At 36.9% G+C, this 1153433-nt stretch overlaps 7 protein-coding genes, 1 long non-coding RNA gene and 2 pseudogenes across 10 annotated transcripts in view; 3 read left to right on the forward strand and 7 right to left on the reverse strand.

Moving 5' to 3' along the window:
- Positions 1-188036: 188036 nt before the first annotated feature.
- On the reverse strand, positions 188037-202170 carry CETN3 (centrin 3). Of its 2 annotated transcripts, none has more exons than XM_063087794.1 (5): positions 202151-202170; positions 200269-200404; positions 198238-198352; positions 193184-193375; positions 188037-188258 (listed from the first exon to the last, which is right to left on the reverse strand). In XM_063087794.1, the coding sequence occupies exons 1-5, from the start codon at positions 202165-202167 to the stop codon at positions 188215-188217; spliced, it is 504 nt and encodes a 167-aa protein (XP_062943864.1). In that variant the 5' UTR covers positions 202168-202170; the 3' UTR covers positions 188037-188214. The 2 variants fall into 2 exon arrangements, with proteins under 2 accessions (XP_062943864.1, XP_062943865.1); XM_063087795.1 differs by lacking the exon at positions 188037-188258 and adding an exon at positions 190598-190635.
- A 71312-nt stretch (positions 202171-273482) lies between these two features.
- On the reverse strand, positions 273483-288018 carry MBLAC2 (metallo-beta-lactamase domain containing 2). Its single transcript, XM_063087911.1, has 2 exons — positions 287228-288018; positions 273483-274022 (listed from the first exon to the last, which is right to left on the reverse strand). Exons 1-2 carry the CDS (start codon positions 287679-287681, stop codon positions 273637-273639), a joined length of 840 nt encoding a protein of 279 aa, XP_062943981.1. The 5' UTR covers positions 287682-288018; the 3' UTR covers positions 273483-273636.
- Positions 288019-288375: 357 nt separating this feature from the next.
- On the forward strand, positions 288376-330553 carry POLR3G (RNA polymerase III subunit G). The gene is made up of 8 exons (XM_063086206.1): positions 288376-288394; positions 296559-296708; positions 299072-299201; positions 305530-305586; positions 314251-314301; positions 319975-320057; positions 323887-324033; positions 330467-330553. The coding sequence occupies exons 2-8, from the start codon at positions 296592-296594 to the stop codon at positions 330551-330553; spliced, it is 672 nt and encodes a 223-aa protein (XP_062942276.1). The 5' UTR covers positions 288376-288394; positions 296559-296591.
- Positions 330554-338071: 7518 nt separating this feature from the next.
- Positions 338072-347540, reverse strand: LYSMD3 (LysM domain containing 3). The gene is made up of 3 exons (XM_063086205.1): positions 347372-347540; positions 344024-344289; positions 338072-340207 (listed from the first exon to the last, which is right to left on the reverse strand). The coding sequence occupies exons 2-3, from the start codon at positions 344276-344278 to the stop codon at positions 339542-339544; spliced, it is 921 nt and encodes a 306-aa protein (XP_062942275.1). The 5' UTR covers positions 344279-344289; positions 347372-347540; the 3' UTR covers positions 338072-339541.
- A 52933-nt stretch (positions 347541-400473) lies between these two features.
- LOC134370892 (proteasome maturation protein) lies at positions 400474-401071 on the reverse strand. The gene has a single exon (XM_063087816.1). It carries the CDS (start codon positions 401002-401004, stop codon positions 400579-400581), a length of 426 nt encoding a protein of 141 aa, XP_062943886.1. The 5' UTR covers positions 401005-401071; the 3' UTR covers positions 400474-400578.
- A 17149-nt stretch (positions 401072-418220) lies between these two features.
- On the forward strand, positions 418221-966285 carry ADGRV1 (adhesion G protein-coupled receptor V1). Its single transcript, XM_063086652.1, has 89 exons — positions 418221-418403; positions 420328-420477; positions 421780-421875; positions 424054-424158; positions 425997-426110; positions 427740-428305; positions 428652-428922; positions 429307-429636; positions 435418-435594; positions 437746-437969; positions 442627-442753; positions 442850-443035; positions 443766-443946; positions 444676-444839; positions 445958-446081; positions 447069-447335; positions 451472-451598; positions 452245-452462; positions 453086-453829; positions 464714-465087; positions 474442-474618; positions 477067-477247; positions 478225-478427; positions 480831-480960; positions 483895-483975; positions 485997-486136; positions 487758-488367; positions 491813-492028; positions 493575-493790; positions 494521-494765; positions 495976-496157; positions 496957-497768; positions 499954-500163; positions 506715-506845; positions 507734-507833; positions 508469-508648; positions 509274-509437; positions 511732-511825; positions 513879-513957; positions 514067-514205; positions 514845-514986; positions 528469-528731; positions 530620-530795; positions 531568-531692; positions 534867-535024; positions 535125-535271; positions 535594-535701; positions 538488-538752; positions 539685-539807; positions 549133-549355; positions 549640-549844; positions 554552-554698; positions 556905-557160; positions 558550-558752; positions 560380-560556; positions 560935-561117; positions 563216-563395; positions 566767-566931; positions 571454-571571; positions 573740-573860; positions 574794-574932; positions 575139-575324; positions 575595-575827; positions 578359-578507; positions 580534-580735; positions 581243-581462; positions 583462-583701; positions 585104-585253; positions 586287-586760; positions 592668-592811; positions 595071-595245; positions 597038-597173; positions 599041-600146; positions 605704-605821; positions 607099-607270; positions 611961-612203; positions 620497-620904; positions 631087-631271; positions 636165-636414; positions 636943-637082; positions 638609-638769; positions 647292-647392; positions 764247-764363; positions 782052-782230; positions 881749-881906; positions 911547-911668; positions 952031-952222; positions 954910-955087; positions 966015-966285. The coding sequence occupies exons 1-89, from the start codon at positions 418221-418223 to the stop codon at positions 966131-966133; spliced, it is 18900 nt and encodes a 6299-aa protein (XP_062942722.1). The 3' UTR covers positions 966134-966285.
- LOC134369455 (SH2 domain-containing protein 5-like) lies at positions 758912-760018 on the forward strand (annotated as a pseudogene).
- A 126281-nt stretch (positions 966286-1092566) lies between the features above and the next one.
- Positions 1092567-1108874, reverse strand: LOC134370334 (uncharacterized). 2 transcript variants are annotated; one of them, XR_010022666.1, is made up of 4 exons: positions 1108623-1108874; positions 1107941-1108056; positions 1105801-1105960; positions 1092567-1093528 (listed from the first exon to the last, which is right to left on the reverse strand). It is a non-coding gene; the product is annotated as an uncharacterized LOC134370334 (long non-coding RNA). The 2 variants fall into 2 exon arrangements; XR_010022667.1 differs by lacking the exon at positions 1092567-1093528 and adding an exon at positions 1103157-1104153.
- A 26865-nt stretch (positions 1108875-1135739) lies between these two features.
- Positions 1135740-1136949, reverse strand: LOC134370532 (large ribosomal subunit protein uL3-like; annotated as a pseudogene).
- A 4943-nt stretch (positions 1136950-1141892) lies between these two features.
- Positions 1141893-1153433, reverse strand: part of ARRDC3 (arrestin domain containing 3) — a 13875-nt gene continuing 2334 nt past the window's right edge. The window contains exons 2-8 of the mRNA XM_063087047.1: positions 1151185-1151266; positions 1149002-1149149; positions 1147947-1148049; positions 1147353-1147609; positions 1146858-1147020; positions 1146429-1146583; positions 1141893-1144260 (exon numbers count right to left, since the gene is read on the reverse strand). Coding sequence (XP_062943117.1) covers positions 1144204-1144260; positions 1146429-1146583; positions 1146858-1147020; positions 1147353-1147609; positions 1147947-1148049; positions 1149002-1149149; positions 1151185-1151266 — 965 coding nt within the window. The 3' untranslated portion in view covers positions 1141893-1144203. The remainder of the gene's footprint in view (positions 1144261-1146428; positions 1146584-1146857; positions 1147021-1147352; positions 1147610-1147946; positions 1148050-1149001; positions 1149150-1151184; positions 1151267-1153433) is intronic.

Below are 1153433 nucleotides of genomic sequence, written 5' to 3' on the forward strand. Positions count from 1 at the left end.
GCCTTGAAGAGGTGATTAGATTGTAGGTCCATGCCATAGTGAATGGGTTAATAACCTTGGTCAGGGGTGTGGTTCTGAGGGTTTTAAAAGGAGAGCACATGAGAGTCTCTTTCTCTCTCTGCTCTGCCATTTTCTGCCGCCATCAATAAAGATCCTCACCAGATGTGTTCCCTGGACTTTGGACTTCCCAGCCTCAGAAACAGTAAGCAATACATTTCTTTTTTGTCCTTTTCTTTTCATTTATTTTTTCATTTTTTAAAAATATTATTTATTATAAGCATATTATTATTATAAATCATGAGTTTTCTATAAATTTCATTTTCTTACTTTCCAGGTATTTTATTAGAAGCGACAGAAATGGCCTAATACAAATACATTCTTTGCAATATTTTAAATTCCTCTCTGTCTACTGGCTCCTTCCCTTGTACCTTTCATCACTCAAATGTCTGTTCTAATTTATAAAATCCCTTCATTGGATTCTTCTGTGCCTCTGACAATTATTTGTTTTATATATTCCTTTCTCTACCCCAATTTTTCAATATGTGGTCAAGGTCAATTGTCTGAATGCCTACATTCTTGTTCTCTCCTTAAATCCTCAAAACCTGTGTCTGCTTCTTCCTAATCTACTAATATTTCACTTCAAAGATAATTACTCTATTTTCCCAATCCTTATGTTTCTAGACCATTTATTTATATATTCAACGAACATTTATTGAGCCTCTCCCATGTATCATGAAATAAAGAGATCAGGATACAAAGCACAGCGCCTGAAGCTTCTCACACTTTTATAGCATTGGACTGACTGACTTAAAGAATCTCCTTGAATGTCCCTAGATTTCCATGGAAACATACCATCTGCTTCTCATCCTTCTGCTCTGATTATTCCATTCTCCTTCTGGACTGTTCTTCTTCCAATACCCCTTGATAGGAGTTTCCTCCCATTGTCAGTACCAGGTCCTCTGTTCTGTCTCTGTACTCTTCTTTTGAAATAGCACCAGTTCTCCCAGCTTCAATGATCATCTTTTGTGAATGATTTTCATCTGTCTCTAGGCATAAATTTCCATCCAAGCTTCAGTTTCATATTCCCAATTATACCTCAGTGTCTCACTACTCATGAAGTCCCAATATGTCCTAAATTAAACTAAATTCATTTTCTTACATATACAGACAGTCCCCAACTTACGATGGTTTGACTTTAACAATTTTTTTTTAAATTTAAGATTGTGTGAAAGCAACATGCAGGCAGTAGAACCCGTATTTTGAGTACCCACACAACCATTCTGTTTTTCACTTTCAGTACAGTATTCAATAAATTACATGAGATATTTACCATTATTGTAAAGCAGGAATTGTGTTAGATGATTTTGCCCAACTGTAGGCTATGTAAGTGTTCCGAGCACATTTGAGATAGGCTAGGCAAAGCAATAATGTTAAGCAGGCAAGGTGTATTAAGTGCATTTTCAACTTATGATATTTTCAACTTACAATGGGTTTATCAAAATGTCACCCCATCGTAGGTCAAGCAGCATCTGTAATCCCATTCCCACACCCAACCTAATGTATTCTCCTGATACATTCCCCTACCTACATGTATATAAACTTTACATAAACTTTCTTATCTCTCTTTGACAGTAGTAGGAATAGAAGTTCCAATCCAAGCAATATATTTCCTTGCCTCCTTTAATTCAGTCCAACTCACTCATGGTAGCAGGAAAGCAAGCAGTTACCTTCTCTCAGAGCATGTTTTCTTCCATGCAGTGCCAAGTAGTTGGGAGAACTGATGAAGGGATGTAAGTACACAGTTACATAATGTACTACCAATGTTAACCTGACAAGAATTAGAGGGAGAGTCATATGCTCAGTCTCCAAAGAATTCTCAAATATTCAGGCTTAAATGAATATATTTTTGAAAGAAAAACTACAACAAAAATTCCTCCATTCTTTGTTTCCTCACTTTCTATACTTGTGTTGTTGGACAGACTTTCCTCAGGGTGGCCCTACAGCACTGTCCACCCCAGAACCAAATCAGACAAGTACGCCTGGTTCCTTCCATTCCCATGTTATAAAATGGGAAGTTATAAGTTTCCTTCTCTTTTTTTGACTATGGTTGATATAAACCTGCCTGTTTCTTGTTGTCTTATTTTTGGTTCTACTTTTTGATAGAGACCTATTTTTGCTGGGTTACTTTTTACACATGTTTACATGTTTCCAAAAAAAAAAAAAAAACTGTATGACTTAATTATGTCTTATACCTCATCTTTCACACACTTTTTCTTGTTTACTTTATCATTCAGGATTCTTAGATACAAAAAAACACAAAAGGATTCTTAAACAAGGCATGTAGAGTCTCCAAGATCATCTATGGGTCAGGCTTGGTGGCTACTTAGTCAAGAACAATGCCCAAACCACACTGAGAAACTGTCCAGGAAAGATCTCACCTATACTGCCTGGAGCACTCAGCACAGGCCATCAGAAACTCTTGTGCTGCTAAACTCTTGTAACTGACATCCTAGAAGGCCGAATGTCTCTGCCAACACCTTCACCAGAAACGAGTTACTCATTGTGCCTTCTTTTTCCCATTGCACACTTCTGAACTGAATCTCACCGAGGACCATCTGGTAAACCTCAGTAATACGACTGTGTCATATTTGTTGGAGAGGGACTAATAAGGTAAGAAATTTCCTCAAACCAGAAAGGGTGTTCAAGGATTCTGTGCAAACAAAAAGGTCTGACAAATACCCACTACATTCACTCACTGTCTTCCCTTCCCAACTTCTCTATCTTTGCCAATATTGCTGTCATCAGGGCTTCTACTATCAGTCCTGTGTATCTTTTTTTCTACCTCTTTTCCTGGATCCCATCGATCAACAATTACCTTCAAGTCATCCACTACTTGTCCAGCATAATTATTGGTGCTGGAGGGATTCAAAAGAAGTATAAGCTATGATTCAACTGAAAATCTTGGAATTCACATATAGAAAAATATTAAAGAATTAAAAGTGGTTTCAAGAGAAAATTGATTTTTATTGCAATAGGAGTTTTGAGGAGAGATCTATCAGACTGGACTATCAGGCTTAGAAAGGAAAGTTTCATAGAAAGTTTCAATTGGGCTTTAAGTTTGGGCTAAAGATGGGGATTGTACACAAGAATTTACTTATGCTCTTCCCACTAAAATGAAAGTAAAAAAATAAAAAGGTATGAACAAATGGAGAAAAGGAAATTATCAAAGTACAAAATAAAATTTCCAAAATTTATAAGATTGGCCTCTAGCTTACAACACCCCATTTTTAAAAACCCAGAAATATTAATAAGTAATAAAAATAGCCATACCAAGAGAAGTTCTAGTGATTTTTCAGAATGTTATGAAAAAAGAAATTCTAAATATTTCCTACATGAAGAAATATCCAGTTCTCTTATATAGAAATTTAAATTTAGAATACCTTCTCAACAACAGCACTGAATATCAGGAGATGAAAAATTGAGCAATACCTCAAATTTCTGAGGGAAAATAATTTTCAACATCGATTTCTGCAGAATTTAGCCAAACTACAAGTAAAATGTCTAAATCTAATAGCATTATTAGACACAGAAGAACTCTTACAATTTTCTCACACACACCATTATTTGGGAATGTATTCCAGAAGAAAAAGGAATAAACCAAAAAAGATAAGCCAAAAAAGTAAATCAAAAGGAAACAGTTGACTCAAATCAGGAAGGTAGAAAGGGAAGTCCTAATATTACCACCTTATAGCAAGCTTGGTATAACCACGCCACACAGGAATAAAAAGGTAAAGATTGAGTAATGAGGACACCAGAAAAAAACATTTTAAAAACTTGGGTGGGGGGCGGCCGGGGGAAGCCCAATATGATAAAAAGTTTGAAAAATAACTGGAGAGTTATTAGAAGAAACCAACAGTAAGAATAAAAAAGAGACATTCGAAACTTCAGGAAACAGATCTACAGAGGACAATAAAATGAGAATGGTATCTCACTTAGATTAAAAAGAACAACATTCAGATGGTCATAACAATGCAAATTGATTTGATGGAAAATAACTCTACAGAGAGAGGAAACGGGGAGTCTAAGAGGCCTATATCCTTATGGTCAGTGCAAGTAGTAAATCGTTTCTAAAACTGATCAATCACAAAATAAAAGCACAGTTAATTGGCTTTTAAGGGTTGCAGATTCTTTCCTACATAGAGTAGAACTGAGTAGAACAGGGGAGAGTTACGTTTTCTTTCTCAGCCTTTCTGTGCTATTTGTTCTTGTTTTTGTTTTTGACTGTGTAAGTATTAATTTCATATTTTAGGTTCATTTGGATAGAAAGCTTAGGAAAGTGAATTAAATTTGGCAAAGCTGAGGAGGTGAGAGTGCACATCTAAATAATTAAAGAGAACCAAAGACTCAAAAGCACCCATTAGACTTAGGCATAGTTACAAGCCAAGCCTGATCAGAGAGGGAGGGTCACAGTACAGGACCTTGAAAGGAAGGGCAAAGCCAAGTCCCTGAGGCCAGCAGTTTGTTGGGAGATTCCCTAGATGTGTGAATAACCCCTCAAGGAAAGCAGCATTTTTTTTTTTTTTTTAATTTTTATTTTATTTTTTTTTAATTTTATTTTGTCGATATACATTGTAGCTGATTAATGCTCCCCATCACCAAAACCTCCCTCCCTTCTCCCTCCCCCCCTCCCCCCCAACAATGTCCTTTCTGTTTGCTTGTTGTATCAACTTCAAATAATTGTGGTTGTTATATCTTCTTCCCTCCCCCCCCCCGGTTTGTGTGTGTGTGTGTGTATGTGTGTGTGTGAATTTATATATTAATGTTTAGCTCCCTCCAATAAGTGAGAACATGTGGTATTTCTCTTTCTGTGCCTGACTTGTTTCACTTAATATAATTCTCTCAAGGTCCATCCATGTTGTTGCAAATGGCAGTATTTCATTCGTTTTTATAGCTGAGTAGTATTCCATTGTGTAGATGTACCACATTTTCCGTATCCACTCATCTGATGATGGGCATTTGGGCTGGTTCCAACTCTTGGCTATTGTAAAGAGTGCTGCGATGAACATTGGGGAACAGGTATACCTTCGACTTGATGATTTCCATTCCTCTGGGTATATTCCCAACAGTGGGATGGCTGGGTCGTATGGTAGATCTATTTGCAATTGTTTAAGGAACCTCCATACCATTTTCCATAGAGGCTGCACCATTTTGCAGTCCCACCAACAATGTATGAGAGTTCCTTTTTCTCCGCAGCCTCTCCAGCATTTATCGTTCATAGTCTTTTGGATTTTAGCCATCCTAACTGGGGTTAGATGGTATCTCAATGTGGTTTTGATTTGCATTTCCCGGATGCTGAGTGATGTTGAGCATTTTTTCATATGTCTGTTGGCCATTTGGATATCTTCCTTAGAGAAATGCCTACTTAGCTCTTTTGCCCATTTTTTAATTGGGTTGCTTGTTTTCTTCTTGTACAGTTGTTTGAGTTCCTTATATATTCTGGATATTAATCCTATGTCAGATGTATATTTTGCAAATATTTTCTCCCACTCTGTTGGTTGTCTTTTAACTCTGTTAATTGTTTCTTTAGCTGTGCAGAAGCTTTTTAGTTTGATATAATCCCATTTGTTTATTTTTCCTTTGGTTGCCCGTGCTTTTGGGGTCGTATTCATGAAGTCTGTGCCCAGTCCTATTTCCTGAAGTGTTTCCCCTATGTTTTCTTTAAGAAGTTTTATTGTCTCAGGGTGTATATTTAAATCCTTAATCCATTTTGAGTTGATTTTAGTATACGGTGAGAGGTATGGATCTAGTTTCATTCTCCTGCATATCGATATCCAGTTATCCCAGCACCACTTGCTGAAGAGGCAGTCCCTTCCCCAGTGAATAGGCTTGGTGCCTTTGTCAAAGATCAGATGGCAGTAAGTGTGTGGGTTGATTTCTGGATTCTGTATTCTATTCCATTGGTCAGTGTGTCTGTTTTTATGCCAGTACCATACTGTTTTGGTTATTATAGCTTTGTAGTATAGCTTAAAGTCAGGTAGTGTTATGCCTCCAGCTTTATTTTTTTTGCTGAGCATTGCTTTGGCTATTCGTGGTCTTTTATTGTTCCATATAAATGTCTGAATAGTTTTTTCCATTTCTGAGAAAAATGTCTTTGGAATTTTGATGGGGATTGCATTGAATTTGTATATCACTTTGGGTAGTATGGACATTTTCACTATGTTGATTCTTCCAATCCAAGAGCATGGAATATCTTTCCATCTTCTTGTATCCTCTCTAATTTCTCTCAGCAGTGGTTTGTAGTTCTCATTATAGAGATTTTTCACCTCCTTGGTTAACTCAATTCCTAAGTATTTTATTTTTTTGGTGGCTATTGTAAATGGGCAGGCTTTCTTGATTTCTCCTTCTGCATGTTCACTATTGGAGAAAAGAAATGCTACTGATTTTTGTGTGTTGATTTTGTATCCTGCTACTGTGCTGAAATCATTTATCAATTCCAAGAGTTTTTTTGTAGAGGTTTTAGGCTGTTCGATATATAGGATCATGTCATCTGCAAACAGGGACAGTTTGACTTCATCTTTTCCAATCTGGATGCCCTTTATTTCCTTCTCTTCTCTGATTGCTCTGGCTAGTACTTCCAACACTATGTTGAATAGGAGTGGTGAGAGTGGGCATCCTTGTCTAGTGCCTGTTCTTAAAGGAAAAGCTTTCAGCTTTTCCCCATTCAGGATGATATTGGCAGTGGGTTTGTCATATATGGCTTTAATTATGTTGAGATACTTTCCCTCTATACCTAACTTATAGAGGGTCTTTGTCATGAATGAGTGCTGAACTTTATCAAATGCTTTTTCAGCATCTATAGAGATGATCATATGGTCCTTGTGTTTGAGTTTATTAATATGGTGTATCACATTTATTGATTTGCGTATGTTGAACCAACCTTGCATCCCTGGGATGAATCCCACTTGATCGTGATGAATAATTTTTCGTATGTGTTGCTGTATTCTGTTTGCTAGTTTTAGGAAGATCGGATCGGCAGGAGTATGCAAGACTCACCTTGCAGTGTTTCCCCTACTCTAATACATCTGCTCTAGTGTGTCCACCAAATTCATTTTTCTCTCAGAACCGTAAAGCATAACCATCACTGTATTCCTCACTTCTGATTTGATTCCATAATAAAGTCAAATTAGTATTCAGGGCTCTCCAGGATCGAGATTAACAGTCAAATTAGCTCCTTATTAACATCACCTGGGGATACTTTTTAAAAACATACGATTTCTGGGCAACATCTCAAACCAGACAGACTCTCTGGGCAATAGTTCTCAAAATGTGGTCCTCAGACTAGCAGCATCTGTGCCACCTGGGTGGGCCACCTATTAGTAAATTCTTGCCCCATCCCATAACACTGAAGCAGGCTGGGCCTTCCAGGTGATTCTGACACTTGCTAAAGACTGAGAACCACCACCTTACAGAACACCAGTTACAACTTAGGCTTCGGAGCCAGGCGACTAATTACAGGACCTTGAGCAAGTTACTCAGCCACTCTAAGCCTTGGATTTCTCATCTAAAAATAATAATGTCTACCTCACGGGTTTATGGAAAAAAACTGAATAATGAATTTGGTACATACAAGCTCCATAAATTGTTTTAAAATCTTATAGTTTGTTTTTAAAAAATAGTTTATACTTTCTGGTCCGGACAAGCCAAACTACTTCCATTTCATACACCTGTGTCTGCATTGTATCAGCTGTCAGTAAAATGTCAGTAAAACCTCATAAAACTAGTGGAGAACCACACATATTGACACACAAATAAAACTTAATAAATGCTGAAACTCATATTTTAAATAAAATGCTATTAGAGTGAAAAGAAAAATTTAAATGCTGTCTTTCTAAAAGGATCAGAGAAGAGCTTAACAGAAGAGGAATTGAAAGCGTGGTAGGATACCAGCAGCTAGAAAGAGGAGAGGTTGCACTGTCATGAGAACGCCCGGCAAGTTCCCAGAACCCCTTTCAGAAGCAATAGCTACGTGTTTCTCATCCATTTAGTCAGCGCTTTTAACACCCTGCAATGGCAGGCACTGCCTTCTCTTACTCTTTAGCCCACCATCTGGTCTCAAGCCACACTCAGCCTCTTTCGTGAGCAGCATGTGCAGTCTCTTTGAGGATGAGCATGGAGTTCATGACATGGGGTGTTGAGGGTCACACCTTGGCCTCAGGTGACATTTCAGCAGTCTGGCCCCAAGCCTTTCTTTCCCCTTGTGTTCTCTCTGCTTCCCCCTCTCTCCTTTCCACCATCCACCATCCTGCCCTCACCCACACAAGCTCAGAGCCTCTGAACGCCATTGCTTTCTATACCAAGAATGCCCTTCTCATGTCTTTCTCAAAAATCCCATTTTACTCTGGGTCAAAATTCAAATTACAGCTATCTCCATTTTGAAATTATCAGCTATCCCCAACCAGAAATAGAGCATCTCTAAGTAATCTCGGAGCATTTCTGATGTTCTTTTCTAGTCTCTAACATAGGTGCGCTTTGATACAGCCATCAGTATACCTCCTACTATATTTATGAAACTTGAAATGGCAAGACACCAGATTTTGTTCATCTTCCCTTGTCCCTCTACTGTACTTTGCACATGAATGTTCAGTTCTTATTAGCTGAATTGATTTGAATTGACTCAGAAATCTCTACTTAAACTCACATGCCTGTACCATCAAGTCTAACATCAGAATCTCACTGTCTTTTGTGGCTGCATAGTGCCCGTTCAATTTCACTTCCTACTTGACCCCAACCCAAATGCACAAATACAGCTTTATCAGTGATTCTCTGCACCAGCTGCACGTTAGAATTATCCTGGAGAGTGTTTAAGACATACTATTACCCAAGTTTGTCCACCAAAGAGTTTTATATAATTGGTCAAGGGTAAGGCCTACACATCTGTAATTTTTAAAAGCATTTTAGATGATTCTAATGTGCAACCATGGTTGTGAAATGTGAAACTAGTGTATTTGCCTCACTTTTTCCTGATAGTAATTTATTCGACTTTAATAATATTTTCATGCTCTTTTACCTAGCTGCCGGGTTGGATCACAGATTCCTCTACCCTGTCCTGTGCAGGTCATGAGTCAGGTAATTGAAAGAAAAATCGGGTAGCCACTGGCAAAGTTGACATGCTTTATTTCAGACATGAGCTCTGCCACAGAGGTTCAAAGCTGTTGTCTTATGTACTAAAAGTACACCATAATGTCAACGAGCCAAGGACTACATGGGCACACAGGCAGTTACACCACTCTCGTATAACTTGTTTACAACAGATGTGCTAAATCATACCCAGCTGGATATGAGACGAGGGGGCTGACTATTCTGACTGCATTTTCCTCACACTAGTTAATTTAGTAATGTTTGCATAGCTCTCTATCTGTACAGGATTCAGTTCAGTCTCACCTCTTTCAGGAAGTCTTCCCTCACTGTCTCTATCTACTCTAATCTTCTCTAGTCTTATATTTTATGAACTTCTTATTTCACAATTTCACATATCAATTCTTGACTTTCCATTACAAATGCTTGCAGGGCAGGAAGTCTGACTTAAAATTAATAAATATGCCACACTTTCAATAATCTCTTTGATTTTATCACATTTTAAGATAAACACTACATACAAAATAAAAATAAGAAAAACTAAATGCATATGATATGCTGATTATATTTTCATAATAGTGTAAAGAACCCAAATCCTGGAGTCAGGCATTTTGAATCCCAGCTCCAGCACTAGCTAGTTTTGTGACCTTGGGCAAGTTAGTTAACTTTTTTGAGTCTCAGATTTCTGATACATAAAAAGTAAGTAATAAGGTAGCAATAACTACCTCGTTAAATTGTTGTGAAGATTAAATGAAGTAAGGCATGTAAAAGGCTTAGCAAAACATATTCAGCAATCAATTCATAAATAAAATTATTTATCATTTGAGTGGGAATGTCACGCCTAACTTCTTTAAATCAACACTTACTTGAGAAAAAGCATCTACCTTTTAAATCTTTTCTTCAGAAATAAAGATAAACGAACTTTATGCTTTATTGCTGTATCTAACAATATTATTTCACCATACCAAAGCTTAACTGTGTTACTATTATGTTAGAATATTCATTACACAGAATGTTCCAAGTAACTTCAATGCTTATGTACATATTATTGAATTATATGCAGTTGCTGACAATTTACAGATTTTAATTTAGTTACCAAATAGTAGGAAATTCTGATTAAGAATTCACCAGAGGGAAGAAACTGAATTGAAGGGGAGTGAAGTCCGTATCATGGGCCATTTAGCGGAATTAAACCCAGCTTCCATAGTATGGGACAGGGAATGATTAGAATGCTACATCTCCGGTTGCTACAAACATTGAGTTCATTACTAACCAATCTACATCTCTACATTTCCACACTCACCACCCATGACTTCAGAACATTTCAATAATGAGACTCTACAGGGAGAAAAACTGTTTGGGTGTTTTTTCTTCACCTTATGTAATCTCACTCAGCTGTCTAACATATACTGAAGTTGCCCCCAAATGACACCACTGAGAAATATAGAGAAAAGGGAGGAAGGGAAGAAGGGAGGGGAAAAGATCACAGATTGCAAATCATATGACTATAAAAATCAATGAAAATTCATTATAAAATAACACAGGAAAATGTTTAGATTTCTTTACTTTGCTCTGAACCTACTCTGTAAGATGCTTTATTGTTGTTTTGCTATTTAGAAAGTGCTAAGAGATTTCTACAACAGAAATACTTCTCTGTTTTATTAAAGATTATTTTTAAATGTGCACGGAGCAATTTACAGAAAAATCCATGTTCTCCTTGGCTCATTGATTTAGTCCTACCTGTTAAAGGCTCAATAAACTGTTACTGCTTCATATTATTGAATAGTTGCAACTATGAAAACAAAAATATAACGGCTTCACATTCCCACTTATTTTTCCTGCTTCTCCTAGCCTTCTCTCTCATCTCCTTCTAGAGCTTTATCTTTTCTTCTTTCCTTCACCCAATGCCTTTCCTTTCACTGTGTACAAAAATATATGTTCACGTTCTCGAAACAGTGTTTTTAGATCAAAGCACAAGTTTTCATCCTGAAGTGTATAGGTTTCTGCTGTGTTTAGCAGTTAAAAAAGAAAAAAAGCCACTCTGACAGTTTCAAATTTTTCACTGTTCAGTCTCACATGCTTGGTACAACTGAGGAAACTTGAGATATAAAAGCAGTATGATGTACACAAACTGCATTTATTTTTTTCATCAAAGCACACATTGAAGTGGTTGGCTTATTGCCTAAGAATCAATTATCAGAATTTTTTTTTAATGTTAAGAACCTTGTCTTTGAACATAGAAATCACAAATATTTTACTCTTCTAAGATTTTGTGTTTTGCTTAGCAAAGTTTAGTCAAAAACAGAAGTAGTAACGTCTGTTATTTCTGCCTAATAATTAGTACAGGCGGCAGGGTTATGGAGGTTAACACAAGGAAATCGTTTGTTTCTGCCTACACATAGGATTATGAAAACACTTTTCAATGTAAACACACTTGAGAGACTGAGGTATGTTGTAGAGAGTGAAACTGTGGGTCCTGTGTGAATTCACTTGTTTGTCTGACAAACAAGAAAGCATTTCAAAGGTTATCTATGCCTGGAAGCTTATACCAGGCACAGAAACCTTCACTTTTTTTTTTTTTTATGTGGGTTTGGGACACTGGGGCAATAATAATATGTATTATGAATGAAATGCAGACATTAGGAAAAGAAGAGTGAGGGAGAGAAAAATGTTCTTTTTGTAGTTGTACAAATTGGCCATTGCTTCCTTCTCCAAAGGCCAAAATATCTTAACTACTGGGAAGTCACTGACATTATTTTCCAGTCTTGTGACTTGACACAGCAGAATGGAAGGTCCTCTTTATTCAAACACTTATTTTGCAGTCAGAATAATCCCACCAGGCCTTCCGTATTTGGTGGCAGTGTTTTGATCTTTGAAAAGACATACACAAATTAGAATTGTTTGGGGACCCACTCACCACAAACTGACCAGCTAATTTTTGTGAAATCAACATAAGTGCTAGCATAGCAACACCTACTGGTACATTTATGAAGTAAAGTTGAGACCAACATGGGCAGAATTCAGTTCCTCCATCTTAATGAGAAAAATTATCTGTTTTTACCTATGATGTCTACACATAAATATGACTGCTTCCAAATGAAAGCATGGGAAGAAAAACTGTAGTTGTGGAAGAAAAATAACTCTGTATGTTTACAGTGCCACTTAGGCAATTGTTACACTTCTCTGTAAACTGAAGTTGTCATTCAGCCTGCTCCTAAGAATTATGTCATACAGTTCATAGTTGACTTTTTTTCTTCTTCTTTATACATTCTTTAAGGGAGTTACACCATTACAGTAAGCCATTCACAAAAGTACTGAGTGGATTGAAATAAACTGAGAGGCATCATGTTTATTTTTTACCACAGATATGAAGTCTAGTCACCAAACAATGAATAATACAGCATGTAATGTCATAGTCTGCTAGCTCTACCAGCTCCTAAACAACATCTTAACTGAAAGAGACATGCAGGAACAGTAAGTACCACAAAAAATAGAGCCTCAGAGAGTATAATACACACCCAAAAGAAAATACATCCAGATCACTACAAATCCTGAAATTCAGTAGAATTTGACCTCACCAGTGTTCAGAAAAGCCATAGCTCCTGTGTAGTTAAACTCTTCCGCTCTGTAACAATTCCTTGAAGAAGAAAAAAAAAAAAAAAACAGCCCCATGAAAGTAAGCAAGAAACAATGTGCTACCAGTTAACCAAGTTGTAAGCCTGGACATTGATTGGCTGCCCCTCTGCTTTCCCAGGGAATTCTTCTTTCATGCACAGGCAGTCCCCTGGAGGAATTTAGGAGGTGAGTGATATGAACTCAGAGCTAGTCCATGGAAAGCCGAGGCCTGAGGGAAAGGAAAGAGGATCCAACCAAGGCAAGCCTGGCCAGTCTCCAGAACCCTGAAATAAAAATCTCTTCCCTCCTAGATGAGGTAGTAATTTTTACTTATAGTCTAAAAGGATTATATAAATTGAGCATCTGCTATTCTGAGTCTGTGCAGTTCTATATTTCAGTTAAATTGGGCTCCATAACAGTTTTACTTTTTTAGTTAACGATGTAGATACATCCACAATCCCTACAACAAATTTTAAAGTGTCCCATTTGGTTTAAAGCTACTGAGATTGAAGGACTCTTAGGGAACATTAGGGGATTTTTTGTTCATAAGACACAGAAATATGTGGGTTTCGTGCAGAACTGGAATAAATCTAGACCTTTATCATCTGCTGCCTGGATTCCTGAAGCTACCCTCGTAATTGTTCTCTCTGATGCTAGTCTTCCCCCCATTTCTGGACACTCCTGCAAGATTTATTTGTCTAAAATGTATCTTTTGGAGTCATGCTCCTTCTCAGAAACGTTACTGAAGAATTTTCAAACTCCTTAGCTAGATGTTCCATTTTCCAGAGAGAGGCCCCAACCTTCTTTTCAACCCTAAGCACACATCTTCCTGTCCTGTCAAGCAAATCAGTGGGGTTAATCAACCTCTGCCTGTCATGAGCACGCTCATTCATGCTGCCTGCGTGTCTTACGTGGTGCTGTCTACCTCCTCCTTCCCCCGTTTCACTCCAACCCCCTCATCTCACCCCTGCATCAGTGCTTTCTCCTGTCCTATCAAAATCTTCCAGCATCCTCTATAGGCCTCCGTAGTTATTCCAGCCCCACATGAAGAATTCCTCTGATTTTCTTACTAGGTTGTTTTTTGTTTAAAGTTATTACAGACATGTACTACCCTGTAAGTCAACTTTTCATGTATATGTGTCCCTTCTCCCTAATGTAGCAATAAAGTCTCTAGCACAGAGAAGGCATTTCATACTTTTATATATAGCCACCATAACTCCAAACACAATACACAAATCTGAGAGGTGAAAAAGGGAAGAAAGTAAAAAGCTTCAAAAATTACTGGACTTGCACGGTAAGAATAGTGGGAGATATCATCTAGAATAAAAAATAACTCACATGTTAAGCATTTTCACATGCATTTTCTCTTCCAGCAAAGTATTAGTTATCTTGAAATAGAGTCAGGAAACTCAGGAAACTAACAGTTTCCACAGGAGAAGAAAATGGAAAAGGCAGTGGAATTGGAATGTGGGATACTTGTAACACCTTTGTCATTACTCAGTGACTCTTACTTATTCAGAGAGGATCCATCTCCTGAGATATTTCCATGTATGTTTTCTGCTACTTAAGGTCAAATTGCTACTTTTTTTTTATTGTAGGTAAATATACATAAATAAAAATTACTGCCTATTTTGAGGAATTGCTTTGTAATTCAGACCTCCCTGGTTTTTCCACACTAGATACTCCTTTTGTGTTTTTTTAAAAAAAAAATATTTCTTTGGACTTTTGGACTTACCTATTAGAAACATATCTTGGGGAAACAACTGGGGAATCCTTTCATAAACTGCTCTAGAGGTTCATGAGATAATACATGTAAAAATATGCCTTGGGACACAAATCACTCTATAAATTTCACTTATTTTTATTATTGCTGCCTTTATGGGATATTCTTAAAAGGTAAATTTTCCCCATAACAAAATGCATTTGGCATTTCAGCAATTAAACCATCTTATACTAAACCCTCTTTTTAAAAATATTGAAGGTCCTTTGCTTTCCTATGGTTTGTTTTTTCTACTATGACATCTCAAAGTGCTGTTACAGCGAAGCAAAGTTTACCATAGACTGGGCCTGTGATGAGCTTGCTCTTGGATGTTCTTTCAATGTAGTATTTCCTTCCAGTCATCAGTCTGAAGCTAGAATCACTCGGGGTTCTCAAAGGGCAAAAGATAATGAGTAATCTTCAGAGTCCTGGGGATGGGCAACCAGGCTGTCCTCCCTACAAATGTTATTTGTAAGAGGACTTCTGAGGGGAGGTTGAAAGGAGGTAGGGGAGGTGGAGAAGAGGAGAAAACATGGCATTCATAGCATGCAGTTTCCACATAAACTACTACATGAACAGAAGCAACACATCTAAAAGCTAAACAAAGTCAGTAAAAAGTCTGTTAAGATAATTGGCATTGAGGAAGATAAATAAGCTCCTTCCTATTGATCTGAATCTTGTATGCCCTTCAGTTCTCACTTGACACTACACAATGCCATTTTTCTTCATGACCCCAATGTCTTCATCTGGAAACCTGACCAGTCATTTCTCACTGAGGGGGTTTGGGGGTTTTTAAGGCTTTTTTATTTTTAAGTTCTTGTTGAAATCGCCTTGACCTGACCACCAGGGAATTGGAGCACATACCACGCCTAAATCTCTTTACTCTTTATTTGTTCTACAGAATATTGATTTAGATTTTGGCCTATTCACATTGCTTTAAACTTTTAAACACTGGCTCTAATAGCTAGAGGAAACACTTTGCTGAAGCTAAAATGATCACCCAAGAGAACTTATTCGGGAAATACATAGACCAAAATTAGCCCTTGGCTCTGAATGTTCAGCTCCCATTGAAACCAGTGGAAGCTGAACTCTTAGGATTTGAAGACACATTTTTCCTTTACATCGAATATAAAGGCTTTTTGAGAGGGTTGTGCTTATGTGAGTTTCTGTTAAAGAAGCTGAATTAGCCCTTTGTCATATAAAATGAGAGGCAGCATTGCGCCTCCAATTTGTCTTCTAAGGGGTCTTTTGATATCTAACAAAAATTGCATAGACACCCTTTTTTTGTTTTTGTACACTGATTGTTTAATATCACAAATGACCAGGTACCATACCAAGAGTTTTCAGTCTTCTATAGTTTCTACAACATTTCAATATAACACTTTCCAATCCTTTACAACCAAAATAAGAATCAGAAGAGAGTAATGTTTAGAATCAACACAGGGGGAAAGGGCAAACAGTGCTAGAAAGCCAGCAGCATGACTCTCTGATGACAGGAACGATCCTAAGTTCCGACCTCACCAAGTTACTAGTGCTGTAAATCCTTCTCAGGCTTCAGAGCACTATTTTATTATATTGTGGATAGTGCCGTTGAGAAAGATCAGATTTCCAAAGGCCTCACCATGTAGCTGATGTTACCGCTGAAATACTTGGGGCGAATTAATTCTCACAAACTCACTCTAAGAGTCTGTGATTCCGTATGGTCTGAAAGATGCACCTGGTACGGATGTATTGACCACACGAAACCTCCACGTCAGCACTTGAGTCCTCCCACAGCATGACTCAGCAACCGAGGGCTCTACAGGCTCATCCCACACACACACAGCTCAAGCAGGTTAATTTACTCAGAAGCGTCATGCCCCATTTTTCCCCAACTGACAACAAATTAAAATGCGATATTTTGAGATAAGGAACTGCAAGACCCATACTTCACTTATTTTTATGTCTCCTGTGCCTAACCTTCCTACACAAAAGCAATTGACTAATGTTTACTTAATTAGAATGAATGAGGAATGAGAGATGTCAGATGACACAAGGTGTGCCTTATAGGCTCATGAAAAACAAATCTTGAACAACTTTGAGCATCAGTCTAGTTCTCTACTTATAAAGTAAGACCACACTTATAGAGTAGGCACAAAATGATAATGCAATCTGGAAAACACAGAAATACAAACCTGATCTAGACTACGAGAGTCAGAGAAGGTTTCCTGGAAGCCTAGAGTGTTGAATTGAATCTTAAAAATTGTAGAAGGGTGTGTATATGTATGTATAAGTACTCCAAGCAAAGACAACATTCAGGCTAGACGACAGAGCATGAATAGTGGCATGGAGACAGGAATCTGTGCAACATACGTGAGTCAGGCTGTGAAAAGGGTTAGACTGGAGAGGCTGGCAGAGACCAGACTATCAAGAAACTTGGTTGGCATATTAAGAAGCTTCAAGCTTCCCTGTAAGCAATGGATGACCATTGAAGAACTTTAGGCTGGAAATGGCAGAATCAAATGCATTTTAGATAAATCACTCTGGCTGGTTGTTGGATGATGGAGTTAAGGAACAAGCCTGCAGGTATGTAAGTGGGTGTTGGGGATATTACATTAATTAAGGTAAGAGAAAATAAAGGCAAAAACAAGGGAAGTGTTAGTAGAAAAAATATTAGAAAGAGAAATCAACAGGACTTGGTGATTGACTGTCTGATTATATGGGGGAGGGTATGGTGAAGACAGGAAAAAAATAAATATTTATGAGTCAAAGGTTTATGACTTGGATGACTAGCTGGCTAGTGATCCCACAAAATGAGAGAGACTACTAAAAAGAGAACAGATTCCGTGAGAAGAAATATCGGTAAAAGAAGAGTGTCGTGTCACCAAAACCAAGGGAATGGAGCATTTTAAGAAAAGAAAGTATTATATGTAATGGGTTCATTAAGCAAGCAGTCATCATGGAACGCAATCATACAAGCAACATGATTTTGTCTCTGAATGTCCCTTTAAGTTCAGTCAGTGGGCACAGCAATTCTACCCTTCTGGGTAAAAACTCAGGAGTCCTAATAATTCCTACTTATTTTCAGGTAATAGAAAGCATAGCAATCACTTGAAGTCACAAACACTTCGATCATAAACACATTTTTTCAGTTCCTATTTTGAAATAACCATATATTCACAGGACGTTGCAGAGAGGTCCCATGTACCCTTCACCTAGTTTCCCCCAGTGGTTACATCTTACATAGCTATAGTGCAATATCAAAACCAGGAAATTGACATTGGTACAATGTGTATATATAGTCCTGCATCATTTTATCACATGTGTAGATTCAAGATATCAAACACTTCCATCACCACAAAGGCTCACTTTAACGACCCTTTAATTAACACACTCAAACCTCCAGCCACCATCTCTGACCCCTGGCAATGACTAACCTACTTTCCATCTCCATAATTTTGTAATGTCAAGAATGTTTTCAGTGTGACTTTTGAGATTGTCTTTTTTCACTCAATGTATGTCCTTGAGATCCATTGAAGTAATTGCATGTATCAATGGTTTATCCTTTTTTACTGCTGAGCAATACTCCACAATATGGATGCACCACAGTTTGTTTAATCATTCATCTATTGAGGGCCATTTTTGGTTGTTTCCAATTTTAGACTATGACACATAAAGCTGCTATGAACAGTCATGTGCAGGTTTTTGTGCGGACATAGGTTTTCATCTTTCTGGGATTGCTAGGTCATATTGTAAATGTATGTTCAGTTTTTTTAATAAACTATAGAACTGTCTTTCAGAATGGCTTACCCATTCTACATTTCCACAGGCAATGCATGAGAGATCCAGTTTCTCTTTATCCTAGGCAGCATAAGGTGTTGACACCACCAGATGTTTTCTTGTCGCTGTTCTGATTGGTGTGTGATGATATCTCATCACGGTCTTATTTTGCACTTCTCTAATGGCTAGTTGATTATCTTTTCACGTACTTATTTGTAACCTATTTATCCTCTTTAGTGAAATATCTGTTCATGTCTTTTGCCCATTTTCTAAGTGTATTTTGTTTGTTTGTTTTTTCATTTTTTACTGTTGAGTTTTGGGAGTTCTTCACATATTCCAGATATGAACCCTTTATTAGCTCTACGGTTTACAGATATTGTCTCTTGGTCTGTACCTTGTCTTCTCATCTCCTTAACAAAGTTTTTCACAGAATAAAAGTATTTAGTTTTGATGAATTCAGTTTATTATTTTTTTATGGAACATGTTTGTGGTGTCATGTCCAGGAACTCTTCACCATGCCTAAGGTCCCAAACATTTTCTTCTATTTCATTATTTAAAAGTATTGGAGTTTCACATTTTATGTTTAAATCTATGATCCATTTTTACTTAATTTTTGTATAGAGTATGAAGTTTATGTCAAGGTTTATTTTTTTTCCCTTTGGATGCCAATTGGTCCAACATCATTTGTAGAAAAGGCTATTCTTCCTGCATTGAATTAATTTCTGTTGCATCTTTGTCAAATATCACTTGGCCTTACGATTCTTGTGGGGCTATTTCTGACCTAGCTGTTCTGTTCTATTCATCTAGAAGTCCATCCCTCCTCCTATACTATATAGTCTTGAATACTGTAGCTATATAATAATTCTTGATATTGGGTAAAATGATTTTTTCCACTTTATTCTTCTTTTTCAAAACTGTTTAAGCTATAATAGTACCTTCGCCTTTCCGTATAAATTTTAGAAGAAACTTGCCTATATAGGCAGAAAAAATCTTGCTGGGGTTTTGACAGGAATTGTATTAAACTTGTTTACCAATTTGGGGAGAATTGATATTTTTACTGTGTTGAATATTCCAGCCATGAACACAATATCAATCTAGTTATTTAGATTTTCTTTTATTACTTTCATCAATGTTTTGCGGCTTACAGCACAAAAGTCCTGAATGTGTTTTGTTAGATTTACAAAGTACTTCTCTTTTTTTAATGATTGCAAATGGCATTGTATTTTTTAATTTCAGTTGTCACATGTTAATTTGTGGCACAGGGAAATATGATTGATTTTTATATGTGATTTTGTATACTGCAACCTTACTGAACACATTTTAGTTCTTGTAGTTTTTTGTAGATTCCTTGAGATTTTCTATGCAACTTTTGCCAGTGGTGGTGGGGCAACAGTTTCTGCTGTGGTGCTTGGCTGGGCAGAATAGTTATTGTCTTAAAGTCTTCTGCCTCATTAGACTGACCCTTTCCTGGTACCTTGGTGAAAAAGAGAGGAATTTGTGGCATGTACAGCTTTCTTTGTCTGCACCCATTGGCATTTCTGGGTTATTGGTTTCTGCAGTATCTAGTCTTGGGTATATGAGGCAAAGACAAATCCCAGGAAACTCATCATCGTGTTGTTTCTCAGGTCCAAGTTCCTTGACTGGTCTGCCTTCTCTCAAACATTAAGAGTCTTCTTATGTTTGTTTTATATGTAATGTCCAGAGGTTTAGCTCTACTTAGCGAGAGGACAAGGGGAAAGTATGTCTACTCCATCCTTCTGGAAGCAGAAACCCTTCAAGTCACAAACACTTTTATGTCTCAATTAAATTACAGTATTTAATTTCTCTCTCTCTCTCTCTCTCTCTCTCCCCCCCCTCGCTCCTTCCCTCCCTCTCTCCCTCTCTCTCTCTCTCTCTACTTTCTACAGTTCCCCCAGGTGGATAACCACAGTTCCTAGCCCCTCTGTGATTGAAGGGATGGGAGGAAAGAAAGATAAAAAATCCATCATACTCTCTAGAACTGCTGGTGTGTATTTAAAGCTGGCCCTTTCTCTTATAGGTATTCACAAATTCTCCGGAATCTCTCCACCTAAGCCCCTCTGAGTGTCACTCCCTTGACACAAGTGGCACCCTCCACAGCCTTTTACTGCAAGAGCTTCCCTTTCACAAGATCCTTATTTAGATGCCCCTGGCCAACATTCCTACTGAGTTCCACATCTGTTCCACAGGATTTAAGTTCTTTTGGTCATGATGGAGGGGAAACCAGTACTATGTCAAGATCCCTAGACATGGTCTTATTTAGCTTCCAAAGGCTCCTTTTAATTTTTTCTGATGCACATAAGGCCTAGTCTACTGTGTTCCCTCAACTTCAAGGAAAAATTATAAAACACTTTCCTACCCCTCTTGCGGGGGTAAAAAGGGAAGGAAGGAATGATAGCTCAGCTTTTTCCAAAGATATCCTCTCCAATTTCCAACTCTCCATCTTTTTATATGTTCAAAACAAGCAAAGGGCTCACATGAATCATAAAGCCAGTTCTCTATCATTTCCATTGAAAATATGCGCAATTATATGGTACCTGTTCCTGTAATATGATACAGTCATGTCTTTGTACCTGAATCAAATTTTCCAATTTAATGGTGCGTTGCACAGTTACAGTGAGGGCAAATTTAGTGGGTGCTCCTCAAATGTTTCCTGAATGAACGTGATATTATTATTGCATTTATTTAGCACTCCTCTCAATAGATTAAAACAAAATGGAGGGCTCTTAGAAAGGAATGGAATTCCTTTTCAATCCCAACTAAGATACCCATACATAGCATACACATAGTAGGCATTCAAATTGTGAACTGTTGAATTGAATTACACAGAAATACTATTGTTCAACCAAAGCTCAAGTAGCTTTTATAATGAATTAGCTGGCATGCAGCAATCATGTGTTATTGAAATCGGTGATAATTTACTTATTATCTACAATGGGTTTTCAGAAAAATATTTCTCTTTCCATTAAGGATTTCATTTTCAGCATTTGCTTGTCAGTAAAATCCTCACACCACTAATGTAACTTATCATAGGCAGAATTGAATATTCATGCTTAGTTCACATCACTGTTATTCTGGCCTGTTGCTCCCCGCCCCCCCCCCCCATAGTTAACCCATCATTTGTACGAAAATTTTATTACAATTTTCCATTTATAGACTCTCAGTCTGTTGTGTGAACTGTAAATTTGATAGGAAATTGTATTGGATTGTTATGGAGGGTGGGGACACAAAAATTAAACACATAAGTAAAAATCTTATACTTGTTCCATCTATTGAGATACTTGCTATTCTTTCTACTTTTGCTATACATCCCTAGTAATGTACAGAATTCTTGTACTTAAGTATTCTTCTGAAGTTTTACTATTGTACTAATGAAGAACCTTAATAAAGACCAAAGCAAATTAGCCAGTATAAGTACTCTCTATGCATATGGACAGGATGTATTTTAATAAATACATAAACTGTATTATACTGTAGCATCTTTTGAAGAAGTAATGAAATCTTTGCAACATGAAATTTCATGACAGCTCTCTGCTATTAATAAATTTTACTGAGAGTAGGGAGAGACTGCTGAGGTTGGTTTGGAAATTATTGGATCTTCAGATAAGTGAAATGAATGAGTCGAGTTCTACTATATGAAAAATATTTTCCCTAATAATTTGTATGCTAAACAATTTATAATGATTCTGGCCAGGAGCACAAGAAGCCACCATTAATTCATACTGATATCCCAAAGTTGGCACATTTCTTTACCAAACAATTTATGAAAACAAGCCCAAATTATTGTTGATGATTAATATTAATCAGGTTCTATCTTACCCTGTGGCTTCCCCAAGTAACCCTCTGATAGTGAATCAACCATTAAATGACTAAGTAGGGCCTGAAACAATATGTGTGGCATCAGGGGAGTAATGCAAAGGGAGAATTGGATTAACTGAGTTTCATAAGCTTCCTGCAGAATGTGCTCTCTGCTTACCTTACAGGAGCTTACATTCTGAAGCCTGATGTTCATCACTGATACCAGGAGTTTTAGCATAAACACCTCTCAGATGAATATTAATTGCATATTAAAACAATGCAATTGCCTTATACCTTCATAGAAAAGCAAAACTGTGCAATCCATTGCCAAAATAGTATCTTACTGTTAACCAAGCTAACCTTCATAAAATCCCTTAGTGCATTTAGGCTCAAGTCATATACTGTAATACACACAGCATACACTTTAGATACTTCTATTCCATATTCAGTTCTGTCCAGCCACACTCCCTCCTAAACAGGTACAGCAGGCTTGCGCCTCTCTATCTCTCTCTCTCTCTCTTATTCCCTATCTTATTCTGTATCTTATTTCCCTAGACACTCTTTCTACCCACCTCTTTGACAAGTCCTATAGTCTCTTCTCTGAATCCCATTTGCTTTCCACCAACAGCCTACCCCTCATTCTACCTTTACCTCCCACTACTCAGCTTTAGTCTAGTTGCCCATATTTCACTGAGTTTTAGAAAGTTTTGTTAATTCGTCCCTTAGGGTTGTTTTTTTGTTTGTTTGTTTTGTTTTGTTTTGTTTTCCTTTTGAAAGAGATGAAGGAAAACTGCTTTCAATGACCATGTTTAGAATCAAGCAGCAACAAGACAATCAGACTATTAAAATGCCAAAGGTCATTAGTTCTCCTGTGAGTTATTACGCAAAAAGAGTCTCCATCTCTTTTTCCCCTTCTGGGGCATTATCAAAGGCCTCTACTGTTGTTCTAGTTCAGATTGAAATTGGCCTCAGAAGGCAGATGGGTATGTTCAAGGACCCAGAAATGGGGCAGGGCCCAGGAGGGATTCTGTTCTGCCATAATACATATTAAGGAAAATATAGTCCCTGACCTCAAAAATATATATTCAAAGGCTAGCCTTATTAATATTGATCCACCTAAAGAGAGATCAAACAACAAAGAGAATCCTAGAACCTAATGGCTGAAGAGGGCTTGAGAGATCATCTAGTCTATGGCTGGCCATCTAAAAATACTCTCCAAGTTTCTTGCAGACAAGAACATTAATTCCTTCGGTTTAGGTCAGACACTTGAGAGGGTGATTGTCGTTAAAGAGTTCTATTCACCATGCACAGAAGCAGGCAGGTGCCGTTTGAAGGGCTGCAACAGTATGGCTCTGGAATCTGGAACACTACCAAATAGTTATTAAAGCAGCTAACAGGGAGCAAGCAGCTAAATGACCAGCCTGGACCTGGTCAAGTTTAAAAGCAGAAATTTCTACCCATGATACAAAAATGACCACATGTAAACTTCAAGTTACATTTTCAAACCAAGGTATTCTCAGAAAATGTAACAATCTTAGCTGTAAAGTGATGGGTTAACAATCTACACTTTCAGAGGGGAAAAAAAGTAAGAGGCCAAAATAACAGTGATTTGAGCTAGGCATGAATATTCAATTCTGCCTATGATGAGAAGTTACATTAATGATGTGAGGATTTAACTGACAAGCAAATGCTGAAAATGAAATCCTTAATGGAAAGAGAAATATTTTTCAGAAACCCATTGTAGATAATAAGTAAATTATTACCAACTTCAATAAAATATGATGATGAACACATAAACCTTTAATGTCTAACATTAGGCATTACTGAACAATAGAGGTTTCACAAAGACAAGCACCCCTTCATGTTGCTCCTTTTATTTTTAAAGTATCCACCTCTCCTTGAGATTTCTTTCAGCTACAATAAAAGAAAAGCTGTTGGAGGGTTTTAACAGTATTCTTTACTTTTAAAGGAATAAGGAAAAGTAGAGGTTTTCCTTTCTTCCCCACTAATAAGTGAGATTTTTTTAAAGTAGCATGTAATTATGTTTTTTGGACATGTCAATAAACACACATTTATAATTTGCAGATTCAATTTTACTAATAAACAATATTTAGACCTCCACCAAATTAGATATAAAATAGAATTTATTTTATTTTATCATATTTTAAACACAGAAGTGTCCAATTGTGTGCATTCAGTAGGTGTTACTATGTTGTTCTCAGGGGCAAAGAAGAAGAAACAAACCTTTCAAGAGCTTCTTGTTAACAGTTCACAGAGCAAAATTTATTTGGAGTCCACAGTGGGATAGCCCTTCTGCAGGAAATGTTCAGCAGAGGACTATTTGTCAGCCGACTAGCAGTGTGAATTTGGAGAGAAAGTAATTCCTTTTTCATTCCTGCTTTAGAGTTGGTCTCTTACTGTGATAGAAAACCATTTAACCCATCCAGACGAAAATCCAAAGATCCTTACTGAAGCAGAATGGAAAAGGAGGTAATGCCACCAAGGTAAGGTGCTAATTTCTAATGTCTTTGGCAACTGCACTAAAATGAAAGAAACAAGTTGGCCCAAAGAGATGGAACCTTGACAACCCTCAGAGTCAGAATTCTCAAGAACTTTCTGGCTGCAACAGCCTTTGAAGCTCTACAGATGTCCAATCAGAATGGATTATCCCCCTCCACGTACTGATCTAACATGACTATCACCTCAGTAGAAGCCAAGGCACTTCACCACTAAACGCTTGGAGTTATTCTTCTGACTCTTCCTCCTAGAAATAATTATTTGGGAAAAAAGGGGGACAAAAATTATCTGAAAAATAGTTTCTTGTCTTCCCTTGATCCTATATTGAGTTAACATGATTCTAATACCTCTGTTACACTTCAAGACAGGAATGACATCAAAAAAGAATTTATTTCAATATTGAATATGATAATGTTATCTTAGCATAATAATGTTTCTAATCCTAAACTTAAAAAATAATGAGAAAAAAAAGCCTTCATATTCCCAGTGAGTACTTTTTATTATGTACAAGAGTTCCTCTGGACACACTTTGGGAGATATTGCCCAAAGTAATCAAAAATGATACAAATCTTCCTTTAAGAAAGATTAGACCTAATGTTTACCTGCTTGATTTCTCTCTACTCAGGATTTCCTCTGTCTTTCGACTGTATCTTGTGAGTCAAGTTAAATACAGAAAGAAAAAGAGCCCTTCTTCTATCAAAAATCAGCTGGAATTACTGAATGGAATTACAAAGGGGGTTAGTTTTGACAGAAGTGAAAACTGAGTTAAAATGATAAATATTCATGAAAAGGGGAATGTGGTCAACATCACAAAGGACGTGATAAGACCAGGACTAGTGTGTGTCCTTTGTGCTTACAACCCGTTATAGTAACCCAGCACTCGAGTCCAAGCCGGAGGCCCACTTCTTACCTCTGTCATTCTCCACGCCTGCCCGCATTCATCCGCTCCACTCTTCTATACTTTCAGAACTCCGGGCTTCTCAATCAACTCCCTTTTCACCACCTTTTCTTGGATCTCACTTCCCTGGACAGATGCCCTGGCTGTGGGCTGCTTCATCCCCTTGAGCTTCAGCTGCCACCCCCTTCACCTTATTCTTGGATGCCCGTCCTGTCCCTGATATTCAGATCTACTCTGCCCAGTGCTTTTGATCCATTAAAAGAATCCCGATCTCCAAACTACTAATCTACACATCACTCTTCACATTAGATTCACAGACTCACTGTCTCTTTAGTAAATGTTTTTATTTATCTTCTTTAAAAGGATAATCAAGATGGCAGGTTCCCATGGGGGTCAGGGGAAGAGGAGTTTAACATTGGGAAAAAAACCTTTCCCTATGTTTGGTCTTTTAATTAACCTAATACAGTACTAAGCTTTTATTTTAGTTTTTAATTAAAAACTATATAATTAGTCACCAATTTATCATAACCCAAGTTTTTATATTGACCAAGCTGATCACATATTTATCCAGAACAAAGAAACAAAAAACTTTCCTGTATGATAGAAATTATAGTTTTCCAGATAAGCCTAAAATGGAATGAGTAGAAAGGCCATGTGTATCAGAAACTTTAGGGATATGAATACATCTGGGTTTGGATGTTGGGGAAAGGTCGTTTTTAAGTAATGGCTCGTTATTTCACTTTGTGTGAACTGATATATTTGATTCTACAGAAAATCACACGACTTGAAACTGTAAATTAAGTGATTAAAAAATCACAAATAATCCCTAAATTGTTTATCCATAGCATATAGATCTGGCCAACTTATTATATTATCTTCCTATATCACTAGAGAGTTATGTAGATGAACATTGGGACCTGCAGCTTTCAAATAAAAAGTGTTTATCCTCTGTAAGTAAATACCTTGTTACTGTCAAAGAGGTCCCCTCATTTATTGTATTTTCTAATATACCCATAGGAAAAAAATAAAATAAAAGAATGAGTAGCTTTTGTCTAATTATGAAAGATAAAAGTCCCTAAATCAAGGGGACAAAAAAGGATGTTTTCTAGAGGAAGTACTCAAGGAGATTTTTCACTTCATGCCAGTAGAACCATGCTTATTCTGGTGATGAGTGTGGGAGAAGAGACGTGAGGAGCAACACACTTCATGCAGGAAGATAGGTAATTTTGAACAACCTTACAGAAGTCCAAATTAGCTACAACCACTCTCTCACTTTCTCTGTCTCTCTTTCTCCTTGCAATCAGTCTTTAGTCTTTTATTTTTCTATGTAGAGAACAAAGATTTGAGGTACCAAGAATTTTTTTTTATTTTAGTCTCACAACTTTTTATGTATATGATGCTTCCTGCCAAATACTTGAGCCATTAGAATTATAGATCTAGCTTGTAACACTGTGTGTTGTCCTTTAGTTGACCGTCTGCACCAGTGAAAGGCACTGTTGTCAAGACATGCCCCTTGCCCTTGTGGTTACCATTTTACTCCAAAAGATTTCCAAGGGTAAAGTGATTATATTGCTCCAGCTACTTTACTCACCCTATTGAGTCATATTTTGGCTAAAAGCCTAATAGAAGGCAGAGTCAATACTCAATTCAGATAAAATTATTCTTCAATATTCTTTAAAAGACACTCATAACAAGGACTTACTGAAAATTAACAGCAGTGTAATTAATAGTTATAGTACCAAATAACATAACACGTGTCATTTGATTTAAGTAATATGTTAAAAGAAAAAAATAATGTTATGAAATTCTTTAAACTGTCATTGATTTTAATATAAATTCAGATATATATTCTGGTGGCAAAAATTTGGCCTCCATATGTTGTACTGGTTATAACTAAGAATGTGGTTACTCATATAAAGTCAAATATTTAAAAGAAAAATAATATTTTTATGATGAAACATTAACCAAAGCTTCAAAATTATAATAATAATGTAACAAACAAAAACATTTTAAAGCAAAAAATAATAATAAAAATATACTATACTAATAGAATTTCTGAAAATACATTTCATTGTGCCTCATACAATGCTGCTTCTATAGAGAAAGCAAATTCTTATTCTCAAGTATTCTACTTTTCATAAATCACAACATACTTCAACACTTGAGGCAATTGTTTTAAATTTTATTTGTATTTTAAACACCAACTGAAGAAACAGATCTCTCTGTAAGCATTTGCATTGAGTAGTCTTTGGAATAACTGCTGCTGATTTGCTGCGTTAACCTGGACAATTCACTTTAAATCTATGGTCTCAGTTTCCTCATTTATAAAGTTAGGAGTTACAAGAAGCATTCACTTTAGTGGTTTTCACTTTAAGGTTCCTGAGAGATGCTTCAGAGACAGCAAGAAAGAAGTTCAATTTTATTTCCATGACATATTGAGGTCCCGCATAGGGACACCATAAAAAGGTAGGTTGGGGGGGCTTTAGCTAACTCCAAAAAAAAAATCATCTCAAATAAATGTACAATCTAAGTAGAAATAGTTTGCCTGCTATGTAAACACAGCCTCAAGACAAGTTCCTCAGCCACAACATAACCCCAGACAGTTGGTGCCCCAAAACGTCTTCAATGTAGAAATTCTCAAGCCACCACTGGATCTACCAACTATTTCATTTTTTTAAGGTTTTTTTTTCTGTTTTTTGCTCAAATATTTTTTGAAAATGACTAGTGTAATCAAATGAGCATTGGTTTTATAATTACATCAGTTAAGGCTCAAATCCCCAATATACATGCTATGAAATCCTGAGCAGGCTCTTTAATAACTTAGAACTTTGGTTTCCTCATTTAAAAATGGATAATAAAACCCACCTCACAAAGTTTCTGGGGAGATAAATAAAATACTGCATATATTACATATAACTCAGACAGTAAAAATTGGGTGGTTTCCGCTGCTGGGACATGAGATTTCTGAGAATTCCCCAGTCTTCGACTGGCACCTCCAAGAATTCAGATAATACCTGAGGTAATTACACATATTGGTGTCTTTTGCCTTTGTGGCACTGTCTTCCTCAAATGTTACCCCTGCCTTACTCCACAGGAAAATCAGTCCCTTTGTTTCAATTTCACAAGCATTCCTAAATAAAAATGTGACCACATAATGCAGTTTAAATATTTCTCTCCCTTTCTGACTTCCTCTCCACATCTATCTCTGCCTTTCCATGCCCCCTCCAGGATTGGCCTGGGAGCTCTAAATTTTTCTCCCTCTATTATGAAGAACAACTTCCCTAATGTAAAACCTTGGCAATAGCTTGTCTTGATGGTAGAGACTTTGCCTCGTAATCCACACACTGTTTGTGTATTATTTTCAACAGCTACAGAAAACATAATTCTAAAAAATTCTAGGCATTGAGATTATCTCCACAACATTTAATCCATCAATTCCTCATTATTTAGTAGTCATTATGTTTAGGTTTAGATAAACTTATTACTCAAAGTGTGGTGCACGGGCCAGAAACTGTTGACAGCACCTGGGAATTCATTAGAAAAGCAAAATCTCAGGGCCCATTCTAGACTAATGAGGTGGAGCCATGGGTAATTCCATCTCTCTTGCCACACAATCTTCAAGAGTTCACACAAATCAAGTCTATGCCAATCAGACCCATAAACTCCTAGTATCAGAAATCAGTTTAGAATGTAGAAAAACAAAAGCTTGTACAATCAGTGATGCTTAGGTTTTGTGTTTATCAGCAGAGGCCATCTCTTCCCCCATCATACCACCCCTCAAATGTGAATAAGGAAGCATGAAACTCTGGCTGTTCTGTGAAGCCATCTTGTAATGATGAAGGAATAAGCCTCAGTACAAATCTAATACAAAAAGTATCTAAATAAGTCCCACAAAAATGTAATCAGAACTGTGATTAACTGCCCTATAAAGTTCATACTACCTTTTTAACAATATAAGCAAACAAATTCAGTTTATTTTTTGAGGCCGGGTGGGAAAACTATGGCCTACAAGCCTGTGAGGAAAATAGAGTGGTTCAGTCAGGCCCTCTGCCTCAGGTCTAGTTGGGGGTGGTGCAGCACATTCTTTGTAAATAAGTTGTATGGGGGTGGAGTTAGTGCACATGCATGCCCATGTATTTTTAGCTTGTAGCTATTCTTGTGTGTTCTTCAGAGTGTGTAAAACAGCAGCTCTGAACTGCTATTCTGCAGAGCTCATGTCTAGAAATAAAAACTATTATTTCTTCACCTATGGTTCCAAGGACCTTTTTCGTGTTACCTATCTCATAGACCTGCATGTAAAGGGTTTGTGCATGGGCTCGAGGGGTCTGTGAGACCAAGCCCTAGCTCTACAAAGCCAAATCAGGCTTGTACTGCTCCAAGCTAAAGAATTATTTATCATGTTACAAGATACAGGAAGATGAGAAGATTCTAGGAAGATGGCAGAGTAGGAATCACCAGGAATCTGTCTCCCCACCCAGACAACAATTACACTGGCAGAATCAGTCTGATGTAACTATTTTGGAACTCAGGAGACTATTAAAAGCTTACAAATTACAGGAGAAGGCTAAGAAGGTAAATTGCAGTTAAATTTGATCAATTTCAACTCTTAGCACAGTACCTGCTAGCCACTCCCCACTGGCCCCATGGCAGGCAATAGTGTACCTATTCCTGAAGCAACCTGCACACAGTTTGCAGGAGCTGGGGTGAACAAAAAGTAGCTTTTCCTCCACATATAAGGATCTGTGCTCTTATCGCTGATTGCTGCTTCTATCATAGAGGTGCAGACAAAGAGGCAGGTGGCCATTATTGTTACAACTCCCCCAATTGCTTCAAGCTCCCATCCCCACCCCCCAGCTGAACTGACTTTCAGGAATTTAAAGGGCTAGAATCCTTCCCTACCTTTTTTTCATTTTTCTCTTTTTCCCCCTTTTGAAGTCAGACACAAAGGACTAGGACATTAAAAACAACTGCATATATGGGGAAAAGTAGATAGTGACAACACATGCACAGGGAAAGGTACAATTTCAGAAAAGACCTGAGAAGACCTTAAGTTTATACTTTGGACTGATTCTTGCCACAGAGACAGCCTCCAATAATTAAAAAAAAAAACCAACAAAATCAATAACAAAAAACAGCAACCCCTGAGGAAGGAGACAAATCTGTTTTACATAGTTAGCACATTATTAGATTCAAATGTCCAGTTTTCAATAAAATATCACAAGGTATACAAAGAAACAGAAAATTATGGCCCATTCGAAGTGAAAAAAAAAAAAAGAAAGAAACTGTCTCTGAAAAAGGACTAATGGCAGATCTACGAGAAAAAAAAAAAAAACCTTAAAACACTGTCTTAAAAATGCTCAAAGAACTAAAGGAACATGTGGAGAAAGTCAAAAAATGATAAATGAACCAAACGCAAATATCAACAAAGAGATAGAAAACATAAAAAGAAACCAAAAACAAACTTTGGAGCTGAAAAGTACAATAACTGAAATGAAAATTTCACTAGAGGGGTTAAAAGGCAGATTTGAACAGGCAGAAGAAAGAATCAATCAACATAAAGACAGGACAAAGGAAAATATCAAGTCTGAAAAACAGAAAGAAAAAAGGTTGAAGAAAAGTAAACAGAGCCTAAGGAACCTGTAGGACAACACCAAGTGCACTAACATACATATTGTGGCAGTCCCAAAAGAAAAGAAATAGAAAAGGGCAGAAAGCATATTTGAAGAAATAATGGCTAAAAACTTCCCAAATTTGGTGTAAAACATGGATATGAATATAAACATCTAAGTAGCTCAATGAACTACAAGTAAGATGAACTCAAAGAGACTCACATCAAGACACATTTTAATCAAACTTTTGAGAGACAAAGACAGAGAGAATCTTGAAGGCAGCAACAGAGAAGGAACCCATCTAATACAAGTGATTCTCAATAAAATTATGCAGATTTCTCAACAGAAACCTTGGAGGCCAGATGCAGTGAGCTGATATATTCAAAGTACTAAAAGAAAAAAACTGTCAATAAACAATTCTATATCTGACAAATCTGTCCAAAAGTGAGGGAAGAATTTATACATTCACAGCTAAACAAAAGCTGAGGGACCTTGGTACCACTAGACCTGCTCTGCAGGAAATGCTCAAGAGGGTCATGCAGAGTGGAATGAAAAAACACTGGGCCGAGCCCGTGGCGCACTCGGTAGAGTGCTGCGCTGGGAGTGCGGTGACGCTCCCGCCGCGGGTTCGGATCCTATATAGGAATGACCAGTGCACTCACTGGCTGAGTGCCGGTCACGAAAAAACGACAAAAAAAAAAAAAAAAAAAAACACTGCACATTAACTCAAAGCCATATGAAGAAATAAAGATCTTGATAAAGGTAAATAAATGGGCAGTTATAAAATCTATTACTATTGTAAGAATGGTTTGTAACTCCACTTTTTGCTCTCTACAGTATTTAAAAGATAAATACATTTTTAAATTATTAGTTTAAAAGCTAGTATTATTGTAACTTTAATTTGTAATTACACATTTTGTTTTCTACATAATTTAAGAGACTAATGCATTTAAAATAATTAATAGTTTATGTTTTGGGGTACACAATGTATAAATTTGTAATTTTGTGACATCAGCAACTTAAAAGGGTGGGGACAAGAATCGTAGAGGAGCAGAACTTTTTGTAATATTATTGAAGTTTAGCTGGTATAAATTCAAATTAGACTGTTATGACTTTAGGCTGTTATATGTACTCCCCAAGTTAACTACAAAGAAAATAGATATAGAATATACACAAGAGGAAATGAGAAAGGAATTTAAATGTTTCACTACAAAAAATAAACTAAGGACAAAAGAAGACAATAATGCAGGAAATGAGGGACAAAAATGCCATACAGCATGTAGAAAACAAACAGCAAAATTACAGAAGTATGTCCCTCTTATCAGTAATTACTTTAAATGTAAATGGATTGAACTCTCCAATCAAAAGACAGTAATTGTATGAACAGATAAAAATATGTGATCCAACCATATGCTCTTTACAAGAGACTCATTTTAGATCTAAAGACACAAATAGATTGAAAATAAAAGGACAAAAAATTATATTTCATAGGTTTAATACAGTAAGAAGATATAACAATTATAAACATTTATGCACCTCATAAAAGACTATCAAAATATATAAAGCAAAAACTGAGAAACTTGGAAGGAGAAATAGACAGATACACAATAATAGTTGGAGATATCAATACTGTCAATGAACAATTCACAGTATTGAATTGTTCATTGTGAGAAGATAAGTGCTGGATATTGGATGCCCCCTCAACCTCATTGAAGTTTAATCCCCGCTGTAACTGTTGAGGGTGGGAAATCCTGCTATCGTAATTGAAAGGTGGGACCTTGAAGAGGTGATTAGATTATAGGACCATGCCATAGTGAATGGATTAATTGTGGTGGTCATCAGCATGGTTCTGAGGGCTTTAAAAGTAGAGCACGCGAGTCTTTCTCTCTGCTCCACCATTTTCCGCCATGTGAGACTCCCACATTGCTGTAAAGCCACCACCAAACAAAACCCTGTTTTTGTGTGTTCCCTGGACTTTGGACTTGGACTTCCCAGATTCTTAAACTGTAAGCAATAAATTTTGTTTTCTTTATAAAATACCCAGTTCTGTGTATTTTGTTATAAGCAACAGAAAAAGACTAATACAATAAGTAAGGAAACAGATGACTTAAACAACACAGTAAGCCAAACAGACCATGCAGAACAGTCTACCCAACAATAGTACACACATTTTTTTCAAGTGCACATGGTTCATTTTCCAGGATAGACCATATGTGAGGCCACAAATTAAGTCTCAATAGATTTAAAAAGCTGATAGCATACAAAATACCTTCTCCAACCACAGCAGAATAAAGTTAGAAATGAATAACAGAAGTAAAGCTGGAAAATTCACGCATTTGTGAAAATTAAACAATGCACTCTTAAACAACTCTTAATGTTTTTAAACATAGTTAAACAACAATGGATCAAAGAAGAAACCACTGGGGATGTTAGAATATACTTAGAGATAAATGAAAACAAAAACACAACATACCAAAACTTTGGGGATGCATCAAAAGAAATGCTAAGGGGGAAATTTATAGCCATAAATGCTTATGATAAAAAATAAGAGAGTTCTCACATCAATAACCTAACTTTACAGCTTAATGAACTAGAAAAAGAACAAACTAAATCCAAAGCTAGCAGAAAAAAATAGTAAGATTTTAGCAGAGAAAAATGAAGTAGAGAATTTTTAAAAATAGAAAAAAATAAATGAAACCAAAAATTGATTCTTTGAAAAGATCAAGAAAATTGACAAAACTTTAGATAGACTAACAAAAATAGAGAGATGACTCAAATAACTAAAATCAGAAATAAAAGTGGAACTATTACTACCAACTCTACAGAAATAGAAAAAATGATCAGAGATTACAATAAACAATTGTATAAGAAATTGATACCTCACATGAAATGAACAAATTCCGAGAAACACAAAACCTACTAAGACTAAATCATGAAAAGATAAAAAATCCAAATATACCTATAGCTAGCAAGGAGATTAAATTGGTAATCAAAAATCTCTTGACAAAGAAAAGACTTGGATCTGATGGCTTCATTAGTGGATTCCACCAAACATTTAAAGAACTGATACTTCTCCAAGTAAACTTTCTCCACATCCTTGCCAACACTTAGATATCCACATACAAAAGAGTGAAGTTGGATCCTTAACTACCACCATATTAACTTTTGGTCAGTTAATCAAATTAGCTCAAAATGGATCAAAGACCTAAATGTAAGACGAAAAACTATAAAACTCTTAGAAGAAAACATAGGGCAAAATCTTCACAGCATTATATTTGGCAATGATTCCTTGGATATGACACCAAAAGCATAGGCCACAAAAGAAAAAACAGACAAATTAGATGCCATGAAAATTTAAAATTTTTTGCATCAAAAAACAGTATCAACAGAATAAAAAGGCAACCACCAAATGGGAGAAAATATTTGTAAACCATATATCTGATAAGGGATTGATATTCAGAATACATAGAGAACTCCTAAAAGTCAACAACAAATAAATAAACAACTCAATTCAAAAGTGGGCAATGAACTTGAATGGACATTCCTCCAGAGAAGATATACAAATGGCCAATAAGCACATGAACTGATGATCAACATCACCAATCATTAGTAAAATGCAAATGAAAACTACAACAAGATATCACTTTACACCTATTAAGATATCTATTATCAAAAGAAAGAGGGTGAGGGAGAGAAATAGAAAGAAAAGAAAAGAAATGTTAGCAAGTGGAGAAATCAGAACCGTTGTGCACTGTGGGTGGGAATGTAAAATGGTACAGTCACTATGAAAAACAGTGTAGCAGTTCCTCAAAAAATTAAACATAGAATTGGCACGTGACCCAGCAATTCCACTTCTGAGTATACACCAAAAAGAATTAAAAGCAGGGTTTCAAAGAGATATTTGTACATCTGTGCTCACAGCAGCATTATCCACAATAACTAAAACGTGGAAGCCACCCAAGCTTCCATTGATGGATGGATGGATAAGCAAACCGTGATGTACACATACTACACACTATCATTCATCCTTAAAAGGAAAGGAAATTCTGACATATCCGTGACTTTGATGAACCTTGAGGATATTATGCTAAGTGAAATAAGACAGTCACTAAAAGACAAATACTGTATTATTTCACCTATATAAGATTTGTAGAGTAGTAAAAATCATAGATACAGAAAGTAGAATGGTGGTGTCAGGGGTGATAGGGGAGAGGGGAATACTGTTTAATGGGTATAGAGTTTCAGCTTTACAAGATGAAGAGTTATGGATATGGACAGTGGTGTGGTTGCATAACATTTTTAATGTATTTAATACCACTGTACCATACACTTAAAAATGGTTAAGATGGTTAATTTTATGTTACATGTATTTTACCACAATAAAAAAAAGAACAAAAATGTATAGGAAGAGAAGAAGAGAAACAAGGAGAAAGAGTAGGAAGAGGAGGAAGAGGAAGGGGGAGGGGAAAAGGAGAAGCAATAGCAGCAATAGACATATGTGGTCCCCAAAGCCTAAAATATTTACTATCTAGCCCTTTACAGAATAAGTTTGCTGATACATAAGCCAGCCAAAGAATTCAAACAGATGTGGAAAGTAAGTTATTCTCCACCTCTTCATGCACATAAAGGACTTGGCACTTAGCAGGGTGTTGGGAAAATAGAATAATTTAATCAGGCCCTCTCACATTAGGTCCCATTGAGGGTGGTGCAGTGCATTCTTTGTAAATACGGTGTTGTGTGTGTGGAGTTGGTGTGCATGCATAGCCCACGGCTTGGCTGGTGTCTGCCTTGGGCATCGGCCCACACAGCCATGCTCTCCAACCTACAGGCTTCCAAGGACCTTTTTGCTGGTAACCTAGCTCATAGACCTGTGCGTGACGGGTCTCGTGACCCAGCCTGGCATTTGAAGGGTTTGTGACCCAATCTGGACAACAGACCTGAGGGGTCTGTGAGCTCCAGACCCATCCCTAGCTCGACAATTGGCCCAGTAGGCAGGATTATGGGCAGGTAAAAGAGCTCAACACAGGCGCTCAATTACTATTAGTTCTTATTACCACCATCACCACCACCACTAAATTCTTTTCTCTCTAAGATTATGTGAAAAATCACATTCCTTGCATCTATAATTCTTCGTGTCTATCAAGAGGTGATGTTGTATTGTATAATGGTTAAGAGTACTAGTTCTAAAACTAAACTGCCTGGGCCCCTATCCTGGTTTACCACTCACAAGCTGTAAGACTGTAGGCAAGTTATTTAACCTCTCTGTCTCATTTTCCTCATCTAAGTTGGGAATAATATTAACACTACCCACTCATTGGGTTGCCATGACATTTAAATGTAAAGTGCTTCATGTAGTGCCTAACGCATAGTAAAACAAATGAATAAAGGTTGTCTTTAACATGTCCTGCTTTACAATTTTCTAAAATGTTCAAATATCAGTCAAGATTCATGTTGGCAGAAACGTATAATTGTTCAACAAATGTTCACAACCGTGGGCAATAAAAAGCAGATTGTTTCCCAACTACAAACTTTCTCTAACCAATCATCGGTGTCCTCACTCAGGACTTTTAGCATAAAGAACAGTTGGGTAGTGATGGTTTGGAGTTGGTAAAAACATTCTTTGTTGCTCACCAGTTTTCAAATCATGGGCATTGGGAAAGGAATAAGAAAGAAGACTGAAAGGTACCTGAAGAAATTGCTATTCTGATTTCTCCTTTGTTAGTTTAAATGCTAATCTGCCACTTCTGAGAACAAGAAATATCCCCAAGAGCATTCCTTTTGACCTTTCTTAACTTCCTCTCCTTTCTTTCCTTCTGACTTTATTTTTAGATGGATATCAAACAGGAAATTCCACTCCACTAAGAAACAGTGAATTTTCTAACTAGAGATCAGAGGGTGGAGCCCACTGGGAAATCAGTAATGGAGACCAGACCAAGGGACTGGACCATGGAAGGATTGATAGATTTCTGGTTAAACAAGAGGCCATTTTTGTTTCTTTTTCCCCCTACATGGGATGAAACTATCTATTTATGCCTAAGGCACAACTTTTTAAAAACAGACCAGTTGATTTAAGGCAAAATTCAAATCAGAACACTGGCAATACTTGCAGAACAGATATAGCCACAGAACTGTTCTAATGCCCCAACACCGGATGGATGAGGGTGTATAGGGTACTGAGAGACATAACAATGATTTGCCACTTACTGCTAAGTGTTGCCAAATGTGCTTTAAGTACCTCATGTACTGGAAATACACTGCAAATTACCTTCCTTATGTTGTGAATAGGAACAGAAGCTTTTCCTTTCTTTCCTGTTTATATTATCGATTACTGCATATTCAAATCCACCTCTTCTGTCTTGTAAGAAATTGATGTGTAGGATGTATTTTATAACACTTTGTACTTTTTGGATTTGAAATGGTAAGATGTCACACAGTGTGACCTTTCCGATGACTCTCTTAGCGTAAATGTGGTTGCAACTGCTTAAGCCGGAGAACACCCAATCTTGTACTATTGCTAACAGTTTTGCAAATTATTTTAAGATTCTCAAAGATAGCATTATAAATTAAGATGATTCTGGATCAAAGAATCAACTGGAAAACTTAATTCTACAGATCAGTATTACTAACAGTATTGGTCTCCATAAGGTAGGAGATCTAGACATGGACTTCCAAATTGGAAGATCAACATCTTTGCTGAAACTTGCACATACGAGGTACAAAGCTGTTATACACATACATTACCTGTGGCAAGCCCGCAGAACAAATGTAGAAACCGGCCTGCTGATCATAAAAACAGTTTTTGCAAAAATAATTAACAAATGATTTAACACTATGAAACATTTTTTAAAGTTTTAACCCATTAAAAATCATCAAAAATTAAGGTGCATTTTTAGTTTATCCTCTTTACTACATTTAACTATTTTTTAGCCAAGTAATACCTGCTTATAGTAAAAACTGAAATAGCACAAAAGTTTAAAAATATCTATATATGATGCCCTTTACCCCAGACACTGTCATAGAGGAAACCATCACTAATAGTTTATTGCATCCTGCCCCAAATTTTCAATACAATATAATAACATACTTTTTTTTTTTTTTTTTTTAACACAAATAGGAGTATTTTCTGCACTTTGCTTTTTTCACTTAAGATTTTTGGTTAAATTCCCATCTGATCCTAGAGGCCATACAATCTTTTCAATGTAATGATCAGATTCTAAAATCTGCATATGATAACACAACCACAAATTGTTATTTATATTCCAGCCTTGTTTCTTAGTGCATCTTCTACCTGTATTAATATTTGTTAAGTTAAAGAATGGTTGGTCATACATATGAAAACACTTGGATAGAAAAGGTAAACAGACTTTTTTCTTGATGGACTTTCCAGATTCCTAATGTGCTAATTTTCATAATGACTCCTTAAAAGGTTTATGCAATATACCACATTTCAGAAAATAATTTAAGCAAGAAGTTTTTGGCAGAGGAGCATCTTTTGGGATTGGTATTCCAAAGAACACACTTTGGGAATTGCCGAGCTATAGCATGTAGTTTAATCTAACAAAATGGTCAGAGAGGCTGTATTATGCTCATTTTACAAACTAAGGAGGCTGAGGCATAAAAAGTTTAAATGACTTTCCTAAAGTCACCAGCTGATCGGTGGCAGCATTGGCCTCAGTACCCAAATCTATACCCATCTCCCTGTACCGCAGAGTTCATCATCCCTTTAGCATCACTAGGCACTAGTGATAGTAAAGAAATGTTCCTTGTCTATAACCGAAGAGGCTGAGCTTAAAAACATTTTGACACCGTAGTCTTGGATGTCAAAAGGGCAGAGGCATACTGCATGTAAAATGGGCAACAGGATTTCATAGAAGGAAGAAATGATTGTGGACAGAATCTAGGAAAGGCTGATCTGTGTGACCAAGAGCATGTGACTCATGCCCCTTTGCATTTAGTTTCTTCAGCTACAAGTCTAAAATAACACCTTTCTGGTAGCATTTCTATACAGATAAAATGAAAGGGCATTTGCACAAAGCCTGGCCTCTTGAGCAATGCTGGTTCTTATTGCTATCTCCAAAATTTGTTTCCAATTTTCTTTCACCCCATACTTTACATTATTTGGAAAAATTGACAATTTTGCCAAAAATTATATATTCTTTCCCCATGATTCACATAAACTGCTAGCTCCCTGGATTTCAAAAATGCTAATCTTTTTTAAAAATTTCTCTAAAAGTTCAAAATATTTTTTGAAGAATTTTAAATCAAAAAGTATAAATATTTTTTTAAATAACTGTCAAGCCTTGTAATTTTTGCTCATAGGTTAGAAAATGGAAATGATTAGCTAAAATCAGGCTAAACTTAGAGGCATGAGGTCAGGAAGTGGCATGTTGGAGTACATAAAGAACACACTGACTTCTGACTTCTCCCCACTCACTGAGTGGAGACAGAAGGGGGAAAGTGGATGTGAGGAGACAGGGCGGTGTTCATAGGGGAAGACCACAGAATAGAGGGTATTACTATCCCCTCCACACTTCCCCTTTCGGTATCAGACCTCACCTGTAGTTAGTTTGCTCTCTCTCATCATATCCACAGCCCCAGGCTACAGAATAACAAAATCCTGGGACAACTGTTTGAAGTTGTGCCCTAAATTGTTAGCAACCTGACTTACCTCTTGATATTTCCTGAATTTCTGACAATGTCCCCTCTTCCTTGTCATAGTTATCTGTGACTTCTTAGTTCTGGCAGAGATAATGCCATTTCTTGAACTAGTGAGGCTTCTGCCCCAGTAAAATGCAATGTCTCCTTCTAGTAAATTTCCATAGTAACATGCAATAAGGTCACATCTACTGCATACTGCGCTGCTCAGTGCTTGCTTTGTACAGGACTGATCTCCCACCCACTCTTGCCCCCCAACAGATTTAGGCACCTTAAATGAAGGAATCAAGTTGCAGGTCATACATTTTTTTGTTTTGTTTTGTTTTTTATTGTCTCTACTGGCTGTTTTTATTTTTTTTTTTTTTAAGCTCATACGTTTTTGACTTAGCAACTTAATTTTCTGACCCAGATATTTTAGCTAAATTTTTATGACAAGACATTCAAGAAAAGATTTTTAAATATGCATTTCTTATTTTGGTTATTGCCCCAAACACCTCTTAGGTACCAGTTCACGTTCTGTCAGCTCTTATTCCAACCACGGCTGCAGCAATCAGTTCTCTGCAGTCTTCACCCACTTTCACAGTGAGGCGACCCGACAGGCCCGCACTCTGAACTGCGGCTAATCCACGACAGAGGGAGACCACGCTCCCCACATTCTTCCCCCATCTCTTGGTTCCGAGACATATTTCATATGATTTCTCAGAAGGTCCGGCAGAATTGAAAAACCAGTTTCTGTTGGCGTGACCAACTTGATAACCCCTTTTTGTCTTGGCTCTTCCTTCATCCTGTCTCACTCCTTGTCCTGTCTTCTGCTCCCTAAGACTAAATTCCCAAATAAACAGCTCACATGCAGGCCTTGGCTTCAGGCTCTGCTTTTGAGGGCAATCTGGTGTATTGATCAGAGTTCAGTCGGGACACAGAAACCACACCAGTAATTTTAACAGAGAAAATGTAATATAAAGAGTTATTAACTTGCAATAAAAGATTAACTATGAAGGGGTAAGAGAAGTTTAAAGAATATGAAAAGAGCAGATAAAGAAGTAGCGACTTACTTCTAGGCCTAAAACAAAGTTCCAAAGAGGGGATGAACTTGAAAGCAGGTTCTCCTCAGGGCTGAGAGTCAGACTTAGTAGAGAGGCTGTGGCCATTGGATAGGTGAGGAGCTGGCTGGAAAGTGCCTGTTGGGGTACCCAAAAAACTCTAGTAGCTGCCCTCTAGAAAGCCAGTAAGACTCTGCAAAGCTGTGCACCGGGATTCTAGCCAGTCTCACTGGGAAACCACTTGCAAGGGTGCTGCTGAAACTCTCAGAGAAGCTGCCCTGAAATACTAGTGAAACTCTCTGGAAAATCACCGCTGTGGGCAAAACTGGCCAGGAAGCCACCATTTGGGGTGTGTAAAACTTGCTGGGACACTGCCCCACTGGGGTTCCGGCAAAACCAGCAGGATAGTGAGCATCACTGCGTGTTGGCTCCCACACACCACAGGAGCAAGAAGAAACCAACACCATGGAAAGACTAAGAGGAACTCCTTTCTCCTGCCATGTCCTTCTAGCTCCTCCTACCAACGAAGCTTGACTTTGTGCCAGCTGGCTCGGGAGAAATGTTTACTGGTTCCAGCAAAGCAAGGTAAAGAAGGGTTCACAGGGAACTGAGAGGCAATAAATTGATAACCAGCCCACGAGGCTAAGACAGCATTTCACCAGTACTGGGCAAAACATGTCAGCTCCCCCTGGCCATTTACCAGAGCAAATATGCTCAGGACAGAAAAGCTCAGCCTGGATGGGCATCAGTTGTCTTCCTCCAGTATCTGCTCAAGCCACGTTCCTCTCACTTGCTGCTCTTTCCTTTTATCCTCCCTGATTTCCCAGCTCACAACACCTACCTGAGCCTTCCCTGATTCCATGACTCACATTTTCCACGCATCAGCTCCTCACACCCATGGCTGTGTGTGAGAAGTGCTCTTGTGGCTCGGCCCTGGCCTACGAGGCCCACAGGAGCCATGTCAGCAATTGGCTTCTCCACCAGGGGAGACACTCAATACCTCCCTTCATCTTCCACTTTCATTCACAAATAGCTCTTGCACATGAGGCTCTGCCAGATCCTTTCAGTCCAAAGTGAGCAGGGGATCACATCCTGTCAGCTCCTCTTTCACTCAGTAAAGCCATCGTGATAATCGGTAAACTTTGGGATGATAATCTGCATGATCAAAATCCTGCCAAAGTCCTTTTATTATGAACATTAGTTTTGGAGTCAGACATATGAGGGCTCAAATTTTGGCTCTGCCATTTGCTAATTGTGTGGTCCCGAACAAATATTTAGACTTTTTCAACCTCATGCTCTTCTGTAAAATAAAGACAAGGTTTGTTTTATAAGGTTATTTTGAGAATAAAAAAAGAAACAAGCATTTGTTCATCCACTAAATATTTGTTGAGCACCTACTACGTGTCAGAAATTTTCCCAACTCTAAGAAAAAACGTAATGTAAATAAAAATCTGGCTCATGGTAGAAGCTTAATAGAAAAGATTTCTTCTCCTTTTCTTACCTTCTATGACTGTGAACATTGTCCATAGTAAGTGAGCAACAAATTTAGTTGTCCTTATTCCCCTTTTTTGTGTTTCTTTGCTTTATATAAATCACCAGAGAAAAATCTTTATAGATTGCATTCATACAGTGGCATTGTTAGGGCTTGCTCCAATGAGGATACTCAGATGGTTGTTGTTGTTGTTGTTGTTTTATAAAGGTGTTTCAAATATTCACAACTGACGTGATATGCCAAAAGATAAAAGTATCTCAAATGTGCTGTGTGTGATCAATAGAGTTGTTAGTGAGCATATATGCTCTCTATTGCACCCATTATGAATAATATTACACATGTCAAATACCTTTGACATTCTTATTATTTCAAAGATTTTGTAAGCATGAAACATTAACATTTTATGCATAGGGATGGAGAGGTTAAATCATATCCCCAAGGTCACTCAATGCATCAGTGACATTATTACTAACTAAACCCTAGGCTTCTCCTGCCTCCTCCTCTCCTTGAGAAAGCATTTGCCTATGGTGATGCCTACTTGCCTTTTACTCATTTTAAGAAAATACATTGAAAATAAACTATTACTTGCATTTTCCTCCAAATCAAATTAGTCAGAAAATAAAATTAAAGCACATTTATTTAGCAGAAAGCTACTCTTCCCATTAATGAGAATTTTATTAAATATAATAAAATATTTCAGGCAATTCCTTTCTTCCTGGTGTGTTTTTTTCCTCTCTTTTTCTCTCTCTTCCTTTCTCAGATTTATTGAAAAGCATTTTTATTAGTGCAATAATAGGCTCCGGGACATGCAATTATATTGAGATGCTGACACTTTCCTGTTAGTTGCAGCCTTTGGCCTGAGGCCAAACACTGAACCCAGGCATATGAGCTTCTCTGCAAGCAGCCCTGGCATGCCACTCGTGTGCATTTGCCCTTATAGCAACTTCCAATGTTCACTCACTATACAGAGAATTGACCAATTTTCCCCCCTATTACAATTGATCCAAATAGATACTCCTTTCTCTCTCTTAGGGAAAACCAAAATTTCCTTATGAACATTTTGGAGGATGCAGAGTTAAGGACAGATCTGATTAGAAGATTTTAACTTCAGTTTCATGTGGGAAAATACTGTAAAGCATTTCATTACTTTATGAGTCATTTACAAACATGAAATGCAAATGCTGGTGCCTTTGTTATGAGTTTTCTTTATAGCTTTCACTTCTGTACTTTTTTTTTTTTTTTTTTAACTGCAAATCCTCCTCTTTCCAAGCTCTGAGCCAAAGCATTTCAGGGTAAAAGTGTAGATATCAATGGTAAATAAAATACACATCCAAACCTCTGGAACTTTTTTAAATTTCTGAGGCAGAAATAAATCATCCTTAAAAAGAAAAAAGAAGCCACAGGAGGTTGCTTCTAAATCCCACTTTTTATTTAAATACACTGAGTTCCAATCTTTAAGGAGTTAAATCTCTTGTCTTTGCTAGATTCTGTGCCATGGACCTTCCCCACATATCCCAACCTCCTTCTTGTAAACATTGTGTGTGTTGTTAAAAAAAACCCCACATTACAACCTAAAAACTGTTTTTAAATTAGATAAACACACACACACACATAACTAGACCACACCCTCTAAAGATGTGTCTGGCCTGATTAAAAACAAAGCGCAAAGTTGGTTCCTGTATCCCCTCGCCTGCACAGCAACTTGCCGATGACCCCACACAGGTCCTATGGCTATTCCAGCAAAGCTTGGCAGTATTTTAGGCATCACTTCCTCAATGGGGAAATGGAGTCTAGAAATACTAATCCTTCTGACCTAAATTTGGTGTGAGGGGCTCCTGGAAGAGGCCCAAAAACTTGTGTCTTTTTGAACTACAGTCCCCCAGTACTAAGCCTATCTCCCCTTCCTTTCCTGATGGCTAGGACGTCCTTAGTTTCCAGGGCCCATTTTAGTCCTATTGGATCAGGACCCTGACGGCAGTATAGCTCTCATCAGTCTCCATTTTTAAGTGCTGGCTGGGATCCTGCTGTAATCTTCAGACCTTCCTGAAAGCAGAGCACCCCATTCAGTGATAAAGATTATTGTGAGCAATTTGAAATGAGGATGCCAACCTAGATCAAGCACAGTAGTCACAGTTCCTCTCACACTGACTGGACTCCTGAATGCCCTCCTTTGGGTTGGCCCTACAGGTGGGCACCAGGCAAATGAAGCCCCAGTCCTACCCAAGCCCCTCCCCTGCCGCCCTCTAGAGATCCCACAATGCCTCTGGGCTAGTCTCAGGTGTTCAAGTGGTACCAAAGTCAGAGATGATCAGTTTTCTATTCTTAGGAAGGTGTAAAGGAACAAAAGTCTCTAGGAATCTCTGGGGCTCAGAATAAACATGCAGTGGGGAGATAGTGAAGTTATAATCAGAATAGCCTTCTTATAACAAAGGGGGACTTATGATGAGGTGACTGGTGATACATTCCTGACTCCTAATTAACTCCATTTCCACATCCTTGAGACCTAGTATGGAAGATGAAAACTGTTTGAGAGACAGGAATAGGTAAGAGCCTATTAGACAACAGCTGAAGCTCCAAGCGCCCCTCTTTCACACACATAGAGTGTGGGACAAGAAGTCAAACTCCCACCCAGACAGAGCAAGACAGGACAATCCACACACGGTTTTTTATACTGCACGCATTTGTTATTCTGTTATTTTAACATTACCATAATACGATCAGGCATGTAAAATATAGAAAACACATTCATATATATGCACATACGAAGGGTCTTCAAAAAGTTCATGGAAAGATTCTATTATCTTTTGATTCTGTTTTTCTATGAACTTTTTGAAGTACTCTCACATATGTATGTACATGATATAAATGTATACTATATACATATATGATATATGTGGTGGTGCCTTACGTTTCCCACAGAAGCCACTGGCACCTCTCTTATCAGTGAAGACATTTTTATTCTCACATCCTCCACTTCTCAACAACACAAGTATCTCTATATTTTCTCAGACAGTGCTCTTAGAATTGACGTGAATTCTGTTCCCTTCCTGCCTACCTCAGTACCCAGATAACAGGTCTTAACTGCCTTGTGTGTTCTATCTCGCACCCTCTTCTTTTTATCACTGGCCTACGTATCACTGATTTGCCTTTTTCCTTCTTAAACCAGCGTCCTAGCCTCCTTACACACCAATATTTTACCACTTTCTCTAAACAGGCTAATCATGGGTAAGAGATAATCTTCATCTAATTCTGCTCTTAAAAGTCTCATTCAAGTACATCTAATTTTCTTTGTCAAAATGCTTCTCTGGTTTTATTTAGAGCCCTGAAATGACATGGACAAAGACAAAATGTAAGCAACTATACTACTTAATTATCTTCTAAATTATTATTTGAATAACTATGTGGATAATAATTAGCATTCATACCAATAACAGAATTAATTTTGAGGCTAGAGTCAGATAATGATTAGGGCCATACAAACTGTGAATTACTCTATTTGAAATGCTTATTTCATTGGAATTTAATTATATAAAATATCACAATGAACTTGAACATCTAGAATATACTGTTTCTATTGTACCTTAATTTTTATAATGCTCAAGAAATATACATCGGTCACATTTTGTGTACAGGATGAGTGAAAACCTTGCGTAATTCAACACTCACATGACTCACAAACTACAAAAGATGCGAGTATTACTGTTTATATCCAAAATGTCACCTCCATACAGAAATAAGGAAAATACAGTTTCCATTACTGTGTCTACTTGATTCACTAGGTTGGAGTTTTCGAATCATGGCAGAATTTTTTTTTCAATTTGAGAAGAGTCATTACTTCAAATTTTGAATGTAAACTGAGATTTTATTGATGTTTTTAACAGCTGTTGAGTTTTTCTATAGTCTCAAATGAGCGACTAGGGCTCAAAGGAGCTCAATACCCCCAAATTTTAAAGTGATTCACCAACCACTGGGGACAAATACCTCTCTCAAGGTTTACTAAGAGTTAGCTGACAGGACCCTACCCAATTAACTACTGCCATTCTACCACTGTCTCTGCTATATTTATTAGTCATGGCCAGAAAACAGAAGAAAGAATTATTGGGGTCATCAGCCATATGAGAAATTCACAGTCCATGGTGAGAAAAGATTCTCTTGCCTTCTCATGGGGAAGGGAAAGGGGTGCTGCTATGGTTTGAATGCGCCCTCCAAAGTTTATTTGTTGGAAACTAATCCCCAACGCAACAGTATTGAGAGGTGGGAACTTCAAGAGGTGATTAGGTCATGAGGGCTCTGCCCTTATGAATGGATTAATGGAGTTATCGTGGGAGTGGATTCATGATAAAGGAATTGGTTTGGCTCTCTCTCTCTCTCTCTCTCTCTCTCTCTCTCTCTCTCTCATGCTCTCTTGCCCTTCCGCCTTCTGCCATGGGATGACACAGCAAGAATGCTCTCACTAGATGGGTGCCTCTCTTCCTTGGACTTCCCAACCTCCAGAACTATAAGAAATAAATCGCTGTTCTTTTTAAATTACCCAGTCTCAGGTATTCTGTCATAGCAACACAAAACGGACTAAGACACCCTTTACCAGACAAAGAATCCAAGAGAATCATTGGTGAGACTCAGCAGAGCCTACATGAAGGAGAAGACTGGTTTATCACCCCCTAATCTGATAGTTTCTTGCTCCTCTGTCTCAGTGCTTATTTCAGGAGAGAAAAAGAGAACTAGGGAGATGGAGATTAGGGTGGGAACAATGCAAATTCACACCAGTTTTATGTGATTCAACTGAACATTACAGAGTAGCTGGGTGGAAATATCTAAACTGAATTCCACCCAGAAGGGAGGCCACCATTGAAACCTGAACCCACAAAAAAGGAAGAGGGAGTGAAGCAGCTCCAGCCTCCAAAGGTCTTTGAAGAAGTCACGTGTCACCTCTCTCCCCCTGGGTGATGGAGATGCAAAAAGGATTACTCAAAGCCCATTTCTTCTGAGCAGTGAGAAGCCCCAAAGGGGTTGATCTTCCAGGAATCCTTGAGAGAGGCATTCCTCCTTGAAAAAATAACACCAGACTGGGGTTTTCTCCCAGTATTTATTTTCCAGGGCAGGAGGTTACAAAAAAGGAACATAGGTGGAGTTATGGCTAAGTATAGTTTAACAATAGAAGCTGGTAACATTAGTGAAATAACAAAGTGACATTCCATAATGCAATTTGCAAAAGATTAAGTCGATCCACCAGCAAAAGCTTGTTCTTAGCGAATACTGTCTTTTTCTACAGCAATTTCCTCAGTATTTTTACTTAACAACAAAGCAACTTTAGGTTAACCTGCACCAAGGACATCCATCCTTGAGCTGGCAATTTTGCTGTGTTACAATTCTTTATCTACATCAGAGACTTTAGCCTGGGGAAAGTTTCCTGCCTTTTGCAAGCTTAACATTTGCATATGTAATTTCAAAAAGTTAGGTTATACCTGAAACTACAGGGCTTTGGAAGCTAGGCCCTGTGAAATACATTTGCTTTATAGTCATGCAGATGCCCTGGAGGAGCCAGCCTTCAGACACTTGCCACACTGGGGACATTAAAATGTAAGCCAGAAAAGCAGTGATATCTAACTGAAAACCAGTTAAGGGACACTTCCCCTTTCTCGTCATCCCTTCTTTCTTCCTCCAACAATGACAGAAGAGCTAGAGTCCACTTAAGAAAGAAGACAAGACATCTAAGACACAGTGTGAGAGTGAGAAGAATGAAAGAACAGACTTCACTCCCTTCCTTGTATTTGCAACCCTGCTCTGGAAGGAGGGATGGCAATACAATTCAATTCAGTCAATGAATTGAAGGTTGTAACTGAACTAGACTGAATCAGCCCAGAAAGTTATAGAATTTGCCAAGGATTGTCTAAGGGCTCCACAACCCAGACAAAAAGATTTTTAACAGCATGTTGGAATGCAGGATTTTAAAATGTTAATCCACTTGGTTGAAATCCCTCAATAAATCGGATACATTTTTTATAGATCCCAAGCATGAATTTGCATAATTTGGATTTGTATCAAATTACTTCTATATACTTTACTTTTGAAAAAGATGATGCTTTGGAACTCAAGAGTGTGGGTGTGGCAGCAGCTACCAAGATGTCTTAGGAAGGGATGTTTATGAATCTAGCCAAGGTGAACACAGAGTACTCAGTAGCCATGCCAGATGGTAACCTAGGCTCAGTCTATACCCATCAAAGTCTAGCTGTGCTGGTCTCCATCACATAAGTTCAAATTCTCAAAATGTGAACTAGTAAAACAAAAGGCTTATTTAATATTCTTGTCCTACTGTGCTTCCCAATAATCCAAAAACTGATAAAATCTCCCTTTGCTGCAACCAAGAGGCACTGGTCCAAAATTTTTCTTTTGTAAATTCTAGGACAATGTCCCACTGATAATTCAACCATGAGTTGGTTTTTAAATGAACAGAGCATCTTCAAATGCAATCAGTGCCTGGCACAAACACGATTACTTTGGTTGTATAAGCTTTCTACCTAGATTTATATCCAATTTGCTCAGCTTTGGGAAGGACGATATCTAAGCTTAATACTGATGAAAACAAGTATTATATTTTGATTGACTTTTCTGTGCTTGTGAAGATTAAGGAGCTCATATTATTTGAAACTGGAGTCCTTTGTTTTCTCTTGTTTTAATAGCAGATAGTTGTAGCGTGAACACAGCCCATCAAAGCCTTCCTTTGCCAGCAGCCTCACTAAAACAATGGCGGGTCAAGCAGCAAACAGTACCAAATTACACACAGTGATTTTGCCCATGGCTTCTTTCTTGAGCAGAGACCAGCAAAGCATTTGCAAGGGTAGCACAGGAGAAAATAAGACTGTGTCCAAAAATGAAAACTGACATTCTAATCTCTTTAAGCTATTTTCTTTTACAAGGATATTAATTCATGAAATCAAAATGCAAACACCCAAGTTTATGTCTATGACTATATCTATGCAGTTGGTGGAAAATTTGGCATACTACTGGTAATTGATAAAAAGCAAAAACTTATAAATACAATTGGATGTAATAAAAATATAAGCTATAAATCAATGACAGTTATGTTATATACCAGAAACATACGTTTTATGAAATGACTATGACTGTTTTTCTTACTTCCTTCAAATAATTTAAGATTTTTCTATAAATTTATAATTTAGATTTATATAAGAAACCAATTTGTTTTATTTGCTTTTAACTTCTTTTGACTTTGTTAACAGGGAATAGAAGTTTGATGTAAGCAATTTAACTTCATTTTTTCTCAAAATAATGAAACAAGCCATTTTTTGGCTACAGACTTCCAAGGATATTCTACTTATCCAATGCAACTGCTCTCATCGACTTTGTAACAGATGACAATGTGACTGTTTAACTATTCTAATGATTCATGATGTGAACCAAATTTAGCTACAGTTCGGCTTTTCACTGTACAGATGCTTTATTTTGAATTAATCAAAAATAAAAGTAAAATCTGTTGTCTTGACCTTAGCAGACACAAATAATTTACAAAGTTCAGAATGCTAATTTTAATATTACATGTATATTTAATTTTCACATACAATCAGGTTGTCCTAAAAATAAAATGGAAAACAATCTGCAAAAATCATTTCTTATATCTGTTTTGATAAAGCTTGGAAATAATAAAACCCATGAGAAAAGGCAGTTTTATAAGGTTTCTAGTTTGATATTTAAAGAAAAGTAAAGGCTCCACATTCTTTACTATTTAACTCAAAATTCCTTTCTACATATCAAAAGAAGGGAAAATAGAAAAGGAAGGAAGAGAGGAAGGAAGGAAGGAAGGAAGGAAGGAAGGAAGGAAGGAAGGAAGGAAGGAAGGAAGGAAGGAAGGAAGGAAGGAAGGAAGGAAGGAAGGAAGGAAATCTTACCTGCAAAGGCTGGCACAAATTAGTAAGCTATTTACTTACTGTGACATTTCTCAGAGTAAACAGATATTATAGAAAAAGAGGAAGGGCTATAGTTAAAAAATTGGAGTCATTATAAAGAAGTATACTATCTTTGTCAATAAACATTTATAAATTGCCTTCAATATGCCAAACACTGTTCAAGATGCTGGAGAAACAGCAATGAACCACATAAATAAAATTTCGCTCATAATACAGCCTGCATCCTTGTGAGAAAGGTGGATAATTACCAATATAAACCATATGTACTTTAGTAGCAGATAATAATAAGAGCTATGAGAAAAAATAAGCAATGTAGGGGAATAGAGAGATGTGGATGGAATTTTTGCGAATTTTTGTCAATCAGGGAAGGCTTCTCTGTAGCGGTGGCTTGTTTGCAGAGACCTGGGGGACAAGGAGAGAGCCAGGAGAGAGTATGGGGAAAGATCAGATCGGGAGGCAGAAAGAAGAGAATCATGGTAGGGATTTTCTCCTGATGCTCACATCTTCTGATTCATGTGCCAGCTTTTTCTAGATCTTCCTGATATACTAAATTTTTACCAGATTTGATAATAATTTCTTACTAAAGAATAACTATGTTTTTGGTGCTTTGAAATCTATATCACATCAATGTGTCCTCTTTTCAATAATATTTATTTAAGGGCTGGGAAGAATTTTGAAGACAAAGTAATTCATATCATCATTTTACAGATGTGGAAACTGAGTCCCAGAAAGGCTACACTATCTCCCTACTGTCACATAACTACTTAGAGTATTGGTAGAACCAGGAATAAGTGTTAGTCTGACACTGTTCACAATCTATCTCGCCTTATGGTTATTTGTATTCACCTCATTTCCTCTACTAGACATAAAGTTCCTCAGGAACAAAAACTACACACACACACACACACACACACACGCACACGCACACGCACACGCACATATATATTTATCCCCCCATCAGAGTCTAGCAGGGGTCATTACATAAACTGGTGGTCAGTAAATATTTCATGAATGAACAATTGCTCTTTTGTCAGCCATTTTCCAAAACCCTTCAGATTTCTTCAAGTCCTATTCAATCTCTTTGATAAAGTTGCTTGTCTATCCTAATGGAATTCTTCAATAAATTGGCAAGTGCGTATTTCACTTGCTTTTCTATAAGTGCTGATAGGATTAAGCATGGTTCTTGCCAATGGTTCATGATCCAAATTAGAGAGGAAAACAGAATATAAACACAGAGAAATCTAGTAACATGTTCATTTCACACCTGGATTGTCCTGCTGAATTTATATGTCATTTCATTAGTAAGCATTTAAGGAAGAAACGTTAGGTTTACTGTAGACCTGAACACATTGTTGGCATAAAAGAGATAATATTGATAACCACCAAAATTTAGGTAATGTGTTCTCGACAAAATACATTTGCCTTTGTTGTTTTGGCACTTACGGTGTTAATAAACATTTTTTTATCTACAATATTAAGCTTTATTTAGGGGTAGTCAAAAAGTTCATGGAAAATTTGTATTATCTTTTAATTCCATTTTTCCATTTTTCCCTCTTGTTATTACACTTGCAACCTGTATAAACCCAAATTAGGGCTGCACAGGCTATTCTCATTTATTCTACACAATTGGACAATAATAAGGTACAATGTTATACGGCATGGGAATGTATAACTGGGGTAGTTGACAGTACTTAAAGAGAGTAAATTCTTCCTAAATTTGTTCTTCTCTTGCATAAACAATATAAAAAAAGAATTAAATCCTTGCAGAAAGGCAGCAATAAAAAAAATGACCTGGTTTCTGGTGCCCAAATTCCCAGTACTTTGCAGAGCATAAGTTCAACATCTCAACATCTCGGCTTTTCCACCGTGCAATTCAGAGAATGTGGTGGGAACAGAATGCGGAGGCAACTCAGCTGGAAAATATCTCAGATGAAATATTTTTGTCCAGCACTTTTCTCATGTGAATTTGCCTCTAGTTTGGTATATACCAGTCACCAGAGCATGGCATTCATTTTACCTCACGTCTTGAGAATTTTTTTTTTTTAATCAACAGACTGCTACATAAGCTGGCAGAACAAAAGCAAAAACAAAGCTACCATGTTTAACAAAAACTGTATCTCTTATGAAGGCAATAGACAACAGTCAAGTTTTAATATCTTCAAGGTCCTTTCCTGCAATAAAATGGCAACAAGGGAAACTCCTTAAGACTCTCTGCAAAGTTTGCCTTCTTCTGAAAATCAGATTCATTATTACCCACAAGGATTCATTTCTGTTTTTTAAAGATACATGTCAAGTTTGATAGCTTTTTATTCAAAGTGAAAAATAACAACCTAAATATTAAAAGCATGTTTTCCCCCAGATGTGCTGATGTCTCAATAGGTTCTTTTTTATGTCATGGGAAACAAAGCACATACAACTGCTTATCAGATTTAACAGCTTGTAAAACTGATGTCTTGGACAAAGTGGCAGTTTATCCAGTAGGTGTCATCTGATCAAAAATATTTCATATACACAAAAAAAGTTAGAAAAGCCATATGAAAATGTGATGGCTAAAAAAGCACTTTAGAGAGTAATTAACTACTTAAATGATGAAACAAAACTATTAAAGTCACCTTGACTCCATTAAAAGTTTACATTCCAGAGCAGTGGTTCTCAATTGCTCTCAGATTTAATTCTTCTGGGATGGGGGCCAGCCATCAGGATTTTTTTTTTTTTAAGTTCCACAGGTGATTCTAATGTACAGCCAGAGTTGGGAATCAATGTATTAGAAAGAAAATCTAAAACAGGAAATGAGATATAACTCCAAACAATTTCTCAGAATACAGTAATAAACCAAAAAAGAAAAAATAAATAAAATAAAAGAACCCTATAAATCTTACTTTGGTCATCTGAATGGTCATTTAACTTTGTTAACATCGATCAGTAATCAACCATGTTTCTATGTAGGTGAACCTTCCAAAGCTCTGCTGCTCTCTTCCCCACACCCTCTATGCCCACCACAGTCTCATAAATCCCCTCCTGCAAAGTACAAAGGTATGTTCTTCTTTAACTCATTGCTTTTCTAGCTGAACTAAATCTAGCTCCAAAATTTTCAGAGATCGCACAGGACACAAAGGAGACAGTCATTACATGCTTATTTAAATTATTATGAAGATATTGATAGAATTCTAGAAGCCATTTCTAGGAGAATCGCCTACAAAAAGAGGAAGTCATCTCTGCTAAATATTTAAGTGTTTTTTGAAAATAATTGAGGTGACGAAATCCTTTGTTTGCTCAAGAACCCAGAGTTTCACATTTTAGTAACAGTCACCACGATTCCAGGCTGTGAGGGAAAGAATGAGCTAATCAAGATGTTAACCACGTCTAATACCAATGAACCTACAGTTTCTCTATGCAGTCACAAAAAGGAGAGAAAAAGAAATGCTGCCTGGTTCAGGATTAAATCCTTTAAACCTCATTTTACAGTTTGAAACAATTCTACCTCAGCTTAGAAAGCAGATCTGTCCACGGTTATCCCTGCTCCACAAAGAAATAAGAATATTACCTCTTCGTTACGGCTCCTAGAGAAAAACTGGTGTCAAAAATGTGCTTTCCAACAAAGATACCAAAATTAAACACAAAGGACACAGGAAGGTGGGTGTTAATTTTTAGTATTTGCCAATTTCCATGGAGTAAATACTCCCATCATGGCAGAGTCCAAGCTACCAAGGTGATATGAACCAGTTAGCAAAATTCCTGAAAATGTAACAGTTGGCTCTAGTGAGCTGATCCAAGGGGTCTTCAGCACAACACTGTCTGTCAGTATCCAGTTTATTTTACCCTGTCATGGTTGTATATGTGCTAAAAGCATAATCCCATAGAAGTCATCACTATCTACTCAAAAATGCTAAAATATGTTGAGATTATGTTTCATGGGGAGACATGACTGGGAGAAACTCCGCAATCAAGATTTATTTTATGCTGCCTGTTCCATTTTTCATCCTTCGTAGGAATTAAGAGGGATTGGCAATCTCATTCCTTCATTCTTAAGATAAATTTTAACTCAGTGGTTTTAATTTGGGCATGGTTTTGTAGTAGCATACTGTGCCAAATGCTGTCAGATTTCTACTCCTAGCTTTTCAGGTCCAGGAATTTTGCAGCCCTGGAGAACAATTACAATGCGTAAGTATTCATTTATGGACCACTGTTAATGAGCAAGGTACTCCCTCATCGAGCTGCAGCCGACTTGTTCTTATACTGGAAAGTGCTAGAATGACATTCCAGAATCTATCATTAGGAATTACATAAGGCAGAAGGATATTCTGTAAAATAAATTGCAATATAGATCAGTTATATGACTCTATGAAATTTAGTGTTAAATTAATAACCAAATGTTGGTTTATATTAATTTTATCTATTTTATATAATAAAATAAATTATATTTTTAACAAATTCTTTTTTGAGGTCAGGGAAAAACTCCCATTCTCTTGGATTTTATGTAAGGTCAGCCCATTCTCAGTGGGTACTAGAGAACCCTAAGAGAGAGAGGAGACAGGAGAAGAAGAGGTTTGAGAACTGGGAGGCAAGGAGAGAGGGAAGCTTCACCAGGTTTTTAGATATCCTCCTGGTCATTTGTCCCCTACCAAATACATCTGGTCATAGATAATAGGAGGGCATCACTCACCAAAGGACCACAAATAATGATTATATTGTGTAATGTTGAATATACTAATTATCCTTATTTGAGCAACACATATTGCACACAGGTATTGATATTCAATGCTATACCCCATAGACACATACAATTGTCTCAATAAAAAATAAAATATAATAAAAATGTTTTTAAAAAGAGATACTAAGGGAAGAGACCACCACTCAACTCTACCTGAAACAGAGATGAATGTATTGTAGGCTAAAACAGTGCCGCAAAATGTACTCTCTCAAAAAAAGCAAAGACCTGATCTTGTATTGGGTTTTGGGAAAGCATGGAGTTCTGGGATTGACTGATTTTGGGAAATGGGAGTGTATAGGTATTGGCTAACTGTCAGTGTGGCGTTTAGTGATTGGCTGACTTTCAAAAGCATAGGTACCATGAAAAGACTGCTGCTGATTGTTTGGAAAGCATTTACAACCAGTTTTGTGGTTGCTTGTCAACAACTTAGGACTGGGACCAAAGAATCATTCTTGTACTTCCTTTCATGAACTTGGAGAATAGGAACATTTTCATCTCAGAAAAAGATCAGGAGCAGTGATTATTACTATGAGGTGTAGGATTTCTCATAAATGATTCTATCCTATTACATGTTATGAGAAAATATATGTGTTGTCTTAAGAAATTAAGATTTTTTTACTTCAGTGACAAACACCAAATGTTATTTACTAATATACTAACAATGCATTATATTTTTATGATCAATCGTCACATCTCTAATGATTCAAATATAGGGGATTAAATTTTATTTTAATGGTGAGAGAGTGTGTCTAACCCGAGCAACCAAAGTTAAAATGTTAAAACATGGGCTATTGCATGTGATAGTTTAAGAGGTTTTATCCCATTTTTATCTACTTCCAAAAATTGAAATTTGGGAATCAGCTCGATCTGTTCAAAATTTAACTCTATTAATTGCTAGATGTGTGACTATATTTTCTTTATTAATAAAGATAGTAATAATGTTCAATGTTTGAGAAGCAATATATAGAAGAAATGTCTGCATTCATATTCAACACACTGCTGAAATTATAAACAGAATGGAATGTTAGAATATTAAATGATAATCTTCCATGTCAATGGTTGTTGCTAAATAATATGATGATGATGGTAATGATGATAGTTATAAAATCCCTAATTATGCCTTGCAATATATTTCTATTATTTTTATGTATTGTCTTCATCTTTATTTATTTTCTTCACAATTGATAGTACAGGTTGAAATAGAAGTTTGACCACTTTCAGGACACTTAATGATTTCTACCTTTGCATTAATTAATTGTACCCACTTTATGAGAGCCACACTTATTAAAACTGAAAACAGCATTTTCATTTTTCTACTTTCATCAAACAGAGGAAAATGTAATAAAATATTTAAATAGTGCACTAATTGCCAAAGATGGCAATAGAGTCAAAATAAAATCATTGACTAAAAGATAGCACTGCCAATGCAATATTCAAAATATCCAATTACCATCCAACTCAAGTATGGATGCTGTGATTTGTTATGGAAGAGACGCTGCACTGTGTAATCCAGTAGCCATTAGCCACATGAGGCTGTTTAAATTTAAATGTAAAATAATTAACATCAAATAAAATTTCAAACTCAGTTCCTCAGTCTCGCCACAATTCATATGACCAGTACCCATGTATAGTTAATGGCTACTATAATGGATAGTGCAGAGAACATTTCCACCATCACAGAAAGTTCTATTGGATAGTGCTGGTCTCAAGACTTCTCCACAAATAATGGTTGAAAATGCAAATATTTCCTGACTCCTGTCAATTCTTCATTAATTATATTTCACCCCTTTCTTTTCATTCTCACTACTATTACCTCTCTAGCTCAGGATCCTCATGATTTAGCTATTACAATAATCTGTAAATGGTTTTACTATTACTGGTCTCTTCCCCAGCTAATCCACTTATAAACCAAACTTCATTAATTTTCCTCAAGCAATGCCTTTTTTCCTCACCCAAAAATTCCAGGGTCTTCACCTTGACTATGAATCACATACCAAGCAAAATCCTTTAGTTCATGAGGATCTTCCATCAACTGGCTTCTTTTTTTCCCATGATCTGCCATTACTTAACTATAACCAAACCTGTGAAAGTCCTCTGCTCCATCACAAACATCAGTTCATTGTCCTCTAGTTATGCTTTGCCCATTTCTTCTTTTGCTCAAACTATTTTTATTATCTAAAAATACTTGTAGATTCTATCCTCCATACTTGAATGTTATGCCATAATTCTATAAAATCCAGTTTATCTGATTTTATCCCTATAGCTGTACTTAACCACCTCATACCACAACTGTGTCTAATCACCCATGCTAGTGGTATCTCCTTGATACTCTGATAGTCCCCATGGCTATTATATTTTATCATGTTCATCATAGCTGTTGATCCTTGTATTCAGGGAATTTATAACCTATTTTCTACAGAAAGTTATTTTTCATAAACAGTAGTCAAGGTCTGGTTTTTGTTGTTGTTTATTTTTGTATACCCCACACCATCTACCACACATCTTTTATGAAATATATTTTTTTTAAATAGATTGAGATTTTATCTAGAAAAAGGAGTGAAAATATGGAGAAAAACAGTATTTGTTAAGCATAACTCATTGGATCTCCACAAAATTTCAAGGTTAAATATTATTAGTTCCATTTTACCGATTAGGTTCAAAGAAATACAGTTAGTTGTTCTAGGTTATAACTAAGTAGTGGCAGATCAGAGATTTTAAAACAAAATAAATTGTAAAGCTCATAATATTTTAGCCCAAAGGCAAATCTCTCTCAAGAAAGGACCTATACTTCTTCCTCTGGAGCCAGTACATTGAAAAAGTACCATGGTATGTTATCGAAAGTTCTCTTTATGATTTCTATCTTCCTCTGTCCTTTAAGCCTGATAACAGTGGGAAGTTTTAGCCCTGCCATGGGATTAAACATCAGACAGGACCCATACTTTTCTAGTCTCTGGTCAGTAATGGAAATTTGTACCTTTAAAGAGTCATTTTATTTTTTCTCCTTTTGATAATAGCCAGTCTAACTGGGGTGAGATGATATCTCATTATTTTCATTTGCATTTCTCTGATGATTAATGATGTTGAGCATTTTTTCATGTACCCGTTGCCCATTTGTATGTCTTCTTTTGAGAAATGTCTATTCAGACCATTTGCCAATTTTCTAATCAGATTGTTTGTTTTTGTGCTGGTGAGTTGTTTCAGTTCCTTGCATATTCTGTATATTAATCCCTCGTCGGATGAATAGTTTGCAAATATTTTCTCCCATTCTGCAGGTTGCCTCTTCAGGCTGTTGATTATTCCCTTTGCTATACAGAATCGTTTTACTTTTATGTAGTCCCACTCATTTGTCTATTTTTGTTTTGTTGTCCGTGCTTTTGATTTCTTGTCCATAAAATCTTTGCCCAGACCAATGTCTTCAAGCATTTCTCCTATGTTTTATTCCAATAGTTTTATAATTGCAGGTCTTACATTTAAGTCTTTAATCCATTTGAGCTTATTTTTGTATATGTCGAACAGATGAATGGATAAAGAATATGTGGTATATATACACAATGGAATACTACCCAGCAATAAAAAAAAAAGAGAGAGAGACAGAGATCCTGTCATTTGTGGCAACATGAAGCCTAGAAGTCGTATTAAGTGAAAAAAGTCAGGCACAGAAAGATGAATACCACGTGTTCTCACTCACATGTGGGAGCTAAAAAAAAGTTGAGCTTATAAAAGTAGAGAGTAGAAAGGTGTTTACTAGAGGCTGGGAGGAGGAGGTAGGGAATAGAGAGAGGTTGGTCAACAGATACAAACTTATAGCTCCATAGGAAGAATAACTTCTAGCTTTCTATGGTAGTGCTAGGTGTCTATAATTAACAACAATTTATTGTATATTTTCAAATGGCTAGAAGAGAGGAACTCAAATGTTCTCAATATGAACAAATGATAAATGTTTGCAGTGATGGGTATGCTAATTACCATGATATGAAAATCACACATTGTATGTTTGCACTGAAATATTACTCTGTACCCTCAAAAATGTTCAATAAAACATAGTTTTTAAAGGGTCACTTTAACCTTTTATTCAGAAATTACATCATGTAATACAATAGATTATTAACAATATATTAATAAAAATTATTTTTTTTTACCTTTTCTTTTGTCACCTGTGTTTTTGAGGTCTTAGTCACTAAGTCTTTGCCCAATTCTACATCCTGAAATGCTTCCCCTATGTTTTTTTCTAGTAGTTTTATGGCTTGAAGTCTCATATTCAAGTTTTTAATCCATTTTGAGTCGATTTTGGTATATGGCAAGATGTATGGGTCTAGTTTCATTCTTCTACATATGTATATCCAGTTTTCCCAGTACCATTTATTGAAGAGTCTCTCCTTTCCCCAGTTAATGTTCTTGGTACCTTTGTCAAAGATCAGCTGGCTGTATGTGGTTAATTTCTGGGTTCTCTATTCTTTTCCACTGTCCATGTGTCTGTTTATATGTCAGTACCATGCTGTTTTTTGATTTCAGGTAGTGTAATGCCTCTGGCTTTTTTTTTTTTTTTTTTTTGGCTCAGGATTGATTTGGCTGTTTGGGTTCTTTTGTTGTTCCATATGTACATTGGAATTTTTTTTTTCTATTTCTGTGAAGAATGTCATTGGTATTTTGACAGGGATTGCATTGAATCTGTAGATCCCTATGGATAGTATGGACATTTTCACAGAGTTAATTCTTCCAATCTATGAACATGGAATGTCCTTTGCTCTTTTGGTATTCTCCTTAATTTCTTTCAGCAGTGTTTTGTAGTTCTTATTGTAGAGATCTTTCACCTCCTTGGTTAAATTTATTCCCAAGTATTTTATTCTTTTGGCAGCTATTGTAAATGGGCTTGCTTTCTTGATTTCTTTTTCTGCTAGTTAATTGTTGGTATGTAACAATACTACTGGGTTTTGTGTATTGATTTAGTATCCTGAAACTTTACTGAATTCATTTATCAGCTCTAGGAATTTTTTCATAGAACTTTAAGGGTTTTCTACATATAGGATCATGTTATCTGTGAACAGGGACAATTCTACTTCCTATTTTCCAATTTGGATGCCCTTTTTTTCTTTCTCTTGCCTAATTGCTCTGGCTAGTACTTCTAACACTATGTTGAATAGGAGTAGTGAGAGTGGGCATCCTTGTCTTGTTCCTGTTCTCAGAGGAAAATCTTTCAGCTTTTCTCCACCCAGTATGATGTTGGCAGTGGGTTTGTCATATACGGCTTTTATTGTGTTGAGATATTTTCCTTCTATACTTACTTTGTTGGGAATCTTTATCATGAAGGGATATTGAATTTTGTAAAGTGCTTTTTCTGTGTCTATTAAGATAATCATATGTTTTTTGTCCTTGATTTTGTTGATTTGGGGTGTCGCATTTATTGATTTGCATATACTTCACCAATATCAACAAAACAAGAGATTAGTTTTTTGAGAAGATAAACAAAATAGACAAACTATTAGCTAGACTTACTAAAAAAAGAAGAGAGAAGACTCAAATAACAAAAATCAGAAATGAAAAAGGAGACATCACAACCGATACCACAGAAACACAAAGATCACTAGAGACTATTATGAACAACTATACACCAACAAATTTGAAAATCTGGAAAAACCTGATAAATTTCTTGGCACATACAAACTTCCAAGACTGAACCAAGAAAAAACAGAAAACCCAAACAGACCAATAATGAGATTGAAGTGTAATCAGCAGTTTCCCAACAAAGAAAAGCCCAGTACCAGATGGCTTTAATGCTGAATTCCACCAAACCTTTAAATAAAAATTAATACCAATCCTTTTCAAACTATCCCAGAAAATTTAAACAGAAGCCATTCTTCTAAACTCACTCTATGAGGCCAGCACCAACTTAATACCAAAATCAGACAAAGACACAACAACAAAAAAAGAAAACTTCAGGCCAATATCCTTGATGAACTTAGATGCAAAAATCCTCAACAAAATATTAGCAAACAGAATACAACAGCACATCAACAAGATTATACACCATGATCAAGCGGGATTCATAACACTTTAAATTTTGTTTACTAGTAAGGCTCCCCTTACTGCTTTCCACCTAAGGCTGGCAGCAGATGGGCTACCTGCCTTAAGGCATAAGACTTGGTCTATTTCTTCTCTTTCTTTCCCTCATTTTATTTTTCTTTCTCCCTTACTTAATGGCTGCTTATTTCTTAGACATCCAGGACCAAATGTGTGGTGGGAGGGATGGGAGGTCAAAGAGATGGGAAAGTTCTTACTTGACCAAACTGTCATGAAAAGTTCCCATGTTCTTCAGGCCAAGCAGATGTTCAAAGGGATTCATTCATGGGTGTGTTTGTGGATTCTTTGATGACTTTCATGCTGAGTACCTCCAGCTGCAATTCTGTTGACCAAGATGGTACCTCACCTGTGGCTGGCTGGTCCTAATCCTTCTGCTGCTTCTCACCTTTGTGGTATACCCTTAGCCACTTACAGTGGAGTTCCCAGATAAGATATAACATCTCCTGTTGCAGGGTTTCCTGTTTAAATGACTTCAGGCTAATACTCCTACTGAATTTTCTGATGTCTATGATTCACACACCTCTTTGACCCCTAACAGAGGCACATATAGAAACTTTCCAGATGCTGTCCTTTTCCCTTAAAGGCTGCTTTAACTTACTCAGGTATGAATTATGCATCAGTCCACTCTGTTTCCCAAATGTAAGGAATACACATCAAGTTCTCTGAACTTCTGAAACTCTGAACTGCTCTCACAAAACTTGAGGTAAAGACATTTCTTCAATAACTTCCTTGTTAACCACAGTGGTAGGTTCCACAGCAGTCAGGGTAGTCTCCAAAAACTCTCTTCAAAAAACTCTGCTCTCTCTCCACTTTCTTGGTCCTCAATAAGAGTTTCACAGTCATCTTTGTGGTTCTCAGATGAGGGATCAATCTCATAATTCATTCTTGAATGCAGCCCCAATGTCTTCATGTCTCAAGCCAAAACTGAGAAAGAGTCCGTTTGAACAGCGGGTTATACATATTAAAGTGCAACTGCCTCAGATAGAATATCATCTCTGTTGTGGGTCATAGATTGGTATTGATCACGAAGTGGCAACTTATTTCTCTAAAATACCCATTTTCTATATATCAACTCATTCTGCAGCCTTTCCACTCCCAATTCTTTTCTTTCATGGTGACATGATCTCTTCACTTTTTTAATCACTGTAATAATATTTAAAATTATCCAAGTACTTAATTATATTTTGTTTTGTTTTAATTTTCAACTCAAGTATTACTCCTAGCTCTCTTACTCATTTCATCTTTCTTTCTCTTTTTACCTAGATAATGTTCTTCAGTAATATTCCTCACCATCACCCATTTTGAGTGAGAATGAGCAAAAAGTAGGCATTGCTTTCTCTGTCTCTGATCTCAGATAAATTGTTAGTATCATTGCAAGTAGTGATCTTCTCTCATCCAGTTGTCTTTCACAAATAGAGCAAAGCAGAATCTGCTTCTAAGTTAAACAAAAAGCAGAAATCAGAATGTCAAATTTTAATTGGCATATCACAGCCATAATCAATATTGCCTTTTGCAAGTTCCTCCCACAGCTAAAGCAAATTCTGGTTAGTGCTGGCCAAATCTTGACTAATTTGGCTTCAAGTTATTACCATACTTAATATCTCTGAATCAACACTGATGACTAAGATAAAGTGAACTACAAGAAATGATCAGTCTTTGATGCAAAAACTTTTTCACTTTGTGCCAACTATTACTGGTGCACCTGTTTTATGTTCAGAGTGGGAAGAGAATCAAAAAAGATGTGGCCAATTTTGAAAGAGTTGCAATGTTTTCAATGTCTTAAAATAACTCAAATACATAGCATTGCTTCTACTACTTATTCAAACTACAAGGCTGATTAAGCACATGTGTAATGCAGGCTTGCAAATAAAAAATTACATACTCACATCCCACCTCCCTCTCTCAGGTTCCAGTTTCTTGTGTAAAAATTGGTATTGCATCAAGTAGAGGCAGAGAGAAACCAGCAATTCAGGGAGTTTTCATGGGGTTTACACAAATAAAAACTAATGTGAGAGGGCTTTCAGAATTTCTAATATTTCATTTGCAAGGTGCTCTAGAAATAATCTAGTCCAGCCCCTGTTTTTCACATGGAGACCTCTACTCTTAGTCCAAGCAGATTGCACTGGATAAGCCAACATCATAGTTATAATAAATCCTCTGTGATCTGAATCTTTGGAAACTAAGAAGAAATGAACTTTATATTAACTAGGGTCAGATTATCCCAAAAGTTATGGTTCAAGAACCATTAGAGGACTTAGCAATTGGTAATAAGAAGATGTCTTAAAGGATTGTTATTGTGCATAAACCAATACCATTTGCCTGGGGAGCCCACACTGGGAAAGTGAAGGATAGAGAGTCACATTTTAGATTCATTCTTTCATCCAATTTTGAGTGCCACTGTTCCTCCTAGGGCTCAAGACAAAACAAAGGCTTAGCTACATAGGTGAAGACTGAGACTCACATCTGTACAGATCAGGTATAGACTGTGAGTGACAATATGAGAGTAGGGCCAAGGATCGACTATGATGGGATGGGCATGCTGCAGTAAAAATGATGATTCAAAACTGAGTATAAATCCTTAGCAGGAAAAATATTCAGGGTGTCAGAATAAATAGCTAAAGACTCAAACTAAGTTCAAGATCCCAAACGTGTACCCAAGAAATTTAGGATGAAGAGTGACTAGAAATCCAGATAGATAAACATGCATATCCAAAGAAGATTCTAAGCACCCACTAGGAGAACAGTAGATAATGCAATTAAGTGACAACTCACTGGAGGGTGAATTTACTTTATATCGTATGGGATATTTTTCTGTCAATCAAAATTTTGATTTCATTTAATCTCCAAGGATAATTTTTTTTTTAATTGATACAATGCCATTTTAAATAATACACTAACATTTTCTAAAACTCTTAGGTCACATTTTTTGGCAATTTATCAACAAATTCAATTTCAAAACACCTCAATGCAATTTAATGAAAAAACAACTTTTTTAACTATCTGGGACAAGGTAACCAGGATACAGTGATGAAAAAAACACAGGACCCGTCCTCATAGAGCTTGTAGTGTGTTAGGGAAGATACCCACTGAGCAATAAAAAATGTGAACATCAGGAAATGAATGCTATGGGAGTCTACTACAAGGGAAATTCAATCTGATTCTGTGGAATCAGGAAAAGTCTACTTTGCAAAGTAACACATATACAGATTTGAAAAGTGAGTAGAAGTTAGCCAAGTGAAAAGTTGAAAATATGGGGAAGTATTTTGGGCTGTTACCTTGACTGAGGAGGCTCCACTGACATTCACACTAATGAATTGCCCAACCCACCCACCAAATTGTGGGAAATAACATATCCTTGTTATTTTAAACCATTTCAGTTTGGGGCTATTTTGTTGTTTACCTTACACATGGCCTAGGTGAGGTACTAATAAGTTGAAAATATTATTCTGATCAATCTGAGATACTGCTGATATTCAAGCCTAATTTTTTAGTGCTTTCACAAACTAAAAACTATGAGTACCCAAGATTGAATCAGGCATTTAATTATTTTGTTGCAGCAGTGATGGAGGGTGCATTTAGTCGGTGGGGCCCAGAAATGCTAGACACCTTGCACCACAAGATATTATTCAGAATTCCTCTTGACTTGAGTTTATCATGCCAGACATTAAATTAGGAGAAAAACCTGAGCCTACAACTTAAGTCTCTTTTACATATAAACACAAATCATGCTCTATGTGGTTTCTATGTCCATGATATTCCAGGAATGCAAGTCTTGTGGAAAGTGGCAGAAAATTGTATTATTTTATTTAAAAGTTTGCCTGTACCTGTTCAGTCTGGAAAATCACATCACAGACAGCAACACCACTCATGGTACAACACACCTGTGTCAGTTTGCATTTGTACCATCAAATACACAGGAATTCTTTAAAGAGGGACATGCCTCTGACTATCTCATTATGTCCTCTAGCTTCACTTTGCCATAACATTAACATATGAAAATACATATCATTTTAATATTAATTTTTCGTTTAGTCTTCTATATAACAGTTGTAGCATTATTGATTTTGTATTATCTTTAGAATTTATTTCAGGAAAGTAGAGGTAAGATTACGAAGTACATATTGCAAAAAAAAAAGAGAATTTTGGCTCTAAGAAGAGTAAGTCACAGTTCTGAGAGAAAAAGAGTATCCACGGTAGTCCATCGAATTCTTAAAAGCATTTTAAAAGTTGGTACTTATAAAGAAGATATTATCTTTGCATCCAGTTGATTGCTTTCCCATTCTTAGACAATTCCATCTGGGTTGAGATGTGAGTAAACTGTGTGATGTTTGTAACCAGTTTAATGTGTACAGCTACTGACTGCTGTGCATGTGTATCACAGGTTGGGTAAATTCCACAATAGTCTGCCCCTTTTTCACCCCAACCCAAGGACATTGGGACCTTTTGGGTCACTAGTGAGGTCCGATCTTTTCCAACCAAGATTTCAATGAGTTCTTCTACAGAAAACTGTCTTCTCTGAACCACTCAAGAATGAATCATCAACAGAACTGTACTCTGCCCACACAAGTTCTCTGAATTAACTTTTTTTGCTTTTCCTCAAGTTAGTTCATTTTCTATCTTTATTCACTGCTTTATCTATTGATTATACCTATAAAATGCCAAGAGATATATTTCTTCTATCTTGAGTTTTCCAACACTCCTGCACTTTCCACACTGTCCTCAACACTGCCATCTAAGTCTTCCAACGTGCCCTCCTGGTCACCAGTTTTCAACTTAAGGAGCTTCTAAATGGGACACCCATCTCCTGATGTTTTGCCTCTTACTCTACAAACACCTATAAACATCAGACCATGTGGAGTTCTGTTAAGTTTTCTGTCAGACACTTCCACGAAAAAAAAAAAGGCTTTTGTATAACCTTGAGTTTTTGTCTCATTTAGGCAAATCACTTACCCTCCTTTTGCCTTAATATCCTGCTACAAAAATTGAGGTTAATAAAGAAAATTAACCTTATAGAGGTGTGAGAATTAAATGAACTAATATAGGTTAGGCACTTAAAACAGTGTTTTCACATAGTAAGCACTATATATTATTATTATTACACACGATTTTAGAAGTTATATTTTACTGTATTTTAGTTCCATGTTTAAATGTAATAATTTTAACTATACTTAGCAAAACACACTAATTTCCACTTAATTAGAAAATGTGCTGATTATACAAATAGAAATACACTATACAATTCTAGAGTGTCCCAGGAGAGACAAAGAACCTGGCCCATTTCCAAATAGAATCTATTTCAACACCTGCATCCTGGGCGAAGCAGTCAGCAGCAGTCACAAGTAGACACTGTGCTGGCCTTGGGTTCTCACTGGGGTATTGCTCCAGCTAAGGAAGGGTGAACCCTCCAGTTTGGCAGTGTCATCTGAAGTTGACTCCAGATTACAGGATGTGAAGAGCCATCCACTGTGCTTTCTAGAGGCTTCAGTCTCATGGGAAAATGGCTCACCATTTAGGCCATTATTCCATGCATATCATATTACTGTGACCTTTAAGACCCAGAGAAAGTAAGAAATCAGTTTAAGGTCCTACTAGCATGAAAATTAAGCAGGATAGTGTTTAATTCTCTCCTCTAGCTCTCAAACCTGTGCTTTAAATAGACTGGGGTTGAGGAAAGACAATAAACTGAAACCAGTCATGAACCTCATTTCATTAAACCCGTGGCAAGCTTGCTTATTAATTGTCTACTCAGCATCAATTTCTTAACGAGCTCATCCACTTGTGCAAATGTCCCAGACAGAATTCTAATTGTATGGTGAGGTCCCTTTATCAGGTATAACACTTCATTCTGAGATGCTCAGAAAAAGGACAGGTATGTCCCACATCTAGTTTCACCAGCTAAGATTGGGTATGAGAAGGAAACACGAACACTGCAAAAGTAGCAGGATTTATATCATCAGGAGAGAGATCATTTAAGGAGGTCCTTGATACCCTGTTCTCAGTATGGGCACTCGGAGAACCTTGGCCTTCAGATCTAGGTGTACCGGGTGGGGGGTGGGGGAGACAGAAGCAAGAGTTGTAGCAATAGTAAAATGGCTAAGAAAGAGAAATTGGGGCAAGACAATAGTCATGGCTTTGAATAGCTGTCAGATCTCAGAAAGATGCCTTTCTGAGCTTTCAGAAAAGAAAGTTAGCACTTACACAGTAGAGCACAGAAATACAAAGATTCAAAATAAAATCAATAAAAGATTCTGTTCTTATACTCTTCCCTTTTCTCTCTTGTCCCCTTCTCTCTCAGGGTCTTCTTGTACCCCTTACTCCAAAGTGTCTTTTCTCTCTCTTACTGTATCTATTTTCCCTCAGTGTCTCTTATTCCTTAACTGGCCAAGATAAATATTGTATTTTTGTATGATTCATAAAATTTATATGTATGTTTCTCACTAGAAAACATATTTAACTACTTAATTGGGGGACGGGGTGTGAATTTTTTTTCTTTTTCTTTCTTTTGGCTAATGACTATTGGTGCTCCATGGGAAAACAGTTAACCACCTCTTTGAGTAGCTACTTTGCTAAAGCAAAAAGTTGCATAGCATAGTCATCAATTTTTTTAATAGACATGCAATTTATTGAAGAAGTCGATTAAAGATGTGAATTAATGTACAGAAAATTAGTCACTTATATATATATTTATAATCATTTGGATGGTTTACTCAATCAGAGCCACAACGTTATAGAGGTAAAATAATGATTTTATTGACAAGTCAAGGATATTATTCCTGTTTCTCCCAACTGGTTATTTTTCAAACAAGAGTTTTCAAAAATATTTACAGTGTGTTTCTATTACTCCTATGCATCACATCACTTTTTAAAGGTCATTTATTAAGTGATATTATTTCACATTTGTAGGAGATATTAGGGTTTATAAGATATTTTTATATCATGGCATTAGAGGATCCCCACAATTCTGCAAGGCATGAGGAAAGTTATTTGGTAATTCTAATTTTATAGATAAGGAAATTCAGACTCAGACTATGTGAAATTCCAGTCATTTATAAAATTATGATTGTCAGAGCTAATAATCAAGGTAGGATCTTCCAACTCCAAGTTTAGCATGTTTCACCTACACCACAGGACTTCTTTAGTTAGAACAATCAACCAAGCAGATCACAATTTGGGCAAATGATTTGCAACTATGCAAGAGATGACTCCATGAGTAAAGAGAAAGTTCAGTACTTAGATCTTTTGCTTTATTGTTTGAAGTATGGAAGTCCAAAATAAGGACAATTGTCATCTACTTTGTTTTATTTTTTTTTAATATTTGGAATGTTATATTCAGTTTTTGAGAATATATTGACAGAATATAAGCAGTGCTCTGCCCGAAGAATACAGAAAATATTAACAGTGAAAAAAAGTCACATAATCCCTCCACTCGACACTGCAACATAAAGAGAAATATTCAGAGTAACCCACTGCAACCATAGGATGTCAGCTTTTTGCAGCATGACCCTGTGTTAACAGCCTAGGTGTGGTCAACTCCTCCAACTTTCTTGGGCCTCCCCTGCATTTAATTTTTTTGTTGTTGTTTTTGTTTTCTTAAATTAATCTCATCTCACAAATTGCTGAGTAGAAAATCCAGTGTCAACCCCATCCTGACATATCCTCAAGGACCTCTGCTGCATTATCATCTCCTGCTCACCCATTTGACCTGATTGTGAGAAGCAACCCCCTTTGCCATCAAACCTCTCCAAAGTATCAACAATAAAAGGCACCACCAAATGAAAGGCAGTGTGCAAAATAGCTTTTAACTACAGGTTAAGTGTAATGTGTCTGAAGATGGAAGAGAATACATGGAAGCATTATGTAAATCAAAAAAATCAAAATATACTCCAGACATCCCCACTCCCTAAAGTGCTTTTCCCATCCCATCATAGAGATTTTTTTCCCACACACCATTTTCTCTTCAGGCCCTGGCCTCTGGCCATGTCACTCCACCTTTCCCCTCCTGCCCTCTAGCTACTGGGTTCTCCCTTCAGCTCCCCACTACCCTCCCCTCTCTCAGGAAGCTGTTGAAAAAACATTCTCATGCAGAGCCCTCACCTTCCAGACAATATCCTGGGGCCTATCTTTTCACCCTCAAATTGCCCAATTATTTGCTTCGCTAAGAAAAAATTCTCCCCCAAAGAAGTATGATTAAAACTTTTAGAATAAACTTATATCTCTCCCATCACAGAAATCCTAATTTATCTTAGATATTCCAGAATTTCTAATAAAAATATTGTATTCTACTCTATAAATTACCTACTTTTGATAGAAAGTATTGCTTTAAATAAATTTCAATTGAGTAAAATCAATACTCTGAATATATTCACAGAGAATTAAGACAAAAAGATGGAAGTTACAGGAAAGAAGTGTTTTCAGCAAAAGAGGTTAAAATCACTCTCTAGAGCTATTTGAAGTCTTATGAGCTAGCTAAAGGTGTCCAAAACAGGAAATAGAAAGACACTAGAAAACAACTCATGGGCAGAGCTCAGAGAGAACAATCCATTGTGTGAAAAGTTAGCCTCAGCAAGGTCTGAGGTCCCTTCTGACATTCCATTTGCCAATCTCAGTGACTCATGGCCTGGCACTGTGCACACTTTCAGTCCCACCTGTGGTTACAGTATAGCTCTATCGTTTGGCTCAAAGTCTTTTCTACGTGCAAATATTTATACTTAATAATCAAATGATAGTATCAAGGCACATGACAAGTTCTAACAATAGAAACATTTAAGGAGCTGTTTATACTTCTAATCTTCTTTATTGGTTTGTATTGGTGTGTATAATCATGACTTAGTTATATTGATAATTGATATATTGATGATTGATAAGAAAACATTTTCTTCTAAATATAATGTTATCTAAGGAAGTGTGCTAATGATCATCTCACATATAGAGTTAAAAAAGAAAGACAGCCTTCAAACATTCAATATTAGCTGATTTACATACAAAAATAAACAACAAGCTATGAATAGAAATTGCATATTTGAGAATTCATGATATGGAACCTTTAATCTATTAGAAACGTCATATACCATATACCTCAAAAAATGTTTCTCAGAAACATTTATATATCATTTATAATTATATGGCATATTAGAATTTTACCAGATGATACCAACAATTTAAATTAAACAATTACCAGCTGTTGTTTCCTGACCCTGCAAACCAAGTGGTAGTTATGAAAGCTAGAGTATTCCACGTTCACAACCTTGACAACACAAGGTGAAAATGATTGGGTATCCAAACTGCTTTGAACTTCAAACAGTTTTTTTTAATAAGAAATTGAAGTTATCCTCAAGATTTTATAAGCCACCTTTCCTTGATATAGGCTTATTTATTCAATCAACATTTACTAAGTGTCTCCTAAGGATAAAAGATACTATTTCTACTAATAGCATTAAAAGCAACAAACAGCATTTATTACACATGTATTATTCACCAAGAACAGTTATTTATTGTACTTGCATTGTCTTCTTTAAGTAATAACCTATCATAATAGACACAGAAACCAAAGCTTGCCTTGGACACACATTTGATTAACAGGTCTGCTTAACTCCAAAGCCCACATTCTTAAACACTGTTCAGTACACCTTAGCTACACACAAAAAAGACACCCAATAGAGACTACACAGTAAAACCCTATGGTAGAGGCAAGCACAACATGCAAGAGAAAGCCCCCTAACATCCCCTGGGAGGGTGATAACTGGGTCAGGGACAGGGATTATTCGAGTGCTTATCGAGAGTTACAAGGAGTGATTTGGAGTTAGTCAGAAGATTGAACGTGAAGTGGGGAGCCAGGGAGAAGGAAAAGAATGTGAAAAGTCCGAGAGTCATGAAAGAGCAAGGTGTATATGAGAGTCAGCATTTCAGTGTAGCTGACGTGGGAATGGTGGGAGATGAAAATCAATGAACAGGTAGGTGGGAAGCATTAGTGGTTATCAAAAGACTTTGTCTGACTTTCCAATAAATTTGATTTTTGTTTGAAGGTCATAAAAGTCACTGGAGAATCCTAAGCAGGGGAATGAAGTGATCAGATATAAATTTCAGAAAGATCATTCTAATGACCTTCATTGGGCAATAGACACAGAGGAAAGAAGACGGATTTAAGAGCTAGGTCTTAGGGACCAGTGAGGATGAGGAGCAGGGGCAGGAGAGAGGAACTAGAACAATGTCCAAGTTTCTTACCTAGTCAACTGGGTTGACTTTGGTGGTGCCTTTACTGCAATTATGAAGACAGTTGATGGAGCGATTATGGAGTAAAATAGACACTCTATTCTGCTTCAGATTTGGGGGATCTAAATTAATGATTTGAATCACCTCAAATTTCAAGATCTAATCAAGATTTCTTTATTTTTTACTCAGAGGCCAGCAAACTCAGAAGTCAAAAGAGCAGAAGCAACAGCCTTTGGTGTCTAAACTTTCATCCCTTTTAGACATGGAGAACAGAGGGAAAGGCGAGGGAGGGGGACAAATAATCTGAGTTTACTCTCTCTACTGGCTTATTTTATAAAAGCAAAGGAAAAAGTCTCTTATGGGTGGTAAGAATGATCAGCACTTCTGAACACATGAATGGATACTCGGGACACTTGACCAAGGATTCCTAGGTGAAAGCAATCTATAATGATGTAGGAATGGTTTGCTTAAAGATTTCACTTAGTCAGGGGAGTGTAACTGGGATATGAAAATGATAGCCAGAAGCTTTGGGCTTTAAATCTTCTACTTTGACAGATGACTCTTTCTTAGTATTACAGATAATGTTCCTGTGATGTCTACGTCATCCCCAACTTATACACATTTTTGCTAATGCCCTGTCTACCATCATCTTCTATGGTTTGAAGAGGTAAAGTTCATGGTATGTGTACGATGTCTGACTAATGGAAGCAGGAGTACTGCTGGCACATGACTGGGACATTACTCCTTCAGGCACAAAAATCGTACAACAGCAACATTTTGGACAGTGAATTATTAAATGTCTGGCTTGGGGTAGACCAACTAGCAAAGGTACCCCCTTCCTAGGAACTGACATAATCACTTGCTAGGGTACACTTTTAAGTCTCCAGCCGGCCCCCCAAGTCAACATAACCATGCATGGGGGCTGCTATGGTTTGAATGTTTGTCCCCTCCAAAACTCATGTTGAAACTTAATTCCCACTATGGTAGTATTGAGAGGTGGGGCCTTTAAGAGGTGATCAGGTCAGGGCAGAGCCCTCATGAATGGATTAATGAGTTAATGTATAAATGGGTTGCCATGGGAGTGGTCCAGTTCTTTATAAAGAACAGGAAGAGAGACTTGGGCTAGGAGGCTCAGACTCCCTCATTATGTGAAACCCTGTGCCTCCTCAGGACTCTGCAGACAGTCCCCACCAGCAAGAAGGCTATCACCAGATATAACCCCTGACCTTGGACTTTCCAGCCTCTAGAACTATAAGAGATAAATTCCTTTTCTTCATAAATTATCCAATTTCAGGTATTCTGTTATAAGCAACAGAAAACAGACTAAGACAGGGGCCCTCAACACAACATCCTATTTTATAATCATTATAAGCAACAAAGCACATTCAATATTTTTTTTTTTTTTTTTTTTTTTTTTTGTCTTTTTTGTGACCGGCACTCAGCCAGTGAGTGCACCGGCCATTCCTATATAGGATCCGAACCCGCGGCGGGAGCATCGCCGCGCTCCCAGCGCTGCACTCTCCCGAGTGCGCCACGGGCTTGGCCCAAGCACATTCAATATTCTACAGCCCCAGGGCCATTCCATTGCACAACTCCAGGAGACACTAAGAACATGGAAAGGTTGCAATGGTCCCCCCGGAGTTTTGTCACATAGCGGCCCCACATAATATCTCTCCTACAAATATCCTATTTTATCCTATACAATTATATAATTTTTGTGGGTAGTTACTGGGGTGTGAATTCTCTGACAAATGAGGCTTTCGCCCAAACCCTTCCCTACTACACATTTTTTGATAGGCACCTAATCTATCAATTCTATCTCCAAATTATATCTTGGATCCATTTCCTTCTATCCATATCCACCTTTTACTCTGAGGCACCATCCTCTCAGCTAGACCAACGTTCTCATGTTTCTGCTATGCTCCTTCCTCCAATATAGTTTCCACCAATAACCAGAGTGACATTATTTAAACAAAACTCTGATTATTTCCGTCCCTTCTTAAAACCCGTTAGTGGTTTTCTAAAAAAATAAAATCCCATCCCATGGCTAGCAAAGTCTCTGCATGGTCTTCTCCTATGTTCCCCTCCAGTCTCATCTGACATCACCCACTCTCTCTCACTGCCCTGAAGGCACACATGCCTTCTCTCAGTTTCTTCAGACTGCCAAACTCTTTCACGTCTCAGGCCATTTGCACATTGTGCTGTTGTCTTTGTCTGGAGTTGTCTTTTTCCAACCTCTCCTCAGGCTACTCCTGCTCATTCTCTAGGTTCCAACATAACTGCTACTTCCTTAGGGAAGCTTTCTGATATATATCAGGTTCTATCACGAAAGGCTTTAATCTCTCATTATCTCCTGTGCTTTACTAAATACTAATCACAATTCATAATTAGATATTTATTTGTATTATTTACTGGCTCCATCTCCCCAGATTATAAGCACTTCCAAGACAGGGACTATCTGTTCTGTTGACCACTGGACCCCCTTGCACCTAGCATGATGTCTACTATATTTGATGCATAATAGGATAGGTAATAGGCTCAGGGAGAGCTAGACTGGGGACATAATTTTAGAAGTTTTTAGCATATAGTAGACAAATAAAATTGCTAGAAAACAATTACAGTAAAAAGAAAAGGTAGCCAATGACTGAATTCTAGAGAAATCCATACGTGTAGACAGCATAGAACCAAGCAAGTTAATTTCCAGCTACCCAGATGAAAAAGAAAAATCCATGTGAAGATAATGGTAGTATTAGTGGCAGCATCATTGAAGGTAGCAGCAATTCTGGCAACAGTAACACAGAGAAGTTCTTATCTTTTTCCTACTTACTATTTGCTGCACAATTTCAGTAACTTGATGTTAAACTTTATCACAGCTGAGTCCTGCCTTCTAAGCATATAAACTATAGAACATGAAATCCTCCTCTTTGAAAACCATAGGCAGTTTTGACAATCTATTTGAATTCATTAACCTCTTAGCTCCGGTACAAGTCCATATTCACAAGTATGACAATGATTAAGTTAATGAGTTAATCATTCCCTTCTAGTTACAGTCTTTCTTAATTAGTTGATTTAAATTGGGGAGTGGGAGGAGGAAGGGAAAGAATCTTCTGTGGAGTCTATTTTCATAGCACCAGATAAGATTTCAGAAGGCTTTTTTTTTTTTTTTTGAAAGATGTAGAAATGTAGACGTCTTTTCAATACCGTTTATGATTCTTTTTAAGCTACCAAGTCCTACAAAGCTGATTATCATATTTTAGCAAAATAAATCACTTGGCAAGCACTTTCTATGTGCCTTCCCTGATGTGACCACACCCCAAAATTGGGCCCTACAGGGAACAGGAAGAGGGGAAGGGCTGTGACATGGGCTTTGCAGGGTAGCAAATTTGAAGTTTGCTAGTCATCTAATCAAACATTAAGGGTAACGGATCACATTTTCAGGGTCAGTTGCGTTCCCTTATAGAGCCTTAGTTCACATGTAACACTTTGTTTCTTGTCTTTAAAAACATGTAAAAATTTGCTCAATGTCCCCACACAAAATAGACCAGGCTTCATGATGCCTACATTTTGCAAGCATTGTGTAAATAATAGTCGTAAAATTTTAATATTTTCCTTTCTCTGGAATTTTTTTCACATAGTCTGAAACAGACTATGTGAAAATGTAAGAATGTAAGAATGATATGAAAAAGATCAAGAACATGGTTCTGAAAGGTTAACACTACCTAGTACTTTCCATGTTAATAAGAGAATAATTTTTATATTGTTTATACTTTTATATGTATTTCTGGTTATATTATAGTGTCCATATTGTTTCTAATTATGTTTTCATAGTCAATTATAAGCATCTTGAAGTCAGGGACCTTGGGGAAGGGCTTGTACATAGAAATCATAACACTGCAAGGACTTACGTACTTGAATGCTGACATGAAATGTAATCAATCATTACTTAAAATGTTTGTGCCATAAGAAGGAAATTAAATGTTTCATATTGATTCAGGGGAATTAAATTTTCCTGTAATTTAGTAAGTAACTTGAAAATGTGTTGAGAATTTTCCTTGCTAACTTTGCACAAATGTTTCTTGTTTACCTGTAATTTTAAAAACTAAAAATATTGGAGTATCATAATTCCAGTCTAACTTTGTGTAATATACATATATACACACACACATATATGTGCATATATACACATTATATGTATATATGTGCACATACATATGTATATATAAGTACATATATACACATTCCCTCATATATATACACACACACATATGAGGAAATATATATTATGAAGGAATGTGTATATATCTCTCCAGAGAAGAAGAGGACTACAGCCAGCATGGCTTCTTGCCCTTAAGATCATACACTTAATCAGTGCCTGACTTGATACTTGATAAGTCAAATTTCTATTGATTTTCAGCCCTCGGAATGTGCAATTGGTGCGTGGAACTCAGAGTGGAGAGGGTGACTCCACTTGGAAACAGGTCACCACAGGGCTTTCCTCTCCATGGTGCATGCAAGGGAGTACAGTCCTTCAGAAAAGCAGTAGCAGCAAGAAGGGCAGCATAATACATCTAAATGATAAGACAAGGAAAAACAAATCTGCAACAAATAAGAGTATGTAATGCGTGAAAGTCTATATAGCACAGGCTAAAGAAATAATTTAATCATTCAATGTAAGTCCATGAGATCAATATACGCAATCAACCTCTAGACTAAATGGGTATTTTTTCACACTGGTTTATGCAGTTTGACCAATTGCCCTATCTAAATCAATCGGTGTAAGCGGATTAATCCATTTCCCCACCTAAATTCTTCCCACATGGATGTAGTTTAAGAATGTTACAAGAATGTTAAAAATCACATACACACAGTCATTCCATAGATGACTGATTAAAAATGGAATCTCTATCACAAGACAAGACTATGAAAATTTTGTGGGTGGTGGTGGAGGCTGTATGTGTAGTTTTAAGGCTGCTCTAAATATATGATGCTTTAGCTACATGTGTCGCTCTTTAAAGCTGTCCCCAGGCAGCCTTCTGGTAGAAGGTTTATGGGCAGGTTATCAGTGACACACGGAGCCATCTCTGGGCTAGGTAAAGGACTCTCAGGCCACAGCATTCTCACAAGTTCTAAGAAGTCATTCGCAGTGAGAGGGACCACATTCGAAGAGGATTGACAGTTTAGACTGAAAACAGCTTTCAAAGAGACTAATCTTATAAAGTATTGCAAATGAATAAGGGCAACAGGAGTAGGTGTTCACCTGCCAGTCTCTGCCATGCAAAATGAGAGCCTGTCTGTACTCACACATGCACTGACTTTAAAAAAAAAAATCACATAAAAAACAACATCTTTGCTACGGAGACGTTTTTAACAAGTATTACAGAAAGAGCACCAGCTACCAAAAAGAGTTGCCAGGGCCAGAAGGAGCCATCAATCGAAACAGTTTACATTTCAAAGTTTTTCCAAGAAGAGTGAAAACGTCTCCCCTCCTTGATTGAAAACGGAGGAGCTATAGTAAGGAATCTATTTGCTGCCTTCTCGGTCAAGCTTCTTTCTCTAGAGTGGCCCTTTACCCCTTAGAATGGTCCCAACAGGTAGACATACATGAAATGTCTACATCTCTGGGGACGTGTGCTCCCAGCATCTTACCAGGCTGTGGAGTCAGGACAAAAGTCCTCTTTCTCTCGTAAGTTCCATTGTTCAGAAAGGAGACTTTTTGCTTTGGGCACTATTTGAGGTGAACAGATCACTTTTACTTCTATACTCTGTACTTCCTGACATCACTTAACAAATAATTCTACATGTCAGCCTTGGAATGTTTTTCCTCCTACAGATTATCCAGGAATTGACCCTTACTTGTCTCAGCCTCATTTACAAGTTAAGAAATGAATGTGAATGCTAACGATGCTACAAGTAAACCAGAGTGTGTATTTGTTCATTTACTCCTTTTCAAAAAATGATTTTTTTATTAGAAAGAAAAAGTTTGCATGCTTTTCTTTGGCCCCAGGGAGAAAAAAAGAACATTTCTTAAAATGAGTAACAATTTTCAAAAGATGTATAACCTAGATGCATACTTTTGTTTTTAGCTTTTAATTTTCTGCTTAATTTTTTCCATTTCATGTATAAACACCACATCTGATTTCCTGAATTCCTTAAAATAAACTCTACATACCCTCACTCTTAGTTCTATGAGTGAACTTCAAAAAGTTCGTGGAAAGATTCATACTCGCATCCAATTCTATTTTTTCATGAACCTTTGGAAGTACCCTCACAGACGCAAGACGAATGGAAGCACTAGCCTAAGAAAACAGTTTTATTTCACAATTAAAGTTGCTATGACCATTTTCTGAGATTGCAATGTGAATAGAAAAGGCAAAAACTAAAGGGACCCCCTTCTGTTTTTGCACACACATACAAATGTTGTTCATTATAGCTGCAAAACTTAGTCACTTTCTTAGATTGACTTATTGATATAAATTATGCAATATCACTGAAAAATATTGTCAATTTCCATACCAACATCCTTTCTAAATGCCACGGGTTCTCAATGAACTCCTTCTGACCTCCTGGTCTGAGTCTGTCACTGTGTGATGTACATAATTCTCTCAACACTGATCCATTACTTCTGTTCAGTGCTGGGGGTCAGGCCAATAGTGTAAAGTCAAAGATAATTAGCAGCCCTATCAATAACCAGCTACAGGATTGCCGCCTAAGTGACAGGCCAGAAAAGCTAAGAAAGGAGGTAGCACTAGAAAGTAGAAGGCAAGTGCTGGTGTATTCTGTGGTTCGAGCAGCTGCTGTGGACTATCAGCATCACCAGGAGACCTCATTGCATTAGCATAAATTCAAATGACAAATGCACAGTGCTATTCAGAGACTCATTAATTTGCAATGGGTGCAGTGCTCATGACATATTAGTGCAAAATTCAAATGTCTTTGTAGCAATGTGAATTTAGTTGTGAGACCAAAGTCGCTAAAATGAAAATGTGTGGGTTTTTTTAGCAGTTTATTAAATTATGAACTGTGATGACTATATCGGTGCATCTTTTTAAGCAGATGAGGTCCAGCGTGCTCCAGCGGCAAATCGCATGGTTTGTGTTGATATTTTCCTGTCAGACGATTTCCAAGCAGCAGATAAGACACAGACTGTCTGCTTCGCTCTGCGGCATGTGGACTGAGAGCTCCCCCTTCTGGACAAATTACATCGCCACTCTGAAAACCCGACCGTTTATTGTCTTCTTTTTACATTTTAACAGGTTTTGATGCAAAGAATTTCAGTGTCAACCTAAAGCCAAAAGATAATAATTTGGAATAATTAATTGTACGTGAGAGTACATGACAACTTTCTTCAAAACTCAGAAGTTACTCACAATTGAAATTGGCCTAATATAATTTTGCTTGAAGCATCTCCAAGAACTCACTTACATGTATCTTTTTTTAAATAATTGCCTAATTTATATATGCCAAGAATATAAGCAACAAAATAATAAAAAATTTTTGTATTCATATTGCTTTCACAATGTCATAAACCAGCTTACAATTACTAGTATTCTACTGTATAAAGAAAAAAGCAAGCGTATACATAGAGCCTTTCAAACAAAGCAACCAAGTGTATATTATCTTCAACTCAGTCGAATGAGATTATGAAGAGGCCCAGACAAGGAAAATCGAATCATACCTGTTCCACATGTGTGTGGGGGACTATTTTTCTCTTTAACATAAGGATTCTTCACTTCTGTCCAATTATTTTGTTAGTCAAAGTAGATTTATCATTTATGTACCTTTTAAAAATTGGCATATATATATATATAAAGACTCAGATTAGTACAATAATTAAATGAAGAAAGTTAATTTCTCTGCAGTATTTAACATAACCAAAACATACAAAATGTCAACACTTGCACTTCTCAGTACCCAGGGTTCAGAGCCTCCTTGAACAGACCCGCATCCCAGTATATGGGACCTAAATACTCATGCTCACCTCTAATCCTTATAAAGACATACACATAGCCTTTTTCAGTGGAAGCTGTAGCTTGCCAAATCTGCAACATACCTCTGCATAAATTGAAAAGCATGTTACCATTTGAAAGTTGCTCATAGGAGAATAGAAAATCCAAAAGTAAAACATTTGCCCTTTGGCCATCTGAGATAACTAATCTCCATCAAACTACTAGAAGTGTGCTTTAGCAGATCCTTATGAAAAATTATGCTTATCACTTTTTAAACGTTAAATAAATTACATAATGTAAAAAAGGAAAGTTACATCACTCTGTTATTGCTTATAGACTTAATTCTGTACTTTCTGAGCCTTCAGTTGATGATGAATTTGGGAGGAAGGCCTTCCAATGAAAGCTTTGTACTTTAAATTACATTTTATAATACCATTGATGCTTTGTGTCATCTTCAACAATTAAAAGACCATCCTAATCTATTCTACTTAAATTGAATTGGCCTTGAGTTATTTAGTAGGCTCATTTTATTTTACAGTAACTGCTACAAGAAAGACATGGAGCTAACGAGGATTGAGAAGGATCACTGTACATTAAACGTGGAGATAGTATACAACTGAGCGATATCAGATTTATCATCGTGGCCAGATGTCTAGGCGTTGCTTTTCCCTAATGAATTCTCTTTCACCAAGTAATCAGAATCCCAGACTCACAGAATGTTAGAGCTGGAAGGGCCATTTTCGATCATCTATCATTTTATGGGTGGGACAACCAGAGGCTCAGAAAAGTTCAGCAAACTTACCAAGACCTAATGGCTAGAAAGTGCACAATTGAAACAAGAACACTGTTCTCCAGGCATCCCTTCTCAAACTTCGGCACAAAACAGAATGACCTGGAGGAGGGCTTGTGAAAACACAGATTGTTGGGCCCACTTGCAGAGTTCCTGATTCTGGTAAGTCTGGGGTAGGGCCCAAGAATTTGCATTTCTAATGAGTTCCAGATGATACTGATGCTCCTACTGATCCAGGGACCACACCTTGAGAACTGTTAGTCTCTAAACCAGTTTCTGAAAAAACAGCTATCTTATTTGTAATAACTTTTAACTTGATGAGGAAAGCAACTCAAGTTAATACTTCCCACGTTACTTTGTTGTAACAGAGGGTTGGAGTAATAACTACAGTCTGGAAAGTCTAGAAGGGTACAGGGAAAAAAAAAAAAAAAAAGGCACCCAGATTAAGACATTTATGGACACTAAACATAAAAATAATCTTTGGGAAAATGGCCTTATCCTCTTCTGCCTTCCCCACTAGCTATCAATATTTATACCAAACACAGAAGTTTACCTTCTTTTCAGTCTCTAAAATAAAAAAAGCATTCAAACTTAATGAATCAAAAAGCAACTCATCATTGCCTGTATATTACAATTATTAACAAATGCAGGTCCTAAGAACCAGAAAGAAAGAGCCCCTGTGTAAGTGAACTTGAACTCGCCGATGCTTGAAGCACCGGCTCAGAAGAACAGGAGCAGATTCAAGAGGAACTTCACCAGGGCATGTGCCGGTTCCCAAGCCCACAGCACAGAATTCAACAAACCTGTTCAGCAGTCTGGTTGCACAGTTGTAATATCATTTCCATTTTTTTTTTTTTTTTCCTTGGTTTGGATAAAGACTGTAATGAATGTAATCACAATACAAAAAAGAAATTATTTGTATTTGTTTAATATAGTATCAGTTTGGAAAATGAAAGTGACTGATGTTAAAAATGATTTTAACTATATATAAACCTTGATGTTTTTGTGTTCTTTCTCCCACTTTTATTAAATTACTTCTTTTTTTCATAAGATTTTAAATTGCGTTTTATCACTTTTCTGGAAAATTTGATTTCATAGAATGGGCTTGATCCCAATTCATACCATAAATAAAATGGCATTTTTCTGAACATTAAGAGTGTCCCTTCAAATAACAATTCTGTTTCTGGGGTTCTTTAGTAAGTTATTATATCAAAATTTGATTTACTGTGTTATTTAAATTTCCACAGAAAATAACCTTTTCATTTTAAAACAATTTCTAATATAAGTGATTTCCAAGCAGTCTTTACTGTGCTTTTTTGCCTTATTCTTATTTTTCTACCTTGTTCCCATTTTTCAGATAAGCCAATCAAGTCACAGAAAAACTAACATAAGTTTTGTCATGATTTCAGGTGCATCCAGGGTGTTCCTGGGCTTACTACATGCCTAAACCAACACTTTATGTTTACCACTATGTCCCCTAGATTTTCATTAATAGACTCCTAATCTCAAAATCTTTTTACTCTGTACGTGCTCTTGTATTTCCTTCAGGTTTGGATAAAACAGACCTTTCCACTACAATCCTTGAATGTCTTGACATTTCCAAATTGTAACAAAAGTTTTATTTTGCTCTGTCTAAATTAAACTGAATTATTTAGTGTTTCAATAATCATTATTAAAAAATCATGAATGGCAAACATGAAATTAGTTTTTTCAGAACAAAAGCCTATGACAATATGATTCTTCATTATTGGACAATAAAATACCTATTTTTTTAAAAGAACTGAATTTTGACCTTTAAAAAATTATTAAGTGTGATTAAATATTGTAACTCAGCAGTTATTTGGCAAAAAGTATGTTAATGTAAACGGCTAAAAGCTAGCCTCCTATGAATATTAAGGCAGATAAATAGTCTATTAATTCAGGTTATATGCTCTACAACTGCAGTTTTATTTATACCTTTTTTTTCAAATTATATGTGCATGTACTATTATTATCTCTAAGTAAAAATAAAACTAGACATTTTTCTGGTGTATTAAGCAAGTCTGTTTTACCTGTTTCTAAAATCTTCTCTCTGATATTTTTAAGACAGCTATCTTACACAGACCTCTAGAAATTCAAAGACAATAAAAAACGAGTATGTTTTGTCTCCAGGAAGAATCTCTATTAATGAATATCTGAACATTCTCTATACAATTTAATATTGTGTATCCACACTTAAAATTCTACAAAGAAATATATTTGTGTGTGTGTCAATTGGTAAATTTGTTTTTAATAAGAAATTAGTAAAATATTCATATTACAAATGAAGAGAGTACAAGTTCCTATCTGCCATTTATAGTAAGATCTTATATTTCAGAGCTTAATAATGAACCTCCCTGGGGAAGATTTAATAAAGCAGGTGCTCTGGTATCACAGACAGTTTTGCTTTTCTGTCTTTATTTTTTTCTTACCCTCAAGGGGGGAAAAAACCTCTCAGCAAGATATGTGACCCTGTATCAAGGATAAATCTGGAATAGTCTGGATTATATACTACCTAAGCTGATCCAGATCTCAAATCAAACCCACTGTTTGTTGCTGAGTTTATAAAGTACAACATGCTCTGTGAAATTATAGGTTGGAGCATTCTCTATCCATCTTTACCGCAAGAAGTACAAAACCAGTTAGAGTAACTGGCAATTGCACAGTGATTCAAATTTAAAGAAATGCAAGTTACATGGGGGGAGCAGGGTAAGAGTGGGGGTAGTTCTTAACTGTTCTTTTCTCCTACAGAACACTGAATGTCTAAAACATGTTCAATCCTGTTAATGCTTGTCAAATATTTCACAGTTCAGCTTTGTTCAGATTTTTTACTGACTATGAAAAATCAATTTGGTGGAATTCAGACACATAGAGATGGAAGAGCTGAAAGAGACCTTAAATAACCTTGTTCTACCAAGTCTGTAGATGAAAACTGAGACCCAAGGAAATTAAGGGACTTGCCCAAGGTTTTGCAAAGAGTCCAGCTTGGAGCTCAAGTCCAGCATCCTTCCCACTGCTCATTTCATGGTTTTTTTTTTTTTATTATTTAGCAATTAAACAACTTAGAGAAACTATACAATGTGGTTTCACAATTAAAATAAAGCAGTCATATTATATCCAGGGTTGTATAGAATTTCACTTGTGCAGAATTTTACTTGGTATTTAGTCATTACAGTCAAATAGTATCATTATCTTTCAATTACAGAAATCAATTTTAGTTCATTAGCAAAATAAAATGCTTGCAGAAGGTCCACACAAATTCTTCAAAGCTGCAATCTTCTAAATGTCAGAATTGAAATACATTTCATATAAAAACAAAATGTGACAAAAGTACTTGAGGTTAAACCACAGCTGTGCAAGATTCACTGCCCTGCATAATTGTAGATCTGCTAAAAAAGCATAATTCAAAGTCTGTAAAGGAAAATATGCATCATTGCCAACTAATAACTGCCATTTTCCCCTATTTCTTTGATTTTGCAGCTTTTCCAAGAGAGATTTGGGCCATAGGATATTGTGACACAAATAAAGTATTTTTGAGCTAAGATGACCTAGAGGTTGCATAGAGGGAAAACTAGACTAATGTTTAAGCCTTGCAATAGAATTAACTATGTATAGGTAAAAACAATGGCCCAAACAATATAGCTATTAGTGATAATAGTAATCTTATCAGGCTTTCTGATCTGAGAGACTTCATTGCTATTCAGACAAACCCCAGCCAGCTAAGTAGAGCTATAGGCAAAGGAGTAGCAACGTTATCTTGTCTTAAGTTAATGCTAATATCCTCTTAATAAAACTGTGTTGGTGTATTTTGGAAGAAGTTATTTACAAACATATTTAAAGTTGTTGCTAGTGTTAAATTTTTTAAATATGTAAACCAAAAATATGGCTCTGGTTTTCCAACATACTTTTAATTGTACTTCTTTCTGAAAAAGGAAGTGGTGGTCTGCATATACTATGATGTAGCCACATTAACATTATAACTAGTGATGCTCATGGTATAAACCAGGTTTGCAATAAAGAGAATTTTTTCCTGCTGATATGATCAGAAATTTAAAACCAGAAAAGATGAAGCGTTTTAAATTGTGCTTTTATACATAAACGTTTTTCAGTATTAATACACTCCTCATAAATTTGGTTATGCAACTTAAATAATAGGTAATCTCATTCTTCTTTGTGATTACTTGGTTCATGGGGCACAATACCTGGAATTCTCTATTACTAGAAATTCAAGAAGTTTATCTTTTTAAAAATTTTTTATTGATTTTTTAAATTTTTTATCAATTATATATATTTATGGGATACAGAGTTATATTTCAATATATGTATATAATGCGTGTTAATCTATTGAGGATAATTAGCCTATTCATCATTGCAAAACTTAATCATTTCTTTGTGAAGTGAATATTTGATCTCCTTTCTTCTAGTTATTTGGTTACATGCACTAACATATTATTAATTATAGATTTCTGGATCAACTGCACACCAACAGGGCTTATTTTTCCTATCTTGCTGTACTTTTGTGCCCATTGATTCACCATTTGCTACCCCTACTCCTCCCTTCCCTTTCCCCTCTAGTAAACATAGTTCTTCTCTCTCCTTTTAACAGCTCATCATCATTATAATTATTTAGAGGTTTTTATTTGTTTGCTTGTTTTGTTTTACTCTCTTTTAATCTCCCATATATGAGTGAAAATATGTGGTATTTCTCTTTCTGTGACTGGCTTATTTCACTCAATATAATTTCCTCCAAGTTCATCCATGTTGCTGAGAATGGCAGAATTTCATTCTTTTTTATGGCTTAGTAATATTCCATTGTGTATATACCACATTTTCTTTGTCCAATCATCTGTCAATGGACATTAGATTGGTTCCATATCTTGGCTATTGTGAACAGAGCTGCAATAAATGTGGGGGTTTAGGTATCCTTTCAACATGATGCTTTTCATTCCTTTGGTTATATACCCAGTAGTGAGATTGCTGGGTCACATGGTAGATCTATCTGTAGTTGAGAAACATCCATACTGTTTTCTCTAATTTACAGTTCCATGAGACGTTTATCTTATTAACCAGTTTGCTAATATAATAGAAAGATTAGGAAGATCTTTTTATGTCATACTGGATGAAGGGCAGTGTTAGGCAGAGGGCCTGGACAGTAAGTAAAGCAGGCAAGCAAGTAAATAGGAATTAGTGGTGCAATGAGAGTTGCCAGATAAACATGAGTGAAAGCCAGGGAAGAAGTCAAGAGGACAGAAGCAGATGAAGCCTAATAAACAAGAGTCCTAAGAAAAATTGAAGACTGGCCCAGAGAGTAAACTCCAGGGGCAGAAATTAAATACCTATGTCTAATGGGAGGGAAGAACAGACTGGTAATTGTGAGATTCTCAGTGAGTAAACACTGAAACAACTCTGGACCCAGCAACTGGGCCTTCAACAAGAACTGTGCATGATTTAAAAGACTGAGCACTGAGGATCACCCAGGGTTGTGCCTGCTTCTGTAGGACCGGAGGCATCCTCCTTTAAAAGACAACTTGAGTGAGCCCCAGGAAAGTTTGCTGCTGCACAGTCTAGCAGACAGAGGAAGGCCAGAGCTCAATAGCAGCAGAATATGTCAGTGAAAAGCAAACTGATGGCAGTTAAGGCACAAAGCTGACTCTGGGATGATCTGTGTGTGGGAGTACTGTTGGGGAAGGGCTTCCTCCGGGTTTGCATAATCTCTAAAATTCTTTACCAGTCCTGGAAAGTGGTTGGTCCTGCAAGTATGCAGTACTGTCCTCTGTGGCCAATCTGGCGTGTAGAGGTTTGAGCCAGTCCTAATTTAACCTAGCAGGGGAAAAGCTTTGTGACCATCCATGCATGCAGAGTCTGGGGATGGTTTTATCCCAACTACTTAAATACTGTATTGTGTTGCTGCCTTTTCTGTTTTAAAGATACCACTACTGAAGGTAACTGTCACATGTACAGATGAAGCTGAAAATCCCACTGCACAACTGTTAATCTATTTTGCATTTTTACCTGCAAAGCTCATCATCTGGATTATATTTACCACAAAAGGCTTCATACAAAAAACCTAGTATTGTTTATACTCTTGATCTTATACTTCATTCCATAAATCAGTCTACGTTATTACGGAAGCTGGTGGTCAAATTGTCGTGAATGTTGCTATTATTTCTTAGAAATTTTCAGCAATACCCTGCTGTTTCATGATATGTTTCCCAGTGTTGCCCAGCATTCTTCACGTATATTCATCTTCTACAAAGAAAACAGAACTAAGGAAAATGCTTAAGATATTTATGTTCTCTCAATCTAGCTTAGAGATAAAGGAAAAAATTTCAACCCTGGGGTTTAGAAAACACCCTAGTGACTATGAATAAAGCCGTCCATCAATAAAAACTTTGAGTGAAAAAATAACAGGCTAGCTTGAATAGCTTAGATATTTCGTTTAAAGGCAAGAGCCCAGAAAAGATAACTTCTTTTTAAATTATTCTAATTTTTAATCTCTCAAATGACACATTTATGCATGTGCATTAAAATGCAAACATTACAAAAAACTCTAAAGTCTCAATTGATTATCAGCTCAATCCAAACCCAAATCAGCTCCCAAGAGGTAAGCACTGTTACCAATTACTAGTGTATTCTTCAAAACTATTTCCTATGCACTTATAAAGATATGTATAGAATAAGGGCATAGTTGCTTCTGTATATATAATTAGTGCATCAGAATATAGTATTATTTGTTTGGTTTTAGGTGAAAAGAGAGAAAAGATCTTATAATCCTAGAATTGCACAGTTTAATTATTTTGGGAAAAATAAAACGCTTTCTTGGAACTACTGGCCTGGATGCTAGCACTGAATTTTGCTTCTGAAATAGTGTATTAGCAGGGCCTCTCCTGCCTAAGGAGGAAAAATCTACTGTAACATCCCTATCATGTCCTTTGCAGCCAACCAACAGACAACATATATTTAGCTTCAGGCTCATCTATAAAACAGCAATGTTATTCACACTCAGAATCCATTATAAAATTTATACCTGATTAATCTCAAAGTAAATTTGTGGATCACATATCATTTTTGTCCAGCAAACCCACTTTACTTGTCTTTTATTGTCATTGCTTGTTAAATTTGCAATACACACACAGAGACACACACAGACATATTCATGCACACACACACATTCATACACACAGCCATAGAATTAAACCCTACACTGTTCTTCCCTTAGGGGGAGAAAAGGAAAGAAAAACAGGAAAGTCAATATTCAATATTTGCTGTGGTTACTTAAGTATATTATATGAGTTTATATATATGTTTCCCCTTGGAGGTTACTTAAGACAGGATGGGTTTACATAAAGTTTAAATAAATGGTCAGTCACTCGAAGACTTCCAGATACTTAACTTTTTTTTTAACTCTGATAGTTGGAGGCTGTTTGGTTTGAAATGAAAAGGTTTAAACAAATGCTTGGAATGTATACTGGATGGCAGTATTTAGCAATCTTGTTTTCTCTACATAATGTAACACACTAATGGACTACATTTTTCTTTGCTTTCTGCCGTTAACTTTGAAAATAAGCAAGTTACTGTCCAAATCAGAGCCAAAAACACCACAGGGTTTCTGGCTGCAAAGGGACACTGCATGCACAAATGTGGGAAAGGAAAAAGTTGATAAACAGCCAGTTGGGAAGTGTGAAGAGATTATTTTTATTTCACGGTGTTTTCAGTGTGCAGTATCTCAGATGTTCAAAAATATATCACTGTGCCTGAAAGTTTGCAATCCCCGTAGTAGATATTATCCAATGTAGTAGAATATGAAATACTTATAATGGACACTCTCCCTCAGTCTCTCCCTCTCTTTCACTCTCTCTCCTCCAAATCTAGTAAGATTAAAATGCAGCTTCACAGAAGTCAAGCTTAGGTACATTGGGATTTTAATGAATGGATCCATGAGAAGCAGTTCCTTAAAAAGTAAAACAGATGCTGCCTTTCTGCTGCTGTTCTCTCTTCCTGGTTATTTTTATTTCTTTCCCAGTCAAAAGAGTCTGGTACTTTAGGATGATTTTCCTTTGCTAACCATCCTCTTTCCAACATCAAACACCGAAGTATTATGTTCAGACCTCAAGGTTTACAATGATAGTGTCTGAATAAAACAGGGGGGAAAAAACCTTGAACATTTTACAATCTGCTTTCCATTGTCAATCCTGTAGAATAAAAATACACACACACAAACACGCACACATAGACAACTCTGGATCTCTGAAATAACAGAAATTAATTATCTGACCAACATGCCAACCTGCAACATCTTTGCAAGATTTCTAGTGTGTGATCCACATTTTTTTCTATGTGAAACATTACCTGCATTAGTCCTGCTCATTAGTTCATTCCTGTCATTGTCATTGTCTCTGGATATTTTATTTATCATTATCTTGACTTTTTTATTAGTATTTATAGACTGTGCTAGTTTTATAACACAGGAAACATTTGAAATTAAATAAAGCAAGATTGTAATAGTCTTATTTAATTAATAAAGGTGTGCTGCTTGGGAGCATAAATGGGAAGTTCATTTGTTTTGCAAAATAAATGCCACAATAATGTAAAAAAAAATTAAATTCTCTTTATAAAAGACAGAATACAGACTATATTCCTCTGATGTCCTGGAATAAAGGAGAATAAAAATATAATCAATTGACCCTTGTATAATCATGATTATAAATTGTGTTTTTTAATGTTTCTAATATTTTGTATATATCCACCCCCCCCAAATAAAGGTAATTTTAACTTAAGCAAAGAAATGATCACATACGAGCTCAAAAGTATTCATATCAATAGAATGTTTTTTCTGTTAATAAGCAATGAATTTGTTGAGTGAATACTATGAAAGGCAGAGTTTTTGTGAAGCTAGGAAACAATTTAAAATCCCTGTTTAACAATAATGAGTGGCAATTGCATGGGTAACTCCCCTAGGTATTCCATGCCCATTCATTAGTTGAAAAACAAGAAAACCCAGGATAAGTCTTGTTTTCAGACCCTTCATCCAAAAGAAACCCAAGCAAATTACAATATTCCCAATTTAATTTTGGAAGCTAGTCAACCCTCTGTTTAAACTTCTGAAATAATATTGGTAAAATAGTCATAATCACAGACTCCTATCTGTTAGCTTTCCAAAGACATGTGGTTCTTCTATTCCTATCCAAAGAAGGGGCTTATTTCTAGTAAATAAACTATTTCACGGGAAAAAGTAAAAACAATTTCATAAGGATAAGAATAATGCTTCTAAGGAGAAGAAAAAGAAAAAAGTGTGCTTATTTCTAGTTTTAAGGTAGTCTCTATTTTTGTTAGAAATTTCTTATCAAAAACAAGGAAATAACCTGTTTTTAAGATATTGACAGAGCAGCTTCTGAAGGATAGTGGTGTTTGACAAGTATGAAATAAAAAAACATAGTGATGTCTCCTTTAGTAACTTTTTTTAAAAATTAATTTATTTATTTATTTATTTATTTATTTATTTTTAAATTTTTATTTTGTCGATATACATTGTGGCTGATTATTGCTCCCCATCACCAAAACCTCCCTCCCTTCTCCCTCCCCCCCCAACAATGTCCTTTCTGTTTGCTTGTCGTATCAACTTCAAATAATTGTGGTTGTTATATCTTCTTCCCCCCCCCCCCGGTTTGTGTGTGTGTGTGTGTGTGTGTGTGTGAATTTATATATTAATTTTTAGCTCCCACCAATAAGTGAGAACATGTGGTATTTCTCTTTCTGTGCCTGACTTGTTTCACTTAATATAATTCTCTTTAGTAACATTTGAAGGTTGGTGAACTCAAACTTCAGAAATGAGAGGGACTCAGCAACACCAAGAGAAGTGCAGGATTTAGAGAAAACTCTTAGCCAAAAATTCCTGCCAAATTTCTGATTTAGTTTTACTGAATAAATAAATGTATTGGTGGAGTAAGGGATTGGGAATTAAGGCTTTCTTCCTGAATCTGCCTAGTTTAGGAATAAGCAGTAAATGTACTCCCACTAAGTGTTAGAAAATGATACACATTTGGGGGCCTCAACTTTTTCAGGAAATGGTCCTATACATAGATAGCCACCCCCAACTGCTTCTCCTTCATGACCTCCTTATGGATACTCTTAGAGCTTTCCTGACTATAAAACTAATTCCACAGTTCATCAAGAAGTTTAATATAGAATTATCATACAACCCAGCATTTTCACTCCTAGGTATACACCCCTATAATTAATTGAAAACAGGTTTTCAAACAAAACTTGTACATGAATATGCATAACAGCACTATGCTAAAGCACCAAAGTGTAGAAACAACCCAAATGTCCATCAGCAGATGAATAGATAAACAAAATGTGGTAAAGTCATACAATGGAATATTACTCATCTGTGAAAAGTGATGAAGTCTTGATGCATGAATGAATCATGAAAACATTATGCTGAGGGAAAGAAGTCAGACACAGAAGGCCACAAATCATATGATCGTATTTATATGAAATACACAGAATAGGCAAATCCGTAGAGACAGACAGTTTATTGGTTGCCAGGGAGTGAGGCAAAGTGGGAATGGGGACTGATTGCTTAATGGGTATGAGGTTTTCTTTTGGGGGAATGAAAATATTCTGTAACTATATTGGGGTTGATGGTTGCACATTACGAATGCACTAAAAATCGTCAGCTCGTATAACTTAAAATGGTTAAAATGGTGAATTTTATAATACGTAAATTTTACCACAACTTTAAAATAAGCAAAAAAACTAATTCCAGCCCTTGTGGCCCAAGAAGGCTTCAGGGTTGATGTGCCTGGCTCAGGTAAACTAGGGACCCTGGCAGCTGAGACCAGCAGCAATACTAAGATCAATACTAAGAAGTGTTTTTAAGATGGATCAAGTTCCCACAGCAGTGCCTCAAGTTGACTCTTTCAAAATATGGCAGTTGTGGCCCTAAAGATAAAAATCCTGATAAGTTGACTTTTATTAGTCATTTTATCAGTAGGCATTTTCAAGAAATCTAGATTTTAATATATCCTTCTTTCCATGTTCAGGACTTTCCAATTTTTAGCTCTTGCTTGGGCCATTAAAGAGATTTTTACAGAAGAAATGATGAATTGGCTTCCTTTTGGGATAACCATACATCCAGCTTCCTGAAAGACTTCCAGTTTACACCTATTGATTTAGTGTAATTATTAATAGTGTCTCTATCACTCTCAAAAATGTCCTAGTCTGGATGACAAATTATAGGGTCTCCCTACTTCAAGGGGACCACTGTTAAGCTTCCCTATCTGATCTATCCAACAGGAATCTTATCTGTGCCAGCTTTGATCCAGTTCTCTGGCAAGCTACATGTGATTTTTCTTAATACGTGCATTTTGCTTGCCAAGGCATACATAGCGTGTTTGGACACATGGTCTTGTTTTATGATCTTTTGCTCTTATTTATTCCTCATATCCTATGGCAGAGCAAATCATTTGTGGCACACAAAATGGCATGTTGGATGATGAGATGGCATATCAGATGATACCACAGCAGACTTTTCTATAGGACGTGCTTTTAAAAATAGATCAATGCAAAAAAAGGCAATGTCTTAAACTTAATTTGGGTAGACCTGGTGTTCTTGAGTGGTAGTGTGGGAAGTAAATCTGAGTGAAATTTCACTCATGTCTATTTTCTGGGATCGAACACTAAAGATAATTTCATAGTTAGCTCCCTATACTTATGAACATTTCTCTAGGTAAAAAGTAAGCATCCCTTTTTTTTTAAATCTACACAGTCTCAGAACCTATCTTCATACAAGATGAGATCAGAGAAGTAAGTGAGCTAAGAAGACTGAAATGGGCTGAGAGATTTTCAACCTAGATTGCCATTGAACACATCAAATTTAATATATTCCTCTTAAATAGCCCTGTCTGCCTTTTAGCTCTTCATCTAGAAATTTCTTACTTGTAGAAATGTAGTGGGGTAACTGTGGCATACTTCAGTATCTGATCATCACAGTCATCCTAGGCAAAAATTAAGCAGGCAATACTTTATCTGGGCTCCTTTGAGAGCTCACAAAGGCCATCTTAAGAAAAGGGATATTTACTGTGAGATTACAGGACTAGGTAGTCTTTGTTACCGCCCTCCTGTGCTTATTCAAACATATGCTTCCTCAAAACTCTGGTTCCCTTATGGCGCGCCATGGTGCCAACTTTACACCACTGCATCCTTTCAATTTCAGCTCCTACTTCTTTCCATTAATTTAGTTCCAAAAAACTAAAAGGGGGACTCTAATTGGCCCAACTCATCCTATCGTGTCTGCAGAACAGCTGTCCTCCTTTCAGATCCATCACCCCTCTCCCATCCTCCAACCAAGATCAACTGTTTTGACCAGAGAAGAAAGGCTGGCCGTGTAGTACAGTTAAAATCCCCAACACCTCCTTGTCAGCAAAGGTTTTAAGCAAGGTTGTCTCCTTAAGACAAGGAGAATTGGTATGCCAAGCTGGGACAGTTCTTTTGCACACATATATTCCTCTCACTTATTTCAGGCAATCTCCATAAAAAACTAGCTCCATGAAACTGCCTGAACTCCATTCCAGCTGCAACTACTCTGAACCCCATTCTCATTAACTCTGATTCTTAACTAGATATTAAATATATGCAACATGAGTTATTAATTGATGACAACCAGATGCTACTCCCAGGAGACTGCAGTTAAATTAGTGATTTCTCAGTCTAGATTGAAAACCTCTCAGTCTTCTCAGCCCACTTACTTCTCTGATCTCATCTTGTGTAAAGATATGTTCTGAGACTGTGTGTAGGTTAAAAAATAAAAATTTTAAAAAGATGACTAATTTTTAGCTAAATGCTCATAAGTATAAGGAGCTAACTATTATCTATAGCACTCCACCCCAGAAAATGGATATGAGTGAAATTTCACCCAGATGAACTTCAGACACTGCCATGGCAACAGCTAATGGCCATATAGTGAGAACCTATCCATACCATTAAAGTATTTAGGAACAGGACCTTCAGCCAAGTACTTCCCCCGCCACCAATTACAATGTATTTCTATTTACTTGATGACTTCAGGATTTTCTTGGTTTTCCATTTAATTCAAATCAATAACCAATCAAAACATGTTTTGGTTTATGTTTATGTTTCTATTACACTTTGTGTCAAAGCACAAAGTTCATGCAATAAAGTCTGATTTTTGAAAGGATTTTTTAAAATAGTAAACACAAAATTGCATTTGAAAGTCCTTTCTGCATAAATAAAGGCCACCCGGCAGGGGATAAAACATAGTGTAGATCTGTGGTCTTTGCTGCACAGCTTGCAAAGCAGTTTCTACAAAATTTTTTTAACTGAATAATATTTACTATATGACTAACTAGCATAATACAGTATTGCAGAATAATCTATTCTTTAATAAAAGCTATCTCCTTGCCCTCAAAGAGCCTGTATTCAGTTGATGGATTCCTCAGTGTTCCCATCCTCATTCAGTTTCTGAAGTTTTCAAATGAATCACTCATTCAGAAACTTGGGGGAAATAAACAGTGAACAGCCCTAGAAAGCTTCTCTGGGCAGAAAAAAAATCTCATGAAGTTGAATATGTTTTAAAAAAAAAAAAAATTGACTTCAGGTCAAGATGGCAGAATAGACGGTCCCCAGCATCACTCTCTCCCACAAATCAACTAATTCACAACTATTAAAAAGCAACAATGGCCAAGGTGGAGCTGCTAGAGCTCAGGGGAAGAGCAGAAGAGTTCATGAAGGCAGGAGAAGCCACGATGACAGAAAGAAAGGACTGCTTCTGACCATTTCAAATCCCAGCCTCTTCCAGGCTGGAGTTGCTGAGTGCACAGAGGAGAAGCTGGCAGAAGCCACAGCTGTGCCCTCTGTATGAAATTGCTTGGAGGATGCAGAGGAAAAGAGGGCCTTGGTGGCCCCCAGGCCAGCAAGACCACTAATAAGGTTCCTGTGGACCCACATAGATGTGAGCAGCCACAACAACTGAAAAGAAGTAGACACTCAGAAGCCAGTGAGTCATCGCAAGGGGCTGGCTCACAGCCCATCCCATGGGTAGTGTTTGGGGTTTGGGGGGTGGGGGAGATGAGACACTGGGGGAAGATTGGGGCACATCATGGACATCTGATCTACCCCCCAATCAGTGCAGGACCACTCAATGGAGACTGGTCAGGAAAACAGATCTGCAGTGGGGCTCAGTTTGCTGAAAAGATTCAGGCCCAGACCAGTGTTTCCACACAACCCAGGTGTACCAGACCTCACAAGACCCGGAAGTCAACAATTAAAACCTGAGCTGCACAAAAAACCTTCCCCAGGGTATCAGCAGCAAAACAGCAATTTACCTCAACTACAGGGCTCAAGTGCTGGTCCCACAGGAAGTTCCTCCATTTTAGAAGTAAGCAAAGGACAACATTTTAGTTCCAGTGAAGAGTTTAAATAGTGGGAATAGCAAAAAATCCAACACAGAACTGAAAGAAAAAACAAAATACCCACAGATCAGAGACAAACTTTGATATTAACTAGTAAAGGTCTAATACCTCCAAAGAACACCTATAATACCTAGAAGGACTGGAAGCCCCCTGGGCTCCCAAGTAGGGAGCAGAGAGGGCTGGGGGCCTCAGCCACACCCCACACACACACCCACCACCAGTCCAGTGATGACCACCAAGTCATGGCAGGAAATGTCCCTGTCTCCAGTGCAGGAATGAGGGGTGCCACTGGCTTCAACCATGCCCCCCCACTTCTTCCTTCTCCCACCCTATTTCCTTTCCCTTTCTCCTCTCCCCCTCCCTGCCAACTGCTCTGCAACAACATCTTAGAATGTAAAAAAATAATATTAATAAATAAATAAAGTTTAAAAAAACTTTCTTATCTGTCTGGTCCCCTAAACAGGCCTGTGGAATTCTCCCACTTGTCTGTGTAGGGAGTGGGCCAGCAGCCAAGGTTCAGGAGAGTGACGTGTAATAGACACACGGAGGCATCGGAGAGAAGGCGGAGGATATGCTGTCATTACAGAATCGCATGTTTTGGCTATCTTTTTTTCTCTTCCTACGTTCCCAGTAAACATCATTTTGGAAGATGAAGGTCTGGGAAACAGGAGAGGAAATGGAAGATATCAGGATAAGGAAAGGCAGGCGAAGCAGATAAACAGCCTGACAGCCCAGAAGGTGGGGTTTTCCCTTTTCTGGGAAGCAAAAAATGTCCTCTTAAAGAAATTAAACAACTTCATATATATATATATATATATATTTGATTTATTAACACTTGAAAAAAAAAACAGTGATTCTGTGCAGAAGATACTGTTTTCAGGCATGGACTGTGTAAACAATCCTCAAGCTTATAATAAATTACATTCCTGAAATATTAGCTGTTGGTTGAAATGATATGACTGGATCTAGATTTTTTTCAGTAGAAGTAATGTCCTAAAGGGGCCAAAGTGTTGTTCTTGCCTACAGCCTGACATTAAACATTTTGTAGACAAGGCAGAAAAAAGCTACTCAATTCGCTCAAAAATGTCTGTTTTGGACATGTACACATTAAAATCTTCTAAAGTATATTGAAATTCAACAGCACCAAGTGTGAATCCCAGCTCTGTTATTTTTAGCTGTGTGACTTTAGGCAAGTTATCCTCTCAGACTCAGTTTCCTTGTCTATAAACATGAGATAATGACAGCTACACCATGGGGTACTGTAATAGCTAAATTAGATAATCTATGCAGAGCACTTAGCAATGCCTAGCAAAGCATATACAATCAATGAAGGTTACTTACTGTTCATATTATCACGGTAGCTATTTTCTTTTTTCACAGTTTTAAATTTTTTAGTCCGTGAATGTGGTAATCTCTCTGGTTATTTAGGTTTTCTTTATTCATTGTGGTAAAATATACATAGTATAAAATTTATCATATTTCAGTATACAATTCTGTGACATTATTCACAATGTCGTATAGTCATCACAGTCTCTATCTCCAGAACTTTTTTTTTTCTTTTTATTTGGCAGCTTACTGGTACAGGGATAGAACCCTGGACCTTGGTGTTATTAGCACTGCGTTCTAACCAGCTAAGCTAACCAGCCAGCCCTTCCAGAACTTTTTTTTTCATCCCAAACAGAAATTCTTTACCCTTTAAGTAGTAACTCTCGATTCCACCCTCTCCCTGGCCCCCAGTAACTTCTACTTTGTGTCTCTATGAATTTGCTTATTGTAGATACCTCATGTAAGCAGAATCGTACAATATTTGTCTTTTTGTATCTAGCTTATTTCAACTGGCATAATGTTTTCCAGGTTCATCCATGTTGTGGCATGTATCAGAATTTTATTCCTTTTTATAGCTAAATAGTGTTCCATTGTATGTATACACCACATTTTGCTTATTCATCTCTTGATGGAAACTTTGATTTTTTCCACCTTTTGGCTATTGCAAATAATGTTGCTATGAACATTGGTGCACTAGTATCTGTTTGAGTCTTTTTTTTCGGTTTTTTCAGGTATAAAGAATGAAATTGCTGGATCATATGGTACTCTTATGTTCAGCTTCTTGAGGAACCACCAAAATGTTTTCTACAGAGACTGCACCATTTTACATCCCTACCAACACATGCCGGTTCAGTTTTTTCCACATCCTTTTCAGGTCTTATTATTTTCTGTTTTTTGATAACAGCCATGCTAATGATGTAAAGTGATACCTCACTGTGGTTTTTATTTGCGTTTTCCTTATTGATTAGTGATACTGAGCATTTTTTCATCTTGTTGTTGGCCATTTTGCATGTTAATTTGGACAAACGCCTATTCTAGTTCTTTGACCGTTTTGTAATTAAATTGTTTTTAGTTTCCATTTTGGGTTGTTCATTACAGGTGTAGAGAGAGCTGATTTTTGCATGTTGCAGTTATATTCTAAAACTTTGTTGAATTCATTTATTATTAGCTCTAAAAGTTTTTTGCAGATTCTTATAGTGTTTTCTACATATAAGATGTCACCTGGGAACGCAGATCATTTTACTTCTTTCTTGCCAGTTTGCATGCCTTCTATTTCTTTACTTGCCTAATTGCTCCAGCTAGAACTTCTAGTATTATGTTGAATAGAAGCGTTGAAGACAGGCATCTTTGTTTTGTTCCTAATCTTAAGGGAAAAGACTTCAATCTGTCACTATTAAGAGTGATGTTAGCTTTGGGTTTTTCCACATATAACCTTTATCATGTTGTCTAAGATGGTCTTTATTTCTCCATCACTTTTGAAGTATAATTTCACTGGATACACGATTCTAGGTTAGTGGTTTCTTTCTTTTAACACTTTAATTTTTTTTTATAGAAACATATTGATAGTACATATTTATGGCGTACAGAGTAGTATTTCAATACATGCATGCAATGTGTGTTCCTCCCAGCTAAGTGACGGGGACCAAAATGGGGGTGGAAGGGATATTTGCTATATACCAGTGATTATTCTAGTTTCTGGATGAATAAGGGTGGCACATTGGGATTGTTGGGAGCCAGAGGCATGATTCAAGCCAGGCAGAGAAATGACTGAATCCAAACAATATCAGGAATAACACAGGGGGGACCTGCCCAAGCTAGCCATGTCCTCTGCACCAGCCCCACCATCTCAGTGAAAAAATTGGATCACTTTACTCAATCATCTAAAATTACATTTAATGCAATCCAGTATAAATGTATAAATTGTCATTTCTTCACAATTTTATTTTAATTTAATCTAATTGAATCTTGATTCTTCCCTTTCTCCTCTCCTGCTGAAAACTGCTCTTTCCTGAGACCTCCTCATCTCAATAAATAGTTCCTCTGCCACTTCCCTAAAATTCTAGGTGTTGATTCCTCTCTTTTTTCACTCCCTAAATTCAATCCATTGGCAAGTTCTAGCACCCCAACTTTAAAATACATTCTGAATCATTCCCCTTTTATCTCCATTATTTGCACCTTCGCCCTTTGGAGAATCAGTATCAGCATGCCCAGCGAACCTGGGCCCCATCCCAGATGTACTGAATCACTCACAGGGTGGCAGGGAGGAGAGGCAGGCATCAATCCATGGTTTAACAGGCCCTCCAGGTGATTCTGATAACACTTCAGTTTGAGAACCACTGCTCCCCTCAAACCACCGTCATCCCTCTCACTGGGAATATCATAATGGCCTTCACCTCCCTGATTCTACTCTCACTCCCCTACGATCCATTTTCTGCACAGCAGCAAAAGTAGTGTTTTTTTACTTAAAATTCTCCAATGATTTCCTGTGTCCATTCAACTAAAATCCGTTTTCCTTACTCTGGCTTACACATCCCTACTTGAGCTGGCTACTTCCTGCTTTTCCAACCACATCTCTCTCCTTCATCTTTTATGATCTGGCAACACTGGTCTTCTCTTTCCTTTCCTTGAACATACCATGCTGGTTGTACCACAGGGACTTTGTAAAAGCTCACTCCTCTGCTGGAATCAATCTCGTCATTCAGGTCTCAGCTTTAATGTTCCCTCCTCAAATGGTCTTCCCATTGTGTTATTTAATTATCAGCTTCTGGGCTTTGATAATTAGTCACTGTCAGATAGCCAACATTCATTCTCTACTCATAGCTTCTTTATTTGTTAATTTGAGTGTTTATTATCTTTTACTAGAGTAGCCTAAGAGTCAGGATCTTGTCCATCGTGTTCACCCTTATTCACCCAGAAACTAGAACAATCATGGGCATATAGAAAATGCTTAATAAAGATTTACTGAAATAATTAATTAATTGTAATAAAGCAGCAGAGGAAAGAATGCTTCCAACAATGTCAGGGATGAGTGAGTGTCAAGGGATGGGAGGAGGGGACGGGCCGGGGTCTGGTGCTTTATGTATATTATCTCAATTATTCTTCCTCAAACTCTGCAAGAGGAGGATTCTCAACCCTCTTTATAATGACGAAACTGAGACTCAAACAGGTGGTTTGCCCAAGCTTTGCTGGAAGGAGGCAGAGTCTGAACTCAAGGCTATCTGATGCAAGTGTGATCATTTTTTTCATTTTACCACCCTCCTAACTGCTTTCAAAAGAGAGGTGGTACCATCAAGAAAAGCAGCAGAACTTGACCATCGGGATCATTGCTCCTGGTTAACCTTTTTTTTTTTTTTACTCAGTCTCAAAGTCCATGCCCTCATTACACTGTGTAGCCATTCTTCACATAGTTACAGAAGTTAATAATCTTTTAGCAAAATATGGAAGAAAAAAAAAAGTGTCAAGGAAATTGGAACATCTTCTTTGAGGAGATTGTATTAAGTTGCTCTGTTACTCTGAAAGGGGGTAGAGTAAGACAATGAATCAAAACTAAGCTTGGAGTCATACTCACCAGGGTTCAAATCCCAGCTCCAGCTCTTACAAAGTACAAAAAGATTTCTGTCTCTTTTTTCATTTCTTTATTTATTTTATTTTATTAATATTATTTTTTTACATTCTATGATGTTCTTGCAGAGCAGTTGGAAGGGAGGGGAAGAGGAAAAGGGGAAGGAAATGTAGTGGAAGAAGGAGGAAAGAGGAGAGGTGGGATTGAGGCTTCTGGCACCCCCCACATTCCCACAGGGGAGACCGGGGAGCTTCCAGCAGTGGCTTGGTCATTGCTGGGCTGGGTGCAGATGACAGGGGGGTTGTGGCAAAAGTCCTCACCTCCCATCTCCCCAGCTCAGGAACTCGGGGCCCTTCTTGTTGGAGCTTGGTGGTCATCACTAGGCTGGCTGCAGGTGTAGGGGGGACATGGCCGAGGCCTGAGGTCCCCTCTTCCATGGCTCGGGACAGCCTGGGGCACTTTCTGTAGCAGCTCAGTGGTCATCACTGGGGTGGTTGTGCTTGTCGGGGAGATGTGGCCAAGGCCCAAGGCTCCCACCCTTGGGACTGGTTGAGGGTGTTGGGGGGCATGGCTGAGGCCCCTAGCCCTCCCCCATTTCTGGTTTGGTAGCCCAGGGGACTTTTGGTCCTTCTATGTGTTATAGGTGTTCTTTGGTGAAAAGAGACCTTTACGAGTTAATATCAAACTTTGTCTCTAGTTGTGGGTACTTTGTTTTTTCTTTCAGTTCTGTGTTGGATTATTTGCTGTTCCCACCTTATTAGTCAGGGTTCTCCAGAGAGTTAGAATCAATAAGATAAGTTATAATTATATGAGAGGGATTTATTAAGAGAATTAGCTTATGCGACTGTGAAGAAAAGTTCCACAATAGATTGTCTATAAACTGTATGCCGGTAGTGTAGTTCAGCCCAAGTCCAAAGGCCTCAAAACCAGGGAAGCTGATGGTGTCCTTGATGTAAGTCCTGGAACCCAAAAGCTGAAGACTCTCGAGCTCTGATGTCCATGGACAGGAGAGAAGAATGTATCCCAGCTCCAGCAGATAGAGAGATTCACCTCTTTCCTCTGTCTTTTGTTCTCTCCAGGCCCCCAGCAGATTGGATGGTTCCCACCCACATTGAGGGTGGGTCTTTCCCACTCAGTCCACTCAGACTCTCATACTAATCTCAGCTAGAAACACCCTCACGGACACATCTAAAAAGAAAGCTTTATCAGGTTTCTCAGCATTCCTTCATCTAACCAAGATGACCGCTAGAATTAACCTTCACTAGTCCACCCCTTATCAACTTGGTATCCATACATTTTGTGTTGCTATAACAGAATACCTGAAACTGGGTAATTTATAAAGAAAAGGTTTATTTGGCTTACAATTCTGGGACAGCTGCACCTGGCATGGGCCTCAGGCTGCTTCTACTCATGGTGGAAAGTGGCAGGCAGCTGGTGGGTACAAGCAGATCACATGGTGAGAGGAAGCAAGAGAGAGAGTGGGGAGGTGCCAGGGTCTTTTAAACAACCAGTTCTCGAGGGAACTAATAGAGTGAGATCTCACTCAGGCCCCCCGCCCCCAGGGAGAGCATTAATCCATTCATGAAGGATCCACCCCCATGACTCAAACAGTTCCCTTCACAGCCACATTAGGGATCAGATTTCCACATGAGTTTTGGTGGGGACAACACATCCAAACTCTACCATTCCACCCCTGGCCCCCCAAAACTCATGTCCCCCTCACATACAAAATACAATCATTCCATCCCAACAGTCCCAAAAGTCTTAGCTTTCTCCAGCACCAACTTAAAAGTCCAAAGTCTCATCTGAGACCAAAAGCAAAACTCCTTCCAGCTGTGAACCTGTAAAAATCAAAAACAAATTTACTTACTGCCAAAACACAATGGTGGAACAGACATTGGATACATATTCCCATTCTAAAAGGGAGGAATAGACCAGAGGAAAGGAAGAAGATCCAAACAATTCTAAAACCCAGCAGGGCAGACATTAAATCTTAAAGCTCCAAAATAATCTTCTTTGACTTCAAGTCCTGCATCCTGGGCACAATGGGGCATCTGGGCCCCCAAAGCCTCAGGCAGCCTCACTTCCACAGCTCTGCCAGGTGCAGCCCACTGGGCTGCTTTGGTGCCTGCAGCTTTTCCAGGCCTGTGTTGCATGTTACCAGTGGTGTTACAATTCTGGGGTCCTGGCAGCAACCCTGCTGCATTGGCTCTACTAGACATCTCCCTGGTGGGGGCTTTCTGTGGGGAATCTGACCCCACTTCTCTGCTCAGCATTGCTCTAGTAGAAGGACTCTGTGGTGGCTCCATACCTGTGGCAGATCTCTGCCTAGGCCCCCAGGCTTTTCCATACATCCTCTGGAATCTGGGTGGAGGCTGCCACACCTCCACTGCTCTCATGTCCTGCCAGCCTGCAGTCTTAATATGAATGGACACCACCAAGGTTTCCGGCTTGTGCTCTTCAGAGCTGCTGCACAAACCACACTTGGGGCCACTTGAGGCAGGGCTACGCCAGCCAGAGCAGCTGAGATGCAGGGAGCAGGTTCCTGAGGGCAGCTGCGCCCCAGGCCTGTCCTCAGGGACAACTCAGTCCTTTTAGTTCTCAGGGTGTGTGATGGGAAAGGCGCCCTTCTAGACTTCTGAAATGCTTTTAGGGCCTTTCTCCCATTGTCCTGGTTATTAGCATCTGGCTGCCTCATTTTCAAGCTACTGTCTTTAGCAACCAGTTTATCTGCTTCACCCTTGCATTTTTCTGTTGCTCTCCACTTCTCTACCACATGGCCAGGCTGCAAATTTTCCAAATCTTTATGCTCTATTTCCCTTTTAAATTCTGGCTTTATGTCATGACTTTTCTGCCATAACTCAGCATAGGCTGTTGCAAGTAGCCATGTAGTTTCCTTAATGCTCTGCTGCTTGGAAATTTCTTCTGCCAAACATTCTGATTCACAGCTCTTGAGTCCACCTTCCACAAAGTCCAAGGGCATGGACACAATGCAACCAAGTTCTTTGCAATGGTATAGCAAGGGTTATCTTTTGTTCAATTCCTGATAGCTTCCACATTTCTATCTGAGACCTCATCATCAGCATGGCCATTACTGTCCACATTTCTATCAACATTCTGGTCACAACCATTTAACCATGTAACTCTAAAATTTTCCAAACTTTCTTTCATCTTTTTTCTTCTTTTAAGCCCTCCAGACTCCTCCAACCTTTGCCTATTACCCAGTTCCAAAGCTGCTTCCACGTTTTCAGGTATTTGTATAGCAACACCCACTCCTTGGTACCAATTTTCTATATTAGTCCATTTTGTGTTGCCATAACAGAGTACCTGAGACTGGTAATTTATAAAGAACAGAGGCTTATTTGGTTTACGATTCTGGGAGAGCTCATCTGGCATGGGCCTCAGGCTGCTTCTACTCATGGCAGAAAGCAGCAAACAGCCTGTGGGTAAAAGCAACTCACATGGCAAGAGGAAGCAAGAGAGAGAGAGGGGAGGTGCCAGGGTCTTTTAAACAACCAGCTCTCATGGGAACTAAAAGAGCAAGATCTCACTCAGGCCCCTGTCCCCAGGGAGAGCATTAATCCATTCATGAGGGATCCACCCCATGACTCAAACAGCTCCCATCACTGCCACACTGGGGATCAGATTTCCACATGAGTTCTGGCAGGGACAACACATCCAAACTCTATCACCGCCACTCAAACTCTGCACTGGAACTAATTTGTTGTCCTTTGCTTGCTTCGAAAATGGGGGAACTTCCTCTGAGGACCAGTACTTGAGCTCTGTGGTTGAGCTAAATTGTTGCTTTGCTGCTGAATCCCTAGGGGAGGCTTTTTGTGCAGCTCAGTCTTTAATGGTTGACTTTATAGGTACTTCCGGTTCTAGTGAAATCCAGGCACCTGGGTTGTGTAGACACACTGGTCTGGGCCTGAGTCTTTTCATCAAACTGCACCTCATGCAATTCTATATTCCTGACCAGTCTCCTCTGAGTGGTCCTATGCTGATCTGGGGGCAGATCAGCTGTCCTTGCTGTGCCCCAGTGTTCCCCCAGTGGGCCTGTCTCCCCGACCACCCATGCTCCAAACAATTCCCATGGGCCAGGGAGTGCTCCTGTCCCTTGCGATGACTCACTGGCCTCTGAGTGGCTCCTTTTTTTTCAGTTGTTGTGGCTCCTTGGTCCTATGTGGGTCCACGAGAACCCTATTAGTGGTATTGCTGACCTGGGGGCCACCAAGGCCTTCTTCTTCCCTGACACCTCCAAGCAACTTCATCTGAAAGGCACAGCTGTGACTTTTGCCAGTTCCTGGTCCATGTGCTCAACAGCTTCAGCCTGGAATCAGCCGGGATTCAAAATGGTCAGAGGGATTTTTTCTTTCTCTCATCACGGCTTCTCCCACCTTCATGCACTCCGTAGGTCTCTCCTCCTCTTCCTCTGAGCTCTAGCGGCCCCAGTTTGGTTGTCATTGCTTTTTTATAGTTGTAAATTGGTTGATTTGTGGGAGAGAGTGATACTGGGGTGTGGAGTATGCATAAAGAAAATGTACTTCACAGGATCTGGTTTTCCAAAGACTTGCAGTTTCAAATATTGACCTTGCAAAGGACAGGAAATTTTCCCCAGGCTATAGTCTCTGTTGAAAGATAAAGAATTGTAACACAGTAAGATTGCTGGCTCGAAGACAGACAGGTTACTGATTGATATGTAAAGATACTGGGAAATTGCTGTAAGGAGAGAGAACATTTGCTAAAATCAAGATTTTGTTGCAAACTGCATTATGGAAGGTCACCTTGCTTCTCTTACTGAATGTTACCAGTTTCTATTGTTAAACTTGTTAAACTGTACTTAGAAAAAACCCCACCTATATTCTCTTCCTGTAACTTCCTGGTCTGGAGAATAAAGGCAGGAAGAGAACCCCAATTCGTGGTTAATTTCCCAAATGGAAGGAATGCCTCTATCTTGAGGATTCTGGGAGATTAACCCCTTTTAGGGGCTTCTCAGTGCTCAGAAGAGATGGGCTTTGAGTAATCTTCGGCACCCAGGGGAAAGGGGGTGACAAATCCATGGGTGGCAAAGCAACACTGGGGACCATCTATTCCACCATCTTGACTTGAAGTCCTCTATCTCTTTTTTCAACCTGTTCAACTTTTAAAGCAAATTTGGATCTTTTGTTTTAACCTGTTCAACATCTTCTTCTCACGGTTGCTGTTGAGACTAACTAAAATGATGTGATAGGGAACTTCACACACAGTAGATGCACCCTGTTAAGTTGTACCTTGAAACTTTACAGAAGATTTGGAATTCCCTGAAAAATATATTATATATTGCATATGACAATACGAATGTAAATAAAAACAAAATAAAGAAAAAATTTACCTATATTCTTGTCACCTCAAAAAAAAATTTCACCTTGTCATTTCCCTTTTATATACCTAGAATATTTTCACATAATGAAAATCCTAAAGTAGGTTCAATTTTGTAATTTCCTGACTTTTTGAAAACTCAGTTCAGAGATGTCTCATTTTCTGTCTCCCTTTTTAATTTTCCTCAAGCAGACAGAGATAAGTGATCAAGTTGCTGGTCTCCCCTGCCTTTGAAGCTGAAAGTCTTACTACCTTCTTGAACTGCAATCTTTACATTAGCAATTTCATCTTGCACTCTGATATTATGAATGTCATGCCTTTAAAATGCATAAACCAACTTTTATTTGCACTGAAAAGTCCTAGCCTTTGATCATTTCCTATCCTTTTGTCTCAAAAATAACTGCTCCAGGTTTTGACTTGTGTAGTGGTCAACTCAAAAGCACACATCTATGTGTTTGATCATGAATCTGCAAAATTAAAAGTCTTTGTTCTCATTGGAGCAAAAGCTGGTAACAAGGAGAGGAGAGACTACTGGAGGCAGATAGAAGTTGGACGGCACAGTAACTTGATGACTATTACCGTTTGGCAGACACCCTGAATGGCATAAATTGTTAGAGTGCTTGTGGTCACTCTACGACATTGGTTTAGGAAGAGAAGCATTGTAAACCAATAGATTCTGAAAAGTAAATAGGGGAAAGTGACAGTCTCCAAGTTCACAATCTGTCCAAGCAGTACTATCTAAGTTCCTAATTTATGCCATGCAATGTGCTAAGTGCTGGGAATATAATGATGATCAAAAGTAAGTAAATACATAAAACTGAAACCTAGACATGGTTCCTATCCCCATGAAATTTATAATCTGGTATAGGAAATAACAATGAATTAAATAAACACACAAATACACATAAATGTACTATTGAGATTATCATTGGAAGAAATGTACATAGTGTTATAAGATCATGAAATAATTGGACCTCACTTGGATTTGGGGATTGAGGAAGGCTTCTCTGAGAAGAGAGCATTTGGACTGACACCTAAAAGCAGATGTTAACTGGGTAATTGTGTCTGAATTGGGGGTTGGAGGAACTGAGTGTACAGAGCATTCCAGACAGAGAGAACAGTGTACACAAAGGCCCTGAGTCAGGAGGAATGAGCCCTGTTGACAAAACTGGCAGAAAACCAATATGACAATGACCAGAATTGCTAAGAAGATGAGCAGGAGCACTATGCAAGTCAAGGTCAGAGTGTGCCTGAGTCAGTGACAGAGAGCTAACTCACAAAGCCTATTGAGGGGATTAAAGAAAGTAAATGAGATAATCCTGGTAAAGCACATAGTGCAGTGCCTGGCACAAAAATAAAGCCATTTGTAAGTGTTGTTCTCTGTTATTGTTATCGTCATTTCCATTGCCATGTCTACTGCCCATATACAGGTTGAGTATCCTTTATCCAAAATGTTTAGGACCAGAAGTTTTTCAGATTTTGAATTTTGGGGGCTTTCTTAATATTTGCATCATACTTACCAGTTCAGCATCCCTATTCTGAAAATCCAAATCCAAAATACTCCAATGAGCATTTCCTTTGAGCATCATGTTGGCACACAAAAGTTTCAGGTTTTGGAGCATTTTAGATTTCAGATTTTCAGATTGGGGTACTCAACCTATATTAGCTATTTTCCTCTTTTCTGCTACTATATGGAGTTGGGTCAGGCCACACTACCATCCCTCACATGGATCACTGAATACCTCCTTTCAAATCCATTCTCTACACTGAATTCTTCCCTTCCTACATGAAAATATTCAATGACTTCATCTCTGGTTAGTTGTGTGTAATATTGGCTTTAGATATAATTCATTGTGTGCCAAGTTTGTAAGATTAAAAGCGAGATGTTATTTATACTGGTCAAAATTTATAGAAAATATTAGTCTAGTGTCATTACGACCTATGAGAGTGGTAGAGATGGTTTAAATATTTTAAGCTTAAAATCCAAGGTTGAATTTAAAATATAAGGTGGAATTAAAATATTATCCAGAGTAATTAATTATAATCTTAACTAACCGTCAACCTGTCAGGTAGGATCTCCAAAATATCAAAAGGTGTATTGAGTGGGGAAGGTGAGACCACACCTGCTGGGTGGAAGATCTTGGGAGGGTAGTTGGAGTCTCTGCCACTTCAAAGTAACATAGCCTTTATTAAAACCTCTCCAGAGCGAAGTTCCATGACAGTCTCAGCTCTCTGCTCCTGCCAACCATGTCTGGACTCCAGCCCAAGTGTCTCCCTTTCTCCTTGATCCAGGAACTCAAGTCCTTTTCAACAGGGTAAGAAGCGAGGGTGGGAGGAGACAGGGAAGCAATACAATTCTGATTAAAGAGTCCCAAGCCTCTTCTTTTTATTTTCAACTTACTCCTGGCTAGCCACTGGTAAATACCTACTGCAACCAAGGAATTTAGATAGAGGACTCTTCAAAACGAAGAGAAACACAAAAATAATGGAGTCTCCTTCCAGATAAAGCCCTTCTAATGACTCAAGATAAAATCCAAACTTCTAAGCACTGCATATAGGGTCTTTTATAATCTATATGCTCTCACATTCCTCCAACCTTACCTCTCCTTACAACTTCTGTTCATTCAACATGCCAAACTTAACCACAGCTTTTGAAATTTCTTGAATGGACTATGCTCCAACTCAACTTTGGGCCTTGGGGTACAGGCTGCTCTCTTTACCTAGAATTTCTTCTCTCCCTCCTGCCAACTCATTCTTCAGGACTCAGAATAGAAATTACCTGCCCCAAGAAGTCTGTACTAAAAGCCCTCTCCTGGGTTTTTTGTTCCTCCTAAATGTTCCCACGGCATCCTATTTCTATGCTTATTATGTTGTACCATTGCCTGTTTAATTTTTGCACCCTTTTCTACTAGTTTGTGACCTCCCTGAAAGAAAAAACAATGGTGTCTTTATTCATTTCTTTTTTCATTCATTCACCAAATTGAGGGGTTTTTTTACAGTAGTGAATAAAAACATGAATAAAGTCCCTGTCCTCAAAAAGCTTGTATATTTCATTTAGCTTGTCTTTCCAGCATGGAGCAGAGAACCTAGCACATGGTAAACACTCAATAAATGGGTGGAGGGGAGAGTTTGGGTGACTAGCAGTTGTTCTTATTGTTGTTACTGTTATGGAAACCTCTGAGAACAACCTCGCCCAGAGCATGAGAGTTTAGAATATTTTCTTTGTTATAATAGGTATTTATTTTCTGATTATTGAAAAGTATATTCAAATAGAAAAATTGAAAAGAAATATTTAAAAAGTGAATAGAAAATCAACTGAAAATACACATGAAACATTAATTAATATTTCGATGTGTTTCCTTATAGTACATTTCTGTGTATGTGTGTGTATGTGGATGGGAACACTTTTTTAATGGCTTTATTGAGATGTCATTCATATACAGTTCACACATTTAAAGTATACAATTTGTGTTTTTTAGTAAGTTCACAGGGTAGTTCAACAATCACCACAATCTTAATTTTAGAACATTTTAATCCTCCCAGAAAAATACTCCATATACCATTTAATTAGCAGGCACTCCCCATTATCCCTCAACGACCACCTCCCAGGCCCCAGGCAACCACTAATCCACTTTCTGTGTCTTTGGATTTGCATATTCTGTACATTTCATATAAACAGAATCATACGATATGTAGATTTTTTGACTTGCTTCTTTCACTTAGAATAATGATTTCAAGGTTTATCCATGTGTCAGTACTTCATTCATTTTTATCATCAAATAATATTTAATTGGATGGGTACACCATATTTTATTATGCATTTATCAATTGACACCCATTTGGGTTATTTCTACTATTTGGCTGTTAGAAGTAATGCTGCTATGGCCATTCACAGACAAGCTTTTGTGTGGCTATGTGTTTTCATTTCTCCTGATTGTATACCAAGGAGTAAAATTGCTGGATCATATGGTAACTATGTTTAACATTTTGAACAAATACCAATGAACTGTTTTCAAAGTGGCTATGCAATTTTATATTCCCACCAGCAATACATAAGGGTTCCAATTTCTCCTATACTTTTAAAATTAATATCTTACTACATCTAGGTTAATGACCTGCTTTACAAACTATATGCATTTGCAAAATTGCTGTTCTATTTTTAAAGAAATACTTTTGATGCCTGTATTAGTCTGCTCAGGCTGCCATAACAAAATATCACAAACTAGGTGGCTTAAACAACAGACATTTATTTTCTTACAGTTCTGGAGGCTGGAAAGATCAAGGTTCCAGGAAGGTTCAGCTTCTGGTGAGGACTCTCTTCCTGGCCACTTTGTCCTCAGATGACCTTTCTTCAGAGCACATACAAAGAGAGGAAAGAAAGAGCACTGGTCTCTCTTCCTCTTCTTGTAAAGACGCCAATCATATCAGATTAGGGCCCCACTTTTATGATCTCATTTAACATTTATCACCTGCTTACAGGACCTGTCTCCAAAGACAGTTACATTTACGGCTTCAACATATAAATTAGGGGAGCAGGGAGACAAAATTCAGTACCTAGCAATGGCTAAATAATAATCTACTGCAAAAAATTCTACATGAAAAAAATGCTCCAGGAGCAAGATATTAAAGTTAAGAAACTTTCCTTAAAATGTATTATTTGCAAATTTCCTTTAAAATTCATTTTGTTGTGTTAGCTACATACCCTTCACGTCCAAGTGTGGATAAAAGTGTCTTTCTGAAATTTCTCACCTGCATCTACTTGCAATCTGGAAGAACAGACTTCACACTCTTTCAAAAGATATTTAAATTTTCTGTGCAGCTCAACTGTTGTTGTCTCTAACTCCATTTCTATGCTAGAGAAAATGATGCCTTTTACACCACTGAGAGCCTGTATAATCTTGAAAGTTTTCATTTGAACTGATGAAGGAAAAGAGGCCATCCTACAGTTAGCTTTATTGGAAACTTCTACTAAGCAAAGAACTTCAGATTTCCAAAGAAAACTAATTGGAACCCTGAAGCAGATGGGAAAAGCAGAAAATTCGGAACACCTCAGTGACCTCATTACAAGCATAATGAAGGAGGCAATGATGGAGTTAATTAGAAGACAGGCAAGAAAAAAGATTAAATGAGAGTAAAACACACACACACAAAATGTAACTTAGAGAAAGGGAGGCATTCAGCAAGAAATAGAATATGCTGAACTCTGCAAAACTATTCAGAACTCAGGGAGACGGGAGCTAGAATCAAACAAAAGGAATATAAACCAGGTGGCCACTGAGGATGAAAAGTCTGTAGAAAACACAAAGAGCAGGCATCTGGGAAGGAATTACCAGATATCTGCATCAAGCAGAAAGTATAGACCTGGTTGCCAGAGGAATTTAGCTGGTTACACAAGAGGAGTCGTTCTTAGTTAGACGGTACTAATTGTGTGCCTCTGTGTGTGATGGATAAAATTCATAGATTTCTTAATAGTCACAAATAGACATTAGTCTGAATTTGTCCTTTGCCACTTAAGACCACCTTAAACTGGTAAGATCTTTACCACTTTCATGAGAGCTTTTACTCTGCTGCTATGTGTAGAGATCAAAAAACACCTCTAAGGATCACTCTTTTCACAAGCAATATTTGTCCTTCAGAGATAGGCTGCAGACAGTACATTTTAAAACTTGTTCATAAAATAGCATTTTAGACATGTAGTTTGTCCATTTATCTATGGCTCACATTAATTTTGAGAAGAACAAGAATACAATTTCATAGCTCCAAAATTCACATGTAAAAGTTTGTGACAAACAGAGTACCATGCTTTCTGATCCAATACTTGTGTAGACTGGTGGTTTAAATTATGAGAAATAAGTAGGGAAGGAATCCAGAAATTATTCAGCCGACACCAACGACCAGCTTTTAGCAAGTTTAGCCCCAAATTGTATTTCCGTATTATACAGACTGGCTAATTACAATGAGCATACAGATTAGAAATTTTCCACCTATTTCTTTATTTATATTTGAAATAATCCATTTCTACATGCTGTGGTTGAGTTGAACATGAAATCATAAAATATGATTCACTACAGTTCATCTTAATATCACAATGGAGATAAACTTGGGGCTCCAGGTTCTCACTCATGTGCCCCTGGAATGTGGCCAAGCAAGCATCAAATATGACTGACCAGTCATTTTTGCCATAGTTACACAGCTCTCTGTGTATCAAAAATGTGAGATTTCTTCTAGCTCATGACTGTCACATGAGTCATGTAGAAGATACATTTCTTGCACATACCAGACCTCTAACCCTCTCACCAAGCCATATTACATTTTAAAGGTAAATGAAAAGTTAATGCTGCAAATTGCCTTTACACTGTAAAGGAAGAAATGAAATTATGAAATATAAAGAGAGAAAGGTCACGTTATTCTGAACATGGTTTTTGGAGGATTGATTCCAAATAAGAAGAAAATAATATCTCATGAGAACTTATTTAAGAATTTATACTACTACAGCCTATATCATTCCTCCCCTCCCCCCCATGACAATTATTCCCTAGCAGTTAGTTTCTCCTGGTAAATCACAGCCTCATTTTTTTAGCCATGGTCTTTCTAGTTCACTAATCTCTTTAATCACCCCTACCTCAACCCCTCCAATTATCTGCAAAGCCAATTCCAAAGATTAACTCCTAATTGTTCTCTTCTGTCCTGAAACCGTTGAACATTTCTGAAAGAAGTCAGATAGCCATGTTGATGGGCTTCTACAAACGTCTACCACATGTCTTTTCCCCAATCACTTTTAACTTCTGAGATTTCAGTCAGTGAATAAATAGCAACAGCTGTCCACTTGTCAGCTCTGAAATCACTCCTGTTTCATCCCTTTAGAACCCCTCCCCTCCAGCCTTCTTCATGATGATTTACGTTTGTTGATAACCTTGGCTCCTTGTGTAGATTCCTTCTCTTGCCTGGCCACTTGAACTTGAACTGTGTTCAACTGTAGTTATTTGTACCTGGCTTTGCTTCTTTGATGACACTCATTCAATGCAAAATGCAACACTGTCTACTCTTTGAGGATAGGCCTTAGTCCCCTTTGGTTCCCACGCTCAAAGATACAATAGCAGCCACTGAAAGGTGTCCTGTCCCCTTCACCTACCCAGAAGTTACTACCTAACCAGGTGCTCCTTCTTCTTGGCTACTCCTCAGAAGGGATCAATTTTGAACATTATTCAACCTTAATCAGGTCTCAACACTGCTCAATAACTCTTCTACCAATTCCTGGTTGAGTTTTATCAAGTTTCCTTCTGTGTTCTTCTCAGTGTTTATCATTCTCTGGAAAACTGCCAAACACTCCCACTCCTTAGTTGCAGAAGATGTCCTAGTTCATCAATCAGTTCAGAGTCATTCAACAATATCAAGGCTTTTAACTTCTTGACATCTCAGGGGCAAGCACCACTTTCTCAAGAGCTGAGTTTAGAAATGCCCAGCCTCACAGTTATCCATAGCCTTAACACTTAAGACCACTCTGAGGATCCTCGCAAATACAGCAGAAACAGGTGGTCACCAAAGCTAAGGTATTCATCTGAAGATCTGCTGGTTAAATTGATTCTATTTGAAAACTAGGCAGAAAACTTAATGAAGGAAATAAAGGAAAAGTTACGAAAGATCAAAGGCACAAAGGAGGGGGAAGGATTACTGATACTAAATAGAGTTCATGAGAATCCTGGAAAACATTTTACTACTGATTAAAGGTGTGAAAGCCAGCATCAATCACTAGGGAAAGTGTCAGAGCAGACAAGCAACAGTGAGCAGAACACGTGACTAGGCAAGCAGTAGGGTGGGAGTGAAGGTATTGCTCCCCTTGTGTGGGTCTGAGATGTAGGAGATAGCAACGGGTGTGCTGACATGGGTAAAATGGATGGGACTAAGCCAAGAATGGAGTGTCCAGGCCTTTGCTCTCACAGCAGAGAGAAGAAAGGAAATAAGACCACATTATTAATATATTGAGCTTGTCTTTTAAAATAAAGCTAGAATTCCATTGTTGTAGATTGACACTTTTACACAATTAGTTCTGGAGCTATTTTAAATCAAAATTAAATGCATGGAGCAAGGACATTCCATATTACATAGAAAAGTTTCCTACACAACAGGTACACATGGCAGCCAGGGGAAGGGATATAGTACAGTAATAATACCATTATTATATCTATATGGTATCTTATCATAATGCTTTTTGGCAAAACATTTAATTGTATAAAATGAATAGTATATAATATGCAGTATTTTATCATTATTATATAATAATGAAGACTATATAATATGTAGTATAACATAATATAAGAACCAATACTAGAAAACAGCATTTGTCTCTAAGCCTTTGCCAAATCACCTGCATTCTTTTCTCCGCTTCTGGCTAGGTCCTAAGTTGCTCACATTCCTCCTTGACTGTAACTGAATGGTGTGTCAGAGAACTTTACGTGGAGGTACTTTCCTCTCTGCCCAGTGGAGGTCTTGCTTTGTGGTTGCTCTTTGCACAGCTCAGTAAAGAAACCAGCCTTATCACCACTGAGGGTACTGCTGCTTTTTGCTTTTCTAGCCCCATTATTATCAGAGCATCAGTGTCAGGGACACATTTTGCTCATTTATCTCATTGTCTCCCAAAGCTTTCTCAATAGAACCAAAGCTCCTACTGCAGTTTTCCTGAATGTGACCTGGTAAATATCAATACAAATTTTCAAATCTCAAAAATTATACAGAGGCCAAGTGAATAGTGAATAGGGACGTTCTCATTCATCTCCCTCAGAGAAATACATCAAAGAAAGATGGGCTGCATGTGAGCAACTTAAGTTCACAGGTAGACAATTACTGAGGGAAATTTTGTTAAGATTTGATGCCAAAAAAAGCCAAAGAATAGCTTCCTGGAAGTACTTTTAGGTCAAAACCCTGCGGAAGGAAGAAAAGTATGAAGATCAAAAAGGTCATGAAGGACAGAAAGGGGCAAAAGAGGATGAAAAGGAAGAAGAAAATGGTATTTTTATTTGAAAATACATACAATACCACCTATATGTGAACCACCTTTACAAACTAGGTATGCCTGGAAAATGACCAGTGCTCAGTTAGATGGTAGATAACCACTTATCTCCATGGCTCACTTCATTCCCACAGTTATCACTTTCCTCTGAGCCATGGATATCTAAGTTGTCAATTAATAGTTATTGTAAGTTTACCTCCATATCATAAGCTTATAGCCACATAGAAATATTTATAACACTCTACTTCCTTTTCAAGGCTATAGTGCTCAGTCAAACCATGTGTATCCGAGGAAAAGTATTTGAGAAATGTGTGAGGATTACAGAGTCAGTGATCCTTTAGAATGTGAAATAATACAATTATGACTTTTTAAATGACTCTACATTCCTTTCTGAGACTACAGAATATAATCTCAGTTCTGCAAAATGTTTCCAGTATATGTATATATGTATGTTTATATACATACAAATATATGACATATCTTTTGAATTTGACATATCTTTTTGAAATTGCTTGAAATTTTAAATTTCCTGATACTAAGCATGAATTTCGTTTTAATAATACAGTTCTTTTGTTTCAGTAAATTATTTTGTTTCTGTTTATGACACCTTAATGCCACATGATGAATCCATTTCAAACTGGAATAGAACTAGATAAGGCAATATGATACAATTAGAAAACACTTGTCTCATATGAATATAGCATCAGTATCTCTGAAAGAGTTAATATAACTTCCAAAAATACCAAGCCAGGGACCATGGAAAAGCAGTGAGAAAATTGGTTCAATATGATATTGATTTGTGGAATTCTTGAGTTCAGAGCAAGAGTTGCCCCACTTGGTCTATAGATCCAATCTAGGTATCCCTAGAACCAATATACATAGCTCAGGCAGAGCTCACTGGAGATCTAGCAATATAACCTTTGACCAAATGAACTGCAAGCTGGTTTAGATACAGGTCCACGATGGTTTAGACAATGGTACTAGTGCACCTGTGTACTGTTCGATCTTCCTATGCTGTCCATCATGCTGTGAAATGCCCAGATAGACTCCAGCAGGCTGGTAAACAATGAATGGCATTTAATAAGAGCAAGTGGAAGTTAACATTTTGAATTAACTTCTTTCCCTAATATAGCAGCAGAGAGTGATTTAAAGCAAATGTTTTAATTGGGCATTTCCTCTGGCCAGTCTCATTCTAGCATTAAAACAGTGCCTCCTACAACTTTGTCACTCCCACCTGCCACTACTAATGTCGTATTTGTGTAGGCATAACCTATGTGCATTTAGGTCCAAACTTAAAATATTCTGGAAGTAGTGTTCCTTTCCAATGTACTTTTCTATATACAAACAGGAAGAAGTTAAATTGAGGCAAAGAACACTTTATCTTAAGCGTTTTCCTCACACTTTTTAATCTTCATAAAACTGCTTTGTCAAATAACAGCAGTCAAATTCTTAAATAAAAACAACAAAGGACTGTAAGTCAATAAAGAACAAAATAAACAGCTCCTTTCCTTAAATTAATACATTTCCTATTATATTTTGTCAGTGTAGTTACAGCTTAAAGACATAAAAGGAGTGTACGAAGTAACATAAACAATAAATATTTAAATCTAAATATTTTATCTAAAAATGAAACATACTTCATCAGCTATTTGGGACTTTCTATTTCTTTTGGCTAATAAAGTAAAATTCAAATATTACATTTAAAGCTGAATCATAAATCCATCAAAAAGCTTATTTTCCCCGAATTCCAAATTACGGAAAATTTCCAAAACGTGGAAAATTGCCTAAAGGTAGAGAAAGTTGTTGCTTTTATCACACTGTGCATCTAAATTCCCAAGATGATTGATTTAACGAGGTTTGCACATTAGAAGCCTTTTCCATTGTTACAATAAGAGGAAATCACAAGAAAGATTAATGCCCTCTGCATGGTGCCACTGTATTAAAATGTCTTTGAAATGTCTTCACTACAGGAGCCCTTCCTACCCATGCCAGTACTTAGTAAAGTTGGTCTCAGTGTAAAGAATGTATTAGTTATGGCCAATGAAGCTGTTGTGCTAGAAATAAATACCTGTGATATGCCTACTTTCAAAGAGGCATATAAGCTAGTCGGTTTCCAAACAAAATTTGATTTTGTGGCTTGGTGCAAGGACAGCGCGTTTCTGAGATGCTTGCAAATGAGGCCACCCACAGGTCTGCCACCATATCCAGGATCTTGTCACAACACTGCAGTGTTAGCAAATGGGAGGCAAAGCCTAGCACCCCTCCTGTCACTCAGAAAGCCTCTCACGCTCAGAGCCTCAGCACCTTTTTCTCTAAAGTGACACAACGTTTCTTGCCCTTGCCTTCCCTCTTCTTCACAGACACAGGAGAAAAAACATTTCAAGGCTGGGACGGTGCATACACCTGAGCCTGTCCCTTCTCACATCACTCGGATTATATAAAAGAAATGACTTCAGAGAATAATTTTTGTTTAAGGTGATTAAGCTTCATGTACCCATATGCAACCAATAGCATTAACTGAGCACCAGTTTTACGCCCAGTATTGTGCTAAGCACTAGGATATACACACGAAACAATTCATGAAGCAAAAAATATTACTTATTTCATTACTGTGATGTAAAATAAGAAAGTCTGAAGCTCATATGACAACAAAAGAAGTTAAAATAAAAAGTATATGAAAAGCAACAGAACTGTAGTTGACAGATACTAAAATGTACATGGCATAGAAAGACAATTGTTGGCTCATGTCAAATATTAAGTCAACAGTCGTGGAAGCAGAAAGGTTTCTATCTATCACTTCATTACTATTCCCTGGTATTATGCATTTCTGCTTCTTTGCTTTTACTCATGCTCTCCTGGTCTGGAATATTTTGTCTCTTCTCTGTCCCTCCAGGTGATGCTGTCCTTAAGGACCCAACTGAATCCCACTTACCTATGGCAACTGCAAACTCCACCAATCTCCCACTTCTGTAAACTACTACAGTTTTTCTAATCACCAGCTCACAATGCAGCATATATTGACCCATATTGCCTGCTATTGTTTCTCCTTAATTAATTTTATCATCCTAGCTAGCTTGCAAGCTTTGCGAGAGTAGGAAACAAGTCTTCTATGACTCCCACTTTCTCACAGTACTTATTATAGGCATGAGCACATTATTATTTGCCCTTAATGAATACCTGACAATTTGGTTTGTTCTAGGATGGCCTGTTACCAAAAGGCTTCAGGAGGTTATAAACAAGTTGTAAAATGCAGAATGGAAAGATGTATTTATTCACCACTCTAAAGTAAAAAAGTGAAAACAGTCCTCGAAACATATAGAAAACATAGACAGAGGTACAAATAATAAAGTGGCAAATGTTTAGTTCGGTCATTAGTTTAAAGCAGTAAAGATTAGGATCATGAAAAAATCCATAAGCAAACACAATGGGAACAAACATTAACATATGATGATTAATTCATAAGCAAAAACAATAGGAACAAATATTAACGCATAAGCTCATCGTCTCTTTGCCTTACTCCAAAAATTCTAGCATTGCTTCCTGAATATCCCCTCTCTTGCCCTGGGAAAGCTAAGATTTACTGTCAGGAGACCATAAAGGTATGGGACAAGGCAAGAAAAGCAAAGACCCTTTACACATGAGGCATTAAGTTGCCATTCAGGGAGAGAATTTAAAGAGGAGGAAGAGAAAAGCTGTTGGGGGCAGATGCTAGTGAGAGACATAGGAGCGAAAGCAAAGACCTGGATTCCAACCAGCAGAAAGATTTGGGAAAGTTATTTAAACTCTTTGAATTACAGATTCCATATCTGTGAAATCAGAATAATAAAACGTACCACACGGGATTGCTGGGAGGATTAAGTCAGTTCTTAGCCCACTGTCGACACTCAGCAAATGGAGTAGACGTAACTGTGTTATTACAAATAATAGGCTTTGATATTTTGACTGATAACGCTTTAGAGGGGAAAAGGTGTTTCAATTCCTACTCGAAAATGTGTTTCCTCTTAGAAATTAGTACATCCATAGGCAAATTTTAAGAACTGGACACTCGCAGATAGACAATAAAGTTCTACCATGCATTTTGGTTGCCTTCATACTAGCAATTTCTCTGCTTTTTCTTTAATAAGTACACCCAAATTCCTTCAAATATAAGTCTGCCACGTTCTTCCCAAAAGACGGCTTCAACTCAACCACAAGAAGTTAAGCTTATTTGGTCCAAGCCAATCATGGTAATTCCATTTTCCTTGCTAATGATTATTTTAGGAATGGGCATGTGATACAAAACTCAACAATGAGAAGGGGAGACTTCTGCAGATGGATGAATGGGCAAATTTTTCATTTTTTAAAAAGGCCAGAAGAAAATTATAAGAAAAAGGAAGAATCAAGCATTAATTCTCTCTTTCCTGTACTTTGAGTGAGAAAGAGTTCTTCTTTACTCAGGAATTCGAACACATAAAAGCAAACCTTAAGAGAATAATGGCTGTGCGCAACAATCATCGACAGAAGCTAAAATAGTATGCAAAAATTGTTGTGGAACTTTATAACTGACGAATCTTACTGACAACTTCTGAATCCACGGATGAATTTTAGTATCACTAAAAGTGAAACCAAATATTACCTGTCCTGTGATGTGAAGTTTTAGGATGTACACAGTACCACTTACAAAATATACTTGTAAAACAAAACAAAAGTGAATCTGAATCTATTCAAGTTTCTATATTTAAATCTCTAGTTTGAAAACACAAGTAGAGAGGATTAAGCTAAATGCACCACAGGGAAGCAATCAGCCAAATACAGAATGTGAGCTAGCCTACAGGACAAACTAGTTTCTTCAGGAAAGTAAACGGAGAGGGATTGTTATAAATTAAAAGAGGTTTAGGAAAACATAAAAGTCAAATGCGCTGTATGGACCTTATTGGGATTCTTTTTTCTTTTTTTTTTTTATCATAGTTGGGGAAAATTGAATACAGATTAGTGCGTAAATAAGTTTAAGGTGTTATTATTACTTTTATGTGTGATAACAGTATTATGGTTAAGTAAAAATGTCCTTAGGTACTAAAAATGCATGCTGAAATATTTACAGATAAAATATATTATGCTTGCTTTACGATACTCATGCCAAAAAATAAGTGTAGGAAAGGAATAAATGAAACAGATTGGCAAAATGTTAGTAATTGTTGAAGCTGGGTTCCTCATATGCTTGAAATTTTCCAAAATTGAAAGATTTTAGACACATAAGACAAATCTGTCATAAGAAAGGAGGTACCTTCTTCCCATTTCCAACTTCTGAACATTCCTATGACTGTGAGAGGACAACACTTCTTATGGAAGAGCAGAGAAAGAGAAAGAAATTCAGTCCTTGGTGATCTCATTGAGCCAGTAGATCAACCCACCCAGAAACCATTTTCATTCTATAATTTTACTATATCAGGTAACAAATGTTTATTATTTCATCTAATTTTAGGATGGTTTTCCTGTTACTTGAAGCCATCATTATCCTAATTGATAAAATGTTATATAAAATTATTTTATTGCTGTTTTTAAAATTATTTATTTTTAATTAAACAAGTATTTACATGCTCATTGAAAAAAACAGTAGAGAATAATATAGGGCACAGGTTATTATTCCCCTTCAGGCCCATCTCTCTCTTCTTATCAGAAGCAACTACTATTAACATATTTTGATTCAAATGTTATTGGAATATCTGCACCTATCTTTGCCTGGATGGTACTGTTTGTGAGGACTCCTTTGTGAGTCTGTGTGCCTTATACATTATCCTTGTGTATCATCATGGGGGACCTAATCCTTTTGGGACAAGAAATTTGTCTTTTCATTCACCTCTCTCCCCAAATGGCTAATGTAGCACTAAAATTTCACCAGGCACTCAGTAAATACATCTTTGTAGGTGATATTGATGTTGATGAGAATAGTCGGGCTCACAAGAATCATTTCCAAACTGCACACAGATTGAACTCCAAGTCTGCAAACGCAATATTGTGCCTTCCCCACCCCCCGGAGAAAAATAACAATAGATCACAACCAAAGATACCAGCAGGTGTGCAAGATGCAAATGGCAAGCGTGGAAAGTGAAGTGACTGACATTCTGAAGACATTTTCCAGCAAGATAAATTGTCAAAGCTGAGAACATTTGAACAGCAGGGCACAGCAAAGAGGCATTACATCTTCACATTTCAAGTCATTTGGCTGTGCACAGTAGAGTTACTTATAAAACTTTAAAGAGAAATCTACATTAACTGTTGAGCCATCCACAGGACTGCATTTGGTAAGGAGAGAGGGCATATGTGCCCATCTGTTCCGGATCTAGCTACCTTCCCAACCTTCCCTCTCTTGTCATTTTTAGAATGTAAACATTTTGAATGTAGGGAGGAACTGGGTTCTGTGGTATGTTCTGAACAGTTTCCAGCACTTTGAGCACTTAGAACATTTTTAAGGAATAACAACATTTTGCATTGGACTGGAGGGAATAGAACTTCCCCTTCATTTACTAAAATGAGAATATCTTTTATTCACCAAAAGCTGTTCTTTGGCTGACCAATTTAGTAAAAGAATAAAGAACTCCTCCTCTCATGCTTAGAAGAGACCTGTTCTTAAACAATGAAATGGTAATTCAAGGAGACATGTAGCAGCAGAGAGCCAGTTTATAAAAGTACTTTTCTGAACAGGAAAGATAGTTTCAAAATATAGAAACTCAGTTGGACTCAGCCAGGGTTCTGCTTTGGGAGACCCACAGTCCATAATGCAGATGAAGAAGAGAAGTGTACAGGATTAGGCCAGGCATTTATCAAAGGGACAGAAAACCTTTTGATTCCATATGCTTAAGTTTAAAACAGGGAGAAGGTGTTATCAATCTTTGAGACTCTTTAAGAAGTTATAGTAGCCTGTTTTTTAAAAAGAAAGTCAAGGTGTTTAAAATCCTATTTAGAATTTATCCTACAGATATTGTCATTCAAGTGTGAAGCAGATGTAAAAATAAAGTGAGTCATTGTGCACTATGATGGTGAAAGATTATAAACAATACAGATATCCATCAACAGGGGACCAGTTGAGTCATAAGCACATCAATACAGTGGAATATTATGTAGCTGTAAAAAAAAGGAATGAAAAATTCTCTACATAATCATGGAAAGATATAGTCACTGAGTTTAAAAATCATACAGAATAGTGTGTATAATAAATGTCAGTTTTATAATAAAGAAAAGTATATATCTTTATTTATAGCAAGTATATGCATAAAGAATCTCTGGAAGGGCACATTTTAAAACTTCACAGTCGCTACGGTGTAGGGGTTGGGGGTGGCTCAGGGAGAGTGGGAACTGAGTATGTGTGAGGTAAGAATCTGAGGACTGATTTTCACGGTGTATTTTTTCATAGTTTCTCATTTTGAATCCTGTAATTGTTAAAAATTTCTTTCATTAAGTCCCTTTTAAACCTTTGTTAAAACTGAAGATCAATTAAACAGACTAAATTTCATCTCTAGGATGATTTATCAAAATGCCCTCTTCCAAGTATTGTGAAAGGAAAGCAATGCTGCCTGCCCTGATGGCCTCAAAAAAAAAAACAGAGCAGGTAAAAAGGAGGTAAGTGCACAATACACTATTTTTCCCTAGACACCTGATAACCTGAATATATAAATATTTGAAATGGTAAGTTGCTAATGTAAAATGAAAGATGTAACCTCAGGGGTAGAACTGAATTCACATGGGAATGACTAAAATTCAGAAGAAAAATACATACAGTCAGACTAATGCTAAAACCCCAACTGTGTCCACAGAGACTATAAACAAGAAATCTAGGTGAGTGACAAACATTATAGGATCTTCAACAATGAATGATAGTTTATGTGCTTCATTCCATTTACGTCAATAACAGTTATATTTAGGGAAGGTACAGATGGCCTCACCCAAAGTCCCTATTACAATAGAAAATAAAAGTGTGGCATAAGGGGCAAAGCTGCCCATCGTCCCTGGTTAAAATACATCGTTGAGACTACAATCCAGTCAAACAATAAACACCTACAGCCTCTGTTAAAAGTTTTAACCTAATACCTAAAACCTTTTGTTGTATCTTTATTTTCTGTTATTTCTTAACTGTTTGAAAATAAGCACCTATAGTAGTTGGGGACAGAAAAACTGTATTAGGTTCTCTGTCAAGACAATATGGGTCCTTGCCCCTCAATAATAACACAAAACAAAACAAAAAATTCAAGTTTTATTGTTGCCTTAATTTCACCTTTTAATTAAAAAAAAAATTAAGAAAATGGCCACTGCTTTTTAATGTTGATTAAATGAAAAATAAGCCAATATTATACTAAAAAATGCAATGAACATAAGTGGTAGATCGCTAGCATTATTTTATTTGCTATTTAACTTATGGATGTTAATTATAAATATAAATCAATATAATGTAGGCATAATATCTTCTTATAGATAACGCCACATTGTGATTCACGTAAAAATCTGTCATTTGAAAATGAAGTCACTTTTTAAAATCAAGGAAAATACACTTAGGAAGACTATTGCCTCTTCAACTAACACACAGAAGCATAAACAGGAGTTAATCATCTGAGTGTCATTTTAACTCAGTGTCTGTGATGTATCGGATGCTTGAAAACCTATGGAGAAAAACAAGCAGGAAATATGTCTTGACAAATTATTGTTATGAGATGATTTATTTTACACATGATTTTTAGTTTTGTCTTGATTGGTGATTTTTCCTGAAATCCAGACTAGAGTATATCACAGATGACATTATTTCATTTGTGTAACATCATTTAGCTTTATACCCAAGTGGCTATTAGGAGTTGCAACCTTAAAAAAATTATAAATGACCCTGTTTAACAATATACATATGCTATACAGTGACAGCCCCCCAAAAAATAGTAATCTAAATGCAAAAGTAAAAGTGCAGTCACTCATCTCAATATTTTGCCAATATGTCACTAAATATCTGAGAGTGGGCTCTTGAAGTCTTTTAGTAATAGAGTGAATTTATTCTACAGCAACACTTAACAGATGGTCATTCAACCTGGATAATCAGGTGAGCATTCTTAGTCAATGACAAAGAATTAACAGCCATTCCTTGTTGAGTAGTTTTAATTATTATTGGAAAGGGTTTCCTTGTTTCAACAATTAGCCCCCATGCCTTCTTCCAAAGCAAAAAAAAAAAAAAAAAAAAAAAGCTGTATCCCCAATATGGCAGCCTTTCAAATGTTCAAAGACTGCCGCCATGTTCCAAACCAAACATCCCCATGTCTTTCAAGGTTTCTCTTATACATACCTTCCTAGTTTCTCTTTGAACTCTCATATGTTAATATCCCTCTTAGAGTATGACATCTAGAACTGAATATAATACAAGTGTGGTCTAATTGTGGATATTGCCTTGCTTCAACTAAAGCAGCCTGAAATTATACACCTTAACAGCCACATCACATTTTCATAATCTCATATTGGATTTAGGATTAACCTAGACTAAGATCTTTTCAAAATTATACTTTTTGATTTTTTATATTACTTTAATAATCATAAGACTTTACATTAATATCTGAAAACCTTAATTAGTTGGTTTTAATTCATCTTTCCAACGAAGATTGACCCTCAATGGATATTGAGGTATACTTACTATATCTAAAAGTTTATATTAATTGTAATTTTTATAACCTTGGATTCTATTCCCAAGACAGTAAAAAAGAGTGTTTATTAGGGTGACTAGTGTTAAGAAACTTCCAGAGAAAGTCTTAAAAATTTACACTGTTGCATTAATCAGCCAATTTTCTTTACACTTAGTTGCATAATCACATGTGATTCCAGTTGTGTTATCACCAATTCCACATTTAAAAAGCCAGTCTATACCATGGAGTAATGCTGATCCACCAATTCAGCTATCCATAAAAGAAATGGAAATGACGTTAGTTAGGAAAGACTTTTTGCTAGTGAATACATGCTGTCATCCAGAGCTAACATTCCACATTTCTATGTACCACGGGCTAGTTCATTTCTTCACTCCCGCCAAAAAAAAAAAAAAACTTCTTCACACATATAACCTTGGAATCTGAAGGTTCAACCGTTATGAAGCGTGAAAGTTTTAAAAGCTTACGTGTTAATAAAATTACTAAGAGTGGTCAAAGCAAGAATTAGAAATCTAGTATGGTTACTCTCAGTCCCAGTGGAATCTGAATGTCATCTTAAAGAGACAAGTTTTATCTTTGGTGTAGCAAAACATAAGATATTCTGGAGAAGACAGGCTTCTTTTAAACATATATCTTAGTAATGTTATCCAAAGTTGCATGTGTATGTATTTTTAAATGGCTTCTCTTTATGTCAGTATTTGTTAACTTCATGACAAATAGAAGAAAGAATCTATCAGCAAAACACTCTTCCTGACTTATGATAGCACCTATGGTGAAAAAATAAATGAACAAATGAGTATCATTACGTAGTCATGTTTGAGAAGCAGTGGCTCCAAAGTGCTAAAATGCTCACTGAAATAATGTAAAAGTCTGAGTTCAACTTCTGCAGACTCTTTCCTTAAAGAAAATTTCCTTTTTTCACTCTGCATTTTCACTGTAGCATACCTGCTGACTGGCTTCCTTGTGCATGAGGACAAGTGATAAGTCTAATTATTTAGAACTACTAAAGAGATACTGATATTGGTTTTAAGGGCATAAAAGTAAACTGGAGTTGGAATCTCTGGGGATGAATCTTTTACATCTATTTTTAGAAAGCTCCATGCCTGTTTCTGAAGCACAGCCAGGTTTGAAAAGCATTTTACTAGAGCCTATTGTAGGAAACTCCCTTGTGGTATAATTTAAGAGTAAATAACCCAAACTGTGAAAATAATCTGATGTTGGGCCACTATGTTCTGATAGGAATGTTTGGGGCAAAGACACACCAGGAATGTTCTAACACTGGGGTTCTGTAGAAAGAAGCAGAAATGGGAAGATGCAGGGACAAGAGATGCTGACTGAGACAGCACATGAGACTGGGATGGTGGAAATTTCTCTGCTCACGTTGGGCCTTATAATTCAGAGCATCAAGACATACTAGAAGGTGATCCCAGCTATGGGATAAACTGACCTACATTTGTGGAAACAGACCAGGAGCTAGACTGTTCTGCACATGGAAATGGAGAGGGCCAAAGGAATACAGACAAGGCTCTGATAGCTTCCCCTACACTCAGGAAGTAGATTACATGTGGGAGGAGTGTGCAAAAAATTGTCCAGTTACCCTTCTATTTATCATTTTGTGTGTGTGTATTAGTTTGCTAAATTTGGCTCTGAACTGCATAGCAAAGATCATCATTCTGTTTAAGGTACTACAAATCTCCCCCTGTTCAAAACATCATTTGCCCTGGTACAAACAAACGAAGCAGAAAGAGTACATCTGGCATCTCTTGGCATTCAACGACTTCTCCATGAGCAGCTGGAGATGAAATCTACATGCTTGCACATGCTCCAGGCCATGATGGAGGCGAATATGTTGAAACAATTGCTGCTGCTATTTTCAGATTCCCCTGGACAATGGAGATGCCTTTGCAGACTGACCTGTGTAATGTAGCTTAATTTTTTTTTCCTTATAAGTGCCTTGGATTTCTTGCCAAGTTATCTAGAGGATGCTTTTTTATTCTTTGAAGTCCAATAATTTTATTGGTTTATTTCTTTATGTATTAATATTGATTCTGGATTAATTTTCTTAGGTGTATGATGTGCCCTGTCACATAACTTTAGAGAAGTCCCTTGAATTATAATTTTAAATATTTTTTATGTTACTTTGTTTTTCTTCTTCAAGAAAGAATTTTAATTATGTTTGTGGGTCTCCTTTGTCTTCTGTATCTTCAATATACCATGTTTCTCTCTAGTCTCTATTTTTGTTTTATTTTTCTCACTTTCTTCCCATATCCTAATTGAGTTTTCATAGTATCTAGTGTCTCTTGTGTTTTTTTGTAATTGCCTTCCTGAAATAATTTTTATCTTTTCCTTTCATTTCTTTTCTGAATTCTGTCAATTCCTATTATCATCTTCCTGTTGGCTGGCCATCTTTTCTCTGAGTTTCTTTATTTCAGTTTCATAATATTTTTATAGCTGTTTACTGCTTTATGTAAAATAGTTTTTCTTTATAACATAAGAACATTGTTTGCAAAGGTTCAATAATTTGCTAGAATGGCTCACAGAACTCAGGAAAGCACTTTACTTACATTTACCAGTTTATTGTAAAGGACAGGACTCAGGAACAGCCACATGGAAAGGGACAAGGTATGTATGTATGGGATGGGGAGTGCATGGAGATTGCATGTCTTCCCTGGACAATCCACCATCCCCGCACCTCAATGTGTTCACCAACCCAGAAGCTCTCCAAACCCTGTCCTGTAGGGAGTTTTGTGGAGATTTCATTATGTAACCCTCTACTCAGGCCTTGCTCTTTCTGGTGACCAGCCACCATCCTGAAGCAATTTAGGGGCCCCCAGCCACCAACCAGCACATTAGCATACAACAGACACTATTATCATTCCAGGAGCTTCCAAGGGTTTTAAGAGTTATGTGACAGGAACCAGGACAAAGACCACCTATATATATATACATATATATATGTATATGTATGTATATGTGTGTATATATGTGTCATATATATATGTATTTCCTATTGTATCACATTGTGATATTTTCTTTAATATCATCCAGTGCCCCTCTGTTCTCCTTGCACTTTCCACAATTGTTCTCACTGCTTCTCCAAGCACTAATGTTCTGCCCTACCTGTTTGCAGTCTTACCCATAGCAGTTCTCACTCAGGAAGGACCCCTTCCTTTGAGAAGGGGAAATAAATATGTGCTGATATTGTTTGTGTTCTGCTTCTGCTGGAAAACATCACTCCCAATTCTCTCTCACAGCACCTGCCATCCTGCAACACTATCTGGCATCCCATGCTATTCTTCTGTTTTCAAAAGTTCTTCCTCCAACTTTTATTTTATTTATTTTGTGGATTTTTCTTTGTCTTTCAGTTTTATTGAATGCTGTGGGGACTTGTGTTTTTGATTATTGCTTTTGTTTTTTCTACTGGAACCCAGAATTCTTGTAGTACTAATTTCAAGTTACTGTCTCTGCTGTTCTTTGTGTTATCCAGAAGCCTTCAATATAGTTTGATAAAACTAATAGCCAGATCTCTGGCAGATTGCAGAAAACTAAGGGAAGCAGTATGGCCCTGCATGGGATCAAATAGAAGGTATGCAGGAGCCCTGAACAGCCTGGGGGAGGTCAGCCATCTGAGATTAGAGAAAGCATTCTGATTGGAAGGAGGCTAGACTGAGAGAGTATATCTGCACTGTGGAAACAGAGAGCTGAAATAATACAGGGTGTGTTATTTAGGATAGGCACACTCATTTGTCTCATGTGTCTATGTCACAATGATAAGACATAGTTACTGTTCTTATCCCTATTTTCAGATAAGGAAACTGAGGCATAGAGAGTATAAGTCATTTATTAAAATTCCCACAGCTAGTGAACAGTAGAGCCGGAATTTAAACCCAAACAATCTGCTCCAAATTCCATTCTCTCTACTAGTGTGTTATCTGTATTTGTCAATCTTTTTGAAACAGATAAGTCATCTTCAGAAGAGCCGACTTTTAAGGTGTTCTGAATATAAGATTTATCCAAGTCTCTTGGATGCATGACCAAAGCTACCATAATTTGGGCAGCAATGTTAAGTGACTGCATGTGTGCCACAAGCCAACAGGTCAGGGAAATTTGCCTTGCACATGTATGTCAAGAACAAACACTACTCTGGTACTTTAGAAACCAAAGGATAAAATATTCTAATCTGTAACATAGTTACTGAAGTGAGAAAGTAAATGGTTTACTTCAAGATGGCAATGATTTGGTGTGATCCACATTTTAAATAGAAAGCCTTTTTAAATAAAAAGTTGCTTTCATTTTAAAATCTAGTTTATATTTTAAAAATAAAATGTCTATGAGCTAAGGGTCATAGCTGCTCTGTTTACTAATATGACAACTTTCATTTGTGTTCTGTATAAGGCGTAAAATCTTGCTTCCTTGAAAATGGCCCCATAACTAAAAAACGAGAATTTTTTAATAATCATTGGTATATAACAATCACCACTGACTAATTAATATCACGACCACTGAAGATATAGACATGGCATAGAGAAGTCATGCTCTTGATCCCAAACAACTGATCTGTCTTTCGGGGAGCGGGGGTTGGGGGGGGAAGTGTTCTTAAGAAAGCTGATTTTACTCAGAAATGCCTAAAAAAAAAATGGTTACTCTCATTCATATCATAATGTCCTAAAATTTTTTGAGGAAAGCTCACAATCTCAAAATTTAAAAATTCTGCTCAACAAAAAACACCATTTAGAAAATGAATAAGCAAGACAAAGACTGGAGGAAAAATATGTACTATATGAATCTGATAAAAGGATCATGATATATAAAAACTCTTGCAGGGCCGGCCCCGTGGCTCACTCGGGAGAGTGTGGCACTGGTAGCACCGAGGCCATGGGTTCAGATCCTATATAGGGATGGCCGGTGCGCTCACTGGCTGAGCGTGGTGCAGACCACACCATGCCAAGGGTTGCAATCCCCTTACCAGTCAAAAACAAACAAACAAAAAAACTCTTGCAAATAAAAAGACAATGAATAATAAAAAATGAGCAAAAGACAAGTAAACTTCATTCAGGAAACTTCACAAATGGCCAATAAATAGGTTAAAAAAAAAAAGTGTTCAACATTATTTATATTTAGGTAAATGTAAGGAAAAATCACAGTATCATTCTAAACACACTGAAGTGACCCAAATAGAAAATGTTGGTAAGGGTGTAGAGCAGCTAGAACTCTCACACTTTACTCATAGGGATGTAAATGGTACAACCACCCTGAGAAATGCATTGCCAGTTTCTTATGGAGGTAAATGTGCATGTACACTGTCATCCAGTAATTTCACTTTTAGGTATTTATCCAAAAGAAATTAAAATACATGTCCACAAAAAGACAGAGGAATATTAATAGCCAAAAACTGGGAAACCATCCAAATATCCATCAACAGGAAAAAGAATAAACAAATTATGATATATCATACATTGGAATACTACTCAACAATAGAATGACTTCTGAAACACATACCCCATGGATAAATCTCAAAAACATCATGTTGAGCCAATGAAACAGGATATATAAGAATATCTGTTGTATGACTCCTTTTATTTGAAGTCCAAAAACAGGCAAAAGTAATCTGTGGTGATATCAGAGTTGGGAGAGAGTGACTAGAAAGAGGTTTAAAGGAACTCTTGGGGATGAGGGAAATATTTTATATTTTGAATGTGATGGTGCTTATTACACATGTGAACACAATTGTCAGTATTCATCAAACTGAACTCTTAAAATATATGCACTTTATTGGATGAGAAATATACCTCATATAGAAAAAGAAAATAAATTAAAATTAACAATGATCATTTTCTACTTAGTTATTAAGAAATATTTTTGGAGTAAAGTTAGTATAATTAATATTTGATTTAAAAATTTGGACTTGTAATGATGAGTGAAATTTACTTCCTGCCATCAGGAATCTTTTTTTTTTTTTTTGACTGGTAAGGGGACCACAATCCTCGGCACAGTGTGGTCTGCACCACGCTCAGCCAGTTAGTGCACCGGCCATCCCTATATAGGATCCGAACCCATGGCCTCAACGCTCCCAGCGCCGCACTCTCCCAAGTGAGCCACGGGGCCAGCCCAGGAATCTTAAAGTTTATTATTTTTTCCTTCTATGACAAAAGGAAAGACAATATCATCTGGAGTGATCCTTATGCTCTTTGGCTGGTAAGAAATAGAGCCTCATTCAAATTACCTCAAGTAATAAGGATATATTGTGAGCATGTACATTGACAAAATCTCAAGAAAACCCAGAAACAGCCATGGGCTGGACCTCTGGAATTCAGAACAGGTCAAAAATGGAAGCATTCAGAGCAGATATGGGAGCTAGTTGGCCTAACCCCCTTCAACAGAAGGACTTTGTTGATCTCCTTCTGTTACCACTTGCCCCACTTCTACTCTAGCCACTACCAAGCCAGCTATCTCACACTCTGTGTTGCATGCCTTTTGCCTTCCACTTATGCATGATTTCTGCTTGCTCACAGCTTCTGCTAACTTGTTATTTCAGCTCACTCAGCCCTACTGTTGCTAATAAAATAACTCTCGCTTTCTCCATATATCTTCAGTCAGATGTCCCCAAATAGAATATCTGAGTTGGCCTAAATAATCAACATCATCTGTGTTTTGACAGAACTTTCATGCAAAGTCACCTCATAGGCTATTCACCAGACAGCCTATAGACTAGCTGCACTGACACAACTGTCCTTCCTTGAGTAAACCAGCTGTGATATGAGGATGGGGTGAGGTGATGCCAACATAGCAAGATATGGGTTAAAAAACTAAAGTCAGCTTGTCTCTCAATAGGGGGATGTCTATAAGCAGAGCAATCTCCTTTAGATGGTGCAATAATTGGTAAGAACAGTGATAAACCTGTCTTGTATGTTGTTACTCCTAAATAATTGAAAAATATACCTGAAGTTCAAAGAAGTTTTTTTGTGGGGGTAAGGGGGAGATGGCCATAAAACTGCCACTCCCTGGAGATGTTTCTTAATTTGCATTAAAGGTCCTAAACTCACAGAAGTGAAATGAAGCATAATCAGTGCTCTCTTGATGGGTTCTTACAAAAAGGATACAAGAAACCAGGCCTGGAGTAAGGCCTCAGTCACCCCATCTAAGTGAAGGGTCAGATAGAGTAACATAATAATAGCCAGCAGTCACCCTGGGCTTTCGACTCATTAGAAGCTGTTCTAAGCACTTTGCTTTATTAACTCTTTTAAGTTTCATACACACCGTGATGTATGGAATAAGTCACTTGTTCAATGACAATATCTCATAAATGGCAGGAGTGGGATTTGATAACAGGCAGCCTAGCTCTGGAGTCTCTTTTAATCACTACATTATTTGACTTATCTGTAGCTGTACACCAAGTTATCAAGATAGAATCTAGTTTGAAATTGTAGGACTGGTGTCTGTTTTAAAGGAGAGAACAAAACCTTCCCCCAGAGGGTGACTGGCTTCTATAAAGGTGGCTTAATTAAAACTGGTGAGATGCTAGGAAAATAGCTCCCTAATCACACACTTTGAGAACAAAATCTAGTGACTTTCTGGATCTGAAGGGAAAAATACAGACTCCATTTCTATTACTCTCTGGACATCACTAGTGAGAAGGAGACAACTTATAGGTGAGGTGGACAATAGGTCTGAACTAAAACCCGTGCTCAGAACCATCTGGCCACAGCTGTTCAACCACCTACAACACATGGAGCTGGGAGAACGCTTCATCTCTCCCCACCCAACCTCACCTTACATTGCTACACAGCACCTGCAATGGTTCATTTTATGTGTTGACTTGACTGGGCCACAGAGCACCCAGATTAAACATTATTGCTGAGTGTACCTTTGAGGGTTTCCAGATGAGATTAGCACATAGCAATTGATAGTAGACTCAGTAAGGTATCTTGCCCTCCCCAGTGTGGGCGAGCATCATGCAATCTGTTGAAAGCCTGAATAGAATGTAAGGCAGAAGGAGGAATTTGCCCATTTTACCTGCCTCACCGTTTGAGCTGAGACATCTCATCTCATCTTCTCCTGCCCTCAGACTTTTGCACTATGAGCTCCCCTGATTCTCAGGCCTTTGGACTCAGACTGAATTACATCACCAGCTTCCCTGGGTCTTCAGCTTGCAGACAGCAGATCATGAGATTATGGGTCTTCTCAGCCTCCATCATCATGTGAGCCAATTACTATATATAAATTGGCACACATACATACATATGTATGTATAAAATTGTATACATATTATATATATACATATATGTATATATAAATGTATATGTTTTACTTACATATATACACACACATATCTCCTATTAGTCTGTTTCTCTGGAGAACCCTAACTAATACAGAACCTAATGATGTTCAAAGTATCTCCACTCCTATTTTGAATTTACACCAATCTGGTAAAGTAGAAGGACCTTTATCATCTTCATTTCACAGATTCAGAGGTGCTGGTTCTGAGAGGTTAAATGATCATCCAAGATCACACAGAAATTTAAGTGATGAGAAGGATGAGGCTGCAGGTCTCCTGCCCCCAGATTTGGTGTTCTCGCCACCGCGACTCACCAACACAGACATGTGAGCAACAACTTGAATGCTTGCAAATAATAGAGCAATGACACAACTCTGCCAGGCTTAGGCAGAGTTAGGCCTAAAATCAATAAAAATCAGTCACCCAAGAAAGCCACCCTAAGGATATGGAAGCCCCTTTCTTCTAGTTTCTTGTCTGGTAGAGATATTGCAATTTCTTTGGTTTTCTGTATATTTGCCTTTTGAAGTCATCCATCTATTCATCTAATGACTAATAACCAAATATTAAGAGAAAAATATTATGTCTGTTAATCAAACATATGCCTAAGTATTCATGGGGGAAAATAAGAGACTTATATAGATTAAATCTAACTGAATTTTTATTCACAAATACATGGGATTAACATCAGTTGACCTAAACCCACACAAATGATCTACCAACATGATATCTAAAGTATCATACTACATTCTATTAAGTCTATTTTTATAAAAACTAATTTTAAAATTAATTAAATAATTATTTGATTTTAAAATATGAGCAAAAGCATTCTATAAATCTCTGAAGATATTCATCACTCATTACAAAATAATGCATTTATTCAGATACAAACTATATTTGGCCAAGACTTTGTAGATTCAATAACTCACTTTAGGAACAAACATCCCCAACATGGTTTCTTCACATATGATTAATACTTTCTAAAGTTCTCAGTCATTTATCATTTATTCATTAAAAAACAGTTACTGAATATCTGCTCTAAGCCATGTGGGGCACTGGGGATGTAACAGTGAATAAAACAAATTTGAAAAAAGTTTTTAAATCCCTGCCTTCATGGAGATAACATTAGGGGAGGAGGCAAAGGGACAGGTAATAAACAAGACAGTAGGCAAAGTATAAAGTATATTAGATGGTGGAAAATGCTAAGAGGAAAAGTAAAGGAAAGAAGCCAGATAGGAGGAGTTACAATTTAGCTAGCCTGCCCACGGCATCTTCTTTTGCCCAGGAAAGTTTGATGTCTTAGGAATCCTAGTCCCAGGCAAAACAGTATCTTTGGTCACTCTAAATCTAGATTGAGAAGGCATATTATGAAGATACTATTTGAGTAAAAAGAACATTTCCACTAGAGGAAACAGCAAGTACAAAGACACCAGGCAGGAACATGCCTGGCTTCCTTGAGCAAGAACAAGGATCAGTGTGGCTGGAGCTGGTGTGAGCAAGATGTGAGAGAAGCGAAAGATAAGGTGAGAGAAGTATGAATCAGCAAGGTGCTTCAGGGAGATAGTCAAAGTCCTCAACAGGAGGAAGGAGTATATACCATCAGTATTGCTACCCCTTGACAGGAAGAAACCTGTCCTGATTCTGGCTGTTCCCAGTTCTGACTTCTGGTATTTTTGGAGAAGCCAAGGAGCAAAAGTGGACAAGAATAGAAGTTGGGGAAGTGAGTTGGGGAGAAATGAGCCCAGTGCCCCGAGAAAAGGTTCCCTCCCACAAGTCCATCCACATCTCAGAAGTTTTGGTTTGAATCCTTAGAAGCGCCTGTGTGTTTATCTCATCTCTCCATTTCTTCTTCTCTGATTCTGCTCAGCCAGGCTCCTTCTGTTTGTTGACAACTCAGGGTTTTAAAGTTAGTATTACCACCAGGCATTCCTGCTAATGGAAGAAATCCAAATCTATTTGGCCACGAACACAATTACACCCACAGAAGTGTATTTTTGCTCCCAGCTTCAGTCTTCTTTTTGCCAGGTAGATAATTTATACAGAGCTAGAAAAAGATTGTTTGGGGCAAATGACACAATACACTTGCCACAGATAGACAAAGCCTCCTATTTGAGACCAAGACAATGAGCAGTTCACTCAACATTTCAACTCCCAATTCAGCATCCCTTTTAATTTAAATGGAATTGATATTTCTTTACTACCTACTAGCACAAGGAGGGTGTCATGAGGACACTTTCAAAATGCTTTCAACTATCCAGATGAAAGATATTTTATGAATATTATGCAATGCTGTCACTGAATCTTCATTCTCACTAGCCCTATTTATGTGTCTTTCTTTTTTATTTTCAACAAACATAATCATGCAGTATACCCATTGTCTGCATACTTGGCAAATTTGCTAACTAGGCATTTGTGTGTTCCTTCAGGTGTTTCATCCATATTTATTGATATTCATCAAATAAGCAGTACTGATGTAGCCTGTTTTCTTTTTCTATTTTCTGCTGCTCTAGTTGCAGATGAATTAAATTGTCTCTAAAATATTATCAACAGCTGTCAAAAAAGCATACCTTACTCAAAGATCTATTTTGTATTCAGAAAGCACAAAATCACATAACATAGTCACTCCAGTAGCAAATGATAGTTATCTATAGCTGTTTATTGAGAGCCAACTATGCGTCAATCATCAAATTCTTAAGATTGTATCTGGGGGCATTCCAGGAATGGGCAACCATGCAATATACATGATTTCAAAGATTCCCAGCAGTACCCCTGCCCCCTTAATTTATTTTCCTAAACAGATCCCCTCTGAATAATGCAAGAGGGCCCATTAATGATGCTCCAGGCCATGAGTAGAGGCTTCACAAGTAATTTGAGGCCCAAACACCCCCATGAGAGGGGTGAGTTTAAGTTGGAGAGGATGGTAAGAACATAAAATCATAAGCATAAGAAATGCATTTGAGGGAGATTGAATAGATTATCAATGGATATGTGAGACCCCTGCCTGATAGGAAAATGAAGAGCAAAAATGTGAATACTGTATTTCAAAGGGTATTTTTAAAAATAGTTTGTCATTCAATTTCTATAAATCCACATTTGCTGCCTTGCAAGAGCTCATAATCCAACAAACGTGTATTCTTTAGAAATTGATCATTTTATGTGTTTAACGTAGCAGGGGCAGTTTAGCTCAACACTCTCGTTTTTTTCTTTTTTTTATATATATTTTGTTTTGTTCTCTTTATTTAAAAAAAAAAAGAGGAGGAAGTAAAATATTTTGCTACAAAACAGACACAGGCAAGAAACAAAATGTTTGAGTGCCTGAATTTGGTTGTTCCACTTGAGATTCATTTAACCTCTGTATATCTTGATTTACTGATCTGTAAAATGGTTATAATATTACCAGCCTTCCCTCATTGCAGGATTACTCCATCATAAGAGACAATGTATATGAAAACACTTTGATATGTCCAAATATGTCACTATGCAAATATTAGGTGGAAATTATTATTTTATAGTATTTAAAGTACTAAGTAATTTTATTCTCCCTTCTGTCCACCAAAGATTGCCCTGAACAAACTTGCAAAAAGAAACCTTTTGCATTTGCTTATGCAGTTGCACTCTGCCACACAGGGGAAGATGTTTATCTTTGTCCAGCCTCTGGCAAGCATATCACTACACCCTGTGTAGCCAGAGGGAAGGAATAGTCCTGAATAATAATAATAATAATAATAAAAAGTCCTGAATAAAAAAATAAGGATCAATCATCCAATTGAAAATCACTTCTTCTGGTTCAGTCATCCATTTGTCATGATGAGAAGCCATAAAACTATACTTCCATAGGAAGTACAAAAATAAAATAAAGAGGGAGAAAAAAAGAAAAAAGAAAAACCTGAGCAATCATCGTATATTTTTCCCCTGAGGGAATATTCCTTAGTCTGTGTTTCAAGAAGGTATTTTTGTTAAGGATTACTTTTGTAGATTTCCCAATATGTAACCTTTTAATGATGTAACCTGCATCTCTATAAATTATATAGCATGTGTCAGAATCAAATGCTCTTAAAATATTATCAAAGATTGCTAAATATATTTTTGCACATTCCTTCCTAACTCTATGTTATATGGTAATTGATACACAGCCCACAAAACATCTAAAAATACTTTTAGAGCAAAATAAATGCCTGCAATTTCTTTCTACTCTATGGTAAATGTGGACCACAGAAACCAATGTAGAAATTCATAAGTATACTTCAGGAAGTGAAGGAAAAGAAAGATAAAACAGCGGTCTCCACAACTCAACATTTACTTCATTTCTCCCTAATTACCAATCCACACGTAGTTCAAAGAATTAGAATCCATTCAGATCATGCCCTCTTTTTCCCAATTATATGGAAGTATTTTTGCTCTGGTTCAGGAGATTGCTTTCCATTTGAATTTAACAAATATGAAGAAGTGCAAACAAGTTGACTGAACACACTATTTGCCTATCCCACATCCATTTTCCCTTCTTCCTCCCAACAGAAGAATGGTTTTTCGTAGATATCTATGCCTTCTCTCCACAACTCAGGGGAGGGTATCCTGACTCCTTGCCCTCTCCAAGTGTCCCTATCCACATTGTGGAACTCTCCCAACTGCTTGTGGTCCAGGGTAGGACACCAAGCGGACTGAAGAGAATGACTTGATTCCGTATTTGAGGTAGAGGATCTTACTCTTTCCTGTTGGATGTAAATATGATCTTATTCATATGTGGAATTTAAGAAAGTCAAACTCATAGAGTTGAAAGTAGAATGGTGGTGACCAGAGGCTGGGGGACGGAGGTGGATAGGGAAAGGGAAGGTGTTGTTCAAAGGGTACAAATTTCCAGTTAGACAGGAAAAATAAACTTTAGTGATCTATTTCATGGAATGATAATTATAATTAATAATAATACATTTTATATTTCAAGATTGCTTAAAGGTTAGATTTTTAAATGCTCTCGTCACAAAAAACTGATGTGTGTGAGGTGATGGATATGTTAATTAGCTTGATTTAATCATTTGGAGATAGGAGCTGCTCAGTTTCCCTGGGTTCAGTTTCAGGACACACCTCTGCATCTCAAGCCACTCCCTGAGGTCTGAGGCCCCTCCTGTAGGCTTTCCTCCAGGGGAAAGTTACTGTTGCTATTTAGACCTACTTTCCACACCAACACAGGAAAATGAGACCACAAGGGGCTGGCTTATGCAAATCATGTGGCTGGATATGCTCAGTAGACAAAGGTCATGTAACCCTGGCAGCTGGGCATGCTCAGGAAAGTGGGGTTTACCTTCTGAATGATCTCCCACTAGAGGCGCTAGAGAGCATAGAATATTCTTGAATACGTCTGGTGCATGTAATAGAATTTGACCAATGAACATGCTACAAAGGGAGACCAACTGAGCATGTGTGAGACTATGTTACATAACTGAGAACCACCCCCTTAATTGAATATTCATTAGGTAGCAAAACTATAAAAGCCAAATCCCAGCAGAAGGCAGGGTTGTTTCTACTCATTTTCTTGGGGCCAACCTGCACTTCAGTTCCTGAAGTGTGTATGCTTTACCTTTGTGTTGTTTACTTTTAGCAGATGGCTGCTCTCCCTCTTGAGCCAGCCTGCATTCTGTACTGAACTTAGTATGTATTTCTTGCTTTTGTGTTAAACTTGGTGTGGGCCCTGTTCAATCTCTGGAGCTAGGCCACCCTCTCTCTGTGAAATCTGTGTCTCTTATTCATTACATTAAACCTGTTCTCACTTTCCACTGTGACTCTGCCCTTGAATTCTTTCCTGTGGTGGAGTCAAGAACCTGGTAAGAGGGCAGAGTGGGTTGAGGCCAACTATCAGGATCCCCAGACCCTACCTCCAACATCAATTTCACAATGTAAACATACTCAAAATGTCACATTGTTTCCCATGAAAGTATACAAGTATTATTTGTTCATTAAAAATAAAGTAAAAATTTTTTTAAAAGAAAGAAAAAGAAGAGAAAAAAAAAATAGATTAGCCCTGATAGCCCTAATGGTAACCACAGGGGAAACAGGCATAGGTAGGATAAAGCTGATGCTTAGTACAACAGAGCATAGAAGCAGAAAGAACCTGGTTCCCTAAAGATGTCACACTAGCAATTGTATGACAACAAGTCTGCCTTACTCTTGGCAATTATGTGAAATAAATTTCATAATTTAACCACTTTGGATTTTTGTTGTTGTTGTTACTTGCAGCCAACAACATCTTAACTGTTAACAACCATGTTCCTTCCAAATTTTCTTTTATTTTGTGAAGTTCATTAATGAACAGACCTGGTAGGTAGGTATAAGCAAGTTATGTACATAGATTTGCATCCATTAATGTGTCCAAGTTGCTGTTACTAGAGCAATAGATAGCGAGAAAGCTTAATGCACCTCTATACAAATGTATCTGTTTTAGCACTTCTTTCACGAAGAACAGAAAACCTAGTCAGTGGAAGAGTGTGCATGCTGTTTCAACTTCCTGGAAGAATCTTCCCATTCTTCCTCTCTACCTGATGTGGCTGAGTCCTACTCACCCCTCAGGGTTCAATTTCACTGCCTCTTCTCCTGGGAAGCCCTTTTTGACCCAAGACTAAACTGGATGCACTTCCTATGTGTTCCCATAGCAGTCACAATTTACTCCAATTCCAGCTCTTTACTTACTATATGGTAATAATCTTTTTGTTTGTATCCCTGCTGGCGTGTAAGTTCCCTTGGGGCTCAGATGGTATCTAATTCACTGTTACATCCATGGGTCTAGCATACAGCCTGCTCATCATAGGTGCTCAATAGATATTTTCAAAATGAACACAAGCCCAGCATGCTTTGAATAGAATGAGACAGAGTTCCAGCATAAAATGGCCATTTCTTTTAAAAAATTAAATAGAAAATATTTTTGGAAAAAGCAAAATTTCCGAAAAGACTTTATTTGAGGTAAATTTTGAGCATTTCTAAGTGCATATTTCAGAAGTTTTAATAAAGACCATAATGCAAAAGAAAAAAAAGTGTTCCAAGAAAGATGCTGTAAAGTATTTTTTTTTTAATCTTAAACAATGGAAGAAAAAAAATCTAGGTGTACAAAAGATACAGTGCTCTTTGCCACACTGAGTTGTCACCAGTTCCTAATGAGAAACAACTGAAGATCAAGGTCTGAATGTATCCTATATCCTTTATAGTTTGTTGTTCTTGAATATAATACATTCTCAATAATTCTGTGGTGTTCATGAAGCCCCAGATTTTAAAAATCCTTCCAAATAATTTTGATATGATTAAATCCTACTTGACTGCTTTACATTCAGGATTCTGTTGCCCAGATATGACAATTTCTATTATGTACATAACTTTTAATAATTATTATCTTTTAAAATTTGAATCACTAGTCACATTATTCTGGATGCATACCATGCTAGCCGTCAATTACTATTTAAAATGGAATATGGGCCTACCAAAATTATCATGTTACACCATAATTTTTAGTATCAAATGATGATTACAAAAACTCAAGCATCACTAGAACTTGGAAATCTCCTCAAAGTACTTTTCTAATATAGGACTTTGTTAAAAATAGAACTTGTTTTATACCATTAGAAAATGTCAAAATTTTAATATAAATTGTGGCAGAAGGTTTTCATTTTGCCTAATTAGAGCGAAGAAATTTTCATTTTGCTTTTAAAGTAATATTTTTATTCATGAACACCAACACCCCAAAGAGGCCATAAAGGGTGTGAAGAGCAGATTTTATGGGTGATCAAGCAGAACAGCCACACTATATCTCCAAGACTATTTGCATTTGGTTTTTATTTGATGCCTATTTTCACTTATTTTTAGTTTTCTGGTGATAAGATTTTCCAATTTTATTTCAGTTGAAAGATAATGATTTCAATTGTATACATCAAGGAAAAGCTACAGAAGTTTTTAAAGGCCAGTAAATGTCCCCCTAAGAAGGATTCTCCAAGCATAGTTTATTAAAAGCAAGCAAACAAATCAGGTTAACTGAATTTCTTTTGCCAGTTACCATTCCTATCCCTAAAGTTTTATTAAAACCTATTGTGATTATGACTCTGCCCTGTATAGATTAAGGGTAGAGATTGAGGAAGTGGTGAAGACTTTCATCTTGGACCTTAGCATCTGGGGCCTTTGTTTGTGCCAATAGAGAGAAAGAGCAAGAGATATCTAAGGAGAGATGGCAGAGTTAGTGACCAAGGTTAGCTTAGTAAACTCCTAGGCCTCTTTGATCCTCTCATAACCACCATGAGGAGTCTTGGTTTACCTTTATTGAGCATGTACCCACTTAAATCTGAGCTCCTTTAGTTAGGACAGCCTGTTCAGTTATGACATGATTGTTTGGGTGATTGGTAGGTTTTTGTTGAAGGGGAGGAGAGTAATTCCACATTCCCTATGCTATTACATGTGCTACCAGCTTGTTGCTTTACTACTACTCACTCTTGAATGGTGAGTGTTCTTGTATGCTGCCTGAATGCTTCTGCCAAAATAGATTACATTTGTTTCTCAGTCTTTTGCTATAGCTCTCTGTCCCCCTCTCTTCTCCATAGGTAAGTCACTTTAGAAAAAAATTGCTAAAATATTAAATATGAAGTGATACACCCTATAATTATATGCAACCTGTTTTAGAAGTATAGATAGGAGAGAAATCCAAACTCAGCCAATAGATTGTACCTATGTAACAAAGTAGAAAGAAGATACTTAAGAGTAGCAAACTGACTAACTTGAGAAAGAGACTAGATAAGTTTCCAAGAATGACGACATTTGGGGTCAGACTGTCTATAAAACTGCATTTCATAGTGCACCACTACATGGACCGAAAAACTATTGTAAAGGGAAATGAATGGAAAGATTAAAAACCTGATCTTTGAAAAGAAGAAAGGTGAAAGTTGGTTACAATACAGAGATTATTGAGAATAGCGAAAAAGGAATCTGAGAAATCAGAAATTCTGACACATCCTTGTCACTTTAACAGATTATGTACAAAGTGGAATGGATAGTAAAGTGGGACCAAAAGAGAGGAATTTATCTTAGAAAAGAACACTGTCATCATCAAACATGGAAAGAACAGTAAAGGCAAAAACAGATTGAAAGTGCAAATTACAAGATTAAATGAATGGGACTTTGAATATTTACACACACATATATATTTGAAATGTTCTGTTTAACAAACTGAACACAGAATAATGGAGAAAAGGTTCACCTTGGGGCCCCTTTATTGAGTGGAAGTGAGTCTTAGGATCAAGCCTCCCTATGCTTGCTAAGACCTTAATGTCAAAACCTAATATTGATACTAAATAAATTACTAAATCTTTGCGAAAGCCTGTAACATGTAACTAGAAATAATTCTCTAAAGATGTGTGGATAAATGTGAATACTCATAATAGTGTGCTGTGAGTACTACTATAAGCACTTTTTCCTTTTTTTGATATTTCAGTATCCAACAGTGTGTAATTATATAATGTCAACTTGTTATGTTTGAAAATAATACCCCCACAGGGGTTGGCTTATATCACAAGATCTTTGAATATGAATGTGGTTATAAGAATTTTCCTTTTGAGTATACCTATGTTGAGGTAATTTGTTACCATAGGTTATGGTAATAATACTTCTAATTTTATAGCCCTTTCATCCAAGGATTTGGGGAGATGTTACTAAAAATAGGAGAACTAAAATTCAATAACTGGAAAACCTAAAGTTGTGGTTCTTTCTCTACTATTTTGGAGCATTTTAAAGATAAGGTGGGTTTTTTTACTGTTTCTCAAATTTTTCTTTGGTAAAACAGAGGAAGATCATACTAATATAAATGTAGAGACAATTACAAGAAACATACAAGTTGCATAACAAAATAGAGTATATATAACTGAAGAAAAATTTATATAGACAGCAAAGAAAAGACGACATTTAAAGGTTGCTTTGAACTCTAATGAAAACACATGCTATATTTAAAAAGATGATACGCCTGAGCTTCTTTTTGAATTGCGTTCTCAGAATACAACCGGACTCATGTTTGCAAAACAGAAGGCTATGTCTGAAGTGTTAGGCTAATTCACCACTTGGAACTGAATCTACAACTAGTTCATAAATATAACCCACTGAGCAAATCTGTGATGCACAGAGGCAGCCCGTCTTCAATACAAACGGTAGACCAAGGAGAAGGAAGCCTTTAAAACCAGCAGAAGAAGAATATGATCTAATCCATCAAGATGCAAAAACATCAGTACACATGTTGGTCAGTACATTGGTTTGTAATGAAAATTATGCCACTATAGCATTATAGAACTTATTTTAAAGAAGAAACTATTTATGATATCAAATAACTTCTGTGAATATTAGCTTCAAATTAATAATAAATTTTCTTCTCTTCTCATTTGCCATCTAAAACTTCTCATGTAACCCCATATGTTGATGGTTCTCTCTTTTGGTGTTGTTTTGTTTAATAATACATTCAAATGGTAGAAAATTTGGAGTAATTCAGGGAGGTTCAATTTTGAATTCATGTTTCCAATGTCATCGGTTTTTCATTCAGTAAATATTTAGAGAGGCCCTTTCGTGGCCCTGGTGCTGAAGTAAGGGCCAGGGAGAAAGCTGTGAGCCAGACAGATGCAATTTCAGCCTTCGTGAACCTGATAGTGCAGAGATGAAGGCAGTTCCCAAGAAAGCAAGTGCTGCAAGTGCCAAGGAAAAAGCACAGGAGTCATGAGCATGTTTAACAGGATGGCTGGGGAAAGTGCTAGGTAAAATAAACCCTGAAGGATGGGAAGGAGATAGGGTTCATCTAAGGAGAAGCACAAAGAGCGAGACTCTTCCTGAAAGAAAGACTAGGTTATTTAAGGGTCCTGAGGCAAGAAATAACATGGCAAATTAAAGTTAGGCCAGGAGGGCTTCTGCTACACAGGCAGCACCATGAAGGCAGTGGCTCTGTCTATTGCTTTGCTTCATTGACATGTCATCATAGTGCCTTGCACACAGTGGTCGCCCAATAAATAGTTGTTAGATGAATGTGGCTGAAGGGTGAACAATTAAGAGAAGAATAGCACAAAATGACTCTACAGAAAAGCACAGGACAAAACATGCAAGGCTTTACAGGCACATTAAGAATGTTGAGCTTTATCCTAAAGACAACAGAAAATCATTGAAGGTTCTATACAGGGCAGCAGCAGATCCAGAAAGATGATTTTCCTATTATCATATTTCATCAAACCTAAGCAGCCATTGATTGTAAAAAGCACCATCATTAATATATGACATTAAAAAAAAAAAAAAACGTTAATTCCTTGAACTTGTTAAGACAATTGAACAGATATGATGTTGATGGGTGCAAGTGGGGAGATGGAGGGGGAAGAGAGGAATCGGGAAAGGGACATGAAAATCAACTACATTGTATATTGATAAATTTAAAATAATTAATTAATTAATTTAAAAAATAAACATTGTTAATTAAACTGTAATACAAAATAGATTGTAAGATTCATCCTGATTTCACAGAAGTTAAAATGCAAAAAAAAAGTGTGTATTGGAGTTGACAAAACATAATATGTGTATAGAGTTGACAAAACATAGCTTGTGTAGAAAGAAAATGGATTTGAAGTGGGAAACCATGGGTACAGAGTGACTAGTTAGAAGGGTATTGTCATGGCGGCTTCGTGGCTCAGTCTGTTGTTGGAGTATAAGACTGGAGCAGAGTAGTGGCAGTTAGAATGGAGAAAATGGACAGAAATGAGGGCTATTTAGCAAACAGAACTACCAGGACTTGTAACTGGTGCATATTAGAGTGAGAGAGAGGCATTGGATGGATGTTCATGTTGTTCACTGCACTGGAAACAGTGTGGAAGCTCTGAACAGAAACAGGCTAGAGACGTAATTTGTGATTTATCAGGATACAGATGGTGAATGAGGTCTGAGGGCAAGAGAAATTTCTTTTTCCCCTAGGGCCACAGTTTTTTAACCAGGGGCAAAGACCCTAGCTGCATTGCTGAAGTTGAGTTGGAGATGGCATATATGAGGGACAGTGAAACAAATCAAAAGCTGCTTGAAGTGGTACAGGAGAGAAAAATGAGACCTGATAAAGATTTCAGCAGCAGGAAGAGAAAGAGGGGACAGACTCCGTAAACACTGCAGAAGTGAAAGCCCAGGACTTACTGATTAAATGAGCTGTGAAGGTTGTGAGAGCAAAATAATTCACAGGCTCCTGGTAGGTCATGGTGCCATTAATTATAATGGAGGTGAAAAAAAAGAAGCAGCAGAAAAAAATAGGTTTGCTGACAAGACAATGAGCTGTTTCAGTCTCTTTACTCTTTGACGATGGCCTGTGGAGCGTTCAGGTATACACCAGACAGGCAAAAACATGGACAGTTAAAAAAAAACAAAAGCAAACTCTATACCATACTATATTGGAAACTAGTTCATCCTGTAAACAGCAGGAGGACATTCCTGACCTTATTTGTTGTGTTCAGGGAGAAGAGGTAACACCATACTACCTGATAGCTTGGGCTCTACAGTTAGATGGACTTGAATTCCAGTCTTGGCTCTTCTGGATACTGGCTGAGAGATCTTGGGCTAGACACTTGATGTCTCTGAGCCTTGGGTTCATAATTGGTAAATTGAGGAAAATATTTAGTTTCTAAAGGTGTTTTACAAATTAAGATTTAAACAGTGCTTGGCATGTAGAATGGACTTGATAAATGGTAGCTATTTTTATTATCTGTTTTGGTGTGCCCATCAACTCTGGGACAGTTTCTTCCAGAATTCATAATTATATTCATTTGTTCCATTCTTTCATCAAATATTTATTGGACCCTGCTACGTGGGAGGTACTGATAACCATCTGCTTGTACCATAGCTCTGCATTTCTTATTCTAAGCATCTGAATTACTAGCTGCTATTCCTCGATTTTTCTATGCTGCCTGTAGAGTTTGATGTCTAACCTTCCAGTCTGGGCTAAAATATCAGCAAGTCCTCACGTGCTTGTCAGCAGAGAGACATAGGAGCTTTTTTCCTAATAGAACAAATGGAAGGAACTGAGGAAAACACACGTAAGGCAAGGTGGAGTGGATCCAAGTTTGAATCAAGAACTTATATTTCTGCAGAACTTTTGTATTGAAAAGAGAAAAGTAACTTCTACATGAAAGTCGGTTCCTCAAAATGATTAAGTCTCTTTTTCTGCTAAACTTTGGGAGAAATTGCATCATTAATTTGTTTCTTTTTTCCTAATATTTTAAATTTTAATCCTTAATTGAACCTTTCTTTCTTCAGGGATTTATTCCTCTTTGCTACTATTTTGTAATCATTAAAAGGCTTTGAAACAAAGTCATTTTGAAGCTATTCTTGCTTGCACTTTTATTTTCCTCCACTAGGCTTTAATACCAATTTTTAAATTCTTGCCCAGAGTTGCCTATTTCCAACTGCCCTTGTTATAGAAGAGGTCATCATGATTTATGATGGATCTACTTATGTATTCTTTTGTGGTTTCTAGATTTCCCTTTGTTAACTTGGTTTAGAAAATTCCTCAATCTACTTCTTTCTGCTAATCACTTAATCAGCTAGGGTTTCACTACTTTACTTTGAAATGATTTCTTTTGCTTAATTTAATTTTTATCTTCTTCTGGTCTGTGTATGACAATAGGACATCAGAGAGAATATCCCAAATATTGATCTCCCACTTTAAAAGACTCCTAAAAGGGAGCCACCTTTTGTCTCTTTGCTCAGGTCTGACCACCCAGGATGCCATGTGGACACGGAGATCTTTCATCAGTTAGTTTCTTCACTAAAGAACACACATTATAAAATTAAAACATAAAGATACATTTTCAGTATTGGGGAGAACAAAACTTACTAGGAATATTTTTATGTAATGTCAGCATGGCATTCCTTTGTTAACTGCAAGCACTTGAAATCTAGCTGGGAAAAACAGAATGCCATGAAAAGGTTCAGGGATCACCACAAAAAAACAAAGCACAAATTTATAAGAAAAGTAGATAGAGTAAACTAAACATACAACTCACTAAGAGGGGATACAGAGCAAGTGAGTATTTCTGATCTACTAGAGCAAAAGAGAGTTCCTAGGGAGTAAAAATTTGGAAAATAAGTGAAAACTCTGTTAGGCATTTTAAGAAAGAAAGTTATTTTGATTCTTTTAAAACAGTAACGTGGAGGTTTCAGAGTGCCAAGAGACTCAAAGAGCAATGACATAATTTGACTGGACCTAATTTATTCTCAATTTAATCAATGTTATACAACGTCCCATTGGTTTCAGTTCTCACTTATCTGGATATTTTTCCTGTAAATGTTTAGCAGCCATAAATCACCCTACCTCCTGAAAGCAAGGAGGGAAGTTCAGACAAAGAAAGGTTTTGCCTGAAAGTAGGTGACAACTTCAAAAGGGAAACATGTTCCTTTAAAACTCTCATGGAGCAAAAATTTTTGGAAGTGATGACATCCAATTTTAACCCCATTATCTCATGTGAAACTGTCTCATAAGCAGGGGGCCTTCTCCATTCTTTAACAGAAATATGAAAGTACAAGCTGGCACAATTTTTAGAAGGAGATTTCTTACAAAACTTTCCAAGCATCATATGTTCCATTTGTTGCAGAATGTATAAATTATCTTTTTAAAAAGCTCTTAATTGTTTCATAACGATCTTATTTGTTTTTCATAAAAAAGAATAAATCATTAAGTGTGTGGTGAGTACGTGGGAAAAATTTTCCAAGGGTCTCCAGAATTAGGGCCAAAGATACACTGAGAGGAAGCAAAAGGGAATTCTGGAAAAGCTCAGAAGGAGACAGAATGAGAAACTTTCTATAAATTTTCAGACTTTAGCAAAGAGTAACACAAGGATTAAACAAGTAACTTTATTCTCTATAAAAGGAAAGGGATGTAGTCTATTGAGAAACATAATCCTAACTCAGAGAAAGGTCTCAATTAGGGAAATAATTTCTCCAGAGTTTATAATTTCAAGTACAAAACAAAAAGCTATAATGAAAAATGTATTAATAACATTACCGCAGAATTTCAAAAATTTATAATTCATTATCATGTGATAAGCATGTAAGTATTTACTGATAAATAGAGAAGGTGAAGGCATGTTACAAAAACTCTTGAATTCTTGAATCACCTGGTTTAGAAAAATATTGGGTTTCTTTATACTTGTGAGTAAAACTTGGAAATTTCAAATTAAAAAAAAAAACCAAACATATTCCAAAATGAGGGCTTTGATGCTAGATAGACTTTTAATTCTAACTCTGTCATTTAATATGTGACTTCTGCATTTTCTCTATCTATATTAATACCTGCTGTGGGAATTTGTTGTGATGTATATAAAGCATTTAAAACTTCCTGTTAAGTATGGTGAATTGAACACACCTGTTCTCTGCTTCTTTCCCTAAAATTCTAAATTTAAAAAAAGAAGAAAAGAAAAAAAAATTAAGCATAAATCCATAAGGACAGCAAAAATGCAAAAGAAGAACATAGAGACAAGAGATGACAAGACAATTTTAAAATCTGAAAAACAAATGGATGAAAGGTAAATGTCTTGAAAGCTGACTTGTATGATCTAGTTGTGCCATAGAACCCAGAAAGTTTCAAGAACTAGCAGCACCAAGTATATCTGAAGGTTGGGGGTGGAGTGGGACTGAAAACAAAATTACAGACAAATCTACCTCCTCCATATGTGCTGAAGACTGAGGTTTACTTTCTGAAGAGGATGAACCAGGGAAGCTCTATATTCAGGAACAGAGCATATAGCTGAAGGCATGGACAAGGTACCTAATTGGAAACAGGAGCATTGAGTGGAAGTCTACTTTCTGAACAACATTTCTCCCCAACCCCATCCACTAGAGGGCTCACAAAACATTGGCAGCCATACGTAAGCCCCCCAGGACATAAGACTGGAAGATTCTTCTCTGAACAAACTGGCCCAAGGGAAAAGACATAGAAATGAAAATGAGAGAGAGAAAAAATGCAAAAATTAAGGGATCCACCCAGGAGGCTCAATATCAAAATATCAGGAATTTCATAAAGGGAAAAAAAAAAAAAATGGAGAAACACAAATTATTAAAGAACTAATGCAAGAAAAATTTTCAAATCCTGAAAGTCATGAGTTTCCAAGCTGAAAAGGTCTGTTGAGTTTCCTATGTAATGAATGATAAAAGACCTACACCAAAAGTACTATGATGAAAATTTACTATGCTGACTATAGAGATAGAGAAGATACTAGCTTCCAGAGAAAGAAAAAACATAAACATCACATATGAAGTAACAATTAGAGTCTGCTTCCATGTGTATATCTTTCCATTCATGCTTTCCCCCTAAAACAACTATAAAAGCGGGATAAAAACAACTGCTTCAAGGCATTGGAAATAAGCAAGGCAGCCAAGACTTGAAGAACCAAGATCGCAGAGAACAGGGAAATGCATTGGGGAGCCTTGAATGCAAGGCTTTCAAAATCACTGCTTTTTCCTCAGAGCATTTGCTGATTTGCATTGTGGGGCATTGAAACTGAACAAAAAGGGTGTCCTAGAGTTTGTGTCAGTCTCACTGGTTTGGGAGACCCAAATTCAAAGTCAGAAATACCTAGCCTCCAAAAATTTGAAAAGCCAATATCCTGAAGAAAAATTGTCCACAGAGAGTAGTAAATATGAGTGATGGTTAATTTTATGTGTCAACTTGAGTGGGCTAAGGGATGCCCAGATAGCTGGAGAAACATTATTTCGGGGTATGTCTGTGAGAGTGTTTCTTCAGGAGATTAGTATCTGAATCAGTAGACTGAGGAAAACAGATCCACCCTCACCAATGTGGACAGGCGTCATCCAATCCATTGAGGGACTGAATAGAATAAAAAGGAGGAACCAGGGTGAATTTTCTGTATCTCTTCTTGAACTGGAATACTCATCTTCTCCTGCCCTTGGACATCAGAGCTCCTGGGTCTTGGGCCTTCAGAGTCCAGGACTTACACCAGCAGCCTCCCTCCCCACCCTGCCCCTCCCAGTTCCCAGGCTTCCAACCTCAAAGTGGGAGTTACACCATGAGCTCTGCAAGTTTTTTGACTCAGACTGTATTACAACAGCAGCTTTGCTGGGTCTCCAGCTTGTGGATGGCAGATAATGGGACTTCTCAGCCTCCAGACATTAACCATTCCCATAATAAATCTCCTCATATATACATATACATATACATATACATATCCTATTGGTTCTGTTACTCAGGAGAGCCCTGACTAATACAACCTGACATCTCTTAGAACTTTTTCCTCTCAAGGCATTTACAGATTCTTAAGCTGTTTAGTTAGAAGCCAAGAAATCAAGCAGAAAATCTGCAGTTAGAAGGGGAAAATAAAATAGTCATCAATTGACTACAGCATCAAGAAGAGAAAAATTGGAGTTTAAAGCCCACAGAGGATAAGAGGTCTTGGTAAACACCTCCAGACTTTCAGTCTTGATCTCCAAAAGGAAAGAGTAAGATTAAACTGGAAATAGACTATCCTCGAATATCCAAGGGGATCCATCCCTCTTCAAACTGCTTGACAGAGAAAAGAAAATTTTCTCTGGGAAAAGACAAAATCATCCAGAACTTCTATAATCTTTAATTTACAATGTCCAGTATTAAGTCAAAAATTATCAGACATGCCAGGAAGACAAAAATGACTAAAAACGAAGAGGAAAAAAATAGAAAATAGAAGCATATCCACAGGTGGGTAGTACAGGTATTAGAGTTACCAACAGATTTTTTTCTTTTACTTTTTTATTTCTTGGACCAACACAGATTTTTTAATAGCTGTAATAATATGTCCAAGAAAAGAAAAAGCAAGATGAAGAATTTTATCAGAACTGAAATTTATATTAAAAAGTGTCAAATGGAAATTGTAGAACCGAAAAATAAAACAAACAAGATTAAGAAATCAAGAGATGGGTGTAACAACAGATTAGACAAACAAAAGGGAGAAAGGATTAATGGACTGTAAAATAGGACATTAGAGAAAAATAATCCAAACTGAAAGATAATGAGAATAAAAAAACAGAAAAAGCATGAGAGTCAAATAAGGCACAGTAAAAAAGGTGTAACAGAAGTATAAGTGGAAATCTGAAAGTGACAGTTGTGTGGCAGGCCTAAAGAACAATCAGTGCAGAACACGGCAAGAGAACAGAGGTGTAGAGCTAGGGCTGGGCGTGGAACTCACAGACGCCTCAAGCCCGTTGTCCAGACTGGGTCACAAACCCTTCACACACAGGTCTACAAGCTAGATAACGGGAAAAAAGGTCCTTGGAGCCTTGATTGAAGAAAGAGTAGTCTTTATTTCTGCACACACACATCTAGAAGCTATGGGATCCAAAGAAAAACTCAGAAACTCCACTGCTACTGGCAAAGTTGAAAGGAAAACTGAGTGGCTGTCTGCAAAGTAAACATGCTGCATTTTTAGATGTGAGCTCTCTGCCAGCCAGGAGTTCAGGGCTGCTGCTCCACACAACTCTCAAGAACACACAATAGCAACAAAACTAAAAAGATACATTGGCACACATGTGCACTAACTCCACCCACACACACAATTTGTTTACAAAGAATGTGCTGCACCACACCCAACCAGACCTGAGGAGAGGGGGGCCTGATTAAACTATTCTATTTTCCCAACAAGAGGACTTTAAAAGGGATTTCTCTAATATCCAATGCATATGACAGTTACCCAAAATGTTAGAATTTCTGTCCTGTTACAGAATTGAGATGAACTAGTGATATTTATAAGAAAAGTAAAAAACAAAAAAAAAGGGGGTGGGGATTTTTAATTTCATAGAAAACATGCTATATCAGAAAGGAAATGAAATATAGTATAATATGTGGTTCACTATCTATGCATAATAGTTATACAGTCATAGCAATGTAAACAAACATTAATTTAAATAAAAATGATAATATAAGTTAATTGGAAGGATGAAGAACACAAAATATTTCTGTGTTAAAGAGATGGGACTATAAGAAAGCTAAATTATAATCTTCCATAGCAAGAAACACAATAAATAATATTTAAAACTGGCAAATCAAGAAATAGCAATAAAATCTGTTATTTAGATAAATGGAAGCAAATATTAGAATAAACAGCTAAAAATAATTTAAAGTAGCAGCCTCTGGAGAGAACAAATTAGAAGAGAGAAATGAAACATGGACTAGCTATTTGTTAATGAGTTTTGAAGTGTTATTTGATTTTTAAAGCATGTGCAAGTATGATTTTAATAAGAAAAATTTAGCTTAAAATTAAAGAGTAAAGAAAGTCCCTAGCAAAGTGACTGGTACATGATAGGTATTCCTTACATATCTATTATATAAATTATATGACATCAGGCAATGTGGTGAAAGGTAGGGGATCTACATTTGTTTGGCCCAGAATTCTTTTGCAGGAATGAAGCATTGATTTGCATTTTTCCACAGTGTGTCTTCTCCCCCATTTTCTGGAGTCTCTCCTGGCAACTATTCAGCAGGACTGTCCCTCCACAGTGCATAGTGGATAGCTACCTACATAAGCTATCACTTGCCTAGCAGTAATATTCTCCAATGACATGCCATAGGCCTAGATGTTTTCAATTCTTCCAAGCTCATAGAGTCCAGCTACTAAACAAATGATGAGGTCAATTGGCTTTCTTTAGCTGATTACAAAATCCTAGAGAAACTCCAAGTCTTGGTTTGATTATGCTAAGTGGTCCAAGATTATGGTGGCAGGCAGGAAATTTTCTGTCAAAAAGCTAGAATAATTTATCCAAGAAAAAAAATATTCCTGTAACACTCACATTTCACCTCCCAGTAACAATCAGGTCTGCTTAGGTGATCATACACCTGAGAAGTGACATTTATAGTGTGGCTATTTATGGTTTCAAATAGCATGGCAAACCTGATAAGTACCTGTAGAAAAAATGCTAGTGCATAACAGAGGATCAGGGTTTGTTATTAGGATGGATGGATAGACGGATGGATGGATACAAGAATGCATATTGACTCAGAGGACAAAATTTAATCAGAGCATGTAGCAACTTAATCATATACATACAGGATCTGAAAAAGAGACAATACCCCATGTACTCTTTCCTCCATAATTTTGGGTCTAGTTAGGTCCAAATATAGTTACCTTATACAGCTACAAATCTTAGAGTTGGAAGGACTATTAGGAGATAATTCAGTTCTCTCTATTTTAACAAAAATAGAAAAAAAGAAACAGAAGCTTTAAGATGTCAAGGTAGAGGGGAATCTCTGGGAAGAAAATGGTGGCAGTCAGATAGTTTTGAGTCTCCCCAAATTCTGACAAAAACAGAAGACAATATGACAAATATGACAATAAAGCCAGAGTAACATCACACACAGACCGGCATCTAAAATAAAATAGGCGTATTAGTCCATTTCTGTTGCATATAACAGAATACCTGAAATGGAGTAATTCATAAAGGAATAAAATTTATTTCTTACAGCTTTGGGAGCCGGGAAGTCCAAAGTCCAGGAAACACATCTGGTGAGGACCTTCTTCTGAGTTGTGACTGTCTATAGCAATGCAGGGTGTCACATGGCAAGAATGGGCTGAGCAAGTAACCTGCTCACTTGCTCTCCTTATAAAGCCATCAGAACCATGCCCATGATAACACATTACTCCATGAATGGATTAATCCATTTACAAGGGCATGGTACTTAAAATCCAATCATCCCACCTTTCAAATATCATAATCAGATTTTCCACCTTCTTAGTATTGTTACAATAAGGGTCAAGCTTCAGTGAGTTTTGGGGAGACAATCAATGCACAGCAATAGGTGATAAGGTATCTCATTGAACCCCTAAATCAAGCAGATAGGGACAAAACATCAACAGATGCAGGGCCTGTGTGGAGTCAGGAACGAGGTGGTGGGCTCTGATAGACCTGAGGACAGCAAAACCCCCAAAGCACTGGAAAGTGTTGCAGGGTAAAACAAGACTTCTTCCCAATCAAAATTTCAAAATTGCTGTTTTGGAGGTATATGTTGATTTAAATGATATTACAAAAGATTGGAGAGAGATTCTTATGCCTTGTCTACAGATTAGGTCACAGAAAATTTGAATATCAGTAAGTCATCAGGTTACAACAGTCTGTTAGTTGTCAGTATTTTAAAATTTTGTAACAAAATAAATAGCAGCCTGAAAGACTGCATGTGTATACATAACTTTATATCAATTTATCAACGTTTTATATAATTTTTTCTTTAAATGATTAGTTTTGTATTCTTTTCTGGCACTAAAGCAAATGATTCTAGAAAAATCACTACATTTTCATTCTTTGTTTGGAACTATAAAATTGACCTTTCAGAATACTAATCTTTCAGCCAAGTGCTCAGGTATCCTTTCAGCATCAGGAACACCTTTTCTCATCTTGGGGATATCAAAACTGCTGTTTTCCCCTCAAAATGCATGAGAATACCCTCCAGTATACATTGATATGGAGCCCCGAGGATGTCTCTATTTATAATGTGAAGTAGCTCATGAACAATTCTGGTTCCAGGCAATAGCGCTCCAAGGCAGGACAGAGTGGTCTGTCCCAGGTGAGTTTCTTAGGTGGCCCCCTATGATGCAAATTAAGCTGCCCTCAAGGCACCCTAGAAATTTATTATAAAAATTTAAAATAAAATTAAAAAAACACAAAATAACAAAAAAGTTTGCCTTGCTAAATTAAAACTATTCCCCTCACTAAATGTAACTTTAAAATAAAGTAGAGCAACAGTCAGCAAATGAAACAATGGAAGAGGTCTCTAGAACTCTACAAAACACTTTCTTGTATGTAACTGAATGAAGTAAAAAAAATCCCAATTTTAAGGAGCTGAAGGGATTATGGTGCCCTATGTGCTTTACAGTCATTACATTGCTTCATGGTTGGACAATGAACATGAACAATTATTACAGTTTATTGTGTTTAGAATTTGTTTTAATAACCCTCTTATCTTTTACTTTGTTGTCTCTAGAAACATAACCTGGCAAGAATGCTGAGCAAATATTTAAATAAAAATCTTAAGCTACCTTTTGAATTCTAGTTATTTGAGACTTCCGCTCCAGCCATCATACACTAGGAGGGAGACTTCCACCTTAACCAATGAGAAAAATTGACAAGAATATTGGAAACAATCGTTTCCAGATGTCCAACAATGGGCAGCCCAGGAGTGTGATCCCTAGGAAAAGAGAAACGAACTACTTGAAGTTACCTTCCAGTCCTCAGGGAAGGGAAGGGAACCCAAACTGAGCCCTCACTAAGTAAAAGAGGTAGGAATTCAGGGCAGCCCAGAGAGCTAGAATTTGTGGGCAAAGTACCAGAAAGGAGGAAGCTACAAAGAATTTCCAGAGATCTGTGAAGGGTTCCACTCAAATCTTTGGGCAAGAGCCAACCTGTACATGCAAGAGAAGAAAGTAACTCTTGCCAAATAAGAAAGCAGCAGAAAGTAGTAGCCCAATCAATTCTTACAGCTCCTACAGGGTGGGAAACAGTCCACATTCTACTAGCCAGAGTGGAAAGACCTCGTAATGCATGATGCATTAGGAAGAATCTTCAGAAGGGCACTGCCTTGGTAGTGGGGCCAAATTAGCCCTCACCTAAACACTGCTCTGGATCTGTCTAACAAAGTTTAAAAACAAGCCTCGAAAGAGTCTAAGTCCTAAGAACTTAACTACATGCCAGGACAAGATCTAACAGTATTTTGAGAAATACAAAAAATGACAGCACCTAAAAACAAACAAAATATCTAGTATCCAATCAATAACTGCCAGGCACAAGAAGCTACATACATGACAGAAATGATGGAACTAGCAAACATGTAGGTGATGAGGAGGGAAATGAAAGATTTTTTTAAATTGAACTTTCCTGAGATGAAGAATTTAGCACCTGAAATTCAAATTATGCTAGATGGAACTAACAGCACCTTAGGCACTGCAGGGGAAAAAAAAAAAAAGATCATTGAATTTGAAGGCACAATAAAAAACTATCCAAAATGAAGAAGCATCAAGGAGAAAAAAAGACTGAAAAAAAGTATCAGTATCAGTGACCTCTGGGACATTATCAAGTTGTCTAATATGTGTATAATCAAAATCCAGAGGAAAGCTAAGAGAAGGTAGGAGAAAAAGAGAAAAATATTTAAAGAAATAGTGGCTTGAAATCTCCCAAATATGATAAATTTTAGTTATTTTTTAAATTCATATTATTTCTAAAAACATTCCACTCTCCAGTGATTGATGAGCCTAACCCTTGAGTTGGGCAGACAAAAAGCCAAAAATTCTAAGCTAGTACTGGGAAATTCAATGTGACATCTTAACTATTTTACCCAAAAAAAAGAAAGAAAAAGAAAGAAATAATACCCCTAAGAAGTGAATTAAGGCTGAAATGTCATGTGATGTTTTAACCTTAATTCTGAATTTCTTTGCTCTAATCAATCTAAATCAGGCCATAATGATATTTAAACGTTGCTACTTATAATTCACATAATAGGCAAACAAAAAGGAGGTTAAAATAATTCTATTATATCACAGTGATGAAACAGACTGAACATTTCAATTACTCTACTTATTATAGTACACATAGAACAATGCCCTGTAATCTGCTTCGATATATATAGGCTCTTAACCACACCACGGTGGGACTAATACAGTCACTTTGGTTGAGCTGCACTCGCTGATTCAGTGTTGGAATAAAGTACTTCACAGATTAGCTTAGTCTGCAGCACTTAAAGGTCAGGATTTATTGTAATGTAAATCACAAAGCAATTTTATCTTGACAGAGATTACATACTGTTACAATATTTCTCGCTGAATCTAGTGATGCGTTTGCTTTTTCTTTGCAACTGCTGTGCAAATTGGACCGTAGCCCAGAAAAGAAAAAGAGATGGCAGGCTGCTTTGGCTTTTTAGAAACAACTTAATTCTCTTCATTTTTCAAAGTTCCACAAGAAGAAAAAAAGAAACTCTGAAAATACACATAAAATCATACATAAATACTTGTAAACCCTCACAAACCCTGAGCCCTAGTGCACACAGATATCTGTAAATGACCGTCTTTCACATATCTTGATGTGTTTTAAGAAAGGGTGTAATTGCTGATGACTAACTTCCGATAGTTCATCCCAAGTATCTTGATACATTATCTAAATTATCTCCATTTTAAGCAAACAAAAACAATAAGAAGCGTTTGTGTTTCTGTTGACAGAAATCACAAACAAAAAGAGAACTGAATGTGAACAAAGAAAGGTGAGAATTAGAAAGTCCACTGCTGTCACTCTCTCTATAAGCAGATATGGAGAGGTAGGACAGCAAAGCTTCCCTATTTTTCTGCTCCTTTCACGACTGCACAAAAAAGGTAGAAGGGGAGCCAGAAATGAGGAAGAACTTTCTGATTACCAGAGAATTAAATGAACAACTCACAGAGTTTGAGGAGTCTTTCTTTATTCTTGAAATTCTCAAGACAAGTCCGGCTTACTCTCTGTCCTAAATTACGTTTCTCAAAGAATCAATATCTATAAAATATCCCTACAAAGAATCAACCAGCATAGGTATAAAATTTTGCAAATTTTTATCAATCCCTCATACATAGTTTCATTAATGATGTACAAAAATGACAGAGAGGCCCAGGTATAACTAGGAAATGTATCCAAGGCTAATCTTCAGGTGCAATTACTACGTTTCTACTCCCCTCACTTGGGCCTCAACTGGGTATGTATCTCCAACCCTGACAAAGAACTTTTCCTTGACTGAAAAGTGATAAATTATTATACTGTTTATTCAAATATTGAGTAGGATATTCTTTCATTCTGTCTATATCTTATCAAGCAGGGCTCCCCACATATTAGTCATTCCACATCAAACTTCATATATCTGAAATCTAATTAGAGTATGATTTCCTTAATTGTTTTCTTTGAATCTATTCAAAATTGTACCTAAATAAGTTAATATTAAAATAAGACTTTTTCACTTCCAAAATTATAAATTTGAGATGATAGTTTTTAAAAATTAATGTTTGCTGTATGCCACCTAGAATAGTCTCATACCTGTTGTCTATATCCCACATTTTGGGGAATACGAGCTATACAAAGAGCTGTGAAAAAAAGGAGATATGTACTGCAGGCTCAGGTGGTATGTGGGCAACAAATGATATTCAAAAATGCAATTACATTTATTCATAAAATGCAAACATCCCTATCCACAATATCATGTACAATGAGGCAAAGGTACTTCCCATCCAAAGTTTGTTAAGCAAACATCCTGCTTTGTGTGGGATGGCCCTAGTTTATGCCTGCTGTTGTCCTGGAGTAATTAGTAATTGCTCCTTCCTTCACTCTCGAAAGTATCCTTGTTTATATGACACCCAAAAGGGTAAAATAAATCACTCCCAAAAAACTGTACAGTCAAAATGTTTCTGATGTGCCTCATTCTTGTCTGCGGGACAGCTCTCCAGCACTGGGGAAAAAAAATTCATCTGGATACCACTTTAGAATTTACAACACACAATATCTTATTTATTCATCACAATAACCCTATGAGTAAAGTATTATCTATAAATTACAAATGGGGAGACACAGGTTCAGGGAGGTTTTATGACTCACTCAGGGTTCCTACAGCTATTACAGGAGACAAGCAGGCCTCACATCCAGGCCTCTGCTCCGTACTGAGTGATCTTTTCTAGGGAACTGGGAGAAGTGGGAGTCTTGCAGAGAAAACGGTGAAGTTTGGGAGAGACAAGTATTCTGAGAATGATCCCATTCCCATTCACTGTGCATTTGGAGAGATTAGGGCAAAAACCAGGCACATCTGCAAGGTCACCACATTCCCATTTCATAAGAATAACCCATTTTTGACTTAAACTGTATTAGAAACACTGGTTAGATTGCCAGGACTATAATCAACAGGCCTTGTGAGTTAAATGAACTTCTTTATTATGCCCTGAAAATCTAACCATGCTCTTAATTACAAGTTAAATTTTATAACTCTGTTTTCTTTTTTGATGCGGAAAAGGAAAGAATGGAATGGAGGAACAGGAGGCTCCCCTGTGTGGCCTTGGACATGTGAGGAGAAGGGGAGGTCTGACATAACAAAATAGTCAGCCTGCCTTTTGCCTTTGCTGCACTACCCCCCCCCCCCCCCCGCCCCGCGCCACTGCGAGTGCTATGCCAAACACGTCTATCCTCCCAGCTCTTGTGGGGGAGGGCCAAAAGCTTTACATTACACCACTGGTTTACACCCTGAGAAACGTCTCATGAGCTGCAAAATACACTTTGAAGCAACTTTCTAAAAGGCACATCTATATTTACCAATGTGTTCCACATGATTAAACTGTGAAATTTGTCTCCAGTTTGGCAATACCTTAGAGAGATGTTGTGAGGTTTAGAAAGAAAATGCCTGTGAAGTGCCTTAAGTTCCATGCAAGGAAAGAGAAAGAACTCTACATCCAAGGTGCTGTTACACTCCTTGATGCTATATTGGTGCAACAGCAAGTAAAATAGCGTAGGTTATGATGTCACAATGTTGTCATGCAACATCATCCACAGTGAGAGCAAGAAAAATCTGTTTTTAAAATGCCTCTTCTCCCCCTCCTCTTCAGCTTGTTAAAGCATATGGTATCCAAAACTAGTTCACAGTGAACTTCATTTCTGCCTCTGCTGTAAATGAAGTTTCTTCTCAGGCAGATGTCAGTGCTAAAAGTTTGGTGCTCATAAATACCAAATTTACATAAAATCTATATAGCTTTTTTCAAAACTCTTTCTTGGTTGATGCAGGCTGATTGGCTGGGATATAGTCCACTTACTTATTCTTGTAACCATAATACATTTCCAGATTCACTAATTAGAAAAACAATAATTTTGACTGAACCACAAATGACATTCCTTGAGGCCTCTCTGGCTGTAAATGCCATGTGTCAGACTGAAAGAAGGAGAATAAATTAGAAAGTTAACTGAGATATTCTTGGACTATAATTTAAGCCTGTGGTTTCAAACTACAGCTCACCATTTATGTAATATGCATCATTTGTACATGAAATAAGAAATGAATCTTATAGGTACTTTACTCCCTGAAAACACCATGAAAATAACCTGTTGATGAAGCAAATCTGAGTTTATTACTTGTGACAATAAGAGAGTCCACTACCTTGACAAGAACCTAATGGTGTCTCAGAAGACGAAGGGCAAAGATAGAATATTATAAGATTGTGGGGGGAGAGGGGTGTTGGCTTAAGATGGATCTTTTGCTGTAGAAAGAGGGGGCTTAACTATGATTGGGCAAATTGTGATATATTAGTTTAGTGTTGGTAGACATGGAGAGGGGAGGGTTTTGAAAAAAAGTTTCAAAGCAATTCTTGAAGAGTAAACAGTTGTTTGATGCTGACTTAATTTGAATAGTGTAATGTTTGTTTAAGTGGATATTCAGGAACTTTCTGAAATGAACAATAAAGTTATTAACAAGTTTACATTTCCTGGCAGGAATTTTCTGAAATAATAAAAATCAGGTTGATAAAGAGAGTGGCATAATAAGTCATATTAAGGAAGCAACTTAATAGTAAAATCACGCTGATATAAACTGAGTTGTGTGAGAATAGATGGCTTTAGATCTCAACACATATACTGCTAGTGTTCTTCAAATTCAACTAGAAAAGCCCAGCACACAAAACCAGCTCCTTTTCTCAGAAAAGGATTCATTTTAAGCCACTGAAGTAGGCAAAGCTTCCTCTAAGATGCGCCCTTCTTATCCTGTTGTCATTACTGACTACCTTCTTTACAATCACTGCCAATTACTAGTCTAGTAGGGGTCACTCATCTCTTTTACTTGATTTAACATACCTCTCTGAATACAACAAACTGTAATGCTTTAAGGACAAACCTCAAGTTCTTTAGAAACACCTCATTGTCACTCCCACAATAAAAATCCTGTTTATAACACCACTCTGCTTAAAACTTTTTAATAAGTCTCCATTTATCTCAAAATAGTCTAAACTTTTCACTCTTTTGTGATATTTCCCTCTGCTCCCTCTCTCATTTCACCACATGTTGAGTGCCTATGTGAATTCTATATATCAATCACATTTAACTCTTTGCAATTCCAGAATATACTTGGCTCTCTCTTTCCTCATTTGAGGATCTTGTCCATGCAGAGTTGTGTCTATTTGGAAAGCTCACCAACATTTTTTCCTTTCTCTTTCCACTGGTTAATACTTACTCATGTTAAAGATTTTCTCTGCTAAGAAGTCATTCCTCCAGGAAGCCCCTTGGACATATGGAGGAAATGCTCCCCATCCATGTTCCCTTAATATTTTATAATTGTTTCCATCACTTCACCCTCACTTCCAATAATAAGACATTCGTTACATTGTATTGTAACTGTCCATTTATTTGTTTACATCATTCTCCCTGTCAGTAAGCTCCTTGAGGTCAAGCATATTATCTGGGAAACAGAGGTCATTCGGGCATATTTTTTTGAATAGATAGTGAGTGAATGAATAGATAAAGCCTCTATATTGTGACCAAAAAATCATAAAATTTGATGGGTTCTCAAAGAAATCATCTGATGTATCCTAAAAAGTAAAGAATTCTCAAAGTATTAGTTCTAAATCAGCAATAAAATTTAAGAGAATCAAAATTTGCACCAACATTATTAATAAAAATTTTAAAGTATGAGAACACATTCTATTGGTAAGGCTGCTGAAAGGCAAGTGCTTTCAGATATTACTGGTACAACCCTTTTGGAGGAGAATTTGACAATATCTGAGAAAACTACATATGCACTTACCTTTTAGTCCAACAATTCCACTTACAGGAAGCTACCCTGAAGATTAACTTACAACAAAAGAAAAATACATAACATTATTCATTGCAGGATTATTTATAATTGCAAAATATTAGAAGCAATCTAAATATCCATAGATAGAATAGTAGATGGATAAACTATGGTACATCCACAAATGGAAAAGCATGCAGCTGTCAAAAAAGAATAAGAAAGATCTTTATGAACTGACATGGAGTGATTTCCAGGATGTATTGTTTAGTGAAAACAGCAAAATGCAAAAGAGTATTTATGGTTTCTCCCATTCATGTAGGAGAAAATGGGGAAATATAAGAAAATAAACGTGTCTGCTCATTTTATCAAAAAGAAATCTAGAAAGGATTAACCAAAAACCAAAGAAATTCACTACCTACAAGGTACTGAAACAGAACAGAAAGGATGGGAGAGTAGGAACAGGGTAGAAGGAATGAGGGGGATATCTCTAAGTATGCCTTCTTATATTATTCTGATTTTCAGAACAACGACATTGTTTCACATGCCCAAAATTGAATAAATAATTTAAATCAACTAAGACTTGGAAAAAACCCAAAATGGAATACAAATGGCAACAAATGAGCTTCACTACATAAGTAACTTTGGAAAACAACATTTTTACTATATATTTTAAGTCTAAAGACCAAAAATACCTATACACTAATTAATTAATTATTCTGAAGGTATGCATATTACAGGATCAAGCAAATAGATATATTGTAGATAATGACAGCCAGGTACCTATCTCACCATTGGAGAAAGGATTTACAAATAATGAAAGGGAGGAAGCTAGAATGGATCTTGTGGTGTTGGATTGGAACTGGAGATAATAGTATGAAGTCATGGTTTTAATTATATACACACACAAAGAGAAAGACAGAGACAGAAAAAGAGTGTGCATATTTATCTATTTCCTTGCTCTTTCCATTAAGAAGGCCTAAAAGCAATGAACACACCTAGTGCCCAGATCTTGGCTTCCATTGGTACCAATAAAAGAACCAGGACTCCTTGGAGAAATGACTAATTCCAGGGCTAGATTAAAGAAAGTTCAATACTAGCCTGGAATGTCTTGTGGAACTAAAAAATAAGAAAATGCTCAAAAAAGATTAGGAGCATGTCAGTAGGGTACAGGATCCTGTTTGAAGAAGCTCCCAATGACCAAATCTGCAACAACTGAGCAGCAAAATAAATAATGATGGTAAGGATTATAATCTATAGAGTAAAATAAATATCCATGATTGTATTCTGATATAATTTTATTCTGATATAATTCTGATATAGTTGAGTAAATAAATGAGGGAGATAGAACAACTCTTCCTTGCAACAGAATTCCAATAATAAATATAGAAGAAATGTTTAATAATTAATAAATACAAAAGGAATGATAGAAATAGAAAGGCTAACACCACAGTAATAGTTGTTTCAGGCAAGAATCAATCAATGGATGCTAAAATTGGTGAGTGAAAATTATGACAAGAAACAAGATACTTGCATAGTCTCAAAGCATCTCACCACAAGATACTTATTAGTTGCAGAGGGAAAAGCAATAACTTTACAGTGGAGAAACCTGCTAGACATCATCTTAACCAAATAATCAGTTAATATATGTCTAATGAGATATATTGGATTTCATATACCTCTTGATATAATGCCCTGAGAAGGACATCATGTCTATGATAACCTTACCAAAGACAAAGAAGCTGAATCTAACCATGACAGAATATCAGACAAACTGAAATCGAGGGACATTCTGCAAAGTAACTGGCCAGTACTCTTGAAAAGTGTCAAGGTCATGAAAGGCAAAGAAAGGCTAGAACTATCCCAAATTGGAGACATAAGAACTAAATACAGTGTAGGACCCAAAATTGGATGCTGGACCAGAAAAAGAACATTAGTGGAATAATTGGAGAGATTTTAATAAGGCCTGTAAATTAATTACTAGTATTGTATTAATGTTAATTTTCTGCTTTTGCTCATTATGCTATAATTATATGAAATTTCAGGAGTTTAGGAAGTAGGTGTGGTTAAAGTGATTTATGTGTACTCTTCAAAATTTTGTTAAAAGTTAAAATTTAAATACACACAAATCAAAGTTTTATACTCTAATAAAAAATCTATTTTAATGAGACTACTAAATATACCTCAAATATCCTAGAAACCTTAAGTCTTTCACAATTTTTTTCTCAATTGCTAACATAAAATTTCTAAATTCCAAGGAAGATAGTCTTCCAGTCTATGTTTTCTAATATAATATCAGCAATAATTATACCCTACATATTGTAGTACCTTAAAATTTGTAAGTAATTATTATATGGAAGATTGTTGAGTAGGCTTTCTCTTAGATAATGTTTACATTACCTAATACATTTTATAAAAAGCTGTTAACAGATTACTTCCTGTACATTAAGTGCTTAATAAATGACTGTTACTATTATTATTAATATTATTCTCCTCTTCTTTTGTTCTAGACAATGACTTTATAAGTTAAGTACTACAGCTATCATTTTATCCATTTTAGAAATTAGAAAAAGAGTCACATGGATAATAATAGGGGCTCCAGGATTAAACCCAGATCTTCTGATTTGGACTGATGTCTTATCTCCCATGACGACTGTAAAGGGAATGACCAAGCCTTATGCTTCACTTCTATGAATCTTCCTCTGAGTCTCCCACATAGCAACATGCTCAACCAAGACTGACTCTTGAATAGATACAACTATAAATATAGATTAACTTTTTAGAAAGAGAAAAATATGACACCAGGAATAGAGAAGAGGTTATGTGATATCAATGGTCACACACCTGTTATACATATGATCAGCATTAAATTAATTGAAGAGAAAAATATTAAGCTACAAAATATTATTACTAGGTTATAAAGGAGTAAACAATAAATCAAAAAGTTTTGTTTGCTGTAAGTAGCAGCTCATGACTTGGGGTGGGAATAGGAAAACTGAGTGAGAAAGTGTACCAAGGGTGAGTGAATCAGAATTTCTGGGAAATAATATTCAAGAAAATTTTCAAATGCACTCTCCCATAACCTGCTACAATCTGTAAGACACTGCACTCAACCTGGTAAGGATGTCTCCTTTGAAAAACCTCCTATCTATTTGGTAAGATTATTTTGTTTATTTTGTTTTTGTGTTCTGTTTTCTTTCATTTAATTAAAAATGAAATCTGCATTTATTTTAAGTCAAACAATAGCTTTTTTAAGTTAACAATCCCTTTTCCCCTCTCATTCCCCTGCAAATTCCACCCCCTTGTGTTAATAAATGTTAATAATCTAACTTTTGTTATTTATCTGGTCTTGTATAGGTAATGTTGATATATAGTTCCTACAAACACACATATACAAATCTCACGAAACCTAAGTGAAATAAAGAACATGGCAAAAATGTAAAATTAAAAACAAAACAAAACAAAAAAACAACACCACTGGTGGCAAAAGAAAGCATGGAGAAAAAAGATACCTGACATATTCAAAGTAGGTGCTTAAGATAAATTAGTTTAACTTTTGTTTGACTTTTGATTTTACTTTGCCCAGGTGACAGATTCAGCTTCCCCATCCATTTTTTGAAGGGTGTTTAGAATCAAAGCATAAGCAATTATTTTATATCATGTGCTCTAATAACATAAGTGGGAAAAGGAAACATTCCATCCACTTTATCATTTTAATCTTTCTTTGTTTTGCCTATTATGGCTATTACAAATAAAGATTTTAAAAATGCAATTCACATCACAGACAAAGGGCTGATTTCCACACGAACACCAAGGAATAACAAAAACAACCATCCAATAGGAAAAATTGCACAAAGCATGAAAAAGACTGCTCACAGAAAAAGAAATACTGCACAGTTAAAGATTAAATACAAGCGTACTTCAAAGTTAGTGGGAAAATGGAATTAAACAATAATACTAATCTTTCCATTAACTTTTCTTTTTTTTTCAACTCTCCTGTGTGGTGATCTGAACATTTGACCTTGGTGTTTTAACACCACATGAACTTTTTGAGGATCCCCTCATATAACATACTTCAATGTTACTCTAAGGAATCATTTTCAGCACTAAGAAGGAAGGTCCAGATATATGTCTCATAACCTTGCAATGGAGATTGGCAAATAACTATAGATAGCATTCTTTGCCTTCCATGGGTTTCCCTGAAAAAGGGAAGGAAAAGGGGATGTAATTCTGGTTGCCAGTATAAGCTTCAGATGGATGCCTTCATTTTATGTAAAAGTTGACCATTTTTCAGAGTTGTATTAGCATGTATTCATGCTAACAGTGGTCTAACAAAAACTCAGGTAGTAGCTGGGGTAGCACTTGTAAAGCTGCTTTGAGGGGCTGGCCACTTAGCTCAGTTGGTTAGAGCATGATGTTGTAACACCAAGGTCAAAGGTTCAGTTCCCTGCTGTGGCCAGTCACCAAAAAAAAAATAAACAATAAAAAACAAAGTTGCTTTGAATGTTATTTAAATCTTCTATCTTTATTTACCTTTCCATTTGTTTATGATTTCCCCCTGCCCCCTACTGGTGAATCCAAGATTCCTGTGCACAAAGACCATGTCCTATAATTTTCTTCTTGGCACTTCCTGAAGCATGGACCACAGCACTTGCTTAAAGAAGGAGATATGGTTTGAGTAGGAGATGCTCATTGCCTTGCAATTTTGATACATGTTTTCCTTGCAAAGGAAGATATATCAACATTACATACTATGAATAGAAAGGACAACCAATTAATCAAAAAACACTTTTAATCATCTTCAAACTGCCTGTTAGAAAAATGTAAACACAAATGGGAATTTGAAAATGATAAATATCTTTAGTCAGGTTAAATTAATCTAAACAAAATTTGCTAAAAGTTCTATAAGAAAAAATTAAAGGAAACAGGAATGTAAGCATCTATTTGTTTCATCCTTACCATAACCTTATAATATAGGCATTATTAGTCCTATTTAACAGATGAGGAAATTGAGGCTCAGAGAACTTACTATATTTGCTTGGTCAGCCAGGTAAGTAAGTGGCAGAAATGGAATTCACATTCATTTTGATTTGAGCGCTAATGATCTTTCTACTATACCACAAAAAGAAATATCCCTAATAAAGACTGAAAATAGTAAAATCAAAAAGTTGTATGAAGTTTTAAATACATTAGAACTAAAACCAGAGAATGAGAGGCAAAAAACTATCTTAGAAGGGCAAAACCAGCACAAATAGCACTGAACTAGAACTAAGGAGACCTGAGTCCTAGACTACATTGTTTACCCCACACCTCTACACTCTTAACATAATACCTGACTTATATATAGTCACTAAATATTCATCATCATCACTGTCTGACTAAAAGGTACAAATAGAATCCTTAAGAAAGAATCAATCAGCCAATCATATTACAATAAAGCTTTAGTTAATCAAAGTAATCAGGAGATTGTTCGTTTTAATATAATTCTTGGTTAACTAATCATGCTTGAGAAAATCCTTTCTGTACATTCAAGATTGCCTTTGGAAATCTTTCTAACTGTTCTTTACTAAGCAAAGCAAATGTTTTTGTATAGAAGAATCACTTGGAGAACTTGCTACAATGCAGATTCTTAGGCTCCACTTCAAGAGATTCCACTCTAATTTAGTGTGTATGTCTGGAGTAGAACTCTGGAGCAATTCTGAATCAGGAGAGCCTAAGACAAAACACTGAGAAGCATAAACTAAAGAACCCACTATATTGTTTTCCAGCTGCTATCTGCAGCACGCACATTCTAGGGTGGCAGTCTCTTTCTCTGAAAATATTCCACTCCATCCAGACATGGCTCATTGTAGCCATGTGTTGTTCAATGACCTGGTGCCACAGGCCACAATTAATTGGGCCGGGTATGGATGCTAGATCAAAGCTTGTCCAATCAGATTCTCTTTCCAGGAAGTTGTATTTAGGATTATACAACTCTAGTTTGTCTCTAATGGTGGTAAAAACTGAGGTCATTGATGCAAATGCTGGTAGATGAGACTGCAAGACTCTATGGAAGTTCTCTTCTACCTTTTCAGTGAAGTAGGAAGGAAAGTCATTAGCTGAGAAAATGAATGGAAAGTATTAGAAGTATGATATGAAAGGGAAAAGTATAAAATAATCATCCGTACATTCTCCCACCTCCTATACTGACGATATATATAGTATGATTACCTGGCAGCATTAGGGTTCCACTTGAGGTTATGGTCATGAATTTAAAATGAAACCAATCAGTAAGGTTGTGTATTTTTCACTAATCACATTCAGCTTCTTGAGTATAGGCATGAAACAAGTGGAAAATTAGATTTAACCAGAAATGTGGTTTTGGCTCAGCAAGGACAATGAATCAAGAAACAGGAAATGGTGTCAAGGGTATGTGCAAGGGAAAATCACAAGATTTAAGTTAAGTAAAGAAGGGAGCGTGGTATCAAGATGATGAGAAGTGAAATGGTGGTAGAATCAGTGGATTAGAAGTCCTAACTGGGTTAAAGGATTATTGGAGGCAGGGTCGTAGAGGGAGAAAGATGGAAACATAGCATGTGATGGTCAGAGAGCGAGATACATGAAACTGAAATTATGGAGAGGTTGCAGCTATTAGTCAAGTTCTAAGATATGACTGTGGGAATTAATAACTAAGGTAAGTTGGAAGGCAAGATCTCTGAAGAACACAAATTTAAAGAAAGGAAAGATCAGAATGTTGAAAAAATATCTACATGACTGAAATTACCAAGAATTAAGATCAGAAATAGTATTGGTGAAAGAAAGGTGGGGTGGGGTGAATCCTGTGCAATAAAGAATTTGGCTGGCCTCTGTCCCCAGTTCCTGGAAGGTAGTCCTGAAATTTTCATGAGTGATAAGAGTGTTTTGTTATTAATGATGGGCCCTGATAGTTTATGTTTACAAGGTGACTCATGGTGGGTCTCTAGACAGTTTGTGCCAATGAAATAACTCCGTATGGTGCTGGTTGCTCCAGAAAAACCAACCATGTGATTAGAGGGTTGGGGTTTTCAGCCATGTTATATCAGCCTGACTGGAAAAGGTAGAGAAGCTAGAGACTGAGTTTAACCAATGAGTCAATCAATCATGACTACATAATGAAACATCAATAAAAACTCCAGACACCAAAGCTGGGGTGAACTTCTATGGGTGGCAGTACTCTGTGTGTATTGTTACACATTGATGTGTCAGGAGAGTGATGTATCATGACACTGTGGAGAAAAGACACCAGAAGCTTCATGTTTGGGAGCCTCCTGGACCTCACTCTATGTATGCACTGCTTCTTTGGGCTGATTCTGATTTTATTCTTTTGCTACAATAAAACTATAATCATAAAATTTTTTTTTTAATTTTAAAAAAGAATTAAAGTTATATAAATTCTGGAACTTTGGGATGACTATAGGAAAAACAATCTGCAAAAGAAAAACAGTAAATCAGACACACCAAGGAAAGAGTATGATCATAGAAAGGTGTTTCGTCCATCTTTTTTTAAGAGCATGGTTTTCTTTATAATGAAGCCTTTACAGATTAATAAAGAAAAGTCCCTTTAGTTTGTTACAATTTGTCTGAAATACATTAGGATGGTCATAAAGTAATAGGTAAACTGTGAGCCACAGAATCACACTTAGAGACTTCTAGTTTAACATTTAAAAATTAAGTAAACAAACACTAGGAACACTAAGCTGTTCTCCATTCTCCAATGTCAAGGTTTCAAAGATCCTTTATCTACCCACATCTAAAGCAATGGCCCTATTTGTAGATGGCTTTTGTGGCTCAGCCACAAAAGAACTCCCAGGCTGCTCTCCTCTTCTCTATTGGCTGCTCTCTTTATAGGCAATGAGCCCTACTGACACAATTACCACTGTCCTGTGAACCACATACAACTGCTATGACGCACAGAGAAAGCTAACATTAAAACTTAGGGACAATCTCTGCCCTAGAAGGGGTACATATTGAAAGCATAAACTATTTGATGTCTGAGATTTTAAAAATTAGCAACTGCTCCTGTTTCATATGATAACCATTTGAGTAGGAAAAAAATTAAACAGCTCACTTGAAAGACCAACTATTCAGTGAATGATTTGTGAATTAAAATCTGTGCTATTATGATATCTAAAAATTATAATTTTTTCCTTGTTTTTTATATTGGTCCAACAAAACTAGACTATGATGTGATAATAAACAATCTCCAAAACATAGCAGCTTACCACAACCAATTTCATTCTCCCCATAGTACATACTAAAGATAGATTACAGGAGATTTCAATCCTAAATAACTAAGAAATCCAGGCTGTGGAAGCTCTGTCTTAACACACAGCGGCATGATCATCACAGCGAGGGAACTTGATAGACTATACACAGGCTCTTCACGCTAACTCTCGCCTCTGGTTGACACATTGCACTTCTGCTCAGATTCATTAGCCAAAACACGTGCCACAGTCCACCTAACTTCAGAGGGGATGGGGAAATTAATCCTTCCACATGCCTGGAAATAGAATGAAATACTTGTGAATACATTATGACATAGTTTGCATTTGTGAGGAGTATACCAATATTTATAAAACAAATATATTGCACAGGGCCTAGCTTCTTGTAATTTCAGGTTTAGCCTAACTTCTTAAAAGTACATATAAAATGTTGACTTTTGCAAAAGACAGGAAATTTTCCCCAGGCTATAGTCTCTGTTGTAAGATAAAGAATTGTAACACAGCAAGATTGCTGGCTCAAAGACAGACAGGTTACTGATTGATATGTAAAGATACTGGGAAATTGCTGTAAGGAGAGAGAATGTTTGCTAAAATCAAGCTTTTGTTGGTGGATCAACTTATCTTCTTGCAAATTCCATCATGGAATGTCACCTTGCTTGTCTTACTGAATGTTACCAGCTTCTATTGTTAAACTTGTTAAACTATACTTAGCAAAAACCCCACCTATGTCCTCTTCCTGAAACTTCCTGGTCTGGAGAATAAATGTGAGAAGAGAACCCCAATTCAGGGTTAATTTCCCAAATGGAAGGAATGCCTCTCTCTTGAGGGTTCAGAGAGATTAACCCCTTTTCAGGCCTTCTCACTGCTCAGAAGAGATGGGCTTTGAGTAATCTTTGGCAGCTCCATCACCCAGGGGAAAAGGGGTGACAAATCTGTGGGAGGCAAAGCAACACATTTGAGCGTCTGACAATTCAATATGCCCAGCAACTAAACCACTTCTGAGCTAGCTTTGTATAATATAGAAGAATCTGCTAAGAGATTCTGGTACAGAAATTGGCAACCTTTCAGAAATCAGGGGAAGATGATTTGTGTAAAAACGGGAAATAGTGAGCCTTTGCTTTTCACAAATATCTTCTGCCACCAAAGCCTATCAATTTTACATCTTCAGGACCTTAAAAACATTTTTAATTTAAAAAGCAATGTCTGCTCAGATATTTCAGAAAGGGCAGAAAAGCATCAAGACAAAAGTCCTTCAGATCTCACTTCCTAAAGATATACATTTCTTATTATACAGAATATCAAAATATATATAAAAACATCTAGGCACTTGATATATGGAATTCTCCTATCGCTGTGCACTTAAGGAGATTATCGTTTTTCTGCATTATACGTAATAATACAATGGAAACTCATGTATATCAATCTCTGTGTAAATTCCTAAGTATTTATTAGACTCAATTAATAAAAAATATAATAGCTAAGTCGAAAAGTATGGCCATTTAAAGTTCATAATTCATACTGCTTACTTGTAAAATCCATGATGTCAGGAACTTTATCTTATTTGCCTCTGGGTGAGTAAAGCCAGAAATGTGACTGGCACATAGTAGACACTCACTAAGAATGTGCTAACTTAATGAATAAATACATTGCCCAAGGGCTTTACAAAATAAATAGTACTTTCAAACACTATTATTCCCACAGAAAGTTAAGTTTATTACTTGTTGCCATCTTGGTCTGATTCATTATTTAGCTGATTTATTTCTTCCAGACACTCACTACAGGAATAGGTCTATTTCCCAGGAATAGGAAACAGCCGTTTCCTGGGAGGTAGTAGATGGGAGGAGACAAATTTACTTTTCTTTCCAATTTCCCAAAATCTTTTCCTGGGACTTTAGGATTCAACAACTTATTTGATAATTTTGCAGCAAGAAAAAGAAATACTCTCAATAGGGTAAATATATTTGTATCTCTTAAAGCCTGGACTGGGAATAGATGCTTATAGATGAATATAAGTAATGTAAGTAACTGTGTGTGTGTGTGTGTGCCTGTGTGTGTGCATGCGTGTACACTTGCAAATGGCCACAATAACATTAATTACATTTTGTCCCAGACTAAATATTCCTCAACTTAATTCACATCCCAAATGCATATATTGTTTCATATTTCTGCACAGTACCATAATCCCAGAACTGCCTTTGAAAAATCCGTTAGCTTTCCTGGCTCGCTTTTCTTTAATAATACAAACGAAGTATACATGTAGTAGTTTGATATAGAGCTTCTATATCTCAGTTGCTAAATTAAGGCCTTTCACATTCCTTTTAATAATACAGTCCCACGCTTCTGGAATTATAGGCAAAGTTAAAAATCATTCCTCCTTTGCCTTTCAACAAATTTGAGTTCTCTCCTCTAACTGTGTGCATGTAAATTCTATTAATGCTAATGGAGGTGGTGCACGTGCATACAGAGCAGAATATATCTCTAAATCACACTTTAATCTTTAGCTCCATAACTCTGGCGCTTGTTCAAATGATACATGTGCCTCAAATACACACTGTATGTCTGTTGTTTCCTGTCTGAGTATTAAAATTTATTCATGTATTTTTAGTAACTATTACAACATTTTGGCCAACAAATTTTCTTATTTTTGTTATACATGTGTCGAGTTTTAACTGGGTGCTGTATGCAACCATAAACATTCCTGATTTATTATAATGCAATTAGAATGTAAATTTGATTCCTGACCAGGTTATATTTGTTTCAAAAACTGGAAATTTTCTGTTGTTTTCCACCTGGTTAAACATATGTAGTAAAAAGAAAACATAATGCAAACAAAATAAATATAAGTAACCTGGTAGCTTGTTTCTGTACTGAATCACGGTTATCTTTACATAATAAAAAAACATTTTAATGCATATATTTTTAAAAACCCAGTTAAATGAGATCATACTTGGCTTATTTATAAAAAAGATGTTTTATCAACCATATTAACTTTCTAGAGAAAAAGTAGTTAGTTAAATAATTTTACATTATTGTTACATAATCCTAGTTGATGTTCTCTGAAAACATGTAAATCTAGCATTAGCTGTTTCTCAAGAGGGTTCCATGCACCTCTATCTTCACTTTCCTTCTTTCCTTTTCCATTTTTCCACAATGTTCCCCCAAAAGGTGAAAGGAAGATAATACCGAAATATGTAAAATATAGCAAAGCTAAAATTTATATACTTTGAGGTGATAATTTTTTTTGATAACTAACTCTTATTTTGGAGCCCCATACCAGTAGATGACAAAAACTTGTCAATTAAATGAAATCTACTTTATTTCCATTTAAAACTATAAATATTCAGTCAATGCAAAGTTCAAAGTCCCTGCCAGGATTGTTTTTCACTCTCCTTTTCCCTTTCCCTTCCTGAGAGTGGGGCTGGGTGAAGCTTTCATACTCTCAGGCAGTGGCCTAAGGAGCTTTCCTGGGTTGCAGCAGGTTTTGTCAATTCTTTTGGATGCAGCCAAGAGAGTCCTTGGCCTCTGCAACAGGCTCCAGGCATAAAGTCCACCTTCTGCAGGAACTTCAGAAGTTCCTGCACACCATACCTGACCCGTTCACTTAGCCCCATCCTTCAGCCATCTTTTCTCTTACATGGTGACATGTTGGATGTGGCTTTATTCCAATTTCAGGTCTTCTCCAAAAGACTTGCAACTTTCCCAGCTATGTCTTGAGAAGACAGGACTAAGGGTTTTTTCACTAGGAATCTGAGTGTTTTTTATCACCTTCCACCCCTGACTACAACGTTCCTCCCCAGGTTTAAACCCCCAGTGGGAAGCCTGGACATTCATCTCTGACTCCTCCCCACACCCCACCCCATGAAAGAATTTTCTACTTTCCCTTCCTATCTGATCAGAACTGTCTCTAAAATGTATATTTCTTCTTCCCTATTTAATGGCATTTGCCCTTCTCCTTCCTTATTCCTTACTAACGTAATCCTGACTTTTATCAAACATTGGTCAGAGGTGTGTTTAGGGGAGCCTAAGCCCTTCCCCAATTTCAGAGAGAGAAAATAATTTGGATTAAGTCAAACGTGGTAATTCCATTGATCTGTCTAGTTGGTTTAAGAGTGTCATGTGATGCAATTATGGCCATTGAGATAGGAGTAGAAGCATGAGGAGGGCTTCTGGCAAAGTGTTCCTTTTTTAAATAGGGACGTGAGGATGGATGTCCTCTTCTCTGTGCAGCTTTTGGATACTGTTTATGAGGACACAAGGCCTGCAATTGCTCCAGTTTTCTTGCAACTATAAGAATAGACAGCATGGTAAGGATGGCAGTCCAGAATTAAGAAAAAAACGTGGTTCTTAATAATGCCATTTCAGCATTAGAGCTCTAGACATCTTTCTTAGAAACACCCAGCTCAAAATTTCATTTTATGTGAGATGATAATATTTCCCTATGGTTAAACACTTCTAGTTGGCTTTCTGTTGCTTGCAGCCCAAAGCACACTAACTTACTCTATCTTCTCTAGGGTAAAAATGTTCAGAGGTCCACAAAGAGAGAAAACAGAGGCCAGATAAAGAAAAAGATACAAAAATATAATATAAAAATATTGTCCCCATAACAAATATATAACCTCTCTTTCAAGTGATGTGAGAGGTTTGTAGTATCATGTCACAATTCTTTATAAGACAATTGGCTACGAAAGAGTTACTGGTGAATTTAGATTTCTGCCCAATGAGTCCCATTAGCTGTCTGGATATTACTGAGGCTAGGCTAAATCTAGCCTGCATTAATAAAGAGTGCCTAATGTGCCATTAGCTCCTATAGGATGGCATCTTCTATAGAGCCCCCAAATGTCCACAGTGCTTGAGAGAGAGTCCCACCTGGCACTTAATCACCCAGATGAAAAGAGAAAGAGATAATTCTGATTTATCACACACTGCCTTCCTTTTTGTTTGTTTGTGTTTTTCTCAAAAAAGAACATATACATAGTTTAAGAAGAAAATGAGTTCTACAAATTTTTCATTTAAAAAATAGCAACAATCCCTCTTCCCTGCCATCATATCCTGCTTCCCAGAGGCAACCATTTCAGCTGTTTAAATTGAGTCTTTTAGTATTTATTTCAAAATGTTTCAACACTATGATAAGTATTAGTTTGCTGGGGCTACCATAATAAAACACCACAGACTGGGTGGCTAAAACAATAGAAATTACTTTTCACAGATTTCTGGAGGCTAGAAATCTGAGATCAAAACACCTGCAGGTTTGGTTTCTCCCGAGGCCTCTCTCATTGGCTTGCAGATAGCCACCTTTTTGCTGTCTTCACAGGGTCTTCTCTCTGTGCTTGTGCATCCCTGGTGTCTCTCTCTGTATGTCCCAATCTCCTTTTCTTACAAGGACATTAGTCAGATTGGATTAGGGCCCACCCTAATGGCCTTATTTTAACTTGATTACCTCTTTAGAAGCCCAGTATCAAATACAGTCACATTCTAAGGTACTGGGGGTTAGGGTTTCAACATATGAATTAGAGGGAGCACAATTCTGCTCATATTATAAATTCAAAATATTTGTATAGCAGTTACTATATAGCAATACAGTGGTGTTCTGAGCTCACGTACTCATTATCCTCATAATAATCCTGTGAGATGTGCATGAACATTATTCCCATTTTACAGCTGAGTACTGATGCACAGAGAAGTCAAGTACTTGTCCAAGGTCACACTACTGGGAAGTCGCAGAGCTGTGATTCAAATCTAGGCAGTCTGGATTCAAAGTCCATGATCTTAATATGAAAGCATGCTCCATCCTTGTATCATAAATTCTGGCTAGATCCAGTGTGTGCCTTTTATGACTATGTTAGTGTTTTTTAGTCAAGCAATATAGAACATTATTATTACTTTTTCTTTCTTGCATAAGTTTTCATTTCTCTGGAGTTAACTACAGTCTCATTTTTACTTTTGCTTAGTTTTCTGGGTAGTTATCACTAATTTAACCCCAAACTCTCTGAAAAATGCTAAATCTACTCAATTTTTATTCTCATCGAGTATTCTAGTAATTTCATCTTTTTGAAGTAATTTCTGCCAGAGCCTTACAACTTGCTCCAATTTGGATTACTCTCTAAGCCTAGAGCACAGCTACCATCTTGGTATCCCCCTTAACCTGCCTCATAGAGATGTTGCTTTGCTTTGTGTTAGAGCCCTTTTTTCATGAATACTACATCTTTAAGTTTCTTATTTACTACTTTATTTCAGGGGAGTATTTTCCAGGAGTTTCCAGGGAAGACAAACAGGGAGGTAAATTTTTTGAGAACTTTCAGGTCTAAAAATGTCTTCAATCTACCTCACACTTAATAATAGTTTGGCTGGGTTTAGGTATTAGCTTGGAAGTAATTTCTCTTCACCATTTAAATCTTTTTTTTTAATTGAAACATATTCACTTGTTCATATCTGTAGGTCTCTTCACCATTTTGAACCTATTGATCTATTGTCTTCAAGATTCCAGTATGTTAAGAAGTAATTCTGATTCCTAATATTTTATATGTGACCGACCTACTCTCTCCAAAAGCTTTTAGATTCTTCTTTTTGACCCCAGTATTCTGAAATTTTGCTATGAGGGTCCTATATTTATAATGAGGCCAAGCACTCAACCTAGAAACTCATACCCTTAAGTTCTGAGAAGTATGATTGAATTATTTTGCAGATAATTGCTTTCTCCTTGTCCTCTCTTATGACACCCATTTCCCTGTTCTTTCTGAAACATCTTTTATTCATATGCCAGATTTTTTTTTCCTTAGTTCAGAATTTAGTTTATTAACTAAAAACGAAACAGCTGAAAGTGCATCTCATCTATTTTGGTGAAATTCTTATTTTAAATGCATATATGAAAACCCATTGAAACCACATTTGGAAAAATTATATGCCAGATCTTTAGACTGACCTTTTAGATAACATTTTTTTCCTCTGTCTTCTTGCTCTGCTTTCTGAGATTTCCTCAACTTTGTCTTCCAGTTCATTTATTAAGGCTTGTTATTTCTGCCATCATACTTTTTTAATTTTCAAAAGCTCTTTTATGTACTTTCAGTGTTTCTTATGGTGTCTTGCTTTTGTAACATGGTTGTAATATCTTTTCTTATCTAAGGTTATTAATCTTTTTCTTCTCATTTTTTTTCTATCTATTTCTTTTGGATTCTGTCATAGGTAGGGTTTTCTGACTGAAATTAGGGATAAGTGGCTATTTGGGGAGTGCCCTTGGGAACAACACATTTAAGCAAGGGAGGGAAGCAGATTTGGGCGGACTGAGCAGCTGAATTGTGTTGCAGTTGAACAGTCAGTTACAGGGGGAGCTCTGGAGCTGGGAAGGACCTTTAGAGTTGTTCCCAATTAAAGCAAGGATTCCACATCTTTGTGCCCCCAGCCTCCATCTCAGGTGTCAACCAGGCCTTGAACGTGGGCTGCTCCTGGAAGAAGGATATAACTCTGGACAAGGTAGCACCTTTTACCCACTCAGCTATGAGCCCTCAGCAGTCGACATTACCAGCAGCTGGAAGAAATAATGCCTCAGTCTTTGAAGGGCAAATATTGGCAGTGGGACACAATATCCACTACAGTATTTTCTACATCATAAAGCTTTCCTCAATTACTCGGTGATCTTTGGTTTTTCGTATTTAAGAGTGAGGTACTAAAAAGTCGTTTGGAAGCTCTGAGTACAAGCCTGTCAACTGTGATCTCTGCTATAAGGATGTTCTGGGTGGTTGTTTCACTGGGTTCCCCAGTTGTCTTTTCTCTTAATTGCTCAGATTTCATAAAGAAGCATTTTGCCTACTGTGGATTGTCAACACTTGAGGCAAGTGGGGAAAGAGAGATTAGGGAGAGGGTCTGGATATTCACTATGCAAATGCTCAAGTAATCACTTTGTTTTCAGCAAGTTACTGCTGCCCCCTCCCCACCCCTCCCTTCCTGGTACATCTCCTTCCAGAGGTTTTCTTTTGTTTTGTTTTGTTTTATCCACTTCAGAGACTAAATATTCTGTCAGGTTGGGAAAGGGAAGTTGCCTGGCTGTGCAACTGGGGATTTATTTAACTGCTTCTGAAAGAGGCTTTCAGCCAACCTCCTATTTTTAGTGCCACCTTCAATCTCATTTCCAGGAGTACCTGGAAATGCCGATTCTTGAACCTTTTGGATATTCTGCAGTGTGAAAACTTCTCAGCTTTTCCCACTGTCAGCAAAAAATTTGGCTTTCTTGGTCTGCTGAGTCAGTACCATTCATTCATCTGCTTTCTAGCTTCCAAAATTTTGCTAATTCCTCCTCTTCCATTCTTTTTGTTCTTGTGGGTGTATGCCTTTTTATAATATCACTTTACGGTCATTTTAGAAAGCAAACTCATATATTCTCTCTCTTTTCCCCTCTCTCTGTCTCTCTCTTTTGTCTTTCATAAACACATTTTTTAAAAAACAGGTAGAATATTCTCATAGTTCTAAAAAAAAATAAGTGTCTCTCCTACCCCTGTCTTTCAGCCACCAGTTGCTTCTTTTGCCTCTAATCCCAAGAAGATAATCACTTTAGTCCTTTGTGTATCTTTCAAGAATTTCTTTATGTATATAAAAGAAAATATGAATATAAATCTCCACCTTTTTACACAAAAGATAGCTTACTGTAAGACAGTTCTGCAATTTGTAATTTTCATTTAACATTGCTTGAAGCTCTTTTCATATCAGATTATAGCACTTTCTAGTTGTCTTAACAGTCATATAGTATTCCATTTAATCAATCTTCTATCAGGAGACATTTAATTCATTTCCAGTTTTTGCTATACCAAACCCGTAATGAATAGTCTTAAACATAAATAATTTTGCATGCATACAAGTACATCCATAGCTAAACTCCAAGAAATATGTTGGACCAAGTTCTGTATGGATTTATAATGTTGATAGATATTGCCAATTGCCCTCTGTGGAGGTTGTACCAATTTTTAATCTCAATAATGGAAGAGTGAGTGGTTTATTTATTTCCCCTACCTCCAAGTGTTTAACATAGTGTATAATAAAAATAATTGAATAGGTGAAAGTGGTATCTCAGTCTGTTTTAATTTTGCATTTCTCTTGATATGAAAGAAGCTTTTCATATGTCTAAGATACATTTTCATTTCATTATGCTTGAGCTGCATTCTATTCTTCATAATGCAAAGTCAGTCTTTCAGGAGAAAAACAGTGTGTATGATTGTGTGTGTGTGTGTTTGTGTGCATGCATGTAAACAGAAGTTCAAAGGCATCATTACAACATTGTTGAGCCAAATGTATAATTACAGTATATAAAAAATACACCTCTTGCTACATCAAAAATACCATGTGTTGGTATTTATTGAAGACAATGAAAATTATCCATACACATTATCTAGAGCAAGGCATTTCTCATACAGAAGAACAGAAGGCCCATTATCACTTAAATTATAAGTTCACTGGTCTAGTATAGGTTGAGAAAATATGCTTGGAACAATGGTTAGTCCATACCTGGGATATGTTAAAGTCAACTGTGTATTTTGGAAAGAATATTGAGCTTAGAATCACAAGGCAGGTATCATTACATCAGCTAAGTAATGTAATCATCCTAGGCCTCAATTTCCTGATCTGAAAAATGGGGATAGTAATATCTGTCCCACAATGTTTGCAAACCCTGTTCACCACTGAGAACTATTAGTGTAAATTACTTCTAATCAATAAAATCAGGAAGAAGATTGTCATGAATACAGAATATTATAGAGCTCTCACAAAAATATTTGATCCACAAAAAAAATTAAGAAATATTAGGAGATATGAGTAAAAACAAATAGGATAGTACTTGATGTTAAGAAAACATGTATAATCAGAAAGCACAAAATAGAACATCCTCACAGCTAGAAATGGGGCAAAAAGACAGATTTATCCATTTGGTGATTACAGAACTTACCCATTTTGTAATTATAAATATTATAGTATAAAAATGTTTAATAAAATCTGTGAGCCTTTAAATCCCAGACAAAAGCCAGTGGAGTAGAGAATAAAATATTGAATTAGCAAAATTTAGAAACATGTGTTTTATGAAAAAGATTTTTTTCTGCTTTCTGTAGGTAATCCTGTAGATATTTTAAATACAAATTATTCTCAAATAAAGACTGAATTTAGATTTTTATCTCATAGCCATTGTACTAAAAAAGCTTGTTAACTCTAACAAATCCAGAAAATTTTATATCTTATTTCTCTACTTTTCTGTTAATTATTATACATAATGTAAAAATAAAATTATAATGTGAGAAATACCATTATGTGGAATATAAAAGCATTTTTTTGAACAGGTATATACAATTTAAAAAATAAAAATTATAACATCATGAAATTGTCATTTAAAATGCATGTTCTTCCTCAGATTCAATATTTTACTTGCAGCAATAGGTCCCCCTGGTGGAGATTTATATTTTGTCCTATTTTTCTATCTTTCCGAAGCACTATTCTAATTTAAGCAATTGGATTAAGTACCACTCTTCCTTGAAGAAATGTATAGGAAAAGGTTTAAGAGAAAACTGGCTGATTAACGAAGGTTAGAAGGTGTGTGGATTGACTATCATCTCCTCTACATTTAAATTTGTTCTTAATAACATTCATAATTGCAGGAATCAAGGCCCCTCTCCCTAAAAATAATATCCCCAAAATATAAGGTTTTCATTGATGGAGATTAACAAAATTGAATATGCAATATAATGAAGCTTTAAAAAAAGACATTCATAGATTATAAGAATCTAGCTAATGATTCCTCTTATTGGTCTATATTCATGTATACAGGCAAATTGTTCCTCAGAAAGGAAAGAACAATCATTGTTCATTGAAAACTCACAAACATATTACCAAATTAAGTACAAAGAGATACAGTTATCATTGTTATGTTAAATGAGATAATACCCTCACAAGTGATATATTATGGAAGAAATAAGTGTACCAATTTCTATCCATGAATGAAACAGAAGTTCTTGAAATGAAACCAGAACCACATGTTCCCACTAAATTCAGTCAGTGGATGCCCACCCAGAAGCATGGTCACCTTGGAACAGTATAAAACTCAGATTTCATCCCATGCCCTCTTGAAAACTAATGTTCAGTGTCAGTGTACTGCAAAAACTGAAATTTGATGATACTGTCTTTTTTTAGCTGTTTCCCACACTTTAGAGGTCCTGAAGATCCCCAAACATTCAAGATCAGTTTATAGAATTGCAAATCACTTGAATCCACAGGCCAATGACTCTACTTGGCAGTCCTTTCTCTGCCATCAGTGTCCCAGTGCCACTCACCATTTCTCTGTGACTCCTCCCAATTTCTCCCACATCAACCCTAAATTTCTGGCTTCCCTGAAGCTTAGGAATCCCTGCGTAGCTATGGATATGGTCAGTGTATTTCTCAATGCTTAATTCAGCAGAATCCTGAGTCACGTTTTGAGAGATACCAGGCCAAACATTACAACAATCTTAATTCCCCTAATTTCATGTTCCTAGACTTTTTTTTTAAGGAAGTAATATATGGGGTATGTCACTGAACCAATGATGAGTACAGTATGTGAATTAATTTGCACTTCAGGAAACTTCTACATCCATACTGTAAGCCATATTCAAAGTCAAGCTCTCTTTTACCTCTTGATGCTCACTCATCTTTTACCTCAGCCTGGATTCCTGGAACCAGTTTCTTGATTACATAGGAGCAGATTAACAAGTTTGTAGATTAACAACACTAAAGTATAGCAGCAGTCTAACATTTTCCCTCCCCAATAATGCCGGGAGGTCCCCTTTAGGTTCCCAACTCCACTTCAACCAGAGATGTTACTTGGTTAACTCAGCACTTCTTTAATCCCATGGGAGACAGGGGAGAAGAAGGGAGCAAAAGTGGTGGAAGGCAGCAATTAACTGACGGGGAGATGAGCCCTGTCCCAGGTCTCTGCTGTGTCTAATTATGGTTAATCCAAACACTCTTCTATCTGACCCCAAATAACTGAAGTTGATTCTGTATTTGTCTCTTTTTCTTTCTATCTGTTTTGTGATCTATTGTTTCTAATTTAATAATCCTACTGGTATTTGTGCTGGAGAAGTTTGCTACAAATCCTCTTTTGGAAAAAAAAAATGATATATAAAGTATAAATAAAATAGAAACTAAGAGCTCTAAACCTTTAGAAGTTGAGACCCTAATAGCTGCTAGGAATCCAGATTAGCTTTTTGAAAATAATTTTTCAAAAATATCTTGATCTTAATAACTTAGATAAAATATAAATCATGATTTTTAAGCTTATTTTGACTAAATGTTAATAACATATGATTTATCAAGACTTTCTAAGAATATATTTTCTCCAAACACTTGGCTTGCTCACCTGTTTACGAATACTCCAAAAAAACTAATCTGAGTTTAGAATTTACCCCCAAGAAAGAATTTGCCCAAGAGTTCCGTAGAGGCCCTGAAGTTCCCTGAACTTTCAGGATCAGATTGTAAAACTGTAGACACTTGGGCCCATAGGCCAATAATTCAAACTATAAAACAAGCCTAATTATAACAATTTATATTTTAATATAACTTTGCAATTCACAAAACATTTTCACAAATATAATTTCATTTAATTTTTTCCCAAAACCAAATGAGGTAGTTAGAACAGATTTAATTTCCTAGTTTTTTTTTATCTTTCCTAGTTTGTTCTTTTTTAATTTTTGCTACTGTAATAAAACCAATCAATTCTCTCTGAACAGTTTTCTTTCACAAAGAAAATTCTTAGAATCCAAATATTGCTGTTTCAAAATTTAAAAAAAAATAAAACAAATATTGCTGTTTCTCTCCCCCTCTTTAAGGGATTTACTTTGTTTTCATTGCCAATGTAGAAAAAAATCCCACCATCTCTTAGGACTTAGATTAGCAACCATTATCTCCCAGCAAGACTAGTACAGGAAAAAATCTCCTGGAAAGTTTAGTTTTAGCCAGCTATTCAGATTTAATTGAACACTTTCAATATTAATAAAAAATGGAAAAGGAAAATGTAGATTTTCCTTAAAGTATGGTTACATCTGCGTGTTTGGCAAGGACTTTAAATTCATGAACTTTCAAGACACAAAGTGCATATTTTAGAATGAAAGATTGCTTCCCAGTAGGTCAACCCCAAACCTTTAACCTGCTGTTACATTTAAGGAGGTCCTCAATGGAAGAAAATACGATTTGGAAATATTTTTATCACTTAGAACTTAATTGATGTATATTGAGTGATTTTTACACCAAAGAGCCATCCATCAGAAGTAGGCTTTCATCAATAAGTCACCAGAATTTATGTTCTACAACAGTACATGTTTCCTTGCTGTCACGCTTACGTGGACCTTTTGGAAGACCCTAGGGACGGGCAGTCTATGGTAATGTCATACAGTGAAAATGTTCGCTCTTTTCAGAGAACACAGTGGTGTGTTGAACAAATGTTACAAGCATATTAAAATCAGAAATGTCGATTCCAGGGATTCTATTAAGTATCCCTAATTTCTTTTACCATGAAATAAAGAAAACCTATTTTTAAATTTTTTAATTAAGTATAAAATGGAGGTAACCCTGCTGATCTTTGATTCTATAAATGTCAGTAACCTTTCTAAAATCATCATATAATAAAAAATATTTTACATATTCTCAGAATAGCATGATGTACAGATTTCCAAAGTTCTAATGAAAAAGATAAATTGGAGTCTTGTAGACAAATAGATAATATTAATAATTATTCCTAATATTTAATCTCATGGAATTAATTTTAACATACATCTATCTCAGATAAACCAGAGACTTAGTTTTACTAGTTTTAGATCTTACTTGGCAATTTTTCATAGCCTCTAGCATGAAGTTTTCAATGAATGCTTTAACTACAGGATGTACTGATCTCAGAATCAGGAAAAGTAAACAAATTATCTATTCCAACTGAAAACCTATTCCAATTGAATGGGTGAGCCTAGGTTAATTAACCAAGATCTCCAAGATTCAACTAAGCTGTCATTTGGATGACTGCCATATTTCATTCTGAGATTTCCTCCTTACAATCCAAATTCTGAACAATTCATAATTCTTCTATTAAAATGACCTTTACTGACCTTCCTCTCTGACCAATACACTTGCACTGAGACCTACGGAGCTTTGCTTTAGACTATCAGGTTCATGTCCGTAAATCTTGCTACCTCCTCCTGTCTGGCTTAATGCCTCAGAGACCCTCCCATATACCCTTTAACCAACTAAACTCCTAAACCCAAGGTTCCCTGCATTTCAAGCAGTCCCTAAAATAAAATCTTTTCCACAAAGATAAATTGAAAAAAATGTTTTCCTAAATTTTACCCTCAAAATGAAAACCTTTTGAGTGTTCACTACTCAATATGCACTTAGCATTTGCTTAAGGCTGTATCTTTAATTTACTTATTTTCCAAACTCATTTACTTTTTCAATGTGTTGCCTCCATGAATATAAAAATACAGTCTAAGATTATAAACTTCCAGAGGTCTGACACTAAACACTAACTCACATGGAATAACACATAATACAATGCCATGCTAGATTAAGCATAAATTAATAAATGTTTTTGCTACTGAGCTTCTGAATACCAAATTCTATCTCTTTTATATTTTGTGGTTTTAAAGGTCTGATCTGTTATACCTTGAGTCTATACAAGTTATGAGTCAGCTCTAGAATAAGAAATCTTGGCATCGAATTCCAATTGTTACTGCCTATTACCTTGAACACATTGCTTTAATCCTCCAAACTTTGGTTTTCTTGAGTGTAAAATAAAGACAATTCAACAGTATGTACCCTTATATATTTTAAGATTAAAATATATACCTTCTCTAAAGTAACAGTGGTTACTATTCCCAGACATCAAGTGATCATATGACCTGGTTTGCCTAGGACAGTTCTGATTTATATCTGTTGTCCCAATGTAAATAGCTTCCCTTGCCCCCAAGCCCCTTCACTCTTAAAAGTAACCTGGTTCAGACTTCTGGTAAAATGGCAGAGTAGACGGTCCCCAGCGTCACTCTCTCCCACAAATCAACCAATGTACTTACAACTATAAAAAAGCAATTACAGCCAAGCTGGGTCCACTAGAGCTCAGGAGAATAGGAGAGACCTATGGAGTGTATGAAGGCAGGAGAAGCCACAATGAAAGAAAAAAACAACTCTGACGGTTTCTAATCCTAGCTGCTTCCAGGCTAGAGCTGCTGAGCACACGGAGCAGGAGCTGGCAAAAGCTGCAGTTATGCCCTTCAGATGGAGTTGCTTAGAGGAGGCAGGGGAGAAGAGGTCCTTGGTGGACTCCAGGACAGCAAGACCACTAATAGGGTTCCCATGGACCCACACAGGAGCAAAGAGCCACAACAACTGAAAAAAAGGAGCCACTCAGAGGCTGGTGAGTTATCACAAGTGACAGGCGTGTGGCCTGTCTCATGGGAAGTGCTTGGAGTGTGGGCAGTGGGGGGAGATGGGCCCACCAGGAGAACACTGGTGCACAGCAAGGACAGCTGATCTGACCCCCAATCAGTGTAGGACCACTCAGTGGAGACTGGTCAGGAATATAGAATTGCATGGGGTGCAGTTTAATGAAAAGACTGGGGCCCAGACCAGAGTCTTTCTGCTCTTTCTACACAATCCAGGTGTACTGGATCTCATGAGAGCCAGAAGTTCCTATAAAGTCAACCACTAAAACCTGAGCTACACAAAAAGCCTTCCCTAGGGAACCAGCAGCAAAGCAAAAATTTAGCTCAACCACAGAGCTTAAATACTGGTCCCCACAGAAAGTTCCCCCATTTTAGAAGTAAGCAAAGGACAACAAATTCATTCCAGCGCAGAGTTCAAGTGGTGGGAACAGCAAATAATCCAACACAGAACTGAAAGAAAAAACAAAGTACCCACAACCAAAGTTTGATATTAACTAGTAAAGATCTCATTTCACCAAAGAACACCTATAATATGTAGAAGGACCAGAAGTCCCCTGGGCTACCAAGCCAGAAAGAGGGGAGGGCCAAGCACCTCAGCCAGGCCTTCTGACACCCGCAACCAGTCCAGAAGGTGGGGGCCTCAGGCCTCAGCCACACACACACCCCCCACACAGACCAAGAACCAGCCCAGCAATGACCACAAGCTGCTGCAGGAAGCACCCCAGGTTCCCAAGCTGAGGTCGTCAGGGAGCAAGGGTTTTTGCCACACCCCCATGACATCTGCATCCAGCCCAGCAATGACCAAGCCACTGCTGGAAGCCCCCTGGTCTCCCCTGTGGGAATGAGGGGGGTGCATCACGCCCCAATCCTGCCCCTCCTCTTTTCTCCTTCTTCCATCCCATTTCCTTCCCCTTTCCCCTCTCTCCCTCCTTCCCAACTGCTCCACAACATCCCAGAATGTAAAAAAATAATATCAGATGGTAAAAATACATGTTGACCTGTACTGGTTATTGGGCTATTTTTCTCCCCACAGCTCGAAACCTCTATGCTATACTCAACTGTGTAATACTATGGCTAGGACTGTGAAAACTACATTTCTCCTTTGCCAGCTGAATTTTTGTAAAGGTCCAGTAATAGGAGAACTAGAAGATAGAGACAGGAAGACAGGAGGAGGGAGAAAGAATCTTGCCATTTCCTGCTGCTTGCTGTTTCCATCGGCATCCCCAGAACAACAGCTCTTCATTCCAATATCAGCAGTGATAGCAACTGGAGCGGTTCCATTCTCCAGCTTTTTCTCACCATTTCCTAAACCAGCCTCATCATTCCCCACCAATACTAGCATCACCTGCCAATGCCCCCTTCTCAAATGTCATAGTGCCCGCTCTGCTGAACCTTTCCTCCCAGGTTCTAGTTTCTAGGAATCACAACCTCTATCTTGTTCCCTCAGGCCTAGGGCTGGTAGGTGTTTCCTGCAGCTAACTATTTCAGTGTTACCTTTCTGCTTTTTCAGTTCTCCAATACCAATTTTACTATTCCTTATACTACACTCTTTATTTAGTCACGTTCTTCCTCCTGTCCAGACCCAGACTAATACTGATAATATCCAGATGAATGAGATTGAGGGGGAGGGGAGAATTTTTGCTTTTACTTTATAGAATGTCTCTGTGTATTACTTATGTAATTCACATTTAATTGCATATCGTGACTTTTGAAATTTTTCCCTTCTTCATGTCTTCAGAATATTGTAAATAATCTTTTGAGAGCACACCACTTTTAAACCCTCAGGAGAATTTACTCCCAAAGACTAGCATCAGATGGCTTATGGAGTAGAGGCCATAGACACTGTCTACTCTCCATGGTGCTTACTAATGTAAGGTCATTAACACCACACATCAATTCAATTTGAAAGCCTTCCTTTGGAGTGCTGTATGAATTTCCTGCAATAAAGGATTAAATAAGCCTAGCACTATAGCTACCGGTGATATTATAATATAGTAATAAATAAATTTTTGGTCTCTGCCTCTGGTTCCTGGCACACAGTTCCTAACCCCCTAGAAATCTCCAGTGATCAGTCTTTTTTGAATGTTAATAAAGGATGATAGCTGGGGGCCTCCATTTAGCCTCAGGATGGCCCCAGGATGGCCTCAGGATGGGGGAGGTCCGGTTGCCAGGGGAACCACGCGATTACAAGGTTGAAACTTTCATCCCACCACCCCACCTCCTGAGAGGGCTGAAGGGCTGAATGTTGCTTCCAGTTGCTAAACACATGAAGGTGCCGGGAGAGTGGGGAGCCTAAAGAGAATATGGAAGTTCACACTCCTTTCCTCATACCTTGCCTTATATATCTCTTCATCTGGCTGTTCATCTGCATCCTGTGTAGTAGTACCCTTTATAATAAACCAGTAAACACATTTCTCTGAGTTGCAAGCCATCCTAGCAAATTAATCAAACCCGAGGGGCTTGTAGAAATTCCCAAGTTTCTCACATCATGAAATGACACGATGATAAATATTACTAATATCCACCTCCTTTTTACAGAAAATTCACTCCTTTCTTCATATTGACACCTCTACTAGCCAATCTTATCGGCCTTTCAACTCGAAAGTTACTGATTAACAATACTGGAAGAAACTTGAGAATAACTCATTTCCTTCCACAAACACGAAGAACAGAGATGAGCAGTCTTTCCAGTAAGAGAAGAAACAAAATTTCTGGTATCCTAAGGAGAAAGTATTTGTATCAAGAACAAAGATATGTCTGTAAGTGGTAAAAAGTAGTTTGGGTTATTGTTCCAATAAAGTGGTAGAAGACTAGCAAGCCTAGATTTTTGTCTATTTTATTCTTCACTTTCCTGGAAATCAATATATTTTATGATCAAGAAACAGAAGGCAATTCATCAGTAAAGGTAATAAAAATTTTTAAATTTCAAAGTCTATTTGTTACCCTGAATATTGTTACTACTGTGAACACTGATTTCATTTTAAAATTGTTTTACACGAGGTGAACAATTAAACTTGCTTTCTAGATACCTGTTTGAAATATCATCACTGTTAATATTCTTTCTAGTGGGCAGCTCTTAATACTCTAGGAGGCACACTATTTTAAGTGCCTCAAATTATACTGTCCTTGAAATTTAAAACAAGAAGTCTAAAGAAAATCACTTAAATAGACAACTCTCTTCCTGGGAGAGTACATACCACCAAGAACCAGATTATTTTGGTATTGATACCATTTTCCTATGGCCTAGCTCCCATAACTACTTGTTTCCCCCTAACATATACTTCTGTAAGGCAGAAGAGCCCACCAATACCGTGTAAGTTTGTCTCTACTGTTTCCTGGTGAATCACAGAATGTTCCTTTACATAGGTAAAACGTAGCCTTAAATTATTTCTGTGGCTTACAGTTTTCTATTTTCATCACTATGACATTTAATTGAGTGATAATTACCTTAACAGATCAAAATTCAAAAATTTAAATCTTTCACTTTGTCAAGAAATTAGATGATTTAAACTACATTCATTCAATTAGTTTAAGAGGGAAATATTCAGATTTAACTGTCACACTTACGTAAGATACCAAGAGTTATAGAACATAATACACGAGGATAAATGGGTCTATATGCACAACACTTATTCCCTCCAAACTGAAAGATGTGAATCTTAAAAAAGGAATTAGGCCTACATTGAGTCATCTTGTCAAACATGATGAAATCTTAGGTAATGGAAAAATATGCTACTTTATTGCTATTTGTATTTCAATTCTTGCATCAGAAACTAGTAAAAGTGTAAAGAGAAAAAAATTTAAGAAATACACTATTGAGATTTAACAGATATTGGGAAGCAAAATAAAATAGGAAATTTACCAAACTTTAAAATACTAATAAAATAAAAATTTTATTAATGCAAGTCTAAAAAACGTGCTCACCAAAATAAAATACTAATGTTAAATTAAAAACTTCAAAGAATGTATACCAGATGATTTGATTTTTTACAACTTTATATAAAAGCTATACTATAAATACAAAGCTAAACTATTTGAGTACCAACAATACTGTTCATACAAAGAAACTTAACAGTAGTAAAATACAAATACATAAGATGCATATTTTTGGTCCTTTTGGAAAGAAGAACTAGGTTGGTTTCTTTTTTAACATGGCTCCAGGCACAAAAATAGAATATAAGATGGATGGTAACTGCAACATTCTTAGTGTTTATCCTTGTAATTCTTTAAATGTCACCAGTCATAATAGCAATGAACTCCTCTTGATTTACTGTGGTAAGAAAGAAAATGTAACAGTCAAAAATACAAACACCTTATTTTTTCAGAGAATATAACTACCAATTTACACTAAGTATTTTTTAAATTTTACGTTATACAAAATTCTTAATAAATCAAGAATGGCTTTTTGCTTTTACTTCTTTGCTAGGAAGTTGAACATGTTTATTAAATAAAACTTTGTGAATACAAAAATACCTAAATATGAGACAAACATTATAAATTAGTACATATTCTATAACATTAACGAAGGAAAAGACATATTATAGGTTACTGAAAAAGTCAAAGTCTTCAAAAAGTTCATGGAAAGATTCATATTATCTTTTAATTCTATTTTTCAACAAACTTTTTGAAGTATGTCCATTTATTTGTACATACTTGCTAAACTAAACTAGTTCAAAAGCTGGACATTTTTAATTTCTTAAGTGGTTAAACAATACTCTTTATTATCTTGTTCATTTAGCAAATCTTTCCTTCATGTGTAAGCTTGAACATACCACAAATGTAAAACAGTAGAATTCAAAAAAATGAGAATATATTAAAATCAGAAAAACTTTCAAATTGTTGTTTTTGGAACTTCTATATATTTAAAAGCCTATTTAAAAAATAATAATTGAAACCACATCATCATACTTCAAAAGTATTACTAGAAATGGCAATTTGAAAAAAAATACAGATTTAATATTAATTACCAAGGTAACATAGCAACTATAAAATATAGATGTAAATACAGGAAATAATCACTGATAAAGACTAATTACCAGAATATAAATATAATGTAATATAATTAACCAAAATTAGAAATAAATTCAGTAAGAACCTCCAATTTATAAAGTATAATGTTTAGGACAGCAATCTAGAAATAAACAGGATATCAGATAGTCTTATTAAATATAATTTTTAAAAACCAATACACACACACACCAATTAACAGAAATGTTCAGAAAAGAATGCTTCCTCTTTGTAACACAATGATTTCATGCACCCCAATAGTTAATACATATCTTAACAAAACAAAACAAAAAACAAGGCATGAGTTATGAATGATAATTTTGATATTTGTAAAAGAATACTACATCGAGAAATAAGAAACATGGACTCTAGTCATAGCTCTGCATAGAACAGTTCTGTATTTCATTTTCTTCATCTGAAAACACTCAACTATGACCTGATGTTTGAGGTTGTTTCTAATTCTTAAATACCTCAGATGGTAATATATGAAAACACTCCATTGAATTAACCATTTTTAAATGCCTAGTGAGTGCCAATGCAATACTTATACTACGAGTACAATATATCAAATAGACACCAGGGTTCTTATACTGAAATTAAATTGAGGAAGACATTAGATGATATAAAATTGTTCATTTTCTTAAGTGTAACAATGATATCATAGTTATGAAAGATAATATCCTTGTTCTTAGTAGATGCATGCTAAAATATTAGGGGTCAAGTTCTTGATATATGGAACTTATTTTCAAACGGTTCAGAAAAAAACATACACACCACAGATAAAACAGAGTAAAATATTACTGAATCCAGGCAGAAGATACAATGATGCTCACTGTTCTAATGATTTTTCCCCATGTTTGGGAATATTTATAATGAAAAGTTAGAAAAAATTAACCAATTAAAAAATGTTGAGATAAAACATGTATATCAGGAATAAAAGAATATACTGTTTCCAGATACTACATAAAAAACCAGTTTTAATAATTATGTTAATCGGGTTTTATATGTGAAAAAGAGAATACTCTGTAACACAAATCATGATTATTAAAATGAAGACCAAATATTAGTGTTGGGAAAAAAATCCATTCTAATGGGAAAAATTATTACTGATGAGAAAAATTCAGGTAAAATTAAATCAAGACTTGGGCTCCAAACTAAAAATATAGGATTGGAAAGGAAGTGGAAAGAGAGCTGGGCTGGGAGAATAGCATCAGAAATATAGACAGAGAACAGTGTATCCCTAGCAAAAACAAGCTATGAGTTAAGAAGAATGAGATATCCAGAAGCTGGTAGAGAACAATGAATCCATGCATTCAGTATTAAACATCTATAAGACACTATGACAGATACAGTGAGAATAGAATACAAAATCTGTAATACTCTTAAACTACTTTCAAGGATCTTACAAACTGGAGAAGTGATTTTTAACTTTCGCAGTTAAACAAACACATTTGAATATCCTATGAAAGCTATGACTCCTCTCTCCCCCCAGTAAAAAAAAAAAAAAAAAAGAAAGTTCAAATATATAAAATTTTAAAACAATTTAAGCAGCATGTACCCTCATTTAAGAACCCCTGATTTAGGGATTCTAGACTGAGGCACCTAGACCAAAACAGGAATCAAGAGTATATTCTTAAGAAAAAGAACATGATGAAGACAGCCTTAGAATGATTTGACTATAAATCATTTTAATAGTGTAATACAGCCATGATTAAAATATTCAAAATCTGAAAATTATTTATGTTTTGTGACTTAATGATCTAAAACTTCTTCACAATCTGTAAAATTTCAATCCTGGAATTTAAAATTAAGATTATAGAAGTTCTAAAATCATAAAACACTTAATTTTTAAATTATTTGTATATAATTACTTTAAAGTATAATAGCATTTAAAAGTATTTTAAATTATTCCATGATTTCATACCTAAAAACATAATACTGAAGTCCAAAAAAGCAAAAAGTAGAAAGTGGCTAAGGAAATTAAACTAGCGACCTCTACTACCAGAGAACCTTTCAGCCAATTAAAAGAGAATCTGTAACACCTTTGCCCATTTGGTTTTATAACCTTCTCTATCAACAGTATCTTATATCAAGTTCCTATAATAAATCTAGCATAATGCCTAGCTTAAAAGAAGCTTTTGATAAAATGTTTATTGAATCAAGCAAATATGACACTTCACTGTCTTCTATATTGCCTTCTTTAACAAAGTTTTCATAAATCAACCATTTCATATGGTAAATCTTATTCAAGTCACTAACAATAAGAATTTTCAAGAATTAAGTAGATTAAGTACCTTAGAGATCATCTGGCTTCAAAGGAAAAATAAACAAATTTTAACATAAAAGTACCAGTTAAATTTGTTGCTGCTAATACACTGCTTCCTATAATAGCCCGTAATTTTTTAAATTCCATAAACACAGAAGCCTAGTTAATATTTTACTTTACCCAAAAGGCAATACAGTATTATATTTCAAAGCACATTCTCTGTCATTATGAAGATGTGAGTTTGATTTCTGGCTCTGCTATACATTTGCTTTGTAATAACCTTGGGCAGATTATTAATCTCTCAAAGCTTTAACTTCCTCTTCTATTCATGCATCTATCCTATGTATGTACAGGTATAATACTGTATCTACTTTACAAAAGCTATTATGAAAATTAAGTGACAAAATCCAATGTAACACACTAAGCACAGATCTAGCATATGTATAGGAACTGCTAAATAAATGTTAACAGTCACCATTATTTAAAAGATGGTCCACTTTGGCTTTTTAAAAGTTACTTTAATTTTTCCAGAAAGATGCACCATGTTTTATCTATCTTGGAAGTAAGAGAGGGAGGGGTGCAATTCTTTCTGTATCATTACTATAGCTTTATGTCTAACTTTTAGTATATCTTATTTATCCGTAACTCCACATTCACCATGTTTATTACTCTATATACACAATTTAAGAAAAAACATTTTCATTGCTTTTAGATACTGGACAGTGTGAAAATTCACAACGACAGAGAATTACTAAAGTCTACAAAAAAGGCAGCAAAGTATTATGATCTTTAGCAATTTAATATACAAAGAAAGCAGTTTGTATCTCTAAACAAATTTTGGTTTACAGCCAAAAGAATCCATACTAAGTGTGTGAAAGTATCAAAACAGTTTGTTCCTCTGAATGCTATGAGCCCTCAATGGAACTCTCAGAATTTACACAGAGACTATTAGGGGAGGCTTTCGAGAAAAAAAAAAAAATGGTGTTTAAAATGTATCTGGGAGAATAAATAACATTTTAGCAGACAGAAGCTGGCAATTAGAGCATTCTAAGATTAAGGAACGGCATGCCAAAATGCACAGCATAAAAACATGTTTTCAGGGTAGACAGTATTTTGTCAAAGTGTGTACATGTAAGAGATGACGGCTAAAATAGAAAAGTGGAAGAATACAGTGGAACATAAAACAGGTTACATAAGGTGAGACAGATCATAAAAAGCTTTGAACTTTACTTATAGGTAGTAAAGAATCACTCTAAGTGTTTGAACATGTAAATGACCTCACTAAATCTGTATTTTAGGAAAACAATGCTATCAGTAGACTGAAGAAGAAAGAGATTAGAAACTTATAGGCCTAGAGAGCAATTAGGAGGCTACAAGAGACTGCAAATTGCGGGCAGAAACCACATGTGCCTTTTTCACTGTGTAGCACCAGTCAGCACACAGGACACTGCACCCAGTAGGCAGCCCAAGGAAAGAAAAATTGAGGCTATTATAATATTCCTAAAAAGAAGTTAGGTCCTGAACTAGGACAGCAGTGGACCAAAAAAATGTATAGATTCAAAACATTTGAATGGTAAAATCAACAGAATTTAGTAACAGTTTAGAAGTGTATGCAGGTTGAGAGAGAAGGCATCAAAGACTGAAATATTACTGTGTGCCTGAAATTTTGGTGAGGTATCATTTTCAGAGAAAAGTAAAGTAGCTTCTTGAATTATAATCTGTATATCTGGTTTTAAAGACCTGTTGCATTCTAAATTGAATATATGAAATATCTATGCAAAAAGCCCATTACAAGATGAACAATTACACTGAATAAAAAGTGATAGTTTGCAAAGAGTCTTGAAAGTCATTTGGTTTTAGAAAAATATACTATATATGTAGCATCAGGAATACTTGGAAAATACATTTTACTTAAAACTTACTCTCTCCATCACCATCTTTATCAAATTCTTCTATCATAGCCCGAAGTTCTTCATCACTCATATTTTCACCCAATTCTCTGGCAACACGTCGTAAATTCCTCAAGCTTATTTTACCTGAATCATCATCATCAAATAGTTTAAATGCTTTCAGTATCTCTTCATGTGGATCTCTTTCCAATATCCAGTCTGTCACTACAGTTAAAAAAAAAAAAAAAAAAAAAACCTGCATAATCATGAAGGCATTCATTTTTTAAATCAACCAAGTATTAGATGAGAATTAAAGCTGTGAATCTTGTCAACATGTAGTCTGATTACAGAATGTCAAATTAGATCCTAAAAACTCAGATAAGCCTGAAATTTAATAAACCAAATCTGTATTTTAAAATGTAACCTTTTTATTATCAACAATTTGACATTCTAAGAGTAACCAAAACTATATCACACAGAAGCAAAATAAAAAGAACTACATTTATGCCATATTTACTTAAGGTCTGCTATTATCAAGAACTGTACTAGGCTCCACTAACATCAAGCACACAAATCTAGGAGTTTGTAATCTAGTTGTGGCGAGACATACCAATAAAACAGTTAGAGCCAAATAGATAAAAGCTGTTTGCTGGCTAAACTTACTACTAACAATGATTCTTCCTCAAATTTAATACAACTTAAAAATAAACAATAACAACAACAAAACCTGAGAAAGTAACAAAAAGCATTGCCATCACTGACACAATCTCGGACAGTATATGAAAATTCCACTGATATCTTCATGACTATAAAAACCTACTGGTTTTCGAAAATGTGGAAAATAGTTGAAAGGACTGAATCTGATTACAGTAATAAAGCCAAAAGAAAACTCTGGAAAGGAAGTCTCTTTGAAGTCATATCCATTTTGTTTGGCAAGATAGTAACTCAAAGACAACTAACTAAAAATGAATGTGAATAATTTCAGACTTCACAATAGTATATTCTAATATACTAAATATAATCATATATAACAAAATAGTGAACTTAAAAATTTTTTACATTACCAATCTTTAATCAATTGCCATATAACAAAAATTGAACTAAAAATATATGGTATAATATTTTTTAAGTTATTAGATAAAATTCTGAAAATATCTTAATAAACATTTCCGAAGTAATTATACATGCTATTCTATCACTACAGGAAAAGGTTATTTATGACTTTCACTATGCCATTAAAAATAACCCAGCCCTGTTGAGGCTTACAGAATCATCAAAACTCTGCTACTGCTTATAGATGGAAAGTACTGGAATGTTTAATGAATCCAAAATGAAAAATACAATCCAAGTCCCAACAAGTTATTGTTTTGCTGCTGTTTCATCTATATTTGGTTAATAAAAGCACCTATTCAAGTTAATGTTTTATCATCTGCACATATATTCAAGTTTTCTTTTATCCATTAATTTTATCCAAAAAGGCTTCCAAGTAACTAATTGAAGTATATTACTATAAGTATGCAAATGATCAAAGCTCATAAATATTCAGTCAAAAAGGAGTTGGCATATATACAGCCATAACACCAAAATAAAATACCGCACTTAACTCTATGGCTCATACTCAACTTATTTTGAATTTAGTCCCAACAAAAAAGCAGGACAAGGAAAAAAAGTGTTAAGAAATTTTTTTCACCAATTAAATAATTTACATGACAGGTGAACCAAAAAAGCAGCTTGCTGAAAGTATTAATGTACTTAAAGAAGCAACAGGGTGATCTGGGGAACAGATGGGACTCCAAGATGTATGAATTCTTATCCCACTGGTGCTTTAGTTGTGTTAGTTATTTCACATTTAGGTATCTATATAATCTTTTATCAATACACTCCCTTAGAATGTGGCTTTTTCTTAGAAATTATAAATGTCCATCATTCTGGACAGCTAAAATATTACCTAGTGTAAAAGTTTATGATGACTCGCCTCTATGCCTCAGGTTCTATTCCTATTCTACAAAGTAGAATTTAATTATAAGAAATAGATATTTTTTTCAATGAAAATAAGTCAATTGACATACAAACAGTTAAGGTAGGTTTCATCTATTTCACAAAACTCCAAATTTCTGTCCACGTAATTCTATTTTCAAATGATTTAACTATAGTATCAGAAACATATTTCATCAAAATAATTAGACCTTACACATACAAGCATAAAAATCACATAATACAGCAAATTTAAAAACCACATTAAAAGTAAATCAAAAATCATTAAAGGTAATACTAGTAACATGGCTTCAACTATATGTCTCACTGCCTTTTGGAAGTTTGCATCCAAACATACCACAATTACTTTAAACTCAGCATGCTGGACTCCAAACTCCTTTCAATATCACCATGGTAGCTGTCGCTACTTCCCTCCACCCCCCAAAAGATAAAAGCATCATTAACAGCTAGTTTCCCATATTTGAAAAATCTGAATCATTTTCAATCCATAAACCTAATCAGTGTTTAGATCTGATCGTACTGAAGATACTCTCTTTTTTACTCTTATATGTATCTCTTTTCTTTTATCCTCACCAACCTCAGTATAAAAAGTCTAGTATTTTCTGCCCGCAGTCTCTCTTCTCTCCGACTTATCTTCAATACTTTCATCAGTTATCTTCCTAAAACATATCATATTCCCTACCTTAAAAATTGTCAATGATCCTCTGCTAATTAACATCCAAAGTCTAAATGTTATGCAAGATTTTTTACAATCTGGCTCAATCCTACCTTTGCAGTCATTTCCCTATCCTCTAGGCAAGGGGTCCACCTGAAGTTTTTCAAACATACTATACTTCTAGTACCACTCTTTGTTGCTCCTGTTTCCTATGTCTGAAATGCCTTTTCTCTACTTCTCTAATCTTCTCTTTGAAATAAAATCCTATTCACACTTCTAAAGGCCTAAATTAAAATTCTCCTCTGCAAAGTCTTCTTTAATTCCTCTAGATCAGGGATTGACCAATCTTTCCTGTAAAAGGCCAGATAGTAAATACTTTAGGCTTTGTAGGGGACCATAAGGTCTCTGTCTGAACTACTCTCTCTGCCACGGTAGCAGGAAAGTAGCATACAAGAATGGGCGTGGTGGTGTTCAAATAGCAGCAAAATTTGGCCCAAGGGCTATAGTTTGCTGACTGCTGTACCAGACAAAATTATTATTTATCACATAGTACCACAGCTTGCTGTCACCCATACTTAAACTGTATGCTCCTTAAAAAAAGAACCTCATAGGAACTTTTAATTAATTCCCCTTCCTCACCCCTTGAGCACAGTACCTAATGCCAAAAAATTCAGTACGTTTGTTAACTAAGCAAAATGAAAACAATAATACAATGAATAATAACAATAAAACAATGAATACCAAATTCTATTCTATACAGGCAATTAAATAACACATGCCAAAAATAGATGGAGTACAAACATCTGACTTATCTTGGTTATAAAGACAATTCCTAAAACACCCATGTTACTCAATAGCCTCGTGTGCTTTGACTCTAAACTTACATTAAATATATTTTAATGCTTTTTTCTAGTACTGAGAAGAATCCATTCAAGTGCCAGACATCATCCAGAAATATCTGTGGGATACTGTCCTTAGGCAGTAATAAAATGGTACATAAAACTACGACTTGAATGTTCTGACTTTGGAGTCATTAGTCCCAAAGCATAAAAACATATACTGTATTAATCTGTGGTCAGTTATTAGTTAAAAATTATTAACAAATGGGAGGAATACATAGTTCGTGACTGTTTGATTCCCAAATACTAATAAATTTTTACTTGACAGCTGGTACTCTCAATAGGTAACCTTAAGACAGCTAAGGTATGTGATGAAGAAAAGGTTGATTTTTAAGAATCAGAACTGAAGTTTAGCCACAGCTATTTATTCTAGAAGGAACCCAGTATTTCTGCTCTATTAATAACACAGAAAAGACGAGGTATCAGGAAAAGGTAGAAGTGACATGGGACCCTGGTCTCAACTCCTAATAAAAATCACAATTTTAAAATTGTATTAATTTTAAATGAAATGTATTTTGTAAAATTATTAATAATGATGACATAGCCTGCAACTACAAAAAAAAAGACAATGAGAAAAATATACACAGAGTAGAATACTTTATGCCCCAGTGATGCATATATGATTACTTCCATCCACTGAAACAAGTGAAACAAAGACTATTTTTTACAAGTAACAATAATAGCAGATAATAATGTGGTATCATCAGTTCAGAAAAACAACTTAATAGAAATAAACCCAAATATTTACACATTCTATGTATAAAATTATAATAGCAAAGTCCCTGACTTCCAGAATCCTCTATTCTGAAAAAGCCTGATCTATATATATGCTATAAATAATTCATTAAAATCAACTATACAAAAATTTAACTATATTAAGCCATGACCCATTATCTTCAATTGCTACTCTAAAATGTTTTCTTCTGCTTCCAGTCTGCCAACTGCCTCCCTTACCACAACATTTTCTTCAATACCAACTCTAAACAGATGACTTTATTCACTGAAATCAAGGTCATCCAGAGTATGTAGCCCCTCATAAACTTTGTCAACCTGAGGACATATGCTTCATCTATGACAAAAAATACCAACTGCTACGAGTTTTCTCTTCTCCCACTTTGCCAACAAAAATCACATACTAGTAAGGTCTTGGGAAATATTTGCCAAACAGCAGGACACCACATTTTCTGTTATACTGAGAGAAAATACTTTTTGATCACCTTTTTAGTTTAACACGTAATATAAACACACATCACTTGAAAAAGTATCTTTCTATAAAAAGCTACACAACAGTTCCTTGGTTAGAATCTTTAGAACAAAAGACAAAACTATATATCTCACAGTAAAGCTGTAATTATATTTTTCCTTGAATATCAGAGGGAAAGTACCAAAAAAAAAAAAAAAAACCCCTGAATAAGAGCCACATTATACACCAATGTTCAATAATAAATTCCATAACCTAGAGAATTTATTAAAAATACTCATATTAACCAGATAATTTCCTAACAATTGCTGATTACGTAGACTATTAAAATACACACCAACTTCATTAAAATCTTCAAAGGTGATTTTCCCTGTGGCTTCTCTGTCATAATCTTTAAGAATCTTCAGTACATCAGCTTTTTTTACATCAAATCCCAAGGCTCTCATTGCCACCTTTTGGATTAAAAGGGAAGGACAAATTATAAAACACTCTGAAAAAGAAGTGATTTCCAAATCACATCTTAAGATGTAAGTTTTTATATCTTAAGAGATAACATTAATAAAATGTAACTCTTTTGCATGTTTTACATCTCTAAAATAACAAAGTGAGTGTTGCTGTTCTCTCCTGAAATTAATAATTTTTTTCATTTACATATTACTTTTTTTATATGACAAGCTAATCAATAAGTGTTTGCAGAATATACTACATTATGCACTGACAATGCACAGATCAGTTTAACAAGCTATTTGTTTTCAAAGGATAAACAACCAAAATGGTAAAAAGGCATCACATAAATATTAAAAAGTTAATCTATAGAAGATATAAAAACATTAAAATAAGAACTACCATCAGACCCTACATGATTAGTTATCAAGTAAGTAGTCCAGGACCCTGAATTTAGAGAAAAAAGAGATCTTGTTACTGGTAACAAGGAAAGAGACATATGTTAATGGTTAAAGAATTCTTATTTGGAAAAATTCGAGTATTCCTTGATGGATAGATAAAGTGGAGTGGTAGGGCATTTGAACGGATGACTGGTATTAAAACAGACACCAAAACAAAGAATAGGTTTGAGGAAAAATGAGCATAGTAATTTACCTTACCTGAATAGAAGAAGGCAGCAAATGAGAAAAGTACATGGTAGTAAAAGTGTAGAGAAAAATAAAAGTATAGGAGTATTCAATACAAAACAAAGGAACCTGAATTTTATGTAGTATGTAATGAGGAGACAGTAAAGGTTTATAAGCAGTGAGCAATGTGGTGAAAGAATTTTTAAAAGATCCAAATTGAAATCTAATCGTAGTGTGCAAGGTGAATTAGAAGTAGAGAAACCATTTAGAAAGCTCCAGGTATGAAACAAGGTTCCGAACCCTGAAGTCAACGTCAACAAATGAAAGAGACATCATAAAGGAAGAATTGATCAGATCTGAGTAACTAAAAACACTGTGGGAAAAGAGAGCCAAAGAAGACTACAAGATTGAGAAAGGTAGACTTATTGACATATTATTGCTTTTATACATTCTATTCTGTCACTGAATAATTCCTTACCCCCACTTGGATGCTTTAAAATCTCTTATAAAGTTACTAAAATTAAAACTACCAAATAAACATTTATATCACATATCCGTGTTACTAAAAATCCCAAAATGTTATCTTTCTCATTGTGTTGAATGTATGACCCCCAGGACTACTCTAAACACCAATTTGCCCTTACGTCTTTATAAATATTCTCGTCCTTAAAGTTGACATTTTTCCCCATTAGCATGTGTCAACATCAGACCCCTCTTATGTTTACATTGCAGAAAGTAAGCTGAGACTGTGTTACAAGCAGCTGGCTGGTTAGCTCAGTTGGTTAGAGTGCAGCCTTATGACACCAAGGTCAGGGGTTCGGATCCCCATACCAGCCAGCCACCCAAAAAATCAAAAACAAAATAAAGGTTTAGAGAGACTGTGTTACAAGCATATTTAAACTAAAAGATTAAAAGACAAATAACATTCCCACAATCTGAAAAAAGTATAAGTCACCAAGAAAAAACAAAAACAACAGTAAGAAGAATATGGTAAGAACTGTTTAAATTCCATAGTTTGAAATCCTTTATTTGTGCAAATGAAAAATAAGCAGCTTCCACAGGAACGTATTTTTACATCCAAAATACTGTTCGTTTTACCATGTGAAAAGATTTTCTGAAAGATATGTTAGGGGTTCTATTCAGTTTTATTATCACATCTAACTGTGAATGTTTAAAATTGCTTCATAGTTCCAAAACCAGTTTAGTTAAAATAATTATATAGAAATGTATTTTAAAGCAACTGTCAAAAATGCAAATCATTTTAACAGAGAAATATATATTTTAAAGTATACTATTACCTTTAATTCGTGATAGTCTATTGCTTCATCTTTGTCTGTATCAAACAGTTCAAAAGCATCTTTAATTTCCTGTTTCTGTTCCTCGGAGAGTTCTCTTCTTTTTTTCCTCTTTGTTTTGTCTACTACAAGCTCGCTTCTATGAAATGGAAAGAAAAAAGTCTTTAGTCCACTTTAATTCTATAGTTAATGCAAATTAGCCAATGAACGATTTTCAAAAAAGAAATATTTTGAAGAACGATAAAGAAATTTTCCCTCTATGAGTCAATGTCCTACTTATTCCGTGGTCCAAACTGCTATAAATTTGCACTTCCCAAAACTGAAGACTGTTACAGGTTAAAAGAACTGAGGAAGAAACTTTCCCTCTTCTCAGCTTTGTATTTTATTGCTGCTCATGTTAGCGTGGAAGAAACAAGAACTGTGAATAAGAAACGTTACTTTTTTGTCAAAAACCCCATGAAAGTAAAATTCTTAATTCACAATCACTATATATTTGGTTTACTTTTGATAGTTCTTTATAATTAGTTCTCAAAATCATTACAAAAATATATACAATTTATCAATTAACTTTAAAGTAGTTGGCATTACAGGCTCAAAATACTTTTAGATGACATGTTTCTAACATTTTGGCACTTTATTTGTAATTTCTTCCATTGATACTAAGAAATCACTCAAAATATTAAAGAGTCTAAACATATTACTAATACTAAACGCCAAAAAAGTACATAATATTTGTGCTTAATTCTATATAATAATGTGAAGAATCTTATAAGTCTCACTTAACATTTAAATCATAGGCTAAACTTCTAATGAACTCTGGAAAAATTTAAAGAAAATAAAAAGCAAAAATTATTTTAAAGCCAGAAATGTCTTCCTTAAGAGCTGCTCCAAATTTTCATGCGGGGAAAATTTTTCATATAGGAAAAAGTTTTGAAACAGAAGTATCCCATAAAACTTTAAATGTAAAAACCAGCTGATGGTATTAGAACACGTTATCTGCATCTGAAAGATGTTTTGGTCTCTGAAATACACCAAAAAATAAAGGGGGGGGGGCTAAGAGACGACTAGAAAGTGACCAGCGGGCGCAGTATGATAAAGCTGAGGAAAATCTTTCACAAGAGACATGACTTGACACAAACTTGGGCATTTCCGTGTCAGTCATTCCCTCACCAAGACTCCGAAAAGAAAAGTCCAGAACCGACCCATACCTGACCCCATCCAAAAGTACCACGATTATACTTCGGCAGAACATGGTACTTTTTTAGAGTTGCATAACTACATGGATATTTTTAACGTATAACGTCTAGACCGGGGCAGGGGGGCAACAGACAAAGGGTTAGAGGTTGGAACTGAATGAAAGGTAACGAAATTCAAGAAACAAGAAATCCGAGAGAGACTGTTAATTAAAGGCACCAAAACGGGTCTTCGGTTATACCATAAAGTAGGGCCCAGAGAGAAGAGCAAAAAGTTTTTGCATTATTTCCAAAACTACACGTAAGTGAATACGTTAGCAGGCTGCAGGAGAGGTGGAGCCGTAGACTACGTACGAGGAACAGAATGAAAGGATGCCCCATGGCCTGATTCCTCCCAGAAACATCGTGAGTAGAAACCTCACGATACTTCAACTCCCTCCTCGCTCGCGACTAAGCTCCGCTTTCAAGCTATCCAAAGCCCCACGCGCTCAGGAAATGTACTGGGCTCATCCCCTGCAGGACGCCAGGGGCCCCAGGGTGGGGGGCTCAGGCATGCCGCCCCAGGCTCCTTTCCCTCGTCCCAAGCTGCATCCTCTTCCTCGTCTCGGCCCCAAACGGCCTCCCTTCCACACACACCCGCCCAGGGTCCCGTTTCGGGGTAGGGAGAGCACTGCCGCCTCCTTATTACCGACCTCAGAGCTAAACTCATTTTCTCTTCGGACAGAGATGTTCCTTTCAAGAATGATTTTACTCCCACCCAAGGATGCACGACTTCCACAAGCCGTTCAACAGTCGGGGACGACCTCAGCGGCCCCAAGGACCTCCCACAGGATAGACACTTCTGAGCTGGATTGGTTGAAAATATCTAATGTTCTGCCCTTTAGGGCGGAATTTCACTAGTCCTCTGTGTTCATTGGGCAGATTTCCCGTCAATCAAAGAAACCTTTCTACCCTCCTCTCCTGCTTTTAGGTTGGCCACATGCTTTTTCCCAGAATCCTTTGCGGGGCTGGCGTCAGCGTCCCTGCGCTGCGCCTCCCTCTGGAGTCCTGCGGCGGTTGGGCAAGTGTCCGGAGACTCGGCGGACGTGTCCGAGGGTGGTGAGGGAAGAGCCACGCGGCAGGCTGTCATCCGGCTAAAAGGAGAGAATAGCTTGGGAGGGATGTCTGTGAAACTTGTCTCCGCTCTGTTCTAAAATTTTAAACGGCCTGTGTACCTGGGGGATTTGTTTAAAACGCTGATTTAAATCCCCTTTTCTTCTTTCTAATCCCAGCAGGTGTGAGTCTGCATCCCCCCCACGCGCCCCCAACCCTGGACGGTTTGGATTTTCATTGGGTTGGATTATTAGGCTATTTACGGTGAAGCTGTACCGAAGCCGTCCTTCCCTCTCCTTTTCTTCCTTTGAACTGTTTGGAACGGATTTGTTCGCTTCTGTCTCTTATTTTCCAGTTCTGTGAGCTGTTTATACACGATATTGTCTTCACTACCAAACCAAGTCTCCTGAAGCTCACTTGAATATTCAGTATGTTTACTCGTCCCACCTTTTAGACTGAATTTCTTGAAGGCCAGGATTGTATATTCCATTTAACGCTATTCCTTGGGCCTAATAAAATGTCTAATGCATAAGTTCTCAATGAATATTTGCTACATTGAATGAAATCTTGCTATGAAAACTCAAAAGTACTGAGCTAAGCTGCAAATCTCATAAATGTGAATCGAATGGCCTCAAGGTGGGAATTGAAGGGAAGGGAGAGGGTGTATAAACACTGCATGTATAAGGTATGTATACAAAGGTTTAGAGAAGGGAGAGAAAACAGCAAGGTAGAAGGTTTCTTGAAGATGACATATATGTTGGTCCTAGGAGGATGAGTTAAATTTGGACAAGTAAACATAGTATGATAAAGTAAAAAGAATAAAGATAGTATGACAGAATAAAGAAATAGCTAAAGGATATTATCCTCCCCCCCCCCCAAAAAAAGTAGGGAACTTTAAATTTTAAAGTACCTTTGTAAATCACCTTTGTAAATCCTTTTAGAGTCTAAAAGGAAGGTAAAATTGCAGTTACACACTAGACAGTAATGGCATTGAAAAAACTATACATTAAAATTTTTAGATATAGACTATAGAAGAAAATTATTTTAATTAAATAAGTATGAAAATAAACCAAGCATTTATTTGAAGATGTTAGAAATGAAAAAGTAATTTAAAATTATGACGAAGAAATTACTGAAGGTAAAAAAAAGCAAAATAATTAGAAAAAAATTTTTAACGGAAATTGATAAAATTAATGAACTGGTTAAAAACACTATTCTCACAATATTAAGCTGGCAATTCCAAAAAAAGTTCACAGATTTATGGGAAGTGTAACAAGAAAGGGAATAGTGCCACAAATAAGGCTGGTATTTTTAAAGAGAGGTTTAGAAATTATTAAAATACTTTAGACAACTGCATGCTGCCAATAAATATTAATACCAAAATGAAATAGTCACTTTTCAATGAAAACAAAGATAACTCAAAAAAGATAGAAAACTGAATTAGGTCAATATAGGCAGGACTGAAAAGAAAAGATGCCTAAATTCTGTACCCCCAAATAAAAAGCATCCAGCCCACTTAGATTTGTGGATGAGTTTTTAAAATTCTTGAACAGCTAATTCCTGTGCTTTAAACTCAAAGCATAGAAAATGATGAAGAGCTTATTTGCTTAATTTTGAAGCTGGCACAACTCTCAGCATCCTAAAAAACATTTAAAATCACTCGATGATGGAGTCTAGGCATGTTGCTTGTCTTTGTATCCCCAGTGCCTGGCTCATATTTAATGTTTATTTGTGAATGTATGTGCAAAAATACTAGATGTTAACAAAATTAATTTGGTACTGTTTTAAAGGAACGTTTTACTATAACCAAATAAAGTTTATTTTCTAAATGCAAAAATAATTCAAAATATAAATCTTTTAAATAATCACAATTCTAGGTTACAGAGATCATCTCAGTGTCTAAAAGGCACTGGATAATATTCAGTACCCCTTCTTCATAAGGCATATATTAATAAAGCAGGTATACAAAGTACTTTTTTTTTTTTTTTAACATAAACAACATACTTAAAACGAAAAACTGGTGTTTCTCAAACCTGGTCCCTGAAACACTAGAATTTTGTGAGATGTTTGTGGTCATTTAGTGAAGAATGAGTTTTGTGGGCAAATACTTCAGGAAATTAGATTTTTAAATGTTGAACTAAAATGTTTTTGACAAGACATGCTTTTAAGGGGATGACAGGGAAGTTATATACATCACTTCTGTTCATATTTAATTAGTAAGAACTATTGACATGACCACTCTTGGCTGCAAGGGAGGCTGAGAAAAATCTCTAGCTGGAAAACTGTGTGATCCCAAAAAGCACAGGCAAAAAAATAAATAAATAAACAGTGGTATTATATCAAACTAAAAAACTTATGCATGGCAAAGAAAACAATTAACAGTGGAAAGACAACCTACAGAATGGGAGAAAATATTTGTAAATTTTGCATCTGATAAGGGATTAATATCCTGAATATACAAAGAACTCAAATACTTAGTGAAAACACAAGTAAACCCAATTTTAAAAATGAGCAAAGGAGCTGACTAGGCATTTATCAAAGGAAAACATACAAATGGCCAACAGATACATGAAAAAAAAATGCTCAACATCACTAAGCACCAGGTGAATGCAAATCAAAACCACACTGATATATCGTGTCACCCCAGTGACTAGCTATTATCAAAAAGACAATAACAAATGCTGGCAAGGATGGAGAGAAAGGTGAACCCTCCTATATTAGTGGTAAGACTGAAAATTAGTGCAGCCATTATGGAAAACAGTATGGAGGTTTCTCAACTATAGCTAGAACTTGCCATACTGCTGGGTATATACCCAAAGGAATGGAAATCATCATGTCAAAGGGACACCTGCACTCCCGTGTTTATTGCGGCTCTATTTACAATAGCCAAGAGATGAAACAAACTTAAATGCCCATCAAAGGATGACTGGATAAGGAAAATGTAGTATATATACACAATGGACTACTACTCAGCCATAAAAAATAATGAAATTCTGCCATTCACAGCAACATGGATGAGCTTGGAGAAAATTATAAGTGAAACCAGCCAGGCACAGAAAGAGAAATACTGCATGTCCTCAGCCATAAGTGGAAACTAAAAAATAAATAAGAAAGAAAGATAACAACAATTACAATAATATGTTGAACTTTCAAAAGGAGAGAACAGAACTGTAGTTACTAGAGTTGGGAAAGAGGGAGGGAGGTTAGCAAGAAATTGGTAAAGGATTACAAAGAATTATTACATTTTGTGATGATGAATATACTAGTTACCCTGATTTGATTATCACACATTATACACAAGTATTAATATTCAACTCTGTACCCCACAAATATGTATAATCATTATGTTTCAATAGAAAATAAAATAAATAGCATGTGGATGATATGATTACTCGGAAAAATCCAAGAGTAGCAAAGAAACTATTGGACTAATAAGCGAATGCAGTAGAGTAGTTGATTATCAGACAAATTTGCAAAATTAATGAACATTTACAAAATATAATACAATGATTAATAATAGCAATATGAAATAAATTTTAAAACAAAATTTAACAGGAAATCTGTACAATCAGTAGGTAGAAAATCTCAAAATTCTACTAAAGGACACAAGATTTCAATAAGTTGATAGAGATGGTATGCTAGATGGGAAGATTCAGTATTGTAAAAATGTTGACTATATTCTGATATACTTTGGATGTGTTGCCTCCTCCCCACCCACCTCACCCCCACCAAAGCTAATGTTACAGTCTGATTCCTATTCCTAATGAAGGAGTGTTGGAAGATGTTTGGGTATTGGTGGCAGCTCCCTCATGAATACATTAATGCCGTCCCTGGGGTTGGGGATGTATGTGAGTGAATCCTCACTCTATTAGTTCCTGATGAGAGCTCGTTGTTAAAAAGAGCCTGGCACCTCCCCTCTCTTTTTCTCTTTTGCTTCCTCTCACCATGTGATCTTTTACCCTCCTGCTGCCTGCCACTTTCCGCCATGAGTAAGAAGCAGCCTGAGGCCTGTGCCAGATGCAGCTGTCCCAGAATGTTGAACCAGATAAACCTCTTGTCTTTGTAAATTACCCAGACTCAGGTGTTCTGTTATAACAACACAAAAACTGACTAACACATATTCTAAATTCATGTGTAAATTCAATTCAATTCAAAATTAAAATCTCACTTTTTTTTGAATTTAACAAAATTATTCTAAAGATCATGTCAAGGATAACTGCATAAAATAACTTACAAAGTTGTGAGAAAGAATAACGATATAAAAATTGTCCTATAGTATATTAAAATGTATTTTGTGCTATAGTAATCAGGATAGAAAGTCCAGAGACAGAGCTAAAAGTAAATAAAAACTTCTGCTTTAAGAAAGTAGTAACATTAGTATTTGTTTAGTATCCCTCCTAAAACCTTAATAAAACAAGTGTTCAGAAATTAATTTTTAATACTGAAGTGACCTGGAGAGGGACCATTAGCAGACTAGGTATTTCAAAAATATCTGAACGATCAAAAGAAATATGGAAACCTGTTGAGAAATGAGACAGATCTTCAAAGTGGCATTCCAGAATTGGCGGGAGGTGACCAAAGCTTCAGAGTTAATCTGCCTGGCAGATTCCCAGAGAACCCCCAGGCATAGGGGTCTGCTATAGTAGAGGGTGGAAATAAAAAGGCAGCTAAATACAAAATGACAATTTGAAAGCTATTTAGGAAATCACTGCACTGAGTTCCTCCAGATTCCCCTCCCCAGTATTCTCTCTCTTCACATCTATCTAGAACTCCACTCTTAAAAATGAATGAAGAATCAAAAACCATTAGAGATAGGAAGAAATCTGACTCCGAGTCAGCTTGGAAACCAAAAAAATAATAAGCTTTTGAAGAGGTAGTCAAGAAAATATTGTAACAGAGAACAAGATATTCTGAAAAACAAACATTCAGAGAACAAGAAAAGACTGTTGAAAATACATATATTACAGATATTAAAACTTTATAGAATGGTAAGGTGATTGAATCAAGAAAAATCCCAAAACGTGGTATTCAAATAAAAACATGTAAAAAAAAGGTTTTAAAAAATATGGAGGATTAATCCATGACATGACTAATAACAATTTCAGAAAAAGAAAGTAATAAATGGACAAAGGAGAGAAAATTATCAAAGAAATAATTGAAGAGAAACTTCTGAAGATTAATGCACATCTGCAGATCAATAGGACACACCTAGTGCTGAGCAAAATAAATGTAAAAGAACCACACCTATGGGCATCAATGAGACATTTCAGAGCATTGAAAATGAAAGAAAAGGTCTAAAAATTTCAAGAGAAAAATCCAACCTCCTATGATCTAGCATCAGATTTCTCATCAGAAACATTAGATACCACGGGACAACACCTTCAAAATTGTAAGTGGAAATTATTTTGAACTTAGAATTCAATGAAGGGTGTTTAAAAAGTTCATGAAAGGATTTGTATTCTCTTTTAATTCTGTTTTTCCATGAACTTTTTGATGTATCCTCATATTTTCTGTGAAGACAAAAATCAAGTGTGAGAACATAATAAAGATTTCAAAAAGTTCAATCATCATGTTTTCTTTCTGAGAGATGTACTCCGGAAAAATAAGAGTGAAATCCAAAAGTAAGGTAGATGTAAAATACAAGTCTGTGGCAGAATGGCCTGCCAAAGGTGTTGCATGGCAAAAAGAACTTTACAGGTGTAATTAAGATTGCCAACCTTATAATAGGGACATTATCCTGGATAATCCAGTGAGCCCAATCTAATCACATGAGCCCTAAAAACAAGAGAACTTTCTCTACTTAGGGGCAAGAGAAATGGAGAGAGATCAGAGAGATTTGGAGTATGAGGACTCAATCCACCATTGTTGGCTTTGAAAATGAAGAAATGAGGTCATGAGTTGAGGAATGTGGGCTGCTTCTAAAAGTTAAGATGATCCCTCCCAGCCAACAGCCAGCAAGAAAATGGGGTCCTCATTTCTACAAAAGCATGGAACAGAATTGTGTCAAACCTGAATAAGATGGAAAGCAGATTCATCCCCAGATCCTGCAGAAAGAAGCACAGCCTTGCTAATACCTTGTGTAGGCCTTGTGACACTCTAAGCAGGTGACTCAGTGGAGCACCCTGTCCCCAGACTTCTGACTTATTGAACTATGACATAATAAGTGGGTTTTGTTTCAAGCCACTAAACTTGTGTGGTTTATTATAGCAACAATAGATAACTAATATACCTCATAAGTCAATGAAAAGAGAAAGAGGGAGATACAAGACACTTAGAAATCAACTGGCCTAAAATAAATTGATGGACACCTAGAAGAATGTTCTCAGGAAGAAAAATTGAATGGATTCCAAGCAATAGATAGAAATAGATAAAGAGAAGGTGAATGCATTCAGTGACATGGTGAAGAAATTATTTATTTCTTCACCGTAAAAGAAAAGAAGTAATTAGAAAATCTTTGAAAAAATTAACAAAATTTAATAATATCACAGCTTAAAAATTATGTAAACTACAATAGTGCACTATCAGGCTGTAGAGAATGCTGTGGAGTACCTCCACCTTCCTCTCTTCAGAACCAAGGAACTTATTCCCCCAGCTTTTAGGAAAAAATTCACAGCTCAGTTCCTCCTGAGAAATTGCTCTCCACCAAAGGTAGGTGCCTTGTGCAAGATTACACACCCTCCCTAGGGACAGAATGTGTTACACTTCTCTGGGTAATGGAGACGCGAAAAAGGATTACGCAAAGCACCATGAATGTGATGAGAAGCCCAAAGGGACTGCACCTCAGCAACTCCTCTATTAGGAGGAGAAAACTGGGTACAGCCCCGATTCAAAGTTAGCTTCTGTTTTTTATTGTAAAGACAAGGAAGTTTCATAAGAAAAATCAGTTGATTCAATCATTACAAAAGGACACAAGACATGAGCAGTGTTACAAAAGTTATCTGTAGCTAAACAACGGAAACTAGTAACATCAGCAAAATCAACAATGTGACATCCCAAAGTACAATTAGTGAAAAGCTAAGTTAGTCAAACTGTAGTCATTATCTAAAGTATAACCTCTCCTTAAATTATATAAGCAAACGTTGCACTCTTATGATAAAATCTAATTATAATTATCTCTAAAGTTTCCCCCAACAGACAGCCTGCCCCTAGCAAACATTTTTTCACATCTTTCCCTTCAGTAATTCTTAAAATCTCTTAACAGGATCAGTATGACAAGCACCTGTCAGCTCTAAAATCATTAAAGTATATAATTCCATACCTAAGCAGTGATTAGAGTTGATTAGATGGACTGTTGCCACGCTATCTGTAGGCCATTGCCTCCTAGTCGAAGGACTTCTGCCCCATACATGTATTTACCTAAAAACCATATTCTAAAAATCAAATGAGAATCAAGATTTCTAACCCTCTGCTTTGAATGTATCCAGTCACTGGTCAATATAGAGAAAAGCCTGGCCCCTTGCCTCAATTCAGGGGAACGCTGAACAGCCTCTCCAACTCTATAGCTCCCCATACAGTTGGCTAAGGCTTCCATTTTATTTTTTAATATATTTATTATTATAATTATTTTTTTACATTCTAAGATGTGGTGGAGCAAATGGGGGGGGGTAGGGATAGGGGAGGGGAATATGGTGGGAGAAGGGGGCACTGTGGTCAAGGACCATGACAAACCCCTCATTCTGGCAGGAGAGCCCTGGGTGTTTGCAAATCATATATCTGATAAGGAATTAATATCCAGAATGTGTAAAGAACTCCTGTAACTGAACAGCAAAAAACAAACAACCCAATTTAAAAACAGGCAAAAGACTTGAATAGACATTTCTCCAAAGAATATATACAAATGACCAAAAAGGGCATAAAAAGATGCTCAACATCACTAATAATCAGGGAAATGCAATCTAAAACCACAATGATATACCACTTTACATCCATTAGAGTGGCTAGTATAAAAATAAACAAGAACAGAAAATAACAAGTGCTAGCGAGGACATGGAGAAATTGGAAACCTGCTCATTGCAGGTGGGAATGTGAAATGGTACAGCTGCTATAGAAAACAATATGATTGTTTCTCAACAAAAAAAAAAAATGTGATCTATATGATCCAGCAATTTCACTTCTGGGTATATATCCAAAAGAAATGAAAGCAGGGACTCACGCAGATATTGTTCACTCATGTTTGTAGCAGCATTATTCAGAATAGCCAAAAGGTAGAAACAGCCCAAATGTTCATTGACAGATGAATAAACAAAATATGGCATATATATACAATGGAATATTACTCAGCTTTAAAAAGAAATGAAATACTGACACATACTACAACATGGATGAACCTTGAAAGCATGCTAAGTAGAATAAGTAAGACACAAAAGGACAAATATTGTATGGTTCCACTTACATGAAGTACCTAGAATATACAAATTCATAGAGACAAAAAATAGAACGATGGTTATTAGGGATTGGGAGGAGCGGGGAATGGGGAATTATTGCTTAATGGGTACAGAATTTCAGTTTGGAATGATAAAAATATAGGAAATAGAAGAACTACTTCAAAAAAAAAAAAAGACATTGTAAGGAGACAATCAGACAAATCCAGAAAGTAGAACATTTTTATGGCCATGTACGGCCAACAAGCAAGTACATGAAAAAGGCACTGACCTAGATTAAAAGGGATTTAAAGAATATTGCAACCAGATTAAATGCCTTGCCATGGATTAGATACTGGTTTGGAAAGAGCAGCTGCAAAAGGCATATGGAGACAACTGAGGAAATTTGAATGTGAATTAGATGCTATAAAGAAATTACTATTAATTTTGTCAGGCATTCTAATAATATTTTGTCCATGTATAGAAATGTTCCCGTTTTGAGAGATGCAAACCGAAGTGTTTAGAAGTGAAATGTTCAAAATGTCTGTAATTTACTTTAAAAGAGACAGCATACAAAAAACAGTTTAAGAATTAAAAGGTACAATGATAAATTTTATAAAGAAAACACAGAGAAAGGGCTGAGTACTACAGATTTGGAAAGGTCTCTGAGAAAGTGACATCTGAGCTGAGTTATTAAACGATTGCCAGCTACTCCAGTCCTCTGAGGTCTGGACAAGAAGACAGGATTCATTGTAAAAGAGACTAGGAAACACCTGTGAAGGGTAAAGCTGTGTCAAGCAGAAGGCAGGAGACTACAACGCAGTTCTGACAAACGGGAAGGGCAGGAAGGAAGGATTGGATAGGAAGAGCTTCAGAGGGCAGTGCAGTTGTGAGAAAGTCTCAGTCAGGCCAACAAGAAGCCCCAAAGCAAAACCTGCCCTTTAGAGGAGTCCTTCATTGGTCAGTGTATCCCTAATAAACATCCCCAATGACCTCGCTCAGTCATTGGTTGGGTGCAGCCAGGGTTAAGTCAATGCTGAGATGGATCTGAAGGCTTGGCCACTGGAGGGTGTTAACTCTGCTCCTCACAGCAGGTTTTCTTAAAGGGAAATCTGAGCAGCACTCCTCGTTGCTATCCCACCAGCCTTGCATAGATCTGGAAGGAGAACATACCAAGAAGAGAAAACGGCAAAGGCAGAGGCCCTAAAATAGGGGGGGAAAGGTGGTATACTTGACAAAAAGAAAGAATTAAATAAGTTTGAAGCACAATGAGAGTGGCAGAATGGCACAAGAAGTCAGACTGATAAACAGATTCCTAATCATACGGAGCCTAAAAGATCATGCTGAGGAGGTGAATTTTATTCCAAGTGTAATGGAAATCTGTCAGCAGGTTTTAAGCAGTAAATTATTATAAATCTGATTTAGGTTTTAGATTCAAACTTCCTGAAACATTAGTCTATATTTACAGCATCCATTTCCTCAAATCTCATTTTCTCCCAACCCACAGCAAATCAGACTTACATCCTTATGTCTCTACTGAAAATGCTTTTACTAGGCTACCAAAGGCTTGTTGATTGCTAAGTTCAATTGCTTCATTTCAGTTCCCATCCTGGTTGCCCCCTGGATCACATCTGCACATTAAGCACCCACTTCTTGAAATTGCTCTCAAGGCTCCCTACTCCTTCCTAGTTTCCTTTGATGGCTTTTTTTTTTTTCACCCATTCCATAAATTTTTATTTTCTTCAGAATTATGTCTTTAATACTTTCATGCTATCCCTAGTCGCTCTTGCCTCCTAAATTTCACCTACATACTGATGCTCCAAATTTTCTCAACTTTTTTACCTCTAGTCCTCTATTCTCACTTTTTAAACCTAGATTTCCATCTGTGGGCCATGCATTCCCACCTTGATAGGCCAAAACAAAAATTATTACCTTCTTCTAAAATCCTTTTTATGGGAAGGGAGTTGCCATGGAGTTGTGTTGAGTAACCCTGAGGTAGTGGGACGCAGAGGGTGGAGGGGAAGCGACTGCAGGGGATATTTCCATTTTAACAGGGAACAATCCCTGAACCCAAAGGAATGACTCTCTAATGGTGGAGTTTCAGGCATCAGTGACAGGCTGAACCAGGACTCCAGCTTGCACCTGATGAATGATGGCCTGAACTATGAGCAAACAGGACTATATGAAGACTTCAGTGCAGGAGCCCCCTCTTGACTACTACTTCAGAAGCATCCACGTCATCCAAGGTTAGCCCACAGAGCACATAGCACTCCAGTCACCTTGGCAGCAGGCCTAGTGTGGTCCCTAGGGAGAAAGCAGTCTTCTACTCAGCCTGAAGAGATTCTTCCCATATGCTTACAGATTTGTTGTCATTGTTGTTGTCGTTGGGGCAGGGTTGGGGGGATGGGGGGTGGTTTAAGCAGCAAATCTGAAAGGAATCAGGGCTCTCAGGGTAGTGATCACCTTCAAAAGAAGCCAGGCTATAGCAGGAAAGTCAGGTAGCAGAAAATTAGAAGCTGCTTCTAAAATTAGAAAATTATAAAGCCGGTCAAGATGGTGGAATAGATGGTCCGCAGTGTCACTCTCTCTCACAAATCAACCAATTTTACAACTGTAAAAAAGCAACGACAGCCAAGCCGGGGCCAGTAGAGCTCAGGGGGAAAGGAGGAGGGACCTACAGAGTACATGAAGGCAGGAGAAGCCACTGTGAGAGAGAGAAAAAATAGCTCCTACCATTGTGAGCCCCAGCTGGAGCTGCTGAGTACACAGAGCAGGAGCTGGCAAAAGCTGCAGCCGTACCCTTCAGATGGAGTTGCTTAGAGGTGGCAAGGGAAAAAGAGGGTCTTGGTGGGCCCCAGAACAGCAATACCACTAATAGGGTTCCCATGGACCCACATAGGAGCGAGGAGCCACAACAACTGAAAAAAAGGAACAACTCAGAGGCTGGTGAGTCATCACAAGGGACTGGGGCATGGCCCATCGCATGGGAAGTGCTTGCAGCACAGGCGGTGGGGGAGATGGACCCACCAGGAGAACACTGGGGCTCAGCAAGGACAGCTGATCTGCCCCCCAATCAGCTTAGGACCGCTCAGAGGAGACTGGTCAGGAATATAGAACTGCATGGGGTGCAGTTTAATGAAAAGACTCAGGCCCAGACCAGAGTTTCTACACAACCCAGGTGCACCAGATCTCTCAAGAGCCGGAAGTGCCTATAAAGTCAACCATAAAAACCTGAGCTACACAAAAAGCCTTCCCTAGGAAATCGGCAGCAAAGCAGCAATTTAGCTCAATCACAGAGCTCAAGTACTAGTCTCCACAGGAAGTTCCCCCATTTTAGAAATAAGCAAATGACAGCAAATTAGTTTCAGTGCAGAGTTTAAGTGGTGGGAACAGCAAATAATACAACACAGAACTGAAAGGAAAAACAAAGTACCCACAACCAGAGACAAAGTTTGATATTAACTAGTAAAGGTCTTGTTTCACCAAAAAATACCTATAACACCCAGAAAGACTGAAAGTCCCCTGGGCTACCAAGCCAGACAGGGGAGAAGGCCAGGGGCCTCAGCCATGCCCCCTGACATCCTCAACCAGTCCTAAGGGTGGGGGCCTCGGGCCTTGGCCACAGTCCCCCGACACATGCAACCAGCCCAGTAATAACCACCAAGCTGCAGCAAGAAGGGCCCTGGGTTCTCAAGCTCGGGTGATGGGGAACAAGGACTTTTCCACACCCCCCTGATATCTGTACCTAGCCTGGCAATGACCAAGCCACTGCTGGAAGCCCCCTGTTCTCCCCTGTGGGTACCACAGGCCTCAATCCTGCCCCTCCTCCTTCCTCCTTCTTCCATCCCATTTTCTTCCCCTTTCCCTTCTCCCCCTCCTTCCCAACTTCTCCACAACAACATCATAGGATGTAAAAAAATAATAAAAAGAAAATTAGAAAGCAAAAAAAAAAAAAAAATCGTTTCTAGGTATTCTCTATCTTGGATAATGACATCACCGGTCACCCAGTTCATGTAACTCCCTGGAATAACATTTAACTCCTCACTATTGTCAAAGTATATTTTTTAAAATTTAAAGATATGACTATCATACAAATATAGAATGAATATGTTCTCAAGACCTATTTAACTCTTTAAATGAGGAAACCAGCAAGATGGTAAAACTGGTTTGCAGAAAAATTAAAGAAACTGAGTACTGTGTACATAGCCAGTCACAAAAGGTATGCTGAAAAAAGTCTGCTAAGTTACAATGTCCCACAACTTAATGTCCTATAGGTCAAAAAAAACTGTAGCCATTGGACTTACATTCTCTACTAGACAAAAATTATTTGCATTTCTATAGGGCACAAATCTTCAAGTTAACATTTTACACAGTCTTAGCCCTAATCAACAGCAAATAACAAATCAAACAGAGGTATATCTCTTAGAGAATTAAATAATCATTGGGTAGATGTATTAAGCAATGCTCCAGTATGAATACGGTCAACCTTTGGCCTTATTTTCAAGTTTTGTATACTTTTTTCTCACACTTGCCTTTGTTTTCAAACCACCATCGTGTGGTCAGGGAGCTACATTTTTAAACACAAGCCGGACTCCAGTGCCTATGTTTTTCCCACAAAGAATGTGAGTAGTTGGCAAATAGAAGTAGTGCACAGAAGATGAGCAGAAGTTAGGACTAAAAAAAGTCTTCTGCTTTTCAAAGTTAGAGGTTACAAAAATCAAGGGAGTACGGCACTGGAGCAAGAAGAGAAAAATATATCAATAGAGTGTAGAACTACTTATACAATCAGTTGATTCACTACAAAGACACCAATACAGTGAGAAAAAGAAGACCTTGCGACAAATGGTGCTACGGCAACCAGATATCACATAAAAAAGAAATGAACCTTGATTCCGACCTCTTACCATACATAAATTAACTTCAGATGGATCATAGGCCTCTCTGTGAAAGAAAAAGCTGTAAAGCTCCTTTAAAAAAAACCCAAAATATCTTCATGACTTGGGCAAAGAAGATTTCTTAAACGGGATTTAAAAAGCACCAGTCATAAGGTTAAAATTGGTAAAGTTGATATCATCAAGATTTAAAATTTCTGCTCATTAACAACATCATTAGAAAAGTATAAAATGCAAGTCACAGACTAAGATTTACAGTACGTATATGTGACAAAGCACTACAAATCAATAACAAAAAGACTAAAAATTCAATAAAAATGGGAAAAGATTTGAATAGGCTCCTTGCAAAAGTGCATATCTAAATGGCCAATGAACATATGAAAAAGTGATCAACATCATTAGTTATCAGGAAAATACAAGTTAAGACTGGAATGAATATTGTTACACATGCACCAAAATGGCTAAAAAATAAATTTTTTACATAGACTAACAATATCAAATGGCGGTAAGAATGTGGATCAACTCTCAAACATTGCTGGTATGAATGTAAAATGATACACCATTTTGTAAGATTATATCTCTACTAATGTTAAACATTCACTTACTGTATGACACAGCAACTTCACTCCTAGGTATATACTCAAGAGAAGTGGTTTGTCCCCCCAAAAAACTTTCATAAGACTGTTCATTGCAGCTTCATTCATAATAATCTCAAAGTAGGAACAACCCAAATGTCCATTAACAGATCCATTAATGACAAACAAATTGTGGTATATTCATACAAAGTAATACTACCAGTGATAAAAGATAGAAAACCTACTGGTACAGTCTACAACAAGGCTGATACTCATGGATATTATTTTGAGTGAACTAAGTCAGATATAAAAGACTACATGCAAATGAGTACATAGTATATGATTTTATTTATGTAAAGTTCAACGACAAGAACAACTAATCAAAGTTTATAGAAATCAGGACATTAGTTACCTCTGGGTAGGCAGGAATGGAGATAATAGTGATGGTATTTCTTACTAAAAAGAAATGCAAAGAAACTTTACAGGATGTTTAAAATGCTCTGTGCCTTGATCTGCATGGTGGTTACCTAAGTGTATAAACATGCAAAAATCTAACTGTTGACTTAGTATCAGAGTACTTTATTCATTTTACTGGATATGTTATCCATCAAAAAATATTACTTTGTCATGGGGCCTTGGGTTCCAATTTTTGTAGAATTAGAGAAAATAGTCTAGATTATAAAGGGTTAAGGAATAATGAAACAGTAAAAATTAACTTCACTTTCACTAAATTTGACTAGAGGAGGAGAAAATTAAGGAAGTAATAAAGGTATCAACGAGTCAAAAAAGTTCTTTTTTAAAATTCCTTTAGAATATGTTGCACTCTCTTTGTCCTCACACGGATTTGCCACCCCCCTGCCCTGGGTGATGGAGACGCAAAAGATTACTCAAAGCCCATTTCCTCTGAGCAGTGAGACATACCGAAGGGGTTAACTTCCTGGAACCCTCAAGAGAAAGGCATTCCTCCTTTGAGAAATTAACACTGAGCTGGCAGTTCCGTCTCAATATTTATTCTCCAGGCCAGAAAGTTACAGAAAAAGAACATAGGTGGGGTTATAGCTAAATATATTTTAACAATAGAAGCTGGTAACATCAGTGAAATAACAAAGTGGCATTCCATAATGCAATTTGCAAAAGGTTAAGTCTATCCACCAACAAAAGCTTGTTCTTAGCAAACATTTTCTTTCCCTACAGCAATTTCCTTAGCACATTTACATAACAATTAAGTAAGGTTAACCTGAACCAAGGACATATACCCTTTGAGCCAGCAATTTTGCTGTGTTACAATTCTGTATCTAATCAGAAGCTTTAGCCTGGGGAAATTTTCCTGTCTTTTGCAAGGTTAACATTTCTATATGTAATTTTAAGAAGTTAGGCTAAACCTGAAACTGCAGGGCTTTGGAACCTAGGCCCTGTGAAATACATTTGCTTTATAAATGTTAGTGTACTCCACAAGAATAGGGAATGCTTTATCAGGGGAGGAGAAGCCAGTGGAGAGGTACCAGTTAAAGATGAGAGTAGGGGAGGAGAAGAGAAAGTTGATAAGGCTAGATGTCTTTGAATCAAAAATCAAAGAGTTATCTAAATAGAGAGAAGGAAGATATCTACTCCATAAACTAGAGCAAAGAAAGAGACATAGGGTAAAGAAATTAGGAGACTGTGAATTAGAAGATAATTTGTGGACTTTGTACCTGGCTTCAACCTTCTTAGTAAAATAGGAAGTGAGGACATCCACTAAAAGTCAGGAGGTGGTGAGCCAGTCAGCTTTCTCATTGGCTGTGAAATCCTGGGCTAGTAACTTTACTTTTTGTTTCCCCATCCCTGTGATGGGAATTATACTCACCTCACAGAGTTGCTTTGATGATGTAATGTTCTATATAAAGTATCCATATAAGGCAAGCAGTAAATTCTAGTTCCACTTTAAAAAGGAACAGAGGTTGTTGAAAATTACCCCACAAATAGTTTGGTGAAAACAATGAATAATCTGGAGTCAGGATAAAATCCCAGCAGAGGAAAAGGAGCCCAGTCACAAAGCACTTCTCTAACATTTGCAGGGGCTGGTGCAAACGAGGGCTGAAATATCTTATGGCCAAATATTTAAAAGTTATAAATCAAGCTAGCAAACTGTGGAATATGTTTTATCTTTCTCCTTTGCCAAATATAGCTTATAATAACCTAAAGCCCAGCTTTGAAGTTAGAATTCTCAGAGTTCTTGGAATTCTACACTGAATCCTCGTGATGCAGGAAGAGGCAGACCAACCCTGCCTTCTTTCCCTTCTTCCTCCTCTGTCCCACACTATGAAGGGCCTCCAGGGTATGTGTGCAGATACACCAGCCTGCAAACCCAAGCTCCATTCACACCCCTGGAACGTTTGGGCACTCTTGGGCATAGGGTTGTATGCATCTATGGCATGGTCTTTGCATACAAAAGCCCTAGAGGGAGGCTCAGATCCATGTGGGGAGGGAATTCTGGGGTTCCAGGTACTTGGAACTTTGTCCAGAAGTGGGGAATGTGGGCTTTGGGTGGGCATATCTCCGTAGGCCCCTGAGACTCCTCACCTCATGTAGAGGCACACAGCTGAAGAAGGGCCAGAATAGGTTCACAAGCATGGAGCCCTGAGCAGGGGCCTCTCATGCCCAGAACAGCAACATAGCTAGTCACATTTAGGTCTAGGATTATCCACACCTCTGGTTTCCAACACTAAGTGCCGGTAGACTCTAGTATGATGTGAAAGAACAAAAGACTCTAGAATATGCTGGAAAATGTAATAAAAATGAAGTAGAACCTATAAATCCTTATTAATAGGCAGTTTTCAACTCAAAAGTGAGCCATCTAGGCTTTGCATTATTTTGGTGGATTGAAAGCTTCCCTATGAAGCATTGCATAAAACTAAAAATGACTTCTTAATCTCAAACAAACTCTTCAAATCAGAATATTTAGTTTCTAGCATTGATCTAGAATCTGCTTTAGTGAGCCTTGGCTAAAGAAAAATAAGTTTTATAATCTCTCTTAATTGTCTGGCTTTATATTTCTTAAAATCAAGCAAGTTGTATTTAGAAATTAATATTTGTAGATTCATAGGCTGTCTTTGAAACTCAAATGGTATTCTTAGTACAACAATCAGAAGCAAAGAATTTTGCAATATTTTTTGATGAATTCTCATTAATAATGAGGCACTAAACATGCTAGTGAATACCATATAGAGGAGAATATTAATAGGGTTATTTTTAGCTGCCACCTACATGCAGTATCAAGACAACATCAAAAGCAGGAGGGAAATAATGGTTCCTTTAGTTTAATAAACCACAATGTTTCTGAAAAATTCTTCACTTTTCTCCTAAAATTGGGGCATCCAATTATATAAAGTGATTACTGTGGCAAAGCTTAGATATGAGGACAAAGAGAGAGGAGTGGGAGGAAGGAGTGAGGTGAGAGAAGCAGAGGGGGAGAGGGAGACAACAGACTATTAACAAACAAAAAAATAATAATTAAAAGAAGAAAAAGTATTTTTATTCAAGAGTAGAATATAAGAACTGGTAACTAGAAGAGAAAGGAAATACTGAAAAAAATATGTTTGAGACTTTAACCAGTCAATATTTGAATATTAAAGTAGAGGTAAACTTTGTGAATGTAGATCAAAGAAGCCGTGACTCACAGTAGTAGCTTGCATAAGATTGGGTAAGGAAATAAATACATATATTTCCAAGCTGGATAATAAACCCTGCAAGTAAAAATTCAATAGGATATAAGATATTGTATAAAATAAGATACAAAGATCTTATATTGTTAATCATACCGTATGTTTCTATATTATAACTATTTGAGAAGACAGCTCACATAGAAAGATCTACAAATAGCTTTTTAAACATATGACTTGTTCAACTGCTCCAAAAATAAGGTAAATGCTCAACTACAATGAGATATAAAGTCTCACCTACTGGATTTCAAAATTCTAAGTTTAGTAATTAAATTTACTGTCAAGAGTGTAGCAGGACAAAGCTTCCTTAAACATTGTTGATGGTTTGGTAATTTGGGGCATTTCTGGGGGGAAAGCCTTGGAGACAGTATGTATCAAAATTTAAAATATGCATACCCTTTGAACCAGCATTTACACTTCTCAAAAATTATCTGTCATATATACCTGCATTTGTACAAAAAGTATGTACAAAGCTGTTCATGCAGCTAGAAAAGTAGCTCATAAGAGAAAAAGATTGGAAAAAGGGTAAATGTCAATGAATAGAAGACAGGTTAAATATGTTCATTAACATTCATACCATTAAATTATTATGTTAAAAGGAATAAGGCAGATCTGTACATACTAATATGCAATACGTTTGAAATGTATTGTTAAATGAAATGAAAGTACAGACCAGTGTATATAATATACTATCATTTGAGTTAAAAAATAATAATAATAATAATAAAGAAGAGTTAGGGTTACTTTATATGGTCAATGCTCTTTAGCCAAAGACCACCAGAAATACTCAAAATTGAACAAGTTGGGTTTATTAATTTTTGCTGCAGAAGAGAAAGCATACCATGGGAAACTTGTATAGTGTCTCAGAAAGTGTGTGCAGGAAAGGATTTATTTAGGATTTGGCTTTTGTTGGGTAATTTTAAGGAGGGTTTAAGGAAGCAGGAGCAATTATATGATTCAATATCATAACAAATTTTATCTACAGGGAGGACAGACTACAGGAGGATATAGCTGTAATCGGGTAATGTTCAAATTTTCCCACTCAGCCATTGCTGGCATAAATGGGAATGGGACCACAGTTTTTTTTGTGGTTTTTGGCAGCAGTAAATTAGTTATTTTCTAAAGGTTTTCTGTCTTGCTAGACTTCCCTTTTTCTCCTTAATTGGCTCAAATGGGGAGGCTTTTGCTGGGGCTTTTTTTGTCTGTGCCTAAAGGAATTTTAGGTTGCTGGCTTCTCCAGCACCCATTCTGGGATGTGTGAAGCAAAAAGAAAGACCTGGGAACTCATCACCATGTTGTTCTTCAAATCCTGAAGTCCTCAACTCTTCTGCCTTCACATGAAGATTCTGATTTACCTATCAGAATCTACATGTGTTTGTTTAATGTATTTTTCCCAGGTTTTTAGTTGCAATAGGAAAAGTCTATCTCTTCCACCTTCCTGGAAGTGGAAGTTCCCCTGGATATATTTTCGCTCTGTTTGAATCGTTTGCCATAAGTATGAATCATCCATTCAAATAAGTAAATACCACAGATTCATGCATGCTTCTTCAGAACCAGTAAGTGCTAAGTCTGTATGAAGAGAGTAAAGGAGAATAATGGGATGGAGCTGGAGTCAGTAAAGCTTCTTAGAATGGTCAGGGAAGGCCTCTCTACAACACTTGAACTGAGGTCAGAATCTAGTCTCGTGAAGAACTGAAGTGCAGAGGAAGGGTAAATGCAAAAGCGCTGAAGCAGGAACAAGTGTGGTGAAATCCAGGAACAGAGAAAATTCTAACATCAGTGGAGCACTGGAGCTGACTCATGTTAGCTCACAAGAGCCAATTGTTAAATCTTCAGGAATTTTGTGAGCTGGCTGTTAAACACAAGCATTATTAAAAATTAAATTATATAATCATAATTAAATAAATTATATTAACCTCAAAAGCAACAAATAATCAAAACACCATTTTCTAATTATTTTACTATATTTTACATTATCTATACTTCCGAAGTTATTTATATCATATATATACATATATATGAAATATTGTGCAATGCCATACTACTGTACATCTTCAGTGATCTTATACTGATAGATTGAAATTAGTGTGAGTGTTTAGACCACAAATATTGGCAAATGCTACAAATCCAGGCTTAATTTGTTATTTTGCCAATTGTCTAGATTTAAGAAAGTGATGAAGAAAATGTTAATAATACAGAATAAACTTAAAAGTATATTATGTTAGTAACCATTACATTGTACATAGCACAAAAAATGAGGAAATGGTCTCCCAATATTCAAAAACTATCATTTGATTCAGCAAAGAAGTCACTCACATCATTGATGAAGGCATTAAGTTCCAACATATGTCTTCATTGTTTTCCTCTCATCTTACTTATGGAGGGAAAAGGAAGAGGGAAGCAGAAAAGAATAACACTTGTAAAACTGAAGGAAAATCATACAGAGATTATCATTGCTTGTCTTATTTATTGTAACTGTGTCAGATGGCCACCTGTAACTGTAGGGGAGTCTGGGATACATGCATTTTAAGCAATGGTGTCTCAAACTAAGTAGTGGTTCTGTTAATAAGGAAGAAGGGGAAATAAATGTTGGCTAGAAAAGTAGACAAAGGGGATGAGGCAAGAAGGGAAAAAACAGTTAGAAAGCTATTCTAGTAGTACAGAGTACAGAAGGATGGTGGCTTAGAGTAAGGTGGGAAGGGAGAGAAATGGACAGACGCAAGGTATTATTTGGAAAGAGAGTGCACAAAACAAACAGGATTGGATGAGGCTGGGAAAAGAAAAATTAAAGAATGACTTCCTTAGGTTTTGGGTTTGAGCAACTAGGTAGATAGTGGTGCCACTTATAGAGATGAGAAAGACAGGAAAAGGAAAAAGAAAAGGTGTGGGTGTGGGGATAGGAAATGAGTTTGAATTTAGGACCTGTAAGTTTCAGATGCCTAAAGATGTCTAAAGATATCTACGTGGAAATGTTAAGTAGGAAATTATTGTATAAGAGTCTGGAGCTTCAGAGAAAGGTAGAGACTAGAAATAAATTTGAGTCATCTGTATTTAAAAGGCACTTAAGTCATGTAACTAGATAAAATAAATTAGAAAAAGTATGCATGTGCTTTTTAAAAATAGGTTCAAGACCAAAGCCAAGACATGTAAAATGATATGGCCAGTGTAGTAGAAAGAAAAGTAGGAGAAAAAGGTGTGCTGGAAACCAAATAGGAGAAAGTGGTCAACTCAGTTGGACTTAGCAAAATTGGTAACCTCAACAAGAGCACATGTAATGGAATGCTGGTGTTGGAAGCCAGCTTGGATTAATTAAAAATAGTCACATTTCTATTGTTAACCAAGATTTGTGCAAAATCTATTTTGAAATGTTCTTCTAATTACAAGAACTATAAGGCAAAAACCATCTTAAACTCACAGGTTTACCTGATAATTAGAGAAAGACTTTCTTCTTTTAACCTGACTCTATTATGAGTCCATCCCTTCCTGCTTGCCCCTTACTCTATTTATTAATCATAGCAAAGGCTGCAAAATTATGGCCTTATGACCAGATCTTGTCCATATATTTTGTTCAAGCTGTAGGGTGTTGGCTCATACAGAATTTCTAAAATTTTAAAGCTTGAAAAGAAAAAAACTGTCATCTTTTAGGAATGCATATTACTAGACTGTTCCATCCTGCTTGCCCATCCCCTCCCATCATCACTAAGAATCTTTCCACAAAACTATTTTGTTTCTCCACAGTCCTTAGAAAACCATTTATATAGTGAAGTATTCACAAATGAAATGATATGATGCCTTCAAATGGCTTCAAAATCATCCAGTATTGGGTAGTTAGGGGACAGATGAAACAAAATTAGCCATGTGTTAAAAACTGTTGAGGAGGGGTATGTACATGGGGGTCCATAATACTATTCTTTCTAGATTTGTAAATGATTGAAATTTGCCAGAATAAAAAAGTTTTTAAGATGTTGGGGGAAAACTAAAGTAGTCTTTACCATCAAGAACCTTACACACAACTTCAGAAGGCACATTACCCAACGAGTTAGAACTCAGAGGCAGAAGGAGAGATGGCAGAAAGGTATTTAAAGGTATGCCATGTTTGTTTGTTTGTTTTTATTGTAACATAGTTGATTGTACATGTGCGTGGGGTACAGAGTGGAATATCAATTCTCATGTGCAATATGCAATGCTCAAATCAGAATAATTGCTACATTCAACTATATACACTGTTATCGCTATTTGCGGCCCTTTACCACTTCCTCCTCCTCATCCTTCTCTCTTCTAGTAATCTCAGTTCTCCTTTTGAAAGTTCATGTATTATTATGATTGTTGAATCTTTCTTTCTTTCTTTTATTTATATGTTTATTATTTTGGCTCCCACTTATGAATGAGAACATATCGTACTTCCCTTTCTGTGCCTGGCTTAATTCACTTAATATGATTTTCTCTAAGTTCATCCATGTTGCTGTGAATGGCAATATTTCATTCTTTTTATGGCAGAGTAATATTCCATTGTGTATACATAGCACATTTTCCTTATCCAGTCATCTGGTGATAAACATTTAGGTTGGTTCCAACCCTTGGCTATTGTAAATAGAGCTGCAGTAAACATGGAGGTTCAGGTATCTCTTAGACTTGATGCTTTCTATTCCTTTGGGTATATACCCAGCAGTGGAAAGGTATGCCATGTTGATGCAGAAAGCTAGATTGCAGCATGGTTGAAGCAGAGTAGGAGCAAACATTCATGGAGTACATTGTGCTAATTTCTGTGTACTGTGTTTTATCAGTGTTTTTTCATTTACTGTTTACTTACATTCTGTGAAGTCGATATCATAGGCAAAAAAAAACTGATAACTGGACAAGTTAAATTACTTGTCTTGGGTCACAAAGCTGGTGTAGAGTCACAAATCTGGTGTACCTTTTGGGAGAGCAATCTTACCAGAAAAGTCAGACTGCATTGGGTTGAGGAAGAGATCACCTTAGACTGAAGACCACTCACCATCTAAGTAAAACAGGCAAAATGTTTAAAATGTTTGATTTTGTTTCTAACATTTAAAAATCAGGAACAAAGATTTCATAGTTTTCTTAAAGTACCAAAGATCTAGCAACAAGAGTGCTGCACCCCCTCATAACCAAGGCACTGCTGTCCCCTTTAAGTGAGACTTAAGCTCTCCCTTTTGCTGGAGTTCCTGCACTCATTATCTTATTACAAATGTACTGCTTCATTTTGTGTGTTCTGGCCTATGTAGGTATTTGAATTCATTTATGCACTAATTATATTCAGCCTGAAGTGTTATGACATGCTAGCGTGGGTCCGATCAGTGAGAGAGAGAGGAATAGTCTTAGAAACTCAATATGATTTGTCCACCACATGTTGAGAACTATGCTCCACACCACTTCTCTAGTAATTAATCCTGTACTCCACGCCTGCTGTAATGTCTCTTTCAGAGTTTTCATGTGCATAAATGCTTAGTGCCGTATGAATGAGTGGTGTGATAATGAATACTTAGAGATTTAGAGGAGAGCACAATTATTTCTGCAATCATTAAGACCAAGAATTTCAAAAGTTGAACTGAAATCTTATAGGAGAAGAGAAAGCATTCCAGATGGAAGGAAAATTAAAGGAAAAAGCATGAATTTAGGAAAGTGCAAATCTGTGCAGGGAGTGGAAAGTGGACTAGAGTATTTGAAGCTGAGGCTCCTTCATCCAAGTAACTCTGACTCAGGCCTTGATAGAACCACTGAAATGTTAAAAGTAGAAAGGAATTTACAGCTCATCTATATTTAAAACTCTTTTTTCTTTTTACAGATGACAACCAAGATCTCTAGAAGTTACGTGACTTGATTATTGTCACAGGAATTGAGATTAGATCTTCTGTTTTCCAATGTTCTTCATTCTTCCCTTCAATGTGAGTCATTTACATTACATTTGCATTTTTATTGCATTACATTATAGGCAAGGAGAGAAAAATCTGAGCTGCTGCTGAGTTCTGGACATATTTTTCTTGACCTCAAGTAGCAGTTGCCCTTTTCCTCTCATCACTCATTTTCACTTCTAATTCTTAACCAAGAACCAAACCAAGAAAGTGCTGGGGGGAAAAATCTTGACACATAGAGCAAAGGACTAAGAACAGTCAATGCATCATACCACTTTCTATTATTTGATTACACTTGACCTCCTTCAAAAGTGACTTGCTCAGCTTCTCAATTCTATATTCCTGCCACACTCAGCGAAGGGAAGAAACTACACAATGATTTTTCAACTCTGTAAAGTGGGCGTGAGGGAAGATGTGCTGGTGGGCAAGTCTCAGGCTCAGCATTTGTAATAAAAAGGAACAGAATCTGAAAAAAGTATTCAGTTTCAATGTTGCCTAAAGACACTGACAGACTGCCTCTGGCTTTCACTCCACAGTTGGTGAGGCCTAGTTTGCATCTTGGAATTTGGGATTTGCAATATGGTATAGTGTTAAGATCACAGGCTTTGGATTTGAATCCAGATTTTAGCATTTACCAGCTAAGTGATATGAACAATTGATTTAACCTCTCCAAGCATCAGTTTGCACATATAAAAAATGGCCACAGGAATAGTTCCTGTCATCATCACTGAGTTGTTAGGAGGACTGATTACCTTAATTTAGGTTTCCTCCAAAGCAGACTATGATACAAAAATTTGGGTGCAGGTGGTTTACTTGGGAGGAGATCCCAGGATACAATAGTGAGAGTGTAATGAAATGAGGCAGGAGAGAGGGAAAAGCCAGTAACAGCTGCGCTTACAGGTGCATTACTGTTGCAAGCAGCCATGGCGCAGTCCTAGCAGGATTCTTCACCAAAGGGCTAGGAGCTAGGAAGGGTAGTTGTCCCCAACTTTCATTCTTCACTGGTTGAAGGTTGCTCCTGGGACTATTAACTCCCAGGCACTTCTGGCCTACCCTGAGCATAAGTCAGGCACACTCCAGAGCACGGAGACATCCAGGGCTTGAGGTAGAAAGCTTTCGATTTCTGTGGGAACTGTCCACCACGGCTGTAGGTAACCTCTAGAGGGGGCCAGGGGGACATTATCATAGTAGTACTTGGAACATAGTAAGCATTCAACAAATGATACAGCTACTTAAAGTATAAAGTAGTAAGCACTAAGATGGCAAAGGGAAAATCTTCACAATTAAAAATAGGACACACTATTACTAAGCAGATGAGATGAATGGGATTAAACCAAAAGCCTGGAATTCATTCTTCACTCTACCTTCTTCCTTCAAACCCCACTCCCACCTTTTTCTCCACGTTCCAGAAATTTAATCACCTTAACACCTCTCCCTTCTCTCTTCTCCACACCCAGCAACACTACCTTAAAGCAGGCATTTCACATTTCTTGCTTTAAATTGTCATATCAACCTTCTAACTGGCCTTCGTGCGATTCTCCCTTTCTCGTCTCACCCTCACTCTCATCAGACCATTCATTCATTACAATCAGAATGCTGCTTTTTCTAAAATCCAATTCTGACAAGGTCACCCTCTACTGCAAATACTTCAGTGATTTGCCACTTATTTCTGAGAGGAATTAAAACTCTGTAGCTTAGGATTCAAGACTCTTCGTGACCTAGTCCTGCTTATTTATCCAATCCCATCTCCCCTGTACCCTATCCTCAACTCTTAAATCCCAGGCATAAGATTTAGTGCCTAATATATGCCACACTTTCCATTCCGTGCCATTTCCCAGCTCTTTCCCACCTTTATTCATGTAGAAAACTCATAGTTTTTCTTCAGGAATTCAAGATGGAATCATCTATGAAAAACTGTCCCTGATGTTTCCCCTTCCCTCTTGCTCTGGATCAGTGACCAAATAGCATCTCTGTATATCTCTTAAAATTCACCACATGTATCATAAATGTCTGTTTACTTTCTGTCTAATTAGACCATTACTCTTCATAATCAGATACTGAGCATCTGCATTCTTAACAAGTATCCAAGGTGATTTTTATCCACACTGAAGTCTAAGAAACATTTTATTATGATAAGCACTTTTATTTCTTTTTTATTTTTATTTTTTTCTTAACTTTATTTTGTCAATATACAATGTGGTTGATTATTGTGGCCCATTACCAAAACCCCCCTCCCTCCTCCCTCTCCCCCTCCCCCCCAACAATGTCCTTTCTGTTTGCTTGTCATATCAACTTCAAGGAATTGTAATTGCTATGTCTTCTTCCCCCGCCCCCTGGTTTGTGTGTGTGTGTGTGTGTGTGTGTGTGTGTGTGTGTGTGTGTGTGTGTGTGTGAATTTATTTATTTATTTTTAGCTCCCACCAATAAGTGAGAACATGTGGTATTTCTCTTTCTGTGCCTGACTTGTTTCACTTAATATAATTCTCTCAAGGTCCATCCATGTTGTTGCAAATGGCAGTATTTCATTCGTTTTTATAGCTGAGTAGTATCCCATTGTGTAGATGTACCACATTTTCCGTATCCACTCATCCGATGATGGACATTTGGGCTGGTTCCAACTCTTGGCTATTGTAAAGAGTGCTGCGATGAACATTGGGGAACAGATATACCTTCGACTTGATGATTTCCATTCCTCTGGGTATATTCCCAGCAGTGGGATAGCTGGGTCGTATGGTAGATCTATCTGCAATTGCTTGAGGAACCTCCATACCATTTTCCATAGAGGCTGCACCATTTTGCAGTCCCACCAACAATGTATGAGAGTTCCTTTTTCTCTGCAACCTCGCCAGCATTTATTGTTCAGAGTTTCAGAGTCTTTTGGATTTTAGCCATCCTAACTGGGGTTAGATGGTATCTCAATGTGGTTTTGATTTGCATTTCCCGGATGCTGAGTGATGTTGAGCATTTTCTCATATGTCTGTTGGCCATTTGTATATATTCCTTAGAGAAATGCCTACTTAGCTCTTTTGCCCAATTTTTAATTGGGTTGCTTGTTTTCTTCTTGTAAAGTTGTTTGAGTTCCTTACATATTCTGGATATTAATCCTTTGCCAGATGTATATTTTGCAAATATTTTCTCCCACTCTGTTGGTTGTCTTTTAACTCTGTTAATTGTTTCTTTTGCTGTGCAGAAGCTTTTTAGTTGATATAATCCCATTTGTTTATTTTTCCTTTGGTTGCCCGTGCTTTTGGGGTCGTATTCATGAAGTCTGTGTACAGTCCTATTTCCTGAAGTGTTTCTCCTATGTTTTCTTTAAGAAGTTTTATTGTTTCAGGGTGTATGTTTAAATCCTTAATCCATTTTAAGTTGATTTTAGTATACGGTGAGAGGTATGGGTCTAGTATCATTCTCCTGCATATGGATATCCAGTTCTCCCAGCACCATTTGCTGTAGAGGCAGTCCCTTCCCCAGTGAATAGGCTTGGTGCCTTTGTCAAAGATCAGATGGCAGTAAGTGTGTGGGTTGATTTCTGGATTCTCTATTCTATTCCATTGGTCAGTGTGTCTGTTTTTATGCCAGTACCATACTGTTTTGGTTATTATAGCTTTGTAGTATAGCTTAAAGTCAGGTAGTGTTATGCCTCCAGCTTTATTTTTTTTGCTCAGCATTGCTTTGCCTATGCGTGGTCTTTTATTATTCCATATAAATGTCTGAATAGTTCTTTCCATTTTTGAGAAAAATGTCTTTGGAGGTTTGATGGGGATTGCATTGAATTTGTATATCACTTTGGGTAGTATGAACATTTTCACTATGTTGATTCTTCCAATCCAAGAGCATGGGATATCTTTCCATCTTCTTGTATCCTCTCTAATTTCTCTCAGCAGTGGTTTGTAGTTCTCATTATAGAGATTTTTCACCTCCTTGGTTAACTCAATTCCTAAGTATTTTATGTTTTTGGTGGCTATTGTAAATTGGCAGGCTTTCTTGATTTCTCGTTCTGCAAGTTCACTATTGGAGAAAAGAAATGCTACTGATTTTTGTGTGTTGATTTTGTATCCTGCTACTGTGCTGAAATCGTTTATCAATTCCAAGAGTTTTTTTGTAGAGGTTTTAGGCTGTTCGATATATAGGATCATGTCATCTGCAAACAGGGACCGTTTGACTTCATCTTTTCCAATCTGGATGCCCTTTATTTCCTTCTCTTCTCTGATTGCTCTGGCTAGTACTTCCAACACTATGTTGAATAGGAGTGGTGAGAGTGGGCATCCTTGTCTAGTTCCTGTTCTTAAAGGAAAAGCTTTCAGCTTTTCCCCATTCAGGATGATATTGGCAGTGGGTTTATCATATATGGCTTTAATTATGTTGAGATACTTTCCCTCTATACCTAACTTATACAGGGTCTTTGTCATGAATGAGTGTTGAATTTTGTCAAATGCTTTTTCAGCATCTATAGATATGATCATATGGTCCTTGTGTTTGATTTTATTAATATGGTGTATCACATTTATTGATTTGCCTATGTTGAACCAACCTTGCATCCCTGGGATGAATCACACTTGATCGTGGTGAATAATTTTACATATGTGTTGCTGTATTCTGTTTGCTAGTATTTTAGTGAGGATTTTTGCATCTATATTCATCAAGGATGTCGGCCTGTAGTTTTCTTTTTTGGTTCTATCTTTGCCTGGTTTTGGTATCAGGGTGATGTTTGCTTCACAGAATGAGTTTGGGAGATTTGCGTCTGTTTCAATCTTTTGGAATAGTTTGGAAAGAATCGGTGTCAATTCCTCTTCGAATGCGTGGTAAAATTCTGCTGTGAATCCATCTGGTCCTGGGCTTTTCTTTGTTGGGAGCCTTCTGATAACAGCTTCAATCTCCTTTATTGTTATTGGTCTGTTCAGATTTTCTACATCTTCGTGGCTCAGTTTTGGAAGCTTGTGTGTGTCCAGAAATTTATCCATATCCTCCAGATTTTCAAACTTGTTGGCGTATAGTTGTTTATAGTAGTCTCGAATGATTCCTTGTATTTCTGATGAATCAGTTGTAATATCGCCTTTTTCATTTCTAATTTTTGTTATTTGAATCTTCTCTTTTCTTTTTTTTGTTAGCCATGCTAATGGTTTGTCAATTTTATTTATCTTTTCAAAAAACCAACTTTTTGATTCGTTGATCTTTTGAATTGTTTTTTGGGTTTCAATTTCATTCAGTTCTGCTCTGATCTTAATGATTTCTTTCCGTCTGCTAACTTTAGGTTTGGATTGTTCTTGTTTTTCTAGATCTTTAAGGTGAAGTGTTAGGTTGCTCACTTGCCATCTTTCCATTCTTCTGAGGTGAGCATTTAATGCAATAAATTTTCCCCTCAATACTGCTTTTGCAGTATCCCACAGATTTTGGTATGATGTATCATTGTTTTCATTAGTTTCAAGAAATTTTTTGATTTCCTGCTTGACTTCTTCTTGGACCCATATGTCATTAAATAGAATGCTGTTTAATTTCCATGTGTTTGTATAGTTTCCAGAATTTCGTTTGTTATTGATTTCTAGTTTTAATCCATTATGGTCTGAGAAAATACATGGGATAATTCCAATTTTTTTGAATTTGTTGAGACTTGATTTGTGACCTAATATGTGATCTATCCTGGAGAATGATCCATGTACTGATGAGAAGAATGAATATTCTGAGGTTGTTGAATGGAATGTTCTGTAGATATCTGCCAATTCCAATTGGTCTAGAGTCTTGTTTAGATCTTGTGTTTCTCTGCTGATTCATTGCCTAGATGATCTGTCCAATATTGACAGTGGGGTGTTCAGGTCCCCTGCTATTATGGTATTAGTGTCTATTTCCTTCTTTAGGTCTAGTAGAGTTTGTTTTATAAATCTGGCTGCTCCAACATTGGGTGCGTACATAGTTATGATTGTTATGTCTTCTTGATAGATCAGTGCTTTTATCATTAAGTAGTGTCCCTCATTGTCTCTTTTTATGGTTTTTAGTTTAAAGTCTACTTTGTCAGATATAAGAATAGCTACTCCAGCTCGTTTTTCTTTTCTGTTTGCATGGTAAATCTTTTTCCATCCTTTCACTCTTAGTCTATGTCAGTTTTATGGGTGAGGTGGGTCTCTTGAAGGCAGCATATAGTTCAGTCCTCCTTTTTAATCCAGTCAGCCAGTCTGTGTCTTTTGATTGGGGAATTTAAGCCTTTTACATTAAGAGTTGTTATTGAATAGTATTGATTTATTCCTAGCATTTTATTGATTGTTGTTTGGTTGTCTTAGGTGTCTTTTCTTCCTTGCTTTCTGATTTACTGTTTGTTTTCTGTGTTTGTTGGTTCCTTAGGTTGTAGATAGCCTTTTGGTTTGTTTGTTTTCTCTTCATTAATGCCAGTTTTATTATGCTAGGGGGAAAAAATTTTCTTGGGTTTTTATGGCAGTGGTAGTTATTTTTCAGGAACCAAGCCCAGTACTCCCTTGAGAATTTCTTGTAAGGGTGGTCATGTGGTGGTGAACTCCCGCAGTTTTTGTTTGTCTGAGAAATATACTATTGGCCCTTCATTTCAGAAGGATAGCCTTGCAGGGTAGAGTATTCTTGGCTGACAATCTCTGTCTTTTAGTATTTTGAATATATCATCCCATTCCTTTCTGGCTTTTAGGGTTTGTGATGAAAAGTCTGATGTTAGCCTGATTGAGGCTCCCGTATAGGTGATTTGATGCTTCTCTCTTGCAGCTTTTAAGATTCTCTCTTTGTCTTTGAGTTTTGCCAGTTTTACTATAACATGTTTTGGAGAAGACCTTTTTCCTGTTGAATACGTTTGGAGATCGTTGAGCTTCCTGGATCTGAAGATCTGTGATTTTTCCTATACCTGGGAAGTTTTCTGCCACTATTTTGTTGAATATGTTTTCAATGTAATCTCCGTTTTCCTCCCCTTCTGGAATATCCATGACTCGGATATTTGAGCTCTGAAGGTTGTCTGATATCTCTCTCAGATTTTCTTCAATGCCTTTGATTCTTTTTCTTTTCTTTTTTTTTTTTTTTTGTCTGCTTGTGTTATTTCAAACAGCCCATCTTCAAGTTCAGAGGTTCTCTCTTCAACTTCCACAAGCCTGTTGGTTAAACTCTCCGTTGTGTTTTTTATTTTGCTGAATAACTTCTTCAGTTCGGCAAGTTCTGCTACATTTTTTTTCAGGGCATTGATTTCCTTGTACATTTCCTCTTTCAGGTCCTGTATACTTTTCCTTGTTTCATCATGATGTCTAGCTGAGTTTTCTTGTATCTCATTCAGTTTCCTTAGAATTATCACTCGAAATTCCTTGTCAGTCATTTCAAGGGCTTCTTGTTCTATAGGATCTAGAGCTTGAGGTTTATTATCTTTTGGTGGTGTACTTTCTTGATTTTTTGTATTTCTGGTATCTTTTCTTTGATGTTTATTCATTGTGGCAGAGGGTTTCACAGTCCACGGGTTTGACACTATTGACTAAGATGTTGCTGTGGTTGCCAATTTGATATGGCTACCTCAGTGGCTCCCTGTTTCGTGCGCTCTGGCCTGGGCTGCTGGGATGCACCAAGGCACCACAGAGCATGTGGTCTCCGCAGAGCTTCCCCTTCCCCTGCAGGATGTCTCCCTGCTCTGTACGCACTAGGCCAGGCTTGGTATGGCACCAAGTGGCGGCAGTGAAGCCTACCTGCTGCTGGATCGTGCGGAGGTGGCCCCCCCACAGGGTTTATGGACTCTATGGAGCTTCTATCTCCCTTGCTAGTTGACTCTGTGCTCCGTACACATTGGGCTGGGCTGCTGGATTGCGCAGCAGCAGCGTGGACCCCGTGGAGTTCCCGCCTCCCCTGCTGGACGTCTCCCTGCTCTGTGCACTCTGGGCTGGGCTGGGAATGAAGCTGGGTGGCTGCAGTGGAGCCTACCTGCTGGATCACGCAGTGGCGGCCCTCAGGGCGTGTGGTCTCCATGGAACTTCTGCCTCTCCCGCTGGACGTCTCCCTGTCTCGGCCGGTGGGTTGATTCGCTTCCAGCTCCAGGGACGGGTTGGTGGGGGCGAGGGGTCAGAAGCCGCGGTCACTGCTGCAGCCTGGGGTGAGGCATGCTGGCTCAGGCCTCCATGCTTCCACGTCTGTGGCTGCGGCTGTGATGCGGGCTGCAGCGCACCGGCCGGTCGCGCACATGGGTTGGGGGAAGATTCCCGGTTCTCGGCAGGGTAAAGACACACTTTCGAAGCCTTTCCTTTGCACCAATTCTGCTACAGCTGCATCTGGCACAGGCCTCAGGCTGCTTCTACTCCTGGCGGAAAAGCGGCAGGCAGCTCTCCTCTTCCGCCATCTTGACCTCTTTTCGATGATGATAAACACTTTTAAAAGAGAAAAACTTTTTTTTTTTTTTAAATTCTGGTGCCTAACATAGCTTCTAGCATGTACTTGGTACTCAGTAACACTTGAGTTAATCAATAAAATTATTCAAATTTTGAATATTTCTACTCTTTCACAAAGTTTTTATCAGGTTGCCACCTGTGGTAATAAGACTCATTACAAAATTGTTTCCCTGCACAGATAGTATTATAAATTGGGTATTATCTCATTGTTGATCTGCCAGCCCTCCAGCTGAGGTTATTAAATTTGACCAGTTGTTCCACTTTTTCACCCTCGATTTCCTTAAAATCTTTTCCATGAAAAGTATTTAGTTTTATTGGTTTTGTTAATGAAGTCTAGAAGAGTAGTTCTAAAACTCAGATATATCAGAATGACCTAGTGAGCTTGTTAAATATAGGTATGTCTGAGCCCCAATCCCAAAGATCTAATTCATTATTTGAGAGGGGCAGGGCAAGGCTCTATATTTTTAATAAGATCTTGAAGAAGAAATTTTCCCATAAAATAACATGTCATATGGATAGTTTAGAGAAAAGGATGGCATTTCTACAAACAGATACACTTTATGTTTTATTTCCTCTAGACAGATACTGTGATTTGTTTTCAAAAAAGGTTATCAGAACACTGTACAAATATCTCTTGAAGTTTAGCAGTGTTACAATATTTTTCCTTGATTGGCTTGACTGCTAACTTAATGTACTAAAGAAAATCCACTGTTTAATTTTTTCTTCCCTCTTGGTACATATAATGGTAGATTGCATACTTACCAAAGTCAGCCAAGGAGTTGGGAGTGTGGTCATCCAACTCTGGCTTGCATGTGCCCACATGACTTCTTTCCTGTATGTGGCCCTCTTAATAGATGACAAAATCAGGCCGGCCCCGTGGCTCACTCGGGAGAGTGCGGCGCTACACGCCGAGGCCACGGGTTCGGGTCCTATATAGGGATGGCCTGTGCACTCACTGGTTGAGCGTGGTGCAGACAACACTGTGCGATCCCCTTACCGGTCAAAAAAAAAAAAGATGATAAAATCAAGTCTCACTCTATACCTTGAGTCTGTTCTTATTTTCCCCAATGACCACAGCAGGATCTGTAGTTACCTGAAACCTAACAATTGAGGGGGCTGCAGAATGAGGACAAGTATGGCCTTCCCCCTCCCACTTCTCATGAACTACTTAGGGGTGTCATTATTGTCCCTGTCCTGGATCATTTCAGGTAGAAGTTTTTATCATTTACACAGGGATCAGAAACTGAGCCTGTATGTCCCTCTGTTTAGTTCTTTGTCTCCTCTCTAGACTTTTATATCTACCCTAGAAGATGTCATAAAAGACCCGGTGTCTTGTTTGTCCCAGGCTGATGGATTCAGTTATGGTACCCTCCAGACCAAGGGCGAAAAGGGAGCTATATTCTGCTTAATTCAGTTTAAGCTATTATGGTTCCCAAAGGGTAAAATTTGCTTTAAAAGTGGAATCAGAATACTCAGGAATTGAAAAAAACGTTTCCTCTTGATGATCCCTGGGCTAATGATGATCTGAAACATCCAAGGGGAACCTGGGAAAATCCCTATTATGGTCAGATGGAGTCAGAATATCTGTGAGAGCTTTTGTCTCTCATGCTGCTGTTAGAAATAGAATAGTTCTACCGTAGGATAGAGTGATAGGACTACAAAAATTTATACCCATGCAGAAAGTAAAGGATAATATCTGTGAATTTTCTGAGTTTACCCACAAATAAAATTTTGCTGCATTTATAGATATAATTTTTATGTTTAAAATGTCGAAGTTTTTTTATTATAGGGTTTTATAGAATACATTTCTTATTTTATAATAAAAGTCAATGATAAAATAATATTTTATTTAATGGAATATTTTTTGGAGCCAATTTTGCTGTAATGGAACTATTTAATAAAAGCAAGGGACCCTAGATTTAGACCATTTAGAAAACATTGCTATTTATTTTATATAGTTACTTTTTAAAAATTGTTACAAACTATTAATTTGATCATTAATTTAATTCCATTATTTGGTTTAGGCTGTTTAACATCTGAGAATTTCTTCAGTAAAATATCATCTTTTATTAATATTTTCTTCAACTACGAAAATGGTTTTGCATGTTCTAATTTGTATCCTATTTTGCTTAAAAGATAAAGAATATAACCTAAAAATAAAAAGATTAGTAAACAAGTCTGAAACCTTAATTTGAAAGAATGTAATAACTGCTTTCTAAAAACAAATTTTTTTTTTTTTTATATTCAGGACCACATAAAGAAAATATTAATGTGAAACTTCATGAGAAAAATTGCTTTACTGCAATTCTTCAATTAAACCACTAGATGGTAATATCTTTGTTTCTTTGTGAATCAGCTAGACAAATGGCTCTGGAAGAAAACACTTTATTATATTTTTTAAAAGCTCTGACCTTGAATACCAAATTGCTATTCTTCAATTCTAGAGAAAGAAAACTACAAAGGAAGAAACTCTAGTACAATTAAAGAGGATTTTATTGTGTTTAGGTTGTAGTAAATTAATATCTTTCCTTAGTAATCAGAGAACTCTTTGGGTCACTGAGGTAGAAAAGGAATGGCTTTACTTTGGAGCACATAAACTTCCAAGATTTTGAGACCGTAAGACTTCATACAGAAAGACACAGCTGAACCAGAGCTCTTGAAAATGTCTTCATTTCTTTCCCCTAATTTTTTTCCTTTCTCATCTAATTTCACCATCTCTAAAACTTCTTTTTTCTCTTTGTGGTTTATAAACCACAGCCAAGGGTAGAAAAAGGTTTAGAGAGGAGATAACCCTTGTGATGAAGATTCTTCTATCCCAGAAAATTTTACACACTGCATGCAAAAACTGTAGTCACTATACCCAAAATGCTCTTTCTACTTCAGGATCACTACACTAATTTTTGTGTAATTTAGGTTTGCATATTTAATAACCCGTTCCTTTTTTTAATTGAACCTACTAAAACATGATCATTAAAATGTCAGACACTTTACTGCTAAACTATAATGTTCAAAAAGAAAAAATATATATAAGTTTTACTCTCATGCAAATATAAAATGAATACATATGAAAGATTTTATCAACTCAGTTAACAAGGGAATTAGTTTACAGGAAAATCTCAAAAACACATATGCAGGCACACACAATCAGGAATGCTGTAAAGAACTTGCTAATAGATGCCAAACTGCTTAATATTCTATAGGGCAATAAAATGTAATGTTTGTGGTAATCTTTCCTAAAAGGCAGAAATCAATGGTATTTCTAACAGATAAAATTAATTAATTTGCATTGCTATGTACAAGAATTACTTGCATTACAATTAGTTATGTAAAAGGTAGTTTATACTCATACTGAGATGTAAAATAGCCTCCTTAACACAAAGTCAGTCAAAGATACAGGACCTTATACCTGAATAATCTGATAATCTCCAGAAGTTCTGCTAAACTCGATAATCTTTTTTGGCCATTTTCAAGTAATAGACAATTTTCCCTAACATTACCATTTAAAAAAAGTAGTTATGTTGGTGAGATGAGCAACATAATCACAGAAAAGAGCCTATTTCATGTGCTGCAATGTTAGGGTAGATCTCAAGGAGACATTTTTTGTACTAGATCTCCTGCACAATTGAAGAATAAGACAAATGAGTAAAGCAGGGACATGTCATTAAGTTTTGGAACAAAATAAACAGCACGTTTCTTTAGCTCTAGAAGTAGATATCCTAGGAGATGAGCAAAAAATTGTTCCTAAATTAAAAGAGCATAGAAATGACTTGTGTCTGGCGTGGCTCACTATTTTAAGTGCAATTTCATACCATTCAATATTCTCGAATCTGTAGATTTGTCCCAATTTCTCCAGAGACTAGATTTGGAAAAAAATAAGAGAACACAGTACATCTCATGAACTAGGAAAGGTCGAGGTATACCAACAGAAATGCCTACAAGGGCAAGACAGATAAGCAAAATGAGTAAATCAGCCTCAATAAAATAATACATCACACAGTCTGGGAGCCATGACAACTCAAATAGCTCACATTCCATCTAAAGAGAGAGACCACTCTCTAGGTCCAGATAACTGATGATATGCAGAAATACAGACACCATGTTGCCAGATTTTCAGATTTTTTAAGAGAAACTAGAAAATCAAATTATGTGGATTTTCCTGATTTTTTAGAGATGCTGGCCACTTTGATCCAAAAAAAAAAAAAAAAAAAAACCAATGAAATAAACAAAAAACTGTGTGGCTTTCTCCCCTCCTCCTCCTACCAAAAAAAAAAAAAAAACATTGCCTAAGAAAATTTTCTAGAAGCCTACATCTAAGCGCTAACTGAGAACCACCAGAAATGAAAGTCCTTTGGGAGTCTGAAGGTCTCATAACTTAGAAAAAAATCGAGTATTAAAGACCAACTTTATCATCTATTTTTCTCCTCATCCCCCACTCCAATGCTGTCCAGTACTGAGCTCAATGAAAGGAATCAATAAATATTTGCTGATTGAGTTGTCATTAGATAACAGGTCAAGTGGAATGATCAATATAACAACCTTAATTTTTTGTCACTGTTTTATAACTCAGACACTCTGTGTGTGTGTGTGTGTGTGTGTGTGTGTGTGTGTACTGTCTTAATTTCTTAAAATCAATGGGGAAGGAAAAGTGATTGAATTATTAACAATAAAATTCCAAATTAGAATACAGTATCCCCTCAGCCTGCTTTGCTCCTTTACTCCATAAGAATTTCACAAAATTGCATATAATGGAAGGTGTACTTTAATGCCATAGCCCCTTGTAAGTACATATACCAAAGCCTCTACCGCTATCACTGACTATTGGTTTACTTGGAGACCCTTAACCTAAACTGGACCAATCAGATTCTTTTTCTCAGGACTTCTAAACATGGATATGGAGCCAATGAATCAGACAATGCTAAGTACTTGAACTGAAGGTTAAATTAAAATATTGCTACAAAGAAATGAAATACAAACTCAGGGTCAATTGGGTCTTCCTTGGCATTTCCTATGTAATTTTCTCCGTGTTATATATTTCCATTAAAAATATCAAACTCTTGGTGGCTCCTAGACCTACATTTAAAGGTTGTAATTTTTGCAGTTTTAGCCATCAGAAACAATATCATTTTAAAATTTTTAAATGATTCCATTGTGTTGTCTAATGGAATGGTCAGGTATTTTTAAAAGTTTGAAATAAGCTAAAAAGCTCAATGGAAACAAATCACCTCAATATAAATGTATTTTCTCTCTGATTCTTTGATCAATGATTCAATTACTCTTTTTTTCTTTCCCCATTGTGTCTCATTTTTCCTCATAGCTTACCAGAATCTCTCTTTGGTTTGGTACTATAGAATACATTCCCAATTATTTTTTATTTGTATATTCATCTGTTTATTCCCATGATATTTAGTTCAGTGCTATGTATTGTGTAAGTGTTAAATCAATAAGAACTAAAATTAATTGTAGGAGATGCATATGGAAGCATAAAACATAGCTTTTCTTAAAAACATTTTTTTTCCAAGTCTTTTACTGGCAAATAGCTTTATAATTGTATCTAATTATACCAACTATGTAAAAAATTATTTTACAGATAATTAAATTTCATCATTATTATTATTTTGCTATGAACTTAGAGTACACCAGTAAGAACAAATAGACTCCTCAGCCTCTGGTAGATAGACTTCTCCACCTCTGGTAACAAGTTTCATTGTATATTAGTTTTTACCATCAGTAAATGAATGTATTAATATTAAAGTTTATTGAGGTGGAGAGTATTTGTTAAAACTAACATTTTAGGGAAATTATTCTAATGATAGTCGCTTCAGGATTGGAGAGAGAGAGAAATACGATAGGAAGTCCAATAAGAGGTTCATACAGTAATCCATGTGTGAAATAGACTGAAGGTAATGTGATAAAAAGTAAGAGACAAGCTTGAGAGACATCATGAAGATGACAGGATTTTTAATAGGAAAGAGTCAGGATAACTGAACATTTGACTCTGTGTACCAGAGAGAGAAGTGGAAAAATCAGGAGAGTTGTGCTATAGACTGAATGCATCCCCCCCGCCCAAATTTTTATGTTGAAAACTAAACTCAAAGTGATTGTATTTGAGGGTGGGGCCTTTTGGATGTGATTGGGTCATGAGGGTGGAGCCCTCATGAATGGGATCAATGCCCTTATAAAAGGGACCTCAGAGAGCTCCTTCAACCCTTTCACCGTGTGAGGTTATGGTGAGAAGATGGTTGTCTATGGACCAGCAAACATGCCCTCACCAGACACCAAATCTGCCATCACCTTGCTCAAGAACTTTCCAGCCAGATGATTTCACTGGTGATCTCTACCAAACATTAAAGGAAGAATTATAATCAATCCTTCTCAAACTCTTCTAAAAAATTGAAGAGGAGGGAACTGAAAGAGGAGAGAGAGGAAGTCTTAGGCAGAGCAATTAGGCAAGAAAAAGAAATAAAAGGAATCTAAACAGGAAAGAAAAAGTAAAATTGTCTTTGTTTGTAGATGATGGACCTTATTTATAGAAAATCTGAAAGACTCCACCTAAAAACTGTTAGAACTAATAAACAAATTCAGTAAAGTTGTAGGATACAAAATCAGCTGCATTTCTATATACTAACAACAAACTACTCAAAAAAGGAATTAAGAAAATAATCCCATTTACAATAACATCAAAAAGAATAAAATACTTAGAAAAAAATTTAACCAAGGAGGTGAAAAACCGGTACACTGAAAACTATAAAACACTAATAAAAAAAATTGAAGAAGACAAAAATAAATAAAAAGAAATCCAGTGTTTACAGATTGGAAAAATCAATATTGTAAAAACATCTATACTCCCTAAAGTGATCTATAAATTCAATGCAACACTTATCAAAATTCCAATGCCATTTTTCACGGAAATAGAAAAAACAATCCTAAAATTTGTATGAAACCACAAAGGACCCGAATAACTAAAGCAATCTTGGGCAAGAAGAACACAGCTTCATCATTTCAAATTACAATGCAAAGCTACAATAAACAAAACAGTATTATACTGGCATTAAAACAGATGCACAGACCAATGGAACAAAATAGAAAGCCCAGAAATAAACCCACACATATACAGTCAACTAATCTTCCTCAAAGTTGCCAAGAATACACTATGGGAAAAGGATAGTCTCTTCAATAAATGGTGCTGGGAAAATGAGATATTCACATGCAAAAAAAAAAAGAAAATGGGGGTCCTTATATTGTAAACAGAACTCAAGCCAAAATGTATTAAACTGAAACCATAAAGCTCCTAGAAGAAAACATAGGACAAAATCTCCATGAACATTGGTCTTGGCAACAATTTTCAGATATGATACCAAAAGCACAGCCAACAAAAACAAAAATAAACAAGTGGGACTACATCAGACTAAAGTTTTTGCACAGCAAAGGAAACAACAAAATGAAAAGGAAACCAATGGAGTAGGAGAAAATATTTGCAAACCATATAAACAATAAGGTGCTAATATCCTAAATATATAAAGAACTCATAAAATTCAATAGCAACAAAACAAATAGCCCAATTAAAAAATGAGCAAAGTATCCAAATAGACATTTTTCCAAAGAAGATATACAAATGGCCAACAGGAATATGGAAAGGTGTTCACATCACTAGTCATTAGACAAATGCAAATCGAAACCATAATGAGATATCACCTCACATCTGTCAGGATAGCTATCATCAAAAAGTCAAAAGATAGCAAGTGCTGGCAAGGATGTAGAGAAAAAGAAACTCATACATTGTTGAAGGGGATATAGAATTGTACAATTATTATAGAAAACAGTATAGAGGTTTCTCAAAAAATTAAAAATAAATCTACTATACGATACCGCAATTCCACTTCTAGGTATATATCCAAAGAAACTAAAATCAGTATGTTGAAGAGATATCTGCACTCCATGTTCATCACAGCATTATTCATAATAGCCAAGATATGGAAATAACCTAAGTGTCCATTGACAGATGAATGGATAAAGCAAATGTGGTATACAAATACAATGGAATATTCTTCAGCCTTAAAAAAGAAGGAAATTTTGCCACTTGTGACAACATGGATGAACTTGGAGCCACACATAGAAAGACAAATATTTTATGATCTCATTTATATGTGGAATCTAAAACAGTTGAACTCATAGAAATAGAGTAGAAAAGTTGTTACCAAGGGTCACCAGGTGGGTGAAATGGGAAGATGTTGGTGAAAGAGTGCAAACTTGCTGTTATAAGATGTATAAGCTATGGAGATCTAATGTACGGCATGGTGACTGTAGCTAATAACAGTGTATTGAAATTTGGTAGGAGAGTAGATATTGAGTATTCTCACCACACACAAGCAAAGGTAATTATGAAGTGATAGATATTTTAATAAACTTGACTGTGATAATCATTTCACAATGTATACGAGGATACTTCAAAAACTTCATGGAAAGATATGTATTATCTTTTAGTTTTATTTTTCCACGTACTTTTGGAAGTGTCCTCACATGGGTAGCAAAACACCACGTTGTATACCTTAAATATATACAATTTTTATGTATTGATCATACCTCAAGCTGAAAACAAACTAACAAACTTACAAACAGAAATCTTTAGAAGGAGAAAAAAAAAAATATTTCTAGGAGTGGTTCCCAGCCCATGGTCTGAGCACCAGAATCACACCTGGACATTTTAAGCACTCAGATATCCAGGCTTTTAAAATTGTAGATCCCCACAGAGACTGTTTTCCTTGATTTGTGTGTATCCTAGGAATTCATACTTCTAAAAATTACCACATGATTTAAATGTACAATCAAGGCTGAGAACTGCCATTTTTCTAACTTCTTTATAAAGAAATTAAAATGCTTTCTTATTTATTTTCTTACAACCCAAATAGCTGTGGATTGGTTTTTTAAGAAGTTGGAAGGCAGGTCTGAGATGGTCTGATACACGTTTTAGAGTTAATGGCTCACTTGTAATCCACTTTGCTGGGGGGGGGGTGGGTCCTGGTATTACCTGAGAAAAATTGACAGTCATTTGCACAACAACGGCAGACATCAATATGTGATGAGCCACTTCACACAGTTTTAAAGAAGCCTATGTGGCATAGCATGCTCCGGGGTGAAGAGCAGCAGGATTTTATTTCATAGCAGTGAAATGGAATGCCATGAAGTGCTGGGAAAGGCCACTAATTGATGCAGTAAAAATTTAGTTACATAGACACCTTGGGAAATAAAGCATCCTGCGTAGTAGCTTAGTTTTTTTTCTGGGTAGCTTCATGATCCTTCCTTTAATCTTCAAAAACTACTTTTGTAACAAGCTGAATAGAAATGACTCCATTTTGTTAAACTTTTAAATTAAAAAGGTTTTGTTTGGTTTTTTTTTACTGTTGTAACCTGAACTGCATGGCTTATAGCTGAACATTAAAATACACTGAATGATTTTCATTTACCTGGTTGTTAGAACATAATGGCTTTTGATCACACTGTACACAAAATAATTATAGACAAAATTATTAAGCCGGCTGGCCATTTCTTACTAGTTTATTAACTAGACTTTTTTGAGGTTTACAGAAACTAAATCCGTGACTTGACTTCATGGAGGATGGTCAGCATGAATCAGCTTTCACCGAGAAGTTTTTCGATGTTTATCTGTAATTTTTCTGTATGTTCCTACTTAGATCACCATGGATCAGCCCCCCTACCACCTGTCCCTATAAAACCCTTTGGCAAGTCTGGGAAAAGCAGAGATGGTCTTTGAGACATGAGTCCACCATTTCCCCAGGCTGTCGGCTTCCTGATTAAAGGCCACCTTTCCTTACACCAACACTTGTCTCTCAATTATTGGCTATTGTGCAGCAAGCAAATGGTCCTTTAGGGTTTCGGTAACAAAGTTGATGAGCCAGCCAGGAGACTAAGCAATCTGGGTGGCAGCCCAGATGTCTCAGCTGCTTGTGGCTAGCTAACCCTGTGACTGTAATCTTAGGGTCTTTCCCAGCAGCCACCAGAGGTTTTTTCCCTCCAGGGACACTCTCTGTTCTCTCAGCTGAAACATCAGCTGCCTTTTTCGCTTTCAGTTGGTAAAAAAAAAACTAGAGCCATTTAAACAGGCTGAAGAGCCTTTTTGATGGGTAAGTCACATCAGTGTACACACTGAAAACACACTGCCCCACCGTTTAAACCCTTTTGGGGTTGTTTGGACCCAGTCACGTTGTCTGCGGTACCAAACTGGCTGGGGAGAAAGGGATTCAAGGGCTTTAATCTGATTCACCAGGACGGGGAGTTTGTTAGGCACCTGTTTGTTGCTTTGTATGGAGAGTTTGTTTTGCTAGGGGCCTGTTTGTTTCTGTTTGTCACTCTTGCTACTCATTCTAACTCTGTCTTGACCTACTGGGAGAGGAAAACTTGGGGTTTTTCTACCTGTCCTTTAACTGTTATATGGCAGCTGGTCTGCTGAACTAATGCTGGTACAATTTGTCCTCCTGAGTTGACCCACACACTTTGGGAGAGTTTGCTGTTTTAGTTAAGGACCAGTGAGCTGTTAGTCAGACCCCTGTATTTCTTCAATCTGATAGGGAGTTCCACAGATTCTCAGTCACTAATAGAATCTTTAAGTTTCCTTTCTCTTTTTGAGGAAACTCAGTGGAATGACCCCTGTACAGATGAGGGTCCAGGTCATGATACCAGACCTAGATTCTGGTTCCTTAGGGTACTCACCAGGCTTTTAAGTTCTGAATTACATTAGTTACAACAGTGTAGGCCAACCTCAAGTGCTTCAACATTTCTTCTAGAAACTTTGTTTATTAAAAAAAAAGTTAAATTCTGGGGTGCAGGGACACAACCCAGCACCAACAAGATTCACATTTAGAAAAAAAAGCGACAAAAAAAAAAAAAAAAAACAATTATTGACACTTGGGAAACATCTGAGCCCAGGAAACATTACACCAGTGTTTGTACACTCAGTGTCTGACTATTGCTGATCCCTTTGGAGAGGGACCCCTAAACCCCTTTGCTCTGTGGGCAATATTTCAGACCATCAAGATAGATAATTGCATCTGTGTGAAATCTTGTAAAGTACACATGTCACTACCACTGCCACAGAAGACATGGGTGGGGCACCTATGATCCTAGCCAGGAATGAAAGAATTTTAGTTGAGTGGTCCAGTATTAAAATAATTTTTAACTCATGTATATTTTAAACTTTAAAAAAGTTGGCCTTTAAGCGGTTTCCTTAATTATTATACTATCCTATAATTGGAGTTGTTTTGTCAGAGGTCAGAAAAATGAGATAAAATTCCTTATGTACAAACGTTTATGTTGTTACATAATAAATACTCCTCACAGGAAGGCTCACAGCTTATGGTACAGAGGAAGGGAAAAGAAGGAGCTATTGAACTACTCATAGATAGCTGTTGTACAAAAAAAAAAAAAAAAAAAAAGAAGAAGAAGACAAGGAACACAGCTTGCTAACAATATCAAACACTCCAAATATACAGGGTAATCAGAATGCCACCCAAGCTCCAGGGCTTCTGTCCACAGCGACTTTACCTTCACAACCTTGTTCCCAAAACTTTCCGGATGATTTGGAATCTGCTGGGGCTACCGCCCATGCCAGTATGACTCAGGCAATGGAATGGTCTCCCATTCTAAGACCTGCCAGAACACTCATTTCAGTCCAGGTGTTCCCCTTTACAGGGCAGGGCGATTTCCCTTAAAGCAATACCCAGTTAGGGATTTTGATCCAAAAAAAAAAAAAAATCCAAGAGACAGATGATAGAAGAAGATAAAAAACTCTGATAAAAAATGGGGAAGCCCAGGGGCTCCCCTGACTTATCAGAGCCTATAGTTATTTCCCTATTGGAGCCCCAGGTACATTTGACAGTGGGGAACCAAATGATTGCTCAAAATTAAATATCCAAATGACTCTCCTGAAAAATAGCATCTTCATATCCAGGTACCCCCAGAGCAAGCTCACCCATCCGGAAAAACAAAAGGAAAAACTCATATCACCAGAGATCTACAAAACAGTGAGTAAGCTTGTTTGGGCAAATGGGATACTTGGTCATGCCCAAAATTTGGAACGAGTAGCCATTGAATTGAAGGAGGAGACATATGTTCCACATAAGAGACAATATCCCTTAAAAGGGAGACCTTAACAGACATCCAACCAGTCTCACTGACCTCCGACAAAAAGGACATAAAACATCGAGCAGAAATCCTGGCATTATTAAAAACACTTCTGCTGCCAGTTAAGATTGCCCAGGCCATCAGAGAGATGATTCCTAAATAACCAAGGGAAACCAAACAGCCGACAGAACAGCAAAACAGACAGCTAAAAATATGTTGTTACGAGGGGCTTTGACACGTCATGTAGACTAATCAGACTTCAAGCCACAATACACAGATTGAGATAAGAAACACACTCAGGAATGGTGCTTTACAAATACAGACTCAAACTCTTTATGAAAAATAAATACCCATGAAATGATATTACTCCCTGAAGCCCTAGTGTACCCACTTATAAAACACCTACATGAAGGGACAGATTATAGCCGTAATGCTTTGTCAGCTTTTGTCAGGCCTGACTTAAAAGGACCCCATCTTCAGAGGAAGAGAGTACAAAACAAAGGGACATGCCCCTTTGAGAACTGGTAAATAGACTTCACTCAAATGCCTAAAACTAGGGGGAATTTTAAATTTCTGTTGGTGTTCATGGACACTTTCTCTGCATATATATAAGCCAAACTGAAAAGGCCAGAGATGTAGCCAAGTTTTTGCAAAAGAAATGGTTCCTTGATTTGGCTTACACAGCACAATACAAAATGACAATGGACCTGCATTTATTTCAACAATAACACAGGAGGTGAGTGAAACTCTACAGATCAAATAAAAACTGCATTCATCATGGAGACCTCAATCCACAGGAAAAACCAAAAAGATGCTTTAAAAGGACTCTAGCCAAAATTTGCCAGGAAACTCACCTGATATGAGATCGAACACTACCCGTTGCCTTGCTTCAGGTAACATCTAAAAGTGGCACCTAAAAGTGGACTCAAATTGAGTCCTTTTAAAATTATATATGGAAAACCCTTACAAGCTTCCATGTTAGGGATTCCCTCTCTAGATATAAAACATGTCTTATGTCTAAAAACTTACGTACAACAGTTAGGGCAAGCTCTAACTCTTAAATATCAGTTTGCCTTTTCCAAGTCAGAGTTTTCAGCAGACAAACCTCTACACCCTTTCAACCCAAGAGCTAGAAGACATGGCAAGACCAAGGCCATGAAAGTGATTGAGAAATGGGTAGGTCCTTATGATGTCTTGCTGACCACCCATACCTCCCTAAATCTTGTCCAATGTTAAGCCATGAATTTATCACATACAGGTGTAAAAAAAATGGATCAGAAACACCATCTGATCCATGGATTTATGATCTGTTAGAGGACCTCAAACTTCTATAAAAAAAAGTAACTAACACCATGGATTTTAATAACTGTTTTCCTATTGCTTTATGTATACTTCTTATGTATACCTTTGCTGTACCAAACAAATGATTCCAAGTTGTTTTTTTACAATGGGCCTGATTAAAAAGAAACTGTTTCACTAGATTAAATGACTTTAAATATATTAACTACAGCTCAAAGTGGGACTTGTGATATAATTAAAGCTATATGCTATGTATTTATTCCAGATAATTCAGACAGTATTTCACATGCCTGAAAAGATATACAATGACAGGTTGTTTCTATGTTTGATCCTACTTTGTCTTTAACTGATTGGGTTTCCTCCTGGCTTAGAAAAAGAGGAAAATTATCCTGGTAAAAAAAAGATTTTAATAGTTTAATTATTATGGAATTTTTAGAAATTTTTCTTTGTTACATTGTATACTGTTGCTACAGTCTTTGCATGGGAATGCAAGAGCAATTGAGCCAAAGGATGTTCACTCCTCAATCTAAAGTTATGCTACAGAACTCTGTTCCCCAAAATGGGACCAGAAAAAAACCTTTTAAAAAAAGTAATGTTTCATTCCAAATCCTCTCATCATCCCCATCCAGCTTGAAGCAGTCAGAACCAACCCAATGCCCCTTATTCCATAGAAATGGAATGAAACATTTGATGGTGGGGAATTTGTAACAGCCTGAACAGAAGTAACTCCATTTTGTTAAACTTTTAAATTAAAAAGTTTTTTTTCTTACTCTTGTAAGCTGAACTGCATAGCTTGCAGCTGGACATTCAAATATAATGAATGATTCTTGTTTATGTGATTGCTAGAACATAGTGGCTTTTGCTCACACTGTACACAGAATAATTATAGAAGAAATTATTAACCCAGGTGGCCATTCTTTACTAACTTACTAACTAGATCTTTTTGAGATTAACAGGAACTGAATCTGTGACTTGACTTCATGGAGGACGGTCACCATGAATCAGCTCCCACCCAAGAAGTTCTTTGATGTTTATCTGCAATTTTCCTGCACATTGCTGCTTAGATCACCATGAATGAGCCCTTCTACCACCTGTCCCTATAAAACCCTTTGGCAAGGCTGGGAAAAGCAGAGATGGTCTTTGAGACATAAGTCCACCATTTTCCCAGGCTGCCAGCTTCCTGACTAAAGGCTACCTTTCCCTACACCAACATTTGTCTCTCAATTATTGGCTATTGAGCGCTGAGCAAACAGACCTTTGGGCTTTTGGTAACACTTTAGCCATTGGGATGCAAACTGTTTTAAATAGTTTTACAGACTTTGTGTTTTCCTAAGAAGTTTATTGAACATATTTTAATCTTTTCTCAATAACACAGAACCTTCATAATTATCAACTATTATAAAGAAATCAGTCAAGAAATTGATGGGGAAGCTGGAAATGGTGAGGAGAGAGTCACCCAAGAACAATAGATCAGTAAAGCCTCAGTTCCTAACTTTCAGGCCTAGATATTTATTCTTATCATGGCACAGACCTATGATCACCTAAGATTAAACTCATAAGATACTTACTAGGGGGATGGACAGTGTAAGAACTACAAATTCATAACTGTCCCACGTTTTTCTGTATCACTGCAAGTACTGGTGTTATGACAATTAGCACATTTTTCCTATAACCTCCAAGGGAAGCCTAATCAAAATTAGAAACTATAGATTTATCTTGAGAAATCTCTGTCTCTTGGAATTCAAGATTAGTCCTCAAAATTAAAGCTTTATCTGTATATAGGGAATACAGAGTAGTGGCTAAGGGTGTAGACTCTGGAGCCAAACTGCCTGGATTTTAATACTGGTTTACTTACCTGTGAACTCCGTATCTCAGGTTCCCCATGCCAAAAAAAGGGTGGGGAGAGGCAAGATATTAATAGTACCTGCTTTATATCACTTTGTTGTTGGGAAAATAGAATGGTTTGGTCAGGGCCCTTGCCTCAGGTCCAGTTGGGTGTGGTTTTAGCACATCCCTTGTAAGCAAATTGTGTGTGTGTATGTGGTCTTAGTGCGCATGTGCACCAAGGTATCTTTTTAGTTTTGTTGCTATTCTTGTGTTCTTCAGGGGGAGGGGGGAAGTTTTAGTAAAGTAGGCAGGTGGGCATCTGTCTCAGGCATCCACCCTGTTCAGTCATGCTTTCCAAACTATAACTCCAAGGACCTTTTGGCCAGTTGCCTAGCTCATAGACCTGCCTGTGAGGGGTCTGGTGACTCAGCCTGGTATTTATGGGGTCTGGGGACCCAGCTTGGTATGTGAAGGGTTTGTGACCCAGTCTGTGAATGGGCTTGAGGGGTCTGTGAGCCCCAGACACAGCCCTAGCTTGGCAATTGGCCCATTTGGCAGGTTTACCGGCAGGTAAAAGAGCCCGACAACTGGTGTGGTCACCTAGCTTTACAATTGACATTACAAACAGGATTAAAAGAGCTTTACAATTGACTGTGTTGACAGGATGCAGACATTAGCCGTGGCTCCACAATTGGCATAGTTGGCAGGATTCTGAGCAGGTTCAGGAGCCAAAAGCCCTTGGAAGAAGGAGGAAATGTGGCTACTTTTGAATATGCTGTGCCCTATGGCCACCTTCCTGTTGACCAGGATCTGGTTGCTGCACAGTGTGCTGCAAGGCAGCATAGACCAGGTACTGCAATGCGAAACCCCTTGGGAGGGGGAAGAAATGTGGCTGTCCTTGAGCATGTGGTGCCTGGTGGCAACTTTTCTGCTGATCAGAGCCTGGCTGCTGATCACTATGCTGCAAACTGATTGAGATTTGTGGCAGAAAGCAGAGTCCTTGGAAGCACGGATGAATGTCCTGGAGGACAACGTGCAGCATGTGGGCACTCCTGCTTCTCACACCAGGGAAGACAACCAACTCAGTGGTGAGTTGGGGAAGCTGTGAGTCTCCAACATGGCCTGTTGTGCACTAGAAATTGAGACAGTAAAGCAGCAGAAACAGGGAGAGCCCCTGGCTGCTGCAACTATAAGACCTAGGGGTGGATGGTGTAATGTGCTCTAGAGACGATATAGTAAACGCATGTTGCATTTGTCTGAAGGCAAAGGCTCAGAGGGTGCCACTATAAACCTGATGGCCAGCCAGGTGCCGTAAAACCTGAGAAAGGGGTGCCATATGCAGATGAGCAGATGACCCAAGGATGGGTGCCACTGCAGAATTTCAAATATGTTTTCACCTGGTGAAAAGGTGGAAAAGTTAGTCTCTGTTACTACATGGCTGTCTCAGTGGCAGCAGTTACAAAAAAGCCGCAGATATGCACAGGGGCAGGGCAGCCACTCTTTGATGGACTGGGGAATGCAGCTGTTTGAACTGTGTGGGCGAATGCTGCTGAGCTGCCTGAGACTGAGTGAGTAGCCGGTGTAAGCCAAGCTGATTGAAGTAATTCAAAAGCCAGGATTTAAAAGGGAGGAAGAGCATAAAGATTTGGAAAATTTGCAGCCTGGCTATGAGGTAGAGAAGTGGAGAGCTGGAGAAAAATGCAAGGGTGAAACAGATGAACTGTTTGCTAAAGACATTATCTTGGCAGTGAGGCAGCCAGATGCTAATAACCTGGACAATGGAAAAAATGCCCTAAAAGCATTTGAGAAGGTTGCCCCACCCATCACAGGCTCTGAGGGCATTTGAGAAGTTTGGGAGCATGCCCCTCCCATCCTAGGAGAACTGAGCTGTCCTGGAGGGCCAACCCGAGGTGTCATTCCCCTCTGCAAACTGCTCCCTGCATCCCAGCCACTCTGGCTGGAGCAATCCTGCCTTAGCACCTCTGAAGAAAAAAAGCCAAAAACCTTAGTGGTGTTCACGTTGTGTTAAGTTTGCAGGCCAGCAGTATGTGAGAGCAGTGGAGGCATGGCAACCTCCACCTAGACTTCAGAAGATGTATGAAAAAGCTGGGGGACTCAGGTGGAGACCTGCTGCAGGGGTGGAGCTGCTGCGGAGATCATCTACGGAGCAATGTGGAACAGAAAGGTGGAGTTGGAGCCCCCACAGAGACCCCCCACAGAGGAAATGTCTAGTGGAGCCAGGATAGCAGGACTGCCACCAGGAGCCCAGAACTGTGGGGCTGCTGGCAATGTGCAGTGCCAGCCTGGAAAAGCCACAGACACCAGGCAGCTCAATGGGCTGCACTTGGAGGAGCTGTAGGAAAAAGGTTGCCCAACGCTTTGGGGATCTGGGTGCCCCAGTGTGCTTAACTTTTGCCCTGTCTGGGTTTTGGATTTGTTTGGGAACTGTTTTTCCTTTCTTTTCCTCCCTTCTGGAATGGGAATGTGTACACAATGTCTGTCCCACTGTATCTTGGAAGTAGATAAACTTGTTTTTGACTCTGTACAGGTTCACAACTGGAAGGACTTTTGCCTTTGGTCTCAGATGAGAATTTGGACTTTGGATTTTTGAGTTAGTGCTGCAACAAGCATTCAAGACTGGGATGAAATGTGTAATATGTAAATGTAAGGGTCATCTATCCTCACTAAGAGAACATCGTGGAAGGTTCTGAATGCATAGATTGTACAGCGAGGACCCTGAAGGGGTAGATTGTTGGGAGAATAGAATGGTTTGATCAGGGCCCTAGACTCAGGTCCAGTTGGGGGTGGTTTTAGCACATCCCTTGTAAGCAAATTGTGTGTGTGTGTGTGTGGAGTTAGCATGTGCGTGTGCCAGTGTATCTTTTTAGTTTTGTTGCTATTCTTGTGTTCTTCAGAGAGAGAGAGAGGAGTTTTAGTGAAGCAGGTGGGTGGGCGCCTGCCTCAGGCATTTGCCCTTTGTGACCATGCTTCCCAACCTATAGCTCCAAGGACCTTTTAGCCAGTTGCCTAGCTCATAGACCTGCGTGTGAGGGGTCTGGTGACTCAGCCTGGTATTTACGGGGTCTGGGGACCCAGCCTTGTGTGTGAAGGGTTTGTGACCCTGTCTGTGAATGGGCTTGAGGGGTCTGTGAGCCCCAGACACAGCCCTAGCTTGGCAATTGGCCCAGTTGGCAGGATTACTGGCAGGTAAAAGAACCTGACAACTGGTGTGGTTGCCTAGCTTTACAACTAGCATTACAAACAGGATTAAAAGAGCTTTACAATTGGCTGTGTCAACAGGATGCAGACATTAGCCATGGCTCCACAGTTGTGAAGAGCAAATCATGTAACTAAAACAAAACAGTATTGAGTATGTGATAAATGCTGTAAAAAATAATAATAATAAATGCTGTATAACTGAGCGATGTGGGAGTAAGTCATGTTAAAGAATAATTTTCAAAAATAGTTAAAATCATGGCTCTGATATAGATGTAAAATAAACATGTATCAAAGAGTTTATTTAACTCATTCTTAGTAAGATAACCAGGAAGATGTTATAACTGGTTTAAAGGAAAAGTCAAAGAACAGAGACATCTACAGATCAGAAATATTGAAATGAATTTGCAGAGGGACACAAATTGGCTTTCTGGGGTGAGGATGCTCCTATTCTTTTACCAAACATAACTTATTTGCATGTCTACAACAAGAGTTTTATGCACTGCTATCATCTAACTACCTCTTACAGAGTGGTAAAATAGCTCAAAAGCAATGAAAACTACAGAAATCCCATAAAATCAGATAACCTTAAAGGGTATGCACTAGACAATGCATGGCTTTCCAATGAAGCACAATGTTTTTCCTATAGTCTTTCCACTTTTGATCAAAATAATCTCAAAGAAAGATTGTTCTCAAGCACAAAATAAGGCTGGTCTTAGTAGGCTTGGTGTGTAAGGCATTGGGCATTGGGCCCGTAAGTAAAGTCAGTCTTAGTTCTCTAAAAGTGACTTGTAATATCTGAGTAACTGAGTGCCATTCTCAAATATGACATTACAAGCAAGACTGTACTTGCATTACTGATATTTCCAATTATATTCTGGCAAAAAGGAGAAAAAAATCTTAAACTATGCAAATAACAATAGTACCATGAAAAGTAAAGAGACTCACTAAAAGTTTCTGAATGTTGACATCGAGGGTTGTCAATGAGAATCAGATGTCATTTTTAAATGTTTTGTTTCTCTTTACAAAAGCAGAATTCATTAAATTGCTGTTGGCTACAGGTAGCTTAAGAAAGAAAGAGAAGGACTTCTTATATATCTAGAAAACAGAGCATGAAGACAGCTTCAACAATATTCTAAACAAATAACCACAATAAAATTTCCCTTATCAGTTCACTTAGTACTGTGTAAGTAATTCTGTTCTACTGGATCGTATGATATCAGCCTTATAAGGTCATCTGGTTCACAACTAAGGGTTTCAGAATTCTGACCACCACTTACATTTTTCACTGTCATGGTGAGGTATGGGTGTCATTTTTAACTGCTAAATTAGGTATTATGTTGGCTTCATGCTTTGGTAACACCATATTTTATTGATGCAAATTAAATTACTTTTCCAAATTTTTGCTATTTTCAAACATTTCTACAAAGAATATCTTTTTTCATGGCCTCTTGTGAATGTATCATTAAAGTATACAGTGAGAAATAGAGTACTGGGCTTCAAAGTATATGCGTTCTTTTTAAATTCGTTTTTGTTTGTTTGTTTTTGAATCAAAGATATTTGTGCAATTATTATTTTTTAAGCCAAATAATTTCAAAAGGCTTTCTATTATAAAGGGCATCATGTAACAGTTACATCCTTAATTCCTTGCTCCCCAAAAGCTTCAACTTTTGATTCCAGCAACTTTTTATTCTTTTGATATTTATGTCTATAACGGCTATTTCTTTCTTTTTTTTTTTTTTTTTTAAGTTTGTCATTATCTTTTGATATTCCACCATAAAAGATAAGGACTTAATGCTATTTCAATCACTATTTCCTCTCTCCCCACCACAGACAAACATTTCCAATTTCCCTGTATAGTCATTTGTAATAATTTTTCCTTTCCTAAAAACTTTTAGTTTTTTTCCGAAGTTAATAATTATCTTCTTTATTTGATTAGTTTTCTATGTTTTTATCACTATTTCATCTAAATATCCCCCAGATATGTAAATACCTTCTCAATATAGTTAAATACATTAGGTATTCTGACAGTTTCATCATCTTGAAAAAGTGCCTACTAGAGCTTTTGATATGCCCCAATACAGATGGGTTGGTTGCTAGATTTCTGTGTGTTGGGCTCTTTTACTTGCCTATAATCCTGTTCGTGACACCAAATGTTGGGCTCTTTCACCTGCTCAGAATCCTGTCGCAGACTATGCCAATCGTCTGGCTCTTTTACCTGCCCGTAATCCTGCTGACTGGGTCAATTCTTTTTTTTTTTTTTTTTTTTTGTCTTTTTCATGACCGGCACTCAGCCAGTGAGTGCACCGGCCATTTCTATATAGGATCCGAACCCGAGGCGGGAGCATCGCTGCGCTCCCAGCGCTGCACTCTCCCGAGTGCGCCACGGGCTGGGCCCTGACTGGGTCAATTCTAGAGCTAGGACTGGGTCTGGAGCTCACAGACCCCTCAAGCCCGTTCCCGACTGGGTCACAAACCCTTCACACATCAGGCTGGGTGGCCAGACCCCTCACATACCAGGCTGGGTCACCAGACCCTGTTGCAGGGAACCCTAAGCATTTTCTAACTGTTAAGCTTTTCCCTTTTCCACTTGAGAAACTGTTTTAGAAACTCTATGCTACACTGTAGACTCTGGCCCCTGCAATTTAGCCTCCTTGCTTCCTGGGCCCATCTTCTATGAGATAACAGCAGTCTCAACCCCCCAGGGGTCAGAGGCAAATTAGACTCCTGAAGTGACCAACAGACTGTGTCCCACAATCAGCCAATCCAAATTAGGACAGCATCCCTCATTTACGTAAGAGGTCCTGAATGAGAACCTGGGAGGGGAAAGGGCAGGAATTTAGGTTATATAAGGGGGTCTTTTCCTTTGTTCTGGGAGACACTGGTATAGGAGTTTTTGCTCCCCAATTCTCTCCTTGCTTGCAAGCCAAAAGAGGCACTGTAACACTGAACAAAGAGCTGCAACACTAAAATAAAGAGCTATAAAACTACAACACTGACGCCGGTCTTGGATTCCTCTGTGCGTTCGCCCCACAACAATCCATCACACACAGGTCTATGAGCTAGGTGACCAGCAAAAAGGTCCTTGGAGCCGTAGGTTGAAGAGCATGGCCACATGGAGCAGACGCACACTAACTCCACCCACACACAATTTATTTACAAAGAGTGCACTGCATCACCCCCAACCGGACCTAAGGCGAGGCAGCCTGATCAAACTATTCTATTTTCTCAACAGTGTGGTTTGAGGAACCATCTCAACATAATCTTGGAAATTATTTTGTCTTGTATTTGTGTTGAAACCATGTGCCTTAAGTTATATTTCTTTACCTTATAATGGTTTACACTTTTGTTGCTGCAGAAGGCAACCACAGTATGTGAAAATGCTTTTATTCTACTCTCACATCTGATAGTTTGGCTGCATATAGAATTCAAAGTTGGAAAGCATTTGCCTCAAGTTTTTTAAAAGCACTCTTCCATTGTCTTCTAGCATTCAGGGTAACTTTTGAGAACCCTCCAGTCATTCTGATTCCTTATCTTTTAAATGTGGTTTACCCCTTCCCCCAAAAAACATCAGAAGCTTTTTGGATCTTTTGTCCTTGTACCTAGTGTTCTTAAATTTATGACTTCTATCTTGATGTGGATTCATCTTCATTTAGTAAGCAGTCTTTTCAGTCTATATATTTTTATTCTGAACTCTCATAAATGCTTTTGAATAATTTCATTGATGAGATCCTCTTCTTTATTTTCTCTTTTCTTGCTTTTTTTGAATACCTATTTTTGGTATCTTGGGCCTCCAAGGCTGATCTCTAATTTTCTTATCATCTCTCCTATTTTCCATCCCTTTGGATTACTGTCTAGGAGGTTTTTCTCAACTATATTGTCCAAAATTTCTATGAAGTTTCTGCTGTCTTCTTTTCTTTAAGAGGTATTTTTTTCTTCTTGTTGCTTATCTAAACATTGTCCTGTTCTTGTTTTATGGATTCCACATGTTTTACTTCTGAGACTTTTTAAAGAATTCCTTATCAGGAAAAATGTTAAATATATACAAAAGTAGAATAGCATAATGAACCCACATGGATCTGTTACCAACAGACCGGGCTCTGCTTGCCCTCTCGCATTAAACAAATGGCTCAAAAGTCCAGAGGTTGGTACGAGGATTAGAAGGTTTATTCAGATAACCAGCATCTGGGGGATGAACAGGCTAAAATCATCACACCTTCTGATGCTTATTCTGGGGTTTATAAAGAGGAAGAGGCAGGAAGATGAGGAAAGGGTTTTTGTTCTGAAGAAAAAAATGGGGGCGTCTGGGAGCAGCATACATGGTCTGAGTCAGATGTCAAGGTCCCGTGATGGATTGGAGCATCACAGAGTCTGTGGTCAGCTTCAAGTCCTTGATGTTACCTTGAGGTTGGAGTCTTTATCTCCCAGGGAGAGCTCAAGGATAATAACCTTAGTCAAACATCATAAAAATACCTGACTTGGATTTCTAATTAACGTGGATGCAGTTTTCCTTTAAGTAAGAGGGGGAGCTTACAACCAGCTAGGTTGTCTTGCTTCTCTCTCATATCTCCTCTTATTTGCAGCTGACTGGAGAGGTAAGAAAAGCAAGAAACTTAGTCTCAGTCCTTAATTGTAGGTGCACAGCTTCTGAAGTAAATCAACATAAGAGGGGTGATTTCATCTCCGCAGTCTCTCAATCCTTCTGCTAACCTCGAGGAACTGATGATTATCAATCCCCAAGTTAAGGGCTGACCGAAATGTTCTGTTTTGTTTTCATTACCCCAAGATAGTCCTTTTCCTGGCTAAGGTCCCTTTCAGATCCTTCATCCAACTTCAACAATTATCAACTCACAATCTACTTTTATCTATACCCTAAATTACTTCCTTCTCCCCTCCCCCTTGGGATTCTTTGAAATAAATCCCAGAGCAGACATTATATCATTGTTTTTGGTGAGTCCTACAGGATAAGGGCTTTTTATTTATGTATAACCACAATACCTTTATCTTGCTTAAAAGAAATAACAATTCCTTTTCAATTTTATCAAAATACTGGATTAAAATATCGAATACTATTCCACGACCAATAACAACAATGACAAAAACAAAAAACAACCAGCAGTTCTTTGTTTTATTCTTCCTACCCCTAAATCCTACCCTCCAGAAGACACCAATTTGGATTCTTTAATCTATTTCTTCATATTTAAAAATACTTATCTTGCAACTATGGTTTATGTTTTTAAATGTTATGTGTTGATATCCTGTTGTAGCAGATGTAGATTTAGCACTCATATGACACTACTCCAATTTCCCTCCCTACTATCCTCTCAATTACATAAAAATCTCTGGTTTTATAAATATTTGGTGTATACTTTTTGCTGTTTACATTTTTCAAAACATTATTATTGAAATTTTCAAACATATATAAAAGAAGAGAATAAAATGTAATAAATCCCATACATCCATCATCCAGTTATTATTTAATACTTATGAGTATATATCCAGTTTGTTTTGCCTCTACTATACCCATAGATTATTTTGTAGCAAATCCCAGAGAGATATCAATTCATTTGTAAATAATTTAATATGTATCTGTTGTGGGGCAAACGCACAGAGGAATCCAAGACCAGCATCAGTGTTGCAGTTTTATAGCTCTTTATTTTAGTGTTGCAGCTCCTTGTTCAGTGTTACAGCACCTCTTTTTGTTTGCAAGCAAGGAGAGCACTGGAGAGCAAAAACTCCTATACCAGTGTCTCCCAGAACAAAGGAAAAGACCCCCTTATATAGCCTAAATTCCCGCCCTTTTTCTGCCCAAGTTCCCATTCAGGTCCTCTTATGTAAATGAGGGATGCAGTCCAGCTAATTTTGGATTGGCTGATTATAGGATACAGTCCATTGGTCACTTTTGGAGCCTAGTGTGCATCCGGCCCTTGGGGGACATGAGATTGCTGTTATTTCACAGAGGGCGGGTGCAGGAAGCAAGCAAGCTAAGTCGCAGAGGCCAGAGTCTGCAATTAAGGCAGACAAGCATGGGGTTTCTAAAAGTTTCTCAAGTGGGAAAGGCTTAACAATTAGGAAATGCTTAGGGTTCCCTGAAACATATCTCCAAAATGATGGTTTTTTCCAAAACTGTAATATCTTTACCATAACTAAAAACAAAAAAACACAAAAAAATTTCTCAATACACAGAAATGATTAAATCACCACTTACATTTCCTCACATTTTTCTTTTTTTAAAGATTTCTTTTTCTTTTTATGTTTTACTGGTTTGTTTGAATCAGGATCTAAACACGATCCAAACTTGCAGTATCTGCATTATGTTTATGTGTTTCTTAAGCCATTTTAAACATATAGGCTCCTGGTGGGCCGACTGTCACTCCACCACACCCTGGACTCCGGCCCCAGGTAAACTCCCTGTTAATGGGAGGCAGATACCATCTCTGCGGCCACCAGTTTGGAAAAAAGCCTAACGAATTTCTGGTTGGGAATAGTGTGGTAGGAGAGTTCCCAGGTCCGCTTGAACCTGCTGGAGAGCTGGCTGCAGGTGGGCACTAGATTCGGTTTATACTGGGGGGATACAAAGGTGAACAAGACCCGAGAAAGATCTACATAGTGCTACAAAGGCACCCAGAGAGACTGGTCGTCTGTGCCTAGCAGAAACCTGGTAGACTTCCTGGGCGAGGTGGTGCCGAGCAGGGTCTTGAAGGCCCAGCTGATAGACGAGGGGTGCAGAAGACACGCCCCAGCCTAGCACAGTGCGCACAGAGTGGGGAGACGTGGGGCCAGGGAGGCGGAGACTCGACAGAAACCACACACCCGGTGGGGTCGCCACTGCACGATCTAACAGCCTGGGCCAGAGCACACGGAACAGGGAGAAGTCCTGCACAGGAAGTGAAAGCTCAACAGAGATCACACACCCTGTGGTACATGATCCACCAGCCCAGCAGAGTCCAAGCTGACCAGAAAGGTGGCTCCTCGGAGAAGCCCAAGACCCGAGGCAACCACACACACAAGGCACTAGAGGCCAACTGAGCAGTCACGGAGGGAGCCATACCAAATTGGCAACCACAGCAACATCCTAGTTAGTCATTAGTCTCAAACCGGTGGACTGTGAAACCCCCTGCCACAATGAATAAACACCAAAAACAAGATACCAGAAATACAAAAAATCAAGAAAGTATACCACCAAAAGTTAATAAATCTCAAACTCTAGATCCTATAGAACAAGAAGCCCTTGAAATAACTGATAAGGAATTTCGAGTGATAATTCTAAGGAAACTGAATGAGATACAAGAAAACTCAGCTAGACATCATGATGAAATGAGGAAAAGTATACAGGATCTGAAAGAGGAAATATACAAGGAAATCAATGTCCTGAAAAAAAATGTAGCAGAACTTGCTGAACTGAAGAAGTTATTCAACGAAATAAAAAACACAACAGAGAGTTTAACCAGCAGGCTTGTCGAAGTTGAAGAGAGAACCTCTGAACTTGAAGATGGGCTGTTTGAAATAACACAAGCAGACAAAAAGAAAGAAAAAAGAATCAAGGACATGGAAGAAAATCTGAGAGAGATATCAGACAACCTCAAGCGCTCAAATATCCGAGTCATGGGTATTCCAGAAGGGGAGGAAAATGGAGATTCCATTGAAAACATATTCAACAAAATAGTAGCAGAAAACTTCCCAGGTATAGGAAAAAATCACAGATCTTCAGATTCAGGAAGCTCAACGATCTCCAAATGTATTCAACCCAAAAAGACCTTCTCCAAGACATGTCATAGTCAAATTGGCAAAACTCAGAGACAAAGAGAGAATCTTAAAAGCTGCAAGAGAGAAGCGTCAAATCACCTATAAGGGAGCCCCAATCAGGTTAACATCAGACCTTTCATCACAAACCCTAAAAGCTAGACAGGAATGGGATGATATTTTCAAAATACTAAAAGACAAAGATTGCCAGCCAAGAATACTCTACCCTGCAAGGCTATCCTTCCGAAATGAGGGGAAAATAGTATATTTCTCAGACAAACAAAAACTGCGGGAGTTCACTACCACACAACCACCCTTACAAGAAATCCTCAAGGGAGTACTGGGTTTGGTTCCTGAAAAATAACTACCACTGCCATAAAAACCCAAGAAAAATCTAAACCCGCTAGTATAATAAAAATGGCATTCATGAAGAGAAAACAAGCTAACAAAAGCACTATCTACAACCTAAGGAACCAACAAACACAGAAAACAAACAGTAAATCAGAAAGCAAGGAACAAAAGACACCTAAGACAACCAAACAACCAATAAAATGCTAGGAATAAATCAACACCTTTCAATAACAACTCTTAATGTAAAAGGCTTAAATTCCCCAATCAAAACACACAGACTGGCTGACTGGATCAAAAAGCAGGACCCAACTATATGCTGCCTACAAGAGACCCACCTCACCCATAAAGATTCACACAGACTAAGAGTGAAAGGATGGAAAAAGATTTACCATGCAAACAGAAAAGAAAAACGAGCTGGAGTAGCTATTCTTATATCTGACAAAGTAGACTTTAAACTAAAAACCATAAAAAGAGACAATGAGGGACACTACTTAATGATAAAAGGACTGATCCATCAAGAAGACATAACAATCATAAATATGTATGCACCCAATGTTGGAGCAGCCAGATTTATAAAACAAACTCTATTAGACCTAAAGAAGGAAATAGACACTAATACCATAATAGCAGGGGACCTGAACACCCCACTGTCAATATTAGACAGATCATCTAGGCAAAGAATCAGTACAGAAACACAAGATCTAAACAAGACTCTAGACCAATTGGAATTGGCAGATATCTACAGAACATTCCACCCAACAACCTCAGAATATTCATTTTTCTCATCAGCACATGGATCATTCTCCAGGATAGATCACATATTAGGTCACAAATCAAGTCTCAATAAATTCAAAAAAATTGCAATTATCCCATGTATCTTCTCAGACCACAATGGATTAAAACTAGAAATTAATAACAAACGAAACTCTGGAAACTATACAAACACATGGAAATTAAACAGCATTCTACTTAATGACATATGGGTCCAAGAAGAAATCAAGCAGGAAATCAAAAAATTTCTTGAAACTAATGAAAACAATGATACATCATACCAAAACCTGTGGGATACTGCAAAAGCAGTATTGAGGGGAAAATTTATTGCATTAAACGCTCACTTCAGAAGAATAGAAAGATGGCAAGTGAACAACCTAAAACTTCACCTTAAAGAACTAGAAAAACAAGAACAATCCAAACCTAAAGTTAGCAGACGGAAAGAAATCCTTAAGATCAGAGCAGAACTGAATGAAATTGAAAACCAAAAAACAATTCAAAAGATCAACGAATCAAAAAGTTGGTTTTTTGAAAAGATAAATAAAATTGATAAACCATTAGCATGGCTAACAAAAAAAAGAAGAGAGAAGACTCAAATAACCAAAATTAGAAATGAAAAAGGCGATATTACAACTGATTCATCTGAAATACAAGGAATCATTCGAGACTATTATAAACAACTATACGCCAACAAATTTGAAAATCTGGAGGAAATGGATAAATTTCTGGACACACACAAGCTCCCAAAACTGAACCGTGAAGACGTAGAAAATTTGAACAGACCAATAACAATAAAGGAGATTGAAGCTATTATCAGAAGGCTCCCAACAAAGAAAAGCCCAGGACCAGATGGATTCACAGCAGAATTTTACCAAACATTCAAAGAGGACTTGACACCGATTCTTTACAAACTATTCCAAAAGATTGAAATGGACGCAAATCTCCCAAACTCATTCTGTGAAGCAAACATCATCCTGATACCAAAACCAGGTAAAGATATAACCAAAAAAGAAAACTACAGGCCAATATCCTTGATGATAGATGCAAAAATCCTCACTAAAATACTAGCAAACAGAATACAGCAACACATACGTAAAATTATTCATCACGATCAAGTGGGATTCATCCCAGGGATGCAAGGTTGGTCAACATACGCAAATCAATAAATGTGATACACCATATTAATAAACTCAAACACAAGGACCATATGATCATCTCTATAGATGCTGAAAAAGCATTTGATAAAGTTCAGCACTCATTCATGACAAAGACCCTCTATAAGTTACGTATAGAGGGAAAGTATCTCAACATAATTAAAGCCATATATGCCAAACCCACAGCCAATATCATCCTGAATGGGGAAAAGCTGAAAGCTTTTCCTTTAAGAACAGGAACTAGACAAGGATGCCCACTCTCACCACTCCTATTCAACATCGTGTTGGAAGTACTAGCCAGAGCAATCAGAGAAGAGAAGGAAATAAAGGGCATCCAGATTGGAAAAGATGAAGTCAAACTGTCCCTGTTTGCAGATGACATGATCCTATATATCGAACAGCCTAAAACCTCTACAAAAAAACTGTTGGAATTGATAAATGATTTCAGCACAGTAGCAGGATACAAAATCAACACACAAAAATCAGTAGCATTTCTTTTCTCCAATAGTGAACACGCAGAAAGAGAAATCAAGAAAGCCTGCCCATTTACAATAGCCACCAAAAAAATAAAATACTTAGGAATTGAGTTAACCAAGGAGGTGAAAAATCTCTATAATGAGAACTACAAACCACTGCTGAGAGAAATTAGAGAGGATACAAGAAGATGGAAAGATATCCCATGCTCTTGGATTGGAAGAATCAACATAGTGAAAATGTCCATACTACCCAAAGTGATACACAAATTCAATGCAATCCCCATCAAAATTCCAAAGACATTTTTCTCAGAAATGGAAAAAACTATCCAGACATTTATATGGAACAATAAAAGACCACGCATAGCCAAAGCAATGCTGAGCAAAAAAAATAAAGCTGGAGGCATAACACTACCTGACTTTAAGCTAGACTACAAAGCTATAATAACCAAAACAGTATGGTACTGGCATAAAAACAGACACACTGACCAATGGAATAGAATAGAGAATCCAGAAATCAACCCACACACTTACTGTCAGCTGATCTTTGACAAAGGCACCAAGCCTATTCACTGGGGAAGGGACTTCCTCTTCAGCAAATGGTGCTGGGATAACTGGATATCCATATGCAGGAGAATGAAACTAGATCCATACCTCTCGCCGTATACTAAAATCAACTCAAAATGGATTAAGGATTTAAATATACACCCTGAAACAATAAAACTTCTTAAAGAAAACATAGGAGAAACACTTCAGGAAATAGGACTGGGCACAGACTTCATGAATACGACCCCAAAAGCACGGGCAACCAAAGGAAAAATAAACAAATGGGATTATATCAAACTAAAAAGCTTCTGCACAGCAAAAGAAACAATTAACAGAGTTAAAAGACAACCAACAGAATGGCAGAAAATATTTGCAAAATATATATCTGAGAAAGGATTAATATCCAGAATATGTAAGGAACTCAAACAACTTTACAAGAAGAAAACAAGCAACCCAATTAAAAAATGGGCTAAAGAGCTAAATAGGCATTTCTCTAAGGAAGATATCCAAATGGCTAACAGACATATGAAAAAATGCTCAACATCTCTCTGCATCTGGGAAATGCAAATCAAAACCACATTGAGATACCATCTAACTCCAGTTAGGATGGCTAAAATCCAAAAGACTGTGAACGATAAATGCTGGCAAGGCTGCGGAGAAAAAGGAACTCTCATACATTGTTGGTGGGACTGCAAAATGGTGCAGCCTCTATGGAAAATGGTATGGAGGTTCCTCAAACAATTGCAGATAGATCTACCATACGACCCAGCTATCCCACTGTTGGGAATATACCCAGAGGAATGGAAATCATCAAGTCAAAGGTATACCTGTTTCCCAATGTTTATCGCAGCACTCTTTACAATAGCCAAGAGTTGGAACCAGCACAAATGCCCATCATCGGATGAGTGGATATGGAAAATGTGGTACATCTACACAATGGAATACTACTCAGCTATAAAAACGAATGAAATACTGCCATTTGCAACAACATGGATGGACCTTGAGAGAATTATATTAAGTGAAACAAGTCAGGCACAGAAAGAGAAATACCACATGTTCTCACTTATTGGTGGGAGCTAAAAATTAATATATAAATTCACACACACACACACACACACACACACACACACACACACACACACACACACACACACAAAACCGGGGGGGGGGGAAGAAGATATAACAACCACAATTATTTGAAGTTGATACAACAAGCAAACAGAAAGGACATTGTTGGGGGGGAGGGGGGGAGGGAGAAGGGAGGGAGGTTTTGGTGATGGGGAGCAATAATTAGCCACAATGTATATCGACAAAATAAAATTTAAAAACAAACAAACAAACAAAACCATATAGGCTCCCTATTCCTTTTTGTTTTTTTCTCCTTCTCATAGCTTATTTGTTGAAGAAACCATTTTGTTTATCTTCTATTATGGACTTTGGTGATCCCATTTTGGTGATGCCACTTAACATGTTCCTGTAAGCTTTATATTTCCTATAAACTGGTACTTAAATCTAGAAGTATGATCCAGGTATTAAGCTGAAAATAATACATTTGTGACATAAGTTGAAAATAATCTTTTTCTGTTTGTTATTTATATTTTTACTTTCCTTATAGTCTTTTTGCCATGCAAAATTTAAAAAGATTTTTTAATGTAGACAAGTATATCAATCTTTTTTCTTACTACTAGTATTTGGAATAATGATCAGAAAAATTTTCTGTACCCAAAAGTTCTGAAAAAGTTCACTTGTGTTTTCTTCTGGAACACATATGCTTTTATTATATTAAATTTGAGTAAGCAATTATGATTTATCCTAGCTTATGGTGAGAATGAATCCAATTTTACCTTTTTTATTTGACTAACTTATCTCAAGACCACTTATTTAAGAAGTCATCTTTTCCTTTGCTGATTTAAGATAACCACCTGTATTGTATACTAATCGGCATGCTAATTGTATCTATTTATAAATTTTTCCTTTTTTTTATCCCATTAGTTATTTTCATGTGACAATACCATGATGTTTTAATTATAGAGAATTTGTAATATGATAGGGCAGAACCCCTTATACTTACCCTTTTTTTCCGCCTGGCTATTTTTGCTTGTTTTCTCTAATGATCTTTATAATTAATTTGTTTAGCTCTAGAAAAAAATAGTTATACTTTTATAGTATCATATTAAATTTATAAATTAACTTAGGAAGGATGGATGGATGCTAGCAGAAAGCATGAGACTTCTGGGTCAGAGACAAAAGATTTTATTATTCACAGCAATGATAGTAGCTAGTATGTCAGAAATTTTTTGCACTGGTTCGCCAAACTCCATTGCCACAGGTTAATGTGAAGAGGGCCAGGTAACATCTGCAGATGTAGTAAATTGCTGCAAAGAAGAAAAACCGTAAGTTTAGGAAACCCAAAGTTTTTATACTGGACAGTAAGAAAGCATATCCTTTGCTCTAGAGGGAAGCACCATCTCTATTTTTCAAGGCTGTTCACTATACAAATATCCTTGAAAAATTGACTTTTGACAAGGGAATCAAGAAAATTTAATGGGAGAAGAATACCCTTTTCAAATAATGGTGGTGGAATAACTGGAATACTCATGCAAAAGGAGGTCAGACCCCCACCCCATACCATATACAAAAATTAACTCAAAATGGATCAACAGCCTAAATGTAAGAGCTAAACCTATAAAACTTGTAGACGAAAACACAGGAATAAATCTTCATGACCTTGGATTAGGCAATGGTTCCTTAGATATGATGTCAAAAGCATGCACAACCAAAAAAAAAAAAAAAAAAAACCCACACACGCGCACACACACACACACACTAGATTACTTTGAGTTCATCCAAATAAAAAACTTTTGTGCTTCAAAGGATACCACCAAGTTAAAAAGATAATCTGCACAATAGGAGAAAATATTTGCAAATCACATATATGAAAAGGGCCTAGTATCTCTTAAAATTCAAAAAAGATCTCTTACAATTCAAAAAGAGTCTTATTTTAAAATGGGCAAAAGATAGGAATAGTCATTTCTCCAAAGGAAAAATACAAATGGCCAATGAGCACATAAAAAATACTCAACATCATTAGTTGTTATTAGGAAAATGCAAATTAAAACCACAACCAAAACTTTACAGCAAGACGGTATCTTAGTCATTTTTGCTGCCATAACAGAATACCAGAGACTGGGTAATTTATAATAAACAGGAATTTATTGGCTCACAGCTCTGGAGACTGGGAAGCCTAAGATCAAGGGGCTGGCATTTGGTGAGGGCCTTTTTGCTGCATCATCCCATGGTGAAAGGTGGAAGGACAAAAGAGTGGGAGAGAGGACCAAACTCACCTTTTTATGCTGGCCCCAATCCTTCCCATGAGGGTGGAGCCCTCATGGTCTAATCACCTCTTAAAGGACCCACCTCTTAATACTGTTACAATGGCAACTAAATTTCAACGTGAATTTTGGAAGAAACAAACACTCAAACCATAGCAGATGCTATAATAAAAAAAATGAAAATTAATGAGTGTTGGTGAGGGTATGGAGAAATTAGAACCTTCATACATTGCTGGTGGGAATGTAAAATGGGGCAGCCACTTTGGAAAAGTTTGGCAATTTCTCAAAAGGTGAAAAGTTAAGAGTTACCAGAGACCCAACAATTCCACTCCCAGGTATATACTTCAGAGAACTGAATATACATGTACACACAAAAACTTGTACACAAATGTTCATTGCAGTGTTATTCATGATAATCAAAAAGTAGAAATAACCTAAATGTTCATTAACTGATAAATTGATATTCAAAATGTGGTATCTTATACAATAAGATATTATTTGGTAATAAAAAGAAATAAAATACTGATACATGCTACAACATGGATGAACTTTAAACACGTTACGCTATAAGCTAAGTGAAAGAAGCCAAACTCAAAAAGTCACAAATTATATGGTTTCATTTACCTGAAATTTCCAGCAAAGGCAAATCCCTGGAGACAGAAAGTAGATTAGTGGTTTCCTGGAGCCAGCGAAAAGGGTGAATGGGTAGTAATTACTAAAAGGTACGAGGTTTCTTTGGGTGGTGATAAAAATGTTCTGGAATTAGTGGTGTCAGTTGCACACTTCTGTGAATATACTTAAAACCACTGAATTGCGCACTTTAACAGGGTGAATTTTATGGTATATAAATTATACCCCAATAAAAAAAAAGTTTTAACATCATGTAGAACCAAGGTAGTCAGTGCTTCTGTTTGCAAGCTGTGCAGAAATGAGACCCATGAAGAATTATCTTTCAATATTCCTATCCAAGTACATAGTATTTTTTAAAACACAGTTTTCCTTATATAAATTTTGAACATTTTCTGTTATGTTTGTGCCTAGGGCTTTAAAAATATATTTATCATAAATACATACAGCATTACGTATCTTTGAACTCATTTTTGTTTTTATAAATAAAAACAAAAATAATTTTGTTTTAAAATTTAATATCGTGTTTAATTCTAATAATGCTTTCAGTGGTTTTTCCACGTATTTCCATTTATGCTTTTCATTTTTCCGTAAGATGCTGTCTTACATAATTATACTTAACAGTGTAGGACTTTAGAGTCCTGTGAGGGGACGGATGAGAAAGGGAGGCTCAGCAATTGTGAGCTGCCTTGTAGGGTGATCTCATGGGATCTTTCCTCAGTTATTCCACACTCAATATCATTAGGTCTTTTATCTTGGGGGTCAAATTTCTGAGAAAGGGCTCTTTCAATCTCTTACTGGGAGAGTATAATGCTAGCTGCCAGAATTCTTTGAGCTAGGACAAGGGAGTCTGGGGTGGGTGGTGTCTTAACTTTCAGTATACAAACTTTCATTGCATATAAACGCTTGCTAAATGTCTCCTTTTTCAATATAGGACGCCAGCCATAAACAAGGTTTGGCCTCTTCAGAATAGAGTTCTCTGTTTTACCCCCTCCCCATATAATAGTCCACTAGTCAGGAGCAGACCCCGGTTTTGTGGGTCCTGAAGCTTATGCAATTTTCGGGCTTTGAGAGAAAGAATACAAAAATAACCTACTCGTCCTAACTTTAAAAAAAGAGAAATAATTTGAACACATATCTCAGGTCCCTCCCAGGGCCTTGGAAGGGGTCCATGCAAGAACAGGGCCCTCCTAAGGCTATAGACTGATTGCTTTATTTCATAGTAAATCTAAATTAGAGAGGAAACTGCTTAATAGTGTAGAATTAGGGAGGAATTTGGTGGTCTAAATCACAAACATAATTTGAATCAAAAGACCTTTACCCCACTCCTAGAACTATCTGGCACTATCAATTTCTGAGCCTTTTAGAGAACTTTGCACTGAAATAAGATCAATCGCTTTTTGGCTTTCCTCATTCCTGGCCTAGTTTTCAGCCAGGGTTTGCAAAATCAATTTTCATTCATCCATCAGTTTTTCAGTGCCCAAAAGGTTGCTGTTGTCTTCTTTACCATTCTTGTTCTTTCTGTGAGTTTATGCCACTCTAAAAAGTGCCTTGTCATTTTATTCAGAGTTTCAGAAAGAAGCAGAGGGTAAAGTGTATGCTCAACCTGCCATTCTTAATCCAAAGTCTGAATGTGCCAAATCACTACAGAATTGCCCCCCAAAATGGCTGGCACACCTTACAGTCCTAGCAGCACAGTGTGAAATATCCACTTACCTTCACCACCACTCCATATTCTCAAAATTTCCCAAACGGGTGGAACTATCTTATTGTTTTAATTTGCATTTCCCTGATTACTAGTGAGTTTTAGCATTACTTTATTTTTATTGGCCCTTTATGTTTCCTCTTCTATGAATAACCTGTTCATAGAATTTATCCATTTTTATAAGTAGTGAAGATCAGAATATGCCACCCCCAAATATGCCATTTTGGCATGTGGATTATTTTGAACTGAAGACAATTGAGAAAATCAGATCTAAGAAGGCCTCTCTGACCTTCCCCTTCCTACCTAAAAGCAGGGCATAAAATTTCCCATGAGAGAGGTGCTTTCCTTGTACCAGGAAGAGAACATTCTTATCACTGGAGATGGGAAGTCAATGCCAAAATGCATCAGTACAAATAAACCTGCTAAAATAACCCTTATTTTCATTAATTTCTCATTTATTTTCTAGTCACTTTCCCACAATTTACCACTCCTAGCCAAAACCCTTTTTTCCTTTGTCTTGTCACATCTCCACAATTTATCTTTCTTTGTTAAAATGATATATAAGCCCTCCAGCCTATCTGCTTCTGTGGTGGGTCTTCAGTTCTTATACATGAAGGCCTCTGTGTACACGTAAAAATATTAACATGAAATAAAATTTGTATGCTCTCCTCCTTTTCATCTGTCTTTCATAAGCTTAATTCTCAGGCCCAGCTACAGAGCTTAAGAGGGTAGTGGAAAGATCTTTCCTCTCTTATAGTAGTTTTGTTTTGTTTTGTTTTTTCTTATTAATTTGTAGGCATTCTCTATATTCACTAAAAAACTTTTTTTGTGTTATACAAGTTGTAAATATTTTCTTCTAATCTCTTTTTTTAACTTTCTTTATCGCATCTAAATTTTAAGACATTTTAATTTTTGATTTAATTTTGCTCTGTTTCTAATTAAAGCAGATCTTTCCTTTCCTAAGGTATTAAACATGACTTAAACATTATTTTAATACACATATAGTTCAGGTTTTCACATTTAGGTCTTTAATCCATTTAGAATTTATTTTTTTGATGGTAGGGGCCTTTTCTCCCACATCAACAATTGTAATATTTGTTTAACAGTCTATCTTTTATCCATTAATTTGAAATGCCATCTTTATTAACTACTAAAGCCTTATATGGGTATTTTTCTGTTTTGGGGAACTCTATTCTTTCCCATAGATTTGACATCTTATTTATAACAAGCTTTTCAAAACTGCATTTCATATAGAAAATATCCTTGCAAGAAATTAAACAGAAATTTGCTAATGTTATAAAAAATACCAATTATAGATTGAAATAAAATGTCCACTTTAATAGTTATTACATAAATGTTTACTTACACTTATCTGAAAATTATAAGAGGACAATTTGTGCATGTCATATTCATATTACTATCCATATAGGGACAAATACACATAATCACATAATTATTTATTCAACTGTATCAGGATAATACACAAGATTTTTGTTTGCTTTAGGCTTCTCAGTTAAAAGGAAACATCAAATAAGGAAAACGAATTACCAAAGATTAAGTATTAACAATGTAAATAATAAAAATTATTTCTAAATGTCTTACATTTTGACAACTTTGAATTATACTTACGTACTAATATTTCCGAAAATCATAAATTACAACAAGGGTCACTGTCAGGGTGAAAATATAGATTTTAAAATCTCTTAAAAGATATGATATTATTATGCTTTAACATCATTTGATTTATTCTTGGCACATGTGGCATCTTGAAAAGCAAAAATACACTTTGCCAATTTTATGTCATTGTGCAGGCATAAGAGAAAGAGCACAGTCTGGGGGCAGACAGACCTGTGTTCCATTACCAGCTTTGTCTAAAGTTGGGTTGTGTGAGGCTGGTCAATTACCTCTTGGTGCCGAGGCCAGGATTAAATTAAATAATGTATATGTAAAATGTACAGTATGGGCACTCAATGAATGATATCCTTTCCCTAATTCATTCACATTAAAGCAATAGTAAAATATCACAGTCTTATATTGTGGTACAATTTGAAAAATTGAAAAAAAAATTGGGAAATAAAAAAATAATATCAATGTGTTTTGAAAAATTACACTTTTAATAAATAAGGAAATCCTTCATTAAGTTTAATATTTCCTACTAAAACCTACTGCCTACTATACCCTGATTTTTTTTAAAAAAAGGCCTACAGTATGATAAAATGGTCAGTGGTTAAGGACTTTTGGTTTTCTTTTGTGCTATTGATATAAAAATAATGGCTATATTTAAGGCTCACTAAGTGATTGTAGTTGCCCTGAACCAAATCTATATTCTTGATGTTGCACTATCAGTTGAAACAGACTTACTGCCTTGAATGACCATCATAGAGAAACTTTCACAATATTCTATATTTGAACTAATCATGGCCTCCTTTATGATTCTAAATAAAGGTCGATTTGGTGGCACGTGGAAGTTCAGTTTGCCTGTCAATAAGGATGATTCATATACACAATCACAAATCCATATTTCTCTTGCTAAATACATGGTGTTTTGAAGATATAGGATTACTGAAAATTAAATTTATATTTTCACAAGGAATAGACTACTCTAGACAGCAATGTGTCCTACCATGACCACCTAACTAATCATCCTTCCAAATCTTACTCAAAAACCCCTCCTCCAGGAAACTTTTCCTAACCAAACTTCACACCTCTCCATTTATGTCCTTTACATTCATGCATAATTTATATTAACCTCAACTTGCATATATATTATTATTCATATTTTTGAATTGTGCCTTCCACTTCCAGCCATAATATCTCTTTGACTTTTTAAGCCTCCACAGTGTTTAGTGCAGTGCTGTGCATGTATGCATATGACTGTGTATGTATGCATGTGGGGGGGGGTGTATGTTAAATGAATAAAAAAATAAAGAACCTGGATGTCTGCAGGGTAGAAAAAGTTTCATAATTTTTCAGAAATCAAAATTGCTGGACCTTCCTAATATTAAAAAATATGATTTCCAAAGCTATCTCAGTTTAGTTTTAGACATGTCAATAATAAAAAGGCAGTGGAAAAATGATTTAAGAAATGTTACAAAGGGCTTTCTAATAAATTATTATTAAGAGCACCAAACCAAAACATTTTACCAAATAGTGGTATAATCTTTCCTATGACTTTACAAATGTAGACTTCTTTTCATTTAAGACAGAGAATACTGAACAGGAATAGGTGTTGTGAATCAGGATAAAAAAGGCAATTCAATCTAAGTCAATATCTAAAGCACATTTTGCAACTAATTTGAAAATCTTTCTATGGTACATATGCATGGTATGGTAAATAAAAGAATGATTTATGTCAGAATTCTGTAGCTCTCTATAGCTGTGATAATGTAAAACATGACACAATACTGAAGTTGCTATTTAACAAGAAAAATTGTTTATAATAGCTGTTAATATTAAAATAGTATATAATAAAAAAATTATTGTCAAGGTGTATATTTTCAAATTTGCCTGACAGTGTCCTTTTGAGAAATCTGACAATTTGCAGTTAGATTACAGATATTTGAATTTCACTTTTATGATTGAAAATATTACTTACATAACAAACAATATACAGTAGCTTTTTACTAAAGCACTCTGCAACTTATATTTAAAGCTTTGCAATACAACAAAATTCATTGTACTTTCTATAAGTTAAATTACACAACATTTAATGTATGTTATAATTATGCAAAGAATAAATAAATACAACAAAACATAAAAAATTCAGGACCATAACAATGGAAAATTTTACTGTCATTCTAGATGTTAGTATACATGTTTGCATTGAGTTTTAAGGTATTTTAAACCCAAGAATCTTTATCTTTAAATAACATGTTCAAATTATCACATTTGGAGGAAATTACGAAATGACAGCTTTGGCAAATTATAAGCTTATTTAAGTCGTTTCTTACTTGGAAGAAAGAAAAAAATTTTAACTAAAACTTCTGATTTTGGCTTATTCATTTTCAATCTCTTTTTCTCTAATATACAATAATAGTATAAAAGCACTTCTTGAAATGCTCACTATTCATCATTTTAAACAAGACAAAATGAATTGGATTCATTTATATAATTAATCAAAATAGGTTATCAGTACAGATACTAGGGTGAGGTCCTAGAATTTGTTACACGTAGGGCTAAACTAGCAAGAGATCGCATGGCAAAAGTAGAAACTTTGTGACATATCCCAGCTTTTGAAATATAGTTAGAAGCCAATCGAAAAAGCCTTTCAGCACCAAAGGTATTGAAGTGCCCAGGAAGCACCTTCTCTACCAGACCTCTGTCCACTAATTCTATGAGACGTTCACAGGTTCCAACATAGTCACTTATCCTGCTGTAAGGAAGCCAGTCAATCAGTGATCCATCATACACGACATCTCCACTGAAGAGAATCTTTCGGTCTTTGTCATGTAAGCAAATACTGCCCCTGGAGTGACCTGGCATGTGCATAACAGTGAGTTGTCTGTCACCGAGGTTGATCACATCCCCTACAAATGGAAATAGAGTTTACAGATAAACATGTTGTGTACTTGACTCCAATCATTTAAAGAATGGAAGAGAAGAACATTAAATGGTTTCCAAGAAATTAGGAAGAATGACACTTATTTTAACTTTTATTTCAGAAATACTATCTTTCTTAATGATAACTTAAAACTAATCTGCCTATATTTCAATCCTATTCTTTGCTAGACTGGTGTTTGTCAAAGTGAATAATGTGAAACACTACTTCTGCAGATTATTATGATATACAGAAGAAAAGAAGATGATCCTGTGGTCAAATAATTTTGGGAACTCTTGCTTCAAAAAAAAAATTAAGCAGCTTTCTTCCTGCAAGACTTCTTAGAGCTTTTCATATACTAATGTATATTGTGGATATACATAAGGTAGATATAGTTGTACAATTTCTCAAACTTATTTGACAATGAAGCTTTTACTTTTCAGAACATCCAGTATCCTATTGAAACAATCTGTGAATTTTGCTCTAGTGAATTATACCACATTTTGCCCCTTGTTGTGTCACCGTGTAAGAATTAGGGCTTGAAGGACTGAAACAAAGGATGATGCTCTGACTAATGCTACTGCAGTGAGTAATAAACTGTCTTTGTCTCTGATCCAGGAATCTCACATCTGTCAAATTCCATTAAACTGTGGCAGGCTAACTTGCTAACTTGTAAATAGGGTAAAATCCTAGGATTTTACAATTATTGACAGAGCAATATGGTTCCAAAATTGCTAAATTCCACTGGAATTAAATCAGTACTAACTTGAAGTAAATCATGACAAAATAAAAGATTCATATTGTAACCTGTAGTGCAAACACGCACAAAGGAAAAAAGTCAAAGAAATATTGCTAAAAAGTTAACAGAGGAATTAAAATGGTGTAATAGTCAGGATTTGTTAAACATAAAAAGAAAACAATAAAGGGGTAACAGAGGGGGAAAAAGCAATGAGACATAAATAAAATAACAGACCTAATTTAACTATATTAATAATTACATTAAATATAAATAGAATAAACACTCTGATCAAAGGCAGAGGTTATCAGACTGTATAAAAAGGCAAGATAAATGCAGTCTAGAAGAAAAAAGCTATAAGGTCAAAGACAAAAATAGGTTGAAAAAGTTGTACCCTAAAAATATTAATGATAAGAGAACCAAAATGGCTATATTAATATTTAAAAATAAATTTTTACATAAAGAATATTACTAGAGAAAAATAGGTATATTTTATGAGGATATATATTAGGTCAAAACATTAAAAATACAATAATTATAAATACAAATGCACCTAAAACAGAGACCAAAAATGCATGAAGCAAAAACTGACAGAATTGAAATAGGAATAAGCAAGTCAACAGTTATACTTGGAGAGTCCAGTATTCCTATTCCTTTCTGACTAATTCATAAAACAGAAAAATAGAAAATGAGTAAGGATACAGAAGACCTGAACAACTCCATCAACCAACTTGACTTAACTGATATATATGAAACACTTTACTCCTAAATAGTGAATTACACATTCTTTTTAATTGCACATGGAATATTCACCAGGCCATAAAGCAAGTCTCAATAAACTTGTAAGAAATAAAATCATAAAAAGTATGTTCTCTGACCACAACATAATTACATCTGAAATAAGAAAACGAACAGTTAATCCATAACGTGTTTTTAATAAACAAGAATAACAATATAGGCCGCAACTACAGGGCCCACCCAGGGTCCTGAGGTATGGAGCCAGAGACTGGAACCTCCTCCCACAACCAGGCACACTGCCGCCACCACCATAGGGCCTGCCCAGAGTCCCAAGTCATGAAGCCGGGGACTGTACCCTCTGCCCACAACCAGGCACACCACTGCCACCACGGTGCCTGCCTGGGGTCCCGAAGATGGAGTCAGGGACTGGGACCCCTCACACAACCAGGCACACAGCTGCCACTACCAGCAACTAGTGGTTAGACACCACAACCACCATGCAGATGGTACTCCAGCCACTGGAGTGCACTGACACAAGGAGAGTCACCAGCAGAGACCAAAGAAAAGAAGAGGATGTCTCTCTCCACAAAGCCCATTCCAGAGTGACAGAAGAAGCATCTGCTCTATGATAATATTGGGGGACCTGAACACACCTCTGAGCCTTGGACAAATCTTCTAAGCAACAAATCAACCATTACTCCTACAGAAGGAGAGAAGAAATCTAGGGTTATCAGAGGTGGTGGCGGCAGGGAGAGGAGGATGGGGAGAAACTGGACAAGGGGCATAAAAAATAAGTATGATTTGTAACAATATATATGCTAGTAAGATTGATGTGACCAACCTATGTCAAGGTTGACCCCAAAAATATGTATAGTCAATTGATTCAATAAAAATTTTTAAAATATAAAAAATGAAATAATTAAAAAACATTGAAAGTTAAAAAAAAGAATAAGTATAATTAAATTAGAATTAACAAAAATAAATATGGGAAATATCCAAATATATGTGAAGTAAAATCACACTTCTACATAACTATGGATCAAAGAAGAAATCAAAAGAGAAATTAGAAAGTATCTTGAACTGAATGAAAATAAAAACATACCAAAATTTATGGAATATAACTAAAGCAGTGCTCAGAAGAAAATTTATTTCTTTAAATGCTTATTTTATAAAGGATTAAATGTTTAAAATCAATCACCAAAGTTACTATCTTAAGTTAGGAAAAGAAAAGCAAATCAAACACAAAATAAATATTAGGAAAGACATAATAAAGAGCAGAGCAAACATAAAGTAGGAAACAAGCACCAACAGAGAAAATCAATGAAACCAACAGTTGGTTCTTTGAAAAATGTAACAAAATTTATTCATTTTTAGGTAAACAAATCAAGAAAAAATTAGAGAAGACACAAACTGCCAAAATCATAAATGAACACAGAGACATTATCACAGACGCTCAGAAATTAAAAGGAGAATAAGGGAATATTATGAACAACTTTAAGCCAACAAATTTGACACTTTAGTTGAAATAAACACATTTTTTATGAGACAAAATACCAAAAGGGATCCAAGAAGAAATAAAATCTAAATAGACCTACATCATGTAAATAAATTAATAATTTAAAGTCTCCCCACAAAAAAAGTTCAGGTTCAAAGATGGCTTTGTTGGTCAATTCTGTCAGTCATTTAAGAAATGGATAATATCAATCCTAGATAAAGACTTTCAGAATATAAATGAAGAGAGAAATCTAACTCAATTTTACCCAAATAAAAACTAAAGACAATGTAAAAAAAAAAAAAAAAAAAAGAACAAAAGAAAAGAAAACTATAGGAAAATATTCTTAATGAATGTAGTTTCAAAATCCTTAACAAAATATTGGCAAATAAATCCAGTAACTTATAAATAGGATAATGACCAAGTGGGGTTCATCCCAGAAATGTTGTCTGGTTTAACTTCTAAGACCAAGGGGGGTTTATCCTAAAAATGCAAGTTTGACTTAACTTCCAAAAATAAATTATTGTCATATACCATATTAATGAAATAAAGTAGAAAGCCATATGACTATCTCGATAGATGCATAAAAAGCATATGAAAAAATCCAACCTTCATGCCTGATAAAAACTTCTAGCCTACTAGAAATAGAAGGTCTTGAACTTGGTAAAGGGCACCTATGAAAAACCTACAGGTAGTATCTCTCTGAATAGAAAGACTGACTGCTTTCCCCTAAGACAGGAACAAAATAAGAATGTCTGCTCTTATCACTTCTATTCAACATTATATTGAAGGTCTTAGCCAGTGCAATAAGCCAAGAAAAAGAGAGTAAAGTCACACAGATTGGAAAAGAAGTAAATCTGTCTTTATTCACATACAACATAATCTGATATAGAGAAAATCCTAAGTATTGTAGAAAAGAGAGAGTTAAAAACAAGTTTAAAACATCACAGGATACAAGATCAACACACAAAAAATCAATTGTATTTCTAAATGCTACAAAAAACTATCAAAAAATGAGTAAAAAAGCATTCCATTCAAAATTATATCAAAAAGAATAAAATATTCAGGAAAATTTTTAACAAAAGATGTTTTGTTATATCTGCACACTGAAAACTATGAAAACACTGTCAATAGGAATTAAAGACCTAAACAAAGTATGAGAAATGCGATGTTCATTGATTGGAAGACTCAAAACTGTCAAGATGGCAATTTAACCCAATTTTTTCAATAGCTGAACTAATACAACTTTTTGCAATGAATGGAATATTCTGTAGCAATACTGTTCAATATAGTAGCCACTACCACATGAAGCTAATGGCACTTTAAATAAGGCTAGTGCCTAAGGAATTAATATTTTAATTTTAATCAATCTTAATTAATTAAAATTTGTATTTAAAAAAAAAATTTGTATTTAGATAGGCACATGTGGCTAGTGGCTACTGTAATGATCAGTGCAGATTCAACATAATCTGAATCAATATCTCAGCATGCTTTTTTGAGGAAACTGAAAGTTTGACTCTAAAATTTACATGGAATGCAAGTGACCTAAGACAGCTAATAGAATTATGAAAAAAAGAACAAGTTTAAAGACTTATACTACCTAATTTCAAGAATTACAGTAAAGCTACAATAATTAAGACACTGTGTTACTGACTGATAGACATAATCAATGGAAGAGAATAAAGTCCATAAGCAGGTACTCTTCTAGTAAGTGGATTCTTGACAAAGGTCAGTCAAGGTAATTCAATGGGTAAAAGGATAGTCTTCAACTAACTGGACTGGGACACTTTGGATATCCATATGCATGCAAACAAACAAACAAAGACCTTTCAACCCTTACCTCAAAATATTCACAAAAATTAACTCAAAATAGGTCAGAAACCTAAATGTGAGAGCATATAGAAAAAAAGTAGGAAAAAATTTTTGTGATCTTGGCCTAGACATAGAGCTCTTAGATATGACACAACAAGCATAAAATATAAGAAAAAACAAATAAATAATCTTCATCCAAGTTATAAACTTTATTAGTTAAAAAGATACCATTAAGAAAATGAAAAGGCAGGTCACATACTGGGAGAAAATATTTGCAAAGTGTATATCTGATTAAGGACATATATACAGAATATATAAAGAACCCTTATAACCCAATGATAAGAAAACAAAAACAAATGGAGAAAAGATGTTAATAGACCCTTTAATAAAAAGAATATTTGATTAGTAAATAATACCTTTTTGAAAAGATGCTCAACATCATTTGTCATTAGAGAAATGCAAATTAAATCACAATGAAATACTACTACACACTCACTACAATGGCTAAATTCAAAAGGACTGATAAAACCAAGTGTTGACAAAGATGTGGAGAAATTGGAGCCCTCATACAGTGTAGCTGGGAATGTAAAATGGTATAACCACTTTAGAAAACAGTTTGGCACTTTCTTAAAAAATTAACATATATTTACCATATAACTCAGGAATTTTTTCCTAAGCATCTGTCAAGGGAACAGAAAACACGCTTTCACTCAAAGACTTGTATACAAATGTTCAAGGTAGTATTATTCATAATAGCCCCAAACTGGAAAGATTCAAATTTCCTTCAACAGGTGAACAGACAAATAAATGATGCTACACCCACACAACGGAATATTCCTCAGCAATAGAAAGGAATGAATTATTAATAGGTGCAACAACATGGATGAATCTCCAAAACAAGTGAAATGGAAGAAGGCAGACAAAAAAGACAAAGAATTGCATGACTGTATTTATAGAAAATTTTCAGAAAGTCAAAACTATAGCGACACAAAATACATCAGTGAGGTCAGGGGTGGGAGTGAGGACAGTCTGCAAAGGAGCAGGAGAGAACTTTTGGGGGGGATGGAAGTATTCTCAAACTAAATTGTAGTCATGGTTGCTTGAATGTCTACATTTCCTACAACTCATCTAACTACAATACATACTAAAAATGGATGCATTTTATGATATGTAAAATGTACCTTAATAAAGCTGTTAAGAAGTGGAAAACAACACAAATGTAGACCAGCTGATGAATGGATAAATAAAATGTAGTTTGTATACATAATACTGAATATCATTTGGCAATAAAAAGAAATGGAGTACTAATACATGCTTCACCATGGACAAACTTTGAAATTATTATACTAAATAAAAAAGTCAGTCACAAAGTTCCACCCATTGTATGGTTCCATTTATATGGAATGTTCAGAATAGACAAATCTGGGGTGGGGGTAAGGGGCTAGAGAGGTTGGGGGTAATGGTTAAGGGATATGGAGTCTTTTAGGGGGTAATAAAAATGTTATAAAATTCGTTGTAGTGATGGATACACAAGTCTGTGGATATATTAAAAGCCATTGAATTGTACATGTTGAGTGAACTGTATAGTATGTGAATTATATCTCAATAAAACTATTAAAAAAGGAATATAATAGAATTGAATGCAAAATCTGTAATAATTTTAAAGATAAATATATAACTCAAATACATTTTCTAAATATGCTGGGTACTTCTGGCTTCTGCTTTACAACCCCAGCATTCACATTCCTTCTTACCTGAATTTAGGAGTAAAGGAATTCCTTGGTATTTGAGCATCATTAGTTCTTAAAACAAAAAACAAAAAAACATATATATATATACACACACACATATATATATAAAATATATATACACATATATATATAAAATATATATACACATATATATATAAAATATATATGGGATATAAAACAGGGATTAAAATTTTACAGTAAATAGTGGGAAACAGCTTGGTGAAAATTTTATTTTAAAAAATTATTAAATTTAATCTTATCAGCAAAGAGCATTTTTGACAGTTTACTAATCAACCTTGGCCACAGTTCCAAGAAAGATTAAATTTAAAAATATTATGCCCTCTAGAGTGATATTTTCTTCTCATATAGAGGGTCTTTTTGGCAAAAACACTCAAGGGCTTCATCAATTTTCCTAAGGGTCTTTCATAATACTTTGAATTTCTAATTATTTGCTTTCAAAGTGCCATTTGTGTCATTATCTGTGTCACTTTTCCTTTCTTCCATTGTTAACTGATTTGTCTCAACAACATAGCTACTCAAACCATGATCTGAGGACCAGTAACAGTAGCAGCAGTAGTAGCTTTCCAGATGTTTTTTACGCATGCTATAGTTTGAAAAGCAAACCAAATCCAGGTTTCCAGAATTTGCCTGGCAATAAGAATCACCTGCGATGCTTGTTAAAGCATCTACAGATTCCTCGATCGACTCCAGAGTTTCTAAATCAGTCAACCATGGAAGAGTCTCTCGAGTATGTATGCTGAATAGGAACCAAAGTGATTCTCATTACCAGGCAATATTGCAAAGCAATGAACCGTAAAAGTAGTTTTAAACTTTAGTGTGCATCAGAAGCACTGTAGGGCTTAAGACACAGACTGCTGGGCCCCACCCCCAGTGTCTGATTTGGTGTATCTTGGGCAGTGCCTGAGCTTCTGCATTTCTAACAAGTTCCCAGACAATATCGAAGCTGCCGCTCCAGGACCACACTCTGAGAACTACTGCTTAGGGAGCACTGCCTCTTCAGAGATGACAACATGTGAAGAAGGATGAAGTGCAAATAGAGCATAGCTGTAATCGTACTACATACACAATTCTATGCAATGTAATTTTATAAAATAATACTGTATCTCTCAAATCGTGGTACGCAGGCCCACTGCATCAGAATCACTTATGGATTCTGTTAAAAATAAGGATTCCTTTGTCCCATATCAGCCCTATAGCATCTGAAAAGTTTGGGGTATTAGGCCTGGAAATTGCTATTTTTAATAAGTTCCCCAAATGATTTTTTTGCACACCAAAGTTCAGAAACCACTGTCATTATGCCTAATGACTTTCTTGACAGATGATGCCATGCACTGTGTAACCACAGGGCTAAAGGCTCTGAAAGAACTTTGGTCCTAATTGTACTCCCAGAAAGTACAATTAGAAGCCAGGACCCTGGCATCTATCCTGGGTAGATCCATTGCAGGGCATGCAACTGACTCAAAAAAGAGCCTCATTTGCTGCTTCATCTTTCTACATGGTCTTATCCTGAATACCAGCAATGACATTATGATGGCATCAGGGTATCAAATTTCTCCACATTCCATTCATAGGGGGTCAGAATTCCTTTGTAGGATATTCAGTCCAGATTTAAGGTGCCTCTGGGGATTACAAACCACTGCCATTTACTGTATGATTGGCAGGACAGGTAAAGGAATTTTTGCTAAGTTTTTGGAGACCAATTGTTTAATAAATGTCCAGAAAGGAAAGGTGTGAGGGAAGTTTGATCCTAAAAAGAAGCTGTAGAGAATTACCAATGTGGCTTATCTGATAAAGCAGTAGTGGCTGAATATCATTAGCTCAGCCATTATCCTGTGGCTTCCCATATGCTGATAATGTTCAAATATAGAATTTCATGAAGATCTCTCTTACAAGAACCAGAATTGACTTTGAAATGTAACATGCATGCACACACCCAATCCTTCCAAGCCTCACCCTGATCAAGGTTGTCCAGATTCCAATCATACTAGACTTCTTGTGGCTTCTCAAGGTTCTCAAGTGTCCTTTCCCATCTTGGCATCTTCCATCTTTTCTTATTTCAGTTTTTACCCAAAGAAATATATGTACACATTTCAAATAAAAATATTTCAGAAGGGCTTAAGATGTAAGAAAAATTTCTTTGCCCCATTCTCACTCTATCTCCAGTCTTGCTCCCAAGAGGAAACCACTTTTAACATTATCTATTTCTTCTGGTAGTTGCCTCTACCAGATATAGTTATCTCTAAATAATGTTTATATTCCATTTCTTGGCTTACTAATTAGATATACTCTACTAATTTCACACATATATTATTTCTTGGTTTTAAATTTTTATGTTACCCATTGACTCCCGCTGTGATATAGAATTTCCAGCTCTTTTTACTCCCCACTCTCCACATATCACTATAGATGTACACATTTCTCATTCTCTCACTGCCTCCCCCACCCCAAAGCATTACAATGGGTCTTCCAAAAGTTCACGGAAAGATTCATATTATCATCCTTTTTTTTTTTTTTTTTTTTTCCCTGCGGCTGGCCAGCACAGGGATTAAACCCTGGTTATCAGCATCATGCTATAACCAACTTACCTAATCGGTCAGCCCCTTGTATTATCTTTTAATTACATTTTTCCACAAACTTTTTGAAGTACCCTCGTATAATTCAACTGCTCCAATCTGGAGCCCTTTCTGTCAGGGTACGATCATTGCCAGCATGTCATCCATTGCATCATCCTGATGCTTTAACTTTCTTTTGCATTAGATTTCTTGTTTACTGTATTTGATGTTTTCCACTTTCTTGATTTATTCTCTTTTTCTGAAGGGGCATATCCTAGTAGCTTCCTAAGTAACAGTATGTGGGAAGTAATTTTTTGATAACTTAATTGATAGTGGGATGGAGGCTGTGAATCATTTTCATTTAAATTTGAGGACAAAATTTTTTGCATTTCTAGCTCTAAAGCTATTCTGATCTGAATACATGACACTTTTGTTTAAATTTCTGGAAGCTTGTAGAATCTTCTTTGATCACAATGGTCTGAAATTTTATAGCACTGTGCTTTGGTTTGGATGTGTTTTCATCCATTGTGCTGAGAACTCTGTGGGCCCTTCAATCTGGACATTTATATCCTTGGATTACCTCTACCTCTATTATCCCTTCTCCTTCACTTTATTCTGTCTCTGTTCCTATTATTCCAGTGCTGGATTTTCCAAACAGATCATCTAGATTTTCTCAGATTTTCTATAATGCTTGGTTGACTATTTAAGAGAGGGGGAAGAAAAAGCTGCTTGAAGCACATGCATAGAGCCTAATGACCCAAGCCTGACCAGTAAAGAGACCAGGCCAGGAATTACTGTGAGATTCTCTACACTGGCATCTTAAAAGTCTTTCCTCTAGTGGATAAGATTTTTTAAATTTCCTACCTGTGGGGTAAAGGCATGACTCATTGTTCTGGGAAACTAGTAGAGAATATATGTATGTGTGTATGTAAGTATGAATACACAAATACACAAATGCACAAGGCTGCTTCAAAAAGTTCATGAAAAAATAGAATTGAAAGATAATATGGATCTTCCCATGAACTTTTTAAAGCACCCTCACTCACACATTCTCTCTCTCTCCCCCTCTCGTTCCTCCTGTTTTCCATACTGAAACCCTGAACTGAATAATGTTTGGCATCCCTCAATCCTCAATCAAGAAACCTCAGAAAATAAGCCAACTGGATAAGGGGAGGAACATTTCATTTAGGGAGAAGGATTCCAGAGTTTTAACAGCTTCTTAAAAGGGTTTTAACCAATTCTACTTATTTTAGTATTCTTCCCTTTGCCCCCATTGAGGTACCGTCTACTGCCAATTCCTGAGCCTTTTAAGTCTTCTGCAGTGCAAACTGAATTGACTTGATTTCTCATTGCTGGCATAGTATCTACTTTCTAGCATCCAAAATATTTCCCTCAGCCAGTGTGGATTTATACTTAAAACAAATTAGAGTCTCTTTACAGCAGTATTACCGGAGCTTTGGCAGGGAGCCAAATTAGACATTTCTGTTCAATCTGCTACCTTTTGGGAATCTGTAGTTATTTTAACTTCCCCAAATGACTGAAGTCCACCTGAAACCACTCCTTTGAGAAAATATCTTGGTGACTCTAGGTAAATAGTTTAAACATGTATAATAAGGACCAAAAATACCAGAACTTCTTATCACTTGAATAGAACTTTATATCACCATCAGTAGGGCGAGATGTTTTTCCAGCAAAGATAATGCACTAGATGATATGGCTATTCTCTGCTTGTCCTCCCTGTCCCTCATTTACAAGTCAATTTTTGTGTTAGAGTTACAGTGCACAGACTAACACTTCTCCATGACAGGTGATCATCTATTCACTAAATGAAATGTAATAAATGACTTCAGATTCCTTGTGTTCTAACTAAAGCAATGAAGACTTCATGCTAGTCATGAATATTCATGCTATTCGTGTGTAACTATATGAATTTTTAATATAAATATTTGATATCTCCTTCCAGCATTTGGATTATGTTAATAGCAAGTTAGCAGGTCACATCATTCAGAAGAGACAGGAAATTAATATTTCTGAGAGGAGAGGAAAGTAGATAATACTTGAGAGGGTGAGGTATCCAGCTCCTGATGAAAAACAACTTTCTCGATGACACAGTACTTATCACCTTCAAAGTGTTTGGTAAATATTAAGCTTTTTTTTCACACTTTCAAAGCCTTATAGCATCACACAGGTAGCTGCTCCAAAAATGCTAGAGTTTTACCATCAACTGGGATTCAGGAAACCTGGGTTCTAGTCCCAGCTCTTTCTCAAACAGGTTAAATGGTTAAAAATGACCTCAGGCATGATATCTAGGCCTGCCTACATGAATCCTCTCTTCATCTATGAAACAATAATCTCTGACATTCTTTCACCCTTGATTTCCCATTGCTGGCATAGAATCAAAAGCAAATAAATCAAAAGTACTTTATTATTTTAAACAAATTTAAATATATTTACATTTTTCCAGCTGGCCAGTACAGGAAACCAAACCCTTGATCTTGGAGTTATAAGGTGACACTCTAATCAACTGAGCTAACCAGCCAGCCTTTAAATATGTTTTAATACTAATGTAAACATTTTGGGGGAGCTGGGTGCCATAATTTAGTCTGAATATCCATCAACTGTATGGAGATCTTACCTTGAAAACCATCAATTTTATTAAGAAATACAGCAACTAAAAGTACACTTAATGTACATATACCTTTCTTCCATCTGAAATTGTTAAGAGAATGTAAGACTCGCATCTAAACCAGTTTTTTTTTTTTTTAATCTTTAGATTTAAAACTTTAATGAAGAAACTTGTTCGGTGGGGGGTGAGGTATAGAGTCTTGCAATTATTTAATATCTCAAATGATCAAGATCTCTTCTGTAAAATAAACTGATTTTTGTAAAATGTTTCATTATTTGCCATATTGTATGGTCATCAAGTGAGCCTCACCGTACGTACTACAGCAATTGAATTTTTCTGTCTCATAAAGGGACATTTTAATAAACTAAATTGACAATTAAAATGGCTTCAAGATAGAAAGAATGGGCTTTCACACCATTCTCAGAATTATCATATTTATGGGCTAGGTTTTATGTGTGTTCTGCATGCTTTGATCTATTGTGCCTCGGTTCAAATCCTAGCTTTTATCCTGATCTGTCTCAGTGGACTCTAAGCAAGCCATTTAATTGAGGGTCGGTGGCCTCATTTCAAATGTGTTTTAAGGACAAAAATAAATCAAAAGTATTCTAAAAAGAAAACAGGAATTTAATTTACCAAATATTGCAGCTGTGGTTAATTTGCTCGTTTACATGACTGCGTGGGGAAGAGGGGGCTGGGGTCCTACTCTGTTTTGTTTTATTCCCTGAATTTCTGAACGCCATCCTGTGTTTCACAGAGCCAAAGAGGACCAAAGCTACCTATGCATTAGCCCACATACTTCACCTCCCCCGGAAATAACCTCCTTATTAATCTTTCTCAGGCCTTGCTTTCAACTAGACAATATATCGGTCTACACTCATATTCTACTTACATGTTCACTATCAAGCTTTTTTTTCTCGTGAAGCAACATCAAGAACAGAAACCTATCTGAGTGGTAAGGCTTAATGAGCAGATTGGAACCACAGCTCTGATGGCTTTCTAAGGCTACAGGTGGGAACTGCTCATACCCGCTTGTGATCGAGTGGATAAAGTCAGCAGTTCTTACAAGCACAAAGCATGACATGCACTCTCCGTGAGGACTTATTCCTTAAAAGTCTACTCCCTACAAAAGCACCTGGAAATGTCAGGCAGGTGTTCAGGGAAAAGAATGGGAAAGCCCTAGTCACAAGTCTCTCCAGCATTACTACTGTAATAGACACAGGAAGCCGACTAGGGGGTGGTGCCGGCTTTCAATAGAGTACTCAGAATTGCTAGACAAGGCTGCGATGGCCTTGGCTCTGGTCGAGTAGGCTTTTATTCAGGGAATGGTGAAACAGAAGCGATATTTCTCCGATGTGCCAAAACAATCCCCCTTATGGCCACGCAGGTCTGCAACACGTAGCACTCGAACAGTCGCTCCCCAATCCCCTCCCTTAACGAGAGCGCGCGCGCCCGTGGGGACCCATTACCATCCTGCAGGATGACGGTGGGCTGCACTGCCTGCACTCGGAACTGTCTGGCTCTCCAGCCGGGGCTCGGCGCCCGCACCACCTCGTTGTCCGACAGCCAGGTCACAGTCTCAAAGTTGTCCCCGCGAGCCAGCGCCTCGGCCTCGGCGTGGTGCACAGCCACCCGGTCGAACTGGTAAAGGCCGCCGGAGTGGTCGAAGTGCACGTGGGTAGCAACGGCCAGCAGCGGGCGGCGTGCTGCATCCTCTTTGGCCCCGCAGTCCTGCAAAAGGCCAGAGGAGTACAGGTACTCTGGGAGGCTGCGCAGCCCCAGGCCCGTATCGATCACCACGTCCTGCTCGGAGCCGCGCACCAGCCAGATGTTGGCGCGGTTCCCCGACTCGTAGAAGCGTTCTTGAATCCAGAAGATGCCATCGCCCAGAGACTTATGGGCGTACCATTCAAGCGCCGACATGCTGGGCAGGGGTGCGGCCGGGCGGGGTGGGTGTCGCGTGTGTGCCTCCCGCAGGCTGTCCGGGCACTGGGCGCTGCGGCTGTGTAGAGCGGTACGCCTGCAGCCAGAAAGGAGGCGCAGAGCGAGGAGGGGGCGGGGGATTCGGGAGCGTGCGGGGGGAGGAATAGGAGGAGGAAGGACACGCACAGACGCTGCGTGGAGCGTCCGCGGAGAGCAGAGGCTGCACTGCCCTCACTGGGGCGCAGGAGCCATCCTAGCCTCTGCAGCCGCGCAGTACGAGACAGCGTTAACGCAGGGGCCACTGCAGCGGAATGGAGACCCAGAAAGCGACACTTTCCCCACTGGAGCGGTCTGACTGCAGAAGCCCAGAGCTAGGCGTGGGAAGCGCCAGTCCCGCCCACTCAGCCACCAGCTCGGCGAGTTGCGCACTCCCAGCCGGCGCAGAAAGAGTCAAGCCAAGCCACAACGGCTACGGCGCCTGCCAAGGGCTAAAAAGCTCTTAGCCCAGGGGGTGGGGCCTAGCTGGAAAGTGGGCGGGGCTAGCTGGCTGGGATCTGAACGCGGTTCTAGGGCCGCGTGGAGGGCGGTGCGCGCTTCTCCCGAGGTGGAACCGACCGCACTGGAGCGCCGGCGCCCTCTGCACGCACCCCTTCCTTGCCGGCCGGCACTTTGGCTGTACAGTTTTGCCCAAGCCTCGAGACTTTAGTGAGCAGGTAACAGAAGAAGCAATCGAGGACTTGGGAAGGGGTGGAGAGGGTAGAGGGGAGTTATAGGAGCACTTGGAGAAGGTTGGGGGAAGTCAGAGCGTAGAGATTCGTTAAAGCTCCTGTGGATTGAGGGCTGTTGGGAGATAGCTTTACTTCTCCATCTCCTGCTCCCTTCAAAATCTGTTAAAATCGTCATTTCCAGATCTTACCTAGTCTCCACTTCCCGGGACTGTTTGCAGTGAGTTAGAAGGAAATTGAAGAAGGAATTTCTTACTGATATAGTAGGAGATTTACCAAGTCCGGTGACTGTATGATTTGTTCAGGACTAGTCATTGCCGCAGATTGCTGCTAAGAACAGACTATTCAGTATCTCTTTTCTTAACTGCTGGCACTTTACCCTGTATCGTGGGGAAGGGGTTGTTAATATGGTTCCTCTAATTTTCTAAAAAATAAAATTCTGTATTTTCCTCCATTTTTTTTGGTTGGTTTGTCTGCTCTTGGAAGAGAGTAAAGAAAGTTGGTAGAAAGGCTCAACTAAGGAGAGGTGGCGCACCTTGTGAGAACGGGAAAGAGTGGATAATGACTGGGTGTGGCCCCGCTAGCTACATCAGTCATACCCCTATTAACATCGGGTCTCAGGCCCTACTCCCTACCTCTCAGCTATTTAGGCTTCAGAAATTCCCTTGAGCACTTGACTAACCTCCCTACTTAGCCAGGAAAAATTATAAAGAGACCCATGAGACAGCCATTATAAAAGATAATTATGAAAACCCTTATTGTGGCAACTACTTAATGAGCCTTCATGGAAGGAAAGGTGAAATCCCCTCGCCCACACGCCCAAGTCTTTGGTGGGGATGCAGCGTTTCTGAATATTTTGCTAATCTAGGAGGAGTTTATTCATTTACTCAGTTGGGGCTACCTTTTCATGCACAAGGCCCTGATGTATGAAGAACAGAACTGTGTAAAAAAGTCATGATCCAGATTCTCAAGAATTTGAGGCAAGATAATATCTGTACACAATATAAAGCAACATGCGATATGTACCACAGAGGAAGTAAAAACTAGGGGCTGTAAGAATATGGATGGAAAGGATCGTTGGGGGGTGGCATTTGAGCTGGCCTTAAAGGACCCTGGTTTGTTAGAGCATTCTCAGCAGAGAAATGCAGTACTCTCTGTAGACTGGGTATTTTTTCCTCTAGGTAGAGGAGACCACTAGAGGGAAATGAAGTGAATCCTTAGTAGGCCATGAGCTCAGCAATAATTCACCCAATAATTATTGGCCTTTTGCCAGACTCTGGTTAGTGATAGGCATGAAAAAGTGAGTAAGTCTCCAGGGAGGCCTTCACGCTTGCAGGTCCCTCTGCGTGTATCCCACTTTCCCCTGGATATTCCTTTTCTGCTTCTCAGCATGGTTCGTTCCCTCACTTTTGTCAGGTTGTACTCAAATAATACCAAATAAGAGAGGACTTCTTCAACCATCTTTTCCATATTAGCACCCATGATTCCTGTTTTATTTTTCTTCGTATCACCCATCACTCTCTGACATTTTCTATAAAATATATTTTGTCCATTTCCCAGACTAGACTGTGCACTTCATAAGAGCAGAGATTTTGTTTTGTTCACTACTATATTCCCAGTACATAGAAGATAGCCTGACAAGAGGGTGCTTAATAGGTACTTGATGAATGGATGATTGAAGAGCCTCCCTGGGGAGACAGACAAGAACTGACAGTTTCAACATGATTATAAAAAGAGCCATAAAAGTAGCATAGTACTTGGGAAACACAGAAAAGGGAGGGGCCTCCATGTAGGGTGGAGGAAATGATCACAGAGAAAGTGTCATTTGCATGTTCTCTTAAAAAATGATAGGACTTGCTCAGGTGGATATGTCAGGTAGGGCACTCCAGGCAGAAGGAACTCTGTATGCAAGAACTGGGCTGGCTGAAGTGTAGGATGCATGTGGTGAGAGACAGAAAGTCAGACTTCAAAGCTCTGTTTGTTAAGGGGAATGGCGCGTCAAGATTTCTATTCTATAAACTTGGCTGGAGAGTGGATTGAAAGGGTGAGTCTGGCCATGGAAAGTTTATTCTGTTTTAGAGGTCCAGGTGAGACACTGTGAGGGCCTGAGCTAAAGCAGAGGCGAAAAAAAGGGAACATGGGAAACAGAACACAAAGCTGATAGTCTTCTATTATTAGATGAGGGATCAAGGAGACAAGAACAGGTCAGAATAACTCTCAGGCTCCTGACTGGGGCAACTTTGGGGTCAATTATCAGGAAAAATCCTGTGACCTGGGCTTTACCGCCTCCCCTAGCTTCCATGTCTGCTGCCATCTGTTTGTTTGTACATTTATTCATCTAGCTAATATGTGCAAGGAACTGTGTAGGACATGGAGGACAATACATATAAGTCACAATCATCACTCAAAATGTTAGAGCTAGAAGGAATTTCAGAGATAAGCTCAGCCTCTGCCAGGAGGTTGCTGTCATAGTTGATTAGAATAGACTTTTGCATTTCAGCTCTTGGACACTTGAACTATACCCATTTTCAAACATCCCGGAACAGTTCTGAATGGGAATTTTCAGGGGGCATCCTGAAATGGAAGAGCGATGCTGCTGATTTTACATTTTTAAATTCAATCTATTTTGCAGTTACTAGTCTACTTTATTGGTTAAAAACATCCCTGGGATTAAAAAGGTTTTCATCTAGCCTGGTAATGTAGATGGAAGGACAGTGGAAAGGTTTTCATCTAGCCTGGTAATGTAGATGGAAGGACAGTGGAAAGGTATCCTGAGGCCTTACTCTAGTCCTGTCTTTGTTAGGAATTAACTTTATGTCCTTAGGTAGTCAGCTAACCTCTTAGGGCCTCACTTTCCTTTTCTGTAAAATGGGAGGTTTAATCTGGAGTAGTAGTTCTTAATTTAGGTTACGCATTGTAATCTCTTCAGATGCTTTAAAAAGTCCTGATGCCTAAATCCTACCTCTAGAAATTCTGATTTTATTGTTCTGGGGTGAAGTCTGTTTTTTTTTTTTTTTTTTAAAAAAGCTCTTCTGATAATTCCAATGTGCAGCTAAGTCCCAAACTTTATAGTTAGGAAGTTAAAAAAGAAAAAAAAAATACTTAGTAGGCTGGCTGAATTGTACTTCTGTCGGTAGGCTTGCTCATCAAATCACAATTAAATAGGTAAATAAATAGGGAAAACCTAACATTAATTGTAAAGCCATTGCTCTATAGAAAGCACTGTGTTAGACAGAGGGGGATATAAAATCTATACCGTTAATACAGTCATAGAAACCAACCAACAAACAAAAAACTTAAGTGCAATTTCTCCGCTTTGGAAAAGGCCCATTTCCCGAAAAGGGGCATTGTCTGTATTTCTTTTAGAATTGAAGAGTGTAGCAGTATGTATCACCTCAATAAAAAAAGTTAAAAAAAAAAAATGATTTATTTTAACAGGAGGATCTTTGCAAGAGCAAGGTGAGATGAAATGACTGTTGTGGATTTTGAGGGGCTTAAACTAGGTCTTAAGGTGAAAAGGGATGCAGCCAGGCAGGGGGAAGGAAGAAAGAGCAGGTTGTAGCGGAGAGATTGGTAGTCAAGTCGTGATTACAGACTAGTGAGTCAAGAGATAGGTTGCAGCCATCTTGAAAAGTCTCTGAATACTTAGATATGGAGTTTGGATTTAATTCACTAGCCAAGAGGGAAGATGACAAGAATAGCATAATCAAAGCTATGCTTTAGGATGAATAGTGTGGAAGAATCAATTAAACAGGAAGAACAAGGGATATCACAAAGTCTGCAGTAAATCAGAAGTGAGGTGGAAAAGGGCTGAGCTGGATTATGGTAGAGGGATTGGAAAGGAAGGGACTTTTGAAGGAAGTATTAGATGATTTGTTCAATGCTCTCTGCCTCCAAGCACAGTGCCTGGAATGCTCGATATTGGTTGAGTGAATGACTCAATGAAATTGGGCCATATGAAATAGAGGAAGATTTGGATAATGAGAAAGTAGAGAAAGCTGGTAAAGACCTTCATTCAAGAAGTCTGGCAGGGTGAAAAAGGAACAAGGCAGTGGTTGAATCAACTTAAAGGATTTTGAAGAGTGATGCTTAGGCCTCACTTGTGAGCCATTTCTTCCATGATACAGTTACCAGGGTCCAGGGACTAAATGTTAGCTTTGCAAGAGAAGAAAATGAATTTGCCAGCCCCTCTGGATACAGGGGAACTGACTCAGTTCCCCTGATGATTTTGATGAGTTTGGAAGCTGGAATGCCATGGAGTTATTCTGTGTGTTTCAAGAACTAAGATTGTTTTTTCTGCCAAAGGCAGTACATTCACTTTTGATATCAATTTATATACCCAAAGATTGCTTGATTAAAAACAGAGATTTAGTCAGCAGAGTTTGATATTTCTCAAGGGATACTCCATCAAGCAATGCTACATGATATACAAGCACTTCAAAAAGTTCGTAGAAAGATTTGTGTTATCTTTTAATTCTATTTTTCCATGAACTTTTCAAAGTATACTTTTACAGTACTCTCTTTTTAGGATTTTTCCAAACTTTCCCAGGGCCCACCTCCAAAGATTCTGAGTTAGTAGGTTTGAGGACTTGAGGGTCATCTGGGAATCTTATGTTTAACAAACCCTCTGGTTAATTTTCATCATCAGGCAAGCTTGGTAAACTGTATGCCTAGAATTGTTCTTAATCTTTAATTAATGACAAATCCTGGACTGATTGCAGCCCAGTAGTTTTGACTATGCTTGCTGGGCTCCTGCAATTGTTTCTTAGAATAAAGGTGTGAGCTGTTCTGCTCAGCAGTTTTCATACTTGGGAGACCTGTTTTCTGGAGGTTTAGCATATGCTTTAATGACTCAGCAATTGAAACAAGGCCATTTGGATATTTTCCCCCTCTTTTAGTGTGGACAGATGGAATGAGCTTTGTTATTAAAATAAGTACATTTCCTATATGAATTTTGTTTCAAGGGGACTAAATAGTGAATTAGGGAAATTGATCCCTGGTAGAATTGCAATTAATAGAACAGACAGATTGATAAAATTTGTGTATCACCATTTTTGCAGTCCATAATGGAATAATATCTAGGCAACAATCATCAATGGCTACTCAGATCATTAGGAGAAAACTGATGGGCACTTTAAATGAAACAGACTGATGGCACCTGAACCTACTGACTAGCCTGATCGTCAGGAAGAAAGAGACTTCATCTGCATTTTGATGTGATGCAGTAGGAAAAACACAGCATTTCTTTTAAGTATTTTTGCAAAAAAATCAAACCCAAATCTGAGTAAGCCTCTAGTCCACCTGTTTATTGGAAATACAGTGATAGAGGAATATGTTAAACCATGTGTCACCTATGCTATTAGTCATATCCAGAATATGGGAATTTGTAGAATTTGTACTCTGAAAATGTGGTCTGCACATACCTACTGAGATGCCTCCTGAGAGCTTAAAAGAAATGCAGTCTTAGGCCCCACCCAAGGCCAACTGAATCAGAATCTGCATTTTAACAAGATTCCTAAGTAACTTGCTTGTACCTTAGAGTTTAAGAAGCATCCTACAGGACAATGACCTATCTTCTTTGACAGTAAGAAAAAAAAAGAGGGGGTACTATAATAGTTTAAAGGAGGTTTAAAAGATACATCAGTCAAATGTCATGTGTGGATTTTTTGTATTTTGACTTGAACAAACTAACTGTAAAAACATTTTTGTGATAACTGAGGTCTGATTGTATATAAGATGATAGTAAAAAATTATTTGTTAAAATTTTAGATGTGACATTATTGTGATTTTTTTTTTTAAAAGCCCTTAACTGTCAGAGAAGATACATACATGATGAAGAGTTTAAAATAATCTGAGGCATGGGAGTGGGAGAGTATAGATAAAATAAAATTAGTCATATATTGATAATTGTTGAAGCTGAGTGGTAGGTACATGGTGGTTTATTATACTGTTCTCTCTACTTTTATATATGTGAGTAAAAAAAAAGGCAGAGTTGTAGTTTAAAATGGTAATGTTAAAGATAATGATAAAATCAACTTTTAATGTTCAAGCAGTTATGAAGGAAAGCTTTCAAATATGGAGGGATGTAAGGAAGAATTTACAAAATGAAAAATGTAAAATCATATCTGAAAATGTTCTCAGTATCAGCCATTATATCAAATCAAATGCTATCAGATTTGAGAAATTCACAGAAAAGAGGAAACAATATTTCATCACAGAAAGATGTTGAATGTATGATTTGATTCTGAATGTGTACACAGAGGCTTAAATGTATAAGGACATTAAACTTGCCAATCATTGGACCTTTAAAAGTGCAGTGCCTTTGTACTGCTATTCGATCCTTGTGAATTAAAAGGTCACACTGTCACATCCTGAGTGCCACTTAGATTTCTAGCAGTTACAGTCATTTCACCTTTAAGGTAAATTTCTTTAAATCACTGAGAATAATTTGTGTGATTTCAAACTTTAGGATGGGACCTACAAAGCACCTGATTCTATACGTGTGTTTTAACCCAACTATTATTACTTAGTCGCTAAGACTTCCACCAGAGCAGTTCTCCCAGTACTCTCAACACTTACTGCTTAATAGAATGACCTGGGAAGCTTTGAAAACTACTCTCATTCATCCTCACCCCAGGAAATCTTGATTTGATCACCTCGCTTCAGTTTAGTGATTCACAAACTTTAGCATGCAAAAGAATTACCTGGAGGGCTTCTTAAAACATGAATTGCTGGACCTGCCCCCAGAGTTTTTTTTCTTTAGGTCTGTGGTGGGTCTGTACTATTTTGCATTTCAAACAAGTTCCCAGGTGCTGCAGCTGCAAACAGCACTCTTTGAGAACCAGTTCTCTAGTTTTTTAAGCTACTCAAGTGATTCTAATGGCAGCCAGTGTTGAGAACTGCTTGCTTTGTAGTGTTACCTGTGATAAAGGACACTGGGATTTTGGTCCAAAGTACTCATATATTCAAATTGTAGACAATCAAAAAGATACAATGAAGTAGCCCCTTTTCAAGTCTTAGGAGATGTTCCTTCACTATTAATGTGGCAAAATTAAGAGGAGTAACATTAATGACCTTTTTATCCTGGCAGGAAATTCTGGTGAAGAGTCCAGCAGCTGTGTGAAGTGTGTGACTTGTGTAATTTTGAATGGAGGGCAAGTGACTAGATCAGAAATGCCACGGAGCTGAGGGGGCAGGAATGAAAGCCATTCCTTGTCTCCCCCGAGCGGTCCGATAGACATATCATTGCTCTCTTGGGCTCACAGGGAAATGATACTCAATATTATTAGTGGGACAAAGATGTAAAGAATGTGCATTATAGTCATTACTACAGTTGATTGCAGAGTTCTATTCAAAAAGCCCTTGTGTAGTGATCCCTGTTGTTAATACATTGCCAGCTCAGTTCTCATATTATAGCATCCTCATTCATGTTTTGGGCGATTCAGAAGTTCAATACAAGACTTGAGTATGTGAAATCACTAGTGTCCCCAAAGTTGCAGACAGTACAGGTTGATTGTACCTTTAATTTAACTGTTTTAGCTATTTTTCTCTGAACTTTTTATTTATTTATTTATTTTAGCTTGGACAGACTTTCAGAGTCTTACTGATCCCATTCCCATTTGTAAATTTGGACTAGATCTCAAGGATCCTTCCTAACACTCAATTCTAGGATAAATAAATCATTTAAAGTTTTAAAAAATATATATGACTTGTGAGAGTTTTCAAGTTGATATGAAAAAGCAAGATGTTCTCTCCTCATCAGCTACACCTTTTCTTGTCCACACTTTTATGTCTGAGATCCTGTTGCCAAACCACAGAGGAGATGGAGAGAATTGCATGGGCTGGCTGTGCAGTGGTCGGAGCTAGCTGTGCAGTGGTCGGGGCAGCATGTGAAAGGAGACCCAGGGTCAGCCCGCCAGCACCTGGGGGAGGGAGTTGAGTCCATCATCATCTAACCTGGCAAATGTGGCTGTAGGTGTGAGGGGTTCAACAATCAACTGTCACATGTTCATTTCTTCACATGTACTGATTTCAAAAAGTGTTTTAAATCGGTCATGCTACTTGAGCAGTAGAGTTTTACATTTTGCTTTAAAATGTTGGTTACCTTTTTTATGTGATCCAATAAATCTTAATCATTAATAATATCTTTCAGAATTGGCCCACTCTTCTGTTATAACGAGTTCTGATGGCTGGGAATAAAGGAAGAGGACGTGCTGCTTATACCTTTAATATTGAGGCCGTTGGATTTAGCAAAGGTGAAAAGTTACCTGATGTAGTATCGAAACCACCCCCACTATTTCCTGTAAGTGCATTTATAGCTGATTCTCACAGTGTGTTTCTTCATGTTTCAGAGAAAATTAAAATTCTATGTAGGACTTGAACATGTAGTATTATGATATGCTCAAGTATAAGAAAATAAAAGTGTGTTTCACTGATCTTTAATTAAATATTTGCATTGTTCTTCCCTAAACTTTTTCTTATTTTCAGACCGTTTTCTTAAAATACAGAACACAAAACACTATGCGCCTTTCCATGAATATACTCAGTGCTATGTGAACCAAAGAATTATTATTTTCAATTCTTGCCTCCGCTATTACTGTTATTGATATATTTCAATATCAAAGTAATATTTTTAAAAGTCAAGTTAGGTTTTACAGTGGTTCTCAGACCCTACTCTATCATATTTTCACTTGATTTTCTTCTCATCTTGTATGTATAGAATTTAATTTTTTTCCTTAGTATACCACTTGGCCTTTTTTCCCATTGATTTTTTTTTTTTTTTTGCTTATTTCCTTATTTTATTAAGATCATTTTGTTTTTTTTTGTTTGTTTGTTTGTTTTTCGTGACCGGCGCTCAGCCAGGGAGTGCACCGGTCATTCTTATATAGGATCCGAACCCGCGGCGGGAAGCGTTGCCGCGCTGCTAGCGCAGCACGCTACCGAGTGCGCCACGGGCTCAGCCCTATTAAGATCATTTTGAATTTTGTTACTGTTTCTCAAACTATAATCATTTCTACTACATTTAGTATTGCTTTTAAATTTAGTAAGTGTGCTGCAAGCTTAATTGGCATAATGGGTATTTTTTCACTTTATATTTAGTTTAAAGTTTAAGCTTACATTTTCAGATGGGCATATGCTATGGTATAAAAAATGAAAAATCACAAATAATTAGATACCCTTCCCTCAGGAATCCTTTTCCTATTTCAAAAGAGAAAATCCTTTGTTGGAGGATTTATATATGTAGAGGGCCCTGGACACATGTATTTGGGATCTCGATGTCTCACATTGGGAGTCTTGGCTCTTGATATTTTTCCTTTTTGATAGTAAGTGCAGCCTAAAAAAAGACAAATATCTCAGGTATAGGCGTAATATCACTTTACAGTGATTTCTTTTAAAACAAGCTCTTCTCCATATGTGAAGAGATTGCTGATAGACTCTGGGAATGTTAGTACATGGTATTGTTTCATACTTGGAACAAAATTAAAATTCTTTACTACTGGCTAAAAGGCTCTGCCTGACTGGCCTTTCTGATGTCTCTCTGACCCTTTTCCTACCACTGTCCTTCTCATTCCCCAACTGTGCTGGCCTCCCTGTTCCCTCAGGCCTTTGCCCCTGGGAGTTTCCTAGTGGAACCATCTGTTCTCCAATCTTTGCATGAATGGCTTCCTGATTTTATCCATATCTCTGCTCAATTGTGACTTCCCCAAGAGGCCCTGTGTGCTTAGCCCATGTAGATGGGCCCCCTCCAACCTCCATGTGCTCTGTCAGTCTTTCTCCTTGTACCTTCCTTCGTTTGTTATTCGTGTCACTTATCACTATGTGAGATTGTACATCACCTCATTTGTTTACTTATATGTTATGGTTTTCTCCTCTACCATTTGGGCAGGGACTTTGGCTAGTTCATTATGGTATCTCCTGTTATCTAACCATGTCTGGTTTATAATAGACACTCAATAAATAGCTATAGAATGAATGAATACATTCTGAGTCAGATTTTGAAACTGTACCCCATCCTTATCCTCTGAAACCAGAAATGTCTTCACCATGGCCCCTGGAACCCACTTTATAATGAATATATATGTATAAATATGTGTGTATGTGTAATTTTTCTAAATTGAAACGTAGCTTCAAACTCCTGCTTTGCCATTTACTCATATGGGCTTACAAATTGTTCACTTCTTAATTTCTTCATTGTAAAAGAGGAAGTATTGGTAATATTTAAAATGAGATAATGGATATTGAATACTAGTCATAGTAGCCACTTGCTAAATGATAGCTGCTTTTTTTTTCATATGCTACTGCTCCCACCCATAACACCACCACGGTTGAGGTTAATAGGAAACTAAAGTAATTTGCTCTCATTTGGGTGCATTGGTTTTTAAAATATGGAATTAGATTAGTCAACAGACTATTTAGTAAAATGATTATCAGTATAGTTCTTAGGGCCAATAGGAAAATTATGTATCTTTCCTACCTCTAAAATAAGAGCAAAGCAGGAAATGTGCCAAAAGGTTAGATTACAGAAGTTCAACATCTTTTAAGTTGATTATAAAACTTAGTGCCTAGGAAACATAGTTTTTCAATAAAATTGATGTTTTGTAGAATATATACAAAAGTATATTAAAATATTTTATTTAAAAAACGTTTGTCTCTTAATTTAAATAGGATATAGATTATAAACCAGTGCCACTAAAAACGGGAGAAGGTGAAGATTATATACTGGCCTTGAAACAGGAGTTGAGAGAAACAATGAAAAGAATGCCTTCTTTTATTGACACACCTGAAGAAAAACAAGGTGTGTATTGGACTTTTTGATTATGTTGTTTAATGTATATAGATGAAACAATGTTTAAGCACAAGATGTGTGATCATTTAGTACTGATCGATTCAGTCGTATCAGAGATTATCAACTACCTTAAAAGACGTATTTTCTGTTGATTTAACAAAAAATACTTTAAACTTTTTGATGTTTTATTTTTAAAAATATCTTTCACAGTAGATGTTTTATATGTTCTGTGAAAATTAGGAGAAAAAAATTTTCTAAAAGTAAAAATTACCCATGCTTATGTCTAGAGAAATACTATTAATATTTTATTGTATATCCGGATTTTTTCTTCTGTGTATATGTTCTCTTTACATTGTTGGGTTCATATTACTTTGTATCTTCCTTTTTTTTTTTTACTCAGCCGTATATTAGCATTATCACATATCCTTATTATTCTTGGAAAGTATGAGTTTTAATGACTATGTGATATTTCATTCTTTGTATATAACATCCATTGTATCAAATTTCCTGCTATTAGACTTAAGCTTGTTTCCAGTTTTTTGCTCAAATGTGTAATACTGTGATCACTATCATCATACGACGGTACTTCAAAAAGTTTGTGGAAAAATTGAGTTAAAAGATAATACAAATCCTTCCATGAACTTTTTGAAGACCCCCCCCAATATATAAATCTTTATGCATGTCTGATTATTTAAATTTAGGTTAAAAGTTTTAAAAGCCTTGACATTTTTGGTTTACCATTTATGTACTGATATGATAGAAAATATAAAATATGTATTCATTGGTGACGCTAAGGACAGAGAGGAGAAATTAGAGTAGGAGAAGACTTGACAGTCTTGGACCGGAAGTGGGAAGTGGTTTTAGAGGAAGGGAACCCATTCCTGAGTAGCTATTTAGCACAGAACTATATTGATTTTTAGTTTCTGCCCTTGATTGTTGAAATTCTGGAAATCAGTATCATCTTTGATTTCTCAAAACAACATCCTTAAAACACGAGAAATTCATATAGTAGCATTTCATTCCATTAATATTAGAAATGTATTCCTTTTTGCTGTCTCTAGAAGACTTAGAATTGGCTAAGAGTCAAAAAGAAAGTCATATAGCGATCTTACTTGTGCTCATAATTATAGGAAGCATTTTAGACAAGTCCATTTAATTTTCAAAACATAGCTACTTGAAATTTTATAATGGTTTGATAAGAGATATTTTAACCTCAAAAATAGTGAATTTTTTTACTTTCATGATTATATTGCATTCTTTCATCTATTTGAGTTCAAAAATGAAATTAAAGCTCTCATTTTAAAGATTTAAAAGAGCAAAGCCAAATGAACTGATGAATGTTCATTCTTATTAGAAAAAATAATAGGGCAAGGTATATTTTAGTCCTTTTACAATCAGTCTTTTCTATAGATTTTGGGACAGATTTACTTAACTGAATGTGGTGGTTGTTAAAGTACATGTCTAATTTAAAAGTTTATCAAATCATTAAAGCATTTATGTGAGACTAGGATTATGTGAGACCACTATCAAACAATTAGGGTGAGACATCTTAAGACTTTCTGATAGTCAAGTGGCTGGCTCAGGTCATTGAAATCTGTCATAAAGAACTGAGGGAACAGAATAAATATGTCACGTTGTGATGTCTTTGAAGTTTGTTTGTAATGTTTTCCAGGTGGAATTATTATAGAAATGATCAGTATTTTGTTTGCAATGAAATGTATTATTTTTGTAGTAAAGGAAAATCACCAATGAATATTATTTTAATGAATTTTAGCCACAAGGGAACACAGAGATCATCTGCTCCAGTGGTTCCTAGCTCAGGTTCCTGAACGACAGGGTCCTCAGAGGTAGAAACAGGATCTCGACACTGGCGATGGTTCTGTAAGCCATTTTCAGATCTTCAAAAGCTTAATGGGAATTATACATTTATCTGCAATATGGCCAGGTCTGTTATTGAAAAAATGGAATTTGGCTTATTAATTCTTGCTTTAACATCAGGGTCCATAAGACCCAATTTATTTTTTGACTTTCTTTTTGAAAAGTTCTTACTATTTGTGATTGATATTTATAGCTTTTGTTCTTTCATAGAGGTCTTCTTCCGAGAACAGAGAAAAAAAAAAATCACCTCATTTTATCTTAGCATTAACTATATTGGCCCGTTAGACCTTTTTATAAACCTAAAATACATTATGGATTCTGAGTGGTCTTTTTCTTATGTCTTGAACTGCCTTGCTCTTTCATCATTGTAGATATTATTTTATCATTATTTATCAAATATTCTCCACTATGCTGAAAAAAAAGACTAAAATATTAAAAATCGAAGAATGATGAAATTGCATAGAAGGATGGTGCAGTATTGAAACAAATCATCACTATTACATCATTCATAATTTTCCTATTGTTCAAAGTATTGCATCAGTTTTTAAGAAGATATAAAAGAAGTCTACAGAGACTTTCATCTTTGTATTTGTTTTATTTTAGCTTTCATTGAATACAATTGAGAATTCAAAAATTTTTGTTTTCTGCCCAAAATGGCAAAGAAAACTGACAGGAAGATATTTCACAGTTCTTAGATGAATCAGAAGATGAATGCAAAGAGATAGCATTTCTATGGGCACTAATGATAATGGTGAAATTGATTAGAAAAAGCAAAATATCAAAGAGTATGAGTGTACAGATGATAGCATCTTAGATGAATTTTCTCAAATTCAGGAATCAATGAGTAAACAATGTATCTCTAAGTATTAAAAAAGGAAATATGCTATTCTCATATAGTTAATCTTTGAAAAGGACCTCATCACATAATACTTTGTAATAAGAACTTGGAATATCCCAGTGACAAAATGACATGTGAGTGTATTTTTTTCTTTTATGATATTTGTGCACTGAAATTTATTTGATGTGGTTTGTAACTGGACAGATGCTGAAGGTAAAGGCAAAGGCAGATGACTAAAAGAAAATATGTTAGGTAGAAATGAAACAATTTATTGGCTTGATCATGTTAGTGGGTGATCATAAATTTAATAACGAAAATGTTCTGCAAGTATAGAGCAAAGAAGATAGCTGGGCTATTGTCTCTTCAACAAAAGTATTAGCCTTCAAAGTTTTTTAAAGAACTGCATTTTGATTATGCAACTACAAGAAGAACTGGAAGTAATGATAAGCTAGAACGTATTAGAACACATTTGCAATCTGAGTTGTTCAGATGATGTAAATGTGAGAAAAAGAGCCGGAAGTAATGATCAGTTAGAGCCTATTAAAGATGTATTTGAAATCTGGAATCAGGATATACAAAATACAGGGTTTTTTGCACAATATACTAAATCTAGATTTGTGCAGGACCCCTGATGCACAGTTAGCTGCATTCAAAGGATGTTGCCCATTTTGGGTGAATTTACCTTCAAAACCAGTAAAACATGGAATATAAATTTGGATTTGCTACACTCAATTTCTTAGTAAGATTTCGAATAGTTGCTTTTTCTTTTTTAATAATAGCTTTATCAAGATATAATTCACATATGTACTTTACTGTTTAAAGTGTACAATTCAGTGACTTTTAGAGTAGTCATAGAGTTGTACAACCAAAGTACTATCTAATTTTCAGAACACTTTGATCATCCTGAAAAGAAATTTCATACCCATGAGTAGTCACTCCCCACTCTCTCCTCTGTGAGCTCATGGCAACCACTGATCTGCTCTCTGTCTCTAGGAATTTATCTGTTCTGGACATTTCATATAAATGGACTTATATGTGTCCTTTTGTGACTGACTTCTTAAACATAGCATAATATTTTCAAGGTTCGTCCGTGGTAATAGTATGTATCAGTGCTTCATTGCTTTTTATGGCCGAATAATATTTCATTGTATGGATATATCATATTTTGCTTATCCACTCATCACTCAATGGACATTTGGGTCAGTCCCCTTTGGGGCTGTATGGATAGTGCTGCTATGAACATTCATATACACATTTTGTGTGGACTTATGTTTTCATTTCTATTGGATATTGCTGTGGGTTGAATGTGCCCCCAACTTATTGAAGCTTGATGCCCATTGTAACAGTGTTAAGAGGGTAGGAAATCAGACTATGGCAGTGTTGAAAGGTGGGCCCTTCAAGAGGTAATTGAATTGTGAGGACCATAGTGTCATGAATGGATTAATCCATTCATGGAGGAATGGATTAATGGTTTAGTGAGTTGTTACAGGAGGGCTGCTGGTGGCTTTATAAGGAGAGCAAGTGAGCACATTAAAGCTCTCTTGCCATTCTTACCATGTGACACCCCTGCATTACTGTAAAGAGTCACCACCCAGAAGACCCTCACCAGATGTGTACCCTGTACCTTGGACTTCCCAGCCTTCAAAACTGTAAAAAATAAATTAAATTTTCTTATAAATTACCCAGTTTCAGGTAATCTGTATGAACAACAGAAAATGGACTAATACAGTTATATACCTAGGATCATATAGTAACTCTATATTTAACATTTTGAGGAACTGTCAAACTGTTTTCTAAAGTGGCTGTACCATTTTACATTTCCATCAACAATATGTGAGGGTTCCAGTTTCTCCATATCCTGGCCAAGACTTGTTATTGTCTTTTTGATTCCAGCCATTCCTAGTGGGTGTACAGTGGTATGTCATTGTGGTTTTGATTTGAATTTCTCTAGTGACTAGTGATGTTGAACATCGTATACTTGTTTGTCATTTGTGTATCTTCTTTGGTTAAATGCCTATTCAAATTCTTTGTCCCTTTTCAATTGGGTTCCAATAGTTGGTTTTCAGTATCTCTTACTCTTCTATAAATTATTGGAAAGTAGATTAAAGATATTTTAAAAATAGGAAAACTGGTCCACTGGACCCAGATAATGAATGGTAAAGACTGTTTTTCCTGGTACACTGAGGATTAAAATTTTTCAAAACATTGAATTTGTCTTGGAGAAAATTCTAAAAATGTAGTCATTGTAATGAAAAACCTGGTGCTGACCTCTTTTTAAAGGTGAAAAACTTGAGGGCAAGATTAGTTACACATTTGACCTGAAATTTGGGTAAATTTCAAACAGTTAAATACCTAGAAAAGCCTAGAAAGTTAAATATCTCTTGGTCTCTGATCTATTTATTTTAGTTATCTTTTTCTAACATATGGTTGTATTATTTGGAAATATTTGCTTGACATAGAAGAAAAATCATTAAATATTTGTCCCTTGATTTTTATATATTCATCTTTTGTATTACCTTCTCTTTTTGTGGCTAACCTAAACCATCTTTTATGTTGAACCATGGTTTCAAGCTATTGTGTGATGGTGTTGCTTGCCAACTTGTACTAACCAGGAAAGGGTTTGGGCCCTCATCAAGGGTGTTTCTAGTGGCAAGGGGGACAAATCAGAAGCAAGAGCCACAGTTATGGCTCTACTAGTTTTAGCAAGCAGGGGGAGGAGGTGTGTAGGGAGAGTTAGTAGTTGTAGGAAGGCTTGCAGCTTGCTCATTCATGCCCCCAACAGGTAACCCCTCACCAAGTCCAACCTTGCCTGCTTCTATCCTTTTCCTCATTCCCCTCTCCAGTGGGTATGAAAAGGAGCTCACTGAAGAGCCTAATGGAATAATTGTGTGTGTATTAAGTGCTGGAGGTGAGCAAACAGCCCCTCCCCCCCCATACACCGTTAGATACTTAATGTATCCCAGTTACACCAGGGTCAGCGTTAGCAAGAATAGAGTAGAAGATGCTCTGTAGACCTCCCTGCTCTATATGCTTGTATGAGGTAGCTTGATGATCTGACTCAGGTTATTGGATTCTAAGAACTATAATTGAGGTTTAAGTCTCTGTTCGTCCTTAGCCGGTCATATCCAGCTGCTTCTTAAGCATGTCATTCTCATTGAACTTTTCATTATGTGTTTAGGAACACATTAGGTAGAAATGTAAGAAATTCCCTCTACAGTAGTCCCTCAGTGTATGTGGGGATTGGTTCCAGGACCCCCGTGGATACCAAAATCCGAGGATGCTCAAGTCCCTGATATAAAATGGCATAGTATTTGCATGTAACTTATGGACATCCTCCCGTATGTAAATCATCTCTAGATCACTTACAATACCTAATACAATGTAAATCCTATGTAAACAGTTATTACACTGTGTTTTTTATTTGTTTTTTTTATTCGTGTATTGTTACTTTAGACTTATTTATTTAATATTTTCAGTTGTGATTGGTTGAGGATATAAAGGGCTGACAGTATGTGAAATAAAAGATTTTATGTGGTGTTTTTAATTATTTTATAGGAATGGCTGAAGTTCACATTTATTCTTGATTTTTCTAATTAATTCTTTATTCTTTTTTTCACCTAGATATTGAACGATATAGTAAAAGATATATGAAGGTATACAAAGAAGAATGGATACCAGGTAATTACAAAACAAACAATGTTAAAATCATTTTTTTTTTTTTTTTTTTTTTAATTTTATTTTATTTTATTTTATTTTATTTTTTTTATTTTGTTTGTCGTTTTTTCGTGACCGGCACTCAGCCAGTGAGTGCACTGGTCATTCTTATATAGGATCCGAACCCGCGGCGGGAGCGTCGCCGCGCTCCCAGCGCAGCACTCTCCCGAGTGCGCCACGGGCTCGGCCCGTTAAAATCATTTTAAAAGGCTATCTCCTTACTCCATTTTGGGGGGGATAAATTTTCCATTGTCACAATAGGAAAATAGAGTCTGGCTCTTTTCCTGTAATTAATTAATAATATAAATCTTTGGTCAAAAAAGATGAAAAGATTTTTATACTATAACAAGGAAGGACTAAAGTGTTTTCATAGAAGTTCTTAAAATACATTTTTTATAAAATAGGACTTGCCAAACCATTGTGGATTATCTAATTAAATTAGCCACAGTCATAATTTTAATTTGTAGTACCAAAAACCACTTCTTTCCTCCTGAGAGATTTTAGATCTATTGAGGAGAAAGCAAATATCTAGTGTTAAGGATATTTTATTTTTTATTTTTTATTTATTTATTTATTTTTATTTATTTATTTATTTATTTATTTAATTTTTTAAAAATTTTTATTTTGTCAATATACATTGTGGCTGATTATTGCTCCCCATCACCAAAACCTCCCTCCCTCCTCCCTCCCCCCTCCCCCACAACAATGTCCTTTCTGTTTGCTTGTCGTATAAACATCAAGTAATTGTGGTTGTTATATCTTCTTCCCCCACCCCCGGTTTTATTTGTGTGTGTGTGTGTGTGTGTGTGTGTGTGTGAATTTATATATTAATTTTTAGCTCCCACCAATAAGTGAGAACATGTGGTATTTCTCTTTCTGTGCCTGACTTGTTTCACTTAATATAATTCTCTCAAGGTCCATCCATGTTGTTGCAAATGGCAGTATTTCATTCGTTTTTATAGCTGAGTAGTATTCCATTGTGTAGATGTACCACATTTTCCGTATCCACTCATCGGATGATGGACATTTGGGCTGGTTCCAACTCTTGGCTATTGTAAAGAGTGCTGCGATGAACATTGGGAAACAGGTATACCTTCGACTTGATGATTTCCATTCCTCTGGGTATATTCCCAACAGTGGGATAGCTGGGTCATATGGTAGATCTATCTGCAATTGTTTGAGGAACCTCCATACCATTTTCCATAGAGGCTGCACCATTTTGCAGTCCCACCAACAATGTATGAGAGTTCCTTTTTCTCCGCAACCTCGCCAGCATTTATCGTTCAGGGTCTTTTGGATTTTAGCCATCCTAACTGGGGTTAGAGGGTATCTCAGTGTGGTTTTGATTTGCATTTCCCAGATACTGAGTGATGTTGAGCATTTTTTCATATGTCTGTTGGCCATTTGTATATCTTCCTTAGAGAAATGCCTACTTAGCTCTTTTGCCCATTTTTTAATTGGGTTGCTTGTTTTCTTCTTGTAAAGTTGTTTGAGTTCCTTATATATTCTGGATATTAATCCTTTGTCAGATGTATATTTTGCAAATATTTTCTCCCACTCTGTTGGTTGTCTTTTAACTCTGTTAATTGTTTCTTTTGCTGTGCAGAAGCTTTTTAGTTTGATATAATCCCATTGGTTTATTTTTCCTTTGGTTGCCCATGCTTTTGGGGTCGTATTCATGAAGTCTGGGTCCAGTCCTATTTCTTGAAGTGTTTCTCCTATGTTTTCTTTAAGAAGTTTTATTGTTTCAGGGTGTATATTTAAATCCTTAGTCCATTTTGAGTTGATTTTAGTATATGGTGAGAGGTATGGATCTAGTTTCATTCTCCTGCATATGGATATCCAGTTATCCCAGCACCATTTGCTGAAGAGGCAGTCCCTTCCCCAGTGAATAGGCTTGGTGCCTTTGTCAAAGATCAGATGGCAGTAAGTGTGTGGGTTGATTTCTGGATTCTCTATTCTATTCCATTGATCAGTGTGTCTGTTTTTATGCCAGTACCATACTGTTTTGGTTATTATAGCTTTGTAGTATAGCTTAAAGTCAGGTAGTGTTATGCCTCCAGCTTTATTTTTTTTGCTCAGCATTGCTTTGGCTATGCGTGGTCTTTTATTGTTCCATATAAATGTCTGGATAGTTTTTTCATTTCTGAGAAAAATGTCTTTGGAATTTTGATGGGGATTGCATTGAATTTGTATATCACTTTGGGTAGTATGGACATTTTCACTATGTTGATTCTTCCAATCCAAGAGCATGGGATATCTTTCCATCTTCTTGTATCCTCTCTAATTTCTCTCAGCAGTGGTTTGTAGTTCTCATTATAGAGATTTTTCACCTCCTTGGTTAACTCAATTCCTAAGTATTTTATTTTTTTGGTGGCTATTGTAAATGGGCAGGCTTTCTTGATTTCTTGTTCTGCATGTTCACTATTGGAGAAAAGAAATGCTACTGATTTTTGTGTGTTGATTTTGTATCCTGCTACTGTGCTGAAATCATTTATCAATTCCAATAGTTTTTTTGTAGAGGTTTTAGGCTGTTCGATATATAGGATCATGTCATCTGCAAACAGGGACAGTTTGACTTCATCTTTTCCAATCTGGATGCCCTTTATTTCCTTCTCTTCTCTGATTGCTCTGGCTAGTACTTCCAACACTATGTTGAATAGGAGTGGTGAGAGTGGGCATCCTTGTCTAGTGCCTGTTCTTAAAGGAAAAGCTTTCAGCTTTTCCCCATTCAGGATGATATTGGCAGTGGGTTTGTCATATATGGTTTTAATTATGTTGAGATACTTTCCCTCTATACCTAACTTATAGAGGGTCTTTGTCATGAATGAGTGCTGAACTTTATCAAATGCTTTTTCAGCATCTATAGAGATGATCATATGGTCCTTGTGTTTGAGTTTATTGATATGGTGTATCACATTTATTGATTTGCGTATGTTGAACCAACCTTGCATCCCTGGGATGAATCCCACTTGATCATGGTGAATAATTTTACGTATGTGTTGCTGTATTCTGTTTGCTAGTATTTTAGTGAGGATTTTTGCATCTATATTCATCAAGGATATCGGCCTGTAGTTTTCTTTTTGGGTTATATCTTTACCTGGTTTTGGTATCAGGATGATGTTTGCTTCATAGAATGAGTTTTGGAGATTTGCGCCGTTTCGATCTTTTGGAATAGTTTGTAAAGAATCGGTGTCAAGTCCTCTTTGAATGTTTGGTAAAATTCTGCTGTGAATCCATCTGGTCCTGGGCTTTTCTTTGTTGGGAGCCTTCTGATAACAGCTTCAATCTCCTTTATTGTTATTGGTCTGTTCAAATTTTCTACGTCTTCATGTTTCAGTTTTGGGAGCTTGTGTGTGTCCAGAAATTTATCCATTTCCTCCAGATTTTCAAATTTGTTAGCGTATAGTTGTTTATAATAGTCTCGAATGATTCCTTGTATTTCAGATGAATCAGTTGTAATACTGCCTTTTTCATTTTTAATTTTTGTTATTTGAGTCTTCTCTCTTCTTTTTTTTGTTAGCCATGCTAATGGTTTGTCAATTTTATTTATCTTTTCAAAAAACCAACGTTTTGAGTCATTGATCTTTTGAATTGTTTTTTGGTTTTCAATTTCATTCAGTTCTGCTCTGCTCTTAATGATTTTTTTCCGTCTGCTAACTTTAGGTTTGGATTGTTCTTGTTTTTCTAGTTCTTTAAGGAGAAGCGTTAGGTTGTTCACTTGCCATCTTTCCATTCTTCTGAAGTAAGCATTTAATGCAATAAATTTTCCCCTCAATACTGCTTTTGCAGTATCCCACAGGTTTTGGTATGATGTATCATTGTTTTCATTAGTTTCAATAAATTTTTTGATTTCCTGCTTGATTTCTTCTTGGACCCATATGTCATTAAGTAGAATGCTGTTTAATTTCCATGTGTTTGTATAGTTTCCAGAGTATCGTTTGTTATTAACTTCTAGTTTTAATCCATTGTGGTCTGAGAAAATACATGGGATGATTCCAATTTTTTTGAATTTATTGAGACTTGATTTGTGACCTAATATGTGATCTATCCTGGAGAATGATCCATGTGCTGATGAGAAGAATGAATATTCTGAGGTTGTTGGGTGGAATGTTCTGTAGATATCTGCCAATTCCAATTGGTCTAGAGTCTTGTTTAGATCTTGTGTTTCTGTACTGATTCTTTGCCTAGATGATCTGTCTAATATTGACAGTGGGGTGTTCAGGTCCCCTGCTATTATGGTATTAGTGTCTATTTCCTTCTTTAGGTCTAATAGAGTTTGTTTTATAAATCTGGCTGCTCCAACATTGGGTGCGTACATAGTTATGATTGTTATGTCTTCTTGATGGATCAATCCTTTTATCATTAGGTAGTGTCCCTCATTGTCTCTTTTTATGGTTTTTAGTTTAAAGTCTATTTTGTCAGATATAAGAATAGCTACTCCAGCTCGTTTTTCTTTTCTGTTTGCATGGTAAATCTTTTTCCATCCTTTCACTCTTAGTCTATGTGAATCTTTATGGGTGAGGTGGGTCTCTTGAAGGCAGCATATAGTTGGGTCCTCCTTTTTGATCCAGTCAGCCAGTCTGTGTCTTTTGATTGGGGAATTTAAGCCTTTTACATTAAGAGTTGTTATTGAAAGGTATTGATTTATTCCTAGCCTTTTATTGGTTGTTTGGTTGTCTTAGGTGTCTTTTGTTCCTTGCTTTCTGATTTACTGTTTGGTTTCTGTGTTTGTTGGTTCCTTAGGTTGTAGATAGCATTTTTGTTTGCTTGTTTTCTCTTCATGAATGCCATTTTTATTATACTAGTGGGTATTGATTTTTCTTGGGTTTTTATGGCAGTGGTAGTTATTTTTCAGGAACCAAACCCAGTACTCCCTTGAGGATTTCTTGTAAGGGTGGTCGTGTGGTAGTGAACTCCCGCAGTTTTTGTTTGTCTGAGAAATATACTATTTGCCCTTCATTTCGGAAGGATAGCCTTGCAGGGTAGAGTATTCTTGGCTGGCAATCGTTGTCTTTTAGTATTTTGAATATATCATCCCATTGCTTTCTAGCTTTTAGGGTTTGTGATGACAAGTCTAATGTTAGCCTGATTGGGGCTCCCTTATAGGTGATTTGACGCTTCTCTCTTGCAGCTTTTAAGATTCTCTCTTTGTCTCTGAGTTTTGCCAATTTGACTATAACATGTCTTGGAGAAGGCCTTTTTGGGTTGAATACGTTTGGAGATCGTTGAGCTTCCTGGATTTGAAGATCTGTGATTTTTCCTATCCCTGGGAAGTTTTCTGCCACTATTTTGTTGAATATGTTTTCAATGGAATCTCCATTTTCCTCCCCTCCTGGAATACCCATGACTCGGATATTTGAGCGCTTAAGGTTGTCTGATATCTCTCTCAGATTTTCTTCCATGTCCTTGATTCTTTTTTCTTTCTTTTTGTCTGCTTGTGTTATTTCAAACAGCCCATCTTCAAGTTCAGAGGTTCTCTCTTCAACTTTGACAAGCCTGCTGGTTAAACTCTCCGTTGTGTTTTTTATTTTACTGAATAACTTCTTCAGTTCGGCAAGTTCTGCTACATTTTTTTTCAGGACATTGATTTCCTTGTACATTTCCTCTTTCAGATCCTGTATACTTTTCCTCATTTCATCATGATGTCTAGCTGAGTTTTCTTGTATCTCATTCAGTTTCCTTAGAATTATCACTCGAAATTCCTTGTCAGTCATTTCAAGGGCTTCTTGTTCTATAGGATCTAGAGTTTGAGATTTATTAACTTTTGGTAGTGTACTTTCTTGATTTTTTGTATTTCTGGTATCTTTCTTTTGATGTTTATTCATTGTGGCAGGGGGTTTCACAGTCCACCGGTTTGAGACTTATTGACTAACTAAGATGTTGCTGTGGTTGCCAGTTTGGTATGGCTACCTCCATGACTGCTCAGTTGGCCTCTAGTGCCTTGTGTGTATGGTTGCCTCGGGTCTTGGGCCTCTCCGGGGAGCCACCTTTCTTGTCAGCTTGGACTCTGCTGGGCTGCTGGATCACGTACCACAGGGTGTGTGATCTCTGTTGAGCTTTCACTTCCCGGGCAGGACTTCTCCCTGTTCCGTGTGCTCTGGCCCAGGCTGTTGGATCGTGCAGTGGCGACCCCACAGGTTGTGTGGTTTCTGTCGAGTCTCCACCTCCCTGGCCGCACGTCTCCCCACTCTGTGCGCACTGGGCTGGGCTGGGACGTGTCTTCTGCAACCCTCGTCTATCAGCTGGACCTTCAAGACCCTGCTCGGCACTGCCTCGCCCAGGAAGTCTACCAGGTTTCTGGTAGGCACAGACGACCGGTCGCTCTGGGTGCCTTTGTAACACTGTGTAGATCTCTCTCGGGACTTGTTCACCTTTGTATCCCCCCGCTATGGACCAAGTCTTGTGCCCGCCTGCAGCCAGCTCTCTGGCAGGTTCAAGCGGACTTGGGAACTCTCCTACCACACTGTTCCCAACCAGAAATTGGTTAGGCGTTTTTCCAAACAGGTGGCCGCAGAGATGGTATCTGCCTCCCAGTAACAGGAAGTTTACCGTGGGCCAGAGTCCAGGGTGTGGTGGAGTGACAGTCGGCCCCGCCCATACTTCCTTGCCCTCCCAACACTGGCCGGGGACGCCCTACGCCACCAGCCCCACCAGAGAACTGCGGAGGGAGTGGGAGGGGGGGCCGGCCCGCAGGCCCCGGGAAGCCCCGCGCTGGGGCAAGCAAGTGGGAAGGCTCAGTGAGGAACCGAGCCGGGCGGAGCTGCCAGCACCTGGGAAAATGGAGGCAGTCCCGGGGCGGTGAGTGAACCAGTGATGCAGGCGGAAGCCGGGTGGGCGTCAGCCCCCCAAGCAAGGCTGGGCCAGGGGTCACTCACAGGGCTTTGCCAGGTCGGGAGCTCACTCTCTGCCTCTGGTTTGTCACCTTCCCTGTTCTCGGCCGCTGCCGCCTCGGGCTGTTCAGTCGGTCCCGTGGCGCGGCTCGGGCGTTCCCAGGAATCTTCTTTTATGCTGGCCTGAAACCTTGAATCCTAAATAGTGCAGCTGGCCGCCTTCAGCGTGGCTCTGGCCTCCGGGATCCTGTCTGCATCCACAGCAGCCCTGGCCCCATGTTCCCTGTTTAGGGACTCACTTTTGCAGCTAAGAAACAGTTCTTTTCCTGCTCCACACTTCAAAGCTGTTGCCTGTAAATGAGGCAGCCTCTCCTGCCGAGGGCAAAGTGGCGGTCACCCCCCATGACCGGCCACCTGCAGCGGTCCTCCCTTAAGAGATGGCAAGAGGAAAGACCACAAGTTTCCCGGCTGCCTGAGGCCCAGTAGCCGCCTTTTCCACCTCAGCTACTCCGCGCCAACCGCGGCAGCCACCGCCATCTTGAGAAACTCTTTAAGGATATTTTAAGCCAAGCTCAGGGATCTTCCTTTCTTTCAAGAAGAGATAGACTATTTTGAGTTGTTAAGATGTCTTTTTAACAGAGCCATACCTAAGAATTTTGTTTTCAACATTCGAAAGTTTTACCTTGGATATAGACAGGGTGGGAAATCTCATTCAGCTCATTCATTTTGCAAATGGAAAACCCTTGGTATAGAAATGAAGTGACCTGTGGGGTCACTTGTCTGGTATTACTAGAATTTACTACTAGGTTTCCTCATTTTATTTCACTTTCCTTTTATGTTTCTGTCCTTGGTGTTTTATAGAAACTGCCCTTACATGAAAGCAAAAATGGCATTAACAGCATTATCGCTTTCACAGGTTTTAGTGCTCTGTCTTTTCAATTGGTGATTGTTTGTAAGGTTGGGGCCCCCTGGAAACTCTCTCTGAGGTCTCTCATTTCTTCTATTTCATTAATAATCATCTCCCAAATGATTCTGTTCACATACTTCTTAATGATCTTCTATGAGTAGTTTATAAAAACTAGAATACATTCAAAGCAAAATTTATTCAGTTAAAATGACTTGAGAATTAAGTGTTTTTGTACAAATGCACTGAAGTTTCTATATTAGGCAATATTTTTAAATCCATTTTTTTGTTGCTTCAATTTTCTGTTTAACTTTATGCTTAAAAATTAAAAGAAACAGAAAATTTAGAGGAATTATTTAGCTGATATAGGCAAAATCATTTATTGGAGGGAGTTTTTTTTCCAAGCTATTTATATTTTTAATTTTAAAGTTTTCAGATGATTATTAGAATTGTTTATTTCACTTTGCATCTTTTGGGAATGTGGTCACATACTTTAACTTGGGAAAAAAATTCTTCATTACAGAAGAAATATACATCAACTACGAAAAATTTACAAAATGCAAAGTAGTCAAATAATAAATAATAGTTAAATAATAAATAATAGGTGTAATCCTAACACACACAAACAATTACTGTGAGATTTTGTTCCCAACAAATTTTATACTGCTATTTCAGAACTATTTTAATGAACTTTTTTTCTTTATAGGAAAAAATATATCACTGTCTATTTTGTTTTGTTTTGTTTCAGGCTAAATCTGTACAGTTAGATGCTAAGAAATTTTATTATCGTTGTATGGTCAACTGTCGTTGTGTTCTTTAAATGGCTATATCCAATGCCACGGATTCCTAGAAAAAACTGCAATTTTTATATCTCTTCTTTTGTTTACACAGATTGGAGAAGACTCCCAAGAGAGTTGATGCCAAGGAAAAAATGCAAAAAAGGTACATTGACTAATATAATAATAATTTGGGTAGGAAAAGTTTATTGCTTAAATTCTGTTAATATGGAATTGTCAACCTACAGTTACACTCAATGTTCTGAATGCTTTTTCTTAAAATATGTTTGGCATTTTGATTATTTTGCTAATACTTGGTGTTTTGTTGTTGCTTGGATTTTTTTTGTTTGTTTAGTTATTGTTCTTTTTATAATTGTGGAATTTTGATGTGCCAGGAAAGACTTTTCAGTTAAGTAGACCTTTTTGTTTGTATATCTGCATATTTATAATGATGATACTGGCTGCATTCTAAGTTATTAACTAAAAGATTTTAAAATTGGGGAACTGTTAGAATAGAACTTTATGTTGTATATAAAAATACCAAAATGAATGTTTCCTTTTCCTTGTTCTTTAGCAATCCCATTTACTGAATAGTTGAGTATCTACACTGTTGTCAGACACTGTGCTGAGGGGGATAAAACAGTGAGCAAAGTGGGAATAATCCTTGCCCTCATGGAGCTTGTCGTCAAATGGAGTAAAAACATTAAACAAAAACACACTGTCCTCATTGGGAGGTCCAGGAAAGGTACTTTGAAGAAATGAATTGGAGTTAAGATCGAAGGATGAGTAGGAGTTTCCCAAGATGAGAAAAGGGGAGGGACACTGAAGAAAGACCAGGTTTGTGAAGGAAAATCCTGAGTTCAGTTCAGTGGTGTTATTTATGGTTCCTTTGAGTTATAAAAATAGCAGTTGAATATTCCTGGGAAAAAACAACACAGAAGACCTCCGTGACCAAATGTGTGTGGATTTTTCCCCTGTACACCAAGCAAGCAATCAATTAATTCTGCAGCAGACACAAGCTGCGAGTCTTCTCATTCAGATATTCAGGTAATCAAAAACAACAATGTTAAAACAATTTTTAAAGGCTATCTCCCTATCCCACTTTTTTTTTTTTTATTTTTCTATTTTCAGGTTTTTTCAAGGATAAATTTCCTGTTTTCCCAATATCAAAATAGAGTCCAGTTCTTTTCTTGTAATTAATTAATAATATAAATCTTTTGGAAACTAAGATGAAAAGATTTTTATACTATAACAAGGAAAGACTGAGGTGTTTTTGTGGAAGTTCTTAAAATACATTTTTTTATAAAAATAGGACTTGCCAAACCATTTTGGGTTTTCTAATTTCATTAGCCACAATCATAATTTTAATTTGTAGTATTAATTTGTATAAAAGCACTTCTTTGCTCCTGAGAGATTTTAGAGCTTCTGACACTGTCCATCTGGAGATAACAGGTTGAGGGCTCAGTCCCCCAAGACTGTCCCCTATTCAGATACCTGTAACAAGTCCAGACCTACAGAACCTCTGACCTACTAGCTTCAACTTTGGGTTCCCACAACTTGGGTTTGATTAATTTGCTAGAGTGACTCACAGAACACAGGAAACACTTAGGTTTACCAGTTTGTTATAAAGGATATTTTGAAGGATGCACATGAAGAGAAGCATAGGGCGAGGTATGAAGAAAGGGGCTTGGAGCTTTCGTGCCCTCCCTGGGTGTGCCACTCTCCATTTCACCTCCATATGCTCAGCTATCCAGAAGCACCCCTGACCCAGTCCTTGTGGGTTTTTATGGAAGCTTCACTACGTAGGCTTAATTGAGTAAATCATTGGTCATTGGTGATCAGCTTAACCTTCAGCCCCTTTCCCCTCCCTCAAGGTTGCAGAGTGGGGCTGAAAGCTCCAACCCTCTGATCCTGCTTTGGTCTTTCTGGTGACCAGCCCCCATCCTGAAGCTACCTAGGGGCTGCCAGCCATCAGTTAACTCATTAGCATACAAAAAGACACATCTCTTTGGAGATTCCAAGAATTTCAGGAGTTGTGTGCCAGGAGACAGGGACCAACACCAAATACATATTTCAGAATATCACAAATATGTTGTTGGTTGTAGGGGAATGGATCTCAAAACAGAGATGATAATCATCAGCAGAGATAGGATCATTGAGACTGTGAGAAAGGATGAGATTGTCTAGGACAAAATTAGAAAATTAGAAGAAGGGGCTAAGCCTGAGCTTGGAAGAATGCCAAATTTTAATGGCTGGGAGAGGAGACTGAATCAACAAAGAAAGGACATTGAAAGAGAGAGCGAGGAAGAGAACCAGGAGATTGGGGTTACAGAAACAAGAGTATTCAGAAAGGAATAGTATTTCAGAAACATGGTCAAAATGTTAAATAAGGTTCAAGAATACTGCTGAGAGGTCAGGTAAGATGGGATTGGAAAATGTTAACAATTTTTGACATGTCAGTTATTGGTGACCTCAGTGAGAGCTTTTTAAAAGATTTGCAGAGGTTGAACCCAGATTGTAATGGGTTAATAGTAAATGGAAGTTTAGGAAGTGGAGACAGCTAGCACAGATGAGTCTTTAGAGAATTTTGCTATGAAGAATAAGAGTGGAAAAGAGAAGTAACCAGAGATGTTATGTACAGTGAAGTTAGCAACTAAGAGAAGAGAGGAAATTTTCCCGTCCCTTTTTAACAGTTTTAATGAGGGATAATTGATATATAATAAAACGTACCTATTTGAAAAATATAATTTGTTAAGTTTTTACATAGATATATTTAAGGTGGAAGTATTTTTATTTTATTTAAAAGACATAGTATTGGAGAATATTTGGTTTGAATACAGAATATTATATTTAGAGTTATGATAGTTTACTGTGTTAAAAAAAACCTTGGTTTTTATTGGGCAAATATATTCGTGTCATAATAAAATACATGTATGTGAATGATTCTGGTCATGTCTCAGTGGATCACAAATCTGTAGCAGACTTTGAAGAGCTGAAAAGAATGTGTTCATTTTGGAAGAACTAATGTTTTCAAATATGTCCCAAGGACCGCTCATTCCTGGAGCTTCATACATACGTTGATTCTTAGTAAAAGCTTCCAGTGAGTCGGGATTTCCATTTGTTAAAAAGAAAACAACAACAAAACTTTATTTTTCCATTCTGTTCTAATTTTTTTATTTATTTTATTTATTTATTTATTTTGCAGCTGGCCAGTAAGGGGATCTGAACCCTTGATCTTGGTGTTGTAATACCACCCTCTAACCATCTGAGCTAACTGGGCAGCCCCATTCTGCTGTAGTTATTTTTTACTGTGTATTGTTTAATTTTTGTGTTTTGTTCCTATTAAGCTTGCATTCTACTTTTAAGATGGCCTCTACTAATTTACATGAAAGTTAACAATACCAAAAGAGTCAAAGGCTGAAAAAATTTGTTTTGTGAAGAACCAGCTACTGGCAGGTGTTGAAAGAATCAAAAAAATCTAAATATATGCATACATTTTGTCAAAGATGGAAAAAAGGTTCATGTTAATGTTTTGGAGTTAGAACAGTCGTTTAGCAATTTTGATCATTTGACACTTCTCCCCCAGTCATACATATAAAGATTAGGCATTACGTAAAACAGAATGATAAGTAGCAAAGAATGCTGAATGGACTTGAGTCTGCAACTGACCTTTTTGGTTAAGAAATTAGTAACTTTTTTTTTTTTTTTTTTTAGAAATTAGTAACTTTTAATAAGTTTATTTACCAGATCATATTCTGTAGTATCCATTTAACAGACATACGTGTTATGAAATTAAATAATTTGATAAAAAGTCCTTAGAGAAAAAGACATCATGATGTAAGTAAATTACATTCTAAGGTAATTTTTTTTTTTGGCATCAATATTGTAATATTTATTGAGATTTTGTTCATCTATAATGCTATATTTTATGTACTACGGTTCATATAAAACAGTCTTTGCCCTCAAGGGAGGCAGAGAAAGTTATACATCATTCAGTCTGATACTTTTGTTTGAGCAAACCTTACTAATATGTGTACTTGGGAGATCTGAACTCAGTGACTAGCCAAGGTACAATTTGGTATAACACAGTAAATTATAATTCCATCAGTTATGGGTCATCTACCACAATCTAAAAATCTTTTTCTGTAGGTTAAATGTTAATCTTTAACAAAATTACATCTTTCTGAGCCATGTTTTCCTCTGTTACCAAGTAATTTCTAGGTATGTAGTTTGATTTTGGAAGAGAACTGTAATACTTTCTGATTACAATGGCACAATTTTGTAGCATATCATAATTCTTTGGTAACTGGCAGAATTTATATATGAAATAATTTTCTATTCCCTGTGGTTTCAGAATAGCCTAAAAATGCAATATTTTTGGTAGGGATAAAAAAAAATTATGTATCCCAAAGGCATGAAAACATTTTATTTCATTTTTATGCTTTGAGTTTCAGAATCATATGAAGGGTGTGTTCAGTTTAACCATTTTCATCTTCATTCCAAAGGTGGTTCTGTGTTGCACTGAAAATAACCTTTTTCTCATCTCTTTCACCATTGGCAAATGCATGTTTATCCTGTACTTGTTTTTATTTTACAAATCTAGTAAAATTGCTCTGGTTAAAATGAAGTACACTCATCAGTGAACAGGAAGCCAGTGCAGGTAGATTTGTGGGAGCTTTTCCTTAGTATTCTAGTGCTTCTACCTGACATAACATTTTAGCCATTTGGCCCTAATGATGTTGTCACTATCCTCTCACAGAGTGACAGAGACGCAAAAGATCACTCAGAGCCCATGTATTCAGAGCAATGAGAAGCCTGAAGGGACTGCACCAAGGGAAAGCTCCTTCAAGAGAGCAGAGCCCAGGCACAGCCCCAAGTCAGGTGTTACTTCAGTTTTTATTGTAAAAACAAAGTTACAGAATAAAAACAGGTGGTTATTCAATCATAGTGAAAACGTAAACAAACGGACTACGTGGCAATCAGGTATAACTTAAAATAGTTCAAGCAATTTACCATCGAAAGGAGTCAGAAAACTAAGCTATGTGACATACAAAAGGAAACAATGAGATAATGACCATAGTGCTTAGCTCCCCAAGACACTCAAAGAAACCGCTTAGGGTGACATGTGGATTGTCCCCCAAGCACTAACTAGCAGAATATCCTTGAAGATTTTAAGCTCATATACTTTCCCAGCATTTAGGTTTAGTTGCATCAAGGGCATATGCCTCCAGAGCAATCAATTTTTGCTGTGCTTCAATTCTCTTATCTACATCAAAGGCTTTAGTCCTGTGAAAGTTTTCTGGTCTTTTTTAATCTTAGCAATTCTAAGGGTTGGGCTTTGGCCCGCTAAGCTAGAGGCTCTGGCCTCCTGAACTACAGGACTTTGGTTCTTCTAAGCTACAGGCTTTGGCTTAAACTAAGGACTTTGGTCCTTCTAAACTACGGGACTTTGGTCCTCTACACTACAGGACTTTGGTCCCTCTGTGCTACAGGCTTTGGCCCTGCGAAATACATGTTTTTTATTTCTATCTCATTAATGTCAATATCCTCCACATGATGTCAATTGCCAGTATAAATTTTCAGTACTAGTAAAAATTTATCTGGTTGCAGTCTTTAAATATAACCTATTTGGTGATTATCATTTGTTTCTCATTGATTGGAAAGTTGGTGAGGTGTGATGATTTATTTTGTTTATTCTTTGAGAAAATTAATTCACTCTGAAATTATGTGGCTGCTTGGTGTGACATACCACTAACTTGGACAGCATATGAAAAGACAAAGAAATATAATACACAGTTGCTGTTATAGAAAAATGTTTTAACTGGAAGTTTTACTTCAGCAGGCCCAAAATCCAAAAAAGCAAAAGATACAGGCAAAGGTACTTCACTCACTAATACTGCAGATGTGTTGGAAAAAATTGAGGTAAGGTTTTCTTCTTACCATAAAAGTGTACTGAAAAAATGTAAAAGGTCATACCTCCTTTTGCCTTCTTACTTCAACTTTTCAACCTTCTCTCACTTGTTAATAGCATGTGGATTTGGCAGAAGTGAGCCTAGCACCTGAGATAACTGGGGAGGTTTGAACTTTGTTAGCTGGGAAGTAGGGAGGTTCCATGCTGTTCTTTACCACTCACCTGGCAACTTGCCTGGTCTTCTGTCACCTGTTTCCTTTTCCACTGTATGGCTCTTTCCCCTTTGTACTGGAATTATGCAGGGGGAAGAAACATGAAAGAGTTACATACCTCTTTTATGTAACTCTTAATTTTAAAAGAGTTAAATATGTAATTCTTTTTAAATCTTTCATTTTTTCTCCTGTTGGTGTTTATATACTTTTTAAATGTTTTTTTCCTATGTCTTATGTGAAGTATAGAAGACTCTGTTGAGGGAAAATTATATCGTATTGAACTTATTTTGTATCTTTCTTTATTTAAATATTTCAAAAATAAAAAGATGTAAAATTCAGGAGGTTAATACACTGAAAATTTGCCCTCCCATTCCTGTAATGGCCATCCAGTTCTCTTCCAGTAGACAACCAATGTTCCCAGTTTCTTATATATCCTTTCAGAAATATTTTATGCATAACAAAGATTTTTTAAATTTTTAATGACAAAAGGAGGCATGTTATACTCTTCTGCATTTTCATTTTATTACTTAAAATATCTTGCTGATGGTTCCATAGCAGTCTGTATAGAGTTGCCTTATTGTGTTTTTGGCTGCACTATAAGAATGAACCATAATTTATTTAATTAATGTCCTACTGATGGATATTATGCCTCATCTAGAGTTTTGCTATTACAAACAATGTGCAGTCAATTTGTGCTAAGTATATCATTTCACATTTGTAGTGTAGATTTCTAGAAGTATTTGTTGGTCAACTGTTAACATACTTTGTATAAAATGGGTAACTTGTCACATTGCTTTCCGTGAGGTTATACTAATTTATTCCTGCTATCAGTGCATATGTTACCTTGCATTAATGATGATGATGGTGATGATGATGATAGTCACTAACACTTATTGAGAACTTATTATGTACCAGGCTCTTTGATGAGCTCTTTATATACATTATGTCCTTCAGAGTTCATAACAACAAAGAAAGGTGGGCATTGTTATTCCTTACTTACAGATGAGAAGTCAAGGCTTTAACTTTTACTTGCCTGGACAAGTTATCACAGCAACTTGGTGGCAGAAGCTCATATTTTTATTATATTTTGACCATTCCTTGAGCTGTAGATAAAATGTCTGAAAAGTAAAGCCAGGAGGATTGATGACAGAATAGCGATAACTGTCAGGTTTAACTGTGGTGCAGTGATAGATGGGGTTGCAGGACTAGCCAGCTTGTATTGATGGAACACAGGTTCTGACTGTACTTAAAACTTCCTGGGAAGAAGTTGCTAAGATGACATGTGCTGTTAGGAAGATTGAGCTGGACCTCTGGGTATGTTTTTGCCTCAGAAACAAATTGCATTTCCTTATTCCCTACACTTAAATGTCTTTTTGAAGACAAAAACTGTTAAAGCTGGAATTTTAAATCTAGAAAGCCCAATAAGTTAGCAGTTTTTATAGAACAAAGTTCATTTCCAGATGACTCTTATTGCTCATGTCTTCAGCAAAAGCAGTGCATGTTTTATTTTTGTATTAATCTGTTTTATGTTGCTATAACAGAATACCGCAGATGGGGTAATTTATAAAGAGGATAAATTTCTCACAGTTCTGGAGGCTGGGATTCCAAGATCAAGGTGCTGGCATCCAGCAAGAGCCTTCTTGCAGTGTCATCCTATTGAGGAAGGCAGAAGAGCAGGAGAGCCAGAGAGAGAGAGACAATCTTTTCTCTCCATTTTTGTTCCATCTGGGCCCCCAGCTGGTTGGATAGTGCTGCACACATTGAGAGGGGCTCTTCCCCAGTCAGTCCTCTGACTCACATGCAACCTCCTCTGGAGACACTCTCATAGACACACCCAGAAGTAATGCTTTACCAGTTTTCTAAGTATTCCTTAATCCAGTCAAATTGGCACCTAAAAATTAACCATCACAATTTTAATAGGACGTCTGTAAATGGAGAAGGAGTGATGTACAGTTACATGTCACATTATTAATGTGTGAATAATCAGACAGCAGTAAACTAAGATCTGAGCTTCATATTTCTGCATGACATACAGGAGGCTCTGTATGGTGGCTGTTTAATATTTAAACTAGAAGAACTGTCCTGAAATCTAATCACCTCTTCAAGGCCCCACCTTTCAATTACCAGAATCGGATTCCCCACCCTCAACAGTTACAGTGGGAATTAAGCTTATGATATATGAATTCTGGGGGACACAATTCAATCAATTCACAGCATAGATGCCTCAAATGATCTGTAAACACTATTTGTTTACTTGTAGTTTTCCAAAAGGATTGCTAGTTGGAAAAATAACACACATTATATTATAGTAATAACTCACATTAAGGCAGCATATGGGTCAGTATCAAGATAAATCATTTATGTCTGTTACTTTGGTCTTATTTGTTCTGCCTGGGTTGGGTGAGCAGATAGGAAAGGTGGAGTTTGAATTTTGATTAGAAAAATTGACTCTATCTGATGGAGTCTTTCTGTCATCTTTAATTTGCTTACATTAAATTTGAATGTAATTAAAAGGATTTAAAAAAATAAATCTTTAAGAACCAATAAAGGAATAGCTAAGTTGTAGTCACTCAGATATAAAATATATTTTCTCTCATGTGTAATCTACAAAGTAAGTATAATAGACATGGAATATTTTTAGATTCATGAATTAGTGTTCTGATTACTGTTTAAGAATAATCACATATTAATTAAAGTGATCTTATGCCTTAATTGAGTATTAATATGTGATATTATTGCTTCACCCACCTCCTAGAAAATTTGTGAAATTGAGCATATCATTTGTGCAAATTGAGCATAGTACAATTTAGTGAACAGATAGTGACAGTAATGAAAATAGGTCACTTTTATCAAATGAAAAAAATTGTTAGTAGTCATAATGGAAATATGGAGATGTAATTTTCAAGTTAAACTTGTGTGCTGTGAGAAGGTACAATAATGATTTTAATAGGGTAGATAAGTGGAATCGTAAGGCATTCAAAGCTTTTCTAACCTTGCATCTCTTCTTTGCCTCCTCTCTTAGCATTTCTAACATTCACTAGTGTTGACTGTGATTTGAGTTTTAATCTTTCTTCCCAACCTGCCAAATATATCAAGAAGCATATATTCCTGGAAATGGGAAATAAATGAGGGAGAACAAAGATAAGGACATGGATAATCTGTAACTAGGATAATTTATGCCAGAATGACTTGATATTAATAATTTTAAGTGATCTCACTTATAAACTAAAACATAGACATTTTGAAATATTACCATTACATTCTTCTTTCTCCTTTTATGTTAGAAAGAAAACATAGTTCTTCTCTGTAAACTAAATCACCTCAAGTATTTTAGAAGAAGGTAGGATAGAAATCATAAAAATAAAGCATTGTATATTAGAGCTGATAACCCCAGTATTACCCGAGACCCAATTATTAAGTAACAAACTCAAAAAAAATACTAGTGTAATGATAGGATGATTAGTTCCTCCATTCTTGAATTAACTTATATTTTCCTAGAAAGTGGCCTGGAAGTGGTGGTAAAGTGAGATTAGAATAAGGTGATAAGTAACTGTGTGCTCTTAAGGCTGGGCAGGGAGGTCAAAGCCTAGTGGTTTCCATATAAAGTAATGAAATTCATTCATATCAGGAATTGGAAAAGAGAGGTGATGGTGAAAAATCAGATGAGGAAAATGAAGAGAAAGAAGGAAGCAAAGAGAAAGGTAAAGAAGGCGATGATGATGACGATAATGATGCTGCCGAACAGGAGGACTATGATGAAGAAGAGCAAGAAGAGGTAATGGTCCCTCTGGGGAGGGTAACAAAGTTTCTAAGCCTAAGGATTATCTCATAAGGAATCAGATACATCAACAAACAAACAAAAACCAAGTTGATTGGAACCAGAAGTATTATTATCACTGGCGTCAATGCCTTGGTGTGGAGAGAATTACTACAGCATTGAAATTCTAATGATGCCAAATTGAATGTAGGAGATAAAAGTAACTTGATAAGCAACTTTGTAAGTGGAAGTCCACAAATAAAAGATATTGATCAGATTTAAAATTAAGATTTATCAATATAAAATTTTAAGTCAGCAATTAAGATAATGAAGAACTTAGTCGGACAGGTCTGGAGGGGAATCCCTGCAATGCCATCATGTTTTAGATTCCAAAGTGCATGTGGACACTATCAGAGAACATCTTTAATCCAATCTCAGTTATTTGGCTGAGTCAGGACTCCATGTTTTGTATTTGAGATTTCCAACTATTAGAAACATGGTGCATTTCAAAATGAACTGGAGTCAGTCAGGACATTTTTGAGCAGGGTAATTTTCTTGGTCTTTGTAGCCACCTCACCTGAGAGTTTCTTCTTTATTATGGTGACCTTTGTCTTCACTCCATTTCATCTTCTTGCACCGCACTCTGAATCTTTTCTTTACCTGAAACTGCTCCAACTATGAAATCATTATTATATGCTTTGATTATTTTGCATTAAATTTTGTGTTCTTTTGAAATTTATATTGGTACAAAGGGAGAAGTATGGATACATTTTTATCTGTTTCCAAGTGGCAAGCCAAATGCTAACCTCATTTGTTAAATAAGTTGCTTCTCATTGATTTGAAATTCTTACTTTATCAGCTATTAGATTCCCATTTCTATTTAGATGTATTTCTTGATTCTGTTTCATTGGTCTATTTCTGAACCAACAGAGAGCTGTTCCAATTAATAAAGCTTCTGATTATTTGTTAATATTTGTAGGACATGTCTTCCCTGATACCCTTCTTTTTCAGAATGTTTGAGTATTCTGTTTATTCTTAAAGATAAATTTTAAGTCTAAATATTTTAAAATTAAACATATCACATTTGTCTCCATATTTCCTTCCAGATCATTCACTTTTGTATTCTCATTGCTCTCTGACATGATTGAGACAGTACTTCTGATCCGCTATTTCATCTTAGTTGGTTCTCTGTCTTAATTTCCCTCTTTGAGGAGCCTAGACCCTGCTCACCCTTCATCCTCTTCTTACCGTTACTCTTGTCTCTTGTCCTGTGGACCAATGCAGCCTTTGAACATTACCACTCTCTGCCCCTTTCTCCCTTCAAACCTGCCTGTGTAGCATTTCTGAAGAATCAGAGAAACTGATGCCACTAAAAAAACACTAGCCCCATTTTGCTGGCCATCTTGCTTTCTGTTTCTCTTAAGTCAGTTCTTTACAGCAGTTATTTTAGATCATCTTCTTTCTTCTTAATCCCCCTTTTTTACTACCTTGTCTTTTAGTCTCAGCAAGTGACAGCACCTTCAGACAGAAAATGAAGACAAGAGGAACCTCCCTTAATTTCATATCCTCTGCCTTCAAACTAAGTGTCTTCCCTCCTCCTCTTCTTTGTTATCAATGGAAGAAATCCCCTTCATCCTGTTTGGGGCTAATTGTCCTGCCCATTTGGGGGAACAATAATCCTCAGGTTGTTTCTCTTTCCATGTTTTCAACCTCTTTTTCTACTTCCCTCTTCTATTTATGAATTAAAACATGTTCATCTCCCAAAGTAAAATATGTTCCCCACACTCCCCTCCAACTCTCGTGCTGTCTCTTGGAAAGTCTCTTTAGCTGCCATCACTTGTTCACTCCCTCCACTATTTCCAGTCTGATTTCCACCACCATGCTGTTCAAATTATCGCTACCAAGTTCAACATAGACAAATTTTAGCCCTCATTTCACTTGGCTTTTCTGCAGCCTTTAACACTTCTGACAACTCTATTATAAAATATTGTTCTTTTTGTTTAAATTCAGCAATTTAAGGCAATTATTGGCCTCTACTTTATGCCCAGCATTGTGCTAGGTGCCCTGACATAGACAAAAGTGCTTGCTTCCTTTCATTTTTGTAACATAATGCTTCTCAGTCTTCTCCTATTTCTCTGATACCTTTTTGTTGTCTCTTGAGTTCTCTTCCCTTCCTAATCTTTAAATGTCAGTATTCTTCAGGTTCTGCCTTTGGGCCTTCCTTTTCTCTGCATATTCTCCCTACTTGATTGCACCCTATATAGACTTATGACTCCTTAATGTTTTTTCACTCAGTGTATAGTAATTGTACACCAACTGTATGCTTGGAATTACACTAGGCAATGGGAATATGAAAATGAGATACAGTTCTCCCCTCAAAGAAATTAATCTACTGGGGAGACAGGCAAGAAAGGAGATAGTTGTAATACAGTGAGTAATGCTATGACGTAGTATGCACAGAAGAGGGCACCAAATTCCATTTTAGAGATGTCAAAGACATCTCAAAAGAGCCAATTTATGAGCTCTCAAAAGTTGATCAGATCAAGATGAGAAAATGTAGTGGAGGGGCCTTGTAGGTAGAGAAAAGAACATGGAGAAAAGCTTGTAGGTGGTGAGAGTGGGGCATCTTAGTTTAATTGACAAGGTAAATCAATACAACTAAACTAGACAGTGTATGTGGTTATGTGGAGAGGTGAGTCTGGAGAGATGAGCAGGATTTGGGTCATTAATGGCCTTTAATAACAAGCTGAGATATTTGACTTTATCCTGAGTGCTGTGGGGACACTGAAGGATTTTAAATAATGGAGTAGTATGATCAGATTTTTATCTTAGAAAGCTCAATTGCTTGGATTGGAAGGAGCCAAGGTAGGATCATATTTGAAAGCTTTTTGCTATAAACCAGTGGTAATTTTTACCCTTCAAGGGATATTTGATAATGTTTGGAGACATTTTTGATTATCACAACTGGTATGGGGGCAGGGTGAGGACTGGCCAGTATTCTAGACAAGAGTGGCTTTTGGAATACTCTTGTTGGCAAAATCTGCTTGAGTTAAGTCTGCATCATATCTGTGTTCAAATTAAGATCACCTCTAACAAAAACAACAAACATTGGGATTCTGGTAGTTTTAGAATTCTGTGTTGGGTCTTAGCAGAGCACTACTCATCAGTGGGTTTACACTAGTGGGTTTCTATAACTACATTTCATTTAAAAACAAAAAACTTTCCACTTTAATAGAGAAATGATGTATGTTCTGAGTATGACACTGAGTGACAGATGGAAAAAGGAGCTCCATTAAAGCCATACTAGATTTATAGTCCTCTTTGTTCCTTTTTAGCACTTAATTAATTAAAATGTTGTGGCGATTGAATTACTCAAAGTATTGAAGATTTGATAAGCATTTTGTTTTGAAGAGTAAAATGGAGCAAATTATTTATGTAACAATAGGTGTTAAAATCAAAGAAATGAAGACTTTTCTTCTTCTATCTTTTGAGTATTGTAATCAAAGAAAAAAACAAGGGCTCAAATGATAGCCAAGAACCATTTAAGCCACCAGCTTCAACAGGTTCCACTACTTTATGCATGTACAAGATTACTAACATCACAAAATTACCTAATTTGAATCACTGAACATACTTGGAGGAGGTGCTCATGTCTAAAACACAAGTGGCATGTGCTTGATTTAGAATACTAGAGTATCCCTCCCTTTCTCATGTCTACTTTTACACACAAACTGGCTTGCTTATATTTCCACACAACTGTCCTTGCCAAGGTCTAATTTACAAGGTGAAGTCAACCATGTCACTTCTCTCCCTTACACAAGCCCTAGGCTTCAGCCAGGTTTCTAGACGTTACTGGATTTCTTGGCACCAGAGAAGCCAGGCCAGCTTTTTAGAGCTGGGAAAGGTCTTAGATGGATGCAGAAATTTATAGTATAATAAAGTAATGAAGTATCCGAATAATGCAAGTTACCTTTCTTGCATTATTTGTATATATTTATATATAAAAATCCTACCATCCAGATACTAAAAAAGAAAACCTTAAGGAAAACTATAAAGCTGGTATACAGGAGACTTCCTTTTGAGGATAATTTCTACTTCTTACTGTAGACAGTAGAGATGGGGAGATTCATTTTTTATTATGGCAGATTTCCATCATGTACAAAATCTAGTGACTAGTGAAATAAACACCCATGGGCTTATCACCCAGCTTTAAAAATGATCAACTCACAGCCAGTCTTTCAGCCACTCATTTATCTACCCAATCCCTGCCTGGCCCTCTACTTCTACCCACTATGTACCTTGGATTATTTAAAGCTAATCCTAGGCATCATATCATTTCATCCATAAATATTTCAGTATGGACTCAAAAATAAGGGCTCTTTAACAACATCAAAATATAATTATTACATCTCATACAATGAAATATAATTTCTTAATATTATCAAAAATAAAGCCAATGTTAAATTTTTCTGGTTGCCTCAAAAAAATGTGTTTGTTCCAATCAGAATTCAAATATAATCCAATCCTTACACTGCAACTGGTTAATATCTCTTAAATTTAATCTATATCCATGGATATTTGAATTTTCTATAGAAAGCACAGAAATGTTCTGAGTTATTTACATGGATGATAGTCATAACCGTCAGAACTGGAACATTCCCAGGGGCTTAATCCCTCTTAACCTAAGGGAAACGGAGAGGATATGGATAGAATGTATTGTGGCATCCTCTAGGTTTGGGTGGGTATCATGAGGCCTTTTTTTGATAGTAAGCAAAAATGCCTCTGCTTATGTTCAGTTATGCTTTATTATGCTTTGTGACTGAAAAACTCAGTTCTGGTGTAGTCTAATGAATGTTAATGTAAATTGGCTTTGTTTCTTTAGTATTTGTGCATTTGGTGGAGTGTTTAGTTTTTAGCTAACTAAACAATGCATCATCCCACTAAGGTAGATGTATCATCCTGCTAAGATGGAATGTACAACCTTTCATGTCCTCTTAGCTAGTTGGTGCTTAAGAACAGTGGGAAGTGGTGGTCTTCAGAAAGAAAGCAACACACGTAGACATGAGTGAAGACTAATGTGTGTTTTTGTTGTTGTTGTTTTTGGAACATAACTGACAGTACATATCTTTGGGGTACAGCATTGAATATAAATACCAGTGTGCAATATGTGATGTTCAAATCAGGATAATTAGAATATTCATCATTATACAATGTAATCAGTTTTCATGGCTCTTTACCAATTCCTCCCTTCCCCCCTCCCTCTCCTTTTTCCCACCCCCAGCAACCTCAGTTCTGTTCTCTTCTCTTAAAAAGTTCAGCATATTATTGTGATTATTGTATCTTTTTTTAAAATTTGTTTTATTTATTTTTATTAGCTCCTACATATAAGTGAGGACATGCAGTATTTCTCTTTCTGTGCCTGGCTTATTTAACTTAACATAACTTTCTCTAAGTTCATCCATGTTGCTGCGAATGGCAGAATTTCATTCTTTTTATGGCAGAGTAGTATTCCATTGTATAAATATACCACATTTTCCTTATCTACTCATCTGATGATGGGCATTTAGGTTGGTTCTAGCTCTTAGCTATTGTAAATAGAGTTGCAATAAACACGGGAGTCCAGGTGTCTCTTTGACATGATGGTTTCCATTCCTTTGGGTATATACCCACCAGTGGGATTGCTAGGTCAGTGGCAATTCTATCTGTAGTTGTTTGAGGAACTTCTGTACCATTTTCCGTAATGGTTGCCCATTTTACAGTCTCACCAACAGTGTAGGAGGCTTCCCCGTTCTCTGCGTCCTCACCAGCATGTTATCCTCTGTCTTCTTGATAATGGCCAGTCTAACTGGAGTGAGATGATATCTCAGTGTGGTTTTGATTTGCATTTCCCAGATGCTGAGTGAGGTTGAGCATTTTTTCATGTGTCTGTTGGCCATTTGTATATTTTCTAAAAGAAAAGATAGGGGGAACACTTCAGGAAGTAGGACTGAGCAAAGACTTTATGAACCAAGACCCCAGAAGCACAGGCAACAAAAGGAAAAACAAATGGGATTATATCAAACTAAAAAGCTTCTGCACAGCAAAAGAAACAATTAACAGAGCAAAAAGACAACCAACAGAGTGGGAGAAAATATTTGCAAAATATGCAATCCAACAAATGATAAATACCCAGAATATACAAGGAACTCAAACAACTTAGTAAAAAAACAAATAACGTGATTAAAAAATGGGCAAAGGAGCCAAAAAGGCATTTCTTAAAGGAAGATATACAAATGGTTAATGTGTTTTTTAAGCAGAGAAAAAAGCAGAGACTTTCTTTTAAGCCTGGTATATTTTCTTATTACCCAAATTTGGTATTTATAAACTTACAGGGACAGTCTATATTGTATTCTTTTAATAACAGTGTTACTACTCATTCATTGTTTACTGAGGAATGTATCATTTCACTTAGGAAAATGACTACATTAATTCATACTTTGAAGATGGAGATGATTTTGGTGCAGACAGTGATGACAACATGGATGAAGCAACCTATTAGCTGTGAAATTTCTCAAAAAAAAAGATTTTTGTGATAGTTTGTGAACATTTGGACAGACTTGTTTTCTATTTTATTTCTGATAAGGAATGAGTAAGTATTTTATTTTTATTTCTGTTTAGTTGGACAAATACTTGTTACCAAAATATTCAGAACCACTTTGAGTTTACATACTAGTTACCTTACAAATTAGTCTCTGACACTCCCACATTCCTTCTAAATACCTCTGCCACCCTTTTATGTACTCTAATGGATTTTCTTTTTTTTTTTTTTTTTTGGTTTTATTTGTATTTGAATGTGCCTAAATAGTTTTTGCATCTCTTAATCTATGTATTCATACTTGAACAAATCATTCTTGTTTAACTGCTGGCCTTTTGTAAAACTATCACTAGTCATGATGGATTTCTATAACCTTGAAATTGACTTAATACAGCACATGGAGCACTTTAAAAACAAAGAAACTTGAAAATAATTTTATCTTTTACTATCACATGGTATATTCTATACTACTACATTATAACTATGTAAACCTAACTGAGCTCTTACAAGTGCAGATATATGAGATTAGAGGTTTTCTGATAAAAAATATACACACGGGAAAATGCCAATCTGAGCTATATAAATTTCACAGTTCATATCTCAGCTAGCAAAGATACTTTCACGTGGGATGAATATTATAAATATTTGAATTTGGGGCTAACTTCATACCGTATATGAATTAATCATCCCACTGTAGTAAGTTTTGACATCTTCGAATAGTTGGGCTTATGAAAAATTAGACGTCTTATTTTTACTTTACGTAAGTGTGGAGTAAGTTCTGGTCATATAAATCTCACTGCAGAATGCAGGTGTGTTAACTCTGCTGTAAGGGGTAGTGTCCTCTGTTTCACAGGACTTATGAGCTGTACAACCAATTTATACAATAATGCAGAATGAACTCAGGTTATTTTGAAGTTAAGATTAATCTTTTAAGTTTAACTTAAAAGCTAGCTTCCCTGGCTTTTTATATTTTGGATAGCAGGGGGGGAATACCTACAAACTTTAACCTCCAAAAACTCTCAAATGCCAAAGATTTTTGAGAAAATTCATATTATATATTTCAAAAATAATTTATTAGTGTTATGTATCAAAAGAAATAAAGAAAATTTATTTTTCCCCTTTGGGAAGATATCACCCTTTATCTTCTAACCTGAGAATCAGAGCCCTAGGTTTTGTTTCTACCAGTGCTATTAATATTAAACTCAACCTTGAAACTGAACTTGGTTCAGTTTCTGTGCCTTAGTTTCTCCACTTGTAAACAATTTCCTGTAAAAATTGTTTAAACACCAACCAAAACTTACCATGTGTATTCATTCTTTTGCCTTATAGAAATGATCCCTTATTTAAATTTGGTTTTCACCTCTAAAAGCTTATAGCTCAGAAAGTAACTGAAAACAGTTTTTAGAAACAAACATGTTTTCCTCACAAAATACGTTGTAATCTGATTTTCCTATCTTGTATTCATGGGGAAAATAGGAGAAAATTTGTATTGTCTTGTACCATTTTGCAACATGACTTTCTCAGGAAAAAGATCACTTTCAATGGCAATACTTCCTCAAATAATTCAAGATGAGTATGAAGACCCTTATTATTTAGTGCTGTGTTGATCATATGTGAATTACTTCTTGTTTAAAGGGGCTTATCAAAAATTTTTCAGATTCTAAATGGAAAATATGAAATAAGTCTACTTACAACAGCAATCTACTATACTTAGAATAGAAACCTCACCAAGTTTTCAGTAGTAATGAGCAAATAAGGTTGTTATTTGGGATTGATAATTAACATAGGTGTTTTATTCTCTCTTACCTCCTTAGTACTGAAGCCAAATACCATTTACTTCATAGAAATCTTATTTCTACAGTTCTATTTCTGTGCACTATTATAAATCTCAGATGACCACTTGAATCAGATAAATATACTGAAGGTAAAGACGTTTCTTCTCCTAGCTTTCTATCTTCAGCATTTTAGTCCTGCAGATAGTAGGGTAGCCCCTTAGGGCAAATTCGCAGGCCCCAGCCATTTCCTTTAAAGTAAATTCTTTCCCCCTTTAGAAGATCGTTTTACAATTTTAAAGTGTATTAATTGTGAGAACAGGTAGGATTTGCAGGTTGCTTTACCAGCATGAATCTTGTTTTTCTGGCTTAAAATCTGAGACTGTGAAGTTATTCCATAGGAAAATAAACGTTATTTTGCAGAGATAGCCTCTTACATATAAAGTGATGAAGTGTCTTTAAAATTGATATAACAAAACTGTTTGGTTGCTATAATGCTTATTTTTCTGTATTTGTTTACACATTAAATTCTTACAAAACAAAATTGTGTCCTTTTGCTCTATATTAAGATGTTTTATTTTGAACTCCAATATATTTACTTGGTAGAGAAAGCTTAGTTAATACAGATTTTACCTAGTAAAGTAACTATATATTTATTGAGCAGAGATGCCTGTATCAGATATTCTTTCACAAAACACCACCACAAACAACAAAAGGAAACTCTAAATATGTGATTAGGAGAAAAGGTGTGATAATGAGATTTTGCAGACAGTATACTCATATTAGTGTGAACATTGGTATCTTGGACTGACTTAAACTGGATACCAGAGAATGCTAAAAAAAAACTCAGAGGATTGTTGTTAACTTTTCCCTCCTTCACCACCTTCCAAATGTAGTGTCAAATGGCTTTGCTTTAATATGGTTAAAGTCTCTAGGATTAGTAAAAAGTTCCTTTTTATAAAAAAAGAACTATAAATACAATTTTAACACCTAGATACTTTTAAAAATGGAACAAATAAGGATTACACTACAAATTCTTCCATTAAATAAACAAAAGCTCCAAAGAACTTTTATTCATTCTGATACTCATAATTTTTAAAAATTGATATTTTTGAAAATTTTTGTTCTATAATAATTTACATATAAATAGAGCATATTATGGCTAATCCACAACTTCATAGCAAGTCTTTTTTTTAACAGTAAAATGCACAAATCATAAGTATACAAGGGTACTTCAAAAAGTTCATGGAAAAATAGATTTACAAGATAATATGAATCCGTCATGAACTTTTTGAATTACCTGCATATTTTTAAAAATTATTTTCATTTATACATATTTATGGGGTACAAAGGTGACTATCAGTATTTGTGTATAGTATGATGATCAAATCAATACACATGTTCATTGTTAAAAATCATAATTACTTTTTGTGTCACTTACTAATGTACTCCTTATTTCCACCCCCCCCCACCCCCCACCACCTCTAGTAATTATAGGTCAGCTCTCTCCTTCTGAAAGTTCAAGGTTTTATTATGGTCTGTCTTTGTTTCTTAACCCCCACTTATGAGTGAAGGCACGTGTTTCTTTTTCTGTGCCTCACTTTTCACTTAATTTTCTTCAAGCCTGTCCTTGTTGCTGTGAATGGCAGAATTTCATTCTTTTTTATGGTTGAATGGTATTCCATTGTGTATATATACCACATTGTCTTTATCCAGTTGTCTGTTGATGGACATTTAAGCTGGTTCCATATCTAGGCTATTGTAAATAGAGTTGCGATGAACATGGGAATGCAGGTATCCCTTTGACATGATGATTTCCATTCCTTTGGGTATATACCCAGAAATGGGATTGCTGGATCATATGGTAGTTCTATCTGTAGTTGTTTGAGAAACATCCATACTGTTTTCCATAATGGCTGTACTAACTTACAGTCCCACCAACAGTGTACAAAGATTACCCTTTCTTCACGTCCTCACCAGCATTTGTTATTCTATGTTTTTGATAATAGCCAGCCTAGCTGGGGTGAAATATCTCAGTGCAGTTTTGATTTACATTTCCTTGGTGATGTTGAGCATTTTTTCATGTACCTGTTGGCCATCTGTATGTCTTCCTTTGAAAAGTGTCTATTCAGCTCCTTTGCCCATTTTTTAATTGAATTATTTGTTTTTTTTACTGGGAAGTTGTTTGAGTTCCTTGTATATTCTGGATATTAATCTCTTGGATGTATGGCTTACAAATATTTTCACTGTTTTGATTGTTTCCTTTTCTGTGCAGGTTTTTAGTTTAATATAATCCCATTTGTTTACTTTTTACTTTTTGTTGCTTGTGCTTTTGTTGCTTGTGCTTCATGAAGTCTTTGCCAAGTACTACATCCTGAAGTGCTTCCCCTATGTTTTCTTCGAGGAGTTTCATAGTTTCAGGTCTTATGCTTAAGTCTTTAACCCATTTTGAGTTGATGTTGGTATATGGCAAGAGGTATGGGTCTAGTTTCATTCTTCTACACATGGATATCCAGTTTTCCCAGCACCATTTACTGAAGAGGCTGTCTTTTCCCCAATGTATGTTCCTGGTGCCTTTGACAAAGATCAGTTGGCCATAAGTAAGTGGGTTGATTTCTGGATTCTCTATTCTGTTCCATTGGGCCGTGTTTTTATTCCAGTACCATGCTGTTTGGGTTACTATAGCTTTGTTGTATATTTTGAAGTCAAGTAGTGTAATACCTCCTGTTTTAATTTTTTTGCTCAGGATTTCTTTGGCTATTTAGGTGCTTTTGTTCCATATGAATTTTAGGATTATTTTTTTTCTATTTCTGCAAAGAATGTCATTGGTATTTTAATGGGAATTGCATTTAATTTATAGATAGCTTTAGGTAGAATGGATATTTTCACCACGTTTATTCTTACAATCCATGAACAGGAATGTCCATCTTTTGGTGTCTTCTTTCAGCAGAATTTTGTAGTTTCATTGTAGAGATCTTTCACCTTTGGTGAAATTTATTCCTAGGTATTCTTTGGTAGCTATTATAAATGGGCTTGCTTTAATCATTTCTTTTTCTGCTTGCTTAATGTTGGTGTGTAAGAACGCTACTGATTTTTGTGTATTCATCTTGTATCCTGCAACTTTACTGAATTTACCAGCTCTAGGAATTTTTTTGGTAGATTATGGATTTTTCTGTATACAGGATCATGTCAACTGCAAACAGTGGCAATTTGACTTTGCCTTTCCCAATTTGGATGCCCTTTCTTTCTCTTGCATGATTGCTGTGGCTAATAATTTCAATACTATGTTGAATAGGAATAGTGACTGGGCATCCTTCTTGTTCCTACTCTTAAAAGCGTTGTTTTCCGCATTCTGGATGATGCTGGTGGTAGGTCTGTCATATATGGCTTTTATTGTGTTGAGATATTTTACTTCCATATCTAATTGGTTCAGTCTTTATCACAAAGTGATGCTGAATTTTGTCAAATGCTTTTTTTGCATCTATTGAGATAATCATGTAGATTTTGTCCTTGCTTTTGATGATGTGGTGTATCACGTTGACCATGCCTTACCAGGTCCTCTTTCCTGAGGAAAATCCCCCAAAGGACATTCATCTATAATTTGTCTTATTTCATTTATGTCCTATAAATAATCCAGTGGGTTGTGTTTCAGTGTAACAAGGGGAAACTGAATTGGTAAACCTTTGGCAATTTCCTCTATCTGAATCAAACTTTGAAAGTAGAGAAGAAAAGTTCTGTTTATTCAATTAAATTCACCAGCTTCCATTTTAGATTGAATAATAAAATAGAAACTTTATTACATTTTGCAGATCTTTTAAAATACGAAAAATAAGGGGCAAAAATTTTAAAAACCAGTTTAAAAGATGCACATGCTGACTTGTCTACAATTACATTTTGCACTTGCATAAAATACATTATACAAAAGATTTATAGATTTTGCAAACATAAAAATATTAAATAAAGCATTTAGATAATCTGGTGATCTAACAGTGCAATATGCACATACTTGGAAGAAAAATACTGATTTCCTGAGCAACACTGTTATAACTCAAACTAAGAATGGTTCCCATTATAATGCACCATTTAAATATACACTTTTTAAAATTCCCCCTATACCCTGTAACACTGACATGGTAAAGATCTGTATCCTTCATATTTCCAACTAGGTAATTTTAAAAGTAGATATAATTACTAAGTAGTGGTTCATTTAAAGAATTCTTCAAGCCATTGAACAAGCAGATAGAATCTAGAAAAGGAAAAGCTTTAAAAAACAAAGTGTCCTCTGGAGGACAGAATTTAACATTACAGTCTTCTAATTATTAATGTGGCCAGAAGATTGTACAACCCATCTTACTATACCTTCTGAAGACATGAATTCCATAATTCTCTAGTAGAATGGGGGGCGGGGGGAGAAGGCATTTATTAGTTCAATATAACCTTAACCATATCTACCCACACTTAAAAAGAATCTATCCTAAAAATATCTGATTTTTCTTCACTTCCAATGCCAAATATTTTTTTTTTTGTCTTTTTTTTTTATGACTGGCCGCACCGCGCTCAGCCAGTGAGCACCCCCGGCCATCCTTATATAGGATCCGAACCCGCGGCGGGAGCACCACTGCGCTCCCAGCGCCGCACCCTCCCGAGTGTGCCACGGGGTCGGCCCGCAATGCCAAATTTTTAAGTGAACCAAATGCAATGATTCACAGTTCTGTTAGTTTTACATTTGTATACATAAACACACACGAAAGTGTAAATCCTAAAAGTAAATTCAAATAAGGCCTTCAACACAAAATCCACAATGTCAAACAATAACTGTGCTTGTTATTTAGTTATATAATATGCATTTGCTACAAATTTAGTGTATCTTAGTACTTTTTAAAAGATAAAATTCTAAGCCTATTAAATGTCCAGGAAATTTTTTTCTTTTAAAAACAACAAAGATTAGAATCTATAATTTTATATATAACTCATATAGAGAGAATTATATATAATTCAAATTATATTGAATTAATTTAAAAATGTATAATTCAAATATATAGAAAAAGGAAACTGCCTGATTGTGTCATAAGGATATATGTTATATTTCCTTCAAAAAGGATATTCTGCAAGACAGAAATGATTTTCAATCAGCAAGTACACATTATACCTCATTACTTTAGAAATAAGTTACTTATTTTGGAAATCAAACCTCTCCATCACGATTACAAAAGGAATAACCAACTCTGTAATTTCATAAATTTGATGTAAACGAAGTTATTCAAAGGACATCTAGCCCATTCTACCCTAAAATAATCTGCATTTTCTTCTCTAAATTTGATTGATTTTTCAGCAGGCTTAATAAATACAATGTAAACTGATCTAGTTAACATTGACCATATAAATTAGAAAGATCACACTCCTCTTTTCAAGATGCCCAAGGCACAGTAAAACAATTAAAAAATTTTTTAACTAAAAAATTTACTAAAAGAATCAATTTGTTGCAACTTCCCTATTAAGCACTTCTTGGTAACTGTCTTAGGTCCTCTAATACATGCAAGGGCTTTAATGTTTGACTGCTTTGCCCTGTCTTTTTATAATGATTTTCCCCTGAAAGTACATAAAACCCCACTTACCATAAATATTTATTTATTCACAATTTGTGTCAAGAATATGACATATGACTGATCAAAAAGCTGAAACATCAAAAACTAGGAAATAATGCCCAGAAAATGAGGTGGTATTATATATCTTAAGAAATATACTTTATTATACATGAAACAGGCAATCCAGACTCCAGCAAATCTCATTTCTATTGAATCATTTTGGTTACATTTTAAAAACACATACTTCAAAAAATTAAACGATGGAATCAGTATGCAAATGTTTATTTAGCCAGACAGTGGCTAAATCCATGGCAGATCTTAAAAGTAGCACTATCAAGCCCTTTCAACCAATCCATACAACTTTGACCTCCAATTTGATGCTATAGTTCGGGGGGGGGAAATGTCTAAGTTGGATGTTTTCTCTTTGAAAAACAGAGATTAAGGGATCAATAAATAAAGCAATTTCTAATGCAAAAGGCCTCTAACATTGTTTTTATTTAATGAAGCATTTTCTGCAACAGACCTCAGAAGCAAAGTTTTGAGTCCATTAACTTGTGTTTGATAGTGACGGTGGAGACCAATTTAGCCTATATAATCAATCAAATTGGACCATCTGAAATAATGTTTAACTCTAAAACTTATACTAACTTACATAAAGTATTATAAGGCATTAAATGTAATTAAGGCATGTTACTATATGTAACACAGCAACGATTTATCACAGTATGTAAGGAATTATTTGCTAAATAATGCTATTCTGTACATGTATAACACTTTTTCAACAAAGAATCACAAAAGTGCTTTCAAATATCAGAGGCAAATATAATCATTGTAAAAACAGAAGCAGAGGTGAGGTTAAAGGGTCTGTTTTAAAGAAAGCACTCTTTAAGAGACAAAAATTCCTTTTAGGTCTTGACCTATTCCAGTGTTCTAGTGGCCAAATGGCACCTTCCCAACCATACACATTACTTTGGGGGCTTAAATATTTAAACTATTTCTTAGCCTCTATTACGCAAATTATGCATTATGTTCCCATTTCTGTTTCAACTTATGCTTTCACAGCACACATGCTAAACATGTTTTTAAAAAGTTTCAAAATGGAATATTGAGCATATGCTATCATAATTCTAGAACCAAACTTTTTTGCAACTAAGTATTTTGGTGGTTTTCAGTAGTAAATTTTCTTCAGTTGCAGACATCTGATGAGATCATTATTTTGCTTCATAAAATTAACATTAATAACCTTAAACCAAAAATAACTTAAAAAATCAAACTTAAACATTACTAGTTTTGAGTAACAAAAATGATATACCTTCCAAGTAAAGAACTTCCTAAACATACATTTAAATTCATTTCTGCTTTAAGCATGGATACAATAGATGAATGGATTGACTGCTCTCAACATCAACTAACAACTGTAGAGGTTTTATACACAATCCACTTGTACATGGCTCAAAAAATTTTTTAAAGGTTAAAAAAAAAAAAAAAGCATCTTCAGTCTTCCTAAATTCTGCCTTCAAAGTGGGTTCCTGAATATTATCCACCACATCCCAGATGCACAAGTGATCACTAACTTTGTGATTATGAGGTAACTGCTATGTTTTGTGCGGAGCAGCAGGTGACTGAGAATCTTGACTATATAGTTTATGATCATCTTGTTGGCCAAAGTGTATTCCTTTAGTTGCAGCAATTTCATTTTCCATTTCTCTCTGCTGTGATGGGGGTGTGATTCCTGGATGCAAATGTGAAGAGTCCGCTGTTGAATGGTGACTAACATCCACTTTGGCTAAAATTTCATAATACAGCAAATAAAACACAGGTGTTATTATACCTACTATCAACATTATCAATACAGCTGTCCACCACCCTATTCCCCAGTCTGCTCCATAATAGGGATCCTTACGTTGAATGTTCTTGCTATCAGATTCAAAACGTATTTGTTGTGTTGTTAAGGCAGACACTACCTCATTGAGGTTCTCTCTCTTGGTGTCTGTACACTTTACTATTTGTTCTATGTCTCGGTCTACTACTTTTAAAAAGCTACCAGCGGACTCACTGGAAGAAAGAGAATCATTAGCTGGTAGAATTTCCTGTTGTTCTGGAGCATACTGAACAGATGAAGGACGTGATGCCTGTCTTCCTTTTGGAGGATGAAGTGTTTCAGTCAATGAACTAAACTTTTTCACTGGAATTTTGATAGACCTGAGGGCAAAAAAGTCTTGATCACTGATGAGATTGTTAGCTCTCTTGATATCTGCTACCTGTTTTAAAAAAAAATGAAAAAATGCAACATTCAACTTAATTCTAAATCAAAACAGAGTTAGCAATAGTAATTCATCCCAGTTACTTTTAGAGGAAAAAAAAAGTTGAGCTTAATAATTAGTAGTATTAAATTACCACACCCAGAGAGATTTGAATTTTATTTGTAGATGAGAATTTTTTGATCCACCAGTCTTAGGAAATCACCAACTACTTTTTACTGTCACCCATATATTGGTAACACTAATTAATGCTAGCTATTTAAATAGAGTCTAGGATCCTTTGCTATTTTCCTTTGTGCATCATGCACAAATACCACAGTTCTGCTTCTTGTAAATAATTTGTGAAAAATGATCACAGATACTCATATTCTTTATTCCAACTGGCAAATAGAGTACAGGCAAATGTTAACTTACCCAACTAAAACTACCATATTTTATCAAAACTAAGATGCCAGCAACTCTAAGATGCACAATTATTTTATGTATCTCTAAGAGGGGAAAAAACTCTGCCAAATATATTGAAGATGTCACCAATCCAATTTCAAAGATGTTAAATATGTAGAAAAAATGTGGTCATTTGTCCCTTGCACTTACCTCCTGAAGCTATTTTTTCCCAAACTTCTCAGTGTAAATGCATTAATAAACTACCTCCAATATCAGTCATTTTTATGTTTTCCCTATATATAGTATATAGTCCTCAACCTGTCTGTATATCCTATGCCACTGTGATGAGGGAGAAGAGTGGAGTGTTCCTCAGATTATCAATTAGTATGCCATGCTCTCCTATCACCTTTAATTTATTAGTGCCATTCATCATTTCCATCAATGCTTTAATCTAAGCCCTAATCATGTATCTCCTGATTGATGTCAGGTAAAGTGAGTCTAGGATGAAACTTAGATTTCTGGTTTGGTCAACATGATGGATGATAATGTCATTCACTGAGATACGGAACACTGGAGGATGAGAAGAGGATGAATGCAGATTTCAGACACACTGGTTCTGAGGTACTTATAAACAAGTGAAAGATGTTCAGTAGACGGTTGTAAATATACGTCTGAAACTCAGAATAATAATCTTGGCTAGAGATATAGGTTTGTGGATTATCAGCAAAAATTGTAATTGAAGTCAGAGTAGAGAGATTCACTAGAAAAAGACTGGAAGAAAAAGGTGACAGGAAAGATCCGTGAGGAATGCCAACCTTTGAGCGGTCTGCTAAGAGAAATCCACAAAGGAAATTAAAGTGTGGCCTAGAAGGCAACATATCATGGTGGTTAAAAGCATGGATATCTGAGTTTGAAGCATGGCTCTGACACTTTCTAACTGTAAGATTTGGGGCAAGATGTTTACTCTCTCTGCCATTCAGTTTCCACACCTGTAAAATGGCACTACTATCTACCCTTACAGGGTTAATGTGAATATTAATGGATTAGAATGTATGCAAAACACTTAGAACAGTGATATACAGTATTTATATAAATAACAGCTGTTATTAAATATTAATAGTAGGAAAATCAGAAACCTGCATAGTCAAGGAGGTCAAGCAAAGAGGGTTTATAGGAGGGCGTAGTTAAGAGACTTAATTGTAGATTAGTGATCAATTATGACAAAGACTGCAAGAGGTCATATTGGAAAAGTTTCTTTGGAGTGTTCTTGGTGGGGGGCAGTAGAAGGTGAGGACTGAAGAATAACTAGGAGATAAGACAGTACAGATAAGGGTGCTTTGTCATTTTACTACCTCGAGATTACTTTGTCTTAAAGCACATAAAGATTCAATGACAAACTCCAAAGCTGACCCCATTCTCTTTAAATGCTTTTTTCTTGTTATTATATTCATATACTCTTACTAATAACTAGTCAATACTCTTTTTGAACTAGGCTTTCAAGGCCTACTTAGGTTATCTACTTAGGTTATCTCTCTGAATATCTCTATAATGTTTCCTCTGTTATGCTAACTTCCTTAGTTGCATTTAGGATTCTAACCTTGTACTTTTTATTCCTCTCATCACTGTTTAGTAACACGCACACATGTGTATGTGTGTATGTATATTTTTGCAGCTAGCCAGTATGGGGATCCAAACCCCTGATCTTGGTGTTACATAATACCACACTGTAACCAACTGAACTAACTGGCCCGCATAACACATATATTTTTAATAATTCTTAATACTATTTATAAGTGGAATACAGCACTACTTACTATATTTTTTAAATGATGATAAACCCTTTTGTACAGTTAATTTTTTTTGTTGTTGCTAGTTGAGCTCCCATTAAAAAGGAGTACTGCTTACCTTAACTCCCTAATGCTGTCATATCGACTTTCACTACTGTGGCCAATCCCATCTCTCCACTAATATTAAGCTAATCACTTTTCATCATTCTTCATTTCAAATAAGCAATCCACTGATATATCTTGTGATTTCCCCCAACTACACTTTCTATCATCTTCTTTATCCTTATCACAAATGTTTTAGTCTAAACCCTCATCATCTTCATTTGCATTATTCCAAATAATCTCTTTATAGGATACCTTCCAATTCACCAGCAGGCTCCTCCACCATTTTGTATCACTCCTGTTAAGACCTTACAATAATGCTGGTCTCTTAGTTTATGAATCAAACTTCTCAGTTATCTCAAAGTGCTTCTTCTCAATCAGTCTGTGCCACTCATTTCTGAAACACCTGTTAAAAGTCCCTCTGTTGTTCACCTTATTTCCTCCTTGAAATATTCTCTACACCACTGTCATATACCTGAGATAGTTTCTCCTACTTACTTCGTTAGAAGTATGAGGGTACTTCAAAAAGTTCGTAGAAAAACAGAATTAAAAGAATACGAATCCTTCTATGACCTTTTTGAAGTACCCTCATATGACCTACTTTTAATCACTCCAATGGCATTTCAAATTTCCCTTCATGAGTTTACATGAAAACATATCCACTAAGGACCCAAGACAGATATAATGACACATATATAAAATGAGTTCAAACAGTTTACTGTTAAAATTTAAAATATACCTCTCCTTTTATTTAGCAATCCCACTTTTGGGGATCTATTCCACAGAAATAAAGGTATCACCATTTAGATATGAGGGTACTTCAAAAAGCTTCTGGAAAGATTTGTATTATCTTTTAATTCTATTTTTCCATGAATTTTGAAGTACCCTTGTATAGTTGTGATGATATTCACTGCACAACATAAAACACCAAGAAAATCCTGACTATCCATGAACAGAGAAATCGCTTAATAATATTGGTACATCCAAATTATGAACATTATATAGCTATTTATAATAATGAGTTAGAGCTATAAGGCTATGACAGATGTCCATGATAAACAAAATGAAAAATGGAAGTTGCAAGGTAAATGCATAATATAAACCAATTTTAAAGACACAAAAATCACCAACTCCCCAAATATAACTACAAATAAATATTTGTGAGCACAAAAAGAGGTATAGGAAGAAACACATCAAAATGTTAACACTTTCTCTCAGGAAACTGAGGCAGGGAAAAGCTTTTCTTTACATATTTCTACATTCTCTTACCACCTGAATAAGAAGATAATATTTGGGTGTTTTTCAATACTGAATCCAATCGTGGATTCAGAAATAAACAGAAATTCAAGTGTTCACTTAAAAGTTTTAAAAAGTTAACATCCACCGATATAATAGATTTCTACGCAAAGAAGAAAAAAAGCAAAAAAGGGAAGAAAGGAAGTAACAAGATAAAAAGGCATAGAATTTATTTCAATTTTGGCTGGGCTAAAGAACAAATAATTTATTCTGGACAGCACTGTGTAAAATTAAATTTAAAACTTACCGTACAACAATACTGAAGTGCTACTGCATTTAAAGTATCTCCTTCCTGTATATCTTTTGTTAATACTATAATGTCATCAAGTCTATCTCTTGATGTACTTCTTCGGACTTTCTCTTTTCCTCTGGATCGAAGCTCATACACTTCAGCATCCTCCTCCAACATATCACTGTCTGTACAATTTCCAAATGCATGTACTTGACCACTCGACTGAACTCCCGGAAGGGGAAAACTACGATTCTGATGCCTCCCTGCCATAATGTTAAAATCTGGAGGGAAAAAAAAAAAGGCAGAGAAAACTTTGGAATGTACCTGATCCATTTGACTGATTTTTACATGCATCTTTCATTCAGGACACTTTATCTTTTGTGTTTTTTTTGTTTGTTTGTTTGTTTTAAGTTATTTAAAAATGTAGGTTCAAGTTTTATAACTGCTGAAATACAATAAACATACCTGGCAGTGTAGGGTATGGCATGGGAGAAAGAGGTAACCTACTTTAGTAGAACAAATATCACAAAACATGTGGGATTACTACATTTTAACAAAGGCAAGTTGGTATAATTTTTTAGGTCAAAAAATTAAGTTCCCCTTATTCTGACGATGTGAAGAAAATTAGGAAAATAAATTTGTGTTATGTCTTGAAAACTTGTGACCATATATACTCCTTATAGTTCTGATGAAATCAAAGTATATGTTTTGTGCATATACATAATATTTTTATGAACTTTCTGGCTTGTTTGGCATTTTAACGGGATTGAAACAGACATATCTTTTGTACTACTTATTCCCTGGATCATGTTGATTTCTGTCTTGTTTGGCATTTTAACGGGATTGAAACAGAAATATCTTTTGTACTACTTATTCCCTGGATCATGTTGATTTCAGTATTTATATTTAGTACGGTATATGTCTTCTATATACATCAGGATTTTGTCTTGACCAGGGATTTTTCTTTCCTGAAAGCTATTCACACAACTAAGTTAGAGTCTTCCTCAAATTCAACTTATGGTTCATACAGGCTATGAACAATCTTTTAGTTCGTTTTGTTCATTTATACTTCCAGAAAAAAAAAAACAGTATAAGATTGAGAGCTGACCTAAGTTAAAAAATACATCAATGAATATTTTTTGTTTACTTGCATACTCACCCTCAATTTACCTTCATCAAGTTAATCTATTCTCATCAAAAACTAACAAACAGAAGAACCTAAAAAATGAATGCCACATTCACAGTTTTGGCTTTATGTTAATTATTCACTTAAGAAAGTATAGACTGCTCTCAATGATTGTTGTGAAAGATGGAGAAAGCTAGTAAGAGGCATTCTGGAGATAAAATACTTTGGACTTAACATGGCTCAGATATGAAGAGAGGGAAGAAGTTAAGGATCACACTAAGATTTCAAATTTGCATAACTGAATAAGTTGTGTTGCCATTCCCTAAGGTATGGAACACTGCAAGAAGAGCTGGGGAGAGGAAGGGTGTTGAGTGTGACTGTGATTATCTAAGACAACAAAAAGGAGTGTCAACTACCCAAGTGATCTATATAGTCAAATTCAAAGGAAAGGTCCAAGTTAAAATATAATTTCATGATTAACCTTGCACATAGGTGAAAGTGAATCTGTTAGTCTAGACAAGATTACCTAGAAAGAGAATACAAAATTAGAGGGTCCAGGACCGAGCTTTGAATAAGCCCAACAATTAGTATCTTGGTGAAGGAAAATCAGCCTGCAAAGATGGAAAAGGAGCGTCCAGAGGAGGAGGAAACCATGGAAGTTTTATATCATGGAAGCCAAGGCAAAATAATGTCTCAAAGAAGGACTCAGTTTTGTTTTGAATACTACTGATGAGTACCAAGTAAAAACAGAGGAAAAAAAAAAAAAACAGAAAAGACCAACTCTGAAAGAATTTGTAAAATGGATGACAATCGATTTTACTCATGGCATACACTTATGATGAAATGTTTTGAAACTATGTCGTATACTGGAATACTACAACCCTTGAAAACCAATATATGACCCTGCTCTATGACAACATTGTAGTGCTTTAAAAATTCAAGTGTTCCTATTCAGATAATGTAGATAACTAATTGCTATATATAAAGTAGATTATTTCAACTGTTCTCAAGGTGCTACGTTATTTATTACCACGAACTACAATTCCTAACCTCACAACCACCAAAATATAGCAAGCTTTAGGGGGAATTATTTCATACTCTCAAAAGACACCCATGATTCAAAAAAATTAAGAATCACTTAATATACAACAATTTACACCTGGCTATATTGACTGAGTTATACTGTCTCTTTAGACTTTCTCCCTGATAATTTCTTTTTAGAAATTGAAAACAGGCTTAGTACAGCTAACTGGAATTCACTGAAAAATGCCCAAAAGCCATTTTAGATAGTTATTTATTTCAAGCTCTTTCCATGTTATATTTCTAAATAATACTTGAAGGCTACAACTTCACCTCTCTCTCTCTCCCCACTCCCCTTTGTAATGAAATGGAGGCAGTGGAATACCACAAACAGTATTCTGTCTGAATAACCAAGAATTGGTTGTGTCTGTAGGTGAAAAACTCGACTCTGACCCAGGCAATTACCTGACCCAACTACTGAGAGATTAGAAAGTACAGAGTATTCAAGTCATCTGACTCAATTCTCTTCACCTCTCTCAATGCTACAAAGATTACAAGAGGCCACAAAAAGTAACTACCAATAGATGCGTCGGCTGAGTGTGCAAATGAAAATGGTTTCGCAAACATCTTCGTACTGTGACCTAACTCATGCTGGGTGTTTCACTTTGACCTTCCTTAAAGTAGGGAGTGATAAAAGGGCCAAAGGGCACAAGCCAGTTCAGCACTGGGACAGAATCACAGGAACCGTTTCCGCCAGGGCCAATTTTGTTTCTAAAAACTTAACTTTCCTCCTTCTCCATTCCACACTTCAAGACGTTTCTTTCCCTGTAATCCCCAGCGAGAATTAGATCTCTGATTTTTCAGTCACAGCATCACATCTGGACGATGTGGACCACATGCCGTCAGCGATCATTCAGCACCGAAGTTGTGGAAGCAATGTCGTGCTCTGGGGTGGGAAATGCACCGCCCCGGGAATCGAGCAGATAGGAGTCCTTTCTCTGAGCCTGTTTCCCCAACAGTGTGACGAGGGGCCTTGGCGGAGATGGTCTAGGAGATCTTCCCCGTCTCGGAGGTGTCGACCACGCGGGCCGGGGTCCGAGCCCTGCCCCGCCGCCCGGGCGACCAAAGGCTCTGCACCACCCCCAGCGAGGACGCAGCTAGGGCCCAGCCCCGCCCGCCCGGACAAGGGCACCCCCACCTCCCGCCGCCATCTTTACCTGTCCCGTTAGCAGGTGGGACGTAGCGAGGACACAGCTACCGCGTCCACCGCTGCCGCTGCTGTCCCGGGCAAGTTCATGGCAAAGCCTGCAGTTTGGGGTGCCCGTGCCCACCTCCGCGGTCGCTGCCGCCCCAACGTCTCCGCCTTCTGGGCCGTGCGCCGCCGCCACGTCCGCAAACCTGCGGTGCGTCATCGCGTCAAGTGGGCGGAGGTGGGAAGGGGCGGGAGAGGAGGCGGAGGGCGGGGGAGTAAGGCGAGCCCGGAACCCGGGGCCTCCAAGCACAGGCCCACGCCCAGCACGCAGGCGCAAGGACGCCGCTGGGCGGGGGGGCGGGGTCCGATTCCTTGCCCCGCCCCTGTCTCCTCTCCCTCGGCCCCGCCTCCTCACTCCCTGTGGAGTAGCTACGCAGACCGAGTCCGAGGGCCCAGCCTGCGACTGGGGCCGACCTGCTGGCTGCGCTTTTGTCCAGCGGCCACACAGCGATGGCAAAGACAGTCTGGAGCACGCTGAGCAGGGGGTGGTGCTGAGCATTTGTTGGGAGCTGTTGCGCATTTCTTTCTGCAAAAGGAGTTTTCTTTAGGGTGGGGAAGGACACTTCAAAAGCACGGCATGGACCTCCCGGATTTAGAAAATTGCGGCATGCTTTTTACCTTTCTCATGCTGAAGCCTCTGAACTAATGCAGAAGAGACAGAATACTGGAGAGAAACCCTTGGGGGGCCGAGGGTGGGGGTTTTTTCGGCTTTGTGTTTATGGATGAGGAAAGTGAGCCACCTAGAGTCCGGCCCTCGGAAATGTTTGCCCTGCAGCCTCATTCTGTGTGAAGGAGTCAAGGCTTTCAACAAATTGTAACCTATTTTGGTTTGAAAATTAACTGAAAGTCATCGATAGTCACAGTTGGGTTCTATGAGATATTAATTTGTTAAATAACAAACTCACGACTTCATATATGACTTTTCTCACAAATATACTGAATGAGTATGATAATGTGTTTGAATTTATGTAAATGAATTTAAAGCATTTTAATAACGTGTCTGATGTCTCCCCGTGTTGACGTTACAGACGTTGCACTTTGACGACCATGTTAACTCTTATGACAATATGCATCTTGGGCACAAATGGCCGGGATGCAGGGTGCAGAGCACTTCTTTTCAGAAAGTCTGAATATTTATACATCATGAGGCCTTTGAAGCTTTGTTTTAGATTGTTTTCAAAGGGCATGTTTTTGGTTTTCTGGGAAGTGCCTCAGCAATGGTTAGGAATGCTGCATTGCAATATTATTCTTTTATTTGAGGGAGTAAACACTGTGCTCCACAATGCTACAAAAAGAACTGCAGGAGAAGACTTAAAAAAAAAAAAAGTTTGTTGGAGCTGTTCTGTGTGCTGTTGCCCTTGTGACACCCTGTCTGTAACCATTTATCACTGAGACATTTTCTCATCAGTAGACAAAGGCTATATTCCCTACTTGATGTGTAGGGCTTCAGCTGCTTAGCCCTCATGAATGTTAATGGGAATACAACCTTCTGTCTGCATATACGTTACTTTTGTTATTTTAATGTCAATAGGCAGTGGAATCCATGTGAGAGCCGGAGTGATAGAATTTCAAGCACTTCAACAGGACTGCTACCTGTGTTCTTTGTATAAATACTTTCTCAACGATAACGCATGCTCTTGAATTGTTACTTGTATTTAACAAAAATGCGGTAATTGGACTTTTTACAAAAAGGCAATAATAGAATTATATTTTAATATTAGAATATACAAAGGAAGCAGTTAGCCATGACTTTTGGCCAAGTTCCAAAAAGCTGGCCTGCACGAAAAAGTACTTTGTCTTTGAGAAAAAGGATGTCCCCAGTGTTCAGCAAAGCCAAAAGGATTTTTAGTTGTTTTGAGATCTCACCCTTCACAGTTTCCATTAAATGGCTATAGATGAAAGAATATGTAGTTTCTAGGAATACGTGTTTTTGTCACTAATGTTTAAGTTTTGTGAGTTGCTCCAGAGTAAAAGTTGTGTTATGAGAACATAAATTGATGTAACCTGTTAGGAGTGTCATTTGGCAATATCTGTCAGAATTAGAAATGCAGTTGACTGAACTATTATGTTGTTAAGTAATTACCTTAGATTCACTTACAGATACATAGGTGTAAGATTTAACAGATACGTTTAGGAATGTCTACTGCAATAATAGCCCAAATCTGAAAACATTCTAAGTGTTCTCAGTAGCCTACTCGATACTTCTGGTACATTAAAACAATGTAATATTACACGTTGGATCGAAAGAATGAAGTTGATCTGTATTTGCTGATTTATTCATTTATTTACCTAAGAAATTTTTGTTAAAGGAAAAATATATGCAAGACCTTTGTTCTGGGAATTGGGGATACTGTGCTTAAAAAGACAAAAGTCCCTTTACTCATAGAGCTTGCATGAATGTAAGCCCATAGAAAGATCCCCAAAATGTGTTTTAAAGAGAAAAAATTAAATTTCCATACAGGTGGTATGATGTTATTCCTTTGGAATAAAATTTTAAATGTACGTCTCCAACGCCACCCCCCATGCACTTCATATCTATGCAGAGCCATGCATTTAATTTTCTTTCTGGAAATTTACTCAAGGAATTTTTAACAGTGGTTGAAAAGAACTAGAAGTGGCAGGAGAGTAGGCAGGAGATTTTGCCTTTTCCTCTTAAACCTCTCTATATAGATTGAATTTTTATTACTATGTGTTTTTCTCAAAAATATTAAGGCTAAACACATTATTTTCGAATAACTGGACTTGTTTTTTCCAGAGTTAATCTGCAGTTAATCACCCATTTTTTTAATCATTCCCGAGTCTGTTTGTACTTTGTATTCAAGTGATGAATGCCTGGAGAAAAGAATCATATCAATACCTTTACAAATCAAAAAATAAAAGGGTAACAAAACATGGAATTCTTTTTACATTTCTTCTTGATTTCTCTCTGATTTCTTTTAGCCCTGCTTTTTTACTCTCTGCTCTTTCCTGTATCCTTTTATTAGCCTTTTCTTCCTTTTTCTGCTTTTCAGAAGTACACTGGAAAGAAGTTATATGCTAAGAAAATACTTAAAGTAGTCTCAAATAAAATTAAAATTGGATTATGGGGTAAAACTTTTAAAAACTTCCCTAATCTCTGATCTTCAAACAACCCGTACATAGAGAAAATTATTTTGTCTCTTCTCTAGAAGTCTTGGGGAAAAAAACAGACTGCATGACTTAAATATTTTCTGCTAGCAGATATACCAGATGACCTATTCGGTTGCCTTTCATCCTGTGATTTTAAACATAGTGATTATTATAATCACAGCTTTGCCATAATGTGGGTAAAAGAGTCAAGTATACTTCAAGAATCCAGAGTTGCTTGTAAGTGCTAGTAAGTAATTCAGAGATAATAAATAGGACTTGAAAATGACCATCTCAAATTTCTCTGTCTCTACAGACATTATTAGATGAAAGCTAGCCTCACAAATACTACTCTTAAATTCTCTTTTTGTCTTGTTTTTGTATTTTTGGCAGCTGGCTAGTATGGGGATCTGAAAACTTGACCTTGGTGTTACAACACTGTGCTGTAACCAACTGAGCTAACTGGCTAGCCCATTATTCTTAAGTTCTTTAGCTAGGTAGCTGGTGCTTGTAGAAAGGAAGAGTTGAATGTTTATAATTAAGTAGAATATAAGTTGAAATGCTTTGTTTCCCATGGTCTTTACAGTCACTATGGCTACCCAGGCAAATCAGTGCAGGTGAATGCCTCCAGAACCTGCAACCTGCTTGTTTTTGTGCCAATTCTTCCAAAGACCTAAGATGGTCAGACAGAATTCAGTTAAGTCCACTACACGGAAGGAAAGTCTGAGGCATGACCTAGTCTCTTCAATTGGGTGAGGGCAGAAGGTGATCACCCATAAAAGGAGAGCAAATCAAAATTGAGCCCAGAGAGTAGGTTTCTTCGGTTTAATCACAGAGTCAGGAAAACTAGGGGTAGGGTAGCATAATGGAGAATGGAAGAGGCAACGGTGTCTTCTTATTCTAGTCTAGGTCTTTCCAGACAGTGAGAGACCACTTCTGTGACAATCTTCAACTTAAACCAACGGTATCTGAAAACTCAAGCAATGATGTTCAAAAGCAAAGCTTCTGTGCCTATATAAAACATCATAGAGTAGTGAAGTGTACATACCTAAAGTGAGGGTAGTGCTTATCTGACAAAATACAAACTACGTCTGTTCACGTGACAAAGTAAGAAGCTACTGTGTTTCAGGCTCTGCTTTAACTACTGGGGACACGCAGTGAACAAACAGACCCAACTCCTTAATACTCTTATGGTGGAAGATAAGTAAATGAAACATTAATGTGTTAGATGGTGATAAATGAATAGAGGAAAATAAAGTAGAGAAGGAGGCTGGAGTGTTTGGGGCCAGGAGAGTTTGCATTTTTCATAAGGTGCACAAGGGAGGCCTGGATGAAAAGGTGATATAGACCAACACAGGCCTGGAGGGACAGCGTGCATGAGTCATGTTGATACCTAGGAGGATTTACCATTGTAGCAGTCGCTGGTTCTACGTAAAGTTTCCCTTCTCCATACTCACCATATTTTCTTTTATTTACAGTTAAGGTTGAGCTGAATTTTATTTTTCCTTCTTGCCAGGTTTGAATCCTCTCTGGCTTCTAAATCCCTTCAGAATTATTTGAAGCAAAGAATGCCTGCTGACTTCAAAGATTGTTTCATACTTGGGTTTACTCGGTTGGGTATATAGCAATAGTAGTGGAACCTTCATTCCTTTCTATGCAGAATAGAGTGTTTGGCAATGGGTTAATCAATGAGCAATCTGTTAAAAAGAAACATACAGAAACTCATTTCTTTGATTTGATGTTTGGAATGGACTTATTTTCCTTCAGAGTATTTTTCAGTTCTAACTCTAATCCATTATTTTGTAGGAGAATCAATTTTTATTAATTGAAACTTAATTAACTTCCCATTTATTACCCCACCCTCAGCTACAGATTTGGTTGTCTAGCATCGCATAGTATAAATAGTTGCTTTATAAAGATTTCTGAGTCCTATTGTTTCAGCCATTTCATTGAAAGATAAATATTTTACTATACCAATCTCTAAAGAAAATTCCTTGTGTGTTATTCTTGGCCTTGTGAAAGATAATTTATATAGGCTTTATTATTAATGCTGATGCAAAAGAAGGCATTAGCTTGAGAAGGAATGATTTTTTTGTATAAAACTATTGCGGTTTTTTTTAAGGCAAAGCCATAAAACTAATTGCATAAACTATTCTAGTAAAATAGATATGCTAGCCTTTCCACTTTATTTGGGTTTAGCAATTGGCTGAGATAGGATTAGGAAGTGAATATGGTGAGAATACACAAGAGGGTTAATAGTAAATTCTTTCCTCCTCCTGCCCTGTGCTACCATCCATGAGCTGTGTTCATTCTTTCTCTCAATATCTTCCCCTTGCTCATTAAAATTCTGGTTTCATAAAAACTAGAAGTACAGACTGCTGTTGCTGGTTGTGTGTAGCAAATGAGATTGATAAGGGACTGGAAACTTCAACAGGAGATTGTGATAAGAATGGTAATATCTACCTCTTCCAACATTTACAAAGTTAAGGCAGCCTGCGCAAAACTGACATTTTAATAGCTGTAATAGCTATTGTCAAATGTCGTCTGTAGACCCCTGTCAATCCTGAAGACACCTTGGGCCCTTAAGCATTTTCATAATAATTCTAAGAAGTTATTTGCCTTGTTCACTGTGCTATCACTTGTATTCATAGTGAATCCTTAGCCTGAATCAAGGCAATGGCACCAAACTACATTAATTTTCACTAGTAACTATTGCATTCTCTACTGCTACATACTCATTTAAAAAAATAATTTCATTTAAAATCGTTCCTGGATTAAGCAGTAAAAAGTATTCATGGCATTAAATCTCAACTCTTGAGTACATGGCTTTTTATTATTCTTTCTCATGAAATAGGAAATATGCATAAAGCCCTTCTGCTGCATATCAGAGTACAATGGTAGTCTGCAGGAAAAGCTCTGGTGCCATTGTTTGAGTTGGGAACTGAACACACCATTTTTATGAGGGCACCATTTTTAATAGAAAGAATGATTGACAGAAAAACTGCGGTCAATCAGACCTGGATATTTGGTGGACATTTTCTTGAAAATTTACATAATAAGCCAGTCACTTCAAGGAAAACAAGACAGCAGCTGCTACCATTAATAAAGCTCAAGTTCTCCAACAAAAATTAGAATTTTAGAAAATTTTTATTGCCAATGTGAGGTTGGGAGCTTCCCAAAGCTAAAAGAATTTTGTGATGAGATGGGTGATGATATTAATAATGTGATTTTCCAAATATCATATAATGAAATTTGTCAACAATGTACAATGCTACAAAATTATGCATAGATCCATTCAAAGTATAAGGCCAAGGGATTTTACTGTGACTGAGTAAAAAAAGCATATTGATATGGTTTCAGATGCTATATTGCAACTAGCCTTTGAGGAACTATCACTTATTGAGTCCTGGTATAGTATCAAAGAAGAATAACCACAATTACCTGAAAAAACTATTAAAATCCTTTTCCGTATTCCAGCTGTGCATCTGTGTGAGGCCAGATTTTTTTCATATACTTCAGCCAAAACAACATATAGCAATAGACGGAATGCAGAGCAGATGTAAGAATCCACCTGTCGTTAGAGCTAATAGATGAATTTAGCGAAGTTGCAGAATATAAGAGCAACACACAAAAGTTGCTGGTATTTCTATACACTAACAATGAACACTATGAAAAGAAAATTAAGTAAAGAATTTTATTTTCAATAGTATTGAAAAGAATAAAATACTTAGGAATATATTCAGCCGAGGAGGTGCAAGACTTGTACACTGAAAACTATGAAACAGTGCTGAAGGAAATTAAAGAATATCTAAATAAATGGAAAGACGTTAAAAGTGTATTGATGGATTGAAAGACTTAATATCACTAAGATGGCAATACTCTTCAAAGATATCTGTAGACTTAACACAATTCCTACCAAAATCCCAATGGCCTTTTTTGAGAATTGGAAAAGCTAATCTTAAAATTCATATCAAATGGCAAGGGATCCTGAATAGTCAAAACAATCATGAAAAAGAAGAGCAAAGTTGGGGAATTCACACTTTCTAATTTCAAAACTTACTACACAGCTACAGTAATCAAGATAGCGTGGTGCTGGTGATAAAGATATACATGTAGTTCAGTACTATAGAATTGAGAATTTAGAAATAAACCCGTTCATCTATGGTCAATTGATTTTTGACAAATATGCAAAGATCATTCTATGGGAAAAGAATAATATCTTTAACAACTGATGATGGAACAGCTGGATATCCACATACAAAAAAATGAAGTTTGATCCTTACCTTATAGCATATACAAAACTTAAACCAATGTGCATCAAAGACCTAAATATAAGAACTAAAACTATAAAATCATTAGAAGACAACATAGGCATAAACCTTCATGATTTTGGATTTGGCAGTAGTTTTTTAGATATGACACAAAAGTGCAAGTAATAAAAGAAAAATAGATAAATTGAACATCATCAATACTAAAATCTTTTGGGCATCAAGAACATTATCAAGAGAGTGAAAAGACACCTGAACAAATGGGAGAAAATATTTGTCAATCATACATCTGGTCTAATATCCATAAATATAAAGATCTCTTACAACTCAACAACAAAAAGACAAATGACTCAAAGAATGAGCCTAAGACTTGAATAGACATTTCTCCAAATAAGGTATACAAATGACGAATAAGCATATGAAAAGATGCTCAACATCATTAAGTCATTAGGCAAATGCAAATTAAAACTACACTGAGATGCCACTTCATACACTTCATACCCACCAGGTTGGCCATAATTTTAAAAATGGAAAATAAATGTTGGTAAGGATGTAAAGAAACTGGAATATTTATACATTACTGGTAGGAAGGTTAAATGGTGCAGATGTTGTGGAAAATAACTTGGCAATTCTTCAAAAGGTGAGAAATATAATTACCATATGACCCAGCAATTCTACTCCTAGTTATATGCCCGAGAGAACTGAAAACAGGTTCAGACAAAAACATGTATATAAATGTTCATTGCAGCATTATTCATAGTAGCCAAAAGATAAAAACAGCTCAAATGTTGTTCAATAGATGAATGGATAAACAAAATGTGGTATATGCATACAATCTGAATATTATTCAGCCATAAAAAGAAATGAAGTACTGCTGTATTATCCAACATGAACGAACCTAGAAGTGAAAGAAGCCAGACACAGAAGATCACAATATGTATGATTCTATTTATTTTATTTTTTAGTTAATTTTTACTGAAATACATTGATTATATATATTCATGGGGTACAGTTATATTTCAATACATGTACACAATGTGTGATGATCTAATCAGGATAATAAGCATATTCATCATTGCAAAATTTAATCATTTCTTTGTGATGGGACCATTTGATCTCTCTTCTAGTCATTTGGTAAAATGTAATAAATTATAGTTAATTATAAATTCCTTGGTCAACTGTACACCAATAGAACTTATTTTTTCTATTTAAATGTTATTTTGTGTCCATTAGCCCGCCTTTCACTACCTCCCTACCCCTCACCTTTCCCACTTCTAGTAAGTACAGTTCTTCTCTCTCCTTTTAACAGTTCAACTTATTATTTGTTTGTTTGTTTCTGTTTTTGTTTTTAACTTACAAATATGAGTGGGAACATGCAGTGTTTCTCTTTCTCTTTCTCTTAAGCATGGCTTATTTCACTTAACATCATTTTCTCCAAGTTCATCCATACTGCTACAAATGATTTCATTACTGCTACAAAGGATTTCATTCGTTTTTTATGGCTAAGTAGTATTACACTGTTTATATATGCCACATTTTCTTTACCCAGTCATCTGTCAATGGGCCTTTAGATTGGTTCCAACTCTTGGCTGTTGTGAATAGAGCTGCAATAAACATGGGAGTGCAGGTATCCCTTTGACATGATGATTTCCATTCCTTTCAGTGTATACCCAGTAGTGGGATTGCTGGGTCAGATGCTAGTTCTACACATAGTTGTTTGAGAAACCTCCACACTGTTTTCCATAATAGCTGTACTAATTTACAATTCCACCAACAATGTATAAAGGTTTCCCTTTCTCAAAATCCTCACCAGCATTTGTTATTTTCTGTCATTCTGATAATAGCCAGTCTAACTGAAGTGAGATGATGTGTCAGTGTGGTTTAGATTTGTATTTCCCTGTTGCTCAGTGATGTTGAGCAATTTTTCATGTGCCTGTGGCCATTTGTATATTTTCTTTTGAGAAATGTCTATTCAGCTCCCTTGCCCCTTTTTTAACTGGGTTATTTGTTTTTTCACTATTGAGTTAAATCATTCAATTGTTCTTTGTGTATTCCTTGTGTATTCTGGATATTAGTCCCTTATCAAATACATAGTTTACAAATATTTTCTTCCATTCTGTAGGTTGTCTTTTTGCTCTGTTTATTGTTTCCTGAGCTGTGCAGAAGCTTTTTAGCTTGATAAAATTCCATTTGTTTATTTTTACTTTTGTTGCCTGTGCTTTTGAGGTCTTATTCATAAAATCTTTGCTCTGTCCTACATGTTGAAGCATTTCCCCTGTGTTTTCTTCTAGAAGTTTTATAGTTTATTATTTGTAATATCCCGAGTAGGCAAATCCATAGAGACAGAAAGCTGATTAGTTGTTCTCAGGGGCTAGGGAGAGAGAAGAATAGAAAATCACTGCTTAATGTTTACAAGTTTTTCTATTGGGATGCTGGAAATGTTCTAAGTGCATCATGTTGGAAGGCACATAATATCAGTTTGTGTTATTATTGGTGACCAGACACTCATCTAAGTACTTTATGCATGTAATTTTTATGCTGTAGCTATTGCTTTTATTTCTTTTAGATTTCAGTATTTGTACATAAGGATACTGAGAGATTAAGTATCTCGTCTAACGTTCACATAGCTGGTATATAATAGATCAGAGTTCCAAACTCAGGTAGTTGTTCCAGAATCTGCAGGATTAGCCAACAACTACATTGCAAAGAAACTGATAACTGATTTTGTGGTTCATAGCTTATCACCTGCCTCTAGGGTATATACGTGGAAGCCAGGAGATTGATCTTGAAGCCTGTAGTGAGAATTTCTTTAGAGAAAGCTGTTGTTGTGTTGTGCATACCACCTCCACCACCCCCAGGCAAAAGTGGTAGGGAGTCAGAGAATCACTTGGCCAACTTGGCTGGAGTTTGAGGAGCAGAGGGACTGGTACCTGACTTGTCCTGGAAAGGTGAAACTGAGCTTGACTCTGCCTGCAGGAAGAGTAATGGCAGGGGAAAGGTGTGGTGTTCTGAGGGCCAGGTGTGGACACAAAAAAAGGGTCTAAATTTCTAAAGGTACCTCCTCACAAGATCTACCAGGAGGGATGAATTGACCCCTATAGAGAGCATCTGTGATGGCCTGCCAGGAGGTAGGGACAGGGAGATTAATTGCAAGTGGCCTGCCCATGGAGACCTCACCCATGTTGGGTATCCCCACAAACGAGAGTTTCCAAAGAACTCATTTGGAAAAGAAGCTTTCTTTACCTCTCTTATCTCATTCCCTGTTTTCCAACTCTGAAGGAGCCATAAAAGAGCACAGTAAAAGTGGATAAGTACAATTGCTGGAAGGAATTGAGGAAAAGAATAACTATGCCCTCCTTCTCTATTGCAGGCTTTATAGCCTGAGTCCGGCTCAAACAGGCAAGGAACTAACTCTCAAAACTTTAATGGGAGGTTAAGCTTTGCTTTGTACTATCTGAGAAATGAGACTACTTATTAATAATTGAAAATGAACGTGAAACATGGGATCTACTCAAGATTTCATACTGGGACAGGAAAGAATGATTGACAGTGCTGGTTTATGAGTTAGTGGTGAGAAAGAACAGAATTGAATTAATGCAGTACGTTGGCTACTTAGGTATTGAACCCCTTCCCAGTATTTCCTCCTCTGATTAGTCTTATACTGAACTCTGAGAAAGAACTATTTTTCAGTAACTGCCAGACTGTCTGTGACCTTTGACTCTAATTTAGAAAGAGTTGTTTAAGTGTTATTTGTCTCCTAGGAAATTGTCCAGAATTGTGTGCTATGTTGCTTTGGTGTGAATTGCAAATAGAACTTTTCCAGTTGTTGGGTGGAGTAGATTATCACTGACAACATGAAATCTTTTCAGTAATGCTACCCAAATTCTGTCCCTACAATGGGAGCCAACTGCAGTTGTCTGAACATAGGCCAAACATTTGTCTGGAGATTGATTCTGCTCTCTCTGCTGAGTAGAATCTGGAATATGGATAATGCCTTTCCCTCCACTGTTAGATCTTTAAACTTGGTTACACAGGCAGCACACAGAAGCAAAGTTTTTGTTTTTTGTTTGTTTGTTTTATCTCTTTCCACTCAGTCCCATTCTGTACTCTTCCCATCTCCCTTTTCTTCTCCTCTCCTTCCAACACTGTTCCTAACATAAACCAGCTTCTGATCTGCTGATTTTACCTCTATTCCAGCACTAAGCTTTCTCACTAAACCTAGAGAAGATGTGATGTTTCTGATTAGAGCTGGGATGATCATTCACAGATAGGATTTACCCTTGCTCTCAAGTTCCATTAGCATCATTCAATCCTGTCCATCAGCTACTAGTCCTCCCTCTCAGATCCTCCAATCCCTCAATATGCCTCCAGTACTTGCCTCTGGGCTGCTCAACAAGATACCAAAGGGAGGAAGCCTGGCAATTTGCTTGCATCGCCATTCTGTAGAAGGGATTTAAGAGCAGAGTTGATCTGTTTCTTCAAATGAGGAAGAGTATCCTCCTCTTACCATCATCTCAAATATAGAAGGGCTTCCTTTTAAGTGCCTCATGATGGGTGAGAGTAAGTCCAAAAAGACTGAAGAGTGAGATGTTTTGGTATATGCAACTTAAAAAGTCTTTCTGAATTAAGAGGGAAAAAAGAACATTTTTTGGTTCATATGTTTGTAAAATTCCATGTGATGTGGCTAAAGGTGTTAGACAATTTAAAATTGAATAAATACAATACAATACAATACAATACAATAAAATTAAATTAAATTAAATTAAGTAAACGCCTTTTATTCTATTGAGTGATGATGACAAAGAACAGGACAGGCTGCCATTTTAAATTAGGAAGAAAATTTTGTATTGGGTTGAATCATTTGAACCATTTTGCCAATATTTGACCATTTTAACATGGGCAAATATCAATTTCATGTGGATCAACCTAATATAGATCTTTTAAAGACATTTCTGATGGCTTTTCTTGGCTGTAAATGCTTTTCTATTTTAACGATAATATATGTAGGTCTAAGTTTTTCTTTTATATTATTTTCAGTTACATGACACTGCCAGTAGAGTGCGTTGGCTGCCTGGTGATATCAATGAAAAATTAAAACAAAATGTAGGCATCTGGTTATGATTTGCCTCTCCAGTTACTTAATTCAACTTGATGCTGCCTAATTCTCTTTCTTTTCTTCCGTTCCATATGGTGGAAGAACAACTACCAAAGGATGAATACTTTCAGTACCTTTCATATCAAAGCTGCTGCTTTCACATATTGTTCTATCGATACTACATTTTGGCAGTGGATGAAGGGACACTGCTAAAGTCTCTGCTTGTAATTGGTTTTATTTGGGAAAGATTTTCTTTGAACTCGTGACCACCCGTGATTACATAATTATCAGAAGTTAACTAGCTTTGTGTTTCTTATAGGAAATATTCACAATTCAATTCCTTGCTTCTGGAAGAACAGAAAAGAAGTGGGGGTGGGGGGGACAGAACTAAGGAGTATTAGAGAACTCCATTTTGCTTGGTAGTATTCCAAGCTCTGTCTTCATGGGACTCTTTCAAGCACAATCTTAACCGCCTTTTTACTTTTTCAAAATCCTACAAAAAAGAAAACTTAAAAGTATTTTTATTTTCTGAAAAGTGAGACAATTCCAGTGTAAGTTTTTTAACATGATCTGACTTACATACAAGCTGCAGGCAAAGTATTAAAGTCTTCTGCAGAGTACTCTCATATGCATTTCAGGATGATTTGAAAGGTAGAGCATTCCAAACATAAGCCTCAAACTCCTGGCAAAGGTGTCTGGGTTAAGTGGACCGGGCACCTACATGTAAGATATAAACATTGCAAGGTCCCGCATGATCCCCAAACATCCCACGTAAAACCTCTCTTCCCACATTGGGCTTGATTTTCCCACCCATGTGGGAATAGACAGTGGGAGCTTTGTTTGCAGTGGCTTTGCACTGGTAAAATAAACATTACCTCACACTGGAAAAGTCCTTGGTAGAGCATGGGGGTCCTAGGAGAGCTTTCTTATAACCCATCAGGTTGTCTGGTGTAGATTGGCCCCATTTATGATAACTGGATTGCAATATCTTGTGCAGATTCATATAGGACTGGCCTTTGTCGTGGGATAAGTGGGAGATTCCTCACCCCTGGGAAGAGATCTAAAGGAGAAATATTGAGGAGAAACTTGCTGTTCTTCACTTTAGCCTAGCTTTTAAGTCAATGAAGCTTCAAAGGCACTTTTGCATCTTTTTAGGCAGATCTATAGTCATGAAAATTTCTCCTAATTTCATCTTTGGGCATTATCAGCCCAGTGATAATGGAAAATGTACACAGCAAGTGCATGGATTGAGAAATCAGACTCATTTTGTGACCCATCCACTAGAAACGTGATTATAAAAATGTCTTTAAAGAAATCTCAGTATTTTAAAATAGAAAAGGTCAGTTTTATAATTTTTGTTAGTTGAACAGGTAAAGTATTAGTAAATGAAAGTGATTAAACAGGAAGATTTGGTAGATGACATGCTATTATTAATTATTCTTCAAGATGAGTTATATAAACTTGGAATTTAAAGAATCTTATATCAAAGATTTAAAGATTTTATATCAAAAGATTTACATCATTCCCCTACCCCTGTCCCTCCTCTCCAACATTTCTCAGGAAATTAGCTATTTGGATTCAGCATTTGATAAGTTTACACAACCCACAAAATGTTTTTGGAAACTTTAAATTCTTTTTCACTAAATTATCAGGAATGTAAATGCAAGCTTATTACAAGATAATTATGAAAGAAGTGGAAACTGTATAGTCTATCTTCATAATTAAAATATAGACAAATCATAATCTTGGCCCAACTAGAGCTTGATGTTAGGAATGAAGGATTTGTTTGCCTCATCTCCTCCCAAACCTCAAGTAATAAATCTCAAAAGCTTCAATATTGATTCAACAAAATGAATGGCTGAGTCATTTCAGAAGGACCCTGACAAGTGGACAAATGCTGCCATGGTGATATTTTGATATGCAGTGTAGTTACTGAGCTTTGCTTGTTTTCTCCCCCTGCCATTACAGCAAAATAACAACCCACAGGAAGTGCCACACACAACATCCCTAAACCAGAGATAACTAGGAAAAAAAAAAAAAAAAAAAGATTAATTAGCTGTTCTTAAAGGATTAAAAATTCCATATACATTTGCAACTGATTTATGGGGAAATTCCTTTTAAGATATGAGAACAACTGTTCTGAGATATGCTTCTTGCTAAGAATTAACAACAAGTATTGATTTTAAAAAGTCTGAGATAGCAGTCTCAGATAGTCTCCTTAAATATGTTGTAAACGGACTTCTTGCGGATGAAATATTTTTAGCTCGGGAAGATAAAGATTTAAAATATTTTCCATAGGACATAAAATCATATACAATTCATCCTCTGCTAAGTAAGGTAATAAAATATTACATATGACCAGTAATAAAAATAAAATGCAGTATGTTTAATCAAATACTACTACTGTATATATTTAGATTCGTAAGGATTTTGATGAGACTATTTGTTAAAAAGTAATATGCACACTTGGCTATTGCTTGATCTTAATAGCCATTTGATGAACCTATTTAGCAATTACATATATGTTCTTTTCTTTATTACTATCAAATATATCCAGATACATTTGTATTAAAACAGATGTAACAGATCATAACAACGAAAAAACGTTATTTTACAATTTTGAATGGAAAAATACTTTTAAATATGTGATTACAAATTCGTTAAATTTATTTTTGTATAATTAACACTATAGTGTTTTCAATATTGGATTGGTCAACTCAGAAGAAAAGCTTTCTCAGCTGCATCTTAAATACAGCTAAAGTAGAAAATTACTATTTTTATTTTATTTCATTGTTTTTCTCTTTGCTAGTTATTGAAATCTTACTATGTGGCAGACATCATTATTACAAACTTGTATAGTAGGTATTACAAGAATCTCCATTTTGTAGATAAGGAAACTGAAGTGCGAAAGATTAATAAATTTATCTACGTTTGCTCAACATATCTACACTATACTGTCTCTTGACATCATCTGGACTTGACCATCTGAAATGCTTTTAATTTTGCTATTCTATGTCTTTAGAAATAGAAACTGTACTACTGACTGATCTTATAAAGTCTCAGACATCATGTTCTGTAAGTAGACTTCTTGAGGAAAAACATTTTTAACTTAGGAAGATAAAGATTTAAAATATATGCAATAGAACATAAAAATCATCATTTATTATTTACTTTTTACTTATTAATTTTAGAAAAATTAAATACTGAGAGTGTAAAAAATTTATAAAAGGGAGACCTAACCAAGCAGAAAAAAAGCAAAGTATTAATTTCACATGAAAAATCAAGAGAGAAAAGTCTTTTCTGTTGGTCTTTGCTTGTTTGCTTTTTGTCATCACATTTCTGGTTTAATATGTAAAATGCTACCTCAACCTCTGTTGTCTATGATAGTCCGTGTTGCCTGCTAGCTTGTCAAATATCGCAATCTTAAATTAAAGAGGATCTATTCTTTATACACTTCATCTATGTAGGGACTAGATCGCTTACAAAGAAAGTTCTGACATGGATTAGAGATTTCAAAATACTCATGATAAATCATGATAAACTGGTCACCTGTAACTACCCACAAATAGTCTAGATAAGATCTGAAGGTTTTGGGGAGAAAGGAAAATATGGAAACTCTGACTTTTGGAAGCTCTTAGCTTCTTCCATCTGGCTCACCCATATCTTTCTGGGAAGCAGCTTTCTGTGGCCCCAACTTGCCCAACCAGAACCAACCAAGGCTTGAGACACTCGTCACATAACTCCTTTCTGGGAAGGTGTGTAGCCATCTTCAGCTGGAGATCTTTGAACCCTTTCTGCCATTTTCCTTTGTCCTGGTTCCTCTGTCACACAATTGTACCTATGTCAGCTGTCCTGGGGCGTTGGTATTGGTTTTGTCTGGCTTTTCCTCTGCAGAGGTTTGATTGTGGAAACCTTGGTTTAGGGAAGGAAAGATGTGAAAAATGCCATCTTGATAACCTCCCAGTCCTTCCAGGCTTTAAGTTATTTTCTGAAATAAGCTTTAAACCCCCCAGAAGGACTTTTCCAAGACCCTTCCTAGATTTCATCTGCCTGATAAAGTATATGTTTTGTTATGTGATCCTCATTGGATAGACAACTCTAGGGGGCATCACTCACATAGATTTCCACGTAAATGGCATTGCCAAGAGTTCCACAACTACCACAGCCCTGAAGGGATTGACATAGACAGGCACAGCCCCAAACCATAAGGATGCCAAACCTCAAGGAAACTAAGTCTCTTTCCAAACTGAAATTCACATGACTTTAATTTTAGACCAATAGTCAGATTTCAATACTTCTTTAAAGCAGCATTCCCAAAAGTGCATTTTGAATATTAATAGAAATAATATAGAAAAAAAGTGATCAAAAAAATTTATAAAATAGTGAGTTAAACAAATTTAAACCGGTTTACTTACTACAGTACTTGGATCTTTTAATATTTCATTGTGTGTAGTGATTTTTAAAGGATGCTTCCCATGTTTTTGGTTTCATCCTTTGCAAGTTTGGGGAGAGGAAATTCATAGTCACATTTTTAGAAATGCTGTGATAGCTGGTTTACTGAAGGATTTTAATTCAGTGGAGTTCAAACATGAATAAGTATTAGTGTCTCCAGTCTCTTTATGTGTCCTAGGTCAAACCAATTCTTCCCAATGGGTAGCAAATTTCTTGGACAAGTTCCATAACTTCAATATAGTTTAAACACCAATCTCAAATCATATTTAAAGATTTCTCCTCTTTACAACTAGATAGACCAATTTGCAGAAAGTGTGTGTGCGCGCATGTGTGTGTGTGTGTGTGTGTGTGTGCATTTATGGTGATTGTGGTTTTAGGATACCTCTCTTTTCTGCCTGTTTCTTTTCAAAGACTCTGCTGAATACTGAGAGCTGGGAGGCAGAGTGGGAGAAGGACAAACATCCCTATGCTTAAATGCTTATTTGTATAGCGCCCATTTTTGTGGTTGTAGTTGCTTTTCTAGATAATGTAGCTATCCTCTGGGTGACCAGCATAGTGACTTTCTTAAAAGTACCTGGGTAAGTTCTGGTGAGATCTATTAGTCTACCCCATAGCATGGTTTCTTATAATAATTTCTTCCTTAACCACTTCCTCGGCTATTGCCCAGAAGTACACAGCCTCTTGTTCCTGGGATCTCCCCACTGCGAAGGCTGTTCTCTTGGGTCAGGTATTGGCAAGATTTTGCTCATAAGCAGCTTCTGTGGTATCTCAATCCATGGGAGAGCTACACATCCTTGTACAAAGGAGGGACTGAGTCTGCTGTCTTGAACTCCCTTCTTTCCTGTCATCTTTCTTTCCCAATTCTCTTTCTTCTTAGGCGTAGGGTCAGAGCAAATCAGTAAGTTATTGGCTTGATCAGACATCCATCAGGAGAATGAGCTGCCAGTACTCCCTCTCTACCGTAATTTCTAATCTCTACCACAGTTCTTCTGGAGGGGAGAAAAAACAGCACCTCACCCCTCCTTAATTTAAGACTAACTTCTAAGGCTATTTCCTTCCTTTCCCCCTTCCCTTTGGGATGAGAATAAAGGTAGGTGGTTGTCCTATATTTAGTCCTGTCACCTCTTAAGCAACTCTGGAGGCAGAGTCTGGTCCCAATGGGTGGCAGCTTTTTAAGGAAATCATGTCCTTATTGTCTCTTTGGTTTCAGCTTGTGCCTTATCACCAGTTCTAGGAGAGCAGAAAATAGCTCATTCAGTACATTGGTTTATAATGTACTGAATTCAGTACATTGTCCACAACAGGTGCACAAAAAGCACTGTTTGGTGCAGATTTGATAATAGTTGTTAGAATTTTTTTAGAGGTTGAGAATAAAGAACTTAAGGCAAGTCTATTAAGGGTCAGAATTTTATTTAATTAATTAATTTATTTATTTATTTTAAAGATGATCAGTAAGGGGATCTTAACCCTTGGCTTGGTGTTGTCAGCACCACACTCACCCAGTGAGCAACCGGCCATCCCTTTATGGTATCTGAACCCGTGGCCTTGGTGTTATCAGCACCGCACTCTCCCGAGTGAGTCACGGGCCGGCGCCAAGGGTCAGAATTTTAGATCAGAGCAAGCAAGAAGTTAGCCAGAATGTGTATATATAGCAGTCTTGGGGGGCAGGGTAGGGTATTGGTCAGAAACTAGGCATAGAAAAAAGAAACTATAGGGAATAGTCCATATTTTAAGCAAAGAATCAGGGCTAGAATTTATATAACATTTAATATGTAGAGAGACCTTGTGGGACAGGACAGCAAAGTCAGTTACAGAAAGCTCCTTGAGGGCTGAGACCACATCCTTATTCATCTTTCCATCTTTGAGGCATCATACATCATTGGCACTCAATAAATATTTGAGTGAATTAATCAATTTAGGTCACCAGTATCAAAAAAGAACTTGATAACTACAATCATTTTTGTATCTGAATAGAGCAGGGGTTAGCAGACTATGGTCCTTGGGCCATTTCTGGCTGTTTTTGTAGGTAAGTTTTATTGGCACACAGCCATGCTCCTCTGTTTACATATTGTTTGCATTCACACTACGGTGGCAGACTTGAATAGTTGCGACAGAGACTACATGGTTGGAGAGCCTGAAATCGTTACCGTCTGGACCTTTATGGAAAAAGTTTTCTGACCCCTGGCATGGAGGTTTAAAACTATTTTTACATATGTTTTCTAGTGATTCAGTCACAGCATGGCTAATCCAGGTCCTACAGAGAGGGGTGCTTGGGAGCACCTAGATGTTCTGTCAGAAGGACAGCCTCAAGTCCTGGGAGCTGAAGTGCGGTGGGTGTGGGAGTTCCATCTGGGCCAAGAGGAAGGTCATCTTCATTCAAACAAGTAACCTCTTCCCTCCTTTCTCTGAGCCATCTTTGTTTGTATCTCTCTGATGGCTGGTCACATTGTACTTTGGATTTATGTTTTCTTTCTCCTTCTAAATGTGAACCAGATGAAAGCAGAGATCACATTTTGCCAGTGTTCATATTCTGAGTGTCTAATGATGCTTCTCAACAAGTAGGTAGTCATTTAAAATGTGCATTGCAGCTAGCAGGATTATGGTACTCTCAGAAGAGGAAAAGCAAGGTCTGACAGCTCAGAGGCAGTAGGCTTTTAAGTATTAGTAAACAAGAGTACTATTATGAAATGCAAATCAGTTTGGAGCAGAGCCTTCAAGTAAGTAGTAGTACCAAGGGATAACTCTCTGTGAAAGACTGTTTAGGGACTTGCTCAGATTTTCTGAGACTTTTATTTCCAAAAGGCCCAAAATATTTGTCTTTTTCTGACCAAGGAGCAAATTCTAGCAAATTCTCAGTTGTTAAACGGATTCTGTGATCACTTTGGGACAGGAAATTATTTCCTTTGGCTCATAAATTCTGATTCTGGTTCTGAAAGTGGAACTCCTTCTCACTTATTTGTCCAATCACATCACTCATTCAACAAATGTTTAATGAGCTGTTCCTGTGTGCCTGGTTCTTTGAGAACTTGAATTTAAGCTCTGTTTTTCCGTTATGGAGTTCTAGAATGATAAACACTAAAATTAATTAAGAGCTTTACTACATATTGGTATGCAAGTGGGGAGGGTTGGGATGACTACTTGCCTTATTCTTAGAATCTAGATGGGTCTGAACCTGGAAATGGGGTGAGGAAGAGGAGTCCAGCAGCTACAGTTTGAACGTGTCCCCAAAACTCATTGAAGCCTGATCCCCATTGTAACAGTGTTGAGAGGGTAGGACATCAGACTATGGTATTTGAAAGGTAAGGCCTTTGGGAGGTGATTGGATCATGGGGACTCTGTCCTCATGAATGATTAATCCGTTCATGAATTAATGAGTTAATGGTTTAATGGATTATCAGCATGTAGACTGGAGGCTTTATAAGGAAGCACATGAATATGCTCTTGTCATTCTCGCCATGGGATACGCTGATAGCCATGGCACTCTGTAGACAATTCCCACCAAGAAGACGCTCACCAGTTGTGCTCCCAGGGCCGTGGACTTCTCAGCTTCCAAAATTGTAAGAAATAAATTCTTTTTTCGTGACCGCACTCAGCCAGTGAGTGCACTGGTCAGTCCTATATAGGATCCGAACCCGCGGCGGGAGCGTTGCCGCGCTCCCAGCGCAGCACTCTACCAAGTGCGCCACGGGCTCGGCCCTGTAAGAAATAAATTCTGATTCTTTATAACTTACCCAGTTCCAGGTATTCTGTTATAAGCAACAGAAACAGACTAATACATCAGGTCTGTGGCAAGCCCCTGACAATCTTCCCACCCCATCTTTTTTCTATCTGTGGCCTAGGCCCAAAAGAAGAAGCTTTTGGCAGATATGTGTACTCTTGAGGTAATATCCTACTTCTACTTTTGGGGGGCAAGAGCGGATATATACTGCCTTAGCTTAGTTTTGCCTCTTTGGTGAAATTTCTTTATGCGTGCCTCAACTTAGATTTGTAAAACCTTGAGTATGAGAAACACCTTTTTGAGGGACTAAAAAGATCTTTTGAGAAGATTTATAAGGCTGTCTTTTTATAAGGCTGTCTTGTTATAAGGCTGTCTGTGAGCACCATACTCACAAAACTAACTAAACAAAGTAAATTAGGGTAGAAAGGAAAATTGTGTGACAGTACTTTTATTACTGGTTTAAGAAAACTAATTGCTCTTTATTATGTGAAATTTAGAGTTATTGAACTGATTTGATGAAGATTATTATGGGGAAAAGGCTTACATTCCATCGATGCTGCATCTAGGCAGAATTGGGAATTAGGCTAACTTTGTCTTCAGAACCTTCACCTTTCAAAAGCCTTCTGTCAGTGGCACCTGCTACTTTCCACCTTCAGGTGCCCAGTAATCCTCTTCCTTTCTGTTTTCCTTATCAAAGCATGGCTTGAAGAACAAAAAGTTTCTCTAAACTGTAAATGATGGATGAGGTTCAAAATATCTCCTATTTAGTCTTGTTTGTATTTTATATGGGATCAAGTCTTACATTTTCTAAGGTTGGATGGTGAAATATAAATAAATAAGCTCCTTCCTTCCTTCCTTCCTTCCTTCCTTCCTTCCTTCCTTCCTTCCTTCCTTCCTTCCTTCCTTCCTTCCTTCCTTCCCTCCCCCCTCCCCTAGCCCCCTCCCTCCCTCCCTCCCTCCCTCCATGTATTGAATTTCCTCTATATCCCAGAGCCTATTCTAGCTACCGGTTATAGAGTAGTGAATGAGAGAGACAGGAAAACCATCCCCATGGAGCTTTCATTCTTATAGGCAGACAAAAACACTTAAATAAGCAAATAAAATATTTATTAGGGAGAAATGATATAGAGAAAATATAACAGGGTAACAGGTAAGAGTGGCTATGGAAGCTACCAGGGCATGTGCCCATAAGGAAGAGATAGTTGAGCTACCCTGCAAATGAAGGATAAGACAGACGAGCCAGCTGTATGAAGACCCCCAGGAACAGTGTGCCAAGCAGAGGGAAAAGCTTGTGCAAAGGCTGTGAGGCAGGAATAATTTTGCTATGTTCAAGCGAAACAAAGAAAGTCAGTGTGATGGGAATACAGTGAAATAGGGGGAAAGTGGTACAAGATGAGGCTGGAGAGGAAAAGAGGGACAGAATTATTTGGGGCATTTTGGTCCATGTAAACAGTTTAGATTTAAGCACAGCAGTGGGCATTTGTTGAATAATTTCAGCATTTGACAGCAACTGCACTACTTTGTCAAATACTTGAATACCAGCTATATTATTTCTTCTAATTTTATTCGTCAAGGCAAAGACTGCCAGCTCTTTGGAGAAGCCTTCACCAATCCATATACACTCTTCCTCTTAGAGCATCTCTAGCAGTCTCTGGGCTGCTCATTTTTGCTTGGCATATTCTGCTTTTTGATTGATTAAACTTTCACCCCAGAAAGATGTAAATTCATTGAACTCAGGGTTGTATTTTAGAGATTGCTGTTTTTCCCACAGTGCCTTCTAGGGTCTTTTGCTTCCTGAGCACTCAGTAATAATTGTTAATGAATTACTTAGTTCCCTTAGGCAGATTGGAGAGAGAGGGTGTAAATTTTTATTTCAACTCATCACAGTGTCTAGGGTGATATCATACACAGAGTGAATATGCATATTGAGTAAGTCCATTTGTGCAGAATGTGTTTAATCATCAGATTTGATGAAAAGGATTAAGCTAGAATACTTGATTGATAGATAATGACCTTATCAAGGTTTTAGTAAATTAAAGTAACATTTAGCCACAAATAAAGCATTTATGCGTGCTAGTAAAACAATAAAGCTGTGAGTTGAATATATATTTTAGTAAGACATCTTAAATAATTAGGAAAACATTTTTCTAATGTTATTGTTTTCTGTTTCACGTTAAGACTATGTGAATAATTGACCCACTGTTTTGACTTTAAGTTGTCTTGAAGTTTCAATTCCTATACTGCGGGATTTAGTAAGCATGTTTGACTGTGTCTACTCTCTTAATAAGCTTGATGGATTTATAGCTTCTAGACCCGGGTCTAACCTTCACAGTTCGAGCCTCACAGGAAAACTTTTCAATCTCCTTGATCATGTAGTTTGCTCTTCTCACTACTTTTTGCAGTGAGTGCCTTGAAGTGCAACATTTGGATTCCCGTGCAGTTTCTGTGTAAGAACCGTTTTCCCCGAATAACCTTTACCTTTGATACCCAGCTGTTTGTTGAGTGTTGCAGCTTTGAGATGAGACCTTCAGGAACACTCATAATAATGATAAATTAGTACCCGTGGACAGCAGTGTGTAACTCAAAGTGACTATCCAGTTATTCCTCTTCCAGTTCAGGAGGAAGGGTACCTATGTGCACTGCATTTAGAACTAGGAGACCTAGGACCTAGCTCTACTTCTTCCTTTAACTAAGCCACTCGCTCAGCTCTTATGTTAGTTTTTTTTTTTTTTTTTTGTCCATAAAAAGAGGGAAGTGATGTTGAACTGCTAATCTCTAACCTCCTTCCCAATCTGAAACTTCCATAATTCTAATGCTGCGTTTGCTTTAAAAATGTCTGTTGCAGATGGGGATTTACACACTGCGGATGTTATGTTCTGACACTGGGGCCTTTACTCTTAAACCTTGGACAAAAGAAACAACTTTTGTTGAGGGGTTACCACGTTCCAGGTGTACCGCAGAGTTGCACTTCACACACATCTCATTTATCTAATCCTTCCAACAGCCCTGGGAGGTACGAATTAATAATACTGTTTCATAAATGAAGACATAACTTATCCGAGATGTTGACCCTAGTCCCTGATTGTATGGCGCGGTTGATCCTTCATTCCTAATATTTCATCAATTTGTGCTCAAATTTTCATGGGGCGAACACTTCAGGGAATGTGTCAGTCGACGTTAAAATATCCTTTTAGGAACAGAGCAAGATTCGGTCAGTGGGTTTTCTAAGGAAAACCAGAAATTGCTGAGAGTGTAGTACACAGGGCGGACTGCTCCGCTGTCGAGGCGGGGGTGGTTCTTTGTGCCCAAGAGGGTAATCAGAAAGTTTAGCCAAAGAAGAATGCTAGAAAGGGCCACCCGCGCACTTCAGCAGAGACGCGCAGGCAGATGCAGGACTCGCGCGCTCCCGTGCCCAGGCAGGTCAGTTTAGGCGCCTCGCTGCTGGAAGAGTCCATTAGAGATGGCCAAGGCAGGGTGTTCCCGACGTCGGAGCGCGGATTGGCTGCCCGCTGGGCAGAGCAAGGCGTGCTGCGGTGAGCGGCCACCCCCGCTCCGCTGGTCAGGTGAGCGCAGCCCCGGGAGCCTCGGGTCCTATTGGAGCAGAGGGAGGAGGGAGGGGGAGGAGGTAAAGCAGGAGGAGGGGGCGGGGGAGGATGGAGCTCGCCTCCTGACCCGGTAGCGGGAGAAAGAATCAGCAGCCCGGGCGAGGCTTGGGGACGAGAGCGACAGGCAAAGCGAGGGTGTGCGCTAAAGGTGGACCGGCGGGGGCCGCAGCGCGCGCGCGGATGTCGGTGTCCCCGGGGCCAGGTAGGCTGTGGGTGGGAAGTGGTGCTGCGAGCATCCCGGTGCCCCAGGGGAGTGCCGCAGCCTGGGCACCTGTTGCTGAGGTGGGAGGCGAGGGTGGCGCGGACGGCGAGCAGCGGAGGAGGCGCGGGGAGCCTGGGCGCGCACCCGGCGGACGCCGCGGGCTGCGGCTAACGGAGCAGGGTTGCCCGCGTGCCTTCTGCCCAGGGCTGCGGCTTTGCAGTGAGCTTTGCATTGCTGCCCACACGCTCCTTGCAAAGCTGCTTGATCTCAAAGGTGCGAAGTGAATGCGCAGCGTGAAAAGTTTCCTTTCTTCTCTTTCTGCCTGTTTGAAATTCAAACTCTGGCCTTAATTTTAAAAAGTCTGGCTGTAAAATAACCAATCAAGAATGGCGCACCATAGGTAATAATTGATAATGGGAAGATTGAGATAAACTTCAGGAGTCTTGTTTATGTTCCAGAATAACGACTGCGTTGAAGAATTTCGGTGAAATATATTGATTTCAGGGAGTTCGGAATTAGCCTGGTGCTGTAGAAAAATGTGTGTGTATATATATCTTAAAAAGCAAAATCTTTATCTTAAAATTGATTTTTTTCTTAAAACTAAAACTAAAAAATTGTGGCAGTGTTCATCAGTGGAAAAATGATTTTAAGGTGCAATTTAACTTATCCTATGTAACTTTTGTTTTAAACCAATTTTTCACTTTATGAAATCCACAGCCTTTAAAATGTGTATAATTTCTATAAGTAAGCTGCACACTCTTTTAGAATTGATATCCAATTTGAAGGATGCATAATTACTGAGCGTTAGGCTAATCTCAAAAATATCCCTTAACTAATACAGCATTATTAAAAAATTCTTGCTGATGTTATGATAACCTTAAATTACTAAAGAGGTTTCTCCTCTGCTTTGTGTATCCGTTTATCAAAAGAGCTAGATCAAACACTCCTTTACCCCACCCCCCTTCCAAAGAAGAAGTTTAAGAAAAGAAAAAAACATGTTCCAGTAAGGATACATACACATGAAAACCAGCAATTTATCTTAGGGTAATTTCCTAGCTAAGTGGCAAACTCTTAAGCCTATATGGTTTGGGAAAAATGTGGGCTACAGGGGAGTGCCAAATACACTCTGAACTGTATTTTAATAAAATATATTAAATTTATGTGATTAGGTATAACATTTTGGCTCTGCCATTAATTTACAGTGATTTTGGACATTCACCCATGCTTGGACTAAGTAATTGCAAAGACTTATTTCAGCTAAAAAACAAATATCTCTCAAGATTATAACTGTTCAAAGAGCTAACCAAAATATATACACTAAAAAAAAAAAAAAAAGTATAGCTGAATCCTATCTCCATGTTCTTCTTTCCATGACAAAAGAAAATATCAGTCACCACTTATTGAATGCCTGATATGTAGTGAATTCTGAGAATCCCTTTATATAGCTTATCTTATTTAATACAACACTACCGTAAATTGAATGGTATCCCAATTTACAGATAATGACACTGAGGCATGGAAAGTTGAAGTTTCTTGCCCAAAGTTCCCCTGTTAGTAAGAGCTGGATCAAGGATTTTATAGTATAGTATAGCACCTGGACTATACTGAGTGGAATGATTAAAAGCTGAATCTGCCTATAAACTGAAATAATCTTAGACTCAATGTGAGTCCATAATGGGGCAAAGGTAACTTATATAACATCACTGATCTTGATACCATCAGATATAGAAATGATGTATCAGTTGACACTTATTATATTTTAATAACAATTATAATTTAATATTGTATATATACTTATTAAATTGAATATCAGTTGTATTCATTGCCAGAAGATGAAAATATGAGATGTATCTGGAACACAAATGCTTTTATGGCAATGAAAATAACTATTAGAAATAATGTGGGAGGGCAGAAGCTAGTATTAAGCCAAAGTATGTCAGATGTCTTTCTACTTGGAGGTGCCCATGCTTAAGACAGTGATGGTACATCCGAGGAAAAGGAGTGTTTAGAGCAGAACTAGCTGTAAGTAAACTCTTTTGTCCATATTCTCACAATGATGATGGTATGCCACTTTTACTGAATGAACACTATATGTCAGGTATTCTACTAAGCCCTTAAAATAGAATAACTTTATATTTAACCATCAATTAAATCCTGATTTGCAGATGAAGATAATGAGGCAGAAAGGCCTGTGCCCTGGAAAGATCCACAAAGAAAATATTTTCTATCTTAGATTAGGTATGTGATCCTTCATTGTTCAGAAATTCATAGGCTGTGAGCACAGCATGGAATCTTGAAGCACTAGTAGAGTCAAACTAGACCAACCCTTTTATTGTAAGACACTCACTTAAGGTCACATTCTTTTTTCCCAGTTATGACTTTGGTCACCTGTACATTCCCATAAACTATTAAGTGAGAATCATCTATATAATTTGAGGTAAATGTGGGCCACAGGGGGGTGCCAAATACACTCTGAACTGTGTCATATTAAAATATATTAAGTATATGTAATTAGGTGTAACATCCTGGCTCTGCCATTAACTTACAGTGACTTTGGACATTCACCCATGCTTGGACTAGGTGATTGCAAAGACATATTACAGCTAAAAAAATTCTCTCTCTCAAGATTATAACTTATAAATAAGTAACCAAAATATATATCCTGAAAAAGTATAGCCGAATCTTGTATTAATCCTTTACTCATGAGTTTTGATAATATTTAATGAATTTGATAAAATTTAATAACCATACCATTTTATGGTTATTAAATGTTGGATTTACTGCCACCTAACCAAATACCACCTTGTGCTCTTTCTTATATTGCTGCCCTACTGTTATTGAAAACTTCAAGGTTGCCCTTACTAGGATGCAAAATCCTTGAGGACAGTGACTGCATTATATATTTCTCTGCTGTTTGTAGGATTAAGCAAAGTGGTTAATCCTTTGCATAAATGGCTTTATTACTTATTTGCCTGTGACAGGTCATTTTATGCACCAGACTGAAATCTGCACAGTGAAAGCACTGTGCCCTCACCATTTTTACTTCACATGGTGGGCAACTAGACGATTTACAGATGCTTATAAGGTGTATTGAGCCTCTTAGATGATCTTTTAATTTGGTCATAAAATGTAGTATGTTACCATGGAGAGATTTGGACGGGTATTTGCATGATTTTGGGGGGAAAATCATCCAGCTAAGTATCACACATAGTTCAGTCTACGTTTTTCCTTCTTCCTGTCTCTCACTTATTTTGACTTGGAAATGAGTGTTTTTCTGATTGTAAAGATAATACAGAGTGGTACAGGAAATTCAAACAGTATAGAAATAAGGAAAAATCACCAGAAACTCTCTTGTCCGAAGGTTTTGGTGAACATCCAGCGAGAAAGATGTCTTTCTTCCCTTAACTTCTGTTGAATCAGGGTGAGAGCTGAATTATTTACTGAAACCATGTAGAGTTTAAAGATCTATTTAGTCTTGGTATTCTGTCACTCCTAGGCGGTTTAGACTTTATGTAAATAAAGATATTTGTTGAGAAATGAGGATAAACATGCTCCTAGTAAACCAGACTACTCCATGCAGGATGAAATAGTACAGAAAGTTGATTTCCCCACATTGCATTCAGGATTAGGGGCATAGAAGTGATCTTTCTATGTGTGGTGGGTTCCCTAATATGCTGGAATGTCAGGCCACACAGGAAGCCACAGCACCCCAGCTCCATTGCCCTGATAGAGGTGTGGCAGAGGAGGAGAAGGGTGGAGCTGGGGCACAAGAGACTGTGGCAATACAAAGGCTGTGTTTTCTGAATCCCTGTGACACACTATACACTTTAAAACGTACCAGACCAAGTCCCTCCCCCAGCTGCTGGGCAGGTGGTCATGGGGCCCTTTTCTGGTGCAGTCAGGCGTAAGTCTGGCTTTACCTCAAAATGAGAGCAGGATGCTGGATAGGGCATTTCCCATTCATTTATTCAGGATTCTGAAAACCTAGAATATGTACACCTTCTTTCTTGGAATAATTGTCCATAAATGAGTTTTGAACTAGTATGAAATTATTAGGGAGACTGGGGGTCTCTTTGAAAGAGGCAATGATAGCTCTTTCCATATGCATTTGAAAGTAATTACATTGAAAATATTTGTATTTTAAAGATTATACTATTTGATTATCTTAATTTCATAAATTTGTTATTCAAAACTCATTTTCCCTAGACATATTTTCTCCATTTGTTCTATATGTTTGAGCAAAGAGTTCTTTCATGCTTTACTTTATTAGGGGCTTAACAGGGCTTTAATCCAACCATCTGTTCGCATCTTGGCACATGAGCACATTGGAGGGGCTGGTAAGGGCTAAATAAATTTCCCACATTTTAAAGGTTAGAGAAAGAGCTACCTTTATGAACAGATTTCAAATGATTCTCAGCAAGACAATGGTACAGAAGTAGAGTAAAAATGCATTTCATTCTCTGAAGCACAAGGTCTCCTGTCTGTCTGTAGTTTTGCTGAAAGGCAATTAGCATTTCAACTAGCCAATTTGGTTACTTGCAATGAAGCACTTGGGTTTATAATTTGCTGCTCTCTGTCTGAGCTGTTGAGTGCAAGTTCTTATGTAATCCTCTCCAAGTAGCCTTCTCTCCAGCGTAGTTATTGTTGCTGGTCTTAAATAACTGATCAACAGAGTTTTCTTTGCCTTCAAGTGTAGGGTGCCATAGGGCAAGGAAAATGAAATGCCACGCTAATAAGGGGATCATTGTAATTATAAATAGTCATTATTGTAAAATGGCACAGGTTGAAAAATATAGAATAGCTTCAAAGAAAATGCAACTCTAAAAAGATATTGTATGGCACTGTTAATAGTTTATTTCTGCATGTGGAATGCACAATAAACACAGGGTATATATACTGGCATTAATTGAGCTAAGATGACTCAAAATTAGCAAAGAAGAAACAATTCTTAATTATTTATATTGACTTTGCTCTCTTTATGCAAGAAATAATTTTGTGGGGAATATGTGTAAAAGAGAAAAGATGCTTAAGTGTTATAACAAATGAACAAGTACCTCTGAGACATATGGTGGAAATAATTCAAGGTTTTGTATCTGTGTGCTAATAGAAAATAAGATTTGTTAGCTTCTTTAGTCACAAATTTTGATAATTAGGTAATATTAATATACTTCATGTACATACTCATGTTCTTTTGAAGGAATCACAGTGTGTTATGATAATCCTTTTGTATGATAATTAGAATGATATTATCCTTTAATCCATGTCATGGGACAGTAATTCAGATTAGCTCATCCTAATGTAACACTGTTTTTGCATAGTTGTACTTATGTAATTATTTGGAAGTAAAATAATACATTTCTCATTCTTCAAATAATGTTTAACTGAAATCAGGCATAATAGAGAAATATTTTAGATACAAACCTTGCAAGTCATTAATATAATTTTGGGATCACAGTATATGAAAGAATTGCATTGTCTTCTATATTTTGAATCTGTCACTATAAAGAGAAAGCCCTGTTTGCAGCTACATTTAAAGTTATTAGTATATTATTCAACTAAACTCAGCAGTGTTGATGAGCAGGGACGAAAGGAAGAGGGCTCACTCGCTGGTCCTCTAGCACCCTAGTCAGCTAAGGTTGGAGAGTGTTCTGGAGAAAGTTGGACTTGATCTGACTTTGAAAAATTATAGAGGAGAGGGATTGGAGAGAGGTAAAGAGAAGGGGCTGGGGAGCAGGTTAGATCAAAGATGTTGAGGTAAGAATGACCCAGGTGTCTTGGCCCAGACACACATTAGATTAACCTGCCTGGAAGTGTTGAAGGAAGAAGAGGTGACTGGAAGTGCAGAGCAGGTTGGATTTTTTTTAATTGAGATATGATTCACATATGAAAAAGCTCACCTTTCAAAATATACAATTTAGTGTTATTTAATGTATTTACAAAGTTGTGCAGCCTTCACCAGTGTCTATTCCAAAGCATTCTCATTATCTCAGAAAGAAATGCTGTGCCCGTTAACATGCACTCCCCATCCTACCGTCCTCTGCTACTTCTTAGTCCCTGGCAACCAGTAATCTACTTTCTTTCTCTATAGATGTGCCTATTCTGGACATTTCATATAAATGGAGTCATACAATATATGGCCTTTTGTGTCTAACTTCTTTCACCTAGCATAATGTTTTTAAGATTTATCCATGTTGTGCCGTTATCAGTAGTTAATTCCTTATTTTTTTTATTGCCAAATAATGTTTCACTGTATGGATCTACCAACTTTCATTTTGTCCGCTTATCAATTGAGGGATATTTGGGTTGTATCTAGTTTTTGACTGTTATGAGCAATGCTGCTGTGAACATTAGGTGTACAAGTTTTTGTGTGGATACGTGTTTTCAGTTCTCTTAGTTATATATATAGGAATGGAGTGGCTGGGTCATATAGTCACTTACGTTTCAATTTTTGAAGAATTGCTAACTATTTTCCAAAGTGTGTGTACCATTTTACATTCTCACCAGCAATGTATGAGTATCCCAATTTCTTAAATCCATGCTGAAATTTTGTCTGTCTTTTTGTTTCTAGCCATCCTAGTAGGTGTGAAGTGGTATCTCACTCTGGTTTTGATTTGCATTTCCATAATTAATAATGATATTGAACATGTTTTCATATGCTTGTTTGCCATTTGTGTATCTTCTATGGAGAAATGTCTAGCTCCTTTGCCCATTAAAAAAATTTTTTTTAATGAAGTTGTAAGAGTTCTTTATATATTCTAGATACTAATCCCATATCAGATATATCATTTGCAAGTATTTTCTTTCATTGTGTAGATTGTCTTTTTACTTTCTTGATAGTGTCCTTTGAAGAAAAAAAGTTTTTAATTTCGATGAATCAATTTATCGAATTTTTCTTTGGTTGTTTATGCTTTTGGTATCATGTTTAAGAAACCATCGTCTAATCCAAGGTCACAAAAATCTATGTCTGTGCTTTCTTCTAATAGTTTTATAGTGTTAGCTCTTACACTTAGGTCTTTATTACATTTGTGTTAATTTTTTATATAGTATGAGTTAGGGGTACAACTTTCTTCATTTGCATGTGGATATCTAGTTGTCCAGGCACTGTTTGTTGAAGAGATTATTCTTTCCTCATTGAACTGGCTTGGTACCACTGTCAAAAATCAGTTGACTATAAATGTATGAGTTTAATTCTGAACTCTTACTTCTATTTCATTTATATATTTGTCTGTATTTCTGCCAGTACCTCACACTCTTGATAACTGTAGCTTTGTAGTAACTGTCCAAATCAGGAAGTGTGAATCCTCCAACTTTATTCAAAGATTGCTTTGGCTTTTCTGGGACCCTTGCATTTCCATATGTGTTTAAGAACAGCTTGTAAATTTCTGGGAAAAAAAAGCTGGATTTTCTTTGGGATTGCATTGAATTTATAGATCAGTTTGCAGAGTATTGCCATCTTAGGAGTATTAAGTCTTTCAGTCTATGTGTACAGAATATCTTTCATTTATTTAGATTGTCTTTAATTTCTTTCAATGATGCTTATAGTTTTTAAGTGTGCAAATCTTTTTTTAATTTTTTAATTTTTTGTTTTATCATTACACGATGTAAACTTTTTTTTGTTTACTCAATTTGTGATTTTTTAAATTGAAACAATTGGTTATACATATTTGAGGGGCACAGAGTTGAATATCTATACCTGTGTACAATGTGTGATGATCAAATTAGGATAATTAGCATGTTCATCATTACAAAACTGTCCATTAACCAATTTCTCCCTAACTTCCCTCCCCCTCCCCCTTTCCCACCTCTAGTTACAACAGTTTTGTTCTCTCCTTCTGAAAGTTCAATGTATTATTGTTTCCTTCCTTCCTTCCTATCTAACTTTCTTTCTCTTTCTTTTATTTTCTTTCTTTCCTCCCACTTATAAGTGAATACATGTGGTATTTCTTTCTGTGCCTGACTTTTTTTTCTTTTTAACAATTGATTGTATGTATCTGAGGGGTATAGCATTGAATCGATACCTGCATGCATTATGTGATGCTCATATCAGATAATTAATATATTCAACACTACAGAGTGTAATAATTTTTTGTGGCCACTTACCAATTTCTTGCTAAACCCTCCACCCCTCTCCCTTTCCCACCTCTGGTAGCCTCAGTTCTCTTCTCTACTTTTGAAAGTTCAGTGAATAGTTGTGATTTTTGTGTCTTTTTTTCTTTCTTTCTTTTTTAACTGCCACTGATGAGTGAAACATGCAGTATGTCTCTTTCTGAGCCTGGCTTATTTCACTTTGCATAATTTTCTCTAAGTTCATCTAGGTCACTGTGAATAGCAGAATTTCATTCTTTTGTATGGCTGTGTAGTATTCCATTGTGTAGATATACCACATTTTCCTTATCCAGTCATCTGTTGATGAATATTTAGGTTGGTTCCAACTCTTGGTTATTGTAAATAGAGCTGCAATAAACGTGGGAGTGCAGGTATCCCTTCAACATGATGATTTCCATTCCTTCAGGTATATACACAGCAGTGAGATTGCTGGATCATATGGCATTTCTGTCTGTAGTTGTTTGAGGAAACTCCATGCTGTTTGCTGTAATGGCTCACTAATTTACAGTCACACCAACAGTGTAGGAGGGTTCCCCTTTCTCTGCATCCTCACTAGCATTTGTTATTCTCTGTCTTTTTGGTAATGGCCAGTCTAACTGGGGTGAGATGATATCTCAGTGTGGTTTGGTTTGCATTTCCCTGATGCTTAGTGATGTTGAGCATTTTTTCATCTGTCTTTTGGACATTTGTGTATCTGCCTTTGAGTAATGCCTATTCAGCTCCTTTGCCCAATTTTTAATCAGGTTACTTTTTTTTTTTTTTTCGCTGTTATGTTGTTTGAGTTCCCTGTATAATCTGGATATTAATCCCTTGTCAGATGTGCAATTTGAAGATATTTTCTCCCATGTGTAGGTAGGTTGTTGTTTTGCTCTGCTAATTGTTTCTTTTGCTGTGCAGAAGCTTTTTAGTTTGATATAATCCCATTTGTTTATTTTTTTCTTTTGTTGACTGTGCTTTTGGGGTATTAATCATAAAGTCTTTGCCCAGTCCTACTTCCTGAAGGGTTTCCCCTGTGTTTTCTTTTAGGCATTTTAGTTTCAGCTAAAAAAATAAACGACCCTGAGTAGCCAAAGCAATGCCAACAAAGACCTCGAATAGCCTAAGCAATCTTGAGCAAATAAATAAATAAATAAATAAAGCTGGAGGCATAAGACTGACTACCTGGCTTCAAATTATGATATGAAGTTATAGTAACTTAACTATGATACAAAGTTATAGTAAGTTAAGACTTAAATATATTTAAGTCTTTACTCCATTTTGAGTTGATTCTGGTATCAGAGGTGCAGTGAGAGGTACAGGTCTAGTTTCATTCTTCTACATATGGATGTCCAGTTTTCCTAGCACCGTTTATGGAATAGGCAGTCTTTTCTCCAATCTGTGCCTTTGTTGCCTTTGTCAAATACCAGTTGGTTGTAAATAGGTGGGTTGATTTATGGGTTCTTTATTCTCTTCCATTGGTTCAAGTGTCTGTTTTTATGCTAGTACCATGCTGTTTTGGTTACTAAAACTTTGTATCATAATTTGAAGCCAGGTAGTCTTATGCCTCCAGCTTTATTTTATTTTTTTTGCTTAAGATTGCTTTGGCTATTTGGGATCTTTTTTTGGTCCATATGAGTGTTAGGGTGTTATTTTTTCTATTTCTGTGAAGAATGTCATTGGTATTTTGAAGAGGATTATATTGAATCTGTAAATCACTTTGGGTAATATGGACATTTTCACAATGTTAACTTTTCCAATCTAAGATAATGGAATGTCTTTCTGGTTTTTTTGTGTCCTCTTTAACTTCTTTCAGCAGTAATTTATAGTTCTTGTGGTAGAGAGATCTTTCACCTCATGATTAAATTTATTCCTAGGTAGTTTATTTTGGGGGTGACTATTGTAAATGGGCTTGCTTTCTTGACTTCTTTTTCTGCTAATTCATTACTGCAGTATAAAAATGCTACTGATTTTTGCATGTTGATTTTGTGTCTTGCAACTTTACTAAAATTGTTTTTCAGCTCTAAGTGTTTTTTGGTAGAGTCTTTAAGTTTTTCTGTACATAAGATCATGTCATTTGCACATAGGGACAGTCTGACTTTGTCTTTTCCAATCTGGATGCCCTTTATTTCTTTCTCTTGCCTTATTGAACTGGCTCGTATTTCCAATACTATCTCAAAAAGGAGTGATGAGAGTGGGCATTCTTGTCTTGTCCCATTCAGAATGATATTGGTGGTGGGTTTGTCGTATATGGCTTTTGCTGTGTTGAGATACTTTCTTTCTATACCTAATTAGCTGAGAGTCTTGATCATGAAGGGATGTTGAATTTTGTCAGCTGCTTTTTCTGCATCTAATGAGATAATAATATGATTTTTGTCCTTGATTTTGTTAATGTGATGTATCACATTTATTGACTTACGTAGATTGACCCATCCTTGCATCCCTGGATGAATGCCACTTAATCATGGTGTATAATTTTTTTGATGTGTTGCTGTGTTCTGTTTGCTAATATTTTGCTGCGGATTTTTGCATCTATGTTTGTCAGAGATATTGGCCTATAGCTTTCTTTTTTTGTTGTGTCTCTATCTGGTTTGGTGTCAGTGTGATGCTGGCCTCATAGAATGAGTTTGGGAAAATGGCCTCTGTTTCCATTTTTTGGAATAGTCTAAGGAGAATTGGTATTAATTCCTCTTTAAAGCTTTGGTAGGGGCCAAGCCAGTGGCGCACTCGGGAGAGTGCGGCGCTGGGAGAGCGGTGACGCTCCCTCTGCGGGTTCGGATCCTATATAGGAATGGCCGGTGCACTCACTGGCTGAGTACTGGTCACGAAAAAGACCAAAAAAAAAAAAAAAAAAAAAAAGCTTTGGTAGAATTCAGCAGTAAGGCCATCTGGTCTTTGGGCTTATGTTTGTTGGGAGACTGCTGATTACTGCTTCAATTTCATTGCTTGTTATTGGTCTGTTCAGGTTTTTTATTTCTTGTTAGTTCAGTCTTGGTAGTTTGTATGAGTCCAAAAATATCCATTTCATCTTGGTTTTCAAATTTATTGGTGTGTAATTGTTTATATAGTCTCTAATGATTATTTCTATTTCTGTGGTATCAGTTGTAATGTCTTCTTTTCATTTATGATTTTTATATGGTTCTTCTCTCTTCTTTTTTTAGTTGGCCTAGCTATTGGTTTGTCAATTTGATTTCTCTTATCAAAAAGCCAACTTTTTGTTTTATTGATCTTTTGCATTTTTTGGTTTTCTATTTTAGTTTTGTTCTGATCTTTTAAAAAATTTTTTTATTGAATCATAATTGATTATACATATTTTTGGGGTTCAGCATTGACATATATTGATCAAATCAATATTACTTGCATATATATTGTTACAAATCATACTTATTCTTTATGCCCCTAGTCCAATCTCTCCCCATCCCTCTCTCCCTCCCCCCTGCCCCCTCTGATAACCCTAGATTTCTTCTCTCCTTCTGAAAGAGTAATAGTTACTCTGTTGATTTGTTGCCTAGATGATCTGTCTAATGCTGAGAGATGTGTTCAGGTCCCCCAATATTATTGTAGAGCTGATGCTTCTTCTGTCTCTCTGGAACGGGCTTTGTGGAGAGGGACATCTTCTTCTTTTCTTTGGTCTCTGCTGATGACTCTCCTTGTGTCAGTGCACTCCGGTGGCTGGTGGACCATCTGCACAGTGGTTGAGGTGTCTAGTGGCTTTTGCAGCAACCATAGTTATTGTGGTGGCTCTGGTGGGCCACCCACATGGAGTTGATATTTTTGGCATGCTGGTAGCTCTCAGCTCCATACCTCAGGACCCTGGGCAGGCCCCGTGGCACTGGTGGTATGCCTGGTTGTGGGCGGAGGGTCTGTTCCCTGGCCCCAATCTGTGTGGGCCCTGTGGCACTGATGGTGTGCCTGGTTGTGGGTGGAGTGCCTGGTCCCTGGACCCATGCCCCAGGACCCTGGGTGGGCCCCAATGGGTACTCTGTTTTTTCCTTCAGTTCTGCGTTGGATTATTTGCTGTTTCCACCATTTAAGCTCTGTGCTGTAACTAATTTGTTGTCCTTTGCTTACTTCTAAAGTGTGGGAGTTTCTGTGAGGACCAGTACTTGAGCACTGTGGTTGAGCTAAATTGCTGCTTTGCTGCTGATTCCCTGGGGAAGGCTTTTTGTGCAGCACTGGTTTTATTGGGTGACTTTATACATACTTCCAGATTTAGTGAAATCCGCTGCACCTGGTTTGTGTAGAAACACTGGTCTGGGCCTGAGTCTTTTCATCAAACTGCACCCCATGTGATTCTGTATTCCTGACCAGTCTCGAGTGGTCCTATACTGATTGGGAGGTAGATCAGCTGTGCTTACTGTGTCCCAGTATTCTCCCTTTGGGCCCATCTCCCCGCATTGCCTGTGCTCCAAACACTTCCATGGGACGGACTGTGCTCTGGTCCCTTGTGATGACTGACCAGCCTCTGAGTGGCTCCTTTTTTCATTTGTTGTGGCTCATTGGTCCTATGTGGGTACATGGGAATCCTGTTAGTGATATTGCTGGCCTGGGGGCAACCAAGCTCCTCTTCTCCCCTGCTGCCTCCAAGCAACTTCATCCAAAGGGCATAGCTGCAGCTTTTGCCAGCTCCTGCTCCATGCACTCAGCAGCTTCAGCCTGGAAATGGCTGGGACTCAAAATGGTTGGAGCAGTTTTTTCTCTCTCATCATGGCTTCTCCCACCTTCATCTACTTCGTAGGTCTCTCCTCCTCTTTTCCTGAGCTCTAGCAGCCCCAGCTTCACTGTCATTGCTTTTTAATAGTTGTAAATTAGTTGATTTGTGGGAGAGAGTGACACTGGGGACTGTCTGTTCTGCCATCTTGACCAGAAGTCTGCTGTAATGTTAATTATTTCTCTTCATCTACCAGTTTTGAGGTTGGATTGTTCTTTTTTTTTCTAGTTCTTTGAGGGATAGCATTAGGTTGTTTATTTGGAATCTTTCTTTTCTTTTGTTGTAATTGTTTGTTGCAATAAATTTCCCTCTCAGTACTGCTTTTGCAGTATCCCATTGATTTTGGTATGATGTGTGGTATTTTCATTTCAAGCAATTTTTTTGATTTCCTGTTTAATTTCTTTTTGGACCCATAGGCTATTCAGAAACATGTTGTTAAATTTCCATGTATTTGTATAGTTTCCAGAGTTTTGTTTGTTTGTTATTGATTTTTAGTTTTAATCCATTGTGGTCTGAAAAGATACTTGAAATGATTTCAGTTTTTCAGAGTTTGCTGAGACTTGATTTGTGACCTAACGTGGTCTATCCTGCGGAATGTTTCATGTGCTGATGAGAAGAATGTATATTCTGCAGTTGTTGGATGAAATGTCCTGTAGATCTCTGCCAGGTCCAGTTAGTCTAAATTGTAGATTAAATCCTGTGTTTCTCTGTGGATTTGTTGCCTAGATAATCTGTCCAGTGTTGAGACAGGGATGTTCAGGTCCCCAACTATTATCATATTGAGGTCTATCTCTTTCTTTAGGTCTAATAGTGTTTGCTTTATACATCTGGGTGCTCCAGTGTTGGGTGCATACATATTTGTGTTTGTTATGTCTTCTTGCTGGATATATCCTTTTATCCTTATATAATGGCCCTCTTTTTCTCTTTTTATGTTTTTTTTGTTTTGTTACACTTCTCACCTAGTAACGGAGATGCAAAAAAGATTACTCAAAGCAACATGAATGCAATGAGAAGCTTGAAGGGACTGCACCTCAGCAACTCCTCTTTTAGAAGGAGAGACTGGGTACAGCCCCATTTCAAAGTTAGCTTCTGTTTTTTATTGAAAAGACAAGGAAGTTTTACAAGAAAAATCAGTTGATTCGATCATCAAAAGGACCCAAAGACATGCGCAATATGACAAAAGTTATCTACGGCTAAGTATAACTTAAGCAATAGAAACTAGTGACCATTTAAATTAACAACATGACCTTTCAAAATGCAATTTGTGAAAAGCAAAGTTGATCCAACTGTGATCATTATCTAATCTAAGATATAACTTCTCCCTAAATGATTTAAGCAAGAGTCACATTCTTATGATTAAATCCAAGTATGATTGTCTATAAAGTTTCTTTTCCACTGCCAGCTTGCCCTTAACAAACACTTTTTCACATTTTTCCCTACAGCAATTCTTTTGACATCCTTTAACAACAATCAGTATGTTAAATAATCAAAGTACATAATCCCATCCCTAAACAGTGATTAGAATTGATTAGATGGTCTTTTGCTCACTAGCTGTGGACTATTGTCTCTTAACTGAGGACTTTTGTCCCATACACATATTACCTAAAATCCCTATCTAAAAATCAACTGAGAATCAACATATACTTGATTAGAAATGATTAGATAGGCTTTTTGCCTGCTAGCTGTAGGCCTTTGGTTCCTAGCTAAGGACTTTGTCCCATAAGTTTTTTTAGCTAAAGAGCCCTGTCTAAAAATCAAACAAGAATCAAGATTACTAACCCTCTACATGGTTTAGAGTCTATTTCATCCATTATAAGAATAGCTGCTCCTACTCATTTTAGTTTCCATTTGTTTGGTATATCTTTTTCTATCCCTTCCCTATTAGTCTACATGTGTCTTTACAGATGAAGTGTTGGGTCTAGTTTTTTAATCTATTCAGTCAGTCTGTGTCTTTTGAATGCAGAATTCAATCCATTTACATTTAGGAATATTATTGAAAGGTATGTAAAATTATTATGTGTTGATTAAAATTTTTTAAAAGACAAAAAAGAAAAAAGGAAGGTATTGTCTTACTCCTGACATTTTATTGATTTTTCTTTGGATGTTTTAAATATCTTTTGTTCCTTTCTTTTCCTTTTATTGTTTATCTTTAGTGTTGGGTTTTTGAGGTGGTAAGGTAAAGTTTCTATCTCTTTCTCATTTGCATTTTTGTTCTGCCAGTGGGTTTTGTTCTTTCTTGTGTATTCATGGTAGGGATGATTGTTTTTGGGGTTTCAGATGCAGGACTCCCTTAAGAATTTCTTCTGAGGCTGGTCATGTGCTGGTGATCTTCCACAGTTTTTGTTTGTCTGGGAAATACACTATTTCTCCCTCATTTCTGAAGGGTAGACTTGCTTGGTACAGCATTCTTGGATGGCAGTCTTTTTCTTTAGTATTTTGAATATATCATCCCATTCTCTTCTTGCCTGTAGGGTTTCTGTTGAGAAGTCTTCTGTTAGTCTGATGGGGACACTTTTCTCTTGCTGTTTTTAAGATTCTCTCTCTGTCTTTGAGTTTTGCTGCTTTGACTATAATGTGTCTAAGAGAGGGCCTTTTTGGACTGAATCTGTCTGATGATCTTTGAGCCTTCTGGATCTGAAGGTCCATGTTTCTCCCTATACCTGGGAAGTTTTTTGCTATTATTTCATTGAATAGGTTTTCATGCCTTTTCCTTATATATATTCTTTTTTCTTTTCTTTTCTAGTCTTTTTTTTTGTCTGTCTGATTATTTTGAAAAGAATGTCCTCAAAATCAGAAATTCTTTCTTCTGCTTGCTCTTACCTCCTGCTTAAGCTCTCACTGTGTTTTTTATTTCATTGAATGAATCCTTCAGTGCCAAGAGTTCTGCTACATTCTTTTTAAGGTATTAATCTCTATGTACATTTCGTCCTTCAGATCCTTGATACTTTTTCTCATTTTGTTGTGTCATCTGAGACTTCCTGTAACTCATTGAGTTTCTTTAAGATTGTTCCTTGGAATCCCTTTCCAGTCATTTCAATGGTTATCTGCTATATGGGGTGTGGTATTTGAGAATTATTGTATTCCTTTGGTGGTGCCATATTTTCTTTCTTTTTTAATTTTTTTTTTTTTTTGTATTTCTGGTATCTCTACTTTGATGCTTCTTCAATTACTCTGGAGTGGGCTTTAAGGAGAGAGACTTCCTTCCGTAGATGTGTTTTATATTGACCACTGAGTGGGGTGTTTTGGTACTGGTTTTGGTTAGATGCAGTAGTGTATTCTTCGTATGGATACTTGGCCATATTCAGTGTTGGAGTTGTGTGTGAGTGCCTCCATGGCATAGGCATTGGGGCACCTAATGATTCTTTGCTGAGATTAGTGACAGTGGATTTGTTTGTTGAGGATGTGGACAAGCTCTCAAGTTCTTGGGAGAAACATGTGGATACCCTGTCACTCTTTGGCTGTAGTGGGTGACACTGGGTGAGCTTGGTGGTACCCCGGTTAGTATCCTGTGAACCTGATGGGTGTACTGAGGTATGCTGGAGCTCCTTTAAATGGGTGACCTTGTGTTGTTTCTCTTTCCTCTTTCCTATGTGCAGAGTTTCCTCCTGCGTCCTGGCTTCCCCTGGTTGGGAGATGGGTTGGTGGTGACTAGAAATTTTCTTCCTTACTCTATTTGGGTATCCTGGGTTTTTGTACTCATGGATAGTCCCGCATGTGTCTCTTTCTGGATCAATGCAGTCTCATGGGCTGTGCATGTACCTTCCACACCCAGGTGGGCTACTGTGTGTGCTGGTGTAATTCCCCCTGTGGTTTGGGCCATTGGGTCAGGGGTCTGTGCTTGCTCACCTCTTTCCCTGAGAGTCCAGTGATGACTCTCCTTCTGTCACTGCCATCGAGTGGTCAGCAGGTTGCCTATAAAAGTGGTGGTGGCTGTTGCTGTGGCAGTGAACCACTCTTGTAGTGACCGTGGTTGTGGTGGTAGCTGCAGCAGACCACTTGGGTGGGGGCCGAGGTTTGTAGCTGGTGAAGTCTCCAAGCAGGCTGCTGTCATCAGTCAGGTGGGTCAGGGGCTACCTGTGGCTGGTGAGATCCCTAGGCACAATGTTGCCATCATTCAGGCAGGCAGAGGGCTGCCCATGGCTGGCACAGTCCCTGGGTTTGCTGTTTCTGTCATTCAGGTAGCCAGGGCGCTGTTTGTGGCAGGCAAGGTCCCTGGGTGCACTCCATTTTTTGTTAAGTTTCTTCCTAAGCATTTTATTCTTTTTTTGATTATATTGTAAATAGGATTATTTTATTAATTTTATGTTTGGATTGTTCATTACTAGTGTATAGAAGTACAATTGATTTTTGTTTATTAATTTTGCATCCTGTAAGCTTGCTGAACTCATCTATTTGTCCTAATAATTGTGTTCTTTATGTGTGTGGAGTCCTTAGAATTTTGTATATTCAAGATCATGTCATCTGTAAGTAGAGATAGTTTTACTTTGTCTTTTCAAACTGGATATCTTTTATATCTTTTTCTTGCCTAATTGTCCTGTCTTTAACTTTCAGTATAATGTTGAATAGAAGTGATTAGAATTGAGAACCCTGTCTTATTGACCTTAGGGAGAAAGCTTTTGGTCTTTTAGCATTAAGTGTGATGTTAACAGTAGATACTCTTTGTAGATACCCTTTATGAGGTTGAGGAATTACCCTCTTATTCCTATTTTGTTGTGTGTTTTTATCATAAAAAGGTGTTGGCTTTTCAAATGGCATTTTCTATGCTATTGAGATGACTATATGTCCCCTTCTACCCTTTTTTCTATCAATGTGGTACATTATATTAATTGTTTCTTGTATGTTGAACCAATATTGTATTTCTGGGATAGATCTAACTTGGTCATGTTGTATATGTTCCTGTATTTGATTTAATAGTATTTTTTTGAGAATTTTTGTAATAATATTCATAAGGGATATTGGTCTAAGGTTTCTTTTCTTGTAAAGTCTTTGTCTGGTTTTGGTGTCAGAGTAATACTGGCCTCATAAAATGATTTGGGAAATCTTCCTTTTTTTTTTTTTTTTTAAGTTTGTGAAGGATTGTTGATGATTCTTCCTTAAACATTTGGTAGAATTCATTGATGCCATCTGGTCCTGGGCTTTTCTTCATGGTAAGTTTTTTGATTATTAATTCGATGTATTTCATTGTTATGGGTCTTTTGAGATTATTTCTTCTTAAGTCAATTTTAGATGTTTATATCTTGCTAGGAGTTTGTCCATTTCTTGTAGGTTGTCTAATTTGTTCGTAGTTGGTATACAATTGTTCATGGTGTTCTTTTAAACTCAGTTTTATTACTCTAAAGTTGATGGTAATGACTCCTCTCAAAATTCTCATTTTAGTAATTTGAGACTTCTTTCTTTATTAGTAATTCTAGCTAAAGATTGTCAGTTTTGTTAATCTTTTCGAAGAACCAACTTTTGGTTTTGTGGATTCTCTCTATTATTTTTCTATTCTGTATTTCATTTATTTTTCAACCTAATATTTATTATTTCCTTTCTTTTGCGTAATTTGGGTTTAGTTTGCTCTTTTTTTAATACTTTTTTAATGTGGAAGTTTAGGTTATTTATTTGAGATCTTTTCTCTTTATTAATGTATATATTTATGCCTATACATTTTCCTTCAAGCATTGCTTTAGCTTCATCCCATAAGTCTTGATATGTTGTGTTTTTGTTTTTATTCATTTCAAATTATTTTCTAATTTACCTCATGATTTCTTTTATGACTTTTTGGTTATTTAAGAGTGTTGATTAATTTCCACATATGTGTGAATTTCTCACATTTTGTGGTTGTTGTTATTGATTTTTGATTTTATTCTCTTTGGGTTGGAGAACATACTTTGCATGATTTGAGTTTGTTAAATTTATTGAGACTTGTTTTATTGCCTTATATGTGGTCTGTACTGGAGACTGTTTCATGTGCACTTGACACAATATGTATTCTGCTGTTGTTTGGGTAAGGTGTTCGACAGATGTCTGAAAAGTCTAGTTAGCTTATAGTGTTGTTTAACTCTTCTCTATTTTCTTGTTCATTTTCTGTTTTGATGTTCTGTCCATTATTGAACATGGAGTATTAAAGTCTCTAACTATTATTGTTGAATTGTCTGTTTCTTTCTTTAATTTGGCCAGTTTTTGATTAATGAATTTTGGGATTTTCTTTTTAGCTGCCTGTATATTTATAATTATTTTATCTTTTTGATGGATTGGGCCTTTTATCATTATAAAGTGTCTTTCTCTTTATCTAGTAATATTTTCTGTTCTAATTTCAATTCTGTTTAATGTTAGCATAGTCACTTCAGCTTTCTTTTGGTTAGTTACTGTTTGTATCATATTTTTTCCCATTCTTTTACTTTTAACCTATTTAAAGTGTCTTGAATTTAAAGTACATCACTTATAAAGAGCACATAGTTGAGTCATTTTTTTTTAAACCTATTCTGCTTACCTCTGCTTTCTAATTGGAGTGTTTAATCCATTCATATTTAATGTAATTACTGATAAGGTAGGAATGATGTCTGCTATTTTGCTATTTGTTTTTTTAAGTCTATGTCTTTTTTCTTTCCCTGTTCCTCTTTTACTGCCTTCTTTTATTTTAAGTAGACATTTTCTAACATATCATTTTGATACCATGGTTGTTTCTTTTATTATATTCTTTCCATTTACTTCCTTATTGTTTTCCCTGGGAATTACAATTAACATTATAATCCATAACAATCTAGTTCAGATTAATAGCAAATTAATTTCAATAATATGAAAAAACTTTGCTCCTATATAGTTCCATCCCTTCCTCCCACCTTGTGCTGTTATTGTCAGACAAATTACATCTTTATGCATTGTATACCTTTCAACACAGATTTACAATTTTTTATATGTTGTTGTCTTTTAAATCAAACAGGATGAAAATGTTATAACAGAAATACATTTATGCTGTTTTTTTAATGTTTATCTATCATGTGACCTTTTTGCTTCTTCATGTGGATTCAAGTTACTCTCTATTATCCTTTTATTTTACACTTAAGGACCCACCTCCCCACCCTTTAGTATTGCTTGAGGGGAAGGTTGCCAGTAATAAACTCTGTTTTTGTTTATCTGGGAATATCTTAATTTTTCCTTTATTTTTGAATGATAGGTTTACTTGATATAGTAATTTTTATTGATAGACTTTCTTTCAACACTTTGAATATGTCATCCCACTGCCTTCTACCCTTCTTGGTTTCTCATGTGAAACCAGATATTAGTCAAGATCACTTTTATGTGCTGATTTGCTTCTCCCTTGCTGCTTTTAAGATTGTTTCTTTGTCTTTTGCTTTTTATAGTTTGATTATTATGTATCTAGATGTAGATCTCTTTTGGTTTATCTTAGTTGGAGTTTGTTGAACTTTTCAGATATGTAGATTAATGATTTTCATCAAATTTGGGAAGCTTTCAGCCATTATTTCTTTGAATATTTTTTCAACCCCTTCTCTCCTCTTCTTCTGGGACTTCTACTATGTATATGTTGGTATATTTGATGGTGTTCTATGGACTCTGAGGCTCTGTTTATTTTTCATCTCTCTTTTGTGTTTTTGTTTTTCAAAGTATATAATTTCAATTATCTTCAAGTTCACAGATTCATACTTTTGCCTGCTCAACTTAGCTGTTGAGACCCTCTAATTAATTTTTCAATACAATTATTGTATTTCTTAACTCCAGAATTTCAATTTTTTTAAAAAGAATAATTTCTGTCTTTTATTGATATTCTTCATTTGGTAAGAGATCATTTTTATACCTTTTTTAGTTATATAGACATGGCTTCCCATAGTTCTCTGAAAATATTTAAACAACTGTCATAAAGTCTTTGTATCGTACAACATCTGGGACGTTTAGCTTCCCATAGTTCTCTGAAAATATTTAAACAACTGTCGTAAAGTCTTTGTTTAGTTCAACATCTGGGACGTTTCCTGAAAGCAGTTTCTATTGATGGTTTTTTTTCCTGTGTATTGATCATACTTTCTTATTTCTTTGCATGTCTGTTAATTTTTTTTTTGCTTTTGTTAAAAACTAGTCATTTTAGTGTGTTGCTTTGGAAATCATATTCTCCTCAGGGTTTGTTGTTGCTACTGCTGATTTTGTTGTTGTTTGTTTGTTCAGTGACTTTTCTGAAGTAATTTTTAAAGTATATTTTCTTTGTCATGTGTGGCCACTGTATTTTCTGTTGGTTAACTTAGAGGTCAGCTAAAGATTGGTAGATATTTTCTTAAATCCTGGGAAACAGTAGGTCTCCCAGTTTTTGCTGAGAAGCTCCTTGTGCATGTTGGTGCATGCTTTCAGCACTCAGCTAGGCAGTTTACAACTTGGCCTTAGCCTTTACTTCCTCTTTCCACACAGCCTCAAATCAGACAGAGGTGAGAATTTAGGGCCATCACAGGTCTTTCATGAGGATTTGCACAGCCCTATACCTGCATATCATCTTCTAGATACTAGGAAGATTGGGAGCTTTCTAAAACCGTTATGGGCTTCTCATTGCCCAGCATTTTTTCCCAATGTTTTTAGTTAGATTATTTGCCCCAGCTGTTACCTACCACCTCCAGTAGCTGATATGTTAAATAGTTGCATTGAAATACTTTTTCCCTGGGGAAAAGCCTTTTTACACTGAGCAAACTTTGAGTTGTTCACTTGGTAGTGGTATCCTCCAAGGAACCACCAGATAGGTTAAACCATGACGGTTCTCTGTGAATGGGGCTTTGATAGATTGCCAAACCCATTCTGTTCCCTTTAGTGGCTGCCAGGCTGCTGGTTTTCATTCTGATTGCAGGCTGTTGGTTTTTATGGCAACTGTAGAACCTAGGAGGGATGTATGGGAATAGGTCAAGTTTAAATGCAACAAAGTTCACTGTTGTTCTGGAGATTCAGCTGTTTTTCTTTAACAGATGATCCCTGGGATCCTTCAAGCCTTTGGTTAATTTATAATGTTCTGCAAAAGTTGATTGTGGCAATCTTTGCCAGTGTTCTCATTGTTTTTATGGAGAAGAGGATTTTAGGAGGTTTTTACCTTGACATTCTCACTGGTTTGTTTGAATTTTCAGAGTTAGAATTTTCCTCTCTAGATTCCTGAAGAGGATTTAAATTTATTCAAAAAATTTATTTATTTATTAAATTTAAGCTGCTAGAGCTCAAGCTTCAGCCCGTGACAATTTTGTATTTAGTTTTGTACTCCCCTATTTGAAGAGGAGCCCCAAACTATATCTGCTTCAGGCATAACCAACTGCTCTTAAACTTAATGGCTTAAAATAACCTATTTTGTTCATGAACCTACAATTTGGATAGGGCTTTGTAGGGACAAGCTTGTCCCTGCTCCATACAGTCTCCACTGGGGCAGCTCACCTGGGGCTGGAGGATCCTCTTCCATGTCTCACTCATGATGGCTGCTGGCAAGTTGATGCTAGCTGTCAGTTCCTCGTCATGTGAGCCACTCCATGGGGTGACTTGTGCTTCCTGACAACATGGTGACTAGGTTCCATGAGCAATCACTGAGCAAGCATTGCAAATGACAGGAAGTAGCTGCTGCCAGATTTTTAATGCTTGGGCCTGGAAGATAGCACAATATTTACTTCCATTGTATTCTGTTGGTCAAATTGACATAGAACCTGGATTTGAGAAGAGGAATGTATAGCCCACCTGTCGGTGGAGAAATGTCAAAAAATGGTGGGACCATATTTTAAAGCCACCACCCTTCTGTTGCTATTAATAAAAACAATAACAAACCAAGTAGCCATCATGGACTACTTTGTTGAGGTGTAGTGATTTGGCAGAAGGTGTGGTTCCTGGGTTACATAAAAAAGAGAAAAAGGCACTTTGGCCTCTGATTATGATGTATTCATCTGTTTTTTTAAATTGAAGTTTTCAACTGTGACACTAAGAAGATACATATCAGATGTCAAAATGAGTGTTGAGAAATGATCAAAACAGAATTTCCAAGAAGATAGGAGAAACGCAGTTACATAACTTTTGAATTCCCTCACTTACATTGAGTATACAAAAATCCAAGAGTAAAGTCTGAGAGGATTTTCTGAGAAATTATATTGGGAGAATTATATGAGAAACCCCTGTCCTCCTGCCTTCATGTGTACCTGCATCACCTTAAGTGTGATGAAAAGGGCTTCAACAAAACTCATTGGAGAGTTTGATTTTTGCTTGAGGATAGCAACATAAAGTCTAGATTAATTTCTGAGACAGCTAAGGTGGCCTGAAGCAGCGAGATGGAGGGGTGAGTGTGGAATGAACTTTACCACCTCCCACAGCAGGGCAAAGGGAAGTGAACCCCCAGGGTTGGCTGTGAAGCCCACGATAGGGATATTAGTCTGAGGTCATTTTAAAGGAATCTTTCCCAAGAGGGCAGCCTGCCAGAGGACAGGAAGCCCGGTAGTAATTTGCTGTGGGTATATTGCTAGGGCAGAAGCTGAGGTGGGATCTGGATCAGCCAGCTGAGAGAGAAGCATAGCCCGCTGTTGGGGATTGAATTTGATGGGGCCCAGCAGTGAGACCTCTGTGGAGAATTCAAGTGTCCACTAGGATGACTCAGCCAGCACATAGAAAACAAAGCCATCTCATGGCAGTCCAATCAGTTGAGAACCTTTCTAACCCCTGTACCTCTCCTCAATCCTAACCTCACCCAACCCCTATCTTGCTCTGCTTTTAATGGGGATGGGAAGCCAGTTGGCCAGTCGAGGGAGGAAGAGAACTATAGATAGGCAGAGAAAAGAAGGTCAATAACACTTTCTCCAGCTATAAGCCATATGCCTGCAGCAGTCCTTGGTTGGGGCAAAGAAGAGTCGATGTTAAAGTAAAGTTAGAGCTTTGATTATTATGTGGGGTTAGCCACTGAAAATTATTTTTATGAAAACTTTCAAACATACACAAAAGTAGAGAGGATAGTAAAATGAACTCCTTTATACCCATGACCCAGAATTGGCAATTATCAAGATTTTGTCATACTTGTTTCATGTATCTCTACATGTTACAGAATGCAGCTATGAAATATATTGATATTTTCTTGCATAACCACACAGCTATTATCCTACCTAACAAAATTGACAGTAATTCCATGGTATCATTCAATAATGAGTCCATATTCAAATTTCCTTGATGATCTTGAAAAATTTTTTTTATAGTTTTTTTCTTCTAATTAGGATATAAATAACTCCAGATATTCTGACAGTGTCTTAAAGTCTCCTTAAATCTCCTCTCCCTCCGCCATCATACAATTGATTTGTTGAAGACACTTGGCAATTTGTCCCCTAGTACATCCATGTTCTGAATTTGTTCCCTTCCTTTTGGATTACTTAACATATGCTGCATAGGTGGTGCTAATGAACTTCATATTGCATCACATCAGCCCACCGTGTCTGGCTGTGCCACTTAGTGACATGAGGATTCAGCAGTGGGTTCAGCTGATACCGCCTGAACCCTGCATTGTCAAATTTCCCATCAACTTTTCATCTAGTTGTTTCATTAAGGGTAACAAACAGGTGCTTTTCTAACTCTGTTATTCTTGCTACATTAGCTGGAATTATCTGTAAGAAAGACCTTTTTCCTTAACAACTAGGCTATTTGTTTATGCTGAAAAGGAGTTTACCTAGAATAGGCAGGATAAATGTTTAATTCTTTCCCTTTAAATGTTAATTTCAGAGTAAGTAGTTGGTGCCCTAGTACCTTCAGTGGTGACTATTGAGCTTCCTTCCTTCCTTCCTTCCTTCCTTCCTTCCTTCCTTCCTTCCTTCCTTCCTTCCTTCCTTCCTCCCTCCCTCCCTCCCTTCCCTCCCTTCCCTCCCTTCCCTTCTTCCCTCCTTCCCTCCCTCCATCTCTCTCTCTTTCTTTCTATCCTTATGAATGTAAAGATTTTTATACTCAATGTGTTTCAAACAGTTGTAGTCATCGTCCTTCTGGATGCTCAAAAATTTTCATCTTTGGCCAATGGGAGCCCTTTTGTGTTCCTCTTATGTCCTCTTGATGTGACCCCATTAATTTTGATAGCATCTTTGCTGGTACAAGATGTTCAGGCTCATTTTGCATATTCCCCTCCCCAGACACTGGTTATTCTTCTAACGAGCCCTGATTCCCTGTAGTGGTGAATAGTGTTTAGAGACAAAAATCTGGGCACTACTGATGCTTATTGTTACTCAGCTGTCATTACTTCTAAGCCTTTTTAATGGACAAAGCCAGGAAATAAGTATTTTTAAAAAGGAAAAAAAAAATCATGAGGTAATGCTGATATTTCTGGTTTAAGTTAAACCTTACAGAGGCTTTACATAATTTCTTTGATTTTACTGCCATTTCTTTTTTCTCTCATGTCATTATTATTTGCTCTGTTCTACAACATTATAGTTTCAAAATATATATTCTATAGTATATAAAATATGTTTTCAAGATGTATATTCTACAAAATTTTTTTTTTTTTTTTAAGATGATGGGTAAGGGGATCTTAACCCTTGACTTGGTGTTGTCAGCACCATGCTCTCCCAAGTAAGCTAACCAGCCATCTCTATATAGGGATCCGAACTTGTGGCCTTGGTGTTATCAGCACTGCACTCTTCCAAGTGAGCCATGCCTGGCCCCTACTGAAATAAAAGTTTAATTTCAGCATAATAATACTGTTACTACCACTAAGAATATTGAATGAAGTACAAGGTTTTTTTGTAGTTGAATTTGTCATAGCCTGGAGAAAATTATGTTAAGTGAGGTACAGAAAAAGAAATACCACATGTCCTCACTCATAAGTGGGAGCTAAGAAACAAAGAAAGAAAGACTCATAATAAAACGTTGAACTTTCAGAAGAGAGAACAGACCCTGTAGTAACTAGAGTGGGAAACAGGAAGGAGGAAGGGTGATAGGGAGTAATTGGGTAAGGGACACAAAAAGTACTTATGATTTTGAATGATGAGCATGGTAATAATATTGACTTGATCATCAGATGCTGTACACAAACACTGATAGTTAACTCTGTACCCCATAAATATGTATAAAAATAATAAGAAAAGAATTTATTCTACTAAAGATAGTCAAAATACTATAATCTAAAGCTACTAGAAATAATTCTTTTGTCTGTGTGATTATATCACCACTTGGGATATTGTTGCTTTATTTGTTTTCATTTGTTTGCCAGTATATGTGCTTATATTTGTAAAAGAAGCACTAGTGACATTAATTAGTCTAGTAAAAATGGTTATCTATAGAGGGAGGAAAAGAATGGGTGAATGGAAATGAGAATTCTCTAATATACCTTGTTTTATAGGCTTAACCCTGAATTCATGTAAATGTTTTATATGTTCAGAAAATAAAAATTAGTCTAAAATATCTTCACCTGGAGATGTCACATAGTCCGTTGGAGGTATGAGTCTGGGATCTAGGGGAGAAGTTAGGGTGGAGATGTAAATTTGGGAGACGGTATTTAAATCAGTGGGGTGAATGAGACCACAGTGAGAGGGAATGTGGGTGGAGGAAAGGTCTGGGCCTGGGAACTGGGACATTCTGTTCTGTTGAGTAGAGGTCAGGAGGAAGGCAAGGACCCAGCAAAGGAGGCCGAGGGGCACCTAGTGAGCAAGAAGGGAAACCAAACGAGTGTGGTTCTAGGAAGCCACATGAAAAAGTGACTCAGGAAGGAGGAAGTGACCACCTGCCCTTACAGTCATTTTTTGTGTCTTTGTCCTTACATATGTCCTAAACCACTAGTGAATATTAAAAAAGTTACAGAATGTTGCTGAAGTTAGAGAAGCAGGAGATATTTAGAGTTCGGAGAGGATGACTGATAATGGGAAAGTGAGACCAAGTTAGAAGAGAAATTCAAGTAAGCCAATTTATGTAATACTTTCACTCTTAGCCTAACTACCTTCTTAGAACCTCAACACTCTTGGCTGATTTTACTAAACTTACATGGAACTCTGGCTCTCTAAGAGTATTAGATTAAAATTTAGAGTAGAAGAATAAAAAACAAAAAAAGTATTGTCTTTCATGAGTTGTAAGAAATACAGAGAAAGATGATGGAGATTTTTTATTTAAAGCCAATTGATTAGCCTAAATTTTAGGATTCAAGGAAGGGACAATTACCATGATAGAAAGCCAGGGCAGAGTGGGTGGTATAACTTCAAAGTGTTCTGGACACATTGATCAAAGGCAAAATAATAAAAGAAGCAAGTCTGAGGAAGTCATTGCGTTATTAGAAAAAGACTCCGCATATTTCAATTTATGACACCATAGCTCCTAAGACAAAGTCGAGAGATGAAAGATATCATAGTTGATGCACACAGTGAATTCTATTAAAGTCTTCCTTTTCACTTGTGCATTTCCTTCAGAGGTAAGTTTTAGGTACAAAGGATTTCACAGAAGGGTGTGAAATGAAGGTGTCTGGAGGGAAACTGTGCCTTCTTTCCTCGAGTAATATATTGCTACTGAGAAAGAAAATAGAGACTGGAAGATAAGGAAGAAATCAGCTTGGAAAAAGTACAACAGATGATCCTAGATTTGTTTTAATTTTGATATTCTTGTTTTGATTAAATGACATTTCTGCATTTTTTATTTTATAAAAAACACTTTGGTATGAAACATATCAAGCAATTCTCTGTTTTGTTTTGGGTTGGGAATGCATTCATTTAATTCTAATTATAATTCTAATTGTAATTCTTAGGTTGTAATTAGCTCTGGGGGATTACACCCAGAATTCAGGTGTTGAATAGCCGAGGCCCTCAGCCATGCCCTCCCCCCACACCCGCCATCCACAACCAGCCCAGCAATGACCCAGCTGCCACTGGAGGCCCGCTGTCTCCCTGCTGGAATGAGGGGGAGCTGTGGGCCCCTCCTTCCCTCTCTTCCCACCCTATTTCCTTTCCCCCTTCCCTCTCCTCCCGCCCCCCCCCCCCCAAACTCCTCTGCAACAACATCCTAGAATGAGGCATGGAGCTTGGGGAAGCTGAACCCAGCCATAACTAGGCAAGGTGCCACCACCACCCTGGGGCCCTGCCAGGGCCCTGAGTGTGGAGCTGGGGGAAGCCGAAACCAGCCGCAACCAGGTAAAGAGCAACCAAAAACACCACTTTCACGCGGGTAGCCCACGCTAGCCACCACAGTTGCCATGGCTGCTGCAAAAGTAACTGGTCTCTATAGCAGTAGTCATAGCCACTGTGCAGATGGCATGCCAGACCCTCAACTGCATTGACACAAGGAGAGGCATCAGCGGAGACCAAAAAAAAAAGAAGGAAGAGGTCCTGTCTCTCCACAAATCACACTCCAGAGTAATAGAAGCAGCATCTGATTTACGATTATAGGGGAGGACTTGATCACACCTGTCTCAGTACTGGACAGATCATCTAGGCAACAAACCAGCAGAGGAACAGTTAATCTATCAGATGAAGGGAACAAATCTATGGTTATTAGAGGGAGAAGGGGGAAAGGAGGGAGGGGGAGGGGAAAGGGGAGAGATTGGATAAAGAGCATAAAGAATAAATATGTAATGATGAATATACTATTAAAAAATTTTAAAAATAAATAATCTTAATTTTAAGGTTTAGGTTCAGAGTTGTAATTTCTGGTATTTTGCTTTTCAAAAACAGCATCAGGAAGGACCAAAGTAAAATATTTTTAATGTATAAACTATAGAAAACAGAAAAGCACAAACACCAAAATCACTTGAAATCTCACTACCAAAGGTTGACCACTGTTGTTATAGTACTTTTCTGTGTGTATACTCACTGGTATACAAAAGTGTGTGTATGTTTATTACTTATTTTAATGTAAAATATTTTTATTTTTTTTTTATTATTTTTTATTTTTTTTTTCATGTGTCAGTACTTTTAATGTTGAGTACATCAAATGATAGTAAAAAGACACTATAAACAAGATGCTGTCCCTCCATACTCATGAACCGCACACTATATTACAGTAAACCAAGTTTATATTCCACCATCAAGTGTGGTTCTCCCATTAGTTCACTTTGTGATGGATCATTAAGAATATCTTCAAACCCAATAGTCTCATCATTACCCCTCAAAATATCCAGTGAAAGGTTTGAGCTTGAAAGAAACGGAAGACGCTGAACCTGCTGTACTGCCTTGAATTCCATTTGTAATTTTAGTGGAGCAGACAGACCCTGGATGTTTCTCAGTGTGGAAAAATTCATTTTATCTTGGTTGAGCTGGAAATTTTTTTCTGATAATTCAAGAGGATGACTGGGCAAAAGTTCATTTTTCACACAAGAAAAACCTTTCCGAAGAAGATCGTGACTTTCAAAAGGTCCACTTGCTGAAAGTTCAGTAACTGGAATACTGTCCTTCAGCTGAGATCCAAGTCCCCTGGCATTCATCTTCAACCCTGCTCTGCGAACAGCCTCTCAGTGCGGTCACCAGCAGCCGGCCCCGCCGCTCACTTCCGTTTCCAATGTAAAATATTTTTAGATTAACATTGCATCATAAAATTCATTTACAATGTACTCTATGATATTTTATAACTTATTTTAAATAATCATGTAATAATAATTAAAATGACACTTTGTATTATATTTGATTTGAGGAATTAATGTATATTAAAACAACAAGATCAGAAGCAGAGATGTTTCGGTTATTATTGCTGCATAATAAACCCCCCCAAAATTTAGTGGCTTAAATTAATTTATGATGATCTCTCACATTTCTAGTATTTGAAGGGTTTAGCTGTGCTGTTCTTGCTTGGGGTCTGTCATAGAGGTCCAGCCAGATAGCGGCTGAGGCTGAAGCCATTTGACTGCTTAATTACTCACATGTCTGATGTCTGCATTGTGAAGTCATGTCCGGACATGACATGTGGATAGATGAAGGTTGTCCAGGTTTCTCTCTTTCCACGTAGACTCTCCATGTGGCTAGCTTGGTCTTCCTGAAAGCATCGTGATCTTGGTAGTCAAATTTCTTATATTGCTGCTGTCTTCTGCCAAGGCAAGCATTCCAAGAGGACTGGACTGAAGCATCAAAACTTCTTATGATCTATACTCTGAACACCCAAAATGTCACATTTCTGCTACATTTTATTGGTTTAAGCAAGTTCCCAAAGCAGAGATTCAAGGGGAGAGAAATTAGACTCCACCTTGAAAAGGAGTGTGGGGGCATAGAAAAATTGTAGGGGACGTAGAAAAAATTGTAGTAGAATAGTAAAAAAAAATTATAACTTTAATGTGTGCAGTTTTGTAACAAATGCCTAAGTAAAGCATCTTCTAAGAGGCCATACAAAGGTCAGGCTCGAGCATACTAAACATTCCAAGGGAGGGAATGTCCCCCACCCGGTTCCAGGAACTGACTAGTTCCGTATCAAAAGGCCACCTGGCCAGACCCCAGGGAAGATAAACGATTGAGAAATGTGCTGTTCCTTATCGGGGTACCAGCGTGCTAAAGCCCACCTATAAATCTAGAGGCGCCACAAATCTATCAGGGTACCAGCCTGCTAAAGTCTACCCATAAATCTAAAGGCGCCACAGGTAACCAACAACTCATTCTGTCACAAAGATCTGTTCAGAAAAACTGTATAAAAGCTGCTTGTATTGTAACTTCGGGGTCGCTTCTGTCCTGAAGACAAAGTGACCCCAGCATGCTGGAATAAAGTCCCTCTTGCTTAATTGCATCGGTCTCAGTCTCATGGTCTTTGTGAAGTGAGCCGTCCCAGTCTGTGGGATTTGTGCATGGTGCATGGATCTTACAGGAGAAGTAGCAAAGAATTTGTGGCTATCTGTCATCTATTACAAGTGGCCTCATCCAATTTGAAAGTAGAATAATGCACTTTTATTCTAATTTCCTGTAATAATAGACTCATAGCAGTTACGTTATAGATTCATTTAAATACTATTACTAGAAAACTGGCACTTGTGTTTATTCTTTATTTATTAAAAATGCTGTCATAGTATAATATTGTGTTTATCCTATTTGTTACACTTGAACATTTCCCATGTCTATAAACATTTTTTATAAAATATTTTAATGACTTCATATTGTTCTGATAAGTTATTTCTGAAAAATACGTATTTGCACAAAAATTATCTACTGGTGTTACTACATTAATGACAACCTAAATTGTTCACCTTGAATTACAGAAGAGTTAAGCAAACCAATATTAAGAGCTGAAGTAACTAGAGATCTGCTAAAGGAAAGACATAACTGCTAAAGACTTTATGCTTAACTAGTCATCAGGGAATTGTAAATGATTGAGAAATCAACTAATCAGGGATATTTAAAGTGAATTCCTGTTTTAGTTGCTAATAATATTTTCAGCCAAAAGTTCCACTTCTTGAAACTATGGTTTTGCTAATGTAAATTGGATGATTTAATAATAATACACGGTTATTGAGTGGTTACTGTAAGGCATCACATGAAGGGTGTTACATACATTATTTCACATAGTCCTCCTCATGACTACCCTTTGAGGTAAGTGATTTAATTCCATATTTTCGGATGAGAAAACAGGTTTGGAAATACAACTGAGATATAGAGATGCTAAGCCACTTGTCAAGCTAACACAGATGGTAGGGACTGACCCTGAATTTAACCTAGGCAGTGTGAACTCAAAACAAATATTTGGAAGTCTGTGTGATGTGGTTCTTCTTTAATAATAATAATAAAAAGTATTGATTAATGATTTGGAGCAAGAGTAGGCTCAGGGAAGAGGAGGATGCAAAGGTAAATAAAACATGACTTCCCTTCTTGAGTAGGCCAAAGTGTAGTGAATGAAATGTGTAGTTATAGGCCAAGGAATAATAATATAGATGATTTGTAAGAGAAGGATACTCAACTCATCTTTTCTATGGGGATGCAGAGGCAGGGGACAGAGGCAGAGGGTAGGTTGGGAGATGTAACAGTGAGTTTTGGTTTGAGACACGTTTGAGGGACTGGTAGGATGTCTGTTTGGAGATACACAGCAGTCAGTTGAAAGTGTGAATCTCCAGCTCAATGAGTAGGATTGGAGCTCTATGTAACAAGGATTATTGCCTACTGTAATCAGAATAGTTTGGTAAAACTGAGATAACTCAACGGAAGTGTCTAGGTAGCTGACAATATGAGTCTAGTTCTAAAGGATGTAAATAAGTATCAATGGGGGAAAGTTCTGTGGTCATTATAGACTTTGGAAATGATGGATTAAATAAAGTTACATTTGTTCTTTTAGGCTTTCTTAGAGCTCCCTATATGCTTGAAGTATTTTGGGTATTTAAGAGGGTTATTTAGTATCTATACAAATTTATTTTCTAAACGTTTTTCTAACAGAATTCTTTAATCTGATCAAAATGTGGGCATAGCATTGCATAGAACACACTGGGGATATTGGTTAGTGCATATGTTAGAGTTGGGAGACTTTTATAGGGACTAGGAAAGACTGACAGTGCTCAGAGGAAAGGTTTAAATCTGATATTGAATGAAAGGAGAGGGTTGAGGTGGAAGCTTGAAGAGGAAGTGAGGTTGAAGATGGGGAATTTTTTGTAGGTGAGAAGTGCATGTGGTGGATGGAGAGTGAAGGAGAAAGGGAAGGAGGGAGGGAAAAGAGACGAAGAAGAGAAGAGGAAGAGAGACTAATAGGAGTAAAGTCTTAAAGAAACATGAAAGAATGAGATCAGAGGCATAGATGATGGATTGTTCTTAGCAAGGAGTATGTATGGGTGTTCCATTTTTAGAGACAGTCTATGGAGATGGAGGAAGAGAGAATTTTGAGGTAAGGGAAATAAAATCCCTTAAGTGTTTGATCTATTATAAAAGTTTAAGGGTGGACAGTTAGTATTGATGGGGATTCTGATGCAGTAATGAAAGCAAAGAAGAATAAACCTTCTTATTTCAAATGTATTAAGATGTACAGTTCATTTTCCAGCAGTTGTTCACACAGCAATGTGGAGGTATAGTGGAGAGGTAAAAACTGATCTAAATAAGATTTACCTTTGCTTTGATTAGGAAAAAACTCACTCAAGGTGGAATTCTATATAAGCATCTTGATTTTATTCACGTTTACTGCTGTGTACCCAGGCCTTAGACAATGCCTGGAAGATAGTGGAGACTCAGTAAGTATTTTTTTTAATGTTTTGTATGATGAATGAATGTTAGACACAGCCACAGCACATCAATACTGTCCACATGACACCGTAAGTTTCCTTTAAGCTCTTTCTAACTTGTGTTCATGAACGAAAGGACTAAGCTCTTGAAAAGACTTGGTACTGAGCTCTGTAGCTGGAGAGACTCTGCGGGCTAAAGGTAGCACTAAACAAGTGGCAGAGGCAGTGGAGTGAGGCCTGCCTCTGAAGGATCATGCTGACCTGTGCCAGGAGCTGGAGCCGCTGGGGCATGAGGGCCACAGTCTGAAGCAGCAGGCCTGGACAGATGGAGGAGGGGAACTTCAGACAGAACAGTAGGTACTGAAGCTCAGTGGCGGCTGGAACACTGTAGTCTGGGAGACCCAGACCTCCTGTAGGAATGCATAAGCCCCTGGAATTCTTGGAGCGTATAAGTAGGGGAGCCCCAAGAGTGAAACTGGATTTCCTGCCAGCAGAGTGCATGGTGTCTTTAGTAGAATTTGATTTAATTTGGAGAAATAATGGAGCAGTGAGACATTTGCACCACGGGTGTTGTGGACTAGTGCATACTTGCTACATACTACGGATACCAAGGAATTAATAGTTTTTGTTACATCACAACCATAAGAAAATTTTAATCAAATCTAACTCTGTCATACCCTCAATCCCCAGCATAGTACTGAAACAGAGTTTGGGCTGCATTTAAAACAGCACTTAATAAAACTTAATAGAAAACTATATTCTTTAAGTGCAAGATAAGAAGAAAAACATTTAATTTTGGGATATGTGAGGAAGTAGATCATGACCACTCCACCAAAAAAGTAGAAGTTTGAGGTAAGAAAAGAAAAAAAATAAGGTGAGTTGCAGTGATTGCTATGAGAAAAGCACAGACATATTTACAAAGCATGTTTATGAAAGCCAGAAAGAGTAAAGTCAATATATTATTAGGCATATGCTTCTGTGTAAAGATGAATTTAAATCAAACACCTTATTTAAAATAAAGAATCAGAAGATTTTACAGAATGTTTTATTTGGCTCAGACCCTTCTCAATGATTTGCTATGTTGATAGGCAATTTGTGAACTGGAAAATTTTCATACTTTGACATGAATTTTTTTGATGTCCTGATAGATGTTAATATTTTTATCAGTAAAAAACCAGTCTGAAATGAGTTTACCTAGAAGTTTGTACCATTTCCAGAAGGTTCTTGACAATCTTTAATGTATACAGTGGGGAGTGTCTTAGCATTTGGAAGATTTGTAGCTGATAGTTACTTTTGTAATCTTATCAAGCATTATAGAAATTCATCAAAAACGGATCTTAGGCTTTGTTGTCATACTTTTTATTTATAAACCACTCTATAATCTGGAAGCCAGAGAATCTCTATCTCAGAGATTTTCCCTTAGAGATACAAGTATATTGACAAAACATTGTAGTATCTTGAGATGACATGGAACTCATTTTTTCACAAGTTCAGTTTGTGTGAAACAGATGGAGAAATAAATTAATACCATGAAGTCATTGTCGTCAAACTTCCTGGGATGGAAATGTTTGTAATCTAGGCTTAGTTTTTACAAGTTTCAAAGTCGTGAAGGATTGTAGAAGTTGGGGAAAGAGTAGAACATGATCAGATATTTTGGTTTCAAACTAAGGCTCTTATTTTAACAGAAATTTGTGTAATCATGGATGCCCTGTGGAAAATTTGAAAATTGTTAATTGAAGGGATTGAGTATTTAAAAAGTATCTTGTTAGGAAAATGGCTCCTGGCATTGACAATAGATGACATGGCACATAAATACCTTACAAATTAAAAAGAGGGATAACAGTACTTAGTTGGACCATAAATGTTCTTCCAGGGCTTTACCTAATTCATTTGAACACCATATGTTTAGCCAGTGTGGCCACTTGCAAGATGCTACTGTATTGTAATGATGAATAAGCTAACTTCTCCTGATCTGACCTTTACACATTGTATACAACTAGTGAAAGTCAACTTTGTACCTGTCTAGCTACACTGCTAAGCTACGCCGGGGCTAATGTCTGGAATCCTGTCGACATCACCAATTGTAGCACTCTTAATCCTGTTCGTGACACCAATTGTATAGCTAGGTGACAAGCCAGTTGTCGGGCTCTTTTACCTGCCAGTAATCCTCCCAACTGGGCTGATTGTTGAGCGAGGGCTGGGTCTGGAGCTCACAGACCCCTCAAGCCCATTCACAGACTGTGTCACAAACCCTTCACATGCCAGGCTGGGTCCCCAGACCCCTCACATACCAGACTGGGTCACCAGACCCCTTACACACAGGTCTATGAGCTAGGTAACCAGCCAAAAGGTCCTTGGAGCCATAGGTTGGAAAGCAGCCAGATCTATACTTGGAGCAAAAGCATATCTTTAGGGACTAAAGAATAATGAAAACTATTGTTTTTCAATTTATGAATCTTAATAAAAAATACTAGGGCTAGCTCACTTGGTTAGAGCATAGTGCTGATAATACCAAAGTCAAGGGTTCAGATCCCTGTACCAGCCAAAAAAAAGTAAAACAAAATTAATAATTAGTACAACAATAGACCAATCAGGGTAGAGAATTGAAAAAGATTAAAGAAGAAATTGGTGAGTTAGAAAACAGAAAAATTGTGGACTTGGTAAGTAAGTCCAAGATGAAAATCACCCTTTAAATCAGTAGTCTTATGACTTCATTTTGCAGATGAGGAGGTAGACTCATGGGATTGAGTGACTGTACAAGATTGCCCAGCTGGTATTTGGCAGGGCACTCGAATGGTGTACCTGACAGGCTCTGTTGCATTTCCTTCAGTGTGAAGGTTGGCAGAGACTGCATTAGAGCCCAAGGCTGACTCTGGGTCTGATGTTTACCTCCTGCTTTGGAGTTGTCTGAGGGCTCACCATCCCAGGGGGCACTTGCAGTGTCCCGCTAGAGGCTTCGTGGCATCTGTGATAGGATCCCCACCTAGGCACTGCCAGGAGTGCTTCCCATTGTCAATAAAGTCAAATTTCTGGGACACTGCAGAGAGGCAGCCCACAAGTGGTATGTGAGTGTGTGTGTGTGTGCACACGCTGTGTCTGCTTTTCTACCTTTGAATGACATGGATGAGAGAAATATTTTACTTTCTTCGTTGACCCTAGTCTGAGGAGACGGTGGGAGGGTACAGGAGAGCAAATTTTCTGTTGAAAAAACAGCTGCTGCTTAGCTCCATCCATTTAATGCCATGGCGAAATGGGGACCCAGATTTGCTAGTTCTAGTAATTTTTCAAAATAATCTAGAAGTCTATTTTCTAAAATATGAAATCTTCAAAATCTAAATATTGGTAAAATGGTCTTTTAGTATCATTTTGTAAACACAGTTTGAACTAAAAAAACACACCTGTAAGCCTCTGGGTTGAAACCTCTAGATTCATAACATGAACCTCCACCTTTTACTCTTCTCTTTACCTGCCATCATTGCAAATAATTCATAGAAAACAAAGGTATCTAGTTTCTTAGTAAAAACAGACTACTTTCAATAAGTAGGCACAAAAGAGAAAGAAACTCACAGAAAGTGTCTGAAAGAAATCATATTTTACTTTTTTAGGTAATACTGAATCTCAGGGGGAAAATATTGTTTGACTAGAACTCATTAGAGCTATTTTCAGTGAGATCTTAAATGCAATAAATTGCTCTTGTGGCTTTTGTCTTTGAGATCTGTGTGGAATTACAAGATTATATTTGTTTGTGAAGAGTTATAGGTGGCAAAAAAAAAATCTATTTTTAAGTTCTTAAGATCTCTCTTCATAATTTGAGAAATTGTTGTTGATTGTTTTGAAGATGGAAGGGCACCGTCTAATGGTGACTCAAGATATCTTAGCCAAACACTTGATCCTGATATTTCAGAGGAACAATAAAGCATGTCCTACTACTACTCCTTGACAGAAACACTGTCACATACTGATTTATCAGCTACATAAACAAATCTTGACTTACTTATTGCCTCTGAATTTGCCTTGAAAGATTTAGAATAGTGAAGCTTTCATTCTGTGCTTTGCAAAAGTGGGATAGAAAAAGCATAAAAGTGTCTTCTTAGAGCCCCACATCACTCTACAATTGAAGCGTCTGTACAAGGTACTTCCTGTTTCCTTGGTGGTATATGTAATCCAGATATAAGAAGCTTGAAAAGCTTTTGTGAACTGTTTCTTGGTGATTCATGCAAATGGGAATACACAGTCTCATGGAAAATATCAAGTTTAAATATATTGGAAAGAACGTAGGAATCAGATTCCCAGTTACATGAGTTAAAAGAAAATTAGTAAAGAAGGGTTAAGATTTCTGGGTTAGATTTAAAACTGATTCATGTCCTACCAGGCACTAAAGCTGTAACCCATGGATCATCTGTTTCATTGGACAAAAGTTACTTGTGCCTTTACCAGACAAAATTTTCCAAATTTATATGTAACTTCACTAAGTCTGGGATCTTTTACCAATAGTAAACAATTGTTGATTGAACAAAGTACATTTCTCTAAATCTTGGGTGGGTCTTGTATGATACTGAAAGTATCTGCCACACACTTTTGCCTTATATACATGTTTTAGATACTTTTTCTTAAGGTAATCAATACTTGTGAACCTTATGTCTATTCCCATGCCATTGGAATCAAAGTACAAAGTACAGACAACTGTGTTTGGCTCTGACAGAACTAAGTAAGGCAAGGCAGAATGAAGAGAGTCAGTTGTTTTTTCCCTACTCCATACTTTTCCTACCTTTCCATTACTCTAAGATGGGTTAATTTATTCCTTCACACATTTCCTCATTAAATAAGCATGTCTTGAGGGACTCTTATATGCCATGGACTATGCTAGGTGCCAGGGATGCACAGGTGTCCAAGATGAGTAAGGTCATTGTTCTGAACTGTTTTTGCTCTAAGGAGAGAGACAGAATAGATACAAATTGTGATAGGTATAATGGAGGAAACAAAAGGCTGAGAGAAGGATATCAGAGGATAAGCTTCTTTACAGACAGAAGGTCATTCTGAAAAGGTGACATTTCAGCAAAAACATAAAAGATGAGAAAGGGTCATGTGAAAGGTAGGAGAGAAGAGAGTCTTAGGCTTTGGGAGGAACCAGCTGTGGCACAAACATGGGAGTGGGCTTGACCAGTGTGGCTTAGCAAGTGAGGGGGCAGAGGTACTAGAAAGAAAAGGTAGGACCTGTTTATGCTAGGTCTTGTAGCTCATGGTATAGAGTTCGTATTTTATTCTAAGTGCAATTAGAAGCCTTTAAAGATTTTTTAATAGAAGATTTTTATTATAGAAAATTTCAAACATACAAAAAAGGGGAAGGAATAGTATATTGAACACAAATAAACTCATCACCCAATGTGGGATTAGACCCCAGCTCTTCTGACTTCCAGTTCAGTGCTCCCTGATTATTACTGATCCTCTCATGATTGATATCAGGCAAAAGTATGAGAAAGAGTAAAAAAATTAATTGAAAATATGAAGGTGATAAAAATAAACTGTAAGAAGCCCTTTTTAAAGTTGAGTTATTTTATTGTGACATCATTGATTTTGCCTATCTGTAGGGTGCAGTTGAATATCAATACTCATGAACAATATGTGATGCTCAAATCAGAATAATTATAATATTCTATAATATACACTGTCAGTGCTACTCGTGGCCCTTTAACCATTCCTTCCTCCCCCCTTCCTTCTTGCTTCTAGTACCTTAGTTGTCCTTTTGAAAGTTCAGTGTGTTGTTGTGAATGTTGTATCTTTCTTTTATTTATATGTTTATTATTTTACCTTCCACTTACGAGTGAGAACATATGGTATTTCTCTTCTGCACGTGGCTTATTTCTTTTTTTTTTTTTTTCTTACTGGTAAGCGGATCACAACCCTTGGCTTGTTGACATCCGCACCACGCTCAGCCAGCGAGCACACCAGCCATCCCTATATAGGATTCAAACTCATGGCCTCAGCACTACCAGCACCTCACTCTCCCGAGTGAGCCATGTGGCCGGCCCCACGTGGCTTATTTCACTTAATATGATTTTCTCTAAATTCATCCATGTTGCTGCGAATGGCAATATTTCGTTCTTTTTTCTGGCAGAGTAATATTCCATTGTGTATATATGCCACATTTTCCTTATTCAAATGTCTGGTGGACATTTAGGTTGGTTCCACCTCTTCACTATTGTAAATAGAGCTGCAGTGAATATGGGGGTGCAGGTATCTCTCTGGCATGAGGCTTTCCATTCCTTTGGGTATGTGCCCAGCAGTGGAATTGCTGGATTTTATGGCCGTTCTATCTGTAGTAGTTTAAGGAATCTCCATACCATTTTCCATAATGGCTGCACCAATTTACAATCCCACCAGCAGCGTAGGAGGGTTCCCCTTTCTTCACATCCTTGCCAGCATTTGTTGTTCTCTGACTTTTTGGTGATAGCCAGTCAAACTGGGGTGAGATGGTGTCTTAATGTGGTTTTGATTTGCATTTCTCCGGTGCTGAGTATAAGAAGCACTTAATGAGAGGCTCCAAAATGTTTTGTAGAACCATGGCAGACAGGATTTAAAGTGATCTTGAATACGTAAGAAAATTAGGAAAAATACTAACTTTAGATGTACAACTTTAACATTGTGTCTACCTAAAACTTTATAGAAAAATTTTTTGTTTTGTTTTGTTTTTTTAATATATAAACCCACTAGGATAGAAGGAAGAGGAGAGGAAGCAATAGTAATGCAGTTTTGGAGGTAGAAGGCAGATGGATGAGTAGTAATTGGCTTAGCACACCCAAGAAAGCTTAAATCTAAGGTAGCAGGCTGAGAAATAGCCAGATTTGCATAGAAGAATCCAGGAAAAGCACAGGAATTAGTAGCACCAGGTACCTCTATAACTTTGGTGAAGTGGGTGAGCAACTAGATGGAGAGAAAAACTGCTCCAGGGCATCTTTAGAATCATCATCCATCTCATCCTACTGCAGAGTCCTCCCCACCCACCACTCCCAACTCTGGTGTTTATTCTCCAGGAAAGGTGAAGCATGACCTCTTGACTGGTGACGTGAGGAATGTTTGAGGGTCAGGATCCCTAAAGAAAACAGGGGACTGAGTCACCATATGATGGCAATGCTGAGCCTCCAATACTTTTCCTTCCTTTGGGTCCCAGAAGTCTTGGTAATTATATCTGTACCTTCTAGATGGGAGAATGGAAGATTCTTCTTTGGGGAACCTGATCAACCTATGAGTAAAGTTCTCTCTAATAGTACTAAAATCAGGACCTTCCAATGGTTCACATATTTCACCCAAAGTTGACAAATTACACCCTCCCACACAAGCTCAGGACTTCCAATTAGCATTTCGGTCTCTTATTCTCAATCACATGCAGATATTCAGATCCATACGTTCAAAGCATCCATTGGTCATTTTTGTTTCCTACTTTTTAAGAATATGCAAATGACCAAGAATTACCAGATATCTGAAGAAATCTAATATAGAAGATAGATGCCAGAATAAATATCAAAATAATTTAGAGGTAACAGAGACTACAAAGAGAAAACTTAAAAAAAAATCAGTACTTTTCTGAGAGATAAAAAAGTATTGGGTTAATGAAAAAAGAACAAGATACTATTAAATTCTTAGCTATTGAAAAAGTGATAGTGTAAATGAAAAAAATTAGTAGGAGAACTGAAATTGGTGGAGATGCCATTACTAGGCAGGCGTTCTTTTGAGAGCATTTTATCTGAATTTCTGCAGTCCTAAAGAAAGAATTTCTTAAGAGTTTATTTTAGAAAGTTCTTGAGACAGTCTTCACCTCAGACATGCGAGCATGAACATTTTGTCTGAGTCTTGAGATACAGATGAAGTCGACAACTATGATTGACTATGGGTAGGAGAGGCATATGGCTGGTTGGGGTTCTGTGAGAGAGAGTTACTTTTCACTGTTTACTTTCTTGTTCCTTTTTAATATTGTGCTGTGCACATATATGTTATTCGAAGTTGAGTAAAATAAAATGTATTCTTAAAACTTGAAATTAAATCAATAAGAAAATGAAAGGTAGTAACATTACCTATAATCTCAATAGAAAACTGTCCTCTTTTATCTTAGAAAATATTTAGCATTTCCTCAATTTGTAATATTAGATTATTTTGTTTTTTTTAAAAATTGGAAACTTAAATACTGTATTGGTATGAAAGAAAGAAAAGGTCAATTTTTTGCAGAATATGCCAAATACAAATAGTGCAGATTAAGAATTCTTAGAGGATGAATAATTGATGATATGAATGACGAGACTTCTCTTGTTCCACAGGAGTAATACTATAGTTTTAGAATGCCCCTTAGAAAATGTAATAGAATTCAAGTAATTCTAAACCTGAAAACCTTGCTCCATTAGGATCATATTTTCAGTATTAATTACCTGGTGGTCACACCGTGAGAAGCTGCTTGCTATGGCACTGACAAGGCAAAAGTTGAAGCTGAAAGGTCAATGCATCCTTTCAATTCTGTACTAATAGTATTTGTCTTTTCAGGTCCTTGTCCCATCACTCATGATATTGTACAGTTGTTTATTCTGAAACTTAAAAGACATAATTAACTTTCAAATTGAGGAAAGATTCTTATAGAAGTTAATTACTGCAAAATCAATTGAATTCTTGCCTTTCCTTTACATTGTTATCTATTGGGTCCTGACTCTCATTTATTTATTTTACACTGTTTTTTATTCTACTCTGCTTCTACAGAGTTATTGAGGCCTAAAATAGACTATTCCCATTTACTCAGAATATACTGAACTTGTTATATTTCGTAAGGTACTCATTAATATGAGGTAAGATGGGAGGAAGGTCCTATTCTAGATAAACAGGATTTAGAATTTAATGGCTGTTATGACACATTGCTGTTGATGAATGTTGTTTTATGACATTTAATGTGTTTATGTGCTAAGTAATCCAAGTGAGGAATAAAGTTGAGCAAATACCAGTGGATTTTTGAAAGGGAGAAAAGAGGCATCCTGAAAAACAGCAATAGAAAGGAATTAATGCCAGACTAATTTAAAGAAGCATGATATTGGGGTTTCTTGGTAACAATTGGAAGGGCATTAACTTTTTCAGGACACTGAGTCAGTGTGGTGTGCTCCTGTCCTGTTGTGTTCTATTCTGAAGACATCCTTGATTTGTTTAACTGTCCTAAGTTTCCTTACTAGTCATTGCCAGTTGTGAGGTGAGGGGAAAATATTAGACTGTGAATATAGATGGTGGTAGTAATTACATGAGTACAGGAAAGATAGTGTGTGTGGTGTCCTTTCACAAGTGCTTAGAGAAGACTAATACTGCTGAATGTTAGCATGGGGAAAAGAGGAGCTTCCCTTTGGTATATCTTAACATGAGATTGCAGTTTTACAGATGGGAAATTGGTGCATAAATACTGATGTTGAAAGTGACAGAAAATCCAACCCAAACTAGCTAGAGCAAAAAATATAATTTATTTGTCAGTAACTGAACAACCTAAGGTAAAGCTGGATTCATGAACTTAAGCCTGATTATTAAGATGTGGCTCCTCTTTAACTTTTGGCTCTGTCTTCAGCTGTATTGGCTTTATTTCCAGAATGTAGGAAAAACTGGCCCCAATCATCGTCATGATCCCAAATCCACTGGTAGAGAGAATCTACATCCCTGTGCTTAAGCAACATCTCAGAATTGTGTCCTCTTGCCTTTGCTTGGCCTGGTCTGAATCATATGTCCATCCCTGTGAGTATCTTGGAGCCAAGGACCATCTCTTAAGTATTTCTGTGTCCTCAGTGATTATTAGCACAGGCTGTTTTGGTAGCCACTCAGTATACGAACGTTATTCCAAACAATAAACCGCTCTTTCAGAAACAACCAGTTTGCATTGTAAGAGCTACTCTAATATATTCCAGATGTTAATTTCGAAATTTACTTTGCTGCATTAGGGGACTTGTTGGATGGACTGAATATGATTACTAGAATTCAAGAACCAGAGACTTTGTACTTGTGTGTTATCAGGACTCTATTGGAATTTCAGAGTATAATTCAGGAAATAAGAAGCAAGAAAATAACCCAAATCTCATATTGTCTTAACATGAGAAGAGGTCCATTAAGAGATAAGAGATCTATTGGCAGGAATAGTTTTAATTACTTTGAATCATATCAAGCAAGAGTGGAAGGTGTGAGGAAAACATGGAAGACAATTGGAAATGAGAGGATTTGACATTGGAGTATTGTGGCATTACAAAGAGGAGGAAGGTTGTCAGTGATGCTAAAATTATTCTTTTACAATTGTGACATATGAATTATGCACAGTATGATCTTTAAACATAACGTTGTTTAAAGTTTATTTTATAAAGAAATTTAAAACAAGCGGTATGATGGGGAATGTAAAATTTTTTAAACTCTATTAAGAGAAAAAGTGACCTGAAATAGATTTAATATTTATGTGTTGTGTCAATTACTAATATGTAGTCTTCTGAGTTTAATAAAGAATACAGGGAATCCAAAGACTGGATTTTTAGTATGGTAAAGGAAAGCGTACCTAGTTATTCTAAAAAAGAAACTACTCAGCACTTGTGTAATTATGCTTGTCTTATAATGGGAACTTCATTTTCAAAGTTTTTTTCATCTTTTAATTTCTATTGTATGCAAGCTTTGCCCCAACAGCTTTTCTTACAGTGTGAAAAGATGAAAGGAAAGGAGATGCAATTATCAATGATTTCACAGAATTTGAGGCATTTCCAATCATGCTTGTTTGTTCATTTTGCATAATCTCATAACTCACTGATGTGGGCCAATTTAAAATGAATTTACTGACTTAAATACAAGATTTTGGAGCTCTAATTGCCTGGGAAACTGTAAGAATGCAGCATTTGAACTCATTGGTTTTAACATTAAAAGATGTTAAATATTTGAATTAGTCAAGAGAACTCTAGTATCATTTAAATAAGTGTAATGTTTATTAGAATAATAAGGTGCAGACTTTTAGGAGACATAATTATGCAGTTTTATGGCAGTTTTGGTTATTGTGCATGCGTTTAAAATATTTGAATGCTTGGAAACATGTAGCATAAATGATCTATTATATTATTCAAGATGGAGAACTGTGATTTGTAGGAGTAAAAGGTAAGAGGCAGTATGGTGTGGTTATTGGGTGAAGAGTCCGAACGTGGGCTCCTGGATTCAAACCCTGCCTAGCCACTCGCTTAGCTGAATAACACTGCATATATTAACGAACCTGTCTGTGCCTTAGTTACCTCAGCTATAAAATGAGGTTAATGATATTCCCGCCTTCTTCATAGAAGAGTTGTGAGGATTAAATGCATCAATGTGTATAAGGTACATAAACAATACTATTAGCATGTGGTGTTATGATTATTTTCTACAGGTCATTACAATTTTCTTTTAGAATGCATGGAATCTTAAAATGCAAAGTCAGAATATGTGGAAAAACATACGAGGAAGTCTGTAGTAAGTTCACACATATAGCACTGAAAAATTCAGTAGTTAACTTAAAGCTACAAATGTGGCCTTTTTTATATCCCCTCTAGGACACACTCCTCACACTATTCCTCACTTTCTAGGACAGTGTTTTTCAAAGTGTATCCCAAGGATCAACAGGGCTGATTGTAAATGCAGACTCCTGGACTCCACACTAGACCCACTGGATCAGAATTTCCAAAAGTGAGAATTAGCATTTTACCAAATGCCTGAGTTAACTCTTATGCAGGACAGATTTTTAGAACTGTTCCCATTTGTTCATGATTCTCTCCACTCATGCTGTAATCTCACTTTCACTCTTTCTCACTTTGAACTTCAGATGTCTTCTTACTTCACTCAACTCAGGGTTCTATCACACCTGTTCAAGGTCTTTTTCTTTTGAAGTCACAGTAGAACAAAGTTGAACTTTTGCTTTTGCATCCAAGGCCCAGGTTGCTACCTTCTTACTGCTGCTTTCTGTATCCTCTTTATCCTCCCTGGTTCATTTCTTTAAATCATTCTGGCCATAAAATTCCACAAAAGATCTTCAGTTGGCTTTGGTTTAGATCAAAACTGCTCCCAATTTCCTGTCTTACCCATTCTTTGCGTTTTTTCATTCCCTTTCTCTTATCTTTTTCATTTCCTTTCTTCCCATGAATATTTCTGGACTAGAAGTTAGGGAAGAGTTTGCAGCTGGTGAAGGAGAACTGTTTTATTTCTAAGTTCCTGAGTCCCAGAGCAGGCTTGCTTGGAGGGAAGGGGTAGGTGCAAGAAAAGTTCTAGCCCACCAGAGTCTCTGTCCCTATTGGCTTGCAGCCCTTTTCTGGACTCCATCTGAACTCTGCATTTCTGTCTATGGATTTTGCAATCAGAAGCATGTGAAACATCATTGAGCAACCAAAGATGACATTGTTTGAATCTACTTGACTGAGAAAATTGCATTTAAGCCCTAAAATATATGAAGAATTCACATACTTGGTGATTCCTAAATGTAAAGTCATGTGTAGCTGTGTGGAAATACCCCATACATGAAAATTTTATTACTGCTTGGCCAAGATAAAGATGAATAGGGAGCATTTTGGCTCATAGAGTGCATAATGCAACTCTCCGTTAAAACACATGAACTTGTTATGTTCGTGTGACTGATCACATAGATCCATTGGAATCTTAACGATCTGTGAGATAAATTGTTCACATTTTTAGAGGTATATCTACATTACAAAACAGCACTGCTTTCAAGAGGCCAATGTGCTGTTTTGCTTTTGAAAGCATGTGAATCACACAGAGCTGAAAGTAGAAACATGTTGATGACTCATAAACACACACATTATGGTAAGAAGGAAACAATAGAAGTTATGGAAAAGAAAGAAATATGCACTTGGCCAAATTTTCTTGTTTTAAAGAGACGTGGACATTTTCTAAAAAGTATTAGTATTTTAGCTAGTAAAGTGGAAAAACTGTAAGTTCTGGAAATTTATCCCTTTTTTGAAAGCCTTAGCAGTTCCTTGCAATAACTAAAAATTAAGTTAAAAATCTCAAATAAGACAAATTTAAGGATAAAGTAGATACCAACCAAGAAATCAATTTAATGCTAAAGCTTTAGCTTCAGCTGTTTTAGTTTTGGTTAGTATTTCAGTTTGATTTGGGGAAAAATGGACTTTAATTGAATTTCCATGTCAGTGCTTAGGTTTTTCTTAGAATAAAGTGTGGATGTCAATTAAATTTTAAATAAACTACATTTAACAAATAAGTTTAACTTATAACTATTATCTTGGCATTTTGTTTCTAAAAATTTAATCTTGATAAAAAATTTAAAATTACTTTATTTTGAAAAGTAGTCACTAATAGTAAAGAGAGAACCATAAGAAGAGACTGTGACTTTGCATCACACATTTGAGTTGGATGGCTTAGTATTTGATGTATTTATGTCTTAGTTGTTTAATGTCTAACTCTTCACCCTGTGTTTATATCTGTAGGTGGCACAATCTAATGAAAATATTTTAGATATGTTTTGTGAATACATTTTTTTCTTTTTTTCTGTAGGGATGCCCTCTGCATCTTTATTAGTAAATCTTCTTTCAGCTTTATTCATCCCTCTTGTATTTGGAGAAACAGAAATAAGGTTTGCTGGACAAACAGAGTTTGTTGTTAATGAAACAAGCACAACAGTTATTCGTCTTGTCATTGAAAGGATAGGAGAGCCAACAAATGTTACTGCAATTGTATCGGTAAGATATAATTGTTGTTCTGTTCTTACTGAAATAGATATGAAACTTCTCAGTTTCAATGGCAAGGATTTTCTTTTCTTTTTCTTTCTTTCTTTTTTTTCTGTTTGAAATTTTGAGTAGTTTCATTATGATTTGCAGATAACACTATTCATGTTTCTTACAAGTTTATAGAGTAAGGTGGCCATGTGCATTTGACAATAGTATTTTAAAGACATAGACTGATTATTTTAAAGTGTTCATATATTTATTTTAAAATGAGAACTTTTTGGGGGGGTAATTTGGAATGTAGCTATCTCTGCTCAGACTTAGTTATCTAGAGAAAATATATGGAATATTTTAAAGTAGAAGAATGGCATTAAAAAAACCTTAATTATGTTGGAGAGATTTTTTGTGGGAGAAGTTAAGTATATTAATGAAGTAGAAATTAGGTAGAATTTGTTAAACTATTGATTTACCTTGCACACAGTTTAGTAATTGAATGGATTCCGTGTGCATGGATGGGTATGTGCCTATTTTTAACCAGTAAGTAACATCATATAACCACTAAAGATATTGCCATATTTGAGGCAGAAAGTACTTGAAATTTTTGTTTGCAAAAATACATTTTTAAGAAATAGGTTAAATTATCACATTATGAAACATTGTAAAAACAGAAAAAGAAGAAAAACCACCTATGAAACTAACCCAATGTTATAATTTCATGTGTTGCTTTTAGTTTTTCTTTAATTTATGACATGTATATTTACTGAATTTATTTTTACTTCAGATATTATATTTTATAATCTTTTTCATATACTTTTGATTGTCTCCTAATAATTTTTTCAGGTTGCTCTGTCATTTTCACAACTTTTCTTTTTTTTTTTTTCACAACTTTTCTTGATGTTGTTGTCCTCAATTGTTTTTTATTGTGATTGCTTCTAATTTTTGCTATTGTGAATGTTACTCTGGTGAAACTGTTGACATACGTGTCGATTTTTTCATATTTTGGCTTGGTAAATCTTTTCATAGGTTGGATCCTGTGTTTTTCTGTTTGTTTTATTGGCTCTTGATAATACATTGTAAAAGACTGTGCCATTTTTTGTAGTACAGTGAGTACAATTGTTCAAACACCCTTGATGACTTACTTGAATATCTCAAGTATTTAAAACTTAATTTGTATTTATAAGTAAGAACTAGAAATTGACTAAAATTTCCCTTTACATGTCCATCATGTTTTATTTGTAATAAATCATATTTTTTTCTAGTAGTTAAATTATTCATTTTGAGCTTTTGATGAAACAAATCTCATTTGGATTTCGTAAGAAATTGCTCCTTTATAATTTCATAATTACTACTCGCCTGAAAATCTTATTAGCAATGGTGGTTTTACAGAATAAGATCTTAGAAAGATAAGGAAATCCTATAATGACTAAGAAGTTTGGAATGCCAAAAGAATTGAGTCTTTTATTGGAGTTGTTGTGGGAGAATATAAATACAGCTTAAGGCTGAAAGTTTTGGAAAGAGCCATTTCATTGAAATTGATAGGGAAAATAATTGATTTCCCTGACACAGTTTTTGGCAGGCAACTTTTATCTCTTCTTTTGAGACTTTTAGCTACATTTTGTCTTGTTAGGTTTGCTGTAGTTCACTCCAGATCAATCAAGAGGCAGAGAAAAAAATGTACATCATTACTTTCGTATATAATTATTACTTTTACCATAATTATTTCTTTTCCTTCCACAGCATAAACAAATGTTTTTGTATAGAATCATTTATTTTTGTAATGCTTTTTTCTAGAAATGATTTTAAAATATTTATGTTGGATGTTTTTGTACATCTTATCTATAAACATTAGTGACAATTGATTTGTGCTTTTTCTCTTGATTGCTCTAATTAGCATCAGTTTTACTTGTCCTAATACTGTGTTATATTTTGCATTTGATAGCTGTATGGAGAAGACACTGGTGACTTTTTTGACACATATGCTGCAGCTTTTATACCTGCTGGGAAAACAAATAGAACAGTGTACATAGCAGTATGTGATGATGACTTACCAGAGCCTGATGAAACTTTTATATTTCACTTAACATTACAAGTGAGTCCTTCAACCCCCCTTAAACTCATAAAAATCTTGCAACACTTAAAAATCTATTTTTCTAGAGATAAGCCAATTCAGGTGATTGGTGGTGGTTTTCATAGAAGTCAGAATTGACAGCCTCTTCAGTTATCCACAGTCTGGTTATTCCTCAGACAATCTTGTTTAGATTTTACGGCTAGTTTTTGGATTCATTCAGCTTACTTAGGAATTGCCATGACAGATGCTACAGAAAACCTTGTCTTTGGCCCTTTTCTCTTGTATCCATTCCCCACTACCAGATGCACAAAGAATGACCGTGACTTCTAATTTCAATGGAGAGAGATACAAAAAAGCCGGCATGGAACTGTGAGGTCCCTGTGCACAAGAATAAAGTCAGAGTACCCTTGGGAAAATACTTGGATAGCCTAAGATTTAATTGAGCTTTATTGGCTTGATCTGTTAGGTTGAGGCAATGACTGCTAATACTATTCTAGTTAATTTTTCTGAAAGGCATTGAGAATTTTTTTAGAATAATTGTCAATATGATTAATTTTTTTTTGAAAATGATACTTGAAATGCCTTTACTTTTTTTTGAAATGTTTTTACTTTTGTAAATCACCCTTTTTTTCATATTTCTTTATGTTGCTGTTGAATATCAATGGAAATGTTGCCAAAAACTCTGTCCATTTTTTTACGACTAATTGCTTTACTATTTTATCTTTAATTTGGCTTTATGATTTATAGAATAACTAATTATTGTTTCAGCACCTTTTATAGCATAAGAAAAAAATCACATTTGAGTAGAATTTCATACTGTGTACTTAATTCTCTGTTATATTAGTAATGACACTGTAGTAATTATAATATACTTTATAATATAGTATTACTAGCCAGCAAGTACTTATAAATCTACTTTTATATTATTTAGAGACATATTAATGGTTTTCAAAACTTTTTTGAAAAATTCTCGTTTGGGACATTTTTTGTTGACTAGTGTGAATCTTTTGTTAATCTGTGCATTAAATGTATATTTGTATTTTTATTTATACAAGGGGTCTTCAAAAAGTTCATGGAAAGATTAATATTATATTTTAATTCCATTTTTCTATGAACTTTTTATTTATTAGTTTTTTTTCAATTTTATTTGTATTTATTTTTGTGGGGCACAGTTCGTTATTTCAATGCATATGTTTTACTGAGCAATGAATTTTTTGAAGTACTCTCATATTCTGAATAATTACTTAAAGACAGAAATTCTATTGAAATGATTTTTTTTTCTAATTTTTAATTTATTATTTTATTTTTGGGCTTTTATTTTAGAAACCTTCAGCAAATGTGAAGCTTGGATGGCCAAGGACTGTTACTGTGACAATATTATCAAATGACAATGCATTTGGAATTATTTCATTTAATATGGTATAGTTGCAATTTGATGATTCTTGTAGTTGCTAGATAATAGTTTATTGAATTTTTTTGATTATTTTTCATGATGTTACCTAGTGTCATCCTGTTTTTTGATATTTAAGTGTAATTTGTTCTAACTCTATTTCTATTCCACATTCTGTAGGCTGTCCAATTTGTTCTACCTAAGATTTTTGTATATTGAGGAAGCTTATATGATTGTGGTCATCTCTTGTCCTAATTTCTTTATGATGATGAGCCCGCTGACTCATTTATTACCTCCCTTCGCTGGTCTCCAATTCAGATGTGTAACCCAGTGCCTTTTGCTTGATTTCCTCAAATGCCACTTAAATGAAGCGTTCTCTGTATCCAGACTCTTCTGAAAATTTGGAATGACTAGGAGATGAGAAAGCGTATTTAAAAATACTAAAAAGTCTATAGTAAGCTTAAAAGTGAATAGCAGATACAGTTCTTCAAAAGAGCTCTTCAGCTCTTCAAAATCCCCATCCTGAGAATTTCCCATTAATATTTTCTGAAGGTTAAAACTCCATCTCATTCCCCTCCATTTTGCTCAGCAGTTTATTTTCTCTCTCCTAACAGTAAATTCCTGTGCTTCTCCTATGTTCAGAGGGTTTTATACTTAGAAACAAACACACAAGACAGGTCTGTGCTTGAGAGAAATTGTTTTCAGCTCTAAAATAAAACAAAATTTATCTTCAATACAATTGGATTTGGCCGCTAAGTTTTTGAATACAGTAACCTTCCTGATATGGGATCTTTTTGAATCATGTTACTATTTATCATTAAGGAGATATGATGTTATACTTACCAGCTTTTTGTTTCTTTTCCAATTTAGATCACTACACTACATTTGGTAATATTGTATGTCATTTTCTTAGTACCTTAACTTATCTTTGAGACAAGGTGGTCTATAGATAAATAACATCCTTATAGTTGCAGTAGATATTTACTAAAAAGGGTATTTGTTTACCCTCAATCTAGTAAATATTTGGTAACCTCCATTATGTTGTCATTTATAAACACTAATTTAATCAATCAATTATTTCTATTTCAATGCTGGGAAATTATTTATTGTGAAGCAGTCTCCCTTAACTGCTTAATTTCTATCAATACTACTTTCTCTTTGCACTCACTTCCAACTTATCACCCCCTACCTCATACTGACTTGTTTAAAGCTTTGGTGTTTTTTTTTACCTTCTACACCTTAGCGTCTGGGAATGCATTCTAGTTTCAGGCATTGGTCCCAAGTCCCTGACATGTAGGGTCTCAGTGCTGTCAGGCAGCCTCTGACAGCCTTTGATTGGGCACCTGCCCCATGTTCTTAAAATTAAACTAAGTAATTGTTGCACTAACAGCAGGTGCTCAATAGTCTGGACTTGGTCTCCAGTCTTGATGATGATGATATTGGTAATGAAGATGACATTGATGATGGTAATAATAATAGCCGACATTTATTGAGCCCTCAGTTTGCATCAGGTACTCGGAGAGGCACTTTATATGAATTACCTTGTTCAAACCTCATCACAACCCTTTGAGACAGGCATTCTTAGTCCTGTTTATGGACCGGCCTGCTGAGACTTAGTGTCACCTGAGAGTCCACCTAGCAGATGCACGTTTAGCTGCTTTCCCCCTCCTCTTCTGCCCTGAGTTTCATCCAGCCAAACCTTATGTTCAACATTTGGAGTCCTCACTCTTTCTTCTCCTGCAGTGATCATGTCCTGAAAGTCATCAGCAGTCATCTGCTTTTCAGTGACAGGCTGGCTGATGAGGAGGAAAGAGTGGTTGGGAGCAGTGGCGCCAGTGAGCTGCTACCTTGTTCTGGAGGCATAACTCATTTCTGTGACCTCCAGGTCCCCTGTGAGCATTTGAGTTTGTCCTCTTTCAACTAGATAACCTTGCAGATTACTCAGCAAAACAGTTTGTTGATGGTAGAACCAGGACAAGAACCTACATCTTATACATGACTGGTTTTATGTCCCCTTTACAGTGTTATCATTAAATTTTCAGCATTTTTATTAGCTATTGTTAATTGATGCTAGGAAATACTACATTCTTATATTACAATGTGGGTTGATTTGTCTGTGGATTTAGTATTTCTAAGGTAAAAGTCTTTACTGCCTCCTACTTCTGATTGCTCAAGGTCTGATTGTCTATCCTTGCTCTTCCCAATAGTCTTCCTCAATCACAGTGAGTGAGCTGAGGGGCAGAAATGAGTCTGTGCCTCTTATTCTCATCAGGGAAAAGGGAACCTATGGAATGGTCATTGTGACTTTGGAGGTAAGTTTACTCTGAAACACTTAAATGCTAATACTTTTTAGAGTTTATGCCAGATGCCTACAATTTTAAAAATCAAAATATTTTGTATAATCAACTTGACACTTAAAAAAATAAAGATAAATACTTTTGTTTTGTTATCCAATAAATTTCATGGTTAATATAAATTTTTTTTTGCTGCTTGCATATACTATACTTATGTGAAACATAACACATTTTAGGTATGGGATAACCACAAAATAAAATAATAATAATAATGTTAAGTCTATAAAATTCATAGAACTTTATAACACACTTTTCAAGGATATAAATTTTAAAAATACCCATGGGTTACTTGGGCTGATATAAAATTATTTAATGTGTAGTCTTCCCCCATTTTTTTCAGTACACTTAATGGGTGGTGTTAACAATAGTTGCACTCTGCCCTGGAGGTCCATAGATATCACAGACGTGCAATGAATAAGACAGGCAATGGGTGATGTGCCTTTCTCAGGTGCTAGCTGTAACCATTCTATTTTATTGCCTACTGACCACGTGCCCACCGTTGTGTTGCCAAATTGCTCTTCTAAGAGACACACATTTAAATTTTCAGATAATTTTTGTGTTTTATAAGATCCAGAACATGATTAGGAAGTTCTGATACTGGTTTCTATCGTAATTATTAACTGTAATCAATAAAGTCAATTCCTGAATTTATGTAACATAATTCTGTTGAAGCATAGAAGAGTTTTGTTTATGCTCATGGGTATCTGTGTCAGATGGTGATTATGTTAATTACACAAGAACATGAAATAGCATAATGCAGTATGCATGAAAAACATAGTAAAGACCAACTAAATATGCAATAGTCTTGCAAGTTCTACACAGGAAGTCTTGAGCAAGTTTTTATGTATTTAGGAATATGCACTTAGGTAATACATTTTAAAAAATATTTCTGATAACAAATATGGGAAAACTTAGGAAATAATTGGCTATAGAAAGGATTAAGCATCCAGGTTATAATGTTTTCAATTTATCTATGAATGCCTAAAGTTAAATATTTTATTGGATCTGTAGGCTTTTGTTTCGTTTGAATAATTATGAGTAGCATTTGTGGAGCATCTCATATTGCCATATACTGTTGTAAATGCTTTACACTGATTATCACTGCATATAAATAGCAACTCCCAGCACTCTGTCTGCCTCATGCTCATCTTAATTTTTTCTGCATAATACTTACCATCATCTGACACATACACATTTGTTTATCCTTTGTTCCCTTTTATTAAATGTAAAGGCCATGTGGAAGGGAATTTGCTCTGTTCACTGCTATATCCTTAGTACCTGAAAGAGGTCAGGCACACAGTATTCAATAAATAATTTTTAAAATAAATGATTTTATTGTATCATCATATACAGCCTGTGAAGTGGAAATTATTATGCTTGTTATAAAGACGAGGAAAATGCACACAGAGTTGTTTAATACTTTGCCTAAGTTCACACAGTCAATGGCAGAACTGGGATTTGATTCCATTACTTGAGGGAATATGCTAATCTTGAATACCCTTCCTCCCAAGAAGAAATATTTATAGAGTTTGTTTGGGGGAGGGGGTTAATATAATGGTTGTGAAAAATAGCTTTTTAGAAACCACATAGTTTTATGTAATTATAGTCAAGATCTATAATTACATTATAGGCTCTTATTATTAATTAGAAGGGTAGACTTACATATAGGTTAGTACAATTCTTGCAAAATATCTTCAAGTAACCTTCAGATTTTTGTCACCTGACATCATAATAATGCTTTCTCAATCTTGTGAAATATTTTGTATTTATTGATTATATTGTGTGTTTCTTTGTAGGTAGAGGATGGCCCGAATCCCCCTGAAGAAGATTTGAGTCCAGTTAAAGGAAATGTCACCTTTCCCCCTGGCAGAGCCACAGTAATTTATAACTTGACAGTACTTGATGATGAGGTGGGATATGTTAATTACTTAAATGGGGCAAGGACTCTGTAACAGACATATTAGAGAACTTTATGTCAATTATTAAATTGTGCTCAGTATTTGAAATTATTCTAGAACACAGTCCCATGTAAAGTTAGTATATTGTGATCAATTATGCTTTAGCAATAAATAGCTGTCTGTTTAATCTTGTTAATATTTACCTTTCTTAATTCACATTGAATTTTACATATAAAAGCTGATGAAACTGAATATAACTGGCGACCACATGTAATACAAAAATTTAAGCATTTTGTACACCCTGATGATTGACTTTTGTTAGTGATTTCAATCTTGAACAAGAACAGTACTACTTACCTAACTTAAACATTTTATATAAAAGCAAAGAAAAATTCCACTGCAGTTGATATTCTTTTGTCTGGATATTTTAAATGTTCCCATTCATAAATTTCACATTGAAAGCTACCAAGGATTCAGGTATATGGCACAGCTAGTGTGACTGCTAAGGAAAGAATGAATTTGAACAATATGTGCACGGATGTCCCTTGAGCTAAACAAGAGAAAACATGACTTTTTGTAAAATAATCTAAGCATTGCTAGAAAGAAAAAAAAAAAGAATAGCTGAGAATTTATAACCCTCCCTCTACCATCCTACAAAAATTCTGAAACCTAATTTTAAAGAAACCTCAAGAGAAGAAAAAAAAATGCATTAGAAGACATTATTAGGAAAGAGTATTTATCTTGAAAAAATGAAATATTTAGTAGCATTGATAACCCTAGTTCATCTGGTCTGGCAGCCAACAAAAACTTTTTGTTTTGAAATTCCAGAACATGGGAAAGGCTATAATTTGGGGGATGATTAACTATACATTTTCATTATAAGTTTAAAAGATCATCAACCAATAACATTTTATTTTTTGAGATAAATAGCTTTACTTTTTATGTTGCTACTGATGTAGGTAAAAAGATGCATTTTTTGTCACTTTCATACATAAAATAGAATTTAGGGTGAATGAAAAGCCTGAATGGCATAGTAGAGAGTAACCCCAGGATTTCTGTGCACTTTAACGATGTCAACGTTTTGCCTGTTAGTGATTCTTATAGCTTGTTCTCCAGGGGCATGATGTGTGTTTTGGAAATCATATGGTTGGTGTCATTTGTTCAGCTCTTGAATGAGAAACCGTTTAGAGAGAAGCAAGAATAATTCACATGGTTGAAAACTAACAATTTTTATGTAACGTTTAATATACTTTCCAGATTCTTCGATATTATTAGACCTTGAATGCTACTTCTATCTATATCAATCTAATAAAACTGGTAAAAACTTATGTCTATTTTGACTACTTAATCTTTAGAGCTACCTAAAGAGTGATCAAGGTTGAAAGACATTGTACCTATACTTCATTACCTGTTCATACCATTGCTTTATTAGCTTTTCCTTCCCTATCTAAAATATATTATCTACCTTTGGAAAATATTTTTGTAAATGGAGACTAAAGGAGTCTCTCTATTTGCTCCTTGCAGTTAAGATTTTTTTATTTCTATGTAATTGTATTGAAACATAGTGACTTTTTACACTTTGGTTTCTTTGCAGATGTTTTAGTTTTTAAAGTTTTACCACTGTTTATGTTCCTTTAACAGGTACCAGAAAATGATGAAATATTTTTGATTCAACTGAAAAGTGTAGAAGGAGGAGCTGAGATCAACACCTCAAGGAATTCAGTTGAGATCATCATTAAGAAAAATGATAGTCCTGTGAGATTCCTTCAGAGTGTTTATTTGGTTCCTGAGGAAGACCACATACTCATAATTCCAGTGGTTCGTGGAAAGGATAACAATGGAAACCTGATTGGATGTGATGAATATGAAGTTTCAATCATTTATGCTGTTATAACTGGGAATTCAACAACACATGCCCACCAAAACTTAGACTTTATTGATCTTCAGCCAAATACAACTATTGTTTTTCCACCTTTTATTCATGAATATCACCTGAAATTTCAAATAATTGATGACACCATACCAGAGATTGCTGAATCATTTCATATTGTGTTACTAAAGGATACCTTACAGGGAGATGCTGTGCTAATAGGCCCTTCTGTGGTACAAGTCACCATTAAGGCAAATGACAAACCTTATGGAGTCCTCTCGTTCAGCAGTATCTTGTTTGAAAGGACAATTATAATTGATGAAGATACAGTATCAAGGTATGATTTATTTTAAACTTGTTTCTATAATTATTTTAATATATTATTCCAAAATTTAATTTTTGTGGTTTTGGACACAATGCTGAGCTGTTAGATTATTTGTCATTTTCTCTATCACAGTTTCACTCTTATTTTGAGTGTGATTTAATTATGCCAATGAGTACATATTGTGATAGTTTCTTACAACACAGCAACATATCTACTCCATTATACTAAAAACAATTATTCATTGTGATATGGATTCTGCTTTTATCGGTGTCTGGTGGCCAACTTGATATTGGAAAAGCCTGTCTAGGGAAATAGATTGTATTATGTGACTATGTATTTCTTTTTAAAAAAACTTTAGATTTGAAGAAATTACAGTGGTTAGAAACGGTGGCACCCATGGGAATGTTTCTGTGAACTGGGTGTTGACACGGAACAGCAGTGATCCCTCACCTGTGACAGCAGACATCAGACCAAGTTCTGGAGTTCTTCATTTTGCCCAAGGGCAGATGTTGGCATCAGTTCCTCTCATTGTTGTTAATGATGATCTTCCAGAAGAGGCAGAAGCTTATCTACTTCAACTTCTGCCTCATACCATACGAGGAGGTGCAGAAGTGAGCGAACCTGCGGAGGTAGATCTCTTGTTATGCTTTACTCTTGTGAATATTTGTGCTGTAGGAGAGGCAAAGAATTTCATCAGAAAAACCAAATTTATGTTTAGTTTGATGTGACAGGAAGAATACTGGCTTTGGAAATGATGGTTGTTTCTCTAGCTCAACATTGTCCCTTCTGAAAAGAAATATTTTACTCTTTAACACATTTCACAAACTATGATTTAGGAAAGTTTTCAAATCTATTTTTTTGCTCATCTTTACTTTACAGTGTATAAGAAGTGTTTATTTCTAGACATGATGTATAAATAAATATTGAAAATCAGAATAGCTGAGAAAATATAGAGTTTGGTAATCTCACAGGTGAGAATTCTGCACTTTAATATTTTATTCCTTTATCTGCAGCTTTTGTTCTACATTCAGGATAGTGATGATGTTTATGGCGTAATGTCATTTTTTCCTATGGAAAACCAGAAGATTGAAAGCAGCCCAGGAGAACGATATTTGTCCTTGAGTTTTAAAAGACTAGGAGGAACTAAAGGAGATGTGAGGATGCTTTATTCTGCACTTTATATTCCCACTGGAGCTGTGGACCCCTTGCGAGCAAAAGATGGCATCTTAAATATATCCAGGAAAAATAGCCTCATTTTTCCTGAATCTAAAACCCAACTCACTACAAAATTACCAATAAGAAATGATGCATTCCTTCAAAATGGGGCCCACTTCCTAGTACAGGTACTTTAATGATTAATCTCAATTTTGGTTAAACTGTATGTGTACTTACCTATGTGAGAGTTCACTAACTTATCTTGCCCTTGTTACTTTGCCCTCATTTATATTTTGAATTCTACTATTTGTTACTAAAAGTTATTCAGGGAGTACAAAGAGAAACTATGTCTGCTCCTAAGGTATATAAACATAAATAATACAAGGGTTCTACTGAAGTTAGTATTTTAATCAGGTGATATTAAAAGTATACTGGACATGAAATGCAAATCAGACTAATGGATGAATCATGGAGTAACTTACAAACTTTTGAGGAGAGCAGAAGAGAGAGATTCACCATTCTTTTGAGTTGATTTGGAAAAATGTGACACAGGAACGGGGTTTGTAGAATAAATATGCTTTTTATAATGGATACTGAGGGAAAGCATTTGAGAAATAAAAAAACAATGTGAAGAAAATTTGTAGATACTTTTAAGCGATATTCTCAAAAATCTATTTCTTTGTCTATTAACTGTTTATAGAATCTCTGGACTTTCAACTATTTAATAAGAAATCAGGGCTTCATAACATATCCTTCCATCTTATCTGTTTTATTTAACTTCTGTTAACCAAAACATTTTTATGGTCAAAGTTTAAAATATCTGCTGTTACTTATAGGCACTATTGTTACATTGCCATGCTTTTGGTATTGGTTGATTTAGAAAATTAGGAAGCAATGAAGGATGCTTATCAAATTTTGATTATGTAAATAAATTTAATACAGAATCAGGCAGTATGAATGGATCATTTAAAAAAAGTTAAAATCTGTCACCATAAATTTTGCCAACCGAAGTATATATCAAATGAAATGTCGTATTCCATTAATTTCTTTGAATCATGCCACATCTGAATTTGTTCATATTTTTGCCTAGACTTCATTTCATGATTTATTGTTGCTTTCTCTGGAGTTTCTAATTGTCTCCTTTCTATATGCCACCTTCACTCTACTGGCATCTTCCAGCTGTCTCACCGTACACGTTGAATGTTGAGTTAATCTGTACTAACTGCTTTCTACACTTGTTTTGTCTGGGACAGTTTTTACTAAACTGAATTTTTTTGATCTCTTGCCTTTCTGTTCTTGTATTATGTTTTAGTTTTGTTGTATGTATCTATCTTCAAATACTTATGCAGAAAGGGTACATGCAAGGCAAATTTTTGAATCTTTAGCAGCTGAAAATGTGAAATTTTACATACTCAAATTTTATATACTCATATATACTCTCTACCAAGTTAAACTTCGTAGAGGTCTCTAGATAAAATAAGGTCTCTTCAGAACTTGGAAGGTATTGTCTTTTAGCTTCCACAGTTGCTGATGAGAAATTTGAAGGGTAGGAAATGATTTATGTTTTAGGCAACCTATTCTTTATCTCTGAAAGCTTTTTACAGCTTCTCCTTGGTGCTCTGAGTTTCACAGGACTGTGCCCCACCTTGTTAGCACTTGGTGTGTTGTGAGCTTTTTCATTCTGAAGACTCTTGCCTTTTTTTAGCTGAGCCACCGCTCATGCTTGTGCTGTTTGTGCATTTCATGAGGACTCACTCTTGGCCAATGGACTTGTGGTTGAGCAGTTATGGGGCTGTAGGATTTGTCAGTATGCAGGGGATGCTTTTTTGTAATATGCCTACCCAGAAGGAGGCCTTTGCCATCTTCTCCAAAGTCTTTATCACTAGTGGCAGGAAATCCTGATTTTCATTATTATTATTATTTTGTTGTTGTGTCTCCTCCAAGTGGGGAAATTTTGATATGATGTGTGCTTCTGTCATGAGGATAACTTGTCTCTGGAGGACCCTTGAATTTTTCTTGGAATGATGGGTACGCAGAAGACAGCTTTATTCACAATTGTGTCTGTTTCCTCCTGTGGCTAGTGGAATGGTCTTGTGAGATGGCTGACTGGCCAGATGGCAGGGGATCTGGATCTGTGAAATGAATAACAGAAAACAGCCAAGCCCATGACCTGTACCCTGTTGAGCAGGAAGTTAACACAACTAGAATGGTGCCACCAGAACATATTTAGAGATATATTTAGAAATTAAGAAAACACTTTGTTTGGCTTTACCCAAAAACATGTCATAAACTTGTTTGCTTTTTAAAGTCAATTCTGTTAATGTGGAAATGCATACTAATTTTGCCAGTTCACACTTAGCGTAGCATTTCCCAAACTTGGAAGATTTCAAGTCTCTGGGATATAACTTGTTGAGTGGCATTTCAGATTTTTTTTTTTTTTTTTTTTTTTTAAAGATGACCGGTAAAGGGATCTTAACCCTTGACTTGGTGTTGTCAGCACCACACTCACCCAGTGAGCTAACCAGCCACCCTTATATAGGGATCTGAACCCGTGGCCTTGGTGTTATCAGCACCACACTCTCCCGAGTGAGCCATGGGCCAGCCTAGCATTTCAGAATTTAATGGAGATTATTTGTTTTGTTTTGCTTTTGGTGTCAGTGCTCTCATTTGTCTTTGTTGTTGGTGTACTCTGAATTCCGAACATTCTCATTAATATATATTTAAGGGTTTTTTTCCCTCATATATCAGTATTCAGTTCTCCCTTCTGTCTGTCATCCTGTATAGGCTGTGACTCACATGAGAACCAAATTATTAAAACAAATTGAATGAAGCAAGGATTTTACACAGTTGCTATTGCTTTCTTGGTGCCTGGTCATCCTGGCATTCCTGGAGTAGTTGCAGTGATATGATAGGAGTTTGAGAATTTATAATGCAAAAATGTTGTCTTTGGGTTATGGAGAACTCTTCTGTATCCATTTTTAGCTTTCTAATTTCTTTTCTCATGATGCCTCAAGAGAAGTTTTTACTGTGGATAGAGACCCCTGTCTCTGTGCTAATATCAGTAACCTCTATATTCAACTTTTAATGTCTTGAAAATATTCAATATCTCTATCAAAGTAGCTGCAGATAATTCCCATGCAAACAAATCTTTATTAAGAAACTTCTGTGAGTCAGATATTATCCTAGCTATTTTGCTTCAGTATTCTATGAACACAACAGAATTTACTTTTATGACACTTGAAAACTAAGGAAGAACTTGAATAAGGATGTAATATCTGATTTTTGGTGATCCTGGGTTAGAAAGATGTTTGCATCACTAATTATAAACTCAATTCTTAATGTATCTCTCTATTCAGTTAAAAAAAACAAAGGTTTTATGGTGCAGACAGTTAATTTAACAGTTGTTTAGGGAGGAAAAAGGCATTATTAGTCACTGACAAAATTCCTTGAGGTTCAGAACAGCTGTAGGCTCTGTAAGGCTGGCTGGAATAAGAAGGTCATGTGGTTTGTATAGTACATAATGGATGAGCAACTCAAGAATAGGAACCATAACACTCTGCATGGAAAGTTGAATGAAACTAAAGAAAGGAGAATCTGAGACATGAGCTCCTTATTCTTTAGTAACCCTCTCAGCTAAATACATTAGTCTGAGATACAACTTTTGGCAGGCATGGGTTACTAATGTGCTGTCCCAGTTCAAACTATCTGAAAGCAAAGAATGAGTGTTTATGAGTGAATGGAGCAGTTTGATTTAGCAGATGCTTAAGGAAACCAGACAGAAAAGGCCCATGTAAAATTAGCATTTCCTTTTTTATCAGTTCATTTCACAGACTTCTATATCTTCTTTATATTTTTCAAAAATATTATATCTAGAATTAATTCTATAACATTTTGATAAATGTAAGGAAGATACGACTTTTCTTCCTTTCTCTTTGAAAAGTTTTGAGTAAAAATATACTGTTTCTATCCTTGTTTTAAACGATATTATCAGTTTAGCTCTCTGTGAATATACAGGAATGGGAGTCTTCATTCACAAATTTGTGCTTATTCACACATAACCAGCATATTTCAGAAACATATTTGCCTCCAAGCAATGCCTGCCTTTATATTTACATACCATTCAAATATTTGTATTTCATTTATTCTTTGTGCTATTTTGTAAGATAAATACATATATATGTGTACATGTACATGTATTCCTTTTCTCTGGAAAGAATGACAATTAAGTGAATTTAACTATCTTTACATTTTATTTATCTTGCAAAGTAAAAACACTATGCTAAAGAATCACGTTTTATTTTACTTGGCTTAGTCTATATACCAATACTTGACAAAATTGGTCAATCTAATTGCTTTTTTTTTTTTCACTCAGGTGAATATTTACCAAATATGGAATTATTCATGTCTTTCTCTTGTATAAGATTTTCAAAGCAAAACATGTGACATTGGAAAAAGGCATTTACTTTTGCCATTTTAGGTGTTTATTGTTCATTACAAAGTATGAAATTATGTGGGAGATCAGTTCCAGTCCTGTCCACTTGTGGGAAATCAACTTAAATCCCATGTCTCTGCTGGTGGTTACTTAGAGGCATCATTTCAACACTACAGAGCCTAACAGAAGGTTCTATAGAGTGGGAGTTACATAATGTTTCATTAAGTTCAAAACTGTATTTTAACTTAAAATCCCTATGGTTTTGCTTACTATAATGGTTACTATTTCTATACTCCTCAAGTGAACACCATGTGGATCGATGAACTGGATTTTGAAGAGTTAGAACATGAGTATTTAAGATGTTGAAGGTTTGTGATATATCAGGATTCCTTTAGAGCTCAGTTTGTGTTGGAGGAATAAACTAACAAATATTCACAAAGCTGCTGCAGTTTTTGGACTATGTCTTACATGAGAGTACTTCAAAAAGTTCATGGAAAATGGATTTAAAAGATAATACGAATCTTTCCACGAACTTTTTGAAGATTCCTGATATTAAGAAAGTGCTGAGGAGGACACAGACCCACAAGAGCTCTACAGGCCTGTTGGGAAGTGACAGTCCGGAACACACAAAATGATGAGAAACAAGCAATCTGTGAAATTTATAATTAAGTTCTAAGTTCAAGGAGGGTAACAGTAGAAGCTCAGAGAGAGGAAGAATAAAGACTGGAGAATCCAAGGAAGTCTTCATGAAAGAGGAGAGAAATTTAGCTTGTCTTTAAGGGTGGGTACCTTTTGGACTTGTGAGATGATGAAGGGAGGGCATTTTAAATGAGGAGAGCACCATGAAAAGTTACTCTGGTGGTCATCTTAATTAATTATAGGAACACTATATGTTGTACATGCATTCCATTTCTCCGAGTGTAAAGATGCATCGAGTTACAATTGGAGTTCTAAACGGTCTTCTGATACTGGGTTTTGTCTGGCAGAGAAGGGGAGTGGGTGATTGATTGGAAGTGGATTGATCAGTGGAAGAGAGGAAGGAGATGTGGACAATTTCTGATATTTGGCTTTCAGGCCAAGGCAGTTTTATGTCAGCGGCAAGGAGGAAAAAGCAGATGGCGGAGCTAGTGATGGTGGTGGTGAGTGGGCATGGAGTAGAGGTAGCGATTTCTGTTTTAGACATTCTATCTGTAAAGTGACTGTGTGATATTTTTGTGCTGTCCAGTGGTGATTGGTTATAACAATTTGGAATTTGAGGGAGAAATCCAGAGATTATTAAGAAGAGGGCATGAAACTATAAGATAATGGGTTTAGGAAGAATCTTGGGGAATAATAGTTGAGGAACAGAAAGAGCTCAAGAAGCCAGTACAGGAGATTGAAAAGGGATGGTGAATGATGGAGGAGGAGAATGAAGTTGCCACACTATTGCTGACATTTACCCATATTTATATTTTGGTGTCCCTTGCTATTAAGGCTTTATTTATTTTAATTTAAAAATTTCTGTTCTATCAATTCTTATTGTTTTTGTTTATTTTAGTTGGAAACTGTGGAGTTGGTGAACATAATTCCCCCAATCCCACCTGTAAGTCCCCGATTTGGGAAGATTAGAAATATTTCTTTACTGGTTACTCCAGCCATTGCAAATGGAGAAATTGGCTTTACTAGCAATCTACCAATCATTTTGCATGAACCAGAAGGTTCTTCTGCTGAAGTGGTAAGTAGGCTCTTTCTTATTAATGGGGCCTAATGAGTTTGAGGTAATGTACAGATGCTGTTTTTTTAAGTAGGTTTAGCATTTAGAGTTAACAAATCTTAAGAAGCTTTACTATTTACCTCCAACCTTCAGTATGTCATTTTACGTAAGTAAGTGATGAGTGTGTGATTTTTCCATCATCTTTTGCTGTATTCAGCAGAATAAAATTAGAATTAATTGTTCATAGCAGGAGTAGGATATTTTGATGTGACTGCTTTCAGGTAATGCTATGACATTTGTCACAGTGATACCAGAACATAAACATTTTTATGTAATGGCTATGTCATGGTACCACAGGTGTTCTTGACCAACTCCATCTCTGAGTACTCTGTGTGCTTGCCTTGGGTAGGACTGAGGTGGCTGCCTTGGGTCCTGTGCTTGATAGTGGTAAAATTGTGGAATGCTGAATCTTAGGAATTTTTTATATATATGTAAATTTTTGCACATACACACACACATAAAAGCATATTCACATACATAACACCCCCCACCCCCACCTTGGCTAAATTTTTCCCAAGTCTTCATTTTCTAGGGGTAGCTCTGTCCTTCATCCTTACCATTCTCTGAGCCACAGTCTGTCCCTGAGATCCTCTCCAAGTCCCTCAAGCTTAGATTTGATTTAAATTGGCTTGGAGTTTAGATTGGGAATGAAGGGACTTGTTTTTGTTATCAAAGCCTCATGTCAAAATATGGTGACCACAATTTCCTTGGTTGGTCTATTAGATTCTATAAATGGGCAGAAAAGCTTTATTTTTCAAGATGGTTTTGGTTTTTTATATTTTTCTTAATATGCTGCTTCCTTCTAAAAACTAAAAAGTATTTAGTTTGTTCTTAAAGAGTGAACTGCTTTTATTTGTTTATCTTATAAAGCTATAAATTTGCCATTTCATATTTCTCCCTTGAGGGAAATTAGCTTTGAGGAAAAGTTTTGGGCTCCTTGGATCTGCATTCTTCCCCTCTTGAGAACAGCAGAAAAATTAGGAGTTTCCCTTTGTCCTCATTGTCCTGTATACAGCCTGGGCATACACACTCCCTCAGGGTGATTTAGGGTCCCAGACCTCTGTAAATTTTTTTTGTCTTTCCTGTGAATCTTACTTTGCTCACTAGTCTTGGTTTCTGACTGTTGCTAGCCAAAGCAGCAGAATGGTTAGTAGTGAACATATCTTGTCTTTTTCAAGATGAGCTATGTTAAAGGGCAAAGAAAAAAGAGGGTACCTCTTTTAGGAGCATAAGAAGAATAGCATATCTACCATTAAGTATTCATTTATGTTCTTTGTTTGAAAAAACTTCAGTCATGATTTTTAGTGATCCTTTTATTATATGTATTTAAAGTGTACTGCACTTGAACAAAACTACCAAATACAATTTGTTTCAGAATTATTATAATAACTTTCATTTATTTGGCTCGTACTATGGAGAGGCACTGCCGTAGATGCTTTACTTAAAGTATCTCTAATCTTCACCACAAACTTGCAAAATAAAGAATCATTAGCTTCATTCCACATAAGAAAATTGAGATCAGAGAGATTAAGTAACTAGCCAAGGGAACCCAGAGTTATGTTATGAGTATGCCATTTTATTTCTACTGCATTTATTGTACGGTTAGAAACAATGCCTTATTTTGCCCCCTGTCACTTTAGGATGCATTTGCATAATATATAATTTTACAGGTTTAATCATAAAATTTTATTTTTCAGTTAGTATATTGATATTAATTTAATTATTTTTTCAGAGAACCTGTGATGGAAATTTATTCTTTAGCAGTATTCTATGTTTTTCATGATTCTTTGGCTTTTAAAATATTTGTATTTTTTACTAAGACAAATCCTAGGTTAGACACATTTTTGGGTGAGAATAATTTTGGAGATAAATTTGATTAGAAAAAAATAAGCAGTTATAATGTAATTATAACTGAAAAATAGTTATGTATGAAATTATTTTCATGTTTAAAGAGAAAGCTTGTTGAATTATTTTTATGTTATTTAATAGTTTACTTCTCTGTATAGAATATATATATTCACATAATAATATGTGCACATACTAACTGCAAAACTTATGTAATTTGTAAGCATATGTTTTAGAAGAAATTGTTCTGTTTTTTCTTTTTATAAGGTATACATTCCCTTACATCGGGATGGAACTGATGGCCAGGCTACTGTCTATTGGAGTTTGAAGCCCTCTGGCTTTAATTCAAAAGCAGTTACTCTGGATGATATAGGTCCCTTTAATGGCTCTGTTTTGTTTTTATCTGGGCAAAGTGACACAACAATAAATATTACTCTCAAAGGTGATGACATACCGGAAATGAATGAAACTGTAACACTTTCTCTAGACAGGTAATAACCCATATAGGTAATGTCTACTAACAGTTATATATTAGAGTTCTAAATAATTTTGATTTTTGTTTTAATTCTTTTCTACATATAAAGTAAAAAAAAAAAATCAAGTAAATATTGTTATATGGGCCTTCAGACTTTTCTGTTATTTGTTGACAGCTCTGGTTTGACTATGAATATTATTCTCCTTTAGAGAACTTTTACTCTGCTAGTCATTGTGAAGAAGCATTACACAGAGAATTTATGGCAGGTCAGATAAATCTGCAGCATAGCTAATATGTTGCTATATTAAAAAAAATAGGCAGCAACAAATCTAAAATGTTAGGTTAAGCAAACAGCTCTGCTGGCTTCATTTTCAACAGGGCTAAGGATTAGAGTTTTTGTGAGTGAATAAAAAGAAAGCATTAATCTTCATATAATGAAATTCTCTTCTGTACATGGAATGTAAGCATTAAATAATACTAATTTTCCAGACAACCAAAAATTACACAACTGTAAGGTGTGTACCTTTTCAGTAGTAATAAGAATTTACTTAGCATTTTTGAGTGGGTATTTTATATTAAGAAAATATGACGACTTCAAAGACGTTTTTTTTTTCTTTCAGTAATTCAGAAAATCCTTTCAAAAACGAAAGAAAAAATACTGTGTTTAATTGATGTTAATGATTTTTTAAGATCAAAACCAAGTTTATCTACTACAGGTCTCTTTATGTTAAAGTTGATACATATTAGAGAAGGTTACTGTGACTTGAAGGCTTTGCACAAGTCACATTTAGAAACAGTGAAATTCACAGATAAATTCAAGAGATATTTTGTACTATATTATTCAGGACTGAAGTAGTGAAAATTATTTTATTTTTATATCCCTGGACCTCTCTATATTTTACTATCAGCCCCCTGTAGGTTTTTCCTTGTAGGTGATTTGTCTAAAAACATTTTAAAAAACTGATGAGTAGTTGCTTTTTTTGTTTTTATGTGAAAGAGAAATATATAATACGGAGAACAAATTATTCAGTGTTCACTGTTCATTTTGTTTGCTTTCTGAACCACATTATGTTTGCTTCCTTTCTTACATAAAAAGTAAAACAAAACAACAGAAAAACCAGCAAACAACATCGAAAACAACAGCAAAAATCAAATGACTTATGGTTTTAATATATATTTTAGATTAAATCTTAAGGAAAGGTATTTCATTTGATTAAAAACCAGTGAAATGTAATGAGATAAAAACTATTTTTTTTTTACTTATGTCCTTTTTTTTAAAATTAGGTTTGAGAACCTATTAAATCAGTAGACAATCTTTCTTAAAAAAAAAGCAACTATAGAATAATTAACATTGATTGTTAACCAAAGCTGTAGCAATCCATAGAAATTTTGTTAGCTCAGCTGAGAGTTTCTGCTCTCAACTAAATGTTTAAGAAACGATTTAAATTATACCTCCACAGATTTATGACTATTCTTTATATTCTTTCAAAATAATCATTTAAAAAATGTTATATAAACATTTGAAATTAAATATAATTTTTAAGTTTTTATTTGTTTGTTTTTTTACTTTTTTTCTCTCTCCTATGGGTGGAAACAATACAAAAGGAAGTACAAATTATAGGGTAGAAAATTACAGAAATTATTGGTTCTTTTCAAATTAAAGAATTTAGTTCAAATGTATATTAAAATATTTTAATTCAATTAGTAACTAGTGCGTACTTGCATTATCTCAATTGTGCATGAACGAGAATGAGCAAATTACATTTGTGTTCAAAGACATATTTGGTTAAATAAACGTAAGAATAAAATGTACAACTTAAAATAGCATATTTTATCAAAACCTTCCTCTTACTTTTACAAATATTTAACAAAACTTAAGTGAAAGAATGGATGAATGCTAATAGGTGTGATTACAATGAGTCACAATACAATATTGCAACAAAAAAATAATTAATACTTTATTATGGTACAGTTTACAATTTTCTCTTAATGTCAAATTCAGATTCCAATTCTCTATATTTCAACTAAATATGGGCAAAAGTTGCTCTGGTACTAAACATTTTATGGTGCTTTCAATATTATACTAGTTAAAAATACTATTGTTTAGCTTTTTCCAAATTAGAAAACAATTTTATTATGCCAGTTTATTTCAGAGTATTTTTGATATGTGTGATATATAACCCCATATTTATAAATGGTATATATGACTTTAAAAATGAGGCATAAGGGCTGTACATTTTGACATGTGCTTCTTTATTCAAGGATGTTTGAAAATGAAATACATTGGGGATTTGGAAAAGTGTTTCAATTTTCTGATCCAAAGTTGTATTTAGGTAATATTTGTCATAATTAAAAGATATGATGACATAGCTTCTTGAGTATATTGCTATGCAAATGATTAAAAGTATAAATTTCTCTGCTTTTGGGGTTTTGTTTTTTCTAACTCAAAGAACAACTGGCTTTAGATCTGAGGATGGAGGTTTTAATTTTTTTTCTAAACCTAATTAAAGCTACTAAGTAATTATATGTAGGGCTGAATGAAATTTGCTCAGCTGCTGCAGTTTTTGAGCATGTACAGTGCTTGGCAGGCATGACGCCTTGGAGGAGGCCAGGAAAGGAATGTCTTCAATGAGTCCTGACATGCTGGCTGCCCATGGGGTCATATTCCATAAGTGGGAACCGCCGAACCTCTTGCTAGCATTTGTCAATAGCAAAGAATCCAGTGGGCAGAGTTCCCATAAAGTGAACATGACTAGCTCTTGGAAAAAGAAGAAAGACTTTCTTCAGCTTATTTTTATCCTGCCATTCTATGTTTCTAGCAGTATTAGTGAGATTTTGGCAAATGGTGCCCCCACCTCTTTTTCCTCTCTCCCACACTTCTTTCTGTGTTGACAGGGTAGAAACTGAAAGGTTTGTGGTGTATTTTGGGTAAGTGTGCAAAATAATGCCTTGTTTTTGGTGATTCAACTTTTTGCTTTGCAAGTTATTTTATTGGACGAGGCTGCTCTTCTGCATGATCACAGGTCTTGAGAAATTTCGCTTGTCCACTTGGCTATGCATGCTTTGTGTGTAGTTTCATTTTCTAATGATAAGCGGAGCTTTATTTTTTGGTCCTAAGGCTTTTAAATTATAAATGCATTAAAATACTTGATAAAAAGTTTGAGAATTAGTGTAACAATGTTTTGAAGAACTTAAAATTTAACTTTTCTTATAGTTTATTCATAACCTAGAGAACAATTATTGTGCCTTACTTGTAAAATTCTTTCCCAGCATCTTTTATGAATCTTGTAGTTTGTTTAACGGAGAATTAGCAATCAACAATATTAACTTTTCCATTGGTTTTCTCAGTATGTCTAAGCAATTTCCTGCCTACATCTCAGTGTTGTATGCAGAACTTTTCAGAATTTGCATTTTACATAAGGGTAGAATATTTTAAGACAGTTTAAAAATAAAATTCATTTGTTTAATGCTCAGAATGGATTTTTATATTTTACATTCTGATCCAGTTTTTAAATCTTCTAGCTCATGTGAACATAGGAAGTTTTAATTTTTGAAGATATTGATATAAATGAAATATGAGAAATTTGCTATGAAAATCATGTGATTGCATTAACAATATAATAAATAATTCATATTATTTGAACTCTCTTTTCTGTGGCCACTAGCATGCTTGGTATTCATTGTAAGATTTCCAAAAGCTAGGGAAGGATGTTAATTCAGTGAGCTGTCTTCTGTATACTTCTACTTATTAATCATGGTTTCATTGTGATTTTGAGGTCGGATCATGAGTACTTATTGGTTCAATAGCAAGTGACATTTGGAAAGGTTTAGAGCAGCTTGCAGGATTGAGAATTCTTAAGAGCCTGCTGGCTTTTAAACCCTAAAAGCCTTCAGTGCAAGTCCCTTTGATCATTCTAATTATACACTGAATATAAAACCAGAAATTAAAAAAAATTTTAATATGTTCTTTTGAGATATATATTTAGAAATTATTATAACATGTCATGCATCTCAGATCCATTCAATTCCTTTTTTTCTTATATGTCCTACATTTTCTTTTATACCAAGAGAAAAAAAAGGCACAAGGTTAAAACTGAGGTGAATAAAAAGCATTTAAAAGCAAAAGTATACCTGAAATCTAATCATAATTGTGTTTATTTTTTATTAGTGCAGCTTGCTTTAGTCCATGCAGTTATCCAAATTTTACATATCCTTATTCAGCTAGTATAAGCTTATGTAACGAGTTTTTTTAAAAGAAATTCAAGTGCAAGTAAAAATTAAAATATGATTTTGTTTAAATATATTTCCTTACTACATGTTATAAATTAAGTTTTTCTAAAGTTGGAATCAAATCTCTAAATTTTGATACTTTATATAAATAAAACATTTATAACCTATGATTATTGTATTCTTGGTATGTATATACCATGTTTGGTTTAAGTCAAATAAAAAAAGCATATAATGAATTCAGAAATAGAAGTTCTCCATAACTGTTCTGACTAAAGCTGTTTTGATCTTAAGTGATTTTAGTTAACATAAATTCACTTTAATTACTAATTCCTAATAATTTTTTTTCCCCATTATCTGGAAGAGTTGTGAATATTGCCTTAGAAGCCTGCAAAATTCAGAAGACTATAGGTAGTGGGTACCTTTTTTCCTTTTGACCTCTCCAGGGCTAATGTGGAAAACCAAGTGCTGAAATCTGGATATACTAGCTGTGACTTAATTATTTTGGAAAATGATGATCCTGGGGGAGTTTTTGAATTTTCTCCTGATTCCAAAGGTCCCTACGTTATAGAGGTAAGTATGAAAGAAACTTTAATCCATTTGTGCTCATACCTTCAGAAAAATGATCTTGAAAGATTTGAACTTCTGTGGATTTTTTTTTTTTTAAAGGAAGGAGAATCTGTAGAGCTCCACATCATCCGGTCCAGGGGGGCTCTTGTTAAGCAGTTTCTACACTACCGAGTAGAACCAAGAGATAGCAACGAATTCTATGGAAATACGGGAGTGTTAGAGTTTAAGCCTGGGGAAAGGGAGATAGTGATCACCTTGCTAGCAAGATTGGATGGGATACCAGAGGTAAAGGATTCTATTTTTTCCCTTGTGCTTTTGTGGAAGGTTGATTGTATGTGGCATATTATGAATATAAACATTTTGAACATTGGCAAGGAGACATAGAAAGGAAGGGGGCAAGAAAGGATTGAGAAGTACTTATGTTTGGAAAAATAAAAACAAGCTTTAAAAACCTTGTTCAGAATAGAATAGTGTATTTTTGTCCTACATTAAGAAATACCAGACAACCTAAGACTTTCAGTGTGTGATCAGTTTTCATCTTTTAGCTTTATTTATGCTGAGCTTTATTTTATGTGACCTGTATTGACTGAAGTTTTAATGATGTGGTTCTGCTGTAAGATTACTTTTTTTTTTAAAGGAAATAAATGTAAGTTTTATACTACTGGAACTAGGTGTAGTTTCATTATGTTTATACAACAGTGCATGTGTAGCTTTTAAATTAACTTTATTTACTCTTATTAGTTTAAATGCCTAGATCACCAATGATAACGTCTAATCTTCTTACCATTTTAGAGTATTATCATTGTTTATTTTTGCTCTTTTTGGACAATGTATACTTATCTCTGGTATCTCTCTTACTTGATAGGAGCATGTTAAAAATTTTTTAGGAATAATATCGGCTCTTTTGTCCTTTCAGTGAGTTGTATGTTTCGAAAAATTGAATGTATTAATATTCTTGACTATATATGTTTTGTATTTGCTGTAAAAATGTCCTAATTTAATTTGTTCGTTTTAGCTGGATGAACACTATTGGGTGGTCCTCAGCAGCCATGGTGAATGGGAAAGCAAGTTGGGAAGTGCTACAGTTGTCAACATAACAATTCTAAAAAACGATGATCCTCATGGGATTATAGAATTTATTTCTGATGGTCTGATTGTGATGATAAATGAAAGCAAAGGAGATGATATATATAGAGGTAATTTATTCTGTCTAATATTCTATTTCTATTTACTGAAAAGAAAATATAATCAATTTTTAGTGTATTTCTTTATTAACTAGTTATTTTCAGTTGCCTATTTTGCCATAGAAACTACATATAGTGCAGAAATTGGTCTTTTCAAAAATCATATTCAGGATCACTGTTTTTATTTCTTACACAGTATTGTGATGACACCGATGACTTCAGTTATATTTTGATTTCAATTAACCATATGCAGAGCAACTTGAATACTCAAGAATGAGTTGAATCAAATCAGGAAAACTTTAGAACTGAGAGTTACTGCTAGGGCACTTTTGCAGTGACAGGAAATGAGAAATATTTTATTTTTAGAACCGTGTCTGTCTGGTGAGAAAATTGCTCCTGAGTATGCAGCTTCCTCTAACTGCCTTTAGCAGATATCCCTATACAACTTTATGGTAGGTGTACCTAAGAATCACTATTCTGTTTCCTATGCGGACTGACTTTTAAAATCCCAACCTGTGATAGAAAAGATTGAGTCCATATGTTTTATAAATTGTATACCTACAGAGGGAGGAATAGGCTAATTTTTTTTATATGTAACTTGGAGGCTGTGCCAAGCAAATAATTGGCTTTTATTAAAAAGAGGTGTTATTTTAACTTTTGTTTATTTGAGCAATTTCTTTACTCATCATTTTAAAGTTGTTTGGTATATATTCATATATTGTACATATTTGTTTTTCACAGCTGTCTATGGTGTAATAAGAAATCGAGGCAACTTTGGTGATGTTTCTGTATCGTGGGTGGTTAGTCCAGACTTTACACAAGATGTGTTCCCCGTGCGAGGGACTATTTTCTTTGAAGATCAGGAATTTTCAAAAAACATCACCATTTACTCCCTTCCGGATGAGGTAAAGCAAGTTGCATACATAACTCTGCTTTACTTGTTGTAGTTGCCCAATTATTATTTTTTATTAAATAATTAAACATCTGGTAATATATTTTGTGATGAAAGTATGTAATAGAGAACTCTGGTATGACAATGTCTGACTATAAGCCATTTATAGCAATATTATTTTTTGGTTCCCTTGATGTCACGTTAAATTTATCTCTTAGCACTGACAATGGTCAGTAACACTGTTCATGTGTTAAATGTCAGGGATTTGTGGTTGTGGGAGAGGTTAAGCTCTTGGCTTGTACTTAGGCCCTTTGAAGACAAGGTCATCTACCAGCTATGCTATGGTGCACTCTCAGAATCAGGACGCTGGGCCACATGGATTGCGGATCCAACATGGTGTTTCTCCTTACTGATAGTAAAGAGAAAGAATTTAGTAACAATGGGAGTGAACCTTTCTGAGAGCAGTTGCGCTTTCTGAGAGGAGCTCTGAAGGTCTTTCCCCTTTTCTTCAGGCCATCTCTCAGGAGACAAAATTCCAAAACTTTTCTGTTTTAGGGGGAGGAGAGGACTAGCTCACATGGATGATGTGAAAGAGAAGCAGTGTCCACCTGGGAATTCATTTAGACCTGAGATGTGGGGAATCTCATCTCGTTAGGACACAGGAGTGAGGTCTTTATGATCCACTTGGGTGAAAGCTCAGTAAGGTTTGTGAGAGGCCTTTGAGAGCTGGCTGAGCTTTAACGACTATTATGAACTTTATTCTAAATAGGTCAAAAGGTTATTTTTCTGTTTCATTTTTTTAATAAACGTGTTTCTTATTTTTTTACAGAAATAATATGAATTATGTGGTATATCTATTTTTAACTTATGTAAGGCAAAATATATCTATATTTCCATTACATTTTAGTCATTCAAAATAAAGTGGCTGTTTGGATGAATGCACATTAAAATAAGTTTGGGGGGGTTCTGAGTCTTACTTGAATACTTTAGGGAGGTCTGCTTCAGAAAAGGAAATGAACATTAGTACTATAAATAGAGCTTTTTTTTAAAAAAAACGCAATAATTTAGAAATATATAATGTAATTACATGTATTAATCACCTGACTTAAAGCATGTAACATTTTCCAAAAGATTCCAGAGGAAGTGGAAGAATTTACCATTGTCCTAGTTAATGCCACTGGAGGAGCTAAAGTGGGAAATAAAACAACAGCGACTCTGAGGATTACCAGAAATGATGATCCCATTTATTTTGCAGGTGGTATTGCTATCTTATGTGAGTGAGTTTACATCTTTCTTAAACAGAATATATATATTTTAAATTTTTTCAGCTGAACATTTTTAATAAAGCACAGCTGATGCTTATTTAAATATGATTTCATGATTCAGTCCATGATTGTTATTCATTCTGTTTGTAGTGTTAACAAATATTTTTAAACATCTTCTGAGGCAAGAAGAAAAATAAAATAAGTACTGTTTTATTAACTTTATCTCCCCCTTTCAAATTCCATGGAATTTTTGTGCAGAAAAGAATACTCCTTTATGTGTTCTCTTCCAGTGTGCAGTCTAGCCAGTTCAGGGCCCGGGCATTGTACCTAATGGATGGCCGCTTGCTATAATAATTAATATGTAATGGACATATTAATTGAAGTTGATCTACTTTTGCCACTTTAATGCTTTCTTTAGAACTAAATTTTGCCACCTGAGGCATCTTTTAATTTACGGAACTTTATTGATGCCTAATTCTTTCTTGAATCTTTTTTGTAAGCTGTATATAGGTCAAGTCAATTTACCAATGCAGAAATCTCTTCAACCTCTTGAATTTTTAAAATTTGTATTCTTAACCTTCAGTTAATATGTACTTAATGAATTCATCTTATGCTCAGCTTTCTGGTAACTGCTGTGGCAAAAATAAAACATAAGATATCTGGGTCTGTTCTCAAGGAATTTACAGCCTCCACTTGGAAATGAGGTATTTGAAGCAGTAGGCAGAGGATTTTAAACAGTATGCAGTTTACTGACAGATTGGGTGTCAAAGACAATGGATTCTGTAGGAATTAAGGCCATTGACTGTTTAGGTAATCAGAAGGAGCCTCATGTAGGGGTTGGGAACAGAGCTGATTCTTTAAGCAAAGACACAGTAGAAGGCATTTCGTGTGGAGGGCTGGGAGAAACATTAAGTGGTCTGAAAATATGTAGATGGAATCAGAGAAGCTTACATATTTCTTCTTTATGGATATTTCAGAACCTCGTGTAGTGAAGGTTCAGGAAGGTGAGGCTGCTAACTTTACAGTTCTCAGAAACGGATCTGTTGATTTTACCTGCACTGTCCAATACGCTACCATGGATGGGAAGGCTACTGCAAGAGAGGGAGACTTTGTTCCTGTTGAAAAAGGAGAAATGCTTGTTTTTGAGGTTGGAAATAGAGAGCAGAATTTATCTGTTTTTGTTAATGAAGATGGTATCCCAGAAACAGATGAACCCTTTTATATAATCCTCTTTAATTCAACAGGTAAATAAATTATGTATTTATGGCAGATCTGTTGTTTCAGTGCTTTATTAAGATGTCATTAAGTACTACTGTCCAGTAGTGGTGCCAGGTAGTAATTAACTATCTTCTGTGACTATTCAAGAGCAAAATTTTTTTGTTTTCATAGCTGTATTGGGGGTGAAGGATATATGTGTTGAATCTTCATGTACCTGGTTTACTCTACAGCATTATTTTTAACCTTTTTTTTCACCATATGGCACAAATAGAAAATTCTGATATTACATATGGAATAGAAATCTTACACATGTAAAAACAATGAGCCTTGGGAATATGGCTGCTTTAGGCCTTGCATAGTCACCCAGTGACTTAAGGGATCAGTATCTTGTGACACATTTTCCCCAGAGCAGGGTGCTAGCACATTTGGTTGGGAAGCTTAGTTCTGTAGGCATCTGACCCCAACTGGCTGTTTGATAATTCTCTGGACCTATAGCCCAAAAGAATGACAATCTGCAATGAGAAAAGTTTGACTTTTCTTTCTTCTCAGTACTAGAAAATGAAGCAGGGTGTTTTGATCCCTCTGTTGGGGCCCTGAGAATGTTTTGACCCCACCTTTAGAAAATTGGAAGAATGATAGCTTCTCTTGATATTTATTTTATTAAGAGTACAAATAGCTTTTTTCCTCCCCTGAAACTTTTGAGAGTAACTTAAAGACATGATGCCCTATTACTTCTGAATACATTAATGTGTGTTTCCTATGATCTAGAACATTCTCCTATACATAACTAAAATATAGCCATCAAAATCAGGAAGTTAACATTGCTTCAGACCCCATTCAGAGTTCCTGAGTTGTCCCAATAATGTCCTTTCTAGTAAAATGACCCTTTCCCAAATCATGCATTATTGCATTTAATTGTCATGTCCCTTTATTCTCTTCATTCTGGAGTAGTTCCTCAGTCTTTCCTTGACTTTCATGACCTTGACAATATAGTTTACAAGGTAGAATGTCCCTCATCTGGGGTTTGTTTGATGTTTCCTCATTATTAGATTCAGGTTTTATATCCCTAGAAGGAATTTCAGAGAAGTGATTCTGTGTTCTAAGCATATCCCTTCAGTTTTCACATAATTTTGATTTTTTCAAAATTTATTGTGATATTCCCTTTATCCTGATATTCACTTTGACCATGATCAAGGTTGTGACTGCGAAGCTTCTCTACTGTACTTTTTTCTCATTGTAATTAATAAGTATTCTGTGGGGAGGTACTTGGAAACTATATAAATATCCTGTTACTTGTAAAACTTTCAGTTTTTCACTGATATATTTATCAGTGTGGACTCATGATCTCTCCTTAATGCAGTGGGTTATATTTTGCTGTCATTATTTCTTCTGATGGTCTTATTGTCCCAGATTTGACCAGTGGTAACCTATTTAGGATGACTTTGTCTTTTTGACATGTCTCTCCTATTCTTTGAGCATTTGCTTAGTTCTTGGCACAGCAGGCTGTTTGAAGCTCATTTTGTATTTTTCCAAAATACAACCATGAAAACAGCCATGTCTCCAAGAAGCCATGGTTCCTTTTAGTGAAGAACATTATTTAGTAACCAGGATCTGGGCACTAGGTGGCTTATTGTTGTTGAGGTTTTACTTTTCCTAGGCTCTCTTAGTGTACAGAGACAGAGAACATATGTGTGTATGTATGTATGTATATCTGTGCACACTGACACTTTTACATGTGTAGTTCTGCATCTAGTTATGTATGTTGAAAACCATTAGTTCACAATAATATCTCATTCCTATCCAGCATCACAGGGTTCATTCTAGTTTTCTCCCTTTCTGTATTTGTTATTTCCTTCTTCAAGAGTGAGAAATTCATCTCCCATTATCTTTAATATATTGACATATTTGACCAATTTCACCTGTATGTAACCATGTTCCCACTGCTTCTGTTATCCTCTTCCCACAATGAGGCTGCCCTTCTTGCCCCACTAGGGTTCTCACTGTCTGCTCTGGGCCATCTCCCTCCCAAAGTGATGGAGAGGAAAATTTGTGAGGAAATCTTGTGAGGAAAAATTTGGCTGTGTAGAATAATGGCCACAAAAAAATTTCCACAATTACAAAAACCACAATTAGTCAGATCTTATGTCAACCAAAAACATTTGGTGAATCCAGTCATTATCCTAAAATTTAAATGAAAGGAATTGCTACAGATAAAAATAATTTTGGTGAAAACAAAGATTTACTGTGAAATATAAAAAGGTGATGAGGGAATGACATTGTCTTAATAGAATTTACTTTAGGAATAAGTTCTTGATGACATAAATTTGGTAGAATTGTGGGGAAAATTTTTGTGTCTCAAACATTTTTGCAGTCAAAATGTCACTGGGGTTAAACTATCACCAGGAACAAAAAATCGCTATGGCTAAATAGTGGATCAAAGCATCTTAAAGTTCTTGTAGAGTGAGTGGAAAGTGAAAACTTTTCAAAGAGAGGTTTACTTAGTTTATTTTGTAAAATGTGTCATTGGGCAAATATATATTTGATTTTGAGAGAGATATATATGTAGGGAGAGAGAGAGAGAAGGCAGGAGGAGAGAGCACACAGATGTGACTGGGATACTGGCCTGAGGTGTGTGTCTTACCTCATACTGCCTCTGCATTTGTCTTTTAACATTTTTCCAGAAATAGTGGCATCCAAGAGTGTAATGACTTTAGCTATGCTGGCAGGGGTGTTCGTGCCTGATAGTTATTATTCACAGTGTACACCCTGATGATGGATCAAGGGACATGGCCATCCTTAGAGCCCTTGTTAAATATTGTCAGTTCATCTTGCAGAGAAACAATGAATTTTTGGTACCAACTGGGATGTATTGTATTACAGATGCACATGGTAGCAGAACCCTGCCAAAATTAGGCTTTATTATTTTTGTTGATTTTTGTTAGATTTTATGATATGATATTTCCTTTATTATTCTTTATTGTCAGCATTTTCTACACAATGATTTTCTATTTTTTTGTCTTTTTTCCCTCTTCATTGGCTAATTATCAAGTGAGATTGAGTACAGTTGTATATTTATATAAATTGTTTTCTGATGTGCTGGTTTGTTACATATAATCATAATTTATTTGTATATTTGTTGTATGTGTTGTCCTCATCTAATTTTGAAAGTTTTATTTGCATCGGTTCTGCAGTAAATTCTATGCACCAATTACTGAGCACCTGTTTTCTTAGAGCATGGAACTGAATAAGAATCATTTGTCCAAGGAGCTTGCAGTAAAATTGTATGTGTGTGTACTGATACAAGGAGAGTTGCTGTGATAGACTGACAAAGTGCAAAGTGCTGTGGGAACACAGCGGAGAGTCACTTAGCTTAACGGGGGGATTTAAGGAAGAACTCCTGGAAGAACAGAACTAGGTTCTAGTCAGATGAGTGAAGATGGGAAGGACTTTTGCTCACATGGGAAATGGCTGGAGTACAGAAGAAGAGATAGGGACCTCAGGAAGGTGATAAGAAGTGACTTAATAAACAGGCAAAAACAGTGCCAACATGCTGAGTGAAGAATTGGTGTAGAAAGGAATTAAATTCAGCACCACGCAGACTGCTTTGTTCTATGTAAGACCAGATCAAACTGTTGCCCGAAGACAGAAATCGAAAGGGAAACACTTGAGCCAGTGATTCTGATTAACATGGACAGGAGCATTGTTATGTTGTGGGGTAATTCTTCATTTTTGTTATGAAATAAAATCCTCTACTTCAAAAACTTGAAATTATAAGAAACTATATTTTTGGTGTCTAGTTAAGCTATTGAAGCAATATTCCTCTTGTGAAGAAAAGGTCTTATTTGTTTTTCAGTAAAGTTGCTCCACTGTAACTAAATGTTTTCTTGAAGAGACAAAACTGTTTCACATTAAACGTATTTAGGCATCACTCTCTCTCCCTCTCTGTCTTTGTATATATACATATGTACATGTGTGTACACACATATATGAGCATCTTTGGAGAAATAGAGTAGTATTTTGCATTTATTGTGTGATCTTTAGTAAGGAAATTCTTGCTGAAAATTTGAACTTAATTATAAACTGTTTCTTAATTTATAAATATAAAGTAAATAGGAAGTTAGCTACTTTTTTTGTTGCTTTGACTTTTCCATTTTCAATTTAGGTGATACAGTAGTTTATCAACATGGAATAGCTACAGTCATAATTGAAGCAAATGATGACCCAAATGGAGTTTTTTCTCTAGAGCCTATAGACAAAGCTGTAGAAGAAGGAAAGACTAATACATTTTGGTAAGTATATTTGAATAAAGCAAATTCAAAACTGGATAAAATAAAATAAAATAATTAACTCTAAGAAATTTGAAATACTGTTAATCTTTCACAATTAAAAAAATTGTTCAAGAATTGAATAATTTCAAGGTTGGTAGTCTGAATGAATGCTAAACTTTGTTTATGCTGTTCCCACTAGTCAAAAACAACAGCAACAACCATAAACACTTTAGCTGGTTAGCAGAAACTATTCTCTCCACCCTCCTCACCCCAACTTCATTTTATGTCAGAACTGAGAAACTTGAAGTACCCAAGGTCTCCAGGAACTTTTTGTTGATATGACTACTCTTAGCCTATACTTTGCTTTTGAAAAACATTTGCTAGTTATTATCTTAATATTTTTTGATTGGGCTTAGAGTTATCTCTCAGTTTGGACTTTGAAGACTAAGACTTGTAAGACTGCTCTTTATTATTTAAAGTTCTACCCCATTCTTCTCTTTCCATGAGATTCTTCATGATTGCTCAGTAGGACTGACTGTTTGGTTTATTTAAAGATGTTAAGTAGAAAAAGTATGTTTCTGAGATAACAAAGAAAGGTCTCATTAGAGTTATATTCACTACTTATAAATTTTCCATGAAAATTAATTTTCTTTAATTCGTTATATAGGATTTTGAGGCACCGAGGACACTTTGGCAATGTTTTTGTAGCTTGGCAGTTGTTTCAGAATGATTCTGCTTTGCAGCCTGGACAGCAGTTCTATGAAACTTCAGGGACTGTGAACTTCATGGATGGAGAAGAAGCAAAACCAGTAACTCTTCATGCTTTTCCAGATAAAATTCCTGAATTCAATGAATTTTATATTCTAAAGCTTGTGAACATTTCAGGTGCTGTGTTTTTCCATCTCTTATTTTACTACCAAAATTTATATTTTATACTTAAATAATTAGAGCTGTATAGATAATGCAGTTGATGAGGAAATAAGTATTATCTTGTATGATTTTAAATGTCCAAATTGTGTACTTGATAGAAGTGTTTTTAAAGTTAATGTTGTGGCTTTAGCTTGGTTCAGTTTTATGGATGGAGGCTTACATCCATCCTCAAACTTGTAAATAGATTTTTCCCTTACCAAATATATTGTCTCCAATAAAAAAATTAATAGAAGTTAGGAAGTATGGATTTCATGGTTGCTTAAAGCTTGGTCTTTGTGCCATAATTTAAATAATCAATTTGCTCATCACTTTTGGTTTTAGGCACAGGAATTAAACCTGTCTAGTTTATATCCTCTTTTCAGGCTTGACTGATTATTAATAAAATTATGCTGAACCAATGTTATTTGATAACATGCCCCTAAAAATGTGGTGAGAGCCTTATGGTGAAACTACTGTTCATTGATAATGAGTAAATTGTTTTATCAGAAGTTGGTTTGTTAAATTTCTTTTTCTTCACCTTATACTAGAAAGTGCTTCAAATTCTGGTTTCTCACATACTGTAAATTTTCTTATTACAGGTGGGTTCCCAGGTCCTGGAGGCCAACTAGCAGAAACCAATCTCCAGGTGACAGTAATGATTCCATTCAATGATGATCCCTTTGGAGTTTTCATCTTGGATCCAGAGTGTTTAGAGAGAGAAGTGGCAGAAGATGTCCTCTCAGAAGATGATGTGTCCTATATTACCAGTTTCACCATTTTGAGGCAACAGGGTGTCTTTGGTGACGTACGAGTAGGCTGGGAAATACTGTCCAGTGAGTTCACTGCTGGTTTGCCACCAATGACAGATTTTTTACTGGTTGGAATTTTCCCCAGCACTGTGCATTTACAGCCACACATGCGGCGTCACCATAGTGGAACAGATGCTTTGTACTTCAGTGGACGAGAGGGTGCGTTTGGGACTGTTAATCCAAAATACCATCCCTCCAGGAAGAACACAATTGCCAAATTTACATTTTCAGCTTGGGTAATGCCTAATGCCAATACAAATGGATTTGTTATAGCAAAGGATGATGGTAATGCGAGCATCTACTATGGGGTAAAAATTCAAACAAATGAATCTCATGTGACACTTTCCCTTCATTACAAAACTTTGGGTTCCAATGCTACGTACATTGCCAAGACAACAGTCATGAAATATTTAGAAGAAAGTGTTTGGCTTCATCTCCTAATTATCCTGGATGATGGTATAATTGAATTCTACCTGGATGGAAATGCAGTGCCCAGAGGAATCAAGAGTCTAAAAGGAGAAGCCATTACTGATGGTGAGTGTCATCTTCACAACTAGGACATCAAAATTTGAAGTTTCTAAAATTCTGAATTAAAATTTTGAATCTTTATAAAAGCTAACAGGTATTTAAAACTCTACTTTTGTATTGGTTTATTTGTTATTTCTTTTTTCTTTCTTTTATTTATTTATTTATTTATTTATTTATTTTATTTTATTTTTTTTAAATTTTATTTTGTCGATATACATTGTAGCTGATTAATGCTCCCCATCACCAAAACCTCCCTCCCTTCTCCCTCCTCCCCTCCCCCCCAACAATGTCCTTTCTGTTTGTTTGTTGTATCAACTTCAAATAATTGTGGTTGTTATATCTTCTCCCCCCCCCCCCGGTTTGTGTGTGTATGTGTGTGTGTGAATTTATATATTAATTTTTAGCTCCCTCCAATAAGTGAGAACATGTGGTATTTCTCTTTCTGTGCCTGACTTGTTTCACTTAATATAATTCTCTCGAGGTCCATCCATGTTGTTGCAAATGGCAGTATTTCATTCGTTTTTATAGCTGAGTAGTATTCCATTATGTAGATGTACCACATTTTCCGTATCCACTCATCTGATGATGGGCATTTGGGCTGGTTCCAACTCTTGGCTATTGTAAAGAGTGCTGCGATGAACATTGGGGAACAGGTATACCTTCGACTTGATGATTTCCATTCCTCTGGGTATATTCCCAACAGTGGGATGGCTGGGTCGTATGGTAGATCTATTTGCAATTGTTTAAGGAACCTCCATACCATTTTCCATAGAGGCTGCACCATTTTGCAGTCCCACCAACAATGTATGAGAGTTCCTTTTTCTCCGCAGCCTCGCCAGCATTTATCGTTCATAGTCTTTTGGATTTTAGCCATCCTAACTGGGGTTAGATGGTATCTCAATGTGGTTTTGATTTGCATTTCCCGGATGCTGAGTGATGTTGAGCATTTTTTCATATGTCTGTTGGCCATTTGGATATCTTCCTTAGAGAAATGCCTACTTAGCTCTTTTGCCCATTTTTTAATTGGGTTGCTTGTTTTCTTCTTGTAAAGTTGTTTGAGTTCCTTATATATTCTGGATATTAATCCTTTGTCAGATGTAGATTTTGCAAATATTTTCTCCCACTCTGTTGGTTGTCTTTTAACTTTTTTAATTGTTTCTTTTGCTGTGCAGAAGCTTTTTAGTTTGATATAATCCCATTTGTTTATTTTTCCTTTGGTTGCCCGTGCTTTTGGGGTCGTATTCATGAAGTCTGTGCCCAGTCCTATTTCCTGAAGTGTTTCCCCTATGTTTTCTTTAAGAAGTTTTATGGTCTCAGGGTGTATATTTAAATCCTTAATCCATTTTGAGTTGATTTTAGTATACGGTGAGAGGTATGGATCTAGTTTCATTCTCCTGCATATCGATATCCAGTTATCCCAGCACCACTTGCTGAAGAGGCAGTCCCTTCCCCAGTGAATAGGCTTGGTGCCTTTGTCAAAGATCAGATGGCAGTAAGTGTGTGGGTTGATTTCTGGATTCTCTATTCTATTCCATTGGTCAGTGTGTCTGTTTTTATGCCAGTACCATACTGTTTTGGTTATTATAGCTTTGTAGTATAGCTTAAAGTCAGGTAGTGTTATGCCTCCAGCTTTATTTTTTTTGCTGAGCATTGCTTTGGCTATTCGTGGTCTTTTATTGTTCCATATAAATGTCTGAATAGTTTTGTCCATTTCTGAGAAAAATGTCTTTGGAATTTTGATGGGGATTGCATTGAATTTGTATATCACTTTGGGTAGTATGGACATTTTCACTATGTTGATTCTTCCAATCCAAGAGCATGGAATATCTTTCCATCTTCTTGTATCCTCTCTAATTTCTCTCAGCAGTGGTTTGTAGTTCTCATTATAGAGATTTTTCACCTCCTTGGTTAACTCAATTCCTAAGTATTTTATTTTTTTGGTGGCTATTGTAAATGGGCAGGCTTTCTTGATTTCTCCTTCTGCATGTTCACTATTGGAGAAAAGAAATGCTACTGATTTTTGTGTGTTGATTTTGTATCCTGCTACTGTGCTGAAATCATTTATCAATTCCAAGAGTTTTTTTGTAGAGGTTTTAGGCTGTTCGATATATAGGATCATGTCATCTGCAAACAGGGACAGTTTGACTTCATCTTTTCCAATCTGGATGCCCTTTATTTCCTTCTCTTCTCTGATTGCTCTGGCTAGTACTTCCAACACTATGTTGAATAGGAGTGGTGAGAGTGGGCATCCTTGTCTAGTGCCTGTTCTTAAAGGAAAAGCTTTCAGCTTTTCCCCATTCAGGATGATATTGGCAGTGGGTTTGGCATATATGGCTTTAATTATGTTGAGATACTTTCCCTCTATACCTAACTTATAGAGGGTCTTTGTCATGAATGAGTGCTGAACTTTATCAAATGCTTTTTCAGCATCTATAGAGATGATCATATGGTCCTTGTGTTTGAGTTTATTAATATGGTGTATCACATTTATTGATTTGCGTATGTTGAACCAACCTTGCATCCCTGGGATGAATCCCACTTGATCGTGATGAATAATTTTTCGTATGTGTTGCTGTATTCTGTTTGCTAGTATTTTAGTGAGGATTTTTGCATCTATATTCATCAAGGATATCGGCCTGTAGTTTTCTTTTTTGGTTATATCTTTACCTGGTTTTGGTATCAGGATGATGTTTGCTTCATAGAATGAGTTTGGGAGATTTGCGTCCATTTCAATCTTTTGGAATAGTTTGTAAAGAATCGGTGTCAATTCCTCTTTGAATGTTTGGTAAAATTCTGCTGTGAATCCATCTGGTCCTGGGCTTTTCTTTGTTGGGAGCCTTCTGATAACAGCTTCAATCTCCTTTATTGTTATTGGTCTGTTCAAATTTTCTACGTCTTCACGGTTCAGTTTTGGGAGCTTGTGTGTGTCCAGAAATGTATCCATTTCCTCCAGATTTTCAAATTTGTTGGCGTATAGTTGTTTATAGTAGTCTCGAATGATTCCTTGTATTTCAGATGAATCAGTTGTAATATCGCCTTTTTCATTTCTAATTTTTGTTATTTGAGTCTTCTCTCTTCTTTTTTTTGTTAGCCATGCTAATGGTTTGTCAATTTTATTTATCTTTTCAAAAAACCAACTTTTTGATTCGTTGATCTTTTGAATTGTTTTTTGGTTTTCAATTTCATTCAGTTCTGCTCTGATCTTAATGATTTCTTTCCGTCTGCTAACTTTAGGATTGGATTGTTCTTGTTTTTCTAGTTCTTTAAGGTGAAGTGTTAGGTTGTTCACTTGCCATCTTTCCATTCTTCTGAGGTGAGCATTTAATGCAATAAATTTTCCCCTCAATACTGCTTTTGCAGTATCCCACAGGTTTTGGTATGATGTATCATTGTTTTCATTAGTTTCAATAAACTTTTTGATTTCCTGCTTGATTTCTTCTTGGACCCATATGTCATTAAGTAGAATGCTGTTTAATTTCCATGTGTTTGTATAGTTTCCAGAGTTTCGTTTGTTATTAATTTCTAGTTTTAATCCATTGTGGTCTGAGAAGATACATGGGATAATTGCAATTTTTTTGAATTTATTGAGACTTGATTTGTGACCTAATATGTGATCTATCCTGGAGAATGATCCATGTGCTGCTGAGAAGAATGAATATTCTGAGGTTGTTGGGTGGAATGTTCTGTAGATATCTGCCAATTCCAATTGGTCTAGAGTCTTGTTTAGATCTTGTGTTTCTCTGCTGATTCTTTGCCTAGATGATCTGTCTAATATTGACAGTGGAGTGTTCAGGTCCCCTGCTATTATGGTATTAGTGTCTATTTCCTTCTTTAGGTCTAATAGAGTTTGTTTTATAAATCTGGCTGCTCCAACATTGGGTGCGTACATATTTATGATTGTTATGTCTTCTTGATGGATCAGTCCTTTTATCATTAAGTAGTGTCCCTCATTGTCTCTTTTTATGGTTTTTAGTTTAAAGTCTATTTTGTCAGATATAAGAATAGCCACTCCAGCTCGTTTTTCTTTTCTGTTTGCATGGTAAATCTTTTTCCATCCTTTCACTCTTAGTCTGTGTGAATCTTTATGGGTGAGGTGGGTCTCTTGTAGGCAGCATATAGTTGGGTCCTGCTTTTTGATCCAGTCAGCCAGTCTGTGTCTTTTAATTGGGGAATTTAAGCCTTTAACATTAAGAGTTGTTATTGAAAGGTGTTGATTTATTCCTAGCATTTTATTGGTTGTTTGGTTGTCTTAGGTGTCTTTTGTTCCTTGCTTTCTGATTTACTGTTTGGTTTCTTTGTTTGTTGGTTCCTTAGGTTGTAGATAGTGTTTTTGTTAGCTTGTTTTCTCTTCATGAATGCCATTTTTATTGTACTAGCGGGTTTAGATTTTTCTTAGGTTTTTATGGCAGTGGTAGTTATTTTTCAGGAACCAAACCCAGTACTCCCTTGAGGATTTCTTGTAGGGGTGGTCTTGTGGTAGTGAACTCCCGCAGTTTTTGTTTGTCTGAGAAATATACTATTTGCCCCTCATTTCGGAAGGATAGCCTTGCAGGGTAGAGTATTCTTGGCTGGCAATCTTTGTCTTTTAGTATTTTGAAAATATCATCCCATTCCTTTCTAGCTTTTAGGGTTTGTGATGAAAAGTCTGATGTTAACCTGATTGGGGCTCCCTTATAGGTGATTTGACGCTTCTCTCTTGCAGCTTTTAAGATTCTCTCTTTGTCTCTGAGTTTTGCCAATTTGACTATGACATGTCTTGGAGAAGGCCTTTTTGGGTTGAATACGTTTGGAGATCGTTGAGCTTCCTGGATCTGAAGATCTGTGATTTTTCCTATACCTGGGACGTTTTCTGCCACTATTTTTTGAATATTTTTTCAATGGAATCTCCATTTTCCTCCCCTTCTGGAATACCCATGACTCGGATATTTGAGCGCTTGAGGTTGTCTGATATCTCTCTCAGATTTTCTTCCATGTCCTTGATTCTTTTTTCTTTCTTTTTGTCTGCTTGTGTTATTTCAAACAGCCCATCTTCAAGTTCAGAGGTTCTCTCTTCAACTTCGACAAGCCTGCTGGTTAAACTCTCCGTTGTGTTTTTTATTTCGCTGAATAACTTCTTCATTTCAGCAAGTTCTGCTACATTTTTTTTCAGGACATTGATTTCCTTGTATATTTCCTCTTTCAGATCCTGTATACTTTTCCTCATTTCATCATGATGTCTAGCTGAGTTTTCTTGTATCTCATTCAGTTTCCTTAGAATTATCACTCGAAATTCCTTGTCAGTTATTTCAAGGGCTTCTTGTTCTATAGGATCTAGAGTATGAGATTTATTAACTTTTGGTGATGTACTTTCTTGATTTTTTGTATTTCTGGTGTCTTTTTTTTGGTGTTTATTCATTGTTGCAGGGGGTTTCACAGTCCACCGGTTTAAGACTAATGACTAAATAGGATGTTGCTGTGGTTGCCAATTTGGTATGGCTCCCGCCGTGACTGCTCAGTTGGCCTCTAGTGTCTTGTGTGTGTGGTTGCCTCGGGTCTTGGGCTTCTCCGGGGATCCACCTTTCTGGTCAGCTTGTACTCTGCTGGGCTGGTGGATCACGTACCACAGGGTGTGTGATCTCTGTTGAGCTTTCACTTTCTGTACAGGACTTCTCCCCGTTCTGTGTGCTCTGGCCCAGGCTGTTAGATCGTGCAGTGGCGACCCCACCGGGTGTGTGGTTTCTGTCGAGTCTCCGCCTCCCTGGCCGCACGTCTCCCCCCTCTGTGCACACTGTGCTGGGCTGGGGCGTGTCTTCTGCACCCCTCGTCTATCAGCTGGACCTTCAAGACCCTGCTCAGCACCGCCTCGCCCAGGAAGTCTACCAGGTTTCTGCTAGGCACAGACGACCGGTCTCTCTGGGTGCCTTTGTAGCACTGTGTAGATCTTTCTCGGGTCTTGTTCACCTTTGTATCCCCCCGGTATAAACCGAGTCTAGTGCCCGCCTGCAGCCTGCTCTCCGGCAGGTTCAAGCGGACCTGGGAACTCTCCTACCACACTATTCCCAACCAGAAATTCGTTAGGCTTTTTTCCAAACTGGTGGTCGCAGAGATGGTATCTGCCTCCCAGTAACAGGAAGTTTACCGGGGCCGGAGTCCAGGGTGTGGTGGAGTGACAGTCGGCCCGCCCGTACTTCCTAGCCCTCCCAAAACTGGTCGGGATGCCCCACACCCCCAGCCCTGCCAGAGAACCGCGGCGGGAGTGGGAGAGGAGGTCGGCCCGCAGGGTCCGGAAAGCCCCGCGCCAGGCCAAGCAAATGGGCTCAGTGATGGCCGAGCAGGGCGGAGCTGCCCGCACCTGGGAAAATGGAGGCAGCACCGTGGCAGTGAGTGGCCTGGTGGTGCAGGCGGGAGCCGCGTGGGCATCCACCCCCCGAACAGAGCTGTGCCAGGGATCACTCACAGTGCTGTGCCAGGTCGGGCGCTCGCTCTGTCTCTGGTTTGTTGCCTTCCGTGTTCTCGGCGCTGCCGCCTCGGGCTGTTCAGTCGCGGCGCCGCTCGGGCGCTCCCAGGAATCTTCTTTAATGCCGGCCTGAAACCTCGAATCCTGAATAGGGCAGCTGGCCGCCTTCAGTGCGGCCCCAGCCTCCGGGATCCTGGCTGCATCCACAGGAGCCCTGGCGCCGTGTTCCCTGTTTCAAGACTCACTTTTGCAGCTAAGAATCAGTTCTTTTCCTGCTCCACACTTCAAAGCTGTTGCCTGTAAATGAGGCAGCCTCTCCTGCCGGGGGCAAAGTGGCGTTGAGCCCCCACGACCGGCCAGCAGCAGCAGTCCTCCCTTAAGAGATGGCCAGAGGAAGGTCCACAAGTTTCCCGGCTGCCTGAGGCCCAGTGGCCACCTTTTCCACCTCAGCTACTCCGCGCCAGCCGCCGCAGCCGCCGCCATCTTGAAACTCAGGTTATTTCTTTTTTCTTGAAACATAATTGATTATATGTATTTGTGAGATACAGAGTTGAATATCAATACTTCTGTGCAATATGTGATGATCAAATCAGGATAATTAGTATAGTCATCATTACACAATTTAATCATTCTTTGTGACCCTTTACCAATTTCTCGCTAAGTCTCCCTTCCCCACCCCCCCCTTCTCACCTCTGGTAACCTCAGTTCTATTCTCTCCTTTTGAAAGTCCAGTGTATTATTGTGATTGTGTATCTTTCTTCCTTTTTTTATTTACTTGTTTATTTTTTAGCTCCCACTTATGAGTGAGGACATGCAGTATTTCTCTTTCTGTTCCTGGCTTGTTAAGTGACTACCAAGACCATGATGAATTCTGTGCTGAGTGTTGCAGAAATGAATCAGGCATAGTTTTTTGCTGGTGAGGAACCTGGAATAGGCTCTAGGAGAGAAATGTGCAAACAGATCACTATAATACATTGTAGGAAGAAAGAGAAGAAACTATGAAGGAGGAACAGTTACCTGTCTTGCAAGTAGTAGTAAGGATGGGGAACGATATTTCAGGCAAAGGCATGAACAAAGGTACAGAAATGTGGAACTGTGTATTGTACCTGGTTCATTATTGCTGGAGGTGGAGGGTGCTGGATGTAAAGTTGAAAAGGACTCAGGAGAGAAAAATCACATTTAAAAAAATGATCGTGGATTTTATAGTATCAGGAGGTAAATTGGTGAACTCTGTGGAGTGCTTTGAAGAGATAATCTTCGTTGTCTTTAAGCTGGATCATGTGCTGTTTCCTTAATCATGGTTATCTCCATTATACTCACCGGTTCCCTCCCAGTCTCTCCATCCTGTGATTTGATTCTGTTTTATGTTTAGGAAGAAGCTAGAGCAGAACTTATATGGCTATAGCTTAATAGAGTATTTTCCTTCTGAACCTCCTGCATTAGATATTTGGTTGTATTTTTTTTTTCCAGCAGAAAAAGAGATGGGCAAAAGGAACAACATGCACATATCTACCAGTTTCAACCCTAAGGAATGTGCTTACAGCACTCTGTGGAGTTAAGTTATTCACCTTCTAACTGTGTGAATACATACATGTATCTGTTAACCTTGACTCCTTTGGTGGTGGTAATGGTTGTAGAATGAGAATGGAAAAGACTGGGGAAGCGAAAGCTGGTGTTTCTTTTCTCTGTTTGGCTGACTGCAAAGAACTTACATTATTTTTGTGTTTTGTAACTTGTAAAGAAAATTTTTTAAGTGTATATATGTTTAAAAGTTACTAATTGAACATAGTATATGTTATATTCTAAAATATATAAAGTGTACATATTGTTAACTGTACAGATAGATGAATTGCTTAAACTTAAAATTAATCAGTATCAGCACCCTTGTGACCAGCCTCCAGATCAAGAGACAGAGCATTCCAGAAGCCCCCTTTGACTCTTTTCCAGTAGCTAACTCACCACTCTGTCCACCTGCTATTGGTATTTTCATGAGCTTACAATCAGCTTTTCCCATTTTTAAATTGATGTAAATAGAATTGAGTAGAATGTACTATTGAGTGTCTGGATTCTTTTGCTCAGTACTGTTTATGAGGCTTATCTATATTTTTGCCTGTTGCAGATATTTCACACACGTTACTATATGGAATTCCATTGTATAACTGTTGCACAATTTATTCATGCTACTTTAAATTTCTGTTTGGATTGTTTCCAATTTTTGGCTATTACATATAGTTCTTCTATGAATATTCTTATACAGGTTTTTTGATGAACATATGTCTGCTGTCTGCATTTCTGTTGGGTGCATTCCTGGGGATGGTATTGCCAAATCAGAGTGTGTGAATACATTCAGTTTTAGTAGATACTGCCTAACATTATTTCAAAATAGTTGAACCAATTTATATTCTCACCTCTGGTGTATGAGAGTTCCACTTCATTAATATTTGGCTTTTTCTATCTTTACTTTCACCATTTTGGAAGGTTTGTAATGGTATCTATGCTTTCAAAAAGGTATATTTTTAGAGAAATAATTGTATGGTCAATATAGAAAAAATTTAAAGTACACATATAAAACAAAGATAAAAATTGTTCATACTACTGCAATTCAGAGGTAAGCACTGTGAACATTTTGTACTGTTAAAATGTTTTACATACAAGCAATATATATTTTACTATTTTCTCCTTTATTGTCAAAGTAATACAAATGTATTCCATGAAATCTGAGAAATATAGAATAGTATTAAACTGCAAAGTGAGTTACCACATTCCCTCTATTCTTAAGGAACCACTATGACATATTGGTGTCTTTATAACTTTTATTTTGAATGATTTAGCATTGCTACTTAAGTAGTTAACACTAAAATTAGAGAAATATGATCATGTTTGTTCTAGAGAATTAGTCATAGAAGCAAGGAGCTTAGAATGCCTCAAGTTTGCATAGTGTTTTACATTGATATGGCATTTTCCATACATTGCCCAATTTGGACTTTACAATAATTCAGTGTGTTAAATATTTTATAGATAAGAAAATTGAGGTCAGAGTCAGTAAATAAATTAGCTAGCATCACACAGCCAAGTAACAGAGAATACAAAATTTGAATCTAAGCCTTTAACTCCTAGGTAAGTATTCCTTTCAGTGTATCATAGAAGCAAAACCAAAGGAGATGTGATCATTTGTGTATTTTTGACTCTAGTTAGTTTCCTAGATGATAAGACCCAGGACATGTGGTTTTGTGAGAATCAGGGGAACTTATATCATTACAGTTGCCGGATAATTCAACGTAGACATCATAGGATTTCCCACCCAATCTGGAGCTCCAGTGGAGGAGTGGTTCCAGTTTGCTGGGCAGGAAAGTAGCCGCTGTAGTAGGATGAGAACACTTATGGTAATAATGTGCAGGACACTTGTAACTACCCTAAAAGAGCCTTGGGTAGAGACTTGTAAAACTGCCTTTATTGAGGCTATAGGTAAGAAATGGTACTTGTACTATTTTCCAGAAACACCACGAAGCTCTCGTCTTACATAAATATCTCAGTGAGTTATTAGAGAAGGAACAAGCAAAGAATGAGAGCTGGTGAAATCCTGAAAAGGGTTGTTATGAGATACAGTGACATAGTTGGGCTACTTATTATTATTTTAAAAAGTCTCTAAGACTTGCATATGACATTTCTGGGAAGAAGTACTTCTATTTTCTATATCCATTCCATTAGTTGTTCGGATAAAGAGATATATTTGGCCCACAGAAACTTTTTTGCTGAATTCTCATAACTTTCTTTAACTCAAGATGAGTTTCTAACACATCAAGCCTTGAAGTTCTCAAAAAAGAGTAATACTGAAGTTTTAATTTGTGACTGAGTTGAATCATTTTATTTTTAGACATGCAAGTAAATTAAAAAATGTCATAGAAGAAATGCCTATCCAACTATATGTACACACATACATATGTGTGTGTATGTATGCACATATTTAGTTATTTTTCTTTCCAGAAATGTTATCCAACAGACTGATAGAAGTTACTTTTAAGGATATCATCTGATTTGAAGATAGTTACCAGTTTCTTTACTACAAAATATCATAAATCCCAGTGATTACAGATTCATTTTTTCTTATAATGGAAGATAAACTTTATTTGATTGTACAGTTGGTCCTCTGTATCTGCGGGTTCCACATCCATATGGATCCACAACCAACTGCAGATTGAAAATATTATATTTTCAATAATCTGCTGACACAGAGGGATAACTAAGGGGCTTAAGCATCAGCGGATTTTGGTGTCTGCTTGGGTCCTGAAACCAATCCCCCACAGATATGGAGGGTTAACTGTATACTAGTTATGTAAAAGTTTTACTTATCCAAAAATATCTTTCAACAAAATTGTTTTACTTTGAATTACACTTGTAATTTAAGGCAAGAAATTTGTGGATATTGTAGCATTTAAACCCATCTCTAATTTCAGGTCCTGGGATACTGAGAATTGGGGCTGGGGTGAACGGCAACGACAGATTTACAGGTCTGATGCAAGATGTGAGATCCTATGAGCGCAAACTGACCCTTGAAGAAATTTATGAACTTCATGCTATGCCTGCAAAGAGTGATTTACACCCCATTTCTGGCTATCTGGAGTTTAGACAGGGAGAAACTAACAAATCATTCATTGTTTCCACAAGAGATGACAATGAAGAGGAAGGGGAAGAACTGTTCATTCTTAAACTAGTCTCTGTATGTGGAGGAGCTCGCATTTCTGCAGAAAATACCACAGCACGATTAATAATACAAAAAAGTGATAATGCCAATGGCTTGTTTGGTTTCACAGGAGCTTGTATACCAGAGGTAAGTAGTGAGCCTGGAGAATTTTGGAGTTAATAAGCTCATTGTAGATTGATTTGTTTGCAACTGGGCTTTCTTTCATTTGGTTAGATTGGTCAAGCATTTACTGTAAGTCCAGGAGTATACTAGAGCTGATGCTTGCAAATATAAATTACTAGGTCCTTGCTCTTATGAGTTCACAGTTTGAATCAGCTTAATGTACTGATAGGAGTAATAACAAGTGAGCAAACAAAACATTAGTAAGTAGCTTTAAAGTTAATGTACTTTAAGGAATGCATAATTATCCTCTACATGTAAATTATTTTTGGCTACTGTTTTGTATGCCATATAAGTAAATGAAATAATATATATTGAAAGCTTGAATAATTGTCATTGAAAATTAATAATTTTTTTTTTTTTCACATGTGGAACATTCTTAAATAGTTACAACATTCTTCCTTGTTGGGTGTAACTGCCTTTCTTATCAGCCTTCTTGGCCAACTTAATTCATTTGGCTGTTTTACTGTCCTTATCAGTTCCTGCCAACTTTTCAAAGACTCTTAATCATCTTGGTTTCCTGTTCAGTAATGTGAGATCTCATAAAACTACTTCACAGGTGTTGTATGTGACAGCACCAGCTCAGTGTCCATGCAAGGATGCCAAGGAACAGGAGAATCTTTCCCTTTGCAAGTTGATTCTGATAGGTTTAGAAGGGTGTTGTGAGTATGTGTAGATTGATGTGATTAAGAAAAACAAGGATGGGTAGAGCTTGAAAAAATACTGAGGTCATAGATGTCGTTGTAGCTTAAATTGGGATGCCTGGCTCTCGAGAGTGTCCATTGCTTCTTTAGCTCCTTGCTTTGGTGACAATCACAAGAAATCTTCAAATGATGGTCCTTTTTACATGAGAAATAGAATAATCTAGACTAGGGAGGACAAACATCATACAAATCTATGACGTGAAATGTGTTCACCTATAATGATAATACTTTTAAATAGATAGCCAGCCATCAGATGGCTTCCATCAAGTTGTGGGAACCATTGTGGTGCCATCTGAAGTCAGATTCCCTTCAGTTCCCTTCAAGATCTGGCCCTTGCCCATGACTCTGACCTTCTCTTGTGTTGTTCTCCCCTTTAGTCAGTATGTTTCAGTCTGCCTTGCATTGTTTCAGTTCCAATCTCATGGCTAGCCTCTGTATTTGGAACACTTTTATTCCAGATCTTTATATTGAGTCATTCAAGTTTAGCTCCAAAGACACCTGCTCAGTGAAGACTTGCTTGTTTAAAGCAATTGAGCCTCTTCTCCCAGCTTATCACTCTCCATTCATTCACCTAGTTTTAATTTTTTTTTGTAGCCTTGATCACACTCAAATTCCCTTTGCTATTTATGTCTACTTATTTACTGGCTATTTCCCTCCACCACAAAAATGAAAGAGCACTGAGTGTAATAAAGTCTTATTGTTTATTATTGTATCCCCTGCACTGAGAGTGGAACATAATAGGTGCTCAATAAACCTTTGTTGGAACTTATGAATGTATTTTAATACCAAGACATGAGAAGATACATAGAAGTTCAGATATTAGGCAAATGTAGATTCAGTTAAACTGCATAATGCTGGCTTGTCTCACAAGTCCCATTGGTAAATTTTGGTTGGTGTTGGTTAAGCTCCACCTAGTTATGCAACTTTTTCTTTTCCTGGAAATCTCTGAACTTGAACAGGGCCAGTCAAGCCTTTGGTAACAGAAGAGAGAACTTCCCTACATAGACCACAGCACCTAAACTAGTAGAACTGCTAGAAAGAAAAAGAAAACATGATGGGTTATTTTCTAAGCCTATGTGGGAGAGAAATAGAATGTATCTGTATTGGAAAGGGAAATGTATAGGTGGTTAATATAGGAAAATTTGTTGAGTCTAAAAAATTAAACATTGAAATTTGATTGATGGGAAGATTACAGAATTTTCATTCCTGAAAATGTTAAGAATAGAAGCATAGAACTTCTATTTTCATCTTGGTGTTATTTGAAGACAGGAATTTTCAAAGATTTTTATCATCAACAACAATATTTATTGATTGCCTACTGAAGTCATTCTCAAAGTGTGGCTCAAGGATCCCTGGGGTTTCCTGAGATCTTTTCAGGGGTCTACAAGGTCAAACCTAATTTTATAAAAATAATAAAATGTTGTTTGTCGTCTTCATTTTATTGACATTTGCTCTGCAAAAACAATGGTGGCCAGAACTACTAGTTGCTAGCACTTTTGCATGAATCAAGGTAGTAGCACCAAACTGAACCAGTTATCATTCACCACCATATACCCATAGATTAAAAAATGCTAATTTCACTTAAGAATGCCTTTGATGAAGTAGTGAAAGCTAGCCATTTTATAAAATCTCAACCCTTGAATACCTGTCTTTTTAATATTCCATATCACAAAATGAGAAGCACAAATAAAATACTTCTGCTGCATTACCAAAACATGACAGTTGTCTTGGAGAAAAGTGCCTGTGCAGATTTTGAGTTGTGAGTTGAACTAGCTGATCTGCTCTTGGAACAACATTTTTAATTGAAAAAAAATGACTGACAAGTCTTGGTTATTTGGACTTGGGTATTTTGCAGACAGTTTTATGAAAATTAATGGAGTGAACCAGTGTGATTGCAGGGAAAACAATGATTAGTTCTTGCTGATGGTAAAAATTCAGTCTTTCAAATGAAAATTTGAATTTTGGAATAGTTTTATTTGCCAAAATGAGCTTGACTGTTTCCCAATACTTAAAGACTTTCAGACAAGATTGATAGTGATAGTAACCAGTGTGATTATTTTGTACAATGAAATGTATCAACATTTGGAAGATATGTATAACTTAGTAAACCAGTGTTTTTGCAAATAACCAATGCATATTGTTACAAAATCATGCATTGGTAAAAGATTGATTCAAGTTTCAAGGTAAACCAATGGATTTTAATGTAATAGGGTATGCTTCCATATTGCAACTAAACTCTAAGAAACTGCCACTTGTCAAATTTTGTCGAGGAAGAATACCCACAATTATCTAAGAAGACTATTCAAATTCTTTTTCTTTTACAGTTACATGTCTTTGTGAAGCTGGCTTTTGTTTATATGCTTCAAACAAAATAACAGATAGGACTAGACAAATTGATTGCAAAAGGAGATATGAGAATTCAGTTGTTTGCTATTAAGCCAGACATTCTAGAGACTTGTAAAAATATAAAACAGTGCCCCATATCACTAAATTTTTTAATTTTGGGAAATATGGTTACTTCCCATAAAAATATGTTGCTACTGTTAGCATGTAATGGGCTTATTATTGCTATTTTTAAATGAATTGTTGATCAATATTTAAAATTATTCGTTTTTCATTTGTGGTATGGCAAATATCAACAGACATCACTGACATAAACAACCAACTCTTTGGGGTTCTCAGTAATTTTTATGACTGTTCAGAGGTCCTGAAACTAAAACATTTGAGAACTGCTGGCTTACTCTATGCCTAGAATTATCTTCAGAGTTTAAATTTTATGGTTGCTTGCTTCATTTTCAGAAATAAAAACCACTGTTGCTTCTGTAGATTATTCTCCATTATGTTGTTGCAGTGACATTAAACTTTTTTTCTTATACCTTCAAGATTTCTGAAGGCAATAGAGATCCTTTAAATACTTCTCTCTGAGTTATGTTGTGCTTTTACATTTTTCATAGATTCATCTATGCTAAAGTAATATTAACATTAATTAAGTAATTATGTAGAACATGACATAGTCTGCTACTTAGCATATTGAAAGAGATGGTAATTGTTTTATGATTTGTTTCCTCCTAACCAGATATACCATGTCTTGGTAAATAGAAGGTGCTTAACAAATTATAATTGAAAGAATCACTATACCTGTGTGCAGTTTATGTCCCTGATGAGGCATGCCAAATAGTGCTTTGGATTCTAAGTGGGATCTGTATTGAACAGATGACTGATTTTGTTAGATCTACTGCCTAGTAACCATATTCTCAAGTTGCCTTCCTTTATTTTGTTATTATGTGTACTTTCTATGTTATTTTCTATCTTATTTTAGTACTATTTTTGTATGTCCTACAAAATTGTATACCACGTAATTATAAATTAATGAGATGGTTTTTCATAGTGATTCATAGAACTTGCTATTTTCATTCTTTTATTTTTTATAACCAATTCTTGGGTTATGTTTCATATTTATAAGCTCATGACTTAAGTATCAGTTTAGAGACAGTTTGGGAAGATCTTTGTGAAAATAAGAATATATTATCTCAATTTGGACTGTGTTTGTTTTTAAGTGCCTGCCATATGTTATGTGAATAGATTCCTTTAGATATAAGTGATATTGATATAATCTGATATCACGGATCATCACCCATGCATGAAAGTAAATAAAAAATTAATTGGATTTGTAACTGTTTAGCTTTAATCTTCTATTTCAATAGAGAAAGCCAATTCATGGCTCAGAACTGCATTAGTTTTTCTGGAAAAATAGATTACAAAAACTCTTCTTACTGTTTACCTTTATTACTACTCTTCTGATCTGAAGATTTGGCAAATTCCTGATTTAAAATCGGAAACAGTAGTGAGTATCCTTGTTTCTAGTGAAAAACTGAGTGAGGATGGTTTTGATGATTATTATGGAGGTTATGTCCCTTCATATACTGGACTAAATGTTTGTATCATGATTCTAAAGCAAATTAGATAAATATTTTAATATTAGAAAAAAAGCTTTTAGATATTTATTCTCTATGTCTTAATTATCTTCTGTATTAACAATTACATCTTGTAGTCCAGTATTTTTCAAAGCATTATTCATGGATAACCTTGGTCAGAAATACCTAATGTATATTACTGGACATCACTCCTGATTCAGGACCTCATTCCTGATTTCAGAATCCATGGCTGGGGGAGGGGGGAAACAAAAAGCAGGATTAAAAAAATCTCCTTAAATGAAAATCTTCATATGTGCACAAAAATAGAGAAGATAAAATAATGGATTCCAATGCACTTACCACCTGGCTTCAATAATTATCAGCTGTTTGCCAATCTTGTTTTATATTTTTTGGCTGAAGTATTTTTTAAGCAAATCTCAGGCATCATGTCTTTTCTCTGTAAATTCGTAAGTACTATAGGTGGATTTTTACCAAGCATAGTGGACACTGACATTTGAAGACTCTTCTGTAACTGCGACTTTATCTAAAGTTTACTATATCAAATAAAGTATTAATTCACTAAAATTTCAATAAAATTTGGATATAGTGTATATGTTCACACACTTTTATTGGCTATGGATAATGTGGTTTTTTGTTTTTTTGTTTTTTGCTTTTTAAAACTGAAACATTCAGGAAGCTGTTGATTTTGATGAAGGTTTTGCTAAATGAAAGTGTAATTAGATACCTATTCTCCATGTGCCTCCTGCAAGCACAAAGCTCCTCTCAGTCCTGGAAGCTGTATGGTAATATTCACTAACTTGGTAAAATTTAAGTCTATAAAATTGCCATCACACATTCCTGGGTGTATCTTTGGATTTATTTAATATATGCCTCTTGCTGAACAGGGAGGGGTTGGCTATTTATATATTGTGATTAATGACCTATTAATTTAACTTATATTCATTATGATTAAAATTTGGGGTGGGAGAATGGAGCAAATTCTCATTGTGTTAGGAATTGAAATACATAGGAATCAGTTTGCTTTTTCAATATATATACATGTATATTTATTTATAAAGTGGTAGAGTAGTTTTACATAGCATTTTTTATTATGTATATGCCTATATTTTGAGGGGAAGGAATAACAAATTTTTTAGCACTTAATGTATTACTAGGTATCATGAAAGGCACTTGTTTAATCTCCACCCAAATCCATGAGACATTATGATCCTCATATTAAGAAGAAGCTGAGAATGCTCGATTAGTGGTAGAGGAAGCTCAGGACCGTTTGACCTTAAAGCCATACTCTTTCCACCACACGTGCTCATGTACCATTTTGCTAGCATAAAAATGCTGATGCACATTCCTGGGTCTCTGCTGCTTCCTTTCTAGTGTTCACCCTCTTAATGTTGGAGGACCCCAACTTCATAACAGTCAGTTCTGCCGTAACATGATGGATGGGTTCCTAAAAATCATGCAATGCCAAATTGCATAAAGAAAAACAGAATTTATGGGAGAGAGAGCATTTTAAGGATTAGGTGAACACTGCTCAAAAACTTGGTCGGTGACACTTAAAGATAGGGATCTAATAAAAAACGTTGTACAGTTAGATGCCTAATAATTATATACTATGATAATTATGGCATATTACCTTGAAAAAGTCCTGAAGTTTACATGTAGTAAACTTAAGTGGGCATCAAAAGGGTTGCAGCTTGTGTGTTATTGTGAATCATGGAAGAAGGTTTGTCTAAAATCAAAGGCAAAGTTGTAGTGCTAGATGCAGGTAAGTGTGGTTAGTAACGTGTGTTGAGCTGAGGTAGGTGGCAGATGTTTGAGAGTGTATATATTTCTATGTGGCTTGTTTCAGGTGGGTACATTTTTTTCTGTTCACCGTGTTTCTTGTGGATGAAATCACACTTATAAGCAAATGCAAAATTCAGGTTGTATTTAAATTGTTCTCCCATATATCAATCTCATTGGAACAGTTCCATAATTTCAGAACAAGCATTATAGCAGAATTGAATGTACTTGATCCTCTTCTCTTCATCTGTATTTACATCACTTGTTTCAACTAGTCTTTAATACCATTTGTGTAATTATATATTTACATACTGTTTGTGTATGGCCTTATATACCATTTACAAGAATATATTGATGACTTCCAAATTTATGATGTCCATCCTGGCCCCTCTGAAATTCCAGACTCATTTCTCTTACTGCCAACCTGACACATCTCTTAGATATTTAATAGACATTTCAAACTGGACACATTTAAAAGTAAACTCTTTGATCTTTACTCAAAATCTGTGACTAAGTGATATAGGAGGAAAATCTTTAGCCTGCTTCACAGATGGCTTGGCTTGGTATGTTGGTACTTGCTGAAAGTGGGTAGCTGCCTCTCAACTGCCCTGTTCAGGGATGTCTCTGAAGGACAGAGGGCACAGCATTAAACAGCTCACTCAGCCATTCATCTTATGTAGAGGGAGAAATGCCCTGAAGTATGAAGGTACGTGCACCCTGAGTAGTGATAATGGTGAAGCTGGTTGGTCAGGGTTTCGAAGGAATCAAGCTGAGAGACAAGGACTTTTGGGGAATAGGCATGTGAATAGATCATTGAGAGTCAGCACAAAGTTTGAAGGGGAATTTTGCAAGAGGCTCTTAACAACCAGAAGTCAGGATGAGGCACCCTTGCACATTGGCCAGACTCACTTCTGCTACCACAGTGCCATTAGCAGCATGATGGCAGGGAGGAAAGTTATGCATGGGTCTGACAGCGTGAGTTCCCTCTTACCAAGACTGATTTAGCAACTGCTGCTGCTGAATGTCCAAAGATCAAGCAGCAGAGACCAAAGCTAAACACTTTCCAGTGAACCATTTAGTGGTAGATTGATCCCAACCAGACCTTTTCATTCCAGATGGGGGCAAAAAATCATGCTTAACTGGAATTGATACTTACTTTAGCTAATAGACTGACTTTCTTAATACCTCTGCCAGCACCATCTTCCAAAGGCTTAAAGAATGCCTGCCTTAACCACATGGAAACCTGCGTCCATGGCCTTGAAGGGACTCATTTTAGTGAAAGAGGTGTGATAGTGGGCACACAGTCATAGGATTCATTGTCCTTACCATATACCACATTACCTGAAGCAGCTGTCCTAATACAACAATTGAATCGCTTGTTAAAGACTCAGTCAAGGTGCTAGCTCAGGGACAGCTTCTTGTAAGGTTGAAGTGGGGTTGGAGTGTTGTCTTTCAGGATGCAGTATGTGCATTCAGTGGCTGATATCTGATTCTGTGTACCCAACAACTGAAACATGCAGGTTCAGGAAGCAAGAGATAGAAGTGACAGTGACCCCCTAGCTGCATGACTCTTAGTGACCCACTGCCCAAATTTGTTTCCTTCCTCTGTGCTTTAGGCTCCACTGGATTAGAAGTTCTGGTTCTGCCAGTGGTGCTGGGGGCAGAACAACCCATCAGGAGACACACTTAGGACTCCACTGAACTACTGCTTGGTTGTTTTGAGCTTCTGCTCCCAGTGGACCAGCAGGCAGATAAAGGAGTTAGAATATTGTCCCAGGTCTGCTTGGTCCTGTTTACCATAAAAGTACTAGGGGTCTGCTGCTCTGAAACTCAGAAGATTTGCTGAAACACCTCCTAGTGATCCCATGCTCTTTGATAACTGTTTTGACTACTGCCAGTTTGTAGACAAATCCCAAATCTGTTCTCCCCAGCCCTAATGTCAGCACCAAAATGGCCCTATTAATGCCTATCGGAAATGTTTATGATTCATATGAAAAAATACAGAATGACATTCTGTATATTAAGATTTGTATTTTTATCTCTATCCAGTTTTATTCTTTATTTTTGTTGGGATTATATATTTGCTAATACAAAATTGAATTGAGGAATTGAGAATTTTAGAGTAAGAAGACTTTTTCCTGGAAAATATTCCAACTTCTTGCTCCATATAGTTTCTAAGCATTATCTTAAAGTGCTTAGATCAAAATATTTCTCACTTGAGAAAAATACACAGACACACATATACATGTGTACATATGTATATGTATATGTGACAGAAATACCAAAAAGCTATCAAGTATGATGAAAAGGCCCTCTTTGACCTGAATGTTGTCCCCACGCCAGGTATTTCTCAAGGGTCTCTCCGCTTGGTATTTTGTACCACCCCCAAAGTGAGTCCACCAAATATACTGCATTGCTTCTTATGTTCATGCCTAGAAAGTCCTCCCTGATGTCATGTTCCACCCTTTTTCCCTCCCCACTGTTCCCATTTAGTCAGTCTGTGCTGAACTCATCATGAAATCATTAGTTTGTCTTCTTCGTTAGTCTTAAACTTATGCAAAAAAAAGACTGTGCATTTAAAAAAAATCTTTTGTAACTGTAGCACTGTGGCTGGCACATAGGAGGTATCAATGAATGAATTACATGTACAGATAAGAAATTATAATTCTTTCTGCTTTATTTATCCCTATAAAAGAATGGGAGAAAATGAATGACTGTAACTTCTTAGCAGTCAAAAATGTATCTGGGGGAATGCGGAGGCCCCCTTAATCTCTTTTTGAGAGGTAGAAAGATATAGAATTTGGTAAAAGGATTTCATAGTACAAGGATTTCATGAAAGCACTGTAATGTTATCACTGACTTGAGTTGGTATGTACTTATAAATAATTTATATTCAATTTTAGATTGCAGAGGAGGGATCCATCATTTCGTGTGTGGTGGAGAGAACCAGGGGAGCTCTGGATTATGTGCATGTTTTTTACACCATCTCACAGATCGAATCTGATGGCATTAATTACCTTGTTGATGATTTTGCTAATGCCAGTGGAACTATCACATTCCTTCCTTGGCAGAGATCAGAGGTGAACCCTTCCTTCTTTGTTTCTTTGAAAGCCTCCTGGAAAGCTTTTCCTGATGTGTTTGTTCTGTAACTTCTTGGCAGCTTCTTGCTATTTAAGCAACTTGAAATATTTAGGAGATTACGTACATATAATTGTATAAAGTATTTTTGTATTTCTTTATGCAAAAGGAAAATTAATTTTGCATAATATTTTGAATAATATCTGTTATCATTTTATTTGTTCTTTAATCACAATATAATAAAAATGGTATAGCTTGAAGGTATATCATTATGGGGTTTTTGTTATTACTGATACAATGGGAAAACTACAGAATTCTTAACGGTACTCTTTCCAATCAGCCAATGAGAAATTCTTGTAACTATAATCTTATTTGTATTAAATTGGGAGAAATTAGGTAAGTTTTTCTGTGTTCCAAAAGTACAAGTGACCTCCAGTGTCATTAAAAACCTTTCATGAACCTTAGTCTCATTTCTGAATAAATGCTCCATAAATAAGTGACAATTCCTGTAAGCAAAATTGGGATGAGGCTTCCTCCTATATCAGAATTTTTAATGCTCTTTTTATTGGTCATGTTGTAATATTCATATCAGTATAATTTTTTACATGAAAATATAAATAGCTTGTAGATCACCAGGGATATATAGTAAATTAATTTAAGGCTTTTAGATAATAAATAATCCTTGAAGAAGTTTTGAGTTACTTAGGACTTAGTTGGATGAAGAAGGATAAAATTGAGGGATGTTTTAAAATATTCTTAAGATTTAAAGAATTAAATCTAAGGAAGAGTGATCAAATCTCTATAATTTGGGAGAAGAAGGAAACAAATTAGCTTACCTCAAGCAGTAGTCTGCAGACAGGTCCACGATAAATGTTTTACTATACTTTGGTAAAATGAGGAAAATTAGGATGACTAGTAAGTTTTCATAACACTAAAATTATTCCATTTATAGGACTGCACTTTATTCTGATGCTTTGTCTTTTTCACCTCTTTCTTGGATTTAATGTATTCTTTCTTTTATCAGATAATAAGAGTATATGGTAATTTTTTAATGCTCCTACTTGGCAAAACAAACTTCATACCCAAATTTTCTCATGGAAAATTTACCAATTATGAAATAAAAATAAAAATTTAACGGAAATTATTATTTTATAGAGTAGATTCATGTATATTCTCTTTTGGAAGAAGTAAGAGTTAATCGGTTTGCTTAGGAAGACAGTTGTAAATGTCCCAGTTGTGTCTTTTGCTTGAAGCATGCTTCCCCATTGTTATTTACAACTGTAACTACTGCATTAGAACTTGTTTCAAACATGTCTGGCATAAAACCTTTACCAGGTAGTGTTAACTTCTTTTTTCATGACTTTATTTTCTTCACAACTCTTTTGTAACATTTTTATATTGCATTTTAAATGTTTTTCTACAGATCTCTTTCCTACAATAGACTGTGAGCTTCGTAGGGACTGGGAACGTATCTAACCCCGGCACCCTGTATATGTCAAAACATGTTTTTTCAACCGGGAGGAATGATTTTTTCACTTTAAATTTTGATGTAATTTTAAGCATGGCTCAGTTGTTGCTACCTCCTTTTATAACTCTTTATGAACTAATGCTTATGCCAGACTTTAAGGCCCATTGTGATTCTACTTTCTAAAATACTGCTACTGAGTATGCCAGGCTTTCCTCAGGAAGGTACTAGATACCTGTATGTTTCCCTTTCTTACTTCCTTACCATGTTCTGTCAGAGCACATGCAGTGCCTTAATTGGGAAGTCTCTACCCTGAAGATGGTAATACCATGGTCTTTATTATAAAGAAATATGATATTACATTGATATATCAATGTGTCATATATGATATGATATTAAGTATGAATAGGATACTTTTAGACAGAAAATGTTACTGCTCAGCACTTGCTTTAGGTTGTTTGGATACTATAACAAAATACCTTAGATGGAGTAATTTAGAAACAACAGAAATTTATTGGTAACAGTTCTGGAGGTGAGGAAGTCCAATATCAAGGCCTGTAGATTCAGTGTCTGGTAAGGGTTCACTGTACTTCATAAGATATGGTGCCTTCTCAATGTGTACTCACGTGGGAGAAGGGGGGACAGGCTCCCCTAGACCTCTTTTATGAAGGCACTAATCCCATTCATGAGGGCTTCATCCTCAAGACCTAATCACCTCCCAAAGTTCCCACCGCATGATAGCATCATTTTAGGGGTCAGGCTTGATGAATTTTGGGGGGACATGAACATTCAGACCATAGCAGCACCAATTATTGTTTAAGAAATTAAACACGCATATATGTTTAAATGTTTAAGTTTGTGTGAAATAACTCATGTTAAATAGTAATTTCAATTAAATGTAATTTAAGTGGCTATTTAATTTTCTTCTGGTAAGTAATTTCTACGTGCCTCATTGCTTAGTGCCTCTGGATTTTTACACTTATAGGTCTTGAATATACACGTTCTTGATGATGATATTCCTGAGCTTAATGAGTATTTCCGTGTGACATTGGTTTCTGCAACTCCTGGAGATGGGAAACTAGGTTCAACTCCCACCAGTGGTGCGAGTATAGATCCTGAAAAGGAAACCACAGACATCACCATCAAAGCTAGTGATCATCCATATGGTAACCCGCTCCTTTTGCAAGAATAATCCTCTCTTCTCTGGGTAGACTTGGTTTTGTTAAGAATTTCTTAAGGCCTTTTTTTTGCAAATGATTGAAGTAGAACTCCTTCAGACCTTCTAACTTCTAAGCTCTTTAACTTCTAAGCTGCCATTTTGAGAGACATTGTTTATGAAAAAAAATATAAAGATCAATTTCTGAACTTTAATAATATATTTTGGAAAGTTTTTGCAGGATTATTTAAAATGAAATAAAATATTTCTATAGCTATCAAAATTTCTTTAAAAATTTTACTACTGTGATATGTTAACACCTAAGTAATTGAAGTATTTTATAATTTATATTAAGCTTCAAGAAGTGAAGTTACTACTGTGTATTTATATTAATTTCTTTTTGTCTTATGCTGAAAAATGATAATTTTCTTAGTTGAGGAATTGTCATAGATGTCTGAGCTAGTAAATTGAAAATGTTTTCTTTATTGAAAAGTAATATTTCTTGTATGGAAAAAAAGCAAGAACATCTGTTAACAGGTCCAAGTAGGAAACCTGAGAGGCTCTCCAACTCTGGTTTTTATAGTTAATATTTTTTTAAGTATTGCAAATCCTTTAGGATCCCATTAATCCTGTTCTACTGTAAGTTCCAGAATGAAGTCTAGTGACTGTAGCCAAATATGAGTAAATGTTTGAAAATATGTATCTGAAAATCCTATCAGTATTCCTTTTATTGATGTTTGCATTAAAAACAGCTTTCCTTAAGACAAGGAAAATTAACATTTTTAATTTTTCACATTCTGAAAGCTTATGAACATATTCCTTGTCAAATGCGTGATAATCAAATTTTCATTAAATTTTTTTCTATATGAAGGCTTTCAGAATTTTAGCTTGGTGATCAAAAGAATTGTGTAAGATGGCTTCAAATGAATAAGAAATTCTTCCACAGATATTTGGAGGAAGAATGCCCAGTTCTCTCTGTCTCCACAGGCTTGCTGCAGTTCTCCACAGGGCTGCCTCCTCGGCCCGAGGACGCAATGACCCTGCCTGCAAGCAATGTTCCACATATCACTGTGCAGGAAGAAGATGGAGAAGTCAGGTTATTGGTTGTCCGTGCACAAGGACTCCTGGGGAGTGTGACTGCAAAATTTAGAACAGTGTCCTTGACAGCATTCAGTCCTGAGGACTACCGGGTAAATCACTCAATCCTTTCAAAGTTGTGTTTGTACTTGTAAAGCGGACATGATCCTTATCTCGAAGAATTGGAAGGGACATGCCCTGTACCTGGAACATACTAAGCAAGGAAAATAAGCACTGATGGCATTCCAGCCTATTAAATTTATGCAAATTAAGGTGCTTTAGTGCATTGAAATTGAATATCAGATATCACTATTCTTGACCTTATTCTCATATACCAAGATGCAGGTGATCCTCACCATCCAGGTGCTTACATTCCAGCTATTTGGACTGATGTTAAACAACTAATTAATTACTGCGTTACAGTGGTGAGAAGTGTTCAAGGTTGGTGATCTGGAAGAGAGGTCTTTGTTGTATTAAAGGAGAGCTTCCTTGGGGAAGTAACATTTATGCTGAGCTCTGAAACTTAAGGAGGAGAAAAGTAGATGAAGGAGGGAAGAACCACTTGAGACTGGTAAAGTGATGTGAGTAAAGTCTTCAGTGTAGGGAAGGCACAGGCTTGTCAAGAGGAGGTGAAAGAAGGCCAGTGTTTGTGGAATGAGAAGAGCTGAGTATGGTGAGAAACGATAAGGTATGCAGGGAGTGGGTCATTCAAGGCCTTACAGATCAGGCTACTGTGTTTTTGGCTTTTTTTTTTTTTTTTTTTTTTTTAATGAGAAGAAGTAATTGAAGAGTGTTATGCATTCATAAGAGATCACTATACTGAACTGTCGAGAATGTGATATTTCAAGAGGTGATAGTATCTTGGACGAGGCTGGTGACAATGTAGATGAAAAGAAGTAGGTGGGCTCAGGAAATGTTTAAGACTTAAAATGGCCAGATTTGAGGATGGTTTAGTGTGAAGGATACAGCAGAAAAGAACGTCAAGAATGACTCCCTAGTTCCTGGCACAAGCAACCTGCTACTCTACAATATAGTGTTGCAGAGAGAATTGGAGAAGGCACAGTTTTTAAGGGAAGATCATGAATTTATGATTCTGGCAGAAATTATAAGAAAAACTTAACGTAGGTTTTAGGATTTAAGTCTGGATATCAGAGGTTAGAGGTGGGAAGTTGGGAGTTGGGAACATGTACATAGTATTAAAAGCTTAGGCTATGACAGGCTTTCTAGACAGAAAGTCTAGATAGAGTCTTGTGAACAACAATTTTTAAAGGTCATAAGGAATGTCAAAATTGGCAAAGAATGCTGGAAAGGATGAACCAGACATCTAGTAAAAAAACCAAGAGAGTGCAATATCATGGAATACTGGAGAAGGACATATTTCCAGAAGAGAAGTGGCCAATTGTGTAGGATATTGTTCAAGTAAGACGGTTTCTAAGACAGTCAAATGTCAGTTCTTTTGTTAAGACTTGTAGAAATACTCTACTATCAAGTTCTAGGTAAAGTTAATTACATTCTCTTTGAGCTGACTATATGTCTTTTATGGCACTTATTATTCTATTTGAACTATTTTGTTAAATACTTACCACTTCTCGAATGTTCTCCATGAAATCAAAGATTTGTCTTGGTCTTTTTGCATCTAAAATGGTGTTACGAATATGCTAGGTGCTTGATAAATATTGAAAAACTGAATAAATGGGTGATTAAGTGAATTGGTACATGGGTTTCTCAATTTATCTTTAGATCATTAATAGCTCCATAATATGAAATATGGTTGCCCACACAAGCTAACACTAGAAAACTGTAAACAACTTTAAAATGTATTCTCGTAACATGGGAGGAGAATGTTTATATGAAATAATGGAAGAAAAAGAGCCTTAGGACTTTGATTTGAATAGCTCTTTGTTTTTCTTAAGTATGTGAACTTTTCTGAAGGGAGATCTTTTGTTATGAACTGCAACTGCAAATACATAATCAAGAAAGATTAATACCAAATGGACTATGAATATTATTGCTTGGAGAGATTCTCAGAATGAAAATGCCATTATTATACACTATTTAAATTTCTCCTATAATTATTGATGTAATTTCAATAGTTTTAAATATAAGTCTACTTCAAAAAGTTTATGGAAATATTCATATTATCTCTTAATTCTGTGTTTCCATGAATGTTTCGAAGTGCCCTCATATACTTGGTTAAGAGAATTCCTTGTATCTCACTGAATTATTTATTTGGAAATTTGTGGATGTTACCCACTAAGGTTTTTCATTTTCCTTGACTGCTTTTTCATTGGGTATCCAAATAAGAAGAATAAAAATCCCTTTATTTAGTTGAAGAATATTTATTTAAAATGTACGTTGAATATTGTTTATATCCACTGAAGTGTTACCAATTTTGTATTTACTTATGTTCTTCTATTTCAGTATTTATAGCAATTTGGGACATAAGAAACATTCTTATTTTGCAAATTCATATACAGAATAATTATAATCTAATGAATATTTTATTTTTATTTCAGAGCGTTACTGGCACATTAGAATTTCAGCCAGGAGAAAGATATAAATATATTTCTGTCAACATCACTGATAACTCTATACCTGAACTGGAAAAATCTTTTAAAGTTGAGTTGTTAAACTTGGAGGGAGGAGGTAAGACTGGTGATTCAAAAATGTCAAATATCAAATATTTGCTAATCTACCTGCCAGGTGACAGTAGATTCTGTTAGGGAAGTATATTCCTTTGAATTAACCTGCCCCCTCCCCTTTTTTCAAATGCACTAGTTTTTGGAGAGAGCAGCCGGAAGGTTAACAATTGCTTAATATTTATGGTAGGCAGTTTCTGATTGGTAGTCTCTTTCCCGGTAAAAAGAAAATTCGTATTTCTCTCTACATAAATATTGAGTGATAGTTTTATAAATTTATATCCAACTCATAGTTTATTTAGATATACTTTTGCTGTGAGGTTTGGTTCATTCTGAGTAATATTCCTGTTTGTTATATGGACACCACCTATTGTTCTGATTTCTCCCCCTTTTGTTATCCATTGATCCTTTCCTAAAGTAGATGTGCTTTTAGAATAGAATAGTGCAATTGTGCTGCATCACCAAATTATACTTGTCATTCATAGTGGGTGCTCCTGAAATCACCTCTTTCCTTTCGTCCTTTCCCAATTTTCATAGTAGCTCTGTTAGAGCTATCTCCAGATATAACACAGAAAAAAACTAGTCCTTTTATATAATATATTATGAGATGATTATTAATAAAATAGGTCAACAATACCTTATCCGCAATTCTGCTATTCAGAAAGCTCTGATTATCAAAGGCTTTTGGCGTCAAAACTCATTTCATGGAAAAACTCATCCGTATTGAAGTGAGGCTATTTATGATATTTATACCATTTAAATAGACTATTGATATATGTTTCTTTGCAGAAGTATTAACACGTTTGATTATCGGCTACTACTGGGGTGTTATAGAATACATGTAATATACACTGTATTACCTTTACAAGTATAAGTAATTGAGAGTTGATAATGGTATTCATCATGATAGTTTCTTTCATTATAAAATCTGGTATTACTATCTTATTATTATTATTATTATTATTATTATTACCTTCTTCATTTTGGTAAAGAATGTCATATTATATAAGCCATCCAAAGGGAGAGATTGGGTAGGACAGAAATATTAAAGTTGTCTTTTTGTATAAAGTGGTACTGTGGGGTCTTTCCGTATTCCAAAGCCCAGATGGCAGCAAAGGAGACCAATACAGTGTTTGGGAGCAGGGAAATGATTAAACAGGGTCACAGCTTGGTTGAATGCATAAAACAGTAAAAATAGTCTAGACGACCTGTTTGGCAGGTGGCATGTAAAAATACCAGCTTTGCTTGTCCTTCAGAGACAAGTGCTCACATCTCCAAATCATTATTTTCATAACAGGACTTTCATTAATAAAAAAGGTTACTATAAAATATTTGAAAAGTTGCCATTTGTATTACTTGAAGCTAAAAATATTTATGTCATAGAGAAAATGTTAGAGACCACTACTTAATATTGATTAATAACAATATCAAATATTCTTTTAGTGATGTTTGTGTGATCATAGTAATAACTGTGATTTTATGTAGAAACTTTCCCCCATATCTCTAGAATATGCATTGTTATATATTAATTGGGCATGAGTACTCATTTGAAAATCAATCTTGAAGTTTCTTAGTAAGCAATAGTAGCAGAGAATCTGATTTTCCCCCCAGTGAGTTGAGATTGAAGTAAAAAAAAAAATCTAAACAAAGACCTCCACTCCTAGACTCATATCTAGGAAGCACCTGGTATGTGAAATAGCTGCTTGTAGACCTAAATTCTTTTGAGGGTCAAGGATGCACCTCTTATTCCATACTGTTTTGTCTATAAAACTGATTCTACATAAGGTAGCCACAACCTGAATAGATGTCTTATGCTAGCCAAAGTAGAAGGAGTATATGGTGTTGAACTTCACACCTCTTTCTTATGACTTCTGGATAGCATGTACTGGATATTTGCTGGAAACCCATTTTGCCTCTTAAGTCTCTAAGATATTTCAGGTTCTGGGTGCTGTAAATTTTCACACCTTGTGTATCCCAGTTCTGTTGCGTGGGAAAAACAGAAAAGCAGGGCAGATATTAACATGTCAGTTAAGGGTATTGGTAGAAGCACACATGGATGGATGTGGCTTTGCTTTTCTTACTCTCCTTTTCCATTGCTATCATCACTGCCTTTCCTGTCTTCTTGGTTTGCAAATATTTGGTAAAATATGATTGGGGTATAAGATGTATTAGAAACAAAAGTATAACCTCTTGCTCTTTGTTATAATCCTTGTATATCATCAAGGTACTTTATATATTTACAATGTTATTTATTTTGCATTATTTTATTTGATCATTGTAGCATTTTTCCTAAGAAGCAGCACCTTTTGCCGATGAGAAAGCTGAGATACCAAGAGGCTTAGTAACTTGCTGAAGGTTTTACAGCTGGTATCTCTCATGGCCAGGGATGAAGCAGAATTTCTAGACTGCTTGTCTAGGGCTCTTTCCATAATGTCCATGGCAAGAGGGTGATCAAGTTTGAGAATGGTACATATAGTGGGGGTTTGGATGTGTGGATGGAGGGAAATGTTAGATGCAGTTCCTTGGTTTTGAATTGAGTGGTAAAGGTGACTGTCGCATGCATATAGGCATAAGTATGTGATTATATATACACATAAATATTTTTGAAATATTTATAATGCTAAAAAATAATTTACATTGCTGTAAGTAAATAATTGCAAGTTTAAAAATAAAATAGTTAAATTGGTGGAAATGACAAATACCAATTACAATTTAAGTGGAGTATTTCCTGAAACTGTGAATGAATTTTGGTAATTTGATAGCTTCACTGATGTTATAATTGAACCATTTAAAATGATCTCTTTTCTGTGGAAGAATGCATGTCACTGGGTGGATATTACTGCATTTTCCTCTTTGCTTGATTGGTTTTAAGAGCTCTCTATTCTCTCATTGTGTCAATGTATATTGTGTGGGTTGTGTCTCTGTGTGTCTCCTTGTGAAGTGGCTGAACTCTTTAGGGTTGATGGCAGTGGTAGTGGTGATGGGGACATGGAATTCTTCCTTCCAGCTATTCACAAACGTGGTAAGCCGCTGTTTCAAGGTCCTTTACTATTATATGTGTTTTTGAATTTTAACTTCTCTTTTTAGAGACAACAATACTAACCACTTATTGATACCTGCTAATTGTAGGACCTTTACATATTTTATCTCATTAGCTATCAGAGCAACGTTATGAAGCATTATTTTCTCCATGTGATAGTCACCCAACTAGAAAGGGATTAAGTCAGAATCAAATCCCTGTCTACTTCCAAAGCCTAGACTCTCCTCCTCGTATGAACCCAATGCAGTTTCCTGATTCTAATTGTGATAGAAAATTTGCTTGCATGCAATTTATAAAAATGATGGTTGAAAAACATTTTACATAGCTTTGAACACCTAAAAAGATATAAATGGAACATTTGTATTTTATGTTAAATGTGTTACAGTGAACAAAAAGAACTATGAGCTTTTTTATTTTTCATTTTTTGATTTTTTTAATATATCAATATAAAATGTAGTTGATTTTCATGTTCCTTTACCGATTTCTCCTTTACCCCCTTCTTCTCCCTCTTCCCCCCCCCATCAACGTCATATCTGTTCACTTGTCTTAAGAAGTTCAAGGAATTGTTGAGACTGTTGTGTCTTATTTTTTTCTCCCATGCCCATTTATTTGTTATTTGTTCATATATTTATTTATTTTTATTAGCTCCCACAAAAAAGTGAGAACATGTGGTATTTCTCTTTCTGTGCCTGGCCTCTTTCACTTAATATAATTTTCTCTAAGTCATCCATGTTGCAGTGAATGGTAGCATTTCATTTTTTTTTTATAACAAGACTAATATTCCATTGTGTAGATATGCCACATTTTCCTTATCCACTCATCCGATGATGGGCACTTAGGCCGGTTCCAACTCTTGGCTATTGTAAATAGAGCTGCAATAAACAAGGGAGTACAGGTATCCCTTCAACATGATGATTTCCATTCCTCTGGGTATACACTCAGCAGTGGGATGGCTGGGTCATATGGTAGATCTCTCTGTAATTGTTTGAGGGACCTCCATAGCATTTTCCATAAAGGCTGCACCATTTTGCAGTCCCACCAACAGTGAAGGAAGTTTCATATGTAGCATTTAGTCAAAACAAATGGGAAGAAGAAATTAGGAAGAAAATAAATGGGAGAATAAGTTGCCAGTTAATGAAGGGAATGGTGAAAAGAGATGCCTTTTGAAGCAGATTCATATACAAACATGGGTTAGCTTTTTACCTCAAATATTTTTTCATATGTGGAGAAAATAGAATACTTGATTTTGGAGGAGAGCACTTTCTAATCCTCAAATATTCTTTTTTCATAATGTCAGGTTTTATATTTTATTGTCAGAACTTATGTTTCCACCCTCCTCCTTTCTAACTTCTACTAATGTCTCATGCAACCTCTTTTTATTTTAGGATTGTTCATTTTCTTGTCTGTAGATATCAATACAGAGTAAAAATTAAACCTACTTCTTATGAAAAAAATTACTTTCTTCTTTAGATCATGACCTCTTTTTAGTTACAGGATTGGACTATTTGGGATCAGGAGAGATAGATCTGTAATATAGTACTATGATAAAAAATATAGGTGTAGAATTAATACACTTTGGACACCAAGAATCTGTTCAGTCAGATTAACTAAAATCATAGGAAAAACTACTGTTTTGTAAAGGTAAGAGCCATTTTGGCTCATGTTCTTTTAAGGTCAGGAAAGGTCGTGGGAGACCTTCTTCATAACGCTGTGTGGAAGAATGTTCTCTTTCATTCAGAAGAAAAAGAAAAACAAGTTTTCATTATTCATCTCCAAGTGCTTATGCAGCACTTGTGTATCACATTGGTGCCAAAGCAGAGAAAGGTCATAAAAGCATGAATATGTGTGGCAACCATTTGTGTCTGCCTTTCTTTCTAAAACAAATTAGAATGTACTCAGTGAATAGAAGGACTCTTTTCAAAAAGTTGTTCCTTGGCTTTTCCTTTGGTTTGTAAATTACTGATTAACATTTTTTTGCCATTTGTTGGAACTTGTTCATGCAGCCAGTCTAGGGATGGCTTCCCAAATTCTAGTGACAATCGCTGCCTCTGACCATGCTCATGGCGTATTTGAATTTAACCCTGAGTCACTCTTTGTCAGTGGAACTGAACCAGAAGATGGGCACAGCACTGTTATATTAAATGTGAGTACCTTTTCCCTTCGTTCCTAGATACTTTATGTTCTTTTAAAGACTTTTACTGCATTATGAAAGTAAGTTTTATGTTTTCTTTTTCTGTGTAGGTGGAGGGGAATGAGCCTTTTGGCAGACATTACAAATTGTTAATTGAATAGCGACTTGGCATTTGTCTTAGTGTTTAGTTTTGCATATGGATTCATTTTATTGTTCTGAGAATTCCTGACCCTTAAGGAATGTAATGGAGCTGTACTACAAGTACTTATCTTACATAGATTTTTCTATTAGTTTAGATAGGCTATGGTAACAAACATCTCCAAAATCTCAATGGTTTAGTACAACAAAGATTTGTTTTTTATATATGTTCAACTTAAGTTGGGAAGGGGCTCTGATCATCAATCACTTTAAGAACCAAAGATTACAGAGGCTATATCTCAACAGGCTCATTTACATTCATAGGGGTTGCGGGGAAGATGTGGATTTGGAGAACTGCATACTGGCTCTTACAGCTTCATTCTGGAAGTGATTTACATCATTTCCACTTATATTTCATTGGTTAAAGCAAGTCGCATGGTCATGCCTAATGTCAGTGGGTGAATACAATTCTACCCTGTCTGTCCTTCAGAAGAAAAGAACATCCAAAACATTTGTGAACAGCAATAATAATAACTTTATATGATGCGAGTATGCATGTGTTTGTGTGTGTGTCTACGCTGCTTTGTTCCAGTAGTAATTAAGAAAGATTTTATTGTTCGGTGACTCAGAGAAGCTTGAAGCTTGCTCAGCTTCCTCAGATTTTATGCAAATAATGAAGAAAGATCATTCAAACATATCCTTTTGTACTATTATGGCAGATCTTCAATAAATTGTGGAATAAATGGAATAACTTTCGAAAGTATAACTAATTACTCAGGAAGGAAACAAAAAAGAATTAAGGGAAAGGATCAAGTTCTATAAAATTACTGTCTCTAATTTTATTTTGAGTTAACATTTGTATTTTAAGTACAGATGAAATTACTCCTGGTCGTGACTTATTTGGAGTCATTTTTAAGGTTTCCATTCTTCTTAACTTATTATTGACAAAAGCTTTTCTTCCTTCTTAAATATATTTTATTATACCTTGGGTCAAATATACTTTTTGCTGAGTTTGTTTTTTGTATTATATTTAAGATAAAAGGAAATATGATTTGTTTTAAGAATGAGTTTACACTAACTTTTCAGAAAAATATCATTCATCTATTTCTTACAGTGAAGTATATACATCATTCTTGCAGTGAATGTAAAATTTTCATGAGTATGCCTAAATATAATAGTTAATCACACTTGAATTATTACTGATATGTATCACTGCACAAGATACAGCTATACTTTAGTTAGAAGCTAAAAATTTTCCATCAATTGTAGTTTCATGCAGCAATCACTTTTTAAATACCCTCCATTTGTAAGAATCTGAGGTTCTTCAAAGATGGGTAGTATATAACCCCTGTCTTCAATAATCTTATTGTCTTGAGAACAAATTGTATAAAATAAAACTGAAATCTATTATGCTGCTATTGTTATTGTATTTATAAACCTTGCAGTCCATTGTTTCAACCTCTCTTTTAATACTTTTATATTAAATATTTTGTAGGTTGTGAGAAGTCATGGAGCTCTGTCTCGAGTGACTTTGCATTGGAACATAGACTCTGATCCTGACGGTGATCTTGCCTTCACCTCTGGCAACATCACATTTGAGATTGGGCAGACGAGTGCCAACATCACAGTGGAAATATTGCCTGATGAAGATCCAGAACTGGATAAGGCATTCTCTGTGTCAATTCTCAGTGTCTCCAGTGGTTCTTTGGGAGTTCACACTAATGCCACATTAACAGTCTTGGCTAGTGATGATCCTTATGGGGTATTCATCTTTTCTGAGAAGAATAGACCTATTAAAGTTGAGGAAGCAACCCAGAACATCACATTGTCAATAATAAGGTTGAAAGGCCTCCTGGGAAAAGTCATAGTCTCATATGCAACACTAGATGATATGAAAAAACCACCTTCTTTTCCACCTAATTTAGCCAGAGCAACTCAAGGAAGAGACTATGTATCAGCTTCCGGATTTGCTCTTTTCAGAGCTAATCAGAGTGAGGCAACAATAGCTATTTCAATTTTGGATGATGATGAACCAGAGAGGTCAGAGTCTGTGTTTATTGAACTACTCAACTCTACTTTAATAGAGAAAGTACAGAATCGCCCAAGTAAGTACCCATTAGTTTGTTGTTATTATTAGAGATAAGAATCCTAAAATAATAAATTTAGAATTGCGTATAATAAAAATTTCTATAAAAATACTAAGTTCTAACTATGAAAGCGTCATCTTACAAAACTTCATATATAAGGAAGTGAGACATATTTTTTCTTGAAAGTCACATTAATCACATTTTAAAAGTCAGTTATGTCTCCAGACTAAATTTTAGAAGTTTCTATGTAATCCATGTAAACTCACCTTTAGTATTATTGTATATATGTCACAGCTAAAAAAACATTCTAGAATCAATCTGGGGAGTCCAAAGACAATCTAGAAGCAAGAGCCAGGATCTGTCTCACTTTGATCCACTTCTGGAGGATTCCCTAGCCAACCTGAGCTCTTTGTATTGGCAAGCAGCATGTGGGTCTGGCAACTGTGTGGGGGAAGGGGATAGTGATTGCACATAAGAATGAGGAGTGAGGAATGACCGACTTTGGGCAGAGGATCTGGTGCAGCAGCTTCTGCTGGAAAGTAGTGACTACTCTCCTTGGGGCTTTGGCTAGTGGCTTTGTAGAGGGAGTGGACTGGGTACAGGTAGGGAGCAGGACTTGAGCTTGGTGGAGCTGAAAGCAGCTATTGTATTAAGACCTGTTCATTAGTTACACCTTTTTAAGAAGACATACAGCTCTAGAAAGGTGTTTTTAAATAAAGAGAAGAAGCTTATTATAAATAAGCTTACTTATTTCCTAGAATAAGGAAACAAATAAGGGAATAAAGATCAGTGATATTAATTTAATATTAATTTTAGGAAAACAAGTAAACTTTTAGGATACTTGTATTACATAGATTAAAATGTAAGATTCCAAGATCTGCATGCTGACTATGTTCTGCCATATGTTTTTAAGGCTTCTTACAACTAAGTTTTTTCACATTACTGTAACACCCAGATGAATATTCTATATAGGTTGAGCAACCTTCTTGCCCACAATGTAAATAATTGTAGTCCAGGGTTATAGAAGAAAATTTACTTTATAGGACATTTGCTGATATTAAATCTTCAGGTTACAGTCAAGGTTAAAAATTCTCACAGAATACCCCCCACATTTTTAAAGCAAGATTTAGGATTAGTTATGATAGCAAAGAAATTAAAACCAATATTTGGTCTTAAGTAAGAATTATAAATCACAGCCTGGTCTTCAGGGAACTCCTGATTTATTGAGATAGAAATGAAACCAGGAGGGGCTATCACCTATAATGATGGCTAGGAGCTGTGGGTATTGACGTCAGATAAATTATGTTTCAATGTATAGTAATAAGCTGCTGAACATAACCTATTTAAGCCACAGTTTACTTATCTGTAATATGGAAATATTATGAGGATTAAATATTATAACGTGAAAAAATTAATACAGTGTTTGGCACATGGTAAACATTTGATAAATGTGAGCAATTATTATTATTAAAGTTGTATATGCAGAGTATCTATGTGCTGCAGGACAGGAGAAATAATCAACATGTATTTTATGCTGGAACCAGGTAGCATACTCAAGGTAATTCAGAATAGGCATAAAGCTATGATATGAGATAACAAAAGAACAATGAAGTGCAAATCTTTGTGATATTGACTCAAATTTTTATAGGCCAAATCAGTGTAGTACCTTGCAGGGCCTTTACTTCTCTGAGTGTGTTCCTCCAGTAAGGAGAGCAATGTGAGAAGACTATCACCCCTGGGTAAAGGCATAGGGCAGGATGAACAGTCATAGGTAATCTACAGTTTTATACCTCATTTGGTGAGGAATTGTAGAAAGGGAGCAGGAGATTAGGTATACCGTTATAGGAGTCTCTTGATTGTATCCGACAGGTACTAGTGCCTAAGCTAACTTCCTCAACTTCTTTGTGCTCCTGATTCCTCATCTGTAAAATGTAGAGAGCATATGGGAATTAAATGACTTAATATGCTAAAAGCACTTAGAATGATGATGCCTGGCCAATAGTCCACACTCAAAAAATGTCACCTGCTGCTATGATTCTCTGTCACTGCCATTCTTTGCTAATTTAGTTGAGTTTAATTTTATTATATTGATTCATAATTTATGATTTTAATTACTATATAACCTAGGATTGTCTGGGCCCATTGAAATTAAATGGTATTATTACCAGTTTTTAGGTTAAATTGTCTGAAAATGTTTAATTTTATTCATAATCACATACTTTCAAATGCCACAATTGTTAGAGAGTATTCTAAATATGAACTCAAAATTGTTTATACTTTATTTGTGCTAAAAGTAACTTTTTATATTGCTTTGGCAAGGATGCTGATTGGAATTGACCCTGTAAAATAAATCAGAGGGAATTTGTGGAAGGCCCTAAAAGACTTCAAAATAAGTTTTGCTCTCTCTGAAATCAGTAGGAAGTAAGAAGGGAGCCTTAAACTTATTAGCACACTTACAGCAGCACTGATGCTGCACTGAGGCTGACTCTGATTTCTGGATGAGTGTATAAGTCCGTTGGGGCTATTATAACAAACTACCATAGGCTGGGTAGCTTATAAACAACAGAAATTTCTTTCCACAGTTCTGGGGCTGGAAAGTTAAAGATCAAGGCCCAGCAGATTCATTGTCTGGTGAGGCCTGCTTCCTGGTTCCCAGATAGTGTCTTCTTGCTGTGTCCTCACATGGTGGAAGAGGTCTCTCTTGGGCCTATTTTATAAGGGCACTAATTCCATTTATGAGGGCTCCATGCCCGTGACCTAATCACCTCCCAAAGGCTCCACCTCCTAATACCATCGCCTTGGTGGTTAGGATTTCAACATGTGAATTTTGGGTGACACAAACATTCCGACCACAGCAACGAGGTAGTTAGTGACTATTAACTAAGATTACGCAGGGAGGAACAGGCTTCTCAGGGAGGGCAATGAAGCAGAGAAGCAGTAATTTAATTACAGTGTGATGATTTGCAGTTGGCCTTGGAGGTCAAGGAACTAAATTACTTCCCTACTCAATTCTATAATTCAAATGCTTTGTTTTTTTCTTTTAAATGGCATGATGGTGAACTAAGTAAAAGAGCATAATTCTGTAGGTTTCATCATTATCTGTTGTGGTATCATGTAAAATGAAATTAATTGTACTCTAGTTATTTTGTTCCTTTTGATAAACTTCTAGTACTTATTAAAATATTCGTGTGGGTAACTGTTTCTTTGCTAAGTATTCTATAATAAAAACCTCCCCACAATGTAAGCTACAAGAGAGCAGGTAATTTTTGCTTAATTAATTTTTGTATCCCTGGTGTCCAAATTGATGCTGGTACATAGTAATCAATAAATATTTTTTAATGTAAATAGCAGAGAGAAAACACCAAATGAGGATCCCATTTGGCTGATGGAATCTTGCTGAAGCTTCTTGATGACTTTTGGCCACTTGGAATTTTGATATATTAGCTTTTCTTCTACCTTTTAGTTTCAAATTCTCCACGCCTTGGGCCTAAGATACAAACTATTGCCCATCTAATTATCCTTGCCAATGATGATGCATTTGGAACTCTTCAGCTCTCAGCTCCAATTGTTCGAGTGGCAGAGAATCATGTTGGACCCATTATCAATGTGACTAGAACAGGAGGAGCATTTGCAGATGTTTCTGTGAAGTTTAAAGCCGTGCCAATAACTGCAATAGCTGGTAAGAAAAGACATCTGAAGAGCAGTGAAGTGTTTTAGAGAGACTTGTATCCTTGATACAAGGATATCACTTGTATCCTTGATACAAGCAATGTCACTTAAAGATGTAATTAGAAAAATCAACTAGAAAACAGCAATATTCTTGTATCTTTTTAAAGGCACAAATCTAGAGCTCATATATTTATGACACTGAATTTGTAGAATTTGTTAAAATGTCAGCCAAATTGTATATGAATTCAAAAGCCAAATGTATATTATTGTATATGAGTTCAAAATTGCATGTGAATTGTATATGAATTCAAAATATGCCCAAACCTATGAAAAGTAAACTAAGGAAAACATTGGCTTTCTGTGTGTGTAACTTTTTCGTTTTCTGAAAGGGATTCATGTGTAAATGACTACTGAGGAATGCAGGGAAAAATGAGGAGCCATATGATTTCAGTGCTTGGTAACAGCCTTATCTCTGGACCCCTTTATGTTGCTTGCTTATTTATTTATGAAGATCATGAAAGAGGCAATGATTTAACTGTTTTATGTATAAGCAAAATGATTTCATTGCCAATTACGAACATTAGGAGACTGTCTTCTTTGGTAGTGCACTTCCAGCATCTAGGGGGAGATTTGCCTAAAAGTTATTTAATTAGAATCTTTCTAGTGTGCTCTCAAAGGAACAGGAGTGTGAATGGACAGGATACCATGACTAAATTTTTAAAATAAGTCATATGGGCATGACACTTGTTTGAAAAGACAATAAATGAGGCTCATCTAGTACCCAAGTGGTGTGTGTGTGTGTGTGTGTGTGTGTGTGTGTGTGTGTGTGTGTGTGTGTGTGTATTTGTGTGTGCATATTTGGGGCTGGGTGTCCCCTAGGAATGCCTCTAGGTAGCCTCACATGTGGGTAGGTGGTGGCCTACCTTCTTTGTGTTCTAAGAAATTAGCCTTCAGGCTCCATAGTGTCCCTGCTTTCCCCACCCACTCTTTGACCAGAAACAAAGATCTTGCCACCCTGAGCAATATTTCAGAACCAGCTTTTAATCCAACTTTGTAGGAAAATCTGTTGCTTCCGGCTGTATCACTGGTGATGCTAACGTGCCCGTATCTGTGCAGCAGTATAATTTTTATCTTTCCAGTGAGATTAGAATTCTAGTTCTGTTTTTTGTTCTAAATAAAATGTTATATAAATTTTTTCTTTGTTTTGTAGATAAGAGGCCATCTTTTGGTAATGAATCTCTCTCTCTGTGTATATATGTATAGTATGTATGTATAAATAGACCAAATTATGTACACACCTTTTTGAAAGTAAAGGAATAGACTTGAGCACCCTTAGGAAGTTGTTTTCATTATTTTGTGATATGATCAAATTCATTTTTCTAGTGAGAGAGGTAAAAATGTTCTTGCTTAAAATAAATGTAGTCAATTTTCAAAGAAGTATATTCTTTCCAAGTATAGCTATAAAGTTTGATACCTAATAGTGTTTCCCTAGTATATGGAATGTTTATTATCATATTTTGGATTAAGTCTTGGCATTTTACTTTTTGTCTTTGCAGGTGAAGATTATAGCATAGCCTCATCAGATGTGGTCTTGCTAGAAGGGGAAACCAGTAAAGCTGTGCCAATATATATCCTTAATGACATTTACCCTGAGCTGGAAGAATCTTTTCTCGTGCAACTGCTGAATGAAACTACAGGAGGAGCCAAACTAGGGGCTTTAACAGAGGCAATCATTATTATTGAGGCCTCTGATGACCCCTATGGATTATTTGGTAATCAGACTAGTTTGTGTCTCTCTTTTATTTGTCTGTATAGATTTTAGATAATAACCTCTTTTTTTATTTTTAGAGACTCTGAATTTATTTGATCATGTTTTCTTTTTTAGCATGCTATTACTGATATACAGGACAACTATGTACGGTCACTGGCAGTGGTTAGTGGTTATTAAAAAAGGCAAAGTAAATCAGTTTCTTAGTATATACATGGAAGTCACAAACTATTGACTTTTGTGTCAGATTTGGCTCCTAGATGTGTTCTGTAAGTCTTAGGCAATTCTTGAAAAAGTTAATTTAATTTACAGAAATTTACACAAAAATCTGGATCTCTGGGCTCTCTTGATAAATAGGAAAATCTGGCAGCATCGAGCCCCCGTTCCTGGATATCATCAGTCATGGGAGCGAAGTAGCAACTGCCGCTCTGGACCAGGCTGTACTGGGCAGGCAGCCACAGAGCTCATGGGACCTATTTCACTCATGGCTTGTATATACCTGACCTCTGTGGCCATCTGAGTTTATGATTTCTGCTTCTGTCACAATGAAAAATAATTTGGAAATTTTGGCAGGCCTGACCAATCTATGTCACAGCAGGTTGCCATGATTTTGTGAGGTGTAGCTACCTAGATTGCTTAGAGGGAAGAATGATTCACTTTAGGATGGCACTCGGTTAGCTCTGTGTTGACTCAGTTTCGTATTTGGAATTAACTCTGTTATGTCTGTCCTTCAGGTTTTCAGATTACTAAACTTATTGTAGAGGAACCTGAGTTTAACTCAGTGAAGGTAAACCTGCCAATAATTCGAAATTCTGGGACACTCGGCAATGTTACTGTTCAGTGGGTTGCCACCATTAATGGACAGCTTGCTACTGGCGACCTGCGAGTTGTCTCAGGTAATGTGACCTTTGCCCCTGGGGAAACCATTCAAACCTTGTTGTTAGAGGTCCTGGCTGACGACGTTCCGGAGATTGAAGAGGTGAGAGGAATGGCTAGTATAGAATGACACTGTAAATCATACCTTGTCTTGTAGTGACTAGAACAGATGGCTGTTGTGACATTTTGGAGAGGATGTCAAATAAATTATTTTGGCAAGAGTGTTCAAAATGTGTTAGTGTTAATGTTATCCTTACATATAACCAAAGCAGAAACATTCTGGGAATAAAAAGTGTATACATTTCATTTTACTAGTATAAATTTTTTTTGTACAATTACATTGTATTTTTCAACACTTTAGTTAATTGGCTAAATATGTGTACCAATATTTTTTAGTCATAATTTTTACTATATTTGTTTCATATAAACTCTTAATTTATATCCTTACTCCCTTTTGGCTCGAGTATGAGCCAGTCAATCTTAATTAAGTGTAGAGTAAGTGTAGAATGTGGTTTTTCCACTTATTTATTCATTTATTCGTTAACTAATATGGAGAATTTACTATATGACAAATTTGATGCTAGATACATCTTCCTAATATTTATTTTTTGTGATAAAGAAGCAAGGTGACAAAAATAGAGTTTCTGTGAAAAAGTTGATTTATCACTAGCATATATTGGCTGAAGAAATTTATTTTATGAAATTCTAGTATTATTAAAGTCTGTATCTCATAAAATTACTTTTAATATCATTTGTTCTTTAATAGTATCAAATTTTTATAGAAGTCCATAAAATTTCTTTTGAATCCTAATTGTATCATTATTTTCTTCTAAAATATTATATATTTAGTGATATATATATAAAGCACTTTTCTTCTCTCTAAATTTAGGTGGTATTATAATGTTTTTTTGTTTTAAATTTTGTCAGAGAATTTCCATTTAAGATAATGTGGGAAATAAAACATAATAGATTAACTATCCATTATAATGTATATACAATATTTTCCCTAAATAAAAAAAAGGTATAGGATATAAAAGTCACGTTATTAAAATGATAGATGTAAACAGGTATCTTAAAATTGATTTGCATGATTATATAACTGAATATTAATATTCTATTATTAAAAATTGATGATGGATTATTCTGTTACATGCTGTTTTGTAAATGTAAGGAGTTTTGAGTCAGTTTATGTTTCATTCCATTTTGTTTTTGTATTTGTATGGATATGTTTAATGTATTTTCCCCCCCTACGTCACTCTTAATCTAATTTCAGAACTGGGATGCTGTTAAGGAAGTTTTCACTGTATTTTTAGGTTATCCAAGTGCAACTAACTGATGCCTCTGGTGGAGGTACTATTGGGTTAGATCGAGTGGCAAATATTATTATTCCTGCCAATGATAACCCTTATGGTACAGTAGCCTTTGTTCAGTCGGTTTACCGTGTTCAAGAGCCTCTGGAAAGAAGTTCCTGTGCTAACATAACTGTCAGGCGAAGGTATATGAGATGGGGAGCAATGGGAGTTGTGGGTGGTGGGGAGGGATCCCTTGCACAATTAAATGAGTTAGGTTTGATGGTTTCTCTGTACTATACATTGTTTTATAGGTTATTATAATGTGTGATTGAATTATGCCTATTACTATGAAGAGCCATCGTATCACACTTATTATTAGTGAAATAAATATATCATTGAGCTTTCTAACCCCAGAAATGTATTGCTTTAATCTGTGACTAATTAGAATTGGAATTTATATATAACCAGCTTCTAAATTAAAGAACACTCAGATGCTGTATAAGGGTTGATTTCCAAGATCTGTTTTTTCTGCATTTTTTCATTTTTTTGGTGAGGCAGCCTGGTGTTCACTCTGCTCCTTCAGAAATAGAAAATATAGGGTCTTGGGCCCTTGTGGCAAGTAATTACATTTCCTCAAAATGTATTCATGCTGTTATCACTGTTACTTTGTTTCAATGAAATGTGGTAATAAGAAAAATTAATTTTGTAATTTTGTTTTGTTTGGAAATTCTGAAATAGATGCAATTTGCATACCTTGCAAGATATTTTCATAGCTTAGTTAAAAATAAGTATCGTTTGACTGAAAACTAGCAAGGTTTCCTCACATGAGAAACAAAATGTTGAAAGACAAATGTAATTAAGAAACATGGTTGTGTTTGTACTAATGCTGCAAACATTTTTTTTTAAAGTGAAAACAGCAATCAGCATTCCTCTTCTATATAGGTAATCCACAGATTACTCCAAGTGCTTAACCTGTCTTTTAATTGTCACTCCACATTTTAGCGGAGGGCACTTTGGCCAGCTGCTGTTGTTCTACAGTACTTCTGATATTGATGTAGTGGCTCTCGCCATTGAGGAAGGTCAAGATTTACTGTCCTACTATGAATCACCAATGCAAGGGGTGCCTGACCCGCTTTGGAGAACTTGGGTGAATGTTTCTGCAGTGGGGGGACCCCAATACACCTGTGCCGCTCTGTGCCTCAGTGAACATGCTTGCTCAGCATTTTCATTTTTCAGTGCTCCTGAGGGTCCCCAGTGCTTTTGGATGACATCGTGGATCAGCCCAACTGTCAACAATTCAGACTCCTGGACCTACAGGAAAAACATGACCAGGGTTATGTCTCTTTTTAGTGACCAGGCTGTGGCTGGTAGTGACTATGAGCCTGTGACAAGGCAGTGGGCCGTAATGCTGGAAGGTGATGAATTTGCAAATCTCACCGTTTCTATTCTCCCTGATGATTTCCCAGAGGTGGATGAGAGTTTCCTAATTTCTCTCCTTGAAGTTCACCTTATGAACATTACAGCCAGTTTTAAAAATCAGCCAACCATAGGACAGCCAAATACTTCTACAGTTGTCATAGCACTAAATGGTGATGCCTTTGGTGTGTTTGTGATCTACAGTATTAGTCCCAACGCCTCAGAAGATGGCTTATTTGTTGAAGTTCAGGAGCAGCCCCTAACCTCAGTGGAGCTGATGATCCACAGGACGGGGGGCAATTTAGGTCAGGTGACAGTGGAATGGCGTGTTGTTGGCGGAACGGCTACTGAAGGCTTAGATTTCATAGGTACTGGAGACATTCTGACTTTTGCTGAAGGTGAGTGATGGTTCTAAATGGATTTCAGTTCCCAGTGGTAAAGTCATCATAGTCAATTTTTATGGTAATGTTTATAAGAATTTTTCCTTACTGTGTACATTCTTATAAATATGTAAAAGTGTAGTATGGCTTTGGAAAAAATAGAAGTTAGTTAGCTTGTTAATGGTTGACATCACATATGTAGGCTGACATGACCCTATACATGTATCTTTTTAGATTATTAAAAAGAAAAAAATTTCAGGGAATGTGTGAGTTTTATCCCTTTATGTATGATAGCAGTGCCTTTAAGGAAATATGGAGGCAACTATATGGCAAGTTCTAATTTTGTAAGGGAAATTATAAGAATGAGACATGTACCTGCAACCTGACATGTGGGTAAGAAGTAGTAGTAGCTAGGAAAATGAGTATGAATTGGTAAGCTTTTTCATATGCACTAAACAAATAAGGATAAATCTTCAATGAAAATAATCAATAAGTAAAAGTAGTATACACTTTGGTGACTGCATTTACATTAAATTAATTCTACTGACAGATCAATGTATAATACTGTTCTTAGACTTTGGTGGGATCATTATTGTAATTTTTAATAAACAATAAAATGATATAGTACATGGCCAGCAATTAGCATTAGGATGAGATTCACAGATTCATTTTCAGGACTGGTTGAATCATCTGACATTTATATGTTTAAAATAGTTTTCTTTTGGTGTGAGAAAGGTATCTTTACTGAGATCATTGTTTAAATCCTGATTTGGGCATTTATAGATTCCAAATGTTTTTCTGATTGAAAAAGTAATGTATATGCATAAAATCCTCAGAATATACAGGAAAATGAAGGAAATAAACATTATTCGTAATTCCATATCTTAGAGCAATATGTTGCATATGTTTAACTTTTTAATACATACACGTTTTTTGGAAACTAATTAGGGGTCATGGAACATATGTAGTATACTTTTTGAAACATCTAATAAGCATTATATTTTAGAGTAAATTAAAAAAATAGTATAAAACATTTATATAATGATTATTTCCTAGTAAATGATTTGGGGAATAGTGAAATAGTGGAATATGATGTACTTGGTGGAATGGGCGGGGGACGGCTAGCATTTGGTATCCTTTCTATTTCAAAGAGAATTGTGAAAATGTAATGAGGAGGGAGTGAAGATGAAGTTTAAGGTTAGATTTTCCAGTGGCTTTGGTAACTGCAAAGAAAGTTATCATATAGAACAATAGCATTATACAAATTATTATCACCTTGAATTGTGATTTTAGCATCACACAAAATGGACTTCATTTTATAGCTTACCTAGATTCTCAGATAATGTGTGCTCTCTTGAGGCGGTCTTGACACTGCTGTATTGATGAAAAGCACCAGGGCTACGAGAGAGAGAACATGCATTTAATCTCCTTTCTCCTGCCTTTTCTTTCCTTTCCCTATATCCTCTTTACAAAAAAGTGGGGATGAATTTAATAGGGGACATCGTAGGCTGAACAGCAGAAGCAGTGTTGGGTTTAGGACATCCAGTGGTGCCCCCTTGTGGCTATCACTCATCTCTTTGCATTCCTTTTCTGCCTCCTTCCTTCATTGCACTACATCCTGGTAACTGATACTTGATGCTGTCATCTCATCTCCTTGCTCCAAAACTCATTCAGGCTGGACTTTTTGCTCAGAATTTGCCATTCCTTTTTTTGTTCCCCATTTTAACCACCGTTCCCTAAGTGGTCCCGGTCTTTCATGGAGGTACTGGGCTGAATACCTGTTTAAGATTATTCACAGTAATGCCAGAATGAAATGAGACTCCACTGTCCTAACAGGAGCTATTTCTAAATAGAGGATGCTTCCAAAACTCTTTTACTAACTAGGTCATCTTTTTTGACTAAAGACCAGGAAGTAAAGCCATGATATAATTTTACCCTTTAACTTTTCCAAAATTCAAAATGTCCTTCTCCATAACTGTCCACATTAATAAATTTTACAGTGTATTTATATGTGAAAGGACATACAGATTAATGTACAAAAAAGTGCTTATGTGGTGCTAATATTGCTCATAATATTGAACTATTATAATTCACTCACATATTTCTGCTTAACAGATTTTATTAGAAGTTATCTTGGGCTTTTCTGAGTTTTCTGTTTGGTGATTTTGTTACTTTGGTTTTTGTCCTATTACTTTTTTTATAGGTGAAACCAAAAAGATTGCCATATTAACCATTTTGGATGATTCCGATCCAGAGGATGATGAAAGCATCATAGTTAGTTTGGTGTACACCGAAGGTGGAAGTAGAATTTTGCCCAGCTCCGACACTGTGAGAGTGAATATTTTGGCCAATGACAATGTAGCGGGAATTGTTAGCCTTCAGACTGCTTCCAGATCTGTCATAGGTCATGAAGGTGGGTTCCTTTTTCTGCTGAGCACAGTCATTCTATTTTCATGGATGTAATTTTTCATCTAGTCTTTTACAGCTTCTGATTTTTTTCCCCCTTTTATTATTTTGTTGAGCTATGTGTGTTAATCCATAGAATTTATTTGGGAGAGGGCTGTATAGTGAACTGTTTAACTCGATTTAGGAGCTTTGCAGATTGATACTGTGTTTTCTTTGCCATCCCCTACCAGTGTGATTTTAAGGAAGTTAATCAAACCTGGGATGCTCAGCTTTCTTATCTAAGTGACAGAAAATATTACTCACTTCATAGGTTTCTTTGTGAGGATTAAGTGAGCTTATAAATGTAAAGTACGATTTAGTTCCTGGCAAGTGCAGTATGTGCTCAATGGTAGCTGTTGATATTAAACAGTAAAACATTGGCTCCCTGTTAAGAACAAATAATAGTTTATAATCAGTGAATATTTTAGCCTGGATTTTATATCATGTTTGTATTTTTATGAACAAAGTGCCAATCTAGAAAACCTTATAAAATGTCCCTTTTTTTTCTTGAAAAACAATAGTTTTCTTGAATCATTACTTAATGTTTTATATCATATGCAGGGTTTTATACACAAAGACTAATTTTTGTTTGTTTAAAAAATTATAGTAGTGTTTTTGTCTTTCAATAAGCCTGTTTTGAGATAAGAGAGGTATTTATTTATAGCCTGTATTTTACCACATAGTTTGTGTTTGGAATGTAAAAAATTTAAGAGTTAAGAAATGAAAAAGATATAGACAATGTATATGGGCCTCTATTTTAAAGATGAGAAAACTGCGACACAGAGATTGAGTGATTTGACAAGATCAGACAGCTAGTTAGTAGCTGTGCTGGAAATTTTACCCTTACTGTACTCCCAACTTGCAGGTTTTTTTAACTTACACGAGAGTACTGCAGAAAGTTTATGGAAAAAAGAAATTAAATGAACCTTTCTATGAACTTTTTGAAGACCTCTTGTGTATGCAAATGTTTGAGCCATTTTCCAATAGTCTTTTCTTTTCTATCAGAAAAGTATTTGTAACATAACACAAGTAAAAAGTCTCTGCAGGAGTAATCTTAATAATGACAGCAGCATCTATGAAGTGTGTTCTGTGTGCCAGACACTCTACATCCATTCACTTCATTTTAACAGCAGTCCTATTAAGTAGGTATAATAGTATATATCAGATTTTCTCAGAAGGAAACTGAACTTGAGAGAGACTAAATAGCCCACAGCTATTCAATGGTGGAGTTTAAACCTAGCCGTGTGGCAAAGCCACGCTGCACGGTACCTCGTGAGGAAAGATGTTGTTTTGCTTGAATGTGTATCTGCTGCAGAACCTGACAATGCAGGAACTCTTGGTAAATATTTGAAGTGGTTTGAGTTGGATGAATAATGAATCTGAGTAGCAATGTCTATGTGAGAGAAGGAAATTAGTGAGAGGAATCAACGCTGTCTCAGCTTAGAGATGGAAATTGAATTTTCGGAGATGATAGTTAAAATCAGGAAATTGAATACAGTCTTTGTGGACAGAGAAAGAAAGGCAAATTACTGAAGATGGAGTCATGTGGAACACCAGGGTAAGGTGCTGGAAAAGGAAAAATACCTGAGAGGGGAGGAGGCTTGGCCAGAGAGGTGGGAATAGAGTGTTTTCATCACTTACCAGAAGAAAGTAATCAATGTATCTCATATCTACTTGGCCAACAAATGGGATTAGACTCCCAATGGTCTAGAGAAAACAGTAGCAACTGAAGAGGAATTTTAAAGGAGAATCGGGGATGGGAAGCAAATATGTAAGGATGACAGAATGACTGGGAGGCCTTTGGGGAGTGCTCCTGAAAGTGTGGTCCTCAGGGGGGTGCCCGTCCACAGTGCTTGCCTGTGACAAGGGCAAAAAGATTAGAAACTTTTATTACAATTTCACTTTGCTCTGATATCCAAAAGCAGTATTTATGGGCTCGTATTTTGTATGCATGTTCTTTTTGCTATTGAACTTAGCTAGTTGTTCATTTTATTGTACTTTACAAAAACAGCCAATCTATGATGGGTTAAGGCAAATAAAAGAAAACAAACAAACAAAAAGCCATTGTCCTTCATGGCATAAAATTTTAAGAATCACTGTTCATTGGCTAGGGGAACAAGAAAAGGAGAAATATTGGAGAAAACAGATTAAAGAAGAGTGCATTGGATTTGTTTTTGTTTTGTTGAAGAAATAGAGGAAGGAAAATAATGTAGAAAAAGAGAATCAAAGTTTTGGTGGTATGAAGGGCTTAACTATGATTAGGGACTAGAAAAGTTAGATTAGATTTAAGGAAGGACTTTGAACTGGACTGGGCATATGCTTTTCAGCAATGTGATGGAATTTTTTTGAAGATTACCAAAAAGTTTGGATGTCCAGGATCAATTTAAAGAGATTTTTAACTGTAAAACAACCAGTGTTGTGAAAATATGTCCTGTGAGAGTCTGGGTGTGGTGGTAGTGGTGGATTTGAGGGCTCAGAAGAAATAGAAATGCTCTTGCTGGGTGCTACAGCATCTTAGAGAAACTGCAGACACTAGCACCTATGTTCTCTTTGGCCTGGACTAACTTCGCCTAAAAAATATATTGTGGTATCTTCAGTTTCCAACAACTAAGTATCTGCAGGAGATGCAAAGAAGAAAAAGAATTAGTTATTAAAACAAATGGTCCAAGTGTGTTGTTGGTTAAAAATCCACCTTAGTATATAAATCTATAAGCATGAGTTTGGTACAGGAAATAGAAAACCAAATTGCTTTTATTGCTTGCGTGAGCATTTCCTAAATCTTTTTACATTTTCTAAATAAAAATTGGGGGGAAATTCTTTTTTTACTTTTCTTCCCCCTTATTCCTAAGCCTTTTCCTAGAGTCTAAATCAATTTTTTCAATAGCATATTGAACCTCAAGAATTCAATATTTCATGTATGTATTCTTTATACTACCTTGAAAATTACATAGAAAAATGTGTATCAAAATGAGTTTACCAAAGTGAATTAATGAAAATGTCATGGCGATTCTTCAAAGATAACAAATGAGGTTAAAAAAAAAGAAAAATGCCTTGTGAGCTTTTAACAATGTTAACAGTATTTTTGGCCTAGAGTTGGAGTTTCATTTGTGTGATTAGATTTAAAACATGGACTATTCTGAACTTCTGTCTCTAGAATGCATTTTTGATTCATGGGCAGGAATTGCCTTAGTGTTTAACAATGTATTGAATTCTGTAGAGTCCTATTTCTATGTTTTGTCCTAAAGCAATTGGAGAGATGCCCAGTGGTAAATATTGTCTTTCAAATGTGATGGACAGAATTTAGAAATATGGGGCAATTGATTTTACTGTAGTTGCAAAAGGTGTATAAATGTGCTCTTTATAAATCTGTTGTTAGATGTTTCACTCAGTCACTCAACTCAGCAGCAGCATAATCACCATGTCATTGAATTTAAAACTTTTCCTTTTCTTAGAGACAGCATGAATCTTTTTTACACACAGATTTGAACAACAAATGTGACTCTATCAAAAAAATTTACAGAATTGTATATTAAAAACACCACTGTTTTCCTTAACTCTTCATATCGAAGAGTCTGTGCTTCACATTTAAAATATTTCTATAGTTGTTTTAACCCATTTTCTTTTTATTGTAGAGGGCAATCAATTTGGATGGTACATGTATGCTGTGTATTGTGTATTTATATTAGAATGTGTTTTCTATTATTTTTATATACACTGTAATTGATATTTATCTTTGTGAGAAGAATGCTGGTTTTAGGAATAAGTGGATTAAAATGTATGTTTATTTATATTCTTTATCTGCATTAGAGTAGGCCTAGACACTTTATAATAGATTTGCTTTAGAGTTAAAATGCGTCACCAACTTTTGGTAGACTTTGTGGATTTCATGTCAAGATGATCTTACAGTAATGTAGTCAGACTCTTTGGTAAGTGAGGGCCCTCTTCAGGCTTTTTAGAACATACTCTCTCTAAGACTTTCCTTCTGTTCTTCTCCTTAAATTGAGAAGACTAAGCACTTGTTTCTTAGGTTTTCTTTTTCCCATAACTGTTCTTTGACTTCTCACCGAAGTAGGAGGTAGCCTTCTGGTATTTCCAGTCATTTTCCCAGGAGACATTTTAAATGGATCTGGCTCCTGGGAATCTGCCCTGAAGAGGCAGAATTAATACCTTCATTTTGATTATTGCTTAGAAAAATATTTCACGTTATTCTTGCTGTTGACATGATAAATTTGCAATAGGCTTATGAGATTATGTGTTTAAGAAATATTTTGTTTACCTTTTATTTAAGTGTTTCTCTGTGTCTGTGTGTGTGTGTGTGTGTGTGTGTGTGTGTGATTGTTCAAATTGTGTTTTTTGCAATATTTTCTTGCAAGCTGCTTCCATGGTAACTTGTTAAAATTCTCAGAGATGATATTTGTTAAGTAGTATTAGACTTCAAGTATTTTTAAATGTAGTAAGTTTGTCAGAAGTTTTTACTTTTTTCTGTCCCCAGCATTCATTTTTATTTTCACCTTAAAATGGTGTGTTTATTCTCAAATCTCTATGTATAAACTTGCAACCATAATTTTTTTGTTATTATGATTATAGATTTTCTTTTTCTCTTTTTGGCGGCTGGCCAGTATGGGGATTTGAACCCTTGACCTTGGTGTTATGGTACCATGCTCTAACCAATTGAGCTAATGTGCCAGCCCTATAGGTTTTCTTTTGACATGGATCTTTACTGACCTACATTTTGTTTTCTTGCCAAGTGTTCTCTTTGTATTTGTAGCACTTGGTCAAACTTTCATAATTTTCTTGTCCCACAATTACCAGGTTTTGAGGTTTTAAAACATTTGAAAACCGTGACTCTATAAACCTTTTTTGTTTGTGTCACCAAACACTGTAGGTTTGGTGAGACAGCTTAATAACTTCAAGGAGCCCTCTATGCTTTTCAGTTATAAACTCTTGTTTTTCAATACAAACTTGCTTTATAAGAAATTCTGTATGCTGTACAGTAGATAGGCTCCAGGATTTCATAATCTGTCTATATTTCATAATGAGTTATATAAGTATAAAAATTTTAAATAGTGTGCTAGCAATTATGGCTGATTGTACATAGTTTTTCAGTTATATCCTACTCTTTGGACAATCTGATTTCTAATTAGCAGTTCCCATATGTTTAAAAAAAAATCAAGACATAGTCTACTAATGCAATGGTGACTAAATATTTTCTGTATTGGAACACTTAGAAATGTATTTAAGAAGTTCTTTCTTATGCATTTGCCTTCTTATGTTTGCCAGTCTCCCAAAATAATTTATTGTACTAATATTTTATGTTTAAATTTAGTATAAAAATTTATTTTAAGATAGTCTCTAAATTAATTAATCCATGATATTTTTACTTAAGAACCTTTCTATTGGAAATATTTGTTTAGGTTTATTATCTTTAGAAATAAAAAAATTGTGGTAGTTTAAAAATATGTACAAAGGTATTTATATATTATTGTTTTATTTCTGCTTTGTTTAAAAAGTGTTGGAAGATTTTACTTATATACGTAAAAGTTATTTTAATAACTAAGAAAAAGTGACATTTTTAATGAATATTTATGGATTTCAACTATATGTCTGTGCAACAAAATTTGAATAAGGATGTGTTGTTTTAAAGCCTTTTAAGCATTGTTCTATTTATCATTTCCTAATAATAATTTTTTAGTGATATAGTTCATTAGTATACCCTAACTTGTGTTCATCATCATATAACTAGTACATTGAGCATATTTTCAGCAAGCCACATGGCCATCAGCATACTCTCTAGCAGCCTCCTTTCTACTTTTAGCAAATTGAAAGAAATGACTCTCGTGATTTTCTTCAATTTTACAAAGTATTATGTGGGAATAAAAGCCAGGAATGAAAAGAATCTAAAATATCTCAATTATCCAGGAAAGATAACTGTAACTTTGATGAAGTTACAGAAGTTGATGTACAGATTTGACACCTTTCCTTTGTATTTCTTTTTATAAAACAAAATCATTGATGGTATATGTAAGTTACAATCTAAAGAAATGTGATTTTCAGGTATTTGCAAGCATTTATATGCATGCATTGTGTAAAATCACATTGCACACCAGTGTAAGAAATTTGTGTCCTTTTGAGAAGTGAAGGAAGAATTTACTTGTGTTATTACTAGTTTTGACCACAAAGACTTTATCATTTTCTTTAATTTACAGAACACTCGTGTTCTGGTGCATGTTTTGGAGTGTATTTAAGTTTGTGTTTCCCACTTTAGCATGTGCTTTTGTAACTTTTACATACTGAATTTTCTAAAGTTCTACTAAATGGAAGTATTTAGAAGTGAGATCCCTGTGTAAATAAGCAATAAGCATGTATAAAGTGACTAGAAAATTCAAAACAGAACAGCTTTGTAGTGTTCTTGGAAAAGGTGCTGTAATAATTGCATGCTTGGGACGTGGGTTCTGTTGAGGTCAAATGTGATGTTCATTTTCCATTGAGCATTTATCTCTCTGTACATTTTACTTGCAGGAGAAATTTTGCAATTCCATGTGATAAGAACAGCTCCTGGTCGAGGAAATGTTACTGTTAACTGGAAAATTATTGGGCAAAATCTAGAACTCAATTTTGCTAACTTTACTGGACAACTATTCTTTCCTGAGGTAATACCACAAAGAAAAGCTTTATGACAAATATCTATATAAAACAATGTATTTTGAGGAAAATGGGGTAGAAAACTAGCACCACTATATTTTAGTCATCTTTCCCTCTTTACCACACCCACATGGTATGAATCCTCCTTGATGATGTATTTAATTCTTTTTCTCTTCATTTCCACTGAGTATTAACCAAGCCCATATTTTTACCTTCTGCCTTGAGTGCTATGTTGGATGACGGTGGAATTCTTTTCACAGCTCCAGTTTTTCCTATTCTCCACTGCTGTAGAAATCTCCCCAACTTATTGCCTTGTCTGAAATTTTCAATCGTGGATAATATTTACATTAATTAGCTCAGTAATTAAGATCTTCCACTACTACCTCTATCTACTTTCCAAGTGTGGTTTTCAACAAGTCAATAATTTTTATTTAATTGTTTTTTAAGTCACAGTTTAAATGAGTATATATGTGTTTGTTTTTTCATATTTATTTATTTTTCCCTTTATTTCCCCTTTTTAAATTAAAACATATTGATTATACATATTTGTAGGGTACAGAGTTGAATACCAGTACATGTATACAATCTGTGATGATGAAATCAATGTAATTAGCATATTCATCATTACAAAACTTAATCATTTCTTTGTGATGAAGGCATTCTTTCTCCTCTCTTCCAGCCATTGGACAACGTGCAGTAAATTATTATTAATTATAGATTCCTAGCCCAGCTTTACACTGATAGAACTTATTTTTTCTGTCTTATTTTTCCTTTCTTTCTCTCTCTCTCCCTCTCTCTCTCTCATATATTTGGATGCACATATAAGACCAATAAAAGAAGGAGTTAGTTTGTGTTCAATAACAATAGAGGGATGGATTTCTTTCTGTTTGACATAGGGGTCATTGAATAAAACGATATTTGTGCATTTGTTGGATGACAACATTCCTGAAGAGAAAGAAGTATACCAAGTCATTCTGTATGATGTCAGAACACAAGGTAATTTAGAATTCAATTTAAAATTTTTTCTGTTATATTCTTTTCAGAAAAGAAAGAAACAATAATTGCCATCTCTGTATTTGACAATTAGGTGCATACCAATGAAAACGTGTTAAATATGGTCTGTCCCATAGAAATGTTAGATTGAAAAAACGTTAGTGCAGTATGGGAATACTTATTCTTATGGATTCAGAAAAAAGTTGTAAAAAGTTTTGTTATGTAGTTATTTATGGGATAAAATACATTTCCAAAGGTAGGGTTTTCTGAAATTTGCTTTATATTAACAGATCAATTTGGGTTTTGGCCAAATTACACAGACAATTCAAATTTTTGAACAAATTATCTGGGTACTTTTCCTCAGTTTTTATTGAATTTCTGTAATTCAGATAACCAATATTGCCAATAATGACAATAGCATATCAACTTTAAAGAATTCATGATTTGGTGTCTGGAACAAAAATGGAAGGTGGACTCTATTTGTCAACCTGAGGATTTCTGTTATAGAAGTGAACAAACTAGAACACTTTTGGTTTACTTCAATGTGTTTTTAAGAGTGAGATTATATTTTAAAGTGTTTAGAAGTTAATGAATGCCAATCACTGTGAGATTTCTTGACGTGGTCCCTGATGTTTTAGGAGTCCCTCCAGCAGGAATCGCTCTACTTGATGCTCAAGGCTATGCAGCTGTCCTGACGGTAGAGGCCAGTGATGAACCACATGGAGTTTTAAATTTTGCTCTTTCATCAAGATTTGTTTTGGTACAAGAGGCTAACATAACAGTTCAGCTTTACATCAACAGAGAATTCGGATCTCTAGGTTTGTGTTACTCTGGGCTTTTTAATATTTCACTTGTGTGGATGAAAGCCTTTGCTAAAATAAATCAGGGTCAGGAAAAACATTAGTATTTATTCATTCAGGACAGGACTTTATGACTTCTTTATTTTTGGAAAGATTAAAAAAATTATCTGTTTTCACAGAAATGCTGTGTAACAAACAATCATCAGATCTCAGCAGCGTATAGTAACCGCCTAGCTGTGGGTCCACTCATCCAGGCTGGGCTTGGCCAGGGGCCGCTCTACTCTGTATGTCTGTTTCTTCTCCTGGGACCAGCAGAGGCACAAGAGAGCAAGTGAGACATGCAAGGCCCCCTGAGGTCTAGGCTTAGAGTTAGCACATCATCATCTTTACCTTGCACTATTTGCCAAAACAAGTCACACAGGCAATTTCAAAGTCTAGAGGCAGGGAAGTATGCTTTGCCCACAGTGAGACATCACTCAGCCATCATGTGGTAAAGATCATGGATGTAGGAAGCGAGTGAGGAATTGGGACTGTAATACAGGCTACCACAGGTACTTTGAGGAAAGACAAAAAAAGTTCACAAAGAGACATTATTTTAAAAGTTTAAATAATTATACAATCTTTTTGCAACCAATTCCATTAGGAGCTATCAATGTCACATATGCCACGGTTCCTGGAATGTTGAGTCTGAAGAACCAAACGGAAGGAAACCTAGCAGAGCCCAAAGCTGATTTTGTCCCGGTAGTTGGCTTTCTGATTTTAGAAGAAGGCGAAACAGCAGCAGCCATCAATATTACTATACTTGAGGTAAAACTCTTAACGCTATTTCTCTATTATTGGGTTAAACTATTATTGGGTTAAACCTGAAGTAACCAAGTAGAAAGTAGAAATTGTTGGAATATTCTATTTATAACATTATAAATAGTACGATGACTAAAAAACTTCTAATAACTTTGTATTTTAAGACATTAAATTTCATAGAGACTGAGTTTACCTGATAGTTTTTAGTTCTATTTTTTAAAAAATATTACTCTGCCTTTAATATAAGGTTTGAAAACTCTACAACTATAATCTTCAGAAACTTGGTGAATTCATTTCTGATTGGGTCCCCCTGCTGGTGCCGCTAAATCAGCTTATTTCTTTTAGTGAGTTTTTAAGAGGCATTTCTGTTCTTGTTTAGATAGGCTGACCTGCTGTTGTATATTTTATTATAGAAACATCTCATGATAAAGAGAATTTCTTTAGGGCAGTCCCCTTTAACATGGTATTGGCCTAAGAAATTCCAAAGGAGTGTTTTGATTACTCGAAAGAATTCATGGGCCCAGCAAATTCATGTAGGTCATAATCTTTGATGGCAAAACTGGTTAGAGATAGTGGGAAACTCACTAGCAGCTGATAGCATAAAATGTGATTATGGTCAAGCTTAAAGTAATTCTTGGCAACTGAAATTGCATTTTAAATGATTTTTCATATTGTGAAATCTCATGCTGATTTGGGACTTAGTGTTTCAAGTACCTAAATAAATTTCTGAAAGGTTTATTAAAATAGTATTTATGGAGTGGGTAGGAGATGGTATGTGGTGGTGGGAGGTAAAAGGGAGAGGAGAGAGAGAGAGAGAATGAACTTTGCATTTGAAAAAATATTTCCCAATTACTATTTTTGGGGGGTTCTAATTTTAAAAAGATTTTATTCTCTCAGAGGCTTTTTATTTTTACAAAATTGTATGAAGTATAAACCACCCATCATCTGAAGTCAGTAACTCTTATTTTGTTGATTACCATGGTATTATAACCTAATATAATATTATGAGAACTCTAACATAAAAGATAATATATGTCAGTATGTGCCATATAACACAAAATTGGATAATTTTGCAAGTATGTCATCTTTCAAATGATAATCTCTTAATGTAACTGAATATAAATAAATGGAATACTATCTAATATTCCTTAATATGTTATTTAATTATTATCTAATTATTCCTTAGAAATGTTCATTTTTAAAGCAGAAGATACAGTCACCCTTCTTTCCTCCACGGAGTCTAGCTTTTTGAACTTGGGGTTTTTAGTTCTACTTTTCTTTCTCCCTAGCTCTTTACAGCCCTTTCTGCTCCCAGAGTAGCACTATATTAAAATACTGCAGGCCTTTGCGTACAGTAATAAACCACCCTGGGAGTGGCAAAGGGAGAGTTCTTGCATGGGGGTTGGTGGGGACAGTCCCTTTACATCACTGATTCTGTAACTCAAATTGGTCCATATATTGCATAAGATAGTCTAGAGACCATGGATCATTTTCTTACTTTTTCACATGGAAACATATCTCCATTAAGTAAAATGAAGAGAAAAGTGTACGTTGGTGAATAAATTACATATACATATGAGTGTGTATACATATTGAGTTTCTATGCAAATATTGATGGTTCGCTCATCACTCCTGACACGGGTTTTGCTAATCCTCATGTTTTGGACACCTGCCTTGTTTTCATTTCTATTATGCGGACTAGTGACTAATAAATAGCTATCATCTTTAAAGCATTCTATCTAGGCCGGGCAATTCAAACACATGATTTTCAATCATTATTACAATCCCCCTCCCCCCAAATTAGCTATTATTTCCACCATATAAAGAGGATAGAATTGAGGTTCTAAAATTTAATTCACTTACCTAAAATTACAGAGTTTTGTACTAGGTCTCTTTGATTGCAAAGCCTGTATTTTTTTTCATTGTATCATTCTATTCCTCATTCTAAACATTGGATATTAAGGTAATTTAAAATCTTTTGTTAATATTATACTTAAAATAATTAGATTTGTATATTTATATAATTAGTTTACAGATAATATGTCTAAATTAAAAATGCTGTAATATTTGAGTGGTTTCATATGGTTCAACCTAATAAATTCCTATACAACCAGGTATAAGGTTAATACTTTTATCCTTGTTTTTTTCATTTAAATCTTATTGACTATCTATTTGCATTTTTATATTTTCTGCATACTATTTAAGCATGTATATTTGTAAAATAATCTAAAATACAGCTTATAAAGGGTAGTTACTTTGAAAGCATAATTAAAGAAATTTAATGGGTGTAATTTTTGTAGGATGATATGCCAGAGCTAGAAGAATATTTCCTGGTGAATTTAACTTATGTTGAACTTATAATGGCTCCATTAACTTCATTTCCTCCCAGACTAGGTATGATGGTTTGTTTCTTTGTTTCTTTTTTTTCACTTCAAATGAAGTAAAGGAATTCATTTTTAAATCAGAAGTTATCATTGTGATGTTTGTTAATCTCAGCTATGTGTGTAAATATGATAGGGTTTTAGTTTTTTTTTAATTTAGAGAATATCATATATTGCAGTTTTGTACATTGGACAGTGTAAAGACATTAAGAATTATTGTGTGATGCTTTTTATCTTTTATAATTATTTAATAACCAAACTCATAATCCTCGAAATAGAGTTAGTTCTTTGGAAGGCATTTTTCTTTAATTTTCTTTTAAAATTTAATCAGCTATTTTTATTAGCACTCTAAACTACCACGTGATTTTATTTTCTTTTAGGTTAAGCAGAAATTTTGTTTGTTTTTGTGTTTGTTGTGTTCTCTGCTTCTTTTTTGACCTTTTATCTCTTTCTTTTCATGCTTTTAGAAAAGACTCAGTTAATTCATTACAGACTGAAAGGTAAAACTTGAACCTTAGCACAAAATTATGTAGATTCTTTTAAAAAGATGTATTCCTGTGTTTAAACACAAACTCCTGTTTGCAGTTTGGACATCACTGAGAAGTTTTATCTGATGCTTGTAGGTGTGACGTTCCAGTAGGGGGTGGTGTTGATAGCACTGAGGGTAGCCTATCCCCATCCCTTGGTTAAAAGGTGTACTGGACAGAGCAGCAGTTAATCTGGGGGAGGAGCAGGGGGGCTACAAGCAGTGACCTGAGGAACATGCATTCCTCACTCAGTTCTGAGGCTTAATGTGATATCTTTGAAAATATACAAAGGAAATAATCAGTTTCTAACATATAGTCTGAAAAGTTTCAATTCTCTTGCAAAAAAAATAGATGATTCCAATGTCTAGACTGTTTACATCAAGTATCATTACAAGATAGTTATTATTCACACTAAGAAAACTAAAAAAATACTTCGTATTTCTTTTATACTTACATTAGACTTAATTTGAATAGTTGACACTTGTTGAGTGCTTTCTAATTCCCTTGTTTCAATGTTTTGTATGCTAGTGCTATTTTTACTTACGTCTTCCCATTTTACCAAGGCCAAGAGAAGTTAAGTAAAATGCCCCAAATCACACAGCTAAGAAATGGTAGCACAGGGCTTCAATGGCATGGCCTGATTTTAGGATCTCTGCTTCTTAGCCTCTATTCTGATGGGCACAAATCCTGATTTTATATTCTTTCCTCGACAGTGTTGTTCTTTTTGCTCTAGAGAGAATTACATCCTCTCTACCCCTTTCCCGGCCTAGGCAGCTCTCATAAGTATCTTAGACTAAGGTAGCACTTCTGAAATTTAAAAGGTAAAGGACAAAGTAGTAGAAAAACACCTCCCCTCCCCACCCCCCGCAAACAAAACAAAACAAAACACAACAAAAAACCCAATAACAGGGTTAGTTAATATTTCAAGACTAAATAGTAGGTATTGGTAACATTCTGAACTTAGTAGACAGAATACAAAATAAAATGGAATAAGAGAAGTTTACTTCAGCGTTAGTCGCTCTTCCACCAAACCTTTTCCCCATTCTTTACCACCTTTCTCAACTTCTGATCATATCCCTGTCTTTCTGTTTCTCCTTTTCACACCTGTATCTTTCTCTGCACTTTCTCTCCTTTCTATTCCCATTTCTTTTTCCTCTTTTCTTGCCTTTTCTACTCCTTCCAACTGTTCCTATTTCCCTTTCCTCCTGAAATGATGATATTGTAGAAAAGAGGTGCCAGATATTTTTAGTTGACTAAAATAAAAGAAACAAAACCATAACCTCTGTTGCTTATTAGTTCATACTCTTTTTAGGTAATTAAATTTCTATAAATCAGTGCCTCTTGTTAGCAAAAAGTGTCCTTATTCAGATGTTATAAGCATTTGTGTTTTTGCTTTCTTAAACATCTTTTGAGTAATGTCAATGATACCTATACATTAGGAATTATATAATCTCAAAGGGACTGTGTTTAAATTCTATTTTAAACAGTACTTTTTAATCACTTATATTTATTTCAAAATATGTTTCTATGCTTTTTCAGATTCAGAAGGCTTGACTGCACAAATTATTATTGATGCCAACGATGGTGCCCGAGGTGTGATCGAATGGCAGCGTAGCAGGTAAGCTGAAGTCTACATGAGAGCCCATTTCTGAGTTTCAGATTTTTACTATGTACCAAACAAAAGCTTATAAGGGCAAAATGAATGTATGCTCTTTACTTTGTCATAGGACTGAAGTAAATGAAACCCATGGAAGTTTAGCCCTGGTGGCCCAGAGAAGCAGAGAGGCTCTTGGCCACGTTGCCTTATTTGTGTATGCCCAGAATTTGGAAGCACAACTGGGGCTGGATTACATCTTCACACCGATGGTGGGTCTCAAAATCTATCACAGATGACTTTCACAAATTATTTTATAATTATTATTCTTTGAGAATTACAGTGATTTAGGTCCTGTATAAATAATCTTAATAATCTGTTATATAATCCACAGTAAATTCGGGATGATTTCCACATGATGGAATAGTTCTTTTCACTATTTTAGTAAATAATGTAAATTAAATTTTCAGTACTATTGTAAAGATTATTCTGTATTTATTAACTATTTCATTACAATATTTGATACTAAAGAACACAAGCTGTTGTGTTAAAGAATTTATACTATTAGATGACCTTCCCAGAGAGTTTCCTTCGCTTCTTGAAAATTTTAACATTCATTTCTTTGTTTTAACTTACTGAAACACTATGTTTAAAATGCTTTTTACTTTGACTCTTTATGCCTTTTATTCCTTAATCAAATGTTTATTTTCTTCCCCCATGACTTTTCCTTTTCTAACTTAATATAGTCAATTTAAATAAAAAGTGATCATGCAAAAAATAAGGAAAAAAATTTCCTGTAGAATAGCTTATTCTTCACATTATCAACTATACTGTATTTCTTTCCAAATTTTCTATAAAAACTCAAGAATGTATTTAAATATAATACTGTCTACTTTTATCTTTTTGACCAGATTCTTCATTTTGCTGATGGAGAAAGGTATAAAAACATTGACATCATGATTCTTGATGATGACATTCCGGAAAGAGATGAAAAATTTCAGCTGATTTTAACAAATCCTTCTCCTGGACTAGAGCTGGGGGAAAATACAATAGGTAATTGATAATTTCTTATACACAGTTCCCTCTCCCTCATTCTGGTTTCCCTAATATAGATAGAGCAGATGTAAAGGGGTTAGTGAGGCTTGATGGTTTTTTATGCTTAGAGTGAAAAATATTTTAAGTTCAGCATTTTGAAATTCCTGTATCAGTGTATCAGTGCTTCTAGCCTGTGTGTTTGTATATCTGTGTGTGTATGTAAAAAACAAAAAAAGTAGTTTAGTACAAAAGATAATATGAAATCATTTCTTTGGTTATTGTTTTAATTCGTAGATGTCTTCACTTTGGAATTTGAGTTTTGCTCTTGTTTCCTGCTTAGCAATTCAGACAAAGGTAGTTTTTTACTGTCGTCTGACTGCTGTGGTATTTCCACATGGAGCTGAGGTGTGTTGATGTCAGACAGATCATGAGAGCCATAATTTTTTGATTGGAACATTTTGATATCGTTACTAAAAGTCATTCTGTTTCATTGACTGTTAGATATTGTGCTGACTGCTTAGAGAAGGCAAGAAAAGAGACAAATGAGAAAATTTTATGAACATATAGAACTTTAGGGTTGGAAGGGCTCTTAAAAAGTCGCTTTAGTTCTTCCTGATGATAGATTAACCAAGTGGTTTTAGAGAACTGAGTGGTGACTTTTTGACTTCCTGTGTTAGCTAGTGGTTGAGTGTTCTGTGGGATTTTTAATTTTTTTTTTTTTTTTTTTTGTGGTTCTGAGGGCTTTATTTATTTATTTTTTTTAAATTTTATTTTGTCGATATACATTGTAGCTGATTAATGCTCCCCATCACCAAAACCTCCCTACCTTCTCCCTCCCCCCCCTCCCCCCCAACAATGTCCTTTCTGTTTGCTTGTTGTATCAACTTCAAGTAATTGTGGTTGTTATATCTTCTTCCCTCCCCCCCCCGATTTGTGTGTGTGTGTCTGTATGTGTGTGTGTGAATTTATATATTAATGTTTAGCTCCCTCCAATAAGTGAGAACATGTGGTATTTCTCTTTCTGTGCCTGACTTGTTTCACTTAATATAATTCTCTCAAGGTCCATCCATGTTGTTGCAAATGGCAGTATTTCATTCGTTTTTATAGCTGAGTAGTATTCCATTGTGTAGATGTACCACATTTTCCGTATCCACTCATCTGATGATGGGCATTTGGGCTGGTTCCAACTCTTGGCTATTGTAAAGAGTGCTGCGATGAACATTGGGGAACAGGTATACCTTCGACTTGATGATTTCCATTCCTCTGGGTATATTCCCAACAGTGGGATGGCTGGGTCGTATGGTAGATCTATTTGCAATTGTTTAAGGAACCTCCATACCATTTTCCATAGAGGCTGCACCATTTTGCAGTCCCACCAACAATGTATGAGAGTTCCTTTTTCTCCGCAGCCTCGCCAGCATTTATCGTTCATAGTCTTTTGGATTTTAGCCATCCTAACTGGGGTTAGATGGTATCTCAATGTGGTTTTGATTTGCATTTCCCGGATGCTGAGTGATGTTGAGCATTTTTTCATATGTCTGTTGGCCATTTGGATATCTTCCTTAGAGAAATGCCTACTTAGCTCTTTTGCCCATTTTTTAATTGGGTTGCTTGTTTTCTTCTTGTAAAGTTGTTTGAGTTCCTTATATATTCTGGATATTAATCCTTTGTCAGATGTATATTTTGCAAATATTTTCTCCCACTCTGTTGGTTGTCTTTTAACTCTTTTAATTGTTTCTTTTGCTGTGCAGAAGCTTTTTAGTTTGATATAATCCCATTTGTTTATTTTTCCTTTGGTTGCCCGTGCTTTTGGGGTCGTATTCATGAAGTCTGTGCCCAGTCCTATTTCCTGAAGTGTTTCCCCTATGTTTTCTTTAAGAAGTTTTATTGTCTCAGGGTGTATATTTAAATCCTTAATCCATTTTGAGTTGATTTTAGTATACGGTGAGAGGTATGGATCTAGTTTCATTCTCCTGCATATCGATATCCAGTTATCCCAGCACCACTTGCTGAAGAGGCAGTCCCTTCCCCAGTGAATAGGCTTGGTGCCTTTGTCAAAGATCAGATGGCAGTAAGTGTGTGGGTTGATTTCTGGATTCTCTATTCTATTCCATTGGTCAGTGTGTCTGTTTTTATGCCAGTACCATACTGTTTTGGTTATTATAGCTTTGTAGTACAGCTTAAAGTCAGGTAGTGTTATGCCTCCAGCTTTATTTTTTTTGCTGAGCATTGCTTTGGCTATTCGTGGTCTTTTATTGTTCCATATAAATGTCTGAATAGTTTTTTCCATTTCTGAGAAAAATGTCTTTGGAATTTTGATGGGGATTGCATTGAATTTGTATATCACTTTGGGTAGTATGGACATTTTCACTATGTTGATTCTTCCAATCCAAGAGCATGGAATATCTTTCCATCTTCTTGTATCCTCTCTAATTTCTCTCAGCAGTGGTTTGTAGTTCTCATTATAGAGATTTTTCACCTCCTTGGTTAACTCAATTCCTAAGTATTTTATTTTTTTGGTGGCTATTGTAAATGGGCAGGCTTTCTTGATTTCTCCTTCTGCATGTTCACTATTGGAGAAAAGAAATGCTACTGATTTTTGTGTGTTGATTTTGTATCCTGCTACTGTGCTGAAATCATTTATCAATTCCAACAGTTTTTTTGTAGAGGTTTTAGGCTGTTCGATATATAGGATCATGTCATCTGCAAACAGGGACAGTTTGACTTCATCTTTTCCAATCTGGATGCCCTTTATTTCCTTCTCTTCTCTGATTACTCTGGCTAGTACTTCCAACACTATGTTGAATAGGAGTGGTGAGAGTGGGCATCCTTGTCTAGTGCCTGTTCTTAAAGGAAAAGCTTTCAGCTTTTCCCCATTCAGGATGATATTGGCAGTGGGTTTGTCATATATGGCTTTAATTATGTTGAGATACTTTCCCTCTATACCTAACTTATAGAGGGTCTTTGTCATGAATGAGTGCTGAACTTTATCAAATGCTTTTTCAGCATCTATAGAGATGATCATATGGTCCTGGTGTTTGAGTTTATTAATATGGTGTATCACATTTATTGATTTGCGTATGTTGAACCAACCTTGCATCCCTGGGATGAATCCCACTTGATCATGATGAATAATTTTTCGTATGTGTTGCTGTATTCTGTTTGCTAGTATTTTAGTGAGGATTTTTGCATCTATATTCATCAAGGATATCGGCCTGTAGTTTTCTTTTTTGGTTATATCTTTACCTGGTTTTGGTATCAGGATGATGTTTGCTTCATAGAATGAGTTTGGGAGATTTGCGTCCGTTTCAATCTTTTGGAATAGTTTGTAAAGAATCGGTGTCAATTCCTCTTTGAATGTTTGGTAAAATTCTGCTGTGAATCCATCTGGTCCTGGGCTTTTCTTTGTTGGGAGCCTTCTGATAACAGCTTCAATCTCCTTTATTGTTATTGGTCTGTTCAAATTTTCTACGTCTTCACGGTTCAGTTTTGGGAGCTTGTGTGTGTCCAGAAATTTATCCATTTCCTCCAGATTTTCAAATTTGTTGGCGTATAGTTGTTTATAGTAGTCTCGAATGATTCCTTGTATTTCAGATGAATCAGTTGTAATATCGCCTTTTTCATTTCTAATTTTTGTTATTTGAGTCTTCTCTCTTCTTTTTTTTGTTAGCCATGCTAATGGTTTGTCAATTTTATTTATCTTTTCAAAAAACCAACTTTTTGATTCGTTGATCTTTTGAATTGTTTTTTGGTTTTCAATTTCATTCAGTTCTGCTCTGATCTTAATGATTTCTTTCCGTCTGCTAACTTTAGGATTGGATTGTTCTTGTTTTTCTAGTTCTTTAAGGTGAAGTGTTAGGTTGTTCACTTGCCATCTTTCCATTCTTCTGAGGTGAGCATTTAATGCAATAAATTTTCCCCTCAATACTGCTTTTGCAGTATCCCACAGGTTTTGGTATGATGTATCATTGTTTTCATTAGTTTCAATAAACTTTTTGATTTCCTGCTTGATTTCTTCTTGGACCCATATGTCATTAAGTAGAATGCTGTTTAATTTCCATGTGTTTGCATAGTTTCCAGAGTTTTGTTTGTTATTAATTTCTAGTTTTAATCCATTGTGGTCTGAGAAGATACATGGGATAATTCCAATTTTTTTGAATTTATTGAGACTTGATTTGTGACCTAATATGTGATCTATCCTGGAGAATGATCCATGTGCTGATGAGAAGAATGAATATTCTGAGGTTGTTGGGTGGAATGTTCTGTAGATATCTGCCAATTCCAATTGGTCTAGAGTCTTGTTTAGATCTTGTGTTTCTCTACTGATTCTTTGCCTAGATGATCTGTCTAATATTGACAGTGGAGTGTTCAGGTCCCCTGCTATTATGGTATTAGTGTCTATTTCCTTCTTTAGGTCTAATAGAGTTTGTTTTATAAATCTGGCTGCTCCAACATTGGGTGCGTACATATTTATGATTGTTATGTCTTCTTGATGGATCAGTCCTTTTATCATTAAGTAGTGTCCCTCATTGTCTCTTTTTATGGTTTTTAGTTTAAAGTCTATTTTGTCAGATATAAGAATAGCCACTCCTGCTCGTTTTTCTTTTCTGTTTGCATGGTAAATCTTTTTCCATCCTTTCACTCTTAGTCTGTGTGAATCTTTATGGGTGAGGTGGGTCTCTTGTAGGCAGCATATAGTTGGGTCCTGCTTTTTGATCCAGTCAGCCAGTCTGTGTCTTTTAATTGGGGAATTTAAGCCTTTAACATTAAGAGTTGTTATTGAAAGGTGTTGATTTATTCCTAGCATTTTATTGGTTGTTTGGTTGTCTTAGGTGTCTTTTGTTCCTTGCTTTCTGATTTACTGTTTGGTTTCTTTGTTTGTTGGTTCCTTAGGTTGTAGATAGTGTTTTTGTTAGCTTGTTTTCTCTTCATGAATGCCATTTTTATTGTACTAGTGGGTTTAGATTTTTCTTAGGTTTTTATGGCAGTGGTAGTTATTTTTCGGGAACCAAACCCAGTACTCCCTTGAGGATTTCTTGTAAGGGTGGTCTTGTGGTAGTGAACTCCCGCAGTTTTTGTTTGTCTGAGAAATATACTATTTGCCCCTCATTTCGGAAGGATAGCCTTGCAGGGTAGAGTATTCTTGGCTGGCAATCTTTGTCTTTTAGTATTTTGAAAATATCATCCCATTCCTTTCTAGCTTTTAGGGTTTGTGATGAGAAGTCTGATGTTAACCTGATTGGGGCTCCCTTATAGGTGATTTGACGCTTCTCTCTTGCAGCTTTTAAGATTCTCTCTTTGTCTCTGAGTTTTGCCAATTTGACTATGACATGTCTTGGAGAAGGCCTTTTTGGGTTGAATACGTTTGGAGATCGTTGAGCTTCCTGGATCTGAAGATTTGTGATTTTTCCTATACCTGGGAAGTTTTCTGCCACTATTTTGTTGAATATGTTTTCAATGGAATCTCCATTTTCCTCCCCTTCTGGAATACCCATGACTCGGATATTTGAGCGCTTGAGGTTGTCTGATATCTCTCTCAGATTTTCTTCCATGTCCTTGATTCTTTTTTCTTTCTTTTTGTCTGCTTGTGTTATTTCAAACAGCCCATCTTCAAGTTCAGAGGTTCTCTCTTCAACTTCGACAAGCCTGCTGGTTAAACTCTCCGTTGTGTTTTTTATTTCGCTGAATAATTTCTTCAGTTCAGCAAGTTCTGCTACATTTTTTTTCAGGACATTGATTTCCTTGTATATTTCCTCTTTCAGATCCTGTATACTTTTCCTCATTTCATCATGATGTCTAGCTGAGTTTTCTTGTATCTCATTCAGTTTCCTTAGAATTATCACTCGAAATTCCTTGTCAGTTATTTCAAGGGCTTCTTGTTCTATAGGATCTAGAGTATGAGATTTATTAACTTTTGGTGGTATACTTTCTTGATTTTTTGTATTTCTGGTGTCTTTTTTTTGGTGTTTATTCATTGTGGCAGGGGGTTTCACAGTCCACCGGTTTGAGACTAATGACTAACTAGGATGTTGCTGTGGTTGCTAATTTGGTATGGCTCCCGCCGTGACTGCTCAGTTGGCCTCTAGTGTCTTGTGTGTGTGGTTGCCTCGGGTCTTGGGCTTCTCCGGGGATCCACCTTTCTGGTCAGCTTGTACTCTGCTGGGCTGGTGGATCACGTACCACAGGGTGTGTGATCTCTGTTGAGCTTTCACTTTCTGTACAGGACTTCTCCCCGTTCCGTGTGCTCTGGCCCAGGCTGTTAGATCGTGCAGTGGCGACCCCACCGGGTGTGTGGTTTCTGTCGAGTCTCCCCCCTCTGTGCACACTGTGCTGGGCTGGGGCGTGTCTTCTGCACCCCTCGTCTATCAGCTGGGCCTTCAAGACCCTGCTCAGCACCGCCTCGCCCAGGAAGTCTATCAGGTTTCTGCTAGGCACAGACAACCGGTCTCTCTGGGTGCCTTTGTAGCACTGTGTAGATCTTTCTCGGGTCTTGTTCACCTTTGTATCCCCCCGGTATAAACCGAGTCTAGTGCCTGCCTGCAGCCTGCTCTCCGGCAGGTTCAAGCGGACCTGGGAACTCTCCTACCACACTATTCCCAACCAGAAATTCGTTAGGCTTTTTTCCAAACTGGTGGTCGCAGAGATGTTATCTGCCTCCCAGTAACAGGAAGTTTACCGGGGCCCGGAGTCCAGGGTGTGGTGGAGTGACAGTCGGCCCGCCCGTACTTTCTAGCCCTCCCAACACTGGTCGGGACGCCCCACACCCCCAGCCCCGCCAGAGAACCGCGGAGGGAGTGGGAGAGGAGGCCGGCCCGCAGGGTCCGGAAAGCCCCGCGCCAGGCCAAGCAAATGGGCTCAGTGATGGCCGAGCAGGGCGGAGCTGCCCGCACCTGGGAAAATGGAGGCAGCACCGGGGCAGTGAGTGGCCTGGTGGTGCAGGCGGGAGCCGCGTGGGCATCCACCCCCCGAACAGAGCTGTGCCAGGGATCACTCACAGTGCTGTGCCAGATCGGGCGCTCGCTCTGTCTCTGGTTTGTTGCCTTCCGTGTTCTCGGCGCTGCCGCCTCGGGCTGTTCAGTCGCGGCGCCGCTCGGGCGCTCCCAGGAATCTTCTTTAATGCCGGCCTGAAACCTCGAATCCTGAATAGGGCAGCTGGCCGCCTTCAGTGCGGCCCCAGCCTCCGGGATCCTGGCTGCATCCACAGCAGCCCTGGCGCCGTGTTCCCTGTTTCAAGACTCGCTTTTGCAGCTAAGAATCAGTTCTTTTCCTGCTCCACACTTCAAAGCTGTTGCCTGTAAGTGAGGCAGCCTCTCCTGCCGGGGGCAAAGTGGCGTTGAGCCCCCACGACCGGCCAGCAGCAGCAGTCCTCCCTTAAGAGATGGCCTGAGGAAGGTCCACAAGTTTCCCGGCTGCCTGAGGCCCAGTGGCCACCTTTTCCACCTCAGCTACTCCGCGCCACCCGCGGCAGCCGCCGCCATCTTGAAACCCCTCGGGATTTTTAATTTAATTAACCATTGTATTCCTAAATTATTGGCCTTTATGTGAAAAAATATGATTTGTAGTGAAAACCATGCAGGAATTTTGAGGAACCCCAAATTTTACTTTTATTGCTACACTGATAAAATAAATTGATATTTCTAAGTCCCTAGAAAACTTACATTTTTGAGGCTGTGGCCATTGTTTCCAATTAAATGAGTATATGCTTGAGATGAAGTAATTTTCTTGTAGAGCATAGTGGGTCATATATAAAGGCTTGTGGAAATGGATACCATATGTTGGTTAAGAATCATTTATGTATCAACAACAAAAACCCCAATTCAAATGCATTTAAACAAAGGTAATTTACTGGTTCATTTGAGGGTCCAGAGACATATGGCTTTAGATGAGGTGGGACCAGAACTGAATGATGCCAAAGACCCTGTTGTTTTCTGTCTCTTCTTGCCTTTTGGAACATTGGCTTCATTGCGTGACTAATGTTACTTATTGTCACAAGAGAGTGGTCAGCGTCATTCTCTGTGTTCCACGTAGCAAAAAAGAGATAGTATTCAAATTTAAGCATACCTAAAACGTCCTGATATAATTCTGATGGGAATTATGTAGGTTACATGTCCACCACCATAAGGAGGATTAGTGGGCTCTGTTGTTTGCTTTATGCTTATAATTTTCTATTTTTAAAAATTTAAATATTCCTCAGAACAATAAGTTCTTTGATAGTGGATAATTTCTTAAGCCATTCCGCATTAATTGAACTTTTGATCATTTCCAAACTTTCATAAAGTTTCAGTAAATATCCTTGTATATAAACTTTTGTATATGTAAGCCATTAAGATCATCTAAGTACAATGGGTATTGAGTGAAAAGAACATCACATCAGCAGCCTTCCATATGACATGCACTCCAAAGTCTACTGTTTCTCCGCATCCTCACCAGCATTTTTTTATCTTTAATTTTTTTTTTATCAATTCTAATGAAGGGAAAATACATTATTGTGTATTTTTCTCCATTTTTCTGTTTATTAGTGATTTTGACACTGGTTATTTGTTTCTGTGTGTGTGAATTTATTTTTTTATATCCCTTGTTCACTCTTCTGTGGTTTGTGCCTTTATTGGTTTGTAGGAGTATTCGTACATTCTGAATGCAATTCTTGCTTCTTAAACATTGCAGGTATTTTTTCTAGGCTGTCATTTATCTTTTAAGCTTGTGATGGTGGCTTTTATTATAAAATTTTTAAAAAATGTAATATATCAAATATTTTCTGATATGCTCTTTAATTCTATTTACATAGGCCTTTTCTAACCAAATGCTATAAAATATTTTATTATATTTTTCTGATATTTCATAGTTTTGATTTCCATTTAATTATTTAACATACAAGGAATTTATTCATTGGTAGTGTGTGAGGCAAGGATACAACTTTATTTTTCTCCTAAAATGTATAAATCATTATCTGAACTTCATATTGAAAATAGGACATCCATTTGCCATTGATTTTCAATGTGAAATTGTCTGACTGTCTATCTGTCTTTTGCTTCCTTCTGTCCCTTCATCTTTCATCCATCCATGTCTGTCTGTCTATCTTTCCATCCTTTCTTCCATTCATTCATCTTTCATCTATCTATCTATCATCTACCTGTCTTTTTCCTGGACTTTATTCTGTTCTATTGGCCTATTCATTTGCTAATAACATACTGTTTTATCTATCATAGCTTTAAAGTACATCTTGTTATTTTTTAGGTCAAATAATTTTATTTATTTATTTAAATCTCTCACCTATTTCTTTAAATGCTTTCTTCTATATGAGCTTTAGGATCAACAAATTGAGTTCTATAAAAAACTATTAAGATTGGAGTTGAACTTAAATTTTAGATTAATTTGGATGGACCTGACCTCATTATAATTTTGAGTTTTCTCATTTAGAAATATGATATGCCTCTTCATTAATTTAGATTTTTTTTATATCATTGTCTTAGTTTGTGTTCCCTCAAAAGCAAACTCTGAGACAAGGATTTGGACGGAAGTAGCTTATTTGAGAGGTGATCTGTGGAGGCATGATGAGAAATGAGGAGGCAAGACAGAGAGAGGAAAGCTGATAGAAGATGTACTAATGAGCAGTACTGCTGACAGCAACTAGTTCTCAGTCTTGCCAGGTCCTTCTTAGACACTGCATTGAATGAAGCTTAGGGCAGTCCCATTGAGAAGGGAGAAGTCAGAATGTTCATTCACCAGCTCCTATCCCTTTGAGGGTCACTCTTGGTGTTAAGTCTCCTGTTCTGGCCTGACTTCTGCATGGGCTGATGCTGTTGTCAGGTAGAGAGAGACCACTGGGCAAAAAGGAAATGTTTCAGGTGACTCCAGAGTGGGCCAAGGGGATACAGGTATCAACCAAAGTAAAATAATCACCTGGTTGAGATATAAAGCAGAATTTATTTGAGAACTCAGTAAATTATTCTATAATCAGGCAGCAGTCTGGACCAAAAAGCTTCAGAATGCTCTACTACACCACATGTGCAGGTCATATCTATAGCTAGAGAAAAGGAAGTGACATACAGAAACAACCTGATTGGTTACAGCTTGCTTTTGCCTTATTTGGGCATGGTGTTGGCAGTTGGCAGCCTGTAGTTGGCAGCCTGTAGTTGGCCGAAACTTGGCTGCTGAGATTGGCTGAATGCAAAAGTAATGTGGATGAGGGCAAAAGGTCAGCAAAAGTTCGAAAGTTGGTAGCTAAGATGTGTCGGAAGCTGAAGCTGAGGTGGCTTCATGGCTCCATTTTAGGGTCAATAACCAGAGCAGTGCTATTTTCTTTGTCATAAGTGAGGCAACAACAGCACATAGTCACATTAGAAGTTTGTGATTTTCTTCATGTAAATCTTACAGTTTTTATGTAAGGTTAATTCTTAAATATTGCTGCTATTATGAATGAGGTCCCTTTTCTGTTACATTTAAAAAATAGTGATAGCTGATGGATAGAGATATTATAACAGTCTTTAAGAATGTATGCTGTGAAGCAGACTTCCTGGCTTTGTGCACCAGTCCTGCCACTTCCTAGCTTTTGAATTTCTTCAAACTGCCTATGTGTGCTTCAATCATAGGTTCTGTAAAATGGGCATAATAATAGAATTAACCTCATTGGGTTACTATGAGAAATAAATGTGTTAATATAGGTTAACCAATTAGTAAGTTCTTAATAGTATTAGTTGTTGCAGTTATTAATATTATTAGTAACAGTAAAAAATAGAAATCTCTTGATTTTTGAAGGTTGCTCAGCTTATATTTTGAACTCTGATTATAGTTCTAATAATCTTTTCTCTTGCATTTTCTTAGTAGACAATCATGTCGTCTAGAAAATAGTGAAAGTTCTGACTCTTCCTTTCCATTAATTTTTGGTGTGTTACCTGACTGTTAGCCCTAGGACAGTGTTTAATAGTAGTAGTGATGATAGGCATCCTTGTCTTATTTCTGTTTTTAGTGGGACATTAAGTTTGATATTTGCTGTGGGCTTCTTAGAGATTTCACTTTATCAGGCTTCCTTTATTCCAAGATTACTGAGTATTTTTATATCATGAATGAATATGGAATTTTATTAAATAATTTAAAAATTTTCCCTTGTTTTTAATGTGATCTTAAAGTAATCATCTTAGGTAAAGAGTTGGCCTATAAAAAGAGGCACAGAAGGGCATTATATAATAATAAAGGGAACAATTCAGCAGTAGGATATAAAAATTGTAAATATGTATGCACCAACATCAGAACACCCATGTATATATATCAAGCAAATATTATTGGATCTAAAGAGAAAGATAGACCCCAGTAGTTGGGGACTTCAACACTTCTTTCTCAGCACTGGACACATGATGTAGACAAAAAATCAACAAAGAAACATTGGATTCAAATTGCACTGTAGACAAAACAAACCTTACACACATTTACAAAACATTTCAACCAACAACTGCAGAATACACATTATTCTCATCAGCACATGGATTAATCTCCAGGATAGACCACATGTTAGGCCACGAATTATGTCTCAACAAGTTTAAAAAAGATTTAAATCATATCAAGTATATTTTCAGACCACAATAGAATAAAATTAGAAATTAACAACAAATATAGTACTAAAAGTTCTAGCCAAAGCAGTTAGGCAAGAGAAAGAAATACAGGACATTCAAATTGGAAAGGAGGAAGTCAGATTGGCACTGTTTGCCGATGATATGATCTTATATGTAGAAAAACCTGAAGACTGCACCAAAAAACCCCTAGAACTGAAAAATGAATTCAGTAAAGTTGCAGGATGCAAAATTAATATACAGTAATCAGTAAAGTTTCCATACCCCAACAATGAGCAAGCTATAACAGAAATCAAGAAAACAATCCCATTTACAATTGCTACCAATAAAATAAAATACATATAAATAAAATTAACCAAGGAGGTAAAAGATTTCTAAAATGTAAACTACAAAACATTGATAAATAAAATTAAAGAGAACACACACAAAAATAGAAAGACATTCCATGTTCATGAACTGAAAGAATTAATCTTGTCACAATGACCTTACTACCCAAAGCAATCTACAGATTCAATGCAATCCCTGTCAAAATACCAATGATATTTTTCACAGAAATAGACTTTAAAATTTTAGAATTGTCTTGTCTAGGAAATGTAATTGATTCAACTGCCAAAGTGATTGCTACTGAGCAACGATCTCTAAACTCAATAGCAAAATCATACTAGGTAACAGAATTATTATAGATTATCTGTTAGCAGAACAAGGAGGCATTTCTATAATAGCTAACACCTTGTGTTGTACTTGGATAATTGCCACTAAAGTAGTTGAACTGAGCTCAATAAAAATAAAGTTCAAGCAAATTGGCTACAGCAAATGTCATCAGTAAATAAGCCATCTTTTGACTGACTTAGTTGGTTACCAGAAGGAATAAGTTTTTCAATCAGATTTTTATAAGTGGCATAATTACTGTATTATTGTTCTTGGTTATTCTGTTTAAATTTAAATGTTTGTCTCAATGATTGGAATGAGTGCCTCCTCTACCTTCTTGCCAGATGTTGGCCCTGATTTCTTTAACCTTTTCTAAATATCCAGAAGGGACTTGTGGCACCTGAGACAATAAGCGTGAGTATGAGCCTGAAAATTAGCTCTCAAGATGCCACATTTGAGGTCAATGGTAGACCAAAAGCACATGTAAGCTGTCACCCTGGCATTGAGGGACAAGGTGAAACCAGTGCAGAACTAAGTGTATATTCATACTGAAGGAACCTAACCCACTCACAGGTGGTCTCTCCTGGGAGGAATACCTTGATGAAAAGCAGAAAAAGTGAGCTTAGCAATACTTCAGGCTTGACATCAGTGACTTCCTTTTGGACTGCTGACTCCATGTTGTACTGTCAATGGACATTTAAATCTATAAAGAAATTATGAAAAGCAAATTACTTTTCAAACATCTACAATCCAACAATGCACAATACTAGGAAACTGACAATCTATAGGATACTGTTTTTATACCTTTTTCTTGCACACAGATGTAAATTCCTCTTCTATTAATGATAAAAGATTCTTTGTTCAACCAACCAATGAAACAATCTGACAAACAACTTATGTAATTTAAATAAATTTTTTAATAACTGTAAGTCCTCTTGTCCCTCTTGGATGGTGCAGTCTCTGACTGCAACCCAGGTTGCAACTACTACTCCTACATAAAAGCTTTATTTTTCTCCAAAAAAGAAAAAAAAAAAGACTTAGCCTAGTTTCCAATTAAAATCCACACTCTTTTGGGCCGAGCCCGTGGCGCACTCGGGAGAGTGCGGCGCTGGGAGCGCAGCGACGCTCCCGCCGCGGGTTCGGATCCTATATAGGAATGGCCGGTGCACTCACTGGCTGAGTGCCGGTCACGAAAAAGACGAAAAAAAAAAAAAAAAATCCACACTCTTTTCAGCACTTATAACCCATTCTACTTTCATTTATGGCTTGAATATTTTTATTTTGACAGCCTTAATTACTGTCCTTGCTAATGACGATGGCCCTGGAGTTCTGTCATTTAACAACAGTGAGCACTTTTTCCTGAGAGAACCAACAGCTCTCTACATACAGGAGAGTGTTGCAATATTGTACATTGTTCGAGAACCAGCACAAGGACTGTTTGGAACTGTGACAGTTCAGTTCATTGTGACAGAAGTGAATTCTTCAATAGAGTCTAAAGATCTGACTCCTTCCAAAGGCTACGTTGTTTTAGAAGAAGGTGTTCATTTCAAGGTACAGTATGAAACTTTAATGAAAATGGAAGATTATCTTTAATATTCTCAAAATAATTTTTTCTTAGAGGAGCACCGTAGGTCCTAGAAAGAAGAAAAAATACTCCCAGTTTAGGTACTAGGTAAAAACATAATTAGATTACTGCATGACAAGTGCTGTAGGGTTATGTGGTCTGTATAAAGTGCACCTGGAGAAATTTGCTATTAATAGGATAGAGTATGCAAATGATAAAGAAAATAAACATATTGGTATTATAAATTTTAAGCATGTTTAAGTGGTATACTTCATTTTATGTTGTCTATAAACTGTAAACTAGAAGAAACTCCAAGCCATTTGTAATCATTAAGCCCCAGCCAATCATTCCCTTTTGCCACATTTTAGTTGAACAAAATGTAACTGCTTACTTTAGACTGCTTGTTGAGAACAGAAATAGCTTATTGGAGAAAAAATGCTGGGTTTGACCTTACGTATAAATGTGATCTATGCACATAGAAATTTACCTTCCAAAACCTTTTTCCATTTATTAATAATTTTCTATTTCTGCTGTTAAACTTTATTTTTTAAAAGCTAATTGCATTAGCTTTAGACATTTTTTTCAAGCCTGCTATATAAACTATGTCTAAAATAATATATATAAAGCTGTTTCATTTAAAGCAGTTCATCCAATAATTAAACAATTTTCTTAATAATCAGTTTGTGTAAACTTCAACACATTTTTGCATGCATATTCATTTTCATGTCCAATTTTTTTCATGTTCTGGGAAATATAAAACCTTTGATTGGTTTGTTGAAGGGCATTCACAATTAAATCTTAAGGTGGATATAAAAAGATTCAGATTTGAAGTATTTTATAAATTTGCCATTGCTTTATTCATCTTTTTTCTTCTTTTTAAAATTTCTCTTAAATTTATTTTTATTTATTTTTTGTATATTTTATATTATTTTTTAATGTGGTTTTGTTCTCAAAATACTCTTTTTCATAGTGTATTTAAAGATTTTTCTGTTCATTAGGCAAATTAAATGTTAGAGCAAATTGGATTAAATACTTTTTTTAACCCAGATAACTACTTTCATTTCACATGTTTTTATTCTGAAGTGTAAACACTTCACAATAAAACACACAAATCTTAAGTATATAGCTTAATGACTTTAAAGATATGTATACACACATGTAACACTATTCAGATTAAGATATTTAACATTGCTGTCACCTTGAAGACTCCCTTCTGCCCCTTGCCCTTTCCAGAGGAAACTACTTTTGATTTCTATCATTGAAGACTCATTTTTGTTGATTCTTGAGCTTCATGTAAATAGAATCATATGGTGTGTAATTTTTTGTGTCTGGCTTTTTTCACTTGACATAATTTTTGAGATCTGTATGGTTGCACACATGCATAGTTGGTTCTTTCTTTATCACTGAGTAGCATTCTGTTTAATGGACCATATTTGTTTGTCCATTCTCCCGCTCATGAACATTTAGGTTGTTTCTAATTTGTACCTGCTATGACTATAATTGTTTTTCTTTTTTTCCTTTTTTATAGTGAATGTTAGACTAGAATGAGATTAATGAAGTTATGTAGCCAGGATAGGATAGAAAGTTAGCAAAAATGAAGACATAAATTTAATATTTTAATCAATGCTATTTTTAAATGCCTTAGATATTTATTTTTTAGCAACTTCAGTGCAGTATATCATAGTGTTGAAAATCCCAAAAGTAGTAACTTGAAACAATTGTAACCATCATGGTATGGGGATCAGTATTAAATAAAAGAGGTGATATTTTCCAAAATATATTATTTTGTTGTCAAAAATGTTTAGTAAATTTCGCTATATGTATGTTGCAAAAATACTATATTCTAGTAACTTTATCTTTTGATTTTGTTTTCAGGCCCTACACATATCTGCCATATTAGACACGGAACCAGAAATGGATGAGCATTTTGTTTGCACCTTGTTTAATCCAACTGGAGGTGCTAGACTAGGGGTGCACGTTCAAACCCTGATAACAGTTTTGCAAAACCAGGCTCCTTTGGGGCTATTCAGTATCTCTGCAGTTGAAAATAGGTATAGTTTATTCATAAGGAAATTATCACTTCCAAAGCAAAGTAGGGAATATTTTTTTTGGACAGAAATGCAGAAGGAAATTGATCTCTGATTATTTTTAAAGGGACATTTAAAATGAACTGTAGAAGATAGATCCAGAGAGGCCACAGGCTGTCTCATAACAGGGAGCATGAAAAACCTAAACATGTGCTGTATAATGAGTGGTTTTACTATAGTTCTTATTTTCTCAGAGTATACCCTTTCAGATAAAGCCTTGCACTATTTTGTGTTTTTAGAAATAATAATAAGCAAGAAATAATATAAAATATACTTAATTGATCAAACAAAATGAATAACACTTCAAACATATGTTAACATGATTGTAGTCTTAAAATTTCTTCTGGAAACTGACAAATATTTGTTTTTTAATCTTAAAAATATTTTAATAGTTTCATTAATATGCTAAGAATTTTTTGACTCATTTTTATCCTGTAAAATGTTTTTGATTTATGTGTGAAGAAACTTAAGAATGAGGTTACTGAAATTACTGATTCTCAGTATTTTCTTATGATCATCGTATCAGAGTGTTGCATTGTGCTTTTTAAAAAAAAAAACTTCATTAATGAATATTTTTGAACTCAAAGTCTATTCTTCCTGATGTATAAAATTTGTGGGTCTCACCTTGGGTTATGTAAATTTGAAAGTGTTTTAAGTATGTGATAGTAATGTGATATGTATTTAAATATTTAAAAATTATAATATTTTTCTGCTTTCCATAATCTGTTTCTTATAGAGCCACCTCTATAGACATCGAAGAAGCCAACAGGACTGTATATTTAAATGTGTCACGTACTAATGGCATTGATTTAACTGTGAGTGTGCAGTGGGAGACAATATCTGAAACAGCCTTTGGCATGAGTATGTCCAGTTTCTTTTTTATTGAAACGTAATTGATTATATATATTTGTAGGGTACAGATTTGAATATCAGTACATATGTAAATAATCTGGTGATCAAATTAGGATAATTAGTATATTCATGTTTACAAAATGTGATCAAACTTTGTGACCCTTAACTGATGTATCGCTAACTCCTGTCCTCCTCCCCTTTTCCCACCTCTAATAACCACAGTTCTGTTCTCTTTTGTTTAGTTTCTTATGAGAACAAAATTCTATAAACAAGAAATATTGCATGTAAATCATTTAGATTTTTTTCATGAATTGTGTCTTATGGATCTGTTGAAAATGGAGAATGGATATTTAATTCTTTTATTTAAGTATTTACTATGTGCCTCTCATGTTCTAGGTATGATAACTGAGTTCATGGGGCTTAGAGTTCAGAGAGTGACAGAAATAAATCAAACATATAAAAATCAATGTGTGGTTTAAACTATAATAAATATTTTAAAGGGAAAGTTCTCAGTGTTGTAAGAGCATAGGGAGTGCTTACAAGGCGTATTGATGTTTGAACTAAGACTGAATGGTGAGTGAGGATTGATTATGAAAAGAACTGGGTTGGAGGAATCAAGATGAAAGTGAGAAGCTGTCAAGGCAGAAAACTTCACTTATGATAACAAAAAACATATCGTAAGTGCAGAACTTAAGAGTGGACAGTGGGCATAGAAATAAGGAGTAGTGTTGAGCTTGGACAGCTAGACAGAATAAGACAAAGAATATTTTATGGGCGTCAGTTTTTATCTTAGAGTTACTGGAAAGCCTTTGAGTGATTTAGGCTTGGAGGAGAACTACCATGTGTATATGTTGTGTGGTATGACCACATTTGCATTTTGAAGGTAGTATTCACAGTGATGTGTAAAGAATGGGTTGGTGCAGAAGAGAAGAGGATACAAGGAGACAAGTAAGAAGAAACCAGATGATGGTAACTTGGATTAGGTGATGGATTGGATATGAGGGTGAGGGAGAGACCAGGGATGACTCCTTGGTTTCTAGCTTGTGCAGCTGGATAGAGGGTCATTCACCAAGAAAGGAAATTCTGAAAGAGGAATAGGTGTTATTTTGTTGAGGGAAGTAAAATAAATGTGGTTTAACACATTCTGAGTTTGACTTAACATTTGAGAAGAAATTTCTGTAGGCTTAAAGGAAGATCTGTGCTGGAGAGATAACCTTGGGAATGCAAGTAAATTGTAAGAAATTGATGTAACAGTCTGAAAAGAGAGGCTGTTTATAGAGAAGGGAAGTGGACCCAGAGTGATCTCTGAGAAGGCTCTAATTGGATGACTAGGGATAGGATAATGACCTAGCAAAGGAGACTTATGAGACCTGATGAAAAACCCAGGAAAATACAAGGGTGCAGACACCAGCAGAAAGAAATATGGAGAGAGAAGCAAACTGTCATCTTCTGGTGAGAAGTCCAGTAAGATGAGAACCTAAAAAATAACCATTATTATAGTTAGCAATGTAGAAGGCATTAATGACCATAGCAAGAGCTATTTGTGTAGAGGTGTGGGAACTGAATAACATTTTGGGTTTTTAAAATGTTTTTTAATTTTTTTTTTTTTTGGTAGCTGGCCAGTACAGGGATTCGAACCCATGACCTTGGAGTTATAAGGCTGTGCTAACCGGCCAGCCCCTGAATAACATTTTGAATGGAGGTGAAGGAATAGAGACCTCAAATATATATAGCTATTTCAGGAAGTTTGACTGGGAAGGGAGGACCTAGAGAAAGTAGTGACGTGGTACAGGATTCAGAGGATTTTTTGCTTGTTTAGTTTGGAGAGAACCAAGCATGATTAACTGTTGATGGAAAAGGGCCTAGTAGGTAGGTAAAGATTGAATATTTAGAAGAGAAAAGGGATAATTAATAGTGGTATGGTTTCCTGCAAGGCAGGAAGGGATGAGATCCAAAAAAGAAAGATTGTGGTTTAAATTCAGAGTTCTGTCATTATTGTTTGGGCCTTGCAAGTGTTTTTTGGAAGTACTGATGAGATAGGTAGGACATTCTTAAATGTCAGCAGTCATTGCTTATTCTTCATTCACTGTCTTTTTAAATTATTGTAGGGAAGGATTTGTCCATGTGCCAGGACTATTCAGGACTCTTAATGATAATGCTATGATGTACCTTTAAAAGGTGGCAAAACAGGAATTTAAAATATTAAGGTTTTAGGAAAGGAAATTGCTAATGGATATTACATATAAGGCATTGACATTATGCCTTTTTGAACTGGTAATCTAAAAATGATCAATCACTGATGAGAAGCCTAGGTTTCAACCTTGATATTTGTTCTTGCTGCATCATGTTTGCACCATTAGCTAAAGCGAACTTACTTTCTTTGGGAAACAGTCACGTTAATAGATCAGAGAAGATTTTAATAGGTTTCCTCCTTAGATAGTGTTTTTTTGTTGTCTTTTTTTTTTTTTTATAGTACCGAATTTTAGGATATCTACCAGTTTTAGCAGTTTGATAAAACCTTGACAGCCATTACAAGTATGTGAGTCTGCATTGGCATTCTTTTTTTTTTTTTGGTTCTTCCAGCTGCTGTCTAGCAGTCCATTTAAAAGTGTAACTTATTTTATTTTATTTTATTTTGTTTATTTATTTTAAAAAATTTATCCATATACAATGTGGCATTCTTAAAATATATAAAATGGGCAGAATTTCAAATAAATAATGTCAGTTTTTAAAATCTAGCATTTAGCATGTGTCTGTAAAGGGTATTTATTATTTTAAAATTTTCAGTTGTATTTTCATCATCTTTATGAAAGTTGATAAAAATCATGTTCAGCATATTTCTCTTTAAAATAAACTTTTAGTATTTATTTTTAAATACACCTTGGAAAAATTTGTGTGGGTATAGAGTGGAGTAGTAACAATTTTTCCTGTTTTTGTAAATTGTTATTTTTTTTTTTTCAAGTTCTGTAGCTTGTCTGTCTTTCTCACATGCACATGTGCGTACACACACACACACACACACACACACACACACACACACACACACACACACCCACCCACCCCCCACGGAAGGAGCTTCACTTCCGGTAACAAACTCTCTAGTCTCACTGTTTAAACAATAAATTAGAATAGAAAAGTTTGGAAGGGATTACACACTAGTAAATCAAGATTTATGTTTTCCAGGAGGAATGGATGTTGTGTTTTCCATATTTCAAAGTTTTTTGGATGAATCAGCTTCTGGCTGGTGTTTCTTTACTTGGGAATATTCAATATATGGTATAATGTTAAGAAAATCATCTTTTACTGTTTACCGATGGCAAGGGGTTTTTATTCCAGTTGAGGTAAATATACTTTTTTTACTTTACAGTCTACAAAATAAAATGTACAGGTAAATTTTGGATGCATCATGAATTATTGTTATTCTTATTCCTCATTTCCTAGAATTTAAATATAGAAAATCCTAAAACTTGTGAGGCCTTTAATATTGGTCTTTTCCCATACTTTGTGATTACCCATGAAGAAAGAAATGAAGAAAAGCCTTCTGTTAATAGTGTGTATACATTCACATCTGGATTCAAATTATTCCTGGTAAAAAAAAAATCTTCATTTTTTTCATAAATTGCTTTTACTTTAAAAAATTCTGACTTGTGAGATTGATCAAAATGGAAGATAATGTATGTTCTATGTTCATATGAAAAAGGACTTTTCGCAAGCTGATTCACATTTTAGCAAAGTATCTTAATCTAGGGATATTTTCGTCTTTCTTGAAATGATGCTTAGGTATGCATACCTAAGGATCAGAATGATTTTTCAAGCCTTGAACCTCAAATATTAACTCATACTATTGCTATCTGTGATACCTTAAAGTCTCCTTTAAAGTTTTATTCACACTTTTCTGTTTTCCTTGCAGGTACAAACAATCATTATTTCAGAAAGTTCTCAAGTAACATATTTTACTTCAGACAGTCAAGATTATTTAATTGTTGCAAGTCAAAGAGACGATTCTGAATTAACTCAGGTTTGATTCTTTTAAAATGAAGTTTTTATTTCTTTTCTTTTTAGTACTTAATTGAAGTTCATCAAAGATGGCACCTGTAGGTTTAGTATAAAAGAAAGACATAATTTGATTGTGGTAATCAAGTAGAATATAAATATTGATTAGTCACCATTAAGTTTTTAACAACAGAATTATGAATATTTTCTTGTCTTCAAGAGCCAAAGCAAATGCAATAATAAACATGAACATTTGATTAGAATTTAATTGAGTTGGAAAACGTTATGGAGAAAAATCACAGTAGCAGATGGTATCTCTAAAAATTCTTGATCAACGTTGCCAAAATGAGCACTCAGTATCATCCCAGAAATTCCACATTTGTCTAGTAAGCTAGCTTTTGTAATCTCAGTAATGCTTATTTGATGTTTTTTTATTAATCAAATTTCCGTACATGCTTTTCATCTCATTATCAGCTAACACCTTTTTTGAAATGAAAGTTACCAGAAGAGATTACTCATCTTCCCAACACCAAATTCAAAAACCTACTTGAAACCAAGTCTTGTTTCTTTCTCCTGCTCTGATGGAGGAAGTGTTGCTTCTAGAAAAGCCAGGCCTCTGACATAGGTGCCCCTCTTGCCTGCATAAGATTTAGTTATTCCCTCTATCACTGGCATCTTTTCTCTCTGTTGGATTATTACAGCCAGCAGATATCGCCCAGCTTAAAAAGAAATTCTTCCCTTGATCTCATCCCCTGAAGTGTTTGTTTCATTTCTTCTCTCCCCTTTCTAGTAAGACATCTTGAAAGAATTATCGACTTGTTTTGTCTTTAATTCCTCATGCTCACCGATGACAATCCAGTGGATGTTTTCTGTCATCGTACATTACTTCCCATCAGCATGTGACAGTAACCTCATCCTCAGATTTAAACCATCTTTTCTCTTGTGGTTTCTAAGATACCACACAGCACACAGATTTTCCTTCTCTCTCTCTCTCCCTCTCCCCCCGCTTCTCTCATTTTTCTCAGGAAGCTGAAGCTTTGCGTTGCCAATTCCTCCTCCCTTTTCCGAACTTAGATATCTTGGAGTTTTCTAGAATTGAGTTTTAATTCAAATTTCTTTATTCATTCTCTTTACTCACTCTGGGCAATTTTTTTCAGTCTTATGGCTTTAAACATCAGCTACAGGCTATTATCTTTCAAATTATATGGTAGCCTTTCCTCCTTATTCCAGACTTTCATATCCAACTGTCTGTTGACATGTCCACTTAAATACATTTTAGGTATATAATATTTAACGGATCCAAACTGAACTTTTCATTTTCCCTGTGAAACTTGTTGCTTCAGTGTTGCTTTCGTCTCAGGAAGCAGCAAACTCATAATGCTGAAGAGAGAATCCTGGGATATACCTTGCTTGATTACTCCTTTTTATTCTTTCACATCTAATTTATCATTAGTGTTTTTGATTGTGCATCCCAATAACATTTTGGGTACAGACATTTCTTTCCGTCTCTACTCCTCCCTTCTTCATCCAGGTCCCCGTCATTTCTCATCCACACTAGTAGCGTAGCCGCTTAGCTAGTCTCTGAACTCCTTCTCTGACCTCAGATCCATTCTCCACTGAGTAGCTGGAGTAATCTTTTAAAAATATTAATCAACTCATGTTACTCCTCATTTTGAAACTATTCAATGATTTCCAGTTATATTTAGAATAAATTCTAAATTATTTTGTATGGATTATACATAGAATAACCATTTTCCCAATTTGTCTACGACAGTACTGGATTAGGCCTGTTGTCCTGGTATAATTATTAGTATTGCCTCTTTTACTCTCTGAAGGATCCGTATTTGGGTGACAAATTGTGTGGTCCTCCTAACGAAAGGTTCCTCATGATCTTACCTCTCCAGTCTTATTCTCATTCTCCCAGCACTAGCACCTTCCTTCCCACTAGACTGGTCATCATTCAGAACATGGTAAACTTTTTCTGCATTTGAAACTTTGTCATGTCATTCCTTCTTTGTCGTGTCATTAAGATTTCCCTAATGCATCCATAATTCTCTATCACAGCATCCTAATTTTCATCTTCAGCACTTACCTCAATTTATAATCTTCATTTATTCAATTACTATGTTTATTGTTTACCTTTTCCTAATAGTTAATAACGTGCATAAAGGGAGAGACCACTATATCATATCCATGGCTCCTAGCATAATGCCTGGCTCAGAGTTCTTAACTGTTGACTGAATAATATAATTCTTTGTGAAATTGGCCAGGTTGTAGGAGAAACCAGGCAGATTCTGAATTTTTAAAAAATTTTAAATATATAAATACTTATCCTGTAAACTTGTATGCATTTCTACCACGGGGACAAAAAAGGTTTAGGTGTTTCTCCATATTCTATTGCTTGAGCAGTTGGTAATGATATTGCAGCAAAAGAAAGTTTCTCCATTTTTCATATTTAAATTAATTCTTCCCTGTCTTTGGCTTTTCCCTTTCCCTGCTATCACTGACTCCTGCCCTTTTGATAGATCAAAAGAAGTTATCGATTTCTCTTCAGATAACTTCTTTTTCTTTCATTCTGTGTGTGTGTGCTCATGCATGCACATACACATACATGTGTGTACATGGGCACACACAGATAAAAAGAGGGAGAGAGAAGCAGGAGAGCTTTAGTTTTGGTATTTTCTCATTTATGAAAGTATCCTTCTAAGTAAATAAAAGGGTCCAGGAGAATAAACATATGATAATGATTAAATTCTCAGCAGTGCTAAATTCCTAGCCATAAAGGGTTGTGTATTTGAACATTTCCTACAGGTCTTCAGATGGAATGGAGGAAGCTTTGTGTTGCATCAAAAACTCCCTGTTCGAGGTGTGCTGACCATGGCCGTGTTCAACAGAGGAGGCTCTGTGTTCTTAGCCATTTCCCAGGCTAATGCAAGACTAAATTCCCTTTTATTCAGATGGTCTGGCAGTGGGTTTATTAACTATCAAGAAGTGCCAATCAGTGGAACAACACAGATTGAGGCTTTGTCTTCAGGCAATGATATTTACTTAATTTTTGCCAAGAATATCTTAACAGGTGAGAAGATAATAATAGTGTTTTTAATGCATATATAGATATTATGAAAATCATCTAGCATTCATATAGTATGTTCTTTATAAAAATACTCTTGTTAGGGCCGACCCCGTGGCTCACTCAGGAGAGTGCGGCGCTGGGAGCGCAGTGGCGCTCCCGCCCTGGGTTCGGATCCTATATAGGGATGGCCGGTGCGCTCACTGGCTGAGCGCGGTGCGGATGACACCAAGCCAAGGGTTGCGATCCCCTTACCAGTCACAAAAAAGAAAAGAAAAAAAAAATACTCTGGTTATTTTTTTAGCTAATCCATAGAATGTTTCTTGATGGACAATAAGTATTAACTCTCAATTATAAATGGATTATGGGAAAAAATTTAAGCATTATGCTCATAATCTTGTGGTATTCTGAACCACTACTTTAAAGTTACATTAAAATAAAATTGGGGGTGGGTAGGTAGAGCAGAAAGATCTATGAAAAGATCTGTGAATATTTTATATCTAAAGCACAAACAGGTAACTTTTAATAGGAGTATACTTAGGGTGCCATGGATAATTTATACTATTAATAAATAATGTTTAGCAAATTTTGATAATAATGTTTCAGAATACTTTCTGAATATGAATATGCTTCCCTCTGCTCAATGGAATTTTAAGATAAATATTCTGTTTTGTAGGAATGCTGGAATTTTTGTTGCTGTTCTTTTTTTTAACATCAGATCAAGATTAATGGCTAACCATATATTCACTTCATGTGGTAAATGCAAAAAGGATTTTGGAAGTGTCTCCTACTCAGTGATATTTTTGTTAAACTAAATTAATTCTGAGGAAATTTATTTTCTAAATTAAATTTAATATTTTAATGTAGTTTGCTGCAATTTTGTCATTTTTTTCCTGCAACTTTTATCTTCAGATTTGACTTTTATTTTATTATCGTAGGAGATCAGAATTCAGTTGACATTTTCATCTGGGAGACAGGACAGCCTTCTTTCAGGTATTTTCAATCCCTGGATTTTGCTACTGTTAGCAGGATCCACTCCTTCACACCAGCCTCAGGAATAGGTAAGGATTTTTCAACTCCTAACTAATGCTAAAGGCAGTGTGGAAAGCCAGCATTATTTTAATTTTTTTGCATTAGATGTAACGTCATTGGGTATTTTAATAGGAGTGTAAAATCATGATCTTTACAATAATTTTTCCAGAAGTCCTTGAATTTCAAAATGATTGATACTTTCAAAATGGTCATTGAGCTTGAGATTAATCAGAATGACTAAAATATGGAGGAAAATATTAGTGAAGAATAAAGAGAATACAATATATTTCTTTTGTCTTGAGAAAAAAGTATTTTTAAAATATGAAAGTATGTATAAGACATTGATGTGTGTGGATAGTTGAACTCAAGAAAGTTAAAATGTACAACGTAAATGATATTGGAATAACTAGAGGATTTAGCACAAATACAGAAGTTTATTTTTTGCAACTGCTTTCCTAGTTGCCCAACTGCTGCTTTCTCTATCAGACATTGTGAAATTCAGGCACTGTCACCTTAAGTTGCCTCAACCGTAGACCAGGAATTAGAGGCTATTTACCTCTAATTTTTAAATTAATATTATTTTTAATTAACAAATCATAATTGATTACATTTATGGAGTACAATATGTTTTGATATATGTATACAATGTGAAATGATTAAATAAAGCTAATGAATATATCTGTCACCCTACTTATTAACATTTTTTGCAGTAATATATTTGAAATTTACTCTCTTAGTTATTTTGAAATATACAATAATTTTTACTACAGTTGCACTGCTGTGCAGTAGATCTCATCAGGACTTATCCCACCTGTTTAGCTAAAACTTCATACCCTTTGACCAGCAACTCCTCATTCCCTAACTCTCCTGCCCCTGTAGTCTCTGGTAACCATCATTCTACTCTCTTCTTCTAAGAATTCAACTTTTTAAAGATTCCTCATATAAATAAGTGAGAACATGTAGTATTTGTCTTTCTGTGCCTGGCTTATTTCGCTTAGCATAATGTTCTCTAGATTCACCCATGTTGTCCAAAATGTGAAAATTTTGTGCTTTTTAAAGGCTGGATAGTACTCCATTGTTTTTCTAGTGTATTTTGTTTATTTCTGCCCTGGTCTTTGTTATTTCCTTCCTTCTGCTTACTTTGGGCTTAGTTTGTTCTTTTTTTTCTAGTTTCATGAGGTATAAGATTATTTATTTGAGATCTTTTTTGACATAGATATTTATTGCTCTAAATTTACCGGTTTGAACTGCTTTTGCTGAATCCTGTAAGTTTTGGTATGTTGTGTCTGTCTCAAAGTATTTTAAAATTTTCTATTTGGTTTCTTCTGTGACCCATTGGATGTTTAGGAGCATGTTGTTTAATTTTCATATATTTTTCAATTTTCAAGATTTCTCATGTTATTGATTTGTAGTTTTATGCCACTGTGATTGCAAAAAACACTTCACACGATTTCAGTTCTTTTAAATTTAAGACATATTTTGTGGCCTACCATACAATTTATCTTGGAGAATGTTTCATGTTCTCTTGAGAAGGAGAGCTCTTGTATTCAGTTGCTGTTTGGTGGAATGTTCTGTATATATCTGTTAGGTCTATTTGGTCTAAAGTGTAATTCAAGTTTAGTGCTACCTTATTCATTTGCTGACTAGGACATCTGTTTATTATTGAAAGTGGGGTATGAAGTCCCACCCTATTATTGTATCGCAGTCTATTTTTTCCTTCAGATCATTTAGAGATTCCTTCATGTATTTAGGTGCTATCAGGTTGGGTGCATATATATTTACAATTATGTCCTCTTGATGAATTGATCCCTTTGTCATTATATAATGGCCTTATTTGTCTCTTTTTATAGATTTTCTACATCAATTTTGTTTTATCTGATATAAGTATAGATACCCCTGCTCTCTTTTGGTTTCCACTTGTGTGGAATATCTTTTTGCATCCCTGCACTTTCAGTCTTGTGTGTCCTAACCAGTAAAGAGAGCCTTTTGTAGGCAGCGTATGGTTGGATTTTACTTTTTTATCCATTCAGCCACTGTGGTCTTTTGATTGGAGAATTTAATCCATTTTCATTCAAGGTAATTATTTATAAGTAAGAACTTGCTGCTGCCATTTTGTAATTTGTTTTCTTGATCCTTTGTTTCTTTCTTCCTCTCTTGCTGTATTTCTTTGTGGTTTGATGGTTTTCTGTGGTGGTCTGCTTTGAATCTTTTCTTTTTATATTTTGTGTATCTGCTGTAGGTTTTTATTTTGTGGTTATCAGGAGGCCTATATAAACCATCTTGTACTTAAAATAGGCTATTTTAAGCTGATAACAATTTAACTTTAATTACAAACACAAACTCTACATTTTCACTGCCTTCCTCCCTTTTATAATTTTGATATAAAAATTGATCTTTTATGTAATTTGCCTTTTCTACCTATTTATTCTAACTACAGGTGTTTTTAATAATTTTGTTTTTTTACCTTCACAGTACAGATAAAATAACTTTACACATCACCTTTACAGTATTAGAGTATTTTAAATATGACCATATATTACTTATATCATTGAGATATTTGCTTTTGTATGTTTTATGTTATGTTAGCAACCTTTTGTTTCAACTTAAAGAACTCTTTTTAGCAATTCCTATAGAGCACACCAAGTGGTGATTAACTCCCTCAGCTTTGGTTTTTCTGGGAAAGTTTTATTTCTCCCTAATTTCTGAAGGACAGCTTTCCAGGGTGAAGTTTCTTGGTTGCTTCCTTCAGCACTTTGAATATATAAGGGTACTTCAAAAAGTTCATGGAAGGATTTGTGTTATCTTTTAATTCTATTTTTCCATGAACTGTTTGGAGTATCCATGTATTATCCCACTCTCTATTGGCTTGCTATATTTCCTCCGAGAAATCTGCTGACAGCTGTGTTGGGATTCCCTTGAATATGATATGTATCTTAGCCCTTGCTACTAAACTTTTAGTATTCTTTATTTGTCTTTGATTTTTGATAATTTGATTATGATTTGTCTTGGAGAACTTCTCTTTGGGTTGAATTTGATTAGAGACTACTGAACTTTCTGTACTTGGATGTTATTACCATTCCCCAGATATGGGAAATTTTTAACCATTATCTCCTGAAATACGTTTTCTGGGCCCTTTCCTTTCTCCTTCAGGAACTCCTATTACCAGTATGTTAGTTCTCCTAATGGTGTTCCATAATTCTTGTAGGCCTAATTCATTCTTTTTAATTCTTTTTTTTCTTTTCATTACTCTGACTAGATAATTTCAATTATCCTATCTTCAAGTTCACTGATTTTCTTTCTACTGCTTAGTCAAGTCAGCTGTTGAAGCTTTATACTGAATATTTTAATTCAGCTATTGTATTCTATATCTTTAGCATTTCTACTCTTTTTATTGTTTCTATTTCTTTGTTGTACTTCTCATTTTGTTCATGAATTGTTTTCCAAATTTTATTAAATTTTCTATCTGTATTTTCTTGTACCTTCCTGAACTTCTTTAAGAGGATTATTCTGAATTCTTTGTCTGCAGTTTCACAGACCTCCATTTCTTCAGGATTTATTGTTAATTTATCTTGGTGCTGGTGTATTTTCCTGATTTTTTATTTGTTTGTGTTCATGCCTGCACATTTGAGGAAACAGCCACCCTTTCCAGCCTTTGCTGGTGTTTTTTGGTGGTATTAGATCTTCACTTTTCATCTAGCCTGGGATTCTGGTTGGGCCAGTTGGTAGTGACCCCAGACAGGTAGATCTTGCTGATATGTTCTGTAATTGGGCTGGGTTGTTACCTGTGCTCTGGTGTTGAGTGGAACTACTGGCTGTGCTGTGAGGTTCAGTGAGACCACTGGCTGGATTCTGCAGTAAGGCAGAGTTGTTGGCTGGGATCTGCAATTGCCTCTGACCAGGCAGTGTTATAGATTGTCTTCTCTGGCTTGCTAGTATTGGAGTTTGGGATCTGTAGTTGGGTAGGGCCATGTGCTGGCCCTCAGGGCTGGGTGGGGTCTCTGGAATCTCTACTTGACCCCTCAGTGTGGTCAGAGCCATAAGCTATGCTCCATGAATAATCATGTAAATGGGCTTGCCTTTCTTCCTAAGGTAGCTTTAAGCATAGCACTGAGGCTTGATGAAGTAGCCTCTCTGTTGCTGTGTTTGGGCAGGGTCAGGTGCTTTCCTCAGCAAATACTTGCTGACCTGCTGTTGCCTCCTGGCCTGGCAAGGGCTTAAAGAGAGTTTCAGGAATTGGCTGGGTTGACATTATGCAGCTGAATTTGGGCAGGGCCGTTTGCTCCCTCCCTGGATAGTCAGTGACCTGTCCATGCCTTCCAACCTATGTAAGGGTTAATGAGTGCACCAGGGCTTGGCTGAGATTCAGTTCAGTTGCTGGGCTTGGGCAGAGCTAGATACTCCCTCCATGGATAACTGCAGACATGCCACTATCTCCCAGCCTGGGGAGGTTTCAAGGAGAGCACCCGGGCTGGGTGGGGAAGTGAGCCAGGGATTTGAGCCTGGGAGACCTGTTGACTGTGCTTCCTGCAGAGCAGTGCTGTTGTCTGACCTCTCTGCTGGTGTGCCTCCACTTGCCAGAATGAAGAGCCACCTCCATGATTCCTGCACTTGTTGCTGTGAACCCCAACCTGATTTTTGTTTCTAATTCACCCCAGGTGGTCTAGCCCACCACCAATGTTTCCCATGGGGCAAGGCAGGAGAAGGGTCCCAGAATGGTGGGGAAGCTGACTGCCTCCAACTGTCTCCTTTCTCTGTAAAAGCCATGCATCCCAGGGACTCCTCAGTATGCAAAGCTGTGCTGCCTGGGGGAGGGGCAGTGTGGTCAAAGTGAAACTATTACTCTTACCCTTCTCATGCAGCTGTTCTCAGTTCTGCAGTCCAAGGGAGTGTCCCGGCTTCCCTACCAAGTTCTGGAATATTCATGAAAATATTCTTATCTGTGGATAGTTTCTAGTTGGTTTTCTGTGAGAGTAGTGGAGCTGGAGAATGCCTATTCCACCATGTTGCTGACATCACTCTATTTACCTCTCATTTTTTATAGATGGCTTATCTCGTTGTACTTTGTTTACCTGTTTCCTGCTCCTTCCTTTTCATCCCTCTGGAATGTCCATACCACATCCCTGGCCATTCCTGATCTGGATTATTACATCACTTTCTGGCCTGCACACTATCTACACTTGGCCATTGTAGTTCCGTGCCTGCCTCTGTTTTACAAATTTCTCCTTAAATAACTTCTCTTTACATTGTCAACACTCTGATGGGTCATAAACTTGTGATGTTATCCTGTGATGTACAACCTGAGCAACTTTCTTATCATTCACTCAACAAGTGATTTACTCAGTAAACTATGTACCTTTCATCATGTTTTTCTTTAGTTTTTGTCTACTTGTTCTTTAATTTTGTGCCTTTGTTATTTTTGCTTTTCTTATACCTCAAGTTTTCAAGTCGACTGACTATATCTACTTGAGTTACTTATTATTATTCAAAATAGTTGCCTAATTAATGTTTTTAAGGGTGATGAGTGCTGCCTGAGTGGCCCATTAATTTAAGTTATAGAATTCTCTTTAAAGATTAAAAAATATATATAATAGGCATACTTTCTAAAAGAATTTGTGAAAAATTCTGCCAGAGACTTATTAAGGGACCCATTGTGAGGTCTCTTTATTTCTTTTGTTTCTGTGACTTGCGGTTGTAGAATTATGAAAAGATTGTAGATAATTATTTAGAATGACTTATTATAGATTGCTTGAAAGCTGCAATTATGCATTAAATAATGTTCAAGGACTTTCTTATTTTGAATGTGTCAAATATTTTATTGAAAGTATTAGATTGGAGCCATAACTATGAGGATCATATATTTATTCTGGTTAATGACTTGACAGAGATTATTGAGGAGTGACTGAATTTTTTAAATGGACGAAGAAGAAAGAATATGACTGAGACTGCAAGGACGTATAACCTTACCTTCCCCTTATCCCTTCTCTCCTTTACTAGTTAATAGATATTTCTAAGTGCCAGTTATGTGCCAAGCACAGTATGGGGAAATAAATGTAAACAAAGTCACGTACAGTCCCTGCCCTGAAGAAGTTTAACATTTAGCGTGAAAGAGAGACATTATATACAATCACACAAATAAGTTCCTAGCTATAAACAGTTAACTGCCATGAAAGAATGGAATGAAGTACTTTCAAATACAAAATGGAGAGAACTTGAACTGGTCTAAGAGATGCACAGAAAGCTTTCCTAAGGAAGAATCATTTAATTGACAACTATAGGTTGAGCAGGAGTTAATGAGGCAAAGAGTGAGAGAAGGGGGTCTCCAGCCAAGCCTTGTGGAAAGGAGTGTGTATGGGCAAATGAGTAAGATAACATGGAAATCTATAGCTAACACTTGCTGAATTTTTCTTATGTCCCACATCCTGGTCTAGCCCTTTACTTTCTCATCTCATTGAACCCTCAAAGCTCTGTATGCTGCTGGAAAGATACTTATCCCTCTGTCTCTATTCCTCCAAACTCTCAGTTTCCCCCAAACTACCATCTCTGAACATTGTCACCTTTTGAAATCATTTGGATTAAACCATCACTCTCTTCATTCCTGTTTAGTCACCATAAGAAGTCCAGGACAGCCGTGGATAAAGAGACTCCTATCCCATATGGTCTGTGCATCCCGTAGACTATACGAGCCCTAATTTCTAGACCATATGCCCAGCGGTCACCTTGTCCATCCTCTCAAACCCTTCCTCCATCCTTGCAAATGCCCTGTGGAACAGATTCACTGTATCTCAAACTTTTCTCAGAATCTTCCCTCCATCTCCTTGCTCTGGGACTCAGTTCTCTCCTGAGGACAACACTTTCCATGTAAACCTCCCTGGCCACTCTGTCTCTTGCTCGTTCATTCTTATATTCCCAGATCTACAAATGTTTGGAATATTTGGAACATCTCTTTATCTCTACTCACTCCTTAAATAATCTCATTCTCTTGCCTTCCTTTGAGATAGTTTAGTTTGTTTATTTTTTATAGTTTTGCTCTATAGAAGAGAATTCTATAATTGGTACTGGTTAAAATTTGGTTCACCAGAATAATTAGTTAGTGTTTTTTTCCTTTATGAATTCTCTGGCCCAATTTCATGATCTCAAAAAGTACAAATGTTAATTTTTGAAAAAGAAAAAAACCTTTCTGCATACATATATGCACCTTTCGGCTCCCAACATTTTCTACTGTGAATGTCTAATTATGTATTTGCTTCCTATTCATATAAATCAGATTGAGAAGAAGTGAGTGGGGTATACCTCTGAAAGTTAAGACACATGATCAGTGGTGTTCAGAACACTATGATGTTGGTTGAGACTGTAGAATCAACTAAAGTTGAAGGGTGTTGAGATCCATCTGAGTTTATTCTTTACTGAGTGTCTCTAGTTTTACAAAGCTTTATGAAAATATATGTCCATTTAAAAATGCAAATGTATTAGTAGCATTTTTATTGATGATCTTTACCTTTTATACAACATTTAGTAAACTGCAATAGTACTTTAATTACTATAAATAAACATGATCAATAGTTCTTGATATATAAGAGTAAGGATATAGGGTTTCCCATTATAACCTGAGGGCTAAAATTTTAAGAGCGATTCATGCTTTTTGGTTACATGTGCTAATATCAATCTTATAATATCTATGTGCCAAATCAGTTTTATTTGATATCTTTATGTTACAAAGTGTTTCTCTAAGTAGTGGAACTAACCTATGTTTCTCATTTTTCCCCCAGTTTTAAGTTTGAAGATTGTCTAGTATTATATACATCATAGTAAGCCCCTTCCTTCCTGTATTAGTCTGTTTCTGTTGCTTATGGCAGAAATACCTAAAACTGGGTAATTTGTAAAGAAACTATTAATTGCTTGCAGCTTTGGAGGCTGGGAAGTCCAAAGTCCAGGGAACACGTCTGGTGAGGGCCTTGTTCTTGGGTGGTGATTCTTCACAGCACCACAGGGTGTCATGTAGTGAGAATGGTGGAGCAGAGACAGAGAGAGCTTCTCACATGTTGTTCCTTTACAGCCATCAGAACCACACCCATGACCACCATTAAACCATTAATGGATTAATGCATTCACTAGGGCATGGTCCTCACAATCTAATCACCTCTTCAAGGCTCTACCTTTCAATTACCAAAATAGGATTTCCCACCCTCTTAACACAGTCACAGTGTGGATTAAGTCTCAGTGGGCTTGCAGGAGGGACATCCAATCTGCAGCACTTCCTAACTTCTGTAGATACAAATATGTGCCATTGCTTTGAACTATTAAAAGTACGGTTTCTTGACCACGTTTCAAAAAACATTGGCAGAATATATTCCTAGAATCATAAATGTGTTCATATCCTTTGGCCTAATTAACTATCTTAAAAAATTTATCAAATGAAAATAATTCACATGAAAAATACTCACTACCTAATATGAAAAATTATACGTAAAGCAACAATAAATATCCAAATGTAGGGAAATTATTAGATATAGTTTGAAGATCAACCCTATAGATTATTTTGCACTAAAATTATAAACTTGAATACTGTATAGCAACATATAAAAGTGTATAACACTTTATACTATGTAAATATAGTATAAGATTGTTAATTAAGAATTTTTTTGTATTTACTATTTATAACTCTGTCAATTATGTCAGTTATGTTTGTATTTTTGGGAAAGTTGGGAAAGTTTATTTTTTTATTTTATTTTTTTCTATTCTTGGTCAAAATGGTTTCCATTTATTTATTATTATCATTTTTTTTAATTGAAGCATGATTGATTATACATATTTTGGGGGGTATAATATTGACTACCATCACCTGTGTACAACATGTATTGATCAAATCAATATTATTAGCATGTTATTATTACAAATTAAAATTGTGCTTTATGCCACTTACCCAATCTCTCCTCATCCCCCGTCCCACTACTGTCATTTATGAATTTGTGTGAAAGGTGACTGAAAAAGAAAATACAAAAATAAAACATTTAGTAGTGGGATTATGGGTATTTTTTACTTTTAAAAATATCCTACTATGCTAGCCAACAAATAAATATTGAGACAAATGAAAAAGAGTCTAAAATGCGTTTAGGTTTTACCAGCCAGTGATTTCTTTTTTATTAAATAGGTTTGGGTACATCGTCAGGCTGGTTTGATCATTCCACAACACTTAAAAATTATTACATTGTTATTTCAGAAATTGAATCCTAGTTAGTTACCTCAGAAAATAACATAGAACTTTGAGAGTTGGAAAGGTTTTTGCTCCCGATGCAGGGAGTGTGTGAGGTGACAATCTACATTTTACTATAGCTGCCTTTTCTGTCCTTCCTGCAGCCCACATACTTCTTATTGGCCAAGATGTGTCTGCTCTTTACTGTTGGAATTCGGAACTGAATCAATTCTCTTTTGTTCTGGAAGCACCTTCTGCTTATGATGCAGCTTCTATTACAGTAAAGTCTCTTAATTCAAGCAAGAATTTAATTGCTCTAGTGGGAGCTATTTACTCACATATATATGAGCTGGCCTACATCTCCAGCTCATCTGACTTTATTCCTAGGTAGGTCCAACTTTATGCCAAGTGTCTTTATGCTTACCATAATTTTGTATCACATCTAATTTCTAAGTCTTTGTTTTGTGACTGAAAAAATGTACAAAATATAAGAGCTATTTATAAGCCAGTATTTTGGTATTATCTATATTTCTAATGTCTATTTGACCAAGTTAACCAATATTATATGAATATTTTGGATTAAAATTTATTTATGAAATGTTGCAATTTTTCCAAACCTTTATCTTAAATTTTTTGAAGTTGACCTATTTTATGTATACTTCTTATGCTAGTTCAGGTGAACTGATATTTGAACCTGGTGACAGAGAAGCTATAATCGCAATAAATATCCTTGATGATACAGTTCCAGAGGAAGAAGAATCCTTCAAAGTACAGCTGAAAAATCCCAAAGGAGGAGCAGAGATTGGTAGTGGTGGTTATGTAAAAATAACCATTCTATCTAATGATGATGCCTATGGAGTTGTTGCATTTGCTCAGGTAATGATACCAAAGATCCCACACTTAAAAGTCAAAATGATTTATCTTTCTATTTATATATTGCCTATTATCAGCACTCAGTGAGTCAAACATTGAGCATCTTAAGCCTCTCTTTCGTTTTCCCTGATTCACCTCCTATTCTACATTCTAAGGTGGATTCTACTGACAGCTTACAATTTATAGTCTTACATACTGGACTATCTGAGTCAACTTGTCCTAATCTTTTTTTTTTTTTTTTTTGGTACCGATTCTTTTTATAGGATTGCATTTGAAATGTTACCAGTTGGTCTTGGCCCCAGAGTTTGGCTCTCTATTTGCACTGTTCCTGAGGACTATTATGCCTTTGTTATTTCTGTGGGGGCGGGGGGAGAGATTGAATGAGAGAGGTGGGGATAGGGGGAAGAGAGAGATACATGTACTGTACTAACGTAGATGCTTTTTCTTGAGGAAAGAGAGCCATGCAAATTCTCCCTGGTCCAATCCCATGCCCAGACTTCGTATTCCTTTAACAGTGAGCAAAAGGACTCACATTTACGTCTGAAATATTCTTTACGTAAGGAAAACCTAACACATATTGGCTTAGACACTAAGAATATGTCCACAGAGAAGGTGGGCTTCAGGGTTGGTTGAGAACTCTACTTTGTCACCATGGCTTAGATTTTTTCCATCTCTCCATTTTCCAACACAAAGCTGATCCTTCATTCGATTGTTCAAAAGCTGATGCTATGGTTAGGGCTACTGCTTTCTTGTTCATGTCCAGTTGAGGAGAGTGATACTTTATGAGACTCTCAGAGTAAGGAATAAATTTCCCAAAAGCCTCTAGAAAACGCCTTATGTCTTATTGGCCATAACTGGGTAACAGGCATATTCATTCATTCATTCATTCATTCATTCATTCATTCATTCATTCATTCATGAAGCAGACATTTAACAAGCACCTACTCTGTTTGGGATACTTTTTCAGATGCTAGAGATATGTCAGAAAGTGTAACAGTAAAATTCTCTATTTTCATGTTCCTCAAACTCTAGAGGGAGCAAGAGGAGACAGGCAATAAACAAAGACATAAGAAAATAAGTGCTATATCTGATGGTGGTAAGTGTTATAAGGAAATATTAGCAGTGAAGGCAGATGGAAAGTTGTACACAGGGAAAACAGGATGATCCAGGGAGGGCTGCATGGAATAAGTGACAGAGTGACAAGGGCCTGCAGGGCATAAGGGAGTGAGTTTTGTGCAGAACGTTTGAGGCAGAGGAACTCCTCAGCAAGGGCAGAGGCCGTGCAGTGAGGCCTTGCCCATCTGTAGCAAGAAGGGAGCTGCTATGGCTGAAGTCAGTGCACGAGAGGGAGATGAGGTTCGAGAGGTGGAGAGCCTGGGCCCTGTGTTGTGGATCCCCATGACCACCCAGAGTTTCCATGATTCATTAGAAGGACTCACAGGACTCACAATGTAGTCATACTCATGGCTACGATTGATTACTGCAAACAATACAAAACAAAATCATGGAAGAGAAAAAGCTCATGGGGTGGAGTCCAGAGGAAACCAGGTGCAAGTGTCCAAAAGTCCTCTCCCAGTGGAGTCACACAGGACACACTTAACTCACCTTGCAGTGAGTTTTTTTGTCACAACACCTGTGAAATGTTGCCAACCTAGGAAGCTCACTAGAGACTCAGTGCCCAGGGTTTTAATTGGGGGCTGATTACATAGGCACCCTCTGCCTAGCACATACCAGAATTCTGGATGCCCAGAAAGAAAGCAGATGTTCAGCATAAACCAGATGTTCAGCATACAATTTGCACAAATTGTTTGTACAAATAGTTTAGGCACTAGAAGCCATGTACCAGTTCTGGGAATTGGGGGAAAACTCCTGAAATCCAAGTTCCCAGACACCAGCCTAGGGCCAACCTTGCAAGCAGGCCTTTTTAAGGATAGGAGTCAGGCCCACTATGTTAACACTTTCCTGCACAGCTCCTTAGCATTGTGATGAATTTGGCCTCTCAGGGAAATGGGAAGCCTTTGGAGAGGCTGGGGCAGAAGAGCAACATGATCTTACTCACATTTTAAAAGGAGCACTCTGACCTTAGTATTGAGAATAGAGTGTAAATGACAGAAATAGACCAGTTAGGAAACAATTGCAGTAATACAGCAGTAAGTGACAGAACTATGGGAAGCATGAATTTGCCATTTACTGAGATATGGATGATGACAAGAGGAGCAGGTCTGGGGGATAAGATGAGGAGTTTTGGGCATGCCAATGTTCTCAGTCAATTGCATGCAGGTGTCAGATCACCCCGTTGTCCAGTCTGGCCTAGCCTTCAACCCAATAGAAATGTAATGTGAGCCACATATAATTTTATAATGTGAGCCACATGTAGTTTTAAATTTTCTAGTAGCCACATTAAGAAAAAGTAGAAAGAAGCAGGTCAAATTGGTCTTAATGTTTTATTTTATTTTATTTAATCCAGTATATCTTAAATATTATCATTTCAACATACAATGAACATAAAATTATTGAAATATTTTATGTTTTTTTTTCATATTTTGTCTTCAAACTCTGGTGTGCATTTTACACTTACAGCCTGCTACATTTCACATGCTCAGTAGCCACATGTGGCCAGTAACTACTGTGTAGGGTGGTGCAGCTCTAATACATGAATTGTTGGGGGTAGGGGAGGGGAGGGTTAGAAATAAAGATAGGACCCCTGTTCCTACCAGGTGTTCTGCTGAAGTGACATCGTACCAGAGAGGTCTTCCCTGATTCTTTCTCCATCATCACTCTGTATAGTTATAGCCTCTGCCCTTTCTGAGCGGGGGAGGGAGCTGGCCGGGATGTGAATCCTTGACCTTGGTGTTATCAGCACCATGCTCTACTGAGTGGATTAACTGGCCAGCCCCTTACCCTGACTTTTCTTTTCGTGGCATTTATAATTGCCTAATATTTCTGTTATCAGTTTGTTGGTTTCTTCTTACTAAAATTGGAGAGCCTGGATACTGTTTGTTTTGTTCACAGCTTTATCCCTGCACCAGAAAAGTGCTTGGCACACAGTAGTATGAGCTTGTCATTATGCAGGGGAGGAAACAGAGCACTCACATGGCCTTCTCAGGACCTCATGCACGTGTGTAGGGCAGAGTTGGGGTTCCTGGGGACAGAACCAACATGCTCTGCCACTAGGTTTCATATTCTCACCTTTAAGCCTTGCTGCAGATGGAGCGCACATTCTGTTCCTCAGCTGTGTAAGAATGGTAGATTTCTCTTTATGAAGCTTGTTTCAAAATTATTCTAGAAACATAAAATCACTGTGGTTTAATCCTTGCCAATAAAATAGTATCCAGTGTTCCTTCAATCCATTCAGTAGAATTCCTCAATGCATATCTCTTGTGTCTGGACAACCTCATTCCAAGAGATTTAATAGATAATGAGAATTTCTTGTATATTTTCTGTCTGCATTAAGTCTTCATTTTACTGACCCTCATTAATGAAGAGCATGGAGCCAGAAAAGGACTTCTTTTTTAAAAGGCATTGTCTTATGTGAGTAAATTATATGCGTATTTTAAAGTCAAGGCATTTTCTTCAGGAGTGTTTGATTGCCTTGAGCAAGATTTTATTACTATGCAACACCTGTAACAATATGTTAAAATGCTGTTTGAAATATTGCTATAGGATAGGATGTCTACTCAAATCAGCATTCTAAATAGAAGCTTTCATAAGCTTTAAGAAATTAATGGTGGTGTCTATTTTCAGATTACCCTAGTAAAAAGGAAAGAAAAATCTCACTGGAAAGATTAAAAAAAAACCCAACAACTTTATGCTTTATATTTTTGCTTTATTGCCTATGGAGAAACCAGGGATATTGTAAGAAGGCATTCTTTGAAGTGTTCATTTTGAGGAAAATTTCATTAAATGGCTGGCAAGAGATGTTGCATGATTTTGGTGAAGAATGTCATAATCACACAGAAGTAGAAATCAGTTTGGAACAAAGGAAAGAGGCTAGGAAGCATAAGTGAGAAGAAAGTAAGGAATTCTAACATAAAGGAAAAGGTATTTCTGGCAGGAAAAACAGTTGTAAACACCATGAACTAAGAGTGAAACACCATCAGTGGAAATAAGACAGCCTACAGAAACATTTAAGAGGGTATGAATTTAAGAATAAAGGACATCTGCAATTGATCAGAAAGAGTGCCCTAATTCTCATGACATCATTGCACTTGGACAGGACATTGGAGACCATGTAGGTGAAACTCTTATTTTATAAATAGGAAACAAAGACCTAGAGGGATTGTCAGAGGTTACATAGGGGAAAAAGATTTCCCTGCTCTTCTGACTATATCCTTTCCACTCTACCCACTTTCTACTGCTGTGAATACTACTTTTTAAAAAGTAAATGCTTTCTGAGTAAAAAAGTAATATGTGTTCACTGAGCAAAATTTGAAAAGTATAGAAACAGGAGGACAAAAGTAAAAATAATACTCTAAACATTACATATTAACATTTTAATTTACTTTAGCTTAGTCTTTTACTCATTCAAATGTGTGTTTTAAAATAAAATCATGGTCATCTCATATTACTGTTTTATAACTGCTGTTTTGCACTTACTATATCATGTTGTTTAGTACTGTGAAGTTTGTGAATATATAACAATAGGATATAAAGGAAAGTTTGCTTCTGTAATTTTCAGTAACCCCTTGTGACTCTCTCTATGTTTTCCAGAATTCATTAAATAAGCAAGTGGAAGAAATGGAGCAAGATAGCCTAGTAACCTTGAATGTTGAGCGCTTAAAAGGAACATATGGTCACGTAACTGTAGCGTGGGAAGCTGAAGGAAGTATTAGTGATATATTTCCTACCTCAGGAGTGGTATGTAATTTAAACGATTATAGGAGACACTTTTAATTATGGTTGCTATTGAGGTTTGGGATCAAACCCTGCTTGTGGATGAAGTGCTTGTGTTTGACCATGTCAGCACTGGATTCCTACTAATCAACATAGAGAGGGATACAATTTAAGGTTAGTTTTACTGTTCTGGTTATTGTTCTTTTTTCCTATAAAACCAAATTTACCTGTAAAAAAGTCATCCCTTTTGAGGTACATTGGTTGGCCAAACTGAAGGTATATTACATTGTCAGAAAGTTAAAACTAATCAAACTGGAGATGGAATCACGATTTCAATATTTATGTAAAATGAAAGCAGTAAATAGGGAACAAGTCTGTGTGAAATACTAGACTTATGAAAAAGATCATAGTAGTAGGCTGGGTATCCTCTAAATAGAGTTTGAGATTGAGAGCTGTGGGCAGAAGTTTTATTAGAGAGGTACATCTATAAGAAAGAAAGGAAGGCAAGAATGTGCAGAGGGAGAAGCTGATCCACAGGCATTTGCAACTGAGGTCTATCCTATGGGTGAGTTCTGGAGCTGAGCTGTTCCTTCAGAGGGGCTCCCATTTTGGGGCTGAGCCATTTTATCCTCATTTTAGCAGTCCTTGACTTCAAGGACTCTGGGTGTGGCATAACCTTGCAGGAGACCGTTTGCTGCAGCTGAGGGCTATTGCCAATAACACAGAAACTGTTGTGTCCAGAAGCCTGGGGATGGTGCATCAGCCCCAGAAGGGATCTGGGCACAGGATAACTGGAGGATAGTAAAAAATTGGGCTCAGGTTCAAGAATGGAATCAGGGTGGGCCAAAGAAGTAGATGACTGACAAAGAGAGAGTTCAGGGAGCCTTTAGTTTTTAGTTGTAAGATGGATTGTTTCCTTGGCCTGCCTTGGATTTCATAGATTAATCTATTTATTTTGCCCAAATGCTTCTCAGAAGATTTCTTTTAAAGGAACTCTCATGGGACTTTCTCAAAAAGGGACAGGTATATATATCATGGTTCAGCATTTCTGGGTTCTGCATCATTTGAAAGGTGATTGAAGCTTTAGTTTATTAAGAATGTTATAGAACATTCTGTTGCATTGAATATTTACCTTATGCAAGCTGCCAAAACTATAAATTGTATCACTCAGGTTCTGTATGTTTTGAATTGTAATATAATTCCCCAATTGAGATTTCTTGTGTAAACAAGATTAAATTTATTTCTAATTGAAATGCATAATAGTATCTTAAATGTATGCTATATTTTGAAAGAATTAATTATTTTATTCAGAGGTCAGTAAGTTTTCTTCGATAAAGGGCCAGAGAGTGTGGTCTTTTTCACAACTACTTTGCCTTTAGCACAATAGTCATGATAGAAGATATGTAATAGGATGACCTTGGCTATGTTCCAATAAAACTTCATTTACAAAAAAAGCATTTGGCTGGCAAGCAGTAATTTTCTGACTCCTGATTTTGTTAGTAAAACTCTTGAGTTTGTATCCTTCAGTTCCTTCTCTAGCTGGAGAGCTGAGTGTCAGCAAAGGTAGAGGCATCGGCCTGGAATGCTAGTTTGAATAATTGTAAATAGTCTACATTGCTGGAGAATAGAGTATGAGGTGGGGAACAATGGGAAATGACAATCCAGAAGCAGACAGAGCCCAATCAGCAAGGACTTCACCTGCCTTTTAGCAAATCTGGCTCTTTAGAGAATGGAGACAGGAGAAGAAGAGAGAAATGCTGTGATTTTTTCTTTCACTACCTCAAATTTGGTTGATTCATTGTTAAATGATACATCTGTTCAGAGTCTAGCCAAAAGAAATAGGCAAAAGTTTTATAGAGAAAACATTTAAAACTAGTATGCCAATTTCTTTTATTTCTACAGGTCTTTGAATATCATATCTAGGACTTAGATTCCCAGAAAGGCTATGTACTCTGCACTATAATGGACTTTAGGCTGCAGGATATGACAATTTGACTACATGTTTTATTACCTTAAGTTTTAGAAATGGTTTACTTTTTACTTTTTCCTAACAAGCTTCCACTTTTAATATGAAAGGGATTTGGTTTATTTGTACAATCATATTATGTTGCTTAAATATTTCTTGTTATTTAAGTTGTGATCATATCAAAAGAAAATCAAGCTTTTTGACATTCTTACTGCACAGTGATAATTACAAAATAAATAAAATCTACTTTCTTTGAAATTTTAGATTTCGTTTACTGAAGGCCAGGCACTGTCTACAATCACTCTGACTGTTCTTGCCGACGATATACCAGAGTTATCAGAGGTTGTGATTGTAGCACTCACCCGTATTACCACAGAAGGGGTTGAGGACCCATCTAAAGGTGCCACTATTGATCAGAAAAGAAACAAGTCTGTGATAACTACTCTGCCCAATGACTCGCCTTATGGCTTGGTGGGCTGGCATGCTGAGTCTCTCTTTATCAGAGTAGCAGAGCCTAACGGTAAATCCTGTTTAATTTTTTTCAGATTCCAGTGAGAAGTTTTATTGGATAACTTAATTTTAATATTTACAAGGAATGTAAATTTCTCTTTTCATATGACTTTTTTAGTTTGACAGGTCATACTCATTCCTTTTTGTTTTTTGTTTACCTTTAAATTCTACTTTTTAAAGACTTAACTACCGTGATATAAATGTTAATATTTTAGTAAGTCATTGCAGTAGAGGGGACTGGTTTTTATTTTACTTTTTCTATTTCACCCTTCATTTGTTTCTTTCTTTGCAAAGATTTCTTCTCTACAGATTTTCAATAGTTACAGCAACAGTGAGCAACACAGTGAAATGAACATGGTACTCACTTATTAATTGTTTAACCCCAAACAGTAATTGGAATATTTTTTCCTGCGAAATGTGCTGTAGTCATTCTTTATTTTTTTTGAGTGCTGAAATCTTCACCTAAATAACTATTCATATTGGCTGTTGGATAAATATATTTTTGTAGATAAAGGTCATTTGACTTAGGTCATATAAAATTTATATGTATTTATAATATACTATATGAAAGTTATCAAATTTTCAGATAATAATATGGACATCCAGCTTTCAAGTACCTTTTATTTAAATAATTGATTGAAGAAAATAACATGTAGTTATACTCCTGGGCCTTTATATATTTATATGTATGGGAGCAGAAACAATAGACTTACAATAAAATGATCTTTTCACTTTTTTATTCAACAAACGTCTGTGAAGCACCTAGTAAGTGCCAAGAATTATGTTGTGTGTTCTGGAAACAGAGACACAATACTTGGTTATCAGGAACTGACAGGCCAGTGGGGGAGATTGACAGATATTGTTTCTCATTTCATATGACAAATTAAATTTTTTAAAAATGTAAGAAATGAAATAAAAAAATAGGTGCTATGGAATCCTTTGAGCCTCGCGGTAGGTGCCTCACTATAACAACAAAACTGTTCTTCTAATTATTCATTGCATTATAACTTTGTGTGTTTAATTTTTCATTTTCAAAGAATCTTCGGAGCATTTTTAATTAGCACTTCTGCTCAGCCTGCATGTATGCACTACCCTGAGATTCTCAGCAATTTCTGTTAAAGTGGGTGACATGGCAACATAGGAGGGTGCTTTAGAGAATGAGAAGTGAGGGGATAGAGCTGGGATATGATGCTAGGAGTGGATGGTGATTCTCAGCACAACTTCGGGGACAAAGGAGACAAAGCATAGAGAAATCCTTGGGAGGATACATCATCTTTGTTTTACCTCTATTTCCTTGACTGTCTAAAAGAGATAGTGCAGAGCATTCCACTTAAGTGCTTGGAACGGCACTGACAGCAAATAGAAATGCTTATTTACTTAAGGCATGTTTATCTCACAGAGAATATCACCATTCTTCAGTTACAAATTGTTCGAGATAAAGGACTACTTGGGGATATAGCCATTCACTTGAGAGCTAAACCCAATTTCTCACTGCACATCACTAATCAAGCTACTGAGAATGAAGATTATGTACTGCAAGAGACAATAATAATAATGAAAGAAAACATAAAAGAAGCTCATGCCAAAGTTGCCATTTTGCCGGTGAGTCTAGGCTGCAGTGAAAGTGATGTAAAATAAAGGAAAATGTTCTTAAAGGTAAAATCTTGATGCTCTTATAGGTAAAAGTCTTTTTTAAAAGGATGCTTTCAAACATGAAAATGTGAGAAATCCAATTTTTCCACCTATCTAAATAACAAGGTACTTTAAAAGTTTTGTGGAAAAATTGAATTAAAAGATAATATGAATCCTTTTATGAACTTTTTGAAGACCCCTCATATTTACTAATGAATAAATAGTTTATAACTGGCTGGTGAAAATGACAAAGACATTAATTGTTTATATTTATTTTTGAGCTGGAATATCATTTGAATTAACTTTGAAGCATTGAATTTGGAATGATTATGATCTAATTGGATCCACTATTATGTTGGCTGGGTAGTTGTTTTAAACTAATAACTAAATGAATGAAATGCCCAAGCCAATCTGGTTATTTTTATTTTTTGGTTTGTTAGGACAGTATTTTCATTTCATGATAAGATTACTTGAATCAAGATTACTATTCAGATGGTTTAGGTCTGGTTTTAGCTCTCTATGTCTTTATATCCATATCTTTATATCTAGAGAGAGAGAGAGGAGAGAGAGTGAGGGAGGGAGAGAGAGAGGGAAAGAGGGAAAGAATATGTGAATATATCTGGATGCATAAGAAACTGAAAGTGGTAATAGTGGTATTATTATTGTTAATAATATTATATAAAAAATTATCGGGCCGAGCCCGTGGCGCACTCGGGAGAGTGCGGCACCGGGAGCGCAGCAACGCTCCCGCTGCGGGTTCGGATCCTATATAGGAATGGCCGGTGCACTCACTGGCTGAGTGCCGGTCACGAAAAAGACAAAAAAAAAAAAAAAAAAATTATCAAATATTGTGTTTATATATTGTATATAACATAATATTTAACATTATATATTATATACTATAAAATATTATTAAATACATACTATGTAATAATATTAGTGTTACTAATAGTGATATTAGCAGTGTTAGGAAATAGTGTCTTCCGGAAAGAACAGTCTGGGAAAGACATGGGATGTGTAGAAAGCAGATTTCTTTTCAATATGTATTCTTTTTATATTTTGAAATTTTTTATTACCTATTCAAAAAATCAAATAATTTAAAAAATTAAGTAAAATATAAAATTATATCTAGATTTACAATTCTAGAGCTTTCATTTTTAAATCTTAAGGTACTTCAAAAAGTTCATGGAAAGATTCATATTATCTTTTAATTCTATTTTTCCATGAATGTTTGGAAGAACCCTCATATATGTAGCATTTTCCAGTTTCCTCTAAATTTCTTTTGAGATACTATATATGTAACACATATTCAATAGTATATGGTCAAAACTGTTGGATAGACTTTTAAAAATTATTTCATTTGCTAATGAGTATGAGGGTTCTATTGAACCATCACCTATAAGCTTTATCCCATAGATCCTGCAGTTATCGGTGGGAATGTGCTAAAATAAAACAAGGAAATTTTTATGTGATAGAGATGTCCATTCCTGTAGACAAAGTCAGTTGTTCCTTACTGAAAAATATCAAGTTTCCAATGCAAATTAAATGTCTTTTAAGAAATAAAACGCCACCTCTTTCTCTTTCCCTCACCCCCCAGGATGATGCTCCTGAGTTGGAGGAAGGATTTATTGTCACTATCACAGACGTGAACGTGGTGAACTCTGACTTCTCTGCAGGACAGCTAAGTGTGTGGAGGCCTGGAATGGAAATAGCTGAGATAATGATTGAAGAAAATGATGATCCCAGAGGAATTTTTAACTTTCATTTTACTAGAGTGAGATGAACTTTTGCATATTTATAGAAATATAGAAGCTTATCCCTGCTGATTTGGCCACTGTTTTATAATGTATTTTCTGCAAAATAATTGGCTTTAATTGTAGATATTTATAAATAGAAAAGTAACCAAATTTGTCTTATAAGCTAATTTTTAGTTCTCTTTGAGTTAGACCAAACGATTAAACAAGTTTATTTTTACTAAATTTAAATGTAAGAGTTCTGAAGACCTATTATGCATACTTATATCCAACTCTTAACTTCTACGTTGCAGGGTGAAGTATAAGAAATATAAGTAGAAATGATAAATTTAGAAAGTGATGACTTATGAGAACTACCATTTTTGTCTTGCCTTTCAACTTACGTTCTTTCCTTAAAGGATGATGGTGGAGTGATTACTGTCTATGAGGTACCTCCACCCTTGAACGTTCTTCAAGTTCCTGTAGTCCGGCTGGCTGGAAGCTTCGGGGCAGTAAATGTTAGTTGGAAAGCAACACCAGACAGTGCTGGCCTGGAAGACTTCAAGCCATCTCATGGGATTCTTGAATTTGCAGATGGACAAGTATGCTAGTCACGAACATATTAACATTTTTTGATTGTACTTCAAACATTTTATAGGCATCCACCAAATGAATGGGCATTAGTAATTGTTAAATGTATTCTATAAATGTTTTCATGTTAAGTCAAACAAATATTATTAATTAATGTAGAATTTATTAAAGGGCACAGAAAGAGAATGTTAAGAAGCAAGAATCTCACCCTTTTCTGAACATTCCTACTTGATTCTAATTAAAAAGAAGTTGTAAAACAAGGTAATAATTGAATTAGTGGTGCCTAACAATGTATAAAAAACTGATGAACTAGATTATTCCTATGAACTTCAGTTTCTTTCGTTCCATTTATTTCTTTGTGCTTGTAAATACAAATATTTATTTATTTAGAATTTGCACTAAAAGTGTACACTCCTTTTACGTAACATTCAAAACTTTATAATTTATTTATTTTTTATTTTTTATTTTTTTGCATTTTATTTTATTTTATTATTTTTTTTTTCTTTTTTTTTTTTTTAAATTTTATTTTGTCGATATACATTTTGGCTGATTATTGCTCCCCATAAACTTTATAATTTAAAAAAAGACTAAAGTAATAAAAAAGGAACAAAATAGTTAAAACTTGAAAAAATTGAAAGATAACATTCCAGATTTAGGCCAATGAATCTTAAACGTTGCAGAATATTCCCCAAGAGTTATAAGTTTTCTAAACTGGGCATTTTGTAACATGTAAGAATAAGATGTTTTCGTGAGATTTTAAGTCAGTAACTGGAAAAGGCATGTGACCAACCATGAGAATGTTAGTAACTTCAAATAGTAGTATTTATCTACAGGTAGCCTGTTTTTTTACCAGAATTTACGTAATATACACCGACTTATTACTTTCCCCTGAAGAGGCAGTAAATGTTGCTAAAAACTAAGCTTATAGATCTAGATTTTCCTACACATAAAGCCCTATTATTGTTAATATTTTTCAGATCATGAGTTCTTTAAACATTTAGAACTTTGAAACATTTCATACTAAAAGGAGGAGAATGCAAGTAAATGAGATTTTTATGTTGAAAGTATAAACAAATAAATTGATATATCATTGAAACATCTTTCTTACTTTAGTTATATTATCAGAAGTTTATTCTGTAAATGAAGTTGAAGGCCCATCATTTTACCATCATCCTTAGGATCATAATTATTCCTAAAATTTACATCCTTTAGGGGAGGTATTTTATATTCTGTAGTACAGATTTGAGGTGCAAACATTTTTAATAAGCTTCCATTTTAGCATTTGATTTTATTCAGGTTTCTGCCTATCTGAGTGTAATGTCCAGGTTTCTTGCTTTTCCATGTTGTTAGATTAAAGGTTTTAGAAAAAACTTCATTTTCTGGTAAATGCCTGTGTCAAAGTACTGGAATTTCCCTCTGCGATACAGAAAAAGATTTTTAAATATGGAGATACAGCTGGGATATTTTTATGACTAAGACTGAAATCACAAAGCTGGATCAAGTTTATTTATGTCTATAAAAACTTTTAACATAGACCCAGACAAATAAACTAAATCTTGATTATAGACATCTAACAACAGCAAATTGGGGTTTTCTTCCTGTCTTCTGTTTCACCTACATTATGAGAACAGTATTTGAAACCAATGGGGTTTATTTTAATTGCAGAAGGCAATGATAATTTTTTTGGTTCCATTTTATATCATGTAATATTAATACCAAGCATTCTGCATTTTATGTTTGTGCAATGGTTGTTAGTGCCTGCATGACATTTAAAAAATTTTGTTCAAGAATAAGGATTCATTGCTTTTTGTATCTGTAAACAATACTATATTTTATTACATATAAAATTTTTCTTATTTTGAAAACAATAGACTTTGTAAAATTTTTACTTTGAAATATTATAAATATTTGTGACTTTGAAGATATGTTACAGGACAAAGAAACTACTTTTTTCTATCGTACTGTGTTTCTAAGTTTCAACTAAAAATTTTATATATGAACAAAAATCGTTATTACATTATTTCCTTCCCCTTTCCCTCCCTCCCTCTCTCCCTCCCTTCCTTTCTTCCTCTTTTTCTCCTGCACTTCTTCCCTTCCTTTCATTCATAGGTTACTGCAATAATAAAAATCACCATAGTTGATGATGCTGAATTTGAACTCGTGGAGACATTCAGTCTTTCCTTAATCAGTGTGGCTGGAGGTGGCAGACTTGGTGATGATGCTGTGGTAACTGTTGTTATTCCACAAAATGATTCTCCATTTGGAGTATTTGGATTTGAAGAAAAGACTGTAAGTTTAATACATCAGGGGAGTGGCTTGCCTCAGGCTCATTTTTCATATAATTTTTCCTACAACGGTATTTTTTATTTTTGTTTTGAAACTCTTCATTACCCTTTATTCATGAGTCTCTTCTCAAGGCTTTTTTGAATTGGCTGTTGAAGTAGGGGGCAATCCTGCATCCTATGCACATAGTTTGATATTAATGAAAGTTACAAAATGGGAACATATTTCTATGTAGTAGGCATAGTAGACCAAGATTACTTTCTGTCCAGACCTTCTCTTCCCTGCCTGCCCTACTGCCAGGCCACCATCCTGGTCACAAAGCAGGATTCTGTCATGGGTCTGGGTGTTGCATCCCAGAATGGCCTTAGCTTGTGAGAGATTTGTGTTACCCATTGTTCTTGTACTCTGTTGTGACTTATATTGAATAATATACCACAGGCACCCCCAGATCATGTGTTTCTCTGTATTTCTTCCTTCTATCTTCAAATTGGGTGTTTTCTTTCAAGATCTGAAGGAGGGAGCCTAATTATTATTGGTCCAATCACTGAAGGAGAAAAAACAAGCTTAATCAATTATGAGAATTAAATATTTGTGCAGCCAGGTTTGATGACTAATACTCAATTATCTCCACATCTTAAATATGAAGCACTGCAAGCCCTATTATAATTATTATTACATGATGATTATGTCATAATTATTATAACTTTACCTTTCAAGGGAAATTTCAAAATGAAATAATTATAAAAATATTTGGATAATTTCCATATACTTAGCAACTTTTCTGGCTCCATATGTTGTCATTCCCTTTATTTAGTCACTTATTACCCCTTACTTACGGGTAATCAGTAATTTACTATAGATTATTTCTCATTATAAACCAGTTGCTGTAATGCCCATTGTCTTTACTGTCCTGCGGATGCAAGGCTCGACCTACAACTTTCCTGTCAGGACTGGGCTTCCTATATGCTCCAAAATTTAAATATAAGCTAATAATTGCTTAATGATTTGGTCATTGAATGTCAATAAGAAAATGGGAAACATAGAAGGACAGAACACACTTTTGTTATAGCCCAATGAGACTCTTTTTCTTCCTAGGGAAAGAAATAAGCAGAAATAAGTATTTGTAAAGAGTGGTGGATTGGCTATAGAGTAGCAGTGAATATCTTCCAGGCAACATAAAGTCTGGGACAAAAGTGTAAAGAGAAGAGTAAAAGTATCCACGTTAGTACCCTCAGATAGACATCATTAATATTTTGTTGTATTTCCATCCAGTCTTTCTTTGTGTATATGCAAAGAAATATTTTAGTACACATGAACATGTAATTTATTTTTCATAAACTTTCTATTAGCTTCTGAGTTTAGATTAAAAGATCAGGTTCAGTGTTCAGATTTTCAACTGATGAAAACTTATAGTGATATTTTTGCTTTTATCTTCACATTTTTGGATTTAGGCATTGGACAATATGCTTAAAATCTCTTCTTACTATTAGGGAAAATGAAGAGTTACATTACTATTCATAAATAATTTTTGTTTATTCATTTTATCTTAACTGCTGTCATAAACTTTAGTGCTCTAAAACTAGTTTAAGCACATTTGGTGTGGGAAATAATATCTTATTGTAATAGCCTCAAATTTCCAATTTGTCTTAGAGTCTAAAGATAAGATTTAGGTTACCCAACCCCCATTGTGTTATTCCTCATAATCCTTGTTATGAGGAATAAATGAGTTGATATATGTAAGGCACTTATGCCTGGCTGTGCACTCAGTCGGTGTCAATTGCTCTTTTTCTTGTTGCTAGTATTAGTGGTAGCTTGTTGCTCAGCCCTTGGTGGCTGCTTTCTGTATATCCTATATTTCTTACTGCATATGTCTCTTGATAATGTGGAATTTATCTTTTAATATCTGCCTAAGATATACAGTATTGTGCAAACAACGAACATTCTGTTCATATCAGTTGGTGACACAGACTAGATTCAGAACTGAAGAACATTGAAAAAAATATCATTAGCTTAAATCTGTCAAAATTAATAAGTTGCTCACAAGGTTGTTGTGTTAAGTATAGCAAAGCACTGGCAATAGCAGAGACCCATGGAAATCTGCTTGTGAAACCTAAACCAACATGTTCCATCTATGGAATCAAAAAAGACATATATGAGGGTACTTCAAAAAGTTTGTGGAAAAATAGAATTAAAAGATAATGAGTCTCTCCATGAACTTTTTGAAGACCCCATATAAATGGAGTTTATTTATAATGGATTTTCTTTTTTCTTTTTTTTTTTTTATTTCTTATTAAATATCTCTGGTTTCTGAGGAGTGGTATGAACAGCACTGGGCATGGAGTCAAAATATCTGAATTAGGTTCCAGGCTCCTCATCTCCAAATGTATATTTATATCTGGCCTTCGAATTTCAAAGACTTGAGGCTTAAATAAGATAAAGTATATGCAAAAACACACATAATAGAAGCTCAGATTTATTGGCCACAAATCTCTGCTCTTGGTACCAATGAAAAATCTCATGAAAACAAGACAAAACAAGATTGATTGCATCGTATGTTTGTTAAGCTTCCATCTATTTTGAAAGGGAAAGCATTGTTATATTTTGTATTTACATAACAGATGGATATTATAGTTTCAATCTGGACTTTGCTTAACAAAGTCAATAGATTTAATTTACCTTGAACCAGGTCTCTTTATTAGGACTTGTGGCAAAAGTAAATAGTACTGGTAAATTAACATATTGTATCTCCTTCTTTCTTTGTATCAGGCTAATAAAACCTCTTTTAAACTTGAACTCACTAAAGTTGGTAAAATGCATTTAATTCAGAGGACAGTTGAGGTCTGTTTTGTGTAGGAGTCTGACTGCTGTAACAAAGAACCCCCGAATCTCAGTTTCTTTGTGTTATTACTTATTAGTGTTTATTTCTTCCTCCATGCAAGAGTACTCCATCAGTATTTCTAGTTGGGTGGCTCTTATGGACACCTCTTCTCCAACTGGCAACTCAAGCATAAGACTCCTTCCATCTGTGACTCTATCCACTCTATTCTCTGGGAAACGGGAAAAGAGAGACTGTGGGAGGTTGTATGTAAGTTTATGGCTAGAGTGTCAGCAGCATGTATCACTTCCACTTATATTCTTTTGGCCAAAATTCAGTCACTTGGTCCACCTAATTGCAAGAGAGAAGAGGAAATGTCAAGTAGTTGAGTGTCTAGGAAAAAAGGAAATGGGGTTTGGTGAAACTTTTTTCTGTCACGTGATTGTAATATGCCATGAATAAGTTCTAAATTCAAAAACTGTAGTCATTGTAAACAGAAATAAGATTCTGTTTGTTTCTCCTGCTCTTTTTTTCCTCCCTCACTGGATTTTCTCTCTTTCAGGTAATGGTTGATGAATCCCTTTTGTCTGATGACCCTGATTCATATGTGACATTGACAGTTGTCCGGTCCCCAGGAGGAAAAGGAGCTGTGCAACTTTGGTGGACTGTAGATGAGAAGGCTAAAGATAATCTTAGTCCTTTGAATGGGACGCTTTATTTTAATGAGGTATAGTCAGCATTAGGACTCCTGTACAATCTTTCTCTAATTTGTCTTTGATTTTCTTTTGCATGGTATTACTTATGATTTCATATGATAGTAGTCAGTATATCTGGAACTTTTTTTGAAATCCATATGCATTGTGAGAAAAAAAATCACATGTGCACGTACACACACACACACACACACACACACACACGCAAGCATAGAAATCCCTAGATATCTGAACCCTGCCTCCATCCCACCACAAAACTGCCCCTTCTCTCACATTTCTTCTCTTGATTAAAGGCAAAGCCCATCAACCAGTCAGACATCTGAGTGCCACCTCCAGCTCTCCCCTTCCTGTAATACTTGCATGTATTTAGTCACTGAGTATGGTCAATTTTTCCTGTTAAACATGCTTTCTGATTGTTTAGAACTTTATACTGAATCAAAATATTGCATACCATAATAACAGAAAGACAATCTCACATTTACAAAGACTCATAATTTTTAACAACCATGTACACTTTGAAAAAATGATTGAGGTGTTATTTCAGCCAATCAAAAAACTTAATCAAAATAAATAATTTAAGAATGGAAAGCACATTACAGTCCGTCTCCTTGTGTTCCCGCCTCCCATAGTGATGACAAGTGAAGGTGACAATAGACAGGTCCAAGATCTCTTTGTGCATGTAATTGGTTCCTACCACCACTGGGAATAACTCCTCTTTCCAAAGTCCTATAAAGCATTTGTAAATGTTGTATTTGTTTATGTCTGATATTTTCCCCCAACAAGTAAGGCTATCCTTTTTCAGAGGATAGAATCAGGATGTTTGTCTACAGAGTCAACCATTTCCATCTGGTTGTTTGGTCACCAACTTGGTATATTTCATGTACAAGTGCATTTCATGTTCAGCTTCACTGTTGTATATCCAGGTCTGAAGTACCCATGTCTCCATGGGTTCTGATTTGGTTTTGATGATATCTGCAGTCTTCTCCCAATCCTGATCAAGGCTAGTGGTATCTCTTCCAGCAGTTCTGCACAGGTGGATCTCTGTTCCCACAAAGCATCCTCATAGCAACTTAGTGCTCACATTGGCAATAGAGATACTAGTCTGCAGGAGCTATTAGACCTCACATACATCCCAGATTGTACCAAGATTTACTGTGTAATAGTTTCCTGGACTGCCTCAAAATGTTACAGTGACTGCAGGGTCAACAGTGCCCCACTTATAGGAAAATTCTCACAGTAGTTTTGTTCAGTCCTACCTTGGTAATAGGTTGAAGTTCTTTCTTCCTTTTTCTATCTGCACACAGGATAGCTCCATACTCTGTTTACAGAAATGAATGGTCTGCAAGTGATAAATTAGTGGGGCTTTGCCTTCCCTGGGAAGAAGATTTTGGAATGTAGATTAGTGTCAGGAGGCTTTTTAGGGAGTGCTTTTGGGATCAACACTGTGTAAGTGAAAGAAGCATGATTGGGATGGGGTGAAGGCAAGCTGTGATACAGTCTTAAACTGACGCTACAGTTTGTTCTGAAGAGGGACTAACTCTTCACAGCTGTCCTGATTTGAAGCAAGGGTGAGCTTTATATTCTGTGCTGAGCAGTCATGGGATGTGGACCATGCCAGAAAGAGGATCTGACCCTGCAGGAGGGGACTTTTCTCAAACGAGGCAGTTTCCAGAGGAGCCTGACAGATGAGAGCTGGAAACACTCCCTACAAATGGGGTAATGAATTCTTTGCTGAAGGGGATCTTAGTGGACATCAGAGCATCCAACACAGAGATCTAGGGTAGGGCCATGCTCAAGAGAAGCTTACTCTAGGATCCCCTTCCACTCTTTCCCTTAATATTTTATGAATAAATGAATAAACGTTATCTTTCTCCTTCCCACTTTGACCTTTTCCCTCTACCCATTCCTGCCTCCGTCCCATCCCTTCTACAGGTGTTGACCCCAAGTGTACTCACTATTATTCCTTCCCTTTCTTGTCTTTCTCTTAGCTCAGTAATTTCTTAGAAAGTTTGCTGAGTTTTCAGTGTAGGCTGGGAGAGGTAAAATGGTCTTTGGGGAGAGAAAAAATAAAGGAAAGGATATATGCAAGAACGACTACATTAATAGTTTGAGACATATCTGTGACAGGGTGTGGTGGAGTGACAGTCGGCCCAGCCTGTACTTCCTTGCCCTCCCGACACTGGCCGGGGACGCCCCATGCCACCAGCCCCACCAGAGAATCTCAGAGGGAGTGGGAGGGGAGGCCGGCCCGCAGGCCCCAGGAAGCCCCACGCCGGGCCAAGCAAGTAGGAAGGCTCAGTGAAGAGCCGAGCGGAGCCAGGCTGGAGCTGCCAGCACCTGGGAAAATGGAGGCAGTCCCGGGGCGGTGAGTGACCTGGTGATGCAAGCGGAAGCTGGGTGGGCGTCAGCCCCCCGAGCAGGGCTGGGCCGGGGGTCACTCACAGGGCTGTGCCAGGTCAGGCGCTCACTCTCTGCCTCTGGTTTGTCGCCTTTCCCGTTCTCGGCCGCTGCTGCCTCAGGCTGTTCAGTCGGTCCCGCGGCGCGGCTCAGGCGCTCCCAGGAATCTTCTTTTATGCTGGCCTGAAACCTCGAATCCTGAATAGTGCAGCTGGCCGCCTTCAGCGCGGCCCCGGCCTCTGGGATCCTGTCTGCATCCACAGCAGCCCTGGCGCCGTGTTCCCTGTTTAGAGACTCGCTTTTGCAGCTAAGAAACAGTTCTTTTCCTGCTCCATACTTCAAAGCTGTTGCCGGTAAATGAGGCAGCCTCTCCTGCCGAGGGCAAAGTGGCAGTCACCCCCCACGACCGGCCAGCAGCTGCGGTCCTCCCTTAAGAGATGGCAAGAGGAAGGTCCTCAAGTTTCCCGGCTGCCTGAGGCCCAGTGGCCGCCTTTTCCACCTCAGCTACTCCGCGCCAACCGCCACAGCCACCGCCATCTTGAAAAAACCCTTGCTCTTTTTACTTTACAATTTATCTTAAACATTTATTTAACATACTAGCCAAAATCCACTACATTAAAAAATTGGTTGCATATTTTCTGTTGCATAGATTCCCCTCGGTATTTGATACTATTAGGTTTCTTCACGATCCCTCTGTTTCACCAAGTTTTTCTGTAGTTCTGACACTTCTTATCTCTCTGTGATTAACATTTTTTGCTTAGTGTTTCATTCTCTCTAGTTTCCCTTTCTGGACTGTTTATACGCTATAGCAGACTTCTTCTATCACCTATATTTATATCATTTTCATTTACTTTCCTTTTTTTCCAGTCTTGATTCTCTTGTGATGCTGGAAATAGCCACTGAAAAGTAAAAAGGATACAGATTTTATAGCTAGCTAGACCTTAATTCAAGTCTTCACCCCACCATTTCATACCATGTGACTTTAGGAAAATTGATTAATTTCTTTCACATTTGGTTTCCTGCTTGCGAAATGAGGATAATAATGGTTAACTTGAGCAAGGGCTCTGAGGAGCACGTGAAATAATGTTTGTGAAGAGGCTAACCAACTTCCTGACACTTAGAAAGTGCTTTATAAAATAGCTGTAACTTAGAAAAAAAATAATGAAATAGCAGTTTGCTACCTCAACTTAATATAGTGAAGCCTAACTCCTTTTCCACATTGTTTGATTAAAAAATTAGGGGCTTTGAACTTCAAAAACTAGGAAACAATTTATATATTTTTTTTCCTGAGGTAGCCTATTGCGGCATTTCCCAAACTGCTGCTGTGCACTGCTCTTCTGCAGAATGGGAATAACTATTCTAAATTTCAAAGAAAAAAAAGTCCATGTTTAAATAGATTAGGGACAATCTTGATTCCCATGATTTAGCAGTAATGAGAAAAAATTCACAATGGGGGAAAAAGTATAAAATAACTAAGAATACATTTAGCCAGAAACAAGTTGGACCTATATGAAAACAAAGAAAAACAAAATCTTAAAAGTGAAGGTAAAAGAAAATTGAAATGTGTTTGCAAAATATCAGATTCCTGGATGGAAAACTAAATTTAATTATGAATTAGACCCCTTTATTGCTACCTACAGGTAGTTTTGTTAGGAAGGTTCTGCTGCTAACTTAGCACTGGCAAAACATGCCATGAGTTGGATGTGCAGTGATGATAAACGATGACAGGCATTTCAGGACTGTTGATTACAAGATCATTCATAGCTTTCTTTTCTTGCTTTGAATGGAACTAACTGTCCCTTAGGAATATTAAACCTGTGACCTTGTCTGTTTACATCATGGTATGCCTATTTAGCTCTCTTCAATGAATTAGACTTTGAATGGCTGCGAATTTTCAGTTAGTTTAGGAGTTGAGTTGAATTTTTTTTCTGTTCTCCCTGTTAAGAACCTAAATAGGATTTATAGTCAGAGCTGATTTTTATATAGTAATTCTTTCTAGATACAACCTGCAATTCTAGGCAACAAAAAGAACATGCTTTAAAAATATTTCTGGACATAAACATTGTTCTGCTAATAAAAACACCCAAAATTTCTTTTTAGTCAATCTGGAAAATTTATTGTCTCTCTCATTTGCTGTAGACTGAGTCCCAGAAGATCATTGCATTACACACACTTCAAGACACTGTGTTGGAGGAAGACAGGCGTTTCACCATTCAGCTGATATCAATTGATGAGGTAGAAATATCTCCAGTAAAAGGTAAGAGAAATTCACTTTTTTGGAAATTAGATCCTCAGAAAAAATATAACCAAATAATCAGTAGTTACAAAAATAAGCAATGTTCGGTTTTCTAATCCCTAAATTATTTACTAAAACATAAAGGTATCATTTTTGACCTATATTACAAGTAAAGAATTTTGAAATTGAAATTATAATACACAATGTTGGTAAAGTCATAAGTCGATGATTTCATAGTGCTTAGCTGTGTGATTTTTTTAAACTAAAGATGTTCATTGTAGCAATTTTTATAAAAAATGATATGAAAGGGTTCTAAATGGTCCAACAGCAGAATACTAATGTAACAGAATACTATTCCATTCAAATACAACCATTCAAAATGATGTAGCAGAAAAACCCCTAATTACATTAAAAATTAAGAACACTTAATTACATGGATAATTGTTATGTTAATAGAACAGGCTTCATAACAACATGCTCAGTGTAATTCCATTTTTGTCATGTGCATGTCTCACATAAGTTTGGAATTGTTTACTTGAAATGTTAATTGTGGTTTTTGATTGCCTATATTTTCTAAAATATTTACAATTGTAAGTAGAGCTGAAATAAACATGGGAGTACAGGTGTCCCTTTGACAAGATGATTTCCATTCCTTTGGGTGTATATATAGTGGGATTGCTAGGTCATATGGTAGTTGTTTGAGGAATCTCCATTTTCTGTAATGGCTGCACCATTTTACAGTCCAGCAGTGTCGGAGGGTTCCCCTCTCTCCATATCCTCACCAGCATTTGTTATCCTCTGTCTTTCTGATAGCCAGTCTCACTGGGGTGAGATGACATCTCAATATGGTTTTGATTTGCATTACAATGATCTTATATTACTTTTGTAATAAAATATTATTTTAAAACTTAACGTATGTTTGGTATTATAGCCTTCCTATACCTATTTTTATCTTAAAGTAGTTACTCAGATATTTTGACACTTCAAAAATAGGCATCATAATTCTCATTTGCATATGGTTCATATGATGATTTGTTTCTTGGATCTGCAGAGAAGAAATTAATGATGGGTTTTTTGTGTTGTAAGCAATAACCATCATATTGGTTATTGTTATGAAGGCACTTCAAGAAGTTCATGGAAAGATTTATATTACCTTTCAATTCCATTTTTCCATGAACTTTTTGAAGTATTCTCATCCATGTCTTTTTTTGCCATCAAGAAATCCATCCTGTGCAAGGGCCTGTGGCTAAAAGCAGATTTTTGTCTCCAAGGCAAATCTCAAAATTGTACAGAGTATCACAGTATATACTTAGGATATTTATTCTTTCGCATTTTTATCTACTTTCCAACAAGCCTGTCGAGAAGTCATATTATAGCTCCATATTATTCCATAAGTCTTAAATTGGCTCAGTTGTCTACATCACCTTAAAATGACACGGTTAATGTCACGTAGGCTAACTAGATATATGAATAAAAATATATCAGTGGCTCAGGGTAAATAGTCTATCAATATAAAAAATTTTTTAACATATTTCTGTCTAACTGACTTATTAGCATATGACTAACCACTCTTGGTTTCATCAAATCATTGCCAGAGAAAGTGAGAGTACAATAATCCAGCTCTTTGTTTTATGAAACCCAAATGTATACTTTTGGAAACAGTTTTTTCTAGTTACTGCTAAATTATCATATAGATACTCAAACTACTTGATAACAGTTTTTATTTTCATTTTCATAGAAATATTTGACACAGTATTGTAAATGCTTATTATTAAATGTTAGAATCAGAAAATTAAAAGGAAAAAAGTGCCCTCAAGAATTCTTGCTTTTGCCACGTAGTCAGTTGACATAGCCACATAGCCAATTGTAGAGAGCTGCAGAATGGTTACTGTAGAAGTGAATTAATGCAAATGGTAGAGTAGCACTTGCTTATCATGGCGGTGATGGTGAAATTAGTGCTTCACTAAACTGTGATCTTGAGCAAGTTATTTGCCTCTGTGTCTTCAGTGTGCTTCAGTGTCCTCATAGGTAAAATGAGAATATTAGTGCCTAACTTTTATAGCTGTCACGACGATTAACAGGGTTAATTAACTAGGTTAGTATATGTGAAGCACTTGGAACGTTGCTAGGCATATGCTAAGTGCATGCATGTGTTTGCTACAAAGCAGCATATATCATCTTCAATTCAGGTAGCGCATCAATAATCATTCGAGGAGACAAAGGAGCATCAGAGGTTGGGATAGCGCCATCATGTAGGCACATCCTCATTGGGGAACCCTCCAACAAGTATAATGGTACTGCTATCATCAGGTAAGGGCTTCATAATTTTTATTTGCCTCCATGGGGGTTATGAAGTTTTATTTAAATAATCAGCATTAAATATGTCACTCTTAATACATACATAGTCTTCAAGCATTGTCATTTTATATATTGGTAACATCCTGTGGAAAATAGAACAAACATTCGGCAGAAATTGAAAATGTATCCTGACCTATCTTGAAGTTCGGTCACGAGGAGGTTTCTGACTTTTTGGTGATTTGCATGACTTGGTTCAAGGAAAGCACACAGAGTTGAGATCAGAAGATCTATGCTTTCACCCCATTCTGTCACTAAACATGTGCTGTAAGAGAATAACTTCATCTCTGTAAGCTGGTGTGTCTAAGCTACAAAATCATTCCTTAGAAAATTATCAAGAGCAAACATTTTGACTCTAAGTGTTCTAAAATCAGGGCCTACCATACAACTAAAGTAGTGTAATCATAGGCAAGTTTGTTTTTCCCAAATTTTCTCATGAAGACTGGGACAGCAACTCTTAATGAAGTAGCTGGATTTGACTTCATACTTCGTGCTTTTGATGTTGCTCAAAGGTAATACTTTATCCTTTTCTATTATTATGTGCCTGTGTTAAGTGTTTACTGTTCTTTAGACAACTGTTAGGCTATTCATATTTTGTACCTTGTGTGGTGAGAGTCTATAAATACTTCCTTTTATTCCTTTAAACCTTTCACCTTCAGTGTTTGATTTTTGCCAGTATTCTTGTCAAGATAGATTTAACATACTTCGGATGTTACCATACTGGAATTAAAACAGTTTCTTTTGGTTTATAGTTGATAGATAAGGTTATTCAAAAGCATAATGTTCTTACAATAAGTGAAAATTGTTACTGTTGAAAGACACAGCAAAGATTTAGGAAAAGCATCTTCAGTGAAAATGTGTTGAATTTACATTTGTTTATTGTCGTAGCCTTGTTCGTGGCCCAGTGATATCGGGGGAGGTCACAGTTTTCTGGAAGATATTCCCTCCTGCTGTGGGGGAATTTGCTGAAACATCAGGAAGAGTGACAATGCGTGATGGGCAGTCTGCAGCCATTGTAGTGATACAGGTATCAACGTTTCTAGTTTCTATTACACTCTTTGCTCTGTGTGTTTGTGTGTGTGTGTGTGTGTGTGTGTGTGTGTGTGTGTGTGCTTATGGGTGGGAGTTGGGAAGGAGGTTAATATTACAGAGTTTGTTGTTATTTACCTGATAGGTGTTTTTATTTAAATTTTATAGATTCCACTGTTAATGGCTCTTTTTGTCTTTCTCTAGGCTTTGAATGATGACATTCCTGAGGAAAAGAATTTCTATGAGTTTCAGCTCACTGAAATCAGCGAGGGAGGAAAACTGAGTGAATCCAGCAGCACCGCCAACATCACGATGGTGGCCAGTGACTCCCCCTATGGCCGATTTGCCTTTACACATGGGCAACTTCGAGTGTCAGAAGAAGCACAGAAGGTATAGTGTGAAGTGCTTACAATTTTCATATCACTTTTGTTTTTGATATTGTGAATAATCTTTGAAATGTATTTCCTTGTTCCTATTCCAGAGTTTTTCACAAACTAATTAATTTGCTCCTAACATCATTATTTTAACATAGAATTTATATAATTTTATAAATTTATTTATCATTTTAACATAATCCTGATAAATAGAATATTTAATTAGAGACAATATTGTCTGGTAGATTAAACATTCAAATCAAATAAGAGGATGCTTTTCGCATAGGTTAACATCACAATCATTCGTTCGGGGGGATATTTTGGCCTCGTACGACTCTTCTACGAGACAGTGAGTGGGACAGCAGCAGCAGGCTTGGATTTTGTTCCTGCAGCAGGGGAGCTTCTCTTTGCAGCAAGGGAGCTGGTGAAAAGTCTGCATGTTGAAATCCTTGATGATGACCATCCTGAAGGCCCTGAGGAATTTTCTCTAGCAATTACAAAGGTGGAACTCCAGGGAAGGTAAAAGAAAAAAGGAAATTAGAAAAAAGAAGAAAAAGAAAGGGAATGAAAGAGTAAAAAAATGTAGTGTGGAGACTACTACTGAGCTGTTAAACAGGTCTTTCCCTGCACTTTCTCAGGTTGTGTGACATTAGAACAGGACATAGAATGGAAATTGTGGCAAAGACTGTTATTTTTTGCGATTTTCTAAAATGTGTATATTTTTTCCCATAAACTTGAAAGTACATGTTTCTGTTGTGTGAATGCGCTGTGGCTGGCCAGGGAATTGGACATGATATGGGCTTCTAGTAATTTGGTGAGGAAGTAGCCTAAGCGCTTCCCAAGTCAGAGGTCAGCTGGGATAGCAGAATTTGCTTCCCTATATTTCCATACTTGTGAAAGGAGTGAAGCAAGGGACATTTTCCTTGGTATATCTGAAAGCGGTATTGTCTTCTCTGTGGGTGAATGAGTAGATGCTTGCCCAGTAGCAGTTTTAAAGTGGGGAGAAATTGAGTCAAAGGTGGCTGGCCATTAACGCGTAACATGTTTTCAGTGAAGATTGAGAATGAACCATAATGAGTCCTTTTCATTTCCCGATTTAGTGGGGCAGACTTGATTGACAAGGCCAGAAAACACCTTTAGCATGCTTAAATATCCACAGGTTGAGAGCTCACAGGTTAAGCAGCCCTACAAGCACCTCTGCATGGATAGCTTACACAGAACCCGGGAAGGTGGGACCTTCAGCTAGAATAATGTTTGTATTTATAGAAGTCTTAAAGGAAGAAATTTTTCTTATGCATTAAAATATTTTTTTGCATTTGTTATATAAATACCATGCTTTAAAAACTTTTTTAAGCAAAAATATTTCACTCATTGATTCAGGTAGAGTGTATATCATCCCATCTGGGAAAAAATATTGTGGACTCACATACACTTCAAATCTTAAATTTCCCAAAAATGATTCTGTATTTGGTGATTAGAATGAATTTGTATGTATATTAAATTGTTAAAATTCAAGCTGGTCACTGACTGTTTTAATTAAATAAGTGCAATTTCGTAAATGTTGCTCATTAAGTGTGAGAAAGTATTTGTGTTATTGATTAACTAGGGTTTGGAGATTTTGCCTTCTCTGCTACCCTTAAAAAAAGCAGTTTCTACTTAAGTTAAATTCTGGAGAAAAGAGTTTTTCCTTCCAGAGAAATTTCTATGCTTTCTTCGATCTGAAAATGAAAGGAGTTGTATTAGTCCATTTTTGTTACTTATAACAAAATATATGGAACTGGGTATTTTGTAAGAGAATGAAATGTATTCCTTACAGTTTTAAAGGCTGGGAAGTCTAAAGTCCAGGGAACACATCTGGTGGGGGTCTTCTTTGGTGGTGGCTTTACAGCAATGCTGAGGTCTCCCATGGCAGAAAATGGCAGAGCAGAGAGAGAGTAACCTCTCATGTGCTCTTCTTTTAAAGTCCTCAGAACCACACCCTTGACCACCATTTTTAATCCACTCACTATGGCATGGTCCTACAATCTAATCACCTCTTCAAGGGTCCACCTTTCAATGACCATATTAGGATTTCCCACGCTCAACAGTTACAGTGGGAATTAAGCTTCTAGTATATGAACTTTGGGGGACACAATTCAATCAATCCACAGCAGTAGTATAATCCAGTGTGTTTCCCTTTTTGCCTAGTTGCTAGAAAACACACTGCTTTGGTATTCAGTTATGATACTAAGCTAACCTACAACCCATTTCAGACTACTACAGTTATTCTTATCATTTAATATTTTAATCCTGTTTTCTAATTTTACCTTATATATAATCTTATTATCCAGCTTTTAAACTTTCAATATGAGATAAGCTTAAGTACCAGGTAAATAAAATCTGGGAGTTGAAGGAAGAGCTAAAATGGTTTAGTGCCATTTTTTAGCTTCAGGAATTAAGGTAACAAACTCCCGGAAGTCAAAACTTTTGTTTGATGTGAACAATATCCATCTAAAAAAGAATCTTCTTTTGTAGAAATATGTCATTACACCAATAAAGTACCATCTGTATTAAAGAATAGTGGCATCGATTTTAATTGGTTTCCACAGAAATTAAAATATTTTCTTGAATCTTGATAGCTATCATGAAATTTGATTTGTGGGATGACATCATTATTTCTTTAAAGTAATCCTCTTACCCTAACACTGTAAATCTTTAGCCCAGATGGTTTACTAAGTTTGAGCAGACTCTGCCCAAAGGTTTGTTTTATGACAGCTTCTTCCCAATTTCCTAATAGTTTATTATCTTCCCATTTTCCAAGTTTAGTAACTTTATGTTAGTTTTGGTTTCACGCAGGCAGCAATAACTGGGAGCCGCACAGAAGTCTGTTTTAAAATGTTTCAGAAAAAAAAGAGTATCTTAGTGTTGAGGATCTTTAAAAGTATCACAATACTTAACTAGGATTAAGTAATAGGAGCTAAGAGGACCTTTTAATTCATGCTAAGTAATTATTTATTTATTTTATTTTTTTGTTGTTGTATTTTTATTTTTACTTTTTATGACTTTGCAAGAGGGTATGATTTTACCATCAGAGAAAATGGACTTCAGATAGATCAACCTCCTGAAATAGAAAACATCTCCATTGTTCAGATCATAATAATGAAAAATGATAATGCGGAGGGCATCATTGAATTTGACCCAAAGTATACTGCCTTCGAAGGTAGGTTCTGTCAGCTTCCTTGTAAGTAAGTAAGTTTACCACATCTTTTTGAATTACAAAATATCTGAACATGACACTCAGTTTGAATTTCCATGTATAAATTTTCTTGGTTGAGTGTATGTGTATGTACATATTTATATTTATTTTTCAAATATTTATTTTATATTTTTATTTATTTAATTACCCTAAAATATATTTTCAGTTGCCTTTGGGTAGTCTTGAACCTTACTGTGTATGGCAAAGCTAAATGGTTAGGAATGAGGCAACCTAGAAAAATTATGTATAACTTTAGGATTATTAAAATGTTTGTTTCAAACATTTTTATGAAAACCTTTCTAATTTATGCAATATTTAACTTCCTATGTGATTAGAAATTAGTGAATATTCACTTTCTAATGACTAATCACCTTTGAAATGAATATTTTACTGGACTGCAGATGCAGGTAGTATATGGATCCTTGATCTTACTTTCTCAAAACAGTTTCTGATTGCAGCTTGCCTAATATTGCCAGTTCTCCCCTCCTGTAGAAGCAAAGTACAGAATATATGGCTATATTCTCTCCTCGGTAGAGACAGATGGGTTGCCTTACTAGAAAATGATTTTATTCAAAGGCAGAATATGCATATAACTTTAAAAATAAATATGTTACCTTGATGCTGCAATTGATTTACTGACTTAATTGCATCTATCAAAATTTTTTGATTATGTAGCTGTTTTAGTCCGTTTTGTGTTGCTATGACAGACATACCTGAGACTGGGTAATTTATAAAGGAAAGAGGTTTATTTGGCTTATGATTCTGGGACAGCTGCATCTGGCACAGGCCTCAGGCTGCTTCTACTCATGGTGGAAAAACAGCAGGCAGCTGGCAGATACAAGCAGATCACATGGTGAGAGGAAGCAAGAGAGAGAGAGAGGAGGTGTCAGGGTCCTATATACAACAAGCTCTCGTGGGAACTAATAGAACCAGAACTCACTCACTACCCCTCCTCCCCCAGGGAGAGCATTAATCCATTCATGAGGGATCCGCCCCCATGACTCAATCAGTTTCCAACACTGCCACATTGGAGATCAAATTTCCACATGACTTTTGGAGGGGACAACACACCCACACTCCATCGGTAGCCATTTAAAAAATTCACCAAAAATTGCTTTAGGAGTTGGTTTATGATGACTTCATGAATAAGTCATGGAAGACATTACTATTTTGTGAACTTCAGTCTACAGCTAGTAAAAATAAGGTTGCATTTTTGCATTAAGAAATAAATGGGAATTTGAATTTTTTTTTCTCTGTTCACTGATTTCTGTTTGATTCACTGTCTTTGGCGAATTTGGGGCAATGGATATTTATAATTATAATGTAAGTTCAGTATTATTTAGCCATAGCTAATGTGCATTCTATTAAATGATATTTTAATATGCAGACATTAGCATAGCTTAAGAAGAAATAAAGGTATTTTTGAAAAGAATTTTTAAGTTGAAATCTAACAATGTGGATGCATTTTCGGATTCACAAGTAGATTTCATAGGAGCTGAAAATGTAATATTGTATTTATATTTGGACTTTAGAAAATTTATATGATAAATAAAAATAGCATAAACCTCATTTATTTATATTATTTATATTTCAAGTAAGTGTGTAGAAGCAATCCAGAATGGTTTCCTTTGAGTACACTATTTTAAGTGTTTTTGGTGTTCATCTAGCATTGTCTTAGAAAACAAGGGTCATTTATTTGTATGCTCTCACTCACACAGAGGAAGAATGTCTACTCTAATGACTGAATAAGTTATTTAAATTCTAACTTTTACTGCTTACTATAACTTTCAACATCTGGTAAGCTATATTCTTTCTAAAAAAAATGAATTATGAAATTTTCCCTAATCATTTTTTTAAAGTGATACATGATCTATGGAAAAATTGAGTGCTTACATCATACCATTATATTTAGTTGGTTTAATTTGGCTGAATCTTATAAAAATTAGTTGCTTTGTCTGGCATACCAGTTAATTCTAGATTCCCATTGCAGTGGAGGAAGATATTGGGATGGTCATGATCCCGGTGGTGAGACTGAGTGGAACTTACGGCCATGTGACAGCTGACTTCATCTCTCAGAGCTCCTCTGCTGTTCCTGGAGGTGTGGATTATATACTGCATGGCAGTTCAGTCACCTTTCAGCATGGGCAGAACTTAAGTTTTATAAATGTCTCCATCATCAATGACGATGAAAGGTCAGTAACATAGGGAATAACGTAGCTTACGTAAAGCGTGAATATTGCGTTCTATCCCTTACATATGTTTTTCACTCATAATAAAATTTTAGATAATACATGTGCCCATTGAGAAACAACAGATGACTTTTGGGGGTCCTGCGGCTAGGGAAAGAAGAGTTGGGAGACCACTGTGGTTGTATATGTCACTTTGTTTCAAATAGAGGAAACAATTTATGTTCCTCTAGACATAAAAATTCTAATCAGAATGTGGAAACATCCTTCAATTCAGTTACTTAATACATTAAGCAATTAAAAGGAGGGGAGGAAAGTCTAATAACTGTCCTAGGTTATGTAATATTGATGTTGATCATTCATGCTTTTAGCTGAGCACCCTCTCCTTACACTTGGTTTGTGACTACTGTGCCTTGAATATGTATGACCAATTTGGAAAATGACTAGTTATTTGGATTTTACAAGCACTTTAATATGTTTAGACTCACAGAATTGCTCCTTCTTGCTATGCAGCGAATTTGAGGAGCCGATTGAAATTCTGCTCACTGGAGCTACTGGTGGAGCGGTCCTTGGGCGCCACCTAGTGAGCAGAATCACGATTGCCAAGAGTGACTCTCCCTTTGGCGTTGTAAGATTTCTCAATCAAAGCAAAATTTCTGTTCCTAACCCCAATTCTACAATGATTTTATCCTTGATGCTGGAGCGGACTGGAGGACTCTTGGGAGAGATTCAGGTAGAGTTATTCTTCCCGTGGTTTTAAAAACAATTTTTGATAGACCGAGTATGGTGTTAGATTTTCTTATTCTGCAATATATTCATTTATTTGTTCATAATCAATGAGTAATATTTATTAATTACTTTGTAAGTGGAAAGTAGCTTCTGAGTTCAATGAAGTGCATAAAAATGTGTGAGGCAACAGCTGTTTTCAGGGAACTCTTGAGAGCAAGTTAGAAATTACGTGAATGATTCTGGTAAAATTCAGCAATTCAATAAATATTTGTTGAGTGCTTTCTATGTACCAGACCCTGTTCTAGGTACTGAGAACATACTGGTAAACTAGGAAGACCTCATCTCTGTTCTCATAGACTTTTCATTTTAGTAAGCAGAGTTGAACAGTAAACAAATAAGTAAAAAGAAAATTATCTGATAACAATAATGGTTCTGCTTGTAAAAGGGAGACACAATTGGGAGTGACCTGCTGGCTCTTTTGATTGGGTGGTGAGGGTGTGATATTTAAGCTGAAAGCTGGGTAATGACAAAGAAGTGGACATGTCATTGTTGGAGGGGTGAGCATTTGGGCAGAAGGAATCGTACTCCTGCAGAGGCACACCTGGCACGTTTGAGGGCTGGAGAGGCCCCTGTGGTGGGGCCTTGGAGGTGAGGGGATAACAGACAAGCTAGCAGAGGGCTCAAAAGGTGTTTGATCACATAGAACTTCGTGTGCCAGGTTAAAGATTTTATTCTAAGTGCAAATAGGATGCCATTAGAGAGTTTTAAGCAGGGGAATAATGTCACCGGATTGCCATTTACAGCAGCTCACTGCTGACTGCTGTGAAGAAAATGGATTGTCAGGAAGCTGGTGGGGTGGCGTAGAAGCAGAAAGGATGGTTAGGAGCTGTTGCTCTTTAGTGTCCAAGTCAGAACTGATGGTGACTCAAACAAGACTGGAGGAGAAAGAGATGGTGAGAAGTAAATAGATGTTGAATATGTTTTGGAGGAAAAATTCACTGGGCTGGAAATGGAGTCTGAGGGAAAGAGAGAAATCAAGGATACCTGCTAGAATTGTAGTTTGAGCGGCTGGACAGATTGTAGTGCTGTGCAGGGAGATGCAGAAGCTTTGGGCAAAGTCAAGAGTTCTGTTTGGCTATGTTCATTTGAGAGGTTATAGATGATACGAAAAGCATACAAATTTAAATTATACAAACTTAAAGAGTACGTTTTTATAACAAAAATTTGTTTCTTGTAAAATCTTGTGAAGATTCCTGTTCATTTTATGCTAGGAAATTAAATATAAACTCAACCTTCCCTATCTGTGGGTTCCATACTCATGGATTCAATCAACTGCAAATCAAAACTACTTGGAAAAGAAATCGTGTCTGTACTAAACACGTACAGACTTTTTTTCTTATCATTATTTCCTAAACAATGCAGTATAACAACTATTTACATAGCATTTACATTGTATTAGGTATTGTAAGTGATCTAGAGATGATTTAAAGTATACAGGAAGATGTGTGTAGGTTATATGCAAATATTATACCATTTTGAGTATCCCAGGATTTTGGTATCGATGGTCCTGGAACCAGTATTTAGAAGAGATTGCACACCCAGCAGACTTTTCACATTGTTTTATTGTCTTATTCATATAGGTTTTGATTTGCAGCAGGACAGTATTGTACTCTTATATTTTTAAAATGTTTTAATTTCTCTTATACGTATGAAATATATTTATATTTTTGTTATCCTGTGGCGCTGATAAATGATTAGGTATTGTTTTTCTTCTCTTGTTAGATAATGTTATCCATGAAAACTGATATTCTATAGATATGTAGTTATTTGCAAATGTTATTATTTTTAACAAATATATGAGTTGATGAAACAGGAATTTGCTGGAGATATTCTATAGTTGTCATATATACGTATATTTTTTCTAATACTGTATATCCTACAGTAATTCTTTGCTTAAAACTGATTATCTCTATTAAAAACCAAAAAACAAAAACATTCTGCAGGTGAACTGGGAGATAGTAGGACCCAATTCTCAGGAAGCCTTACCACCAGAGAACAGAGACGTTGCGAGCCCAGTGAACGGGTCCTTCTATTTTGGAGAGGGGGAAGGTGGAGTGAGAACCATAATTCTGACAATCTATCCTCATGAAGAAATTGAAGTTGAAGAGACTTTTGTTATTAAACTTAAACTTGTGAAAGGAGAAGCTAAATTAGACTCCAGAGCTAAAGATGTTACATTAACAGTAAGTCTCACTTTATTTTTCCCACAAAATTTTGAATTTAATGGATTTATCAGAAAATCCATTTACATTTTTAGAAACTCTACATGCTTATGATGAACTGAAAATTATAAAACCAAATGAAGTCATAATAATTCTGATAGGTCAAACTTTCTGGTTTTTATGTTAGTTCATTATGTAAAATTGGCTGATTATTGGCAATTAAAAAAAATTTAATATAGTGAAAAATACTTATTTCATAGCCCTTGAGAAAATTTGGTGTTTTTGGAGTATTCGGCAATTTTAGAGAGGAGGTATTTGTTCTATCATCCTAAACATTAGATATCTTTGTAATTAAAGTGCATAAAAATTATAAACTAGTTGTAAGTCAGATTGTTTGAAGGAATAATGGTACTTGTTCAGTTAGCACAATGACGTGGTGGTGGATCAGCCCTGAATTTAGTGTATTTGATATGAACCACCCAGTTCATCAGGGGCTACTGAAAACAATGAAGAGACACGATACTTTTTTTTTCTTAAGTTTGCAAAATACTCACATTTGGGGTAAATATCAGTTAAGTTTTCCAGAGAAATGGAACCAATAGAATACACACACACACACACACACACACACACACACACACGCACACTCACACGCACACAGAAGGAGAAAGAGAAGAGAGAAACACTTTAAGGAATTGGTTCACATGATTGTGGGAGCTGTCAAATCCAAAATCCACAGAATAGGCTGGCAGGCAGGAAACTCAGAAAAGAGTTGAAGGGCAGGTCAGTAGCCTTGAAACTCAAGCAGAATTCCTAAATTACAGCGTGGAGAATTCCTGGAATCCAGGAAACCTCAGTTTTTGCTTTTAAGGTCATCGGTTGCTTGGATGAGGCCCACCTACATTATTGAGGATGATCTCCTTAGAGTCACCTGATTGTAAATGTTAATCACATCTACAAAATACCTTCACAGCAACATGTAGACTAGTGTTTGACCAAACAACTGGGCACCTTAACCTTGCCAAGTTGACGCATATAATTCACCATCATAGGGCTTTTTTGCTTCTCTCCACATTATGCCATCGCTAGTAGAAAGAAATTAGCTGAAATTAATTGGCTAAATGTAGCAAATGTGAGATGAAGAAAGCAAAATCCTTTATCCTATCCTTTTGGGATGCTACAAAGTGGAGTTTTCTGGATACTTATTCCCATTATCCTTGGGGAATAAGAATCTACTTGTTTAGACAACAGTCAGTGTAATAAAGAAGTTTTTAAAAAATCAGGTAGCCAAGTGGATTATACTCAAGTGTCATTTCTGTTTCTTTCATTTCCTCAGCTTATCTGTGTATCAGTACATTGGACAGTGTAATTTCATCCATAGTTGTTCTATGTGTTTACTCTGCTCTCTGTTTATATATTTTAGATACAAAAGTTTGGTGACCCAAATGGAGTTGTTCAGTTTGCTCCTGAGTCTTTATCCAAGAAAACCTATTTGGAGCCACCGGCTTTGGAAGGGCCCCTGATCATTATTTTCTTTGTCAAAAGAGTTAAGGGCACCTCTGGAGAGATTACGGTATTATTTTTCATTTTGATTTTTGTAAGTAGAGTGCCAATTTGTCTAACAACTACGGTGAAGAGGGACAGAGAAACTGCAAGTTCTGGTTTAACTACAGTTTTGAGAAACTGAAGTTCCATGAGTTTTCAGAGATACTGAAAGGCTTCATTTAAGCACAGCCGAGCTCGTCAGCCAGCATCGACCTCTAGCTATCTCTCTAAATTAAATGTAGTTACAGCTAGTACAGAAAAATCTTCTTCACACTTGCTCATGAAGGACTGAACTATTCTGTATTTTGTTGTTTGTTATAACACGAAGACTTTCCTACTTAAGCCTCTCACTGATTTTTGTAAATTGCTTAAAATGTTCTTCAGGGCTTTGTTTCTCAATAGAATTTTTCCATTTAACAACTATTTTTTAATATGTTGCCCTTGTGTGATTATTGATCTAGAATGATTGGGGATGCCCTTATGAGTCCCCATCTAACAGATCAAGGTCATTCGCTTGTTAGAAAAATATATTTTGTGGAATTTCTCTATAAACTTACCTCTTTTCCTGTATTGGAGATTACCTGGTACGTCTTCAGTTTGGAAGCCAACAGTTTTTGGAAAATAATGATAAATTCTTGATATCTTACAGCTGTTCCCTTTTTATTAAAAACAAAAACAAATTCTCATGTGAATTGTTAAATTATCTACTTTTTACCCTCAAATATTGTGTATGTTTCACTAGTGAAGAATGTATTTATGGAACTGGCATTTTAAAGTTAACTTTCTTTCCTTTGTCTCTTTAAATTATGCTATTATGTTAGAAGCAGGGGAAATAATGAGATTTAGTAATCTTGTCATGCAAATTGTGTACAACAGCCTGAAAAACTTAATTTACTTTCCAAACTAACATATACTTGGAGAGTTTGGCTTTAAATGTAATGATGCACAATTAAAATTTCTCTTTGTACATTGCAGAGGAAAATATAACTTAAAGGATTTTGGTTCAATATATTGAATTATATAACTTTGTGGTTGTTTTTTTGGGATTTTTTTTTTTTTAGGTTTACTGGGAATTAAGTAGTGAGTTTGATATTACTGGAGACTTTTTTTCCACAAATGGATTTTTCTCCTTTGCTGATGGAGAGAGTGAAGCCAGCTTTGCTGTTCATTTGCTACCAGATGATATACCTGAGACAGAAGAAGATTATGTGATTCAGCTTGTTTCTGTAGAGGGAGGAGCAGAACTGGATTCGGAAAAATGCACTACGTGGTTCTCTGTTTCTGCGAATGATGATGCACATGGAGTATTTGCCCTGTATTCAGATCACCAGTCAATACTTATCGCGTATAACCTTATTAGATCTATCCAAATTAATATAACCCGGCTTGCTGGAACATTTGGAGATGTGGCTGTTGGATGTAGAATATCGTCTCATCATAACGAACAGCCGATTGTTACTGAAGATGCAGAGAAGCAGCTAGTAGTCAAAGATGGTGCCAGATATGTAGTGGGCACGGTGCCAATTAACCATCAGGTTCGTGGCGTTTCTTCAGTTTCCTGGCTAGTCCAGTAAAACCCTCTCATGAGAGCCCTTGTTTACCTCATGATCAGTTTAAAGTCTTACTCAGATATTTAAATGCAACCATGAAAAATGCCTTAGAAAATGAACAATAATTATTGAATCCTGCATTTGCAGATTATAAATGAATAAGTATATTGCTATTTGGAGATAATATATTTTTGTCTAGATAGTCGCAGAAGCGTATTAGTACTTACGAAGTTGTAGGACGTATTCAAGTGCTGTACGCACACATACACACACACACACACACACACACACACACACACACACAGATGCTTCTTGAAGGGGAGAAATTTGTAGGCTTCCTTGTGCTCCTACTGGAGGGTAGTGCAGTGAGAGAGAGACTGGTTTGTGCTCCCTGGGGCTATGTAAATAGAGACTAGTACCTGCTTCTGTCCTTGAAAATTTGGAACACAGGAAATTGGCTATGATTTTTTGTAATGATAAAGAGGAGAGAGGGTAGCAGACTGCTCTGCCAACATTTAGGATGAAAATGATAAGAATGCATGTGTTTCCAGTGGGTCAAGTTGATACTCCAGCAATCTTTCTCAATCTGAATCATAGGAAGTGATTTGAGTGACTATTTTTCTTAATCTTCCCAAGAATGGTACTGTTTCATTTTTCTCCTGTGAGTGTTTTGTGGGATTTCTTTGTTATTGTCTATGCATAGGAGAGACATTAACTTATTTTATACACTGGATGCATTTTGGCATTGGGGATTAATTATCTCATGGTTAAGAAAGGATGCCCAGAAGGTAGCTAGATTGGAGTCATCCTGGAAAAAAAAAAAAAAAAAACCTGCGGTGTGCATTGTGAAGCTAGGAGAGAATCAAAAAGGCCATCAGGAGTGTACGAGGTACTTCAAAAAGTTCATGGGAAGATTCGTATTATCTTTCTTTCTTTCTTTTTTTTTTCCTTGTCGTTTTCGTGACCGGCACTCAGCCAGTGAGCGCACCGGTCATTCCCATATGGGATCCGAACCCGCGGTGGGAGCGTTGCCGCGCTCCCAGCGCTGCACGCTACCGAGTGCGCCACGGGCTCGGTCCCGTATTATCTTTCAATACTGTTTTTCCGTGAACTTTTTGAAGTACCCTCCTATATTGTCTCTGTCGAGGAACGGTGAAGAGTAGAATTCTGAAGCCTTTGAGGAACACTCATATTGATTCTGGGAAAGCTCGAGCATTTGGGTGCTACTGTCATAGAGTTGTGGTGGTCAGTCTGTGTTAGCTAAGAAAGGACTAAAGCAGCAAGGCAAGACTCTGTCATTTTGCCTTAAAGCAGCTTCCCCCCACCCCCACACCAGTCCTGGAAGTGCCAGAAGATTTGTGGATAGGTCCCAGGAGGGATTGGAAGAGCTCTTTCCCACTGCAGAGCCAGAGCCATGGATCAAGCAAGAACTGGGATAAACAGGGAAACTTTAATGGAATGTGAGGCTGAAATTTTACTTTAAGTGGGTTTGGTCTTTTACATTCCTGAAAGTGACAGAGCTTCGAGATCTACCCACAACATTTTCAAAGAGTAGCGGAAAGAAATCCCACAAAACACTAACAGGAGAAAAATGAAGCAGTTTCCTATTTGTTTCATCTAAGTTTCGTATAAACTTATGACCAACAGAAAGGAAGCTATCATCCAGAATAAGCAAAGAGCTTGTTAGTCTAATTCATACTCACTGTGTATGCAGACTTTTGATTTTTTGTGCACCTAGGTCTTTACTTTTGTTGGTGTTTAACAGAGGAGAAAAATGGAGGCTTCTTAGTGGACATGGGTTTCATAGTTATTCCTACATTTCTGTAGTACTTTGGGAAACTGACTCAATGTCAAGGCCCTGTTATATCAATTTCTAACCTTCATTTACTATATCCCCAAATCTTCAATACTGGAATAAAGAGAGCAAAGCTGTGAAAATGAGAGGTGTATACAGTTAACCAGAATATCATTGTATTAAGTCTCATTTATAAATTAGGTTAATTTAAAAAATACTGTATGCTTAAATTATGAGACTTAAAACATTTCCCTGTTCATTCATAGCATAACATTCTGAACATATTCAAGTTATAATCTGCTAATGAACACTAGGGGGAATTCTTTTAACTTTTCTAGGAATAGCTTTGTATCATTTTATAGTAAGATTTCATCTGACAATAAGACTTGCCACAGAGAAGACTAGTTGCTAAGCAATGTGTGTAGTATGAAATTGCTCTCAGACTATGTATAGGAAAACCAAAATATGTGATTATGTATTTCCTGGACTAGGACCCTTGATCTGCCTAGCTACTTAGATTGTAACTTCTGGTACTGAGAATATTTTGAAGGATAGTAGAACTCTTTTCATTTTGCTTTGAAAGTTTAGTGGTATAGTTTATAAAGCTATTTAGATTTACTAATATCATATTTCAGTTACTATCTGTGAATATTGTAATATCTTCTTTGAATCTATTTTACTTATTTTTTGGATTTCTATCTATTTTTAATAAAAAGTAACAATAAGTTTACTAGCTCATGCATACATAAAAGCATTCTCTTTTTTGCTTACTTTAACATCTTTCATTAACCTATTCTGAATTGCATAGGTTCCTTCTCTCTCTCACATTCCAGGATGTGTGGTGTAAGACTGCACATAGATTAGGTATTGGTGATTTAGTCTTCCAAGGTAACTGTTTGGGGGCAAGGTGTGACATGAGCATAAACCAAGGGTAGGATTTTTTGAATGGGCCCCTTTTTGCCTCCCTCTGTGGATATAACACATTGCTCTTTGAAGTTTGAGATATTAGTTACAAGAGTTTACATACAGTTCTCTCTGCTCCACCCTCCTGCAGTAAGAATCATTGGCAAACTAAAGGACCAAGTCTACATTTAAAAGAGATTAAGTCAGAATGCAAAAGAAACTTTACATTTGTGGTTGGGTCATTCATTAAGTACTTTATGTGCCAATCATTGTGAAGCCCAGCAGATATAAGGATGACTGAGCCACCATTCCTGTGGTCCTGTTGTTCCTGTCTAGTGCAAGAGAAGGCCCATCAACAGCTAATTATGAAAGCATGTGGATAAGCAGTGTTGGAGATGTGCCCAGAATATTATGGGACCATAAATATTTTTTCTATTTGTGCCCAGATACCATCAAGAATGATGGGAAATATATAAAATAGTATTGGTGAGGCAGTCCTGGATCAAGGAAATGAAGGGCATACTGGAAAACATGATCAACTCCTAAAAGCTTTCAAATTTCTTTTCAAATTAATCTAATCACCTTTCTTCCATAGGTAAACCAGCTTTTTCTCCAATCCACTATTACTCATGTTTGACTTTAATGCTTAATTAGTGCATCTTTGGGATCTGGCACATCCCACGAGTCTGTGTGTACTGGATGGGCCCATGAGCAGAGGAGCTGATAGCTGGCCCTTCATTCTCTAGGAAATAGGGATAAAAAATCATTTGCTGCCCAGCCAGTGACCTGTATGGGGAAGGGGCACACTCATAGGAGACGTGAATGTACACGATTGAAGTTATGCTGCTATGATTTATTTGTTTCTTAGCACTTGACTTATGATTCATGTTCAGTAAATATCATTTTGAAAGAATAAAACATCTGGCACCTCATATTGAACATTTGAAACTACTATCATATATATTGTGCACATTCTAGTGTGTGGTATATGTTTAAGTGCATTATATTTAAAAGAAGAGACCCCATAGAAATGGTTGCTTTTACATTCAATAAAGATGTACAGAGTTTTTAGGAATATTGCGGATTATGAAATAACTTGGGGGTTAATCATTACCAATAACTATGTTTCTATGGGGAACTGTGTTGTAAGTCTCAAAAATAACTTTTATTTTAACACCAATTTGTGAATTTGGGATTTTCTCTATTTCATTTGATTCTAAAATTTTGAAAATTGGTAATGTAATACATGGTGTTAGCAATTTTTATTTATTCAAAATATTCACATAATCAGTACACTTAAATCATAATCCATTTGAGTAAATTTAATTAGAGTTATTAGTTATTACTCAGTGAAGAAGAGGAAAATAAGTTTTCTCATTGTATTAGTCCGTTTTTGTTGCTTATAATGAAATAGTTGAAACTGGGTGATTTATAAAGAAAATGAAATCAATTGCTTACAGTTTCTGAGGCTGAGAAGTCCAAAGTCCATCTGGTGGTGGTGACAGTGACCCAGAGGTCTCACATTGCAAGATGGTGGAAGCAGAGAGAGCAGAAAGAGAGAGAGACAGATGTTGCTTTCCTTCCCACAGGTTTATCAACTCTCTTCCCCTGGGCGATGGAGCTGCAAAAAGGATTACTCAAAGCCCATCTCTTCTGAGCAGTGAGAGACCCTGAAGGGTTTAATCTCCCAGAACCCTCAAGAGAGAGGCATTCCTTCCTTTGGGAAATTAACCATGAATTGGGGTTCTCTTCCTGCATTTATTCTGCAGACCAGGAAGTTACAGGAAGAGAATATAGGTGGGGTTATAGTTTAACAATATAGGCTGGTAACATTCAGTAAAGGTAACATTCAAGAAAGGTGACATTCCGTAATGCAATTTGCAAGAGGTTAAGTAGATCCACCAACATAAGCTAGATCTTAGCCAACATTCTCTCTCCCTATAGCAATTTCACAGTATCTTTACATATCAATCAGTAGCTTGTCTGTCCTTGAGCTAGCAACCTTCCTGTGTTACAATTCTTAATCTTACAGCAGAGACTTTAGCCTGGGGAAAATTTCCTGTCTTTTGTCAATATTTTATATGTACTTTTAAGAAGTTAGGCTAAACCTGAAACTGCAGGGCTTTGGAAAACCAGGCCCTGTGGAATACATTTGCTTTATGTGTACTCCACAGACAGACTCTCTTCTCTCTTCTTTTAAAGCCCTCAGAACCACTCCCCTGACCACCATTTTTAGTCCATTCACTACTGCATGGTCCTAAAATCCAATTACCTCTTCAAGGCCCCACCTTTCAATTATCATAATAGGATTTCCCACCTTCTTAACAGTCACAATGGGGACCAAGTTTCTAATACATATAACTTGGGGGACACAATTCAAGCTTCAGTGAGTTTTGAGGAACATAATTCAATCCACTATATTCCACCCCTGGCCACCCAAAACTCATGTCTCCTTTTCATATACAAATATATTCATTTCATCCCCAAAGTCTTAACTTGTTTCAACTCCAAAGTCCAAAGTTCAAAGTCCCATCTGTGAATTAAAAACAAGTTATCTACTTCCAAGATACACTGGTGGGATAAACATAGGGTACATATTCCCATTCCAAAAGGGAGAAATAGGCCAAAAGAAAGGGGTAACAGGTCCCAATCAAGTCTGAAGCCCAGCAGGGCAGGCATTAAATCTCAAAGCTGCAGAATCTCAAAGCCAAAGTTGACTCCAGGTTTGGCTTCCTCTGCATGCTGGTGTGGGAGTTGGGTCCCCAAGTCCTCAAGCTGTTTCTAATACATATAACTTGGGGGACACAATTCAAGCTTCAGTGAGTTTTGGGGGACATAATTCAAACCACTACACCCGGGTTTTAAGAGCTGACACTGTTCTCCAGTTCTGTCTTCATTCTCCGTACACATGATTCCATCATGAATACCAGGGTGATTCCTATTGTTCTTGAGGACATTTGGGCATACATGGAAAATTTGCAAAAGTTGTAGAGTATTTTTATACCTTCCTCACCCCACACTCTAAATACTGGTGGTTTGTTTTATGAAGAGGGAGTAAGAGCATATATTGGTGAAACTGTTTGGTACTAAAGGAGCCTCAGGCAGTATGCTAATTGTTCAGGTCAAACGTCAGTATTTTTCTCTTAAGAGTATTTCTTACTACTAAAAAAATCATTGATACTGTTTGTTTAAAGGTCTTCCTATCACTGGGCTCTAATTTCACCTTGCAACTGGTGACTGTGATGCTTGTTGGTGGACGTTTCTATGGGATGCCAAGAATTCTCCAGGAAGCAAAATCTGCTGTCCTTCCTGTCCCTGAGAAAGCTGCCAATTCTAAGGTAATTGGCCCTGGGTGCGGTACTCCCAGCGAACCACTAGAGGGCAGGACTAAATTCTTAGATATAGAATTTTTTTTTCTTTCTTTTTAAATTTTAACATTTTCTTGTACATTTTTGTGGGATACAGTGTGTTGTTTCAACATATGCATATTCCACACAATGATTCACTTAGGATAGATAGCATATTTTCGTACCTGTTAAGATGAACTATTTTCCTAAATCTAGGTAATCCTGTGAATATCAAAGTAGACATAATGGAGACATTACATAAAAATAGTTTGTCAATTTTCAACATTAGCTAGAAAAATATGTTTCCTTTTTGAAGTTTTAGAAAGTGCTTATCTTTTAGAATTTGAATGTAAGGTATAGAATTTTGAAAATAATAGTCACCTAAAAGTCAACATTTCCAGGTCTTTTTGATATTGAATATTTAATACTGAGGTGTTTTATGCTAAGGAATTAAAATTAGAATGAAATTTTAATTAACATTTTAGACTTTTTTTCATTTACTAACATTGTGAATGTTTATCTTCAGTATTCAGGCTTGGTTTGCTGTGGCAAGTTTGTGCTGACGTAGGTAAATGCTAGTGATCAAATCCTGTGACATGATTGTGACTGGGCGTCTGAGTCTTCTGTCTGAGTTTATTGTAGGAGAGATCATTTTCCAATCAGTTCAGAAATTCACATGAGAACAAAGAGCAACTTGAACGCTTTACTTTCCTTTTAGGCTGATTCTGTCAATATAAGAAAAAGACAGGGCTATTGACTATGGCTGTGGTAATGTGTGTATTTTTGAAGACTTTTGAGATGTAATTGCATGCTACTCATTCAGGAGGGAGCGCAAGTGACTAAGGCAAGCCTGGCCCAAGATGCTGACGTGGAATCTGTGCAGATGAATTGGTAGGAATATGGGCAGATGTGGTCTCTGGACTCTAAGGGATGCCCTTCAGCTACTCCCTCCTGGGCATACTCTCCACGGGGCATGAATTTGCTTTAAACCCTGAAGTGGAATCCACCAACATTAAAAATAACTGAGAGAAATAGTTTTCTTTCTTCACCACTTCCTGTTCAAGAGTTAATGAGGGAATAGAATTTATTAATGATTTGAAGTTTTGTGGTCTTCTTTTTCTTCACGGGTTGTTATAAAAAAAAAGATTCTTTTCAACAAAACAATTTATTCAGAGTAGTAAAATATTTCCTGCTCCTAGTCCATGCATATTGTAACAACACTGTATCACCCTAGAGGGCACGGTTCAGGCCAGTCATGGTATATTCATGTCTTTGGTGTACTCTCTTTATTCAGCTGTACCAGTATTTGTATGGGTGTGTGTGTGTGTATTTATGTGTGCGTGCGCATGTGTGTGTGACATTTTCAAACAGCTCTCTAGTCAGGTAGCAAGCATGATCTCACACAAAGCCTTTGGCAGTTGCTAAACAAGGCCTCATTGTAATAGAGAATCTAGGCTGGTGTCAGATTAAATTTGTTTTTTCTCCTCTAATGCTTCAGAATCTATCCTGTAGCACCCTCTCACGTTTTTCTGCTATTCTCCACTCCAACCTAAAAAGGGAGAATGAGTCTTATTATATAACTATGGACCAAATAGTATCTCAAATTTATAGCTATTAAGACCAAAGGAAGTAAACTGAGTTGTTCCAATCACAATGTGAAGCCAGGAATCTCATCTATAAATCACGTACCCTGGGAAGGAAGCCCTTAAAACAAGATCTTATTCGATGCGTGTGAAAGAGACTATTATTTTTAAAAAATCTTTCAAGCTTTCTGTTCCTCAGAAAAAGTTATCAATTGAATCAAAGAACTGAAAAGAGCTTTAATACAAGGTCTAGTCCATTGTGCTCTTTTTATAAATGAGGGAATGTATCATCATATCTTAGAAAAAAATCAAATTTCAGCTCTAAACAAATCAGGTTCTGGAAAAACTCGTGAACATGTCATATTAAAATTCCATTTTAAATATTTTGCTTTCATTTAACCATAATTACAGTTATATTTGGGGGGTGTTATTTCTTCAAAGGATTGCATTTTAATTTAAATAAAGGAAAACTCTATAAACTATAATCAGAAGTATAAAGTAGAATAAAGTTTCAAATCTGAGATGTTGTTCGTTGTGTTTCTCTTTAATTGAATATATTGTAAGACAAGGAAATATATTGTATAAACAAAAGGGAAGTTGACATTTAGCTCACTCTTCAGAAAACAGCAAACTTTAGAGAGAAATAAAAGAAATGTTTTTTCCTCAGGTTGGATTTGAATCCACGGCATTTCAACTCACAGACATCGCTGCTGGCACAAGCCAAGTTATGATTTCCAGGAGAGGCACATACGGCTCTCTCTCAGTTGCGTGGACTGCTGGATATGCTCCTGGGTTAGAAATCCCCGAATTCGTTGTTGTTGGCAACATGACCCCAACTCTGGGTGAGTTGTAGTTTTTCTAAGATCAGCCCTGCAGATCGTGGAAGTATTTAATTGGCCACTAATTTTCTTGGGTCATCCTTACTCTAGACACGACACTGTTAGTTTTCTAGACAGTGCTCCCATATTTAAGTGATCAGGCTTGTGCAGGCTGCTTGCTGAGAAGGAGAGAAACTTTTTTAGTCAAATTAAAAACTTTGTACCTCACCTCAGAAGAGTAGTCACTAAGTAGACTACTCTGTCCATATATTAGGAGTTTCTTAAAAGTAATTCTAAAAACCTAATTTGGCCCATAGAAATAATAAAAAAACATAATTTTGTATCCATTTACATGTTCATGTGAATAATTCTAACAGTAGGGAAGCTGTTTCTTCAAATACTTTATTTTTAAGATTATATCATTAGCTCTTTGAGAGTTAGTGAGATGTAAATGTTAGATGCTTTGACCTCTACTGTTTTATAGAAAGCTTATTGCAAATTCACATGATGACAGTTTATAAAGGACTCTCCACTGGGCTCAGAATCTCTAAGATTCCTCCTCCTTTCTTTGCAGTGTCCTGCTGGTCACCATGCAAATGCCATTTACCTTTAGTAATAAATTTTCTGAATTCGGCATATGGACTGAGATCTTCAGTCTCGTAGTGGGGATGGAGTGACTTTCATTTTCTCAAGGTCTTGGCATCACTGAGAGATAAGAAGGAATGAAAACTGTGACGTGCTTTAGAACATGAGGGTTAGCGCTAGGGACACTGGCAATGACAAAGTTGTCATGCCAGCTTTTATTCCAACAGGAACCTCAGTAAATAGAGTGAATTTAGATGCTTGATTGAGAGACACCATGGCATTAGAACTGACTTGGATACTCGGGTTTCTTTAGCCACTGGCTGGCTGCCCCTGACCTAATGTTTCAAACACGAATTCCTCTTTGTTTTCCCATTTTGCATGTCTCCTATGTTAAAGATAGTTAATTATCCTTTGTGTCTATTTTCTAGCCTTTTTTTGTGCAGATACCCTTATCATTTGCTCTCCCACTTCTTCTGTCACTTTGGGTGATATACAGAGCTTCATATAATGTAGTGTTTTTTTTTTCCTTTTGTATTAGTAACCACTTATTAGGTACAAACAGATTTATGTGTAGAAATATTGTTCTTTATGGGCATGTATGTAACTTTGTACTTACATATAAAATTAATCTTTAAAATCCTTACTGAATTTATAATAGCTTGGTTAAACTAAAACACAAGAGTTCTTAAATGATTGATCCATATCTTCAAACAGGTTTGTTTAGTTTTTTGAGCTCTTATAATACATTCTCAAACATAATGAAAAGTACAATAATTTCATGGTTGTTACATTCCACCATATTTGTGACATTTTTCTAAAGTAACTTAAAGTAAAATATATGTTATATTTCATCAAAACTACTTTAATATGTATCTCTAAAAATATGCTGGGGCCAGAATTCAAACCAAAGCCTAACACCAAATACACATCAAAGTTTGCCTGACATCACTCTCTTTCCACTAATGGATTGCATAGTTGAGCCAGGAATGAAGAAGAGATAAATGAGAAGAGTAGACAGGGACTGAATGCAAGGTCTCTGTGCTCCAGGAAGCTTACTATAAGTTTATTTCCCTCTCCCTCCCTCCTCTCCTTTCCTTTTTTAAAAATGTTTTACCTTTTGTGAACTGTAATCAAATTTTGGAAAAAGAATATATTTTGCTACATTTTTAAGAGTTGAAATCCCTGTTTAAGAACTATTAACGATACCCTGCCTTTGCATGTTTCCTCTCAGGGAGCCTTACATTTTCCCATGGTGAACAAAGGAAAGGATTTGAGCTGCAGACGTTCCCCAGCCCTGGTCGGCCAGAGGCCTTTGTCATTCACCTTGCAGGAGTGCAGAGCAGCGCCCCTGGTGGAGCTCAGCTTAGGTAAGACCAGGCTAATTCTCAACCAAGAAGTTCTCTGAGGAATAATCTGGAATTAATCAGCCAAAACAGAAGAAGACACAAAGATCACTCTACTCCAAGTAGATGTAAAACCAGTTTTAGCAGGGATCAACACATGGCCTCCATGCCAAAGATACATGGAGGGAGGCTGGCTTCCAGTAGAGTCACTACCCACTGCCTGCCTTGACGAGAGCTCATCATGACCTCTAACTTGAGAATAGTGGCCTGGGCTAGAAGCGTCTTCAGTAAGATCCATGAGAGCAAATTCACCTATGTTTAAAGGGAGCTGTCTTCTGAGAAGCAGTTGAAAATAAATTTCCTCAGTGATTAAGAGTAAGAGAAAGGTAGTAGAGTAATAATGTTACTTGCTTAAACCAGTGGCTCATTTGAGTTTAATTTAATTTAATTTTTCTATTTATCTATAATGACTGTTTATGAGAAACACAGTATATTTGCAGATAAATATGTCTCAGACAAAAGCAGCTTACTTTTCTCATACCTGGAAGGGGCTTGACCAGAACAACAGAGGGCAGACCACCTGAGAGCCAGACTTACTGATTTAGTCCCGGCTCTGCCACCTATTCACTGTATGACTTTGGGATAGTTACTTGATATTTCTGTTCTTCAGCTTTCTTTATTTGAAAATGAGGAAAATCTGTGAGCAAAGCCAATGTGTGTTCAAGTATGTGTGTATACTGGTTCATGTGTGGGGGATGTCCATTGGTGGAATCAAATATGGCTTTAGATTATACATGTGCCTTTTAAAAAATGTTTGTCCAGAGAACATATTTCAGGGTCACAAATTCAAACGTCTTTAATAATAACAATAATAGCTAATGGTTTTATAGTGCTTACTCTAGGCCAGCATTGTTATAAGACACACATACACGCCCCCCCCACACACATTTACTCTTCCCAACTATGTGTGGTAGGTCCTATTATTTGTCCCATTTTATAGATAAAGAAAGTAAGTCATAGATAGATTACATAATGAACCCAGCATCACACAGTTAATACCTGTTGAGGTCAAGATTTGAACCCAGCCTGTCTGGCTACTGTCTGATTTTAACCACTTTTAACCACTGTTTAACCACTTTTAACCACTGTTTAACCACTTTTAACCACTGTTTTAAGTGCTGAATGATAGGTGCTTGGCAATAGGGAGTGATAGGACCTGGAGTATCTTCCCTACAGGCATTCAAATTTATATTTTAAAAAACACCATTAGCAAAAGAAAACATGTCTGCGAGTAGAATTAGGCTGACAGGCCATCAGTTGTAACCTCTGATATAACTATTAATTGACAACAAAATCTATAGGGAAAAAGCTAAGGATAGATTGTTCAATCATGGATGTTTCTTCCAATTCATATGTAAAGTTTTAGCAACATTTGTGTGAGAGAATAGTCCTATTATTCGCAGCTGGAGGAAGCAAATATTTTGCTCCTAGTACCAGTAACTATTTCTTTTTGGTAGATAAAAAAGCCAGTGGATTTCTAGAGCATTACAGAGGTTTTTGTCCCCTTGGATCATTAAGAGAGTGTCTGATGTTTCAGATCCCTCAGACAGCTGCTCTGGGATGACACAGAAACAGACCAGAGACCCATGAGCTCTTCATTTAGCTCAGACTTGTTAGGTCCTGTCTCCACTATTGCAGCTCCTGTTCTTACATTTATTGTGTTCTGGTATGTTCATCAGTAAGTAAGTAGGGTTTTATGGAATTTGGAAGGGCATGTCATTTTTAAGATGTTGCCTTCATGAGCAGCATCTTAAATATGTGAAAGATGAATCTCTACAGTTGTAGTCCTATTTTTCATCAATTCTTTCATGGTTAAATTTTTTTTTTCCAGATCAGGTTTCACCATGGCTGAAATTGAACCAATGGGAGTCTTCCAATTTTCCCCTAGTTCAAGAAATATCATGGTGTCAGAGGATGCACAGATGATCAGTTTACATGTACAAAGACTGTTTGGGTTCCACAGCGATCTTATTAAAGTTTCCTATCAGACAACTGCAGGAAGCGCCATGCCACTAGAAGACTTTGAGCCTATTCAGAATGGGGAACTGTTTTTTCAAAAGTTCCAAGCCGAGGTTGATTTTGAAATAACCATTGTTAATGATCAACTTACTGAAAAAGAAGAAATTTTTTACATTAATCTTACTTCAGTAGAAATTAGGGGATTACAAAAGTTTGATGCAAGCTGGAGACCACGCCTGAATGTAGATTTCAGTGTTGCAGTGATCACAATATTGGATAATGATGACCTGGCAGGAATGGATGTTTCTTTCCCTACAATAGCTGTGGCTGTAGCAGTTGACACAGCTCTCATTCCTGTAGAAACTGACTTCACCACACATCCTGTCACAAGTGAGACAACTGCCATTCCACAGGCAACTGAAATGGTTGCTGTTGTTACTGAGGCAACTGGTCTATCTGCTATCCCTGAGAAACTTGTCACCATTTATGGGACATCTGCCGTGCCTGAGAAGCCTGATGTGGCCACTGTAACTTCCAGTGTTTCCATTCATGGAATCTTTAGTCTTGGGCCGCCCATTGTGTACGTTGAAGAGGACGTGCAGAATGGCACGTTCAGTACAGCCGAGGTTCTTATCCTAAGAACTGCTGGGCTTACTGGCAACGTCAGCGTAACTGTTAGAACTTTCGGTGAAAGATGTGCTCACAAGGAACCAAATGCACTGCCCTTTTATGATATGTTCGGAATTTCCAACCTAACATGGGCTGTTGAAGAAGAAGACTTCGAAGAACAAACCGTTATCCTTACATTTCTAGATGGAGAAAGAGAATGTAAAGTATCAGTTCCCATTTTGGATGATGATGAGCCTGAGGGGCAGGAATTCTTCTACGTGTTTCTCGCAGACCCTCAAGGGGGAGCCCAGATTGTGAAGGGAAAGGATGAGACTGGGTTTGCAGCCTTTGCCATGGTCATTATTACAGGTATATCTTTGAAGTGATGGAGATAAAAATGTACTTTTTTGCTACAGAATTTGTGATAAGGTCAACATTGTGTAATGTTGAATATACTGATTATCCTGATTTGAGCACCACATATCGCACACGGGTGTGCCCCACAGATATGCACAATCAATTATATTTCAATAAAAAAAGAATTAAAAAGGGAACAGGAAAAAAATAAATGAAAAGTCTTCTCAATCTATGACCTTCTGTAATTCTAAGTTTTCCCTTATACCTAGCCATAGAAATAAAACATTATTGCTTGCAAAAAAGACTTTATTTGTACATGTTTGTGGGGTACATTGTGTTTCAATACATGCATATACTGTACATTGATTGACTTAGGGTAGATAACATGCCTTTGTACGTGTTAATCCGCCACTTCACCTCATCCTTGTCTTCCCTTCCATGTTGGCCTCTGATAACTATTATTCTGCTCTACTTCTATGAGAACAGCTTTTTTTTTTTTTATTCCATATATGGGTGAGATTATGTGGCATTTGTCTTTCTGTGCCTGCCTTACTTCGCTTAACATGATGGTCTTTAGTTCCATCCGTGTTGCTGTAAATGACAGGATGTCCTTTTTTTAGTAGCCGAGTGGTATTCCATTGTGTATACATACCACAGTATTTTTTTTTTAATCCATTCATCCACTGATGGGCATTTAGGTTGCGCCATCTCTTGGCTCTTGTGAATAGTATTGCAGTGAACATGGGAGTGCAGGTGTCTCTTCGATATATTGATTTCATTTCCTTTTGGTATATGCCCAGTAGTGGGATTGCTGGGTCATAAACTAGTTCAATTTCTGGTCCTCTGAGGAACCCTCCATGCTGTTTTCCACAATGGCTGTACCAATTTACATTCCCACCAGCAATGTAGGAGAATTCCCCTTCTGCAGCCTCACTGATACGTGTTGATTTTGTCTTTTTTGATAACAGCCACTCTAACTGGCATAAGATGATATCTCCTTGTGGTTTTAATTTGCATTTCCCTGATGATTTGTGATGTTGATCTTAAATTTGATTTAAGAGGGTTATTTGTCACTCATAGTAATTCATTAAAACAATGTTTTACTATAGCATGGACCCATGACATGAACTCATGTTGTTGCTCTGAGGTGCCAAGCTACAATTTAATGGACAGTAAATATCACTTAGATCAGAGCCAGTTACACAATCTATAAATCTGTACTTTCACAGTATAAGAAAAATATTCAAGTCCATATTCTTCTTCTAGAAAATACTTAATTTCATCATGAAAACACATGATTGCCTATCCTTTTTTGAAACCTCATTCTAGATTTACCAACCACTTTCAATAATCCACCTGAAGTCAGAGATCTCATTATCAGGAAATTCTTTGTATCTGTTGTGAAGTAGATTAAAACTATTTCCTTTTGTTCTGCTTTTGACCTAATACATTTCATATAACATTGTACTGTTGGGTATATGTTTTGCAATAGCTTAATATTCAATTATTTTTTGTGTTCCTCATGCATCTTATATAATCTTTTGGTGATAATTTTCAATTTACCTCTGAAGTCAAGCTATATTTCTTTAAGTAAAATAGATCAGCTTGTCAGTACTTTACACTAATTAGAGTAATGACAAAGCCATCTCATAATTTTTAAAAAATTTTATTGTTAATTGACAACAAATTGTATATTTTGTATAAATTTATGGGGTACAGAGTGTTGTTGCAATTTATGAATACTATGTGGAATAATTAAATCAAGCTAGGTAACATGTTTATCACCTCAAATACTTAACATTTTTTTGTGATGAGAATGTTTGAAATTTACTTTTTCAGCAATTTTGATATGTACAGTATTCTTTCACTAATTACATTTACCACACTGTGCAATAGATCTCAAAACCTACTTTTAGGATTTGATGCTTCCTAGAGTTTTTATTTTATTTTAGCCATTCAGTTACAATCCAGTCATAATTTTGCAATTGTTTGACTTTCTTTTATACCTAGCATCATTCCATTTGTTGCCCTACAAATTCACATCAGTTAGAATTAATATCACTTATTCTTATTCCTATTGCTTATTATGAGTATTGTAAATTCTGATTTATTCTATAAGTTATTTACTGATATTACTCACATTGGCTTAATGCCATCTATATGATTCTATTAAAAATAAGTTCAGCAGTCAACGTTCTCTTCCCCCATTCCATGACACAGATATTTTATTACAGTTATTTGAATATGACCATGACGGTAATTATCATTTTCTTGCTTCTGGATGCAGGACTCCCTTAAAGATTTTTTGTAGAGCTGGTCTTGTGGTGGTGAATTCCCATAGTTTTGTTTGTCTGGGAAAGACAAAATTTCTCCATTTCTGAATGATAGCTTTGGTGGGTATAGTGTTCTTGCCTGGCAGTTTTTTTGTTTTTTGGTTTTTTTTCTTTCAGTGCTTTGAATATATAATCCCACTCTCTCCTGGCCTATAAGGTTTCTGCTGAGAAATCTACTGTGAGTGATGGGGATTCCCTTATAGGCGACTAGATGCTTTTCTCTTACTGTTTTTAGGTTTCTTTCTTTATCTTTTACTTTTGAAAATTTGACTACAGTGTGTCTCTGAGAGGACCATTTTGGTTAAATCTGTTTGGAGATCTTTCAGCTTCTTGGATCTGGAAGTCCGTATCTCTCCAATAGTTGGGAAATTTTTAGTTATTATTTCATTAAATAAGTTTTCAGTTCCTTTTCCTTTCTCTTCGCTTCCAGAACACCCATAATACAGATGTTTGTATGCTTAAAGTTATCCCTTAGATCTCACTGGATTTCTTCATTTTTAAAAATCTTTTTCTTTCTTTTTTGGTCTGCGTTATCTCAAAAAGCCTGTCTTCATCCTCAGAAATTCTTTCTTCTGCTTGATCTGGCCTGTTGTTTAAGACCTCAGTTGTATTTTTTTTTTTTTATTTCATTTAATGAATTCTTCAGATCTAAGATTTCTGCTTGGTTTTTTTTAATGGTATTTCTCTCTTAATTGAATTTGTCCTTCAGATCCTGAATTTTTTTTCTCATTTCATAATGTTGTCTCTTTGTATTTTCTTGTGCCTCATTGAATTTCCTTCATATTAATATTATTTGGAATTTCTTTTCAGGCATTTCATTGATTTCCTTTTCTATGGGTTCTTGTACTAGAGAATTATTGTATTCCTTTGGGGATGTCATGGTTCCTTGTTTTTTCATGTTTCTTGTATCCCTACATTGATGTCTGGGCATCTGGTTGGAAGAGTTTCTTCTTCCAGTACTCTTGAGTAGATTTTGAAGGGAGAGACTCTTTCCTGTAGATATGTTGTACAGTACCAGTTGGGTAGAGTGTTTTCAGTTTGATTCCTGGTGAGCACAGTAGTGTAGTATTTGTGTGATTTCTTTGACTGTATTCAATATTGGAGTTGTCTGTGAGTGCCTCTGTGGCCTAGGCTAGGGGCAACAGCTCTTTGCCAGAATGAGTGACAATGGGTGTGTCATAGGGGTTATGGACAAGATCTTGAGTTCTTGAGAAAAACATTGCAGTGCTCTGCAGCTCCTCAGCTGGAGTGCAAGACCCAGGCAGGCTCACTGATGCCCCAGCCAGGATCCTGTGCCTCTGATAGAGGCATTGGGGTGCTCTGTAGCTCCTCAGCTTAAGTGGGCAATGCTGGGTGGGATTTCTCAGGTTACAGACAGGACATTGAACTTTGAAGGAGACAATGAAGTTTTCAGGAGCTCCTCAGGAGGAAGTGGACGACTCTAGATGGGGTCACTAGGGCTTTGGGCTGGGCTCTACTACCCCAAAAGAGGTGCTAGGGCACTCTGCAGCTGCTCAGCTGAAGGCGGCAACACTGAGTAAGGTCACTGGTTCCATGGGCAGGACCCTGTGCCCCCAAGAATGATGCTGGGATGCTCTGTAGCTCCTCAGCTGGACTGACCCACTTTGGACAAAGTTCCCTATGCCATGAATAGGGCCCTGGATTCCCAAGAGAGACACAGGGTGCTCTGCAGCTTTACCATTGAAGTGGGCTGCACTGGGTAATGTCTCTGTAGTCATGGGTGGGGCCATGCACCCTCAAGAGAGATGCTGGGTTGCTCTGCAGTACCACTGTTGGAGTGGGCCACTCTGGGCAAGGTCATTGCGGTCATGGGTGAGACCCTATTCTACCAATAGGAATGCTGGATCACTCCACAACTCCTCAGCTGGAGTGGTCAACTCTGGGTAAGATCACTGGGGTCATGGGCAGGACCCTGTACACCCAAGAGAGATGATGGTGTGCTCTGTGAAGTACTATTTTCATTAGAACCATGCCAGTTGTTTTTTCCTTGGAAAAGAAAATGATGTTTCTCCTTGTGAGAAGCTTATAATCTACTGGGAGAGATCAAATCACCACCCAAGGTGACAAGAAAACACTTGCTGCTGATGAGAAAAAGTCTACCTCAAATTCTGATGCCACATTAAGAAGTAATTGTGGTGATTAATTGGTGAGGATGAGGTTCGGCAGTTTAGTTGAGACAAAGCACACGTGACACTAAAACAAATTAGTCCGTCACGTGCATGTTCCTAATAAATGGGCTTCACATTTACTTACACTTCAGACCTGGGAAACAGGCCTGGGGCTGATGACTAGTAGCTTTCCCCCATCAGGGCAGTTAAGTGGTTTTCGGTTTCCTTAGTCCAACCTCCTACCTAACTTTAGAAGTTGATTTCCTTGGAACCTCAGGAATAAGGTTTCAGGATGATGTGTACAGGTGGTTTTTGAGGCAGACTGCTTTAAGGTCATTGCCTCTGGGATCACTTTGCAAAACTGGGCCACTGAGAAATAGAAAGCAGCAGGAACTGTACACTGGTATTTCTCTACTCTGAGATGTTAGCTTATTGCTGTCTGGGATTTGAAGTGACTTTTCAGTGTAGAATGAGCTCTAGGTTTGTTCCAGTTTAAACATATTTTTTTAATGTGATGGTTTCTGTAACCTCAAGTGTTGTTCAGGAGAGTTTCTGATTCTCAGAGATGTTCAGGAGTTTCTTAATAATTCTGTTTTGTTCTGGGGCAACCTTTTTGCTCAACCTTCTTATAAGAAGGTAAATCAGTTAAATAGAGTTTATTTATTTTACAAATATTTATGAAACACTTACTATGTCCTGGATGCTGTTCTCAGTACTGGAGATACAGTAGTAAATAAAACAGTTGTTGCTGTGGTCAAACTTATATCCTGTGGGGATATACAGACTTTAAACAGATAAACACATAAAATGTCAAGTACTATCAAATGTAAAGTAGGGTCTCATCAGAGGGAGATGAGTACATGTGTGTCAGTGTGGGGAGTAGGATTTGCTGTTTTCTTTCTTCTGGAGTCCACTCTCAAACTGTTAGCCTTATTGATGTTATCATTTTTTTAGTCTATTTTTAGTAATGATCTTTAGAAATTTTAGCTCCCCCCAACTTACTTGTAAATGTTATTTCACTTTTATGCCATCTGAACTGGCAAGATTAGTGAAACCTGGGAGATCTTTTAAATTAAATATGTCAGAGACCTCCAATTTTCTTTTCAGGGAGTGATCTTCAAAATGGCATCATAGGATTCAGTGAAGAGTCCCAGAGTGGACTAGAACTGGGGAAAGGAGCTGATATGAGAAGACTGCATCTTATTGTCACAAGACAGCCAAACAGGTACGTATATATAGGTAGGTCATCTTTTGCCCTTTATTTTTACAGTATTAACCATTAGCGGTAGTACAGATACACAGGATGTTACATCTTCCCTACGAGGGGACTTCCAAAAGTTATGGAAAAATTCATATTATCTTTTAATTTTATTTTTCTACAATTTTTTTAAAGTACTCGTGTGTGTGTGTGTGTGTGTGTGTGTGTGTGTGTGTGTGTATGGTGTAACATCCCGTGTGTCTATTCAGCATCTAATTTGAATTCATGCAATGATAGAAGCAGAATGAAATGTTGATAGAAGAAGGTAGTGTGGAATTTAGTATGTCAGTGTTCCGATGCTTTGGTTCTTAACCTGTGATTTAACATACTTGGTTCATGATCATAACTTAGGGCTACCTTGAATGTTTTGTACTTCATAAAATACCATACACATGTTAGATTATGTAAATCATCACTCCATCATATTTAATATTCTCTGATCACTCCACAATACAACTATTTTACTGTGAGGGAGACTTGGAATACCAAAATTTTTCTTGCAACTTAATACTGTGTAGTAACATCTTTTGAATGCTCATCACATATATACACTTGGGATGTACACATGCACGTGGTATACATATAAATATATATAAACATATATATATTGCATATTTTTAAATGTATATATATAAAATTACATTTTTGACCTAAATATTCTGTGAAAATGTAGGTCGCCTTTTGCCCTTACAATAACAATCATTTTTAGCAGTAGTGTTTTTCCTTTAGAAAAATTCTTGGTAAAAGACAAATAAGAAACATTTACTTGAAGAGAGAAGTTCTCTATAATTTTTATTTACATTTTTGGACCTCAGTAGGCAGAAAAGTTTTATTTATTTTCACATTCCTGATTCAAGTGGTTCAGTCAATACTTACTCATTATTGAATAGAATGTAGTCAAAGAATACTGTATAAACCCTGAACCTTTATTTTCTTTTTTTGACCGGTAAGGGGATTGCAGCCCCTGGCAGAGTGTGGTCTGCACTACGCTCAGCCAGTGAGCGCACCAACCATCCCCATATAGGATCTGAACCCGCGGCCTTGGCACTACCAGTGGCACACTCTCCTGAGTGAGCCACGGGGCCAGCTCTGAACCTTTATTTTCTTGTCTGTAATGAGGAGAATTAGTCATTTTCAGTATTATCAGTGGTAGAGTAAGTGCTGTACTTTAGATGCAGAGGTACAGTTGGGCATAGCGATAACACACTCTGTCATGCATATGCATGCATTTGCTTTATTCACAGGGCCTTTGAAGATGTCAAGGTCTTTTGGCGAGTCACACTTGACAAAACAACCTCTGTGCTCCAGAAAGATGGGGTAAACCTAGTGGATGAGCTCCTGTCTGTGACAGGAGCCACGACCTGTGCAGCTGGTAAAACAAAATGCTTTATCACTGTTGAACTCAAACCAGAGAAGGTAAGAGGAAATGAGGCACAATGTTGTCAACTCCTGATTATATTTCTTTAGAACTAATAATTTAAGAGCCACTTTATTTAAATTTACATATTATTTATGTGGAGATTCTTTGTGTCTTGCCCAGCCGTAATGTCTAAATCTCTTTGCTGTACAGCAGCAGTCTTTAGACTAAATTCTTGTAAATAAGCTTATTATTTTTTTCCTTTTTTGTTTCTTGCTATTTCCAAGATTTCTCCTGACTCAGCTTCTCATTGTATGAATGATCCCTTCAGTCATTTTCAGCCAGTTTAGTTACACTGAATGTTTAGTGTTTTGCTTTTATCATATCCAGAAACTTGGAAGTTCTTTCATTCTTTATTACTATATAGTTAGGGAGTTCAGTTTTGATCTATGAAAGAGGCACAGAGGCCATGCTTGGTGAGTCTTTGGATAAATTTCTATTGGTTCACATTGACATGGCACTAGGTATAGTAGTCTGTTTTGTTGCTTATAATAAACTACATGGAACTGGATAATTTATAAAGAAAATGAAATCTATACTTACAGTTTCTGAGGCAAGGAAGTCCAATGTCCATCTGGTGGTGGCGACAGTGACCCAGGAGTCTAACATTGTAAGATGGTGGAAGCAGAGGGAGCAGAGAGAGTGAAAGACTCTCCTCTGTCTTTTCTTAAAGCCCTCAAACCATGCCCCTGACCACCATTTTTAATCCATTCACTACTGCATGGTCCTACAATCCAATCACCTCTTCAAGGTTCCACCTTTCAACTACCATAATAGGATTTCCCACCCTCTTAACAGTCACAGTGGGGACTAAGTTTCTAATACATAAAATATGGGGGATACAATTCAAGCTTCAATGAGTTTTGGGGGGACATAATTCAATCCACTACATTAGGAGACAGGCATTCCCCCTTCTCTCCAATTAGCATTATTCAAATGGTGTTGGTCACTGATGACCTAACAGAGCTTTATGGGGCATTTAATAATCATGTGTAGCTTTTCTTAAATGATTATTATGTGTTACTTTAATCCCCAAAGAGCACTCAGTAATATTTGTTCTTTGCTGCTTATTTATTAAATTCAAATATTTAATTCAAAATCTAGTCACCAAGTTATGAATGTTCAAAAGTATAATGGATTCTTTGTACATACCAAGCACTTTAAACAGCAGAGAAAGCATGCACAAATAGAATTGCTTAAAAACATATACCTATACCTAAACCCATTCTAAAATAACAATTCTGTACGTTTAACTATTTTTCATTTTTTTCTGTACTTGTTTTTTCACCTTCTTAGAATTACCTTAATTGTTATACTGATCCAAGGTTACAGTAATACATATCTTCTTCGGATTTTAATAATTTTACTGGTTCCAAAAGAGAAAGAAAACTTGTCTTAGATTACCTAAGGTTACATGCCCTTGGTTATCACCACTTCCTCCTTGTTTTGTCTTAGCACCAACGGTCTTATTTCTTGTCCCAGGCTATTTCAGATGAGAAGTACTGGTCATCTTATTGAGATCCATTTTCTGACTTCCCTTGTTAAATCAATATGTTTCTTAAATTTATGCTTTCCAGGTTAATTTTTTTCAATACTGTCTGTTTTGCCCAGAGTGATTTGTTCTTTTAAATTTTGCAGCACTGACCTTACATTAAGATCAGATCAGAGTTGAGTTTTCTGCCACATCCTCAGAAGCAGCTAATTTTCAAAGCATTTTGCCTTCATTGTCTTCCTAGCAGTTAAAAGGCAGGTATAGGTAATGGTAATATACATTCTAGTTTCAGTAAGAGGAAATTTAAAAGGAAGGAAGAGGAAGAAGATATGTTTCTTATGAAAAAGAAAAAAAATATTTTTTAAAAAAGTGCTATGAACTTCTAATACGCATTTTGTTTTATGACTAGAAGATGACACACTACTCATCTAGTTCAAATTCTTCTTTTTGTGTCTGATAAACTGTTAACGAGCAATGTAAACAAGACAGGTTCTGCAGCCATTTTTGTAGTGGGCTTTGAGAAATTATTTGGAGGTTCTAGCAGAGCAACACAATTATTCCTAGACTTTTGACCTAAGAACCATCTTCTTCATTTTTTTGTCAAAGGAAGGACTTCAATTATATTGAACTTATTTAGGGAGGCATTATGTGGTTAAGAGTTTGGGCTCTGATGATGGGAGAGTATGGTTCAAATATTAGCTCTTCTGACATTGGACAATATGTTTAGTTTTCCTGAGACTTCCAGGTTTAATGGGGTTAATAATAGGGCTATGAGGCAGATTAATTAAAATAATGAATGAGAGACTCTAGCACACTTCTTGGAAAGGAGTTGGCCCTTGATAAGAGATGGCAAGTACTGCTGTTATTCAGAATAGATGGGAATGGAGCCTTTGGAAATTCAGTGACTTAAATAGTAGCTACATCAACAAGAGTCATAGGAGGTTTACAAATATTGCAAACATGACAAACTCATCCACAGAATTATATCACTGATTAATGATGGTGTCTCAATTCGGTCCAGTCTCTTGACCATCAACTTAAAATTTTTCTACTCTGTCCTATCTCTAATTATAATCTCTACAGTTATTCAATACTTTCATTTTCAAGTTATGAAGAATTTAAGTAACTTGCCTACTCAATTACTGAGCTGAGATTAGAACCCATCTCTTGAATTTCAGTCCATTTCCCCAGTGATTTATGTTATGATTACATATTACCAAAATGTATAAAGTAATGATTAACTTAGGAAGTATGGTCTGAACCCAGAAAATCTGTTTCAATTAAAGAGTGTTTAAACATTAAAAAAATTTTAAACATATTTAAGTAAAATATGTTTCATTATTACTTTGGTTTTTTGCTTCTGAGCAGTTATGGGCCCAAGAAAAATCATTTTATACTTGGGGCTAAAGATCATCTTGGAGTGCTTCTGACCTAACTAGAAAAGGAAACTGCTGGCAGTTACACATGGAATGGGTTCTTCTTGTGAGGTCTCCAGTCATGTTTAGGAGGCTAGAAGTTCAGATCTGATATGTGAGTCTTTGTTTCCCAGTAGACTTGAGGAATATTGCTTGAATAGACTAGTTCTTCATTAAGACTCGAAGATTCCTTTTGTCTCTAGTCTGATTATGTGTAGGTACCCGTTTTTATATAGCTCAATTTAGATGGTTTTGTTCTTAGATTAGACATATTCTTATTACTGTTAAGTGGTTGTAAGTAATCTAATCATCATAGAAATGAAAAAAAATATTGTACTGGAAAATAAAGATGAGTCTCATTTGGAATGTAATATGCTAAAATCCTTAGTTAAAAGAAACTATTGTGAATTCAAGCTCACTTGGCCGATAGGGGATAATAGCTCTTGGATATAGTTACCCATACTTTCTGAGTGCTTTGCTTAATTGTATTTGCCAAATGTAGTTTCCCAAAAGTAGGAATAGTACAGTTATTTCCATATTTCAATATTTAATGACAGTTGATCAGCAGAAATAACGAATGAAGTGTGCCATAGGAAAGCTAGACATATTTCTTCACACAACAAAAGGAGATTAAGTTTATTTATTGTGTGACTAAGATATGACTTATTCTTGGATAATACTGAAGGGTTTGTTGTATTGTTTCATGACTATGATTATTATTAAAAATATCACAAAACAAATAATGAATAAACCCTTTGCTGATAGATAAAAATGATGCATTATATCAAATTAGACAATGACAAAACTCATGCAGTTGAAAAATGCATCAGTTCAGCTTCTTTGGGTTATGCCAAGAAGCTAACAACACTGCTAACATTTTTAGATTATTGTGTAAGAGTGAATCATTAGTAAAAACAGGTGATTGATAATATGTTGTAAAATTGAATTCAGGCTTTAGAAAATAAGTCATTATAAATTGTTAAGAAAGAACCAAGTAAAACATGAGCAAACTATAACCAGCAGACTAAATTTAGATTTATTTAATACTGAATTTTGGGAAAATTTGAAATATACGTAAAATTGCAGGATTCATTATTATCAATATTTGGTCATATTTATTTAAAACCCTTTAAAAGTAAAAGAAATAAAAATAAAACTTTACAAAGTTGAAACTCCCTTTTTCCCCACCCCCAGTATTATTCTCCAGCTCCACATCCTGCCCTTTTCTGCACCTGACCCCTCCACCTAAGGCAACTGCTGTCATGGTATGGTTTGTTATAACATCTTTACATAAATATGTATTCATTAAGAACATGTAGGAAGCTGTGTTTAATTTTCAACTTTACATTTATGGTATTATGGTGTATGTGCCATTATGCAACTTGGTATTTTCACTCATTGTCATTTTTTGAGATCCATCTGTGTTGAAAAGTATTGAACTAGTTCATTTCTTTTAACTACTTTATTAAATTTCATTATATGAGTACATTTTATTTATTCTTTTGCTTATTGTAGTATATATACAATGTCTTCTGACATTGATTTTCCAGTGAAAAGCTCATGCAAAGTAAGTAAATGTATTTTTAAAGAAAGATCAAAAAATGAATCTCATGGTAATCTAACATAAGAATTTAATTCTTCTATGCAATGTATCTCTGGATGTATATTTATTTCTGTAATTTATGTGTATGAATTATACCATTTCTTAATATCAGAATATCTAAAAAGAGATATGTATTAGTAATAGTCTTTTTTTTTTCTTTTCCTTTTTCTCTTTGTCAGATACGTCAAATTGAAATACTTTTTTTTGTGGAATTGTATGAAGTAACTGCTGGAGCAGCAATAAACAATAGTGCTAGATTTGCACGGATTAAAATCTTACAGAGTGATGAACCTCAAAGCCTCATGTATTTTTCCGTGGGTTCTCGGCTAGCAGTGGCACATAAAAAGGCCACTTTAATCAGTTTACAGGTGGCCAGAAATTCTGGGACAGGACTAATGATGTCTGTTAATTTTAGTACCCAGGTAAGAATGTAATATATATATATATATATTTGTGTGTGTGTGTGTGTGTGTGTGTGTGTGTATGTATATATTCATACACATTAAGGTTTTCTTCTTTAACTGCAGTAAGTGTAATGAAACAGAACAATTGATACATTATTTTTTGAGGATACCATCTTAATTCACATTTTATTTATTATTTTAAACTTTATTTTTAAAACAGTTCTGTTTTTCACTCATCAACAACAGATGTTGTTTTAAAATGATAGACTTTTAACAGAAAGGACATTGTTGGGGGGGAGGGGGGAGGGAGAAGGGAGGGAGGTTTTGGTGATGGGGAGCAATAATCAGCCACAATGTATATCGACAAAATAAAATTAAAAAAAAAAAAATGAGAAAAAAGGAACGAGAAAAAAAATTAAAAAATAAAATAAATAAAATAAAATGATAGACTTTTCTATTTTTCTTTCTTTTGATAAATCTGATTATACAATGCAAAGTATCTTACATGAATCTGTTCTCAAATCTCTAGAGCATTAAAATTTCTTCAAAATGTAACTACATAAGATCGCAAGCAAAAAGTAAGGGTCTCGTTATGGTTTATGTCCGAACTTGAAAATTTTCTTGTTTAGAACCTCAGACACTAACTGATCATTATATTTATTTAAATCTGTAAATTCACGAGGCCTCATCGCCACTTTTTCAGATCCATCTTATTAGGTGACATCAGGTTAAAGACAGAGCAGGTGAGTATCCGGGGACTCAGAAGAATCATGCTACATAACACTTAAGTGACCAGATCCTGGGCTTGGCCCAGACAACCCATATACCTTTGCAGCATGATCTTTCACTTTAATTTAGCAGCAGAACTCTAATGTAATAAAGTAAAAATGTGTACCCACTCTGCTTGAATGAAGCATGACATGGGGATTGGAGCTTGCTTACTTTAGCCCTTTTTTCTTCCCCTCCTTGACCCATGTAACTCCAGGTAACCCATGGTTTGAAAACTACCATTCTGGACAGTGCTGCCATTTCCCTGTTTCAAAATTCTAAACCTGGTGACTCTTTAGGCCTCAAGGTTACAGTTTTATTAAAAGTCCTGTTTAGTGTCACTATTGGGTGGGTCAAACAAGCAGAACATTCTGTGTCTAAAATACAACAATGTATTGTACTATTTTGTAGCCATTGTGGGAGTCAAGGATGGGAGGTTAGGTCTAGAGCTATGGGTAATATGCTGTCCTGGAAGCTTGACAGGCAGAGAGACTTATCCTTATGACAAAGTCCACAGCTCAGTGAACAGGAAGACAAAATTCTCTATTTTGTGAGACCGTAGAAATAAACTGCTTTCTAAATGGCCTTAAAGTTGTATGAACACAAAGAGAAGTATTTTGATTCATAATGGGGAGATTTTAGTATTTTTGTTTAGAGTGTTTCAGATAGGAAGAGAAACGAGAAAAAATTTATGCTTTATTCTTCTTCTTCACACATGAAATATATATGGCCATATGCTCACTACTTATAGAGAAGGGGGACTGGAGAGGAAGGAGAGACGATAACATTTAGTTGAGTCACATTTTAAACCAGTTCATATACTCAGACGAGTGGGGAATTGAAGAAGTGGGGAATTCAAAAGAAGAATCTGAGTGCCAGCATCTCTGCCACACTCATTTATGTTTTTTCTAGACTCTTCATAAGTGATTATTTGCAAAACACATGCTGCCACTAGCATGTAAGTCATAAAGACCCTTATTTATGGAGCAATATATTTTTATGCATTTCCAGTTTTCCCTACTTTGATGGTTAATTTTATGTGTAAACTTGACTGGACCACCTATATATTTGGTCAAACATTGTTCTGGGTGTTTCTGTCAGGGTTTTTGGATGAATTTAGACTGAATAGAGCAGATTTCCCTCCCATTATGAGGGAGCTTTATCCAATCAATTGAAGGCCTGAATAGAGCAAAAACGCTGACCATCCCTTGAGTAAGAGATAATTCTTCCTGCCTGACAGCCCTTGAATTGGAACACTGGCTTTTTCCTGCCTTTGGACTTGAGCTGAAACGTTGGCTTTTTCTGAGTCTCAAGCCTGCTGGCCTTAGACCGGAACTACACCATTGACTGTCCTGGTTCTCAGGCCTTCAGACATGGAATAGAACTAAACCATTGACTTCCTTCAGTCTCCAGTTTTTGCCAAATCTCTCTCTCTCTCTCTGTACATATATATATATGTGTGTGTGTATATATATATGTATACATATATACAAGAGGGTACTTATAAAAGTTTGTGGAAAAATAGAATTCAAAGATAATATGAATCTTTTCATTAACTTTGTGTATACACCCACAAACACACACTCTATTTGTTCTAACACACATACTATAGACTTAGTAAGGAGTATTCATGGCTGTGCTATTTTAACTAACATAATGGAAGTGAAGAATGGAATCTGAAAAATTTACTAGGAATAGGGAACTTTTCTTCCTGGGAAGATGGAGTAGATGTATCTTTCCCTGTTAAGTACAGCTAAAGACCCTGGACATTATATATAAAACAACATCAGAAGACTCTGAAAGGTGGAGAGAAGATAGCAGTCTAGCTAGGGACCCGGGGACTCAAGGAATGATATAGTGGTGAGTTCTCAGAATCTTCTTTTTGCCTCATATCACAGACTTGAAGCTGAAGAAATTGGCAAACAGAAACACTAATGGGGACCAGAAAAGCTCTCCCACAAAAGCCTGCTCTCTTGAGCAAAAGGAACAGAAAAGGGGCAGCCTAGCAAGACAGAAAACTTTTAGATAATAACTGCTGTACTCCAGCCAAACAATGTAGAAAAACCTGACCCCACCTCTATCCACATTAGCAAAGACTGAATGGGGATCCTAGATTTCTACCCTTGCCAGAGGCCTCAGCCTCTCTACTGGTGTAGTGTCACAGGTACCTAGTGGAGAGTCAGGGTTTCCAACACTGTCTAGGAGTAAAAAGGTCACCCAGTTTCTACATGGTGTCAATGGAGACCACTGGGGGAGTAGTAGTACCCTTCTTAGCTAGGGAGGTATCAATGAAGGCCTAGTGTGGAATGTGAACTCCCACCCCCTCTCAACAGCAGTAATGACGAATCTCTCTGTCTCCCCCTCAAGTATCAATAGAGGCCAAGTGGGGAAACCAGACTTCTACCTCCAGCTGAAAGTAATCAGGTGGTACCTTTTCTTCCTCAGCCACAGCAGTGTCAAAAGCCAGCTAAAACAGACGGTTTAAATGCTCTCCAGAGTCTCATAAGATAACACTCAAAATGTCTGGGTTTCAATCAAAAATCATTCATTGTACTGAGAACAAGAAAAATCAAAAATGTAATGAAAAAGGACAATAAACAGATGCTGATGAAAAGATGACAGATATTAGAATTATCTGGCAAAATTCTGATGTAGCCATCGTAAAAATGCTTCAGTAAGCAGTTACAAACATTCCTGAAACAAATCAGAAAAATAAAAAGTCTCAACAAAGAAATAGGATATTTCAGCAAACAAAATAGAAGACATAGAGAAGGGCAAATGGAAATTTTAAAGCTAAAAAATATAATAACCAAAATAAACTGAATAAATAGACTCAGCATCAGAATGAAGGGAACAAAGGAAAGAATCAGTGATCTTGAAGAAAAACAATACCAATTGATTACCCAATCTAAATAGAAAGAAACTAGATTGAAAAAAGAATGAACAGAGCCTCAGGGACCTATGTGACTATTACAAACGATCTGACATTGTGTTATTGGAGTCCTGAAAGAAAGGAGAAAGAGGTCAGGGATGAAAAAGTACTTGAAGAATAATGGCTGAAAATTTTCCAAATTTGGCAGAAGATATAAACTTATATATTCAAGATGCTGAGCAATACCCAAACAAGATAAACCTAAGGAAATCCCCACTAAGAGATATCACAGTCAAACTTCAAAAAATTAAAGACAAAGATATTGAAGGAGCCAAGAGAGGAAAGTGTCTTATTGATAGGGCAAAAACAATTAGGATGACAGCAGATTTCTCATCAGAAACCATGGAGCCCAAGAGGCAGTGATGCAACATTTTTCAAGTCCTGAACGAAAAGAACCATCAACCCTGAGTTCTATATCCGGGGAAGGTATCCTTCAGAAATGAAGGGGAAGTGAAGAAATTCTCAGATGAAAGAAAAAGTAAGAATTTGTGCCCATAGACCTGCCCTAAAAGAATGGCTAAAGAAAGTACTCTACACAGAAAGGGAATAATAAGAAGGAACTTTGGAACATCAGGAAGGAAAAAAACAAAAAAAACCAAAAAAAACCCCACAGTAAACAAAAATGGACAAAAGATATAGCAATGCATTTCATCAAAGAGTTTGCACAGATGACTAGTAAGCACATAAAAAGATGTTCAACATCATTAGCTATTAGCAAAATGCAAACTGAAACCACAATGATATATCACTATTAACCTATCAGAATTGCTAAAGTAAAATCAGTGATAATACTAAATGTTGGCAAGGATTCTGAGAGACTGGATCTCTTATTCGTTGCTGATGGGAATGTAAAATGATACAGCCACTTTGGAGAACAGTTTGCTAGTTTCTTAAACAGCTAAACATAAACTAACGTATGACCCAGCAATTGTACTCCCACACATTTATTCCAGAGCAGTGAAAATTTACGTTCACACAAAAACCTGTACCGTGTGTTTATAGCAGCTTATTCATAGTAGCCCCAAACCAGAAACAATCCAGATGTCCTTCTGTGGGTGAATGTTTAAACAACTGTAGGCCTTAATCTATGCCATGGAACACTATTCAGGAATAATAAGGGACAAACTATTGATGCACATAACAAGCTAGAGTTATCTCCAGATAATCATGCCAACAGGAAAAAAACAATCCCAAAATATATGAAAAGATGCACTTTCAGCTGCTTGATTTCAGTAAATTAACCTTAATTCTTAACAAACAAAAGGTTATATAATTCCACTTATATAATATTCTTAAAATTACAAAATTATAGAAATTAAGAAGAGATTGGTGGTTGCCAGAAATTATGGGGGTGGGGTAAGGGGAAGCGAGTGCAGCTGTAGAAGTCAATGTGAAGGATTCTCAAAGTGATAAAAATGTTCTGTATCTTGACTGCATTAATGTCAGTATCCTGGTTGTGATACTAGATTATAGTTATGCAGGATGTTACCAATAAGGGATATTGGGTAAAGGGTGCAGCAAATCTCTCTTTATTGTTTGTTATAACTGCATGTGAATCTGTACTTACCTCAAAATAAAAAGCTTAATTTAAAAAATTAGAAATAAAAGTTTCAGCTCTGTTATTATTTTATTTTGCTGTTGCTTCATTGCCTCTGCATTGTTCTCTCTCTGAATGCCAGGCGTACGACTAGAAGGCAAAGACATATAATTTATCTTTTCCAATAGCTGGCAAAGATGATGAAATAATTATGGACCAACTTGCTATCCTGTTGCGATGATATTGATTTTCCTTTTCCTTTAAATAGATTGATGTAGTTAAAACAGTCACTATAGCATACATACTCTTTGGTAGGCCAGCATTCCCATGTGTATAAACACTATATATTCTTAGCATAAATTCTGTTTTATCTAAGTGTTTGTGATATAAAGTTAAAAAGAAATTTCTGGTCCTTATCATTCAAGATAATGAAAACATCACCTATTCTAGTTATCCTTCAATTAAATAAGCCTATAGCTAAAACAAATTTGAAAACCTCTTCCAAAATACTTTCATTTATATATGTGGGTATTAGCTCAAAGCACGCACACAAGTATAAGAACAGGTTTTTCCTCCTTATTCTCACATTGCCTATTCTATTCCCAGACTACAGTATTTCTATATTGATTTTCATTGTCACTTTAAAATAGCACAGTGATTCTTGTTTGAGTTTATTATACACATTTTATAAACATAAGAAGAATTTGATTGTTTTGCTTTCTTTAAATGTTTGACTTATGAAATAAATCTTACCAGAAAACAGTGGACAAAATGTGTATGTGCAGTGCATAGTAATCAAATCACCACCACCTAGTTGAAATCCAACTTTACCAGGATTTTAAAACTAGCCTCCATGAACCCTTCTCTGATGCCATCTTGCTTTTTCCTTGACTCTCCCCATCTTACAGATAACCTCTGTGCTAACTTTTATGTTTATTTCCTCACTTTTAATTATAGTTTTACCACCTTCCATATGTTATTTGAGTTTACCTGTTCTGGAAATTATGCTAATGGGATTATTTCAATTGTATTGTTCTGTGGTGTACTTGTCTTGTCCAGTGATATGTTTGCTAAATACCCTTGCTGATGTGTGTAGTTCTAATTCTTTCACTTCCACTGTTATATAGTATTCCAATGGATACTTTAATGTACCTATTCTAAAGCCAATAGATTTTTGAACTTTTTCTTCAGTAAGGCCTTTTGTTACCTTTTTAAAGCATTACCACAGTAAATGCTCTTGAAAATCCGTTATCTTCATTGATTTTTCATTTTTGACATACTGATCCTTCCTTCTTTGTGAAGCATGCTCTTCTCCTTTGGGCTTCTGGAATACCACACATTTCTGCTCCTACCTCACTGGGAGCTCTTTCCTGTTGCTTATATTGATCTTCCCAGCCAATAAATGTTGGAGTCCACCAAGCCTCACTCTCTAGGGTAGACCATCCAGACCCATTACTTAACAGTATCATCTGTAAACTGAAGGCTCCCAAATTTTTATCAATAGCCTCTTTATCTCCTCTGATCCAGACTCATGTATCTGAGTGCTCTTACTTGACCTATTCACTTGAATGTCTAAGAGGCATCTCAGACTTAATATGTTTAATAAATAACTATTGATTTATCCCTTAACAATATTTTTCCCAGTTTTTCACCATTCATCCAATTACCCATTCATCCAGGCAAACAGCCAGGAGTTAGCCTCAATTCTCCTCTTCCTTCCACCCAACATCGAATTCATCAGAAAGTCCTACTGACTCTACATATACTCCCAGTCAGAGTCTTCTGCTTCTACTCATCTTACCCTAGTCCAAGCTACCACTGTTTCTTGTATAAACTAATGCAAAACCCTCCTGTCGTTTCTCCCTGCTTCCGTGCTTGGTCTTGCTGTAGCCTAGGATGCACAAGAAGCAGAACACTCATGAAAATTTTAAATAGAACGTGTCACTCTCCTGCTTAAATCCTCCAGTGTTTTCCTGTCACATCTAAAATAATGGACCTACTTCATCTGACCCCTATTTACCTCTCTCATGCCAGCTTCCAGCACTCTCTTCCTTCATCCAGTCACACTGGCCTTCTGATTCTTCCTCTCACCTCATGGCCTTTGTAAGTGCTGTTTCCTTGGCCTAGAACATGTCCCCTGAGATCCTCATGTCACCTGTTCCGTTACTTCACTCAGGCCTCTGTTCAAATATCATATCAAGAACTTCCATGACCAGCCTTATCTAAAATAATACATTTACCGTCACACTGCATTCCCTTTTTTAGTCTTATTTTTCTTCACGGAACTCATCTTCATGTAAAAATATATCACTGGTTTCATAGTCCTTGTACTATCTATATCCTCTGCTAGAGTGGTAGGTTCCATGAGTGCAGGCATTCTGCTACTCACATCTGCATCCACAATATGCCACCTGGTGTCTGCTGGGAGTTTAATAGTTGTTGGCTCAGTAGTAAATAAATGAACATTCCTTTGATTCTTCCTTGGCTAAGTGTTCATGTTTCACTTTCCAAAAAAAACTTTTTCCAAAAAACTTTTTAGTAAGCATAATTGGAAGAAAATCAGAGGTACATACATCCAGGACCTTATTCCTTAGGATATTCCCATACCTACAGGTAAACGAGGTTAATCTCTTCTTCTGCCTACTTCCTCCCCTGTACCTCCTCTCTACTCTCCCCACCCTGCTTTCCAAAAAAATTTCTAGGTGAGAATAAAAATGTAAATATTCTTTCTTTTCCTCCATATTTATATTTTGCAGCATGTGTTATTTAAAGCAAAAATTTTAGTGTGTTCACAACTGGAGAAATTCTGTGAGGCAGTAGTGACATTTTTTGCTAATTCTCTTCTTCGATCTATTCTTAGCCATCTGTCTTTCCTAACCTCAACACTTATGTGTATTTATCTCTCTAATTTATCTTAGAAGACTAGAAAAAGTATAAAACTGCATGTTTTACTACAGTTATTGTTGCTCATCAGTTTGTTAAGAGAAATAGAATTTGTTTAAGAAATACGAATTTGTTTAGGACAAGATCAGGGGTATACAAATTCACTTTAATGGTATTGTTTAATTTTTCAGGAATTGAGAAGTGCTGAAACAATTGGTCGTACTCTGATATCTCCAGCTATTTCTGGGAAGGATTTTGTGAGAACTGAAGGCACATTGGTCTTTGAACCCGGACAGAGAAACACCATAGTGGATGTCATCCTAACACCAGAGACAGGGTCTTTAAATCCATTTCCTAAACGCTTCCAGATTGTGCTTTTTGACCCAAAAGGTGGTGCCAGAATTGATAACATGTACGGGACTGCCAACATCACTCTTGTCTCTGATGCGGATTCGCAGGCCGTTTGGGGGCTTGCAGATCAGCTACACCAGCCCCTGGATAATGACATTCTCAACAGAGTGCTGCACAACATCAACATGAAAGTGGCCACAGAGAACACAGAGGAACAACTTAGTGCTGTGATGCACTTAATAGAAAAGGTAAGAAGTCCTTGCAAATGTAAGCACTTAGTTGGGTAAAGTTTCCTGAATTAAAAAAACCAAAATGAAACAAAAGTCACATTTTGTTATAATGTCAGTTCTCATGTAATTATGATAAAGATAAATTTCTGAACATAAGAATGGTTTGGATGTGACTGACATCTGTTTGGAAACCTCAGTCTTAAACTTGGGGACTGATGAGTTACCCATTGCAGCAGTAAGGACAGCCCAGGGCCTGAAAAGAGGAACAAGATTTTGGAAGCTACAGGCTCTTTGTGATTCTCCAGAAACTGGCCAATTATCTTTGGTGTTTGAACCTCAGTTTTTTTTTAGTCCATAAAAAAAAAAAAACTTGGACTAGATTATCTATGTAGTCCTTTCAGTTTAAATGCTGAAGAATGGGAGGTTTTGCCCTTTGTTTGTTCTCTGCTCCTCCTGAGCACTGAAAACTTTCACACGAGATTATTTCAGACATACAATTTAAGATGGCCTTGGACCAACCAAGTTTTATTTGAAGCCTATTTATTTATTTACACTTCTGCAAATGATGGAATTAAATGAAAATGGAAGATCCTAGGAATATAAATGAAAAAAATACCTGAAAAGAATTATTACTAAAGGAAAAGACTTCTGCAGGGGGCTATTTTAGATATTTTTATCAAGTTATTTCTTATCAGCATGTTTATATGTAAGTATAAAAACTTTTGAGTACATACATATGAATTTATAAATACTGTATTTCTTACATGGTGACCTTTAAACAATTAAAATGTTTACTATGGGGTTTTAGATTATCAAGTGTATTTTACTTCCTATGGTATCTCTTAAAATACAATACTTGAAGGGTAGAAAATAAAATTATAAAGTACATAGGTAAGAAGAGGAGACTATGCCAAACAGCTTGTAAAGAGAATCAATTGCTACTTTAGGCTGAGAAAATCATAGCGAGAAGAACCCATTCCAGGAAATAGTGTTACTTAAATTTTTAATAATAAAATGGCATAGGACAATAGATAGTTGATTATGGCCAAGAAGAGGGAAAGAATGTATAGTAGCTACATTTTAGGGTAGAAAAGAGAACCTCATTTCATATAATTTAAAGAAGAAATAAGAAAATTCTGCTACTTTTTTTCCTCAGTACACTGTATAAGAGAGATGTATATTATTGGTCGAGAATCAACACTTAATTCAGTAAAGTTACCAAGTCATATATGTTGATTATTTTTTGTTAGTTTTGTCATGAATAATGAAACTGGATTATGAACATAGCTCTTATGGGAAAATGTCACATGGAGACCACGTGCCTTGTGGCACCAGTGCATGACCTAGCAGGAAGGCCTTGCTACTGCCAGACCCCATCCTCAGCCTGGCCAAGTGCATGCCAACCAGAGAGGTGCCTCCCTGGAGAGGCCCAAGACCCGAGGCGACCACGTTACCAAGCATGTTACAGCATGTGACCGAGCAGACACTGAGGGAGGTGTGCCAAATTGGTAGCCCCGGCAGGATCCTAGCCAGACAGTAGTGTCAAACCAGTGGACCATGAAATCCCTTGCCACAATGACTAAACATTAAAGGAAAGATACCAGAAATATGAAAAATCAAGAAAGTACACCACCAAAGGCTAATAACTCTTAAGCTTTGGATGCTATAGAACAAGAAGACCATGAAATGTCTGACAAGGAATTTCGAGTGATAATTCAAAGGAAACTAAATGAGATACAAGAAAACTCAGCTAGACAACATGATGAAATGAGGAAAAGTATACAGGACCTGAAAGAAGAAAAGTACAAGGAAATCAATGCCCTGAAAAAGAATGTAGCAGAGCTTGCTGTACTGAAGAATTCATTCAGTGAAATAAAAAACACAACAGAGAGTTTAACCTGCAAGCTTGCAGAAGCAGAAGAGAGAACTTCTGACCTTGAAGATGGGCTGTTTGAAATAACACAGGCAGACAAAGAAAAAGAAAAAAGAATTAAAACATTGAAGAAAATCTAAGAGAGATATCAGACAACCTAAAGCACTCAAATATTCGAGTCATGGGTATTCCAGAAGGGGAGGAAAAAGGAGATTGCATTGAAAACATATTCAACAAAATAGTGGCAGAAAACTTCCCAGGTATAGGAAAAATCACAGATCTTCAGATTCAGAAAGCTCAAAGATCCCCAACTGTATTCAACCCAAAAAGGTCTTCTCCAAGTCATGTTATACTCAGATTGGCAAAACTCAAAGACAAAGAGAGAATCTTAAAAGCTGCAAGAGAGAAGCATCAAATCACCTATAAGTAGCCCCCATCAGACTAACATCAGACTTTTCATCACAAACCCTGAAAGCCAGAAAGAAACGGGATGATATATTCAAAATACTAAAAGACAAAGATTGCCAGCCAAGAATACTCTACCCTGCAAGGCTATCCTTCCAAAATGAAGGGGAAACAGTATATTTCTCAGACAAACAAAAACTGCAGATTTTCAGTACCACACAACCACCCTTACAAGAAATTCTCAAGGGAGTACTAGGTTTAGTAACTGAAAAATAACTACCACTGCCATAAAAACCCAAGAAAAATCAAAACCCACTAGTAAAATAAAAATGCCAACAATGAAGAGAAAAAAAAAGTTATCTACAACCCAAAAAACCAACAAATACAGAAGACAAACAGTAATTCAGAAAGAAAGGAACAAAAGACACCTAAGACAACCAAACAAAAATCAATAAAATGCTAGGAGTAAATCAACACTTTTCAATAACAACTTTTAATGTAAAAGGATTAAATTCCCCAATCAAAAGACACAGACTGGCTGACTGGATTAAAAAGGAGGACCCAACTATATGCCACCTTCAAGAGACCCACCTCGCTTATAAAGACCCACATAGACTAAGAGTGAAAGGATGGAAAAAGATTTACCATGCAAACATAAATGAAAAACCAGCTGGAGTAGCTATTCTTATATCTGATAAAATATTCTTTAGACTAAAAACCATAAAAAGAGATAATGAAGGCCACTACATAATGATAAAAGGAGTGATCCATCAAGAAGACATAACAATCATAAATATATATGCACCCAATGTCAGAGCAGCCAGATTTATAAAGCAAACTCTATTAGACCTAAAGAAGGAAATAGACACTAATACCATAATAGCAGGGGACCTGAACACCCCACTGTCAATATTGGACAGATCATCTTGGCAAAGAATCAGCATAGAAACACAAGATCTAAACAACACTCTAGACCAATTGGACATGGCAGATATCTACAGAACATTCCATCCAACAACCTGAGAATATTCATTCTTCTCCTCAGCACATGGATCATTCTCCAGGAAAGATGGCAAGTGAACAACCTAATACTTCACCTTAAAGAACTAGAAAAACAAGAACACCAAACCCAAAGTTAGAAGATGGAAAGAAATCATTAAAATCAGAGCTGAACTTAATGAATCAAAAAGTTGGTTTTTGAAAAGATAAATAAAATTGACAAACCGTTATCATGGCTAACTAAAAAAAGAAGAGAGGAGACCCAATAACAAATTAGAAATGAAAAAGGTGATATAACAACTGATACCTCCAAAATACAAGGACACACAAAAACTACCAAAACTGAGCCAAGATGATGTAGAAAATCTGAACAGACCAGTAACAATAAAAAAGATTGAAGCTGTTATCAGAAGGCTCCCAAAAAAGAAAAGGCCAGGACCAGATGGATTCACAGCAGAATTCTACCAAACATTCAAAGAAAAATTGACACCAACTCTCTACAAATTATTCCAAAAGATTGAAACAGAGGCAGTTCTCCCAAACTCATTCTGCCACGGTCTCTGTGGCGCACTCGGGAGAGTGCGGCGCTGGGAGCGTGGCGACGCTCCCGCCGTGGGTTCCGATCCTACATGAGACTGGCCGGTGCACTCACTGGCTGAGTACCGGTCACGAAAAATACAAAAAAAAAAAAGAAAAAAAAAAAAAAACAGATCCTATATATTGAACAACCTAAAGCCTCTACAAAAAAAACTCTTGGAGTTGATAAATGATTTCAGCAAATTTGCAGGATACAAAATCAACACACAAAAATCAGTAGCATTTCTATTCTCCAATAGTGAAAATGCAGAAAGAGAAATTGAGAAAGCTTGCCCATTTACAATAGCCACCAAAAAAATAAAATACTTAGGAATTGAGTTAACCAAGGATGTGAAAAATCTCTATAATGAGAACTACAAACCACTGCTGAGAGAAATTAAAGAGCTCACAAGAAGGTGGAAAGATATCTCATGCTCTTGGATTGGAAAAATCAACATAGTGAAAATGTCCATACTATCCAAAGTAATATACAAATTCAATGCAATCCCCATCAGAATTCCAAAGACATTTTTCTCAGAAATGGAAAAAGCTATCCAGGCATTTATATGGAATAACAAAAGACCACGCATAGCCAAAGCAATTCTGAGCAAAAAATAAATAAATAAAATAAAGCTGGAGGCCTAATACTACCTGACTTTAAACTATACTACAAAGCTATAATAATCAAAACAGCATGGTGCTGGCATAAAAACAGACACACTGATCAATGGAATAGAATAGAGAATCCAGAAATCAATCCACACACTTACTGCCATCTGATTTTTGACAAAGGCACCAAGCCTATATGCTGGGGAAGAGACTGCCTCTTCAGCAAATGGTGCTTGGATAACTGGATATCCATATGCAGGAGAATGAAACTAGGTGCATACTTTTCACCATATACTAAAATCAATTCAAAATGGATTAAGGAATTAAATATACACCCCAAAACAATAAAACTTCTTAAAGAAAACATAGAAGAAACACTTCAGGAAGTAGAACTCAGCACAGAGTTTATGAATACGACCCCAAAAGCACGGGCAACCAAAGGAAAAATAAACAAATGGGATTATATCAAACTAAAAAGCTTCTGCACAGCAAAAGAAACAATTAACAGAGTTAAAAGACAACCAACAGAGTGGGAGAAGATATTTGCAAAATATACATCTGACAAAGGATTAATATCCAGAATATACAAGGAACTGAAACAACTTTACAACAAAAAAACAAGTAACCCAATTTAAAAATGGGCAAAAAGAGCGACATAGGCATTTCTCAAAGGAAGATATACGAATGGCCAACAGACACATGAAAAATTGCTCAACATCACTCAGCATTCGGGAAATGCAAATCAAAACCACACTGAGATACCATCTCACTCCAGTTAAGATGGCTAATATCCAAGAGACTGTGAATGATAAATGCTGGCGAGGTTGTGGAGAAAAAGGAACTCTCATCCGTTGCTGGTCTACAAAATGGTGCAGCCTCTATGGAAAACGGTATGGAGGTTCCTCAAACAATTGCAGATAGATCTAGCATATGAATCAGCTATCCCACTCTGAGAATATATCCAGAGGAATGGAAATCATCAAGTCGAAGGTATACCTGTTTTCCAATGTTTATTGCAGCACTCTTCACAGTAGCTAAGAGCTGGAACCAGCCCAAATGTCCATCATCAGATGAGTGGATACGGAAAATGTGGTATATCTACACAATGGAATACTACCCAGCTATAAAAAAGAATGAAATACTGCCATTTGCAACAACATGGATGGACCTAGAGAGAATTATGTTAAGTGAAATGAGTTAGGCAGAGAAAGCAAAATATTACATGTTCTCATTTATTTGTGGGAGTTAAAAATACATAAATAAATACACAAATAAACTGGGGTGGGGGAGGGAAGAAGACAAAACAATTACAATTCCTTGAAGTTGATACGACAAGCGAACAGATATGAGGTTTTGGGAGGGACGGGGGAGTGGGAGGTGGGAGGGAGGTTTCGGTAATGGGCCACAGTAATCAACCACATTGTATATTGACAAAATTAAATTAAATTAAAAAGAAAAAAATAATTTACATGAAATAAATAACCTGAGAATAATTGAAGAAATAAAATATATTTTAAATGTTATAAAAATATTATAAAATCAAGTAGAATATCATTGGAATTCTTAAAAGAAAATGATGAGCATTTTGTTACCGCTGAAGCCTTCTGAGCTCTGATTATTTTCAAATCAGGTTGTCAGTAATTTTTCTTTTTTAATATTATGGTATATTGTATCTCAAATACCATTTTTATATGTATATTAGTACTACTGAGTAACATAAAAGACTTGAATAAATACAAAATTTTACCTTGTTCTTCAATAGAAAGATTCAATACTACAGAGTCAACCTCCTTCTATTAACCTATAAATGCAATGTAATCCCTATCAAAATACCAATAAGTTATCTTGGAGTCTTTTTTACGTTGACAAAATGATGCTAACGTTCACCTGAAGAGTGAACATGTGAGAATGGACAGAAATTTTCTGAAGAAGAAGAAAAATGAGGGGTCTCATTCCACCAGATATGAAAATATATTTGAAATATACTGTGAAGTTACAGTGATTAAAATAGGGTGGCACTGGTACTAGACATTCAGTTGGATGGAACAGAACAGAAAGTGCGGAAATAAACCCAAGCACATACGAAAATTTTGTATTTGAAAAAGGTGACATTTGAAGTCAATGGGTACAAAATTATTATTCAGTAAATGGTGTTGAAACAGCTGACTTAACCATTAGAAAGCAAAATAGAGTTGATCCCTGTCTGAAACCCTAGTCTGAAATAAATTCTAGACATATCAAAAATTTCATTGTAAAACTGAACCTGTGAAAGTAGCAGAAAATGTGGATGAATCACTTTTAATATGTAAAGTTGGAGTGGACAAGTTCTTTCTACAGCATCAAACAAATGATTGATAAACTTGAACACATGACAGTTCAAATGAAATTTCTCTTTGTGTATACCACAAGCAAGGTCAAAAGACAGCTAACAGGTGTGGGGAACATTTGTGCAAATACATGTGTGACGAGAATATTTTTTTCAGCACTAATTATAATAATAACAAAAATTGGAAAAAGTAATAGCCATGAAGAGGGGCCTGATTAAATAAATTCTGGTGTATCCATAAAAATTCTGAGGTATCCATGAAATATATCCCAAAATATATAAATATTTCACGTTTTAGACTTAGTTACAATAATGAAATGGAGAGTAATGAAACAAACACTGAAAATGTAGATAAGATTACAAAATTTAGCAAATAAAAATAACGGATGCCCAGTTAAGTTTGAGTTTCAGATAAACAACAAATACATTTTTTTAGTATAGGTATATTGCACATACTTATTGGGAACATACTTATGCCAAAAAGTTATTGTTTGTTTATTTAAAATTAAAATAGGATCACCTGTACTTTATCTGGCAGTCATTCATTCATACATACCATATGAAATTATTATACATTCTAAAATAACCTCAAATTCAATAGTACATATTAGAACTTCCAAGTACTGGATAGAACTTCATTCTATAAGATTTTGTATTTTAAGTGAAATTGTTTCATATTTGAAAGTTTTATTTCCCTCAGATTCTAAATTCTAATCTACTCAATGGATTATATTCTAATTTACTCTATATGATATATTTATTGTTAGCAAGATTTCAATAAATCTTAGACATTATATACACAGTAGAGGTGACTACTTACTTATGCTCAGATGATGCAAATGTTTTACCAAAAAGAACAACACCTTTACATGGCTTACTGGAAAGATATTTTGGATAAAATCCAGCTGTGGGATTCAGGCAAATTTTTGCTATGACATAATATTCTATGCCCTGATTTTCCCAGGCATGGTGCAATCGATTTTATTCTAAAAGCCATCTGCTGCCTTAATAACATCAGTTTTTTAAGACCCTGCTGGATTTGATAGGCTAACTTTTAATTTCTTCAGGTTTCAGTTTCCTGGTTAGTGAAGCTTGCAAAGCCTGAGTCAGGAGGTGTTGCCTCTAATTTTGTGTTCTGGAACACTTGAGAGAGCACAGGGATGATTTGTTCTGTGGAAGTTTGACAGACCATCTCCCATCTCCGAGGGTCTACATTTTTGTTTTCTATCCTTACAGCTTTTTAATTTTTGCCATGGTTGAATCAGGTCTTCTACTTGTTTGTAAGCCAATTTTGATAATTTTGGGAGTTCTTTGTTTGTTTATGTACAATGGTCTTTTAAAGCCACAAAACACAATATTTCTTATATACTTTTTAGTATTATATATCCTATACTTCAAGATTACTTTTTATGTTTCATTTCTTTTATAATCATACTAACAATGCTTTAGACAATGCTATATTGTACTGGCTGGTTTTTTATTTCATGCTCGCACCAATTCTGGCTCACTTGTCTGTGAGCTGAGTCAACGTGTGCTGTTATTTTTAGACAAGCGAGAGATGTTGTGATTCGGTGCAGGGTGACTAGCCGCAGTACCTCCTAGGCTTGGCCAGTCACCAATCCTGTGCCCTAGGACAGGTTTGTCATCCTCTTTCTGCCTCAGTTTCCTTATCTGAAAACAAAATCTTCTTCACAGGATTGTTGTGAAGATTAGAGAAGTTAATATAAAGTGCTGAGAACTACTAAGTGCCCATACAGTCTGTGACAGAAATGGCCTTTTTGTTTTAGTTTTGTGTGCTTTACTTAGAAAAACTTTCTGTTTCTCTTGGATATGAATGAACGTTTGGGCAGCTCTAGAATTCTTGGATCACAGCCTTTAATTCTGAAATTTCTGCACATGTTGCATTGCTGGCTTCTAACATTTTATTTTCAGAAAAGTCTGATGTTAAACTGAATTTTTATTTCTCTGTTAGTAACTTTTTTCTGTCTGGTTTATGGTATGTTTCTTTTTCACTTTTGAAATAATATTTTTAAAATCACCCAGATGCATCTGGTGTTGTCTGTTTTCCTAATTTTCTCTGGTAAACAGCAATCTCTGCATTTTTAGACATGAATATTTCTTTTGCTTATTAAAGAACTGTGTGATTTGTTTGTTTGTTTAATCCTATCTGCTCTTTTATATGCTTGTACCTTGGGGATTTGTCCTAAAATTTGTCCTACTTGTCTGTTATCTTTTCTCTGAGTTCTGGAAGATTTTCTTGAGCTTATTTTCCACTTATATTCAGTTTGTTTCAGTATCCTGTGGGCTGTTCTCTGTCTCCATTTGTAATATTTGCACTGTTAAATTTTTATTCTGTACCTTTTGTTATATTTTCTTTGTGGATTATTCTCCATTCTTCCTAATTATCTTTGAGATGGCTACAATTATAAATTCAGGTCTTCAGTTCTGTTATGAGCTTGGAACTGTATTAGATTACAAAGTTATAAAAAAAATATGGGGAACACAAGTCACTTCCTCAATGCGCTCATTTAGTAGAATCAGCAGAAAATACTTTCAAGGTTGTCATAAGTTCATTAATAATGGTACGAGCAGGTTACAAAGAAAGTGATAATGCATGTTGGAGGGCGGGGTACAGTGTATGAATCATTGAGAAAGTGATGACTTTTGGAATTTGAAGAATAGAGACTTATCAGGTATATTAGAATGTAATGAAATAAGAAGTCAATGGCTTCACACCCAAGCTTAGTCAGACAATAAAGATGCTGTTCTGATCATTCTGGCTAGGAAAAATCATGAAGGTGATTTTTTCTCTTTCTCTCCTTGTCTGTCAAACAACACATAAGCCAGTCCTTTCAAATAAGAAATATACTTACTGAAATAGGCAACAGTGCCAGGAGCTCTGGAATGTTCTTGGTTAGAAAAGATTTTCTCATTCGGTGCTTTAGGAATTTAGTGATTTATAGTGGCTTCTCCTCATTGTAAAACAGATAATTAAGAATAACCTTGCTCCTATTAGAAACAAGTATTCTTGAGGTATTTATTTCCTTATTTGTTGGTCAAAAGAATAAGAATCCTTGGGATAGACGGAAAAGTGGAATTAATTATAACTCATGAAGTTAATTATTATAGTTAAAATTAAAGATCCATGCAACCATTTGGGGCTTTATCTAATGATAAATAGAAAATATTTTGGTGATTATGCCTTTTCTTTATAAATAATTACTTATAAAGTGCAAATGGATATATTTGAAATATAATTTTGATACCAATTTCTGTTAAATTCTTCATAGGCTTTTCCTTATTTTGTTAATGTTAATAACTGTAAACAAAGAACACATGTTATATATGCATTTATATCATTTAAGAAATTTATTTTTGAATACATATTTTTATACTTGGATTTTTTTTCCAGATAACTTCTGAAGGAAAAAATCAAGCTTTCAGTATTGAAAGCCGAACTCTTTTCTATGAGATTCTTTGTGCTCTTGTTAACCCAAAGCGCAAGGACACTAGGGGATTCAGCCACTTTACTGAAGTGACTGAGAATTTTGCGTTTTCTCTGCTGACTGGTATTACCTGTGGCTCTCCTGGTGAAAAGTAAGTGTCTTTTAATATATTAGTAATACCTTATGTATATTTCTTCACTGTTTACAATGCCATTTGTAATGCAAATTGACATTCAGATGATGTAACTAAGAATTATGTGGTTGATGCATTGTACTTATTGGGTAAATGAAGTTAATTATTTGAAGAAAACATAGCAGCTACATCAAGAAAAATAAGAAGGTGGTTGGAACCTTTTAGGAGTGCTTTGATGTGCTATTAATTGTGCTTCTCCCTGGAGTTGTGATTGTTTCATCCATTGGAGATGGCTCTCAGTGTTGTTATTTCATGGCAGAAAGCCAGCAAGAGGAAAAGGAAAAAATAAAATGTGGCTCATGTTCATTATTAACTTATGATTAGTTTTATTACTTCAGATGCCACGGTATCATAAATTATATTCATAAGATGAATTGGTTCATTGTAGTACAAAGACCAAAAAGTGTTTTATTTCCATTTAACATAAAAATGGCTAATAATAGAACATGGTTGGAAATTGAGACTCCTCCCAATTCTCACAGAAATGTATGTTATCTAAAAAGCAATGACTGTTATATGACCATTATTTAATGGGACGTGTATGGTTAAAAGTGTTTATAAAAATCTCCGTAGATTTTATTATTCACTGCTGTCATCAGTGTTCATTAAGTCACATGAAATTCAAAGACAGTTTGAGGACTACATTTAAAAAAATCTTCTATGATAATTTAAATTATATCTTTATGGGGCTCTACATGAGCTCTACAGGTTAATTAAGAAATCAGTTGGATATGTAAAACTTTTGTTTAGTTCTTTGATGAAAATACACATGAAATCCAAAGAGGTAGTCAATCCATATATAAAAGGATTACAAGAGAGAACAAGATATAAAATAACAACAATAATAATAGTATAAATTATATTAACTGTACTTCTGCTATAATCCTGACATTGTATTTAATTGAACAATATGAATCACATCTTTTGTAGGTAAAAACAGCATAATATTGAAAATTTCATATGGTTCAACCTAATCCTTGCTACAAATTGTACCTACATTATTTTATTCTTACAAAAGATCATTTTAAGTAGCTATACAGGATTAGAGTTAAGGTTTTTGTTATTCTTATTTTCAGAGGTGGAAACTGAGGCTAGGGACCTTACACAGTGTATTTGTCCATTTCTGTTGCTTATAACAAAATACATGGAACTGGGTAATTTGTAGGAAAATGTAATTTATTGCTTACAGTTTCTGAGGCTGGGAAGTCCAAAGTCCATGGAACATGTCTTATGAAGGACTTCCTTGGTGGTGGCTTCAGCTACATAGGATATTATCTTGCGAGATGGCAGAAGCAGAGAGAGAAAAAGTCTTCATGTGTTTTCCTTTTAAAGCCCTCAGAACCACTCCCCTGACCACCATTATTAATCCATTCACTCCGGCATGGTCCTACAATCTAATCACCTCTTCAAGGCCCCACCTTTCAATTACCATAATAGGATTTCTCACCCTCCACAACAGTTACAGTGGGGATTAAGTCTCAGTGAGGTGGTGGGAGAGGCACACAGCTTACCAAGAGCCACGCAATTCGTCCATGGTGAAGCTTGCACTCAAATCTCAGGCCTACTTGACTCCATAAGCCATGCTGGCCACCACACCATGTTGTCAGAAGAGATTGTAATCACCAGCTTTGTAAAAAAAACCATCCCCTAAAGCCTTATGGCTCCAGAGTGCTCCAGACTTTTGTTCCAGATCAGTGCCAGGGTGTGACTTGAGGTTAAGGTACAGAACCAACATTCCCTTACCTTGTACTCTTCCTTTAACCCTGATCTGTGAGTCCTCGGGATTGAGGTTTTCTTAATGAGGCAAATCAGCAAAGTATCAGAAAAGCCTCCCATGCCCATTCAGGAAGCCCCTTCTCCAGTCCTCAGCACTGCTCCGAAACATCCATCTGAGACCAATGGTTAGGAGTTCAGCTCCTTAGTGCCTTTTATAAATGTCTTCAGAAACCTGTGAAATGGATCGTTTATTTGGGTGAAATAAGTTTGCACTGAGACTGACCACAGTGTATGTGTGTGTTTATGTGTATAGTCAAGAAATATCTGCCATTGCTCTTCTCCTTTCGAACTATGTTCAACTGTGTTGTTCAATGAAATCAAATAGTTTATAGCTTTGCATTCCCATAACCCCATTCTTCTCCACTTGTTTTTCCATATTTCTGCAAGATCACCAGGACATTGAGGTTGTCTTAGAAGTGAACCATTTTCCCTGCTGTGAATGTTGAGTCCCATATCTGTGCTCTCAAAGGCCAAGCAAAAACTCAAAAGAGTATAAAATGCAAAAAAAAGAGTGGCCTTTTCTGTCTCGTTGCCTAAAGTATTTATAGGGCCACAGTGTCTGCCACATGGTAGATTCTCAATGGTTATGGTATAATGAGTGAAGAAAATGAATAAAGGAATTAATATGTTTTCTGCCATGCACTTTTTCTAAGTAGACTTGCCTTTCATTTTGAGTTGTGCAGGAAGAGAAAACATTGTGTGCAATAGCAGTCAGGCAAGAAATAGCATGATGTGTTTGTAGAGAGATCATTTTTTTACAGGTTGAACATAGAGTAAGCTAGGTAGGGTGTGTGTGTATGTGTATGTCTGTGTGGGAGAGAGAGATAAGAAATCAGACAGGATTTTAGAGACATTATGTTGAGAAGAGTGTAAAGGTTAAAGAATAGGGCAAAGCAAGGAATAGGAAGACTACATGGGGATAAGGCAAGAGAAGATGAGGGCTAAAATTAGGCAGAGGCCTAGGAGAGTGGTACCTTGAAAATAATTAGGTGGTAGAATTAACATGATAGTGACAAACTGAACATAGATTATAAGAGATCAAAACTAGTTTTTTTACTCAGGAAACTTTAAAGATGTTGATCATTATTTATACATTGCCTTAAGCAATAGCAGGGACATCTCCTGAGAGTGAAGGATTTGAGAATAGAGCAAGGATATTGAGGAGAATAATGGAGTCTAGAACAATCAATTGGAAGCCAAGTAAAAACCATGGCAAGTGGCATTGAAGGGCTCACTGAGGTTGGTCAGCGTGGATTTGTAGTAATGCTAAACTACATGCTAATGTGTGGGTTCCCTTCTCTCTTTAGCCTAGGTATAAAGCAGATTGTGGGATTGATCAAGGTGAGTACATTTGAAGGGCATAGATGTAGGAGGTTAAGGTATCAGGGAGAGTGTAGTTATTGATAAGTAAGAGGGGCCAGAAATTTGGCACACTGGTGTCAAGTTTGGTTAGAGTCACTGCATGTAGTATTGCACTTAGTTTGCCAATATAGTGGAGTTCATGGTGGCACTAACTGGACTGAATCTCAATAGATTCCCAGTGGGGGAATGGGAAAGGGGGAGTGCATCCATGTGGCTGAGGTTCACTGGTCTCAGCCACCTTGTGCTTGGTCAGGGGATCTTCAGTGGCAGATTTAGGCACCTGTGAAGATATGGAAAGCTGGATGGGGAGATTAAGAGATGAGTTTTTGACACACTGTTGTGGAAGTATGTGTGGCCCACACAAATTGAGGTGTTTCAATAGGAGGCTTGGACATAGGGACCCAGATCCCTGTATGAATGAGTGGATTAAAGATAGATATATGAAGGCACCAATTGAAATAAGGTGGTTAAAGTCATGGAAAATATTTTTTTGTAGGGAAGGTGTATAACTAGGGGAAAAAGTTAACCCCTACCCTTTCCTTTTTTCCTTACATCTTCCATTTAAAATTATCTGCTCCATTTGGGGGTCTTGACAAGGTATCATTTAGATCCATGACCTAATTATACATAACTCCACATTTGTTGTGGTACATATAACATTGGATATTTAATGTGTAAATCTTTCTCTAATATACCAATATTCTCTAAACTTTTACAGGCCAGTTTCAGATCTGATTTATCTTTGTATATCCTCATTATTTGCAAACATGATGTGTCAGTCCACGAATAGGTTGCATCAGATTCTCTGGAGTACTGGTTGCAAATACAAATTCTAGAACCCCCTCCCTGAGTAAGGATTCTGATTTATTGAGTCTTGGGTGTAATGTAGAACTCTGTACTTGAAAACAGGCTTCCAAGTGATTTCAACACATGCAGTTTTGGAAGCAATTTCACAGAGTGCATGACATTATACCTAGGAGATCTTCAAAACAATTGTTAAATGAATAACAATCACTGTACAGGGCTGGGTTTTTTTTTGTTTGTTTGTTTGTTTTTTAACCAGTCAAATGGTTATATTAGCAATGCTCTGATGGGTTAGAAAAGCGTGACGTAAACTCTTGATGAAAACAAGGCTCTAGATACATACAGTTTATGATACTCTTAAACAAAGCAGAGGGTTTCAGTTTAGTGGGGGACACCCTTTCCTCAACCATATTCCACCAATGCTGATGTGACTAACACAGAAAAGTGCATTTTATAGCCATAGATTATTATTATTTTTTTAAATTAATTAATTTATTTTTTTTTTTTGTCGTTTTTTCGTGACCGGCACTCAGCCAGTGAGTGCACCGGTCAGTCCTATATGGGATCCGAACCCGCGGCGGGAGCGTCGCCGCTCTCCCAGCACAGCACTCTACCAAGTGCGCCACGGGCTCGGCCCGTATTTTGATATCCATAGAACAGCTTTCAAAAACCCGTGTTTTAGGTTACAAGGAGGAACAGGTAAGGGGATGCAGAAAGTTCTGTGCAAAAATGTCACAACAGTTAACCATAAAAGAACTGAAGGCATATGCTATCAAATAATTTTGGATTGGTAGTGTCATTGTTATACGTAAAGAACAGAGTTCCATTGTAGTGCATTTTAACAAATATAAGAGGAAATATGTATGCAAGCACATGCCATTTTAACAAACCTTTGCTTTTCTGTTGTAGAAGCAAAACCATCCTTGACAATTGCCCATATTTGTCAATATTGGCTCTTCACTGGTATCCTCAGCAGATCAATGGGCATAAGTTCGAAGGAAAGGAAGGTGATTATATTCGGATTCCAGAGAGGTTATTGGATGTCCCAGATGCAGAAATGATGGCTGGGAAAAATACATGTAAATTAGTCCAGTTTACAGAGTATAGCAGCCAGCAGTGGTTTATAACTGGAAACAGTCTTCCTGCCCTGAAAAATAAGGTAATTTATCATTTAAAAAATTATGTGTTTAGAATCTGGTTTTTCCTTAGCAGACCCCCTCCAGATGCATTTGTTTGATAAGATTTTTGGTCAGTGCTATACAGGGTGAACTAATATGAAGCGTGTTTCATCTTTAGGAGCTATTTTCAGTTTGCTTTCAAAATAGTTGGAAATATTTCCTTCATGTTATATTGAGTAAAATATATGTAAAAGTGGAGAAAGTGAAAAAATATAGCTTTCGCTAGCATAGTGTCCTATTATATACCTCGTCTTGATGAAGTCAGCCACTTGTAGTCAAAGTGGGTGTTGTCAGCTGAAAATTGCTGAGTGACTGACGTGGAAGGAGAATGTGCACAGAGGAAAGCCAGGCAGATATCCTTCATTCATAAGTCAGCTAACTATTAATAATGGAAGGAAACAAGTGACTACATTCACTAGAAAAATGAAGTCAAGTTCAGAGTGGGAGACTCAGTCATAATGCCAATTGGAAAAATGTCATTAAATTTCCTGTTCCTTTTGACATTATAGGTGTTATCTTTGAGTGTGAAAGGTCAGAGTTCGCAACTCCTGACTAATAACAATGAGGTTCTCTACAGGATTTATGCTGTTGAGCCTAGAATTGTTCCTCAGACTTCTCTGTGTCTCCTATGGAATCAGGCTGCTGCAAGGTACTTATTAATAATTGTTTAAAATCAGAGTTTTGTCCTTCCCCATTCAAGCACCACAGGGCCTTATTTTTTTTGTACTGAACATAGATGGTGGTCTCCGGTGAGACTTTAGACTGGAGAATTACCTCTGCAATAAATAGGACCAAGCAGCATAGAAAATCTAGCATTGTTCAGATGACAAATGCAGCCAATCAATTTAAATATGTGTGTGGCATATTATTAACTTCATTATTACTACTTTTTTGGGTTGTAGCTTGAGTTCTACTCAGTTCAGATAACCTTCCCAAAGTTATTGGTTAATTTGTTGGGCAGGAAAGGAAACTCCTTTTTTACCCCTTCCATCTGGGCTTATGGTTGTGGAACTGATGCTGCATGTTTATAGGTATCAGCAGGGATTTACAGTTGTAGTCCACAAATGGCTTGGAGCACATTTTGGGGTTAAAGCCATGCATAGGAATGGGAAGGAGAGTGATTCTTTCCTTTAATCTCCTTGGCCTAAAGTTTCTGAGCACTTACTCTCATTTGGAGCTCAATCAGTGCTGCAGGGTAAGGCAGTGCTGGCCTCTAGGGTCCATGTCAGTCACTAGATTATGTTCATTACTGAATTTCAGCTGCACAAACTAAAATTCTAAATAGGTTTAATAGCTTAGTTAGGTAACCAACTGTCCTCCAAAACACCAAAATTCTGGCTAGTCTTTCTTTCTCCATGAAAAAAATTTTCAATTGGAATTCTTAATGCCCAATGACAGATCTTAAATCTAGTGCATAGATGCTCTGTAATCCTCAATGTATAATTAGTAATGGATGTTTCAAGCTTGAATCTGTAGTTTTGGTTAGGAAGTTTTATGTCTTTAGGAAAGTAAAGGAATCGAGGGGCACTAAAAGGGAAGAGGCTCAGTCATAGTCACTGAGGAATGCTCAGAAGGCTTGACATGTGACTGTGTTTGCTGTAATCATGACAAAGTTTTTGAGCTGAATTAGCCAGACTTCATAGAAGGAAACACTTGAAAGAACTTTGGAACACATATGTGTAATATAAGTGGCTCCAAAGTAGAAAAAAGATAAGGAAGGAATCTGAGAAAAGCATGCAGGTGATTTATGTGGTTCAAAATACAAGGACTTATGAAAAAGTGAGGAAGGGTGAACACTACATGTATCATGGCTGTGTTGATCTTTGGAGATTTTTGAATGATAGAGAAGAATGTCTTCCATTGAAAGCCTCGGGTACATTTACTTTGGGTTAGGTAGGGGCTGATACTACTCTGTTGAGAGGACCAGCTTCTTTGGTACCGGGAATGCCTTGGCAGGTTTGGTTCGTATTTAGACTGCTTCTTAAGGTTTTTTGTGGGATCTGTTGTGTCATGTCCTGAAGAAGATGTTCTCTCCAGTGTTTCTTCTTGAAAATGTGGTCTTCTTAAACCTTTAATAAAGAACACTTAAGTTCAGCAAGTTGTTTTTTAGTTTTAAAAGCTATCTCAACACCTATTGATGAAAGAGTAATAGTGACTGTCGTGTTTTTGCCCTAGCTGGTTGTCTGACAGTCAGTTTTGCAGAGTGGTTGAGGACGCTTCAGACTATGTGGAATGTGCCTGTTCACACATGTCTGTGTATGCTGTCTACGCCCAGACTGACAACTTGTCTTCATACAATGAAGCCTTTTTCTCTTCTGGATTTATATGTATCTCAGGTCAGTGGCAACATTTTTCAGTCAATAATTTAAAATATTTATGAGAATGAGAACATGTCTGTTTTTCCATAGTCCTTTTATAAATGTAAGATGCAAACATACTGTAATGCATCAACACTAGGAGAAAATAAACTTTCCCATTGTCTTATTCATGAGTTCACACACAGACATTATGGAGGGCCAATTCTGTACTGAGAATACAGTAAAGAATAATACATAGTTTCAACTCATAAGGAATATATAATACAATGTGCGATAAAAGCTAGATAATAGGAAAGGAAAGACTACAGTGTACAGGGCTGTGGTTCAGAGGGCAAATCCTGCAGTTAGAATGTCAGCATTGTGTGAGATAGTACATTCAAAGAATTTCATATTATCATTAATTAAAAAAAAAAACTTACCCCATGGGTTGATTTGTATTCTACAACTTAGGAGCTCTAAGTATGCCAACTACTGTATTAAAAAATAAAATTATCTTTCACATTCCACATCTAGGCTCCATTTCTGGAAATAATAGGAACTTGAATTGTGTTAATGTCTGCCGAACTATTCACCTACAGCTTAACTATAGAATCATTCTCATTTGCTGTATTAATGATATGACTGGCAGTCTGAGAATTCCTTAGACTATATTCTGTCCCCCACTTCCACCCATTCTGTGCCCTAAGTTGCCGTTTACAGTTCCACAGCTGTTTCTGTGAACAGTATGCTATATAGAGAACTGGGTGTAGGGCAGTAGTTAAAAACAAACTCTGGACCCCCAAACTGCCTGGGTTCAAATCCTGGTTCTGCCATCAGGTAGCTGTGGGACCTGGAGCAAAGTACAAACTTTCTCTATACCTCAGTTTTCCTAGCCATAAAATATGAATATAAATTGCGTCTATGTAACAGGGTAGTAAGTATACAAATTCAGACATTTCTGATATTCTGCTTTAATGATGTTTTCTTCATAAATGTGATTATCATTGAATGCATGTCTTTTTTATTTGGTGTGCAAACAGTTTTCCTAATAGTCTTTATCTCTTAGCAAGTTTTTCTGCAGATAGAATCAAGTAATTAATTACTGCTCCTTGTTCTGATTGCTGAAATCTTTTAAATATAATTTCATTTTATGTAGTTATAAATTCTTCTTAATTTATGTTCATTCTGAACCTAACTTAGATTCAATAGCAAAAATTAATAATTTCTTATTTTTAATAATATCTTTCATAAAGGATGACATTTGATTCTTCTAGGTCCAAATGGTTTCAAAATCAGATGTAGATATTCTATTTTACTTTAATGCTAATATATTTGAAGAGCAAAGAAATTTTATAGAATTTTGAAATAAAACCCAAGGGTACAATGTTGAAATAAAATCTAGATGTCATTTTACATGTTTCCTTAGAGACATAAATTCAAGTGCTTCTATGACCCACAAAAATTCTTTGCCTGTTTCAAACACTGAACATCAAAGAATTTTTAAAACTAAAGAAAGAATGTTATTCTAATGTTATAGAAAACTAGAAGAATTATAAGGTATTTCCTGAGAGAATCATTAATAAACATTTCTTCTTTGCAACTTACTCCAGAAAAGGCTGCATAGATTTGCTCATGTATTCAAGAACCAACACCTAAGTGTCAGTATCTGCTTTTATTACTTTTGACTTCAGGTCATATTTGAAATTATTGGGTTTTTCCCCTCTGTTCATGACATATTGTTATGAAGGTACTTCAAAAAGTTCATGGAAAAACAGAATTAAAAGAGAATACAAATCTTTCCATGAACTTCTTGAAGTACCCTTGTAAGTAATTGTGGATTCTGTCAATAAGGAGACATAAAGTTCTGCCTTTGTCCCTCAGTTTCAGCTTCAGGGGAGGATGAATGCCCATCCCTCTGATGCACTCCAAAGAACCAGAAAAAAGAATTTTATGTATCTTACATAAATCTTCTATAATTTAGGTCAGGCCACACTGAATATCCATCTGAATTTGATAGCATTTAACTAGCTCTTTTTACGATGTGTGGTAACATACAACTAGACAGGAATTTAACCTTTTTAAAAAATCAGAGTAGATCACAATGTACTGTATCAATTCTAGTTTGCAGTTGTGTTTACTGTACTGGAGAAAAACAACCATAATGGTCCAAGTGTGTGAAAAGGGCATAGAGGCCAAAAAGTTTAGTAAGCCTCAGCTTAGAAAGATGAAAGAAGAGGGTATATACCTGTGACTTAAAATTGTAAACCAGTGGACCCAGTGCCAGAAAATTAAACTAAGATCATTCCATTACTTGTTGTTAAAAAGATAGAAAGAGAGAGCAAGTAAAACACTTCTGTGTGCATTAGAATGTGGCATTGTGGAACTCAGCACAAAAATGACTTTGGAGAAATATAACTTTAGGTGATAATGCCATGATTTTATACTTTATTAAGGAACTTCAGCATGGTTTGAGGTACACATTACTAATTGGAGGATAATGTCAAAGAAGTCTGTGCTTTTCCATAACTCTTGATAGTGTATTATCAAAGATAGACTAGTGGATTGGACAAATCCTATAGTTTATACCATAATCTCAGTGAGACCCTGTAACATTCCATATTCCATATTGTTTTTGATGTCAGTAAATGAACTAGATCCAGTTGGATACACTGGTAGGTGAGTGTCCAATCTTGGATGGTTGTAAACTGAAATTAGAGCGGGTCCACACACTTCACGTTTCTTTCACTTCTTTTTTGTTCTCTGATGGTGGAGAAATCCTTTTACGCATTAGTCAAACTAAAGCTTTCCCTTTTAAATAGCTAACAGTTTCTTTTACTTTTTATGGATTACTAAGTGTATAAATGCCAACACAATATCAATTTTACAGTAAGTAACTATAAATAATTGTTTATAAATTGCTAAATAATAAGGCTTACAGGTTAAGTAAATTAACACAACCCAAAGTCCTTTGAAGCATGATTATACTTTTGTTCAGTATTTATTAAACTGCAAGAATATTCCGATTGTGCCTTTATATTGTACAAGATGAGATTCTGGTAGTTTTAGCAGAAAGAAAAATAACTTTGCCAGATGCCACCCATTCATTTCAAAATTATTTTTCAAAATAAGAGATATTTTCTAAAATTTTGTGTCAGGTTCTTCCAAAAACATCAAGTTCATATTCACCGTAATCATTGTCCTAAGATTGCCATTATGATTATGGAGGAAGTATATAAAGCAGCTTCTTTCTGACTATCAAATGGGGAGTTATTCACAAGAAGAATAGGGGGGAAAATGCTTAGGATTTTTTTTAAAAAAAAGCAATTTGAAGAGATAACTGTGGATGATATTAAAAAAAGTCAGAGTGCTTAGTTTTAATTCTGACATTGCATAAAGGATTTCTCTAGATTATGTACATGTAGGTGTATTGCTTAGGATGAATTTGGCTGCAAGTAACAGAAGACAACTCAAAGATATCTTATAAAAGTGGATTTAATTCCCAGATTGATTAATTCAGCACCTTAATGGTTTCATCAGGAGTCCTGCTTTTCATTTTTCTGTGATGCCGTCCTCAAAGATTTTATTTCCACTCAGCCTCTTCTCTCCATGGTCTTGCTTTGGTTGCAGCAGCACTACGTACCACATCAACAATGTCAAGGCTTGCCAAGGAAAAAGGATTTATCTGGGTCCTGTTTTAAGGGCAATGAGAACTTTCCCGGAAGCCACTTAAAATGTTTCTCCTCACATCTTTTTGGACCAGAATTGTATTCTGTGATCTTTTGTAAACCAGTCTCTGTTTGGGAGAAGATACAGATAGAAATAGAGAGAGACAATTACAGGGAGAGCAGCAAGTATCTTTTTGAACACTGCCCCAGCACAGTCCTTAACATACAGTAGTTTTAATAGCTATTTGTTAAATGTATAAATAAATGAATATACAGTGTTGATCTGATATCTTCCAATAATGAGATCTATTTTTGGCTATGTGTCAAGTTCATACTTTCAAGTGCCAAACCATATCATTTTAGCCATTTCTAGTGAAAATTCTTCTGAATTATGACATACTCTTTCTTGCTTTCACTCAGGATAGTTTAACATAGCACTCTCCAATAGAGCTCTCTGTGATGATGGAAATGTTTTGCACTGTCCAATATGGTCACCACTAGCCACAGGTGGTTCTTGAGCCCTTGAAATATGGCTGATTCAGCTGAAAAACTGAATTTTTAATTCTACTTCATTTTAATTAATGAGGATTTAAATTTAAATAGCCACATCTAACTGATGACTATTGTATTGAACAGTGCAGGTTTAACACCCTGGTTATCTGGAGGCTGGTCTCCTGGCGACATCATCCCTCTGGAATAATTCCTCTCTCCTAATACACAGAACTTGTGTACTTGAAGGCACTTCATACTGACTTTTGTTTGTCCCAGAAATCTTTTTGGGGTTGGCTATTTTCTTTTCCTGCCCTTAACTTTTTAGTAGCAGTAACCAAAAGGCATTTTGCTGACAGGAGAGTTGCAGGAACTTGGGACTCAATAGAGATGAGCAACAAAGAGCAGAAAAAGTGACCATTAGGGCCGAGCCCGTGGCGCACTCGGGAGAGTGCTGCGCTGGGAGTGCTGCGACGCTCCCGCCGCGGGTTCGGATCCTATATAGGAATGGCCAGTGCACTCACTGGCTGAGCCGGTCACGAAAAAGACAAAAAAAAAAAAAAAAGAAAAAGTGACCATTACAGCTAGCATTAGGTGAGAAAATAGCCACAAAAAAAAAAAAAAAAACTAAGCTAAAAATCTAACAGCTGATCCTCACTCATAAGTGGGAGCTAAAAAATAAATAAATAAACAAAGGAAGAAAGAAAGATGCAATCACAATAATTCATTGAACTTTCGAAAGGAGAGAACAGAACTGAGGCCACCAGAGGTGGAAAAAGGAGAGGGAGAGGGGGGGTTAGTGAGAAATTGGTAAAGGACCACAAAAAATGATTACAATGCATAAGGTTGAATATGCTAATTATCCTGATTTGAGCATCACATATTACACACAGGTATTGATATTCAATGCTGTATCCCCAAATAGATATGTACAATCAGTTATGTTTTAATAAAAAAAGAAAAAATCTAATAGCTGACTTAATAATTAAATAATGATAATTTTATTTTGTTTGGGTTTATCTGTAGAGAAGGCAGAGATAGACAGATGATAGATACATAATTTATTAATATTTTAAGGAAAATTTCATGGGAAAATGTACTAATATTTGTCTTGAGAAGGAGTAAACTTTAGTTATTTAAAAAGTATGCCCCATTCTTAAACGATGCCAAACAATAGAGATGTTTACTAGATATACAAATTCATATACAACATCATATATGTTTATATGCATACATTCTAATATTGTATTGACAGATAAGAAAGTCTTTAGTTGTGCGTAATAATGGCAAAATAATCCAGTTGTTCTTTAGAGGTTTTATTATCTAAAGCAAACATTATCAATGTTATCATTTTATTAAGGGTAATTTACCTTTTTTCTCACTTTTGAATCATTTAGAAATGTCATTTGGGTCAGTGAATTAATTAAGTGTTCTTTTCCAACTGAATCTATAATCTCCATAGTGCTAGGGAAAAGTAAAGGAAAATTATTCATTATCTGCTTGTTTTGTCTGCATAATTGCCAAGAAATCAGTTTTTAAAAACTGCTTAGAGTACATGTTTAAGTAATACCTGGAATTGTTATATTTTAATTTTTAAAGAAACTCATTCTATTTATAGTTATAACATTTTGTGCTTTGTGATTTGCATATTTATATTTAGGAATTTAAATCCAAAAAATTCTACAATTTTCTTAAAAGACTAACTTGTAAATTTAAAGCATATATGCTAAATACAGCTATTCAATTTCAGATAAGAAAATAAAAGATAAATATTTAGTATAGGGTGTTTTAGAAACCTGGTAACCGAAGTAAGTGTATCTTTAAATCTTAGGTATTCAATATCCTGTCCAAAGCCAGGTGAGTTTCCCTAGGCGAGGGCACAGCCTGCTTGAGGTTGTTAGCAACATTCTCCTGCCCTAAATAAAAAATGCATCTAGACAACCATGATACATTCTAGTTATAAGCTAGTAGAATCTAGTCCATTTTCCTGTCACTGGCTTTGGATCCTGAATGACCGTCAGGTGTCATGCTAGCATTTTAATTGAAGCTTAATATAATTAATTAAATATTTCTGAGCTGGTCAGGTGTAATTGTGCTAAGTTTATATCATGAAACAGGAGTATAATGGGGAATTACCAAGTTAAGGGGAAAGGCTATGAGTAAGCTCTTCTTCTGAACTAGAAAAAAACAGTTGACTCGTGCATTTCTCCCTTGCCCAACACTAACCCCCTTGCCTCTCATTGTTATCATGTACCACAATCGACTACAGTAAAGCACGTTTGTGATCATGTGGCTAACAATGAAAAAAATTGCAAACCCCAGTTTTTAAGTCCTTGTATTACACACACACACATTTACACACTCAACTTAAACCTTGAATTTCAGCTGGCTTTGATCATCCTGGGGAATACAAAGTGTACTTTAGTGAGTTCTGAGCATTGGCTCCAATATGTGCGATATCAGGCATTACTCTGCAGTTTCTGAAGATACACTGTGTACCTGTGTGGGTGGATTTTGGAGGCAGCCACCAACCTGCACACCTGTCTCAGAACACCCCATGGCAGCCTTCCTAAAACTGGATTGCTCCAGATTTCTTGGCCAAATGTCTAGGCCGAAAGCCTAAACGAATGCAAAGCCTCTTTTCCTGTGGTGAAGCTTTATCTACCTTATTAAAAATGTAAAAATAGAATTGAATTCTTTTCCCAAGAGAAAGTTATGAGAGGCATGTGGGTCTTTTTGCAGATGCCCAGTACACTTATGCCGACAAGTGGTATACTCTAAAAGTTTATTCCATGTCTTCAGAACAGATAATGGAAGAAAACAAAATGTTAAATGAGTGCACTGACTCCTGTTTGTCAAGGAGGCACTGATAAAATTAAGTGAGGTAATGCATGCAAAGTACATGGCAAGGCAGAATGCACATGACAATTGATGTTATGTTTCACTTATTATTAGACAAAATTACCCTGTTGAGGGGAGCATAAAGCTTAAGTGAAAAAGCAAATGGGTTACCATATGCAGCACATTTCAATTTAAAAATTTTAAAAATATGTATATACTCTACCTTTAAAATCTAGTACTAAAAAATAAAAGATCTGTGGACTGGTGCTGAGATTCTAACCGTCCCTTCAAAGTAGTGCAAATAGATGAATTCAAGTAGAATTAAAGATAATAAGAATAATTTTCTTCACACCTTTTAGAAATTTAGATGTTTAGGTTAAAAGTCATTGTGGAGGAAAAGAACACATTTTCTTTCTGGTTTTAGCACACCCAGTAGTGAAAGCCTTTTAAATTCATAATTACCACTGTTGTGAATACGTAACTACTCCTAATAGATAAAAGGAGTAATTACCAAACCTGAGTTTTGGTATTTCCATCCACAGTTTTATGCCTGAAAATCCTATTCTCCTCTCTGAATATCTCTATTTAGCCTAGTCACCTATTCTCAGGATATTAGACTGGAATTTGATTCTTTCTTAAATAATAAACATAGAAAACATTCTTTCTAATGTAAATATTGGAAACTAAGTTCTCCCATGGACCCCACCAAGGTCCTGAGGTATGGAGCTGGGGGAAGCCAAACCCAGCCACAGCCGGATAAAGAGCACACCAAAAACACCATTTTCATGCGGGTAGCCCACACGAGCCACTGCAATTGCCATGGCTGCTGCAAAAGCAGCTGGTCTCTATAGCAGCAGTCACAGCTACCGTGCAGGTGGCATGCCAGACTCTCAACTGCATTGACACAAGGAGAGGCACTAGCAGAGACCAAAAAAAAAAAAAAAAAAAAAAAAAAAAAAAGAGGTCCTCTCTTTCCACAAAGCACACTCCAGAGTAATAGAAGAAGCATCTGATTTACAGTAATAGGGGAGGACTTGATCACACCTGTCTCAATACCTCAGTACTAGACAGATCATCTAGGCAACAGACCAACAGAGAACAGTTAATCTATCAGATGGAGAGAAAAAAAATCTATGGTTATTAAAGGGTAGAGGGGGAGGGAGAAAGGGAAGAGGAATGGGGGATTAATAAGGGACATAAAAAATAAGTATGATTTGTAACAATGAATATCTTAATAAAAATAAATAAAATTTAAAAAAAGAAAACACAAATTTGTGATAAAACTATTAATCTATTTCATGTGTGATTTCTCTTTAGCTGGGGAGTGAGCATGTTGACATTTGAAAGTTAAGGTTATCCTTTGGGCTTAATTGATAAGTGTGAAGGTTTTATATGTCATGCAAAATGGAATAGATTGAAATTGCAATGGAATCTTTCCCAGAGGTATTGAGCTATGCAGTATAGGCAGGTGACAGGCCTGCCTTAACTGTCCCAGTAATTTTTGCTATGATACTGTTTGTTTCTTCATGGATTATAAAACCACACCTGGACTTTTTGTTTCTACAGGTCTTTGCCTGGCTGTTCTTTCCCACATCTTCTGTGCCAGGTACTCCATGTTTGCAGCTAAACTTCTGACTCACATGATGGCAGCCAGCTTAGGGACCCAGGTAGGAGAGCTCTGGCATTTCTGATTTACCATGAGATGTTCATGTTTATTCTTCTTTGATCCTTGAACTGAATGTTTAAGTAAAGTTTAACCTCACCTTAATTGAAATCAATTTGTTTAGCTTTGCAATGGAGGAGGATGCGGGAAGGAGAGCGGTATAAGGAAATGAGAGCGTGTCAGGCCTAAAAGACGTATTTTGTGACCTTTTTTCTACAGAGAAGAACCTTAATATCAACACTTGCAAGAAAATAGCTTCTTATCACAAAGCATCCTATATTAATTAATATGTGCTAAATATGTTACTAATTTATAAATATATTAAAAGGAAATATTTTATTTAACCTATTTGAATAAAATGTACTATGTTATAATTTCTTTATATGGAAGACATTAAGATAATGTACACTTTAAAATATCTGGATAATGTATATAGTTTCATTTACTATGAATGACATAGTTTGTAGAACATCATTTTTTTTCATAGATCTATTTTATTTATTTTTATTGAAACATAGTTGATTGTACGTATCTGTGGGGTACAGAGTTAAATATCAATACCTGTGTACAATATGTGATGCTAACATCAGGATAATTAATATATTCAGCATTATTCAATGTAATCATTTATTGTGTCCCTTTCTCCATTTCTCCCTTACCCCCCTTCCCCTTCCTCTTTCCCACCTCAATTTTGAGAAAATTCCCTTTTGAAAAATTATTCAGTTGGCTGTGACAGAGGAAATTGTATGAAAAACTTCAAATCATTCATTAGCACACAATTTAAAGCATACAGTTTAAAGCACCGTTTTAGGCACAGAAGGCAGATGAAATGATGAAATTAAATGCCTTTTCTATCCATGAAGTGCTCACAGTCTAGAAAAGTATATGTACATATAAGTAACTATAATTCAGTGTCATGTATGAACATAGACTATTTGCAAACTACTCTGTGAATATAGATGAGGACTTAATTCATTTTTTTGTGAAGTTCAACAAAGTCTTCACAGAAGAGGTGATATTTAAGCTGGGACTCAAATGAGTGAAAGTTCATGCATTTTGTTGATAAGGAGAAAGAAGGACATAGACATTCGTACAGGCAAAGGGGAAAAAAGCATAAACACTTCTACTTTAAGGCTAAAATTATGGATCCAGACAGTGAGAATACTCTATATAATGTTCTTATTGAGATAACTCTTTAATGTTATTTTATAAAATAAAAAGTCCCCCTTTTCCGAATGGTGGGTGCTTCTGGAATGCAGACAATGCTCTGTTTCTTGATTGAGTGCTAGTTATATGGTGTATTTATTCAATTTGTGTGAATTTATTGTGCTGTACATATACACTTTGCACACTGTTTTTTAAGTGCATTTTATTAAACTCTGAACAGAACTTTAAAAAATAACATTAGTGGAGGAGCTGAAATATAAAATGGAAAATTATCTAAGACATTGGAATTCTGTTGACTGTTTTTGTCTCAAGAGTGAAAATGACATGTAAATTTCTGAACTCTGTTTTTCAGGGAACAATTAAGTGCTGGGTTCCAAGCAGAGGGTCCCAGATGGTGATTTTAAAATACCTAGGAGCTATGGGTAGTAGCATCTGTTACCAAAAGGGGGCTTACATTGAACTTGTCAAGGCTATTAACATTGCATTTGTAGCCTATTGTAGCTGTCTGATCTTGCCTTTGCTTCTCATATGTACGATGTTAGAAAACCCGCCTTCCATAATTAGAGTTTACTTGGCTGTATTCACCACCCACTCTGGTGATTTTTTGGCAGCGGAATTTGTACCAGACTTAATTATAGCACTGTAAAATTACAGACAACTCTTCAGTGTCCTAGCAGGCAAATTTGCTCTTGTCTAACAGTGTGAAAGACCCAGGATTTATATATTTTGCATTGCTTTCATATTGTATTTAACATTGATTTTGGAGGCAATGGCTAGTCAAATCTGTGTTTGTCCGTATATTTTTAGAATAGATGAAGCAATGTGGCATGAAAAATTATATAATATGTGACTTGTGACATGAAATAACTAAAAAATTATTTCCATAGCTCATTTTTTGGCAGGAAGAATTGGTACATTATTGATAGAAAATACTATTTTCTCAAAATGGTTTACCTATCTACTTTGGTTCTAAAAATACCTTCTAACTTGAGAATAATTATTTCCCTTAGAAGCTTTTAATTAAGGCTTTTTGAAATTGTTATGAAGGTGACTGCAGGAACTTGGGCCACCACCTTTTCAAAATTTTAAAGTGATGTTTCTAGCTCCAGTTACAGAATATTGCCAATGGGGGGTTGTACAATTCCAGCCTTACATCTTTCATTTGGAATCCTTCATCAATATTATGTTGACATCCTTAGAGTTTAAATTTACTCTAGAGAAGTCTTCAAAAATAATATAACTGACCTAGAATGTTTAAGTTGTGCATACCCTGTAGATAGCTTTGCCAAGACCACTTGGTTTTACATCTTTGTTGTTGACCTAGGACTAAGTAGAATAGGTTTTGTGGGGAAGGAAAGAATGGAAATGTGACAGTCCTTTACTTCCTTTTGGAGCAATGTGGCATAAAAGTCTGTGAATCAGGCAGTCAGGGAAATGTGCTTGTCTGCCTCTACGTCTCTAGTGGTAGAAATAATATATTAGTATTATGTTCATGGTTTATTTTATACTTTATTACATGTATATCCATAACTGGAAGAAGACAGATGAGAATCCAAAGATTATTCCTGCTTTAAAAGTCAAAATATTCTGCTTTAATCTGGAATTTGTCATTCTAGCACCTTTGAGAGTCATTGACTTTAAAGTACCAGCAGGTGGCAGTAGAATATTTTTTTCCCCCTGCAAAACTGGTTGTCTATCTCTTGAGCAATGATGAAATTGAGTACAAAACTTGAGATGCTTTTATAGTATTATAGCACTTTTTGACTGGGCTGGAGAGTGTTCATGTGCAATATAGCTAACGCATATTTGTGGTTTCTTACCTTTTTTTTAATCCTTTTATTCAGAATTGAACTAAATGCATTAGTAAAGTACCATAAGATAGTTACACATCACTGGCTTTGAATGTATCTTTCTACTTCTTATCATTTATATGTAAATTCAGGTACATAACATTATTTTCATTATTATTTTTATGTTGTGATAAACATTAAGCAGTGTTTTATTGATACAGAAAAATGTATTTGTTGAAATGTCACAGAAGTTTTAAGATAAGGTCTGTATTTTCAGTAGTTTATCAAAAAGTATGCATTTTTCTTCAATGCCAAGTTAATTTTTCTCGCTTATCTAAAAGAAAATGATTAAATAGCAAGATGTTGTGGGACCATTCACTTCAAGTATGATGTGAAAAACAGCAAACAAATTTTCATGGCATTGGGAAATATTTCTGGGAAAAACATCTAATTATATCTTTGGCATTTTTATCTAGGAATCACATTGCCAACCCATGTGTGCACTGATAAGGACGGTAAACAACTAGGACAAAGGACAAGTTTGCAGTTCAGGGTTCTCTGTTCCAGGGGTTCTATCAGGGAAATTAGTTCTCAAAGTCTAGAAAAAGAACAGAAAGTTTCTCACAGAAAACATCATGATTAGCTAGAATTGCATTTACTCTGATTAGTAATACTTAACAAGGGGGAAATATTTGTTTTTATCTCTGTTTTTTGTTTGATTGTATGGCTTACACATATTTTCTGAAACTGAATAGCAAATTTGTCTAGAAAAAATTGTATGTAAATATGATTACAATTACCAGCAAGCCTATATATTGTCTGAATTCAGATGATAGCATGAATATTTGAGAACTTGAAATGTTTAAATTTAAGTTTTTAGTAGTTACTGGGTGTGCAGGTGTTTTAGCTACATAGACCTTCTCCTCAAGAAGGAGAAGAGAATTACCTTATAATTCAGAGGACTTTTCTCTGGAATTTAGAAAAACTTGGGCTGTCAGTGTCTTTTGTCCAAGTTTTCACTCTGCAACATCTTAGGGTATCATTTTGCAATGTCTTGTTTCCCGGGGAGGATCCCGGTCAGACACCCCTGCTAAAAGATTCTGCTTTAATCTTGAGTCTATGTCATTCTAGATTTGCGTATATAGATAGCATCTTTGAGAATCTTTGAGAATCAGGGACTGTGTGTGACTGAAGCCAGAAGTGTGTGTGACCCCCAAATTCTGGTTCCTGTCTGTGTACTGCAGGACCTGGTTTCTTTACCAGCAGCTTGCACTATTTTGTTGAGACTGCTGACTCAAGAAAGTCATTGTGTGATTAGGCCCTGTAGTGGGCTGAATTATGTCCCCTCAAAACTCATGGAAGCTTGAATTGTGTCCCCTGAGTTTTATGTATTAGATGCTTGGTCTCTGCTGTGACTGTTAAGAGGGTGGGAAAACCTATTATGGTCATTGAAAGGTGGGGATTGTGGAACTAACCTGTAGTGAATGGATTAAAAATGGTGGCTCAGGATCATGGTTCTGAGGGCTTTAAAAGAAGAGAGAGAGGAGAGTCTGTCTTTCTCTCTGCTCTCTCTGCTTCCACCATCTTGCAGTGTGAGACCCCTGGGGGTCTCACTGTCACTGTCACCACCACCAGACAGACTTTGGGCTTCCTGTCCTCAGAAACTGTAAGCAATAAATTTCATTTTCTTTATAAATTACCTAGTTCCAGGTATTTTGTTATAAGCAACAGAAACAGACTAATACAGGGCCTGAAGATAAGTATCTAGCAAGCATATTTTTAACATTTGAAGTAGAGCAACATAGAGATTGGAAAATATTCATTAGAACAGATTTTCCTTAGTTGGAAGGTTTGATTAATTACTTATTAACCAGAGTATCCATTGTGATTTCTACTTTTATTACTGAAAAAAAAGTATTTGAGAGTTTAAGTGCAAGGATCAAAATTGGATCTCGCTTTGAAGACTGAGAGCTTGAGAAGACAGAGGGCCACTATTCAGTACAATATTTGAGATCATATGTTAGTGAAGATGTAAATGGATCCAGAAAGCGTTTCCTAAACTTCAGTGTAGGTATCTTGTTAAAATTCAGATACTGAATCAGTAAGTCTGGGATTTGTTTCCAGATCTTGCTTGTTAAGAGATTAGATTAGCGATTTCATTTTCTAAGAGCATATCTGGTTGCTGCTGCTGCTGCTGTTGCTGTCATTATTATTATTATTATTATTATTATTATTATTATTATTATTATTATTACTAAGCCCATACTATCAACCTATTATCCTTACTCTTCAAATTTTTTAATTTAAGAAATCACATTAATTAAAATTTCACTTTAATATAAAATGTCATTGCCTTTAAAACTACTTACAAACATTTATCATTTCCTCTTTAAGGAAAGACTTCTGCTACTGCTTCCTTTTGTTTTTTTTTCTTTCTTTTCTTTTCTTTTTTTTTTCTAGGGCTAAGGAAAAAGCCCTTAGACAAACAAACTCATGTACTATTCATAGCATTTTACACTTTGCAGAACTTCTCGGGCTTGTTTTGGACATAAAATAAACTACTAGATAGAAGGTATAGCCAATTCCTTTTCCCCAAGTTCTTTCTTTTCTAAAAAAGAGCTTGTGAGTGCCCCTCCCCCACCTTAATGGTATTGCGTATGTAAGCCTTTTATTTATTTTTACAGAACTTTCCAAAGTATTTAACTGTGTCTTCAGCTTTGTATGGCTATAATGGGTTGTGAGCTTGGGCAGTGGTAATGGCAATGAGAATTCAAAGGAAGGAATAAGAGCTTTTAAAAATGTCCTGTTTTGCTTTATGAAGGTTTTGTACTTTCATGTCTCCTCTCTTTAAGTCAATAAAAAGGCCACACTGTAAATTTTATTTTATTTAATAAACATTAATATAATACTTACTAAATATTATATGAGGTATGGATTATGAGGTAGGAACTAATATATTATTCCTATTTTACAGATGAGAAAATTGTGGTATAAAGAGTTTAATTACTTGCCCAAGGTCACTTAGTGGTAAGTGGCAGAACTGGTATTTGAACACAGCCAGCCTCCAGTCCTTGCTTTTCCCCACTATGCCATGCTGTCTCATAAATGAGGAATTAATGAAATTTACTCTATCACTAAAGGAGGTAGAAGATTTTATGATGACTGTGTAACTGGTGGTTTCATTTGACTAACATAGGAAATACTGAAAGGTTTAATAGCTGGAGAGGGATATGTGCAGTTTTCACATTTGAGGTAGTGATTTAGATGTTATCTGCATAAATGTGGATGTCTTGACACTATAAATAGGTTCCCTGAGACAGGTTGTATACAGACCTGCGAATATGGAATACACATAGCTAATGTCATTAAGGGTCTGTCTTTACGGCACTGAAGTAAGTGATTTACATGTATTGCCTTATTTACTCCTTAGGACAACCAGACAAGGTAAGTGCTGTTATGATCCCTATTTTACAGATGGAGTAAATGAGACTAAGATTCAGTTACTTGCCCTAACCCTCACAGGTAAGATATTAAGGGAAGAAGGATTTTTAACTAAGCCAAGTGTGTCTGGCTCCAAAACCCATGTATTCAAACACTGTGCTCTGCGAAATGAGAAGAATCATTAGAAGAGAATGAAAACATAGTTGAAGTTTTTGAAGCCAAGGAAGGAAAAAAGATTTCAAATGGAAGAATTGAGCATCAGTGGGAGATTAGTCCTCAACTTCGTTTGGAGAGAACAAGGTCCCTGGAAACTTTGGAGAGGAATGATGAAAATTAGAAAAGATTAAAGAGTAAATGGGCAGAGAGAAGATGGAAGAGGTTCTCAGACCACACCTAGGAGAAGTCGGGCAATGAAAGAAGGCAGTCAGGGCACAGGAAGAGGGGACAACTGGTGGCTCTGATCCAAAGGGGTGGGTCCCCCAGCCCATCCCCGTCCACTAGTATTTTCTTTTCTTGAAAGAGAACTTCCTATGGCAGTTCAACGAAAAGGCAGTAGGAATTAATAAATTTCTCTTTGGTTCATGTTTTTATATTTATGTTTTAATTGCCTTGAAATTTTTTATGTCTTAGGCAGCTGACTTCATGCTAGTGTGCCTAACCTAATCATGTTACATCTAGGAGAAGATTAGAGCTCTAGTTTGAGCTTTTTTTTTTTTTCCCCTTTCTTAAATCCAAATTTCTGTGATGGCCTCACATTTTTGTTATTGTTACTGAACCTCATGTAAACTTGAAACCAATCATGAAACAAATTATTGATTATCAAATAATTTTATAATCCCTTCTGCAACCAAAAATATTAATATTATGCTATTCACAAGTATGTGCTTTGGATGATTAAGGTTATTTTGGTATTCAAAATGGAGTGAAATTTGAATATTGATTATTGAATTCCAGAAAAAAATAATGTATTTTATTTTTGCTTTCTTCTTATTTGAGTATACATTTTCCTTAATATATCAAATTTGTTTTTCTTAAAGTCTTTTAATAATAAATATAGCTTTTTTTCCCTCAGCAAGCTTTTAAAACTCAGCTCAAATAGACTGTTCTCACTAAATTGAAAATAAGTGGACGCTGAAGATACAAAAATAGTATCATGGTCACACTACTGGGAAATTCAGACTTTCCCAAGCACTGAAGTAGCAAAGCAACAGAAAGAGTGAGTAATATTCTGAATGAGGCTACAGTGACATTATCATGTTTGCAAAATGGCTTTTGTTACTAGGAAAATTTGTGAGGCAAATCCAGACTTTACCAGAAAATACCAGTTTGGAATCTTCTATTACAGCCTCAGAAACATAAAGTATCCTTGACTTTTAAAAGACTTCCTTTGATGTCTCTAACTAGGGAAAATCAGTGTATGAGAGGAATTGTTTTTACGAATATTTAATGATAGCTCTAAAGAACTTTAAGTAACAAATACGAAGTGCCGGAGAAGATTTTCAGTTTTGGAATTAGAAGGACAAATGGGGTAACATCCCTGAGCTACACTGGAAAAAATCATTGGAAAAATATTAGGCCTTGCAGAGTTCTTAAGAAGATAGGTAATAGACCGTGTTCAAAAGCATGAAACACAAGGCCTGAGGAAGGAGAACTAAAGGGAGAGAGCCGGGATGATTGCTGCTGTCACACGACGTGCAGAGGCCTTTGCTTCTGCTGAGTTGATCACACTGGATGCCTCTTGGGGAACCCCAGCCTGGTTTTCTGTTCTTGAGGTTTTCTTAAATCAACTGCAAGGGAGGTGACAATTTTTCAGCCCTACCCTTTTTAAGTAGTGGGCTCAGTCGAGCTTGTTACCACACCTCTCACTGTACTGTCCCACAAAGGCTTTTCTTTTGGTCTACTTTATGTATAGTAGACACTATCAGTAATTTTGCTTTGTTTATATATTTCAAATGAGGTGTTTTTTTCTCAATCTGAGTATTTTCTAAGTGTATCCTTATGGCTTATGTTGAATTGTTAGAACGTTAAAAATTGGATATATAAAATATGCATGCCTATTTTTAAAAATATATATATGTATGGTGTGTTTGTGTGTGTATATACATTTGAAATTTGAAATAGGCATATATTTCAAAATACAGAGACATTTATTTTATGAAACGTTCAGTATGGTAAGCCCTTGATATGTATAATTCCATGTAATTTTACAACACTCTTTGAGGTAAGCAGTATTATTATTATTGTCTCTGCATTGCATGTGAGAAGCCTGAAACACTAAAAGGTTATGTTACTTGCCCAGGTCCCACATCCAGTAGGTCTATCAGCTCCACAGCCCATGCCCACAACTCTGTCATCACCCTTCTGCAGAGGAGAGCTCAGAGCCAGGGGTGCTTCCCCCCACTTCCGTGGAGCGCTGTAGTGTGCTCTTCTTGCAGACAGTTTTTGCATTCACTCTACTACTATACTAATCCTGCTAGTAGACTGCTCTTCAATATCCCTTTTCACTCTCTGAATTCATGCTTCCTTTGTGAGGCTTTTCAATGAGTAGCCCTTACAAAGTTTGTTTTCAGATTTACATTTATACAAGCCCAAGGAAGTTGTATCTCCTGAGCTTTATCTGCCTAGCAGAGTGTGAAGTTCCTGAGGGAAGAGACTATGCTTTTTTATATCATACTGTGCCAAAAGATAGAAGACCAAAATAACAATAGTCATATAAATCAAGGAGCCTTTCTTATAGGCTTGTTAGCTTTGTGCAGTTTAGAACCGCTCATCTGGCAGAGCCCCAATTAGATACCATCTGCCAGGGACGTATACTTAGTGTTCTGCCAGGGATGGGGAGGGACGTGGTTTCAGGCACTAAGTCTTAGTTGTAAGGGTGAATGTTATTGCCAAACCAAAACATTTATATGTCACATATCAACAACCAAGTGGGTTTTGTGGCCAAATTTTATCTGCAGATGATGGCATGTGCAAGTGATTCTACAGGGTTTGGTGTGGAAACAGAAATTCTACAGCAACCCCAGAGCTTACCTCTAAGCTCCAACCCTCCCTCATTTATTCTCTCACCTCTAGAATAAAGAAATCAAAGTTGAATGACAGCCAATCTCTGAGTACAAATAAATTTCGCATATTTTAAAACTTTCTTAGTATGGTTTTTCTTTTTTAAAATAAATAATAAGAAAGTTAACCATATTTGGGAGTCAAATACATTTTTTCTCTCTGCATCCAGAGTATATCCCAGTTGTGTTCCCTTCTCTCAGTCTTCACTGATATCACACTCATTTAAGCCTCCTTTCTTGTATAATAGCCTTCAAACTATTCCCCATTGTTTTACTCTGGCCCCTTTCTTTTTTTTATCTCCTATTTATTTTTTATTGAAGCACGATTGATTATACATATTTGACTATCAGTTGTTGTGTGCAATGTATGACGGTCAAATCAGGATAGTAAACTTATTCATCATTACAATATGTAATGATTCTTTGTGTCCATTAACCAATTTCTCATAAATTTCTCAGTAATAACCACCCCCCCACTCTCTCCTCCTCCCCCTTTCCACCTTTAGTAACCACAGTTCTGTTCTCCTTGTGAAAGTTCAACATATTTCTGTGACTATTGTTTCTTTCTTTCTCTCTCTCTCTTTATTGTTTATTTGTTTATTTATGAATTCAGCTTCTATTTGTGAGTGAGGACATGTAGTATTTCTCTTTCTCTACCTGGGTTGTTTCACTTGACATAGTTTTCCCCAGGCTCATCCATGTTGCTGCAAATGGCAGAATTCCATTCTTTTTTATGGCTGAGTAGTATTCCATTGTGTATATATATCACATTTTCTTTATCCAGTCATTCATTGATGGACATTTAGATTGGTTCCATAGTTTGGCTATTGTAAATAGAGCTGCAGTAAATGTGGGTGTGCAGGTGTCCCTTTGACATGGTGATTTCCATTCCTTTGGATATACAGCCAGTAGTGGGATTCCTGGATCATATGGCAGTTCTATCTGTAGTTGTTTAAGGAGCCTCCATACTGTTTTCCATAATGGCTGCACTAATATACAGTCCCAACAATAGTGCAGAACGGTTTCCCTTTCTTGGTATCCTCGCCAGCATTTGTTAACCTCTGTCTTCTTGATAATAGCCAGTCTAACTAGGGTGAGATGATATCTCAAAGTGGTTTTGATTATAATCTGTTCTCTCAACAACCAGAGTGGTTCTCTTAAAGACTAAATTGACTCAAATCATTCTTCCACCTAACATTCTTCAGTGACCTCCTCTTGACTTCTGACTTCCACCCAACTAGCATCAGTCTCTGCCTCTTTTCTGATTTCATCTTCTACCACCTACCCTACTTACCCAGCACCAGCACCAGTGGACCCAGTTCCTTAAAAGTACCCAGTTCTTTCTTGTCCTAGGTCTTGTGTCTAGTTAATACCTAAATGGAAGTTTCTGTCCCAGTGTTTTGCTCATTTATATTTGCATCATACAACCTTCATTCACACTCAGTTCATCCGTTACCACCTGAGATCAGTCTCCCTGATAGCCCCCCTACTCCACAATGTTGCATCACTGTTGTACTAATTCGTATCATATATCAATGTCTGAATTTTCTTATTCATATACTGTGTTCTGTTTCCTTCCCCCCTCTTTATTTCCCACCTCCTCAGCTGTCAACTCCATAAGATCAGGAGTTGCCTGTCTTATTCATTGCTGTATTTCTAGCACCCATAAAAAGCTTTTCAGCACATACTAGATTTCAATAAAAACCAGTGAAGTAAAGGAGAAAAACATGAGGTTAAAGGAAATTGTAGGCTTGCTCCTAAAGAACATTATTTGGCAGTCTGAAACTAACCTACACCATTTTTGCATGGAAAATAAGCACTTTATTCTCAGTTCCTTAGAAAAGCAAAACAACATCTTTAAAAAGAGATTATTCATATTTTTAAATGTAATGTTGCAGTGATCTACACCTTATAACAAATTGTATTTATAAATCTTGGCTTATAATCTAAATGTGTTCAATTCAGAATTATTTTTTTTCCAGAAACAATAGTTATAAAGAGATGTTAAGATCCCAAGCCAGCCATCAAAGCCCATTTAACTCTTTATATGTCTATGTAGATCCTAATTGTACTTCATAACTTTTTCTCATGTTACACATTTTGCTTTTTAATTTCTGATTGGGAACTTCAAGAAAACCCTTGCTGCTCCCACAGCCTCTGTTATATGCTAATTCTAATAGTTAATGAACAAATGTCTATAGTGCCAAAGTAATTACTATGGACCATTAACATAAAGATATACAAAACAAGGTTGTCATATTTGTAGTATATCGGAATTGGAGCTGAGGTGAAATACCCTAACATACTGTGATATGTCTAGACATGATGAGCAATCCTGTCATGTTAAGATCATGTTTATAATTGTGATGGATCCAATTTTAGTTTCTGAATTTATTTTATCTGATACCGTACTCGAAATGCCTTTTTAACCTATGAGTAGCTGAAAGGATTTATTACAATGCCGGGTGTTTTGAAAACAATGATGGGTTAATGAGATATAACAATCACAAATCCCCACTATGTCCCCCCCAATTTTTTCTTAATTAAAATCTTTGCATTTAAGGAGTACTGTTTTGTACCTCAGACATTTTTAGATATAAAGTGAAAGTGTTGATTAATTTTCTTTGCTACTTTGAGTCCGCGTAGAGAAGTGTTCAATAAATATTTATTTTAGAAGAGCAATATAAGCATTTACAATTATATAAATACAGGCATGCAGGCACTTGCTAACACAGTTTCTTTACTCCACAGAGGTACATCCACTGCAGGAGGCGAAGAGATTAACCCCAGGAAGTCAGAATAGCTGGATTGCCGGTGTTTTAACTCAGGTTATGGTCATCATTACTGTTAACTCACTAGGTACTCATGAGACCATGTTAAAAAATGCCCTTATATCATACAAACAATCCACACTTGAGCAACCTTCCTGTCTAAGGATTAGGAATTGCTCTTTTGAAAACATTTGTCAGGGTTAATTATTGAAGACTCTTGTGTGAATTGTGTGAATGTGGAAAAGTCGGATGAGGGCAAGCAAGTCTGCCTGCCACCTCCTGTTTGAGTCTTAATCAGAGCAGCAGAAAAATCTGTTTATTCTCTAAGTAACAAAAGGAAGAGGATATTCTCTGAAATTTTTGTGGAAGCACAATTTAAATTTACCTCATGCATGAAACAGTCACTCACTATTCCCATTCTCCAATATTTAGTGTCAGGTTCTGTGCTACGAACTGCAGAACTAAAGACACAGGACATAGTTTAGACCCTCAAGCAGTTTATAGTCTACTAGGAAGGCGATAAACAAGTAAATAGATGAGTACAATAGAGTGGTATATGATAGCAGTCTGTCTAGCATGCACTGGGAACAACAAAATAAAAGGAGTCATTAATTCTATTCAGGATGAGTGGGGTCAGGAAAATCTTCATAAAGATGAGAATGCTGAAGCTATCTTGAAAGATGAAAAGTCTTCACCAGGTAGAATCTAGGTATAATGAACATACAGACACCAGTAAAGGCAGAGGAATGAGCTGTGTCTGGCAGGATTAGTGATGCAAAAATTCCAGCTTGAATTATGATGTATTGAGTTTGTGAGGATTCAGGGGTGGTTCAACTGGTTATGGGTTGATGTTGTGGAAAGGAGACCTGGAAGAGATGCAGAATAGTGTCCAGATAGGATCTGATGTTTAAGGAAATAACAGAAAATGAGAATCTCTTAGAAGTTTCCTTAGGATAAGAATTTGGGTTCCACAGATACTTTCTGTGTCTCACAAGCATTTTTCTTAGAAATGTGTTACTGATGTAATCTGAAGAGGCTGATATATTCAGTTCTATAAAATCGTTCATGGAAAAATCAGAAGTTTCTGTTCTGTGAGGTGTTAGTAGGGTTTTAGTTTTTTAGTTTTGTTGTTGTTGTTGTTGTTTATTGATACACTGAGGTAATGCCTCCTAAAAATTGAGCCATTCATTATGTATTGAGATGAAAAATTATTTCATATTTTAAACACTAATTCCTCACAACAAATGTGTAACTGCTGTTTGTTACACATTTACAGCCCCATGAACCCTTTATTAGTTCAAATGAAGAAATAGGAAAAAGCTAATCAGGCATAAAGTGTATGTTTTCATGTCACTTCAGATGCAAATCTACTGCAATCATATGTTAACGACCCATAAAGGCATAAATCAATATAGCTTTATCTGTTGCAATATTTAAATTTATATAAAAATATTAGTTCAACACTACTTTTTATATGCCCTTTATGTAAGCTCTTGGGTGGCAAAATTTAAAAAAAAATACAATGAGATTGTAAAACACTTCAACTGTATAACTGTAGGAAATATTTCTTGTGTGTATTTTCCATGATATAACCCTCCGTTAACTTACTATTGAATTCATATTCTTGAGGTAAAGATAGAATTCAGACCATAGAAAAATTTAGTGAACATACCACAGGAAAAGTTTAGCCTGTGTAACTCTTTTCAAAGTTATTAATAGGCTTGAGAAAAACAATATAAGCAATTTTTCCTAAATAGAATCCAATCTGAGAGAATAGACTTCCGTCAGAAGTGGCTGCTGTTAGGGAGAGGGGAAACTGAATTCAAACAGGTTTGTGAGAAACTGGAAAAGAGGAAGCAATTCAGCTTCACAATCGGTCACTGATATTTGATTTACTCCCTTTGGAGTTTACAAGTGTCTGCCAAGTTGCGTATAACACACACCACCAGATCCTTGGAGACCTCTCTTCCAGCTGATGTCTGCGTCAGTGGTGGCCATGAGACAGGAAACAACTTGAAGAAAAGATTGTTTACCACTTAAGTTTAACATGGAATTAGAAGTCTAAAGAGGGCTGTTTAGGACACCATTGGAATGCTGTTTTGGTAAATTTGTGATTCCTAAGAATTCTTAGCATCTAGTCCTAAATGTTAGTTAGGATCTCATTCTAAATAGCAGCGTCTTATCACTTCTTTGTGGGTAATTATGAAAAGCCAAAGACGTACTTTAGAAAAATACCTCTTATGTTCACAATTATTTATAACTTCCATGTGAGATTAAACAAATAAACTGACTAACAAACCCCAATGTACCCATGACCGTGTCCTCAAGAAGATTATAATCTAAGGAGTGCTGGAGAGGTTTATACAGACATAAAACAAGAGCACACAGGCACCTGTGAAATAGGTACATAGTGAGATGTAGCTGTACACATTTTTTATTGTTACACATTTCTTCCCACTTCCAGATTATTATTTACTTGAGGGTAAAGACTCTAACCATATTGGGTTGTTAAATCTCCTTCTGTGGATAGACTAGAACAAATGGGAAGAGAAACCATTGAGCAGCTACATGTGAGTAATTCTCTTGCTAGGATAAGCCTACTTCAGCTTTTAAGTGGAGAATGGCTTGGGAGGGGTGTTGTGGAAATAAGGTCACAGACCCTCAGACATGTTTCAAACAAGGCTTTTGTTCCTGCTCTCCCAGTCTGCATGCAGAAGGCTGGGAGGAGACCATAAACTAGCAAAAGCTGTGTGATGAGTCTAATGTCCCTACCATGGTTCACTAAGTAGGAGTGGAACCCAAGATTCCCACCTAACACCATCTTTCCAGAAATTCTTTTGAGATACATAGGAGAAAAGGTTCTTATACTCACAAGTAAACCAAGTAATCATATACATTTAAAAAGTGATCTATGTGCACATTTTGAAAACAGTGAAGTATCAGTAAACAAGGTAAGCTATAAACTTGAAAGGAGATTTGAAAAGAAAAGAACAAGCAGTATTCATTCACAAAAACAAAGAAGGTTTGACGTTACAGAGGTAAAACAGTTACAATATTTTGTTAGTTTAGGTTTAAATTTTTTTTCTTTTAAAATGTGTGATATAAAATTATTGTGATTATGTGAAGCACCAATTCTCATCAAGGGAAGAATGGTCTTTTCCTGCTTCCTTCTGAGTTTCTCAAAAGTTCAGTTTTCTTCTTAATTGTGTTGCTTTGATTTGTTTGATCTTACCCTTTCATTTTCCCAAATGGTAAGTGGCATAGATTTAATTTTAAATTTTAATTCAATTAAAGTAAATTATTTTAAGAAGTCAGTTTTAGGTTTTTCCTCATATTCTTTTATTTTCCTTATGTAATTGTCATAGAGGTAATGGTATTGTTAATAATATTCTTTTTGGGCCCTTGTTACATGTCAGAGACTTTAAGTATGCTACTTAGTTTTATTCTCACAATAGTGCTATCTGTAGGCATTATCATTTTCATTTTATAGTTGAGTCTCACAGAATGTAATTAAATCTGCCCAAGATCCCACAACTATGATGCAGGACTAAGATTTGAACCCATGTGTGTCTGGTTCTCTTTTAATTACTAAACTGCAAACATACGTGCATGTATAAATGTGCATATGTGTATGTATATACCATATGTATATGAATGTGTATCATATAGCACATCTACTGTTTCCTGGAAATGACTGAAGGGTTTAATCATACAGATGGAATTTGAGCAATCAAAGTTGGAAGGTGCCTGACAGTGGGGAGGAGGATTTTGGGTAAAGAAAACATCATCAGTTGACATACCTTGGGTTTAGGAAAGTGCAGAACATGTTTAAAAATAACCCAGAATAGGACTTTGTAACTGATATGGATCATCTTTGAATGCAAATGTTGGAGGAAAACTTGAAAAGACAGAGTCAGATCAGCTTATGGGAGACTATGAAAGCTTGATTTAGAAGTTGGGGCTTTACTTTCTAGGCTTTAGAAGGTTTCTGTCAGAGAAGTGACATGATCAGAAGATCTATCCTGGAACCACCTGTCAGCTCAGCTTCTCTGAGCATTATGGAATTACTAACTTGCACAGTTTAACTCATAACAGCAGCAGCCGTCATCCCAGTATGTCTGTTTTCTGGAGAATATTGTTAATATGTCAAGATATGTTAGTAATCTTAAGCTTCTCAGTCCTTATCAGTCTCTTGTTCTTATAAGTAAGCTTGTGCTGAAAAGTGGACAGATTTTAGCAATGACATTTTCTGTTCAGTCCATCCCTGATCAGTGACAGCTCTACTGGCCCAATGGTTCTGTCTGGTACCCTTAGTATTGTGACACACTTTGTTTTCACTCTTTGGGGAAACTTGACCTCTGTCTGCTCAGTGATGCGTCCTTTTCTTTATAGCTAGGTAATATTTTGGGCTACATTTTAACAAAACCAGGCCATGATGGTGAATACCAATGCGAGGAGCTTCACTGTGCTTCTCATCCTTAGTTGATAATTGATGGAATATTTTGTATTTCTTGGATCCTACCTCAGTTCATTGCCAAGAAACTGCTGGATTACACCTGTGCAATTTTTGAAAAGAAATTAAATGATACATTCCAGGAAGGGTTCTCATTTGCTCATTATTTCTGGCTTAATCAAGTTAAAGGGGAAGAATAAAAACATCTAAGACCAAAGCACCTGTAACCAGTGCTGCCGGAAATTATGACCTATTAGTTTGACATTTTTTGCGGTAAAGGGGCCTAATTATTTGGCTGGTAATAATATTATTTAAGTACCCATTAAATGTGCTACCATTTAATAGGCTTCTCTGATCGCAAACCTTCATTAAAAGTCTTAGAAAGGTTGTTTTTTTAAATCTTGTATTTTTCCATAAAATTCATCCTATTGAATAACTCAAGTGAGGTGGACTTTGGGCAGTGGCAGCAAAGGATAAAGATTGGGTGCATTGTGTAAGGGATGCTCACAATTTATGCTAGTTCCCTGCTTTCCCTGCAGTATTATTGTAAATTTTGGAAAATAAACATGAAAAAAAGGTTAGAGATTGGAACGAAGAGGCAACAAGTATAAAATGTGAGACATTTTCATCTTTAACTTTTGTAAATACACAAACTTTTATACTAAGGACAAAGCCAATGGAAAGACTTCTAAATTTTATGTATGGCGAAAAATTGCAGATTTCCTTGCAGATGTAAAGAGATCACCTCTTACATTAATATACTTACCTTCAAACAAGGTTATAGCTTTTAAGATTGAATTTGATATTTTGCTTTAGTATGATTTTTTTTTAAAAGACTTTTCTCCTTTCTGATAGTAGTTTTCACGGAGTTTTTCAATGCTTTTTTTTCTTTCGTATCTTTATCATTCTCTTTGGAGGGAAGGAAATATACTTTGTTAAGAACCAGGTATTTTACCTTTTTAATACTCATTTTACAGATGTATAGACAAACTTGCCCACAGTCTCCTGCCTAGTAACTGATGAAGCTGTAAATATAATCTACATCCAGATCATTGTAAAGCCTATCTTTTTCACTACACATATGCCTACATGTTTTGTATTATAGACTTTTAAATACTCTTCTCTGTGATATTTCCCATTTAAAGATGTCAAGAAAGCTATTATTCTGGATGGAGAAACTTCACCTGTGCCCTGACAGGCCTTTGAGTGCACTCATTACTTACCTGCTTAAACATGATTAAGTGTTCACTGTGTCTGCATTGCACATCTGGAAAATGGATGTCTTTTCCTTTTCCAAGGGAACTTAGGCATATGGATCTCATGGAAGATGAGAGACAACCTCCAAAGATAGACAGATATGTTTAAGAAATTATAAATCAATAAGTTTATATGTAATAAGGATATAACTAATAAATGGTTTTAACACGAATGTATTGCAATTTCAAAATTTCAAAAATTATATTAATGTCCTTAAAATAGTGTTGAATTTAAAACCCTCATTTTAGGTCTATGACCATATTATCTACTATGTTGTTAGTCACTAAGGATTTTTAAATTCAGATAGATTTTTTTGGTAGTAATATTTCTATCAAAAGAGTAGTGCAATAAGAAGAAAATTCAGTCTCCACCTTGAAAGTTTAGGCTTTGAACGTAATCTTAGTGAATGTGTCTATAAAACTGTTAGCCTCAATTATCTCTGAATTGATATTGCTTGCCCAAAGATTTGATTATGAAGAACTGTCATGCTTTCTAATATATTTTTTGATAAACCATATAGCAGATCTTTTATGATAGAGACATTATGCTAAAAATTGCATGTTCATTTTTAGGAACCAGAAGGAAGGCCATATCTTGCTTCTGTCTTCCAGAATAGCTGCATGGTATTTCAGGCCATTGAAGAGGATTCTGTGCTTAAGAGGCAGCAAATATGCATTGATTCTTAAATAGCCATCTATTATTTTCTCTTCCTCCAGTTATTTTAGTAGGTATAAAATCTACTATTGAAGCATGCGGAAAATGCTAGTCTTTAGACCACTAGTTAGTACTTTGAACATTTTCATTTTAAATAATGATCCCTTTACAACCTGGTCATTCCTGTGATACATATCTCCCTTTCACAGCTTCTGAATGTAACTGGGAGCAAGACTGGTACAATGACAGTTTTCTTTCCAACCCTCAAATGTATTTGCATATGTGCAGAATATACCTCCTTTTAATTACTACTACTTTTTTTTTTTTTTTAACTTCTTCAGCATTTCACCTTCCACACCCTATTTCTTAACTCTTCACTTCAAGGCCATCATTCTTATCCCACATTTGGTGGCTGTGAGATATGTCTATGTGCATGAAGAATGAGTATGTTGTGTAATGATGATCATGCTAACTGTCCTGATTTGATTGTCACATATTGTGCACAAGTGCGATAGTCAACTCTGTACCCAACAAATATGTATAATCAATTATGTTCCAATAAAAAAAAAGAGAGATGTCCATGTGCACTTCATCTGTCCACTCGTGGGGCTGTAGCATGGGGAGGCGAATTTTCATAACTAGAACTCTGCATTCCTGAATGGAGAAAGTTACAGGGCTTCTGCTGGTGTTGATAGTTGGGGTAGGGGCTGTCATAATGAGCTGAAAGGTGGTGGTGTGACAGGTGAGTCCCCTTCTCTTCCTTGTATGTAGCCCTTATTTCATGCATCATCTTTAGCATTCCTTATTCTTTATTGCTCCCCTCCTTGTCTCTTTTTTTGGTCCCTTGTCAACCTAGGAATCACACTCATAGAACTGAATTACTTTCATGCACTGTAACCTCACTGGTGTTAACCAAATGGTTTTTATAAAGGTTTTGTGGCCCTAGGTTAGGGTTTCTCGACCCTGCACTATTGAGATTTTGGGCCAGATAATTTGTTGTGGGGAACTGTCCTGTACACTGTAGGATGCTTAGCAGCATCCCTGGCCTCTGCCCTGTAAGTGCCAGTCACCCCTAGTTGCGAAAACTAAAAATGACTTCAGACATTGCCAGATGTCTCCTGGGGGCCAAAATCACCCCCAGTTGAGAACCACTACTCTAGACAACCAATCTGTTCTTTTCATCATTTTTTTTTTCCTGCACACTTTATGAAGTGTATCCAGTTGTTTTTAAATTACAGAACAATTATCTCCTTTGACTTTAGGATGTTGGTTTCAACACAACTGGGTTATTAAGTTGCCTCTGAGTCCTCTTCAAGAACTGCTAATACATTTTTACACTATCATTTTTGTGTGAGATGTTGAAAAGATACTAGTGGTGTATGCTAGGTGCCTATGACAATTAATTGCCGTATTACTCTAGTTACTCTTTGGAGAATATCTTGGTAATGATTCTGCCTTCTTACTTATGTCCTGCCTGAATGTTTTTCTCAAAACAAACTACCAATTATCACTTTTTGTTAAAACTAGACTTCACATAGTCATTATGTTTTGTTCCCCTAGTCCAAAGCACAGACAAATAATTGTCTTGATTTAAGGTGACCAATAGTTCCCATTTGCCTGAGTCTGTCCTTTCTTTAAGCACTGAACATTTTGTGTTGCAGTAAATTCTTCTTTACTCCAGGCAATTCAGAGCAGTTGAAAATTCTAAATGTAATTTCCTTTTATTTCCTTGGCAATCAGAGCAACTTAGTCCTATACTAATTTTTGTTCTACAGTGGCATGGTCAATTTGGTGCAGAAGCACTAAGGTGGTATGGGTTGAGTTTGATCCACAGGTGTGGCATGTTTGGGCTCACAGTATTTCCCCAAAATTGAATTTGAAAGCTTGCCATGGACCTCCTGACCCCATGTTGTTTTATATCCAGCTGCTCTGTACATTTATGTTAATAGCCTCATATGTGATGATCTTTAATTTGCAACCCTTCATTGAAGGTCTTCTTCCAGCTTTGTTTGGTGAAAAAAATCGTTGGCTATCTGTAGATTTTTCACAAGGCAGACTCATAGATATACTTGTTGTTCAGATTTCCTTCGACAGGCACATAGCATAAAATCAGCTTTCTGAAGCAGTTAATCTCTTGGCAGTCTTTCTAAGGATTTGTTTGCTCCCAGGTGATAAACTCCCAGGTAAAAGACTTCTTAAACAGTCTGTTGGGACTTTCCAGGTGAAATAGCAATGTAAGGACTGTTAAAATGATCTTTTCCAAGACTGGCCAGTTAGCTCAGTCGGTTAGAGCCCAGCCTTGTAACACCAAGGTCATGGATTCAGATCCCCATATCAGCTAGCTGCCTCCCCTCTCCCCCCCAAAATTATCTTCTCCATACTTAGTATGTCTTCTCCATAATGCTACAGGAATGCTCCAACATTGGCTTAGCTCCTTCAAATTAAAGTTTGTCTCTACAGCAATTCCTGTTAAAATGCAGGTATGTGGAAGATAACAAACCCATCAGCATATAAAGATTGTATGTATCAAATGGTTATTACATAAGCCTCGGTGAAATGTGACAAGTTTTGAGAGGAGATGGAAGAGAGTTCTGAAGCTTGATTTGTCTGACAAGGTCGGAACTGAATGGGGACTGTTGTAAGAAGTTAGAATAGTGTGGAGACATGGAGTGCTGGAAAGGTGTTGGTATCAGAATATAAGGTTAGAGAAAAAAGAAATGAATCTGCCTCATAATTTGTCTGGTCCTGCTTTTGTTAGCCTATTGCTTTAAGGAGTGACTAAATATTAGGGTCTTGAGGCTAGCTGTATATAACATGAGGGAGAAAAGTTGGCGTGTTACTCAGTCCCCACCCTCAGTAATACTGAAGTGGGTTGATCAAGATCTCATTAACTCCAGTGTTGTCAGTACTACTCCCGTTACTAGTCCTGCGTCTCATGATTTTAGTCTAGCAGTATAAGTAGTTGTACTTAGAAGGCACCAACACTTCTGTTGCTGTTATTATCCGTATGTTTTTCTTATAGTGACAACACACAAATTTATTGAACATTGAACACTCACACCGACTTATTGTTCTGGAGGCCTGCTGTTGGCACTGTTTTATAGGAACTTGCTGAAAGAAACTCTGACCAGATTCTTGCTAGTAATACCTAATATTCAGGTACCTTTTATTTTCCCTTTGAAGATGATTCAGATTGCATAGATCACTCTCTCCTGATTGGTCTCTGGCTTCAGCTCCTCAAACTCCTCCTTTTCTGGCCGTCTACCAACTGCTAGAGTTTGTCAGTTTGCTATTGAGCTCACTTATTTTCTGTCTCCATAGCAGTATTTAACAAAATGGTATTGGGGTAAGACTTGCCTGGACAATTTAATAAAAACGCAGATTCAGAGCCTCCACCCCTACCCTATTGAATCAGAATCTCCCCAGGAAATTTTTCTGCATACTAAAATTTTAGAAATATTACTCTATACTCTTTTCATAAGTGATCTCATCATTAGCCATAGCTTTAAGCTTTAACTATTTTTGTATGCTTCGTGACTTGCAGATTCATATCAACTGCAAGACACTCTTTGAACCTCTGGTCTTGTGCACTTCGTAGTTTCTTGATAGCTCCTCTTGAATGTCTCACAGGTATGTCAAACTTACCATGTCCAAACAAAATGTTTAACATCCCCTCAAAACCCATTCCTCCCCCAGTCTTCCATATCTCAATTATTGGGGCCATAATTCATGGAGTTTCTCAAGTGTTATTTATTCCTTCCTCTGTGTATATGCAGTCTACCAGCAAAACTTTAGTCTACTAGCAAGTTCTGTTGATTCTTCCTCTGAATTATGTCCTGACTTCATCAACTTTGTTCTAAATCCATCTACCACCTTTGTCCAACCTATCACATCTTAGTGACTACTGAAATAGACTTCTAATCAGTCTACCTGCTTCACCTCTTTTCCCGACCAATTTGTTCTGTCTTCTTTAGAAAATGTCACACATGTCTTCTGTTGAAACCCTTTAATGGTTTCCCACTGCTCTTCAAATTCAATTCAACATCTTAATATGCCTGGCAAGATGGTGCATGGCCAGCTCCTATTGGTCTTTCCAGTGTACACACACCCCAGCACTCTGCCCTTGCTCACAGTGCTCCAGCCATACTGGTCTCACTTTCATTCTCTGAAGGTCCCGGACCTGCCTTGCAACCTTTGTGAGTGTGGTGGCCTCTACCTGAGTGCACTTTTCTCTAATCCTTGGCTCTTGATGTTGCAGATTCCTTCTCTCACTTCCAGGATCAAGTTAAATGTCACCTTCTTAGGAAGCTTTCCTCGTCATTCTATTTTATCTATTTAATCCTCCCTCCTCCCAGCACACATTATTCCCTCAGTTCTTTTCCCTGTCCTCTACAGTAGTCAGCATGTTGTGGTTGTTTATTCATTTCTCTTTCCCTCATGAGATTATACACTCCATGAGGACAGGAACTGTGCCTGTTTTCCTCCTTGCTGTATACTTATAGCCTGCCACAGTGTCTGGCTGATAATAAGCACTGAATGCATATTTATTAAATAAATTAACTAAGGTTTAGGTTTTGTTAGTCTGTCTTTGATGTAGGGCCAAGAAGTATTAGACAGGAAATAGAATTTGGGTGAGATTTTAAAAATAACTAATTTGATATTGAAAGTGTGAACCTAAAAACTAAAACCTAGCATGGGTTATGATAATTCCACTCCACTTTATCCCATCCTTCCTCTATCATGCTTTTCTATAGATTATGTATAAATATGTAACAATATTAACAAGCCAACACTTTCTTCCTTTAGTTGCACAATTCACAGTAGGATTTTTGTACCACAAATTTAAAAAAAAAAAATCGGCATTGCAGACACAGTAACTATTTTATTTTATGTAGAAAAAGAACAACACAGGGTTTACCTTAGATGCAGAGATTACATAGGTATTTCTCTATATGCTCTGACTTGAGGGAGGTTATAAAAACAAATAAAACTAAAAAGTACTCTTTAATTCTTGATCTTTGTGACAAAAATTTCACCATTTTGAGTATTGTCCTCTCCTTGGGGTCTGTTAGAATCATATACTGTATGCATGAAAGTGTCAATGCATTATCAAACTTCAGTGCATGAGATCTGCATCACCTTTATGTTGACGAGTGGAACTAGGTAACATTAGGTCATTTTTTCCCTCTAGAAGGAAGAATGAACTTCAAATGAAAACTGACCCCCATATAACTCTATGATACCATAATTTCCTTGTTAAACAGATTTCTGCCTCATTACTTCACTGTGAGCTCATAAAGAGTCAAAATGAAGCTTTTCTTACATTTGCCATCATTAGGACATAAAATCATAGGTATTCATAAAATTGTTTTGAAAAAATGAGTGACTAAATCAAATATAAAATATCAATCTCTTGTGGCCAGTAAAAGTGTTTAAAAAATGACATATTCTTGGCAAAAATTAGAATGATATTAAAACATGCATAAATATTTATGGACTTTGGTGGAAGAAGTGATTCTAATTGTCTTTGGTTCATTGTAGTATTTCATAATTGTAGTATATCATAAAGTGTTTGATGTTGGATATCATGTATCACTTGGTGTTTTTATCATTGTACTACAGATTTGCATAGTCAGCTTTTACATCAGTTGCCTTTGTTTTCTCCTTTCTTATCTAGCCTTTTTCACCTTCTGTGCTTGGTTTATTTTGGTTAAGTGGAGCAAATATTGAGCAACATTTATTGATGTTGACACACTTTTCACAGCCCTTCTTTGGCCTTTTCCTCATTACCTTATCTGACACTCCATTCACTGTGTTTTACTAAGATCTCACAAAACTGATTCCAGTGAAATATAGAAGCTATAGTGTTTAATGCTTCATCTGCTCGTTTTCTCATAGTAGAAGCTGTGGGTATGTCTGGGGTACCATTAGCAAGTTAAATGCTGAATATCACATCTTGGATTGTGGCTCCCATGAATCATTTCTCTTTTGAAAAAGGTGTGTCCAATGTTGGATAGAAATTATAGCAAGGTCTACACTGGAGTGCCAACAAGTATTTCAGAAGGAGTTACCACACCCAAACCTAAAGCATTTTTTCAACAGCTAAGATTAAGAATAATTAACATTTGACATACCCCCTCTTATTTGTCCGTGAGGTTTCCATGAAAACTAACTTAGCCATATGTATCAGTGCTCAGTTTAACCTCATGAACTTTCAAAGATTTGTCTTTATTAGATTTCTCTTTTTTCAACAGAGACCTTTTTTTAGATTAACTGATTTTCCATAAAGAGTAATTAATCCTACTCTGTGAAGGCTCATTGTCTAGATACTGACATCAGCATTGTGGTCTCCTGACAGGCCTCCCCTTGACAGAGAAGGCCCATGTGAGGAGTGAGGAAGAGCTCAATGCTGTTATTTTGTACAGATCATTGCTGCCGGTACTAGAATATCTCCTTACGTACATGTTTTTGGAGTACTTTTTTGTTGATAGTCTATTCAGTATCAGGGAGATTCCTTGGTAGACCTATTATCTAAGACAATACAGTTTAAAAGCTATTCAATTTTATTTCTTGATTATCTGTTCACCCTTTTTTGGTCATGTAAATAATAGCCAGATTTTTAAATTATTGTATAGTTTTCTGTGAACATTTTTTTTGTGCAAAATTTGGTATTAATGCCATTCTGTGTACTTAAGAAAACTGTATCTAATGTATATGAAGAAGACTGTTTGCCTTTCTTGCACATAAGCAGATTTATTCTATCATTGGAGAGACTTTGCACAAATGTTCTGTACCACAAAACACTTCACCATTCCAGCTGCTCATTCCTAAACCCAGTCTACATGATCAGTCTTTCAGTTCACAGTATTGCTAAGCTATTTTAGGTGTTATCAATCCTTGACTTCGAGAGGAAAATAAAAGGATCCCTTTTTTTGCTCTTGATTCTATATTTTTATTAATATAGCCTAAAATTACTTTAGCAATTTTAGCTTTTGGAAATAAATCATATAAGTGACATTAGGTATCATACAGTGCAAATATTTTTGCAACTTGCTATTTCACTGCATGTTAGCTTTCTGAAATGTATATATGCTGCTGCGTGCAAGCCTGTTTTATGCATTTGAAAGGCTGTGCTATTCTGCTCCATATGACTGCACTGCCATGTGTTTATTCCTTCCCTCTTGATGGACTCTTGATGACTTCCACCCTCTGTTCTTACTCACAGTGCTTCAGTGAACCATACAGCATAGTTGTTAACAGTGTGGACTCTAGAACTGGATTACTTGGGTTTGTAATTCTACCAGTACTAGTTATGAGACTTTGGCAAGACATAAACCTCCATGCCTCAGCTTACCCAGATGTAACATGGGGTATGTTTCCTATGAGGTAGGCATATTATGAGGATAATAGAGTAAAAACATTTGAAGGGCTTCAAAAAGTATCTGTCACATAAGAGGCACTATACAAGTGTTAACTATTACGTTTAATAACACGACCCTTTTGCATGTCATAACTGTGACACTTTTTCATGGGTGAATAGCTAGAAGGGTAGTTTCTGGGGCATAGTATAGAAATATCTTCAGCTTTACTTTAAAATTGTGAAATTGTTCTCTAAAGACATTGTACCAACTTATACTTCCACCAGCAATATATAAATTCCTGTTTATCCTCATCTTCACCAACACTTTGTGTTATCAGACTTTTAATATTTTTTCAATATGATGGGTAACAAGAAATCCCTCTGTTATTTCAGTTGGCATCCCATGATAAAAAGTGAAGTTGAAAATCCTTTTTTGATTGGCCTTGTGGGAATTTTCAATTAACATATTTTGCTCAAAACAAAGTATGTAATTCTTGATATAAGTGTGTGAAATTAAAATATAAGGAAACTCACTTTTTACCTCTAGGAGGAAGGGGCAGGAATGGAATGGGAGAATAAGGCTTCGCTGTATCTGTAACACTTTATTTCTTTAAACAACAAAAATTTGAAGAAAATTTGGAAACTTTTTTTATTGAAACATAATAGATTGTACGTATCTGTGGGGTACAGCATTGATTATCAATACTTGTGTGCAGTATGTGATGTTTGAATCAGAATAATTAGTATGGTCAACATTACACAGTGTAATCGTTTTTTGTGGTCCTCTCCCAAGTTCTTGCTAAGCCCCCTCTCCCTCCCCCTTTCCCACCTCTGCTGGTGACCACAGTTCTATTCTCTCCTTTTGAAAGTTCCATGAATTATTGTGAATGTTGTTTCCTTCCTCCCTCCCTCCCTCCCTCCCACTAATGAATAAAGACATACAGTATTTCTCTTTCTGTGCCTGGCTTATTTCTCTTAACATTGTTTTCTCCAAGCTCATCCATGTTACTGTGAATGGCAAAACTTCATCCTTTTTTATGGCTGAGTAGTATTCCATTGCATATATATATACCACATTTTCCTTATCCAGTCATTGGGCAATGGACTTAAATGGTTGGTTGGACCTAAATGGTTGATTCCAACTCTTGGCTGTTGTAAATAGAGCTATGATAAACAAGGGAGTGCAGGTATCCCTTCGACATGAGGATTTCCATTCCTTTGGGTATATACCCAGAAGTAGGATTGCTGGATCATATGGTAGTTTTATCTGTAGTTGTTTGAGAAACATCCATACTGTTTTCCATAATGTACTAATTTGCAGTCCCACCAACAGTGTAGAAGAGTTCCACATCCTTGCCAGCATTTGTTATTCTCTGTCTTTTATATGAAGGAAAATTTGGAAATTTTTTCATTGATTAAATATAGGTGAGTAGCTGCTTACATCTTATATTATTTTGTCCTTTTCATTATATTTTCAATATTTTGTAATTTTTAAATAAAGAAATAAAATTAGGCTTTATCACCAAACCAGGATTTAAACTTATTTTTTTATTAAACATAATTTGTACATTTCTCACTTTTTTTTTGCATTGGTTTTCTTAGCATTTCAAGAGTAGTTAGCAATAGATGCATGTACAGAGTAGATATACCCTGTTGTGTAACAAAAATTGAAAGATAATATCTTAAAATAGCCTTTTATATGAAATAAACTTCTGGTGAATAACAGAGAAGTGATATCAATTTTCTAAATATCATCGATTAAGAAAATTACTATGTGCATGTTACTGTAAGAAAACAAAATACTCATAGTAAAATCTTAATTACAAAAGTATAAATGGTAAAATTAAAATAATAATATCCAATTTACACAAAAAAAACATGGAAAAATATTTGGAGAGGAAGAGGAGCAGAAAGGAGAAAATTCTCCACTTGTCTGACAATACAAGATGATTATGGTATGATAATAAAACAATACAATAACCTGTAGGATATTGTATTTTAAATGTTTTGCTAAATACGTTACTAAAACTAATTATATCAATAAAATTTTACTTGGATATGGTATAAAACTGCTTTTATTCTCACTTTTAGAATGATGTCTGTTTTATTTTTTTATTTTTTATTAAATTCAATTATATTTATTTTTGTGGGGTACAGTGTGTTGTTTCAATACATGCATATCTTGTGCAGTGATTCACTTAGGATAGACAGCATAGCTTTGTCCCCTTTAGTTCACCCCTTATCTTCCCCTCCACCCCCACTCGTCCCAGCCTCTGGTAACCGTTATTCTATCCTCTACTTTTCTTTTTAAAAACACAAAGATAAATGTCCTCATTGCAAAAATAACTCTTAAAAATGAATTAGAAAAATCTGAGCAGAAATTTGGTGGAGATTAACAGGTAAGTCACACATCCAAAGAAATACACGTGGTTATTCAGCTCCTTTGCTGTTTTTTTTTAAAATTTTATTTTGTCGATATACATTGTGGCTGATTATTGCTCCCCATCACCAAAACCTCCCTCCCTTCTCCCTCCCCCCCTCCCCCCCAACAGTGTCCTTTCTGTTTGCTTGTCGTATCAACTTCAAGTAATTGTGGTTGTTATATCTTCTTCCCCCCCCGTTTTCGTGTGTGTGTGTGTGTGTGTGTGTGTGTGTGTGTGAATTTATATATTAATTTTTAGCTCCCACCAATAAGTGAGAACATGTGGTATTTCTCTTTCTGTGCCTGACTTGTTTCACTTAATATAATTCTCTCGAGGTCCATCCATGTTGTTGCAAATGGCAGTATTTCATTCGTTTTTATAGCTGAGTAGTATTCCATTGTGTAGATGTACCACGTTTTCCATATCCACTCATCCGATGATGGACATTTGGGCTGGTTCCAACTCTTGGCTATTGTAAAGAGGGCTGCGATAAACATTGGGAAACAGGTATACCTTCGACTTGATGATTTCCATTCCTCTGGGTATATTCCCAACAGTGGGATTGCTGGGTCGTATGGTAGATCTATCTGCAATTGTTTGAGGAACCTCCATACCATTTTCCATAGAGGCTGCAGCATTCTGCAGTCCCACCAACACTGTATGAGAGTTCCTTTTTCTCCACAACCTCGCCAGCATTTATCGTTCAGGGTCTTTTGGATTTTAGCCATCCTAACTGCGGTTAGGTGGTATCTCAGTGTGGTTTTGATTTGCATTTCCCGGATGCTGAGTGATGTTGAGCATTTTTTCATATGTCTGTTGGCTATTTGTATATCTTCCTTAGAGAAATGCCTACTTAGCTCTTTTGTCCATTTTTTAATTGGGTTGCTTGTTTTCTTCTTGTAAAGTTGTTTGAGTTCCTTATATATTCTGGATATTAATCCTTTGTCAGATGTATATTTTGCAAATATTTTCTCCCACTCTGTTGGTTGTCTTTTAACTCTGTTAATTGTTTCTTTTGCTGTGCAGAAGCTTTTTAGTTTGATATAATCCCATTTGTTTATTTTTCCTTTGGTTGCCCGTGCTTTTGGGGTCGTATTCATGAAGTCTGTGTCCAATCCTATTTCCTGAAGTGTTTCTCCTATGTTTTCTTTAAGAAGTTTTATTGTTTCAGGGTGTATATTTAAATCCTTAATCCATTTTGAGTTGATTTTAGTATACGGTGAGAGGTATGGATCTAGTTTCATTCTCCTGCATATGGATATCCAGTTATCCCAGCACCATTTGCTGAAGAGGCAGTCCCTTCCCCAGTGAATAGGCTTGGTGCCTTTGTCAAAGATCAGATGGCAGTAAGTGTGTGGGTTGATTTCTGGATTCTCTGTTCTATTCCATTGGTCAGTGTGTCTGTTTTTATGCCAGTACCATACTGTTTTGGTTATTATAGCTTTGTAGTCTAGCTTAAAGTCAGGTAGTGTTATGCCTCCAGCTTTATTTTTTTTGCTCAGCATTGCTTTGGCTATGCGTGGTCTTTTATTGTTCCATATAAATGACTGGATAGTTTTTTCCATTTCTGAGAACAATGTCTTTGGAATTTTGATGGGGATTGCATTGAATTTGTATATCACTTTGGGTAGTATGGACATTTTCACTATGTTGATTCTTCCAATCCAAGAGCATGGGATATCTATCCCTCTTCTTATATCCTCTCTAATTTCTCTCAGCAGTGGTTTGTAGTTCTCATTATAGAGATTTTTCACCTCCTTGGTTAACTCAATACCTAAGTATTTTATTTTTTTGGTGGCTATTGTAAATGGGCAGGCTTTCTTGATTTCTCGTTCTGCATGTTCACTATTGGAGAAAAGAAATGCTACTGATTTTTGTGTGTTGATTTTGTATCCTGCTACTGTGCTGAAATCATTTATCAATTCCAACAGTTTTTTTGTAGAGGTTTTAGGCTGTTCGATATATAGGATCATGTCATCTGCAAACAGGGACAGTTTGACTTCCTCTTTTCCAATCTGGATGCCCTTTATTTCCTTCTCTTCTCTGATTGCTCTGGCTAGTACTTCCAACACTATGTTAAATAGGAGTGGTGAGAGTGGGCATCCTTGTCTAGTGCCTGTTCTTAAAGGAAAAGCTTTCAGCTTTTCCCCATTCAGGATGATATTGGCAGTGGGTTTGGCATATATGGCTTTAATTATGTTGAGATACTTTCCCTGTATACTTAACTTATAGAGGGTCTTTGTCATGAATGAGTGCTGAACTTTATCAAATGCTTTTTCAGCATCTATAGAGATGATCATATGGTCCTTGTGTTTGAGTTTATTAATATGGTGTATCACATTTATTGATTTGCGTATGTTGAACCAACCTTGCATCCCTGGGATGAATCCCACTTGATCGTGATGAATAATTTTTCGTATGTGTTGCTGTAATCTTTTTGCTAGTATTTTAGTGAGGATTTTTGCATCTATATTCATCAAGGATATCGGCCTGTAGTTTTCTTTTTTGGTTATATCTTTACCTGGTTTTGGTATCAGGATGATGTTTGCTTCATAGAATGATTTTGGGAGATTTCTGTTTGTTTCAATCTTTTGGAATAGTTTGTAAAGAATCGGTGTCAATTCCTCTTTGAATGTTTGGTAAAATTCTGCTGTGAATCCATCTGGTCCTGGGCTTTTCTTTGTTGGGAGCCTTCTGATAACAGCTTCAATCTCCTTTATTGTTATTGGTCTGTTCAAATTTTCTACGTCTTCATGGTTCAGTATTGGGAGCTTGTGTGTGTCCAGAAATTTATCCATTTCCTCCAGATTTTCAAATTTGTTGGCATATAGTTGTTTATAGTAGTCTCGAATGATTCCTTGTATTTCAGATGAATCAGTTGTAATATCGCCTTTTTCATTTCTAATTTTTGTTATTTGAGTCTTCTCTCTTCTATTTTTGTTAGCCATGCTAATGGTTTGTCAATTTTATTTATCTTTTCAAAAAACCAACTTTTTGATTCATTGATCTTTTGAATTGTTTTTTGGTTTTCAATTTCATTCAGTTCTGCTCTGATCTTAATGATTTCTTTCCGTCTGCTAACTTTAGGTTTGGATTGTTCTTGTTTTTCTAGTTCTTTAAGGTGAAGTGTTAGGTTGTTTAATTGCTTTCTTTCCATTCTTCTGAAGTGAGCGTTTAATGCAATAAATTTCCCCCTTAATACTGCTTTTGCAGTATCCCACAGGTTTTGATATGATGTATCATTGTTTTCATTAGTTTCAATAAATTTTTTGATTTCCTGCTTGATTTCTTCTTGGACCCATATGTCATTAAGTAGAATGCTGTTCAATTTCCATGTGTTTGTATAGTTTCCAGAGTTTCATTTGTTATTAATTTCTAGTTTTAATCCATTGTGGTCTGAGAAGATACATGGGATAATTCCAATTTTTTTGAATTTATTGAGACTTGATTTGTGACCTAATATGTGATCTATCCTGGAGAATGATCCATGTGCTGCTGAGAAGAATGAATATTCTGAGGTTGTTGGGTGGAATGTTCTGTAGATATCTGCCAATTCCAATTGGTCTAGAGTCTTGTTTAGATCTTGTGTTTCTCTACTGATTCTTTGCCTAGATGATCTGTCTAATATTGACAGTGGAGTGTTCAGGTCCCCTGCTATTATGGTATTAGTGTCTATTTCCTTCTTTAGGTCTAATAGAGTTTGTTTTATAAATCTGGCTGCTCCAACATTGGGTGCGTACATATTTATGATTGTTATGTCTTCTTGATGGATCAGTCCTTTTATCATTAAGTAGTGTCCCTCATTGTCTCTTTTTATGGTTTTTAGTTTAAAGTCTATTTTGTCAGATATAAGAATAGCCACTCCAGCTCGTTTTTCTTTTCTGTTTGCATGGTAAATCTTTTTCCATCCTTTCACTCTTAGTCTGTGTGAATCTTTATGGGTGAGGTGGGTCTCTTGTAGGCAGCATATAGTTGGGTCCTGCTTTTTGATCCAGTCAGCCAGTCTGTGTCTTTTAATTGGGGAATTTAAGCCTTTAACATTAAGAGTTGTTATTGAAAGGTGTTGATTTATTCCTAGCATTTTATTGGTTGTTTGGTTGTCTTAGGTGTCTTTTGTTCCTTGCTTTCTGATTTACTGTTTGGTTTCTTTGTTTGTTGGTTCCTTAGGTTGTAGATAGCATTTTTGTTTGCTTGTTTTCTCTTCATGAATGCCATTTTTATTATACTAGTGGGTATTGATTTTTCTTTTGTTTTTATGGCAGTGGTAGTTTTTTTTCAGGAACCAAACCCAGTATTCCCTTGAGGATTTCTTGTAAGGGTGGTCGTGTGGTAGTGAACTCCCGCAGTTTTTGTTTCTCTGAGAAATATACTATTTGCCCTTCATTTCGGAAGGATAGCCTTGCAGGGTAGAGTATTCTTAGCTGGCAATCTTTGTCTTTTAGTATTTTGAAAATATCATCCCATTCCTTTTTAACTGTTAGGGTTTGTGATGAAAAGTCTGATGTTAGCCTGATTGGGGCTCCCTTATAGGTGATTTAACACTTCTCTCTTGCAGCTTTTAAGATTCTCTCTTTGTCCCTGAGTTTTGCAATTTGAGTATGACATGTCTTGGAGAAGGCCTTTTTGGGTTGAATACATTTGGTGATCATGGAGCTTCCTGGATCTGAAGATCTGTGATTTTTCCTATACCTGGGACGTTTTCTGCCACTATTTTTTTGAATATGTTTTCAATGGAATCTCCATTTTCCTCCCCTTCTGGAATACCCATGACTCGGATAGTTGAGCACTTAAGGTTGTCTGATATCTCTCAGATTTTCTTCAATGTCCTTGATTCTTTTTTCTTTCTTTTTGTCTGCTTGTGTTATTTCAAACAGCCCATCTTCAAGTTCAGAGGTTCTCTCTTCAACTTCGACAAGCCTGCTGGTTAAACTGTCCATTGTGTTTTTTATTTCACTGAATAACTTCTTCAGTTCAGCAAGTTCTGCTACATTTTTTTTCAGGACATTGATTTCCTTGTACATTTCCTCTTTCAGATCCTGTATACTTTTCCTCATTTCATCGTGATGTCTAGCTGTGTTTTCTTGTCTCTCATTCAGTTTCCTTAGAATTATCACTCAAAATTCCTTGTCAGTCATTTCAAGGGCTTCTTGTTCTATGGGATCTAGAGTTTGAGATTTATTAACTTTTGGTGGTGTACTTTCTTGATTTTTTGTATTTCTGGTATCTTTTTTTTGATGTTTATTCATTGTGGCAGGGGGTTTCACAGTCCACCGGTTTGAGACTAATGACTAACTAGGATGTTGCTGTGGTTGCCAATTTGGTATGGCTCCCTCCGTGACTGCTCAGTTGGCCTCTAGTGCCTTCTGTGTGTGGTTGCCTCGGGTCTTGGGCTTCTCCGGGGAGCCACCTTTCTGGTCAGCTTGGACTCTGCTGGGCTGGTGGATCACATACCACAGGGTGTGTGATCTCTGTTGAGCTCTCACTTCCTTTGCAGGACTTCTCCCTGTTCCATGTGCTCTGGCCCAAGCTGTTGATCCTTTGCCCATTTTTTAATTGGATTGTTGTTTTACTGTGTAATTGCTTGAATTCCTTGTATATTATGGATATTAATCCCTTGTCAGATGCATAGTTAGCAACAATTTTCTCCCACTCTGTTGATTGTTTCCATTGCTGTGCAGAAGCTTTTTAGTTTGATATAGTCCATTTGTTTATTTTTTCTTTTGTTGTTTGTGCTTTCGGGCTCATGTTCATAAAGGAAGACATACAAATGGCAACAGGTACATGATAAAATGCTCAATATTACTAGTCATCAAGGAAATGCAAATTAAAACGACATTGAGATAACTCCTCATCCCAGTTAGACTGGCTATAATCAAAAAGGCTAATGAACTAAAGAAAAACAAATGCTGGTGAGGATGTGGAAAGAAGGGAATGCTCCTACACTGTTGGTGGGACTGTAAATTAGTACACCCACTATGGAGAACAGTATGGAGGTTTCTCAAACAACTACAGATAGATCTTCCATATGATCCAGCAATCCCACTTCTGTGTATATACCCAAAGGAATGGAAATCATCATGTGGAAGGGATACCTGCACTCCCATGTTTATCACAGCTCTGTTCACAATAGCCAGGATATGGAACCAACCTAAATGTCCACCGATGGACATTTTAATTGGATTGTTTGTTTTTTTCACTGTGGAATTGCTTGAGTTCCTTGTATATTATGGATATTAATAATTGGATAAGGAAAATGTGGTGTATATATATATATATATATATACACACACACACCATGGAATACTACTCTGCCATAATTTGCAACAATATGGATGAACCTGGAGAAACTCATGTTGAGTGAAATAAGCAAAGCACAGAGGGATAAATACCACATGTGCTAACTCATAAGTGGGACCAAGAGAGAAAGATGGAAGAAAAGAAAGACCACAGTGGTGCACTAGACTTGCAGAGGGAGAGAACATACCGAGGAATACAAAGCAGAGTGGGGGTAAGGCGGATGAGGAGGGAGGTTGAGGGTAATGGGGTGGGGGACATGGGGTATAATCACAATTTCTGGTAATGGACATGCTGCCAGTATGGGTGTGGCCAACAAATCTTGGTCATGAGTAGTGACAATCAGCTTTGTACCCCATGAATATTCCACATGGTTAATAAGTATCTTCCAGGATCTGATTTTGGACTGGGGTTGGCTTGTCCCAACCCCCTTCTCTCAGAATCCCAGGCATCGAAGTGGCTCCTGAGATGGCCTGGATATGTGGTGGAGGCGGTGGGGGCAGGGAAAGGGCCTGTGGCCCCCATCTCCCAGGACACCCTGGGTGTCTGGCTGGCTTCCATTGCTGGCCTGGGTGTGCAGTGGCAGAGCCTGCAGTGGTGGCAGCTGTGGGGGTGGGGCTAGGGCCCATGGCCCCCATCTCCCAAGATCCCGCAGGCTTGGGGCTGGCTTCTGTTGCTGGCAGCCAATTTCTGTTTTAAATAATATTTAAAAAGATTAGCAATGTAGAAGAGCAAATGTCATAAACCCGCCTGCTATCATTATCTGTGTATACATGTAGTATTAAAGTTGGGCAAGCAGTGATATATTTGTAATAATTTATTAATGTGATTAATATGGAAACTTCATTCTAACATGGGAAAATTACATCTGTAATGACCTCCTCTAGGTAATTTTTGTTTAGTCTATATTGAGAAGTTATGCGTTCAGAGTAGAAAATGCAACTTAAATTTTATGCATTAGGATGTAAAAGCTAAAGAGTGAATTTTTCTGAAAAAGATTACTAGAACTCTAGTTTCTAGTTTTTTGGGGAGGGAATTGTCATAGAATCTTTTACAGACTTGAAAAATCATTGGTCATAGGTCTGTCCACTCCCTTTGCTTTGAAATGCTCACCTCTCTCAAGAGTCTTACAAGGCTCCATATGAATGTGAAATCAGTTTTTCTCCATATTTTTTAACACGTTTGATATAATAAACTTTTATTGTTTTGAGATTTTTCTGTTTGACTGTTCTAGTACTCTTTAATTCACATTTTCCAATAGAGTGTTATGATAGGTTTTTGAGACTGTTTTAGTGACATAAGGATAGAATAATATATGATAAAAATATTGGTCTCTTAATTTCCCAGATACCAAAGTAACAAAGTGTAACATCATGCAGTCCTGGGAACTTGAAAACTGTGGCAATTTGAAAATTAGGTAAATTGTGGGTGCAGTAGTCAGATTTTTAAAAATAGCTTTATTGAAGTATAATGGAAAAACAAGGTATACACATTTAAAGTGTACAATTTGATAAGTTTTGACATATTATATACCTATAAAAATCATCAGTATGATTAAGGTAACGAACATACCTATCACCCCCAAAAGTCTTCTCTTACCCCTTTGTAATTCTTCACCCCAACTCCCCCCATATCCTGTCAACCAGTGATCTGCTTTTTGTCACAAAATATAAGTTTGTATTTTCTAAAATTTTATATATATATATATATTTTTTTTTTTTTTTTTTGCTTATTAAGTATATTCATTTATACTGCAGAGGCAAATTTGAATCCAGTTTATAAAAAAGTGGTATATTAATTCTAAACTATTCTGTTATTCTCATTCATGTCCTTGAGAAATGTCCAAAACACACCTTATTTCTAACCACAATCTTCAATCAAAACTTACCCAATTAACCTTGGCTCTGGCCAAGGTGGGATAGCAGGGACAGGAGGGTTGCAAGAGGATGTGTGTATTAGTTACCTATTGCTACATAACAAATTATACCAAAACTTGGCAGTTCAAACAACAAACATTTATTATCTCAAAAAAATTTCTGAATGGGGAATCCAGAAGTGGTGTAGCCATGTGGTTTTGGCCCAGCTGTCTCAGGAGGTTGTAGCCACTCTATCAGGGAAGGCTGCAGTTACCTGAATGCTTGACTGGGGCTAGAAATTCTGTTTCCAAGATGGCTTGCTCATGTGACCGTTTGCCAAAGGCCCTAGTTTCTTACTGGCCCTACTGTCAGAAGGCCTCAGATTCTCACCCTTTGGCCTTATTATAACACTGTCCAACATTGTATCAAGCTTTCCCCAAAGTGAATGCCACAAGAGAGAGAATGAGCATGACCAAAATGGAAGCCACATTTTATTTGATAACTTAGTCTTGGAGGTTACATACCATTTCTTCTCCCATATTCTACTGGTCACCCAGAACAACCCTGGTCCACCACGGGAGGGGACTACACAGGAGTGTACTGGGGAGGATCGTTGAGGGCTGTCTTGAAGGCCGGCTACCACAATTTGTTTGCCTATGTAAAGTTAATCTGCTCAACAGTTTTAAAAGGCTTGTGTAAACAGCCCATAAAATCTACTTTACCAGTGGATCCATTTGCCCATAATTTATGGGCTGATTATACACAATAGTTTTACAACTTATTGAATAATTTTTAACAGCACGTATTTATTAACACCTTTCTGTTGAAAATAATGATGAATTTTCTTTAAATGCACTCTATATTTTAAGAACTTTTTTGTTAAATCTGGTAGATCTCATCCCTCTGAGCTTACTTTTAAGTGTATATTTAAGTGCTTAGGAGCCTCAGAACAAAAAAGAACCATTGTTATTGGTTAAACCTTCAGCATGTTATAAAAGAATCTGGATGTTATTTACTCATAAGGATTTTTCATAAGGATTAATAATAAACATGAAATTAATAAAGATCAATTAATTCAATATTTATTTTTATCAAGCCCTGTAGTAGCAAAAAGTTTTTATTTTGAATATTATTATATTATTTACTCTGTTCAATATATCTCCAATATTTTAGGTATAAATATATTTTTTAAATTAATGTTGCTTTAGTAACTGGAATGGGTAGACATAAAGAGGAGGATTTGGTGTGAAAATAAATCCCACTCAGACATTCAGCATGCTTTTAAAAGATCATCTAAAACTAAATTACAGCTTATAAAGCTGAACTCTTATAAAGACTCAAAATATTAATAGATGTCCTCACATTAATGGTAATAGAGTGTGGGACTCAAAATAAGCCCTCAAATGCAAACAATGAAAACTAAATTGAGCACAGCATCAAAAAATCTGGCAGTAAAATTATTGTGTCCCACCCTATAGCACATGCTTTTCCCAAAGTTCTAAAACTTAAGTTTTGGCAAAGGTTTTCATCATTCTCAAACCTCCTTCTAACTCACAGGTCTTTATTTAATTTCATTACTGTTTTCATACCTATATCCCACTTTCTCATCTTCTGCTTTTCTTTATATTTTATAAAATATTAGAACTACTTGCATAGTTTGATGTAATTTTAACTGCACCGAAAACCAGAGAAGCACATAAAATGAGGAGGTATATTAGCTTGCCTTTGCTTAGTGAGTTGTGGGGGTGGGGGGCTGTATTTGCTAGCTGAAAAAACTGAGCAGATTAATAAATTTTGACTATTCTGCTCCCAAAATAACTCTTTACTTGCTATTTCATGACCTTGTTAAAAGTGCAGCAGTCACTCATTGACTCCGCAAGATAGCACAGTAACTTCTTCAAGGTAAATTTTGATTAAATAAGGAGTGTCAATATTAAGGAACAATGCTTTTATTCCTAAGTCTGGTTCTCAAGTTGAAATGCTCTTATTAGATCAATTTTAATCATTCATTAAATTAATTAGTATTTATTGAGTTTCGAATATAGGCCAGGCAACCATATGATAAACAGGCTGAGGTCTCTACTCTCTGAAAGTAAATACCTTAGCATTTGAGACAGGTACAAAAGGATAAGTAAATGCACTTTACATATTGGTAAGTGTAATAGTGAGAGTCAATTAGAGAGTGCTTGGAGGGATGCGGGTTCAGAGAAGACATCACTTTGGAGGTGATGTGTAAACAGAGGAAATGCAGAAATCTGGGGGAAGAACATTCAAGGCAGAGAAAACAGGAAGTACAGAGGCCCAGAGACTAGGAAAAGCTTGGCATGTTTGAGCCATGGAATGTACAGTGTAGCTGGACCTTATTGAATGAGATGGGGAGTCTTAGAAAATGTGGTCAGGAGGTGGGTAGGGTCTTGGCAAAGCATATCTTTAAAATTTAACATTTCTCTTTTTCTCAGTTTAGTAAATACCTAGAATATCTGCCTCTTTTTCAGCAAATTTCAGGACTAACTGATGAGAATGTCATTATTTTGGCTACTTAAGAGTTGAAGTAACTTTCAATTTGCTGATATCTCCAGCCAGAGAGGGGCACTATAACAGGGAGCTTAACAACCAAGATCTTAGAAATTCATAAGCCTTAAGTTGTTAACATATTTTAGTTCAGCTCCTACATGTCATATTGGTCACAGACATTTTTTAAAGCTTGATAAACTGGCAGGTTTCAAGTCTTAATTTCCTTAGTCAGTCTTGAGTCATTACTGCGCCCTCACTTTCTTTTTGTGGGGGAGGGGGTGGCTGGCTGGTTCGGGGATCTAAACCCATGAACTTGATATTACAAGGCTGTGCTTTAACCAACTGAACTAATCAGCCAGCCCATCTGCCCTCACTTTTATGGTAAATGTGATCATTGGGATATGTTATACTGAAATACTTTCCTTCTGAACAAAAAGTTTCACAGCTTAATGTAGGTGAGCATTTTTTTTTTTTAATTTATTTATTTTTTTAAATTTTATTTTGTCGATATACAGATATACATTGTGGCTGATTATTGCTCCCCATCACCAAAACCTCCCTCCTTTCTCCCTCCCCCCCTCCCCCCCAACAATGTCCTTTCTGTTTGCTTGTCGTATCAACTTCAAATAATTGTGGTTATTATATCTTCTTCCCCCCCCCCCGTTTGTGTGTGTGTGTGTGTGTGTGAATTTATATATTAATTTTTAGCTCCCACCAATAAGTGAGAACATGTGGTATTTCTCTTTCTGTGCCTGACTTGTTTCACTTAATATAATTCTCTCAAGGTCCATCCATGTTGTTGCAAATGGCAGTATTTCATTCGTTTTTATAGCTGAGTAGTATTCCATTGTGTAGATGTACCACATTTTCCGTATCCACTCATCCGATGATGGGCATTTGGGCTGGTTCCAACTCTTGGCTATTGTAAAGAGTGCTGCGATAAACATTGGGAAACAGGTATACCTTCGACTTGATGATTTCCATTCCTCTGGGTATATTCCCAACATTGGGATAGCTGGGTCGTATGGTAGATCTATCTGCAATTGTTTGAGGAACCTCCATACCATTTTCCATAGAGGCTGCACCATTTTGCAGTCCCACAACACTGTATGAGAGTTCCTTTTTCTCCGCAGCCTCGCCAGCATTTATCGTTCATAGTCTTTTGGATTTTAGCCATCCTAACTGGGGTTAGATGGTATCTCAATGTGGTTTTGATTTGCATTTCCCGGATGCTGAGTGATGTTGAGCATTTTTTCATATGTCTGTTGGCCATTTGTATATCTTCCTTAGAGAAATGCCTACTTAGCTCTTTTGCCCATTTTTTATTTGGGTTGCTTGTTTTCTTCTTGTACAGTTGTTTGAGTTCCTTATATATTCTGGATATTAATCCTTTGTCAGATGTATATTTTGCAAATATTTTCTCCCACTCTGTTGGTTGTCTTTTAACTCTTTTAATTGTTTCTTTTGCTGTGCAGAAGCTTTTTAGTTTGATATAATCCCATTTGTTTATTTTTCCTTTGGTTGCCCGTGCTTTTGGGGTCATATTCATGAAGTCTGTGCCCAGTCCTATTTCCTGAAGTGTTTCTCCTATGTTTTCTTTAAGAAGTTTTATTGTTTCAGGGTGTATATTTAAATCCTTAATCCATTTTGAGTTGATTTTAGTATACGGCGAGAGGTATGGATCTAGTTTCATTCTCCTGCATATGGATATCCAGTTGTCCCAGCACCATTTGCTGAAGAGGCAGTCCCTTCGCCACTGAATAGGCTTGGTGCCTTTGTCAAAGATCAGCTGACAGTAAGTGTGTGGGTTGATTTCTGGATTCTCTATTCTATTCCATTGGTCAGTGTGTCTGTTTTTATGCCAGTACCATACTGTTTTGGTTATTATAGCTTTGTAGTATAGCTTAAAGTCAGGTAGTGTTATGCCTCCAGCTTTATTTTGTAGGTGAGCATTTTCATCATCTTTGATTTTCAAGCATGCTTGAATAGGTTTAAATGCTGGAAACTGGTTGAAAGTAACTGAATAGGAGGAACTGATTCTTGGAATCAGTTATGGTTAAAGATTAAAACAGACTCTGCTGCTGTCTGTCTTTTTCATGTAAACATAAAGTCCAAGGGCAATACATGATGACGTAGAAAAAATTAATTAGCTTCTGCAAAAACATATTTTTTCAATTCTTTCTTTAATTGGTTTCATGATCATTCATTTTTGGCAGAGTGATTGAAACAGTTGAACTTCCTGATGCTTGCTTTTAGCCGAAATATATCAGATAGACAACTCACTTGCAGGTGAATCACAGCTTTGAACACCTGTAAGGAAGATACACTGCTTGGCCCCAATACAGTATTTCTGGCCTCCAGTCTACTTAGGGAACATATCACTGGGGAACACATACCTCTCTGGGGTTATGTTCTCTACCCTATCTGGCCCTTGATCGGTAAACATCCTACCTGGCCAAAAGCAAGAAAGTTGGAAAAGCTTGGCCAAATCTGAAAATCTGTTGTTAGTCTGCCTCATCCTGTACCAGAGCCTGCATACCAGCCTATTTCCCAGGGTCTGACTGTGCTGGCTTTGACCTCAGCACCTATTTTAAAAAAGACTCTGGACTTTCCTCTCCTCTCTGCCTCATCCCACCCCTCTTTCTTTGTACCACTAATATTTATCCTTCAGACACTTTTTATTTTTCTCCTTTGTTTGAATGGAGTTTTAGGTTTTCTCTAGGCCTTGCTTGCCTAGATAAACAGAACGTTAATGTGCACATGGGTTTGTATACCTTCCACAGTCTCGCTCTCCATTCTTCCCACTCGCCATAACCCAGTCTGTTCCACCTTACCTGCACACTCTGATAACAAGAGTAAACTTCTCCCATCAGAGCGTGGTGGAGTTTTGGCCAGCTAACCCTCCACTGCCTGATGGGCCTTATCAGTCTTGTCTCTTGTCCACCTGTGATGACAGCCCTTGCCTCCAGTTCTTCAGGAGAGAGAATTCTTACTAGGATTTGTTCTAAATATCCCCTTTGGTTTCCTTTCTTTGTTTAGCCTAGCCTTTTTCCTTTTTCTCACCACAAATTTCATGTCGGATACACAGCATAAGAAAGAAACATACTTATTTCATTTACTATTTTAGTAAACTTATGTACCACCTAGACCCCGTTTTAGATGTCACTCCAGTATCTTGCTTAATCTGTTAACATGTAATACAGACATAATAATGAATAGAATACAATAAATTTTACTAGCAGAAAGTAGTACTTTAGAATTTTCTACCCATCTTCCATTTACATAGGGATTTAATCATTTTCTAAAAGGCATTGTTTGGATGCCCAGGCTTCTGCATATAGACAATTATTTTCCTTTTCTTTGATTTAGATTTGTGCTTCTTGACAATTAATATGCATATGGGCTTATATAGCAAAATAAATAAACAAATATGTGCCTTGTTCTTCATGGGCAAAATCACTCTTGAAAATTCCTTACATTTTGTTTGGTACCTCCCAGACTTTGCTTTGTTTTGTTGGTTTTTTTTGTTTGTTTTAATTTAAATTATTTGACGTGATTTAAAAATCAGATAATTTCACCAAAAATCCAAATTTCCAGTGTTGAAAAAATTTGAAATCTGGCAACACTGCTACCTGTATTTCTTTGCAGCAGCTGTATGCTTGCACTAAGGTATATCTGCCTCTTGATATGGGAGTGTGCTTGGTAGTTTGACCTAATTCCTCATTCACTTATACTACCTGCCTGGGCTTTATAGGCATTTGAGTTAGTAATCTTTGTCTTAAAAGGAGAAGAATAATTGGAAGCAAAGAGATAAAGTCATAGATTTCTAACCAGCAACACTTTATTTTAAAAGAAATTAAAATATGCCCCTCTCCCCCACAAAAATACAAAGAATAAAATAACAGTCTTCCATATTTCTACATTACTACCACCCAGAATAAATCCTTGTTAATTTTTTAGCATATTTTTTTTCAGGTTTTTTTCTCCTTGACTAGCACTATTTTTTATCCTATAGAATTTTATTTCTAAATGCAGAGGTTAATTTCTCCCTCAATAAGTCTCCTCCATTCTTAAAGATTGTACTGCCTTTTTCCTCAGGAGATGTGATCTCAGGTTTGTAAAGTTCAGTCATTTTGTGACTAGGGCATTAGATTTTCCCCAGATCAGAGACTCTTGTGATTTACAGTCAGGCTTCTCTCTGGCCACTAGGCCCAAGTCAAAAACATGGTTGTCAATTGGTTTCATAGAGGTTTAAATAGGACAGAGACACAGCTTAAGCCCTCCACCAGGTTAATTTGTAAGTTTTCATAAATGTGGAGCATTTCAAGGCAGTTGGATTCATCTTAGTCCTGACCTTACTTGGTTAGGGAGGTGTCTGAGGCCAACTTCAAAGCAATGTAAATGAGAAGTGAATACACTCAGGTGTATCTGGACCAAAGTTGGGAAATTCAGCTGCCTTTCTTGTGTAATATGATATCCCAAGATTCAAATCACCTCCATTGTCTCTAAACCTCTGCACTCAAGAGCCCTTCCCTTAGAAATAACTGTGAACCCATTCAACTTTGGCTCAGGTGACTTACGTAATTATTAACCTCTGATTTATAATTAATGTGCATTTTAGCAATTCACTTATTTTCAGGTGTTTAGGATGCAAATAATTTTTTTAAATTAGTATTTAGGCTCCTTTGCTTGCTCCCAAAAGAGAATTTAATCCACAGTCTGGCTGGGACATATACAAGGGGTCTACGAAAAGCTCATGGAAAGATTTGTATTATCCTTTAATGCATTTTTCCATGAACTTTTTGAAGTATGCTTGTATATATGAAAATATAAAATAGATTGTTTTAATGAAATAAAGCATAGGAATCAATACTTTGGTATGTAATTGTGTTCAGGTGATGTCAGTTTCTGCCTTATTAAAAATATGCACCATCCCAGCAATTTCACGAATCAGATTCTGTGATCTATCCTGGAAGTGTTACCATCTCATATCATCATGTTTTTTGTTTTTATTTTTATTTTTTTTGGGGGGGGGGAGAGTGCATTCTGTGATACATGTTAAAAAAGAACACAAAGATGCTGAGAATCTGTATCTTTCTCGCTCAGCTGCACTCCCTGGGCATGGTGGTAAGGGTATATGTGACAATCATTTGTGCCCATGGGATCCCTACTGACTTTGAGGTCTCTGTTGCTTACATCTTGGGATTCAGACTTGAGACCTTTCTCCTCCACTTACCACAGCTCCACATGATACATTTGGCACATTTTAGCACCTATAACACATTCTCTCTGTGTCTCTTCCTACATTTCTCTCCTACTTTTTCTTCACACATGCAGTGTTGATAAATACATCATGCTTCAGAAGGAACGTATTTACCTATAGCTATAGGCTGTCTCTGTGTATCTAACTGTCCATAGAGTAGCAAATGCTTGCTGTTATTGTCTTAAAGACAAATTTGAAAATACCTATATTGTACTGCTTTGATAGTTCTATAATCAGGTGAATCACTGTTATTCCCAAATGTAGATTTCCATAATTCAATTCAATAGCAAATTCTCCTAGTTAAGAGAAGACATGGGATTAAACAGTGTCTATACAAGGCCAGGTCTTAGTGTTGCATGAAATAGCAGCCAACTAGGATTTTGCTTTGTCAACCAGCAGGAAATCCAGTACAGCTAGATTGGAGAAAACAGGGCAGAGAATGGAAGAAGAGGAATTTAGATAGAGAAATGGAGTCCAGATAACGTAAGATCTAGTAGCTTATGATAAACAGTTTGTGTTTTATTCCAGGTGTCATTATAAAATTTTGGCTGCTGGGCAGAGGATAGAGTGTAGTGAATAGTGGACCCTGGGGATAGTGGAAGCAGAGATAACAATTAAGAGGCCTTTGCAGGAGTCCGTGTGAGAGATGGTGGTGGTTTGAACTAGGGGATTAGCAGTAGGGGGGAAGAGGTTTTAGGTTCATACTGTATTTTAAAGGTAAAGCTAACAGATTTGCTCCTGGATTGGATATTATATGTAACAGAAAGAGAGGGGTCTACGAAGACCTCTGGTTTGAGTCATTCAATCTTTACTAATTCCTTTTCCTTGATATATCAATTACCCAAGTTATTTCTATCTTTAATAAATTAACTTTGAACCATTCTCCATTATTCAGTTGCTTCTCATTCCTCTCTTTTCTGTTACCACCCATCTCTGGAAGCTTACACATTATACGTGTTTTGTGAACTTTCTAACAGATTGTGAAATTCTTGCTCTTTCATCAAACTCCTCTCATTGACCAAAGACCAGACTATTTCTACATTGTTTATTCGTTGGAAGGAAGGATTTCCTTAGCTATTCTGTCCTCAGCCCAGTTACATATGTCACTTCCTTGTCACAGTGCATCACCTTTTATTTGAGAAATACTAATGCCTCCATTTCCATTCCTATATTTACTCTGTAAGTCTCAATTTCATGTTTTGATATATATTTGTATGTGTAAGTGCCTATTTTTGATTTTAGCACTTAGAGGGCAGTTGCTACCTTACTTGTGCAATTAAGTTATAAGTAAATATATTTTTAAATGTGATATTTTGATTCCAGTGTAGTGGCTGTATTTAATAATAATTTTAATCACATTTTCATCAGTGATCAGGCTCTTTTCCTCACATTTAAAGTGATGAGACAGTATGTTTTAAAACACCTAGATTTTTCAGAAGGAAGCACTGTGCTTTCGGTTTTCAGGTGCTGGCCTCTTGACCACACTGAGTTTACCGAGCTCTCCATTAGGCCAACATCACACCTTTGCCTTTCTGCCAGATGCTCAGTATATTTCCCAACACTTGAAAGTCTCTTTCTTGTTAGAAACTATTTGGAAAAGGATGGAAAATTCCTTATTTCAGAAAAATTGACACCTTATTGTAGTAATAAATCTAGAATTTTCATTGAGTTGACTTCAATAATATGTTTTTATGAACCATGTGTGTCAGAGGGAATTAATTTCCTTTGAGTATCACCGTGGACTTTTAGAAACCAAGAATGATTTATTTGCTTTGTGTCTAAGATTAACCAAGTTAAGAATGGAAAAATCCTATTAGATCATAAGAGACTGTTCCCTTCCCCACTACAGGGTTATGCGCTACAGTGTATTTCCTAATCTTCATTCCTTTTAGTATCATTCTTCCTGTATTCATTTGAAAGTCATTACTCCAAAATATTTTTATGAAATTATAATATCATGCATGATTTCAGATGGAGATAAATTCCTTTTCTTTGTTTTATAGTACACACCAAAGTTTATTTTTTTTTAAATATTGAGCAATGTTTATCTCTTTAAAATGGGACAATTAGGCTAGTTTTCTACAAGTTTAAATAATAACCGTATTATCTTTTACATGAATAACTTTTACTGTTATTTTTGGAATAGTGATATTTTCTTTGGCACATACTATGGACTATAGACCATTTGTCAGATGTATTTTATATAAAAAAGTAGAATGTACCTTAAACTAACAGGCAAGCAGATCAGAGTTTGTTTTCTCTCTTGGTTTTCCATTGTTCCTCTTTTTTGGAAAGCTGGCAACATTTATTAAAATTAAAATTCTCATTTGATTCAGAAATCTTAGTCTAGAAATCTGTCAAATGTAAATAAATATAAGGATGGAGGTAGAAGATTTTTGTTCAATGTTGAGTATATTAGTCAAAACCTGAATACAAAGTAAATGACTTTAAATAGGAGAAGGATTGAAAACATGCTCCATCCATACTAAAGAATAACTTGAGGTCATTGAAAAGAATACATTAGACCTCTTCATTGACTTGGAAGAATTTCTGTGAGTAATTGCTGAGAAAAAGGAAACAAGTTTTATAAAACTGTGTATAATGAGCCCATTTTGGTAAAATATTGACAGACATCTGTCTCTATGTCTTGTTTTTCCATACTGCTAATGTAGGCAAGGAGGAAAATAAGAAAAGATACTATGCTGTCAATATGGGTTATTTGGAGGTAGAATTTGGGGAAAGCTGTCGAGGGAGAAGAAGGAGTTGAAAAATGAAGCAAAAATGAAAAAAATAGTCCTTTACTTAAAAAATTCATTTTGCATGATTTAATCCTATTCCTCCGTTTATGTAAGTTTTATATTTCTTCTCTCTTTTCTTTTTATGTTTCTGTGCTTATATAAATATGAGCTAAACTGGAAGTCTTTGGAGGGTTTTTAAGCTGGTGAATGATATGACTTAATTTTCATTTTTAAAAGATCACTGTAGTTATTGTGTGGAGAACAGATTTTAGGAGATATGGGTGAAAGCAAAGAAACCAGTAGGAGGCAATCATAGGAGTTTGTGAAACAGAGATAATAGTCACTGTGGTCAAAATGAGAAGTGGATAAGTTAAGGTTATATTTTGGTGGTAGAATCAGTAGAATGTGCTGATTTGTTGATGGCAAGGAGTATTCCTTTGTTAGGTTTTTAGCTTGAGGAACTGAGTTGATTTGGATGCTATTAAACTAAGATGGATAAGGCTGGGTAAGGAATAGAGTTTGGGGTGAAGATTAAGAATTCTCCTTTAGGGTTTATCAATATAGTTGGCTTTTAAATAGTGGGTTTGGGTGATGTAAGTGTAGAGGGAGTATAGCTAGAGAAGAGAAGGGACCAGAGAAGGGATGGGGAGAGATGGAGTGAAAAGGCTCGACTCTGGGCAGTGTAATGAGGACCTCCTATATTTAGAATTGTGCAGGTGATGAAGAACAAGCAAAGGCAACTGAGAAGAGTGGCTAGTGAAGAGCAAGGAACTATGGAGAGAGAGGTGTCATAGAAACCAAAAAAAGAAAATATTGCAGAAAGGAACAAAAGTAATGGTAAGAAGTTCAAGGAAGAAGTGACCATAAGATTTGGGAACAATGAGGTCTTTGGTGACCTCTATGAAAGAAAGATTATTTATTTATTTATTTATTTATTTATTTATTTATGTTACAGTTTTTGGTTTTTTTATTGAAAAACCAAAAACTGTACATGTCTTTGGGGTATAGCACTGAATATCAATATCTGTGTGCAATATGTAATGCTCAAATCAGGATAATCAGTATATTCAATATTATACAATGTAATCAACTTTACAATGGCCATATTAGGGCAGAATTGGTAGACTCGTGATCTGTGGGAACACAAATAACTTGAATAATAATAGAAGTATTTTATACTCTCAAATTGTTTGGAAATGTACGTCTAGACCTGCCAAGCCTCTCAGCAGATGACTTTTGCTTGTGGTCCCTGATTCCCAGAAAATAGCACAGCTAGGACTTAATTGTCAACTTTTTCAAAGTTAAGATACTATAAAATATAACTAGGGGATAGTCTAAATTTAACTAATCAGCATATTAATTATGTGCATCGCTAATATATTAAATAGTGCTACTGTCAACATTTCTCTTTTCAACCCAATGGTATGTGTATTTTGTATTATTCTCAAGGATAGTTTGGAAATCAGATGACTTTTAGGAAACAGAATAGCTAACTTTGGAAACAAAAGTATAAGCTCTAATATTATGTATCACTTTGAAAGGATTCACATATTGTCTTAGTAACAGTCTGCAATTAATCACTTGAATTAAATATTAATTTTTGTCTAGCAATCCAGATAAAAACTACTACGTTACTACTTAAAAATTGGCCATGGTCATCAGTGCCTCCAAGATGAAGTCTAAACTCCTTAACACAGTGTATGCTTTGGCACCAAGCTGCACTTCAGTCCCACCTTCCTTCTGTCCCTTTCTCACACCTCCCTCCTCCCTGCCCCCCCCCCCCCCCCCCCCCGCCCCAGGTGTCTCATATCTTTGCCCCTGTGGATTCTGCTGTCAGGGGCAACTTCTCCCTTGTCTATATCTAGTGAATTACTATTTATCCTTCATACCCAACCTCAAATGGGTGGGCAGCCTTTCTGGACTTGGCTAGGTGGTCCTGAAGTATTTTATATTCTGTAGGGTTTTCTAAGGTAGAGATGACGCTTTATTCATCTGTGTCCTTCTCCTCGTCTGGCACTTACCACAGTGTCTGCTAGGTATATTCGTAGGCGTTATGGAATTTTTTAATAAGTTAATAAGTAAGTGTTACGGTAATCCATCCATTGATAGATAGTAATCAATGTTTTAATCCTGTTAAATCAATGTTTTAAATCCTATTCTAATCCTTTATATTTTACACAAGTGAAGAAATGTATATCGATTTTATTTTGGCATATAGCCTTTTGTTGTTGTTGATTTTTTCTTTGGTCAATGGCAAAATTTTGTTATAATATTCTAAGGTAAATTACCTAATCTCTTATAATTATATACAAAATATCGTGTATATGTCTTCTGTGCATTTGTCTGGGTGAAAAGTGATATCATAATATTCAGAAACACTTAAGAAGCATTGACTATTAAAAAACAAAGTGTAACATGAATTCATAGCTCTTCAAGTATTTAGAATCTCTTTGGGGAAACTGAGACATGAAACAAGAAAAAAATGCAAGGCTGCACACACTTTTGATAAAATGTTCAGGGGATAAAATAATTGCGACAGGAATTCAGAGAACAGTGTGTTGAGATTGTTAAAGAGAACTAAGGGAGGAGATGGGTTGTGAGTGAGGTTTGAAGAATGAATGGGAAAGGAGGATATTCCAGGAGGATGGGAGCAAAGTGATGGAAGTATGGGCTGTGGAGAGCCTTGTTCCTCAGAGTAAGGAATAGTTCTTTGGTCCTTCCTCCTCACTTTGCCTTTTCTCCAGACACCCCTGTTTGCCTGCTACCTTGCACAGGGTCACACTAGCCAAGTTCTGGGAAAAGATCCAGTAGGAAATGTGTAAGAAACTTCCTGGCCATAACAGAAAATTGCTGCAGTATCAGATTGCTTTGTTGCTTAGGTCTCACATCTGTTTCCTTGTCCTTTCACCACCCCCTGTGCTAGCTAAAGTGGATCTCCTGATTCCTGACTCCTTGACCTTTCTACCAGTCCTGAAGCCTTGTTTTTATGCCTTGGGGTTCTCCTCTGCCTGCTTGATTTCTCTTCTACCTTTGGTGTCTGAACTCCTCTGACTTGTATGTTCTAATTTCTGCCTGGCTGAGGTTCCTGACTTGCTGTTCTCACTCAGACCCTTGGCCTGTCTGTATATAGCTGGCTTGTTATCTTTCTAGTGCTGACTTCTTGCTTACATGACATTTCCAACCAGAGCATATTATAGTCCCAGTCTCCTGCCCAGCCTCTTGTTCTAGCATAACAACCAGCTTACTTGCTATGAAAGGTTCATTTGTGGGATGTAAAGTAAGGCAAGTCATAACTAAAGCCAAAATGTTTCATTATTTTAGTTATACTAAGTTTCCATTTATATTGTCAGAGCTAGGGCTCAGACTCCCCAAACCCCTCACATGCCAGGCTGGATCACCAGACCCCTCACACGCAGGTCCATGCTAGATAATTGGGAAAGATTCCAGGAGCTGTTGGCAGATGACATGAGCTCAGTCCTCAGCTTCTTCAGCAGCAGCAGCTTACAGGTTCAGTAGCTTACAGGTCTGGCAGTGGCAGTGGCCGTGGCCTTGCAGAGTGTCCTGGGGCACTAGCAACAGCAGCCTCCAGCAGTAGTGGTAGTGACCTCCCCATGGCCCCCATGGGGGAGGGCATCCCAGAGATGAGAGGCACTGTGGATCAGAGCCACTCATCCTTATACTTAAGTCTATAACCCAGGACACCTGGGAGCACATTCGCAATTACACTAGATGATAACCAAGGAACCACCTGAGCGCATATGCCTGTTTACATCAAATGCTCGGCAAGATTCTGAATATCTGAGGGGCCCTGACCATTTTTCGTATATTTTCCCAGCATGGGAATACCGAAAAATACTTGTAAGAATACTAAGAAAATGGGATAAAGCTGGGCTGTGAAAGGACTTGCAGGACAGGCTGAAATTTATATTTCATTTTTTAGGCCAGTGATCTTCAAAGTGGGGAGTTTGTACCTCAAAAGTAGGATGATCCATAGGGGTGTGGAAAGAAATTATAATGACTGGTTCAATGGTTTCTATCTTATTTTTTTTAAGGAAACACTTATTTAAAGTACAGATATTTTAAAAAGAAATATTTAAAATACAAAATAAATTTAAAATATAAGTATTTAAATTACTGACTGACCCAAGTCACTCCATATGCCAAATAGTCACCTATCAAGTTTGGTAACAGGTTTTTGGAGGGAGAAGTACAAACTCCACACCCTGAAACGGTTGACAGGGGGACCTTGCTTATTTATTCACTCTTAGCATATTTGAGGTGTTGCAGTTTATGTGTGCCTAGATTTGTAGCTTGTGTCTCTAGCTTTAACCAAAACAACGTTCATGAAATAATCAAGTGCCTTTAGAGGATTCCTGCCAAGAACCTGTAGATGCATGCAATCACATGGTTAATACGAGCTCTTCCTTAACCACACTTAAGCAAAAATCAGTGGTATTTTAATCAGGTGTAACCACAAGTCCACCAACAAAAAACTGATAAATTTCAAGAAGACTATTAGAAAGGTGAATGTGTACAAGTATCTTTGAGGAAGGACCTCACCCTAAGTTTTTATTTTACTTTGAGACGATAGATACTGTAAGTATGGTATTATCATGATGAACCAGTCATTTGGAATCATGTTTATTTCATTTTTATGCTCAATCTTTAAAATATTCACTTTTGCCCATGTTTGGTTTTTTATATAAATATACACACATTATATTTAACTCTGAGAATAAATGTATATTTTACACATAAATATTCATATTTTGGGTACATGATCAAAAAGTTTTTAGGGTTTTATTCTGTGGTCATCTGACTGAAATTTTTTGGAGACCATAGGTACTCCTTGTGGGGGCTGGTTTCAATCTGGGACTGACAAGATGAATTTAGAATTTCCTGGAGTTTATTCTAAAGAGGCCAATTAGAGAATATAATTTATTTATTGAATGTTTAGGTTCTCATTTGAAATCATAACTCAAAAAAAATTTTAGGAAAGAATTCACTTCTGTTGGAAAATTAAATTATGTACTATCTTCCTGAATATACTGAATACGGATTTACGTCAACTTATAAAATGTTGAGTTCTTGAGGAAGAGAGATACATACATAGACATTCTTCATGATTTTTGTTATTATCTTTAATAACAAGAATCTGATTACTAACTGAGGAATCTAATTTTTTTTATGGGAATTTATTCATACAGACTTTCAGAAATGTTGCTTCTAACAAATGTGGTACATGCAAAAATCTTTTTGACAGCGGTGATGGCATGTTCTTTTATCAGTGTTCCCGTCTATACACCTATTACAATCTTGGTTATATGGTTGAATTTTTGCAATTCAAAAATAAAAGGATAACATTAACCTAGCTTGAGATGTTTCTTATATTAACTAAGTAGTGGCCATATCTTATTTAATATTGAAAAATAGAGTTCAGTTGTGTTTATTCTGCAAATAAAACTAATGAAAGAGTTTTAAAAGAGAACTGTAACATCTTAAACACATTTACCAAGGAAAGTAACTATGGCTGTAAAATAGGGGTGGCTCTATTTTTAAGTGAAGTTCTCAGGAAAAGGGGATAGGCAGCATAATGAGAATTCTATTTTTAACTTAGAACAGTTCTTTTAGGTATTAACAACACTGCAGCCCTTTCAAACAAGCAACTAGGCATCTAGTTTTTTAACTCTTTCATATTCTGTAAAATTAGGAAGCACCAGTGTATTTCCTGATCCAAACACTCCCATCCAGACCTCACGTACTGAATTCATGATCATTTACTTTTGTTTATTCAAAGTTCATTAAAAGGTGTGGTTTAGATGAATTCTCTTACTTTTTCTATGGAAAACAAAAAATTGGTCTACAATATTGTTTTACATAATGGAGTACCGGGAAGAATAATACAGTTTATTTTAGCTATGGTAATTTTTATTAATATAAGACATATAAAATGAGTCACACAAAAGTTGACCTTGAAACTTACTTCATTATATTAGGGGTTTTAATACTATTGCAGTTAAACTTAAAATAAGAAATTTTAAACTTTAAACTTAACATAATTATTTCTTAAAATTTATTCCTTTCTTTATTTATGGATTTATTTTTGGCCTCTGCTATCTCATCTTCCTACATCTCCAAAAGATTATAAGCTACTGGAATCAAAAACAATGTCATAGGCTTTTTTTCCCCTTGTCCTCCCAGGAAATTAATTAAAATGGAAACTGTCCCAATCCCACAGTTTCTTCCAGTAGCTCATGTCGAGGACAGATTTTACATAGGACGTAAGGTAACAGCTGCAAAGTCTGCTATTGAGCAGCAGTATAATGGTCAGAGTCTGCAATCCAACTACCTAATTCAAATCTTGTCTTTGCCAGTTCTAAGCTTCATGATGTGGGCAATTGTCTTAATCAGTCAATCTCATGGACTTTTTATGAGCATAAAATCTGAAAAAGCATATAAGTTCCCTAACAAGGTGCCTGATTCAGTACCTTGGGTTGAATGTCCTCCCAAAACTTAATCCCCACTGTAACTGTTAAGGGTAGGAAAGCCTATTATGGTAGTTGAAAAGTGGGGCCTTGAAGAGGTGATTAGATTGTAGTGAATGGATTAATAATGGTGGTCAGGGGTGTGGTTCTGAGGGCTTTAAAAAGAGAGCACATGGGAGTTTTTCTCTCTCTGCTCTGCCCTCTTCTGCCATGTGAGACCCCTGGGTCACTGTTGCCACCACCAGATGTGTTCCCTGTGCTGTGGACTTCCCAGCCTCTGAAATTGTAAGCAATAAACTTTGTTTTCTTATAAATCACCCAGTTCCAGGTATTTTGTTATAAGCAACAGAAATGGACTAATATATACATGGTAAGTACTTTATAAATAAAAGCTGTTGTTATTGTCATTATGACTATTAGGAAGAAAGAACCTTGTTAACAAGGGTGCTTAAGGAGATAAGAAACTTCTCAAAAGGCAGGTGTTGAAAGCAGAAAGCCTGTTGCAACGTGGATACCAAGTCTCCTAATAATGAAGGAGGGGGTAAGGGAGAGGAAGACAAGAAGCAGCTGGAAAGGAGGATCTGAGTTGACTTAAATGACTGTACCAAGCATTTTTTTTGACCCCCTGTCAGCATCATCTTTTGCTCAAGGTTAAGTCCACTTCTCAAACCTATATTTTCTACATTTCTCTATAATAGAAATTTGGGACTTTGATGTTGGGATTTAAAACATATTTTCATTCTCCTCCAGGTATATGCCACGTGAAAAGCAAGACTAGATGATCATTGTAGGTATTGAGTAACTATTTTCTAGATTGAATTAAATGAGAAAATTGTTCAGGAAAACCCTAAAGTCAAAGGGGGACTATTCCTACATTTGCTGAAGAGAATTAGAGCATTCATGATTGTATTATTAGAAATGCATACTAATAGTTTATTAATCAGTACTGCTCAATGCTCTTTATATGTACATAAACTTATTTAATCCTCCTCACAGCTACCTGATGAGTAGGTAGGCATTATTGCCATTTTACAGATGAAGACGTTGAGGCATGAAGAATTTAACTTTCCTAAAGTGAAATGTCTAGTAAGCCACTTATTACCTGCTAATAAGACACTTAGCAGGTAGCTCAGCCCCAAACCCATGCCTTAACCACTATCTCATGTCAACCTCTCTTAACCTTTACTCTGTGTTAATAAAATACACATGTATTTCTGGCCTTTAAAAGTCTCAGTGTATAAATGATGTGCCACACTTAGCCAGGGGTTTGTGTTTGTGCTTGTGGGATCCCAGGCAAATTATGTGCATTATAGACTATGGAAATGAATATCCAATCCCTTCTCAGTGACCATCTGTAACTGAGGGCCGGATGCAAGCAGTGCTCAGCATTTATCCTATTCCAAATTCGAAATGAAAGTGTCACCTCTTAACAGTAGCAGCAATCACACTAGAAATCAGAGTCAACACTTTCATGAATTTCACTCCTGGCCCAAAGTGTAAGCCTTAATTTCTAGACTTTTTACTCCGATTATCCTATTATATCAATATTTACCATTTTCTTAGTGAGAAGTCTTATTTTTATGATTTGGTAGAAATTGTCTAACCAATTCGTTCTAACAGGAGTTTTACTTTTAGAAGGTGTAGCGTAAAAATAGTTTTAAGTTTAATGATTAATATACACATGGAATTGTAAAATGCCCTTTATAATATGAAGATTATAATAAAATTAAACAATAAAATTTAAAGAACTGTCTTTGAGTTTTATTTTTTCTTGATTGCAGGAAATTTAAATTTGATGAGGAAACCTAGGTATCCTGCATTCGGAATCATGAGCACTGTTTATCCCACTCATGCATCCCTTCCTGTTGCAGAGTGATTTTCTAACTGTAATCACAAAGGATGGGCTCCTTTGTATAAAACGCTAGTCTAAAATGAGTTACGTGTGAGTGTCCACAGGGAAAACCAAGCCAACCAAAGGCACTTTCAAGATGTATGTGTTTATTTTATTTGAAAATATTTATTATTAATTGCTCATAGATACATGATACTTTTCTCTTGACTCAGCATCAGACATCTTTGCAGGTGGATGTTATGCTATAGTGTTTTGTCACCATGGCATGAATTTTAAAGATTTAATGTCTTTCTTAGCATGGTTACTTTGACAATGAAAATGTAATCCTTGGTTCGATGTGTACAGAAGTGAGGGTGCCTATCATAATGGATCCAAGTCTAGCTGAATAACACCAGTCTTAATTGAGGCTTTACTTTTGCCAGCCACTGTGCTCAGCCTTTCATGGAGACCGCCTCATTTCAACCTCGCAGGAAATCTTTGAGTGAGGTGCTCTTATTGTCCCTATTTAAAAGCAACAAAACTAACTTTACATAAAACTCAGAGTTTATTTAACTTGTCTAAGGTCACACAACTATTACGTGAAGATTAACTGCTTGGTCCTTAATGCCAGATCGAGGGTTTGAATATTAAGCTGAGTAAAACATAACTATACAACAAGTGTATTACTAAAAGTTATGTTAAGTCAGACATTTAAAAATATGATTATTTTATCTAATAACCATTAATAAAAGAGATACTTGCCCCATTTCTCATTGATTTTCACTTACCAGCAGGTGCTAGATCCTTTTCATTAAGTTTATGGGTTAAGTGGTTAATAATCTTTAAACAGTCCTTTAAATCTACCAGCTATGTTTATTTATTAACGACGACAAAAACAGCCTGTTTTTCAAGAATCCTTTTCTAATTAACAGTTGTCATACGATCATAGTGGAATATGTTTTGGTTACCTTCAAGACCTCTTACAAGACTAATTCTCTAAGTAACTATTGGAACATTTACAAAGAAAGAGATTTTATAGTCTCTGACAATGTGCTCCCCTCAAAACTGGATGAGTTGTGATGTTTGTAATTTTTTAATTTTTCAACCTTAAGAAATTTAACAGTTGTGGAAAATTATAAAGAACATAACAAATATCTTCAGAATAAATTTATATTTTGTTTTATTTATTTATTGTTATATTTATTATATTTATTTTTTGTTATTAAATTTATTTTTTGTTTTATTTATTTATTTTTATGTTTTCTTCCAATTGTTTTGCTGAGAAAACATTGCAAACAAGCTTTCTAATATTATTATTAATTTATGAAAATTATTACCTAGAAAATGCTTACTAATCAAATAGCATTCTGAAAGTAATCTTAGAAAAGGTAGTATATTCAGATGTAGTTTAGGATAACTTGTTTTTAATTATCATTTGTTATAGGGCATTATTTATCATTTTTAAAAAGCAAGTAAAAAATAAAAAATAATCAATAATCAGGTTCAAAAGACCTTGATTCTAAAATAATTATTTTGAGAATTTTTGTGTGGAGTGACTATGGATTTTGGTTTAAGAATTCAGCGGCTGTTTAATCTCCTGACTTTAGTATTATTTATTAATCTCTGTGCCCTTTGGCCAGGAATCTGGGTTGTAGTCACGTGAACTGAGCATGAGGAGGTCCATGAACTTGTTTGTTTGTTTTTCCACTGTGACTAAAGGCCAAACTCTTTTGGAAACAAGAAAGTATTCTGTAACAGTTAACATTACTTGTGGGATTGGTAGAAAGGGGGTGGGAACAAAAAATACACATCGAGTTCTAAAATTAGCCACTGTGATCGATGTACTTCCAAGTGGGGGCTGTTGGCTGGCCTGTGTTGGGAGGACCCTCCCCCACCTCTCCGGATGCTCTGGGGAGGACGAGTCCAGATTGTGCATCACAGGCTTTGCTCTTATCCAAGTGGGCATGCTTTGTCCTTAGACAATGGACCAAGATGAATAACTTCAAAAGAGCATGTTGGTTGATTTTACTCATAAATGTGCACATATTTAATAGTTCAGCATTTCATAACTCACATGTGTAAACATTTGGACTCTAATGATAAGGCTTCTAGCCATTCTTAACAGAACTATTTGTTCATACTTTTAAGTCCTTGAAAGTTTTTGATTCTCTCATTCTGGGGTGACAGATTTTCGCTTATGTTATGAGCAGACAATATGGACCTCTCCGTATCATTTCCAGGAAGTTTTCTTTGGGTGTGGGCTAGCACCAGGGCTTGGGGAGTTGGAGAGAGATGGAGGGGATATTTGGATTCGAGATGCCATTGGCTTCCCACTGAGTATTCAGTGTAGCTGCAATCTGGCCTTAATTATATTTTTATGAGATTCCTTTGAGAATCCCATTCCAGTATGTTATTTGGAAGTAAGGATTATATTTAATACGGCAATGGCAATTTTTAAAAAACATGGATTTAATATAAGCTTATTTCATTTGAAATGGCACTTTAATAACAATGTGATTTAATAGCATTTAAACATATGAAGATATTTTTAGATTGGTAACAGCATTACCAAATAAATAAAATCTGAAGGAAATTAAATTTTTTTAAAAAGTGTTTGCAATGCTTAATTTTATGTTTATTTATTTATTTTTTTTATTTTTTATTTTGTCAATATACAATATGGTTGATTACTGTGGCCCATTACCGAAACCTCCCTCCCTCTTCCCACTCCCCCCTCCTTCCCAACAATGTCCTTTCTGTTTGCTTGTTGTATCGACTTCAAGGAATTGTAATTGTTGTGTCTTCTTCCCTCCCCCCCCACCCCACCCCCCCATTTTTTGTGTATTTATTTATTTATTTTCCACCATCAATATGGAGGGACAGTTCTAGATCAATTGATTAGGACTTTTTTATAGTAGGCCTAGGCCTTTGAATTTTTAGGAAGTTCTGCCAGTAATTTCATGTACACCCCTGAAGAAGAACCATTGTTTTATATAGTTTCAACCACAGTGTACATATTAGTTTATATTTAATTTATATATTGTGTTTTACTTAGTTGTATAGCAAATATTGTTTAACATTTACTTGTACATATTTGTGGGGTACAGTGTATTGTTTCAATGCATATACTACACAATGATTCACGTACGGTAGATAGCGTAGTTCTGCACCCATTAGTCAACTACTTTTCCTCATCCTTCCTTCACCCCATCCCACCCCTGGCTTTTGGTAATCATTATTCTACACTCTATGATAACCACTTTTTAAATTTCATATATGAGTGATATCATGTAGTATTTGTATTTTTGTGTCTGACTTACTTCGCTTAACATGATGGTTTCCTGTCTCATCCATATTGCTGCAAATGATAGGGTATCTTTTTATTTTTTTGTAGCTGAGTAGTATTCCATTGTGTATATATACCACAGTTTTTTTATCCATTCATCTACTGATGGACATTTAGGTTGACTCCATCTCTTGGCTATTGTGAATAATGCTGCAGTGAACATGGGAGTACACATTTCTTATTGATGTATTGATTTTATTCCTTTGGGTATATACCTAGTAAAGGATAGCTGGGTCATCAGGTAGATCTGTTTTTAGTTCTTTGAGGAACCTCCATACTGTTTTCCACAGTGGCTGCATCAATTTACATTCCCACCAGCGATGTAGAAGCGTTCCTATCTCTCTGCATCCTCGCCAGCATTTGTTATTTTTTGTCTTGTCGATAACAGCCATTCTAGCTGGAGTCAGATAATATCTCATTGTGATTTTAATTTGCATTTCCCTGATGATTAGTGATTTTGAGCATTTTTCATCTGCCTATTGGCCATTTGTATGTCTTCTTCTGAGAAATGTCTATTATTTGTTATTTATTTTTTTGCTGTTGAGTTTGAGTTTCTTATAGATTCTAGATATTAGCCTCTTGTCTGACGTGTGGTTGGGAATCACTTTGACCCATTCTGGAGATTGTCTCTTCACTTTATTGACAGTGTCTTTTGCTGTTCAGAAGCTTTTTAGTTTGATGTAGTCCCATTTATGCATTTTTGCTTTAGTTGCCTGTGACTTACAGTCTCACTTAAAAAAGCGCTGCCCACTCGCATTTCCTGTAGTGTTTCCCCTATGTTTTCTTCTAGTAGCTTCATAGTTTTGGGTCTTAAATTTAGGTCTTTGATCCATTTTGAGTTGATTTTTGTGTATGGTGGGAGAGAGGGGCCTAATTTCAATCTTCTACCTGTGGATATCCGGTTTCCCAGCACCATGTATTGAAGAGGCTGTCCTTTCCCCATTGTATAGCAAATATTTTAATTCTTCATTACATAGTCTACAAATTTTTCATTAAAATGTCTGTGTATTTGTGTATTATATAATTTAATCCTTTATATAATGTTAAATATTTCATTTGTAAGTCAGTAGAAAACAATGGTGCAGTATCATTTGATTTCTGTTGAATCATTTCCAGACCAAATCTAAGAGAGTGAATAAACCTTGCTGTTTTAGTTGCCACATTGCTTTCATAAAGGATGTAGCAATCACAGTAGTGTCAGCAGTGAGTGCTTGTTTCACCACAACTTTCCTGGAATTGGGAATTGTCATTTACTAAACACATTTTAAATCTTCTTTATTTTCAGTACTCCAAAAGTGAGAAGAGGGAAAAAATGCTGCAAATAGCTACATTTATAAATGGAACCATGGGTAATTCCCTGGAAGTAGGCAGATGAGTATAGTGCTGTGTCTAAAATCAGATCCAAGTAGGTTATTCTAATTTAAAAGTGACTTTTTTAATCATTACCAACAAAAATTTTAAAAATGTAAATTACCTACTGCAAACAAGACTGGGTAAAAATTAACTACTATGGCTTATGCCAACCATGTGCTAGCAGTTGAAATTCTCAAAATAAGCAAACAAAACCTTAGTGAATCAAAACAAAGTCAACTGGTGTAACCTGCTTCATATCCTTAAAGTTTATATACAGTTTTGAATCTGGCAAACTGCTGATGAAATGTTTCCTCTGTCATTGAGAGAACCAATTTCTCTCCTTAAAAGTGTAAACTAGCCAGAGAGTCTCATTTTGTGTTACTATCTCATGACCGTAGAAAGCATGCAACCACTCAGAAAGCAGGCTATCGGCTAACAAATACCAAGAAATCCACATGTTCAGAGCATTCTCTCTGAGTTTTTGAATTGCTCTCTTCTTCTCTCCCTCCTTCTCCTCCTCTGTCATTTGTGTCGTCATCATCATTATCATTTTTGTAAAAGGAGCATTTGTTAAGTGCTTATCACGCTGAGTACTTTATCTGCCTTATGTTATTTAATTCCTTGAATTAGGTATTTATCCCCTGCAAGCTCAGTTTCCTCATCTGAAAAGTGGAGTAGTGACATACATCTCCCTCAGAGCTATTATTGATAAAGATTATATAAAATAAGGCAGACAAAGTACTCAGCATGACAAGCACTTAACAGATGCTCCTTTTACAAAAATAGAAGAACAGAATCTGGAATTTGAGGAATATCAGATCCCAGAGTCCATCCTTCCAACTCCTGTGATGGAACATCTGAGTAGACTTTGTTTGGCTCTCACACTTCTGATCAGTTTAGAAAGCTGGATCAGTCCAATCTGTTGGCTGTGCAGGTGCTAATTTTTGTAGGAGGTATTCCCAGAATTTTGGACCAGCTCTGGTTTAAATGATCCCACAGGAAGCCTTTCTTGACTTTCAGGAAGCCTGCAGTGGTTTTATGACAGGCCACATCTGCTAGACTAAATGAAAGCCCCGATCCAAAGAGAAAGGATCTAAATATCTATTTCCAGACAATCACGTCACGAGGTTTCAATCTTCAGGGTATTTTCAATGATTTTATCTATTGCGTCTTCTATATCCTTGAGTCACCAACTTTGATATGAGAGGTAGTGAGTAAAGATTAGTGGGATGAGTTTAGATTTTGAATGTAGATATATCTGAGTTTGAGATTCAGCCCCACTAGTTAATATTTTTGTATCTTTGGATACTAAATTCCTTAATGTTTCTGTGCCTCGGTTTTTCGGTCTTTAGAATGTATGTAATAATTACATATTTGTAGGATTGTTTTTGGAGATTAAATGAGATATCGGTATATATTTTATACAGTGTATGCCATATGGTGGGCTCTCATCTTTGGTATTTTTTATTTCCCAATGATGATTGAAACCATTCTTTTATATTTCTGATTCTAATACTACTACAGTCATGTCTTCCCCCTCTTTACTTCTTAACGGAATAAATATACACCAGCCACAGGGATCTTTCTCAAAGACTTTGTGTCTATCCTTAGTTTAGGAATTCACGGTGTTCATAACACAGGCACTTCATCAATCTGGCCCTGGTTATACCCCTAGACTGCCCTACCTAGTTTGTCTTTCTCTAATAGGGATATTAGGATATATATGTGTCTAAATGTACCAGTTCCAAGCCATTTTGTTAGTGTTAGGAAACAAGACATATTTCCCAACATAGTCACTGCTCCTTATTGTTGGATTCCATTCAGTTCTAGAGACATGTTTTTTTCCATAACCACTTTATCTGTGCTATAATATAAGCTTCTCCAAAAGTTTGTCATCTTTGATTCAAAAAAATAATAAGTATTATTTATTTTGAAGTAGATTCTTAAGACTTTATGGATGCCCTTGAGTTCTTAGTTTCTGTTTGTTAACCCTATCCATATTTGTGACTTTGTAGACTTTGATCCTATATCCTCTCAGGTCTTTACTCTTGAATCTTTTTTTTTTTTTTTTTTTTTTTTTGTCTTTTTCATGACCGGCACTCAGCCAGTGAGTGCACTGGCCATTCCTATATAGGATCCGAACCCGTGGCGGGAGTGTCGCTGCGCTCCCAGCCCCGCACTCTCCCGAGTGCACCACGGGGTTGGCCCTCCTCTTGAATCTTAAGGCCTGACTTCATCAGGTAATGATTGCAGTACCTCTTCCATTCCCTTAATCATTTTATTTATTGAGTCCAGGTATTATTGTACATTGACTTTTTATAGTATAAGAACTTTTTCTTTCTGGGTGGGATCCAATACACAGGCCTTCGCTTAATCTTTTTGGCTATAGCAGCACAGGGCTTTCAGAAAACAGCCTGCAAGGTCCACAAAATTTCATATTTATCTTTTAAAGCTATCAGAAAGTCCATTGTTTCATACATAGAGTTTGGGTTATATTCCTCTAAAAGCTTTTTTTTTTTTTTTAATTTGACTGCTAAAGATCATCCCCTGATTTTCTGGCTACACATAAAGCATTGTAAACTACCCACAACCTCAGATATCAAATCCAAATATCTTTTTCTAGTTTTTAGTATTTTCCAGCTACTAATAGCATTATTTCTGTCACCCCCATTGAGAACCACAGAATCATAATGGACCATAGAACTCATCCGGTCTAATCATTTCCTTTTTGCCCGTATCTGTACTCATTCCCAAACAATAGGTGAAAGAGAAAGTCTTGCCCAATCATAATAGCAATTTATTCTAATGACAACAGAGATAGTATTTAGATGGGATTGGAGATTTCAAAATTAAGTTGGTAAGAGATAATGGCGTTGGGAGGTGTAATTGATACATAAAAAAAGTTATGTTACTACAAATTCGAGTTAATTCACTTTCTTTTTTTTACTGGAATCTTGTAGTGATTATTATTTTATTTGAGAGGAAAAACAACTAGAGCTTGAAGAAAAAGTTCTTTCTCGAAGTAATCTCTTTTCTTGCTAAAAGTGTACCACACTTATTTAATGTATTTGTCTCTGATTTAGGTGAGGTTTAGTTTAAACTTTGAGTTTAGTTCCATTAGTGGACATACAGAAAATAGCTTGAGATCTCATCAAGTTTTTTTACTCCTAGAATAGCTAGAAAAGATATTTTGAAAGAGGAATATTTTGCAATACTGTCTTAGTCTGTTTGGGCTGCTATAACAAAATGCCATAGACTGTGTGGCTTATAAACAACAAACATTTATTTCTCATAGGTCTGGAGGTTGTGAAGTCCTAGATCAAAGTTCTGGGAGATTCCCTGTCTGGTGAGGGGCCGCTTCATGGTTTATAAATGGCTTTTCACTCTGTCCTCACGTGGCTGAAGAGGCAGGGAGTTCTGTCAGGCTTCATTCATCAGGGCACTAATCCCATTCTTGAAGGAGGATCCCTCATGAACTAATCACATCCCAAAGGCTCCACCTCCTAGTATCATCACCGTGGTGGTTAGGGTTTTAACCTTTGCGGGGAGAGGGACACAAACATTCAGACTATAGCAAATAGCCCTTTGAAATGGCTTTTTGGCTTCTTAAATAAAAAAATATCTTTTTTCTCTTCAGAGCCAGTTTTTACTTTTCATTATTTATATAAATTTACTAGATTGAAGAGGTTGTTTTTTTTTTTTTTTTAATTTGTTGCTTTTGGTTTTTTTGTGGCTGGCAGGTACGGGGGTCCAAACCCTTAGCCTTGGTATTATAGCACCACACTCTAATTAAAGAGTTATTTTTAATATGTCGAAGGGAATGATTAACATTTAATAGTTGTTTTTAATAATGAATTAAGCCAATCAAGAAACATGTATTTTATTGAATGAATTAAATCAGTTTTAATTTTATTAGTATCGTTTTCTCTAATTACTACTGAATACAAAATTTATTTATTTTTCCCCATTATAAAGCTATTAGATAATTTCTTAGAAAGTGGAAAGCCCAACAGAAATAATATAATGTTTGGGATGTACATGTGGAATTTTACACAGTCAGTATTTTTTAAAAAGTCAAACCTAAGTTCTTCTGGACTTATAAAATTCCTCTTATAAATGTCATTAATAAACTGCTACCTGCCCATTCTAATTGTCATTTTTCATTTCTGATTTTCCTTTGATATTGTTTACCATGTCTTACTTTGTGAAACTCTTTCTTTTTGACATTTTAATTAGTTTTACAATTTTATTATGAAACCATGTAAACTATTTAAAAAGTGAGCACTCCTGTGCCCCCTCCCGGTTTAATAAATAAAACACTATCCACAGTGTTCAAGTTCCTTGGGTGTTCTGCCTCGATTTTATGTTCCTTGATGCCCAACCAGAAATGTAACCATTATCCATAATTAGATATTTATAATTTCCATACATATAAAAATATTTTTACTATATATGTGTATACCCCTAGGTAATATGTCATATATCATATTTTTGTATGTTTTTAACCTTTATATAAATGATATCACCATGCACGTGTTCTTTAGTACTGATTTTTGTTTTTTCATTTGATGCTGTTTTATGAAATCATCCCCCATTTTATTTGTTTTTCTCTTTTTTGTTCCCCTGGGTCCCATAGTTGACAGCCTTCTCTTCTTACTGCACAGCCTCTTCCTATGTGTTCCCTGCCTCACGTGGCTTCTACAAAGCTTTCCTATTCTCCTGAAGTCTAGGCCTGTTTGTCTAAACACCTATTGAATATCTCCAGCAATATACCCTGCACGTACCAAAAACTTCCTTCAAAATGTGAGTTCGTCATCTTCTCCCCAGACCTGCAGTTTTTTCTGCTTTTTCTTTAACTCAGATAACACACACCATCAATTCTGTGGTCTGTGCCTTTGAATTTAGTCATTCTGAAACCCCCAGAGTCCTTTACCCTTCACAACTACTTAAATCACTCAGTTAAGCTACTGAATTAAGCTACTAACACAAGACATGTAATAACACACATACATCATAAGTAAGACTCAAACTAGTGAAGTTTTGTCTTGTGTAGTTTTGTTTGTTTTTTTCTCCTGCAAGAGGCTGAGGTGAGTGGTGCCCCAGGTCACTGGGCAGCTCTACTCCACATAGCACTTTAATGACTCAGACTACAACAGCTCTTCCAGTTTGAACATATGACTTCCAAGGTCGCCCTTTCAGCCAGTGGGAGATGAGACAGTGCAAGTCTAGGCTCAAAAATGGACTCTTAAGCAAGATCTAAGTTGTGCAGATCACTTCCATTCACATTCTGCTGGATGAAAGAGGTTCAAGAAACACAGTCCCTAAGTTGACAGCCACCCGCAGCTGTAACTCTACACCACAAAAGCACAGGAGAATAGACTTTGGTGGACAGTCCCAATTCTGTGCCACTGTAGCTTCATAAATGTCTTTTAGGACCTTTCCTTTTTTTTACCTCAACTGTCACTGCTGTAGTCAACATCTCTTGCTTAAACTATTTTAAATAGGCTTTTGCCCAGTTACATCTACTTTCAATCTCTTCTCTGTGCTAATGTCAGAAACATCTTCTTAAAACATTGGTGTTCTGTCATTTACCTTTAGGAAAATAAAAAAGTTCAGTATATCTCTGGGGTCTCTAAAATGTTTATGGGATAAACTCTATGACATGTGACAGATGTACAGAATAGTCACAACCTGGCCTCAGGTTATTTCTCTGACCTTGTCTCCTGTCGGGGCCCTTTCTGTATTCTGTACACTCATTCCATATAGTCTGTACTTTGAACACATTTACCAGCTCACTGTCACTTTACTATGTTGTGTATTTTCATAGATGTGTGTCTTTATTTTTGGAGAAGTTTTTTGTGTCTAAAGAGCTCTTTCTCCCTTTTTCCTATACAATAGTTATCTCCTGTCAGTGGCTTTCCTAGATAATCTTCCCTAGATAATCTTTCACTGAAGTGGAGTTGATTGCTGCTACACACCTGTGTTACCATGTATTTAAACCTTTACTACTCAGAACATGGTCTGCAGGCCAGCAGCACTAGCATCCCTTAGAAGCTTGTTAGAAATGCAGAATACTGGGCCCAGCCCGACCTACTGAATCAGCACCTGTATTTGTAACTAGTTCCCATGTGATCTGACGCTGCTGGTGCTCAGGTTTTAGAAATAGCATTTATCACATAAACGATATTTGGTTCTTGACGCATTGTCTCTTGTAGACCTTAAGTTCTTCATGAAAGAACTCAATCTGTTCAATCTGGAGTCCTCAAAACCTTTCAAGTAGCATCTGCTGCATAGTAGCTCTCAGTACATTTATACTGAGTAACCTGGTTTGTATTTTGTCTTGTCTTTTCTGGGCATAAATGGTCATATAAGAAATCATGCTTGGAATCATATTTTCATCACTAAACCACCCAAATTTTTTATCTCCATGAGAAAGAGAAGCAGGTTTGTACCTTCCAAACCACATCCTTTTAAACTTGTAAGCATTACATGCATGTGGCACATTAATTAAATAGAATTAATTGCAGTTTATGATCATAATTTTTTGTTATGCCTGTCAAGGAGCCATTAGCTAAAAGGATATTTTCATAAACAAATGTTTATGAAACATTTTATGATAATAAAATGATAGCAACTTGCTGTAATTTTTAATATACACTATAAAATTTCATCACAAGTTAGGGATTTCCCATGAAATCAATTTAAAAGAAACTGTTTTATAAAAGAATATGTAAAGATATAAATATACCCTAAAATTTAAACATATGCTAAAATACAAATCTAAAATTTATATGTATATAACAGAAAAAAATATATAAAATAGCTAGGAAGTTATAAGGTATTGTTAGCACTGTTCTTTTTATGTTGCTGTTTAGATTAGGTACATCTTCTCTAAATATCTTTTGATCGTCAGTTGTTCCGATATGGATTATACTGCATTGAGTATATTTAAGTTGTGACTAATATATATATATATATATGTATTTTTTTTCTGTACAATGTTAAGGAAAGTAGATTGATAACTTAGAACTGCAAAAACACTAAGAAATCATTTTTAAGGAAGGCTTGTATTTGTTTATATTTTAGTTTTTTTGTTCATCCATATTCTGCTTTATGACAGACAAATCTAAGGAGGCCAATCTATATTTAAAATATGCATTAATTTCAGTCATGAGTGTTGGTTTTCAATTTGAATAGCTTGACCTATTAAGATCTTCTTTTGTTTGTTTCTTTTTTCTTTACTATGGCTTGTCTGGAAAACTTTTGGTAAAGAAACTCATTTCTTAACCTTTCTATTTTAAAGACAGATCATGGTGCGATTCCTGCTGCAGCAGCTTCCTGAGCTGTAGGGTCAGATGTTCAGCTTTCTCCTTAGAAGCACCAGTGCCAATATTTACTTTCAGTACTGGTCTAACAAAATGAATATGTTGCCAGAGGCATGTCATGAGTTCTTTTGGCAAACTTTGAATAAAAAACAAACAGATATAGAAAATGAAAATGCCAACTTTTAAAAATGTTTTTATTGTGGACTTAATTGGTCAGGAACATTCCTACACAATCTTCTAAAATTCATAATGACCAACTGGTAATGCTTTTTCATTGTCCTGGTGATTTTGTACATGTATTTTCATAACTCAGTATTCAATGTATGAATTGTTGTCAATGAAATAGTACTATTTTGTGTCTGATGTTTAAGGGTTTTTTAAAAAACATATAAAAAGGGACCAAATGTTGGTGTTAGCCAAAATTTTAATTTTTAAATATTAGAAAATTATTTCTATATTTACAAAAGTCCAAACTGCTGAGTGGGAACTATACATCTCCTTTGTTTACATGATAATTTTTATTGCCCTAATCAACTTGGTCTTGCACTATTATAAATGACTGCATTTAATGGAAATGAGGAAATATTGTGATTTTTAGTTCAGTAACAAGAATTTTACCTGTGTTCTAAAGGAATCTCTCTCACCATGTCAGGAACTGCATAATATACACTATTCAACTCAAAAAGCATTTGCAGAGGATCCGCTGTGCTGGGAACTAGGGATGAACAGTTCCTGAATTTGAGAAGGGCAAACCTAAATAGAACATTTTAATACAGAGTGTCAGTGCTAAGATAAAACTTATGAACTTGTGCTGTGACAGTTCAGAAAAGGGGGCCACTTTGTTCATCCTAAGGTGACTTGGAATCGATGACACCCACACTGAGTACTGAAGGATTTGTAGACTTTTGATAGGTAAAGAGAGAGAGGATGGGTAGAGCTGGAAGTGTGTCCAGGTAGAGCAAGTAACATTGGTAAAAGCAGGCAGCTCTGGCAGAATTCTGTATGTCATGTGTGGATGGACAGAGAATCAAGCAGCAGTTTAAGATGAACAGAGTGTAAAGCAAAATTGGGGAGCTGAGGCTGGACTGGGAAGCATGAGCTAAATCATCAAGGGCCAGGTACTACGGAAGCTTGTAATTTTACCATGGATAGGGACACAGTGAAGATTTACAGCAGAGGGGTGATATGGAGGGCATCGATTATCCAAAATATTAGTCACTTACAGTCACTTATCCATTTAAATAGTTCTATAAATAAAATTTCTTTTCTTAGTTTAATTCTCCTACTGATTCCCAAACTGGTAAATTTCATTAGGTAAAATGTTTGCTTTCCTGAAAGTTCAGTTCCACTTAGAAATCAGCAAATCTTTTAAAATCACAAATTGTAAGAAAAAAACTCTTTGTTATTATGCCAAATTTTGTATAAATGATTAAATGGAAGTACAGAAAGTAGAGTATGACTCAACAAACATGAAATTAAAATTGACAGCACATTTTTTAAGAGAAATATTTTAATAATTGTTCATTTCTACTTCACTTAGTCCATAATAAGGCATGTTTCCTAGCTGATGGACAGAAATGAAATCACTCTCTAAGGACAGATAGATGCTTCAAAATCCTTTGCAATACATTGACTCAGAAAAATTAATGTCAATTTGCTGCATATATAAATTAGAACACCTGAAATCTTAAAACTGAATTGAATATTTAGTGGTCCTAAAATAAGTGGTCTGTAGGAGCAGAGGCGCAAAGTTGAAACAACAGGGAGAACCATGAAGAACTCTAGCTTTAGATTTTTACCTCATGTTCTTTTATTTTCCTTCCACACATAAATTGTTAAAAATTTTCCACTTGCTAGAAGGGATTTTTCAAGCATTGCAGGACAGATTAGCTTATTTTCCTCATGGATAAATCCGTATGCAATCATTTCAGCAGGTGAGAGAATTCAAGGAAGTGGTGACTTGCTAGGAAATGAGTTTGCAAGGTTGTTAATTTTTTTTTGTTAGTGGTATGATTTCCCAAATATCCTATTTCGTTTTCATATAAAAGGTACTTTTCCATCTCATCACTTCTACTTTAAGTCTACCCACTAGGAGGCACTCTTTCCAAGCTGTCTTATCCACGGCTCCCAGGACACTTCCTCCAATAAACACTTGCAGGCATTTATTCACCTTCTCTGTTTTTGTTTCTAAACTAAAAGTTTTTGCACTAAGCCTGTATTTGCTAGTGAAGATGGACTTTTTTTTTGTAATTGAAAATCAAATAAACAAAAATAATTTCCAAATGTTTTGATTGGTGCCTATTTTTCTAGGTACTATTTGGTGCAGAGGGATGACTAGGAAATTTGTTAGGAAAACACAATTTGTTTGATATCAAATGTTCACTGAAAGTTCTATTATTAACTTTAAAACACTCATTCTCTCCCCAGTATTTTTTCTCATATGTGAAAACATGTATAGCCTTCTATATATCTCAGCTGTGAGCAATTAAGTCACAACAGAATGCATGCAGTATTACAAAGAGCAAACTGTGATTTGTGTCAGGAAGAGCTTTCACATTTAAAAAGTTATCAGAGACTGTAGGATTGCTGTGTGTGTGTGTGTGTGTGTGTGTGTGTGTGTGTGTACACACAAATATACATACATATACATACATACAAACACACAGATGGCAATGACAAAGAGGACACTTAGTGGCATGTGACAGTCAGTCTCATTGTTGCTGGTTACATACTGATATGCAGGCCCCACGTATATAATTATACATATAAAATTAAAGTAATCAGTGATGCCAGAAATACATACATGTGCTTCAAATTGAAGTTGGTTAATTCACTTTAAAAGCATAATTTTTCAAATTTTTATATTAGTTTGAGGCCCAGTTTCATCAACTCATTCACTTATTAAGTGCTTACTGTGTCAAGCTCTGGTCTATATTTGGTTTATAGCAGTGAACATACAGACAAAATCCCTTTACTCACGGTGTTTATATTTTGTGGTAGTTGTGGTGGGGCAAGTGTGCACACCAGGTTAGAATTATGTGCAATGAAAAAGGGTCATGCTGCTGTAAAAGGATAAAGAGTTGTAGAAGCAGAGCTATTTTATATAGGGAAGCTGAAGAAAGTCTCTCTGAGAAGGCATTATTTGAGCAGAGATCTGAAGGAAACAAGGAAGAAAGCCATGCATAGATAACTGGGGGTGAATATTCCAGGTAAAGGGAGAAGCAAGTGCAGTCCTGAGGTTTGTTCTAGGAACCCTAAGAGGGATTGGGTCTGGAAAGTGAAGGAAGGTGATGGGAGATGAAGTCAGTGACATGTGTGAGGACCTAGTAGGATTTTCCTCCAAATGAAATGGGAATCATTGGTGACCTTTGTGCAGAAGAGTGCGCTGATTAGAATTAACTTTTCAGAGGATCTCTCTAACTTCTGAGTTGAATCTAGATTGTGTGGGGTTGGGATGAAAGTAGGAAGAGTAAACTAGTTTTGTGATTATCTAGGCAGGAGACAATGTTTCTGCATAAACTTGAGGAAGTTCCTTAACTTTGTTGAGGTTGTTTCCTCATCTTAATGTGGGGATAATGTGACACATGTATCAACTTGTTTTGAGGATTAAATGACAGAACATTCTGGGTCCATTTGGCCGAGGCTTTGTGGAGCTGATTCATCCAAAAGATCATCTTTAAGGGGATCATGTGTGTGTATGTGTGTGTGTAAAATACATATTTCACCCAATCAAAATCATGACTTTGATTATGGCAAGGGTCATTCTACTTAACTATTTTCTCAGTCTCCTGTCTTCTCTGTTAAATACATTTTCCACATTAATTATCTTTCTCAACACAGTTCTGAGTATGTTTCTTTGCCTGCACACCTTACCCAATTCACAAACCTGTGATGGTTCCCTGCAACTTTGACTTAAAGTCAGGACTTTCAAATTTGGTATTTGAAAGCCTTCACTATTCAGCCTCTCCTTGCTGCTTCCTGAAAATACCCTGCCCTCTAATCCTCTTGTGTTTTATTTAGATTTCTTCTGCTTGAAATGTCCCTTTTCTTGTAGAGGGTGAGACTCTAGTTCCACACACAGATAAGCGAGGAATATAACTTTATTTGGTCATAGCTGAATTGAGCCCCATTCTGCTGCGTGATGGAAACAATCCGGCAGTTCTGCTCTCCCTTGCCTTTTCCTGTAGCTGCACTTTGGTTCTTGGGGACTCTTGCAATAGTAAGACATCTGGGGGAGGAAGACAGGGGACTTGTCTCAGACACAACTGCCTCGACAGAGGTTATAGCTTTTTTCTACTCCAGCAACTATACCCAAAAAAGCAGCCATGGGTTCTCACTGACCTCAGAGCCCCAAACCAGTGTGGGGTTTTGTCTGTTCTTCTCCCTAGGAGTCAGCATAGTCTCTCCTCATTTCTTCACTCTCTCTGCTTCCTTTTGATCTCTCCGCTTCCCACCCTACATGTCCATAGATCTGTTCTGGTCTAAGGGGGGGGGAGTTTTGTCCTTGTTCAGTATTCTTCCAGAACTTTGATCTCTTAGTTATCTCCATTCTGCCCTCCCTGGGCCATTGATGTTGTTCAATCTAGGTTTTGCTTGAATGGGTGGGTGGGGCTTAGAGAGGACAAAGAAATTCAGAGGAGAGAAAACCTTGGTTATTTCAGAACATTATTCTGCCACATATCCTTTTAAGTCTGATAAAACCCTATTTGTCCTTTCAGACCCATCTCGTTTAACAGTTGCTTTTAGCAACCTGCCCACGGCTCCTGATCCCTCACTTCACAGGAGATAAACGTTCCTCGTGGGCACTCCTTGGGCATTTTGTACGTGACCTCTATTTTGACTCTTATGACCATGTATGGATCATTTTCTGAATTGTTGCTCGAGATTTTCAGTTGTTACGTCTTTGAGATCATAGGGACCACTACTTCTATGGGGCTTTTTGGTTTTGTTGTGTTGTGTTTCTGTCTTCGTCTGCTTAGGCTTTCATAACAAAATACCACAGATTGGGTGGCATCAACAACAGACATTTGTTTCTCACAGTTCTGGAGGCTGGGCAGTACAAAATCAGGGCACCGGCAAAGGAGGTTCACTCTGTGGCCTCTTCTCTTGGCTCGGAGGAGGCCATCATCTTGCTGTTTGCTCACCTGACCTCTTCTTTGTGCACACATGTGTAGGGGGAGGGAGAGAGAGACAGGTCTCTGGTGTGTCTTCTAATAAGATCACTAGTCCCCTCATGAGGGCTGCACCCTTATGACTTCATCTAACCCTAATTACTTCCCAAAGGCTCTGTACTATCAGATTGGGGGGTTAGGGCTTCAACATATGAATTTGCAGGGGGTGTGGAGTGGAGAGGGATGTTGGGGAGGGGGACACAAACATTCAATCTGTAACTATTTTGTTTTAATCTGGCATTTATGATGGTACCAGTTATATTGTAGAGCAGTCAATGCTGAACGAGTGAAAACGTTAAGTATATCCGCCTAGACAAGAAAGCTTTCCTATCCTGTCAATACGGTTCAAGGCCCTCCTACCAGAAATTAGATTTTTCAGCTCTGATTCTTGTCAAATCAGAAATTAGTGATTTCACATACTCTGTAGTTTTGCTTTTTGGCCTTTTTTATGTCATGAAAAATATAGAAAATGATAATGTTTGGTAGTAATGGGCTGCTCGTAGGTAGGGGTATGTACTTCTGGAACTTTGTATCTCCCTACTACAAACACCCACTCCCAACTTCTGCACCTCCTGGGCCCTCAGCTGGCTGAGAGGAATAACTGTAACCTATTGGGGTAGGTTTTGCTCCTATAGCAACAGGAGAGAGTGATTATGCTCTCAAAACTTAAAGAAATTCATGGTATATATGTTCAACAGGAAAGAAAATAGGCATGTGATTTTCTTTAAATAGTGGCTTTTGTTGTTATTGTTTAGTTATTAAGTCTGTTGCTGTAACAGAATTTATACCTTTACCCCTATACACACACCTATGATATGTGTTCACCACAATTAGGAAGATGCACTGAGCTTTTATAGATGCATGTTCAAATGTCTTGTAACTCAAAGCAGTGTTTCTCAGAGTGTGAAACTCAATCAGAATTTCCTGGAATGCTTGTTAAAAGTAAAGTTGTTCCAGAATTTTTGAATTAAAATCTCCCATGATGAAGCCTGACAATCTGCATTTGTAATAAATTTACAAGGTGATTCTTGTGTACCCTAGACTTTGTGAACCTCTTTGATTTTTTCTGGACCGAGATATTATGGATCATGGATCCAATTTAGTTAGTTATTACTGGATTATTCTAGTTTTTTATTTCCTCTGTATTTCTAGCATCAATTGTAGTGTTCTTTCTCTCTCTCTCACCTACACACACCCAACACACAGACACACATCTAAAAACACATCTACATATATAACTTTCAAATTTGTTAAAATAAAAGGTTTTGTGTTTATAATTTTTTTAAATTATATGAATTGTATCAGGGAAAAACTCTTTCCTTTTTTTATTTGTGCTTTTTTTCTTGATCAGCTTTTACCAAGGTTTATCTATTTTATTGATATTTTCAAAGAACAAGTTTATGGTTTTGTTGGTTGTCTTTACATTTTTCTTGTAAATATTTTATTTATTATGTATTATTTATTTTCTTCTATGATATGTTTACTTTTTATCTTTATTTAGCTTTGGAATTAAATTTTTATCTCTGTTATTTTTAGTTTTGTTTGGTAAGTTCAATTTAGTCTGTAAATTTACTTTTAAGTATTACTGTAGCTGCTTCCCAATAAATTTTTTATCTAGTACTTTCATTGTCATTTAGTTTTAAACATTTAGTAATTTCTATTTTAATATTTTGAATTAATTTAGGGGTGCATTTATCTATTTTTAACATATGTTTTTGTTTTTACTACTTTTTTATTGTTGATTTCTAATTTAATAGTATTGGGCCAAAATGTAGTGAACCTGACATCATTTAAAAAAATATTTGTTGAAATTTTAGGGAGAAGCTAGTACGTAGTCAATTTTTGTATATATTTCCTGTTAATTTCTCAAACTTATTGTTTGTTCAGACCATTCATGTCCGTCTATATGTTTTATCTCCTTGATCTGTGAGAATCTAATAGAGGTGTTTCAAATCTGTTTTGATTGTGTATTCGTCATTATCTCTTTTTTTTTTTTTTTTTTTTTTGCTGCTCACCAGTATGAGGTACTGAACCCTTGACCTTGGTGCTATCAGAACCAACTCTAACCAAGTGAGCTAGCCAACAAGCCTGTCATTATCTCCTTTTAATTCTGTAAGGTTTTGCGAAATATGTTTTAAGGTTACATTAGTATTTTTTCATATACTTTTTGTAGATTTTTTTTCTTATAGAGTATCCTTTGATGTCTTTTTAATGCTTTTTTAAAAAATTATATTTTGTCTGATATTCTTATTGCTAAGATAGTCTTTTGTTGCTGTTTTTAGTATATTTGTATGACATATCTTTTTTCATACTTTATTTTCAACTTTGCTGTGTTTTTGTTTTACATGTGACTTTTGTAAGCAAGGTACAGTTTGATATGGGTTTTGCCTTTTGTTTTGTTAAGTCAGGTACTCTCTCTATTTCTTAATAAGTGAGTTTAATCTGTGGACATTTATTGTGATGTGTTCTATTAGATGGACTTCTATATTATTTTGTGTTTTCTGTTTATCATATTTTCTCTTTTCTTCATTTTCCTCCACTGTGTTCTGTTGAATTGGTAATGTTTTCTTTAGCCTCTTATTTTTCTTTTTCTTTTTTTAAGTTATCAATTTGTTTTCTAGATACAGTAGTCAGAGGAAACAATAGAAATTCATAGATTATCTAAAAGTATCATTTTAGCCAATTATTTTCTTTCTACCTACCATTATCAGATTTATTAAAACCAGGAAACTGTCTTTTCTGCCTCTGATAGAGGGACTAGAGGACAATTTTTTAAATAAGGCTGTTTTAACACAAGAGGTTCTAATAACCAGGTAAAAGAATATATGTAACTCAGAAACTAAAAAACTTATGCAAAAAATTTAGTTATTCAAGTAGTTTTTTCCTAGAATATTTTTTTGATTCTTTAAAAAGATCAACAAAATTTGCAAACCTTTATCTAGATTGACCAAGAAAAAAAGAAGACTAAAATTACTAAAATCAGAAATAAAGCAGGAGCATTATGTTGTCATTGTAGTTTTTTGTGGTGGTATGATTTAGTTTCTTTCTCTTTCTTGTTTGTGTTTTGTTCTACCAGTGTGTTTTGTTCTTTCTGTGTATTAATAGTGGTGATTATCATTTTTCAGATTCCAAATGCAGAACTTCCTTGAGGATTCCTTAGAGGGCTGGTCATGTGGTGGTGACCTCCCACAGTTTTTGTTTGTCTGGAAAATACCCTGTTTTTCCCTTGTTTCTGAAGGATAGCCTTGCTGGGTATAGTATTCTTGGCTGGCAGTTTTTTTCTACTGCATTATTTCTAAAAGACTATCTTCAAGATTAGAAATTCTTTTATCTGCTTGTTCTAGCCTGCTGCTTAAGCTATCAGTTGTGTTTTTATTTTGAGTGAATCTTTCAGTTCCACGAGTTCTGCTACATTGTTTTTAAAGGTGTTTAATCTCTTTGTAAATTTCTTCCTTCACATCCTGAATTTTTCTTTTTCTCATTCCATGATACCATCTGAGTCTTCACATATCTCAGTGAGTTTCCTTAATATTGTTACTCTGAATTCCTTTTCAGTCATTTCAAGGATTTCCTGCTTGATAGGGTCTGGCATTTGAGAATTACTGTATATTGTTGGTTGTATCATATTTTCTTGGGTTTTGATATTTCTAGTATCTCTGCATTGATGTCTGGTCATCTGGTAGATCAGTGTTTCTTCTGTTACCCTGGAGTAGGCTTTGAGGAGAGAGATGTCTTCTCCTTTTTCAGTTCTCCACTAGTGACTCTCCTTGTGTCAGTGCAGTCAAGTGTCTGGTGGGTTATCTGCATGGTGACTGTGGCTACTGCTGTTAGCTCTTATTTTTCTATGATAGTTTGGAAATTGTGGATTGTATTAATGTTTACTCATAAAAGTTAACATATATATTTAATTGTAAAATAAAATGTTATTTATTATACAAGGATTAAATGATTTTTCTTTTTATGTTTATAGATTTTTTGAGCAAAATTTCATTATTTTTTCAGTAAATCTATAAAGGCATTGATGTACATAGTTTCTTAGTATGTTTACCATTGTTTCTTGTATATTAAGCCCTCATTCTAGGTTTAATTTTTTTTTCTCCAGAAGAAACTAATTTACTGGGTCTTTTGGTGAGTATGTTGGTGCCAGCTATCTTAGTTTTTGTATGTCTAAAATGCCTTTATTTTGCCCTCAATCTTGCATAATAGTTTGGCTGGGTACAAAATTCTAGGTTAATAATTATATTTCCCCAGCACTTTGAAAATATCACTTCATTGTTTCTTGCCATGTATTGTAGCTAGTGAGAAGTTTATTGTCAGCCTAACTATCATTCTAATGTAGATAATTTTCCCCCTTTGGTAGTTTTTAAGGTTCACCAGTTTCATTACAGTGTGTCTAGGTTTAAATTTATCCTTATATATTCTATTATCCTTATTTATTATACTTAGTACCTTGAATGCTCTTTGAACCTAATGACTTATGTTTTTCTTTAATTCTGGAAAATTCTCAGCAAGTACTCTTTATATACTTTTACTATTTCCTTCATTCTCTTTTTTACTGAAGGATTTGTTGGGGTACTGTCCTATGTCATAAATATTCTATCATAATTTTTAGGCTTATCATTCTGTGCAGTATTCTGAGTGAGTTCCTCAATATTTACTACTCTTTAATTCTCTCTTGGATCCCCATCTAAAGTTATCCCATTTATTGCATCTTTTAATTTTAGTAATTATATTTTTAATTAATTCAGTTTGGTTTTTTCATGGTTATCTAATATTATTTCACTATGACTGTGTGTATTTTATAGGCTCATTCTTTTTATTGATATTTTTGTCTTCATTAATATCTGGCCATTGTTAACAACATTAATTCACTCTTTTAATATTTGTCATGAAATTAATTTAATTTGGAATGCATTTATGTTCAAATTGTTGATTTTATTGATTGTCTTTTATTTGGACCTGCCCATTGTCTTGACTTTTGTTCCATGTGGTTCACAAAAATGTTTGATTGTATTTGAACCTGGTTGTCATTTTTACTTCACAACCCTATTTAAAAAAAAAGAAAAAAAATCCATCATTGATATATATTTAAAGTGGACTTTCCTGTGTGAACCCATTGTGCATCTTGAACTAGAAGTCCCAAACAGTTTGGTTGAGCAAGAAGGGGAAATAAAAATAATTTTATTGGAGTTGTCATTCTTTTTAATGTCAATTAGGATAAAAGCAACTTTTTTTTCCCTTACATTTATCCCAGTTGTGGTACTTATTGCTCTGAAAAATTCACTTTGATTAACTTGAAAGAAGTTCTTATTTATAGTGCCTCAATTTTAGAGCTGTTTAGCTTTGACTTGTAATTTATTTCTTGATGCTATACACTACCATAAATATTGAAGAGTATACTTCTTGGAGGGAAAAGGTAACAGTGAATCTGGTAATGTTTCAGTGTCAAAAGAGATATTAGTTTATTGAAGCCTTCCTCACTGAATACTTCTATGAAAGCTTCCTATGATCTGCCCTGGATATGACTTTGCTCCCTCAGCCAGAACCTCTCCTTAATTCCCCAAGCCTTTTCATTCAACAGATATTTCATTGAGTACCTACTGTATGCCAGGCACTATTCTGTGCACTGATATTCGACAGCCGACCAGTCACATAAAATCATCACCCTACAGGTCCTACATTTCAGCTTATTGCTAATAATAGCTTTAATCAGATAGGATTTTTATTATTCACTGAAATACTGAAGAAATTTATAATTTGGGAATTGTTTATTATGCATAGTATCAGTAGGAGAATTACAGTAGTGATTCTAGGATCCATTTTTATTATCTTTCATTCCAGGAACTGTATCCAGAGGAACTCACTTTTATTCTTTTTGTCACATACCTGGAAATTGCCACAAAAAATACTAACCAAATGTGTATATGCTTGTGTTTTTCCTCTCTCTATTTTATATAGTAAATCTACACTAGTAGATTATCAGTTATTCTAATGCTATAGTATGGACTTAAAATAAATCCAGGAGAAGATTGATAATCTATATTATTTGTCTATAAATCAAAGGTGCCAGTTTTAGAAAACATTTTCAAGTCTTCCAGCTTGGAAAATAAAGTGAAACCAAGGCAATGAAAGAAAACCGTCATGTTAAACCTCAGAATTACATTTTAAAACAGAGTAGTCAAAGAAGGGACCTATTTTTAATTAGGTACAAAATGTAGATTGGAGTTACTCTCATTAATTAGGTAGCTGTGTGAAGAATGACTCTTAAAAGCAGTTTTAGGGTATTAGTTTTCATTGACTTAATCATTTTGTTCTGATCTGCTGCTGTGATTAATGAATTTTTGAGCAATGTCGATTAGGTTAATTTGAGTTCATTATTCAAATACCAGTGCCTAACAGATGGAACTTAAACTAAAGGTCAGGAAATGTGCATTCCATTCTAGACTCACTGCTTACTTTCCATACAATTTGAACTTCTCCTGCTTTGTGGAGATATTGTGGATTAATGTTATTGCAAATAAAAGCTCTAAATGACAGGGACATAAAGTACTATGAAAGTAAATGTGGAAAAAATAATAATAATTCAGAGAAAAATATCTCTTTTGTTCACCTGGGAATAATATTTAGAATTTATAAACAACTTTTCAGTGGAAAGTTAGGCACTCTACAGGTGGAAGAATTGCATTTCCTATTACTTGATTTTAAAATAGCAATAATTTAGTGATTTCCGGGTTTTAAGTACTTTCTCATTCTAATCTCATGTGATCCTTACAAAAGCCCTGTAAGATAGATAATTTCTGTGTGTCTTCATGAAAAGCAGATGATAATCGTTTCCCGGAAAGTTTAAGAGAAATTGTACAATTTCCTTCATAGCTGATGCCATTTTCGAGTTCTCCATACAAGCAGGAGATGATGTTGTTCTCACCGCACCTCACCTCTTCACCCAGTTCAGACAACATGTTTCCCAAGCAGATAACTTGGTGTTCTTATTTTTCTTAAGCCTGTAAAATGACGTCTACTTGTTTTCTCCTTAAGAACTGTTCCTGTAAATAGCTCCTGGCATTTATTGCAGACAGCAGAACAGCAAAAGAACTGCAGTTGTTCAGGAAAGGAATGTAAATAGGCTGACTCTAACCCTTCCCCCACCCTCCACTGTCTTTTAAGGATTTGGATATATATATCTGATTCTGTCTTATCCAAAATATCAAAATATGAGTTGCTTTTATTTTTTTGGCATATGAACGCACACTCAGTGTTCAAACTCCTTTATAATGAGAGAATGCATTATCTGTGTCATTTTCTAGTTTTCTCCGAGAATCTAAGATAAGTTAAAAAGCAGGGTGTAGTTGGCATTTACTCTGAATTTATGAGTCATCCATGATTTTGATGATGTTGCTTATTCCACGTTTGCTCATTACTGGCAGAGGGACAAAACACAGGTGAGTTGGCTGAATTTCAGTACAATGTTCTGTTTAATTGTAAATATCCACTGGGTGCAGATAGACTGGTATTTTGTACACACTGCCATGCCTATTGCCACAGTAAATTTGCTTCTAAGTCAGAATTCCTAAAATAGAGAGAGAGACACGTGTCAGAGCTTGGAAGCAGGCTTTAGGATGTAACAGAAGAGATTTTGGATCATAGGGCTCAGCAAAGGCTCTGGAGTGGGAGTCACAAACGCAAAGGTCTTCAAGGGCCAGTCACACCATAAATTATAACTAAAAACAAGTGTAAGGCAGTGGAGAGTGGTGACAGTGGGAACATGAGAAGTACATGCCCTGCCTAAGGGTGTTCACATTTCAAATTATTAAAAACACTGTACTGGCCAAACAAAACATAGGCAGAAGTTCACTTTCCAGTGTGTGACACCTGCTGTTAGGCTAAGTTCATTTCTCAGTTGGTTTAATATCGTAGATCCTATTAGATTTGTGGAGTGTGTGTTAGCATATCAGAGGGTTCTGATGGCTTAACTGAAAAAGAGCCACCTACCCTATCCCATTGCCTTCATCTTTCCTGAGTTCCTCTTCTCCCTTCCCCAACACACACACACACACACACACACACACACACACACACACCCACCCCACACACACACACCCCACACACACACAATGCAGGCCTAGAAATACAGAACCCCGACACACACACACACACACACACACACACACACCACACACACACACACCACACACACACACAATGCAGGCCTAGAAATACAGAACCCCGACACACGCACACACACACACACACACACACACCACACACACACACACACACACACACACACACACCCCACACACACACACCACACACACACACAATGCAGGCCTAGAAATACAGAAGCCAGAGGCCAGAATTCAACTCACAACAGGCTGTTGTCATTTTAGTCTTCAACACAAGAAGGCAAACTGCAGGTAATACAGGGTGGCAGCTGTTTGTTGTGAGTAAATAATGTTAATTTTTATTTCATCAGAATGTAACATTTCTATGCTTTAAATTGCTCTTATTTCCTTTGAGTTTTGGTAATAACATATGCTTATTTGGAAAACAAAAACTGCTTTGGAATATTTTTTCCCCACAGGTATTGTGACAAAAGAAACTTATTTAGTCCTTAAATCAATTCTAAAACCAGTGTACTGCTTAAAATAATGACAGGGTATCAGTGACAAACTCCAGTTTTCCTTTTGTTGGATGATTCAAGACTGTTCTGTTTACTCTTCCTGTCTGTCCAGTGGAAAAACAGAAAAAGCTAGGGTATTTGAATGAACTTTTCTTGGGTTCTTTTCAAAGTCTTTTTATAAATATTTCTGTGGGACTTCATAAACAGCAAACAGAACAATTCTACAGAATGACTTACATAGCTAAGGGATAAATTCTCCTACCAGAACTAGGAGAATAGATGAAATACAAACATATATGATAATAAATAGTAAACTTGCAGCCACATTTGCTTTAGATTAATATTGTCTTTTCAGATAGCTAGGTTATTAATAGGTTATTAAATAATATGCTGTGATGTTTTTCAGTTTGTGCATTAATTGCACAAGCTGCAGGGAAGCAAAAAGCCATGCTGTATTCTAACTCAAACAAAAGCCCAGAGAAAGAGAGGAAGGATGCTGCAAAGACTGGAGCCAGCCAGTTTGAACCGGCACTAGTTAGCAATGACAGCGAGAGGAGAGGTGGGACCAGCAGAAAGGAGGAGCACTCAGACAGGGAATTGCATTCAGCAAATGCTCATTTCAAAGGTTCTCTGTAAAGGCCATTTGGAGACTGTCATTTGAATGCGTAGTTATGGGCCTAATGTTCTCACAAACTTCTCATTCTTCTATGAAGGAGGCACAGAAATAGCTGTTTGTGCTGCAGCAGAGCTTTCTGCATTTCCCCCCCTGGGATTTCTCCCCTCCCCTTTAGAATAGGATGTGGATATTGGTAAAATAGCATCCTTAGTTTTGGATATTTCCTAAGAAAAAATAAAAACAAAACCTGCTTCTAGAGAATTCCTAAAAAGATCATTCCAAATAAAAATACTTCTTTTAAATATTCTAAGCACATATCACCATTAAAAGCAATAAAACTTTACTTCAAAATGATGTCTAATTACAATATTGTAGAATGTACATAAAGGAACTCCGTTTGCTCTAAATCTACAAAGAGATAACGAAGTCACCAAAGATTTTCTTAAGAGAAGGACATGCAATTGGTTGATATATGATGAGTCTTATGAAAATTTACAACACAGATAGCCGTTTTTAAAGGTGAGAATGACCTTCAGAAATGAGTTAAATTGAGTGAGAAAGAGAGTGGTTGTAGGGCTTCTGTTATGTTTCAAACTCGTCATTCTTAAATCAGTTCTCTCTCATTAATTTTGGGTTTTACTATTACTAGGAAGCAATCCAAAGCTACTTGAAATCTGCTAGATGGTTTCCACTCTAGCAGTCACTGCCAACCCAATTCCCCAACTGAAAATACAGGAATGGTAGACAAAATGTGGAGAAATGTCAAACCCAAACACTCTGCTGTGCAGATGTCCTTAGGAATTTAAAGATTCTGCAACTTTCGGGCAAACTCACATCCAGAACAAGGGTAGTCTAAATTCAGGTGTGTATAAAATAAAACCCATAGCTAAGTTAGTATTTCATCTTGACATTTTATTTAGTAGAAGCCATCCAGGATTAACTCATAATATTGTAATGACTTGGGAAGTCAAAATGTGATGATGCAATTGATTTTAAATTTTTTGTGGTAATTGTGGTAACAGAGAGCCTGGATAATCTAATAATCTTATTTTAGCTGTTGATTTCAATCTTTCTTCTCAGGAAGGCTTATATTAAAGCAAGTCACAAGAAAACCACACCCTCCTTTATTTTCTCCGCTCTTTGATACCCATTGAGTAAGAAATTGTCCAGAAGTAAGAGGATGAAGTAAAAAGCCTATCTAATCTAATTCAAAAGTGAATAATTAGAATTATTAACTAGCAAACTTTCTTTGGCGATGAATCTTTGACACCATTTATTGGCCGAACATTTTATGAACACTAATTATGTGTATTGTAGGTCCTAAGTGCGAAGAAGATGACAGCAAAGAAGTTTATGACAGTCCTTTAATCATTGGCTAAACATGGGTACTGAACAGTTAACCAACAATGGCAGGTGGTATTCAATTAAGAAAACTAAGTAGCAGATATGATAAGGAGTTAGTTCTGAAAAAATAGTGGGTCATGTGTACTTGAGTAAAAGGCTGTAACTTGAGTTGTTTTCTGGAGGGAAAGATAGAATTGGCAAAAAGGAGAGATGAGAATGTATAATGTGTAATATTTATGGAAGATTGAGGTGTTTCTCGGGTTTAATACTGGATTCTGAGATTCAGACTAATGAGAAGTTTGAGTGTACAGAGTGGGGTCAGGTTGAACATTTTAACATTAATCATTGTAGGTCAGGGCTCACAACCCCAAATGCATATAAGAGGCCAGATAAGCTATTTAAGTGAGGCTCTAGGGACTAGCAGGAGTGGTGCTAAGTGGTGAAAACATGCCCTTTCTAAGAAGAAGCCATTATTCAGCTCCAACTATTCATTCTCTATGGCAAGGACTTATAATTTTTCAGGAGAAATGGAATATCTGAACTATTGTGTGAAATATCTGGACTTTTAAAGCACTAAGCAGATAAACCTCTCTGGAGGCTGATTTCAGCCAATGACACTACAGCCACAATTGTGTAGGAAAAGTGAGCTCTGGTGCATTTCAGTCAGGCCAAACATATAAGGAATATTTTAGGAAGGTTGTCACAATCTTTGTCTATAGGTGATTTTGAATGGAAAAGACACCAGGAAGCCATTTCTGTCTCTTCTTCAAATAGAGGCTGGGGAGATATTAAATAGTCAGCAAGACTTGGCGACTGGTTAAACTGGTCCTTGTATATTTCTTTGGGGTTCTTTAGCTAGAAGGCCAGATTGTGGCTCTTTAACGCTAGCTTTCTCCTGTCTCTCATAAAAATGTTTTCAGCAATATCTGCACTGCATGCCTCTAGCCACACTTCACTTTAGAAAACTGAACAGTGGCGGAGGGCGGGGGGGCTGGTTGGTCCTTAAGGATCTCCTGAGATCTGGGATGTAGTGGGAAAAGCTTTAACTCCTGGCCTTACAATCAGAAGACTTGGAATCAAGTCCCAGTTCTGCTACTTCTTGGCCTCATAACCTTGGACAAATCACATGTTTTCTTGAACCCTACCAAACTCTTTCATCATGGGGCTGTGGCATGTGTTCCCTTGGTCTGCAAAACCTCTCTCCTCACATTTACCTGACTGCCGCTTTCTTGTCCTTAAGATCACAACTGAACTGTTACTTCCTCAGAGAGGCCTTCCATGATCATCTCATCCAAAGTGGAGCCTATATCAGTTTCCTGGGGTTACTGTAACAAATTACCACACACCGGGTGGCTGATGTCCAAATTCAAGGTGTTTCCAGAGTCATCCTCTCTCTACACGCTCTAGAGAAAAATCTTCCCTTGGCTCTTCCTAGTGGTTGCAGGCAATCTTTAGCATTCCTTAACATAAAGCTACAACACTCCAATCTCTGCCTCTGTTGTCACACGGCCTTCTTCCCTGTGTGTGTCTGTCTCTTCCCATGGCCTTTTTATGAGAACATCAGTCATTGAACTTAGAGCCCACCCTAATCTGGTATAACCTCATCTCAACTAATGATGTCTGCAGACTCTATTTCCAAATAAAGTCAACTTCTGAGGTTCAAAGTGGACATGAATTTTGGGGAGACGTTATTCTACCCAGTATAAGCCTGCTATTTAATTTACTTCTTCATTATATTTACCATTTTTGTAGTTATATATTTATTTATTGGTTTCTCCTTCTAACATGGAAGCTTCAAATCTGTTTTATTCATATCTATATACTCAATGCCTGTGTAATTTTTGATACCTAGAAGCTAATCAAAAATTATTTATTTGTTGAGTTAATAATCTTTTCTTCTTCTGGGCTAGTTTTATTCACTGGTGAAATGATGGGGTTGGAATTGCTGTCTTCAAGGCATATTTCAGTTCTACTAATATGTGATTTGATCTTCTCTAGATGCTCAGTGACCCAAGTTGGTCTGTGAATCAGTGCAGCTGGCATTGGCATGTAAAAGATGTATTTTTTAAAGTTACGATTACACTGTATCTTTCATTTAGGTTCTACTTGAAGAAAAGAGAAAAAAAGAAACACATGACTTTGAAATACAATTAGTTTGCCTGATGTTGAAAAGAGAATTATAAAAGAGAAAAACAATTCAGATATTCTGACTGTTTTAAGTGTAGCAAACACTCATTCTTGGTTATATAGTAAACACACTAGATATTATTAAAACTGGGCCCCAAATCTAAATATACTTCAAGTAGTTTTCACTTTTGTGTTCAGAATGACTGATGCCCAGAAAGATATTTTTATTTCAAACAGTATTTTTTCCATTGGTGTATATTATAACTCATTTCTTTTTAATTTAAGAAAATGTAGGACAATTATTTCTACTAGAAGTTTATTTATCAGTTTGAATTACTGCATTGACAAACTGTTGGAAATTTGTCATCAGTTTTGACACTTTTAACAGCACTATGTTTCTAAAGCAAGTTCTTTGGAGCCTTTAAGTGCTGTCAGGAAAAAAACTCCATTTAATTCTACTAGTGAGAAAATGGGCAGTCTTTTGAATTAAATTATGATTTTGTATGCATTAAATCTGAGATTGTTTATTTTTAAAAAAGAGATTCTTAAGCACTTAAAATTAAAAAGGAAAGATGACTCTGTGGTCAAAATGCTAAACAACTGACTATATTAATATTTTTTAGGAATTGTTGTGATGTCTCCTTTTTCATTTTTGATTCATCATGTGGAAGGGACACCTGCACTCCCCTGTTTATCACAGCTCTATTTACAATAGCTGAGAGTTGGAACAAACCTAAACGTCCTTTGATGGACACCTGGATGAGGAAAATGTGTTATATATATATATATACGATGGAATACTAGTCTGCTGTAAAAAAGAATGAAAATCTGCCATTTGCTGTAAGATGGATGAACTTAGAGAAAATTGTGTTGAATGAAATAAATCAGGCACAGAAAGGGAAATACCACATGTCCTTACTCTTAAGTGAGAGCTATAATGAATGAATGAATGAATGAATGAATGAAGAACAACCACAATAGTTTATTGAACTTTCAAAAGGAGAGAACAGAATTGAGTCCACTAGAAGTGGGAAAGGGAGAGGTGGAGGTGGCTTAGTGAGAAATTGGTAAGGGCCACAAAAATGATCACATTGTGCAATGTTGAATATACTAATTATTCTGATTTGAGCATCACATATTGCACCCAGGTATTGATATTCAATGCTGTAACCCATAGATATGTACAATCAATTGTTTCAATTTAAAAAAGAAAGAAAAGCCAACTGATTATTTCAGGGAAAAAAATTTAGGCTATTTCTATTGGTGAGCATAAAAGCTGGCTCATAAACAGTTTTTGTCTTGCTAGAAATATCACCAACACAGTCATGGTATACAGTGTTGATTAAAACTCAGATTCCTACGGGTCAATTCAACACCTGTATTTAGATCCAGGCTCTGTTTAAATACTGAGGATAAAAAGCAGGAAGTACAGGGCACTTTCTGATGAATTGTTCCTATTCCAAAGATAGATTTTTTTCCTTTTTTTTTTTTTTCTTTTTCTTTAGTATTCTAAATTGATCACTCTAGGTGAGAGAGAGAGGAAGGTTGAGCCCCAGGGACTAGCGGGGCGGGATTGGAGCAAGGTGTCAACCATGCCCACTTACTTCCCATCTTCCCAGTCCAAGTGGTTGTGGTGCAGGGCAGGCCTGTAGAGCTGGCTGGGACCCGGTGTCTCTAAGGAATGCTCGATGGAATGGGCTTGACAAACACTCAGGCCCTGGTGAGAGACTTCAGTTGGAGGGTACTGGTCGGGGGTGGTCCCCCTGAGGAGATGACATTTGAACTGAAACATATAAAGTGGACAAGAACCATCCAGAAGAAGAATATCCTGGAAAAAGGGAATGACATGCCAAGGACCTAAAACAAAAAAGGGCTTGGTTGGGTCAAGGAACTGAAAAGAGTCTGAAGTGCTGCAGCAAAGTGAGTAATGGGCAGAGTAGTATAGACAATGAGGTTACAGAGTAGATAGGGCAAAGTTCATACAGGGCATTGGAAGACCACGGTAAGGATTTAGAATTACATTGTTAAAGTCACTCCATTAGCAGAGATGGACAGGTAGAACTTTGGTAGGAGAGAAGACAATGAATTGAGATTTGGACATAATGATTTTGCAGTATCTGTGTGGTTATATTTATGAGTGGATTATTAAAAATGTTGATGTGATTCTCAGCAGAGAAGTTGGAGCTAGAATACAGATTTAAGTGGCATCAGAGTATTGGTAGATGAAAATGGGGATATAAAAGATACGCGGAAGGAGGTCTAGAACACTAATACAGGTATTTAAGAGAGGTAGGAGGAAAATAAGGTAGGTCCTGAAATAGGGTGAGGAAGGTCATGAGTACAGGTACTCTGCCTACAAGTTTATGTAGTTGATTCTTGTCAAAGATGTACTTATCCCCTAGGCACAGAGGACAATTTTCCAGGGTGAATGAGAACCAAAATGTCCTATCTTCCTGCATCGTCAGTCACTGATGTTATTTTACAACATCATAAAATTAATATGTAGTTTAATTTAACTAAACATGATGATATTGAACAACAAGTAAAATTCACATAAATTTTTAAAGATTCACGGTGAGATACAATGCACACAAAAGAAGCCTTTGGTGAGGATATAGCCCCAGACTTCCCAGGAAGAATCAGACACTCATGTTCTCCCATAGAGGTGCTGAGTAGAAGAGTTTGAGATAAAACTAAATGTTTTATAACTTAGTCTTTCAGCCCTACAAAGTAGATATAATTAGCTTGATTTTAAACCTGTAGATACTTAAGTTCCGAAAGTTAACTTCCCCAACATCATTCTGTTAGTTACTGATGGTATTAGCATTTGAATCCAGGACTTTTTGATTCCAAAGCCTGAAATCTTTATGTTGTATAAGGAAGTGAGCTAGGAGCAAGCACGTATAAAGAAGGAGAACATGCTCTACAGTATAAAATATCAAACAGGACAAGTAGAACGAGGACTAAAAAGTAATCTCGGCATTTGGCCTTTGATGACCATGGAACTTGGATTAAAAATGAAAGTGAACCACAATGATATACAACTATTCACCAACCAGAATGATTAAAATTTAAAAAAAACAAACAACAGATAATACAAAATATTTCCGTGGGAATATCTGCTAAATATATAAACACATGCTATCCGATGACCCCTCAATTTCATTCTTACATATATACCCACGGGAAGTGTCCCATAGAAGATAAGTATATGAAATATTTATTGTGGCAAACAACCCAGATGTCTATCAGAAGTAGAGTAGATACATTTTTGTATATTCATTCAATGGAATACTACACAACAATAAAAAGAGTAAAATATTGCTACATGCAACAACATGGATGAATCGCACAGATATTTGCTAAGAGAACACATACGACATGGTTCCATTTATAAGAAGTTCAAGAATAGGCAAAACTAGCTGATGATGATACAAGGATGAGTATGTATATGGTGATAACTTTAAGCTGTAGGGTATTGACTGGGAAGGGCGACAAATAAACTATATAAGGTGTAAATGTTCTATATATTGATCTTGGTCATGTTTGCATGGATCTATACGTATGTAAAGCTTGAACTGTAATGTAAGATTAGTGAATCCTACTGCATATATGTTTGACTGCAGTTTAAACAATAAAATGTGAGCATTTTTCTTAGATATCCTAGGGTGATGGATGAGGAACCAGGAGATAGTAAATAAAATAGAAGATATATTTAAAAATGAAAGAATCATGCCAGGAAAGCCAACATGTGGATAATATCAAATGATCTAGGTGATGGAGAGAGTAAGAAAAGAGAAAATAGAAAGGAGGAAATTATCAAAGAAATAATAAATAAAATTTCCCAGAATTGAAGAATATGACTCAAAAAAGCCCTTCATATGCTTAGAAAACAAAACAAAACAAGGTGAAAGGAAAAGCCCCGGCCTAAGCACAAAAATAAAACACACCAGGAGACAGGGACTCAACCAAAGTGTGCTAGGCAGGCAAAGTGAACAAGCGGGCTGCCCTCTCGGAAGTGGGAGCAGCAGCAGCCAGAGTCGGGGTGGGCCTTTTATATCCAGGTTTTTTATACTTTTATATCTGAGCTGGACTGTTCCTATTGGCTAAGAAGGAAGGGGAGGGAAGCGAGCGGGGTTTAAGGTTAGATTCGTGCTGGCAGGAAGGGGACATGGTGGTGAGGAAGAAGGGGGAGGGTTTTTTTTGTGATTCTCGGACAACGTGCTGTTGTAGGGGCCTGGAACTCTCGGCAGCCATTTTGGGTGTTCCTCCCGTCCGCCCACCACTGTCTTAGACATCAGCTAAAACATAATTGCCTAACACAAGACACATAATTATCATGACATTCCAGAACATGATGAATAAAAAGATCTGAGTTTCTGGAGGAGCTCTCCCACCCCCCCAAAAGTCACATACCAGAAATCAAAATAGTGTCTGACTTCTTAACAGCGATACTGGAGGGCAACAAAATAATGACTTCAAGATTCTGACCATAAATTATTTCTATCCCAGAATTCTTTTCCCTGCTAAACTACCATTCAATTGGCAAAAAAACTAAAATATTTTCAGTCATGCAGTGCCTCAAAAGATTACCTCCATGTACTCTATTTCAGACAGCTGAAAGAGATATGCTTAACTAAAAGAATGAGAGGAAATAGGGAAAGATATGGAATCCAAGAAACATGGATGTGGAAAGCATAGAAGAGGCACAAAAGAAAGTCTTAAGATGATTGTAAAGGGAAATCTCAGATGACAACTGCATGGAGGGCTTTAGCAACCTGTTATCACCTTACAAAACTATTTGATCTTAAAAACCATGTGCATATATTCCTTTTTATGAATATAAAAATTAAATTTTAAATGAATGGGAAATTAAAAAGAAGCATTATAGACATAGATGGTAAAAGTAATAAATGGGAGAGCGGAGTCCCAGAATAGGTTATCAGAAGAGAGATGTGATCATGAGCACAGGTTGGGAAAAAAAAGAAGAGGGAACATTGCTTTTCCTGTTTCCTGGGAAACTCTCTAGAGGCTCTCTGCATAACAGGGTGCCCTTGCACATAATGCTTGGATTTGGTTAGAGTCTCACCTAAGTATTCTGAGATGCATTTGAATGATAAGCAAGAAGAAAGCAAAAAAAAAAAACAAAAAAACAATCCTAGAATTTTAGAGCTGTTAAGGTAAGGTACATTACCTTTCATTCAGCCCAGCCATCTCATTTAAAAATGGATTGTGTTCCACAGACTGGAAGTGACTCAGTAGAGTACACAATACTCTGAAGTTTAGCTTCTTTGACAAAGGAGTGATGTCTTTACTGAAGTTTCATTCATCATTTACAGAATAATGCATTGCTGAACATGTACTTTGTACAGCGGTTAGTCCACGATCCCTATCAGCATCTTAACAGGGGTATGTTTCTGAATGTAGGAGAACTGGTGATTTAAAAGTGTGGTAGTCATTTCAGTGAAAAATGTGGTAGTGACTAGATTAAAAAGTTACATGTATTATTTTAAACCGTGTTTATATACTGGATCAAAATGAATATTTTATTATTATTCCTACCTTTAAGGTATATTAGTATATATCCCTAAGTGTGTATATATTTCCGTATATTAAAATAATTACACCACATTGTTTGTTCCCTGTGAAGAGGAAGTAGTCCAGGTGAGAGGTAACAGTTGAAAAGGGGGAAGGATTGATATATTCAAGCAGTATTTAAAAAGTATAGCTGATAAAATTTGACAGCTAATTGCACAGGATGAAGAAAAAAAAAAAAGGAGTTAAGGACCTGGGTAACTTGAGCCGTTGAGTGCCGCTCAGACACTGGGATATCGGGAGTATTTTAGATACAGAGGAACAAAATTTCAGTTTGGAGTGTTGTAGGGAGTAGTTATGCTTAAGTATGTATCTCTGATCAATTCACAGAATCATAAATAGTCAGTTTATGAGTAACATTCCGTTACTTTCTTCCTATGGATGATATGGCTAATTGAAAAAACAACCAATGTTGAATATTTTATATTCTGAACATCAACAGAGATAAGCCTCACTCTTCTTTTATATCCTCATTCCCAGTTTGCGGACCAAGCAATAATCATTTTATAAAGTTTATGGTTAAAACATAAAAACAGTAGGAGAGAGAGAACCTGGCATGACCCATGCCTTGATAGGGCATCTGCTCATGTATGCATCTAAATGGTCCACTCTTCCCAAGTAGGAAACATTTCTTCTCCTCTTTAATGTCTTCTATAGAACTCCTCAGTGGTAGATAGTTTCTGCCTACTAGGTAAGAACCAGTGTAATTGAATTATAGAGAGATAATGAGAAAGCTAGTTTTTCAATACTGAGTTGGGGGAAAGTCAGAATTCTGTATTATTAAGACACCTGTGCCTCTTGTTTTATTGAGGAAAGAATGAATAAGATTTCTGTAATTATTGTGGATCCTTGAAAATAGACAGTATGATTATAATCATTTCCTTGCAATCTGAAGTTTTAAATCGGATCATTACTTATGTCAAATAAAGCCTAGGGACTAAAATTTTATTTTATTCTTGACACTGTTCCCTTATAAAAATTAGCATTTCACTCAAGTTAATGCAATTTCTGTTTTATCAGAAGCCAGGGCTATGAGTAATTGCTACATGGGTAATAATATATTGTTAAAGCAAATAACTTATAATGATGCTAGCAATAAAATGAATAGGTCTCCAAGTCAAACTTAAATTCTAAATCACAGATTTGTAAACATTTCCAAAGGAGTTGGTATCCTGCGTACAACACGTTTTTTTCAACAGCTATTTATTGAATTTTCACTAGATCTTTGCCAGAGTGTTAAGTGTTAGTGATACATCAGTAAATAAGACGTGATTACTGCCTTCAAAGTGCTTACAATCTGAGCTGAGAATTTATGAAATCCAAGTTACATGGAATTGGCACTATTTTTAAGAATATAAATTATGCGGTACATAAAGCTATATTAATTTTTTTCAGACAATGGATAAATTGCTGTTATACTCTCATGCAAATCAATGGCAAGAAACTAATGTGTGCCGTTTCTTTGTAATAATTGTTATAATTTTCTTGCATAATTCATAAAGGAGAAATGGTGCAAAGAATAGAGAGAAAAAGTATGGTGATGACCGTGGGAAATTTATTTCTTAAAAATTTATAGAAAAAGATAAAAACTTTTTCTTGAAAGACCTATAGACATGTGTTTCATTTTACTAATTGTGAATCAATTTTCTGCTTTATAAGGGTACTTCGAAAAGTTTGTAGAAAAATAGAATTGAAAGATCATACGAATCTTTCCATGAACTTTTTGAAGTACCCTTGCAGTCATTTAATTTTAACTATACCAATAGACTAATCAAATAATTACCAATAATAATTAAGAAGTACTTTCTATATTTAAATAAATATTAGGGTAACTATGTGTTAAGCTTTTAAATAATAACAGAATATATTAGATACCCTCATATTGTGTAAAACCCTAAGTAAAAAATAGGGCTTCTTTTCCTAGTCTCTCTTTTAAATTTTTTTACTATTCTATTTGTAAAGATAAAAAGCTTGTGGATGGGAGAGGGGGTAAAAATTTAGTTTACCTTAAAATAACTTGCCCAATGCCTTGACTTGTATATATGTGCTCAATTAATGTTGGATCTATGTGGATTAGCAGAATATACTTCTATTATAGATGAGAAAGTACCAGAGACTAATTTACTTTTTTTTAATAGTTAAAAGAGATGAAAAGGCAGAGCTGATGAGTTAGTAATTGTCTCTTTTCAGGCAAGCCATGTTATCAAACCAGGACAGAAGTACAAACTGAACATTATACATTAAAATGTGACCAAAATCCTAAAGACTTATATTAAAAAAGACAGTTTATGAGGAATATAACTGCCTTTCAACATTTTCATCCTTCTCTCTCATACTTGCCCAAACCGTAAAAATGATGCACTTCAAAGTCTAAAAATTATAAACAATTGAGATATTGTTCATATGTTCAATTTTCTTTGATAGTTTATATTTTTAGAATAATTCAATTTAGGCCAAAGTGTAAGATTTAGCAGTGATTTTTATATTTTCATATATGATATGCCAGTTTTCTGGCATAAAAAGTAGCATAATTAGAGTTTCAAGATGGCGGCGGCTGCGGTGGCTGGCGCGGAGTAGCTGAGGTGGAAAAGGTGGCCACTGGGCCTCAGGCAGCCGGGAAACTTGTGGACCTTCCTCTGGCCATCTCTTAAGGGAGGACTGCTGCTGCTGGCCGGTCGTGGGGGCTCAACGCCACTTTGCCCCCGGCAGGAGAGGCTGCCTCATTTACCGGCAACAGCTTTGAAGTGTGGAGCAGGAAAAGAACTGATTCTTAGCTGCAAAAGCGAGTCTTGAAACAGGGAACACGGCGCCAGGGCTGCTGTGGATGCAGCCAGGATCCCGGAGGCTGGGGCCGCACTGAAGGCGGCCAGCTGCCCTATTCAGGATTCGAGGTTTCAGGCCGGCATTAAAGAAGATTCCTGGGAGCGCCCGAGCGGCGCCGCGACTGAACAGCCCGAGGCGGCAGCGCCGAGAACACGGAAGGCAACAAACCAGAGACAGAGCGAGCGCCCGACCTGGCACAGCACTGTGAGTGATCCCTGGCACAGCTCTGTTCGGGGGGTGGTTGCCCACCCGGCTCCCGCCTGCACCACCAGGCCCCTCACTGCCCCAGTGCTGCCTCCATTTTCCCAGGTGCGGGCAGCTCCGCCCTGATCGGCCATCACTGAGCCCATTTGCTTGGCCTGGCGCGGGGCTTTCCGGACCCTGCGGGCCAGCCTCCTCTCCCACTCCCTCCGCGGTTCTCTGGCGGGGCTGGGGGTGTGGGGCATCCCGACCAGTGTTGGGAGGGCTAGGAAATACAGGCGGGCCGACTGTCACTCCACCACACCCTGGACTCCGGCCCGGTAAACTTCCTGTTACTGGGAGGCAGATACCATCTCTGCGACCACCAGTTTGGAAAAAAGCCTAACGAATTTCTGGTTGGGAATAGTGTGGTAGGAGAGTTCCCAGGTCCGCTAGAACCTGCCGGAGGGCAGGCTGCAGGCGGGCACTAGACTCGGTTTATACCGGGGGGATACAAAGGTGAACAAGACCCGAGAAAGATCTACACAGTGCTACAAAGGCACCCAGAGAGACCGGTCGTCTGTGCCTAGCAGAAACCTGGTAGACTTCCTGGGCGAGGCGGTGCTGAGCAGGGTCTTGAAGGCCCAGCTGATAGACGAGGGGTGCAGAAGACACACCCCAGCCCAGCACAGTGTGCACAGAGGGGGGAGACGTGCGGCCAGGGAGGCGGAGACTCGACAGAAACCACACACCCGGTGGGGTCGCCACTGCACAATCTAACAGCCTGGGCCAGAGCACACGGAACGGGGAGAAGTCCTGTACAGAAAGTGAAAGCTCAACAGAGATCACACACCCTGTGGTGCGTGATCCACCAGCCCAGCAGAGTCCAAGCTGACCAGAAAGGTGGCTCCCCGGAGAAGCCCAAGACCCGAGGCAACCACACACACAAGACACTAGAGGCCAACTGAGCAGTCACGGCGGGAGCCATACCAAATTGGCAACCACAGCAACATCCTAGTTAGTCATTAGTCTCAAACCAGTGGACTGTGAAACCCCCTGCCAAAATGAATAAACACCAAAAAAAAGACACCAGAAATACAAAAAATCAAGAAAGTACACCACCAAAAGTTAATAAATCTCATACTCTAGATCCTATAGAACAAGAAGCCCTTGAAATAACTGACAAGGAATTTCGAGTGATAATTCTAAGGAAACTGAATGAGATACAAGAAAACTCAGCTAGACATCATGATGAAATGAGGAAAAGTATACAGGATCTGAAAGAGGAAATATACAAGGAAATCAATGTCCTGAAAAAAAATGTAGCAGAACTTGCTGAACTGAAGAAGTTATTCAGTGAAATAAAAAACACAATGGAGAGTTTAACCAGCAGGCTTGTCGAAGTTGAAGAGAGAACCTCTGAACTTGAAGATGGGCTGTTTGAAATAACACAAGCAGACAAAAAGAAAGAAAAAAGAATCAAGGACCTGGAAGAAAATCTGAGAGAGATATCAGACAACCTCAAGCGCTCAAATATCCGAGTCATGGGTATTCCAGAAGGGGAGGAAAATGGAGATTCCATTGAAAACATATTCAACAAAATAGTGGCAGAAAACTTCCCAGGTATAGGAAAAATCACAGATCTTCAGATCCAGGAAGCTCAACGATCTCCAAATGTATTCAACCCAAAAAGGCCTTCTCCAAGACATGTCATAGTCAAATTGGCAAAACTCAGAGACAAAGAGAGAATCTTAAAAGCTGCCAGAGAGAAGCGTCAAATCACCTATAAGGGAGCCCCAATCAGGTTAACATCAGACTTTTCATCACAAACCCTAAAAGCTAGAAAGGAATGGGATGATATTTTCAAAATACTAAAAGACAAAGATTGCCAGCCAAGAATACTCTACCCTGCAAGGCTATCCTTCCGAAATGAGGGGCAAATAGTATATTTCTCAGACAAACAAAAACTGCGGGAGTTCACTACCACAAGACCACCCTTACAAGAAATCCTCAAGGGAGTACTGGGTTTGGTTCCTGAAAAATAACTACCACTGCCATAAAAACCTAAGAAAAATCTAAACCCGCTAGTACAATAAAAATGGCATTCATGAAGAGAAAACAAGCTAACAAAAACACTATCTACAACCTAAGGAACCAACAAACAAAGAAACCAAACAGTAAATCAGAAAGCAAGGAACAAAAGACACCTAAGACAACCAAACAACCAATAAAATGCTAGGAATAAATCAACACCTTTCAATAACAACTCTTAATGTTAAAGGCTTAAATTCCCCAATTAAAAGACACAGACTGGCTGACTGGATCAAAAAGCAGGACCCAACTATATGCTGCCTACAAGAGACCCACCTCACCCATAAAGATTCACACAGACTAAGAGTGAAAGGATGGAAAAAGATTTACCATGCAAACAGAAAAGAAAAACGAGCTGGAGTGGCTATTCTTATATCTGACAAAATAGACTTTAAACTAAAAACCATAAAAAGAGACAATGAGGGACACTACTTAATGATAAAAGGACTGATCCATCAAGAAGACATAACAATCATAAATATGTACGCACCCAATGTTGGAGCAGCCAGATTTATAAAACAAACTCTATTAGACCTAAAGAAGGAAATAGACACTAATACCATAATAGCAGGGGACCTGAACACTCCACTGTCAATATTAGACAGATCATCTAGGCAAAGAATCAGTAGAGAAACACAAGATCTAAACAAGACTCTAGACCAATTGGAATTGGCAGATATCTACAGAACATTCCACCCAACAACCTCAGAATATTCATTCTTCTCATCAGCACATGGATCATTCTCCAGGATAGATCACATATTAGGTCACAAATCAAGTCTCAGTAAATTCAAAAAAATTGGAATTATCCCATGTATCTTCTCAGACCACAATGGATTAAAACTAGAAATTAATAACAAACAAAACTTTGGAAACTATACAAACACATGGAAATTAAACAGCATTCTACTTAATGACATATGGGTCCAAGAAGAAATCAAGCAGGAAATCAAAAAGTTTATTGAAACTAATGAAAACAATGATACATCATACCAAAACCTGTGGGATACTGCAAAAGCAGTATTGAGGGGAAAATTTATTGCATTAAATGCTCACTTCAGAAGAATGGAAAGATGGCAAGTGAACAACCTAACACTTCACCTTAAAGAACTAGAAAAACAAGAACAATCCAATCCTAAAGTTAGCAGACGGAAAGAAATCATTAAGATCAGAGCAGAACTGAATGAAATTGAAAACCAAAAAACAATTCAAAAGATCAATGAATCAAAAAGTTGGTTTTTTGAAAAGATAAATAAAATTGACAAACCATTAGCATGGCTAACAAAAAAAAGAAGAGAGAAGACTCAAATAACAAAAATTAGAAATGAAAAAGGCGATATTACAACTGATTCATCTGAAATACAAGGAATCATTCGAGACTACTATAAACAACTATACGCCAACAAATTTGAAAATCTGGAGGAAATGGATAAATTTCTGGACACACACAAGCTCCCAAAACTGAACCGTGAAGACGTAGAAAATTTGAACAGACCAATAACAATAAAGGAGATTGAAGCTGTTATCAGAAGGCTCCCAACAAAGAAAAGCCCAGGACCAGATGGATTCACAGCAGAATTTTACCAAACATTCAAAGAGGAATTGACACCGATTCTTTACAAACTATTCCAAAAGATTGAAACGGACGCAAATCTTCCAAACTCATTCTATGAAGCAAACATCATCCTGATACCAAAACCAGGTAAAGATATAACCAAAAAAGAAAACTACAGGCCGATATCCTTGATGAATATAGATGCAAAAATCCTCACTAAAATACTAGCAAACAGAATACAGCAACACATACGAAAAATTATTCATCACGATCAAGTGGGATTCATCCCAGGGATGCAAGGTTGGTTCAACATACGCAAATCAATAAATGTGATACACCATATTAATAAACTCAAACACAAGGACCATATGATCATCTCTATAGATGCTGAAAAAGCATTTGATAAAGTTCAGCACTCATTCATGACAAAGACCCTCTATAAGTTAGGTATAGAGGGAAAGTATCTCAACATAATTAAAGCCATATATGCCAAACCCACTGCCAATATCATCCTGAATGGGGAAAAGCTGAAAGCTTTTCCTTTAAGAACAGGCACTAGACAAGGATGCCCACTCTCACCACTTCTATTCAACATAGTGTTGGAAGTACTAGCCAGAGCAATCAGAGAAGAGAAGGAAATAAAGGGCATCCAGATTGGAAAAGATGAAGTCAAACTGTCCCTGTTTGCAGATGACATGATCCTATATATCGGACAGCCTAAAACCTCTACAAAAAAACTGTTGGAATTGATAAATGATTTCAGCACAGTAGCAGGATACAAAATCAACACACAAAAATCAGTAGCATTTCTTTTCTCCAATAGTGAACATGCAGAAGGAGAAATCAAGAAAGCCTGCCCATTTACAATAGCCACCAAAAAAATAAAATACTTAGGAATTGAGTTAACCAAGGATGTGAAAAATCTCTATAATGAGAACTACAAACCACTGCTGAGAGAAATTAGAGAGGATACAAGAAGATGGAAAGATATTCCATGCTCTTGGATTGGAAGAATCAACATAGTGAAAATGTCCATACTACCCAAAGTGATATACAAATTCAATGCAATCCCCATCAAAATTCCAAAGACATTTTTCTCAGAAATGGAAAAAACTATTCAGACATTTATATGGAACAATAAAAGACCACGAATAGCCAAAGCAATGTTCAGCAAAAAAAATAAAGCTGGAGGCATAACACTACCTGACTTTAAGCTATACTACAAAGCTATAATAACCAAAACAGTATGGTACTGGCATAAAAACAGACACACTGACCAATGGAATAGAATAGAGAATCCAGAAATCAACCCACACACTTACTGCCATCTGATCTTTGACAAAGGCACCAAGCCTATCCACTGGGGAAGGGACTGCCTCTTCAGCAAGTGGTGCTGGGATAACTGGATATCGATATGCAGGAGAATGAAACTAGATCCATACCTCTCACCGTATACTAAAATCAACTCAAAATGGATTAAGGATTTAAATATACACCCTGAGACAATAAAACTTCTTAAAGAAAACATAGGAGAAACACTTCAGGAAATAGGACTGGGCACAGACTTCATGAATACGACCCCAAAAGCACGGGCAACCAAAGGAAAAATAAACAAATGGGATTATATCAAACTAAAAAGCTTCTGCACAGCAAAAGAAACAATTAAAAGAGTTAAAAGACAACCAACAGAGTGGGAGAAAATATTTGCAAAATATACATCTGACAAAGGATTAATATCCAGAATATATAAGGAACTCAAACAACTTTACAAGAAGAAAACAAGCAACCCAATTAAAAAATGGGCAAAAGAGCTAAGTAGGCATTTCTCTAAGGAAGATATCCAAATGGCCAACAGACATATGAAAAAATGCTCAACATCACTCAGCATCCGGGAAATGCAAATCAAAACCACATTGAGATACCATCTAACCCCAGTTAGGATGGCTAAAATCCAAAAGACTGTGAACGATAAATGCTGGCGAGGCTGCGGAGAAAAAGGAACTCTCAAACATTGTTGGTGGGACTGCAAAATGGTGCAGCCTCTATGGAAAATGGTATGGAGGTTCCTTAAACAATTGCAAATAGATCTACCATACGACCCAGCCATCCCACTGTTGGGAATATACCCAGAGGAATGGAAATCATCAAGTCGAAGGTATACCTGTTCCCCAATGTTCATCGCAGCACTCTTTACAATAGCCAAGAGTTGGAACCAGCCCAAATGCCCATCATCAGATGAGTGGATACGGAAAATGTGGTACATCTACACAATGGAATACTACTCAGCTATAAAAACGAATGAAATACTGCCATTTGCAACAACATGGATGGACCTTGAGAGAATTATATTAAGTGAAACAAGTCAGGCACAGAAAGAGAAATACCACATGTTCTCACTTATTGGAGGGAGCTAAAAATTAATATATAAATTCACACACACACATACACACACACACACAAACCGGGGGGGGGGGGGGAAGAAGATATAACAACCACAATTATTTGAAGTTGATACAACAAGCAAACAGAAAGGACATTGTCGGGGGGGAGGGGGGGAGGGAGAAGGGAGGGAGGTTTTGGGGATGGGAAGCAATAATCAGCTACAATGTATATCGACAAAATAAAATTTAAAAAATAAAAATTAAAAAAAAAAAATAAAATAAAATAAAAAAAATAAAAAAAATAAAAATAAAAATAAAAAAAAAAGTAGCATAATTAGAGTTAATTCATGCCACACACTGGCTGCTCTATGTTTCCACTTTGCTATGACCTAAATATCCCTCCAAAATTTATATGTTGAAGTGTAATCCCCAGTTTGGTGGCATTTGAAGGTGAAGTCTTTGTTTGGGAGATAATTAGGCCATGAGGGTAGAGCCTTCATGAATGAGATTTGCGCCCTTATAAGACAAGGCATGACAGAGCTTGCTTTCTCTCTCTGCTCTGTGCCATGTGAGAACACAAGAAGACAGCAATCTGCAAACCATGAAGCGGGTGCTCACCAGCTGCTGGATTGGCCAGCACTTTGATCTTGGACTTCCCAGCCTCCACACTGTAAGAAATAAATGTTTGTTGTTTAAGCCACCCAGTCCATGTTATATTTGTTATTGCAGCCCAAACTGACTCAGACACATTTCTTCCCAATTCAAAATCATAATATTTTCCTTATTTTCTCTCTGGAAACAATGGATTGCCCTAGTTTATGTTACAAAGACCTGTATTTTTTATTGTCTGTGTTTCTTGCCTGCTGTCCCAAAACAAAAAGACCTGCATATATTTGGTCTTTTATCATTTATTTACTCCCATAGGCTTTCTCAAAATAACCTTCAACCTGAAACAGAATGTGATTTAAAAATAACAGAAGCTTGGCTCTAGTATTTCTGTTGCTTATAACAAAATATCTGGAACTGGGTAATTTGTAAAGAAACAATATTTATTGCTTACAGTTTTGGAGGCTGGGAAGTCCAAAGTACAGGAAACACATCTGGTGAAGGCTCTGTTGTTGGTGACAGTGACAGGGGGTCTCACAAGGCAGAATGGCGGAGGAGAGAGAGAGATAGCTCCTCGTGAACTCTCCTTTTGAAGCCCTCAAACCATGCCCATGACCATCAACTTATTATTCCATTTACTGGGGCATGATACTCACAATCAAATCACTTCTTCAAGGCCCTACCTTTCAATTGCCATAATAGGATTTTCCACCCTCTTAACACTGTCACAGTGGGGTTAAGTTTCTAATACAATGACTTTGGGGGATACAGATTCAGTCCACAGGAGCTTTGGAATCAGGTATGTGACAGGCACACAGAAATGTTTGTTGACTGATGAACCAATGAGTGATTGAATGAAGGAATGAAAAAATTCCTTTTATATTCAGATACATTTCCCCTATATTTTATTTTTTTATAGCTCACTATAACAGTTTTGTAGTTGGCAAAGTATTGTAACAAAAGCAATTGTGCAATAAAATTAGTCTTTGATGTTGCATTCTCTGTCAACTCTACATGGATACAATAGTTGGGAATTCTACTTTATAATAAAAATATGGGCATAATAAAAACTCAGTAATTAGAAACAAACAATCATGCACTTGATGTTAAGTGTTAAGGAATAACGATTTTTTTTTTATTTATAAGAAACACCTAATATCACTCCACTTACAGAGAACACATTGATTTCTTTTATATTGTCAGGCAGTGGAAGTGTAAACTTTGGAAGTTTGCACAGTAGGTTTAGGCCTTTGAGTTAAAGAATGCTATCATAGATTTGTATAGAATTTTATTAAAATTGCCCAGTTTCTCTTAAGTTTTACCCAATGAAATTCTTTTCAGCTTATATTCATGCTTATTTTAAGTCCAAGGAATTCCATGAGAAATTGAGTCAGAATATTTTCAACCAATAACTTACGAGGCAAAAATGGCAATTCCCAACTATATATTTCAAATAAACTTGATGAACAATTTTGAAGTTACTTTAGCAGTCTGGATTGTGTTGCTTATATACCAGATTCTGGTCATATACTTACTGCCGAAATGAAATGGAAAAATGAGCATGGTTTATTCTAAGTCAGTCATTCAAAAATAACACAACAAAATAGTCTGTAATGTGAGTTTTTTAAATAATGGCCCAGTTCCATCAGGAAAGTAGTGGAATGCATACCTCAGTGTACTCTGTCTATGTGAAGAATTTAATTATGTCCACTCCAGAGACAGGGATCTTTTTATTTCCACATAATTACTAAACTCAGTCATCAAAAACAAGATATGTAACTTTCAAAATATGTCTACATGTAAACATTTAGTTCAACCTTTGTAATATTCAAATGATCTTGATATGTTGACTTGATATTTCAGCTAACTTTTGCACTTGTTATCATTCCTTCAAATGAAAGGATTTAATGCACTTCTAGAGAACCTCCTATACACACAGGATGTATGTGGCCTTAGTGATTTTTAGAGTACATGCTAACATCATTCTAAGTGGTTTTAAGTATTGTTAAGTGGCTAGGAGCATAAACTTTGGAGTCAACAGACTTGACTTAAGGTCTATCATATCTTAGGTCTGTGAGCTTGGCAAATTTATTTACTCTTTTTAAGCCTCAGTTTTCTTCTCTATTAAACGGAGTCAGTGATCTCTAAATTGCATAGGTTATTGAGGGATAAAATGAAGTAACGTATATAGGGTATTTAGCACAGTACCTGGCACATAATAACCATTCATTAAATGGTAATTATTATTGTTATTATTACTGATAAAAATAAGTTAGTACTTCTTTGGCTATGTACCAGATGAAAAAGACTAGTCTTGGTGCTAATGAATGACTCATAAAGATCTTTTTCTCAGGGAGAAAATGACCTTTTAAAGAAAAGAAAAGAAATAAAACCATAATAAAATACATCTATAAAAATTCTGTAGTGAGGACTAGACATTATTTTTTTGGTTTGCTTTTTCGTTTTTTTGGTAAAGCAACTGTTGTCTTCTTCAAAATGGACTTTTTAAATGTTTTTATCTGTGGGTGGCAGATATTCCAAACATTATTCTTTACCAAAGATGAGCTATGAAGAAAACTAAGGTATGTATAGACAAGCTGTGATTGTTGTTTTGTTTTTAATGATAAAGACATTCAATTGATTGACTTATTTTAAGCCATATACTAAAACAAATGCCTTAATCTGACTGTGTGTAAGAGACCATTCCCAATCCCCACCTGCCTCTGGCTGTGAATTATAAGTACTGACTTTCTTATGGCATATATTTGTGTATTAGTCCACTTCTGTTGCTCATAACAAAATACATGGAACTGGGTAATTTGTAAGAAAATGAAATTTATTGCTTACAGTTTCTGAGGTTGGGAAGGCCAAAGTCTGGGGAACACATCTGATGAAGACATCGGTGGTGGCAACAGTGACAGAAGGGTATCACATTGCAAAATGGTGGAGAAGAGAGAGACTAACCTCTGATGTTCTCTTCCTTTAAAGCCCTCAGAACCACACCTATGGCTACCATTTTTAATCCATTCACTATGGCATGGTCCTACAATCTAATCACCTCTTCAAGGCTCCACCTTTCAGTTACCATAATAGGATTTCCCACCCTTAGCGGTTACAGTGGGAATTATGCTTCTTATATATGAGCTCTGGGAGGACACAATTCAATCAATCCACAGAAATTTGTATGAGGGTTCTTCAAGGTTCATGAAAAAATAGAATAAAAAGATCGTATGAAACGTTCCATGAACTTTTTGAAGACCCTGAATATTTTAACTGTTATATGTGGTAAGAAAACAAGTAACATGCTTAATTATCTAACGGTAATATTTAGCATGCACAGGAGATCTGTACCCTATATTATTTTCAGCAGCAGGGACAAGGATACACTAAGGACAGGACATGTACAGAATGCGCCACTTGAGGACTTTAAATATGTTGATTTATTTTTGTACTGTATTTTTCACCATGGCAGCTATTAAAAAATAATAATTGTAAAAATCTGTTCAAATGAGTTTCTGCCATTTAGTGGTTGCCAATAACTACTGCACTGCATCAAACACCTCCCTACAACACCTAAGACATTCAGAAGCATATTTAGTTTAACATTCAAGGGTCTTTCCCTCTGATTCCATACATTTTATATAATATCCAAAGTATAAAATATAGGAAGTTGGGATTTGTTTGAGACAGAAAAAGAGAAAGAGAAAGAAAAAAGAAGGAAAGAAAGAAAAAGAAAGCTATGAAAGTGAGCATGATAGATTTTACATTCCCTGACCATAGGCTGGCTAGCCAAGAATATTTAATGTCTTCAGCCAATGTGGGAAAAAATGAATAGCTATGTGAAATCAGTGGAAATAGCTATAATGTTAACTAAGATGTTATCAGTAATAGGGAAAGTTAAGATTTGGTAGTGACAGAATATTCCTGACACTTAAATATTCTCTTAAGGGATAGAGTAGAAACACTAGTGAAAAAGTTGCTAGCCCAAAAAAAAAAAAAAAAAAAAAAAAATAGTAGTAAACATGCTATGTGATCACAAGGCAATGAGGAAAAGATACAAGAAATTAAGTATGGCATTATTCCAAGTGCTTTGTTTATAGGAACATACTCCAAGCAATCTCTACTGAGCATAGTTAAGCAGAGGAAAATTGGTAGCCTTTACTTAAAATTACTTTTCCATTTCTGGCTTCTACCCTATTACATAGGAAGTTAAAGATTACCACTAAGTTCTATTGATGTTTTATGTTTAATATTTTGTGAAAGGTCTTCAGATAGTTTTTAACATTTCCTCAAACAGTTTTAAAAGTTGCACAGAAAAAATGCTGATAAAAAAAGTTAAACAAAAGGGTGTCTGTCACCAAAGAATGCGTTATGCCATGGAAATGTCATTATGCTTGTGAATATCATGGTCATTGGCAATGTGACATTGGCCCATGAATCAGCAGCATGCAAAGGTCTCTCCTCTTTAGTGTCAGATTAAAGTTGCACACAATTTTCTGCTGAAAGAGATATTGCAGACATAAATGATTTACAAGTAGCAAAGATAATTTAGAGCTCAACATTTTGTGATTTTTTTTAACTTAAAATAACTTGCTTTTATCATTGAAACTAATATTTAAAATAACTTACTTATCAGCTAACTTTGAAAAAAGAGAGGAGAAAACTTTTTGAGATCAAGAGAAGCCAAGTGGTTTAAAAAAATGTTAGCTACAAAAATTCACAAGATAATTAATGAGTATATAGATCATTTAGATTTGAGTGCTTTTTGCTGAAAATGGAGCACCATGATAATGTTAAATATTTCAATTAAAGAAAAATGTAGAATAATAACAGGATCCACAGTGTATTAAATACCTACTACATTTCTGCTTCAAGCCTAGAGGGAATACAAGAGACCAGATTTACCTTCTAACTTGAAACAAACAAAAAAAAGGGGGGGAAATATAGGACAGTAGACATCAGGCAATGAAAGTTAGTGATCCCTAAGGTAGGGGAAATAAGCAAGATGAGCTTCACAATTGCCCTGGAATACTTCCTTATAAGATATTCCAGGTTGTGGCACAATGAGGAGGAATCTAGGTGGAGACCAGAAGACTCACAAAATTGAGGAGACAAGATGAGAGTCTGGGGAAACCAAGGTGGCTAGAGTTTGCAGGACAGGGCACTGGAAAAGAGAGAACTGCACAGAGAGAGAATGAGAGAACTCTGGAGATCAGCAGAGGGTCCCTAGTATTCAGCTGAGTACTGATTAGCCTTTGTGTGTGGAAACTACCCAAGGCTGAAGAAGGAATCACCCAAAAGGATAAGAAGGAACAGTGCCAGGTGCTTACACAGGGCCAAGAGTAGGACTTATCCACAATGGTTAGAATGAAAAACGTCAAGATTCACAAGTAATTGGGTAGAGTACACAGAAGTGTCTTGCTTCAGTGTCATGGGGAATTATTAGCCTCAGACTGAGCACAATAGTCCTGCCTAACAAATCTTAACAGCAAGAATTGAAAAAACCAAACAGCTTCCAAGTGTATCCCAGGACAAAACTCAAAAATATGTCTGGGAATACAAATATCCAAAGAGGTAAAAATCTCAATGATATTCAATCAAAAATTGTAAAATGGGCAAAAGAGCTAAATAGGCATTTCTCAAAGGAAGATATACGAATGGCCAACAGACATGAAAAAATGCTCAACATCACTCAGCATTCGGGAAATGCAAATCAAAACCACACTGAGATACCATCTCACCCCAGTTAAGATGGCTAATATCCAAAAGACTGAATGATAAATGCTGACGAGGTTGCGGAGAAAAAGGAACTCTCATACATTGTTGGTGGGACTGCAAAATGGTGCAGCCTCTATGGAAAATGGTATGGAGGTTCCTCAAACAATTGCAGATAGATCTACCATACGACCCAGCTATCCCACTGTTGGGAATATACCCAGAGGAATGGAAATCATCAAGTTGAAGGTATACCTGTTCCCAATGTTCATCGCAGCACTCTTTACAATAGCCAAGAGTTGGAACCAGCCCAAATGCCCATCATCAGATGAGTGGATACAGAAAATGTGGTACATCTACACAATGGAATACTACTCAGCTATAAAAACGAATGAAATACTGCCATTTGCAACAACATGGATGGACCTTGAGAGAATTATATTAAGTGAAACAAGTCAGGCATAGAAAGAGAAATATCACATGGTCTCACTTATTGGTGGGAGCTAAAAATAAATAAATACACAAAAAAAGGGGGGGGAAGAAGACATAACAAAAAAAATTGTAAGACATAGCAAAAAGCAGGAAAATATGACTCATAATTAGGAGATAAATCAATAAATGATACTGAACTTAAACAGAAGTTAGAATTGACAGACAAGGAGGCATTTAAAACAATTATAGATGAATTCTGTGTGTTCACAAGTTAAATAGAAACACAAAAGATATTAATAATGAACTAAATCAAACTTTCAGAAATGAAAATTACAATATGTGAGGTGAAAAATATTTTGGATGGGGTTAACGTCCGATTAGAAATAGTGGGAGAAAAGATTAATGAATGTGAAAACATAGCAATATCAACAATCCAAAATGAAAAAAAGAAAAGAGAATCAAAATAAATCAACAGAGCACCAGTGAGCTGTGAGAAAAAAAATTAAGGGTTTAATATGTGTGTAACTGAGGTCCCCAAACAGGTAAAAGAGAATGTGGATGGAAAAAAGTATTTTAAAAAATAATGACTTAAAAATTTCCAAATCCGTCGAAACTGCACATGTACAAATCCAAGAAGCTTAGTGAACCACAAGCAGAAGCAGCATGAAGAAACTACGCCAATGCACGTCATGATCAAACTGCTCAAAACCAGTGATAAAGAGAAAATCTTAAAAGCAACAAAAATAAAAACATTCCATGCAGAGGAAGAAAGATAAGAATTACAGAGATTGCTTGTCAGAAATGATGTAAATGAGGAGACAGTATAGCAACATGTTTAAGTACTGAAAGAAAAAAAAAAAAAAAACCTGTGCACCAAAATATCTTTGACAATGAAAGTTAGATGAAGATATTTTCAAATATACAAAAGCTCAAAGGAATTATCACCAGCAGAACTGCTCTACAAGAAATGTTTAAGAAAGTTCCAGGCAGGGGAGGAATGATACCAGATGGTCCTATGAATCTGTACAAACATATGAAAAGCACCAGATAAAGATAAATAAGTGGGTAAATAGATAGGAAATTTTTCTTATTATCTAAATCTGTTTTAAAGATAAGTATTGAAACAAGGATAATAGCAATGTAGTGTGAGGTTGATAACATGTAAAAGTAAAATGTATGCCAATAATAGCACAGAGGTCAAGAGAGAGAATATTAAAATATACTATTGTCATATTCTTATGATACATATTAACTGGTATACTACCAGCTAATGGCCCTCATAAACATAGATGCAAACATTCTTGACACAATTTCAGCAAATCAAAAGGATAATACATCACAACAAAGTGGCAGCTATCCCCATAATGCATGGTTGATTTAGCATTCAAAAATCAATCTAATTTACCATATTAAAAAACTGAAATAGAAAAATATTTTTGATAATCTCAATAGAGAAAGAGTATTTGACAAAATTCAATATTTATCCCAGAAAAATTCCCAACAAAGTGGGAATAAAAATGAACTTTCTCAACCTGAAAAAGGGCATCTACAAAAAACATATAACTAACATTATACTTATATTAGTTTGCTAGGGCTGCCATGACAAAATATCACAGACTAGATGGCTTACATAACAGAAATTTAGTTTTCTTACAGTTCTGGATGCTAGATTCAAGGAGTCTGCAGGGTCAACTTCTCTTTCCTTGGCTTTCAAATGGCCATCATGTCCCTTTGTCTTCATGTAGTTCTTTCTTCCATGCATGTGCAAGTCTGTGTCCAAAATTTTCTCCTTTTATAAATACAGTTTTCTAAGACATTTAAGACCAAGTTTTTCTAAGAATTGGGAAAATTGAGGTTTATGGGAAAACCAACCCTTACCTTAATAAACTCCTATTTTAAAAATTCAGAAGAGAAAAAGTTTGTTTATGGGTGAAAGAAATGGCCATGTATTCATGGCAGAGTTAACATTTCAACAACTATGCCTTGAAAGTAGACGTGATTTCAACCTAGGAAGATAAGAAAGAGAAATTCTAGATAAAAGGAAGAGGAAGAACAGAGGCAAGATTTAAGAGATGATGAAACATGTTTACAGAATAGCAATAAATGCAGTCGGAGCAGAATGTTTGGTGTATGAAGGGTCTTGTGGAAGACAAGCTCAGTATGAAAAGATGTAGCAGGTAGAACCTATGTTTCCTCTCTGAGTACTTCTTTGCTCCCACAAACAGAACTGATCACTCTCAACTCTGCATTCCTCTGGTATTTTATTCTTTATCCTTTCATAACACTTGCCACATTTTATTGCATCGTGTGTGTATCTGGATTCACCCTTAGGAACTTTCCTATTGGAAAGGACAACATTTGGCTCATTATAAGTCACAAGTAACAAATGATATCCCCACTTTAAAAAATAGGAAAGACTAGCAATCTACCATGATCAGAATAAACAGGTGGAATTTGACTTGTCCTGTAAAAAATGAGTAGGTTTTGGATAAGATAAGGTTTTGGAGAGCAGAGAGAAGGTCATTTCAAGAATAAGTTGAATAATAATAAGTAGAGGAGTGAGAGTGTCCATAGTAAAGTAAGGTAGAGGGAGTATATAATAAGGAGTACTGAGAATTGAGGTTTATAAGAAAACCAATATTTATCATTAGTTATTATTTTGCAGTAAGCAGAGACACATGCTATATACTTAAAGTGGGGGGGGGTGTATTTACTCTACATTTTCTTCATTGGCTGGCACAGTAGAGCTCTAATCAACCAGAAGCAGCAGGGAATGTTATGTCATTTATAAAAGAGAATATATCAGATACTCTTTTTAGGAAAACGTATTTTTCTTTTTTCTTTAGTTAAGATGTATATATGTTATATCAATATGGAATTAAGAATAGTATTATATTTGCTATTGGCATTATATTCTATTGCTATTATGAACCTGGGATGGGCCAATGGATTAAAAAGGATTGAGAAACAGTTAACCAGAATTTCAGCACTTTGAGACAGGACTCATGCTTGATTTAGCTTTGCAGGCAGCGGCTTGGTGTTCTAGAAAAAATGCTCTGCTTACAAATCAGAACATCAGAGTTTGAATCCTGATTTAACTTCAACCCTTGTATAATGACCTTTAAATGTGTTAATTACCCTATCAGATTCTCTTTCATTATTTATTAAATTGGGATAAAAACAAAAATGAGTTCACATCATTAACATGTGAGTTACACACAGAAAACAAAACAAGGGAAGGCATGTAGCAGCATGCTGGCACACAGTATTTTTCTGCCATCACAGTCTTCATCTTGCCTAGCACAATGCTTTGTAGATAGTGGGTCCTCAGGCACTTACTGAATAAATCAATGTGTGAATGACTGAGAACCTTAGAAAAATTCCTCTAGTCAAATAAGTAATTTCCAAGAAGGAAGAGTCACATGGTATGAGTCAATACAACATGGTATTTACAACATTACTGTAAATGTATTAGTTTACAGTTAATAATTATTATGAAGTAATAATAAATTGTTGGTTTATTATTAATAATGAATTGTTGGTTTATTATTAATTATTAATAATAAATTATTACTTTATTATTGGGGTCTTATGCAGGTGACTAAGGAAACTGGTTAAGGTGAGTCTTTTGCTGTGAAATAGAGATTTTGGGAGCATGCATGTCCCCGCTGCAGATCCTGACAAATTCACCATACTGATGCTGCCCTAGGAATACCCTTTTCTATTATGGTGTTCAGGTTAATGCTCTCAGAGAGCCGGCTGTGAAAATAACCTTTTTTCTGATCATCTCTGTGTGTTTGAGTATAAGAACAATGGTAACACGCCATCTATTCTTAGGTTATGTAGCCTTAAAGATGTGTGATCTAAATATGCTAGGAGATTTTATTTATTTTATTTTACTTTATTTCATTTCTATTTTAATTTAAATTTAATTTTGGGTAAACCTGCTCACATGTAATACCTGGTTCTCTAAGTATTTTAGTTCACCTTTGTTTTAGCAATGTGCATTGTGACAGCTCAACCTTCTCTTGCTGACTACCTCCTCCTATACAGACAGAAGTAGTTCTCATAGTCCAGAGAATATTCTGGAACAATGTTCATGATTTACAAAAGTAGATTTGCAAAACTGGTCTTCTTATAATTTAGAAAAGAAGATCAGCATATAATAAAATATGAAGAAGTCATACCTTAAGGATGGAATTTTGAGTGTTAAAACTATATTCTGAAAGAATACACAGTTTTAATAACCTGTACCAATTGAATTGTTTAAAAGAAAAAATGTTGAAAAAAAATAAGATTTAAATTAGCATATTATTTATAAGTAGTTTCATAGAATGCCTGAAACTAAACATGTTCAATTACAATTTGGATTGCACTGTTGTTTTACATAGCAAACTGCTTAAGTTGATTAGAACAAAACTACCAGATAAACTTTAACACAATCCATATTTCAGAATTAAATAAAGAGGCTTGACTTTATTGTAGGTACATTTATAAAGACTTTATGAAAATAGATCCCACTTTGTAAAAAGAAAGAACATAAAATCCTGTAAAATGTTAAAATGGTTTTTTTTTTTTAATGGAATGATGCAGCTCTATGCTTCTGAGGTCTTTTTGGGCATAGTTTTAGTGTTTAGTACATAGGTGTTCAATAAATATTTGTGGAATTTAGGAAAGTTAAATTTATGACCTCTAATTTGTTACAATTCAGAGGTTAAGCAGAAGTTAAGCTGAAGTCTAGGAAAATCTAAACATGTTTTTAAAATAAGCTCTGGGGGACGGGATATGCTGCGCTGGGGTCGTGGGTGGGAGCTGAGAGGTCCAGACTTGAGTTGCATTGGCCGCGCCTTTCTCCCATGAAGCTTGAGGCTGGACACCCTGGGGGCCATGCAGAGGGCTGGGGCATGGGGCCAGAGGGCCTCCAGCGTGGGCCTGCTCAGGTGCATCACCAAGTTTGCCTGGCAGCAGTACATGGGCTCCTTCCCTGTGAATGACCCAAACACACAAGAGAGAGTATGACTGAAGTACTGTCCCCGACACTGGGCCATCATCCTGGAATTCATCCTTCAGGGTCTGAAGATCCACAGCAGGGAGGATAAGGTGCACCTGGTGGCCCACACCCTGAGGTGCTTCCTCTACTCCACCTGGTGTCCAGCCAACTGCTAGTTTGCCTTCATCACCCAAAACCTGCCGAGGCTCTGTGGGCAGCCAGCCTGCAGAGGTCCAGATCCCATACCTGCTACTCTGCCTCTCCTTCCAGCTTGCTTACCTCTTGCAGCACACTGAGGAGAGGGCACAGCCAAAGTCCTGCCTGAGGCCTGCAGGGGACATGCCTCTGAAGCCACTGTCCAGCCTTGGGGGTCCCCCTGGCCTGGTGTGGGAGCCCTTCGGCCATGATCAGCTCTCACAAAACATCGAAACACTGGTCTCCATCCGACAGCTGCCAGCAGAGGGGTCAGGTAGCAGTGGGAAGGAGCTGCCAGAGCCTAAGGCAGTGGGGCACCTGCCATGCCTGCCTGGGAAATCCCTTTGGCTCACCCACGCTGGTGCACAAGAAGACCATTCCTAGCAAGGTGATCTGCTCAGGGGTCTACCAAGATGCACCTGCCAGACTCAGCTGCAGCTGTTGGCTGGGGAGGCGTTTCCTGTGACGTGGGAGGTGTGGCCTCCCTCGTGCCTGGTGGAGAGTGAGGGCAGCCTGACAGAGAATATCTCGGCCTTTGCTGGCATCTCCAGGCCCCGTGCCCTTGCCCTGCTGTGGAGAGACATGCTCAGGGCTTTTCTACTGTGGCCTGAACTGGTGCCAGTGGTATGGTGCCTATCGGTGCTGACACAGTGCAGCATGATGCCCCACCAGGTCTTCCAGAGCCACCTGTTACTGTGTGGAGCACCTGCCACCAGTTCCCCAGTCTGGAGGCCCTGGTGGAGAACCATGCTGGGACAGAGTGCAGCCTCTTCCTCCCCCTCAACATGGGCCACTTGAACCCCATCTAGAAGAAGTAGGACTGTGGGCCCAAAGCATTCTCCAGACCCTCACCCAGGCCAAGTCTGAGGCAGAACTGCAAGGCATAAATTAGGCTGGGCCCCAGGCCCACAAGCCCCACTGCAGCCTGGCCCCTGGGCTTTATTAGTCACTCTGCCCTTCCTGCACCCTGCTGGTCACCAGGTCCATCTAGTCACTCTGCGCCTTGGACCAGTGTTCCATCGCCTCACTGTCTTTGGGAGGGCAACCCTGAGATTGGGGATTGCCAGTGGCTTCTCACAGGACATGTGGCCTTCCGAGATTCCAGGAGGGACAGGCATAGCTCCAGGCTTCTGATAACTTGCTGGGTGCTTGTCATTTCTGGACTTCTACTTTGCTCCTAGGATGGGAGCTTTCTGAGTTGGTCGAGGAGGTTTGTTCATGATAGAGGTGCAGCCCTCTCCTAAGGAGGCCCTTGGGGACCTGACTGGGAGTCTCCAGAGAGCTCCTGACGGAGGATCCCAGACAAGTGAGGGAGAGGTGTTTAGGGAGGCAGGAGTGAGTGCTCATGTTGGGCAAAGACTGGGAGTGAACCCTCTCTCTGAGAGAGCAGAGATGACTGTGGCACTTGTGGGCATGGAGGCTGGGCCGAGCTGCACCCAGGCTGACAGGTAGAGCATGGCCTGTTACTCATGCATTGACGGTAAAGGAGTCTTACCTTGAGTTCTGAGGAATCGGGGGTTAGGGAGGTGCAGAAAGGGAAGGATGGACAAAGAATTGTGCCTACCCAAAGCCTGTGCACAGGTGGATTTTGTGTGCAGAAAGGACATGTACCCAGCACACAGGGCAAGGAGTCCCAATGTATTGCTTAGGAAGCTGGTTAGTCTCCACCCAAAACCACAGGGTGTGATTCCATCTTTCTCAGAAGGGATACTCCAGTCTTGTTCTCTCCCCAACACCCTGAGGCTCCTTTCCTTTAGCCATTTGACTGGGAGAGGCCGGGAATGAGCCACAGGTTTAGAGGGGTGACCAGCGCCCTGCCCAACTCATCCCACAGACCACAGTTTGTTTGTTGGCCACCTTGGGAAGCTGCCTGATGCTAGCATTTCCCTTAACATGGCACTGACCATGGCTGTCAAGGGCCAGCTCGCCTCATGAGGCCAGCCTGCTGGGAATGAGGTCAGAGCAGAACCGTCTCAAGGTAGAACTGATGTGAGTCCTGCCAGAGGGGGCTTGGTCTCAGGGGGCAGTGGGAGATCCAGGGAAATGAGTCTAGTCTAAGGCAGTGACCCTGTTGGTAACTGACAAATCCAGGTAACCCCTTCGTAAGTTAACTTGACAGACAAACATAAATCTACCAAATTAAGTCATGGAACAAGTTCATTTTGGATGAACTTCTGTTCGTGAGGCAGAGGCCTTGTCATGAGACTGGGAACTACCCTCCCACACATCTTGGAATGGGATGGAACTTTCCAGTGCCTTGAAAGTAAGAGATATCTGACTCCTGGAAGGAACAGAGCAGCCCCAACAGAGTAGAAAGAAGGGGGGTGTACTTGGAAAGTGTGAAGGCACACTCCCCGAGGCTAAGGCCTGCTGTTCTCAGCTTCTAGCCCCCCATCCAGAACATGATCTTGCCTAGGAACCTTGTCACTTTCTTGCAAGTCAAGTGAGATGTCCTGTTGCAAGGAATAGCAGGAAGCTGTCCTTCGAGGGCTCTTTTCACTGCAAACACAGCACTGATTTTACACTGGGTGTGAGTGAGAGGCTGAGACTCATAGCCACCTCTGCTGGAACCATCCTCTTCCTGGGTAAAGCCCTGGCATCTGGTGGGAGACCCCATCCCCACATTCCCTTGGCAAAGAGAAGAGTTAGCTCTATCCTGTGCCTAGGATTACAGCACCAGAGATGCACATTTAAGGAGACCCAGTAATTGGCCCAAACTTGGGTCAAGGTTCACCTCTACAAGGGATGGGTTTTGTTGTGTTAATTATCTGCAAAGAAGGTTTCAGGGAAATGTTCCATACACTGAAGGGACCAGCTTTTCCCAAGCACTTTAAATATTTCTTCAAACAGCATTTATTCATCATGTGTTACAAATAGGGTGAGGTTTTTGGCCTATGCGTGCAGACTCCTCAATGTCTTAATTATAGACCAGAGTTTTCTTTGTTCCAACCAGCACCACCTAGGTAGTCCAACTCGCCTTGCTGTGTGGACTTGAAACAAATAAAATACATTTCTTTAAAAGAAAAAAAAAGGTCTAATAATCTGAAAGCTATTCTGTGGTGTGTTCTGGAAAGGTAAATTTGTTGACTTTTTTTTTCAGGGAACTATTTGTTGACTTTTTTTTTTTTAGGGAACTCATTTGTACTGGATTGTTAGGAAGTAATGAAACAGAAATTTCTAGTTTCTACTTTAAATGTTGGCACTCATCCTTTTTAATAGTGTATATTACAAATGCTTCAAATCTAGGGCTAAACAGAAAGTTGAATCACAAATGCTTCTCATTTTAAAAATAATCCTGGAATCTTGGAGTAGGAAGGAGTTTATCTTTTCCAACTTCCTGCTACTGATGAGGAAATTAGGTCCAGAAGGGGAAAGTGACTTGTTTGCTGTCCATAGCCTAAAAGTCATGTCAGGAGGTACTCAAATATTTTATAAGAAGGAGGAGTCACTTCAGCATGGTATGAGATAAATTATTATAAATTTGTTAATTTACAATTAGTTATTAATATTAATCAGTAATTAATAATATAATATAATATAATGTTAATCTATTATTAATTAGCTTATGCAGTTGAATAAGGAAGCAGGTTAAAGTGAGTCTTTAACTATGAAATAGAGATTTTGGGGAGCATGCAAGGCATTGCTGCAGATCCTGACAAATTCACCACTGTGATGCTGCCCTAAGAACAACACCCTTGGGCAGAAATCTTTGAGGGAAATTGATGGATACATTGGGGCGGTAAGATTGGGAAGGGGTATATTTTACTTGAAAATTAAAACTACACTCTGTCCCTTTGCTCTGACTTCTTTTTGAGTACATTATTCATTTTTTAAAAGAAATTCAAACAGCATCACAGACATTTATATTTCCTTTTAAAAAGTTGAGGAGTTTTGAGGCATAAGCCAGGTAATTTTCTCATTACAACACCCATCTGTCATTTTAGAATCAGTCATTCATTCTTTCTTTTAACATTGATCGATCACCTCTATATTCCAGGCACAGTAGTAGCCTCTGAAAATATAAAAAAAACCTGATCCTTGTCCTTTAGGAGGAAAGAGTTTATTGTTTGAGAGGTTATAGGGTAATAATACTGCTCCAAATTTTCGCTTGCCATCTACACTTTTCATTACAAAATTCGACACAGTAATCATACATTGGAGAAGATATAAAATGATTCATAGAAATCACAAAGAGTGTTTCAGTTTGCTTATTTGTTCAAACAGTATGTATTGATCACCTACCATGTGACGGACACTGAGTTAGGTGCTCGGGATAGCTTGGCGAGGAAAGCAGTCAAAGGTCCTGCCTTCATAGAGAGTACATTCTAGTGGGTGAAACTAACGATAACCAAAAAAACAATAAATAAGCAAATCACAGAGTATGTTAGAAGGTGTTAGGTGCTGTTTATAAAAAGAAAGAGAAGTAAAGTCAGGAGAATCACTTGTGTGGGAAGGAGGGAAGAAAGGAGGGTGCAATTTTAAATAGTAGGGTCAAGAGAGCCTCATGTTGAAGGTGACTTTTCAACAGAACCTTGAGGGCAGTTGAAATAAAAATCCAAAGATTAGGACAATCATAGGATTTGAAATTTTAAACTTACTTTAAGTCTCTTTTGTTATATTTGTTACTTCTTGACAAGAGGCTGCAGATGGCAAAATCAGAGATTTTGTCTCTTTGTTTTCTCTCCCATTAGCTTTGACTTATACAAGGAATGGTGTTTTCACTTAGCTAAAATAAATGTATTTCATGGGATTTTGTTTATCAATGTTAAGAACAAGGTTTACTTTGAGAATTTCATCTTGAGAGCCTAGAGCAACATGTAGCATAATTACATATCATTCATCATTTCTTAGAAATATACAAATCCACATATTGCCATTTTTAGAATGATTCTTAGTTACATCAGTTCGGCTAACAAATCAACTTATTTTCCCTTTTAATCATTGAATCAAAGATTCAGAAAAGAAAGCAGTCTGTTCTCTTAATATTCTTCATTGATTTTAGCATGATTTCAAAATAGAAGTATCTGTTTCTTACAGATTTTGTTTCTGGTGTCGGCGTATGCAAGTCCCCAGCTTGCTGAGGAGAGCTGCTCAGCCATGGGTGCTGTCACACATTACCTGTATCTTTGCCAGTTCAGCTGGATGCTCATTCAGGTTGGTGCCTCCTTCCCTCTGCCTGTCCCCTTTTATCCCCCAATGAATCTGGATGGAGTGGTCTTAGTATCCGATGCTCTTTAGACTGAAATGGAAGCAATTCCATATATCCATTACTGCACCCCCAGGATATAAATGTAAGAAAAACACTACAAGCTGAGGCTCACAGTGTGGGCCCTCTAAGACACAGTAAGGAATTTGATCTTTTTTCTAGGGGAAGTAGTAGAATTATTTTAAGCAAGAGAGTGACATGATAAGATTTGGGTTTTAGAAAGATCTCCCTGTTTGTAGTGAATTGAAGATAGGAAAGAGTGGATGGGGAGCCAATTAAGTAGCTTTGGCTACATCAGGATGGGGGGGGAATGTGGTAGTAAGAACTAGGGAGGTATCAGTAGAAGCAAAGGGAAGTGTACAGCTTTGTAATTTTTTTAAAAAGTAGAACTACAGAATATAGAGATTGGTTGTGAGGAATGGTTCCTGTAGGTGGAACCCAGGGTGTTTCTCAAGTTTCTGGCATTGGTAGACAGTGGTGCTATGGACCGAAATTATGATCATTGGAGAATGGGGGGAAAACGGTGAGTTTAGTTTGGGACATGCTGAATGTGAAGTACTTGTGAGGCCTCCAGTGAGAACTTTGAGGGAAGTGGGATACAGAATACACAGGGCTAAGGCTAAGAGAGGCCTATGATATAGAAATGCATTAGGAAATTATTGACTTAGTGTTTGGAATATGGTGCCATTGCTTTGGAAGCAATCACTTGGGGAGAAAGTGTAGAGTAAGACCAGAAGAGACCTAGCAGCCTCTCCTGAGGAACTAGTAAATGTTAGGGGAGAGATCTGAATTCTCCTTTCTGACTAAAATCCCAAATTCTCTCTTTTATCTTAATGCTGATTTGCTTGAGAAAGAGTCTAAAGTGAGAGTTGGACCACCAATGGTATTACTGTCACTAATTAAATAGCTCAACTAAAATGCTGCCTTTGATAATGTGTTCTAGTCTACGGCCATACCACCCTGAACGCGCCCGATCTCGTCGGATAATGTGTTCTACATAATGGTATTGTTACATCTTTCATGTGATAGAAATAGTTTCATATGTGTTTCTGAGTATGCATGTGAACTGTTTTATGTAAGTAGATACGTTCAGGTCCTTGCATATTCTTTTTTCTTGTTGAATAAGAAGGATGTGGGACTTTATTATATAGTAATATTGAAATGGTGATATTGAAAAGCTGAAAGAAGATGAGGGAATACCATACATGCCCAAGGAAGGGATATTTTCCCAGGTAGGAAATGGTAGTGGTGAGGGCTGAAGGAGAAAAGAGCTGAACCATGTAGTTTATAGAACTAGTTGGAGCTGGTGGAGCCCTGGAGCTAGGTTTGAAATTTGGCTCTGCCACTATCTTTGCAGCTTAATCAAGTTACTGACTCTCTCCAAAGTTTCTTTCTAAATCTGCATTGGAGATAATAATTCCTAACTCATAGAATTATTGGTTTATAGCTCTTTGAGCAATTCTAATCATGAAAAATTTATGGTGTTCCCCAACTCCCCATACAACATAAAAAATATGCTGAAATTAAAATAACATTTGCTAGATTTTCAGGTTGCAAATTTTTTTAGGAGTTTATCTAAGTTGAACTTTTTAATATGTGCCCTATGTGTGTTGTTATCTATTTGCCTGGGCTGAGGTTGCAAGTGGTGTGCTGAAGGTCTTTATCCATGTCCCTGACCTCTTCAGAGTTTTCAATTAATGACTTGGATGAAAACACAGAAAACTGCTTATCAGATATGCAGATAACACAGAGCTGAAAGGACAGCTGCAACAACCGGCTGTCTGCATTAAGAATGCTTAAAAATAGCAACTACAGTATCTGCAAAAATACAAACCTAATTTGCATTGATAAATGTATGGAGGCAGCCATGGTTACATTGTGATCTACAGTGTTCAGACTACCTTGGGACACAGTAACTGCTTTTATGGGTCATGTTTCAGTAGAAACATTAACCATCCAATGAGAATTGGGAAAACAATCCTATAAGAAACCTACAAGCAGCTGGAGATAACTAACCTGGAAAGAATTTAGGGAGATGTGGTAGCTCTCTACAAATACTGTACTGGAAAGGCTGCTGCAGGAAAGAAAGAGTAGACTATGTAGCTCCATTTAGTAAAGTCAGAGCAAATGGGTCAAAAATTTGGGAAGAAAATTTTGATTCAGGTTAAGAACTTTCATAAGCAATAACACTGTCAAAGTTTAAAAGGCTATTTCTAAAAGTAGAGTAAATCCAATTACTAAAATATATTCAAACAAAGGGAAGTGACCAACTTTCAAACATGTTTTAGACAGATTTCCTGCTTTGGGGGAGTGTTAGACAAGATGGCATATAAGTTTTCACCCAATTTAATGGCAATTGGTATATTCTACATGTCTTCTTTGAGCCATAAGTAAATATGATGTGGCTGAGTCACATTTAGTAAATTAAATAGATTTCTGTATAGCTAATGGCTTAGGAAAACTACTTAAAGTTCCAATGAAGTTTAATGTATTTCAGATGGTATACCACACATTTTTCATGGTTTGTGGTGTGACCACAAGGGAAAAATTCAATAACTTCTGAATTCTAGGTAGGTTACTTCTAATGAGTTACTTTGCGGTGAGAGGTTGTCACTTTACTACAATTTCCCATTTATAAAATACTGTCTGCTCACTCATAAGTGGGAGCTAAAAAAATAAACAAATAAATTTTAAAAAATGAGAAAGATACAACAATCACAATAATGTGTTGAACTTTCAAAAGGAGAGAACAGAACTGAGGTTACCAGAAGTGGGAAAGGCAGAGCAGGACGGGGATAAGGGAGGAATTGGTAAAAGGCCACAAAAAGTGTATACATTGTGTAATGGTTAATGTACTAATTATCCTGATTTGAGCATCACACATTGCACATGGTTTGATATTCAACTCTGCACCCCACAGATGTGTACAGCCATGTTACAATAAAAAAAGACTGTCTGCTAAAATCTTACCTTTATTTTACTAGAATTCATTTTTAAAATGTTATGTAGAAAGTTACACTACTGTTAGTCTAATCCTCTTAGTTGAATTAAGTTGAAAAAATTGAAGTAATATCAACACTTTAATTATTCTACTTTATATTTTTTAGAAGTATAAGAGGGATTTTGATACTACGAAAGTGTGTCCATAGCTATAATGAACAATAAGTTAATCATTAATTTTTAATCAGTGGGCTAAGAATGTCAGAATTATTAATGTTTATTTTGATCTGCATAATATCTTTGATCTTAGAATAAATGCATTTAAATGACTTTATCTTGAAAAGTTATTTTACTTTTACATCATATACTTTTAATACTATATTTTTAATACATTTAATACTATAGGATTATATTTTAGAGTAGGTAGAGAAAATTTTATTGGTAAACAAGTTACATAATTTCTCTGAGCCTAGGTTTTTCTATCTTAAAAATCCGGTTGTAATGAATAGTACCTCAGAGCTTGAAATAGTGCCTGACACAGATTGCAAGCTCTAGACCTATTTACCCATATTAGTTGTTAAGCTAATAAGTTGTGGCTAAAATTTCATGGATTTCAAAGTATGTTGAATACTCTGCCTTTCCAATATAATTTACACCATTTTTTTTTCCACAAAAGATAGTCAGCTAGATATATTGGAAGGAGAGGGCTGACTTTTGAGTAAGACTGACATTAACTAGCTGCAAAGCCTTAACAACCTGGACAACCTCTATCCTCTTTATTAAAGTACATGTGTGGCTCATAGCAGTCTCTGTAACTGATGGCCTTGACTCTATTTCTACAAGCTTCCCCTTTCTTTGACAGGGAAGTCATGCAGTGCAAGGTGGGAATATAGTAACAGATTATTTTGTTTATTTTTTTAAAGCAATTAACTCAGAAATTCCGTTTTCAGAATATTGAGTTATCCTTTTGTTGCTTTTCATGTTAAGATTACTCAGAGGAATCAATGAAATCATTTCCCACTTCCTTAAGACAGCAGGGTCATGTCTACTTTAAGAAAGATTGACAGTGAGAATTTTAAATCTTGTGATATCTTTACTGTATTTTGCTAGTTGATGTTCTATTTTCATTTCCTTTTTCTGTTTTGATTCGCTTTAATTGTAGAGATAGCTTCTACTAATGGTACAAACCATAATCAAACACTGCAGAGACATACAAAATGAAAAGTTCATCTCCTTCTAGCTATTTCACACACTTTTTCATTCTAAGCTCTACCCTCAACACCACTTCCAAAGGTAAACATTGCTAATGGTTTCCTGCATATCCTTCCAGAAATATTCCTTGAATAGACAAACATTTATAAATATATAAAGAAGCACATGTGCGTTCTTGTGTGTGTATATATAGTGTATATATTTATATATAGTGTATATATATTTATGTATAGAGTGTTTATATATCTTTGTTGTATATGTATGTGTGTGTGTCTGAGTATATGTGGACATCTTTACATTCAAAATGTACAGGTATACTTTTTCCTGTTCTATAATATAGTTATTCCATAATTTATTTTTCTGGCCTTTGATGAAATTCTGGTTATTTCCAGTTATTTTTTGCTATTGTAAACAATGATTGATTTTATATTGCACTTGAATTTTTGTTTCCCTGGTGGTATCCATAGAACAAATTCCTTGAAATTGTGCTTTTACTATTAATGTCTACATGAAACATGCTCCCAGGTGGATTGCCAGATCATGAGTTAATACAAGAAAGACAATAAATCACAAATTAGTTGAGATATTAATATACAATATAGGTAAATAGAAACATAATTTCGCCTGTATATACCTTTGGCACAGTTCATTTATGATTACTTCCTGTCACCAAGTAAAATCACTGTATAGCAGTCTGCTTCAATTATGAAAAATACCCAAACCTCGAACTGTCCATGCAGTCTGTTCATTTCATCTCATGCCTAGGGACACAACTTAATCCAAAATATAATATTTTATTTTGGAGCTAAAGCTTATATGAAGAACATATTTTTTAAATGGTAGAATAAGGCTGGAAATCCTTTTACAATTTGTACTTAAGTATTCACATCTTGTGCCTTAATTTCCCCATATAACAAGGCTATGAAGAAGCAAATGTACATGTTATTTATTCTTTGTTGGAAAGGCCAGAGCATAGCAACAGGAAGGGAACTGCTAAAATTAGCCCTGTTTTTCTTTCGTCATTGATTTAATTTGCAGGGACATCAAAGGTATTAAGGACGACAGACTGGTAATTATCAAGACAAAAATGGCATAACCAGGAAATACTGAATTCTCCAGTCCTCAAAAATCCTTGCACTTTATTTTATGCAAGAAATGTTAAAAAAAAAAAAAGGGGGGGGGAGAACTGGGGCAGGGACATGTGGTAACATTTCTCAGACTCTCATCTGAAATGACTGATTAAGAACATATGGTAATGGACAGAATTAATAGCATTCGTGATCTCTGACTAAACTTGATGCTGTAAATCATTTCAAGGATTCTGCTGACACAATTAATAATCAAATATTAAACAACAGTCTGGATACCAACTTTTATCCCAAATACCATGAAAATTTGTGGAGTTCAAATAGCCTATTTTAAATTTTTTTTAAGAAAGGCATTTCTCCTTTATATTTGACTAATATACTAATATGCATTATATGAAAATATATGATTAAACTACTGAATTTGTGCTTATAGATGATGTGATAACATAATTATGACCTATGATAAAACACTTAATGAGGTATGTCTTTGATTTTCCTATGAAGACACTTGGAAAATACTAGTCACTGAAAATGTTACTGTAAAAATAATAAGAATATCTATGTTGGAATGTAAGTAAATAAGCTTACAGACACATAGTCTTTTAGTTTATTCCTAGCTGTATTTAACCTAAATTATATCTGAGTATTTTAGTTGGTTGTTTGCCTCTTAAATGCAACCAGTTTAAATTCTAACAGCCTCAGTTACTAATTCTGGGAGATATACGTCTCTCATCCTCAATTTCCTCCTGTGTAAACAGAGAGCACATCTTGTCTCAATTAAATGAGATATAGCTTAATGTGGGGGCTGCATTTTTACCCAATTCACAAATATCAGCTCCATTCTTCCCTCTTAAACTATTGCATTTAATATTTTTAAGTTTCCATCAGTTAACTCTTGTTCCTCTTCATTAGGAGTTCAATTAAATCAATTGAAATTATACAGTCTTCTAAAAGAATACTATGTACTTAGAAGGAAGCATATAAAATAAATAAACTCAACTAAAAAAATTATAAAATTTTAACAGTTTTAAGGGTAATACACATAGGCATCACATGCATACACAACACACAAGAGAACTTCAAAAGGTTTATGGAAAAAGAAAATTAAAAGAGAATACAAATCTTTCCATGAACTTTTTGAAGACCACCTTTGTGTGTGTGTGTGTGGAAACTCAGAACTAAATCAAATTATAAAATTGTTGTTAAAGTCAATAAAAATTTTAAATACTCAAATTGTGTACATCTTGATATTTCTCAAAAAAATTATATGCAAAGAATTTTATTAGATACTATGAGGCACACAAAAATCACAGCTCACAGTTATGTTTCAGCCATTTATATTCTTTTTTTATTTTATTGAATCATAATGGATTATACATATTTTTGGGATTCAATGTAGACATCTGTTGATCAAATCAGTATTACTAGTATTTATATTGTTACAAATTGTACTTAATCTTTATGCCCCTTGTCCAATCTCTCTCTATCTGCCTCTCCCTACCCCCTCCCACCACTGATAACCCTAGATTACTTCTCTCCCTCTGAAACAGTATTGGTTACTCTCTTGATGTAATACCTAGATGATCTGTCCAATGCTGAAAGGTGTGTTCAGGTCCCCCAATATTATCATAGAGCAGATGCTTCTTCTGTCTCTCTGGAATGGGCTTTGTGGAGAGAGACATCCTATTCTTTTCTTTGGAGTCTGCTGGTGACTCTCCTTGTGTTAATGCACTCCAGTTGCTGGCAGACCATCTGCGTGGTGGTTGTGATGTTTAGCCACTTTTGCGGTAGCCATGGTTACTGTGGTGGCTGTCATGGGCCACCCACATGGAGGTGATGTTTTTGGCATGCTCCTTGGCACTGGTGGTGTGCCTGGTTGTGGGAGGGATTTGGTCCCTGGCTCAATGCCCCGGGCTCCTGGGCAGGGCCCCGAGGTGCTGGCAGTATGCCTGGTTGTGGGCAGGTGGTCTAGTCCCCAGATCCATCCCCTGGGCCCCTGGATGGGGCCCCAAGTTGCTGGCGGTGCCCTGGTTGTGGGCAGGGTGTCCGTTCCCTGGCTCCATGCCCTGGGCCCCTGGATGGGGCCCCAAGATGCTCAGCCATTTGTATTCTGATAAGCCTTTCTAAATTTTTATTTAATGTTAGCAAAAAGTGAAGAGGGAGAAAGGGTTATTTCTGTACTTCTACCAGGAAAATGCGTCTCCACTGGCATGTAAAGTGAGGGGGTTGGAAATGGAGACAAGAAAATAAGCTCTTATGCAAATAATAATATTATCAAAATTTGTATGAATTTCTATGGAAATAAATCTTAAATTTAATCAGTCTTCACAAGCACTTTGAACTTGTGTTCCATTCCCAGCCAACCAGATGATGAAAAGCTATGCTTTTCTCTCACTGCCACAGTTTCTTCATCTCTTAATAAGAGGGTATGGTCAGATGATCTGTAAGGTCTGTGCTGTTAAAATTTGTAGTCTATATATGTCCATGCCATTAGCGTTTTTATTTAAGGAACTTTCAATTCTATAGTAATTCAATTATAAAATGTTAGCCGAGAAATTTTTAATAACTTATAGTTTAGTCCCCCTACCCCCTCTTTGTACCCAGAGGGGAGCACCAGCCCCCACAACCTGACCACCAAGGTGAGCCCAGCAGATCCACGTGGCTCTGGGAGCTCATTCTATGACCACAGATTCTGAAACAGGACCCAATGTGGTTTAACATAACCACCACCACACCTACTGTCAAGCAAAGACAATTCACCACCACAGTAGCAACCAGGGCCACTCCACAGCCAACCTCAGTGTAATAGAAGAAGCAAACCTTCTACCAAATGACCAAATGGCAATGAAAAAATACTAGAACTACAAATAAACAAGAAGAAATGACACCACTGAAATAATACAGTAATGCTCCAATGTCAGACTCCATGGAACAGGGAATCCTTGAAATGTCTGAAAGAATTCTGAGTAATGATCTTAAGAAAAATTGAAGAAATAAAGGAAGAATAAATTAGAGAATACAATGAAACAAGAAAAAATATGCCGAATATGAAGGAGGAAGTCTACAAAGAGATTAATACCTTAAAAAAGAGTTTAGCAGAACTTCTAGAAATGAAAGGTTCACTGAATGAATTAAAAAACACAACTGAGAGCTTGAGCAGAAGGGTAGAGCAAGCAGAAGAAAGAATTTCAGATCTTGAAGATGGTCTTTTTGAAATAACTCGGGCAGTCAAAAAAAGGAAAAAAGGATTAAAAATAATGAGGAAAATCTAAGAGAGACAGCAGACAACCTCAAGCACTCTAACATCCAAATTTTGGGTATTCCAAAAGAGGAGGAGAAAGGAAAAGGTATTGAAAACCTATGCAAGGAAATAGTAATGGAAAACTTCCCAAGTGTAGGGAAAGATACAGACCTTTGGATCCAGGAAGCTCAAAGGTCCCCAAACAGATTCAATCCAAAAAGATTTCCCCCCAGGATACATTATAGTTAAATTTGCAAAGCTCAAAGACAAAGAGAGAATTCTACAAGCAGTAAGAGAAAAGCATCAGGTCACTTGTAGGGGAACCCCCATCAAACTAACAGCAGACTTTTCAACCAAAACCCTACAGGCCAAAAGAAAGTGTAATGATATATTCAACACAGTAAAAAAATAAAAATAAAAAAAAAACCTGCCAGACAAGAATTCTTTACCCAGCAAAACTCTCCTTCAGAAATGAGGGAGAAACAGTATATTTCCCAGACAAACAAAAGTTGTGAGAGTTCACCACTACACCATCAGCCCTGTAAGAAATTCTCAAGGGAGTCATTCATCTGGAGTCTGAATAATGGTGACCACTATCACAAATATACAAGAAAGAGCAAAACCCACTGTTAAAACAAAAATGCTAGCAAGAAAGAGAAAGAAGCTAAAGCATCCCACCTTAAATTTCCAACTAACATTGAAGAAGAGAAAAAAAAAGAGGAAATAATGATCAAAAGATATTTAAACCATCTAAACAAGAAGCAATTAAATGACAAGAATTAAGCAGCACTTGTCAATAACTACCCTAAATGTGAATGGACTAAACTCCCCATTCAAAAGACACAGACTGACTTATTGTATTAAAAAGCTAGACCCAAGTATATGCTGTCATCAAGAGACCCACCTCACCTGTAGACACACACACACACACACTACAAATGAAGGGATGGAAAAAGATATACCATGCAAATGGAAACCCCAAACGAGCAGGAGTAGCCATTCTTATATCGGACAAAATCGACTTTAACCAAAAAACATAAAAAGAGACAAAGAAGGCCACTACATAATGATAAAAGGATCTATCCAGCTAGAAGACATAACAATCATAAATATTTATGCACCCAATACTTGAGCACCTAGATATATAAAGCAAATGCTCTTAGACCTAAAGAAAAAATTAGACCCTAATACATTAATAGTGGGTGATCTGAACACCCCTTTCTCAGTGTGGGACAGATCTTCCAGGCAACAAGTCAACAAAAAGACACAGGATTTAATCTACACCTTAGACCAACTGGACCTGGCAGATATATACAGAACATTTCACCCAACAACTAAAGAATATACTTTCTTCTCATCAGCTCATGGAACATTCTCCAGGATAGACCACATATTAGATCACAAATCTAGTCTCAGCAAATTTAAAAATTGAAATCATTCCAAGTAGCTTTTCAGACCACAATGGACTAAAATTGGAATTAGTAATAAGCAAAACTCTGAAAACTATACAAATACATGGAAACTAAATAATAGGCTCCTGATTGACATAAGGGCCCAAGAAGAAATTAAACAGGAAATCAAAAAATTTCTAGAAAATAATGAAAATAAAGATATATCATACGAAAACTTGTGGGATACTACAAAAGCAGTACTGAGGCATATTTATTGCAATAAAAGCTTACATCCAAAGAACAGAAAGACTTCAAATAAATGACCTAACACTATGTCCCAAAGAACTTGAAAACAACAACAATCCAAACCATAAGGTAGTAGACAAAATGAAATAATTAAGATTAGAGCAGAACTAAATGAAATAAGAGAACCAAAAAACAATAGAAAATATCAACAAAACAAAAAGTGTTTTTTCAGGAAGATAAATAAAATACACAAACCATTATCTAGGTAAACAAAAAAAGAAGAAAGAAGACCCAAATAACAAAAATCAGAAATGAAAAAGGAGACATTACAACTGATAACACAGAAATACAAAGAATCATTAGAGACTATTACAAACAACTGTATGACAACAAATATGAAAATCTGGAAGATATGTGATAAGTTTCTGGACACATATAAACTACCAGACTGAACCAAGAAGAGATAGAAAACCTGAACAGACCAATAACAAGCAAGGAGATTGGAGTGGTGATTAGCAATCTTCCAACAAAGAAAAGTCCAGGTCTGGATGGCTTTACAGCTGAATTCTATCAAACTTTTAAAGAGGAGTTAATACCAATTCTCCTCAAACTATTCCAAACAATTGAAACAGAAGCTACTCTCCCAAACTCATTCTGTGAGGCCAACATAACTCTGATACCAAAACCAGATAAAGACACAACAAAAAAAGAAAATTACAGGCCAGAATCCTTGATGAACCTAGATGAAAAAATCCTCAACAAAATATTAGCAATCAGAATACAGCAACACGTTAAAAAAATTATACACTATGATCAAGTGGGATTCATCCCAGGTATGCAAAGATAGTTCAACATATGAAAGTCAATAAATGTTATACATCACATCAACAAACTCAAGGACAAAGACCATATGATTATCTCAATAGATGCTGAAAGGTCATTTGACAAAATTCAATATCCCTTCCTGATAAAGATTTTGAGCAAATTAGGTATAGAAGGAAAATATCTCAACACAATAAAAGCCATTTATGACAAGACCACCGCCAGTATCATTCTGAATGGGGAAAAACTGAGGGCCTTTCCCTTAAGGACAGGAACAAGATAAGGATGCTCACTCTTACCACTTTTATTATAAATAATACTGGAGGTACTAGCCAGAGCAATCAGGCAAGAGAAAAAAATATAGGGAATCCAGATTGGAAAAGATAAAGTCAAACTTTTTCTATTTGCAGATGACATGATACTATATATAGAAAAACCTAAAGACCTTATCAAAAAACTCCTAGAGCTGGTTAATAACTTCAGTAACATTGCAGGATACAAAATAAATGCCCCCAAATTGGTTGAATTTATATACTCAAATAATGAACTAACAAAAAGAGAAATAAAGAAAGTAAGCCCATTTACAATTGTCATGAAAATAATAAAATAGCTAGGGATCAATTTTACCAAGGAGGTGAAAGACCAACTACAAACCACTTCTGAAAGAAATTAAAGAAGACACAAAAAGATGGAAAGATATTCCATGCTCTTAGATTGGAAGAATTAACATTGTGAAAATGTCTATACTACCCAAAGCAATCTACAGATTCAATGCAATCCCCATCAGAATACTAATGACATTCTTCACAGAAATGGAGAAAGCAATCTTACCTTTCGTATGGAACAACAAAAGTCCCTGAATAGCCAAAGCAATTCTGAGCAAAAAAAAAATAAAGCTGGAGGTATAACACTACATGACTTCAAATTATACTACAAAGCTATTGTAACCAAAACAGCATACTACTGATGTAAAAATTAACATTCAGACCAGTGGAATAGAATTGAGAACTCAGAAATCACCCCTCAGGCTTACAGCCATCTGATGTTGGACAAAGGCAACAAAAATCTACATTGGGGAAAAGACTGCCAGTTCAACAAGTGGTGCTGGGAAAACTGGATATCCATATGCGGAAGAATGAAACTAGATATGCACCCCTCACCATACACTAAAATAAACTCAAAATGGATAAAAACTCAAGTAAAAGACCTGAAACTATAAAATTACTAAGGGAAAATATAGGTGAAACATTTCAGCAACTAGGTCTGGGCACCAGACTTTATGAACATGAGCCTGAAAGCACAAGCAGCAAAAGAAAAAATAAACCAATGGGATTATATCAAACTAAAAAGCTTCTGCACAGCAAAAGAAACAATCAACAGAGTGAAAGAACAACCTATAGAGAGGGAGAAAATTTTTGCTAACTGTGCATCCGACAAGGGATTAATATCCATAATATACAAGGAACTCAAGCAATTATACAGTTAAAAAACAAATAACCCAAGTAAAAACTGGGCAAAGGAGCTGAATAGACATTTTTCAAAGGAAGACATACAAATGGCCAACAGGTACGTGAAAAAATGCTCAACATCACTAGTCATTAGGGAAATGCAAATTAAAACTACATTGAGATACCACCTCACCCCAGTTAGACTGGCTATAATCAAAAGGACAGTGAATAACAAATGCTGGTGAGGGTGTGGAGAGAAGGGAACACTATTGCACTGTTGGTAGGACTGTAAATTAGTACAACCACCATGGAAAACAATATGGAGATTTCTCAGATAACTACAGGTAGAATCTTCCATACAGTCCAGCAATCCCACTTCTGGTTATATTCCCAGAGGAATGGAAATCATCATGTTAAAGGGATACCTGCACTCCCATGTTCATCGCAGCTCTGTTTACAATAGCCAAGACATGGAACCAACCTGAATGTCCATTGATGGATGATTGGATAAGGAGACTGTGATATATATACACAATGGAATACTACTCTGCCATAAAAAAGAATGAAATACTCCTATTTGTAACAATATGGATAAGCCTGGAGAAACTTATGTTGAGTGAAATAAGCAAAGCACAGAGAGCTCACATACCACATGAGCTCACTCATATGTGGGAGCTAAGAGAGAAAGAAGGAAGGAAAGAAAGACCACAGTAGTCCATTGTACTTGCAGAGGGAGAGAACATTCCTTGGGCTACAAAGTGGAGTCAGGGGGGAAAGGGGGAGGGAGAGGGAGGTTGGGGATAACTGGTTGGGAGACATGGGGTACAAATGCAATTTGTGGTAATGGGTATGCTGCCAGTATGAATCTGGCCCTCACTTCATGGGCACAAGGGGTGACAATCAACTTTGTATCTCATGAATATTTATAGCCAATAAAAAAAATAAAGTAACATAACTTAGTTTAACCTCTGCTTTTACCAGAGGAGGAAATTGAAGCCCATAGCTTATTCATGCAGAACCACATCAGAAACCAAATCAAGTAGCTAATCACCATGTTCTTTTGAATTCTTACAAATGTTTAAATATATATTATTTATTATGCACATAATTTATTATTCACCTGGAGATTTATCTTTGTGTATGTGTTTCTTTGCAAATCCTCTTTTCTGGTATTTTTATAGATGTGTTTATGATAGGAAATTTTTGAAAGTATCATTATACAGTTTTCCTTACTTTTACTAAAACGAGTTTTTAATTAAGTGCTTCCAAGTATAACCACCCAGGTAGTCTTGATATGCTTGTAATTGTGATAAGTGTGCAAATTCAAATATGCAATATTTACTGATATGCAATAATGAAAATGAGAAGGTAGGTCAAATATACCAATGTTTAGAGTTGATATTGAAGATGTGACTATCTAGTAACAGCACTGCTTGTAGCTGATTTGATGGTTTGTAATGCTAAAAACATTTCTGAATCCCTTTTGGCCTCGTCTTTAGAAACTATCACAACAGTTTGAATGACCTTAATTCTAGGAAATTTTGTATTTTAAGTGTGTATGAAGTGTAAAAATGGCCACGCAGGATTAATATAGTTGGTTAAATTTGAGGATAATAACACTTTAACTAAAAATATAACATAACTACGCAGTGATAATGGCCGGTCTTGAGATGGTTCATAAGGGGGTTCTTACAACCTTTTTAAAGCTTAGAAATAGAAATGTAAATAGAGACCTAGATATTGAAATTTTCAGTTCACATTTAGTCTTTACCAGGAAAAGTGTAAGATAGTAAGTGGTAAGCCATGCTCAGTTAGCATGAAGCATGTTTGACACCCTTTTACTTCCATTCTGTCAGTTCCAACACTGGACAAGCACACAGACAGTAAGACACACAGATCACATGTGCTACACATCTTTCAGTATAAAATTATTGTGCAAACATAATGGTCTCTTAATACTCTTAAGTTAGATTGCAAAGGAGGAACCATGACTTCAGGGAAAGGAATATAGTCAAATGTTATAATGGGAAGTTGTAACCCCATTGTTTGAGGGTAGGTACACACACACACACACACACACACACACACACACACCACACACACACATACACACACACACACACACACACACACCAGTCAAGATTTTTTAGAACAAGATAGAAAAACTAAGTTGAGCTAATTTAAACAAACATTTTAACTTAACATAAAAGGAATAATAAGCATAAAGGATAACTCAATGAACACAAGAACTGTAAGTACAGTTGGACCTCACAAGGGACTGTGAGCAAGAATGAAAGGCTGTTTATGTCCATTCTTCTTCTTCACAAAAGCACTTTCTCTCTTTGCTGTGCTTGTGTCTACCCCCACCACTAAAGTTTATATGTCTGTTCATTCCAGTTGACCGGCCTTAGACTATCATGGAGTTTCAAGGACTTATGTGATACATGATTGGCCCAACCAGGGTCAGGCTTCTCCCCTTGACCAAATCAGCTGTGGCCAGGGGAGCAGGATTGTGGAGCACATATAGCTGCTGAGCCCACTCTGCATGCAGTGGCGGAGAGGAGAGGGCTGTAGAGAAGAGGAGCTCATGGGCGTGGCATATATCCCAAAATGTGCTTATCATATTATATTAAAATAAAATTCAAGTAAAGCTTGGAATGAGGCAGTGAAAACAAATCTTATGTTTGGGCCATATGATGTTTCTAGAATAATTAAATGTTGTTTAATTATATAGTATTTCCACTCCATATCTTAAAAAGTGATATATAATGGGAAATACTGTCCTTAGAGTAGACTTCAGTAATTGGATTCTTTCAAGAAGGAGTTTAATATTTTATTCTATTTTTTCAAATAGACAAAAGCTTTTGACTTTTGGAGCTTGTTTTGCTTAACCAAGTATTCAAGAATTCAGGAACCCTGTGCCTTCAGCTCTTTGGAGCAGAAGCATTACATATATAAATCTAACATACAATTATACTTGTCTCAGTCTTATGCTTGTCTGTGGTAAAAGTCAGACAACTTTTTTCTGAAAAGTTCAGTAATTCCAAATGAAGGAACTAATGTCCTTCTGTGTAAAAGCAGACATTTTGCAAATGTCCCAATCTTCATCATGATGCATCAACATAGAAGTAATTTGTCAAACCATACTCTCCTTCCTGATTCTTCCACCACTGAGTTTCCATGTTATGTGGATGCACAAAACATCTACTTAATATACATTATTAATACTTTTATTTTGGAGATGGATTAATCAATGACCCTTACTTTGTGTGAATTTTCACTCTCTAACAGGCACTATTGATTACTTCAGCATCAGACACTTAACAGAACCCCACTTATTTGGGTGTATGTCCCTATGCTAATTATAGAAAGAGAGAAAAAAATTCTTGGACCTAATAATTTTTTAAAAAGGAGTTAGAACAAATTTACATGAGCAGCAACTCAAAACATGCTTCCTAATTACAGAGATAAGTAGATGTACATAAAGATATGGAGTGCTGACAGGATATAAAATTTAGAGGCAAAAATCTCCAAGTAACCAAACATTTTTATCCTTCCCTGGTTTAGCCTACTACTAATCCCTCAAGGCTAATTTGGTTCAGATAGAATCTTACTTGGAAGCCTCAGCAAACAGCATCTGAAAACCTTCCCACGAGCATTAGGCATGCTTATTTTTTTATATAGAAAGGATTTCCATTGTATCACTGCTTACTTTTAGTCTTAAGCTATTTGTCTTTTGTCTTTCACACCGTTTGACTTTCTAATAGGAGATTTAAGGGAGGTGGTCACATATCCAGTGGTAACTATGTATGTGCTCAGCACTTTACATGTAATATCTCATTTAATCTTTATAATAACCTCATCGCATACATGGGGAAACTGAGGCTCTGGGAATGTTGTTACTTGCCCAGGATTTTAGAGATTTTTGTCTCTGAATTTTATTTTCTATCAGCACTCCATATCCCCACAATGAATAACATATACATATATGTGTGTGTGTTTATGTATTTACAAGCGTACTCCAAAAAGTTTATGGAAAATAGAATTGAAAGATAATACGAATCTTTCCATGAACTTTTTGAAGTATCCTTGTATATGTGTGTATACATAAAATTCATCTGTACTCACACTCTTTCTGCCACATGAAATTGAAAAGGTGGATTGATCCAGTGAATAGGTATTATTGTGTGAAATCCATGTGATATGACGTTTAATATTGTTACTATACTAGATGATAAATAAACATAAGCATTCCTCATGTAATGAGAGCACTAGAAAACAAAATATATAAGTTCCAGATGTGGCTTAGATACAGCTAAGTGTGGGAATTGGGGCCAGTATTAATATTCACAGGCCTCGGTTGTCTTATTGCATCTATGCAATGTGTCCCCTCATCCCCCTCCCAATGCATATGCTTGTCCCTTTCATAGTTTTATCTTAATAAGATAAGAAATAACAGACAGAAGATATGATATAAATATAATTTAAAAGAAACATAGCTTTTAATTATTTGTTTACCATTTGTTTGAAAATTAAGATTCAAGAAAGTAAGTACCTTTCCCATCTCTTTCGCTGCCATATCCCCAGTGCCTAGACTGGTCTCTGAAATTTAATAAGCACTCAGTAAATATTTGTCAAGTGAATGGACAAAAGGAGGGAGTATAAACAGAAAGAACGACAGGCCATAAAAGCTACCCCATCATAGTACTTGTCTCTGTGCAATCATTTTCTGTTTACTTGTGTATATCACTCACTGGGGACTGGGACGGGGGCTGTCTTCACAATTTTATTCTGAGTCCCTAGAACAGTGTCTGGCCCTTTCATATGATAGGCCCTCAATAAATAAAAATTGTCAAAAGTTTGAAAACCTAGGGTTATTTATTTCATTATCCTTGTGAAGTTATTTGTGCAAGAAGTAGGTTTGAATATCCGTGTATGTTTCTTTGAAGACTCATGTACAGAACAATCCCAGAAGATTATAAGTGAGATTAAAGCAGAGCGAATTAAGGAAAATGAAAAATACAATAAATAAACTAAATATTTCCCTGTGTTTCCAGACTTGAAGTATCTTGAATTTCTTAGATGCATGAAAGAATGAACGTGTGAACTAAAAAAATTAAATCAAAACTATAACTGTTAAGTAGATGCTAGCCCTTTGTTGGTCAGTGTGTGTGCCTAAGCCAGGTGAGTTGTGTTCTGCTCCATGAAATCAGAGCCTGTTCATTGTATGTTTTGTTTTTTTCTTTAGTCTGTGAATTTCTGGTACGTGCTGGTGATGAACGATGAACACACAGAGAGGCGATATCTGCTATTTTTCCTTCTGAGTTGGGGACTTCCAGCTTTTGTGGTGATTCTCCTCATAGTTATTTTGAGAGGAATCTATCATTGGAGCATGCCACAGATCTACGGACTCATTCATGGTGACCTGTAAGTACGTCCAGGTGACACGTTGCCTTCTCAGCCTTGTTCCGAGGCAGCTTTGTTAGCAGATGGTAGAAGCCGGTGCTTAGGAGTAGGAAGATCTTTGCTTTCCTGCCACACTGTCATATGCTCTATTTCCTCTAATTTTTCCTTTAAATAAGGAGCTATTACCTCTCAAGTTCCTTTGGTAGATGCAGTTTTCTCAAGTGAGTTGGTGTATCAAACATTTCACAGTAATTTGTACCTTAGCATAATTTAGTGTATTACATCGAGGCAAACAATCATATCTAGCAAGATCAGGGCACTATGAAAATTTTGGTAAAAAATTAGTGAAAAATTTTGGAGAATGGCACATTATCTATGAAGTCTGTTTTTGGTGAGAGCAGGGGTGGCAGGCACCATCACCCAAAAGATCCCTAAATACCAAAAGTCTATTTAGGAGTGAATGTAGGGTGTCTGAAAAAGTACGTGGGAATGAGAAAAGATCACCTTGGTCCTTTTTTAGATATTCCTGTTAAAGTTCCGTAGTAATCTTGAAATCTAACACATCTTTACACACATACATACATGCATGTATGTGATTTAATCCTGAGTCTGGTATCTTGGAACATGGAGAACCACTCAGTCCCTTTTGTTGGCTCCACATTCAGGGGGGGAAAAGCAACAGAACACTTTTACAATAATAGAGCTTAACCAGCTCCCATAGTCTGATGAAGTGAAGAGAAAAAGTAAATATCTAAATAAGAAAGAATAGCCTATTCACAATCTTAGGAGAACAATATTACCTAACTATCTCACAGGTTATTATGAAGATAAAAATTAATTAATAGATGTGAAAAATATTTGAAAGTTGAAGTGCTATGTAAGCAGAAGTCATTTTAATAACACTGTTGCTTCTGATCAGTTATATACTTAATAAATACTTGTTGCTGATGCATGCAAATATATTTCACACATGGGCAATCACAGACACATACCCCACATGTTCAGCCAAAGGAGAATTGCGTGTAATACACACACATTCAAACACACAAGCACACACACACACATTCAAACACACAAGCACACACACACACATTGATATTCTATATACAGTCATTTTGTCTTTTTATTGAGATGCAAGAGTTTCTCATACTGTTTACTTTACAGTATTATAATGCGTTTTGTCAACATAAATTTCTAAAAGTCCATAATCCTCTAGAAAGGAATGATGGTGTCTTTTCAGAATTATATTATGACTTTTCACATTTTTACTACTCTTGGTATTAATTATCTTGAGCTGCCAGGATTAATTTTAGAAAATTCTTCATCATTCTTTGTTAAATACTAAATAACCGTGAGGCAAGCCCTGGTGGCCAACAGCCCATCCTTTCATGAGCTCCCTGGCAAGACAGGACTTATTTGACGGCTTTACCTGTGTACCCACCCAGCTTTGATAAATGGTACCTGATGAAAGTGATGTTAATTAGAAGAAACTCTTTCTTGATGCTTCTGAAAGGATTTCTGAAGGGAGAAATAAACTATTATACAAGAATGATCAAATCGACTTACACAAAATATTTTCCTCCTTAAGCTTTTGCAAATGTTCTCTATAACTAGCTAAATTATAATAAGCAAAATGTAAAATATTATATTCACCTCTACTTGGTTTTAATATTGTAGAATTATTAGACCAAAAGTAACTAACTTTTGTGAGTATTATAGGTTAGTTTTCTCCTTCATTCATGCAGAATATTCCTAAGTTATTTCTCTGTGAATTTATTCCAGTTTTCAGAAATTCTATCTTCAGTTTCAATATAAGGATATAAATTGGTACATATTTATATTAAAATATTGTATACATATGTCATCACTTTAAAACATATCATTTCTCAAGAGGTAATAATAGAATTTGTGGTTGTGTGAAATAATAGTTCATCTGTTGTGCAATGGTTACTTTGCAGTTATAATAAATTTTCTTTTAGTGAAGTTTTCTCGAAATACTCTAATGCATTAATATATACAGGTTGTTATTTTTTAAATGTTTTTGTCAAATTGTGATACCAAAGTTATGCTGATTTCACAAAACCAGTTAGGAAGTGATTTCTCTTTTCCTATTAGCTGAAAAAGTTTTCAAGTTTGGTGTTATTTCTTCCTTAGTATTTTGGAATACTGCGCTATGAATCCAGCTAGACCTAAGGTTATTTTTGTTGTTGTTTGTTCGTTTGGTAAGAAAGCTTTTAATTATAGATTCATTTTCTTTAAAACATATGGAACTATTCATATTTTCTTTAGTTCTTTTGTGTCAATTTTATGAGGTTTTTTCCTATGAATTTTTGCATTTCATTCAACTATTCAAATTTTTAATGTTAGTGTGATCTATAATGATGTATCCTTTTTTCCTTCTTGATAATATGTGTCTTCTCTCACTTTTTTTACTCTCTTGGTCAGTCTTACTGGGGGGTTATCAATATCATTGCTCTTTCCCAAAACCTGCTTTTGACTACTTGATATTCTGTATTGTGCATTTGTTTTCAATTTCATCAATTTCCACACCCATCTTTTAAATTTTATTACTTTTACTGAATTTTATTTGGTTTATTTTTCTAATTTCTTTAAATACAAGGGATCTTCAAAAAGTTTATGGAAATATTTGTATTATCTTTTAATTCCACTTTTTCATGAACTTTTAAAGTACCCTTGTAGATACTTAAATCACTGATTTTCAGCCTTTTCTAACATATAGCAGCCTATAATTACTGATTTAGCTACATTTCGCAAGTTTTGAAATACAGTATTTTCATGATCATTCAGTTAAAAATATTTTCTAATTGTCATTTTTCTGACCCATGGGTTGCTTACAAGTATGTTATTTAATTTCCAAACATTTTTGATTTTTTAATTTATCTTTTCTTATTAATGTTGATTAATTTTACTTTGGTCAGAGCACATGGTCTGTATGATTTTAGTTCTTTGAAATTTGTTGAGACTCGCTTTTTGGCCCAGCATATGGTTAATATTGGCATATGTTCCGTGCTCATTAAAAAAATTCTGTTCTTGTTGAGTACAGTAGTCTGTACATGTTAATTGGTCAAGTTTATTGACTGCTGTTTAGAGCTTTTGTATGTCTACAGCTTTTTATCTTTGTTCTATCAGTTACTGGGAGAGTTGTGTTACTGTGCTTGTGGGTTTATCTACTACTTCTTTTTTGCTTTACATATTTTGAAGCTATCTTTTTAAGGACATATAAGTTTAGAATTGGTATATCTTCCTTATGGATTGACTCATTTATTATAAAAGTTTTTTTATCCTGTAGTAATTATTCTTGCCTTAGAGTCTATTTTGTCTGATATTAATATAGCTATACCAACTTTCTTCTGGTTAATGTTTATATGGTATATTTGCCATCTCTATATTTTCAAATTTTCTATACATTTCAATTGGTTTTCTTGCAAAGACTATATAATTATAGCTGTCTTTTTTCATATAGTCTGATAATATTAGACTTTCATTGGCGTACTGAGCCAATTTACACTAATAATATTAATAAACTGCTAAAATATTTGGGTTTATAATACAGTTTTCTATTTGTTTTTTCTGTGCTCCAACTGTATATTACATTTTCCTTTATTCTTTTCTTCTTTTGAATATGTTTATGACTTACTTCTTAGTACTATTATTACTTCCCAAACAATAATAGGAACTTAAAACGCTTTACTTCCTTTTCCTTATACATTGTCATGCATTAATTCTACATGTATTTTAAATAACACAAAACATTGTTATTACTTTTGTGCTGTAAATATTTATTTAGATGTATATTATTTTGTTCCTCTTTATTTCATCTAATATTTCTATGTTTTTATGTGAGACCATATTTTTTCTTTCTGAAATACTCCCTTATAAGGCATATCTCCTTGTGACAAATTCTTTCAATTTTTATTCATTCAGAAATGTCTTTATTTTGCTTTCATGTTTTTGTTTGTTTGTTTGGGGTTTTTTAGGTATTTTTTTAAAGATAATTTATTATACATATATGTGGGGTACAAAGTTGACTATCAACAGTTGTGTACAATGTGTGAAGGTCAGATCGGGATAGTTAGCTTATTCATTATTACAGTACATAATCATTTTTTGTTTTCATTAACCAATTGCTCATTAGCTCCTCTCCCTCTCCCTGTCCCCTACCCTTTCCATCTCTAGTAACCACAATTCTTTTCTCTCATTCTAAAAGTTCAACATGTTATTCTGATTGTTGTTCTCTCTCTCTCTCTCTCTCTCTCTCATTTATTTATTTATGGATTCAGTTCAGCTCCTACTTATGAGTGAAGACAAGCAGTATTTCTCTTTCTGCATCTGGGTTGTTTCACTTAGCATAATTTTCTCCAAGCTCATTAGTATTGCTGTGAATGGCAGAATTTCATTCTTTTTATGGCTGAGTAGTATTCCATTCTGTGTATATACCACATTTTCCTTATCCAGGCATTCATCAATGAACATTTAGATTGGTTCCATAGCCTGGCTATTGTAAATAGAGCTGCGATAAACATGAGAGTGTAGGTATTCCTTTGACATGATCAGTTCCATTCCTCTGGATATATCCCCAGTAGCGGGATTGCTGGATCATATGGTAGTTCTATCTGTAGTTGTTTGAGAAAACTCCATACTAATTCTCCATAATGGTTGTTCTAATTTACAATCCAACCAGCAGTGCAGAAGGGTTCCCCTTTCTCTACATCTTCACCAGCATTTGTTATTCTCTGTCTTTTTTCTAATAGCCAGTCCAGCTGGAGTGAGATGATATCTCAAAGTGGTTTTGATTTTCATTTCCCTGATGATTAGTGATGTTGAGCATTTTTTCTTATACCTATTGGCCATTTGTATGTCCTCCTTTGAGAAAATGCTTTGACTTTTGAAACATGTCTCCACTGGGTATAGAATTATTTTTGAGGGGAGGTAAAGATAATTTATTTTTCATATTATATCTTCATACATACCTTTACTTTAACATACCTCCATAAGTTATCTTATTATGATGATGCTGATGATGCCTTTGGCTGTATATTTACTTCATTTAAAAAACATTATTCTTGTCTTATGACTTTCATTGTTCCTTTTAAGAAGCTGTCTGGCATTCTTTTCTTACTCCTTTGAAAGTAATGTATCTTTTCTTTCTCTCGCTACTTTCAAGATTTTTGTTTTGTTTTCAGTTTCACAGTCTATATGATATGGCTTCTTGTGTGTTTGTCCTACCAGATTTTTGTAGTGCTTTATGAATTTGTGGCTTGGTGTCTTTCATTAGTTTTAGAAAATTCTTGGTGATTATATCTAAATATTGCTTCTACCTACTTTCCTCCATTTTTATATCTCTAACTAAATGATTAGATAATTTTACCATTTTATATATGCTTCTCATATGTTTTTTCATGCTTTTCATATTTTCCTCTCCATTGTAAAGTCTAGGGTTTTTTTCTACTGACTTATTTTCCAGTACATTAATCTTTCCTTCAACTCCATCTTATTAAACCTATCTATTAAGCTTTTAAATTCAGGTATTATATTTTTAAATTCCCGAATTTCAATTTGTTTATTTTTTTATCTGTTCTCTGTTAAAAATCAACATCTTGTCATCTGTTTTATTGAAAATATTAGTCATGGTATTTTGATGTACATGTATGAATCATTTTGAGGTTTGTTTATAATGTTTGATTTTCCTGTGTATCTGTTTCTTGATTTTGGTAGTACATTTTTATTGAATGGTGGACATTGTATATCTAAGGGATTATTGTGGCGCTGGATGGTGTTATATCCTCTAGAAGGAGGAATCTAATTGAATAAACTTACTTGAGGTAGCTGGGTTACATCTTTGTATGGCTTTGTCTATTTCTATTTTACCATTATTCATAGAGTCCAGACCACTATGGACCCAAAATGATAACTGGGGTGATTACTAGAACCTCTCCTCCTGTTTGGATCTCAATACCATATTTTTTTTCAGATTTGTTTTGCTTTTCTTCTTAGGCTCTTCTCCTGTGGAGCTAAGAATCAGAAAATGCCTCAGGAGGAAAAGCTCTAAGTATCTTGTTCACTTCTTTGCCCCTACCTTCTTTCTGGGATTGTGTTCTCTCAGGTTCTCTTCGCTGACAGCACTGAAGTCTAATCTTTTTCTCCTACGCCCTTTGAGATTGCCAAATACTCTGTTGGCTTCCCTGAAAGTCTCAATATCTGTCCTCTTCCTGAATTTTCAGTCTTTCTTTTTTTTTCCTCAAGATTTGGCAAATATCCTCAAGTGAAAAGTGGCATGCAGAATGTAGGGCTTATCTCTTCTTTATGAGATCTTGTTGTCTCAAACTTTGGCTGCCTTAACAGCTTTCCAGTGCCTTCAAACAAATATTTTTTTGTTGTTCTTGCTTTAATTTTTTTTTGTCTTTTCTAGTTATTCTAGTTGGGTGTCTGAATCTTGCACAAATTATTTTACTAGAGCTAGTTCAGTATTTTAAGATGGATTTAATAGATAGTGTGCATATCTGCATGAATAGTAATATGCTGGCTAAGTACACTAAGTCAAAACTTCTAGCAAGTAATTTGTATATTCTAGAATTACAAATTTAAATTTTTTTTTTTTTTTTTTGTCGTTTTTTCGTGACCGGCACTCAGCCAGTGAGTACACCAGTCATAGGATCCGAACCCGCGGCGGGAGCGTTGCCGCACTGCCAGCGCAGCACTCTACCAAGTGCGCCACGGGCTCGGCCCCAAATTTAAATTTTTAACTCTAGGTTATATGAATAATAGCAATGAATAGCAGTGACTAGAGTTTAAATACAGGTATTCTCTAAATGCTCACTTTGGTCTACTTCCCTTCCTATATACATTTTTATCTATTATCATGACTTAGTATCGTTTTCTACATGATAACTTCTGAAGTTGTGTCTCTAGCCTAAAACACTTTTCTGAGCTCCATACCTTTGTTATATATTCAGATGACTACTAAACATCTATATCAGAGTGACACACAGCTATCTTGTATTTAGCATGTTTTAAATTGATATCCTAAAATGCTTTGATCCACATTCTTTATGAAAGGCCCACCATCCACCTAGGTACACAAGCTGTCAACTTGACTTTATTTTCCACTCCTCTCCTTTACACCTCACATTCCTATAATTACAAATTATTTTGTAGTCTAACTCCTAATTGTCTTCCTGATCCACTTTTTCATTTTAATCTTCATCTCTTACTTCATCACCATCTCTTCAGTTCAGCCCCTGTCATCTTTGTTCTTTTGGATTGCCTCATAACTTGTGTCCCTATCTTTAATTTTTTCATTTTATAATCTATCCATTAATTTCTGAAATATGGAAATGATCATATCCCTCTCATACTTAAAACCCACCAGCTGCTTTTCATTACCATCATGGTCATAGTTCACTAGGTCATCCATGATTTGACACTAGACTGCTGATCCAGCTTCTTTTATCGTTTCTCCTACCTCTTCCCTGTTATCCTTTGTAACTGAATTGCTTGATGTTTCCCATGGTCTCTTATGTCTACACCATCGACTAAGTCACTTATGTCTCAAATTCTTTTTTTCATTTTGTCTTCCTAGAAAATCCCTATTTTTCCTCTAAACATCAACTTAATTATCAATTTTATAAAGTATTTTCAAATTAAAACACTTCCTCTTATATATAGCCTTGGTAGACTCAGAACCTTTCATAAATCCTATGATTGTACCAATTATACTTTATTGAAAATATTTGTTTATGTCAGCTATGTAACTTGAAATTCAGCCTGGATCTGTGATTACAGTCTATATGGTAAGAGTTAATAAGTTTATGAAGTATGTGGGGTTTAATTTATCCATTATTGTAAATATCTGAACTAGAAAAAAGGAAGACCTTGATATGCCAATGTAAATTTACACAAGTTAGAGTTTAGAGAAAACTTTCAGGCTTTCTCTATGCAGTAGCATCCATATGCACAGCGTGCACACACACACACGTGCAAAATAAAGATTTCACACAATAATATGATTAGTAAAAAGTACCTAATATACCTATAGGTCACCAAATAATACTAAAAGTCTCAACATTTTAAATACCACCTGAGACACATAAAATCTCTTAAGAAATTTTCTTATATGTACGTAAAAGATCAAATTCTAATTTAGCAAGATTAATGAATTTTTGAGTCTAAATTTAAATCACACAGCCTGATCTGAAGGAAAGGCCCAAGAGCCTATAAAATTTACTTTTTTCTATAAAGTAGAAAACCCAATATAGACTTATGATTGCTTCTTTGTCACTGAGTCAGATGATCCTATGACTCTATGAGGAATCATACTCTACTCAAAGTTAATATAAGAAGGCTCCTACACCTTTAAAATTTTCTGAAAGATATTGTATATTCATCAGCTTTTGAAATTGATGCTAGAAATTCTTTCCACTTTCTTTTTATCTTATAATTGAACAGTGCTTACCTAAAATAAAGGCAAAAGTAGACAAAATCTGTTCTTAAGTTATTGCCATTGGTTACCAGAAGTAACTCCATTGAGAACACCAGAGATAGTCTCTATTGAACAGTTTACATTGAGTGTCTTTGGAAGTATCATTTATTTTTCTTGGGTTGGCTTCTTGGCTGCTTTACATAAAGAAAACAAATTGAAGGAGATCTTATCATGCAAAGTTCAGAGAAGTAAGAATATAGGACTGAGTCAAGAACTAGTGTGAAAGCAAAGGGAATACGATCCTGAAGACTGCCCCTAAACAGAGAATATGCCATTAGTCTGGGACCCCAATTATGTGAATATTGAAAGACAGAGTTATGGGGAATGAGTTTCAGCATTCTGCCATACAGAGGTGAGGGCATTACATATCTCGATCTCAATATTCCTACCCCAAAGCAACAAGAACTCAAAACATTAATAAATGTCAGTAACAGTAAAAGTGACATAATAATGATGATAGGTTGTTTTGTACTACCAGAATGCTTGCTTTTTTTTTCTCTTTCTTGCTAATTCATATGAATTCAAACTTTTAAAAAATCAACAAATACTCATTGAATGATGATTATGTACAAAGGCCTGTGCAAATTCTCTTCTACTTCAGCTTAGAATTTGTTTGATTATAATGAAAAGAATGTGTAACTTTATAACATAATTTTTAAATTGATAAATTTTTCAGTATTTCAGTTTCTTAGCATTTCAGCGTCACATTTTACTTTAGATACTCTTAACAAATCTTAATTATAACCTACTCCTGCTTCGAATTACCCATTTTATAAATTGCTCAATCCTCTGAGAACAATCTAATTTGGCTAGGTATATTGGGAGAAATATTATTAATATAGAGGAAAAATCTCTGTATTCTAAATTGAAACTAAGGAGAAGTAATTGTAACTTATGGAAAATATGACATCATATGAGAATGTTTCTATTAAATGACTTAAAAAAGATAATCATGAGGCCAGCCCCGTGGTTCACTCGGAAGAGTGTGGCGCTGGTAGCACCAAGGCTGCAGGTTCGGATCCTATATAGGGATGGCCGGTGTGCTCACTGGCTGAGCGTGGTGCGGACAACATTGTGCCGAGGGTTGTGTTCCCCTTACCGGTCAAAAAAAAAAGATAATCATGAAAAAAAAGAGTTTATAAATATAGGGAGTCTGTGTACCTATTGCTTGAAGATTGAAGAAAGTTGCTGTATATCTGTGGAAGAAGAATGTTGTCAGGATCATTTCATTGATTTGTTCATTTGGGGAGTGTATTATTGCCTGTGGGTGCACATGCAATCACATACACACACAAATACATGCCCAATATAAATAGTAACTTTAAGACTAGATTTTTCCATGTACTCAGACCCTAAAACAAATAGATCTTGAAAGTATGCTTCTCCACAAGGTCTTAGAATCATAGAATGTAATGGTCAGAAAATATCTAGCTTGCCTTAATAAAGTTCCAGTCACGTCCTCAAAAGTATATCATGATTCAAATCCCTGTTCAAAGACTCGTTAGCTTCTTTAACTTCTTATTCTAAACACACTCCGTTCATTTGACTTCTTATGGCCACTAATTATGCAACTTATTCAGCTAATACCTCATTCCATTATCTTGGATTGTAGTCTTATCTCTCTTTGCAACAACCTCAGTTTTTCTGACTTTTGCTTATCTCTCTGAGAAAAACTCCAGCTGCTGTTTTGAGTTACATCCTTCGCGGCTTCTTTTGGTTTCTGGATTCTACTCTTTCTCACATGGTGGAACCTAGACGAAAGGAGAACTTTATAAAACATTGAACGGAGTCTCCTTATAGTCTTTGAGTAACCTTCATAGCATTGCTGACAAATATTCATTCACTTTATGTTTGAACTCCTCCATGAGAAAGAAACATATTTCCTCTCAAGACTTCTTCATATAGAAAACTGTCTCTTTTAGATTCTGGCTTAATATCTAATTGCTGGGTTCATAGCAAACAAAATAACATATCTTCCACATGATAATCCTGCAAATATTTATCCCAGTTCTTTTTTTTCAAGCTAAACATTTCTGATTTATTCAAATAGTTCCTCATATGACATATTTTCATTATTTTGGTAGTTCTCCTCTAAACTCGTATTATGTCAATTCTTTTTATTTTTCTTTTTACATTTTATTTTGAAAGAATTTTAAACAGAAAAGTTGCAAAAACTATACAGAGAGTTCACATGTACCCTTTATTCAGGGTACGTACATACTTACATAACCATAGTACAATGATCAAAACCAATAAATTAGCAATGATAAAATATTATTAACTAAACTACAGACTTTGTCTGAATGTCACCAGTTCTTCCCCCTAATGTCCTTTTTCTGTTCTAAAATCCAATGTAATATTTCACATTACATTTAGTGCTTGTGTGTCCTTGTTTCTCCTCCAATCTGAAGATTCTTCTGTCTTTCCTTGTTTTTTTCTTTTGATGAGTACTGGCCAATTATTTGATAGAACATCTTCAAACTTGATTTTATTTAATGTTTTCTCATGATCAGATGAAGATTATGCATTTTGGGCTAGACACAGAGTGTTAAAGTACAAGTAACATGTTTTCAGTTCTCTTGGGTATATATCTAGGAGTGAAATTGTGGAATCATACCATTTAACTTGATGTTTTCAAGATTGTGTCCTTGTCTTTCAACAATTTAGTTGTATGTCTAGGTGTAGATCTCTCTGAGCTTATCTTAATTGGAGTTTGTTGAGTTTCTTGGATATGCAAATTAATGGTTTTCAACAAATTTGGGAAGTTTGAGGCCATCACTTCATCAAATGTTCTTTGTGCCCCTTCTTCTCTCCTTCCATGACCTTTATTACGCATGCATTGCACTATACACTTGACAGTGTCCCATAGAGCTCTGAGGCTTTGTTCATTCTTTTCATTCTTTTTTTTTTTCCTGTTCCTCAGACCTGATAATCTCAATTGACCTGTCTTCACATTTACTAATTCTTTCTTCTTCCTACTCAAATCTGCTGTTGAACCCCTCTAGTGAGATTTCCATTTTAGTTATTCTATTTTTCAACTCCAGAATTTCTATTTGGTTCTTTTTTATAATTAATATATCTTTATTGGTATTCTCTAATTTGGTGAGACATTATTCTCATACATTCATTTAGTTCTTTGAACATGGTTTCCTTCAGTGTTTTGAACATAATTAAAATGGCTGATTTAAAGTTCTTGTTCAGTAAGTCTAATATCTGGGTTTCCTCAGGGATGGTTTTTATTGATTACTTTTCTTCCCTGTGTATGGGTCACTCTTTCTTGTTTCTTTGCATATCTTATATTTTTTGTTGAAAACTGTGCATTCTAAATGTTTCCACATTTCCAAAATCTGGAAATTATAATTTCCTTTCTCTCAGAGTTTATTTATTATTGTTTATTAGCTTTTCTGAATTTACAAACTTATGTAAATTTGTATTTTTTGTCATGTATGGCCACTAAAGTCTTTGTTCTGTTAGGTTAGTGATCAGCTAATGATTGGAAAGAGTCTTTCTTAAATGCCTAGAACCAAAAAATCTCCCACTTGTTGCCAAGGGGCTCTGTGTGGATGTTGGGATGCAGCTTCAACATTGCACCAAGAGGTTAATAACTCTGCCTTAACTTTCACTTCCTCCTTATGTAGACCCTCAAAGACAACCAGTGGTGAGAGAGCCTAGGGCCTTCTCAGGCTTTTCCTTAGCATGAGTACAGCCTTGGACATGTAGATGGCCTTCTGAATCCCTAGGATGTATTGAAGCTTTTCAAAGCCTTGTGACATCTCATGCCTCACCTTTTCTTGTAAACCTTGTGGTTTATTTGCCCAACTATTGTTATCCACTGGCTCAGGCAGCCATGATATTAAATCACTGCCTTTAATTGTTTTTAACAAAAAACCTCCTCTCTCCTTACTCCTTACTCCTACCCAAGTAACAGACTTTTTGCAGTGGCTGAACTCTGTCTGAGACAGGTCAAATACAGAGAGAGCCTTTCAAGGTGGGGCTTTCTTTGAGAATGAAACTTTGCAAGAGCTCCAACTCTTAACTCAGCCCAAGCCCCCTCTCCAATAGGTGCCAGATTGTACCAGGAATGTGGGCTGTTATTTTTCAGGACTACTTGAATCTGGACAGCAGTACATGAGACTAGGGCAAGTTAAACTGCCACAATGCTTGCTATTCTTATAAATATACAGCTTTTTTTCTTTCTTTTTTCTTCTTTTATTATCTTTTTCTTCCCTAATATATGCTTCCTGGGTTGCTAGAAACTGTTGGTTGATTTCCAGAGTTCTGAAAAAAGTTAACTCTGAAAATTGTTGCCAGCTTTCTCATTGCATATATGGAGCAGAGAATTTTCAGAAGTCCTAATTCAGCTATTTTCAACTGTTACCCCTGTTCCTCAACTTTTGAGAGTTCTTATGTATACTACAGATACCATGTTTTATCTGTGGTATAAGTTACAAAATTTGATCACATTTTATTTATGCTGTTTTATGCCATGCAACTTTTTCTAATGCAGTCAAATGTATTATTTTTTCTTTTATTGCCTCTGGATTTTTAGTCATAGTTATAGAATTTTCATGACATGAAAGTTAAAGAGGAATTCACCCATGCTTTCTTCCAGTACCTGTTTGATTTAATTTTATTAAATTGAAATCTCTAATGCATTCGGAGTTTATTCTTATCTTTGATATGATACAGGAATATTTTATCTTTTTTCAATTGACTACCTAGTTGATCTATTACCATTTACTTAAAAAATGTATTTAAAAGCTTATCTTTACACCAGTGATTTGCGATGCCACCCTTATCGTATAATAAATTTTCATATGCACTTGGGTCTATATCTAGACTTCCTATTTTATTCCACCATCTTTTTGTTTATTCATGTATATTAGTTTCAGGGTTTTTTAAATTAATTATTTTTTATTGGGACATAGTTGATTGTACATATCTATGGGGTACAGCATTGAATATCAATACCTGTGTGCAATATGTGATATTCAAATCAGGATAATCAGTATATTCACCATTATACAATGTAATCAATTTTCGTGTCACTTTACTGATTCCTTCCTTCCCTCCTCCTTCTCCCCTTTCCTACCTGTGGTAACCACAGTTTTATTTTCTTCTCTTGAAAGTTCAGTGTATTACTGCGATTGTTGTATCTTTCTTTTTTTATTTATTTGTTTTTGTTTGTTTGTTTGTTTTAGCTCCCACATATAAGTGAGGACATATGATATTTCTTTTCTGTGCCTGGCTTGTTTCACTTAACATAATTTTCTCTAAGTTCATACATGTTCCTGCAAATGGCAGTATTTCATTCTTTTTTATGGTAGACTTGTGCTCCATTGTATAAATATATACCACATTTTCTTTATCCAGTTGTCCAACAATGGACATTTGAGTTGGTTCCAACTCTTGGCTATTGTAAGTAGAGCTGCAATAAACATGAGAGTACAGGTGTCCCATCAACATGGTGATTTCTAATTCCTTTGAGTATATAACCAGCAGTGGGATTTCTGGGTTGTGTGGCCTCAAAGAACTAGAAAAACAAGAACAATCCAATCCCAAAGTTATAGATGGAAAGAAATAATTAAGATCAGAGCAAAACTAAATGAAATATAAACCAAAAAACGATACAAAAGATCAGTGAAACAAAAAGTTGTTTTTTTTTTTGAAAAGGTAAACAGAATAAACAAAACATTAGCTAGGCTAACTGAGAAAAGTAGAAGACACAAATAACAAAAATTAGAAATGAAAATGGAGATATTGTAACCAATACCACAGAAATACAAAGAATCATGAGACTATTATAAATGACTGAACGTCAACAAATTTGAAAACCTGGAGGAAACAGACAAATTTCTGGACACATACAAATACTAAGACTGAACCAAGAAGACATAGAAAACATGAACAGACCAGTAACAAGCAACAAGATTGAAGCAGTAATCAGCTGTCTCCCAACAACAAAAAATAGCCCAGGACTGGATGACTTTACTGCCAAATTCTAGTATCACAGTTTTAATTACTGAGGCCTTTTATTATGTTTTAATGCTTGGTAAGACTAGTTTCTTGACACTCTTATAGTATTTTTTTTTTCATTTTCAGTGTTTTTCTGGTTATTCTTATATGTTGACTTTTTAAAAACAGACTTTATGTCTAAGTTGTATAACTCCAAAAATAGTTTCCTGGTAGTTTTATTGAGATTGTATTGTATTTATATTTGAACTGAGAGAGAACTGCTAACTTTGTAATGATCCATCATTCTGTCCATGAATAAGGGATATGTTTTCATTTGTTCAAGTCTAGTTTTGTATCTTTCAAGTGTGTTTTACAATTTTATTCATATAGATTTTGAACAATTCTTGTTCAATGTCTTCTTACATATTTAATCTTCTTTGTTACTATAAGTAGGATTTTTCTGACTATTACGTTTATATATATATATATATATATATATAATATCCACTGTTATTGTGTGTAAAATGAAGGCCATTTATTTTTACATGCAAATTATACATCCTTCTACTTTACCAAGTTATTGTATAGAGTTAGTTTTATCATTGATTTTCTGGAAATTTCCATTGGTGCTATTCTGGTATCTTCAAGTAGATATAGCTTTACATTTTCCTTTTTAAAACCTATTCTTACATCATTAATTGATTTCTCCTGTATGATTTAGTTGGCTAATACCTCTAGTACAATATTGAATAGTAGTGGAGGTAGTGGACATCCTTACCTTATTCCTGATTTAGTGGATGTGCCTCTCTAATGTTTAAATAAGATACTGACTCTAATAATAATATATACATATTTTATCCAATTAAGAAAGTGTCTTTTAACTCCTATTCTCTTGAGTACTTTTATTATGAGTGGGTGTTGAATTTTGTCAAAGCCTTTTCAGCATCTTTGAAGAAATTTATATGATTTTTGTCAGATATAGTAATATGGTGCATGATATTATTGAATGTAACCAGCCTAGCATTCCTGGAAGAAATCCTTCTTGGTCATTATCTTCTTAATATGGAGTTGTATTCTCTTTATTTATATTTCATTTAGTATTATTGCATCACTATTCTTTAGTGATGTTGATTTATAGTTTTCTTTCTTCATACTGTTTTTATTTGGTGTAAGTAGCAGTGTTTTGCTTGCTTTATGAAAGCATGTAAGAAGCTTTTCTTCCGTTTTATAGAGTACAAGACAATCTGGTCTTCAAAGGTTTGATAGAATCCCCCTGTGAAACCATCCAGACCTGCTGCTTTTTTTGTGGAGTGGTCCTTTAATAAATTTTTCTAGTTCTTCTATGAGAATTGATCTGTTCAAGCTTTCTAAATCAAATAGGAACAATTCCGTTAGTCTATATTTACCTAGTAATTTATCCACTTTATGTACGTTTTCAAATTTATTTGCATGGAGGACTACAAATCTTCATCACTTCTTTATGATGTACCCACAAACATGAAATTGTGTTTTCCACAAGTGATCTTACCAGAGCGACCTGGTTTGGCTAATGTCAAAACAGCATGACAAAGTTCCTCGTTAGGTGCTTGTAGTTGTGGATAATGAAGGGAAGGCATATAATGGCCTCAAAAATTGTTTAGCATATTCTGTTAGTATTCAGTTTAAATAATTACATGGGTCTTCCATAGCTGTGTTCCCACGGTATTTAATACTTAAACACACTATCGATACATTCAAGTTAAGAAAAGTTGCCATTGGAAGAAAAAGATGAGAATTTCCTGTGATCAATTCAATATTCTAAGTTAAAGAAGCTCTCAGATCATTTTACCTGTCATAATTACTGGAGAAATTCATAGATTTCTCCCTCACTCGTTCTCTCCATAAAACATTCATTTAACAATTTTTATATAGGATGAGCGATAAACCAATTCCACATGGTTCTGTATTTGGGTAAAAATTATGCATTATTTAACACTCATTCAAACTCCACCTCAAATATCCTGCTATGTACAGGAGATAGCATCATCAATTAGCATCATTTAGTAGAAAAAATATTTATTCAATCTCTCCAGCCAGTGGGCATTTGTAACTAAGCACCCACAGTCAGATGTAAGCCTGAAACTCTCTCTGATTTCTGCTGCACAAAGCACCCAACTCTTAAGTAAATGTGCTTAATAGCTAGAACACTCAGGTACTGAAATGCAGAGACCTAAAACTGTGCTTTAGTTAACTCATTGTACTAAATATATCTTTAGATGTGACCGTAAATTTTTCCTTGATTGAAGCACAGTAGAAAGAGCATAGGCTTTGAAGGTAGACAGACAATGAATCAAATACTGGCTACGCCATGTTCTAGCTGTGTAACTGAGCAAGTTCCTTACCCTCTGTGAGCTTGAAATTCCCCATCTGTGGACTAGGCATAATAAAAACCTATGTCAAAGGGTTAGGATGTGGATTAAATGAGATGATGCATGTAGGGAAAATGCATGTACATGGCCTGGCACAGAGGAGGAGACAATAATGAGAGGCACATTATTGTGCAGGTCTGTGAAGGAGTGTTTCGTATGAAGTAGTAATTACATGTAACCTATCAGACAAGCCCAGCTGAATATTACTGATCCTATAAATTCCTGAAGAGTTTCTTACCACCTCCAGTTATTCTGAAACTATTCCTTAAATTATTTCTATCCTTTATCTTTTGCACTTGTCTTTGACATTAGGATTGCAAACAATACACCATTTTCTATTTCTAAAACTCAGTCAGCCTAAGTTAGGAGTTTGTTTTGTTTTGTTTCATCATAAGTGAGGAAAAAAATTGCCTCTAAGTCTCGCAGTCCTCTATGGTACTTTTGCAGTTTGGGTTGCTATAACAGAATAACATAGACTGGATTGCTTAAACAACAAACATTTATTTTTATACACATTCACAACAAAATGGGATACCATACGTACTATTTTACAGTTTATTTTTATTTATTGGACAGTTATCTAAATCAGAATGTACGTCCATCACATTTTGTATCTTAATGTTCCCTTGTGTTTATTTAACCAACCTTCTATTGGTAGACTTTTGGACTAGAAGTTTTTCTTTATAACATTGTCATAATGAACATCCATTTATAGATATTTATGTATGCTTGTGTTAATAATTTTCATAGGAGAATTTTGAGCACTGAAATGTCTCAAAGATAACACGTATAATTTTCTACTTTAAAATATATTGTCGGGCCGGCCCTGTGGCTCACTCGGGAGAGTGCGGCGCTGGTAGCGCCAAGGCTGCGGGTTCAGATCCTATATGGGGATGGCCGGTGCGCTCACTGGCTGAGCGTGGTGCAGACAACACCATGCCAAGAGTTGCGATCCCTTACCGGTCACAAAAATAAATAAATAAATAAATAAATATATATATATATATATATATATATATATATATATATATATATATATATATATATATAGTCAAAGTGTTTTCCAAGAAGTATGTACCTGTTTACACTCAAACCACAAATTATGACAGAGCTTGTTTCCCATATTTTTGCCAGATCTGGTCACCATATTTTTTTTAATGTTTGCCAATGTGAGATATATATATATATATTAAAGAAATGTAAATTTAAGTAACTATATATGTATATTTAGGTATATATGTGTATATTTAGGTATACATACACATAAATAGTTGCTTAAATTTGCATTTTTTAATTATTAATGTTTTAATAGCTTTATTTATTATGTACCAGACACTATGCTAAATGCATATTTTTATTTATCCTTGTACAACCCCATGAGTTTGAATATTTTTGCATAGATTTGTTTAGCATTTTTTAATTATTTGTTCATCTCCCTGCATTAATTCTTCTGATTTTTTTGCTCATGCTTTTCAGTGACTTAGAGAGTTTTTTTCTTACTTTTTTCCACTTTTTTTTACTTTATTAGGTCGATTAGTTTTGTCTGTCTTGAATTTTTAATTCTCTTAACACATATTTCTTTTATCTATTTTTAAGGAAATTTACATTTTAATATATGAGATGAGCTTTTGTGTGATAAATTATTTCAGAGAAATATTTTTTATGTTAATTACATTTTCCAATCACAATAATAGTACAGTTAACATGTTGAGAACATTTAAATGATTTACTCAGGGTCAACATAGTGAAAACATGTTGAGAACATTTTAAATGATTTGCTCAGGGTCATCATAGTTAACACAAGAACTTCCATCTGTGTTCATCCTAATTTATTAACTAGAGACAGAATTAGGAAAATTAATGATTAGCTTTTAATGCAAACTTCTGAGAACTTCGACGTTTAAATTATCAATAGAATAAGGCATTAGGAAATAGATAATCGTAAAACTGCAGAAGGTGGAGTTGTAATAATAAAGATGTTTGTGAGATTGAATTTTACCTCTAATTTTCTTTAAAAATTTTAGGGATAAAATGAAAAATTTGGTCACTTTTCATTTTCAGAAGCTCTATATTATATTAAAGTATTTTGCAATCTCTCAAAGCCTCATTTGGAAAACTGAAAAAGCTCATATAACCACAAACAATCAAATGTGTATTATTCAGGAAACAAATCAGTTATTTATAGAGGAAGTTCTGTTGTAGAATTCTCTAATGGAAAAGGAAATGCCCACAAATACAAACAGTTTGTTAAACCAGGGTACTTAGTACCACTTAAGAAAAGCATTCCTGGCTCAAAAGGATTTTATGAAAGTTGCTTTTGGGATTGTATTGTCTACTTTTTTTTTTTTTTTTTTTAAATTAATTAATTTATTTATTTATTTTAAATTTTTATTTTATCGATATACATTGTGGCTGATTATTGCTCCCCATCACCAAAACCTCCCTCCCTCCTCCCTCCCCCCTCCCCCCCAATAATGTCCTTTCTGTTTGCTTGTCGTATCAACTTCAAGTAGTTGTGGTTGTTATATCTTCTTCCCCCCCCCCCGGGTTTGTGTGTGTGTGTGTGTGTGTGTGTGTGTGTGTGTGTGTGTGTGTGAATTTATATATTAATTTTTAGCTCCCTCCAATAAGTGAGAACATGTGGTATTTCTCTTTCTGTGCCTGACTTGTTTCACTTAATATAATTCTCTCAAGGTCCATCCATGTTGTTGCAAATGGCAGTATTTCATTCGTTTTTATAGCTGAGTAGTATTCCATTGTGTAGATGTACCACATTTTCCGTATCCACTCATCTGATGATGGGCATTTGGGCTGGTTCCAACTCTTCGCTATTGTAAAGAGTGCTGCGGTGAACATTGGGGAACAGGTATACCTTCGACTTGATGATTTCCATTCCTCTGGGTATATTCCCAACAGTGGGATAGCTGGGTCGTATTGTCTACTTTGTAGCTTCTCAGGAACAGGGATCTGCCTGCTATTTATTCCCCTTAAAATAGTGTTCTTTTCTTTCTTATAAAATTAATATTTATTTCAGAAATAATGAAATGCATAGAAAACATAAATTTAAAAATAAAAATTAGATATCATCTTCATTCAAACATAAACACTTCTAATCACTGATGTGTTCCTGCTTATGTCTAGACATATACTTTTTGTTTTTGTAACACAAAATTGGGATCACGCAGTTTTATATCTTGCTTATTTCACTTCATGTTGTATCATTAGAATTTCCCATGCCATTAAGTATACCTCAACTTTTTTTTTAATGGATTCACAATATCTTTCTCATGATAGAATTTATCAAGTGTGTTTAATGTTCCCAAGCATTGAACATTTAGGCTAACCCCTGCTGGCATTTTTTTTTTTTACTTTTAATTGTACACATTCATAGGGTACAACATGATATTTAGATTCATGTGTACATTGTGTAATGATCAAATCAAGGTAATTAGCATATCCATCATCTTAAACATTTATCATTTCTTTGTGATGAAAACATTCAAAAATCTCTCTTCCAACTATTTTGAAATATGAAATACAATACTGTTAACTCTGGTTGTCCTACTACGCAAATGAGGACCAAAACTATTCTTCCAGTCTAACTGTGGCTTTGTAATTGTTGATCAGTCTCTCACCATTGCTCTATTCCCTCTTCTCCTCCCTGCCCTCTAGTAACCACAATTCTACTCTCTACTTTTATGACAACAATTTTTTAGAGTTTACATATGAGTGAGATCATGTGGTCTTTGTCTTTCTGTGCCTGGCTTGTTTCACTTAACACAATGCCTTGCAGGCTCATCCGTGCCGCCACAAATTACAGTATTTTATTCTTTTTTTATGCCTGAATACCACTACATTGAGAATGTATACCACACTTTCTTTATCCATTCATTTGTTAATGGACATTTAGATTGATTCCATATCTTGGCTACTGTGAAAAAGTATGCAGTAAACGTGCTATGTCATATTTGCACATTACAGATTCCTTGAAGTGAAATTACTGGATTAAAGATAAGACATTTTTAGAAATATTGTAATTGCCATGCTGTTCTCCAGGAAGGTTGGAAATTTACAATCTTAACAACATTTCTTGAAAGTACCATTCTCCCAGCACCAAAGCCAGCCTTTATTGTGATTTTTTTGCTCATGCTTTTCAGTGACTTAGAGTTTTTTTCTTACTTTTTTTCCGCTTTTTTTTACTTTATTCAGTCCATTAGCTTTTTTATCTTTATTATCTTTATGATCTCAGTATGTAGATGTGCTATATTAGTAGTCAGCTTCTCCAGAGAAACAGAACTATAAGGTGTGTGTGTCTTTTTGTGTGTGTGTATGTGTATAAAGAGATTTATGATAAGGAATTGACTAATGCAATTACGGAGGCTGGCAGTTCCCAAGATCTGCAGGGGGAGTTGGCAAGCCAGAGACCCAGGAGAACAGATGTTTCAGTTTGAGTTCAAATGCTGGGAGAAAAAAATGATGTCCCAATTTGAAAACCATCAGGCAGGAAGAATTCTCTCTTACTCAAGGAATGATCAGCCTTTTTGTTTTATTCAGTCCATCAACTAATTACATGAGGTTCACCCATGTTAGGGAGGGCAATCTACTTTACTCAGTCTAACAATTGAAATGTTAATCTCATCTTAAAACATCCCCACAAACTTAAGGTCAGGATGGCAGAATAGATGGTCCCCAGCATCACTCTCTCCCACAAATCAACCAATTTACAGCTATAAAAAAGCAATAACAGCCAAGGTGGGTCCACTAGAGCTCAGGAGAAGAGGAGGAGAGACCTACGGAGTGCATGAAGGCAGGAGAAGCCACGATGAGGGAAAAAAGAAACTGCTCTGACCATTTTGAATCCTGGCAGTTTCCAGGCTGGAGCTGGTGAGTGCACAGAGCAGGAGCTGGCAAAAGCCACAGCTTTGCCCTTTGGATGGAGTTGCTTAGAGGCAGCAGGGGAGAAGAGGGCCTTGGTGGCCCCCAGGTCAGCAAAACCACTAGTAGGGTTCCTGTGGGCCCACATAGGAGGGAGGAGCCACAACAACTGAAAAAAAAGGAGCCACTCAGAGGCTGGTGAGTCATCATGAGGGACAAGAGCACAGCCCATTCCATTGGAAGTGTTTGGAGTGCGGGTGGTGGGGGAGACGGGCTCACCAGGGGAACACTGAGGCACAGCGTGGACAGCTGATCTGCTTCCCAGTCAGCACAGGACCACTCAGTGGAGACTCATCAGGAATGTAGAACTGTAGGGGTACAGTTTGCTGAAAAGACTCAGGCCCAGACCAGAGTTTTACACAACCCGGGTGCGCTGTATCTCACTAGACCCAGAAGTACCTATAAAGTCAACTATTAAAACCTGAGCTGCACAAAAAGCCTTCGCCAGGGAATCAGCAGCAAAGCAGAAACTTAGCTCAACCACAGGGCTCAAGTGCTGGTCCCCACAGGAAGTTCCTCCATTTTAGAAGTAAGCAAAGGAGAAGAAATTAGTTCCAGCACAGAGTTTAAGTGATGAGAACAGCAAATAATCCAACACAGAACTGAAAGTAAAAAGGAAGTACCCACAACCAGAGACAAAGTTTGATACTAACTAGTAAAGGCCTCATTTCACCAAAGAACAGCTATAACACCTAGAAGGACTGGAAGTCCCTTGAGCTACCAAGGCAGAAAGTGGGAAAGGCCAGGGTCCTCAGCCATGCCCCCGACACCTGCAACCAGTCCTGAGGGTGGGGGCTGAGGGCCTCGGCCATACACCCCTGACATGTGCAGCCAGTCCAGTGAGGACCTCTGAACTGCTGCAGGAAGCTCCTGGGCTCTCCCAAGCCAGGGTGGTGGGGGGCTGAGGGCCTCAGCCACACCCTCCCAATCCACTCAACCAGCCCAGCAAGAACCACCAAGCTACAGCGGGAAGGAGCCCAGGTTCCTGTGCTGGGGTGGTGGGGGGCGAGGGCTTTTGCCACAACCCAGAAGTACCTATCTGCGCCGAGCCTGGCAATGACCAAGCCACCAGTGGAAGACCCCTTTTCTTCCCTGTGGGAATGAAGGGGGTACCACAGTCCTCAATCCCACCCCTCCTCCTTCTTCCTTCTTCCATCTCATTTCCTTCCCCTTTCCCTTCTCCCCCTCCCTTCTCAACTGCTCTGCAACAAGGTCACAGAATGTAAAAAAAATTAATAATAAAATAAATAAATTAAAATAAAATAAAAACATCCCCACAGAAAACACACCCAGAATAATGTTTGACAAAATATCTGTCAAGTTAGGTTCTCCTATTCCCATTTTTAATATTTAGAGTCTGCAGTGAAGGTGCTGTATCAAATGTTTTTCTTTTCTTTTCTTTTTTTTTTTGTTAGCTGGCCAGCATGAGAAAGGGAACCCTTGGTGTTGGTGTTATCACACTGCACTTTAACCAACTGAACTAACTGGCCAGCTCCTGCTATACCATATTTCAAGTTCACACATAAAATTCACTTTCTCTTGTGGTGATATATTACTATTTTTGTTGCTATGTCTGATAAGACAGGGAGTTAGAATGAATTCTATATGTTAGTGACCATTTGTACCTCTCATAAATTGTTCATGTTCTTTGTTCATTTTTCTATTTTGCTATTGATTTTTGCTATTGAGCTTTTTCCTATCATTTTTGTAGTATTTGATGGAAATATGTGCCACAGTTTGTGATTTACATTTTTGAGTCGTAGTGAAATCTATTGACCTTTTCCTACACTTTTCTTGAGTTATATTTTCTTCAATTACACCGTTAATTACCTTTTTTTCTTTCCATTTTGGAGGTTGGTGTTTTTTTTAGCTTTATGTATTTATTTATTTATTTATTTTACATTGTAAGATGTTGTTGCAGAGCAGTTGGGGGGTGAGGAGAGGGGAAAGGGGAGGCAGATAGGGTGGGAGGAAGAAGAAGGTGAGAAAGTGGGGCATGGTCGAGGTGCTTGGCACCCCCTCATTCCATCAGGGGGCGAGGGGTCTTCTGGCAGCAGCCTGGTGGTCATTACTGCGCTGTATGTGGATGTCAAGGGGCATGGCTGAGGCCCTTGGCCGTACCCTTACCCTGGCATGGGAGACTGGGGGGCTTCTGGTTCTTCTAGGTTTTATAAGTGTTCTTTGGTGGTGTTAGACCTTTATTAGTTAATATCAGAACTTTGTCTCTGGTCTGTGGGTTTTTGTGTTTTCTTTCAGTTCTGTGTTGGTTTATTAGCTACCCCCACCACTTAAACTCTACACTGGAACTAATTTGTTGTCCTTTGCTTACTTCTAAAATGGGAGAACTTCCTGTAGGGACCAGCACTTGAGCCCTGTGGTTGAGCTAAATTGCTGCTTTGCTGCTGATTCTCTGGGGAAGGCTTTTTGTGCTGCTCAGGCTTTAATTGTTAACCTTGTAAGCACTTCTGGGTCTTGTGAGGTCTGGTATAGCTGGGTTTTGAGGAAACTCTAGTCTGGGCCTGAGTCTTTTCAGCAGACTATACACCCTGCAGTTCTATATTCCAGACCAGTCTCCACTGAGTTGGCCTGTGCTGACTGGAAGTCAGATCAGCTGTCCACACTGTGCCCCAGTGTTTCACCAGTGGACCTGTCTCCTTCACCGCCCACACTCCAAACACTTACCTAAGGATAGGCCATGCACTTGTCCCTTGTGATGACTCACAGGCCTCTGAGTGACTCCTTTTTTCAGTTGTCTGTGGCTCCTTGCTCCTGTGTGGGTCTACAGGCACACTATTAGTGGTCTTGCTGGTCTGGGGGCCACCAAGGCCCTCTTCTCCCCTGCCACCTCCAAGCAACTTCATACAAAGGGCACAGCTGCAGCTTTTGCCAGCTCTTGCTCCATGTACTCACCAGGGCCAGCCTTGAAATGGTCAGGGCTCAAAACAGTTGAAGTGGTCCTTTCTTTCTCTTATCTTGGCTTCTCCCACCTTCACGCACTCTGTAGGTCTCCCCTCCTCTTTCCCTGAGCTCTATCTAGCAGCTCCATTTTGTCTGTTGTTACTTTTTAATAGTTGTAAATTAGTTGATTTGTGGGAGAGGGTGACACTCGGGACCGTTTATTCTGCCATCTCTGCAGCCCAGCATCTTGGTTCCCCTAGGGTCGTCCTCAGTTTGCAGGGTTCATGCACAAACATCTGTCCGGACCCAGCCTCACCGGAAGATGAAGATCGGGGTCACTTAGGCATCCCGGGTACTGCACATGGAGGAGAAAAGCAGGCATAGGATGGCCTGAGCAGGCAGAGGAGTCTGCACTCACAGTCTCAGATGTATAAAAAAGCGCATATTCCTTAACTTTCTCCAGATCTGCTCATATCCAGCTCTGTTGTTCCACAGGGCTGTAAAAAAATCACATCTCCCTCCCTGCCACACCTGGAATGTTCTTTATTTCTTGAATACCAGTTAACTTGTTTGGTCTTCCTGCTGTCTTCCACATTTGCATTATGTTCTCCCTAATTTCTTTTCTCTTTGTGTTTTTTTTCATTCAAACATTTTCTATTTGTTGGTAATTTATTTGCAAGCTGTATTAATTTTATTTCTTATGGGATTAAATAATTTATTACTTGTGCTTGATATTATTTTTCACATTAGAACTCAGGAAATATGATATTATTACTGTCTAGCACTTCGTTTTAGAGATTAGCCTGATATTATTATTCCATTTAAGTAAATTTTTTCTTCACTTTTCTGGATGCTTAGAGATCTTTAAAATTCATTTCTATAGTGTAAAAGTTTGGAATAAATGTATGTAGCTATAGGTACTTTTAAAAGAAAACTTGTCTGGTGCATGGTGGGCTCTTACCTCCACAGACATGGCATGTTCTGCTCCATGAAGTTTTCCAATCTTACACGTTTTATTTGCTATTTTTCTATTGTTGTGGAATCAGAGATACCAGTCTGTTGTGAGTATTTATCACCATACTTTGTCTTTAATCTTCATAAAAATGAGGCTTTGGGGATCAGTTTTTGGTTTTTGGACTCTTCCCGTATGCCCTGTCACAGCTTCTGCAGTTTGTCTGCTGTGTCAGTCATTCAGGTTTCTGCATTGCCATTCTGCTCATTACTGCTTCCAATGCACATTTCAGTTGTTATTACATTTTCCCCCATTCCTTTTGCTTCTTTGTTAGATTCCTCAGATAACTTTTGTCTGGGCCTTATTTTGCTTTTTTTCCTCAAGCTTTGTCTTTTTGTATCCTCTTTAGAGTTCCAAGCAGTTTTCTAAATTTCTTCTGACTCCTATAATAATTTTCAAAATCATCATCTTTTTTTTTCTGAATTTAGGAGGTTTCACTTCTTCTTCTCATTTAGATATATTTTAAAATTTATTTGCTCATTCTAGAATGAGATCTCTACAGAGTTTTGTGTTGTCCAATACATGAAGTTATGATTTTTGGCCTTCACCTCATTCTCAGTTAGAATCTCCTTTTTTCAAATATATAGTTCGATTTAAGATATATATACATTATGGTACTCCAATTAATGGTGATTAATAAATATTCATCTACTGCAGTCTATAGGATGGAAGTGGCCTTAACCTACCATTACCTACAGAGCCTAGTTGCCTGATATTTTGAACCAGTGGAATACATGAAGCACGTCAGTCTCCAGTAGACACTGCACTAGGGTTTTTTCCGTCTCTGTGCCTGTGTAATGTGTCTCTCCTTGGAACCATACCTCTGGCAGTACCACACCATAACATAGTCCCCTTTACCTCTGCCAGTCCTATGAATTTGGTGAACTGCAGCCTCTGATACAACCAATAAAGGTCATTAGTACTGATTGAAGGATGGAATCCTGGCAGAAGGAAAAGAACTCTGGCTCTCTTACAAAGAAATCCTTGTGAGCTGCTCAGCTTTCCAGATGATAGAGATTCTGACCCTTATAACTGAATGAATACATGATAACCATTAAGGAGTGAAAAAGTACGAGGTTAGAATAATTATAGATAGCTCAGCTGGAATTAAACCCAGTGTGTCTGACTTGTCCACACATCCATAGCTGCTGTCAGACACGCGCTAGAAATCTAAATCTGCTTAAAACAGAGTAACTTCTGATATTTTATTCCAATATGTGAGTTTCTCAGAAGGTAGAGGAAGCAGTGAGGCAAACTACTTGACATAATTCTGTTCAATTCTAGAACAGAAGTGACAAGATCCCAGGAGAAAACAGCATTTGATTTATGGAGCCCTTGATAAACAGGACAGTAAATCCTGAACATAATTAGATATGTGTGCACACTAAAATTTGGGAATGTCAATTTTGAAACAGACAAAAATTAGGCAATATTTCCTGAACAGACAGATGCTCTGAAAGGAAAGACAGTGCCAGAGGAATGAAGGTTTCAAAAATTAAATTCAAGTAGAATGGTTAAAATAATTTTAAAGAGGGAGGAAAGGTGAGACAGTCATCAAAATCAGTATGGGTGTACGTATTCTTTCTGGTGGGCTCAGATGTAGGAAGGACAAGCATAATGAAAGAAACTAGGAAAGTATCATTAAATGCAAGAAACGGGGAAGGTTCATCCTAAAATGGAGTGAGACTTGCTAAAAATGATAAAATGATAACTGGAGGAAAGGAGAGGCCAGTTAAAGTTTATGTTCAAATAAAAAAAATGCACTCAAAGTGGAGAAAATAATTTCTACTGCAAGAAGGCATTGTAGTATTAGAAAAAGAAAAGATACTTAAGTCCTATTTTGCTTTAATCTCTGTCAAATAGAAAGAATTTTTGGGTGATAGGTCAGGGGAGGAAAAAGCTACGTGTAAGACTTAAAATTCCAGAGAAGTGAGCTGATTAAGAAAGTACCTGGGTGTTCTAAATAACTGTACATTTCTCTTCCTGCATGAATGATAATATAGAAATATGAGAGAACCTGATGAACTGATATTGAGGAATGTGGAATGCAGGACAGTTTGGCAATAGAAAACAAATGAAAAATAAGCAAATATTGTCTCCATTTTCATAAATTGGATTCTGAATCTGGGTCCTGAAAAAATTTCCTATAATATCTTTTTTCCCCCCATGGTTCTGATGGCTTTATTTTTTATTTACTTATTTATTTTATTGAATCATAATTGATTATACGTGTGGGGATTCAGTGTTGACATATGTTTATCAAATCAATATTACTAGTATGTATATTGTTACAAATTTTACTCATTATTTATGCCCCTTGTCTAATCTCTCCCTGTCCCCCTCTCCCTCCCCCCTCCCTCCTAGATTTCTTCTCTCCTTCTGAAAGAGTAATGGTTATTCTGTTGATTTGTTGCCTAGATGATCTGTCCAATGCTGAGAGGTGTGTTCGGGTTCCCCAATATTATCGTAGAGCAGATGCTTCTTCTGTCACTCTGAAATGGGCTTTGTGGAGAGAGATATCCTATTCTTTTCTTTGGACTCTGCTGGTGACTCTCCTTGTGTCAATGCACTCCAGTTGCTGGCAGACTATCTGTGTGGTGGTTGTGATATCTGGCCACTCTCACGGCAGCCATGGTTACTGTGGTGGCTGTGGTGGGCCATCCACATGGAGGTGATGGTTTTGGCATGCTCCTTCGTGCTGGTGGTGTGCCTAGTTGTGAGCGGGGGTCCAGTCCCTGGCTCCATGCCCTGGGCCCCCTGGGCAGGGCCCTGAGGTGCTGGCAGTGTTCCTCGATGTGGGCAGGGTGTCCAGTTCTCGGCTCCAGGCCCCCAGCCCCTGGACGGGGCCCCAAGGTGCTGGTGGTGTGCCTGGATGTGGGTGGGGTGTCTGGTCCCTGGCTCCATGCCTCAGGTCCCCTGGTGGGCCCCAAGACGCTGGTGGTGTGCCTGGGCCAGAACTAATTTTTTGTCCTTTGCTTACTTCTAAAATGGGGGAACTTCCTGTGGGAACCAGTACTTGAGCTGTGTGGTTGTTTAAATTGTTGCTTTGCTGCTGTTTCCCTAGGGAAGACTTTTTGTGCAGCTCAGTGTTTAATGGTTGACCTTATAGGTACTTCTGGCTCTCCAGAGACCAGGTGCACCTGGGTTGTGTAGAAACTCTGATCTGAGCCTGAGTCTTTTCATCAAACTGTACCCCATGCAATTCTGCATTCCTGACCAGTCTCCTCTGAGTGGTCCTGTGCTGATTGGGGGGAATCGGCTGTCCTTGCTGTGTCCCAGTGTTCTCCCGGTGGGCCTGTCTTCCCCACCACCCATGCTCCAAACACTTCCCATGGGACAGACCCTGTACCAGTCCATTGCGATGACTCAGCATCCTCTGAATGGCTCCTCTTTCTCAGCTGTTCTGGCTCCTCACTCCTATGTGGGTCCACGGGAACCCTATTAGTGGTCTTGCTGTCCCAGGGGCCACCAAGGCCCTCTTCTCCCCTGCTGCTTCCAAGCAACTCCATCCAAAGAGCACAGCTGCGACTTCTGCTGGCTCCTGCTCCATGCACTCAGCAGTTCCAGCGTTAAAGCAGCCATGGCACGAAATGCTCTGAGCAGTTTTTTCTTTCTCTCATGGTGGCTTCTCCCACTTCATGCACTCCGTAAGTCTCTCCTCCTCTTCCCCTGAGCTCTAGTGGCCCCAGCTTGGCTCATGTTACATTTTTATAGTTGTAAATTGGTTGGTTTGTGTGAGAGAGTGACGCTGGGGACTGTCTATTCTGCCATCTTGACCAGAACTCCCCTATAATATCTTATTGATTCCTTGGGAGCACTTAGAAAAAGAAAGTGGTGCTAAACTAAAAGACTACATAAACTATTAAATTAATTTCTTTTTTAAGGGGTATAGCAACATAATCAGGAAAATGCAATAAACATTTTAATCTCATGATTTTTTATGGACAAGTTGGTGAAATATGGATCAGATATGGTTGAGTTTTCTGATTGGTTTAATAAATGTATCCAAAGAGTATTGATTTAATAGGTCATTTTGAATTCCAATGTATAGAGAAATTGTAGAAAACAATAGGGTTTCAGGAGGACAGTGGCCTTCATGGTTCAGGTGGAGGGTCGTGCATAGAAGCGAGGGGGAGGGCTCCTTTGTAAAAGAGAAGTCTTAGAGGAGACAGTGTAGCTTTTTTCAAATAAAGAACTGACATAAACAGGCAGGCTTGGAAGAATCAATTGGAAGAGTCAAATATTGAATGAAAGAATTAAATGAACTGTAAAGTTTTTCTCCCTCAATATTTTATAATTTGGTTTTCTTTTATAAACCTGAAATATTGATGTATATTTTTAAAAATTGCTTTTAAATATACTGCATTCAATCCTACACTAAAGATGGATACTCTGTATAGTTTCTCAGAATTTGTTTTAAACTTTTTAACTTGTCTATGCTGGTTTTAGAGTAAATGCTCAAGAAACTATTTGGTTAATTGGTTTGCTTTAAGATTCTAATTGTTAAAATATCACCTAAAATATGGCCAATCATCCAAGATTGCCACCTTCTAACAGAAAAAGACACTCAAGATACTTATATAAAGAAGAAATTTAACAGATTTTTAAAATGTATCTTAAAATTGTATTAAATCTTTTTTAAGGCAGCAATTCCAGTTTGTTTGCTTTTACTACTTATGATGTGAAAAATCTGTGCATGCTACATTCTCCAACTTTGCCATCAGCAGTTGTTCTAAGTGCTCGAGGTAGATAGTTTGGAGTCATCTTTGGCAGTTCCCTTTCAGCCACTTTCTACATCATGTTAGCTATAATGGCTATTGATCCTTTTGATAATACTTTAAAGCTGTTCTCTCCTACACGTTCCTATTTCATAGGCCCAATTCAGGCCCTCATGGTCTTGAGTCTATTGCAGTATACTCAAAGTCCTTTCTCATTTTATTTACCCCCATTCTAATCTTTTCATTGTTACCTTCAGTAAAGTTTATTCTGAAACATAGATCTGCTTAAAACCCTTCAGGGATTTTAAAATCCATGAAAAAAAATCAAACTTTTACACACGGTAGGCAATGCCCTTAATTCATTGGCCCCAACCTATATTTTTCTAGTATTTCATAGCCATTCATGCACACTAAGTCCTGGACCTACACTTTTCAAAGTAGGGTACTTGTAGAGAGCCCAGAGTCATAGAGCCACAGAATAGACATGGCTCATCTTCCTGGAAATTTAATTTTGTTTAAATATCTAGGATAAAAAAGTAGTTTAGCTTGTCTGTAAGTTAAAACATTATTGTTATACTAAGCCCATAATATAAGCCCTGTGACATCTGAATGGGAATACACGTACAGGGCCTTACAGGATTTTAAGGGAACTGAAGCTTCTGTGATCTAGAGGACCAACCTTAAGAAAAAGTATACCAAATTTCAGCTCCAAAATTAGGTACAAAAGTGAATATTTATTTGTACAGAGAAAAAATATTACAACAAATTATGCATTTAAAAATCCAACAAATACCACAAACATACAAGATACAGAGAAATAACATAAGTTTATTATTAGTTGTCAGACATACCTCTATAATTTTTTCACATAATTTTTGTCTATGCTTTTTGATCACCTCTTCACATGATATCAGTTAGTAATATGTCCTAAGAGAAACTTGAATGACAGATGCATATTTCCTCTGGAGAGGTCAATTGAAATTTGTTCTCACAGATGTTCTCACTTTTTGTGATATTGCTACAGATGTTTGCACAACAAAAACAGAATTCTCATAAGTTCTCCTTCATGTGATTTTTTATTAAAAATATGCATATAGAGCATTTATAATTTTATATATTGGATATCTTTCTGAAAGAAGAGAAATAGGGAAATAGGGCTCTGATAATTGGAAGCATTTTCCACAGATCAGTTTCTGACTATGCACATTCTAAACCTGTTTCTGATTCATGTTCTTCTGTGGCTGGACTCAGTTGGACATTTTTGTATTGCTATATAACCTCTGTCTCTGCATGTCTTTGTCACCGATGCCATGGGAGGTGGTACAATGGGTGATGGCTAGCAATAACTTCATGATAATGGAAGTGACTACAAGCCACATGAATACATTCCACACAGTCCAGCAGAATGTATCCCCATCTGAATTTCCCCTTAGCTACATTCCAAATTACCAGTCATTCCAACACCATCTAATCTAAGAGGAAGTTTGACAGAAGGGAAGTTGGGACTGAAAAGACAGCAGTCAGTCTTAACTGATTGCAATTAAAATATCTTATATTTGTAAATTTAACAAAAACCCATGACCACCTAACGTATTGCTAGGGCCACTCACAGGACCTTCGAAAGAGCCTATGCAAGTTAGTGGCCCATCAGCTTAAGCTTCATTAGCTTCATGGTTCACCTGCCCCTGGTTCATTATCAGAAAGACCACACTCTTTGGTACCTGATCATGAATACGTGTAGAGTGTAGCCTTCAGTTCTTAGAGTCATCCCAAGGGGTTTTTTCTCCCTTGATCTCTCTACTTCCTTTTCTATCCCCTTGACCCCACTCTATCCTGCTACTGCCGCTTGTGATTGTGACCAAAGATGCCCATTTCTTTCTTCATCCTGAGAAGTTACTGGTGGATCCTTACATCCTCAGAGCCCAAGCATATATAAGAAATATAAACATTTTACTTGATAATATTGATTTTCTCTCATAGCTTTAAATACTTTGATGTGCTGAAAGATTCCCCCTGCCCCCGCACCCAGAGGAGAGATTAAGATGGAAAAAAGAAAGTAAAGAGGGCCCTCTCCCAAGTGAAAATATGTAAGAAGGATAATGGAAAATTGCAATGAATTTTTAAGATGAAATAGAATAAATTAAAGAAATTGCATCTTTGCAGTAGGCTATTTCAAGCTGCAACTTCAGATCACCAGAATTACCAATTCATTCTTTTCCATAAATGGTTCTAAGTGGAGAAGTCTGAGAAACACTGTTCTGGACATATTCAATTATACTACTAATGATTGGTATTATTTCATACTTTACCATTTGCTTTGTTTTGGGAAGAGCATTTCCTCTCTTCTCTGCCAAATGAGTTTTTATTCATTTTTCAAGGTCTACTTCAAAGGTTGTTTATTCTGAGACCTTCTCAGAATACCTCAAGCTAAATGAATCATGTCTTTCCTCTTATGTAACACCTTTAACTCCAATTTTATCATTTATAAGATATCTTATAGTTAAATATTTACCTATCTCCCAATTAGGTTATGATTTTTCTAAAAACAAAGTCTTACTCTTCTTTGAAATCCCAGAAGCTACCCTGCCAGTGTTGTGCTGGTGAATGGTGAACAACTGATTCATAGGGGCAGGAGATGACTGGTTTGTAGCAGTAGTCATTTTCCATGTTGTAAAAGCTTCCACTGTGGCCAGTTTGAAGCTACCAATGCAACATCACTGAACACAGAATTGGAAAGAGACAAATAATGTCACACCATTCTGTGATATTTCCACCAGACAGGTACAATAGATGCATGAGTAATAATAACATGTAGTAAAATAAATAGGAAGTGGTAAGTTTTGAGTATTTATTATCTGTGTTTTTAATATAATTAATTGTAAGTCTGTATAACTTCATTTTTAATAATGGCTGTTTAACAACTGGTTGACCAAATTCTTGAAAATTTAACAATTGGTTCTCATGAGCTTGTATAAGGCAGCCCCAGCATAGCGTTGTCTGTGTTTCCTCAGATGTGAACACTGACAAATCATAACCATCATTTTCAGAGGATTCTTGGAAAATATAGTATGTGTAGTGGAGTAGGGACACTAATACTACCTTTAAATCGATTCCAGTGATATCCTCAGACATTCTGTTGCATTTGTATGTGACTTGCTATCTCTTCAATTAATAAATCTTCAAAATGTGTCATCCACAGGGACAAATCACAGACAGAGTAACACAAATACCCTAAATTCCCTGCAAGCATCTTTTCCCCTTGTATTGATATGAAGTGAAAGGAAGCAACTATGAATTTCCACTCAGAATCTCTGCAAAATGACCTTTTGTCCAGGAGACGATGAGAATAGATGTGTTATCCAGAACTGTCAGTATTTCCTCGGATAAGGTTTTTACTAGTGCATTATTGCAATCAAGCCACAAGTTCTCAGACTGTACTTACTGGTCCTGTTGGAGAGAACTGAAACTAGACAAGGCAAATCATACAGTTCTGGCTTGTCCCAGAAATGACTGACTGCTGACCTCCCCTGGAAACAGAATAAGATATTCCTAGGTGATTTCAGAATGAACTATATTTTTTATTCTAAATGTTCACACCTCTAATGTTTGCTCTGTCATATAATAAATACCTATCTGTGACAGATAATTAAAGCCAATCACGAAAAATAATTGGGAATTGTTTTTGTTAAAGCTATAACTTTTGAATATGATTCTTTAAAAGAATCCCATTTAATTTTTTTCTCATTTTGCAGTGGCAAAGGAGAGATTAATCAGTCATGTTATGATCTGAAGTTATATAATGTATGTTTATAAAATTATGCTACAGTGCCTATTGCAATAAATTGGGTGGATTTCAAAACACTTTATATCACAGCCTTTTACATATTTGGAGTCAAACAGAAAGAGAGACTAGAAACACCAGAAAATTAAGGGTATACATTTAAATATGTTTCAGTAAGTTAAGGATAGTTAAATAAATTATAAGTATATATTTCATGTGTTTCTAAAACACCACAAGTTTCTTTAATTTCTGAGTTCCATTAAGGCACTACAGAAACAAAAGGATGTTGACTAGATCAGGATAACCCTACTATTACTGTCTGTATCTTAGCAGCTCATTTATAAAAATTGGCCTATGGTAGGTCACAAACAAAATACTCTTTAAGTGTGAATTACTAAAAGCTGGCTGGGTTAGTAGATGTTAGTAGGGGGACAAAGTGAATGGGGATGCTAAAAGCTAAATGCAGCATGACACACAGCCTTCCTAACTAATGAATAAATGATCTCAGTCATCATTTCTGAGAAATAGTTTCATATGCAGATCCTAGGGTAGATCAGAAGAACTACCTAAATATGAGTGCACATCTGTCCATCTTCTAAAAGGAGAAATGTTTGACTACACACAGAGGACTCAGACACCAGTCCTGTTCTCAGAGATTAGATGATCTTTGAGGCACTTTTCATTGACTCTTGTTTGGCCTGTGCAAACATATTTATGAATTGTAAGAGAAGATTGATTTTCCTCTGAGTCCTAAAATATTTGGAAATAGGGAAATCAAGTTCACATGTGTCCGAATGGATTTTTGGTGGGCCAAAAATAAAAGATTCTAGGCCAAAGCTATTTTCAGATATTAAAACCACTGGAAAATAAATACTTTAAATGATGATCAGCCCATAAAACTTTGGCTTATCTGAAAATGCCTGGCTAACTCATGTATCACTTGCATTGGAAACCCCTATAAATCAAGCTAGATTTGCATCCTAGGAATCACTTTTTATTGAATAAGACTGTATTAATCTTAATTTCTGAAAACATTCTGAAATTTTTGAAAGTTATTTAATAATCATTAGACAAAGTAATGACTTTCAAAATGCTATGTGCTATAGTGTAATAATTTCTTTCTTTCTTTCTCTTTACAACTAGACTGTAAGTTCCCCGGAAATAAGATCCACATGTTACTTGACTTTGGATTTTCAGCGTACTGCATTTATATTATCTGATGAACGAATATTTTCTTAGAAAGAGATGGCAGCATGTTTTATTGAATTTAATTTGTATTACAAATGTTGATATGCATAGAAAAATCTGGAACAATATACAGCAAACTGCTAACAGTATTTTTCTCTAGGGTATGAGACGGGGAAGGGATATCAGGAGCTCTTTACTTTCTGCTTTAAATTCTTCTGATTGTGTTTATCGCAAACTTGCTTTACTACTTTCATAGCAAAAATGTTTAAGGCCCCAAAACAGTGGCACCTTAAAATCTGTAGATGGGAAAACTTGGCAAATATTTAACTTTTTGTTACATGTATGTTGGAGACTTTGCTAAATTATGTTACCACTTAGTTTTCTGAGGAAGAGAAATTGGATTTGAACATTTTTATAATTAAGAACAGGCCATTTCTAGTTCTTTTGTGATTTTTTGGATTCAGTTTTTCTTCACAGTTCTGTCTCCATTTCCTTTTCTTCACCAGTTACCAGTTTCCTCATTTAATCATCATCAACCTAGTAAATGCAAAACACACTACAGCCTCGATCCTGAGAGATTTCACTCCACATTTCACCTCATCCATTTAGAACACTATTATGTTCAGAATATTTACTTTTGTAGACCTCTTATGTGTATTAGCGTATTAGTATATTATGTACATATACAACATTCCTCATCTATAAAACAAGAAAATGGTAAATTTAAAACTTCTCTATTCTTCCTCTCATTAGCTTCATTGTTATCAGTTCTTCTATTTATGAAATGGCTTATGTTTTCCATTCACAGAGGCTTTTTCTGTTTAGATATGGTAGGGCCAGGGGAGAAAAAAAAACAGTGCTAATAGACATGGTTCTGCAGTTAATAAAGCTACTTTATTAACTTGGAAATGCATTCCACTGATCGTAGTAGCCGTTGGCTGACATTCATTTACACTAAAACAGTTTTCTCTCTGGGAAATGAGCCACAGTCTTCAGTACTGAGAATTCTCCCAGGTATCTGAACTTACCTTGACTCTCCATTCCCCGCCCTCCACTGTTTACGTCTCATAAAATTCGAATCCCCTTCTTTTTGATTCTTCCTTCACCGCGTATCTCACAACTGACCTTTACCTTCCAGTCCCATTACTACCACTTAAGTCCATGATCTGAATATCAAAATACAGACAACTTCAATCACTTGCTAACCCCTTTCAACTTTTCTTCACATTGGAGCCAGGTAGGTCTACCTTCCCTTGTTGTCATTCACCTGGTAACCAGTTTCCTACTTTTTCCTAAATAAAATTTGATTTCCTTAGACTAACTTTCAGGGTCCCTAGATAGCTTTTCAGCTTGATCTATGACTGTGAGACATTCCATTTGTTCCAGTCTAGTTGGAATACTTGCCATTATTCCCCTCTGAACAACTTACACTTTCCCTGCTCTATCCATGTGCTTACACCATTTGTTTTAATAAATTGCCTTTAGTCCTCCTTTCCCACTTCTCTGTTAAAATCTTATGTATACTTTGGGATTAAATTCTGAGACCTTCTAGAAGGCTTGCTTCATTTTCATTATAGGTGAGCTCTGTCCCCTACGAATAGCTTTCTGTTTATTTGAAGATTCTTATGACACTTCCCACATGTTTTCTTGTATCATCATTTATGTAGCTTTTCTGTCCCTATTTATTCATTCCCTTTGTGTTAAGTGTGGTGCTCAATACTGAGGTAATAATGGAAATCAAGAAGCAATTGGCTCCATATATATATACACCTGTTTTCAATTCTTAATTAGCTTTTAATTATCTGATTTGGGCCATGCCTTGCCTTAACAACAACAACAAAAAAAATCGTTTATTTATTTAACAAAGATTTATTGATTACCTATTTGGCTCCAGGCATTGTGTGGTGGGAAGTTCTACAGAAATTACCAGACCCTGGAGGGTCCTTGCTCTTATACACTCCAGCCACCACCCCAGCTCCCAGCCCCTGCGAGCTTCACACACATGCACACACAGAGACAAATACCCACACTTGTGAGCCAGGTCTTTTTCTTGGTCTCTTTTTCTATCTGAATTTCCTTAAGCTGATCGTTGATTAAAAAAGAGAAATCCCTGTACTATGGAGAGAGGGAAAATGCTGGCCAGCATTCCATAAAAACCACTCCTTGTCCTCCGGATCATTAGTGGAAGAGTAGACTTGTAATCCTATAAGGCTGACAAGAGCCAGGCTGATGAATTTTAGGTATCCCGTGGCAAATAATGAAAATGAGAGATTACTCTCACCCACTCCAGCTTGAGTAGGATAAACTGAGTAAAGATAGAATAAAAGATAATGTGACCAAAGAAAAGAAAGCCCTTTAGTTCATTTATTTATTCATTTTATTCATTCCTTCAATAAACATTTATTAAGCACCTTTTATGTGCCAAGCACTCTGGTGGACATTGGATGTATGATAATAAAAGTAGTCCCTGACATTAATCTTGGTTATAGTAAAAAGAGAAAGTACAAGGATGGAAAAGGGAAGCTATTGAGAGAACAGAGGGACAGAGAAGAGGACTTCGACATTAATCTAGACTATAATATTATTGTAAAACTTAGGGATATTCAGGATATAAGTGGAGGAGTTCCAGTGGAAGAACCATTTATAAAACTTTTGTTCCATTATGCTCAATAGAACCTAGCAGTCTACAAGAATTGATACATGTTTTAAACATGACATTACCAGTGTGGCTTTTGAAGTGGATATATTTGACTCCTGAACGGCCTTGTTCTATCTGCTGTTGCTAAATTTTCCATTTTGACATACTTTTTTCATTAAGAGGTGGTGGTCTTTCTTGCTATGCTAATTGACCAGCTACCAATCCACATGAACTGCAGTTAGACCAAAATTGGCAGAATGTGTTCCAGTGTAAAGGATAATACAACAGATACTTTCCTGTAATTCCATGTTAAAAATTAGAGTAAAAAGTTCCGGCCCTTTGCTCACTCGGGAGAGTGTGGTGCTGATAACACCAAGGCCACGGGTTCGGATCCCTATATAGGGATGGCCGGTTAGCTCACTTGGGAGAGCGTGGTGCTGACAACACCAAGTCTAGGGTTAAGATCCCCTTACCGGTCATCTTTTAAAAAAAAAAAAAAAAATAGAGTAAAAAATGAGTACTCAAAAAAATGATAAATTTTCAAATTGAAATGTATCCCTGGACCCATGGGGGTCTGTGCAATGTCTTTTGCTTTGCCATCTGAAGGAGAGCTGAAGCTTTTGGTTTATATTATGCTGCCACTTCAGCAGTGATTCAGGAACAGTTTATCCTCCTATGGCAAGAATACAGGGGGTGATTACAGAAAAAACCACCAGTCAGAGCAATCGTTATATACTTTTTGCTCTGTGGCTCTTGATAAATAGGATTTTATGATAAAAGCTTCAAGTTGTAGACATGGCACCAGTGAAATGAATTGTTGTTAATTAGATTTACAAAGTACAAACGGATGTGTTCACTTGGATGTGAATTTACCCCAAGGATAATGTTTCTCTGTGTGGTTTTCAGGTGATTTGAATCATCTGAAAATTCTGATTTCTTGGCTGTTCCTACAGAGATTCTGATTCTTCAGGTCTGGGGTAGGCCCCTATGTCAGCACTCTGAATGAGTCCTCAGAAGATTCTAATGCAAATTGAAGTTTCAAGGCTATGGACCTAAAAGGAAAAGTATCTCCTCCTGTTATTCAATATAACTAAATTGTTAATAGAAATAAAACTGTAATGATTACATGTTCAAAACTATAGAGTATGTATGATATACGGAAAGACAAAGTAAAACAAATGTACTATATTGAGAATGTTCATTATCTGCTTAAGTTTTTACCAAGTATATTCTGGGTCTCCCGCGTTCACTAGAAAAAGAAAACAATGTACAGGGACCTCATAAAGAACCTGTTTCTGAAAAAAGAAAGGAAAGCCTTCTCTGCAAGCCTCTGAGCACCTCCTTGCCCCTCTGACCTTGGCTGTTCTAAAAACGGGATGTCCTGCAGGAAGCTTCAGGTGGGCTTCCTGGAATGCAATTCTCCCCGTCCTTAAATGGTTGGAGTTGATTGAAGTTACAGACAGTTCTGGTAGCCAGCTGATTTTCTTGAACTGTTCCCTCTTCTGTCCCAGTATCTGGCCAGAGATTCCATGGGAGATGCCATCAGTGAACTGGATATATGAGATTCACATAGCAGCATAGTAGGACAGAGTTTTTGGCAGAACCTCTTCACAAGAGGTGTTGAAAGAAAAGTTGAGATTTATGTTATGCAATATCTTGACCTCAAATAGCATTTGCTTTGTGCTCATAGGTGCAAAAAGCAACTTTTGCCTTTCCAAAAAAGAAACTTACAAGTCTTGCTTATCATATTTGCTCTAAATCAGCTAAAAGGGAAAATGCAACTGTACATTCATAAAAATAAATTAAGAAGTTAATTTTAAATCCTTTCATGAAAGTTACATTGACATTCCTTCAAAAATCAGTCTTGTAAAACACATTTATACTGATTAATAAATATCCCCACAATTTTATGAAACAAAATTAAATTATTCAGAATTAATGCTAATGAAAATGACAAGCACAACAGTGCAAATTGACATGCCTTAAGCCTTAAAACTTAAGTAAATTAATTTTCTGTGAAAGACTGACTTCAATCATTGCTGAATTCTGTTTCAAGATGTCACTGTGTTCTGACTTTCACCATCTAGGTGTTGAGCCAATGTCATAGAAATCAATCATTTCATGACTGCAAGATGCTTTCTCAGGGTGGCAACATAATGGCTGGTTGCTTCAGATTCATCCTTTCAGCCTAGAAATCCAGATGAAAGAGATTTACTTTTTTCAAGAGTTCCAAGGAAAGTCCCAAATAATAGTCTTATTGGCTTCATTGGGTCAGTATTCATCCCTGAACTTATCTCTGAATAGGAAAGCGGATAACATTGCCCCAGTCCTGTATCCAACCCTAGAGCAAGAGCAAGGAAGATTGAGGTCAGCTGTGGTCAAATCACAAGACTCTCAAAGGAGATTCTCAAGTGCTGTTACCAGAAGAAAAGGCAGTAAATTCTGGGCAAGTAACTAGCATCTGTCTATTACACAGGTGCACCACAATAAGTATGTAGTGAGGAAAGTAGTAGTGGGCTTTTTGACATCCATCCTTCTGATTGCTATTTACTTTGATCTGGTATGGATGATACCAGAACTCTTTCAACCATCGCTTCTTGATAAGGATATTAAGCTTTAGTGCAAAATAAGACTGACATTAAAACAGCTTTTCTGGTCTCCTGGCTAACAGTAACAGATGTAGTAGCTTGAGCATCACTGTGCCATTAATTTACCTGGGTTATTTCTTTTCTGTAGGAGAAAATTGGATATGATGATCCCTCCTTTTTTCGTAGGAGTCTGATGATTAAGAAACTGCTTTATTGTTTTTTTAATTATAAAATTCCTAGGATTCCTTGTGATAGACGTCATCCAAATAAAATGGTTGTTGGTGAAAATATTGTTATCCAAGCACATGGCCCTTTAAAAAAAATGAACTTTTTTTAGTTCATCACATTTTGTTAACTCTTCAGATTCACGATAACTATTTAAATATATAGGGAGACAGAGAAATCTAATTCTTCTGTCACAGAGTATCTCCTCATTCACTTGTCTAGCTCTTTCCTACTCTCTGCTCCTCTCCCACCCCCCAGGCTTTCTCTGTGTATACTTACCATTTGGGTAGCTGGAACATTAAAATTCTCAAATAATTGGGCCCGTCTAGGCCTTGGTGATCGAAGAATGTTATGTTTAAGAAAGGTTTAAAGGAAATAGAGTGTTTCTGACTATAATTTTTTATGGCTTATACTTATGGCAGGATGGCTATGATTTCTTCCCCACAGATTGCAAATGATGCTACTGTCTGTGTAAAGTTATCTGGTTTACATTATAGCTGGGAAAGTCTTAGTAATTGTTCTTGTCTGGGTGCCATTGGTGTTTGCTTTTGTAAGCTGGCCTTAACCCTAAGGAGTGGAACTAGTAATCCAACATGTATCCAGTTCCATTTCTCAGCCCTCTAAACTATGTGACATTCTTAGTACTGACATATTCACTGGCCTGCATTATTTAATCAGCTGATCACAGAAAAAAGAACTTGCCAGACAGCTTCCATTTGCATATGACTTTCCATTTTAGAAAGGACTTTAATGTACATACTTGATTCTCACAATAGATTAGGTCTTATCCCAACTTTGCAGGTAAAGAATAGAGCTTGAGAACCTTTAGTGACTTGCAGCAGGTTATATAAATAAGAAATGACAGAGTCAGGTCTTTGACTCTGGACTGAGTCTGTGTTCTTTCCATCACGCCATTGCCTGGAATCCATTCCGGCATTTGCAGACTGAGACAGAGTTAAGCATGTGTGGAAGACCCATTGCCATCGTGTATGTCCATCATGAAGGCTGTAAGGCTGAGGAATGTGCAGGCATCTCAGTTGGAAGGCACAGGAGCTTGACAGTACTTGAAATACTAGGAAGACACAGGGAAGAAGAATGAACCACTAGGAGACATTTTAATGGATCTTAAACCTACTGAACACCACTGCCTTCACATCTAAGTCTCTGAAATATTTAAGAAGTACTGACTTTGAGTTCAAGTTAGTTCTCATACTTCTTGTATCACAATTCAAATAAAAGAAACAGTTTCACTGAATGCCACTTAATTGGAAATATGTTTAACTTGTAATACTTTCAAGCTTATTTATCCCCAATTTACTAGTACGTAAATGAGAATTTGCTTTATCCCTTAGCTCTTTTTATATATTTTCAAATTTCAATGTAAATTTAAAGCATATCTTTCCATATCAGAAACAGATACAAATCAATGGCTTGGATCCCTAAGAGCAATTATTTTAAGTCACTTAACTTATTGTTGAGACTTTGAATTGCAAAAGGAAAATTAAAAAAAAGATGTTCAGTTTCACTACTCAGCTAGTAAGATGTGACTTGAATTCTAACTGAGGCCTACTGTCTTTCCCTTTGTGGTATTATTTTTCTTTCAACTTCCTCGCGATGTTGTATTTACAAAGTTAGGTACAGAAAATTCAATTTGAGTGGCTGGAAGCAGATCAAATGATTTAATGAACTCAGATTTATTTATACAAGGTGGGGAAATCAAAACTGAGATTAATAATTTTGTGCCCATAAAAAAATGAGACACCTAATTAAGCCCACACAGAGAAGCAGGTTAGAGACTGCTTATCTTCCACATTTCCTGTGTGAAATAGTCCTGTCCCATCTCATCAGCTTTCATGTGAGTCCTTACCAAGGAAGTGCAAAACCGAGGTAAATCACACTGGCTATCCTGAAACGATGGCAGCAGGTAGACACAGTGTGGTAGCAGCCCCAGATCATTGCATCTGGTGTGGCAGAGACCCATGATAATCCTTGTCCTGGCTTTTCAGAAAGTACGTAGGAAGATAGGAATTTTGTTTTAAAAGAAGAGTAGTATCTAGATAGAAGGCATCATAGAATCTGCATCTGGAACAGCTGAAACATTTGGAATTCAGATCTAGCTGCTTCATGTGAGCAAAAATATCGTACATCAAAGGAAGAAGCATTGAAGGTCAATTTTTAAATGATTACCTACCTGTGAGATGGGTCAGCACCATCATTAGTGCACTCTTCAGTCAAAAAAGATGGCAATTAAGTATTTTAATATAGTGCCCGAGATTCTAAAGTTAAGCAAACAGCTAATATAGCATGCAACTTGAACACTTTTTGACATTGAAAAAAAACACAAAACAGTGGAATAGTTGATACAATAATCACAGCCCTCAAAACGATTCTGTTTTGAACTAGTTAAAATAGCATAATCATTATCTTTCTTCTGAGCTAATCTGCCTGATTCAATCATAGCAGATATTTTTTATTCACTTTGTCATATATCAATGCAATCTAGGTTTTATGATGACAGATTTTTATGAGTAGAATTTATAGCCAAATAAATGTAATATTTTTGTTAAATCTGGACTTCAGCTTAGGTACCTCCGACTGCTTGTAGAGTGTCCATGGGGCCCAGGTGGGGAGACCACTCAATTTACCATCAAGCAGAGTTGAACAGTTGAGCTACAAAAATCTTTTATGGCTTTTTGCCACCGTGAAAATAGGCAGAAAAAATATTTGACTAAAAGATTTCAGGGGTTCGATATAGGGTACTCCCTGTGCTTTAAGGTTTATGGGAAGAAGAGCTCTAACCAGTTTTAAGTCCTGGATACTTTTGTATTTTTATTTGTGCAACCCCTGTAGTCGAGGCTAAATACAGACAACTAAGAGTTTGGCTTGGCCTGTATTTACTTGAAAGGGGTAACACCCATTTACAGGCTCATAAATCCTTCAAGTGTTTCCACGGTGTGAAAGAGTGGAACCCCACCCCCACTTATGAGCAACTAAAATTGGGTCACAAATAAGCTTGGTTACTTGTGCAAAACAATTTTGGGGAGATAAATACAGTAATTTAGTTTCCCTTAATGTATGGGATGAATTTGTTCCAACAGGTTTACAAGTTATAGTTTTAGCCTGCAGCTTTCTGTGTCGCTATTTTAAACTGTTGCATTTAAAGGAGAAAAGGAGCTAAAAATAACTAAATTTAAGTGTGAAGTCCTGGGGTCCTTAAAAGGAAATTTGGCATCATGTGGATATTTCTATAATTTTTAAGCCACGAGTTGTGTCAGGTCTTACTTCCTTTTTGCACCGGTTAAAATAGAAAACACTGATTTTTTTCCCTATCGAAGATCCTACAGGTAAACGTAAGAACTAATGATTTTAAAGGAGAATTGATGCTTAACCAGAAACCTTTCTTTATAAACTTATACACTGAAGTTTTATAGTTAATTTAGTCAGTGATTAATATTAAAAACACTGTTGTGATTAAAAAGGCCATAATGTGTTTAGTGAAAGTGCTGTGTACTCTGAGCATGAAAGACTAATCTCTAGCTGTTCACAGTCTGAATTAGGGGTGAGATAGCAGAGCCCAGATGAAAAGTGAGGAGGTCCTTGTGATAGTGTAAGGAAGTGACAGAAGAGAGGTGATGAAGACTTCCATAACCATGCTGTGGAAATGGAATGGAAAGCGAAGACCTGAAAGCAGAGGTACAGTTATTGCCGTATATTCAGATTAGAAGTTATATGTGTCCTCTCCCTAGCTTTTGTTTGGATTTGAGTTAGGGTTGATCTTCCTGAACTGTTTCAGGTTTAGGTGTTTAGAATACTGGGCAAAAGACATTTGGAAATGCTCTCTGGTATCTGGTTTAGAAATACAAGTCATATTCCCAGCCATGTTTTTTAATGTCATAATGCCAAAAGGATCCTGAGCAACCCCAAGCTCCACGGGTGGCTTGGTGGGCAGGGGATCCGGAGTCCTAGCAGTGCTTTCTCCTGGAGCCATGAGCAAGACTGTTACAACTACATTTCCTTTTTGAGAAATACAACTGTCTGTACTGACAAAGACAGGATGAGAAACAGGAAATGTCACTAAAAGACTTTAGAAAATATTATTTATATTTATTTTTTGGAACCTAAATATAATCGTTAACATATAATAACTAATAACTACCCATAACAGAACTCTGCAAATTAAAGTTTATCCTTTATATTTTTCATTAGATAGGCCAGTAGGTCTCAGCCTTGACTATACATTAGAATCACCTGGAAAGCTTCTTCTTAATACTGGTACTGTTGCATAGACCCAGTTCTAAGCCAATTTCTGCATCTAGGGCCTGGAGCCCAGCCACGGGTGTGTTCTAAAAACTCCCCAGCTGATTCTCATGTGTAGCCAGGACTGAGTTCCTCCTCTTAGACACTCAGGCCTGTAGCATCTCTTTGTCTTAGCCAATTATTCTCTTGGTGAACTTAGCCATTTCTTCCATTGGATTGCCAGTCTTGTCTAGTGTTTGACGATCTTGAGACGAAGAATGACAATGAAATCAAACCTTCCAGCATTTTTAGCCCTAAAGGAGGAAAGTATATGTTAATAATATCCTGTCTTAGAAAGGGAAGAAACCTCTTTATTTCTCTATTATTTTAGTAGATTAATATATCCCAAGACATTACACTATTAACTAATCCTTATTCTGCCAACATTTAGGACTTGAAAACATTAAACCCTTGTTTACATCCTTTATAAATCACATTGATTTGTTTCTCTCCTGGGATTAAGCTAAAAGCAGTGTTCGGTTGCACCCACGTTTTAAAAAACTGACCTACACAAAATGATTAAAAGACATAAAGTAAAATTTCTAATCCAACTGAATGTGTGCATATTTTATAACAAGGGGTATTAGGTTCCACTTAAACTTTTCCTTTTTGCTTAAAAAAAATTAGTTTGTTCTCCCAGACACAAACTACAGCATGAGCATTTTCCATAAGACTTAGAGTGCTTATTGCATAATGGGCTAGAGAGCTTAAATCTTTCCTTTCAGTAGAAGGCATGCCATTTAAGTTTCTTGCCAGGCTTAATGACAGATGAGATAATTTACATCCACTAAGATTTCAGTAACTTGATGCAATAGCCTTGGCAACGAAATTCTACCAAATGAAAAGCGTCAAATTGCACAGAACGGTGTTCATAGCTAGTGGGTCTCCCCATAGACTTCCCTAGGAATTGTGCCAAGGTAAAAGGCTTTAGAGTTTCGATTGCTACTTCTTGGTCATAAACTGTTGCTTTTTGAGTTCTCATTAGATTAGGAAAGTTGATTGCCTATAGCAAGCTTCTCTGACCAGTGCTGGCAACCTTGAAACTATTCCTGATCCATCAAAATAGAAGACCTACTACACATTAATTATAGTATAATTCTTATTCTGCATTATTCTCCCTCTCTTTAACATTCCCTTGCTTTTGTGTTCTATTTTTTCATTTACCTCTTCTCCCATTCAGTTACCCACCTCCTCCCCCATGCAGAAAATAACTTGCATAAAAATCACACAGTCAGTCAGGGATGAAGTCAGGAGCTAATGTATTGCAGAAGCAATAACGTTGCCTAAAGGCAGATAGAAGACTTTGAGGCCATGTCTTACCTAAGCCAGATAGCTAAGCAGTTTAGTACAAACAATCACTGTTACTCCACTGTAATCAATTTAGAAACTGTGGATATAGTAGTTAGGAATAAGGCATAGTACTTACAAAAGCTTGGCAGTTTAGCTTCAACACATGAAGGCACCTCAATTCGCAACAAGGCAGCGGTGACAAATTTGAAGAGTTAGGCACAGTATATTGATGAGATAATAACCAAGAAAATGCCGTCTAAAAATAATAATAAGTGATACTGGGAATTAGATACTTTTATTTTCACCATTCCCACTTTAGAAATGAGAAAATTGAGGCACAGAGTAATTACATAAAGTCACACAGTTAGCAAGTGGCTTAGCTGGGATTTGAACCTGCTCCAGGGTCAGTGCTTTAAACCATTAGCCTATGGTTCTGTTAACCTTTATGAGACTTCTGTGCCTTACAGACAAGATTAAATATTTGCAAATACTTTAAAGTTAAATAGAGCCTAAAATAACACCTTTAAAAAAAAAAATGAAGCAGCCAAAGATCATTTAGCTGCTTTGTTGCTTTGTAAATATTAATTAAACCACTATTTTTAAATCCTGACATTTAATTATGAAATAATATTTTTTTTCTATCCTATTACAATTGCCTTTCTGAACAGTCCAACACAGGTCCTGAAAAATAGAAAATTTTAAGATTAAACTTCTATTCTTGATATTGAGGATTAGAGAGAAATAAGTATACACTATTAACTAGTCATGACTGGATTGGTACCTCCTTGGGTTTCAGTTATGGAGGGAAAATGTTCAATGTTGAAGCTCTGAGAGAGGTTTAAAGGCACTTTGAACATGAGCATTCCTGAACTCATAGGCAGCACAGCCATTCGTGCTGTGAGTGGATTTTAGAGGAATGCCAAAAAGACCTGGCAGGTAACAGAGAAGGAAACACTGAAGGCCTCAGTTAAAATGCATGAGATATAAATAAGAATTAATGTTCTTATAATGGCAAGATAACCTCGGTTCTTATAGCGTGATAAGGATAGGACTAAAAGTTCACAGAACCAGGAACTAGACTTTGTTCTGCTATTAACAAGCTGTCTAACTAGAGGAAAGGAACAATCTCTTGGTTCTTCATTTTACAATCTATAAAACAATTAATGGACTACATAATGATTGCCAACCTCTTTGATAATCTAATAAAAGGTCAGAACCTTTCTCTTGAGAAATGTGGAGGCATAAATTCAATGGAGTTGTTGTACCCCTAAACTTTATCACAGAACCCATAAATCCCTCAGATTGTTTACAATGTCTACTTTGGTGGTTCTGTTAATTTCTAAAGCTAAAGAGCTGAGATACAGTGAGTACATTTCCTTGTTTGGGAGCATGGCAAGGCCAGCCCAGAACACAGAAAGAAGTGGGAACAGCATGAGGAAGAGGGCCAAGAAGGCTATCGGGCTAGTTAGAACAAGAATTCAGTGGAAAGAACGAGACCATTGAAGTGAGGCTCTCCTGTGTGCGGAAGACAAACTGGAATGACTTGATGATTTTTCTTGCAGGAGGGGGGTGATAAAGAGCTTAATTTTGCTCTCCTGCTTCAGTATACTGTGTATTATATGTTGATCCAGACTAATCAGGATCTCGTTAAGGAAAAGCTTAGCTTTGTTTGAGTTCTGTTTCCCACAGCAGAGCTAAAAGTAAACAGCAGCCATAGTTAAACAAGGAACATTGCTTTTTCCTGTGTTGTACAATACTAAGTCTAATTTATTGACAATGTTGTTGGTGGTATAAATACTGCTTCTTCTGGTGAACTTTTTAAAGAGGCTGCTGGTTTCTAAGCTTTGCCAAGCCATTAGACTTCCTTTTGTTGCTAATGGACTTTGTTTTCTGAACCCAAATTTCTTACATCACAGACTTTGCATTGCTGGAGGACATAAGCAACCTACTTGTGCAACTCAGGTCCAGTTTTGTTTTGTTTTGTTTTAATTCTTTAAGCTAATGAATGGCTGAATTTCAACTTTTCTCTGTTTTTGTTTCTTGTAAAAGATGTAGAGAAAATAGATTTATGGATAGAGAATAGAACTATACATTCTTGCTTCTTAATCTCCTTTAAGGCCATTTGAGTCATGGTTTAAGAAAGAATTCCTACCAAAATCCCTGAAGTTATGCACCAGTTTTACTATTCCCTCCTTTATTTCATATACAGCTATCCCCATAAACCCAGATGGGGGTTCCTGTAGAACCAAGGCTGGCCTGAATCACAGTCCTGGATTGTGCAAGAAAATTATATTTTCCAAGATTTGCTTCATGGTTTCTTCTTGATTGCTTGCTTATTTACCGTGGCTATATTTCCAAAAGACATTAAGCTGGCTTTGATATCTTTGAAGTTGCTTTTGGTATGCTTTTATTTCACCCTTTGTCTGTGTGAGCCAATCCACACCCTGCCCCTAAGCTTATTCTCCTAGTAATGAGCCCATTTATACATGACCAGACTTATCTAACACACTAGATCTATCCTAATCATCTGGTGATGTCTTGCCCTGCTCCAGTTTTAGATGTCTCCACCATTAAGGACCAGCCTGTTCTAGGGGAGGACTTACCACGTCACCAAACGTGACTGAGCCAAAGTCCAACAAGTGAAAACATTAGACATTTTTTCTTTCATATTTTAAAAAGAAATATACCATGAGTACAATTCTACTCCTTCATATTGTGAAGATTGGTGAATATCCTTTCCATCTGTGTTTTTAGACTCTCAATGAATTACATGAAGTATTAATTTATGTAAACGTACCTATTCTTCTGCTGTTTGCTTGTTTAATCAATAGGAAGGTACTTCAAAAAAACCATGGATTCTTATTACCTTTCAATTCTATTTTTCCACAAACATTTTGAAGTACCCTCATATAATGTTTTAGAGGTTATGCTAAATGATACACTTACCTTTAGTTCACTCATTTAAATTGTTCTTCTCTATGCCAAAGTATGAATACAATACAGTTCATTCTTCCAATTTATTTGCTATCAACAGATAGACATAGATTTTCCTATGTTATACATTCAATGAACACATTTTCATATGCATGTGTGCAAAAGTTTCTCTGGAATGTATAACTAGAAATGAAATTGTGGGGCCTCATGTAGGTACATCTTAAATATTAGTAGAGATTGACAAATTATTCTCAAAAATGGTTGCAACAATTTATACACCACCAGCCATGTAGGAGCATATCCCACAGCTTCACCACCACATGGTGACTTGTCCTTTTAGATAGTTGCCTATTTTTCTAAAAGATTGTTTGGGGTTTTTTTTACTGATTTGTAGGAGTTTTATATAACTTGTTTCATGAATATAATCATTTGTCAATTAGAAAGGTTGCAAATATCTGCTTCTAGTCTCCCTTGTCTTTTAAATTCTGTGTATCAAATAAGTATCCAAGTTTAATGCAATTATATTAACCAATATTTTCCTTTAACACTTTATTAAGAGATTATCTATTCCTTGGGCTGACCAGTTAGCTCAGTTGGTTAGAATGTGGTGCTAATAAGAAATTATCTATTCCTATATCATAATATTTTATATTGCCTTCTAAAATATTTGAGGTTTTACTTTTTACACTTAGATATTTTATTCATTTGGAATGTATTTTGTGAATGGTGTCAAGTAGGAATCTATTTTCCCTTTTTAATGATAACCAATTGTCTCAATAGCATTTATTGAGTAATTTATACCATCCCCCATTTATTTGTCATATATTGAAATTCCCATTCACATGTGGTAGGCTCTCTTCTGTTCCATTTGCTTATCCATGCACCAACAGCATACTCTTTTAATTGCTCTGTGATATTTCTCTTTAATTTGTTAATGATGAGATTATATTGTTAGATATCTGTTTTAGTACGTTTCTGTTGCTTATAACAAAATACCTGGAATTGGGTAGCTTAGAAAGAAAACAAAATTTATTGCTTACAGTTTCTGAGGCTGGGATGTCCAAAATCCAGAGAACACATCTGGTGAGGGTCTTGGTGGTGACTTCAGTGGTACAGGGTATCACACTGTGAAATGGCAGAGCAGAGAGAGAGGCAGACTCTCCTCTTCTTTTAAAGCCCTCAGAGCTACACCCCTGACCACCATTTTTAATCCATTCACTACGGCATGGTCCTACAATCCAATCGTCTCCTCAAGGGTCCATCTTTCAATTACTGTAATAGGATTTCCTACCTTCTTAACAGTCAGAGTAGGGACCAAGTTTCTAATACATAAAACTTGGGGGACACAATTCAAGCTTCAGTGAGTTTTGGGGGGACATAATTCAATCCACTACAGTATCCTAATGTTAAACAGTTTCTAAAAATTATTGGATAAACCCTACTTTATTTTAGTACACTCTTGGAATCAAATTACTAATATGTAACATATATTTCACATGTATATTAATAAGCAAGATTGGTTTATAATGATTCTTTCTCATGTGCTTTTGGTCTTTTGGTATCTAAGTTATGGTAGCATTAAAAATGAGGTGGTGAGAACTGGTACAATTTGTATAAGATTGGGTTATCTGTTGCATAAAAATTTGTTTAACATTTGCCTGCAAATCCTTATTGACCTTAGAGGTATGGGGCAAATTTTGACTCTAATTTCTTTAATAGTTTTAGGTCTAGCCATATTTTCTTTTTTTGTTGAGTCATATTTGAGATTTTTTTTTCTAGAAAACAAGTTTATTTCATCTAAGTATTCAAATTTGTTGGCATAAGATATTCATATTATTTTCTTACGTTTAAGGTTATGTTCCCCTTTTTTGTTCTTAACATGTTTTTTTTGCCTTCTTTCCTTTTAGTAAGAAATAATACCAAAGATTGTTAGTATATTTAGAAAGCAGGGGGCAAGGAAGTACCCGTCACTCCACCATACCCTGGACTCCGGCCCCAGGTAAACTCCCTGTTACTGGGAGGCAGATACCATCTCTGCGGCCACCAGTTTGGAAAAAAGCCTAACGAATTTCTGGTTGGGAATAGTGTGGTAGGAGAGTTCCCAGGTCCGCTTGAACCGGCCGGAGACCAGGCTGCAGGTGGGCGCTAGACTCGGTTTATACTGGGGGGATACAAAGGTGAACAAGACCCGAGAAAGATCTACATAGTGCTACAAAGGCACCCAGAGAGACCGGTCGTCTGTGCCCAGCAGAAACCTGGTAGACTTCCTGGGCGAGGCGGTGCCGAGCAGGGTCTTGAAGGCCCAGCTGATAGACGAAGGGTACAGAAGACACGCCCCAGCCCAGCACAGTGCGCACAGAGTGGGGAGACGTGCGGCCAGGGAGGCGGAGACTCGACAGAAACCACACACCCGGTGGGGTCGCCACTGCACGATCTAACAGCCTGGGCCAGAGCACACGGAACAGGGAGAAGTCCTGCACAGGAAGTGAAAGCTCAACAGAGATCACACACCCTGTGGTACGTGATCCACCAGCCCAGCAGAGTCCAAGCTGACCAGAAAGGTGGCTCCCCGGAGAAGCCCAACACCCGAGGCAACCACACACACAAGGCACTAGAGGCCAACTGAGCAGTCACGGAGGGAGCCATACCAAATTGGCAACCACAGCAACATCCTCGTTAGTCATTAGTCTTAAACAGGTGAACTGTGAAACCCCCGGCCACAATGAATAAACACCAAAAAAAAGATACCAGAAATACAAAAAATCAAGAAAGTACACCACCAAAAGTTAATAAATCTCAAACTCTAGATCCTATAGAACAAGAAGCCCTTGAAATGACTGACAAGGAATTTCGAGTGATAATTCTAAGGAAACTGAATGAGATACAAGAAAACTCAGCTAGACATCATGATGAAATGAGGAAAAGTATACAGGATCTGAAAGAGGAAATGTACAAGGAAATCAATGTCCTGAAAAAAAATGTAGCAGAACTTGCTGAACTGAAGAAGTTATTCAACGAAATAAAAAACACAACGGAGAGTATAACCAGCAGGCTTGTCGAAGTTGAAGAGAGAACCTCTGAACTTGAAGATGGGCTGTTTGAAATGACACAAGCAGACAAAAAGAAAGAAAAAAGAATCAAGGACATTGAAGAAAATCTGAGAGAGATATCAGACAACCATAAGCGATCAAATATCCGAGTCATGGGTATTCCAGAAGGGGAGGAAAATGGAGACTCCATTGAAAACATATTCAACAAAATAGTGGCAGAAAACTTCCCAGGTATAGGAAAAATCACAGATCTTCAGATCCAGGAAGCTCAACGATCTCCAAATGTATTCAACCCAAAAAGACCTTCTCCAAGACATGTCATAGTCAAATTGGCAAAACTCAGAGATAAAGAGAGAATCTTAAAAGCTGCAAGAGAGAAGCGTCAAATCACCTATAAGGGAGCCCCAATCAGGTTAACATCAGACTTTTCATCACAAACCCTAAAAGCTAGAAAGGAATGGGATGATATTTTCAAAATACTAAAAGACAAAGATTGCCAGCCAAGAATACTCTACCCTGCAAGGCTATCCTTCCGAAATGAGGGGCAAATAGTATATTTCTCAGACAAACAAAAACTGCGGGAGTTCACTACCACAAGACCACCCTTACAAGAAATCCTCAAGGGAGTACTGGGTTTGGTTCCTGAAAAATAACTACCACTGCCATAAAAACCCAAGAAAAATCTAAACCTGCTAGTATAATAAAAATGGCATTCATGAAGAGAAAACAAGCTAACAAAAACACTGTCTACAACCTAAGGAACCAACAAACACAGAAAACAAACAGTAAATCAGAAAGCAAGGAACAAAAGACACCTAAGACAACCAAACAACCAATAAAATGCTAGGAATAAATCAACACCTTTCAATAACAACTCTTAATGTAAAAGGCTTAAATTCCCCAATTAAAAGACACAGACTGGCTGACTGGATCAAAAAGCAGGACCCAAGTATATGCTGCCTACAAGAGACCCACCTCACCCATAAAGATTCACACAGACTAAGAGTGAAAGGATGGAAAAAGATTTACCATGCAAACAGAAAAGAAAAACGAGCTGGAGTAGCTATTCTTATATCTGACAAAATAGACTTTAAACTAAAAACCATAAAAAGAGACAATGAGGGACACTACTTAATGATAAAAGGACTGATCCATCAAGAAGACATAACAATCATAAATATGTATGCACCCAATGTTGGAGCAGCCAGATTTATAAAACAAACTCTATTAGACCTAAAGAAGGAAATAGACACTAATACCATAATAGCAGGGGACCTGAACACCCCACTGTCAATATTAGACAGATCATCTAGGCAAAGAATCAGTAGAGAAACACAAGATCTAAACAAGACTCTAGACCAATTGGAATTGGCAGATATCTACAGAACATTCCACCCAACAACCTCAGAATATTCATTTTTCTCATCAGCACATGGATCATTCTCCAGGATAGATCACATATTAGGTCACAAATGAAGTCTCAATAAATTCAAAAAAATTGCAATTATCCCATGTATCTTCTCAGACCACAATGGATTAAAACTAGAAATTAATAACAAACGAAACTCTGGAAAATATACAAACACATGGAAATTAAACAGCATTCTACTTAATGACTTATGGGTCCAAGAAGAAATCAAGCAGGAAATCAAAAAATTTATTGAAACTAATGAAAACAATGATACATCATACCAAAACCTGTGGGATACTGCAAAAGCAGTATTGAGGGGAAAATTTGTTGCATTAAACACTCACTTCAGAAGAATAGAAAGATGGCAAGTGTACAACCTAACACTTCACCTTAAAGAACTAGAAAAACAAGAACAATCCAAACCTAAAGTTAGCAGACGGAAAGAAATCATTAAGATCAGAGCAGAACTGAATGAAATTGAAAACCAAAAAACAATTCAAAAGATCAATGAATCAAAAAGTTGGTTTTTTGAAAAGATAAATAAAATTGACAAACCATTAGCATGGCTAACAAAAAAAAGAAGAGAGAAGACTCAACAAAAATTAGAAATGAAAAAGGCGATATTACAACCGATTCATCTGAAATACAAGGAATCATTCGAGACTACTATAAACAACTATACGCCAACAAATTTGAAAATCTGGAGGAAATGGATAAATTTCTGGACACACACAAGCTCCCAAAACTGAACCGTGAAGACGTAGAAAATTTGAACAGACCAATAACAATAAAGGAGATTGAAGCTGTTATCAGTAGGCTCCCAACAAAGAAAAGCCCAGGACCAGATGGATTCACAGCAGAATTTTACCAAACATTCAAAGAGGAATTGACACCGATTCTTTACAAACTATTCCAAAAGATTGAAACGGACGCAAATCTCCCAAACTCATTCTATGAAGCAAACATCATCCTGATACCAAAACCAGGTAAAGATATAACCAAAAAAGAAAACTACAGGCCAATATCCCTGATGAATATAGATGCAAAAATCCTCACTAATTTACTAGCAAACAGAATACAGCAACACATACGAAAAATTATTCATCACGATCAAGTGGGATTCATCCCAGGGATGCAAGGTTGGTTCAACATACGCAAATCAATAAATGTGATACACCATATTAATAAACTCAAACACAAGGACCATATGATCATCTCTATAGATGCTGAAAAAGCATTTGATAAAGTTCAGCACTCATTCATGACAAAGACCCTCTATAAGTTAGGTATAGAGGGAAAGTATCTCAACATAATTAAAGCCATATATGCCAAACCCACAGCCAATATCATCCTGAATGGGGAAAAGCTGAAAGCTTTTCCTTTAAGAACAGGAACTAGACAAGGATGCCCACTCTCACCACTCTTATTCAACATAGTGTTGGAAGTACTGGCCAGAGCAATCAGAGAAGAGAAGGAAATAAAGGGCATCCAGATTGGAAAAGATGAAGTCAAACTGTCCCTGTTTGCAGATGACATGATCCTATATATCGAACAGCCTAAAACCTCTACAAAAAAACTGCTGGAATTGATAAATGATTTCAGCACAGTAGCAGGTAACAAAATCAACACACAAAAATCAGTAGCATTTCTTTTCTCCAATAGTGAACATGCAGAAAGAGAAGTCAAGAAAGCCTGCCCATTTACAATAGCCACCAAAAAAATAAAATACTTAGGAATTGAGTTAACCAAGGTGAAAAATCTCTATAATGAGAACTACAAACCACTGCTGAGAGAAATTAGAGAGGATACAAGAAGATGGAAAGATATCCCATGCTCTTGGATTGGAAGAATCAACATAGTGAAAATGTCCATACTACCCAAAGTGATATACAAATTCAATGCAATCCCCATCAAAATTCCAAAGACATTTTTCTCAGAAATGGAAAAAACTATCCAGACATTTATATAGAACAATAAAAGACCACGAATAGCCAAAGCAATGCTCAGCAAAAAAAATAAAGCTGGAGGCATAACACTACCTGACTTTAAGCTATACTACAAAGCTATAATAACCAAAACAGTATGGTACTGGCATAAAAACAGACACACTGACCAATGGAATAGAATAGAGAATCCAGAAATCAACCCACACACTTACTGTCAGCTGATCTTTGACAAAGGCACCAAGCATATTCAGTGGCGAAGGGACTGCCTCTTCAGCAAATGGTGCTGGGATAACTGGATATCCATATGCAGGAGAATGAAACTAGATCCATACCTCTTGCCGTATACTAAAATCAACTCAAAATGGATTAAGGATTTAAATATACACCCTGAAACAATAAAACTTCTTAAAGAAAACATAGGAGAAACACTTCAGGAAATAGGACTGGGCACAGACTTCATGAATACGACCCCAAAAGCACGGGCAACCAAAGGAAAAATAAACAAATGGGATTATATCAAACTAAAAAGCTTCTGCACAGCAAAAGAAACAATTAAAAGAGTTAAAAGACAACCAACAGAGTGGGAGAAAATATTTGCAAAATATATATCTGACAAAGGATTAATATCCAGAATATATAAGGAACTCAAACAACTGTACAAGAAGAAAACAAGCAACCCGATTAAAAAATGGGCAAAAGAGCTAAGTAGGCATTTCTCTAAGGAAGATATACAAATGGCCAACAGACATATGAAAAAATGCTCAACATCACTCAGCATCCGGGAAATGCAAATCAAAACCACATTGAGATACCATCTAACCCCAGTTAGGATGGCTAAAATCCAAAAGACTATGAACGATAAATGCTGGCGAGGCTGCGGAGAAAAAGGAACTCTCATACATTGTTGGTGGGACTGCAAAATGGTGCAGCCTCTATGGAAAATGGTATGGAGGTTCCTCAAACAATTGCAGATAGATCTACCATACAAGCCAGCTATCCCACTGTTGGGTATATACCCAGAGGAATGGAAATCATCAAGTCGAAGGTATACCTGTTTCCCAATGTTTATCGCAGCACTCTTTACAATAGCCAAGAGTTGGAACCAGCCCAAATGCCCATCATCGGATGAGTGGATATGGAAAATGTGGTACATCTACACAATGGAATACTACTCAGCTATAAAAACGAATGAAATACTGCCATTTGCAACAACATGGATGGACCTTGAGAGAATTATATTAAGTGAAACAAGTCAGGCACAGAAAGAGAAATACCACATGTTCTCACTTATTGGTGGGAGCTAAAAATTAATATATAAATTCACACACACACACTCACACACACACACACACACACAAACCGGGGTGGGGGAAGAAGATATAACAACCACAATTATTTGAAGTTGATACGACAAGCAAACAGAAAGGACATTGTTGGGGGGGAGGAGGGGAGGGAGAAGGGAGGGAGGTTTTGGTGATGGGGAGCAATAATCAGCCACAATGTATATCGACAAAATAAAATTTAAAAAAAAATAATAATAAAAAAATAAAATAAATAAATAAATAAAAATTAAAAAATTAAAAAATTTAAAAAAAAATAGAAAGAAGTGGTTCTTCAAACAGTTGTATTTCAGTCATGTAATCATTATATTTTATTGAGTAACTGCTACATGCCAGACTCTATTCTAAGTGATTGGGATTGAAAAAAATATATATAGTAAGAAATAAACAAATTCTAGATCCCTGGTCTTGTGTAATATATGAGGCAGAGAAAGATAGAAAGCAAACATAAAAAACAATTAATTATATGGGAAATAAATAAATAAATAAAATAATAAATGAATGTTATAAAAAAAGGAGGAAGGTAAATAGAATCATAAGTGCTGCAGGATGGAAGGGGCATATGGGTTGCAAAATTTTAAAGAAGGTGGACAGGAGAGGCGTCATTGAGAAGATGAGATATGAGCACAGATTTAATGGAAGCAGGGAAGTTAGCCATGCGATTATCCAGGAAGGAATATTCCTAGCAGAGGGAACAGCCAGTGCAAAGGCTCTAAGGCAGGAGCAGGCCGAGCATGTCTGGAAATTGCAAAGAAGCCAGAGTGGCCCAAGTGGAGTGAGTGAGAGGAACTGGAGAGAAGCAGCCAAATAAACAGGTGAGGGTAATGACTCTTAAGTTTACACTGAGAGGGCTGTGGGAGGAATGATATGATCTGATTTATAATTTCAAATGTAAACGGAAGCAGGGTAGAGAAGTTAGGAGGCTATCGAAATAAGAGGCAAGAGATGATCGTCACATGGATCGAGGTCGTAGCAATGGGGATACAAAGGTGAACTTGGAATCTTCTATCTCTGCTGTTTTTATTTCACCAGTGTTGGCTTATATCTTTATTATTGTCTTCCTCTTAACTTTCTTTAAAAAGTTGAGTAATTAATCACCTTTTTTTGTCTTTTTGTTCTATGATTATAATTAAATGTACTTGACTAAGTTTCATAACTATTTAGCTTATTCTTTTATTGCCTTACTGTGTTTTTGGTTTTGTCGACTTGATCAATCAGTTTCTGAAAGAAGCAAATTTCCCATTATGATGATAGATTTGTAAATGTTACCTTATATCAGTGGGACTATCTTCTTAGGTGCATACAGGTCCCATACTGTTATATCTTCCGGGGCAGATTATTCTTTGATCCTTTTTTAAATCTTTATGAATGCTTAAAAGGCTTACCTTCTGTTTGGTTTCATATTAGTGTTATTACCCCAGCTTTCTATTCTGCTGTGGCATTTCCTGACATTTTACTATATATATATTATGGGTTATAGTTTTTAGGTAAACCTTAGCATAGACTTAGATTTATTTCAATCAAATCTGGAACCCTGTTAGCTAGTGGGTTTAGTGCATTTGCATTTATATATTATGATTGCTGATACACTTTGAGTAATTTCTACTAACTCATTTTGTATTTTCTATGAATCAAGCTATTTGTTAACTTCCTTTAGCTTTCCTTCTGTCAGTGTTACTAAACACTTTTTTTGTTTATTCATTCATATGTTTTTAAAATATATATACTTAGCAAAATTTAAAAGTTAATAATGTCTTTAACCTCTTCTTGAATGATACAAGGACTTTTATTTCCTGTGTGGTTTATAATTTTTCATTGTACGCTCAGCTAGAGGAGTTATTTTCTATAAGAATTTCCTGTTTCCTCTGATGGGGTCCTAGGTAATTTATAGGTGCCAGAGCAGTTTTGTCCTAATTTCTTAGCTTGGTGTTCCTGATCTATATGATTATTGTGAATTTGGATGCCACATCTACATGGGGCAAGGTTTGGAGTTCAAATTTCTGACTGGTAACTATTTGCCACTTCCCCAGAACAGTGAGCAAAGATTTTCTGGTTCCCCTTTTATGATCTTAGCAGCCATTCATGGCTTCTAGATTTCTGCATGTAATTTAGTCCTAGCAACCTGCAGGCAGGGCCCTGACACCTCTACAGAGGCATTAAACCCAGCCTTTCCTGGTTCTAATTACTCTGTGAGCCATAGGACCTCAGCCCCTATTGACCAGCATGACGTTTGGTTGTGGCTTTATTTTTGGTACATGAGGATTTATGGTTCCAAATTTTGAGTAGCACTATAAAATTAAAAGTTTACTGTCTTTGTTTATTTTTTTAAGCAATTTATATATTAGGAGAAGAGGGGGGATTTTTATACATCAGTACTGCCAACCATATTGACTTTGTTTAACCTTCACATTTTTACTTTAAACTAGCATTCAGATATAAGTGATATTATTTCATATTCCTGATGCTGCCTTATTCAGAGACATTGTTCATTTAAAATTTCTTTTTCTCTTGTTTCGAGTCACCAAATATTTCAATTCCTTTATATAAGGGGAATAAAATTTAGCATGCAGAAATTCCTAACCAACTGTAGTTTTGTGATAACTTGATTTTATATATAGATACCAAATTTAAAAAATTTTAAACTTTGTGTTTAATGTTCAATTGAGTGCTTCTAATAACATGGGGAAAGTAATCACTTTCTATTCTCTAAATCTTCCAAAATGTAGCTGGAAGACCAAGTCTAGGGTAGTCCAGGAGGTAACCCAAGCATTTTGCTGAACCAGTCAAGGTCAGTCTAAATACAAACACATTACATTTCAATCCAGTAAAGTGTCATTTACAAACTTTAAGCAGGTTAAAATCTGCGTAACTCAAAACTCCTGGAAGAATCTGCCATAGTAGGTGACACAACAAGGTTTTATAAACATTCGAAGAGAGATTCAAGAAGGGTGAGGTGTCACAGATTAGGAGCATTAATCTGTTTTGTTTTAGAAAAGAATGCCTTCTAGAACTTTTATTTATGAAGTACTCCATCCTTCCAAGGTCTAATTAAGGTTTTGAGAGTTTAGCTTGATTCTCCATCACAAGAAAAGCGAGGACTACAGTGCCCTCACCAGCATCTCCATGGAAACTTAGTGCTTTGAATTTCTGCTTCCCTGTATTCTCCCTCTCCACTCTGCATCTAGCTTCTCTCAGGTGTTTTCTTCTCTCTGTCTCTTATCGACACAGACATGAAACACAGATTCCTTTAGCTTTTTGGTGTTCTGCCAAATTCTACATGCACAAGTCAGGATGAAGAGCAGACAAAACAGTGTAACGGGTGTTTTGTTTGACATCCTTATTTTTAAAGCTTCCCCTGTCATCTGCAATATAAGGACTTTCTCAATGGCTCTGTTTCTTTTTTCAGCCCAGTTCTTCTTTCATCATCCAGCCTGCTATATGTTCTAGTATGTTCTATGTTCTCCACCCCTTTTATGTACTGAGCTTTCACTGCCTGCATCTTGGACTGCCCCTGGAAAGGAACCAATTTTTTCCACTTTCTTTTGAGGAGTAAATTAACTTTCTCTTGGTCTCATCTTTTCTTTCTCTTGAGACCCATGCATTTCACCTCCCAATGGACTATTAAGGAGTTTTGCTAAACTATTTTCTTAAGAAGAATTCTGTTTATCACATTTTAAAATATTTTTTTCTTTCCCAACATGTTTAGAACCATCTTACAACTTTTTGCTTAACCCCATTTTTCTGATATGCTTTGATATTGCTAACTCTGGTTTTTTAAGAATTACATTCTTAACAATTTTATATATATATATATATATATATATATATAAAATTTACTAGCCCAATTTATTTAGATCAAATCAAGTAGCACACCTAGGCCAATGTGTAACAGCAGAAGGAATCCAAAAATATTTTGAATTTCTAATCAAATTGAGAAGCCAGTATAGCTTGGGAATCAATATCATAGGTAAGTTTATATATCTGCCTGCCTAATTTCAAATCTTTCTCCATCACTTGTGACCTTGGACAAGTTATTTAACTTCTCTGCTCTTCAGTTTCCTCACCTGTAACATGTAATAATAATAATAATAATAATAATAATAATAAATAATAATACCATCTCATATGGGTGTCGTAAATAATAAATGAATCAATACGTGTAAAGCTCTTAAAACAATTCCTGGCACCTGGTAGGCACTGTATACACGTGTTAGCTAATATTCACATACTCAGTGCCACACATATTATCTCAAGGAGTAGAGAACAAAAATATGAGGTAAAAGAGGCTGACAGATTAGGGTTTTAGATTAAGTGTTGTAGACATATGACATTACAATATACTTGATGAAGAAATCACTATTTTTATACATATTCTAATATACCCCAAATAAATTTACAATACTCATAAGGAGGTGAAGCATGTACCCTTAGATGGTTCTTAATATTTGGGGGGGCTGTTTGGAAAATCTGATAAAAGCAATTTACTCATTTCAACAACTATGTTAAATAGTGCTTACATGTGGGATTCATAATGCCTATGAAGTTCATCCCCGTACCTCAGATAAGGAATCCCTGGCTTAAGTGTTTCTGGTAGGAAATCAGACCCAAAAAATAAAAATAAAATATTTTTAAGTGTTAAAGGTTACAGACATAGATGACCTCTTTGTTTTCAGCAACTCTGATGGATCTGAAATTCTACCCTACTTCCTAGCTACAGTTTCATGGAAACTAGCAGAGAGGAGAATTTTGGGTCAGAGGCAAAGCAATTTTATTACTCATGGTACAGCACATCTCCTGTACACATCAGTTCTTTTTGTCCCCAAGACCTGGGGTTGGGGGGAGGGGGAGGGGACGGCCAATGTAAAGCAACCTAGGTGAAAGCTGTGCACACAGTGGACTTACGTCACAGCTGAGGATCCCCAAGCTTAGGAAACCCCAACCTTTTATAATGGGTACAAGTGAACCTGCCCGATCTTTGCCCTGGAAGGACACATCTTTATTATACTAGACAGTAAATACATCTGCCCTCTGCTCTAGAAGAAAGCACTATCTCTATCTTCCAAAGTGGTCCATACATCCTTGCAAAGAAAAAAGCTGTCAGTGCCTCTTGTTTCTGTAAGCCATGCAGAAACAAAGAAATCTGTGTAAAATTGTCTCCCAGCATTTGTCCCATCAAGTGAGGGGGGGAAGTATGTTGTCATAGGTTAGTCAGGGGAGAGGGAATAAAGTTAGATAATTAATGATCTCTTCACTGTAAGCAGAAGAATGAGAAAGGAACAAGATATACATAGTGCTTGCCTCCAGGAAGTTTACAGTCTATTGATAGTGACAGGCTTTAAACAGATAAGCCTTAAAATTATTAATTGCAATTTGGTTAAATTCCACCAGAGGAAATGAAACAGATTTATGAAATTATATATTGGGGGGCTTGATCTAGTTTGTGAGGTTAAAGAAAGTGTCCCTGAGGAAGTAATATTTGATAACAAGGCCTAACAGAGTAGAAGGAGTTTTCAGGTAAAGAGTAGGGAATAAAATGTTCTGAGTAGAAAAAAGACCCTATTGAACGAAGGAACGCTGTATTATGGGAGGAACTGCAAGAAGGCCAGAATTACTAGAGTAGAGTAAGATAAATAGGGGCCAGATTGGATTTTGGACTTGATCCTGATGACAATACAAAAGCAGTGAAGGGTTAAGAAAGGAAATTGCCTCATTAAATTTGCATTTTTAAAAGTCCTCCTAGATTGTTGTATAAGAGACAGGTTGTTGGAGGATGGATGAATGCAGACAGTGGAGTTAAGATCTCATTGCTATAAGCCAGACCAGAGCTGATAGTGATGTGGCTATAGACAGTGGCAGTGTAGATAAAGAGAAATGAATGGATTCAAAAAATATTTATGAAATATAGTTGTGATTGATTTGACTTAGAGGGAGAAAAAGAAAGTCATGGATGATTCTCAGATTTCTGGCATGGGCAACTATGCAGGCAGAGTGCCTAGAAAGAATTAACTAGCCTCTTGGGGATTTATCTAATAAATTCACTTCTATTTCAGTGACAGCAGGCATTTTAGATATATATACACATAGGGAACCTAATTCTCTCCAGAGCCCTAAGAACTAACTTTGGTGCAGATGAAAGATGGGCTGTAGTGAATTGAGATGTAACACGTACCTTCTAACCTCAATCTACAGGTCTTTTTTGCTTGAATTCATAGAAGAAAGAATACCCTTGTGTTATCAGCTGGTAAAAAAAAATTTGTACCTCAAATTTTCCTGCCAGTATGATTCTTTCAGATTGTTCTAATTTAAGTTAGGGTACCATGCCATCATTAAGGCTCCCAGTGTTAATTCTGATGAGGCTTGTGTCCTTTTCTCATGTTAACCTTAACTGTCTAGAGACATTCTGAATATATAGTTGATGTTCAACCATATCAAATATGTATTGAGCCTGATGGTTCCAATATGTAGGTTATATTTCAGGATTAAAGAACTACTAGAAGCCTCTCGGAGTATCTTTAAAATGCAGTTGGCAAAAATCCAACTCAAACTAGCATAAGAAAATGCATAGCTCGTGTAAGTAAAAACCTTCAGAGCAGAGTAGTATTCAGGCAGCTCTGGATACAAAAGATATCATCAGGGTTCTGTCTCATTCCATGACTCCCTTCTGGAATCCTTTGTTACTTTCATTTTTGGGTAGGCTTTCTCCATGAAGCAGGAGAGGAAATCACTGACAGTTCTAGTCCTCTATCTGATTTCCCAGTGGAATAGTGTGTTGCTATCCCACTATGAAAACAGGGAAAACTGAGTCATGTGCTCATCTCTGCACCAGTCACTGTGGCCAGAGGTTGAAGCCCTGATTGTCCAACCTGGGTTACCTATTTGTCTTGGCCAGTCTTACCTGAATTATATATGGTTGTGGTTTTAATTTCTTTTCCACAAGAAGCGAGGAATGTGATCCCTGAATGTGGGTAAGGAAGGATGTGGATGGACATACAAACAAACAGTAGACATCTGTTACAGATAAGTAAATTATGAAAGAGGTGAAACATCACAGAATGATTAACATAAGGGCAAATGTAGAATTGTAGACATGGAAGATTAAACAAGGCGTATAATTGTAAGATAAAGAAAAGTTAACCATGCAATAATACAAATAAAAGATGGAAAGATCATAGTATGTTGCTTGTGAATCAATAGGTACCAATGTTTTAAAAACAAAGAAATACAAGGATGAATACAAACTATGTACAGAATATGGGAATGATGATTTAATATTGCTATTTTACTACCCTTATATCTGAGCTAGAACTCCCTGGCTAAAGAAAAAGACTGAAAACAATTGAAAAGGATTCAGAAGAGTTCTACAAAGATGAGAAAATAAAATTTAAAATCAAGAAATACATATGTAGTAATTTGTCTATGCAAAATAAAGCCTTTTGAGGAATATAAAAGATGTAAAGCAATTCTAATAGTAAAAGAGAAATATAATGCATATATATATATGATTCTAAATCAGAAAAAAGTGGCTATTTTTCTTTCTATGTCTGTACTCAAGATATAATAAAAGTTCAAACAGACGTATCAAACATTTTTATTAAAGGTAGAGAATTTTTTTCTTAACTGGGAGTTAATATACATTGGAGTGAATTTCAAGCCTTGTCTAGGATGTTTCTCAAAGGGTTCCTTCTCAAATGGTTGGCCAGTGGGGGCGCTGTCCTGCTCAGAGGGAGAGTGACCAGTTAGATGACTATAGGCTTCAAGAGGACGGGAATCACGTTGTACAAATTTGCATTTTAGAGGCTGGAGCATAATCTCTACCTTCATACCATCATGAAACTTAATTGATTAGCCATTCTTTTTGGTGATGCTCTAAAAACAAATTCAACACATAACATTAAACACAGGCTTAATATGGTTGTTTTCCTTTTCTATATATATAAGGAAAATACTTGATTTGAGGAAAACTTAGGTGACATGACTAAATTAGCTCTCCATTAGGAAGCAGTTTTAAGGATGAAGAAATTTGGAAGTTATTTCACTCCTTCGCAGATATTTTAAGCTTGAGGCTCTTAGTCAGTTTTGCTGATTTACCTGTGATCTGATTACTCTAATCCATACACTGATGGCCCAGGAAGATCATTAAGTTCAAAGATCTCTTCAAGTCCTACCTGAACTTCTCTGAAATCTGTTGAGTAGTAATGTATTATGAAAAGATTGTGCTTTGCTGCAGAAAATCTTTTTTATTTTAAATAATAAAAAAAAATTCAGGAAGTCTTACTGTTGGGAGTTATCATAAATTATAATGAACTATAGTAAGTATCACAGTACAGTTGATATATAAAAAATAATACCTTTTTTACAGCCACCAAACAAGCTGTTTTATATCATTCTCCGCTAGGCCAGAGCTATCTATCTGGACACGAGGAGACATGCCTACCACCTTAGATGTTCAAACAAATGTTACATTGCTTAAACAAGACGTATTCTGGGTTTTAGCTCACACTGCAGAGAGATATCTTTAAATATTAAATCAGAACAATTTAATCTAAATAAAATGTCAGTATTAGAAAATACAGCAGTCTTTAGAAAATAATATCCTACACATAAGCAAACAATCTGTGTCCTGTTTCCTTTATGCAGTTGTAAAATTATGTGTGTCGGGGCTTTAACAAACTTGTGCTTGTAGACCCCTGAATGGGAGGCACCCTAGAAGGCAGCCTCCATGATGGAGAGCACATGGGATTCAGAGGGCTCAAAGGGTTCATTGTTCCACTCCAACTCTTTATTGAGATCCTTAAAACTTGACTTCTAGATTTTTTGTTCCTTCCCAAGAGAACAAACAAGCTATAGTTTGAGCTGATAATAACCCCAAGCATTTTTATTAATGTTTGCTCGGCAACAGTCTGCGCCTTGTATGGTTGCTTTATCCACATAAAGTTAAGTGCGTATCTGCAATTTCCTGTTCACCATCTGGAAAAGGCAGATGTAACTCTTATGAGAAGAGGCACCAAAGTTCCATCTCTACTTCACTATTTCAGATGTAATCAAAGAAGTCAATCTATAGTGCATTTTTGGCTATAATCCAGTAGAGTTGTCCAAGCCTGGACATAAATCCATTTGTGTTTATTTTCTTCTAGAGGAATCTCTATTCCAGATATAGTTCTATTAAGTATTATGTTAGTTCAAACTGATATACCTTAATCTTTTTAAAAAATAATGGTGATGCTCTTTGAGGCTCTCCAAGTTCTTGCTACAACTTTTGAAAGGAGACAGTGCTCAGTGTCCAGCCCCAGCAGTCTCCTTGTTTAGACAAGCAGTGTGGTACATTGGTTAGAGAAGGGATTCTAGAGCCAGGCTAACTGCTTGGGATCAAACTCTAGTTCTGCCTTCTCCTAGGATTTAACCTTGAACAAGTTATTTAATCTCTCTCTCTTAATGTGCCTCAGTTCCCGCATTTGTAAAATAGAGATGATAATACTAGTAATTACCTCTCAGTATTGTTGTGAGGATTAAATGAATTATTCTCAGTGACTACTGAGTACTTACCACTTAGCAAGCAATACTTATGTGTTAGATATTTTTATAGCTGTTCCCTTCTCAAAGCTTTTGTACTTGCTGTTACTTCTATCTGGAACGTTCTTTCAGACATTCACATGGCATGTTCTCTTTAAATGCCATTCCCCGAAGAGGGCTTTCCTGGCCATCTTTTTCACTCTCCAGTCCTGTTCACTCTTTTTTTTTTTTTTTTTTGATAGCCTGGATCACGACCCAATGTTATATTTCATATTTATTTTATATTTTTAACTCTGTTTCTTCAAAAAGAATGTAATCTCGGTAAGGTCTTTTATGTAGGACTGTTTCCCTAGAGTCCAGAACAGTGTCTGGCATATATATGGCAGGTGCTCAACAAATATTTGGTGAATGAAGGAATGTATATATTATTATAAAAAGATATTTACATCAGAATGCATTTCTATAGATACATGGATCTTTCTATCAAAACCATGTAGAGCACAAAATAATCACAATTACTCCAGAATGAATTAGATCCTGGTTTTAGGCTATGCTTGCAATGAATGGAAGAACACTAAACTCATACCCAACACTTAAGAGCATCTCTAGTGATTCACAGCATAAGCCTAACTTTTTAGTTTGACTTCTCTCTCAATTTTGTTTTCAATATAAAAGAAGTTAAACATACTCTTGAAATAGGAAAAGAAAATGGTACAATTTTGAAGTTTTAAGACATTTCTTCACACACAAAGATGGCAAAGATGGAAAGTACTTTCTGTCACTGGTAAAAGAAAGATTTGATTTTTTAAGTAGTAATCATTTAGTATGTACTTTTTTTTTCAGTGCTACTATTAGAAGTACTTTCTCATTTTCAATTTTGAATCATTGAACAATAGATTTTTGTTAGAACTGTTGTTTTGCTTTGGAATATACTACAGGGTAAAATAGCCAAAAGCAATTTTTTAATGATTTTTTAAATTTAGTTTTTAATTGAAATTTATTGATTATACATATTTATGGGCTACAGAGATATATTTAAATACATGTAGTGATCAAATCAGGGTAGTTAGCAAACTCATTGTTATAATACTTTATCATTTCTTTGTGATAAGAACATTTAAGCTCCTCTCTTCAAGCCATTTGAGAATATACAATAAATTATTATAACTTGTAGATGCCTAGCACTACTGTACATCACTAGAACTTATTTTTTCTGTCTAGCTTTAATTTTATATCCATTAACCAACCTGTAACTACCCCCTTGCCCCCTCTCCTCCTCCCTTTTTCAGCCTGCAGCTACAGTTCTGCTCTCTACTCTAAATTTTCAACATTTTTTTTAGCTCCCACATATGAGTTAGAACATGTGGTACTGATCTTTCTGTGCTTGACTTATTTCACTTAACATACTGTCTCCCAGACTCATCCACATTGCCACAAATGATAGGATTTCATTCTTTTTCATGGCTTTATAATATTCCATTGTGTATGTATACCACATTTTCTTTATCCATTCATCTAGGTGTCTGTTGATGGACACCTAGGTTAATTCCATATATTGGCTATTGTGAATAGTGCTACAATAAGCGTGGGGGTGCAGATATCTCTTCAGTATGCTAATTTCCTTTCCTTTGGATAAATACCCAGCAGTGGGATTGCTGGATCATATGGTGGTTCCATTTTTAGTTTTTTGAGGAACCTCCATACAGTTTTCCATAGTGGCTGTACTAATTTCCTTCCCACCAACAGTGTATAAGAGTTCCTCTTTCTCTGCATCCTCACCAGCATTTGTTATTTTTTATTTTTTGTCTTTTTGATAATAGCCATTCTAATTGGGGTGAGATGATATCTCATTGATTTTGATTTACATTTTCCTGATGATTAGTGATGTTAAGCATTTTTTCATAAGCCTGTTAGCCATTTGTATGTCTTCTTTTGAGAGACATCTATTCAGATAATTTTCACATTTTTTAATTAGATTATTTGGGGGTTTTATGCTGTTGAGTTGTTTAAGTTCCTTATATATTCTGGATATTAATTCCTTGTCAGATAAATAGTCTACAGATATTTTCTCCCATTCTGCTGGTTGCCCCTTCACTCTTTTGATTGCTTCTTTTCTGTGCAGAAGCTTTTTAGTTTGATATATTCCCATTGGTTTATCATTGCTTTTGTTGACCATGCTTTAGAAGTCTTCTCCATAAAATGTTTGCCCAGACCAAGGTCATGGAGTGTTTTCCCTGTTTTCTTCTAGTAGTTCTACAGTTTCAGGTCTTACATTTAAGTCTTTTACCCATTTGGGGTTGATTTTAGTAAATGGTGAGAGATAGGGGTATAGGTTCATTCTTCTGCATATGGATGTCCAGTTTTCCCAGCACCATTTATTGAAGAGGATGTCCTTTCCCAAACGTATGCTCTTGGTGCTTTTGACAAAGACCAATTGGCTGTCAAAACACGGATTTATTTCTGGGTTCTGTATTCTGTTCCATTGGTATATGTTTTTATGCCAGTGCCATGCTGTTTTGGTTACTATAGCTTTGTAGTATATTTTGAAGTTAGGTAGTATGATGCCTCCAGCTTTATTCTTTCTGCTCAGGATTGCTTTTACTACCAGGGTCTTTTATGGTTGCCAGAGGCTCTTTAATCTAAGCAGGTTAAGCATAAATGGGGATGTCAGAAAAATGGAAGACCTCCTAACCCACCCCAGAACTGCACTTGCTTTGATATTATTTCCATATTTTCAAATAAAAGGAAATTAACTTTCCTTATAATTTTATTTAACTATAAACTGGCAGTACCATAAAGATGAAAGAAGAAATGTTTCTTGTTTCTTGAACCTTTATCATGTACCAGTATGTTTTACAGTCAACAGGATACTAAAATGCATCAGCTGAAGTTATATTTTTTAAAAGCTTATAGTCTGTTTGGAGCAATAAGACATAAAAACCATAAGAGATCAGTAGGTATCAGTAAATTATTAGTTTCTACAGAAATTCAGATAAAGTAAAGATCATTGTAGGTGGCTGAAGTCAAAGAAGGACTTGAGGAGAGGGTGATCTTTAGCCAGGCATTAATGGTTGAAAAGATCTTATGAGGTAGTTTGGATGGAGGGGAGGACATTCCATGCATGAAACACAGCCTGAACAATGGCTACTGTTGAATTAGTCTCAACTTGCTATTTGAAAGCACATGATAATACTGCAATTCCCTTTACCAAACTATTAGAGTAGCAAAAAACTGAAGAATGTAGGAGGCAGCTGGCCACTTACCTCGGTTGGTTAGAGTGTGGTACTGATAACACCAAGGTCTGGGTTCGTTACCTGTACCAGCCAGCATTAAAAAAAAAAAAGGAAAGTAGGAGGCAGATTGGGTCGGAGGAAATTATAAGCTGAACTTAAAAGACTTACAAGTAAGTTTTGGAAAAATTTTTAATGTTTGTAAAATAATTGAGGTGGCATACTAAATAAACAATGATTTGTTGTGCACTCAAAATTAGTAATAATGAGTAGCATATAATTAATTTCTACTTATTATTTATCCCAAGATAACTTTTTGAGTTCATGATGAAACACAATGGCAGTGGAGGTGGAAGGTGGATTTTTCTAGGAAGCAGCATAATAGAACATTATAGTCCAATGAAATGGATTATAATAAAAAATATCCCAACCTTTCATAATGACCTTGTCCTATTTCATTTTCTGTCATGGCGTTATCACTATCAGGTGTAAGTTTATATGTATTTCATTTGTATGCTTTTTCATATTTTCTGTCTTTTACATGTCTATGTCAGATTCCAGCTATGGTCTAAGAGGAATTTTCTTTCTTTTTTTTTTTTTTTAAAGATGACCGGTAAGGGGATCTTAACCCTTGACTTGGTGTTGTCAGTACCACACTCACCCAGTGAGCTAACTGGCCATCCCTTTATGGGATCTGAACCCATGGCCTTGGTGTTAACAGCACCACACTCTCCCAAGTGAGCCATGGGCCGGCCCTAAGAGGAATTTTTTTATTTCTTAGAGTCTTTTTAATAATTTAGCTCAGGACATGTTTAGATTAAAAAGAATTCAAGAAAAAGTAGTATGCGCTAGAATGTAAGCTCCAGGAGGGCAAGGACTTTTTGTTGCTGTGGTTGTTCACTGCTGTAATTGTGGAGCCTTGAACAGTCTCTGGCCTGTAATAGGTACTCAATTAATATTGATTAAATGAAAGAATGGAGATAATAATGCTTGTCTTATGGATTTGTCATGAGGATTAAACTAAAGATTACATTCAAAAATACCTAACACAACATCTAGCATTGTATATAGAATCCTAAAACTCCACAAGGTGCCGTGTGGGACCCAGAAATGCCAAACTTGACTTTTAGATTTATGAACTTCAACCCCTACACTGGGAGATACTGATTATATGCATGTTTTAAATATATTAGACTTTTGAAAATTATATACAGCATCATTTTTTGAGTGAATTTTTTTGCAATGATGAGAACCTCATTATGACTCCATTAGCAGTTGGCCTTAGGTTTGGTTTATAAAAACTTCTTTCATATAAAAGATGGAAGAATATCCTAAACATTTTACCTAACCATAGACTGAGGACTACTAGTGACCTCATTTGACCAGTATTTGGTACAGTTGATTTGGTAATGATTACACCTAAACTATAGAACAAACTTACTGACTCCTCTCTTCTCCTCCCCTCCCCCTCCCCTCCCCTCCCCCTCCCCTCCCCTCCCCTCCCCTTCCCCTCCCCTCCCCTCCCCCCTCCCCTCCCCTCCCCCCTCCCCTCCCCTCCCCTCCCCTCCCCCTCCCCTCCCCTCCCCCCCTCCCCCTCCCCTCCCCCTTCCCCTCCCCTCCCCTCCCCTCCCCTCCCCTCCCCTCTCCTTTTTAAATTAATTTCAAGGAAGGCTAGAGGCAGTGCTCCACTTAGAACTCTAAGCAAATGTAAAGCTAACATCAGTGTTTCTTCAATGAGTTTTTATAAGGATTGAAGAAAGGGAGTTACAAAGAATAAGACATCTGATTTTAATTTGTATGATAGCCTGATAGCCTCTATATCTTTTTGAGCTTTTCTCCTAAAAAAGATGCATTTTAGAATCTAACTTTCCCAAACTGCATTGTGGTAGCATTTATTGAATGCGTTGTAGTGCTTTGTGCTCTGTTTTGTTAATAGCATTGAAAAAAAGGAGAAGCTCTTTCATGGTTACTGTCTCATATAATGGACAATGTTATGTCCATTATATGAGACAGTAACCATTACACTCTCATATTGGAAGGAATCTGTGCTTCTCATGACTTACTTGTGTTTGTGTGTGCGCGCACGCAAGTGCCTGAGAGAGAAAGAGACTGACTCTAAAACAGCTGCTAAAGAGAACAAACTGGGATGAATGTACAGCCCATTTTTTAGCAAATAGCATTTTGAAACCCTTTTCCTGGTTCAATTTTACTTTATTTTTTCTATGGCTCATTTCTCTCATTTTTAATTTTTTTTTAATGCTGATGTGTCTATAAACTACTTAAAGTCCTTCCAGGAACATAAGTCCAATTTTAGTGTTTTATAGAAATAATAAAGAATTATTATTAGATCCAGTATCTCTTTGCTGAATAGGAAAACGGGAGAAAAATCATGAGGGTGCTATTTACTACTGCTCAGATATTGAAGTAACATGGTAGGAAATTGTCTTAGTTTGTTTTCACTATTATACCAAAATGCCATAGACCGGGTGGCTTATAAACAACAGAAACCCATTTCTCATATTTCTGGAGACTGGGAAGTCCAAGATCAAGGCAGCAACAGATTAGGAGTCTGGTGACGGACCCCTACTTGGTTTATGAACAGCCATCTTCTCGTATAACTTCACATGGTGGAACGGGAGAGCATCTCCAGAACCACTTTTATAAATGCACTGATCCCATTCATGAGGGTTCAGCCTTCATGACCTCATCACCTTCCTAAAGCCCCTTCTCCCAATACCATCACCTTGGGGGTTAAGATTTCAACACATGAATTTTGGGAACATTTGTACAAACATTCGGACTATAGCAGAACAAAGCTGCCTCGTCTGCCAAAGAAAGTATCTTCAGAATTCCAAGTACAGTGACATAGCATGTAAAAATTCCAAGTACATAGCATGTAAAAATTCCAAGTACATGTAAAAATAACAGCTTAGTTATAGTAGAAGAGGCCACTGAGATTGTTTGCTCACCTACCCTTCAAAACAGCATCCATAGAGATTACACCCATTCATAGTTAAGTAATCTACCACCCAACATCAAGAGTTAATCACCACCTTGCCTTTCTGTGATTTCAAATCTAGGATTCACTGTGGATAATTTTGGATTATCTTGGTAGAACCGAGTAAAGATTTAAAGACATATTTTTAAAAGATTTTTTCTTTGCGGGCCGACTGTCACTCCACCATACCCTGGACTCCGGCCCCAGGTAAACTCCCTGTTACTGGGAGGCAGATACCATCTGTGCGGCCACCAGTTTGGAAAAAAGCCTAACGAATTTCTGGTTGGGAATAGTGTGGTAGGAGAGTTCCCAGGTCCGCTTGAACCTGCCGGAGACCAGGCTGCAGGTGGGCGCTAGACTCGGTTTATACTGGGGGGATACAAAGGTGAACAAGACCCGAGAAAGATCTACATAGTGCCACAAAGGCACCCAGAGAGACCGGTCGTCTGTGCCCAGCAGAAACCTGGTAGACTTCCTGGGCGAGGCGGTACCGAGCAGGGTCTTGAAGGCCCAGCTGTTAGACGAGGGGTGCAGAAGACACGCCCCAGCCCAGCACAGTGCGCACAGAGTGGGGAGACGTGCGGCCAGGGAGGCGGAGACTCGACAAAAACCACACACCCGGTGGGGTCGCTACTGCACGATCTAACAGCCTGGGCCAGAGCACACGGAACAGGGAGAAGTCCTGCACAGGAAGTGAAAGCTCAACAGAGATCACACACCCTGTGGTACGTGACCCACCAGCCCAGCAGAGTCCAAGCTGACCAGAAAGGTGGCTCCCCAGAGAAGCCCAAGACCCGAGGCAACCACACACACAAGGCACTAGAGGCCAACTGAGCAGTCACGGAGGGAGCCATACAAAATTGGCAACCACAGCAACATCCTAGTTAGTCATTAGTCTCAAACCGGTGGACTGTGAAACCCCCGGCCACAATGAATAAACACCAAAAAAAAGATACCAGAAATACAAAAAATCAAGAAAGTACACCACCAAAAGTTAATAAATCTCAAACTCTAGATCCTATAGAACAAGAAGCCCTTGAAATGACTGACAAGGAATTTCGAGTGATAATTCTAAAGAAACTGAATGAGATACAAGAAAACTCAGCTAGACATCATGATGAAATGAGGAAAAGTATACAGGATCTGAAAGAGGAAATGTACAAGGAAATCAATGTCCTGAAAAAAAATGTAGCAGAACTTGCTGAACTGAAGAAGTTATTCAACGAAATAAAAAACACAACGGAGTGTTTAACCAGCAGGCTTGTCGAAGTTGAAGAGAGAACCTCTGAACTTGAAGATGGGCTGTTTGAAATAACACAAGCAGACAAAAAGAAAGAAAAAAGAATCAAGGACATTGAAGAAAATCTGAGAGAGGTATCAGACAACCATAAGCGCTCAAATATCCGAGTCATGGGTATTCCAGAAGGGGAGGAAAATGGAGATTCCATTGAAAACATATTCAACAAAATAGTGGCAGAAAACTTCCCAGATATAGGAAAAATCACAGATCTTCAGATCCAGGAAGCTCAACGATCTCCAAACGTATTCAACCCAAAAAGGCCTTCTCCAAGACATGTCATAGTCAAATTGGCAAAACTCAGAGACAAAGAGAGAATCTTAAAAGCTGCAAGAGAGAAGCGTCAAATCACCTATAAGGGAGCCCCAATCAGGTTAACATCAGACCTTTCATCACAAACCCTAAAAGCTAGAAAGGAATGGGATGATATTTTCAAAATACTAAAAGACAAAGATTGCCAGCCAAGAATACTCTACCCTGCAAGGCTATCCTTCCGAAATGAGGGGCAAATAGTATATTTCTCAGACAAACAAAAACTGCGGGAGTTCACTACCACAAGACCACCCTTACAAGAAATCCTCAAGGGAGTACTGGGTTTGGTTCCTGAAAAATAACTACCACTGCCATAAAAACCCAAGAAAAATCTAAACCCGCTAGTATAATAAAAATGGCATTCATGAAGAGAAAACAAGCTAACAAAAACACTATCTACAACCTAAGGAACCAACAAACACAGAAAACAAACAGTAAATCAGAAAGCAAGGAACAAAAGACACTTAAGACAACCAAACAACCAATAAAATGCTAGGAATAAATCAACACCTTTCAATAACACCTCTTAATGTAAAAGGCTTAAATTCCCCAATTAAAAGACACAGACTGGCTGACTGGATCAAAAAGCAGGACCCAACTATATGCTGTCTACAAGAGACCCACCTCACCCATAAAGATTCACACAGACTAAGAGTGAAAGGATGGAAAAAGATTTACCATGCAAACAGAAAAGAAAAACAAGCTGGAGTAGCTATTCTTATATCTGACAAAATAGACTTTAAACTAAAAACCATAAAAAGAGACAATGAGGGACACTACTTAATGATAAAAGGACTGATCCATCAAGAAGACATAACAATCATAAATATGTATGCACCCAATGTTGGAGCAGCCAGATCTATAAAACAAACTCTATTAGACCTAAAGAAGGAAATAGACACTAATACCATAATAGCAGGGGACCTGAACACCCCACTGTCAAGATTAGACAGATCATCTAGGCAAAGAATCAGTAGAGAAACACAAGATCTAAACAAGACTCTAGACCAATTGGAATTGGCAGATATCTACAGAACATTCCACCCAACAACCTCAGAATATTCATTCTTCTCAGCAGCACATGGATCATTCTCCAGGATAGATCACATATTAGGTCACAAATCAAGTCTCAACAAATTCAAAAAAATTGGAATTATCCCATGTATCTTCTCAGACCACAATGGATTAAAACTAGAAATTAATAACAAACGAAACTCTGGAAACTATACAAACACATGGAAATTAAACAGCATTCTACTTAATGACATATGGGTCCAAGAAGAAATCAAGCAGGAAATCAAAAAATTTATTGAAACTGATGAAAACAATGATACATCATACCAAGACCTGTGGGATACTGCAAAAGCAGTATTGAGGGGAAAATTTATTGCATTAAACGCTCACTTCAGAAGAATAGAAAGATGGCAAGTGAACAACCTAACACTTCACCTTAAAGAACTAGAAAAACAAGAACAATCCAAACCTAAAGTTAGCAGACGGAAAGAAATCATTAAGATCAGAGCAGAACTGAATGAAATTGAAAACCAAAAAACAATTCAAAAGATCAACGAATCAAAAAGTTGGTTTTTTGAAAAGATAAATATAATTGACAAACCATTAGCATGGCTAACAAAAAAAAGAAGAGAGAAGACTCAACAAAAATTAGAAATGAAAAAGGCGATATTACAACCGATTCATCTGAAATACAAGGAATCATTCGAGACTACTATAAACAACTATACGCCAACAAATTTGAAAATCTGGAGGAAATGGATAAATTTCTGGACACACACAAGCTCCCAAAACTGAACCGTGAAGACGTAGAAAATTTGAACAGACCAATAACAATAAAGGAGATTGAAGCTGTTATCAGAAGGCTCCCAACAAAGAAAAGCCCAGGACCAGATGGATTCACAGCAGAATTTTACCAAACATTCAAAGAGGAATTGACACCGATTCTTTACAAACTATTCCAAAAGATTGAAACGGACGCAAATCTCCCAAACTCATTCTATGAAGCAAACATCATCCTGATACCAAAACCAGGTAAAGATATAACCAAAAAAGAAAACTACAGGCCAATATCCCTGATGAATATAGATGCAAAAATCCTCACTAAATTACTAGCAAACAGAATACAGCAACACATACGAAAAATTATTCATCACGATCAAGTGGGATTCATCCCAGGGATGCAAGGTTGGTTCAACATACGCAAATCAATAAATGTGATACACCATATTAATAAACTCAAACACAAGGACCATATGATCATCTCTATAGATGCTGAAAAAGCATTTGATAAATTTCAGCACTCATTCATGACAAAGACCCTCTATAAGTTAGGTATAGAGGGAAAGTATCTCAACATAATTAAAGCCATATATGACAAACCCACAGCCAATATCATCCTGAATGGGGAAAAGCTGAAAGCTTTTCCTTTAAGAACAGGAACTAGACAAGGATGCCCACTCTCACCACTCCTATTCAACATAGTGTTGGAAGTACTAGCCAGAGCAATCAGAGAAGAGAAGGAAATAAAGGGCATCCGGATTGGAAAAGATGAAGTCAAACTGTCCCTGTTTGCAGATGACATGATCCTATATATCAAACAGCCTAAAACCTCTACAAAAAAACTGCTAGAATTGATAAATGATTTCAGCACAGTAGCAGGATACAAAATCAACACTCAAAAATCAGTAGCATTTCTTTTCTCCAATAGTGAACATGCAGAAAGAGAAATCAAGAAAGCCTGCCCATTTACAATAGCCACCAAAAAAATAAAATACTTAGGAATTGAGTTAACCAAGGAGGTGAAAAATCTCTATAATGAGAACTACAAACCACTGCTGAGAGAAATTAGAGCGGATACAAGAAGATGGAAAGATATCCCATGCTCTTGGATTGGAAGAATCAACATAGTGAAAATGTCCATACTACCCAAAGTGATATACAAATTCAATGCAATCCCCATCAAAATTGCAAAGACATTTTTCTCAGAAATGGAAAAAACTATCCAGACATTTATATGGAACAATAAAAGACCACGCATAGCCAAAGCAATGCTGAGCAAAAAAAATAAAGCTGGAGGCATAACACTACCTGACTTTAAGATATACTACAAAGCTATAATAACCAAAACAGTATGGTACTGGCATAAAAACAGACACACTGACCAATGGAATAGAATAGAGAATCCAGAAATCAACCCACACACTTACTGTCAGCTGATCTTTGACAAAGGCATCAAGCCTATTCAGTGGCGAAGGGACTGCCTCTTCAGCAAATGGTGCTGGGACAACTGGATATCCATATGCAGGAGAATGAAACTTGATCCATACCTCTCGCCGTATACTAAAATCAACTCAAAATGGATTAAGGATTTAAATATACACCCTGAAACAATAAAACTTCTTAAAGAAAACATAGGAGAAACACTTCAGGAAATAGGACTGGGCACAGACTTCATGAATATGACCCCAAAAGCACGGGCAACCAAAGGAAAAATAAACAAATGGGATTATATCAAACTAAAAAGCTTCTGCACAGCAAAAGAAACAATTAAAAGAGTTAAAAGACAACCAACAGAGTGGGAGAAAATATTTGCAAAATATACATCTGACAAAGGATTAATATCCAGAATATATAAGGAACTCAAACAACTGTACAAGAAGAAAACAAGCAACCCAATTAAAAAATGGGCAAAAGAGCTAAGTAGGCATTTCTCTAAGGAAGATATACAAATGGCCAACAGACATATGAAAAAATGCTCAACATCACTCAGCATCCGGGAAATGCAAATCAAAACCACATTGAGATACCATCTTAACCCCAGTTAGGATGGCTAAAATCCAAAAGACTATGAACGATAAATGCTGGCGAGGCTGCGGAGAAAAAGGAACTCTCATACATTGTTGGTGGGACTGCAAAATGGTGCAGCCTCTATGGAAAATGGTATGGAGGTTCCTCAAACAATTGCAGATAGATCTACCATACGACCCAGCTATCCCACTGTTGGGAATATACCCAGAAGAATGGAAATCATCAAGTCGAAGGTATACCTGTTTCCCAATGTTCATCGCAGCCCTCTTTACAATAGCCAAGAGTTGGAACCAGCCCAAATGCCCATCATCGGATGAGTGGATACGGAAAATGTGGTACATCTACACAATGGAATACTACTCAGCTATAAAAACGAATGAAATACTGCCATTTGCAACAACATGGATGGACCTTGAGAGAATTATATTAAGTGAAACAAGTCAGGCACAGAAAGAGAAATACCACATGTTCTCACTTATTGGTGGGAGCTAAAAATTAATATATAAATTCACACACACACATACACACACACACACACAAACCGGGGGGGGGGGAAGAAGATATAACAACCACAATTAATTGAAGTTGATACAACAAGCAAACAGAAAGGACATTGTTGGGGGGGAGGGGGGGAGGGAGAAGGGAGGGAGGTTTTGGTGATGGGGAGCAATAATCAGCTACAATGTATGTCGACAAAATAAAATTAAAAAAAAAAAAAAAAGAATTATATTAAGTGAAACAAGTCAGGCACAGAAAGAGATATACCACATGTTCTCACTTATTGGTGGGAGCTAAAAATTAATATATAAATTCACACACACACACACACACACACACACACACACACACACACACGCACACAAACCGGGGGGGGGGGGGAAGAAGATATAACAACCACAATTATTTGAAGTTGATATGACAAGCAAACAGAAAGGACATTGTTGGGGGGGAGGGGGGAAGGGAGAAGGGAGGGAGGTTTTGGTGTTGGGGAGCAATAATGAGCCACAATGTATATCGACAAAATAAAATTTAAAAAAGAAAAAAAAAAAAATTTTTTTCTTTCTTACTTTCACATGACTGAACATCGCCCCAGAGCCTTCCTTCACATTTAAGTCATTGATGTGGGTGCTCTGAATGAAATGCCTGCTCTTCTGAGAAATGGTATTAGACACTGAGTTAGGGGTGGTGACGACCTGGTGAATTAGGATCTCTGATAAGCTTACTGTTGCAAAATAAAAATAATATTGTTAACCAAATATTTGGATATCACATGAAAAACAATATGACTACAGGTAAGTGCCATGTGTGATTTTTATACATGAGTAGACATTACAGTGTTTCAGCAAAGTAATTAAACCAGTTTACATGCTAAAGTTAATGATAATAATAGTTATCCTCTATTGCACCCTTACCACATGCTGGGCACTGTGCTAAGCACTGTAATTTGATTATTTCGTTAATCCCTCACAACAAGTTTATGGGAAAAAAAATTCAGTCATGTTTTACAAACAAGGCTACTGAGACTCAGAAAGGTAATTGTACTCACCCATAGTCACACAACTATTAAGTAGTAGTGCCAGGGTTTGAAGCCAGGCCTCTCTGATTCAGAGTCCATATCAGCAAGCACTTCACTTTCTCTGTCTGTTTTGTGAAATCACCATGTTCTTCCTGTCTTTAATTCAGAATGCTTCAGACAGTAGTGGGTTTGCTGTATTTCCATCCATAATCAAACCCAGTTAGATTACTAGTCTCTGTTCCTGGTGGTAGCAGGCAGCAGAATCTTCAAGCAAGTGTCTGATTTAGATGATATCTCCTGATTCCTCTCCACGCACGTAGGTAATAGGCCTCTGTGTGAGTTATGAAGAGCAGCTCTGACATTCGGGAAGATGTTGTCATCTAGAAGTACATAATACCTTCCCAGATGGCATGCATATCACACGCTTGAATCTTCAGTGTGTTTTAAAAATTATTTTTGCTTTGTGGCATATGCAACTTTTATTTGAAGAAAAGAGAAAAAGAAAGGAAGAAAGGAACAAACTAACTAGTGTACCATTATAAACGCATTAGCTGGGCCAGCATTATAATCAAGAAGTTTGGTTACAATTGAGACATTAAGAACTTCAGCGAAAAATCTTTACTGAATATTAGATCATGTTTTTTTTTTAAATGAGAAGTAATTCAGATAGTTCATAAGGAGAAATTCATAAATATTTTCAAGTGTATTTTGGATTATTTGGACTCTTCTTTCTTTATCTTTTTAAAAATTATTCTTCAATTGTGTGGGAAATGGAAATATTTGGATTTTTCTAATGCATTCATAAATACACTCAGAAATTAATATTTCTCTGCTATTCACATTTTATTTCACTGCCCTGAAACCCTGTTGTTGAAACTACAGGACTTAAAAATAACAGGAACATCCTGTTGACAAAAATAAGTTCCTTATGATAAAATATTGTTCAACTGAAGCCAATTTCTTTGGTGGGAGGAAAGGGCATCAGTGGGAGGGGACTTATGAGTGACAGGATATCAGTCTGGATTCATTGCTCTTTCCTTATATCTTTGTTTTATCTCTAACTGAATGAAATGTATATATTATTTTTATGAATTTTTATATTTTGCAAAAATTTTAATATCTGGTATCATAAAAACTGTTTCACGGGAGGAATAAGTACAGTTATTTTCAGCTGCCCGGGTCATTACTAGAGAGTGTTATACTCAGAAATGTACACGTTTAGTGGGTTATTTTGTGATTTATCCAATACTCCCCTAACCCCTAGGAATTCATATGCAAAGTAAAATAAAACACTTGGGACACTTTCTTAAAAAGGGATCTTAGATTATTAGCAGAATATGGTCTCTGAAAACAGTTTATTTTTCCATTGACTCTGACTTAGGTTTCAGAGCCCCATTACGGCAGTGATTTAGGAGATTTAAATAGCCAAGTGCTGGGCAAGCCTCAGAAGTCCTTGCATCCTGCTTCTTCACCCATAAAGCTAGAGGGAAGAGGGGGAGACCTCTACTATCTCTTCTAGTTCTAAGATTCTATGAAGAATTATTTTTTGCAATGAAAGGAGGAAGTGCTGTCATCTTTCTAGTGGGCCACTCAGATGGATGGGGACATTCACAATGCCCTGCTTTCTAAGAGTCAACACTGGGAATCCCTCAGCAGTCACCCCTTCTAGAATGCAGGCTCTGAGAAGCTAGAAATACCCTCTCTTCTAGAAAACCATTATCAGGTAATTGGCCTTTTCCTTCATGTATGCTTTGCCCTCTCTTGGAGGCTTGGAAGAGAGGAGTAGAGGGGGAGCAGAGGGGAGGGGAACAGGAATATGGTAGGTAAGAAACCATCAGTTCAAATCCCTAGAGAAGCCCTGAACCAGTAGCTCAGTCTGCTGCTGCTGACACTTCTGGGCCAGAAGGGCTTGTCAGCCTGTGGTGGTGTGATCATGTTATTTTGGACTTCCTTGAATATTACTTGCCTCTTTTTGAATGACCCGTCATTACCTTCACTTTTCAAATCGAAACCAAGTTTCAACACTGATTTTGAAGAAATACACATGAGTCATGGGGGAAAGTAGCAAAGGGAAAGTTTTCTTCCTTCTCCCTCATGCAGAAATGTTGTGGACACAGGCAGATAATCATATTTGCATGACTGAGTCACATTAAACCTCTGCTGATTGGTAAGGAATTCAAGAGAGAAAAAGCTGGTTTCACCCACCTCTTCCACAAAATCTTCCCTGACTACCCCAGTGGAAAGATGTTTTTTTCCTTCCTTGAACTCATACTGTTCAGTGCTTTTTCCTGGCCCATAACAAAATGTGAGGGATGTTCACACTCCCTCTCTACCATTAGGTATCTTCTTTTTCTTTGAGTACAGATTAAGTCTTGTATACATGTAAGAGGATCTGAGCTTAGTAATAGCTGATAATAATCATCATAGTTACCTTTTCTTTAGTACCTACAGTGTGTTAGGTTCTGATTCAAGATCTTTACGTGTATTGACTCATTTGGTTCTCACTGCACTCCTATGAGGTAGAGGCTATTGTTCTCCCCATTTTATTTTTTGGGAAATTGAGGTATGGAGAAGCTAAATACTGGCCCAGGTCACAAAGTCAGTAAGACGTGTAGCTGGGATTGTTCCAAATAGTCTGGCCCCAGAGCCTTTATTCTTACCTGTACTTTTTTGGTAGTGGAATTATCCTAATCCAACAGTAAAAGACTTCTGCCCACTCTGTCCTTCCCCCCACATTATACCCTCAACAGCAAGATCATTTTCTTTTGAAAAACTGCATTACATAAATCATGAAGGAGATCATATGATGTCTGTCTATCTGGTATCTAGTTTAGGGCTATTCAACTTGGGACTTTTAAAATGTTGATTCTACATTTGTATGATTCAATCCTTAAGATTTCAAAGCTGCAAGGAAAATGAAATGTTTCGTTTCACCCTCAATATTGGGAATTCCCCATAAAATGGATAGAATTTTGGCCTCTAACTCCCTTACTTCCTGTGTTAGTCCATTTCTGTTGCTTATAACAAAATACCCAGTTCTGGGTGATTTATAAGAAAACAGAATTTATTGCTTACAGTTTCAGAAGCTGGAAGTCCAAAGTCCAGGAATACCTCTGGTGAAGGCTTTCTTTGGTGGTGACTTCAGTGACAGCAGGGTATCACACTGCAAAATGGAGGAGCAGAGAGGGATTAACCTCTCATGTGCTCTTCTTCTAACGCCCTCAGAACGATGCCTCTGACCACCATTATTGATCCATTCACCACAGCAAGGTCCTACAGTCTAATCACCTCTTCAAGGCTCCACCTTTAAATTACCATAATAGGATTTTCCACCCTCAACAGTTACAGTGGGGATTCAGCTTCCAATGTATGAACTTTGGGGGACACAATTCAATCAATCCAGAACAATTCCAGTTTTACTTTCCTTTTCTGAAATTAATCCATGACCTCTATATCAGGTTTTCTCCAGGTATTTTAGCCCATATTTCTCTTTCTTTCTTTTTCTTTCTTTTTTTTTTTTTTATTGAAGCATAGTTGGTTGTACATATCTGTGGGGTACAGAGTTGAATATCAATACCTGTGTGCAATATGCGATGCTCAAATCAGGATAATTACTATATTTGACATTATACAATGTAATCGTTTTTCATGGCCCTTTACTAATTCCTCCTTTACCCCCCTCCCCTTTCCCACCTCAGTAACCTCAATTCCATTCTCTGCTTTTGAAAGCTCAGTATATTATTGTAATTATTGTATCTTTTTTTTTTTAAATTTATTTGTTTTTTTTTTAAACTCCCACTTATGAGTGAGGACATGTGATATTTCTCTTTCTGTGCCTGACTTATTTCACTTGACATAATTTTCTCTAAATTCACCCATGTTGCTGCAAATAGCAGTATTTCATTCTTTTTTATGGCAGAGTAGTATTCCATTGTGTAGATATACATTTTCCTTATCCAGTCATCTGAATATTTAGGTTGGTTCCAACTCTTGGCTGTTGTAAATAGAGCTGTGATAAACATGGGAGTGCAGGTATCCCCTCAACATGATGATTCCCATTCCTTTGGGAATTGCTGGATCATATGGCCATTCTATCTGTAGTTGTTTAAGGAACCTCCATACCATTTTCCATAGTGGCTGCACCAATTTACACTTGCACCAGCAGCGTCGGAGGGTTCGCCTTTCTCTGCATCCTCACCAGCATTTGTTATTCTGTCTTTTTAATAATAGCCAGTCTAACTGGGATGAGACGATATCTAAATGTGGTTTTGATTTGCATTTCCTTGATGCTGAGTGATATTGAGCATTTTTTCATGTGTCTTTTGACCATTTTGTGTATCTTCCTTTGAGAAACGTCTGTTCGCTCCTTTGCCCATTTTTTAATCAGGTTATAATTTTTTTATCAGGTTATTATTTTTTCACTCTTAAGTTATTTGAGTTCCTTGCATATTCTGATATTAATCCTTTGTCAGATGCATCGTTTGCAAATATTCTCCCACTCTGTAGGTTGTCTTTTCACTCTGTTAATTGTTTCTTTTGCTGTACAGAAGCATTTTAGTTTGGTATAATCACGATTTATTATTTTTCCTTTTGTTGCCTTTTGGGGTATTATTCATAAAGCCCAGTCCTACTTCCTGAAGTGTTTTCCCTATAATTTCTTTCAGGAGTTTTATAGTTTCAGGTCTCATATTTAAGTCTTTAATCCATTTTGAGTTGATTTTGGTATATGGCAAGAGGAAAAGGTCTAATTTCATTCTTCTACAAATGGATGTCCAGTTTTCCCAGCAACATTTATTGAAGAGGCAGTCTTTTACCCAATGTATATTCTTGGTGCCTTTGTCAAAGATCATTTGGCTATAAGTTTGTGGGTTGATTTCTGAGTTCTCCATTCCTTTCTGTTGGTTGAGCGTCTGTTTTTATGCCAGTACCATGCTGTTTTGGTTACTATAGCTTTATAGTATAATTTGAAGTCAGGTAGTGTTATGCCTCCAGCTTTATTTTTCTTTTAACAGGACTGCTTTGGCTATTCGAGGTCTACTGTTGTTCCATATGAATATTAGGATTATTTTTTCTATTTGTGTGAAGAATGTCATTGGTATTTTGTTGCAGACTGTGCTGAATCTGTAGATCACATTGGGTAGTACTGAAATTTTCACAATGTTAATTCTTCCAGTCTAAGAACATGGAATGTCTTTCCATCTTTTTGTGTCCTCCTTAATTTCTTTCAACAGTGATTTGTAGTTTTTGTTGTAGAGATTTTTCACCTCCTTGGTTAAATTTATTCCTAGGTTTTTTTGTTTGTTTTTTTGTTTGTTTGTTTTGGTGATTATTGTAACTGGGCTAGCTTTCTTGATTTCTTTTTCTGATAGTTCGTTGTTGTAGTATAAAATGCTACTGATTTTTGCATTTGATTTTGTATCCTGCAACTTTACTGAAATCATTTATTAACTCTACAAGTTTTTTGCAGAGTCTTTAGGCTTTTCTATATATAGGATTATGTCATCTGCAAACAGGGACAGTGTGACTTTGTCTTTTCCAATCTGGATGCTCTTTATTTCTTTCACTTGCCTGATTACTCTGCCTAGTATTTCCAATACCATATTAATAGGTGTGGTGAGAGTGGGCATCCTTGTCTTGTTCCTGTTCTTGTTCCCATTCCAGTATCATTCAGGATGATATTGATGGTGGGTTTGTCATAAATGGCTTTTATTGTGTTGAGATACTTTCCTTCTATACCTAGTTTGCTGAGAGGCTTTATCATGAAAGGTTGTTGAATTTTGTCAAATGCTTTTTCTTCATCTATTGAGATTTATCATGTGGTTCTTGTCCTTGATCTGGTTGATGTGGTGTATCACATTCATTGTCTTGTGTATGTTGAACTATGCTTGTATCCCTGGGATGAATCCCACTTGATCATGCTATTTAATTTTTTTTGTTATATTTCTGTATTATATTGGCTAGTATTTTACTGTGGGCTTTTACATCTATGTTCATGAGAGACATTGGCCTGTAGTTTCTTTTTTCGTTGTATTTTTGTCTAGTTTGGGTATCAGAGTGATGCTGGTCTCATACGAAATCTTTGGGAGAATGGCCTTTGTTTCAATTTTTTGGAATAGTTTGAAGAGAATTGGTACTAATTCCTCTTTAAATGTTTGGTAGAATTCATCATTAAAGTCATTTTGTCTTGGGCTTTTCTTTGTTGAAAGACTGGTGATTACAGCTTCAGTCTCATTGCTTGTTATTGGTCTGTTCAGGTTTTGCATTTCTTCTTGGTTCAGTCTGTGTACTTTGCATGTGTCCAGAAATGTATCTGTTTCCTCCTGGTTATCAAATTTGTTGGTGTATAGTCATTTATAACAGTATCCAATGATTCTTTGTATTTCTGTGGTTCAGTTGTAATGTCTCCTTTTTCAATTCTAATTTTTGTTGTTTGAGTCTTCTCTCTTCCTTTTTTAGTTAGCCTATCTAATGGTTTGTCTATTTTGTTTATGTTCTTGAAAAACAACCTTTTGTTTCATTATCTTTTGTATCATTTTTGGGTTTCTGTTTAATTTAGTTCTTCTCTGATCTTAATTATTTCTTCCCATCAACTAATTTTGGAATTTGATTGTTTTTATTTTTCTATTTCTTTGATGTGTAGCATTAGGTTGTTTATTTGCCATTTTTCTCATCCTTTGATGTGGGCATTTATTGCAATAAACTTCCCTCTTAGTACTGCTTTTGCAATATCCCACAGGTTTTGGTGTGATGTGTCTTTCTTTTCATTAGTTTCAAGAAATTTGTTGATTTCTTGTTTAATTTCTTCTTGGACCCATATGTTATTTGGGAACATGTTTATTTCCACATGTTTGTATAGTTTCCAGAGTTTCAATTGTTATTGATTACTAGTTAATCTGTTGGTCTGAGAAGATACTTGAAATGATTTCAGTTTTTTAAAATATGTTGTGATGACTTGTGACCTAACATGTGGTCTGTCTTGGAGAATGTTCCATGTGCTGATCAGAAGAATGTATATTCTGTGGTTGTTGGATGAAATGTTCTGTAGATATCTGCCAAGTCCAATCAGTCTAAAGTATGGTTTAAATCTTCTGTTTCTCTGCTGATTTGTTGCCTAGATGATCTGTCTAATGTTGAGAAAGGTGTGTTCAGGTCCTCAACTATTATTTTATTTGGGTCTATCATTTTCCTTAGGTCTAATAGTGTTTGCTTTATATATCTGGGTTCTCCAGTGTTGAGTGCATATATATTCATGATTGTTATGTCTTCTTGCTGGATATATTCCTTTATCGTTATATATTAGCCTTCTTTGTCTCTTTTTATGGTTTTTGGTTTAAAGCCTATTTTATCCAATATTAGAATAGCTACTCTTGCTCATTTTTGATTTCCATTTGTATGGTGTATTTTTTTCTATATCTTCACTCTTAGTCTGTGTGTGTCTTTTCAGGTAAGGTGAGTCTCTTATAGACAGCATTATAATTGGGTCTAGCATTTTTAATACAATCAGCCCATCTGTGTCTTTTAAGTGGGGAATTTAATTAATTTACATTTAGGGTTGTTACTGAAAGATATTGTCGTACTTCTGGCATTTAATGATTTTCATCTTGATATTTTAAATACCTTTTGTTTCTTTCCCTTTATTATTTGTCTTCAGTGTTTGTTGGTTTGGGGAGGTAGTAAGATAACAGTTACTTTCTCCTTCTTGTTTGTATTTTTGTTTTACCAGTGGATTTTGTTCTTTCTTGTGTATTCATGATAGTGATTATAATTTTTTGGATTCCAGATGCACTACTCCCTTGAGAATTTCTTGTAGACTATTCGTGTGGTAGTGAACTCCTTTTGTTTCTCTTTGTCTGGGAAATACACTACTTCTTCATTTCTGAAGGATAGCCTTGCTGGGTACAGTATTCTTGGCTGGCAGTTTTTTTCTTTTAGTATTTTGTATATATTATCCCATTCTCTTCTGGTCTATAGAAATTCTGTTGAGAATTATGCTGTAGTCTGATGAGGACTCCCTTATAGGTTACTTGACACTCTTCTGCTGTTTTTAGGATTCTCTCTTTATCTTTGAGTTTTATTGACCTTTTTGGATTGATTCTCTTTGGAGATCTTTGAGACTCCTGAATCTAAAGGTCCGTGTCTCTCTCTATACCTGGGAAGTTTTCCAGTATTATTTCATTGAATATGTTCTCAGTGCCTTTTCCTTTCTCCTCCCCTTCAGGAACACCCATGATTTGTCAGCACCACGCTCCTCAGCCAGTGAGCGAACCGGCCATCCCTATATGGGATCCGAACCCGGGGCCTTGGTGTTATCAGCACCGCACTCTCCCAAGTGAGCCACAGGCCGGCCCATAGGAACACCCATGATTTGGATGTCTGTGTGCTTAATGTTGTCTTCTGTCTCTCTTATTTTATTCATTTTTTTAATTCTTTTTTTTTTTTTTGCCTGCCTGAGTTATTTCAAAGAGACTATCTTCAAGATCAGAAATTCTGTCTTGCTCTAGCCTGCTGCTTAAGCTCTCAGTTGTGTTTTTTATTTCATTGAATGACTCCTTCAATTCTATTAGTTCTACTACATTCTTTTTTAAAGTATTAATCTCTTTGTAAATTTCCACCTTCATATCTTGGATAATTTTGCTCAGTTCATTGTATTGTCTAACTGCATCTTCTTGTATCTCATTGAGTTTCTTTAAGATTTTTACTTGGAATTCCTTTTCAGTCATTTCAGGGGTTTCCTACTCTATTGAATCTGGTAATTGGAAGCTATTGTATTTTTTTGTTGGACTCATGTTTTCTTGTTTTTTCATATTTTAGTATCTCAGTGTTGATGTTTGGTCATTTGGCAGAGTAGCTTCTTCTATTACTCTCCTTCCCTGGACTCCACTGGACCCTCCTTGTGTCAGTGCAGTCAAGTGGTTGGAGGTCCACCTGCACAGTGGTAGTTGCTGCTGCAGCTGCTGCCGTGGTAGCAGGGCACCCTTGCAGCAGTGGTGGTTGTGGTGGTGGCTTTGGCAGCCTGCCCTCATGGCAGCGGTGTCTATAGCAGCAGTAGGCTGTTCACACAACAATGGTGGCTGTACAGTGGTGCCAGTGGCAGTGACTGCAGCAGTGGTGGTTGCAGCAGCTGCCCACTTGGCTGCAGTGTCCAAGGCTGTGGCCCATGCAGCTATGCTGTCTGCAGTGGCAGCAGGGTTACCTCACAGCAGCAATGACCCCCCTGGCATCTGCAGTGTCCTTGGTAGCAGCAGGATTACCCGCTGGGGGTGGTAGCATTGGCCTATCTTTCTTAACCTTTTTAACATTTATTAGGTATTCCTCACATATTGGCAGTATATTATGGAATTTTATAATGTTCTCTTACTGTTACATTGTATTTTTATTTCTCCAAGATCCTTCAGGTAAGGAGTTATACTTTTACATTTTTCTAGCTATAACTGCAACATTTCAGGGCATATAAAATTAAGTAAATACTAATTAATAGTAGTGTCATAGACTAACTCTAGCAATCACCTAATATGAACATATTAAGAATGTTTAGATATCTTAGAACACATTTTTGATGTACTAACCCACAACTTAGTGAAGACCAACATCCTTAAATATTTGTTCAATAAAAAATTCAGGATGTCAAGATTGAAATGGGTTCTGCTACAGAGCTGAGTGCTGGAGTTGGGACATAACTATATTACCTACAACTTGAGATAATGATCTAAAATGACTGATATAATCTCATCTACTTACACTATCCTTGTTTTCTCAATAGTTAAGTTACCTAATTATTTTCAGAATTTCATGATTAAAATTGTACCAATAATGCAAGGAAGTGTAAAGTGTATTTTAAACAGTCTGAGTAACTTCAGTGAACAATTTCTTAATGATTTTAATTTATCATTTAGGATCACTAACTATTGCAGAGTGCTGTCAATGTTAGCATGACTAGATGATACAAGTTATAGGCATGACTAGAGTGTTCACCCCTACAGGGAATGCTCTAGAAGTTTTTTTCTCGGAGCACTTGTAACTTTCACATAAAGCCAGAGCAATCTGTGGGCCTAATTTCTACGACAACATGATATGACTACTGTTCTGTAAAATGTGTACATAACTAAAAGTTTAATTATCCTTCTACAAAATGAGTTTTGCCCCTTTGAGAAATCATCACCATAGCTGTGAGGATTTTTTGCCACTTAAATATCTACATCATTAATAATAGAGTAGCCCTCAGTGACATTCATGTAACCATAGACCTATACATCCTTTCTCACATTTTTCATGGGCTATAAATGAAGCATATATAAGGTATTGTAAGAGTATTTGGAAAGGAACACTTCAAAGCCTACATACTTTTCACCGGAAAATGGAAATAATATTTATGCTACCATGTCACTTGGCCCCAGTTTCTTCTAAGTCTTTCTAAATGTTTTGAATTTATTGAAATCACAGATTGAAAACACAAAGAGTAAAAATCACATGTCTAACATCAGCCTAAGATTGGTAACTACTGCATCCTGCTGTGTGATGAGGACTTAATCTCACCTGAAGCTGTTTTCCTTCTACCTAAAGGCTTGTTGTTCAAAGGTGTAATCAATGAAGGGGTGGAGGAAGATATGCAAGGTATATATATTTTTGGACATTAATATATTTTTGAACATTTATTTTGTATTCTCATGGTCACCTTTGTAAATCTATTTTATATAAAATTATAGACCTATAATTTTACTATCCTCAGATACATGAAAGTGATCATGACTAGACAGAAAAAAACATTTTAGCCATCTATTCAGAGGCCTGGTGAACAAGAGGTAAGAGCAGGACACATTTGAATGCTCTGGGGCAATGACATTTTCTGGTACCAATTTTGTTTTATGAAAGAACATAGAGCATTAGTACATACAAAAAAATAACAAGTCAGCCTGACCTTATTCTGATGAAATTCTGAAGGGGCTTGGTTCACTGGAACCTACCTGTAGTGAAGTTGGCAAGCAATCTTCAATAGACTTATTTCAATGATATCATCAAGTTATTCAGGGAACAGACTGCTAAGACTTGAGTTTTGTAGGGGGAAAAAAATAAAACATTTGGGGTATCCTGATTTTCAGACTGTTTTCCATCAACTATCTCTACCCTGTTAATATTATGACTCTGCTATTCAACTTTGTAATTATCTGTAAATATATTTCACTTTTTTAAGAGACAAGGATATGGACAACTCTCTTATTCACCAAGAGCTAATTATATACAATATAAGGTGGTATTTTAATGTCTATAGTATATCTTACTACAAAATTTTAGACCATTTAATATTTAATAAATTAAATATTTGCTCCTTTCAAATTAGATGAAACTATAATTCTGATATGTCACATTTTTCCAATACTTTTAAATAGTATAAACATCAGTACATTTTAAGTATTTAAAAATGAGACTGTTTCTTATTCCTTGGTCCTTTGGCCTCTTTCTGAGGCAACTGTCAATGCATAGAGTTAGCGACATTACCCGCGGTGTAGAGTGAGCTCTAAAACAGGTAAACATGGTGGTGATATCTAACTGCATCTTCAAGAGCAATGTTTTTTAAAGAACTTATGTGTTCACTCCTTTTTTCTGTTTACCACTTGCTCATGAGCTATGTTTTAACTGTGCCTGTTGGAAAAATATAGGAAAAATGGTCAGGGCCCCTCAGATGTTCAGAATCTTGCTGAGCATTTGATGTAAACAGGCATATGCACTCGGGTGTTCCTTGGTTATCGTCTAGTGTAATTGCACATGTGCACCCAGGTGTCCTGGGTTATGGACTTAAGTATAAGGATGAGTGGCTCTGATCCACAGTGCCTCCCTTCCCCGGGATGCCACTCCCCCTTGTGGGGGGCATGGGGAGGCCACTACTGCTGCTGGAGGCTGCTGCTGCTAGTGCCCCTGGGACCCTCTGCAAGGCCACTGCCATTGCCGGACCTATAAGCTACCAGACCTGTAAGCTGCTGCCTCTGTGGAAGCTGAGGACTGAGTTCATGTCATCTGCCAACAGCTCCTGGAATCTTTCCCAATTACCTAGCATGGACCTGCGTGTGCGGGGTCTGAGGACCCAGTCTGTACAATGGGTTTGGAGGGTCTGAGCCCTAGCTCTGTCAATATAAATGGAAACTTAGTATAACTAAAATAATGACTAAAGTAATGAAACATTTTGGCTTTAGTTATGACTTGCCTTACTTTACAATGCCCATCATAGTTGCATGGAAAAACCCACTGAAGTTCCATCAAGTGAAGGGATGGTGGTTGCTGTGGAAATATGCCACAAGTATTTGCATGCATGTTCGAAAGCGGGAAATGAGGCACAGTTCGACCTCAGAGGACCTGGCGTTAGCATGCTGGAAACCAAGGACCACAGAGTCTCTCATTCTGGGTTGTTGTGAGCATCTGCACTCTTCTTCCTTCTTCTCTCACCTCCCCTCCCTCTGTCCATTTCTTCTGTATATTCATTATGTATTTATTCCAATATGGCCATTTGCCCTGACTCTACATCAGTTCTAGCGCCCACCACTAACTGGCGACTATCCATGTCAAATTCTCAAGAGCAAAAAACATTAGCTCAGCTCAACTATTAGAGCAGATTCACTAAGTTATAAATCAGTGGTAAGCCGGAAGAATGGCTGTCTTAGGATTAGGTATCCATTTTAGAGCTAGTCATCTGTGTCTGGGGATATGAGAACAGAGGTCCATGGCACAGGAGTCATCCTTTCCAGAAAACTTGAGCAGTGCAGGTAATTGTGGAACATGTCTATTGCACTCACACTCAGAAACCTTATTCTTTCACAGTTGTTTAGATGCAACAGAACTAAATACTTACCTCCTATCCACACTCACTGCCCCCCAGCACTCCCCTTCCCATCTAGTTCCACCAGTCTGCAGATCTGTTGTGTCTTCTCTCGCTTTATTGCTAGCTCTCCTTTTCTGCAATCAGAATGCTCATATTGCTTATCCCAGGCTTCTAAATATTGCACATCTCTGCTTCTGTATCCCTTTTGCTTCCTGTTGTTTTTCTTTCTCACTGGTTCTTTAGGCTGCTGAGACTGTCATGTGCTATGAAATCTTTGGGTCTGATTCTCCTTGGGGTTACATAGACTCCTGGCTTCACTACCAAAGAGATGTAAGGATTAGTTAATTTGTTAATCACATTAAAGTACTTTTTGTCTCAAGAATGTGCTAGAAGAGTGCATCTGAAACTTTTGATGTACATGGAAAATACCTGGGGATCTTGTGAAAACGCAGATGGTGATTCAAGATTCGGTGGTGGTGTGTGAGCTTCTACAGTCGTAGTATGTTCCCAGGTGGTGCTGATGATGCTGATGGGAGAACAACACAACTTCAAGTAGAAAACCAGATTTAGAGATGCTATGCATTTATTGTAAATATAATCTCCTTGATGGAAGTGATGAGGACTTCAGCATCTTTATATGGCCTCCCATGTCCACCATCATACCTGATATGTGATTGATATTCAAACGTTGGTTGGATTTTGATTGAGCTGAGCACACATGAAATACAGGATTTTCTATGCCTATTTTTTAAATAAGTGAGTGATTTCCAAAAACTGCTAAAAATCAGTTGAATCAGTAAACATTTCTTAATGGTCTGATTGTGCAAATTTCTAGGAGAAATACAAAGAAAATGTTACAGTTCCTGTCCTCAAGGAAAACACTGGCATGTTTACCACTATCTCTAATACGTCCTTACTGGAATTGTGGAAATAATTTTAGAATTGTAGAGGTAGCAGTGAAGGTGAATGAGCCTTTTTATGCTACTAGTAATTTGATATTTTATAATTTAGGTGTCATTTCCCCCATATATACAATAAAGCTAATGGGATTTTTGTTATGTTCATGTGTGATAATGCATAAAAGGACTGAGTTTCATGCCTGGCACGTAGTAAATGATTGGTAACAGTAGTGGTAGTAGTAGTAGTAATATTTTAAATAGTCTTAATTATCTAGTTAATTCAGTTTAGTGAAATACTTTGTTCCCCCCCTCTAAGTTCACATGTTATCTTAATGTTCCATTTCATTTTGTAGAGCTTATCTGCAATTTAATCTTGATATTATTCTTTTTAAACTTAAACGAAAACGCATTTTAGGATTCAGTTTATTCTCCTTGGTATGAAAACTGCTGTATGTGCTACAACTAAAAGACAGAAAGAGGAATATCTTTTTCTACCTTGCAGCTGGTTATTTCCTTTCCCTTCAATGTCTTCATGAATTTATTCCTTTAAAAAAATTAATGTTCTTAAAGTGTTTCTCTAAACCTTTCCGGCTATTTTGAATGAACCAGGAAATACATACATTTGCGCACAGTATATGCATACATACGTATTCACAGGTGAATAAAAATGTGTGTTAAATAAGAGCATCATCCTTAGAAAGAAAGTAAATTGGGCGTGCAAGGAAAAAAATATTGAAATCATAAGTGTTGGCTTAGATTTTATTTATAAATGATAAGCATCTACATAGTGAATAACATCTGTATTCTTCAACTAATAAAGCCAATAAACAGACATACTCTCTACGAAAAGTAGAAACCAGTTTGCGATAAATGATAAGCAATTCTTGGTTGATGATACATTAAGTAAATTCATAGAATAAACCTGTCAAACCATCCCCTTTATTCCAGAGATAATGTAAGGCATCACTATGAATTTCCACGTGGAAAAGACAAAATTGGTTGAAGCAACAAATATAGTTTTTGATGTAGATACCTTCATTAAAGAAATACTCAGGAGACCTTCCTGGGGGAGGTTGGCACATGAGCCTGTGAATCATAACTATTATCATTGTCATATTGAGAAGTACTTACAAAGAAGACCTTGGAAACAAACATTTATTACTCTTTCATTACCTACATCCTTTTTCATTACCTGTGTAATCCAGATGTAACCCAGATGTCAGCTGCCTGGATTTCTTCACATCTTCCAGCTTGCCAGGGTCAACTTGTTCTTTAAAATCTAATTTATGTATTTATCTTTATTGAAACATAATTGGTTGTACATATCTGTGGGGTACAGAGTCGAATATCGATACCTGTGTGCAATATGTGATGCTCAAATCAGGATAATTAGTATATCCAACATTATACAATGTAACCATTTTTTGTGGCCCTTTACCAATTCCTCCCTTACCCTCCGCCCCCTTTTCCACCTCTGGTAACCTCAGTTCTGTTCTCTTCTTTTGAAAGTTCAGTGTATTATCGTGATTGTTGTATCTTTCTTTCTTTCTTTCTTCTTTTATTTATTTAAAATATAATTTAAATGTAGTCAAATCATAGTCTCACATACAAGGAGTTCCCAGCATCCATCCCAGTATTTTCAATGGTCATAAGTGGAATTCATGCCTCTCCTAGACTCCCCTGCTTCTGAGCTCCATATGCTGATTTCATGCCATAATAAAGAAACTCAAGTACCCCCTGCCACCAACATTATTTTCTTTAATCGAGTTGGGTAATGCAAGTGAAAACATTTCAGTAAGTATAAAGTGCTACCAAGGGGAGGTAATAATCTTGCTAAATTAGAAAGTGACATAAGGCGTTGTGAATGCTCCGAGGGGAGACTTGGAAGGGGAAAAACCGAAGGTAATGAAACAGCATCTACTTGTTTTATGTGGCTGAAAATAGAAAAAAGGATGAAGTCCTGACAAGATTTTGAAATAATTTAGGACTGTCTGTGGGTTATAATAAGAAAATTTACCCATGACAGTTTAAAAGGGAACAATAAAAATTAGTCACGTGATTGCAAGAACCCAAAAGAGTATTCAGTATCCAAAGAGAGGAAGGTCACTGGCGTACTTTGAAGCTGGATGAGCTGGTAATTACAAGGAACATGTTTTCCTCGCCCTTTTTAAGAAAGCAAATCCATGTGGCCTGTCTCATTTTCTGGTATCTGCCAGATCTGTTCTTGAAGCAATAGCTGCCAGCATGTTAGTCAACCACTTCCACGGCCCTGCTGTGCACATAGCCTTCAGTCTGCTCGTTTTTTACGTTACATTCAGTTTTTCCGAGAATTTGTTCCCAGCCTTATTTCAGAAACTATTCTAATGTGATATTCATAGTTTCCTAACTCCTCACATGATTTTTCATGTGATCCAATCCTCAAACCACCTGGATGTACATACCTCTTATGTGGCTGCACGGGGAGGAATTCTGGTTAGTGAGACTTTTTTTCTTTATTTCAAGGGTAGAATGTAGTTAATTTATTTGGAGCACTTTTAAATACATATGGGAAATTTTATTATACCCAGGTAGAAATCCCATTCATTCAATATTGCTCAGAAAACTAGAATAATACCTATTAGCTTTCAAGGAAAAAGTTAAATGCAAATTTAAAACAAGAAGTGTTAAGTGTGTGAGGGATAATTTGGGGATGTGGAGTGACGTAGCCTATTCCACCTACTTTCCAAGGACTGAATCACATGAATGGGAGGGCCTGTCTGTTATCTGCACTCGTGGGTTCCCTTGCAACCCTGTCTCCTTTGAAAATATTAGTGTTTCAGAAGTGTTGTCTGACTCCCTGATCCCTAAGAGGTAGTACACAGGCAGGTCGTTTTTGTTTACGGAGACTGGGATGGAGTCACAGGTGGACAGGAGTGGGGCAAGAGGTAAGGAGGGCCTGCAGTACTACAGTGCCTTAGGTAGAGAGGAAGGCAGGAGCAGCTGCCAACAAGAACAGATGTGCTGTTGGACCAAAGCCCTCCCCCTGAATCATCCAGCCCCAAGTTGACCATGTGGAAGGTAAACGTGGGGCACTCTCAGGGGCACAGAACTTATGAGAGGTCATGACTTGTAGGGCTCTGAAGAAAGAAGCAGAAAAGCACATAGCTTCAAGATTGGGTAATTTTCCTGCCTCTTTTTTTCTGATAGAATGAGCCATCATGGCCAAGTCCTCATACAAGCAGAGAGAATTGCAAAGGAGATTTTTAAGAGCAATAGCACTTCAGGAATTCCCTTCTCTTCCTGAAAGGCACTGTGAACATGCCTGGATACTTCTAACTCCCTGGAGGTCCGCTTTGCCTGTTTTATTCTTTAATTGAGATAGTGCACCATTAGCTGGAGGTCAGCTTTCAAAGATTATTTTCTAAAGTAATGTTCTTCAAATAGAGAGGTGAGCACCAAACATGGTTGGCCACAGGAGAGCGTGGATGCTGGACAGTCATCCCTGTACCATAACGCTCTGTGTGAAATCTTTATACACATAGAGCAACACAATAGAGTCAGTAAGTATCCCTATTTTATAGCCCCAGATTGAACTGAGATGACATTTTTCAAGGCAAAAACGAGGCAATGAAGCCTGTGTGTTCCTTCATCAGTATCTGAATTTGTCTAAGCACCTTTAGGCCATTCTTTGTCAGAGGCTCCAAAATTCAGATTAAGAAAATAAGTAATCATTTGAAGCCAGGATACATAATAATGAGTAGCCACCATGACCACTGTTTTTAGTACAAAAATATATTCAATATCAAGGCCATTAATATTTGCCTGCTTTATATGCCTTTTACCTGGAAAAACAGGTCTTATTACATACAGATAAAAGTGTACAGGGAAGGATTCAGGCTTTGTGCCATCCAAATTAAATTCTGGAAGCCAGGAAATTCATCATTCTGACATCCATTACAGATGCAGAGTGTGTGTTGAAATATCTCTTGAAATGTGTCTTGTTTACACGAGGAATACATTTAGCATGTCATGTTAACTAGAAATAACATCTGAGTAAGGACTTTAATAATGTATCTCTTTTGAAATATAAAATTTCCCAAATTGCAAGAATGACTGTTTTTCCTGATAACCTATATTGTGGATTTTGAGATTTCCCTCTAAATAGGTTATATGGGTTTTTTTCTTTTAGTTTCTTCAAAGTCCAGTATTTATGGCTGAATTGTAATTTAGGTTCACATGTGTTATATATTAAAAAATGGAGAAGGGGAAAATATTTAAAAAGAGATACTTGTTGAGATTTCTTTTAATTAAAAGTATAGTCTTATAACTTGTAGGAGGTATATTATCTATTAGGATATCTCAAAAGCACAGTTTTAGACAATGAGAGCCTATATAATACTCCTCAATTTTGAGATTTTTGTGAAAGATTTTACATAAAGAACAAAAAGAGGTTATGACCTGGGAATAAAAAGTTCCAGTTATGTCTCTAAAACCATTTTCCTGGTGATTTCAGTGTTATCAAAAGAAGTAAATAAATAATGTAAGTTTGCCTTGGACCCCATTGTTCTGCATAAACTACAGTAATAATAGATACAATCACACAGGGCTGGTTGGTTAGCTCAGCTGGTTAGAGCATGCTGTTGAGAACACCAAGGTCCAGGGTTTGATCCTTGTTACCAACCAACCACTAAGAAAAAAGAAAAAGAAAATCACGCAGTATAGCATAGCTTCTAAATGGAAAATTGCCTTCATTTTCAAGAGTAAATGGCTCTTGGGGAAATGTGTCGCTTCAGAAAGACAAAACTGTTAATCCACTCACAAGGCAAGATTCTGGAAATGACAGAGTGGAGCCTGAAAATCCTGAGCTTTGCCTTTAAACAATACCTTCTGCCATGTGGTCCCCGAGTGACATTTAGGCCAAGAAGAGAGAGCAGGGAAAGCGAAGCAAAGTACTGAAATGCTTTGTTATTAGCTCTAGTACTTACATGATCCCTCATCTTTAATTTTCTCTGTTAGGCTCATCCCAGGAAGAAAAATCCAAATGGAAAGAGGTAGGACAGGGAGATGTGGAGAAAGGAGGGGAGAAAGAGAGAGGAGAGATGGAAAGATGGAGAGAAGGCCTAGCCTGGCCTCCTCCTATGCAGGAACACATCAGCCCTTGTTTGTTCTTCACTCTGAGGAGCCAGAGAGTCAAGAGAAGTCCACACGGGCAGGATCAGCCATTGACAGGACACAGTGACTCCACCATCAGCCTCTTGACCATGAACCTTGATGGCATTCTTTTTCTTTTGAGGTTAGAGAAAGGGAATAGAAAGGAGCCTTGGACTCTCCCTTGAATGCACCAACTAATTTGAAACATAAGCTAGACTTGACTAGCTCAGTGATTTCTAAAATGTGTTCAGGGAACATTAGTCCTATAGCGTGACCCTGTACGTGTGTACATGTGTGTATGTATGTATGGGAAAAAAGGAGAGGAGTCCAATCATCATTTAAGTCTAGAAATGGTGTGTTAAACAAAATTTACTAACCACTTTATGTGAATTATTTTAGTTAATCTTTACAACTAACTTTTGTTGTTGATACTGTTAGAATTCTTATTTTGAAGATGAGGGAAGGTACAGAGAAGTTAGGAGATATACCTAAATTCACTCATTTTTTAAGATGTGGTGCTGGAGTTAAATGTCATTCTGATTCCAGAGCCCAAATATATTGACTTTATGACTTTCTATAGCCTTTTTAAATGACAGATATGTACCCTGAATCTCTAAGAGATGTATGTAGCGTGCATTTCTCAAGTGTATTTATCCATACCTTTTTGGAATTTTTCTGAGCTTGCCAAGAGATGGATATTCCAGGGAACCTGCTTTGTGAAGCAGTGAGCTAGATTCAACTAAGTAGACTCTACTCAGACAAAGCTTTAATTTGGCAAACTGAAAATTTGCTGTTGCCAACATCGAGATACAAAGAGCTAAGTATAAAGTAGTGATGTCATATATTCTGAATTTAGAAATCATCTGTATTGAAGTTAGTCTGCATTTTCTCTTCTCTCTTTCAGGTGTTTTATCCCAAACATCTATGCAGCCCTGTTCACTGGAGCTCTTGTGCCTTTAATGTGCCTCGTGGTGGTGTTTGTGGTATTCATCCATGCCTACCAGGTGAAGCCACAGTGGAAAGCATATGACGATGTCTTCAGAGGAAGAACAAATGCTGCAGGTTTGAAAGGAACTATATTTGTGCTTTGGAGATGGGCAAATTTTAATAGCAGGAAAATGTCACTGAATATTTTTAATCAAAAAATGGAGTGAAGTTAGGCTCTGCTTTCGGCTCTGAAGCTGTAAGTTAAGCTATAGCTCTCCAGTGTCTCCTGCTTCTTGGTACTTCCTGGCATCCCTCTTTCTTCAGGGCTCTGTAGGTTTATTGCTAGTTCTGGTTTTATCCTTAAGATATGAATGTCCAAGTAAACGAATCACAGCCTTTGGGAGCTGCTTCCCAAGCTTTCTTCAACTCAAGCAATAGCGACCTGTGTTCTACCTGTGACATGGATTCATTTCTCCCAGATTCTGAGGCTTCTTCAGTCAGACATACTTCCACAGTGCTTATGAGTGCTGCATTTTGCATGTGGACTTCTGATTGTGCTGACAGATGTTTAAAAACATGTGTAATCAGAGAGCCTCATAAGTGGCTACACATGTCTGGTTACTTAAGAGTGCCAGTTTTTCCAGCTCAAATTGGCTTTCACTGCATCTCATTTTTTCCCTTTGAATCATACTTAGCACAGGTTTTTATGATCTGATTCTTTTTTGTTGTTATTGTTAGATTAGAGTTGCTTAGTAATTTTCTCATCTAGGAACAATAACCATACACCTAAATACAGAAAACTCTCTAAAATGTTGTGTGAGTAACTGGGATCTTAGAGAGAATCTTAAGGGCTTGGGGGTGGAAGATTCCTCTTGGGCCAATGAAGAATAGAAGTCTTCTCTTTTCTGAGCTTTCACAAATGTAAAGTCAAATGAATGGCAATCTTAGAGGAATTCTTAACATTGTAAGAGCTTGTTAGAGTTTATGCAAGACACCATAAAAGAAGTCCATACAATCATATCTAATACACTCGTAGGGGCTAAATAGATATTGTCACTTACAGGATGTCATTCTAACGTAAGAAAATACAGCTCCTGAACTGGATCAGGAAAGATGCAAAAAGATTTTCCTTATAGTTTAAAAGAAGAGACTTTTTTGTATTAGTTTGTGGAATAGTTTATAGGACAGCAGTATCTAGCCAAATCTTCTCTATTCTCTCTCATTTAGCATGCAGTCATTGTGTAGGCAGAAATATTATTTAAGTTATGATTAATCTTAAATTCTTCAATAAAAAAATAATATTCAGTGTAGAAATCCTATTCTTTCATGAGATGTAGAATATATCATGAAGCTATGCTTTTATTTAACTTGAGATTCATTTTATTAAAATATGTATTGTTTTTTGGAGGGAAAAGTTGTATTTTTTCTTTCCCTAAAAGACAAGATTGCTTTTGTTTTATACATATAATGTAAATGTGCCAGTGTGTGCATGTTTTCAATAGTGATAACGTAAGTGCCTAACATAGTGAAGTAATCCATTAAATGCCTAAATCACCCCATACGCCTCTTGGATATGATTCATCACTGATACAGTAGATAAAATAGGACTCCAATTATCTGAAAAACAGCCCTCAAGCATTGGACATAATGCTAAAAGTTCTAGCACAGTTGTATCTCAACTAGGGAGCCCTCTCTTGCAATGAAATTTTAATAGAAGCATTCCTCTATTGTAACTTTACAAATAGAAAATATTTATGGTTTTTTTTATTTTCCTATTCCCATGACAATTCAGTGTAATAGTCATTATCTCACACTTGGACTCTTGCAGCATCTTCCTAATTAGTGTCTCTGGTTCTAGCCTTTTTCTTCTTCATTTTATTATCTCAGATGTCTGTATTTCAAAAATGCAAAGTGGATCCCCTCCCTCTCCAGCATCATAGCCATTCAAGGTCTCTCTCATTACCCAAAAGCAAAGTCCAGTCTCTCTAGTGTACCAGAGTTCCCACAGTCCACCCCTGGGCCATCTTTCATTCCCAAGTTAGTTACTATCTATCCTGTGTTCTAGCCATGTCAGTCCATTTACTCTTTCCTAAAATTGCCTGATAACTGCCATCTTTGCTCATGTAAGGAACCCCGTACTTTGAACTCCCCATCATCAGTTGATAAAACCCATGCGCTGAGTAAATGATATGAGAAAATGTGGATGAGTGAAAGAGAAGTGGAAGGGGTTTATCTCCCTCCTATAATCTTTATTAGACATCCAAAGCTTTTCAAAATAACCCATAACCTATGTAAAAATGGTATGCTTGACAAACACAAGTTAATTCCCCCAGACCTCACTTTACTCCCTTACAGAAATTTTGGAAGCTCTTAGTATTCTACCTCTTCTCTTTGGAATCGCCTCTTTACAGAATTACATCAAAAGAGAATTACTTATTCCCTCATATATACCTTTAAAACACTTGTCTCTACGGTTATTATAGCACTTATCTTAGAATGGAATGGTGACCGGTTTTGGTATATGTGGTTGATTTCCTTAATAAATTGTTAATTCCTTGAGGGCAAGGACCATTTAGTATTCATCTCTGTATCCCTAAGGACTTGCAGAGTGTTCACTGGATAGCAGGAGCATAATTAATATTTGTCGACTAAATGAATAAATTAATAAACATAAATGCATCATAAAATTCTATAATTGTAGGAATGGATATCCAAGCTAAATATAACATTAAGAAGAAGAGGAACTGTTTTATCATCAAAAGTAGAAATTAAATGATTTATCTTGTTGATCTGTTTGTGAGTATCCCTTTGAAAGTTTTTATTATTAGGACATTTTTTTTTTGACTTCTGTGGTTCCCAAAACTATGTGTTCAGCTTTGAACTTGACCTGATCTTTTATATTTTATTTGCAACCTACTATAACTCACCTCCACTTCAAATTCAAACTTCCAAGAAAAAGGAAAATTCTGTCTACTTTACCAAGGAGCATTTGACATTCTCATTGACTCTTTCTGCTAAAATTCCATTGCACTGACCTGTAAAATATCCAATCAATATAGCACTATAAATTCATGGTTTGCCCTCTGCCCTACTCCATAGATGGAGCAGTTAAAGATAACATAGAAGAGTATTAAAAAGGCAATGAACATCTCTGTAGATCAAAAATAGAACAGAAATACAAAATGGTCAGCTGGGCTGAAGGCAGGGACCCGATGTTTCCTGGGTCCAGATGCAGATGAATCAGGAGTAACTCAACTGCTGTGGTGGTAAATCGAGAACTAAAAGGTCATAACCCAAGGCAGGTAAACTAGAACAACAGAGTCCACATGAGAGGAGCCTGAGAAAGAGCTGCTATAGTAGCTTGGGCTTTGGCTTAAGTTACTCTGGGAGTCAAGGAGAAGGCAGACAGTACATCTCATTGAGTACCTAAGCCAAGCTCTTTAGAGTTCACAGACTCTCTACCATATCCATAATGTCACCATGGGGACAGAAGACCCAAAACATCAACATAGTCCTCTTTTGGACTGGAAGCCACAGAGTGGAGGCAACAAGAAAACCATTTCAAAGCAAAAGGTAGCCAGAAAGAGAGAGTGAAAGGAGAACAAGCAAAGAAACAAATGCTTTGTATTAGTTGCAATATAAAAGTCTCAAAAACAGAAGGAAAACTAACAAGACAAACCTTAAAAGCAGCAATTAAAAAGATTAATCCAGAAAAAATTTTAAAAATAGAAAAATATGTAAGTAACTTTGAATAAGTGTATTAGGATCCTCAAAAATGTAAAGCAGGAAAGAGCAAACTATGATCATATGGGTCACTCACCTGTTTGTTTCCCCATTTTATCTATTTATTTTTTAATCAAGATATAATTTACATACCATAAAGTTTGTCTGTTTAATCTGCACAGTTCAGTGGTTCTTAGTATATTTATATAGTTGTGTAATTATCACCATAATCTAATTTTAGAACATTTTCATCATCTCATAAAGAAACCCTGTACCCATTTGCAGTCACTCCCCTAAGCCCTAAGCAACCACAAATCAACTTTCTGTTTCCATAGATTTCTCTATTCTGTGGGAGAAAATATTTGCAAACTAAGCATCTGACAAGAGACTAATATCCAGAATAAACAAGAAACTCAAACAATTTAACAGTAAAAAAACAAGTAACCCAATTAAAAAATGGGCAAAGAACTATATAGGCATTTCTCAAAGGAAGATATACAAACGGCCAACAGACACGTGAAAAAATGCTCAACATCACTAAGCGCCAGGGAAATGCAAATTAAAACCACGTTATCATCTCAACGTCAGTTAGACTGGCCATTATCAAAAAGACAGAGAATAACAACAGCTGGCGGGGATATGGAGAAAGGGGAACTCTCCTACACTGTTGGTGGGGACTGTAAAATAGTGCAGCCATTATGGAAAACAGTATGGAGTTTCTTCAAACAACTACAGGTAGATCTACCGTATAATCCAGGAATCCCACTGCTGGGTATATAACAAGAGGAATGGAAATCATCATGTCGAAGGGATACCTGCACTCCCATGTTTACTGTAGCTCTGTTTACAATAGCCAAGATATGAAGCCAACCTAAACGTCTATCCACAGATGACTGGATAAGGAAAATGTGCTATATATACATGATGGAATACTACTGTGCCATAAAAAGGAATAAAATTCTTCCATTTGCAGCTACATGCATGAACTTAGAGAAAATTATGTTAAATGAAATAAGCCAGGCACAGAAAGAGAAATACCCCATGTCTTCACTCATGAAGTGGGAGCTAAAGAAAGAAAGAAAGAAAGATGCAATAATCACAAAAATTCATTGAACTTTCAAGAGGAGAGTACAGAACTGAGGCCACCAGAGATGGGAAAGGTGGTAGGAGAGGGGGCATTAGCATGAAATTAATAGAGGGCCACAAAAAATGATTACATTCTGTAATGTTGAATATAGTAATTATCCTGATTTGAGCATCGCATATTGCACAGATATTGATATTCAACACTGTACCCCACAGACATGTAAAATCAATTATGTTTCAATAAAAAAGATTTGTCTATTCCGCACATTTCATATAATAGGATCATGGCATATATGATCTTTTATATGTGGCTTTTTTCACTTAGCATAATGTTTTCAAGGTTCATTCATGTTGTAACATGTATCGGTACCTAGTTCCTTTTTATTGCCAAATAATAGTCCACTGTATGGATACATTACACTTTGTTTATCCATTTATCAGTTGATGGACATTTGGGTTGTTTTTTCCTTTTGGCTATTATGAATAATGCTGCTATGAACATTCATGTACAAGTTTTTGTATTGGCCTATGTTTTCATTTCTCTTGGATATGTACCTAGGAGTGAAGTTGCTGGATCATATGGTAACTCATTGTGAGGAACTGTGTTCCCCAGTGGCTGCAGTGACCTACTTTTGTGAATAAAGTTTTTTTTTTTTTTTGGAACCCAGCCATGCCCATTTGTTTGCATATTGTCTATGGCTGCTTTCATAATACTGCGTTGGATATAGGTAGTCGCAACAGAGACCACACAGCCTGCAAAGCCTAACATATTTATTATCGGGACCTTTACAGAAAAGGTTTGACAACCAACCCCTGATGTAAAGGATATGTCCATTAAAAGCACTTAAGTATTTAAAATAAATAAATAAATATAAGCAAATAAAATAAAGACAGATAAATATGAATGTGAAACAATTCACATGATTCAGAAATCATGGCAATGGAAAATATAGTAGTTGAGATTTTAAAGTATTTTAATATTTGAGATAAACTCTGGATGAGACACAGAGAAGAGAGAATTAATGAATTAGGTTCTGAAGCTGTGATTGAGGAATTCAAAAAGGAAGCAAACAAAAAAGAAAAATCATGAAAATAAACCTAAGAGGTATAAAAATAGATTGATTGCCAGAAGAATAGAATAGTGGAAATGGAGGGAAAGCAAGGTTTGAAGAGCTACTGGTTGAGAATTTTTTAGAATTAAAGAAAAAATTTACAGAACTACACATAAAATAAATATGTACATTTTGAAGGGGAGACTGTGGAAAAGTTTAGTATGTCAGTAAAAATATTAAGTACGTTTTGAAAGGTCCCATGTTTGTATTTTTGAAAAACTGGATTGTATTTTGAAAAACTTTTCTTTGCTTCTGAGATACTATACTTTTATTGTAAGTGGCACAAGCCCCACTCAGGAGTCCAGATTCCACAGTTCAAGCAGATGTAGTTAATATCTCTGAAAACTTAAGCTTCAGAGGCAACACACAGACTGATACCCAGCCTTTCTCCTTTTTTCTCCGGGAAACCTATACTTTCTACACCCCCATGTACACTTAGTACCTGGGAAGGAGTGTGGTTCTAATTAGTCTCAAGCAGATTCAGCTTAGTTTTCTTCTGTGCCAAGCATGCAAAAGCAGCCCTTCCTCCTAGGGCACCTTAGATGGTTTATAGTTTAGTTATATTTTGCCCAAATTTTTTAACTAAGTGAACATTTAAAAAATATTAGATAGTATTATGAAAAATATATTCTCAAGTAGTAAGTTAAATCAAGAGTGGAAAATAAATCTGCTTTTCTTACAAAAAAAATGCAATTTCATAGTTACAAATTGTGCTAAATTTGAATACTTTTGTTCAAACATTATCAAGGGTTTTTGTTTGTGTATAAATCACTTTTAACTATGAATAAGGTACATTAAGAGAAGGCAAGTTCAATTTACAGTCTCTTTATAGCCAAGCTGTTTGGGTTGTTGTTTTTTTTTTAATAATCAGAATGATTATGATTATTTATTTACCTTAGTGTTTTAGGTTTGGTGAGCAGATGCGATTAAACATAATTTAAATATGTCATATTTAAATAAATGAAGAGCTCACATCAGTCTTTTCATTACTCAGAATCTCCCATGATTTCTCCAAACTAAGCACTCCCTTTGCAGATTAAATGTGCCTGACAACAAACAGGAGTAACTTTACATCAACATTTGTTTGTTGGTCATAATGAATACAAGTATCAATCTCTTACACCTAACATTTTGTGAGATTTTTTTTGCTTCTGACATCTCTTAATTTCAGAGTTCAAATAAACTAAATGAAATATGGAGGAGAGGGGAGAACAAAGAAAGAGCTCCCATTAAATGGAACCCACTCGGTGCTGTAGATGGCCACTGTCAACCCCTTCCCTCCCTGATCATGGCCTGGGACAGTGATAACAGCTTGGCTTCTGTGGTCCTTTGGCTGACTGTTGTGATCCACATTTTTGGAGGTCAGTGGCTCCTGATGAGATTCACTAGCCTCCTCCTCCCTTCACTGGGTGGCTGTGCAGGGAGAATGAGTCATGATAAAGGTATGTTTTCCTGAACTCAGTTTCAGTGTCTCAAACAGCATTTTAAACACAGCTTTTAATTTTCGGGTTTGGTTTTGATCTTTGGCAGTGATAAGCTTGTCTCTCCTTTTAGACTCATTAGAATTTACTGACTCCTTTCTGATTCATCAGCCAGTTCTTCTGTGAGGAATGATTCATGGATCAGGAAAGGAAAATTAATTTGAATAAAAAGAGGAAGTAGGTAATTACAAATCCCTTTTTTATAAAAACCCCACATAGGTTTCAGTATGATACATAAAAATGGATAGGTGGCTTGATCCAACTAGCCATGTATATATTACGAATCTGAGATATTTGGAATCTTCTGGCACTGTAATGCCCACTTCTCTTACCTGGGAGCATTATTTGAGGATCAGTGCTTCCATTTCTTGTGAGGCTTCATTTCTTTATCCTTAGAGTGAACAACAGTAATATAAATCAAGATTCTATTGCTATTATAAAAATCACTGAAAACTTATAATGAATATTACAAAGTTTCATTCCTTACATTGTAAAGTTGAGTGACTTTTTTAGTCCTGACATTTGAAAAATTTCAGACAGAGGTCAAAGTGAAATCCAAAGGAAAAAGAGGAAAAGAAAAGAGCTCCTGGTAAATGAAATACCCTGTGTTGTGACGGCTGCCATCAGTTCCTTCCCTCCTATGTGGGTGCTACTCCTTACATCAAGGGGTGCAGTCTACTTTCCCTCCTTTTAAATATGGGTTGGCTTTGAACTTGCTTAGACCACTATAATGTGATGGAAGTGATGTTGTCCTATTATGGGTCCAGCCTTTAAGGGGACTTGCAGTTTCATCTTTCTTTCTCTTGGAAGCTGCCACTTACCCTGAGACCACCAAGATGGTAGAACTTCAAGCTACTCACGTGGAATGACATGCTCAGCCAGCCTCCAAGTGTTTCAGGCTTCCCAGCTCTGATTCCAGGCATGTCAGTGAAGAAGTCTTCCTATAAATTCCAGCTCTAGTAGACACCACACAGAGCAGAAAGGCTGCCTGGCCCAGATTGCAGGATTGTGAGAAATAACAAATTATTTTAAGCCACTAAATTTTGGGTTGGTTTATTACATAGCAATCAGTAGCTGAAACTCACTGGTACTAATATCCTCATTATTCTCACATCAAAATTATGAGTATATCAATGTCATTTTAAATGTTATTCCTTACAGAAACATTCATGATTTATAAATAAAAATGAAAAAACATGCTATGATATTTTTTCCTATAGCAAAATTGAAGTTTCTGCTAAAGTGAAAAGTGATCTTACCCAGTTACAGTATGTGCTTGAATAGGCTCCAGAATGACCAATATAACAGGTTTCACATGTTGTTGGCAGCAAACTGCTTGTTTGCAGCCTACTCCCCGTTCCATTGCTGAAAAGAAAATAAAAAAACAATGCCTAGGGACCTAAGGAAAACCCCAGAGCTTCTTACTATACAACGAACAGTCTCTTCCACTTGAGCTTGAAAACTTTGTGAGCACAGTTCAGTCTTCCCACGTTTTGCCAATAATAGTAAGGAAAATCCCAAATATTTAAAGAAACTTTATGGATGTTCATTCTCTGCTTAGATTTATATCTATGACCTCAATCTTCAAAGATTCAGATTAGAAATCTTTGACCCTGAAAGGTGATGTGTCGTCATTCAATGTTTATTTGTTTTTTTCATTATTGTTTTTGAAAACACTTGGGATTTGATATGCAAGTGTACTTCAGAAAGCTCATGGAAAGATTTGTATTATCTTTTAGATCTGTTTTTCCACAAACTTTTTGAAGTACCTTCATAGCTCATTAAAAACTTCTAGAACAATAACATCAGGAGTTTCCTAAGGCTTTGCACATCCACATGAAAAGTAAAAAATATATTATTGAGAGAAAGATTAAATTTCTGTTGAAATCCCTGATTTACACATGTAACCAAAGAAGAAAAGGGACTGGTAATTTGTGGCAGAGCTAGATCTTTCTAGAACTCAATTTTCCCAAATATCTTTACCTCAGTGGCTGCCTTTTAACTAGTCTCAGTTGAATATTGATGAGGACAGAAGCCGTTCCCTGTTAAGTTTAATTTACATTTGTTTTTCAAGGTGGGCATAGGGCAAAGAGCATGGATATGGCAGGGTCGAAAGGGCTGGAACTGCATGTAAATGGCAGGTATGAGTTGATTTGGTACTGCACATCATGGTCATTGTCATCAGTACCACCCATGAAGATTCACCATATGCCAGGCACTGTGCTAAGAATTTTGTATATATTACCTCATTTTACATGAAGCCTATGAAGCATGTATCATTATTCCTACAGTCCATAAGAAAATCAAGGAAATGAGAGGCTTAGAAAACTGTCGACATTTACAAAGTTGTTGAATTGTGGAGGTGGCATTAGACCCACAAGTGACTCAAACTCTCCAGAGCTGCCACTACTGCTAACACCAGTACATTACCCCTTACTATTTTGTTATCAAAACTCTCCTTGATAATTAAACATTAACTTAAATTTAGAGAACTCTAATTCCATAAAAATAAGTATTAGACTACATTCTTCAAAAAGAACTTGAAGTGATTGGGCTGCAAAATTGTTCCTTCATCTTTTACTATATCTTCTAATTTCCAAGAAAGACTGCGCGCGCGCGCGCACACACACACACACACACACACACACACACACACACACACACACACACACCACCCCTTTATGGTACTGAAACATCCCTAGTTTTCCTATTATTGTATGTAATGAAAGTATAATAGTACTACTTAACTTCATAGGGTTGCTTGAAGGATAAAATGTTAATTCATATGAAGTATTTAGTACATTCTCTGGAACATACTTAGCACTCCATATATGTTGGTATTTTTGTTAGCATAACAATCTTTTCAATATGTAACGGGTGTCAAATACAGTCAGATATGTAACTCCTTTCTTCTATATATTTCCTAAATATTTCTCAAATATCCCTCTCCCTTCATGATTATGCCTAGTGTATTAGTCAGCTCGTGCTGTCATATGTAATGCCCTACACCTCATGTCTTAAACAACAGATATTTATTTCTCATAGTTTTGGAAACTGGAAGTCCAAGATCAAGGTGCCAGCTGACTCAGGTCCTGGCGAGGGCCCTCCTCCTGACTTGCATGGCCATCTTCTTGGTGTGCCTTCACATGGCATAGCAAGAGAGAGATCCCTCTCGTGTCTCTTCTTCTGAGGACACTAATCTCATCATGAGGGCTCTACCCTCATGACCTAATTACCTCCTGAAGGCTTCGTGTCCAAATACTGTCACATTGAGAGTTATTCAACAAATGAATCTGGGGTTTGCGGGGACACAGTTCAGTCCATAGCACCTGGATTATATCTCTGATCATCTCAGGCTATCACAGCAGTCTTGACATTGATATTCCTTGATTCTTGTCTATCCACATTCCACACTGAAGCATTCTAAAAGGCAAAATTGATCATGTCATTAGAATCACCCAGTGGCAATCCTTAGACTATAGGATAAAAGGAAAATTCCACTACTTCTCTACATAAAGTCTCTATATACCCTAGACATACTTAACTAGTGCTGTTACCTAAAAGTGACACGGTTTCTGATGAGTTTGGACATAAACATAATACAACTGAATTCACTCTTACTTGCTGAGCTCATCAATTATAATGGAAGAGGAGAGAGAGTGGAATTGAAACTAATTTTCATCTTGATACCCATCATGAATATGCTTCAGTAGGGTATCAGTGGAAGATATGGTCAATGTGATATACATTTAAAGCCAATATCTAAATGTATCGAAGGGGTATTATTGCTGTGGTGCATTGTATACTCTTTGACCTTTAATGTGGTTGACATCTCTTGTTGACATGTGCATACCATTGCTGTGCCATACCATGTTTGACCCAGACATTCAGTGAAACATTCCCAGTTGTTTGTATTTGTTGTATCTATGCAAAGTGAGTTTCCCATATAGTTCCTTGCTATTTTTCTCCAAATTAATAAAAATATTGTTTTAATTTTCCTGGCATAGCCCATTTTTAAAAAGGACTTATTCCCTTTCAAATCTTTATTTATCCTGAAAAAATTGCCAATGAGGCAATACTTTCTTCTCCTTTGAAAGCTACATGAAGCAGTTATTCATGTTTATTGCTTTGATTTAAGAGCACATTTTTTAATGGGTGACTGAAGTCTTCCATTCATCTCCTAGCTAATGAAAATACAGTTTCTGGTTTCCAGTGTGTCTCTCTAGAATTTGCATTCAGACCATTGCCAAAGAGTGCATATAAAACTTGACTAGAGAGTAGAAATATCAGTTTTTCAAGTCTGTTTTCTCTTTGTATAATTACAGCATGGAAAACACTGTATTTCCTCCTTGACCTAGTCTATGAGCCACCTTGATTGGCATCAACATGGTGATCCTGTAATACACCATGGCTCTCTTAGTCGGCCAAATCCCAAGTACTTAGGTGAAAATCCCATTCTTGATTTGCAACCTTTTCCATGTATTATTTGTTGCCATTCTCATTATTTATTTAAAGTTACTTCCAATTTATGAGTCAGTGCCTACATAGTTCTTTAAAGAAATATGTAGCCCCCAAAATGATTTGTATAATCGAACTTTAATTAAATTAATCAGCTAGTACAATATTAAAAAGAAGATCCAGAAATAAAGGAAAACATGGTTGCTAGTACTAGGGGAATAGGAAATGGGGACAGGTAATCTGGGGAATTAGCAATTAAATCATAAATTTATTTAAACATGTATGGTTGGCACAATGCCCATGGTCATAATGCCATACTTAATAGTTTACATATGAGTATTATAAAACTCAAAAAGGTGAATAGAGGAAAATGACATTTTTACAGTATATTGTTTTCTTTCAGAAGAAAAGTACACAATATCAAAGGTGAAGTTTGAATTTCAGGGGGTCAGAAGGCAGTAACAAACTTTGATCCTCACGAAAGTTTTCTTTCAGCCTTATCATTAACTTAAATAGCCTGCCTCATAAAACATCACTTTCCTTACAGTCAGTTGCAAAAACCCACTCCTTCCACCTAATAGGATGTCAAAAACATTTTCATTCCTTCCTGTATGTTAAGACCACTGTGTCCCTGATTAATTTTCCTGTGTTTAAATCTGTGCTTTTTGCTTATATCCCCATTTTTCTACTCAGGTTACTGTGGTTACCGTTTTTCATGATTCCTCCCTTCCTAGCCACCATTTTCCTCTTCACATCTCTGACACAACCTCCCTTTGTCCTCCTCTCCCAGTTCCTTACTCCTACTTATTCTTTATCCTCATTGTGAACTTCCTTCCCTTGACCCTTCACTGTCCTTGCAGAATCCAGTTTGGAACCTGAGATTGGAGAATTCAAGGATATCGTCACTAGCTCCCTTGATTTCCTCACCAACTTAGCTTCCTCCTTAAGCAATGTTCGCAATCACCAGTCCAGTCTATGCCACACAGTTCTCTTCTTTTTTTCTTGGCGGGTGAGAGGGACGGTTAACTGTGCAGGCAAAATTACTTTATTACTTCATAAGCAGTCCTGTTAAAGTACCTGTGCTTGCATAGAGAAAAAAGACTAGTAGAAAGCACATCAAAATGTTCTCTGTGGTTTTTTTTCAGTAGGTGAGATTAAATGTGGTCTTGTTTTTGCATTTCTTTTTCTTAATTATTATTTTTAATTGACACATAATTGTACATATTTATGAGGTAGATGTCACATATTGATGGAGTTTGGATGTGTTGTCCCCTCCAAAACTCATGTGGAAATTTGATCTCCAATGTGGCAGTGTTGGATTGAGTCATGGGGGCGGATCCCTGATGAATGGATTCATGCTCTCCCTCGGGGAGGGAGGATTAATGAGTGAGTTTTCGCTCTATTAGTTCCCGCGAGAGCTCGTTGCTTAAAAAGACCCTGGCACCTTCTCTCTCTCTCTTGCTTCCTCTCGCCATGTGATCTGCTTGTACCCGCCAGCTGCCTGCCGCTTTTCCGCCATGAGTAGAAGCAGCCTGAGGCCTGTGCCAGATGCAGCTGTCCCAGAATCGTAAGCCTAATAAACCTCTTTTCCTTATAAATTACCCAGTCTCAGGTATTTCTGTTATAGCAACACAAAACGAACTAAAACACATATGGATACATGTATACAATGTGTAATGATCAAACCAGGAAATTATTATATACTTCACCTCAAACATTCATCATTTTATGTTGGGAACATTCAAAATCCTTTCTTCTAGATATTTGAAATTATACAATAACTTGTTGCCAACTGTAGTCACAGTACAGTGCTATAGAACACTAGATCTTATTTCTCCTATCTAGCTGTAATTTCGCATCCATTGACCAATGTCTCTCTATCCCCCTCTCCCCTACCCTTCCCAGTCTCAAGTAACATTATTCTACTCTCCCCTTCTATGAGATTAACTTCCACATATGAATGAGAACATTTGCTATTTATCTTTCTGTGCTTGGCTTATTTGGCTTAATGTAATGTCCTCCAGGCTCACCCGTGTTGCCACAAATCACAGGATTTCATTTTTTTTTTTTAACGGCTGAGTAGTCTTCTATTGTGTATACATACCACATTCTCCTTATCCAGTCATCTGTTGATGGAAACTTAGGTTGATTTCATATCTTGGCTATTGTGAATAGTGCTACAATAAACATGGGAGTGCAAATATCTTTTTGATACACTGATTTCCTTTCCGTTGGATATATACCCAGTAGTGGGATAGTTGGATCATATGGTAGTTCTATTTTTAGTTTTTTGAGGAAACTCCATACCATTTTCCATAATGGTTGTACTAATTTGCACTTGCATCAGCATTATATAAGCGTTCTTTTTTCTCTGCATCCTCTCCAGCATTTGTTGTTTTTTGTCTTTTTGATAACAAAAATTCTAACTGGAGTGAGATTATACCTCACTGTGGTTTTTATTTGCATTTCTCTGACGATTAGTGATGTTGAACATTTTTCATGTTTCTGTTGGCCATTTGTCTTCTTTCAAGAAACGTCTATTCAAGTCACTTGCCCATTTTTAAATCAGACTTTTTGTTGTTGTTGAGTTGTTTAAATGCTTTGTATATTCTGGATATTAATCCCTTGTCAGATGAATTGTTTGAATATATTTTCTCTCATTCTGCAGGTTGCCTTATTGCTCTGTTGATTTTTTCTTCTCTGTGCAGAAACTTTTTAGTTTGATATAATCCCATTTGTCTATTTTTACTTTTGACTATGCTTTTGAGGTCTCATTTGTAAAATCTTTGCCCAGAGCAATGTCCTGGAGCATTTCCCCTATGTTTTCTTCTTTTAGTTTCATAGTTTGGGGTCTTACATTGAAGTCTTTAATCCATTTTGAGTTGATTTTTGTATATAGTAAGAGGTAGGGGTCTAGTTTCATTATTTTGTATATTGATGTCAGGTTCTCCCAGCACTATTTATTGAAGAGACTGTTCTTTCCCCAATGTATCTTCTTGGTGCCTTTGTCAAAAATCAGTTGGCTGAAGATACATGGGTTTGTTTCTGGGTCCTCTATTCTGTTCCTTTGGTCCATCACAGAGTTCTTTTCTTTATCAGCAAATTAGTGCTGCTCTGTAATGGGTACTAATTTATTCTAAGTAACCTGGGCCATCTCTGCTTCTCAGAAATCCTTTGAATTATCTTTAATTGATTCTTAAGTAACATTTGAAACAGATTCCACTGTCCTTAAGTCTTGTGTTTAATGCCTTCTATCCTCACTCTCCATACAAGAGATAAAAACAACATAACGTTGTCTCGCTCACCATTTTATTTTCATCTGATCATTTCTCTCTGTTGTCTCCTTTCTTTGCCACTTTTCCTCCCATCTTAGATAAGGAAGTAGGTAGCTAATCTGCACCAAAGCCAATCCTCCCAATTGCTCCCTTCATCTATTTTTCCTTCTCTTGGAACTTGCTTTATGAATTTTCCACAACTGCCTTACATCTTAGATATCTCTATCTCCTATGGGTCTTTCCGTTCCATCTAAAAGCATGAATCACTTTACCCTGCCTAAGAGAGCTTACTCATAATGTTGCTTTATCAAGTTATTGCCCTCTCTCCTTTTCTTTGCCAACAAACTTCTTGAAGACTAGTTCACACGAGCTTCCTATACTCATGTCCTTCTGTTCACTGCTAAGCCTTAAGTGTGCCTTGCTTATTCTTTCATTTATCACCCATAACCTTGGACACCAACTCCACTGACCTCTCTTCTCATGTCCTTATCCTTAAACTCTTCTGCATAAATCAGTACTGCAAACCACCCTTCCTTGAGAAGTCCATCTCTTTTGGTTTTCCTTCTTTTTATTTTCCTGCTGACTCTCAGATCGTGGCTCTTTCTTCTTGTGACTCATAACTCTGAATTATATGTGTTTTTCTGGGATTGCCTTTGTCTTTTTCATATTGTGGTGGTAATTTTTAAATCTTTCAACTTGAGCCTAACTTCTCTCTCCAATTATAGACTCACATTTACAAATGCCTTTTGGACATATCCAGTTGGATTTCTCTCTCATGTCTTGTCCTCAAGAAGTACAAAACTTGTCATAGGCTTTGCTCCTCTGCCTTGCCCCAATTGCTCTGATCTCAATGATGTTCTTTCTCCCCCTTCCTTTCCTTCTTCCTCTTAATCCTTTTCTTATTTTCCTAACCTAGACTTTCAGATCAGTGTTTGTCAAAACTGACTGATCTCAAAATCACTTACGCTTTCAGAAATTATGGCTTGATGAGTTTTGCTACAGACTTATTGAATTAGAATCTCTGTTGATGAAGTCCCACCATCTGCATATTTTAAGTTTCTCATTGTTTTCTGATTCGGGGATAGTTCTGTAGGTTCTCTCTCTATGACATTGCTGTGTTCGTCCCTTCTTTACATTGTGGGATCTGCTCCTCTGCCATGCCCCTGTCTCAGGCCTTCATTATCATCCTCTTAGACCACTGCAGTAGTCACCTAACTGGTGTCCCCACCTCCAGAATTCTCTTTGCCTATTTACTTTCCTATGAGATTAAGCTCTGGCTACATCATGTCACACCTCTTCTCAGAAATTTTAAATGGCTCTCCATTTTCTGTAAATCAATTCTGTACTGTTTAACCCAGGTGAAATTCCTTTTTCTTCACAAAGTCCTCCCAGATACCTCCTGCCTTCCCTGAACTTTTATATAAATTAGTCTCTCTCTCATAATACTTATCTCCTACCTTTTCTTATAGGTCATATACATTTATAACTGTATATAATTATATATTTATATATAATCTTTGAAAGCAGACCTATAAATAATTCATCCTTTTTTCTATCACATTTTATCTAATGTATTTTAATGTTAAAGAAACATATTTCTTGAATAATAGCCAAAGTTTATCTAGAGTTATTCTAAGTGCCCTACATTTTAATCATTAAATCCTCACAATCCGCAAAACTTTATTTAGATGGTACTAATATTATACTCAATGTACAGATGAGGAAATTGAGTCTCTGAGCAGTTAAGTAACTTATCCAAGGTCACACAGTTAGTAAAACACTCAAGTAATCTGGTTCCAGAATTCATGATTGTAACCACTCTACTATTCTGCCCTTTTTCATTAATAAATTTCACTCAGTCATATTTTTCAACCTCAATGCATAATGCATGTTAATTTTTAAAATTCAATTGGCCAAGGCTCATATTCAAAAGAAAACATTTTCTTTTAATTGCATTTGACAGAAGCAAATTATAAGCTTTATTATAAATAATCTTCGAGCAAGCAAATAATGTGATTTACAATTAGGATACATCAGCTTTAAGAAAGAAATAGAAATTACTTTGCAGGAAAGACTAAAAGTATTGTGTAGTTATTTAAAGCACTCTTCTACAGTTTTATAAAGACAGTGTGATTCAGTATGGTTGTAAATTAGTAAATAATTGAACAATATTTGATCTTTACACTCATTTAATTATACAAGTCTCCAAAAAGTGTGGTTTTCACTCTCACCATCCTTTTCTCCCTTAATGCCAGAGTTTTTGCAAATAAATCCTTACTCAATGGCTATATATTTGTCACCCTGGGAAAAAAATCATGTTTTATGAGTGTGTTTTATGAACTTTGTAACTGGATAAACTTCATCAATAAGTGGATGGAAACATAAAAAGAATGCAGCAGGATCTGTTTAGCTTACGAAGGATGGAACTAAATAGTAAAAGTAGCTCCATTTTGGTGGTTTAGGAAGCGCAGTGATCAAAAAACTGTATGACTGCTCACTTATTAGTCTTACTTGCTAGTGTCAAACCCATGGGATCTAGAGTTAAATAAAATTCCAATGCTCTCACTCTTAAAATAAAAATGTTTAAAAAAGTAGAAAGATATAGTTTTGAGTCTAGGGCAAAAATAAGGTGTAGCATCTACCTTACATTTACTAATAATACCGGATACCTGTGAACCAGTCTATTAGCAATTTGAATTTCACATGAAAGAGGAGAAAAAGACAAAAAAAAAGGTAGAAGTAAAATTTCACAGACATTAAGGTCTACATAGGACATTGACAAATAAATACATAAAGAAAATTTTAATAATCTATCAGTGGGTGCAAATCACTTTGATCAAATTACATTGATTACTAATATACAAATATTGTCAAAATAGGTATTATGTTATTCGAACAGCCTCCTTCTTTCTGTATCACACACATGGCATTCAATCTGAAAGAGAGGGGATTACCTTTCTTTGCTGCTACAATTGTTTCCTTTTCTTTTCTATGTAAGAGCTTGGTCCAGGGTTGTTAGTAAGAACGAGCCATAAGATATTAGTTTATTTCCATATGCATAAAAATTCCTACTGCACCTGTGTACTGTACCATTGTTTAAATGGATAATGATTAGCCTTTATATAACACAGATATCAGACTGCTTTGTGGTCAGTTTTTGTTGTGTATTCCTGAAAACAGCTCTATATGTGGGTTTGGTATTCATTTTCTCAATTTAGAAATATAGTTATTTTACAATAGAGAGTAAGAAATATACCTAAAGCTTTTGGGAAATACAACATTATTTCTAAGACCAGACAATTCCCTGATAATCTGTGGTAGCTATTGGGAAAAGACATGCAATTAATCACATTGACAGAGAACCAAAGGATTAAACTCAAGTAGATTTTTTAGATCAGAGATATGGCAGAGGAAGTAAAAAACAAAATCAAATAAAATTTTAATTTGTGTTATGATTTTGTGTTGTGATGATTAGAGAACCAAATTAAAGAAATGAAATAAGCTTTGACGTAAACTGGCATTTATCCAGATTGAGGACCTATCAGAAAACAATTCTGAGAACTGACATATTTGACACCCTATAAAAATATTTTTTTGTACGCATAGAATTGTCTTTCGGGTTACTTTTTCTGAGACATTGTGTCAGATTTGACTCAAGACTTCAGCATTGAATTTAAGCCTATTAAATCTTAATGACTACTATGTCATGTGCTATCAAACTATCTATAAAATATAACTAGCTATTCATGGCCAAATACATAGTAACCTAATTTCCAAAAATTATGAGGCTGTCTAGTAAGATTCAAAATATAGAAGTAGGCAGGTTTAATGTGCATTGTACATTTCATTGTATTACAAATGCTAAGTGTGTTGGAAATTGCTGTTAGGCGCCTGAGCATGCCTGTGGATGAGTGTTTGAGCTCATTAACGGCTGAATAACTGGTAATGTAGTTAGAAAACTAGGTTAAGCCAGTCTTCAGTTTTTAGTTGGCTGACTTCATGTTTGTTTTAGAACTCTGATCTTCTAAAAACTTCTGGCATGATTTTATTTTATGAAACATTTATGAAGTGTGTAGAAAAATACTATGTTGGCTGTGAACCCAAATGATAATTCCCCTTCCCATAGTTCCAAGAAATTTTTTTTCTCATAGGAAGAAAACAGATCATTTAACCTTGTAGAATCACAGATCTGTTTGACACTGCCCCCCGTCTCACCCTCGACACCAGTAGAATATTATCTGGCAACTTTGAAGTACACGGTTCAAATAGAATTACTCTAATAACAGTTCTTACAAGGTCCATGTGGGTATGTCTCATCTAACTTGGTTATTCTCCTTAGATTCAAAATTATAGCCTGCAAATTGAAAATTATATATAGCTTTTGCAAGTCAAGACCATAATTCTAGGCTTGCACCATTTTTTTTTAATCCCAATAAATCACACTCAAAGTAGGCCTGACACTGGACCATCCTTTAACATCCAGGAGAGTCCTAAGTCAGCCATTGACAAAGTATTGCTATTTACGTTCTCAGCAGACCTTGAGACTCCACTGAGAATTTTTTCACATTCTTCCTCTTTACCTCTGGGAAATGAAGGATATACTCTAGGCCAGTATTGACTCTCTTCTCTGCCTGCAGATCTGGTATCTCACCTGTGCAGATCCTTCCAAATTAGTATTGCATCCTTTATGTATCTGTAAGGATCAGGGTAAATCTGTGTCAGAAGGTGGTAGGTGTAGGCCTCCATTATGTTTATGTTTACTGTGCCTATTTTTACATCTAAGATATCCTACAGGTTACTTAAATTACCTTCTAGAGTGGAGGTTTGCAAATTGTGGGTCACAATACATTGGTGAGTCACATTGCCAACATATTTTAAGTGGGATGGAATGGATGGTATGGGATAGAGTAGAATAGAATAGATCGAAGTGTATCATACATTAATTTAGGTTCCATAAAACTTTTCTTCCAAGATTATGTAGTTCACAGGTAAAATATATTTGTTACTCTGATTTGTGGTCGAAGAGTTTGAAAGTCAGTACTCTAGAGTGGATCTGACGCCTCAGTGCCCTTGGAATTGACATATGTCTAGGGAAATCTTAGATAATAGGTTGTTTCTGGGAAATGGTCAATGCTTCTGACACACTTTTTCTCCCTCCGTCTCTTTTTCCCTGCCACTAAAAAAAAAAAAAAATCATCCCATGGGTGTGTCTTTGTCTGTGGAATGTCACTCATAGGGACAAGCCACAATCTGAATTTTTTATGAAGCCCCTGCAGTCCAGAAGCTATTGTCTTTCCGCTGTGAAATTCACACCTCCCCTTACCTTCCCTATTCTTTAAACAGAGTGAAGGAGATAGTGGAGGTACAATTTAGCTCTGGATTTTACTTTTAACTGTAGCATATTCTCTTATTCAGTCCCATGAGGACTTGAGCCAGAATTTGGCTTTTGTTTATTCATTCAACTAATGTATTGCATCCCTACCATTATGAGCAAGACTCATATATGCTTGAGATAATGCTTTCATTAGCTCACATTCTAGTAGGGTACCAAACAATGAACACATATGTAAATCTTATCTGAATTTTCAAGAGAAACAGAACGAATAGGATACACACACACACACACAAACACACACACACAAGGGTACTTCAAAAAGTTCATGGAAAATGGAATTAAAAGATAATAGGAATCTTTCCATGAACTTTTTTGAAGACCCCTCCCTTCTCTCTCTCTTTCTCTTTCTCTCTCTCTCTCTCTCTCTCTCTCTCTCTCTTCTCTCTCCCCCTCTGAACAATCTTCTGAATGAGACTGAGCTTCAGAGTTAGACGGATCTGCATCCAGCTTCCAGTTCCATCACTTTTGAGCCTGTGGGTGAGAGAGAGAGATTGATTTACTATAAGGCGTTGGCTCATACAGTTATAGAAGCTAAGTCCCAGGGTCTGCCACCTGCAAATTGGAGACCCAAGAAGCCTGGTGGTATAGTTTAGAGGGCGAATGCCATAAATTCAGTCCCAGACTGAAAGCTTGAGGACCAGGAGTGCTGAGGTCAGGAGAAGACCCATGTTCCAGCTCAAGCACTCAGGCAAAGGGAAGGTGAAGCCAACCTTCCTCCACCTTTTTGTTCTATGCAGGCCCACAAAGGGTTGGATGGTGCCCACCCACATTGAGGAGGGCCATCTGCTTTATTTAGTCCACAAATTCAAATGCTAACTCTTCTGGAAACATCCTCGCAGACACACCCAGAAATAATGTTTAATCAGACATCTGGGCATTTCTTAGCCCAGTCAAGTTGATACATAAAGTTAACAACTACAATCTTAATATACAAATTAAATAGTAAGTTAGATATTGATAAGTACTGTGAAGAAAATGAATAAAGAAAGAGAGAGGGAAACAGAAAATGCTGAGAAGTCCATTTTTAATAGGTTGGTCAGGAAGTTTTCAGTGACAGTTTGAATGTGATAGACTTTGAACCTTCAGCTGAAGTCAGTCCTCCTCTAAGTGTTCTTCAGGTGAAAAAGAAGGGTCCTGTCGCCACATAAGTTTAGAAAGTTCTAGTATTAAAAAAAAAATAATAACTAAACGTGTTTCTTTACTTTATTGTAGAACTTCAAATATGGTAGGGGAGCCACCTATAGCCATATGCTCTTTCTCTAACTTGGCTACAATGCATGATAAGGATGAGGATGACAGCAGATAATGCTTATAGAGCACATGCTTTGTGCCAGACTCTGCACTAAGTGCATTATGTGCATGGTTTCCCTCACTGGTGTGCAGACCACATGGGTAGAGGCTGCCTCTGCTCTGGCTTAACCTCTTTAATTCCAGCATTTAGCACAATAGGTATTCAATAGGAACACAACATTTGTCCTATTAGCATCAACTAATACTTGCCAAATTGACACATGAATTAATTTATTAAATTTCTGCAACTATCCTTTACATGTATCAGGAATTGCGGCACAGAGAGGTTAAGGATTTCAGTGAAGGTCACCCACAAGGCTCAAAAGTGATGGAACTGGAAGCTGGATGCAGATCTGTCTAACTCTGAAGCTCAGTCTCCTTCGGAAGAGTGCCAGAGAGCATTTATTTTCCTCCATGTATCATCTTAAAGGACTAGTGTACCTTAGAGAGCCACTGCAAAGCAAATTATCTTTTCCCTGGGTGCATTCTCTTCACTCTTGTACTTCCAGTGCCCAGTGCTTTTCTAAAGAGAAATCCAAACCTTCAGACAAAAAGAGCAGCAATGAAAAATAAGGGTTACAAGTCGCATCAACAATTCTTTTATTGAACAAACATGAATTAAGTGCCTTACTTAGTTTAGGCCAGACCATGTGCTATGTACTGGGAATATAAAGATAAGTAAGATAGACTGGAGTCAGTGCACTTAATAATCTCTGATGGAGGACACAGACATGTTACAAGTAGTAACAAAGACACAGATATAGTAAGGAATACAGTGTGCTCAGGGTGACTAGAAGCATAGGCAGCATTTCCTGGAAGGTAGGTGGAGGACAAGTGGTGAGGTCTATTTCGTATGATATGGGAGCCAGTCGAAGGACTTTTCGCCTTTAAATGGCATGATCATATATAAAAATACATATAAACACACACACTTTTTAAAAGATATCTCTGACCACGGTGGAGAGTGAATTAGAGCAGAAAGCTCTACTTACGTAGCTGTGAAAATAAGCTCACTGAGAGAGGTGAAGCCCTCAACAAAGGCAGTGTTCTAGAAAGGATTGTAGAGGACAAATTTGAGAGCAATTTAGATGAAGTAAACAAGATTGGTTGCCCTATTTGGTGGAGTGCGTGAGGGGAAATGCGTTATCAGAGTAAATCCCTGTAGATGGTGGTACTAGTAGTCAGAAGGAAGAGAACATTTGAGAGGAAGGCCACGAAATTCAGCTTTGGATGAACTGAGTTTGAGGTGCTTTGGGGATTTTCAGGCTTGGCGCTCAAGAGAGGTGCAGATGCAGATTTGGAAATTGTTGGCCCTAAAGTACTCGAAAATATGTGATGCTAGAGATTATGAATTTAGTAATTATGTCTAAATAAAACAAAGAACATGGTACATAGTCAGGTGCTGAGATATGGGAAGTCTTGCCTGCCGCAACAAACATTTGCAACTGTATCTGGAGACAGAAGCCACAGGGCTGAGTTCTCTGTTATCCAAAGGGATTTTCAAGAGCTCTTTTGGGAATGTGTTGAAAAAGTACTGAGGTGGAAAGGGAATTCTAAAATTGGAACCAAGTACCGTGTAGGACTAATGACTAAAGGTTGGAAATGCAAGCTGCCCAAATGAGGTGTAGGGTGTTTCTTTGAATGATTTGCAAAATAATCTTGGTTGTTCCCTGTTTCACCCACAGTATCCTAATGCTGATTTGACAGTTCTGTGAAATATATGCCTTGTTGTTTTCCTATATGGTTCTAGGCTTATTGGCTGAGATTATTGGTAGGTGATTGTGCATTGTGAAATTAGTGTTAACCCTTGTTAAGAAAGCTCAAAAACACAATCAGTATTTTCTCACCAAAAAAAAAAATTCAGATCATTGAAACTTCCTTGCCTCTAGGTGTCTGTTAATTTCAGAATAAAGATCCTTGTTTTAGAAATAAGGCCTTTGGATATCTTTATTTCAGTTTACCTTTTTTTTTTTTCTTTTTTCTTCCTAATTTAAAAATAATGCATGCCTGTTGTTGGAAATAGATCCAAAAATATCTTAAATCCACATTATTTCACAGTTGTGTTCCTGGTTTTATGCTGATGCATTTGTTTAGTAGCATATCCCAAATTGTTAAAATCAGAAGGTCAGTGAGGTAAAATTAAAATAAGTACTCTAGAAGATTATAAACACAGAATAAATTTCAGTTTCATGTAAATGGGGTGTGATTTCCACCATAAAGACATTATTGTTGTCACTCATGTGTACAGATAAAGCCAAGGGTGCCATTACAAAGAAAACAGGTAATTTAGCACTACACTTTCTTTAAAAATGGCAGTTAAATTCATTGAAATCATATTTTCCAGTAAAAAATAAAGCAATGTGATGTATTCTCTGCCAGCTCCCCTGAGAAGACTTTCTTAATGATGGCAGTATTAATTGACATAGCCACTTGCTGTTTTGTTTCTTTTCTACAAGTAATTTCTTTCATTAAAACCTTTTTAAACTACTTTGTTTTTCACATTAATGACTCCTTGTTAATTTAAGTATTTAAATTAAGTACTTTAATGATTTGATTATTTTTTTTTTCCCTTTAGTGGAACTTCATCTCGACACAGGCCTGACTTAGCATAGTCTTTTTTTCTCTTTTCTTAATTGTAGTAAAATAAACATAACATAAAATGTAACACTTCAGCCATTTTAAGTGTACAATTCAGTGTCATTAGTACATTCACAATGTTGTGCAACCATCACCACTATCAGTATTTCCAGAATTTTTTCATCATCCCAAACAGAAACTATATCCATTAAACAATAACTCGATATTGTCCTCCCGGTCCCATAAAGTAACCTCTATTCTACTTTCTGTCACTGTGGATTTGCCTATTCTAGGCACTTCATGTAAGTAGAATTATGCAATATTTATTTTGTGTTGGGATTGTTTCATTTAACATAACATTTTCAAGGTTTATCCAGGTTGTAGCATATATCCAAATTTCATTACTTTTTAAGTCTGAGTACTTAGTCAGCCTGGGGTGCTATAACAAAATACCATAGACTGGCTAGCTTATAAACAACAGAAATGTATTTCCTCACAGTTCTGGAGGCTGCGAAGTACAAGATCAAGGCACCAGCAGATTCAGTGTCTGGTGAGGGCCCCACTTTCTTGTTCATTGATGGTACCTTCTCACTATGTCCTCATATGGGGTAAGGGACAAGTAAGCTCACTAGGGATCCTTTTATAAGGGAACTAATGCCATTCATGAGGGCTCTACTCTCATGACCTAATTGCTTCCCAACAGCCCCACCTTCTAATACTATCACACTGGTGATTAGGTTTCCACATATGAAGTCTGGAGGGACACAAACACTCTGATCATAGCACTAAGTAATATTACATTTATATAATTACCAGATTCTGTTAATCCATTCATCTGTTGATGGACATTTGGGTTGTTTCTACCTTTGGGCTATTGTGAATGATGTTGCCATGAACATAGATGTGCAAGTATATGTTTGAGTCCCTGCTTTCAATTCTTTTGGGCATATGCCTGGAAGTGGAATTGTTGCATAGTAAAGTAAATTCTGTTTAACTTTTTGAGGTATCACCAAACTGTTTTCCACAGCAACTGCACCATTTTATATCCTCATCAGTATTGGGCAACGGTTCCAATTTCTCCCCATCCTTGCCAACACTTACTATTTTCCAATTTTTTGATAATAGCCATCCTAATGGGTATGAAGTGTTGTCTCATTGTGGTTTTGATTTTCATTTCCGTGGTGACTAGTGATGTTGATCATATTTTCATGTGCTTATTGGCTATTTGTATATCTTTAGAGAAATATCTATCCAAGTCCTTGGCTCATCTTTGAACTTGGTTATTTGGAGGTTTTGTTGATGTTGTTGAGTTATAGGAGTTCTTTATATACCCTGGACAGCAGAGTATTTTATATAGATGCTTTTATATCTTGGGCCCAATATTGTGTTTTTTAGGGCCTCCTTTTATTGAGAATGTTGAAATGATTCTATTTTATATTGACAATTCATCCCTAAACATAAGTTGTTTCTAATATTACCATTATAAATAAATGCCTTCTTTGGTAGTCATTGAATTGTAGACAACAGAGAAGTTATTAGTAGTTCACCAAATGTGCAATGACAGCTTAGGAAATATGAAACTAAAGTGATTTTCATTAAATGCTGCATTAATTTTCAATTTGCCAAATGGAATTCATAGTAGCTACTGACAACAATATGACCCTCCCCCCAACTTTCATCACCGTCACCCACTTCCAACACTCCTTTTCCTTTTGCTCAGGCCCCAAACAGGGTAAAAGGTGCCTCCTCAAAGGTAGACTAATCATAAAGCTGATGAAGTTTAAGTTTCAGGGCTTCCCACTTGCATGGTCCCCTTCCAAGATCTTGCTCCTGATTATGGTTTTGCGATTTTTGTTTTATGAAGAAGGCTCCTCAGGGTTTATAAGCTACAGGCGCACAAAATCTAGATGTTGCCTCTGGATATGTTTCTCCCATCTAAAATCATGTCTTAATCATTGTTGCATTGCTGGAAAACCAGCCTGAGGTTTATTGTTAAGTACACTGAGTTATTTATGACTGGCTTTCTTCTTTGCAGTTTCTGGTCTGGGGTACCAAGCTACCACACTTTCTGCAGAGTTCCAGGAAAACATGGGCCATGGGTATTTCTAGTAAGCCCTCTATGCTCTGTTGGCTTCTCCACTAAGCTCTGTCAGCACATGACACTTGCTTTGCTGTAGGCACTTAGAGGAACATGAAAGCCAAATTCTGAAAATTTGGTTCCTGGTTGTTCATACAAAATGTGCATGTCCTTTTATACTCTGCACAGAGCCCTAAATAGAATTTTATACTTACCCAGGGGATGCAAAGAAAGTAATTGCCAGGCTTGATACCTAATCTTTGAAAAATTTTGTGGGCATAGCTTAAGCAGTTTCCTAAATATTAGGGTATCTTATCAGAATTAAAATGAGCCTTCTGGCCCTTTGTCAAATTGTATGATTTAATTGAACAAAAATTAATTTTTATAAAATTAAGTAAATCAATATATTCTCTCTTGTCCTGCTGCAAGGCATTAATGGCAAAGGAATTACTCATCTATGTAAAACTTTTTTTGCATTATTCTTATATTCTATGGGCAGTTACAATAATAATTTAGACAATTTGTGTATTTTTTGATGAAGGATATATCTGAGCAAGATGTTAGCACAATTCCCTTCTAAAGCCTTCTTTCATCTCAAAAAAAAATACACAGGTTCCTCCTTTCTCTTCCCCTCCACCCTTCTCTTTCTTTTCCTTCTCTTCTTGTTCTTTGTTTTCCCTTCCTTTCCCAAACAATTCCATCCTAAACCCATTGGTTGGTATAGAGCAAGGTATGTATCCACAAGGAGGTGTCCAAGCATGGGGCGCCAGAACCCAATCACTCTAGGAGGGCACCTGTGTGAGGGAGGAGGTGCAGCCCAGCATGAAGTTTAGAACCTCAGTGAATGTGCGAGGCCATCTGTGCAAGGGAATGGATGACAGCAATGGGAGAAGGATTGTACAAAGGGGAGATGATCAAGTAGGTAAATATATTAAGAATGATGATAACTAGATTCCTTACCAAAAAAGAAGGGAATTACAAACATGAAAAAGGAGTAAACTAGAATTAACCCTGTGGTGCTGGACTGGAATTGGAAGTATTGGAGTGAACTAATGATTTTCATTATATGGAGATAGATGCAGAAATATAGATGTAAATGTGTGTGTGTGTATGTATACATGCATATATTCTCCAGCTCTGTCTAATGAGAGAGCAGAGGAGCAGCAGAAGCAATAACCTTATGTAGTCCCAGATCTTAGTTTCTAAATGATATTAGAAACCAGGACTGGGGAGGGAAAGTTTGAAATATCTTGAACCAAAAAGCAAGCAAGTGCTAACAGAATGATGAGGACATAACAAGAAATACCAAAACCATCTCAAAGGTGCTGTAGGGACAATTTGGGCATCAAAATAAATCGTGATAGGAATGGATAATAACCCAGGAAATAAAATAGGAATCTATCACTCTGTATTGTAAAAATAAATAAATGAATAAATCAAACATTTGATAAGGAAAAGATATTTACATAATTTCACAGAAATGCCACAGGAGATACATATTAATTACAAAGGGGAAAAGGCTAACCTTACAATGCAGAGTCTGTGCAGCCACGGCCTTAACCAAGTGATCAAAATTGGCATCATCAGTAATAAGACAAAGGGATTCTTGTGCCACCCACTAGAATGCTATCAGAAGAACCCAGCATCTCCTCTGTGATTTCTGCCAGAGTTTTATACTCAAAATTTAATCATGAGAAAGCATCAAACTCAAATTTAAGAACACTCTACAATAAAAATTGGCTGGCAGTCATCAAAATGTCAGGGTCATGAAAGCTAATGTCACACAGACGAGCCATTTGGAGTTAAAGGAGACTACAGAGACACATCAACTACGCAAGGCCGGATCTTTCTGCTACAAAGGAAATTATTGGATTAATTGAATGGGATCTTAGGATGGTAGTAATGTTATCAATGTTAATTTCCTGACTTGATGGTATTGTGTTTGTGCAGGAAAATGTCTCTGTAGAAAATTAAAGTATTCAGAGGCGATGGGGGATCAGGTTGGCAACTTTCAAATGGCTCAGGAAGAAAAAATCTTGTACTGTACTTGCAACTCTTCTGTAAGTTTGGGATTATTTCAGAGGAAACTAAAATTTCAAAATTGCTAAAGTTGTATTTAACCATACAAATTTCTGTAGTGCATGAGGATTTTAGGTGTTAATTGATGATGGTGGGTAAATAAGGACTTTGAGGTCTGTCATGAGAATTGTCAGTGGTGTGATCCATGTCCTTGAACAGCTTGAAAATGTGTTTATTTTTGGATGCTGAGATGAGGCACTTTCTAAATCTTATATAACTTGTCATTTAAATATTAATATCCCCTCTATAAGATTATTATTCTAAAACCCAAATATCGAAGAAAATTCAAAATAAACAAGTCAAAAGTGTAATGAAGTCCCTTGGCTCTGAAGAATTCTGTTCTGAAAATGATTGAAACAAATTGCATGAGAACATGGGTAGAATAAGCTTAGTGTTGATAGTAGTGAATTGATCATCTTCTCTGTGAACTTGAGCAATAAATTTTGGTATCTTCTCAGTCAGAAAAAAAAAGTGAGTACATGTTTTCCCATCACACACACAAATGAATTTTGCATAATTTCTGGCTCTAGATGCCTGGTTGGAATATGCTACTTTCAGGACCGCACTGCTGCCTACCGTTTTCTGGTGGAACACTCTTTTAAAGAGATTTACACTGGTTCTTATGCATAGTTACAAGGTGTGATAGTGTAAGCACGTACAAGGGGTCTTCAGAAAGTTCATGGAAGGATTCGCATTATCTTGAAATTCAATTTTTTTGTGAACTTCTTGAAGTACAGTCATATACATTAGGAGGCACTTTTTTCCGCCACATATTTTTATTTTGTAATGCAGAAGAAGCTGATCCTGAATATTTAAAAAAAAAAAAAAATGAAGATCCTTCTCTAGCTTTCAGTGCAGAAACTAGGCAGCAAGCCTACTTAAATAATAACAAAAATAATAATCATAATAAATAGATTTACACAACTCCATAGTTGTTCATGGTACTTCCTGAACAGTCCAGCAGGTGGAACAGTTATCCTTCCCTATCCTCAGACCTCCCGGCAGACCTATTTGCAAAACAGAAAGAATGTGGACTCAGCAATGTGCCTTCTCTTCTCTGGCTTAAGAATGGGATTTCCAAGGTTGTTCTTTAAAAATGGGTACTTAGGTATGTAGAGTATGACAAGAAAGGAGCCAAAAATAACTTGGTGTATGTGTGTGACTATGCAGTATTCTGAAGCTCAAAAATTGTTTTGTTTTGTTTTGTTTCCATGATTTCTAGAAATTCCACTGATTTTATATCTCTTTGCCCTGATTTCTATGACATGGCTGTGGGGAGGACTGCACATGGCCTACAGACACTTCTGGATGTTGGTTCTCTTTGTCATTTTCAACAGTCTGCAGGTAAGCCTTTCAATTGATTACTGACAACATACATTTATCCTAATGGACACGAGGCATGGAGTTTCAATGTTAAAGATTCAAGTGGTTAAAGATGTTAAAGATTCTTTAACATCTGAAATATGGATGTGTTCTAACTTGCTCATTATTTAGGTAGGGAAGACAAAATATTTACTTTCCTTCATTTTGACAACATCCAAGGAACTATGAAAACATATTTTTTTTCCCAGCAGGATTTATGTTTGTTAACTTTGCAGGTGGCAGCCATGTAGGACCTACGGTTGTGTCTAGAAATTATATCAGTTGAGGAATGAAATAGATAACAATGTTCAAGCAATCCCCTCTTAATTCTGATATTTAGTGAAATGAGAATGTTTTGGTTCACTGAAAAATGATTGACATTCCCCTGGTATAGCAGTGCCCAGATTAAATTGTGAGCATGCTTGGAGAATATAACTAGAAATTATAACTGCAGCCAAAATTAAAGCTGACGTTTTTAGTGCTTTTGTTAAATGGAAAAATGTTGCACCCAAATGAACACATTTTTCTTGTTTTCCAAAGTGAAAGGTCTGTCCTAGACTGATGTAATTTCTTATATTTATCAGAAGTATCTCTCAAATAGTCCTTATTCTGGCCAACATCTTTCAGAGAACATGTATTGAAAACACACACAATTTAGGATTGTAGCATACAACTGACATGTGACTCAGTGCATTTTTAGGTTTGCTCTTTAGGAGAAAAATTCTTTAGTCAAATCATAGCTTACATGATGGTGCCTAATCAAAGCATAATATCAATTTAGGAAGCAGAAAATATAAAATAAAAGTTTGGAATCAAGTTGATACAAGTTGATATATAGACATCTCTCTGTATAGTTATAACTGAGCACCTAGTACCTGCCAGGCAGTGTACTAGTACTGCCAATACTAGTATGAGGAAGACAGCTCTATCCCTTTAGGGTCAGATAATTCAAGGGAGTAAACAGTTAGCTATAAGAATATACTATGGGGCTGGCTGGTTAGCTCATTTGGTTAGAGTGCCACCTTGCAACACCGAGGTCTAGGGTTTGGATCCCTGAGCTGGTCAGCTACCAAAAAAAAAAACTTTTTTTTTTCAATTAAGAAAAATAAAAACTAAATAAAAAAGAGGATACAATGGCAGGTGCCATGTAAACAGAGCATCCTGAGAGCTGAGTAATGGCCTGTTTACTCCAGCTCATGCTAGCATTTGAGCTGAGCCCAAAGGTAAGCTGTGAGGTCAGAGGCCCTGTCTTGGTCACCTTTGGATCCCTAGGGCCTAGTGGAATCAAGATGAAGGTGCAAACTGACAGCCTGCAAGTGTATTTTTTTTGGCAGACACACAGTTATACACAGAAAAGTTGTTTTAGATTAAATATTTGCTGCAAACTTTTAAAATTGGGAAATTTTACATTAAAAATCTGAATTTCTGGCTTATTTTTTTTAAAGGCAGTATTTACATGGCAGCCCTTTTCAAGTCCTGAGCAGATGCTGCCCCCTTCAGATAGGGTGTGTGACCTCAAGTTATGCCTGATATGCTTCATTCATTTTACCTGCCCCTGAGTTTGTGACAGCTTTAATTTTTACTAAATGAATGATGAGTGTATGATTAGAGATGGGTATTTCAAGCAGAGAAAACAGTGTTAAGTCAAAGCTGCAAAAAGGGAAAGTGATTAATCTTGCCTAGATTAAGTAGAGGGTTGGGAGGGAGGAAGAAAGTTTTGGCAATTAGAAAAGAAGACAGAAAAGGTTGGCTTAAATGCAAGCAGCAGACCATACTCGGGATGTTAGATTTCAGCCTTTACGCAGTGGGAAACCGTGTTTGTTTTGTTCTGATTTTTTTTTTTATTTTGTCAATTTTAATTTTCTTTTTCATTTTGAATGAGGGTGACATGCTCGTGCCTACCCTTCAGAAGGATAACCGGAAATGTTTAGGAGAGGATATTGAAAAGAAGAGCATCTCTAGGCAGGTAGACTGTTGTCATGTTCCAGACTATAGATGGTCTGGTGATGCTCCTGGGAATAAAGAGTAGGTGACTGGTTTGAGAGTTGTCACAGAGATAAATACTAATGAATTTTGGTTAGCTAATTAGATGTGGTAATGTTGAGTGCCAGAGAGAAACATTACTTAGAAATTCTTGGCTTGGGTGAACATCTGGGCACTGACTACCTTTAGTCACATAAAGAGCAAGGTTCTAGGGAATCTGCAGTGAAGTTGGTGAGATCTGCGAGACACTGGTTGGTAACCGGGTATAGGGAGAGGGCTAGTGAATGAGGTTTTTTAATGAGTGATCAGAGAGCTAGGAAGAGAACCAAGATAGGGTCTGGAGTTGCTGGTAGCAAAGATATCAAAAGGAAGCAACACCTAACTCTGTCAAGTGTAGCAGAGAAGTTAAATAGGATGACAAGGGGGAGCAATGTGGTCTGCCGCAAGGGTTCCCCCACTGCAGTGCGCATCCGAATTCCATGGCAGCTTGTTAAAACACGGATTGTGAGGCCCCACCAGAGTTTCTGATGCAGTAGGTCTGGATGGAATCTCATCATTTGCATTTCTGACAAGTTTCCAGACGATGCCGATTCAGCTGCTCCTAGGGACCCCAGTTTCAGAATAAAGAAGTTAAATGGAGAATGTAAAAAGAGAGAAAGAAACAGCTTAGAAAGGGAGGTCGGTTGGTTCAAAGGAGATTTTTTTGTGTGTTTGTTTACTTGTAAAATGAACCAACAAAGAAGAGGGTGAAACCAGAGGAAAGATTCATTGTCATGACAAGATCATGGACGAGGCAGGAAGAGCAGAAGAGACAGATATTTCTTTCTCTGAGGTTGGGAAAAGAAAGGCTGATTGGTGTACACAAAAAACTGTTCTGGAGCTGAAAGTGTGAAAAGTTGGCATTTGCATCTAATGCCCTCTCTTCTCTCTTAAAGGCAGGAAAACAAAGTCATTTGTTGAAAGGAATGAGCCCAAAGCTTGAGGTAAAAATAATGAACAGTACGGAGCATTTTCGAGGCAGAAAGTAAATAACTTAAACTGTTAGAGGATGGTCAAGAAACATTGCTTAGGGCCTGCCCTGTGGCTCACTCAGGAGAGTGCAGAGCTGGTAGCGCCGAGTCCGCAGGTTCAGATCCTATACAGGGATGGCCGGTGCGCTCACTGGCTGAGCGTGGTGCGGACCACACCGTGCCGAGGGTTGCGATCCCCTTACCCGGTCAAAAAAAAAAAAAAAGAAAAGAAAAAGAAAAGAAACATTGCTTACAGAGAAGTCAGTGGGATTCAGTGGAGGGGGACAACTTAAATCTGTAATTGAGCCAGTCAGCAGTAATTAAATAAATGTAAACCGAAATATTAAAATGGTGGCCTGTATAACCTATCAAACCACATATACAGGAAAAAGTTTATTGAGCTCTTGTGGAGGTTTGTAAATAAAGGAGAACTGTTGAACATTATGTTATATTTCATTGGAAGATATGAAAGAAATTATGATCTCTTTGAGGAACTTATTACAAGCTAAGTACAGGTTAAAACTAAAAATATTTCAAACTCATGTTTAATGAGCTTAATTCAATATATGTAACATTACTGAAGCAATGACTATTTGTATCACTACTGCTTGGTACCTGGCACACTGGCACATTCCTGATAACAAGTGCTCAGTGAATCAGTCCTAAAAGCAATGTTTATCAAGAAACATTGGAAATATCACTTCTCTAGGGCTTATTGGGGCTCATTTAATTTATAAACTGCCCCGGGTCTTCAATTTATGCATTTCCATGGAATATGACTATATAGTAGTGATCTTCCAAGTTCCTTGAAGACTTAATGGTTTTTTGAGTTTTTTAAAATGGCCTTTGTGTTTCTTTATTGGCTTTTGTCCAATACCTGTGACCACAAAAGTATATTATATATCTTATACTTGCCTACTATATTTTGCTCAGAGGAGATTATGGCCTCAATTTTTTAATATTTAACCTAGATTATTATGATGTCATAGGTGCTCTGAGACTGATGGAATGAGAGGCATATTTCTATATTATTCTGACTTTTTGATATTTAATATTTGATGCATTTTAAATAAGGAAATATTGATCACTTGAAATATTATCAGGAATTTATTAATCATTTCCTGAAAGATTAAACTTATAATACATTTGAGCATTTAAGAAAATGTATGTGCATCCTGATTTGAGCATCACATATTGCACACAGGTAATGATATTCAACTCTGTACCCCACAGATATCTACAGTCAACTATGTTACAATAGGAAAAAAAAAGTATGTGAAGTATTTTGTAAAGTATGATGGATGCAAATGCTAAAGTGAAGTTTAGGAAAATCATTCTAAATATGTCTATTATTCTTTCTATTGCTTAATAATCTTCCTTGAACTGTAAAAGCTTTTTACCCCCAAGGATGAACTTTTACTCAAATTCCTATTGATCTATCCTCATTATTTGCATCTTCTAGATTGTTTAAAAAAACAAATTATGCTGTTGGGTATCAAGGGTGAGCAGGAAATAAAAATGAAGGTGGGAGATACCCTTCAAGTTTATTCTCTGGGAATTTTTTCCTAATTCCAGTAGCTAATAGATAACATATCAGCATGATCATAATAGTTGTGTTTTTCCTACTTCCCTATAATGCACTTGATGTGAGGTGAACATATCCTGTTTTTCATTGTGCTTTATTTCATGTCAAAAGAGGGATTCTGAAACTTCAAAAAAGAAAAAGTAGTTTTGTAGTTACTTGGCTAGTGAACCCAAATTCCAAAGGCCTCTGGGCTCTATCTTTCTCTTTGCTGAATGGGCTTGCTGAATGTACTGAGCATGGCTGCTGTCACCAGTGCAAGACTCACCTTCCACCAGCAGAGAAAGAGCTTATCCCTCAATAAAAAAATCCTAGGAGGGACTGAATTGCCCCACCTTAGATCACATCCCATCTAAGAACCAGTACATGGTTGACAGGTGCTCTGGCCAGGCCTGGGTCATGAGCAGACTCCAGTGCTGGAAAGAGTCAAGTTGATCTCATAAAAACCACATGGAATGGAATTCCCATGAGAAGAAAGGATTCTCTTACCAACAGAAGTGAGCAGCAGTACTAGGCAGGCCAAAGTGACAGATGTCCACTGTCATACTTTCTAAAACTTCTTGTTCATTGATTCAAGTTTGGACAAGGCCAAGGATAGCTACTGTCAAACTGCTAGGAAACTTCATCAGTGTAACATCAGTTTATTATGACTATACTTGCAATTCACCATATAACCAAATGTTTCTATGTTGTCCACAAGAAATTCATGAGACTATGTTTAATTTTTTTTTAATTCATCATTTCATTATTCCAGTAAACTCTGTTTTTAAAAAAAACACGAGTTCAGTTTGTCATTTTTAAGTAGATTCATGCTAATACTTATAGATCATAAGTTTCTTAAACTGTTTACTTAAGTAGATCCAAATTTGTATGATGATTAATGGGAGTATTTACCAGGCTGACACTCAGCTGGTAGGCAATGATAGAACCCTATCAATTGTTAAAATATTAAAGTAGCTACTGTCCAAGTCCCCTGCATGTGTCCCAGACTTCCAGCCATTTAAGTTAAAAGCATCCCCACACTTTCAGCAGCTAAAAGGCTAACACTTGGCCAGATAGGGAGCATCCAGAATGCCACTCCAGTGAGAAACCTGCAGTCATTCTGAATGGGCAATGCCTGTGCCACTCTCATCACTAAATATTTTACATATCACTCCCAGCTGTAATTATGTTCTAAAGTATTTTTCTATTTTTAACCTGACCCAGTCAGATTCAGACTGACATGTAGCATTTATTTTAAGTTTTCTAATAGGGGCTTCTCACATTTACTGTGTCAAAATTCCACTGATTGACAATTTACTTACATGTAGGGAATCCTGCATAAGATAATGAGGGTAGCCAGCAATATGAGGCATGAGATTCTTGGAGACGCCAGAAAATAGGTGTTTGGAAAAGATTCATATACATAGAAGGTTTCCAAAAGCTGAAATGCATTCTTCTTGGAATGGATAAGCTGGCAAAGGAGCAGAACTTCTCATAGCATTGGGACAGGGCACTTCTCAGTCTGTCAGTTAGGAGAGTGCATTCTCCAGAGTTCTGTGTCTCTGTAACTGATGTATACTTGTTCACTTATGTGAGCATCTGGTCTAGAGATGTTCCCTAGCAGTTTTTGAATCATTCCCTATTTTAGAGAAGGGAGTTACAACATGGAATTTGTAGCTAAAAATATATATATTTTTTAATATTCAGACTTACAGATCAGTTGGTTAAAATCATTTTCATTCGTAGCCACGTCTTAAACTACTAAATGGCTGGGAATTAAGTGACTCAAAGGTGGGCACCATTTTATTCTTTTTTTCAAATTATTATTACTATTCTTTGGTGGCCACTAGAGTGCCTTGAACACAAGAAGCATTTTCTTACACATAAGAGAGTTGTGTTTCTCTCCCTCCCTCCCTCCCTCCCTCTGTTTTCCCCTCCTTTCTGCCTCCTTCTCTTCCTTCTTTTCTCCCTTCTTTGTTTGCTTTACATGTGTCTCTTGTTGGTATATGAGCATGTTGAATTTCAGTTTTAAAACTAAAGCCATCTTTTATGAAGAGATTTTCCCAAATTAAAATAGTCCTTGAGGTATTGTGAGAAATGGAACATATTTCTTTGCTCATGAAAAAGCACAGATTTCATTCCAAATGGAATAAAGGAGCAAATTAATAATCCCCCTTTAATTTTCTTTTGTGAGGATTTTCCTTTAGCATCCAGAGGGATTCAGTGCAGGTGTCTGCTTAGATACAGAACATATTTCGTCTTGGCTGCTTCGCTTTGAGGATAAACAGTTCTTGGGAAATACATATTGTTAAATAATCAGTTACAGAGGACTAATTGTTTCAAGGCACTCTCTTTGCAATTGCTTCCCAGCAGCCAACAGTAATAAGAAATATCACTTTGTTTCCATTGGAGACTAGCACATGAACTGTTCATGAAGGGTGGAAAAGGAGTCTTCCCAGAAAACCCTGGAATGAACATGTAGAAGCCAGGGAAGGTTGGGACTCTATCACTGATTTGTCCCAGAGCCATGTCAAGTTCAGTGGGGAAAAAAAAAAAAAAATCACTACATTTGTTTCATAGAGTGAGATTCAGAGAGACTACTGAATGCCTCATGTGTTCTTCAAAACATCCCCAATCATTTCTATAACTTTACAAGTAAATATACAGGAGCTGAGATAAGCAGGTGTGTTTAAATTTTCCTGATCAGATTGTGCCACTCTGTCCAGTGTTCGCTAGTGTCTGGGCTGGTGAAATATCATTGAGTTTCTATGCAGTAAACTTCTCACTCCATTTGATAATAAATGCCAATGTCTGACATTGCCTGTTCATTAGCCTGTTTATTGACCTGACAGAGTCATTCAGACAGACTGCAGGATTTTCACCTTTGTTTGATCTGGGTTCTCTCCTTAAAAGTGTCAGGGTCTGATTTACCAGTAAACATTTTCTGTGAATACAGTTTTAGTCATGAGGGGCCTGAACAGACTATACCTTCCTTTTAATGCCTTGCTCCATCCTTCCAAAACAGGTGCCTACCTTTCTCCTGCCCTAACCATCCTCTCTATTTCTTTCTCTGTGTTTTTTTTCATTTCAAAATTGCTGTTGTTTTCTGGGCTTTCTATGACCACGTTTTGTTTGTTTGTTTGTTTGTTTGTTTTTCATTTTAACCGTGTAACATGCTTTTTCCTGGGCCCTGTGGGTCTTCGCTTTACCTGCAAAAAGATCTAGCACAGTCTGATGCTTGAAAGAGCAAATCAGCAAGACTTAGAGTAAGCAAGATGTGTACCACCCCTTTAAAACAATTTTGGGAGAGCAAAGCAAACAGTAACATTTAGGACTGGTTTTTACCTGTTCATTCAGATTCGCCTTAGTGTTAATGTATGATTTTTTCTAGGTTCTAGAATCTTATTCTTATCTCTTGTATTACTTGAATGTTGGGGTGGGAATAATACATTTTTTATAAATAAATACTTTTATATGCATATTTATGGTAACACTCTTTAATATTGGGCTGTCAGGTCCAATGGAACATGCATGCAAGTAAGTAGCAGGCAACCTTAATTCCACTGAGCTACTTGACATCTCTGAGCTTTAGTTATCTACTTTCCAAGCAGAGGTACTGATTCTGACCCTAAAGTTTTGTCCTAAAGATCATGAAAAAATGTATGAATATGAATGAATTTTGTAAACTGCATAATTTTTACAAATGCGAAGCATTATAAATGAACCAAAAGAAATGTTTGTCTCGGGAGCTGTATCAACAAAAATCAGAGGCCGAAGAGATGAGACTGTAAACTTAGTCTTTGAATCTGTCTCTTATGCCTTTGGTTCTCTACCTGAGCTATTTCATCCACTCATATGTATTCCCCTCATGCAGATCCAATAGCTCCTCTGTGACTGCCATCACAGTCCTTGGTTTACAACATAGATCTGTTATATGTCACTCATCTGCTTTTAAATGTATAGCATACAATGTATATCGACAAAATAAAATAAAAATAAAAAATAAAAAAAAAATAAATGTATAGCAAATGGCTTTAGGTTCAAGCAAGTAACTTATGAGACTGAAATGGGCTTATGGTAAGACTATAGGGATTGGTGGGGACCGTAGAAGAACTGGAGATTACAGCCTTCTCCTAAAAGCATTCAGTGGAAATGAAAAAAGCAAACACTGTGTGGGCCAAACAAAAGTTTGTGCAGGGTAAATTCCCATAGCTGGCAGTCAGTGTGCAACCTCTAGATAAAAATAAGTTCAAATTTCTTCTTCTAGAGAAAATTTAATTTTCTTTGGAAAGCAAATTGCCTTGGGCAGATCACCTTGATCCAGTAGAAACTGGATTTCAGGCATTTTAAAGGTTAATTTATTTATACTTTGTCTCCTCTCTTGGGATAAACTGGAAGTTTGTTCAAGGGACCCAGTGACTCAACCAAAAGCCTATTGTGTTTTCTGGAAGTTCCTCCCCCTTGGCAGTCTCTGGACTCCATTTTTTTTATTTCCAAGCACTGTGAGTCTCCTGAATTCTTTGCTTAGCTCTTTAGTTTCGGAGCAGCTGCTCTCTGCTTAGTTTCTTACCCCTTCGCCCCATGCACAGGAAACTTCAGAAATGGCAAATGGCTTTGTAGTTCTCTTTTTCTCTAGAATCTTGACCCCTCAAGTCTTGGTGGCCTTGGTAGACTTGAACCATATTTTTGTCTCCCCAACCTAGTCAGATTGCTTCCAGGTTCAGGCTGCAAGTCTCTGTTCAGCCTTCAGGCATCTCACTGTGAACTCGAAAACTCCCCAAAGGAAAAACACAACAGCGAATATAGGGCTCCCTCTCAATGGGTTTTGTTTCTCTCCAGAATCTTGGTCCATCAAGTACTGGCTGTTTTGATTACTCTCTGTTTTTGTTCTTGTTCTTGTTGTTGTTATTGTGTACGCGTGTCTGAAAGCATTTTCTCTATTTTGCACAGTTGTATTCAATGAGAAGATTAATCTGATATAAACTACTCCATCAGAGCCAGCAGTAAAAAAATCTCAATAAATTTATTTCAACAGGTATCTAATAAATTTTAAACATAAACTGAATGCATATTGATAAATGAAGATATTTATAGCCAGTGCAATTCATCAGCTAGAGTTACTTTTCAAGACATATGCACTGATCTAGCATCCTAGAAACACCTTGATGAGAAAGCCTGTGCATGCAACATCTGTGATGAGGTGCACTTGATGTCTTGCATATCAACGAAATTGTAAAAATAAATAAGAACTGAATAAGATTGTAGAATTTATAATCCATAGTGGAAAATTGAGATTCAGAAATGATGTCCTTGATAGAATGACCACGTACTTATTTCACAAAACTGTAATATACCAATAGAAGAGACAGACTGTCAACACAGAAGGGTAACTAACGATTCATCCTCCAAAAGGTTACTACTCCAGGAAACAAGTTTGCCTTCTATATGGATAGAAAACTGTCAGCTACAAATCTACTGAAAAAAATTTTAATGGCATAAATTCAAGCATAAACTGAACTTTTTAAAAACCTCTTTAGATAGATGGATCTGGTAAGTTCTATACTCAGTCCTTCAGAATAAGTCAATTCCATGTCACTGTTTTCCTCTGCAAATATTGTAAATATGTTCCCTTTAGTTTGAGAAATAGCAGGAAATAGTGAGTTGAAAACACTTTGGAATACAAATCCTGTCCTACTCGTTTTTAGCTTTGTGATCATAGGCAAGTTATTTAATTTCTCTGAAATGGGAATAGTACTACTCACTTTACAAGGCATTTATGGAAATCAACCAAAAAAGATATATATTAACATTTCTAGCACTTTATAGGTGTATAGTAACATTAACTGCCTTTCTCCTGTCCCTAATATGACACCATAATTGCATATGCATTTAATTTAATATTATTTCACACAGACAAATATGAGCTTCAACTCTTCATACCGTATCACTGAAATCAGTTAGCAGTGTTTCTCTAATTGCTAATTATTCACTCTATTCAGAAGCCTGATGATGTCACAGGCCACATTCACTGAGCTACCAACTCAGTGATTTTATTTGGCAACAAGACCACAATGTATAGATTTTATATGTGTGATGTATACATAAAATCTATCAGTTATATTTTGTCCTTTGTTTCGTAACTAATGTTTTGAAACATTTTGGGGCAACACCAGACTGTCTGTCTTATTACTCTCATTATAAAGTAGTAATATAGTCAAGCATTGTAAAGCTAGGGCTAGGTCTCACAGACCCCTCGAGCCCGTTGTCCAGACTGGGTCACAAACCCTTCACACACAGATCTACGAGCTAGGTAATAGGAAAAGGTCCTTGGAGCCATTAGTAAAGAAATAATAGGCTTTTATTCAGAGCTAGGAGCAGTCGACCTAATATGGCTTCCCAGAGCGTCCTCTAGAAGCTTCGGGCATGCGCTGTCTGCTTCAGATCTCGATCAGCTTGCAGTATAGTGAGCAGTAGCCAGGCTCCGGTCAGCAGAAAAGTGGCCACCGGGCACCACATGCTCAAGGACAGCCACATTTCCGCCCCCTCCCAAAGGGTTCTGCGCTGTAGTGCCTGGTCTATTCTGACTTGCAGTATAGTGAGCAGCAACCAGATCCCGGTCAACAGGAAAGGGGCCATAGGGCAAAGCATATTCAAGAGTAGCCACATTTTCTCCTTCTCCCAGTGGGCTTTTGGCTCCCTTACCTGCTTGGAATCCTGACGACTACACCAATTGTAAAGCTAGGGCTAGGTCTCGCAGACCCCTCGAGCTCGTAGACCTGCGTGTGAAGGGTTTGTGACCCAGTCTGGACAACAGGCTGAAGGCGTCTGTGAGACCTAGCCCTAGCTTTACAGGAGGCCACTGCCCTTGGTAGATATTTGATTTGACATGTGATATTTAGGAAGAAAATTGGTAAAATCACAATCAGTTCATTACTTTCTTAAAAGATTTTTCAGGAGATTTTGTTTCAATGTTGATTACTAGAACAGGGCATTTGCAGAAAGGAAGAGTGCTACATAGTGTCATTTATCCCAGGAGTAAAATTAACTGCTAAGATTCTAAAAACTAAAAGGTAAAATGGGTAAAGTAGAATATTAAGGTAGTCATTTTAAAAGATTTGCAAGAAAAATCTAATATTTAGGCATTTAGAGGAAAAGAGCATTTGAGTTCATCAGTATTCTTCATTGTAAAATTGATTATAAAACTATAATAAAAATTTTCATTTGTAAAATTTGCAATATCAAAAACAAAAGTATATTATATGTAGTTTATTGCTTACAATGGGTTTATTGGGATGTAGCCCCATCGTAAGTCAAGCAGCAGCTATATATGTGAAGGGTGGCTGAGTGTGTAAAGCAGGAACAGTGCTCAGAAAATATTAGTTCATCTTCTTGAGAGGGTGATGGTTGTTATGCAGTGTTATTTGAATTTTTTCTTAGCAATAATCATCATTATCATCATTAGAGAAGTTCATAGGAGTATCTAGGAAAGTCAGAGATGGCTTCAGGAAAGATGTGGTCTTTGAGCTGGGCTGCAAAGGATACCGAATTTGGATGAGTCTGAAGGAGAGGAAAGTCTCTTCAGGTAGAAGAAAGGGAAGGGCAAAGGCACCAGGTAGAAGAGAGCAGAGTTATCTTGGTCTGGCTGGAGTGAAACTTATGTGGGAGAATAAAAAGACCCTGGGGTAGGGGGTGGTGACATGAGCAAAGCCTTTGTGCCACATTATTATGGGATCTATTAAAATAGTTTAAGGAATTAAAAGAAAAAATTAAAAATCATTCTTTTGTAAATACCTTAACCACTGCAAACATTGAATTCTGGCCCCTTGCATTCCATCTGTAAAGACAAGTTCAAAGACAGCCACAGGGAGTCTGTTCTGCTGGAAAACAGAACCACAATCATAGGTGCTCTTGCTCCTCCCACTAATAATACTGACTCTGAGCTCAGAGCAGCATGAAAGGAATTTACCATAAATAGATAATACATAAAGGCATAAAAAACTGTAGTCCAGAGTGTAATCTTCTTGAGATCAAAGGCCATGACTTATAAATCTCCCATGCATCTCACAATCATAGCACCTTGTACCATGCTGAGAACCTACTGAATTGAATTCCCAGGAGCACTTGCAGTTGAGGACACTGCACAAATGGGCACTGAAGTGAAAGCACCTTATCTAATCCTTAAGGCATCGAGAATGGTACCAGTGAGGGGCCCTCTGATCGTGGCATCATTTCTGCCTAAAACTACAGGCGATTCCTTTTCTTTTCCTTTCTCTGTCTCTGTCTCATCAGCTGGAATTTCTTATCATCTTTTCCTTTCAACATCTGTTTTCTATTGCATCCCGCTGTTTCCATCTTTTATCTGTCTTGATTATTCTTGCATATTTGTAGCTCTGTTAGTAATCCTAAAGATAACTACAACTTGTTCTCTGAGAGAGCAAGCCTTCAGTACACAAGAACCCAATGACATAAAAAAAATCATATAAAACCAAAAAATTCACCTACTAGTGCTCAGCAGGGAATTTTTGTTTGTTTGTTTCAGAAGGCATGGTGAGTTTTCGGATTTAGTAAGGGTGAAAACAAAGAATAAAGCATTCATACTGTGTCATTTCAGATTGCCAGTGTACATTTCTAGTAACAGTTAATACATTTCTGGTAGGCAGGTGCTGTGAGGAATCATAGATAGGCAACTGGATTCCTGAAGTCAGCCAAGAGTTGATTGCTTATGTTTTGAGAGCTGTGTGAAGAAGAGAAATGTTGGCACACCACTGCTGTGTAGTCAACAGGAGTCTTACAGCTGCAGGCCCTGGAGCACTTTGAAAATCGCCCCTAGTTGTCTTTTGCCTCTGTGTTACCAACTTATCACCTAGCCCTGCAGTGGCTTTCATGCTGCGAGTTGCCAGAAGCTACCCTCTGCTATTTTACAAGGAGAGCGCTGGCAGCTGTCCCGAAGATGGAGTCCAAATGTGATTTCCGTAGTTTCAGATGGAAGCAAGAAAATGTTTTAGAGCTCTTGTTATCTTGACTTCAGGCATCGTGCCTCATATTTATCTACTTTGCAGCCAAATTTTGGGCTGGCATTAAAAAATAAAATAAAACTACAGACACCCACTTTTCCTTTGCCCCTCAGAACTCTATCCATTGCCATTACTTTATATTTTTTTATTGGCAAATACTTGGCTCAGTTATATGAGTTATATACCTCCCTTGCTAATAAAAATCTTTTCCATCCAAGCAGCAGTTGTATTCGCAGACACAAAGACAGCAGAGAGCTGTGGCACTTTGGCTTTATTGGCCTTTCTGGCCCTTTTGGCAAAGGAAAGTGGTTCTTACTAGTAGGTGCCTATCCAGCCTCAGGGCAGCTCAGAGGCAAGGAGTGTAGAAAAAGTGAGGGAGTATCATGAGCTAAACCCTGCCAAAGAGCTATTGATGAGCATGACTGACACTAGGTACTCACTCAGGCACTTAAGGCACTTACACCAGAAGTTGCAAACTCTGATGTCTACAGGGGCAGCAAGCAGACCGGCCCAGGGCCTGTGGTCAAGAGTGAGCGTGCCTTGTCTAAAGGGGGCAGCAACTACTTGGCTCCTGTTAAACGTTTGCTAGACAGGAAGCAGATCCAGTGTCAGCCAGATCTGATTTTTCTAGAGAAGCCAGAAACCAGATTTTTATGTGAAAGTTCTAATTTGTTAGTGTTGGCAAGTATTTAAAGACAACCTTTAAACACTTTGCGGGCCAATCAAAACCTGTTGGCAGGCAGTATTCAAGCTGCCAGCTTGTGACCTCTGGCTTACCTAGTAGGCGCTCCCTCGTGGTCCTGTGGATCAGGGAAAAGAAACATTTCCAGCTTTATCTGTCTTTTATAAACTTTCTACACTGCACATTTTATTTTAAAATCAGAGTTGTTTTTAGAGCTCTTGGACCCCTTTTCTGAACACAGTCTGGAACATACTCCAGCTCTCAGGGCGGCCTCAGAATGATCCGTCCCCTCAAGTGATCTTAAGTTCATGGTTTATCTGAAAGGGGGAAGGGAGAGGCTGGACATTCTGGGCCCACTCTGGGCTAGTACAAAACACTGAGCTCCTCCTCAGTTACAGCTACTGCCTCAAAGGAAACACAAATTCACTTATCCTTGATATATGAGGATAAGGGACATGTTGGGCATAAGCCAGGCTAGAACCTCCTCACGTGTGCTTGGTGGTATGTCCATGTAGAAGACAGTGAGATGCTGTGGGAGACAGAGATAAAGGAAGAATGGAATGGGGAATGCAAGAACACAGTTCCTATTCCTCAACTGCAAGTAAGAAAAAGCCATGGAGATCAAAAGTAGAGGAGTTAAATAACCAGACCACGGGAAATGCTCAGTGTACCTTTCTAATTTGTTCAATGAGTGTGCCCATCCCTACACCAGGCTGTAGGAAATCGTCACCAAAAATAGAAGCAGTGCCAGTGGTCCAGGGACTGGGATGGAGACAATGGACTATTTCTTCCCAACTGGAAGAATAGGTCAAGTGAGCAGATAAAAACATGGGGCAAGTCAGAAGAAACATCAGCCCCCAGCTCATGGGTGTGTTTCATCTTTATGGTGTGAGAGTCGGGCCAGAAGTCTGAATAACCAAGTCAGGACCTGAATTCTGGCTTGATCCGAGCTGCGGTTCAGGAATGCGCACAGCATTTGGGACAAAATTAAGTCCTGTATGTCCAGCGTCATCTGTGTCCTGTGTTTCTTTGTTTCTTTTTTTAATGGATTTTTCCCCCAGAGGGGAAAAGATGACATCAGCCAAATATGAGATACAGGCTCATCTAATTAAAATTTTTGTCTATTTACTTGTGATTTTAAAAAGAATATGAAGCATGCTTGGGAGACATTTGTGTCTGGAAAGAGTTGAGCAACTCTAAAGCTGTAGCGTGCGGCAATTGGTTAAAAATTGCTAAATTATGTTTCTTTATTTTCCACGAAATGTCAAATGTTCTTTTGCTTCTATAAAGGTCAGTATGGTTTAAAGAGGAAAAAACCCCAAACTTGGACCATTAACTTGTTACTGAACTTCAGAAGTGTTTTATTTACCAGTAAAATTAAATCTAAAAATGTTTTGGTGGCTCTGAAACGAGAAAGACTAGATTGCAATAAAATTAATGACTTTGTTACTTTCCTCTGTTTTTCTTGGCCTTCTAGTGAAAGACAACAAGGAGAAAACTAATTTGACAGCAAAAGTTATTTATGATTACTCCATATGTGTACATATATGTGGAATATAAATTGCCATGTTGGATGGGTGGGGTGTCATAATTTTTCCCTTTTCTACCCTTAGACATTCTCGAACAGACTATAACTGTGGAAATAAAATCCTTTTCATGTATAGATTTCATAGTGGCGTTTACCAAATGGTAACCAAGGCTTTGCTCTTCCAGCAGAGAAGTCATCTCTTTTTTATAACTGACAATGAACAACCGAGCACACGCACATACACTGTATGAAAAAGAGGAAGTACTGTTTATTCAAGGTTATTTTCTAATAACCATTGTTATTTATTAGCACTGTTTGCTCTAGTCATAATGCATTACTGCCTCATACTTCTTTTTGGAAAAACAAAGTGAAAATAATAAAATAGGGTTATTTAACAATATGAAACCAAAAATTTCTTTTTTTAAAAAAATTTTACTTCTCAAAATACATTGTAGTTGATTTTCATGTCCCTTTACCTGTTCCTCTCCACCCCCCCACCCCCACATCGTATCTGTTCACTTGACTTAAATAGTTCAAGGAATTTTTGTGGTTGTTCTGTCTTCTCCCCGCCCCCCCTTTATTTGTTTGCATGTTTATTAAAACCAAAAAGTTCTATTGAATCGCACCTTCTAATCCTATTACAAAGGTCGAGTGTAGTCTGGCAAAATGTAGGCCACGAAATGATTATTGTTGTCACTGATAACACATACCAGTGACATTGTCACAATAGAATAGGCAAAAGTTTATCCTTAGTAGCTCCCCACCCACCTGCCCGTGTCTTCTCCCCTCTCCTGCCCCTGCCTCCTTACTCTTCCTAACTTGTGTTCTTTTGCTGAGCGTGGCTCGCTGTCCGTTGATCCCCACTGAGGATTTCACAGCGCTAGTTTCAGACATGCCTCTGGCAAGGATATTAGCATTTTAAGGAGAGACTCCCAGACCTTCTGCCCATTCCTTCTATGCCTGTAGTGAAAGTGAACATAGCAAAACCCATTTGCCTCAGTCATCCACCATCCAGGGTATGAGAAGAGCAAGCATAAGCTTGCAACTGCACTTCCTGGGTTCAAATCCTGGCTCTGCCACTTGCCAGTTCTGTGATCATGGACAAGTTACTTAACATCCCTGCCTCAGTTTCCTCATCTATGGAGTGAAAAAGACACTGATACCTATTTCACAAAATTGTTGTGAGGACTGAATGAGACAATATGTGTAAAACATTTAAAAGAGTGGCTACACACAGTAAGCACTCAATAAATGTTAATTACTACTGTTATGTTATTACCATTATTCCTGTCTTAGTCCACTCAGGCTGCTATAATTTATAAACAAGAGAAATTTATTGCTCACAGTTTTAGAAACTGAGAAGTCCAAGATTGATGTGCCAGCAGATTTAGTGTCTGGTAAAGACCTGTTCCTCATAGATGGTGTCTTCAGTGTCCTCACATGGCACTTTTTTGTAAAGACATTAATCCTTTTCATGAGGGTGGAGCCCCCATGACCTAAACATCTCCTAAAGGCCCTACCTCATAATACCACAACAGTGGTTTCAACAGGAATTTTGGTGGGAAACATCCAGATCACAGCAGTTCCCAATATTACCATCCCTGTTTTACAGATCACATTTTCTGAACTAACTTTGTAATTATTCCTCTGTTCCTTGAGCTAAGTATTTACCACAGTTAGAGCTAGAAGATTCTTCATTTGAATTAATTAACTAATTTATTTATTACTCTACTCTATTCCAGGAACTATTTTATGTGCTTTGGATAAGTCACAAAGCAGACAAAGTATCTGTTAACAAAATAGATAGAAATGCCTGCCCTCAAGAAACTTACGTTTTAGCAGGGAGTGGAGGATGGGTGGGGTGAAGGGAATAGATGGATCATACAAATAAACATAAGTAAATTATGTAGCATGTTAGAAGGTGATAAATGAATGCTAAGTTTAGTAGAGTGAGGGGCAGGCAGGTGGGCTGCATTTTTGAGTTGATTTTGGTATATGGTGAGTGGTATGGATCTAGTTTCATTCTCCTACATGTGGATGTCCAGTTTTCCCAACACCGTTTATTGAAGAAGCAGTATTTCCCCAATGTATGTTCTTGGTGCCTTTGTAGAAGATCAGTTGACTGTAAGTCTGTGGGTTGATTTCTGGGTTCTCTATTCTGCTCCATTGTTCTGAGTATCTGTTTTCATGCCAGTACCATGCTGTTTTGGTTACTACAGCTTTGTAGTATAGTTTGAAGCCAGGTAGTATAATACCCCCAGCTTTATTTTACTTTTGTTTTTCCATATGATTTGATTATTTAATACTAAAATAAACTATCACTTTAAGAGTGAGTTTTAAAAGTCTCTAGAACGATACTGTCCATATTTATGAGAGACAGAGGAGAAGCAAGAAGTGAAAGAGCTGGAGACAGTCCCTAAAAGAACTGGGGTTTCAGCAGCTGCGCCAGTGCGCAGTGCAGACCTCAGAGTGGCCAGTTTCTGTCACAGCTGCTCCACAAGACTGCCTAGAATAAATCCAACAGAGTGAATGGGGGAAGTCACACACTACTTGTCTCTCTACTTCCTATGGTATGTATTGTATTCTCAACACTCAGGACTTGCCTGCCTCCCCTGAATCTGTGAAAGTGGAGAAGTACAGCCATTAACATTCCCTAGATGTATATGAGAGTTTTTTAAACTGTGGACTGACATGATATGTGCAAACACTGGTCTTTAAAGTTTGTATCATTCACTTTGGGTGGGTCATGCATTATAATACTATTTGCCTAAAACGTAGCCAATAATATATTTCCCTGAAAGGACCAGGAGTATAGTTAAAAGATACAATGAAAGCTATAGTCTGGATCATCACATGACCAAGTTATTAGGGTAAATTACCTGATCCATGAGAATCAATGAAAATCCCTAAGGCCTGTAGAGAATCTAGACAACCCAGTCTTGTTAAATTACAACATAGAGTTAAGGACTTGAAATCAGACAGGACTAAATTTGAATTCCAGGTACAGTGCCATCCCTAAGTCCAGTAAATGAAATAACACATAACGTACTTAGCCCAGCTCTTGGCACATAGTAAACACTTAGTAAAGGGTAGCTTTATTATTAAAAAAAAAAAAAAAAATGAGAAGAGTTGCATGGTCTTAAATAATTTTCCGAATTTATTTTTAGTAAAGGCATTTTGTACTAGAGTTTTTCATGGTAACCAGATCAACAAAGCATAGAAAACACTATTGAGAGGATATATTCACTGGAATGGATACATATGGTGGATACATAACATGATGCTCATATAGGATACAGAGGGATTTTATTTCATTCCCATCTCCCTTCAACCATGGTGTTATGTCCATCTGTATTTCTGTCCCCACCCCCTTTGATAATTTTGTTGTTTATTTTTTCATAATCGAAACATTAAAATCTTTTCAAACCTTACCTTTCTTTAGGATCCAGCTTTAAATGTACCTCTTCCTTGAAGCCTCTTGTGCCCTCAATAGTTTACAGTAAGCTCTTCCAATGCCACCCCCATGTCATTGTATTCTGTTTTTTCACTCACTTGGCATCTCATTCTACACTGCCTGGGGCTGTTCGCTAACCAGTTCCCTGAAGACCCACTCTCCCAGTTCTTTTGTACTGCCCGTAAAGCTTAATTACAGGGCTGGCACAAGGTCCTCAGTAAATTCTTCTTGAATTAAATCTCTTATTTGAAATTTCCAATGCCTTCACTCTCCTCTCACGAATCCCCTCAATTTAGAGAAACCTCTTAAAATAACTAACAAGTTTTAGCACCTCATCCCAAACTGACATTTTCAAATTATTTACATGCTTCATAATCTTTCAGTGTGTATGACCAAAACAATGTTTATGTTAAAAGAACATATTTAATTATACAACATTTCCCCTAAGAACTGTGGAGATAGCCAGCAGCATTGTCCATAGCCAGCAGCATTGTCCCCCTTAAAAGAGCTAAAATTGCTATAGACTACATGCTTTGCCTCAAATAATAGACTTAGTGGTGGGGTTAGGAGTAGAAATGAGGTCAGTCCCCAGAGCAGTCTGGTGGCCTTGAACAACCAGGAAGGTGAAGTTGGTGCTTCAGTTAACTCACTAAGTTTACTGGAAGTGCATATTTTCCATGTGCCAAATTCAGTAAGTCATGGAGCAAATGTTTATTTTGCTATGCTTTGAAAAGTTGGTTTGCTTCTTGTAAGTTTTCTTGGTGGAGGAATTCCAAGATATGACTTAATCTGTGTTTGCAGCAGTGAACTAGAAACAGGATTTGTTCTGTGACTTGGCTCTGTCATTTCTGGACCACTTCTGCAGGGAGAGTGTGGGATGTAGGAAGGGTGGAAGCAACAGCAGAAACGCCTGGTGTTTGAATGGATATGCCTCTCTCAGAGGCAGTGAGCAGCATACCCATAATATAAAGGTTTTGATTTTCTAACATCTGAAGGCAGGCATCCAACCTCATAGCACAGAGTTCCTTGTTTCCAGAATTATGGTAACCAGATAACACATGCATCACCTGATTGCACTTCCCAGTGTCCTAGACAAAGAGTACCTTTGCACTTTCCTGTGAGTGCTGAGGATTGACTCTTTTTGTGAACTTCCACGGGTCAGAGGTGAACTAGCCAATACCAGCATGGAAGCCCATCCCCCGTCAGGGTCACCTGTGATTAGTTCTCAAATTTACTTTACAGGTATCCTATAAAGCAGTTGAGACTTCACGTTTGTTAAATAATAATCTTATTAGAGATATGAGTTTTACAAAGGGGACCATTTGAAGAGTTTATGTCTTAGAAAAATCTCTTCAACTGAACTGTCTATAAAAACACATAGTAGACAAAGCAACAGCATGATCTATTGAGAGCTTGATTCCAGGCTAAGAAATGAGGAAGCTGACTTCATAGGAAACACCAGTACTTGCCCTGAACCATTTTAATTCATTTCTGTTTTCATAATACACATTTGGGATGCTTTCAAAATCAACAGACTGTCATGCTGTTGATCTGCAACCTAAACAACCTTGTTAACTCTTTGCTAAATAAAGTCACTCTGATTCTTGAGCTCACTAGAAGTATGCTAGCTTTTCAGGTCTTCAGAGTTTCTCATGCTCCCTTGAAGTATTATTCTACAATTTTGTTTAAAACCTGATCACACCACTTAGTTATAATTTTGAAGAATCAACAGGATTCATTTGGGGTTTATAGTTATTCATTGGGAACCATATGGCCTATTTAAATAAATATCTGTCATTCCTTTTGGTTGTATACTGACAATAAAGTGCAACATAAAGATTTTATTAAGTCTGATAGCAGAAGCTTCACTGCTCTTCTCTACTGGTTACTTCAGTGCATGATCCTAGGGGAAGCCTCAGTTTCCTACTTCTTCCATTTTCACTCTCAGCTATTTCTGTAGATAGAGATTTCAGGAAATTTGGCGGTAAATTTTATGTTGAATTGAGCCACTCAGTACCTTGAAGTTATTCAGAGTTTTTTTTGGTTGCTCATATGGGTATTCCTTGGTACATTTGCTATTAATAGAACAGAAATGCATTGAAATGTGAATATAAATCTACAAGGTGGCCTTGTCATGGAGTGGAAAGAACACAGGCTCTAAAGTCAGCCAGGCCCGGCTTCTAAACTACTTACTTGGGCAAGTTGAAAAACAATTTTGAGCCTCGGTTTTAATACCTATGAAATGGTTACAATAATATCTAACTTGCAGAACTGCTGTAAAAGTGAAAAACTATTTAATAGCAATTATTTGCTTCTGGTCAAGATGGCAGAATAGATGGTCCCCAGCATCATTCTCTCCCACAAATCAACAAATTTACAACTATTAAAAAAGCAACAACAACCAAGCTGGGGCCACTAGAGCTCAGGGGAAGAGGAGGAGAGACCTCTGGAGTACATGAAGATGGGAGAAGCCACAGTGAGAGAAAGAAAAAACCTCTCCAGCTGTTTCGTGCCGCAGCTGCTTTAAGGCTACAGCTGCTGAGTGCACAAAGCAAGAACTGGCAAAAGCCACAGCTGTGCCCTTCGGATGGAGTTACTTGGAGGTGACAGGGGCAAGAGTGCCTTGGTGGCCCCTAAGCCATTAAGACCACTAATAGGGTTCCCATTGACCCACATAGGAGTGAGGAGCCACAACAACTGAAAGAAAGGAGCCACTCAGAGGCCGGTGAGTCATCACAAGGGACCGGCACATGGCCCATCCCATGGGAAATGTTTACGGCATGGGCAGTGGGGGAGACAGGCCCACCGGGGGAACACTGGGGCACAGCCAGGACAGCTGATCTGCATCCCAGTCAGTGCAGGACCACTCAGAAGAGACTGGTCAGGAATATAAAATTGCATGAAGTGCAATTTGATGAAAAGACTCAAGCCCAGATCAGAGTTTCTACACAACCCAGGTGCACCTGGTCTCGAGAGAGCCAGAAGTACCTATAAAGTCAACCATTAAAACTTCAGCTGCACAAAAAGCCTTCTTTAGAGAATAAGCAGCAAAGCAGCAATTTAGCTAAACCGCAGAGCTCAAGTACTGGTCCCAACAGGAAGTTCCCCCACTTCAGAAGTAAGCAAAGGACAACAAATTAGTGCCGGTGCAGAAACACTGTCAGTGCCTCGGAGCCCATCCAGGGACGTGAGGCGCAGAGCCGGGGACCAGACCCCCCGCCCACAACCAGGCACAGCATGCCAGCACCTTGGGGCCTACCCGGGGACCTGAAGCATGGATCTGGGGACTGGACCCCCCCTCACACAACTAGGCACACCAAGCCAGCACCTCGGGGCCTGCCTGGGGACCCAAGGTCTGGAGCCGAGAACCAGATCCCAAGGAGCATGCCAAAAACATTGCCTCCATGTGGGTGGCCCACTACAACTACTACAGTAACCATGGTTGCCATGAAAGTGGCTAGACATCACAAACACCACGTAGATGGTCCATCAGCCACTGGAGTGCATTGACACAAGGAGAGTCACCGGCAGAGATAAAGAAAAGAATAGGATGTCTCTCTCCACAAAGCCCATTCCAGAGTGAAAGAAGAAACATCTGCTCTATGATAATATTGGGGGACCTGAACACACCTCTCAGCATTGGACAGATCATCTAGGCAACAAATCAACAGAGTAACCTTTACTCTTTCAGAAGGAGAGCAGAAATCTAGGGCAATTAGAGGAGGAAGTGGGGAGGAAAAGAGGGGAGAGATTGGACAAGGGGCATAAAGAATAAGTACAATTTGTAACAATATATATGCTAGTAATATTGATTTGATTAACGTATCTCAACGCTGAACCCCCAAAATATGTATAATCTCTTTTGATTCAATAAAAATTTTAAAAATTAATAATAGTAATTATTTATTTACCCACTACAGTACCTAAAATGTGGTAGGGGTATAGAACAAGGGTGATTGATGGGGATTTGTTAGTAATACTGCCTTCACATTTGTGGTAGTGCTGTGCAATTTCCTTTTTAAATAAAAGTGAGAAAATTGGAAGCATTTGAAGAAAAATTTTATGAAGATAATAGTACAGGCCAGTATGTGAACATGGTAGAAGTCATGAAGGTGTTACATGAAGAACTAAAATTTAGGAACACTAGACTGGATCTTCTCTGAAATACTTTTCTGAGCTCTGGAATTCTACAGTTTTACTGTTTGTAGAGGTCTCTGTAGTTTCCTTATAAAAGTTCGATTTCAGCATACAGAAAGCTGTAAAATTAGGGAAACATAGCGTTTTCTTATCCAAGAGTTCTAGAAGTGATGTACATTCACAAATTAAATAGCTTTCTAATACCCAGAATATAATAAACTAAATAAATATGAAGCCCTGTATTTACAAGCGAGGTCAAAAAGTCTTAAAATTTTGGCTGATTCCTTTAGTCAAGGTTATATGTAAAAGCCTCCTGAGATGAGGAACTACAAATTCTTTCATACTATTTCATAGTGCATTTTTAAGATGATTTTAAAGCCATTATTAAGCCCTCTCTAAGCAATAAAATTGTAATTTTTAAATTAGAAATTATACTATATATTTTACAACTTTTTGGCTCCTCTCTGAACCATGTCTAAGATCTCTGCATCACTTATATTGTGGCACAAGTTATATTTCTCTGTCAGTGTTTCATGAATATTGTTTTTGTTTATTTGTTTTGGATTTAGTTCTCTTATCCTCTCACAATAATTAATCTGAGTCAAAAATTAGACCATCAGCTACAAGCTTATGATTCCTAAAATTTGTATGTCCAGTTTATACTTTTGTCCATAGTTCCAAATCCATATGTCCAACTGCTTTTGGCATATTTATACTATAAAGAGCTTAAACTCAACAAGCAGAGAATAATAAACTCCTCTCTGTCCCTTACATCTCCTCCATCTCTTGGTCTTCTGATTTCTGTGTCTCAATACATGGCCCCATCATCCATGGATCTCCTCCTGAAACCAAGAAACCTGCTGCCTTTCTGACCTCCTTCTATCCCACTTCCTACAGTGCGTGATCACTAATCCCGGTGCGCTGTGCATGCACTGCAGGCTGTATCTCACCCCTTCTCCAGCCTCACTCCTCCTTCACTTGAACTCATATTCCTGCCTCCAGTCTCATCCTACTCTCCTCTATTCTCTCTTGCTGAGTCCTAACTTCTCCCTAGATCCAGCCATATTGAACCACTTTCTTTTCCCTCAAAAATAAAATGAAAGAAAATGAGTCTTTGGATATGTTGTCTGGTCTGCTTGAAAACCCTTTTCCTCTGACCTTTCCTCATTCCCCTGCCTAATGCCTGGCTTTCTACTTGTCTTTTTAAAGCTCACTTAGAAGTCAAATTTTTCGAGGGGTCTTCTCTGTTGGACCCCAACCACCCTTAGATATATTTTCTCTGAGCTCCTGCTGGGTGATTTTTTTCCCTTATCACAGCATTTATATACTGTAATATATTACTTTTGTCTTTCTCTCACTGACCTGCTAACCTCTTGAAGATAGGTGTTATGTGTTTTATCTTTGTGTTCCAAACCCTAACAGTGCCTGTTCTCAGTAAATGTTGAATGAATTAATGGATCCATGAATGCATAAATACATGACTGAAGGCTAAGAAAAATAATGAAAGGCTTATTGTACCTTTCCAGCATGTTGACTAATGTTAGTGTATCCTAAATTCAAATGACTGTCCTCCACTACCACCACACATACCCTGGAAAAAATAGTAAAGACATAGAGATTCATTCTGCTGTTCTTGCAGCATGCTGATAATGGACACACTAATCCCAGAATGGTGTATCCTGTGTTCCCAATACTTAATACCTGAATTATCATCATTGCTCAGTCTTAGGCAAATGGGAAAGGACAGGATTCACTGGGAAATAAATATTCCCTTTAAGTTACTGAGGATTATTATAAAAACAGTGGGGTGAGGATTCTTTAATGTGGGAAACAATACAATACTTCTCTTAAAACCAGAAGCCATAGTATAGTTAAGGAAAAACAGTAATCAGCCTAAAAAGAAGAAAAGTCTTGATTTAAAATATTTAAATTTCTTTGGAGTAAGAAATGTATGCAGACTATTGTGGGTGTTTTAAGATCAAAATGATTTAGAATGTTTGGCTGTTGCATTTATGGGTTAGAACTATCTTTGAAATTCATTTCCTTTCTTTATAAACAAATATGGTTGACATTTACTAGAGCTGCTTGTTCTTCTCTAACACATGATTTTGATGTATGTAGCAAGAAGAACAAAAATCACTATTAAAGATCTACAAGGAGGGCTGGCCAGTTTGCTCCGTTGGTTGGGGTGCAGTGTTGTAACACCAAGGTCAAGGTTTCAGATCCCATACTGGCCAGCCGCTGGGGGGAAGGGGAAAGGATCTACAAGGATATTTCAAAAAGTTCATGGGAAGACTTGCATTTTTTAAATTTTATTTTTCCATGAACTTTTTGAAGTACCCTCGTATTTCTCGAGTTTCTCCCCACTATGATTTTCTGTCACACAGGCCACAAGCCAGGATAAATTAGACAGCACTTTGGAAAGAAAGTAGAGTTCTTCCCTGCCTGTGAGTTCTATAACGACTTGCCCTTATTGTACTCACCACTATTTTAATGATAGGTAGGATATGGTATTGCTTGTTTGTTTTCTCTCAAGTACAAATTAGAGGCTGCTGTTATCTCTGGGGACATCATAGATCAAAGTTTGATCCTTAACTTTGCAGGCTGAAAAAGAACTCGATTTTGACAAGGTTCGAGAAAGCTAATTCACTATTCAAGTATTCGTGATGTATTAATTTACGGTGGGATTTGTGCATGTCTGAGGAAATGGATCAGTTGTCTGTAGAAAATAAATTCATAGATTTAACCTTCTTTCCGATAAGCTCCAAGAGGAGACAAAATATAAGTTCTGCAACTATTATATTCAAAATACAAGTTCTTCATCTATTATAATAGTTGAAGAACTATGTAATTTCTTCAACTATTAAAAAATAGCTTTAATCCTAGAAATACTCTTTCTTTGATTTAATCCTGTCTGCAGCACACCTTGATTTTGCAGAGGAGGAAATTGGGATCCTGAGTTTTCAGTGCTGTGTAGTGGCAAAGCTGAACCTAGAATCCAGGTCTCCTGGATAGAGACCTATGTCCTCTTCACAACTCCTGCTGCCTCTCTGATCATTGAATGGGATTGGTGGTTAGAAGGTGGAACTAGAAATAGTCCAAATTATTTACTGACTGTAAAATTAAACAGGGGAAAAAATGCTCGAATATTTCTATGAAGCTGAAGTTATCTGATAAAGCCCTCTTCCTTCCACTACGAGGGAGAGGAGTAAGTAGGGGGGGTGGGGGGGAGAGAGAGAGAAAGAAAAAGAGAAAGAAAGGAAGGAAGGAAGGACCACAATAAAAAACGTTGGACTTTCAGAAGGAGAGAACAGACCTACAGTTACTAAATGTGGGAAAGGGGGAGGGGGAGAGGAGTTAGGGAGTAATTGAGTAAAGGAAACAAAAAGTAATTATGATTTGTAATGATGAATATGCTAATAATATTGATTTGATCATCACATACTGTACACAAATACTGATAGTTAAATCTGTACCCCATAAATATGTGTAATCAAAAATAAATAATTTTTTACAATAAATAAATAACTTTAAAAAATGGAGTAGAATATCAAGAAATAAAGCATCTCGGTTTCTGGTTAGTGAAGAATCTCTGACAGATTTTTGATGCTCACTGGCTTCCTAAATGATCATTTGTCATTGGCTTACTGGATATTTTTTCTTTATAGAACAAATGTTGAATTTATTTTAACTATTTACATTGAAAATCAGTGTGGCTTTAATTAGAAGGCCCTTCTGAGTTTCTGATAAATTTGAGTTTTGTTGTTACCTTCATCAGTAATACATTTACAAATCATATTTTAGGTTATTTCCAAAAAGATTTCAACAGGTAACTTCTCTCATCTTTTATTCATTCAAAGGCATTCATTAAGTAGATGACTGCATTACGTTCTGAGGGTACACTAGAGAACCAAACAGGAATGGTCCCAAACAGCATGCATAAAAATCACAGAGGCTGCGTTCTGCTGTGGGAAACAGAATGATAATAAAATGATCACACAAATACTGTTATAAACTGTAATAAATTTGAGAACAGTACAGAATGCTCTAAAAGCATAAACAGAAGAGTGCCCCTAATTTACAGGATTCCTGAGGCAATGAGAGCAAAAGGCTAAGTATGTGGTACCAAGCCCAAGAGGGATTATTTGTTCTAGAAAAGTACTCCAGGGAGAGGGGTAGCAGCACCAGAGGTGTGCCCAGCCATACTGCCTGTGTAATAAGCATTCATGGAAGGATTGAGTGAAACTGCAAAGAGCTGGAGGACTTGAGATTAGACTAGTGTAGCTGGATGTGGACTGTGAAAGAGGGGTAACAGTGATGACCTTGGAAAAGAGATAGAATTCAGGTCCTGCAGAGGCCTGTAAAACATGCTAAGATTTAGACCTGTATATTAAAAGTAGTGGTAATCATTAAAGGGTTATAAATAGTGAAGTTCTGTCTTCCATTATGGAGAATTGTTGCAGGAGAGGATACCTGGAACTGGGTGACTTATAAAGAAAAATGAAATTTATTCCTTATAGTTTCTGAGGCTGGGAAGTCCAAGTCCATCTGGTAGTGATGACAATGACCCAGGGGTCTCACATTGCAAGATGGTGGAAGCAGAGAGAGCAGAGAGTGAGAAGACAGATTCTCCTTTTCTTCTTTTAAAGCCCTCAGAACCACTCCCCTGACCACCATTTTTAATCCATTCACTATGGCATGGTCCTACAATCTAATCACCTCTTCAAGTCTCCACCTTTCAATTACCATAATAGTATTTCCCACCCTCCTAACAGTCACAGTGGGGGCTGTTTCTAATACATAAAACTTGGAGGACACAATTCAAGCTTCAGGGAGTTTGGCGGGGACATAATCCAATCAACTACAAAGAGACTAGAGGATGAGCTAATACAGAGATTTTTATCTGGGTGAAGGATGAGATTGTGGTGATTTTGACTAGCATATTGGCAGTGGATTTGAAGAGAAGTTGCAGGTTTGAGAGTGAGTTTGGAGGTGAAATTGACGGGACTTGGTGATGGATTGGAGTTGGAGCTGGGAGAGGAGAGAGAAGGGGTCATCCCAGGTGTCCCAAGACATCCATTTGGTGCTCCCCACCTCCACTAATGCCACCTCCACTACCCACACTCCTGGTCCCACCGTGGACTTTGCCATCACCCAGAACTACATATTTCTCAGGTCAAATATAAGGAAAGCATGAACCCCCATGCCTTCAGCCAATTCATCCCTAGGTTTCCAAGCTTGCTGAGGAGAACTGCATACTTGTGGAAGTTACTGAACATCTCTGAAGGTTCCTAAGGTGAAGGATGAAGGATAATAATACCTACTCCATAGGACTGTTGGAAGATCTAAGCAACAGTATTTCCAAAGGCCCTGATACAGTGTGTGGCACATACAGAAATGCAAAGAGAGAGAAATTACGTGTGTGTGTGTGTGTGTGTGTGTGTGTGTGTGTGTGTGTGTGTGTGTGTGTGTGTGTGTGTGTGTGTGTGTGTGTGTGTGTGCGTGCGCTGGTTCTTGGATCTTATATTGCTGGGAATCCCACTCTGATTTGCTACTATAATAAGTGAGTATGTTTTTAATTGAGCACTTAATTTGTCAGGTTTTTGTACAGAGGTTACCCAATCACAATAGGTATGTACCTATTGTCAATCAGGCAATAACTCTGCTTATGGCACCAGGAGCGTGCCCCTTTCCTAACACGTAGCTACGCTTAAAAAAAAAAAAAAAAAGTAAATGCTCAGTTTGCCACTGACTTCAACTTCATGTATTAAAGATTTAATAAAATGAAAAAGACCTAACTACTAATATCTCAAGCCTATTGATTTGACACATATGCATAAAATCCATAAGGAAGAAAAAATAGTATGTAAGCTAGAGAGATAAATGTCTGTGATTCTTCAGGGGAAAAACGTAGACAAGCACAGAGAAATCTCTTTTGCCCTGTGTCACATATCTTAAAGGAAGAGCCTGCTATTTCTTTGTGTGCAGACTTTGCTATTGTTGACAAATCATGTAAAAGGCCACAATTTTCCTTTTACCATGGGGTGGAATAGATTTGCTATTTTTAACCAATACTATGTTAATGAATTTTAATATATTGTTTTTATTAACTGTACAAACATTTGCTCATACAAATCTGGAATGTTTCCTTATATTTTTAAGATTATTCTCTCAAAGAATACAGGGATTTTGGTTTTTTGTCCTATAAATCTCATATTTTTATTTGTTCTAAAAATTACAACCCATACTAGAATAATTTTGTAAAATATGCACTCTCTTATAAGTGTGGTAAAATTTAAAGTCAAGATATAAACAACTCTATGCATGAAAGACTAGCAAAACTACATAAAGGAAACCAAAATTTGGGTTTACTTCCTGAATTTTAGAAAATTTTCTTTTTAGACATAGCTATTGCCTCATACACTTAAATTAAAATTATTTTTAAACCAATAAACTAGTAAAATGTGGCATGCTTTTACATATACTCCCAAGGGCTTTAAACACAGACACACACATACACACACACAAACACAAACACACACACATGATTCAGCTTTTATTGCTTTTCCCATAACATGGGTTTCATCCCCTCCAACTTCAGGTGTTTTTTTTGTTTGTTTCAAGCTGACAGCCTATAAAAATTCATGATTACACTTTCATATTTTTACTTACTTGGGATCTGAGTCATGGGAGCAGCTACCAAAGAGAGCACCCCAATTCAAGTCTTCCAAAATTTCTGGGAAGGTGTATCAAAGGAATCCCCATTTCTTAGTTAAGATTGAGCTCTTAAGGCACAGAAGCTGTTCATATGGGGATCCTGGTTTTTCTTGCCCTAATTTTTCTAGGTCCCAAGTAGTTCAGGCTTTTTTGGTCTTCATATCTTCATCTACTCAACAAATAATTATGACGACCTTGCTATTTGCAGGGCACTGTGCTGGGCTTACAACAGTGAAGAAATCCAGTTGTCTTGCTGTAAGGTGACGGACTATGGTGTGATGTAGGAGACCAACCAGAAAACTGGCAGTTGGGACAGAGCCACTGTGGGTTGGTGGGGTGGCCAAGGAAGCACCTCCACATCCTGGAGGAAGCTGATACTTAACTAAAAGGTAGGACTAGAGAGGCTAGGAGAGGAAGAGCAGCGGAAGGAATGGCAGGTCCACAGAGCAAACCTGAGGAAACATGCAGCACACTTTGAGGAATTGAAAGTGCCGGGTGGTCAGTGTGCCTGGAGTGTGGAGCCTGAGGCAGGAGTGGTGACAGATGAGGACCAAACTGCAGAAGACTTTATCAGCCAAATTGCAAAATTGTGTTCTCTACTCTGAAGGTATTGGGGAGCCACTGAAGCATTAATGCCTCCCTCCCTGCCCCCCACTATTCTGTGAAATGACTCAATAAAGAATAAACCCTATGGGTGGAGTAGAAGAGCTGCCAATACCTTAAGGAAGATGGTCAAGAATTGTCATTAGAAACACACGAGGCAGAACAGCACCTTGGTTTGCATTCTAGGTTGTTAGCCATGTAAAACATTTAACCATAAAGATCCTGTTTGGCCTTATAATGTTACATTATTTCTCAGAAGACAACCTCATGGCAGGCCACCTCAACTTGTAGGAATGCATTGTACAAAGAATAAATCACCAGATTAAGGGTGAGATGAATCTTGTGCAAATCCTTTTAGCGGTAAAAACAGTAATATCGCCTTATCTACGTAAAGAAAATCTACAGTGTAGTGGATTGAATTATGTTCCCCCAAAACTCACGGAAGCTTGAATTGTGTCCTCCAAGTTTTATACGTTAGAAACTTGACCCACACTGTGACTGTTGAGAAGGTGGGTAAGCCTATTATAGTAACTGAAAGGTGGAGCCTTGAAGAGGTGATTAGATTGTAGAACCGTGCCATAGTGAATGAATTAAAAATGGTGGTCAGGGGTGTGGTTTTGAGGGCTTTAAAAGGAGAGTACAGGACAGGTTAGTCTGTCTCTGCTCTGCCATCTTCTGCTATGTCACCAGCTGTGTTCCCTGGAGTTTGGACTTCCTAGCCTCTGAAACTGAGCAATAAGTTTTGTTTTCTTACAATCTACCCAGTTCCAACATTTTGTTATAAACAACAGAAATGGACTAATACATATAGCTTAAAAATACATACCTCATATTTATTTTATTTGAACCTCATAAAAATCCACTGAGGTACTTGGTATTGATATTCCCATTTTGCAGATGAAAAAAATGAGGTTCATATAAATAAAGTATAAGTCAATGTAATAATACTTAGCAAGCAGCACAGCTGAGATCCATTCCCAAGATACCTGACTTTAAATCCCGTTCTTTACAAGAGACTGTCTATTTTCAATGAAGAAAATTAAATTTAGGGCTAGACTATAATTCTTATTTAGATTTTTTGTTAAATTATCAATTACAAAAATTGATCAGTCCATTTCCTTAAAGAGTAGAAGATGATGAATAGTGTCCTTGATCTCCATATATAAAATAATATAATATCCATTTTGCTGATTTTTATGTTTGTTTTGGTCTGAGGAAATTTACCACCAGTGTAATATGTAGAAAAATTAAGTTCTGAAAAGTTGGCTGTGGAATAAAGAATGAAATTAAATCCTGTTTTCCCTTTGACTTTCATCACAAGAGGGATGGTACAGGCCCACATGTGAATCTTATCCACTCCTGACAAAGTTGAAAATCTCTGTTGAGAAAGAAATTTGAGAGTGGAGACCCACCTCATGGCAGGCGCTCTAGGTCACAGGACTTCATTATATTCATATGCCTCATATTTTTAAGTCTAAGCTCTTTGAAGCAGGTACCATATCTTTTATATCATTTTATGAATCTCAGAACTTCCCATATAGTAGACACTCAAAAACATTTAAAGAATAGTATACAATATTATTCTGTTGAAGAAAGATTAGATATTTGGAAGGGCATCACTAAATTTAGGTAAGGCCCTCGCTGGACCCATCTTCCACTTTACTGATTTCCCCTTCAAGCCAGGGTCTGAGGAGCAGAGTAACTCCTGGTAGACCTCCAAGCATTAGCCACATGAGTAGGCATGAAGTACCCTGGAGGCAGGACCGAGCCTGTTCTGTTCACTGCCTGCATGATGCCTACAGTGCGTTACCTACAGACACTCAGCTGTTATGTGTTAACTCAAAGAATGAATCAAAGACTGATAGGAAAGAATTTAAATTGTAGACCATCCACACGTAAGAGGGACTGTTTAGAATATGGATTTTTATATATTTTTTAATTTATTTTTTTATTGAATAAAAATTGATTATACATATTTTTGGGTTTCAACATTGAGATATGTGTATCAAATCAATATTACTAGCATATATATTGTTACGAATCGTAATTATTCTTTATGCCCCTTGTCCAATCTCTCCCCATCCCCATCTCCCTCCCCCCTCCCCCCTCTAATTACCCTAGATTTCTTCTCTCCTTCTGAAAGAATAATGGTTACTCTGTTGATTTGTTGCCTAGATGATCTGTCCAATGCTGAGAGGTGTGATCAGTTCCCCCAATATTATCATTGAGCAGATGCTTCTTCTGTCACTCTGAAATGGGCTTTGTGGAGAGAGACATCCTCTTCTTTTCTTTATTTCTGCTAGTGACTCTCCTTGTGTCCATGCATTCCGGTGTCTGGGGGACCATCTGTGTGGTGGTTATGGTGTCTAGCTGCTTTCGTGGCAGCCATGGTTATTGTGGTGGCTGTGGTGGGCCACCCACGTGGAGGCAGTGTTTTTGGAATGCTCCTTGGTGCTGTTGGTGTGCCTGGTTGTGGGGTGTGTCTGGTTGCCTTCTCAATGCCTTGTGTCCCCAGGCAGGCCCCAAGGCACTGGCATGGTGTGCCTGGTTGTGGGAGGGGGGTCTTGTCCCCACTCCAAGCCTCAGGACCCTAGGCAGGCCCCAAGGCACTGGCGTGGTGTGCCTGGTTGCGGGAGGGCAGTCCGGTCCCCTTCCCCATGCCCCAGGTCCCTGGGCAGGCCCCGAGGTGGTGGCATGTTGTGCCTGGTTGTGAGAGGAGGGTCCGGTCCCCAGCTCCATGCCTCGGGTCAGTGGTCAGGACCCAAGGCACTGGCTCGGTGTGCCTGGTTGTGGGAGGGGGACCTGGTCCCCTTCTCCATGCCTAGAGTCGCTGCGTGGGCCCTGGGGCACTGGCATGGTGTGCCTTGTTGAGGGAGGGCAGTCCAGTCCCCTTCTCCATGCCACAGGTCCCCAGCCGGGCCCTGAGGAGCTGGCATGGCTTGCCTGGTTGTGGGATGAGGGTCTGGTCCCCTTCTCCATGTCTTGGGTCCCAGGGTATGCCCCAAGGCCAGCATATATGTGTCTTTGACTGTCTGCCTTCAGCAACTTATGGGACAGAAGTAAGTCACAAATACAGAAACTGAGCAACTCCAGAGAGGACGCTGGTGTTAGACAAGATGTAAAATTTACAGGAAGGCACACTCACATTAGTCTTGCATTGCAGAGAACCTGAACTGTGCAGTGTGTATTCAATATTTCTCTTCATATTGAACACCTGTATCAGTTGGTAGTTTAATGCAGTTGAACTCTGTGCTGTATAGCCTTTTGTTCTAAATAAGAAAAAAAGTGATTGAAACAGGTGGGGCAGAACAAGTAAAACACTCCCATCATGTATTAACGTATAGTTAACAAGCTGGCTGATCTAAGGTAATGAGTCAGAGTATTATCCTACTCTAATGATACCTTTTTCTTGACACTACTATATATTACATATTTCAGTCTGTCTCACCACTGTCTCTATTGTAATGGTTTTTCCCAAAGATATCAGTTCCATCTGAAATGCACAAATTCCTCTTTCTCTTCTTCCTGATGTCTCTTTTTGTCTGTGGACCACCTCATTCTTCTGCAACAGAATCTTCCCTTGCTTCTCTGATATAGGTGTGGCTCTCCTTTATCTGACTTGCCTGACCGGTCAGTTGCTCATTTTTTTTTTTTGCTGGTTCTTCTTCCTGTTCGTGTCCTCCAGCTCTGTTTAATCCTGAATGCTCGGGTTTTTCCTCTATATAGCGTCTTCCTTAAAAAAATCAAATACCCATGTGGTTTCAGCTTTCACCACTACATAGCTATTTTCCACACTTACATTTCTAACCTTGCCTTCTCTCTTCATTTCTAGTCTGTTACTTAAAATATCTTACATATTTTCACTTCAAATATATATGAAATTGAATTTAGGTTCCACAGCAAAGTAATTCTGCCTCCTCGCTTATTTTTATTAGCACTGGCTCATCCAGGTTTCCTGTCATCATCATCAACACTATGCTCTTGTCACCTGTCACTGTCCAAACAATTAAGCTTAATCCATAGAATGATTAAATAGGATATCTGAACTGTAAATTTTTAAGGCCTTGTTTTCAAAAGGGCAACTTAAAAGAGGCTCATGGAAACTGTCTTTAAAACTGCTTATAACAAGATGTAAATAAATACAGTACAATTTGATATTTTTATAATTTTTAAATAAAAAAATTCTCATTCAAAGCTCACTGCAACTCAATTATTTTTGCCATTTTTCATTAAAATCTTTAAAAATTATTCTCAGATTTTATACCTATTGTATATTATTTGGTCCCATCTTATTACTCTTTTTTTTTTATTTTTGTCTTATCTACCCCTCAATTCTGCCACCAAACTTGATTTGAACTTCAGAAAATTTTCTAATCTAGGAAACTCTCAAAACAGGGAGTGGGGTCAGGGGGTTATATTCTTGTAACTTTAAAACATAATTTGAAGTTTTTTCTATTTTGTCAGAAAGAGTCTAACTCCTGATAAGTAGTATCATGACTGATATGTGCTCCATGCTTTGAAGCTTAATAGAAACATGAAGAACATTGAGGTAGTCTCAGAGACAAAGGCCTCTGAAATAAGGCTCAAAAGGAAAGGCTAAGAAATGGACATTATATTATCTGGAGAAGAGATTACTGAAGCCTGACCTAATAATTATCCTTTGATTCATGAGTATTTATAACAAAGAAGGTTCTGACCCTGTGTTTCTCATGTTTGTAGGCAACACACAGGGAAATACAGGGGGTCTTCAAAAAGTTCATGGAAAGATTCATATTATCTTTTAATTCTCTTTTTCCATGAACTTTTTGTAGTACCATCATATGTTTTTAACTAACAGATAGAAACCTTGGTTGTATAAAAGGAAGAATATATTGTCTGTACACTGGGTATTTATGATAAATACCTATAGAATTGTTGTTCCTAGGAATTACAAAATTTAGAATACACATCTATCTAAACCTTAAAAGTGAAGGCCTGTGTGTTAATCCTTTCCTGTTGCTTATAACAAAACACCTGAAACTTGGCGATTTATAAAAAAATGAGACTTATTGCTTCCAGTTTTGGAGGCTGGGAAGTCCAAAGTCCAGGGAACATATCTGATGAGGATCTTCTTTGCAGTTGGCTTTACAGCAATGCAGGGGTCTCACATGATGGAAAATGGCAGAGCAGAGAGAGAGATAGATCCTCATGCACTCTCCTTTTAAAGCCCATAGAACCACACCCGTGACCACCATTATTAGTCCATTCACTATGGCATGGTCCTAAAATCTAATCACCTCTTCAAGACCCCACCTTTCAATTATCATAATAGGATTTCCCACCCTCAACAGTTACAGTGAGAATTAAGCTTCTAATATGTGGACTTTGGGGGACACAATTCGATCAGTCCATAGCAGCCTGCTATCCAGATATTTAGTCAAAGACATATCTGAAGCTAGCAGACTTCTTTTTATTGACTCTACTAGTTCTGAATGTATAGTGTCACTTAAATTAGTAAGAAATTATAGAAGAACTTGACTTAACCCATGGTGAATACTACGTAATGATTTATCTCACCCAAATATTTTAAAAAGCGTTTGAGTAATAATTGCTGCCATAGATTTCTGAGTATTTTAGTTTTACTGACTAGCCAACAGCTATCAATATTCCTTCCTCTGTGTATTTATGTACAGGTTAGATTGTAGATTCTTATTATAAATAAGACCATTAACAAAAGCAACTTTAAATGTGAAAAAATAAGAAGTTAAAAAAATGAAGCAGTTAAAGATGAAATTCCTACTTCTCCCACATCTGAAAAAAAATACACAAATGCGGAAACTCTGTATTTGTCTTTTCAATTCTGTCATCCCTTGAAATCCATTGTCTTTGCTGCTAAATCAAAACTGGTGATGCGAAACAGTAGTAGGTCGGTTCCCTAAGGGCAGTTTGAGGCCAGAAACAAGAGATCACTGAGACTCCCCAGAGAAGTCTGCCAAGGGGAGAGCAAAAGCAGAAAGCCCTTTAATGAGAAGTAGCCACAAAAAGGAGCAGCAGCAGTATGTAAAACCTGTTCCAGCAGAAAGCCAGAGACAGCCAGGAAGTCACCTGAAGGCCCAGCACAAAGCAACCCTATCACCAGAGAGACACCAGCCAGAAGAGCAGAGATCCAGCCAGGAGTGGATGCTTCATTCTCCAAGGAAGAGTCCTGGCACATGTGACATGAGAAATAGACTAAGCTGAAGCAAGTTTTATTGAGCAACTACCTAATTACCTAGTTATAGTTGTGAGAGAATTAGAAGACTAAAACTAGCACGTGCCTCAGACCCAAGTCTTCCCCTACCCCTTCCTATCTCTCCCATTGATGAAATTTAAAAACCAGTCTCTTATTTAACAGATATTACTTAAGCTCCCCCTGCATGCCAGGAACCATTCTATAAACAAAAAATACAAGCACAAACTAGGCATGGTCTCTTACTTTCTAGGAGGTTACAATTTAATGGAAGTTATCCTTTTTTTTTTATCTCAAATTTGTAATTTTTGAGCTGAAGAAAGCCTACTTTTAACGGAGATTTTATTCCTCTGAGTCCCTTATAATTTGTTGTCTCTGAAGGAAGAGAAGTCTCAAGGGGTTCACATTGATTTTGAGAATTTATCTGAAACCTGCAGGTGTCCCTCAACTAGATAGGAGCTGTTAAGCCTTGGAGAACCTGTAAAAAGATCTCAGACTAAAACCCAGCTTAATCATCTTCCGGTTTTAACCACTTCTCTCTCCCCTGCCACCACTTCTCGGTTAAATTTATGAAACGGTAATATTGATTCTTTCCCATGTCATATACAACTGAAAGAAATTATTGGGATAAGCAGCCATAATCTCCTGTACTTATTTTACTCCTTGACAACGTTAAGAGCATTTGTTAATGTTTTCGACTATTATTCTTTCATTTGTATACCACTGAATGATAATAACTTAAAATTCCTAAATCAAAAGAAATACAGTATTGGCCATAGTGGGTATGGTCAATCCAGGTATAATCTAACTAAAGACATTTTTGGGGGGTAGAGAGGGCTGGCCAGCAGAACTAAAGATTTTTGAAAGCATTTTTTATAATTATAGTAGGAGATCAATAATCAAACAGCAATGCACAGAGAGAATTGCCTTGCCTGTAAGCTTTCACTAGGTAAAGAATAAGAAGAACAGATGGATTATATATGTATGTCCTGCTTCTAAAACAGGTAACCTGCTATTTTGTAGGATATTGTATTTGTGAGCAACTTGAGAATAGAAACCAAATATGTTATCTTTGCATCTCAGTGCCTCGCGATGAACTTAATAGTTGATCAGCAATAGTAGATTGAGTAATTGACATTCTAGATTCTCTCACAAATTCTTTCAGAGCGGCATGCAAAAAGAGCCAGAGATTTAACATGCAGTATTTGGAATGGGGACTTGTTTTTACTCTGAGGTCAGAAACCTCCACAGCTGAGTACTTTGGATAATGCAGGTCCCTTTTCTATATTTGCCCAGCCTGGGCTGGACACAGGCAAATGTCATACAATCTGCATTTAAACATTCTTTTCTTTTCATTTTAACAGTATGTTTCCTGGGGCACATTTAAAAGGTTCAAAATATCTACTGTATATTTCTATGCTTTTAAGAAAAAACAAAAAACATGCAGTTTTCACATGCAAGTTATTTTCAACAGGCAGTTTCTTTCCTGAAGCACAAAAGGCTAGATATAAAAACAAACAAGAGAGAGAATGTCCTGTTATAACAAATGGGTCCTTAGAGATGATTTTAAAGCATGGGTTTTATTTCCTGATCTAGCTTTTACCCTATCACTTTACAACACTTAGAGAAATCCTGAAATAAATCAGTGACATTTGGACAATTTTTAAGTCTGACAGTTTAATTTTTTTCCTGTTTTGTCTATTGCCGTGGCCAATGTAATTAGGTCATATCCATGTGAAAAGTCTGTTGTACAAGAAAACTTTTGGATGTGTATGAGTGTTTTCAGGAAGATTTGTTTCTGCTAATATCCACGGTATCATTTGCACATGAAACTAATTCACTTGTCCTACATAATTTATAATATTAATGTTGCTTCCAAAAAAAAACCACTAATTCAAAGGGAAATAAATGTTTCTGTTTACTTTTGTATCATGGCTACAGCAATTACATTTAAGAATATTTCTAGCAGATAAACCACTGATTTTAAAACATTTTTTGATTATATAGACTAGATGCCAACCCAAGAAGGGATCATTCCGGTAGAAAGAGAAGAAAGGCCTAAATTATAACAGTATTCCAGAAGTGGCAGCAGAGATAAAATACTAGCATACATACCTTGCCAACTGTCCTCTAATTTCATTTTATATAGAAGTAGTTTGTAATTGTTTAGGCCCTGGGTATTTTCTGATACATTTTATACTGTTATACCAGCAGATGTAAGTTTCATGCCCACAAGTTTATTATTGCTTCTATACTCTAAGAAATGTTAAGAATCATAGAAGAATGCATATTTTATAAAATGAAGATATTTGTGTTTTCTGAAAAATATTGAAGAGTTTTTTTTTCTTCTTTATTAAGCTGAGTGTCTTGCTTTTATTTTTGTGGATTAATTTAAGAATTTTAGTAATTAAGGAGATTCTTATTTACTTCCATGACTTAAACAGATGTGAACCAGAATGAACAGATACAAAAGGCACATTTTAGCATATTTATTGGTTGAGTGTAAAGGTCAAAATTACCAAACTCTATAGAAACACCATTTGAAGTATATAGTAGATCCCTTGTAGAAATCATGAAGGAGAGCCAGTATAGGCAATGTCGGAACACAAATACAAAATTTGAGTTGCTCTCTGTGACAGAAGCAGAGCATTTATCGAGAGTTTGACTAGATTGCAAAAGAATTTAAAGGGCCAGCAACTCTTTACAAATGCACAGATGGTTTTATTGTTCTTATGTAACGTTTACTGAGAAGCAAGGCATGCCGAATGTTATCCACAACACTCCTCTGAATCCCTACTCAGTGATTTTATTTCCAAGTGGGATAAGGAGGTAAGATATATAAATAAAATCAGGAGGCTGGTTAATGCTGCTCTTCCAGAAATCTACAATGTGAATGGAGCATCACCTCACGACTTCAACCATTTTGCTAAGAAAAAGTAATAATAATGAGATAGGTGGAAAAAAACTGGAAAAAACCAAAATGTACACAACTAATCAGGTATACTTCTGCAATTCTGTTTTCATATACGAGTAATAGTAGGGGTAGATTTCAGAGTTACTTATGGGTTTGTTTGTTTTGTGTGTTGTTTTGTTTTGTTTTGTTTTTCTGGCTGGTTTGTATGGGGATCAGAACCAGTGACCCTGGTGTTACCAGCACTATGCTCTCCCCAGGTAAGTAACTGGCCAGCCCCCAGAGTTACTTACATTTTAACAAAGGAAAAAAATGGTTTGTTAGTGAGATGTCAGCTTTCCTAAATGAAATTAATTAATTTTTTTATGATATTCGAAATTTATAGTGGTCTTTGCTAGACTCCTAACATGTTCTGTAATTCTCAGCTTTGGTGGAGAAGAGCTGTAGAAAATCAGCTATGCTTACAACCCTGTTTATTCGTCAGCTATGTAGCAGGGCTTCCTTTGACACGCTGGTGTTCTTTTCTTTTGCAGGGACTTTATGTTTTTGTGGTTTATTTCATTTTACATAACCAAATGTGTTGCCCTATGAAGGCCAGCTATACAGTGGAAATGAATGGGCATCCAGGACCCAGCACAGCCTTCTTCACACCCGGGAGCGGAATGCCTGCTGCCGGAGGGGAAATCAGCAAGTCCACCCAGAATCTGATCAGTGCTATGGAGGAGGTGCCTGCCCTGCCCTTTCTCTCTCTCTGTCTCTATCTTTCTCTCTCTCTGTCTCTCCTCTCTCTCACTCTGTCTCTCTCACTGGCAGTCTTTCCATTTCATAAAGAATACAAGATAAATGATGCTAGGTGATTTTTAAATCCTTTACCTACTGACATCTTCCAATTTTAGGTACTTGATTTCCTTATTGCTGTATCACACCTGTGATACAACATCTAAGTCTTTTTCTTCCCTGCCCTGTGAGCTACACTGACCAGTAGTTTGTATTGGGAAATCAGAGCATAATTTGACATCTCTTTCTTCAAAATCTTCCTAATTTGACATGACAGTGACTGAGTCTACCTAAGAAATGGTTTGTAAAATATTATTCCTCCTAATAATGCTTTCACAGCTCTCTTCCTTATCCATCCCAACTCACTACTTCAATCCCAACACAGTGAAAACAAAATAAGCAAAACTCTTTTCGATTTAAATACCAGAAAATATTTTAGAACAAAGGCTCAGAAGAGTGCTTCTGTAGCACTACTGGAAAATCTAGCCAGGATTTCCTCTGTAAAATCTACCTCCCACTGTTCTCTGTATAGAATACTGTCTACATCATCATTTTGATTTCCTGTGTCTGAATCATATTGCTACCAACCTGTCAGTAATGCTGCCCATAACACTGGGGCCACTGCTGAGATTTTAAAACATACCTGAGTGCATTTGGCCAGGAAGAGATGGTAATGCGGGCCCCTGACCATTTCTGTAGTGTCTGAGATATGCTTGGCTACCACTCCTTACGTAGCTCGTGTTGCCCTCTCTGTATTAAGGAGCCAAGGGGAATAGTATTTGTGTTTACATCCTGAAAAATGGCAGGAAATCAAGGTATGTCTGTCTGAAAAGCAAACAGTTTCTAGACAGAGAGGTAAATAGATCTATGGATGGGTAGGTAGATAGTCTACCTTCACAGAAATATTTTTTGTCCTCCATGGCAGTACAGAAAAATTTTTTTTCATGTCAGGTTAAAATTAAGGTAAACAATCACAAATCAAGTACTATCTACCTTTTAGTTTGAACAAAGAAAATTTAATATAAAGAATTATTAAGTAGTAGCAAGAAACAGAACAGAAAGGCAGTTGCCAGGGACTGAGGTGGGAGAAATGGGAGGAATTTTGGTCAAAGGGTACAAAATTTCAGTTATAAGGTGAATAAGTTCAAGTGCAATATCTAAAAATTAGGATGTCTTTCATACGTCTTAAATGTTTGGAAACTTAGTACCATTTCTATAACCCAAAAGTTCTTAAAACTGAATTATTTTATCACAGTACCAATAGAAACAGGGATATTTTTAGGATCAACAATTCAGAAATTAATCTTAAAAAAATGTTTTTTGTCTTTTTGAATGGTTACCTAATCTACTGTTTGTCTAGATCTGAACTGTCCAATTCAACAGCCATTAGCCATGTGTGGTTATTTAAATTTAAACTAACTAAAATTAAATAACATTAAAGATTCAGTTTTCTGTTTACCCTGGCTGGCCACATTTTAAGTGCTCAACAGCCACTTGTGTCTGGTAGTTGCCCCATTGGAGAATGCAGATATAAAACATTTGTATCATTGCAGAAAGTTCTATTAAACAGTGCTGGTATAGATGTTCAACTGTTCAGTGAAACTTTTTTAAGATTTCATTTTATCCTCTCAAGTTTATTTCAAAAGCCTTCAGATCATTTTTCTCAGTATGAACTGTCCCTGCAGTGTCAGAAAACCTTATATTGGGGCCGAGCCCGTGGCGCAATTGGGAGAGTGCAGCGCTGGGAGCGCAGCGACGCTCCCGCCACGGGTTCGGATCCTATGTAGGAATGGCCAGTGCACTCACTGGCTGAGTGCCGGTCACGAAAAAGACAAAAAGAAAGAAAGAAAGAAAACCTTATATTGGTAGGCAATAGCTGTGACTGTCCAATTCCCGGTCCTGAGCACTGCTCAAGTGTTCATTTGGGGTGTTGCACAATGGCGTAGCCTTGTGTGCTCTGCTTTCCTCAGAGGCTTAGAATTGGCCTTCATCCAGCTGCCAATGAGGGACTGCGTGAGACAGTCTGCAAAGCCATGCAGAGAAGGAAAAGCATAGGAAAGGAGTGCTTAAGGGTGTGTTTCCCAGTAACCTAGAGGGAAGTGAATACATTTAATCATTTCAGGATAGAGCTATCTTTTTATTTAACCATTTAACCAAAAACAGGGAAGGATTTAGAATACCATGAAAAAACTTTTTTTTTTTTCCAGTTCTGTATGTTCTTATAGATACTTACTGGATTTAAAATACTAATGGTATTTTAGATTAAGGATTAGGAGCATTCTTCTCCAGTTCTTATATTTTTTAAGAGCTTTCTTTGCATGTATTTTACAAAAAAATAAAATGTATTTAATGGGTTAAAAAGTTTTCTTTCCCCACACATGACAGCAGAGAAATCTACAAGTAATTCTAATAGAGAAATGGTTTAGAATCACCGTATTAGATTGGCTCAGGGAGAGACATCATTTTCTAAGGAACAGAGATAAAATTAAAGGTGTTAGTTTAAAAACAATTCAACCACTCTTTCACAAAGTCTTTGTTAATGAGACACGGATATAAATTGTTCATATGGGTTTCAAAGTAAATGTGTATGCACTTACATTATGGTTCCCTTTTCCCTTTACCCCAACCCCAAAAGGTGCCACCTGACTGGGAGAGAGCATCCTTCCAACAAGCCAGTCAGGCCAGCCCTGATCTAAAGCAAAGTCTACAAAATGGCGCCACGTTCCCTTCTTCTGGAGGATATGGCCAGGGGTCGCTGATAGCTGATGAGGAGTCCCAGGAGTTTGATGATTTGATATTTGCATTAAAAACTGGTATGTATGGACCCAAAAACTACATTAGAAGCAGGCATTCTTGCTATGATACAATTAATATCTTCCTCCCATGAAGTTGAAAAAGTATAAGTCATCCTTAGCACATGCTGATTCTCATGACCCCATTCCTAATCCCAGTCAAACTCTAGGATATTTTGTTCTTGGCACCAAATATAAGACAACCTAAAAATAATTTACAATTTGCTTTTAGGAAAAAAGCATACTTCAGCTAAATGTAAATCTTCCTGGCCTGGAATCTTGCTAGAACACCAAGATACTATTGAGACAAGGTCAGTTTAAGAGAGTCAGTAGGGATCTCACTGAGGCAGTTTTGCCTTTGACCTGCCAAAGAGACCTTCTTCTGGAGTATCTTTTGAAGCAGAAACTTTCAAAGGCAATGGTAATGAGCATTGTATAGTTCTATTGTCTTTAAAGTGCTGTCACATACATCACATACACATTCGTTGACTCTTCAATCCCACTTAACCTATGACCAATGGATAGTCCTTACAGAATGAGAGGAATATAGTCCTAAAGGCCCCAGTTCAGCAGCATATGATGTTGGAAACATGCTAAGGCACATAAAAGACCATGAAACCACCGGATTGAAGATCACATGTTCCCAGGGGATATAGTTAGTGGATCTCATTTTTTCTAGTTTCTAAATAATACCTACATTGATAGGATAAATAGAGTAGATATTTAACTTGTCAGAAATGCTATTTTGGTCATTAAAAGATAGTTGTAAAATAATACTAGTTGTTTTCAAACCAAATAGTCAGTTTAAATTTTTTTTCCCTCAGAAAAATGTTGAACTGCCACTATTATAAAAATTCTAGTGAACTTTTAATTTCTAGATATTCAAACAGGCAAGATATGTCCATGCTCAGATGAATTTATTGAAAAGTGAATTTTAACTATATTACAGTTTGATTGTCTGGCTATAAAGGATATTGCCTTGCTAAAATGTTTTTCTCTATCATTATAAAGTAAAAATTTTGCATTATATCTTAACCAGAATTCCTAGGAATAACATCATATTTTCATATTTCTTATTTTACAATTTGCCCAAGTTCACACAGTTAAGAAATGGTAGTGCCACAGAGCAAGTTAAGGCCACCTGCTCCTGAGTCTCTTCTCTCAGCCGGTGTTCCATACTCCTTTCGACTACTTTGTTAGGAATGGCAAATCCTGCTGAAAAGAATAAGAACTCAGTCCTATATGCAGAATAGTACTTGGTACTTGATAAACGTTTTTGTAAATATCATTTGATAATGAATGAATGGATAAATGAAAAAAATGAAACAGAATTTGCTAGGAGAAATAGACATTTACACAAACATGACATAAGGAAGAATAAAATAAATAATGGAGAGAATTATTAATTATTGAGGAAATCAAGGGGGAAAATCCTCTTGGTTGATTCTTGAAGAATGTATAGGTTTTAAATAGGTAAAGAACGGAGGAAAGAGCATTACAGACTGAGAGAACAGAATTAGCCAAAGCCCAGAAGCCTAATGGTATGTGGCTTCTTTGGGAAGAACCAGAACAGCAATGTGGCTGGGGCAGGCAGAAGATGAAATCCGAAAAAAGGGAGAAAAGCCAGACAGGTAGTATAACTCCATTTTCAATAATCTACTGAGTTCCCCAACTAAGTTTCAGCAAACACACTCTTTGAGTTTTTCATAGTGATTCCTCAATGGAAGGATCCCCTGACCAAGTATATTTGGGAAACTGCAGAGATTCACAATTCACATTAGCATTTTAGCAGCTGTAAAAAGTCCTAGAGTAAAGAAACCAGCTGTACTGAATTTACTCTGGTGTTTCCAGAACACATTTACTGATAGATTAATTCTGGAGAAGCAGAACATTTACTGATTGTGTTAGTCCATTTTGTGTTGCTGTGACAGAATACCTGAGACTGGATAATTTATAAAGAAAAAGAAGTGTATTTGGCTCACCATTCTAGAGGTAGGTAGGTCCGAGAAGCACGGTGCCTGCTCAGCTTCTGGTGAGGGCTTTTGTTTTGTGTCATAACATAGCAGAAGGACAAAGGGGAAGCAGACACGTGTAAAGGGGCAAAGGGGACCCTCACATTATAACAACGCACTCACGTGGAAACTAATCCATTCCTGTGAGAACTAATCCAGTCTTGCAAGAGCGAGAATTCACTCACTACACTGCCGAGGAGGGTGGAGTCTCAAACACCTCTCAGTAGGCACCACCTCTTAAAGGTTCCACCTCCCAACACTGCCACATTGGGGACCAAGCCTCAACATGAGTTTTGGTGGAGACAAACCATATTGGAACTGATACTTTGCATGATGTTTGATTTTTTTTTTTTTTTTTTTTTTTTGGCAGCTGGCCAGTACAGGGAACCAAATCCTTGACCTTGGTGTTACAGGGCCACGCTCTTACGAACTGAACTAACTGTCCAGCCCCTGCATAATGTTAACATGGTGTTCAAATACCATAAGGAGTGGGATTTTTATAGAACACAGTGAGCCATGGAGGTTTTTGAGGAGAGGAAAGACATGTTCCCATTGGTTTTTGAAGCAAAATAAATGAATTCTTGGCAAACTAAGTTTTATGGAAGTATGAAAGATAAATTTAGAAGCAGTATCAGGAAGGCTGGGAGGTTATTCAAGGGTCCAAAGCAATGAGACTTACTTGTGAAAATAAAAATGAGAAGATGAGCACAAGAGGAATACTGAGGAAGCACTGAGAGAGCAGAGGCAAAAGCTCACGCTCCTCACCTGGGTGACTGAAGGAGTAGCAGATGGAGCATTCGTTTGTTTGCAGGGGAAACTGATGAGTTCAGATTTGAACATTAGGCCTGGTGACTCCTAAGTACTAAGGTTGAGATTTTAGGGGAGGAAATTTATCAGTGCAGAGATTATATTTGAAGCTATGGGGAAAAATAAATTTGATCTAGGAGAGTGGAAGAAGACAGAAGAGAAGAAAGGAAAATAGATGAGGAAGGGAAGGGAGGGGAGGGAGCGGAAGGTGGGGAAGGGAAACAAGAACATCCTAGACAATACCTACATTTAAAGAGTGAATAGAAGAGGGTCCCACAGAGAAAAAGTAGTAAGGTCAGAAAGAAAACTAAAGAGGGAAGGGAGTTCAGAAAGGAGGGAATGATCAGCTGCATGAAAGTTTTGTTAGAGCTGGGACTGAAAAGGGGCTTTCAGATTATAAATAGTTCTTGGGGCAGATTATGTCCCCAGTACTACAGTATCATCAGTTGTTGATGCTCTGACACTGGGAACATAAAATGAATTCTTAAAGCATAATTAAATTAGATCTCTCTGATATATATATAACAAGTATAAATGCATTTGGCTCAGGAATGTATGGAATGACTTGCTTATAGATTTAGTTTAGCATTCCTTAGAGTTTCCTAAACTCATTAGGAAATAAATATTTTAAAAGACCAAAATAACAATCTCTAACATTAGTTCCCTATATTTTTAGAAAAGATACTATAATAATCAAGCACCACTCCCTGGACACTTTCCATTCTAGAATACGGTCAAATAGAAGAGCAGTCCACATGCCATTCCATCTACAACAGAATTTAGAATTGACCCATGGGTCAGATTCATCCCATGGTCAGATTCATCAACAAGGTGTTTTATTTGACCCATGTAGACAACATTAAAAATTAGGAGATATCCCACAAAAATCCAGAATTTCTGGAAAAATTTAGCAACAGAGTGCTTGAAATCTAGCCCTGTTTGATTGGAGCTGAGTAAATCCTGCCACTTTGCATATGAGCTCTTCAGTTTGTCCAGTGCCCGCTAGACCCATGTCACTGGCTTATGCTAACCTTCTTGGCCTCTGTGACATTTGAGTTTGCAAACTTTGATCTATTTCAGGGCCACCTTCAATATGGACCGTTCCAAGTCAAGTATTGAGAACAGTGGGTCTTCCAAGTCTTTCTCATTTGCATATGAACCCCCAAAACATTTTTTAAATGCTATGTAGCCCTTTACATGTATTTAAATAAACATCTAAAGTTTTTCATTATAAGTTTAAATAGTATCAAATAATGTAATTTCTACTATGTTTCTGGCAGGCCTCTATAATATTTTAAAATAAAAATTTTACATTATTCTTTCAAACTAATCCAAAGGTGTCTCAATACCCTAGCAATTTGATACCCACTGTTATTCATTTTTTAAATGTATGAGCAGGACTTTCTTTTACAGTTGAAAATTTTATATCATTCTCCTTCTCCTTGAATTTATATTTCCATTCTCCTTCCTGTATAGAATTTTTTGCTACCATAATATATTTTATGTTTGAAATTCATTTAATCTTTACCCACTCATACTCTCCTCCACCAAAACATGTATATAAACTGAAACTTAAATTTTTTCTGTGACCACCAGATTCTAAAGTATCTGAAATTTCTTTTATACTAAATTATCATTACAATTATTATTAGTCCACAGTTCAACAAATCAACATTAATCACAAAAACATGAAATGTTTTGATAAATGATTATCAAAAATGAAAAAGAATCTTATCAGAACATATGGAAGTTACAGATCCGGAAATGTATTCCCTTAAAGCTATCCTTCCCATACTACCTTGCACTCCTTCAAAAGACCTCATGTACCACAAGTTAAAGGAATCCCAATTTGAATCCTTCTGTTTCAGGTGCTTTCCATACTCCAGAAGCATGGACCTAGAGCAACGTGTAGCAGTAGATTATGTGATGGGGCAGCCACCTCCCAGATTTACTTTAGTGACTTTAGCCAAATCACTTAGCCACATCTTCTCATCCAAAATAACTGGGATAGCCATGTTCCCTGGTACCTCAAAAATCTCACATTGTGAAGATTTTCTTATTCTCAAGCAACAGTTTCTACAGTATACTTGAGAATTTTCTGCTTGAGAGTGTATATAACAGTCAACCACAGATTTCACCCTGTGTTCTAGGCTTTCTGGCAGGCTTCCCAGCTTTCCTTAGATCTGTAGCTGACCTTAGAGAACACTAGATATTTAAGGCAAAAATGGGCCTTTGGCATTTGACAGCCATTTTTTTAACCTCCTTTCTTAGCTTTAGGGTCATTCATAATAAAGTATTCTATAAACAAAGGTGAGAGGTAAAAGCTTTTTCTGTGGTTTTTATATTTTAGTAGAAAATGCTTAAGAACCAAAACCTTCGAGGTAAAAAAAAAAAATGCATCCTTTTTTGTGGGTCTTCAGGCACTGTGGTAGGATCATATGGGAAGAGACTTATTTGTCTTTCTTGAATTGTACCACCTGTTCATCAGATCTGTCCTATGTGCTTCCTTCCCTTGCCCTAATGCCTACACTAAAATATGTGTCAGAGTATCCAACAGCCAAGACAGAGTCAATAAGTCACAAGTAAGCAGGTAATTCACACAGGTAAAAAGCATGATCCATCTAAATTCCACTTAGAAGCAGAAAGGGTGGCTAGGTGAACATGCTGAAGTAAGAGCCAGGCCTAGTCCTGGACCAAAGCTTATGTTCCACAAGATAGGATCCATCTCAGTGACCCTGGATCTGTAAGAGTGTGGGGTATCTCAGTTGATGCTCCGTATAGGATGGATGGAATGGTCGATGGATAGGTTTCAGGAAGGGGGACTGAAAGGTAGGCCTTCCAGTAGCCATTGATACCATTTCCTGCGTCCTTTTAATCTCTTTCGGAGGAATCTCATCATCTTTCAATCAGGAGTAATGTTGAGATATTCAAGCACATATTAAAATACTTATATTAATTCACTAGGTAGAATGCCTTCACTGGGTACAATAGAGAGGACTTAATGGCAGAATGCTGTTGCACTAAGGGGCAAGCAGGAGACCTGCCACTCTTAGCTAAGAAATTCTCCTTTTAATTACATTAAGATCAACTGTGGAAAAGACTAGACTACTAAGAGGGAAAGCTCTCAGGTAGCCAGTTTTCAAATTGAAAAACACCATCACTTCTTTATAAGCACATACAAATGTGTCAGCAGGCTCCAAGTTCATGTTTAACAGCTACAACTGAATTCTGAAGTGAGCAAGACAGTGTTTTTGAGGCCAGTGTGTTAGTGCACACTTTTTTGCCTATTTCAAAATAACAGTAAAAGCAAGTATATAACAATAGTTTGATTTGGCCCCAAAACCAGTCATGGACTTCTTTTTCCATCTGAATTTTCACCATATTGAATCATTTAAAAAGAAAAAAAAAGAAGAAAATGCTATTGACATTTTAGAATAAAATACTTGTATTTCTATGAGATGTCCACATTTCAATTTAAAAAAAGAGGACATAATATCCCTCAATTAGTTGTTTTTGAAGTGCATCAGCCTTCCCATAAGCAAATGAGATACTCAGTTCTAGACTAGTGGCATCCTGGTTATTATTAGTTTTTTTTAAATAGAACTATCTAATGTATCATCAGTGTCCCCAACCAAGACTTTAGGAGAGTGGGAACCATCTCCATGGGACGGCCTCCATTTTAGAGAACAGGAGAAGGGACTGAGCTAATTAGAACAGAGACTTGGTCTGCACAAAGGGTGAGGGTAGGATGAGAGGTAGTGATCTTTAGTTATATTCCTAACAAGAGGTATCTTGAGCACTGGCATTTTTTATGTTGATCCAAAGCTGCCAAGATTCTAAAAATTATTAAGCTTGGAACACACTGGGCTTAGAAACAAGGTCTTTTTTTTTTAACAGGGGTCTTCTCTCAGAGTGACTAACCTGATTCCCACTATCCCCAGTCCTGTAGCTTCCTGGTTTTACCTCAGGCCAATGGTACAAATGTCATGGTAAACACTTCCCTATTGGAAACCTAGACATGATTTCTTTTTCAGTTAGAAAAAAATGAATGGCTTGTCCTTGAATGCAATTGAAAACATTCAGAATCAAGACTCCAAATATTCAAACTCCTCAAAGAACTCACTAATAAATTTCTCTTGCAGGGACATCACGTCCAGCCACAGTGACTTATTTAATTTGAAGAATTTCTGAAGCCCAGTGTACTAAACAAAGTTAGGTGGGAATCAAAGTGGAAAAGTGGAATTTGGAAACATTTTGAATTTTTTTTCCTCAGAAAAAGATTGAAGGAGTATGATCAATGAATCATTGTCACATTGTAAAAGGCCGTGTATACTGAGAGTAGTCCAGAGGGCCAGAGAGCCCTGTATTGAAATCCCACTTCCACAGTCTACTAGCTGTGTGATTTCAGCAAGGGACTTGCTTATCAAAGAAGGATTATTATAATTGGCGTGTAAGTTTTCACGGGGCTTGGAGATTGTCTACATAAAGCATTTATCACAGGGTCTGGCAGATTTTAGGTTCAGTACATGGAATGAATTATTTGCTGGGTTCAATTTATTGTAGTGCTTAAAAATAAGTTTAAATGTTCACAATATAGTCTGTAACACTTGGATATTCATTGCACCATGATTATTGAGGGCAGTAGGATGGGGTGGTGGGAGCTTGAATATGTGCCAAGGAGTTTAAAATTTATTCTCTAGACCAAGTTGAGCACTTGAAACCTAAAGGACAAGGAATTAGCACAATTACAGCTGCCAGCACAAGAGGCTGTAGCAGAAAACACCCGCATTTGGGATCAGAGGGCACAGTGGGTATCTCTGTTCTGTGACTTCCCTGCTATGTGACATGGGCAACACAGTGAAGACCTCTAATGTTCACTCAGTCTCTGCATATGTGAAACAGGACTAATAATCACCCTTTTCCTAACTAAAGCATGTTAAAATGTTGAGAAAGGGGAATGCTGGAGATGGATATAAACTATTACTTGTAATTCCTTTGAGATTGTCTGTTCTATCTACCAAAGGGAAGAATTACTGTTATCGTTGCTGGATTTTTCTTTAAGTTTGGGCTTAAAACTTAAGCCCAAAAATGTCTTTCAAAAAATCAGGATACTTACTACAAAGTATCTTCTTGGGCCATTTAACCAGTTACAGAGAGATGGGAGGCCTGGTTTGTGCTCCTGGTTATGTCATGTTATCCTTGTGTGTAATATGTGCCCTCTCCGAGACTCAGTGAGGGATTAGTATTTGGGTATTGTGCATTTCTATCGACTGGAAAGAAATGGGGAACAGGCATAGATATGGTGACTCAAGGGGAGGCTGGACCTAGAACTTGCTTACACCTCCTGGTGCCCTGGGTACTCAACAAGCTCAGCATGCTTTCAGTACCAAACTTGTCTTTCTAGTGTGCTTTGTCCCGTGGTAGTCAAATGCTTTAGTATGGCATTCCTGATGGGGTTTTGAGCAGGCAGACACTGAAATCATTGGGAGTTGGTACTAGTTAAGTCATCCAGCCCCACTCTCTCCTGATGCTAATTGTGGGGCCCTCTCTGTTTCTCCCTAACTCATCCCATATTGGGCAACTCTGTTACTTAGCCCTTACGCTCCTCCTTGCCTGGATCAAGCTGCTACCAGCCTCAGGGCCTCAGTCACCTTCTCCTTCTAGAATGGCAACCGTCATACCAGTTCACTGAGGTTTTTCCAGGTCAGACAGGGGAAGCATGGGCCTTTGTCCTTTTTAAGGCCTGGTGGCAGACTCAATTGTTACCTTCAGCAGCCAGGAAAATATCAGAAGTGATTCCGGAGGGTTGGCTGAAGACAGTGACAAACATGGAGGGAGAGCCTGGGCCATGTAGTCCCAGTGTCACCTGGTCTTCCAGTTTTGCAAGAGAAAGTAAAGATCTGATTTTTAGTTAAATGTGTTAATTTTAAAACTTAAACAACTTACTAAATTTCAAAAAATATATTGTCATTGGCAATAATATAGTTCTTAACTTGAGGAAAGAGTTCATGGGTATTTGTTAAACATTTTGCTTCGTGACATATATTTGGGGTGCCACAAAATTTACCATCCAAACTGGGGCAATTTGAGAGAGTAAAGGGGATGTGATTAATAATTTTGTCAGATATGAGGACTTTTCAACTATTACATCCTCCAGCTCCCTGTTTTGAAGGAATGGTAGAAGTATTTATAAAAACGTGTGGAGATTAGTCTGGATGGATCGGCAGGAAGACACTCAGGCTGGAATCAACATGGTACATTCAGGACCAGTCAGGAAGCCTAATCAGTTTCAGATAAAGCTCTCTAATGGGCCAAGGTTGGACTACATCTATTTGGTAAGATAGAGCCAGATTATGGGGTATTTTGAAAGCCAAAGCGGATAGTTCCAGACTTGATGCAACTGTCAAAAGGAACTGATGTTTGTTCTTGAGAAGAAAAGGGCAGTGGAATTCAGAATGGACCACAAGAACAGAAAAGCCATTTTCAAGAATTAGGATACAGCGCATAGTTTAATAATACATTCAGCATTTACTGAACACTCACAGTGTCCTGGTCCCTGTCCTCTGAGCTAGGAGATAGAGAGGTAGGAAGGACATAATCCAGAGGGAGAGTCAGAAATTTTAAAAGAGAATCGTCATGTTTCCATGGGTAGCAGAGGTGAACCTGACTGGATATCTGCAGGAAGAGCGCAGGCAGCCAGATTAAGGAGGTGGGGAATGAGAAGAGCCTCCAGGCAGAGGGGCTAGCACCATAGCATGGTCGGAAAAGGGGATGACCAGTGGCTCTGTGTCCTGAGCTCGGGAATGCTAGTGAGACACTAGAGAGCAGGCAAGGGTCGGACAGGTCCTGTGGGCCCTGAAGCAGGCCTGCAGACAAGGCAGCCAGCGGTGACACCGCAGGAGGAGATGCAAGGAAAGAGGAAGAGCTCTGCAGAGAGCCAGCAGATCAGGACAAGATGGGCAATTTCTGTATCACTGAAGCAAAGGGAGAAAGCGGAGTTTCAACAGCAGCCTTTAACAGACGGTGCAAAGGACAGAGACCCAGAAGAGGGAGGGCTTGGCTAGAAGGAGTTTACGAGTGGGCTCCCGCTTCCATCTCCAGATAGGTTAAGATGAAGCTAATTCACTGTTTTCCCGTCGCTGCCAGCTCTGCAGAATGGCCTTTCCTCTATCTCAGTCAGAGAGGGAAGTTTCAGCTGCCTGAGCAACTGGTTTTTCACTTTCCTCCTTGTTGGCAGAGTCTAATGCCAGCAGAGAGGGAGGAGCTGGGAGCTGTGACCTCTGGTGATCCATGCAGCACGCCTGTGTCCACTTCTGCAGTCTTTCTCTCTCTCTCTCTCTGTGGGAGTTTGGGGGAGAAGCACTACAGGTTATGTTCTCTGCACATTACAGAAGGAAAGAACGAAGTGTTACTCTAGTATAGTTTTAAGTTTTCTAAGTTATTGTGAAATGTGAAAAAAGTAGTGAATGGTGGAGCTTCCTCAAAACCAATTCTGGGCGCTGTCTGTAGTTAACAACAGCTAGCTTTGTGGGATTCCTGTGCCGATCTGTTTTGGCACTTAATTACAATAAGATAATTATTTTTATCTTGGGACCAGACCTGCATCATTCAGAGCCAGTGTCTTGGGGCCCTGATCTGACTCAAGGTGTTCTCAGGTGCTTGTCTCTCTTCTCAAATCACTGCACGACACTTGAGTCTCAGCTGATGGACCTACTAGACTCAGTGTATGTGGAAGGCTGTATGTTGTCTAGCAGCAAATCCTCCACCCCTGCTGGGCTAGTCTAATAGCATGCCTGATTTTCTATTTTGATAAGTCCTCAACAAAGAAATGCTGCTCCTGGTAGTAGGTTATACCTGTCCACTATGCGAAAACCAAAAAAAAAAGATTGAGAGCCCAAATTTGTGTCTTTAGAAATTATTTTCTACTTTACTTTTAAAAATTACCGAAGGAAATTTAAAATGTAGTTCCATGATTGTTAGGTATTAATAATATCTATTCTACATATATATTTCATGTTTTACTAGTACAGTAGAAATAAACATGTTTGGCTTAATGTAACTTGATCCTTAAGAATTCACTGCACTAATAGTTTGGGGTTTTGCATTTATTTATTATTTTTCTGTTTCAGGTGCTGGTCTCAGTGTCAGTGATAATGAATCTGGTCAAGGCAGCCAGGAGGGAGGCACCTTGACTGACTCCCAGATCGTAGAACTCAGGAGAATACCTATCGCCGACACCCACCTCTAGTGCCTCACTAACCATTAGAATGAGGGTTCTTGCATATTTGCATTGGCTTTTGTACTAACCCTCTGTAAGTGTGTGCAGCCGTGTAATAGGAATCTGTGAATTGTACCGTATGATTAACACAGAGGTGATTGTTGTATTTGGAATATAAATTACTTACCTTTTGTGTAGCCTGAAAATTCACTGCCATAATGAAAGGCTGGATCAATTTATATCAGATAATAGAATGTACATATTCTAAGAATATTAGTTGTTTTTTAATTATCCTAAATGACTAACATTGTTCAATGAAAATAATCAATAAAAGCAATAGAATCCATTTGGTATCATCCAGGCTCATTATTTATGAAGAAAAGATGATGTCAAGCACTCTATGTCTTCTAGCATTGATATGTCTTCTAGCATTGATGTAGGTCATCCAGATCGAGACTTTACTGCATCTAGAAGGCTTTAATTCCTGAAAACTGTAAAATGTATTGTCTGTTGATAGTCTGTCATTAACGGTATATAGTTCTGCTCATTATAAAATTAGGTATCAACATCTTCCAGAATGAATGTTCTGTCCCCAGTTAAAAATAATTCCATCAAGCATTTTTCATCGCTAAGAAGATCATTCAAACAGTACAGAGAATGTTTTGGAGAAAAATTTCACTTTTTGGATTTTTCAATCTTTCTTTGTCTTGGAATGAGAAATGAGAAAGTCTATCCTGGAACAAGCACTGTGGTGTTCATGATAATTTCATTGACTATGGTTCCAGAAGAATCATTAGGAACAGAACAAGTTTGTCCTGAGGAAGACTTTTTGACCTTCCTCAGGATGATTAAGTGTTGTCAAGAAAATCAGTATCATCTCAAGAAAAATTAAAATTATTATTTTTTTTATCTCAGGGAAAATTTTGTTCTGTTAATAATTAAAACATCCAAGTGCTTTATTATCACTACTAAGCATGGCTTCATTTTTTATAAAATCTGAGGTGGTATTATTTAGCTTGATAAATTATGAAATTAATTTCTCCACTTCCTGTGAGTCCTCCCCCTCCCCTTTTATATTGAGTTTTGATAAGTAGATTGTCATTGTAAGTAAAAAACAAAATCAAACAGCATGAAAAACAAAGGCTGCATCTTTGGTGGAGTATAATCCTTTTTAGGAACTTCCAAAATCGTGGTAATAAGATTCAATTTGCCCTAAGTGACAAGTTGTCTCTTTCAACCCACAGCACTTCACCGTAGTCTGTTCCATGACAGGATAGAAACAATTGATGAAATTGGTTACAATACATGGAACAGAAGGTAAAAATTTTGAAATTTGTAAGCATTCTAAAATTGTTAATGGACTTTAATGAATTTGGAGCCTCAGTATTGAATACAGAAACATGAGTTTTATAATGTGAAATCCTTGAGTTATAATCATTGGCAATATTTTTAACAGCTAACTAAGCATCTAATTCTCTAATAAAGGCAATTGTCGATAGCTATTTTCATTTCTACATGTTGTCAGAATTGGGGGAAACCTGGCAAAAAAACCTGACCAACAAGGGACACCTTTCTTACTAAAGGTACTACATTTCTCTTGGTATCCAAATCGCCACTTTGATAAGGAACCAAAGGACCACCTGCCACTGTTAACATGATTCTTTTAACTATTGCAAGGAAAAACCCAGGTTTCTAGATGCCATAGGGCTAAAACAAATATTTTCATGTTGCAACAGCACCAATAGTTTGCCATCCTGTTTCTTCCCAATGTAGACTGAAATAAGACACCTTCCAGGGAAGAATAGAACCATGTAAGAAAGAGAAAACTAAGTATAATCCTCAAAAATGAAAAGTGAAAGTCAGGGATGCTAACACTTCACCTGTGGCCTTTCTCTTACTGTAGGCTTGGTCCTCTTTTTCTCCATGATATTTATTTAACAGTTTGATTGAGATATAATTCACATTCCATAAAACTCACCCATTTAAAGTGTACAATGGTATTTGATATATGACATTATTGAGTTTTTGTTAATTTGGTAAAATATGTATAGCATAATATTTACCACTTTAAGCATTCTTAAATGTACAGCTCAGTGACATTAACTACATTCACAATGTCATACAATTATCACCTCTATTTTCAAAACATTTCATCACTCCCAAAAGAAACTCTGTATTCCCCATCTCCATCACATTTCCTTTCCTCTGTCAAGAGACACCTAACATTTCCTTGGCAATGTCTCTGTTTCTGTATTTTTGTGATTTCCTTTTTGTATTTTTTTTCTTTCTGTTGTATGTTTTAAGTTTTTTTCAACTTTTGTATTTTAGAACGTTAAAAATAAAATAGGATTTTTTTCTAATTTGGGTGCAATTACAGAGGGGTATCCAGTTGGGGTAGTGATAGCAATGGAAAGGTTTCGAATTCCTACTAACAAGACAGGAGGTCCCAGGCAAGTGAAAATCCTAGTAAGCAAAACACAGAAAGCATTTCATCTGGAACTTTAGCTTTTTGTTGGTTTTCAATCTCTTGAGATATTTTACATTTTTTATGTCTCCCAAATTAGATCAGAGATGTTTAAATACATAATGGAGGTATGACTGCGAAAATAAATTGCCATTTGGGATTGTAATTCCCATACAATTTTACCTTGTGTTTACCAGTACTTAAGATCCTCCCTGAGTTTAGCCTGAAGGCCTCTGGGTAGGTCTGTTTGTGGGCAATTCTCAGTCAGATAAATAAGAGGTGTTGACTTTCTCAAAGCAATTAGACGCCAGTGGATCTCCTCTAGATAGCATGACTCTGGTGGAAACAAAGAAAGCACCAAGGCCATTCCTTTGTTCCATATGGCCTTTTAATTGTGAATGGCATGGACCCAGTCTCCCTAATGCTTCTCTAGCAGGATGCAAGTCAAAGGACCACACAGGCCATGAGTAGTGGTGATTAAATGACTGGTTTAGTAGCCAACGACTGAGGCTAGGAAACTTCCATTATCTTGAATCTCTTCTAGTCTTTTTGGCTGAGTAGTGAAATAAAGTACAACCCAGATGAGTGATATTGGTAAAATTTAGTTGGTACATTTGATTTTATTCTTATTCAACTCCTCACACCTACCCAAACTTTTACCCCATAAAAAGAATTGCAACACTGTGGGAGAAAAACAAACTCACCTTTACAAAAATTTAGAAACCCCCAGATGCTTTATTAAACTACAGCATATACTAGCCAACACATATAATATATACGTACAATATTCCCAAAGAAAAAATATTATTTTCATTGTGGTCTTTAACTATTCAAATTACCTTGACGAGTTAAGCAACTACCTTAACTAGGAATTTACTTCTCTGAAAATAAAAGGGTTTAAAAAAGAATATATTTAAAATAACACAGATGTTCACTGAAGTTTCAGTATCATTGACTTATGGTTAACAAACATCTTTCACTAAAGCAAATTACATGGCTCAGGAGAAAAAACAAATGGAGACTAACCCTGTTTCTTATTACCTATGACTGCAGGATGCAGTTATCAAATACTATTGCCGTGGTCCTTGGCAGTACTATGGTGTGACTCCTTCAGTTTCCAGCCTGGCCCCTGCCGTGGAATCAGCATCTGGGTCTAGCTATGAGCTCCCAGGTAGGAACCTAAGGTCCTAAAAATGACTCAGTTCAAGAAAATTTTTAGCACTTTCTGTACACGAAATAGTATTTCAGTCCTGTGAAAAACATAAATAGTCACTGTTTTCTAACAGATAAAGTAATTCAAATTTCAGCAGGATCAAACTACACTTTCTGCCTATAAGCCTGTAGTAGTTTATGAGCAAAATCACAAATTTGACCTTTTTTTTAAATGTAGAAATGTACTGCTAGCATTTTTTGTTACACTAATGATGGAAAGAGACAATGCAAATCATTTCAACATCACTTACTTTGAGTTTGGAGTATGATGTTATTTTTTTCAAACGTAAGGGTGCGTGTGTGGTGTGTGTGTGTGTGTGTGTGTGTGTGTGTGTGTGTGTGTGTGTGTGTGTGTGTGTGTGTGTGTGTATGAGAGGGAGAGATTGAAAAAAGTTTTGAGAATTCAGAGAAAGAAAAACAAGGAAAATCATGATAATAATTTCCATTATAGTTTACAATGCATGATTAAACAATATGGAGAGAAACTGATCCATGAAATGTATGAAGCTGTCCATCATCCTGCCCCATACTGTATATCCTTACTCTGTGCATCCATCAAAATCATTTTGAAGACTTGCACATTACAGGAGGGAAGTGGTAGTTATTTAATGAAACACTTTAAAAAGTTGGTAAGAACACTAACACAAATTAGAAAGGTGTTGAAGAACTATCAGGGTGCTACAGTTCCTTTTCTGAATGTCCTATCAAATAACACACAAGGATAGTAAATGGGAGGTTTCCCTCTTTAAAAAAATCATCTTTATCCTCAGGGTTCATGTGTGCTGTCACATATTATAGAATTTCCTTCTTTTTTTAAGGCTGAATGGTATTTCATTGTATTTATTCCTCTGTCAATGGACACTGTTTTAGTCCGTTTGTGTTGCTATAACACAATACCTGATACTGGGTAATTTATAAAGAACAGAGATTTATTTGGCTTACGATTCTGGGACAGCTGCATCTGCTGTGAGTCTTAGGCTGCTTCTACTCATGGCAGAAAGCAGCAGACAGCTGATGGGTACAAGCAGATCACACAGCAAGAGGAAGTGAGAGAGAGGAAGGAAGAGAGAGGAAACGAGAGAGAGAAAGGAGGTGCCAGGGTCTTCTAAACAACCAGCTCTCATGGGAACTAACAGAGCAAGAACTCACCCACTACCCCTCCTCCCCCCAGGGAGAGCATGAATCCATTCATGAGGGATCCGCCCCCATGACTCAAACAGCTTCCAACACTGTCCCATTGGGGATCAGATTTCCTCATGAGTTTTGGGGGGACAACACATCCAAACTCTAACAGACACTTAGGTTGTTTCCACATCTTGGCTATTGTGAATAATGCTGCAATGAACATAGGAGTGTTATCGCTTCAAGATCCTGATTTCAATTCTTTTGGGTAAATACCCAGAAGTGGAATTGCTGGATTATAGGGTAGTTCTATTTTTAATGTTTTGAGGAACCGCCATCCTGTTTTCCACAGCAGCCACACCATTATGCATTCCATCAATGGTGTGTGTGGGTTTCGGTCTTCTGTTGTCTTTGTTGTCTTCTGTTTTGTCTCATTTTGTTTATAATAGCCATCCTGACAGGTGTGAGGTTTTAGCTTATTGTGGTTTTGATTTGCATTTCCCTGGTGACAGGTGACACTGAGCATTTTTTCATGTACCTGTTGGCCATTCATAGGTCTTCTTTGGAGAAATGTCTACTCAAGTCCTTAGCCCATTTTTTAATTGAGTTGTTAGATTTTTTTTCTATTGAGTTGTAGGAGTTCCTTATATATTTTGGAGATTAACCCTTTATCAGATATGTGGTTTGCAGATATTTTCTCCTATTCCATAGGTTGCCTTTTCACTCTGTTGGTAAATGAAATAAGCTCATCACAGACAGATAAATATTACATGACTCCACTTATATGAGGTATTTAAAGTAGTCAAATTCATAGAATCAAAGAGTGGAATGCCAGGTGGTTGCCAGGGGATGGAAGAGGGCGAAATAGAGAGTTAATAATTAGTGGGCATAAAGTTTTATTATGATTTGATTACTGTGTATTATACACAAATACTGATAGTCAACTCTGTACCCTGCAAATACTTATAATTGATTATGTTTCAATAAATTAAAAATTTCATTAGCAGGGTGAATAATTTCTAGAGATGTTATATAACACATATAGTCAATAATAATCTATTGTACACTTAAAATTTTAAGAGGGTAGATCTCATGTTGTGTTCTTACCAAAATAAAATAAATTTTTTAAAAAAAATTGCTAACAAGACAGCTCGATCACTATTCATCACTGCAAGTGCTGGTATTACATGCAGAAGGATGTTCAAAAAAATTGTTTTTAATCTTTTTCAATTTTTTTCTGGAGCCCCTAGTAACCCCTAATGACATCTGCAGAAAACCAATTAAGAAACCTGCACTAGACTGTAAGATTCTTAAGAGCTGGAACTGTGTCTTATTTGGTTTGGTATTCTAAGCACCTACCAACAATGCCTGGAACAAAATTGATGCCCAATAAATATTTCTGAACTGAAAAAAAAAAAATCATCTTTATCCTAATAGTTAAATTAGAGCATCATTTTTCTTGATCTTTTATAGATTTAGTTACAGAAGTTTTGCTTTAAAAAGTCTAAATGAAGAGCAATTACTGAACAAATCAGATGTCATATCAACTTCATGTTACTGAACAGCTTTCATTTTCAAAGCTATAATTTGATGGATTATATCTAAAATTCACTCTGCTTCCTAGTTATCTAACAAGTCTTGAAAACCACTAAAGACCTATGAAAAACTTGTTATTTCCACTTTGGCAGTAGTCTGTATAACAAGTTTCAAACTAGAATAGTTTCTTAAGGATTACTGTGGTTAGTGGTGGGCAACCAGAGTAAATAGGCAACAATTGGTGATATTTCCTCTTCATATCTCATTACAGTTCCATGACCTGTTAGTCATAAGGGCTTTCTGTGGAAAATTACATATGCATGACTATTTTGTAACCAAATGGCTATAATCTAAAATCCAGTTCCAATTGGAAGTAAAAGAATTTTGTGTTTAACATTTCATGGTTGATTCAGTATGCCTGTGCTAAATAGATTTGAAATAACAGTCTGTACAATAACACTCAACCCTAGATAACATGTAATTTCTAATCAGAGTGAACCAAGGAAATAAGACTAAGTGTAATCAAAGGTTAAAAAAAAAAGCAATGTTTATCAGATTGTTAGTGTCAAAGGTTCAGAAGAACACACTATCATCTTCATAATTGAACAACATCTCTATTCCATACTATTAAGAACTAATTATTGATGAGTCAAGACCTTCCCATATTTAGGCTCACTGTGATTTCAGTAGTCATTGTTTCTTGCCAGTCACCAAGATAACAACTGAACTGTGTGAAGTAGACCTTCTTTCTGGCAAAGGACAAAAAAAAATGTCGAAAACCAACTGATTTTTAAAAGAAATGTTTTAAAGTCAGCAAAACAAAAATTTTTTTGATAATATACTCAAAATCACAATTTGCCAACGTAGACTCTATAGCAAATACAGCAGAATTGACAAATTGGAAGGATGAACAAAAAGATGAACAGATTTTATGTGAACTTATCTTTGGTCTAGGTATTCAAAAACTTTATGAACAAGAAGAGTATAGGCGATTTTTAAACAAAGAAAAGTATTTTTTTAATTCAGTAAAAGTGCCCTGGAGCCTGCTCATATAGTAAAGGAAGTTTTGGATTTTCTTTGTTTCTCTTCTTATTTATCCTCTCCCCTTTTCCTCATACAGACATACTTGTTTTATATAAGAAAGAATTTATGAAAAATTATATTAAAATTATATTTTTAAATAAAGTGTATTTTTCACTATGTGAAGAAGCCTGAGTATTGTTTTAAAAATTAGTTTAATGATCAAATTGGCTTTTCTTGGCAATTCATGAATCGGACAACATTCCATCTACAAAATAGAGGGCGCTCCATTGGACATGGCGGAATGGTTGGTTTTTGTGAGGTAGGTTGAGCAGGAAATGTGATGGTTGACCCTCCTGACTCCATTTAGATATAAGAGCCATTTTATGTACTGCCAGCATAACTCATTTGACTTGGCTTTTGTAAACTGTTTGGTTTTTTTTTTTAAATGAAGTAGACAACCCTGAGCATTTTTCTGATTGTTAAACCTGCCCCCTTCTGCTTGAGGAATTGTTTTAGGAATTTTATGCTTGACAGTCTCAACCACAAACTCTGGCTTTTGTAACCTAGCTTGCCCGCTGCACCCATGTGCTAATGAAAGATAACAGCAGTTTTCATCACCCTAAGGGCCAGATGCAAATTTGGCGCCAGAACTGACCAATGAGCTATGTCACATAGCCAACCAATCCGAATTAACAAACTTGCATCCCTCATTTGTATGAGGACCTGAATGAGAACTTGGTTGGTTTGGGGCAGGAAGTTTTGGCTATATAAGGCTGCTCTTTTTCTTCCTTGGGGGAGATACTAGCCTAATGCTGGTGCTCTCCTTGCTTGCAAGCAATAAAGAGCTGTAACACCAAAAGGACTGTCAACTATTAAAAGAGCTATAAAACCAATGTTAGTCTTGGATTCCTCTGTGCCAGCGCCCCACTACAGAACAAGGAAACAGCATAATACAAAAAAGCAAATTGGTTGACATCAGGTTACTTTCCTTGTATGGGTTAAAAGCAGAGGGGAGTTTCTTCTCATGCTGGTTCAGATTGAGTGGGCTCTTTTTGATTGGTTGCTGTGGAACTTCTGGTTTTTGGAAAAACTGGCTTGTTTGGGAATTTTCCTTTTTTTAAAAATTTCAGTTTGATTATGTGGCACTTAACATAAGTGACTCCTTTGTGGTTTGATCTGTTGGGGGCCTAGTACAGAAGCTCAGTCCAAAATAGTGGTCTCCTGTAAGTTTTATTTAAAACATTATAAATAAGGATTTTAATAAAAGATTGACTTATATTAAGACAAAGGCATCTGTCTGCTCATCAGAGGGAAAATAAGAAAAAGAAAATAATAAAATTAAAATGGGTAATGTTTAGCCATTTTTCCCCAGTTGCCTAAATCACCACCTGATAATGACTTAGCTGCCGGAGATAATATGTAAAGTCAGGTGCCAAGGCGGGGATTAGTGCTAGACTGAGGTGGAAGGGGATTAGTGCTAGACTGAGGTGGAAGGGGCAAGCGAAGCCAAGAAAAAAATGCTTTTCTTTCTGTTTTTATCTTATCACCCAGGGTTTATTTAAGACTGATAGCAGTTCTAAAATGTTTTAGTTACTCTTTAACCCAGGGATGTTGACACTGAGATTGGATTAGCCACTGGATTATAGGCATTATTAGAGTATTCAGTCACACTAAAATATTCATGGTCCTCTGTCCCCAGAGAACATTTTGAGTTTGCATATCCACCACACAGAAGGAGAATCTCTCTCCTTCCTGCTCCCGCCCCACCCCCATGCCAGCACCGACCAGCATTTGTGCATCAGGTACTTGGGGATATTAGCAAGTGGGAGATGTCCCATTTCTGAGTGCTGATCCTGGTCCAAACATTACTAAAGAACCAAAACGATTGGCGTATTCTCACCTCACAAAGGTAATTTTTATACACGTCCCCTCCGCTTTTTCTTTTTAATTTTAACATTTTAACATTTATTTGTATATATTTGTGGAGTACTGTGTGTGGTTTCAGTACATGTGTATACTGCACAATGACTCACTTAAGGTAGATAGCACAGTTTTAAACCCTTTAGTCCACCACTTCTCCACCTGCCCACCTTCGTCCCCTCCTGGCCTCTGGTAACCATTATTCTATTCTCCACTTCTATGAGAATCACTTTTTTTTTTTTTAAAGATTCCATGTATGAGTGAGATCATGCAGTATTTGTCTTTCTGTGCTTGGTTTACTTCACTTAATGGTTTCCAGTTCCATCCATGTTGCTGCAAATAGATTTCATTTTGGGTGTTTCTTGTTTTTGTTTCTGTTTTTTTGCTGAATAGTATCTCATTGTGTATACATATTGCAGTTTTTTAATCCTTTCGTCCATTGATAAGCATTTAGGTTGATTTCATCGCTTGGCTATTGTGAATAGTGTTGCAATAAGCATGGGAGTGCAGGTGTTTCTTCATATATTGATTTCATTTCTTTTGGGTATATACCCAGTAGTGGGATTGCTCAGTCCTTCAAAATTCAGACTAGTAGACTGTCTGCTGATAACTAGGAAATCTTATAAAGGAAATTACTATCCTGGATATGAAACAAAAGAACTTATACAAATAAATATGACTAATTCTGGACTCTACAACTAAAGAAAATGTTTAGAACATGTAGTGGATGTTCTTAATTGGTCTAAAATTAAAAGCAAATAAAAGGAATAAATCCTATTCAGGTTAAGAAATTACTTTTTGAAGTGCTACAGGTATATGCAGTTATTAGAAAGAAAGGAAGAACTGAACAAACCTTAAAAACAAGAGCTAAATTGAACTTCCTTGGCAATACAAATATTTAAGTCAAGGACACAAGCTTTATAAAATACTTGACAAATTTGGAATGCAAACTACCTATTAAGAGATTGGAAATTTGTAGTACAACTCTAGATTAATGTCTGCCTAGTTTACTGAGAGGTTATTTTCCCAAGAGACAGAATTGTTCACTAAATGATTACTCTGAAAAGCTTCCTTTGAAAGTACCCAACATTTTTCTAAAACTGCATTAAATTTAGGATACCATGATTCCATGAAAGCAAACTCAGATAGTGCTTCATTGCTACAAGGAGAGTACCTATATTTTCTATTAACAAAATGCATTCTACTACAAATTTTTCTTGGTTTCTGGGTACCATGCTTGTGATTATTGGTCCTATCTTATCCAACCTATAGAAGTCTGTAGATAAAGTTCAGTAAGTTTTTTATTTTTCTCAGCTACTATCTGTAGAATACAAGGTCGTCCATTTGAAATTATGAGATTCCTTCATTTTGAAGCACTTAAACTATTTGACCACTTTTCTTCTCCTTGGAGAACAACCATACTTCACAGGATTTAGGCTGTAATAAATAAAACTGTGACTACAATTTAGAAACTCTCTAAAGGTGACAAGCCTTTTAACTTCAGTGATTTGTACTTCTCTTAGCAGCCATTCTTTCTCCTACACTTCGTTGGTGAATACTTAGGCCTTCGGAGTGGACACATGTCAATTGGAAATACAATAAACTTTATGCATTTCATCGTCTTGGTTCTGGGTGTCATGGTAAAATGTGGAGAATCCAAGGCTGTATGTATGACTGTTGGAATAAACAGTAAATGCTTTCTGCTTTAGGTCCAGACCATGTAATGTGAAGCAGAGAGAATTGCTCACACCCTGCCTGCTTCAAGGCAAAGTAGAAATTAAGCTCGGCACGTCCTCACATACTTATGAGTGTCTTATATGAACATTCCTTATAAATTCTGAGATCTGCAGAGTGCCAAGGTTTCCAATGAAATAGGAAACCATTAAAATGGGTTATCATTTATCATTTTCATTATGGGTAAACAGAGAGAACACTGATTCACCTCAGGCAACAACTGATCCTTCAAGGACTGTAAAGGAATCATAGACAACAGCCAAAACTACTAAATTCATTACCAAGTGAGGTAGACTTTTAAAAATATGGCTCTACAGTTAACCCTGATAGCAGTACATGTACTCATGGCACGCAAAGAAGTACACACAACAAAAATTTAATGAGCCTCCTTTTGATGTTCTTGATGAGTTCTAGTTCACAGTTCTCCCTAATAACTCTAAAACTTTATTTCAAAGAAGAGAATACTGTATCATGTGCTTTAAAGAAAAATGTAACAGTGGTAGGATAAGAAGATTACAAAGTATACATGTTTTTCCATGGTACCAATTTTTTGGAGAATACAATAAACGTAGGAAGAACTTTCTTTTCAAGTCATTTGAAAGAGAATCTTTTTAGAGGTCCTTAAAAATATTAACAATTTAAATGAGATAACTTTTATAACGCAAGCCAACATTTATAGCTAATAAAAATCTATTAAAAAATTATAAATATTTACACATGTGTATATGAGGGTACTTTGAAAACTTCATGGAAAGATGGAATTAAAAGTTAATACAAATCTTTCCATAAACTTTTTGAAGACCTGTTGCATTTATATATAAATGTATAGTATAAATATAAAATTGCTTTTACATAACATATGAAATATACATTTATATACTTACATATTATATTTATAATGTAACTATATATTTATACACACATCTTCACATGCACACAAATACACACACATATGTATATAACAAGTTCTTAATGGTGTGATTAAAGAGAATTTCAATTCTTCTTTGTATTTTTCATGTTTTCTACAAAGAATGTGTGTTATCTTTGAAATCAGAAAATATATAGGGGCTTCTGGTCAAGACGGAGGAGTAGACGGATCCTAGCATTACTCTTTCCCACAAATCAACCAATTGGCAACTATTAAAAAGCAACAACAGGAGGCCCAAGAACCACACCAGAACAGGTAAGAGCCCACACACCCTGAGTCAGCAATGAGAGAACAGGCAGGATCTATGGGATCTCCAGCCCAGGTCAGTCCCTGCCACCTAGACAGGCCCAAGAGCCACCAGGCCCACATGCCCTGAGTGAGCCATGCCAGAACAGGCAGGCACTATGGGACCCACAGCCCAGGCTGGTTCCTACTGCCCAGAATTGGTAATCCCTTAGGATCCAGGCCAGACATCAGGTTGGAATGAGTAGACCATGATACCCACTGCTGCAATGACTAAACACCAAAGGAAAGATACCAGATATATGAAAAATCAAGAAAGTACATCACCACCAAAGGAAAATAGTAACTCTCAAGCTCTGGATCCTATAGAACAGGAAGACCTTGAAATGACTGACAAGGAATTTCAAGCAACAATTCTAAGGAAACTAAATGAGATACAAGAAAACTTGAACAACACAATGAAATAAGAAAAAATATACAAGACCTGAAAGAAGAAATGTGCAAAGAAATCAATGCCCTAACCTGAAAAAGAATGCAGCAGAGCTTGTGGAGCTGAAGGATTCATTCAATGAAATAAAAAAAAAAAAAAAAAACACATCAGAGAATCTAACCAGCCGGCTAGAACAAGCAGAAGAAAGAATTTCTGACCTTGAAGACAGGTCATTTCAATTAACACAGGTGGACCAGAAAAAAGAATTTTAAAAATTGAAGAAAATCTAAGAGAGATCACAGACAACCTTAAGTACTCAAATATCCAAATCATGGGTATTTCAGAAGGGGAGGAAAAAGGAAATGGCATTGAAAATATATTCAGTGAAATAATAGCAGAAAACTTCACAGGTATAGGGAAAGTCACAGATCTTCAAATTCAGGAGGCCCAAAGATCCTCAAACATATTTAACCCAAAAAGGTCCTCTCCAAGACATGTTATAGTCAAACTCACAAAACTCAAAGACAAAGAAGCATCTTAAAAGTTGCAAGAGAGAAGCAGCAAGTCACCTGTAAGAGAGCCCCAATCAGACTAAGAACAGACTTTCCATCAGAAACCCTAAAAGCCAGAAAAGAATGGGACAAAAATTGCCAGCCAGGAATACATTACCCAGCAAGGCTATCCTTCCAAAATGAAGGACAAATAGTATATTTCTCAGACAAACAAAAACTGTGGAAGTTCACTATCACATGACCAGCCCTGCAAAAAATTCTCAAGAGAGTACAGGGTTTGATACCTGGAAAACAACCATCACTGCCAAGAATACTCAAGAAAGAACAAAACCTACCAGTAAAACAAAAATGCTAACAATAAAGAGAAAAAATAGTTTATCTACCACCCCAAGAAACCACCAAACACAGAAGATAAAAAGAAAATCAGAAAGAAAGGAATGAAAGATACTTAAAACATCTAAACCAAAATCATTAAGATGCTAGGAGTAAATCAACACCTTTCAATAATAACTTTAAATGTAAAAGGATTAAATTCCCCACTCAAAAGACACAGACTGACTGGATTAAAAAGAGGGACCCAACAATATGCTGCCTTCAAGAGATTCACTTCACCTGTAATGACACACATAGACGAAGAGCAAAAGGATGGAAAAAGATATACCATGCAAAGAGAAATGAAAAATGAGCTGGAGTAGCTATTCTTATATCAGATAAAATAGACTTTAAGACAAAAACCATAAAAGGAGATAAAGAAGGCCACTATGTAATGAAAAAGGGATTTATCCATCAAGAAGATGTAACAATCATATATATACACACCCAACTTTAGAGCAGCCAGATTTATAAAGCAAACACTATTAGATCTAAAGAATGAGATAGACACTAACACCATAATAGCAGGGGACCTGCACACCCCACTCTCAACATTGGACAAATCATCTAGGCAAAAAATCAGTAGAGAAACACAAGATCCAAACAACACTTCAGATAAAGTGGACTTGGCATATATCTACCGAACATTCCATCCAACAACCTCAGAATATTCATTCTTCTCATCAGCACATGGAACATTCTCCAGGACAGACAACATTTTAGGACACAAAGCAAGTCTCAACAAATTCAAAAAAAATTGGAATTATTCCACGTATTTTTTCAGATCACAATGGATTAAACTTAGAAATCAATAACAAACAAAACTCTGGAAACTATACAAACACATGGAAATTAAACAACATTCTACTTAATGACATATGGATCCAAGAAGAAATTAAACAGGAAATCAAAAAATTTCTTGAAAATAATGACACATCACAACAAAACCTGTGGGATATAGCAAAAGCTGTACTAAGGGGGGAAATTTATCTCACTAAATGCTTACTTCAGAAGAATGGAAAGATGGCAAATAAACAACCTAACACTTTACCTTAAAGAACTAGAAAAACAAAAACAATCCAAACCCAAAGTTAGTAGTTAGAAAGAAATAATTAAGATCAGAGCAGAACTAAATGAAACAGAAGCCCACAAACTGATACAAAAGATCAATGAAAAAAAAGCTGTTTTTTTGAAAAGATAAATAAAATTGACAAACCATTAGCAAGGCTAACTAAGAAGAGAGAAAAGACCGAAATAACAAAAATTAGAAATGAGAAAGGTGATATTACAACTGATACCTTAGAAATACAAGGAATCATTAGAGACTACTATAGACAACTATATGCCAACAAATTTGAAAATTTGGAGGAAGTGGATAAATTTCTGAACATACAAACTACCAAAACTGAGCCAAGAAGATATAGAAAATCTGAACAGACCAATAACAATAAAAGAGATTGAAGCTATTATCAGAAGTCTCCAACAAAGAAAACTCCAGGACTGGAAGGATTCACTGCAGAGTTCTACCAAACCTTCAAAGAGGAACTGATACCAATTCTCTACAAACTATTCCAAAAGATTGAAATACAGGCCATTCTCCCAAACTCATTGTATGAGTCAAACATCACCCTGATACCAAAACCAGACAAAGATACATCAAAAATAGAAAACTACAGGCCAATATCCCTGATGAATATAGATGCAAAAATCCTTAATAAAATACTAGCTTACAGAATACAGCAACATATACACAAAATTATACACCATGATCAAGTGGGATTCATCCCAGGGATGCAAGGTTGGTTCAACAACAAATCAATAAATGTGATACACCACATCAGTAAAAGCAACGACAAAAACCAGATGATCATCTCTATAGATGAAAAAGCATTTGACAAAATTCAACATTCATTCATGATAAAGATTCTCTACAAGTTAGGTACAGTGGAAAGTATCTTAACACAATTAAAGCCACATATGAGAAGCCCACTGCCAATATCATCTGGAATGGAACAGGAATGAGACAAGGATGCCCACTCTCACCACTCCTATTCAACAGTGTTAGAAGTACAAGCCAGAGCAATCAGAGAAGAAAGGTAAATAAAGGGCATCCTGATTGGAAACGATGAAGTCAAACTGTCCCTGTTGCTGGATGGTATGATCCTATATATTGAACAGCCTAAAGTCTCTGCAAAAACCTGTTAGACTTGATAGGTGATTTCAGCAAAGTTGCAGGATACAAAATCAACACACAAAAATCAGTAGTATTTCTGTACTCCACCAGTGAACATGCAGAAAAAGAAATAAAAAAAGCTAGCCCAATTACAATAGCCACCAAAAAAAGAAAATACTTACAAAAAAAGTTAACCAAGGATGTGAAAAATCTCTATGAAGAGAACTACAAACCACTGTTGAGAGAAATTAAAGAAGACACAAGAAGATGGAAACATATCCCATGGTCTTGGATCAGAAGAATCAACATTGTGAAAATGTCCATATTACCCAAAGTGACCTACAGATTCAATGCAATCCCCATCAAAATTCCAATGACATTTTTCTCAGAAATGAAAAAAACTATCCAGACATTTATATGGAATAACAAAAGACTACACATAGCCAAAGCAATCCTGAGCAAGAAAAGAAAGCTGGAGGCATAACATTACCTGACTTTAAACTATACTACAAAGCTATAATAACAAAAACAGCATGGTACTGGCATAAAAACAGACACATGGATCAGTGGAATAAAATAGAGAACCCAGAAATCAACCCATACACCTATAGCCATCTGATCTTTGACAAAGGCACCAAGTCTACACGTTGAGGAAGAGACTGCCTCTTCAGCAAATGGTGCTGGGAAAACTGGATATTCATATGTGGGAAAATGAAACTAGGCCCATACCTCTCACCATATACCAAAATCAACTCAAAATGGATTAAAAAAAGATACATCCTGAAATAATAAAACTCCTTAAAGAAAACATAAGGGAAATACTCCAGGAAGTAGGATTGGGTACAGACTTCATGAATATGACCCCCAAAGCACAGACAACTAAAGAAAAATTTTTTAAATGGGATTATATTAAAGTAAAAAGTTTCTGCACAGCCAAATTAACAATCAACAGAGTGAAAAGACAACTAACAGAGTGGGAGAAAATATTTGCAAAATATACATCTGACAAAGGATTAATATCCAGAATATACAAGGAACTCAAACAACTTTACAGCGAAAAAACAAATAACCCAATTAAAAACTGGGCAAAGGAACTGAATAGGCATTTCTCTAAAGGAAGATATACAAATGGCCAACAGACACGTGAAAAAATGCTCTACATTACTCAGCATTCGGGAAATGGAAATCAAAACCACTTTGAGATACCATCTCACTCCAGTTAGGATGGCTCATATCCAAAAGACTGAGAATGATAAATGCTGGTGAGGTTGCAGAGAAAAAGGAACTCTCATCCACTGTTGGTGGGACTGCAAAGTGCAGCCTTTATGGAAAATGATATGGAGGTTCCTCAAACAATTACAGATAGATCTACCATATGACCCAGGTATCCCACTGCTGGGAATATACCCAGAGGAATGGAAATCATCAGGCTGAAGGGATAACTATATTCCCATATTTATTGCAGCACTATTTACAATAGCCAAGAGTTGGAACCAGCCCAAACATCCATCATCAGATGAGTGGATAAGGAAACTGTGGTATATCTAAACAATGGCATTCTACTCTGCTATAAAGAAGAATGAAATACTACCATTTGCAACAACATGGATGGATTTAGAGAAAATTATATTAAGTGAAAAAAGTCAGGCACAGAAAGAGAAATACCACTTGTTTTCACTTATTTGTGGGAGCTAAAAATAAGTAAATAAATAAATAAATATACTAACAAATAAAGGGTTGGGAGGGAAGAAGATGCAACAATCATAACAATTCATAGAATTGTTAAGACAAATGAACAGACATGATGTAGTAGGGGAGGGGGAGAGGAAGAGGGGAAAGAGGAATGGGTAAAAAGACAAGAAAATCAACTACAATGTACATTGAGAAGTTAAAATAAAATTTAAAAGAAAAGAAAAAATATACAGTTTGTCAGAAATTACTTTAGTCCCAGGTTTAGCACCAATGGTGTTTAAGGCATCTATTCTTTTTGCTCAGTCAACCTCTAGTGAAACAACTATAGACGGTGAGATTTTTAGAGTCTGAGGACTGCAGCTCCCTTTTCCTGGTAGAAATGACACACGTGATATCTGCTTCGTAGATGATATTAGGTGACCACAATGATTGGTACACCATGAGCATCGGGACCACTGGAGTCTGGGGGACCCCTGTTCATAAACTCTTAAGACTTCGCAGTCTAAGGAAATCTCTAATTTGGGCATGGAAAAGAAGAGGGGAAAGAAAGGGGAAGCCCCAAGTCAAAGGAAGTGTCTGTCACCGATAGTTTGTAGAAGGAACAAAGAAGTGCTTTTATCCAAATCTATGGGTGTCACGATGTTATCATATCTAAAAGATAATGACATGTATTTGATGGTCACAAAGGAATCATTCATAGAGAAGTGAACATTCAGGGTATGATTTTACACTTTCAGATTTAGTCCATGTTTCAGAAAAAAACTGTGCTTATTTCAAAGAAGACTTGAGCTTTAAATTTTTACCTTTCAAATATTCTGTAATTTCAAACAACTGTTCTAAATGGGATCATTAAATTTTTCTTTTGTTGAACAGAGACTGACTGCTAAGTTACCATATGTAAGTACTAAGAGGCAAAGGGAAAAACCAGTCCTCTCCTGCCACTTTCTCTGGGCTCCCTGGCCCAGCATTTAATTACATACAATCCAAACATTCTCCCCATACAGTGCCTGTCCTCACAACATTCCTCCACCCAGCAAGCTCAAGGCTTTAAACTCCTCCTTTTTCTCCCCATGGTATTTTGAAATACATGTAGCAAACTTTGGCATTTTAAAAAGGTCTTTAAATCCATACATATATATTCAAGAACTTGGTGTTTGATATCTGATGTTCCCTATTTTGTATTTTTCAATAATCTTCATTTATTGTGCCTCATTTACACTTGTGTAAAATAGATGCTGGCATATTCTTTTACTAGTAGTTGTCGAAAATATGTCAATCTACTTTTACAAAATCCAGGGACATTTAAAGGCATCCTGCTCAGTTCTAAAATTAGGTTAGTACATCCACAAAATGTTTCCTATCTCATGAGGCTTCCCCATGTCCAATGCCATCTGTTTTCTTGCTTCTGTATTCCTTTATTCTCTTACTATGACAATGCCAAAGACAACAGCAGAACGAAAGAGATACTATATGAATCAGGGCAATTAATAGTACTTACTGCAATAAACAAAACCCAACTTCCAATGGCTTGACAATATCAGGTTATTTCTTGCTTATGCAAAGTCCAATATCCCTCTTCTCCAAGCAATGATGAGAACCCCAGCTGCTTCCATTCTGTGGTGACACCATCCTTTAGGCCTTCAGAGTCTTTCATTTCCAGCAGGGTGGACTGGGTAAAAGAGAGAGAATGGAAGCTTTCGTAGAATATGTTGTGATCAGAACTGGCAGTTCCTTGGCCAGCTCTCAGTCACACGGCCCGATGTAGATGCTAGAGAAGCCTGGGAAGGAGCTGATGTAAGCGAACACTAACAGTCTCTACCATACAGAGGGCCTCTCTCAGTTCTGTCCACATCATCTCAGGTGAACAATCCTTAACCAGCATGTGTTTCTATGCACACATTCCTCTCACTGTCCCAGCCGTCCTGACTTCCCTCACAGCATTATCATTTTAACCCATCCAAACCTACTTTTCCCACAATCCCAGTATATTACACCCTGCTAATTCTCACCACTCGACCTCAAGTTCCAGGTAGGAATCAAATGCTTCCAAAGCTAATATCCTTCCCTCAGATTGTGTTAATCCCATCAGTCTTTGTAAGAAATAAAAATTGAGGGGGAAATAAGCCAAGAGACTCATCACCGGCTACCATAAAAGTCATTAATGCCAAATGTAAGAAACAATACGAAAGGTTGCAATGAAGAAAATTCTAGAGGAGATAAAAGCTGATATAAGAGGGTATATTTTTTCTTAAAAGATTAAGACATAATTTTTGATACTCTGACATATGTTTAAAATCCTTCAAAATCCCTGAGATGAAATGGTAAGTCCTCAGCACTGGGACAGAAAGCCTGTGTGTAGGTACTAGAGTTATGAATGAGGGGTGCTCCAGAGAACAAGCTGCAGGAGGAAACATCTTGCAGTTTGCAGACATGAAGTTCGTGATCCAAAACACGAGTTAAAATAGTCTTAAAAATAATCTCTTACACTAGACATCACTAAAGCAAGTATTTTCCTTCCCCAGAAACAAAAGAAAAAATCCACAGAAAGACTTCACTGCTTCTGCTGGAATTCAGAATCCTCCAACACGGCTCGGGGGAGGGGGGAAATAGAGGGAGATATTGCTGGATTTCTTAGTCTTTGTATCCATCCAATTGATCATATATAGTAAAATAAAATGCTCCTATTTGACTTAATTATAATGATAATAAGGATACATTATGTATATAGAGCATGTTATAGTTTTTCAAACTTTTTTAGGTTTGTCTTCTTATGTCCTTTATCTATATCTCTTATGAGAATATGACAGTTCCTTTGATTTAAATTACTCTATTGTTGCAATTAAAATTTTCTTTAATCGAAATTATTCTAGAGCTTTACATTGGGCCAAATTTTTCTGGCTAGATGGGGCAATAGTATGTGTAATAATTAAAAGTGAAGAAATAACTTAGGTAAGAATAAAAAAAATTCCCCTGGATTTTTTACTTCCAGAAAATCATTGATCATTTTTTTCCAAAGGATAAAAAAAAATCTTGTGTGAGTAATAAGACAAATTTTCACACAAATAACCAATAACATGAGCTAGACAGATGTTGTTTATAAATTCTTTTACTTGTGTCATTTCTCTGGAAAGTTATTCAATTTAAGAAAAAGAAAATCATTTAAAGTGCAAAAGAATAGATGCTTTGCCATTGGGAACTTATTGTAATATGCAATAAGCAAAGTTCAAGTCATTTTTAATGTCAATAGTCTAAACTGTAAAATCATGAATGGTGTCATAGTTGGATTCTGTTAGCTGCAGAAAGGAACCACTTATAACCAGCTTCAGTAATAAGGGCCCATTGACATTTTATTATAAAATTACAGGGGTATCTCACGGAGGCTATGGACCTCTCTCCTCTCTCTGTCTCTCTGTCAACTAGATTTCTGTGCTTCCCAATTAATATGGAAGAAAATGGCTGACAGCATATACCACACACCCTCCGTTTAAGAGAGTACTCCAACTAAGTCCCAATTCTATATTCCTGCAAATGGATCTCAGATTTTTCCGGTTTGAATCAGATTTTCAACATCTAATCCAATCAACTTTGACAGTGCCGGGTCACTTCATACAAATGGTGCTCAGAGGCCCACTGCTTGTACAGTTCAAAAAACACATTAAAATGTCAAGAACAATTTTAACATTGAAGCTAAAAAAAGTAAGCTTACACAATGATTAATCCACTACTTCAGCTACAATTTTTTATTGATCTAACTGCCTGCTTATGTAGCATGTCACATGCAGTCTCAGTGAGCTTCTTAAAGATCCAGGTTAATGTGCTGGTTCCATCACTGGCTTCCACAGACATCTCACAACTGTGAGGAAGATTACCAAGGACATAGCTTGATACTTGCAGAGTCTTCTCACCATTTCTACCTATCCAAATCCTATCACTTCTTCAAGCTCTTGTAACTCTGATTTCTTCCTTTATATTATTACTCCTTACCAAGTCTACAGTGCTCTTTGTGTGTTTGTGGTGGTGGGGGAGTGCGAATATACATCAGTATCATCCACCATCCTGTACTGCCACACAGGCTCTGAATTGCTAAGCTTCAGGGCACTCAGTTCACAAAGACCATGATGTGGATGTCATCCCCTGGAGGTCTACTACACAGCAGTCTTGTTCATTCAATAGAACTTTTAGATCCTTTCCTAGTTTGTTATTTTTTGTGTGCATGTAACCTGCTTCTCCAACTACATTTTAAATTTCGGGAGGCCAGGGATTGTGGATAATTGTATTAGTTATCTATTGCTACACAACAAATACACGGAAATTTAGCAGCTTAAAACAACAAACATTTATTATCTCACACAGTTTCTGAGGGTCAGGAATCTGGAAGCAGCTTAGGTGGGTCAAGCTGTCAAGCCATGCTGCAACCTCATGAGAGGTCATCTCATGGCTTGACCAGGCTATGGGACCCACTTCCTCGATGGCTCACTCAGATTGCTGTTGGCAAGAGGCCTCAGCTCATCAGAGAATGGGCTTCTCCACAGGGATACCTGGGCATCCTCACAATATTTCAGCTGTTTTTTCCAGAGCAAGTGATCCGAGAGTAAGAGAGAAAGAGACAGAGAGAGAGAGAGAATGACACAATGTCTTTTTATGACTTAGTCTCCAAAGTCACAAACCACAACGTCTAAGTTTATTCTATTGGTTGGAAGCAAGTCACTGAGCCAACCCACACTCAAAGGGAGGGCAATTAGATTTCATCTCCTGAAGGAAGGAATATCAAAGAATTTATGAGTCCATTTTAAAAACTACTACAGACAGTACTCGATTTCTTTCTTTCTTTCTTTCTTTTTTTTTTTTTTGATTGATTGCATTGTACAGTACTGAGTAAAATTCTCAAAGTGAGGTTTAGGAGCAAATCAAGCTCATACCTCAAAATATCTGCTTTTTCTTTCCATCTTTCTAGAACAGGGTTTAATTTACATATTCATCAATTAATGAATTTATCCTTTCCTCTCATAACCATTATTTTAGCCTTTTGATATGTTAGACATCGTTAAATGGTAAAAGGACACAAATAAATTGATACAGTCTCTGCCCTTACTGAACATTAGAATCACCTTGGACAAATTTGAAACATTTTTTTGCCTGACTCCAACCTAGAGCAATAAAATCAGAATCTCTTGGAGAGTAGAATTTGGTATTGATATTTTGTACAATTCTTCAGGTGATTCTAATATACAACAAGGGACAAGAACTACTGAACTAGGTAATTTGGGATGTCTTTTCCATGATTTGTTTTCTTCCAGAACGGTCTTTTGACATTACAGCAGTTCCGCTATGCCAAGGCGTATACAATGATTGATGTGTCTTGTGCCCAAGGAGGTCCAGGAGACAGTCCATGAAAAAAAAAAAATTTTTTTTTTTTTTTTTAAGCTGGCCTGTATGGAGATCCAAACCCTTGACTTTGGTGTTGGGCCTCACTCTAAGCAACTGAGTTAACTGGCCAGCCCTACATGTGTTTCTTGATCCCCTGGTATATGGTGTGTGTGTAGATGTTTGGGTATATGCAAATTATATTTCCAGTTGCTAACTCTTTTCTTTGATTGACAGAGATTGCCCTGCAGACCACTTGCATCTCTTCTATTGCTAGTTTGTGACTAAGATTGTAACTAAAGGAGGCATAGCATTTCTCTCAGCTGGGGTAGAAACAGGAATTTAAGAAACCAGAGAGGACCCCTAAGAGATTCGCCAAAAGGGACGACAAGGTATAGGCCTGAGAGACAAGCTTTCTTCAATTTGCTAACTGACCTTAAGACTAGATGATTGCCTGCTGCATAAAAAACGGCACCCCAGGGTAAAGATGGAGGCATCAGTTTCCTTCCTCAGCTTCCTTCCTTCTTATTTCTCTATGTAGAGCTTCACCAAAGTCATTTCTCTCTGGTTGACTACAGACTTTTCTCACCTCTGGGTGAAGCTGAGCTCATCGAAAAACAGGGTAATTTTGAAAACACCACACCTATAATTGACAAGGATTTCTTAAAGCCTTTTATGATCTATCTTTTTCTAGTTATTGCCTCTTATACCACTCAAAATCAACCCAGCTGAGTCCAGAACCCAGGTAGCAGCTGTTCAGGCTTGGCTCCAAACAACCCCTGGACTCAGGGCGTGACTTTTCAGTGAGATCCGTCATAACCCACGAGGAAGCTCTGGCTACTTTCTAATTATTTCCATTGCTAAAGGTCCTGAGTTATTTGATGAATCATGTCATTTTTATTGAAAAGTAAACCAAGGGTGATAATATACCTGTGGCCACACATGCAAGAATCCCAAGTTCATAATGGGGGTCCAGAGGAAGTCAATACAGCATACTTGGGTCATAAGCACCAAGGATGGTGACCAGAAGGCAAGAATCAGGTCTCCTCCACCATCTGCTTCGGCAATGGCAGGGATTATGGTTGGTTTTTCACAAAAAAATTTTAAAATTGGAGCTATCTTTGGCCAAAGAGAGATTGAAAATATAACTTTTAAAAATTATCTCTTATACTCCTATTGCCCCTCTTTAGTCTCTTGTAATAATAGCATAATAATAATAATAATAATAATAATAATAATAATATAATTCTTGACCACCAGCAATGTGCTAAGCACCGTTTCATGTTCTTTATAAACTTTATAATATAGAATCCCACTAACTTTTCTAAAAGCTATTTATGATGATTATCCCTGTGTGAAACCCAGAAAAGTTAAGATTTTTGCCCAATCCCAGTTTCCACTTCAATCTTTTCTTGTCTTTCCTCTTGCTTCTCTTCTAGCCTTCTTTCTTTCTCACTTTCATGTTTCTCTACTTTTCTTCCTTTTCATTTATCTTTTTGAACTTCAGGAACCAGAAGTTTAGTCTTAGAAGCATAAATGTTGAACTCAAGAAAATACAAGTACAACTTGAGTCAACTTGAAATAGCTGTTCAAAGAGTTGGGGGGAAAGCCAAAAAAAAGACTTACTTCTGACCCCCTCCCTCCCACGCCCTTCCATGTCTCCACATGAGGTTGGCTGGCGCACCTGGCTGACAAAACAAGTTTGAGAAGAAGGGAGAAATGACCACATTAGCCTTGTCACAGAACTTGCCTCACCTCCTGCCCACTCATTTGGAGAAGAGGTTGGTTAACTTCACCTCTCTGACTCCAGATGGTCTAGTTGCAGTTCAGCTCTCAACACCGTATTATCTGGGGCCAAGCACGCCAAGGAACCTGGAGGATTCAGACCTGTGAAATGCTATCCATAATAATGGCTTCCATTTGTATAATCCCTCTACAGAGAATGATCTCATGTGTCATCTCATACAATCGCTTATAGTATCTCATTCATTAAAGTGCATGGGAGGTCTGAGATAAAAGTGAGGATGGTGTTCCCCTAAGTAAGCTTGAGACCTTGATAATTTTTTTTAAACCATCGTTGTTCATTTTAATAGTTTTCTAATGCAGTTTCACAGGGGAAAAAATCACAGAGAGAACTTGGTGGCACAAACTAGAGCTATCTCTGGAGACATCTGTCTGGAGAGTCGTGGGTTGGTTCCTCCCAAATACATGCAAGTTGCTAACATTCCACTGAAGTCTTGGACTCTACTGCTGTAAGACCTCTCCCTGGACCTCCCACAAGTCTCTACTGCTCTTCAAGAGAGCTCATGAATGGAAAAAAGCTTAAAGTTACAGGAACTTGGAAAGACTTTTCTTTTTATGGAAAATTGGGGAAGTGAATTGGGAAAATTAACCCAATTTAATTAATCTTCACAGTTGTTTTGTGACCTAGGGCTATGTCAGTCTCTTTAGTATTTGTCAAGGGAGCTCACACAAGATTAATACATTCATTCCCCTTAATCCCTACTTGTAGTGGAGTTTAGCCTCATGTTCTCAGCTGCCCTGTGTTCTGCCAGAAGTCTTATTAGCCTTTCCCAGAGCTCTTTTAGAGGTGGTTTATCAAACGGAGAGAACAAAATGGTAATTCCTACCAAAACACTGGAATTCCCAAATCCAGGCAGAATTTTTATCATTATATGTAAAACGAAGTCTGGAAGCCCCCCACCTCCTAGAAGCAACACCCATTTAGGAGGGTAATTGGTTTGTTTTCAACTGAAGCAGGTAGCTTCATTTAGACTTCTGCTTCTGCAAGTCAGGTAATTTTAATTAGTCAATATATACAGACGCTGAGTAAACATATAATTTATATTGAGTCCAAATATTGGCTTCCTTTTCTGCACTAGTTCACATGGTTGCTTAAGGTAAGGACACTAAGGAATTTCTGGAATACATGTTCTCTAATAAAGTCATTGGCCATTATGAATATTCTGCCCTGGAATCTAATTTGCTGGCATTGGGAAGCCATTCTAGATTTTCCAGTGGGCAATGATGTGATAAAATGTGCTTTAGTAAGATTAATTTGGCAACAAATAAAATAATAACAGCTAACATTTTATACAGCATTTGCTGTTACTAGGTACTATAAATATTTTATATCTCCTATATCACTGAATCTTCAAAAGAACCATATGTGAAATAGGTACTTTTATCATCTTCATTTTTCAGACCAAAAAATGGGAGTTATTTGTGTTGAAATAATTTTCCCAAATTCATATAATTGTAAAGATGTGGAGCTAAGAGTTAAGCCCATGCAATATATTTCTAAAGCTTGTCTAATTATCCACTACACTGTCAAAACTAGATTGACTAGAAGTAGATACTAAAAGCAGGACAACCATGTAACAGACTATTATAATAGTCTGGGAATGAGGCAAGGGGAAAGGGACGGTAAGGGAGATGTTATAAAGGAAGAGACAGCAGGACTGTGATGTTTGGATTTGTCAGGTTGTAAAGAGTACAAAGACATATGTAGCATGGTTAATAGGAACAATGTGACTGGTAAACACTGATAAAAAGAGAGACTTTGTTGGGTGGGGGAATAACTTCTTTTCAGACGTTTTAAACTTAAAGGACATCTAGAATAAACAAAGAAATTTTGCATATGATTATTGTTTACAAAGTGAAACAAAATAACCAAATAAGTGTTTGCCTTATTCCACTTTATTGAGAGGTAATGATATTGGTGGAATGCATGGGATGTCTACTAATAAGAAACATAAAAAAGAGTGTAATTTTGTTGAAAAATGAAAATAACAGGCCCTTGAGAACTTAAATAACTTGTTTAAGATCACATCACTTGTAAATAGCCAAATCTGTTTTGTTTCCTTGATGATCAATAACTGTAATGATTATTTTCAGTCTCTCGGGCAAGGAGAAAAAGTGTGAAGAGGTGAAGAGAAGAAATGAAAAGTGACAGAATGGAGGGATGGATGATATGTAAATTTTAAGAATAAAGAAATTCTCTCCACCTGGAATTTTCTTTTCCTGCTTTTTCATTAAACATGTAGGTTCTTTTGTTTAAAACATTACTCAAAACTTAGGCTTTATTTAAAAAAGAAACTTTCTAAATGGAGAAAATCATTTGCTTCTAGTTCCTTTGGTTTGAGGGTTTTTGTTTTGTTTTGTTTTGTTAAGCAACCCTTAAAACATTAAACACATTAGTGTAATCTCAAGATGTTTCTACTAAGGGCCTATGTGGGTGTTGGGTTTAGGCTCCTTCAGGAACCACAGCTGTCCCAGAGAACTGGGAAGCAACTTTCAGTCTTCACTCAATTCAGAAATCCCTGCTAGGCCACATTTTATGGTTCATAGGGCAAATGTATCCTACATACTGTATGTGTCTTTGTATTTGTACGGATGTTGGCTTATCCTTTAGTGTTTAAGGCAATCGTTGGGGCAACACAGGGCTCTTTATGCTAACTGAATCTTGACAGGCAAACTTCGTACTGGAGGCATTTTAATTTCTTTCAGACAGACATTAATTTATCTAGTTTAATGACTGAATGATATAATTCAACTGCAAAACGAGGGCAACATATTCTTCTCCTTCTGATAGATTCATGTCCATTGCAGTACACCAGGTGAGTGGCCCACTAGGTAACTCTAAGAATTAATGAGGCTTGGTAATGTTTATACAATTTTTTAAGCCCTTATTGGAAAAGTACTGTGGTGGCCATAAAAAGCAGGTCTTAATCTCTCTGTGCTCAGGCTAAGAATCCACTTTCATAAACTCAACTTTTTTTCAAAAATAGTGCAGGTAGTAAGTAGATGTTTTCCAAAGCAAGTCAGCACATCTTTGAGACTAGTTTAAACTATAGCTGATGTGATTAGAACAGAGGTCTTCAAATTTTTGCATGACTCAGAATTACCTGGAGAGCTGGATCTTATTCCCAGAACTTCTGATTCAGTAGGTCTGGGATGGGGCCTGAGAATGTGCATTTCTAACAAGTTTCAGGGTGAAGGGGGTTCTCCCGGCTGGGCTAACACTCCTTGAGAACCACTGCCCTAGGGAGAGCTCTCTCTTACCAGTGGGATTAAGAGTAGTAACGTCCAAGAGAAGCTGTGGAAACATCTCTAGACAGGTTAAGATATGGTCATTTAAAATTAATTTGATTTTCTTGTTTGTTTTCTTATTTATTTGTTTGGAAGGAAGCCTTGAAGAAAAAAGGATTGAGATGGTGTCTAAGACTCTTCTGGATCTAGTGTTATTTGATTAAATTTCTATCAATGCCTGCCTCTAAACCAGTACCTCTCCTCTCACATCCTCTCCCTCTACCAAGAACAAAAACAAAACCAAACAAAGCAAACTTCTAAACTAAATGTTGTGATTTCTTACCAGCACTTAAAAAGTTAACAACAGTGCCAAATAGAATCTCTCGGGTCAGTGGAGGGTAAAACCAGCATTTGGAAATGCTGTGAGAACACAAACAGTTTAAACTGTAGAAGAGGCCTGAGGAAATTACAGTGGGAAAACTTTCCATCCCAGGTTCCAGTTGCCAAGGAGTTTGTGTAGGTTGCTGGAGACCTCATCCTTCCATGGCTCCACTGTGACTCACCGTGTCTCTGGGAAGACTTGGACTCAGCAATTGGAGAAAACTCAGAAGCTCTGCTTTTGATCTCACTGCGATGAAATACTCCAGAGAACTTTGGTTTCTAAAACACGGATGTTTCTGATCAAATGGACAGTAGCAGAACCTATACTCTGATTCCTAGAAGTCAGCCTGGTTCTGGCCCAGGTGGAAAGGTTGAGATTAGAGAAAGCTGTGTAATGGGTCCCACTGGAGAAGTGGGAGAGATGGAGGAAAGGGCTAGAACACCCTGAGATCCAGCTTAGATATGTGGTATGGTTTGGCACTTCAAAGTCACTCCTGCTATGTTCCTCGAATCCAGTCTGACTCCCCTTTTTTAGAGTTGGATGGCCTCCTACAGGTAGAAACTGCCACACAGCTTTTAGCTCTGGATATATTTTTTCCTTTGCCATTTCACATTTTGTCCTTGCAGTTCCAAATCCAACACTAACCACAGGCAAATATGTAAATTTTCCTTTCCCCCACAAAGAGGAGTATCTAATGCCACAGTTCTTAATCAGACTTCTACTTGGTTTACATCAGTGTGTCATATACTTTAGCGTACGTACATATAATCAGGGGATCTTGCTAAAAAGCAGAATCTGATTCTGTAGGTCTGCGTTGGGGCCTGAAATTCTGCATTTATAACAAACTCCTAAGTGATATTGAAACTGCTGCTCTGAGGATCAGTCTTTCAGTAACAAGGGGATTCATTTCCAACTTTGGCTGCTCAATAAGATCACCCTGAGAGGCTGACTGTTTGCTGTTTTTTAAGACCAATAACCAGGTGTCCAGAAATTCTGATTTGATTCATCTGGAGAGGGGCCTAGTATTTTTTAAGAACTTCCTAGGCGATTTATTACACAACCAGGATTGAGAACACAAATCCACGTTAATGTTTTTCAAACCGTGAGTAGCAATTACTAGTGAGTCAGAATAAGAGATAGCATTTAAAATATTGCTTAAATGAAATATTATAATAGCTTATTGTTTTCTAAAACTTTTCATCTATGTGTCTGTGTGGATATAAAGCTCTCAGCATAAAACATATTACTGAGGACTGCAGTCAAAAAACTGAATGTCTGTTGAAACTACTTAACTCTATTGTAGTACAAAAGTAGACATAGAAAACGTGTAAATGAATGGACGTGGCTGTCTGAAATTTACATTTCATATAATTTTTATGTCACAAAATAGTTTCTGTTGATTGCTTTTCAACCATTTAAAAATGTAAAACCATTCTCAGCTCTTGGGCTCTACAGCAAAACAGCAGACTGACCCTGTGGAGCCTACATGGGTTGTCGACCTCTGACCTAGATGGAGGTCTCTTCTTTGTTTTGACCCTCAGCTAGATTTGATCAGCTACAGCCAGTGCCTCAGGCTTGGTCCACAAATAGTCTCCTGTTATGATTGGCTACCTCATCCTTTGTATTTTGATTAAAAACACCTGGATTTAGATGGGAGGCCTTTTGTGATTGTTAGTAATGACAAAAATCATTGTTGTTAAAACAAAATAGTATTTCGGGCTTCAAAAATCTGTGTCAAAGTCCTATGTTATATATGGCAAAGTAGTTCTGGGGAAGAATCACTCAATAACTGGATAGAACCCATGTGTCTTCACACCTCTGGTGCAGCAGCGTTTCACTTTGATCACGAAATTCCAACACTTCCATTAATAAATTGACAATTTCATAAGGAATAGATTTTTAAAAGGTGTGCTTTGCAAATGAACGATTGATGACAAATAATTATCAAATGAAAATAAGTTTCTTACATGAAAACATGATTCTTATTATTTACAGACAATTTTTGTTCTTGAACAGAGAACTAAACGATTTCAATGAAAGCTATGGTTTAAAAAAAAGCTCACTTTTCTCAGTTACTTCACATATTGTACTTTTTTTTTTTTTTTTTTTTTGACCTCTGCGTTGGTGTCCTCTGCACCATGCTCAGCCAGTGAGCGTACCGGCCATCCCTATATAAGATCTGAACCCACTACCAGCGTCTCACTCTCCCAAGTGAGCCACAGGGCCGGCCCACATATTGTACATTTTGTAGTAACCTATTGCAGTGTTTTATCTTCAGCTGCTCAAGGGGGTGGGGAGAGTGTTCCACTTATTTTGGCTGTAATAATAAATATTTATTGAATATCCACTGTGTACTTGGTACTTCGCTTAGCCCCTGAAGAAATGGCTCTTAAAAATAGAAATCACGACTTCTGAACTTAGGAGGCTTACAAGATTGTGAGCAGACAATGGCAGAGGCAGGTCTCACTGTGACAAAACCCAATGTAAGTGCTGTAAAGAGTGCATGGGGGGGGTTGCTCAGTTTTTAACTAGATGTTTCACAGACACTATCTTTGAGGAGTGACAGTTACTATCTTCTTTGTTTTGGCCCTCAGCTAGATTTGAGCAGCTACAACCAATGCCTCAGGCTTGGTCCACAAATAGTCTTCTATTATCATTGGCTAAATCATCCTTTGTATTTTGATTAAAAACACCTGGATTTAGACGGGAAGCATTTTATGATTGTTAAAAGAAGCAGGTATTACTCAGGACAAAAAATGAAGGAAATACCTTCCCAGGCAGAGAAGTTCCAAAGTGCCATGAGGCCATTGCAACCAGAAGCCAGAGAGGCAGAGAGGTGGCCATAGCCACATCACACAGGTGAAACATATTGGATTTTATTTTAAGGGCAGTGAGAACTAATTTTTAAGGATTCTGCATAGGTTAATTACATGAACAGATCTGCATTTTTCATCTCCAAGGGGGTCAAAACCATGTATGTTTTGTAAACCATCAGGTGCCAGCAGAGTACTGACACATAACAGAATCCAATAAACATTCATGATTACTATTAAAATAAGTACCCGCATCACTCTGGCTACTGCTTAGAAAACAGATGAGGAGGGTATGCAAAGAATAAAAGTGGGAGGACCTGTTGGAAGATGTTGCTGTGCTCCAGGCAAGAGACGGTGGTATTTTGGACAAGAGTGGCAGTGGCAGAGATGGGGTGAAGACGACACAGTCATGATGTATTTTAGAGATAGGATTACCGTAGTCCTCTCTTTGCCAAGACTCCCCATGGATGCCTGAAACTGTGGATAGTACCAAACCTTATACACACTATGTACGAATTCCTTTTTCCTTCTACACAATTTCATGGATAGAAGATTCCTTCTTACCCTAGATCTTAGCAGCCTCAGCATACAATTTTTTTCTTACCTTATTAAGTCAAGACCTTTCATCTTTTCACTTAAAGGAACCACTGGCTTCTCTTTGGCATATCCGAATTGCCAGCATCTCTACTCTTGCGCTTTGGGGCCATTATGAAGTAAAATAAGGGTGACTTGAATACAAGCACAGTGATTCTGTGATGGTCTAGCTGATAACTGAGACAGCTACTAAGTGACCAAAGGGTGGGGAGAGTGTCCAGCATGTCTGCTAGATGGACACAAAGGGATGATTCATGTTCTGGTTGGGATGGAGCAAGGATAGTGCAAGATTTCATCATGCCACTCAGAACGGTGCCTAATTTAAACTTATGAATTGTTTATTTCTGGAATTTTCCATTTAATATTTTCAGACCTCAGTTGACTGTAGAAAACCGAAACCATGGAGTGCAAAACCATGTATAAGGGGGAACTACTGTAATAGGATTTGGTTGTTATTGACTGGATGTAAGGAGGTGAGGAAGAGGAAAAAATTAAAGGTGATTTCCAGATTTCACTTGAACCACTAAGTGGAGGGCAACATGGGAAAAGATATAGGTTTTTAGGGGTAGACTAATCAATTCTGAAAACTTTTAGTTTGAGATGTAGATCAGTCAACTGGGGACAGCAAGTAGACAGTTGGGTATACAGGCCTGGAAATCAGAAGAGAAGACTGGGATGAAAATATAAATGTGGGAGTCATTAGCATATGCATAGTATTTTATTTTTTGTAATAAAAGCTAATTTACTGTCAGGCACTATTCTAGTCACTGGGAATACATAGAGGAAAAAACACACACAGACGAGGAAGTTTTGTATATGAAGTCCTTTGAAGATAGAGTAGTTATGTTAACCAGAATAGACAGAGAATTGCAAAAGGAGAAGCATCTCAAGAAGCTGACAATAAAGAAGGTGAAAATGAAGACAAAGAGCAAGCCACTCAAAGATCCGGAGAAGTGAGCTCCACAAGGAGGGGACAGCAATAATAAAGACCTGGAAGGGGAAGTATGCTTGATGTGCTGAGGGACAGCAAGAGACTTGAGTGGTAGGAATGAAGGAGCAGCTAGAAGAAGGGCCTGAATCGTATGGACCCTTGAAGTCCATTATATATTTTTCTGTATGTGATGGGAAGTCATTGGAGGATTTTGAACAGGTGAGTGATATAATCTCATTTGTACATTTTTAAAAGTATATCTCTGTTGTGATTAGATTATTGGGATCTAGTGAGAAGGAAGATCCATCAAAAAATTTCTAATGTATTCCTGTTCATATAGTATGTTAGTAGTATATGGCTGAATCGTGCTCCCCAAAATTCATATGTCAAAGCTTTACCCCCCCCAACTAATGGTATTTGGAGATGGGCCCTTTGGGGGATAATTAGATTTAGATGAGGTCATGAGGTAAGGCCTCATAATGGGATCAGAGCCCTCAAAAGAGACATCAGAGAGCTTGCTTTCTCTCTCTCTCTCTGCCGTGTGAGACAGTCATCTTCAAGCCAGAGGGAAAGTGCTCATGAGAACCTAACCATGCTGGGACCCCGCCTTGGACTTTTAGCCTCCAAAACTGTGAGAAAATAAATTTCTGCTCCTTAAGCCACCCAGTGTACGGTATCTTTTTATGTGTTTTGCTATGAAGGCATGCTGGGAAAATAGAATAATTTAATCAGGCTCCCCTCGCCTCAAGGCTGGTTGGGGGTGGTTTAGTAAACATTGTGTGTGTGTGGGTGGGGGGAGTTAGTGTACCTGCACAGCATGGCCACCTTGGCAGGTTTTTACTGCCTGGGGTGGCTGCTGTCAGCACTGCCATGCTTTCCAACCTTTGGCTCCAAGGACCTTTTGGCCAGTTACCTAGTTTGTAGACCTGTGTGTAAGGAGTCTGGTGACCCAGCCTGGCATGTGAAGGGTTTGTGACTCAGTCTGTGAATGGGCTTGAGGGGTCGGGGAGCTCCAGACCCAGCCCTAGCTCAACAATTGGCCCAGTCAGTGCAAGATTACCAGCAGGTAAAAAAGCCCAACAACTGGTGTGGTCAAGTAGCTTTACAATTGGCATCATGAACAGGATTAAGAGCTAGACAATTGGCGCTGTGAGCAGGATTCCAGGCTTTAGCCTAGCCTGGCAAAGCATAAGCTGACCAATGCAATTAGAAAGCAAAAAAAAAAAAAAAAAAAAATCTGTGGAGAATGAATGGTAGGGACCATAAATACCCCCTTACTGTGTTAGCTAGTCTGAGCACTGTGCAGAGTTCTAATTTCCAATGTGTACAGAAGTAGTGAGTTTGCTTGGCAAGGGAAAAAAATTATTATGGTTTTGAATAAGTTTCAGCTCCTGAACAGTACAGACAAAAGAAGAGCTTCTAAACTCTGGCAGCTTGCATTCTTCCTATCAGTTTCCCTGTCATATTCATTTACTATCTCTGAAAAAGGCCAAGACAAAAATGTAAAGATAGCAGTTCCCCAGGATTAGTCATTTCTCCGAGGAGCCTCAAATTCCATCTGCTGCTATTTATTAGACCATGCTGAGCCATAAAAACCTATTGATGAGTGGTAGCCAATGATATGACATTACAACAACAGAGATAATGCAATAGCCATGTCATAAAATGGTTACCCCTAGTCATGGTTATGTTTCAATTGTTTCTCAATGCACTGAGCGCATTAAAGGGCTGTATTTCACCCCACTCCCAACCAAATTCTGGTGCTGGAGCTCCTCAGACACCTGCTGTGAGCAAAAGGTAATACTGTGGTGACTATGTCCGCTTTGGAGAGTGACTGCACAGACATGTGCCACCTGTAACAGAGTGAATCTAAATCAAACTCAAAATAACGGTTAACTTTAAATTATTTAAATTTCCCAGCAAAGCAAGATTGCAAGTAGGCCGATTTACCTGTTTAATTTTGTGACCATACTTTGGGGGACAAGCAGTAATGAGGCTGCAGTAAGGCACAGATATTTATTAATATTCCAGACTATTTCTAGAATACCTGTTGCACAGCAGTGCATTCAGTATCTATTTTTCCTTCTGCTGAGTAAAGAAGCCTGAAAACAAAATCTCATTTTTTTCTGGATGCTTGCACCTGTCCAGTCTTATTTCTCAATCCAAATAATAAGAAAAGCACCTCCCCCCAGCAATATTAAGTGAATTACATTGATTTCTCATAACTTTCCCAGGACTGAGTCAAAGTGTCCCCTTTGACCACAGAAGCGGGAAGTTACCAAACCTGCAGCCCAGATTCATTGGCTGACTAATCCTAGCTCTGGGATAGCTGGGAAGCCAACAAGAGGGATGTATAAGACTACAACGTGCAATACAGATTGGAGAAGGTAAAGTACACTAATTATTGCTCCAATAAAAATACAATATTTTCCAGGGAAACTTGAGCAAGCTTTCAGAATATGTAAAGGTCTGTTTTTTGGTTTTGGAGTTTTTTTTAAATAGAGTAAGTATATCAAAAGTGTAGAACGTAGTGTTGCCCTATATTAGGAGTATATGTCAGTATGAGTTCATTTTAGTTCAAGAATAAATTGTCCCTGGCATGAAGAGATGCCCTATGTACTGTTCTAATTTTATATTATAATAAAAATCAGAATCATTGTTTAACTGAGTGGTAAATGTAAACTGTTCTAACATAGCAAATAAAATTGATCAAAAGCTGTTTATTAAAGCTGTATAATATATATCAAACTGTTGCTTTGCCCTCTGAGAAAATAAAAACAAACTACAGGCAGTGAAAGAAAAAACAGAAAATAAGTAGGGGATAAATGGTGAGATTAAGTGTATATATATATTGTTTAAAAATCAAAGTTTTAGGGAACATAGGGCAGCAGGTATAATAAAGTGTTGTGTTTATATGGTTATAGAATGAGGGAAAAAAAACAGTCTGCAAGTTAAATTATTATTTATGTAAAAAAATTCATATAAAATTATAAAAAGCCAATTCACAAAGATGCATACTTTCTTTAGATCAATGTGTCCTTTTTCTGTTTTTGTGTTTTAAATCCTCACTAGAGTCAATATTTCACCCTGAAGGACAGAAGGCTGTCCAAATTGTTCTTTTCTTACAAAGCTCAGATCTCAGCAATCCCCACAGGAATTTCAAAAGGAGTTTTCTTGAAACTCAGTTAACTTTGCTGGTTGATTTTATAATAAATATAATGAAATATATATTATCTAATGAAATATATATAATCTGAAAAATGAGATTATGTCAATTAAAACTATTAACACATTAATTTTTTTTTTTTTGGAACTACAGAAATCTAAATTAACGAATACTCCTATAGGCTTTTTTTCACAGATATTATCTCATAATAGTCCAATAAGGAGGTATATTTATTATTCCTATGATACAAAGAGAAAACCTAGTTTTTAGTGTAAGATAAAGCTGAGACTCGAACTTGAATTCTTTGACTTTAGATTCCTTGTTGCCTCTTGTTCTACAAAGCATTCAAAACTAGAATACACTCCTCTTGTTAGTGTCTACTCCAGGAAAGCAGGTACATAGCAGATAACCTATTTTAAACATAGAGAAGTCAAGATGAAGTAGAAAAAACTAGTTTTTTATTGACTTGACTGAAATGACACAGAAAATTAGTGGTATTAAAGGACAAAATATTTTATTTTCTTTAGATTTTGAATTTTAAGTACAAAAAGAGAACCAGTTGAAAAGTAGGAATGAAGCAACATGTATCCACAGATAGTCTAAGAAGAATTATTTTTCCCATGAGAAAGTGGCTTATTTTCAGCATTAATTCACAAAACAAAGAAGAAAATAAAAATCCACTCAGTGTATACACCAGATACATATTCTTCAGGATTTGCATAGAATGAAAAAAAAACCCAGAAAAATACACTGTGGTATTTGTCCTCTAAAACAGCCCTTTCAATATTAATTTACCCACATTTAGCTCATTTAACTGCACGTTTTTGAAATTGTGTTCCTTTTCAGATGAGTAGGGTATATTCAGTAAATCAATTTTAAATGCGTATGTGGAGCCTGCACCTCTCTTACTGGAGAGTGTTTCCCCTCTCTTAGTCTGACACTAGTGGTCCTATTGGCTCTAAAGCTCACAGAATGGTTAACACAGAAGGGACTTTCTCTGTGAAACCGTTGGTCAGAAATGGAAGTATTTCAGGGCCAAAGTATTGGAAGCTGCCAAAATGATTCTGAGCAATGGAAAAAGTATCTCATGGCTCACTAAAGCCTGGGCCCAGGCTTCTTCATCTTCGGTGGCTTCCCTTTCACTGCACCCATCCCTAGTCTTGATAGATATGCTCAAATATTTCTTTTCCTAAGAGAATCTTTCCTCCATCCCGCATTTATTTCAATCTCCAGTGATTTTGCAAAATTTCTAGAAAGAAGAGTGACATTTGCTGTTTCCACATCTATGCCTCTCTCTCATTCACCATAATCGGGCCTCCACTCCCACCGCCCACTAAACTTTCCCCAAAACTGTCTCCAAGGACGTCTGTATGAGCGAATATGGAAGCCGCTTCTGGCCCTCACCATTGCAGCATTTGAAGTGGCTTCTCTGACTGTGCTACCCTAGACTCTGAGCCTTACTTCAATGTTTCCCTTCTACTTTAGTCTCTCCTTTTGTTTGGCTGGGTGCTGAAATGTAAGTGGATACTAAGCTTCTATACTCAGCCCTCTTCTCTTTCTACTCACCTTGGACAATCTCTCCTGCTTTCACTCAGGCTTCTACTGGGATCTCCATATACTGATAGCACTCCACAGTGTATCTGCCCCTTCTCCCGTTTTTATGAGCCTGAGCTTGTATTTCTTTCCAAAGGAGAGCTCAACATTTCCACTTGGATGTGCCTCAGTCACCTCAGAATCTGCATTCTAAAAACCAAACTTCTTTCCCCTGCAGATCTCTCTTCTTCCTATGTCTTGGGCCCTTTTTGGGTGACTAGCACCACCATCTCCCCGTTCATTCAAGGTAAAGAACACAAGTCTCTCTGATGTTTGCTTCCATCTAAGCTCCCTCTTTAAGTTGTTAGATAGTCTGTTTCTCAAACTCACCCCCTTGTTCTCTTTCCTCTGATTCCATCTTAGCTCAGGCTGTCACTATCAATGTTCTGGACAATACCGATAGCTACAAATGTGTCCCCCTCCAATCCTTCCTAATCTAATACATTCTCGTGATGATCCACAGGCATTGAAACAGTTATCTCTTATCAAATCAGATAAGAATTCAATGGAAAACTCATCACATAACACTTTTGGTAGGAAAAAAAACACCAGACCCTTGACCTTGGTGTTATAAATAACACCACAGTCTAATCAACTGAGCTAATCAGCCAGGCCCTGCTATCTTAAGAAACTAGGTTAATAAACCCAAACCTACCTTCTATGTGACTTCCCACCAGAGGAATACTTCTGAAGTGAATGTTTCCGTTATTCCCCTGCTTGAAACTCCTTAATGGCACTTTATTGTCTTCAGAATCAAGGTAGGGAGAACAAAGGTCTTATCTTCCACTCCAGTCTTGTATTCCTACCAACCTTATTTTCTACTCCTACCTCACTCCCTCTCTACTAACTTGAGTTTAATTTCCAGAGTTCACTATGCTCTATAATAACTCTGGGCTTCATACACAGTTATTTTTCTGCCCAGAATGCCCTCTTCCCATCCATTCGTCACCTGTCAGATGTCTATTCATCCCTCATTATCCAGCTCCTCTTTACCTCTCCAGACACATCTCACCGTTCTCCTCAAAGTCAGTCAGCATTTAACCCTTCCCAGACTTCTTTTAATCCTTTGAAATCCCTCTTTCCTGCCTGGGCACCTTTGTACACACAATTCGCTCTGTCTTCAACACTCCTTCCCTGCTTAGCTTGCCTGACACGTGTCTAACCTTCAGAATTTAATTCAGATGTCACTTCCTCTCTCCCTCCCCAAGCCATCCTCTGTACTTGGATCAGAGTATGCTTTATGACTTCCAAGGCACTGTACTATATAGTGGTTTTTTAAAAAAAAATCTATTTTCCAATTTGATTTTGGATATGGTGTATTAATTAGGAAAAGATAAACTCCTACATATGGGTAGTTTGATCAAATAGAGTTTTATTTCTTTCCCATAAGAAGTCCAAAACAGATGTTCCTAATTGTCAGGTGGCTCTACTCCAAGCATGAGTCAGGGTCCCAAGTTCCATTTTGTGGCTTAGCCAGTTTCAGTACGTGTTTGCTTTGAAAAAGGAGAAGGAAGTTTTATGAGCTGAGCCTGCTGGTGCCACACATGACCTCTGCCCACAAGCCATTGGCCTCAGGCACAATGGCACACCGAATTATGAGAGGGATTAGGAAAAGCAGTCGAGCTGTTTATCTAGAAAGAAGAGAAAATGGTTTGGTGTATAGCCACGCAGTCTCTGCTAGCGCCAGACTCTGCTTTTTATCTATCACCAATGCCTGTCATAAACTAGACCAATAATTGTTGAATAAATGAGTGAATGAAAAGCAATAGATCTTATGATTCTCAGCACTGAGCAGACTAGTAAGACAACCCATAAAATAGAAGCCTATGGAGAACATAGAGAGATTCAGAGGAGAACCAGAAGAGATTATTATGGAATTGGAAATTAGGTCTCTGTAGAATGGTTAAAAGTTCTAGATTGTTCTTCATGAAATAAAATAGCCTGAGGAAAAAATATTAACCATGTTTGTCAAGCTAGGTCTGGGTCTGGAGCTCACAGACCCCTCTAGCCTGTTGTCCAGACTGGGTCACAAACCCTTCACATACAGGTCTACAAGCTAGGTAACCAGAGAAAAGGTCCTTGGAGCCATAGGTTTAAGAGCATGGCCATGTGGGGTGGATGCCCAGGGCAGTAAATGCCAACCAGGTTGTGGCACTGTGCAGGCACACTAACTCCACCCCCACACAACTTGCTTACAAAGAATGCACTGCACCACCCCCAACTGGACCTAAGGCAAGGGGACCTGATTAAATTATTCTATTTTCCCAACAATCCACCCCTTCAGTATCTCTCACTGTACAATCTACGTGTTCAGAATCTTCCACAGTGTTCCCTTAGTGAGGATAAATGACCCTTACATTTACATAACCTATTGTCTGTTCAATATGCCTTAAGGCTTGTAGTTCTGTCCTTTTAACTATTAGCCGCATATGTCTGGTTAGTAGTCACCATTGGTGTGATCCTCCATGGGAATCCTGCAGTCATACTGATGGGCAGTTCAATGTATATTCAGCAGGCCAACACATTGATCACGTGACTCTGGTGCAGTGCCTGCAGCCAGAACACTATGGGTGAAAAGACAGAAGAGTTATTGGTACCAGTAAGGGAAGTTCTCACCCCTCTGGTAAGATACAAGCCAATTTGCCATCCTGAGAAAGGATGGTTGCAGGAGTAGGTATCTTACCTGGCTTATGATACCGTACTTTATCTGCTAACACTGTTGGATCTGTAGGTTCTACATGTAACAGTATAGGGGAAATCATAATTGGCCTTAATGATAATACAAATGTGCCCCTTGGAATAGAGTGCTTATCTGTTCCAGGCCATGTTACCTTTACTCGAGGAGGCCAGGTACTTCTCACCCAGCATATATGGGGGGCTTTTATTCTCTAAGGCCATTCCCATTGTACTGTCTGTCCCTGTTGCAAACAGGTTGGGGCTGGTAAGAGAATATTTCCATTCTTGCCATATCCTGGCTTCAAAAAGCTTATCTTTAGTAGTGATTTGCAGCTGTATAGGTGATGCAGCCCTATGCAACAGAGCTTCCACTGGAGAGGGTCCACCTTTGTGGGTTCTCTCATTTAGAATCCTGACTGTCGGCCATAATCGCCGTGCTCACCCCTTCAGGGATGGGGGTTGGGCAGATAGCCCTAGTCCCTTTTTTAAAAGGCCATTGTACCATTCAATCATTTCCGCTGCCTGGGGATGATATGGCACATGTAACTTCCACTGAATGGAGAACTGGGAAGCCCACTGCTGAACCCTGTGTCCAGTAAAGTAGGTTCCATCATCACTATCTATGACTACAGGCTGGCCATACATAGCAGTAAGGCTGTTCAGTGCCTTCACAGTGTTTACCTGGTCTGGGGCCTTACAAGGCCATACAAACAGAAGACCAGTAGCTGTATCAACAGCAGTGAAGATGTATCTGAAATTCTCTGACCTTGGCAGTGGTCCAACAAAGTCTACTTGCCATCGAGTCAAGGGCACACTTCCTCAAGTTATTTGCCCATCTGTATGGGGCACCTGCCGGGGGTGTGGACTCTCTTGAGCACACACTGGACAAGCACAACAGGCATTCATTACATCTTCCCATTTTATAGGCAGGGTTCATCTTTGAGCTGCCCACCACATGGTTTTACTGCCAGCATGTTGCATTCATCGATGTAACCACTGGGCTACATCAGTAGCTGGGGCTCTCTCCAGCCATCTTACCTTAGCCAAGGCATCAGCTTCATTTCCCGGACTGGCTAAGGGGAAGTGTCCTGTGACATGGAAAAGAGTTACTTGTTGTCATGCCCCAATTCCCATAACTCTTGCCACATGGTTTGTCCCCACAGGGGTCAGTGGCCTACCATCCACCGCTGATACTTCCAAGTAGAAATCCAAAGGGTTGAACCTTTGTACACAGCCCACATGTCAGTACAGATGGTTAATGGCCCAGGCTCATTTTTTATCACCATCCATACTGCTCTCAATTCAGCCCTTTGATTGCTTTGCCCTGTGCCATTTTCATACCACATGGTATCTGTTTACGGCTGGATAGTAACAGCTGTTCATGATGCTTAAGGTCCCATGGTACAGCCTTCTGTATACCAAGCTTGCTCTGTGATAGGTCCCTGTCCCTCATGGAAAGGTGTAGCCTCCACCTCCATGGGTAACGATCGTGTCAAAGTTTCCTCCACAACCTCTACTGGGCCTAGCACAGTTTGCAACTCTTTGGACAGAGGACTCGCTGACACAGTGCTCCTTTGTTCTATATATGCTCCCCATTTAGACAGAGTGGGAGTCTGAGCTATACCCGTTTTAGGGTTGCTTGCCCACGTGTGCAGCCAACCTATTATGGGGTATGTCACCCTTACTAGGACTTTCGCAGTTCCTGTGATAGCTTCAGTGGCTATCAAGGCAGAATACCCAGCTGCTAACTGCTTTTCTTTTAGGGTGTAACGCACTTCTACACCCTTCCAGAGCTGAGACCAGAATCCTACAGGTGTGCAGAATCAGTTCTGTCTCTGCCACAAATCCCATCCTAACCCCTCCTGGTTATATGTACATCTAACTCAAAAGGCTTAGTAGGGTTGGCCACTTGTAAAGCCTGTACTTGCTGTATTGCCCTTTTTGTAGCCCAGTAAGCCTGTTCTACTTCCTTAGTTCAATCCCAGAGGGCTTCTTTCTTTGTTAATGCATACAGTGGGTGTGCCATTTGGATCATATGGAGTACAAAACCTCTCCAATACCCCAAAAGTCCCAAATATGTCTGTAGCTGAGCTACAGTTGTGGTGGAGGGTATGCCTGTATTTTATCTATAATAGCTTTTGGGATGATGCTCGTCTTACCCAACCAGACCACTCCCAGGAATTTGACTGACAGCCCAAGTCCTTGCACTTTGGCTGTGTTCACGGCCCACGCACATTGTTCCAAATGACTTAGCAGTGTTGGAGCTGCCTGGGTTAAATCCGCAAGAGAGTCAGAGGTTAATAACACATCATCAATGTAGTGAAACATTGTAACCATGCTGGGCCTAATCCACTTGGCTAGGTCCCCAGCCACTAAACCATGACAGATGGTTGGGCTATGCAGATAACTTTGGGGCAATACTTGAAAGGTCCACTGTCTTCCTTCCCAGGTGAAGGTGAACTGATCTTGCCTAGCAGCCAAGATTGGAATAGAGAAAAAGGCATTTGCAAGGTCCAATACATAATGATAATTTCCCAGCTAAGTCATCAGCTGATCCATCAAGTCATGAATTGAAGGCACAGCTGCATGTAAAGGAGGCACTACTTTGTTCAGTTCTCGATAATCTACAGTCATTCTCCAAGTATCATCAGGCTTTTTCACTGGCCATACCAGAGCATTAAATGGGCTATGAGCTGGATGAATAATACCAACTTTCTCTAATTCCAGTATAGTGGCACTTATCTCTGCATGTCGTCCTGGTAAGCGATACTGCTTTACATTAACTACATGTCTTGGCTTGGGTAACACCTGTAGGTCATGTTTAGCATATCCTCGTAACACAGGCTTTACTGTCTGTATTTGTAGCCGAAACTCTCCAACTATTGTTTGCAGGTGCAAACCCTAACGTACATCCATACCCAAGATGTATTGAGCTACGTGAGATGTGTATATACAGTATATACATGGGGGGGTAATCTTCCTATGCCCAATGGCAATGACCTCAATTGTATTTCCTCCACAGCCATCTATATGAACTGTGGCCCCTGTAAACTTATCTGGATTGCCATATATCAGGCTGCATTCTGCACCTGTATCCACCAGTGTCAAAACATGCCGTAAACATGTGTCCTCAACCAATATTTTGCCAATTCAGCATGAGGCCTCCGGTCCTCGCCTGCCCCCAAAAGATGAGTACCTTGGTCTGCTCCCTAGTCAAAATGGAACAGTTCATCTGCCTCCCCGGGAGCAACCAAAAAGTCCTTTAAATCCACTGAGCATACCTTGCTACCTGTTTCTGGATATTTGGTGAAATGCTGTTCAGGGCACAATTGCAACAGAAAGCAAATTGCCACAATTGCCACAAAGCAAACAGAACTGCATTTGGCTGCTGGTCAATTTTCCTTTTATCAACCCCTGCTGCAAGCAAGTCAAGCCACATCTGCTTACGGCTAGTCTTGCTTGGTCCCGTTGGGATAAAATCCTGAGTATTTCTTGGGGGTTTGGTCTTAGCCACCTTTCGGACCCCTTTTGCTTGTCTTCTATCCTCTACTTCACCCAAGCTGGCTATCATTGTTGTTGCCTCATGTACAGGATGACCAATGTATGGGGCCAGTATGGCCATCAGTGACCCAAAAGACATTGATGGGGCATTTTGGAGTACACTGTCTCTCATGCTGCTTGTAAAGTTTTCATCTTCCAGGCCACAAGTGTTCAGAATAAACATGGACTGAAGCATCCCCAGCTCTTGAATGATTTGGACCAGCTCAGCATATGTTTGCCATTTACTAACAATCTTGGGCAGTTCTCCAGCAATTGTCCACACAGCTGCACTCACCCATTCCATCAAAGAGTGATTACCTGGCCCTGGTGCATACCTGCAGCTATTCTGCAGCCGCTGCCTCGGGGATGGGTGCATGGTGATGGAGGCCAATTTCTCCATCTCCTCACCAGAGCATACCACACTATTCACCTCTAGGTCCCATAACCACAGCAGCCAAGCAGCCAGGGTCTCCCCATGTTTCTGCCTGAACTGTCTCCCTAAGTCAACCAGTTCAACCTGGGTATACAGGACATAGGCGGTGAACTGGGTCACCTATGGATTGCCCACCGGTTGTCCATCTGGTCTCATAGGCTGTTCGTGTCTCAATTTCTTGTGCACAACAGGTCATGCCTGGAGATGGACAGTTTCTACCAACTCACCACTGGGTTGGTTGTCTTCCCTGATGTGAGAGGCAGGAGTGGCCAGTCACTGAATGTTATCCTCCAGGATAATCATCTGCACTTCCAACAACTCTGCTTTCTGCTGCAAATTTCGATCAGTTTGCAGCATAGTGAGCTGGCTCCAGTCAGCAGAAAAGTGGCCACCGGGCACCACATGCTCAAGGATAGCCACATTTCCTCCTTCTTCCAAGGGCTTTTGGCTCCTGTACCTGCTCAGAATCCTGTCACAGACTATGCCAATTGTCAAGCTCTTTTACCTGCCTGTAATCCTGCCAACTTCACCAATTGTCGAGCTAGGGCTGGGTCTGGAGCTCACAGACCCCTCAAGCCTATTGTCTGGACTGGGCCACAAACCTTTCACACGCAGGTCTATGAGCTAGGTATCTGGAAAAAAGGTCCTTGGAGCTGTAGGTTCAAGAGCATGCCCACACGGGATGGACGCCTGAGGCAGTCAATGCCAGCCAAGTCGCAGCACGGTGCAGGCGCACTACATCCACCCACACACAACTTGCTTACAAAGAATGTGCTGCACCACCCCCAACCGGACCTGAGGTGAGGGGGGCCTGACTTAATTACTCTATTTTCTCAACAATGTTCTTAAAAGTTATCCAAGTCTAATAAAATCACTTCAAATATTCTACTGACTGATTCCACCAATAAACTTTGCCTGTTGGTTGTTAAAGATTTTTTTTTTTTTTAGTATAGCTAGAATTCTAGCAAGAAACATTGTCTATTGCAATAAATTATTTTTTAATTAAAAAAATTTAAATGAGATTTGGTAAAGAAGATCATGCTAACTAAATCTGAAGTAACACATGATCTACGGATCTTTGAAAATGCCAGGTAGGAAGTGATTTAGCTTTTTTTCAATTGTAGAAAAGGAAGTTAATATTTAAGATAAAAAAAAATCTGACACATAGGAATTTACTCTTTTGATACTGCATAATGATTTCATTTTCTGCTTACTTCTACCACATACAGTAGAGAGCAGAGGAGTCAGGCATATGAAACTAGGGTAGAATTTCTATGTGATTCTGTTCTCCCCAGCAGTTCTCTCTCTGGTATGAAAGAGTCAGAGGAAAAATAATAATAATAATAAAATTATGTGTGCTTGATACCTTGTTGGTCTAAAATTCTGAGGCTGAGGTCTTAGTCCCAGAAAATGTATTTTTCCAAAATTGTGGCTAGGGTTTAAGAAAGAAGCACTCTTTTTAAAATTAGCCTTGTGTCACCCATGTTAAAGACAATTAAATATATACGGGAAAGACACCAAACTTTAAACGTTTTTGAAATTTTTGGTGTATATATCCTCTTTAAACATAGAGCCCAGCAACATCATGTTAGTTTATCTCACAAGAAAAATGTATGTGAACAAGCTCTATAATTGCAAGTAGCATAGTGGGAAAAACATTGGGATGGGAATCTGGACACCTGGGTTCTTCTGCCAGTTTCGGCACAAACTATGTAACCCTAACAAGTATAAAATTGAGGAAATCTAAAAGTATCACGGTTATAAATCCTATGTAGCTGAATATTAGGCAACATGGGAATTTCATATGTGAGCATTACAGCATCATGGTTAAAAATGGGACTTGGGAATCACACAAATTTGAGTTTGCTTCCTGATCTTATCACAATAAAGTGTGACTTTGGGAAAGTTACATAAAAATCTCTCTAAATTTCAGGAAACTAGGATAAGAAAGGTATAAAAACAATTTCACATATACTGATCCACTACATTGCAAATAGTTGGTTTGAGAATAAGATGAAATAATTTATGTAAAGCTCTTAGCACATGTCTGGGACCTTAGTTGACTATTTTACACACTTACACATTATTATATGCATAAACAAAATTCTGCATCCCTCTGGTGGCCAAAGCTAATTTATGGGAAAAATACTTACCACGAAGCAAATAGTCCCTGTGAATGCTGAACTTGCAAACAAACTCATGAAATAACAGTAAAAATATTACAGCATTCTCTGATTTTTTCTTTCACAAAGAAAAAACTATTACACTGAGAAAATGGATCATTTATATGCTAAGGAATTTCTCCTGCATGTGTTTGAGTTGTTAAACGTGAGAATGGCTTATTTCATTTCAAAGCTAACTATTACACTCTTACCAAAGTTTCTTGTTTCTGTACCATTGTTTCTTCCATTGTTACCAGTTTTAAAAATCTCAAATTTTAATGTCTGAATTGATAAAATAAGAGGGCTATAAGCAAGGAAATCCTTAGTAAATTAGGCTGTGTTAGACTGGGGGAGCTGGTCACACGCACAAACACACATGATTTACTGGTAATGCAAGAAAGAAATATTTCAATTACAGTCACACACTTGCTAGGTTATAATGTAAAATCTATTATATCAACCACTGGCACAAGAAAAACCTAAGTAATTAAATTTACTTACTTATTTCTAAAATTTTAAATAAGAACCTAAAGATAATAGGTGCCTTGTAATAACTGGAATTATATTGCTAAGAAATTTTTACTCAGATAAATCCAAAGAATTTATCATATACTAATGTCTTTTCAATTTTATCCTTGGCTATTTTTTTCAAATTGCAGCAGAGTGATAAAAGTTTGTCAGGAGAGTGTGAAGTAAAACATCTTTATGTACGCCTTACAAGAAAGCCAAAAGAAAACTTGTAACAGACTAATATTGTTCTTAAAAAGTTTACTCTATTTAAAGATATTGTTACTTTGTAATAGGTTAAAGGTGGAATACAGGGGGTGAGGTGGAGAGAAATTACTATAAATTCTAGCCACATGCACATATAAATCATTCACTCATGTATTTTTAAGAACCTATGGAATATACCATGCTCAGTACAGGGAATAATGAGAGAAGAAGGCAGATGCAGTCCCTTCCTCCATGGAGTGTAAATTGTAGCAGGAGAGACATACATTTAAATAACTAAACCTTACATTATTTGTTGAATTGTAATTGTGATAAGTGCTAGGAAGAAGTAGTACAGAAAACTATGACAGAATACAATCAAGAGAGACAGCCCTGGTTTGAGGGGATCAGGGAAAGAATCTAAATGGAGTGGCATTGAGCTGAGTTCTAAAGGATGATTTGAAATTAACTACGTGAGAGTTGGGGTAGGTGGGAGCGGAGTGGGGATATGTGTCAAGCTGAGGAATCTCTTTGTGCAGAGACTCAGAGAGAAAGCCAGAACAGCCAGAGTCCTGCTACACAAGAGTCGTGGGCAGAGGCCATCATGAGATGTTGGTCTTTATCCTAATAGCAACGGTAGGACATAGAAGGGATTTAAGCAGGGAAGTTAATGATCAAGTTTGCATTTTAAAAATTTAGCTCACTTTGGCTGCAACTAGGAAAATGGTTTGGAGGAGGGAAGAGTTGTCTAGGGGAGATACAACTTTTTACAGTGGTCTAGGGCAAAAGATAGTGGTGGCTTGACTGGGACAGGCAGGGGAGACAGAAAGCAGTGGATGAATTCACAAGGTCTTTTTGAACCCTGGAAATTCCCTTTATTTTCCTATGAAGTCAGCTATGCATTTTAAAGGATAGCTATTATATTTTAACACAGAACTTCTACTATTTGTTTGTTTTTTAGAGCACTTAGACTGCAAGTCCACTTTAAGGAAAATCTTCTCTTTTCTAAATGCTCAATTAACTAAAAAATATGTTTTTAAATTAAAAGTGTAAAATAAGTAATAATGGTGGTGGCATGTACTACTATAGCAAAGTCATGAAAATGTTACTCAAATGGAATCACCCATCTAAACAACTAATGATGATGGTAGTTGTATTCATTTGCTGTTGCTACCCTAACAAATTACAATAAACTGGGTGGCTTAAACAACAGAAATTTATTATCTCAGTTCTGGACGCTAGACATCCTAGATCAAGGTGTCAGCAGAATTGATTTCTTCTAAGGGCTGTGAGGGAGAATCTTTCAAATGCCTCTCTCCTGGCATCTGGCGGTTTGCTGGCAATTTTTGGTATTCCTTGGCTTTTGTAGCATCACCTCAATCCCTGCCTTCATGTTCACATGGCACTCTGCCTATATGCATGTCTGTGTCCAGATTCCCCCGTTTTATAACGACACCCGTTATATTGGATCAGGGCCCACCTTTCTCCAGTATGACCTCATCTTAACTAATTACATCTGCAACAACCCCATTTCCAAATAAAGTCACATTCTGAAGATTAGGACTTCAACAGATGAATTTTTGAGAGACATAACTCAACCTACAATAGTTGGATTCATGAAGTTCAGATGTGTTAGCCTCCCATTCATTCTTACTTTGAGATAAAGCTTAAAAAGAATCTCCCCATCCAGACAGGACTCTTTTCTGTTAAAGAGAGGAGTTCTGACTCCAAAGGCCCTAACTATGTGAAGGGGGATGATGGCCTGGAGAGCAGCCAGGGCACCAAGTGCACGGACCCCACCTAGAACAACAGTAATACTAAAAATTTACCTTCCTGACTGAAACTAAATTCTTAGGAAAGTCATCTTTACAAACCAAGTTAGAGTACTTTGCTTTGACTGAAAAGTCAATTTCAACTGTTTTTTATGAGTGAAGTTTTTCCCTGAAGTTCCATCAAAATGTAAATACAGACATATGGGACATGAGAGATCTCTTTTTTGACAAACACATAAACAAAGTGATTTCTAGCAATTAAAATGGTAGCTTCAATAAAAACCTGATTTCCCACATCATCTACCCCTTTAATCATAAATATCACAGTCATCAGAGAGCCTTCATAAACACTAATTGGAGCAAATGATATATTTTCTCTTCTTCTGTAGAGCTATTATTTAAAAAACTCATAGAATCAGAGAATGAATGAACTTGAAGCAATATGCAGATTATTCAGTCTAGAGATTTCCAGGCCTGCTCAGCAAAGCCCTGAGAGTTCATGGAAGTCTGAGGGGCAGAGGCAGTGGGGTGGGGGTGGGTAAGTAGTGTGGGTAAATAGCAATGGGAAGAGGAGCAGGAGGAACGGGAACCTGGCTTTGTCAGATCAAGCAGATCTGGGCAGTCTACTATCTTCTAACATACATACTGTAGCTTTGTTTGAAGACAAGATTTTACATTTTATAAAAGTGCGACAATTTAGACCCAGAGAAATTGTGACTTACAGAAACTCTTACAGCTAGCAAGTGAGCAGCAGAGCTGAACTAGAATCAAAGTTGTTTTTTCTGTCAGTTCATATTAAGTTGCATCTTTCCCATTCTCATAAAAATGAAGGAAGGGAAACCTGCCATAGTTCTTTTACGCCAAATACATTGTCTGACTTGATCAGGTGAGTTTACAGAGATTCAATCGTTCTTTGTAAAAAAATAACCCAAGCCCAAATTGGAGCATTTTTAGCCCAGCCCTTTCAACAAAGCAAAGGTTTTTTATGGATATAAAGATGGAACTTTTACGTATGGCCTATTATGTTTCAAGTTAATAACAAATCTAGACCTTTATTCCTTATCTGCAATTCTGTCTCTCTCAGTTCAATGAGGGCATCTAATTTTTAAAAGTTCAGTTATTGCAATTGAAGCTGATCAAACAAAGGAAGTGTTTCCTCAAGTAAAACATTATATAAGGTTAACTTTTAAAGAGAGCAATAAACATTTTTATTTGTTACATATAAATGCTGTCTAGCCAGCCTGAAGCTGCTCCTTAAAATTCAGTGTACTTAAACAAATAGGATATTTTAGATAAATTTTCTGCACATTTTAAACATATTTTAATATAAGCGGTCACTTTCCTCTATGTGCCCCAGCGGTCCTAGGAATGTTCCTTTTCTCTCCATCCTGGCCACTCATCTTTATTCAGGGCAGGGATCAAGGTCGAGATTTAGGGAGGAGCAGAGATAGGAAATGGAAAGGAAGCTCCCTTTCTCTTTGGAAGGGAGAGGAGGAGAGAGTTAAAGATAGAAGAGGAAGAGATCGAGAGGATTAAGGAGTTGGAGAGAAAGAAAACCTTTTCCTCGTTTCCCCAACAATCCTGGGTTGAAGTGACCCAGGTGGAAGGAAAGAGAAAGAGGAAAGGGAGAAGAGAGAACAAAAATGGAGAAAGAAAGATGGGAGGGAGGAAGCAGCAGGGAGAATAAGGTGCATCCCATTGGTCTTTGTTCCTCCTAAACTCTTGGTTGTCCTCTCACCCAGGAACACATTCAAATTAGCTTCAGTGAAAAAAAGGAATTTATTGAAAGGAAACAAAAATAAAGCATAATCCAGCCATAGAAGAGACTGGCATCTGTGGCAGCAAATTGAGAGGCTCCAGGAAAAATCCTTTTCCTCTGGTTTTCTTGTTGTCTTTCTCTATTTTTCCCTTCTTCTTCTACTTTTTCCTCCTCTCCCTCCCCACCTCCAACCCATGGTTCCTTATCTCTTCTCTCTGTGTGTTTTTCTTTCTTTTCTTGTGTATCCTGTCCCCTGCTTGTCCATTTGCTTGACTGGACTGGCTTCCTGTAGCTCTTGGGAATCTCCTTATTTTGAACAACCCATAGCAGTTGTACCTGTCCTGGGTTCTAAACTCTCAAGTTGAAATGTTTGGTTGGCGTGGCTTGGGTCAGGGGTCCACTCATGCTTGGTTCCCTTAGTTCTTGTCATTGAGTTCCATCTAACTGCCAAGGTAACTACTCTTGCTGGGGAGGGGGGAGAGGTACCAGGTGGCAGAGAGGGGAAGTGTGGGCTAGACACCTACTCAATATATTTCTACACCCTTTTGCAACCTTGTTTTGAGCTCTCAGCCAGTCCTCAGTCTCCAGGCCTTATCACAAGAGTCTTCAACTTCTTATAATAGTGTTTCTTACAGTGTTGTTCAGATCACTTACATCAAAGTATGTTTATAAAAACAAACAAACAAACAAAACACAGATATCTAAGCCCTTATCCCAGAACTATTCAAGATATCACATGTATTAAATATGCTTATTGGACTGGTTTGAAAAACTCCATGCTAAGAAGACTTTCTATTGCAAAACTTACTCTGAATTTCAAATAACCTTTTGACAAATTAACTTCTGAAATAAATATATTCTAGATAATAAGCATAAAACACTAGTGATAGAAAGTATATAGCACTCTGAAGAGTAAAGGATGTTCACTTTAAAATTCCAGAGGGAAAGAGAAGATGCTATCATGCCCAAAATTAACATGCAGTGCTGTGGTGTAAATGTCTCCCCAAGCTCATGTGAAACTTAGTCTCCAATACAGTATTTGAAAGGTGGGGCCTTTAAGAGGTGATTGGATGATGAGGACTCTGTCCTCATGAACTAATTAATCCATGCATGGAGTAGTGGGTTAATAATTTAATGGGTTATCAGGAAATAGACTGAGTGCTTTATAAAGAGAGCAAGTAAGCATGTGAAAATGCTCTTGCTTAGCCCTCACCATGTGATTGCCTGCATCACCAAGGAAGAAGGCCCTCACCAGATGTGTTCCCTGGACCCTGGACTTCCCAGCCTCCAAAACTGTAATAAGTAAATTTCATTTCTTTATAAATTACCTGGTTTCAGGTGATGTGTTATAAGCGACAGAAAGTGGACTAATACATGCAGAATTTTCCTCTTGATTTATACGCCATACCATATACTTTGTGCATCCACAATTATTATAGGTCTATAAGGAACCCAAGAAATCTGGATTAGTTTTATCACATTTCTGTATCTTCCATATTCATCTGTATTTTGAATTTATTTTCTCTTCATTTCCAGCTTTATCTAGATAATCCTAAAGTCCCTATCTCATTACAACTATGTACCAGATCTCATCATCAAATGCCCCTGCTCTCATGTGAGTCATCCTCAGCAAAACTCATGCTAGTCCTACTTAGCTATGGATTGATCATTAATACACACTGTTTTTCTCTGACTAGATCCTCTCTCTCACTCTTCCTCCGAGCCTGTGCTTCTCAAATCTGGACACATATATCCTGGGAGCCATAATATAAAGATAATGTTTCTCATTGGAACATTTATTTAACTGAGAATTTGGATAGGAGAGATTTAATGACTTAACTGAGACATAACTTAAAAAGTTATTTTTGTCTTAAATCAAACATGGATTTGTTAAAAAGAAAGACAGATACAAAATTTGCATTCAATCTTAATTAAAAAGATGAGCCATCAAAAAATTTGTACTGTGTCCTCCAAGTTGGGCACATTATTAACTTGATAATATGTTATCAGTTTAGCTGATCTTCTTGAAACACACACACTCAACAACTATGCAAATACCAGTTGAAACAATGGGAAAAGCATATGCAAAAATGGAGATCAGGCCCAGCACATCACCTCCCCTCTCCATCTAATTCTAACCAGGCCCCAAGGCTCTCTGGTTTTCAAGGGAATAGGGGGGAGCCCAAAGAAAGCAATTTTATTTCCAGTAAGTGTATCTTTCAGTAGATCTTCAACAAAGTAAATATCCTCTAGAGCTGGTTTCATAACAGGTTCCTCTTATGAAGACTGGCTCTAGCCAGTTCTTGGGAAATGTGCTTACAGACGGGGATTGCCCAACTGATTTCAGTAGACGAGAAAGTACATAGGGCAGCAGAAGTCATGCCAATGTTCGTACACCATATACACATCTTTAAGGATAAACTAATCACCAAAACAATGCCACATATTTACTTATTATTAGGATTTAGATAATATCAGCCCAAGAGCTCAAGACATTCTTCATAAAAACTTAAAAGTAAACAATGTTGTTCATTCTTTCCCAGCTGGCTGGGTGAAAATTACCTCCATGGAGTTGGACATACAGATAGCTACAGTAGATGGCTGTCTACACAATGTAATTTAAGGGGAGCCATAAGGTCCTGCCTGTTAGAAAATATTTTCCCTTTTGACTTCTCAGAACATAACCTTCCCTGTGCTCCTGGCGTCTGTTCCCACCATTAGTCACCAATGTGATAGACACTAAGTGGCAGTATTATGTCCATAAAGTCACTGTGGGAATGTACACTCAGATAATCTGGGAGGGATGTTTGTTTTTTCTCCCATTTATACAATAAAAAACATTAACACATTGACTTGGATTAGTTTACCTGGATTGTCAGCCTGGAAAGCAGATACTAAAATCTTGATGGCAGGGACATAAACGGGTAAGCTTTTTATGAGAATGGAGGTATGAGTTTCATGGGCTATTGCCCAGAATCAGAAGACCTGGTTGGGGGCCTAAGAAACCAGTACAAGGAGACTAGAAATATCATAGTAAAGACGGATTTACTAAACATAGCCTTTTCTCCTTTGTGATTTTTACTAAGCCAGCCCTGATCATCACAAAGCAAACTGGAGAACTTTAAGGTTATTGTTAACTGGTCATGAGTGGAGTGCCCAGGAGGCAGCAAACTACGTCTGAATTTCTCAAAGTGCCAAAACAATCATCATCATCATCATCACCCATAACAGCCATATACAACTTCTCAATTGCCTTTGGTAGAATCAGTCCCTTTCGTCCCTTTGGTAGTTAATATAAAGGAGCTGGCAGCCACAGAAAACACAGAGGACGGTCATTACAACGGCTCAGAGGGGAGTCAGGAGTGATAAACAGAGTCTTGGAATGGTAGTAAAAAGGCAGTGAGGATAACCTCCTCACTGACTGCTCCACCATGTAGATTGCTGCAGCAGCCACTAAATCGCTTTTCTCTCTGAGGCTGGTTTGTTCACATACCTGTGTACAGAAATTGTCGGATGGAGCCAGATCACTTAGCTCTCAGAGAGCTGGACACCTCATTCGCACAGCGTACTAAATTGTTCCCAAAGGAAAGTATGGACTTGGGCCGAACCCGTGGCGCACTCGGGAGAGTGCTGCGCTGGGAGTGTGGTGACGCTCCCGCCCGCGGGTTCGGATCCTATATAGGAATGGCCGGTGCACTCACTGCCTGAGTGCCGGTCACGAAAAAGACAAAAAAAAAAAAAAAAAAAAGGAAAGTATGGACTTCACTTTAGATGCACAGAGATGATCCCAAAATAGACTTTAGGGTGTGCTTGCTGTATGCTAAGGAGTAGGAAATGGGCTTTGAAGAATTATCAAAACAAAATTAATAAGCCTATCCTGTAGAGCAAAACACAAGTATCTAACATAACTTAATATAGTCAATAACCATTTTCTGTGCCAGTTCCCCCCCAAAAGACATTAAATAATTTTTCTTTAACAATAATGCTATGCTCTGACATAAACAAATATAAAAGTGTTAGCTTTTATGAGAAAAGAGGATATAGGTATGTCAAGGCCTGTAACTGTCTCTGTCACGGTACTTATTACACTTTTTGTTGTCCATCTTTCTCCACTGTATGTAAATTTTCTGTGTACCAAATCAAAGTGCTTGGGTTTGGTAAATGCTCAATATACAATGATTGAATGAAAAACCTAATACATTTCCTAGGACTGAGGCAGAATTTGGGTGACAGCTTAATTAGTGGCAATAGGAGGGAGTCTAGTACCACAGGCTGAGGGAAACTAATGCACTCTGTGTCTGCTGACAGGCAACAAGTGTCAGTGATATCCAGAGAGAAATTCTGGAACATGCCATTGATCAGGTGGCAGGAGCCCAGAAACAGGAAATTCAGAAAGGGCAGCACCCAAATGTACATGTGCATGGAAAGATAAGATTAGGAAAAGCTGTAGCAGATAGCAGAATCCCAACCTTTAGACTTGTGTCAGGGGGAGATCACAGTCATGAGAATGCATCTGAGTGAACATGGCAGAGGCTGGGTCCTAGCATATAAAGGTATCAAGACAGGGATCTAGATAATTCCAGAAGTGGAAGCTTCCAAACCTAGGTTACATGGGAGAGAAGGTTTGGTTTCACTATCAAGGCAAGCAACAGTAGCAGTCCAGTAACAGGTATTTTTGTTCCATTTTACAAATCAGAAAGTTGAGGCTCAGTGAGAGTAAGTAACTTGTCTAAGGCCATACAGCTAATTTAAATTGCTGATATTGGTTTAAAAATAAAGCCTGCCTAAATCCAAAGTTAATTATCCTTCGTTTTCTTACCTTAAGCCTGCAACTCTAAAAGCTCAGTTACTAGAACTTGTAAGTCAGGCTAACTTTGCAACTTGACTTTGAGTCTTTCAGATGTCTTGGGGCTCTGGACTAGAACTCCTCAAATCAGCCCTGTATTAGTCTGTTTCTGTTGCTTATAACAAAATACCTGGAACTGGTTGATTTATTAAGAAAACAAAATTTATGGCTTACAGTGTCTGAGGCCGGGAAGTCCAAAGTCCAGGGAACAAAGTGGTGACGATCTTCTTTGGTGGTGACTTTACAGTAATGCAGGGTCTCACATGGCAGAAAATGGTGGAGCAGGGAGAGTGATAGCTCCTCATGAGCTCTCCTTTTAAAGCCCTCAGAACCATGCCCCTGACCACCATTATTAATCCACTCACTATGGCATGGTCTGACAATCTAATCATCTCTTCAAGGCCCCGCCTTTCAATTACCATAATATGATTTCCCACCCTCAACACTTACAGTGAGAATTAAGTTTGGGGAGAACATTCAACCAAGGCATTCTGTTCCCGGCCCCCCAAAACTCATGTCATTTTCACATATACATTCATTTCATCCCCAAAGTCTTAACTTGTTTCAACTCAAAAGTCCAAAGTTCAAAGTCCCATCTGTGAAATCAAAACAAATTATCTACTTCCAAGACACAATGGTGGGACAAGCATAGGGTACATTTTTCTGTTCAAAAAGGGAGAAATAGGCCAAAAGGAAGGAGTAACAGGTCCTAAACAAGTCTGAAAACCACCAGGACAGGCATTAAATCTCAAAGCTGAGGAATCATGTACCTTCACTCCATGTTTGACGTCCTCTGCATGCTGGTGCAGGGGCTGGGTCCCCAAATCCTCAGGCAGCTCCACTTCTATGGCTTTCCTGGTCTCAGGTTGAGCTTTAGCTCTCACAGGCTGGCGTTGCAAGCTGGTAGCTCCACAATGCTGTGGTCTCCATGGCAGTCCCACTCTTACAGCTCCACTAGGCATGGCACTGTTGGGGATTTCACTGCCGCAACACTGACCCCACATTTCCACTTGGCGTTGCTCTAGTGAAGGCTGTGTGCGGTGACTCCGCCTCTGCACCAGATCTCTTCCTGGGCCTCTGGGCTTTCCCATACATCCTTTGAAACCAGGGTGAAGGCTCCCAAGCCTCCACAGCTCTGGCATTCTGAGATCCTACAGACCTAACACCACATGTACGCCACCAAGGCTTCCAGCTTGTATTTTTCAAGGCTATGGGTCCAGTCACACCTGGGGCCAATTTTGCCATGACTGGAGTAGCTGAAGCAGCTGGGGTGCTGGTGTGGGGAGCAGCTTCCCGAGGTGGCCCTGGGCAGCAAGCCCATCGAGGGTGCCTCAGGCCTGTCCCCCAAGACCATTCTGTCTCCCTAGGCCTTTGGGCCTGAAATGGAAGGGATGGCCCCAGAGGCTTCTGCAATGCCTTCAGGGCCTTTCCCCCTTCTCTTGTTTATCCCTTTCTTTTTCACTAATCTTCTTAGCACCATTACATTTTTCTCCTGAAAATGCTCTCTACTTCACACAGCTGGTGAAGGCCTTGGTGGTGGCAACAGTGACCCAGGGGTCTCACACGGCAGAAAATGGTGGAGAAAAAAGAGTGATAGTTCCTCACATACTGTCCTTTTAAAGTTTTTAGAACCATGCCCCTGACCACCATTATTAATCCATTCACTATGGCATGGTCTTACAATCTAATCACCTCTTCAAGGCCCCACTTTTCAATCACCATAATAGGATTTCCCACCCTCAACAGTTACAGTGGGGATTAAGTTTTTTGGGGGGGAATTCAACCCAAGGCAAGCCCTTAAATGATTCCAGAGCTGGGGATGTAACTGCACCTGCAGTAATGGTTCTTAGCCTTGCCAGCTCATTGGAATTACCTGCAGTGTTTTAAAAATACTGATGTCGGGCTTCTACATAAGAGATGGTAATTTAATGACTTGAGGTGTGACCCGTCCATCAGGATGTCTAAAGGTTCCCCCAGGTAATTTCAATGTGCATCCAAACTGGAAACTTCTGGCTACAAGCAGAAGTCAAGAGACCTCAGCTATTTGCAGAGGAGAGTTATGATAGCCAAGCTTGTACATTCCAATGTGGTAGGAAAAATACTAGAAGACCCATGGGCTTATATATATATATTTTCTTGGACAAGTGGACCATAACCTACTCTTTGCTTTTCCAGTTTAACCTCTTAGAAAATATGCCAAAAGTAAACAGGTGCACAATTAATCTCACAAGTCAAATTGTTCCATATTCTTAGATTCTAAGTGCTGGTTGTGCTTGACCAAAGGCAAGGTTTTAGGACTGGATCCCCAAGATTGCTCATTACTATTCTATGCTTGGTTAAAACTCTTACATCACCTCACAATGGAATGTGACCCAAATCAAGAAGAAAACGAAAGCATTTGCATTGCTTTCATAATTAGTAATGGGAGCGGTTGAGGTATCTCAAAACAACTTGTACTTTCTCCAACCTATTTGAGACCTGATTTACATTACAGTTACTAATCATGATACCCTTAAATGATACAGTAGATGCTAGATGTGTAAATTCTAAATGTTTAATGTGCTTGAACTAAATACAAATCATGAAACTTAATACAGCACGTACAGCAAGGGCCCCACCCCCAACTTCTATTATAAGAATTCTTGCCCACACCTCCCTAATAGAAAACAGTTAACTACAGAACAAGTACACATTTGTCTAGTATGACTATACATATTATCCTTTGCCTCATTCGCCTGGAACAGTCCTGGTTTTTGCCTGTTGTTCCAGCATAATCATGAATAGCAGCCTCTCTCACTCAAAAATGTTTAGTTTGAGTGATAAATAGACTGACCACCTACACATAGCTCACTCAATCTGCCTTTCCTCTGCAATTACTATGGGGAACTTCATGATTGGAATGTGGTGCCTTTATATTTAGAACAGTCCTACAGGAAAATAAGGCCATTGAAACATTAATCAGCTGATTAACATGTTCTCTTTAAAAAACAAAATAAAGATTTAAAAAATGTTTTGCCTATGAACCCCATTAAGACAGAAAATCTCATTAACCGAAAGTAAGAAGCCCTGTACTTTCTGGCTGAAGACCTGTGTTCCTTATCTGTTTCTCCTAATAACTAACCATGTGAACTCAGACAAGAGTTTATGTTTTCTGATCCAAATGTTCTCCTATGCAAAAAGAGTGGGTTGAACTCACTGGTCTGTATCATCCTTCTGAGGTACGAGTCTATGAATGTAGGATTGCTACTTTCTCTAAGCATTTTATTAAGCAACATTTTGCTGATTCTACACTTCTGCACTGTCTGTATAGCTATTTAAGACCAAATCTGTTGAGTTCACTTTATTCAATATCTACCTTACCATCATATTCTGTGCATATGGTAATTAAATATTTTTGAAGATAGTCTTGATTCTAGCAATTTAAAAGATATTTACTATCTGTTCTACTCTGTGCCAGGCACGTGGATACCATACTAGGTGACTTTTTACAGTTGAATTTAATTTATTTAGCCATTTTCCATTGTCAATAGGCACTGTCCAGAAAATGTTAGGGTTATTTTGAAAAAATTAGAGAACCATTTCTAAGCATGAAAATAATATTTCTTGTTTCAAAGCAATGTATCCGCCAGTTGTATGTGTACTTTTTAAGAACAAATGCAAAATTTTGTGTCTTAAGCTTAAAATAAAATGATTGGATTTAGTAACCCTCTTATTCAATAAACATCTATTAAATATCCACTAAGTACTTGCAACTGTGATAAGCTCTAAGAATACAAAGTCATATAAGACATAGTCTCTCAAGTCGTTCACAACCTAGTACACCTAATACCTGTGGGATACTTGGCACATCAGTAGCTATGTGAAAAAGGCCTATCAATAGTACTTAACTATGAAGTTTATAGTAGCCAAGCATGAATATAACTGAAAAGGTAAAATATATTATTATGGAATGCTAAATAAAAGTACAGTGGTCAAAAATGAGGATGAGAGCATAGATACATCTCACTGGATTCTGGGCAGATTTTCAAAGTATTCCACTCAGTTTTGGGCACCACCCTAAGTTTTCAATAAGTAAGTTGAATTGCACATCAATATGTTTAGGAATCACCTAAACACTACCTACATTTTACACTGTGCACGTCATTTCACTTAGGCTAATTATAGTATTCAGAAAATGACAAAAATGCAATTTGAGCATTTCTACATGTCTTGGGGTTGGGGGTGGAGCATGAGTCCAAAGGCGGCAGCCAAAGAGATTTATGAAGTTCAGCCATTCTATAGAGAAATGTGTGCTTCCAGAAGTGATGGACCAGCTAACTCACACTAACCCGATAGCCCATCTTCTACCTAGATGCTACAAGATGCAGGAAAAAATGGGTAGCATCAGAAATGAGAAATATGAGGATACATCTAAATTGACCACTGACATTGACTGCTGACCATATTGAATAATTATGTCTCTTGAGATTTCATATGTATACATATATAAATTACATAAAGTAAGCTGTAAATTGGAAAAGATTAAGTGGAGGTTTAATGTTTTAAGTTCCTTGTATCATCTGGGAAGTGATAACAGTGCTAATTTATACTAACGTTAGATGAGTCAAGGATGCATATGTTGCAATGTGTAGGGAAACTACCAAAGGATTAGTAAAAGGATGTATACTTATCAAGCTAATAGTAGAGAAAATTGAAAACTTAAAAAAACATATAAAAGAAGACAAGAAAGAAAGATAACAAAACAAAGAACAGCTCAGACAAATAGAAAGCAAATAGTAAACTGGTAGACATAAACTTAAATAAATCCGAAATTACGTTAAACTTTAATGAACTAAAAGCAACTGTATTGTATGGTCAATAGATTAACAGTGTGATGATAAAACAGAATCCCTTCAGGCACAAGGTGATTGTGTGTGTGTATTGAGGCTTCATAGTTGTTCTTCCCTTTGAACTTGTTCCATTTGTCAATGTCACAAAGGTCACACTATGCTCTGAATAACTGGAATATGCACACAAGGTTTTGAAGTATTATCACATAGCATTGATCAACCAAAAGTACACACATGACCAACATGGAAACTCCTTGGCTCAATCAGCACATTTCATTTGGTTGAAATTCAAAAATTGAACATATTGTAGGTTTTGCTTCATCTGGCATGTAGCCAGAATTTCTGTCACAATTTATTTCAAACCATGACCACACTTTTGCAGATAGTGGTTCAAGATTAATATGACCAAAATAAGGTTTTGAAAGTGAAAGGAGACACCATTAATAAATATACTAGCCCAAAAGGCATAATTTGAGACTGTCTTAGGCAAACCAGAATATGGTCATGCTGTTTATGATTAAAAAAAAAAAAAAAAAAGTCTGTATTATATGGTATAATCTTGTTTCTTTCTTGTTTTATTTATCTGCCAAAGATGTTCTTTTATAGAAGTATATTTTATGACACGCTAGTGAAAGTAACATAGATGAACAAGAAAAAGTCTTGAGAAAAAGTGTCCAAAATAGTAAAGGTTCTAGAATATGTCATTTGAGAAATGGTTGAAGAAACAAGAATACTAGAAGCAGAACATGATTGTGTGCTATCTAACCTCAGGCACTTGAAGGAGTGTCATTTTTAAGTGGGAAGGGGCAGATGCTTTACTCCAGAGAACAGAGCATAGACAGAAGTTTTTAAAATCCAAGAAAACACTTTTTAATTCAATATAAGGAAGAACTTTAACACTTATTTGCAATAGAATAGGTTGCCAAGTGGGACAGAAAATACATCAACACAGGAAGTGTATTAGTAGAAGCACAGTAGCGATTAGTAGTGTTAGAGGAGTTTGGAGGTTTTATTTTTCTTTCTATTATTCATAATATTTTAACATTTTCTTGCACAAATTTGTGGGGTACTGTGTGTTGTTTCACTACATGCATATACTGCACAAGGACTCATTTAGGGTAGGTAGTATAGTTTTGTACCCTTTAGTCCACCACTTCTCCTCTTCCCCCCCCCCCATAGTGGAGTTTTAATGTACCAGGTGGGCTGGGAATTTAAGGTCCTCTAGTGAAACGGCTATTTCCACCTGGCCAGCTCTCTATTCCTCCTTCTTCTGGTAAGAGTATCCCAGTGTTCTTTATTGAACCACCTCTCCCTCACATCTCTGAGGTTTGGTAGACCTAATGTCATCCTCAGGTTCCAGTAATGGGCATACGATCCTGATATAGCCATTCAGTGGCTTCTATCTCCTTGGCCAATAAAAGTACACATGGTCCATGCTGGGAAAACTTAAGTCAGTCCTAAGACCTTTTAAAGAAACTGTTGGATAAAAGAAATCCTTTTCTTCACAGGGTTCTGTAAAGGATAAGATATAGGCCCAGAACTTTTGGCAGCTATCTTGCTAGCAGTAGGGGAGGGCTTGCCTGAGAATGAAACCACTGCAGAGGATATCATAGCCTAGTAATGGAGAGAAGTAGACTGAGTCCTGGTCCTTTTTTCAGCCCATACGTCTAGCAATGTCAGAAGCCAGGTTTAACCCTAGATTTTTCAATTTTGGGTGCCAACACATTTCCTTTTATACATAAGCCAATTTGAATTGAGTTTCTATTATTTGAAAGAGAAAGTATCCTGAATAATACAGATCCCTTCCAACAAAATGACACAATTATATTAACATATAGTCTATAAATCTAGTTTGACAGATTTCTGGTTATTTCTAGTATATTTTTTAGCATTTCTACTAAAACTTTGATGGTATTTAGATGTAGTTACTTGCTATAAGTACTTGGAAATAATAAAACTTCATTGCTTATAAGTTGGTATTTTACATTGATGTAAAAGTCTTTCTTCCAATTTCATTTGAATTAAAGTTTTATTGCATTCACTGGAGAAGGGACTGCCTCTTCAGCAAATGGTGCTGGGATAACTGGATATCCATATGCAGGAGAATGAAACTAGATCCATACCTCTCACCGTATACTAAAATCAACTCAAAATGGATTAAGGATTTAAATATACACCCTGAAACAATAAAACTTCTTAAAGAAACCATAGGAGAAACACTTCAGGAAATAGGACTGGGCACAGACTTCATGAATACGACCCCAAAAGCATGGGCAACCAAAGGAAAAATAAACAAATGGGATTATATCAAACTAAAAAGCTTCTGCACAGCAAAAGAAACAATTAACAGAGTTAAAAGACAACCAACAGAGTGGGAGAAAATATTTGCAAAATATACATCTGACAAAGGATTAATATCCAGAATATATAAGGAACTCAAACAACTTTACAAGAAGAAAACAAACAACCCAATTAAAAAATGGGCAAAAGAGCTAAGTAGGCATTTCTCTAAGGAAGATATACAAATGGCCAACAGACATATGAAAAAATGCTCAACATCACTCAGCATCCGGGAAATGCAAATCAAAACCACACTGAGATACCATCTAACCCCAGTTAGGATGGCTAAAATCCAAAAGACTATGAACGATAAATGCTGGTGAGGTTGCGGAGAAAAAGGAACTCTCATACATTTTTGGTGGGACTGCAAAATGGTGCAGCCTCTATGGAAATGGTATGGAGTTTCCTCAAGCAATTGCAGATACATCTACCATACGACCCAGCTATCCCACTGTTGGGAATATACCCAGAGGAATGGAAATCATCAAGTCGAAGGTATACCTGTTCCCCAATGTTCATCGCAGCACTCTTTACAATAGCCAAGAGTTGGAACCAGCCCAAATGTCCATCATCAGATGAGTGGATACGGAAAATGTGGCACATCTACACAATGGAATACTACTCAGCTATAAAAACGAATGAAATACTGCCATTTGCAACAACATGGATGGACCTTGAGAGAATTATATTAAGTGAAACAAGTCAGGCACAGAAAGAGAAATACCACATGTTCTCACTTATTGGTGGGAGCTAAAAATTAATATATAAATTCACACACACACACACACACACACACACACACACACACACACACAAAACCGGGGGTGGGGGGAGAATATATAACAACCACAATTACTTGAAGTTGATACGACAAGCAAACAGAAAGGACATTGTTGGGGGGGGAGAGGGGGAGGGAGAAGGGAGGGAGGTTTTGGTGATGGGGAGCAATAATCAGCCATAATGTATATCGACAAAATAAAATTTAAAAATAAATAAATAAATAAATAAATAAATAAAAGTTTTATTGCATTTATTGCAAAAGAATTAAAGTCTGTACTTTGTTTATCTCATCCTGGTGATGCTCAACCTAGAGATCCTAGAAGTAGTGATGTTAATAAATGCCTTTTGCTTAATATGAAAATGTTTTAAAATATGAGGTCCAAGGCTAACTTTTACAAACAAATTTTTAAAAGGGGGTTGTTTAAAGGAATTTTCAAAAAGGGATTCTTAACAGTGGCAAAATTTGGCAACTACCTCAACAAATGCTATGGTAGTTGGAGTTCATGGTTTCTAGCAACTCTAGCTAGAGTGAAGCAGAAAATGAGTTTATTAAAAGGATATTGAAGAAGTCCCTTGAGGGATCCTAAGATGGTCGTGGCTGCGGCAGTTGGCGTGGAGTAGCTGAGGTGGAAAAGGCGGCCACTGGGCCTTAGGCAGCCGGGAAACTTGTGGACCTTCCTCTTGCCATCTCTTAAGGGGGGACTGCTGCTGGTGGCCGGTCGTGGGGGCTGACCACCACTTTGACCTTGGCAGGAGAGGCTGCCTCATTTACAGGCAACAGCTTTGAAGTATGGAGCAGGAAAAGAACTGTTTCTTAGCTGCTAAAGCGAGTCTCTAAACAGGGAACATGGCGCCAGGGCTGCTGTTGACGCTTCCAGGATCCCGGAGGCCGGGGCTGCGCTGAAGGTGGCCAGCCGCCCTATTCAGGATTTGAGGTTTCAGGCCAGCATAAAAGAAGATTCCTGGGAGTGCCCGAGCCGCGCAGCGAGACCGACTGAGCAGCCCGAGGTGGTGGCAGCCGAGAACGGGAATGGTGACGATACAGAGGCAGAGAGGGAGCTGCCTGACCCGGCACATCCCTGTGAGTGACCCCCGGCATAGCTTCCGCGTGCCCCACCGGGGTACTCACCGGCCCCGGGGCTGCCTCCATTTTCTCAGGTGGTGGCAGCTCCGGCCTGGCTTGGCCAAGCCTGTCCTCCTCACCCGGCTTGGCTCCTCAATGAGCCTTCCCACTTGCTTGCCCTGGCGCGGGGCTTCCCGGGGCCTGTGGGCTGGCCTCCTCTCCCACTCCCTCCGTGGTTCTCCGGCAGGGCTGGTGGCGTGGGGTGTCCCGGCCAGCGTCGGGAGGGCAAGGAAGTACGGGCTGGGCCAACTGTCAATCCACCACACCTGGGCTCCGGCCCCTGGTAAACTTCCTGTTACCGGGAGGCAGATAGCATCTCTGCAGCCACCAGTTCGGAAAAACGCCTAACCGATTTCTGGTTAGGAATACTGTGGTCAGAGAGTTCCCAAGTTTGCTTGAACCTGCCGGAGAGCTGACAGCGGGCGGGCAATGGACTCGGTCCGCGCCGGGGGGATACAAAGGTGAACCGTGTGCTGCAGGCTCCTCCTCCGAGGAGCTCATGCTCTGGTGTGGGAGATAAGACAAGTACACAAAAAACCGCGATACCAGGAGGAAGGTGATAAGTCCAGAGAAAGATCTACACAGTGCTACAAAGGCAACCAGAGCGACCGGTTGTCTGCGCCAAGCAGAAATCTGGTAGACTTCCTGGGCAAGGTGGTGCCGAACAGGGTCTTGAAGGCCCAGCTGATAGACGAGGGTTGCAGAAGACACGTCCCAGCCCAGCCCAGTGCGCACAGAGCGGGGAGACATCCGGCTAGGGAGGCAGAGACTCGACAGAAACCACACACCCTGTAGGGTCGGCACTGCGTGATCCAACAGCCCGGGCCAGAGTGCACGGAACAGGGAGAAGTCCTGCACGGGAAGTGGAAGCTCAGCAGAGACCACACACCCTGCAGTACCTCCCCGTGATCCAGCAGCCCAGCAGAGTCCAAGCTGACCAGAGAGGTGGCTCCCAGGAGAGGCCCAAGACCCGAGGCAACCACACACACAAGGCACTAGAGGCCAACTGAGCAGTCACGGAGGTAGCCATACCAAATTGGCAACCACAGCAACATCTTAGTTAGTCAGTAGTCTCAAATCGGTGGACTGTGAAACCCCCTGCTACAATGAATAAACATAAAAAAAAAGATACCAGAAATACAAATAATCAAGAAAGTACACCACCAAAAGTTAATAAATCTCAAACTCCAGATCCTATAGAACAAGAAGCCCTTGAAATGACTGACAAGGAATTTCAAGTGATAATTCTAAGGAAACTGAATGAGGTACAAGAAAACTCAGCTAGACATCATAACGAAATGAGGAAAAGTATACAGGACCTGAAAGAGGAAATGTACAAGGAAATCAATGTCCTGAAAAAAAATGTAGCAGAACTTGCTGAACTGAAGAAGTTGTTCAGCAAAATAAAAAACACAATGGAGAGTTTAACCAGCAGGCTTGTCGAAGTTGAAGAGAGAACCTCTGAACTTGAAGATGGGCTGTTTGAAATAACACAAGCAGACAAAAAAAAAAAAAAAAGAATCAAAGACATTGAAGAAAATCTGAGAGAGATATCAGACAACCTTAAGTGCTCAAATATCTGAGTCATGGGTATCCCAGAAGGGGAGGAAAACGGAGATTGCATTGAAAACATATTCAACAAAATAGTGGCAGAAAACTTCCCAGGTATAGGAAAAATCACAGATCTTCAGATCCAGGAAGCTCAACGATCTCCAAACGTATTCAACCCAAAAAGGCCTTCTCCAAGACATGTTATAGTCAAATTGGCAAAACTCAGAGACAAAGAGAGAATCTTAAAAGCTGCAAGAGAGAAGCGTCAAATCACCTATAAGGGAGCCCCAATCAGGCTAACATCAGACTTTTCATCACAAACCCTAAAAGTTAGAAAGGAATGGGATGATATATTCAAAACACTAAAAGACAAAGATTGCCAGCCAAGAACATTCTACCCTGCAAGGCTATCCTTCCAAAATGAAGGGCCAATAGTATATTTCTCAGACAAACAAAACTGGGGGAGTTCACTAGCACACGACCACCCTTACAAGAAATCCTCAAGGGAGTACTGGGTTTGGTTCCAGAAAAATAACTACCACTGCCATAAAAACCCAAGAAAAATCTAAACCCACTAGTATAATAAAAATGTCATTCATGAGGAGAAAACAATCAAACAAAAATGCTATCTACAACCTAAGGAACCAACAAACACAGAAAAGAAACACTAAATCAGAAAGCAAGGAACAAAAGACACCTAAGACAACCAAACAACCAATAAAATGCTAGGAATAAATCAACACCTTTCAATAACAACTCTTAACGTAAAAGGCTTAAATTCCCCAATCAAAAGACACAGACTGGCTGACTGGATCAAAAAGAAGGACCCAACTATATGCTGCCTACAAGAGACCCACCTCACCCATAAAGATTCTCATAGACTAAGAGTGAAAGGATGGAAAAATATTTACCATGCAAACAGAAAAGAAAAACAAGCTGGAGTAGCTATTACTATATCGGACAAAATAGGCTTTAAAGTAAAAACCATAAAAAGAGACAATGAAGGACACTACTTAATGATAAAAGGACTGATCCATCAAGAAGACATAACAATCATAAATATGTACACACCCAATTTTGGAGCAGCCAGATTTATAAAACAAATTCTATTAGACCTAAAGAAGGAAATAGACACTAATACCATAATAGCAGGGGACCTGAACACCCCACTGTCAATATTAGACAGATCATCTAGGCAAAGAATCAGTAGAGAAACACAAGATCTAAACAATACTCTAGACAAACTGGACTTGGCAGATATCTACAGAACATTCCATCCAACAACCTCAGAATATTCATTCTTCGTATCAGCACATGGATCATTCTCCAGGATAGACCACATATTAGGTCACAAATCAAGTCTCAATAAATTCAAAAAAATTGGAATTATCCCATGTATCTTCTCAGACCACAATGGATTAAAACTAGAAATTAATAACAAATGAAACTCTGGAAACTATACAAACACATGGAAATTAAACAGCATTCTACTTAATGACATATGAGTCCAAGAAGAAATCAAGCAGGAAATCAAAAAAGTTATTGAAATGAATAAAAACAATGATACATCATACGAAAACCTGTGGGATACTGCAAAAGCAGTATTAAGGGGGAAATTTATTGCATTAAATGCTCACCTCAGAAGAATGGAAAGATGGCAAGTGAACAACCTAACACTTCACCTTAAAGAACTAGAAAGACAAGAACAATCCAAACCTAAAGTTAGCAGACAGAAAGAAATCATTAAGATCAGAGCAGAACTGAATGAAATTGAAACGCCAAAAAACAATACAAAAGATCAATGAATCAAAAAGTTGGTTTTTGGAAAAGATAAATAAAATGACAAACCATTAGCATGGCTAACAAAAAAAGAGAAGAGAGTAGACTCAAATAACAAAAATTAGAAATGAAAAAGGTGATATTACAACTGATTCATCTGAAATACAAGGAATCATTCGAGACTACTATAAACAACTATACGCCAACAAATTTGAAAATCTGGAGGAAATGGATAAATTTCTGGACACACACAAGCTCCCAAAACTGAGCCATGAAGATGTAGAAAATCTGAACAGACCAATAAAAATAAAGGACATTGAAGCTGTTATCAGAAGGCTCCCAACAAAGAAAAGCCCAGGACCAGATAGATTCACAGCAGAATTTTACCAAACATTCAAAGAGGAATTGACACCAATTCTTTACAAACTGTTCCAAAAGATTGAAACGGACGCAAGTCTCCCAAACTCTTTCTATGAAGCAAACATCATCCTGATACCCAAACCAGGTAAAGATATAACCAAAAAAGAAAAGTACAGGCCGATATCCTTGATGAATATAGATGCAAAAATCCTCACTAAAATACTAGTAAACAGAATACAGCAACACATACATAAAATTATTCACCACGATCAAGTGGGATTCATCCCAGTGATGCAAGGTTGGTTCAACATATGCAAATCAATAAATGAGATACACCATATTAATAAACTCAAACACAAGGACCATATGATCATCTCTATAGATGCTGAAAAAGCATTTGATAAAATTCAACTCATTCATGACAAAGACCCTCTATAAGTTAGATATAGAGGGAAAGTATCTCAACATAATTAAAGCCATATATGCCAAACCCACAGCCAATATCATCCTGAATGGGGAAAAGCTGAAAGCTTTTCCTTTAAGAACAGGAACTAGACAAGGATGCCCACTCTCAGCACTCCTATTCAACATAGTGTTGGAAGTACTAGCCAGAGCAATCAGAGAAGAGAAGGAAATAAAGGGCATCCAGATTGGAAAAGATGAAGTCAAACTGTCCCTGTTTGCAGATGACATGATCCTATATATTGAACAGCCTAAAGCCTCTACAAAAAAACTCTTGGAGGTGATTAATGACTTCAGCACAGTAGCAGGTTACAAAATCAACACACAAAAATCAGTAGCATTTCTATTCTCCAATAGTGAACATGCCGAAAGAGAAATCAAGAAAGCCGGCCGATTTACAATAGCCACCAAAAAAATAAAATTGAGTTAACCAAGGAGGTGAAAAATCTCTATAATGAGAACTACAAACCACTGCTGAGAGAAATTAGAGAGGATACAAAGATATCCCATGCTCTTGGATTGGAAGAATCAACATAGTGAAAATGTCCATACTACCCAAAGTGATATACAAATTCAATGCAATCCCCATCAAAATTCCAAAGACATTTTTCTCAGAAATGGAAAGAACTATCCAGACATTTATATGGAATAACAAAAGACCATGCATAGCCAAAGCAATGCTGAGCAAAAAAATAAAGCTGGAGGCATAACACTACCTGACTTTCAACTATACTACAAAGCTATAATAACCAAAACAATATGGTACTGGCATAAAAATAGACACACTGATCAATGGAATAGAATAGAGAATCCAGAAATCAACCCACACACCTACAGCTATCTGATCTTTGACAAAGGCACCAAGCCTATACACTGGGGAAGAGACTGCCTCTTTAGCAAATGGTGCTGGGAGAACTGGATATCAATATGCAGGGGAATGAAACTAGACCCACACCTTTCACCATACACTTAAGTCAACTCAAAATGGATTAAAGAATTAAATATACACCCTGAAACAATAAAACATCTTAAAGAAAACATAGGAGAGACACTTCAGGAAATAGGACTTGACACAGACTTCATGAATATGACCCCAAAAGCACGGGCAACCAAAGGAAAAATAAACAAGTGGGATTATATCAAACTAAAAAGCTTCTGCACAGCAAAAGAAACAATTAACAGAGTTAAAAGACAACCAACAGAGTGGGAGAAAATATTTGCAAAATATACATCTGACAAAGGATTAATATCCAGAATATATAAGGAACTCAAACAACTTTACAAGAAAAAAACAAGCAACCCAATTAAAAAATGGGCGAAAGAGCTAAGTAGGCATTTCTCTAAGGAAGATATACAAATGGCCAACAGACATATGAAAAAATGCTCAACATCACTCAGCATCCAGGAAATGCAAATCAAAACCCCACTGAGATACCACCTAACCCCAGTTAAGATGGCTAAAATCCAAAAGACTCTGAACGATAAATGCTGGTGAGGTTGCGGAGAAAAAGGAACTCTCATACATTGTTGGTGGGACTGCAAAATGGTGCAGCCTCTATGGAAAATGGTATGGAGGTTCCTCAAGCAATTGCAGATAGATCTACCATACGACCCAGCTATCCCACTGTTGGGAATATACCCAGAGGAATGGAAATCATCAAGTCGAAGGTATACCTGTTCCCCAATGTTCATCGCAGCACTCTTTACAATAGCCAAGAGTTGGAACCAGCCCAAATGTCCATCATCAGATGAGTGGATACGGAAAATGTGGCACATCTACACAATGGAATACTACTCAGCTATAAAAACGAATGAAATATTGCCATTTGCAACAACATGGATGGACCTAGAGAGAATTATATTAAGTGAAACGAGTCAGGCAAAGAAAGAGAAATCCCACATGCTCTCACTTATTGGTGGGAGCTAAAAATTAATATATAAATTCACACACACACACACACACACACACACACACACACACACAAGAAAAAAAAAACAGGGGGGGAGAAGATATAACAACCACAGTTACTTGAAGTTGATACGACAAGCAAACAGAAAGGACATTGTTGGGGGGGAGGGAGGAGAGGGAGGAGGGAGGGAGGTTTTGGTAAGGGGCAACAATAATCAACCACAATGTATATCGACAAAATAAAAGTTAAAAAAGAAAAAAAGGGATATTGAATAGGTTATAGACTCATTGGAAAGACTGGAGAGCCCAATTTCAGGCTCACAATTCCAAGGAAAATTTCCAAACTAAGTTTCAGCCTTAATTTTTTATAAAGAAATTATGGCTGTCACTGCCACAGTCACAAGGTTCTTGATATCTTGCATCACTAAGCCTTGGTCAAATGGCAGCTCTGAACCTAAGTCTCATAAGAGTGTTCTGTCATTTAGGGAAGCTGCTAAATGTCTAACATTCTCAGCCTCTATAGCGATAGACTCTCTTTGCCCTACACCAAGACTCATAAGTGGAGAATTCCTCAAATATAGAAAGGGGCTTGGTTGCTATGTAGCCAAAAGGAATCACAAACGTGTAGTATAAGCCAAACCTTTGGCAGCCCAACATCAACTTACAAGCTTCTCCCCATACTTAAAGTTCTAGAGGAAAATGCTCCCACTTAACCTAAAGTAACTTTTCTTCCCCATATAAAGGGAACAAACTGAAATCTAACCCAGACTGAAACTGAAGCTTTCTGGAAGATGTCCAATTCCCCCGGAATTGTGCCATGGTCTTGTCTCAATATTCTATAAACTGTGCACTAATATGTAAAGCTAGCCACTACTTAAGTACACTGTAAATGATAAGAAAAATGGAGAAAAAATGCAGGAAAATCTGTTAAAATATACAAATATACACATGAAAGAAAGTATGGGTAGATGCTAGTCTTAGTTCCGCAGTTGATCTGATGGTGTATTTGTATTGCCTCCTCTACTATCAATTTCAAGTTTCTTTTGCCCTCAGCCAAGGGTTTACCCACACCTCTATCCTGAGAAAGCTGCCCCTTGGCCAAGAAAGGACATGGTCCATGCTGGGAAAATGAGTCAGTCCTGAGATTGACTTGCCATGTTAGGTTGCTGTGGATTTCCTTTAACTTTTTTTTCTTTGGCAACTGGCTGGTACATGCTCCTTCAACTTTTGACACTGGACATAGCAGTATTAAGCACCACCCCAGAAGGATGTTTCATCAACATCCTTCTTGATACCATTGTGTAGCAGCAACACTATTTCACCATTATAGCTAGGATCAATCACTCCTGACATATCATAATCCTATTTTTGACTATTCATCCTGAGTTTTCAGAATCAGGAATAGAGAAGTAGCAACTTTGGCTTCCAATTCAATTAAGTCAGTTTTTACTTGAAATCTAATGGAAGCAGCCCTCCCTCATCTAACCAAGACCCCTAAGCCAGTGGAGCCTAAAGGGACTGTTGTGGGATGCAAAATTTTTGCGTGAGCCACTAGGTGAATTCGTGAGACGAGTCATTCTCATTCTGCCCCTTGCTTACCAGACTCGTGTATTCTGGCTTTGGAAACATCAGTACCATAAACTGGTTACTGCTTCAGAGCACATACCTTCTCTTATACACTCAGCACCCCAAATTCATAAAGTGCTGTCTCCTGGCTGGCACCATAACTGAATATTTGGTGGGCCATTTCAAAATTCTGTAAGGCAGACTGCTACTGGGTAATGGGATATATGGTAAAGTCAGTAATCCCATAAACATTAGTCCATTTTCTTACTTCTTTTACCATAAAATAAGTTTCTTGACCAGAAGTTAGATTATATAGTACTTCTTGATATAGAATACATTTGGTAAGTCTATGAACAGTTGTGCTGGCAAAAACATTGTGGGCAGAAAAAAGCAAATAAAAATACAGAATAATAATCTAATCATTGTGATGGTTGGTTTTAGATGTCATCTTGACTGGATTAAGGGATACCCGTATAGTTGGTAAAGGATTAATTATTCTCATTGCTTCGGTAGGCACTGAGCTGGTCCCGCTTCTGCTAAAAGGGAAACCCATGTGGTCTGGCATTTGATTGGAATGACTGGGCTGCCCAATCAAATGGCTGGTGTGTCTGTGAAGGTATTTCCAAATGAGACTGATATTTGAGTCAGAAGGTTGAGTGGGGAAGTTCTACCTTCAATGTACGTGAGCACCATCCAAAGTGCTGGGAGCCCAGATGGAACAAAGTGGTGGAAGAAGGGTGAATTTGAATATGGGCCGTCTCTTCTGGAGCCAGGTGCCTTTCCTCTCCTGCCCTTGGACATCAGAACTCCAGGTTTGCTAACCTTTGGACTCTAGGACTTGTACTGGTGGCCTCCTGTTAGTGGACTAAGAGTTAGACCATCAGCTTCCTTTGTTCTATAGCCTTTGGACCTGGATTGAGCCCTGCGACCAGTTTCCCTGGTTCTGAGGCCTTTGTACGGAGCCACCCTACAGGCTTCCCTGGTACTTTAGCTTATAGACAGCCCATCATGGGAATTCTCAGCCTCCAAAATTAAGTGAACCAATTCCTCTAATAAATCCCTTCTCATATATCTCTTTGCATACATCTTATTGGCTCTGTCTCTCTGGAGAACCCTATTTAAAACAATAATCTATTTCCAAATAATTGCACTCTGTATTATGGAAGGAGTTCAATGTAGTTAACAGGCTACTGGAGGCAGGCTGGTCTCCATACAGTATGGAAGCCGAAATGTTGGTAGTTCAAGCCCAGCTGGAGAACAATATCATTCCAAAATATATTTAGCAGTTTTCTTCTCAGAGTCAGTTCTGGTTTGGGATGTTTTAGGGAGATTTCCTTGATTACTTAGACCAAATTCTGGTTCTTCACCTCTCCCAGTGATACTGTGGGCTCTTCCATATGCTATTGTACTGCCTAATGAAACCAGAGTTAATTTCAAGTGCTTATAACTAAGTAATACTCATGAGTAACCTTCCTGAAATAGATGCTTTTATGAAAGTTGGTTGCGAATCAATATTTCCCAAATTTAATATTCATCTAACTGCTGATTCTGAATCACCACATGACTGTATAATAGGCATCTCAATCTTAACATGTCCAAAATACAGCTCTAGATTTTCCCATTTTCCTCCCCTAGTCCTCTTTCTTAGTTTATGATGCACTCTATTGTTCAGACCCCAAACCATGGCCTTTTCTTCCTTACTTCCGATCTTTCCTTCTACCCTCATCTAGGAAGTCCTTGCAGCTTTGCTTTCAAAATATGACCCAACTCCACATATCACCTTGATTTCCACCACTGTCACCCTATGCAGTTTTTATCATCTCTTACCTAATCCATTACCTTAGACTTATAATTAGTCTGCTTGTTTTCATTCTTTCCCCCATGTGGTCTATTCAGCACATAGTGACCCAAATAATCTTTTAAAAATTTAAGTCAGATCATGTTACTAATGTAATAGACTGAATGTTTGTATTCCCCCCAAATTCATATGTTCTAACCCCAGCCTGGCTGTATTTGGAGATAGGGCCTATGCACCAAGGAAAGGCCATATGAGACCATAACAAGAAGGTAGCCATCTGCAAACCAGAAAGAGAGACCTCACCAAAAACAGACCACGCTGGCACTCTGATCTCAGACTTCCAGCCTCTAGAACTGTGAGACAATAAATTTCTTTTGTCTGAGCTAACACAACTCCCTACTTTCACATGTAGAATAAAATCCAGAATTCTCACTATTGCCTAAAGGGCCTAACATGATCCTAACTTGCCTGTGACCTTCCTTTCCTTCATTCACATAGCAGCAGACACACTGGCCCTCTTGATGTTCCTTAAATGCCCTGTGTCCAGCTCATTCCTGTCTCAAGGACTGTGCACTTGTTTTTCCCTTGGTTGGGTCTGCTTCCTCAGGCCTTCTCATGTCTCAGTCCCTCACTTTATTCTGATCTCTGCATAAAATCCTCTCTTTGCAAAGCTCTTCTCTGATGACCTCGTCTAAAACTCCCACCCCTTGCTCATGCCCCATTAGTCTATCCCCTCATTCTGTATATTCTTCTTCATAATGCTTATCCCCACCTAAAATTATATTATATATTTGTCATTTTACTTGTTTTTTAAAAAAATCTTTCCACTGGATGATAAACTCTATGAGGACAGGACCTCATCTGTCTTGTATGCTACTATATTATACACACACTCCTATGGAAAATTATGGCCCTCCAGATAATGTTTATAAAAAGACATACATGGTTCGTAAAACCTTTGCACATAAAACAGCAGGCAAAGGTTTTCAAATTTCACATTAAATAGAATAATAAAAACTTTCTAGGAAAAATCAATAACATTATGAGTCAAACAGTGGGCTAAAAATACAACCCGCAGAGTAATGGATAGCATGGCTTTGCGAGAAATAAGTAGGAGAAAGTCCTCAGCTTACTATTTATGATAGAAACACCTAAAAATTCTTAATAATGAGCTATTAAAAAAAGATGTTCAAATATAGGTGCCTTGAACAATTTATTTTCCTATGTTATAGCTTTAACCCATTAGCCTCATCCCAAGAATTTTTGTTTCTGATAATGAAGATATAGTTAAAAAAATAAATAAATAAAATAAAAATGGTGTGTACCTGTGATCTTTTAGGCTGATAGTCTAATTACGATTAGCAGCTAGAGACCAAGAAAACCCAAGCTAGAGATTTTTTTCTGTACTTTAGTAAATCCTTCCTCTTACACTCCTAACAGCTATAGAAAGGCCACTGTGGGCAATGCTGCAAAGCAGTTGCTCACAGACGCTGCTTAGCCAAGAGCAGGTGGCTTGAAGCAACAGGGAAGGCAGGTTTAAATTGGCAACATCGTTTTCCTGATTCAACCCTGTGACTGGAGCATCCTGCTTTGAGATTGGGTCAATCAGCAGGTATTTATCTAGTGCTTACTTTGTGCCCAGAAAGCTATTAATTCAGCATGATAACACAGGCAAAGACAAAAGCTAGAGGCAAGAGAAAAAGGCAAAACAATGAAAACTGAGATTAAAAAACTGTTACACTGAAAAATATTTTAGTACCACTGCAAGGAAAAGGAGATAATTACATGTTCACAGAAATATGAAGTGAAGGATCATCTCCCCCCCCCATAATCTATTGATTTAAACCAAATGTACCTATCAAACATATACTAAAAACATTAGATAAATGTTTTTTAATTTTTTTTTTTTTTAATTTTTTTTTTATTTTTTATTTTTTTTAATTTTATTTTGTCGCTATACATTGTAGCTGATTATTGCTCCCCATCACCAAAACCTCCCTCCCTTCTCCCTCCCCCCTCCCCCCCAACAATGTCCTTTCTGTTTGCTTGTTGTATCAACTTCAAATAATTGTGGTTGTTATATCTTCTTCCCCCCCCCCCGGTTTGTGTGTGTGTGTGTGTATGTGTGTGTGTGAATTTATATATTAATTTTTAGCTCCCTCCAATAAGTGAGAACATGTGGTATTTCTCTTTCTGTGCCTGACTTGTTTCACTTAATATAATTCTCTCAAGGTCCATCCATGTTGTTGCAAATGGCAGTATTTCATTCGTTTTTATAGCTGAGTAGTATTCCATTGTGTAGATGTACCACATTTTCCGTATCCACTCATCTGATGATGGGCATTTGGGCTGGTTCCAACTCTTGGCTATTGTAAAGAGTGCTGCGATGAACATTGGGGAACAGGTATACCTTCGACTTGATGATTTCCATTCCTCTGGGTATATTCCCAACAGTGGGATGGCTGGGTCGTATGGTAGATCTATTTGCAATTGTTTAAGGAACCTCCATACCATTTTCCATAGAGGCTGCACCATTTTGCAGTCCCACCAACAATGTATGAGAGTTCCTTTTTCTCCGCAGCCTCGCCAGCATTTATCGTTCATAGTCTTTTGGATTTTAGCCATCCTAACTGGGGTTAGATGGTATCTCAATGTGGTTTTGATTTGCATTTCCCGGATGCTGAGTGATGTTGAGCATTTTTTCATATGTCTGTTGGCCATTTGGATATCTTCCTTAGAGAAATGCCTACTTAGCTCTTTTGCCCATTTTTTAATTGGGTTGCTTGTTTTCTTCTTGTAAAGTTGTTTGAGTTCCTTATATATTCTGGATATTAATCCTTTGTCAGATGTATATTTTGCAAATATTTTCTCCCACTCTGTTGGTTGTCTTTTAACTCTTTTAATTGTTTCTTTTGCTGTGCAGAAGCTTTTTAGTTTGATATAATCCCATTTGTTTATTTTTCCTTTGGTTGCCCGTGCTTTTGGGGTCGTATTCATGAAGTCTGTGCCCAGTCCTATTTCCTGAAGTGTTTCTCCTATGTTTTCTTTAAGAAGTTTTATTGTTTCAGGGTGTATATTTAAATCCTTAATCCATTTTGAGTTGATTTTAGTATACGGTGAGAGGTATGGATCTAGTTTCATTCTCCTGCATATCGATATCCAGTTATCCCAGCACCACTTGCTGAAGAGGCAGTCCCTTCCCCAGTGAATAGGCTTGGTGCCTTTGTCGAAGATCAGATGGCAGTAAGTGTGTGGGTTGATTTCTGGATTCTCTATTCTATTCCATTGGTCAGTGTGTCTGTTTTTATGCCAGTACCATACTGTTTTGGTTATTATAGCTTTGTAGTATAGCTTAAAGTCAGGTAGTGTTATGCCTCCAGCTTTATTTTTTTTGCTGAGCATTGCTTTGGCTATTCGTGGTCTTTTATTGTTCCATATAAATGTCTGAATAGTTTTTTCCATTTCTGAGAAAAATGTCTTTGGAATTTTGATGGGGATTGCATTGAATTTGTATATCACTTTGGGTAGTATGGACATTTTCACTATGTTGATTCTTCCAATCCAAGAGCATGGAATATCTTTCCATCTTCTTGTATCCTCTCTAATTTCTCTCAGCAGTGGTTTGTAGTTCTCATTATAGAGATTTTTCACCTCCTTGGTTAACTCAATTCCTAAGTATTTTATTTTTTTGGTGGCTATTGTAAATGGGCAGGCTTTCTTGATTTCTCCTTCTGCATGTTCACTATTGGAGAAAAGAAATGCTACTGATTTTTGTGTGTTGATTTTGTATCCTGCTACTGTGCTGAAATCATTTATCAATTCCAACAGTTTTTTTGCAGAGGTTTTAGGCTGTTCGATATATAGGATCATGTCATCTGCAAACAGGGACAGTTTGACTTCATCTTTTCCAATCTGGATGCCCTTTATTTCCTTCTCTTCTCTGATTGCTCTGGCTAGTACTTCCAACACTATGTTGAATAGGAGTGGTGAGAGTGGGCATCCTTGTCTAGTGCCTGTTCTTAAAGGAAAAGCTTTCAGCTTTTCCCCATTCAGGATGATACTGGCAGTGGGTTTGGCATATATGGCTTTAATTATGTTGAGATACTTTCCCTCTATACCTAACTTATAGAGGGTCTTTGTCATGAATGAGTGCTGAACTTTATCAAATGCTTTTTCAGCATCTATAGAGATGATCATATGGTCCTTGTGTTTGAGTTTATTAATATGGTGTACAACATTTATTGATTTGCGTATGTTGAACCAACCTTGCATCCCTGGGATGAATCCCACTTGATCGTGATGAATAATTTTTCGTATGTGTTGCTGTATTCTGTTTGCTAGTATTTTAGTGAGGATTTTTGCATCTATATTCATCAAGGATATCGGCCTGTAGTTTTCTTTTTTGGTTATATCTTTACCTGGTTTTGGTATCAGGATGATGTTTGCTTCATAGAATGAGTTTGGGAGATTTGCATCCGTTTCAATCTTTTGGAATAGTTTGTAAAGAATCGGTGTCAATTCCTCTTTGAATGTTTGGTAAAATTCTGCTGTGAATCCATCTGGTCCTGGGCATTTCTTTGTTGGGAGCCTTCTGATAACAGCTTCAATCTCCTTTATTGTTATTGGTCTGTTCAAATTTTCTACGTCTTCACGGTTCAGTTTTGGGAGCTTGTGTGTGTCCAGAAATTTATCCATTTCCTCCAGATTTTCAAATTTGTTGGCGTATAGTTGTTTATAGTAGTCTCGAATGATTCCTTGTATTTCAGATGAATCAGTTGTAATATCGCCTTTTTCATTTCTAATTTTTGTTATTTGAGTCTTCTCTCTTCTTTTTTTTGTTAGCCATGCTAATGGTTTGTCAATTTTATTTATCTTTTCAAAAAACCAACTTTTTGATTCGTTTATCTTTTGAATTGTTTTTTGGTTTTCAATTTCATTCAGTTCTGCTCTGATCTTAATGATTTCTTTCCGTCTGCTAACTTTAGGATTGGATTGTTCTTGGTTTTCTAGTTCTTTAAGGTGAAGTGTTAGGTTGTTTACTTGCCATCTTTCCATTCTTCTGAAGTGAGCATTTAATGCAATAAATTTTCCCCTCAATACTGCTTTTGCAGTATCCCACAGGTTTTGGTATGATGTATCATTGTTTTCATTAGTTTCAATAAACTTTTTGATTTCCTGCTTGATTTCTTCTTGGACCCATATGTCATTAAGTAGAATGCTGTTTAATTTCCATGTGTTTGTATAGTTTCCAGAGTTTCGTTTGTTATTAATTTCTAGTTTTAATCCATTGTGGTCTGAGAAGATACATGGGATAATTCCAATTTTTTTGAATTTATTGAGACTTGATTTGTGACCTAATATGTGATCTATCCTGGAGAATGATCCATGTGCTGATGAGAAGAATGAATATTCTGAGGTTGTTGGGTGGAATGTTCTGTAGATATCTGCCAATTCCAATTGGTCTAGAGTCTTGTTTAGATCTTGTGTTTCTCTACTGATTCTTTGCCTAGATGATCTGTCTAATATTGACAGTGGAGTGTTCAGGTCCCCTGCTATTATGGTATTAGTGTCTATTTCCTTCTTTAGGTCTAATAGAGTTTGTTTTATAAATCTGGCTGCTCCAACATTGGGTGCGTACATATTTATGATTGTTATGTCTTCTTGATGGATCAGTCCTTTTATCATTAAGTAGTGTCCCTCATTGTCTCTTTTTATGGTTTTTAGTTTAAAGTCTATTTTGTCAGATATAAGAATAGCCACTCCAGCTCGTTTTTCTTTTCTGTTTGCATGGTAAATCTTTTTCCATCCTTTCACTCTTAGTCTGTGTGAATCTTTATGGGTGAGGTGGGTCTCTTGTAGGCAGCATATAGTTGGGTCCTGCTTTTTGATCCAGTCAGCCAGTCTGTGTCTTTTAATTGGGGAATTTAAGCCTTTAACATTAAGAGTTGTTATTGAAAGGTGTTGATTTATTCCTAGCATTTTATTGGTTGTTTGGTTGTCTTAGGTGTCTTTTGTTCCTTGCTTTCTGATTTACTGTTTGGTTTCTTTGTTTGTTGGTTCCTTAGGTTGTAGATAGTGTTTTTGTTAGCTTGTTTTCTCTTCATGAATGCCATTTTTATTGTACTAGCGGGTTTAGATTTTTCTTAGGTTTTTATGGCAGTGGTAGTTATTTTTCAGGAACCAAACCCAGTACTCCCTTGAGGATTTCTTGTAAGGGTGGTCTTGTGGTAGTGAACTCCCGCAGTTTTTGTTTGTCTGAGAAATATACTATTTGCCCCTCATTTCGGAAGGATAGCCTTGCAGGGTAGAGTATTCTTGGCTGGCAATCTTTGTCTTTTAGTATTTTGAAAATATCATCCCATTCCTTTCTAGCTTTTAGGGTTTGTGATGAAAAGTCTGATGTTAACCTGATTGGGGCTCCCTTATAGGTGATTTGACGCTTCTCTCTTGCAGCTTTTAAGATTCTCTCTTTGTCTCTGAGTTTTGCCAATTTGACTATGACATGTCTTGGAGAAGGCCTTTTTGGGTTGAATACGTTTGGAGATCGTTGAGCTTCCTGGATCTGAAGATCTGTGATTTTTCCTATACCTGGGAAGTTTTCTGCCACTATTTTGTTGAATATGTTTTCAATGGAATCTCCATTTTCCTCCCCTTCTGGAATACCCATGACTCGGATATTTGAGCGCTTGAGGTTGTCTGATATCTCTCTCAGATTTTCTTCCATGTCCTTGATTCTTTTTTCTTTCTTTTTGTCTGCTTGTGTTATTTCAAACAGCCCATCTTCAAGTTCAGAGGTTCTCTCTTCAACTTCGACAAGCCTGCTGGTTAAACTCTCCGTTGTGTTTTTTATTTCGCTGAATAACCTCTTCAGTTCAGCAAGTTCTGCTACATTTTTTTTCAGGACATTGATTTCCTTGTATATTTCCTCTTTCAGATCCTGTATACTTTTCCTCATTTCATCATGATGTCTAGCTGAGTTTTCTTGTATCTCATTCAGTTTCCTTAGAATTATCACTCGAAATTCCTTGTCAGTTATTTCAAGGGCTTGTTGTTCTATAGGATCTAGAGTATGAGATTTATTAACTTTTGGTGGTGTACTTTCTTGATTTTTTGTACTTCTGGTGTCTTTTTTTTGGTGTTTATTCATTGTGGCAGGGGGTTTCACAGTCCACCGGTTTGAGACTAATGACTAACTAGGATGTTGCTGTGGTTGCCAATTTGGTATGGCTCCCGCCGTGACTGCTCAGTTGGCCTCTAGTGTCTTGTGTGTGTGGTTGCCTCGGGTCTTGGGCTTCTCCGGGGAGCCACCTTTCTGGTCAGCTTGTACTCTGCTGGGCTGGTGGATCACGTACCACAGGGTGTGTGATCTCTGTTGAGCTTTCACTTTCTGTACAGGACTTCTCCCCGTTCCGTGTGTTCTGGCCCAGGCTGTTAGATCGTGCAGTGGCGACCCCACCGGGTGTATGGTTTCTGTCGAGTCTCCGCCTCCCTGGCCGCACGTCTCCCCCCTCTGTGCACACTGTGCTGGGCTGGGGCGTGTCTTCTGCACCCGTCGTCTATCAGCTGGGCCTTCAAGACCCTGCTCAGCACCGCCTCGCCCAGGAAGTCTACCAGGTTTCTGCTAGGCACAGACGACCGGTCTCTCTGGGTGCCTTTGTAGCACTGTGTAGATCTTTCTCGGGTCTTGTTCACCTTTGTATCCCCCCGGTATAAACCGAGTCTAGTGCCCGCCTGCAGCCTGGTCTCCGGCAGGTTCAAGCGGACCTGGGAACTCTCCTACCACACTATTCCCAACCAGAAATTCGTTAGGCTTTTTTCCAAACTGGTGGTCACAGAGATGGTATCTGCCTCCCAGTAACAGGAAGTTTACCGGGGCCAGAGTCCAGGGTGTGGTGGAGTGACAGTCGGCCCGCCCGTACTTGCTAGCCCTCCCAACACTGGTCGGGACGCCCCACACCCCCAGCCCTGCCAGAGAACCGCGGAGGGAGTGGGAGAGGAGGCCGGCCGCAGGGTCCGGAAAGCCCCGCGCCAGGCCAAGCAAATGGGCTCAGTGATGGCGGAGCAGGGCGGAGCTGCCCGCACCTGGGAAAATGGAGGTAGCACCGTGGCAGTGAGTGGCCTGGTGGTGCAGGCGAGAGCCGCGTGGGCATCCACCCCCCGAACAGAGCTGTGCCAGGGATCACTCACAGTGCTGTGCCAGGTCGGGCGCTCGCTCTGTCTCTGGTTTGTTGCCTTCCGTGTTCTCGGCGCTGCCGCCTCGGGCTGTTCAGTCGCGGCGCCGCTCGGGCGCTCCCAGGAATCTTCTTTAATGCCGGCCTGAAACCTCAAATCCTGAATAGGGCAGCTGGCCGCCTTCAGTGCGGCCCCAGCCTCCGGGATCCTGGCTGCGTCCACAGCAGCCCTGGCGCCGTGTTCCCTGTTTCAAGACTCGCTTTTGCAGCTAAGAATCAGTTCTTTTCCTGCTCCACACTTCAAAGCTGTTGCCTGTAAATGAGGCAGCCTCTCCTGCCGGGGGCAAAGTGGCGTTGAGCCCCCACGACCGGCCAGCAGCAGCAGTCCTCCCTTAAGAGATGGCCAGAGGAAGGTCCACAAGTTTCCCGGCTGCCTGAGGCCCAGTGGCCACCTTTTCCACCTCAGCTACTCCGCGCCAGCCGCCGCAGCCGCCGCCATCTTGAAACTCCAGATAAATGTTTTTTAAAATCTATGTTTTAATTGTTATTTCCCAGTGAGAATTGTAGGGACAACAAGTCAGTTTATTATAACAAAACAAAATTCTGTACACCAACCCTCCCCCAAAAGTTCTCACTCTTTTCAAACTTAAAGTTATTTGAAAATATTTAATAGTTCAAATATGAGGTACAGTCAAGCATAAGATAGTGTCTAGGAATGTGGCTCATTCCTAAATGCACTCTACCAGCAAGAAAGTGGTGTCAAGGCTTATGACAAAAAAAGGGTCAGAAACCTGTGATGATCTGACATTCACACTCAGCGGGGATCTCAGCTGCTGTCTCAGCTACTTTCACATCCTTGACCTTCAAACTTCCTCCTCGGGCCTTGCGTTTCTATTCCTGGGCCAGGAGAAACCAGACCAGGCCACGTGAACACATCTGCAGAAATGGCACAGCCTTGCATATTTTATTTTACATATGGGTCGAGTCCTCATAACCATGAACTCTTGACATGATATAAACCTACTAAGGTTTTGCACCATTAGACATCTCAGCTAAGTTCCTTGTCACATCCTGTAGCCACTTGGCAGTAACCATGTCTCCTACCTCACAGAGGAAACCGCAGATGAGTTTCTTCTCATCTCAGCGTTTGCTCCTCTAGTAAACGTCTTGTGATACTTTGTTTCATAAATTGTTTCCTCCAAGACCTTGTTTCAATCTCACTTTCTCCCTGTAAAACAAATTTAGTCTCAACCACTATAAAAAAAAAAAAAAAAGTAAAACCCTCTTCCTCAACTCTGTACCCCCTTTGGCGCTGATCCTCCTGTGTCCCCCCCTTTCTTTCACAGCCAAGCTCTGCAAAAGAGTGGTCTTCAATCTCTAGCTACATTTCCCTAGATCACGGTTTCTGCTTAATGTCTGGCTACTTTTATATCTCAGTTTTTCACATTTCCCTGACAAAACTCATCCAAGATTTTCCTATTGCCAAATCCCTTAAGGTCCTTTTAGTTCTCACCTTGGTTATCTGCTTTGTTTCTGCTGTGGACCACTTCCCCCTTGAAACTCTGGTCCCTCTTGTCTCTTGTTTGCAGAGACACCAACTTCTCTGACCACTTCTTCTTTGTCTTGTTTACTGGTGCCTGCTAAATAAATGTTGTTGTTTCTTTTTCTTTTTGCAGTTTCGGATCATTTTATTGAAGAGCAAGAGGCAGGGAGAGATGGGAACAACGACAGCTCCTCAGTCCCACTTGGGAGAATGGATCCCCTCCCTGCCTCTTGCCCCCAAAATCGCTCCCCTGTACTATGGAGGGACTTTGGGCAAACTCTGCTCCAGGGGAGAAAGGGTGATTGATGTTAGTGATTCTTTTTATGACTCTATAATGTTTTCTAGGAAATTGTGCTATAAATTATGTCTTCTATATAACCAAGCCCACATCCTTCCCCACATAACCAATTGCCTATTCTCAATCTATCTCCATCTTGCAGTTCCAGATAAATCAGACTCAACGGTTTCTAAGCAGAACTCATCTTTCTCCCAAAACTTCCTCCTCAGTCCATTTTCTTTATTTTAACAAATGTCATTGCTGTTTTTATACCAAATGATTTCTTGACTTCAGTATTTTTATCTGTTCTCTTCCTTCTGCTGAGATTACACTTTTGTCCCGTTTGTCTGCTTAGCAATGCTTACTCATCTTCAAGTTTGAGAATCACCTCTTTCCTGAAGCACTACCAGCCTGGCCAGGTAAAAGTCACCACTGCTGACTGCCTGCTGACTCTTTAAGAGATATCTAGAGCAGTACCTGTAGCACTCAACTATGGGGAAGGAGCATGACCCAGGGAAAGGGAAGAGCACGTGGAAAAGCCCTAAGAGTAGAAGGAGTTTGGGCCTTTTGAGAGACCACGAGAAGCTCAGTGTGGCTAGGGCATTGGGTCAAAGGGACAGTGGCATATGAAACAACCAGAGAAGGAAGGTGGGGTCCCAACCAAGCAGGGCTTTGTGGACCATAGTAAACAATTTTGCTTTCTGTTCTAACTACAGTGGGAAGCCAAGGATATTTCTAAGGCTAGAAGAGACAAAATCCAAGTTAGGTTTTAGAAGGAACTCTCCAGCTGCCATGTTAATAGATTTCAGGGAAGCAAGATTGTTCTAGTGACAAGGGGGTTATTACAATAATTCAGCCAAAAAATAATGGTCACTTAGCCTGGGGTAGTAGTAAGGATGATAGAGAACATAGTCAAAATTTTTGACAAATTCTCTCCTACAAGCAAACAAATGAGACTATGTTGCTTGATTAAGCTAATAATCTGTTTCAGGATGTTCCATGGTCATTACTAGCTGCATCCTGTGACCGTCTGGAGACCAGAATGACCAGCCAAGCCCTGTGTCTTTGCACACACACAAATAAAACTTTTACAAAACTCATTGGCATGCTCCACAAAGTTTGCTGTGTTCTTTGAACTCTCCTGACCTTGAGAAAATGCATTTCTCACAGAAAGCTTTCAGGCAATTGAGCTTGTACTCTTTTTAAAGGTCACATGGCCCTTGTATTAGAAATACTGCTTGCAGGCCTGGCTGGTTAGCTCAGTTGGTTAGAGCACAGTGTTACAACACCAAGGTCAAGGGTTTGGATCCCCATACCTGCCAGCTACCAAAAATGAAATACGACTTGTATATTTTAATTCCTTCGTTGGCTACAGATCCTACATTCCTCTCATAAAGTAAACAAAGAGTAGAGGAAGATCAATGAAGAGAAATGGAAGACATACTGGAAATAAACTTCCTGAAGAGACTATATGGGTGAAAAAACAAAAACTACCAAAACTGCTGGGGTAGAGATAATATCCATATGCCAGACATAACAATAAATAAATCAGTAATCACATACAGGAAACTTTCATGAAATCACTCTGTGTGATTAATAGGCAAAGATATTAAAAATAAATTTTCAAGAGTTCTACCTACATTGCCTATGCGCCCACAGCAAAGTGGAAAGACGAATTTGGAAAAAGGAGCTGAGGAATTTAATTATTAATTGAATACATTTGATTTGTTTCTTTTGAAACTTAATGGCTTGGTATATCATTCAATTCTAAACGTTTCTGGTGTAGACATGATCCAAGTGTTAATTTTTTTAGCCCACAGAAGGAAAGAGTAAACAGAGGAGAACCTGGTAGGATTAGAGTAAGATGATTGCAAATGGACAGACCAGTTCAATCATCTGAACCAAGTGTTTTTTTTCTTTCTTTTTTTCAGTTGTTGGAACCTCTTCACCAATATGTATGTTAATTAATTCATTAATTTATTCAGCAAATATTCATTGAGTATCTATCATTTACCGGTTGGTGATAAGGCCATAGCAGTGGGGATTAAATAGTGAACAGAAAAGCACATTCTAGTGGATGGAAATGAATACTTTAAGAATAGTCAGAAAATATACATAGTGTAACCTATGGTGTTACGTGCATGGAGAAAAAATAATACAAGAAGGTGGATATGAAATATTGATTAATAATAAAATGGTAATTACAAGAATAAGCCCACTTGTCATCTGGATACCATGGTGGGTTTACATGTTGGAATATGTATCTGTTCATTACTTGTAAATATTAATAATAGATAGAATGCCCTATGGGTTCATATTACATTCAGAACAGCTGGTTCTATATTTTGTATATAATCAATCAAATGACATGTTGAAGATGAGCTATAATAATAATAATAATAATGAGTTTTTCTTTGTAAAGTTCCATTGTGGAACTCAACTGTGGTCAAATTATGTGTTAGAAGCATGTCTGTTTTCATTGCTCTGAGGTAAAAACTGGCTTTTATTGCCTTTACAAACTGGAGAAAATAATAAACTGGCCTCTGCCTATGTGTATGCATTTACTTCCCAGAGCACACCAGCGTACACCCTATGTTTGAGGATTCTTTGGCTCTTCACATTAGGTTTAGCTGAGGTTCTAGGAAAGACTTCTTCTTTCAAATTAGGATAACCTGGAGCAGACTACAACCAAGATACTTGGTTAGATACTCACTTGGCCATATTGTATATCCCTTTGATAAAAATGGTAAGTTCCTCAAGACCTCCCATAACCTAAAAGTCCTAGTAGGCTGCTTCCAAACTTTCTGAAACTAATTGATCTCACAAAAGAGGAAAGTATTTTTCAAATACACAGAACTTTGAATAATCTTTTCCAATTCTAAATTTGATAAATTGCCTTGAACTCCATTTTCAAATTCTGCAGACTTTCTATACCTAAAACCACATCCATTGTTCCTTTTATTTTTTCTTCCCCTGATGTAATGGTATGCTGGTAAATGTTAGAAGCCAGCTCTCCAGGTTAAAAAGACCTGATTTATAAAATTTGCCCATTTCTGTCGTATAACTACTTCTGCCATGGTTGGTTTCAAACTATCAATATGATGCTATCCATGACCTTCCAGTGATAGTCCCTGTATATGCCTGGGGGAGAATAGATAGTTGAAAGTGGTCTTTGACCACATGTAACTTGGCAAGTGACACACACACACACACACACACACGCACACACACACTCTTTTGGGATTTTGATTAGGATTTCATGAAATCTATAGTTCAATTTGGAGAAAATAAAATGGTATTCTTACAGTACTGAGTCTTCTAGTTTGTGAACATGGCACATTCCTCTATTAATTTAGGCTTATAAAAATTTCTCTCAATCATATTTTATAGATTTATGCATACAGATTTTGTACATCTTATTTGTTTCTAAGCATTTTACGTTTTTGCATTGTTGTAAGTTGCATATTTTTAAACTTTTATTTTCTACTTGTTGCTGGTATTAAATATAATTGATGTTTTCTCTGGGCCATTTTAGATACGTTTTTCAGGTTAAGAAAGTTCCCATCTATTTCTAATTTGCTAAAAGTTGTATTTAAATCATGTATGGGTCCTGAAATTATTAAGTAATATTTCTGCAACTTTTGAGATAGTCACATCATTTTTTATCTTTTATTCTGCAAATGTAGTGAGTTACATTGGTTGATTTTGAAAAGTTGTCAACTTAATTTGGTTCAGACTGACAGGATAGGAATGGGAGACAGAAGAGGGTGCCCTGGCAAAGGAGTAGGAAAAGAGATGGGGTGATTTTGTGGAGCATGTTTTGGGTACAGTGGTAATTCCACAGCTACAAACTTGTGCTACTCTGCTAAGTTGTATCAAGAAAAAGGAAGAAAAACAAAAAATAGGTGTACTTTTTTCCTCTAATAAGTTCAACTTCTCTACAGCAAAAGCTGTTTCCCTATAGTAGCTAACTCCCCCATTATGTTTCCAAAGATGGTGAAGCTATTCCACTCCACTTGGGGTCATTGAAAAAGAGACTAACATTAGTTAGGATTTCCTCACTCAATGGAAAGATCCTTGCTTAGCACCATGTAATTTCAAGGCTGCACGTTAGAGAAATGTGGTTGATAGCGTGCAGCCTCATACCACCAAGGTTAAGGATTTGGATCCTCGTACCGGCCTGCCACCAAACAACAACAAAAAAAGAGACAGAGGAATGCAACTGAATGACATTTACCAGAGAAAGGGCTAATACACCTTGCTTTTTAATTCTTTCTGATGAGACATTAGATGGATATATGACCAAATTTCCAGAGACTGCCATTTTAGGGACTGTCAATCAGGAGCAGCACTGAGGAGCTAAATGTGTGTATGCTTGGACTCTGAGCCTGCTAAAAATGTTCCAGCTGCCAAACAGAGGGAGTGAATGTTTAGTCAGTGTGTGGCTGAGGGGCAAATGGGGACCTCTGGCTGGGTACACTGAAACGGCTGCCTGCACGTGCTCACCTTGGCCCACAGGTTTCCTTTCCCCCCAGTCAGTTCTATCTTTCTCTCCCTTCTGTTTAATAAGCACTCATATATTTACACTTAATTGTAATTTCTTTGTACATTTGTGTGTTTGTTTAAATGTTTTATATCTCTTTTTAGAGGTAAAGCTTATTAAAGACAGAGATCATGTCTTCTTCCCTTATAACTAAAGTGATCTGACTCACAACAATGTGTAATCTCCTCAGCTGTATAATTTCACCACGTGCACGGAGAACTCTAGAGTAGTGACTGATCCACAAATACTTATTGAGCACCTTTTATGTGTCTGAGACTGTCCTAGATGATGGAGATTGAGCACAGCAGGATATAATCTTACATTTCAATATGCTCACACCCTAATTATGAGTATATTTGTGTTTTAGGGAGTAAGATGGTGTGATGAATATGGCAATCATATAAACAAGTATTTCCAACAAAGATATTTGAAAGTACAGGGAAAACACCAGAAATTCTTTTTAGGGGACTCCAAGAAGACTTTTGAGAAAGATAACATGTGAACTTGTAGTGATTACTAGCTTATCGGGAAGGCAAACATACTATACTCAGTAATAAGAAATTCCAAGCATGGAGAACAAGCAGTGTACAGATTAAAAGCTGAGACAGAGCACCATATATTTGGGGGCTAGGCTAATAGTTTCCATGAAAAAGCATAGAAGAATAGTAGACATCAGAGTTTCAGTGCTTAACCAAATCTGTTGACATCTCCCAGAAATGCAAATCCAGAAAATTCATCTTATTTCTGTCCTGATAATTCGCAAAGCATCACCATACTTGTTACCAAAGTAGTTCACAGCACGTCATTAATATAAAACGGCTTTGTAGCAGAAATGCTCAGGGAATCTGGACACCAACTTTCTTGGCTTTAATCATATTCATGTGTTATCAACTCAAATGCAGTAGATGGGTTGTGTATTGTTTCACTGATTTCTTTTTTATTTTATTTCGCAAATTTACATTTTCTAGACCTGCTGGATTCCCCAGAGTGCTCCGTAGTGACATAGAAAATGCTATGTGTTCATCAATTCCCTTGACTCAGTATACAGGAAGTCTGTATTTCAGGTCTCCTGTGAATTTAGGTTGGGGCTAAAATCTGGCAATGAAACGCGAGCAGAAGTGTGGCCTTGAAAACACCCCTCTTTATCCTACAATCCTTTCTACATGCACTTCTGTAATACCTTTGGAAGCCAAATGTTCCAAGCGGTGAAGCTCTGTTACGTAGGAGCTCAGAATACCAAGCTGAGGGGTGAATCGGGACAGCAGGCTGGCTGCACATGGTCCCCTCAGCCCACAGGCTTCTTTTTTCCCCAATCAGCTCTGTCTTTTCCTCCCTTCTGCTTAATAAGCACTCATATATTTACACTTAATTGTAATTTCTTTGTACATTTGTGTGTGCATTTTAATGTTTTCTATCTCTTTTGGAAGACTGTCACTGAGAAGGCCTGCCTATTCCATAAAGAATTGTGACATGAATGGGAACTAAAACTTTGTTGCATAAGCCACTGAGATAGCCTAGCATATCCACTCTGTCTGGAGTAGGGGTGGGAGTTGTGGGGGACTGGGATCTACTAACCCTACGGGGTCTAGAGCTTCAGATTTAATGGCTTAATACAAAGGATAAAAGATAATCTTGAGGGCCCATTAAATACAGCAATTCTTATTTGAGACTCTCCTCCAACAAAAAGAAATTTTGTTCCCTTCAATAGGACAACCAGGAAAAAGAGAAATAGTAAAGAAACTTGCTTTTAACTCTGGTTTTAACTTTTGGTCTTAACTCTGGATGAGGGAGAAAAGTCTTTCTTGGTAATGTGTAACCTCAAGCTAGCTCTCAACCTGGGTTTAGGGTCAGAATTTACACCCTGCATAGTTCAAAATGCCCAGACTAAAAATTTACATTAAAGTGGTCCTAGGTTGGTAGTATTCCCAGGTAGCACTGATAGAAGACCATGCAGATGTTTTTAAATCCAGGTCTCAAAGAATTCTTACAGATAAATTTTTAAGGAACAGGAGTACATAATGTAAAATCTCAAAACGCAAAACAGAACACACCACTATGAGCAAGAGAACAACAACAAAAAAACCAGAATGGCATCCCACAACAGAACCAAATCTGCAAAGACTATAGATACTAAAATGATAATAAGCATGTTTAATGTGTTCAAAGAACTCTCTCTCTCTCTCTTTTTTTTTTTTTTTTGTACCAGTAAGGGGATCACAACCCTCCACAGGGTGTCGACCACACCACGCTCAGCCAGCAGCCAGTGAGCTCACCTGCCATCCCTATATAGGATCCGAACCCGCGGCCTTGGCGCTACCAGTGCTGCACTCTCCCGAGTGAGCCACGGGGCCGGCACAAAGAACTTATTTTTTTTAAAGAACTTACTAAAAAAAAAAACTAAATAGAAATTCTAGAAATGAAATGTGTATCAACTAAAATTAGGAGCTCTATGTACGGTTTCAAAGCAGTGTATAGACATATCTGAAGAGTGAATCAGTGGGCTAGATAATTAGTCTGAAGAAATTACCCAGAATTCTGCACAGAGATATGTACTTTTAAACTTATACAGAAAATAATTTTTAAAAATAAAAAAGGTGGCTGAGAACATTCTGGAATTGATAAAAGACACAAAATCTTCACATTCGGGAACATAAGGAACCCCAAGCAAAATAAATGAAATTTACATCTAAATCCATCATTGTCAAACTGCAGAAGACCAAGACAAACAAAAAGAAAGATTTGTCCACAAGGACAAAGAAAAAGGGGAAATCTGAATAGATATCTGACAACCAGATTCAGCAGAATTCAAGAAGCTTCCTATTCGATGACAGTGGGAAAAGTAAAAAGGCAACCGAATACTTACCTCAAAAGCCATAAACAGTTCAGCAGTGGTAGTATCTGATAATTTTGGAAATGAAAGTAAAGTTGGGCCTAAAAAAGGAGGATTGACTCAACATCAAAGAAGCAGTCATGAACCCAGAGCCTTGCAACTCCATGTATAGGCACAGATGGCAGGGGTTTCCCAATGAAATGATTTAGCCAAAAAATAATAAATAATAAATAATAAAGCTCTTGGTCAATAAGCCCCACATGCGGACATGGAACTCCAAACATCTTTTTGACACCCCATTCTTAAACAAGAACAGGCAGTCATTGATCACTATGAAAAACTGAGGAATGTAAGAAAGAGACATCTCCACAAAGAAACAGGAAAAATTTCCATATTTTCGAGGAAACAGAGACCATGCAAAGAGCAGAAAAATTTTTTTTTAAGTTACTTATATCTTCAGAGATATAAGATAGTGCAGCTCGGGCTGGCCAGTTAGCTCAGTTGGCTGGAGCATGGTGTTATAACACCAAGGTCAAGGGTTCTGATGCCCATCCCAGCCAGCCGCCCCCCTGCCCCCCCAAAAGAGATAGTCCAGCCATAAAAGAAGAATAGGATGCTTTATTAAAAGGGAAGACAGGAACAAAGGTGCTATTAGAAATTATAAATATAATAGAAATGAGAGATTAGAAGGGCTTGAAGGTAAAACTGAGAATATCTCCCAGAAAGTAGAGCCCAAAGGCAAAGAGATAAGAGAGAAAATAAAAGGAAGTTAGGGTATCAGCCCAGTGTGTCTAACCCTCAAATAATGGTGGGGAATGTAGACAATGTTCTAGAGAAAATCATCAAAAAAGTAATCTAATAACATTTAGCATAGGAGAAGCTCATGAATTTTCAGATTGAAAGGGCGCACAGAATGTTTGATACATGGATAAAAATAAACCCGCGCCAAGGTAATCGTTATGAAATTTCAGAACACTGAGGGCAAAGAGCTTCCACAGAGGAGGGAAAGCAGGTTACATACAAAGGTAAAGAATCAGAATGACCTCAGGGGCTGAACAACAAAATTGGAAGACAGAAGACACTGGAACAACGTGCTCACAATTCTGAGGTAAAATTACTTCCAACTTCAAATTCTATACTCAAACCGGGGGGGCTCCTAAGATGGAAATACAATGTTCTGTTCTTTTAACTTTGCTAGTGAGTACGTGAGCATTCGTTTCATTATTCCTTAAGCCGTATAGGTATGTCCTATACACTATTTAAACTGTCTAATCTATCACATCATTTCAAAGAGTAATTTAAAAAACCCCAAAAAGTAGCAAGTATGGTAAAAGATTAGAAATTCACGGAGCTGAATGATGGGTACATGTATGTTTGTTGTGTTATTCTTGTGGGTTTTGTATACTTAATATATTTTTAATAATTAAAAAAAATTGATAAATGTTGGACTAAGAGGAAGCGCAGAGAAAGAGAGAATGAGGGACAGCGCAGTCAAAGGACATACTCTTTCCCCAGAATTGTGCAAAGCCTTCCTCACGACGGGCTCTGAGCCTGACCGCCTTATCTTTATCATTTTTGTAGGCATCGTCCTACGCGGCTGGACTCAGAGACGAGTCTCTCCCCTTACTACAAGCATTCCTTTCCTGCCAGATTTCAGCCTTACTGGCTTATTACATCTGCCATTCAAAGTGCACGTTGCTGTTTTTCTCCTTCAGGTATTCCACATTAGAGATAGGCAGGCTGTCGTGACAAGGCCAGCGTTGTCGCTGTGCTCTTCTCGTTTGTTACCTCACGTAGGCTTTGGGTTCAGACTGACTGGGCTCTAACCCCTTAGTACTGCCTCGGGCAAGTTCCTGTGCTGTTGTGAGTCTCCTCATCAGTAACTGGGAATAATAATAGTTCCCAACTTGTAAGGTGGTTTTTTCTGAGGATTAATGTTAGGTATTGTTATCATCACTATCTACAAATGGCAGGGTTGTGTTGTCATTAACTGAAAATTGTCCTCTAACCCTGATCATAGTCCTCTAACACTGATAAATTAAAATGCATAATGAGCAGTTTTACTTGTAAGCTTAGATGTAAACATTGTCACACTGAAGAGAGATAATGAAAGAATCCCAGAACAAATATAAATAACACCCAAGCTTGGTGAACAGCCGTAGCAAGAGGTCTTTGGAACTATGGAGCTGTTCACTGTTTTTGGAAATTATGTTGGTAATTTTTTTTTTCAGTCAAACTCTTGATCCTTTTTACAGTGCAAGGTACTTAAAGGAATACAGCTAAGAACTTTTGGTTTGCTAGAAACCAAAAAAGAGAAAAATATAAAGATAGCTTTGCCTCCTTGGAAACCAAAACTATGATTATTTCTTTTCTTTTTTTTAGATAAATTTATTTTTTATACATTTTTTATGTTTGTACATTAGTTTAAATCTGTTTCAGTTGATTTTTGTTTTTTTTGTTTTTTTGAATTTTATTTTACTCTGTCAATATGCAGTGTGGTTGATTATTGCAGCCCATTACCGAAACTTCCCTGTCTCCTCCCTCAGCCCCCTCCCTCCCAACAACCTCATATCTGTTTGCTTGTCGTATCAACTTTAAGGAATTGTAATTGTTGTGTCTTCTTCCTCCTTCCCCCCCAGTTTATTTGTGTATTTATTTATTTTTAGCACCCACAAATAAGTAAGAACATGATATTTCTCTTTCTGTGCCTGACTCGTTTCACTTAATATAATTCTCTCTAGGTCCATCCATGTTGTTGCAAATGGCAATATTTCATTCTTTTTTATAGCTGAGTAGTATTCCATTGTGTAGATATACCACAGTTTCCATATCCACTCATCTGATGATGGACATTTGGGCTGGTTCCAACTCTTAGCTATTGTAAAGAGTGCTGCAATGAACATTGGGGAACAGGTATACCTTCGACTTGATGATTTCCATTGCTCTGGGTATATTCCCAGCAGTGGGATAGTTGGGTCATACGGTAGATCTATCTGCAATTGTTTGAGGAAACTCCATACCATTTTCCATAGAGGCTGCACCATTTTGCAGTCCCACCAACAATGTATGAGAGTTCCTTTTTCTCCACAACCTCGCCAGCATTTATCATTCACGGGATTTGGATATTAGCCATCCTAACTGGGCTGAGATGGTAACTCACTGGAGTCAGGCCACGGCGAGGCCTACCTGGTCAGTTGTGCACTGGCACCATGCGGCATGTGGTCTCCATGGATCTCCAAAACTATAATTATTTTTACCAAACAGAAGTTGTTTGGCTAAAGACTCACAAAGCAGTAGAGCTGACTAAATACTAAATTTCACACAGGAAGTGGCTGCCTCATTTAGCAGGTTACATAGATCATAAAACTCAACAAAAATAATGCTAAATCCAACATTTAAAAGATCAAATGAACTGCAGAAAAACATGTTTATAATATTAAAATATGCCATAAATTCATATCATCTTAATTTTATATAAATTTCTGCCCTTTGTGCATCAATACAAAATTCCTGCTGTCATTCCCTGGACCGTTTTAAGCTTGCAGAGCTGAATTATGTAGTGCTTCCTCAACCAAAGGAATCATTTACAATTCATCAGTGAATTTTGGATGCTAAATCTAGAATAATTTGGATCTGACCCTGATTAAATCAGAGGAATGGACTAAATGAACACATGTTCCCCTCTACCATATACAACTCTAGGACATTTTCGAGTTTGAGCTATAATATGGTTATGCATTAATATTTTTCCAAGCCTATTATCTTTCTTTGTCTGCCCAGGATTCTTTCCTCATTCTCAATCTTGAAGGCTGAGACAAAACTGACACCACCCCTTGGCTAACGTGGTGACTCAGGAGAACAAAGACTAGCACATTCTCGTGGGTTTGAGACTGGCTCTTCAGCTGGGGCTATTGAAGAAAAGGGTTCCTGTCATCTGCTGAGGTTTCTAAACGGCCAGCACGTAAGCTTGGAGCTGCCTATATCACCTTCTTGCTGGGAATGCCTGCCTAAGAATGAAAGGTAACTCAGAAGAGAGTGGAGCAGATCAAAGGAGGGAGATTGTGTCTTAATGATGGTGTTTGAATCTCTATCTGGTCATGCCTGAAACAGGTCAACCCTTGGACTTCCCAGTTGTAAAATTGGGAAGAGGCAAAGGTTATGTAGGAAAAAAATTATAAAAGGCTCAGTTGTGAACAGCTCTTACAGAGTCATCATAATGTAAATCTTGTATATTGACTTAACTAAAATTGCAGTATAATTGTATGAGGTGGATGGAAGGACCAGAAGGGTGAAACATGTGTGGAGGAATTAGCAGGTGAGACAATGCTAAACCTACTCTTCCAATGCAGGAAGTCAAGAGGTAATGCCTATAGCTCAAAAATCAAGCAGCAGCAAATCAAGTATATTATCTAGAAATACAGCCCCCAAATTACCTCTCCCTGCTTCCCCACAACCATCACCACCAAAAAAAAAAAAAAAAAAAACCCAAAAACCACTAAAAGAATTAGAAATCATTCCTCTGAGCCCTTCATAGTCCCTCTTAATATGGAAAATCATGTCCTTTGGTTCTGAAAAATGTTCTTGATTTACTTATTTGATTATTCTCTTTTACCCATTTTCTCTTATCTCTCTGCCTGAAATTCTTGCTATTCAAATATTGAACTTCCTGTCCTGGTCCTTTAGTCCTCTAACTTTTTTTTTCTTTTCTCTTTGTAATTATCCTTCTTGTTGTCTGTTTGCTCTACTTTCTGAGAGATTTCCTCAACTTATCTACTTATCTTTCAACCCTTCTATTAAGTGTTTTTTAAAAAATTTCTCCTCTCATAGTTTGAATTTTTAGGAGCTCTTTTTGGTTTTCTTTAGATAAGGGCAGATGATAGATAATCACCCTGTTCCCATTTTATGAATACAGTGTTCTCTCTTATCTATCAGAGATATGAAAGACAGCATTTTCACTGTTCACAGCATGGAACCCTCAGCTTCAGTTCTGCCTAGTGTCTTCCATTTCGAATACCCTCTCCAGAATAAACCTGCAATCTTCCGTCCTAGTTAGGGATTCACAATTGAGCCATTATATTATACAGAGTAGGGGAAAAGCTCTGGGGTTGGGAGATGTCCACCTGCATCTTATAAACATTTTCCTATTTGTAGCCTCATATTTACCATGGTTCAAAAGCACCAAGGGCAAACTGTTTTGAGACCTTAGGAAATCTGAAATAAAAATGAATTTGCTTCTCAGCTTTCCCCACAGTTGCTTTCTAGAGTTTAAATAGATAGCTACTACTTCTGTGTTTGCTTTTAAGTTTCCGGAATTTTTTTGTATTGACTCTTCTCTTTGTCTTTATGGGTTTGCTACTCTTTTAAAAGCACCTTTCTGTCATTTTAATGACACTGTAGAGGGAAAGCAAACACAAATACATGTATTTGATCCTTTATCTTTATCTGGAAATCTACTCTTCATTTTTCAATATTTTAGCTATTACAACAAGCTCTCTAGAAGCTATAAGTATCAGGATTGTAATGAAATGTCCAAAGATACATATCTTTCAAAATGGTTTAGGCTGAGCAGATTTAGGTAAACCACGTAAACTCCTATTTGATTCTCAAAATTTTATTGAGCTATTACGTATTGCTTCAACTAACTCTTTGAAAAGCTTCCCAAGGGCTGGCCTGTGGCTCACTTGGGAGAGCCTGGTGCTGATAACACCAAGTCAAGGGTTAAGATCCCCTTACTGGTCATCTTTAAAAAAAAAAAAGAAAGAAAAGAAAAGCTTCACACCCATTTTTTAGGTACTAAATCTGGATGATTCTATACATAATTTCCTGCACATTTTGAATTCAATAGCAGATTTTTTCACTAATGTGGGCTAATTTTATCCTTTAATCTATTTTTCACCAAATGTTCTTCTATATATATTAAATTGCTTTTTTATGACACATAAATAATGAACAAGCCCTACAAACTATATTTTCATACTACCTTCATTTTATTTTTAAGGATAAAAATAAAAATCATGCAATCTTCCAACAGAGTTGAGAGATTCTGATGAAGTTTGGTTCTCAAAAGAAAGATATTGACATGGACCCAGAGCTTGTATAAACCAAACTGAAATGAAATAAGAATAATTAGATTATAAATTCTTTGAGGGCAAAGACCATTTCATTTTCTCTCTCATGTCTCATCATCTTAGACCACTGGTGGACATAAAATAGTTGTTCAATGCCCTTGTTAGTTGAATAAGTAACAGAAGCTTCCAAATGGGTTCATCTCCAATTTTAAGTGGGTTCTTATTGAAATTTGCTACCTGGGTAGTGGTAATTGATGTTACTGCATTGAGTAAGATGTATAATTCATATTTCTGCTGGTTAGTATGTTTTCCAAAGTTGTTTACCAAAATGAACATAATGTGCAGTCAGCCACAAAAATTAGAAATGTCCCAAGGTCCAGGGTTTGATCTCAGGACTGGCCAGCTGCCAAAATATTAGAAACATCACTAAGAAAACTTACTTTGCTTTTTTAATTTATTGGTTTATTTATTCTGCCTATTCTGATATTTCAGAATTATATGAATCTGAATTATGCTTGCTTTTAAAAGCCTGTAGTTTATTTGGAAAAAGTGATCTTTCCCACTAACATTTTATTCTACTCTTAATTTATACCAGTATAGAATGTGCATTTGGACTCTCTCCAACTGCAAATAAAATGTCGTTTAATCCATTCTGCCAAAAGAACAGTCCAGAAACAAAAATGTTCTGGGGCTCACTGATCTGTAAATACAGAATTAATGAATCATGTTCTGGTACTCTTTCTGCTACTCATGTGATTTAGCCTGTTGTATCACATTCAGATATATATACCTTTGTAAAATAAATACAATTGCTTACTACCTTCTGAGTAGTTTCAAAGAATAACCAATAAAATCGATTTTAATACTAAAATATAAGTGTGTGTATAGATGTGTACAGTCATGGTGGGGTACAAAATAATTATCAAGCATCAAATTGTATGTGGCACTTTATTAGGCACTATGAAGGCTAAAATCACTACTTTAGAAAGAAACAATTCCGCTTTAGTTCTCTTAAAAACCTTTAATTCTCTTAAAAAGCTCTATTTACAAAATTTTAAACTATGTTGTCTTAAATATTTAATAAAACATGGTTACATCCCATCAAGTAAACAATAAGATTCTTGCTAGCCATCTTAGCTTGGTAAACAATGCTCACAGAATTGTTGAACAATCTAGTTGTCATTAATCTTTCCAAATAGACACAGCTATTGTGTCTAAGAGTGACAAGTTACCATTATGGCCTAATTATTGATGCTTACTCTAGACATACGCAAAATATTTACAATGGAATAAAAGAATCCACACAACCCAATTGCCTCGTTACAAATAAATTCTATAGACACCCCACCCACCCCCACGTTTTTATTTAATTTTTTCATTTTAAGGGAAATGTTATCATTATGTGCTCAGTGTCATAGAAGTAAAAATTACAGTTCCCAAACCAGCTTTGTTTAAATGTGTTTGCAAATGTTCTTTCTGTGTGAATTTCTAAATCCCCTCACTCCCAACCTCAGCAACACACACACACATTTGAACAGATTTAGCCATTGCAAAATATGTGGAAAAGAAATCTACACAATTATAGCAGCACTAGACATTTCAAAATACATAGAGTAATTGAAATAGATCATAAAGACTTCTTAGAAATTGATTCTTCCAGGTTCTTTGTATTTCATTGAGCTACCCTTTGGCCACTACTAAATCTGCTAACATTATGATCTTCTTATAGTCTTCTGTTGGTATTTCAGGATGTCTGTCATAGGTATTGAAGGTGCTGATAGTTAACACATTTCATTAAAATAGGCCAAAAACTGAGCAACTTGAGTATGAGTGAGCAATTGGTCAAAGAATATATCTGGGCTAGATTTAGAATCAGTAAACCCTAATCTTAGTCCCTGATTCACTGGATTTGACAAAGGGCGCATATATTTATCTTGACTTTCAATTTATGAAAATAGTAGGACAATTTATGGAATAGTAGGACTAATAGTTGTTCATTTCAGATTTCACAGGATTGTCTTAATTCCTATTTTACTTTGTTATTAGTTAGCTTCCAGACAAAGTATTTTTATTTGCTCAGAATTATAAAGTGTTCACAAATTGGCATACAATCTGTATATTACATGTTTTTATAACACTGAATTTACTTCAGGCAGACTTATTGAGCCATTCAGTTTGAAGACATTTTGGGTGATTAAAATGGTTAGGATTTATCAATGACCATGGGTTTCATCTCAGTTTCTTACCAGTTTAACCATACAAATTGTGCATTTTTCCTCCACTTTTCTTCTTTAAGTACATTTTCCCCCCTTTACTCAGAGGAAGTCAGGGTTTGGAATTAGATTGACTTGCATTTGACTTCTCTTTCTCAGGGCACTTCTAATCCATCGATAATATTGTCAGCTCTACCCTCAGAATATGTCTAGAATCCCATCACTTTTCTCCAGCTTCACTGCTGCCATACTGGTCCAATCTCCCACCTGAGCAATTGTAATAACCTCCTAAGTGGTCTACCTGCTTCCACCCTTGCCCCCATATTCTATTTTCCGCAGCAGAGTGATCCTTCTAAAATATGACACATTATGTCTCTCTAATGCTCAAAATTCCCCAGAAACTTCCCACTTCATTCATTTCATCCACTCTAAAGATCATTGACCTACCAAGCCCTACATGAGCTGGGCTCCCCTACCTTTCTTTTCATTTCCTACCATTCTCCCCCTCTCTCATTCCACTGCAGCCCCACTGGCCTCCTTAATATTACTCAAACACACCAAGGAACACGCTTTGCACGTGCTGTTCTCTTTGCCTCCTGAATGCTGTTCCCCCAGATATTCTTTCTCTGCATTCTCCTTCACTTCCTCCAGGTCTTGGCTCGAATGTCTCCTTATCAGGAAGCCTTTTTTGACCATCCTCTGTAAATCACCTCCTTGCCCTTTTTTACTTTTCTCTGTAGCACTTGTTCCCAATTAATACACTATATATTTGTTTATTAGTTTATAATCTGATTTCTCCCATTAGAGTGTGAGCTCCATAAGGCCAAAGACTTTGTTTTGTTTGCCTTTATATACCCAGCACCTAAAACAGTGTCTGCCTGGCACATAGTAAGTGCTCAAAAAGTATTTGGTGAAGCATGTATATAAATCACTTGCTAGTTGCTTGACAATAGGAAAATTGAAAATTAATTTTTTCTTATGTCTACAATACCTTATATCTAATAATTCATAACAGAATTATCAGAATTAAATAAAATTAAATATGTAAAAGCTCTACAGCAAAATGCCTAGCATATTGTAGTTTTTAATAAATAATTATTTCCTTTCAATTTATTGTGACTTATTCTGCAATACAAACTCCGAAAATGGCTAGATAATTCAGAGACTATTTATGGAGGAATATATAATAAGAAAAGGACTTTGACCGAAATCTCATAAAGGTGGGCCAACACCTATTTGTTTTCCAAGACTCAGCTCCAAGTATAACTTATTCTTGTAAAGACTTTCTCTGACCCCTCTGAGAATCTTGACCCTGTATCCATTGTGGCCTATGGTACCCTGTAACTACTCCTAGCATAATACCAATAATAATTCATTATATATACTCCATTATTTAACATTTTCTCTTATTAGACAAGTCTTTGAGGCCATGCTCTACTTGCCTTTGTATTCAAGTCAAGCAAATATTAAATAAATGTATGTGGAATGAAATTAAGCACTTGAGATACATGCAAAGAAAGGTATTCCCACTCCCCATAGAGAAAATGGCCTAAAGAATCTGTGGAAAGCACCATATGAGAAACAATGCCAATATTTGATTGTAAAACCAAAAGTAAAAAAGTCAAGGGTCAGGTTTCTGGTTAGGGCAGTATGAAGTGATCAGATGAACTCTTCTGCAGATAATAATGATAAAAACTGAACAAAATATTTACTTAAAAAAAAAATTTGAAGACTCTGGAAAGAGACCAGAAACCACACGTAGTTTATTCTTGAAAGATTGCAACAGCACCAAGTAAGAATTGCAATTTGTGGCTTTTTTGCCTGAGGAGACTAAAATGTCCCCAAGCTCATGGGACAGAAAACTGCAGTCTTACTGGTGGCAGAAGACAGAGTATAAAACTGTCAGAGTAACTGGAATTTTAGGAGGATATCCTGGAAGCAAGAAAACTACAGAAGGGGTGAGACCTAAATTCTGAATATAAACACCCAAATCCCTAGTTGACTGCTAAACTATAGATAAGCAGGAAAGACCACATGGGGACAGGAAAAGGTAGGGAGAAAAGTGTGAATAATTTACCTTTCATAGACAGAACTACATCAGGCAAGATTTGTGACTTTGCTGTTTTTGATGGAGTGTATTCCCAACATGAACACAGCTCAAGAGGCAGAAAGCTGAGGCCTTATTGGCCTGGGGTGCAGGAAGGAGTAGTTGGAAATTGGGGGAGGGCAAGAGGGAGTAACTCTAACATCAGGGGAACTACAGACAGAGCAAGCCCCCAATTTGATTGAAAAATTTTCCCAAATCCTTGGCTATTTACTAAACTACCCAGATCATGACTGAAATCCATAGAAAGAAAGGAAAAATGTTAGAAATAGTAAATGTATGTTTGAATAGATACATATTGTACACACATACATTTCTTCACTTAATTTATTTAAAAGAAACATAACTGCTTAAAGCAAATATTATAACACATTGTTATCAATATGAGAAAGAAAGGAGTAGAATTACAGATCCTACAAACATTAAAATGATAATAAGGGAATATCTAAACATCCTTGTCAATAAATTCAATAAGAAGATGAAATAAACAAATTCTTTGAAAGATACAAATTACGAAAACTGATTTAAAAAATAGAAAATCTAAATAGTCAAATACGATTAAATAAATAAATAAATGGTCAAATATATATTAGAGAAATTAAATTCTAAATTAAAAACTTTCTCATACATGCACACACATGTGCACACACACACAAAATTCCAGGCCCAGATAGCTTTACTAATGAGTTGTATCAAACACTCAATAAAGAAATAATATCAATTCTACACAAACTGCATGAGAAAATTTTAAAAAGATGAACAATTTTTAACTCATTTTATGAGATCAGTTGCCATGGATTGAATGTCCCCCCAAAATGCATTGAAGCTTGATCCCAATTGTAAGAATGTTAAGAGAGTGGAAAATCCAATCATGATAATTAAACTGGGGCCTTGAAGAGGTGATTAGATTGTGAGAACTATTCCCTTATAAATGGATTGATCCATTCATGGAGTAATGGGTGTGGTTCTGATGGCTTTAAAAGGAGAACAACTGAGAAGCTTAGCTTGCTCTCTCTTGCTCACCCATTTCAACTTGTGACAGCCTGCAGTGCTGTGAACTGTCACCCTCCCCACCAACAAGGCCCTCACCAGATGTGTTCCCTGGACTTTGGACTTCCCAGCTCCTGTGGATTGATTGAATTGTGTGCCCCAAAGTTCATATATTAGAATTCCCACTGTAACTTTTGAGGGTAGGAAGGACTATTATGGTAATTGAAAGGTGGGGCTTTGAAGAGGTGATTGGATTGTAGCACCATGCCATAGTGAGTGGATTGATAATGGTGGTCAGGGGCGTGGTTCTGAGGGCTTTATAAGGAGAGCACATGACAGTCTCTCTCTCTGCTTTGTCATTTTCTGCCATGTGAGACCCTTGCATTGCTGTAAAGCCACCACCAAAGAAGAACCTCACCAAATGTGTTACCGGGACTTTGGATTTCCTAGCCTCTGAAACTGTAAGCAATAAATTGCATTTTCTTATAAATTATCCAGTTCCAGGGATTTTGTTATAAGCAATAGAAATGGACTAATATACCAACCTCCAAAACTGCAAAAAATAAATTCAATTTCTTTATACATTATCCAGTTTCAGGTATGTTATTATAAGCAACAGAAATGGACTTATATATCAGTATTATGCCAGTACCAAAACCAGACAAAGAGATCATGAGAGAGAAAACTTTACATTAATCTCTCCTGAAAACAGATGAAAGGGAGAAAAAAGTCTTAAACTATTAGTGAATCAATTCTGCAATATATATTTATATTTAAAAAATAATATGTCATGACCATAATCACATATTGTTAAACCCAGGATTCCAAAGTTGATTTAATATTCAAAGTCAATTTTTGTATTTCACCATATTAATAGAATAAATAAGCAAAACCATATGATCATTTTAACAGATGCAGAAAAGGCATGTAGCAAAATTCAAACCCATTCATGATAAAACTCTCAAAAAATAGAATGGAAAGAGCATCGTCAATCTGATAAAGGGCACCTATAAAAAACATCATACTTAATATTTAAATATTAAGTATTTTCCCCAAAGACCAGGGGATGGTCTGCTTTTGTCACATCTATTCAACATTGTATTGGAAGTCCTAGCAATTGAAATAAGGCAAGAAAAAGAAAAGGCAAGATTGGAAAGAAAGAAGTAACACTGTACTCATATTTACTCACAATTTAATTGTATATATAAAAAATTTTAAGGATTCTACAAATAAACTACTGGGACAAATAAGTGAATTTAGCAAAGTTATAGAATACAAGGTCAATAATAAAAATTAATTATCTTTTATATACTAGCCATGATCCATTGGAAATGAAATTAAAGAAACAATTACATTCACAACAGTACCAACAAATATGAAACACTTAGGGATAAATTTAACAAAATATGTGTAATACCTGTATACTAAAAATTCTATGAGAGAAGTTTAAAAAGACTTAAATAAATGGAGAGATACACCAGGTTCATAGACTGGTAGTCTAAATATTACTAAGAGGGAAAGCCTCCCCAAATTGATACAATGCAATCTCAATCAATAGCTTAGCAGGCTTTTTGTAGAAATTGACTAGTCAATTCTAAATTTTACACAAGATTGCAAATGATCTAGAAAACACTTTTGTAAAAGAAGCACAAATTTGGAAGAATTTTATTGACCAATTCAAAGATTTATTATAAAGCTAAAGTAATGCAGATAGCAATCATGATTGATGGAAAGCAGATAAGTTGCCTGCAGTTGGGGTTAGAGACAAGAATGACTGAAAATAGGCATTATAGAGGCTTGCAAGGAGGGTGGGGGGATACTCTATCTTATAGTAGTGGTTTACACAAATACATACATCTGTCAATACTGTACACTCAGAATGTGTGCATTGTATATAAAATATAATTCAACAGTTTTTTTTAAAGGTGGTTTCATAAGACAAAAGAACATAATCCATGGCTGACAATACTATTTTTAATTATAAATCTTAGAAAAGAGAGGCTTTTAGGGTACATTATAGAAAAAAACTGATTTTTTTTTCTTCTTCAAACCTAACTCCACTGTGTTACAAGTTAAAATGGCTGGTAAGAGCATCCCAATTGGCATGATAAGAAAGGTAAATACGTCACCCTGAAATCAAAACTCTATGATTCTTGATAGGCTTATGAGCTGGTAAAGCTGGTTTTCATGAACATAAAAAGTAGTGTCCTAGAGGTGCAATCATCACAGAAAATAAAAGCCAAAGGGCTGGGGAGGAGGCAAAAGGGGGATGGTGTGAATACCAACCTCGTTCCTTTGCTGGGAACTCTTGTTATCTTGTTCTGTATCCAGTGCTGTATTTAGAAAAGATTAAATCAAAACTGTGAAATTAAAACATGATGAATGACAGTTCCGAGAGACAACAGCTGTGGCATTAGATTTTCATCATGTTAGGCCTGAGATCTGTATTTCAGGTCACTTTTTTCCATTGGAACTGATCCTGAGAGACAAAAATTATCTTTCTATTGGCGATTTTCTAAATCACCTATTGTCTCCATGGGGTAAAAGATTAATGGGGTTTAAATGGGAAGTGAGCCATTTCAAAGGTCTGGGTTGAATGGGGACTTCATAGAGCACTTACCTTTGGAAGTTTAAGCAAAACATTATCTGGTGTTATTGGCAATAAGAACCCTATATGTTGTATTCCTCTTCTAGGTAGAGAAAACCTTTTGAATCCACAACACGTTTCAAATGCACACCCACAATTAGAGAGTTGAACAAATATCTGTCACTTTCTAAGTTATATAAAAAATATATTTTTTACACAGTTATATCTAATATGTGGTGAAATAAATCTAAAAAGTAACTAAGGAATTCAAGGCATAAGAGGAATTTATCTCATAGTTTCCATAGGGGCTTCCAGTCAAAATCATGGAACAGATAGTCCCCAGAATCACTCTCTTCCACAAATCAACCACTTTACAACTATAAAAAAGCAACAACAGTCAAGATGGGGCCACTAGAGCTCAGGGGAAGAGGAGAAGAGACCTATGGATTTCATGAGGGCTGGAGAAGCTGTGATGAGAGAAAGAAAAAACTGCTTGGAGCATTTCCTGCCACAGCTGCTTTAAGGCTGGAGCTGCTGAGTGCATGGAGCAGGAGCTGGCAGAAGCTGCAGCTGTGCCCTTTGGATGGAGTTGCTTGGAGGCGGCAGGGGAAAAGGGGGTGTTTGTGGCCCCCAGGCCAGCAACACCACTAATAGGGTTCCTGTGGACCCACCTGGGAGCAAGGAGCTACAACAACTGAAAAAAAGGAGCCATTCAGAGGCCTATGAGTCATCACAAGGGACTGGTGCATGGCCTGTCCCATGGGAGGTGTTTGGAGCATGGGCAGTGGGGAGATGAGCTCACCAGGAGAACACCAGAACGCAGCAAGGACAGCCGATCCACCCCCCAATCAGCACAGGACCACTCAGAGGAGACTGGTCAGGAATATAGAATCGCATGGGATATAGTTTGATGAAAAGACTCAGGCCCAGATCAGAGTTTCTACACAACCCAGGTGCACCAGGTCTCTGAAGACCCGGAAGTATAAGGTCAACCATTAAACCCTGAGCTGCACAAAAAGCCTTCCCTAGGGAAACAGAAGCAAAGCAGCAATTTAGCTCAACCATACAGCTCAAGTACTGGTTCACATACGAAGTTCCCCCATTTTAGAAGTAAGGAAAGGACAAAAACTTAGTTCCAGGCCAGGCACACCACCGGCACCTTGGGTCCACCAGGGTGACAGAGGCATGAAACTGGGGACTAGACCCCCTCCAGCCCACAACCAGGCACACCACCAGCAGCAAGGAGCATGCCAAAAACATCACGTCCATGTGGGTGGCCCACTACAGCCATGACAGTAACCACGGCTGCTGCAAAAGTGGCTAGATGTCACAACCACCATGCAGATGGTCCACCAGCCACTGGAGTGCATTGACACAAGGAGAGTCACCAGCAGAGATAAAGAAAAGAGGATGTCTCTCTCCACAAAGCCCATTCCAGAATGACAGAAGAAGCATCTGCTCTATGATAATATTGGGGGACCTGAATACACCTCTCAGCATTGGACAGATCATCTAAGCAACAAATCAACAGAGTAACCATTACTCTTTCAGAGGGAGAGAAGAAATCTAGGGTTATCGGTGGTGGAAGGGGGGAGGGAGAGAGAGATAGGGAGACTTTGGACACAGGGCATAAAGAATAAGTACAATTTGGGGGAGGGGTCAAAATGGCAGAGTAGTCAGTTCCTGGTGTCACTCTCTCCCACAGAGTGACCAATTTGCAGCTTTTGAGGAACAGCAACAGAGGGTCCAAAATCTGTGCTGGAATGGACAGGAGCTGCCCACCGTGGGACCCCAGTTCAGGCTGTTCCCCATTTTGTAGAGAGACTTTAGAGCTTCTGGACCCACATGCCCTGAGCCTGCTGGCTAGAGAAGGCAAACAGAGCTGGGGCAGGACTTTTGGTGCAGGCCATCCGTCTCCATGAGTGACCTGAGAGGCTCAGGCTCCCAAGCCCCGAGCCAGATGAGCTGGTGAAGGCAGGTGGGGTGGGACTTTTGGCCCAGGCTGTTCTGTCTCTGTGAGTGAACTGAGGGGCTGTGGACTCCTATGCCTCCTGACCAGCCAGTGAAGGCAGATGGGGTGGGATTTCCAGTCCAGGCTAGTTTCTGCTGTCCAGAAGCAGCAGTCCCTTCAGGATCCAAGCTAGATATCAGGGTGAAACGAGTGGACTTGATCCCCCTGGCCACAGTGACCTAACACCAAAGGAAAGAAACCAGAAATATGAAAAATCAAGAAAGTACATAGCCACCAAAGGAAATTAATAACTTACTAGTGCTAGATCCTATAGAACAGGAAGTCTTTGAAGTGACAGACAAGGAATTTAGAGCAACCATTCGAAGGAAACTAAATGAAATACAAGAAAACTCAGTGAAACAACACAATGAAATGAGAAAAATCATACAGGATCTGAAAGAAGGATTGTACAAAGAAATCAATGCCTTGAAAAAGAATGTAGCTGAGCTTGTGGAACTGAAGGATTCATTCAATGAAATAAAAATACAACAGAGAGTTTAACCAGCAGACTTGAACAAGCAGAAGAGAGAATTTCTGATTTCAAAGACAGGCTGCTTGAATTATCACAGGCAGAACAGAAAAAAGAAAAAAGAATTTTAAAAATTGAAGAAAATTTAAGAGCGACAACTGACAACCTTAAGTGCTCAAACATCCAAATCATGGGTATTCTAAAAGGGGAGGAAAAAGGAAATGGCATTGAAAACATACTCAATGAGATAATAGCAGAAAACTTCCCAGGTATAGGAAAAGTCACAGATTCAGTAAGCCCAAAGATCATGAAACACATTCAACCCAAAAAGGTCCTCTCCAAGACATGTGATAATCAAACTGCTAAATTCAAAGACAAAGAGAGAATCTTAAAAGCTGCAAGAGAGAAGCAGCAAGTCACCTATAAGGGAGCCCCAATCAGAATAACATCAGACTTTTCATCAGAAATGCTAAAAGCCAGAAAAGAGTGGGAAGATATATTCAAAACACTAAAGGACAAAAATGACAGCCAAGAATACTTTACCCAGCAAGGCTATCCTTCCAAAGTGAAGGACAAACAATATATTTCTCAGACAAACAAAAACTGCGGGAGTTCACTACCACATGACCAGCCCTACAAGAAATTCTCAGGGAAGTTCTGGGTTTGATACCACAAAAATAACCATCATTACCATGAATACACAAGAAAGAACAATACCTACCAGCAAAACAAAAATGCTAACAAAAGAGAAAAAACATAATTTATCTATCACCCCAAGAAACCAACCAATACAGAAGACAAACACAAAATTTGAAAGAAAGGAACAAAAGACACTTAAGAAATCTAAACAAAAATCAGTATAATGCTAGGAGTAAATCAACACCTTTCAATAATAACTCTGAATGTAAAGGGACTAAATTCCCCATTCAAAAGACACAGACTGACTGACTGGATTAAAAAGATGGACCCAACAATATGCTGTCTCCAAGAGACTCACTTGACCTGTAAAGACACACATAGACTAAGGGTAAAAGGATGGAAAAAGATAAATCATGCAAGTAGAAATAAAAAATGAGCTGGAGTAGCTATTCTTACATCAGGTAAAATAGACTTTAAAGCAAAAAACATTAAAAGAGATAAAGATGGCCAATATATAATGATAAAAGGATCTATCCATCAAGAAGACATAGCAATCACAAATATATATGCACCTAATGTCAGAGCAGCTAGATTTACAAAGCAAACACTACTAGATCTAAAGAAAGAAACAGACACTAACACCATAATAGCAGGGAACCTGAACACCCCATTCTCATCATTAGACAGATCATCCAGGCCAAAAATCAACAGAGAAACACCAGATCTAAACAATACTTTAGACCAGTTGGATATGTCAGATATCTATAGAACATTCCATCCAACAACATCAGAATATTCATTCTTCTCACCAGCACATGGAACATTCTCCAGGATAGACCACATGTTAGGTCACAAAGCAAGTCTTAACAAATTCAAAAAAATTGGAATTATTCCATGTATTTTTTCAGACCACAATGGATTAAAATTAGAAATCAATAACAAACAAAACTCTGAAAACTATACAAACTCATGGAAATTAAACAACGTTCTACTTAATGACATGTGGGTCCAAGAAGAAATTAAACAGGAAATCAAAAAATTTCTTGAAAATAATGAAAATAATGACATATCATACCAAAACCTGTGGGATACTGCAAAAGCAGTACTAATGGGGAAATTTATTGCATTAAATGCTTACTTCAGAAGAATGGAAAGATGGCAAATAAATAACCAAACACTTCACCTTACAGATCTAGAAAAACAAGAACAATCTAAACGTAAAGTTAGTAGATGGAAAGAAATAATTAACATCAGAGCAGAACTAAATGAAATAGAAACACGAAGAACAATACAAAAGATCGATGAAACAAAAAGTTGGTTCTTTGAAAAGATTAATAAAATTGACAAACCTTTAGCAAGACTAAGTAAGAAAAGAAGAGAGAAGACCCAAATAACAAAAATTAGAAATGAAAAAGGTGATATTACAACTCACAGCTCAGAAATACAAGGAATCATTAGGGACTACTATAAACATCTATATGCCAACAAATTTGAAAATCTAGAGGAAATGGATAAATTTCTGGCCACAAACAAGCTACCAAAACTGAGGCAAGAAGATATAGAAAATCTGAATAGACCAATAACAATAAAAGAGATTGAAGCTATTATCAGAAGGCTCCCAACAAAGAAAAGCCCAGGACTGGACAGGTTCACTGCAGAGTTTTACCAAATCTTCAGAGAGTAACTGATTCCAATTCTCTACAAACTGTCCCAAAAGATTGAAACAGAGACCATTCTGCCAAACTCATTCTATGAGGCAAATATCACCCTGATACCAAAACCAGACAAAGATGCATGAAAAATAGAAAACTATAGGCCAATATCCCTGATGAATATAGATGCAAAAATCCTCAATAAAATACTAGCTAACAGAATACAGCAACACATACACAAAATTATACACCATGATCAAGTGGGATTCATCCCAGGGATGCAAGGTTGGTTCAACATATGCAAATCAATAAATGTGATACACCACTTTAATAAAAGCAAAGACAAAAACTAGATGATCATCTCTATAGATGATGAAAAAGCATTTAACAAAATTCAATATTCTTTCATGATAAAGACTCTCTACAAGTTAGACATAGATGGAAAGTATCTCAACATAATTAAAGCCATATACAATAAGCCAACTGCCAATATCATCCTGAATGGGCAAAAGCTGAAAGCTTTTCTCTTAAAAACAGGAACTAGACAAGGATGCCCACTCTCACCACTCCTATTCAATATAGTGTTGGAAGTACTAGCCAGAGAAATCAGAGAAGAGAAGCAAATAAAGGGCATCCACATTGGAAAGGATGAAGTCAAGCTGTCCCTTTTTGCAGATGATATGATCCTATATATTGAACAGACTAAAGCTTTTGTAAAAAAAAATTCCTAGAGTCGATAAACAATTTCAGCAAAGTTGCAGGTTACAAAATCAACACACGAATATCACGAGCATTTCTATACTCCACCAGCAAACATGCAGAAAAAGAAATCCAGAAAGCTAGCCCATTTACAATAACCACCAAAAAACCAAAATATTTAGGAATAAAGCTGACCAAGGATGTGAAAAATATCTATGAAGAGAACTACAAACCACTGTTGAGAGAAATTAAAGAGGACACAAGAAAATGGAAAGATATCTCATGCTCTTAGATTGGAAGAATTAACATTGTGAAAATGTCCATATTACGCAAAGTGATCTACAAATTCAATGCAATCCCCATCAAAATTCCAATGACATTTTTCTCTGAGATGGAAAAAGCTATCCATACATTTATACAGAACAACAAAAGACCACGCATAGCCAAAGCAATCCTGAGCAAAAAAAATAAAGCTGGAAGCATAACACTACCTGACTTTAAACTATATTACAGAGCTATAATAACCCAAACAGCATGGCACTGACATAAAAACAGACACACAAATCAATGGAACAGAACACTCAGAAATTAACCCATATTAACTGGATAATCATTTGTAGGAGAATGAAACTAGACCCGTATCTTTCACCATATACTGAAATCAACTCAAAATGGATTAAAGAATTAAATAAACACCCTGAAACAATAAAACTCCTAAAAGAAAAATAGGGAAAACACTCCAGGAAATAGGAGTGGGTACAGAATTCATGAATAGGACCCAAAAAGCACAGGCAAGTGAAAGTAAAATAAAGAAATGGGATTATATCAAACTAAAAAGCTTCTGCACAGCCAAAGTAACATTCAACAGAGTAAAAAAAAAAAAAAAACTAACAGAGTGGGAGAAAATATTTGCAAAATATACATCTGACAAAGGATTAATATCTAGAATATACAAGGAACTCAAACAACTTTACAACAAAAAACCAAATAACCCAATTCAAAAATGGGCAAAGGAGATAAACAGACATTTCTCAAGGGAAGACATATGAATGGCCAACAGACACATGAAAAGGTGCTCAACATCACTCAACATCCGGGAAATGCAAATCAAAACCACACTGAGATACCATCTCACTCCAGTTAGGATAGCTGACATCCAAAAGACTGAGAATGATAAGTGCTGGAGAGGTTGCGGAGAAAAAGGAACTCTCATCCACTATTGGTGGGGCTGCAAAATGGTGCAGCAGCCTTTATGGAAAATGATATGGAGGTTCCTCAAACAATTACAGATAGATCTACCATATGAACCAGTGATTCCACTGCTGGGAATATTCCCAGAGGAACGGAAATCATCAGACTGAAGGAATACTTGTACTCCAATGTTTATTGCAGCTCTATATACAATAGCCAAGAGCTGGAACCAGCTCAAATGTCCATCATCAGATGAGTGGATAAGGAAACTGTCATATATCTACACAATGGAATACTTCTCTGCTATAAAAGAGAACGAAATACTACCATTTGCAACAACATGGATGGACCTAGAGAAAATTATATTAAGTGAAACAAGTCAGGCACAGAAAGAGAAATGCCACATGTTCGCACTTACTTGTGGGAGCTAAAAATTAATAAATAAATAAACACACAAAGGAATAAAGGGTGGGGGGGAAGAAGACAGAATAACCACAAAAATTCCTTGAACTATTTAAGCCAAGTGTACAGATACGATGATGGGGGGTTGGGGAGGGGTGGAGAGGAATGGGTAAAGTGGAATGAAAATCAAGTACAATGTATTTTGAGAGGTAAAATAAAATTAAATTAAATTTAAAAAAGAATAAGTACAATTTGTAACAATATATATACTAGTAATATTGACTTGATCAATGTATGTCAACATTGAATCTCAAAGATATGTATAATCAATTATGATTCAATTAAAAAAATTTAAAAAGAATTTATCTTTTATAAGTAAATGCATAACTTCATACTCATGAAACTAATCTTGTCTATGAAATAAAGTCATTGATAAATGGTTAAATATCAATATTTGGATAAACTAACTGTGGCATATCCATACAATGGAATATTATCAGCAATAAAGAGCAACAAACTACTGACACATGCAGGAAAATGAGTGATTCTCAAAGGCACTGTGCTAAATGAAAGAAGCCAAAGTCGAAAGGCACATAGTGCCCAATAACATTTACATGGCATTCTGGGAGAAGCAATACTGTACAGAGAGAAAACAGATGAGTGGTTTTCAGGGGCTGTGGGTGAGAGGAAGGTTTGACTTCAAAGGTTACGGGGATGGTGGTGGGAAGGTGGAGGAAACTTTGAGGAATAAAGGAACTGCTCCATATTTTGATTGTGGTGGTGGTTACATGACTGTATGCATCTGTCAACACTCATAGAATCGTGCACTAAAAAGGGTAAAAATGACTATATATAAATTATATCTTAATTTAAAAGAAATCAATATTTTCACAGAACTATTTTCCAAAAAAAAGTGTTTTAATGTGAAGGAGGTATTCTTGGTTGTCACAAGTATTGAAGATCTGAAAATCCTCATTAGACTCTGAATGTACACAATGAGTCATCAGGCTCTTCTATTAGTACAAAGTGAACAGTGAAAACCACAATATTTCAGTAGGGATATAGCCTTATGATGAGTTGTAGATACTGTTGTCTTTTTTTTGCATCTGTGTTCAGATGTAGTCAGTAAGGATGAGAGATACTGCATATTTGAAATTTTGCTCTTTTATATTTAAGAAATTAGGACACTTGATTGAAAGAAAACCAGGAATTTTTCACCAGTAGATTGCTACACTTAGTTTTGGAATACTCTGTGGATGTCTTTTAATTACCTTTATAAATTGTTAAAAGTGGATGGTTTATTTAGGTTATAAATCTTAGTTTTCCAGCCTGAAAATGTATTTACACATCTACAAGGGAACTTCAAAAAGTTCATGAAAAGGTTTGGACTATCTTTTAATTCTATTTTTCCATGAGCTTTTGGAAATACCCTTATATTTATTCATCATTCTATTGTAACCTAACCTCATTAGTGATCTTTCTACAAAAGGAGCATTTTAGTAATATTTCATGGGGATGGCATTTGGTACAGTATCTGGTAGAAAAAAAAAATCAAGAGGGAAGAAAAATCTACACCTTCTTATCACTTTCCTATTTATGCTAATGGCACTATCATTTTTGGAGTCACCCAGGCTTGAAACATGGTAGACATTTTTGATTTCTTTCTCTTTCTTCTCCCCACATCTGGTTATTTGCCAAGCCATGAGGCTCCTACCTCTGCTTTGAATTGTATAGTCACCTCTTCCCCTAGTCACAATAACTTCTTGGTGGTGCCCAAACCACCAGAATGAGCCAAAGGAGGTATTAAAAAATAAAGAGCCATTCAGGCTCCAACCCCTAGTAACAAAAAGCTCTAATAAGTTGATCAGAGACATTTAAGCAGATCGGATACTATAGTAAAAGAACAACCAGACAATAAGTAAGAATCCTGGTAAAAACAATAAAGATATAAGATCTAGAAAACAATGGCTCCAACCTTATATTGCAGAGCACAGAAGCCTCAGAGTGATAGCTGTGCAGCAGGCCTGGAAAGCAATCAGTTCAGAGGCTGGAGGTCTCCTAGAAAGAGAAGTTTTCACATACCAGGTAGTACATTTGAGAATTTTTGAAGAAATTATGACAGGTAATGCAAAAAAAATTTTTTTTTTACATTAGAAACTCTAGAAAAAACAATAAATTGTAGAAAAGGATATGTAATTACACTTTACACTATTTTCTCTGCTATGAAAAATATTCACATAATCTTAATAATACAAATATTGTTTACAATTTTTTTTTTTTTTGTCTTTTTCGTGACCGGCACTCAGCCAGTGAGTGCACCAGCCATTCCCATATAGGATCCGAACCCACGGCGGGAGCATCGCTGCGCTCCCAGCACCGCAGCGCTCCCAGCACCGCACATGGGCTCTTCGGCCCATATTGTTTACAATTTTTTGATTTACAATATCAACCTAAGGACAAACCCTAGAAAAGTTAATTATGTAAATGTTACCGATCTCAATAAGGTGAAAGACATACAGATGACAGAATTTAACAGGTACAATGAGAAAAGAGGGGTGAAGAGAAAGATGGGGTGCATATACCCTCTTCTAACAAAGTAAGTATTGATATTGTCTGTCATTGATAAAAAAAAATTCTGTTGAGCCATAAATATTTTACTTAAAGTCATAAGTGGTGTAAGAGAGCTAAATCCTCACCTATCAAAAGCAGGAAATCAGTTGTTATTGTAGTTTCAGGCACTCAGTAAATGTCACTTCCTTTACCTTGATCAAGATCCTTACAAGAATTATGTTTAAGTACCAAGTCCTCACTATGATATTCATGATTCACTATGATTTCAAAACAGTTATTTTGGATTTATTTTTTCTATATTTCCCCTACACTCCAGTCAGATGAAACCATATCCATCAGGCAACTACCGGCATAAGCATGTGAAGGCAGGGAGATTTGTAAGAATAAATAGTAAGGATTTTGAAAAGCTGATATACCTTGCTCAAATTAAATTTTATCAGGAGAACTCACATTTAATGTTAGCCAATATGAAAGCTTTATGCTCATTATTTCTTTGCTTGTAGAGAAAAGATCACTTTTAGCCTGGCAAAACTGACTGTTTCTATTATGCCAGTTAATCTCTTGGTAAAATAGTTCTCTAATCAGACACTTTGGAGCACTTGCATCTCCTTAACATTGCAAATACAATGAAAACCACAATGAGGAATTAGAGACAGCATAAACACTGTTAGTGTCTACAAGTAGACAATAAGAGAGATTCCCTCATTTGCACTGTTTGGCAGTTTAGGTGGTTTAAAAGGGAAGAATGACTCAGCTTGAAATATAGGGCAATAACGACAGCTGGCAAAATCAGTTGAAACAAACTTAAAAGAGCTTCGTTATATTTCAAGAATAAATATTTTATTTATCATGAATGCAGAGTACTGTTTCATGTTGTCTTAATGGGGTGGCTGTAGGCAATCATGCTCTCTCTATCGATATTTTTGTAGAAGTCATGTTTGATTGTAAGCAATAGAAACCAACGGAGGCTAACTCTTGGCCCCATTAAAAATAATCAAAAATAAATTATGATTAATTAAAAATAACAATATAAAATAATAAGTTAAAAATAAACATTGAAATTAAACATTTTTGAATAAAATTAAATTTGGAAAGCTACTAGGTAGCTTTTAGGGAGAATTATGCCACACAGGAACAGATAAAGTATGAGGGGAATTTTACTATACAGTTTTGGGTAGCTTTTAGAACAAAATGAAGAGTTAAACAACTGAAATTGGGGAGGATGGCAACTAGGGTTGCTCTGGTATTCTTGGTGGTAAAATAAACAAACAAAACAACTTGTTGGTGTCTTTAAGCACTAGCATTGAAATGACTGAGCTGCAAACACCTGCATTTTTGAGACTCTGCTCCATGTTCTTGGGAGGAGAGGCGAGGGTGACGGGCAGCACTGTGGCTGGCAGTCCCACACAGGAATGTTGGCAAGGACGATTAGAGGTTTCTCAAAGGAAAGAGGGAGAATGAAGGCTCGGCAGGCAAAAACAGATGCCCACTACATATTGTCAAGGACTTTTGAAAAGAAATTACTACCTTGGAGCTGCCTCTCTAGTGCTACTGTTATCCCTTCCTGACATTATAAGGATTCCCTTCACTTTCTTGCCCTGATTCTAAAATATTTTCAGTTTGTCTGTCAATGCAGTTATCGTTTTAGCTTACTTTTATCTTTTGGGCTTACTTTTTATGGCCAAACTAATCTTTTATGTTAGAATTTTGTCTTGCTCTGTATCTTTGATAGATTTAGAGATGTGAGATTTTATGTATTTATACATTAGTATGCCATAGCTTTGATTATCATCATTAATAGCTACTGAGTTCATGCTATAAATTTAGCATTATGTTATAAGGGATGCAAAGAAAGTTGCCCGTGAAAAGAGTTTACTGTCTAGCTGGGAGAATATAAGATAAAAAGTGTAAAATAGCCAATGAGAGAGAATGATATATAATTATTTTATAAAATGTGATCAGGTTATTTTTATGTAATGCTTATTTTTAGTATTATTTTCATATAATGCATTTCCATTTATTGAAAACAAAATCTCCAAATCTCCGTCTTATGGGTTGAATTGTGTCTCCTAAAGAGATATGTTGAAGTCCCATCCCCCAGTGCCTGGGAATGTGACCTTATTTGAAAATAGGGTCTTTGCAGATATAATCAATTTAAGATGAATTCATTAGGGTGTGCCCTAATCGAGTATGACTAGTGTCCTTATAAGAAGATAATGTGAAGACAGACACACAGGGAGAATGCCACGTGACCACAGAGGCAAAGACTGGAGTAATATTATGACAAGCCAAGGAACTCCAAGGATTCATGGTCACCCCTGAAGCCAGAAATAGGCAAGGAAAGATTCTACCCAGTGTCTCAGAAGGAACATAGTCCTGCTGATTTTGGACTTCCAGCCTCTAGAACGGTTAGAGAATAAATTTATATTGTTTTAAGTCATCCAGTTTGTGGTATTTTGCTATAGCAGCCCTAGGAAAGTAATACATACCCCCTTCCCCCACCTGATCCCTGTTTTTTCTCTTTTCTTCCTTCACCAGGCCCAGATTGTAACTCTTACTATTACTGTAGGACAGTGGTTCCTGGATTTTAATATATATACACATCACCTGGGAATCTTGCTAAAGTGCAGGGTCTGATTCAATAGTTATGAATAAGGTCTGAGAGGCTGCATTTCTTATGAGCTCCCAGGTGATTCCCATGCTGCTGGACCAAGGACCACACTTCCAAAAGAAAAGCTGTAAGAGAGTCACCAAAAAAGATCTTTGACAGGCATGTGTAACAAAGCCTAGATCTTTATCAGATCTAGGCTTTTTCCCACAATGCTAGTAGATATGAAATGAAAAAACTTATCCAGTGAGAGGAAAAGAAAATGAGTAAACAAGTAAAAATCCAAGGGAAAAAAATAAGGAAAATTTCAAAGTAGACTTTCATTATTTCACCTCTTGCAAAAAAAAAAAAAAAGAAAAGTTTAGAATACAAAATTTTTGAAGTGAATTTATCAATTTAATAGCAATTTAATATTTTATAATATTATGTATCAATATAATAGTAAGTTGATAGTTTTGTGTTTTAAATGGTGATTCCGAAAGGAAACATTGCAAACTGAGAGATAAAAATAGAATAATACAGGCCAACTACCCTGGAGTTATGATGTTTCTATTGTACATGGGAATAATGATGGTATGCAAAGGTTCATAGATTAATTTTGAGAGCTTTTCAAAATACCTATTTTGAGCTTCACCTTCAGAGGTAGTGTTTCTTTAGGCCTGGGCTCTATCTGGCCCAGAAATTAGAATTTTTGTAAAGCTCTGTGGGTAATTCTGATGCCAATCAGATTTGAGAACTATTACTCTGAAATAAAGAAAATCTACTCTACAGCTACTTAATTTTATTTCACACCCAAATTTCTAATTAAAAGGAAAGAAATCTTTCTATATTAATATACTGTTAAAGCAAATACAATATAATATATAAAACCAAATTTAGAAACATGATTGCCTTCCATTAGAACTTCAGAATCAACTTTAGAAGAAGGTGTTCTAGACTCTAAGGATGTATCCTAGGGTCAACACAGTAAATGCCTCACATCCCCTTCCTCTCCTAGTAGTTTGGGTACCTAAGTGTACGTAAGAATCACTGGTAGGCTGGTTAATAAGATAGTTTACTAGGCTCCACCCCAGGACATTGTGAGTCTGCAGCTGGAGTGGGGTCTAAGAATCTGCATTTTTACTAAATATCCGCGGTGCTTCCGATGCAAGTGGCCTATAGACTACAGTTGGAAAATCGCTGCTTTACCGCGGCTCTGCCCGTGGAACTCTGGGGAGGAATAAACGAACATGACTGGTCATGAATGCAGATTTTAACAGTCAATCCAAATCTATCCCAGGACTTTTCAGAGGGCAGGGACAGACTGAAAATGAGCACGGCATCTAATCAGCCACTGAGATGGCCGATAAGAACGTCTTTATGAAAGCCAGGGTTTTTACAGTAAGGCACTCAGTGCCCGCAACACGATGCCAAGTTCCAACCTGATTTGCGTCAGCACAATGGTGGGTTTGTGCCAAGGTTAGTTATCAAACATAATGAAAAGATAACCTTGCACAACGTGGGACAAAAATAAGACAAAGGCTTGGTACCACACAAGTAAAATCTGAGCGGAGGTCATCTCTAAGTCACTGCAGAAGGACGATGTCTGGGATTTGTCCCAACAAGCTCTTGACCAAAGAATTTGATTCGTGAACTATTTAGCTCTTAAAGGCTAAGAAAACAAAGCAAGGCAATTCTGTACTTGGTCGGGATTCAAAAGCAGTAAAATCTGCCCTACGCGGTTTGAGGCGACCCGACTGGTCTGCCCTGCAGGGAAGGAGGCGACAGCGTGTGTGCGCGGAGTCCGGCGCGCTGCGTGCGGCAGGCGGAGCGCGAGCAGCTGACGGGGAAATCCACTGGCAGCGCGGCCGGTGACTCAGCGCTGAGTCATGCTCGGCTCTACGTGCAGCTCACGGCGGCCGCTGCCCCCGCCGCAGCCGCTAAGTCAGACGAGCTCCGCCGCTTCCTGGAAGACCCTCCCCCACGCTGCGTCCCGCCAGGGCCCCCGCAGGCACACACTGGCCCGCACGCACGGCCAGTCTCCTCGTTCCAGCCTGTTGACATGCTGGATTCACCGCCCAGGGGAAGAATCACATGTGACAAATGGTTCCAGAGCTCTGGCGGATGCTTTCATCCCATGTGTTTCCTCAAAACTGAGATTCCAGTTGCTCGTGCTTTTTTCGTGTTGTTGGGTTTTTAACTTTTTTTTTTCCTCCTTTTTTTTCCTGGCAGGGGAGTAACACACTGATCTTTTTATAGTTTCCAATATTTTAAGTGAAGCACGGGAAGAATGAATTAATAAAACATGCGTTGAAAATTATGCACCAAATCGTCACATTGCTTTGGCATCTAAAATTACTATAATGTGGCTACAGTTGAAGTTTTTGAATAGTGGGTAACTGGGGGGGGAAGTTATTAACTCTGTTCTGATTTGCTGTTTGTTAATGAAAAGCAAATCTTTGTTATTCAATCGACTTTATAATATCTACATTATTCTAGAGACATATTTGATGTGGGGTTACCAAAGAAAGGGGTAAGTCATGCCTTTGTGTGTTCTGTACCTTAACTAACATCCTGTTGTCCTGATGTACAAATAATACTTTTTGGTCTTACAAAATATTATGACAATGTTTATACCTATGCTGAAAGTCCATAGCAGGCATTATGTCATTAAGTGTAGCTAGTCAGTGAGATAGTCCTGGTACAGGTGGGGCAATTATTATCCAGGGACAGTTTGAGGCTGATTTTCAAGAAAAGAGTTAAGTGGGTCTTTAGAAGTTGTTGTGCCAGCTGTTGCCTGTTGTTCTGCTTCCTTGGGAGAATTATATCCGTCTTTATCCCTGTGTGCGTATGAGATGATGCAGAACATTAGAGTATTCTTGTATTTTGACTGCTTTTCTTGTAGAGAAGGGGACTGAGGTAATTAGAGGTTGAACTGACTCACCAAAGTTACAGAGAAGCATAATTACCCAATTTTTGAAAGGAGGGAAAGCCACCAAACTGAAAGTAAATAAGGCAACATGAAAATGTGAGAGATGGCGGGAGCCCAGAAAAGCAAATGAGTTTTGTGGACCAGAAGTGGAATCTGATATGCGTGAACTAGTCATAACAGGAAGTATACTTAATATGCTAGCCTTTAAGATTATTATTCTTGTATAAAATATTAAAAAATTTAAGTATATATATATATGTATATATATCATTTGATGTTTAAAAACTGTGCCTGATTCTGATTTATTATTCTTAGTTTATCCATATTGATATTGCTTTGGTACTTACAGAGTCAGACAAACTTCGGTTTGAAACCCAAGTTCACTTTATAACCGTGTGAACTTGGGCTAGTTACTTAGCTCCTCTAAGCCTATTTTCTATTCTGTGTAATGTTGATTGTAATCACCATTTCACCAGTTTATGGGATGGTTAAATGAGATGATGCCTATGAAAAGTTTAGCACAATGCCAGGCACATTAAAAAAAAAATCTTTCAGTAAACAAAGCTTGTATTATGCCATCATAATTACTGAACTTGATTAAACTGTTGATTAGGTCACAAAGAAGTAATTTGTCCAGATCATAGAACTAATAAAACTTTGGGAATGTACATCACAAACATGTTGGTTCAATGACCTTGGACAAGATCCCTGTCCAAGATTCTAAAACACCAGGGCAAGCATTTAATGTTCTTTGATTATGAAACGAGAGCTAAAAGAAATAAGAGAAATCTAAATCAAGAGAATGCCTACAGTCAGTCGTCAGTTGGCCAGAAAAGTGGTAAGTGATGCAAAATAGCCAGGCAAGAGCTGGACTTGGAGAGGGTTCCTTGACAGGGTAGCATAGCAGTCACTGGGCAGAGAAGAGATAACCTTTGCTCTTTAAATTACAGATCATTTCCCTTCATATACAGCAATTCATTAGCTTGCTGAGACAAAAATTTGGTTCTTTCCAGGTGTAAGGCTATGAGCTCAGCTGTTGATGGAGGTTAGTGACAAATCTTCCATCAACTTCTCCAAGCAGCTCATAAGAGATAACAGTCATTCTCTAGAAATAATAAAATAAGTATTTGTCTAAGTCATCTTGGGCTGCCATAACAAAAATACCACAAACTGGGTAGCTTTAAACAATAGAAATTTCTTTCTCACTGTTCTAGAGGTTTCCAAGTCTGAGATCAAGGTGCTAGCATGGTAGGTTTCATTCTGAGGCCTCTTCTCTTGGTCTGTAGGTAGCTCTGCCTTCTCATGTGTGTTTGGGTGGTGGTGGGGAGGGTGAGGTGGAGGTGGGGGACAGGGCTTCAATATATGGAATTTGAGGGTGTTAGAAAAATTGCAACAAATTTAGTTTAAAGATCAAATTTGCTTTTATTTGGGCTTCTAGAATCAGGCAATGTTTCATTCTGTGCTCCACTGGGTATGTCAGTACAGTTGGTTTTTGTAAGGTGGGAATAAGGAAAGAGAATAATGGAAAAAATCAGATTGGTTAACATCAGGTTACTTCAGGTTATTTTTGTAAGGGTTAAAGCACAAGGGACTTCCTTATTACAGTGACTCAGGTTGACTGGGCCCTTTCTGATTGGTGGCTATGAATCTCCTGTTTTCAGGGAAACCTGGTTTGTTTGGGGATTTACCTCCTTCTTTAACATCTCAGTTTGATTATGTAGCATTTAGTATGAGTGACTCCATTTCAGTTTAGTCTGTTGGGGCCTAGTATGGGAGCTCAAAACAACGACCTCCCATAAATTTTATTTAACAGGGAGGCACAATTCAGGTTATAACATTTCTTTCAAAATTAATGTGCCCCTACCTGTCTCCCCCTGCAAAAACAACTGCTTTGTAAGTGCTTGTAGTACTATATTTACAGACTTGGGAGGTGAACATGGTCACTAAAGTAACTACATACTATGTGGAAAATCATTTGCTATAATGGTTTTTCATTTATTTCCTTTGATAAATTCATTCAATAATCTCTGCTATTTTCAGGACTTGATTGTGGAACACTTAATGGTGCTCATCTCTCTCTCTGTACTTTTGCACAATCTATTGTAAGGCACATGACATCATCCTCTCTCCTCTCTATGTATTCAAATCCAACTCAATCTTACTGCACATGTAAAGTCCTGTTTTCTCTATAACACCCCAAGCCAAATGGATCTCACTTTCTGTAGGACTGTTGTTTGCTGTCCATGTCCAATCCATTTAACATTCTAACTTTGGCCATGTCATATGGCTATACCACTGGTTTATATGTTTCATAATGTCTATATAAATGTCTTTCCAACTAAACTGTAAACCCTTTTGAGAGCAGAGGCAGATTCTTACACGCCTGCTATTAGCACCCACAATATCTAGCAGCATGCTCTGAACAGAGAAGGGGATCAAAAAATAACAATGCAATATTTGGCACTTCTTCATGGACAGAAACTTGGTGATTGTCGAGCTAGGGCTGGGTCTGGAGCTCACAGACCCCTCAAGCCCATTGTCCAGCCTGGGTCGCAAACACTTCACATGCCAGGCTGGGTCCCCAGACCCTTCATACACCAGGCTAGGTCACCAGACCCCTCACCCGCAGGTCTATTAGCTAGGTAACCAGCAAACAGGTCCTTGGAAACCATAGGTTGGAGAACATGGCTACTCTGGCAGATGCCTGAGGCGGTAGAAACCAGCCAAGTCATGGCTCTGCATGTGCACTAACTCCACCCCCACACACAATTTGCTTACAAAGAATGCGCCGTACCACCCCCAACCTTCCCTAAGGCCAGGGGGGCTGATTAAATTATTCTATTTTCCCAACAGTGATCACATAATTTAATATTCCATATATTTGGTAAACAGGAGATTAGGTCACAAAGAGATAGTATTCTGTCCAGATCATAGAACTCATGAAAGCTTTGGGAAATTCATCACAAACATGTTGGTTCAGTGACTTTGGACAAGATTCTTAACTTCTGGGCCTCTATTGCCCAAGGGTACTCAGCTAATAAGCAGCAGATTAGAATTGGATTGGAATCCAGGCCTGTCCAACTGTAAAGCCTGAGATCTTAATCATAATGCTATTCTGCCTCGTTTCTACGTTCTTCATTTTTATAGAGAGACTTTAACTGACAAAAGTTAAATATTTTACCTAGAATGTCACATCTAGGAATTGGTAGAGGTAGGACTGGATTCTAAAACTAGATCTCTTTCCCTTATAATACGCTTCAGGGATCTATTTCATCAACAAATATTCAGAATGGGGTTGTTTTAGCCTATTTCAATGAGTTTATTGGTACTGAATATAATTCAACAGTGAATGTAATTGGCTGTGTTTGTTGAAAAAATAAAGTAGTTCAATTTTTAGTTTAGAGGAGTTTTCTGAAGTACTTCAATTCTGCACCAGTTGTAAGCGAAAGTCAGTGGAAAGGGAAGTCCCCAATAAAGATTCCAATAACATAATGAGGGAACACACCAGCATGTGAGGAGAGGCAATCGCTATGATATATGAACCAGCCTTCATAGGCAGTTTATTGAGAAAAGTAAAATAATATGAAATAGGCAACAAATAATGAGAAGGACCAATAAACGCAGTTCCCTGTCCTGAGTTCAAATTAAGATTTGAATCTTTTCAGAAGATTTAACCCCCTTTCCTCAGGGAAAAAGAATTTTTTTCAGGTATAGCCCATGAAATACATTTAAAAAATAGCCATGGACTCACCCTTGCAGTTTGTTTTCTACTTTAAGGAACAAAGTCAAGAGAAATTCTAGGGCCCAATGGGAGAATCTTTGACTATGTTCTATCCTTGGATAAGCCCTGGGAAAAGCCCTTGCTAGGTGCCTTGTGGAGCCAGGCCAGCCTTGACCCATTAAGGTGATGAGAGCCTTTCCAGCAGCCCTCTGTGAGAAAGAAACGATATGGAAGGGAGAGAGCTGCACCGGAAAGATGGTGATGTTGATGATCTAATCACTTGTCCCTGAAAGGAATAAAATTCAGCACCAGTTAAAGGATGAGACACAAATGCAAGGCAGCTCATCAGCTGGCACATCTGCTTTTATAGGGTGAGAAGAGAGCTGATAGGTTTGCTGAGGATATGGGACATTCGGGGATTGGATGGATTGCGTTGCTAAGGGGCCAGGAGCAGGGAGCCTGTGCTGATTGGTGTGCGATTCGCGCAGGTGGGAAGGTATTGTGGCGCCGGCAGGAAGGAGAAGGTGGAAGAGAAGGGTAGCCAGCGCCATGATGGGGCGTGGCCGTAAAAGGGTTCTCATATGACCTAATAGTCCCCAACCAAGATATTCCTAGATCTACTCTAGGATTTTCCACAGCTAGACCAAAGTATAAAGCTGGCATTCATCCCAGCAGATGAGGGCTTGTTTTAAGTCCTTTCAGCCAATTCCATGGACCCTGAGGAAACTTGAGTAATAGCAAAAAACAAAACAAAACAAAACCCAAAACCCAGACTCTTTCCCATGGCTTCAAATGTCAGAGAGTCGCCTTTAAAGTTAAAAGTGATCATTTACATCTTTGTATGTGTTTATTCTACAAGTGTACATAATACATGTCTTTGTAAGTGTGACTAGAGAATGATTCACCAACATTTCTAAATGAGCTCTGAAGAATACAGGAACTTCTGGGTACTCTGATGCTGTATCTATATACCAAAGAACATTTATTCTTATTAATAATTGAAAGAAAACACAGTTCTGCTCATTAAAGTACTTGCCAAATGTTGATCTACAAATGTCTTGTCAACAAAATAATCTGATGAAATAAAATATCTGAGTGAATTAGGACAGGCCTTTTGTTTTGTTTTGTTTTTAGTGGGTGGCTGGTGTGGGGGTCCGAACCCTATGACCTTGGTGTTATAACGCCATGCTCTAACCAACTAAGCCAAACAGCCAGTCAGGGCAGACCTAATTCAGCTGTCATCTGGCCACGTGCATCTGTCCTTTTTCATCTGGCCGAGCCCATGCCTGCCTCTGAACTGCATACTTTGTAAGAGAAAAGCTCCTTTCTAATGAAAATGAAGCATCTTTTTTTCAGGATCTAGGAATGAAAGAAAGACTCTGAGACCCAAATGAATTAGATATCTATCTTGAATAAAATTTAGAAGCCCACTGTCAAAATGCTGTTATCCACACTTAAAATATAATATAATGTTAATATAGGCAATGGCTATAGTAAACAGTAAACAAGCTGATTCACCATATGAATAAACCAGTGATGGTCAAGATAATCATGGCATTTGCAGAGCACTTTGTCAGCAAGCAATCTTTAGCTTTACATAATACCTCATGGAGACAAACTGGCCCAATATCATTATCCCCCTTTTATAGATAAATTCACTGAGTCAAGTGATTAGATATTTTCTTTGAGGCCACCCACAGATCAGGTAAAGACTTTATGCCTCTTTTGCCAAATAGGGCACAGACCAGTTGAGCCTAGGACTGAGTTTTATTGCCTGGGGACAGAAATTCCTGCAGGCTTTGCACTTTGACAGTATGGGGGGTAGGAACTAGGATTACTCAACCACCCTTGAATAGAGGTGTGGGATGCATAGGCCAGAAGCTTATTGGGTTCTTTTTCTAGTGAGTCTTCTCAGATCAGAAGGAAGCCCCAGAGACTTTGCTGTAGGTATTGCTACCACATCAGAAATGTTGAAATATAATAAATACTCAGTTACTGTTGTTAAAAGAAAAACTTCAGACAAATTAAATTCAACAGAGTTTAATTGAGCAAAGAACAATTCGCAAATCAGGGAGCCCCCAGACTCCAGGGCTGCCACATGGTTGGATAATGTTTATGGACAGAAAAAGAAAGGAGCTCTACAGTAAATGGAAGTGAGGTGTAGAAACAGCCAGACTGGTTACAACTGGGTGTTTGCCTCTTTGAACCTGGTTTGAACAGTTGGCTGCCTGTGATTGGCTGAGACTCGACTACTTGTTACAAGAGTAGGCTACAGTCTGTTTGCACACCTAGTTAAGTTATGAGAGTAGGTTACAGTCTATTTACCACCAAGTTAGGTTACAGTTCACCATGTTGGAAGAAACCTTTAGGCCAAACTTAATTTAACACTGTATATGGGCTGCTGTATTCATAAACCTAACTCATGACCAAATCTCCTGTAGGAGCCTCAGACGGATACGGTGCATGAAGTATTGCTCTTAGTGAGTACTAGGGCAAGACTCAAGTGCTCTGTGCCTCCAAAGAATTTTGGCAAAGAGGAAACCTCTCTGAACCTTTATATATATATATATATATATATATATATATACACACACACATATATATATATACACATATATATATATGTGTGTATATATATATATATATGTGTGTGTGTGTATATATATATATATATAAAGGGAATGCACCTTAAATACTGACATTAAATACCTGTGCATAAATGTCCCCTTGGCCTCTAAGCATTTATAATATTGGTAGCTGGATGTGACATGCTATGTGCACAACAGGTAATTATATCCTGCCAATCAAAAGTTGGGATTTACAGTCAAAATGAGCAAACACACAATGATAATAATAATTATTATTGTTATTATATAATTATAATAATTATGATAATCATGATCATGATAAATAGCATTTATTAAGGGCTTACCATATGCTAGGACTTAGGGTGAGCTCTGTGTATCACTTAATCCTTACAATAGTCCTGCAAGACACTATTCTTACTTCGAGTTTACAAAAGCAGAATCTTGGATTAAGAAATTTGCCCAAAGCCATGCAACTATTAAGAGGAGGAGCTGAGATTCAAGCCCCGGTCTATTTGTCTCCAAAGGCCTGTGATATGAAAAAAGACACAGACACAAATGCTTGTTTAGTGGTGCATGTGCCTATATACTAAGTAGGCATGAAAATTCCAGATGCAGACTCAGGTATACTAGCATGTAGCTTTGTTTCTCTTTCATTGACCTTAGTCTAACTTAACAGCCTAATTTCCACTGCCAGTGGAAAACTGCATTTTGCTTATTCAAAACTCATTCTCTTTTGGGTAAATCTCATTTAACTCTGATTACTCTTTTATCCCCCCAGAAAGAGATAGGAGAGCAGAGGAAGAGGAAATCAAGGCATGTATATATCATCCTGACATCAGGTGGGAATGGGGCCCTTGGTCTTCCACCTTCTCTGTCCCTGCTGGTCTCTGTTGAAGTAAAATCAAATCCACTTGGCCTCTGTAGCTGATGCTCATGGTTCATAACTGCAGATGTAGATGTCAGGTCAAGGCCTTCTGCATCCTTCCCACCCTGGCTCCTTCGGGCCCTGTTGGGAAAATAGAATAGTTTGGTCAGGGCCCTTGCCTCAGGTCCAGTTGGGTGTGGTTCAGCATTCTTCATAAGCAAATTGTGTGTGTGTGTGTGTGTGTGTGTGTGTGTGTGTGTGTGTGTGTAGTTAGTGTGCATGTGCGCAGGTAGGTGGGCGTCTGCCTCGGGCGGCCCTGCGTGGCCATGCTTTCCAACTTATGGCTCCAGGGACCTTTTGGCCAGTTACCTAGCTCATAGACCTGCGTGTAAGGGGTCTTGTGACACAGCCTGGCATATGAGGGGTCTGGGGACTCAGCCTGGCATGTGAAGGGTTTGTGACCCAGTCTGTGAATGGACTTGAGGATCTGTGGGCTCCAGACCCAGCCCTATTGCAACAATCGGCCCAGTCAACAGGATTACCAGCAGGTAAAAGAGCCCGACAACTAGTGTGGTTGCCTAGCTATACAGCTGGCATCACAAACAGGATAGGAGTGCTACAATTGGTGCTGTGAGGATTCCAGGCCTTAGCCTAGCCAGACACGGCCCCTCTCAGGGACCAGGTAACATGTAGGCACTAATCAGGCCTTCCTTTGGATCTCTCCCTCCTTCAAGCTGAAGAAACTTTTATATCCTTTCTCAGTGGTGGGAAAACCTGCCATTTTGCACACTCTGTGGTTTATGATCAAAACTCTGGTGCTCTGCCTTCTTCAGGCTCTTAGTCTTATGCAGCTTAAAATCTGTTTCTTCTCTTGCAAGTGTTGGATTTCAGGATAGGTCTCTCTACCTTAGCCTTCAGGAAAGTTGTTGAGTACTTTAATTCACTTTTTTACTCTAGTCTGTATCCTCTCTCTTTTGGAAGCAATATTTTTCATTAACCTACTGGTTGATGTAGGTAAACAAGAGAAATGTAGAAAAGAAAAACCTGAGACATTATCTCTGTTATATAAAAATTACAGGAGGTCATTGTTTCGGACTAAGCTCCTGCACTAGGTCCCAATAGTCCCGACTGAAAATCTAAATGGAGCCACCTATGATAAAGTTCCACATCACCAAACCAAAATTTGAGTTATCTGGGCTTCCAAAGAATCAGGAAAGAATGGTAACAGCCTAATTTACCCAACAGACCAGTTTCAATAGGTATGATAATGAAGTTCCCTTGGTTTTAATCCTTAACCTGAAGTAATCTGACACTAACCAATCAGTTATCATTCTATTGTCCTGTCTCTTTGCCCCTGCCTTACAAAAAAAGTAACTTTGGAATGACCAACCCACTTTCTGCTCTTTGTTTCTGCTTTCTTCTGCCCCTTCTGTCTATAAAACCAACCCCCTCTGCTCAGCTGATAGGAACACTTAATCTATTTTATGGAACGAAGTTTTCCCTAATTCTACAATGGCAATAGAGTCAATTGAGATCTTTAAACTAAATTTGTTCTAATTTTGTCTCTTAATATCTCAAAATAGTAATTCACAATATTTTTATACAGAGATGTATGTATTTGTGAGTGAACTGTAATTTTGTATAATTTTCTTCTATGAGAGCAGTGTCTTAACCTCAACTTTCCCCATAAATATGAGCCTTTAGTCACTTTTTGCCAATATTCAGGGTATATCATCTGCTAATGAAATGGAAATTAACATGCAAGGGGATGCTACACTTTTATGATTTGTGGTTAAGCTTTCTTTAACAGAAAAGCAATTAAGATGTGTGAAAAGACTCTTTTGTGTGCAAACAACTAATCAGGTTACCATTTTTCACACACATCATAATTGCCTTCAGTGCTAACAGAAGTGCAAATGTGAACCACAACATTTTAACCACTGGGAAGTTTCATTCCGATTTCACTACAGTGAAATCATTGAAAGCTTCAGCTGAATCATGTATCGCAAATGCATTCACAAGTTCCCCACAAGCAAGTTTAAATCAATCTGATGTTGGACTGTGGTAGGCCCTGAAACACAAGTACTTGAGTCTTGGCTGCATGACTTGTATTTGCAAACCAGACATTCTTTGTGTCAGTGGCCACACCTCTGCTGCATGGCCTAGGTCCTACATGCCACACCAAGAAAACTCCTCGGTCATGAGCTCACACAGAGCCAAGCACAGGGCAAGGTGCAGAGAGGCGGAAGGCAAATCACATCTGGCACCTCCTCAGACTGCCATCTGCATACACATTTTAACAGATAAAGAGAACGTTGAGATCCCATTTTTGTAAAAACAAAACAACTCCCCCCCAAAAAACACCCACAAAACTCACAGATATACCTACATACATAATATTTGCATGTGTTTAGAAAAAGTTAAGAAAAACATACATCAAAATGTTCACAGTGAGAGTGACCGATGGTTGGTGAGGTGGACTTTTCCTTAAAATTGTGCAATTCTGTGCTATTCTGATTTTTTTCCCTCATAAGTGTAGACTACTGTGGTATACAAAAAAATATTTGGTAATCCTGCAGGGGCAGAAAGGAAAAAAAAAAAAAAGAAATATATTTGGTCTTTCTCTGAGGTTTCTGTAACTGAGCTCCTAAAACCCTTGGAATTTCCTGAGTAATAGGAATGTCTTTTGTTACTCATAATGAGTCCCTTTGATAACACCTGAGTTTATGCTAGTGAGGGTTGGGTTCCTGGATAGCCTCTGGATGGGGTCAGTCACCAGAAAGACAAGGGATTAGAAGATTAGAGGTTTGGAACTTTCAGCCCCACCGACTAACTTCCAGGAAAGAAGGTGGGGGGCTGGAGATAAAGCTCTATAAAAACGCTTGAACAAGATTTGATGAGCTTCTGGGTTGGTTGCTGACAAGTGGAGGCGCGGGGATGGTGGCACGCTCAGACCGTGCAGAAGCTCCATGTCACCCTGTATTTTGCCCTATCCATCTCTCCATCTGTATCCTTCATAACATCCTTTAAAGTAAACCAGCAAACATAACTAAAGTGTCTCCCTGAGTTCTGTGAACCCTCCCAGCAAATTATTGCACCCTAAGAGTAGGGTTTTGGGAACCCTAATTTATAGCTGGTTGGTCAGAGGCACGGGTCACAACCTGAGAACTATGAATGGTGTCTAAAGTGGGGGGACGTCTTATGGGACTGAGACCTTTAACCTGTGGGATTGAGACCTTTAACCTGTGGGATCTGACAGTATCTCTGGGTAGTGTCATAATTGATTTGGAGGATACCCAGTTGGTGTGCTTTGGAGAACTGCTTAGTGTGGGGGTGAAAACCTGGCTGACATGAAAAACACATCTGGTTCTGGAAGTGTTCTGTGTTGAGTGTGAGAGTAGAGTGAAAAGAGTTGGTTTGCTTTTTTTCCTTTTACATCTACCATTGTAGTTTTTTTTTTTTTTTTTTTTTTTTTTTTGTCTTTTTCGTGACCAGCACTCAGCCAGTGAGCGCACTGGTCATTCCTATATGGGGTCCGAACCCGCGGCGGGAGAGTCGCCGCGCTCCCAGCGCAGCACTCTACCAAGTGCGCCACGGGCTCGGCCCTACCATTGTAGTTTTTTAAAAAAATAATATTATTAAAGAGAACATCAAATGCCAGCATTATAAGGGGATATGTCGCATCAGAAGGGTAGGTCAGGAGGTGTTTGCTTTCTTCTGATGCAGTCAGGCATGAAACCACTGCTGTAGAAGCATCTGGTTATACAAAAGAAGCAAAAGGGAAACATGAGCTCCTTACTCTTAAGGTAAAACAAAAGAGAACAGCTAACACTTTCAGGTACACTGTGGAGAAGGAGGTCTGAAATCTACATGCCACAGCCTGACATCCAATTTGTGCCTCCCAAAGCTAAGATAATAGACTCAGCATGTAAGTCACATCTTGATTCTGTCTCAGCAGTGTCTCTGCCCAGTTGCCCAGAAATCCAGTATATTAATGAAGTGAAGGATGTGTGGTGAGCCCAGCTCTGAAGTTGGGACACAGCCCTGGCACACTTCCTGCTGACATGTGCCACTCCTGGAATGCTGGGCCACTCCACCCTCAAACTAACTTCTGGCTGAACTGGGGGTATCCTGGCTCCAGCAGAAGAGAGGCTTCAGTCCTGGTTTTCACACTTGAACTTTTGGTTCAAGAGCAAAAGCCAAAAAATGCAACCTATCCCGAGCAACAGCCAAGATGTTGATGCTGCCAGGCAATTCCTGGCTCGCTGGACCACCACCTCCTACTTTCTGGACCAAGAGGATACTCCAGAAACCAACCTCCTATGATTCAGACCTTGCTGACAAATCACTGATCCAGTCAGATTTGTTCCTTTGCTTAAGTTACTACCTCTTAGCAAGAGTTGCACACCTTGCAAAGTGTATTAATACTTTTGGAATAGCAAGATATGGAAAAAATATAAGCAGTATTTACTTTAAAGTGATGGCTTGGGGGACTAGAAGATCTTTAGGGGAGGCGGGATTTTATTTTTAGTACCATATCTGCTCTGACAAGCTAAAAACTTCTTATGGGAAGTTGCTACTGACATGTGTCTTATCATACTATCATCGCAGTTCTTGTGTGGTAGTGTTCTTTTTCTACACAGAAGTGTTAGTGTATAGGATTTAAAATGCTGTGGTAAGGCCACAACCGTACGGTAGAATAATTCTTAATTTATATGGAAAAGTAGACTATGACTTGAAATAAATAAACATGATTATTACAATGTAATATACATTAATACAAAGTAACATAGTAAAGATGAGAAAAATCTAAGAATATTGAGAGAATATATAGTGAACGATACTACAGTAATGAAGATTATCTCAAATCCTTGCTTCTGAAACTTGCAATAAAACATTTAATTTGCATTTTGTTTTCATATAATCTATCAAGGACACTTTATGTTTAATTGGCAAATTTACTTTTTAGAATACATTCATGTCTTCGTTGTCTTTTAGCCTTATTTTAAAAATCAGGAGTCACAGAAAAGTTAATTAGCTAAAATTTACCAAATAAATGCACAAGAGAGAAAACTTCTAACCATCTCCTGACACCAAACCAAGTAAACATTTTATTTAAACAACCTGACTCCAAAGCTGTCCTTTACAGATGATTATATTTTATTGCTGCTGTTCTTAATGCCATTTCAGAACTTCAATTTTTTTCTTTTCTCCTCACTTACCTATTCTCACTGAGATATCTATACTGCAACAAAAATGCTCAACAGAGGGTAGAAAACACACAGAATCTTGGAAATAGTGAGTGGGTTTACTGGTAAATACCAGCAAAGATTTTCATGCGTGCCCAGACTGGTGGAACATGAAAGAACCAGAATCTGTCTTCTTGTTCATAATTATATTGACCTTTTCATAACAGGAGAGCATAGAGTTTAAACTTTATATCTGGGACTCTAAGAGGTTAACAACTTCATTGTCACATCTTTCCAATCTAATCAGTTTATCTTTTAGTTCTGAGAATTTGCTGCATCTTTTTACTAACTGTTAGAGGTTTGCAGTCTTCATCAGTGAGCTGGCTACAAGAATGATGAACACTGTCTAGCAGGGAACACTGAATTTCCCTTCACTTGTTCTAACTTTGAATTTGGAGAAGACAGAATGTTTTTTTATTAGGCATTGTTCATGCTCGTGTGTTCACTTGAAGCAAGCTAGTAAATCTGTCAGAGAAAAATTTACATCTCTCAGGAGATCAAACATTAATGCCAGCCAGCATCCCATCAAAGAATATGAATACTTATATGTACATATATTTGAAACTCTATGGTTTTGTATCTAGTATTTTAAGCTTTCGTTCGTGGGCTTGTTGACATACGAGAGTCTTCCTTTTTGGAAGTCCAAACAGATTGAAAAACAAATTGTGAAATCATACAGCACTAAGAAATATTGCCTCACTCCACTCCCTGCCTCAACACTCCCCTCCCACTTTCTGTTTCAGAAGATTTCCTAACATCTGAGAGCATCATCGGTGTAAGCTGATGTTTAAAAAGACTGAAATGTTTTGTAAAGCCCCCAAAGCATTTATCCTTAAAAATAATATATGGAATGAATTTACCACTGCAAATTAATCTCAGACATGTTTGTATCTTACTCCACCTCAAGCCTAGTTGAAAGGAACACTATTGTTTTGCCATTGCAACAGTATTAAGATGGCATTTTAAAATTTTAGATAGTTTCCAGTATTTGAGTAAATGGGAAATAAGTAAAGGTAGAAGAGTTCATTCCAGTAATTTAAAGTTGCTAGAAACAGTAATAAAACAGGAATAAAAATTACAATGCTGTCAGTTCTGGTCGCCTTTACAAGAACAGTGAGCATAAATCTGTTCTCATTGGGGGGCGCTTCTGTTAGGAAGTCCCATAGCTGGAGAATTTCAGGGTAGATTAGCTGTGTTACAGTCCTTGGATGTAACCCCAAAGAGAATAGTAGTTCACACTGAGCTTTGATATTTTACTCAACAAACAATTATTAGTACCTGCTACATTAGCTATTATTGTTATTAGTATTATGGGCTTTGGTCATTATACTAATAATGTCTCATATACTAATAAAGTCTCACTCACTCAGAGGTGAGACTCTCTGCTTCGGGTTGGTTTTCCTCCTATTTGCAGATGTCATTTACACAAATGCCTTTTTAGCCAGTGTACCCTTTCCAGAAGTTCCTGTTGACTGCAAGAGCTTGAAAGCTCTTTATTTTTGAAGGGATAAGAAGACTGGCATCCATTGTGTCCCATTTGGTGACTGAAATGTGTGACACTGAGCAAGGCCTTTATTCTCATGTTGCCTCTGTTTATCCATCTGGAAAAGGAGAACAATACTCACTGGTCTGGTATGGAAGTGATTGCCAAGGACTTTGTGACCCACACAGGGAAGGTGACATCTTAGCTGCTACATATTACAGATGTTTTTCTTTGGTTAATTAGGTGTTCAGGTACTACAGTACTTTCAGGGATGTTCAGAAAAAAGCAAAAACAAAAACAAAAAACAGAGTTAGGCTTATAGATTAGATTTTTGTTGTTGCTGTTGTTGGCTGGCCAGTACAGGGATCTGAACCCTGTCCTTGATGTTATCAGCACACATTCTCCCAAGTGAGCTAACTGGCCAGACCTAGGTTTTAATAATATTTTCATGCTTCCTTAGTGTGTTACTTTTACATTTGATTATTCTTTTCTTCTTTAATCTACAGTCACGATTGGAGACCATTTAGTCCAGTGTTTCTTAACCAGGGTGTACCCCACTCCCCAGTGGAATCTTTAAGTCTACTCATGCTCTGGTTGGGAATTGGGACCAACCACTTTCCTTTTTTATGAAATAGGACATTGAGGGCTAGCTGGGAAGCATAACATCAGGACTAAAATCCTTATCTTCTGACATCTGATGCATTTTTTGTTCTCCTATGATGTGAGATCTCTAATTTATTAGTTTGTATTAATATAATATTTAAGGTAACTTTCTGTATACTTTGAAGTAACCAAAGGAAGTTTATCTGCACTGCTTTATAATTCATAACTATTTTTCCCCTTTCCATTTCTTATCCAATTTATAAAGCCTTCTGAGGTTTATCTTGTTGGAAATAAATTCAACCCCTTATCAGTTTTCACACCATATGCAGCTTGTATTAGAGAATTTATCAATCAGCTGGTCCTGTGTTAAACTTTTGTCTTTCTTTCCCTACTTAGTTCTCCTACTTGTGAATGCCTGGAGATAAAAGTCAATGGGCTCTTTTTCTTTAGAACAATAACAAATAAAGCTATGTATCAGGCAGTGTGTTAGAACAGTGGTTCTCAATCTTTAGCAAGCATCAGAAACACATACAGGGCTTGTTAAAGTACATATTGCTGGGATCCACCCCCAGAGTTTCTGATTCAGTGGGTCTGGGGTTGGAACAAGAATCTGCATTTCTAACAAGTTCCTAAGGTGATGCCACATTGAGAAACTTCTTCTATTTTAATATTTGCTACTACTCCAGTAAGTAGGTTTTATTATTTCTATTTTTAAAGAAGTTACACAGCTAGGAAGTGGATCTCCATTTCTTGATGTTTAGTGCTGTGGTCTTAAGCACACTCTCCCCTTATCTTGGAGCTCCTCTTATACATCAAAAGCTCTCAAGAAATGCTTACAGGAGATAATTTAGTTGTAAGATTGGAGATAGGCCTCAAAAGTGATCTTGGGAAAATTACTTAATAACCCCATGTCTCAATTTTTTCATCTGTAAATTGGGAATTAGCAGTATTTACCTGCAGTTCACATTGTAATTTGCTCCCCCAAATTCAATCCCTCTTCCACTGTATAGCAGGCAATGTGCTTCAGGGAACTGCCCCAACTCCAGGAGTAAATTCCAATTCAGTCACATAAATCAAAATAATCCTAATCCTTTGAGTTCAGGCAGATGAGCCTTAGTTAATTACATAATAATGTTCCCTCTGATTCCCCAGTAGCTGCGGTTTCGGAGATAAGCAACTGACTAAAGTTAGGCTGTTTAGAGTTATAAAAAGGAGAAGGAATTTCATTCACTTTTTTTCATTGTTTGTAGAGGCACTCTCTCTCTTGTGCTAGATATGAACAAAGAAGCAGGTTTATTGCTGACAGTCATCCTCTATAGGGAAGTTGGTGGTAGGAGAAATCCAACACTGTATGTCTGGACAGAGACAGAACCTGGGGACCTGGTGACAATGTGGAAACACTGGATTTGTCAACCAACCCCAAAGCTGCCGTCTTTCTAGACTCCCAGTCACGTGAGCCAACAAATGCCCCTACTGTTTTAGTTAGTGGAGTTTTTTTTTTTTTTTCTGCAACTTATAGTCAAACACCCTAACTCACACCCTATCACAAAGGATTAGTGCAAGGATTAAACAAGTAATGCATGACAAGGCCGTGGCACTTGTAAGGATTTACCGAATGTGAGCTAACATCATTGTCAGGGAAGTTACAAGGACCAAATAAAAAATATATTATTGGTGGTTAGATCCTAGTATCCTTCCAAATTATTCTTCTTTCTCTTCCAAGAGCACAAGTGACCTTAAATGCCATTGTTAGCTCCTGACGAAAAGCTCCCTTGGAGGTGTCATCACCAGCAGGATTAGAGAAGCCAAACCAACCAGGTGAATATCCCTGTCAATGATGGAGAATTTGGCTATAATAGAAACGTTTATTCTGGGGCCGACCCCATGGCGCACTCGGGATAGTGCGGCACTGGGAGCGCAGCGACGCTCCCGCCGCGGGTTCGGATCCTATATAGGGATGGCCAGTGCACTCACTGGCTGAGTGCGGTGCAGATGACACCAAGCCAAGGGTTGCGATGCCCTTACCAGTCACGAAAAAGACAAAAAAAAAAAAAAAAAAAAAGAAAGAAAAGATTATTCTGAGATTTATGGTATCATGGAATAACAGATAAAGTTAACTTTAGAAAGGAGATTCACATTTTCCGTATCCACTCATCTGATGATGGACATTTGGGCTGGTTCCAACTCTTGGCTATTGTAAAGAGTGCTGCGATGAACATTGGGGAACAGGTATACCTTCGACTTGATGATTTCCATTCCTCTGGGTATATTCCCAGCAGTGGAATAGCTGGGTCGTATGGTAGATCTATCTGCAATTGTTTGAGGAACCTCCATACCATTTTCCATAGAGGCTGCACCATTTTGCAGTCCCACCAACAATGCTGGCGAGGTTGCGGAGAAAAAGGAACTCTCATACATTGTTGGTTGTCTTTTAACTCTGTTTATTGTTTCTTTTGCTGTGCAGAAGCTTTTTAGTTTGATATAATCCCAATTGTTTATAAAAAAAAAACCGGGGGGGGGGGAGAAGATATAACAACCACAATTACTTGAAGTTGATACGACAAGCAAACAGAAAGGCATTGTTGGGGGGAGGGGGGAGGGAGGAGAGAGGGAGGTTTTGGTGATGGGCTACAATAATCAGCCACAATGTATATCGACATAATAAAATTTAAAAAAAAAAAAAAGAAAGGAGATTCACAAAATAAGTAGGAAGCATTGATATGGCTAGTCCACAGCTGATGAAACTAAGGCTCAGATTAAGTGAATTGCCCCAAGTTTCATAGTGGAGATGGGTCCCATCCAGACCTAGTGCACATATTACTTGCAGTGGATGTTCGTTCTTGTGGCTCTCCAGCAGGCCACCTTTCCTTCAGGGCACTGTCTCTCCGCTGCATTAAACATGTGATTCTTTTGGGACTGCCAGAAAATATCTAGTTCCTTTTGATTTCAGTAGGCTAACACAAAATTATTGTTTCTTTAATAATTACTTTACATTTGTAGTCACTGCTTCGCTCTCAAAGATTTCAAAATTAAAGTTTTGATAGGAAGAAAGAAAGAAAAGGTAGAAGATACTATCTTTAGTCAATAGATAGTTCCATTATGATATTTCTTAGGGTCTGGAATACACTGACAGTGTATTAGATATTAGAGAGAAATGTTATGAGAATTGGCTAGGGATAGAGAGAATGAATCCATCTGAAATAAAAAACCATGATATTGAGAGTAAATATTTTGAGGAGAAGCTTACAAGTCACCAGTTATGCCCCAAACTCTGGCATGTATCTGTGTAGGGGGTGGGATGGGGGTGGGGGGGGTGTCCTGGTGGTGATGTTGTGTCATTGCCTCATTCTTGGCACTCAGTCAGTACTCAAGAAAACCAGATTGAAAACTTGGAACCCATGCTTCAGTGGATTGAAACTGGCCTCCAATCACTAAGGAAAAATCAAAACAAAACACAAGAATTTAGAGAGGATATTTTTCTGCCAAAAAATAATTTCTCCTTGATGTTATTTCTTATTTGGGCCAAGATTCCAATGGAAAAAAATAGATCCATTGGTCAAGAGTTCAGTATAATTTTCTGTGACATTTGACCTAAAGTAACATAATAGAAAATTAATGACAGAAAGTTGCGTCCTCTCCTGCCAATATATGTGTGACTATTTGCCTCACACAGAATATTTAAAGGGAAAAAGTAGAAAAATAGAATAATCTAATGGTATTTTGTCTTACTTGAAATGTTAACTCTCAAACTAATTTATGTATTCAATAAATATTTATTAAGTATCTACTATGGGCCAGGTATAGATGCTTGGAATATGTTGATGAACAAAACAAAATCAGTAACAAAATTGCACATGCAGATGAGATTTAAAGTATTGTTGGGCTTCTGAGATATTTTTGTGAACCAATTTATTTCCTTGCTGTTATTTCTATCACGATTCTTTCCTAAACAGCTGTTATAATGCCTTGATTTTGAAAACATCATCTAGGATCTAGTTTCCGTTCCTTTGTTGAGCCAAACGATATGACAGGTGAGGAGAACCGCGGCAGCTCAGAGAGGTTAAATTGATCTTGGTGAAAGAGGGGCCGACTCTGAGACAATGTGGAAGACACAGGGGAAGAAAAGTGCCATTCAAGTGAGGAAGAATCTATGTGAAGGGAGATACTAGAACTTCTATAGAACGTGAAACTCTGGGGCTGGCCATTAACTCAGGTGGTTAAAACACAGCCTTATAAACCCAAGGTCATGGGTTTAGATCCTCCACTACTGGCCAGCGCTCTCCCCCCAAAAGAAAGTGAAACTCTGAGGGAATGTAGTCAAGGTTTAAAGAAGAGTAGAGTTATCTTTGTGGGGTGAGGTAAATGCCCCAGCAGTACTTAAACATTTTTTTAATAAAGCCTCCAACATTCTTCGCTATTTTGGGTGGGGATTTTTTCTCCCTTGCTTCTCTTTCTACTTCTCATCTTCTTCTTGCTCGTCCTATTCTTTTTCTTTTTCTTTATGTCATATGTGTAGAGAATAGCCTGAACGCAGGAGCAAGACAACCTAGACATAGCTGGGTTACACATAATTTACAAAAACATCCAGTATTATAATTTTATGTTGGAGAAAAACTATTTATGCTCTCATAAATTAAATTTGTTAAGACCTTTGTAAGCACATTGTTAGTAACGTAGACATCTTCTTAAAAGGGGATTTCAACTGGGGGTCAATTTAAGATTTTTATGATTGTCAACAGAAGAACATGGGTTTAGAGTGGCTGAGATATACTGAGCCATAGAATTCTATCATTAAACGTAGGACGTTGGTCACACAGGAAAAATTGCTGGCCTTATCAGGTGCAACGTAAGTTATAGGAGAAGTAGTAACGGTCATGATAAATAAAGAAGTAGTAGTAGTGATGGCTTCTTCTTACAAGAGGCCTACTGTGTGCCGACCACCACTTTAGACAGAGCTTCACTGAATTCTCACTTTTCTGTGAGGTGGGTAAATGGCTTGCTCACTGTTACACAGATCTGCGGATTTGCATTCTTTGACACATCTATTAGGCATGGACCACCAGAGAAATAACAGATACCTTGTCATTAGGGACTATGATCCATTCTGAGGAGGACAGCAAAGAGCCTTTTACTCTTAGAAGTAATTCTCAGGACTTATGCTGGGCCTCCTTGGTTCTGGAACTTCGCTGGTTAAGAGACTGCATGCGTCCTGAGGCACTGTAGAATCTTCAGACCCACCTAAGAGCAGAAACATGTAGTCTGTTTGAAAATCTCATTATAGAAGAAAACAAATAACTGAATGATTTTGTCTTCACTTGAAAATACAACAAAACGTGATGGTGAGGTGACTTCTTTCCTTCCCTCCCTCCTTCCTTCCATGTATCTACTCAATAAACAAGTACTTAGGGACTCCTTTGTGCAAGGCCAGGTGCTAGATGCTGGGACTGCCTGGTGAACAAAGCAGGACCCTTGCATTGAAGGGAGAGCATAGTTCCCGTATAACGTAGAACGTACGCACCATGAGGTCAGGAGCTGTACTATCTTGATTGCCCTGTATTCCCTACCCCTGCCTAGCACAGTACATGGCAAGAAGCACATGCTCAAAAACTATGTTGAATGAATGAATACAAGTCTAGTGTTGCTTCAGTGATTAAAGGGTATGCTTGAAGCCTCTTCTGGTTAATGCCACCCCACAGACTACCCAAATTGCCCTCAGGAAAAACAGAGCCAGTGTACATTCAGATCTTGAGAGTGGTCATCCAGAATACATACCTTATGAAAAAGTGAGGATATTCAGGTCGAGTAATGATAGACTTGGTTTGCAAATAACACACGTTCATTTTCATGTTGCTAAAGACTCCTTGCTAGGAAACGAAACACTTGTAATTTAATATGTAATGTTCTCAAGAGTCTGAGGCCAAACCACCTCAAGATGTGAACGCCTTGGCTCAGACAAGCCAGTCAGGGTCAGGGCAGGGCAGGACTTGGCCTGATGCCCCTCAAGAATAAACCAAACAGCTACAGGAAGTGGTTTCCGTGATTCAGTAGGTGGCACACATCCTTTTGAGTCAGAACTGAATCACAGCTGTGAGAGGCGAAAAAGACCTATTTCTTTCTCTATTCCATACTTTTTCCCTATTCCTGATAGTAAATTTTCATGGTCTGTCATATAATGTATCCTGTTTACTGTAGCGTGTTTAACTGAAAAGAAAAAAAAAAAAATAGCAAATCAACTATGAGAAAACAAGAAGGGAGTGGGAAACGTGGCGGGTTGAAATGAATCCAAACACTATTATGTCGTCACAGGACCATATTCTCAGAGGGGATGGGAAGAAAAGCCATAGTCTGATCTCACTGAGGTCATTAAGGCCCCTGGTTCTCTCAACTAGAATCTGACCCATTTCCAGTGGAAGCAATGAGGTCACACTTACATAAACCGTGTTGCTTTCAATGGCCTGCCCTCGTCTTCACTAGCTGACCCTGGCTTACTCCCTGCCTGGCATGTCTGCTGGAAGCCGTTCTCGGTGCTGTTCCGAGCATGGACCTAGTTCAGCTGTGGGAGAAATGATCCTGTTCTGAATGTACTGAATGCTGCTGGCAATGCTGTAAATTGTTTTGAGGCTGAAGAAAAAACCCCATAGATATCAACAAGTCATAAAAACAGGCATATTTTCTCTTCTTTTTCCCGGTGTGTGGTTTATTCTTCCATATTAAAAGTTCTGGGAATGTAAATATATTTAACCTCATTTTCATCTGATGAATTAAATTTAGTATATGTTGGTTGCTTCCTTCCATATCAATTTGTTCAGATTGGTAGCATGTTTTAGAACAAAGCTTCAGAGACTCAGGCTATCCATCTTACATTATATCACTCTTGGAAGACTGATAATCAAATCAGACTGGAATCGGAAATCTTATTACCATGTTAATATTCCATGGCTCCTTCTGTGAAATATTACAGTATTTTAAAAAACACAAGATTTAAAATCACATAGACCTTGTTCAGATTCAAGCTAAACAAAAATTTGTAGGGCTGTGTGACCTTGGATAAGTCATTTAACCTCTCTGAGCCATAATTTTCTAAGTCTATAAAATGGGACTGTAAATAAGGATGATATTACTGTGAGAACTAAATAAAACTTTTACATAGTGCTTAGGAAAGCTCCTAGCTCATATTTTGTATTTTAAATAAGCTACTGCTGTCTCTATTTACAATACCTTTCCATTGGGAGATAAGAGCAGCATTTGGACACAACTGCATGGGCATGCTAACTCTTGTCTTTCCCAAAGACGTCAGTCACATCCAACTCCTTTAGCGGTTTCATCAGGAGCACCTGCAGGACATGTGATACCAAATGGCAAGTCAGGTTCCTTAACAGAGTGATGGAGAAGACCAGCCAGGAAGCAATGTTTAAAGCCAAAGCCAGTTCTTTTGCGTAGGACAGTTGTGGCTATGAATGACAGCCAAATGTGAAGGGAGTCCTCATCTGACACATTGAAAGGAACACCTGGAGGATGGGCAGGGAAAAGAACCATCAACAGTATTCACAGCCAGACAGACCAGCAGGGAGGGCCCAGGTCAAACTGGGCAAGGGCTGGCAGACAGGTGGAAATGTGAATACACCATTAGATTTGAAAAGCCCTTCTAAAACGTCTGTCCTCCCATATGCCTTTGATGTTCCCACATCCTTTCAATTCCTCCCAGATGGTATACACAGAGGTTGATGGCTTTTAGATACCATCCCCCAAATTAAGGTCCAGACCATCATCTTGTACTTACCTGCCTTAGAGCCATCACATTGCATATTGTGGTTGCCTGATTTCTGACAGTCTCTTCCTCTAGACTGTGAGTTCCTAAAAAAAAGGAGTATGTCTTATTCATCCTCTAGCCAACCCTTACCTGTAGCTCAGTGCATAGATGGTCAAACAATCTTTGTTAGCAAGAAGGAAATACAAGAAAGTCAAGGCAGAAAGACCGTTGTTGCCGTGAGAAAACTGCAAACAGGAATTAGTGGCCTCTGGTGCCAAAGCAGCCAGAAGTCAGAACCCATAGTGTGACAATATGGGGAAAAGAGGCTGGAAACTGTTTTACAGTTGCACTTGTCTATGGCAATTCAGGCTGCACACGTGATTTCTGGAGGTCTGGGCGTTGTCTGAGTGGAGTGTTGATTGTGTCTCCTGGAGGCTTCTGTTTAAATAGCTACCAGAGCGGATGACTCAGCGGCTGGAGGATGGTACACTCTCAGGCTGCATCCCTCTTTAAGTGACAAATCACACTGACCTGGGTGTCTCTGGTGGTCCCTGATATGACACACACTCCTTTCTTGCCAGCCTAACAGCCAGGTCACCCATTACTAATCTGGAGACTGATAAAAATTGTGTGACAGGCTTGGAGATTCATCTTGAAAATTAACTCTTATCAATAGGTTCCATTTCTGAAATTTAGAGGCTGATTTTAAAGTTCTAGTCTGTCTCCATATCAAGGACTCCTGATTATCTTCAGGATAAAGTCAAAATTCAATTTCCTGGCAATCAGGGTCTTGCAGGCACCGATCTATACCAGCCTTCCCAGGATGATAGACTAACTTGTTTTGGTCTCTCCTGCCCTGCCTTAATACTAGCTCCCTATACTTTGTTTCTTTGTTTTTGTCCCTGGCTGATAAACTGTAGCAGGACAAAGCTTTAAGAAAGAGGCTTGGGAGGAAATCCTATCTAGCAGCTATTTCCTGAGAATTGCAAAAGTTACCATTCTTAAAATTTAGCAGCACAACACTTTAATATTCGTCATTAAAGAGCAAGTATTCTCTGGATTATTTTTTGTTTGACAAATGCTGGTCAACTTTCAAGAAGGGATCCAAGCATCCCAACAAAATAAAAGTAAAAAAAAAAAAAAAAAAAAAAGAAGGGATCCAAGGAGATGTAAGGATTAAAAACTATACCTACAGGAACAGATATCTTACGTTTCTGAATTGGGCTAGGTGCTATGCCTGAAATGAACTCAATAAGGTTTCAAACATATCTTTAAGCACTATAAGTGCCTTAACATGCCTGCAGGGCTGATTCAACTATCAGATAATGTTTCTGCAACCCGTGGCTCAGATTAAGGGAGTAACCTATACTGCCCACAACTCACTCCACCTCTAATATCATCTCACTCCTACTCACTTCAGTTTTCCTGACGAGAATTTCCTCAGCTGAATTAGTATAGTCTCTGGCAAGAAAGGACTTTGATTCACACATTTTGTGTTTCCTCAGAGCTTAGTTTAGTGGGTCCTGTGCAGCTAGGGGTGCTCAATACCATTTATTTGACTTGACTTTGAAAGAGGAGTTCTCCACTTGCCTTCAACATCTGCATATTCCACTCAAGGATAATGATGAATTGTGGCTTTTCTATTTACCCCCCCAAGGTTTTGTTGTTGACCGACTTATTATTTGTAATATTAATTTCTTTTGGCAGAAGGCAGTAATTCTACAAATCCCTTTTGGAGCCAAGAGAGAAATGTGGTTTCCACTTCAGATAAATGTTTGGGTAACAGAAATAAAGACAGAAAATATGCAGACCTTTTTGTGATTCTAATTCACTTGCAAATTTTACTTTTTCTTTTTTGAGATTAGCTGTAGTTGTGAGTCCTAAAAATCCATGTTGATTGCTTATAATAATTTTTAACACTATTTAAAAATGAAACAAAATAAAGCATCCTATCCTGTTTCACTAGTTTATTGTAGACATTTAAAAATATGTAGACGAGCACACAAAAGAAACTCTGAAATGTCTACGATCTTGCAACCCAGAAATAACTGCGGTTAATATTCTGGAGTACACACTTCCCAAAGTTTTCCCGTGTATGAGAAATTTACTGAACATGCTACAATGTTACCCACTTTTTAAAACTAATAATGCATGATACACCTCTTTCTACAGCAATTTAATTGTTGTAATGATTAATTATTTTATGGCTTCTTCATAATGTATTTAATCAAACCTTATTTTTCCCGCTATTATATACTAGTAATGCAACAAAAATAGTTATGTAAATAAATATTTGTCTGAATCTCCTTCTTCAACCCTACAAGTAGATTTTCTGAATCGAAGGTCATGATCTTTCTGGTTTTATTTTATTTTATTTTATTTTTTTTACTGCTTGGTAAAATTTCTCCTTAGAAAATTTGTATCAGTTAATACTCCTATTAGTGCTATAGAATTTTTAGAATCACCGTGATAATTTCTTTCTGCTGCCAGATACCTTTGAAATAAATGTGTGTGTGTGTTAATTACAGAACATTTATTGATCACCTCCTAAGTGCTGGGCACTTTTCTATATTCTAGGGAGTGGAAGAGTGAACGAGGTAGGAAAGAATTCTTTCTCAGAGAACTTAAATCTTATTGATGGAATTGTGCAATAAACACATTTTATAACCTCAGGCTGTGATATAAGCTATGAAGAAGAGTTAGGCAGTATGTGTCTACACTTGTGGGAAAGTGGCGTGGGGGATAGAACATCACTATTTTAGGTAGATGGTCAGGTAAGCCCAATACGAGGATGCATTATCGGAATACAAACTATTTGTAAAACTAATAGCTTTTTATTTGAGAAAACTTTGAATGTGGACACGTATAATGAGAAAATAAAAGTTACCAATAATCCTGGCAATTGGTTTCTGCCTGGCAATTGGTTTCTGTCTTCTCAGTTTTTGTTTCATGACACACACACACACATCCATGTATTATTAGGAGACTACTGAACATACTATGATACGTACTACCATGTGTATCATACGATAGTTTAGGCTGAACGCGTCACAATCAATTTGTGTGGCTGCTGGAGCCAGTGAGCAGACTGACTGCTGAGAAACAGGGTTTATCTGTGCATGAGCAGTTAACCAAAAGTTTTGCAATTGCAACATCCCTCAGTACTTTGTTTTAAAACATTCCCTTTTCCTCCTTCTCCTAAAAAGGCTGTGTGGCGTATACACGGGTTCCCCCTCCCCCTCTAATTAAAGTGGGTTAAAATTTATTCACTTGAGTGGAAATATCTAAGACATTCTAGAGATCATTGACGAAACCGCAGAAAACCACAGGACAGGCTCTAGGAATTACTGTGTTGAGATGAACACAACCAATAGGAAAAAAACTTGCTAAAGCAATCTTGCAAATTTTTGAGGATATCCTGTCACCTCTGAAAACAACAACAAAACCCCCCACAGTCAAGTCTGTCTCTGTCAGACCTCTAAATAGAAACTTTCTGTTCCACAGATTTGCAAAACGAGTCTTTTTGACATTTTTCTCTTATAATCCATCTCCAACATATCAGCAAGTCCTTTCGGCTCTACCTTCAAATGAAATCCCGACTCCGACCATCGCTCACCACCTCCATGGTTAGCACCGGGTGCAGGGCACAGTCTTCTCTCAGCTGCACGGTGGCCATGGCGCTCACTGGGCTGCTTTTAAACTTGCCCCCCACCCCCGCTCACTCCCCTCCCACCAATATTTTTTTTCCCACAAAACATCAAGGGTAACTAGATATAACAGTCAGGGTCCCGGCAGGAAAGATGTGGCATAAGCAGACCAGGTAATTTGAAGACAGTTTAATAAAAGAAGAATTTACAAAGGTAAGGACAGGTTTTAGGGAAATAAAAAAAAAGATAGTGTGATATCTCTGATCCCAGATTGGAGCTCTTTGATGCCTCCTTACAGTCCAACCCCTACCCTATGACCCCGGGGCACACAGCAAGGGCAGGAGAGTAACGAGGGAATATGGAGGGGCAAACAGAAGAAACCCTTTTCAAATGTAAACCAGAGAATGTCCTTCCCTTCTCTAGATCCTCTAATGTGTGACCATCCCAGTGGTTAGAGAGACATACCTTTTCCTCTCTCACGGTTCTCCTAAACAGGGAGTACCCCTAAGCACACTCCTGGCCTCTCTGCCTCTAGACAACTCTGGGCTTCTGGGAAGATGGATGGACTTAGCTGATTGATAAATATGACACAGAAAAGCAGGCATGGCCCTTCACCCTCCTGGAAGGGGGCCAGCCAGCACAAAGCAGGTGCTTCCCTCTGCTCTGCCATCAGGTAAGCCTTCTTCCCATCGCCTGGCTCCTGTGGAGTGACTGATCAGTGGTTCTTTCGGCCTAATATTGGGGTTTCAGTGTTAGCAAGTCCACTTGGCTAGCGATCCTAAAACAGCATCTATCAAATGGAACTTTGCCAGTAATCAAGCTGGTATGTTGGCTTCCACCTTTACTGTAAAACAGAACTTCTTTCATTCACTTATCCTGTATTTTTTGAGAGCCTAATGTGTGCCAAATACTGTTCTGCTGCTTGGGATATATTACAGAGGGGGAGAAAAAGGAAAACGGCTGAAAACCCCTTGCTTTATTTCACCAATTATTTAAAACCTGGGTGGGTACAATTATTGGGGGATCTCTTCTGAGGCCTTCAACTTACTCAGAGTAACATTCTGATTGAAATAGAAAATTCTCATCATGGCCTACCTGTAAGGCTCTTCCTGATATGATCCCTGCTCCTTCTGTCCTCCTCTCTGACTACGCTGCCTTTCTCAGTCATGTTGTTGTCCCTACTGTTCTTGGAACACGCCATGCGTACTCCCTCCTGTGTCTTTTGTGCATGCTGTTCCCTCTGCCTGGCTCATTATTCCTCTACATAGCCACATGCTGGTGCCTTGCTTCTGTCAAGTATCTGTTCAAATGTCACCTTCACAGTGAGGCTTTCCCATCCACCTATATAAAATGAACTCCCGACACCCATTACTAGTCTTCCTCTATTTCCCTTGCCCAGTTTTATTTTTCTTCATATCAGTTATCACCACATATATACACATATGTGTCCCATGTCCCTCTGTACCTAACAGGGGAAGCACTTTATGTACTTGCTATGTTGACAATGATCGTGATGATGAACATACACTTGTATCATGCTTACTGTCTGCCAAGCACTGTTCTGTGTTTTACAATGAATAACTTATTAATATCATATCGTATCACTTCACAGCAGCCTTCTAAGATAAGGACTGTTATCATCTGCACTTTGCAGATAAAGAATCCCAGGCATAGCGAGATTACATAATCTTCCCAAGGTCATAGAGCTAGTAAGAGGTGGAGCAGAGATTTAAATGCAAACAGAATTGTATCCCTGATGACAATTATAAACTGTAGCAGAGCAAGGACTTTGTTTTGTTTATGTTCTAACCCCAAAGCACAGAATAGTGTCTAGTACTTAGTATAAATGAACTAATATTTGAATGAATATTGTCTGTTGCTCAGAATCATTTTGAAGATTAAAAATATTAATACATGTAAAGGGCTTAAATCAGTGCCTGGCACATAGTCAGAGCTCAATAAAGATTTAAAAAAAAAAAAAGGAAACCTGTTCGTAGCTATCTTTCAATTAACCTTAGGTTGTAGGTTGTATTAGTACCTTCTTTCTTTATCTTCTGAACAGCAATTAGATTTTGTAATGAGTTCTCAATTTAAAATGAGAATAGTTCTCAAGCCATGCTCAAATCTGTTATTGCTGGACTATGAGCTGGACTAATGTCTTCAGTGCTAATGTAAAATAATAAACATTTCCCAACTCAGAAAAAATATCAAACAAGTGGGTAGAATTTTTTAAATTTTAGGTTTTTGTCCCGTGTGTTTATCTTAAAACATCAGCTACTGCATCTTATCTGCTGGGTACAAAAGTGAGTGAACAAGTAGAAAATACTAACAGGAAAAGATGGAAACAGTCCTAGATGGAAATCAGGAAGCAGCCGTGTTTTGTTTATAAATATAAGATCAAGGGAATGTGATTTACAACACCAACTTTGAATATTCTTGGTAAATAAATAGAATAAATGCATAAATACTCATTTTGTTTATCTAGGTAGCTCCATCTAGATATAAATATGTCTTTTTATACTAAATCAGAGTTTTTTTGGATTAAAACACATACATTTATATTTTATCATGTGACACAAAGAGCACCTTGAATTGCAGGATGTTCTGCTTCCTGAACAAGTTAGAGAACCATTGAACTAGGAAAGCAAAAACAAATAAAAATTAAAAACCTAGCAAACCAAGTGTTAGAGATATCGCACTGGCTTTCTCATCACTTAAATGAGGAAACCCACAAGGACTTTAGCAGAACTGTATTTGCAGCACAACTTTTGGTCTGAAGTTTCTTCTCCACTCAAGTATAACTCATTCAGGTGTTTAGAGCGCCAAGCACTGCAGCTCTACAATATTACTAGACACAATAATGATAACTCACAGGTCATTTCAAAAAATAGAACCATTGAGACAATCATGATTTTTGTTTGTTTGTTTTTAACTGGCAAAGCCTATGAAAGAAAAGCCAACATACGTCTTTTCAGAAGTTATCCCGCAGCCTAGTATTATCTTTCTTAATTATTTTTGCACAGTAATAGTCCAAAAAATAGTATTTTTGCAAGAAAAATTTGCATCTTAACAGTAAAAACATGAAAATAACATGTCACTTGAAGGGCTTAATTATACTTTTGGAAGGGCACTGAACTGTAGCTATTTTCATTAGTGGGCATTGACAGTGCAAATTCCCATTTCAATTGGGCTTTGCCATTGCCCCCAAACCATGCCCTTTGTGTAAATGTTAGTGCAATTTCTACCGCAAACATAAATCGTGGGGATATTAACCAGATCTCCTTGAACAGTTCCACTGAGTTCCTCCAGGCTATAATGAATCTCACCCAGCAGTCAGCTGAAACATGTTTATTTAAAACATTTAAACATTCACTTGGTACAAAATAAGGGAGCAGCAGCAGCACGTTTAATGGCAATTTTCTTAGCAAAAAGAGGAGAAATGGATTTATGCATTTACAGTAACTCCATCTTACCTCACAGAGAGACACATCCCAAATCTAAAAAAGAGGAAGATATAAAACTTCCCCCACAAAAGTTACAAAATTACTTCTCAAAAAACCCGAAATACAACAAACAAAAAACCCCAAAACTTAGAATGTCCCCTTTCCCTAGTTTTCTTTTCCTCTTCATGTTGGCATTCCATATCTCTCTCCACTGAATCTTTCATCTTGGTAAATCCCGTTAGATTAAAAAAAAAAAAGAAAAAATTCTCCCTTAGGCAGTGTTATTAAAACCAGTCTAGTCTCACCCTAAGAGCTCAGCAGCCATGGGAGTAATTTGTTCCTCTACCAAAATGATTCCCGCTCACTCCGAGAAGCAGCCTGGCTCTCATTAGCAGGCAGCCAAAGACAGGTTATTAGGCCTGTGGATCAGTCTGGGACCTGCTCTGTCTTCCTGAAACAGTTCCCACATATGATAGGAAAGTTGTGCATAATATACTTCAGAAAAATATATATAGATAGAGCTGGAACTGGGGGACTACCTGTTTAAATTATGGATTAATAGATAAAATATCTCAAGCAGGCTCATGTTGTGCTCACAAGATAACAGCTGCTTCTCACTGATGCCCAGCTTCATGTAAGACATGACTCAGTTTCTGTTGCATTTTAAACATATCTGGTCACATTACACAGCAAAATAGATATTTTCTGTATCTGTATTTCAGGTTGCGTCTTGTATATTTGTGGTTTATATATCAGTAAGCCCGTTTTGTGGCATCTCAATCTTGCCTAGAACATAATACAAATGTAAACCTTACTATAGAACACCTAATGCTTATGTTTTAATTTTGACTCACCTCCATTCATTAAAAGCTGTGAAGGTTTAAAAAATTATATAAAAATAATCTCTGTGTTTCTACACAGAATGTAACAGAATAAAAGACTGCAATTAGCATTTCTAAAAACGAGGTTAGGAACATCTAGCGTACAAGGTAATTAAAAGCTACGAATGACTATAGTGAGCTAGGAAATTGCATTGGTAATTGGCACTGACAATAAATGCAAAGGTTTATAAAATGTGATCACTACTCTTTGTACGCAGACCATATCAGGCAGTCATTAACTAACCTCTAGAAAACTTTCAATACAAATTCACGTTCTGCAGCTGTGTAAACTGGATCTCAATCATAAAGTATATTTTAAAGTCTAAACTCAAGAATAGTCTCAATTTGTTAAAAATAGCAACAAGCTTGGCCTGGACCTCCAAGTCTATTTCACGTTTAAAGTTTAAGATTGATTGCTACTGCCTTCACTATGTCTCATGGACTTTATTAATCTAGTTCATAATTTGTGTGTGTGTGTGTGTGTGGCTGGATGGTTTAGGGATCCAAACCCTTGACCTTGGTGTTATAACACTGCACTCTAACCAACTGAGCTAACCAGTCAGCTCTGGCTAATTAATAAATTTTTATGAATTTATGCAAAATTCATAAAAATTTTGCAGTGAAGAAGACAGTATAGCATATATTCTGGCATTCCCAAATTCATGGGTGAAAATAAGGACTGGAAAGAAAAACAAATGTCCCTTACGACTTACGGGTGAAGGATTTCTCTGTTTTCTACCCATCACATTCAATCTGCCATGAAGTCCTGTTTATTATGCATTAAAGATCTACCTCTTGTCCTCTTTGTTATCCTCCCCCAGAAGCTAGTTACCATTCTCTCTACCCTTCTCCCACACCCGCATGATCTGTTCTGCACTAAGCAGCCTGATAGAGGTATTTTAAAATTTAAAGCAAATCATCCGACTCCCCTTCTTAAAACCTCACAAAAGCATCCCGTCAGACCGAGAGTAAAAGCCGTACCCCTCGGCATGGCCCACCTAGTGCTATATCCTCTAGCTCCTCAAGTCCTGCCATACTGGTTTTCATTCACTGTGTCCTAGCCATCCATGTATTGGTCTTTTCCTATTTATCTGATGTGCCAAATACTTGTTGCTCCCTCTGTCTGGAACAACTGCCCCTATGATTTTTATTTTTAATTCAAACTATATTTATTAATAATCAAATACAGATAGTATTTCCAAACAGAAAAGTTATTGTTTCTGTCATTTCCTTTTTTTTTCCCTTTTTTTTTTTTTTTAGCCATCAGGGAGGTATTGCTGGTTCTTCATGATCTGTCTTCCCCTCCTTCTTGGGCATACAGGAGACTCTACTTCCTAGCCCACTTGTCGGCAGTCAAGGCCATATGACCAGTGCTAGCCAGTGAAATGTGAGCATAAGTAAGTTCTGCCAGTTCTTCCTGAGGCAGTAGCCCCTCCGAATTTTGCATGATTCAATCCCTATCATCATTCAGGTCTTGGTTCAAATGTTACCTATTCAGGGAGCCCTCTCACCTCCAGCCCACTCACTCTACCCACATGACCCTGTTTTTCCCCCCTTTATTGTGCTTTTAACTATTTCAAGTTGTTTATATGTTCACTTATTGCTCTCTTCCCCACTAAAAATATTGGGTTTTTTTTTTTTTTTTTTTTTTGGTGGCTGGCTGGTTAGAGGATCTGAACCCGTGACCTTGGTATTACAAGGTTGTGCTCTAACCAACTGTGCTAACCAGCTAGTCCCCAAATATTAAGTTTTATAAGACAGGGACTTTTTAATAATCCTTTTCATTGCTTTATCTCCTATGTCTAGTGAAGCACCTGGCACATACAAAGTGCTGGAGAAATGTGGGTAACATACATGAACAAAGTGGAAATTAGAAATATTTGACCCCTTGGGCCGAGCCCGTGGCGCACTTGGTAGAGTGCTGCGCTGGCAGCGCACGACGCTCCCGCCGCGGGTTCGGATCCTATATAGGACTGACCGGTGCACTCACTGGCTGAGTGCCGGTCACGAAAAAACGACAAAAAAAAAAAAAAAAAAAGAAATATTTGACCCAGTCTCACTCTTGAAGTCCTCAAATATGAATATGATAGGAAAGTATCCTTTAGTCTCATTAATCCATCCACCTGTTCATCCATCCATCATTCATCAATGCATTCATTCACAAATTCATTCAACAACATTTACTGAGCACTTGCTATGAGTCAGGCACTGTACTAGACAATGGAAAAGTGGGTAAAATAGAGTCCAATTCTTTGAGATTCTCATATTGTCATGGGACAGTAAGATCTGTGAACATAAAATTATGATACCATGTAGTACAGTCATCCATTGGAATCCATGAGGGATTGGTTTCATGACCCCCCCACAGATACCAAAATTTGTGGATGCCCAAGTCTCTTGGATAAAATGGCATGGTATTTGCATATAACCTGTACACATCCTCCTGTATACTTTAAAACACCTCTAGGTTACTTACAATGCTTAATAAAATGCTTACACATCACTTCATTTGCATGGATTCAATGTAGTACTCAGGTGCACAGCAAATTCAAGTTTTGCTTTTTAGAACTTTGCAGAATTTTTTTTTCCAAATATTTTTGATCCATGGTTTGTTGAATCCATGGATTTGGAACCCACAGATACAGAGGGCTGACTGTAGAAGGGTACTTCAAAAAATTCATGAAAAATATAGGATTAAAAGATAATACAGGGGCTGGCAAGTTATCTAAATTGGTTAGAGCATGGTATCAGCGTGGTTAGAGCACCAAGGTCAAGAATTTGGATCCCCATACTGGCCAGCTGCTAAAAAAAAAGATAATACAAACCTTTCCATGAACTTTTTGTTTGTTTTGTTTGTTTGTCGTTTTTTCGTGACCGGCACTCAGCCAGTGAGTGCACCAGTCATTCTTATATAGGATCCGAACCCGCGGCGGGAGCGTCGCCGAGCTCCCAGCGCAGCACTCTACCGAGTGCGCCACGGGCTCGGCCCTCCAGGAACTTTTTGAAGTACCCTCGTATGTGGTAAAATAGAGATTGGTGCAAAGTGCCATGGGAGCAATACAGAGAAAAGAATTAGTTCGGAGACATTTAATGAACTATTTAGTTAATACTCTATTATATGTGATCTAATATTTTGATTAGTAAAAGTGCTAAATTGTAATGCTTTTGTTCTGCTGTGATTACAAAACTTCTTTAAATATCCTCAGAAAAGTATTACCAACCTAATTTAATAATTCAAATTTAAATGACATGCCACCTCCTTTAGTTGAAGTAATATTCTGTTTGTATCTAGAGAACATTATAGTCTTTGTGCCTGGGCTATGCCATTGTATGTTGAAACACCTGATCTTACAAATTAAATTTGTGAAACTGGGTAGTAATTTCATGTTTTGTGCCTTGGTTTTCCCACTGATAAAAAGCAATGTGGGAAATTCCTTCCATTAACTTCAAATTAATGTTTGAGTTAAGGTTTTAAATGAAAAAACAAAACAAAAACAAACATTTTGCATGTCTTAGAAGGATATTTAAGTTGTCTTAAAATAAACCTTGACTACTTGAATCGCCCTTTTGATGCTTAGAGTTCTGTGATTGTCAACAAAATAATCACCTTGCTAAATTCCAATTTCTTCAACTGCAAATTTGGGATAATAATATTAATCTCCTAGGATTGTTTTAATAATTGAGTTATTGAAGGTGACTTGTATGACATAAGCCCTCAATAAATAATAGCTATATTATAAATAGTAGTGTGACATTATTAGTGTTTTATTTTTGAATACAGTTGATTCTCATTATTCTGGGATTCTGTGTTTACTAATTTGCCTATTTGCTAAAATGTATTTGTAACCCCAAACTCAATACTTGTGGCACTTTGTGAGTTTTTTTTCTTTGGCGACTGGCCAGTTGGGAGATCCGAACCTGTGACCTTGCTGTTACAAGGCTGTGCTCTAACCATCTGAGCTAACCAGCCAGCCCCTTGTGGCACTTTGCGGACATGCACAGAAAGCAGGTAAGAATTGGAGTTATATGACATGCATGTTCCCAGTGGAGGCTGAACAAAGCAATGCTCTCCACCTTCCTTTTTCAGCTCTCAGCTGTAAACAAACATCGTTTTCACAATCTATTTAATGCCATGTTTTTGCATTTTTGAGCTTTTGTTGGGGATTTCACTCTTTAAAATGGTTTCCGAGTATAGCACCGAAGAGCTGTTCAGTGTTTCTAAGTGCAAGAAGCCTTTGATGTGTATTATGGAAAAATACGTGTGTTAGATAAGCTTCATTCAAGCACAAATTATAGTGCTGTTGGCCATATGTATATTACATAAGTTGTCTTTAAACAGAAAAACACATAAAACAAGTTTATATATTGATCAGTTAATGAAAATGGTGTGACGAGAGACTTGTAGGAACCTAACCTTGTATTTCCCCTAGGAAATTTCAGTATTCACTAATCCAGTGTTCATGGAAACTTTATAGAACGTAACTATCATGAATAATGAGAATCAACTGTATTTACATTGGAGACTTGCTTGAAATGCACTTGCTCTTTAGCTGGATTCTATGCAAATAAGAACATTGGAATTCTCAGAATAGCTTTATTCTCATTAATATGAGTACTTACCTATGTCAATATTTGACTTATAACCCAGCAAATACTGAGGATCAAGACCAAGTCTAACTTATGCCACTCTAACTAGGGTTCTCCTGGTTTTGTGCAGGTCAGTCTGGTAGGTGGTGAAGTAAAACATAAACATGGTGTACAAGAACATTATTTCCAAATATATGACTTGAAAGAGAAGATATTTTGGAAAGAATACATTTTATTCTTTAAAGAGAGAAGCATCCTTCCTCTCAGTCAAACTCACACCCAGGGCAGGACATTAAAGAGGAAGAATTGCCTTGAAAGGAAGAGAGATTGTCACAAATTCTTTCCCAATGAGCCTGCAAATATATGGACAGTCCCTGCCATTGGTTACTAGTTTGTGTAAAGATGTTGAATGCAACTATGGAGAGGGGATCTTGAGAGTGAACACATAAAAACATTATCCATAATTATTACCTAAACATCTCTTGGAAGATTAGTCTTGGCAGAGAATTGGGTACAAGCATGTGAGAATCAGGGAAGGTGAATTTGGACCTGGAATGAAAGGCCAGGAAAAGTCTAGACTAAAGCAGTGGTTCTTAACCATCAATGGAAAATCAAGCTGGTATGCAAATGTCCAGCCCCACCTGCAGAGATTCTCACTCAGTAGGAATAGCTGGAGTCCCAGGAATCTGTATTTTTACAAGCACACTAAGAACCCTGATGCAGACTGTCTTGGACCACACTTTGAGGTGCTGATGGGACAGGCAGCCAGTTTCTAGGAGCTGGGGTACCTGCTGGTAGAGTCCTTCCTCCCACTCACCCTGATGCATTCCTATGCATTATTCCCAGAATATAATGCAAAAAAGGAGTGATTCTCCGGAGAAGAAAGTTCTTAGTGCACTTAGTGCATAAGCAGACGAAAGATGACAGGTCCTGAAAACATAATATCTCATAACTGTTTCTGTTCCTTTTTGGGGCCTAGAAAGTGAACAGAAAGGGGATATGTGATTACTGTATTATGCTGGAATGGGGCATTCCACAATTAAAAGTGGTAATAATCATTGCTTCTAAATTAGTATTTTAATGATTATGATTCATGGGAAAAATTTTTAAGTCCTTAAAATTCTGAATACTTATACTTGCCTGTCAAAGAACTGATGCACACAATAGTGATACATTTCATGTACTTCTGCAAAGAATTTCCTGATTTCAGAAACCAGCTGCACTCATTCCTTAGGGTCACTGTGACTGCTTACTCCTTCATTCATTCACTCAAAAAATATGTATGACACTTGAGATACATTAGTGTTCACAAGCTTAAATTCTAATAGAGAAGAGAGACAATAAATATAATAAATAAGTAGTAAATTATACATCACATATTAAAAAGTGTTAAGTGCTATGGGAAAACCGAAGAAGAGAGAGAGAGAAAAGAAACAGGGTTCAGAAGGACTGGGGCAATAGCAGTTTATAACTTTAAATGGAATTTTCAGGGTCTGCTTGTCATTTGAATAAAGATTTGTAAGAAGTAAGGAAACTTGCCATGCAAAATTCTAGGCAGAAAAAGTAAAAAAAAAAAAAAAAAAAAAAAAAAAAGAGGAAGAAGAAAAAAAAAATTCCAGGTAGAGGAAATGGCCGGTGCAAAATCTCTAAGGTAGACAGAATATTCCTTATGGAATATTCTAAGAAGAGCCAGTAGACAGATGTGGCTAGAATGCTGTGTGTGTGAGAAAGTGACAGGAGATGGGGTCACCACAGTGCTAATGGCGAGGCAGGAGGTCCAGAGAATAGAGGGCCTTGAAGGACATTGTAACAGTTTTGGCTTTCACCCTGAATGAAATGTGGAGCCACAGAATGGTTTTGAGAAGACAAGTGACTTGATCTGACTTTGATTTTAAAGGATCTCTCTGGCTGCTGTGTTGAAATAGATTGGTAAAGGAGCAAGGCTGGAAGTGGAGAAAATTTTGGGGAGGTTAGTGCAATAACGCAGTGGCGAGGTGGCAATGACTTAGATCAGGACAGTGGTAGTGAAGATGGTGAGAAGCTGTTGGAGTTTGGGGATATTTTGAAAGGAGAGCAATGGAAGTTTTTTGACAAGTTGGATGCAGGATGTAAGAGAAAGACAGAATTCAATGGTGTTTCTTTGGCTTGAGCAAACAAAGTGCAGAGGTGGCATTAACTGAGATGTCATCCTGTGTTTTACCTAGCACTGCACTGGATTCAAACCAGTCAGTAAGAACTTAACCATATTGAGGCATGAGTGCACATTGAATAAGTGTATTGCCTTTGAAGGTAGACTACCTGAGTTCTAATCCTGGCTCACTAGGTACTAGCTGTGTGACCCTGAACAAGTTACATAACCTCTCTGTGCCACCAGGACTTCTTTTCTGTGAAATGAGGATAATGACAGAGTTGAAGTTGGTAAGATTCACTGAATTTATATATGAAAGCACTTAAAAACAGAACCTGGCCTATATACCTTAGCAACAGTACAGTTTAAATAGTAGATGTAAAGAGATTGTAACTCTTTTTCCCATATCCCATTAGAGTTGGTCTTTCCCTTTCCTTTCCATAATGAGTCATTTGGTGACTTTTAGTTAGGAAGTTGCAAACCTTTCTGGGAACTTCAGAATAAAGGGTAAGTATAATTTCCATTTGCCACGTCAGATATGTGTTAAGGGAACAAAAGGGAAAAAAAAAAAAAAAAAACACTTGGACATAGCAGAGGAAATGTACACACATTCAAATATTAAAAAAAAAAAAGCAAGTTTTCTCAGATTCATGCTTCAACCTTTAATTTTGTTAGAAAGAATGAAGAGGGAAAATATTTGGAAAAAAAAGACCTAGGTACGTAGATTAACCCTTCCTTTCTTCATTTCACATTGTTATGTAATCCAGATGCCAGTGCCTAGGTGTCTCCTGCTTGGGAGCAACTAAACCTCTAAAATTTAAATAAGATTGACTCAAGTCCTTCTTATACATATAGTGGAAACTCAGCATCTATCCCGGTTATCCTTGAGGGGCTTACATTTCCAGTCATTTTACTCCAATTTGCTGTTATCTGTTGTGATCTCTGATGTCTTTTTTCCATCTTGCTCCCAACATTGGACACAACATGGATATTCTCATTTCACAAAGCACCACTAATACAAGATTGAATGTATAAAAGTTTTACTGGAGTTTGTATTAACAATAAAGGGTTACAGAGCTGTCCATTACGGGAAACAACTTAAAAATCATTACCGCGACTCTCCTAAAATCTAGCAGTTAGTCCCTGTCATAGAGAATTTTGATATCTCCTTAATGCAAGCATATTGCTTCCAGTTATATTTTTGAGGCCCCGAGTTTCTCCTTTCACAGTCACCTCCCATTCCCAAGCTTTCTAATTCTTATTTTATTATGCAAAGCAGTTAAACACTTTAAACTCTTCCTATCTAAGCTATGCCTCTCAGCATTCCCGTCCCCATTCCACAGAAAGCAGATGCATTACAGCATATTGATAAATGTAAGAGACATTTATTCCAATCCCCATTAGTTATGTTAACTATCCTAAAAGGCAAAATATGGATCCATTTATTCGATAATATTAATTGAGCTACTGAATCAAGTACTGTACTGGGTCTTGGAGGGGCAACAATGAACAAATTAGGTGATAACACTGCCCTCACAAAATTATGGCGAACTGGAAGAGTGATGTTATTAAAAAAAAATTACATAAGTATATAATTAATGCAAACTGGGAAAAGTATTAAAAGCACAGGGGCTATGAGAAATTATAGCAGACTGACCTCATTTAGTGAGGATGGGTTAAGGAAGGCTTCCTGGAACTAAGATTAGATGTGAAAGATAAGAGGAGATATTCAAATCCTCTTATGGGCCAGCTGCCAAAACCAAAACCAAACAAACAAACAAAAGATAAGAAGAGACAAAGAGGGGTAAGGGCAAAATTGGAAGACCCTGATTTGGAAGGAATGGGGTGATATGAGCAACTAATAGAAAACCACTGTGCCTTGAGGAGAGAGAGCAAAGGGTGTTTGGTATGAGGCTACAGAGGGAGGCAGGAGGTAAATCCTGAAGGGTCTAATAGGGCAATGCTCCAGAGAGAATGGAGTAGAGGGGGCAGAGGAAGACCCAGGGAGACCAGTGGAGAGGCCAGTGGAGAAATCCAAGCAAGAATTTATGGCAGTGCAGTCTAGGGTACTGACAATGCACATGGCAGTGCCTATGGCAGAAAGGGTTTGTGCTAAATGGTTTTCTCTATGCACCAAACTATGTCCCAAGGACCCTGTGGCACATTGCATATTTTGAATAGAGAGAAACAAAGATATTTCTTTTTTTTTTTTTTTTTTTTTTTTTTTTGTCTTTTTCGTGACCAGCACTCAGCCAGTGAGCGAACTGGCCGTTCCTATATGGGATCCGAACCCGCGGCGGGAGAGTCGCCGCGCTCCCAGCACAGCACTCTACCAATTGCGCCACGGGCTCGGCCCACAAAGATATTTCTATATCAAGGTTTCTCAACCTCTACACTCTTGACATTTTGGACAGGATAGTTCTTCATTGTATGGCACTGTGCTGTGCATTATTGAATGTTTAGCAGCTTCGCTGACCTCTGTCCATTAGATGCCAGTAGCACCTTACCCTCCTCCCTACCCCAGTTATGTCAACCAAGAATGTATCCAGACATTGCCAAATGTTTTCTGGGGTAGGGGGCAGTGGGGAGGGCAAAACTGCCCCTGTTGAGAACCACTGGTCTATATGAACATAGATGTTCATTTGTTCAAAATTACCAAAGAAATGTTTAAAATGGCCCCTCTGAAAATAATTGAGATGAAAATTACAACAAAACCGAATGATTTGGGATGCATACTATAATACAATTTCAATTTGTATGGATAATATGGAAAGCAGGAAACTGCTTTGAAAAAGGGGTTTTGCCCATTTACCAAATTTTATGTTTCATTATTTCCAACTAGGATTTCTTTCTTTCTTTTTTTTTTTTCTTTTTGTCTTTTTCGTGACCGGCACTCAGCCAGTGAGTGCACCGGCTAGTCCTATATAGGATCCGAACCCGCGGTGGTAGCGTCCCAGCGCCCCACTCTCCCGAGTGCGCCACGGGCTCGGTCCTTCCAACTAGGATTTCTACAAGCCTCACTTATATCATTATAGGAAAAACAAAACAAAACAAAACAAAGACCAACCCCTCCCCCCCTTTTTTGGTCTAAACATTTATAAGAAAATATTTCTCGAAGTTTTCTTCTTTTAACTCCAACGTAATCTCCCAGAATGAGATACACTCCTGATTATTTACCTAACAATTCCTTAAGAGGAAGCAGGCACATTGCAAACACAGATACAGAGAGTGATTTACAAGAACGCTGACTGATGATTGTTTTTTCCTCTTCTTGAGCGTAGGGCCTGGATATTTTAGATTTGCACGAAAAATAATTCAAGTTTAGGGCTATCAGGGACTTCACTTAATACTGCTATTTAGGACTGTCAAAAACTGTTGAAAAAATCACTATCTAAACATCTCTGAATTTGACTGGATGTTAAGACCACAATGGGAAAAAAATCTGGCCCTAAATTAGCTTTTTAAATAGTCACAGTTTGCTTTAAAGAAGGGAATATTAAATCAGTGTAAGGATTTTAATATCTTTGGTCTGATTGTAAGTGGATCTGTTAGTATTTTTATAGCACATAAGACTTTTTCTTGCTCCTACGCACTGCCTCTGTCCTCAACCCACAACCCTGTTCCCAGCCTCCAGTCAGTTTTACCCATAAACTGTCAGTTTGGCAGACTGACAAAGGCCTCATGGCAGGAAAAGTTCTCTTGGATTTCATCCTTTCCCTTCCACAGACCTGTTCATCTGAATGATCTGCGATTCAGCTCCCAAATCATTATTGGCAGATAACTGGAATTTACAAGATTTATTGTTTTTAATTTAGTAGACTATGAAATAAATCTTTGATGGGCATCTTTCTTAAACCTTAAGCACTTCAGCACGGTCACACAGTCCAGCATCTCCTTATTGTTTCAAACTTTTCTCGTAGGTGGGACTGCAAAATGGTGCAGCCTCTATGGAAAATGGTATGGAGGTTCCTCAAACAATTGCAGATAGATCTACCATATGACCCAGCTATCCCACTGCTGGGAATATACCCAGAGGAATGGAAATCATCAAGTCGAAGGTATACCTGTTCCCCAATGTTCATCGCAGCACTCTTTACAATAGCCAAGAGTTGGAACCAGCCCAAATGTCCATCATCGGATGAGTGGATACGGAAAATGTGGTATATCTACACAATGGAATACTACTCAGCTATAAAAACGAATGAAATACTGCCATTTGCAACAACATGGATGGACCTTGAGAGAATTATATTAAGTGAAACAAGTCAGGCACAGAAAGAGAAATAGCACATGTTCTCACTTATTGGTGGGAGCTAAAAATTAATATATAAATTCACACACACACACACACACACACACACACACACACAACCCGGGGGGCGGGGGGAAGAAGACATAACAACTACAGTTCCTTGAAGTTGATACGACAAGCAAACAGAAAGGACATTGTTGAGTGGGAAGGAGGAGAGGAAGGAGGGAGGTTTTCGGTAATGGGCCACAATTATCAACCACATTGTATATCGACAAAATAAAATTAAAAAAAAAAAAACTTTGCTCGGGGGCATTTCTTTTTTCTTTTCTTTTCTTTTTAAAGATGTTTAGATGTGGTTGAGCAGGGGCTTGTAAGAATCTGAGTTTACAAATGCTGTGGCGATATCGTACTAGAATTCCCTTTAGGTGCTTTCAGATTTTAAAGACATGGGAGATTTTGGTTACCTCCCCACACAATTGATCACTGAAGTTAAATATTGAAACATAATCTAGGGATCAGAACATTTTGCACTGTGTTTTGCATGACAACCTAGCAAATGCATGCAGCTTTCTCCAGGGGTTCACAGGCTCTGATGGAACATAAATTGTCATAAGCAGGCAGAGCATGTATGCACAGTGTGTCTTTCACTCTAACATAGACAATCTGTGTGTTACACAACTGCAGTCCCTGCCTAAAATCCGGACAATCAACTTTTTCCTTCACAGTGATTTACATAAGGGAAAACACTGTCCTTGCCATCTCATTTCACATTTCATATGTGTGATGTTTTAGAGAAAAAAAATACACATAACTTTTCGTGGATGGCAAGTACTGTCTCCAGATTGAATCCTTGGTTTAAAAGGACCCTTGGGAAACTGATTCATGTAGAGATCTCACCAAAAGAGAAGCAAATATTGTGGTGCAAAAAAAGACTTTTCAGTCCTATAGAAAGTGGTGTGTGTGTGTGATTGTGCATGTGTGCCACTTAGCTTTTCTGATCCTATTTGCTATTCTATGAATAATGTCATATTCCATAGACATCAAAATATCCTAGATACCATAGAATGGAAGAAGCACCATTATTTTAGGTACTATTAAGAAAGAAAAAAAAATGATGACAATTAGACTATGACACAATGCTTTTTATCACTTAGAATTTTTTTTTTTTTTTTTTTTTGCTGGTTGAAAGAGTCGTTTTAGACAGCCATGTATTTTTTTCATATTGCACTCTTGTATACAGGAAAAAAAAATAAAAGCTAAGTAATTACTTAAGGTATTACTAAAATTTCTTTGGAGTGTAGCTTTTCATATTTACTTTTTGAATCAGATTTATCAGTGCCTTTGTATGCTGTTCCAGCATTTTCAAACAGACCGCTTTACTATTGTCATTACATTTCCCCCCCAAGCTTCTGACACCCATTCACAAGTACTGATGCTATGGCTTTCTTCATCTTACCAAAAGGTGTCAACAAAAGGTTTTAAGACAACAACCATAACTCAAGTGTCATTACCCCCTGTAATGACAAGGGGGTGCCATTTTCCAGTATTGCCACCAGACATAACTAAAAATTTGTGTATGGACAGCCAAAAGCAACTTCATTGCAATTGCTGCCTGGCCAACAAAGATTGCAAGATACAATCTGATTTCAGAGATGTTAAAATATGCAATAAAAGTGTTTCTTGCAATCAAAATATGGATTAAATAAACCAAATGGGGTTGATGTGAGTTTTTAAAATAACTTGGTTAATTTTAAATATAATGACTATATAATACTTTATTATTTAGGCATACTTGTGTTCAGGGGAATAAGAGAGGTTGCCATTGAGAATATTGTGTTAACTATGTTTTAGGAAAAAATGTCAGATCCCAGAGCATAACGCAGCTCCTTAAGGGCTGCTATTTTTAGGGGTGTCAAAGTGCTCACATTGCTCCCAAATATCTCATATCTCTGCTGGAGTCTCTGAAATTCTATAGTATTTAAATTCTTTTAGGTAAATTTAGGTAGTCTGGAAATAGGAATCTGTTAATCTATGACTAGTCAATAACACTTCTGGGTAAGGTTGTTTATCAGAATAATCATGGAATTGACCACTTAGTTAGAGAGAAATGAATTAATACACAGATAATAAAGAAAATAATTACAAATAAACATGTACAAATGACAGTATGGCACAAATTAAATATATATATGCTGTACATACTAACAGGATCATAGCCTATCTCCCCCCAACAAATGACCATCTCAACTGACCTTAAAGGACTTGAGATGGACAACCAATTCTGGAATGTTTTTCACATCTATCAATTCATATATTCAGGGCATTTTGAAAAATGATTAAAATTGTACTAATATAGCATGGCGAATAAATGATACGCAACTCCCTGAGTGTGACTTGGAAATTTCCTGTTGCTGTTTAGAACTCACCTTCCCATCTGCATTGGAGATGATAAACATACCTACTGTGTCCGTGAGCATGGCTTTCACTTTGTTCTCTGCTGGCCTCACTCACAGTTGCCAGACGTGTGCTGCAGTTTCTGGCATCATATGTAGACATAACAGTATCCAGTGCAAGAAGATCGGCTGCTTCTTCCTTCTAGTTTACTTTGTGGGAGAAAAAACATTTCCCAGATGCCTCATGGTTCTTTGGCCACAATCAATTTATATGTCCTTAAGCAGTCACTGGCAGGGGGGGGGGGGTTATTATGATTGCTTTATTAACCAGGATTTACCATCAGGTAACTTATCAGGGATAGATGACCTTAATAAAACAGGAATTCTGTCAGCAAAGAAGCAGGTGGAAATGACTGTAAACTGGGCCACCCAATAGTTCTGCTATACTATCTCATAGTATTATTAGAAAATGAAATGATATAACTTCTGTGAAGTATTTAGTAATAACAATGATGGCATTTGCTGTGTGTAATACATTGTCCTATACATATACAGCTTTACATGTACAGTGATCCTCACAAAAGCCCCATTGGGTGTGTGTATTATTGGTATCCCAGTTTTAGAGATGTGGAAAGCAGTGCACAGACAGGTCAAATAACTTGTCCAAGGTTTCACAGTTTGTAAATGACTAAACTGAGGTTAGAATCCAGGTAATCTGCCTCTAGGAAGCTACACGTTTAACCCATGTTCTGGTCCTGGAGCACATGTGCTCAGCCATACTCGTGCTATGGTTTGAATGTATTCCCTCAAAAACTCAGGTGTTGAAATTTAATGGCCAATGTGATGGAATTAGGAGGTAGGGCCTTTAAGGGGTGATTAGGCCACCAGGGCTCCTTTCTTGTGAACGGGATTAAGGCCTTTATAAAAGAGTCTTCACACAGTGTTAGGTTTGCCTGCCCTTTTGCCTTGTGCCATGGGAGGATACAGCAACAAGGGGCCATCTTGGAAGCAGAGGGGAACCCTCATGAGACAACCAAACCCGCCAATGTCTTGATCTTGGACTTTCCAGTTTCAAGAACTGTGAGAAAACAAACTGTTCTTTATAAATTATGCAGTCTTTGGTATTCTGTTGTAGCAGCACAAACAGACTAAGACACCTGCAAGAAGTAATTGCTCGACCTCTATGAGCCGTTGCTGTAATTTCTGCTGGCTTATGGTCTTCAGGCAACTGGTTCTGTCTGTCCTCTGAAGAGATGGAAAGATATTCATTTAAAAAAAATGTGATAGAAAGGGTTTGAATAAAAATTTAGTAGAAGCATTTTGCAAACTTTAAGCTATAAGTGTGCCATAAAATCTATTTAGTGAGTCATGACCAGCATTTAAAAAAATATAACACAATGGGATAGAATAAAACAGTGGAATAGAATAAAAAAGGAAAAAAACAAAAACAAAAACAAGATACACCCTACATAATAAAATACCTTTTGTCTTGTGAAATTTCTGTTTTAATTATATGTGTCCATTTGTATATGTGTCCTAGGTTGCCAAGCAGAATGAAGTTGTGGTCAAAAAAGTTTGAAAAGCTTGCTTTAAAATCTTGCTGCTGAAAATGTGAATAGCGGCAGCACACCTGGGAGCTACTTAGGAATGCAAATGTTGGGCTCGATCCCAGACCTGCTTGAGTCAGAATCTGCATTTTAACAATATCCTCAGGTGATTCTCCTCTGCACACTGAAGGTGGAGAAGCCCTGCTCTAACAGGGTATCTCAAATTGTTAACGCAATTTAATGCACATTTCAATTTCATGTACTTCAGAGTACAGTGTCTCAGGCTGGGGGTGGACAAGCACTTAGCAGAGACATAGTGCTGGAGATGTCCTTACAAGGCCATTTGGGGTATGGACCGGCTCAGGTTGAGACACAAAAGTGAGAAGGTCTGAGTTTTCTCCTGGGAATAATAATATCCTCATTCTTATGGGCTTAGACTTCTCTTTTATAAGAAGCGTGTTTCTAACTGCAAGTAATTGAAAACCAAACTCAAATTGTCTTAGGCAATGAAGGAAATTTACTAGCTCACAGAATCGAAAAGTGCAGGGGGAGGTGGGGCTTCAGGTATAATCAGATCAAGGCTCCAGCTCTACTTCTCTTCGGAGCTTCTCAGCTTTGCCTCGTCTATGTCTGCTCATATTTAGCCTGGCTTTCTTCACAATAAATAACAGATGAAGTAGTTCCATATAAAACAACTGCCAGAGGAAGAGAGAACATCTATTGTGACAATTTGGTGCCAAGAACAAGGTTTCCCGAAAATCCTCACAGAATTCTTCTGGTTAGCACTGGGTCATTTGCCCATCCTTGACGGATTCTCTGTGGCCAAGGTAACAAGGTAACAAGCTAACCTTGGCATACTCTTCATTAGCTCATGTGTACCTCATGGCTAAAAGCTGTGGGGCAGGGAAAACTATTACCGTGAAGGAAGGTACAAAGCTGGAAAGAGACACCGTCTTTGGAATGTATTTAGCCAGGAAGAATCTTCATTAGTTATGATAATCCTCTCAGTTTCTATGTCACATATAGAGAAAAAACACTTTGTGTGGCAGCCCTTCTCTTTTCTTCACAAGGATGAAACCTTAATAGTAAAAGTATAAGAAAAGCAGCATTGGTAACACCAGCTTCTCTCAGTGCTTGTCTTAATCCGTTTGGGCTGCCATAAGAAAATACCATTGACTAGGTGGCTTAAACAAGAGAAACCTATTTTCTAACCGTTCTGGAGACTGGGAAGTCCTAGATCAAGGTGCAGGCTGATTCAGTTTCCTGGTAAGGGCCCTCTTCTTGGCTTGCAGATGGCCACTTTCTTTTGAGGACATGGCAGAGAGAAGGAGAGAGATCTTTCTCATTCTCTTCTTATAAGGCCATTGTCTTATTGGATTAGGGCCTCCCCCTTATGACCTCATTTAACTGTAATTATTTCCTACAGACACTACAGATATAGTCTTATTGGAGGTTAGAGCTTCAGCATGTGAATTTTGGGAGGAAACACAATTCAGTCCACAGCAATTCCCAAATGTTAATCATTGCCCAAGTATTTTTTGAGCATCTGTCGCATACTCAGCTTGGACCCTGCATTGTGAGAGCTGGGGGTGGGGTGAGAAGAAACACAAAAGAAGTAACAGATTTGGTCCCTGCCTTCAGGAGCTTATGGTCTCATTGAGGAAGCAAGACCAATAGAACATGAACTAGGACAAATGCTGTGAGGTAAAATAAATGCTGAGGGAACTCCAAAATGACAGGGATAAGTGAGGATTGGAATGATCCAAAAAACTTGATGGAGGAGGTAAGACTTAAGCTGGGATTTTGGAGTGGGAGAAGGAGTAAGAAGTGAGTGACAGGATAAGCACCTAGAGCAGGAGGGTAGCAGTAGTAATGCAGGGAGAGGGCCGGCATCATAGTGGTCTTTCAGAGAAGACCGAGAAGACTTCCTAACTGAGGCAGTGGAGCGAAGGGGTGAGGATAGTGGCTCCTTTAACAGAGACTAGAAATTTCAGAGGGAGGGAAGGTGCAGGGCTGTGGTTAGGTACATGGGGAAGGATGAAGAGCTCATTTTCGAAATATTTGTTTTGAGAAACTGGAGAATTTGAGAAGTGAAATATTTGTAGTGTCATTGAAGAATAAGGGCAAAGGGATGAGAAACAATAGGACTGGAGATAATGAATATTTGAGTCATCATAGAGTTGATAACTAAAGCTGAGGAAATAAATGATCTTTTTGAGAAAGCAAAAAGAGAGATGTATGGAGAAAAATTGCTAAATAGCTTTCATCATCACCCTGAAAGATCTAGCAATAGCGGATGGCATAATGGTAAGACCATTGAAAGTGTAATGGAGTCAATTCTGATTTTCTTGGGTATACAAGAGCACTTAGTGCTATGTAAATGAATATTTGTTGGTTGGCTTGATTACTGAATGAATGAATGTTAGAAGTTTAAAATCCAAAATACCTAGTGTGCATCAGGGATATTTTGAAGTCAAACCAGCTTTCCCTCTTTTATTAATTGAAAGTTTGAGCACTATTTATTACTTATACACTGAGGAAATGATAAGCTGAAGTGGTTCTCCTATCACATGAAGGGGTTAATTAGTTCAGTTTTCACAGGTGTCATCTGACTGTCAGACAGTCCAGGTACATTCACTGAGGCATTTCCAGTGGGCAAGGAGCCTTGGAGAACGCTGCGCTGTGACCTAGTTTCCCCTTGGAATCAGGTCCTCTGCCTCTCCCTCCTCTTGGCACGTCTGCTCTCACTGACCTTTCTGTCTGTACCAACAGCTGTTGCTGACAATCTAGCCTTAGTTACCTCTGTGAAGACAATGTGGTGTAGTGGTCTGCCTTTAAATTTCCTACTCCCATTTGGACCTCCCTTAGGAGGGCTGCTCACAATTGAACCTGATATTTTAGATCATCCAACTTCTTTTCCTTTCTGACTGGCAATATTTACCATTCTGGTGTCTAGTTTTTGTAGGGTCCTGTGGTGGATGCATGGATTTTAGCTAACGGGGGGCTTTCTGATGACGAAGCCTTGGGTCAGATAAGGGGTTAATTAATAATATGTATAGTGTTATAGCAAAATGCAAGGGCTTTAAATTCAGACAATCTTGGGTGTGAATCACTTTTAATTTTACAGCTGTATGATTTGAGACAGTTGTTCAAACTTTCTTGAACAAGATTTCTCCAACTAAAATATAGAAATAATAGCGATCTTTGAAAGTTTTTGTACGGATTAATAAGATAATGTAAGTAAAGAGATTTTCACAGTATCTGGCATACTGAAGGCGCTTGATAGAATGGTATTTATGTGCCAGGCCAAAAGAAAATATATGTGTACCATTTCTTCACTTCCCAAATCATTCTACATAGGCTTAAAAGGAAGGAGATTAAGGAAGACAGACTTACAATCTTTTGCCTAATTTAGGAATATATACTACAACTGCTACCTGGTCAGAGCTTCTTGATTTCTATGATGGTATTTTGTAAGCTAGTGCTTTAGTGTACTAAAGAATAGCATCTTGGAGAACTAAATGAGTTAATAGATTTTCCTTAAATTGGAGCAATTTTCTTCTCCTTTATTGACTCAGGAAAGCTAACCGTCAAAGAGGCATAGCATGGTGGAGATAATACCCTGAGGTAACAAAACTCTATTATGTTGTATTCCATTAGAGATGAGCTGAGGGTATTTTGGACAGAAATCTCATGGGGTAATAAGGAGGGATTGGTAGCAGAGACTTTATACTATGTTTTTCTCCAGATTTTTCTACTTTGTACCTTAGTAACATTATCACAAATAGAAATATCCCAGGCTCCCTTTTTCCTCTTAAAACAATCTAATGTTAACACTAAATTGGAGATTATCATGGAAGTAAATGACATTAAGGTGAACAGAGAAATATTCAATCTCCCTTTGAATGAACGTTTCAACTTACCTTATCATCTTCCTCCCAGTTTTCCTCTTCCCAGTACCTTTATCACAAATAAACAGGCAAGTAACTTTGCAGCTACTCCTGCGTACCAGCTGACTCTTCTTCAGAGGAAGTTTTACCCTCCTCTGATTCTTATTCCAACTAAGACTCAAACATTCTTTCTATGAACTAATGTTTCCTGTTATAAGTTTTATAAAACCAAATATATTTCTTATTTACTAGTCATGTCCTGAAATTTTTTTGTCTATAAGAGTATATATTAAAATATATTAAAATTACTTTGAGTATGTATTAAAATTGCTTAATGCTTGGTAAAAATACTATCTTCATGCTAGAATTCGGAAGATTCTAGTTACCTTGAGGAAGGAAATTATGCCTAAATAACCAAATTAACCCTAAATTATGCGGTTTGTGGCATTCTCTATCTTTCTCTTTTTTTGTGTTTAAAATCCCTTTTACTGAGATCCCATCAGCAGTGCAATCTGTTCCTGACATTAAGCTCCTTCTTCCTTTGCATGAACACTTTCTTCTCCTCCACAGTCTGGAAGCGGCCATAGCCAAACTTGGATATAGTGTCAATGAACTTAAGGTCAGTCTTTTCCAGAATCTGCCTTTTGGTCTGTACCAGCAAGGACTTGCGGAGGGTGAACACTTGCTTCTTGGTTCCCACCACACAGCCTTTCAGGATGACAAAGTCGTTGGTAACTTCTCCATAGTAACAAAACCACCCAGAGAGTTGATGCTCTTGTCAGACAGGTCATAGTCAGTGGAGGCACTGTTCTTGATCAGTTTGCCATCCTTGATAAGGTGGTCCTGGCCAGTCTGGTAGATCTTCTTCTTCTTCTCATTGTAGTGATGGTAGCCTTTCTGCCCAGCCTATGCCACAAAGAAGGCCACACAGGCAGGATGCCATGCCCCAATACATGCAACCTTGCACGGCTCTCAGTGGGTCTTGCAGAGCAGCTTCTTAGTGTGCCAGCAATTGGTGACCCCTTTCTAGCCTTTGCCCTTGGTCATCCTGATGATGTCAATCATCTCATCCTGCCCAAACACTTGGTTCACAGGGACCTGCTGCTCTAGCCTTTCCCAGGCCCGGTCCAGATTCTCATCCAGAGTGACCCTCTTTACCTGGATCTCCATCAGGTAGGCCTTCTTTTGGCATAGAGGAAGCAGGTGCATCTGGGTGCAGGCAATGGTGTGAATGACCAGGTGGTACTTTTTCATGCTGTTAAAGTTCTTCTCCAGCTGCTTCTTGCTATTGTCATCCTAACATTTCTTGCAGTATTTGGTGAAGGCCACCTTCTTAGATTTGTGCAAGTTCTTGTAGAAGTGCCTTTTGCACTCATCACTGCTATGCTCAGCAAAGATGGTCTTGAAGGTCTGGAGGCCTCTAAGGGTATCTGTGTAGCCCACAATTCCTATAGCCACTATGGGTGGTGTCTCCACAATGGTCACAGCCTCCAAAACTTCCGTCTTGTTCACCTTGGACCCTGGACTATCAACTTCCTGCACAATATGGGTCATACTAGCCTTGTAGCCCAGGAAGGCTGTGAGGTGGACCAGCATTGAAGCATCATCCCTAGAGAAGCTTTTTACCTTCCCACAATGATTGATGCTGTGCTTCTAGGCAAGAAGCCCAGGGAGCGATGTCTGGGAGCAGAGAACTTCCTGTGAGACATCTCACCATCAAATCCCCTCTGTAGAGGAGCTGTGGCATTCGTAATGAAGAGACTCTCCTGAATTTCATCCCTGTTGAAAAGGAGCAGAATAATTGGCTAGAAGAAATTTCAGAAGTAATGAGACTTTCACTTTTATCAATAAGAATGAAGAAACATCCTAAAATTCATATGGAACCACAAAAGATCCCAAATAGCTAAAGCAATTTTGAGCAAAAAGAACAAAGCTGAAGGCATCACACTACCTGACTTCAAAATATACTACAAAGCTATAGTAACCAAAACAGCATGGTACTGACATGAAAACAGACACAAGGACAAATTAAATAGAATAGAGGGCCCAGAAATAAATCCACTTATCTACAGCCAACTGATTTTTGACAAAGGTTTTGAGAACACACACTAGGGAAAGGACAGCCTCTACAATAAATGGTGCTGGAGAACTGGATATCATATGTAGAAGAATGAAACTAGACCCCTAACTCTCACCATATACCAAAATCAACTCAAAATGGATTAAAGACTTAAATGTAAGACCTGAAACTATAAAACTGCTAGAAGAAAATATAGGGAAAATGTTTCAAGACATTGGTCCAGGCAGAGATTTTATGGAGAAGACTTCAAAGGCATAGGCAACAAAACCAAAAATAGACAAACGGGACTACATCATACTAAAAACCTTCTGTACAACAAAGGAAACAATAGAGTGAAGAGGCAACATGCAGAATACAGAATAGCATGCAGAATATTTTCAAACTATTCACTTGATAAGGGATTAATATCCAGAATATATAAGGAATTTAAACAACCCAACAGCAAAAAATCTCAAGTAATCCAATTAAAAAATAGGCAAATGACCTGAATAGACATTTATCAAAAGAAGCATACAGATGGTCAACAGAGATATGAAAAGTGCCCCATGTCAGTAATCATCAGGGAAATGCTAATCAAAACCACAATGAGATATAATCTCACCTCAGAATGGCTATTATCAAAAAGACAATAACAAAGACCTGTGAAGATGCAGAGATAAGGGAACTATTATACACTGCTGGTGGGAATGTAAATTAGTACAGCCACTGTGGAAAACAGTATGGAGGTGCCTCAAAAAACTAAAAATAGAACTACTATATGATTTAGCAATCCCACTACTGGGTATCCAAAGGAAAGGAAATCAGTATACTGAAAAGAAAATGAAGAGGAAAATAACTTCATCGGTATATGAGAAAATGAAGGCAGAGACTGGAGTGATGCATCTTCAGGGCAAAGGAATGCCAAAGATTGCCAGCCACCCCCAGAAGCTAGAAGAAGCAAGCAAAGAGTTTTCCTTACAGGCTTCAGAGGAAGTATGGCCCTGCCAATACCTTGATTTTGCACCTTTAGTGTCCAGAACTGTAAAAGAATAAATTTTTGTTGTTTTAAGCCACCTGATTTGTGGTACTTTGTTACAGTAGCCCTAGGAAACTAATCCAGGGGGCAGTGTAATGAGAGAATTTATTGAGATTAACCTGATCAGTTTGCTCAAGTTTTATACAAGCTCACCAGCCTGAGGCATTTGGCCACTGCTTTCCTACACAGCATGTATTTCTATGGCTGTTTCCTCACAAAGGTTTTCTAGAATTGGCTTTCCAAATGGGAGGAAGAATAGTGAAAGAGAGGGAACATTTTCTTCTCTGCTCTTTTAATTTTGGAATTAGCAAACTGGAGAAGAAAGCATGTGTGATTTTGTTGTTGTAGGTTCTGGGTACGCTTTCATAGGCTCCAGCATATTGTTAGTTTGTATGATGCATGTGCTGTATCTTAGTTTCCTCTTATTCTGAACATCGAATGCTACTCCTTGGGATTCAGACCCGTCAAGCTGTCTAGATTATAAAAGTGTGTCTTGTACTAGAAGGTAGAAATATCGATTTCCTTAAAAACAAACAATAACAAACAACCCCCCCCCCCCCCCAGAAACTGGCTGCTTATTCTAACAATTTGCATTCTTATCATTATTTAAGCTGTTAATTCATTTGATAAAAATTACCTAATAAGTACAAATTCTTATATTCAGTAAGGATCAGGCAGCTTTGCCTTTTAGAAAAAATTCTTACCATCTAAAACCGTCACAGTGCAATACTTTGACTCTCGTGTCATTACTGTTAGATCTATGAGTTGGTGAAATGAACATCATTTTATAAGGTTTAAAATTAAGACAATATATTATTTGCATCTCTCACATCCTGTTTACTGGTAAGATTGTTTTGTGTAACTAGTAAACAGACCTCTAAATTATACAAAGTGATATTCCAACTCGCTATTTAAACTTCATTAACGTTCCCAGAGACCTACCAGTGCCAGAAGGAATAATCACTCTGGATAGAAAATTGATATGAGAACTTATGTAAGTCTTTAATTTAGAAGTAGCAAAAATCCATTTCCAGTTAGAGTTAGCTGTGCTGTATCAGAAGTTCTTAATGTAAATGTCATAAAAATTTGTTTTCTTGAATCACATTAGGCTATACATACTTTTAACATATAAATAGTAGAAACTGTTCCAAAGCAACATTATGGCTTTTTTGCTCTATATACTATCTCGACATCATTTTTCTAAGTAGGCTTCTGGTTTGAAGGGGAAGAAAAAAATACATACATATACATATATATATTGTTTCACTTTATATGTTTAACTTCATGCTGTACAACAGTCGAAGACAGTGATTCCATTCCTAGTTAGGCATGCTTTTGGATTTTCAAAACAATAATTGTCTTGGATTTGAACTGACCCTTCTAAATTCAGTTTACTACAACTACTCATTTTCTTTTCTTTTCTTTTTTTTTTATCATTAAGACCATAGATTACAATTCTCAAGTCAAAATAAAATTTCTTATATCAATAAAATTTTTCTCATCAGTTGCAACATTTGTCTCCTTTCTGTATTGATTTTTGAAATTAAGAAATAAAAAGGCAAAATATTTTGTCATTTAGTTACGGAAATTTTGAGAAATGCCAATTGTTGACATAGGAATTCCAAGGATATAATTGCCCGTTATTTCAGTACTTACAAGTTTTTTTTTTCTGAAAACCTGGGAATCATGTGAACAGGTAGATTTTTGGATCAATATTCTGGGGTAGATCTTGATATTCTGCTTTTCTAATGAGCTTCCAGGTAATAATGTTGCTGCAGGTTTGGACACCACTTGATATAGCAAGAATGTAGTGATCTCTTTCTCCTTTTTTGGAAACAGAACTCTACTGGAAAACCCATTCTATGTACTATGAAACATGCCCAAGTATCGGCCAGAATCTCCCCTAAGTGATTTGGGGACTCTAGATATTTCATCTGTGATCTACAAAAGCTGGGATCATGTTTCCTGGTCCATGATCATGTTATAATACGAAAAAATAAGGCCAAATATGAATGAATAGGCCCAACACGAAAAAGGGTACAGAGATGAAAGACAAGTGTATGTTTCCAGGGCATTATTTGGATTCCTGGATCCAGATGTGTTTAATATATTTTTTTACTAGTTAATACATTGTTTTTCACTTATGCTAGTCTGTTTCTTCCTCTCCTGTAATCAAAAGTCCTGATAAATATCCCATTACCAATTCAATAAATTATGACAAGGCGACTTTTATAAGCATAGTTAATTCAAAAGTGGAGCAAGAGAACTCACTCATGTCCTTATGTAACCTAAGGGACAGTTACTGAACTTAAGGTCTGAAAGTATTCCAATGCAAACTTAGAAGCAATGTGGAGTGTACACTGTTGTAACTGATTTAGAGCATTATTTCCTTATTTAAAAGACGTATAAACTCACACTTCCAGTGGTGAAATAGACCTCGGATAGCTACTTTGTAGAATGAGGAAATCAACTTGCACACCTTGGTCAATGCCACATCTAAAGTTACAGAACCCAGAACCTAGGTCTCCTCATCCTTTAATTCCTTCTCCCACAAATGTCACTTTTACTCATTATATTAAATTGGATGTATTGCTAGGTCTTAGGTGCAAAATTAACTGATTATAAATGTATACAAAATATATGTCTAAATGCCTCTTATACATTATATGTGAATATACATTTGGGAAGAAATATCAGTGAATCATATGGTGAGGCATACAACTTGATAACGTGCATAAACGTATAAAAACTGAAAGAATTCTAAATGTGATTCCTTTAGTACTTCTTGGGTTACCGATCACTATAAAATTCAGACATTCTTTTAAGAAAAAGAATACTGTTTTTAAAATTTAGAAAAATGTTTTAAATTTACGCCCTTTTGAAATACTAGAAACTTGAATACATCATAGTGAGAGGAAATTGTTCTGTGAAAGCGAAATTACTTTAGCTGGCTGTTTGGTTCATATTTAGACAGAAGTTTATTTATATCTAACTTAAAAGTTGTGTAAAAAAGTGTCCACGGCTTAGTAAATTAAGTAGAAAGTTATTAGGCTTAGAAATTCCTTTAAGTCTTCAGTAATTTTCTTTAGTACAGATCTAGCAACAATTTTTATACAGACTGGCTTAAAATGAGTTTAATTGTAGTGTTAATAGTGTTTGCATGTTTGGTGAGTTATGATGAAGATTCAAATAAATCGCCAAACAATTATACAAAAAAGAAAAAAACAAAACACTTTATTTTCCACAAGAGCGATAGGAAAAATTAAATCATTTCCCACATATTGTTTTCTTAAAACAGAGCCTACAAAGACATATTCAGCACCAAATAAAAAAGGAAAAAAGAGAAATTACAAACAGCCATAGAATATAATCTATAAAGCAAACATTTAATATTGCACTTTGTTTTGCTAACATTTTGGATTTTACTTTTCTTAACTGAAAAATCAGGAATCTATCTTGAATACTGGAATACAACTGTGAACCTCACACCTTAATGTCAGGAATTGACCAATATGTAGAAAACAGTAATGCCTCTAAGTAAGATAATAAAGAAATACTTTAAGGAGGAAAATAAAACTTTATTTGATAAAGTTTTATAAATTTCAATTTTTATCACATTTTGTGACCCAGTGCCAATTATCAGGATATTGGTCATTCTTGCTTCATTTGTTATTTGTAAGAGTATATGTTGATAAGTATTCCAATGCTATGCATATCAACAATTGTTCCCTAGTCAGACGTAAGAAGAGAGAAAAGAAAAGGGATTTTCTGACAATCCCCCAACCCCAAATAAAAATTAAAATCACCAAATGCCCTTTATGCCAAATATTCCATTAGCTTCTTTTGAGGGGGACATTCACAAAATGATTTAACAACAATAAAAAAATATTTCACCCCCATTTCCTTATTATCTAGTTATTAAGTTTGCTACGGGAGCCCAAACCCTTTAACTGAATCACTTAAAACGTGATTCATTTTTACACTGGGCTTTCTTCACCCTGTCAGCATTTTTCAAACATGAATTGACTTCCATGTTTTCTTAAAGGCCACTTATGGAAAAGCCTATTTGTTTTGTATGAAGCTTAAGACAGCATTTAATCAGGTCAAGCACCAAGCCAGAGTTACTATTATTTTCAGTCACTTTATTAACTGTGGGGTTAAATGTTAGGATAGATGTAATACCCATTTTACACGTATGTTGTGACATCACAAGATGCTGATTTTCATTAAGAACATCAAAAGTGAATTCCTTCAAAAAAAAAAAGTACACTTTGTACCTTGAAAAATAGATTTAAATGTTATCATGAATGCTGGTATATTTGTTTTGAGCCAACTGTAAATTATTTTTAATAAATTTACTGATGTAATCACTGTTCCTATTTTATCTATACTATACTCAGTGATTTTTCATGTTTAGCAAATTGACCTTTAGGTAATGGAAAAAGTACTTTCATTTTTAAAAAAACCTGCAAAAATACAAAACAGTTATCCCAGCAAACTTTCTAGTACTTGTAATTTTGAAGTTACACACTTTTTTGAATAAACATAGATTTCAATGCTGTCAAGCTTGAGCAGGATAGCAAATATATAAATTAAGCTTTCTAATCATAACCTCCACATATATTCCTGCTCATGAAAATACTTCGCACCAGTAAAAATGATTTCCAACATATGTGTTTTGGAGGTAATTAACTCTGTATAAAAATAAATGCACTTTCCCCTCCCTTCCCCAGTGACTGGAAAACCTCCATACTTTAAAAATAATAATTTTAAAGAGCAATAGCCCTTAACTCTTTGCTGGTGCCCACTGTACTGTCTTTATTACTCCATTCTTAGCTCTACTAGTTTCTTCTTGTAGATAATGATAAAAAGGGAATGTGGGTGGATTATCACTTTTGTGTATGTCCCGTTTCCAAATTTCTCTCTCCAAAAAGCCAACCAAATAAACAAAAATATAACTCAACAGTGCAACAAAACACAAATAGCATTCCAACAGTTTGGCAAGTGATGCGTTCACCTGAGATTAAGTGATTTTAGGCAGTCAGTAACAAAATGCTGTTTTGCTGTAATAGTAGAAAGGCAACAAATTCTTAAAAGAAATCAAGAAGGTATACAATCTTGACAGTCTCTTATTAGCTTCTTCCTCTTATCTCTTTTTTCCCCACATATCTGTTGCGTATCTACTACAGTAGGCTGCAAAACATACAGCAAAAAGGATTGGCTTGAAGGCATTTGATGTTTGTAAATAAATCCACAAATAGGATCCAAGCTGAAGAGGTGATACATGGTCAGCCTAGTAGGACAATTCTGAGCATGTGCATATGCAGGTAAAGTCCAGGCTATATTAAATAAAAAAAGTCAGTGCGTTTTTTTTCATGTTAAAGTTTTTTTCAAAGCTTTCTTTTGTTCCTTGTTGTGCTGACCACAAACAAGTTTTAAAAGAGTAACAAGAGTCTGGCATAAATGGGAAGGAGAGAGAAAAAAAAAAAAAAAAAAAAAAGCCGTAGTGACATTGAACTGCACAATGTAAGCATTGAGCATGTGCAAAATTTGAAATCAAAAGAAGGAAATCATCCCTCTTTACAATGTGGTGTTTTGACACCTATGACCATAGGCTATGAAGACTGCTCTTAATATGTGCCAGTTTTAGAGGAGAAAAGCTTAGATCTTCAAGCATGTTGGAGCAGTCCCAGAATGTTGCTATAGGCTTCTAAAGCATGACAACTGGTTGTTTCATGTATTCGCCATTTTTCTGGGCAAAAGCAATTCCACTTCCACTGAAAACGTGTCTCCAAGATACTTCTCTGTCCTCAGCCGGAAGGGATATAGTTCGGAACCCACATCAATTTGATTCAACCAAATGTTCCTTCAACGAGAGGGGCAGGATGGTCTATCATCTGCTGACTGATCAGGATTTGGATCAATCTAGAAAGAAATGAGAAAAGATTTATAGGTTATTTGATGAGGTCTAGGAAGAATGCAGCAAATGACTATACATTTTTAAACTAGTATTCAAAATCAATCAGAAAGAGCATTAACAGCTTGTTAGCAAATTATACCCAATTATTCCCTTTTCATAGCTGAAATGCTATGTGAGGAGAAAAAGGTGCTGGTATTACCTATAAAGTGTCTGATTTTCACAATCACCAGATTATCAATAAGATTTATAAAAGGTCTGACTGAATAGTCCTCTATTTCACAAAAGTTAATGTTAAAAAATTTTTATCAGTGAATGAAGATTTTTTTACTCAGCATTTAGTTGTACTTAAGACTCAAATACACAATGGAGAAAAACTTCATAGCAATTATCTCCATTGATAAAGTATCCCTTTCATTCCTCTTTTTCTACGAGGAAGTAAACTCATCTCTTCCCTAGGCTTTGTGAAGAATGAAGCTGTGTAAATAATGCTCTTGGTGCTTATGTGAGGTAGTAAACTCATAGATGTAAAACCCCAGAGAAAGCCTAAAATGCAGCGTGTATCAGGAAATTACAATGCTGAACCCGAAACATTCAAGAGGCTTCCCACCTTCTATATCTCTGGAGTGGACTTTCATATGCACACTTAATCAAAGTGAATGTATTTCAGGGGCTTCTCAGTTACAAAAAGAATGGATACAGAAGGGCAAAACGTTGGGTTTAATGTATTTCTTTTATTGAAAGGTCTTTTGGACAAGACCCACCCACTTGCATTTATATGTGGGACAACCTAAAGAAGCTTTAGGTAAAACAAATTTTTGAAGGAGAAAAGCCAAATAACTTTTAGTTAAGTCACACCCTGAACCTATTTCAGGGTTTTAAATTATCTTATCCTTAGTTCATTTTAAAAGAAGGCAGAATTTTATGACAAATTGCTTGAAAGTGAATTATACTGAGATTGCAATTCTTTTAAAATGTTCCCTCCAATATCCAGGAAGCTGCAAATCAAGTCAGAAATGACTGACTTCATACGTGAGACAGAAATGTCAAAATAAAAATGTAACCACAAAGTCTCTAACAAGCAGCAGAACACTTTTAGCATCTAAAAGTAGATTTTATGAATTGGAATAATGGAACAGAAAAAACTAGGTCTCATCCAGAATTTGCAAGAACAGACTCTGAATCAATGAATAGAGAGGATCTCATATTAATCACACCCAAAGGAAAATTGACTCTTCTAGTTACTGTGTTTAGAAAAAGAGTAATTGGTTGAAGAGTAAAACAATCCGCTTTATGTCTAATTTAGGAGTAATATTTAATTGCAAAATAACAGTGTAAACTACAGTAAACAAAAGAAAATGCTGACTAGTGACTTACAAAATTATTTTGGTATCAAGGCCAAACTCAGAGCGCCTCAAAAAAATGAACAATGGGCTTCAGTCATTCTGAAATATACTGAAATTGCTGGATTCCCCCTCACCTCCTTGCCTTTACATATGCTGTTTTTCTTGCCTGAACTCTTCTGCCTTTTCAGGACTATTCGTTCCTCAAGATTCAGCCTACCAGTCACCTGCTCATGGAAGCCAGCTGATTCCCAAGGCCCAATAAGCTGCTCCTCACATGAGTTGTATATTCCCATCATACTGTTATGTAACATTTTGCTTCTAAGTTAGATTTTCCCACTAGTCTGTGAATTTCTCCCACGTAAGGTCATGCTTTATTCACATTAAGTGCTTAGCTGCCCATCAATGTGAGATGAATGAAAATAGTCTAACAGTATGGTAAGAATGATGGTTAAGATGTTATTGTAAATATCCTATTTTCTCCATGACTGATGATGTTAAAATATGCAAGAATTAAATTTGAAAAGGTCTATGAGGAAGATAAATTCTAGCTAATCAAAGCTTGCAAAATGCCAGTTCTATCAATTGAAAATATGAAATTATTCCCTCAAAAAATGTAAATAATTTCAACATGAGGTTTTATCATTATCTCATTTGCCCAATGTAAGTGAAGTCTTACTTCTGTATCTACCCTAATCTTAACTTTTAATCTGTTCTAAATTATTTGTTCTTCTATTATCATGATAATAAAGACCTAACTATATTTTTAAAAGTCTACAATGCTCTTTCCCAAGAGAGCCAGCCCATTTCATACTTGAGGAGCTGGTGCTTACCTCTGAATAAAGAGGTGGAGGCAAAAACCGAAACTCTTGGATATATGCAAACAGTGGTCCTTGAAGTGCTCTCTCAAAGTCATCACAAGCACTCATTGGTGCAAGATTGTTTCGTCTTTGTTCCTCTGTTACCACTTCTGCATAGCTGGGTGGTGCTGAAGGAAAAATATACACGCAATTCGAACAGCATGTTCTTATGCATGTCAAAATACACAGAATAGTAGGTATTAAAAAGGAATGTCAAGGCAGAATAATAATAATCTGTTATGTGATTAAAACTAGGGAGACACATAATCTAAATTTAACATTAGGAGCATATCTACTATCTTTACGGAAAGATAAAAGTTTATCTAGGGTCATAAAATATCAGAAGCAAAACAATGTTCTTGATAACAAGAGATTAAGCTTAGATATGCATTATCAAATTACCTTCAGGCCTTTCAGGAAGGGATAAACCAAGCCAGTTCATATTCATGCTACATTGACTGCTTACACTTGAGGTTCTGCTACCAAAAGGATGTAAAGGAATGGTACCAATGACAAGTGGCAAATTAAGAAATAAATCCATAGCTCCAGGAATATCCACATACACCTAAACATTAAAAAGAGATATTCGGGTTAGAAAGCCAAGTATGATTTTCTTTTTAAAAACTAATAACCTAGTTTTAATGTTATTTGAGGCCTCCATTTACTTCATTTTTTACTTATTACATGAAAAGTTTTTCTGTTATGTACAATACTGTATAGTACGTTTACACAAAGTAAAATTAGTAATTATAATCCAAACTACATAAAGATTTACATATATTTGTATATATCATTATATGTGGAATATAAAAATCAAATCTGGATGTAAGACAAAATGACATCCTGATATCCTCATAACTTTAAGACTTAAAAAAGCCCTCTTAAATCTATACATACCATTAGTGAATACTCCACACGAATTATACTACAGTCAAGGATAGAGGGAGAAACCGGTGGAATTTTCAGCAACTTGCCATTCCACGTCTCTGTCTTTCCAGATGATAAAGATTCCCCACGCAAGTTAGCCACAAGCTGTTTGACTTCCTTCATTTTCCCTTTGGCATAGAAGGCCTGTGTTTGGTAAATGGCTGCCTTTGGCACCACCATTCGGGAAGAGCAGTTCTCGATCTCAGCAAATATCTGAATTGATTCACCTAAAGAGGGGGGAAAAAAAATCAATCTCTCTCTCTCTACTGTTAAAATAAAACAACTAAAGATTCTTAAATCTAATGATACTTCAACTACATGGATGAAAAACTGTACTAGGAGTAGCAAGTAGCTATGTGTCATAAAATGTTTATTCATTTATACTAGCAATTTGAAAAAGGAGACTACATTTCAATTTGTGCAAAGAAACTGGATAAGCACAATTTGTGTTACTTTATCAAAAAATACTGTAATTTGTTTATATTTACAAGTAGTATTACACATTTATACACAAAAACTAAGTGAAGAAAGACTGTTTTTTGTGGGAATCTACCTCATACATACCTGGGGTATAGCCCTTCCTTTCAATTTTGGCACTTAAGGATATTGGGCCTGAGGTACAGAACCAGCAACAGAGAGTCTTTTCTTTTGTGCCTGCTTGGGGTGACTGCAAGAAATAAATTTAGAGAAAGAGATCAATGAATTGGTACACTACCAGAATATATAAAAATACAATCCTAAATTCTTGGAGAATTTAAAATTAATAGTAGTGTTGCTTTTTTTTCTGTACCCATACTTTTTTTTTTTTTTAAACTAACAGCTTCTGAGTTATACCATTATTTTTACCTTTACATAAATTTTCATTCAATTAAAGAAAAAGGGTAAAGCTTAATACCCTATCTCATAGACATACTCTATTTACCTATATAGTAATTAAAAATCAATGAAACAAAAAAACCCTTTCCACATTCCTTGTAAACTGCCTTAAAAAAAAGGCAGCAGAGAAAGCAACTTGGTTATTATCCCAAATGTTAACGTCTTTGAGAATGTAAAAATCAACATGTGAAAAAGAAAAACTGCCCATTTTTAAGGTTAATTCTTATTTGTTTTAAAGATGTTATCATTTATTTAAAACATACTTTTTGAGGTCAAATTTGAATTGATCTCACAGAAAATGCAATTAAAAATTCCTTTCATAAAGGAGTCAAGTTTTTTCATGAAAGTGATAATTCCCCATTATTTGACAACTATCCCGATATTGGAATAATGCCATGTAGTACAAATTTTAGATTATAGTATTTTCAAGTAAGTGATATTGTCTTATAATAATTGAAACCACTGTTCCTCTTCCACTACAACCATTCAGGGAACAGATCTATTTTTTGTTACTGCTGTCATATTCTTAGTAAGAGACATTTCATACCATATACTGGTCTTAATTTTAAATTTATTTAGTTATTATAATATCAAAAATACAAGCATATTCTTCATTAATTTGTGTGCTCTTGACGTTCTTTAAAACCATTTTTAAAAAAATTATGAAGACTGCATAGTTTAGGTGATTATTCTTCAGTTTTATATGCCAATAACAAAGAATGAAGAATTCAGTTAATTCTTACCAGTAATGAAGGAGTGTTGATATCTATATGCTCAAAGACTGTAAATTCCTTCTTTAATTTTACTGGTAGAAGCCAAGGCCTGTGCAATTCGGCTTTCACCCAATAACGCACACTGCCATGTCGGCCTTCAAATGAGGTAGCAAGTGGTCTGTGCAGAATATAAAGGTCAATATATTAACCTTATACTTCTTTCTAAGAATCACACGGTAGGTCATAATAGAAGTGTTAATATATGTTCAACTGTTTATGTACCAATGAAGTATCAAACATTTAATTTAAAAATATTTCCAGGGGCTGGCCAGTTAGCTCAGTTGGGTAAGAGCATGGCGATGTAACACCAAGGTCAAGGGTTCGGATCCCTGTACTCACCAGCCACCCCAAAATAAATAAATTAATTAAAAAAAATAATAATTCCAAAGGGATAAGTCATTGAGGGAAAAATCCTTTTATTTCCAAATAGCAAGAGATAATAGTTAAATATACAAATTTTGTTTTAAAAAGCCAGAAAAATACAATCCCTTTCATCTAAGAAGAGGCTACTTTTAATGCTCGTGGCAAAATTAAGAAAGTTTAATGAGCAATTCTTGAAAAGGTCAAGATTTTAATTTAAAAAATAAAGGATGGCTTAACTATTTCTATTGAGAAATTCTAGACATTGGTTAAACATTCAGACCAAATTCCCTACAGTACTTCACTTCTCATTAGCAAGGAATTATTACCTCATTTTATAGCAACCAATTAAGGTCTAAAAAAGGCCTAGAATAGTCATTATAGTTCACATTTTGTAAATTCCACTGAAACTCTGAAAAATTGCTTTTATATTTTCCAGTTTATTCATGTTCTAATTCTTTTTTGGTTATGTTTTCTAACTTTATAGGCTTAAAAAGAAAAAAATATTCCTATTGACCTATATTAAGAGAATCAAGAACTGTTTTTGAACTCTGCCAGATTTTATTACTTGTGTAAGGTTTTATTTTGGTGAGTTTAGTCCCTTTCTCATAATTGTATTAGAAAATGAAATTATGTTATTTATGAGGTAGAGTGCTAGCTTATATTAATATGAAAAGCACTGGCATTTTTACAAATCTATTTTGCATTTTAAACTCCCACACATTAACTTGCAGTGCTTTTAAATCGTGTTCTTTAAGCTAGTCTTCTAGAGTTTATATTAAACAATTTTGGTTTACAGATAGAATTAAAAAAAAATTAAATGACCTCTGAAAATATTCAGGCCCAATATTAGCTTTATTTTATCCAGGCAAATATTTTTCTCAGAAAGCAGATTAGGGCATTATATTCAAAATGAAATTCTCACTGTGGTAAACTGAATACTCTAAGAAATACCATTTATGAATTCTATGTCCATAAAACAACTCAAGTACTAGAATTAACAAAACAAATTTAGAATTATGTAGATTTGGCACTTGATAAATTCCTATGAAATCTAAGTTTATTCAGTACAAGTGCCACTATGCAGGTTCAATATCTGTTAAAAGGAATTATTAAAAAAGAAAAGTTTGTAAAATCTCTCCCAACAATCTGTTATTAAGAATGTACCACCTTTCCTTCTTCCTTTCATAATATATTCCAAGCTTTATGCTGTGGTATCTCTGATGGATATTTCCTTTTAAGTCCAGATGGTAGCGTGTTTTGTGTGACCTTCCCAATAGCTCTCTACATAGAAGCTTTTGAATCCATATCAAAAGAACATCATTTCTAAAGTTAGGATATTCCTAAATTATTTTTACCTTCTAAACTTACTGCTATTGGTCAGCATTAGCAGAAAAGGTAGAACACTGAATTTTTGTAAACTGAAACTACTGAGACTTGATATGTTCTTTCTTTTCTGATAATGCTAATTAACAATATACTAAGTATTTATAAAGTGCTTACTATTTTACTAGCGTCCTCCAATTCACTCATATTAGATGAAATACTATTCATGTTTTTAAAACCTCATAAACTTTGGGACAGAAACCAAGGACTGAGCTTGCGTTCTATAATTTTGCCACACTATATTAAAAAATAGCTTCTTATGTTTAATATATTGTTTTCCTCCAGCAAGTTTCAGTAATGAAAAGGGTTTTTTTAAAAAAGTATAACTATTTAAATTTAGAATTTTAATCTTTAAAAGAATTTGACCCCTGTATCTATGACAAATGCCTACTACTTATAATACTTACGTCTGTGGAAGCTCAAAGCTGAATGCATATTCATGCCTTCCTGAATGAATAGTGTTGAAACCTTCTTCAGAAGTATCATCATCTAAAACAAACAGAAAAAGAAAACAAAAAAACTTACTAAACCTTCTCTCTCTCTCTCTCTCTCTCTCTCTCTCTCTCTCACACACACACACACACACACACACACACACACGTCATGGTGGCTTAACTTTAAAGATGCTTATATAACAATTTAGGCCACAAGCTTTGGAGTCTGACAGATCTGAGTTCTAATTCCAACTTCTTCACTTCCTCTGTATAAAATAAAAATCCTGAGCCTTCAAGCTGCTTTATCTGCAGAACGGGGATAATGAATTCTTACACCCCATAGGCATTTTTTTTTTAATGGAAAATGACCCAAACTGTAAAGCATCTGTCTAATAAACAGCATATATTCAACAAAAGTCTCAGGTCTCAAATCATACTAAGATAATATCTTCTTTCCAACTGTTTTCTCAAATTTATCATATTAAAGACTACAATATATTAAGGGAAAACTGCTCATGTCAGTTTTAAAAAAACGTCAGATTTGGGGAAATAATACCGAAGATGTAAATAGAATATATGTTACAGTTCCAAAACCACAATAAACTTTTTGTCAATAGATGCTGGAGTAAAAAAAAAAAAAAGTCAGTTTCACAGTTGAAAATAATTCCCTATTGACCTAAAATGATTGCAACACTCAGTTGGTGCTACCAACAGCTGAAATCCGCATATACACTAAGTGTACCTTAATCAATTACAAAGGCCAGGATTTCAAGGTGTCTGCTTACAAGAAAACAATGTCCCACATCCTTGAAAAATGAAGTCCAATTAGGGAGTTTCCAGTTGCTACCAAAGAGGGATGACTTATTTCGTAACCAATTTCTTCTCGTCAAATGCATTATTTTTTAAGTGGCTGTTTAAAGAAATGTACTATCGAAAATATGGGAGGGGTTCTGGATTATTAAAATGGTTCTTTTAGTGTTCTGCCTGGATAATTACACAAATGTCCTATTTAGTTTTCTCGATGTAAAAACCTTTGTAACTGGCCACCAGAGTAGGAAAAATTGATACTATCGTTTAACTTTCCTTCACCAAAGTACTGCATATACAGAAAACCATGATGCTTCCATCAAACGAGAAAAGAAAAAAAAAAAAAAAAAAAAGCACCTATATGTCAATACTTTTACTTGAAAATCATGTCTATATACTATTTTCCTCATTCCCTGTGCAAAACCCCTGAACTGATTTCAACAACGAAAACTAGCTGGCGAGTGGGGGGCCATTTAAATTCGCTTCCTTCGAAGCCGCCCAAAGTTCTCTCCCTTTCTTCCCTTCTCTCTTCCTTTTTGTGCCAGCTCAGCAGTCTCATTGAGAGCAGCAGCGGCGGCGGCGGCGCCGCCGTGGTAAACAAGTGCCGAGCTGTCAATCAAGAACTAGACCGGAGCAGGAGAGGACCGGCCTAAACCGGCGCGAGCAGATCTCAGCCGGCCCGCCCGCGCGCCGCCGCCGCTCGCGCTCCCCGCTATACATACAGCATACGTCGCGCGGTGCTCGCGTTCGCGCTCGCGCCCGCGCAGCCTAGACTGCGGGACCGGGGGCGGGGCAACTGCGCCGCTGCGCTTCCGCTTTACACGCCCCTGCCGGTGACCGGTTCGATCTGGCTGGGGCCACTCTGACACCTTTACAGTTGCAGCGAGGGAAACGGGGACGGTGAAAAGGGGAGCCGAAGGCCCCGGGAAACAATGAGAGGGGGCAAGAGATACTCGCCAAGGAGATACCCACCCAGATTTTGATACCAAAATCACTTTTCCATATCCTCCCGGCCAGCCTCTGCTGTCTCCCCTCAGGTCAATCAAGGTAGCCAGTCTAATGACTGGACAAGTCAGGAAACACTTTTTCTAGGCTGAGGGAAACGTGCGTTTACGGGAGCCACCTGACACCTTCCACCCGTTAAATAGGAAAATGGAGTACTGCTAAACTTCCTCACTCAAGTTCCCTCTGAATAGTATTTTTAGCTAAAGTTGCGCCCACGGCCATTCAGCACCTGTAAGGCCGGCTGGAGCTTCTGCCCTCTACTCGGCTGAAATCTAAGTCGTTTCTTTCAGTGACTCCAAGCAGGCCGGAGTGAGAGGCGACAGAACGTGATGTGACAAGGTCCCCGGGCGCCCACAGAAACCCGGGAACGGACGTGAGCACGGGGGGGGGGTTGGCGGCGGGTCTGGAGG

This window comes from Cynocephalus volans, chromosome 2 (genome assembly GCF_027409185.1).
Source record: "Cynocephalus volans isolate mCynVol1 chromosome 2, mCynVol1.pri, whole genome shotgun sequence".
Lineage (NCBI taxonomy): Eukaryota > Metazoa > Chordata > Mammalia > Dermoptera > Cynocephalidae > Cynocephalus > Cynocephalus volans.

What these genes read in the sequence shown, in the direction of transcription:
- CETN3 (XM_063087794.1), bottom strand. An exon ending in TGAAGATTTTAATGAAGTTG is followed by an intron (nt 193,376 to 198,237) that starts GTGTGTATTTTA and finishes TTTTAACTGTAG; the next exon opens with TGACAGACTGGATATTGGAA. An exon ending in TAAAGATGGTGATGGAGAGA is followed by an intron (nt 188,259 to 193,183) that starts GTAAGTTTTAAG and finishes TTCTTACCACAG; the next exon opens with TAAATCAAGAGGAGTTCATT.
- MBLAC2 (XM_063087911.1), bottom strand. Translation starts at nt 287,681, where the DNA reads ATGTCGGCGCTTGAATGGTACGCCCATAAGTCTCTGGGCGATGGCATC. An exon ending in CACCGTCATCCTGCAGGATG is followed by an intron (nt 274,023 to 287,227) that starts GTAATGGGTCCC and finishes TTCCATTTGTAG; the next exon opens with GGGATGTGATCAACCTCGGT.
- POLR3G (XM_063086206.1), top strand. Translation starts at nt 296,592, where the DNA reads ATGGCTGGGAATAAAGGAAGAGGACGTGCTGCTTATACCTTTAATATT. An exon ending in AACCACCCCCACTATTTCCT is followed by an intron (nt 296,709 to 299,071) that starts GTAAGTGCATTT and finishes TAATTTAAATAG; the next exon opens with GATATAGATTATAAACCAGT. An exon ending in ATGAAGAAGAGCAAGAAGAG is followed by an intron (nt 324,034 to 330,466) that starts GTAATGGTCCCT and finishes CATTTCACTTAG; the next exon opens with GAAAATGACTACATTAATTC.
- LYSMD3 (XM_063086205.1), bottom strand. Translation starts at nt 344,278, where the DNA reads ATGGCAGGGAGGCATCAGAATCGTAGTTTTCCCCTTCCGGGAGTTCAG. An exon ending in CACTTCAGTATTGTTGTACG is followed by an intron (nt 340,208 to 344,023) that starts GTAAGTTTTAAA and finishes TTTTTAAAACAG; the next exon opens with GTAGCAGATATCAAGAGAGC.
- LOC134370892 (XM_063087816.1), bottom strand. Translation starts at nt 401,004, where the DNA reads ATGAATGCCAGGGGACTTGGATCTCAGCTGAAGGACAGTATTCCAGTT.
- ADGRV1 (XM_063086652.1), top strand. Translation starts at nt 418,221, where the DNA reads ATGCCCTCTGCATCTTTATTAGTAAATCTTCTTTCAGCTTTATTCATC. An exon ending in TGGTCATTGTGACTTTGGAG is followed by an intron (nt 424,159 to 425,996) that starts GTAAGTTTACTC and finishes GTTTCTTTGTAG; the next exon opens with GTAGAGGATGGCCCGAATCC. An exon ending in TTCCTTGGCAGAGATCAGAG is followed by an intron (nt 474,619 to 477,066) that starts GTGAACCCTTCC and finishes TTACACTTATAG; the next exon opens with GTCTTGAATATACACGTTCT.